Source organism: Marmota monax, unplaced genomic scaffold, assembly GCF_021218885.2.
Source record: "Marmota monax isolate L192 unplaced genomic scaffold, Marmota_monax_Labrador192_F-V1.1 WCK01_AAM20220418_F8-fsc00024, whole genome shotgun sequence".
Taxonomy (NCBI): Eukaryota; Metazoa; Chordata; class Mammalia; order Rodentia; family Sciuridae; genus Marmota; species Marmota monax.
Genome location: NW_026695224.1, coordinates 28,609,314 through 29,762,746, shown reverse-complemented (window position 1 = coordinate 29,762,746; position 1,153,433 = coordinate 28,609,314). Strand labels below are relative to the sequence as shown.

At 46.8% G+C, this 1,153,433-nt stretch overlaps 3 protein-coding genes and 6 long non-coding RNA genes across 24 annotated transcripts in view; 4 read left to right on the top strand and 5 right to left on the bottom strand.

Moving 5' to 3' along the window:
* Positions 1–83,769: 83,769 nt before the first annotated feature.
* Positions 83,770–88,662, bottom strand: LOC131423828 (uncharacterized). The gene is made up of 3 exons (XR_009225900.1): positions 88,605–88,662; positions 88,060–88,268; positions 83,770–85,767 (listed from the first exon to the last, which is right to left on the bottom strand). It is a non-coding gene; the product is annotated as an uncharacterized LOC131423828 (long non-coding RNA).
* Positions 88,663–113,893: 25,231 nt separating this feature from the next.
* Positions 113,894–114,848, top strand: LOC124086252 (uncharacterized). Its single transcript, XR_006849755.2, has 2 exons — positions 113,894–114,594; positions 114,686–114,848. It is a non-coding gene; the product is annotated as an uncharacterized LOC124086252 (long non-coding RNA).
* Positions 114,849–139,968: 25,120 nt separating this feature from the next.
* Positions 139,969–143,684, top strand: LOC124086253 (uncharacterized). Its single transcript, XR_009225894.1, has 3 exons — positions 139,969–140,296; positions 140,737–141,021; positions 143,108–143,684. It is a non-coding gene; the product is annotated as an uncharacterized LOC124086253 (long non-coding RNA).
* A 302,930-nt stretch (positions 143,685–446,614) lies between these two features.
* On the bottom strand, positions 446,615–473,227 carry LOC124086721 (uncharacterized). Of its 4 annotated transcripts, none has more exons than XR_006849890.2 (7): positions 471,615–473,227; positions 458,737–459,252; positions 454,994–457,020; positions 454,653–454,862; positions 451,414–451,498; positions 450,062–450,907; positions 446,615–449,937 (listed from the first exon to the last, which is right to left on the bottom strand). It is a non-coding gene; the product is annotated as an uncharacterized LOC124086721 (long non-coding RNA). The 4 variants fall into 4 exon arrangements; XR_006849893.2 differs by having other exon boundaries at positions 456,713–457,020; XR_006849891.2 differs by having other exon boundaries at positions 472,523–473,227.
* A 638-nt stretch (positions 473,228–473,865) lies between these two features.
* Positions 473,866–783,833, top strand: Maf (MAF bZIP transcription factor). 9 transcript variants are annotated; one of them, XM_046435193.2, is made up of 3 exons: positions 473,866–475,223; positions 487,438–487,498; positions 783,699–783,833. In XM_046435193.2, exons 1-2 carry the CDS (start codon positions 474,112–474,114, stop codon positions 487,469–487,471), a joined length of 1,146 nt encoding a protein of 381 aa, XP_046291149.1. In that variant the 5' UTR covers positions 473,866–474,111; the 3' UTR covers positions 487,472–487,498; positions 783,699–783,833. The 9 variants fall into 9 exon arrangements, with proteins under 9 accessions (XP_046291149.1, XP_046291152.1, XP_046291150.1 ...); XM_046435196.2 differs by lacking the exon at positions 783,699–783,833 and adding an exon at positions 623,271–623,285; XM_046435194.2 differs by lacking the exon at positions 783,699–783,833 and adding an exon at positions 565,407–565,425.
* LOC124086723 (uncharacterized) lies at positions 745,308–755,571 on the bottom strand. Its single transcript, XR_006849897.2, has 3 exons — positions 755,442–755,571; positions 750,013–750,131; positions 745,308–745,742 (listed from the first exon to the last, which is right to left on the bottom strand). It is a non-coding gene; the product is annotated as an uncharacterized LOC124086723 (long non-coding RNA).
* On the bottom strand, positions 760,393–1,005,916 carry LOC131423838 (uncharacterized). 2 transcript variants are annotated; one of them, XR_009225919.1, is made up of 4 exons: positions 1,005,906–1,005,916; positions 778,915–784,980; positions 764,324–764,538; positions 760,393–763,577 (listed from the first exon to the last, which is right to left on the bottom strand). It is a non-coding gene; the product is annotated as an uncharacterized LOC131423838 (long non-coding RNA). The 2 variants fall into 2 exon arrangements; XR_009225920.1 differs by having other exon boundaries at positions 764,324–764,534.
* A 90,361-nt stretch (positions 1,005,917–1,096,277) lies between these two features.
* The window catches only part of Wwox (WW domain containing oxidoreductase), a 563,473-nt gene continuing 506,317 nt past the window's right edge, over positions 1,096,278–1,153,433 (bottom strand). Inside the window, exon 9 of the mRNA XM_046435189.2 lies at positions 1,096,278–1,103,612. Coding sequence (XP_046291145.1) covers positions 1,103,487–1,103,612 — 126 coding nt within the window. The 3' untranslated portion in view covers positions 1,096,278–1,103,486. The remainder of the gene's footprint in view (positions 1,103,613–1,153,433) is intronic.
* LOC124086722 (uncharacterized) overlaps positions 1,104,228–1,153,433 on the top strand; it is a 51,524-nt gene continuing 2,318 nt past the window's right edge. The window contains exons 1-4 of one of the 4 annotated variants that reach the window (XR_009225917.1): positions 1,104,231–1,104,521; positions 1,118,357–1,118,429; positions 1,139,281–1,139,443; positions 1,139,941–1,140,075. Coding sequence is in view for 1 of the 4 variants with exons in the window: in XM_058575971.1 (XP_058431954.1) it covers positions 1,139,101–1,139,443; positions 1,139,941–1,140,075 (478 nt within the window). In the remaining 3 variants the exon portion in view is untranslated. Of the gene's footprint in view, positions 1,105,968–1,118,356; positions 1,118,430–1,119,336; positions 1,126,747–1,138,878; positions 1,139,444–1,139,940; positions 1,140,076–1,153,433 lie in introns of those variants that run through there. The other 3 variants (XR_006849896.2, XR_009225918.1, XM_058575971.1) reach the window with 3 other exon arrangements.

Sequence of the window (1,153,433 nt, the reverse complement as noted above, 5' to 3'; positions counted from 1 at the left end):
CTAGGGATGTCCGTCAGTGCTAGAGCACCCCTGGGTTCAGTCCCCAGGACCATAAATAAACAAATAACACAAATAGGTAAATAAATAAATACTAGCAGCAATAGGTAAAATCTTTGTCACATTATTTATTTTCCCTCTCTCAATTCTAAGACCCTCGTAATTACAGGGAACCTACTTGAATAGTCTAGAACAATCTCCTTTTCGAAAAGTTTCTAAATTGTTCATATCTGTGAAGTCTCTTTTGCTTCACAAAGTAGTGTCTTCAAAAGTTCTGGGGATGAGGGCATGAGCATCTTTTGGGGGCCATTCTGGGCATCTCACAGTTATGAGTATATGGGCCAAGCTTGCCAGGCAGAGGCCCCAGGGGCAGTCAGGGCTCAAAGCCACATGCAAAGAAAGAAGGAAGACCAGGGTTGGAGTAGCCTGTGAGCAGGAGGGGACAGCAGGAGATGACCATTATGCCTGCTATTATTTATTGAGGAATTATCTTATCTGTCCATTAATAAACACTTTCTATAAATTACTTCAGAGATTCTTACGGCAACCCCTTGAGAGAGGTACTATTATTCTCTTCCTTCTATCTGGTAAGAAAGTGGTAGCACAGAGGCTATAGAACTCACCCTGGTGAGGGTCTGATGTGACCCAGGCACTCTGCCCATGAGTCTGTTCTTGACCACCTTGTTTTCTGCCCCCAACACCCCACTGCATGTGCTGCAAAGCAGACCTCACTGTGAGCTCAGAGACATCTATTCCTCAGGTTTGCTTTGACACCTCCGTAGTATTGAGTTCCAGAGACATTTTGCTGAGAAACAGCAGTTACTTAAGAAAGAGAAATGTAGCTACTCATAGCCGGGCGCTGGCCTAATATCAAAGGCTCAACTAACTTACTTACTTTCTTTCTTTCTTTCTTTCTTTCTTTCTTTCTTTCTTGTGCATAATGCTATCAGGAAAACTGTTATTTTATTACTATTAAGTCAGAAAGAATGGAGTGAATAAAATCTAACAGAAATATTTGTAGTCTTAGCATTGGAGGTACTATCCACATTATCTCTTTATTTCTTTTAAAAAATTTTTAAATTTGTTTTAATCAGTTATATGATACTAGAAGCATATATTCACTTTGATATAACATATGTAGATGGGATATAATTTCTCATTTTTCTGAGTGTACGTGTTGCAGAATCGTATTGGTCATGCAGTCACATATATACATACAGTAATAATGTCTGGTTCATTCTACTATCTTTCCTATCCCACATCCCCTCCCCTCCCCTCCCATCACTTCCCTCTACCTAATCTAAGGAAACGCTATTCTTCTCTAGTGCTTCCTGCCTTATTGTGAATTAGCATCCACATATTAGAGAAAACATTTGGCCTTTGGTTTTGTGGGATTGGCTTATTTCGTTTAGCATGATATTCTCCGACTCCAACCATTTCCTGGCAAATTCCATAATAAAATCTCAACTTTCATAATCCTGGGTATGGCAAGGCCATGGTCTTCTTCTGTGGCACATGAACAAGGTTATGGAACCACCATCACATGAGGCCACTCTGTGACCACGATGCAGTATGGCATAAGTAAGACCACTGCGTAACTGCGTCTCAGCGGGCAAGACCTGAGCCGGCCAGGCCAGCTCCCTTTCCCTGCTGGTGTGAGGACTGCACCCTCTTTACCAGCCACAACGGAGGCACCACCCATCTCCTCCCCCATGTCAGAGGTAACAAGACACAGTCAGAGGATTCCCTCACGTCCTCACAGTGTGGATCCAGGGCAAACTCTTCCATCCTTGGATTTGCTTCAAATCACCTCACGTGATTTGGGGTTCCGAATCCCATGTGTCCATTCCAGCACCTTTTTACTGGTTTAGTGCCCAGCGCCCTGTTTTGTGGGATCCCTCTTGCTCCACCAAGCCAATAACCCCAGCCTTATTTTGCAGGCATGTCCCTGGGTGTCCTTGGCTGATGGGCACGAACACAAACATGTGTGACAGCCCCACGACCCAGTACCCTTCTCCGTGCTCTGGGGCTGTTAAAGGTTGGGCAGTCTGTTGTGAAAGAGGCACAGGAAGCTATTTGGTGGTAAACTTCAAGGAACAGAGGAGAGGATTCAGGCTGCTTAGGTTTCAGCGGCTGAGACTACCCGTGTGGTCATTGGGCGAGTTGCTTCACCTCTATATGCCTCTGCTTTATCATCTGTAAAGTGAGCACAGTGATGAATCTCCTACAGAAAAGTGAAAATTAAATGAGGTAATCCAGGGAAAGAATGTAGCATAAAACCTTCCACAGAGTAAGCACAAGACAAGTGCTGGCTCTTGATCACAGAGACGTTCATCAGAGGGAAGAAAGGGCTTTGCTGGAAGTGGTCCAGTCAGGTGAGGCCTGCTGGAGGAAGGGAGGCCCAGGAGGGTCCAAAGGAGGCTGGGAGGCAGGGCGGTGCCAGCGACTCTGCAGCCCCCAGGACGGCTTAGGAGACCTCAGGGACTGACAGAGGCTGAAGCCTTCCTCTGAACCCTCTGCCAGCTGACCTGAGCCTTTTTGCCATTTTATAAGCCTAATTCTGCAGCTTATGTTTCAAGTTTCATAGAATAGCCAAGTAACTTGAGTCTTTGAAGAAGAACAAATCATCAACGTTGAGAGGTTATTGTGAGCTGGTGTTGTTTAGTGAAAACACACTAAAAGTGCAATGTGGTTTGGCAGTAAGATTCCAGTCCTAGCTTTCCTTGATTTATGACATTGGACGATTCGTATTTCTGAATCTTCTTGGGTTCTTTGGCCCAAGAACGCCTATAGTACCTACAGCTCAGCATTGTATTATTGAAGGAAAAAGTGTACATAAAGGTTTGGCATACCTGGACACAAGAAGGTATTAATGTCAATTGTGGTGTTGATGGTGATGGGGATGATGGTGGTTATAGTGGTGGTTGTTGCCGAAGTGATGGTTTTGATTGTAGTGATGGTTGTGTTGGTGTTGGTGGGTTGCAGATGATGGGGATGGGGGTAGTGGTGATGATGGTGTTGGTATTGGTGTAGGTGGTAGGGTGGGGATGATGGTGGTGGTGGTGTGGTGGTGATGATGATGGTGGGTTGAGGATGATGGTGTGATGATGGTGATGGTGATGATGGTGTTGGTGTCAGTGGTGGGGTAGGGATGATGGTGCTGGATTACTGGGTGGTGATGATGGAGATGGTGGTGGTGATATTGATGGAGATAGAAGAAACAAGAAATTTACATAGCAATATGTGGACAAACCCTTTAAGTGTCACAGTATAAAATGAACCATGCTTTTCACTGCTAAAGATCAAGAAGTTCATAGCCTCACTCCTCAGTTTCATCTTCCACTGACCAGGTGTTTGGTGTTGTCATTTATCATACAATAAGGTGGCAAGGAATGAAAAATAGAGGTTCATAATAAAGAGAGAGCGAGTGATCCAGGGCTGGAGACTCAGCCCCCACTTTCCATGAGATAACACTTTGGGTACCAGTGCCAGCTTGCTCAGGTCCCATCTGAGACCATGTGTGGGCATTGCTTCTTGTCTTCTTAAAGGTGCCTTGGTACCTCTGAGCGGAAGCAGTTGTTTGTTTCTGAATCTTTGTGAAGTGTCGTTGGACACCATCGGCTCTACCTTCTCCTTCCTTCCCTTTACTCCTAGGCTTCTCAAGTGTTCCAGGGACGGAGTCCCTTTCCCTGCCATAGATCAGCCCTGGACAGAACCCATGACTGTTCCACCTGAAATTGCAACATCAACTCCAGCAGGAGCTGAAGGAGGAGTTGCAGCAAATCACAGAGCTCGCGAGGTGGACCTGACTTTGCATGCAATGCAAAGCCAGCCACATCCTGAGACGTGTCCTCTAATTTTTTTTCCTCCTCCAGAATATAATAAATTAAACATAGTATGAAATGCAAAAAAGGTTACATTGAGACATATACTATTTGAAGGTTTAATTCATTTTTCTAGTGTATAAGACACAAGGCTATTAAATTTTTAAAGCAGTGATCTCCTAAACTCTCTACTTTATGAGGGCTTTCTTCATAAAGATAAATGGTTTCCTTGCCAAATCAAATGCAGATTTGAAACAAATTAAGTTAATGTTCAATGGTACAAGGTAGAATGGATGGGGGAGCTGTTTTATTTTGCATTGTAATAACCATACACACCTAAATCAATAGCTGTGGAAAAAAGGCAATAATACCACGTAACTGCAGGAAATGAAATATAGTGGTTGGGTGGGGGGAACAGGCTGCAAAAAGAAAGGGTTTGTATTGGAATAATGACATTTCATTAAACGGGGAAGGAGTGGTATTGAAGAGAGGTCCATAGCAGTAAATTCTATTTCTTCTAATAACACTTGAGACGAGTTAAATTTGGCTGGGTATTGTGATAAAGGATCATGCTGCCGTCCTTCTGTGCATTGTGCTATAATTTTATGTTTAAAGAAAACCTGGGGTATTAAAGAGGCCGTGCACGTTTTCCAGCAAGTTCTCATTCTCCTAATCTTTGGCCTAATTTGCTTCAAGATCCTATAATCTGTCTGGAAGTCAGTGCTTGGAAAAGGCAGGTTGTCTGTATTTGTTTGATTTTTTTTTTTTTTAATGGCAGCTGAGTGAAGACCAACAGGTTTTCACGTTCTCTTTATTTTTATTTTTGGTGGAAGGCAGGGCAGGGACAAAGAGGTTGACGATTAATAAAAGGGGCTTTGTTGACACTTTTCAGAGACAGATTCATCTCCAGAAGTGGTGCTTTCCAACCTATTCCAGTCTACCTGTCATCTGTGGTGGATCCACCTCGGAGGTAATCCAGGAGGCCCCACACCTTGGCCTGCACAGGTGGGGGCCTGACTCTGGAATATCCCTGTCTTCTTAAGCTGACTCTAAAAACAATTGCCCAGGGACCACTGTTCCTTTCCTCCAGACTCAATCCCAAATGGGCACACTGAGTTTGCAGTCAGCCTGCTGGCGCCCAGGCAGGGAAGAGCCCCTGTGGGTCTCTTTCTCCCTGCACCTCTTTTCTGTTCTGTTTCCTGGAGGAGACAGAAGCATCTTTTATGTCTGGCACCTGTATCCCCTCTGGAACTAGACCTGCATGGATAGGAAAATCCAGATACTAGAGAGGACACCTCCTGCAGGAAGCCTTTCTTGCTTCATCAGTTAGATGACCTTTCAGTGTCCCTGGCTAGTGCTACTTCAGTGTGGGAACACAGGGCTCCACGTTTTCCTCTGCTCTTCCAAGGCACCTTCCCCGCATAGTGGGAAGCAAATGCCGTGGGCATTAAGCCTACAGGCTCTGACAGACAAACTGCCCAGTACTCAACAGTATCTGTGACCCTCAGTACCTCTGCCATCCCCTTGGCCTCTCTGTTCCTAGGTCTCCTCATCTGTAAAATGGTACCTATGCTGCAGAGATGCTGTGAGGCTTAGATGCAAGGATACATGGAAAGAAGTCAGCACTGTGTTCTGGGGTGTTCAAGATAGTTGTTGCTTGTATCATTATCTTCCTTATTTAGAACCTTAGGAACATTCTTTCCCCCCAATTTATATTTGAGGAACACGTAGCTATGATTAATGTGAATGGAAGAGAAGGTGCTCAATAAACCTTTGCCTTTCCACCCTTCCTTCCTTCCTTCCCATTATCCCTGACTCCTTTCTTGATGTGATCACAATACTTCAAAGTACTTTTATGTGTAAAAGAGTCTCCTCTCCCAGGGTGATGGCTAAAGAATGCTGCACTGTGAACTAGGGAAGGAGTGCCCATTTTGTTTGTTTAATACACAAATCTGTAAATAATGCCTCAGGTATTATCACCCCAGACAAGTCCCTTCAGGCTCCGGGCATCTCAGCCTCCCAGAGCAAGCTCAACTACCAAATGCTGTTTTAATGACCGAGAACTGTTGCACATACTTTGATAAAACAGCTCTGTGTGTGCAACTGAGGGTATAGAATAAGCCAAGTAGCTAATCCTCTGCTGAGAGCAGCTCCTGAGATTAAGTTGCATGGTGATTCTGACCCAGCATACCAAGTCACTGCTCACTTCCTGGCCCAGGAGAACCAGTTAGATTCCCACCCCTGAAAGAACTGGAGGGAGTCATGGGGAACCCATAGGGGACACATAATAGGTCTTTGATACCAGCAAATACAGAAGAGGTTTTTCAGCCCAAGGCCTGAGGTGGATTCAAACATGGTCCCCTGCTCCCAGAGCAGACAGGAGAAAGCCTGTGAGAAGCACATGGTTCCCATGCAACAGTCTTTGAGAACAGATATCTATGGTAACACACCTGCCTTTGCTAGTTCTGCAGAGTCACGTGGCTAGAGAGGGTGTGAACATACAGACAAATACCATTTGCCCTTGCTTGTCTGCTGGCCTGACCAGGATCAGTGGCCTTTTCATTATATCTGACTTGGTGCATCTTGATCTGTGCTGGACAAGGATGATCTCCTAACTCCCTCGGTCATTATGCTGCCCAGCCAGTCTTAACTCTGCAGCCCAGTCGCATCTGATGCCACCTGTGTTAAAGTGTCTCAGCATGTGGACTCCAGTGCTCTGCCTGGTTCCTTTAGAAAATATGCCTCACCTCCTACCTGTGTGACTCTGGAAAACAACATGGCCTCTTAACCCTCTGTCTCCTTATTGGGACACATCTCCTTATTGGGAACCATCATGGCGATGACCTGAGGGTCAAGTTGGGCAGCCTGTGTGAAAGATTTGGTGTCATGCCTAGCAACTAACACAGGTTTAATGAGTGCTTGCTCTTGTTAATAGCTAAGGATCAGTTCCCCAGGCATATGAGCGGCAAAACAGCCTATGTGTCCAGCAGAGGAGAGAACACCTCACATCACATTCCCTAAGGTCTCCTACTGAACAGAAGACTCACAGCTGACTCATGGTGGGCGTGGCCCAGGGATTAGCACCCAGATTCTGCAGGCATACTGAGTTTTAGCCTCTTCTTCCTTCTCTCTCTCTGGCACCTTGCAACTCATTTTCATCATCTTTAAAATGGGGACAATAACAGCATCTTCCTCATAGTGTCCAGGTGAAGATGCAATGAGCTAACTCCAGTGAAGGGTTAGGTTGGAGCAAGGTGCCCAACACACAGCACTGTAAACCACTAGTGGCATTTGACACTATAGCCACTATGTGTGGCAAGAATAAGTGTCTCCGTTTTAGAGATTAAAACAAACAAACAAACAAACAAACCCTGAGGCCCAGAAATGAAGCAAAGTGTTTCCCTAAGATCCCAGGCTGAGGAAGTGGCAGGTTTGGATAAAACAAGTTCACCAGCGATGTTGACCCTCTGGAATTCTCCGTGAGCCACCTCTGCTCTACCGCAGCCCTGCTGTGCCTGGATCCTCCCTCACCTGCTTCATCTTCAACCTGCTCCCTGTCAATCTGCCCAGAAGTCTGCTGATCCCCCACCTGCTCCAGTCTGAAGCAGGGGCCCTTGCTCTAACCCTCAGCACAGCATCTGAGTCTGTGACTGTTCCCACTGCTCTGTAGACCCCTTAACTTCAGAGACCAGCCAGCTTGCTAACCACTATGCCTTGAGGTCTCCACTATCCAGCAGCAAGTAGTAAGTATTAGGTGGAGGAAAGAAGCAAAGAAGCAGTGTAGGAGAAAGTGAGGGCGCTCTCTTTGCTGGAGTTTGAAACGGTGTTGCTTTTATTTTTTTCTGAAAGATTTCCCTGAAATGTCAACAAGGAGAATATCAACATCACATAAAATAGTTGAACAATACCTGCGAGCAGAACGAGAATCTGGGAAGGTAAGGAGCTGTGGATATAGAGGGTTCTGGGTTTGAATCCCAACTTGACACCTGATTAACCTTAGTGTACTCCCTGGAAAGATAGGCAGTGAGGATCCCCAGGAGCTGTTGTGAGAGTCAGAGGTAAGGATAGGCTGGCGTGATCCACAGGAATCGCTCCATAAACAGTAGCGACTTCAACACCCTCACTGTGGGTTGCTGGTGTTACCACTGCTTGTATGAAAAACCAAATCCTTTCAATCTTGGGGTTTTCTATTCTTCAGGGAACACACAGTCCCAACCTATTTGCAGCCTGGCCTGTCTCTCCGATCGGAAACATGTCTTACCCAAGTGCTGGACCCTGCCCTGGACAGGCCCTGATGCTGGTCTCTGTGCTTGTCATGGAGAAGTTCAGAATCCCAAAGGCAACAACTAAAAATCACACCTAGCTAGCACAGTCACCAAAGGATAAGGCTGAGTTCATCAGGCAGAGTGTCCTAATTCCAAAGGGACAGAATTCAAGTGCTCCTGGGGATGGGATCGTCTGGCTTGGGTGCTGGATTAATTTCCTGTTGCTGCCATAATGCATTCATTCCCATTGACTTCTCATCTTATGGTTCTGGAGAGCAGGCATCTGAGGCAAGTCTCAGTGCACTGAAATCCAGGCATCAGATGGACTTCCATCCTTGAGGAGGCTTCAGGGAAAATCCACCCCTGGCCTTTCCAGCTTCTGGAAGCCACCTGCATTCCTTGGCCCACCGCTCCTTCTTCCATCCTCCAAGCCAGCACTAGTGGCTTTCCCAGGCCTCCTCCTGATCAGACTCTCTTGTCTCCTTTGTTCCCTTAGAAAGACCCATGTGATGATGTTGGGCTGAGCCAACTGATCCAGGGTAATGTCTCCGTCTTGAGATCCTTGACTTCATTACATCTGTAAGGTTCTCATTGTCTTACAAGGTGCCATATTCACAGGGGCCAGCGTTGAGGATGTGGGGGCAATGGGACAGACAAGAGCAGCCACAAGGGGCCTCGAGGAATTTTGCAAAAGTGCCATTATATAAAGGGTGACCTGTCAAAGGCTCCAGCAAACGGGGACTTTCTGAGCATATTGGTAGGGAAACATGAGGAAAATTGCCTGTATTTCTTATCACACTTTTCATGGAAGGACATTTATGCTTTAGGTGGGAGGTGATTCTTGCCCTTCACTGAATGTCCTCAATGAGTTGCCATTTTGCAAAGTGCCCAACCACATAAACTGACTGCATCTTAGTAATAATCCACCAAAGCATTATCTCTCCCACTCCAGACCTGGAGTCATTGTGGCTTGCAGCTGAGATGTGGATCTGACTCCATCCAGCTTTGATACCAGACTCTTGCCCATAAGGGCACATGAGTTCCTGGGAAGGAACTCTCCTCCAGGGACTGGGCTACTGGTGGACAGTCTCTGCTTTCTAGCCAGAAGCACAGATGCAAACAAGGAACAGCAATGCCCTATCCTTCTCCTGTCTCCTCCCTTGAACACCAGCTCAGTGGGGGGTCTGGCTGGCAAGAGCTCAGAGTAATCTGCTCTCCTCTCCCTGCTCTTCCAAAAGTGAGCACATGAAAGGGAAAGGATTTCCCCTCCTGCCCAACATCAAAAGGCCCTGGTCAGGGGCTGCCTGGCCAGGATGCTCTTAGCGTGGGATATAAAGCAAACACTTCACCCCTAGGTTTGTCAGGAGTGGTTGTGTCTTTGACACAGCCTCATTCCTTGGACTTAATTAAAACCCAGTTCCCTCTTTTATTCAATTTATGAGGCCTAGCCTGCAGGATTAAGCGATTACAGACAAAAAGCCCCATTTGTGAAACACTCCTAAACTCAAGCTGTTACGCTGCTTACTTGTACTCCATTAAATTAATAAGGAATGAATCGGCTGATCCATTATGAATAAAGCAGTAGGGAGTCTCTGCCCGGTTCCTACTTTCTGCTCCCTCCTTGGAGAACATTTGTGTAAAATGATTATGTTCATATTCATTCAATTGGAATTCTCCAAAAGTGGAATGCATAAATTACTCTAAAGACACAGAGTTTATCTTAAACATTAACTACGAAGGGTGAATTAATAAGACTATTATAAAACCATTAGCATTCAGTGTATTTACCTACAACTGCAGTATACCTCGACCAAATTCAGCTCACAATTGCCATTTGTGTTGGGTGATCAGGCTAGTTTATTTTAGCTCGAAGTTCATTTAAACTCATAACGCACCCTTGAATATCCAATTTTTCTGTTAACTTCTTTTTGTTAGGAGCTCTCTCAGTTGGAAATTTACTTCTGTTATTTCCTAATTTAAGCAAAAACCTCCATCCAGTAATCATTATGTCCCAACATTTCCAAACACGGGTGGTTTAATTCTGCAAGGTAGGGACCGTGAAGATGGGCCTTCACCCGGTGAACTGTAGGGTCACACGCTGGGCTTCAGAGAAGTCAATTATTGAAGGAGACTGGGGGACACTGACAATTGGAGAGAGGAGGAATTCAGGGATTTTTAGTTGCTCAAAAGTCCAGGATATTTTGAGATCTTAGTATGGCTTTGTGTAAATCAAATGTCCTTTTGATCCAGGATTCTGACCCGGCACTCTCAACACTTTGGGAGGAGCTTCCTTTGTGGTGGCTTCCTGGACATTGCAGGGTTTTCAGCAGTATTGCTGGTCCTACTCACCAATGCCACTAGCAGTCTCTCTCTTCTTTCCCAGTTGTGACAACCCAAAACATTTCCAAGTATTGCCAAGTGTCTCTTGGAGGTGGAGGGCACGGCAGCCCAGGTGGAGAATCATACCTGAGTCTACTTTCAGACGGAGGGACAATGCTTGACCTCTTCTACTGTTTGATGATGACAAGTGGCATTTAAAGATTTATGAAATCCTTCCAGATACTGGTGATCATGGAATGTCAACTTGCCTAGTGGCAGTTGCTTCTCTCTCCTTCATTGAGAGGAGATGCCACAGCTTGGGAAGAGTCACCACTCTGTTCTCTCAATTGCCACTCTCTCTTCACCCCCATCTCATCCCCACTCTGGTAACAGATTGATTCCCTGTGGTGGCATTGAGTGGTGAAATAGAAGCCATCAGAAGAGAGTGTCCATGTGCATCCCCACCACATGCATCCCCGCTTCCTTTCCCAGTGCACCTGCACCCGTACACCCTGCTCTCCTCCCGTCAGCATGACTCAGAACCAAACCCACCTGGTTCTAAAGCCCTTAATGTCACCTGACTGAATGCATCATGAAGGAGATGCATCTGAACAAGGGCAAGGCGTCGTCTCTTCCCCATGAGTGTCCAACACATGTGCACAAGTGTGTTCTTCCCAATGGGCACAACTGCTGTGTGATTCCTGCCTGGAGGACCCAGTTGTCAGAGGGAACCCCAATGTTTAAAATCAAGCTCTCTTGGCTATGGAATAGCAAGTTCTTTTTCTTTAGCAAAAGCAAAAATCCACATTTACAGTGAGATTGCTCATTAGAATTCCTGTTCCCATGCCCTGGGGCCTTCAGAATCAGGGAGATCTGGTTGCAGTGGTGCTATCAGGAAGCAGTGGGCCTGCATGGTGCCCAGAGGATGGGCAGCAGACTTACAGGATGTGGGAGTTCTCTCTGAAGGTGTCTATTCTCCGGCTTACTTGGGGAGTGGGAATTTAGTCTCTAACCAGGGGGTGCTGTCCTTGTTTTGGGTGGGAAGCTGAAATGGGAAGAGATAGGGTGGCATGGCCAATGCAGATATACAGAGAGAAGAGAGAGAAGTAACAGGGCCTAAAACCCCAGCCCTGGACTCTGGGCCTCCGCCTACCGCTTTCTTACTACTTGCAAATTACTGTGATCTTGGGAATCTGTCACAAACCACCTCAGGGCTGAGCAACTATTAATCAAATGCATTTGAGACTCCTGTCCATCCCATAGTTCTGAACTCTTTCACGGCTGGTTTTCTTTCTTAGTAATACAGGAAGCACTTGTACCATCGGCTACTTTTTCTTTCTTTATTTTCTTCCTTCTCCTCTTTGTGTCCCCTGCTATCTCACCTTGCATAGTGTGAGAGTTTTAAGGCAAAGGAAGAAGGAAGCCAGGTTGACAGATAATCAGCAACGTGAATCATTGGCCACTGGCTAATTGGCAAGATGCCACACGGAGCCCCGTTTGGAGCGGAATGATATGTTGTCCACATCGGCCACAGGTCCACGGAACAGGAGCTTTGCAGTCAGGCAGGACAGGGTGAAACCCAGCTCAGTGTCTTACTGGTTGCATACACTTAGACAAATGACTTAAACTCTGAGCCTCAGTTTCCTTATCTGTCCCAAATTTTCATAGTCTGTGCCCTTCAGTGCTACAGTGGGGGTGAAGTGAGGCCGTTTGTTAGACGGTACTGTCATTAGACCACTTATTAACAGGCTTGTTATGTGGTCCTTGCACACCCTTTAAACATGGAACTGAAGTCAGGGGGCTCTTTCTTTTGTGAGGCCCCCAAACTCCTTATCCCCAGCCTAGTGGGAGGATTAATGGATTCTTTCTTGAAAGAACTTACATGTACATATGGAATTGGCAAAAGTCTGGCTCTTTGGCCCAATTCCAAGCAAAACTAATCATCAGAAACTTCATGCAGATTTACGATTACTCTTTCAATAACAGGGTTAGGCCCTTACTGCTGAGACAGAATTAAAAGGGGGCTGCTGCAGGCAGCGAGGGCTCAGGTCTCCACAAAGAGGCATTTTACAGTACAGCACCTTGCACAGGCGCTCTTCCTCCAGGTTGGCTGTAAATTAATATCAGATGTTAAAGTAGCCTAACTCTCTAAGATTGTTGTGATGGGTCCTTATCAGGGGGCTAAGAGCTTTCATTTAACGCTAATAAAGAGAGGCACGTAGGATCTTCTCAATAGAGTGTGTTTAATTCAAGGCATAATTTAATTTTATGATGGCTGGTTGATCTCAATTAGGTCAAATGTGTGCACAGAGGTCTTTTCCATCATGGTGGAGTGGAAACAGTGTTGAGTTCTGAGCCTTATTCTCAGATTGTGCCCAGCCACATGCCAAGTATGTCATCGGCAATGAGCCACCTCCTTTCCCTGTAGCCTCTCTTTATTTCATAAATACTTGCTTAGAGTCAGTGGAGGACTTCATCTACAGGTAGCTTGTCCACTGGAAGATGTTCAATCTACTGCCCATATTCAAAACAGCTGCCGTTAACCCTGGGGAAAAAAAATAGGTGCTTTTGCCTCTTACACAGGTGGGATATCAGGTAACAAGACCTCTGCTTTTGAGAATGTCAGTGCTTTCATAGAACTGATCAACAGCTGCTGAATTTTGCTTGGTCACATGCTGACCTTTCAGTTTGTCACTGTCCTCATGCTCCTGCTGTGGCCTCTGGCCTCCATTATCCATTCATACCTCCTGTGGTTACCTCCTCTGGTTTGAAATGACTGTGTTGCAAAAATGCTTCTAGAATCACTTAGGATGTTGGAGAAGCAGTGCAATCAGGAATTATCTGGTAAAAATATTTTTGCTGGGTTAATGTTTTAGGGGAAAATATCTATTATTTTTTTCTACTAATAAATTTAAGAGGCCCTTGATTCCATGTATCTAAGAACTGTACTTTGCAACATCCCGACGTGAAAGGCACTGGCTGGAATGGAAAGAGAATTCCGGGGAGAGCGTCAACTTCGTAGAAGAGGAGACATGGTAAATAAGCACAGGGACAGATCAATGCTAATAAAATTAATGTCTGGGACCACTCCAATATAATAAAAGAACAGAAATTTTATGAAAAGATCCTCTGAGGAGGAAGCTACTTGAGGCTGAGGGCTTTGCATGGAGGCTGAGACTCGGAGATGCAGAGAAGCCAGGCAAGGTGAGCTTGGCTGGATGCAGGGGCAGGGGAGGTGCTGGAGTCGGCCAGGGCAGGCCAGCAGGCTTAGCAGGCAGGACTGGGAGCCCAGCTGGATTTCCCAAAGCTTTTGGCCACAAAGTAGATGGGACGATGCATGGAGGCCACCTCTCTCTTGGTCTGGGAGTTTCTGGTCAGGAAACCTCAGAGTCGTAAACAGATATGAGAGATAGACCCTTGCTGTCCTCACTCTTCCAACCTCTGACCTTCCAGCTGCACCCTAGGTGCCCTTCCCTCAGCCCCAACACCAGGCTGTTGGCGCCCCAGTGGGCTGATGTGACTGAGGACATCATTGGCAGATGGACTTTTCTTTTCCTGGAGAGGTTGTGATTCTAGAATTTGGGTAATGAAAACGGGTGCATACAGAACAGGTTTGAGAGCCAGAAGTTGTGCCTGATGGTTTTTGAAAAGCTGTGGTTGAGGTACAGTGTGGGTGAATCTCAGAGAGCGGAAAGCTTCAGTCTGGGGGATTTCACCAACTGCGTTCTTGTGAACAGCGCCCAGGTCAAGAAAGAGGAGGTCACAGGTGTTCTAGGAAAGGCCTTGCCCCTTCTAGTCACCACTCAGCCCTGTCCAGGGTCACCACTCACCTGAATCCTAACCTCCTAGATCAGTGCTCGCCTGTCTTGAGCTTGGTGTTGATGGAACCACATGGAGCGTTTAGCTTCTTTTGCCCCATGTTACATGGGCGAGCTCGGTTCCTATGGCCCTGCTTTGTTCATTTCCTCACTCTGGAACATGCCATTATGTGCACCTAGTGCAATGTGTCATTTTAGCTGGACGTGGCGGGTTGCATTCCGGAGCTGTCTGAATGGTGTAGCTGTGCTCATTCTGTACACCCCGCTGCAAACACACATGTGCGTTTCTGTTATTTCCTCTTGAGTCATGTTCTGTGTTGGGAAGTCTTACCAAACTTCTGCATCTCTGTACCTTTCCTGTGTGTTTATTATTTTAATTCTCACAACACCTTCTGGATATTGATATTTCATCCCCTTTAGCAGAGACAAAGATGGGCTCAGAGAGATGAGTCAGGATCTCCAGGTCACAGAGCCCTTGAGTGGCAGAGACCAGGCACAGACTTGGATTTGTCTGGCTCTGCTGCCCAGAGTCTCCCTACCACATGGTAAAGTACTGGCGACTCATTAGCCATGGGACAGCCAAGGCCCCACTCCGGGCCACCTCTTCCATCTGTTCTTTCCTGGTCCAGCCAAAGAGTTCAGCAGGTGTGTTCTCTGCTCCCCAGGTGGCTTTGGGCTGTCCCCGTTGCCTCCCAGTGGAGGCAAGAATAATAGAGACCTTATAGGTTTGATGCAATGATTAAATAATGTGGTAGAAGTGTAGTGTTTAAGCAAGATCTGGGATTTATGTCAGGCACTCAACAAAAAGAAGCAGGTGGATAGGGAGACAGATGAAGGGAGGTGACCATAGATATTTCCATGGATGCACATGTGTAGGATGCCTGTGTGTTTGTGCCTGATACACATAGTTATGTCTACCTCTGCCCCTTTTATCACCTTGCACTTGAGGGGGTTCAAACAACCATCTCATTCCAGGGCCTTGCTGTCCTCCTTGTCTTTAAAGTGTTGCAATGGATTCGGAGTAAGCAAACATTTGTTGGGCACCTGTGCTGCTGGGAACATTCAGAACCTGGTGCCCATTAATCTATTTATTTCCACTAAGTAAATTTGAGGGATTTTATACCCAAATTATAGATAAGGAAAGTGAGTTTCAGAGAGGTGAAGGAATTTACCCAAAGTCACCAGCTTATGAGCAGCAGAGAGAAGTCAGACTTGTGTCTCATTCTAAGATCAGTACCATCCTCTTATTTCCAGTACCATAGTGCTTCCCTATAGAATCTCTGGGATTTTGTGGTTCTTCTAGGGTACTTGATGAAGAGACTTGGTCTGAAATTGTGAGAAGTGGTTTGGAGCCTTCCTTTATCAGGAAATAAGAAAAGCTCAGAGAAACTCGGTGGAGAGCTAGAAATCAGAGATGTGATCAAATGTAGCATCATTTAGCCACATGTCCCCCATTTGGGTGGCTTTGCACCAAGAGAGGTCTGGCTGGGCTGCTACCTCTGTTTCTTACTGTTGTGGGTTATGTAGGGTCTTCCCAAGTTCACATCTGCACAGCATCTCCGACTGTGACCTTATTTGGAAAGAAAGTGTTTGCAGACATCATCCTGGATGGGCCCTAAATCTCATGGTTAGTCCTTATAGGAAGAGTAGAGGAGGCCGAGATGCACAGAGGCCAAGGGAGGATGGAGTCAAGAGGTGGGGACATGCATTTCGAAGCCAAGGGATGCCAAGGGTGACTGGGAGCACCGCAAGCTGAGACAGATTCTGCTTTGGGACTCCCAGCACACTGATTCAGGATGCCTGGCCCCCAGAACGGAGAGAACAGACTTCTTTGCTGTAAGCTGCCCAGCTGTGGTAATTTGCTACAGCAGACACTGGAAATTGATTTTCTTACTGACCGTAGCCTGGGGGGACCCCAAGCTTTCTGAGCCTGGGTGTTGGATGCTTGGGAGATAGGTTGATGGTTGGGAGCCACCATGTCGAAATTCTCAAGATACTGGATAAAGCATGGAAGAACCTACCAATATTGGGTGGTTCTGAGTTTTTGATCCCTCTGTCCCTCCTGGGGGCCTCTCTAAACCTGTGGGCACCCAGCCCTCTCAGCTGAGCTCCCAAAGGCACCGCCCATCTCCCCAACTGATGTGTTCTTGGTATTCCGCAGCCGCTTCTGGAATCAGCACACCCCATTGCTTTTAGTTGTGAGCACGTGCGGCCATAGTCCTGTATCCCCCTAGAACCATAAACACTCTAATGGCAGTAACGGGGCCGCCTCCATCATGACCAAACGTGATTACGTTCCACATAAAAATATAAAAGCTCATTTGAGCCGGGGCTCCCTCTGGGCCCATTGCCTGCACTTTTATTGAAAACCCCACATTCCTGACTCTGAGCACTGATGTCAGGGCCCACTGAGCTTCGTCCCGCAGTCTGTTGTAAAGTGCCACAGCAGCCCAGCCGGGTGGACTCCAGGAAAGTCCCGTCTCTGCTGCTCCGAGGTGGGAGCCTCCTGTTCTGTCCTCTGACAACTCCTCTCTGCCCAGTCATGCCAGGAGCTGGTCGGTTCCCCACCCTGTTGTGTGCTTGAGACCAAACACAGTTCAAAGTGTGGAGTGGGCCATGCTCAGAGGACACCCTTCCTTACCTTCTCTGTGCCTGGCCATCTGTAGCCCCGCCTTGTGCTCCCTCCAGATCTCACCTTTCATCTCAAGCACACCACCTGAGACCCAGCCATGGTTGACCTCTCTGGCCCCCCATGTGCCTGTCCTGCACCTCCTGGCTTTCCTGCATGCTGTCCCTCTGCTGGGAACTTTGTCCCATTCTTCTTCACAAATCCCCACAAGTTCCTTAGGTGTTAGCCTGGATGTCACTTTTCCCCAGTGGCTCTGGTGTGGCTTGCCTTTCCGTGGTCCACCTGTGCCTCCGGAATCACCCCACCACCTCCGTTCACCTCTGTGCATTTCTCTAGACTTTAAGTGCCATGATGTGCAGGAAAATGCTTCTTCACCCCCCTCCCCCAGGGCCACATCTTCAGAGAGGTGGACACAAAGGGGAAGGACGAGGAGAGAGACGGTGCTCAATCAGTGCGGTGGTAGATGCAGTGGAAAGAGGTTTTCCAAGCATTACCGTTGAATCCCTGCAACACCCACGTGAAGAAGTGGATGTTCTCCTCCTCTCTCCCTCATACCCTCTTTTGCACACAAAGAAAAAGTGGTCAGAGAAGTTGACTTGGCCCGTGTCAAGAAGTGATCAGGGCCCAGGATTTTAATCTAGATTTATTAGACTCTAAATCCAAATTCACAGCAAGGTTTGAATATGAGAAACCTAAGGAACAGGATTCTAAGAGATGTTTCTTGAAAATGTGATGTTGGAAAGGTGCAAAGCTTGGAATATATCTACCCAACCACCCGCACATTGGCAGGTCTTGGAGAAACCTATTCCAGGTTTCTCTTCTGGTGTGAAGGGGCCAGAAACCTGTGAGTATTGGGTGAGATGATTTTAGTGTCCTCCCGGCTTCAAAAATATTCTGGAATTACATACAATTTATGAGAAAACAAATATTTTGAAATTCGGTGATCAAGGCAGTAGCTGTCAGCATGAGATTTTGCTCTATGCCTTAAAAATAGATTTCAGAAGTGTGTGTGTGTGTGTGTGTGTGTGTGTGTGTGTGTTCATAGGCATATGAGTTCATAATCTGCAAAATGGAAACCACAGTCACCTTTCAAATCTCCACTGCCACTCCCATCCTCACCCTTATTGACAGGAATGCTCTGGAGTGAGACCAAAGCCTGAGGGCTGTCCCAGGTTGAGTGTCCCCGTTTACCTGGATTCCTGTTCAGGCATCATCTCTTTACTTGCTCAGAGTGACACTCAGTCAGCATAAAAAGTTCTGAGTCCTCAGGGACAGAAGGGCAGGCAGAAGGAACCTGTGAAAGGGCAAGAAGGAGCCAGCACCAAGGAGGAAATGGTGGGGACCCCAGTCACAAGAGTGACAGAAGTTTTCAAAGCAGATATAGATGATGTACATGCTTAGTAAGCAGTGCATGGTTCCTTCTACAAGGTAGTTTCTTTCTGATTAAGGAACTGTATCACTTGTTCATTCACTGAGCATAGACACACATACACACACACACACTCTCACACTCACACTCAAGGAAGCTGACAATACTCTGATACTCGGGTACCGTGCTTGGTAATGGGAGTTTGCAATCTAGTTGGAAGCAGGGGTGGCAGAATGATAACCCTCAAAGATGCCACCTTCCTCCTCCTCAACCTGTGAAGATATTTTTCTTTACTTAACCAAAAGGACTTAGAAGCTTTGAAGGACATTAAGATGGGAAATTATCCTGGGCGACCCGGCTGAGCACATTTTAAGGATCCTTAAAATGAAGGGAGGCAGAGAAATCAGGAGACTTCAGAGATGGGGAAAAGGCATGGGAGGGAGTAATACTTCAATCAGGAAACCCAGAGCAAGTACGTAGTTGGAGAATGTGGCTCCAGAGCAGCAGAAGGGAGGATGGGCACTGTGAGCAGGTCCAGCAGAGACTGGATGCCGTTGGCCAGAGAAGGCTTCCCTGGTTTCCCTGAAGGAGCAGGACGGTGACTCCGGTGAAGGTGCTGTGGGAAGAGAATCCCACATGGAGTACTTTTTCTGTACAAGGCCCCAAGTGGAGAAGGGATGTGGCGATTCAGGAAGTGAAGGAGGCCGGAGGCCTGTGCACACGGCACGAGGATGCAGGGATCCAACTCAGCTGGGAAAAGGTGGTGGGACCTCCGTCCTGCTCTGGGCTGGGGATTTGGTTTCTTAACTGAAAGGAGATGGGGATATTTTGAATGGCATGAAGCTGTTGTGACACTGATACTTTAGAACCCTCCAATTCTGTGGCTACTAGCTGTGTGCCACATGAGAACTCAAATGTTTAAAATCCCAAAATATCAAAAATTCAGCTTCCTAGTCACATCAGCCATGATCAAGTGCTCAGTGGCCACACAGGGTGCAGCTGCCACGGGGGCCAGCACAGAGGTGGGACACTCTGGAATCACAAAGATAGCAGGGCTCAGTTCTGCCCCAGAAGAGGCCCCTGGCTGTGGGGGATGGGGATACCAGGGGGTGTGGGTGCATTTGGACAGAGCATCCCAATATTCCAAGGGGACTTGATGGTCCTTCAACCTGAGATGGTGGCGTTGGACGTGGATGGAAGTGGACATATTGGAAAGCAACTTAGGAGGTCACTATGGATTTGGTTCTCAGATATTGGGAGTTTCAGACTCGCTTTTTATTGAGCGCATCATCTAACATGAGTTGCTTACGTTGTCGGATGGAGCCTCTGTTCCCCTGCTGTGCGTGGGAACAACCCCTCCTGCAGACGGGAGGCCATGGTGTCAAGAACCTGGCTCCATGGGCATTCAACCAAGGGTATGTCTCAGATCCTTCTGAACCTCCAACTTCGAGTGGCCTTTAGATCCAGTTGAGAAGAGCTGATCAGGTAGAGTCACTTCAGAATGAGAAACACCTGCTGACCAGGTGGCCCATCTCTGGCTCCACAGTGGGACTTGATCAGGTCCCCCCACTCAGCCTCACGGGCCCTTGCCCTAGAGCTGCCCTGTAGCGTGAAGGTCACTGGGAAGGGAACAGAGAGAAAGAGCCATACACAGAAAATGAGCAATTCTGTCCCCACCATGACGGCGGGGCGCCCAAATGGAGCTATTTTGCAGTCAGGATGTGGCATAGGGCCACACTAGGAGAGCGAGCTTGGGGGAGGCAGGGGGAAGAGTGTGCCATCCGTGTGGAGAAGATAATTGAATCCATGGGAGGTCGACTGGGGCTCATTTCACAGGGAAGCGCACAATAGCACAGGGCTCTCTCCAAGACAATACAGGTCTTCCAAGAGAACCGCTAAGGGGAGCACGTTTCTATATTAAGGGTTCAACGTACTCTGAGACATGCCGTTAGGCCTCTTCGTCCCAGCCACAGCCTGGAAATAGCCATAAAAGAAATGAAGTATATTTGCCTTGTTAACACAGTTTGTATTACATATTCATAAACCATTTTGTGAAACTGCAAGGGAAAGATTCAATTGTCTTGGAAGCTGATAATGGCCAAACAGCCATGCAGAAGGCAGGAAGCATGTGATAGAATTAGTTGCACAATGAATGAAACGCAACGCCTATAATAAACCCATTCAGATATAAATTACGGCAGAGTAGATGCAATGTTTGTTAAGCAATAAAGCTTGCCGCCCTACACGGGAAACCAACTGAGATTTATCATAAAGTATGGTGCAGAATGCACTAAGAATCCAGCTCCCCAAACTGGGCTTAATCAAAACAATCTAGAGAGCAGGCTTCCAGGAACAGGAAACCAAAAGAAAATGATAGTGGCGGGTCCACGGGGCATGTTGACATTAAGATTCGAAATACTCTGGCTCTCAAGAAATTCCACAGAGGACTTTTGTGTTTTTATGAAATTTTGTTTTGGTTTTTCTTTGGAGAATGACCAAAATGTCTTGAGGTCTGGGAATACAAAATTTGACCCATAACTGGTTTCTTGGTTGGATGGGGCAATCAAGCAGTTCAAGGACAGGGGACTTGTCCAAGTGACACTACACTTTGTTTTCCCTTGGGAATGGATGAGGTTGATCCTCCCGAGGTGACTGGCTCTCAGGCTGCACCATGGATGGCCCACGTTTCACTGGGTCCTGGAAGGGTATGTGGCTTCTTTACTCAGTAGACATTCTTGAATCTTCCACGCATGCTGCTAATTGAGTATGAGGGCATGCTATACGTTTCTTCCAGAGCTGGAAGCTTGAGTTTATCTGAGACCCAACTTGGTGGGAAAAAATAAAATGGAACCAAATAAAATAAAAAAGAATTAACCCAGCACGATGCAGCCTTTCTGGTGTTGTTACTTGGAAATAACTACAAATATTTTATGTCTTTACAAGTTGAAGTCAATGTTTTTAGTATACTGAGAACAATGAAAAATACCTTAGGAATGTATTAGAGTCCCAGAGTTGGATTAAGAGTATTCAGAAGCCAAAAGGAATTTTCTGCCTGCTAATAACATTACTGGGCAATCTAATGAAATAATCTCTCTAAAGTCAAGTTTATAGAATAAGCTGATTTCCCATTTGCTGTTAAAAACAAAACACACCAATGTCCTCTGGTCAGTTTGCCACTCAGTCCATACGCTGTTAAACTGCTTCAGGTTGCAAAACTGCAAGACTCAACAGGTGAAGCTCAGAGACTGAGACTGGGGAATGCAACTGCACAGGACCAGCCTTCAGTGAAGTATCTGGAGGGTTTGAACGATTTGGCCACAAGCTCCAACACACTCCTAAAGTGGCTTTCAAGAGCATATATTATGGAGTTGTTACTGATGAATTCAGCTATAGCATGTTCACTGTGTCTTTCTTTCTGGTATGTGTATTATGAGCATCCTTATATGCACATTCCTGTGTGCACACTCGTGCACATACCTTTGTGTGTACATGAAAATTAATATGTATATGCCTCTGTGCGCACATGTGTGTGTGTATATTTGGTTATATAAAAGGTGTATGTGGGTGTGGATATAAACTGTGTGTGTGTGTGTGTGTATAAACTTCTGAGCCCATTAAGAACTAGATTCCAGAACTCACTAGCGCATATATATATATATATATATATATATACACACACACACATACATACATATACACACACACATACATACACACACATATACATATGTGTATATATGTATGTGTGTGTGTATGTGTGTGTGTGTGTATAAGCATATATAATAAAATGATTGGAAAATATCAACACATAAGAGTATAAAACATTAATTCCCAAATCCCCACTTCCCTCTCCTCATTAAAACCCATTTCCTACCCTTCTTTCCTAAGATGGAACAATAGCCAAGTATTTGGAAAGGTGATCATGGTGACAGGTACTGAAATAAAACCAGTGCCCCTGCACATCCTACTGAGGAGTGCACTACCAACCCCCTGCCTCCAGGTGGCTCTTTCTGTCTGCCTTGTGCTTTTCCCATCTGTGCCCCATGGAGCAGGCCTCGCTGCTGCCATTTTACAGATGAGGAAATCAAGGAGGCTCATGTATCATTTAAAGAAAGAACCCTTTCGGGGGCCAGAAGCAGATGCCTGATCTGAAGGTGGTAAAACCTAGGGATTTGTTTGTCCCATGTAACAAAGAGACTGGCCGTGAGCCTGTCAGATTGGATAGGGGATGCGACAAACACCCAGCCCCTTTTCCCTTTCTCTGTCACCATCTGGAGACCTTCCAGGAGGAGAAAGGGGAAGGGCAAGCAGTGGGAGCCAGACCTGCAGAGTGGGGCCCTCATGGCTCTGATGCCAAAGCTTCCCAAAGCCTTTGCACATGTTGCACATTTGCTGATCAGAGCTTGTTGCTTGGCCTCCACTAGCTGAGAAGTGGCCAGAGGGAGGGGGCTATGGCACAGGGTCAGGACCGCTAACCAGCAGGACCTGCCATGCTCAGAAATGATTCAGTGTTACACAAGTGTGATTCTTACACTGGTTAAGTGAAGAACAAGGACCCAGGGACTCAGATTTTAAAGCTGGTGTTCTTTTCACCACACCGAGATACCTGAGTTACAATAGCAATATTCCCTTTCCTTTTGGCTTGAAATTACACCTTTGTTAAAACAAAGTTGTTTCAGGAACCAAGAAATATTATGCATGAATTAAATGTAAATCCGAATTTGCCCAATTGGCACCTTCTGGATAATAGAGATCACAGCGAACTTGATACGCATTGGGTAGACCCTTCACACTGAAGACTTTCAAGTCTTGGTTTATGATTTTGAATTAGTTTAATCAATATGGATAATTTAGCGTAATTTCTGAACCATTTGGCTTTTATGGAAGGACTTAGTGAGGCAGCTGTTAAGACTGATTTTTAGAGCCTTCTAAGCACGAGGGGCTCTACTTCCAGTCGAAAACTCTAATGTGCATTATATTCCTCTCTCAAATGAGCATTATATGGTCCTCACTCTAATGTGAACAGAGGTGGGTCGACCAGTACAATCGTGATTGCAAAACCAGGGTGTCAGCCATTTTCCCTCCTCCAGAGAATTGGCATTTGAGCACCGAGTTTCAGAGTCCAAGAGAATAAAAGGACATGATCTCCCCTGAAAAGCCCCATTCACATCACTAATCTCTATCTTGACTATGGACACAGCCAATTTGGTGTAGATGCCACACGATGTCCACAGTTTAGTATGGCCATATTCCTCAGCACAGACTCTTCCTGCAGCACATATGGAAGAGAAGCTGAAGGGTACAACATGCTACGGGGCTACACTGCCTTCAAGGCAGCCTTTGCTTCTACGACAGTCTTCAGGGAAATATAGGAAGCAAGTATGTTATGGCCCCAAGGCTGCCAACACTCGGTCCACCCACAGGGTCTCTGTCTAACAGGGTTTGTCCAGGGCAGAATGTTTCTCAAGGTTTCAGCTGCCTATTTCTGTACGATCAACCACCCTAAAATTTAGTGACTTAGTACAACCATCACACATTGGCTCAGGGTTCTGCAGTCTCCTTGAAGTTGCATGGAGTGGCTCCTTCCTGTATCAGGTGACATTGCAGTCCAGTGACTCACTCATCTGTGTGCCCTGCGAGAGGCCCAGGGTGGCTGTCTCCTCTCTGTCTCTGTCGAATCTGAGCTTCTTTACATGACAGATGGATCCCAGGAGAATGATAATAGAAACTTGAAGGCCCCAAAGAACTAGATTCTGGAACCCACACTAGCTCTGCCACGTCGTGTTGCTCTAGCAGCACACAGCTGGCCCAGATTTGAGGGACAGGGACACCTCTCCAGCTCCTCCTGTAAATCGTGGTGTGCACCCAGCCTTGAGGGAGTTGGTGGCGGTCCATGTAGACAGCCCCCACACGCTGCGTCTTCTCCCTCTGGAGACTTCATTGATGCTTCCAGGAGCCGCCCTTGGTCTCCCAGGAGCCTGTGTGTCCCACTGATGCAGCATCAGTGCTGGCAAGTTTCAGAGCAGGGAAATAGAATTGGGTTTCTGGACCCCATGCCTTGCTCCTCTTTAAGTCTTAGTCAAGTTACTTAATGTCTTGCTTTACCTTGAATGAAGATAATAGCAGTTCCCTTCTCAGAGGCAAGAAAGAAAAGACCCTTTGTTCTTGCTTGCCTGTCTCTCTGGGACACTTTTCCATGTAAAGGATTAAAGGCAGTTCCTGACACATGGCTGGGGCTCAATGGCTTCGATTCACCCCGTCTCCCTCTATCCTGTGAGCTTCCAAGGGCAGGACTGCTGTCTCTTCTCTGAACTTCTGGGGCTTTGTGGGATTAGAACGTTCCTGCTGCTCAGCAAATAGGTACCATTCTAGTTTTGAATCTTACCTAAGGTCCCACGTGCCTGAGCCGTGGTGAGCCAAGGAGAGGAATGGTCGCAGGACTAAACTGTGTGGGACCTTTAATCGAAATTTTACATTAAGTGCATAACAGACGTCCCCAAAGGAGTCCACACAGAAAAGTTGAAAATGGTTTTCCTTCCTTGGACTTTGTTATTGTATTTTTTTTGGTGGTATTTTTAGGGGAGGGTGAGAAGCATATGTGGTGGTGGTCTAAGGGCTGAGGGGAGGGTCCTCTTTCAGTTTCCTAGAGAAAAACCGGATTCTTTTTGCAGCAGGAATGAAATGATGATGATGATGCGTGACAGTGACAGCCATTTATTTCACTCTGGGTGCCAGGCCCTCTTACGTGCTTCACAAACATTATCGTGTTTGATTCTCACAGAAACCCAAGCCATCTCTGCCTTTGGCATCTTGCTTTTCCGGATGAACACCGAGACCCTGGGAGACGAAGTGTCTGCCCAAGGCTAACCAGCTGGGGACGTGAATCTGGATGCCTGGACCTTCTCTCCCCAGCACATATCAAAATTCTTCTCGTCTGCGCCTCCTCCCAAGAAGCCTCCCCAGACAGCGCAGATAGATGGGGAATGAAACTCGATGATAAGTTACAAGATGTTCTCCAGAACTTGCGGAAATCATAGGGTGGGAGAGCTGCACTGGTTTTCCAACAATGCTCCTAATGAGCAATTTAGCGACGAGCGGTGCACATGTGTGGCGGGTCCGCAGCGCAGGCTGCCTTCGGCACATTTGTATCATTGTTTTGGTGTCTGCGTGCAACTTGAGATTTCCAAAATGCTACCCGAGGAAGTGGATGAATGGCATTTCTACAATTTTATAGATAAGGGGCTGAGGCAAGCTGAACGTTGGCCTCAAGTCACACAGGAAGATGATGGACACTGGGGAGGCCCAAGTGGAGAAGCTGTGTCCTGTGTCCTTCCATCTGATTGTGAAATGACTTGACTTGCAGATGAGATCAGTGTTTCCAGGAAAGGCCAGCTGGGTTGTACTTTGTCAATTAACTTCTTTTGTGCAATCAGCAAACACTAACTGCCTGAGGGGTCCCAGGCGCTGTATTAGGCCATCAGCACTGAATGAACAGACATGGGTCCAGCCCTCCAAAGGCTGCCTGGTGGCTTCACCTGATCACCTGCCATCCTCAGTATGTCCCAATTCATCCCATGGGTGGTCCAGGGTGTGGGCTCAGATGCAAGCCCACTTGGGTTCAAATTCTGGTTGATGTGACGTTGAGCTATTATTGCCCCTCGGTTTCCTCATTGATAAGGTATAAGATCGATAGTACCAAAGCAAAAGAATTATTGTGCAAATAACCGTTCTGTGGTTCTTTGAGGATAAGCATCCCCTGGCGTGCTTGCCAAAGTGCAGCCTCTCAGACCCCTCCCTCGGCAGTTCTGCTCAGCAGCTTTGGGCCCCAATTTTTGTTTCATTTTGCTTCATTTTTGCCAGAGTTTCAGGTGGCAGTTTTCATCATGCTCTCTGAGAAACACAGATGAGATGTAAAGCATGGGAAGCCATGGTCCTCATCCTCAGGTGCATGTTGAGCCTCTGAAGTGCAGGAGTCTGAGTTGCACATGAGAAATTCTATTTAATAATTTGGAGTGTTGACCGTGATGAGTGAGGGGAACCTCTGGGTTTGCAATAGGCAGCCAAGGTGGACAATAGCTGCTATAAAGCATTAGACAGTGCCTGGCACAAACACACCAGCATTGCCTTCCTCTCATCATCCCACAAGGACTAGAAGAGGACGATTAGGTAGGAAATTAAGGGTTTCGACTCATGCAGGAGCACCCTGAGTGGTTCCCTTACTGTTTCATGATGGCATTGACTCTCGTGGCTCCCACCCTTGATCACTGTTGTCTTTTCCCTTCTCGATGCTAAGGCCCGTGAGGAGCAAGATCACATTTCTGTTTTCCTTTCATTATATCCCCCAGCGACTTACCCAACGCCTGGCATATACAGGAGGCGCTGCGTAACTCTCCAATAAATGGCATCGATGCATTTGCAAGGCATAGTAAGAACAGAACATGACAGGAATGGGGACAGGGAGAGTCTCAGATTGTCAACACTTGCAGAATGATTTGAAGGATGTGGAGCATGGTGAGAGAGCAGTTCCCCTTGGGAAAAGGAGCAAATTCAGAAGAGACCCTGTTTAGTATGTGCAGGGAAGCACAGATTCAGACACTGTCGGGTTTAGAAATATCACAGGGGTCTGAGCTAAGAGATCAGGTGGGAGAGGGTGGCAGAGGGTTTCCTGTGCCCTCTCCTATTAATGGAAACCCAGGGACTCACCCCCTGTGGTTGGTCTGGGATTTGAAGCAGGCTCAGGTGACTCCACAACTCCAAGCTGCTCCACCCTGCTGTCACCCTGCTGTCTCCTGGTGTCTTGAACAGCAGGGGATTAATGGAGGCATTCCTGCGCAGATGCAGGAGAACCTCAGCCAGACTTCCTAGAGCAGCATCTTGCTGGTTGTGAAGAGGGAAGAGGGCAGAGGGGAGAAGCTAGGTTCTGGGAGAAGGGTCTCGCCCAAGCCTGTCCTTGAGTAGGTGGGTGGCACACAGGCTTCCTACAGGCTGACAGACCCAGCCCCATCCGCTAGTCCCTGGACAAAGGTGCAGCTTCCCAGGGCCCCTCCCTTGGCAGTCCTGCTTCAGCAGCTTTGGGGACACATTCGCAGCTGAGTGTTCTGGCAGCTGACATGGAAAGGACGCAGGATTTATGGAGGGTGTCCAAGGAAAACAGAGTGGTCGCCCAGGGGCAGCTCAGCCCTTGCTGTGGCCGACACCAGAGGCAAACCCTCCCTGTGGTTGGGAGAGCAAGGCACTCCTCCTCAGTGCTGACCATGCTCCACATTGCACGATGGCCTCTGGATGGTCCTGGACAAGGTGACCTTGCCCAACCCTCAAGTATCTACTTGCAGAGTTTGGGGACTCAATATTTTAAAGCATTTGCTTTTGATATTATGGATGTCATACACTACTGTGCTACTACATGTTGTTGTATACAGACACATACTAATTTTTATACATGTATTATGGAATCATACTTTTGCTTCCCGTAAATAATAGTTGCCGTTATAAAGTAATATAAATCCCTACCATGTTCCATTTTATTTCTAGTGCTAGAAATATGAAGCTAGGCTTTATACATGTATATTACAAGTCTTGCTGTCAAATCTTAAGCATGTCTAATGAGTGTCTGTAGCTACTGTAGAGTATTAATAGGAATCTTGCTAGTTACATATTAAAACAGGATGGTAGCATCTCAGTTTTGTTTCTTTGAAGGGTTTATTCTGCTTTAAAGATTCTTCTCACCCTTGGTGCAGAATCATGGGTTTTTGTGTTTGAAGCTGCCTGTGACTCATCTATCCACAAACTCTCCTCTATCCCTCCACCAATTTCCATGCATAAGGTGCTGCAAACTCAGCTTAAACATACCTTCTCACTCGTCCAGTGTCATGGCCATCATTTCGACAGCAGAACAATATCAGGTGGAAGAAGAGGAAGCAATAAATGAATAGACTTAGCATTCTCTCTGGTTGGCGCTGTGTATGTTACCTGTTGAACAAACAGCAACTTCAGGGACAAGTGCCGGTCTTCCGTCTCAAGCAGAGAAGTGAGGTTTATAGAAGCCACACAGCCTGCCCAAGTTCACACAGCATGAGCAGCAGAAAAATCCAGTCTCTCATTTGACTTCAGTACCCAAGTCCTTTCCAGGCTAATGTTCATTTCCAAGGATAAAGATGAAAATGTAGGTGCAGTGGGTTTTAGTTCCAGGTAAAGTGATGTATGGACACTCCATCTCATCTCTCCCAATGAATGAAGCTATAAAAGCTCCATATAATGCTAGCAGAAGCTATTTGAAGCCTTAGAAAATGGCAAGTGAATTGGGGAAGAAAAGCAGAATTCAAAGTCCATTGACCCTGGGGTGAGTCTGCCACTTTCTCTCTCTCTACCTCTATCATAGGCCCAGACTCAAGGCAGCTCAAAACACCAAGTGAGCATCAATGAAGACAGAGCAGTCACACAAGCCTTGCGGCTCCAGCTTAAGAATCAGGAAGGGGCCCAAGGCTCACGGTGCAGGAAATCCACTGCTTTGGAAGTTGGACTTCATCAAAATCAAAAATGTCTGCTCTTTGAACAAAGCTACTATAGGAATGAAAAGATAAGCTACAGACTTGCAGGAAATACTTGCAGGTGATGTACAACAAAGGACTTATATCTAGAATAAATAATCAACTTAAAAATCAACTGCAAGAAAGCAAGTAACGCTTTAAAAAAATGGGGGAAAATCTTGGACAGATATTACACCAGCGAGGCTCTACAGAAGGCACATTAGCATATGGAAAGATATTCAATCATTAGCATGAGGGAAATGCAAATTAAAACTATGAGGAGATATCACTACCTACTGAATTAGAGTGGTAAATGAGAAAATAAAACACGCTGACAATGCCAGGTGAGGGCGGGGATTGGAGCAACCGGAACTCCCGCACACTGTTGGTGAGGATCTAGAATGGAGCCACTACCCTGGAGAAACAGGAGAAATGTGGTGGTTCTCATCAAGCTAAACACACACTCACGGGATCCAGTGTTCTTGCTTCTGGGTATTTACCTTGGAGAAATGAAAGCTTATGTTTGCATAAAAACTTGCACATGAATGTTTTATGATAGTTCTGGAAATTGTTAAAAACGCCAAAGAGCCCAAATGCCCTTTAGTGGGCGAAGGGTGCTGTACAGGGCTCTGTCTAGTGGGGCTCTCAGCTGCCCCACTAGAATGAATGGCTGAGGTGCACAGCAGTCTGCGTGTGTCCAGGACCTTACGCTGTGTGAAAGAGACTAGTTTGAAAAGGTTAGATTCCATTTATATGACATTTTCAAAACCATAGTGTCAGAGAACAAATGGTGGCCACGTGTTAGGGACGGAGGTGGCCACACAGGGGCAGCACAAGGAGTTTTCAGGGGTGTCCGTGTCTTGATCATGGCAGTAGTTATAGGGGACGACACATGGGTTGAAATTCATGGAACCCTACCCACAAAAGCCAACTTCTGGAGGTGAATCTTTAAAAAGTCTAAACTTAAAGGCAGCATTATTTCTTTCTAAATATTATTATTTTAAAAATAAGTTCATCCTAAATAAATCCCTAAATAAATTCTTACTGCAAAATATAATAATAAAAATGCCCATAAAGTCCCTGTGCCACCTTGACCCAGAACGCCAATCTTGCTCCTCAGCCAGAGCGGCCCCTCTCGTGAGTCCACGTATGCACCTCCACAGTGGCAGCAATCTCGAGAGTTTGCAGTTCGATCTCAAAAGCTCGACTCTTGAATTGTAAAGTAAATGAACGTGAACAAGGGAAACACTCCAGGGCTTAAATACATTGAGAATACTGGTGCACGGCGAGGTGAGGGGGTGATGAGGATGACATAGTCATAACGCAAGTCTGCCCACTTTGATTGGACTAATTTATTGTTATCATTTTCTGTTGCTGCCCACCACATTGGCTCATACCTGACTCCAGAGTTAGGCTACACTATTCATCTGGAGGCCTGATTCATTCCTTTACCCCCATTTGAAACCTCCCCTGTCCATCATGGACTATCAAAACCTCCATCTCAGGGCAGATGTCACCAACACACACACAAAGGAAAATCCCAACAGGGGAAACAATCAATAAAAAAATCCTCCCCCGGTGTCTCCAGCTCAGTTCCCATGGTTCTGATTTTAAGCTTCAGCTTCATCCCTCAGATTTCCGTCATCTCTCCCATTTGGCATGAGGTCATTCCAGACTGACCTGCTGGTGGCACCCGTTTGGTGCACCCTTGGGGATGCCCCCATTGGCCAGCGAACGCCCCACAGACAGAACATCCTCTCACATCAAGCAAAGCCCTGGCCCAGGCCTGGGGCCTCCGGCTTGGTTGGTCCTTTCCTGTCTTGCATATCCGCATGTTGTATCTTTTCCTCTTTGCTCAATCATAGATGGCATCTAGGCCGCCAGCAACTCAACCATATTCTAATCACATCAGTTAGTCCAACTGTCAAGCGGCCAACAATAGACCCGCCACTGAACAGTGGAGCTGAGATGGTTATCGCGTGGCGGGGTCCTCATGGTTCAGTGATGGTAACTGGACCAGAGGGAGAATCCAGGACCCAGTCATGAAGAGAAATGGACCTAACACAGTCCGTTTGGTCTTCTGGGGAGGGCCAGGCTCCGTTCTTACTTTTAAGCATCATCTTTCTCCAACAGGATGGCAGGAGCCCTTTCTCGATGGCCATTGATGACCTGTATTGACTTCTGCGACCCTCCTTTGGTAAACAGTGTCCTTGAACCACCTTCCTCACAACCACAGGATGGTGGTGGGCTGCATGAGGTTCCAGCCCCCAGTTCCTCTGGCACTAATTATGTTGCTTAATAGCAAAACACGGGCCCAAATGAGTGCACCTGTAGAGAAATCAGCTTCCTTCACATTGAATCCCACAGGGCAGTTCCCTCCTCTCTGTCCACGGCTGTGTTTCCTGGCACCAGGATGAGGACCGCAGGTAGCATTCATTCAGCAAGCTCTGTCCAGGGAAGGAATGGGGAGGAATGGGTATTGAGCCAGGCAGAGACTAAGGGAAAGTGGACCTTTGTTTTACTCTTATGAGGCAGGACAGGTTAGCAGCACTAGCCTGTTCACAGCACCAGATGCCTGCCCAGTGGCTTCAAAGGGCTTCACTGAGTGTAAGATGTCGGAGACTCTGCCAGGCCCTTTAGTCCTGTTTAAAATCCCCACAGTAATTCTGTGAAGTTCATGATTCCATCTCTATTTCCCAGGTGGGAAAACAGGCTCAGAGTCAGGATCATTGCAAACCTAAAGTGACTTTGTTCAAACAAGACTCCTGGTAGACACAGTTGGCAAGTGGGCACAAGCAGGATTCTGGCCTTTACTTTGTCTCTCAGCTAGACATTTTTGTAGTGAGCAACTTATACAGCTATACATGGTGACTCAGAAAAGGCAAGAAACTTACCCAAGGTCACAGATTTTGAACCACAGCTTTACTGAATGCAAATTTTCTTCCTGTTTTCACAAACTACCTACTGGCTAATGAATAAAATTCATGCATTCCTTACAATGACAGTATTCAGTGGTGCAGACTTTTCAAAGATTGTATGAGACAAAATACATACAGTGGGTTTGTCCAAATTCGCTTTGATTTTCTCTTTACTCTGAATTTTGTAATGGTTTTTAAGTTCAACCCCATCAAATCCCAACCCCCACCCTTCATCTCCCCATGTCCCAACTTCTGGAGCCGAGTTCCACATCACCCTTGCTTTGTGTCATAGACAGGGCCCTGAAAATTGGCATCAGTGAAAGCCACAACAGCATTAGAAGAATTCAAAGAAACTGATTTTCTTTCAGAAGCTCAAATACCCCGTGCTTTCCAAAAATATCTTCAGTATTGTCTAATGCAGATTTATAACTCGACTCCTAATAAAGCTTTATTCCCCCAAGTTGTGGTGTTTAAAATTCACATGATGCAATGCCGTTAACTAATGTTGCCATTTATTTCTATTTGAGGCATTATGTAGGGGAAGCATAGAAGAATAGCTTAACAGGAGTGATTCAGAACGATATTAAGTGTTAATGAGAGCACAATAAAGTAAAAATGAGCTGGATTTTCTGACCCAGGTTGGAGGGAAGTTTTCCCTGAACCTTGTCCACCTCCTCATTAATTTGGAACAACATGCCTCTCCCAATGGCCCCTCTACTTCTGCCTTATTGAGATGTGGGTCCATGATTCACTCTAGTGCCTTCAGAAGTTTGTGTTTAAGGGGCCTGTATCTAGAAAGAACCCAATGTGTCTATTTCATTAATAAATGGATGAGTATCTGGCGTAGACATGCAAAGTTGCTGATACAAAACACATCTAAAGAATCAACGTCAATGTGGACATCGTTCATTGGAAGTCAAAGTCAGTGCAATGAGCACAGGGCTGATTTTGTCATATCCCAAATCTGAAAATGACAGGAGAGCCCGCCAGCTGCAGAGGGGCTCTGGAGGGTTGGGCATGCTCAGGAAACCTTGCTGCCCCCACCTGTCTTCTCAGGACTCCCTAGTGTTAGCTGATTCCAAACTTATGACCATGTGCTCTCCCAGCCCCTGCATCCCGTCTGGGTTCACCCCACACTTGGCTTGTGCATGTCGGCAGGTGCGCTGCCTTTCTGAGCCCAGGGTCCAGTGGGTGAGCTGCAGAAGTCAACTCTGGTTGTGTAAGAAGAAGTGATGGCTTGATTTTTCCACTCCAAGTCCTTGGGAATACAAGAAGGGGAAACCTTGCCTCTTGCTCTGAGACCTTGTATTCAGTGAGAAGATGCAAATGAAACCCTTGGAACAAAGGAAACACTTGACATAACACTATTTTTTGCTTTTGTTGGCTTTTAAAAGAGAGAGAGAGGTGCATATACTGAAAGCACCCCATGTCCTAGTGTCTCCTCAAAAGTCAAAATGGAAATCCATCTTTCCTCTCTCTCCTCATCCCTTGAGGTTTCTAGAACGCATTCTTCAGTAAGACATTTCAAGCCCAACATGATTGCTTTCTTCTAGATTAGAGATTGGAAAATTATGGCCCATGGGTCAATCGTGGCCCCTCACTGGTTTTGTAAATAAAGTTTTATTGGAATGCAGCAGGAGTGCCCATTAAGTTATGCCATTGATGACTGCTTTTGTACCTGAACCACAGTGGAGCAGTTATGACAACACCCTGTCTGCCCCACAAAGCCTAAAATATCTACCACCTGGACTTTCCATGAAATGTTTCCTGATACCTTTCTTGTCTCATCTTCCATCACATCTGCCCCATAGAGGGCTTGCTCCAGCTCTTCCCTTATCCAGTTCCTGGGCATTTTCTTCAAAGCCTTTTTTCTTTTGTAACAGCTCAGATCAAGCATCTCTGCTGAGCAGAAGCCTGTTTTTCTCAACATCCACATCTGGAGATGGCATCCCTCTTCACCTATAGACTTGATTCCTGCCTTCCTTAAACTGCAAGGCATAGGCTTTGCCGTGTTTCAAGGGTGTCTGTCATTCTTACTGGGTTGAGCTTTCAGGGAAACAAGAGGGACTCTGGTCCACAGAGCTCTGGACAGACTAAGTAGATTCGAGATTCCTGTTGGCTGTGTCATTGTCTCCTGCCATCTCTAGTGTGTGTCTTCATCCATTTTTGGAGTTATCTAGGGACTTCTCTACGAGGCCAGGACCATGTAAGTTTGGACATGTTCTTAAGGGAAAAATGGTAGATTTCTCTTGGGCCTGAACATGGAAGTTTTTTTTTTTTTTTTTTTTTGGTCAGAAACAACAGAGTATGGGAATGAGAAAGTGTCAGCCAAGGATGCTCCATGTGAAAGGCCTTTGCCAAAATATCTCCAATCTCAGATGGAGGCAAGGCCACCCTTGGGGCTGTATGTGTGCCCTCTGCTTAACCCTTCGTGTCACCATATTGAAACAAGAGCCTGCATTTTTATTTCGCCCAGGACCCCACACACTGTGTAGCCAGTCCTGGGTGGAGAGGAAAATCCTTTCCTTTCAGACTCAGTAGTACCAGGGTGAACATGTGGATGGGAGAGATCAGAGGTGACCTCTAGCAGCTCATTCACTCTTTATTCATGGAACAGCTGCTCTGAACCAGGCATTTTGAAGCCCTGAGGAGACGAAACTTCCCCGCTGCGAGACATGTGGCTTTGTCCCCTGTGTGAATTTTGATGTAACTGATCTGAGCCTCTGATTCTACATCTGTGGAATGGGAAGAAGGAGGCGTGTGGCACAGAATCCTTGTTGTAGGGATGGAGTAAGAATCTGCACAGAAGGGTGCGGCTGTGGTCAGCACTTTGCCAGCGTCCGGTGACTGCTCTCCACTATGACCTTCACCTTCATTGTAACTGGGTAGCACATGCAGGGGGACCTTAATCCCACCTGGGGAGAAGGGGCATTGTGAAGGTTTGTCCAGGGGAGGATGTTGCCTTTCAACTGATTTTGAAGAATGATGGTATATGTGTAGACTGGGAGTATGCGTGCCAATATCCAGGGTTTTTTGGGTTTTTTTTAGTGTTTCAGGGAATTTTCCTCACAGTGGTCTAAATCTGCCTCTGGATCACTGGAAATGAGAAACACCATCAGAGGAACAGAAAATTACATGACCAGTAGAATCCATTGGCCAAGTCCTTCTGATCTGTATCACAAACTAGACCATTACAAAGTCTAGAACATTCCATGCAGACTCTGGCCTTCTTATTCACACACTGCATGTGGTGGCCAGGTGGCTGCATGTTTGGCACTGCACATGGGGAGCACAGGGGGAGTCTGTACAAAGATGGCGTCACCAGGGACCCCTCAGTGCTGGGAGGGAGCACGGGCCCCTGTGTCCTGCTGACTCTGGCTTCCCCCTGCATTCTGCCCCTTACATCTAAGCCCCGTGTAAAGGCGAAGGCACTGTGCAGGTGACTCCTGCTGCTCATTGGCACTCTGGCTTGTCATTTGTTTCAAACCACGGATTCATGGGAAAGTCTAAGAGTAGGCTCCCTGAAAGCAGGAAGGACCAGGCCATAGAGGCGTGAAGAAACAAGAGGGATCGGAGAGTTTGGGGGAGTCATGCTGGCTCAAACAGCAGCCCTTACCGGTCTCGATGGGCTTGCTTGTTCTTCCTCTCCTCCCTCCCTCTTTGCTGCTCTACCTCTTCCTTTCTTCTTTCCGTTAATTCAGATGCACTGGGCACCTCTCGGTGCCTGTGTGGTTTTGTGACGTGTCACCTGGGCTTGGGCCGAACTGCGTCTCCCAGAACTCTTTGCATGTCCATGGTTTGGAGAGGCCACAGGAAAGATCCTTGGAATTCACAGAGCGTGACAGGCAAGCCTTGGCCACTTCACAGCTCACGTATTTGTCCCCATCTGCCAGCTGGCCCTGTTGGCATGAGGCAGAGTCTGGTCCTACCGTGGTTCTATATCCCCTGGTCCTCCTCCTGTGGTCCAACTCCTGGGCCAGGGATATGTTGAGCTCAGGGACACAGGTCCCAGCTTCTCTAGCAGGCTTCCTGGCCAAGGTCAGAAGAGGCAGTAATGCCAAGGCCATCCTTGGTGTTCCAGATTGTGTTTGGGAGTCTTTGGTCTCCCCACTTATGTCCATCTTTACTTCCTGCCCACCTGACCAATGGACTTCAAGGTTCATCATTAGACCTGGTGACAACAGTGCTGGAGAGGGCTTACCCAGCTCCCACAACCACGTGAGGCCAATTCCCTCTAGCAAATTCCTTAATGTGCATGTATACATATTTGTCTGTCTGTCTGTCTATCTATCATCTATCTATGTAATATCTATTATCTACCCACCATCTCTCCATCTATTTCTCCAGCTCACCTTCCCTCTACCTGTATATCTCAGTGATCCTGCTTCCCAGCTGAACTCTGACTCCTACAGTGACAGGTGCAATCTAGGCCCATGGAAACCTCAGTGGATGGGGAAGGTTCCGCTGTGAGGACAAAGAACAGGGAAAAACAACAAAAAAGAAAGAAAATGATTAAGGAGGACAGAGTCAGGTCACCCTAAGAGTTACCAAAAAATAAAATGTGGTCAAAGATCCTCAAGAGGCCTGGACAGGGAGGGTGTGTGAGGTGGGTTTCACATGGCCACGAGGGCCTCTAGGATGCGGAGATGTTCAAAGTGACATCTGAATGAGGGGCAGGACTCAGTCACATCATGATCTGGTGAAGCGCTTCCTGGGCACAGGAAACAGCAGGACCAGAGACCCGGAGGAGCGGGTGAACTGGAAAGGGACAGGAGCAGGAGCGATGGAAACTCTCTGCCCTTCTTAGCCTTTCCTCAGGCCAGTGCTAGAGTCAGCGCTCCCCAGGGGCTGTTGCATTTCGTCCTTACTCCAGCTTCTGGTTGCCACCGCCTGTTTTATGCTGCAGGAAAGGAGGCACAGGGATATTAACTATCTTGCCCCAGGTCACAGAGCTTGTGAGTTGGGGAGCATGTGAAGCCAGGCAGAGGGGTGCAGAGCTCTGGTCTCAGCCATCTGCAGCATTCTAAAAGGTGCCCACTCACCATGCATGTGGTTTTCTTCTATCTCTGAAAAGTTCCAGGAGTGACCATTGTCCTACGTGGCGAGACTTAGAATTGTTAGTGCGAATGCTAAGAAGACACAGGCTTAGAATTGATGTGTGGACTCCGTAGAAGGACTCTGCCATTTTCTGCTAAAGGTTGACTGTCTGGGTTGCAGGGAGGTCAGGAGGTCACTGAGTCTGTTGTGCCATCCTAAAACAGTGGTCAGAAGTCCTGGCCCACTCAGAAAGCCCTTCCTGAGCTTTCACGTTACAGACCAAGATGGTGGATTGTGTGTCTGAGGACCTGCCCCACCCAGTCACCTGTTCCTCTCTAGAGGCATGACCTTGAAAATAGCTACCTATGGTGCTTCCTTTGGCCATGGTGTTTGGTGGGTGTCCTCCTGGTCAGGGTCCCAGTAGGTACTCCTTCCCCCTCAGTGCAAAGACATGAATGGACACAGGATCCGACCCTGACATTCAGGTCTCATGCATGGAGAGAACTTCTGCTTTTGAAAAGCCATCTTCAGATCTGTGGCTCCTCTCCTGCAGTGACTTGTGGTCACTGGCCTGGGTATTGGGCAACAGGAGTGATTGGATTGGTAGAGACTGGATTTTCACTGGGGGTTATAAAAGTCACACTTCCTAATGAGAAACAACATGGGGTCTCCATCAGCCACGATCCAGGAAACCAGTCCAGTTGGTAACACCCTTGTAAAAGAGACTGATAAATAAATAAGCAAGTCATCCAGCTTGTCTTCTCTTGGGCAAATGAGATGAAACAGCTGGCCTTGGAAAGAGGCCCTGCGCTTTGTTAACTGGAAACAGATTAGCAAACTCAACTGGCTGACCAGTTTTCCAGTCTGCGGCCTTACAACATTTGAAAAAAGGAATTTTTGTTGAATGTTCTGGGGCAAGGGCCAGGCAGTAAAATGACACTAGCTTGGCCTGAATGTTTCATGCTAGTGGGTAAAAATACCTTTATAAAAAAAAAATTTTTTTTTTTAAACTTGGAGTCACATCTTTAACTTTCCTATGGGTCTTTGACAAAAACCCCGGGGAATTCTATAGAGTGCATGTTGTCAGTATTTTAATCAGCCTCAGCTGTCAAAATTCTTGTAACCCGCCTCTTCTATTTAAAATGTGTCTTCTAGGCATAAAATAATTAAAGGTGTAGGGCCATACAGCAGGCGCAGAGCCATTGCAATGTGACAAAACCCTATGGATGAAAGGTATTATTTCAGGAAGTTTTAAATATAAATTTTGTTTTGTCAGAAGGCTGCAGGGCACACATTTTCTATACTGTCAAGCTTGATAGTAACAATATTTATATTTCAAATAGAAAGATTAAATTGCAGTGTTACGTGTTTCTGGTTTTCGTCAATTTTTTTTTACTAGTTTATCAATAGTGCTGCATCTCCCAATGTTATCAGAGAGACCACCCCCCTTTTTTCTCTGCTGAAAATACTTTTGTTTTATTGAAATATTATGTCTTTTACTGTCAATCTTGGGACTGAAATAATGAAGGCAGACAGTGAGTCACTGGGGTTTGGTTGTTCTACAAACAAACGTCTCGCTTTGCACCTTGTGGAAGGTCCTGGGAAAGAAATGCCAAACAAGGAAACCAAACCTTAAAACAAACACTGCAGACCTGTGTGTTTAGCGCAGGTTGGAAGCAGCCGTGAGCATCTCACCTGGAGTCACCCGCGTGCCTTTTCATCTCAGTGCAGGGAAATGAGGCGTGGCCTGCCGGTCAGGGAGGAAAAATAAAGGCTTGCCATGCCCCAGAGCTTGTCAGTGCTGAGATCCAGTGTCCCCCAGGGGCCCGGGCAGCCAGGAGAGTTCTCAGAGCCTCAGGAGCTGCAGGGCAGTGTCAACCCTTCAGTATCACAGTTGACAGAGCAATTGGGAGGTGGAGAGTGACACCCAGGCCACCTGTTGCAGCGCAGCCTGAGCCTGACTCTGGTCTTGGCCCTGGGCTTGCTCATTTCGAAATGAAGGGAGAGTTTTGGCCTTCAGATGGTGGCCTTTCTCTTTTAGATCCCTGTCCCCTGTTCTGCCCCTGGTACTCTGCTCTGATGAGGAAACTCAACCAGTTATCAGAACTCCCCCCTCACCCTGAAGTCTCCCAGTGTGACCTTTTCAAGGAGGACACCCTCATCTCTGAGAGGGCAGATCATACCTACCTGAGCAGGAAGGGATGTGTCCCTCTGTGTCCTGACAGACATGACCAGTCAACCTCCACACCTGAGAATGCCCTTCAGCAGGGATCCCTTGGCAGCCATAGCCAAGCAACCAGAGTTGACAGACAGCTCTGCCTTGCCAGCGTCCCCTGCAGGGAGAAGGGTCGTTGGCCAGATACATGTGTCCCCAGCAGCTCATGACTCAAAAAACACTTGTTTTAGCAGTGCAGACCCGCCCCCCCCCCCCCCCGACAATCACAGATTAACCAGACTCGGCTCACAGAGTCCCTTCCCATCCTAAACTCAGGATAGTCATCTCCATGTTGAAGAGGGAAAACCAAGACTTAGAGGGACTGACTCCTCCAGAGGCCTCCAGTCACCTGACACAGGCTGGACTTGACCTGGGTCTCCCAATCCAAAATTCCGAACAAGAGAATTTGAGCATCTTAGTATTAAAAAGGAAAAGAAAAACGAAAGGAGCAAGTGCTTGAAGTAGCTGGGAAAGGCCAGTGGGAGGGGGGCCGATCCTCACGTGCCCTGCACGATGCTGGCTCTTTCTGAAGCTGGGAAGCATCCCTGAAGGGGTTCAGCCGTGGTTTCAGCCACATAGTCCTCTTTTCATGAAGGGAAGCTTCGGCTCTTCCTCAGGAGGAATACAGAGGCTGAATACGCACGTGGCCATCTCTTTTCTGACCCTGTGACACTGAAGCAAACTTTTTTTCTGCCAGTTAGTTTGAGCCCCCACACACCCATAATGACATCATTTCCAAAATATGTCTATCATCTAAAAAGATATCAGCCTTCTAGTGCTATGACAGTAGTTAGCACTTACCAATAGTTTCTCGGGCACCAGGCACTTTGCTTGGGGTTTGTCGGGCATTACTGAGTCTGCTGTTCATGGCCGACCCTAAGGTAGGGGCCACACTCACAATTGTTCAGGAGCATAAGAGCCATGGAACTGACTTCCAAGTCACCCCAGGTATATGCATGAAGCAGGCAAAGGTCCCTGCAATGCTGAAGTACACGTGTCCCCCCTTCCACTACTGGCTCCTTACACTGTGGCACCTCACAGTTAAGACAGCTCTTGTGCTTTATAGTTTGCACATAGAAAATCTGAGGTGGAGATAAATTACAAGAAGGTTGCACATCTGGGAACTCCATGGGCAGAGCTGGGCTGGGACAGGGACAGGTCCCTGACTGTGGGTGGGGTACACGATGGAGGAGGGGTGGGGGTGAGTGTGTGAGGAGGCTGGAGGGCGGCACACTCACTGCAAGAGAGGGGAGACCTCTGATCAAGTGGGAGGCACCCAGCCCAGGAGGTCCCTTGGGACAGGACACTATGTGAGGACGGTGGTAGAAACCCTGTGCCCATCCTTTCAGTTTGTGGATGAGCAGCTCCTACTTCAACAAACTGATCCACTCTGAAAATCAATGCTGGGTGCTTCTAAATACTTCAGGGAAGTGGAATATTCCAGAGAATACATCTGTTCTTCCTAACAGTTTAATCTTTGATTTTTGTCTCCAACATTCCCTGGCACATGTAGCCCCCAAAGGGACCAATGGGAATTAGAAGAGAAAAAATGAAAAACAACAGAATGTGTGTGTGTGTGTGTGTGTGTTTTAAGTCTATCCCAGGAGCCCTATAACAATGCAGACACAGTGAAAGTGTGGTGCGGACAGAACCCAGGTGTGGGTGAAGTAGACAACATGGAAAAGGTGGACACGAAGCAAAGGGGCCTATCCTGTCCACAGCCAGGTGGCTTAAAAGGGAACTGCTTACTTCTCAGTCCTCTGGGTCAACTAGGGCTCTGCTGGTTGGTTTCTCTGTTGATCTCACTTGAGATCTTCTGCAGGGGGACTTCACAGATGGCCACTGTGGAAAGATGGTCAAGAAGGCTCTCCTGGCCTTCTGGTAGCTTGGCAGGAGGACTGGGAGGCTGCACCAAGCAGGGATTGTTGGGCTCCTCTCTGCACATGGCCTCCCTGGGCGGTCTCTCATGTGGTTTCTCATCAGGGTAGCTGACTTACGGCATGGCAAGGGCTGGGAGCTCTTGACAGCACAGGAGCCAAGGCTGGCCATGCGATTGCTGCTGCCAAGTCTTGAGCAGCCTGAATTCTGCTCAGAAGGCAGCTACACTGGGCACACATGCCTGGGGGCTGTCTTTAGAGTCCATCTAAGACAAGACCTGTCACCAATCTGGATTCTAGCATGGATTTGAAGGTGACCTTTTTGCTGTGTGCCTTAGCATAACCACAAGGGTCTCTCAAAATCTAGCTTTGATCCACGCAGGGTCAAAATGTGTGCTCTTTCAGTTCCTGATCTTCTGTCTGCAAACCTCCAATTTTCTGTCATTTCCTCATTGTTGTTCACCCCCTTTCATCACCTACTTACTGGAAAAGCCAGTCCCAGTGACCCTTGATGCTCGCTCCTCGAAGAGTCAGGATGAGTCATTTCATCCCTAGTCTCTTGGAGCACCATGGGAAGGAGGAGGTGAAAAAGATGGAGAAAAGGGAGAAGGTTGAATTGTGGGTGAGACAGCAGGCCTGAGGGTTTGAACCTATGATCAGATGAGCCCAGGCTTAAGGATTCTGAAACATTCGTTTTGGTGTGTACATTCGTGCACACGCTCACATACACACACGCATGGAAGTTAGCATGTCAGAAGCTTGGACTCAGACATGATTCTCAAAGGAGTCTTTCTCCCAATGTCTAAATTCCACGGCCTCCCTGGAGGCCGATTGATAATATCACCCATTTGAACACTATATTGCTACGGCAAACCCTGTCCCCGAGTGCCCATCACATATCTGCCTGTGTGTGGTGAGGGAAGCATCGGCTCTTTGTCCTTCTTGGCGTGTGAGAAGCATAACTCCTTTGTCTTAAGGTGCTCAGCAACAAAGAAAGAGAAAAGGAAAAGGGGTTAAGTAGAAAGATACAAAGGGTCTTATGAAAGCCCAGGGAGGAAGAATAATCTGGCCTGGAGCCAGATTGTTGGTAATGCAAACAGCTAAGGGCCCCCTCCCCAGAGGCATGTCAGCTTCTGTGTCCGATTCTGTATAGCCCCCTGCCCAGTTTGTGCATGCGCTCTCTCTCTCTCCTCCTCTCCTCTCCTCTCCTCTTTTTCCTTTCTCTCTTTGTCCCTCTCTTTCTTCTCCTGTTACATGCAGTCCAGACATGGACATACCATGGAAAGCTCGAGATGTCCACAATGTAAGATCCAGTGTTTTATGTCCCAATTCTATACTCTCAAGGGGGAGGATATAATTAGTCCATCCAACTACCAAATATTTCTTTCCAGTTAAGTCGCCCCTTTTCGCCCACCCAGACGTGACCACTGTGGTAGGGAGGGGAACCTCTCCATATGGCTTGGAGGCCCCTTCGTGTATGGGGTGGACGAGGCGTTCTTAGATCAAACCCCGTGGGATGGATGGGCAGAGATCTGAAGATGCTTTTAAGCCTGTAATTCTTATTTGGTAGAAAAGGACGTGGAATTTAGAGACTTTATTTTTGGAGAAATAGGTTCTCGGCCACACCTTGCCTTTCACCCGAAGGCCATCCCAACAGGCTGTTGGCCAGTCTCCACTTTATCCCAGCTTCTGCACAGTCTTGTCAATATTTCCAAATACCAGACTTTCTTTTAGATCGCAGAGGGGACTGTCATTATGACACAGCCTATAGCCCACTGACTTCAGTGTTGACAGATCAAGGGTATGACCAGTCTGAAACAAACAAACAAAAAAGGCACTCCCCAAAACTCCTGGAGGGGACACTGCAACCTCCAGTTTCACAATCACAAATTCACAGAGAATTTAAAAAGCCGTTTTGAATAGGTGATTAATAGACCCGAAATTACTGGCAAAGGAGGGTTAATTATCAAGCGCCAAAAGAATCTTTGTGAAGCTTAAGCAGTGACGTGTCCTTGGGCAGTTTTCAAAGTTTTTCTCCACTTAGAAAAGTATGACAGAGCCCATTATAGTTCACCTGGATCCATCAAATAACACCCAAGGCTTCATCCAGCAAACTATAGAACTCGTGTTGTAAAAAATGGAAAGAGACTGCTACATCGATGTTCATAGCAGCACAATTCACAATAGCAAGACTGTGGAACCAACCTAGATGCCCTTCAATAGACGAATGGATAAAAAAAATGTGGCATTTATACACAATGGAGTATTACTCTGCATTAAAAAATGACAAAATCATAGAATTTGCAGGGAAATGGATGGCATTAGAGCAGATTATGCTAAGTGAAGCTAGCCAATCCCTAAAAAACAAATGCCAAATGTCTTCTTTGATATAAGGAGAGTAACTAAGATCAGAGTAGGGACGAAGAGCAGGAGAAGAAGATTAACATTTAACAGGAGAGGTGGGAGGGAAAGGGAGAGAAAAGGGAAATTGCATGGAAATGGAAGGAGACCCTCAGGGTTATACAGTGGAGGGGGGTAGAGAGAGAGGAGGGGAGGGGAGGGGAGAGGTGGGGAGGGGGGATGGTGGAGGATGGGAAAGGCAGTGGAGCACAACAGACACTAGTATGGCAATATGTAAATCAATGGATGTGTAACTGATGTGATTCTGCAATCTGTGTATGGGGTGAAGATGGGAGTTCATAACCCACTTGAATCAAAGTGAGGAATATGATATGTCAAGAAATTTGTAATGTTTTGAACAACCAACAATAAAAAATTTAAAAAAAAAATGGAAAGAGAGGTAGAATAAAGAAATAAATAAAACACAAACCAATATTCCAACTGTGTGAGATCATAGAATAGGGATTTATTATGTGGATGTGTCCTATTTCTAAAAAAACATACAGGAGGACTTATTGGAGCATAGAGACAATAGGCCCCTTTTAGAAAACACAACCAAGAAGGAACGGTGGCATAGACCTAATAGGCCCCTTGAACAAGCTAAGGGGGCAAGTTCTAGTTAGCTAGAGGAGGACTGATCTGAATAGTCACTTAATTGCAGGTCACCTCTGAATTGGTTTCCCAGGACCTGCCACAAAGGGAGAGATTCTGAGTCAAGTGCTTCTTGAATCAAAAAATTAAAAAATTGAAAAATTAAATGAATAAAGGTTAAGGAAAGAGGTAAAAGTCTGCCTTGTGCCTAAAGTCATGCTTAAAGGAGGAATTTATCTTTCCATTAGGGCACTTAGTTATAGGGAAAATAATGCCTACAAGGTGGAATAGCATAGAAAGAGAAGATTCAGTCCTTTTAGGGGGAAGAGAATCAACAGGGAAGAATAAGGTGGGGAACAGGATGCTCAAATCCAACTCTACCATGAGCTGTTATTGACAATACCCGCAAATTAATCAAGAGGCTGGCTGGTTTGATGATAAGGAAGCTGTCACTTTTCCTGCTGAGATTGGCATGTCTCATGACATCAGTATAATTGATGTCTGTTCAATAAAACTCAGATCTGTCCCAGAATCTGTGCAAGAACATCTGATAGTTGTGTCAAACTTAAAAGTGAAATGCTGGGGAGGAGAGTGGCCAGATGGTCACAGATGTTCTCAGATAAAATAAGATTTTTTTAAATTATTAAAAGCTGCTTAACAGATGCCATATTCAACAAAGGAATGGTTCAGGGTGCATGTGTTGGTTTTGGAGAGAGATATGGGCTGGGCTGGGAGCAGGGACTCCTAGTTTCCTAAGAGGCACTAGCCCTGACCCTAGCACAGCCCATAGGAGATCAATATGGCTTTCTCTAGGGAAAGCATGCCTTCCTCCTGGAACATCTGTGAGCATTTGCTCAGTGAGAGTGGGTGTCCCTTCTTCTAGCCTCAATCATAAGTCAGCTCAAAAGAAACTGGGCACCCAAAGGGTCAGTTACTCATCTATACTGAATTTTGTAAGATGTTGATTTCTGATCTAAATTCAAAGATCAGTATGGGAGGGGTGAACAGGTGAATTTGTACCAAAGAGCAATTCTTTGCAAACTGTCTCTGGTATGTAAATGTGTGGACAGAAATGACTGTGGAATTGCCAAGGACAGAGTCACTGGCTGCTTGGCAGTCACCCATAGGGGTGGTCTGGGATAGAGATCTGCACACTAAGGTCCATGAACCAAATTTGACCTGCTGCCTGTTTTTGTAAATAAAGTTTTATTGAGACTCAGCCATGATCATTCCTTTGTGCAATTTTTTATGACTGTGTTTGTATTGAATGGCAGAAGTTAATCGTTGGCACAGAGACTGTATGGCCCATAAAGTTGAAAATATATATTATTTGGTGTTTTACAAAAAAAAAAAACTGGTATTTTACAACAAACAAAATTGTAAATAAACACGTGGTTTAGCTCCTTATTATTAGGATTAGACCTCTATCAGGAAAACCATTCTCCATGCAGAAGATAACAACTTTCATATATTATTTCATCCCTTCCACAAATATTTAGTAACTTCCTCCATTTTTCCTCTAATACATTTGTTTTTTATTCTTTTTGGTGCTTGCAAAGGTGAATAAAACAATCTATAATCAAAATGCTTGAAGTTTAGCAAGAAAAGTATTTTTTATCTGGTGGGCTGGGCTTCATTATCACTGTGGTGACAGGAGTGAATATCATTATTGGAAGTTACTCATATTTTTTTGCTGGTAACCTCTTGAACTGCAATATCTCATTTACTATAAACCTTGATACGATGAAGTAGCCATTGTTCTCATTTACAGATGAGAACGCAGTCTGCTGGTACTGTGTCATTTGTCCAAGGTCATAATCAGAGAGTGATGGTCACTAAAAGAAACTTAGACTTTTAGTGGCTGCCCTGGCAGCAATGTTAATGTTGTCAGAATGGTCAGGATGGGTGTTTGAGCTTTAATTCCACCTGATTCATATTTTCTTTGTGCTTGATCAGCCCCTGACCTGGCTAGGGACAGGGGGCAGAGACTCTGCTACTGTCCCTGAAAGCTACATGTTTTCACCTAAGTTCATCTTTGCTCTGGCCTTGGGCTCAGAGGTCCTGTCTGATTCCCTTCTTACGAGTAACAAGCCCTCCCCAGAGCAATACTGGGAGAACATCGCATATGTCATGATCTGCTGCCATGATTCCACAAATATTTGACTTTCTCTCAGGGACGAACAGTGAGAAAATGAAATGTGATGACTTACATTTCTGGAATAGAGAACAAAGACCCATTGGCTTCCACAGCACACCCTGGCTTATCGTACTCCTCTAGGGTACTACCGACAAAGCGCTTGGTGTGTGCTAATTACTGGTATCCCTCATGATCATAATCTCACGCTCCAATTCGGGACACCTGTAAGCCTCTCCCAGACCTAAAGGAGAGCACCTCAATTTCCATTCTGCTCCCTTTGGACACAAGGGCACAGAAGCTGCTCAATAGCAAATAAGGTTTATTTGACAAAGCATTCTAAGCCCAAGGCAGCCTGATCAGCCCCATAAGGTAAAAGTTCTGGGATCAATCTCTGTGGAACTCAATGGCCATGTCTACAACATCACGGTCAGCTTTCTTGGATCCACAGAGGAGGAAACTCCCCCCTGTCCCAAACCTCCAAAATCTTTTCTCCCAGAGGAAAGGAACTTCAATCAAAGAGAACAGATCCTTGATTCCAGAGTTGACAAAGTTCCCCATCAGGAATCAGGCTGTCATGAGCTTGTTGCTGGGCAACCCAATATTGGACACACCCACTTCTTCCAACAGAGAACTCAGTAGTTGTTTTTTCCCTTTCTTTCTTTCTTTTTCTTTTCTTTCTTTTTTTTTAATGTATGTTTCACACGGTTCTCCTCCCCAAGTCACCCATGTGCCTCAGGGGGATGGACAGCATCAAAGTGAGTTTGGTTGCCCTAGGAGGTGGCTGCTCTGCCAGTGACTGTTCCATGAAGGACACATGACCCTGTTGGGCCGATGGGGTACAGGAAGTGGTTTGCTGGGGGCTTCCTCACTGTTGTGGGACAACTTCTTAGAGCTGTGTTATCCCTCAAGGCCACCACTAGCCACGTGAGCCTACCAAGCACCTGGAATGTGGTGAGCTCCAATTGGTATCAGATCTCAAATAGTGAGTATGAAGAGTGGATGCAAAATCTCTTCTTAATGTATTCTTTGCTATTGGTCACATGTTGAAATGCTGGCATTCTGTAGCTACAGGTTGGATAACCCTTACCTGAAATGCTTGGGATAGCAGTATTTTGGATTTGGGATTTTTTTCAGGTTTTGAAACATTTGCATATGCAGAATGAGATGTCTTGGGATGGGGCCCATGCCTAGACCTGAAATTCATTTATGTTTCCTATACACCTTATACACATAGCCTTGAATTCTGACTATGACCTGTCCCATGAGGTTAGGTGTAGAATTTTCTCCCTGTGGCTTCATGCCAGTGCTCAAAACGTTTTAGACTTTGGAGCACTTTAGATTTCAGATTTTCAGACTAGGAATGTTCCTGTATTGGGTTAAAGAAAATATATTTAAGTAAATTTAATTTCACCTAGTTCTTTTTACTTTTTTAAGCGTGAGTACTAAGAAATTTAAAATTCTGTCTGTTGCTCGCATTGTATTTCTACTGCGGTCAGATGCATTAGAGCAAATCCCTCTTCTTCTGGATATTGTTGTGCGCAGAGTGGGGCAATGACTGCTCCTGCACCTTGCCATCAAGCTGTGGGCACAGTCAGCACAGGGAGGGCGACAGATATGGACTCTGATGTGTGAAGGACCTTTGAGTTATACAACCCAAAAAGTATCCTTAGTACTCAAATAATTTTGAAAGAGAAGTTTCTTTTACCTGCCATTGAAAGTGTCTATACCTGTCCATGCCATGAGGCTGTTTGCAGAGAGCTTAGGAAACAGGTCTGCTGAGGCAGGAGTGTTTAGTCTGGAATTGGGAGCAGGCAGCCTGGTATCTCCCAAGTCTTGTGTCTAAGCTTCCAAGAAGCCAGGAAAGAAGCATGGATTCAGCCTCTCAGAGACAGGTATGAAGGCCCTCCTCAGAAGCCTGGGCAGTTAGTGATGCCTTAGAGCCAGACGTCTCCATGGGGAGAAGTTTCTGAAAGAGGGCCATGGGACAAACACAGAGCATGGGACTTTTGGCCTTCCATACCTCTCCACCAACACCCTACAAGAAAAGTGAGGCTTAGACAACCTGAATAGATGAACCTTGGTGCTAGTAGATTCCCGTTGTCTCACTTGACATCCTTCTATGCTCTCTCCCACTTGGAAGGCAAGATTTACCAAAAACATCTTTCCATTCTGGGTTTCAGTTGGGTTCAGCCAATGGCAAGCACCTGCAAGAGTTGAGAGAGAGGTGTGTGTGGTTGGGTTCTCATTCTCCTGACTCCATCCCTACAGGTCATCATGCACTGGCTTCAGCCCTCACCTGGAGATCTGTCTCCCTTCAGTTGGTTCTCTCCCCCAGGTGATATACCCCTCTGTTGCTATGTCAGGTCTAGTGATAAGATGATGCTCCTTACTGCTAAACCGTGTGGTTTACTTATATCTTGATTATATTTTCACCAGTGGTCTTTTTGTTAAACTTTCTTTTAAGAACCCAATTGACTATGATTTTCATTAGACATCTGGTGAATACAATAGGGTTTCCTGCTCTCCCTTGACCAGGTTATTATCAAGTTTTCAGACCATCGTATTCCTATATGGTGGGCATTCTTGAATCAGAGAGTGGCAATGTGACAAGATGAAGGGAGTTGACTCAAGGAACAAGCTACATGGGGTTGGAAAGGGGCATTGGATCCTCTGAGCTGATGGTAATGTAACTTTAGGAATGTCAAGATGGAGAGTCAGAATGCTTTGATCAGAATGTTTTGATCTTCAATCTTGGCTTGTGATCTTCAAACTCTGTCTTCAAATCACAGCCATATTTGGAATCTCTAGGTTGCTGAATAGAGCTTCTAGAACCTCTCTTACGTGTATAGTAACTTCATATTGACTGGTGGGTGGCCTGGTATCACGGTCTGGTTCAGCCCTGAGCAAGACAGGAAAGTTAGAAGTTGACATGGGTATTCTTACTTCTCCCACACAACTCTGCTGTGCCTCTTCTTGCACTTTCTTAAGTTTCTGAATCTTTGGAGGCTATTGACTCAGTAATTTTCAAATGTCAGTAATGCCTTTGTTTTAGTCAGCTTTTTTGTCTCTGCGACCAAAAGACCTAAAAGAACAAGTAGAAGAGGAAGCTTATTTGGGGGCTCATCAGAAATCTCAGTTCATAGATGGCCAGCTCCATTGCTTGGGGCATGAGGTGAGGCAGAACATATGGTTGAAGAGTGTGGTGGAGGAAAGCAGCTCACAACAAGGCTACCAGGAAGCAGAGAGAACTCTGTTCAACAAGGACAAAATATAAAACCAAAAGACAAGGTCCCAGGAACCCACCTCCTGCAGCCACACCTACCTGTCCACAGTAATCACCAAATTAATCTCTATCAGGGGATTAATGCACTGATTAGGTTAAGGCTGTAATAACCTGATTATTTCACATATAAGTTTTCTTGCATTGTCTCACACATGAGCTTTTGGGAGATACCTCATATCTAGACCATAACACCTTTGTGTACTATTCAATATTTCTTCCAATAATTGTAATCAATATTGATTTAATATTTTCTTTAAACTGATTTACTTTTTTGTAACTTTATATGACTTTCATGTTTTGTCCTAAGCAATGATATATGTGAAACCACATATTTGATAAATGACTTACACATACATGCAAATACATAACAATGATTAAAAAAAGAAGATTCATGCACCAATTAAGTCAGTCCAGGTGCCACCTGATATCTGGGTTCCCCAGCACAGGAAACTCCCCACTGTCAGACCGATGTGGACCAGCCCTGTCTGGAGAACTCAATATGGTGATGGGAAGTCCTTATCTGCCACAAGCCACTAGCTAGTGACACCTGAAATGTGGCAAATGTAGCTATGAGACTGGATTTTTAAATGTAGTTTCAATTAATGCAAATTTAAATTTAAGTAACTTCATGTGATGAGCGGCAAGCTCATTGTTCAGCAGAGCCCTGGAGTTGTTTCTGATTGAGGAACAAATTCTAGCAGAAGGGATGAACCCTGGGCCAGGTATTGTGTGAGCACTTTACAATTATTTCCTTGCTTGTTCCTAAGAACCTGGTGAGGGAAGTGTTACCTCACTGGGTCGGCACAATCAAGGATGGGCAGAGTTTCCACTGCAGCCTTAAATACACAAACAATGAAGCCATCCTGTTATTTACACACATGGAGACAGGGCTTCGAGTGAGCAAACTGTCATCCGAGCCCAAATACATTCAAGATTTAAAAGGTTGACATTTCCTTTTTTCCTTCTCTCTCTCGTTTTTAAACACCCAGACCTCCTCATTAACCAGATATCTTTATTCTCTAAATATTTACCACCCAAACGAAATTTACAGTTTAATTTGCTGTATAAAATCATTTATTGACTGATAAACCTCATTACTAAGCTCCAGCGCAGCCCGGGTACTCCCGACAGTTTTAATTCTTGTACCAGCAGGCTACTGCGAGAGAAAAACAATCCTGTCAAATTAACGGCGGGGGTCTAAATTATTCAAATACACTAAATCCATGCAGAACGTTCTCCGGCTCATAATTTTTCTTTTGGAGCCAACAATTAACCGGCAATATTCTAACTTAAACAATGACAGTCCTTCTAACAGAATTCTGGGAACAGGGTACTCCACACCTTCTCACGTGTCCTTCTGCTCCTGGGGGCACCCAGGAGTGACCTCTGAGGAGCCCCTGTGGGAGGCTTCCTCTGCCCAAGTCCCTGACATCATCAGAGATCACCATCCTCTGTGTTCCTTCCTGCCCCAGGTCACAGAGTGCCTTTTGGACATGGAGGTGTGCGTCTGTGGGTCCTTGTTGGTACCAGGTGCGCATCAGCCTGCAATTAGTTAATTGCGCGTGCACCTTTCTGCCTGTGGGAGAAAAAAGTGCCTCCAGTTTCCTCCCTGCAAACACAACCAAACTAATTACCGAGCTGCTGATTCAGACGACAGGCCCACCTAATTGAGGCTGCAATAAAAAAAAAAATCCTCTAAAAATGATCTTTAGATTCAGAACAATGCAGTGGAGAAGAAAGTCTTCCTCCCCATGTTACATGTCAGTCACAACCTGCAAACTGAATGGCCCTGGCTGTCAGGGGACCTTGTTTGTTCGCCTAATTCCCCACAGTTTGTGATCCCCGACACTGGCAAATTCCTGAGCATGGCATTCAATGTCAAAGTTCTTAAACAGAAAAAAAAAATGCTGATCTTGACTGCTCATCCACTATCTGCTGAGCGTATGGTACTTAGGATGCTTTTTGGTGCTAAATGGATAAAGCCATGCCAAGGAATGACAGTTAAGACGTGGGGTTTAGCTTTGCCGATCAGGGTGGGTCTTAACTACGAACCTGAATAACCTCAGAGGTTGGTTAAAAATGCTGATGAACTGGCCTTACTGCAGACAGCCTGAGTTGGAATCTCTGAGTGGAACCCAGGACTCTATCCCCAAGCCTGCCCTGGCCATTCTCAGCCCTTCAGAGTTAGAAGCAGCCGCTTCATTCCTGCTGGATGGGAGGCACACCTCAGAGAGCCGTGGGCAGCAACGGCCCTGAGTGAAGTCCCAGTGACAGCGATAAAGACCAGACAGCAAGCATCACTGCGGGAGTACTCCGTGCCCTGCCCAGGGTCTCCACCAGAGACAGCACAGGACAGGAGAGGTGGCACTGGTGTGGCACCAGCAGACCAGTGTGCACAACTCCAGGGAACGCCTTTCTGCTGTCAGAGGTGGTGGCCCCACCCATGGTGTTCAAGGAGACCTTTTTTCCCATTTTTATTTATTTTTTATCATAGTTTTGTTTAGTTTGATAAATGTTGTTTTTAACATTAGTTTTTATTAATGGAAGAGTTGCAAGGACAGTACAGAGGGCCTCCACACACCTTGTACCCCGTGTCCACTCTTTTTAAAATCATACATTAGTGTGGTACATTGGTCACAATTAATGACTTGATATTGGTGCATTACTATTTGCTAATCTCTGTGGTTGGGCTTTAGCTTACTGTTCTTTCCCCAGCCAGGACATCACAGAGCATTTAAGCATCTCCTTAGCTTCATCTCTGCTGTGATAGTTTCTCAGGCTTTCCTGGGTTTTGATGACATTGACAGGGGGAAGGAGTAATGGTCTACAAAATTGTAGAATGTCCCTTGGTTCAGATATGGCTGATGTGTTTCTCATGCTCAAGCTGGGTTATGGCTTTGGGGAGGAAGATCATAGGTGTAAGGTGCCATTTTCATCACATGATGTCACATTGAAGATATACACCATCAACACGACTTATTGATCTTGACCTTGATCAGTGGGCTACAGCATGTGCCTCAGTTTTTCTACACTATAAAGTTACCTTTTCCCCTCTTTTCCTACTTTCATCTTCTGTAGGAAGTCACTATGTGCAGCCCACACATAAGAGGTGGAGAACATGCTTGCCTTCCTTGAGCACAGAGTAGCTACATACATTATTTGGAATTATTCTATATAGTGGCTTTGTATATTCCTCTCCATTTATGTACTTACTTAATCACTTATGTCCTTATGAACTTATGGATATTTGTGTGATCCTCTGGGTTGTCATCCAACACCACAGTGCTTACTGTTCCAGCTTTGGTGAGCTCTTTCCATGTTCCTTTGACACACCCTCACACTTTCATCTTGTGAGCACTTTCCTATCTAGCACTAGAGGATGCTCCAGGTTCATCTTGTATATTCCCTGACCTGTCTTTGGATCAGACACTTCTCCAAGGATCCTGGGACCCCCACCACTACCCCTTGGAGAAAGATATTTAGAAACCAAGATCTGGATGATAGGTGTGTGCTCATTACTACTGGGGTGTCATGGCTTTTAGGCCCTCCTGGAACTAGGACAGGGTTGGGAAAGGCACGTGTGCCTACATGCCTCTGTATATGCACATATTTGCATCTGTATCTATCTGTTTGTATATTAAGCTAAACTTGTGTCTAAACTGATGTCTCCGACTGTGATCCATGATCTCATGGATCATTCTAGATTTCCCTTCTTGCTTATCTTGACCTTCCACCCCAACAGTGAGAAGCCCAGTCCTGTCATCTTCTACCCATTTACTTATTTGTTGAAACTCAGTGAACTCCCCCCCACCCCGCCGCATTTGTAGTGGGTTCAGAGTTAACCTGTACCTTCATGGGGGCTCTGTTTTTACACAGTGTCCATTTACAGCAAGAGCAATATCTGTTGCCCGCAACCCTCTTTGGGATTCTGTGATTTGCAGGAACTTCTTATAAGGCTACAACACTAGAGATGTAGTAAGTGCTCTGGGCCTTCCCTTCCTTTCTCTGATCTGTGCCTTGAGGTCAGGGCTCAGCTAACACTGACCGCCACCACAGAGTTTTCCCAAGATTTATTCCAGCTGCCCCTGCCTTCCTGAGCCATAGTAGTGGCATCGATATCCATTCTAGAATCACTTACTGCATGCCTAGTTTGTGCAAAGTATAGGGATATGGAGATTAATGTAAGTGTCCCTGTTTCCAAGTAGCTCTGTGATGGATTGGGGGAGGCCTTGGCCCTCATTGCCACTTTACCATTGTCACTTTGCTTCTCTCAGTGCCATACATAAGGGAGCATGGGAGGTCACAGGGGCTCAGAGGACAAAGCCTTCATGCAGGCTGGGACAGGTAGACCCGCCTCACAAAGGAGCCGCTCTTCAGCTGAGCCCTGAAGAATTGATGAATGCCTTTAACCTGCACCTATTGAGTGTCCAAGAGAGGGCTGGGCATGGAGAACATATGGAAGGGGTGGGGGAAGACCAGCTTACTGGTCTCGTGGAGATGCCCATTAAGTGAATTCAGGCCTTCAGTAGCGTGAGTGGCAGTGAATCAGGTGAGGACATAGCGTTTCAGTCCTGAGGTTTTGCCTGCAAATATTTCCTTCATTCCTCACATCTCTGCATCCCTGAAACCCCTCTGGGAAGATGCTCGGCACAGATTTCAAAGCCCCCAGCTTACCGGGAGCTGTGAGCTGATTCCTGTGCACCCAGCACAGGGAGAGGGGAGGGGACCAGGGTGCCGGTGGGACAGCATCCATTTGATCCTTTTTATATGTAAATGTGACTTTAAATAATATTTTGTAATGACCTGCATTCCTGTTAGGAAATATCTCTTGATGATTAATCTTTCTCTCTGCAATTACGACAGCCTAGTGATCTTGTTAATTAATGCCAAAGAGGGTTTTTCAGCACCTCATTAAAGGTTTTCCCTTTCAGGACACCCCACGCTCTGGTGTGCAGCCAGGGGCAGAGAAAGCCATTTTCTTGTGGGTGGAAGCTCATCTTTTGATCCACTTCTTCCTTTTCCTCCCCACATCTTCTTAGGGCAATCCTTTTCTCTAGTGCTGAGTCTTCCTGTCCTCCTCCTCCTCCTCAGCTCTCTTCTCTTATTCTCTTCCTTCTTTTATTCCAAAACAGAGCTGCCATATTGTTTTAAATATGTTAAAGTCCTTCCTCATTCTCATGGAAACATTGTTTCATTTTCTCTTTAATTCAATCTATTCAACAAGTTTCATTGAGAATCTTCTACATTCCGAGTTCCCTTAGCACCAGGGAATGAGACTGAACCAGAGAAACGCCTGTGGGTGTCCCTTCAAAATAGCAAGAAATGAACTAACAAATTGACAAATGAATGAAGGATTCTTTATCCAATAAATTTTGTTAATGCTCTATACCTATCCCAGGGGGTTGGCATAGGACATTTTGAAGGCCAAATCCTGCCCCTTGCTTGTCTTGTAAATAAAGTTTTACTGGGACACAGCCACACCCTGTGGCTTACACAGTCACTAAGGCTGCCACAGTGGGAGGACCCTACAGTTTCAACCAGGAGCACCTGTCCCTTACAGAAAAGTCTGCTGACCTCGGCTCTCTCCCATTCTGGGGGATTCTGAAGGCTCAGTCTGTATTTATAGAGTGTGAAAAAATCTGCACCCAGGGAACTTGCTTTAGGTTCTTCCCATCCTTTTTTTTCCCCAACTGTACTTGACCATAGAAGCCTCTCCCCACCCACCTTTTTATGAGTAATTAAGGGATTTTCCCTCTGAACGCAATCGATGTTCAGTCTTAAATGTTCCCCCCCCCGCCTGCTTGATTTCAGTTTGGTCGCCGCTGTGCCTTTGTCTCCCCTCCTGGCCTCTGTAAAGATGCCCCCACTCCCAGGTGCTGGAGGGAGGATCTGCCAGCTCCAGTCTGAGCTCCTCTTCCCAGGAGCAGGGGTGAGCGGGGACACCTCTAACGGCAGAAGGAGTTGGCTTAGTCTTCTTTCTGTCCATGGGTTCTTCCACTCTTGCCTTACCTGACTCACCTCAAAGAAAACTCACTGGGGTTGTGCTCCATTTTTCTGAGCCACTGTTGAAACCGAGATTCAATTGGTTTGATTTCAAAGACCAGCCAAACCTGAAGGAGTCGTGGTGGTGCTGAGAGTGCCAGGAAGCGCAGACCTCCTGTGTGTCCAGGGAATATGGCAGGAAGTCGCCCTCCCTTATCCTGGAAGACTTGAAAGTGACTTGGGGAGGAAAAACCAAACGTGGCTCTTAAAGGTTACAATGAGTAGGCTCCCACATCACTTTCCAGCTCCGCCAGTTCTCCCCTTCTCAAAAGTGGGCCTGAAGAGAACATTGGGAGCCACAGGCGTGGCATGGGGGCAGAAGCCCCTCATCCGGGTTGTGGGCATATAGTCAATAGGTATTGTCAGCCACAGGTCACCGTACGAGCCAGTCAACACCTTGAGGAATAAGGATCAGACTAAAGTCAAGGGTCAAGCTCCAGGGCAGAGCAGCAGGCAGAACTGTAGAAGCCTGTTTCCCAGCCCCAAGAGCAAGGCTCTAAGCCTTAGGAACATGGACACAATGGATGCCACTCCCATGAACTGTCTGACCACGACAAAGGGATTTTGCAAATGTAGTTATGGTTCTGATCCAGTGACCTTAACCTGAGGAGGTTACTGATATTCCCTAGTTGGTGGCAGGATGGCAAGTCACAAAGACTCAACCCCAAGAAGACACACTGCTGCTGGCTTTGAAGTTGGAGGAAACCCCGTGCAAAGACAGGGGTGCAGTCTCTCAAAGCCTGGAGTAGACCCCCTCAGTAGTGTCTGAGCTCTGAAGCCATAAAGACAACATAAACACTTTTTTCCTAGTAGTTGGATAAAAGCTGCCTGGAAATGGAGCAACACAGGGCAAACAAAATTTAGAAATGAGTAATAAGAACAGAGCCCTGATCCAGCATATCTGAAGCTCCACACTTGGCAGAGGTCTGTCTGTATGCTCTGGTGGAGAAACAAAATAGTCACTGTCTATATGGGATTCGAGGTCTGGTGGGAGAGACATGTCTATTTCTGTATTTGCTTGTAATTGTGATAAGAAAAGAACAGGAGGCTATGAGAGTAATTGCAAGACAATATCAGAGCATTTTAGAGGGGTCAGCATGCAAATCATCCAGAGTAGGGGCCAGTAAACTAGGGCCTGGGGACTGGTTTCATCTTGCCACTTAGTTTTATAAATAAAGTTTTATTAACACAGAGTCACACATATTCCTATAGGCATATCCGAGGCAGCTTTTGCACTATACCAGCACAGATGTATAATTGTGACAGACACTATGTGCCCCCCACCCCAAAGTCTAAAATATTTACTATCAGGACTTTCAAGAAAACATTTGCTGATCCTGACTCAGTACATTTTTGAATTTTGTTTTTCAGATGAGATCTAGCCAGAAATTATTTTTCTAGGACTATATAATGAACAAATGCAGAGTGGGCATAGGAATTCAGGCTTCCTGAACTTCATACTTTGAGGGTCTCCTGGGAACCTCTTAAACATGTTGCAGTGGAGGAAGAAAGCAGAGCACAGGAGCACAGGTGGGGGAGGGGCACTAACAGCCAAGAGTGTACATAGAAGTTGGCTGGGGACAGCTGAGGAGATAGTATTCCAAGGCCAAGTTGGACAGGTGAGACCAAATTGGAGGGGCAAATCACCTGGGTGAGTAATGAGCTTACTGCTCCCCAGAGTGCATGAATGTCCACTTGGGCAGGAGGGAGGAGAGAGGCTGACAGGGGCAAAGGAGTCACCACCCATTAGAGGCTTCAGGCAGCAATCTTGCAAAAGGCTCACAAAGAGCCACTCCCTGCAGAACGCACGATTGAAACTAAGGCTGAAATGGGAATCCTGGTTGGGGGAGAAGGCGTGGGGTGGGGGAGTCAGGTTGTGGGGTGGCAAGAGCCACAGATGAGGAGGCAAGAAAGAGCGGGAAAACACAAGGAACCCAGTGCAGGGCGGGGCATCCGGCATGGACAGTTTCTGCCCCTGACCGCTCTCTAGGGACACAGCTTCCTTGGTCATCCCCACAATAACGCCTTAGCTGGGACTTGTCTGTTCCATGGATTTGTTCAAGCAGAAGTCTCCCACCTATGGGAAGGGGCTGCTGGTTCCTGGTCTGGCTCATGCTTTGAAAAAGAATAAGGTAGAAAAGAAAAAGAAAAAAAAATCACAAGATAAAACTTCTTGGTGTTAGCCATGAGAAATGGCCAGGTTTTCCTATGAGCAGTGATATCTTTTCACTGAGATTTTTAGACTTCAGAGATTATACTAGAAATGATGTCGGAGTCTGTTTGATTAAACGGCATTTATCAATGTTATATTGATTGACCTTAGGAGAAATATTTAAAACGGTGATAAACGGGGGAAACTTCACTTGTTTCTTTCTGAAAATTCCAATGCAATAAACTTAAAAGTACAAAGATCCAGCAGCTAGAGAAGGGACAAGCTGAGAAGGAGGCTTTCCATTTGGCTGTGGTTGATCTTGCAGTCTTCATGCAGCATCCTGAGTCTCTCCTTTCAGGTAAGCTATCTCTACTGCTGGGTTGGCGGACTGTTGTGAAACTTGAAGTCACTAATTATTTGGAACTTTTCTGCATAATATTATCATTTGAGCAAAAACCTAAGGTTAGTGTCTCATTTATTACAATGACTCCTCTTTTTATCAGGAATGAACATGGAATTTAAACACAATTCTCTTCTAAAGCTGTGCTACTTATTCTCATGAACATTGCCTGAATTCTCTGAAAGGTCAAAAGCAAGCCTGTGGAGAGGTCCACGGCTAAGTCTGGCATGCCCTGGAAAATTCTCCAATGGTGCACCCAGAGAGCTCCTAGGCCTAAACTTAACTATGTCCCCCAGTTTAATTTCCCTGAGTTGATTTCATAAAAAAGCAATTTTCCTCATGGTTTGTAGGTGGTCTTAATTGAAAGGGAAGATCCTCCCCCTGAGAGAGTGTCCCTGGATAGCTGTCTTTGACACTGATATGTCTCCAGCTTGGCCAGAAGCCACCGAGTTGGGCCCCCTCATGTTAGACTATTAATTGTTCTTCGCCAGGTCTACACACACTGAGCTGAGAACTAGAGGCAATTATGCAAATAAGTCAAGCAAAAAAACGGTACATGTGCTCCAGTGAGCCTTGATTTTAGTTGACAGTGGTTTTGACTTGACTTGTCCAGATAATTGCTTCGAGTTCTCCATGACGCTCCTGCAAAATGTGTGAGCTCCTTCACAGAGAGTGTGATTTTTTTTTTGGGGGGGGGGGCAATGCTACCATCTTCTTAAATGAAAGGGTGGCGGAGGGGTGGATAAACTGATGTCTTTTGTTTAAGTCAAATACAACCTCTGTTAGTTTGGGTTCCCCCAGAAATTAACCCTGAGACAGGAATTCAAGTGAAACTAAAAACAGTCAATCCAGGTGGTGATCCTGGGAAACACAGGCTGGGAAAATGAGGTAGCAAATTACCTCTGTGGGTAACTAGTTTACTCCTACTGGGGAACTCTGAAGATTCACTGCAGACCTCTGCTTAGAGTCCTCACCTGAGGGAGATGAATTCCCAACAGTCATTGTTGAGGGCTAACTGGGGGCATTAACTCCATGGCCCTTGGGTCAGAATGGGCCCCAGCCAGCAGAGAAAGCCCTAGGCAAAAAGATACAAAACCTGACTTGAGGAGTCTAGCTGGCAACCCTTCAAGGAGAAATCTCAGAGAGACATCAGTGAGACACCCACTGTTCTTTCAGACTTCCTCAAGCCCCAAGACATCAAGTTTTGTGACCCCAGAGTCAGATCAACTTTTCTTCTATTGTTTACTTTGAGAACAAGGTAGATGTTTGGATGTGGACCTGATGAGTTCATCGTGTTACTCTGGAGGAGGCTGGTCCCTGACAGATGTATACCTGATTTTTCAGTTTCCTGGTAAAGCTGAAGTGATTTAAGACACTCTAGTTAAAATAACCACCAAAATGGCGGACTGCATTGGTATAATGATTCATCTGTAACACCAACTCTGAAATGCTATGTGTTTTTCCTCTCAGCTACTGGTTGGTTCCCCTGACTCCTCTTTTAAACTTTGAAACTGAAAAATCTCACTGTACCTGCTCTTGATTTGTATGTCTTCAACAACCTTTGGCCCAAGGTAATATAATTCTTCCCAGATATTTTCTCTGAGCAACTACAAAAGTAGCCAGGCCATGCCAACTCAACAAGTATTTATCTAGCACTGCATAAGTATCATGATTACATAAGGTAAACACTGTTAACCCACATTCTGTGTTATTTGCTTTAAGATAACTCTAAGATAAACTTTTTTTTTTGCCTTGCCTGTGATATTATTGGCAAATAAAGTTAGGAAAGAAGTAGAAGGAGAGCTAATAATGGGTTTGCAGGGCAGAAGGCATGATTTCTTAGCATCTTGGTTCATGTAATATTCTTAGAAAACCTGAAATTTGGGAATTATCACTGAAAATATAGGATTCGATTGTAGCTCCTTTTAAGAATACTTGAGAATATCAAATTTATCCAGATGTGATGTGCACAGAAATTTTGAGTATTAATTTGACTCTAAAGGAGATCTACCCTGTACAGATAAATACTCAGAAGCATTTTGAAGGGACCAGTGCTTGTCTATGATTCTTACAAACTGGAGCATCATTTCACCCCTCCATCCCTCCCATGATGCTTTGTGTCCCGAGAGCCTTTACTGCCTCTCCTGATCAGAGCGAACTGTGTTTCTGAGCCTTGGACAATCCGTGTGCCACTCTCTATTATATTTATCTGTTTTATACCATAGATGGATTTTTTGAGATTTGATTTCTTCTGAACATGGATAATGTCGTATGTATTTTAAAAATTTCCTCAAAGTGTTCCTTATTCTGATAAAAGTGGAGTGGAAAGAGAGAAAAAGCAAAGCAAAATGAAACAAGAACATCTACTGTCAGGGTGTAGGCTTAGCCAGCTTAGCACAGGAGGAAAAGAAATTTTAAAAGTATAAGGGTACAAAAGAAAGAAATACAACTATCATTAGGAAATGACATTATTGGAAAGTAGAAATCTGAGGGTACAAATAAACTACAAGAACTAATATGTGAATTTATCAAGGTTGCTAATTATAAAGTCAATATAAAAAATCAGTTGTATATCCATATTCCAGCAAGAAATAATTAGAAAATGAAATTAGGATGAAGATGGCATTAACAATAGCATCACACACATTAAATTCTCAGGAATAGGCCAAATTAAGATGTGCAGGATTTGCCTGCTTTCAACAGCCTTGGTCTGAAGTAATACAATTCTGATCAGACATTTTCTTTAAGGGCTGCAAATGTAGACAGGCCAAGCAAACTCGACAACTATTTATCTACACTTAATATGTATTGCAATTACATAAGGTAAATACTTTTAACACACACCACATTACACAGAAAATTATAACATTAGAGTTGCAAGAAATTAAAGAAGACCTAAACGAAGAGTATAAAGATGTGTTAATTGTTTCAAATTTACCTGTGCATTCAAATCGATCTTGACTGTGTGTGTGCCTAAAGGGGCAAACTTCTTCTAAAATTTATGTAACCATTTCAAGGGTTGCAGTGAGGCAAGATCATCCTGAAGAAGAAAACTGGTTGTGGATTTGTGCTTTCAGATACCAGGACTTAAGACAAAGCTAAAAATACTTAAGACAAAATGTGGGGCTGATGAACACAGACAGAAGTGAGACCATGGGAGAAAGGGGAGTCAAGAGGCACACACATCTGTCACTTGCTTTATGGCATGGGGGACCTGGAGTGAAGTAGGAAAGAAGGGTCTTTTCAATTCATGGTGCCAGACCCATCAATCACCTATACCCACAGACAAGAATGAAGCACAATCCCTGTCTCACATCATATACAAACCTTAATTTCACATGGAGAGCTAAATGTAAGAAATGCAATGATGAAATATCTAGCAGTTTATGCAAGAGAGAATCTTGATGTACTTGGAGAAAAGAAAGAGTTCTTAAACTGGACTTGCATAACACAAACTTTAAAGGAATAGGCTATATTGAAATTAAGGACTTTTTTGTATTTTTAAATAGTCATTAAAAGAGTGAAAAGGCAAACTTGTAAAGTGGATATTTTGTCCAGAAAGGAAGTATGCAATTCATAAAAGAATATTTATTGAAATCCCAACCCTTTTGATAGAATTAAACTCACTTGGGAGGTAGTTTGAATTATTTAGTAGCTATGAGTAGGGAGGAGAATGAAATGGAATAAAATGAAGTCACATTTTCTCTGAATTATAGCAACTGTAGCACTCATTTGATTTTGGAAACAAAATAAAAACCTAAGGAGAAAAAGGATGGATTGAATCTATACAAAGTCAAATAAATAGTGGGTCCCTGGTAAATCAGAACTTGCAGATCTTCTCTGGATCTAATGATATCTAGTCCTGATGATACTGTTTGGGACAGTGATCACCACTGCCACTGTCAAGAAGCACCTGTTACATGTCCCAGTGTGTGTGACATGTGACTGAATGTGAGGTCCATGTTGTGCCACTGCTGGGGTTGCTCTGAGTGGGGACAGTGCCCCTGGAATCTGACCCATGCAGGACACAGTAGTAGTGTGTCAGCACCAGCTCACGAGAGGAGATGACACACATTTCTTTCTACCTCCTTGTTTGGTACCTTCAATCTCCTTAATGGCTAGAAATCAGTAGCCAAGAGCCCTGCTGGCAGTATCTACATCATGAAAACTGGTAGAAGCCGTGAGTGGTCCCCTCTCCCACACCACTGGGCAGACAGATTGTGAAATAAGGCAGCCTATTAGCCTCATTAAAAGGTGTGGGAACTATTTGTATTTTTGCATGTAAAGATTTTGTTTTTAAGTATGCAAATATGAATTAGATACTTGAATGGGGAGAAAAATCTCAACTGAGCCTCTATTTTGAGTTCCAAAGGACAGGAGTTAAAGCCATCTAATTTAATTAAAAAAATAATAATAAGAAGAATTCCATTGGTTTTGGATTCAGTGAAAGGGGGATTTTTTTAAAAAAAATAATTTTTATTTTAAAGTTCAATAAAATTTTATTAATTTAATTAGTTCCTATCAATTTTTAAATAAGCTGTGGCTTAGATTAAATTTGCTCTCCCCTACCCTCTTCCTAAAGCTAACCTCCCCTGAACATATTATTGTTCTTATAATTTTGCCAATGGAACTCCGTGGGTGGTTATAAATCAAGTGAAGATCTGGGCCCAGGATTTTGAGGTGTCATTCCCATTAGGGTAGAGAATGATAAAATGACATCAAACCAGTAGAAAAATAATTTGACTAGGTGCAGAAAGCGGGTTCCGTTTGTGGTGGCTGTTAGACTAACTAACTAACTAACATGGCACTGGGTTTCATGGTCAGAGAGTTGGTTTAAGAGGGGAGTGGAATTAGCAGGCACCACAGGAACAGGACCATCTGGGTCCACAGCTCTTGTACATATGTGGACATGAGACAGCTGGAGGAGGAAGGTGGGTCACACAGCATGATCAGAAGATGACCAAGTGAGATACACAGTTCAAAGATTTTGTCAGGAACATTAATAACTTCAGATCAGGACTGAAGCCATAACGGAGAGCAACAGAGAGAAAAAAAAGTATCAATAAGTAACAAGAATGGAGTCAAGTTCTGAGGAATGAAACTACCAGTATAGAAAGAACTTTCTCCAAATGCTTTCTTGCACACACTAGTGCTACCTGGTGCTTTTCACAAACAGTTTTGCAATCAAATAATTTAGCACATTGGTGGCATACTTGAGTCCTCTTGGAAATGAACAATGAGCACTGCCGTATTTAAAGCTCTGCCAAGTGTTATCGTGAATAAAACTGCATTTTTGCTTAACCAACTCCTTTGAATACAGAATAATTTTTGGCTTCATAATATGCACATTCTGCAGAACCAGGTTCCATGCAAGACTGGTTTGAGACATGGTACGGTGGAAAGTGCTGCACTTGGGGTTCAAATACTCCCAGCCCAACTTCTAGCTGTGCCACATTGTTAGGGGAATAAGTTTGGGCAAGTTACTTCTGTGAGCCTCAGTTTCTTCATCTATCAAATCAAAAAGAAATAACACCTCACCTGCAGGAGGTAGGAGATAAGGTTTGTATAACATTGGATATGTAATGGATCTTCAACGAAGGGTGGCCTTGGATTCTCCCTGCTCAGAGGCAGGTGTGATTCTGGAAGAGGCATTGTCCTCACAGGGAGAACAGGTGGTTTCCTGTCAAAGGGGGAGGGCCTGAGAAGATCTCAACCCAGGATAGGCAGAGAAGTTTTCAGAGGCCAGTGAGCTGTCTGCCATCTTCTCCCAGATCTCTTGCTTTCCTGGGGCAGACTTGAGATCAACCATGTCACCCTTTAAACCTCATCTTCCCCAAGATGAACTATGTTAATCAGTGACAAGAGTTCAGGGGCTCAGAAAATAAATTCTGCAAGGCAGTGCGGGGTAACATCATGCACGGAGGGCCAGCTTCCTGGGTGTATGTCTGCTGTTGAGCACCTGTGTTCTTCCTTGCAAGCATTCTGCAAGGAAGGAGTTCTACATGTCTTCAGGAGGTTTCCCTGCTCTGAAATAAGAGGATTAAGTGAGATGATGTGTATACAAAACTCAGCATGAACTGCAGAGAAGGGAGAGGCTGTCTGCACTGTGATGATCCCCTAGATGTTTTGGGTGGTTTTACTTTGCAGCTTTTCTCAGGGTGGGGACTGCCTGGGGGAGGTGTGCCATGGGATTAGCATCCAGCCAGTCTTTCTTCAGCTCTGTTTTCATTTTTTAACATAACCCTAAATTGGCTGAGTCATGAGAGTTGGTTCAGATATTGTTCCTGAGCAATTGCTGTGCAGCCTACTCTGTGCCAGGCACGGTGCTTGCTCTGGGAGAACGACAAAGGGGAACAAGGCGCAGCCCCTGCTCTGAAGCAGCTTGTGATCTGGGCGGGGAGCAGATGCATGTTTTAACTGATGTTAAACCACCAGGCAGCAAATGCTGGGCTAATCCTCCGAAAGGATTTAGAATACTGTCTGAGCACATGATAAGAGCTCAATGCATCTTGATTACTATTATGATCAATATAATTATTATTATTAAACAAGCGGATTGCAACAGAAACCTCAAGGGGGAGTTTTGGAGGAGGGGTGGCTTGTTTTGCCTGGAAGCTCAGAGAAAACTTCACAGAGGGAAGGTGATATTTGAGTCTTGATAGGAACATGCCCAGTTTGGCAGAGGGAACATGAATCCTAATGGTCAGAGAAACACACATATAAGCCTTGGTATGAATATTCATGCTGAGTATAACTGTAAAGATTTCAGCATGGCTGAGGTCTGAGGGGAGGTGTGTGTGTGGGGGGATGTGTCAGTGCCAGATGAAAGTGGGAAGGCGAGATGGCCACAGTATGACAAGGAATTTTTCTGCTGAGGAATTGGGAGGAAGCCTACTTTCCATAGGAACATGGCTTGCTGAGTTTTAAAGAAATGCAAATTAAAATAATTAAAAACCCTCACCCATTGATCTCAGTTCTGAGAGTCTTTCCTTATATAGCAAAATTGTAATGTCAAATTGTTAGGAAAAAAATTGAACAAAGAGGAATTGTGGAGTAAACTCTGGTTGGTCTCTATTATCCAATTATGTAACTATTAAGATCGTTATTAAAGAACAGTATTATATAGCTTGGCAAAATGCAAACAGTATAGCATCAAGTAAGAAAAGCGTAGAAATAAAACTGACTATAAAAAGAAGCTCAACTTTATTACAAAATATGCTTAGCTGGACAATTAGAAGGCAATCTTCTAAAAGGTTAAAGTTGTTATCTGTGGGTAGGAGGGATCGTGGGGAACTTTATTTTGTGTTTTATATTCCAGTGGGTGATGGAGAGGAGGGTCCTATGCCCTGAGGGAGACACCAGGTACACAGACCTCAGGTTTCCACCTCCCCAAAGCCACAGGGCATGTACCAGTCCTCCCTGAGCAGAAAGATAAGGCTGGGGCAGTTGGCAAGTGGATCAGAACACCCTAATCCTGAATGGAGACCGTAAAGCTGAATGGTCTCCAAAAGACTATAGGTCCGTAGGCTGGAGAGATCAGAGTGGCCAGGGTCTTGTCCAGGTGGTGGGGTAGAAACTGGGTTTCAAGTGTATGAACGCTTAGATGAGGGCAGGGGGATGTGACCCCAAACCTCTTGTGTAGCTCTCCAATGAGAGGTTAACAGTCCTTCTTGGAGATCTGTCACTCACTGGTGCCATATCTATAAGTCCGTGAATGCCTTTAGGGAGAAAAGCGCTCCATCAAGCCAGTGGCTGTTTGGAAACATGTTTATAATCTTAGAAACGATCACAAGAGCTGCCTAGGGCTGAACACTGGCTAAGCACTGTATCTGCCTTGCCTCATTAATGCTGCAGGAGTGTCTTTGCAACTTGCTGTGTGTGCGGATTGGAAAACTGAGGCTGGCTGGGGTGGGTGGACCACCGAGGCAAGGCCTAAGTGCTGGAGGTCGACATGGGGTTCTGGTCTGTCTAGCTGCAAAGCCTGGGAGTGGGATCGTGGACACTTGGCAGCATACAGTGTTCCATTTGTAAACAGTGAAGCTCAACGACTCACCAAGTGTCTCAACTTGCCTGGTCACATCTGATGAGAGAATCCAGCCCTGTGACATGCTGCCCATATTGTGGATACGATGTGCCGAGCGCCACACTAGGTGATGAAGGAGCCGATGAACATGAGGTTTTTTGGGTGTACTGGAGCAGGACTTGAGCTTGGTAGGTAGCACCAGTGTCCTTACTTCTGGTCAGATGCCAAGTCCTGAGTTCTCTAGGGGTGTTACTGTGACAGCCTTGTCACCTACTGGAGACACCTCTGAGCAAGCTGTGTGCCCTCAGGAAGATTCCTTCACCCCTCTGAGCCTGTTGTTCTCACTAAAACATGGTAGGGCTCAATTCAGTGATTTCCAAAGTGTCTCTAATTCTTAGATGTGATTCTGCATCACACCTTGGAAAAAAATATGGCTCCTTAGGACAAAATGTATGGTTCCTTATAACAAGAAGCAGTGTGAAACTGCAGGAGTCTCCCCTGGAGTCTCAGATGTGTGAGCCAGGGGAGACGCTAGACTGGAAAAATTTAACTCCCACAAATGGAACACTGGGTTAGAGACATGAAGCCATGTGGATGGTTCACTTGCTAGTTCAGGAACAGGTAAAACGGACCTGGACCTACGGAGTTAGAAGTCAGGATGTGGGCTGTCCTGGGAGGGAAGCTGACGGGGGTGGGGGGGACGGATGCTTCTGGGGGCTGTTTGTTTCCATCGTGGTCTGAATGCTGATTCCATAGGTGAGCTCACTTGGTGAGGTTTTGTTGACTTTGTCCTCTTTTCTGCATGTTTTTAAAAACTACCTTAAAAAAACAAATTCTAACAGCATCCAAAGAGAGTAGCATCAGTGAGAGGACAGGAGCTCCTGGTCAGCAGGGGACCTGGGCAGGTCACCTTCTCTCCTCTGATCTGTGGGAGGTCACTGGGGCCACAATGGCATTTTACAGATGGTCACCTGAGGGTCTGTGAAGTTGTACCCCAAATCCGGAGCTTGCATGGGTGCAGGATGCGCTGTGCTGAAGCACACTGCCCTGAGCCCCGTGCCCTGGCAGGAGCTGCCAGCTCTCCTCAGCCTTCAACAGGTGGCACTCTTTGCTTAGCATCAGGATCACAGCCCCATAGCATCGGCCAGAATGCTTACCTCTGAGACAAAGATCTGCCCCTTCCCGGGAGTGGGTCTTGTCCCAAAGGTCCTCACTCAGATATTCCTTGACTTAGACCCTCAGGGCCTCCAGAGGCGCCCTGCACTAGTGGCCCCTCAGTCCCTTTCTGTGGGGAGCACTCCCCAGCCCTCTGCTTGCCTCAGCTTGGGTTCTGTCTGCAGTCCTTCTTGGGGACTGTCTTTGAAAACAAGAGAGAGAGAAATTTCTGGACGCTTCGGTGAAAGCTCCAACAGAGAAAAGAGCATGAATATTTCATGAACGCGGCTGCAGCTGTTAAACAGCACTATGAAACCAAGTGTGTTGGCAGGAATCTGAGAAGACATTGGCACGGGTAAAACTAGTGAGAGAAGCAGCCCAGAGCAGAGGCAGCTCGGGGAGAGCCCCTGCAGGCCCCGAGGGAAGGCACCAGCCTTCATCCCCTTCAGGTCTCTGAGAAGTGACTCACTGTCCCCCCTGTCCTCACTCCAGGCACATTCCAGAGTGGAGTGTGGAGACAGGAGCTGAGCCAGGCAGGACAGGGGACAGCACTGGACACCGAGGACTTGCACCCTGGGACCATAGTTCTAGAAGACGGGGTGCTCTGAGGCGTTGCTTCCCTGGACTTGAGGGGCCTATAGGAAGAGGTGTTGAACTTGGGGTGCCCCAGGAGGCTGCCTGGAAGCCTCAGATGTCTCATCCAGGGGAGCTCATGGCTGGGAAAGCACGGTGGGAGCAGTTTCCTGTGGGCCCTGGTGAGGGTGGGGCACACCGAGAGGCTCCCTGACCCCTGGTGCCCACATGGCACCAGGCTGCTCCCAGGTCTTTCTCCTCCATGCTTCCTGCTGGCCATGGACGAGGACACGCAGAGGCCTTTGTTTAGCCTCCCCTTAAAGAACTGAAACATTTTCCTGGTCTCCTCTTGTGTACCTCCCCTCTTCTGAAGCACCTGACTTCTGCAGAGGTAATGAAGAGAGCAACCCAGCCACAGGCTGGGGACGTCACTGGGCCAGACGCTGGGCTCACTTAGCACTTGGCGTACTTAACTTCTTGTACAGTCTGAGGTAAGTACTGTTATTACCCCGTTTCACAGCGGAGAACATTAAGGGTTAGACAAAGTGAACTGTTCAAAGTCACAGCACTAATGGATGTCAGAGAGGATTCGAAATCTAAGTTTGGGGAAGGCAGAGCCCATATCCTTAATCCACCTGGTTGGTTCCCAATTCCCTGATAGTCCCAAAAAGAGGTTTGGGGGAGGAGAACTTAGAGCAAAAACCAAAGAGCAAAGGCCTGGAAACCAGAGAAACCTGGGTCATTTTGAAGCCTGGTAGTTATGCTGAGCATGTGGTGAACTGCGGAGAGCCTCCATTTCCCCAGCTGCTACAAAAACTAATTGAAGAAAAAAACTGTGAGTTGACAGTCCTGGTGCCTGGCATACAATACATACTCAATAAATGCTAGAATTCCTCTTTTCTCCAGGCTTCCCAGGGAAGCCCAGCCGGACAGGATCCTTCTGCTCAGGAAGAGCTTCCTCAGAGAGACGGAGCAGAGGCTCCAAGCCTGAGCTAGGGGCCTACTGGACCTTCTCTCCCTGCACCATGGCCTCTCGTTATCTCTACTTATCAGACAGTGCTAGCCCTCCACAACTGAGAACTCGGTGTGGCAGAAAACATGTCTCCTCGGTTCACTGTGGGATTCCAATGCACCAGCAGAGAGCCCAGAGAGGACTCAAAAAATGTCTGTGGGTAGACAGATGGACTGATGGGTGGTTTGGGGGATGGATGGATGAGGGGGTGGGTGGGTGAGTGGATGGATCACTGGATGCGTCGATGTTCAGATGGAGGATCTTCATTTGCAGGGTTCTGCCTCACGTGTGTATACACGGGTGTTTGCAGGCACAGCGCCCTGTTTACTGCGAACTCCTTGTTTTTACCATCCTGGGTTAGGCAGGAACAATCCCCAGGGCTGCCCTGCCCAAGCAGATAAGGCACTGTCTGGCCCAACGTCCACAAGTAAAATAACTCCTAGACCTTCTCCTTCTTCTCCAACTTCTTAGGGGGGAAAATCCTCTCTGGCAAGAGTGGGTGCCAGACTCTATTCCTTGTTGCCAGGGTGACCCTCTGTGCAGGGAGAGGGGCTACTTCCAACTGCTGGAATCTCATGCTCCTCTTCCATTTGTATTTCTTTTGGTGCTGAGGGGAACTGATAAACAGTGATACCCGGCTGCTCATTGCTTTGCTTATCAGAAGATGGTTCTTCATTGCTGTGTGTACGTGGGGAGCGGATGGTTCAAAAGGCCACGTGATGTGTTTGTGAGAGGAGCCAGTGGCTTGGCAGGGACAGGGTCCCAGAGGAGAGAGCAGAGTTCAGGGAGGAGGGAGGAAAGGCGGGGCCAGAGGAATCTTCTGCAGATAATCTCCTGTTCTTATCAGTGGCACGTTTCCCCAACACATGTGTTCCACGGACTTGACCTTAATCCCTGGAAAGCAAAATGGCAGCTTCAGTCTATTGGGCTCCAGGAGAGTGGACTTTGATGTTCTTGGCCAGAGATAAGCCCTGGGGGTCTCTTTGCTGTGTCTCTCCCCCAGCTCCTCCTGCCACACTCTTCAGCTTCCTTCCTTGCAGAAGCCCGAGGGGACTCTCCTCCCACCCACCCTATTGCCTGTCTACGTGGAATCAGATCAGGGCAGAGCCCCAAGGTGCCCATAGCCGAGAGGCGCTCAGCCACGTGGTCCTGCTGGCGATCTGATGGCCTGTATGTATTTGAAGGAAGCAAACCCACACTGTGGAAGACGGGCATGGCAGACTCCTACAGTCGTTTCCTGGGAAAGAGAAGCAAGACTCAGGAGGAAGGGAGGGAAGGCAGGGGAGGAGAGCCTGGCGGGGCTGAGCTCCTGGGGCTTCTGAAGGCCCTTTTGTGGTCTGTTATTATGATAAAATCCAAACCCCTTAGCTGGCCTGTGGGGTCCCTTCCCATCTGCACCCTGTTATCATTTTAAAAAATATTTTTTATCTCTAATTGAAACATGGTAATTGTGCACCGTTATGGCAGGCAGAGTGTACTTTCGCGAGTATCACAGTGTGTCAACAAGGTGGAATTGTTAGACCCGAGGAATGGCAAATCTATCACCTTAAACGTTCATCATTTAGTGCTGTGAACAGTCGAAGTCTTCTTTACTAACTATTTGAAATATTCTATGAATATCCGCTGACCATGGCTACCTTCTATGCGGCATGGAGCATTGACAGTTACTCCTATCCAGCCACACCAGTAGCAGCGCTGACCGAGAATCCTCGTTCCCTACCCCTTGTTCACGCCCATGTCCCCGTGGATTGGTTGTGCTGCCTCACTGGCAGGGCCCCTGTGCTAAAGTACCAACCCCACTCCCTTGTTCTGCCAGGTGTCCCCTCTTGTCCGCTGACCTGAGCCCTGCTGTCATTTCCTGGGGAAAGCATTTATTGATCCGCCATGTATCTCACAAGTAAAATAACTCCTAGACCTTCTCCTTCTTCTCCAGCTTCTTGGGGTCCCCTTGTGCTCTGTGCCTTCTCTCCCATGAACTCTTGTAATCACAATTGTATCTTGATTTTTGAGTTATCTGTTAAAAAAAAATGATGATAAACTCCATGATGCTTGAAATGGTATTGGGTTATACTATCCGTTTCCTCTCTACTGAGAACATGTGATAGAGTCGGACATTTGTTGAATGAGTGAACGGACAGATGGAGGGAGGAACTGAGAGAGACGGAGGGAAGAGTGAAGAGAGAGAGGAAGAGAGGAATCAGGAACGGAGGGTGGGGCCACCTCCAAGTGCAGCTGATTTCTCTCTGAGAAGACATTTATAGTTGATTACAAATGGGAGGACCAGTCAGATGTGATCCCAGACCAAAGACTTCTGTGAATTCCTTCTAATTCCCCAGGCTAAATTCTCATCAAAGCCCCATTCTGTGGAGCCCAGGAGAGGGGGACGCCATGAACTCTTGGCTTCGGCAACCCAGCTGGGACATTATTTATTGCTGTAGCCCTGCTGGCTGGTAAGGTGCCCATCCTCCATCCTTTTATCACATACTTTCTTCATCAAACTGTAAACCGAGAGAGCAGGCTTAGCAATCATTAATCGCTGTTCTTGGATGAGCACTAGGTCATATAATTGCACATTTTACAGCGTCCACCCGGGCCGCTGTTCCGGGTCTGTAGTCATGCATGTCCTCTGGAAGCATCCAAACAGGACTCCTTGCTAAGATCATGGGGGGAATGAGCGCCAGGGGCGGGTCAGAAAGATCCCGAAAACAATTTACTCACCGTAAAGTTGCTGAGGAGCTTGGGGCCACTGCATTTTGGTTTGCTGCTAAGTGAATATGTAACTACTTTATATATTTCAACAAAATTAAACTTAAACCTACAGAATTAGGTTTATTAATTTCTGTCAGGGCTCAATGGGGGAATTAGGATGGCCATTCATTATGGACACACAATTACTAGAGACAAAAATGAAGCCCCGCACTATTAAGTATAATAAAAATGTTGAACACTGAGGAAATTTTCATTAAATATAATCTATTCTTTATATTACTACACTTAATCCTTGCTGTCTGCTTCTCTGTTTTTCTCCAACCTATTTAATTTTATTACTTAACTTTTTATAAATGTTTCTTAATATAATTATGATTAAATATTTGGGGGGAGAAAAGAACGTTAGTCTCTTAAAAAAAAAGAAGAAGAAGGAGAGGAGAAACCTCCTTTCATCTCCCCTTTTGTTCACTCCTAAAATGGTAAAAAATGATTTTTTTTAAACAAGTAAGTGCTAAGTGGGATTTTATATTGGGGCAAGGCTGACGCATGAGAGAGAGGGAGGCAATAAATAAGAAAGAAGCCCCAATCAGCAATCGTGGTTGAGCTCTTTATATTGCACATTTAAACAAAAATCCATTGCCTTGCTGAATGCGCCCATGGATATGAGCAGGGCTGGACTGTGTAATTACAAGATGGCCAGCTAATGTTATTGCTGGCACAGCGTGGCCATGTTCGCGACCCAAGGATTCATTCTCCAGCCAGGATGAGTTCTGCTTCCTCTTGCAGAGGATGACCACTGGTTCTGCTCACTAGAGGAAGAGGGTGGAGGGCAGGGATTGAGCACTAAGGGGTGACGGCCTCTCAGCAGAACCTTGGTGCTTTGAAAACAAGGTAGGCCGATCCTGTGTCTGTGGGCAGAGGGGTCGGGGAAGCTGGATGGCCATGGTGCACATTTAATTTTCCCTGACAAAATGTGGCGCCGTGATCATCTTTAAGTTTCATGTCATGGCCTCACGTACTTTTAACACAGCCCGGTCAAGGAATAGTGATCATGTAAGCAGAGGACCAGGGATATTGAAACTAAACCGTGATTTTCTCACTCACACCCATTAACGCTGCTTTAGGGACTTGCTCAGAACATGGGGGCCTTGGTTGCACGGCCAGCTCACCTCAGGACTCTAACCTTGGGCATCTCTTGCTCAGTTGTACCTTGGGCATCTCTTGCTCAGTTGTAAGAGTCATCCGGTATCTGCTTTCATCCAGCTGTGTGAGATAAGAATCAAGCTTTCCTCCAGACTCTATCATGAATTTGGGCCCTATCCTTGCAGCTGGCGGACTTTGCCATCTTCCTTGGGTAGGCATCTGGTGTTTGCACTGTAATGACCGTCATTCATGGCTGAGACACATACGTGGAATGGTGACGTTTTTCCATTTTTAAATTTGTTTCTTTGGCAGCTGACGTTGTTGGTGCCATTGCTATTATTTCTGTTTGTAGGATTCCTGACATGGTGATCAATTCTTCCCGCTGTTAGTGTAAACCTTAAAACTAGAATATTCTACCACTTCCATCATCTTCAAGATGCCCTTCTCGGGTTTCCTGAACTGCTCCAATCTGGGTGGGTGGCTGGCAGCTGAAGTCTGGGAATCTCCTTTTATCACCATCCCTGGCCCTTTACCCCCTGGCATACTGGAGGCCTATTTCCTGAGCCCCTTGCTCTTGTCTGGAGTCCCCTGTGTGTTGCAGAGCATGTCTTGCAGGAACTCCCAGAGAGGATGCAGGGGCATGGAAATGCCAAGGACTTGCCCCGTTGGAGAAGCCACCCCACATTGTACCATCAAAGCCTCTCCCAGCGTTTCCTACTAGATCATCTTATTTTAGTCTTCTGCCTAATCTGCACTTGAGCTGACAATTTTCCTATTATTTATTAGCTTCCTTTATTTCTTGGCTTCCCTATCAGGAAATCAGGTCATGAGAGCTGGGATCTTGTCTCCCCTGCTCACTGCTGAGCCCTGTGCAAGAACGATAACAGATCCGCTAGGCACTCCATAAATATTAGTTGGATAAAGAAATTAATGAGTTGATTAGCTAGCTTGCTTAACTGTATGACTCTACCTGGAGCAGGGGGGTATCGGAGAAGTTTGGCCCTCACGGGATGTAGCTCACCTTCACACAGAGGGTGTGAGGTTCTCTAACAGAACCACAACAAGCATCAGCCTTCGAAAATGAAATCAATAGCAGCCTCTTCCATGCCACCGGCTCCCAACACCTCCAGCACCGGCTCTTTCAGCCAGCTGAACAGAAAGCCCAGACTTTGGGCCCTCGCCCCCTTGAGGGAAAGCTCGATTCTCATCTTGCAGAGTTGGGAGAAAGTGGGAAATAGATTACGCTTGAAACTGGACTATGGTGGCCAAAGTTGAGCTGAGATCAATTCAGGAGAGGTACAGGTGTACTTTCCAAGGATTCAGCATTCTGGATCGGTAGTCCCCAAACTACTTTAAATACGTGTATGCGTGGTGTGCATGTTCATGTGTGTACACGGGTAAATAGGAATTGTGTACATGTATGCATATGCTTTTATAAATTATACCTTTATATCAACATACTAATATATTAAGACTATTACAAAGCATGTAAAATTGAATTTATAGCAGAAGAAATAAAAATAACATTAAGTAGAAATGTTGGTATTTTCTTTATATATCTGTGGAATCATTATATATATAACTTTTGGGAAACCCTGATTTAGGATAGTACTCACCATACTTTAGTTTATAAAGGAACCACCTAGAAGGCATCTTAAAATATGTGGATGTCTGGGCTGTGGATGTGGCTCAGTAGCAGAGCACTTGCTTAGTGTTTGCAAGGATCTAGGTTCAATCACCAGCACCAGAAAAACAGAATAAAACACGTAGATTTCTGAACTCCTGTCAGAAGGTGAAGTCACTAGGACTTGTGATTCTGCATTTCCTCCCACTTTAAATACTGACCTGGATCTCTGAGCATCACTATTTGGGCAGATTTAAGCAAAGCAACATGTTGGAATCACGTAGCGTAGCTTCTGGTTGAGATGGCTTCATAAATAAGTAAGAAAATTGTAGGCTCCTGGCTTTGTTGGAAAGGCTAAGTTAACAAAGATAAGGGTCATGGGCCTCGCATTTCTGCAACTTTCCTTAATGGACTATTTTCAGTATCTTCCACAGGGGATGTTGATGTTCTATAAGTCATGAATTCTTCTTTAGATTTTAGATGGTGTTGTTGCTTGAAAGTGGCCCAGTGACATTCACAGCCTCCTATTTTGGATCCCATACTTTAGGTCTCACTCAGTGCTAGTCAATTTTCTTTAGCACCCCCAAGAAAGAGCATTACGAGATTTATTACCAATTCACAGATGTGGAAACCGGGGTCTCGAGAAGTAATTTCATCAAAGTCTCGTCACCCAAACAATACAAAGCAAAACAAAAGGAAACAAACAAAAATCTCCTGGCTCCACACCTGCAGAGTGAGATATTAAAACCCAGGGAAAGTGCAGAGATTGCCGAAGGCCACAGCGAGGGCTGGTCATGGAGCTGGCTGTTCCCAGGGCCCCCTAAGTCCAGTTCCGTGTGTTGTATACAACGCTGAGGTTCGCACCCTAACACCCCTCAGCTGATGGCTGGCTGGACCTGGTGGAGCTCTTCAGCAGTTCTGTGTCCCCTCAGGTGCTGCTTTAGTCTCCTGCTCACTTATCACCTCCCAGGGGCAATAGTGACCTGCTCACAGCAAACTTAAACAGGATGCAATTTACCAGGCCCCACACTCCCACCAATGAAAGGACCCCAGAGCTCCGCCCTGGTGGCTTCGTGGTGCCACATTCTGCCACCCACGCGCTCAGCAGGTGTCCCACATGCTTCCCTCTGCTCTGTCTGTGTGCTTGGTGTCAGTTAAGAGCAGCAGCTTGGTGCCAAGCGCTCTCCACCTTCCTGCCTGATGTTTTGGCATTGTCTACACGTGGCCTCGGGGGGCATTTTGATGGATGCTTTTTGCTTCTGTAGCAGTAATATTAACCTTGTTTAATAATCTATTAACAAAGAGGATAAAGTTCTTATTAACATTCACATGTTTTTTTGCCACTGGAATAACAGTCTTTTTGTCCATTTGAAAGACTGATTTTTTTTTTTAAATGACAGGTTGATAGATGTGGTGGAAAGGTCACTGGCAGAGACAGTGGGTCACCTGTTCAGACCCTGGCCAGCCACTTACGGCAGTGTGACCCGGTGAGGTCCCCTGACCTCTCTGAGCCTCAGTTTCCTCATGTGTGAAGTGGGGCAGTTGAAATCCACATTGCATCTTTAATTTAAAAGTTGAGAAAATGTATACGCAGTGCTAACTTGGAATACAGAAGGCGCTCATATGTGTTGTTCTCCCCACTCTTACACCCCACAAAATGGGTTTCATGTATTTTAATGAATGCTGTCCACAAGTCCCCTGGTTATGAATGAGGCTTGACTTGGTTTTTATTTTATCCAAGCCCAGAGACAAACCCATCCTGTCAACGCAGTGGGCTGCCTTCTCAGGAGCCCAAGAAGAACAGGAAAAGAAAGCAACGTGCTGGGCTATCGTGGACCTTAGGAAATAACCGGGAATAAAGACAAATAGCCTACTATATATATTTTTTTTCTGAAATGGCTCTTTCCATAATTACACATGTATGGCTTCATATCATCCTGAGCTGAGCAAATCAGGCTACCTCTCTGGCCACTAATAACAAGGCAGAAGCAGCCAAGGGGCACACCAGCTGTATATTTGTAGCTGAAGCTCAGGGATACTCTGATGTCCCCTTGTCCATCTCTGTTTTTCCCATCATTCTGTCTTTTTCAGAGCCTGAGTACAAACCCCTGCACACGTGGCTTCTCAAGGTGGTGAGTCCCTTGGAGATGGGGAGACAGCAAAATAGACAAATGAGAGAGCTTCAAGTCACAGAGCCAAGTTCTAAGGGAGGACATGGAGACTTGAAATGCTTGTTAGAGGAGAGAGGTGTCCTTCAGGAAGTGCACATTTCTAAGTCAAAGATGTAAAATTCCTGAAATGCTAGGAAATTTGGGGAGAGGTTCAAAAATGCTACACACATCTATGGAGCTGCTCACACTTGACTGCTACCAAGTGGAACTCTTGAGAAAAAAATATCCACACCCAGCACATCCCACTACCCCTCCTCTAGGTTCAGACAGTCTGAGGTTCTGAGGTGGGATTCAGATGCTGACTTTTTAAAAAGCCTCCACCATTGAGAATAGTGCCCTGGGGCAAAAGGGTGGTGAAGGCTGGGTGGTGGAGGCTGGGTGGTGGAGGCCAGTTGGGAGGGACAGACTCTGCCTCCCCTATTCAGGATTATCTGGCACAGAAGCACAAATGCACTTATTTCTACAGGGATCCAAACTAATATTTGCATTTTTTTTTTAAAAAAAGGAAAAAGTGCTTCCTAGGTGATATTTTTTTCCTTTGGTCAAATATATTCTTCAACAGAGAAATACTCATCCCCTCTGGACTAATCGCAGCCCTGTTGCTGATGGTGTCTGCATTAAGTTCAGCTGGCAGGGATGAGCATCAACACGCAGAGGGGCAGCTGCTGTTGGGGGGAATTATTACCATTTCAGATGTCACTCAGCTTGACGTGTGATTAAGGGGAACAGGCGGCCCCTCCTGTCTAGGCTGTGGGCAGACACAAAAATGGAAATCTGTTTCCCCAGACTGGCATGCTGCTATGTCATAACCAATGCCTGGTACCCCAGCCACTTCCCCGCACATCCAGGATCTTGAAGCATTTAGCTTCAATTATGGATGTCACTTGTCACTTCTGGGATGCTGACTACATTAGTAAACCTGTTTTTTTTTTTTTTTTGAGGATTTTATTCAGGTGTCTTGTGGATAAATAGCATTTATCTATTTTCCTTGCATTTCCATGTTGTGTTCATGGAATGACACAGAAGCAGAATCACCCTCACTTTTAAGTCCCTGGAGTGGATAGTTGTGGCATTGCATGAAGTTTTCCAAAGGTCTGCACCATCCTCTGAGAGTTCTGTTTAACTGCATATGCTGAATGGTTGAACCAATAGCTTCCTTGTGCACCCAGGGACGCTGCGACCTTCAAAGGGGAAGGGACGTGCTTGGCAGGATATGTGGAGCCTAGGGGAGCAGAATGGGGCAGACTGGACTCCCATGGGGAGAGTGTGGCTGAGCCAGGTTGGGGAAGAGAAGGTGACCTGCTGGGGGTGGGGGGGGGTTTATTGCAGAGCTGGAGTGTCCTGTGCTAATGTGGCCCAGCGGGGTTCCAATCAATTTTACTTCTGGGTGCAGAGGCTGTGGCAGTGGTAGGGTAGATAGGGTTAGAAGGAGCTGGGGTTGAGTCCTGACTCTGTCCTCAAGCACCTGGGTCCTGATAAGTCACAGTGGTCCTCAGTGTGTCCTAGAATGAGAATTCAGCAGGTGACACCTAGGTACCAAGACCATAATCATGTTGCCTCTTTGTACCACTTGTGTGACCTGCACAGCACATGGCAACCAAGGACAAGGTCACACTAGCACAACTCTGGAGCAAGACCAGGTTAACTCTTTAGTGGATAGATTGTAGGGATACCTAGGAGAAACCAAATCAGCAGAGATGAGGAAGAGGTGACTATTACCGGCTGCACAGAGGTACTGTAGTATTTTATCTACTGGAACAACTGTGTTGGTCCAAACAGGATGAATATCAACCTTGGTACCATGGGTTGTTAACTGAGTGGCTTACTTTATTCCAACCTTCTGCTTAGACTAGATAATATCTATATGGAGAGGGATAGACTCTATTCCTCATGAATTCACTCAGAAGGCTCCTGGTGAGACCCTCTGTATGACTCACAAGTGCTAAGCACCTGCTGTATACTAAGCATTATGTTACAGATTGACAAAGGTGAACAGGAAATAGCTCCCAGTGAGCTCATGGTCAAGGTCAAGTGAGGAAGACAGGCAGGTAAACAGGCAAGACAGAGCCTTCAAATAAATCAAAAACTCATGGAGGACAGAGGAGAGGATCTGCCAGGGGCACTTAGAGACAATTTTAGAGACATTTAAGCTTTCCTCCTCCTCCTCCTCCTCCTCCTCCTCCTCCTCCTCCTCCTCCTTCTTCTTCTTTGGAGTTTTATTTTGTTACAAGATAACACCAAAAATAAATACCACTTGTTAAAAATTAAAAGTTCAAAGATAAATCTAAAGACCCTTCACTTTAACTCAATCATAGATAACCATAATTATTAGTTTGATGTGAAAGTTTGAGTCTGTTGCTCTAGGAAATGGTAACAGTGTGTCCCCGTGTATGTCAGATGTGTGTGCGCATGTGCACATAAGCTCTCATTTTGTGCATATCACCGTAAGCTTGTGCTTTGTTACTCTCAAGAACCTCCAATCTGCCAGGAGCTATGACACATGGCTACAATCCCAGCAACTCCAGAGGCTGATGCAGGAGGATCACAAGCTCAAGGCCAGCCTCAGCAACTTAGTGAGACCTTGTCTCAAAGTAAAATATAAAAAGGGTTGGGGATGTGGCTCAGTGGCTGAGTGCCTGTGCGTCCAATCCCCGGTTCAAAAAACCACCACCAGTACAAACAAAATAACCCCCTCCAATCTTCTGATCCCTGTGGGGTAGTCACTTGAGTGTGGGTCCCTAATTTGTACACCTATTCTCTTTTTGATGGTCAGTGGCACACATTATATTTTTCATATTATAAGCAGTACTACTGTTAGCATCCTATCCCTGTCTTCTTGTGGACAGTGTGAGTGTTCTATGGGAGAGATGGAGATAAGCATTTGTTGAGGTGTCAAGTGTGCCACAACCTCCCCACCCCAGGTATCATCGATACACACACCTGTGTTTCACCAATTAGGTACAAAATAGGATTTTCCTGACCCCACCTTTGCATGGTGTTATCAAATATCTCCTCACTGTTTCCAGCAGGATGTGTGTTATCTCACATTTTCATTGGTCTTCTGGAGTGTCATTTTCAGTGTATACCAGCTATTTATATTTCCTTGGACTTGGATTTAGAAGATGGTAGACATGTTTACCAGGGAAGAGAAAGCTGTCAGGGCTAAAGTAGCAAGTGCAATCAGAAGTCTGGAAGCGTGGGGTGTGCAGTGGATGAAATACGGGTACAAAGTGGGAGGGATGTGAACGCCAAACCATGGGGCCAGCTTCTAGGTTTCTGGACCACACAGACAATCCCCCTTCCATTCTCTCACCAATAAGGCATATCTGGTACTTTTATGTCCTAAAGTTTTAAGATGAAGTTTGCATTTCAAAAGGGTGCCTTTGGTCACCTTTCGGAGGTTGGACTGAATACAAAGCAGAGTGGACAGAGAGACCAAGGACCTATTTCAGTAGGAATAGGACTAGGACAATGTCCTTAGTCTCCTATGGGACGAGGAGGGGTCGAGGCCAACCCAGCTGGCTCAGCAGGGGTCTCGATTGCTGGTCACATCCTCTCCAAGTCTCATTTCTTCCTTTGGGTGCACCATTCTTCAGATGCAGGAGTGGCCACAGTGACTCCTCCATGGGGTGGAGAAGCCCAGAGAATGCAAAACAGGGGGAAAATATGCCCTCTCGTTCCAGTTCCTGTCCCATCTCCAGTTCTACCCATGTCCCAGCACCTTTAACCTCACTTCTCTCAGAAGCACAGATACCTGTATCCAACTAACACTCAGCCAAGTGTCCTGCGTTCCGTTAGTTAGAAAAGGGAAAGGACAATTGTGTGTGATGGCCACCTGGTTCTGCTTTGTATGCTCCCATCACACCATTGTGTGTGTGTGTGTGTGAGAATGTGTGTGTGTGCGTGCATGTGTGTAACTGAGTTGAGAAAGATCTGAGGCTTGGTGTTAACAGTGGGAGAAAGTGCCAATTAATTGCTTAGAGTTGCCACCTATTGCCACATGTTCTGTTAGTGCCCAGGTTGTCATTTCCAGAAACCTTCTCTTCTGACTCCACACACATTCTGCTACAGTGTGAAACGGCACTCAGGGGTCTTGGGTTCTCTCTTCTGTTCTTTCAAGATTGAATCCAGGCCAAGGGGAAATTCTCTTGGGCTCTGAGTGGATTAGTGACATGGGAAGAAGGCACAGAGGAGAGCAGGCTGATATCTGCTGATATCTTCTCTGTACCGCAGAGAGCAGGTCTGGTTAACAGCATGCTGGACCTTGGTGTTGGAATGGGCACTGTTTCCCAGCCACACAACCAACGTCCTCTCTGCCAGTGGCCAGCCAACTGTAGCCCACAGGCCAGATCAGAGCACGCCTGTTTTTGTACAACTCGCAAATGAAGAATGGTTTGTACATTAAAAGAAATAGAGGAAAAACCTAAAGAAGAGTATTTCATGACACACGCAAAAATATTTGAATGGTTCATAATGAAAAGTTAGATGAAATTCAAATGTCGGGGCCCATCAACAAGTTTGGCTGGAACACAGCTCTGCTGATTGGGTCAAGTATCGTGTATGGCTGTTTTGGGGCTGCGGTGGTAAGGTAGGCTGCTAGATCTGCCAGATCTAGCACATTTATTATCTGACCCTGTGTAGAAAAATAAGTTGTCCACCCCTGATCTACTGAGCTGGGAAGCTGGAGGTTGGTGGTCACTCTCGCCCTCAGTGTCAAATAGATGTCCTGGATTGACACAGCCTCCATGTGGTGATTTATTAAATTATTGGGAGGGATGGGGTAGTTTGGAGAGTTTTTCAATTTGAAAATTGGGCTTTGGGCAAGGCAAGGAGTCAGGAGCCTGAAGCTCCTGCGCTCACACAGGTGTGAAAGAGCTTGCTCCTCTGCTGTGCCTTTCACTCCAGGAAGGAGAGCAGAGGGAGGCTCCATTGAAGAGGCCTTTGCTTTTGCAGGTGCCGTTCGCTCGTTCCTTTTAATTAGGGTGTGGGCTGGAGAGGCCCAACTCCACCCCAGAGGCATCGGGCAAGAGGGTGGAATCCATTTGACATCAAACAAATGGTTTGGGGTGAGCGTGTCTCACAGCCCGCGCATGCATAATCACAGGGCTCATTGCGCCCAACACGAGTTTGGGAAATCAAGATGCAGCTCAGAGTGGCATTTCCAACCTTCCCTGGAAATGGGGGGAAATCAGTTTTATTTATTAATTCCATCTTGCCGGCTCCCAATTTGGTGCAAACAGTTATGTTTTGCAGCACGTTTCCACCTTGCAACTAGCAGAGTTAATTTAATGAAATGAGTAGTCTTGTGGTGACCTGAAGGGGGAAAACACATTAATCTGGAAACTATCAAAGCCTTCTGACATGTATTATTGTAGGACTCAGAAAAAATAAACAGTTTATGTAGAAGATTAAGTGGCAGTGTGGATTTGCTTTTGACGTATCTTGTCTCCAAATCTAAGTTGGGGATTTATTATCGTGCTATCATGTCACAGCTATCTCATTTATATGATAACACATCTGTAATGTTTTACAAGTGCAGCTCTACTTGTTCGGAATGGGGCTTTTTTAAGTCCTAAATTATAGTACCTGGAGAGGCTTGCATAATTATAGTGCGTGTTAGCAAATGAGAGGGTGCATTTCCTACCCGCGCTCTGCATTAATCGTCAGCACAGCGGGTGCAATAAAATCATAATTGCTTCTTCCAAACTTCTCATCTGAGCTGCTCAGGTTGAAAGCGGTGGTTTGGTGGAGAGAAGCTTACTTCGTGGTGGGTGGAGGCCTCACTCTCATCTTCCAGAGGGTGCCTGGAGACGGCTGGAGACAGCCGTACAAGCAAGAGGTGCACAGGGAGGTCTCCTAATCTTGATGATACTCTCAAATTAGTACATGAGAAAACAAGGTTGAATGTTGATTGTGGGTCCTGGTTTGGGGAACTGGGTTTGGATTCTAGCTCTGCCTTTCAATTTTGGACCAATGATCTCACTTTCTGAATCGTTGTCTTCTCATCTACAAATGAAAGATGGTAGTCCCTAATGTAAGGTGTTCTTAAGGCAATTAACATGCTTATAAAGCGCCAAGTAGACCTGCAATAAATGGTGGCTGTTATTACAACTCTCCCTCCAAAACATTGTCTTAGCTTGTGCTGTCTGCTGTGGCCTCTAATGGCCACATGTGGCTACAGAGCACTTGAAATGTGGCCATTCCCAACAGAGAAGAGCTATAAATCCAAAATACATACCAACCTTTGAAGGTTTAGTATGATCAAAAAATGTAAAATATCTTAGTCATTTTTATATCGATTACATTTTGAAGCAATAATGTTTTGGCAATATTGCCTTAAATACATTAAAATAAATGTCACCTGTTCTTTTTGTAGCTACTGGGACATTACAAATTATGTAAAAGGCTCATATTATATTTTTATTGGCCAGCATTGGTCTAGACGAACACTGATCAAAATGTCCTGGATATGTGTTTTGAGTTGTGACTCATATTTCTTGATATTGTTATTATTATTGTCATTGATTTATTATTTGTCTACTTTGGAAAAAGTATTTTAGATGGTTTGCTAGAGAAAATAGAGAAGAGTTAGCAATTTCCACAAACCACCTAATTTAACTCCAAGTACCCCTGTAGCTAAGGCAAATACAAGAAATATATTTGGATCACATGGGGTTTTTAAGAAGTCTAGGGATTCACATAAGTTTGTTTGAAAAGAACAGCTTACTCTCTGGCACCGAATTTCAAAGGACTGTTTCCTGTCGCAATCCTGAAATTGCATAGACACCTGCACCTCTCCATCCTCCTTAAACAAAGCTTTTATGAACTTAGAATCCTATGAGTCATGCAAACGCAGTGATGATAATTACACCCCCCTTCGCTTATGTAAATTATCTGATTTGATCCTCGAAGCAGCCCTGCAGGATGGGCTGTGCAAAGACTATTGTTTCTTTTTTATGGACGACAAACCTGAAGATCAGGGAGGACTTCATGACTTGCCCAAGTTTTCATAGTCAGTAAGTAGCAAGGCCAAGGCTCAAAGCTTTGTTGCCTCAAGTGGAAAACTCCCCATGCTTTTGGCAGTCACATGCATTTTGGTGTGAAAGAGACTTGTAGCAGAAAGCAGAGCACAAGACCCCCTTGTCAGGAAATGGGACACATATGCAACTAGGAGGTGGCTATCTCCAAAGATGAAATTCGGCTTAACCACATAGAAGAAATAGATGTTTTTGCACACACGTTCCATTATTCATTACACCCAACTCAAAATATCCCATGTCTTGGCTTTACAATGACTGACAGGAAGGCACATTAGCTGGAAAGCTCCAAGAGCAGCTCTCCAATCACCTGCACCTGGTACATGTCAGATTTTCACTCGTAGGCCCAGGAAGGGGCCTGGGAACTTGCATTTCTCACCAGCTCCCAGGTAATGCCTTAATTGTTGGTATGAGGTTTGAATGAAGAAATTCGAGATGTTTGTTATCTGCTTTCCCCCAAAACTATCTCAACCATGGAGTCCTGATTCTTGACTTGCAAATAAACCAAAACATCCTTGGGGAATTTTTTTTTTTTTAATTAATGCTGATGCTGGAGACCAGTTTTGGGGAATGAAGTTCTCAGAATGGTAAGTTCCCACCTGTCCCCAGGTGTTCTAGAATGTAGTCTTACTGGAAACATTTCAATTGGGACCAAGGGGTTCACATAGCTTGGGCATTTTCTTCTACCCGGGAATTGACCAAGGGTTCCTCAAACCTGAGTACCAGCTACCCATAGAGTTCTTCCCTTTTTCTGTGTGACACCCAGTTGTTCATTCTTGAATTTGGTTATTGAGGGTCAATGGTGTGCACGGCACTGGGTGCATATGGCAGAAAATATTCTTCCCAGTGTGTGTTTTCTAGGGAGCTAAAGTGTTGATTTGAGTGTAACTGGGGGAGAGCAACAGGTGATTTCAAACAGTGATAAGTGAAAGAATGAAAATAGGAATGGATAGTCACTGAAGTAGGTGAGTGGTGGTGATTCAGAAGGGGCGACCAACTTTGAAGGGGACGTAAAAGTGACAAGTTCCACAGAAGGAAACTGGAGTGGGAGGAGACTCCAAGCTCCTGGAGTCTGGTAGTTGGGGTCCGCTACCAGTGGACCAAAGCTGGGGACTCTATTTCCCACCCAGAATAGCTTTTAGGAACACTGACAGAGAACGATAAAACTCCAGCTCCCTGGGTCCCACCTGCAAGTGAATTCATCAGACTCCACGGAGTGGGCGCTCAGCACCTTTATATGGATGTTGAAAACAACCTGCAAGATTTGGATGGAGCTCCCAGCGTGAGAAGTTCCAGATTAGACATGGAAAAGCACCATCGTTAGCTAGAAGTCAAAGAGAGGGTCGGCTGCCTTCTTCCAGCTCAACAAGTGCTGAAATAGCTGGGCATGGTAGTCCCAGCAGCCTCCAGAATTCCCACATCACTCCCTTTCTTTTCCTTTGGAATAAACAGCTGGTGAATACGACATCAATTTAACTATAATGACTGCTTTTAATTTTCATCGCCAATCTATACTGTTACTATGTATTGGGATCCTGGCCGGTGCCAACTGCTCCGGCCACATGTCTGGTTTTCATTTAGGCTCTGAGTTCTTTTCGGGTAGTTGTCTACAGAGGCCTGGTTTAATGCGTAACCCTAATTGCACTGTGGAATTAAGTTGGTGCTGACTATAGCATTTTCAGTTTCAGATTCAAGGAAAGTATCTCATAGGAGGGGGAGAGAAGGGCCTCCCAAGGGTTCCACCCTCTTACCAGCCCCTTATCTTTCTGTATTTTTTACATTCAACGTTTTTTTAAAAATGAAGTGCATAATATGGCTATAAAACTACAGTTTAGATAATGTGGTCAGCCTGCCAGTTTATGTATATGCATATATCTTCTCAGTTTCACAGTGTCCCCTTCTCCACCTCCTAGGCTGACACAGGCCTCGTTTCCCATTAAAAATGCTGGCAGCTTTGACATGAGGATAAAAATGCAATCTGAGCTCCTTCTCCTGAGCTAGGCTTGCTGCTGAGTCCTCCTTGAGCCCCCACAGTCTTTGAGGGAAGCTAGGTTGCTAGCTGATACTCATTTCCAGCAACGTTTGGAGATAGACATCTGCTACATAAAGGACGAAATGAAATATCCTCACATCACTATGTAAGGATAAAAAGGATTTTCTCCAGGATGGCAAGTACTTCTTGGTAAATTAGGATGGGGCCATGATGGCGAAACTTTGCCCACGTTCTGTCCTCGTTCATGAGACGAGATAGAAGAAGATGCCCAATTAAAGTTGAGCAGCAGATGTAATCGCAGCTGAGTTGGAGCAGGCGGTCGGGATGGATTGAGGAACAAATCTGAACTCGGTGCAGCGCCCAGCCCTCTGCTGAGTGGAAGGCAGCCATTGATATACATATATATCGACTTTCCTCCAATATGATTCCCTTCTCGTGGTTCCCTCTTCCGTTTCTTTCTCCAGGCTCTCATTCTACTTGCTGTTCGATAAGTCATTGCCAGGCTGGGTGCTAGAGACTTGTGAGACCCTGCAGAAAGCACAGGAACAAGAGAACTGGGTTGTGTCCCCTCCCTCCATGGGCCTTCCGGCTAGCCACGGGACATAAAGAAAATGATGTCAGGGGCGATTTTGTAAGAGGTGAGTGACAGCAAGTTACCATCAGTTATCTGCCCCAGACTTCAGGGGACGGGGAGACTGAAACTTGTGCCAAGAGGCACTGGATCTGAGACCTTCAGGGTGAGGGAGACTTGATCTTCATGCAGCACCCGAGCACCCAGAAATATTTGAAAGGACCATTGACAGCTCTTCCTGTCCATCCAGGGCCATTGTCCCTTCTCTGTGGCTGTCATCTTTCTGTTAAGTCCCATCGTGGTTGCCTCACCTATGACCCTTCTTTCTTAGGCTGTGTCATGCCCCTGAGGACACTTGGGGACACCCAGTGGCAGGAGTGCCACATGTTACACTCCATTCTTCCCAGGACACCTGCAGCTTACTTTTTCTCAGGATCCCTTGATCTAATACCCCCCGCCCTACTCCTTCCTCTGCTGCCTGTCCCTTAGTGCACGTGAGTGAAGACCTGCCTCCTAGTCTCCCAGCCCTCCAGGCCCTTCTCCTCTCCCTAGGCCCCCATTTATGACCACATCTTATTTGGACACCCCCTTTCTTCAGCTCCTTCCTGTCATTCTTCCCTGCTTACCCTCAGTACTCCATTCCCTCGAGTCTCTAGGTCACCCCCATATACCAAGCCCCTCACAACTTCTCTCCATCACCCCCAATCCCTTAGCTCCTCTCAATGGTACTTACTTAACTGCTTATTAACAGTGACATTTTATGTTCACACAAAAATTGCTAATCTGTAAAGCAAAGTACTCATTAAGCTTTCTAGTGGTTACCGTTGTTTTACATTTGTAAATTCCCAACTCCATCTTGGACCTTGAAGTGCATTTATTTGAAAGATCAGCCTTATCCTGATATCAAAAGAAGGCCTGAGAAAGTTAGGACTTTACATCTGAGCCAGTGGGAGACTTGTCTAAGGCTTTTAAGCAGGAGAATGGCCTGATCAGAAGAGGCTCTGTGGTGGAGGAGGGGTTAGGAGGTACTGAGGAGAGGGAGGAGCAATTGGGAAGTATGTTCTAATGATGCCCTGGGCAGGACCTGACCAGAGGCATCAGCAGGGTTACCAAGAGAAGGTGGAGGAGAGAGACTGAGGAGGTCTCCGACAGGGGACAGAGGAGAGAAGAGAAGGGGGGGGGGTCAGGGTGGTTCCTAGATTTTGGCTTGGACCTTGAGGCATATGGTGAGCCGTGGGTGGGCAGAGTGGGTTTGTGTAGGAAACTGAGGAGTCTGGAAAGCAAAGAGCCCGGGAGACTTGGGATCACTAGAGGGGAGGATGACCTCCTTGACCGGAGAGTCACGTAGCTAGGCTCTGGTTGTCAGAGAGGCATTGTCCCGACACTGTCAAACTCAGAACACTCTTTTTTCTCATGTGTGGCCAGCAGTCATCGAGGACACCAGAGAGAAAGTGCCCAGGCCTTGTGAAGCCTTCAGAAACGGCTCATTAACCCAGCTTGTATGCTAATGCTGTGCTCTTACTATTTCTTCACTCTTGTTTTCCCTTTTTACTCATTCCTTTATTTCTTTTTCTGTGTGTGTATGTTTTATCCATTTGTTGGAAAACACTTCAAGTTCATCAGGGAACAAAAGCAGCAAGAAAGAGACGAAGGATGCTTGGTTTCTGCTGAGAAATTACAATCTAGCCCAGGAGCAGATTTGGCTTAAGTGAAATAATTGGAGAAAATAAAAAACAACTAAAATCGGACCATGTAGTGAGAGTTGAGAGAAAGGAGAAATGAGGGAAAGGGCAGAGCTTGAACATAGGGTCCTAACTGCGGGGAGGTTCCAAATGGTTAAGTTGAAAAAAAGGCAGCACAAGCAAGCCCTTCCGGTTCCTCCAGACCCGGACACCTGACAGCCAGCCAAAGTCAATGTTAGCTAAAGAGGTTTGGCCCCTGTTCAGTCTGATCAAAAATGAATTAGGAGGATGCATATAAACAGGGCTTAGGGGATGGACTCACACACACACACACACACACACACACACATACATGCCGTGAGTCAGGATAATAATTACAGGCTTTTAATAAATGCTAATGTGGTGATAACAACTTCACATAGTTAAGAGTTGTTTGTGCCAAGATCTGACAGTAGCTGATTTGGGATTTTCCCCATTAACCAAAAAAGCTGAGTGGTGAGCTCCTTCCTACCTCCTGCCACCCCTCTCCACCATGCCCCCACCCCCACCATGACTCCAATCACTGACCTTGCCGTTGGCTGTATCTAGGCTCTGCCCAGGTGAACCCGCTGCTGGGGCCTGACTTGCACCGCTGAACGTCGCCTCCTACTTCCCTCAGTACTTGCTGGACAGTGCTTTGGTTTGTCTGAGAAGGGGATGTCCAGTAGCTAGCATGGACTTCAGAGAGGGTCCCAGTTTCCTTCCTCCGTTGCATTCCTGCACCAGGCTTCTGGATCCTACATATAAAAACAAAACCAAAAAACAATGAAACAGAAAGAAGGGCAGGGAGCAAGCCTGAGATGGGAGGATCAAAAGTTCAAGGTCAGCCTCATCAACTTAGTAAGGCCCTATCTCAAAATAAAAAACAAAAAGGGCTGGGGATGTAGCTGGATGTAGCTCAATGGTAAAGCACCCCAGGATTCAATCCCTAGTACCCTTCCCCCCAAAAAAGAGAGAGAGAAAGAGAGAGAGAGAGAGGAGAGAGAGAGAGAGAGAGATTTTTTTTTTCTTCTGCAATTCTTCAAATCTGCAAAGGATGCATTGGGAGTCAGGATACAAAAAGAGGAATAAACCTGCAGCCCACGATTCTAGCCGAAGGTCCCTCAACAGAAACAGAACTCTGCACATTGGGTCGACTCTTGCTCTGTCAAATCCAAAATTGTCCACCACGCACATTTTTCTCAACTCAGACACATTATTGCAAAGTTGGGCTTTAATTCCGAAGGTCTGTGTCCAAACTCCAGCTCCCTGGTTTGCCCACTGCCATGGGAGACCAGCCCGCTTCAGCCTTCTGCCCCGGGATCTTCATTTGCAAACCCCTTTGCATGGAATGAAGATTCAAGGTGAAGGGGAACACAGTCAAAATTCCATGAGAGTGTCTATTACATAGTAGGTCCTCATGAGAGTGTCTGTTATATAATAAGTCCTCAGTTAATCACAGCCAGCATTAATGGGCCGGGCACTGAGCTCAACAGAGTATGCATGACATTTTTTTATTATTTTTATTATCTCTCCCCAAGTAAATTTATATTATTATTACTTTTATAATCCTCCCCTGAATGAACTCCAAGAGGGCTGTGTAGGTATTCAACAAGAGGAAAATCACCCTGAATACACAATAAGTTCCTTTATCTATTCCCTCCGGGAATGGGACTGGAGATCTTTTTTTCATCAGGAAGATCCAAACCTTCCCAAAATTCCCCAGTAGACTTTGTTACATTCTTCTGGCAAGAATCAGAGCCCATGGCTACCTTGGGCTGCAAGAATAAACCAGCTTCTGAAAAAGGGGAGTAGAGTTATGTTTTTGGCTTGGGTGAGTCCTGATTCATCTCCTGTGATCTGCACATTAGTGTTTAAAAATATCAGGGGTCCTATTAACAATAGGAAGGGAGAAAGGGCTGTGTAGCAGCCTCTGTGTCTGTCACAGCTGAGCCCTGTGTGTATGTGACCAGGTTTTCATATACATAGGAAGGAGGGGAGGGAAGGAGGAAAGTAAAGGAGAGGAAAAGACTCATTTGGATTTTTCGACTTTTATCAGGCACATATATTTTATTCTACAATAAATGTTATGAAAGGGAAATGGAGATTAACTGTGGAAATGTGCTAAAGTGAGGGTGAAGGGGGTGACATTTATTTCTCAGTTTTCATGATTTTCTATTATGAGACTCTGTCACCATTTAACTTTTTGCAGGGACTAAGATCAGGGGTGGTCTCTGGGGTGATAGGAGCTCTTCTAGGGGAGCAGGAGGGCTCAGGCTGGCTCCGCGGGCCGTGGTGATCACACAGGCTGATCGTGCGGTGAGTCTGGAGAACATGGAAAGCAAAGGGGAGGTACAGAGCGGGGTCAGGAAGGCCTGGAGACTTCGTCTTGGATGAAGCATAGAAAGTCAGATAAAAGGCCATTCCCAAGGGGCAGCGTGTGTGTGACCCAGCGGGAGCCACCAGCACAGCACGCAGTCCTGGGAAGAAGGGGCTCAGGGCAGAAGTGGAATGAGCTTTGAGGATCAATTTGTTTCAATTCTTTCTTGGGAGAGTCAGGGTCCGTGTGGAATCAGCATCCATTCCAAACTCATTCATCATCCCAGGTTCAGTTCCAGCGTTTCCCCAGCTTCGGACTAGCTACAGGACCCTGGGAGTTTCCTTCACTCACCTGCCTCAGTGTCCTGCCTATAAACGTGGGTGCTGCTGACTCCAGCTGTCAGGCAGGGGGGTCTCGGTGGGACAGCTCCTGTGGAGCTCACGGAACACACTCTGGACCTCAGCAGCTCTTGAGTAAGCATCGCCGTCGATGATGATGTTAGATCCTGTATTTTTCTTTGAGAAATGGATTTCATTTGGGGGGCTTTATCTGTATATCCAAATGTTTAGCAAAATCTTGGTGACCATGTAACAGTAATTCGGCAAACGCGTCCTGATGAGTGGTCTCGCTGCTCCACCAGGTCTATACCTGTGAATTTTAAGACTCTCCTCTTGCACGCCTTCTGCATCCATTTCAGTGGTTCCAGATCCTCTACAAAATAAAGCGAGGTCTGAAACATCTTTGAGAATCCTTCCCTAATTTCCCCAATGTTGTATAATTTAGCAATGCTGAATTACAAATAAAACAAAAAACAACTCCAAGCCTGACATGCGGTTTGTCCTGTGTCAGTGTGTCGGGTACTAGCCCTTGTCAATTGGTTTTCTCTACCTGGGAAATACTTCCATTCTCTTTGCTCATTTGGCAAGCTCCTATTCATCCTTCAAAACCTTTCTTAGATATCATCTTCTTAGGGATGTCCTCCTCGGGTGTCAATTCTTGTCGAATACTCTACTTAAACTGCTTATGTTATATCTGCACTCTGTATTTATGTCTATGCCGATTTTGTTACTTTATTATAATTTGGGTGTTTTCTTTGTCTCTACTTTAAAAGTGTGCATCAAGATGGGAAGAGGCTCACTTATTCATCTCATGCCTGTAGCAGCGAAGTCTAGTTTTGGGTGCATCAATAAATAAATGCTTGTTACTTTGTCAAGCGAGCAGATCTTTTGTGCAGCAGTGACCCCTTGCATGTGTAAATTGCCACATTACCATAAAACAGCTCTTTGTTAAGCCTCAGAACCTATAAGAGAGTCTTATTTGCTAAGGATAAAATAACTCTTTACAGATGCTCAATGATTCTTCTAGAGTTGGTTCCCACAGCTTGCCAACTGTCTCCTGGCTTCTTCTTGTTCCTTCTGGGTTCAAACACATGAAGGGACCAAATTTCTCACTTAATTATTGCTAACAAATAAAACATCAACTAGGCTGTTCTACAACCCATGGCCAGATGACTGGTGGGTGGAGAGTGAGGGGCCTTCCCGTGTGGATGTGGGTCATTCAGCCATTGCTCTATGGTCACGGTCCCATCAGATATGGAAGGCTAAAGGGACTCAAGCCCCCACTTAAGATCCCTGTTTGTGACACATAGGCACCCCTCATTGGCTGGGGCCACAGTATGCTCTTGGCAAATGGCTAAATCAAGATTTAAGTCACTTGAAGTTGGCCAGAGCAGGCACTGCTAAGGAGAGGACCAAGTCTCAGTGTATGAGCAAAGGACGTTGTCCCATCCACGGACTCACCAAGAGGTGATGCAGGAAGTCAAGAGCTGGGGTTTCAGGAACAGGTCAGGAAATGGCCTTCATGTTGGTTCAAGACCAAATCTATGAAAAACATCGCAATTCCCCTCAGGTTCTTGTTGGTGCCAGATCTGATTGTGGGAAAGGTCAGACGAGGAGGATGAGAGAGAACTGTCCCAGGCTCAGGCACCACTGATGGCCTGACGTGACCAAAAGGGGGACCTTCCACTGCCTCTGCTCCCTGCCCAAAGCTGCCTGGTGGCTCTTCTGCTGAGTGTTCCCTGGAAACATCAGCAGTCCCAAGGGCTCCGGGGGAAGAGGTGATGCGACAGCATTAAAGGCTTTGTCCATCACCCTATTGGAGTGAAATGTGTTACTTGAAAGAATTTTTAAAACCTATGTAAATCAGTCACTATGAGAAGATAAGATTGGGGTGGGGGCAGGCAGAGTTGAGTCGGTGATAAAAATAGAGTTTTATCTCCATTTGGACTGATTTTGAAAAGGTTTTTAACCATTGCAACTGAATCCCTTTCAGAACCCCCTCTCTCTTTTCTCTTTCGCGAGTTGCTATGAGAACATGAATCATCTCTTTAGCACAATGACAGCAAGTGTCGCATTTAGGAGCGGACCCTGATTTTTCACTGTTTGTTCTTTGCTCTCGACAAGATAAGCTGTTGTTATTTCTTTCTTCTTGAACAAGCACACCATGATTGCTGAAGTGGTAAGAATAATTGGACCAAATAGTCATGCGATTAATGCAAACAGAGAGAATTCATCTGTTTCGAGTACTGTAAATGCACTTCTGAGGACGGGAGCGCTGCGTTCTCTGTTTATTCTTGGGCTGGAGAACAAATGCTGCTGAGTTCCCTGCCACGGATCCCGGATCTGCGATGCTTCCACAGGGTGGAGACCTTAAATGAACTGGATGAAGGGAGAAGAGGGCGGGGGGCAGGTTGCATTCAGGGGGCAAGGCTGCTCCGCCCCAGGTGGCATCCTCCTCCCCACCCTCTCCAGCTGGGGGACCCAAGGCCTTCTGCTTTCTCAGTGATACATTGTAATTAAATGGAACAGGGATACACTTCAATTACATTGAAACAGAAGGGCAATTTGAGCATGCAAGGTGCTTCACTGGCATTTACATACCACAGGCCTGAGCCCGAGAAGGTTCCACCAGTGGATGGATAAGGACCCCAAGATTCAGAGGTGAATCTCCCAAACTCTTAAGGCTGGTATGTTCAAGTGCTGGGTTCAAATCCAAGGCTGTGTGTTTCAGTGTTGTGGTGAAATGCACTGGGGATAGACTGCCTGCCTTTGAATCCTGGCCTGTCATGTGATGATGGTGTGACCTTGAGCAAGGGACTTGACCTCTCGCTGCCTTAGTTTTCCCATCTGGGGAAAAAAAACAAAAACAAAACTGAGATAACAGTGTTTATCTAGTGAGGCTATTTTAAGGATTAAATGAGTTACATGAAAAGAACACAGAATCCTGCCAGGCCCAGGGAATGTCCCCAACAGAGGCTGACCATGCTGGGGGTTAGTCAAAGCCTAGCAGAATACCTTCCGCCTCCCAGTGGGGTTCTCTGCTCTGCACGCAAGTGACCTGTCACACCTTGGCCAAGGTAATCTCCCTGAAATCCCATGTGTTCCAGATCCTTGATGACTTTGGCAATTCCGCAGTGCCTATGGGGGAACTTGACTGTCCACCTGTGTCCTGGCCGTGCCCTCCTGGCCCACTGCTTTCCTTTGGCCCCTCTCCTCCTGCCTTGGAGTGGCCCTCTGGACAGACCCCTCAGCCCACCCCACCTCTGGCACTAAACTCACCGCCCTCCCCCACCATGGGTCTAAATCCTGGGTAGTTTCAAGTTCCCCAGCCCAACTCCGTGTTCTCCCAGAAATGTCCCTTGCAACCTGAACCCACAGAGATCAGCACCCTTCCTGGCTCTTGGAGTCCAGTGTTGGTGACCCTGTCAGTGCTTCCTACCCTCGGACCGGGCAGGGGAAGGAGCTCAGGCAGAGTTCCACAGGCGTGTGGACCTGGGCCGATGCCACCGTCTGGATTGACACAGGTGTTGGGAGCCTGGCGAGGTGAAGAGGTGACTGTGAAGGTGGGAAGTGGCTGTTCCTGGCTTCCCGCCACACCCCCGTCACTCCACTTCTCAGGGCCTTTCTTCTTACAGTTGGGTGGACATTTTCACCATTCCCCTCATTTCCCTTCAGCCTTCTCTAAACAGAATGGAGACTAAATCCGATTAAATAGCAAAGCCCCTTGTGCAGGCTGTGGCCGGGAGGGGCTCCTCTCTCTGCTTTTGTGTCTGAGGTCAGGGGTCTGCTGTGTCGTTTGCTGTAAGTGGACATTCCCTCCCAGGTTGGAGAAGGTGTTCGCCCCCCTGCTAGAAGTCCTATTAGATCCAGTTTGGCTTTGAGTTTGCCAAAGTACCAGACACGGGGGAAACAGCTCTCCTGCCCCCACACCCCCGAGGAGCAGGCTCAGCCAACACTGTTCTGCTGAGCCGCAGAACAACCCATACAGGTGCTGACTTCCTCCCTGAGAGAGGAAAATACGAAGCTAGAAAAATAGAGGATGTCCCCAGTTTCGTAAGCTCAGTGAGAGGTGGTGGACAGCAGCTGTCCCCGGGGCCCTGCCCACACCCCTCCAGTGCACTGAACGTCCCCAGGCTGATCTCCCATTGCCTGCTCCTGTGTTTCTCTTCCCAGGAGCTTCTTCTAGACAATCGAGCCCACTCTGCCTGCTTCTGACGATCACCCTGGGCCAGAGCTGGAGGAAAGCCCCTTATCCTTAGTGTTGAGAGTCCTTGCCTGTACTACACAAGGTCCCAGGGTCCCCAGAGGGTCAGCTCCTCGTACCTGCAGTGCCCCTCTCTTGACTTGGAGGTTTTTTTTTGGTTCACTGTATTTTTTTCCTCCCTCCCTCCCTCCCCACTCTCCTACTGTTTCCCAGGATTGACCTCCAGGAACAACTTGCACTGAAGCCCTTGTCCCCTGGTCCGCCTCTGATAGTAGATGGTGGCTGTGGTTGACTCTGAGCCACAGGCTTCACTGGGTGCCATGCTGTGGCCGTAGCACACAAAGGATTTCACTGGGACGGGTCGAGAGGGGGATGGTGAACCCGCTAGGTTAGAAATGACAGGCAGAGTTTGCTCCAGGGCTCTTCTGTGATCGATTGGTGGAGGGGCCCCACCCACAAGCCTCTCGGAGGATGAGTTTGAGCCTGTGTCCAGACAGTTAGCCACGAGCATCCTGAGAGCGTGTTGGGGATGTGCGTGCGCTGGACCTTTACCCCTGTCCTGGGCCTCAGCCCTGCCTGCAGTGAGCTTGCAAAAGGGAACAAGGAAGGCTGTGACGTGGCACCCTGGGAGCGCTCAAACTTAAAAAGTCCGAGTAAGGATCAGAGGGGGGGGGGAGCCCAGCGTTGAACATCTCGGGAGCCCTGGGCTGCTGTGGAAGTGCTCCCTGGACAGGTCACTTTTCCCTTCTTTTTCTTTTCACTGATGAAGACATGAGGAGGGACTGCCAGGGTCTCTGTCACAGAGCTCTTCCTAGCCAGCGTGCCCTGGCCAGTGAGACTGGACCTGAAGGCCCCCCTCTCAGAACTTTCCATTGAAATGGGCCCAAAGAGTCCATCTTTGTTTAAATTGGTTGGGTTTGAGCCTTGTTTCTCTTGCAAACAAAAGCATACCTCCCTGCCTTCCGGGGGTGCGAGGGTTGTGAGGTGCATGCCATTTTATGCCCACACTCGGCCTTATCTCACGTTGGTCTGACCTCAAGAATTTAGTCTCTTGCCTCATAATGATTAATAGGGGTTAAATCCTGACACTTTGAGGGGCATTTCTGTTTTGAGGTGGGGGGAAGGCTCCTGTCCTCCTTCCAGCCCCCTCTTTTTGTTAGCACACTCAGAAATTCTTTCAGAGGATCCCATTTCTCCCCTCTCTGTATTTACCTCCTCCAGAATGTCTCTGCCCTGTGGCTCCAGCTTGTTCCTCTCCTTCATTGCACCCCTCCCCCCAGGCACTGTGATTGGTTTGGTGCTGAAGATAGAACCCAGATTAGAGAGAGTGGGGCCTTTGCTGGGTCTCCTGGAGTGCACCAACTCTCAGCCCTCTTTCCCCACTGTGGGACCCATACTGATGAAGTCCAGGCACCACCAGTGACACCCTTGGTCAGGCCTGAAGCTAGACCTTTCTCAGGATGTTCCACTGAAATGAGCCCAACTGTTCTATTATTGTTTAAATTGGTTTGGGCTAAGCCTCCTATCTCTTGCAAACAAAAAATATGGAGCTAATTCACAGGTATAAGAAGTTTACTGATGGTAGATTACATTTCTGTGTTCACATTGAGTCTTGTAATCTCGTGGACTTCCCTTCGGCTCAGCAAATTGGAAACACAAACTTTTCCCTAGCATCCTCTACCTCATCCCACCTACAGTCCCACCATCTCTGTCTGTGACTGTTCTCTTCCTGTCCCAAACGAAAGAAAATGGACCTAAACAGCTTTTACATCCTAAGCAGCTGCATTTACTGTGGCCATAAGAGGATTTCCCAGGGACTTCAGCCAGACACGAGGCCTTTGTGTTCTGAATTTACCAGTCGCTGGCAATTTGCTAAAATAATCGTCTTCACATTTGCTGTTAATAATCTTGCTTCAGGCGGTTACAACCAAATGGTTGGTCACTTCCAGTAATGACCAATTTTTCAGGGATTATTGCTAAAATGATTAGGCATATCGTGATTTCCCAGGGCATGTGCTTTGGAGTTGATCCATTAGCAAATAAAAGGCCTTCTGGGTTGATTTAGAAAGTGGGGGCGCTCATCTGAAGAGGTAAATATGTGCTATCTCATCTATTTTTTTTTTCTTTAGCTGAGTCTAGGTTTTACTTTTTCCCTGTTCGTTGATGGTTGATTATTTAGTTACTAGACAGACTGATTTTTTTGTTTGCTCTAAACTTTTCACGGTAGCTGGGAAATATCTTATAGCCAATCAGTTCAATCAGCCCCTTTTAGGAAGTATTCATTTATTTCTCTTTTCCAGTACTAGGGATGGAACCCAGGGTCCGGTGCATGCTAGGCAAGTGCTCTACAACTGAGCTATATCTGCAACTCATTTTATTCTATTTTGAGACAGGGTCTCGCTACATTGAGACATTGAGACAGGTCTTTGCTACATTGCCCAGGCTGGCCTCAAACTTGCAATCCTCCATCCTCAACCTCCCGAGTAGCTGGGATTACTGACATGTGCCACTAAGTCTGGCTAGGAAGCATCCATTCCTGAGATCCTCGTACCAGCTTATGGCTTAGAAATTTTGCATAATATCTCACTTAATACAACAAAGTCTTGTCACCATTTTGCATAGGAGTACAACGAACTCCTGAGGATTAATTCAATTATTGCATGTCATGCAACTAATAAACTCATGGTTCCTATTTGCATCCAGAACACAGAGCTCTCACCAAACCAGGGAGTCTACTTTGCTCATTCTACAACACTATCTCTGGTCCCCACTGGCACCAGGGCCCAGCATGGCACCTGGGAGCCTAGCCAAGGGGGAGGCAGGTCAGGACACTGTCAGGTAGAGCCTGGGAAACCACAGCAGCAGCAGCAATCCTGCTTTTCTTGTGGCTGCCTGGTTCACACCCGACGCCAGCCTGTCTGTTGCAAATGTGAGCTCTCAGCTCCAGCTCCTAATGCTGGAGAAACAAGAAAAGAGGAGACAGAGAAAAGGACTCTAAGGAGAGCATTCGAGGTAGAACTTGACCTGAAAAATACTCTTATGTACCAAAACAGAGGGAAGAAGGTGTTTTGACATTGCATGTGTAGAGGCGTTTTATCGAACATATCCGAAGGCCTTTATCTAGAAGTGGGGAAGAGTCACATCATGATTCTTTGGCATTGCATGAATGCATGCAAGAACAGATTGTACACAGGTGCGAGAGTATTAGGAAGCAATAAACAAAGGTGGGGAGGGCGAGGGAGGGAGGGAGGGAGGGAGGGAGGGAGAGACTGAGATTGTCTGGTATTTAAAAATTGAACATCGGTTGGGTCAAAGCTGGGCATTCTCTGCAATTTAGGATTTTCCTCGGTTGCCAGGAAGCAGTAGCCATTCAAGTATGGGTCAACATGAACTCTAGGAGGAAATCCAAACATGACACATTAGTGAAAGGGAAGAAGATCCCAACTGGCTCCAGCAGACAGGTTTCCAGCCACACTGGGCAAATACTTCTTCAGTAAGTTAGCTGCAGGCTTTGGCAGCCAAGAGCAGAACCACACTGCACTTTTCCAGGTGCTATATTGTTGAAAAGTTTTCCTGTCTGTATCTTTCAGTTCTGTTTTTATTTTTTGTGACAAAGCTACTGTATGTTTGCTTCAGAAGTTAAGAAAGCACAGGACCCTTTCCTAACTTGATAAAGATTGTCCAGCAAAAGGCAACCTCAAATGTCAACCTTAATAGTAAAAGGGCAGAGGCATTTCAATTGAAGCCCTTAGGTGATCTTAAAAAGCTGACCTATCAATACTTACATTAAGTATTAGTAAATTGTATTTAGTAAATCGTTTATGGCATGAGCTGGGCCAGGTGCTCAACTCTGGCTGCTTGGGAGGGGTCAGTACTGCTCACAATGTGTTGGCAGAACTAGTTACAGGGGGCTGAAAGGGAACCTTTTGTACCTGGAAAGGAGACGAGAACTGGATACAGGTGAATGGAAATGTGTCACTTCTGGAACAAGATGGGTGGGATCCTTCATTGTGCTCCTCCTCTGCTGGTGGTGACCCCGAAACCTTGTGTTTCATAGGGTTCAGTAAACAAGATGGTGGAGTTTCTATCAGCCTGAGTCCCTGAATGACAGTGTGGGATGGAGTCCTCATTAACCGGGATTGAGAATCTTTGTGAAGTTAAACATTGAAATTTCATGGTTAATTTGACAATTTTTTTAAACAACCTAGCCTTTCCTAAGACAGATGATTCTGCTGTCTCAGAGAATTTCTTTGGGACTTTCAAAGGAGGAATACGTGAAACCAAGACATCCCTGATACATGCAGCCCCTATCCTTCTGGTCATGTCTGATACACCAGGACCCAAATGCCAGAATAGAAAGAGATCCAGAGATGTTCCATTTTGCATAGTAGCTATTTACTACCTCGGATCTAAATCAAAGGAAGAAGGAGAAAGAAAAGAAGTGACAAAATATTTGTTTCTACTCCAGAATGAAAAAAGAAAGTTATTTATAGGTAATCCAGGGGATCACCATAAGGACATAAATGTCAAGATAAGGGCTTTGCCTACATCTGCCTCCTCGCTGGCTGATTGGGTCACTTGTATGATGATGCTCTTGGTCGTCCCCTTGTGTCCTGCTCACCCCAAGTCAGAGACTCCCAAGGTGCTCTGATACAGTAGTAAATAAGTCTATTCCAGTCAGAAAAGACCTCTGTAGGCAGATGGTGACCAGGAGATACTTCCAAGGAGTGATGGCAAGTACCCTGATGCAGAATGACTTACTGAATCAGAAACTCAAGGGCCAGGGCTGAGGAGGCTTCCTGTGAATCAGTTTCATAGTAACATTGTATCCACCAAAGTTTGAAATAACCACTCCAAGTCCTCCATCTGGCTGACATGTCTGTTTTGACTTCTGGATCTATTCTGGTGTCTTGACCAGATTATCAACAGATGTGGTGTGTCGTTCTTTGCTCCTCAGCCACCAGAGCTTCTAAAGGAAACAAAGAAACACAGTTTTCACCACGAGCAAAGGGGTCCGGTAGACCTGCCTAGTCCCAGAGGTGCTGGTTTGCCTGTTATGCAGCCAGATAAACCACATCCCGCTCCTAGACCAGGTTCCCACAGGCGTGGGGGTGGCTGAAGAGGGTGAGTCACGCAGGCAGCGGGCCATCCTGCCTGGGTTCACATGCACCGAGATGACTGCCTCTCTCTCCCCGTGCACCTGCTTCCAAACCTCAGGCTGGGATTTGACTTGGGCTCCAACCACGCAGAAAGCCCAGGTTTCGTCACCTCTTCTGTCCTTTGTGGAAGGTAGGGCCTTCCGTCGTCACCCAAGACATGCCAGAGATTCCGAGACTTGGTCTGAAAGGATGTCTGAAGGTGGGATTTGTGTCCGAGTCAGAGGTTGATCCGAATCCTACAGAGCTTGCCAAGTGAGTCAGTTGGGTCTGTGTCATAACAGACTTTCAGAAGTTAAGTAAAAGTAAAACTATTTCCTAAGGGATGGAAGACCTTTTCAGATCTCGCTCACCTCCCGCCACACTGAAAACAAAACTGACCTGGATGAGAGCACCACGAACTACAAAGCCTGGACAGGTTTCAGGAATCGCCACTGGCTCAAGAAGTGTCCTCATGGGTTCTCCCGCTTGTTCTCCAAACTCATCCCATGAGACAGCAGGGCAGGGACGATCCTGGCGGTGCAGAGGAGGGTCTGGGGTACGAATGGAGCCAGCAGTCGGCCTGAGGGACGCGAGATCCCGCTCTGCTCTCCTGACGCGGAGCACTACCGTTTTCCTCGTGAAGACGCAGAGACTCATACTGAGATCCTGGCTCTGTTGCTTCATGGTTCCCCATCTCTGGGACGTTTCCTCACCTCTCTGGGTCCCCCGTGTTTGCTTGTATAAATGACTATGATATCTTCCTCATGGAATGATTGGGTGGTCAGATGAGATTTTTCATAGTACCCAGCAGAGCAGATGTTCAGAACCTCTGGGTTCTTTGTTCTCGCCACATATGCTCAGGGCGTCTAGTCTGTTCCAGAACTAGATGAGGCCCGAGGGACAGAGGAGTGAACAGAATGCACAGGATCCCTGCTCTCAAGGGGCTCGCTGTTTATCGCCCCTGTCCCTTGAGCAAGGAGACCAAGAGCCTTTGTGACCCGACTCCTGAGCCTCTCTGTAAGCACACCCAGGACCACTCCCATTCTTTCTCTGTTCATCCCCAGGCCTCCTTTCTGCTTCTAGAACACACCAACCTCACCCCACCCCAGGATAGCCACCCTGCTGGTCTCCCTACCCTGCTCTCCACGTGGCTGTCCCTAGTCCTTCAAGTCCCACACTAAATAGCCCTTCTTATCCTCTTAGCATCTGTCGTGGTTCACACAGGGACTGTCCCCCCAAACCTCCTGTGTCGAAGGTGTAGAGCAGCGTTCAGAGGTGGGACTTTGGGGAGGAAGGAGATGGGATCATGAGGGCTTTGGCGTCCTCAGTGGATTACCCCACGGACATCCACTGATGGGTTCCCAGGTTAACGGGGGACTGAGAGACGGTGGAAACTCGAGGACAGGTGCCCTGTTTGGAGGAAGCAGGTCACTGGCAGTGTGCCTTTGAAGGGTATATTTTGTTTCCAGCCCCTGAGGTGAGCAATTCTGTTCCACCATGTGCTCCCACCATGATGTTCAGCCTCAGCACAGAACTAAAAGCAATGGAGCCAGCCAAACATGGCCTGAAACCTCTGAAACCATGTGACTAAAATAAATCTTTCCTCCTATAATTTGATTTTTCTCAGGTATTTTGACACAGTGATGGTAAACTAACCAAAACATGCCTTTCCTTCAGATGACTGGCTGCAATTTATAGTTACCCTTTGATCTCTTTGCATATTCATTTGATTTTTGACTCACACAAAGCCACGAATTCCACATTATATATATTTGCCACCCTAGCACAGGACCTGGCACACATTATAGACTCAGAATAGAAATGCAAAGAAAGTAAATATATTACTAAATAAAGGAATGTGCCCTCAAACAATTCAAAAAATGAATTATTTAAATTTTATTTATGTATGCCATAAATAGTAGAAAACTATACCTTTTAAGTGGTTCTTTAGCAAAATTAAACATAAGAGACACTTATTCATTCATTTAACCAGAGTTGTGATGGCATGCAGTCTAAGAAACTTAAAATTCACTATTTCCCCTTGACAAGTCCAAGGTAGACATCACTAATCAAATCTGGCTTCTTTTCCCCTGTTGAACGGAGACACAGTTTTCTCAGTACATGTCACATAGACACTGTCAATTGATTGCCGTGGGCCTAGAAGATCCTTCACACCAAACCTCAGACCACTGTAGTTGCTAGTAGTCCCTGCTCAGCATTCTTCTTATGCCCAGCCCACCCTGATCCCCAGGCAACCTCCTGACCCACAAACTTCCTTAGTCATAAGGTCATCCTTGTTGTGGGAATGAATCTTGATTCCCAAAATGTGCATCACAGAAAAGTTGCTGGGATAGATAATACAGGCTTGAGTTGGGCATGGTGGTGCACGCCTATAATCCCAGCCATTCTGAAGGCTGAGGCAGGAGGATCTCCAGTTCAAAGCCAGCCTCAGCAACTTAGCTAGGCCCTAAGCAACTTAGTGAGACACTGTCTCCAAGAAATAAGAAATTATGGGGATGTGGCTCAGTGATAAAGCACCCTTGGGTTCAATCTCCAGTGCCACAAAGAAAAAGAACGGGGGAGAGAGAGAGAAAGAGAGAGAGACGGAGAGAGAGAGAGAGAGAATGGATGCTGGCTTCTACAACTGATACCTGTCTCCTTTCCCCATTTGCTTTTATTTCCAAGTGTACCAGTAAGAGATGAAGGTTTTCTCTCAGTCCTTTTGGAAATTGAGAAACTTTGTGCATAAATCCCAGGCCTCCTGTCAGCTCTGCAAACACTCCACTGCCAACTAGAACACAGGGAGCAGCTTTGGAGATTTCTCTCCCCAGGGTTGTGCTAAACCTGCATCTTCCTTTCAACATGATTTCTTTGCTGCAGACCTTCCAAACTGTCTTCTTTGTGCAACTTTCCAGCTGACAGCAAATCAGTGATTTCTTATGTTTCGTGAAACCTGATTTCCCTGCAACCCCAAGCCACTGTTCCTATCCACCGGCTCAGTCTTTGGCCTTCCTTTAGAGCAGTCATTTTTGACTAGGGTGGATTTTTGCCTTCTGGGTGCTGTTTGGTTGTCACAGGGGGCAGGGGATGGGGGCACACTGTCATTTAGCAGGCAGAATTAGGAATGGTATTAAACACCCACAATGCACAGGGCAACCACCCAACCAAGACTTACCTGGCTCCAAAATTCTGCAGAGCTGAGGTTGACAAACCTTGTTCTAGAGTGGTACCAAAGCCCCTCCTGACATTTCAAGGTGTCCCTAGAAATCTTATTGGGATTGGCATAATCCATAAACACAGCCATTTCTTTTCCATTCTCTGGCTCCGGCAAGCATGGGGTCATCAGGGGATGTGGATACAGTCCATCAAGCACGTCTGTCTTTTCATCTGGGTAGGTATGATGATGTCGCCTTAGGGAGCGTAAATTGAGAAGTCAGAAGGTGCAGGTACTGACCCACCTGGTACCTCCCCAGTCAGGCTTCCCCTCGGGAGTGGTTCTGGCTGCTTGTGATTCCCATTCTTCAAGGTTATTCTCCAGCACCGTCTCTGCAACACCAGGGTCTCTGTGCATGAGTGTTTCTTCTTCCCTCACTTTGTCCATGTGGTCATTGCCTTGGGAACCTCTGCTACCCCCAGCTCCAAATTTGTGGGGAGTGAATAGAATTTCTTGTCACCGTTTGTTTATGCTGTGAATACTCTTGGCCCTGCCTCCAGCTTGTACCTGGGGGCTTCCATTTACAAACTGTGAGTCCCTTGGCAAGAGGGCAGGAGAGCTGCGAGACTCCTGGACTTTCAAGGATGATGGTCACATCTAGGCTCAGGGACTCTTGGAGCACATTGCTTCTGACCATAGGAACCAACAAGAGCCTTTGCATGGGCCCCATCAGGACCAGAGAGATCATATCATCTTCTACCTATGGGACAGGAGCAGAATTTCAGGAAGATCCATGGAAAATCACTGGACCTGTGTTGTGGACACATCAGAGCCCATCTCCACACCTTTTTACTTGAGGCAAGTTTACCAGGTACATATTGCTGGCTCCTGAGATCCATTAGACCCATTTTCAGATTTTTCTTTTATCAAATTTTAGATTTTATTCAATGTTTTTGGGCTTGGAATATTTATGAGAAATAATTTTGTTTAAATATATTTACATGTCAGTTACAAAATGGACATCTTGGAACTACAGTGATTTTTTTATAATAATTTATAGTGGACTTCAGAAATGTTTTATTGACGTATAACAAACACTCAGAGAAGAGCACAAATCAGAAGTGCATGTCACATAGACTTTAAACTCAAAGAATCTAATAAGACCCACAACCCAGATCCAAAATAGATAGTCACAAGAAGGACAATATCTCTATATATCATGTTATAAGTCACTTTGTGACTTTTCACTAGCTCAATGCTATCTTTGCATGAACAGACATTCTTTTTTTTTTAATGCTGGCCAATTTGTCAACAATATTTCCTAAGATTCATGATGTTTTTGTCCAGTTTATTATCCTATATTAAAGTCATAAAATGCACTTTCACTATATTTTAGAAACTTGACTATTTTAATTTTTACATATTGTTGTCAATCCACAAGGAACTGATATTTCTGTATAGCAAACATTGGAATTAAGCCAGTTTTTCAATTAATTGATCAAGCTCCATATGTTGAACAAATCAATATGTTGAACAAAACATTTACCCACTGCATTTCAGTATCATTTATATATCATTTAAAACAAGTGATTACATGTATATGAATCAGTTTCTTTACTTTCTATTATGCTTCATTAGGCTAACTGGGTCTTTTGCATTTCATATAAATTATAGAGTTGGTCAATTTCCACAAATACCTATTGATATTTTGATTGGAATTTATTGAATCTACAAATCAGTTTGAAGTGAATTAATATCCTTACATCTTTTTTTATTTTCAATCTCATATTATAGATACATCTCTTGGTAGCCCTATAAAAATTTTCCCAGTTTGATAATCTTTGTATTTTAATTGGGATATTAGGCCATTTATATTTCTTGTAATTACTGACATGTATTTACATCATCTATGAGCTAATATATAATGTATTAGCTAATTCTAATACAATGTTTAATAGAAGTGGAGAAAGCAGATATCCTTGTCTTATTCTTGATCTTAGAGGAAAAAACTTTAGTCTTTATGTATGATGATTTTTTGATACACTTTATTATGAGGTTTTTTTGATACACTTTATTATGTTGAGGACATCTGTTTCTGTTCTTAATTTATTGAACAGTTTCTTACAAATTTTTCCTGGACAGGTATTGAATTTTGCCAGATGCTTTTTGTGTTTCAGTTGAAAAGATTTTGTTTTTTCTTCATTCTATTAATATGGCATGTTGCATTCATTGATATTTGTATATTGAACTACCCTTGTCTTCCTGGGATAGATCACAGTGCGTAATTCTTTTAACATGAGGCTGGATTTGAAATCTGTGAGTATTTCGTTGAGGCTTCTTTATTATTGGCTTTTAGCAGATTTACTATGATATACTGCTTGGGTTTTTGTTTGTTTTGTTTCTTGTAAATGTGGTTTTAAAGTCTTTCATCAACTTTGGCAAATGCTTAGCTTTTGTTCCTTCCAGTATTTCTTCTAAGCCTTTCTCTTTCTCGTCTCCCTGTTTGTCTCAGTTATACACATATTAGACCTACGTCCTGTGCCTTACGTGTTGTTTGCTCTCATCTATGTGTTTTAATCTCTTATTCTCCATCTGCTTCAGAGATTTTCTGGTAACTTCCAGTTCCCCCAGCTGCCCCCAATTCTTTGTGTCTAAACTGCTGTTAAACCCAGCAGCCAAGTTCTTGGTTTCAGCAATTATAATTTTTAGTCCTCGAATTTCCATTTTAATTATATATATTTCAGTTCTTTTGCAAAACTTTCTTTCCTGTCATGATGATGTTAATGTCTGTGTCTGATAACTTTAGGGTTTGCCTCCTGTGTTCTTTTCCTTCTTTCAGTTTTTGTTGTTGTTGTTTAGTCCCGACTCTTATTAGCCCTGGTGACCTTTCACTGAGTGCTAGAAACAGACTTCGTATTCAAACAGTATCTGAAGGTGTGCACGAGCCTTCAGCCCCTGGCAGGCAGTTGGAGCAGGACTGAGCTGCTCTTTCCAGCTGGAACTCAGCTTCCGGAAGATTCCGTGTGTCCCCCTTTACCTTAAATCAAGAGTGTTGTTTGTTCTTTCAGCATCCTGATGAGTTTACCTCTGCTTGGCCTCTTTGTTGGAAGCGAAACTCCACATTTCATCTCCCTAGGACCATGAGACACCTAAAGCTCTATTTGCCTCTTTAGCCTACAGACTGCTCTTTCTTCTTGGTCTGTGCAGTTTTTGGACTGGTGCAGGGACCCAGCTTGACATCACTACGACCATAGTGGTTGTGAGCATCATTCTGCCCACAAGGTGACCCTGCCATGCATCAAAAACCCTACAGGACAAACAAAGTCGGCTAAGCCTGGCACAATCGTGGCAGATGCCTGTAAGCCCAGCTACTCAGGAGACTAAGGCAGAAGGATCACGAGTTTGAGGCAGCCTGGGAAACTTAGCAAAACCCTGACTCAAAATAGAAAAAAGGCTGGGGTGTAGCTCAGTGGTGGAGTGTTTCAAAGCCCTGGGTGCAATCCCCAGTGTCCCCCACCCCACAGATTGTCATCCCCTCTCTCTCTCTCTGTCTCTCTCTGTCTCTCTCTGTCTCTGTCTCTCTCTCTCTCTCTCTCTCTCTCTCTCTCACACACACACACACACACACACTGCGAGGCCACAGTTGTCCAGACTGGTTCTTAATAGATATTGCATATGGGAGTAGTTTTGGGGAAAAGTCAGGTACATTCTAATTGGCCACAGCACACCTGTGTCTATCTTAATATATAAGCCCTTCCTCTCCCTTGGGGTGTGAGGACCCACCTGTTGTGGCTCTGAAACACACTTCTGATCATAAGTCCCAGTGCGTCCACTCTGCAGTCCTGGCTCTCTCTGCCTCTGTCCTTGCATCTCACGGCAGCTTGCTTCTGGTTCCCATACCCAGGACAATTGGCAAAGGCGGGCTGGGGCTCAGGATCTCAGAGTTTCAGGCCTTTCCATCTCTGTTCACAAGACCTGAGCCCCTCCAGCCTGGGCTATCTCAGAAGACGACCCTTGACTTTCTCCCCCTCGTGCCCTAAGCCTGTCCGAGCACCAGCCAGCTTCTTGGCTTCTGCCCGTGGACCACTGCTTGGCTTCCTGCTGTCTGCCCCGGATTCTTGCAAATTGGTAACTGCCCCAAAGGAAAACGCTTGCCTAGGAGGCCACGGCAGGGCAGGGAGTTTCTCTTCTCCCCGGGGCTGGGGGCCCTCGTTGTTTCGGCTGCTTTGAGGCTCTTTGTGGTGTTTGGGTTCTGGTCGTCCTCCGGGAGGGGTCTGCTTGCTGTGGGTTTCTCGGCTATTACTCCAAGCAGAGCCCCACACTGCTCTGGACTGTGAGCCCCCACACAGGAGAGGACTGGCCAGGGCAAAGCGTACGCCAGGGAAGCTTCCTGGGTCCTGCCTCCGAGGGGACCCTCCTTCAGGTCCTTATCACACCTTCCTTCCTGCCACTCTCCCTTCCTCCAGATGCTCTGTTTTCCAATAAGGACCCTCCTGCCTTTCACCCAGAAAAATCAGTGTTTCACTGAAAGTATAAAGTAATAGGGAGTGGTAACGTTCCCGATATAAACTCCTTATCTATTAGGCATCCACCCAAAAGTGTTTAGAGATGGAATCCTGAAAACTTAAAATCTGCTTTAAAATAATCCTGCAAGGGGTTCGTTACTCAAGGTGATTAAGTATGCCCAAAATAAAAAATGAAAAAAATTAGGTATGAAAAATCACAACTATGAAAAAAATTACACCGACTTGCTATAGAATAAAAATCAGAAAGAACTCCGAGGCCTTTGTACAAATCATGCCTACTCCTCCCAGCCCGGGGTCCTGCCAAGCTCTCTGGGGTTCCTTGTAAGTGCCATTGGTCTTACGTGCTGTCATTTCCTGTCTAATATCCTTTGACAAAATCAGCCCTCATTGTCCTCTTTCTTGTTCAATGACAATGCTCAAAAGAGTTTAAATGGGAGTTCATAAGCCATTGGAGGGACAACAGAGCCCCCTGAGGAATTTTCTAAACCACCACTTTCCATAGAGGTACAAATAAGCAATAAGGCTTTCCATCATGTTCTGGAACCACGGCCATCAACACCAGGACCAGCCTTCACCCAGTGGCCCGTGCAGGCTGCTATGTGACTTACCAAGTTACTGGAGTGACTCCGTGCCATGATTATTGATATATATTTGTCGTCCCTTTCAAAGGTGGGGGGATTGAGGCTGAGCAACTCGGCGTAGCTGCAGGCAAGCACAGTGAGTTACCTCTGACTAAACCGGGGCCTGAACCTCAGGTGTCTGACACCAGACTTGCCCTGACCGGGAGAGTGGTTCTCTCCTTGCACGTGCATCCGAGTCCCCCAGAGGGCCGGTTAAAACCCGTGCTGCCGAGCTCCACCCTCAGCATTCCCAATTCAGTCTTTGGCAGGGCCCAAGACTGTTTTTTAATAAGTTCCCAGGTGATGTTGATGCCTCAGTCCAGGGGCCACGCTTTGAGGAACATGAACTAGGGTGGATTGTCTGAGGGCAAATAGCAATCTCAGTAGTGGTCCTCTGGGCCTGGGGAGAGGCTCTGCTGTCTTGGGGGTGGAACAAATGACCCATGGCTTTGGGTGTCTTTGTTTGGCACTGGCCCTCTGGTAATGGCTGTGATCAGGACACTGGACCTGCCCTGGGCCTGGAGTGCACTTGGAGTCTGCTGTGTGGGCTGGCAACAGAAGGCCACCTTCGCCTTCAGCATCAGCTCGGATGGTCTCTGTCTCGGGGGCAACTTGATGATAGGTCCTTTAACATCTCTCGGGGCTGCACTAGTGAATCTATTAGGCCCCTTCTTGGAAGGGCCCCAAATACATCAGAGAAAACTTGTGAATCTCTGCTCCTTTCCCAGCTCCACCTCGTGTCCTGGTTCACTCCCTCTCTTCCGCGGCTGGTCTGCAAGGTGCTTACAACCTGGCTGGGAGTGCTGCACTCAGCCAAGCCCTCTGTGTCCAGGAGGGGGAATTAGTTTCTGGTGATAGATGGGCTTAGTGGCCATGGGACCTTACCGCCCAGCACTTAAGAACCTGCCTGCCTTCTAATCCAGCCATTGTGCTTTGAGCTGGATGGCCTCCCCAGTGCCATGGTTTCCTCATTCAACAATTCAGATGATGATACTCTGTATTCCACAGTTGCCTGGAGTGTTGAATGACTTATCATAGGCACGGCGCTTCCTAAGCCGTCCAGCACAGACTAAGAGCAAAGAAAGTGACAAAGAGTTCCTTCCATATTCATGAAGGACGGCAGGAGCCTGGACACTGCATGAAGGTGGGCCTGAGGGCTGGAGCATGATGGGGTGTGCGTTATGCCCAGGCCTGGGGATTTGGGTGGGAACTGTCTCGGTGGAAGGAATGGGGAAAACAAAGCCATAATGTGGCCCAGGCAGGAAGTGGGGAGGGAGAGCTTCTAGCCAGGAACTTCTTGCCTGTCCCGTGAGCCTCTCTTCTACCCACAGCTCATGCTGGCCTGGGAATCTGAGGATGTCTCACCTTCCTTCCGAGGCAAGAGCTTTCCAACACATGACACCTGTCTTGCCTTCCCTGGGCTTCCTCCTCTAACATTTGGGGTGCTTTTCCTGATCCACTGCAAAACCACCACTTCTTTCATACAACATTCGGTTTGAGAGCTTCTTGTGCCCTTTTATAATGGTGGTGTGTGTGTTGGGGGTGGGGTAGGATATTCTTGTCTCCTTGTTGAGCCAATTTTCTCCATGTTCGTGATGAGATTTATCCATCTCTATTTTCTCAGAGTGGAGTCAGGGTGGACCCAGGGTGGAGATTTGGTAGAGGTCAGCTGAACATATAATGGACAATGAATGGGCAGAGGAATGAAGGGATAAGAGAAGAAAATATTTCCCAACTAGAGGGAAGTCCAGGGCACAGTGAAAACAGTTGCTACAGAGCCTTGATTCTCAACATGTGGTCCGGGGACTGGTAGCATCTGTCTCGTCTGGAAGCATGAGAAATGCATGACCTCAGGTCCCACCTCAGACCCACTGAATCAGAGTCTGCATTTTAACAAGAACCTGGTGGTCCATGCACACTACAGATGGAGAAGACTGGCCTTCTGGTTACAAAAGCCCGGGAGACTGGACTTAAATTCTGGGTCTGTGCTTTCCCCAGCTGCGAGGGCTTCCTGCCGAAGAGCCCTTGTTTCCACATCTGTCAAATGGACGTGATGGTGGAGGCTACTCCTGGGCCTCATTGTGAGGATCAAACATGAACCACAGATGTGAAGTGTCTTGCACAATGTGCTTGGCGAATGGAAAGGGCTTAATACATATCAGCAGCTCTTATTATCTCTGTCCCTCCCACTGCCCAAGAGGCGAAGAAGAAAGAAAGAGCAACCTGCTGAGGCTCTAGGCAGACTCTGTGCCCTGGGGTTTCCACACCGGGAGCTGATGGTGGGTCTGGCTGGCCTCTGGGCTGTTCCTTCCTGCCTGGGGCTCCCTCCGAGGGGCACTGCTGACGTGAGCGGCGTGGCCTTTCCCTCAGCTGTCAGCCACAAGCCCCAAGCTTCCTGGAGCTGAGGACACCAGCCAGACAGAGAGAACCACCCTTTCCCTGGAGCTGAGTCATGTTATCTCTATTCAGACTGGATCAGGGCAGGTGGGAAGCTTACAGGCCAGCAGAGATGCCCCAGGCCAGGGATTGGGTGACACACTGGCGCGTGAGTCACTCTTATTACATAAGGGCAGATCAAGAGTATTCAAATGCCACACAAGCCCAAATCTGTCCCCACGGACTGAGAGGGGGTGTCGGGAAGGAAACCGGTCTACAGACACGTCCTGGGATCTCTGTGCCCATGGACAGTATCTTCTTTATCAGAGGTAGCAGCGGCCGTCTTGATGTGGTTATAATTTGAAACAGACATAAAAATTCCTTTTACAAGACCAAGGAAAAACTGTGGGTAAATTTAACAAAGAGATGGAGACGAATTAGCACCCAAACACAGGAGGTAGAGACATGCAGCAACTCTTTCCTAAATGCTGCATGAAAAAGAAAAATGTGGAGTCAAATAAGAAAGCAATTTAATAGAGGGAATGCATTTATTTAAAGAAAATGGAAATAAAGCTTTTATACTGATTGAGTTAACAAACATCTTCCTCTGATGTAAATTTTTGAGGCTCCTGAACTGGGCAGGGATTGAGACCCATGGTCCCACCAACAGGCAGGGAGCTACAGCAGCATTCTGGAGGCAAGCTGGCCCTGAAAAGACTGGGGACACTGGACCTTCTAGGTTTGTGCCCACTACACTCTGGAATAACCAGTGTATTTATGAAGAGGGCCACCATTGCTGAATTATTACTTACAATAGGGAAATTTTGAGAACACCTGATAAATTCAACTGGGTGCTTTGGTTTGTAAGTGATAACTATTAGCTGTGCCCCTGTGGGAGACTTGGAAATCCTTGGAGCCATAGAAAATGCTACTGAGAAGGTGCTGGGTTAAATTCTAAAGCAGAGGCAAGATTCCTTTTTAAGCTTTAGGGTCAAAGCTGTGTTAACAACAACAAAAGGTGCCTTTACTTTGAAAAAATATCAAACTGTAAAAGACTTGAATGAAACATAAATCTATTACCAGTGGTTATTGGAATTCAGTAAAGATTTCCCCCTTTGAGATAAAGTTTTTAAACTTTCCTTGTTAGCATTATTTTTATAATATAAATGTGTAAATACATATATGTGTAATACATAAATGTATGTGTAAATATATATAATTTAGTCAATATATATGCACCTATAAATATCTATCTGTCTGCCTCTATAAGATCAGTGTGGGTGGCATATGCCTATAATCCTAGCTATTTGGGAGGCTGAGGCAGGAGGCTGAGGCTGATTGCAAATTTAAGTTCTTCCTGAGAAATATAATGAAACTCTCTCAAAATTTTATAAAGGGTAGGGGTAGCTCAGTGGTAGAGCACCCTGCATTCAATTCTTAGTACCACAGGTACACACACTTTCTCTCTGTCTCTCTCTGTGTATGCATACACACACACACACACACACATACATACATAAATATATATGTATACATATATAAACAATATATGATATATAATATGAATACTCTGATAGGTATTAAACTGTAAGATTAAATTTGAAGGCCGAGGACTCTGGCTAGTAGTTTATGTCCATACATCTTATTTTCTTTTATGTGTACGTGCAAATGGTGGTCAGCAAATAAAGATTAATAATATTCAACTTTAGCACTTAAGCCTAGTGAACTTTAGAAGAAAACTTGTATGGGTGTGTATCCTGTGCTGTATCAATCCCCATGCACTGGATATTTCTGTGTAGGGAATACTGACTGATTTCCTCATTGCTGGCCTCACCAGGCAACAGTTCTGTGTGGTGGTTACAGGTACTTTGACCTTAAAGTGGTTGAATCAGGTGGCCACAGAATTGGTACCCATTCCCTTTTATCTTTCCCCCCACACTGTCCATAAATGTCAGTGGCCTGGGTTCTTCTGGGTCATAGAATGTGCACATCAGGTCCAAGGAACAAACTCTTTGGCATTCCCAACCCCAACACAATTGTGGAATTCCAAGTCTCCCTGAATGTCAATAGGTCTGTGTTCCTACAACCAAAAATGTAAAAGGGAGCATCCCTATTACCTCTCACATAATCTCCAGAAATTTATTTTAGGTAAAATCTGACTGTAATTAGAAGAGAATGAGCAAAACCAGACACCAATGTCCTGATACATCAACCTGGCTCGTCTTATGATTCAGCCAAACAGGGGGCTTCTGAACACATGCATAAATCAGGAGGCACAGAGCCCTTTCCAAGCTCCGGCCCACCAGAAGAAGTATAGCCATGCCCATCTTACAAAGGCCCATCTCTTCTCCTCCTGGTGTCCCCTAGGCAGGGATCAGCAAACCATTATCTATCTATATACCTACCTACCTACCTACCTACCATCTCTCTCTTTATTTTTGATAAAATGTTTGGAATTAGTCATATAAATATGTAAGCTGCCTTTTGACTTTAATTTTGCCCAGAATATTTACTCTCTGGCTCTTTAAGGAAGTATTTCCTGAGGGTTTGCATTGTTCCCACCCCAGTCCCTGGCTATTTCCCGTCTGAGGTCCTGTGCAGTTCTTATTGGTACCCCTGGCCCACTCTGGTTCTCCCCACACTTCTTTCTGTACAAGCATGCAAAATACAAACCAGAGTATGAATTTCCCTTGTGGAGAAGCTTCTGATGGTTGCTCACTGCTCAAATGAAAGTCAAGCCCTGCGTTGCTCTTCCAGCCCAGAGCCCTGCCTGCCTCTGCCCTCACCAGCCCTGGCTCTGTTGTCCCTGTGCCCAACCTTTCTCTTCCCTCTGACACAGAGCCTTTAAACATGGCCCTAGAATATAAGCCTTGTGAAGGCAGGGACCTGGTCTTGGTAACATTCCCCAAGATGGTGCCTGGTGCTTGATAGGCATTCAACACATACTTATTGAATAAAAGCAAATGACCTTGAATTTTCACAGCAAACTTTTGAAGTAGGATTTAAAAAAAAAAAGTGCAGATAAATAAAAAGAGGCTCAGCAGAGAGGGGAATACAGGAAGTGGTAGAAACAGATTGGAATGAGAGCTCAGAGCTTTCTGACATCTTGCTCCAGGGAGTGCTTCATTCCAACACCAAAGTGATCCTTTGCTACACCACCCACCACCAGTCACTACATCTTTAAACATGAGATCTTCTTACAGAGGAAACACCTTGGTCCTTGTGCCAGAGTGGCCTCTGCATATCCTGACTGCAGGCTGCCGAGTGGTGCCACATGACTGAAGGTTTGCCTGCAATGTGCTGTAATCCCTGAAAGCTGGGGTCTGCTTTGAGCCTGAGAACCCTGCTTTCCTGCTAGAAACTTCCCATGTAGAGGGAGTCAAATACCCCTTGTCCATCCTTGAAGCACAAGGCCACTCCTCCACTGCAAGTTTGACTTCTGCTCATGTCCAAATGCCTCCTTGGGCTGTACCAGGCTCCTTGGTGATGGGTTGGGGTTGGTGGTTTGGTGGAGGGATTGGATACAGCGTTTTAGTCTTCCTGTTCATGTGGACTGTGTTCTTCAGTCTCCATTGTCACATAGTCTTCCCTGGGCTTGAGTCTTGCTCTTGCTACCCAAGAGGGTTTTACTCTATTGGTTCTTCTCCTAGACCATTATGCACCTAATAGTTTTCTTTAAATTGTTGTGTGGTTTTTGACTTGTTAGTTTATACAACAGTCTGGGACACCAGACCAAATCCCTGGCAGTGCTTAGAAGGTCCATCCCAATGTGCCTGGCCTGCATTCAAGCCCTGCCTCACCACTCTCCACGTCTCACGAGAACTGCAATGTGGTCCATTGTGAGCACGGCCTACCGCGTGTCCTGGCTTGTATGTGCCTCATCGTAATAATTCTTCCCAAGGAGACTGACCAGAGTGAGGAAGCTGCCCCTCAGAGGGGTGAGATAACCAGTCAAATTGCATCTGTTTGCTTCCTTTAGGGACAACTCCTTCATCTGAGATGGCCTTCCCTTCTCCAGGTCACAGTCCTTCAGATAAGAGTCCAGGAGCCCCCAGGATGCAATCCTTTGCTCCTTTTCTAAAACACTCAACAAACAGCTTGCACCTGGAGGACCCTACCGATGCCCGTTACCTGGGTCGCGGAGTCCCAGGCCCAAAGTACTATTGTGTTGGACAGAGGAGAAAAACATTTTATAAAATGGATTTTTGCACGAAGAGACGAAGAGTAGGGATACGTCGGTGTACCTCCAAATCAGCAACAGATAAAGGGGCCTGCTTCTTTGCTTTTTGAACCTGGTGCAAACTCTGCTTTATCAGACAACACGTTTGCTTTGCTCCTTTTATTTCCCCCTGGAGGCCGTCTCCCCAGGCCACAGAATGGAGAGCAGCGGGCAAGCCGTAAGCCATCGGTAAGCCAGCCCGCCATTCACTACCTTTTCTTATACAACAGTTATTTGTAAACTAATCAATAAACTCTTCTTGTTTTGTTTGCTCCTTTAGAACTCTTAGCAGCTGCCTGCTGAACCATGAAGAAACTTAAAATAGCGACGATCCCCTTCCACGCTGCCGCCTCTTTCCCCGTAGAACCCGCGAGCCCATCTGTGGTGTTTATACTCAAGGCCCTGTGAAGCTAATCTGTATGGAAATAAAGGATAGAAATATTCAGATTGAGTTTTACTAAGTGAACCTGAGGTTTTTCTCTTCAGCAAAATAGGCCAGGTAAATGTGTTTCTGATACAGAATAAATCACTGGTTGGAAGACCTACATTTCCCTTTCACCATTTTCTTGGAAGGAAAGAATTCACAGCCTTCTGCATGGACAGTGGGAAGCACCAGTCCCTCCCCCAGGGAGTTCCTGTTAGCATCTGAGAAATCTATTGCCCTGACGGGGGCTGGAGGTGCTGTGGTCTTCGCAGAGGGCCAGGGAGGAAGAGTCAGGGAGGTGTTCGCACCTTACATGTCAGGCCCTGAGTCCTCACTCTGTGATAGGACCCCCATGTCACAGAGTAATGTCACAGAGCACCTAGGGGTGAAGAATTTTCTCCATATTTCTAATTTTTCTTTTGTCTGACCCCAGAGACTGGCCTTATTTGAATGATTAATGATCAACCTCATAGACCTCTATATGAAAGTCAATAGTAAATTTATGGGGGAACTTGCCAAAATTCCATCACCAAATCCCTCTCTGAGTTATGCAACCAGAGATCAACGTTCTTAAATCTTGCTTTGGACAACTGTCCAGCTGTCAGTCACTGGGATGAGTTGTACACTAAATTAGTGGCCCTTAATACTAATTTCAATGGAATTAAAACTATTTACACATAGTTTTTGTGTCTCTGTGTAATAGAAGGCATCAATGAATTCTTCCAAATTCTGATGTGTCTGATATGAGAGCTTATAGGCAATGCTAGGAGACTAGAAAAGCAAGCTACTTATTTTGCATGTATTGTGATATGACATAGTTCTTTCCCTTCATATATTTAAACACCTTCTAAATATGGAAGAGTTAAAGATGGTGGATAAAGAAATTAAATGAAATGGGAATGTCCACACAAGTGGATGCCTTCCCTGTGCTTCTTATTGAGGCTAAATGATAACATCTAATAGGAATGCAAAAAAAAAAAAAAGCCAGAGTGCTAAGAACATTCCCATTAATATTATTTTTACCAATAATGTCAGTCATTACTCAACAAGTACATATTTCATGCGTACAATGTGTGGTGAGCAGTGAATGTGATAGACAAGATCCTTGATTTCATGGGGATTATTTTCTAGTGAGAGACAGAGACAGTGAGTGTGTAGACAAATACACTTAAGATGGAATTTGGGGTAATGAAATGTCCTTTAAAGAAAAACAAAGCCAGGAATGAGGATGGTGAACAACAGATTGGCTTGTCAGTGATGCTTCTCTGCAGAGGTAATGTTTGGATTAAGAAAGGAGCAAAGTGAGTGAGTGGGTGAGTCATTAGAAAGTTTCAGAGTGGAGAGAGTCTCAGGCAGAGAGAGGGGCAAACACAAGGACTCTGATGTAGGGAGGGATTTGGCGTGTAAATGAGCAAAAGGGCAGTGTGCAGTGAGTGAGGCTGTGTGGAAGATGAGTCCAGGGAGGTGGTGGCAAGATCATGAAAACTAAAGGGGAGAATCGGGATTGTACTCTATGTGATACAAAAATACTGAACTTCTAAAAAAAGAAGCATAACATCATCCAATGCTCCAATTTAAACATGTGTGTGCACGCACGCACACACACACACACACACAGGTATGTGTTTTTTGTTTTGTTTTTTGTTTCTAACCAGGCTCACTTGGGCTGTGAAGAATCTACTGCAGAGGCAGGATTGGAAGTAGAAGGATATTGCAGAGGTCTGACTTAGGAATTCATTGGGGCTCCAGAGTTGGTCATGAGAGACAAGCTTTTACATATGTTAAGGATAAATCCAGCAGAACTTGCTAATGGACTGGATATGAAGAGGATGGAGTGAAGTAAAATAAGACTAACTTCTTTTTTTTTTTTTAAAGAGAGAGAGAGAGAGAGAGAGATTTTAATATTTCGGCGGACACAACACCTTTGTTTGTATGTGGTGCTGAGGATCGAACCTGGGCCGCACGCATGCCAGGCGAGCGCGCTACCGCTTGAGCCACATCCCCAGCCCCAGTAAGACTAACTTCTTAGTTTTTGGGTTGGGCCACTGAGTACATTGAAATGATATTGACTGAAAGGACAATAAACCAGTTTAAGGCAGGAAATTATGAATTCTGTTTTGCATCTCCAACACCTGAGAAACTTGTGAGGTCTCCAAGTAAAGATGGAAATAGGAGTCCGGAGTTCCATGGAGAAATCAGATCCAGAAGTGTAAAGTGTGAATTTGGAAGTTCTTGACACAGAGGAGTTACGGCTAAGAGACTAGAGACTGGGTTGTAGATGTGAAAGAAAAGAGGAATACGGTCAAAATCTTTGGGTGAAATAACTTAAAGATTGAGAAAAGACCTAAGAGTTGTATCAGCCTGTGGTAAGCGGGGGAGACCAGGAACATGTCATGACTAAAGGTAGTGAGAGATCTCAAGAAATGACCTTACTGGGCCAAGTGACACTGAGCGTTGAAGGACAATGCAGCCTGCCATGTGGGAGTTGGCCGATGAACAACATCAGGGAGTTTAACCAGAATTGTTTTCGTGGAGTTATAAAAGGAGAGCATTGAATCCTGCTGAGGGCCTGGCACGGAAATGGTCAACGCTGTTGAGAAGTGGTGAGGTCAAGTGGGTTTCCTTATTTATAGATGGGAAGTGTTCTGTCATGTTCTGGTGAAGATGATTCAACAGGTTGTTGATATAAGAAAGAATAGAAATTGTAGGAGTAAAGTCCTTGGGTTGATGAGAGAGGGTGAGTTCATGAAGCAGCAGGGATAGCCGAGCCGTCCTGATGGAGGAGAAGAGGCCAAGTCTCTGTGTAGAGGTACAGGTCAAAAGAGAAAATGCTCTTCTCATTGCTTCTGTTTTCTCAATAAATTTAAGAATCCAGGTCATCTGTTGGAGGAGTGAGGAGAAGATCTCACTTGTCATCTGGGTAAGGAGGGAGGAGGTTCTGCCTGGGGACTCTGATTGCCCTTTCGAGTGGTCCTGGAGGCCCACTTGAGTTATGCAGTCATAGATCTAAAGCGAGGCCAGGAACCGTGGCTGAGAACTTTTCTGCAGTCATCATGCAATGCTCAGGTACAGGTATGAAGCAAGAAGAGAGATGAGTTTAAACAGGGGTGAGATTGACAGCAGCAGTCACTGAGGGAAGGGAGTGGAGGGTAGGAGGGGGTGTTCTTATAAAGATGAACCATGGAACCCAAACTGGAGAAAGTGGGGTAGTGGAGTGTGAGGCTGGGACTGGAATCTCTAATGGGATGTAAGCACTTTTGTTGGGGTTCACAGATCGATGGGATTCAAGTGGGAGTGCTCTGATTCTGTCCTGAAAAATATGATGTTTGAAATCCAAATCAGGGGTGACGCAGCTATTGATAATATACAGGTCTAGGGTAAAGCTTAGGAAAGGGGGAGCTAATATGTGCAGGGGGAAAATCACTAGAAATCATTGTCAGGTAGGAGAGATAACACGAAAATATTGGCCTATTATTTTTGGACAGTGGGTACTGAAAAAAAAAAGGAACATGGGAACTAATTTCTAATTTGAATCACTTACTTCTGTGGAATAGTGAGTCCCACCAAATGCATTAAGTCTCTTCTGAGCAGTTACTTTTTTTTTTTTTCTGAGCAGCTTTGAGGTCTGAACATGCCATTTGTTGCTAATAGTGAAGTATTGACATTTGACATAATGCTTCTTTTTTTTTTTTAAGGAAAACAGACTGGAAGTTAATCATCACAATAAGCTCACACTATCTAGCACACATTGTTCATTTATTCTTGAGAGAAGATGGATTTAGAACAGGGTGAAAAAATGCTACAGATTCCACAGCTTCTCTTGCCCACAGTGCAAAATGTAGTGAGTGACCTTGAACTTATGTGCCATTAATAGCTGTGGTAACTGTGAATTTTTGTGGTATTTTGTACTTCTCATGCAATTCGGTGGGGGTGGGATGGTTCATGAACATCTGGACACCCCATGCATACATGTTAGTCATGTGAATGGCATCCACCATGAGTGTTTATGGAAAAATATGTGAGGGGGATGCTGTGGGCTACTACTCTAGCAGACAAAGCGGGAGCCTCTGATAGAACTGGCCCTGTGAATCACCCCTCCCTGGGCACATGCTACTTTGCAATGTGATTTATCTCTCCTTCCACTGAGATTGAGAAGGCAGCTTCTTTCTCCATCCTGTGAGTCTAGCTGAACTTGCAACTTGCTGGTATCACTAAAATGTGGTTGAAGTGCCCTGGGGTGACTTCTGAGCCTAGACCTCAGGAGGTCTCGCACACTTGCTCCTGCTTTTCTGGAACATGGCTGCCTCCTTGTTGACACTACTTTTGTGGAGGATGGGAGAGGGATGGAGTGAGAGGCTCAGCAGGCAGCCAGCACTTGTGAATGAGGCCTTGTTGGATCAATCAGTTCCTGCTAAGTCCTAGCAGACTGCTGCCATATAAATGACCACGTGCTTGAGACCAGCAGAAGAATCATCCTGCTGAGCTCAGCCCAAATTTCCAATGCTTGGAGTTGTTAGCTAATGAGTGACCATTGTTTTAAGCCACTAATTTTGAGGGTGATTTGTTACACAACAATAAATGATTAATGCAATCATTAAGCATTATTAACAACAAAGACAGGGAGAGAAGTGGTGCTTACCAAGTACCTACTTTGTGTTAAGCAACCCTAAGAATATTATCTTGATTTTGCTTGATTACACCTCTCTGAAGAGGTATCATCTTTCTTCATTGGGTGAACACTAGAGGTCAAAGAAGTTCAGTAACTGGCCCAGAGTCACCTGTCGTGAGTGATAGAGCTAAGTTAAACCCAGGATCTGGCCACATGCCTGAATTCCACTTTTTTAAATTTTTTTTTTCTTGAGTTGACAACATCTTCATGAGTTTCCGCGGATCTTCCTACTACCTAAACTATTATTTATTATAAATTACCTTCTTTAAATTGACTCACTGGGATATGAAGCTAAACAAACACATATATTTAAAGAAAAAACATTATATTACTGTGACTAATAACCCAGTCAGATGTCTATTGAATGCTTTCCCCTAAGGTGAGCTATCTCCTGGTTGCTTTGCGTGAATGAATTACTTTAACTCTTACAACAACTCTTTGAGGTTGGAGCAATAATCATCATCATACCTATTTTTACATATGTGGAAAGTGAGGCCTGGGAGATTAAAGTTGCTCAATATCACCAAGATGTGCCTGGTTGGATATAAAATCGGATCCCAACATTTCACACGTATTCCCTTGGCCAAGGGCCTTAACCAGCAGCATTTTGCCAGGGGACATTTGGTAATATCTGGAGACAGCTGCTCTTTGCCTAACTGCAGGGTGTGATACAGGTCTGATGTTGTAGGTAGAGAGAGACTGGGGATGCTGCCAAATACCTTACAGTGCACAGAACACCCCCACCACAAAGAACAATCCCCAAATGTTGATGTGCCAAGGCTCATAGGCCATGTTCTAGACTATTCTACCCTTCTAAATGGTAAGCAGAAACAAGTCATTTTTGCAGTCAATAGAAAACCATCAAAAAACAATGGTAAATGATCTCTCTAGAAATCATTGCTCATGGAGGCTATGAGGCTTGGGGTTTTTTGTTTGTTTTTTTTTTTTTTTGAGGAAAAATGATCTGCAAACATTGAAGACCAGCACTCTGCAGAGGATTTCTTCTTAGTGTCATCGGAAGATGATAATGCTAACAGTCAGAATTAAAGCTCATTGTGCGATATTACGTTATTTGCACTTTGTGTCCCTACCAAACCATCCCACTACCCACTGGCATTTATCCCATTCTTTTGGAAATGGGATGCTGTATCTAAATGGGAAAAATGTTCTCCCTGGGCCAAATCCTTCCCATTACCTGTTTTGCAAATAGAGTTGGTCATGCCCCTTTATGAATACGCTGCCTATGGCTGCATTTGCCTGACAACCTGAGTCGCAGAATGATAGCAGGGACCCAATGGTCTGAAAAGCCCCAAATATCCACTGTCTGTCCACATACAGAACGCCCTTGCCAACTCCTGCCTAGAACTATGCCTGGCACACAGTGGGAACTCAGCAAATCCTTGCTGAATGAGTAAAGCCTTCAAAGACACCACTTTGGGCTGATGTCCTTGTTCTGTGTGATTTTGCCGAATTCCCCCCACTAGCACCCTTCCTCTTGCCCCATCTCACCCAGCCGGTTGGTTTGTTTGTTTATACTTCTGCCCTCGCCTTAACACAAGTGACAGCTCCATTCTTAAAACAAACACTTGTCTGCTGTGTCGTTGATCACTGTAAGCTGCTCCGTTTTTAGGGCTCAGAGATACAAATGGATCTGCTTGAGAGGGGACGGTGATGGATCACCATCTTCTTGGGGCCCCGAGTCGTTCCCTTCCTCCCGGTGGCTGTTGGCATTCACTGCACTCTCTCAGCTCCAGCGCTAAGGGATATATAATAGACACGGGAGGGCCCATAAAAGTAACATCTGAAACTGCCGCAGAGCTCGGTATTGATTTATTCATTACTATAAATTTTTTGTCATTACTATGCAATTGCTCTATCTCAGGAAGAATTGATAGATGCGGTGGAAGCTGCAACCCACTGTGCAAAACTTTTTCCCCCTTCTATAATTTCCTGCAACTCTTCTAAAGAATCATTATTCCTTATTACATAGCCCTGGCATGCCACCTATTTAGATAAATGCATGAACAAGTGTGCAGTAAATATTCATAGTGGCCCATGTGTCAACGATATATGTCACTAATTAGATAATTTAGTGGTTCAAATAAATAAATAAGAAAATAGAAGCACACCCAGGAAAACAGTGAAATAAAACACAGATTTCCTCGTGGGAGCCTGGGCATATAGGGCAGCTCTTCAGGCTAGCATTATCTAGTGTCTCGGGAGCTTATCTCGGGGTCACAGGAGAGTTTAAGGGGACTGGTTCCACATGGAAAGAAGACAGGACCACAGCACACAAAATCTGTTTGCTGTTTGCTCCTTTCCAGCAAGCCGTACACTGTTGCCTGAGGAAGTCCACAGAGGAGTGGTCTTAGGGGATTTGAGGGCCTTTTTAATTGTTTATTTCGAGACAAGGCCTCTCTAAGTTGCTTAGGGCTTTGCTAAATTGCTGAGGTTGCCCTTGATCTTGGGATCCTCCTTCCTTAGCCTCCCACCTCACTGAGATTACAGGCATGCACCACTGCACCCACTTTAAGGGTCTTTTTAAAAGACTCTTCTATCCTCTTTGTTTTGTAGAATCTTCTATTTACAATTGTGTCAATGCAAAGAGGACTGAGTTCAGAGTCTGATGGTGATGGGTTCAAGTCCCGACTCTGACATGCCATGAAAAAGCCCTTATCCAACTCGGGCCTCAGTGTTGCTATCTGCAGAGGCAGGGATGATTATTATTTTGATGAAAATGGCAACGGCAGAGATGACAAAGCCCTCGTGAGGCAGTTTAGAGTTCCAGACAGTCCATGAGTTGATTTCAAGTCAATGGAAACTGGGAGCTAGGCCTGGAGAGCACCTCTTCAGAGAACTAAGAAATTAGGAGCTGCTGTTTGCTAGATGCCTCCTTCATCTGCTGGGCAGGACTTCCTATGCTGGAACCCGGCTAGGGGAAGTAAAATCTGCTTTTCTCATTTTACAGGTAGAGAAACCGAGGACTAGAGATACCCAGCGTGATTCGCCCAAGATGGCAGCACTAGTAAGGGAGACACTGTCAGGCTTCACACCCCACATCTGCCACGTGCTGTTGCCTCTAGGTTTACACCTAAAGGACTTTATTTTGTCTTTTAAGAAATAAAAAGTTTTCAGTCTGAGTTTTCCAGATAGCTTGATGATATTGACCAGACTCACAGAATGATCCGCCCCATTTGACATGGGTTACACGAACAAATCAGAGTCCTGTCCGCACACATGTAGTCAGACTTAAGTCAGTTTGATTAAGGGTCTCTGTGGTGACCTCATCAAGCAGTGTTCAACAGAAATAATTGAATCTCCTGAATCCTGAGATCCAACTGATTAGCTCCTAATGCAGGGATCTGGCCGCGGGCCTCCCGGTGATATGTTAGAACATGAGGGAACAGGTTCCCTTGCCAGAGAGTTAGAGCTGTATCCCCAGACGTGTCTGGTCTAGTCATGGCCTCATGTGGGCACATTAATTTCTCAAATGTAGATAGCATGGATGCTGCACACTGCCATTAAGCAATCACATAAAAGCGAAATCACTCCTATCAGCTAAATTATCTGATTGAGGCGCTACCTTTCAAGTTCAGGTTTATCTAGTCATAACGAAGAGCATGCATTAATTTATTTGGCAAATATTTAATTTACACTTGCTAGGTGTCAGTAGCAGAGGAAGATACCCAGAATTCAGGGATGAGTCACATTTAAATGATTTTCACTTACCTCTGAAATTCTAGTTAAGAGCCCCTGCTATAACTGTTGAACAAGGAGGTGGAGGGGTGGATAAAATATGAGTCTGTGGGTAGGTGAATTGGTGGGTGGATGGGTGGATGGACAGATGGATGGAGGGACTTAATCATGGAACCCCTTTCCAAGCTTCCTTCTGACCCAAAGGAAGTCCCAGGACTATTAGTTAATATGTTCTTTGAACTAAATTTTGTACCTGAATGAACCTCTTTGTGGTTCATATTGATGTAACCGTATTCCAATTTTTTTCCTTTCTATTGCCAGCTGGAGTTCTGGATTAGTCTTTTGTCTGGGTTCTGTTGTTTTTAGCAAAGTCTTGCAACTGGCATTTTGGTTGCATTCTCTGCCTGGATTTAAATCAGGGTTCATTGCTATGCGTCTCTCCCAGCAAACCTGGGATCCACCTAGTACTCAATCCAGTGCCCAGGGGAGGGGACTTCTGGATAGTGGACGAATGAGTAGAGGCTGATCTATGACAGGTTGGTGGGCGGATGGGGAATGGGTAGCCATATTGTTCATCCTTGTTCCTCTAACAGCAACAGTGCCTGGCCCACAATTGGTGCTTATAAATCAAATGAATAGGTGGTTGGATGATTGAGTAAGAAAGTCTTTAGGTGACAGTGTGGCCATGGTGGGTGACTGAGTAAGTGATGAATTAAAGGAGTTGCTAAGTGGATGAATGATTAAAAGGGAGTTTATCGGGGGATTCCTGCACTGTAAACAGGTGAATGGGTCAATAGATGAATAGATGCACAGGATGAGGGGGGGTGACTACATGGATGGACCGCTGCCTGGGTAAAGCTTGGGAGGGCCTAAAGTGGAGTGAATAAAAGAATGGATGATGGGTCGAGTGTCTGGATTCTAGCCCCAGCCTGTTGGGCATGGAGGAAGATAGGCTGAGACTTCAACTCTGCCCTGAATATGGCCAAAGTAAACAGCTCTTTTGGTTTAGGGAAATGACGCTGCTGCTTCGGGAAGATTAAGGGCATCACACACGGGCATGGAAAGTCTGGCTGGCTGGCCAGAAGAGTGATAATGACCCGTCGTTTCCAAGCACTGTTTATAAAACAACCAAAAAGACAATGAGTGTGTTTCTTGGGTTCCTTGAGGCCACAATGAGGAATATAACCTAGCAAGGGAGGCCAGCCTCGTACAAAAGGCCACAGCACAGGCTCAGGGAACCTGGAGCTCGAAGGCCCACTGTTGATCAGGTGGACTTAGCTAATTTTTGCTTCTATCATCTATCTTTCTCCAACTTTCTCAATCTCTCTCTCTCCCCCCCCCCCGCCCCGTCTTCCTATCTGTCTCTCTCTCCCTTTTCTCTTCCCTCCTTATTTTCTTCTTACTACCAGGCAAAGATGACCCACATCCAGAGAGCAGAGCTTTTGAGAACAGACCCATACTGTGCTGTAAAATTTGGAGGTCAGTTTAGGCCTCCAGCTGAGCTGGCCAGATGCTGGTAGCCTCTGTTTAACTGTGAAGAGCTGTGACTTGGTGCAGTGAGGGAGGCCCTCGGAGTCAAGCAGATATTACTGACGAGTAACCTTGGAAAGTCTCTTAGGCTCTCAAAGTCTACTTTCTCCGCTAAAACTGCTGGAATAATAATAGGAAATTAAAAGCACTTGCTCATATGGTCACCATGAGAATGAATGGAGATAATGTGGAAAAGTCAGTACTGAATTGGCACATACTAGGCACCACATATAACTTAGTTGTTCTTTTTTGTTAATTGCTTAGCTTCTCTTCTGTGCTCAGGAAGAGCTGGGCAGCCATTGAAGACTGGTGCCCAGGAACGGCAAAGGCAAAGGCTCCGATATACCCACATCCATGTGCTCAGACAGCCTGGCTGGGCTGGTTAATGCCACAATGTGTTTGAGCCATTCTATCCCAGGTTGCAAGAGAGGGACGATTGATATCAGATAGCTTTCTCCATGTTACTAGTGTTTTTTCTTATTTTATCATTAGTTCCACTGAGCTCAATGAGATAGCTAGCTGTTTATTCACTGTGCCTTAGACCCTCTAGAACCACTGAGGGCTGGGACTTTCTGGGTCCTGGATGAGATTGTCCTTGTCAGATGTGCCCTGAGCTTTTGCTCTATAATGCTTTCCTGTTGTACAGTGATTTCTTATGCACTGTCTCTCTTTCCACTAGGCCATGAGAGCCCTAAGGAAACAGGCAGCATGAATTTGCTGGATTCCAGCAATACATATGTGGTACAACCTCCAACTAAAATGTTCATTAAAAAATGAATAGCCAAACTTTCGTCTTATTTAAAGTATCAAAAGGGGTTTGTTCACCATTGAATCCCCAGCTGCTAGTACAACATCTGGAAAAGGAGAAGAATTCAGAGTTCTTTGAGTATAAGCAACAGAAGTGAACTCCGGTGAACTCATGCTTCAGATGGGGGTGTGTCCAAGGCCACCGGGAAGCCCCAGGTCACCAGGAAGAGGGCCGGCTGTCAAGAGGTGGGAAGGATAGCCGTGGAGGATTTCCAACCAGTCTCTTAGCACAAAGACATTGGAAATGATTGCGCTGCAATCTCTTTTGGACTCAGTGTTTCCATTCAAGGTTCAAATCATCGAGTGACAGCAGCTGGCCTAAGCTCTTGGTGGGAGGGATGTGGATTTTAGACTGATGACAGCGGTGGCCCCCAGTGATGAGAAAAGAGGTAGTGTTGCAGGAATCTTTACTGTTCCCTGATACTTAGGAGCATTGAAAAGATGCCTGCATCCGACTGGGAACCCTCAGAACAAAGTGAAGACTTTGGCCTGCAGGTAGCATGGTGTACGTGGAGAACCGGCTGTCTGCTGGAATCCTGCTACCGTGAATGAAGCACTAGAGTCGCAATTATTGTACTCTGAGGACAAAATTTCAGACTTTGCTCTGGCTTTTGTCAGCTTAAGACTCTTAAGGTAGTTTACACAAAGATTTGTGTGTCTGAATTTTTTGCTGGCAGGTTCTCATTATGGCCTAGATAACACAAACCCCAAATACTTGTGGTTAGCAACAATAAGGAATTTTGAAGTTGTCTGACATCTTCTATCCACATAGATCACCACCTCGGATCAATATTCAGCCCTGAGACAAAGGAAGAGAGAAGGATCATGGGGCATTTCCACGGTTTCTGCAATGTCTGAGTTCACACTCCTTCTCTCACGCCTTCTGTCTTTCTCTCACACACTTAACCCATGGCTTTTTGTCCTCCAAAAGTCAGGAAAAAGAGCCGTGCAAAGGAAAACGCTAGTATATCACTTTAAGGCCTCATCACCTAAGAGCCAACAAACAGAGCAGAACACCCTGCTGTTTCCAGGCCTGCAAAGGGTGGAGGGGCATGAAAAGTGAGGCTGGGCAGTGTCTTTCCTTCACCGTCTCCCGGTCCCGGGTTGTACCCTTTGCTTCTGGATCTTCCCAAGTTAAGCAGAAGAACTATACCACATCGGGTAAACAGAAGACTGTTTACATAAAAAAAATATAGATTTTCTTTAAGCACTTGGCTTAAGTCTTCCCTAAGTCGTATTTACATTATTATTGTTTATGTTCCCAGAAGTGGGCAGGAGAAAGACCGAGTTGCTGTTCCTGTGGTTCCATGATTCATCCTTGAGGAGGCAGCTCGGGTGCCGGGTGGGGATGTGAAGCTGGGTAGAGTCAGAGAGGCACAGGGAGACTGCAGCCGTTCCTTCGTGGGATCTGCAGCCTTCATGTGAGTGCAGCCAAGGGCCTGAGGATTTCTGAGTCAGTCTTTCAAATTCCCAGACGTGTTTATCAGTTTTGAGTTTCCAAACTGGCCCACCCAGGGTAAAACCCTCTTGCACCTGATGTTTCACTCTGGCTGTGTGCTGGGGATTCTGAGAGAGAGACTCCTTCCCCAGCTGTCAGTGTGACAATATTCAGCTACTGTGCAGGGCTGCAGAGTCCTGCGAGTGCCCCCGTGACCTGTCTCCCCATCCTCCTCTTTCCTTGTGCTCCTGGGCTTGGATGGCTTGCTGGGAAAGGGAGTCCAATCCCCTGCACGAGTCTTTCCTGGATTCTAACTTGGCCTGCTCGGGATCACATTATATAGTCACAAGCCAGGTTTCAAAGACCCAAAGGGGACAAAGAAGAGGATGCACATGTCCTCTTTTAAGAAGACTTGAGATGGGATGGATTAAACCCCACACTTTGGATACATTGTGAATTTTTTTTCCAACTGTGTTATTCCTTCTTTATTTGTTTATTTTCTTTTTAAGACAGGTTCTGCTACTTATTAATTCCATGGCTTTGGGCAAATTTCTTAACCAACTGTACCTTCATTTACTCATCTGTAATTGGGAGATACTTTTGTACCTCATAAGTTTCTGAGAGGATTAAAGGAGATAATAAATCTAAGACATTTGGCATCATACCTGATAAACGATAAGCTCCAAGAACCTGGTAGCAAGACATAAAATATTTTTATCACATAAAGGTAGCAAGCAGGAAATGAGAGGTATCTGAAGTGGACGCAAGTCAGGAGGAATTAACTGGGTCATGTTTAGAGGCCCTCAGGGCATTTGTGTGTGTGCTGCTAGTGACTCTGGTGTGGAACTCTAGGGTATGTAGAGAAGCCCCGTGTTGCAGGCTTCCCAAATCTCAGGCTACTTCCATGAGGGTGCAGGTCTGGTTAGGGGCTCCTGGTCCTCAGAGACTTCACAAAACCATCGTCTCTCAATTTTTCTGGGCAGCACCTGTCCTGGACACTTGATATTTTAACTTATAAGCCTTCTTTGATCAGATAGGGTCACTGGAGCAATTGTGTTTGAGAACAGTGTCTGTTATCAAAGTCTACTAACTGGGACAACCAGTTCTCCACCTGAAGCCAACACTTTAATTCTCATTCCTTTATTTAACAAGTGTTTCTTGGGTACCTACTATGAGCCAGCATCTGTACTCTGTGCTGGGAGCAAATTACATGAGAATGTATTGTCATTGAGCATGGACGAGTGAGAGAGACAATCAAAAATTATCATGCAATACCTAAACAGAACAATTTATAAATTATTAGAAGTGCTATAAAGGAAAAGTACAAGCTCCTGTGAGAATATAGGAGGACATCTGAGAATCTAAGCTGAGGGTTTTCAGGAAGGGAGTCAAAGAATAAGAAGGAATTGATAATGGACTGCAGGTAGATAGATAGAGTCATAGTGTGTTCTGCTGCTATAACAAAACATCCCAAAACCTGGGGCGAAAAACAAATGGATGATAACAGCTCCCAGATCTGAATAACTGGACTCAGCTGGGCCAATTTTCCTGTAGTTTCAGTCTGTTGTTGATTAGACTGGAGACCTGTGATACTGGAAGGCTGGGCTGTACTGACAGCCAAATGACTTTCTCATGTAACTGGGAGTCACTGCTGGCAGTGGGCTGGGAGCCCAGCTGGACCTGTTGGAAGCGGTCTATACATGTGGCGTCTCAGAGAACTTGGACTTCTCCTAGCACGGCAGCTGGCTTCTGACGGGGAGAAGCTCACGAAGGTGCTTCAAGAGCCTCAGGCAGAAGCTACAAGTCTCCTTGTGACCTAGCCTCAGCAATCCCAGAATGTCACTTCCTTCCCATTCTGCTGGTCAAGAGTGGCCAGAGCCAGTCCATATGCAAGACAGGGAGCAGCAGCTTACACTTCTTGGTGGGGAGGAGGATGGACCTACAGTGAGAGAGGAAACCATTGGTGGTCATCTTGGAAATAAGTCACTACGGGTGGCCTCTTGGCATCTGCTGTTGTTCTTCCTACGGCCTGGAGTGGTCTCCCCCAAATATTCACATGTCCTGCACCATCTCAGTTTAGAAAGTCTCACTTCAAGCTATCCTTTCCCCAAATCCTCCTCAAGGGTCGTTGACCTTTGCAAGCAGTTAGTTACTCTCTCTCCCATTCCCCTGTTGAAGATTTACCCATCACTGTGATCTGACCTCTTTATTAGGGTTTTGCTTGTTTTCTACCTTCCCACAACTGCGAGACCCTCACACACGTTAGCCATAAAGTCCTTGAGACCAGGCTCTTTGTCATCAGTGCATCCCCTCGAAAAGCACCTAGCATTTTCTGGGAACTGAATGCATAATTGCTGAGGGAAAGATCAGGATTCCAGGGTATGAGCAAAGACCCTGAGGCAAGAAGCAAGGGTGGTAATTTGCAGAAGTGAACAAAGCTGTGTGTTAAGACCCCAGTGGGAGGAATAGCCACACATGTGAGGACATTGGGAACTGCAGCTTGCTCCACCATGTCCCATCTGAGAGGGGTGACCCTGACTCCGTCACCATGTCTGAAATACAAAAGCCATACCTTATTTCTGGTATGCAGGTGCTTCATTTTGAATGTTTCCGTTGTGTATCCAAAAGGGGCTTATTTCATGGATAAAGGAAGCCTACTGAATTTGGATTCCTTCTCTCTCTCCAAAAAATAAATGAAAGTAGAACAATAAGGAAAACACCAGCAACAAAGTGGCGCACTGTCCACGTTCAGGGCCGAAGTTTTTCTGTGTTCTGCACAGATGCCAGAGCGTCGTTCCATTGATTTCTGACAACTTCTCTACGGGGTTGGCATTCACCCTTGTCAGCACCTGAGGCTCGTATTAACTTATAACTTACATTAATATATATTGTAAAAATAACTTCTTTTATATTATATTAATTTATATTATAAAAAACTCATTGTAGCTCGTGGTTCTGGAAGTGCCAGACCAAGATCAGGGGGCCCATTGCTCTGGGCCTCTGGCAAGGTCAGCACACCAAGGCCAGCGCACAGCAGGGGGCCAACGGTTCCATCCTGAGTCAGGGAGCAAAGAGGGAGACAGGAGGAGGCCAGGGTCCCATAGTCACTTCAAGAGCCCACCTCCAGTCACCTAATGACCCCCCCCCCCAAGAGATCTCACTTCCTAAGTCTACTTCTTCCCAAAAGTACTCCCTGGGGGAACCGAGCCTTTAGCAAGGGGCCTTTGGAGTAGGTTTAGCATCCACATTAGAGCAATATTTTAACTTCATATTTAAATTGGTGGATGATGGCTGGAGCTTGGGAACTTGCTGAGTTTCTCCAGTCTAGAACCCAGAGATACTAGGGTCTGATGCGCTCCATTTCTCCTCAGAGCCCACAGAGTTTGGGCGATAACCCAACAGAAGAGAAAGAACTCAGGGGAGGCGAAATGTCCAAACCTAAACTCAGAATGATGGATTTTCCCCGTGGCATTGGATCAGCTTGCTGGGCCCCACGGGGTAACTGAGTGGGCCCCAAAGGACAAGAGGCCAAGTCTAATTACCAGTCCAGGATCGGATTCCTCCTCAGTTACAACTAAATAACCGCCAGTCAGGAGGCAGGAAAGGGCCAGCGGGAAACCAGGGGCTAAGAAAGGTCTGCTGGTTGCCAGGGCTGGAGATGAGGGCAGTCACAACTGGGGACACTTTGGTCACCCCCCCAACCAAGCCATCAGCCCGTGATGTTGGTGACCAGAGGTGAGGCAGGGGGTGTTGTGGGGGACTTGTCAGTGATCCGTGGGGGTTAGCGTGGAGGGAAAAAGGAGTCTTCTCTCCTGAGACCTTTCAAAGTCAACCTCACGATGGTTGCAGCTGTGATGGAGACAAGGCCCGGCCTTCCCCAGAGCCCCTTACCCTCCTGGTCAACCAAGGGCTGAGCCCTTCATCAGCACGGGTGAGCTTCCTCTCCTGGGGGCCACTCATCTTCCAGCCCCAGGGTTCTCTGCCCTCCCCCAGGCCAACCAGGGAGATTTCAATGCTGTTCTGTGCCTGAAGGGTCTCCTTTGCTATCTCGGTGTGTGTTCTGAACTGTTTTCCCCTTTACTTTTGTTCCATATGCAGAAAACGTAAATACGTTGTTTTAAGGAGATGGCTGTGAAAACATTCCTTAAGTCAGACCATCTGTGTCTTGGAAAATTTAGGTTTTTGTCTGGAAAATAGAATTTTTTTCTTTTTTGTTTTGTTTTGTTTTGGTTTGGTGATTCGTGTTCTTTGGAAAATCCAGGGAACAATGAAGGACAATAACAGAAATTTCAAAAGAAAAAAAAAGTGAGAGCCATCAGGATGCCTAACAGATACTTCAGGAAAATGTGAATAATCTGGCATTTCCCTGGAGGAATGTACAAATAAAGAGAGCATTCATGTTACCAAGGCGATTGCCCTGGTCCCAGGGCACCACGGAGCACGTGACTCATTTCTTCCTTGACACGTTTGCACAATGGCCCGAGTCAGTTCCCCAGAAGAAACAGTAGACAGGTTTGGACGTTCAAGAGAAAGATGGTGGTGGAAGGCCAGAACTCTTGGTCCCAGAGACTGAAGTTCTTAGTCTCTCTTTGATCTTTCTGTCCTCCATTGACCAGGAACCTTCTAGAAGGAGCTCAGAGCCTTCAGCCCAGTGCTTCCCCAGTCCATCTCTTTCCCTGACTCACATCCACCACCATCTCTGACACCTGACTTCCCACTATGAACAGTGAATGGTGAATCAAAAATGGACTGAGGAGGTCACAGGAGCTCCCACCTGCTGGACCAACATGCCCACGACCAAGGACACTTCAATGGATACTCTAGCTTTTTGTGTTTTTTTAAAGTGCTGAAGATCAAACCCAGGGCCTCATGCATGCTAGGCGAGTGCTCTGCCACTGAGCTACAATCCTGGCTGATCTCTTTTTAATGCATATTAATTATTCAGAATAACAGATTTCATGTTGGCAAATTCATACATGTCTGGAACCTACTTGGTCCCCCTTCTCCTCACCCCTTCTACTTGCATGGCATCCTTCATTGTCTTTTTCTAGTCTTCACCTATGAGAGAAGCACACAATATTTGTTCTTCTGAGTCTGGCTCTTTTAGCTTAACCTGACGCTCTTCAGTTCCATCTGTTTTCCTGCAGATGACAAGATTGCATTCTTCATTATGGCCAAATAATACTTCATTATGTATATGTACCACATTTTCCTATCCATTCATCCCTTGACAGGCACCTAGGGTGATTCCATGACTTGGCTATTGTGAATTGTACTCGATACACATTGGCGTACCTCTGTGGTGTGCCGACTTTTATCCCTCTAGGGCAACCCTGTGCTCATGGTAATGTTGCTGTACCCAGGCAATAGACCACAGTGTTTACAGTAATGTTGCATAAAAACTCCTCCAGTAAAGTAAAATGCCACAGTCCGGCTGCAGCAAAATAACCGGGGGGTGACGAACAACTTGTGTACATTGATACAGCAGGAGTGGGAGCCGTTTATTGTAGGACAGGAAGGGTATATATACATTCCACACAGCTTATCTAATTAACATAAACTAGATACAGCAGCCAACCAATAAGGAATCTCCACATTTAATGGCTCGCTGGCGTTACTTCACAAACCACTCCCTCTCGCAAAATGCCAGGCGCCATCCTGACTTGTTTACAGACCCTAACAGTAAAACTTCTTGAAGTGATTTTTAAAGGCCTTTGGAAAGCCTCAGTCTTGAGTCAAAGGGTAGAAATGAATTATAGCAAGACTGGCAAGAAACAGTGTTTAAAATAGGTGGAGTTGGTGAAGACTGTCCCTCCAGTTACCTAACTTAAGTCTGTTCCTATATTTGGTCCAGTAAGTGGCACTTATTCAGGAAGCCAAGTCTCCTGATCCTAGAAAGGCCTTCCTTCCACCAATTTGTTGTGTGATTCAAGGGAGTTGCCTGCCCTCTCTGAGCCTGTTTTCTAAGATATAAATGAAGAGTTTAGTGGTTTTTCCAATCAAGCCCCTAGGATTTCCCAGAGTAACTCAGAGGGGTCCTGGGTTGTAACTGCTCATCTCACTCCAGCCGGATCATCTGTTCTTATGTGCTGGAAGTCTGCCTGAGATTTTGCTTATGAAAGAGTTGTTCTGTTGTTTAGACCTGGTAAGGCTTGATGGTCTCCAGCTTAGTGATTCTGAGGCCCTAAGTGCATAGACATTCACCTGGGATCTCATGGAAATGCGACTCAGTAGGCCTGGGGTGGGGCCAGGAAATGCACATTTCTAGTGCTCTCTGTGGCGAAGTCCTAGACTACTACTCTGGGTCTTGGATGTAAAATGTATTGACCTGGGGTTCTGTTTACACGGCAAAGTGACCAAAGAGAAGCCTCACCCCCCAGGACTGGAGAAGGAAACTGTTACAGAGTCATTTTATTTCGGGGGGGGGCTAACTCTTGGGGCCCATGGGGCACAAGGGCAAAGCTTTCCTTGGCAGGTCAGATTTGAGGGCTGAGCAGGCGGCAGCTTCCTCAGGACTCAGGGTGGGAGGTGAGGTCATCGTGGGCTCTCGTCCTGTCCCCTCCCTGTGATGATGGCCGCAGTGGTGACTTCTCCCTAGTTCTGGGGAACAGGATAGAGATCTGATTCCAGCAACAGGAAGAACAACAACCAGGGTGGAATGTGCAGCGAACAGGCAGCAGCCACAGCCTGTTCCAGCCCGTCTGGGTATCAGAGGCAACAACAAGAGCCATGGAAGGTTCTAGAAAGACGGAGAGTTTAGAGAAGCTCTGATCCTCCAGACTCCACAGACCCCACCCAGTCTGACTCCAGCGGGGAGGCGGAGAGCTTACCAAGGGGCTTCCTCCAGTGGATTTGCTCCTAGGTCTGACAGGTCTGTCAGAAAGTACAGAAGGGGGTGTGGCGTGGGATCGGAGTCACGCCGCTTAATTACTGAACAGAATCCATCGCACTCCATACCCAGCTGGTGGGACGCTCGGCTTCATTATTCGACCTTATCTTGTCACTATTTTAATCCATATCAGCAACTTCAAAACTCAACATGACTCAGAGGCCGACAGTCCACGGGGCACTTTCTAAACTCCCTGCTAATGAGACAAGATGAGACGCCGTCTTTGCTCTGTATCATCAGAAATAAAACCGAGAAGTGACAAATCGTGATCAAAGGGGAATAAGAATAGGATCAGAAGAAAACAGAGACACAGAGGGCAGGTTGGCCCCGAGACCAGAGGCCGAACGAAGAGGGCCCAGTGACCAAGAAGCCTCCCCAAGACAGAGCAGGGCCTCCTGCCTCCCGTTTAGCCTCTGAGATGACCGTCCTAAGAGGCCGAAGCTGCCAAATAGGTTGAGGATCGACTTTTACAAAGTGAATGTTTTAAATGAAAAATGGCAGGGAGAAATAGGCACGGAGGTTTTGTGAGATCTTAGGCCCTGGAGGTAATATGAGGGAGACAAACGCAAGGGGGTTTGAGCTCTCTGTGTATGTGCACGTGTGTGTGTGTGCATGTGTGTGCATGTGTGTTTATAAATGCAGGGAGGGAATTAGGATATAGGAGAAGAAAGGATCTTATTTTCTTAACATAGTTTTCAAGTGTTGATTTCAACCATGGGCAAGATATGATAAACCCACTTCGTGGAAGAGGACACTGAGGCAGCAGAAATGCCAGCCATGATCAGCCGGGTCTCGGGGAGCTCACGGCTCACTGGAGACTTGATACTCAAAATGTGATGCACACATCAGCCTCCAGGGGCCTTGTTAGAATGTAGAGTGCTGGGCCCAACCCCAGACGGCTGGGAGTAGGGTGTTCTTTTTAGGTGGTCCCCAGGCCATTTGTAGGCACACTAAAAAGATGCATGAAGTGTAAGCGGGAGACACAGGGAGAAGGAAGTGGAAAAAGGGAGCTGGCAGCCCGGGCAGCCCAGGCGGTGGACCCGCTGTGTGCAGGAGATGAGCCATCTGGGCAGGTTCAGGAGCCGCAAGCCCCTCCATGAACCAGCAGGGGAGGGGAGGGGGAGGGAAGTGCTTGAAGCCAGAAGCACGGAACACTCAGCGGTTTTTCCTCTGGCCAGCTGTGAGGTCTCACCAGCCTCAGTTGCCCTATCTGTAAAGGGGGCTGATACTACTAGTACGCACTTCCCGAGGTGGTTGGTGAAGAGTCACAGTATGTAAAATACTTAGGAGGGTCTTGACCCCCAGTGTGATTTTTTCCTATGCACAGCTGCCCTGAGGACTTCCTGTGTGGGACACACTGCCCCCTGGAGGGGTGGCAGCTGGAATGAAGCTGGGCCCAGTTGGGACTGAATGAAAATGCCCAGAGAGGCTCTTTTAAAAGTTAATTGTTACTGTTGTAACTGTCCGCGTTTATGGGGCGCAGTGTGGTGATTCAGCACGTGTGTACAATGTGTACTGATAAACGAGTTCCATCTCCTTATCATTTCTCTGTGTTAGGAGCCTTCTAGCTCCTCTCTTCTGGTTATAATTGTCTCAAGAATCACCCCCTTTAAAGCCATTTACTTTTTACACTTTTATTAGTATGAATGATGTTCCCTCGATATATATAATCACATAATTAATCATAGATAATATCAGTAATGATAGGAAGCAACGTTTGTTGAACAGCTATTATATGCCAGGCACCGTGTAAAACCCTTTACAAGCATCATCTCCATTTAATTCTCTCAAAATCCTTATGAGAATTTGAGTCATTTTCCTCCTATTTTTACAAATAGGGAAATAGAGGCCCAGTAGACAAGAATCCAGCTGTTGATGAGTGGCAGGGGGAAGGCCTGGGAGCATCCACTCCCAGCCCAGGTGCCCAGGCCCCAGCCTGCTATCTCTGTGGTAGAGAGAACCCCTGTGGTGGCCCCTCAAGATTCCCATCCCCTGGATATTTGATACAACCTTAATGCAGGTACTGCTGTGAATCAATTTCTCAGATGCCGTCTACAATCACGTTCTGGGGAAATCCACGTTCTCTTCCCAAATTCACGTTCTCTGCCCAAATCCACCTCTACTGGGCTTCTCTCTCCAAAATATACTGTCTGAATCCCGTGAGAACTCAAGGGGAACTCAGGCAGCAGGATACGCCCTATTCCCAGCAGGAATAATCTTAAACCTTAAACCTGGAACCTAAACTGGGAACGCCCTAAACAAGATTATCTTAAAACCGGGAACACCCTAATCTGCCTTGGTCCTTGAGCAAGGTCACTTACATTCAATGTCACTGCAACATGTCAGCAACATGGGGTACGCTGGCAAGGAAATTGTCATACCTACTTGGCTAATGGCTCCCAGCACTCAGAGGTCATTGAAGTCCCAAGTCAGGGTGGAGGTGACCCAGGTGGGTCAGATCCAATCAGGTGAGTCCTGGTGGTGGCAGAGGGCAGTCAGAGAGACAGAGGACAGAGACTCCACGTGCCATTTCTAGCTTTGAAGATGGAGAAGGCCATGGGATGAGGACTGAGTGGCCCCAGCTGACAATCAGGAGGGAGCGACCCTCTGTCCTCAGGCAGCAGGGAGCTATTTCCAGTGAACACCCCCTGGAGTTTAGAACCAGGTTCCTCACCAGGAGGGGCCCAGCTGGCAGCACCTCGACCTTGGTCTTGCAAGGCCCTAAGTAGAGAGCCTGGCCAGCCCACCTGGAAGCTGTGGGACAATATCTGTGTGTCATTTACAGCCACCCAGTTCGTGGAGACTTGTCTCATGGTGACAGAAGATGCATGCAGTCTCCATTCAGGGATACCTTATGGATACCCGCAGTTCAAGTGTCATGCCGTATCTGTTTTGTGAAATCTAAGGACATCATTTTGCTCTTCTCTCCAACAAGTAGATACAAAGGGTGATCGAAATGTTTCCTGAGAGAAAGAACAGACAAGGTGCAGCGGTTTCTGCTTCCCATTCCAGCTTCTGGAACCAGGATCCCCAGATCCAAAGTCCAATTTCCTCCCATAGGACTTGCATGGTTCTAGTTATTATTATTATTTTTTATCAGTCTCCCTGGGCCTCAGTGTCTACATCCATAAAATTGGGATAATAACAGGGTCATTGGGAAGATTAGATGATATAATACTCGTAAAGTATTTGCTTGGTTGCCCAGCACAGAGGGATCCGTCGGTGCTATCTGCACGTGTGATCTTTACTGAAGTGGTTCAGTGAACAGTCAACTCCAGCAAGAAGAGACAAGACCATGGGCACAGAGCTCAGGTTTTGAAACTCAGACCACATTTTGAACTGGGTCAGATCAGCATGTATTCCTAATCTGGAACCCTGATGGATGGTTCCCACGTGGTCGGGACCCTGGGATGCAGGATCAAACCTGAAAGGAGATATTTGGTCAACCAGCTGCAGACCCTGCTCAGAGGCCAGGATGGCTGAGTGGCTCATTCCGAAAATGCCCCTGCAGATGTTGGAACCACTTCCCAATAGTCAGTCTTCCAAACTACTGAGTCTAGAAATGAATCCCCCTCAGAGGGTCCCGGAACAAGAGGACTGTGGGTTCAATCAGAACTGTTTAGCCAGCAGCCCCAGGTAGACACAGCCAGACTCGACCACAGCCTCCTGCACAGCTGTTTATTTCAAACCTTGCCAAGGAGCTGGGGGTGGAATCTATAAACCTCTCTTGTTTTAATTGAGTGTTACTCCTTTTTTAAAAAAAAAAAATCTTTAAAAGACACTTGGACAACATGTTTATGGTTTACTTTTTTAAAAAAATTCTATTGTGCTTCTTCTGAGAAAAAAGTTTTGTCACTTAAAAAAGAAGAAGAAGAAGAAGAAAAGATGTGTAAGGTAAAACAGCAGTTTGGCACACAATGGCCACTGGATTTTTTAATTAGAGTTGAATGCAACCTGATGTCATAAAATTCATCATATGGGGAGGGAAGGAGAGGTTCCATCCACACCCAGATGATGACTGAGTCTCTCTTGCAATTTGACTACCAACTCCGGGGCTCTAGTGCACCCCCTCTCATTTGCAGAGCCAATGTGCAAGTCCTGAGTTCTATACCCCCAACCCCATCCCTCGTCTTAATTTTACCAAGTCGGAAAACATCGTGGCGCACTGCGGAGGAGGAAAATGGAATATTTGAAAATACCTGGTGAATGCAAAAATCTATTTCACTTGCGGGGAAAAGAAAGAATGCAGGGTGGTGCACCGTCCCTGTACAGGGGACACTCACAGTCTGGCGCACAGTGGAAGGAACACAAGCTGCTGTGAGGGCTGGCGGAACAATGGGCTGTCACAAGCACCGTGTTATGTAACTGGGTTATTTGAATTCACAATTGTGAAGGCAACGATTGTAGGAGGAGGCCTGTCCCCCTGCTCCATGATGGAGCAGCCCTCCAGCTGCCCTGGAAGCAGACTGTCCCTCCTGGTGACGCCAACAGCTGGCATTCAGGAGAGAAGAACTGGATTATTGCTGACGCCGAGAAGGTGCTCATGCACTTTCAAGTGTTTTTAATAATAGTGACCATAATAAAAGGCAGTGAGAAAATGAGGCCCCTTCTCCACTGTAGCAATTGGCCGTTTGCAAATGACCTGATTCTTGGCACTCTCCTGGCCGCCCTCTGGGCTCCGTGATGTTCTCCGAGGGGTTCTCTGCAATTCACATGCTCTGTTCACAGCTGGGTCAAGGCATGTGGATGCGAATATGCAGAAGGGCCACGGAAGGGGGACATCCGGGGATGCCTCTTGCATTTGGAGGTAAAGGCACCCTGTGCCATCCTCAAGGTCATTTTCCCTTCCAGCGTCCTACACCTGGTGCTTGATAAACTCAAGCATGAGCAGTGAAAGAAGAGTTTCCCTGGCCGGCCCTCTGGGTTTCAGGTTGAGCTGCAGCCATGCCCAGGGAGGACCCTGCACGTGCTGTTCCCTGGGCCAGGGACACCTCCCAGGCCTCACCCTTGAAGACCAATCTGTGGAATCCTGCTAGAATCTCACTCCCTCTACAGCCCTCCTCAGGCGCATGCCCTCCTCCACCTGCCCTCCAATAACTTCAATAACTCCGTGAGTTTAACTGCAGAAACCCCCTCCCACCATATTGTAGGCTGTTGGCAAATCTGCCCCCCCTTTACTTGAGTGTACCCCATTTGAGGCTAGGTCTTCTCAGTTCTGACTTTTTCATGTTCAGCCATGAAGGTGGCCTCATAGTGCTTGGGCAGTAGGGGGTTGTCCCTAAACCCTAGGTGCTTGTGCAAAGCTGTGGAATTGATAACTAGCAGGGGCAAGGCTCAGACTTTTTTTCCTTTGTAGTGTGGTTGTGCAGTTGTGGTGTGTTGTTGTGTGGGTGTGTGTGGATAGAAGCATGGCTCCTCCTGTCTGGGCCATTTGCAGTTCCCATGGGCCACCATCTGCACAAGGAGGAGCTTTCTGGGTAGGAAGGGGCAGAGGGACAAAGGGCTCAGAGACTTGCTTTCTCCTCGCCTGGCAGGTGGAAGTAGATGGTGAAAGACCACGATGACAATAATAAGGCTCTTGAGTGAGTGCCTTGCAGGACCAAGTACTTTCCCTTTTTTTTCTTGTTTAGCCTGAGAACAGAGGGTAGACAACTTGCCCACTGTCACAGCTTAGGAGAGTCCACCCTGAGCCCACGCAGCAGCCACACTCCAGAGCACGCTTATGTTTACAGGCATGTGTATGCAGAGGGACCTGGTGGGACGGTGTCACGTGCTGGTGTGCACATGGGTCAGGGTGTGCTGGGGCGTATCTGACGTTGCTTGACACATTTCGGATATGTGTGTGTCCCTGTGCCCTCATGCATCAGGAACAGCATCTGGGTCTGAACAGGGCTCAGATTAATATGGTGGATGATTCCTCCAGGTGGCCAGAGACCCTGCCCCAGCTTCCTTGGCCTCTTTGTCCACTTGTACAAGAGCACCTTGCCTTATCTGCATTTGGTTGGGTGGGGACTCTGTCCTTACCCCCAAGCAGTGCTGCAGAGAACTTGCAGACTATGGGAGGTGAGCTTCCACTAGTGAGGACTTGCTTTTCAATGGTAAATTTGCATTTAAATGTACCCTGTCATTTTTAATCTCAGGCGCTTGGCACAATTAGCTCCCAAGGAGCAGGCTCTATTTACAAAGTCTGCTTCAAGCCAGGAGGACCCAGGCTGCAGCAAGCCCACTGCAGACTCTAGGGCCCTGTGGCGTGGATGGGTGTGGATGGAGAAACCTGGTGATGTATGCAAATTATACTGTCAGGGGCAACTCAGATGCATCCTGAGGATAGTGCCAAGAGGCATTTTGTGTTACCAGGCCATGGGCGGTGTCCCCTGAGACAAGATTCCTGCAGGTCGGAGGTGGGACCGCAGAGTGGCTTGTTCAATCCTATTAAAGGTGAGAAAGCTCTGACAGGGTGGAAGAGCAGCTGTTTGTCTTCTAAAGATGAACAGTTGACAGCTCAAAGAGAGAAGCAAGCCCTCCCACCACCTCTATCCTGGTCTCTAGTCCTCTATTTAGGATTTAGGGCACAGAAATCTTGGCTGCTTTCCTTTTTCTTTTTCTTATTATCAGAAAGTAAACTTTTGCTTCTGGGTTTTTGTTGTGCTTTGCTTCATTTCTGTTTGACTTCATTTCATATTATTTTACTTCATTTGGGCTTTGACGTTAAAGATGACCAGCAGTGCTCTCTTGATGAGGCAGGAAGAAAATCTATACTAGGTAGCTTTGGCTTTACCCCTTGTACCTACCTGAGACATCTTGTCTGAATCTGTGTAAAAGCTTTGGGTTTTACAAAAGTCTCTATCTGAATTAAAAGTGCACAACTTCTTTTATAGCATCAAGCACTCCAAAAGAAGTTTTTAAATGTTTGCCGTGGGTCTGGAGCCATGAAAAGCCTTATTGTTCTACCCAAGAAGACACTGAACTGAGGGTCTGGCGATGTGCCTGAGGCCACTCAGGGAGTGAGGAAAGCGGAGCAGAGAACCCAAATGTGATGCAAAAATATCCAATAAAAGTTTCCACTCATAAACTTTGGCAGACCACAGGACGATATGAAACGAACACCATTATGAAGAATCAATTAAGAGAGGAGAGGGCCAGAAACAAGAGATGAACAGCAGGTATGGAAAAGACTATGGCAAAGGGAAAGCTAGCTATTGATCTTTGAAATTCTGAAACAATGCTTCTCCATTCTAGAAACTCTGGAGGTAAAATAGCCAGAAGGTATAACAAAGGGATACTTAAGTGTTTTTTGCTTCTACTGTTGCTTGGATTCCTTCTTGTATTTTTCTCTACTCCTCTGAAAGTGTTGATAGCAGAGTTGGAGGGGGATGGGGTCCTCAGCTGGCTGGGTGGGGGGAGGCAGGGGGATGCAGGCATTGGCCCTGAGTGCAGGGACTGTGCACACCAAATAGGACCCTTTCACAGGGGCACTGATCTCATTCTCCAGGGCCCCACCCTCAAGCAGTAATCACCTCGCAAAGTGATCACCTCCTGATAACATCTCATTAATGATTAGGTTTCAACATTTCGGGGAAGGGGAACACAGGAATTCAGACCATACCAATGCCTGAGCACCAATGGATCTGGACAAACTCAAACCCTTCGTTCATAATTAGACATCTCGTTTACGGTGGATGGAGGGCCTCAGCATTGTCTGTATTTAGAGTTTCCTGGTTTTATTCTTGAGATAGAGCAGGTTGGCTTCACTATACCCTTAGGAACTTGGAGATGTACCTAAATAATGCCTTTGCATATCATACAACAAAAAAAGGAAGATGTTTTAGAAATGCCTTTAAAAGAAATACAATTTAAGAAAAAAAAATGTGGGTTGTTTAAAATGTTTAAATCTGTATTTTAAATGTTCTTCTAAAGCTGTTTTTGTTACCGCTGTTGACCGGTGACGAGTTCTTGCTTCCCCAATGTTGAAGAATAACACCAAAGAAGCATGCTGAGGCAAGGTCAGAGTAGAAATTAGAAGTTTATTAAAGGACAGCAGAAAAGACTTCTCCCGGAGGAAGAAGGGGACCCAAGAGGTGGAATCCGTGGAAGGGATGTTGTCTCCCCTTTTTATAGTTCTTTCAGTGATGGAATGTAGGTGGGAAGGCCCGAGGGGTGGGACACAGGTGGGCCAAAGAAGTAATCTGGTCAGGAAGGACTTCTGAGTCAGCACCTTTTTGCTGGGGGCTGTTCATTAACATTTCTTTGAGGTGGACTTTGGCCTAGGGCCTTTTCGGGACTTCATTAACATTCCATGAGTTGTCCTGCGTTTCCCAGAATCATTGTCAGCATGGCCTCCATTTTAGATTTCACTCGGCATTAGACCCGATTTATCTAACTACACTGACTACCTAACTTTAAATCTGGCTTCATTTTTTCCAATCCTATCTGTGACCTGTTCACTGAACCCAGAACTAAGAAATCACCATTTCTGGGGTGGGGCCCAGGCACATGTAATTTTGATGACCTTGGAGTGATTCCAATGGCAGTGCGGCTGGGGAAACTTTGACACAAGTCACAGATTAGAATTCCTGCCATCTCAGGTGTGCTATCAGTGGACAGGCCTCTAGGATCCCCATGACCTCCCATGGCTTCAGTAAATGATGATGAGGTAAGGAACATTTGCTCACCTTTCACATACAGAAACCTGGTCTCCGAGAGGTGACTTCTCTTGCCCAAATACACCCCATCACTAAAAAGAAGTGAAGTTAGATCGGGAACCTCAGAATCTCCCCAGGAGAGGACTGTCCCTATCGTCCCACTCATCCCTCTCAGTTAGGGTGGCTTAAGTGTCTGGTCAGGAGCACCGAAGCTGCACTGCTGCCTCTGGAGTGAGCCAAGCCACCCCTGTCTTGATGTTTCAGATTTCTCGCTTGACCTGGTATTGGTCATGGAGGAGACCGCAGAGATCTTTCACACAGAAATGCTCTGAACATTCTGATAGAATAGATGCATGGAGCCATGGAAACCAGGTCCTAAAGTCAACCTGGATTAGAGAGGGAACTCCTCTGGGCGGTGGCTGTATGATGAAACAACCCCGTGAACTACAGTCTCCACACACAAGGCGACTCCACCACCCAAAGTGAACTCTCTGGTGATTCCAACCTGCTCTGATCCCCTGCCAACACACCTTTGAACATGCCACCTCCTCACCTGGATTCTCCTCACTGATACTTTTCCCTTGAACAATTCCTACCTTCCCTGTAGGAGCTCAAGGTTCAAGCTCTGCAGACAGATGGCGGCTCCTCCTTCCCGTGTCTTCTGTGGCTGCCCATCTTCACAGGAACGTCTCCTTCACTCTGTGACCCAGCATCATCCCCGTGGGACTTCAGCTCCTGCAGGGCTGGGCTTGGCCACGTTCACCTTGGTATCCCAGGGTCTGGATTCAAGGTCAAGGTCTGGCATGTAGCAGTTTCCATGACTTACAAAAATAAATAAATGATGAATTGGTAGGATGTTTGAGTCTTCTGAACTAGACCAAGGGAGCTCATGTAACCAGGAATCCCTGCTAGTTCTCCAACTGTATTAAAAATAAAAACACCAGCGAGACATATGGGGCCATTTGCTGTCAGCCTGTGGTTCATTTTATCATGGGAAAGTCACATGAGCCTGGAGCCTCAGCCCCCGCTGTTTGGAGCATGTCCTCAGCCCCATCAAGAGGATTCCCCCCAGTAATTGCAGGGTAAATGACTTGTTAAATCCGGAGCCCTGACAATACATCTCTCGACATGCAGTTCATATTCCTTGGGCAGCTCATCGCACTTTCGGGTAGTACATATTTTATAGAGGGAGAGCTCTCCAATTAATAGTAATTGTGATCGAAGCAGTAATGCTGGTCTCCAGCCGCGTTCCGCAGGAGGAGACTGGAAGGCCCATGTTAATTGCCACAAAGAGCTCTGTCTATCTGCAGCAGTATATGAATAATAAATTTGAGGCAGAAAGCACACTGCAACTGCTATGGTCTTGGAGGAGGTACGGATATTTATGTGGTGCTGATTGCTAAAAAATCTTCTCTGAGTAATTATTAGTAAATGTGGAATGTCTACATTTGTAAGGGAATTTTAATTAAAGGGAAGGTGGCTCTCATTATGGGGAAGAAGCAGCGTTTGGAGATTAACATGCAGGTCCAAGACCAAAGCGCTGGGTCTGATTGGCTTTCCCCCATTGCTACTTGGACACCAGCAGGAAGCCCAATTCCTCTGGGTTCAATTTGCCCTGGTTTTGAAGCCAGAGAAGATAAGGCATTTGTAAGTGCCTGAAGTTGTTGGGTAAAAAGTCCTACGGGTGGAGTCTTCTTATCTGGTTCAGCTCAGGGTTGTCCCACAGGGCTGGGTCAGATATCCACCACTTCCATGTTGGATTTATATGGAACAAATGAGATCACACGTGCAGAAGGACATGGAACCATTTCTGGTATATCACGGACTCATAGTGATATTTTGAGAGCGACTTTTGGTCTATTGGCTTAGTTTCCTTTGATGTAACTGATTGGGCTCTTGTGATTCAGGTTAAAGTAGGACATTGCTCTTGACCCTAAGCCACTCACCACATGCAGTTGAACGAGACATGTGAATGAGATACTCTCAATTATTTTCCACAAGATCACTTTCTGTCTCATCATAGTGAATCTTAACATCTGTGTTTATTTGGAGGTGGAGTATGGGTTCCTTTAAAGGGTTGATGTCAGCTATTCAGTCTCTTCCATGAAACGGCACACATTTTATTACGCTTATTTTGTGAATCCCTGTGTTGACATAAGTATACCTTTCCTTAAGGACCCGGGAGCTAGAGGGATAAACTAAGGAGCCTTCCAGAGCTGGGATAAGGAAAGGGAGACAAAAATGGCCCCAAGTGACTTACGGTGCCTGGGCATTGTGGGAAGTTTGCCTCTTCCCCCGCAGGAAGACAAGGTAATCTCAGACCCAACCAGTCCTCTTGCCAACACATCCAAGAGGAAGTGTTCGTGTTCCGGATGTGCATCCATCAGCAGATGGCCAGGGGTTCTCCTGTGGTCTGTGGGAAACACTATAGAGTCTCATCTCCCCACTATCTTAATTACACACGGATGCAGACAATCAGGGGAAACTGGCCCTTGGAAAGGCAGGCAACAATTCAAGCAGAAGAGGTCACATACGTGGAAACGGACTTAATAGAAGAAACAGAGAAGTTTAAGTGAATCTAATGTCTCTCGAATGATTAGGTGGACTATAGCATTAATATTGAGGACAACTCTATTGTTAAAACTTTGAGTTCTGGGGGGGAAAGGCCCTTCAGTTAGTTAAAGGAATAACTGGGGAAAAAAAAAACAACGCAATCAAAGATTAAATGGATAAACAAGAGCAGGATGATGAACTTCTTAAAGGACTGGAAATTAAATATTTTTGGCTCTGTGGGTCAAAGTGCTCTGCCACAATCAATGGGCGGGACTCTCTCTGCTATTTGTCCTGAAGGTGGCCACAGACAACACAGGAACTGTGTTGAATTTTATGTAACTTTTACATGTTACAAAATATTACTGTCCTTTGACATATTTTCTAGTCATTTAAAAAGTGAAAGTTTATTAGCTCATGAATTGGAGAAAAATGGGCTGTAGGCTGGGCTGGACCTGGGGCCATCGTTTGTTAATCCTTGACTTAAATGTGGGGCTGAATTTTTTTTTAATCCACTGAAATAAAGAAAGATATGGAAATTATGAAGAAAAGGTGAGAAAAACTGAAGACAGATTTAGGTGAGTTCTTTTCTCACTGAAATGTAAAAAGTATACCACTCTGTATTTCATTTCATTCATTCTAACAGGAATTCAGTGGGAAGTTAAGAGAGAAAATTAACACTGGACTGCCTACTCTGTGCCAATAGATACATTATTTTTATATCTTGACCCTCCTAAAAGATAAGCCTCATTTCAACTTTGTTTGGTTTGGTTTGGTATTAGAGATTGACCCCAGGGATGCTCTACCACTGGGCTACATGCCCAACCCTTTTAATTTTTTATTTTGAGTCAGGGTCTCACTAAGTTGCCCAGGCTGGCCTTGAACTCACAATCCTTCTGCCTCTGCCTCCTGAGTCATTGGGATCACAGGGGTACACCCCGTGCCCAGCTATTATTTCAGTTTTAAAGATGAGGAACCTGGTGCAGTGTGGGGAAAGCCACCAAGAGCCACATGGACTACAAGGAGGGCTGGGAGCTGGGGCCAGGAGTGTGGACTTGCAAAGGCCGTTGCTCACCTTCGCTATGTGAGCATCCTAATGGCTGGTGACACACTGCTGCACTCTGTGTTTTATAAATGGTATCTCATTTCTCATTCCCATGTAATTGAGAAGAGGAAAGATGAAGGGGAGAGCTCAGTCCTCTACTGCTGGTAAGCGGCAGAGCCAGCATCAGCATCATGAATGTAAACATATAAATGCTCCAACCGACTCACCGAGCCTTGGAAGTTAGTAACTTAATTACTCAGTTTTTCATTCCATAGAAGTTCAATTTGCAAGTCTGTGCAGATGTAAGGGAAGCCTTTATATGACAGTAACAGTGGCTGGCATGTTTGGAAACCCCACCTGGGCCAGAGGCTAGGCTGAGGGGGTCTCACATGTGATTTTCACAACAGCCACATGGTGGAATCCTCATGAGGGTCCTAGTTCTTCAGAGAGGAATGGACGCTTCCCAGCGAAGGGTTTTCATCTAAGTGTTTTCTGTGTACCCCGAGTTGAGAACAGGGCCTCGTACATAAGTAGATTATTAAAACACTTGCAAATTGATGGAATGGGTGAAGGAATGAATCGATAGATAGGCCGGTGGGTGAACTTGGGAACTGCGGGACAGCCAGTCAGTGCCAGGGGATGTCTAGTCAAGTGTCCATGCCTCTTTAACACTCCTAAACACTCTGAAAAACTTACACGAAAGTATGAAAAATCACCTAGAGCCAGAGGGGAGTAAGGAAGAGGGCGGGCTGCCTCTCTGGATGTGCTGGGAGCTTGGTGGAAATGGGCTTTTTGAAACCGGTTCCCCACTCTCATGGACAGGCCCATCTGCAGAACCAAGTACTATGCCTACCGTCAGGATGTGGCAGTGGGGTTTTCTAAAGCACCTCTTATTTTCTTAAGGTGTTATGAGCAAAATAGCTCCTACAGGGAGAGCTTCATACAACATTGGCTGCTGTTAGGGGTGGTGAGAGGAGCCAGTGATAAGTTGCTGTGCCCCAGGAGGAGGAGAGTACAGAAACCCGCCTCACATCTGGGTGCCTCTGCCTTCAGAGGATGATGAAAGGAGAAGGAGACAGGAAGGGGAAGGGAGAGGGATGGAGGAGGAAGGGAAGGGGAGAGGGAGGTAGATTGTTGATGGGAGCCCAAGGACGGGTAGACCAACAGGACGTGTAGACCAACAGGACGTGGACGTGCCTGAGACTGCGCAGTGGTGTCCAGAAGGTGAAAATGGAAGGCCAGCCTGTGGGGGAGCTGATGGGATGCTCCTGGGAGATGGAACCGCGTCACTCGGTACTGGGAATTTATTAGGTGACATCATGGATCAAAGTTCGTTGCAGTCACCAAAGCCACCTTGGTCAGAAGACCCTTCCTCTGGTCCTGCCAGAGTGCTGGGCTGCTCTCTATCAGTCAGGCTGTCACAGTGGAGGCTGATGGGCCTACAGGCTGACGGGCCTCTTAGAGGGTTCAGCCCACATCAACAGAACCAGCACCATTCCCTCAGTGTGTGAGTACGTGTGGTCAGAGGCACACACCACCAACATGTGCTCACAAGTGCAGAGAAACAGGTGTATACCCCTCACCCACACTCCCTTGCTCACTCGGATACACAGACACACACACATGCACTCATACAGAAATGGCTCCCCAGAGTCCCACATGGTCACACTGATGCAACCCTCCACTGTACACTGTCACACACACAGGCACTCACATGTTCCCACGTGGCATGTTGCACACTTACAGTTACACATGCAGGAACACACACACACTCTCACCTGCATAGTCCCAATACACACATACGTACCCATACCCTCAAATGCACTCACAGACATGTGCACTCGCACACACAGACACCCATACTCACACACTTGCACACACTCAGGTATTGTCTGGACAGGTTTCTTCTTCTGGAACCTCTGAACCCATTTTCGTCTCCCGTGAAGAACTCAAAGGAGTGCTGTGTAAATACTGTTGGTCACTCCCAGAACTCCCTCTCGGCTGAGGGACCCTTCTGACAGTGTGAGGCCTCCTGCCCAGCTCAGGTTGTCCCTTCCTGCCAGAAAACTCTTGAAGAGCAGGTCAGGCAAGCGCGTGGAAACGCTGCCCGAGCAGGCTGGGGGAAGGGCCTCGGCTGGTCCCCAGCTCGGCCATTTGTGCAGCCGCTATTATTCCCTGCCTTTGTGTCATTCAGAAATCCATACATTGTGTTTGCCTTTTGTGCCCAGCTTCTAACAAGCCTCCCTTTGTCCCTGTCACAAAGGCCAATAAACTCTGTGTGGCAAATAAGTTTCAGGGCCTGCTGGACATTATGACTAATTGTAATGCAGTCTATATCCTGGAGCCTATGAACTGATATCGGGAGACAATGGCAGAGAGAGAGTCCATTGAGTTGAGAGAGCCCCCTAGTAACCCCACGGGGGCCGAGATGGGCAACAAGGAGGCCATTGACGATGGCAGCCCCAGCACGGAGCTGGGCGAGGGGGAGCGGGCGGCATGAGCACATTGCTGGGCTCCAATGCTGCTTTTGTTTGCCCAGCAGTGAAACCTGGCACGTTAGAATTAGTTCTGTTTATTTTTTCAGCTTTGTGGAGGTAGGGGTACAAGCAAAGACTGTATTGTGCAAAGGTGTACAATGTGCAGACTTGACACTGGTACACAGGGCAGATGACAGTCATCATCACGTTAATTGACACCACCCATCACCACCCACAGGTACCATTTGTGCATATACAGTGTGTGTGAGGGGGGGGGGACACATAAAGTCTGCTCTCTTATAAAATTTCAAGTAAAAACTCCAGTGTTATTAACTGTAATCACCATGCTCTACATACATCAGAACTTAAGACAAAAGTTTGAATTCTCTAATCAACATCTCACCATGTTCCCAACCCCAGGATTATTTCTGTGTAGATTGTTCAGAAACTTGGAGAATATTTAAAAAAAAAAAAAAAAGTCCGGAGAGAGGCCTTCCTAGCACCTTCCCCAGCCTTTGTGTGCTACCTGGAGCTGCACTGCAGGGGCCTGGGGGGCCAGACCCAGTGCCAGTCCTTCAGTGTGTGAGTACATGTGGTCACAGGCATGCACCCACCAACACAGGTGGGTGCCCAGCCAGAGAGTCACGCTAAACGGTAATGGGTGTTAAAGCCACACAGGAGTGAACTGATCGATGCCTGTCCCACTTACTAAAACATACCTCCTTCACCTGGGGACACCTGTCCACCCTAGGTGAGCAGGGTCTGGACCTGCCCAGATCTCCAACACTGAATTCCCAGGAGAGGCCCGAGCATCCTCCAGAGGCAACAGGCCTTGCTTTTTCACTGAGCACGTATTTATCCCACGTTTCCTGGACACCAGGGGAGAGTGAGGTACCAGAAGAGCAAAGAGTGAAGCTGGAAAACGCCTTGCAGTCTTTTTTTTTTTTTAAGTCATAGAATTTATTTGATCTATTATTTCCATTTTGAAAAAAAAAATCAAATTGTCATTAAGACTTTTTTTCCCCCTGCCACAAAGCATCACTGAACAGCTAGCTAGTGCACGGTGTTCCTTTGTACATTATTAGGAAGGACCTGGGTTTCTGAATGCAAACCAAATATTGGATTATGTTCATTTTGATGCTCTTTCCGGTTAAAGTGGGCCTGCAACAACTCCATCCTGGATGCACGGTATTTCTGTAGAAAATGCATTGTTCTATTTTTCTGTTCTGATTGCTCATTAGAGTCTCGCCACTCCTCCCCTCGGAGTCTCATTTCTACTCACCACTTGAGAATAGGATGCACCTCAGCTTCCTGTCCTATTTTTCTGCTGAAGGCTAAGAAAGTGAAGAAGGCAGTGGACTCCTGAATGTCACAAAATGTCAGAGACTGCTACATTTGAGTTACTTTCCTTACAAGAAGCACATTGGCAAAGGAAGCCTTTTCCCAGCAAAACACCCAAACTTCGCCAAAATCCTAAAAGTCTATTTTAAACACATACATAAGCATAAGCTTAATGTGACGTGCATGTGCGGTTGTCAGGTCAGTAGTTCTGTACTGTTAATAGTAAATATGGTGACGATGTGGCCTGGTCTATTTCCTCCCAAACAAGAAAGAATTTAAACAGAGCAGAAATCCATGGGGTTGAGATTGACTTCCTAAGTCCCCGCTGTTTTCCAGACATTAGTACAAAGAGAAATGGAAAAACTAAGGCAGGTCTAGTATTATGGGAAAAGTAGGCAAAAAAGTCAATGATTTAAATAAAACAGGACAGGTGTATTCCAGTTACTGGAGAATACCAGGGAAGCATCAGCCAGGTCAGGATAGGAAGAGGACATCCTTAGATCAGGTGATAGGTGACCAGGGCAGGAAGCTTCCGATGACCATGAATCAGGAAGAGCAGAAAGGGATGTCGCAGCTCCACGTCCAACATCTTCAAAGGCCTGAGGGTGTGTGCCCTTGGTGTTCCCAGGGACATACAGGTCAGCTGGACTGGAAGGAGCGGAGGTGGGGTGCTGACAAAGAATCAGGCAGCAGGGTCACCACTGTGAAGCTTCTCTGCAAAGCCAGACGCAGAGCAAAACCTCGGAAGACAATCTCATTTGCCCTCAGCCATTCCAGGACTTGGTTCTGCAGAATAATAGGTTCCCTTTGTATGGAGCTCCGCTGGAATTTCAGTTTTCATCATTTGCCCCCTCAAGCATCCTTCGACGCGCCAGAGTACATAGAAGATTCTGCAGACCACCACAGCTGCCCAAAACTCAGGTGTGACCCACTCAGGGTCCCAGATCCCTTGGCTGGCACTCTAAGAAGTCATCAACCAGCTAATCCAATTTTCAAAAATTAATTACACTGAATAATCCGTCAAAGAGATAGGCAGGGTGCGCGATTCTTTCTTTCTGGCATTTAAAAATTGTATCACGTATCTCTCTCCCGGATGGCTGTAATTTGTCACCGGTCTCCAGGGCCTCAAGTCTGGCCCACCCGTCACCATGTCCCTGCTTCCACACTTTAGCCAAATGAATTTTCCAATACGCTAATCAGATCATGCATCTCTCTCCTCCCCCAAATGATCTCAGGAGAAAAGTGCAAAGTTCTTAGGGGTCACGGGGCACCCCAGTCTCTGATGTCTTCCGCACTCCCTGGCAGCTTCTCTCCCAGGTCCCCCAGTCACCCTAGAATCTTTCCAGCTTCCAGAACATTCCAGACGTTCTCTTCCAGATCCTCAAATACTGCAGCAACCACGATGAGCCCCCTGTTGGGAAACCTCACCCTTCCATCAGTGCCTCCTTTGCCTGCCAAAAGCTCACTAATCTCTCTTTGATGCCGCTTCCTCTGGGTGGTCTCCAGTAGGAGCCCTTTCCCTGGACACCTGAGAAGTCATCCCTTTTCCTGACTCTGTGGCAAACATGCCAGATGACCACCCAAACCAAGTCCTCTTTTCCTGGGAGCACTGTTGGCTAAAATTTCCCAGCCTCGTTAGCAATTTGGTGGGTCCTGTCATGGAGTTCTGGCCAACGGGAAAGTTATTAGGATCATAGAAGGAAAGAAGCACACACCCCATCATCACCCTCTCCAGTTCTTGTAAGGGAAGATGGTCCGTCGATAAGAAATTAGGCAGATTAATCTCAGAGAGTAACGCAAGCTATGAGGAAATAGAGTAATGGGTCATACGTCAACAAGGAGGCAGAGGGGAGGGGGAAATCCTGAGCAGCAGGAACTCAGAAACCATTTCTGGAAGGATGACAATGTTCTGAGAATGAATGATGGGAAGGGAACACCTACACATGATCCATTCTGGTACGTGGGGAGCCTTCAAATGCATATCTTTGCTTCATTCCCACAGACATTCTGGGTTAATAGAGCCAAGTGGGGTCCCAGGCATTTTACAATTAATTATTCATCAATTCTAAGGTATGGTCAAAATTTGCCCTACACTGACCTAGGGGACCAGCTTTCCCCCACAAACAAACCAGAGGTCAGAGGCCAGCAAGGCAAAGTCACAGTAGGTCAAGTTAAGAATCCGAGTCTTGTTGTGAATGCTATGGGAAGTCACTGGGACCGTGTCTTGGGTAACAGGATCTGACTCCTGTTTATGGAAACAGTAGAGAAGGGGTAAAAGCAGAAGTTATAGCAGATGGGAATCCAGGAGAAAGGATGGGAAGGCATCAAAAAGATTAGATATAGTGTAAGCATGGGATCATGGCTGGGAGGTGAGCATCAAAATGAGAATCAGGGGTGACTTTCAGGATTTGGGGTCTGGGCAACAGGGTGGGTGGAAATATTAACATACCCTTGATTTATGAAGAAGTCTGCAGAGGAATGGCTTGAGGCTGGGGGAGGTGAAGCGTTCTGTTTTGGGATCCCCAGTGGATAACCCAGTGAAGAGGTTAAAGAGTTGTTAGGGAGACAGATATGAATACAGAGGAAAAGAAGTTGGAGATACAAACGAGAAACGTGCTGTTTAATGGGTGGCCTCTGTAAGACGAGGAGCTTTGGCAAGTGGGCAGTCAACGATGTCAAGTGGAGCTGAGCCACTGGCTAAAGGATCCTGGGCTGTGGACCCCTGGGCTTGGCAAGACCTAGGTCTTCCGTGACCTCAGTGAAAGCTATGCATGTGGCAAATGGACGTCGAGGAAGTGAAGGGTATGGCTGAGGATGACTCCAGAGGAGTTTCAATACTCAAGGGGGCAGAGAAAGTGGGCTCTAGCTGAAGGGCATTGTGGGAGGCCTTCTGTCACTGTGAGACAGGCTGTAAATAGATGGATGTGCCTGTGGATGATGGACGGATGGATGAGTGGAGCAGTGAAAGGCAGCTGCTTGATACAAATGGGTCCTCTGGCCTGTGGCCCCGCAGAGTGGGTTGTTTGGCATTGGCTTATCAAAGAGACAGTTGGTTTCTCAAATGTCCTCATGGAAAAACAGCTATAAATCTTCCTTTTGGGATTGGGGATATTTCCAGGTGTTTCCTGGCTGATCCAGGTGGACTTACAAACCCACTTCCCAGGGAGGCTGGGTACTTTCCTTGTCCATTGGGACAAGAAAAAGTCCTGAGAAAGCCTGTTATGCTTATCAGGCCTGAGGTCCCCGTTCTGAGCTTATTGATAACATATGGTGGCTCTCTGAGATAGAATTTAGGAGAAAAATTAAAGTGAGTTTTCCAGTCCGTCTGCCTTCATATTTATTTCCAATGTACCTGTCTTAATTCCCCTCCCATCATCTTCTATTTCTTTTTGCTTAAAAAAGAAACCCAGGAAATAAAAATATGCAAACCCTATGTTATTTCCTGAATTAGCCTAAAGCAAACCCCATCAAATCAGGTGTTGTATCCTACAATCTATTATTTTGGTGAGGGTCTGAGCTTTTCATTTCCCTGTGCCTGAATAATGTTCTTTGGAGGCTGCCTCATCAATAAACCACCCTGATGAAGTTTCTCGGGCCTAGATTAATGAATAACAATTAGGTGCATTTAAAAAGTAATATTTTTTCCTGCAATTTGGAAATTGATTTATGAATTTGGGGATCCTCCAATTTCATCCAATAAGTGGTTTCTTCAATTTACTTCTTTGGACAATGTGAGAAAAGTCCCCTGGAAGCTGGCAGGTTTGTGGAGCTTCCTTGCCAGTGTATCGATTTCAACAGAAAAGAAACGTTTGACATTTAGCAAAATTTGACCATGTGTATGAGTCAAGTCCAGAGTCATTTTCACTGGATAATTGCTACATGGAAATCATTTCTTGAGCAGTTAGGACTTCATATCACCTAAACCCAGTTCTCAAGAGTATTTTCTGAGGAATTTTTGACCTGAATTTTTATCATGAATATTTTGAAAATTTGGAAAAGAAGGTACCAAGTGCATCTTCTCATTACTAGAAAGCAGTAGATGATTGATGATTGATTGATTGATTGATTGATATGATTATGAGTTGACATGATGAGGCCTTGAAATAAAACATCACATTTTTGGATATATGATTCTTGGCTTAAGAAATAAAATTACATGTGTTCCAAAGTTCTTTCCTGCCCTGGTCTTTCCACCATCCATTCCTTCCTCCACTGGTTCATCTTTCTTGATGTGTTACAGTATCTCGTGGCTGCAAGTGAACTCGGAGCCACATACACCCTCCTATAAGGCCAGGTACTTTAGGAACAATTAGAGATGGGGTCAGATTCGACGTCTCATCACCCTTCCCTAATTGAGCCCAAAATGCCACCTCTGGAAGATTTCCTTGATTAATTTTGAGAAATTTGGAGTCATTTCTTCAATGTACAAGTCCTGGATTGACTTGGCTTAGAAAAGAGAACTTATCTAACAGAATTATGTTGAGCATTTACAAAGCTCTCAGATTTGAAATAGGCCCTAAGAATACAGAGATGGACAAGATATTTCCCCACGCCCTAGAATTTTTTCAACTTAGACTCTCAAATAACAACATCATTGAGAGGGAAAAAAAATGAAAATAAATGGAAAGTGGTTGGCTGACTCTTGTATTTTGCATTTGTTAGTCTCATGGTACGGAGGAAGTGAATTTGTTTAGGATCACATATGATAAACAGAGTTTTTTTCTTTACTTTGGCCTAGAGGCTTCTTCCCTGATGTATCCACATAATGCTTCTTAATTGGCTTGACTCTTGAATCAATGATGTTAAACCACAAGGTCCACATGACGTCTCAAGCATTTTATAGAGAATAGGAAGTGCCAAGCAGCAAATTCCAGGGCTGGGCTAATCGCTTGCTCTTCAATGGATGGAGCTCTCACCTAGAGTCACTGGCCTACTTACCGTTTGTATCAGTGAAAGCCAAGGGACTGATCTTCATGCATTGGGCAAGATCCTAGCTACAGTAATGTCCAAATGCTCTCCGAGGACTGTTTTCTCACAGATAAGCAAAATTTCTCACTATCTAAAAGTCACTCATGTTCTTTAGAATTCCCCACCTCTGTTTTCCTTCCCTGGGTTAGCTCTTAAGCATTAATTCTCAGGTTGAATGCTTTTGGTGTTTAACTCTAGTTCCAACCTTGGTCGGATGCATAGATCTGGGTATGAGGACATATACCCTCAACAGTTCCACCTGGATATTATGCCAACATTCAAAATTCACAGGTCCCAAAAAGTAGCTTCTCTGGCGGGTGGAGTCAGGCGGACCTGGGATCCACCTTTCTGGCCTGGGGGTTTAGAGCCACAATGCTTGTGAAAACACCTGGATTCAATTAGTGCTGTTGTTTCTTTACATGTTTCCAAGGTGATTCTAACACACCCGGATCTCAGCCTTGCTTGGCTTAAATATCCAGGGTTTGGCCTATACCCCTCATCGACTGCGTGAGAACTCTTGGGAGTTGGTCCCAAGCACCCACAATTTTAAAAGCTCCCAATGATTCTAATGGGCAATCAAATAAACAGCACCTTAACCCTGATACTGACTAGCTGTGTAACTTTGACAAGTGGTTTATCTTCTCTAAGCCTCAGTTTACTAATCTCTAAACTGGAAATAACCATCACACTCATCTAAGGAAGTGTTATAAGGATGAGATGAGATATTATACAGAGTATTTCATGGTGTTTACAACATAATAAATAATAAAACCATCATTATCTTAGCTTAACTGTCATGTAAAATACATGGACTAAATAGCTTAACAACAAATATTTATTTCCTTACAGTCATAGAGCCTAGCAGTCTGAGATTTGTCAGCACAGTTAGGTTCTGGTGAGGACCCTCTGCTTAGTGTTCAGATGGCTGCCTTTTTGCTGTGTGCTTACATGGTGGAGAGAGATACAGCCTTTTCCTTATAAGGCTACAGTTCCCTCAGGTTGGGACTCAAACATTGCACCTTTATTTAACAGTATGACCCCCTTAATGGCCTATTTCCTGATACAGTCACATTGAGGGTTAGGGTTTCAACATACAAAATTGAGGAGAACATAATTCAGTCCACACCAATTGTCATTATCACCATTTTTATAATTTCCTAAATTCTGTTAGGGAAGGTAACTGTCTGGATTTGCTTAGGATATTCCTGGTTTCAGCAATTGAAGTCCTGCATCCCTGGAAACTCCTGTCATAGTTAAAACCACACCCATCCCCCCACGTTGGACTCCTGAACTAGCCTGAAGTCTTTCCTCGTCTATTTTCTGCATTTGATCAATCATTAAACTCAAGCAATTCTAACTTTTAAAAATATATTAGCTTTGCATCCCCTACCGCCATCCTAACTGCTCCCTCCTTTGATTATTTCCTCATTATCTCCCATCTAGATGATTACGGTGCTCTCTAAATTAGTTTTCCTCCACTGTAAACCAAACTTGGGCATGAATTAGAATCCCCTGAAGACCTGTTCAAACACAGATTGCTTGCTTCTCTGCCCTTCCTGTTTTCTGACAAGGCTTGTCAGGGGAGGGCCTGAGAATCGACATTTCTACTAGGTGAGGCTGATGGTTCTGGGCCCTGAAATTTGGGGTTCAGAGCTAAGGTCCGGGTGGTTTCCACATCCAGACCCAATGGGGAGATGGAGCCCGCTGGAGATTCCAGAAGCATGTGGGTCACGCAGCAATAACACGTTGCCACCCAGGCCCCTTTGTGAGCTGCAGAGCTCTGCATCAGCAGGAAAGCCCTGGCACCAGACTAGCGCATTGTCAAGTGACCTGCTCAGCTGGGAGCTCTTTGTATCCCAACCTAGTTCCCATCCACAACAGTCACTCCTAATGCAACATGCTGAGTCTGTGACTCTGAACAGACGATTTGGGTTGGGGCAGCCCTGACTTGTGATTTGGGCTGTGGCATCATCCATCATGATCAAGATCTCAGCGAGTTCCAGACTCTCCATCAGCTCACGCAGAACGAATGTCTCCAAGCAAATGGAAACTGGCTCCTCCTAAAAACTATCGCCTCATCTAAATCTGTCTATTAGTAGTCGATCAGCGTTGATCAGTCCTGGATTCTCTTCACTCATTTTTTTTTTTGTTATTTTTGTTGTTGTTGTTGGTTTGCTCATTGGTTGGTTGGTTCAAGCAGGGATTATTGATCATGCCATCTGTGTCCCAGGCACCCAGGAAGCAGTGATGAAGAAATCCAGAAACTTTTCCACATCCCGTGGGGTTTAGAGTCTAGAAAAGTTCCTTTATGTCTGAAACTTGAGAAAAGTTCTGGTTCTGGCTTTCTCTGCTATAGAAGAGGCAGAACATTTATTTCTCTGCTCACAGGCATCAACAATCTGACTAACTCCTGAATTTTCCACCAGTTGCCATGTGTTTAAGGTTTGGGTATATCCTCACATATGTATATATCTTTCAGAGCACATATTCATTAATTCAGTGAAGTTTCCACCTACTTATGTATTCGTTATCACTGCTGCATAACAAATTGCCCCAACACCTCTCAACTTAAAACATCACAGACCATAATTTCCGTGTGTTTGGAATAGGAGTCAGAGTGCTGCTTGAACTGGGTCCTTTGTTTCATGGTGTATTATGAGGCTGATGTAAAGGTGTCATCTGAGAGTCTGCATTCTCATCTGAAAGTTTGACCGAGGAAGGATCTGATTGGAAGCCTCCAGATGATTGCTGGTAGCAGTTCCTCATGGGTGGCTGCACCAAGGACTTCAGTTCTCCTCACAGCTGAGCAGGTCACTTAACAATGAGCTAGTCTGGTGCCAGGGGTTTCCTGCTGCTGCTGAGCTCTGCAGTTCACAAAGGGGCCTGGATGGGAACATGTCATAGTTGTGGGACCTAATTGCTTATGGAACTCACTGAATATTTGAAATCCTACTAATTGGCACCACTTTTCAACCATTTAATTCTACTATAAGTAATTCTTTCTATAGTTTAGCTGCATATGTAGGTATAGATAGACTCTTAAAATTCTGGATGAAATAAAGTACATAAGCCTAGTCTATCACTGTCTCCCACGTGGAAGACGGCATACCTGTGAAAAGTCCGGCATTCCATCTGCCTGTCTGCAGGTCACCTGTCTCTTTGTTCTATGGACTTCTCCTATGGCAGTTTTCTTTGTCATGTATGTGAATCAAGAAGGCAATAGAGTCTGTCAGCAAGATGGCAGTCCCAGACATTTGTGGTCACCGTAGGGATGACATCCCACTACCTTTACCTCATTTCGTTGGTTTGAAGTAAGTCATGCAGTCTGATCCATAATGCAGGGGAAGGAGGCATGCTACCACAAGTGGGAGGTTATTGGGCGCCATTTTGGAAGTCCATCTTCCACACCACAGACTAGCTGAGGACATCTCTTGTGTATTCTCTTAGTATCCCAGGCTCGACAGCGATGAGCCTTGTGATGACTGGTTGTATGCTTCTCCTCAGCTAGGCCAGTACCTAGATATCTGGGCAGATACCAATGTCAATTGAAGGTATTTTTTTAGAGGAGATTAATATTTAAATTAGTAGAGTCCGAGTAAAGCAGATTACCTTCTATAAGGTATTGAGCCTCACCCAGTCAGTTGAAGACCTTAAGAGAAAAGGCTCAGGTCTCCCAAAGAGGAGGGACTCTTCCTTCAGGATGAATTCAGACTTGAGGTATAAGTGTTCCCTGTGTTGGAGTCTTCTCTACAGATTTCACAATCACCAGCCTCCAAATTACAAGAACCAATTCTTTAAAATTCCCCCACCCTCTGCTAGGAGTCCTGTCCTTCTAGAGAACCCTGGTTAATACAAGGCCCTACCCTTATTGAGTCATCTAATTTTTGTATCACATTTGTTTTTCCCATGAGCCTCTACTTTATGTGAACTCCGTACTGTTTCCATCTTGTTCGATACTTTATTGTCTTCGGCCAGTAGTGGATCTGACACTGACAATATACCCAGTGAAAGTTAGTGGAATTCACACATGCTTATGAGTATAACCTACAACATTCACTAAATATTTGAAAACTTACTAATTGGCATTTTCTTTCCACCAGTTAATTCTGCTATAAGCTATGATTGGTATACTTTAGCCGCACATATAAGCATAGATAAAATCTTCTAAAATTCTAGAAGAAATAAACTGAATAAGCCTGGCCCTTGGATATCACTGATGAAACCACATGAAAGGTGCCATACCTGTGAAAAGACAGGTATTCTATTTATTATAATAAGACCCTAGCCCATAATCATCACTTTTCTGAAAATCCAAGGTTGAAGAGTAGATTCTCCTTATATTAGATGCACTTAAATTTTCCTTCCTAAGAGTAGAACGTAAAAATCCACTATAATTAACTGGGAGGAGGCAGTTTGGGTGAGAGCTGGCTCCTGGACATGATGGCTCCTGAGCTGTCCTGATGAATCAGCAAACTGCTGGTGACTCAGCACATCGATCATGAGAGTTCCACTCTCCAAGTAAAGCCCTTTCCCAGTTGTATTCTCTCAAAGCTTTCTCTGTGACAAAAGCTCATAATGTATAATGGGATCAGAGAAGGAGAGTCCAAAACAGGAGAGTAAAGACATATTTATCTCCCATTATACTTTAACACCAGCTCGTGTGAAATGTGCAGCACCAGGCCCTGTGTGAGTATGTGGGCTGGGGCTGAATCTCTAGAACACAGTAATGACCCACGAAGCAGGGTTATTAGTGGCTTACTTAGTGTGATAACATCAATTGGTGAACACTTCCCAGGGTCCATTTCCACTGATAAGAACTTATCAGTGCACATATTGATTGGAGATTTATCTGTACCATCTGTGGCTCTGGAAACTAATGATTTGGGGCTGTGTTTCCTCCAAAGGTGAAATACTAAGAAGAACCATGTGGATATGGAGTAAGCTCGCCTGATAACGTCTTGTACTCAGGCCAGTGTTGCAAAATGTTTTGTAGGATAATTTCTGGGCTGTTGGCCTGGACCGAGATGTGCAGGGACTGTATGTCCCAGAAGCAGAAAAGGTGACCTCTCGGCCCAGAGATTCACATGGTCTAGAGAGCTGGCAGAATTCCATGGAAGGTGGGGCCCACAGCTTCAGCCCCAGAAGAGCACAGAATGTGAGCACTTAGCCACGTGTCCTGGTCAGAGGTCTATTTATGGCCTGAGAAAATTTCTGGGACAAACATCTAGATGGGGAGGCTCTACCTAAAACCTCTCACAAGAACTGTTTCCATGTCCCATGCAAATTCGCCATTAGCTGAACAGACAGGGGCTCTTTCAATGACTGAGCAAGGCCCGGCACAGGTGAGGTGAATTGGGATATTTTACGAGGTCTCAGCTTGTCAGAGTACTATGAGAACTAGGGGGATAAATGTAACCCTAATACTATGGGACATATTTCTAGGCATTCCAGGCTATAGCTTCGTATTTCTGATAAAGGGTCAAAGCCATGAGCCATATGGCAGACACAAATGCCAGTTTTAACACTAACACCAGAAATGCAAATGATTTATTGAGAACCAGTTACAAGATGAGACCTTGGGCTCAATACTTACATATCTACCGCTTATCCAAATCAGCATGATGCCAGTTAAATATCACTATCCCCATGTTAAAGATAAGCAAGCCGAATCTCAGGTTAAGAAAACTTATCAGAAGTAAACAGCTAGCAGGTGGTTGGAAGCTGAGATGAATTCAGTCATGCTCGATGCCAAAGTTCAAGCATGAGGACACTGCGGAGTTATAGAAAATTCTAGAAACAATGGTGTTATTCTTCAGTAGACATTTGTAAGTATCATTTCTGTCAAGGAATTACTAGCTTTCTGTTTAATATTCCAGGATCTGAACACCTACTACTTCTCAAGATAGCACAATTTACTGTGGGACACAAGGGCATATTTTAAAATTCTTATTTCAATCTGTGTGTGTGTGCACTCATACATTAGGAGTCCAGATAACTGTTCTGTGAAAATGCTTCAAAGGGACTTTGAGGAGATCCCTGTTTAAGAATTTCCTTATACCAGCAGGTTGGCAAACTATGGCCAGCGGCCAGCTGCCAAATCTGGGCATTTTTTTCTCTCTTTTCTCTCATTTTGAATCTGTTTTTGTAAATAAAGATCTCCTGGCATACAGCCATGCCTACTTATTTATGTATTATCTATGGTTTCTTTCTAGCTCCAATGGTCAGAGTGGAGCAGCCCTGACAGACACTGTCTGGCCCACAAAACCAAAAATACCTACTCTCTGGACCTCTGCAGCACAAATTTGCTGCCCTGTGCTGTAAAACATGGGTTAGAGATAAACTAGAGATTGTGTCAAAAAAAATGTGTATTTGAGATTTGGAGGTCCCACTAAAGCCTATGACAAATGGCCAGAAGGAGATCTCTCCACGCATGTGAAATATCACAAGATGTTCAAGACAAGAAAGAAAAATGGCTCAAGTAGTGGACAGAAAGGTGTCAGAGACGCGACAAGCAGAGAGGACAGAGATAGGATGGGGCAGGGGCTCAGGACCTATGACCCTGCACCCAGCAAGATTCAGAAGATGTTCAGACTCTATTCTGTCTATTGAAAGAGTGGAGGTTTAAAAGAAGGACGTGCTATGGACACCTCCATGACTGAAAGGATCACACCAGCTGCCATAGGACAGCACATCAGGGAGGAGCAGGAGAGGACACGAGATGCCCTGTGGACACTTCTCAGTTACTGAGTTGAAGAGCAGTGGTGATTGGACTAGGCTATCCTACACTGTATGACTTGCAAAGAGGTTTAACTGGAACTGATGGAAGAAATGGAGAAACATGAGCTTCTGCCAGCAAGGAAAATCCTCACAGAAGAGGATGGAATTGAGAAGGGCCTCAACGGATGGCTGGAATACGGACAGCCAAGAAAATCAGATGGCTTCTCGCTCTCTTACTACACTCCATTTGGGGAAGTGGTCTGAAAGGAAAATAGCAAGCAGCCAATAATTCCATATAAAAACTCTTGAATTGACACTTTTTTCTTGGCAAAAGAGCCAACATTTTATCAAAGTTGCACTTACATATATTCAACATTCTTTCTCCAGCCCATTGAATTTTGCTTTAGGTGGGTGCCATTTTGAATGTTTCCTATTAATCTGTTTCCAATAATAATCACAAGTGGAATATTTATCTGACAGCATTTAGAGTTCTTCTGGTTGATTAATATTTGCTCTTTTTACTTAAAACCTAATATTAAGAAGTGCTAGCTTGAAACTTTTGAGTATTTTTATTCTAAAGCTTGTAGTCTTCATCCTGTGGACCACTGGTGTTGGCATGTGAGGGATCTGAATGCACAGAGACATACATGCTGGGAGCAGAGATGTTTTACTGATTAAAATCAAAATACTAGTCTCTATATCAACTCAACCCCAATAAATTATGACAGTAAGTGCTATAGCTGATCCTTGTGACCAAAGCGAATGCAGAGCCATCAGTGACTCTAATTTTAATGCTTTCTGTTTTTCTCCTTTGTCTAGGGTAAACAACACCACCTTTAGTGAGCAGATCACATATTTTAAATGAGTTGCCAAGTAGGATGCATTAATGTCTTATGGGAAGGAAATGTAGTCTGTGATGTCATATGGGTCCCATGAGTGATGTATTTCAAAGTGGCTGAGAGATCTCTTATGGGACACTCTATTAATGTTTCATATTAACAAAATTTGGGAAAAGCTTGATATCCGCCACAGAGAACTCAAAGGGTACCCCATGCAGAAGGGAGAGGAATTGAAAAGTAGGGACAGGGGATGAGGCTGGCTTATGGATGCGATGACTTGGCTTGGCTCTCGGGGTCTCGGTTGGACATGCTCCCTGATTTGGAATGGGTGGAGGCAGATCCGAACCCCATTTGGCATCCATGGTGAGAAAGGAAAAGAAGGTTGAGGAAGGCCACGTGGGAAGGTGCTCATTCCATGTGAGAACATGGTAACTGGAAACAGCTTTCGTCCTGGCCAGAGGATGCACCAAAAGACATTGGGCAAATGTCATAATTATGGCCAGGAAACATCTGGCTGGGTCAGGAAACGGATGGGATTTGGACATAGGCACATCTGCGGTGTCAGGAGGGTGGGATCCAAGAATATGAAGACATTTCAACTTTGAGGGGAGGAGATATGATTTTAAAAATAAGAAAGAAAAAATGTCTAATAACCCGTGTTCTCTCTCTTTTTTCTAAATTCAACAAACTGTCTTATTTTTTTGTTTATTTATTTTCTTTACTTGGGTAGGTTTTTATCAGGTATACTATACATGCCGAGATAAAAGACTCCAGAGAATGAATTTCCTGGAAAAGGCCAAAGAAAAAAGCCAACCAAAGTCTTCTGGAAGAGATATCTCAGATTTACTTTTTCTGCAAAACTATTATCAGGGCCCACTTGGGAAATGGCAGATTAGATGCTTAATTAGCATGCGGCTTAGTAGTTACACTTGATGGCTACTCTCCAGTATGTTAAAAAAAACCATCTTCTTTAAAATATTTTAAAGATTGCTGAGTCAGACAAGAGTTTCAAAACGGATTAAAGAATTCAAAGTCGGAAGAAGCAAAATGGAGATTAGCGATGGGTGATTTGGATGCTTTCAAAACACAGGAAGCAGAGAGACCAGGCAGCCATCACAGGCTTGCGTTCCCACTAATTTGATTCATCCCTGACTGCGCTTTTCTTTCCTTCCCCGCAAGTCTCTCATCTCAACTGTATCGGTCATCATGCATTCATTTAGGGGTAACTTGGGGGTGCAGAAGAAAAATGAAGAAGGAATCCACAGTGGTACTTAAGAGAAAGTTTTAAAGGTACAGAAATAGGAATGTCTTAATAGTTGTATCTTTTGAAAGTTTCAGTTTCAGATTTTGCCCCTGCCTGGGTGCAGAAAGGACCTGAATGTCCACCATTAGGTGGAAACAACCCCCATCACCTGTGGGGTCAAGGAAGTGAAATGGGAGAGGACCAAACAGAGACTTTGGGCTTGGAATAAAGGAGGAGAGAGTGGACACCGGAGGTCCATTGTCAACTCTACACTCTGGGAAAGTGTCAGGCAGGTGGGGTTCAGAGAAGGCCTTGAAGACCAGCAGTTCCTGCAGCAGTGTGGGGAGTTGGGCCTGGATTTGTCGGGTAGGGATGGATGCTGTCCTGGGAAAGCTCAGTCCAGACAGGACTGAAAGTGCCCTTTAAATCACACACTCCTTGAAACAGGGTCTCTGACTCTGACCTAAATCTCTATAGCTCCAAGACGGAATTTACTGCCTGAAAATCTCAAGGTGCTCAATAAAGCTGTTCTTCCTTCAGGATCCACGGGGATTGGTTCCAGGACAACACCCACCCAAATCCAAGGAAGTGCAAATCCCTTCTGTGAAATGATGTGACCTTGGCCTACGAAGTACATAGTTCTCCCCAGTTTTAAATCATCTCTAAATTGTATACAACACCTAATACAATTGCCACGAAAGCAGTTGTATTACTAAGGAAAGAATGCCAGGGAAAAAGAAGTCTGTATGTGCTCAGCATAGATACAGTATTTTTCTAGAATATTTTGCCCCATGGATGGTTCAATCCACAGATGCAATCCTGAAGATTCAGCAGGCCGAGGGTGCTTGTTGGAATGAGCATCTTTGGTGAAGCCTCACACAGAGCCAAGATATTCTTCCCTATGGACCTCAGTGGAGCCAACACAAAGGGGAATGGCCTTGAACTGTGGCCACCTTCTCTTTGCTTTAGTTTCTTTGGTAAAATGGAAGTCCATATGTCCCCGGTAAGACTTGAAGGCAGTGAGACCATGGTGACATCTGACTGGGGTGGATCAACACAGCAGTGGCTCCCAGGGCTTCTTTCTTTCTTTCTTTCTTTCTTTCTTTCTTTCTTTCTTTCTTTCTTTCTTTCTTTCTTTCTTTCTCTCCCTCTATTCAGACAGCGGCTGCTGGAAACGCTGAAGGATTTTCTGATGCAGAATCAGCTTGATTTGGGTGAGAGAAAAGCCAAACGTGAGACATTGGGTGAGGTCCAAAATGTCCACAGTCAAACCCGTGTGTCTCTCTGCACCAAGGCTGCATCCTGTGGGTAAGGTGGCCCACAGAGCTGGGGAGGATGCTCGGGGGACAGGTACCATAGGCACCGATGGTTCTTTCAGGCAGCTGAGGGAACACATGGGGCCCAAGGGTGCGGTGACAGCAGTGGTCTCCCCAGTGACAGTGGCCGCCACAGCTGCTCGTTCCTGCAGTTCTCACCAAGCCCTTGGTTCCTCCCTTTCAATTTGTGTTTTATTTTAGTTTTGTTGCTTCATTGGTAAAATAGGGTATAGGGAAACCTGGTAAAGGCAGGACTCTGAGAGGAGCCTGCTTTTAACTGGGCTTTCTGTTTGGGACATTAAAATAACCAGACGAGCTGGCACCCCCTGGCCCCCAGCCAATGTAACCAGTGCAGCCTCAGAATCAGGCTGATGGGTCAGCGTCTCCACTCTTCCCCTCTTAGGAGGAATGTTCAGGAGAGCCCAGGAGAGCCCAGTCCTGACCAGTTTCAGGGAGCCAAGGATGCGACGTGGTTCTACAACCAAAGACAGCCCAGTTTCCACTTTTCTCTCCTCCCCGCAGGCAGGCTTTGAGACGTCACACTGGCTTTGAAACCCGGCTTCTGCACTGACTTGCTGAGTGACCTGGGGAAAAATCCCTTAATCTCTTTAGGTCTCAGTTTTCTCAAAGGAAACTAATATTACCTGTCGGAGGATTAAGTAAGATAAAGTGTATCAAACACCTAGCAGGATATCTGAGACATGGTGAGCCTTCAGTGTGTGATAGCTGTTACCATTGTTCTCTTAGCCAGGAACATCTTCCCCTCATGGACAAATGGATTGGTCCCTCACTTCTTTGGGGGCTTTGCTCAAAATCTGTTTTGACTTTAGTCTTCCACGGTCATTTATAAAACACTGGATTTCACCTGTCCCACACCACTATCCAGCTCCTTCCTCTCATTTTTATCTATCTCTCTCTCTATTTTTTTTTTTTTTTACAAATTTTAGACTGAAAACCTATCTATCTATCCATTCATCTATCCAGGTACCCACCCACTCACCCAATTGCCCATCCATCTCCGTTCATCTTACTGTCCAGCAATTCTTCCATGCATTATCCAGCCAGCCAGCTGATCTAGTTTGTCTCCACCTTCTCTCTAGAATGGAAGTCAAAAGAGGGGTATTTTCATTTCCTTTTTGATTTTCTGATGTATCAATAGCACTTAGAACAGTGCCTGGCACTTAGTAGACACTCAGTAAATAGCGAGTGGATTATGCATGTTATTATTCTTTAATTTCTGCCTTTGCGATTTAGGACTTGGTTCACAATCATTAAATTCACACACTAACCTAGAGCTGGCTATAATAATTTCCATCCATTAATGTCCATGTTCTTAAATGATAATATACATTTTCTGCACCGGGTTGGTGGGACAGTACCTTTAGATTCAAAGCATTAAGACAGTCACTCCTGCAGCTGCGGGAGCATCAGCTGTTAGGAAATTGCCCTTGGATGGTGAAGAAGTCCAAGGTTATACTTTTCTCCCAAGGGCAGTGCATGCCTAATGACTGGTAAATAAATGCAAGGCATAAATGCCTGGCCCAATTTTTCCAGCTCAGGACAATGCTGACCAGCAATCCTCAATCTCCAAAAAGTTGGCCGAGGCCTCTGCATCTGCTGCTCCACCTACCTGACTTCTCTCTCTGCCTGGTCCTGCTTCTTTAACCCCCATTCAGGTGTGGATCCTGAGAACGTTTCTGAGTAAAGTTTCTGTGAGTAAATCTCTATCTCAGACTCTGCTTCCCACGGAGCTGCTACAGTGACTTTATTTTCACCTTTTATTTGTGGAAACTTATTATTCTTTGCCTTTGCAAAAGTGCAAATTTGCATAGGGGCTCTGTCTACCATCTTTCCAAAGCTGTGCTGTTTTCCAGCATGGTGCATAGGAGTTCCATCATTTGCTTTCCAGGTAAGCTCACCTGGCTCTTCCAATGACCAGATGCTGAATGTCTGCTACATGCTCAGCACTGGGCTAGGCTCCCTGAACTCAGCAGAGAGCTATCCCTTCCTTCTCCATCATATCATCATCATCTGCTGTGACTAGAAGGGTTACGTGCCATCCCCTTCCCTGACTTGGAAGGATTCACTGTTCAACTGTCATACAAGTTCCACAAGGATGTTTCCATGAATCAAAATTGTCTATTTCATATACTTCCTGTGAATTTTTCTCCAGGTCAATTCAGGGGAGTGATTCTGTCTAGATATACACACACATCTCTTAAGAACAAGTCGGTTCACTTGGTGCCTATTTTCCCCCTCTTCGTCCGTCTAATGTGCCTTACAGGTTTGTCCATTGTCCATTCACACGAGTGCCCTGTATTCTCCTATTGGTCTAAATAGTAAGACTTTAGCATTTTCCCTCATCCATGAACTCCTTTAATCCTCCAACAAGTGTTTGTTAAATGCTTTCAAAGTCAGAAAGTCTTTTCAGTGGGGAACAAGACCAATCATATCCGTATGTTCAAAGAGATATTCTGGTGGGCCAATCAGAAATAACCAGAATGCTCATGGAAGAATGAAATCTTTTCAGAGAGAAAGACATATTCTGGACAAATGAACCAGGAGAATGGCTAATGTGGAGAAGAGGCTAAATGAAACTTAAAATATCAATTAAAAACAACCTAGCTGGTCAGAGAGTCTGTTTTAGGAGGTCATTTTACAACAGAGTGGACAGACAGGAACCAGCCAGACACAGGAAACCCCTGGAGGTAGCAGAGCTGGTGCCCATGACCTAATGCTGCAGTTACTGTGACTCTTTCAATGAGCAGAGGAGAGCCGACATGCTGTGGTCACAGGGAGCATGCTCTGTTTGGCTATGGTTCCAGTGTGTGCCCCTGGGGTTCACTGGTTATGTGCAATGCTATGGGCTGGGGTGAACCTGAGGTAGGGCCTAGTGGGAGTTGCTTCGGTCAGGCCATCAAGGGAATCAAAGTGGTTTTCCAAAAGCAAGCTGTTGTAAGAGTGAGCCCAGTTCCTGAATCCCTCTGACTTATTGTTTTGAGATGTGTTCTTTCTTCTCACAATGTATCATTGTCATCTGCCATGAGGTGACTTAGCCAATGGAGGCTTTCACAAAAGCCTGTGCTAGGCTATCTGGACTTTCAGCATTCAAAACTTTGCACTCCATAAACTCCTTTTCTTTACAAAATTTTTCTCAGATACTTCACTATAGTAATGCAAAATTGAGAAAACCAGAAAAATATCGATTTATTGAAGGATCTGGCCTAAAGAGTCTCCTAACCTCTGATAGCAATCTCTCACGAGGTTTCCTATCTTTGACAAATAAATGTTGCTTTTCATTGTTCAAAAACAAATATTTACTAATCATTTACTTTGCTCAAGAGTTAACAAATTAAGCATGGTTGATACTACATCTGCTTTCATTAAGGTACAGCCAGTGAAAGAAACAGAAATGATTCTGCCAGCTAAATGCTGATCTGAGTCTTACATTTGTGAAGCCCGCCTCTCTACAAACTCTCACCAAGGCAGAGGATGGTCATTCTCCAGGATATCTGTCACCTGCAGGAACTTACCGGTCTTTGAATTTACTTTAATCACACACTTGATTGCCATTATTCACACTAATACATCATTTGTTAGATTCTGACACTGGAAGTTCCCATTCATGATGTAAGGACATCCTCGGTATTTTCCTTTCTTACTTCTCTGAATCTATGCTCTAAAGATGCCAGTGACCGCTTGATATTCAGAAATTCTCATTGAGCACAGCCCATTCCTCATCTGCCTGTCTGTTTAGGACCTTCTTTCAATTCCCGTTTGAACCTTTGCTCTTAGCTTTTTTTATAATTTTTGAGCTTTTCCATTGAAAATGTTTTGGGAATGTATCTCTCTTCCACTTCCCCTCAATTCCATTGTCTTTGGGTCATCGCTCCTTGGGATTTCATTGTGTTGTCTGGCACTGTCACCTGCTCAAGTGGAAAGAATAAGCTTATTCAACAGGGTCAGTGGACAGGATGGACAGAGTGGGGCCCGGGAGTCGGGGCATTCTAAGTGTAAAATCTCCTGTGTTAACCAGACCTGTGGCTTTGAGCAAAGTGCAAATGTTATCTGAGCTTTACTTTTTGGATTTGCATTGTTGGCCTCAGGGCCAGGAACAGGGTGAGGTGAATGGAGTGCTCAATTCAGGGACGAAATTTAAAGGGTTGCCAAAAAACTCAATCATCAAGATAAATAAGATCTGAATGCAGTGTTAATTAAAATTTGAAATAAGTGAACAAGATCCTCAATGAACACAATATGAAAATTTTAAGTAAGGGTTCTGACTGGACCAGAATTAGAGTGAAACCAGAGTCCAAGTCGTGCAAAAGTAGGGTGCCCCCTTAACGGCCACGCTGGAGGCTAGGGGCTTGGTCACCCCCTTACCGCAGTCCTGGCCTTCGGGAGCCTAGTAACACTACCTGAATCATCTATCTCAGGAAAATGCACTTGGCTAATCCAGATTGTCTCATGCAGTAACTTGCACCCACGTAGGGTATTTCTCTCCTCCCCTCCCCAGCTCTCCTTCCTCATCTGCCTGCCCCAGATGATGCAAGACGGGGAGAGATCAAAGTGAGCATTGACTCACCCAGTACTTATCCGGACTATGTACAACTCATCATCAGCCCTTCCAAGTCTAGAACATTGGTCTAGCCAGCTGACAGATGCTTCTAAGTGCTTTTTTTTTTTTTCATATGGATCTTTCTCTCTCAATACAATGCTGGCAGCACATTTATTTACTCTCTGCAACAAAACCACTGCAGTCCTGGGTCAGGACACTCTCTGGCTCCATGATACTTAGCCAGACATCGTCTAGATCTATGACTTGAAACTCTTCCCATCAGCCTCCCTCCCTTGCACAACCGAGGCACGGTGCAAAAAACTCATCAGCTCGCATCCCGTGCCAAGTCCTTGCTTTATGTGCGCAATTTCAGATCCATCGGGCGTTGGGCAAGGGGCCTAATATGAAATCCTGAGTATCTTCTTGGCTCCTGTTCTCTATTTGGTGCTGTTGCCAACTTCTTCCTCCTCACAGTGTTCCCCAAACCCACTTGTGCAGAAGACAGGGTTTTCTAAGCTTCCAAGAGTGGCCTCGCACTCCATTACCTTCACACGGCATCTCCAAAACCACAGAATCCTCCTCACAGCCTTCCTTCTACTAAAGTGAGATGACCTCAACCTGGAGGCCCAGAGGGCAGGCCAAACGTTTCAATGGAGATGTGGGAGCACCAGGCCAACATGAAGGTGTTCCAATGTAGAAGAGGGCTGCAAAGCTAAACCTTTGTCACTAGAAAAGCTCAAAAATGTTATAACTAAAAGCTAGTATTGAAATAAGAATCCAATGGCATTCATCAAGAATGCAGACCGCAGTAAATCCTGGAGAGGATGTGGAGAAATAGGAACACTTACACACTGTTGGTGGGATTGAAAATTCATACAACCACATGGAAATCAGTACGGAGGCTCCTCAAAGGACTAGTCAGGGACCCACCCACCGTAGGACCCAGCTATACCACTCCTTGGTATTCATCCTAAAGAATTAAAGTCAGCATAATATGTACATGTATGTTCATAGCAGCATAATTCACAATAGTCAAACTATGGAACCCCTAGGCATCCATAAATGGATCAATAGATAAGGGGAATGTGGTATACATGTATATATGAAGCTCTATTCAGCCACAAAAGATGGAATTATGTCATTTGCAGGAAAATGGATGGGACTTGAAAACATTAGGTTAAGTAAAATAAGCCAAACTCAGAAGGTCAAGGGTTATATGTCTTCTCTCATATGCAGAAATAGAGAGGCAAAAAGCAAAGAAAAGTGGGTGGGATCCCATGAAACTCAAAGGGAACTCAATCGAATAGAGGGAAATTACCAGGGGAAAGAAGAGGGGAGGAAAAGGAGAAGAACTAGGGTCTAATATTGGCCAAGTTATATTGCTGTACTGTGTGTATGTAGGAATACGTATCAATAAATCTCACCATTATATACAACTATAATGTACCAATGAAACATGTGGAGAAAAAATAAAGAATTGAAAGAAGACCTTTGGAGCTGGAAGGACAGGAATTTCTGAGGAATTTCTAAAAACCAAGTGGTCGCTAGCACCTTGAGAAAAATCTATCTTTCCGGAACAAACTCAGGGAAGTAAGAAAGAAGAACGCTTCATTTAGGATGTGATCGGGGTATGAATGGGAACTTCCAGAGACAATATCTAACAAGTGATGTGTAAGGGTGAGTAACAGGAGTTAAGAATGTGGTTCAAACAGGTTCAAAGACCAGTGAGCTCGGGCAGTTGACATTTATTTATTTTCTACCTGGATCCGGGCTATTGACACAACACTTGGTTTCTTTTCTGCGCTCCAAGGAATGTGTCCTGAGTCATGTACTAAATTTAAGTAGTTTAAAATGGAGCCTTCGAGGGTTCCTCAGAGCCCTGGATGAGGAGTGTGCTGCCCGGAACAGGGAGAAAAGGGAGACTTTTTCCTGGAGTGTGTCCTTCCTCATTTCAAGTCTGTCTTGATTGGTTTGGTAACTCTGCACACTCCTTCAATCTGCCAAGCTTCAGTTTGTCAGTATCTCTTCCACTGCTCAGGACCCTGAAGAGTTCTGTTTTAACCTTGAACAAGGCTGGAAACTCACTGGTTCAAACAAGAAACCTAACTTGGGAGCCTGTAATGACACAGACATGGCTCCTGCCTTCCAGGGATTCCCACACCAGTAGGGAAGACACACAAACGAGCCAACATTAAGAGGGGCAGGGGCGAGTGTGAGTGGGGGTACGCATGGGCTCCTGCAGAAGCTGGGGAACGCAGTCTAGGAGATGGGTGGGCTAAGAGAACGCCCTAGGAGAAGGTGCCACCTGAGCTAGGTTAGAGATTCGTGGTTGCCCGAAGAGAACTGACATTTAAGGACAAAGACACAGATTCAAAGTCATTTTCTTCCTGTGGCCAGTGGACCTTAAACCACTGCATTTGCAATTCCTAGACATCCTTCAATCTGCATCCTTCCCTGTTCCTTTGTGTTGTTGAATATTAGTTTGGCTTTATCCAGCATTACTTTTCTGTCTTTCCCAAAGAAGGGCACCTTTGAAAACCAGCACACACCTTTGCAATAGTCGGAGAAATCTGAGCCATGGGAGTCCAAGGAACGCAGTTGGAAGTTGGTCCCATCATATCCAGTTCGGGTGCACAGACCAGCCCTTTGCTGGGGACATTGAAGATAAGAGTGGCTACTTCAAGTTGTACATCTTGGAGACCACAGATCTGGGATGGGAATTAGTCCTCTATGTCCTGCATATCCCTTCTTTAATGACAATGCTGGCTGAACAGGAGCAATGGTGTGCTTTCATTAGTAGTGAATGGCAATCCCAACTGACAAAAGAATCACTTGGGGTGGGGTAGAGGGGAGTACTTTAATTTTTAGATGAATAATCAATAGTCATTTATTTTTTTCATATTTTTATTGGTGCATTATGATTATGGGTAATGGGGGGGGATTCACTGTTATGTGAGCATCCGTGCACACAATGTAACAAAAATAATGTGGCCAAAGCACCCCAGCATTAGAGGAGAATATTTTAAAAATTCTGACTGCTGCAGTGTTGCAATGTAATGGTTTTCCTGTCTGTATTTCCACCAGATAAGGGGCTTCCTGAAGCCAAGTACATGGACTGTGCCATTAGTGACCAGATTGGAGGTCTGTTATATAACAGTCACTTATCCCACAAAAAGTGATCTACTTGCGTCACAGTTGTCTGGGGCTTCATCTTACGAAAGCTATGTGTGGATTTGACCCCATGTATTAGTCAGGGTTCTTCTAAATATAAATGGAGATTTATTATGAAGCATTGGCTCATATATTTATGGGGGCTGAGAAATCACTAAAATTATTCCTGTTCCTATTGAATTTGAACCTCCAGGAATTGGAGGGGCCTGTAGTCTTCATCTTAGTAAGTTGCTCAGTCATTCTTAGGCTTAACCAAGAGGACCCATATGGTAGGGACTTGACAGTGGAGGGTGGATGGGAAGCCAAGGAATCCATGTCCCTCCTGTGTTTTCAGAGTTCTAGATACTGGGAGACCCACCTGAGGCCTGGTGAGCCAAGTGGATGGAGGAGCCTTTGGGCAGATCCCAGAGCACAGGAGCAGGAAAGAGACTATCACCCAGACCTGGTGAACCAGTGAACCACAAGAGTGAGGGAGTTGTGGAGGGTTGTGTCAAAGCAGCTGTCTGAACTGCTTTCCCTTGGTGTCTCCCAGTACCAAGGTCAATGCCCACTGAAACATCAATGGGGTCATCAAACAGCCCTCAGGACTCGGCCATACCATATTTGTTTTTTGTGCTTGGGACTCTAATTCCACACCAGTGTCCACATTAGTCCTTATGAAGGCAAATGCCCACGGAGTGGCAGCTAAATCAAATCCCTTGAGCAACTGCAGAGTAAGTTCTTTGGGGATGTGGAAGGATGGGATAAAACCACCATTTCTGAAAACAAAACAAAATAATAAAATACCCGGAAACATGTGGAAATCAGTCTCAGTTGAGTATGACAAAAAATCAAGGGCTCAAATATATGGAAGTACTAAGAATTTGGTTTCTCACGTGTCACAGACTGGGTTTGTCACAGTCTGTACAGTTATGAGAATAAGAGCAACAGCACCAACCTCCAAGGATTATAAGGACCAAATGAGAAAGTTCCTCCATGTATAGACTGGTCCATTGCAAGTACCAATGAGTGTTAGGTTCACAGTTCTCCAGGATTATCCAGTGGTTCTGCGTCAGTCCAGCAGGATTTCCCCATCAGCCTATATCACCATGTCAGTCTTGCCTTAAGAAGTTCATTTGAGGGTATGGGGTTGTGGCTCAGTGGTAGAGCTCTTGCCTAGCAGGTGTGAGACATTGTGAGACATTTGTTCAATTTTCAGCACCACATATAAATACATACATACATACAAACGATAAAGGTTTGTCAACAACTAAACAAAAATTTTAAAAATAAGAAGTCCGTTCGAGAGTCTCTTTGTGCTAATTGGGAAAGAGTAGGCTAGAGCACGTGAAATTCTGGCTGATTAACCTAATAGAAGTCTGTTTACTGCTCATGCAAAGTCACTGTGGGTCTAGCGACTCGCCAGGACAACTTTCTTCCTTGTGGCTCCTCAGTATTCATGGTTTTGCCTTTTTAACAGGAAGCTCCAGGGTCTTCAGAGCAAAGAGCTAGAGACAGGGATCAGGACAGGGACAGGGTAAGAGTTAGAGGCAGAGATAGATGGCATAGAGAAAGAGAGAGGAGGAGAGAGAGGAAGGGAGGGGGGTTGGAGAGTGAATGTCGGGGGCCAACCTGTTCATTTCAGTGGGGGCTGGTCACAGCCTGTTGGCCAGACCTGGTAACAGGGCTGCCCTTAATGCCAGGGTGCAGAAATGAGGGGCAGTGGATGGAATGAGAAGTAGTCACCCCTCTGTTGGCCACACTCTCCTTCACCACCAGGGTCCATACAGGGTTCCTCCGCATCACGGTGGCTTCCACAGCACCATCTCCCAGCTATCTCACCTCCCACCAGTTCCCATCTTCTACCTTGAAATACCAGCCATTCCCTCGGCGTGCCAAGAGCTACACGCCTCCGTGCCTTTGCCGAGATCTTCCTTCCGCCTGGATGCCATCCCTCTGTTTGTTCCCCTGACAAGCTACTCAGGCTCCGTGGACTCTCAGTCCCTTGCAGGGCTCTCTCTTAGGGAAGCTGAGCTTCTGCAGCAAAGGGCTTAGGAGATCCCATCATTTTCATGCAACTGCTCACCACCATCTGTCATTCCCACAGGTGGTGTTGAAGCCCCAAGTCTTCATCATCATTAGTCCTAAGCCATACTTCATGGTGACCTTAATAAAAATTTAAAGACCATATAACATACATTATCCTGTAGGTGTGTTAATTAGTCTTCCATATGACATCATCTGTGCTCCTGGGATAGTTTATAGCCACCATATATCTTGAGGGAAAGGACTTAGCCATTCTGTACATGACTGCTTTCCATTCTGTTTGGTTTGCTAGACACAAAGAGAAGGACTAAAACATTGAAGATTACACTATATCTGCAATAGCAAAAGAAGGATAGAGCAATATTTAGAGAATACCGTCTCTTTTGAACAAACATGTAAAATTAAAATATTAATTTTTTGCAATCGAAACTATGTGCAATCTATTTCAATCATGTGTCATTGTATAATTTTGAAATATTTTAATATTTTGTAGTCTTTTTTAGGATTTAAGGGTAAATTCAACATTAACATACATATAATATTGTCACTTTTGAATTTTAATTCATTATGCCAGACCTCTGAAAAAGTATGTCAGTCTTCCTGTTGTTCGTTTGGAACATGCATGTGTGTGTGTGTGTGTAAACACAGCCATTTTTTTTTTAGTTGTCTCTGAGAATTTTGGTACTTTCTGACCATTTTACCTTAACTTTTAAAACACATCAAATTGTGAATTGTATCAAAAAGGAGGTTTCAGAATATTTTTTGAAAATCAATGAAGTGCTATTTCAGAGAGTCCACAGTGTCACTAGAAATGTGTGCATTTAATAATTATGGACTTAGTGTGTACTAGAGCCAAGGTGTAGGTCATATTATAGTTGAAGGTATATCATATTTTTCATCTGGTTCATATCAGCTTGACTTGTTTTTCTGTTTTCCTTGTTAAGTTCCTCCAGGCAAAGAAGGAGGTGTCTCCACCATGTTGGTGTGAACTCTCTTGTAGTACCTTGAGCATATTAAACATAATGATTTCCTGAGGGTATGCAGAAATTTTCACCAACAAAGTTAATGGAGGCCTTCTGCCTTCCACAAAGAATTTAAACATATGGTCCTTATTATCTATCCCAAGACGTGATACAAATGGGACCTGTAAGTTTACTCCAAAGGGGTCAGGAGAGTGGACAGAAGCCAGCAGGAGTCAGAGGCCTACCAGCAACAAGGGGGAGAGATCTGTGGCAACTTCATTTCCATCCTCACAAGGAAGAGGTTCTAGATGGCAAAGAAACTGACAACTGGCATCCCCTCGTTCATTCCACAAACATTGATGGAGTGCCCACCATGTGCTCGGCACCGATCTAAGTAAGCAAATGCCTTAATGAGCATTCCCCTTCCTATCAGCCCTTCAGAGGAGTCAAAGTAGCTTCTCTTAGAAGGTCTTCTTTCACCTCATTTGGACTTGATAGCCATCCCCTGCCTGGGATAAGGACAGGACCCACACTCCTGAATCAGAAACCAGGCCAGTGACACAGAAGGAAGAAACCCTGCCTTGGCCTATCACACTCTTTGTCTATCAATATTATTTAGAATGCATTTCTACCAAACTGACATTGATAACCATTGACCCAATTAAAAAGCATGGATGGATGTCAAGGTGACCTCATGTCTCCATGCCAGTGCTGTCCTTCACAAGTGTATAAGATCTGTCAAAGATATAATGTCTTTGTGGTAAGATAAAGACCCAAACAGTGACGTTGTACGAAGTATCTGGCAGCCCCTGAGCACAGAATACCAGGAAGGGGGCATGTTGAACTTGGGTGAATACTAAATACACGTATATAGGATGTGTGGCCATTGCCAGGGAAGGAATTCAGTGCACTTCCTGTTGCTGGGGAGAAATTGCCAAACAGTGGAAACAAGGCGCTAGAACTTGTTAATGAATTAAACCTTATCGATTGGTGGAAAAAAAAGGTTTAGATTTGAAGACTAGTAGAGAAGCCCCAAAAGGTAGAAAGCTTGCAATAATTAGTTTGAACAGTTTTTGTTGTTTGCGTTTTAGGTATCAAATCAATAAAGCAACATTAATAATTAAAGACCAGGATAAATATACCAATTCCAGATTAGAGCTTTAAGCATTAAATTGCTTGTGCCAAAGGCTTTTTTAATAGGCTCTAATCTTCCCAGATGTACTGAAGGGCTATAATGAGGCTCCTTAAGCTACGGATTTGGTGAGAAATATGAGGTCCTTTGATTTGAGGCAGTTGAGGGGTCCCAGGATAGGCACCCAGCAGGGCTGTCATGGGAAGGGACCAGTACGGCTCATTTAAAAGAGCTGTATCTCTTTTGCCCTCCCTCAGATTTAGGGGCTCACAAACCAGGGGTAGGAGCAGAACTGCCCGTCCATCAGCAGCCAGCTGGAATTCTGCGATGAGAGGCCAAAGCTTGAAGAGGAAGAAAGGAGAGGATCTGCTGAAGACACGGCCAGGAAGACACCTCGGGAGCTCAGACTCTGTCGGGTGCTGGGGGAGGCTGAGACTGGAGGAGTAAGCAAAGGGGAAACCCCTCAGAGGACAAGTTGTGGCCAGCAGGACAGTGTCAGTGAGCAGTGCCGGACTGTAAAGTGGCACGCGTTCCCCAGAGCCGGGACAAGGAGCACCGGGGACCTGACTTGCTTGTACTGAGTCCAAGAAGACGAGCTCCAGTTCCAGTTCACCCAGAGCCACGTCCCAGGAGCCAAAAGCATGGTGCTCTCGCCAGGACATCCTCACTCCGAAGAGCCAGCCCTGCCTGAACCCACATTTCCTGTGAAGCCTCCCGGCTGGACTTCCTGAGGGGCTCTTCCCATCCGGAAGGAAGCTGACTAGGTCCACACTGGCCTGGGCTCAGGCCAGGTACACCTCATGCTTAAAAATAAGAGACACATCCACACCCATCACTAATTCATGCTCTTCCCATTCGTTTTTGGCTCTTGCTGTGTGGTTTATTCTCTTACTGCCTCCCCCCACCCCCCGCCCTTTTTTTTTCTATTAGCAAAGTATGGATTGTCTATTACTTTGTTTCTTGTACCCACAAGTATGTGCAGTCCCCATTGCTCAGAGACATCTCTACAAACACGATGCATTTATTCTCCTCCTTCATTTTTATCTCTTTTAAGTTAGTGGTCCCTATTTTTGCTATGATGTCTGTCCTCTTGGTTGTCCTGTGTACTTTATTGAACTTGATCATAACTAGGACCACTGGTTCTCTTGGAATCTCCAAGCTGAAAATGTTTGGGGGAGCATGTGCTCCACAGTCCCCTAGAGATCATGTCATCGCCCATTCCCCCCCACCTGCCACCTTATAGAAAGCTTCCTCAGAAGGTGTGCATACACTGATATCCCCCATGGAGATTCTAGAACCAAAGGTCTTCCGACATGAGTAACTTTGTTTAATTTCATGTTTCCCTTTACTTGACCAGGGAATTGCTCTCTCTTTGTTCTTTCTCTAGTAACTGTTAGCACCCTGTATCAGTATTTTGAGAAGCACCGTGGGAAAAGGTGCCCTAATTCAACATTCTTGTTGACTGACGACATCCATCTTCAACATTCCTGATAAATTATGATTCATATCAAATTCCACTTTGATGCACCCAATGATGCAAAGTTCACTGCTCTCAAGGAAAGCTGGCTCCATTGTTAGAAAAATTATTACAATATTGCAAGTTAGATCTTTTTGCCACTGTTGCTACTAACTATGATTTTTATTCTCTGCTCAGCATATATACACAGTATTTCAAGAATCCTTATGTCTGTCCTCAGCCTTTAGTTCTTTCAATTTTCTCTATTTTCTATTGGGTATCATTCTCCACTAGACCCATTCTTTCCCCTAAGATACATGAATATTTCTCTATAAATGTTTTTGTGTGTCCAAACATTCTGGAAAATTTAAAGGCAGACAGGGCTTCCTTGTTGATGACCCCTCTTTCTAAGATGTCCTGAGTTCAAATACAGGGGTTTTCTCATTTCTATCATATTTTCAGATCTTGAGACATTAATTTTGAACACATTAATTGAATATATTAACAATGGAAGACTCCCTTTCCCTCATATGTCCCGCCTTCTGATTTTACTTGAATATTGGAGCTCATTTTAAAAATTATATTCAAACTGTTTCTGTTTTTATTAAATCACACCTTATTCCAACTCGTGCATTTAGTTCTACATAATTGGCTTAATATTGCACCATCTTTATTTCTCCTTTCAACCTTTGTACAATTTCTACTGGGGGAAAAACTCCTCTTACCACCCCTTTTTATTTCATACAAGGAATCCACCTCACTCTTGCAAAATCCCTCATTTAAGTGTTCATGTCTTGGAGCCTCCACATTCAAAGACTGAATCCTCGTCCCCAACATTTACTTACCCATACATTCCCTTCTCTTTGCTCAGTCTTCTTTCTTAGTAGGGAACTGATCCTGAGACTTTTGGTTCTGAAAGCGTCACAGGCTGCAGCCTGACTGTGACAATCATGTGGGACTGATGTTGGTAGGATGTCACCAGGGGCCAGGCACTGAGCTAGGGTTTCACCTGGGATGCCTGCTTGCCCATCATAGCAACCCCACAAGGATGGGAGTTTAAAGTTAGGGAAAATGAGGATGATGGAGGCTGGACAGGCTTGTCTCTCAGCACATGCGGGCAGTCAGGGTTGGGCCCCTCGGACTCCACAGTGAAAAACGCCCACCTGTTAAATTACGCTCTAGTTGAAGTGACTCTATTTGCAGTTTTCTGTTTGTCTTTCATTTAGAGACTTAATCCTATTTACAGTGGACCCTTTTCTTTCTCTTCTCCCTCCCCCGTCTCTCCCTCCCCTTTTCCTTCTTTATTTTCCCCCTTTCCTCCCTATTTCATCTATAATCTATCATCTATCAGTCAATCATCTGTCTATAACCTATTATCTATCTATATATCCTTTCTCTCCTCTCCCCTCTCTTCCATTCTTCCTCATCTTTTCTTTTGCAATGATATTATTTTTATTCACCGATCCCTCCTCTCATCTTCTTCTCCTTTCTCCACTACATAAGCAAGCTTCCTGCAGCTGGGGAAACCATGGTCTTTAATGAAGAAGACTCAGAACAGAGCCTTGGGACACTTGGGGGGTCTTTTCTCAGTTCCATCCATAGACCCCTGGCTCTGGGTTCTGAACCCCCATACTGTCTCCCTGGCAGGAATTCAACAGATCACAGGCCTTTGTTATGTCCCCAGCACTGGGGAGACAGAAGATTAGAATGTGGCTGCTCTTTCTGGAGATATATATATATTCTTCAAGTTCTGTGCCAACCACTTTACACAACGTGCTCATTTATTATTTTCAGAAACAATCTTATTTGATAAAAGTGCTTCATTCCCACTTAAAAGAAAATGATGGTCACAGAAGTTTCAGATCCACGTTTAGTAAATGATGAGGCTGGGAAAGCAGTTAGGTCCCATGGTCAGATCCCCAAGCTGTGGACCCCTGCACCAGTGAGAATTCCACAAACGTGCTGTATCAAGAGATGTTGCAGAATAAAAAGGTTTCTGTAATCGAACAGTTGTGAGATATTCTGGATTAAATAAAATTTAATTGGGTCACACCAGTGGTTGCAGATTTGTGGTTCTAGACCAAGGAACATGTGACATTACTTTGATTCCCTTCCTACAACACTACACTGGATTGATTCCAAGAGCATATTTGAAAATATTCCTTTGAGCTTAAAAACATACCCCTAGTTAAGAACTGCGCAGGACCCAACAACATGAATAGTAATGCATACTTATGCTAAACGACACTGCAAATGTAAATGTCATGCATCCATAAGGATTTCTTCTAAGGATAATTCATAACCAAAAGACAGAGCCATGCTTCAGTGGTGACGACACAGAACAATCTCTGACAAGCAGTTGCCGCCTTTTTAGTAATTAACATGCTCCATATAGATTGAAAGGTCATTTCTTTCCCCCTTCCTCCAAGAGCCTTAATATTTACCAAATAGTGTCGCATTGTTGGAAATGTCATGGGGTCCACAGCACAAGGGGTGATTCCACATGGTGATTCATGATGACTTGGTTCATTAAGGAAATTACAACTCATTTATTTGGATGCTGGGTCTCTTCTGCTCTCAAAGAATTCTCTTTGATTAGAAAAGTGAATTATGTTGACTTGTTTCTGTGTTGTAGGTGGTCTCTAATTAAAATGAAAAGATACTGTTTCTTAGCCTTCAGGATGTATTTCCTTTCCAATGACCATTGTAAGTTTCAACACAGTAGTTACCACAGCAAATGCAAAGCAATTGTGAGCTGAGTTCTCTTTCCAACCACTCACGTCTCATTATGTCTGGGAGCCCAGTTTCCTTAATCGCTGCACATCTGTGAAGCCCACTTCTCTTCCTTCCCCAGCTCCAACCTGCACCAGTTTCTGCCACTTTAATCTCTACATTTCGAATCTATCCCTTATCTCCTTCCAGAGCCACTAACCTAACGCATGTCAGTGAGTGATAGTGAGCCTACTGGTCTTCCAACTTGTCTTCCAAACCACCCTTCATTTCTCTAGACTCCAAAGTTAGAGTGGTGTTGTAAAAATTATTTTGGTTAGAGACTACATATTTTTTTTTCTAATTTCTTGTGGACCCGAATTCTCGTGGAAGAAAGAATATATATATGTGTGTGTGTGTGTGTGTGTGTGTGTGTTGGGGTGCTTGGACATGGCAGCAGTCAAAATACTAAGGAAGTTCTGAATATGTGTGCTCCATTTCTTTGTTCATTATTGTCTGGCAACAAACTTTGCAAACAAACTGGTCTGAGGTTCACCCAGAGTCTTAACCATCCTTGGCTTGGGTGTCACTGAGCTCAAAGAGATTTTTAAAACTTATCAGTCAGATCACGATGCTTCCTGACCCTGATCTCCATCAGAATGCTCAACACCACCTGCAGGCCCTTTCTCTCTCTAAGGCTCCTTCCCAGACACCTGCCCCCTTCACCACCCACCACGCACAGGAACTTTCTTTCAAGGCCTCAAATGCATAGTGTCTGCACACACGTTCTTCGCCCCGAGTGGAAGGTTTCCTTCAGCTCTCAGCCAGGGTCCCTCCTCCTTTTTTTCAAGTTCATCTTAAATATTGTATTCAGAGAGGTGCCGCCTCATCTTCTTCCCAATAGTTGAGCTTAACAGTTCAGCTTGGGTGGTAAATTTAATATGAATCACATTGACACATCAAAAAGGAGGGTAGGGGTGGTGGTGTCCCTGCCTGGTAGGTTCTGGGACTGCTTTTCAATATGGCAGATGGGATACTGTGCCAGCTCCCAGGCTCAGCCTTTTATATGGAGCACTTTTATTTCCAACTTTTGGAATCAGCACCAGGGGAAGAGAACCACCATGTAAAACGTCTGGCAATGCAGAGAGGAAGCCCAAGTAGCCATATGGAAGCCTCCATGCAGATAGGGATATCCCACAAGTTCACACCAGAGCAAGGAGGAAAGTAGCCTTCAGGGGACTCCAGCATCTGCTGCCATCTGACTGCATCCACAGGAGTGAACCCAAGTGGGAACTGCCCAGCTGAGCCCGTCCACCCCAGGCCCAGAAGACACAGGAAGAGATGCTTTTAGACAATATATTTTGTTTGTTGTGCAGCAACAGACACTGGGAACGTGCGCTTGCTGTGTTGTTGGATGACAGCCTATAATTTCTCCTTCATGGAATACACATGGTAAATGTTAATACCCCTTTTTTTTTGTTTGTTTGTTTGATTTTCTCTCAGATATATACTTGAGACACTTGCAGGTGGCTCCTGGGTCGCATAAAAATCACAGAGCACTCTGGAGTGGCGTTTTCCTTGTTTCTATCATTATCTAAAGAGGATGGGTGGATCAAGGAGCTTGATATCAAATCAGAGACTCTGCATCTGATAGAAGAAAAAGTTGGCTCCGATCTACATATTGTGGGGTCTGGCTCCAAATTCCTTAATAGGACGCCCATAGCCCAAGAGTTAATAACAAGAATCAACAAATGGGACTTACTCAAACTAAAAAGTTTTTTCTCAGCAAGAGAAACAATAAGAGAGGTAAATAGGGAGCCTACATCATGGGAACAAATTTTTACTCCTCACACTTCAGATAGAGCCCTAATATCCAGAGTATACAAAGAACTCAAAAAATTAAACAATAAGAAAACAAATAACCCAATCAACAAATGGGCCAAAGACCTGAACAGACACTTCTCAGAGGAGGACATACAATCAATCAACAAGTACATGAAAAAATGCTCACCATCTCTAGCAGTCAGAGAAATGCAAATCAAAACCACCCTAAGATACCATCTCACTCCAGTAAGATTGGCAGCCATTATGAAGTCAAACAACAACAAGTGCTGGCCAGGATGTGGGGAAAAGGGTACTCTTGTACATTGCTGGTGGGACTGCAAATTGGTGCGGCCAATTTGGAAAGTAGTATGGAGATTCCTGGGAAAGCTGGGAATGGAACCACCATTTGACCCAGCTATTGCCCTTCTCGGACTATTCCCTGAAGACCTTAAAAGAGCGTACTACAGGGATACTGCCACATCGATGTTCATAGCAGCACAATTCACAATAGCTAGACTGTGGAACCAACCCAGATGCTCTTCATTAGATGAATGGATAAAAAAAATGTGCCATTTATACACAATGGAATATTACGCAGCACTAAAAAATGACAAAATCATGGAATTTTCAGGGAAATGGATGGCACTAGAGGAGATTATGCTAAGTGAAGCTAACCAATCCCTAAAAAACAAAATGCCAAATGTCTTCTTTGATATAATGAGAACAACTAAGAACAGAGCAGGGAGGAAGAGCAGGAGGAAAAGATTAACATTAAACAGAGACATGAGGTGGGATGGAAAGGGAGAGAAAAGGGAAATTGCATGGAAATGGAAGGATACCCTCATTGTTATACAAAATTACATATAAGAGGTTATGAGGGGAATGGGAAAAAAAAACAAGGAGAGAAATGAATTACAGTAGATGGGGTAGAGAGAGAAGATGGGAGGGGAGGGAGGGGGGATAGTAGAGGATAGGAAAGGTAGTAGAATACAACTGTTACTAATATGGCATTATGTAAAAATGTGGATGTGTAACCGATGTGATTCTGCAATCTGTATTTGGGGTAAAAATGGGAGTTCATAACCCACTTGAATCTAATGTATGAAATATGATATGTCAAGAGTTTTGTAATGTTTTGAACAACCAATAAAAAAAAAGAGGATGGGTGATCTGGCAACTGTTGGCTTCCATTCCATTCTACCAGTGATCTGCTAGGGACTGTGTAGAATGGGCCTCAGAAATGTCCCTCTACCAGAGGAGGAATGCACGGGAGCCGGGGCGTTAGTCCACCAACTCCTACCCATCCATGGTTCAGAGCCTCTTCTGGAAAGGTAAGTCTCTGGATTTCAGCCAGAGTAGCAGGACTGAGCACATTCCTGAGGCTGGAGATGCCCTCAGGCACAGGATGCATAAAGTAGTAACCAGGACTTCAGAAATCTCTGTGGGTGACCTCTGGGGTAGAAGAAGGTGTTGCCGCTGGTCACTGTGAGTGCCACAAAGCAGGGACAGGAGGATCTCATTTCTCGCTTTATGTGTAGTGCCTGCTGCCTCCTGAACGCAGCACATGTTGCATGAGTAGAAGAATGAGAAGGACATCTATTTCATAAAGACTGTAGCACACTCTCCTCTAAGATGTAGCCACAGATTTTGTTATTGACCTTGGCAAGCTCCCTCCCCTCTCTGAGCCCCAGTTCTCTGAGTTATGTGATAAAGGGGTTGGGGTTCATGATTTCCGTGAGCCATTCAGCTGCAATATTCTATGGATTATGAGTAGAATATAGATAGCCTCATTAGGCCAAGAAATCATGTTCTAAGCTGAAGAAATTGCTTGGTTTTTACCAAGAAACAGAATGAGTATTTTCACAAGAAAGTGTAATTATTGGAATCATGAGAATTACATTCTGATCTTCTGTCCTTTTAATAAGGAAGGTTAATTATTGCATAAATTGGACTACATATACACAATGGAGTTATTTAGCAGTCATTAAGATCAAGTTATGAAGAGTGCTTTATGACACTGAAACATAGACGGGTATTATTATATGTGTAAAATGTGTGTTTGTGCCCACACCCGCACATCTATCCATCTCTGGAAGATAAAAAGGAATATTGGAACCATCATTTTGGTTTGGTAGCATAAGGGGTGATTTTTATTTTCTGATTAAACTTATTTACAATGTCCAAATTGTGGACAATAGGCGTGGATTATTTTTACAATCAGAATTAATACAACAAATGAGAACATAAATGTGCTTAAATGGTGCAAAGAAAAAGGTAAGAAATGTCAGTAGGGAAGCTTTGCCACACCCCTGGGATCTCACTTGCTTCCCCCCCCCCACCATAGACATTGAAAGACCCTCGAGCTGCATGTAAACAGCTGCATATGTTGTAATTTGAGTTGCATATTCAGGAATCGTCATTAGACCTGTATGTCTCCTTGTCTCTTTTATTCTCTGTCATCTATAGAATAGGCATACTCAGGTTTGCCTTCACATACTGGTTATAAATACCACAGGATGTGATAATAAAAATATCAGTGTACTTAAGGAAAATGAAGTTTTTTATATTTTATTGTTATGGGCAAAATGACAAGGAAAAAAAAAAACAACATCCTGCATATTCAGTAGGCATGCAAGTTTTTTGGTGTTATTTCTAATCCATGGCTGGCCAATGGCTGTGGAACCCACAGATACAGAGGGAGGGCTGTATTTGGAGAGGAGAGCTTTAAAGAAGTGACGGATGTGGCTGATGTGCTTGTAGGATGGGGAAGAGACTTGAGGGACACAATGTGCAGGATGGGTGCCTTGGAAAGAGGCAGCAAGACAGCGGCCCTTAGCAACCCGGAAGAGAGGCCTCGGAAGACACCAGCCTCACTGGTACCTTGATCTTGAACTTCCAGCCTTCAGATCTGTGTGGAGATACATTTCTGTTATTTAAACCACCTCATCTAAGACATTTTTATTATAGCAGTCTGAGCTAAGACACATGTGTGGGGCCTTATCTCTGTAAACTTCTATAAATGTTGGCTTCTATAAATGCTGAGTATATAAATCCATGGTCCAATCAATGACTGAATGCCATCTATATTAATTTCCTCCGACTGCTACAATAAAATACCACAGAGTGGTTTAAACAGCACATATCAATTCCTAACGGTTCTGGAGGCTGGAAAGTCCAAAATCAAGGTGCTGATAGATTTGGTTCTTAGTGAAGACCCACTTCCATCTCCTTGTAAGCTCTAGTGGCCTCCTCAGTGTAAGTGTGGAGAGAGGGATAGACCTCTCTCTCTCTCTCTCTCTCTCTCTCTCTCCTTCTTTTCTTATGTCAGGATAGACCATTGGTTCTCATATCATGAGGGTTCTACTCTCATGACTTCATCTAACCTGATCACTTCCCCAAAGCCCTACCTCCAAATACCATCACACCAGATGTTAGGGCTTCCACATTTGAATTTAGGAGGTACAGAGACTCTAGGTCCACAACAAGGACCCAGAACTTTATCACGTAGAAAGAAGCCCGATGAGGGAAGTTTTCAATTCTGCCTGAAGATGCAAGATGGACTCAGAGGAACCTCAAAGTGGCTTCTTCCCTGGACAGCTAACACGGGGACCTGTTTGCTGAGCACCTGCCTTCTCCCAGGTCTTGCATGGACCTGGATATGACCTGGCAGAGACAGGAAGTACACTCTTCACACTGCAGCCGTGAGCTAGTGGCAGGTGGATTTCTGAAGATGACTATAGGAATCCCACATGTCCTTCTCACAAAGCAGGGCTGACACCTCCATCTAGACGTGGGATCTATGCTCCCTCCCCTTGACTTCCAAAGACAGAGCCTCAAAGCTACATCAACAGCCTCCACCTGGCACCATGCTGAGTCCAGGAACCCTGATGTCACCATGCTGAAGAACCTGTGGGGACAGACCCCACAGAGACTGAACGAGAGAGGCACCTGGGGAAGTCCAGCTGCTCCGACTCGCCCCTGGTCAAGTTTCCATAGACACCCGACAGACAGGTCAGTGAGGAAGTCTGCGAGGCCAGCCCAGCCCTAGCTGCCCCTTGGCTACAAGCTCACAAGACCACTCAAAGCTGCTGCCAAACTCCTGGCTCAGGGAACCTGGGAGAAAGGACCCAGGAGGATGGCATCTAAGATTTGGGGTGACTGAGTCCGTGACAACATACCAGATTTAAACAACAGGGAAGTGTGAAGTGATCTGTCACTGAGAAACTCCTGCTAGCAAGTGAGTGCGTCACTGTCACTCGTTCTAACTAATACACTGTGACTAAAGGTTTCTCCACGGGTGAGCAGGGTTCAGGGAGGGAACCAGAGGTCCTGGGTTTAGGACAGCCATCTCTCACCTTTGATGCCTTTTAAATGATGAGTTATGTAGGTAGATTGCACTTTTCATTTCATATTGTCCTGTATAAACACACTTCTCTAACCTCATCATTAACAATGGCCAAGTAGAAATTAATCAGTGGAAAGAGAGCCAGCTCCCTAATTGATGACTGTGAACGTGGACTTGGGACAAGCAGTATTGAACACACAGACGCATCGCTTTTACATTTTTCCTTTGACATTTTTTTCCCACTGCTAGTTCACAATAGAAGGGTAAGTTCTGTTTAAGACAATGCAAAATGTCTTAAAAGGAGATGGACACGGATGATTGCTTGTTACTTACAAAAAAATTGGAATTAACATTTTTTTTTCTGTTCTGTGCATTAACTACTTTTGGGATTGAATCACAAAATTTACTAAATATTTTGGCACACCATAGAAATTAATTTATTGTCTCACTTGAGTTCTCCATTTTCACACATAATAATAGACTTAAGAATATGGGATACTGTACTGCCTCTGCTTAAACAATAATCTAGGACAAACGTTGTAATCTGTGTTTATACTTCTCATCTAGAACACAGACATTTGTTTTTTGTTCAAGCAGTGTGTGTGTGTGTGTGTGTATGCACACATTTTTTCTATCTCTTGGCAAGTGTTGGGCTAGCCATTAGAGATGTGATAGTAGCAAAAGGTTCATAAGATCTCCATCCTCATGAAAAGTTGAATTGAGAAGAGAAACATGAATCGCATCAACTGAACAAACAAAACTCACAGTGGTTGTGTTAGATATATAGAATGACTGGCACATGCCTGTCATCCCAGCAGCTTGGGAGGCTGAGGCAGAAGAATCGTGAGTTAAAAGCCAACCTCAGCAACTTGGTAAGGACTGGGGATATGGCTCAGTGTTTAGGTGCCCCTGGGTTCAATCCCCCGTGCCCCCCCCCCCCAAAAAAAATAAAGTACAACCAAATGCATCTTTTATGACTGGTAAAAGAGTGCATTAGAAGACCAGGCTCAGGAAATCGGTGTGACGTTGTCTGTTAAAGCTGAGCACTCTTGGGTAGACACCACCCAAAATGTGTCTGTCCCTTCACTCAAACACATATATTAGAGTGTCCTGCCAGTACCATTCGTCACAGCTCCAAAATGAGAATGACATAAAAATGTCCATCAGCAATGGAATGGATTCTAAAATTGTGGTCTATTCATATAATTGAACACTACACGCAATGACAAGAAATGACCTATGGCCACACAGAAACATGTTATGACTCTCACCCCCTAATATCGAGCAGAAGTGTGCACTCTCTGATTCATTTACATGAAAGGCAGAATAGAAAGAGTAAACCTCTGTATTAGAATAAAGACCGCGGCTCCCTGACAAGGCAGCAACTGCCAATGGTCATGGGTCTAGGGCCTCTTGGGGCTGGTTCTTTGATCTAAAGTAGGAGCATAGATGTGCTCCCTGGTCTGTGTGGGTTTTTTCTGTTTGTTGGATGGTGGTGGTGGTGGTGGGGGGTCTGTGTGTCCCTGTTACCTGCAGCTTTAATCCTGAAGCCTGTGAGTGGAGACTGGACCTGAGGCAGCCCTGTCCCCCCTCAGCCTCACGCTCTTCCGGTCTCAGCTCACCCGAGCAGACTTCCTTTCTGAAGCACGCCACACTGTTCTCCAACCTCCCGATTCTATTAATGTGGTATTCTTGCCTAAATGCTTTATTATTCTTCCCCAACTTGAGTGTCCTTTCTTATTGGTTGCCCAGACTCAGGTGTAGTGTTGCATTTAGCAGAAAACCATTCCTAATTGCTCTCTGTAACCCATATTCCATTCATATGTTTTCCAATTCTTCTGCTATATTTCTCATTTTGAGTTTTTTTGCAGCTAGCCATTTGTATGTCAGATCACCTCTCTCTCAACTCCTACTGACACCACACAGTGAGCAACCTCAGGGAGGGGTCTTGTCTTAGACCTGTTCATTGTTTAAGTGCCTTGCACAGTCCCTGACATGTCGTATGTATTAATAAATGGTTGAAAAAAGAATTCATGAAGTGGTGCTAGAATAGACATGTCCTGTAATACTTGGGTAACTAGATCATCAAGTAGAGAAAGGCAGTGTAGACCCCCAATTAATAGAAACAGAGAAACTTTCAATCCCTATATGCTTAACCCAAGGATTTCTGGAACATTTCAGGGGAATGGTATCCATCAGGCAGAATGATTATGATGTAGGTGGAAAGCTGTATGAAGAGAACTTCCCCCCCCCCCTACAAAAAGACCTTCTAAGCAAAGGAAGGCTAAAGGCAATCTACACACAACAGAAAAACACAGTTGCCTCCCTCATGGCTGACCAGGGCATCTCCAGCATGCGGTCCCAGGCTCCCTCGTTTCTGTTGGGCAATGTTATATCCCTGGTCTCATCCTAAGTGCTAAGATCACTGGTGACTCAGTCACTGCACACAGAGAACAGGAAGACACATAAACACATCCTTAAGTTGACGCAGCATGGTTATTGAGAACCAGGAAACGTCCGCCATTGCTTCTGCTCTTTATGTTTTTGGAATCACCATTTTGCTTATATGAAGCATTTCTAAATAGTCCTCAGATCACCTGCATTGCTTATTAGCTACCCATGTGCTGCCTTCAGGTATTACATAGGCAACAAATCGTATTTCCTTTGAAAGCTAATAATTACAATAGTAGAGAGAGAGAGAGAGAGAGAGAGAGAGAGAGAGAGAGAGAGAGAGAAGAAGAAGAAGAAGGAGGAGGAGGAGGAGGAGGAGGAGGAGGAGGAGGAGGAGGAGGAGGAGGAGGAGGAAAGGAAAGAATGAATGAATGTAGGAAGGAGAGGGAAGGAGGGAGGAAAGAGAGAGAGGGAGGGAAGGAAGAAGAAAAGCTAGTAAAATGTACTCTTTATCCAAGGAGATAAAATCTGTCTCTTTTCATTCAGAGAGGGTTCTTTCTGGCCACTGGGAGACACTGACAACTTGGGGACTGTTGGTGAAGCATTACCTCTGCTTGCTTGATAAGGAGGTCACCAGGAGGAAAGTGCTATGGTGATAAAATGTGCTCTGCTTTATAAACTTGGTGTCTCCTTCTGTCAAAAGTTACTTACCACTTTGGGGAGCTCTTTTTTTTAAATATTTAAATACTCTGGAAACCAAAGCTCACTGAACACATTTCGGCTTACTTTCCTTTCCACTTTCCTAGGTGCTAATCACAACCATTGCAGTGGGTCAATGGCCCCGGGGAGAATCCACAGCTCTCCCCTATGCCTCGTACCTGCATGAATCACCGGGGGCTCAGGCTTTCCCCCCACATAACTGCATCCGGGTGGACATCTCACTGCTTTTAATAACTTGGCTGTATATTTATCTCTCTTCCTTGACTTTAAATTTCTGTTGTGGAGTTTAAAGATTCCAGATCTGTAACTTTCATCTCCTTGACCCTAAGTTGGCTGCATGACGCATGTTGAAGTGCTTTACATTTGTGGAATAAATGAAATCAAGTAAGCCTTTTCTCACTGGCTGTTTTCCATATTATTTCAACAAATATATGTTTTCAATTGTCTACATCATCGTTGGCCTTGATTCTGTTAATACTGAATACTTTGATTCCAAATTGACCAGCAGAGATTTTTTTTTTTTAAGCACTGGGCTTATAGAATTGCCACAGAGTTTCTACATGTTGGTGCCTTAATGGTGTGAAGAAAGATACACTAACAAATACAGACACATCCTCCCAAACAGAGAATGAGAGGAAGTGTGTGATGTCACCCCTCTGGGAATGCCACTAAATGCCCGCTAAAGAAGGATGTCTGTCTTTGAGAGTTGGCACCACACTTGGAAGCTCAGCTGTCACTTTTTTCTCACATTTATTCTGAATGAGCACAATCCATCCATCAGTGCTTAAAGAGTTTTCCAACAGTACATTGACCTTGAATGCGGCACATTGATTTTCAGTAACGCAGGGCAAATAGGGTCGTTACTGAATCACCCAACAGCGGATGTGATTGGGAGCAGATTTCTGAAATTCCAATGGGGTGCCACCTGCCTCGGGTGATGGATCAGCCTACTGTAAGCCATCAATCCTTCCTAGGGTCCTGAAAATGGTGACACCTCTATGAAATTTATCATTACCGTACACCACCAGCCAGTGCCCGAGGCCATAACTGGGGCTTTTCCACAATGGCGGGGCCTCTTGGGTGGATGGCCTGTTTTGTTTGCAGCAGCATTTATTTACTGAAATGCTTTCCTGAGAAGGGCCCACTGGCGATTGGTGACAAAGATGTAAGCACTCTAGGGAGTTATGTCTACAACAAGGACTGAGCGATAGATAACAGCCCTCGTCCTGAGTTGTTGGAGGTTAACGCCAGATCAATTAAGGTGATTGTTTCCTAGATTGCCCTGGACAAATGTACACACACAAAGGGGACATTAGCACAAGCAGAAGAGGAGAACAAAGAGAAATTAGCTAACTTGCCAGATTCCCAATCAGACTGGAAAGAGACCTTGTGTTATTCTGAAATGCCGAATTATCTTAATGGTGAGTTTCCTTTCAAAGTGAAGCTCCTGTGTCCTAGTTTTTACTTTAGCATGTGAAACCTTAAAACAAATGAAGAGGTTTTGTTAAGAATCGGGTAATTGCAGGGGCCATGCTAATTTTGTTTTGGATTTGGAAAGCTATGTCTCTTTTTTAAAAGAGTGACATTGTGTTTTCTTAAGTGATAGTCACTGTCACTTAGGATTATCTGCTGTGTGCCAGTTGCCACCCAGACACACAGAAGGCATTGTATCAGTGTTCTGCAAAACCCAGTATGTGGGGTTAGCCTCTTTCCCATTTTACAGATTGGAACACTGAGGGGCAGAGGTCTTGAGGAATTGGCCCACTCTTATATATTTATTAACAACAGAACTGAGATTGCAAATCTGTCCCTTTCTCTTAGACTTTTACAAGACCCCTGACCTCATTCTTTCTGTTGTGGCCCTCTGTCATTCAAATAGCACAAGAAATTAAGCCAAGGACATTAAGATATATATCTGGCTCTAATACTGCCCACCTTAAGAGCAGCAAACTGGAGAAGATTGCACTTTAGTCCTTTATCCAAAACGTTAACAGACATTCCCAGGCATGGTAGTTAGCAAAGGTGCTCCTGATTATATTTCCCTTATTATAAGATATTTGGAAGAAGGAAAGTGTTTGGAGGGTGATGTTTGTGAAGGCACGCCCACCCACCTGTCATTTCTCCTTGATTCAGGCAATCCAGTGTTGGATGTCTGTGACCCTCGCCTACCAGATGTAGGGGTCGATATCCACTCAAGCAGGACCTGCAGTGATGACAGGTGAGGTCCACCATGAGTCAAAACCCAGCCCAAGCCACCCATGGGAAGGCTTGCCAAGCTCACCTCTCTCTTTGGATAATTGTCCTGCACTGGTGGGGAGCTGGATGTCCACAGCCAGAGTGAGCTTCGTGACTGTTCTTCCTGGCTTAACTTTCTGGAGCAGGCAGAGCGCGATGGCCTCAAAATGTAGCTTCATTCATTCATTCATTCATTCATTTACCTCAATCCCCACTCCCCTCCCAAATTTAAATTTGGGTCCCTACAGCCTCCTGCCTACCTCCGGGCTGTGGGACATTTGTAAAGGTGATGGCTTCCTTCTCAGTTTGAGCATCTAACATAAGCCTTTCTACATAGAAGACTCTCAGCACTTGTTCCTAAAAAGACAAAAAACAAACAAACAAACAAACAAAAAAACAACTAGCAGAGAGACTCATGATGGTCTATAGTATCCTTCTGCCTCACAAAGGCTTCAAGGAAGATAAGGAGAGAGGCTTTCTCTGAGAGAGAGAGTTCTAGGATCTGCAGGCTCATGGTGGGGAATAATGCAGCTACCATGATGTCCCCTCTCTGTGTCTTAATACTGAAGATAGTTAACAAACACCCATTGAAAAACATTATTATCCATTAACTAAATGGATGAATAAACATCTCTTGAATGAACAAATATCGGTGGAGTGAATGAATGCTGTAAATAACTAAATAGTTGCTGAGTGAATGGATGGATGGTTATTTCCTGAATGACAAGGCAGGACTTGGCTGTGTCAAGTTTCCCATGGCGCTGGGAATTCAGGCTGAACTGATACAGTGGGCAACTTTGAATCTACACTTGTCAATGTGTTGCATTCAAGCTGCCCGAATACCTAAATTCTCCAAGTAGGAAACCGATGGAATTAACTACCTCGAAATCTGTCTTCAAACTTCTAAAAACTTCCCCACAATTCTAGTTGCTGTGAATCAAAGATTAAACCTCCTACTCATTTTTACTATTCATTAGGATGACCAGAAAAAAAAATGTTATCCTGGGTGGTGGGCATACTGTGTGTGTTTAAGGAATGAATGGAGCTTCCTAAACATCTATTCCAGGAGCTATCAGTATTCATAAAGGAAACCCAATACGTGACAAATGTGATTAGAAACGACTGTCAAATAATGACAAATAAGTTCTAATAAAAACAGACACAATCTTAACAATTACTTGAAATGCAGGTATTTATCAAACCGAGCAAGATTAAAAATGACCAGATTGCATTAAAGAAATCGAACTGATGGAATTTTAAGCATGCAGCTTGGCCGCTGGACTCTGCTCACGCCTTCCCCCTCGCCAGGCTCCCGGCCCAGCAATGGGGTGGGAGTGAGTTTAAACAAAGAGTGCTCTAATGTGCCCACGAGTCTTCACATTTTTTACCAATGTTATCTTCAGAGTTCGGCTCTGCAGAAAAATGAGACCACAGTACAGGGACGAGTGGGACAGATGACCGTCTCTCAGACTCCAATTGTGAGAAACAATGGAGAGACAGCAACAGCCGCGTGGGTGAGAGGTGCAAGGGGCCCCGTGGTCACTGTCCTCAAAGGGGCATTTATTATTAATGAAAAAGTCCAGATGGATTGATTTTGGAAAAATAACTGGACAGGGCAATGATGATTGGGGATCCTTTCCCCCCTTCCCAATTCATTAATTCTCATTCTCTCTCTCTCTCTCTTAGAGACTTTAAACAAAGACTGTGACACCAGCCACTCATCTTCCTGGAGAAGCGCTGATCGTATTTTCCAAATACCGACCGTCAAAATAATAATAACAGTGGTAATAATCAAGATATATGTTCTTTTATTTTTCCACCAGGATTTTTAATTTATTAATAAGACCCCCACTATACAGCCCTAAAACTTCAATGGAATTTCTATTGCTTAACATTTAGCAAATTCTACCTGTATGCTGGGCACTGGGGTGAACACTGCAGATTTCATAGAAACTGAAGCTGATATTTTGGGAACTTTCTTTAAGAAAAATGCAAAATTGGATACGAAAGGTAAGATTCAGATTGACAAGATTACAAATTTTGCCTATTATTCAAATACTACAAATATGCGCTACTTCCAGAGCCTTGGAAAGGGCCCCTGCAGAAAAAAGGCCTCAAGACCTAAGTTCACTAGCTTAATGAGGAGCCCTTTCCTGACACTACTGGGATTATAGTACAGCATGTACTATAATCAAACAAAATAGGTGCGACATTTTTGTCCTGCTATAGACTAAGAGACTGTGGCTCAAGGAGGTTCAGTCATTGACCCCAAATGACAGAGGCTGGACTTGAACTCAGCCTTAGGAGCCAGGTTACTGCTCCCTCACTGTCTATGGCCCCTCTAGAGGCCGGGGAGAGAGTCCACACCACATGAAGCATCCAGGAGTTTCAGGACTCCGGTACACGTGGACCAGTATCCAAATGAGTTATCAGCTGCAAGGTAGGAAGGAAGAGAGAGGGCCAGGGAAGGGGGAGGGATTGAGGGGAGGGGGAGCCAGGCTCACCCCGACTCTTCCATGGCCAGCTGGTCCTTAGACACTGTGTCTGAAGCAGGCTTCTGATGGGTGGTCTTTCTCCACTGGGAGGATGAAGCACATGACAGTGTATCCCAGGTAGTCCATGGGGACCGTACATCATGACTTCCTGGAAGTATCTTTGCCCACCCTCGAATGCATTGCCCAGCGCGCTTCCAGCTGCACCCCACAGCTAGAGCCTGCCCCCGCCCCCGTCTCTTAGACATGGACATTGGGTTATTCACACCCAACTAGCTTCCTTTGGAATAAGAAATGGAAGGAGGGACGGGTTGTGTGTCTTTTGACCAGTGGCTCTGAAAATTGTCTTTTCCCCAGCTCCACCACCCCAGACTTCACTGAGTGCATCTGGCTTCAACATCCTTTCCATCTAAACCCAAAATAACCTCATTTACTGCTACTTTTAGGAATTAAAATTTCCAGGCTTGTTAAGGCTTTTATTTTCTTGTCCCTCAACTGGGATATGCTGTGGCTATTGGAAGAAAAAGAATCTCATCACTAAGTACTTTGTAAAGAAACAGGTGGGAGAGCCAGGCATGGTGGCGCACACCTGTAAACCCAGTGGCTCAGGAGGCTGAGATAGGAAGATCCTGAGTGCAAAGCCAGCCTCAGCAAAAGTGAGGTGCTGAGCAACTCAGTGAGATCCTGTCTCTAAATAAAATAGAAAATAGGGCTGGGATGTGGCTCAGTGGCCGAGTGCCCCTGAGTTCAATCCCTAGTACACCAAAAAGAAAAAGAAAAGAAAAAGAAAAAATAGGTGGGAGCCAGGTGTGGTAGTACAAACCTCTAATCGTAGCTTCTTAGGTGGATTGGGCAGGAGGATCACAAGTTTGAGGTCAGTCTCTGCAAATGGACTGGGATGTAGTTTAGAGGTAGAGTTTGCTTGGGTTCAATTCCCAGTATACTCCCCCTACCACACACACACACACACACACACTCACACACACACAAAATAAATAAATGCACAAATAAGAAAAAAAGAGCAAGGGAAGAAAGGTACTGTTAACAAAAACTGGGAAGATGGGTTTTTCAGTGAAGCAGAGGGTCCTGCCACAGTGTGTTCAAGGGCCCATGGAACTAATGCAGGAGGAAGGGGTGGGGAAGGTGGTCAGCTTCCAGAAGCACAGGCAGGTAAGGGAGATCACCTGCCTTGCACAGGCACAGACTTGCTTTGGCCTAGGGCAACAAGTCTGGGCCAAGGAGGGAAGCAACCAGCGCCCTCTGCCTTAAGCCACTCCTGCATCTCTTCCTACATCAGGTCCCATGTGCTCATATTGGGCAGAATTCTCATCACGAAGGAATGGTAAACATTGGACAGAGACACAGATTGCCCTGATTTGATCATCACGTGATACACACATGGATCAAAACACCATGTTCCTCATAAACAGAAATAACTGTTACGTGTCAAAAATAAAAATAAAACTTTAATAAACAAGAAAGTTTAAGATTATGAAATGAACAGCGGCATCTTGGATCTCCTGACGCAATACCCATGGGCTTCCATATGTGGCTTGGTAAATGTGTGAGCCTTCTTGATGTAGCTGACCTCGGGACACAGTCTCAGATCACCCTAGACTACAGAGCCCATCCCAAATTTCTAAAACTCAACATCTTACCAGCTAGAATGAGGATGCCCATCCCAATTCTCCTGTATCAGACTTGATTAGATTAACTCACTGATTAAATTATTATCCAACAGTCATTTACAAATATTGATTGTGTGTCTATTATGTGCCAGGAGAACCATTGGATTTTTCTGCAGCAAGATCTAAGCTTAATCTTAGTCAAAATGAAGACAAGGCTGAGGACCTAGTCTGACAGGTGCTCGTCTAAGGGTCATCTGTAGCACAGGTCCTCTGAGATCTGTTCCACCATCTTTTGCTTCCATGACAGAAAGTTCACGCTCTTTTCAGGTGTCATTGACCAACCCTTGTGGAGCATCAGAAGCAATTTCCACCAGAGAATACCAGAAAGAGGCAGAGGACAGAGAGCCCTGGGCTCATCTGTAAGTAGTGATATTATCTGGTCATTGGCCATTGTTTCTTCTCTATTCTCCCTTTCCAGGGGATGTCATCCACTCCCACAGCTGAGGGCTCTCTAGTGCTAGGTTCTATCTTGAGTCTCAAATTCAACTGCTTTTTGGCATCCTCGCTAGGGTATCTAATATGCATCTCAAACACAACACTCTCAAAAGCAAAGCTCGGGTTTCCATTCATACTCGATCTCCCTGACTCTTGCTCCTCTCAGTAAACGGTATTTCCATTTTTAAATTCTTCAATTCCTTTCTCTTTCACTCAGTCTTATCTATTCCATCTGCAAATTCTGTTAGTTCTTTGTGCCCCTCAGAGTGGAGCACACGCCTCTTGTGGGTAAGGATTTCGCTTTGTTCAGCTTCACCTCCAGGGCTTTGGATAATGCACACCACTGAGGTGTTGGAGAATTCCCAGTGAACAGAAATCGAATAAGGGTGTTTTCTCCTGGACTCAGCATCCCCACCTCTTCCCAGGGCTTGTTCATTTATTTTCTCACAGCACCACATCCTTTGCTTCTGTCATGGGTTAAAGGATTTATAATTAGATATTTATAATGCTTTTATTGTTTAATACATGCCTTGTCTATGTGTCAAAGGACCCTGAAGGATAGATTTATGTCTTTCATGCTCATTTTATCCCTGGAATTTGATAGGGAGCAATATAGTCATTCATTCAACAATAATTTATAGAGATTTGTTTGTTTCCAGATCGTTGAAAAACACTGTAACTCAGAGATTCATAAGACACATTGTCTGCCTAAAAGGATGTCTTACCTACTGCCAGACAAAATGATTGAGACACATAATTGCCTATCCATCCATGAATGTATGCAAAACTCTGCATTTACGTCCAAGTGCTAAGGAGCACGGGAGGTGGACCCAAACTTGTAGGATCACTGGAAAATTCCACACAGGAAATGACAGAGGATGTGGGGCTTCAAACATAAGGCCTGGGTGGGCATGGCGAGGTGAGAGGTGGCCAGGTCACCCAGGGAAACGACCCAGGAACGTGCACAGGTGAGGAGCCACAGTAGGACACAGCCCTCAGTGTCACCGGAGCTGGAGGATTCTCAGTGGTAGTGGGTTAACTTTCAACATGTCCAATGCAGAAATGCATGGAGCTTCCAGAATATTCTCCATATCCTCCACAGTCACTCTCCAAGGCAAGTTGTTCATCCTTACATGATTCCATCTGGGCTTCCACCCTCAAGAGCCTCAACAAGAGCACAGGGGGAAAGAAGCCCTCATCTCCAGGGGTATTCGTGTCAAACATGCTCCGGGCTCTCTAAAACTCCCAGTCTTTTCCAACTATGCTTGGGGTCTGGCGTGAATCACGTCCTTTCTAAATATTCACTGAAGGGATGGTTGCCTGAATGCATAAATGGGCGCACCCCCACGAGTTTGAAGAATGAGGTGCCAGACAGTCAGGGATGGGCAGGAGTGGCTATTGTTTTTCTCACAGACATACAGAAATATGCCTGTTCCGAGCTGGGGGTTGGGCGGGATTGGAGGGTAAAGAGGCCCAGGTGACAAAGATGTGGTGTGAACCCAGGATGTATCATCCCCTGCCATCACTGATCTGCCTGAATCCTGTCTATGGTTGCCCAAGGGGGCAGCAAAATCCTACCTGGTGCCATTGCATAGATCATCTCAGGTGTGGACTTGCTCATTCATAGCAGGGGATGTGGGGAGGACAAATGACCAAGGCCAAGGTCAGCAGACAAGCTGTCCGGCTGGCTGGCTGCTTTGTGTGAGCTTCCTGTTTACCCTGAAGCTCTGTGATCAGTCATTGTCTTCCCCACTGGGTGTACTTCCCATCTCCGCACAAGAGCGTGAACAAAGAGAGAAATCCAAAACATCATCCACACTGACATAAAGAGCCCAGGCCTGAGGATCAGAGAGGACTGCTGCGACTCCATGATGGGGCCTTGGGATTGTCGTTCCAGGTCTCTAAGCCTCCTGTACTCATCTACCCGATGAGGACCACAGAGGACTCCTACATCACAGAGCTTTTGTGTTGGCTGATGAAAAAGAATGCACAGTGCTGAGCACAATGTCTGCTTGGTACTATGTAAGCATAGAAAAATAAAGACCTAACAGGTGCTGATAGTAGTATGCCTAGTGGAAAAGTGGTGGTAGTTATGGGCTGGTGGTGTTGGCAGTTACACTATGAGCAGTAATGGTAGTAAAAGCTCCTCCTAGTATAGAGTGGTGTTGGAGATACAGTGGAAGCAGCAGTAGGAATTACCTAGAAGGGTTGCAGTGTTTGGATTCGAGGGTCCCAAGAGCTCTTGTGGCAATGCAGGAATGTTCAGAGGTGACGTGAGTGGACTGTGAGCGCTGTAACCAACCAGTCCCTCCTAGTATGAATGGCCTGACTGGGAGGTGACTGCAGGCAGGTGGACTGTGGTCGGAGGAGGTGGGTCACTGGTGGCACACGCTGCAAGGGCTCATCTTCCCTGAGGTGATTCCCCTTCCCACCCCCATCTGCTTCTCTGCCAGACCTTTCTGCCATGATCTGCTGCCTTGGGCCCAGAGCAAAGGGTTCAGCTGTCTATGGACGAAGACCTCTGAAACTGTGAGAACCAGATAAGCTTTTTCTCCCTCTAACTTGCTCTTGCCTGGTGCTTTGGTTCAGCTACGCAAAGCTGACTGAAGCACAGGTAGAGTAGGTGACGGAGGGGGAGTTGTGATAACGGCAGTCGCATGCCAATGCTGGTGGTAGTTGTAGTAATGGCAGCAGGAAAAGAGGGTGCACTGGTATGGGGGTGGGGCTTGGAGGAGGAGGGAGGTGGCAGTAGGTGGTGGTGGCGGTTGTAGTATCAACAGTGGTAAGAGAAGCAGGAATGGGAGCAGCGATTGTAGCAGGAGAAGAAGTTGGGGTGTTGAGAGTTCCTGGAGCAAGAGGAAGAAGAGGAGGAAGAGTTGGAGGAAGGTTGGCAGCAGAGTGCTGTGGTAGGCGTCAGAGTAATAGGAGCTTGAGTCAGTCCTGACAATAATTATCATTGCAACAATAATAGCAATAGTGATGGAATATTTTTGATAAATGTGCTTCCCATCTTCATGGGTTTATGTTCTGGAGACTTCTAGAAAGGGGCACAGGGGAATAGGAATCCTTATATCCAGAGGCATCAGGGTCAAACATCCCACTGGTGTAAGCCGTGTATTATGACTATTTGTGAGGATCTTTGACATTTTAAGTTCGCCCCAAATCAGCCAGACATGGCCCATAAAAGTTAAAGGACTTTCGAGGGGCTCTGTGAAATGAGGCTGGGGCCTGGCATATAGGAGCAGTATTTCCTGAAGGTCACGCGGACACACTCCTGAGGGACAGCAAATGCCCTCATGCCCTCGCGCGTTCCTCACTCGGTCCATTCACGACAGGCTTAGTTGAAGGGGGAGGAAGGAGGGCTTGCCGATGGTTCTGTGGCTACCTCGTGCCACACCAGGCTTTGCCCACAGCCTCACCTACTCCTCTGCCAAGCACCAAGACAGAAGAACTCATTTTCATTCAAGAAATGAGAAAACCAAAGGAGCCTACCGAAGAGACAGCACAGCGACACTGTGCATAAGGGTCTCAACTGCAGGCAGCCCGAGCTCCTCGGGAGCTGAAAGGCTGATTGTCACATATCCACAGCGCGCAGTGGAAACCGCAGCTTTGCACAACAAGGCTCAGGTGCGCAGGAGTTTGGCCGCGATTACACAGTGTGCCCAGAGAGTTGGAGTCACAATCCAGGTGGGTCCTCTTCCCAGGGACCTTCCCAGATATCTCCAGCCCTCACGCGGCCCTCTTCTGAGGACAGTGCTGGGTTATTCAGGAATCTTGGGACTCAGTTCTTCCCTTATTCTTGTGTTTTAATTTGTGCTCAGCTAGACTACGGACCCTGCAAGAGGAGTCAGAGGATTTTTTTGTGTGTCATTCTCAGCATCTCTAAAACCACAGAACTCTGGTGATGAGCTATCATGTGCTGGAAGTTGCCTCTGAGACACAGCTATTTGTACAAATGACCAGAGGAAAACAAAAAGAATTCCTGGATGTGTTTTCACAAAAAAAGAATTAAAATGATATGGCGGCAGGTTGAGATTCAGCCCCATTCCTTATTATCTGAGAAATAAGAGAATGGCAAATCGCTCCCTGAGCCTCAGTGTCTGCATCCTCAAACTACAGAAGTTGAGATGCTCAGAAATAACCCAGGTGAGGGAGGTGGCTCGGTGCCTTGCTATGGGTAGGCAGCAGTTCTAGGCAGAGGAGGAGCTGGGCTCTCCAGGAGCTCAACCTTTATTAGCAGTGAAGGTGGGGAGGCTCTGTACCACACAGTGCCTCAGTTTCCTCACCTGGGAGATGGGGCAATAATGGAACCCACGAGGTCAGAGCAGGCTGAGTGAGTACACCTCGGGGTGCACCGTCAGTGCTCAGTAGCTTCATGAATCAGCAGCTGGCCACATCTGTGACCTGTGATTGACTCAGATGCTGTGAGAATGGAATGGTAGGCAAGGTGATGGGCTCCACGGGACAGAGAGTACTGAGGTGGGCACTGAAGTAGGATGGTCTCGAAAGGCCACAGGGCCCTGTAGATTCTGGGCAAAGGAAATGCATGCACATGGCAGTGGGCAAGGGTGTAGTCACCATGGAGAACAGGAGAAAGTTTATGGAGGACGCCTCAGGCCTGCTTCCTGCCTCTGGGAGCCGGGTCGAGGCGGGTGAAGAGGGAGGCAAGGCTGCTCTCCCAGTGCATCTGGAGAGGCCGACCTCGAATCCCAACATGGACGGCGTCCTGGCATTTATATTCTGCCCGGTCTCCATGTAGTTTACTCTGCACACTGTGTACTGATTTGCCACTTTTTTAGGGTAAGATTATGTCTCTGAGTAAGCTGATTAGTGTTAGACTGATTGTTTTAAAATAACTCGAGCGGCATCTGAATTTATTTACATACATGATATTGCCTTCTATAAACACAGCTGTAGGCAGAAAGAAAATTCAACGGTATTTTAGGAAGTTAAGCCAACAGTTTAGCTATAATAAAGGCGGCCTTCTCATTCTGGTTTCTCTTTATTTTATTTTATTTTTTCTTTGTGGACTCAGTTTTTCAACAAGGGCTGGGCTTCAATACCCCTGTCCAACAGGGTCTCTGGTAGCAGGAAAGAGGAAACACAAGGTGAGTCAGAAAGAGGCAGAGGGCATCTCGCAAGGAGGTAGTGGTCCTGGCCCCAGTCCTCATGAGCACACGCTGACTTCCACGCCTGCATGAAAACCACCCTGAGCACCAGGGCTGTTCCACTTCCCCTGTGCAGGGCAGGGCTGTCTGCATTGGTGGCTTCCTTGTGTGTTTGTTGAACTCAGTTCTGTGTTGTCAGGCCCAGTGTTAGGCTCTGGAGATCCAGGAAGACAGAGACCCTGTGCCCAGGAACCTCAGTCCACTGATGGAGACAGGTACATGTGTGGCCCTGCATGTGGGCTGTGCGCGAGTGCATTCTGGCCCAAAGATTGGCCCATTGTACAGATCTTTCAAAAAACATGCTTCTTGTTTCATTGTTTTTCTTTATTGTTTTTCTCTATTCGATGAATTGTTCCATCTTTATTGTTTCCTGGCTTCATTTCTGTCTGTTTCAATTTACTCTTCTAATGCATCGAGGTGGAAGACCAGATCACCAATTCAGATCTTTGTTTTTTAGAATACAAGCAGTTGGTGACACCATTTTTCCTCTAAGTACAGCTTAAGCTGCATCTCACAGGTTTTGACATGTGTTCTGATTTTTATTCATTTAAAAATATTATCTAACTTCTCTTAAGATTTTTTGCCTTTGGAAAACAAATGCAAATATACTAGATTGTAGCTTTACTTTCAAGTATCTGGAGAGTTTCCACATATTTTCTATTATGATTATCAATTTATTTCCATTGTGATTAATGAACATATTTTATATGATTTTACTTTCCTTAAATTTATGAAACTTTGTTTTATGGTGCACAATATAATTTATCTTAGAAAACATTTCATATACACTGAAAGAACAATGTGTATTATGCTGTTAGTGGGTAGAGTGTTCTATAAATGCCAAGGAGGTCATATTGGTTGATAATGTTGCTTAAGTATTCTACAGTCTTACTGATTTTCTGTCAACTTATTCTAACATTTACTAAGAGATACATCTTAAGGTCTTTGAATATAATTGTGGAATCATCAATTTCTCATTTCAGTCCCGTCGTGGTTTGGATCATGTAAATTGAAGGTCTGCATTGGATTCATGTACACTTAGGATGGCCATGTGCTCTTGATGTATGGATCCTCTTATCATATGAAATACCCTTCTTTATCCCTGCTGATATTCCTTGTTTCAACATCTGCATTTTCTGAAATGTGGATAGTCCCTCCAGCACTCTTTGGTGAGTGTTTGCTCGGTGAATCTTTTACCATCCTTTTACTTACTATCTGTATTTTTATATTTATATTTTTATTTTTGGAGCGGGTTCCCAGTCAAAATATACTTGTGTGTGATGGTCAACATGGCAGATGATGGTATTAGTTCTTTGGTTAAATACAAGTTTAGAGGTTGTTGTGAAGACATTTATAGATGTGATTAGTATTTTAATAAATAGACTTTGCAGAAAAGCAAATTACACTCCATAATATGCATGTGTTTCGTCCAATCAGTTGAAACATTAAGGTAAAAGACCAGAGTACCCCGAGAAGGAAGTAATTCTACTTCTGGCTTGCCTTTGGATTCAAGATTGTAATGTCATTTCTTCTAAGTCTCTATTCTGTCAGTCTGCTCTGTAAGTTTTGGATTTGTTATTCCCCATAATTGAATGAGCCAATTCCTTAAAGTAAGTTTCTCTTTCTCTCTTTCTCAATTCCTTAAAGTAAGTCTCTTACTTAAAGTAAGTTTCACTTTCTCTGTCTCTGTCTCTCCCTCTTTCTCTTCCCCTATCTATCTATATCTATATCTATAGATAGACAGATAAAGAGAGATAGTCTATAGAACACTGACTAATACATTGGGTTTGCTTTTTTATGCAATGTGGTAATCTGACTTTTAATTAGAGTATTTAGTTCATTTACATTTAGTGCAATTGCTGATGTGTTGAGTTTTACTCTATATTTTTTTATTTTATTTTTTAATATTTGTTTTTTAGTCGTAATTGGACACAATACCTTTATTTATTTATTTATTTTTATGTGGCACTGAGGATTGAACCCAGGGCCTCGCACATGCTAGGTGAGTGCTCTACCACTGAGCCCCAGCCCCAGCCCTATATTTTTTATATTTATTCTTTCTGTTCTTTATTTTTTCTTCTTTTAGTTCCTTCTTTGGGACTAATTTTTAAAATTCTATCTTACCTCTAATATGGCTTTCTACATCTGTCTCCTTTTTAAAGAATTGTTCTTCTATGATTTTGTATATAAGTTTTAGTAGACTATAATAATGTCTATACTATTATAGTCTACCTTCAAATATTATACCATTTCTACAACTATATAAATATATTTCCATCTTCTATCCTTTATACAATTTTTATCATGTGTTTTACATGTATAGATCTAGTATGTTCCACAATAAATTATTTTACTGTAAAGAGTCAAATATTTTTAAAAGAGTGTTTAAAATGAGAATAAATTTTTTTTTATTTACTCTTCAAATTTAGGGTTTCCAGCACTCTCTATTAAATTGTGTAAATCCAACTTTTTAATCTCTGTCATTTTATCTTGCATAATTCCTGACAAGGAATCGTGTATAATTCTTTGGGTTCTTCTTTTGAATATAATATATTTCTCTGGATGTTTTTAAGACTTCCTTTCCAGCTTGAGATTCTAACAATTTCTATCAATGGGTTTGTTTTCCTTGAGGTTTATTGAACTTCTTGTATCTGTGGATGTATAGTTTTATCAGATTTTTTTCAAATATGAGAATTTTCAAATATTACTTTTTCAAAAGCTTTTTTCTCTTCCACTTTTTTCTTGGGCGTAATTAATTATATATTAAATTGCTTTGTCTTTTGATAGCAGTTGCTCATTCTCTGTCCATTTTTTTTTCAAGTTTTTTCCTTTGTTTATTCTTACTTTGTTTTGTTTACTTTGTATTGCTGCAACTGCAAGATCATTAACTTTTTCCCTTTCTTTGATGTCTAACCTGTTAATTCTATTTAGTGCATTTCTTTAACATGACTAGAAGTCCTATTTGGGTCTTTTCATGTATTCATTTTTCCTATTCATCTCATTCCTCTTTTCCTATGCCACCTTGAACATATGGAATTTATTTACAATAACTGTCGTATGGTAGCTGTTGATCTTAGCAGTTATTTCTGGGTTAGCTTCTGCTGATTGATTCTTCTCCTGGTAGCAGATCATGTTTACCTAGTTGTATGTGTGGTGAGCTTTATTGAATGTACGACTCTGTAACATGTTGTCCGGGACTAGATTTTGCTGCACTGGGAATTGGTTGCAGCCTGTGCAGGCCCACTTCCTATTCAGTCCCACCACTGGGACGGTGTCCTCCTGAGGATTCTGACGCTCTGTGTTTTACCAAGAGCTTTGCTCTCTGCCTCGTGGGAGAAGCGTCTCTCAGTTCTCCGTGAGCTCCAGGGGCTTTTCTGCCTGCTGCAGACTGTGAGTCATGGGTAGTTCCCTCTCACTCACACGAAAGCCAGCACTCAGGAGAGATTCCAGTGCCCGCTTCCTCGTTCCCTGAGCTCTCTCTCCGTGCCCCTGGCCAGCCATCTTACTCTTCCCACCAGGGCTAGTTGCCTTCCTGGGCTCTGACCTCCGGCTCCTCACATCAGCAAGACTGAGCTGGGTCTGGTCGGGTCCTGCTTCACTGTGTCTCTCTGGTAAGCGAATCCAGACAGTTTTCTATTCAAATCACAGGGTTTACACCACTTCTTTCCCTTCTCCCAGGAATCATAGGCCTATGGTGCCTGCATAAATGGTCAAGTGTCTAAAAACTACAGAACACATAAGTGAATATAGAAAAACTCCATAGGGCTTTATAAACATCACAATTTTACTAGAAAATATACATACAGAAGTATAAAATAAATATTCTATATATTATATTCTATATAAACATACATTTATAGAGTTTATATGTACATAATTTTTTCTAATTGATGAAAGTAAGGATAAGTGTGATTGGAGTTACTCTTTGTTCCAATGTTTTTTGACAGCTCATATTTTTAATCATAAATTATGAGCTGAAATATGGGAACGTTGACTTGGCAGTGAGTCCGTGGGCTACCTGTGCATGAGCACTGTGCAGACGTTGCTGTGGCTGTACGAAATATAGTCTGAAAAGATGTGTTTAGCTTCCGAGTGTAATTGCCTCTAGGTGCTAGAATTGTGCTGTAGATGCTTTTCTTCTTCTTCTTCTTCTTCTTCTTCTTCTTCTTCTTCTTCTTCTTCCTCCTCCTCCTCCTCCTCCTCCTCCTCCTCCTTCTTCTTCTTCAGCACTTTCCTAAAATTCTACAATGGAAATTTAGAAATTGCTTTTATATTGGAAAAATCAACTTTATTTGAAAAAATAATTAAGGCTACTGAGTAATCCCACACTGAGGAAGTAATCCCAAGGTTGTTACTCTTATCTACAAAATAACCATGCTCACATGCTCGTAGGAACAGGCACATCATCTTTTTGTGTGCCTCGTCTTCGGCTTGGTAGTTCCCCTTGGACTTCATTTATTTCCAAAATATATTTGGGCCTTGGAAAAAAATAGATACCATAAAATAATAAAACAATTCAGATGGAGGTAAAAGTTCAAGATGCAGGAAATGAAATGGGTGGGGAGTGTATGGGTTGAGGGCATCTTGAGAGGGCCTGGAAGGAAGCAATGGAATTTTAGCAGGAGAACTAGACTCAGGGAAGCTTGGGAAATCGAATGCAGAACTTACCTGCAAACTTACTGGTGGCCAAAACAGAGAGGGAAGCAGTGGGATTTGGAGCTCTCAGAATTAAATCTAGAGTTATTTCACCTGCAGATGATGTCGTCTATTGTATTTTATTTTATTTTTTCATTTCTGACTTCTAAATGAACATTTCATATAAACTAAGTCAAAGAAACACTCAACCTATGGAAGCATTATGGTCAGCTCCTTAAGGACAGAAAATCACACCAAGTATAGCCTGGCTCCTTGAGGGCACTGGTTCCAAGAGAGAAGATAGAGAAGACAGGATGGAGACCTGTCATGGTTTCAGACGGAGACCAGGCAGTGCTCGATTGATCTACCTCCAAGCCTGTGAGGTCCAGCTAAAGGTGGACGGTGAGCATGGGTGAGCCCAGGAGGACAAAAGCCTCCAGGAGAAATACTGCAGGGGGGTGCCAAGGAGGCCGAAGAGGAATCACTACGGATGGGAAAGTTAGTGGCCAGAGAGGCTGCTGGGGAGCAGCAGGAAGGTGGAGCAGGTGCCCCGAGTCACATGGCACCACCTGAACGTCATACAGAGGAGCCCTGACCGTAGACCCACAAGTCCTGTCTCTGCTGAATTAAAGAAGCTGAAAGGAAGCCATGCAGGTACCCCTTGAGCTTTTGCCGCTAATGAAGCTGCGTCTTCTAATGGACACTGTGTGTCTGACCCTGTGTCAGGTGGCAAAGCCCGTGCTCTGTTATAAAGACGACAAAATCCACACAGGGGAAGAAGTGCTTTTTAGCCCAAACCCATTCTTTCTAACATTTAACAATGTTGTTTACGTAGCAAGGCATTTGGGAATCGTGGCGCTGAGACTCAGATGTTCTATGGAAGGTTCCCTGGCCCTGGCCTGCAGTTTAACACAGGAAGTTTGGTGTCCTTTTCTGTAGAGGACTTTGGGTGGTGGAAAGGACTCGGGAGAGGCCTGGAGGGGTGAACCGGTTCCAGCCTGGCTCTCCTCTGGGCATGAGCTTGGGAGCCTCTGGGTGGAGGGTTGAGGGTCTGGACTGGGCATGTCGCTTGTTGTGTGTCAGTGTGCACACACATATATATTGCTGCCATTGAGTTCTCCTGGACACACAAGTTGTTCTGGCACTGAATTTAGAGAAATAATGAAGTTTCTTTAACACTTCGTGGCAGCCTCAGGCCACAACCCTTTGTGTCAGCCAGGGCCATCAGGAAAATGCAAACCACTCCAGGTATTTTAGTTAAATAAGGCAATAGAAGGGGTTTATTGCACAGGTATTAGAAGAGCTAAAAGGCCAAAATGGGAACACAGAGGTCACATCAGTAGTGATTGTAGAAGGCAGTGCCACCCTCGTGTCTTCTGGATGTGGAATCTCAGAGTGCCCACTGAGTAGACTCAGGACTCTGAGGAGGCCTGGGACACAGGGTCTGGACCTGGGACAGCAGCCCCTGCAGGGATGAAGCACCGTCACCTGCAGCAGGGTGCAGCATCCCAGCCTGGCAGAGATGAGCCAGAAGAAGCCTGCTTATGCAGGAGGCAGAGGACGGGTAACTGGGTTCCTGGAGGGTCCATCCATGTTGGTGCAGTGCAGGATGCTCATTTGCAGCATGAATACCGAGGCAGAGACATTCTTGGAGGGATGACTGTAGGCTGATGCTGAGATAGAAAAGGTCTAATTTCTTATCTTCTTTTATCCTTATGATAACCCAAGAGGTATGCAGTATTATTCCCACTTACAAATGGAGTCTTTGAAGCTCAGAGTGTGTGTAGCCTTCCAAGGGCCATGAAGCTAGCAGGCAGGACAGCCAGAACTTGGTGGCTCCTGCACTCTTCCTTTTTCACTAAGTGATGACCTTCTCTCCACCCTTTGGCCTCACCAATCAGCTTCAACATTGATTGAGCAGTTACAACTTCCCTGCCAACATGTATGTGCCGAGAGATCAGGACTGCATAAAATTTTCTGGAAGCTGCATGTGGGGCCTGGCACAATGGACAGAGTCCCATAGGCATTCAGTTAACACTTGTTGCATAAACCAGTGAACGTTTAAGTTCCTCTCCTCCCCTTTAAGTACACTAAAAGCATGTCCAGATGCATAATTTCATACTCAGACACACGCAAACTGTGCAGCCCAGCCTGGATATCTAAAGTACCTTGGCCCTGCATAAAGGAAAACTTTTGAAGCCAGAAGGGGAGCCTGGGCACTAGTGTGCCTGTTTTTGCACCTGCTAAGAGACTGACTGCACATCGTTTATAAATGAGGCAAAAGTGAATACATATCAGATGATCTGTGAATTAACCATCCCATTCACCATGGCTGCTTCTTCCCCTTCTCCTACCCACCCTGCCCCCACCCACTCCCACCCGGCTTAGCCTATCATTAGCTGCTATCTGGAATCGACAGTAGAGTAATTTGAACTCTGGTTCCCAAGGGCCTATTCTTTTACTTCCTGCTGTAGGAATACGGTGTGTATTGATTAGATATCAGACTGTAATGGGCTTCCAATCTCTCTGCCTTAAGATATATGATGGAGATGACAGGAAACAGATACCCTGTTACTACTTGTAAATAGTCTGGTTGAACAAAGTGGTTGGTAACTGCTTCGGCGCCGGGCCCCTCCAGCCCGGAGACGCTGCTTTCTCCCTCTTCCCAACACAACTGTGTGGAAGGGAGGTGGGGAGCTCTCTCTCCACACCACAGCCCTTGCTCAGGGGACCCTCCCCTCTCAAAGCCATGCAGGGGAGGATTTCAGAGTGAAGTTCAAGTTAATGCTTAGTAGGTGCATCATCACAGGTGGCTCAGACACAGAACCCCGGCAGCGCCCCACCCAGCGCCTGGTGTGCAGGAAGAGGTGCCAGATGCTGATTGGGGGCAGGAGCACCCTCCTTCCCTTCTGAGCACGACCCAAGGAACTTACTCAAGGAGCTTCTGTCTTCACACCTGTGAAATGGGGAAACCAATGTCACGGGCAGGGCTCCAGCAAGGACCAGGTTCAACCGGGCGCCTGGCGTAGCTAGGCTGGGGCCCAGCAGTCCGGGTGGTTCTCTGTCTGCTAGAATTCAGGGGGTTCTTTGGGGTGGGGAGAGGCAGACCCACCCAATGCTCTCCTTGTCCTCCATGGGGCAGGCCCTCAAGAGCTCCTAATGGGGGCACCTGGGGGCCAGTGGATGGAAGGAACCAAGCTGGAATGAACTTTCTCTGGCCCTGGAGCACACGCAGCCTCCAGCTCTCTCCTGGTCTGGCCCCCGGCACAGGTGACACCCTGTTTGCACTTGGCCTGGGGTTGCCTTGTGGGTTTTGCCTGCTTCCTGGATTGGGCCTGTGTGGTTTGAATGAGAAGGACCTTGGCTCTCAGCTGGAAAGCTGGGAAGTCACAGTTGACTGGTGACACCTTTCCCCTCTGGAGCCCACCTTCCTGAGCGGGCCTGAGCTTGCCCTGCAGAGGTGTCTTCGGTTGGGCCTTCCATTTCCTTTCCTTTCCTTATCAGCCAAGATGACTGAAAACAAGTTGAATGGTGATTCACGAAGGATTCTGAAGGAAGATTGTAAACTTTTAAGGGGGCATAAAATGTGAGTTTATACATTTTTAATTACACCGGGCTTAAGGCTCATATTCATTTATTACTAGCCATATCAACCACTTATCTGCCACTTCTTTAATCTTTGCCCTGCAAACAGACATGACCCCGGTCAAGTAAGATAAATGGAGAATTAAAAATGGCTACATTCTGGGAATTGATTGGGAAAGAGAGAACAAGAAGCCGGAGGCTCAGGCCGATCCTGGGCCCTTTCCCACCCTGGCTGTGAGGGGAGACAGAGCAAGTGGGCCTCCCTTCCGCCTGGGCTAACGTTTCCTCCGTTCTCCTTCCTCTCCTTCCTCCCCTGCCCCCATTAGGATGAGGGGATCAATAAAGCCAGCTGGAGGGAGGAAGGAACCGGCTCCACGCTGGTATCAGATGCCGTATCCAGGCAGCGCGAGGGGAAGGGCCGGGCGCAGGAGGTGACCTGACCGCACGTTCCAGAACGCCCAGCTCCCATTATTGGCTACATCAGCACTGTCCTCCCAGAGGTTGCTCTCAATTAGCCCAGGAGCGGGTTGAAAGGAACTGTGACCGTCCCCTTCTGTACCGAGGGATCCGGCCAGGAGCAAAACAGGCACACGCACAAGGAAGCCCATCCTTTGCCGAATGCTTTCTTTGGCTCAGCCTCTGTGCCAAGTTCACAGTGCTTGCCATCTTCATTTCCCCCTTGCGAACACACCTGATCATTCCTCTTCTCCAGGTGGGGACAACGGAGTCGCAGAGGAGAAGTTGGGAACTGTGTCCCCGCATGTAGAGCTGGTAATTGCAGAAGAAAATTTCACCCACAGATCTGTCTGATCTCCCACCCTAAAGGGAAGCGATGTCCAGCTACCAGTTGGGCAGCAGCAAATAAAGGAGAAGGTGCAGGTAGTGACAAGGGGGAGACTTCATTTAATCCTGCTCCTTTTTTTTTTTTCCAAATTCAAAAACAAATCCAGAGAGGAAAAATGACTGGCCAAGGTCACACAGCAGAGCCATGACTAATCCCCCCGATTCTGGGTGTTTTCCTGGTGCAGGGCAAAGATACAGCTCACTTGTCATTCACACCAGTCCTCCCCGCAGACACCAGCAGGAAACCCACCCTGCACCGTGACAGGGACCCCCGAGGGCCAGAAAAATGGGGAGACAGAAAGTGGACATCCCAAAAGCGAATCTCAAAGGTTATTTAATTTATTCAACAAGCTTTTATCGAGCACCTAATACATATAAAACTGAATTAAAGTGCTGAGGTTTCATGAATGAAAAACAGGTATATTAAAAGGGTGTGTGTGTGTGTGTGTGTGTGTGTGTGTGTAGCGGGGTCCTTTCTTACGTAAGTAGCTATCCCAAAGACAAGTTTGAGCTTATAAGGAAAATGAGGTCAATATGATTTTTAAAAATGATAAAACCTTCCATAGGCACTGTGAACGGAGGCATCAACATAGTTGCTGCAGAATTTCCCTTGATCACCATTTTTTTTCTGATATTAAGTAATCAAGTTTTTTGGATTCTTTAGTTGTAAAAATAAATGAAAACAAACTAAAATCAAAACACCTCTAAATTGGCTGTTCTTGCTTGGAGGCGAGAGGCTGAGTGTTTACAGGGAGGGGTGACGAGGCTGGAGTCTGCTCAGTGCCTCTCCTGGCCAGGAGCTCCGTTGACGCTGCTCCAGGGAGTCCCCCGAAGCCTTGCTAGGTGTTTTCGCCTGCATTTTGCAGACAGGGAAGCTAGAAGCAGCACGGTGACATCTCAGCAAGGCCACAGCCAGACGCCAGGAACGGGCCGTCAACTGCGGAGCTGATGGTGTTTGGAAGACACCCCTGCTCCTCCTCACAGGGCACAATCTTCACATAACGATAAACCCTTCGTGATAAAGACAGTCATTCCCATAACTTGAGCATCTGCAGGGTACCAGGCACTGTGCTGCATGGACCCTAGACACTGTCCTACGGGAGCCTCACGACAGTCCCACGGTTCAAGTACTGTTTGCACCTTCCCTTCACAGATAAGAACACAAAAACACAGAGAAGGCAGGTCACCTGCCCGGGAAACTGGGGAGCCAGGACTCAAACCCAGTGGGTGTAGCTGCAGCCTCACACTCTTCACCCTGCCTTTCCAGGAAGAGAGGAGAACGGCCCTGCAAACACAAAGGCAGGTCCCCAGGTCGTGGGGAGCCCAACACTGGAGAGGAATGAAGAGATTCCAGGCTGTCCGGCTGCACGCCGTGCTCACGCCCATCAACACACGTGAGGTCTGAGTGGGGAGCTGCTGCCCTGGACTTTATCTTCACTCGGGATTCTGGTGAATGTGACCCTCTAACTCGCATTGTGTGGCGCTCTTGTGATCCAGCTATGACGAGGGACTCCGGCTGGTGCATCTCTTGCTCGCGGGGCTTTCCTCCGTGACAGGCCGGTGCTCCATATTCCCTGCGGTAAACACGCCTGGGCCTTCTCTGCAATTGTGCCTTGGGTTTGAATCAGGCTGTTGAAATGTGGCTCTCTCCACCCAGCTGCCCGTGGCTCCCAGCTGGCCCTCTGCCTGCCCTGCTCCGCTCTGCACTCCTGCTTCAAGGAGCAGGGGCACGTGGCTGCAGGAACTGGGGGCGGGGGCTTTCCCTTTGCTGCTCTTTGACTCCTAAATGGTTCTCCAGGTCACCCCTGGCCAAGGAGAGAGCCCTCTTCTCCTAGATGCCATCAAAGTTCTCAGACACAGCATCCCTGCTGCCTTGGTCATTCAAGAATAGAAGCTGAGACACGGAATAAGAGTACATGCATGTGTGCAAACGTGTTTGTTGTATATGTGTCTTGCAGATATGTGTGTATGATGTATTGTGTACGCTTGTGTATATGTGCATATGCATGTGTCTCCTATACATGTATGTGTATTATGTATGTATGAGTGTGTTGTGTTTATGTGTGCACAAGTGCTTATGTGTATGTGCTGTGTCCATGCAGGTGTATGTGTGTTGTGTGCGATATATGCATATTAGGTGTTTGGGTGTATATTTGTGCATATGTGTCCTATGTGTATGAATGTCATGTGTGTTTGGTGTGAGCTATGTTTTGTGCGTGCGCATATGTGTACATGTTGTGTGTACAGGCACATATGTGTGTGTTGTATTTGATTTATGTGGGTTGTGTGTGGCATAGATGTGCTATGTTGTTGTGTTTGCATTATGTCTATGTGTGTCCTTTGTGTGTGTGTTATGGATGTGTGTTGTATGTATCACGTGTATGTGTTATGTGTGTGTTCATGTGCCTGTTTACATGTGTGTTGCATGCTGTGTGTGTGTGCAGTTCCGCACTCGCCTTGCACGCTGGTGGGCATCCTGGTGCTATAGGCTGGTGGCTCCGTGTCCTTCTCTTCACAGCAGCGGGCCCCTGTTTTGTGCAGGTTACGTTGCTCATTCTTGTTGTGGTTTCTGTTCCGCTATTCACGGCCCTGGAGCTGGTTTCCTGCTCCCTTTAGCTGAGAGGAAAAGCACTTACGTTATACATACATGGACATTCTTCAACAATCACTTTTGCTTTCAAGTCAATAAAATTTGACTTATGAGCAAAATCGTTGAGAGATTTTGATGGGGTACTATTGGTTCCCATGTGGGGGAAGGAGCAGGGGTTTTGCCAGACCCCACAGAGCCCCTCCAGGAGAGGGACCCTGCCCTTCCTGTGTCCCCAGCACAGTCTCCAGACACTGTGTTTTATCTGGACCACCAAGGAAGGACTAGGGCCCTGACTTTGTCTGGGGAGCCTGCTCTTCCCATTGGGTCTATGGTCTTAATCACAGATCATAATCACTTATGTTTTTTTTTTTTTTTTAAAAAAAAAAAAAAAGAAAACGAAGCAGGATTCACTGGCTCCTTTTGCCACGAGTGTCACTGCAAGGAGCCTGCAACAGTGACTCAGTATGGAGGCCACATGCTCATCACGTTCACTTGGTGAGGTCACTCAGATCAGCCTGGGATTTGCAGGACAGAAGCATCCCCTTCGTCACCACCTGCAGAGCCAAAAGGTACTCAGAAAAGAATGGAGCTCTCTTGTAGAAGCAAATACGAACACCAGTTGCCCAAATATGCCAAAGGGCTTTGCTCTCTCCCCTCCTTTTCAGAAGAATGATTAGGACATGGTCTCCACCCTGCAGCATGGATCACCCCACTCCACAGCTGCCCTTGGGAGAGCAGGAAGCGCACATGTGGGTCTTAGATCAATCCCTTCACTTTGCGTGTGACACCTGAACAGGTCAGCTGGCCCGTGGCTCCCTGGGTGTCTTGACATCCATCCAGAGTCCGCTGGCATTCACCCTAAGAATATATTTGGATTCCTTCGCTTATTTATCCTGTCGATTCCTTCCCCACCTCAGCAGCAGGCCTCATGCTAGCTGGGAACTGAGGATTATTTTTGAAAAACTAAGCAAAACCTTCAAAACAGTTTGCAAGTCTTGTATCTGCACGTTTGTGCTCTTACAGCTAAAGACCTGTCAGGCCTCCAGTGAGCACCTCGACTTCGGCTCAGCAAACGGAGCAAAAGAGCCATTTTGTGCATGAAATCGCCTGTGTTCTGCATGGAGATCTTGCCGCTCAGCACCCTGGGCACCTAGCAGCTGTGTTTGGCTTTTCCTGGAGCTGGGAAATGGGGTCCCAAAGCATAGACTCCTTCTTGTTTGATGCTGGAAAAGCCATCCCAGAGGAAACAGAATTCAAAGCAAGAAGCATGAATTCTCACTTAGAATGTTTTTCTCTGAAAAAATAATTTTTTTTCTAGAGATAGATAACTGCAGTGGGTGGGGTATGATCAAATGTTCGCGCTCATCCAATACTCCGGAAAGTCTGAATTGCTCAGAACCCTGATAGTGTGGACTTATTTCATGCAAACAAACAAACTGGCAGCAAGAATGTCGATCAAAGCAACCATTTATATGCCTTTTGGAATAGTGTCGAGGTCCTCAGACCCTTTGAATTTCACTTACTGGGATCTCTCCTAAGGAAATAAACCTCAGTCCTCATCTCCAGTCACATGGGGGCACAGTCATCAAAGCCTCAGGGAAAACAGTGATTAGAAAACCGGGAGCACGTGAAGCCAGGAAAGGGTTAGGGAGGGTGTCCGTTAGCCAGATGGAACGTTTTGCAGCCATTAGCCTGAGTTCATAAAAGAAGTTCACAAAAACTGTTACGGCAGATTTTTTAAGTAGGTTTTATGGAAGTGTAATAAACACAGAAAAGTGCTCAAATCGTAAGCATGCAGCTCGATGAATTTACAGAGTGCACACATCCATGGATGAAAGATCGAAACGCAGCGTCCCTGGCACCCCAAAGCCTTCCCCGTGCCAACCTGGTACCCCAGGGAAGCGGCTTTTAGCAATTTAGATCAATCGGCTCTACTTTTGAGCTTCCCTGAGTGATTCCTGTATGTTCTCTAGGCCCTGGATTCTTTCCCCAGCTGTTTTGTGTGTTGGGGTCATCCGGGTCGCCCCAAGCTGACATTCCCACGTTCCCATTGCGCGGGGTGCCTGTGGCTGTTACCTGTTCTCTCTCAAGGATCTTGGGTTGCACCGGGTTGTGTCCATGTGTACAGTGCTGCCAGGATGGTCCTGTTCACTTCTTTTGGTGATATTGTGTGTACCCGTCTGTAGGGTTTGTGCCTGGAGGGCCAACGACTGGACCATCGGAGGGACATGCACATACTCAGTGTAGCTCAGACCTCAGCTTCCACACCATTCTACCCCGTCTTCCTCCCACCAGCATGTAAGAGCTCCAATTGGCCCAAATTGTCACCAACTTGATGTCTTGCATTAGTTTAAAAAAAACATAAAAAATAAAATAAAATTCAAAAATTAAAAATAAAAACACTGCAAATTTATGAGTAGGATATGATGACAGATTTGAGAAAGATAAATCTAGAAAAAAAAACATAGTAGGAAGCATTCTGACATGCTTACAATTCCTGGTTTTTGTATTGTTGGTGGACTATCTCCCCAGCTGACACTCACTTTCAAATGCTATCGGCTCTGGGAGGAATGGCCATTTCCCTGGACATCTCCACGTGTGACCAAGCACCTATCCATCTAACCACTCATCCGTCCACCTGCCCATCCCTCACCCATCTTCTGTGTGCCCTCTGCAAACACACACTAAATACCCACAGTGTGCCTGGCACCCTGCTGTGTAGATAAATCACGGAGGTTACATCATATCATTTTACAATTAGGCATCAAAAATAAGGCTGCATCAAGGTGCACGGGTGAAGCTGAGCATAGCCAGGTATTTCTCCGGGGCTGCGATGCACTGGTCACTGAGCTAAGCAGGTAAAGTGGACATGATGGTTGAGATCACTGTCCTAAGTGTGTCACTTTTTTCCCTCTGCACAACAGACAAGGAAGCTGAAGTGTGGATAGTCAGGCAGCCTGCCCCGGTGGCCAGCTGGGTGGGATTCACACTCGGAGCCCTGGGCCTCTGCGCTCTGCCCTTCTAATCATTCTTTCTGCCATGCTGCCTCCTACCCAGTTAGGGCGCAGAGGGAGAGGGAAGCACAAAGGAAGTGACGTTGACAACAGTTGAAAGACAGTCTTTAAATGTGGTCTGAAAAGGAATTTATTAGGCAGAAAAAGAAAAAAAAGATACTTCCAAAAGTGTGAACCCAGAACGTCAAGGTTTGCTCCAGCTCTGAGAGAAGGCTGGAAGTGGGCATGAGGCAGAGACAGGGATCACGGTGAGCTTAAGTCTGCCAAAGGGACCCCTGAGTCCTCTCTGTGGAGTCCCCAGTTTGGGCACCAAGGGTCAACAAGGAGCCGTGGAGGTCTGGCCTTGGCCCAGTGCCCCTGAGCCCTCCCCCGTCCCCACTCTCCTGCCTCACTCACGTCTTCTGTAGCTGCACTATTCAATATGGTGGCCATTAGCCATTTGTGGCTATTTAAGTTGAAATTAACTGAAAGGAAATAAAATGAAATTCCTCAGTTGCACGACTCACATTTCGAGGGCTCAGGTGGGGCTGTGGCTTCCATATTGGACTTCGGAGCCACAGGACACTCCTGCCATTGCAGTATGTCCTTTTAAAGAAGGCCACTGTATGGTCTGTCTCTTTTGCATAGGAAAGTACCTAGGGAGAGGGACCCTGTCTTTTATCGAATATGCAAAGAAAATTGCTCAGTGGTTATTAAGTCCCTAACTTTGGGACTGAAAAGGAGCTATGTGCCATACATATCTCTTGCCACAGGGCCACTGAGGCTGACCTTATTACTAGCAGTGTGCCCCTGACCCAGTGACTTTGTACTTGGTACCTTTCCAATTTGAGCATGTACGTGAGTCCCCTGGGGCCCTCTAGAATTTTGCATCAGTCATACTAAGGTGTCAGGTAGATTTTTGAGAAGCTTCGAGGTGATGTGGATGGTACTGGTCTGTTAACCACACCTCCATCAGTGAGGCTCTAAAACCAGGAGACACAGAAGGAAACACCAGCAGCCAGTCTGGCTGTTGGGATGGGGAATTTCTGTGAACTTGTTTCATGTCCAGAAATTCATCTTGTGAACACAGGGACAACTTCAAGCCACTTATTTGTCTGTTCCTTTTGAGACACTAAGACATTCGGTTTACAATGATTTTTAGAAGATGAGAAAATCAGAGTTCATTTGTGGTGAAAAATGCTACCCTCCTGATCCTGCCACCATACTGGTCCCATCGTGGTGACCACAGCGAAAGGGTTAACAAAACGGACCCATAGGTTCAACTCAAGAAGTCCCCCATCAAATTCCACCGGGTGAAAGAAATCTTCAATAGATAATCGCGCTTTGGAAACATGAGTCAGAGATGAAGGGAAAAGGCCAATGTGTTTTTAAGAAACTTCGGGCAAAGAGGAACACAGGCTACACACTTGTCCCAGGAAGAAAAATCTCTTTCCAAGCCTTTGCCTTCCTTAGATATCTCCTTCAAAACCGCGTCTGACACGGCTCTAATTTCCCTGCTCAATAGCGGTGTCATCCAACAGCCACACATCACAAGTAACATGTTTATCATTTAAACATTTCTCCCAGGATTGGGTTTGAATTATGGATTGTGAAAACATAGATTCTGTTGCTTGGGAGGGGGAAAGGGACTCTTGTCAGTGTTCTAGAAAATGAGTCTTTAATATCAGGTGAAAGAGTGATCCCGAAGGCTCAGGGGTTTAACTCCTAAGACCATCTCTTTTTCCTTTCCTTTCCTTTTTTTTAAAGGGCGGGTATTGAACCAGGGGATTTAACCACGGAGCCCTTTGCATTTTTTTTTTTTTTTTTTAATTTTGAGACAAGATCTCGCTAAGTTGCTGAGGCTGGGCTCAAACTTACGATCCTCCTGCCTCAGCCTGAAGACAGTCTCAGTGCCCTAAACTAAAATCTTCAGTTAAGTACCCCATGGCTCTCCTTCGTGCCAGAGACTCTGAGAGAAGCACACAGACACTCTTCAGAGGAGAGGCAGACTTTTAGCTGGTTGAGCAGCTCCAGGGCTCAGGATGCAGCTGCTTCCTCTCTGTCTCCACCCAAGTTCCGTGGGCCACGGCGGAGTCGGCCTGTGTGATCCGAGTCAAGTGGATGTGGAATTAAATCTGGCCACTGCTGCTCTAGAGCCATTTAATTTGGGCCAAGTTACTTAATATTTTCTGAGCCTTGGCCATCTGGGCGATAGTAAGATCTGATTGCTGGGTTATAGGAAATATTAGATTAATGTATAGAAAGTGCCAGATACAGAGTAACAATTGTTTTAATTGAGCTAGTAATATTCATAATGGCGCTTGGCCTTCATCCCAGGAAGGGGAATTTGTGAGTAGTGGGCCAAAGCTTGAGAGTTTCCAAGGGCGATAAGGATTCATTCACACCCTCACCTGTGTGTGTGACCTCTTTCCTCTCTCCAAAGGTCTCTGGGAAAATGCAGGACAGATGTGGTTGGAAAAGGAGTGGTTTTCAGTGTCAGAGTGAGGGCAAGAAGAGCAGAAGTGGATGGTGGGAGTTCATGCAGATAGGACCCTGTGGGTGATCAGTGCTATATCCATTAATACAGCGAATGTCACCTGTGCCTGACATGCTCCAGGTGCTATGGTCAATGTTTTCTGGGGATCGTGTCACTGAGCAGCCCCTGCAGCCAGGCACTACTGTTATTCTATGTGCTACAAGGTCTTTGGCCTTTGGTGCTGTAGACTTTCGGGGCTGGAGCATCCTTTGCCTGGGAGTTATCTTGGGCACTGTAGAATATTCAGCAGCATCCGTGGCCTGGACCCCACAGACGCCAGTAGCATCCCTACTCTATCTCCAATTAATAACATTTCCAGACATTGCCAGATGTCCCCTTATGGTGCAAAAATCTCTCCTGGTTGAGAACCCCTAGGTACATAGGCGAGTAAAATAAAGTTCAGTTACCTCCCGGGGTCATCAGCTAGCAAGCACAGAGCCTGGATTAGAAATCAGACTTCGAGACATCACATTCCTCAGATCCGCCTCCCGATCTCAGAAGGAAACTCAAGATCTGAGTTTCCCTGGATTAAGTCTGAGGGAGGGAACTTTGCAGCAAGGATTGTGCCAGGTCAAGGGAATCTGACCAGGCCCCCGGACAGTCCGGCCCCATCATGTCTCCAAGTACATGGTTTCCTTGAAAGCTTTCTACTGATTCCCAAGGGATCTTGGGAATATCCTCCTTGGCCAGTTCATGGGCATTCAGGAAAATTCTGACATGACATTTGTCCCCTGTCTCCTCCTTATTAACATGAGTTGGCAGCAGGTGTTTTATTTATTTATTTATTTTTAATTAAAAACGAGTACTTTTGAGGGTGGAGACTGGCCCTCAGCGAGGACGGCACCACGGGTTCACGGGGCAAGTTACTTGAGACAGAGCGATCATGCCCGAGACAGAGCTCGTTTGCACTGGTGACTTCTGAGTGCTTTGTTAGAATGTTGTTCCTCTTGTTCCTGAGGTCCACTGTCTGCAGCCCAGCTGGACACATCCAGGGGCGTGAGGAAGCTCCCGCTCCATCGCTGGGTACTGCTCAGGCAACAAGACTTGCTCGTGTGTGGTGCAGTCACAACGAAGGCTCCTGCTCCTCTCCACTAACCTTGGGGCAGCTCCAAGTACGGCGCGTTAACTGCCCCCGTGTTTACACTTGTGAGACTGAGGTTCGGGCAGTTTAACGTCCACAAGTCACCACCTGGTCCCAGTTCAGAGTTTAACCGTGTGAGTCAGCAGTGGGTGCCTGGTCAGGAACCAGGAAGGGCGACACCAAGCCTACCCATGTCCTTGGGCCTGTCACCAGTACTGTCATGGGGCCTGCAGAAGACCCCAGAAAGTGCCTCAGCCTAGAACAGCCAGTGGCTCTGTGCAGCAGCCACGGAGGCCTGGAGCTGACTCTCTTGGGTGGGGGGGTAAGCGTCCATCTCCAAAGCAGGCACAACCGTGCGCACGAGGGCACACTCAAAGCAAGTGAAAGTAACAGTGCCAGCACTCAGGCTTTGCAGAGGTCAACAGTCAAAGTCCACACAAAGGGACTGGGTCCAGGCAGAGTCCCCTGTGAACTTTAATTACTGTCCCAATCTTCAGGGCCCACTCTTCAACACCCCCCACCCGTCTTGCCCACGTCTCTAAACGTTCTCTCCATTTTCCCACAGAAGTATGCTTCCTTCCTGCATGCACTCCAGCTCAGTTTATTTCCATCCTTTGGATCTTGAACTTTTTGTGTCCACAATGTACAATCTTGCTCTAAGAGAGCCAAGGGGTTACAGCTACAGAACCTGAGACAGAGTGCACTCTGATGTGTCCCCAAAGCCCAGCTGAGTTCTGGCACAGGGGGTGGGAGGAGCTGGAGATCAGAGGCTGAGCGAGACCTCAGAGGCTGGAATCTGAGGTTGCCACTCAGTGACGGTGTGGCCTTGAATGAACCACTTAACTATCTGCAGTAGGTAGAACCACGGTCCCCCAAGGATGTCCACATCTTAGTCTCCAGAACCCATGAATACTCTAGAGGGAATCCAGGTTGCAGATTGAATTAAAGGTGTAAATTTGATGACTTTAACCTCTGGGAATCATCCTGGAGTATCCAAGCAGGTCCACCGTCATTATAAGAATCCTTAAACTTGGGAACAGGAGGCAGAAAAGGAGTCTGTGTCGGAGTCCCACCATGGAGGAGGCTGGACCTGCGGCTGCTGGATTGGAAGACGGGGAAGGTCACGTGTCATGAAGTGCAGGTGGCCTCCAGAAGCAGGGAAAAACAGAGTGTCCCCTAGAACTTCCATGGGAAGGCAACCCAGCTGACCCTGACGTCAGCTCAGCAAGATCCAGGTTGGACTTCTGACCCCCAGTTCTGGACGACAGTATGTGCTGTTTAAGACCACGAAGTATGTGCCCATTTGATGTGGCAGCAATAGGAAGCCAATTTTCTGCCCCCTCTGTAGATTGGGGGACAATGATATTGACACCTGCCCATTGCCGTACCGCTGTCAAGAATAAATGAAACAGCACGTGTCTAGTTCACGGGAGAGAACTTGGCTCTGGTGAAACCGATCAGTGCTTATCAGATGTACAACCAGCTCTGTCCAGTGAGGAATGAGTGCATCATGGAACGAGTGGAAAGAGTTGGGGCGAGAAACAAAGAGGAGCGAGGACATTTCTGTGAAGGACCAAACATGTGCAGCCTGGAGATTGGTGCTTACACAATTCGTCCCTTGCCATTTGCCGTTCTTTGTGAAAGGGACAGGAGTGTGGTACCCAGGCCTCTCCTGCATTCCGCCCCTGAGCTTCCCTGTGACAGTTTTTTTGGGCATCTGTACCACCATTCTCTGGCGTCCACTTTGTTCTGCTCCCCAAACCGAGGGTTTGAACTCCCAAGAATCTCTTGGCCCAGAAGCTGATAAAATCACAATACACTAGACCCTTGGATCCCCTGGTGCTGTGGGAACGGAGGGCGGTGGACCCCTCATAGCCTGCCTTTGACCAAGTCGTGGAACCACAGAGGTGCTGCTCTCCGTGCTGTTCCCTAAGTCGTCACCGTCCCTGCGCTCACTTTGCCTGTGGGAAACGGTCCACCCTGAAGGTGCCCTGTCTCCACCACGCTCTTCTGCTCCTTCCTTTTTTCTTTCTTGCCGTCCCCCTGTCCCGGGGCCAGGAGGCACCCGACCTACAACAGAACAGGCTGCTCTGTCTCCACTCCCCAGCATTTTCTAAATATTCACATTCTTCAGATGCCAGCTCCTTCCTTATTTTCTCAATTCTGTATTTGTTTATCCTCAAAAGCTTCTTTGTCGCTGCCCACAGGGATCTGGGAAACTGCGAAGGCTGCCTCCTTCCTCGGCGGGTGGGCCAGGGCCCACCAGGGCTCCATTTTCCATTCTCCACCTCTGGTCATGTTCCTAAGAACAGAAGCAGCACAACGAGGTCCCCCCACCCCACCCCCCGACCCCTGTGGGCCAGGGGGCGGACCCAGCCCTGAAATGTGGAAGTTGTCCTGCACTCTGGACAACTGAGCCCCAGGCAAACGGCTCAGCCCAGAGCTCCCAGTTTCAGCCTGAGTCCACTCAGGGGGGCCTCAGAGCCTGGGTACTTTACCTCCCAAATCACTCCATGGTCAGGGACACCAGCTGTGAACGGTGCCCATGCAGGTCATGGTCCTCAGAGATTGGGAGGTCCTTGGAAAGCTCACCACTGCCCCACCCAGCCCACCTGGGCAGCTACTGCCCTCCCAGGAAGAGGACCAGGAGGAAGACCTCTCTCCAGCATGGGCCACAGCAGGACTTCAGCTGTGGTTCTAGAACCATTTCTTCTTTAGAGTGGCTGCTTTCTGGGCTTCATCTTTCTTAACATCTACGGCTGCCTTCAGAGAAGAGCGGAACCTCCTCTGCATAGTGGCCTCTGCTCCACTCACTTCCCTCCAAAAATATCCTCCGGTTGTCCTGCTGATAGTGCGCCCCTCAAACTCAGTATGCCTCCCGACCTTGGTGCCCCTGTGAACCCTGCCTGTCCTGCCTGCTGGGCTTCTTTCCTTCCCCACCCTGGGGATCCTTATCCACCTGTCCAGCCTCGGCACAGCTACCTGCCTCCAGCTCTGACTCTTGAGAGGGCTTAGGTGCTTCCAGTCTTCACGTACACTAACCATCCTGGCCATGTGTCTATGCCCACCCTGTCCTGAGAGCTTAATCAGCTTGCCCAAGGTTGCAGAGGTAGTAGGAGGCAGAGCGCTAGGCAGCCCAGCTCTGGTGTTGAGACCTAGCAAGGAGTAAGCAAGCAATCATGGTGTCACTATTAACAATTGTGTTCTCTCCCTCCCAGCCCTGACTACCTAGCCCTGAGTGTCTGCTCCCCATGGAGGCCAGGCACCATGTTCTTTGAACCTCCTCATGCAGTACCTAGTACAGAGCTGAGCCTGTGTTGGGGATTTAGTGATTGAGGAATAAGGGAGAGCTTCTAGTCCAATGGAATTAGAATAACAGGTTCTTTTTCAGTGTTTAATTAATGTGAACATCAATTATTATCATTATTATAATTTTCTTGGTGAGCTTAATAAGCTACATGTCTGACAGGGGACTTTCTATTTTTGCCAAATTTAATGAAGGAGAGCCTCCAAGACTTAGAAGAAATTTTGCAGAGTTTGCCACCACAGCCACTGAAGAGCAGCAGCTCGGCTCTAAGTTGTTTGTACCAGACAATTAATTCCTTATTGTTGTTCAAAACCATGGTGCAGACCATGAAATGGTCAAGTGGGGTAAAACCAAATCAGACCAATCATTTACCCTGCGATGGGAATCGCTAACCACAGGCCAGGGTCAATATTAGGGCAAGTTACATATCAATTGGGGTCATTAGTCCCTGTCCTTCCTAGTTCTGGGACAGTAGATTGGCCCTGGCCCAGCCCACGTGAGTGGGGCCATGGCAGCATGGACTCTGACCGTGAAAAACAAGACACTAGAAGGTTTTATGCTCCTAGGGCTTAAAGGTCAAACCACGGTGCAGTCGCAGTGTCTGCAGGCTTTCCAGATGAGGTCCACAGGGATGACAAAGTCCTGCAGGGGAAGAAATGGACAGGCCCTGGGCTCAACCTGTAGGCTGGGCAGGTGCTCCCCCGGGTTCTGCAGCAGGCAGGGCGTTCATGGCCCCAGAGAGGGCCAGAATGGCTTCTCCACAGGGAACACACACTGTGAGCCTGACACGCTGGGGGAACTTCATCTGTGACATCACCAAGCCTCCCGATGCCTCTGGGGGAGTGGGGGTTACTAATGCAATTATACGGAGAAGGAGGCAGGGGAGCCCAAGATCCCCCAAGCCAACAACTAGTGTGTGGCTGGGACGCAGCCACCTCCGAGTACAGCCATTGGGTGCACAAGGGCAGGTGTTGAGCCCAGACCCATCTCTGCCTTTTCTTCACCCAGGCCCTGATTTCATCCAGAACAGCAAGGTGCTCATCACCTGGGGACATGCTTGCTCTCCTGGGTCCCCTTGCAGCTGGGGTAACCATAGAACAGGATTGTTGGTGAGGTTTAACGGAAACCCTTCTCGAAGAAGAGTTGTCCTCTTAGGAACACAAACCTCCCTGGAAGAAAACAGAACAGGCTCAGCCCATCTGACCCTTTTTCTTCTCCTGCCTGGAATGCAGTTCTTTAGCCTGGAGTGGCAGAAGCCTTCTTCTGCCCATGAGGAAGAGGAGAGAGTCTTCAGGACAGGGTCATGGAGAGGAACCAGGTTTTCAGGATTTCTCAGGAGTGCAGGAAAGCCCAACAGGAGCAAAACAAGAGCTCATCTGCTTCACTGGCCTGAGCCCCATTTCTTCAGCAGGCTCAGGGCGTACCACGTAAGGTACACTACAAGATGTTCTGGTCACCGCCTTTGAGGAGGGGGAAGAAATAATATAGAAAGCACACATACAGTATAAAAAGGTGTAAAGCCTGAGCAACAGCTGGAACTTGGCCTTGGAAACAAACCCTTCAAGACTGTTTTGCTCCCCAATTATTCCCTCCTGAGCTGGGGAACTGGTTTTGCTGGGGGGGTGGCCAGCTCTGCGGCTGGGCGGGCGTTAGCCGCCAGGTCCGACCCTCTAATTGTGCTTATCATGTACTAATTAGCATTTAATAAGCGGCCACGGACATCCATTCCTAAACAATAAAGCGACCTCATCCCCACTTCAAAGATGAAGAGACTCAGATTAGGACGTTAACAGCAACCAGAAAAAAGATCCACACACTCTAATCAGAGTTAATGGCACAATTAGAACCCAGAACTTCCCCGTCTGGAACCTGGTTGTGGGTGGGGAGGCTTCCTAATCAGCCCGGCCTTTCCTCTTGGAGCTGCTCCCTGGGGTGGAATAATTAATGCAGCCCGGTTCCTTTCAAGAAGCGCCAAGTCCCAGGTGTCTAGATGTGCCTTACGAGGCCCCGGACTATCTCTTGTGCCAGGTGTGAGCTCTCAGGGCTGTGAAACTCTGGGTGCTGGGCGGGGGCCCCCTGGGCCTTGCCATAGGATGCCTGACTTTGGCAGGCGAAAGTTATTCTGGGGAGGGGCTTGAATACAGGGCGTGCCCAAGGCCAGTGCCAGTTCTGATCAGCAGTGGGGCACATTTCACAATCCCACCCTGGCTCCCACACTCTCCGCTGGGGCATGATGTCTTTACCAGGGGAATAGAAAGTGGGGTTCCCTGGATTGACAGCAACACCCTAAAATTTGTTAGAAATGAAGTTCTCAGTCTCCCCCCACCCTCATGCTGCAGAACCACTGAATCAGAAACTTGTAGGATGATGCCAAGCCACCTGCGTGTCCACAAACCCTGCAGGTGTTCTGCTAGCCACCAAGGATCCAGAGGCACCTGCTGGAGCCTCCTCCCAGGCCAAAGGCAAGTGCAGAGTGAAGCAAGAGGACCTCAGATCAGCCTTCGGCAGCGATTCCTTCTGAACTCTGCATCTCACGGAAATGCCCATGTGGGGACCTCACAGGAAGAGCAGTGTTCTCCTCTGGGTTGCTCAGCTCTCCCCACCTGTGCCCTTACTACTCATTCTGCTGAGTGACTTAGTCTTCCAGGAAGCTGCCCCAGGCTCTGCACTCCTCTTCATCAGCACAGAATGGTCTGCACCACCGTGGACTCCTACTGAGATCTCTTGCTAGGTGTTAACCCTCCCCTGGCCCTCATGGTGCAGAGCCCGGATGTTAGCACACAATGCCTGTCCATACTGTAACTCCTTTGACATTCGGTCAGTCCGTTGGAACACTTTGCCCACTCCTAATATGAACCCAGGGACTGCTTCTTGTGTCTATTTCAAGGAGAACTTACCCAAGGTCACATTTCCTAACACTCCCCTTTATTTTCACCCTCTCTCTAGTGATACATAGATGTAAACTTGAATTTTCTTCTGTATCTCTCAGTTTTAAAAAGCACAATGTAAGTGCTTCTTCTCATAAAATCTGGTTCCCTTTCCACATGAGAAAGTCAATGATTAATAATGCAGTGTGCTGGACTTTTAGATGTGGTGTAGTCTCCTCATCTCCCCCAGGTTGACATTTATTTACCAAGTGCTAATGGAGGAATGTTGAAAAAAATATCATTAAGAAAATCACTGGGCCGTGGATGTAGCTCAGTGGTAGTGGGTTTGCCGAGTATGCCCAAGGCCCTGGGTCTGATCCCCAGCACTTAAAAAAACAGTCACAGGTTGGCTTAGCTCTCTGATGTTGAGAACCTGGGCTGGGGCACAGGCTTCAGAAAGTCTAAGCACCCTGTCCCAATTAGAGATGGTTCTTCACTATGATCCAGAGACTGCCCCTCCCTGGTCATATCCTAAGTGCCACAGGGGTCATGGCAGGGAGAGGTGTGTGTGCCCTGATGTCTATGGAGACTGGGAAGAGGACGGGAGGAAGAGTGTCTGAAGAACCAGAAAGGTGACACTTTGGGGTTGCATGTCAGAAACTAGCACCACACTTATGGCTCAGCTATTCATGCTTGGGGACAAGATTGAAAAGAGCCTTGTCCACAGACACAGCTCGGTCAGCGACATGGATGAGTTGAAATGGCAGCCATATGCCTTAAAAGGGCAAAAGAGAAGCCCCGAGGGCTCGGGAACACTGACATAGGGGGCGAGGTGGGGGCAGAGCTTCCTGGAGGGAGGAACTCCTGAGTAAGGTACAGAATCCCAGTGGGCTGAGACAGGGGGGAGATGGGAGCATGGGGGCCAAGAGGAGGGCAGGTGCAACGCTCAGAGGCCCTCGGGAGAAGTTCCTCCAGGCGGGACTTGGTGGGCAAGGCGGGACTTAGCAAGAGTGGGAGTGGCTCTTGTGTTTGAGCGCCTATCGCCATGAAAACTCAGGGAGCAGAGCCCCATGGTGGCATTTCTGATTCTGTGGATCTGGGATGGGGCCAGAGAATCTGCATTTCTAACAGGTTCCCAGGCTGTGCGGTGAGGCTCATCTGGAAATCACTCTTGGAGAATCAGTGGTGGAAGGATTACCAGGGCTTGTGTCCTTCACATCCTGTGTGAGGCACGCCTGAGCCTTCCAGGAACTCTAGGGTGACCCCAGGTTTATAGATGAGCACTAGACGGCCATCCAGGCGGACTCGGCCCTTATCCCCAAGGGAGCCCGTGTTGAAGCTGGTTCTCTGAAGCGGACCTTGCTACCTCCCAAGCACCTGTTTTGTCAAGTCAGCCACAAGGGAGGGGAGGGTGGAGTGGCCCTGTGTGAAGACACTGGACTGTTCTGCCACTGTGTGATAGTGACATTTCAGAGGGACTTGAGCAAGGGATGCAGACAGGGGAGGCAGTGAGCTGAGTCCCTGAACCCTGCCCCATCCCCTTCGCCCTGGACAGGGCTGAGCCTGGGGAGAGCTTTCCATAGCCACAGAATTGGATCTTATGTTCTGTACATGCTGTTTCAGATGCAGAGGACAGTCAGACAAAAGGCAGAGGGACCACAACATGGCAGACACTGATGATCAGCTCTTTAATCTCTATTAAGTTTCACAACCATTGGAGTTTCTCGAAAAGAAAAATGAAGTCACTACTTTGTTATGAGCATATAACAATTGTGGGTATAAACAGACACACTCATCCACCCCTGCACAAAAACGCAAAGTTAAATGTGTATCCCAGATGACCACTTATTCCTAGATGCCGCATGAAAACAAGACTCGGGTTGCATAAGGCTGAGGTGTACAGAGAGTTCTGTGGTCCTACTAGACTTGATGGGAAGAGGGATGCTAGAGAATTATCAAGAAGTGCTCACATTTCTTGAGCATCTGCCAAAGTTCTAGAACTGTGCTCATCTTATGTAGTGCTTACCACAAGGGAAGTGCCACACGATCTCTGCTTTGCAGATGAGGAAACAGGGCCTCAAGAAGAGATAGAGCTGATGCTTGTCAGGGCTGACAGAGAAACAGATTCGTGGACCAGGGGATGGCGAGGCTCTGCTCTCTGCTTCTGCATCCTCTTGAACCTTTAGAGTTGCATGCCACCTGTGCAAAACTAAAATAAAAAATAACAAAACAAAACTCATACCTTAACTCATGCTCTTTTGTCTTGATCACCAGTTGCTCCCACTCGGGGTGGCATCAACACAGCCAACACTCTTCATGCGTCTCAAGACTTTTAGACTTGAGAACAGCATCCACCCTCGGACAACAGTAGGAACTGGAGGCTCTGGAGGCAGGGTTCGAGAGTTTGGGAAATTCTGTAGGAAGTTTTCTGCAGCCACCCGACACAGAGCTCTGACCACCTCCTGTCAATGTCCTATAGGGCATGTCACAAGAGCAAAATTCACCTGGGCAGAAGGAGCTGAGAGGGGGAACTTGGAGAAGAGTGATCCTTGCTACCTGATTGTCCAACCACCAAGGTCGCTCATGGGCATACTCAAGGGTTGGTTGACAACAGGGGGATGCCTGGTTTCATGGGGTGTCCCAGATGCCGTCTTGGATATGAATTCTAATTCATTCTGCTGGCGTTTTCTGATACCTGTTTAGTTCTTGCTCCTCACAAAGCATCAGAGCATGATTTCTTTCCCCAGTGGCCATCACATCCGAGACAGGATTGCCAAGTAGTCATGAGCCAGGCTCTCGCTCAAGAGAGCCCCAATTTGAAACCTGGCTCCAGTGCTCAGTAGCTCTGAGACTTTCAGCAAGTGACTTGAGCTCTCTGCCTCTGCTTCCCCATCCAAAATCAGGGGATTCAAAGAGAACCCACTTCACGTGGTTGTCAGGAAGGCGGATGAGCCCACAGCTAAGAAGCACAGTACCCAACACACCAACAAGTACCAGCTGATGGTGTAATTATTACTTGTAGGTGTTCTGACTTCCATTGCTCTTCCTACCTCTGGATGCTGTGTCATTGGGGCAGTGCTGATTCTCCAAGCATCCCACACTCCATCTATAGGACGGAAAGAATGGATGCATGAACTTTTTCCAAGGTTTTGAAATATCACTAAGTTTAGCTCAAGAGTCTTGTTCAAACAAAATTATGTGCAGGAATGCATGAATGTGGAGATTTTCTGTTTTACATAGTCTCACACTTTATTTAAAATTTTGGACTCTTCTATTGCCCTTTTGACTTCACATTGAGATTAACTTCCCTGTGCCAGTTTGGATTTTGTCAACTCCTACAAGCTTTGGCTGCTGTTTTCCACATGCTAACAGTTTTACTTAGTGATGCTTGATGATGGGTCTGTGGTGTGTGCAGCTCCATGCATGTGTGTGTGTGTGTGTGTGTCTTTGTCTGCGTCCTTGAGTGAGTCCAAATTAACCAAGGAGGTCTATGGGAAAGGCTATAGTTTGTTGTTTTAAAAATTATTGCTCCCAAGAATGGGCCCTAATTCATGGTCAAAGAATAGCTATGCTTCCTAAATGTGGGCTTGGTGTTTAAATACATTTTTATAGTTAAAAGAAGTACAAATTAACTGCAAATTTTGTGAACCTCTGGAGAAGCATAAAATAAAAATATTATCTGTCACTCCTTTCCCCAAGTCTAAACATTCCCTAGGGAAAATCTCTGCTCACCATTTAGTATGTATCGATCCATTTTCTATAAGCACAAACTTATTTCCTTATGTGTTTTTTTAAAATAAAAGGAATCATATTACTTATACCATTTCTCAATTTGATTTAGTTACTGGATGATATTCGACTTCATTTTCAAAGGAATTCCCATAAGATTTCAAGTTAAGAGGAAAGTTGAAAGCCAGGACCACGGTCAAGGTGTGAATGCCGTGAATGGAAAGCATGATATCAAAACCCAAAGTGTGAAACCAATGGGGTTGCGGCAGCGGGGGGGGGGGGGGGGGGCAGGCCAGAGCAGAGGTGGCACCAGGGGTGAGAGGAGCAGAGTGAACACAAGTTGGCTCTCTTTTTGACCTCGTGCTAAATGAAGGGGTGCAGAGGACAGGACATAATGCGGCCCTGGCTCCAGGCCCAGCCTTTAAGAAGGCTGCAGCTTCTGCTTCTAAACATCTTAACATTTTTCACTCTGGAGCCTTGAGCCACCATTTAAGACGTCCAGCTACTTGGCTGGAGAGTCCAGGTGGATGAGAAATAGCCTGGGACAGCATAGAGAGGGAGAGAGGCCATCTTAGGATCTTATCCAAGATGACCCCAGCCCCAGTTTCCCTTTGCCTGTCACCACTTGAGAGACCTTAGGACCAGCATCAGATTCACCCAACTGAGGCCAGGCAACCCATAGACTGAGAAACAATCAAACACTGCTGTTTCAAGTCACTTTGTGTTGACCCCAACATGCTTGTTACACAAAGAACTAAACACATAGATAATAGCTTGAGTGTGTGTTTGCATCAGGCCTGGTAATTATCAGGAAATAAGGAAACTTAGAAGGGGGTGGTCATTTCGATCCCAGATTCTCGCAAATGGCTCTGGACAAAGCTTGTGACTGCCATTTTGCAATTTAATCTGGAGTTAGTTTGGGAATTCTTTTGAAAAAACAGCAAGAAAACTCTACTGATATTCTTGATGCTCTTATCACAAAACCCTGGCCAGTGTCCCTTCAAACAAGATCAGAAAACAATTTACATCTATCTTCTTAAATAGAGCCTATGGGAGATGGGAGAGCTGGTCCCAATCCAAGAATCTTTATAATTATATATCAAAAAGTGAAGAAAAAAAAGAAGAAGAATATCTGAACCATCTAGAACATGGCCACGTGTTCTGACTGCCAAGATTTGCAAGCAGATTATTTGTTTAGCCTCTTATGACATTGGTTGGTATAATTGGTTAACTCTTGGAAAGGGTGATGTGTCTATTCTTTATTAATTGACATTTTCCTTTAACAGGCAACATAAGGACCAGAAAAAAAAATTGTCATTATCAGAGAGTAATGGGTTTTCTTTTGAGAAGCCCACGTATTTAATGAGGATAGCATCTTTCATCCTGCAGCATTCCAAAGGTATTTAGAAACTTTATGGAGCTTGAAATGGAGCCACCTCTGGCATGAAACCCGGGAACACCTCTCACCATCTGAGGACAGGATGTGCAGAACGCCAACCGAAACCACCCAGAGCACGTAATTACCAGTTGGAATTATCAATTACCAACTGGAATGGGTCCAGGCCCCAGGCTCAACTCCTGCGACAAACATAAAGGGCTATTTAAAGACCACACATGGTTTGACACCTTTGCTTTGGCCTCGCAGCCATCTGGGACCCCAGAGCAGATAGTATTTAAATAGATTAAATCTCCCTTTGTGGCCGATGTTGAGCTCCGATTCATAAAAGGGAGTCAGGCATGGGGACTTCATTCGATCCAGCTGACCACCTGGTCTGGGCACAAGCAGTAAGCATTGAAGAACACAGGACTCTAACACCTCTACGGTGGTCTCTTTTATCTACTCCAGGCTGGGAAGCCACAATGTACACCAGTCAGGAGCTTGGAATGCTCTTGTCAAAATATGCAGAGGTGCAGGGATCCATCGTGATGGATGGATCAGCTTAAGAGACAGTCCAAACCTGAGCACGTGCACTTGTGTGACTCAGGCATGCAGCTTCTTGTGGGTCAGTGTGCTTCTGAGTGTGCCCAGTCATGTCTGTGAGCTGGGGATCCATTTATGAATTCATGCCTTGGCTGTGCATGACGGGTTTTGAATTCATTTGCTTGCTTGTTTTTTTTTTCTTCTTTTTATCGTTTTTATTTATGTGACAAATAGTATTTTCAGATAGCAACAACAACAACAACAAAAACAGAGCAAAATAAACAAGGTTCTGTCCTCTGAAGCTTACAGTCAAGTCGAGGGCCAGGGAGGCGACCAGGAAATTATGGTTCAGTGTAATTAGATGCAAAGTGGCTAGTTGCAAGTGAGTTTTCTAATGAATACCTCTGTCCGCCTGAGTGTTCAGAGCAATGCATAGCTGTTAGAAAATAACAGAAGTTTGTCAGGTGACTGAGCACATTTTGTCCCTGCTCCATTTGATGGTGAAGCTAAGATTGTAAATGGATCCTACCAACTGTGTGTGGTGGGTGGAAGGTGGAGTCCTCCACAGGATCCTTGAAACCCTAAAGTTCTGGTCATAGGGACTCCACACCCATCTCCCTCTGTGACCGAACTGGCATGAACTGTGGCTTTCACCTTCAAGGTCAGGTAAGAGCCTGTGTGTTGCTGGGAGGAGCGCAGGACATAAAGGGATCTGGTGTCAGGGGTGTGTTTCCTAGTCTAGGTCCCACGTGACTTTCTGGGAGACGAGAGAGCTCCAGCTCTCTGAATTGAAGTTTCCTATGGTCAGTTCCCTGCTAAGTTGACATGCCTCATGTGGGAAAAGAAGAAAAAAAGAGAGACTCTCGCATTTGTTTTAGCTCTGGTACATTTTTATTTCCGGTGTCTTTTATTTCTCCACCATAGGTTAGGCCTTCATCGCCTGGGTTCTGGTCATCATCATCTCCGAAGTCCCAGGCATTCCCAACTGGCACTCCTCTTTTGAGCCATGAAGTACAGAAAATGCCTTGAGTGGCTATTTTCCCATCTCCTCCAAAAGTGGTACTTAACTAGGACCAATCTAGATGCAGAAGCGGGTTCTTTCATTTCGTGCAATGGATAAGTCACTTACAAAGCTCCAACTCTTGCAGAGACTTCTAGAATAAGGTGGCTAAAGTTCTGCTTATTACAAACCCACTCTCCATGGAAGTCAGAAACTCACCCTGACTTTTCTTGGCTATTTCCTTGTCACATTTCAGCTCTCCTCTTAATGAGGCCCTAGACATACCTTCCTAACGTAGATCTTGCTGCTAGTCCCATTTTTTCTCAAAATCCTAGTTATTTCCTTCCCAATAATAACATTTAAAGAGTGGCTTGCTTGGCTTGTCAACTACCTGCCTTCTGTCACTGGTATGTCAACTCCATGAGGGGCAGGGTCTTGTCTTTCTTGTCACCACTTTATCACCAGCTTTAAATCATGGGTGGAAAGGACATTCTCGATAAATATTGGTGGGGCTAATCAATTCTCAATCAATACCAGAATTTATCAAGTCTCAGTAAGACCTTTGCATACATGGCATTAGCTATTTATAACCTTCCTGCACACACGTGTGCACACACACTCCAGGAACGTTCATTGCTTAGTCTTTTTCTCTCCTTTTCAACAACTTCCTGAACTTGGCACACCAGGAGCGGCCCTTCCCAACAGGCAGGATCATAAAATATTCAGGCCGGTTTATCTCTGCCTGCTAAGATCGTGTTACCCCAAGGCCCCACGCAGCCTTTCGGGAAGAGCAGCAATCTCCTGGATGAATGGCAGGAAGCCCACCGCTTGGGGCGGAAGCCGTGGAGAAGGAGGGAACGGAAAAGGAAACAGCCCCCATTTGTGCACTGAAAGAATGATGGGCGCATCTCCCAGATACCAGTGACATCTACTTGGCTCGTACATTCCACAGTTTGTCACAGCCAGTCTGCGGCTCCAGCAGTAGGAGCGGATCCCGGTATCTGGGAACGGCACGCACAAGCAGTTAGGGGGAGCAGGCGGCAGCGACAGGGTGGTGCTGCAAGGCAGCTGGGCCTGCCCTGACACGCAGCCCCACACATGCGCCCAGGCATGTGTGAGTGGCAGCCCAGACGTTGGGGAGTGGGAGCCTTAGAGCCCTGTGGACCTCAGAGAGGTCCTCCCGGGGCTGTCCCTGGGTGGTGATTCAACTTCGTTCTTATGTATCAGGTTTCTGTGCTGCTCTGATTTCAGTTCATGTTAAAATAAATGCCCCCCAAATGAGATTGTAGATTGGAAGTATTTATTCAAACCACCAAGATATCTCTACACTGCCTCTTCCCATCAGGTTGTGGGGACATCCACAATGTTTCTTGAAAGCTGTGGTTGATACCATGCAAAGGATTTCTGGGACATGGTTGCCAGATTTTACAAACCAAACTACAAGACGCCAGTTAAATGCACGTGCTCAATACTACATGAGGTATACCTGCTGCTCTTCATTTCTATCTGAAATCCAAATTTACTTTGGCATCCTGGCAACTCTCTTTATGTGTTTTAGTGTCCCAAGCTCACTGTGACAAATTACCACACTCTGAGTGGTCTTACACAGCCTTCCAGAGGACACACATGCTCACAGCCCTGGAGGCTGTGTGAGACCAGCAGGGCCACGCCCCTGAGCCCTGGGAGGAACCTGTCCTCCCCTCTTCCTAGTTTGGGGAGCTAGCCTTTGGTGTCCCTTAGCTGGCATCTGCACCTCTCCCATCTTCTCCCTGGGTGTCTCTGTCTCAGCTTCCCCAACCCTCTTCTAAGGACACTGACCACATTTGACAAAGAGCTCTCCCTGCGCTGTATGATCCCATCTTAACAACATATATCCAAAGCAACTCCACTTTCCAATAAGGCTACATTCTGAGCTACTAGGGATTCAGATTTTAACCGAGTTTTCCAGGGGATGCAAGTTATCCCAGGACATGATGGTCATCTCATGTTATCTGAGTGCTCAGGATAAGTTGGTTCTGCTTCATGATGAAGAACCTATGAGAAAACTGAGTCCTAGACAGAGTGCACTACCCCAGATTGCACTGCTCCAAGAGGGAACCCTGTGAGACAGAAAGCTGGGTCGTGCTGGCCATCTGGAAGTACCCAGCTCAGGGATCAACGCCTCAGGGCTGTGCCCATGGACCAATCCTTGACCTTCTTTATTCCAGGATCCTAAAGTGAAAAGATGTGCAGAATTGGGCTATCCAAAATGGCAGCCACAACCACCGGTGGTACCTGAGCCCTGGTAATAATTGGTGGTTAGAAAGGAGATTGCTTAAGGGTCAAACATACAGTAGATTTCAAAGAATTAGACTCCCCCCCCCCGCAAACAAAAAATAACAACAACAACAAAAGAAGACCAAATAGCTTACTAATAAATCATTAAAAGCATTTACATGTTGAAATGATCATATTTTGGATAGGATGGATTAAATATTAAAATATCCTGCTAAAATTGATTCCACCCACTTTTTTTAACTTTTTAAATTTCATGGGGAATTTTTTTAAATAATTTTTATTTTTTTCTTTCCTACTTTTAAAACACTTCACACTTGGCCAGTGCCAGCTTAGGCCATAGAATCTCAGTCTTTGTTTTAAAAATTGTCTGTCTTTTGCTATAGAGCCCTTCCTTCAAGGACAACACAGGGCATCCTCAATAAAACCTATTTTTATTTATTTAATCATTTATTTATTCAACAAATATCTACTCGGCAAAGGCACTACTCTGCTAGCTGGTAGTGAGTGGGGGACCAGTGAGGACAGCACATGTCCCCCACTCCCAGAGCTCTCCTTTTCATAGAGGCTGAGGAACAGAACAGAAAGTAGATAAATTAAACACCAAGTAAACTTCATTTTAAGAACCCGTTTTCTCTGTGTTAATTCCAGAAAAGAGTCAGCTGGATAATGAACTAAGGAATCATGGAGACCCTCCTTCAATGTAAGGTGCCCAGGGAAGACCTGGGTGAGGATATGGCATTGAAGCTGAGCCCTGAGCTTCCTGGAAAGTGGCACTGTGACCTTCATTATAGACCAACTCTGGTGACTTTCCTAACTCTGGGACCCTCAACCCATCCCGTCTAAAGGGAGGAACGAGAGCTTCCAAATGGAGCTGAGGAGAACCCGGGAACAGCCCTCGCACAGCCTTCAAGCTCCTGGGTCCTCAGTGCTCTGTAAGGGCTTGGAAAGTACCCATCAATGACAGGGTGACCTGGGCCTAAAGTATGTAGTTAGCCTGCCCTGGCTGCCCCAGGGGGCAGGGCTTCCCTTACAGCAGAGTGATCCCGGCCTCGTTGCTGGCCTTCCCATCTGAAGAGCCAGACCATGAAGAGGACTAACAGTGGAGCTGGACGGAGGAGACAGAGTGAGACCAAATCAAGAGTAAAGGCCACGAGGCCATGGATGCAGGAGTCACATCATCACCCTGCGCCTCCAAATGTGTGCAAGAGAACGTGTCAGTTGAAAAGGAGGCTAGATTAAAATTGAAGAACCAAGGAAAAAATGAGAAATTAAGCTTGAATAGAGGAATGTCTCTGAGGGAGGAAGAGGAGGAGGAGGAGGAAGGGGAGGGAAGGAAACTAGCAGGAGGGACATGGCCTTGGACCACCTCAAGGGTTCCCATGAGTCTGAGTTCTTCCCCTCGTTTCCCTGAAGCTTTCTTGATTCTAGGGCTTCAGAGTGCCCTTGAGCTCTGTCTGTTGCACAGGACAAAAGGCCTACCTAGATGGCTCAGCCTTTCCCCTGTCCTGGGGAATGCAAGAGCTCAACTCGTGGTCAGGAGAATTGCTTCTGGTTTTTCCGAGGTCCTGGGTACAGGGTGATCTTTGGATTCCTGTATGTATTGGGGAGTGGTCTGTATTCAGGATTTTGCTTCACAAGAGATTTTCTGGAGCCTTTGCCAGAAATCTGTGTTTGCACAAAGAAGAGTAGCTTGTTGGGATGTGGAATGTATTCATTGACCCAGCACCTTTGGGGGGTGGGGTACCTGCTTGCCCTGTGCTCTCCATGGAAGCAGAGCTGGATATAAGTGAGTCCCCAGAATCTTCCCTGAACAAGGGACAACTAGTCCACGCCCAGCAGGCTCCGCATAGATTTTGCATCTCTTGGTCTCCTCCCAGGGCTCCTCTCATCTGGGAGGGGATGCGGACCATGAAACATTAACTCCAGGCCAGGGGCTGGACATATTGACCTACTGTCATCTGCCAGCCGTGTGGCATCAAAGTCCTCTTAATTTCCTGCTTACAAAATCAACTGATCCTTTTAAATTTAGCAAAATTACTTCTTGATATTGGTGCATTATAATTTTACATAATAGTGGGCTTTGTGGTTGCATATTTGTAGGTGCACACAATAGAACCGAGATGATTTGGCCCATTCACTCCCCAGGACCCCCCTTTCCCTGCCCTCCTCCCTCGGCCTTCCTCAGTCTGCTGTTCTCCTTTGTATGTTCATGAGATCCCCCTCCTTATTCTTTCAACTGACCCTTTTAATGGAGAGAAAATAAAGAGGGTGAAGTTTAACTTTATTAGAGTGTTGATAAATTTTCAATCTTAAATTTTGATATATAAAGCAAATGAGATTGTGAATAGAAGGGAGATTAGAAAGAAACAGAAATTGTATTATGAACACTTAACGGCGGGGGGAATACAGATATTTTAACCCCGAACAATTGTCCTACTAGTGAACATTCATTAAGTTGAGTCTTCAATGAACAATATTTATATTTAAAAACTAATATCACAGAGCATAAAAGGCTTTTTTAAAATGCCATTTTGAGCATTTGTAAATTTGTAACAAATTTTACAAATTTGTCAATTTGTAACTTTGAATATGTTGAAAATATAATCGGGTACAGTGTGATGTGATAAATATTGCATTTAAAATAGTGAACAATAAAATTATATAAGAACATTACAGATCATTTCAAGGGAAAAAAAAGAAAAAAGAAAAAACACCACCCACCATTCCACCATCCTAAAAGTGCTATTTTTACTTCTTTTGCAAATTCCTTTGCATCTCTGTCTACGTATGTATATTTACGTATCATAATAACAGAGCAAGCATTATTTTCTGTTCTTTCGTTTATATATCTTTTACCCATCTATCTTCAGACTCATAATAAACACCTGATCCCAGCTGACTCAGCTGTTCCTTGGGGAGTTATCTGAACATCCTGCCTCTCGTGGCCAGTGCTGCCTTTGTAATTATGGAAAGATCATTTTCTTCTTCTTCTTTGTCAAATACTGATCAGAGTTATATTTTTGCTTCTCTGTTTGTGATTCTTTGATGAATATCTATTTTCCCCTTCAAATGGGAAGTTTCTTCGTGTATCGTTCTTGGTGACGGAATTTGGTTTCACAAGAGATTTTCTAGAGCCTTTGACCCATATCCTTGTTGGAGTTCTAGTAGGTGCTCATTAATCATTTCTTAAACACCTGGTGCCTGAGAGCGGCAATCATCTCTCATCATGTTGCTGCCGCAGCATTCTCGATGTCACACCACCACGATGGTACCCTGCTTTGCTTCGGATGCATCTCACGAATAACATACCACGTAACCAACATCTTTCTGCACCTAACTCAAAAAGAATTATTTCTTTAAAATCGAAAATTACCATGCCGATAATTGTCAACATTTTTATGGCCTTTGATGCGTATGATCATGTTATATTACAAAAATATGAACCCATTTTTAAACAATGAGTTAATGTCAAATGATGGAACTATTTGAACCATTTATGATTATAAAATAAATATACAATAGCATGGTTAACTTAAAAATACTAAAAATTGCAAAGAAGCTTCAAAACACCTCTAGCACAGTACTCAAAGACGACCTTTGACCACTGCCTCTGAGCTGTTTCCTGCATGTGTTGGGGAGAGCACATGTGCCTAGACCCAGGCCCTGGTGATGTCAATTGTGAACCACAAGATCCCGTGGCTTAATTCCCACATCTAGATTACACGGCACCCAAATCTGAAAATCTGAAACCCACAATGCTCCAAAATCTGAAACTCTTCAAGTGATGACATGACACTCACTAAGGTTTAGGTTTCAGGGCATTTCAGATTTGGGACTTTTTAATTAGGGATGCTATGCTCAAAATTTACACAAATATTCCTAAAAACAGACAAACAAACAACAACAGAAAAAACCTCCATGCGACCCATGTCGTCTGTTCGTAGTAGATGCTTGCCAACTTATTGTTGCAGGGTTCACCTGATGTCTAGCACCTCACAGGTACCATGCACCTGTGTGTTACGCGATGGTATGTATTGTCTGTATTATTAAAGGACTGTCTTAATTTGTTTTTTTGCAAATCTGTCACTTGCCTGTCATCAGTTCACATTTTTCATTTTGCTTCCTCTTTTTAAACATTTTCCTCCTGACAAACAAAGAAAATGGGACTACCCACATCATAGGACAGAATCTTTACTTGGAAACCGACCCTGCAGCACGAAGCAAATATGTCGGTATATAAGAAAAGGCATTGACTTGTCTTTCTTGAAATCTATTTCAAAAATCCTGTGGGAAGAGAGGCTGTAACAGAACGAAGACATGGAATTGATATCGATTGACAGCTGTTCCAGTGCCAAACTGGAAATTCATAAAAAGAAAAGAATATTCCCGTCTTCCTTGTCAACAAGGAAGACTTGTTGTCTTCGTTGTCAACAAAATGGTTATCAAATCCCTCCTGCAAACACTTATGACTTAATACTCTATTTCAAATACTCCATGTTCTAATTAAAGATAATTTCCCTTTCTTAGTTAATAAAAAAAATTCCAAATTTGAGTTAAACAAATGAAAATAAGCCTTTCGAGTAATAGACTTACATACATGTGTATCTGTGTACTTGAAGACATATGTGCATAGGTCTGTGTGCACACACTCTACCAGAGGCATGAAGACCTGTCCAAGGGGTAGTTCACAGTCACTCTTGCTCAGGAACCACTTGATAATAACGTGGCTGTTTCCTTAAAAAGAGCAGGAGAATCACTTTGGGTGCTCAGCAGTTGTGCTATTCCAAATTACACAGGAGGCTGCTGTGGGGGGAACCGGATGAAGGGCGTGTGGACCTCTTTGCATTTATTATCACTGCGTGTAGATTTGCAATTTTGTTCAAAATAAAAAAAAATTTAAAAGACAGAATGAGAAAGGAGAAAGAAGGACAGAGAAAGGGGGAAGGAGAGGGAGGGAGGAGAAGGGGAAAGGAGGAGAGGGGAGCATCTGCTCCCTGCCTCTGGCCTCACACACGTCACAGGTCTGCCATGCTCACATCCCACCCTTCCTGGGCTCTGCATCTTCTCAGCCTTCAGATCTGACCTGCAGTGTCATCCTCAAAGCCATTCTCCCGGGTCCTTGGCTCCTGCAGGCCTCGACAGTTGAACGAGCTCACGGGCTCCTTGGGATACCCCTGCAATTGAAATCGGACAGTTGAGTGTAGACTTTTGCTGGCGTGTTGGTGTGGATCTCGGCAGTAGACCCAGAAGACGGTGGGCTCACCTAGAGCTAGTCTGCTGAGATCTATTCCCTAACTCTGGTGTTCTGCCCCCGGGGCCTTGGTAAAGTGCTCCTCCTCCTGTGACTCAGTTTACTCGTTGGTAAAATGGGGATCCTAACACCAGCTGCCTCCCTGGATCATTGTTCTTCCCATGCTCAGTGTGCTGGGGGGCTGGGCACACGACGGGTCCTCAAGCACAGGAACCATGGGCAGCAGTGGGTCATCACTGCTCAGCAACTCTGGGGCAGGACTCCTGCCTTCTCTTATGCCCTGGTCTTTGTGACCAGTTGCTCTTGTTTGTCCAGTATGAGGGTCTTCTCTGGACCCAGAACCATCTGCTTTAAAACCAAGAGAGCACTGGGCAAATCTGGATCAGTTAACCTTTTCTGTCCTCCTTTGTCCCATCCCAGTTCCCAGTTTTAGTGAAGACTGTATACAGCAAACACTTATGCATGTCCTCTGAGCCGAGAAGTTGCCCAACAGCCTGGGATGCAATTTAACTCTTCCTGGGCCAGACACTGCCTCCTGCCTTCCCAGAAATGGGCATGGTTAGGACCCCAGGGGAGACTGGCGGGGAGAAGAGAGATGAGAGTGGCTGGGGACGTGAAGGAGGTGACTCAGCACTGAATGTGGGGGCTCTGTCACGACAGGCTTTCCTCTCCCTTGAGTGCTCATGTGCCAACACTGCCCCACCCGGTGCCATGAATCATACAGGATGCAAGGGTCTGCACTGTCATTCACTGAAGGGGTGGTGGGGCCAGGCCCAGCCTGCTTCCCAAAGACTTCCCCTGGGCTGAGGGGCAGCAGGCAGGAAGGCCAGGCCATGTCCTGGGAGGGGCTTCAGCCTGCACCTGCTTCTGCGGGTCACCATGGGAGAAGCCATAAGCTGAGTCAGTATGGTGAGGAGGCTTTGCACTTTCCAAGGATCAAGAGCTGGGGGGGGAGCGGCCACTGCGCACAGCCTTTGGGGTGAAGCTCCCAGTTTCCATCACTTCAGGCCAAGATTCTCCTAAGCCAAATTGTGATTGGAAAGCTTCTAGGCTCAGCTCCCCTGAGCAATAAAGAAAGGATCTGGATGATGGTTTTTATCGCAGTTACTGCTCCTGGTATATCTCTCTTCCACCTGCACCCACTTCACACCAGGCCTCCACACACTGTAAATCAGCCCCGGAGACGTTTACCATCATCCACACTGAGAACACGATCAAACCGAGACTTTGGGAGGTTCTAGCCCATGGACAGTCATAGGCGTGGCTAAGACTGGCAGCCCCCGAGGTTTAGCCCCTCATGCATCCTGAGTTTTGTTCAGAAAACCAGAGAAAACTGGACAGGAAGTTGGATCCAGAGGCAGTAGGAATAGAAGGGAATCTAAAAGTATAAATATCACTGTTTTAAAAAAAATTGTTCACGAATCACTGTCCCTTCCGCTTGTTCCCCCCCCCCCCCCCCGTTTCCTTGCCAGTCGTTTTAGGGATCATCTTTCATTTAACTACCTGCCTGCTTCCCAGAAGGCTCGGGCTCACACACCTGGCTAGGGAGCCTCATGCGCTCCTCGGGTGCATTTGTCAATCACACTCAGACCTGAATCCGTCTCCCTACTGTCAATTCAACCTTTTAAACACCTGTGAGTTAATCCATGGATTACATGACATTGATCTTCTTATCTAAATACATTTACAAAAACCGCCTGGTAAAATCTGGATCCCTCACCTGGACTCCACCTCTCTCCTGTCGTCTCCTCCCTGTTTCTGGAGCTGTGGGTGCTGCAGGGCATCCGGGCCTCCCTCTTTGCCTGGCACTCTCCTTCTCGTTGTTCAGGCCCTACTTCCAATGTCCACTCTTCAAAGGGTTTGCCTGGCTCTCCTGGACCCCCACGACAGCTGCCACAGCCACCTGCCCCAACCCAGACCTGGCTGTCTGCGTGCCCGTCTATGGGTGTTTCAATAGGAATGGGAAGTAGAGTTGTCTAGGATGCTTGTTAGAAGTGAGGATTCCCAGGGCACGACCCCAGATGCTTGATTCTGTGAACCTGGGCTGGGACCTGACAGATGTGAGTTTTCACACACACTCTGGTGACTATGATCTGGTGCTTCTTGGGCCATACTTTTAAGAAACTGCACGTCACTATAGTTGTTCCTTGTTTGTATCTTGTTCTATGCCCACCCCCCACCTATACCTCCAAGGTCAAGACTTCTCAGGAACAAGAGCAACCCACTTCCACTCCTAAGCTCTAACAGAGACAGGTGACATCAGAAGACAGAACTCCTTTAATTAATTTGTTCATGACCACTTATGGAGCACCGACTATATCCATGGAATTGTTCTAGGCTCTAGGGGGAAGGAGCAGAAAGAAAAAGAGATGGAAGTCTCCGTGCTGTGGATGAAGCAAAGGGTACATTACTATGAAGACTACATTCTGAGTTGCTGAATTTAAATGACCACATGTTGAGGTCTACTACTTGTTGGTCACTACATATTTTCATGGACACTCTATTATTAAACTCTACTACAATAAATTAAAAATAAATCACATGAGAGAATGATTCATTCATTCATTCTGTCTGTCTGTCTGTCTGTCTCTCTCTCTCTTTAGCATGCACAATGATTAAATTGGAAATTAGGGAGGTTTGGCTGGAGGTGTGTTACCTGCGACTTGCCTGCAGAGTATGGATCCAAGGTCCGCCCTGTTCTGTTCTCAGCACTAGGCTGTCTTTCCTGAGCTCCTCTGCTACCACGTGGCACCCACGTGCCACGGCCCTTCACCTGGCATGGGAGACTCACACAGCTAAGCTGGTTGACATGTGCCCAGGGAGTCAGGAGCCGAGCGACGGAGCCCCTGGACTGCCAGCCTCCACTCCAGCAGACTCACCTGTGGAGCCGCTAGCACCATGGTCCACTGAGCCAGCAGGTCAGGCAGGTGCTGCTTCCTGAAAGGGAGCCCGTGTCATTCAAGAAGGTGTAGGGCCGAGAAGGCTGAAATGGCTTCATGTTGGCACAAAGAATCCAAGATTAATAGTAAACCTTGAAAATAGTGAAGCATCCGATTTGTGCTTTTCCATCAACAAGCCCAATAACTCGGAGGAAACTATTAACATACAAATAGACAGGCTTCCCATTAAAACAGCAGCAGCAGAGGGTTCTGGAAAAGACCTCTTCACGCAGAAAGCATTTATGACAGGAAATCAGGTCCGATTCAGGCCTATTTGCAGCAAGCTTGGAAAATCAAAATGTAATCACTCATAATCGTGCAGACAACCCTGTTGGCGGGGGGGGGGGGGGATGGACGGCCAGTCCTTTATTATGATCACTATTATTATTTGACTTTTAAAGAATCCAACCTGACGAGCTCCAGATCTTGCTCAGAGGATGAAAACACAATGCAAACACATATTCACGTAGCAACAGAACAAAGCAAAAAAACAGCTCCTGTGCAAATAAATAGGTTTCGGGTTGGTTTTCCAAAGGTGAACGGTATTTCTAGCTGAGATGCCACTCGAGCCAAGAGAGAATAAGTGAGCCTCTACTTGGAGCGTCCGCAGCCTCTGCAAGTGGACTCTGTCAGCCCCCGCCCTTCCTTATTTTAATAGAGCTGGAATGTGAGTGAGTGGAACCTCAGAGGCTCGGTGGCATCTAGATAGGAGAGGTGGGGGCTACCAAATGGGGAGACAGAAGCACTTCCAGCAGATAAGGCATTTTTTTCTCAAATGGTTATGAGAAGAGTCATGGAGAAGGATAGTGATGCTGATATGTGTCCCCAAAACGTCTTGGAACAGTTCCCAGGGCAGCAGTGTTGGGAGGTGGGGCCTGATGAGAGGTGAGTGGGACTAAAGCCAATCGTAAATGGGCTGGAGGCTCTGAGCCGGATCTTTCCCACCATGTGATGACTTCTGCCACGGTTCAAAGTTAAAGAGATTAGAATTCAAGACCTTTCTTTCTTTGATATTTATTATATAATGAACCATAGGAAATTTACTCCACCTCTCTGAGAGGCCTTACTTGGTAGGATTGCACAATGACAGGGGCCACCTGGGTTTTTAAAGATCCACTTAGATAATGTAAATGAAACATTTATCACAGTGGCTAGTGCCCATTAAGGACTCTAGTAACTATTATTATTATCATTAATGATAATTACCCAAATTCCCTCTTACCATCATATAGGAAGTTCCCTGGATTAAAAGATTGAGTTTAATTCTCACACATGACTTCATCTGCATGTTATGAAGATGTGGTCCTTGGGACTTCCTGTGTCAGAATTACTTGAAATCTTTATTAAAAATACAGATTCCCAACATCAGCCTCAATACCACTGTGTCCGTGCCTTTTACAGGGGAACGGAGTGGGGAAGAAAGGGGTCCACATTTTTAAATAGCCTTTCCAGCTTGATCCTCAGAACTGTTTTAAAGGAGAGAAGATTCATCTCAGAATTGGAGGGCCTGACACTTTCTGGTCAAAGTGAGTTAGACTTTGAAATTCCCAGTTTCTCATGTTTGCAAAGAAAACACTCACCTGCCTTTCCTAGCCCAGGATGTTCCTGGGGAGTCAATGCTCCTCCTGTTGAAAAGAGGGCAGAGGTAGCCAAGACTACATTTCTTTCAAGCTCACTCCATGAGAGTGAGTGCACAAGCCAAGGTCATAGAGTACAAATCCAAGATGCCCCACCCTGAGGTGAAGGAAAGTCAAGACACTGTTCGCTGTTCTGTAGCTGAGCATCATTAGCCAGGACTGCCACCTTGGTGGGGCCACCGGTCCTGGAGGAACCAAGGGAGAAATTATGTTCTAATTGCCCAGGTGCCAATCATGCATGCAAAGAGCAATAATTATTTTGAAATAAAAACTGTGAGGTCATTGAAAATGCATTCCTGTAGCAATGGTATCAGAGAAAGTGTCAATCTTGGTGTGGCAAATCTTTCTAACTCATGCACCATTAAACTCACTCACCTTCAATTAGGAATAATAACTTCATTTACTTTGGGGGGGTCATTGTTTGTTTCTTCTGTAGAGGCTTATGCAAAGGACAAATATTTAGAAAATTGTGTGTTTTCTTGTGTGATCTATGAAGAAAGGAACGGCCTTCAATTAGACAGTTTCTGTTTCCATTAATAAAATCAAATGTCTGCTGCTATACCAAATGCAATGGCTGGATGGGTTTTTACTGAGTTTGGAGGGACTGTCTAGAAAGGTCTGACATAAAATTCCAAATCTGCTGTACATATTAAAGAGCCCTTTGGGTGCCAAGGGTGGGTGCTCCAAGAGATAGTCACACATCCCCTAGAGGAACAGAACTGAGCAACAAGGAGAAGCCTCTGTGACCAGGAAGGATAAGCCAAAGTGTTAGAGGTCTTGAGCAGAGAAAACAAAGCACGTTCAAATATGAGCACAAACCCAAAGTCACAGGGTCAGAAACTCGGAACTGATTTCCAATCCAGTGCTGACATGAGGGCCAGCCTACATTCGGGTGGCAGCTCCAGGTCAAGAGATCCAGGATGGGTCCATACCTAACAGATGTATCTCTGCTGGGCTCTGTAAACAGAGCTGCAGACAAAGGGTTCAAGTGGGCAGCATCCTTGGATGCCTTTGTTAGGGGGAGCAAAAGGGCCCTGTTAGGGATCATGCATGGGTGTGTATGGGCAGCTGGAGCCCAATTCAAGTTGGACTTCTTGAGACTCTATTAAAGCCCGGAACACAGGAGCTGAGGAGTGTTCATCTATCTGTTCCTCTCCACTGTGGCTACTCTAAGCTTCTCTGGCCCATCCTGAAGTGACCAGAGAAGTCCCCTGGACACAGTGATTAAAATCTGACTGGCTACTTACTTTCTGTCATGGGTAAGTTTGTGCGTGAGAACAGTGACAGTGACATTGGCAATGCTGTGTTACGGTTTGGACATTAGGTGTCCCCCAAAAGCTCAGGTGTGAGATAATGCAAGAGGGTTTAGAGGAGAAATGATTGGACTGTGAGAGACTTAACCCAATCAGTGAATTGATCCCCAGATGGGATTAACTGGGTGGTGATGGCGGGAGGGCTGGAGCAGGTGGGTCACTGGGGTGTGCGTTGGGGGTGTATATTTCATATCTGGTGAGTGGAGTCTCTCTCTGCTTCCTGATCCCCCTGTGAGCGGCTTCCCTCCAACAGTCTGCCTCACCTGGAGCCCCAAGGGATGAAGCCGGCTCTCATGGACCAAGGCCTCTGACACCATGAGCCCTCAAATAAACTTTTCCTCCTCTAAAATAGTTCTGGTCAGATTTTTTAGTCACAGAAGCAAAGAATGCTGAGTAAAACGTGCAGTCATGGCTGTTTGCTGAGTGTCTGTCACAAGGCAGTTCCAACAGTAGGTCGACTAAGTCCCACAGGTAACCCCCAGAGTGCCCGCGGGAAGGCACTGAGACTCACACTGTGCAGACGAGGAAGTGGAGACTTGGCTTCGTCACTCACCCAAGGCCACCCAGTTGGAAAGAAGAAGCCAGGATTTGATGCCAGGTCTTTGACTGTGGAACACCCTCTCTGCAGAGCAGTTAGACACGCAGATTTGCTCACTGCATAAACGGAATACACGGAAGGCATTCTTTGATTCTCTTTACACTTCAAGATGGCGTCTTAATGGTTGGCATCTGCCCTGACCATCTACAGAACCACCCCCCTCACCTGCCCGTCTCACCTCTGTGCAAGGCTCAAGTGTGTGTTGTACAGAGTGTACCCTAGAGGCAGGTGTGTGCACTTTGGTGTGTACAGAAAACCTCAGGAACTTGACTCTGGGACTTGGGGCAGGCCACAGACTCTTGACACCACCGCTGCCTTCCGATTCAAGGCCCTGATCCCCTCCCCAGCTCCTCCCTTCCTCCGGTTCAGAGGGTGCACTCAGTTTGGCTTCATGGGATATCTTGTTATTTTCTGGGCTGGTTCACAGCAAATATTATCAAAGTTTAAGAAAATATGTTGGGCTTCCAACAAGGTTTGAACTATGCAGATGTTGCTGGGATAGAAATTATGAGATAAGCTATTTCCTGCCACAGGAAGCTTCTGTAACTCGTAGTGGGTTTATGGTTGAAAGAAAGAAGAGTTTAAAAGAAGAAGAAAGAGGTTTGAAATGCTCTGAACCCCTTCTCCTCATGCAATCAAGCCAAACTCCCAGGCATCCTGTTGAGAGGAAGCTACACTCTCAGGAGGAGGCTGCTCTTCCCCTCCAAGAGTTTCGGCCACCAGCGTGCTGCCTTCCCCCACTGGAAGCCATAGAAACCTAGAGCTTGCAATAGTTGGGATGTGCCAGGCCGTAACTGCACAACAGATCCTTGTTTCTGCTCTCTCTGATTGCCCCCTGTCCACCCCTCCCTTAGCTCCAAGAAGGAAACCAAGGCTTTTCCCCCCAAACGGATCAATGTGTGAAATATCGGTTTTTATTTCTGAAGAGCTCACTTCTGAGCTTGTTTGCCCAACTCTGTAGTTCAAATTAATTTCACCCTTCAGGGATTTGTAGGCATGTTGACGGATTCAATGACAAAAATGGCGTTTTATTGGAAAGGGTGTTAGTCGGGAAAGCAAAGGGCTTAGGGGATAATTTGGTAATAGGCGATGGAGACTTTCTTCCTAGGTCATTGGTTCAAATCTAGAACCTGCTTGGCAGTGATTGAAAATCATTACCGCTTGACAGCTGCCTGACAGGTGGCCAGTGACATCTTGGTTCCCCATTCCTGCAGCCCTACAGTGATATGGATGTAAACACGGGAGCCAAACGACTAGGTTTCTTCCTCAACAGCTTGTTACTTAAGAGGTTAATAATTACTTTTATCAACTTAGCAGATAATGGACCACTGAGAGATTCCCAGGCCTGCCTCTTAACAGATTGAAATCTGATTTAAACCAGGGAATAAACAGAACCTAATGAGAAACCAAGGATGAAAAAGCTACTGCGAATTTTTATGTTTGACAAGCTGCTTATAAGTGAGCTAGAATATCTATATATTTATATAAAAAAAAGATAAAAGAGCATCTTTAAAGGCCAGGACTGGCACCAGAAAGCATGCCGGACAATCCCCAAATAGAGCAAGTACAGGAAGAATTTGGCAGATTTCCATCCAAAGGGCCCTAAAGAGATCCGCAAGGCCAAGAGTCTTGAAGGGCCCATTGGGGGAAGGTTGGCGCCATATTAATTTCAGCATGGCCATTCTCAGCTGGAACCCAATCACCCCATGAGGTCTCTGCAGGAGTCCACCCTTAATGCAAGCTCCACCAAGATAATGAGAACTTGATTCTAAGCAGGGGGATTTCCTTATGTCAGTGGGCTTAAGCCAAAACCTTTAAAATTATTTTAATGTCATTTTTCTTCTTAATGGGACATGTAAGTACTAGGAAAATTATAGGCATTAAAAGGGTTTCTTTGGACTTTCTTATTTTATTTTCCTTTTTGTAATTGCCTTTTGGGAGGTGGAAACTTTAATTCATTCTGAATGTTGCAGCTTGGTATGGGAAACTTGACCCAAGCTTCATATTCTGAGTAAGTTCCTCATATTTCCCTTGAAAAACACTTGAGACATTCATTTACTTGAGCTCAACATGTCTTTCCTCTTGGGCTTTGAAGCCCTAGAGTACCAAAGAGGGGTAAGACTTCCTCATGGAGTTGACCACAAAGAAGCGTGTACTGTGACCACATGAGAGATTCCCTTACTAAGCCATGCAGCTGATTATTTTGCAAATAACACCATAACTTGTCCATCGAAGTAAGGTTGCACTTTTTGCAATCTTGGCTGTGTAACAGCATGTTGGCTTCAATGTGGGTCACTGCCATAGGTTGGTTGAAACAATACCATGAACACCCCTCCCAATCTGAGCGGTCTATGATTTGCCAGGTGTGCTGGGTGGTGGTAGCTTGCTGGCCTGGCCTGGGCTGGGCTTCAGGTCAGCTCCTTAAACCATTCATTCTAGGACGCAGGCTACACAGGCAACACCTGCTGGGAAGTGTTCTTCCCGTCATGGTGGACAGGAGTGCAAGAAAGATGGGCAGAGACACCCAGAGCCTCTTCCAGCCTTGGCTTGGTTGGCACTTGATCCCTTCTAATTATGTTCCATTGTCCAAAGGGGACACAGGGCCAAGCCCAAAGCTGGATGGTGGGTGCATGCAGAGGGAGTAGATATTGAATGTTAGTACGATCTACCGCTGTCACGTGACTTAAAACCCTCTGCTGTGCAGTGACATTCTATTCTGACTTAGCACACGTATTGATAACTCTAACCCTAACATCATGAAGTATGCTGAGCGTGACACACACATTATATCACATCATCCACACAACAGTCCTCCAGGAGAGGTATTTGTCCCTATTCTGCAGTGAGCAGGCGGTGACCTGCACAGTAGTCTTGCACTTCAGCTCTAGCACTTGCATGGAGGACTGGGGCTAGGGTCCGTACACCTCTGAACCCAGGCCTGTGCTCTTCTATACACCTAGCTCTGTGCTGAAGGCCCAGGTAAGAGAGGAGGGCAGCCGTGTCCACCTGCAGTGGGGACAGTCAGCTGGCATCTTCATATAATGCCTGTGTCATTTTCACCCAATGAGGGGGAGAGGAATCCATTTTGAATGTGATGAAAGGCTGTTAGCTCATTCTAGGACTAAGGTGGTGGATCCAAGTTGATTATCCCAGGCAAGGTCTGAAGGGAGATGTGACTCTAGATGGACCAGGAGGATTCCATGTGCTTTCAACCTGGTTCCATGTCTTACAGCCTGTCTTACACCCTCACTGTGAGGCCCATGCTTAATTGTATAGAGAGGAGTGGGAGAGCGCTTTTCCCGCAGAAGAATTGCCAAGAGCCATTCATTCCATATTTACTACCTGCTTGACAACCTTAAAGCACTAAGTCCACTGCACGAAACTTGAGAAGTTTAAAACAAATCTAGAAATGGTTCTGACCTCAGGGTGCTGCAGTCTGGAGGGGGGAACAGACCCGTGCTAGATCATCACATTAATGGATGTGCTTTTGAATCTGAAGAAGAAGAAGGGTTCAGTTCCAAGAGATGATATGCCAGAGGGGAAAAAGACTTCCCCACAGGGGGCAGGAATCTGAAACAGGAGAGCGCTTGCCGTGGCTGAGTGTGTATGTGGTGGTGTCCATGTGTGTTCGTGAATGAGTGTTGTGTGTGCATCTGCACACATGACATGTGTGTGTGTGTGTGTGTGTGTGTGTGTGTGTGTGTGACAGTGGAGTGACAGGTAGGAGCCTTCTGGACTGAAGAACCAGCGTGTGTTTGGGCTCTTGGATGGGCTCATGGAAGCCTGGTGCCTTGCATTTCTCCTTGGGCTGAGACTCTCCTGAGCCCCTGGGGTGCAGGTGCTTCTAAAAGGGGCCCAAATGCCTGGTATTTTCTTGCCCTTCCAGCTAAGGTCAGAGAGTATGGATGTCATCCTGCTGAGATCCTTCCTAAAGTCTGCCAGAGCCCCTGTTGCACAAAGGAACACACCCTTCAGCTCTGAGAAATCCAATTCTCAGCACCTCAGAGACCCCTGGGGTGCAGCTAAGGAACTGGATCCTTTGTAGGTTAGAAACTGCAGTGACGTAACCAGCAGGTTGCCATCAGCGGTGGATTAGTCCTTGTTTGTGGCGTTCAAGGCATAGACTGAGTACTTGCTGTGTTCCAGAAGCACAGGAGAGAGAAACACAGCCCTCCCATTAAGGAGCTCAAGTCTTCAGAGGACACCCCCACACAAGCATGTCGTCATGGCACACGGGGATATTGCTCTAAGGGCAGTGTTCATTGCCAAGGAGGTGCCCCTCATTCAGCAGATGCACTGGGATGCCAGGAGAGCTGCCAGGAAGGCTTGAGAGTTGAAGAGTCTTGGACCATTTATAGTCTACCAAACAAAGAAGGGGCGCTCGTTTCTTTATCAGAAGGAACAGTAAACACAAAATCAGGGGTACATGCAAAACATACAGACGTACGCGCCCACACATACACAGACGAGGATAAGGAGAGCACTGCACCTGCCCCTCAGCACTTCACCTGGGAGACGCTTGTTGATGCAGACCCTTCCCTGCCCCCAATACTCAGAGATATTGCTTCTTATTTTTCTTGCTAAAGTATAGCTGTGGTTTCTGCTCCCAAACTTCTCTCATGTGACCTCAGTAAAGTGCCACTAGAATTTCTGCCCAAACTCTTTCTGGGATAGTGCTTAGTCTTTGGGACTGGGCTGCATGCATGGTTGATATTATTGGCTTGGTTACTGGTTTTTCTGGCTGGTGGTGCTCCCAACCCTGGAGGACTTCTGCCCAGCACATAGCACCAAGAGCTCTAATGGGACAATGGCTGATTCCTGACCCCCAACTCTCAGTTAAAAGACTTCTGCTCCAAGAAGATGCCATCCAGCTAGGAGTCATATTTTCCTCCTTTTATAGTCCATGGGAAGACCTTTTCTATTGTGTTTCATTTTACATACACATATAACTTCTGTTAGATTAGGGGATCATAGGAATTAGCTCTGCCTGATCCACTTGGAACAGAGTATACAGCAGCAATTATGGCCACATTTCTGCCACTTGATTGTAGGCAGGTTATCATGTATGCTGAGCTCCATATTCATCTTTTCAAATATCATTAAATTAAAAAAACTCACTGAGCATCTACCATGTGGCCACTTTTGTGCTAGAGGATGGGGATATGTAAACCTTACTCTTGTGGGATGCATGGTCTATGGGGAATTTTAGATAAACAGGAGATAATAATTATAGGGAAAATTATACTCAGGATTGATTTTGAAAAGAAAATTAAACCCTGAATCATGATTAATTTAAAGCATTCAATAAAGACAAAACAAGGCAAAACACCAACTAACCATTCTTTGGATGTGGAGGTGAAAAATTTCCCTATATTAATAATGAGTGCCATCTAAAATCTAGAGCAAGCTTCTTTTCTTGACTTGCAACTATAGTGAAAAACTATAGTTTTTTCCCATTAAAATCAGGAATGAAACAAGGTTACCCTCTATCACATTTTCTAATTGCCATTTTCCCAGATGTGCTAACCAACACCATAGGATATGAAAAAGAAATAAAAGATATAAAACAGAGAAATGAAGGTAACAACAGCAAAGTTTGGAGAGGAATGGCTGATGATAAGTAAAATACAAGTAATAAGATTTCAAACATGTTGCTACTATAATTTTAAGAATTAATATCATTCTTATACATACATTAATACGTGGCAGTTAGAAAGTGTACATTTAAGTTATCCTCAATTGCAATAAAATAAAATGAAATGAAGTGTAGACTACCTGGGAATGCTAAAAAAATGTAGATAGCCATCAAAAGTGGATACAACTTTATTAAAGGACATGAAACAGGACTTAAATGAATGAAATGATATATTATGCCAATGGTCAGAAAACACTAAGTTGTTAGAATAGAATTCCCCCAAATTATCCTATAAATTTAAATTATTTTCAAGCCTAAATGAAAATATCTAGAGAAGTAGACAAATTTTTTTTTCAAAATTCATTTGAAAAAATTTAAAATGCCGATGAAGCATTTAAAATCAAGTAAAAAGGGTGTATGATTCTACAAATTACTGGGACATAGATTATCCAATAGGGAAAGCTATTAATTTAGAATTGTGCTTGCCTCATACAATGTTTAATAGTGAATTTCAGTTAGAAATTAAAATGCATTCATTTGAGATGCAAAATTTTACATGTATTTTTAAATAGTAGAATAACATTATGACTTTGGAGTGGAAAAGATTTCTTAAGTAAGGTATAAAAGGCAAAATCCTTAAATGCAATTTTGAACATTTAAAATTTTAAGCAAAGTGCTTATTAAAAGTCCATATACTAAAATAAAAGTGTATCCACATATGCAAATAATTATGACATAGTGATAGGCAAAAAATATATAATCACCTGGAGGACTGGGTATGGCCAAATGATAAAATAATTTCAAAGAAAAGGAAACCCAAATATTTGAAAAAATTGCACACATTGCTTCTCTCCTGGCATTGTTGTTCAGACACTAGACATTGGGGTCTGTTTCCAGATTCTTCTGTGTCTTTAGTACATGTGTTGGTCTCTGTTAACTTACAACAGTATTTTCATTTCTAAACCTGTGTTGTTCCATGGGGAAGTCACTACTAAATCAAGCTATTAACATTTAAATGACAGTAAAAATTCAGGCTTCGGTCTCACTTACCACATTTCAAGTGCTCAAGAGACCCAGGGGACCTGTAGCTCCCATGTCGAGGAGCACCCGAATGGAGTATTTTCATGACTGTAAAGGTTCTATCAGACAGCACTGCTTCAACTGGAAGTCTTGGTACCACCATAAAAGGACAAGTCTCTTGGCATTCTTTCTTATCTTTAAAATTGCTTTGGATCTTTACTGTTACAAAACAAATTTTATGATAAGAGATCAGGGAAATGTAAATTAAAATACAATGATTAAACCACTCTGTAGCAACTAAAATGAATAGTCTATATTTCAAAATTGGTGGATTTAAACATAATGTGAATCTGTAAGAAGAGCAAGTTGCAAAAGAAATGTGTGTGGGGGGGTATGTGTGTGTGTGTGCACGTGTGCGTGTAGGTGTAGTTATAATTAAGGCAAATTTTAGAAACACATCAAAAAACTATTCCATGTACAGTTCATGGATCATAATAATAGCTCATAGTTATTAGACATTCATTTTTTTCTAAGCTCTGTTTCTGGCAAGTTAAATGTGTTGTCATTTGATTGTTGTACTTCGGAATGATTTATTATCATCTTCCTTATTTGACTGGGACAGAGAAAAGTTAAGCAACTTGCCCTGGTTCCCTAGCTAATTGGTGCAGAGTTGGAGCTCAGAGCCAGGCTCTCTGGCTTCCTCGTCCAATGGATAACCACTGCACAATTGCAGATTCACACCAAATGACCCTAGCTGGGCCAAGGGATGTTTCCAGAGATGGAGAAAACTGAATTGGGATGTGTAATGTTGGGGGCTGGGGAGAGAGAGAGAATATGAGCATGAGGGAGATTCAAAGGAAAATGTTAACAGTAGTCACCATTTTCTGTTTGAGCACAATATAAAATGCCTTTTTAAAATATATTTATTTTTATTCATTTATTTTTATGCAGTGCTGAGGATCGAACACCTGCAAGGCAAATTCTCTACCACTGAGCTACAGCCCCACCACAAAATGCCTTTTATAAAAAACAAATAGGTAGATTAGCAGACTTGCTGCTGAGCTGTGATTTCTAACTAGTCCATACTTGCGGACAGTTGGCCCTTCTGTCTTGCAGGGCAGATTGTGGAAGCTGAAGGGTATTCAAGGGGGACCTACAGCCAGGTGACAGGAGAGCTGCCTGGCACGGACCAAAGGGAGAAGGCAGCTACCGGAGAAAAAGCGGAGCAGTGGACATTTAAAGGGAAATTTCAGGAATCCTGTGTGCTGGGTGTCACCCTCTTCCATTTCCCCAGGAAAGCTTCCATGAAGGCTGAGCATTCTCTGTCTCTGGAGTGGTCGGGAAGTCGTTTTCGTTTGGCTTGTTGTCAAGAGGGGAGCCTGGATTCAAAAGGGCCGTGGTGTGCGTGGTGCCTGCCCAGTGAGTGGAGGCACGTGTGGTCCACCTGGAAGCCCTTCACCATGGCTTGGTGTGGACGGCTCTTCTCACCTGTTGTTCTCTGCCCTCAGGTCCCTTGCCCAGGTCACCTTGTTCCAGTGGTGGAGCTGCCTGGTGGCCTCCCTACCCTGCATTCCAGGCAGGGAGGCTCTGTGGCTGTCACCTTGACGCCTGCTTGCATGTGTGGCTTCTTGCACAATCACCATCCTGGGAGCCGACCAGGGAGGGGGACGAGGTGGGGCTCCCTGGGCAGGTCTGAGGCTGCTTAACCACTTGGCAGACAGCTGCCAAGTCACCAGGAGGAGGGAGCTGGGTTCCCCCAGGGCTGCCTGAGTGGGCAGGGGAGAGTGGAGGTGAAGTGTGGGCTGAGGAGCCAAGGACTCGCCACCGAAGCCACGTGGGTCTTCAGGCACGTGGCCCACTATGGAGCAGCAGGTTCTTCCAAAGCAGACCTCCTGCAGAGTCTAGCCAGCCTAGCTCTGGCTCCAGCTCTGGCTCTGCCACAGCACCTCCTGTGGGATCAAGAGGGACTTCCTTGATCCCGGATTGTGGTGGGCCTTACCTGCCTCCAAGCCTCCTGCTGTTCTACAAAAGCCAAACGTGGGGCTGCTTGCTCGGCTTCCACACATGTGAACATGCTTCTTTAAAGACAGAGAGCTTCAGAGCGAAGCAACAAGCCAAGCTGAATTAAGTTTTGTGAGCCTAACTCTGGGATTTGCCACAGTGGAAGCTTCTAGACTACACTGGACAGGGATCTTGGGGCAGCTAAGAGGTGAAGGCACCTGTTGTGATTCATTTCTTCTTCTTCAAAGGCCATTGGCTCCCACATACCTCTGAACCCATGCCTGGTGTTTTGGAATCTGTGCAGAATGCAGGCTAGGCTAATGGTGGAGTGCACCAAATCTGGGGGTGGATAGAACTTTAGGTTTTGGTGGCTAAGCTTTCTGAACTTCACCTTGTTGATCAGAATAGAAACCTCACCTGCTTTTGAGAGTTTCTAAAATCAGAATGAAAAGCTGTGTTCATCTGCCTAGTGTTCTTCATTACACCTGTCCAGACCATGCTAAATGGGTTTTCGGTTCCTATGATAGTCTACATTTTGCAAAGTCAGCTGGGGAGCGTTGCTGCCTATTTGCTTTAGCTGTATTTACTACAAATGAAACTGTTATAGATGCACATATGCATTTTTAAAAATTCCTTCCATCTCAAAAATAAATACTAAGGAAGTGATTTATATATATAAGGAAGTGACTAATATATATATATATATATATATATATATATATATATATATATGTAATTAATATACATATATGTGTATATATATACACACTATACACACACACACATTCATATGTATATGAATATATGCCCATAACTCTATAGTACTGAGGAAAGTGAACAGCACTCCAAAAGGCAGAATTGGGTCCTACTATTCTCTCCAAAATGTCTTGGCTCTGTGACACTGGGAAAGTTAGTTTACCTCTCTGAATCTGGTTTTGTTTATTGTGGAAGGCAATTTGCATAGTTAAAGTACTGAAACCAAATTATCTGGGTCTGAATCCATTACTTGCTCATCTCTTTGTGCCTCAATGTTCCCAGGTGTAAATGGAAACAAGACTTGTACCTTACACTTAAGGATGCTCTGGGGATTAATTGAGCCCATAGAAAGTCATATACTGTAAAGGCATCAAAGAACTGCCCAACCCAGAGTTATTAGAGTGACTTCAAAACAAGATGATGCAAGAGTCCACTTTGGAGGATTGTGGTAAGAATGCGTGAGACCGTTTGTGGGGCTCTGAGTCTGACCTCCTAGAGGTCAGCTGGTGCAAGGGTAGCTGCCGTTGCAGGCAGGAGACGGACAGCTGCAGGTGCACTCCTGGTGTGGAAGCCCCAGGCTCTAAGGATCTGGGGCAGAGCAGGTGGTAGGAAAGGAGGTGCTAATGTTGGGGAGAAGGACCAGGGAGGGCTGGCTGGGTGCAGACAGAAGCTGCAGAGGTTGCAGGTGCCACACCTCAGGGGGGCTGTGCTTCGGTGGTGCCCAGGCTGGGACCATGCTGCTGATCTACCCCCAGCTGACAAACCTTGAGCTTTGATCCACTGCCAGTCCTTGGGCAATGGAGGTGAGGTGTGCCCGGCTGCCTGCAGATCCTGACAGCTGAACTGGCATAGGGCCAGGAGGGAAGGGCCCAGAAGGGTGTGGATGGGCTAGCTGCTGAGCCCTCACAGCCCAGAAAGGCAATAGACTGAGATCACAGGGACCAAGGGACAACCTGCTCCAGTGCTCACATGTTCCATGATGGCCACAGGAGCCTTCACCAGCTGTGGGAGGAATGGCATCCCAGATGGTCCTGGATGCCACTCCAACCTCTGGGTGCACCTGGTCCTCGTGACCACCCAGAGCAAGCCTCACACTACAAAGGGGTGAAAGCTAAGGCCAGGAGAGCCTGGGGGATCCCCCAAAGTCCATGCCAAGGAAAGGACATTCTTTTGATCACTGTTTTGTTGGCCTCTCTGCCATAGCACTGCCGATAAACCTTAACTGGGGCTGCCCTGTGCACTGCAGGGTATAGGGCAGCACCCAGTAGGTGATCAAAGCGCCTCCTCCTCTAGGTGAGACAACCAAGGATACCTCCAGCATGGCCCAGTGTCTCCCAGGGAGGACTTGGCCCAACAAGAACCACTGCGCTGCCTGCATCATAGAGAAGGAAAGAGGGGAGTGACCTTGAGCAGAAGAGGATGAGAAGACAAGAGCAGAACTGGGCAAAGGGACAAGGAAGTGCCTGCAGGGTGGCTCAGCCCTGGGCCAGGCTCCGGGCCTTCTCACACCCAGCCTCCCTCTGACTGGACCCCAGGGGTAAACAGTGGGAGGCCAGGAGACCCCCCTAGCAGCTGCCTCTTCTGAGAAGGGCTCAGCACGGCAGCACACTCCTCAGCAAGCTTTCCCCAGGAGCACCTACGCTCCTTTCCCTCATCTGTGCCAACATCTGCAGTCCCCAAAGCCTCCACATCTCCTGACTAAGGGGACAGACCAACACCACGCCCTCCCCAGGGCTGCTGTGTCTCCTTGGCCAGATTCAAGTATCCAAAGTGGGTGGTGCCAGACAGACCTAGGGTTTGGGCCTCTTCATCCACCAGGAGCAGCTGACCACAGGGACCCATCCCCAGAACAGAGGACAGGACAGGCACTGAGATGCACTAAACTATGTAACTAACTAGCTATACAAACTAACTAACTATATAACAAGGTGTATGTGTCAAGTCTCTGCAATTCAGAATGAACGAGTCCGGGCTGTCTGTATTTTAATTGGCCAAGTTGGTCACTCCAGACAGTCACTGAAGGCCTGACTTTGTGGGCTGGCACGGGAAGAGAATTACTAGTACTTCAGAACCAGTTCCCAGTCATACCAATCCTAGGAAGGTCACAGCCTGGCTGGCTGCCGTTGGTCCATCTTACCAAGGGCAAGGTGATTTTCATCTCAACACAGAGGGGACAAGAAAGAAAATCTGTCTTTTTGTTAGCCTGGTTGCTAGAGCAGGCATTTATTGAGATCCCACTACATCCGGAGGGGCCATGCGAACCATATACTAGCATCCCTGATTTTACTGTTGACGCCACGTAAGGTGTAGAGTTCCTGCGGGCATTTGTATCAATGCAGAGTCCCTCTGCACAGAGACAGACGCAGCCTGCCAGAGGAGGGACCCAAGGGCAACTGGCCACCAGCTGCAGAGATGGACTCAAGAAGAGCTGGCAGAGACCTCACTGTTGGTTGGGGAGTTTGGGTTCTTCTTTTGCTCATGCCTGGACCATGTCGCTTCTTCTATACGGAGCACCCGGTTGTGCCCGCTGCTCTGGCCCCGAGTCAGAAGCCCAAGGCCGACTTGGCAGCATGAGGAGGAGAACGCACCAAGGCACTGGACTCTCGTGACTGGTCCTGGAAGGGCAGGCCGGAGAGACTGGCTTGAGACACCCATCCCTGAGTCAGAATGGCAGCTCTGTCACTGCCTGGGAGACTCTGGGCCTGCGATGGGAGATGGTTTGAGCTTCCGTTTCATTTGCTGAATAATTGGCATAATAATCCACATACCACAGAGTTGTTAGGGTTTAATGAGAGAATGCATGAGAAGTAAGTACTCATCAATTGGGCTATTATCTGCCTCAAAGGATTGTTGGAGAAATATAAAAGGGATATAAAGTAAAGAAACTCAATAGATGCTTCATAAAAGGTAATTATTATTATTGTTACCAACACCCTTTGGAATTGGTCATTCATTTTCCAAAAGCCGCTCAAAGATTCTGTTCCTACAGCGGAAGAATTGGATAAATGATGTCTTTGATAAACTAGCTTTTCACCTGGGAGCCCTGGTTGGCTGAAACTACCCAGGTTAGCATGACTGAAAATCAATTTGATCTGACAGTTGTGGAAGAAGAAAACGCACATACCAGGGTCCTGTGGAGCAGCAACGCCCATCAGGGCTGTACAAAGGGAGACCTGGAAGGGCCTGCCACCTGTCATCTTGCTAGGTGTTCCATTCAGGGACAGTTGTCCCTGTGACAGCTAAGGAGGTAGGAACTTCTCCCTGCTTCACTGACCCCCGTGGTCTCCTGGGGTGGGGCCGAAGAGGGCACTCAGGAGCCCAGTGCTGAGGCCCTGGCCTGATTTTCTGCATCGAGGCCTCACCTTGGTAGCCCACCCCAGGCCTGTGAGCTTGAAAGCGCTCTCTGCCACTCTGCAGCAGTCAGTGACCACTAAAAAGGCCCAAGGGCTAAGGTATGGGGTTGCAGCTGAACAGACGAAGGGGGCAAGAAGAAATTCCATGCACCCGTCCCTCCCAATCAGAACAGATGATTCCGCTTCCTCCCTTCCCGTCCCTGTTTCTGGATTCCCATGTCTCTCCAGGACCGAAATGTTCTTTCAGGTCCATTGGTCCAGCTTCTGAAACGATTCATCCCCTGAAGTCATAGACCTAGGTCAGGCCACCGAAGGCCTCATGTAGCCTCTAGAAGGCCCTCAGCCTGTTCCGCACTTGGTTTCCACACTTGTCAAGTGGGGGGATAAATCAGCACTTGCCCTGCCTGCCCTGGGGAGCTGCTGCAAGAGTCAAGGGGCATGTTGAAAGCAAATGGGCTATACAGGCTGGGTGCACCTCCAGACAGGAGCTTGGGAGGGGCCTGCCATGTTCTAGAACACTGAGTGTCCTCCCCATAGGAGTGGGGACATTGCTTCTGGGCCGAATTCCCATTGTCACATCTCTGCGTGTTCTGATCTTCCTTGTCATGGGGGAGGTGGCTTTCTGCTCTGGCCAACCCCACAGAGGACCATTGTCCCTGAGATTGTAGTCTACGTAACCCAGTGCCCAAATCGAGGAACCAGGCTTCTTAGAAGGTCCTCCCTGTGAATTTATTTGAGATAAGTTGCTAAGAATAATTGCTAATCATTACGAAATAAATGAACCCTCTGCAGCCTGCCACGTGGAGTTGCCCCTGCAAGAAGCAAGGCCTTCTCAGAGCCATATTTGTTCCTGAGGAAGGACACCTGCCTTTGGTGTATTTGATCCCCTCCCCCCATGCATTTGTCGTGAACATCTTCTTCAGTCAATGAGACACATGGCACACGGGCCATCCTCGATTATCTCTGAGCTACACTGGAAGATATCTGCCTATTTTTTAAAGTGCAACCCACATGGAATCCCAAATAAAACTTAGCCTATATTTTGAGCTTGATAATTCTAAACATTTCCTCCATGTTCTCCCTCCCCTGTTTTTCCTGAACAAGAGGAGGACAGTTTTAACTGGGATATAAGGTTAAAATGACTGAAAATAAGAATCTAAGTCATGGCTCAGTCTCCAGGTGGGTGAAATTCTGTCAGGACAATGCTGAACAAGTTGCTTGGCTGTATTCTGTGAAAGCACTGGAGACTTGCAGTATTGATAGTAGGTTTTGCTGGTCATTGTGCTACCATCTTATTTGATCAACAGGGTCTCTTCCCAAAGTTAGATTCTATTGTTGTCCCATTTTATAATGAGGAAAAAGAGACTGGGAGAGATTATGTACCTTGCTCAGAACTGGGAGCTCTTAAGGGTCAGGATTCAAGTCAAAGTCTTCCACTAGGCCAGCTGGCCAGCTGACAGTAGCCCTCATAAAAGCCCCGTGAGCTGGGTGCCCAGCTGTAAATGTCCTCATTTATAGCACAGGGTGGGGGTGAGCTCAGAGAGGCTAGGCTTGATGAGTTGAGTGAAAAAAAAAAATGAAAAATGGCCTTGAGTCTTAGTTTTTGGGAGGGGCCCAGGACCTCCCACGACCCAGCTTCTCAGTGACTAAGGGAATGCTGTGCATGATTATGCATAAGATTTTTAAATTAATTGCATTGCTCACCTGTCACAATATTTGCCTTCATGAAGTGTCTTTCATCTTAGATCTCCAAAGCAGGTGCAAAGGCTGTCATTTGTTGTAATGACTGTTGTGATTTTTAATAGTTACCTACTCTAATATCTGCTTGACAGATGAAGGTGCAGAGGTTTAGGGCACAGTGTGATAGCCTAAGTATGGAGATCCAAGGAATCCAGCCGTGGCCCTCCCACCTCAAATGCCCTGTGAACAGGAACATCATGCAGCCATATTGGAAAAGAAAAGCAAATACTCAAAACCCAGGAAACCGGAAATGACCTGTTTGATATCTCTGAGGAGAAGAGTGATACATGGATGGAACTCTATCTTCTAGGGAAGGGACGGCGACAGAATGGGTAAAACTTGGAAAACTCAGGTGACTGTGGATAATAGAGTACAGTGCATTTTGACAAAGCTGTGACACTAGTCAAGCACACAGTCAAGGGCTACCTACCGAGGAAGGACAGCTGAAAAACAGAGCAAGAGAAAGATACGCGTGGCATTCTAACCAGGGACAGAGGAGAGCCTTGGGAAGGAAGTGTCACCCATCTTGGTCCACGGTTCTTAGGCTGAGACACTGTTTACAGGCATTTCATATCCAGTTTCATGACTTCTACATAGTTCACATGTATAATGCTGTAGGTCTCAAAACCCAGAAGTTTACGAAGCTTCCGAGCACAAATGGTGCCAAGAACAATTGCTTCATTCAGTGAAAGTAGATGAACATGAACTTCAAGAAAAGTACAAATATATTTACATGGTTTTTACAAATATATGTGATATATCGTGGGAGTGCTGAAGTCCTTGCCTCCCTTGATAAGACCCCTTGGCTGCCATCGGGTATCCAATGGCAGCTGAGACTGTGTGTCAGATGCCCTGCAGTTCAGGCTCAGGGTAAGGCCACACCTGGGGTTTGGAGTGCCACTGGCATCTGGGCATCTAGTGGGTAGAGGCCAGAGATGCTGCTGCTCCATATCCTGCAATGCATAGGAGAGGCCAACCCCCAACACACACACACACACACACACACACACAAGAGTTATCCTTCCTTAACATCAACAGTGCTAAAGTTGAGAAATCTTGGGTTAATTTTGTGTTAAGGAAACAGAAAAAGGAGAAAGCTAAATCTGCCGTAAGAAGGCGGCGGGGAGAGGGTGTAGTTATAGCGACTCGCCTGCATTATAAGATTGTAAGGATCCAGGCTCTGGGTGATTTGGCCCTTAATAAGTCCTCTGTCCTTCTCTATGCAGGATTGTTCAAAGTGCCCAGAGATGCCAACAACACTGTCTGTAACCAATCTCTTCCACCAGAGGCACAGGGATTGGGGGGACTGTCAAGGACAGGGAGGTAAAGGCGGGGCGTGGGGAAAGGGTGACTTGTTTTCAGATGCCTCCAGTGACTAGGGATGGTAGTGACTCTGCGCCCCCTGTTTTATCTCCAGGGAAAGCTTTCCAAGTGCCACCTCTCTGCCAGAAGGGAGCAGGGGACTTGTGTGTGAAGGGTTAAGCATGTGTCTTGGCCTGCTGGCATGTCTCCCAGGCTAAATGAAGGCTGCTTCTTCTCATATGGATCTGAAAGACAAACTGTGCAGATTGAAAACATCTGTACACCAAGTGAATGGGCCACATGTCCACAGTGCCATGCCGAGGTTTAGCTCCATCGGTGCCCTTTTGTTTGACTTTGAGAAGCAACACAAATAAATACAGTAGTTTCCGTTTAAACAAAAGACTCTGATCAATAGAGGTTTGCATAGCTTACGACCTTCAACCATAAACAGAAATTTGAGGTAAAAATCCACAAATCCCAGATCAATTACCAGATTATTTACCCTTTTGCACTGCTGATGTTCCAATCTGCCTTGCATATTAAGTAGCCAAGGAGGAAGAGGCTTACATCGCCGGGAGAGGGAAGCCATGTGGATTTATTAGCTGTGGCAATCAGAGGGTGCGCCATACGTTTTCTATATAAACACGGCTGTGGTGATTGTGCAAATCGGTTAAGACAAATTTTAAATTCCAGGACTTTCCAGCCAATGTTACCAGTAGCTTTAATACTCTTTTGCTTTTTTTTCTAAGGGGCTTTAACCATCTGCCACATGACTGTTATTGTACTGTGGTTTGCCATAAATGAAAGTACATATGTTTTGTGGGACTCTTGAAGGGGCACTGGGAGATGGGACCTCCAGTCCTGTCTGTGGTCCTTGTTAGCTACAAGTCCTTGAGAAAAGCCCCCGCCCCATGTGGTTCTGGGCTCAGTTTCCCCTGCATAAACTTGGGCTTGCAGGGAAAGGTCGCACATTACCTCTGAAGCTTGGATCCCTTGCTTCATCTTTTGAAATCTCTGTTTTCTACATCTGTAAAATGAGAAAAATGTGTTTACCTCCTGGAACGGGCAGAAGAATTAAGTAAGATGTGTCTTCTAAATGCACAGCCGGTGTCTGGCATCGGGAAAGTGCCCTGCCAAAAGCCCATGTGCAGAACCTACTGCCTGTCTTATCGCTGTTTATCAGAAGGCACAGTGTCCTGAACGCCCGCAGTCCAGCAGAGTGTGGAATGCTCTAAGCCAAGGACTTGGGGACAGGCTGGGAATGAAGGACCCATAACTGTCAGAGAGAGAAGGATGTAGTATCACAAAGAGTGGAGGGGGACATTGTCCCATCAAGTCCCTCTGAGGACCCAGCAAGGAATGGTGACAGGAGACCTCAGACCACCCCATACCTCCTCCCACCTACGAAAGCAGTCTTCTGCTCAGATGCTTGTTCATGGAGCCTGTAGATCTTCTCCCTGCAAGAAAGGGCCTTAGGCCTGCACCCATCAGAACCCTCTGTGGATGCTGGCTTCGCAATCACTGTTCCTGCCCCATCTACTAAAGTCCCTCCTAGGGTCGGGGACCATGCTCTTCACATTCGTCTCTAATCTTAACCCTTAACCCTGGGAAGGACACAGAATACATCTTACTTAACGCTTTTGCAGTGAATGGGTCCTCTGAACTGCCGAGAACTGTCTCCCTTCTCTGTCCAGGATCATCGACTCCAGTCTTTTCCTCTATTCTCAGTCCTCCTCTTTACTCCTTGTGTGAGTCAGCTTTCCATTGTTGTGACAAAATACCTGTGGCAATCAACTGAAAAGAGGAAAGATTTATCCTGATTCACCGAGGTTTTAGTGCATGCTCAGCTGCTGTACTGCTATGGGCCTGTAATGAGGCAGAGAATCGCGGCGGAGAGGACGTGGTAGAGTAGAAATGTTCACCCCGTGGTGGCCATAAAAGCAGAAAGGGGGAGAGAGAGAAGGGGTGCAGGGACAAAAGTTACCTTTCAAAGGCATCCCAAGCCACCTACTTTCTCCAAATGGGCCCCACCTCCTTATGGCCTGTTCAGCTTGTGAACTCATCAATGGATTAGCCCACTGATGACGTTAGCACTCTCATGACCCAATCGCTTACCAAAAGGGCCACCTCTGAGCATTACTCAGAGGTGGGGAGGAAGCCTTCAACACATCAGCCTCATGGGGACTTTCCAGATGCCAACTGTAATACCCCCTCCTCTGGCTTCCCATGCCAATCTCAGAGAAAACAGTAAGATTTCTTCTATTCTAAGTTTCTCTTTGTTCCGCCCAAAACGACGTGAATGACAGATAAAGGAACTTGTGCCTGGCAGTGTGAAGAGGATGACATACACAGACGTGAAATCACACAGCAGCCCTCCTTTGTCCACATTTTACAGACAGGAGTGAGAGTCAGTGATTCGTAGGCTGCAAAGTGGCAGATGAGGTCTAGTAAGGTCTTCTTGATGACTGCCAGTGGTTCTCAAACTTGGGAGAACACAGGTCTCTGGATCCCACTTCAAAATTTCTAATTCAGTTAATCTGGGGCAGGGTCTGTCAAGTGCCTTTTCCACAAGCTGATAGCCCCTGTGGATGCTGCTGTCCAGAGAGAGCCCCTCGGAGAAACACTAAGGGTATGGTCCAATAGATGACAGTAAAGCAGTGACTAAGTATTATCATGCATTTCTTAGGGTGAGAATCAACTTTGGAATCATCTGCATTCTACAGACCCTCCTCAAGTATTATACATAAGTCAAACTCCGTGAAGGTCTCATTAACCAAGTCTTGGAAACTTCTGGATTAAGGAGTAGGGGATGAGAGGGAGGTGGAGGGGCAAAGAAAATTCTTCCAAATTAAACAAGAGGCTTAATTATAGCAGAGGTCGACTGTTTCTTTAAAAGAAATGCAGTTTCTTGAGTTCTAATTATTCTACATATTATAAAATGTGGAAACTTATGGGGTGGGGGAGGAAGATTAGAGACTTGCATTCTTTAGTAATGAACTACATAAACAGTAAAAGCCAAAGTTAGAGTATTTTTTTCCAAACTTTTACTCAATAAATATTCTGTCTCCTAAGTATCACAAATTCCAAACTAGCAGCGTGTGGATTCATGAAATCCATTCATTTCTCCATTCATACATCCCACAAACATTTATTGAAGCTTCTATCTGTGCCAGGCATCTGCTGGGTGCCTGGCCAGGGGAGGGACACAAGGAGCAGGCAGTTATGGGATGTTGATGTTAAGAGAAATGAGATACAGAGTGTACCCTTGAGAAGCTCACAGGATGGTAGGAGATGGTCATGAGGCAGATGTGGGTACCTGTGCTTGGAGGTCAAAGGTCAGGATGGGGTTTCCAGACAAAGGGACTATCACATACCCATAGAAGCTCTCACTAGTCCAGGGTGAAGGGAGGAGGAGGCAAATAACATCTTTCATCCCAATCTCAAGTTTTGCTTATAGGTATCAGATCTTAAAAGGAGGTGCAAGGCTGGGTGTGGGGTTCTCTGGGGACACATGCTTATGTTTACCTTGGCTCTGATATCAAAAGACCTGACAAGAACAATTTTAGAGGAGGAAAATTTTATTTGGGGAGACTATAGTTTCATAGATCTCAGTCCATAGACAACTAACTCCCTTGCTCTGGGCCCAAGGTGTGGCATATCATACCAAGGTGTGGCGGAAGAGTGTGGTGGAGAAGAGTGGATCAAGACATGGCCACCAGGAAACAGAGAGATCTCTGCTCACCAATAACAAAACACATACCCCAATGGCACACCCCACCATGAACCCCCTTCCTGCAGCCACACTTAGCTGCCTAGAGTTCCCACCCAGTTAATCCCTATTAGGGGATGACTGTCCTGGTTAGGTTATAACCAGCTCTCATAACCTAATCATTTCAGCTCGAAAATGTCTTGCATGTCTCACACATGAACTTGGGGACACCTCATAACTAAATCATAACAGTTGTCACAGGATTCTGGGTAAGTTACTCAGTCTTGACTAGAACTACTAATTGAAGCCCACTGGTTCAGGAAGTGGATTCCACCAGTCCCCATCCTTCTTTATCCTATCCCTTTTAAGGAACACTGTTGTGTGTATGAAAACACACACACACACACACACACCAGGCAATAATAGTAAAATCAGAAGAAACAGGAGCAATCAGGGAGTTGGGGACCTGCCTGAAGACATTAGAATTAGCCGTCCCAGAACATGATCTCTTGTTCTGTCATCTCCTAAAGCGTCTATCCTGGTCTTCAGTCAATGCCAGACCCATTAGACCTGTGAGACCTCTTAGACCCATCTGTGGCACAGTTGGAATACTTTTAGAAAAAAAAAAGTAGAAATAAACTAGCTTAAGTAATAAGAAAATGCATCATTTTGCACATTGTTCAGAAGTAGGGCAGATTCCGGAGCTAATTGATTTGGTGGTGGATGACGTCAACGAGGACTCAGATTTTTTTCCCATTTTTCTGTTCTGCTGTCACTGTCGTTGGCCTGAGTGCAACGAGATGTCGAGCACCAGACATTGTTCCCCGTTGCAAGCTACAGTCCTTCCCTTCCATCTGTATGGCCCACACCAGGTCATGGGTCCACACTGGACCAGTAACAGTCAGTGGGGAGACGCGGTACTCCGATTGGCTTCCATGGATCAAGACCCAGTTCTGGAGATGAAGACTGAGTTGAGGTGATAGAGCAGGTCAACTCAGCTTGGCCTGGGGAGTCAAAATGCTGGGATTCAAATCACTCCTGTGCCCCCTCCTACTAAATACCCTCAGACTGATGGATTTCTGTTTCCCAGGTTCCTTTTCTGTATGATGGAGAAAATACCATGACCACTTCGTGCCTTGGCACATGGCAATCCAAGGGATCCCTACTACCATCTTGTGTTGTGTCTGAACAAAAATAAACAGTCAGCACACAGTAGGTAGGCAAAGAGCAGGGTCCGTTACACTGTCTCCTCAGGCCACAGTGCAGCCCTGAACCTCAACTGTCTCCAGCTTAGTGCTCTGAGTCAAATCATCCTGGCCAGGTAAGACTTGAAAACCACTGTGTTTCTGAGCCAGTTCTTGGCACTCAAAGTACCTCCCCAAGCACTTGGAAATTGTAGCTCTGAGTCTTCTTCTCGATAATACCATCTCTCACCTGAGCACTGCCTGAAGCCCATCATTAAATTTCTTCTGAGCTTGGGTGGAGATGTCATCCCTAGGAGACACTACGTCACACAAAAGTCCTGGACCCACCTGTCTGCCCATCTCTCACGATGCACCACCACGGAGCGTTGTCTGGGCAGATCTGGTTTCATTCTGGAATTGATGAGAAGGCAGACCGCGCTAATCCCATCCTACCATCCCAAGCCCTGAAGTTGGGAGCCCTTGAACTGTGGAACTGGAAAGGCAGAAGTGAGTGAGAACCAGGTGGGCCAGGACGAAGGGAGAAGCAAAGCAGTTCTACACTGAATATAGAGCGAAAGTTTCAAGAAATGGTCAGAGTCGCTCCTGGCGGGGCTATTTACCAATGTCCAGTTTAGTCCCTTGTCCATGCCAGCTCTCAGGCTTGTGGGGGAAACTGTATGCTGGAATACTGGGATGAATATGAGATAACACCCCCTTACATATTAGTCAACATCTGTGACTGTGACAAAATTCATAAGATTGTCCACTTAAAATGAAGAAAGGTTTATTTTCGTTCAAAGTTTCAGAGGTTTCAGTCTGTGGTCTCCAGGTCTATTGCTTTGGCCTGTAGTGATACAGTATATAATGTGGCAGAAGAGGACTGATCACCTCATGGTGGCTGGTAAGCAAAGAGAAGACGAGGAAGAGGTCAGGGTCCCAATCTCCCCTTCAAGGAGCACAACTTGGTCCTTCCACTTGGCCCCAATAGTGCCATGGCTAGGATGAAGCCTGCAGCATAGGGGCCCTTGGGGGGACATTGCAGATTTGACTATAGCACCCTTATTACACATATATGTACAGGTACATATGCCTGGGCCTCTGGAATCTTCTAATGGGAAGGGCATTGTATTCCAGTAGATTCTCCGATTTGGGAGGTCCAAAAACTGTGGAACCCCACTGTGCTAGAATGATCTCCCCAAATTGGACCAACCACCTCACTCCTCTGCTCCTTTTCTGGTAACATCTTACCTCCCACAGGGTTATACAGGCAAGCTGAGTCTCTAAGATCCCATAGTCTGTAAAACTAAGCCCAGGACCCCAGGATGCTAAGGACCCCTGTACTTCCTGCTGAGAGTATGTTCCAGGCTTCACCCTGTCTGAACCACCAACTAGGAATCAGACAAGCTCACTGCTGGGCTCCAGTGGGGTCTGATGTTTTGCATGAGGTTGAAATTAATTAACGAGGGGTCTGAACTATGTGGCCACGCAGAGCGCACTTCTCACTTGACAAGGTTCAGAGTTCCACCCGTAAGTCACCTGGGGCAGTGTTCAGACTGCTCTTTACCTGTTCACAGCTGGGTAAGTACAGAGACTGAGAGTCCATCTTTAGGAAATTTTATAACAACTTGACCTAGCAATTTTATGTCTCTTAAAATCTCTGCCTGGAACTGTGGTACACGCTGAGGCAGGAGGATCCTGAATTCAAAGCCAGCCTCAGCAAAGGTGAGGCGCTAAGCAACTCAGTGAGACCCTGTCCCTAAAGAAAATACAAAATAGGGCTGGGGATATGGTTCAGTGGGCTGATTGTACCAGGATTGAACTCCTGAGTTCAATCTCTGGTACCTCCCCCCTTCCCCCCAAAAATCTATTAGATCATAATAAGTGGGGACTATATTTTGGAGTCCTATTTTTATTTTTGTAATAATTTATTTTGTTAAAACAGCAATCAGATAGGTCTAACTAAATTTAAAAAACAAAAACAAAAACCCTGGTATTCAAGAGTTCAAGATACAGTGACAGTCTTCTCTAGTTCCTGCAACGAGGCGAGAACACAGCCAGGCTCTGTCCTGACACCTCTGGCCCCATATATGCTGGGTTGAACTCTGGGCATAAGGGACAGATGAACTTGAAGCAGAAACACAAATATGAAATTTCTTTAAAAGGTTCTGGCAGCCTAAAAATTCATGAAAATTTCACTTTATTCTTCAATGCATCCTCTTTTTTTTAAATATATATATATTAAAAAAACCCACTTCCCTGTTTTTCATTTATTTTCCTTCAGGTTGGCAAATGAAATTTTAACCCCAAAAATATGCATGGAGAGTTTTTGCTTAGTGTTTGGATTGTTTTCCCTGTTTGGGTGCTTTTGGGAAATAGCTTTGCAGCAGATACCGAATAGCATTCAGGTCTCAATTTCAGATTTAAAAGCAATTCATCATCTTAATATATAGCAGTCAATGTCATCTTAGAGTAGATGAGCAGTTTCATACAGTGTTGATTCCGTTTTAGGGGATGTTACGGGTGGTTCCTCTAAATCAGCTCATGCAATCCTCTTCACTATCCTTTGAAGTATCACTAGGAATATGATTGCCATCTCACAGATGCCATACTTATAAACTGAGAGGCCAAGTCACCTGCCCAAGGTCACACAGCTAGCATTAGTATTTCCTGCAGCAAATCTGAGTCCCAAGATCTACTGTGACCTCATGTTCTGTCCTGCACCTCCCCGTAGCTTCCCAAATGGGGCAATGGCACGCTGTGCCAACTCAGTGAACTATGAGCTGCACGAGGAGAATGCATTTACCCCAAGACCAAGGAATTATAGAGAAGCCAGACTCTGCTCAGATTAAAATAATTGGGTTATGAATACAGTAAATAAATGAACTATTAATGCACATCTGCTCTGCATTCTGCTTCCCAAGTGATAGTCTCAAGTCAGGTCCAAGTGGAAAAGAATCGTGTTTGAGGCTGTCCAGTTCAAGGGATCCTGGCTAGAGCAATTTGCTGGAAATTTGGGAACAATTTTATAGCCACAAGGAGACCCCATCTATTCCACTAAATCTTTTGGCCATGCCCGATTTTCTCATGGCTGCGAAGATTCAGCCTTTGTGAATTATCCACACGCCAGCCCACATCAGCATTCGATTTGGTGTTGCAAGCATCCCATTTGGTTTTGAAATTAGTTGAAGAGGATGCTATTTAGGGGCCATGTGAAAAAATATATAATCTGTCCTATGCTTATGAAAAAAAAATTGCTGTGTTCTGATTAACTGCACGTGACGCTGAGATATATCCCTGAGAAAATGACCTCCATTTGCAGCCTGATTTTGATTTGCAGGGTGTGGAATTAAATTCCGCCTCATTGGTTTTATGTTTCTCCTATCGTTTGTCCATTCATTCACTAAACATTTATTGAGCACCAACTATAGCCAGGCCAATGCTAGGTGTTTTATGGAGGAAGAGGAAGGGAATATTCTAGAATGAAGAAGCTGTGGTCTCTGCCCTTGAGCAGGTCATAGTGTTGATGGAGAGACAGACAAGTCAACATGTAATGGTTGTGCACAGAGTATGCAAACCCAGGTCAACCGGATTACAGATCCCAGGTCAATTCATTTTCTAATGGTCTGATTATTTTGGTCATTGCAAATACCTGGTTGTACTGCCTGTCAGTCAGTAACATAACTATTATTTACTATTTATCTAAAACCAAGGTTGAAATAATCCACTGGGGGCCTGCAAAACTAGATTCAGGATGATAAATAAAAGTGATAGCATTTGTCTGCTTAATACACGTGCATTAGAAAGAAATCCTAGAAGCCAGGAAGCATTTCTCTGGAGCAGTAAACTATGAGCTGCAAGATTTGGTGTTGCAAGCATCTGGACATCTGCATTTGTCCAGAAGGGCCTCTCTATTTGCTTCACTTTCACCACAACTGAACTGCTTATGGCAATGCCTCTGAAGATCGGCATTAACTTCTAGGGAGAAGTTAAGTGACTTGTCCAGGTGATTGTAGCAAGGTGATTGTAGACCAATGTCTCTAAATCAGGCCTTCTCATTCCAAAAACCAAATCCTGTCTGGCTCATGATGGTACACTATTTATTTATTTATTGAATACCTTTTGTCCATTCAGCGTTGAATTTGTGGCACAATTCCAGTATCCTAATGCTGTCATTTTATGACTATAGGTGAGTGACCATCCTACACCCAAAGCGGGAAAAAATAGCCTATTACAGTAACGTTTATGAAGAATGCAGTTAGGACAGATAGAACCTTCCAGAACAAACTCTTCATTGTCTACTCCTTTCAAGCTTCCTGGCTGTACAACCTTGATGTGTACCTTCATTCTTTAACCCAAAGAACCATGGAATAATCTTCAGGATAATCGTTAAAACAAACAACAAGCAAATAAACAAACAACAGACTTCTCTTTTTTGCTTTTGACTTAAATGGGAAACTCAGCACAGCTTTTTGAAAGTCGAAGTGGCCTTTGTGTTTGGAAATTAACTTTTTACAGCACCCGGGGGTAGTTATTACTCACTGAATACTTTTAGGAATTTAAATGTGATCGATTAATTGATGGTAAAAATTATATTATGTAAATGCAAATTCAGAATTGAGTTTGGTGTTCACAGTGGCCTGAAAACATTTTCAAAGGCCGGGTTAGGCCTGGGGAAATTGCAAGTTTTAGTCCTTGCTATTAAAAAGGAAGGAAAAAAAAATGAATGAAAGAAAGAAAAAATGAGTTTGCAAGTAACTTGGTAATGAAGGCCAGATTTTTTTTCTTTCCTGTTGGACAGCGTTATCACAATCTGTTATCGTAATGTAACTGTACCACAGAAAAGCCGATGCGAAGGAATCCGGAGGACTTTTGTTCAGCCCTTTTTGTTAGAAATCCTGCTTTACAAGTCTTATCAAGCTCATAAGGCTCATAAGCACTGGAACCCCAAATGAGTTTGGAGGATAGAAAGACAAAAACAGAGAGAGAGAGGGAGAGAGAGAGATGGGGGGAGGGAGAGAGGAAGGAGAGAGAGAAAAAAATGATGATAAAATGAAATTGAAGAGGGGACACAAAAGCATCTGGAGGCATTAATTTTTATAGCTGATACAGCTACTAATACTTTACGAGGTATGGAAATATGAGTATCAAAACACCCTAATATCTGCCCTGATCTGTTTCTGTTGTTGTTTTAATACAAAGATAAGCCCGCTGGGTTGGTAACTTGAACGTGCCCTAACTATAGTTAAACCCTGGTGACAGAAAACGCCCTGTTTGTTGGGATTTTTCCAAGCCAATGTCCTTTTGTGTTTGTCTGGTTTTGGTTTTTCACTTTTGCCAGAAGAAAGTCACAGACTGCTTCATGTACCATTTCTTTTCTTGTTCCTGGTTTCTCTTTCTCCCTTTTTTCTTTTTCTTTTTCTTCTTTTTTTTTTTAACTTATTAGAGCTTATTTCCAGTTAAACTGCAGCAGGGTTTTGTTTTTGTTTACTGGCTTTTCTGAACTGTACTGTACTGCCTGCAATGTCTCCATTTAAATGTAGATTTTGACTTTACCCTGGGGAGGTAGGCAGGACACTTTTCTGCTGCAGAATTAACATAAAGGTGAAACCAGTAGCTGGAGATATAGATGCTATGTCTCCCCACACTCCCCAGTGGAGCCGGGTGAATCCAGTTCAGATGTTTCCAGCCATTTATTTACAGGGCTCCTTGTACCCCACAGGGGAGAAACAGTGCCCACGTCAGATCTATCTATTTACAGAGGCCACAACATGAAACTTTAGGTCAAGGAAATCAAATGCTAAGGGGTATCACAGACTGTCAGAGATCCGGACGTGGAAGCAGTGGGGGCTCCACTCGTGACCCCTGGGAATTAATGGTGACCTGGTCTGAAAGAACACGGTTTGAAAACTGTGCATGTCTCTCTTCCTCATTAGGAGCCATCTCCACTGTGAAAAAAAAAATGGAATAAAAACCATGTACTCTAAATAAGGCTTCATCCTGTGCAGAACTCCACACTTTGCATCTTGGCCCCACCCCCACACAATTTGGTGGTTCTGGTTTTCTGTTTTAGCTGAACTTCGATAAAGATCTATGAAGTTCATTTGAAGGGCAAAAATGTTTTTTAAAAATTCTTATTTCTCTCGCCACCCCCCCCCTTCTCTTCTCTTTTGCCCCCATTTAATTGATAGGCTATTAAAGGGAAGAGGACGAATTAAATATCCATATTTGCATATAGATAAATTATACAAAGCTTTCCCTGCCCACCCCAGAGCTGTTCTATCGCCAACACATCCCCAAACAACATTGACTCAGCGCTATCTGTATCGTCCCCATAATTTGATGGAAAAAAAGGAAGTAACTTTATTTAAAAAAAAAAACTCTTAAAAATCCCGACCTTTAAGCCCATAATCAAACTTAAAGAATTATATATCCTAAATTGGTTTATTAAAAAGCATGGTACTCTAGCTCCTGGGGTGCTCCAAATGGAAACTCTGATGGATCCATGAAAAGCTAGCCTCCTCACATATGCAGGACCTGAGTCTACTACCATGCGTGTGCTGTGAGATTTTGGTCAGGCTACTTCACCTGTGTTCTCCCTCATGCCTGTGGTAGCCAGGAATAGCCACCATGCTTACACCAGGAGCTAGCAGAGGGAGGGCTTCATTTAATGCACAGAAAGAACAAATAAGTACACAGTAAACATTGGAAATTCACACATACAGAGAGAGAGAGAGAGAGAGAGAGAGGGAGATAGGGAGGAAGGGAGAATTCTTCCACGGAGACTTTAGGAACCAGAGAGAAGAGATAAACGAATGGTTCTGAAGTCAAGTAACACTTATTTTTCTGGAGACCTTGATCCAGGAGAAATAAGGAGTTGGCAGTGGAGTGAAGCCAAAAGCCCCGCGGGCCCTGATGGGGAAGGAGAAGGAGGTGAAGAGGAGCATTTCAGTGAGGACTCTCAGGTGGCTGGCGCGGTTCAAAGTCTCCAGGACCCTCACAGAAATTCAGGACTGAAAAAAATTAAGATCCCCGGCCCTTCCTACTTGGACAGACCAAGAAAGCCATTGTTTGCACCTCATCTGGTCTAAATATTCCGTTTACTGATGGGTGCTGCTCGGCGTCACGTGCGGTGGATGCTTTATGTTTATTTAAGAACTCGGTTTGGGGGACTGTCTTCCAGGCGAGCGGTTCACCGCAACAGACAGCTGTTGATATTCGGATCCCATGAGCATTATAATATGTTTTCAAATTGCGACACTTTTAAAACCAGATGTTCCACATAAACTGCACACAAGGGGAAAAGAGAGAGAGAGAGAGAGAGAGAGAGAGAGAGAGAGAGAGAGAGAGAGAGAGAGAGAGAGAGAAAGGGGGAGGAAAAGAGGACAGGCCTATCTGTCGCTGGGCTTGATGCTGGGGCGCTTCAAGCTTACAGAAAATTCCCGACTAATTGAAGGGAGCCTCATAAAGCTCCTTCTGGGTTTTCTCTGCAGAAAAGATTTAAGGGAAATGGCTTTGCCAGAAAGGAAAGCTCCATCTTCAGGAAGGACAAGGGAGCTGAGCCCGTGCTATCTAGGCACGGGTGCAGTGTGGCTCCAAGGTTCTCTGCTATTTTCTGGGGTGCACGGAGTATGCGTGGAACTCACTACTCCCCAGTCCTCCTGAGCTTCCCTGTGGAGTGTTCTGTGCCACAAACAGTCTCCGTGCTGCTCCCAAGAACTCCTTTTCTGTGGAAGCAGAGGCTTGAGAGTGGGTTGAAAGTGGGTTGGGCCCTTGGGGGTTTGACTACCTGGGTTCAAATCCCCAACTCCAGCACTTCGTGAGTACCCTTGGGGGAGTAATCTGATCTAAGGCTCCACGTTGCCCTCCATAACATGGGGACTTCAAGATGCCTGTCCTGTAATAAGGGAGCTAAAGCCTTTGGCATAACGCTCAACGCACATTCACATGCATTTTAGGTTTTCAATATGCAATGCACTTCCCCCACCCAGTTCCAACTACTCCAGAAGAGCTTTCTTTGAAAAGAATCCGTACAGCCTGGCATCTCTCCTGGGGATAATTGGGTAATGTAGGGTGTCCTCCAGTCAGTCTTGGAAATCACTAGTCCACACAGTTGGAAATGACCAGTTTGGGGAGAGACGGAGCAGAAGCCTGGTGTAATGGAAAGGCAGGCGGCGGAGTCAGACAGATGTGGGCCCACGCCCGGCTCTGCACCCACGAGCTGTGTGGCCTCCTCACAGAGCTGCAGCCCCGCAGGCCGGGTTCTCCACCTGCAATCTCTGTCACACCTTCTCTGCTCCTAGGGACATGAGATTCGAAGAGGCCAACTAGGCCAGATATCTTGCACTCAGTAAGCACTTAATCAGTGTTATTTCTTTTGTCCCATCAAGTATATGGCCCCTAAAACCAGGGTTTTTTATGTATTTATCAAATTACCTCTGTTCAAGCACAGAATTCCTCCTTGCTGATATGAGTCCTCTGCTAAAAACCAACCGACCAACCAACCAATCAGTACAATGAACAAATACAAACAAAAATAGGAGCAAACAAACTAAAAGCATCCAAACAAAAGAAAATGAAACTGTCAACAGCCACACACTGGCCTTTGTAGGCACAGCCCCTACTTCTCTCTCCAATTCCACCTCTCAATATTCCAGCCCACCCCGACCTCTGACCCAGCTGCCCTGGAACCAGTCAATGCCCCAAACATCTGCATCTCCTTCACCTTTTGGTCTTTGCACTTCCTGTCCCCTCTTGACCCAATACCCATTTCACTGTCCATGTACTTCTAGAAGTTTCTTTCACAGTTGTGCCCTGTTTCTTTGTACTCTCTTCATACCCAGTACTTGCCTTGATCCAGCAGAGGCTTCCTTGTATCACCCTTTCCTATTTTAATTGTCTCTTATTTGCCTGTCAGCCTCTTGAAGGAAGGGATGGGGTCCCGTTCACCATATCCATTCACCAGTCAGCACAATGATGTCCTTGGAAAACTGAATAAAAACAGATGAAGGGAGGGGAGGAAGGAGGCTGGACAGATGTATGTATGGATGGATAGGAGAGAGGATGGATGGATGGATGGATGGATGGATGGATGAAATGATGGATAGATGGATGGATGGATGAAATGATGGATAGATGATGGATGCATGGATGGATGGATGGATGGATGATGGATAGATGGATGGATGGATGGATGATGGATGGATGGATGGATCATCTGGGACTGGGTGGGAGGATCTCTGAACACAGCTACATTTTTTGGTAGGATAGTTGTGGGGGTCTTTTTCTGTAAGGACTTTTTCTGTAGTCACTGGACTTTATCTGTGGCAAAGTCTGTGTCCTCAATATGGGCTCCGTGGCTGTGATAGGTCTGCTCTGCCCATGTCTCTGGCCTCCTTCCTCATTCTGGCCATTTTCACCTCTGCACTCAAGTCTCACCAGCATCATGTCTGCAGCTCTCCCTCTGCAAGGCCTCCCCGACCATGGCTCTCAGCTGTGTTCTTCTCCCACCTTCCCTGCCTGACTCCGGCTCATCCTTTTGGATGCTCCTGGCAGTGAGTTTTTTCTAGTCTCCCAGCTGAGTCAGCCTCTGCTCTTTGTGCTCTCAGCCCTTCTCATGTTCAACATGACACTTACCACCATTCTAATTACGCAGGAATCGGTGTGATTATTGGTTTAACGCCTGCCTCCTCGACCACAGTGCAAATTTGAGGGACCAGGCAGGTCGTCTTCACTGCCGAAACACCAGGGCATCTCTGGAATCTGACAAAGAGTATGTACTTAAGAAATAATGCTTGTTATTGAAATTAATAGGTTGGGAGTAGGGAGTCATGAATCCCATAATATTGTCTGTAAGATGCAGTCGGCATAAACTAGTATCCGTGTCCCGGTTGTTAATGGCACATGTCTACTCTGATTGATCCCATCTGGTTGGCTAGTTATGGAGATAGCCAGTACCTCAGATTTTTATATCATAATTTCAAAGGGGTCCATCACACATCCTTAACCCCTCCAATAAAGTTAAGATCCACTTCCCTGGAATCTATGAAGGGTTCGGATCATTGACGTTTCTGGCAAACCGTCAGGGGCTCTGCACACAATCCCCAGCAATGTGGAAGCCTGTGCTTTCCATGTGTGCCTGCCTCGCACGCTGTCCCCTGACACATACATCCTTCACAGCTGTACATTACACTTGCAGAATATTCTGGGCTACTTGAACTCATCCATGATTCACGGCTATGGAATGAGCGGGACATCCACGGAACAGAACAACACGCAAAGCAGTTTCCCTCCTCTGAGGAAGAAACTCCAAGAACGTTTCGGGCAGACGCAGACCTCAGTGGCCCACGTGGCAGATGTGAGGGTCCACCTCAGCTGCCATCAGCGTGGCAGAGGGGTGGGAGATGGCGAGCCCAACCTCTTACTAAAACGGGAGTGTGCTACCCCACAAAGCCCCGAGCAGAAGCCCTGTCACACCTGCCACTGGGAAAGGTCAATAACAGAAAGGCACCAAGAACTGCTTGCTGTGGGCCAGGCACTGTGGCCAGAGATTGCTGGCCATTGCCGATTCATTATTGACTTCAAGCTCCATGGCCCCCAGCCAGGGAAGGCTGATACTGTACCTAGTCCCCTCTAGTGTGACCCAACAGAGCCTCCCCACTTTCAATAAAGGAGAAACGGAATGAGAATGATGAAATGAAGAGTCTTCCCCAAGGGCACATGGCTAGGAAGTGGCAAGACAGAGTTCGACTCAATCTGTGTGCAATGCCAAAGCCCATGATCTCTCTGGAGTGGACAGTCCACCGTGCATGATAGGAGAAAAGTGAGCTGGACCAGGGAAGCTGGCTGCCGGGTCATGGAGAACCTGACCCTGCAGTCAGCCCTCCTGGCAAGGTGGAACCCCTGGCCCACTCCAAACTGTGGCATAATTGGTTACGGATCGTCTGATTTGAAGAGTCCCAGGCTACCCTTATTATCCTATCACAGAGACGGTGACTGCCCAAGACACTGGTGCCGACTCCTCACCAACCACCACACTGAAGGTCACACAGGTCTGACGTCACCTCCTTTATTAGCATGCTCTAGTCCCCCTCCTCTTACCACAATTAAAACACTGATCATTGGGTTGCCGGGACTGGCCACTCTCCTGCCCGGCTCCAGAGCTGCCCCATGCAGCCACATTCCTAAAACTACTCAAGTTCTCGGGAGGAACTGCTCCTATCCATCTTAAGCAGCCATCCAACCTCAACATTGGCTCCGTTTCCTCCTGGGAATTGCCCTGACCTTCTCCTTGGGTTGCACCCTTCCCTCTCTTCCCCGTTACCCTTTGACTTTGGATTTCATTTCACTTGCCCTCATTATATTAGTTAATTAAGTAAGAATGCAGGGACTTCATCAACCCAATGCTTTCTCTTTCTCTCGGCTTCGTGATACCAGAGATGGCACCTCTCTTTTCAATGTCATGTCCTCTGTGCTTAGCGCAGTACTTGCTGAATATTCATGAGTGTGCTGAGGACTCGGGATGCTCAACTATGGAGTAGGATGAAGTGGTTTTGATGGGGACAAGTGAAAAGAAGGATAGAGACGCTGGGCTTGGAACCTAGCCTCCTGTTCTGCAGCCAGCTGTGGCCAACTGCCAATCTCCGCAGCAGGAAGCAGAGACTGGGTGATTAGCAATTAATCGACCCACTCGACTAAGCCAACTGCAAGAACTCGAGGCAGCAACACCTCCCTTGTGGCCACACAAGATACCTCGGACCACAGTAGCAGCCATATCTATGTGCTTGGGCCTCTTGTTCTTCTTGACCAAGACGCCAGCCCGGTCAGAAGCTCCATCTGATTGTGGTGGGAACAGATATGCACCTGTCAAAAATTATACAGTGCCGCCAGAATGTCCCTGTTTAAATGTCTGGATAAAGAGATGGTTTCAAATCCAATGGACAGCTACATTTCTTGAGTTCCTGCATGATAGAAAATATCTGTCTGCTGCCTTTATGTTTGAAGGTTGTCGATTTTAGGTGCCACATTTTCTTTCCCTGAGGGTGTTTTATACATTGCCACACTGTCTTTTGGTATTGAATTATCATCTGACATGAAGCCTGAAACCAATCTGACGTTTTTTTTTTTCCTCCTTATAGATAACTGGATTGTCACGAGATTCTCACTTTTCCTTCACAATTTGAGAACCATATAAGCATATGCCTCAACATCAATTGATTTCTATCAGGTTTCCTGCATCATACTATGTGTCTCTTAAATTATATCTTTTAATGTTTTCTTTCCATTTTTATTTATGTTGTTGATTCCTTGTTTTAGACCTGACAATTGTGTTATGTTTAATATCTTTTTTCTTCCAGAATAATCATCTTACCTGTAATTACTTTTAACTTTTTAAAATTACGTATCAACATATTATTTTATTTTAGGAAAACATTCTTGAAGTATATCTTGGAACATGTCTTTTCCTTTTTTCCATTGGGCCTCATTTCTTTAGTGGTTTAGATGTGACAGTTAAACACACTTAACACATACGTAACCTTAGCCTGATAATCTGCCTTTTCATTAATTTGATTCCAGTGCTATCACTTATCATTTTGAATTCTTGCCTTTTATTATTAATTGATTTTAATCGCTCATCTCAAGTGTGCTTCCATGTCCTCTATTATTTTCCTTCAGTTCTCCCCTGGGTTTCTTACCAAGTGTCATCCAAAAATATTGGTTTCTGTGAGGCTTTTGTTTCTCTTTCCCTCAGCTTTTGTGTTGGTCCCACTTTCTGTCACTGTGACAAAATGCCTCAGAATAGTGATTAATGAAAGAAAGGTTCATTTTGACTCACAGTTTCAGAAGTTTTATTTCATGGTCATCTGACTCCATGCTTTTAGGCTGTGGCCAAGGAGACACATCATGGCGGAAGGCCATGGTGGAGTGGCAGAGGGACATTGTTTACCTCGTGGTAGCCAGGAGGCAGAGAGAGAGAGAGAGAGAGAGAGAGAGAGAGAGGATAAGAGCTTCCTTTCCAGGGCACACCCCCGTGACCTGCTTTCTCCAGCGAGGCCCACCTCCTGCAGTCCCCACCACCTCCTATAGCCCATTCAGTTAGGAACCATCAGTGCATTGATCCCGTGATGGGATCAGAGTCCTCATGATCCCACCACTGCTGAGAAGCTCTACCTGGAACACTGCTGTGTTGAGGGCCAACCTTTAACACAGGAGCCTTTGGGCGACATTCCAGAATCTACACCATATCTGGTTTTCTGGGTTTGGCCATATAATTTCTCACCTCCTACAGTTTTATAATTTATTCCTGGTTCTTAGTAGTTCTACTTTGGGGGCTCACTTGGTGACTTTGAGGTCATTTTTTGGTGGATCTTGGGAACTGTTGGCTAAGTGTGTACAGCTTCTGCCTCGCAGGAATGTTCTGATGTGGACGTAGTGGTCCTGATCTGCCACTCAGGGAGCAGAGGTCCAGTATTTGGGTGTGAGTGACACGTCCAATAGCAAAGCTGGGCCTCGAGTTGGTCATCCTCTGTACTGGAGCCTTTCTGATGGGTGCACCATGTCCAGCAGTGTCAATAGAAGCTGGGCATTGCTAGAAATTTAGACTTCCAGGCTCCTCCCCAGACCTACTGGACCCAAATCTGCATTTTTAACAAGACCCCCAGGAGATTTATGTGCACAGGAAAGTTCAGCAAGCGCTGTCCTAGGAGACGCCGTAGCAAAGCTATTTTCTCCCTTACAGATCCTCCACTTGTATCCTGGTGTCTTAAAATGCCGGGTTTTATCTGTGCTCTGTGAAGAATGTCTTTGGAAGACAGCTCTCAGCTTGAGAGAGAAAGCCCATGACTGTATTTGAAGCGCCAGAGTTTGTTGATATTTTTCAAAGTGTACTTCCTTGTCAGCTGAGATTTACCGCCTATTCGAAGAGGAGAATGGCCGTCTGAGTGAACATGCTGATCAATAATTCAAATTAAGAAATCCCATTTTTAACACTCACACCATACCAAAATGACGGCGGGGACCAAGTTGTAATTATTACAAACTTCAGCTCTTAGACACTCCACTCTGGTTCCTGGAGTCCAGGAAAGAAAAAGATGAGAAAAACCACTCTGCTTCTTTTAAAGAGATTGTGCCTCTTACAGACATGACCAATGGTTTGGATCATCCCTGCAGGAGTGTTTTGGGCTGGGCTGTATCATATTTTGAAAGAGTGCACAGTGGGTCTCCCGTAATGAAGATGGAGGCGCAGGGCTGAGACTAGAATACGAAGCTCACCAGCACAGCAAATTGTTTCCTGAAGATCCAAATCTATCTAACATCCTAAATGTGATTTTTGAGACGCTTCACTCTCTTGGGCTGCGATTTGTCTTCTGAGAGAACAGTTCAGGACAACGTGGTCTTCCTGGCACCATGAGAAATGGGAGTTCCATAGAGGGAAGAGTGTTTCCACAGCAAAAGGCAGAAACAAATGAGAGGCCGGTCCCTGAGCATCTCAACACCCAAAGGCCTTCCTCCCACAATGAATGGCCTGTGCTGCGCTGGGATATACTCACTGGAGGTTGAATGATGCAGTTGATGACCTTCAGTGGCATTTAACCATTTTTCTGTATTTCTGTATTTAACCATTTTCTGTGACAAAGTCAAAATATTTTGTAAATGAAAAACAAAATCCAAAGCATAAATCTGTGGCTCACTGTTTGCAGCACAAAGTTTCAAGGGCCAATTCCACTGACTTCAATCCATTTTTGTACTGAAAATAGAGAAATCTTCCATGAAAGCAGAGTGCCCTGTAGGATCTTAAGATCTTCAATCCAATTTCTCTTTCTCAATTTATACTAGATGAGGAGCCCAACTCTACAATTTCCCATTTTTCTATCACTTTACCTTGAAAAGTGTAGGCATCCTTGGATCAAGACATTTAATCCTTTTAATGGACTTGGAAGCAGATCCTGTTATCATCCCATCTTACAGGCTCAGAGAAGGTGAAATGCTTTTCCCAGAGCACTTGCCTCAGCTTCGGAGAGGCAGAATTTTCTCCAAATTCTAACTATATGAAGCTTCCTCTTGGCTGATGGTATTGAGTGCCAGGCACCATCCTGGGAGTTCTCAGAGATGAGAGTGGAATACCAGGATGCATACACGTCTGCAGGAGGTGCAGAGCAGAGCTGGGTAGGCCTGAGGATGGCCCAGAAGGAAGGACAGCATCCTTATCCAACACTCTGTCGTGGTAATAGTGAGATATCACACATATGACAGCCATGTGTATTTTGTATATGCCCTAAGGAATGCTTTCATCTAAAAGGAACAGAAAATCCCATTCCAGAGTTTTAAACAAATGAGGATTTGATATTGTGTGGAGTGGATTCCAGTGGTAGGTGATTTCTGGTGTGAGTCTAATAAAATTATTCTCAGTCGGGGCTGATCCCTCTCACCCCAACCCCCAGGGATCTCGATGTGGATTTGGTTGTTGAAATGGACAGACACATTTGGGGTTGTTGCTAAATGCTTCTGGCACCTGGTGGATCAGAATCAGGGGTGCTAGTCAGGCTTGCCCAATGAGCAGGATAGCTTTCCACAGCAAAGAATCATCTGGCCCCAGATGCTATGGTGCCGGGGTTGGAAGACCCGAGTTTAGCAGTGAATGCTGATGGGCACATCTCTGCTTTATCTTGGCCTTTGCCTCATGGCCTCAAATGGGCTGCTGAATCTCATCCTCATTCAAGTCTGGAAGAGGGAGCATGGGAGAAAAGGCGTGCACCGTGGCTGTGCCTTCTGGGTTTACCAGAACCCTGAGGACACAATTATGACTGGCCAGAATGACAACCTCCATCCAGGATCTGGGAGGACAGTGTCTTGCAGGGAACTGGACACATGGTTGCCCCAAACAAACTCAGGGTCCCTGGACAAGTGGGAAGAGGACCCAGCAGCCCAGGATTAGTGTGTGCTGCATCATCAGCCAGAGTTTTCAACTGAAGCTCTTGACAAATGCAGGTAGCTCTTCCTCCAATCAGTCCTGCAGAAACCATCAAAAGTGCAGCGACCGCACCCTCCTAATGGTGCTAAACCAAGCGGGCTCCTGTGTCTGCCAGCACCTCTATTTAAAGGGCTAGCCCCATCTCCATCTCCCCAAAGCAAATGTTTCTAAAGCTTCTTTTCCCATTGATAAATCGTCTGAGCACAGACAGATTGAATTATTTATCTGGACTCTGAAAATCAGCATAGGCTCTTCTCAATGCGGCTGTGGTCCAGTTTTAGAAAATGTATTTGTGGAGCAATAAATAACAATATTCCTCCCAGCCTCCTCTTATTGCTCTTTGATTCATTCATTCGGCAGATATGTAGTGGTCTCTGATGGGGCTTGCAAAGCTGAAGGCATTATAAAACCTCTAGAGTATAAGCATGTTGAAGGCAGAAATCACATCACCCCTGGTCACCATGATATCCCCAGAGCATAGCACACAAATGGCTTAGGGTCAGCTCACAATACGTTACATGAATGTGTGCATCCATTATCTTCATGGGGATTAGATTCAGGTCGGGAGGGTGGGGGTGTGGATGCAGAAATCAAGCAGGCTATTCATCACGAACTTCATCAGATGAGTGTCACGTCTTCTGAAATGGCCACACGATCCATCCAGCAGTGAGAGACTCAAAGAAGACTTCCAGAGAGAAAGTCCGTTCAAGCTGAAACCCAAAACACGGAGAAGCGTGGACTTGATTGACCGTGAGTGCTGTCTCCTCCCTCGCCTACCCCAAAGAACCTCTTCTCTCATTCCATGTTATGGTCTGGGAACAAAATACTGATACTTAAAATGGTAAGAAATTCAATACAAAATCCCAAACTTTTCTCCAAATTCTAACAGTTTGTGAGCTTGTGTTTCTGGCCTCCGCCCACATGAAGATATCCCTTAAGGTCTCCCCATCTCTCAGGGACAGAGGAGAAAGGAAATGCCTGCCACTCAGATGCCCCTGGAGCTTTACACAGAGGCTGCCTCTGTGGGTAGGTGACAAATGTGTTCCCATTCCTTCCACTGGCTCCCTCCCTCCCACCTCGCTCCTCTTGACCCCCAGGTTCCGGCATGACACTGTCCAGGAAGCTGCGACCTTCTTGCTGACAGCTGGAGGTGGGAGACAGCCGGGACAGGACGGCCCACACTGCGCTCCCGCTGGGAAGGCGTCTACGACATCCTCAGTAGGGCAGCTCCCTTTCTGCTTCTCTGGAGGAGGGAGACATAATCCCCACCAGATGGACGAGGGACATACCCGTGCGTGCGGGGAATCTTCCATGACTTGAAGGGTCCCCCAAGTGGACGGTATGTGGCTCAGGTCCAGCCTGGCCACACTCACAGCCCTGTGCTGGCACTTGGCCTAGACAAGACCTGCCTGTCCGCACTTCCACTGGGGCAGTGGTGACGCTGTGCGGCACTCAGGTCCGTCCTGTCCACCTCTTGCTGTTACTTGGTGAACTCTTGGTTGGTGTGTTCTTTCCAGCTTTATTTTCTGAGCTCCTCGCGTGGATTTTGTGTACCTGACGGTGAATGAGACAAACACCAGTCCCCTTCCCGACGAGTATCACGCATCGGGAGGGTGGTCCTTCAGTGAAATATGCAAGTGCACTGACGGGCACTGAGAAATGCAGGAGACACTTGGATGATGAGGGGCTCCAGGGACACCTCACAGTAGCTCTGGCACCTGCCAAAGTCAGGGTGGGTTCCACAAGAGGCAACATGATCCATGCACAGAAAACTGACAAGGACCGTCTCACTTGTCCAGTGTCTCTAGAGCCTAGTACAATGCCTGGAGCAAACAAGGTGTGTCAATGGGACCAACTGAGTGATGGACAGCGGAGGCATCTCTGGACCCAGCTCCTCCTGGCCATGCTACTGAAGGCTCAGACCCTCACCTTCCCATCCCCCCCAGCAGCAGCCCTCTCTCTCTGCCTCCTCACCACACTTTGGTGCTGCACATGTGCCCACCCCTGCAGTGAACCACCTGAGCACCCTGCATGGATCTCCCCACCACCCCATGGCTCACCAGGTAGAACCCACGCCCTCTGCCCCCCCGTGGAGCCCTGCTTCCGTCACCTAGATCTTCACATGGATTCCCCAATCTGCCACACTCTTCTCTCGTCCCCCAGGGCCTTTCCACCTTTCCTCACCTGGCAGATGGACGCCTCTGCATCCTCGCGAAGTCCATGCATGAATCTCATCCTGGTTACACTTCTCCCACCTCGCCTGGCCTCAGACAGTCCCCCGTGACACTGTGTCCTGCTTGTGGAGAGGCCTTGTATCCCCACTAGACAGGAGGAGCCTTCCTCAGAACAGGGACATTATTTTATCAATCTGTGTTTCCCCAGCACTCTGTCTGAAAGGCGGTAAGAACTCAATAAATATTTAAAAGGAATATGGCATTTTTCACTGCCTTCAAGGAATACTCACCACAGGACGCAAAATTAGTAGCCTCTTTGTTTTCTAAAAGTGACAGCTACCGTCACAGGCAAATCTTTTAGCTTTTATTAAATGCCGAAAACTCTTTCATGAGCAGCAGAATGGCCGCATTTGGCTTTGGTGAAGACTATATATGCTTTACTTCAAAATGAAAATGAGCAGAGCAGGCCTCTGCCAGCAAGTTGCCTAGAGGTCTTCCCAGACCTCCAAGGAGCACCAAGACACCCAGGCACATTTTACGAGCACCATACAGAACTTCTTTCGCCAAAAAAACATATGTAACAGCAAGCTCTGGCCAAAGGTTTTCTTCTCAGGACTCTGCTGAAAAACAGAAGCAGGGGTAACTTTGGTGTTCCTGTTGAGTGACTCTAAGGAGAAGGCTACTAGTCCATGAAATAAGCCTGTCAGTCCAGCTTTGCTGCTGCCCCAGCCCTGGAGGAAAGACCACTGGAGTCTAGGAACAAATTGCTATATTATCTTTCTTTCTTTTTTTTTGGTACCGGAGATTGAACCCAGGAGCACTTAACCACTGAGCCACATTCTCAGACCTTATTGTTTTTTTTTTCTTAATTTTGATACAGGGTCTCACTCAGTTGCTTAGAGACTCACTAAATTGATGAGGCTGGTCTTGAACTTGTGATCTTCCTGCCTCAGCCTCCTGAACTGCTGGGATAACAGGCGTGCACCACCATGCCCAGCTCTGGGATATTTTATTAACTGATTTTCAGGAAGTGGTGATCCTTATTGGGTACAATACTGTTCTTAGCATCTTATGGTCACTTTGTCAGGTCACTGTCTTTGCCACTTGTGCCTTTGATGGAAAAGTGCGCCCTGCTGAGCAGAAAGCTCTAATGAACTTAAACTTGACAACAGCTACAGGAAATTATGCAATGTTCTTTCAGGAGACTCCATCTCATTCCTCCAGCTAATACTAGGGTTCCATGGACAGGATGTTCTGGGATTGCAAATCTTTTGAAGCATGTTGGTGCTTCAAAAATACCTTTGAAGACTTGCATAATAATCATGTGTGACACGTATTTGCCCAAAATTCCCGACGAGATGGCTAAGTAGTTAGTTGTTCCTGATGTCAAGCCCATGTCAGCGTCATCTGAGGGTTACTTGTAGACGGGACTGCTGCCTATTTCAAATGGTGATTCAAAACATTTTCACAATGTTTCCAATCAAATTTGGAAGAAAAAAAATAGGTTTATTTGATGTTGAGGATGTTTTTTCGTACTCTTAAGTAAGACCCTTAGAAGGTTTAAGAGGGCTGGTGAATTGGGATCAAGCCTGCTAGAGACTCATGAGCTGAACTTGGTCAAGACGTTGGCACTCCTCCAATCTCTGTTTCAATATCAAAAAGAGGGGGAGAGAGGGGAAAAGGAAAAATACAAAAATGGGGCCAGGAGGCCTTGGAACCCCATCTCCGCTCCATGGTTGTACGTCAGCCAAGAGCAGTGACAAGACAGAAAGTTCTGTGGCTTCCATCCTGACCACCTTTCTGGACCCCATGGAGAAGGGGAGTAAAGCTGGTTAATCTCTCTCTGGGGGAAGAGGCAGCTGGAGACCCACCGCTCCGGGCTTGGGGTGAGAAGGCTTCACATGTCTTCCCTCCTTACATGCGACCATGGCTTCCCCATCATCTTCATCCAAGATGGGGAGGTGTTGAGAGGTCAAATGGAGCTAACCCAAAGACAATAAGCAGCCATACACACACGTGTTAAGCACTGTAGGTCACCACTCTCGCTGGTGACCTTGTACTCCGGAGTTTAGCACAGTGGGTTTTTCAAAGGTATTCCCTGAGTGACAACAGGAAAGATCCAACAGCTGTGGCTGTTGGGTGACAAAGGCCACCTTTTGAGATGAGTTCTTATGGGGATGGGGAGGACACGGTAGGTGGAAGAACTAATCCACCTGCAGAGATGAGGTCGCTCGGTGGCCTGGGGAACTGAGTTTTCATTCACCCAAAGCCTTAATGTCCCCAAGCTGCTCCCCCAACCATACGTTCTACAGTGGGTGGGTGTGTCTGTGTCATGCTGCTTCCTGGCCCTCTGTGGGCCCCTGCACAGCCACCTACCACTCAGGGGAGCAGCTCTCGGGTTCTGTAGCCGCCAGCCTCCAAACGACAAGGCCTACCTTCCCGATGGCCAGTGGTGGCTCGTATGGCCTGTCCTGAAATCTTCCTGTCCTCTTTCAGGAAAGTATAAACTAGGATCCACACCAGAGGCCCCAGGGGTCTTCACTGGAGGAGTTATGTGATGAGAAGCAAGATGGTGAGGGAACCCCACTTACGTAAATGGGGTTTAAGTTGGAATTCCAAGTGGTCTGTTCCTGTGGCATTCATTTAGTGGCCATGTCCTGCATGGAGGAGAAGAACAGCTGGGAGTCCTGGAACGGGCCAAGCTCCTACTCCATAAAAGGGACCAGGCTTTCCTTGTGGGACCATCCTTGAGCTGTGATCAGGTGTGGACAGAGCACATTTTGGGTAGGGTCTTTGGTTTAATTTTCAATTGCACATATTTTGCTGCAATCCTAATTACATGGTGGCCGGAAGGTGTTTCCAGGCCTTTTTTTTTTTTTTGAGAATCAATCCAAACCAGGATAAGAAATCACATTCACATGAGGACCCCTGCCCCTATGGAGCACTTGGGGCCAGCCCCGCCGTTCTGGTACTTTACCAACATTTGCAATGGTCCTCACAATCATCTGGACAAGTGTACAGTAGCACCTTACAGATTAGAAAACAAAACACATTCTGAAAGAAGGTACAGCTAATATTAATGCAACTAAGATTTTGGGCTTGTTAACTCTTGGTATTGGCGGTGCCGTTCATGGTAGCCCGTTCCACAGAGTCTCTGGCCTCCACCAAAACCCATGTACTCTTGGGATGAGATTTTAGTTTTACCATGATATCAACATTAATCATGTTGTATTAAAATTATTCCTCAATAAAGCTACTAAACAAATAAGCAAAACAAAGAAAAACCCCCTAGCCCAATAGTCCTTTTGATCTTTGAAAGAGAGAATTGAGTTTGAAAACTGTAGCTATCAATATTGTACAATTAACCCAGCAACCATTTTTTTTTTAACTGGAGTCAAATGTTACCTTACTATAAGTCTCTTCGGACAGAGGCTTGAATACTTAAACACTTAAAGAGACTCTCAAACACGAGAATGATCATGTCCATCAAATTCCAAGAATTCGCCCAGTCTAATTCTGCTGGCGATAATGTTAATAATATATCTTTTAAAAGTTCCAAGCATGAATTATTTGCAATAGAAGTTTGATGGTAATAGCATGCACCATACATTAGTTCTTCAAGCTGAATAATGCAGGGCTTGTGCAGCCTGGGTCGATAGAATTTGGATTTCTCCAAATCATTTTCCCTTTTCTCTCTCACAAAGCACACGGCCTGTCTGTAAGGCCAGTCCTGCTGTGACAGCAGGCAAGCTTGGCTCCCTTGCCAGATGCAAAAGACCCTTCATCCCAAGGGACATGCCCTCTGTGTCTAAGATGCCACCTGGAGTCCCTCACAACAGTTAGTAAGGAACAGAGGAGGATCCTTTTCCCGACACATTGCTAAAAGGTGTGCTCTGGTTGCTGTGTGGACGGGAAAAGTTGCAGTGGAAAGGAGGAGACTGGATGATTGTAACTAGACAGCAGCAAACCCAAAGTGCTCCAGGATAATAGGGCTGAGAGGGTATAACCTGAAAGTCAGACCCAAAGTTCCCCTTGATCAGCTCTTTCCTGCCCCTGACTTTTTGAGCCTTCGTTTCTCCCCTACTCAGGGAGGAGGATCACAAGTTCAAGGCCAGCCTTAGCAACTTAGTGAGGCCCTAAGCAACTTAGAGAGATCTTTTCTCAAAATAAAATAAAATAAAAAGGGCTGGGGATGTGGCTCAGTGGTAAAGCACCCCTGGGTTCAATCCCTGGTACAAAAAAATAAAAAAGTTATCAAAACTCTACCCTTTAAAAACATGTCGTTTATTGTGCCAAATTATATCTCAATAAAACCATTTAAAAATTCAGTAAAAAGTTGTCTCCCAACATGGCAAGGTGGTCTGGCCAGTAGTCAGAACTGATAGTTGGGTCGATGTTTCCACAGCTCTACTCTGCTACAGTATCTAATTTTGGGATGAGGAAGGCCTGAATCTGAAGTAATTGTCCCCAGTTGGGAAGGATAGCCAACCCAAGCAGGTGCTATTCAGAGAGGAACAATGTGAAACTTCTGTGACTCAAAATCTGACGGCACTGGTACGGAATAAGGGAGAGAGTTCACAGAAATGTACACAGAGGAGGTGGAGGGTGCTCAGTTGGCAGGCATCTTGGGGGTGCATTCTCATTGTCAGAAAGGAAAAAAGAATCCAAGGTTTTAGGATGTGTTCTCTGGACAAAGGGAGGTTATTCTGTTCTCTTCCGTTCTGGCGCCATCTGGAATGCTGTGCTGTTGTGTGGTGAATCTTGCACTTACAGGGACACGTGGGTAGGACTTTTAGAGGAGGCAAGTTACAATGTTATAAGAGACTTAAGATAATGCAGCACCAGGAACAGCAGAAGGAGTTAAGACCATCTAACCCAGAGAGCACCTTCAGCAATCTGCAACTCCTGCGGGGACTTTTGGCAGGTGCCGTCTCAGCGAAACACATGTCATGTGCCTTAAATCTCTAGCCTGGGAGGCAGTGTGGCCTCTGTGTTCAACAGCTTTCCACCTTCTCCACCTTCTAGGGACATGGAAGTATTGCTTTCAAAATCAGGGATGGTTGAGTAACTCTCTCAGGCCAGTGGAATGTGAGTGCCAATAGTATATGTAATTTCCAGTGGATGCAACTACCAATGCTCCAGCTCCAGCCGCTGGGTAGCTGAGCGAAGGCAAGGTAGGTCAGAGCCTTCCTCTGGCCATACTAACGTGAGCATGAAGCATGAACAAAATTGAAACCTTGGTCATTTGAAGCTCCTGAGATTTGGTAGCTGACTGTTACTGCAGCAAAACAAAACACATCCTGACTGATATGCGCACAGTGATGAACATCTTCATATTTCAAACCAGGAAGTCGCTTGCCTAAAACCTTGGATGCAGTCAAGGGCGAGGTTGAAGAATCTCTCTACAAACCACCAGCACTTAGTCATGATGCTGTTCAGAGGGGTAGAGTGTAAGGTGTAGTCCTGTGGGCAGAGGAAGGGGGCAAAACCAGAAGTTAGAAGCAGCCCAAATTTGGGGTCCAGCGTAAGAGAGTTTTACAAACACAATTATCTGATATAGAAAATGCTGCCTTCCCACAGGCATGGGACGTTTTTATCTCCCCATCTCTGGATGCATTGAAGCTGATCAATGTCTTTCTTAGGAGGCAGCGGTGAGGATTCACGCTCTGGAAGGATGTCTGGACCTGTCTCCTCCCAGGCCTGCAGCCCTGTGGAATTGTACCTCCTTGGTGGTAGATTTGCTCAGAGGGCACTTCATCGACAGAGGATGCCTGCAATAAAACATTCTCAGCCAGAGTGGGGGCAGGACAGCCCCTTTGCAGCATCTAGGTAACTGGTAAATTAAATCAATGATGCTATCCCACACACCCTACATAAGATCACAGAACTCAGCTGAGTCCTCAAATATTAATTGCAGGAAATGATTTGTCTGCTCTCGGTGCTAATGTACAGCCTCAGGTCAATCTTCCCTCTCTGAGGTCTCCCACTAGCAGAGTACATTTCTCTTTCTATTACGTCCATGTTCTCCCGTCCCACCTCGGGTTCAGAAATGCTAATGTTTTGTTGTGACCACTGATTCCCTCTGCACTTTAGATGGCACTTCTTTCGGTGGGATGTTGAGATCCGTGCTCCCCCCAGCCTGAAATCCTCAGCCACATAAATCACAGAGCAAGGGGATTTTTATGCAAAATAAAGCACTTTTCATGCCTTTCCCTTGCAATGATGACATGATTTTCCCCTGAACCTGAACAATATATGTTTCATAAATAGATCCTTCTCTCTGGAAGCGAACCTTGGAAATGGATTATTTGTTTGGTTTGCATTTTGTCTCTCACTGTGGCAGCTACCAGAAGCCGGTTCTCACAAGCACCCACAAAGATGAGGAATGAGAAGAGCTGCGAGCCCGCAAGGACCTGTCCTCCACACAGGGACCTGCTTGCTCTGCTCTGAGAGGCACATCACTTCTTAGAACTTGGGTCAAGAGATATGCAGCCTTGGAAGGAATCAGTGGCTAATCCTAGGGAGCTGATTCTTGAATTATCAGTAACAAATATATATATATATATATATATATATATATATATATGAAAAAAATCTATATGTTTTAACATTTAGAAGTTTATACCATTTCTAAGCAGACACTTACTTTTAGTAATCTCAGATCACTTCTGAAAAAACACTTTGAAAGATATTACTATTCCCTGATGAAGGTACCAACGTGCAAGAATATATTTTCTTGCACTATATTTTCTTTATCTATATCTTTACACCGCGGTCCACATTAGATACACCGTCGGCTGGAAGAAAGAGACAATGATGGTCACTTTGAAAGCAAGGACACATTTAATGCTAGGGTTTCAGGTGCTTGATAGCAAAAAAATTCCAAAAGGTATTTATTCCCCATTTCACAGAGAGTGCCTGCAGCCCAGAATGCCCCCCACCATGGAGAAGGGCGGGGAGAGTCTCAGGACTCTCTGACTTAGCATGTCCAGCGGCCACATGAGAGCCAGGGCTCCTTGCCCAATTTGTCTAAAGAGACTAAGTCATTTGATTCCCAGGACAAAGGAGCCCTACCAGCGTGGACACAACCCAGCAAGGAAATCCTGACATCACACAAAATAGAGACAACCTCACTCTTTTGGAATGTTAGGGATTTAAAGGATAGCAGAGTTGAAATGTATCTTTGTGCTTTACCTAAGTCTGAACTAAGCCCATGAGTTTTCAAAGTATCATTGAGAATATGGTAAATAATCTCACCAGCCTGCAGTACGTGAGGCTTTTGAAGTGAATTATGGACCCGTCCATCTCCAGGGAAGGTAAGGTAGCCTAAGGGCTTCAGGTCCAGAGGCCCCAATGTCAGACCCCCTGACCGCCAACTCCCTTCTCCTATGTGTTACCTATAAAAATGACTTTGCACCAAGTAATTCTTTGAACCTGGTTTACTCACCCTTAAATCGGGAGGACAATGGATGCTTCTCAGGATTTGCACAGCTCCCGGCACACAGTAAGCAACATTATGTTCATTATTGTTACCTCACCACCACCCTCACCCCTGTTAAAATGCCCTTGGCCCTGGGGTGACCCCAGTTTGCAAGTGCGTGCACAGCCACCAGTACAAAGATCCCAGACACTGGAATGAAAAGTGCCCGGTGCCTAAAGCCTGGTTCTTTACAATCAAATGCATCGGGATTTCCACGGCCACTGACTAAGCCTCAGTGTTCGTGTTAATGAAAAGTTAATTATACGCCTGTGATTGGGTGAGAGTGAAAAAATAGGGCATTAATGTAAATGGCGAGTCCAATCCTTGACCACAGCGTGGTTAGCATGGCTTAGCCTTTCCATGAACTTGTGTTCAAGACTTTGTAGCTTGACCAGCCTTTGGGAATGTGGGGAGGGACTTTAGGACCAGTACGTGCTGGCTGGTTGCTACAGATCATGGTCTCCTGGATCAGGGTCACCCCAGAAGTTCTCACCTCAGCCACCGTAACTCCTCAGCCATTGACAGCCACCTCTAGCATGGTGCTCATGACCGACTCCCTTCACTTCCTAGATGACAAGCTTGGAGAAGCAGCTATGTCCGCCTCTTTCTCAGCCTTAGTGTGCAGAACATAAGCAATGTGTACGTTCATTCAGTGCTTAGTGAATGAATGAGCACTTTACCATGTGTCACAGTGAGCCAGAGCGCAGTGTGCATTTAAGTGTGTCCTTCTGGACTGTACTTCTATGCTGCGTTTTGCTGGTGGTGTAAACCTGGGCAGAACCATGCCTGGCCCACCCACCAGAGATGCTTAATAAATGCCTGTGTTGTGAATGAATTAAAGAGTGAATAAGTGCATCAACCAGAGAATGGCTCAATGAATAGTTAATGTCTCAGGCTGAATAAAACATTCACCATCTGATGACTTTGGTAAGTTTGGGCATATGCAGCAGCTCGTTAAGTATATGGCAAAAAAATCAGTCATTGAACCTGTCTCTTTATAAAATATGATACGGGGCCCATGATAAACCTAGAATTATTCATGCATGAAATAAAACTTTGGTTGTAGGCTTTCCATAATGATTCTGCTTACCCTGTTCCCTCCTGACCTGAGTGAGGGTCCTTTTCTTTAAAGTGTTCTTCTCATTCCCCATCTTCCCAACCCATCCCTCTTCACAGATTTGTAAATGATACCATGCATCTTAAAAAGTTCTTTCACACACACACACACACACACACACAGAGAGACTAAACTGGTGTATGATTCATTTCAAAGATACAATTTAGACTTTATTTTATAAAGTAGAGAAAGCACAAGGGTCTCATCAGAAATAGTCATCAGAACATTACCAAGTGGTGGCAAGGATGCAAAAGAAACTCTCAAACATTGCAGATGGGAATAAAAAATAGTAAAAGCATTTTGGAAATCTGTTTGCATTTTCTATGGAAAGGAGTCATATATCTCTACGTATAACCCAGCAATTGTATTTCTAGGAATATGTATCCATGAAAAAAAAATGGATGCCTATGTCCAAAAAATAAATTATATAAATACAAATATATTCATTATAAAATTCATCTTTTTCAAAAAGTAAACCAATGTGGTATATCCATACAGCGGAGTACTATGTGGTAAGTAACAAAGGCAAACTATTGGTATAATGGTGCTATCCATTTCAAATCAGTCCAAAAGAATCTCAGATACGTGACTGAGTGCAAAACACAGATGCAAAATATATGTAAAATTCAAAGGCAGGCAAAAGGAATCAGTGATGATACGAGTTAGAATAGTGGATGGAGGAAGAGAACTGAACAAAGAAGGAGCACAGAGAAACATTCTGGAGAGTGAAAAAGTGTTCCATCTTTTCTTCACAGTTGGTGCATGGGAAACCTGAACCATCAAACCGCACACTTGAAATCGGCACTCTTTACATACTTAATTGTAGGTACATTGTTTCTTATTACAAAATAATAATGATAATAATAACAATAATAATGGCAACAAACATCAGGATTATCTCACTAGACCAAAGTTGCCCCACCTGTTTATCTTTTGGTGCCATTTTCTTGTTATTGCATTTAAAATGCCAGTGAGTTGGCTTTGGGTGGGCTTCCTGGGGTTATACTTACAAAGCCAGTTCATTGACTCTGATGTTTGTAAATGGACCTGTTATCTCAGAGGACAGTCATCAAGAGAGCTGAGACAAGTACTAGCTGTGTGACCTTGGGCACATCACCTCAACCTCTTTGGATCTCAGTTTACTTAGAAAGTGGGAATAATAATCGTCTGACCTCATGGGGTGAAATGAGAAACGTATGTAAAGTGGATTGCCTGGGGTTTGGCAGAGAAAGAAGTGACCAGGCACAGAGTTGGTAGAATTAGATAAACAGAGGTTGAGCCCATATGAAGAGCAATGGCAAAGCCAGTCAGAGAAGAGCCAGTTACAATGGCCTGATGAGGCTTGGAACTGCAGGCTCAGTAGAAGGGGCGCGAGTCCCGCCGTCTCTGGTGATACTGTGCCCAGAATGGGAACCTCTAAGTTCAGCTTGGAAAAAGGAGAATGCAGGCCGCAAGCCATTGGCTGCCGGCTCTGGAACGCCCTGTACGGGAGGCAGGCCATTTATCCATGTTCCCAGTGTCACTCGAGCCCCAAATAAAGCCATATGTGCCATGCCCTGGGCTGCACCCCGGCCTGCGGTTCAGTGGGCAGAGAGATCACATAGCTCCCTGTAATAAGGCCCCTCCTTGGCCGCCCTGGGACAGTGTGTGATTACTGGGTGAAAAAGAGAGCCAGGGGTTAAAACCTCGCGGAACCCGCGTCTGGTTAGATCATTTACGTTGGTAATTACTTTCCATCACCGCACTGGAGTGCGTCTGGTTGTTCATAATGGGAAAAGTGATTTGCTGTGGCGTCCACATGGAGAAGGCCCGTGACTCATAGGCCGGGGCCTGGCTCAGGGAAGGCCGTGTGGCTTGGATTGACTCAGGCTGAGAGGTCTCCACTCCTCCTGGCACTGCCTTGGACACCCAGAGGAGGGAGGGCCATGAACTCAGTCAGGATGGAGAAGACAGGCTAGTCTCACAGGGTCAACAGCAGTGGAAGCCGCATTGTCCTGCCACCCACCACATACCAGGCGCTTACCTGCAGTGCGACCTGAGAACCTCACACCTCCTCTGTCCAGCAGAACTCAGACTCACCGTAAAGATGATGAGATGAACGGCTTTAGGAATGAATCCTCAAAAAGGGAAGCGAGGAAAACAACCCCATTTACAATAGTCAAAAAAAAAAAAAAAAACTTGGGAATCAACTTAACAAAAGAGGTGAAAGGTCTCCATAATGAAAATTACAGAACTCCAGAGAAAGAAATCAAAGAAGACTTAGAAGATGGAAAAACCTACCTTGCTCTTGGATAGGAAGTATTAATATGATCAAAATGACCATACTACCAAAAGCACCATTCAGATTTAATGCAATTCTGACCAAAATCCCAATGACTTTCCTCATAGAAATAGGAAAAGCAGTCACGAAATTCATCTGGAAAAATAGGAGGCCCAGAAGAGCTGAAGCAATCCTTAGCAGGAAGAGTGAAGCAGGTGGCATCGCTATACCAGAACTGAAACAGTATTACAGAGCAATAGTAACAAAAACAGCATGGGATTGGCACCCAAATAGACAGGTAGACCAATGGTACAGAATAGAGGACACAGAGACTGACCCACAAAATTACAATTATCTTATATTAGACAAAGGCTCCAAAAATATGCACTGGAGAAAAGAAAGACTCTTCAACAAATGGTGCTGGGAAAACTGGAAATCCATATGTAACAAAATGAAATTAAACCCCTATTTCTCACCATGCACAAAAGGCTTTTAAGTAACAGATCTAGAAGTCCATTTCGGTCATGCCTGACTTCTAAGAGTGGGCATTCCCAGTGGTGCCTTGTAGATTCTTTAGGAGTTTTAACTTCAATTGTCTATAACTGGGCTCTATACTCAAGATCTCAAATTATGGTCAGAGTGTTCTCTTCAAAGAATTTATTTCTGGGCTGGAACAGTCATTCCAACCTCCACTCACAGTCCAGTTCTCAATTCCTAACCCACATATTACGTCCATCCAGGAAGGGGGGTAAGTTCATGGGGGTTCCTTGTTTTTTTTTTTCCCAGGAAGCTGACCACACAAACAGGATTCTTTAGAAAAACTTGGATTCAGAAGAACTTGGATTTTTCAGGTTAAATCTCATGCAATGTTTTCAGATTTCTAGAAGATTCCAAGATGAAAAGTGGAAATAAAAACCTCATGTTGATTCCTCCATGGTGCACATCCCAATGTACTGCAGTGCCATATTGTTTAGGCACTAAGCACCCTGAAGCTTTGTCAACGATGACAATAAGATAAAGTAACTATTGGCTATTGAGCCTGGTACTTAGGATAAGTTCATTGAAATACAGCAATTGCTTTTATTATCATTTTGTAAAGGATAGTTATTAGTTTTTGTTCCTTGTAGATGAGCCAGGAGACTTCGTATCAGAATACAGCTTCTAGACTGACAATCTCACCCCACGAGAGTCCCACATCCCACTGGTTAGCATGGGGGAGAGATTCTACCATGGGCCTTGGGCTGCTGGTTCTCCTGGGCCACATGGAGGTGTTTTCCAAACACAAGATGGAATCAAGCTCTTGATAATGGAATAGAACACGAGAGGGAAGAGACAAGGCACGTGCCTTTGCACGGGGACCTATGCCCAGGCTGCAGGGGAATTTCTTCTCTCCCACTCTGGGCTGTCCGGGATCCATGGTTCCTGGGTACACAGGGCTGTGCCATCTCCCGGGGAGGCAGCAGATGTGCACTCACACAAACAAGTTGTCCGTGAAAGATGCTCCGGTTGCCTGAGACGGTGGCCACTGTGCATCAAGGGACGCTTGAAGTAGAACAATCGGCAGGCCTGGGTGGCGGCGTCACATCTCCCAGATTTACATCTGATTAGAATATTTTTAGCTCAACACTTTTCTCGTCACTGAAAGGGAGCGGGAGCTGTCACATATAATTCAAGATAGGACTAGGCTTGACTCTGTTTCCTATTTTCCATCAGCTAAAGGCCCACACTTCAGGAATCATTTGGATGATTATGGGAAAGATGAAGTCATTGCAGATTTCATCCCCGGGAAGGCCTGCCACGTCTTATAAGTGATTTGATATTTACACAGATCAGGCTTCGAAAATAATGAACTCCAAGGAAATAGGCTGTGAACATGCCTCCCTAAGTCACAGAGAAGAAAATGCCTATGCAAAAGAAGAAGTCAAGGTTGTGTTTCCTCAAATCTAGATGCTCTCATGAAAAGAGAAACGCACAATCAAATAACGAATACATGGTGCAGCCTGACTTCAGAAGTCCCCCAGTACATCAGTAAGCATGTGTCTAAGTCCATTGGTCAGGACAACTTGGCACCAGGATTGCCTGCAAGTCTCTGTTCAGAAAAACCTCTCCCTCCCCTCAAGGAGCACCTATTACCTGGAATGGCTTCTAAAAACATACTGGTCAAGAAAAGAGTTTGCACAGTTGCAAAGCCCCAGGACAAGATTCCCTTCCCCTCTACAAGTCTTCAGAGATGCCTTCTAAACCAAACTCCTACTGAATGGAATCATCTTGGGGATAAGGCTGATCAGATTTTCAGGGAAGGAGCTGAGAGGCTCCTTCAAAAACCAGAGAACCCATTTGTGGGGACAGAGCTACAGGAAAATAAAAACCTGTAAGCTGAAGAGGCACCTACACTCCAAGGCGCACTGCAGCGTGGTTTACAACAGGTAAGATACGAAACCAACCAACGTGTCCATCATCAGATGAACAGACAAAGAAAATCTGGTACAGACTCAATGGAATACTATTCAGCCTTTAAGAAGAGAAGGAAATCATATTGCTACAGTATGGATAGTTCTGAATGATATTACCTTAAGTGAAATAAACCAGAAACAGAGAAATACTGCATGGTCTCATTTACTTGTGTAATTTAAAAATGCTTAACTTACCTAGGGACCAGAGGAGAGGTAAGCTAGGCCAAATGGGAAAGAAGAGATGTTGCATAACGGGTACAAAGTTTCAATTATATAGCAGAATGAGCTTTAGAGATCTTCTGTACAGAATCATGACTATAATAAACAGCAACACATTGGATATTTCTAAGTTGCCAAAGGAGGAGATTTTAAAATGTTTTGCCCAGAAGGAAATATAAATATTTGAGGAGATAGATTTGTCAATTAGCTTGATTTAACGATTCCACAATGTAGACATATATCAAAACATCACATCACGCCCGATAAATATATATAATTTCTATGTTTGATTGAAAATAAAAGTTTAAAAATAAATAAATGGAAAATAAAAGGGACATTCTGGACTTTGTTGACATTGCCACTCAAGGTAACATCTCAGAAAGTAAGTCAAAACTCCTGGCAGGAGACAGCCGGGACCTCAGTGAAGTCCTAAGCAGGGTACCTTGGATGACCCAGAAGAAAACACCGAGACCACAGACAGAAAGCCCAGCACCTGTCACCAGCATTTAATTAATATCTGCTCCTAGGACGATGGCCACTCCTGCAACTCCTCAGTTTCCCCAGCAATGAGACCCTTTAGACAATGAAAGTGCATTTCTTATTTTTCCAGAGCCGTGAAGAAGGACAGGGGGAGGGAAGGGGCGAGGGACGACAAAATGCAGAGATGCTGGTGGCAGCCTTGGAGGAGAACGGGAAGCAGGCCACGGGGCTGGGACTTGCACTGAGGCAGGAAAGATGAGCAGCCCTGGGGCTGAGCAGCCACTGAAAAGCATAAAGGATGGATCGCGCCAAAACAAACTTGTAAAACATCTCCAGGAAATGCCACCGAGCTACCCACAAAGCGCTGGGCACACCTTTGGGGAGAGGTGCGAGCAGCTGGGCCATTAGGTTGCTTCATTTTTCACTTGTATTTCTAGCTCAGGTTTTTCTCCCCCTCCTTCTTCTTCTTTTAAAACAACATCGCTGCCATCTGGGCCTACCAGTTTTTCAGGGATAGGCGATCTCTCCATTATTTACGCTGCATGGGGCCTTGGCATGGGAGCCGGAGAGCGCTGGGTAGGCGCCACCTGCTCAGATGCACCAGGGGTGCTGGGATGGGGCACTGGGTGATAAGTCAGGAATCCACTTGCGTGCTAGTTTTCCAGGGCTGCCATAACAAATTACCACAAGCTTGATGCCTTAAAACAAGACTCGAAATCAAAGTGTCAGCGGGCCATGGCCCTCTGGAGGCTTGTCCCTGCTGTTCTCAGCCTCAAGTGGCTGTGGCATTCTTTGGCTTGTGACATCACAAGTCCAATCCCTGCCAACATCTTCACGTGGCTGTGTCTCCTGAGTCCTTGTGTGTCCTCGTCTCATAAGGACACGTTCATGGGTGTAGAGCCAACCCTTACCCAGTAGGACCTTATCCCAGGATCCCAAGCAAATTACAACCGCACAGTTCCTATTTCCAAATGAAGTCCCATTGGAGTCTCTGGGTGGGGACATGAATTTGGGAATGGGGATCCTCTTCAATCCCCAACAAGAGGGATAAATGGTAGGAAAGAAATACTGAAATAATTAATGACAGGAGGAGCAGCCGTGACCCATGGGCTAAGTCTCCACATATTATGTCACTGAACTTGATGGCACATACGGGGTCCGTGCAACTGCTGTCCCTGTCTACCAAGGTGGAGGTTTGGTCATGCTGTGAGCCTCACTATGTTCATAGAGCTGGTTATTGGTGGGGTCAGCACTTGAAGGTTGGACAGTCAGGCTCTGAAATCAGACACGTATACACTGTGATTTTTTGGACCTCCTTGCAAGTGAGGCAGAAGAAGAACACCAAGTCTTCAATAAAGTTTTGGTGGACTAAGTAAGACAAGTAAAGTCGACTTTACCTATAAAGTATTTACACTGCTCAGAAGCCCACTTGACCACCCCAACCACCTCCAACAAATATTCTTCCTAAGACTGGAACAAAGATCTAGATTTTTCTAGAATATTCTCTAATTTGAGAAGAGCCCTTCAAAGCCCACACAAGTAACACGGTAACACAAACATAAGCAAATAAAGCCATGCCGAGGGAAGGCCATCTGGGCTTCAGGCCTGACGCTGTCACTGAGACGCAAAATGAGTTCTTCCGCCTCCTGGGGCACCTCGTCCTCAGGTGAAAACCAGGGCTTTAGGGAAGGGTGTTCCTCAGGCCTGTCTCGGCCCTAACCCATGTTTGCTCTCCTCCTTTTCACTGCCACGTGTCTCCACCAGGAAGCAACTTAAACTCCTGAAGATGGAAGCAGGCTCCCAACTCTCCCTGGCCCTGGTGGACATGGGCCTTTCCTCCATGAGCTTTCCCCTCTCTCTTCTTTGCTTTTTTTCCTCCCTAGAAACCCTCGTATTTAAAGAGAGTCACAGTCACTGTGATGGAGAGTCTTGCTTTGCAATGGAATATTGGCCTTCTCTCTCTTTCAGCTGGTTTAGGACAATGCCATCACTGTCCCCTCCCACGGCTCTAGCCCACTTTCTGTGGCTCAGACGGCTCACCATGGACTAGGTCATTTATGGATAATAAAAGCTTATTTAGTTCCTGGTTCTGGAAGCTGGTGCTGACACCTGCCTGGTCTTGCTATAAGCGTAACAAGGGGAGGACATCACAGGGCAGGGCAGAGGAAGTTGATATCAGCCCTTCTTTTAAAACCATCCCTTGATGTCCCTATCCCAATTACCACTCAAGGTCCCACTTCCAAATGCCATTAACATATGAGTTTAGGAATTACATTTCAATTCAAGTTTCAAATCATGGCACCTACCCCGAAGAAGAGGCAGAGTCAGGGGTGGATTGTCTGCTTCTGGCTCACAGTCTGTGGTCAGAGTCAGGTGTCTGAGCTTCTGCAAGCAGACAGCACCACGTTCTTCTCCAGACTGACCTAAATGAATACCAATGGCAGAAGGAGACTCTCCTTGAGAGTACACATACTGTCCAGTCTCCGCAATGGATTTTTAATTTTCTTTTTATTTGGAAAATGACTCCTCTGGCCATACCCTCTCACTATCTCTTGTGGATCTGCTTCTCAGTCATTAGTGGGTGGTCACAGATGGTCCACTCTGCACACACAATTGCCCTGGGGGCTAGATGAAGTAGAACCTTCTCCTGGGAGGAGGAGTGGCCTATGAAGCCTAAGTGAGTGTGCAGTCCGTACAGTGGCTTCTGTAGTGTGTCTCCGCCTTCCTGGGCTGGGCACGTCGGGAAGGTAGGAGCTGGGTGGCCTCAGCTTGGGAAAGCTCTCTTGGATATCCGATATCCACTATTTCTTGTCATTTGCATAGAAAACAAAACGGCCTTCCCAACCACCCTTTGCCTGAGTACTCTGCCATTTTGTGGATCACAGCACAAGGTCCATGTTAGGGTCTGTAAACAAGTCAAGATGGCGCCTGGCATTTTGCCAGGGGGAGTGGTTTGTGAGGTGGCGCCAGCGAGCCATTAAGTGTGGAGATTCCTTATTGGTTGACTGCTGTATCTAGTTTATGTTAATTAAGATAAGTTGTGTGTAATGTATATATACCCCTCCTGTCCTACAGTAAAGGGCTCCCACTCCTGCTGTATCAATGTACACAAGTTGCTCGTCACCCCCCTGCTACTTTGCTGCAGCTGGACTGCGGCAGGTCCACGTTAAGGAGTGCTAGAACTCTCTTTGATCCATAGAGGACTGCATTTAGGGATGACAAACTGTACTACCAGTGATGGTCACTGATACATGGACCCACTGATGTAAAATGTTTACTAATAGTCATTTACTACATAGTCCACCATATGCTAAGTTCCACATTCAGGATGATGATATTAGTTAGAAGTCCACAGATATTTTTTAAAGGTCCAGAGAGTGAGTATTTTAGGCTTTGTGGGTCCTAAGATCTTCATCACAACTTCTCAGCCATGCCACTACAGTGTGTGAGGACAGCCATAAACTATACAGAAACAAATGAGGGTGACTGTATTCCAATAAAACTTTACTTATAAATGCATATATCCATCTTGATTTGACCAGTATCTATGGTTTGCAATTATATTTTTTTATTTTTAATTTTTAGTTGTAGATGGAGAAATAACTTTATTTTGTTTATTTATTTTTATCTGGTGGTGAGGATCGAACCCAGGGCCTCACACATGCTAGGCAACCTCACCATGGTTTGCAAGTCTTGATCCAAATGAGTAAGGTAGATCATGTATTAATTGGAAAATACACTGTATTTTTAATCATTATTTGGAATGCACCCAAGTAGAATAAATGGAGAGAAGAGGTGGCGGAGAGAGCAGAAACTGAGACAGCTTACCAAGAAGAAATACTCTAGCTGGATTTTGAAGTATGAACAGGACTTTATCAGGCTAAGGAGAGAGCATTGTAGATACCAAGGTCAGCATAGATGAGGGAGCGGGTGCAGGGGAGAGATGCCCTTTGCCAGGAGCAGGAAGAAGTGCTTTTGACTTCTGGAAAAATAATATAAATGGAAGAGGAAAAGCAAGCATGTTTCTATAGTCATTTCTAGAATGACAGTTGATGAAATCTTTTTTTTTTTTTGCCTATTGGGTTAAAAAGGGGAGCAATCCCAAATTCAGGAGCAGAAACCTGTGACTCTGGCCCTTGTGGCAATAATCTCAGTCCTGATCATGATAACTTAAAGTACCATAAATTCTATGCCAGACACTGAGCCAAGGTTTTAGTCCTCCTCTTGCCCTCTGCAGAGAGGTCTGTCTACAGACAGGTGGGGGTTATGTGAGGGACCCCAGCACGGGGAGACTAGAATCTGCTCATGCTTCGCCTCTGACCCATTGTTGACTCTTCTTGGAAAGCCAATGCTCTTCTTGAGACCTGATCTACTACAGACGTCAGATTATCATATCCACTTTACAGATAAGGATGAGTCATTAGTGGCAGAAGTAGGATTTGAACCCCGGATGAGTGACTTTCAAGTTCATGGCCTTAAGCACCAACTATTCTCCAACTTAAATATGCATAATAATTACTTAGGGATGATTAAATGCAGGCTCCTAGACCCAGCCCCGGAGAACTTACAATCACTAGTATGGGGAGGAACCTGAGAATCTGCATTTTGGCAGGCATTTGCAGGGGACCTGGATGGAAGTGGCTTTGGGACTTATGCTCTGTACAGCAGGCTGCGTCACATCCTCAGCTAATACCTAAAGTAGCAGGAACAACATCCCTGGAAAGCGGGGACAGCTGGCCACCCAACAACCTCACTGGGGTCCACACCTACCACTCCCAGCACCCACCGTGCCTGGTCTGTGGCTGGATCCCCCAAACTATTTAGTGAATGAATGAATGGATACAACTCCCAGTGGAAGCGCAGGGTTGATTGACAGGGCTTTCCTGAAGCATGAGATTCCAGGGAAACTTCAAGGGCTAACTCAGAGGGACAGCTTCTCTTCCCGCCCTGGGGAGTTGGGCACAGCCCTGGAAAAAGTGATGCCTCATGAGGTTTCAATTGTGCTTACGTTTGCAGGCGACACTTGTCCTTAATGCAAGAAGAAAGGAGAAGACGACAGGAGTAAATCTTTTCTGTCAGGATTACTCTTTGTGCCTTTCCCCTGTCCTTTCCCTAGACCCTCAATGCTCCCCTTCGTCCTCTGCAGAGAGGCTTGTCCACTGAATGGCGGGGTCACGCAAGGGACTCCAGTGTTGGGAGACAGAATCCTGCCCGTGTGCTGCTTTTGATCAGTTGATGATTCTTCTTGGAAAGTTACTGCCCCTCTGGGGGCCTGAGACAGGGTACCGTGAAGCAGAGGGATTAAAGCCCTCTCCTGTGTATCTCACAGGGCTGGCTGGGGGTGCAAACGTGTGGAGAGGACTCCACTCAGCCAGATGTGGTTCTGAAAACCATACCTTAAACACCCATCTGTTCAGCACGCACCTGCTCACCAGACTTTTGGAATATTACTAGTTCAAATCCTTCATTTGCGGGACCCACAAGCATGTGACAGATAGTCACATACATGAAGTTATAATTAGCAGCCATGGTGCATGCTACAAAGAAAAGGAGAGGGTTTCATCTGTCACACGATGGGCAGAGATGGCCCCGTGTTGGGGTTTATGGAAGGCTTCTTTGAGGAAGTCACCATTAAGCAGAGGTCCACAGGTCAAGTTGGAGCTAGTCATATGAAGAAAGAGAGGAATGGCTTCCTAGGACCAGGGTCTTGCATGTGCAAACACATTTTTTCCAAAGGTGTGCAAAGTTCTGTGCACACTGATCATTCTCTTTCTCAAACTCTTGCGTCCCTTGTCTCATCCTCTAGTGTCTTTCTTCTAATGTGACTAATATATATTAGTTTGCTGCTGGTGTTGTTAAACAGGTATCATCGTTGGGATAGAAAATGGGCCCCCAGTCTATGCAAGTGCTATGAGGCACATTTCTGTCTAAATATGCTCCAGTGTCCATGTTGGCATTTGTGGGTATAAAAGGAAATACAAGGTGACGGGAAACTGGTTCGTTACACTGAAAATCACTAAAAAGATGTGATTTCTGGCTCTGACCTTGAGCCACCTTCTGGGCCCATTGGAGTTCCTGGGGGACCCCGAGGTCTCCAGCTGGGCCAGACACCCTCAGTTGAATCGGTTCATCTTGCAGATTTGGTGGAGAACTTGGAAGGCACTCCCCAGGAGAAGAAGTACGTGGCATCCTTCCAGGAGAAGCAACTCTTTTCACGTCGTCTGCTCTGATTTGTGCTGCATTAAGACAAACCTTCAGCATCAGCTTCCGGTGCAAGCCTTAGAATTCTTCCAAATGCATTGTTTTCACAAAGACATTTCCAGCGTTAATCAACAGGGTGCAAGGATTTGATGCTCTGGTAGCAGAGCACAGGTTTTGCAGTTAAGTATTTACTGAGAGGGAAACAGAACAGTGGTTCCATTTGCCACTCCTAAATTTATTGTCAGATCTTCTGTGGGGTGTAAAATTGTTAGTCATCTTCAACAGCTCTCAGAAATAAGCATTCCAAATATATTCGCCTACTGTACAAAGATGTGCTGATGCCACTCCTCGCAATTTTGCCCGAGAGGCTGGGAAATAGTAGATCTAACTGCTAGGAAATGAATCTTGGGAAGAAAACAAAAATCTTGGGGCCTTTTGTGAAGCCTAGGAAATTGCAGTCATTGCAAAGGTGGCACCTGGCATGACCCACTTAAAACTCTGCTGGTCAGTCCCTGCAGGCATGGGGAGCGGCCTTCAGCGATCCTAGTGGGAAAGATTAAGAGGATTTCCTCTGCAGAATGGTTCCAACCAATGTCCACCATGGGCCCTAGTTCTCCCAACCACATTTGCCATGAACAACTCATACCCCTCTCTCTTTTCTCTGCCAAAGCAAAGGGAAACGTCCCCATGTTGGCTAGAGAATGAGAATTGCCAAAGCTCAAACAATTTGAAAGTTTCCAAATCTCTCTGCCCAGTGAAAGAAGCTTCCAGAAACAAACAGGAAGTGGAGCCCTGGTTTCCGATTGTTTTACCAACAAGCCCAAGGTGTGCTGGAGCTTACAGGATCTGATTGCTCTGGTTTCTTCTTTTCTACTCAGCATCCGGTGACTTCTTACCTTCAGTGTGAAACTAGTTAAAGTGAGAGCATTTACACCATGGAAATTGGCCATGACTACAAATTCGGTCTTTTTTTTTTTTTCCCAGAAAGCCAGTTTGCCATCACGCCTTGTCCCAACATCCCACTGTCACCCCTTCTCTAGCCCCACATCATATGCTCATCTATTTATTCCTTCAACTCATATTTATTGATCCAGAACTCTGCTAGGGCTGGGAACAGAGGGGGAAAAGAAAGAAGTTTTTCACCCTCATGGAGTCTGCCTACCTTCTACTTGAAGATCTTCATTTATTATTTTACAAAGCTGATGGTCAGGCCTGGAAATCTGTCCAGCAGAATTCTTGATCTGTTGAATGAAAAAACATGCTTGCAATGGGCTAATGTCCCCTCACCAACAGCAGTGGCATTTGATATAACTCGGGGAGGGAATGACGGGATGTTTTACGGAGTGTCTGTTTTCCATTCATATCACCAGTTATCAAAGAGAATAAGATAAAACCCTGGAGTGGTCCTTCCCGTTCCTACTCTAGGCATGAGAAAGCTGAATAATGAACTGAAAGAGCCATGATTATTAGGCTTTTAAGAAGCAAGATGGGAAAGAAGTTGACATCTAGACCCCTGCCCGCCAGATGAGACTACATGTTCCCAGGTCATTTGGTAAATAAGAAAGTGCTTCATGAATATCACTGCTGATCACCATGCTTGTTACTTGTTGGTATTATTATCACTTCCAGTAAAAGCATAAGACCTGCTAGTACCAAACATGATCCAGGTCTTAGCTTCCTAGGAGAAAAAGCCCATGTCAAATATTTAGGTCCTGTACCCCCCCTGTAGCCCTCCTCCTCGTCTCCAGGGACAGTGGGGGCGGCCTGGAGGAGGAGGGGCTTGGAAAGCCAAGGTTTTTGTGAGTGCTGTTCTCTGCGGTGTCTGAGATGATAAGCAGATGAAGGTTCATTGGCTCCACCAACCCAGCACCGGGCTTTGGCCCATGTCAGCCCCATCACGAGACCTGAACCAGAGATGTGCCTCAGCTGCTAGAGACAGAGCCTCCTCACCCCATCCACACAGTGAACCAGTCTTCCTAGCAAAACAAAATGTTCCCGTTTATAATTATTTATTAAAAAAAAAAGAAAAAGAGCCATGTGAGGCATTAACGTTGTGCTGAAACTGGTTGTGTTCAAAAACTCCAAAAATGATAACAAATGTTTTTATTTTACTTCATTTCATTTTCCAAACCATATGGACTTGCCAGCTCAACGCATCGCTGCTCGTTTTCGCTGAAGCAGCTGTCGGCACCCTGATAATGCTACAGTCTCACTCGAGTGCGGGCTGCCAAGCCACAGTGTATGGAAACCATCTCGCAGATTGAAAAAAATAAAATAAAATAATAAATAAATAAAGCCCCACTTGGAGCCAGATTCCAACTGTGAACTTCTGCAAGGAAGAGGGTCGGGGGTGGGGGTGGGGGTGTAGCATCCTATAAATAGACTTAAAATTCAGTGTTGTTTGAACCAGGATAAAATGTGACTTGTCTGGTTAATCACAACTAGTATTTGACCTTTACAAAGGTACAATTTATATTTCATTGCCAAGTGCAATGGAGTGTTTTCTTCTTTTAATTACCAAACTATGATTCAGAAGTCAGCCACAAGAACACAGTTTGGAAACTTGATTCCATATAGGTTTTAGGCACTTTTTATGTATTTATTTATTTTGACCATGAAAAAATGACCACTCATGACAAGGGTAAGCAGCCCAAAGCACATATCTTGGCTTGGTGTCCTGGGATCACCCCAAACTTTGATTATTGAAGTTAGTTGAACAAGTTGACCTCTGAGCCAATGTAGAGAGCAGAGTTCAGCAGAGGTGCTAATCTGAGAGAAAAGCACCCCATCTGGAGGGAGGAGAATTCTGCAAGAATGGTCGTGATCATGGACTTACGTTTGGCCTCTGTGGCCCCAAATTCTAACTTTTGGAAATGCCTTTGTCCTGCACATTTCATACTGAAAATGGATGGTTGAATCCCAAAGGAAGTGGAAGACCATGGGCAAAGCCTATGCGTGATACATTATCTCACTTAGTCCCCACCCAACCATAGTGAGTAGGCTCTCCAGATGCAGAGGCTGAGGCACAGAATGGAGAAGTCACTTTCTTGGGTAGTGGTGAGTTGACTTGTGACCCCCAAAATGTATGTTCAAGTTCGAACCCCTGGTACCAGTGAATGGGACCTTCTCTGGAAATCGGGTCTTTGCAGATGTAATCAAGAGGCAAGTTGAAATAAGATTATACGAGAATAGAGTGAGCTCTTAATCTGTCTGGTGTCCTTAGAGGAAAAAGAGGTATACATAGAGAGAAGTCATGCGAAGACACCGACATGCACAGAAAGGATATCCAGTCACACGGTGTGTGGATACCTCGGGATGATGGAGACGGAGGGAGCAGTGCTTCTGAAAACCAAGGTCAGCCCAGGAACGTCGGCAGCCACCAGCAAGGAAGACCAAGTGGGGGTGGAATAGTGTGCTGCAGAGCCTCTGGAGGAGGCAAGGCACTATGGACACTTCAATTTCAGATTCCTGTCTTCTGGAACTGTGAGAGAATAAATTCTTGCTGTTTCAATTCACACAGTGTTTGGTGATTTCTTCTGGCAGCCCTAGGAGACCAGAAGAAATCACCAAACACTGTGTTAAGAGGGTTAATATGGTTTGGACACTTACCTTGGTGACCAACTTTTATTCGACCTAAGAAAGAGAAGCCTTCTGAGCACATCTCAAAGAATTCTCAAGGCAACAGGGAAACTTCCGACAAAAAAGGGAAGGATTGGGAGAAATCCTCCACAGCTCCGTGTATCATTCATGCACCAAACGCCTTCTCCATGTCACGCATTCTAGCTGGTGCTGGAGTCAGTGCTGAATAGCCAGGGTCCCTGCCTGGGTGAGTTTAGGGCTCAGTCTAACAGGGGTAGATGGTACAGGAAATGGTAGTGATGAATTTTATGTGCAGAGAGACAGAGGGATGTCATCACCAGAGAGGTGACCTCTGTGTTAGATTTTGAAGGATGAGCAGGTTATGCCTGATGAAGAAGACATGCAAAGATTCCAAGCAGAATGATCTCTTGTAGCAAAGGACAAGAAGCATAGAGTTGCCAGTTTTTAGCAAATAAAAACACAGGATGTTCAATCAAATTTAATGTCAGATGAAAAACGAATATGATTTTTTTTTCATTTTAATTATGTTCCACGCAATAGTTGGAAGAAAACTTACACGAAGACACTGTTCATTATTTCTCTGAACCTCAGATCTCACAGGGCATGCTGTGTTTTCTCTGGCAACCCTACTGAACCATGAACAGGAGAATCAAGTCCACAGAACCATTAATGGTTGTGCACAACAGAAACAAAGAAAAAAATGAAGCAGAGGATTGGTAGGAAAAGACATTGAGAACTGAGGTGGAGACCAGGTCTTGAAAGGATCTATCTACCATTCAATAGTATTAGAAAGACACATAGCAATTCAGAGCCTGAACTCTGGAACCAGACTGTGTGGGTTTGGACAACTACTTACTCACGATATGGCCTTGAGCCTGAGTTTACTCATCTTTAAATTAATGATAAAATATGATCTAATTCAGGCCCTTGCTGTGGCAATTAAATGAGTCTATATAAAGTTCTGGGTCCGTGTCCACTGTCACAGTCGTTACTGGACATCTACCCCCATGAAAGTAGGAAATGAAAGCTGATTTCCAAATCCAGATGCTGTCATAAATTGGTAAACAAATGTTAAGAGCACTACTGTGTGCCCAGGCTATAAACATACACAATGAACTCCTTGTTCTCCAGATGTAGAAATGTTTTGAGATACAAATTCCATGGCATGATCATCACGGCAATCAGATGAATTATTTTTAAAGAGCTTGATGCTGGTCATTATTTATCAAGCCTTTTCTAGGCACCATCTCCACAGTCAGATATAATGTCCTCTATCAATTTGACAAGCCCTCTACAACATTATTTGGTTTAATTCTCATAAAAATCCAATGATGTTGACATCATGATCTCCAATTTATGGAGGAGAGACCCAACAATGGAGATGGAATCAATTGTAAAGAGATAAAGCAGCTTGGATGCCAAACCTCAGTGCAGACTGGGGCTGGAGAGATCTTCTTAGATTAGGGAGTTTAGAACAATACCTGGTGGATACTCGGGGTTGAGCCAGGTGACGGGAACGAGTCTGAGTACAGATCCCTGGCAGGGATGAACACCCTGGGGCACTCAAGGGCACTAAGGGAAAAGGAGGACTGGCAGAAGCCGTGCTTGGCAAGAGGGCTAGCCCAGCACCTCTGCAGGACAGCCTTGAACAGCAGGCTGAGTGGTTTTCTGGGGCTCTGGTGACCTGCTGCAGAGTTTTGCTAAGAGGACAGATGGACAGGATGCCTGAGCTGGTTCTGAAGGACTAATCTGGAAGGAGAGCAAGAGCTAGAAGAGCCAACTGCTGCATCTAGACTCATCCCAGGGCAACGGCTTGCTTAGTCCTCTGGAACCAGTCTAGCTAGCTTGAGTGCCATGAGGCCAAACCTGGGGCTCCCAAGCCTTGACCCAGTTTCTTTCTCTTCTGTTGTGGGAGATATCTTCTAAGCACTAACATGGGCATTTTCATAGGTGCCCCAGGATCTCATTCTAACCAAGGAGAAACCCCACTGATGCCTTAGGGGGCTCCTGGTAGTTTAAGGACTAAAGAGATCTTTATGCACATGAGTAATTCTTTGGCACTCTTCAAAGGCAAAATGGTATTAGAAGGTTAGGGGTTCTTTGGAGTCAATGCATGCATAGAGCATGAGGTTTCTTCCTCATTGTATGTTGCAATTCTTATTTCTTCCTTGTTCTAAGCCTTAAGCTAGTCAGTATGAACACTTAAACCTCCGCATTTTTCAGCATGATTATTGACTGTCATTTTCACCACTTTATTAAAGTATCTATTGCATGCCAGGTATTATGCTAGACTTTGACATTACTTCTGAATATTTTTGCATTGTCTCATTTAATCCTAATGGTGTCATAAGGTGTTACCCATCCCTGTGTCACAGTTGAAAAGACTAAGGCTCCAAGAACTTAGGGGACAACTAGCTGATTGATGATAAAGCATTGATCTTGAATACAGGTCTCTCTCAAATCCCTATTTTTTTTTTTTTGGTATGGGGGACTGAAATCAGGAGCACTCAACCACTGAGCCACATCTCTAGCCCTATTTTGTATTTTATTTGGAGACAGGGTCTCACTGAGTTGCTCAGCACCTCGCTTTTGCTGAGGATGGCTTTAAACTTGTGATTGTCCTGTCTTAGCCTCCCAAGCCACTGGGATCACAGGCATGCACCACTGTGCCCGGCTCTCAAACCCCTATCTTTTTACCCATTGTGTTAGATTTTGAAAAAATTATTAGATTGAGAATGTCCTTTATTTTCTATATGATTAAAGAATAGACCTATGGGCTGATCATTTATTAGCTTAAAAAGAAAGAAAATTTTCTCAAAATATCCCTCTCTTCTGCACCTTATTACATTACAGATTCTTCCTGAAATTCTGCTATTGCCAAACGCAGAACAGACGCATATAAACACACACTCCACTGAGCTGCAGCATCTTAATCTTCAAAAGGGTCCCCCAAACAGCTTGAAATGAGTATTGCTCTTTTCACCTTTGATCCCAGAAACCATGGCAGGTTAAAAATTCTGGAAACATGTTTCCTACGGGAAGTTGCATTAATAGGCATCTCTCACTCCACCTAGAAATTGGTTGGCCAAAACTTGTTGCAAATTGATTGTTGCTGAACCTGATATGATTTTAAATCCACTGGTGGAATTTCTGTTGACAATAATTCTGCAGCACATTTGTTTATAAGCCAAAGTTCTTTTGTAATCCATCATTTATATTGTAATTTTTTTCGGATGACAGACATTGTAGGAAAGTGACAACCTATCTGCTGGAGGGGCTGATCTTTTTCATTCCTTCTCCTTTTCAGGAGCATCTCTACCTTAAGGCTGATCAGCCCCCAAGACGTTAAGAGACATAAATATTATAATTCTCTATTAGGTGCTTAACATAAGTTCTTTAAAAAAAATCACCTCTAGTTAGGTATATACATGCCAAGTTCTTGGGCCTTAGTCTTCTCATCTAAAAAAAATAAAAAAACAGACTAAATATTCTTTTCATTAGCTTCTATTTCTGTCAAATGCTTTCACTTCTCACAGTGTCTCCAAGGCAGAGCTTGTGAATATGAAAGTCTAGCATGAAGCTAGAAATAATGAAGAGGATCCAATCTTCTTTCTACACATAAAAAATGATGAATTCTAAGTAAGGGAGAGAAATGACAATGAACAGATTGCTGAAGCCATCCTGTTTGTAGAATTTCTATTATTGAGGCCAGTATGTCAAGCTGCATATAATTCACTCATTGGAGTCCTCACTGAGGACTTCAACTACACCCAGAGAACAGCAAGGAGACTGCAGAGGTAGGGAGATGGCAGCCATTAAAAGAGCATCTCATTTCATGATTAAACCTCATCATATTAAGTGTAAGAGGAATGTGCCTCAACATAAGAAGGAACATCTATAAGAAACACATAGCCAACATCACAATGGAGAAAGCTAAAGTTTTCTTCTGAGATCAAGAACAAGGCAAAGACATCCATTCTCATCATTTCTATTCAATATAGTACTGAATATTCTAGATAGAATATTTAGACAAGAAAAGGAAACAAAAGGCATCCAAATAAGAAAAGGATAAGTAAAATTGTACTTGTCTGCACACAGCATAATCATATATATATATCACATACAAAAATTGGTAACAATTCTACACTCTAACAATGAACTATCAAAAAAATTTAAGAAAACCCAACTTATAACAGCATCAAAAAATTAGGAATAAATTTAATCAAGAGGAAGAAAGATTGGAACATGGATGAAAGAAGTTGAAAAAGACACAAATAAATGGAAAGATAGACCATGTTCATGGATTGGAAGAATGTATGCTGTTTAAACATATATACACACTCATGTGTGCGCACACACACATGTACAAACATCACTGGAATACCATTTAGTCTTTAAGAAGAAGGAAATCTAGTCACTTGCACCAACATCAATAAATATAGACAGAATTTTGTTAATTGAAACAAGCCAAGCACAGAAAAACAAATACTAAATAATCTCACTTAGCATGGAATCTTAAATAGTCAAGCTGAGAAAAAAGCAGAAAACTAGTGGGATTATTGCCATATCCTGGAAGCTGTGTTGGGAAAAAAAAATGGGGAGATGTTTGTTAAAGGAATAATATAGCAGTGTGGTGAGGATTCAGGATTGCATACTTGAAATTCACTAAGAGAGTTTATCTTAAACATTCTCAGCACATATGCACATACACACACAAAGTAGGTGAGGTGATGTGTATGTTAATTAGCTTGATTGTAGTAATCATCTCAGAATGCATACATATATCAAAGCATCACATTGCACATCATAAATGTATACAATCTTAATTTGTCAATTAAACCTCTATAAAGTTGGAAAAAAAAAAAAAACAGCTCATCTCCTCCCTACTACTCCATTCTCCCTGAATTTAGACATAGGCTATTGTGAGCTAGAGGAGCTGGCTTCCATCTAGGTGGAAGAAGGAGTGATCTTGTTAAAGACAGAACATACCATGCCCAGGGGTGACTTGACCTTTAAGTTCACCGTTCTGATGACTGACATCCTCCATGCTGGTACATTTCCCACCAGGAAGCATATGTTCTGCAAAACACATGAAGAGTCAGATTTGGTGAGGATTCCTAGATGGAAAGCCAAGGGATAAACAGACTCACTAACAACTGATCTGAAATGGTGAAGGCTTGGATTTTATTTAGTTCTTCAGCTCTGACCCCTTATTTTTTTGTCTTTGTCTTATCTGCAATAGTTAAATTAATGGTTAATGCACAACTCAACACTTTGATGTGTTTTCTTCAGAAAATGTATATGTTAAGGAAGGCTTTTTCTTCCTTTTTTTTTTATCTTCAAAGAAAGTGTAAGTTTGCTGTGAGGATTAAAGACATATAATCAGAATACACAGTCCCTAGAAAGCACACGGTATTTTGGATGGCCTCATAGTTTCTTTTATATAGTTGTGATAGTGGTGGTGATGGTGCTGAGTGAGATCGTGGTGAAGATTTTTGTGCTGGTAGTAGTGCTGATGGTGATGGGGGTAGTATGTGGTGGTAATGATGGTGGTATGATGTTGACTGTAGTGGTGGCAGTAAGAGTAGTGATGGCAGTGGTAATGGTGGTGATGGTGATGGTGGTGGTAGTGGTTGAGGTGATGGTGGTGGTGATGGTGGTGGTGATGGTGGGGTAATGGTGATGGTGATGGTGGTGGTGATGGTAGTGTTGATGGTGGTAATAGTGGTTGAGGTGGTGGTGGTGGTGATGGTCATGGTATTGTAGCAGTGATAGTGGCGGTGGTGGTGATTCTGCTATCCTTGGAGCTAAGTCATCCTCCTATTTATTATCCTTGGTTCAGCTCCTATTCTCTCATCACTCCTAGGATTCACTCAACCTCTAACTAGCATCCTTCTCTTGGTATTGCTGAAGAACTACCTACCTGAAGTAAGTATACCTTGCCATTTCCCTTTATCCTAATTTCTCTTCCCAAATCTAATTTTCCATATATAGATTTGTATCATCAGCCCCACTGAATTAAAACAAACTTTTTGGAGCCTTGTATTTCTGTCATGTATCGCTATGTATTTTTTTTCTGATTCCCTTTTTGAATCACTATGTATTTTATCATCTTTTATTTACCTTCAGACCTGTCTATGTTAATATTACCATATTAGAGAAGTCCTCGTCTTTAAACTATCTTCCACAAATTGTTTACTGTATGATGTTTCCCAGGAATAAATCTTCAAGGTGTTAAACGTCCTCTCTTTTTTGAAACTAGTCTAGCTCAAGGATATATCTCCTAGATGCTGTCTTCTCCAGCTCTAAGAGGCCTTGCTTGGTCTGCCTTAGTCCACCTGCTGTAATATCACAGCAAGCAACTATTATTGCATTACATACTTCCCTTCATATTTTCTCCCTCTGGACCAGTAGGTTAACCAATCTGAGGACCTTGACTCCTCTAGTACATGAAAATTGTCCTTCACACTTTTCCTATTAACCAGTTTCTTTTTCTTGGAGTCTCCTGCCATGTCATGAGTTGCCTCCATGGATACAGCAAAGATACCAGAACTTACCTCTTAAGGTCAGATGAAAATCAAATGACATGATACACTTAAAATGCCAAGGGTACCACCTACCATATATCAAATGTTCACTAAGCATCAACCACAGTAATTTCTCCTTGACTTAAATATATAAAGCACAATCCTGTAATGCCCTCATTAAAGGTCATTGCTCTTGTTCAACTTCACAAAGATACGGAAGAATAAAGTAGCTTCAGACAAGGTGGCTTCAGAACAAGGTGACTCCAGCAGAAGCAGGGGACCAAAGTGAAGATCCTGAGACCTCACAGATAAGCGGAGGTGCAGGGAAAGGTATAGCACATGGAGATGAGATTGGGAAAAACAAGAAAATGAGGCCCTGCTTAAATTACCTTTACCCAGCATTAATCACCATGGATGCAGCATGAGGTCTATTTTTATACCAACGTTAGAGGTCAAAGCCAGTGGAGATTTTGTAATTTTTTTCTCCTTCTCAAATTACTCAGGACTCAAAGTGGAAAAGATGACCTGTTGGTTTGCTGACTGGATATTTTAGGTAAAGTCATGAGGCACTGAGTTTTTGCTCCCCAGGACGGAGTAAGGTGATGCTTTGTCAACCACCTGGCCAATTTTGTTGCTACTGACAGTTGATCCTAATACTGTGGTCAGCAAAGTAGGCCTGGGCTCCTACACGATCTACTTTGGCTCCTGGATTTCCATACAGGCTGTCTCCATTGATCAGATATAATCGAATAATGGCTGAAATTCTGCTTCTCGATGGGCCCTATAGGCCATTTCTTTATGACATGATCAAATTGGCCATAGCGCATTCAATTTGTTTTAATGGCCAACACAGATGCAATTAAGTGGATTGACTGTGCAGCGATCCAAATTGTCCATTAAGAAGGTGGCCGAAATAACTGGACCAAACGCATAACCCCCTATCCACTTATTTTGGGATGTCTAGACTTGGTTGCACCTTTAATTTTCTTAAAATCCCTGTTAACTAGTTCTGTTTAATGTTGATGATACAGACCTCTAAAAGGAGACAAAGCAGCTTTGGAAAATAAAGCAGGATTTTTAGGATGATCCTGAACTTCCTGATGTAAGTGAAGTTAATAGGAAGGAAGTACTTTAGTCGAACTCTGACGATTTATAAGGAAACGAGAAATTAAATGCATTGGTGTAGATTGCTACTAATACTCATTTTATGAGGAGGAATTTATCTTTCCACATTAGCAGCCCCCAAGGTTGTGATCTGTCTCTAGAACTTGTACCTGCATTTGAGCAATTGACGATTGACTTCATCCACTCCTACTGTGCAAATTCAATCTCTGAAGGATAACTACTCTTGCAGGAATTTTGAAGAAAAAAAAAACACGCCCATTATATTATTGAATACAATTGATCTTTGAAGACCAGTGTATGGTTAGATATATGCGTTCAATACCTTTGTACAGTTATCAGACCCTCTATACAGGAGGTCTTGATGATGAGGCAATGGTAACATATCTGCTAAGATGTTTTCAATGGGAAGGTCAGCACTAGAGGACTAGTAACTATCAACGGAAATATGCAAAGTTTAATGAAATCAACTGAACTCTCCTCTGACACGTTGAGCCTGTTTCAAGGTCCTTTTTCCATTTCAATGGGTACTTCCCCTTTATATGTTTGTCATCAATAATCATTGGGCAACATCAAAAGAAAGGCATAAAAATAGCATAACTAGCAAATAAAGAAAAGCATCTCAGCTTCTTTCGAAGCAATAAAATCCTGCCACTGCTAGCTAAAATTAAAAGTATCCTAAATGAACACTGAGGATTGTCATTACAATGTCATACTATTCTTTAGAACACCTTCTAAGTGAGGTGTAGCTATCTCCATTTGACTGAAGGGAGAAGCACAGTAAAACTGAGTGATGGACCAAGACCATGTAGTTATTAGTGGTCAACAGAAGGACCAAAGATGCTGGGTCAGAGCCTGGGTCCACCAGCTAGGAAACTGCATCTAGTTGATGGCAATCAAAAACTTGCAGTCTCAATGGATGTGTAACTGATATGATTCTGCAATCTGTATAAGGGGTAAAAATGGGAGTTCATAACCCACTTGAATCAAAGTGTGAAATATGATATATCAAGAACTATGTAATGTCTTGAACAACCAACAATAAAAAATTTAAAAAAAACAACAACAACAAAAAAAAAACTTGCAGTCTCACTGAATGTCCATACACAAGTACTTCATAGCCTTGAAGGAGGACATCTCAGCCATCACATCCCCAAGGTCTCAGTTCCCCTGAAGCCAAGCAATGTTTTTAGAAGCAATGTAGCATTGTAGTTAAAAGTGAAATATCTGAATTTGAATCCGGTCTTCACCATTCACTAGTAACATCTCAGCTCCTTATTTTCTTAGCTATACACTAAGGTAATGACTGGGTCTGCCTCACCAGCTCGTTCTTTATTATGTCCTGATGGGGATTATAAAGCTCTCCCCTGTTTATCTCTATGTACTGGTTGGACCACTATGAGTACCTGACACTCAGTAAATATTTGTTGAATGAATAAATGAGGAAAAAAACAAGAAAAATCTCAAGTGCCTGTCATATGGTCCTAATAAATTATTTATTATTAATGATAATGGTATTAATAATGAATTACACACAAAGGTCTCTTTTTCTTCATCTCTAAAATGGGATGAATAACATTTCTCCCTTTAGGTTGTTGAAATTATTTTAGAAAAATCTGTATGAGGGCTTGATATGGCATTTGCCATTGCTGTTGCTGACCTATCATTATTATTAAAAAAGATGTGGGGCTTCTCCACGCATGGCACACCTGCAGAACGTGGAGAAGGCTGTGAGTATTCACAGGTGCCACCATATGCCATAGTTGTTTTGTATAGTACAATAACTAGCCTATGTAGGAAATATTTACATTCCTATTTTACTGGCTATGGAAACAGAGGCTCAGACCTACTCAAGGCCATTGCTGGTGGGATTTGGGTGCTGTTTGGTGTTCTGCTTCTCTGAAGTCTTGGACCTTTTAGGCCTATGTATTTCTTTGGCCAGTTGGCATTGCCTTTTCCCACACTGGAGCATACCATTCTCTAGGACTCAGAGTGAAGGACCATGCCAAGGCTGTTCTAGTTGCTCCAGGTTGGTTTGAGGACAAGGAAAGGACTAATATCAAACACCTGATAGATAGCAGGGACTCAGTAAGTGTCTATCAAATAATAAGTGAATCCCTCTTCAGAGGCCTCCTTACCTGCCTTGGGTCCCAGGCAAAATTCCAGAGACTCCATGAGAACTTGAACTACAGTGGATCTTGATCAGGACATCCTTGACATAAGCACTGTCCAGGACAAATTTCATAGTTTGTCTCAATTCAGAGAGGAAGATTCGTTTGTGGCCATAAGTTAATATTGCCCTACCACCCAGCTACCGACTCCAATTTATCAGGCTCCAAATTGTCCCCCATTTCTAATCTACAGCAAATTTAAGAATACCTGCAAGCCATGAACCACCTCCGTAGCCCTGCCCTCTTCTTACGGTGGCACAATTAGTCAGACCATGAAGCTCTTTAACATGAAGGAAAACACTAAAAAATATTGATTTTTCTACAGAGCCATAATACTAAATGTATCATTCCCAACTCAATCGGGGACTAATTTAGAAGAGATGCATAAATCTAAAACCATCTGAGTGCAGTGACAATTTTTTAAAAAGCCTAACAAAAAAAAAATTTTTATGTATGTGGAAGCTTGTCTATCATGAAATTACTCAGTTTGGATTCCTACTAATAAAATATAAGGACTCGTTCTATATTAGGCAAGTCACTCCCATTATTAATTTGCTAGATAAATGGCTTCTCTATCTTGAAACTTTAAATGAAATGGAATTCACTAATCCTAATTGCTTTGCCTTCTACCGGAATTTTTCCCCATTAGTTCAGCATGTTTTCTTTTTTTCTCCCTCTTTTCCACTTGAAGAGAGGAGCCTTCTTCCACCTAAAGCCTCAGGGTATACTTCATGGGTTTATTAATTATCAGGTATTCATTCAGAGGGGTTAATTAAGCAATAACTTTCTGTTGACTGCAGTATACAGAGAATAAAAGGCCTGACTTGGCCTGCTGATTAAGCACCCACTGACAGGACCTTCTCTTCCCTCCCTGTGGTTGAGTGGAATAAAAATCTCTGACCAGTTCTGGAGTTTGGTTGTAAGGCCACTCAGAAGGCCAGTGAAAACCAGTGAGTATTTACAACCCACCTGAGATCGTGCAAAATGGCTCCTGATGTGGGGTTTCTGAGTGGACATTACATCCCTAGCGTCTTATTTCTTTATCACTGTTCTTTCTTCTTAGCCCACAGCTAAAACGTGCACTTTTCTCCCCTTCAGCCAACTGCTCCAGAGACCTTCATTTGCTCTGGTCTCCGCGGGAGTCTGCAGCATGCCTTTGAGCAAGCCAAAGGAAGAATGGTTTCCTTCCCTCTCCACAGGGAGTTTGGTAGAATTAAAATAAGTCAGTGCCATCATTCCACAAACCAGGGGCAGTGATACTTACAAGCCAATTTTGGAATTTTTGTTGATTCTTATTATTCTTGTTATCTACTTAGCTATTGCTGTTCTCTAAATGCAGTCCCCAGGAGAAGCCCGTGGCACCTGTAGGGACCATGGGCTCTTTGAGGGTTAACCAAGACTCCCCGAAGAGGAAAAAGAAAAAAAAGATGAGTGTCCTCTATCAAACTTCCCTTCATTCAGCTTTCAGAGGGAATAAAATAAAGCAATCTTAAAATCATGGTCTGGGAATAGTCTAGGATGTTCTCTGGAACAGAGATGAAAAAGGAGAGTTTATGGAAAACCTGTTCAACAGAGGCTTCTGACTCCATGGCTGACCACACCCGGAAATTAGGTGACAAGTGGAGAAAATAGGAGCCTGTATCTCGGGGTCTTCAATCTTTGTCTTCTCCAGCTCCTCCCTCTTCCAGAAACACTCAGATGAGATGGTACCTTGCCCAGAGGACTCATCCTTCTTAAAATGATCAATGTCATCACAAACAAGGACAATCTGAGGACTGAGCACAGCTAACAGGAACCTAAGGGAACATGTTGAGTAAATGTAATGTGGGATCCCAGATGGCACCCTAGAACAGGGAAAAAATATATTAGGTTAAAAATAGAAACTAAGGAAAATCTGAAAAAGCTACGGCCTTTAATTAATAATAATACATTGATGTTAGTTCATTGATTTCAACAAATGCAACATACTAAAGCAAGTGTGTAATGAGAGAAACTGTATGTGGAGGTGGGAGTCATGTGGGATCTCAATTTTTCCATAAATTTAAGCCTATTTCTAAGGTCTTTTTATAAAATCATAAAAATATAAAAATAAAATAATTGTTTGTTTTGGAACTGGGGATTGAACTCAGGGGCACTCGACCACTAAGCCACATCCCCCACCCTATTTTATATTTTTTTTTAGAGACAGGGTTTCACTGAATTGCTTAGCACCTCACAGTTGCTGAGGCTGGCTTTGAACTCAGGATCCTCCTGCCTCAACCTCCCAAAGTGCAGGGATTACAGGAATGTGCCACCATGCCCAGCTTAAAAATAAGTTATCAGTGAATGTTTTAATGCTATCTAGGTATTGTCCTCCCTGAGACCATCCACTTTCTATCCTGGAGTCTAGGGAACAGCCATGATCTCAGGCTGCCTCTGACACTGGAAGTCCCCAGATCAGATCTGAGTCCTTTCCAAAGAATGGGTCCCTTGTAGGGCCTTGTCAGGGACTGAGTAAATCTGTGGCTTCTGCAGTTGATGTTCTATGTTTTTTTTTTCTCCTACATAGGCTGGAGTAGCTGATAGAGGAAGCTACCCTGTTTTATACCTGAAGCATCTTAAAATAGCTAAGAAGCAGTTGCCCTGTGCTAAGTTCTATGTTCAGGGCAGGTGCCGGCCTCCTGGGAGCTTACAGCCCCCTGAAGAACAGGGAGGTGTTCTTGCTGCAAGGAACACGAAAGTTCTTATCAGAAAGAGGCACCAAGAGAATTATCTGTGAATGGCAGAAGAGGACTATGAGAACCAAGGGGAAGGGTCTGGAAGGTTGGTGTCCACACCTGAGGTTGTGGTGGACGCTCCCAGGAGCCTGCAGCCCTCTCTCTAGTTGCCATATTGCAGTTCATTTGTGGAGAAAGCAAGCCTAAATTCAGCCTTTAGGAGAACAAAGGAGAAGCAGTTGTGACCCAAAGACTATAAATGTTTTTCTTAAGCAACCACAAGGGACAGGCTCTTTGGTGAGTGCACTTACCAGATGGCTGGGGCTTGTCAGCTGCTTCCAATCAAATCCTGCACCACTGAGTTGGTGCATCCCACACACTCAGCAAGATTCTGCTGAGTGGGGGGAAAAACACCCTTATTTGCTCCATACCTAGAAAGTGTGCTCTTGGGGTTTGGAGGGCGGAATCCAAAACCAACAAGAAAGTATCAGAAGAAGGAAATGGGAAGCTGAAGACAGCACCCTGTCCTGGGCCATGTGTTTTGCTTTAAGTTTATGGCGTTGGAGAAAGGCAAGGAGAGAAACTGGTTCTTAAGTCAGCGGTGTGGGCAGAGTAAGGCAGGAAAGGGGTGGGAGAGGAGGTGGGGGCGCTGGTTGGGGAGAGAAGAATGAGAAAGAGGGCAAGGAAGAGTTGAGAAGACTCATGATATTCTCAAAGTTCACAAGGTACTAAAAGTCAATTCCTTATGGTGAATATGATTTTGCAAGTGATAATTTCTTTACTTGATTTCAGATATGGAGAAAAACCAAGACTTCATTCATTCATTCCCATATATATTAATATCATAAACACATGGATTCATGTATATATATGAATATATGTGTGTATGTAAATATATATATATATATATATATATATATATAATATATATAATATATATATATATATATATATATAATAAAAACTTTGGAAAACACATTTTAGTGGAAATCTAAAGCTATAGTCTCCATGATTTACCTCCCCATACATAAAATCATTCCCTTTTAAAGAAACAACTGTTGGAACAATCATTTTTTCAGGAAGGGAGAGGAAGGTCATTGAGAATTTTGATGACTCAGTTGATAGGCTGCTGTTTGGTTCTAAAACCTTCCTGTCCACCCATCCACAGCAACCTACACCCCCTCTATTTGAACTACAGCCCTGGATAGCACACTGGGCTTTGGCGAGCAGAACTCCAAATTAGATTCTAGGAGAATTTGGTGGGCACTAGGACAATTCCCCTGACCAACTCGCTCTTGAATGTGAATGATGAGATTTTTTTCAGCTGCTTCCTGGAACCAGTGTATATCATCTCATGAAAACAGAACTGCAAAGCCAAGTGTTCACAACTGCTCAGGATGCCAAGTCACTGAGGGGGAGGCTCTGTTGTGTTAAAAGGACAAAAGTCTACCTTGGAAGAAGTCTTTTGTAGGTGCCCCATCCCAAGCCTTTCTAAGCAGCAGAGGCTTAAGAGGTCTGATTGGAGCTCAGTGGAAGACTGATTTTTTTTTTCTAGTCTTCCTTCCTCCACACCAGATCATACAAACATGAAAACAAAGCCCAGCAATTCTGTTAAAAATGCAAATAAAACTCATCATTTTGATTACATACCTTCTGCCATCCAAAACCTCTTACAAGCCCTGATATTTAAACCTTCTAAGATTTAAAGTCTACATCTTTAAGATATGGGGCAAAATAAGGGCTCCCAGGACAGTGGGGGAAGTTTAGAGATACATGTCTTGCAAGGCACCTGGTGGCAATCGGGTAAGTCCAGAGTGTGAGCTCTCCTCCCCTGTCCTCTTTCTAGGCTGCACAACTCGGATCCAGCCACACTCTTCCCTTGATGAAACATAGTTTGGCAGCCTGTGAAATTGTTAATGTTTGGATTTGGATGATGGTGATGGAGAAAATTAAATCGCATGCATCTGAAATAAAACCAACCGCTCAGGAAGTATCTGGCACAGGGAAGCTTGATTTGGAAAAGTGCTCTTTTTCAAATTTCTCCACTATAAAAGTGCCACCAGAAAGAATTTGAGCCCTGGACACGCTGAGGTTGAAAGTGTCTTACTGGCAGAACTAGCTTATGAATCCTGAGCCTTCCTGGGAAAGAGGGAGACCAGGGATGGAGGAGGAAGCAGAGAGTGGCTCTTTCCTGGATTTGGGATGGAATGCTGCCTTCCAACTTCTCTTTGCCCAGAGGTGACTGGAATTTGTGCATTCTTGCAGCCAATGATTAATGGTTAGAAATCCATCCATAAAATGTGGTCAGCAAGCTATAATTTTCCTTCTCAAAGATTGCCCCATTGTGTAGAGATTTTGCTTGCTTGTTTGTTTGTTTATTTTTTAAAAAATTCTGATGAGATGCTAAAAATATCATGGGGCTCATTGTTGACAAGGGTAGCTAAGTGTTTCTAAATCAGGATTTCAATGGATTTTTGCTGCCATTAAATGTGAGCTTTCTCCAAGAAAGAATAAGTATGATGAAAAGGGACCGGATGCACATATACTATCCTGTTTATTTTAACTCTTTCCTGGTCACTTAAGCAAGCCAAAGGCATTTTAAACATTGTAGATCCCAGTATGTCTGGATTATTATTCTTCACTGGGTACCTAGCCCCTTGGTAAAATGTTCTATAGTGTATAATAGATGGCCAAGAAATCTGGCGAGGGAGGATAAAGGAATGACTACTTAAGGAAATGACAGAATTAAGAGTATTTTCAAATTTCTGGCTGTCTCTCTTCAACCCACCACTCAAAACTCCATGTCTGCAAACTATGCCAGGGGAACTTGGCTCCAGGGACCTCCAAGCTGACTCTGGCTTCTCTCCCACATCCTCTTCTTTAAACACCCCACCAGAGTGCTCACTCCCTTATCTTTACAAAATATTTAAGTTGTAGGAGTGTTTCCAAACTCATCTGATCCGAAAACAATCACCTGGGATGCTTCCTATAAACTCTCAGCCTTCCAAGTCCTTCCTGTGAATCTCAGCTCTGTTAGCACATTAGGTTCAACGGGGGAGCTTTTAGAACTCCTGATGACCATGCTGTCTTGCAGACCAACTCTGTCAAAAATGCAGGGTGTGGATCCAGGCATCAGTAATTCTAAAGCTCCCCGGTTGATTCCCGTGTGAAGCCAAGCTGAGGACCACTACAGAGCAGCGAATCAGCAGGTCTGTGCTTTGGGACCTCAGAGACTGCATGCACCACAAGCACCCAGGTAAATCCTATTGTCATGGAGCCATTTGGGAAATGTAAGTTGAGTATCCCCCATCCAAAATTATTGGGAACCAGAAGTTTTTCAGATTTGTTTCCTTTTTTTCGTATTTTGGAATATCTGCATATATATACTGAATATCTTGGGGATGGGACCCAAGTCTTAAGGAAAAACAAACAAAAAAACTCCTGTATGTCTCATATATACCTTAGACACATATCCTGAAGGTAATTTCAGAAAGTTCTTTTAATAATTTTATGCACGAAATGAAGTTTCACAATGTGAGATTTTCCACTTGTGGCACCATGTTGTTGGATATTGAAGCAGTTTGGATTTTGGACTTTCAGATCAAGAAGCCCAAATCTGTGCTGGTCTACTGCCCAGGGGCCAGACCAACACAGTTTCTGAAAGGCAGGTCAACTTCTCACAAGACTGGTCAGTCAAAACTCACTGTTTTGGGCACAGTTCAGTGGGCCAGCAGACCGCACATCTAGTTTGACCAATCCCACACTATCATTTGGGAGACTGAAAAGGGAGTCCCTTCATTATAGATGGTGTCCCTTGTAAGAACATATGAAATATTTGGAATGGCTGTGTTTATTCCGTTAAAAGGTGTAGTTGGGAAAAGAAGAAAAAGAAATCCTGGGACAGAGCCACTAAGAGAAGGCAATAGGTCCCAAGAAGAGATGAAGCAGGAAGGAGGAGGAGATATATTTGGATCCTGAAAGCTTTCTTTCCTCTCCTGGTTCCAAATTCTCACAAGGAGACCTACTGACCATTCTTCCCAGCGTCTCCTCTACCCTTCCAATCATGAGATCTTTATTTATCTTAACTCTTTATCTTGTCTATATGTTTCTATATATTTCTTCAGATTTTCTAGATCTTTGGGTTTTTATTTATGGCAATCAAAAGATCCCTAAGATACTAATGTCATGACAAATGAGATCTTCCAATGTCAGTCTATGACTTAATAATGCTGGGGCAGGAGGGCTACGTGCTGCTGGAAGCTCCTGTCTTACATTTGCTGAGCCCAAACTGTCAGGTCGTCCCTGTCTTTCTCAAGCCTTAAAGCTTAGATCATGGCGACAGACAAGCTATTAGCTGTGTAGACTGCAATACATTACTCAGTGTCTTCACATTTCAATTTCTTCTTCTAAAATTGGGTGTCTGCCCTTCATAACTCAGTGTAAAAATGATAATAAGTTGAAAGTAGCTAAAACAGGTTTGAGTTACAGCAAATATTCCAGATTATGATTCTATTCCCTCCTATGAGGCAAGAGATAACCACTGTTGCCTAGAGGTCAGTCTGAAATTTCATAAATTTTATGTAACAAGGTCAAATAAGTGAGGGGAATGGGAAATTAAAGGACATCAAAATGGGTTTCCTTCCTGTAGTGCTTTTCAGAGTGATTACATGCCAGTGTGTATCTTGAGTTTCATTACATTAGTTTACAGGAATGTTCAGAATAGAGTTACTCAGGGTTACAGGATCTTGTAACCTATGGAGGATTTCCTGGGTGGTATCCTCTAGAACGTGTCCTGGGGTATTCTTCCCAAGCTGTGCTTCTTGGAGCTTAGTGGTCCTGAAGGATAATTCTCAGGATTCTGTAAAGAAGTAGCTGGTGATGGCAAGTTTAATAAAACTTCAATGACTTCAGCTCCACCAGGTAATCTTCCCATCTCACATTAGAAACTAACAATCTGGTTTTTATTTTTTTGGAAAATGAAAAAAACAAATACTTTAAATGTTTTTCACATTTGTAAATATATATAATATTTTAAATATTATGTATTTAAAAATCATGAACCTTCATCAGAACTTATAAATTCATGAGCAATCGCAATGAGACCTACTGACCATTCTTCCTAGACTCCAATGAACAAGTGGGATCCCTCTTTACTAATCTCAAAGTTATTTTTTTTTTCCTTTTAAGTCAGGGTTGTTGATCTATAATTCATAAGCAATAAAATTAACTATTTTGTATTCAATACTGTGACTCTCGACAAATAGGAAGAGTCACGTAGCTACAACTCTATTTAAGATACAGAATATTTTCATTACCCAGATAAGTTCCCAGCACCCTTTTGTAATCTCTTTCCACTCTCAGCCTCTGGTAACCATTAATGCTTTCTCTTCCTCTAGTTTCTTACTTTTATTTTTCCTTTCTAGAACATTACATAATTGGACTCATACAGTTATATTTATTTCTGAGTCAGGCTTCATGCACTTACGATAATGCATTTGAGATTCACCCATGATGCTTCATGTATCCTAGGTACCTTTCTTTTTATCACGAAGTTGTGTTGCGCTGTATGGATATACCATAATCTGTTTATCCACTCATTAGTGGGTTGCCACTTGGGTGTATTCCATTTTCGGGTAATCATGAAGAAATGCACTGTAAACGTGTATATTTAAGTTTTTGTGTGAAAGCATATTTTCATTCCTCTTGGGTAAATACACAGGGCTGAAATGACTGGGTCATATGTAAGTATATGTTTAACTTTAAGAAAGTGCAAAACTACTTTCCACAGTGGCTGCGCCAGCGTGGGTTCCCACCAGCAGTGGACGAGAGCTCGGCTGCTCCCATTCTGAGCACTTGGACTTGCCAATTTGATTGTTAAAAATTACTTCACATGTTCTAATAGATAGGTAGTGGTGTCTCATTGTGGATTTAACTTGAATTTACCTGATGACTAATGATGTTCACCATCTTTTCATGTCCTTATTTATCATGTCTATGTCTTCCTTGGTGAAGTATCTATTCAAATAGTTTGCCCATTTTTTATCAAGTTGTTTTCTTATTATTGAATTTTAAGGGTTCTTTATAGATTCTCTATAGCAATCCTTCATCAGATATGTATTTTGCAAATATTTTCTCATAGCTTGTGGCTGGCTTATTCATTTTAAGAGTGTCTTCTGAAGGGTAGAAATTTGTAATTTTGATGAGGTCCAATTTATCAATTTTTAAAAAATGGATTGTGCTTGTTGTGTTGTATCTAAGAAATTTTTGCCTGAATCAAGATTTTCCTTTATCTCTTCTTAAAAAGATTAATATGTGGAGATTTTATATTTAGAACTATGATTCATTTTTAATTAATTTTTAGGTGCTGTAAGGTATGGGGCAGTGTTCACCTATTTTGTATTTGTATAATTGTATTTGTTTAATTGGGATTTCCAACTATTCAGCACCATTTGTTAAAGATCACTCTCGGTATTGACTCTTTTGTCTCTCTCTCTCTCTCTCTCTCTCTATATATATATATATATATATATATACACACACACACATACAAAGATATGTTAGAGTGTATGTGTGTGTTTGTGTGTGTGTGTGTGCGGTGGGTACCTTTAAGTATTTTTAGTTGTTGCCCTACGGCTTAAATATATATTAAAAAACTTATTGAGGTCAACCTCAACCTACAAATTATATTTTAATCCTATCTGTATAGGCAAAAGAGAAACTTACAAAGGTACCATTCCAATTCCTCTCTGAGATACGCCCTGTGTTTCTGGGTCCCAAGATCAGACCTTCAGCCAAATTTTGCTTGTACCATGGTAAAGCTCGTGTAGGAGGGGTTCACTGCTCCCACTCAGGTAGTGGGAGACTTCTACTGTAACCATCATAGGATGTGGGTCCTAGAACTCTCCTCAGATAGAGCAAGATTTTATCTTGTACCTACCCCTCTGCTTGTGGGTCCTCATCTGTGCCCTGGATGCCACCTGGTCTGTTGGCCTTGTTCAAGTAACTTTAGGATTTTGTTCAGGGAGAGGTGGAGCTTCCTGCCTTCCCACCCCACAATTCCTCCCGTGCTGACCTGCACCGTGGAGAAGCTCCCTCTGCTCTCCTGCTTGGCCCCAGTCTCACTTGCTAGCATCTGGTGTAGGTCCATGTTGAAAATCCTGCCAGGGGGGGAGAACTTACTTTGTGTCTTTGGCTCCCAGTGGCTCCACTCCTACACTAGCCTGTATTCAGTCTTTAGCAATTTGTTACAGATTTTAAGATGGCTCCTGGCACCACCCAGCCATGGGAGAACCTGGGCTCCCATCCCGTGTCTCCTTGGAGAGGCCTGCCTTCACTTAGAAATTGGGCTATTTGGTTGCCTTGGAACCTCAACTCTATCCTGGATTCAAGAAAAGTTAACTTTGTGGTTCATCTCCTTTTTCTTATTGTGAAGGTAGGATCAATACTCTACACCAGTGTGGAAACAAACCACCTCTTTACATGGAGGTTTGAAGCTTCCAACAAATGCCCCTTCGTCTCTCAGAGGCATACAGATGGCAGACCAGATCGACAGGCTACTTGAATGTCCAGCTAGCCACTGAGACCGCTAATTAAATCAAGCTAATCTTTCTGAATCACACATTTAGACAGTGATTGGAGCATATAAACCTTTGTTAGTACATACATAGGCTCATGAACCTCATTTTTGAAAATGTCTTCTAAAACATTTCTAGGCACACAATTTCAACTTAGAATGCTTTTTTAATGCTTTTTTAATGCTTATGTTTCATTACTTTTTAAAATGCAGCAAAATAATTTGGTACTTGTGCTAGTTTCCCAGGGCTGCCGTAATAGATGACCACAAACAAGGTATCTAATATGATAGAAACATGTTCTCCTAAAGTTTGGGGATGGGCAGTCTAATATTTAGGTGTGGGCCAAGTTCTTATTTTCTGGAGGCTGCTCACTGCCTCCCTCCCAGCTGGCGGTGGTGGGTGCCGGCCACCCCTGGTGTTCTCTGGCTTAGCAATGTACCTCCTCCTCTTCTGTCTTACATTCCCTTTTTCTCTCTGACTCTATATCCTCCCCTTTTCTTACAAAGACATTTATCTGGCATTTGAAACCCACCCTAAACCCAAGGTAGTCTCCTCCTGAGGATCTTAATACATCTGCAAAAAGCCTTTTTCCAAATAAAGTCACTTTTAGAGGGCCTGGGGGTTACGATTTGAACATTAACCTTTCTAGGGGAGAAGGACAGGGGCCCATAGCCCTCCCAATCTTTTGGATTAATTGGGATAGCAGCCTAATATTTGCCACCTACAAACAAGTGGTTTAATCCACAAAGTCTTTTGCTTCTCCTTTGTTTTTTTTCTGAAACACTATGCAAATCCCTTTAGACTTGTATTTGGACTAGATGGATATTTTTAGTCAATATCAGCTGAACTTTGAGTTGGTCCATAATTTCAAAATGAAGTGGCACATCATCACCATAAGGCCCACAAAACAAAAAAAAAAAACAAAAAAAAAAAACAAAAACAACAAGGCAAGACTGAGTCAAGAGTCAGTAATGACCCAAAGTTGGCTTAATGACGGCCACAACAGTCAATTTCAGACTGGCAGGTAGACACTCATTTCTTGAGGTATATTGTCATTAGAAGGAGCCACCGTGGAGCCATAAAGATTTTGACTAGCTTAATTTTGCTGTTCAGGGAATTAAGCCAAACTGAGTTCACCTCTAGGCTAATCCATTTGCAAGTTGAGAGATGTGTTGTTAGCCAAGTCACTCCAGGATGAGCCCGCCTCACTTTCCCCATCTGTTAAAGGAAAGAATACACCTACACTCTCTCCGTGTTGTCCTGAGGATTCAATTAAATGAGACGACCACGTAGACAAAGCAGAGGGAAATACCAAGCTCTAGTAATTGTTGGTAACCTTGCCCTGTGACCCCACCTTGATATTTATTTTAACCAATAACCTTTTCCCACATGAACTGATTGCTTAGTGCTTCTGGAATTTTTCTATTCATGCAGAAATAAAAGTAAGAAAGACCCTGGAGTGGAAGTCAGAAGTGGATTCTGACCCAGCTTCACCACCTCCCAGCAGTGGGACCTGCTGCAACTGTCTACTTCTCTGGGTCTCAGTTTCCTTAAACACCAGATAAAGTACTTCCAAGTCATCAACTATCTCCGAATCCCTTGCAACCCCTGCAAGGCATGAATTGAATCTTGGTTGTCAAAATAAGAGCCAGGGACAAAACTTTGGATTTTCTCCTCATTTATTTTAGTATTTCACACCATTGGTGACTCATGGGTAATCTCTTAACTCTGAGAGTAAAAATCAGCATGATTCAGAGAATAAAAACTAGTCCTACCTATGCCTGAAAAGATGATTTGGGTTTGAAGGTAAAGCAGACACATGAATATGTGGTTTTTCTGGAAGGCCCAGTGGAGAGTGTATTCGCGTAGCCTCTCCTCTCCCAGAGCACCTGGCAGGGCACCAGCCTGGCTCTCACAAGTCTGGTGTTTACAGCCACTCCAAAACCTCCCAAGCATGCATTTCATAAAAGCAGGGCCTATCCAAATCCCCTGTAATGTCTCCAAAGGAAAAGAATAGAGTCAATAATCAGGGCTGTGTCTGTGAGTTTTAAATTCCCCAGTCCCCCATTCCTTCCCTGGGCTCTCACACGCATGTGCGCGCTCACACACACACACACACACACACACACACACATAAACACAGCCATAAATATATACACTCCCATTTAATAGACTGAGGATTCAAATTGCAGTTACAGTGTAATAAAACTATCTGCAGGGTGTGTGCAGAAGTCCAAGTGGTTCATGTGCTTGTGTGTTAGAAAGCCAGCCTTGCAAGCTCTCTCCTTTCCTTGAAGTCCTAAATTCTCAAAATGTGAGATTCCTCAGGGACATTTAAATAAACTGTCATCAGAGCACTAGCTACATAATTTGCAGGCCCAGTGCAATATGAAAACAGAGGGCCCCTTCAAAATGTATTAAGAATTTCAAAACTGCAACAGCAGAGCTTTAAACCAAGGGCGAGACCTTTCAAGCCCAGAGAACCCTGTTCTGGTTGAAGGGCCACAAAACCAGCCTCTGATGAGGATAACACCTGGAGCAAGTCTGTGCACCATTTCTTTGAGCTACATCATCCTGAAATGTGCTTGTGGAGGTGTGTGGCATGGTGGACCCAGGGTGGCTTGGGGGTTAAAGTGGCGTGGTTTGCATCTTGTTGGACCCTGTACTCAAGGATCTCTCTAGAACACTACCAATCACCATTTTCAACTTCAACTTGCTGCCTATTAAACGGGGACCGGGAGACCCATTTCCCTGAGTTACAAAGAGGATCAAAAGCACTGAGACACGGAAGACCCACAGGACAAAGCCTGGCACTTCATGGGCATTCAAAATGCTCTTCCTTTGGACTCAGGTCCTTCAAAACTGTGTTCAAACCAAAGCACCCTAAATGCTAACAGTGAACCTGTTGTACTGGGGAGCGCAGGAGATTTAGATCTGACATCAAGTTTCCAATGTGTCACTTCTTTTACCTCAAGTGAGGTTTCGCCCTTGGGTGGGAAAGGATGGCTGCAGGGGGGGGGGGGGTTGCAGACGGGGTACAAGGGAGAAAGGGGATGGGGCGGGAGAGAGTGAGAGAGAAAGGTTCTCGCTGGAGCTTGAAGAGTCTCCTGTCCTGTTTTCCTGGCTGCGACAGCCAACTTTTTGACAGCCAAGTTCCTGGAGTGGGGCCCACGGCTCCGAGGCTCCCATTGGTTCGCCGACGCTGTTGCTATGCAGGTGGACCAATAGCGCGCGAGGGCGGCGGAGCTCCTCCCCCGGGCCGCGGCAGCTCACGCCCAGCTCCCGGGCTCCCTCCCTCCCTGGCCTCGCCTTTCCCTGGGCGGAGTTGGGGGCGCAACCAGGCCACCTCCCAGCCTCGCCCACAGCTCGGGCCTGTGGGGTGCCTCACCTGCCAGACCCGTCCCTCCTCTCTAGGCTCCCCTCGTCCTCCTGGCTTTGCACTGCCTGGAGGGACAGGGCGGGGCGCGCAGGGATTTCTCTGTGCAATTGTGTGACTTGTGTTTTAATAACTTTATCAACTCAGCGAACTCTCTGCAGACCACCAGGTGCTCTGTTGACACCGTCCTTGTCCTTTTATCTCTTCAACAGGCTTCTTCCAAACTTCCAAAACTTGAACCTTCATAACACCAGCCCTAAACACGCACGCACGCACTCACAGATGCAAGTTCTGGAGCATTTGGCATTGAAGAGCACAGACTCCTTGCTTCAAGGCAGGGCTTCAGTTTAGAAAATGCATGGAAAAATGTTCGGGAAGGAAGGGAAACTGAGATACCTGCAGCACCAGGTACTTTGGCCTAATAATAATATTGGAGTCAATATTAACTGTCATTGCTTAAAGACTTACTCCCTACCAGAATCTGTGCTAAGCAATTGCTGCTTCAGTCTATTTAAAGCTTGTTTTATATATGAACTAAATGAGGCACAGAGCAGTAGTAGTACAGTTGCTCCAGGTGGCAAGGCAGGGCAGGATGGAACCTGAGTCAGCCTGGCTCCAGAACCCTTGCTTTTCTGTCATGGTGCATGATTACAATAGCCCACATGGTACGAGGTTCCTGCATCCCTCATCTAGAGATATACTCCAGTAGAATGCACCTTGCCTTTACTACCCCAGCACCAAAGTCACCACACACAGCCAGAAGTTTCCAGAATGAGCATGTTTGCCGGCCTTCATCTACCCTACCCTGTCACCAGCCACTTTGTTATAATCCATATCAAATGGATCTTCCCCAAGTTCCAAGAAATGTAGAGGAGACACTAGTTCTGTCTCTTTTAGGGAGTGTCTCACTCCATCCTGCAGTACACATCTACCTAAGCAGCTTCCATTTAACTGGTGTAGCTCCAAAATCCAGAGAGGAAGCAACTCACTCAAGGCTACACCACTTGTAACTTGCTACCTGTGTAACACATCTGCAACACTTGGAAGGCAGTTCTCTGCCAGGGAAAGCAAGCCTGTAAAGCAAGCCTTCCTCCAACAAGTGACTGTAGATGTCTTCCTGTAAACTCAACTGTAGTCTGGGAATCCCTTACGTACTAAAATTGTGAAGAACTGTTCAGTTGAGCCTATGTGAAAAATATGGCTTATTTTTCCTATAAATCTTCCTTTATTCTTTTTTTTTTTCCAAGAGACTTCCCTCCAATTCATATTGTTAGGGCTTCACCAACGTGGTAGTCTATGTGGCATTTACAGGTGAGGCCACTATAGCACAGAGACACAATCCCTCTAACTAAGTTCACATAGTAATGCAGCAGCAGGCCCAATACTGGAACATAGATTCCCCCCGCTCCCTGATCCCTAGCTAGCCCCTCTGCTCTCCATGAATGCCTACGCTTCCAAGATATCCATTTAAAATGATAAATGTTGTGTTTTAAAACGTAGACATTGGGAATGCACAGGAGGAGGAAAAAAAATCAGTGAGAAATGAAACCTATTCTACTTTTTGTTTTGAAACTGCATGAGAAACAATCCCAAGGCCAGAGCAGGATTGGCCAGTGGAGAAGTTTGGGCTGGCCTGGCTTGTTCCTACCTGGCAGACGTCTACCTGCCCCCAGCCCTTGTTTTGAGCCTGGCACTAAAGGGAAGCCAAGCATGTCTGTGCCCAGTCTGCTGTTGCTTAACAGGCTCAGCAGAGAGGCCCCAGCCAACCTTCCCTTCCCAGGAGGATGACCTGGGCATGCCCACCTCCTACCAGGGAGAGAGCCAGGGGTGTTTCTCCTTTGGAAGACTGAAAGGAGATGCGCTCGCACTCCATGCACAACAGTATCCTGCAGTTGGTGAGAGGCTTTCCAGCTCCACCCATCCCCAGAGACTCACTGGGTCCCAAAAAGATAGTACTATCTGCTTTCCTTAAACCCCAAGCTTAAAAAGTTCAGCCAAAACCTTCCTTAGGATCTTTATCTTCTAAAACTTTTCTTTAAAACCTATGAAACTTAAAGTTGGGATTGCAGCACAGCAGATTATTGTGTGTGTAGAAGCTGATCTAATTGTTGGCTGCCTTCCCCGGGAGCCCACTGTAACTCTCTGGGCAGCCCTGAATGTTTGAGTGTTTGCAAAGCATCTTTCCTCCTGAATGCTCATCTAAATCCCTCCTGTTGCAGCCTCCTGCTCCCGCCCAAGCTTTGCCCAGTGAGTGAGCCCCCCCCCTCCCTGCACAGCGGGGGGCTTTCTCTACTGCTTTCCATATTCTTTGGAGCCCAGAGCAAGCTAATGTTTTTTCCTCCTTCCTGCAAGGATTCCCTGCTTTGTGCTTCACCTCTAGGCTAGGGTATTTGGGAGCTGATAGACCCTGCTTACAATCAAGTCACAAAACCCCACTTAGCCTGTCCTCCATGCTACCACACAAATGTATGTTCAAGTTTGTGTCACCATGACAGAGTATGATCAAGGGACTTAAACTCTTTTGGAGCAAAAGAGTCCCATTTGGAGCAATCAAAATAGACTTCCTGGAGGAACTTTATCAGGGGCCTCACGGATGAACAGAGTGTAGAGGTTGGTGATGAGGGTGGACAGGAAGAAGAACCAGCAACGTGGACAGATATTCCTCCCTGGATCTGGCCTCCACTTCTGCACTGAGAAGTTAATAGACCCTGCTTGGTCCAATCCACTTTCTGAGGATGGGAAATTACTTTTTATTGAAACTGGTAAAAATTAGCTTCTTGAAGAACATTGGTCTTTGCCCAGAAACAAGAAATTAGGATCACATGTTTAGGCCTGGTTTTGCCAGGTGGGTACAGCTCACCAAAGGGATAAAATCCACATATTTTTCACTGCTTCCGCCATCAGCCGTGGGAACATGAGAGTCCTACCAAGTGGTGCTTTGGCTCAGGGTGACTTCTGCTTGTAAGAAATGTTCAACTTTCAATGCCCTGGATGGAAAGAGTTCACGTTCCAAAAGCCACCAAGGTTTATTAAGTGTTGACTAGGAACCTGGTGTTTCCTGATATCACCCTGGGCAGCTGGGAGGAGATAGGACTTTACAACCTTTCTTCACAGATAAGAAAACCACAGCTCCCCACATCGCCTGCACTTGACTTCAAGTATGTGTCAGGGATGGGTAATAGGACAAAGCACCCCTGGCGGCTCACGGAATGGAAGTTTTATGTCACAGGCTCGTGACATCAGGTTGGAGTAGCATTACAGAGCAACATTTCTGTTGTCACTGTCCCACCAGCCCTTGAGCTGTCACCCCCTGGATGTGACCAGCTTCAGCATGAATCTCTTCACTGAGGGAATCCACTGCCTTTCTCATGAAGCCAATTTTGGCTTTTAAATCTCTTAATTGTTCAATAAAGCTTTTAGTCTCAAGATGTCCAATGGGACTAAAACGAATACAACACTTTTCTAAAAAAATTTTTAAGTTGTTGATGGGCCTTTATTTTATTCATTTATTCATATGCAGTGCTGAGAATTGAATCCAGTGCCTCACACATGCTAGGCAGGTGCTCTAGCACGGAGCCATAACCCCAGCCCCCACATTATGTTTTTTAGGAGGCAGATTAAATGTTTCAACAACGTTGGTAAGCACAGTCAGGTGTGTTAACAGCCAAGCAATGGTATCAATACTGTAAATGAAGAAGAGTCCAGAATACCTTCAGGAACGTAATCCAAGTGTCTAAGAACCCTTGAGGCTGCGTTCATCTAATGCCCCTAAAATCTCTCCTAGGGACCTGAAGTCTGACCTTCTGTGTGGGAGTCAACCGTTCTTCTCAGTGGTCTCCAAAAGAAACTCTTCTAGACCTGGTATGGCAAAGTGCTTCTCTGAGGTTCACCTTCCAGGCCTCTTTGCATGGGTCGGTGGTGATGAACCACGGAGTTGGCGTCTCAGAGGCAATGATGACCTCACCAAGGTCAAATTCCCAACTCCACAGGCAACCTGTCTTCTGTTTCACCTTTCTTGTCCAGTTGGGTGCTTCCTTAAAGGACACCAATTAGCTGTGTCCATCCTAAGTATAAATCACCACAGTTCCCCCACCACCACCACCAAATAGAACCTTCTTAATTCACCCATCTATCCATCCACCCAACAAATGTTGACTGAACTCCCTCTGTGTGCAACCCTGGAGGGATGAAGTAGATAAAGCAGGTCTGTCTCAGCTTTCATATTTGCAGAAAAAGACAATATTTAAAGGACCAGCCATAGAATGCCAAATTCCAATGATTATGCATGATCAATTTTCCCTTCCAAAAATGCCCCCTGGCTCCTGAGAATAGAGTGGGGGCAGGGAGTCAGTAGGTTATTAATATCGTCCTCAGTAGGTTGTTAATACCGCCAACACATAATCATCTTCCTAGGAATCAAACACCTGTCCTGCCCTGAGATTGTTTATTTGCCTAACAGTTGATGATCTGCCTTGAACTTCATGAGAAATGAAATCTCCATGAAAAGAGGGACTTGTGCTGTTCACCTTTGGAACCGCAGCACCCAGCTGAGTACCTGGAACCAAGTGGGAACACCAGGCTTGTCATTGGCTTCAAACCTGGTCAGGGCAGAAGAGTTCGAACAACCTGACATCAAGGTGAGCAGGAGGAACAGAAGTCCTGTACCCACCAGGGGTGTCCTTCTGCTATTGTATGTTATCTTCATTCAGAGAGCCCCCATTTACTCCCCCAGAGATCCCTTGAGGTTGGTAGGAAAATCTTTGTTTTAATAATTTCATTACTGGTTAACAATTACATCCGGGTATGGAGATAACTTCGTGATTTTGCAACCACTTTTTTTCTTTTACTCCACACCACCCACCTTCTATCTCCTGGAAATAGGTGCCCAGTGTAAAATCCATGTGGTTACCAGTTGGTACTGGAAAGCCATGAATAATCTCTTACCTTGATCAAGGAAGGGAGAAATGGGAAACTTAATTCCCAGGGGGGCCTCATGGGAGCTAGAGAAAAAAAAAATGAAGATGCTGACATTGTCCAGTGCTTATGATAGTCTCTCTTTTTTAAAACAATCATTATTTTTGTGCTCACAGTGTGCCTCGTAATCATTTCTAGCCACCATTCTCTACGTCAGCACGTCCTTCTCTCCATTTGGAGGAAGCTGCAGTTGAGGTCAAGAGTGAGTGAAAGCCTCCTGCTTGAGATACAGCACAGATGTCTCAGTCTAGGAGTGGACCAGCATCTAGAAGAGTCTTTGCTGACCTTTGTAACATACCCTAAGTGCAAAGGGGTCATCCGTATTCAGACCTGGTTTTGCCCACCAAGGAGGAAGCATCATTCCCAGAAGTTGTTGTCAGGGCTAGAAGCGAGGGCTGGGCTCTCAGGACGGCCTCCTCCCCACTACTCTGTACCATGGCACTGCCAATTAACGATGTTGTCTCTCATCCCCAAACTGCAGACAAGGAGGGGGCAGTTGGATGTCACTGGAGGAGACAGAAGATGGATAGCCCTGGGAGGTTCCTCTGTCCTATCGACGCAGACACACCCGTCTCTCTGTCTCATCACTTACATCACCTTCAATTTGGCCAGATGGACATCATGGGGGGAATTTCGTCTGGACCAGGATTCTTAAAACACTAGCAAAAAGAGCTGGCTCTTGGGAGAAATGAGGACGGGGCCATTAGAACTTGGGAGCTGGGGCCATTAGGAAGCAGCCGGGGCTGTGTGGATGCACAGGGGGATTTCTGCTCGATAATGGGAAATGTGAACACAGGTTAGTGCTGTGATTACAGCATCCTGGAGGGGTCCTGAGAGGCCAGGGATAGATTAAAACTCACTCAGGCAGAGCTTGGGGGAAGGGACGAAGGTCGTCTCTCCAGACTTGAGGAAAGGGACCCATGCGAGAAGAGACATTCTTCTCCGGGGTGCTGGAGTGTCACACTGGGAAATGGCACACACATCTCCCCAGACCCAAGAGATTGGACCAAATTAGGGTCAAATAAATGAAAACCCAGAACAGGACTTTTTGAAGAGGATTTGCTACACTCTGGTGCCACAAGATGGCCGAGCATCCACTTCTGGGGGGACAATTTGGAAACATCCATCAAACACTTCAGAAAGTAATCAAAAAAAACATGCAAATTTATTCTGAGAAAATATTTATATGTCCACCCGAAGTCTTATCTGTAAGAAAGTGCATCCGTGTGATATTCATGCTGGTGGGGAAAAAAAATAAAAAGGGAAATAGTCTAAATGTCCAACAAGAGAGGAAATGGCTAAATCAATTTTAGTGCATTCCTACCGAGGTACTTAGCAAACCTTTAAATATAAAATCATGTTTTCAAAACAAAGTTAATGACATGGGAGAATGATTATGGCATGCTAAGTAAAAAATTCACGTTGCCTTTTGAAAGTTGATAGGATATGATCCCAATTCAATATAAAGAAGCTCAAAAGGGAGTGGACCAAACTGTTAATCATGGTTATTTCTGTGCAGTAAGATTGTGGGTGATGTTTTATATGCTTTTAAATAGTGTTTAATTTAATATATCCCAGACGTATTATGCGTATTAACATACATAAATCTACATATGTATATGTTGTTCATTCTCTTGTTTTTTCTTAATCCTGCTTTATTCTTCTCCACACCAATGTTCAGTGATTTACTATGCATTTAGTTGTTTATTTGCTATGAATCCCTATGTACTCATAAAAATCAAATATTATTAAGATTTGAAAAAGAAAAATTATAGTTTCAGAGAAGTTTAAGCTTTCCCCATTCTCATGACCACCACAAAGTCAAGACCAGGGTACAGCATGTATCACATTTAGCCTCTGTCATGGTGGCTAATCAAAGGTAGGCCTCAGTAAGTCCCAAATGGAAAAGGGGAGCAAGAGGCTTCCCCAGCAGTAGAAAGGAAGCATTGATCATCCAGGTAAAGGCTCTGAATCTTTCGATTCCACCAGCAAGAGATGAAATCGTCATGGCTGTAATTCCTTAAGGGCAGTTAGTATGCACTAAAGGCTGGCTTTGACCATGTGAATTTAGTCAATTAATTTATGATGTTTTCCCTTGAATAACTGTAATCACAGCAGATCCATAACACATTTCACTGAAGGCAGAAATTTAGAAGTTGCATTGCATATTGAAAAGGGTTGTTAGTCAGGTTTCCATTACTGGGACAAAATACCTGAGATGATCAACTTAAAAGAAAGAAAGGTTTATTTTGGCTCCTGACTTCAGGGGTCAGAGTCCACGGTTGGTTGGCTCTGCTATTGTAAGCCTATAGTGAAGCAGAATGTAGCAGGGAGAATATGGCGGAGTAGAGCTGTTCCCATTTATGGTGCCAGAAAGCAGAGAAACATAAGAGGAAAGGACCAAATCCCCACCACCCCCATTAAGGACACGTCCCCAGTGACCTAACTTTCTTCCACTGAGTCTCACCTCCTGAAGTTTCCACTGCCTCCCCAAAGTGCCCCAGGCTGGTGACAAAGCATTTAACACAGGAGCCTTTGGGAGACATTTCAGATCCAAACTATATCAAGGGTCAAATATATTTTGATTTAGAATCCTAATTTGATACTCAGTCACGTGACCTCATTCGAGGTAATTTATATCTTCCGAATCCTTAATTCTCTCACCCACAAAATAATACTAATCTTCCAAGGTCATTCTCAAGGTGAAATGGAACAATATATAAAACTTCTCATAGAGGGCTGTCCATAGGAACTGCCCACATTCACACTGGCCACCTTTCTGATACTCCAGTTGTTTTTCTGGAAACAATACAATCAGTAACAGCTTCATATAATAAGGATCCGTCTCCACATGGGTTGGATGTTGACTTAACTGGACTATCGCAGCTCTTTTGAAAACCAAGGCAAAAAGGGGATTTGACCTGTGAAATCCTCTAACCCAGGGTGGTCTACAGACCATCAATAACCTAACCACCTGGCAGTATTTATTAGACCAAGGTTAAACGATGAGGATTTCTGAGCTTCACTAGATTCTGAGTCACCATGTCGAGGAGTGAAACCTGAAGGTCTAAAGTTTTAAGAGTGATTTCTCCGGACACCCAGATTGGAGATTTAATGCCATTAATATGTCTAAGAACAGGGGTTCCATGGCCTTTCATGGGTCAAAGCACAAAATCTACATTCTTCCTCCTCTTCCTCTTCTGCAAGATTTTTTTCTTTACTATCATGATGCCTAAGAATGTGGCCTTCTGGAAAGAATGGAGACACTGGCTGTGTAGTGTTGAGCTCTCCCAAATGCCATTCAGTAGATTTAACATGCTGTGCCCGGTCCGGGAGTGCTGTGGTCAGCCAGGCCAAAGCCCTGATAGCCTGGTGCTCAGCATGGATTCCTTTGGTCCCCATTCTGCCTGTTTAAATTCTATACAAATAATCTCACGAAAATCAGAATCAAAGTAAGAAAATATCCATCCCCATTTCATGCCTCCCCACCAATTAATCTTTCCCCCTATTTCACCATATTTATCCCTTCCAGGCCCTGAGTACTTAAGTTTTACAAATTCATAATCATGACACTGATAGGCTTCCAAGATACGGTCCTTTTAATTTCATGATCAATTTCCTTCTCTCTGTCTCTTTTCTGCTGTTCCCTCCCACATTATAGAATTTCTTTGTGATAATTAATTCTTAACCTTTCTGTGAGGCTCTGCAGACTGTGAAGCATTTTCATGCCCATTATCTTATTAACAGAACCAGATTCATTACGAGATGATAATTTTGTTCTTTCTGGTAAAAAGTCTCTCAGCAGAGACTCATGCAACAAAGGACTTAGAAGCATGGTTTCTGGAACCAGAGAGACCCACGTTCAGTTCCTGCAGCCTTAACAACTGAGTGTACTCAGACAGGCCATGAACCCCCCAGAGGTTGTCTCTGCTTTCCGTCCACATGGCTACATAATCACTGAACCCACCTGTGGTGTAGATACGTGGATGACAGCAGATAATCACTTAGGAGATGCTTAGCATGGCCCAATATAGAGTAGGGATTACATTAATGCCAATTATTGTCATTATCACTGTTATTAAATGTATCAGGTAAAGGCTTTTAATGACTATGGAAAGTAAGAGGAAGCCAACTCCATTTGACCTCAACTGACCCCCAAATCTAATTTGAACCAATCCATAATTTTCAGGCCACAGAGAGAAAGAGGGGACATTAAATGCTGTGGTTCTATGGGATGTGACATCTTCACCGGGGACAGAAAGATTAATTTTTGAGTTCTTATCCCAGACTTGAACATATCTGGTTCAAATTAAATGCTAATTTGCTATAAGATACAGGTGTTCAATTCTTGCTTTTTGTAGTTCTCAGTTGGATCTTGCAGGCTTGGGGTAGGGGGTGCCCATTGCCAAGCTTCTCTCTGGGAAGCATGTTCTTGCAGGCCTCAGCAAACTTGCACGGTTCTAAGAGTTCAGGTTCAGGTAAGCTTTGGACAAACACTTGAGGCTCTGAGAGGCTTAATTGAAATGAGCCTGAACTTAAATGTTTTATGAGATACGCCCATTGCTAATTTCCTTGGCCAAGTTTTAGTCTGCCTCATTGTGAAGTTGCTCCTATTAGCACCCGAAACACTCAGATATTCACGATGGAGTTTTGATGGGATTCTACTTGACCTCCTCTCCGAGAGTCCGAAAATCCTGGACTAGCAGGGGTGTGACTAGCACACAACAGGAGCACTCTCAGACCTGCCGTTTCCTGTCATGTCAGCCTGGAAGCTGCTTCTCCCTCCATGCAACTCTTGAAGTTCCAGAAAAGCCAGGCCTTACCTTCTCCTTAGCCAAGTCCTCAAGGCTGGGACTAAATTCTTTCTCAAACATAACAAGTCTGATGAACAAGGGAACAGCTAATCCAAGCATCTTGCCAAGCTCCTGTGTGAATTGGGAGTGAAACAACATGTCTTGTGAAAGAAGACAAAATACCTCTGCTGGATGGAACCCATCAGGCTACGGGAGCCATTATTCTTCCAGGACTTGCCATTGGTGTGAACAGCCTCTCCCTGCCACAGTGGAGAATCGTCTAGGAACCATGTCTTCTGCTACCTCCAGTCTCCAACCTGTAAATGTATTCACATCTTTTTGTCATTCCTATCAGGAATCATTAGACACGTGGGCCAAGAATACTATTAGAAACCCCATACCCCCAAAGTCAGTGGGGCAATCCCTGTGGGTCTGTGTACTTTTCAGAAGGCTGTGGGCCATCAGGAAGAGCTGAAAGGTATAAGCTGGTTAGACACCAGCACACTGAAGTCCCAATCCTATGTCCGTGTTATTGTTTGGAATGTTCTAGGCTAGGCATGGTGTAGACAAAGAAGAGTTGAAGTTGGGGAACTCAATGTCAAAGATGTAATATGGGAAAAAATATTGCAAGGTACAATGATGTTCATTGAAGTTCAGGAAGCAACCCAGAGACTATTAGCAGCTGAGATCTCCTGTACCCCCCAGGGCGGCAGAGACTAAGAATGTGCTTTCCTCAAAACCCAAGACCAGAGATGTGTGACAGCAGCTTGGGTCATAGAGTCTCCTGGGTGGAGCAGAAACAATGGAGGAGAGACAAGCGTGTGCTGGAGAGAGCAGGAGGAATGCTCTGGCTACTCCAGCTTGTGTTTCCATTAACCAAAACCAGCCAGAAGGGAGTCTGGAAAATAGAGTTTTCAGGACCCAGTGTCCCCAGCTTTGGGAATAAGAGAAAGTCAGTGCATGGCTAGTTTGCACGTATGACCAAGGCCACTGTGTAGCATTCTTATAATCGCTACCTAAGAGCAAATTGAAAAATCAGAAAGCTGCAATAAGTTTAACACAAAACCTATATTTTCTAGTGCTTTATTTTGTGTTATGTCTATACCACTGGCTTCAGAGGCCATTGAAGATATTTTTTTCATATTGCCCTATTGTGTGTTATGTCTACACCACTGGCTTCAGAGGCCACTGAAGTTATTTTTTCATATTGCCCATACCTAGTACATATACTGATTGAACATCCCTGGTGTGAAAATCTGAAATCTGAAATGTTCCCAATATCTGAAACTCTGAGAACCAATATGATGCCACAGGTGGATGCCACTTGGCCTCATGTGACGGGCAGCAGTCAAAATGCAGATGCACTAAAAATACCATCCAAAGTTGCTTCAGTGTATGTAAAGCATAAGTGAATTTTCTATTTACACTTGGTCCCCATCCCCAGGGTATCTCATTACATATATACAAGTATTCCAAACCCTGAAAAAGTCTAAAATCCCAAACAGGTCTGGTCCCAATCACTTTGGGTAAGGGACTCTCCCTGTAGTAAAGTCTCCATAAATGTTTCTGGTTCAAGAAAGAAGCCCTGGTCTATTAGGAACACATTTTTTAACTCAAAGGAGGGTGGCAGGCACGTAGGTGGCGAGTGGATACATTGCTGGCTGATGTAAGGATTCCATGAGATGCTGGATTTGAATATGCCTTGTAAATGTAAGTCCCAGACAAACACGTGCATTGTCAATGCCTTCTGTGCTGTGGGTGCCAGTAAAACAATCCAACATCTTTTTTTTTTTCAGGGTGATGTTGACACATGTCAAATATATTAACATTCCTATTGAAATGACTCATTTGCAGGGAACAGTCCGCTCTGAAAGACAGGAGGGGAGGAGTGGGAGAAGCACGGGTCGATTGTTCAAGTTATGATGGCCAGTGCCCTTTGGGGATTTTGTTTCAAAGAGATCAGTGACAGTGATGCTGCTGTCCTATTTCATATCCTCACCACCGTCGTTATGATGTGCATGATGCATTAACTGCACCAACTTAGAAGTCCAAAGGACATCTCTGAGCTATTGCCAGGGCATGAGCTATGCCCTGTGAGATGCCAGACGTTAGCTGTGTGGCTGTGACCTCAGTCACCCTTGCCAGCCTCCCTCTCTCCCGGGTGGGCCAGGAGTGGTGGGACCCCCAGAGTGCTCCTGCCTCCTTCCTGGTCACTGCCTCAGTCCTTTCTCTTATGCTTTCTTGCTCGAGGCTGGTATCTGGGCCAGGCTTGGGATGCTGCTTCCCTTTCCCCTCGGAGTGTCCTCTCCAGGTAGTGAGATGTTTGTTGTTGATATTGCTTGTTTGGATTTGGTTTGGTTTTCAGGGAGATTTGACTGTGTTTGGGGCTGCAAATGAGAAGAAAGAAGAATCTATCGGTTGCATCTGAAATGACCCTGTTGGAGCAACAGGCCTGGACCCTGCCTCTCGAGGTCTTCATATTCTAAGCTCACTTCTCAGGAAGGGCAGGGTCTCCTCCAGGCACAGGCCTCAAGCCTGTCTTAGTCCCAGAGCTCCTGCCTGGTTGCAGAGAGGGAACTCTCTGCATCCATGTTTAAGACTAACCTCCCATCTCTGCCCTACTGTTGACTGTCTGCTGGGATGATGGACAGTGGGGATTTTCCTCTCCATCCTCTCTTCCCACTACCCCTAACACACGACCCCAAATTGGTGATCAGACGGCAGTTGTCTGATTCCCAAATAATTCTCCCAGGCTGAACCATTGGATGGTCAAGACCTCTGTCCCTAGATCATCAGCATAATCATGAATGGGGCTTCACCAGGATGGTCCCTGCTGTTTCTACCAGGCCTCCAAAGACCAGGTGAACTTTCCTCTGGTCCTTTTCTTCTATCCCAGGCCCTGTAATAGAAATGCACAAATATCCACAAGGACAAGGCATGGCCCACAGACATAGTGCAAACTGATCCCATTGGACAAAAAGAAGTATCTCAGTCTCTGTTCTCCACCAAAAAAAAAAAAAAATTATAATTACAACAGAGCTCCAGGTCAGCCAAGCCTTCTACTAAAGTTACTCACCTTCTTCTAAAACTCTGTCATGGGCTTCATGGTTCCTCATAAGTTTTCCCGATGACTCTGAGAAGACTTGTTTTATATATGCACATTAAAGCCACATCCAGGTAATTTTTCTCAGACAGGTGAGTCGTGTCATGGGCTCCAAAGGTGGAGACGTGAAAACGGCTTGCGGATTTAGAAGGACAGACTTTCCATATCTGACAAGACCTACAGGGGATTCCAATGACAGAGGCTTAGTCCTGACATGTATTACACTATTATTGTGTAAGTTTGGTGGCTTCTCCAACACATGGTGACCCTGCTCTGTGATGACGCAGTGTGGCCACATGCCCTGTCTCCACAAGGCCTGGGCTTGCATCCCAAGCTGTCCCCACCGCCAGCTCCCACTGGTAAGCACATGCCTTACAAGGCCTCGGCAGGCAGGACTTAATTCAGACCAGCTGTCTTCCCTGCTCCTCCAGATAAACATAGCCCTGGAACGGGCTCTATCAACTTGCCCGTGGGACCAGGAGGCGATTGCAAATCTACCTCTCAAGCCCAGAGCATTCTCTCTTGGGACACTCGATAGGGCTTTCCAACTTGAATCCACCGGGTTTTCTTTTCTTTTTTTTTCTAAACATTGAAGTGGTTTGTTTCTTCTGTTTACAGCATCACCAAAATGTCATCTCTCTTGTGACAAGAGGTCACGAGGAACCTTCCCTTGAACTTCAGCTTCGGCTACTTTGAGGACAACTGTCTACTCTGGAAACCACTGTCCTCTCCACACTGAAATCCACAGGTGCCGTGAAGCTTACGGTGGAAGTAAACTCACCCCACAGAAATCCTGCACTGTTTGCCACAGTGTCGCACCCTCTCTACAGGACGTGACGATATTTAAGTAGAGGGTGTTCTATTTAAAAATGGATTCCTTGTAGAAAGTGAAGGCAGAGGGTGTTACTGGAAATTGGAACTCCCCCTGAGAAATTCTTCTCCCATGCAGTCAGCTGCTTCCTCCCATCTTGTAGCCCTGGGGTTACAGGGCAGGTCTGTCTGATTTGGGGCCCTCAGCTCTTCCATGTCCCCAAGGTGCCTCCCATTCAGTTGAGCAGATGTGTGACGCCCCCGCCATAGTTCTGCAAGGCACTGCTAGGGCATTGTGGAATTCTACTTTGAATTTGTCAGGAAGAGCCTCAAAGGAGCTTCCTTCTCCCTCCTTCCCTCCCCCTCCCTCCCTTCCTTCCTTCTCTCTCTCCCTTTGACCCTCCCCCCCTCCCTTCTTCCCTAACTTCCTTCATTCCTATTTTTCTTTCTTTTACCAGTGCTCCTCGATTGTAAAGACACCTCTTCACTCCTATCAAAACGGAGTCTGCTATCATCTTTTACCTAAGCGCACAAAAATTAATATTCTCGCAGAATTGAAGACATCTGTGATTCATTTCCTGAGTTCCTTCTCCAGCTGCTGTTGCGTTTCTTGTACTTGGTGTCTGTCCCTAATGGCCTTGAGCCTCATCTAGGGAGAACCTTGAAACACCTCCCCAGTACTTCCTCTTGCCTGAGAACCCCCGAGTCCTTCCAGGGGGAGTGACCATCTTCACCCGGGAAGCCTGCTGTCCTTGAGAAATTATTTCAAATGTGCCCTTACATCTCAAAAGTGCCCTGATTTTCCAATAAATTACATGATCTTTCTCTTCCTAAAAGATCTTCAAACTTGGCTTAGCTCCTGATCTGCAGGCCTCTCCTGGAATGCCCAGAAATCTGTGAGGTTTTTTTAATTTTGTCCTCTTACACCTTTCTATGGCTTCCTGGGTTCTCTATTTTTTTTTTTTTAATCTATTTTCAACCTGGGTACAAAATTCAGCTTTTATTGGTGCACTCAAAACTCCACCAGTGTTCATCTTACAGCATTTTGGTGTGCTTTACTTCAATTTGGAGTGCTTTCTGCAAAGGGCCACAGGCAGCTTTGTAAAGCCTTGCCCTCTGCCTTATTGATGGCACCCCTGCTTCCTGCCTCTCCTCCTTTCTCATCTCCACCCCCCTGCTCAGGAGCAGTAAACACATTCCTCTTTCTGCCCCCTGCAGAGTCCTGCTATTCACATCAGGGCCCTGGAAGCCTCAGTCTGTATCCCTAGCATTTGCCAAGAAGCTTTCTAAATATCTTCTTCCTGAAAGAAAGTCTAGTGAGTAAATTTTTGCATCATGTCATTAAACCTAACTACCTAACTACCTTGGATTTAACTGTACTTGCCTTGGTTCTTACTGGTGTGAACAAACGTGAACTTAGGCAGAAGAGATGGGAGAAATGAAGACATGGAGGCACAAAATAAAGAAAAAGCATGAGACAGAGGAGATAAAAGAGACCCTTGGTTCCAAAATTTAACTCTTTACCCTCTTGAACGCTGGTTTTAAATATTTTGTGTGGTTGAGCATCCCAGGGGGTCTTTGTGGAAAGTTTAGATCTCTGGAATTTTGCATCCTAAGTGTGTTGACCTGATAGGATCAGTAAAGACCATAGTTTGGAAACTCTTTTAGAACATGCCCGAGTTTAAGGGAGGTAATAAGATGATGTAAAAAACTGAACTCAATCAAATTGGGGAGGATTGTAGTTATTTTTCCTTTCACCAATCTATTTCAAACGGTATGGACATTGTCATCTTAATAACTCATTTCGGCCTGAGGATCCGAAGTCATCTTAAGTGACAAAAGTATTGAGCACAATACATCAGCACACCAAGGTCCTTTTAAAATCCAACCTCTGTTTAAATAGGTGTGACATTGGCCAGATTCTTCAAAGCACATGCCAGGGAACTAGGAGTGGAATAATGCACGGAGATTGCCTAGTACTTGGCCTGGAACGAGTGTTGTTGTCATGACCAGGACTTTGACTCACTCCTTGGAGACCCAGAAAGACAAACTCCCCAGCATGCGATGCCCAATATACTTCAAAAGGCCTTCATTATGAGGAAAGTGTCCAATCCACACCATGAGCCCACCCAAGTTAAAGGCCAGGAAACAGGATGAGATTGACAACACCAACTTCAGCTGTGTTTAAAGCCAAGGTCACAAACACTGTAGGAGACCCTGCTCCTCCCATGACAGACCTTCAGACAGTGGCCCTCTTCCCTTCTATGCTTGCTCAGTTTCTAGCCACCTTCCTCTTTCATTTCAGAGCTGTGCCCAAGTGGAGCAAACCATTCAGGCAATCAGCTCACTGATGCCAGGAACAGAAAACTGTATCCACAGAACTCACGGCCGTCACATGGGCATCCGAACAGGACTGAGAGAAGACACTTCATGCGCAGCAGAGCCCGTATGAAATCAGCCCAGTGCATAATGTGAACAACTTGCAGGACCTCATGACTTGATAATTTCCGGCCTGCCATGTGGCCGTCTGGTTCTGTGGTACCCCCATTCCAGGTCTTTCTCAGAAACTGCTTTCTTGGTCTCTCCCTCTTGACCTCCTACTAAGAGCTGACTACGATCTTCTATTCTTCTGCATATCTACCCACAAAGGGTGGCTATCTGTGTCCCTCAGTGAGAAAACTAAATAAATTCTCTTCCAGGAAAATCCAGAAACCCCATAGCACAATTTTTCTCAATGATTGTGATTTTTTCTCCCCGCTTGCCTCAAGGCCCTTAAAAGTCCATGGCCTTCATTCTCCAGGTATTAGAGAGCTTCCTAAGACCTTCATGAGGGTCCCTAAGCATATCCCTCTCTCAGTTCTCAGAAATAAGGAAGAGATCATTAACTTTCACTTTTTGAGTTCATGAAGGCAGGCATTGTTCTCCACGTGGAAGAGAAGTTGAATGTCCTGTTGGAACCCACCAGTGACTTTGCACAAGATCAAATCTGGACAGTTCTATAAAGGACCCGTACAGAAGTCAATGCCCTTTGTATCCCCAATGGGTCTCTTGGTCCTGAAAACAAGTTTGGGCATGATCTATTTCACAGGCTCTAGTTAATTCAGAGGCCATTGGCCCGGTGACTTCATCATAGATAGTCATAATACATAGATAGTAACTCTCACAATTCCTAAGCGGGAGTATGAGGATACTTATTTTTTGAGTCTCATAATTCATTTTTGATCATAAAGAGGAAAAAAAAACAAGCAAACTTTTGGTGTGAACTGTTTTGTGTGTGTTGAGCTCTGATTCACAACTTACTTAAAATAGATGAAAGCAGGATGATGCACCTTGCAGAGAGATTTTCACCCTGCCTTGCTGTGCGGCTTATTGGTAGATGGGACTGAACCTGCTTTCGTTTTCTGGAAGCCGGACTGAGAGGGCTCGCTGTGTGCCAGCCTCTGACATGGGCCTTCCCTTTGGCTAGGGATGTGGAAAATGTACCAGCAGCCTCCTTCATATTGTCTAACTCGCCTTGGGATCCTTCCCTCAATATTGGGGGTAGCCTAACGTGACATATCTGTAATTAAAGGGTGATGTCAGTTGACACAATGCCACAGAGCCCAGTTAAACATTGTTCCTTAGAAAATAAGAACAGGATTGAACCCTGAAAACGTTGGTAGTGGTCCAGGGGCTGAGTCATTTGGCTCTCTCCGAGCGTCTCAGCTAGCTGGAACATGTTCCAAAGCACAAGTTCCCTTCACACTGTGGAAGCAGGAGAGCAAGAAGCAGGAAAATATAATTTTAAAATAATACACTGCTCTAGGGATCTGCTATTTCCCTTACAATTCACGTCGAATCTTATTCATGGGTTTTAGCCCCTGGTACCACACTTCACCAGCTCTGCTGGGTGGGAAAGGCCAGAGTTGCCATTCTGTGTTCTTTTGATATTCAACACACTGTTGGGTGCTTGAGTTTTTTTTCTTTCTTGCTTCTTGTAAAAGAGCTGGGAATTGAAAGATTAAATCTACTTTAATTTATGGGCACCTCCCATTTTGATGGGAATACTTGGAATGTATTATATACTTGTAAAAGAAATGCTTCATGGGAACTTAAAAATGTACCCAAGTGACTCGGTACTCATGTTTGCATGACTGAAATTTCACACAGAAATGAAAATATCTCAGATAGAGGACAGGCAATATGGCTACTCCACTGGGGGAGAAGGTGGTAGCATTTCTCTGTTTGCTTCTTATTGCTGCTCTAACAAGTCCCTTAAACTCGGTGCCTTTAGACAACACAAACGTCTTACTTTGTAGTTCTGGAGGTCAGAAGTTTCACATGGGTCTCACTGGGCTAAAATCAAGGTGTCAGCAGGACTGCTGGGGAAAGTCTTTCCCTGGGCCTTTGCACCTTCTTGAGTCTGCCTCCTTTCCTGCATCCTCATCCTCAAGGCTAGCAAGAGTGGGTCAAGTTCTTCTCAGGTCATCTCACTCACTTTTCAACTTTAAGGAGCTTTGCCATCACACTAGGCCCACTGGGACAATCCAGGTAATCTATTTTATGTTCAGTTGATTAACAACCTTAAGTACACTTGAAGTTTAATTCGTCTTTGCCATGTGAGGCCACACTGTCACGGGTTCTCAGGATTAGAACGTGGACATCTTTGAGAATTATTATTCTACGAACCATGATTTCTAACTTGTCCTATGAAAGAAATCATACAAAGTAAATTCCAAATGCAAATGAGTCCTTCTCCATCTGTGTTTCTACAAGGGGGAGAAAAGAAACAACTGAAATTGGCTTCATACAACAATTACACAAGAGAATCTGGAGTTATAAATTTATAGTGGAAGGAGAAAGGTGGTTTTGTTTAATGCATTCTGGTTAGGAGCCAAAGATTCTTAACTAAAAATTTGCTGAAAGTACTGCTATAAACAGATGACTATTAAAGTTAAATAGTCATCAAGTTATGTTAAATTCAATTTAACTTAAATATTTATTAGGAGTGAAAGCAAACATAAATGTTGAAAACCCAAATCCTTATTTCTCAACTGTCTCCTCGATTTCCAACCATGTAGTTCTGGCGGTTGGAAGGCAATTTGCTAGGTTTCCCTAACCTGTGACAGCAGGGGCTCAAAACCCTAAGTTGCAGCATCTGGAACCAAGAGAGTGAAGGAAGAATAAGTATGAACTCAGAAGACCTGTCTGCCTGGGACCTGAAATAAGCTAGACAAAGATGGTCACCCCAGCAAATGCAGGAGATCTGACCCGTCATCAACATCTCAGCTTTTCTGGCTAACCATGTTCAAACAAATGAGATGGCGCATTCAGAAAAAAATGTAGTTAGTGCCTCTGCTATACTGAGTGTTGTTTTGGGTACAAAAAATACAGACTTGCTATGAGCAGGGCGGGCCATATATCTTCCCTTATGAAGTTTATATTTCTGTAGTTAGACATCGGAAATGGAGATATTTACATAATGAATAATTTTATGGCGTGTGCAATTGTCAGGTTTATCTACACTTTTCAAAAGAGGAGAAAATGAAGGCCCAGCAGATCTATTAATTTGTCCAAATACCAAGTTAAGCTGGGACTTAAACCCTGTAAGTTTGAGCTCCGGCCTGGGCTCGGTGGTGCCTTTGAAATACCAAGGCAGGAGTTTCGAAGAAGCTGCAACAGAGTAAGGCGGAAAACAAAACTTGGCCCATTTTTACAGAAACACATCAAGATTCTAGACCCTTCGACACTTATGTACACACACTCTACTCTCTAGACTACTTCCAATACCCCAAGCAGGCAATGAGGCTATGTCCTGTCATGGAAGCCTGGACCATGGGACATGGGGAGCAGTGAGTAGCAAAGAGCCTCAATTCCAGCAGGGCCTCAGAGCCTCCAGCAGGTGCATTCAGGAGCCTACAAACCAAACTAAGAAGACCTTTCCCTTCTTGAAGTGGGAGCTTGCCCACCCCAAGGGAAACAATTCAGTGACTGCACACAGAGATGGAGATGTTGATCAGGCATTCAACAACCCTGTTTTGAATACTCCATATACCCTGGCTGGACACTTCACTAACATTTCACCCAGTTCTATGGCCGTGGACACAGTAAATGTGTGCCCCTGGGGACATAGTCTCAAACTACCATGATTTTGGCAGTTTCATGGCGGAATGTGACAATGCTTGTTCGAACTCAAATTCTTGCAAAATTTGCATCCATGTTCACAATTTAGCTATAGAGTTATGATTGAAGAGAGAAGTTTAGACAGAAAATGGCCAGGGATTGGGTTCTGGCTCCACCAATTTCAGGTTGAATGGACCTGGGGCAGGTTATTTAATTTCTCCATGCCTCAATCTCTCTCTCTCTCTCTCTCTCTCTCTCTCTCTCTCTCTCTATTCAAGGATATAATACCACCTTCCTTATAAGACTGTGAGCGGTAAGTGATTAAACATGAAGCTCACTACAATCAGTGCCTCATGTACAGTAAGCATGCAATACACGTTGATTTTTACATATCCATCAACAAATAGTCAATAAATGTTCTAGACACAGTCTTGGATGCTGGAGACACAGCAGTTAACAGAAGGGAAACAGGGAAATGTGAGTCCTTGTCCTCATGGAACTTGCTTTCTAGTGGTGACAGATTATAAGCATGATGAATTAAAGAGAAAGGTGGCACTTCATGTCTACAATGATAAAGCAGCCAACCTCCACTTCAATTGATGGTGCAAGAGGATGCCTGTGTCATATTCTTGTGCTCACATACTCGTTTGCTGTCTCTGTCTGAGGAGCCAGGAGTGGAGTGCTAGGGGACCTAATTAACGTAACAGCCTCAAGAGCGGGTTCTTGTGGTCTGGACTCAGGCCGCTGGAATTGAGATCTTCACATGGCACTTATCATCAGCAGGACCTCGGACCAGAACCTTGACCTCTCAATTCCCTCACCTATAAAACGGAAATAATAAAAAGAATAACAACTATGTTATGAGGTTGTTTTGAGCATAAAATGGACCAATATAGGCAAAGTACCTAGAGAAAAGTGGGCATAGAGTCATCTCCCAATCTGTATTAGCTTCTACCACTTTTATTATTGTGGCTTTTATGATAATATCATTATCATTATTTCTGTATAGCTACTGCCAACCATGAAGTGGGTACTTAATACATCTTTATTGAACTAAATAAAAGATGGTGTCTGTCATGGAGAAGCACAGAAGCAAAGCAAGCTGGTGTGTGCTGAGGACGACCCAAGAGCCACCCAAAAGCCACCCAAGGCCAAGTGTGCCATCGGCACCACTTGCCTACCTCCCCCATGGGCACTGCTTTGTGACAGATTGTCAACCAGAGACTTCTATAAATCTTCTCCCCAAACACAAAGACCTTGCACAAAGCCGATAGCTCACCTTTCCAAATCAGGATTTGTTCTCATTTTTTTGTACAAAATTTTACTTCTATAAAATAGTCTATTTTAGACATTTTGGAGTGTATAACTTAATGTTTTAATATATTTTCAATGTCATGCAATCATCACCAATATTCAGAATATCTCTATAACCCCTTCCCAACAAAGAATTCACATACTCCCAATTTCTCTCTCCCCAACACCCTCTGGCAATGACTACACTATTTCTGTTTGCATGGATTTGCCAATTGTAAACATTTAGTATGAATGGATTCAGACATATATGGCTTTTGTGTTTGGCTTTTTTCACTTACCATAATGTTTCCAAGATTCATTGAAATATAGTATACCAGTACTTCATCTCTTTCACAGCTATGTAATATTTCATTGTCTGTATATTCCTGATTTTGTATATTCATTCAGTAATTGATGAACCTTTGAGCTGTTCCTTTTTGCTGAGTGTTATGAATAATGCTGCTGTGAACATTTGTGTATAATTTTCATTCAAATTTTTAAAAAAATTTGGGGGGGTTATATTATTAGGAGTAGAATTGGTGGGTCACAAACTAATTATGTTTGAAATTTTGAGAACTGACAAAATGCCTCCCACATTGTCCTCTTCATCCCCTATTCCCATCAGCAATGAATGGCGGACCAATTTTCCTATTCCTCGCCAACACTTGCCATTTTCCTTTCCCTTTGTTTTAAATGGCCATCATAGTGTATGGAGAATATCACAATTTGAATTTAATTTGTATTTTCCTAATGATTAATGATGCTGAGCTTCTTTTTACGTGTTTATTAGTAGCCATTGGTACATTTTCTTTAGAACAGTGTCTGAGTTCTTTCTGTATATTTTAATTGGGATGTTTGTCATGTTATTGTTGAGTTGTAAGAGTTCTTCATAGATCTGAATTTTGGCTCTTACCAGATGCATGATTTGCAAATATCTTATCCCACCTGTGGGCTGCATTTCTCACATTCTTGATATGCTCAAAGTTTTTAATTTTGATGAAGCACAGTGTATCTTTTTTTCTTTTCTTCTGTGATTTTGTTTTCACATTAAAAAAAAAAAAACCATGATGCAAGGTTATAAAGATCTACATCTGTTTTCTTCTGAGAATGTTATAGCTTTAGCTCTTACATTGAGGTTTTTGATTTATTTTGAGTTGGGGGGGTGGTATATGGTGTGAGGTAGGGGATCCAAATTTATTCTTTTTGTGATGGACATCTGGTTGCCTTAGTACCAATTTTTGAAAAGACTATTCCTTCTCCATTGAATAATCTCAGTAACCTTGTTGAAGATTGCTCCTGGGTGCCTCGGTTTATTTCTGGATTATCAATTTTATTTTATTGATTTATATCTTTATGCCAGTACCACACAATATCAGAAGTCTGAGTCCTCCAATTTTGTAACTCTTTGGCAAGATTTTGGCAATTCATTTCATTTGCAATTCCTTATGAATTTTACATTTGTATAGAAAAAAAAAAGGACACACTGGTAGTTTCAATGGGGGTTGTATTGAATCTGGTTTCTGCAAGTAGAAAAATACTTACTGCTCTAGGAGATGCAGTGCTCTAAAGCCATGGCTCTGTTTGCATTTGATGAATGGAGTTATGCATGTATTGACTTACACAGAAAATCCTCTCTCTCCTTTGGTTAAATGATGTTGGCTACATTCTGACAGACGCGGCCTTGAGCAGGTAATAAGGAGAAATCATTGCTAAGGATACTGAAATGTGTTACGATCATTTTAGAGCTTATCCTCTCTGCCAAAACCAAGTTAAACCACACATAAATCTTCAAACGTAAACATTTTCTTTATGTTGTCACCTTATTCTCAAATGCTTTCTCAACGTTTTAGCCTCTGGGTGCAGCACTCATTTTTCCTTATAAGGCCCATCTCATCTCATCTCATCCCACAGTCCCACAGAAACCTCCCTCCATGAGGAAGAAGCAGAAAAGAAAGCCTGCTGGGCAGCCACACGCCCTGCTCCTTTCTAGATCAGAAACTTTGCCCAGTCCTTTCCTTTTGTGGCTTCACCTACCATCCGGCAAATTCCATCCACCCTCCAACATCTCTCAGAATAGAGAAGTATCAAGAATGCTAGATCGCTGTCCCCAGAACAATTGTTACGAAGGGTTTGAAGTGGGTGGAAACTGATCTGTTCCTTAAAAGAAAGAGAAGACACAGTCTTCTGTACAAGGCAGGTGTGTCATGCACGGGGTGATCTGGGCAAAGGGTTAGAGGCAGGAGACGGTGCTCCAAGAGCAGGTCATCACAGGTCTGAATGCAAAGTCCAAGCTAACCTTCCCCTCCCTGCCAAACCTCTTTCTTCTGCGGCTGGGTGTGGCATGCATGTGCAAGAGCGCGCGCGCGCGCACACACACGCACAAAGTTTTCTTTTTACTTACACAAAGGTAAGTAAGCCAGTACATTTGACCTGAAGTCATTTGTGTTTTCATTCTTCTCTAACGGGTGGACCTGAGGCCTTCATCCTGGGGGATCTGATGGAAGGTCCCCCAACTTCACACCCCCAATGCTAATGCTGAACCTGTGCTTTGCAGAAGTGATTCTCTCTCCCTGAATCGGAGTGTGTATGTGTGCAAGCCTTACGTGGTCTCTATCAGCAGCCACCAACCATTCCGTTTATTCCTGTGCATACCTGCCGCTACTTCTGGCAAGAGAAGGAGTCCCCTTCTTTTGAATCTCAGCTGTTCTCCGTGTCTTGTTTGGACACAGAGTGCCACAGAAGAGGTGCCCCACCTTGGGAAGAATGAAGCTCCCACTTAGACCCTTTTCAAACCCAACCCTCATTGAAGAAATGCTGGGGCTAGACTACTAAAAGCAGAGGGGCCCTGTGGAAAGGAGAAGTTCATTTGTTTATTTTTTAAAAGGTGTTGGGAGGTTGGACTTCTTAAAAACAAAACATGGATTTCATTATAAAATCAGTGGGCAGCAGCTGTGTTTGTAAGTGCTGGACGGGGCCACAGCTGGGTGGTGGCTGGTGGTCCTACCTGCATGTCATACACGTGGCTTCCAGAAGCACCCTCCCAGAGCCGGCTTCCCAAGGCCCTTCAGATGTCTCTTTGTTTTCAGGATGAAGAACATGATGTTTCATAGAAAGTCAAGAAACGGGGACCTGAGTCAGGTGGTCATCTCTGGTCTGAAGTACTTCTTTGCATGGGGAACTCATCTAGTCCCGAGACAGGCATTCCTTGGGGACTACTCATGCTCTGCAGTAAAATTCCAATGGATTTCAGCAGAGCCACAGAATAAGGCCAGGTCCCAGCCACATTCCATTCCCTTCTCACACTAATCAGAGTTAAGGGACTAAGCCAGGCTCATTAGCTGTCTTAGGTCTCCTGGGTAAATGTCAACTGGGTGTGAAATGGAACCCTGGTGAACAAGAATGGGCCTCTCCAGAGCTAGTTCCTCCCAGCTAAGAGGGCTGGGACATTCCAGAAGGATCTAGGCTCCTTGATCCAGGTTTACTCCGCTAGCACCCATTCTATTGCACAAGCACATGACTGGGGAGAGGCATTGGAAGTGCCTTTAAATACATTCATGCTCATCTTCAACAAAACCCACAAAATTAATTCTCTTGCTCGCATTTTACCATCAGATTCAAAGAATAACTTGCCAGTGGTCACATGTACAGTCATTGCCAGAGCCAAACATCTGGCAAGGTCTTCATATTTTAAAGGTCATGTTGATTATACTCTTCTAACGTTTCCCAAACATACACGAGATGGCCTTCCTCAAGTTTCACATGTATTTAATCCACTTAATTTTTTAAAAAATGTATTCACTCTTTATAAGTAAATTTATTTTAAGAAACTTTTCACAGTTAGCAAGAGGAGGGAAAAGAATGTTTCTTACTACAAATGGAAGAAAAGGAATAAAAATAAAGCCCGATAGTTGGGTTGTGGCTGAATGAGACACCTTCTCCAGGGACCTGAGCCAAAGGCTGTTCCCTCTGTTGAAAAGGGAAACCAGCATCTGGTTCCCAGAAGTGTCAGCAACACACTGACACCTGACCCAGAACAACTTCTACACCAATGAGGACAAGGAAAGAGAATTGAAGAGGCAATTAAGTTCTCAGTGGGGCTCAGTGCCCTTCCCTTTGGTGACCCATGCAAAACCACCTCTCACCTCATCTTTAGGGAACAGAACTCTGTATGGCGTTTCTCCTCTTGGAAGTTCCTTTAAAGCAGGTCTTGGAAAAGACGGAGAAGATCCAGATGAGTGTGATGTGGTGTGAAGGGTGGTTATTACGTTATTCTGCTAGCCAAGCTTTTCTGTCCATGGACTCTTATACATTTTTGAGCCCATACCTCCTACCCACATAAATATTTTCTCTTATAAAATCAATAAATATGCAATGGTGTGATGATGTTTTAGGTACTGCGTAAATCATAAAAGTAGGAATTTAAAAGATAAATCCACTATTTTTTCCACCAATCACCCACGAGTTCTGCCCTTAGGAGGGTCCAGGTTTAGGCCAAAATGCAGAGAAGACAAAGGGAGGTAACTCCCCTTACGGGGATGGTCAGAGGCTCTGAGAAGACTCTCTGGAGAGCGTGTCCTAGGAAATGATCTGGAGGTGAGTGAGGTAGAGAAAATGAGAAATGCAACTCAGGACTAAAGGGGCCAGTGCACGTGGACGCGCGCACATACCACACATGGGTCCGTGGAGGGAGCAGGAAATGAAACGAGAGAGGAAGCTCGGGGAGCCGCGGAAGGGTTTCACAGATGCACCCAAGCTTTAAAACACTCTTCCCCCATTCACCCACATACACCCAAGGGTGTGCAAGCCCACCATGGCATGAACAAAGAGGAATGCCAACCTTCCAAACAAAATCACCAGTTTGCGAAGGGGCGAGGGGAGTGGTCCAGGCTGTGGGAGCATCAGAGACGAAGCCCACTGGTGCACAAAATCTTGGTATATTTGGGGGGGCAGGCAGAAGGGGCCTGGAGAGCTGTGAGAGAGAGTGAGGGGTGCAAGGAGAAGAATGATTGTGAGAGGTGGGCGGGACCTAAGGGTGCTAAAGGGTATGAAACAGGTCAAGGAGCAAGGGCAAGCTATGGAGGGGACTTGGCGTTGACAGGGAGGGACCCTCACACCATGTTTCACAAAGCTCACTCTGGCTGTTGGGAGGCCCTGTGATAGCTGTAGTGGGTCTAGGTCAGGTAGTGATGAAGACGCATGTAGGAACTCCAAGAGATGATGTTGACAGAACTTGGTGACTGTGGAGGCAACAGGAGCAGAATTTGGGGAAGAACACAGGTATCAAGCTCCTGATGCCCCAGAGAGAGTCCAACAGCATAGAACAGGGAGAGACTGACTTCCAGATATCAGAGGGAACGTGTGTCTCATGGAGGTGACAACAGTGTTCCTCGCGGCTTTTGGAGGAGAGAGATCTCTCAGAGGACCCATGGTGTGCTCAGGTCAAAACTCAAAGGATGGACTCTTCCATTTCTGTCTCCAAAAATGCAGGCACACCCAGCACTGCCTTCCAGAAGAGCATTGAGCTATTCAAAACGCTAATGAGATCTGGAAGTGGGCTATTGATCAGAGGTGTTTTCTTCCAGTCACCATTGGGCTCCAGAGTGACTCCGAGAGAGCCCAGTGCAGACATGACTCACCTTTGACGTCATCACTGTCTCCCTTAAAGAGGACACTTACTTCCCAAAAAGCTTTGGGGACCATGTGGGGAAGGGGTGGGGTGGACTTCAGTTGATTACTCAGGCCAGACCGCCCTGTGGTGGAAACTGGTCCCACGATGCTCATCCTCAACCAGATCTACCCCAGAGTCTGTTGGTTCCCTGTTTCCTTCTCCTTGTCTCTTATATGGATCCTAAAAGGACAAGAGTGCCCTGGGCTCTCTTCCACTACAGGAAAGGAGGTGTTGTGTATTGACAAGGAAACAGTCAAGTTCCTGAGTCAGCGTCGCCTGGCTATCTCACCAGGGGCTCACAGCAAAGCCTCCACCTGTGGCACATGGTTTCTGCATTACCAACAGGAAAGAGGAAATTGGGAAGTACTAAGAGATTTATCCAAGGGTCTTATAGCTAATGAGGGGTAGGGCCAACATGATCCCAGAGCGAGAAATCAACAGTGGCCAGCTACAGGGTACTCTCCAGGGCAGAGCAAGGTCTACGTGATTTAGACGTAGTGATCCACATCCCTCACCTTGGGTCCCAAGAAGTGAAAGAGGTGACCCCTATGAGGAAGGTGCTCCTGTCATTCTTCTAGCCTGAGGTCACCAGACAAAAAGAGCTGGGATTTGAACTGAGGACCTCTGGCTCTAGGTTCCACCCTAGATGTGCCCGAATGCTGAAAATCCTTTTCCTGGGACAGCTTTGCTCACACGCCCACTTGGAAGACAGCAAGTCTAAAGCCAGCACAAAACTCTTCAGGGAAAATCAGGAATGAGAGATGATCAAACAAACGTTTTCCATAATGCATGTCACTCAAACCCAGCTGACGGTGTTTGCATATGCTCCCATATGTCACACATGTGTGTGTTTCAAGGGACAGAGAGCACAGAGCCCCAGAGACCTGTCACTTAGTTATGTGTGATCTGTAACACATGGCTAAGCTTTCTGCACCTCAGGTTCCTTGTGGCTCCCTGCTTCTGTATGATACATCCGGGGATAATTTCTGAACATCTCATTCATAGAGGCATTCAACAAATGTCATTCTGTGTCCCCATTCCAAGGAATCACACGTATGTCAAGAAGAGAAAGGTAAAGGAGAAAGGAATCAACATGTTCCCAAAGGAAGCTCTTAACTGAAGACACAGTTTCTAAGGAAGAACCCAAAACAGAGAAGAGAGCACAGAGAAACCAGATAAGAACAACCAAGATGGCGGAATTAACAACCCTAAGCCTCACTCTGTCCCTAACCCTCACCCTAACCTTAAATTCCCTGGAAGGATGAAGAATTCTGTGGTAGTAGGAGACAAGGCCAAGCATTTTGTTGTCGTTGTTGCTGTTGTTGTATTTTTGTTTTGACAAACTGAATCTGCCTCACGCAGCCGCACTGCAGGCCACCCACAGGTACATCAGGTCGTCAGCCCAGTGTCAACCCATCCTGGGGAAGAGGTGGGTTTATTTACGCATTTATTCAGAGTAGAGATAAAAAGGAGCTGTAGAAAGAGAATGTCCCCCCTCTCCATGGGGGACAGTGGCCAATGAGCAGCAGAGATGACATGCAGGGAAAGAATCCAAGTGCAAGAGGAAGAAGATGTTGCAGAACAAGAGCCAGAGGGGGACAGTGAGGAGGTAACAGACTGGGAGTGGCAAGGGAAGAGAGAGAGAGGGGAAGGATTAGGGGTTCAGGTTATGGGCTGTGGAAGAAATAACATTAAGTAGTTGTCCAAAAGCCATAGAATGAAATCGCCAATCCTCAAGAGGTTTCTCTAGAAGGCAGAATGCTAGCTATAGCAAGCGAGCCATTGTATGATATCAATGATTACTGAAAATGAAAGCAAGCCCTAAGGGTAAGGATTATGTTTTATTTATTCCACAGTCTCTGCTATCCAGCACTATGCTTGCACAGAATAGGGGCAGTCAACACCCATCATAGGGGGTCATCTGGATCATGGTCCCTACTATCCTAAACCATGAATGGCTCTCAGAATTCTTACCAGCTAAGTAGGAATGGAAAGGCTTGGTGGAGGGATAGGATGCCCCTTGTCCCTCAGTTCTCTGTGTTGGAAGAAGCTCAAAGCTCAAAATGAGAAGCCTTTATCCCTTTGCATTGCCCACAGCCATATGGAAGGTCAAGGGTGGAGCCAGATGCTCTGTACTGGGGCAGGAGAAACAAGGACAGCAATAGTGGGATGTTCTCTCTCACCTGGACACTTTCCAGTTTCATGCAGAGCCAGACGATGTGACTGTCCATCCTCCTTCCCTCCCCAAATTCTTTTTCTTGTCAGCATGGGCTCATCAAGATGTCAGCCTAAGCGTTCTGCTAGGAGACCAGTCATGGACTGGAGTTGGTGGGGTAGGGCAGTAAGGACCTTTGCTGAGTACTCATTATGCACAAACCACTGGGGTGAGGGCCTTACCAGCCTCTCCCAGTCCTTATAGTGACAAGAAGACACATTGCCATCCTAAGTCGATGATGAATCTCATGTAGCTCAGAGATGATTCCTGACTTGCTCAAGACCACCTAGCTAATTAGTTATGACCTTTCCGAGCCTTAAGCTCCCCCTTCCATAAAGCCACATATGCTTTTGGTCATACTGATATTGGTGGTTGGGGTGATGATCACGGGGGTAGTGGTGGTCATAAGAAGGTGACAATGGCCATTGATGTTATTTCACCACAACACTAACATGTTTACAAAGAGGCCCAGAGAAGTTAAATGATTTGCCCAAGATCACATATCTAGTAGATGAAGCTTTCAAACACACTAGAAAACTGTAAGATCCACCATACTATGGACATAGAGGCATACATAGATTGGAGAATGAGGATCATGGGTTGAGTTTAGGAAAACACATTTCCCTACACTGAGATTGTTGCATTAAGCAAATTACCCCTCATCACGGTAACCAATAACCAGCGCAGCTAGAGGTGACCCATGGTTCTGCTGTTGCCCTCTGTCCAGGGCCTATTTGAAGGCCCAGTTCTCTTATGCCAGAGCCTTAGGATCTCATCAAGAGGGAGGAAGGGAATGAAAAAGTCTGACCAGCTTGGAAAGGAGCGCCTGATAGCGGGGAGAGAATCTCAGCCATTTAATATCAGTTTTCGTCTCTTATTGATCCATTTTATTTTCCTTTTACAGAAAGGACCGTCCCCCAGTCTAGCTCATCATGGGCCATTAAAGGTTTCCTATTGATCCGTGGACCTATTGTCTCGGGTTGCATTATCCCTTTTGGAAACTTCCTTTGCTTTTCGGTCCTGTTCTGTATTTAGGCTGCATCCCAAACCTGGCTTCTGTTCTGGGAGCGCGCAGCAGACATCTTGGGCCCCCCGGCTGTGGATGGAGTCGATTTCCTAATGCTTCTGGCACCTGCTCTTGTTCTCCAGAAGTCTTCAACTCCAAAGAGCCATGGAGGATGTTGAAAGAGGGGTGAGGGTGTAGGAAGGCCCAAAATGTCCTTGTTCCAAAGGGGAAAAGGAAATAATAAAAACAAGAGCTGCCATGTATGGAGCACTCTGTTCATGCTTCAACTATGATAGGAGGAAAAACTACACAGGAGAAGAAACTGAGACTGAGGAAATATTTAGTTGCTTGTCCAGAAACACAAAGCTTTGAATTGTGGTTTCAGCCATAACTACCTTCATGTTGAAATATTTTGCCCAAGCTGCCCACAGAGATTCACTTTCCACATCTCCAAGAAGAGGATCAAGACAGAACATTCTAGGTTGCTGTAAGGTTCTCATTGGATAATGGATCTGAGGCCCTCAGTAGGGTATCCAGCACAAAGGAAGTACCCCATGGATATTTAGTGAAGGAGGGGAGACCCCCTTCAACTCACTTGCTTGTAGGAGTTTTCCATCTACTCTGTCCCCATGATTAGTAGAAAACTCACCACTTCTTTCCAAAGCTAACATGTCACATGAACCCAGATTTCAGAGGATGAGAACATGTATTTGAAAATGGCTGGTACAGTGACCAGCACAGAACAGGTGTTAAAATCACAGGGCTTATTGCGTGTGCCCTTCCACCTGAATGTCACTGTGCAACTCTTGTCCCCAGCATCCTCAAATTTCCTTGTCTCCATCTGCAGACAGTCTTCCTCCCAACACTCCTCATAGACCCTTCTCCACGACTGGTTTTCTACATTCTGGTCCCTCCAGGGCTCCACCACCTGATCACCACTTCTTATCCACAGGGAGCCTCTTCCTGACCTTTGATGGTGTCCCTTATCTCCTCTCTTGGCTTCTGGGTCATTTAGTTTGTCCATTCAGTCCCTTACTCAACAGTCTCGTGTTCCTTGGGGAGCTGCTAGAGGCACTGGGGTTAGGCAAGATGTTCCCCCAGGGAGGGCTGAGACACAACAGGAGTCTCTGCTTCTCCCCTCCACCAATGTCCTTATCTACCATCCAGCGCTTATTGGGTTCCTCAGGCGTCTTTCTGGGGTCACCTTCTCTACAAAGCACCTGACCACTCTTAGCCAGGGACAGTCACTTTCTCTGTACAGTTCCAATTTTTTTTCAGTGGCTTCTTCTTCTAGTCCAGATCCATGGACTAGAGTTTCTTTGTTTTCTCAACTTGCAGGGCGAGTGCCTCAGGGGTCTGCATGAGGCCAAGCAGGATGCAGAAGTGTGGGGGTGAAGATTTGCACAACTCCTCACCTTTCCTCTTGCTCCTCGTGTTCACTCTGTCTCCAACCCCAGCATGCCTCGGAAGCTCAGCAGTTGTTTATTCCAAGCTCCCTGAGGTGGCCAGTTCATCAGAAAACAAGCTGGGGACAGAGACCTTGTGTCCTCGGGCAGGAACTTCAGCCATCACCTTGCGCAAAAAGACCGTTGTTCTGTCTCTCCGAGCCCTCGGGCTAGGTCAGGACTCACCCACCACTTAGCCTGGAGGATGTTGGAAGAGGGGTGAGGGTGTAGCAAGGCCCTCCTCCTTGCCTCTGGCCAGTTGTCCCTGGATTTCATTTTCTGGGACTGCTGTAACAAATTGGGTGGCTCAAAACCACACTGCTTGAGGCTGAAATCAAGGTATTGACAGAGCACCGCTCTGGCTAGAGGCCCCAGGGAAAAATCTCCTTGCCCCTCTCCAGCTCCTGGTGTCCAGAAAGACTCAGTGTCCCTTGGCTGGTGTCTTCATCACCTCCGTCTCTGGCTCCATCTCCACGTGCTTTTTACCTGTCTGTGTCTGGCGCTTCCCAAGTCTGACACCAGTCATTGGGTTGAGGGCCCCAAACCAGCATAACCTCATCTTACATCAATCACATCGGCAAAAAGCCCATTTCCAGGTAAGGTCACATTCTGAGGTTCTGAGAGGAGATGAATTTTGAAGGGACGCTATTTAACTCTGTAGATCCTTCAGTCTGTCTTGTCTGCTACCATCTCAGATTCAGATTCCCCAGATGGGGATTGAATATTCCCCCTCCCCAGCCCTCAAAAGCCTAAAATAATCTAAAATCTCCTGTTTTCTTTGACCACCATAAGCTACTACTTTCATCTTGAGCTCTTAAAAATATTGTGACTGTGCTAGACACTAAGCTCCATGGAGCAAGAATCTGATCTGTCTCCTCTTCCGGTTCCTCAGAGCACTGCAGAGTTCATGTGTGGGTTCCGATTGCAACCTGTTGAATGAATGCGTGGCGTGCTGAGTATTGGTTCCCAGTCCTCTATCTGACTTTGAAGAGCCCTCCATTACCTGTCACTGTACCATCCTCTCCAGTCAGCATGTACTGAGTAAAAATTAGGTGCTCTCAATAAAGACTTGTTGGTTGATTGATTAATCCATCAACCAGGTTTCCTGCTCTGAAGAATTTTTAATGTGAGTCTCCAGGGGCCAGGGTAGGGGAGTAAAAGGGTTAAAGGACAAGGGCATGGAGACACTTGATCAGCATTCCCACTTGAGAACTTCTGGGGCCTGCCCAAGGTTTTCATTTGTCTGAGAAGCTACTTTCAAGGGTAGATTGTAACATTGACTTTTGGAACTGTGGATGGACCCCACCATCCAGGGGTCCAGGACAGGAGGTTAAGATTCATATAAGAGTAGGTTACACAGCCCCTTTTCGCCCTAAAAATTCTCTGGAAAGGGGGCTGCCAACCCTAAATTGAAGAGCTGCTAAGTACCTCTGGTGTGCCCTGGGTCACTCATGGTCTCTATCAGTAGAGAGTGTGTGAGCAAATCACTGTATGGCCACACAACCTTGCACACTCCCACATTTATCCAACCTGCACCCAAGTTTCTGGAGAAAGGGAGTTCTAAAACTCTGAATGAGGTCGCCCTTCACACGAAGGTGATCCTGATGGGAGGAGTCATTTTGGGTGGTGTAGGTAGTAACTATTCCATTTCCTTTTTTAAAATTCTTTTATTAGTTATCTTTATCCATTTAGTTATCTTTACCCATCTATCTGTTTATATGTGGTGTTGAGAATCAAACCCAGGGCCTCACACGTGCTAGGCAAGCGCTCTACCACTGAGCCCCAGCCCCAGCCAACAGAAACATGTCAATGGCTGTCTAAGATTCTAACGAAAACAAAACAAAAAAAAAAAAAAAAAAAAAAAAGAAAAAAGAAAAGAAAAAGAAAGACAAAAGAAAGCTTGGAGGGAGAAGAGGGAACCAATCACTTTATCCTGGAATTTTGTCCTAGGTCATCGCAGTTGTTCATCGCACATGAACCGACCCCCACCACCAGCTGATGTGACCCAAAGTAAGGAAGACGAACCGTCTAGTACAAAGCCACATCCACATTTTATTTTTCTTTATTCTTTTTTTTTTCTTTTCTTTTCTTAGTGTCCTAAGTCACCCATCTTAGCACTTATGCCTTCAGGGATTACGGAGCTAAAGCTGACTTTATTTTATTTCAGTTCCCTTATATCCATTTCAGTAGAATCACTAATACCACTCATTTTCAGATTTTGTGTGCTTAATAGATTGAGAATATGAGGTCATGTGTCCAAAAGGATAATTATCATTCTGGGCAATGACTGAATGGTTTCATTGTCCTCAAGCTATATGGAAGGCAGAAAGGACTTTAGTTGTGGCAGTACCTAAAATGTGTGTGGTGCATGGTCTCTCTGTGTGCATGAGTGTTTTTTTTTTTTTTTTGTGTGTGTGTGTGCGTGTTTGTGTATGGGTATGATTCCTGAAATTTCCTGTGATTCAATTTGCCATTCTAAAATAACAAAAAGTTAACTTTGCTGTAGGAAAAGTGAGATTTTACTAGGAGATATTTTTGTATCATAGGGAAATGCAAGCTATGGAAAATTTTCATCAAGCACTATCTTGCTGGACCCGGTGAGTGACAGTTCAACCAACAGGCCTGTTTGTTAACTAAGTCGTTGGTTTTCCTACATTCTCACCACTTTGAGTTGAAGGGAGGGGCAACATGGCACTATGGCAATAGGAAATGGGTTGCCGACACTTCTTCCAGGGCCTCTGTTCATTCCTGAAGACTGAGAGGACTCCAGCTTTATGGATGGAAAGTGGAATGAGCTGGAGTCACCATTCCCACAGAGCTTCCAAGCCCTTGAGGCTGACACAAAGGCTTCTGGGGGGAAATACTCAGCTTTAGGCTCCGAGCAGGAAGCAGCAAATGCCAGCCACTAGGAGCAAGTCAGAACTCTGTCTTTGTGTATTTCAACTCACAAGGGATGATGGTTGACAAGCCTGAGGTGAGGATGCCCAGAATGGCCTCACCTGGAGACAAGCCTCCACTGCATGGCTAGCCAGCTTCCATGAGGCTCTGGACTTCCCACTGCTCTTGATCCCCACGGCACCTAAACCAACAGAGCACCGTAGAATAGAATTATGTGGCCATCTCCAGCGCAGAACATTCTGCTCCCTGTTCCTTCTGTGTCTTCTTAAACTTCCTTTCCATCCTCCCTCACCACCGCTATGTATCAACATAGCATTAACCATGCAGTAAGATGAGTCCCACCAATCAAAAACTGGGTGTAGTGACACACAGCCTAGGGTCAGAGTCTCCCTGTATCACCTGCTAGGTGGCTGTACCTGCATACATGCCTACCCCCCACTTCGAGCATCAGAGTCCTCATACAGAAAACATCACAATGCCCACCTCACCCCATTTGTGGGACTCAAAGTGCCTATACCAGTGCTATTTGCATATTCCAAGGACAGATGGGGAAACAGCCTTCTCTACTAGAACATTTGAATTTTGGGTTCTTATGTTAGTCAGAATTCCATTGCTATGACAAAATACTTGAGATCCACAGCTTATTTTTTTATCACAGTTTGAGAGGTTTCAGTCCATAGTCACTTGTCCCCGTGGCTCTGAGCCCATGGTGAGGTAGAACATCATGGTGGAGAGCTCCTGGCAGAGCAAAGATGCTCATTTCTCAGTGGGCAGGAAGCAGAGAGAGAAGGAGGAGATGGATTCCCAGATTACCTTGGAGGGCACGTACCCAATCATATAGCTGTCTCCCACTAGGCCCACTTCTAAGGCTTCTACCACCTGCCAATAGCACCACAGACCGGCCACCAAGACTTGAGCAAGTGAGTCTGGGGGACACTGCAGATCCAAACCCTAGCAGCTCCCATGTCAGTGGAAATGTCAAGTGAAATTGATAAAGCTTACTGTGGGTTATATAGATGACCCTTTATACTTAAAACTGCCACCATGTGTTAATGCTAGTGATTGCCAGCAAGTAGGCACAATCTAATTTGATTGACTCTGCTAATAAGGAAAGAACAAAGGAGATGTGAATGAAAAATCATGTGCTCCTGTCAATTTAGTGCCAAGTGACTTCACAGCACCAGAATAAGTGGAGAGCACTTGTGGAATATCTGAATCACTGCACAGGTGTGGGCTGGTGTATCGAATTACACCTGTACTGTGACACTTGGTCTGCTTATGTTACTTTGAGCCAGTTTCCTCAAAACCATATCATCAGTCACATTTAATTAAAAGTGTTGGGCTGAATTTTAAATATGGTGGAGCTTTGCTTGCATTCAATTTATTAATTTATTTTATTTTATAGTTTCATAGGAACAATAAGCATTAGGAAGTTAAATTAAATTTTCTTTTTTGGTGGTATTGGGAATTGAACCCATGGCCTCATACGTGCTAGGCAGAATTTTATCTTCTATTTTCTAAATATGTAAAAGACATCATCCTTACAAGAGTAAGCCATTCATAACTTTAAAATGATCCTGAGAATAATGAAGTTGGATAACACCCTTGTTATGTGTATGAACTTCTACAAGTCAATGCCCGTGGAAGGTGCTCACATAGTTCTGCTTCCTTTTGGGGGGTGTAGTGGAGGAGAGTTGTATTTGCGGCATGGTGGGGGATGAGACAGAAGCATAATGAAGAATCATCAACCTATTTATTCATGGCTTTCTCTGAGTGTCCAGGACAAGGCAAAGGATGCTGTCTTAGCTATTTAAAAGCACAGGGTGGTCCCCACTCTTCATATCACCCCCTCGACTCCAGGACCTGACAATCCACTCTGGATGTGACTTGCATAAGAGCAGTCCATATAAGGTCATGAGTGTCAGATGCTTAGGGAAAGAAGGAACCTGGCAGGGTATGTTGTCTGGAAGGCTTCACGACAGATTTGAATTGACAAGATTGCTGGAATGTTCCATCTGTCCCTCCAGGTTCACTATCCTCCAATTGCATCCTCCTCTGGAACTCCAGGAGGTGACCTTGGTAGACAACAGCAACAGCTTCTCTTGCCATCTGACTTCCCTTTGGATTCCACCAAAAGGCTGATATCTTCTGGGTCCATACATCCTGGGAGAAGTCTTCTCCTTCCAAGTCAGATTCTTTTGGATATCTTTCAGTGAGCTCCTTGGTATCTGTTTACAAGTAGAGTCTCTTCCTAAGTCTATTATAAGATTCTTGAGGGCAGGAAGACCAAGTAATAGAATGGCTGAAATCTTGGGGTAAGGTCCTGAAATGGTCCTTTCCAGAGTAGTTTCAAAACTGTTTTCATGGTGTTGCATTTTATGTTTAACATCTGGGCCGTAGACCAGGCAGAGCTGTTTCCATTGGAGTTTCTGTTGGAAATGCAGCCATATTCTATGATCATGTCATGGTGCACATAGACAGCAGCTTGAGAAGATCAGAAAGTATGGAGAAATTAATCAAAGGAAACACCAAGCCAAGGTCTTAGCTAAAGCACGAATTGGGCAGAGGAGGGCAGGAAAAGAGGAGCCAGGCTATTGATTCCCTGGCTCCCACACCCTCCTCTTTGATGATTTAGTCGTTCCCCTACCAAAGTCCAGAGGTCCTGCTGGCTACCCTCTCCCCACAGTTGCCCTCTGGGTGCTTAAAACTGCTTCAAGCTGGGGATTGATGTACCTCCTCAACTCCCATTCATGTCACTGTCCCTCATTAATTTCCTAAACCCTTCTCTTACCTCTGTGAAAAGTCTCTTACTAAACTCTCCTGCCACTACCCAGTTTGAGTACCCATCTATTTCTCTCCAGCCACTGATGCATGGGGGGTGAGGTGACGGAGGCTAGTACCAGGGATCTCAGGCAAATGGGGAATTCTTGTAGACATGTACAAAGTGTGGTTAGGGTGAAGGGAACAGGAGTACTGGATAAAATAGCCGTTATGATTCACATTGGCCTTTGAAGCCTGCTTTGTGCCTGACCAAAGACCAGGATCTTTTAGCTCTCTAATTCTTAATTCTGAAGATACTTTGCATGGCTAGTCTCACTTCCCAAGAAGGGAATGGAGCCATTGCTGAAATCTTTGGCAGCTTCGCTATAAAACTGATAGGTCAGAATTCAGCTCAGGGTCTGTCTAATTCTCTCTGTGCTCATGTAGACTTCTAGCAGCTTCTCAGTGGCAGGAACAGTCTGATGGGGGATGAGACAGAAGCCGTGCTGAAACACACAATTCTTTCTTTATTTTTTCCACAGTTATTTCTTGAGGAGACCCAAAGAAAGGAAAACTCCTGTGCCCACCAACTCTTCTATGCCAGGGGACCTCCCCTCAGCTCAGCCTTAGTGGAAGAGCCAGCCTAGCCATCCTTCTGTATGGTGGTCATTTTCCTGAGGTCTTTCCTACTCCGGAGAGAATCCCTCACACACACACACACACACATGTTAGCTGGAACACCCTCTCCATGCAGCCAGAACTGGACTTCAGGAAACTCTCTGGGCTCCTCCAAGTCAGCGGCTGTCCACCTTGCTCCTGGCCAGTTTGCCCTTCCAGACCCTGAACTCTGGCCTGTGTTTTCTGTTGGGGCTCACCTGTCCCTCAGAGAACTGAAGTCTCTGGAAGGAGCAGCATTAATGTGATTTCCTTGGGGTTAGGGTGCTAAAAGGCCTAGTGTGACACCAAGAAAATCAGGGCTGTGCTGGAAAACTGGCCATGTGACAAGATGTAAGAGAAAGGAAGAACTTTGTGTATAACAAAATTTATTGCATTTTAAAATGTTTCCTTTACATGTTCATTATTAATTTTTTGAGAAAGAACACTTTAGTGGAAGGGGAAATAAACACAGTTCCCATCTTCAATATGTCTAGAACTTTTTTTTCTATATTTGTGCATCAGTGTGCCTACACATACTTTAGCTTTTATTAGAAAAGTGTGAATCCTCTTAAAGTGGGTGTGTAAACCAGAAATCACCTAGGAATTCATTAGAAATGCAGAACCTCAGGCCACATCCCCGACTTACCAAATCAGAATCTGCATTTTAACAAGATCTCCAAGTAATTTGAGGGCACCTGGGTTATAAGATTGTGTGGTATTCAATGGTATGAATATGCCATGAATAATTTCACTAATCCCCTTTTAGTTGAAAATCACACTGTATCTAAATTGCCATGATTATATGCTGCGATACAATGAAATATATTATAAAATAAACTTTTGCATCCATCTTTGTGCAAAGAAGAATGACAATTATCATAATTATTGCTATGACTTATTGAGTGCTAATTATGTGCCGTGGCCTGTAGTGAATGCTTTACAAGAATTATCTCATCCTTAGGATGGTCCTACAAAGACCAGGGTTACTCTCATCTTAAGAAGTGAAGTTCCTGGGGTATTTTTGTTTTTAAAATAAAATACTGTATAAAAAAATAATGATGCTATTTCAAATAATGATCCTACTCTGACTGCTGGTAAGGGTGCTCACACTTATTGGGCACTTTCTCTACTCCAGAGATTGTATTAATCTTTTTACATCCATTTTTAAAAAATTTAATCCTAGGGGCTGGGGATGTGGCTCAAGCGGTAGTGCAGTTGCCTGGCATGCGTGCAGCCAGGGTTTGATCCTCAGTACCACATACAAACAAAGATGTTGTGTCTGCCGAAAATTAAAAAAAAATAAATATTAAAAAAAATTCTCTCTCTTTCTCTCTCTCTGTCTCTCTTTAAAAAAAAAATAATCCTAAACAACACTAATGGGGAAAATATTATTATTAATCCCCTTAAAAAGGGAGGTAAGCATGGCTCAGAGTTTAAACATGACGTTCAAGGTCAATTTCAAGAGCACAGCAGAATCTCAGTGTGGACCCAAGGTTGCCAGGCCCCACTGCTCAAGCGCTGGATGTCATGCGTGAATGGGAATGTGTTAATTTGCTTCCAGCTCTTCAGGGTGTCCTGGGGCCTCACCTCCCTGTCACCACTGGACTCTTAAGCAGGCTGTTCTTCGCCCAAATCCTTTGTGTGTGAACAGACAGGGGATTCACAGCACTGCCTCCTCTGGGGGGGACAGGCTTAGGGGGGCAGGGGATTTTCCTAATCAAGCTCTCCACAGCAGAGTGGCAGGCAGTGGGATCCTCCGAAGCTCAGGCTGGCTGTCCGCGTGGCAGACATCCCAGGACTTTGCAGGGAACAATGGGAGCTGAACTGCAGGTGACCCGACCTGCTAATCGCTGCCTGATTACCAGCTAATCAGCGCCTTGTTTGGGACACTGAATCCCAAATCCCTTTGGACTGGGCTGGGCCCTAGCAGGGCCCGGTCACCTGGTTCATGTGGCAGGGGCGAGGCCAGGGGTAATGTGTTCCAGTGCAGAGTGGCCAAAGGCTGCCTTCAGGGAAATGGTCACGGGCCCTGGGCAGCAGCAGCTCTTGTCGACAGCATGGAAGTGAATACAGGAAGAAGAATTAGAGGCCAGCTTCTCCTTTCTAGAACCTTTTGGAAAAAAGTTAATCAAACCTCCCAGGCACAGAGAAAACAAAGGACTCCTTTTTGCAGAAACTCCAAAAGGAGCCCTTGTCTGAGAGGGTGAATTAACATCCACCACCACTGCACGCAGGGTTGCTGCCTCCATAATCAGCACTATCATCAACACCGTCACTAGTTATTACCACCATCACCATCCCCATCAACTCATTACCACCATCTCCATCACCACCAGTACCACCAGCACCACAAACATCATGACCACCATCCCCATCCCCACGGACATCAGTACTACCATCACCATCACCAATACCACCATCACCACCACTACCACCATCACCACCAATCATGGCCACCATCACCACCAATCACGGCCACCATCACCATTACCATTATTACCACTACTCACTTCACCACCACCATCACCACCATGGCAATCAACTCCCTGAATTGAGAGGGGAGAGTCTCACCAAGATCCACCATACCATCACCATGACCACAACATAACCAACACTACCACTACCAGCAACAACTTTACTACCACACTGACACTATCACTTCATTGCCACCACCTCCTTTCCATTACTATCACCACCACCGATACCACCACCAAGAACAATAAAACACCATCACCTTGCTTCTCTCCCCACAGCTGCCATTGCTACCACCGCTGCGCACTGTCGGGGGCAATGAAAGCAATGTGGGGTGGTACTCAACAAATTTGATTCGAGAGTCAGACAAACTTAGAATATAATTCACAAATATCAGTTGTTTGAATTCGACTAACTAACTTCCCCTTGAAATCTAGTTTTCTCAAATAGACAAATAGAGATAGTAATAGAACCACCCCGTGGGACCGCGTCTCACGAAGAACACTTATCACGGTGCTCTGCTCATAATGAGAACTCAACGAAAAATCCACTATTGTTACTTGTGTTCAACTCCATTTTAACACACAGCTCCCCGTGATCACCCTTGCTTGAAGAGGGAGGGGAGAGGACAATGAACTCCTTTATTCTTTAGCTAGGGGAACCCTCCAAACTGCCCATCATTCCTAAAAGCAGAGGGTCTGGTCATGACACTACAGGTTGAAGAAAGTTCCAGATTGGGGATCAGCTGTCTGGGTTTTGCATCCAGGTCGGCTTTGGAAAAGCCATCTGACCTGGAGAATTTCTCTAATCTCTCAGAAATTCTTTGTATTCTTCTGAAAAATGGACCATGCTAATCTCTTTCTTGGAGAATTGTGAGAGGATTCCTCGAGACAAGACAGAGAACACCTGGCAAATCACTAAGGGCACTCGGTACATTGAGTTGCCTTCATTCTCCTACAGTTTAGCTTTAAATACACTCTTATCACAAGTGGAAAACGTGCATCTTGCGCTAGAGAACCTCCATCTCGGGGAATGAGCCCAAGTCTTCCTCTCTTCCTTCAGATGGAGCTGAGCCGAATACTCTGACCGGTTCTCTGGGTGTACTGCAAAGGCTCTAATAAAAGGTTACCTTTGCCCAGTTGATTCAGTTCTAGGAAGCTGTTCAATGTTTGACTATATTTCTCCAAACATTTAAAAACAGTTCATCAGGTTAGTTCAGTTGAATTATTGCTCCTTGGGAGTTTTCCAAACCTCGGATTTCCTTCAGAGAGCTGGATTTAATTCCATTCTTGGGAATTCAGCTCCTGGCCCCTCTTTGTGACCCCTGATCACAAATGCAGTGTAAATACTCTGCTACCTCCTGTGTGAAGCAGCCCTTCCTGGCTTCCTGCTCCTAGGATGGATTCTCATTGCTTGGGCTTCCCTGAGCAAGAGTAGTCAGGCTCTCCCTTGGCCTTCCTGATGCTCCAGTGGTCAGTCACTGCCATTCTGGTAGTCGGCATTAGGGTAATGGACTTTCCTAAAAATATTTCCATGGTAAGAGGAGTGGCGGGGTGGGGTGTCTCTTCTGGTCAATCAAATTTGGTTCCTCTGTGCCCTGAGTGAAGTATTATTGTGTACACTTTGTGAGGCATGCCACAGTGAGAGCTCTCAGAGCGGATCTTCCACCCAATGACCTTGTAACACAGGCCATGTGTGAGGTCACCAGAGGCCACGATGAATTCTGAACCCTCATAAATAAATTACTAAGAATTAACTTTGTCAGACTCAGCACCTGGCTGGGGAAGTACTGGGCCCTCCTCGCTGACATCAGGACAGGCTGGTTTGCAGCAATGTTTTGCTCTGTGGTCAGGGTTGTGTTTGTGAAAGTTCAGAGTCAGTTACCAAGGAGAAAGACAAGATGTCAGGGGGAGAAACTGCCTCAAAGGTAGCTCTCAAATTCTATTTTGAATAGCTTCAGATCCCAACCCATCCTTACCATCTGGAATCTCAGGATAGACTGGCCCCTTTGATTTCGCTCCTATTGTTGATGGAGTCGAAGATCTTCCTTAGGCCAGGTACCATGTTCAGTGGGTTATTGAGTGTCCTCCATACTACCCTAACTGGTGGTTTTCCTTATTTATTTATTTTATTTTTTAACCTAGCTTGCAGTTTTAAGAACTTAAGTTGCTGCTAATCGTTAACTCCGGATGATTGCTTCGAGCTGCCACAGAGTGTTCCACAACGCACACCCATTCATTTACATCATCCCCTCCACAACAGATGAGCCTCCACATCCCCTCCCTGTCCCAGAGGACTCAAATTCCAGTAAAGGAAGGTTAAAGACGGGCTGGTCCAGGCACTGGATCCCTAACATCCTTTGCTATTCTATCTTGGACCAAAGCAAGGATTCTTTGGGACATTGCAAAAGCTAGAGTAGTGATTCTAATGCACGAGGATGCTCCGTTTTTGTGAGCTTGTTCTTTAGATTTGGATTCACTAATCTGCATCCTAAGAGCAATATGTGGGAATCATGCTGTCTTTGCTGCTATAACAGATTCTTACAAATGGGGGAAAATAATGAACAGTAGAAGCGTGCGTGGCCCATGGTTCTGGAGTCCTGGAAGTCCAAGACACATCTGGTGAGGGTCTTCTTGCTATGTCATCATGTGGTAGAAATCAGGTATCACATGGAAAGAAAGCAGGAAAGACACAGAGAGAGAAGGAGCAGGGGGTAGAGAGAGAAAAAGAGAAACTTCCCCTTGCAACAACCCATTCCCTTGATAATGTTTTCTCTCTCTTCATGCGGACAGTGAATGCATTACCTCTTGACAGTGCCACCTCTCAATATTGTCATGATGTGGATTGCTGACTGCGGATGAGTTCATCACCTCTTTGCGTTACACAGGGCACTTGGCCTCCACTGCTGCAATTCAAGTAGGGACGGTCCCTTGTAGCACATGAGGCAGGAGGTTTATTGTAACAGAGCCTCTGCCCCTGTTTTTTGTTGTTGTTGTTGTTGTTGTTGTTGTTGGGTTTCATGGTCCTTTTCTTGTTCACTTCCAGACTTCCCTGTTTTGAATGTTGCAAATGTTGCTTTCCAAATGTTTGACTTTATGAACTTTGTATTCGATACCTTTCATTAAAAAGGAATCTTCAATTCTGGCAAATTCGAACCTGTCAATTATTTGCCTCGTGGTTTGCAATTTTTAGGTCTTCCTTAGAAAGTTTTTCCCTTCTTCTTTGCAGTCATAAAATTTTTTTCTTAATTTTCTTCTGGGTAAGCTCACGATATTCCCTTTTCTAGTCAATCTCTTATTCATCTGGAGCCCACATTTAGTGTAATAAACAAATATAGTTGTTATTGTTGTCCACGTGGTGGTCAGTTTCTCAATGACGTTGACTAAATCATCTGGCCTCTCCCAATGATTTATGAGCCATATTAATCACATTCCACATCCTCATTTATTCATAGGTCTGCCTCCAAGTCCTCTGTTTCTTCCTTGGGTCTCTATCCGGAGCCAGCACCAGGCTGGCTCTCGGGTCTCTGTATTTTGTAGGGTGATACCCTCCCCAATATCCTTCTAGTTTCTGGGGAACTCGACTCTTCCATGTCGTTTTTAGCATAAATGTCCCTGCATTTCACAAGAATTAATTTAAAATGGTTAAATCCATGCCACTGGAGCTGGTGGGTAGGGGGGCGGCTGTTGGATTTGGTCTTCATCTGATGACTTGTTTCTGCCTGCTGTTTTCCAGGTAGGCTCTGAGTTGGAGAGAGGCTGTCATTGTACTTTTTGTAAGGCATGCTGCTCCCGTCGAGGACAGTGGCTTCCTCCTCCTGTCCAGCTCAGTCCTGGGCAGCCCAGGGCAATCTGGGGTGTGTGTCTGGATTCTGGTGGTGCTGCCGATGCCTGATCCCTTTTCAAGTAATGACTTGCTCAGGAAACCGTGCCTCAGGGCTCAGATTTCCCCCCATTTAAGCTTGTGGCTTCTTGGCCTGGAGCCTGTTCTCTTCCCAAAATGTTTGTTAGTACAGTGGCTTTTTATGGCACTTTATGGAAAAATTAAGGGGTGGAGGGGAGATGACTGTACTCTGCAAACCAGCCCGTCTTTAACCTTCGTTTACTGGAATTTGAGTCCTTTGCATACCTTGTTAGCAGAAAAAAATCTTCAAATATATTTTTTTCCATGCAAACTTGCAGTTGGAATGTTCTTTACCTCTTAATTCAGGCCAGGACAAATGTGGCCCAGGCTCTGAAAAACAGCCTGTTATTTCAAAGAGTCCTCCAGCAGCCTTTGCACAACATTTACAACTGCAGTTATCTGCATGGGGATCACCGGGAGGGGCCCTGTGAGAATCAGAGGGTAGAGGCCACTCGGGCCTTGCAAAGCTGATCCAGGGAGTGGTGACGGTGGACTCACCCTGAGTCCCCAGAGCTGCTCTTCGGCCTTAAAGTCACACCTGGGAAGCTGTTGGATTGGAGCGGAACCCACCAGGACAGAGGGTTTCTGTTTCTGGGACAGGGAGCCAGCAGCAGGATCAGATAAAACCAGGTCCCTGATAAGAGGGGCAGGGGGGATCCGAGACATTGGCCTGGTACTGTCAGAGGAAGAGGGGCCAAAACAAAGTCCTCTAGAAATGTCATGTTTTTCTTAGAACTAGGGCCTATATTGCACACAAATTTGAGATTATCTCTGACAATTATCTAAAATTAACTGTGGTTTTCAAAATGAAAAACATTGAGGGGAGGACAGATAAGAAAGACACCTATTTATAATACTTGCCACAGTGGGGTGGGGAGAAAAAGCAAGAAGCAGGGGACACAAAACGATACCAAATGTCCTTCTAGCACCAGGGACCATGACAGTGACCATCTTTCTTTGCCCCTTATTGACAGCATGAAGAAAGATGTTCACCCTGGTCATCTGTCTTCCCATGATTTCTTAGAGAAAATTCTGCTGCCCAGACAAAGGGAGGACTTCCATCCCATTTAGATGTAGTCAGAACTGGTTCCTGTTGCTCTGTACCTCTGAGTTCACCATTAGTCAAAAGGTTGGTTCACAAGACTGAAATATTGGCCAGGGATTTCTGGTTGTGAAGTGCTTATCCCCAGCCTGGAACTACCTAGAACAGGGAATAGATTTGGAAATGAGAAAGAGGGCAGAGTCCAGCTGAAGAAGGCCTGGCAGGCGCCATGTGAAGTGTGTGGTTAGACAGACTCATAAAGAAAGCGCCACGTGCACACCAGCATGGGTGCTCTTCGCTTTGAAGAGAGCCACTCAGTAAAGAACGTTCTACCGTTGTTCTCTCTTGACAGATGCAGATATTGAGGCTCAAACAGATGACTTAGCTAGAAAGAAAGCAGGGCAGAATCTGAAGGGGGGACCTCCTAACCACTTCACCAGATGACGTTGATGCAAGGATTCTCATTCTTTTTCCACTTGGTGTATGATTCCCATCTGCTCATGGTGCATGTGAATAGCTGTGGTGAGTGGTGGGGAGAGAGATTTGGAGATGAGCATGGAGACGGGGATGTATTCAAAAGGACCACGAAGACATGGAGAGCAGTGACCACAGCTCAAAGAAAGGCCACCGTGGATGGAGCACTGGCTGTGTGTCCAACACTGCCTGCCTCTGCATGGAGTCTTCAGACACTTGTGTCACACACACGTTTGTCACTGCACATCATCTTCATGTTATTGCATATAACATGCTATGTATTTGAATGTATCTGCAGATGCTCTGTGCACACAAGGTCAAGTCAGAGATGCAAAACAGGCTCAGAAGGGGCAGGCACCATACGAGCCCCGAGCCTGAGCCAACCACCCCATCTCTGCTATCCCATGATCCTCCTGGCCACCCAGGCTTGTCAAGTATCAGCTGTTTCCATGGGCTTCGGGCTATGTCTACATTGTTTTTGCCTTTTTTTTCCCTCCTAGACACAGGTTGGCAGAGAACAAATGATCCCAAACAACGAAAACAGCCCAGTGGGAAATATTTAACCCACATACTTCCCGACTCTCTGGCACAGTCCAACCCCGGGCCCCACCTTTGCTCCTGTCCAGAAAGAAATAACATGAAAAAAAGGACAGTTTTTATAACCTCTTTCAGCTCTAAACCATGTTTCCTGTGCACTTAGCAGGTCTTAATGGAAACCAAATAGTTCTCTTAGGCATCTATATTCTTCATGCCCAAAGTCAAGTACCCATGTGGTTAGGAAAAACTGCACCAACAAAAACATTTTTCAAAACAATTCCAACCCAACATGAAGTGAGCATCGCTAATTCAAAGAGGCAGGCATATTTCTTAAAGGTTGAAAAGAGGTGAGTCTTTCACAAGATTGTTGCCCAAGGCCACATTTGCAAAAGTAGACTCCTTCCCCCAGCAAGGCTGTGTTTATCTGGCCACTTAAAAAAAATTAAAACAACTTTTACTTTCAACTCTCTGAATAAGAATTGTTTTTCCAGCTGTGTGATCTAAGGAGGATGCAAGAGGCCTGGTTTGGTTATATTTTTTTCAAAATAAGAGGAAAGTTTCTTCTACGATTTTGCTTGGGCTAAACTGCGTACGGAGCAGTTTATTTATACTGTTTTATCGCACACCTGTTTGGATATGGGCTGTTTTCTGGTATTTAAACATACCATTTCTTGCCAATTGCTTTATCTGCAGAGCCCCATGGTTTTGCTGTGAATGTTTCTCATTAACTCAGAAAGAAACACCATTTGCTCCATGAACATTATCAGGGAGGACTAAAATAACCTAATTGTTACTCACTTCCAACAGGTTATCATGGAAGAATTAGATCCCGGGAATCTGTTCAAAATAAGGCAGGGGCCAGTTCTCTGTGCTTAAGGGAGAAAAAGAAGTAACAAAGCCTTTTTGGATGAAATTCTTTAATAAGAAACATTTTCTTAAAAGCCACCTGTTTCTTTTAAGCTGGTATGTTGGAGGAAAAGGGAAACATTGCCATTTGAAATTGGAGTGGCTACTTTACCCACTTGGAAAGTTCTGGGGTACACAGATGGGAGCTTCAGAATTTGAGCAAGATATTTGACTTCTGTTACATGAAGCTCTCTGGTACATTTAAACACTGGGCTCTTCTCTTACTACATCGGTGAAGTGTGGGTCAAAATAACTCTCCAGTAGCAAAATAATCTAATTCAACATACAGTTTGTGAATGGCCATTATGGGATAAGCTTTGTGCGAGGAGAGAAGAAATGAATGAGACAAGGTCTCACATCCAGGAATTCGCAACCCAGGGCCTGGTGTGTAGTAGGTGTCCAGCAGATATCCAGGGAATCTGAATATAACTGTTCAGATTAGGTAACAAATAGCTAAAGCTAAAGCTGTAGAATTGACATCTGAGTTTATTTGAAAGGTTTTTTTTTTTCCTGCAGCTAAAAAACAAGGTTCAAATGCTAACTTAACTGCATTAATCATTTTTAGCCACATAATAAATTCCTCCCCAAGTCTCATGGTTTAAAACAACAAGAACCTATAATCTCATAGTTTCTGTGGGTTAGGAACCCCAAAAGTGGCTTTACTGGAAGACTAAGCTCTAAGGTCCTTTGTGTTAATCAGCTTTCCTTTGCTGTAAAAAACACAGGTAAACGGATGGAGCCAGAGAACATCATGCTAAGTGAAATAAGGCAATCCCAAAAGACCAAAGGCTGAATGTTTTCTCTGATATGCAGATGCAAATTCATAATAGGGGTAAGGCTAGGGAAAATAGAGGTAGTTTGGATTAGGCAGAGGGGAGTGAAGGGAGGAGAGGGGGTAAGGGGGTAGGAAGAAGAGTAGAATGAATCAGACATTATTACCCTAGGTACATATATGATTACACGACCAGTGTGATTCTACATCATGTACAACCAGAAGAATAAGAAGTTACACTCCATTGATGTATGATGTGTCAAAATGCATTCTACTGTGGTGTATAGCTAGCTAATTACAACAAATTTTAAAAAAATCAAAAGATAAAATATTAACACCCAAAGACCCATATTTAGAGAGGCCTGACCGGTGTAACTCCACATCATGTACAACCACGAGAATGGGAAGTTATAGTCCACGTATGTATGAAGTGTCAAAATACACTCTACTGTCATGTATAACCAAAAAGAACAATCAAAAAAAAATTTTAAAGTACCGCAAGTAAATCAATTTAAAAAGAGAAAAGGTTTATTTTGGCCTGCTGTTTGGGAGGTTTGGGTCTATAACCAATTGATCCTGCTGCTTAGGCACAGTGTTTCATGGCGGGAGTCCATGGAAGAATAGGGCCATTCCCCTCATGGCGGGGATGCAAGAGAGGGAGACACCAGGATCCACAGTCCCTTTCAAGGCACACCCCTGGTAAATAACTTAAAACCTCCCATCTGGTCCCACCCACTAAATACACCGCCATCTCCCAAAGGTCCACAGCCTAGGGACAAAGCCTTCAGCAGACAGGCCTCGGGGAACATTGCAGACCCAATGTCTCTCCCGGGGTCGCAATCTACCTGCTATCCAGGACTGAGGTCTCATCCAAAGCGCAGCTGCAGGGAAGCCAACCACATGGCTGTTGGCACCACTTGGTTCCTGTGGACGCTGCCGTTCTGAGGGCTTTGGTCCCTTGCTGGCTGCAGGGTCGGGGACAGTTCCTTGGTTTCTTGACATACGGGCCTCTTCATAATGAGGTACTTCAAGTGGCACCTGGTTCCTGCAGCATGAGCCAGAGAGCAAGAGAAAAGCCACATTCTCTCTTTAACCTGAACTCGGACGAGGTACAAGATCCCTTTTGTCATTATCTATCTGTTGGAAGTAAATGAGTCAGAAGGTCCAGCCGCACTTTGGGGAATGGAAAACACCAAGTACATCCGGGGCCCTGGAAGCAGCTTCCTACCACACAGACGGAAACCAGCATGGGCAAAAGCCTGACGGGAGGCCTCAACTGTACCTCAGCGTGATGTGGAGGGTCCCCAGTGCCTCAAACCCCTCCTCCCGACAGCTGGGCAGCTCTGTACACATCTGCTTTGGAAATGTCTGTTCCATGGACAGAGCAAGTTCTGAGGCCCAGTCTCCAGGACCTCCTCTTCATGGAAGTGTCTCTGAAGAGGAGCCCTCTTGACACTTGGCAGCTCCCACAGTGTCCTCAGAGGGTGGAGTTTGGATAACAGCCCAGGCCTGAGATCCCTGAGGCTCCCTCTCGCCTCGACATTCAGCACAGACTTCTTTTTATCTCCAAAGCCTCACTCACGAAGAAGAGTTGCAAGGTCTCTGTGGCCCAAGCTTTGAAAGTAAGTATCGCGAATCTCTCAGGTGCCAGGTCCTCTATACGCAGACCTTGTCCTTGCTTTCTAGAGCTTGGATTGTCAAAAAGACAATGAATAATCACCAACTAATATCACAATTATTGGACAATCACAAGGGGGAAATAGGAACACGGGTTACATGGACCCATCACATAGGTGTTGACTGGGACCCTGGCACAGGCTCCGGAAAGTCCACTGTGATGCCAGACAATTAAGGAGATGCATGTCCCAAGGATGGCCAGCGTGGCCAAGGCTCGACTCTGTGGCCTCAAAGCAGTAGCTCATCATTAACAGTTACAAAAGTATGGTGTTTCAACATCTTACCAGGGACGGACCCTGAGGGGTGCGCAGGTCTACTGTCCGCCATGGGCTCTGGGGAGGGACGTTATGGAAACAGGGAGGAATGACCTGGATGTGTTGACAGGAGTTGAGAAAGGCTTCCTGACGAAGACCCTAGTATCCACCTGGGATGTAAGCAGAGGTGGGAAAGGTGGAGCCGAAGAGGAAAAACATTTTAGGCCAACGGAACAGCATGCGCAAAGGTGATGTGTTCAGAGACCCTGGGAGAGTGGGATGACATTGAAATAGAGCATCTGGGGCCCTCTGAGTCACATGAGGGATTTGGACTTTGATTCAATCCTCTCCAAAGGAAAGAAGCAATGGAAGGAATGTGAGCAAGGGTGTGATGTTATCAGACTTGCCATCTAAAACATCCTTCTGGCTGGAGACCCCAGCATACCATCAGTATAAGTATGAGCATATTTCCTGCAGACCCAAGGACACCAGAAGTCAGAGAGCACATGGCTCTGGCTGCCTTTCCTGTGCAAGAACAAAGGCAAAACTCCTGAACCTTTGGATCAACCCACCAGATCTGGGTGCAAGACCCCAGAACCAGTCACACAGCACAAATAATAGCTCTTCCTACCACCACCATCTTAGTTTGAGCAATATTTTAAAGACATTAGCACAATAACTGATGGTTCTAAAGGATTAAAATCTAGATATAACGTCAGTGAGAACTGGAGACACAACCTGGCATTTCTTGAAGACGGATATGCCATTCAGCTAGTTGACAATATTTCTTTACTCCCACGACATCTTCTTGAGGGGTAGAATATTCTTCTCTCTTCTTCAATGACAATAAATGAGGTTCAGAGACATTACATAATCCAGGACGCCCAGATCTCCCATCCGTGTTTACTCCAAAGCTTCTTTTCCTACTGGGAACCCAACTTTCTTAGATGACATTAGTTATGGCGAGATTACTCAACCTCAGTTCTGTTAACATTGGGAGCTGGGCTCTTATTTGTGGAGGTAGCTACCCCGTGCATTATAGGATGTCTAGCAGAATCCCTGGCCGCCACCCTGTTATTTCCCCTAATGTACACCTCAAAATATCTCCAGACATTGCTAAATATCCCCTGTTTGAGAATAGTTAGTATTTAACTATTACCATAAGGTGTTTACATACAGGACCACTAAGCATGGTTCATTTTACTGTTATTCCATTGGCCAAAGAAGGTCATGTGGCTAAAACTAACATAAATGGAGTAAGGAAATACGCAGAAAGTCCATAGAAAGGAATTGCAGGTTATGTGGTAACAGTCAAGGATGCATAATCCTCAGAAAGGAGTAGGCAAATGGAAACCAGTAAAATTGAAATAATTTGAGTCAACCTCCTCATATCAGAGAAAACATTCGGCATTTGTTTTTTTGGGGATTGGCTAACTTCACTTAGCATTATCTTCTCCAACGCCATCCATTTACCTGCAAATGCCATGATTTTGCTCTTTCTTAATGCTGAGTAAAATTCCATAAGGAGGTTGACTCATAGTGGGGTAGGGAGGGAGAGCATGGGAGGATGAGATGAATTCTAGATAGGGAAGAGGGGTGGGAGGAAAAGGGAGGGGGCAGGGGATTAGCAAGGATGGTGGAATGTGATGGACATCATTATACAAAGTACATGTGTGAAGACATGAATTGGGTGTCAACATACTTGATATACAGAGATATGAAAAATTAGTATATATGTGTATTAAGAATTGTGATGCAAAAAAACAAAGTGCATGTATAAAGGCATAAATTGGCGTGAACATACTTTATATACAGAGAGATGAAAAATCGTGCTCTATATGTGTAATAAGAATTGTAATGCGTTCCACTGCTGTCGTGTATTTAAAATAATAAAAAAATCAAATTTTTTAAAAAATTGAAATAATTTCAAGTATAGTTTGTAACACAAAAGAGGAGTGAGCATGGTGTGCAGATGACATCAGAGGGAAATGAGCTAATCTGGACATGGGTGACATCTCTGAAAAGGGAGTCTTCCATGGAGGCTCCCCTGGTAAGCCATGGTTACCCAGGCAGAGGGCCAGTGTGCATGAAGGGAATACTCCAGGTGGAGAAACCAGCAAGCTTGTGGGAAGATGGAAGTCACCATTGATGATCCCCACCCCACCCCCCACCCCCGTTCTGGTTTCCATCAGTAAAATTTAAAAACCACCATGGTGAGGGGTAGAGTCTGTTTTCTATTTTCTATACACCTGCCGTTGTGACGGAAGCAGTATGTGACCTCGGCCAAGGGGTGCTCACAGTCCAGCTGGGCAGAATAGACGCACCACTCATTAGGTTGGCGGCTAATGAGATGTACCAGGGAAGAGTGCCAGAAAGTGGGTACCTGGGGAGTGGAGACTGCATAGGGACCTGGGACCCAGAGAGGCAGAAGAGTGAGAGCTTTGCTTTGATTTGAAGGATGGATGAGGATTAGAACTGGGAGAAGGATATCAGCCCTCTTGGTGTGCAAACCAGCAAAGGCTAAGATGGGAAACCCACGTGGGTAGCAGCTCCCAGGGACCAACATTGTATTCACTCGGCTTGTCCAGGTGACATCCAAGGACCAACAGCCCCAGTGTGAGCTGAGAGCCCATAAAACTGCAGAACCTCAGCTTCCCTCTGACACTACTGATGGGAGTCTCATTTTCACAGGATTTTCAGGTAATTCTGATGCATGTTGCGGCTTGAGAAACATTGCCCTAGAAGGAAGATCAATTTGAATGAATTAAAATAAGGAGAGATTGAAGACAAGATGGCGAATGAAAGAGTTCTCTGCAGACATACGGCATGAACTTCTGAGGATCTTGTTTGCGATAACAAGAGACACGGGAAGAGCTAAGCGTTGTAGGTGGGGAGTCAGAAAGTCCTGGCGTCTGAATGGTTAGAGTAGGTGATGCACAGGCAGGGTAGAAACTGGGCCACTGGCCAGACGATCCTGGTGCCATGATGGAAACAGGACAGTCCAGCCATGGGGCATCAGATACGATGAGAAAGAGCAAGGCATGGTACCTTGGGTATGACGAGTCTGAATTTCCAGAATGACCGACCCATGGAGATCTTTGATAGATGTCACAGAAAGATTGTGTGTCGTCCATGGGGGAAGCACTCTTGGGTCCTCCGCTGCATTTTCAGTTCCTAGAGAAGTCCCTGGCATGAAGGTGGATCCCAGAGAATGCACGAAATAAGTAAATAGCTGGGAGATGTTTGTATTAGAGGTGCCCGATGAAGCTCTTAAAAGAGGCGAACTACCCAGGATGGGAATTGAAGAGCGGCTTTCTGGGGAGTGGCCGGTGAGCCATGTGCATCCAGGCACTCCCAGAAGCTCCTTAGGAGCACTTTCTGGGACCCACCCAACTCCTGCTAATTCCCAGTCTTTCAGGGGGAACCCTGGATTCTGAACTTATACCAAGCTGCCTAACAGATTCTGAGGCATTTTCAAATGTGAGGACCTCAGTTATAAGACAGAGAAATAAAAGAAAAGGAGGGCTCAAGATAAAAGATTTAGATGATGCCCCCCATCTAGAGACTGGCAGTGTGCAACAGAAAGACGGGAAGCGAAAGCAAGAGCCGGTCAGTGACCTCGATCCCTTGGTGTCCTCACACCGTTTAATACCCCAGTTTATCTAAAACGAATTCAGAGTTGTGCTGCCCCCACCTCTTTTTTATTTATTTATTTTTATTTTTTTAAAATGTAGATGGTCATAATACCTCTGTTTTATTTATTTATTTTTATGTGGTGCTGAGGATTGAACCCAGAGCCTCATATGTGCTAGGCGAGCGCTCTACCACTGAGCCCCAGCCCCATCCCTGCAGCCCCGTGCCCCTCCCTTCTCGAGGGTACCAGGGTGGCCATTAGTTTGCCAGAAGGTTGGGAGCATTTCATTTCCTTTTGAGAACAAAATGGACCCTGCCTTTTATGAAATTTGTTCAACATGTATCGATTAAGCTCCTAGTTGGAACAAAGAGGTCATCAGGATGTAAAAAAAAAAAAAAAAAATCACAAATTAGTAGCATGCCCTTCAACACCTCTTGCCTCAGGTGAGATACTCAGCACAAGGGCAGCCCAGAACCTGCTTGCCACAGAGTGGTCAGGAGGAAGACAGTGCAAAGGTGACCAGGGTGGCAAAGAGGAGTGGAGGAAGCCCCCCAGGGATTCAGGGAAGGATCCCAAAGATGGTGGCCCTTGAGGAATAAGCAGGAATTTGCTAAATGGATGAGGTGGGTACAGAGTATTCCAGGCAGAGGGAAAGATGTAGGAGAGAAAATTAAGATTGGATCTCTGTGGTCCACATGGACGTTTGTCCATGGCTCCTGGGCATGACACGTATAGGGACAGGCAGATAAGGATGAAGGAGAGGTCCAAGACTGTGAGTGGGGCCCAGTGGACCTTGTCTATGGAGAGCCATCAGGATGTCTTATGGGTGGGGCTGGGAAGAGAACGGCCCCACCTTCCACACTGCCAGGGCTTCCAGCCCAGAGCCTTGGAGGGCAGCGCCCAGAGAGAGGGAGGAAACAGGGCAAGTCCTGGCACCCCAGGCTGATGACTCATTCTTGGCCCTTGGAGCTCTAGTCTGCCAAGAAACCCAGAGCTACTCAGAGATAGCACCAGGAAGTGAGACCCAGGTTGGACCAGGGCCTCCTCTGCCCTACCCTCCCAACACAAAGGCTGCGACAGAGCAGGTGGGCCCTGTTGGGGCTCCTCAGCTGCAGAGAAGGCAAAGAGGCATGCCAGCTGAGCAAAGGCTGAGAGGCCAAATGTACAAGATGGGGAAACTGAGTCCTAGTGGAGGAAGGGAACTGCCCAGGCCATAGAGTGGGATGTGAGCAGAGACTGCAATCAAACCCAGGCCCCCCAGGTGCAGCCCAGGCTCTCAGGGAACATCTCCTTCTGTCAAGTGAGAATAAAGAGGCCAAGGCCATCCTCCTCAAGAAGTTAGGCTTCAAGTTGTCTTGGTTGCCTAATGGTCTCGCACAGAAACTGGGAAATGAGGGCTCGGGGCCAAATCTCAATGGGTCCAATTACGTATTGCCCACGGCTGCTTTTGTGTTGCAAGCCCAGGATGAAGCTTGCCACAGAGAATATACAGTCCACACGGCCTAAATATGAATCACCCATCCCCTTAAAGAGAAAACTCGTTGACTTCTGTTTTCACTCAATGCTTCTCAGATTCCAATATGATGAAAAGAATCTGTAAGGAGCTGATATAAAATCGTCAGTCCACGTGGGGTGGAACCCAGGAACTTGAAGGTTCGTCAGAGTGCCAGGAACTTTGACACAGGTGACTGAAGACCATGATTAAGAACCTTTGGCCTGAACAGACACTTCTCAGAAGATGACATACAATCAATCAACAAATATATGAAAAAAATGTTCATCATCACTAGCAACTAGGGAAATGAAAATCAAAACCACTCTAAGATTTCATCTCACTCCAGCTAGAATGGCAGCTATTATGAAGACAAACAACAATAAGTGTTGGCGAGGATGTGAGGGAAAAGGTTACACCCATACATTGCTGGTGGGACTGCAAATTGGTGCAGCCAATATGGAAAGCAGTATGGAGATTCCTTAGAAATCTGGGAATGGAACCACCATTTGACCCAGCTATCCCTCTCCTCGATCTATACCCAAAGGACTTAAAAAGAGCATACTACAGGGACATAGCCACATCAATGTTTATAGCAGTACAATTCACAATAGCTAAACTGTGGAACCAACCTAGATGCCCTTTCAATAGATGAATGGATTAAAAAAAATGTGACATATATACACAATGGAATATTACTCAGCAATAAAAGAGAATAAAATCATGGCATTTGCAGGTAAATGGATGGAGTTAGAGAAGATAATGCTAAGGGAAGTTAGTCAATCCCCAAAAAACAAATGCCAAATGTTTTCTTTGATATAAGGAGGCTGGTTCATAGTGGGATAGGGAGAGGGAACATGGGAGGAATAGACAAACTCTACATAGGGCAGAGGGGTTGGAGGGGAAGGGAGGGGGCATGGGGTTAGAAATGATGGTGGAATGTGATGATCATTATTATCCAAAGTACATGTATGAAGACACAAATTGGTGTGAATATACTTTGTATACAACCAGAGATATGGAAAATTGTGCTCTATATGTGTAATGAGAATTGTAATGCTTTCTGCTGTCATACATAAATTTTTTAAAAAAGAAAAAAAAGAATCTTTGGCCTGTCCTTGGCTCAGGGGAGATGGGGCTAATGCTAGGGGAAGTGTAGGCTTTGGGGAATGCGTCTGGCCTGTAGCTCAGCCTCCTGCACAGAAGTCAGTATGAGCATCTTGCCCCAGAGCTCCTGCAGCTGCACATTCCATAATTCCATTCCTAAGGAATATTAGGGCCCTGCAGGGTGACTCCCAAACTCATGGAAGGGACAGCAGAGTGGCCAAGGAGGCCATGGCCTCATCTGGCTAGCTGTGTGCCTCTGATGGAGTCACTTCCTCCCCAGGTCTCAGCATTCTGACCTGTGAAATGAGCCACTCAGACTCCGTGTTTACTGAGCTGTCCTGCTGCTCTGTGGCTGATGGTCAAATACGACCACATACACTCAGGCCAACACCACTGGAGCACAGCATGAGAGCCACAAGGTGACTTAATACCTCTTCTAGCTACCAGCCTTAACAGCCAACTGGTTCATGAAGAGACTAGAAGGAAAGTTGGGGCTGAAAGTTGCATAAGAAAAACAGACTCCTCCACCAGCAAGCTTTGGTTTACACTATGGACCACTGCATCTTTTGGGGAAAAACTGTTATATTCCTTGCGAGTTCAAAGAACTATTACAGGCCCTGCTTATGAGGGGCTCATGCTACAGATGAACAGTGATCCTTTGGCGTTCGTGACATTCGTGGCTTTAAGTTGGCTCAGTGCTGTGTTTGAAACAAAAAAATTTGAGAACTCCTTGGAAATGAGAGGTTGGTTTCAAGGTGATCAGCCTGAATCTCTTTCTGGCTAGGTAGAGCGCTGTGCAGGCACTGCTGTGATCCTACAGCACTCATCACACACCACACACACCACAGGGCAACACGCACAGTAGAGGTCATTCTACTTTATAGGTGAAGAGAAGTAGGTGCAGGCTGTGACTCATACCAGACAAGGTGGTGGATGAGAGAATCTCTGGAAATTGACAGAGCAGATTTTTTTTCCCCCAAATATTGACCTTCTTTCTCATGACCCTTGTGAATTTGTAGAAATTATTCATTCCCTTTTGTATCAAAAGTATTCATTTGTTACAGACAATAATGATACAGTAGTTCCACCTTCTATATGGTTTCACTTTGTACAATTTCAGTTACCCATGGTCAGGCACGGTCAGAAAATATTGAATGGAAAATTCCAGAAATAAACAATTCATTAAGTATCAAATTACAGTCTGTGCTGAGCAGACAATGAAATTTCATGCCATCCACAGCCTCCCTCCAAGGACATGAATCATCCTTTTGTCCAAACTATCCACATGGTATACACTACCCACCCAAGAGTTACTTAGTAGCTATCTCAACTATCAGATCAACTGTCACAATATTGCAGGTTCAGAGTTCAAGTAACTTTTATTTTACCTAATCATGGCCTCAAATCATCAAAGTAGTCATGCTGGCAATTTGGATATGGCAAAAAGAAACCATAAAGTGTGTCCTTGAGGTGAAAATTCTTGACTTAATCAGGAATGAAAAAAATAATGATATGCTGAGTTTGCTGAGATCTACAGTAAGAACAAATCTTCTACCCATGAAATTGTGAAAAAGGAGAAAGAAATTCATATGAGTTTTGCTGTGTAACCTCAAACTGCAAAAGTTAGAGCCACAGTGCATGCTAAGTGCTTATTTAAGATGGAAAAGGCATTAAATTATAGGGTTCAATTGTGTCCTCGGTTTCAGGCATCCAATGGGGTCTCAGAACATGTCCCCAGTGGATGAAAGAGGACAGTTGTAATTACTCGATGAACAGCCCCTACTATTATATGGTCCTGAGAAGGAAGAGTGGGTCAAGGCAAGTGATGCAGAAGGTTTCCCCTGAATTATTTCCTGAAGTCACATCTATTAGTCCTTAAGAGAGCATCTCGAGTCCACTTATCTAGCACTGCCTCCCGGATATGGATGGTGTGGCACACAGAGAGACCTGCTTTACAGAAATGCATGAGCTCTGGTGACTCTGTCCACAGTGTCTTTCTGCCTCCCATCTGTAGCATCTGGCACCCCGGGGCAGACTACGTAAACCTGCCCCACCACCTGCACCACACCACCGTGAGCCTGTGTCCCTTCAATGTGCATCTGGAGAATGGTGTCTGAACAGAAGGCCTGTCCATCCACTCATAGCTGGGGCACTGTCTGAGGCTATACATCACCTATCCATGGCCAAGAGCAGCCACGTTTGACCCTCTCAGGTCCCCTTGAAGCGTCATAATCATGCAGTCCAAAAGATCAGGGCCTCCCGTCACTGTGTGGACAGAGTTTGCAACTGTGAATTCCCCCTTTCCACTCCAGTGCTGTATTGGGCAAGTTATCTTTTAGAAAAGCAAATAAGAAGACCCCTTGACTCCGAAGGGCCATTTCACGCTGATCCAAGAGCAATGGAAACTCCAGCTGGTGCTGGGGGATCAGGAAGGAAAGCATGGTGCCCGCGTGGAGCCCGCTAGCTGCCGCCTATCTCAAGCGAATTCTGCTTCTGTACAAGACAGAGCGGGCATTTGTTCTTTCCTGACTCTGGTGTCCTTACCATGCCAGAAGAGGCCCCGCATCTCCAAATGCTCACAGAAAACTCTGGGCACTCAAGAATTGAGCCCGCATTAGGAAAAATCACCAGAGATGGTTCAAGGATCCTCCTAAGTATCTGCAGCACGTAGGTGGAGTGGAAAGAAAGAAAGGCCTGCACGTAACCAACCGCGCACTGGGCTCCAGAGAACCTTAGCTTCACACTTAGATTTCTTTCTTTTTTTTTTTTTTTTTTTTAAGAAAATGAAGGATTTAAAATATTTTTATCCTAGCACAGAAATGACTGCAAAAAGATAAGAAGAAACAGAAAATTTACCTTTGTGAGTTATGGTGCCCGCGAGGCAGAAAGAGGGGAACAAAAGGGACAGGAAGGAAGACAGGCCAGGAGGGAGGGAGGGAGGGAGGGAGGGAGGGAGGGAGGACGGCATGGCGTCACTTTACCCATTAGGTACAGAAGGCCCAATGTTTAGGTTCCATGATACTCTCAGAAACCCACAAAAACATCACAGTTTCATTCTCTCTTAAAGTCAGAAGAAAAAGGTGAATCTGATCATTAATACCATTAATTAATATTATTAATTAATTAAGAGTATTAAATTCTGCCTGTATTGCGTTTATTTTAAACCGAGGTAATAACATAATTTTTTTTTTAAATGAAAAAGTCTTCTACGAAGGCAGAAATGCCTGGAGCCCTGGAATCCTAATGTAGCCCTAGAGGTGGGGGAGGGAAGGGGGTCAAACTGGAGGGGACAAAGAGAACAAAGAAGGGAGGGAGGGATGATATAATCAGGCGATTTCGAGACTGGTGATAATGGTCATTGAATATTCTTCCAGAAGTAGCTCCTAACGCAGGGCCTAGCTGGAGAACCTGTGGAGGCGGGGACCCAGGTTTGGAAGTTGTATTTCAACATTCCGACGGTCATTAATGAACTGGAGAAAGATTTACACAGGCAATAAGCCACTTTACATCATCCCGTGTTTTCTCATCTCTACTGCAGTGCATTTGTGGGTTTAGATTACTTAAAACCTTTCCAGGCTTATTTATGATTATTAAACTTTAGGGACGCTCAAGACAAAGGCGGGACCTCCCCTCCGAGACAGGCTCTCCTTACTCCATGTTGTAATGGCTGGAGCCAATACAGAAGAGTTATTAGTTGAGGGGACTATGAAAGTTCGGGTCTTTCTAGGCATCATTAATTCCTTAAAACGGACATGGTTTTCATTTTCAAGATCCAAGCAACAGCTGCCACCCTGGTGTCCCATCTTTCACTTACAGATCCGGGGCACTGGAACCCCACAGAGAAGTCTTTGTGAAGCTTACTTCTCTGGAGTCTCTGAGGCTCTGTTCAAAGACAAGGACAAACAGTGACATAGTGACAAACTAGCCCACCTAATCCTCTAGATTGAAGGCTGAAAAGGAGAATTTACTGCAAAAAAATGTGCCTTTCTGAGTTTGGCTAGAGTTATAGTGTAGTAACACAAAACCCAACGGCACTAGTTAGTTCACGGGTGAATATCTAGGTAAGCTGTTCTGTGCCTCAGTCCACCATTGGAAAATGTGACAAGCAGAACCTTCTATGCAAGGTTGTTGTCAAGATTAAAATTCAGTTATACACATGAAGCACAGAGCACATGCTTGACAAGTATTAGGTATCAATCAAATGATGACCACCATGCTTACTATTGCTACTTAATTTTCAGTTCTTCCCCTGATTACTAAAAAAAAAAAAAAAAAGATACAAAGTGCACAAAGCTTGAAAGTACTGGAAAGTATAAAGATGCAAACATGTAATCATGTGTAATCTCCCTACTTAGAAGCATCTACTGTTGCATGTTGTCATAGCCCCACCCATTCCCATTTCAAAAGCATTTCAGATACAAACTACAGAAATAGGAGAGTTGTACACAAAATTCAGTTGTGTTTTTCTTCTGCAATATCATGTAATTACAAATGTATCATGAAATCAGGTGTGAATTATGATGGCAACTGAAATAAATACCTAGTGAAAAATCTAAGTGTACCATCATTGAAAAATAGAAAATATGACCTTATGTCATAAAAGAACATCAGCATTTGCAGATCTAGATTCCAGTCAGGGGTGAGCAGGTTACAAGTTGGGCATTTTCCCCAAATTAATCAATATTTAAATTTAAAATAATTCCAATCAAAATCCCAACAAGGAACTGAGAAAATGATTATTGACGGGTCTTATGAAAGATGGAAGGGGAGGAATAGTCAATAACATTTCAAATACATTGAAACAAAGTAAAGGTCATGCCAGATATCGAGGTTTTTCCAAATCTAAAGCAATTGTGGTATCATTATAAGGAAAGAAAGACCCAGGGGATTGAACAGAAAGCTCCAAGACAGATCCAAGCATTTGTCGAAACAATATAGGATATAATGGGCATGGAAATCAGAGAAGGAAATGGGCTACATAATCAAGAGTCCTGGCACAGCTGTTGTTCCAAAAGAAGACAGATGAATTAGACTGTTTCCTCACTCCATACACATGGAAAATTAATTCTAGATAGAGTAAGACCTAAATGTGAGAAGTGCAACTAAAAAGTTAGCAGAATCCTAGAACAGTTTTTTTTTTTTTTTTTTCCCCTTGTGTTAGGAAAAATCTCTCAACCAGGACTCAAAATGCAAAATCCTTTAAGGAAATTACTGATCCATTTGCTTTATTAAAATTTGAAACTGCTATACTGCAAAAGACTATAAACAAAGCCAAAAGAGAGTTTAGCCACACAATAGCTGTCACATAGTTGGTATCCAGAACCGCTTACAACCAACAAGGGAGAAGTTAGACAATAATGCAATGAGCAAAATAAATGAACAGGCAAATCATAGAAAAGTCCAAAGGCCAGAACGTGATGCCCAATATTACTCATTTAAAGGAATTTCAAATGGAACCAACACAAAGCTAGCATACCACACTCAAGACGGTCTAGAGTTGAGAAGTTTGACAATGACAAGTGTTGGCAAGAATGTAGAACAAAGTAAATGCTTACACTTCCCCAGTGGGAGTGTAAATTTTTACCATCCCAATGGAGAGCAGTTTTGCATAACTGGGACCTAGTAATTCTAGAAGCATACCCTGGAGAAAACTTGGTGCTTGTGCTTACCTTATGCAAGAACTGGAATGTTCATTACTATCCACCAGAAGGTGGATGATAGCCCCAAGAGGGACACCTCCGAGATGTCCATCGGCAGGAGAATAGATAAATGAGTTATGTACTCACACCGTGGAACACTCCTCGGCGAGGAAATGGATCAACTGGAAATAGATGGATCAAAATGAAATAATCTTCCCAAAATAGTATTATGTGAAAAAAACTGCAGAAGATTATTGATTATGTGAAGCTTAAAATATAAAAATAATACTACTGTGCTAGTTCTAGGCATTTATCTGTTCAGAGCAAGTACTGAATCATGGGGTAGCTTGATAATCAGCAAATTCAGGGAAGTTATTTCTGGGAAGAGAGAAGAATGGAGTGGGAGAAGGTCAGTGGGTTTCAACTGTCTTTGTAACAATGAATTATTTATGGGGAAAATTGAATGTAAATATGGTCAAATAAAACGTTTTAACCACGTTTCACTGGCTAAGTTATACTATTCTCTGCTTTTCCACATGCTTGAAATAATTCATAACGTGACAGATAGTTGTATTTTAAAGCATATGAAAAACGCCTGTTACAACTGTCACCCAAGGAATAGAACCCAATTGTTCACAAATATGAGCAATTTGAAATGAAAAGCACATTGGTAGACGAATAAAGGTCTGGGAAAGAAATAACTTCCCAGGGAGGGGATCTTTAAGTGGAAAGGTAGAATGTCTCTTCTTGACTGGCCAATATCATCTGCGATTATCTCCTATTAAATTCAAACCATTTGCACTAGTACCATGATGGGGAAGGGGCACCCAGAGCTTCAAATACAGCCCCTTTCCCACACTCTGTTCCCTTGTTTCCTGTAGGAGGGGCCTGGGAAGAGCCATCTCCAGTCATGTTTTGTATTTCATTTGCCTCCGCCACCAATAAAGAAACAGAAACCTTCAGACCAGGAGCAACACAGACAAGAAGCACCAGGCGTGAGGGGAGCCATTGAATGCAAGGGGTCTGAGCTACACTCTGTCGCGTGACCGCATCTGACCATCCCTGATGCCAAACTGGGAGGGAAGCAAACCAATCCCAAGCTTTGTAGTATCCCAAAGGCAAAATCATGGGTTTGCAGAGGAGAAAATATGACAGTACCATGGCTCATGAGAGATGAAGTGACTTGTCCAGGGTCACACGGGCCACCGGTATCAGAATCAGGACTCGAATTGCATGGGCATGCCTTTGGCATCCAGTTCTATAACCAGCATGCTTTATTAGGAGGAAAAAAAAAATGTGGTCCGTTCTTACCCAACAACTGTTCCTAGAATCCCAGAACCCATCTAGTCCTCCGTGAGGGAAGAAGCCTGGCCATTTCTGTGTTTCCGAAGTGAGTCCACGAGACGGCCATTCTAAACCTGCAGTTTGAAATCCTGTAGTTTCGAGTTGTTTGTGACTAACCAACGTTGTCCTTTGAGCCCAGCCCTCTCCTACTCTGAGAAGAAAGGACGGTCACTGTGCCCCGAGTGCCTGCATGCTTATCCTGGAGGCAGTGTGGGGCCACGGATCCAGCCAGGGACCCCTTGGCAGGCTGGGCCACGTGGTCGCGGGCCAAGGCTCGTACGAGTGCAGCGTGATTTGCAATCAGCCGGGAGTGATTGCACATTGTTCCTCATCCACAGGCACGAGGGAGCCCTGACGGGATAATGAGATGCAGCTGATGGAGGAGCCCAGCTGACTGTCGGCAGTGAGCAGGGCTCTGCAGCCCTCCAGTGCTGCCCCCAAGTCCTCCCACTGCATCAGCCAGCAGCAAATCCACCGCCCCATGGTGCCCAGGGAGAAGGCTGGGAGCTCCTCCCGTTACAGGATAAGGGGCTCCCTCCAGACAAACCACAAGCCCTCCCATGTTGGGGCTCCAAAGAGCACTTCTAGAAGTCCAGCCTCAGGACAGGACTGGGGTTCAGAGTAACCCAGGATAGGGTCCCTTTGTCTTCTCAGGGCACAGACAAATGAGCTTCTTTGTGCTTTACCTGTGCAGAACCCGGAGAGTGTCGCTCTCACTGTGCTCAGAGAGAGGATCGTTTAAACTCTTCCCACGGATCAGCTGGTTAAGGGCCGACTTGAGCCCCGTTTACCCTTCTGTCGCCAAGGAAAAACAGCTGTTTGCTTAAATTGAGGTCTCCTTCTTCCATGACAATCGTTACTGCCTCCCCAGTAAGAGGTAATGGCCTTGAATTTCCCAAGCAGAGTGAGTTGCTCAAGTCTTGACTGTCCTTGTAAAGGCCACCCACAACCCAGAATGGCATTCCTGAGGAAGGTCCTACCTGACTTCATCTCACACTTGATCCTCATTCCCAGTGGACCTGCCAAAAGGTCCTACAGAGGGGAGCTGTCAAGAGCAGAACTCTGGCTCCAGACCTTCTACCCAGTTTCCTCACCTCCCTCTTGCATCTGCTGCATTTTAGCTGTGTGGCCCCTGGACAACTCACTGGGCTCATTTATAATAAAGGAGGTGGTATCTGGCCAATCAATAATTGGCTAGAGAGTGCCCACATAGGAAAAAGATAGTGCAAACAGTTTAAAATGAGTCAAGTTGGTTAAACTGTTCTTCTTATTTGGTTTTGCTGACAGCTTACGATGTTGCTTTTTTATTTAAACTTTTTTATTTTGAGAATAAAACGTCCACAGGCAGTTGCAAGAAATAATGCAGAGAGCGCCCTTGTTGACTCCTCCCCATTTCCACCAATGGTAACATCGCACAAAATTATGGTATTCCAGCCAGGATAATGACCTTGATGCAAGCCGCAGATTCTCGGGTGTCCTGTTTGACTCATTGGTTCTGTGCAATTTTATCACATGGCTTGGCTTCTGTATTCAGCACCACATCAGTGTATGGGAGAATTTCATCACCGAAAGAATGCCTTGCGCTGCCCTTTGTTAATCCCTCTTCCCAACCCGTCTCTAACCTCTGGAAACCACTAATCTGTTTTCCATTTCTCCAATTTTCTCACCTCAAAAATGCTATATAAACAGAACCATTAGTCTGTAACCTTTGGGGATGAACTTTAGCTTCCACTCTGAATTCATTTAAGTTGTTGCAAGCATTGGTAACTCCTTCCTTTTTATTGCTGAGTAGTACTCCAGGTTATGGATGTACCACAGTTGGTTTAACCATTCCCCTGCTGTAGAATATATGGGTTTCTTTCAGTTTGGGGCTATTTTGAATAAAGTTGTTCTGAATATTCATGTAAGTTATTTGTGTGAACATACATTTTTATTTTTCTAGGATAAATATTCAAGGGTGTAATGAATGGCTCATAAGACAATTGCATATTTAGTTGCATATTTAGTCTTCCATTCTCACCAGAAATGCACAGGATCCAGTGGCTTTGTGACCTCACTAGTTTTGGGTATCATCACTATTTTTTACATTAGCCATTCTGATAGGCTTGTAAAGCTATTCCACCAGGGTTTTAATTTTGACTTACCTAATGCAATACTGAACATCTTTTATGTTTGACTCCCACATACCCATCTTGGTGAAATGTCTAGTCATATGTTTTGATCTTTGGTCTAATTTATAATTAGATTGCTTGGGTTTTTATTTTATTTACTATTGAATTTTGTTGTCTATGTGATTTGATTATAAATCTGATCTTCCCATCTGTATCTTGTCTTTTTATCCTTCTCATGAGATCCTTCATAGAGAAAAAGGTTTTACTTTGATGGAGTTCAACTTATCATTTTTTTTAAATAAATGGTTCCTAAGAGTTTTCTTTTTTTGGTACAAGGGATTGAACTCAGGGGCACTTGACCACTGAGCCACATCCCCAGCCCTATTTTGGATTTTATTTAGAGACAGGGTCTCACTGAGTAGTTTAGTACCTTGCTTTTGCTGAGGCTGGATTTGAACTCATGATCCTCCTGTTTCAGCCTCCTGAGCCACTGGGATTATAGGCAGGTACCACTGTGCCTGGCCTCTAAGATCTCTTTGAGCGGACTTAAACCCTAATGAATTTTTTTCCATTAGTTTTCTAAAAGTATTATAGTTTGACATCTGCCCTTAAAACTATCATCCACTTTAATTTTTGTTTAAGGTATGAGACTTAGGTTGATATTAATATTTTTTGTCTATGGATGTCCAATTGCTACAATACCAGTTGTTGAAAAGTTTATCTTTCCTCCATTGAATTGCTTTTGCCCCTTTGTCAATGAGCAGTTGAGCATACTTATGTAGATAAACAAAGTTGCCAAAAATATGTACAGTATTGCCGCAGCCCAGCTGGCTGGGCAAAATAAGGGGGGGGGGGGGACGAACAACTTGTGTAGATTGATACAGCAGGAGTGGGAGCCGTTTATTGTAGGACTGGAGCGATATTTATACATTCCACAGAGCTTATCTTAATTAGCATAAACTAGATACAGCAGTCAACCAATAAGGAATCTCCACACTTAATGGCTCGCTGGTGCCACCTCACAAACCACTCCCTCTGGCAAAATGCCAGGCGCCATCCAGATTTGTTTACAGACTCTAACATTTGCCAGGCGCCATCCTGACTTGTTTACAGACTCTAACACAGTATGATTTCATTTTTACTTTTATATATATCCACATACATACACCTATAGGTTCACAATGATGTTTATTGCTATCACCTTGGGCAGTTGAGGTGAAGGGTTTTCAGCTTGTCCCATGAAAGGTAACAGCCAGCTTGCTGAGTATTTATCATGGGACAGGTGCTATTCTGCACTTTACAATTAATTAAAGTACAATGATAACAATATGAGAGAGATGATGGTGACTGCGAAATTATGACGCTTATTTAGCCAGTACTGTCCTTAAAGACTTTGTCTATGTCCTCTCACTGAATTATAACAAAACCCTCTGAATTAATTTCTCTTATGATTCCCATGTTGCCATGAGAAAACGGGCTGTAGGTCCCAGAACAAGAAAGTACGGAAACGTAAGCATGGATACTCTGACAAGTACGGATGGCCCTCTGCACTCTCTCCCTGCATGGTACTTAAATTATGAAGTTGTGACTTTTTTTTAAAAAATATCTTTATTTTACATTTATGTGGTGCTGAGGATTGAACCCAGTGCCTCATGCATGCTAGGCGAGCACTTTACCACTGAGCCACAACCCAAGCCCAAGAAGTTGTGACTTTTGTAATTGCAAAACAAAAAAGAGCTTAAAATAATACAATCTTATTTGCAAAAGAAGAGACAGGCCTTCATTTGACTACCTTAGCTGCCAAATCAACTCACCAGTTGTAGGAATCTACGGCCCATGTGTAGTCTGGAGAATATTCTTATTAGGACTTCTTACTCCTGAATAAACTTCCCAAAGTGGTAGAATGTTCTAATGATTTACAGTCCCCCGCCCCCCCCCCCCAAAAAAAAAGCATCATTCTTAAGCAAATCTTTCTTAAGATTTGTGTTTGGCTGGCTTCAGATGACTCCTGAGAATTAAGTGGTCTCTACAGTGTCTCTTCTATGTTCCAAGTAAACAAGTCAAACCAGAAAGCTCTGTGGCAGAACCTGATACAAACACTCAAATCTTTACAGCCCGAAGTCACCTCATCAGAATGTACTCAGAGGCCAACAGAGAGCATTCTTTAAATATTTCTGGTAAAGAAAAAAATAAAAAAAGCTTTTATTCTTTTTTTTTCCAAGTAGCAAGCCCCTAGAAAGGAAATAATAAATAAGTTTAAAGGTACATTAATTAAAATGTGTAAGTATTTACTGGACTAGCAGCATTCACAGTAAGTCCAAACCCTGCCAAGGAAGATGGAGGGGGGTGGTATTTGGCATAAACACCCCACAGCACTCCCGTGGCCTCCTTATTTTTCATATTTCTGAACCATTGACACCACCCCACATACTCAGAATTCCACCAAAAACAATTTTAATTTTATTTTTATTTTTTAACATTTTTTATGTAATTTGGAATTCAAAGATATTCACAGAATTCCTCTTGTCTGACTTGCCCTGCCATTTCCCTCTCAACTATCCTGGATGCTCCGTCACTGTCCAACCTGGAAGGAGACTGTCCTCAGGCCTCCCCACCTGTCAGCCTTTCCTCAAGCTAAGCCTCCCGACCTGGCTGTCCTTGTGGGACACGTGGCCATTCACTTTTGTTCTCAGAGCCACCAGAACCCCTTTCTGATAAATCTCTTCTTTTTCTCCAATTGGCGGAGGCCTAGAACATTCTCAAATGGAGTCCTCACTTTGCCACAGCTGCCAACAACAGGGCCCACCCTCGGGGACTCAGTGTCGTCACGGCAGCAGGATGGGCTAGGCAGTGGTGTGCTGGTGAACTTCGGGAGGGGAGGGAGCTGGTATATACGTATATCTCCGTGGATATATTTAGTATAGATGGTGCTGATATAAATAATATAAAGCACACTTACAAGTAATAATGAAATATTCAATAGTTTTTGTAAGTCCCATTCAGCCATTGATTCTCAGAGAATGCTTCCCTTGTGCTTTGGTCAAACAGTCATATCTATAGCCACCCTACCGTTGCAAATGACAGACGAGAGTGGTTCGAACATGAACGTTTGTTGATATTTTTGTTTACATTAGTGAGTAAAATAAAAGTGAAATGAGGCCTGCCGGAACTTGATCCATTCACTCCGGGACGTGTCTCCTCTGCTCACCAGGGTAACAGCTTTCAAACATTGTAAGGATACTTGCTCAACTTTTTGTGCTATTCACAATGTAATAGTTGTAGACACTGAACAACTTTATGTTTGATCTGCATTATTAACATCGTTTCCAATGCTTTCTTTAGCCGAGGGTATCAAAAGAACAAAAAATGAAGTCTGGGTTTGTAAAGTTTGCCTATTTCCATGGTGTAAATGTTCCCACCATGAGTGCTGAGGCAGCCAACATGGTGACACTGAGACGGAGTCGGGAAGAGGTGCCCAGTAGCTCCCCTTTGTGTTCTAGGGTACAGACGGAATAGATATAAGTCAAAAACCTGCATAAATGTCAAACCACTAGGAAGCTTGGAGGATTGATTACCTTTGTTTTGATAAAGTTTATTTAATGATAAATTTATTCAATTAAATCTTTACTAATGAGTGGGTTTAACAATTGGCCTGCAAAAATTCCTCAATATTTAATAATCAGCTCTCACGTAACACGAGCCAGCTTCAGCACCTTGGTGGGCTGGGGAACTATTAACACCTTGTTTACTGATGAGGAAACAAATCTCTAGTCCAAATGCAAATGCATGAATTGAGCAAATAAACCTCTGTGGACCAAATTGTTTTACCAGAGCACCAGCCACCAGGGCCCATGGGTCACACCTGTCTTCTTCAACTCTTTACTCCAAACCCTGCATAGGCACTGGCTCAGGAAGCCCCCCCTTGATGCTCCTCAGCCTTGCCTGCCCTCTATCCAGCTGTTAATATAAGGGAGACTGACCTACAAAGGAGCCTGATGAGAACCTGGAGCTACCTATGCTTAGGTAGGGAAACACCTGAGTTGGCCTCTGCCACTCCACGTCTCCTCTCTGACCTGGCTCTTGACCTGGGCCAGCACCCGACTCAGCTTCAAACTGAAAACCACCTGAGGAAAACAGAAGAATCACAAAGGCCCTCTGTAAATTGTAGAGTGCTCCTTTCTAGAGATGGGTCTTTTAAAAGGGAGGACTGTGATGAAGATGAGCAGAAAGGTGGAGTGGTCTCTCTCTCTCTCTCTCATCCTTATCTGTCACTGAAAATATGTTGGTCCTGGCCAAGATAAGAGAAGCCCTCCTACTATTAAAAAAATTATAAAACTAGACAGACACATATGAAATAACTCCTCCTAAGCATGTTCGAGGGAAGGGCAAGATGCCATTGACTTACCACTTGGGTGCACTTTTCCGTAACAGAGTATCTGAGCAGACAGAGAAGGGATTTTTGTAGCATGATGTTACAATATTACGTATGAGTTACACATCTCTTTCAGATTCAAGATAGGACAATGGATTTTAAGGTGACAAAGTATGAAAAGTTTATTGATATGACTTTAAATTTTATATTCAAACCAACCCCTAAGAAATGACCACTTGTCAAGTTTTGGTACGGTACCAAAGAAGAATATTCAGAATTATTTAAAATGGCTGTTGAAATATTCTTTGTTGAACTATGTATCTTTGTAAAGCAGAATTTTCAATTAAAAACATGGCAACATATTGAATGCCCAAGAAGATATGAGAATCCAACTGCCATTTAATATGGCAGATGTTATAGATATTTGTCCCCGTAAAACAAAACCGTACTTCTCACTGATCTTTTGAAAATAAAGTTGTTTTTCATAAAAGTATGTTTTATGTTCACGTACAAGGCATTCATTTAATTTTAAATAAATTAATATATTTTAAAATCTCAGTTTTAATTTATAATATTTTAAATATAGCTAAATATAATGAAAATAAAGGGGTTGCAAAATCAAAATATTTAAGAATTGCTGCCCTAAAATAGTGATTATTCTAGAACCCAACTTAAAAGAAACACTGAAAATTTGGGGGGTTATATAAAAGTAAATTCGCTTTCTAACAGTACAAAACTGAACATTTTATTCAGGCTTTATTTTAAAAGAATAGAAAATTCAGGCCCTCAAAATTTATGGGCTGGGGTTGTGGCTCAGTGGCTCAGTGGCAGAGTGCTTGCCTGGCACATGTGAGGTACTGGGTTCAATCCTCAGCACCAGATAACAAATAAGATAAAGGCATTCTGTCCATCTACAAGTGCAACAACCTCAACAACCAAAAATAAGAAAAAAGAAAAGAAAGAAAAAGAAGAGGAAGAAGAAGGGGGGAGGTGCCAGGGATAAAATATAGTCCCAAGGCATTAAAAAAAAATCAGCATCCGTAAGATCCAGGGCTGGGGTTATGACTCAGCAGTAGAGCTCTCACCTTGCACATGGAAGGCCCTGGGTTCAATCCTTAGCACCATGTACAAAGATGTTGTGTCCACTGAGAACTAAAAAATAAATATTAAAATTCTCTCTCTCTCTCTCCTCTCTTTCTCTCTTAAAAAAAAAAAGGATCCAACATCCAATCAAAACAATAAGAGACATGAGAAGAAACAGAAAAATGTCATCCATATCTAGGGGAAATGTCCCCCATAGACACAGACTCCAAAATGATAGAGATAATATGATGGGAAAAAAGGAGTTTGAAAGAGTTTATGTAAGGGTGTTAGCATTCATCAGGGTTCTTCAGAGAAACAAAACCTACAGGATATATAGCATATGCACACAGGTGTGTATATGTGTGTGTGTGTACCCACACACAGAGCAAGACAGGGGAAAAACAGAGAGGAACAGGAAAACACACACACACACACACACACACACAGACTGATTACGAGGAGCTGGCTCTCTGATCGCGAAGTCTGAAGAGCCCTATGATCTGCCATCTTGCCATCAGCATGCTGGAGAGCCAGGAGAGCTGGTGTCTAATTCCAGTCTAAAGTGAAAGACCGAGAATCAAGAGAATCAAGGGTGTATGACCTGGTCCAAGTCCAAAGGGCCAAGAACCAAGACTTTGAATGTCTGAGGGCAGGAGAGGAGGGATGTCCCAGCTCAGGCAGGGGCATAAATCTGTCTCCCTCTGACTTACTGCTAGGCCTCAGCATAAGGGAGATGCCCAGAGGTGTTGGGGAGCGCACTTTTCTTCACTCCTGCTACTGATTCGATAGTAATCTCTCAGAAACACATTCACCGATGCACTCAGAACCATGTCTCCCCTGCTATCTGGACACCATCGGCTGAGTCAAGTTAACACACACAACTAAGAACTGAGAAGATGATGCAGGAAACATGTCAGGAATCTCAGTAAAGAAACAGAAGCAATAAGGGGGAAAAAGGGGGGAAATTCTAAAATTTGAAAAAATTCAGTATTTTCAGAAGCTGCTGGATGGTTCAATAACAGACTAAACATTGAAGAAGTGACAGTTAAGAAACCGTTCGACAGAGGGAACTCAGCTCTCAGCACACAAGGCAGCCCTGGAAACAGAGATGAACAAGTGGCAGGTGGGATCTGTCAAGCAGCCCGACACCTGTGTGACAAAGCTGCAGAGGGAGGGAAGGAAGGGACTGGAACAGGGGGGTAGCACAAGAAATGAGTGGGACAGGCCCAAGTTCACTGGCATTCTCTGGACTTACAGCTGGCTGGTGGACACCCCAGCCCAGGCACCTCCAGATCAGTTTGGTAAAATGCACGACAAAGAGAAAATCTTCAAAGCACCTGAGGAGAAGGAGTCAAAGCAATCAAAATACAAGTTACGTAGGAAAATCAAGGAAGGAAATGAGGACAGGAGCATCCGGCACCTCAGAAGCAGGGCACCCCCAGGGACAGTGATGTCACATTCAGAAGTCAGAGTTGCCAGCCTAGAACCCCTTACCCAGTTAAAACCCCACTCCCAACTTTTTAAATATTTAAAAGCAGATAACTTGTCACAAGAAGAGCTGGTGTCGAAATGTTTCAGGCTAAAGATAATGAGATTAGATGGGACCTGTGTTGTATACAGCAGAATGAAAAGTGGCATCATATCTGTAAATAGAAACACTTTCTATGTTTTATCACTTTTAAAAGGATATTTGGTTTCTGAAAGAAAAACTGATGATCAATCTCAGTGCTATCTACATAGGGAGGTAAAAAATATGACAATAAAAATATATCAATACCAAGGCCTACTTGAATTTCAATTTGTAAATATCTTATCACAAAAGAAAATTCAGGTCCAAGTGGCTTCCCTGGTGACTTTTGAGTTAAACACGTTAGGAAGAAATACTATGAATCCTGTGCCAAGTCTTTGATAAAATAGAGGAAGAAGAAACCATTTCCACGTTACTTTTTGGGGGCCAAGGTAACTTTAGAGCAAAACCAATTACATTACAAAAGGAAAAAAAAAGTTTTTGAAAAATCCTAAGAAATAGAATTTGGCAACAGAAAAGACCAAGTGAAATTTGTTCTAGGAATGTAAGTAAGGTGGGCCTAATATTTGAAATACAGAAATATGCCACATTAACTGAATATAGGACAGAATTATATATTACCTCAGGAAATGTAGATGCTTTGACATCACATAAAATCTATTCACATTTTTTAAAAATGCTTGGCATACCAGGAATTGAAGGAAACTTTCTTAACCAGATGAGGATTATCTTTAGAAAACCTGTAACTAGCATCATACATAAAAGATTGAACACTCTTTTCCTAAGGTCAGAAATAAAGTGTCTTTCCTTATAAATTTCATTTAGTATTTTACAGGAAGGTCATCTGCAGTGCAAAGAGACAAGAAAATTAAAAGCCAAACAGGAAGAAGAAAACTGCCCATATCAGATGAAGACATATTTGTGTACGTAGAAAATTGAAATGAATGAAAAAGGCACACTCACACATTGCTGGTAGGTCCGCAAATTGGGTGCAACCAATATGGAAAGCAGTATGGAGATTCCTTGGGAAACTTGTAATGAAACCACCATTTGACCAGCTATCCTACTCCGTGGTTTATACCCAAAGGACTTAAAAACAGCATAATATAGTAACACAGCCACATCAATGTTTATAGCAGCACAATTCACAATAGCTAAATTGTGGGATGAACCTAGATGCCCCTCAGTGGACGAATGGATAAAGAAACTGTGGTATATATGCACAATGGAATATTACTCAGCATTAAAAGAGAATAAAGTCATGGCATTTGCAGGTAAATGGATGGAGTTAGAGAATATCATGCTAAGTGAAGTTAGCCAATCCCAGAAAACCAAAAGGTGAATGTTTTCTCTGATATGTGGATGCTGATCCATATGGGGGTTGGGGGAGCATGGGAGGATTAGATGAACTTTAGATAGGGCAAAGGGGAGGGAAGAAAAGGGAGGGGCATGGAGGTAGGAAAGACGGTGGAATGAGGTGATCATCATTACCCTAAGTACATGTATGAAGACAGGAATGGTGTGACTCTACTTTGTGAACAACCAGAGACATGAAAAAGTGTGCTCTCTATGTGTACTAGGAATTGAAATGTATTCTGCTGTCATGTAAAACAAATTAGAGTAAATAAATAAATTCAAAAAAAAGAGAAAGAATATAATGAAATGCTACCAAAGTTAATAAGTAGATTTATTGAGGTCATAAGATATAATGTTTAAAAATCAACTATATTTCCATATATTTATAAGAAATAATGTGAAATTAACATTTTTTTCAAATTTTAACCATAATATCAAAGAATGTAAATAGCATCACAGAATATAAAATACTTCAGGATAAATCTAGTTAAGCATGTACAAGGCCTCCACACTAAAAATACAAAACACCGAGAGATGTTATCTAAATAAATGGAGAGTACTCCGTTTGGGAATTATAAAAATATGATCAGGACGCCAATTCTTCTTAAATTGTTCTATAGATGCAATTCAAACTCAATCAAAATCCCAGCTGGCATTTTGTAGAAATTAACAAGTGGATTCTAAAATTTATATGAAAAATGCAAAATGCTTAAAATAGCCAAAACAATTTTGAAAAGGAAGAGCAAAGTTGAAGGAATTACACTACTTGATTTTATGACTTGGTATAAAGCTGTGTTAATCATGAAAGTGTGTTCTATTGGTGCAAACACAGGAAAGGCAGACCAATATGACAATAACAAATTCCAAAATAGACCCAGTTAAAAATGGTCAAGTGATTTTCAGCCAAAGAACCAAAACAAGTCACCGGGGAAAGGAATTTGTACAGAAAAGCAGATGAACTTTGACCTCATGCCATATGTAAAAAAAATAACTTGACAAGTCTCATGGGCCCAACACAAAACCTAAAAGTGCAAACCTTCTCTGAGGAAACCCAGAGAATAGCTTCACAACATCAAAATGAACAGGAGTTTCCTAGGGCACAAAAACACTAATATACAAAAAAAAAAAAAAACCCAACAGTGACCAACACACAAAAATGAAATTCATCAAAATTAAGCAATCTGTTCTTCAGAAGACACCTCAAAATGTGACTAGGCACCTCACAAACTTGGAGGAAATGGTTGCACCATGTCTGAAAAAGAATTTGCAATCAAATTGTCTCTCAATCTGCAGGCAACATCTAAATCTCAATATTTAAAAAATAAAGAACCCAGGTTTTTTTTTTTTTTTAATGAACAGAAAACTCAAACAGAACATGACAAAGAAAAAAAATATTCAAAGGGTCAACAAGAAGTGTTCAACCTGAGTCATCAGGAAAATACAAATGAAAACCCTGAGATGATCTTATGTGCCCACTAGGTTGGCTAAAATGATAGATGGACAGAACCAGATATCAGATATGAAGGCAAGAGGAAGCAAAATGGCACCATCAGTTGGAAAACCAGTAATGAAAGTAAACACAATCCAACCCCCACTCCAGAAATAGCATTCTCAGAAGTCCACCCAAAAGGGATGAAAACATATGTAAACAACAACAACAAAAAACTTATAAGTAAATATTTATAGAAGCTTTATTAATTATAATAAACAACTAGAAAGATCCCAGATGTCCATCAAAACAAAATAGTTGGTTACATTTGCATACAATGGAAGACTATGCAGCAATAACAAGTGACAAACTACACATACACCCCACAATGTGGATAAGCCTTGAAAGCAGTGTGGATCCCACCATTAGGTACAACTATAATGCAGCAATAAAAAAAAAAAGGTGGAAAAAAATCAGTGCTGAGCAGAGAAGCCAAATACAAAATAGCATTAGTATATAAACCATTAATATAGCTCTTGAAATGATCAAAACTCATCTCTAATGATAAAAATGTGGCTCGTCTTTTTTTTCTACATCAAGAATGTCAGTCAATGTGAAACACTTAAATATAAACACAAAATGTGCACACACACACACACTCCACGACTTTCCGACAGATGATACCAGACCTGACTTAGCCTTCTCCTTCACTAGATGCAGAAATTTGATTTTGTCCTCTGCCAGTACAGAATCCTACATACTCAAGGATGCAAACTGTAAATCAATACCCGCAACTTAAAGGTGACATTTCAACAACTGTACATCCTGGAGCCTCCCAGGATCTCAGGATCATTTTGTTCCTGTCAAATGTCTAACTTTTTAAATAATTTATGAGCATTCAACTCCACATCTTGCAGTACAGGATGAGCCTTCTTCATTCTATATGTCTTCATTCAAAGGGCCAGTTGTTGATTCACTATGTAATTGAGCACCTACTATGTGCCAGGCACTGTACTGTGCAGTGTGGATTAGCAGCATGAAGAACAGTCATGGCCTGGATCTGGGGCTCATGTAGGAGGGGAGAGGAGGATAGACATCAGCTACAAGTTACACGGCTAATTGTTAAATTTTAATCATAAAAACTGCTTTTCAAAAAAGACTGTGCCGTGTATGCTTCTTGTAAGAACATTTACTAAAGCAGGTCCTGATCTTATCTTGGATGGATGGAGTCAGAGTAAAGGTCAAGAAGGTTGGGGCTGGACATTGTATAGTGAACAAGAATAGACTGGGGGTGGGGTTCATGTTTAAGGCCCCAAGAGAAAACTTACTGTAAGAAAGTGGAGACAGAGAGGGGTTCTGGGGTAGCTGTAAACATCTGCACCAACCAGGACCACATGAAGGACTTTTGCTTTATCAGGAAACAAAATCAGTGGGCAGCTTTCAAACAGGCTGGCACGTTGGAAGGACTGGTCCCCTGGTCATTCTGTGTGGAACAGGAGGGCAGGGGGGTGGTGGTGTCCAAGCCAAGGGCGGGGGCAGCTTGAAGCTAGCCTAGGTATATCCTAAGCAATGCGCCTACTAACTTTCAGATAAAGACTGAATTCTGTGGACTCCAGAGGTAGAGTTCATGTAGAGCTTGGATTGCCCGACAGCAGGTACAGTGGCATCGCTCTTTGGACAAAAGATAGCAATCTGAGAGGTTTAGCAGAAAAAGTTAAAGAGAGCCAGTCAAGAAGTGGGGGTGGGGGTGGGGGTGGAGGGGACAGAAAGACCAAGAATAAAGTGTCAGAGGGCAAATGCCTGAAATGCAAGTTGGGTGCCAGTTTGTACAGCTGTCTTAGGTAGAGTTAGTGATTTAGAAGGTCATGTTCTGCCTCAGAACTACACCATGAAGGCTTTGCAATTATCACAGTTGTACCCTCCACCTCACTCCAACAAGGCAAATAATATCCTTAATTTAAAAAAAAATTAAAAAAGGAAACATCTGGAAACTTGGAAAGTTGCTTGAGGTTCCACAGTCTGTAGGTGGCAGAGGGAAAACTGAACTTGGGGCTGAATGAGGTCAAACATTCACTCCTTCTTGTACTAGTTCTTCATGACCCCAGCCCTGTTATATCTGGAACAAGCCTGAGTTTTTCTGTACTTTTTTCATAAACATATAGAACACTGGCTCTAAAGGACCTGAGAAACTGGGTTGGACGGTCCTCTAACGTTATAAGAGGGCAACGTGAGACTCACATGTTGGGGTCCATGCAGTGGCCCTCAACAGACACTGGGCACATGGGGTGCAGAACCCCTTGCCCTCTGCTCAGCCCACCTGCTGCCCAGCTCCCCCTTTTTCTCTTTGTACAGCAGGGATTTTGGCCCCCCCCCCCCCCCAGCTGCTCATCGTGTCATGGTGAGAGCCCGTGGGCCACCTGGGCAGAGAAGGGCTGCTCTTCAGGGCTGCTCCGTCAACGTGGTGAAGGTCCAGGTGAGGCTGAGAGAAGAGGATCTCAGTCTGGACAACTGTTTAGTGCAGTCCCACCTTCGCCAACATGTTACTTAGCACGTGCTGCGTGTTGAACATTTCAGAACTGGAGCCATATTCGCCACCTGACACTCGCAGATTCCTCAGGGCTCACCCCTGTCCTCTAGGGTGAAACCATTTCACAAGCAGCAAAGGGGCAGCCCCCGTTCAGGAGAACCCCGGACTGGTTAAAATTTCCAAAGGGGCAGTGTGCATTATTTATACTTCAAATTATACATGGGTACCCGAGAGGAAGCACCACCTATCTGCAGTATACTTGATCATCTGGTCCTGCATAATTAAGTGCAACTGAAGTGTAGCTCTTCTAGATTCTAGAACGGTTCAAACCCCTGAGCGATTCTTGGCAGAGGCCATGACACTGATCCCTGCTGGGAACAATTGCCTCTGGGCTGGAGGGAGCCAGATTTGGCAGGAGCAAACTTTAAGACTCAGGAGAGACTCTTCACGCTCCCAGAAAGACGTGGAGGGTGGTCTCTCTGTGGTGAGCGGGAGTATTTTGGAAGCTCAGGGTCTATCAGGATGCCAGGGCGTGATTATTTTAGCAGAATTCTTCTCTTTCAGAGACACAATCAATAATCTCTGGGTGCACCTGGGAAGGAGAAATTTTACTTGCTGTCTTGTAATTGAATTGATTTAATATTTTAAGGTAAAGAACATTAACTTTTACAACCCTGAAAGGAAATCTCTATAGGCTGCTTTTCCCACGTCTCCGTCACGAACCCTTCTTTGATGAGGAATGGGTATTCCTTTATTTCCTGGCCCAATGATCTATCTTCCAGATCTGTGAAGGGACCTTTCTGCTTTTTTTGACGATTTTTTTTTAAATTTCGTTTTCCATCATAGAAAAAACTCCTTCAGAGCTGTAAGGAGGAAAAACAACCCTCAAAGGTATTTTAAGAAAAGAAGAGAAGAAGGGAACCAAATTAAGGTCACCTGTGGAATCTGGATTAAGCTTGGAAAGGTTTTCAGTTCTGTCCCCCACTATTTACCATTTGTGGGCGATCAGTCAAGTTCAGCAGCTCCCCTGAACCTGGGTTTCTTTATGAACACTAAATGATCATGACAGTGCAGGGACACCCTACGCTGTAATCAATAATTAGCAGGATCCCTGGGGAGGAGTTGAATCCCAGGATTATTCCCTCCCCTTCAAACATAAACAAGGGATACCAAGCCTCCTAGGTCACTTTGTACACCCAGAATGGCTCACCTGATTTCAAACAAGATAGTGTGAGCACTTGAAAGGCAGGACAGATAAGGCCGAAGTTTGAGAAGGATCTAAGCAAAAACAAGAGACACCCAACAATAAGAGGGGATTTGCTGTAATCGCCTCTGGAGATCTTGCTGCATAACGTGGGCTCTTGCACAATGGCTGAGCATGAATTTGACAAACGGAATTATTGTTTTGGTCTGTGGTAGGTCAGAGCACAGCACAGGCCAGAAGGCCATGAAAGGGATTTCAACTGGGTAAATCTTTCAGCCTCTCTGACAAGTGTGGTTGGCCTTGAAAGGAACTGCCAATCCCAGCTCCTGGGTTTCCAGGACCCTGGGATGCGTGAGACACCTGGGATGTTAATAAGCATCGCTGTGTTTATTTTTGATGTGTTAATAAGTGCAAATAGAATGAGACCTTCCCTGGGTTCTTCAGCACAATGGCTTCTGAGATTTCACTGGTTGAGGAGTGAGGTTTTCTTTGTGAGTCTGGAAGGGTAGATAATGAGATCACAGCCCTTAATGATAGCTGCTGTAGGCTGGAGACCAACGCTAGAATTTTTAAGTTTAGACCTAGCACATTCTGAAGAAAAAGACATGAACTATATTTTATATATTATTATTATTATTATGAGTCAATGCTCTTTATTTCTATCCTCTGGATTGTATGCCTTTCCTCAAAATGCCTGCACTCAACTGTATCCATTAGTGGTGACAGATAGAGATGGGATCCCAGGGAATAGCTCATGCCCACCACGGGGTGACAGGGCAAGGAGTACTGTGTATGATCCTCTGTCTTTCCTGACTCCTTGATCCCTGAAAAAATGTTATCAAGAAAATCAGGTGCAAAAGCAGGACTGCAGTCTCTGCGTTGAGTCCCCGAGGTGGATCAATGCTAATAGCACTGATGGTGATAACAGCTCTCCTCAGTCACTCCCACAGCAACTTACTTGTTTCTCCATTTCACACAGGGGGAGACTGAGGCTGGGAAGGTGGCCACGTACTGGAAGCAACGGGCAGGGAATTTGAACTCGCGTCTGTTTTGCCCCTTACCCACCCCATGGCTTAGCTCAGGGAACACTTCGAGGGAGCCCTGCACGTGCCCACCCTGCAGTCAAGTTGCAGGGATCCCGTGGCAGGCACAAGGGTGGATGATGAGAACGCAAAGATGAACCAGACCCAGTTGTCCCCTTACAAGGTCAGGGGCAAGTGTGACAAGAGGTGGGGGTCCAAGATGCCCAGAGGACGGGCCTCTTTCCTAGACTGCATGGAAACCCAGTCCAGGGAGAGGGACGGGGAGAGCAAACACAGAGGCAAGAAGAAGTGAAGTACGTGTGAGGACCGGCCAGCAGCCAGCACGTGTGGTAGGTGGAGGGGAGAGTGGGTGGGGAGATGGAGCAGGGCCACTGGGGTCGGGAGGGTCTCTGACCTCAGCTACGGAAGTCAGCCTGTGACCTCTGCTTGTGCTGAGGCAGAGTCCGATTCAAGTTCTAGAGCACTGTCTGAATCCAGAGCTCAGGTTAGTCAGGAGCTGGCCAGGACTGAAGACAGAAACCTGTTGAGGGACATGATGAACCGTTCAGGTGAAACAGGGTGGGGGCCTGAGCTACGGTCATACTGGGTGAATCCAAAAGGTGCTTATGAGGGGGCACCCGCAGGACTTGGGGGTGAGCTGGTATGGATTAGATGCAGAGGGAGAAGGAGGAAGGGAACCCTGTGACTCTGGCAATAGGGCCGTTGGGAGAGAGGATCCTGAGACCGTCCCAGGGAAAAGCAGAGTTTTTGAAAGATGGAGAGGGAGGCTCATGCTCCTCTCCGTTAGCACCTGGACTTCCTGTCCCCTCACCACGCCTGCTTCGTTATCCCGGTGGAGGTTCCAAGTCCCATGGATTGAGCCAGGGGCTTCTCTCCTACCTGTGGTTGGTCCTTCCAGGATGGTCTGAACCACAGAATGGCAGCACGAGGTGCAGCTCATCAGCCCAACCACGACCCTCATCCTCAGAGGACTCAGGGTGGGCAGCCCCGGTCGGTCTCCTGCTCAGCTGCCGGGTTCTTCCAGCTGCCAGGCTCAGGGGACAGTGGAGTTGTGTTTCGGGGTCGGCAAGGTGCACACACCTCCGCTCCAGCCAGCTCCTCTTAACTTGCCCGTGTTGAGACTCTGCCTTGTCACTCATGGCCATATGTTAAAGTTTGGTTGGGGGCTTGTTTTGCCCTGCTGTGCTGCCCACACTTCTGGTGGTTCTCCCCCTCTGTTTGCTGTTCCACATGCCAATCATCCCTAAAAAGACTCTCATCGGTACATCTTGGGCATCTCTTCAATCAAGGTGACAATTCAGATCAACCCTCACGGGCTTTGTTTTAAAACTTTTGGCCCTGTGTTACAACAACTGTCTTACTTGTCTCTACGGCTGAACTTTAAACGTAGAGGCCACAACTTTCGATTCTGCATACCCAGCAATTTTCAGAGAGATTTAACAAGGGTTGAAGATTGTAGTGAGGGAGTAGGAGGCTGGGCTCTCCCACACCATGCTCAAACATAAGAAACGAGGTAGATAATGCAACCTGACCCCCTTTTTGATTTTCCTCCTGGGGTGTCTGCAGGCAAGACAGGAAAAAACCTTCCCAGTGCTTCCCATCCCTGTGCTCCCAGGACCATTTGGTCAGCGTCTAGGAAAAGTGACCTCACTGAGAAGATAGAGCTGAAGTTGGGGATCCGTGAGGTTATTACTCAAAGACCCAGGGGGCTCCCAAGACACTGAACATTCTGTCTAGGTCAAGGCCAAGGAGAGAAAGCCCAGCCAGCACCTGCTCTCTGTGAATGCTTTGTGTTCAACACTGTGATGTGTTTGCCTGTTTTATGAGCCAGCTCCTTCCAGCACACCCCACGGGTCTGGCCACTTGGGCAGTACTGAAACTCCCTGGGCAGGTTTCCCCCACCCCCTCCATTCATGACCCCAAGAGTGCCATATCTCAAGGATGCCCACACCAGGCCAAGCCAGGAAATGAGAGAGGTGTGGGCAGGCTTTAACCTTCCTGCCCACTCTTTCTGCACCAGGATTCACTAACGTTGCTTTGGATGCAGATTTTCAAAAACACATCTCTCTCCTTTCCTGACTGATATGGTGGGAATTATTTTCCCCCTATTCCAAACACTCACCTCTTAGATTGGAGCACACCCCAGGTTGAATTAGAATAACAATATGACATTTTTGGCACTAGAGTCTGCCCGTCCTGTAAAGGCCCTTGAGGATGCCAAACAAGTCTTACTTTTCTTTACAGTCCCGATAGGAATCTAATACCAGAGGCTTATACATATTTAGCAATATTTATGAAAAGAAATGGAACAAAATGATCTGGTATGAAGGGATTCATTAAATGAGGCTTGGTTTGGCATACCAGTTGTCTACAAAAGTATGTCGCTGTTCAACAAGGGTTTCTAATAGTTTCAATTCTTTAAAATGGTCTTGATATCACTATGTATTTAACTTGGTAGGAAATGGAGCAGAAGAAATAAAAATGGGCATAAAAATCACTGTGAACCCTACACACTCTCTAGAAAGATTAAGAAGAGGAAGAACGATCATTCCAAATGACGGGAAGGATGTGGAGCAACCAGAACTCACACCCCTTGCTGGCAAGAGTGTAAGATGCTAAGAGTCTTCTGGGGAAGACTCAAACCTTCCATGTGCATTTCCCTAGTGACCCAGCAACTCTACTTTGTTTATCCACTTAGGTCAAGGCATCAAGCCTTGTGCAAAAATGTGTAGAGCAGCTTTCCTCATAGCAGCCAAACATGGGGAAAAGATCCCATGTCCATCAATAGAAAATGGATAAACAAACTGGTGGATTCATACAATGGAATATTACTCAGCAAAAAAAGGGATAAACTCCAGGCAATGAAACAACATAGAAGAATCCTGACAATATGCTGAGTAAAAGAATCAGACACAAAAGTACATTCTGTACAATTCCATTTACACGAAATTCTCAAATATGCAGAGCTAACCTACCATGATGGAAATCAGATCCGCGGTTGGTTCTGGGTGGGGAACTGAGTGGAGCAGGGCACAGGGACCTTCTGTGGGATGGAAACCTTCTGAGTCCCGGTGGTGGGGGCGGCTGAGGTCACCCAGTGTATGTGTCGTCAAGACTGACTCAACAGCACGCTGTCTGTGGCTGGACTCACAGGGTACCTTGACCCCAGGGTGCCGTTTTGGGCTCTTTGTTTCTCAGTCTCAAATCAAGAGAAAGCTAGATGGTTAGGGCAGAGAGAGAGAAGGCTGGGAATGTCGTAAGGTCTCACCTACTGTGTAGATGGAAAAACTGAGTGACCAAAAGGAGAAGTAATAAGTTCAACATGATAGAGGTTTAATGGCTGAGGCAGGACTAGAATTCAAGGATTTTAATATTTAGGAAGGTTTGAAGTCCCACCAAGTGATTCTTTCTGTGGGAATGCTGAGAACCACTCCAACACCTCAGCTACCTTGGCTCTCATATTGTCAGTGAATTGGCCTCTGGGAGGAGGTCAGAATAGGGTGCCCCTTTACCTACCCACCTGCTCTCTCTTCTAAAGGGGCTCTTAGGCTACTTCCCCAAGGGGGATGATTCCTGAGTTCCATTGTCCTCAGATGTAAGAACTCTGGTCTTGAAGTCATCCTTGGGACACTAGAGAGATCTGATAAGGAGACTCAGCAGCTCTAAAAGAAACTCTAGTGGCCAGAGATCAAGGACCAGATCCAGGAGAAGCCCATGTTGCAGCAGAGAGGAAATCAAGGCAGGCAGGAAATCGTGAGGAGCAAGAGGGGCCGGGCAACCTCTCTGTTCCAGTCTGCCTGACCTGGCGCGTTCTCCTGGTGTCCATCCGACTGCCACTTTGCTCTTGGCTTCAAACAGATGTCACCTGGGTACCCCAAGAGCATCCATCGGGAAAGGACTAGCTGAGAAGGAGGGGTTTCCAGGCCACGATGTCTCAGTAAGTCAGGGAATGGTTACTGGCCACCTATGTGTGACATAACTTTTAAAGAAAACCTACTTTTAAACATAAATTATCAAATGCAAATGCTCCTCCGAGGACCTCAGCTCATTGTGCACCAACTTAGAGGGGCCACAGTTGGCTGCTGGCTGAGTTTATTCCTCAGCTACTCTTCCGTGCTCAGCAGGTAGAGCCCTCAATAGGCCCTGCCCTGGTCTCCACCAAGAACATGTGGCTGCTCACTCTGGAAGCCTCCCTCCTGGAGAGCAAAGCTGCCGTCAGTTATGCAGGACTCTATAGGCTCTGAGGGGCTGTTTTTGAATGCCAGGAACTTACTAGATGCTTTTTTTAAAAAAAAATCATATTGTTTGGGCAAGAATGAGTGGACATTTGTTTGGGGGCATCTGTGTTGTCCCATCTCAGTGTATTCTAGGGAAGGAACCAACTAGAACTTTGGGGACCAGTCAGTGTAAATTTAAGGGCATGACCAGCCGCGCTGCATAGGGACATAGCACACAACCCCTCTGAGCCTGGGTTTGCTCACTGTATGGGGAAATATACTGCGTGACTCAAAGCAAGTGCTCTTAACCTGGAGTTCATGGATCTTTAAGGAGCCTTTAAGGTTGAATGTAGTTTTTGGTACATGTGTACTTTTATGAGGGAAAGTGTTTTAGATTCCATCAGATTATTTAACCAGGTCAGTAACTTCTTTAAAGAAAAAAGAAAAAGAAAGAAAACACGGTGATCTTAGTCTCAGCCTTTCTGTGAAGATGGAGATAAGGTTCACGAAGCTCCGGAGGAGGCGGGAGGCATCGTGTCTGCCGCACGGTCGCCTGTGTGGTGTGCAGCCTTCCAGGTCCTGGAGCAGACTGGCCTGGCTTAGGAGTCCGCAGCCTTCAAGATGTGCCCTTGGGTGGCCACTGGGTCCTGAGGCAGGTCTCTTCCTCCCCTTCCCAAGTTTCTTGTCTGTTACAGGAAGCAGTTGCACTTGGGATTCAGCCAAACCGGGCAGAGGCTGCCATCCCACCCCCGAGTGCTCCCTGGGATGACAAGGACAGAGCACCTTAGTGATGAGCTCAGCTCCCCTGAGCTGTCTTCTCTGTCGCTCCGAAGGCTGAGGCGCGTGGCCTCTGCTCTGCACCTCCTGGGGAGCCTGAGATGGTGGCTGAGTGGGTTTGGGTGCCAAGAGAAGGAGTCTGGGAGCAGCCTGGGTGGCGTCTCAGGACGGCCAGGAGCAGAGCAGACCAGGGCTTGGGTTTATCCCCTGGAGAGAGGAGCTGGGGTCCAATGCCAGCATTGGGGTGGGGGGCAGAGCAGTGCAGGGGACAGTGCAGCTGGGGTCGCCTCTCCTCTGCTTTCTCCCAATAGCTCACCCAGCTGACAAAGGAAGCCGAGATGGATCCTCAGCCATGGGAGGAGAAGCCACCCATCTGCAAGCCTGGGGCAGCAGAGGGCCTCCGGGCCCCCTTTCCTCCTCAACGGGCTCCAAGTTTTCTCTTGAAAAAGTCCATCTCCTGTGGACCCTGGGTGGGGGCACATGTTCAACCCATTCCTTGGTGGCTCTGGGCAGAGGGGAGGGCATTCTGCAGCTCCTGCCATGCTCCCCACGGGCCCTCGGCGGGACCAGCAGGTTCTATGAGCTAACGGGGGAAACAAGCCCGGACCTGCTGGCCCTGGGTGGCTCTGATGGGCACACAGCCCTGCGAGGACTCCCCAAAGACAGGGCCACCCGTGAGGCGGCCCCCGCCCAACACCCACTCTGATCCTCTGATCTTTGATAGCTCCTCCAAGACATTGACCCTAGGACCTGAGCCCGGGCCTAAGTGCATGTAGCCCTAACTCCTGTACCATAGCTCAGTATGTTCCTGTGGTGGACAGAACAGCGTCCACAGACCAGCCCTGGAACCCGTGAATCCGCTGCCAGACACCCCGAAGGGCAAGGTTGCAGGTGCGGTGAGGATTTTCACAGGGAGATCATCCTGGATTATCCAGGTGGGTCTGATGGGATCATGGAGGTGCTCCTCGGAGGGGGGTGGAAGGGTCGGAGTCAGAAGAGGGGAGGCAAGAAGCAGAAGTCAGTGCAAGGAGCCTCAGAACACAGGAGGGCTCCAGCGATGGGGACGGAGAGCGATCGACCAGCCCGCTGAGCCCCCAGAACCAGCCGCCCTGCCCACACTCTGACTCAGCCCAGGGGCCGTGGAGCTCTGGCCACCAGAATTCTTTCAATTTTATAATTTAACCTAATACTTTTTATAGGGGTACAACTCACATACCATAAAATTTACTTTTCTCTAATGTCCAATCCAAAGGCTTTTAGTCTACTCACAAGGTGGTGAAACCACCACTAATTTCAGAACATTTTCCTGACCCCTGATGACACTCCATACCCATCAGCAGCCACTGCCCATGCCTCTCCCAGAACCCTAGTATCGCCAGTCTCCTTCTCCGTGTATGAAGTCGCCTGCCCTGGACATGGGTTCATGCAGGGCTCACGAACTGCTGAGCATCATCAGGTGAGCTCTGGGAGCTATCTGGTGGGGCCTCCGGAGCCCAGCGGCTCCCCACCTCCCGTCTGCAGTGGCCTTCCCCCAGCTGCCCCCCTCCCTTTGCAGGAATGGTTTCATAGCTGCTCCAAGTCCTTTTGGAATCAGGCAATGCAAGAATAAATACGAACTTTGATTCTCCAATAATCAGGCAAGATGTGGCTTTCTGTGGCTGGTTCCTTTCACCTGGTGCCATGTTTTCAAGGTCTATCCATGTCCTTGGGCATCTCAGCACCTCACTTCTGCCTGTAGCTGAGCAGTAATTCATTGTATCAGTGAACACAACGTGTTTCCATGGGTGGGTTGATGGGCGTCAGGGTGGTTTCTACTGTTCGGCTGCTGTGAACACTGCTACTGTGCACACACTGATCACTCCCAATCGGAGGGTCCCCGACAGAGCACAATGGCTTCCAGAGCTCTGTTCCCTAGAGCCCTGCACAGGAGGAAGTGGCTGTTCTCACTGCCAAGTCTAGCCGTGAGGAGCCGACCCCATTTCAGAAGGTACCCTGAGTCCTTGTGGAAAGAGGGAGAAGATTCTCTCAATGAAAAAGCAAAGGCTTTGTGAAGTCGGGTGCTCATCCTTGCAGAGGGACGAGGGACAGAACTTGTTGGTGCCAACTTCTGCACTAACCTGCTATTCCTGGCTGTTTTCAATGCTAGACTCACAAAAATGCATTCTGCTACATTTCTGTATGGCACATGGTTTATACAGATTGCCTGCGCTGAACAATACACAGGTACATTTAAATATAATGCAATACCTAATTATTGATGACTTTTTTTCCGACATCCACTCTGAATAGAATTCTACAATGCCTTCTGGGATACGCAGGGGAGAAGATAAGACAGTCATCAAAGGTCTTAAATCCAGGGCTGGGGCTGGGGCTCAGCGGTAGAGAGCTCACCTAGCATGTGCAAGGCCCTGAGTTCGCTCCTCAGCACCACATAAAAATAAATAAATAAAATAAAGGTATTGTGTCTAACTACAAATGAAAAATAAAGATTTAAAAAAAAAAAGGTCTGGCCTTAGAGGGTCATTCGAGCCCTGCCCAGCTCATGTCTATAGCAACCTAACTTCTGCTCTTAGAAGCACAAGCCCTAGGCCTTGATGCAAAGCCCAGAGTCCCAGGGCTGTGACCTCCCCATCTCGCCCAAGCCCATCCCAGGGACGTGTTGCCCATTAGCTTTACCAGGGAGTAGAACACGATAATGTCCATTTCACCCACTTCAAATAAAAGCTGCTTTCTCTGTGAATACAGTGGCGGGTATCAGAGAGACAATGGCCTTTTCCTGCCTGATGACGCCAGTTAAAAATACTGGCTGCTTCTCGGGCGAACTCCCATCTTAGCCCTGCACATTTAAAAATACCCCGTCAGTGGCTCTGCCTTTGAAAATGTGTTTCGCATCTGATAATTATGATGTATTTAAAGGGCAAAATTAGAAAATACAAAATTAGGCTGGCAGGCCTAATTAGCCCATTCTTTTTTTAATGGGTGGAATTTGGGCAACTGTCTGCTCCAGGGGCACAAAGACCCCTGTTTAGGGAGAGTGGAAATTCACCGGCTCCTCTGACAACCCGGTTGCTTGGCGAGTCAGATCCGGGGATTCGCCGTGCAACAAGAAATGTGAGCCACGCAAAGCCAAAAGATCACACCCTCTTGTCCTCCTGCAGACGACGGGAGCCCGATTACAAAATAATCTATCAACAGATGATAGAGGCTGAGCATGCGGCTTCCCAGAGGCCTGGTGCAATCAAAGCAGCCGCAGAGGTTCACGTGCAAGGAGCCTGATGCATTTGCCAGGATAATTGTCCATCCGGCCTGTCCACATCTGAAGAGCCATTTCCCCCACCAGCTCTGGTCCCAACAAAGGCCTACTGAGATGCACACAGTGGCTGGCCACCGTCCCCCAGAGTCGTAGGCTCTTTGTAAAGGGGTACCCTGAGCTGGCCAGGATGCGATGGGCGACTTCCGATCACCTTCCAGTTGCCACATGGTGGATTCTCTGAAACCTGATTCCGCGTCCCTGATAAAGTTATCTTGATGGCTGGCAGGGCTGAGCTCATCTGCACCCCGACGGGTGGGTCTGTCCCCAGTACAGCATGCAAGAGGGGAGTTTTCTCTTTCCCTGTCACCAGGGCTCTTCGCAAGCCAGGACAGGCTGCGGGAAGCCCAGCGAGGCCCAGTGATCCCAGGTATGAGTCATCCTGATGAATCAGATGTGTCCCTACTTTTTTTTTCCAAGCTGTGGTTTTTCATTATAACAGAGACTGTGTTGTTCTTTCTGCAGCCAGATCTCACAGCCCTCTGCATGCTGAGGAAGGAGGCCCTGTATGCACTGCATCCACCAGACAGAACACAGTGGGCTTCCCCCACTTCAGGCCACACGGAATGTTTGGGAACAATCCATGGGATCGCTGTGGAGATACCTTTTGTCCTAGACCCTCATAAGATCTGGGTGGTCTCTCACAAGACATTCCCCTCCCCAAGGTAAAGCCTCAACTTGTAGACTTGCTATAAAAATTCACTCATTTAAGGGAGGGTCATTCATTTGACCAGGAGCCATTGTGCCCTCAGGGGACATTGGCACGTTGTGGGGGGGGCACATATTTCTGACAATCACAAAGAATGTCATCATTATGAAGTTCACATGGCATTTGGTGTTACCAAAAATCCCTTGAGTCACTAACAATGGGTCAAGCGTCAGGCATCCATTTTCAACATTTTAAAATCTTTATTTTTTACCAAAAAAAAAAAAAAGTCTATGACCTCAAATCCCACAGACCAGAAGGAAGAGCAGGGAGCCCAGTAAGCCACATCCCCTGCAGTCATGGTCAATGTCATATTTTTTAACCAGGTTAACGTCTTTTTGACCACTTTTTGGCCATTTGCCTTCGGAGCTAAAACGAAAAAATAAAAATAAAACGATAGGCCCTAGAAACATCATCACATATTTCAGTTTCTAGAACCTAGTAATTGGAATTTCCCCAGCTCAGAGCAGAATTGCTTTACCCAGAGTGCAACAGGATGACAAAATGGTAGCCTTAGCTGTGGGAGGGAGAGAGAGAAGCAGGAGAGACACAGCCACCCCTCAGCTTCTCGGAAGGACGGGGAAGACCAGGAAGTCCTGAGTAGGAGCCTCCCATGGCCTGTAGGCTCCTTGCGGAGATACCTTCCCTCTCCAGGGAACAGGGCTTCCTTCTTCCTTTTATCTGCCACACAAAACTCTGCAAAGGAGAGCTGACAGCCCTACACTGTGAGGGAGAAAGAAGAATCCAGCAAAATCCCACATGGGGAGGGCCCGGGTAATGCAACACTGATGGTGTGAACAACCAGTTTTTGAGAGTGCTAAATAAACCCTCCAAGTGGACAGAGCTCTTAGGAGGGATGTGGCTGGGAGCAAGAGCTGAGGGAGGGGAGGGTTTGAAGGAGGCAGGGGACTGTCTGCAGACAGTTGACTTAGAGACTGTTCCCTTCTTCCTCCCTGCATAAGACAGCAGTCTATTGCAGACAGATTACCACAAACTCCAGCGAGAGCCCTTAAGTGCTGTTTACACAGTGCACTCATCGCAGTAATGGAGCTCACCCCTAGCTGTCCCTCTGCTTCCGTCCAGTTTCCCTTGTGAGCTTCCTTAGCAGCAGCCTTATTTGCGAATCTCTAACTCAGCCCCCAGCGAGGAGGAGCACAAGTGGGAAATATGTCATTATTCATCTTCTTGCTATGGATGCTGCCGTCGCTCACTGGCCATTGCCACCAGTGATTTTTGGACCCTACAGATGCTGTCCAAGTAGAGTGGAACTGGCCAGGATTAGGATGACCTTTTTTTCAGTTCGTGCCTGAGGCTCTCCATCCCCAGCACCTTGTCTGCAGCAATCCTAAAGGTCAAGGTCATTCTGTGTCACATCTTTCACTCACAGTGACTGTGGCATTGGTGCCTCATGGTCTTGTATTATTTTTTTCCCTTTAAATTAGCAGCAGGAGTAATAGACCATGCAGTCCATGGCTTGATGAAATGCAACCCTCAATGCATTCAGGTCAAGGTCAACCAGAAGCTTAGGGTGTGCATACCCTGAATTGCTCATTGGCAGCTCTCATTCAGCAGCCTTTACCCTTTGTGGTGCCTTTCTCCCCTCCAGCCCCCATCCAGATCTTATTTTAATGCAAGAACCAGTTTTTCCTAATCTGAGGCTTTGGCCCCTGTACCCATTACCTACTGCGACTGTCGCATTTATCTCAAAGTTAATGACGAGACCAAAGTTAACGACACAGCTCCCTTACTTTCTGCAGGTCACAGTTCACATATGGGTCTCGTGGGGCTGAACTTGAGGTCTTGGCAGGGCTGACCTCCTGCTTGAGGCTTTAAAGGAAGCAGCACTTTCTTGACCTTCCCAGCTTCAGGAAGCTGCCCACATGCTTTAGCTCCTGGCCCCGGCCTCCATCTGCCCAGCCACGATAGGTCTGGTCCCCTCTGCAGCTCATCACTCCAGCCTTCCTCTTCTGCCCCTCCCTTGAACTCTTAAGGACCCTCGTGACTATGTTGGTTCCACTGAGATAATCCAGAACAATTCCTCCTCCTTAAAATCCATCTTCCACCTTAATCCCCCTGTGCTGTGTGATCCCCTGGATTCACAGGTCCCAGAGATTAGGCTGTGGACATCTTCTGGGGCCATTACTCTGCCTTCCTGCCCACCATAGTGCCCCCTCTAAGGGAGTTCTTACCTCCTCATGCCAGTGGTTGTACAGTCTTTCAGGTGACACTCCTTGCAGATAATCTTGGAACTTGGGATCTCGCTACTCGTAGTAAGCACACATCTGCTCATGGGTGTGAATATACACACACATGTGCACACCACTGTTCTTCACCTCATGGAGCAAAACAAAATGAGAATACAAGCTCCATGGAGACAGTTTGGAGCTATTTTTTTTTTTTGAGTACTTAGGAGAGCACCTAGCTTATTGCATGCAGTCAACAAATATCTATATTTATTGAATCAATTAATCAATCTCAGGATAACTACCAGTCTACAAACAATGTAATACTATTGAGCACAGGCTCTGGAGCCAGACACAGGGTTGATTTCTTGCCAGGCTACTGAAAAATTCTGTGACACTCTCAGTGAGCTGCAGTGGCCCCATCTCTAAAGCAAGAATAAAGTCATCTATCCAATGGGCTGCTTGAGGTTGTGAGCATGCTTAGTAGAAGCACGATGTCAGATGGTCATACTCAGAGAGTGCAGGTCTGCACTGTCTTCCTCACCCAGGACATGGTCCATCCCAGGAGACATCACAGATGTAGGTACACTCAAGCTGAACCTAAACAATGAGTAGGTGTCAGAAAGATAGGGAACAACATCTTCCAGGAGAGGAAACAATATGTGCCAAGGTCCGAGGGCAGGAAGACTTGGCACATTCAGGGAACTGTGAGCAGTTTTATAGGATTAGAGGAGAGGCTGGGAGGGACACGCAGGTGCTGCGGCTAGGTAAGCCTCAGTGAGTTAGAATGCAGACATGTCCATCATTTCTAATTCTATGCTGCTTCTAACTTTTTAATAAGCTGACACATACACAAGACACACATACAATGGTCTTACAAAAAATACGTACATGTGGGACCTGTACACCCATTGGATATATATACAACACAACTACTAAGATACATTTAGGGTCCACAATTCATATATATATATACCCTCTCATAATCCAAGCACATACATAGGTGTAGGCATAAACATGCACACAGAGGACATGAACCCAAAACAGCCTACCCATGTGACCAAACATGCACACACACACACACACACAGAAGACATTGATGCAAGCAGGTATGACAACGTACACTTTAGCCAGGCACATACAAGCACACCTATGGCCACACAACACACTGAGGGTGATGGAGACAGAGAGCACACAGTTCTTGGGGACACACACATTTCCACACTCATTCAACCCCTCCATGTTCCTACATACACACACACCAGACATGCACTCACACCACTTAAACGCACACAAAGTCCGTGCACACACCCTAGAGCATGCACAGTAGATCATGCCAAGGTGCGCACACTGTGTCTGCACACACAGACAAACACACAGGGGTTCAGCCATGCACACATGCACTCCGCATTTCTCTCTGGCAGGTCTGGGTTCCCAGCAGGCAGTTGTTTGGCCTGAGGGACTGTGATGACTCTCCAGACACAGCAGGCAGAGCAGCTCAGAGACGTGTTTTATATGACACAGTTTGCATTTACCTTCCTGCCCTGGGTAAGGGTGGGTGGACAGGAAAGGGGCACTTTGGCTTTCCTGAGCACCCAACTTCTGCCTCCCCATCAAGCCAACCCTGCAAACTCCACCGTCTGTGACAAGGGGATGTCATCCAAAAGCATTGTTAGGTCTTTTGCAAGAGTTCCCCATGCAAGGCTCACTGCCTACCCCAACCCTCCCTCCCAAACAGAGCTGGAGGGGAGCCAGGCCAGCCTCGGGAAGGGGCAGAGCCGTGCGCTCACTCGGCAGCTCCCCGCACTGTGAGGCCCTCATCAGCCGCCTTCCCAGGGGCCCTGTTTGGGTGGTGAGCCCAGCCGGCACCAGAGTGCCACAGAGAGGAGCCCCGCACAACATCTGCCCGGCCTATCTGGGGCTAGTCATGCGCGGCTTCCTCTTGTGCCTGGGCTCATCTAGGAATTGGGTTCCAATGAGCTGGAACCTTGTGCTTTCTCCTGGAGTTTTGACAAGTCGCTCTTTCTTGGCAGCAGCCAGGATGGAGCGTGACCTCCATGTGGGTTAATGAGTGAGAGATTCACCACACGCCCACCACGTTGTCCCACCTCATTGTCCTGCTCCAGGCAGCCCATAAACAAGGTCACGCCTCATCCTGGGGACAGGGCCTCCTCCTTGGACACCACCACACACTCTCCATCACAGTGAGTCCCGGCAGATGCAGTCCAAGCCCCTGGTCTTTGTTAGAGAAAGAGGAAAATGGCGGCCATCTCAGTGTGGCAGGCAGCAGAGGGCTGCTTAAAACGTAACTCAGATGTGGTCCCCGGCCCCACTCCTAGGAGAGTTTATTGAAATTAGCCAGAATCCTAATTTCATGGACTTTTGGGAACCCAGCATTATCCCAGGACTGCCAGGAATTCCCCGGTCACAACACTTATTTCCTCGCAGGGTCCCTGGCTTCTGAGTTGACAAGGAACCTGTGTGTCGCCTCAGTACCACCCCATCATCGTATCTTAAAGGGATTTCCAAACTAAACCCATTTGTCTGAAACATTTTGAGTTTAGCGGCTTTTCTACAAGGTTCTTGACCACAGCAGGGGGTATACTGAAGGGGCTGGTCTCCAGCCAGCCAGCCAGGATGCCCATCTTCCTCTTCCTTCCCTCTCAGGAGTGACACAAAAGTCCTTCCCCCCAACTCCATCAGCTTCCTCACGTTCAGGTCCCGGGAAGATCAGTTCCCGTCACCTCTCTCCCCAAAGAACTTTTTGAATGTTCTTCTCTCTCATGACAGCTGCCAAGAAAAGAAAATACCAGAGAACATCCTGGGATGAAGGTGAAGAGCCATCACTGCAGTGAGCTCAGTATTAAGGTGACCACCGGCTGCTTCCCAGCCCAAGGGGTGAAGCCAGGGTCTGGTGAGACAGCTGAAGCCAGACTCAGAAGCCCTTGGCCCAGACAGGCCCCGGGAACGTTTCTCTCCACAGGGCCCGACATCTTTGTTCCATGCTGTCAACAGGGGCCTGAGCTCCAGCGTCCACCCCCGCCCCAAGTCATGGTGGTTTCTGCCAACCAAGAGGGGCAAGGAAGGGCAGGCGCAGGTTACAGGCCTCCTCGGGAGGGTTGACTGGGGACCATTCATACGCAGGAGAACTCCCCTTCAACAAAGTCTGTTTGTTCCCCCAAGAGCCCGGGGACTCCGTGCCAGGACAGAATGACTCACTGGCTCCCAGGCCTCGCCTGGCCCTAAGAGACACTCAGCCATGGCCCTTCTCCCCAACGGCAGCTGGAGCCGCCAGGCTCCAGGCTGATGTGGGGTCTGCACAGAGAGCATGGAAAGGCAACTTGGAGAAGGTTCCACGGGTGAGCCTTTGGGCCTCTACTCTAGAGCAGGATTCCCACACCCATGAGTGTGGACTCCCTTCAGGATTTCAGATATCATCCGTCTAAACACCAGCCGGATCCCATCCAGCAGCTCACTCCTCTAGAAATCTCTGAAAACAATAGCCAACTTTGAAGTCAGAAGCCTGGAGCCTCATGTTAGGTGGTTTGGACAACTTCCTTTTATTAGGTAAAACGTTTCCAGAAAAGCTTACTCCATGAGAGAAATGTATTTCTTCAGATCAGTGAAGATCAGTCATTCGCACCAGTGGCACGTGGTCATCCATGGAAAGCAGAATAAAAGGCAACCAGCTGTCCGGACGGAGCTTCAGATTCACGCTCTGTGCTGGTGAGATTAGACTTCTTACTTGCTTCACAGGATAGCTGTGATGATTAAATAACTGGATGATAATTACTGAGTCAGGCCACGCAATGTTTGCAGGACCTCGAAAGTATCACCAGACTTCCTTCTCGCTCTCTCCGTCACTGGGCTTCAGAGGGACAGGCACCTTGTACTCATCTAGAAAAAAACCCAGCCTGGAAAAGCCAAGTGGCCTGGGTTCACACAGCTAATAAAAATCGCATTATGCAGCAAATTAATAGGAAAATAAGATAGCAAAAGGTGAACACATTCGGCCGACTTAGAAAGGCAAAAATGTTTTAGTGGTTTATAAGTACTTCAGAAAGCACATGTATTAATTGGCAACGGGAATGCTAATTATAAAGCTAGTTTTATCTATTCAATAAAAAATAATTTCCATGGATCTTCCACTGTATCAGCTCCCAGGCAAATTATTTCCTGAAATGGAGCATTATAAGCCTGCAGGTAATCTTGATTGATTGCTCTCGTGTTTCCTCCCAGTAGGAAATGTCACTTATTCATTCAACAATATATGTGTTCGGCTCTTCCTTTGGGCCATGCACTCTGCTGGGGCTGGGAATAAGATTGATAAGCAAAAGAGACATGGAATGTGTACGCCAGGGTGGTGTTTAGCAGACTCAGACATGGGTAACGTCTGGGGTTGAATCTGTCTTGCTGGAGGGCCTAATCTGTGCCCACATGGTGTTTAGCAGCATCTCTGGCCTTTGCCTTAGATGCCAGCAGCATCCAGCAAGCTGTGACCATTAAAATGTGTCTGGATGTGCCCCAATGCCCCAGGAGGCAATGTCTCCCCATTTGAGGGCCACTGCTGTAGAGAAGGAGAGAGCCTTTAATCAATTCCTGGCAGTTGTCAGCACAGGGAAGTTGGAGGAACAACCCTAAACCCACCTTTCATAGCAGAGGTGATGCCTAAGGTAGAGCTGCAGGCCCTGGCAGGACTGGTCAGGAAAGTTTGGAGGTCAAGGGTGGTAAGTTTTGGAAAGCTATTGGAGGCAGAGAGATCAGCACAACCCAAGACGTGCAGGCAAGTGTGGTCTTGACCCGGGGTGTGTGTTGCTCCTCATTTGTCTCCATGGTCTGGATAGAGACTATCACCAGCATCAGGTAGCCAGCAGTTGATGCGACGGAGGGAGAAGTGGCAGAAACTGGACAAGCTGGAACCACAGGCCAAAGTTATGTTGCATGAAGGGAGCAAAGGCAGACTCATGAGTTACTGTCCAAAATGGAGCCAGTCATTAAGACGGAGAGTTTAGCCCTGGTTGGCTGAGTGCCAGAAGATTTTGGAAGGCTGTAGGCACAAACTAGTGCTTCTCACACCCATTTGTGCACGACAAAGCCCTGCGAAGCCATTGAAGTGCAGATGCCCGGGTCCCACCCCTGTAGTTTGTGATGCAGAGGTCTTGGGCAGAACCAGAGAACCTGCATTTCTGACAAGTTCTCAGGTGAGGACCATGCTGCCTGTCTGGGTATTAACTTTGAGAACCACTTGTATCAGCTGAGCTTCCAAAGATGTTCATAGCAACCAGGCCACGTTGATAGAGACATGGTATCTGGTACAAGAATGAGAGATGATGGGAAGTTCAGTCTGCAGCTGGCGTGCCAGAAGAGTGTTGAACACCAGATCTTCAGGGGACCCTTGGGAACCGGGAAGGTGTCCAGAGAAGGGTGAGGAAACTAGACTCTACAGAAAGTGGTTGAGGAATGTGGGATGTTTGGCCTAGAAAAGAGAAGTTATGGGAAGAATTTGGGAGCTGCCTTCAAGTAACTGAGAAACTATACTGTGAAAAATGGATTTAATTCAGCTTTTATTCCCCAAGGTCAACCACAATTAGTCCAAGATAGGAACAGTCAGGGGAGGGGTGTTGGGGATGGAGGTTTGGGTCAGACCTAAAGTGGAATCTTGTAACAACTATGGCTGTGGCGGCATACTGCCCACTAGCAACATGATGTGAGCCTGATAAGTAAATTACGATTGTCTAGCAGCCATATTACAAAAGGCAAAAAAAAAAAAAAAAAAGAGGTGTTAATTTGTTAATTTTAGTAATAAATCTTAGTTAACCTAATATTTTTAATATACATCACTTTGATTTGTGGGCAATATGACAAACAAATTTGTATTTTGCATTTTCTCCCCCGTGTGTGATTCATTTGAAACCTAGTGTGGGCTTTGCACTTAGGGTTCCTCTGCATCTGGACCAGCTGAACGCCTGTGAGTGCCCAGTGACCACATGTGACTTGGGGTTCTTGTATTGGACAAACTCAAGTGAATTGGTCACCAGGAAGTGAATAATTCCTCATTGTCATCCCTTGATAGGCTCCGTTACTGACTTCCAGATATAATGGCATGGTATCTTACTCATATATTCCTATTTAAATTGAATTGAAATCATTCAAGTTTTAGTGTGTGTGTGTGTGTGTGTGTTTGAGAATTTTGTATCATGCTCTAAGATATCAAGAGGCATCCTTGGATACCCTAAACAGAAATGTGTCTCAGGATCCTCTCTTGCAAGTGATAGGAGACTCCGTTCTATTAAACCTTGCTTAAGAACCAAATAATTTATTGGTTGGCATTTTGAAAGCACAGAGGTGTCGCAGGCTTCTGGCATGGCTGAGTCCAGTCATATCAGTGGTGTCCCCAGGAACTTCCCCTCCCAGGTTCACTTACCTCCTTGTTCACTTCACTCCTTGTCTGGACCCCCTGATGTAGAGCCATGGCTGCCGAAAGATGCAGCCTGGAGTCTCCTTGGCAGGGAGCCCTCCCTGAAGAGCAAGGCTCTCTTTTCAAATAGTGCCACATGCCCTGGATCTGAGCACCACTTATGGCAAAAGCCACATGTTGTGGAAAGTACACTTCGGGCTCAACCGATTCTGGAACCAGGATGGTAGGAGTTCAGACAGTGCAGACCTCAAGATGGGGCAAGGTAGGCCCTGGAGGAGGGGAGGAATGCCGTCTCCCCAGCAGCGGGTGACCTCGAGAGGCTGGTGGGGAATTTTGTCTTGGGTTATGATCATTGCCTTTGGAGAAGGTTGGGTTTGTCTTCACTGCAAGGGCAGGGCTTGGAGGCTTACAGAGGGCACAAGAGAAGGCACCCATTGTCACTGTTAAGGTCACACTGTGTCTTTCTTTGCTTCTAACCAGTCTTCCTAAAAAAGTCTTGTCCCACATGGCTGAATTTAGGTGACAGGCAGAAGTTCCAATGAGGCCCTGGAATTTGAAGAAGAAATCTTAAGTTTACAAAATTCCAAGGGAATTTGGAAAAAGGACACTGGGGCGAATGGGCTGTGTCTATTCTAGTCCTTCCTTCCCCAAACATTACATTTTCAACCACGATGGTGACCAACCTGGCACCCAAGAACTCCAGGATCAAAAACGACACTCTGAAAAGACGCCCAGGCTGACGTCCTCAGATGCCTAAACATCTGAACCACAAACAGGATCCTGTATTTCCTTCCAACACCTGCAGCCCTCACTCCCAGCACGCTTCCTGCGGGGTGATAGAGCCATTTTACCCACGAATTTCATCCCATGGAGCTCAGTTTCCCCAAAGTTATGCACTTTCTCTGCTCACATATATTAAGTGGTTCTCTAGTTCACCCAACAATGCAGACAGGCCCATGGGCTGATGCCTGAAATCTTTACATGTGCCAAGAATTTTGGGGAAAAAAAAAAGACTTCAAAATCTGACCAAGCCAACCAAACCTTAGGGATAAGGAACCCTTAGTTCCATAAGACATGATGCTTTATCTCCAACTAAGGTTTACTTCGAAGTAACAGTGACCCAGAAATATAAGGTACAACATGGCAGGGTTTCCCCATAAGACAGCAAACACTTTCCTTGCATCATCTGTGGGCTCCTATTCATCCCTCAAGAGCCTCCAAACCTTTATTTTATACCTTTTCCTTAGAGATCTCCACTCACTGCTTAGTTCTCTGGCTGTACCTGAGGCTGGGAGGCCTTATGGCTCAATGGAGTTAGTCATAGTTCAAATCTTGGCCTTGTCAATTCTTACTAAGGTATCTAGAAAACTCTTAAATCTATCTGTGTCTTCATTCCTTCATGTGTAAAAGATTAAACACTCTGCTTTGCTGGGTTGCTTTTAAAAAATATATGAACTCATATAAAGAGAGTACTTGGTGCATCGGCAGTCAATAAATAGTAACTGGAAAACTGTTATCATACCGGACTGTGGTTACTTGTTGGGAAATCTGCATTCCCCATTAAGACTCCGACCACAGGGTAGAGACTGTGTCTTATTAAATTTTATATCTCAATACAAAGTGTAAAGAAATGCATGTTTGTTGAACTAATAACATGAATAAATAAACAAAAGCATACAGATGAGGATCAGAGGGTCCCCAGGGAACTGTGGTTCCAGAACAACTGTATTGTATGGAACCCTTCCACTTTCCATGGCATCCTGAGCACCATAGTAAACAGAGTCCCTTGGAACTTTTCTGCCCATGGTCAATGTGGACAGCTTTCTATGATCCTACTGACGAAGACCTCTTAAGTCTTGAGTTAAATTTCAATGCCTTGGTAATATCGCCGTAGGATTGATTATATTAAATATCTTCCTTATCCACCTCCTACCAACCACAGTGAAACAGCAGAGACTTATAAATCAAAATAGGAGCATTGGAAAGTGCCTGTTTGTGAAGGAAGCTGCCCCTATGCACGTCCCTGGATCTAACAGTTTGCTTTCGGAGTTCCAACCCCTCTCCATACCCTGTTTTTGAACTTGAGATCCTGCCTGTGTGTTTTCAACTTGAGACGAGACCCAGAATGAGTCCACCCCATAACCTCAACCTCGTTCCTGCCACCCTTGAGCCTGAAGATTTGAGTCAGGAAGTGATAAAGGGTAGGGCCACCAAAATCATCTCTCAGCCCCACTGAATCAGAAGCCGCCCAGCTGGGCGAGCTCCCTTATAAAAATTGGCCTCTACTTAGTTTGAACAGGCCCCGTTCAGCGCACGGTGTTCATCTCATCCTGACCATATTTTGTAAATACAAAGTCGGGCTCAACGATTCCACTGGGACCGCATTTCCCAATAATGAGGGGACCAGCATTTACAGGAAGGCCTAAGTGTTCCTTCAGTAGCCTGTATTTTTGTAAGTCCCGTATGAAACCTACATGTGGCCATGACTAATGGATCCACCTAATTAAATTTTTACAGCATTCCAGGGCTGGAGTGTCAAATGTTTGCTTCCAGCTTGTCTCCTTGTAACCCTGTCAAATCAGTCTCCGTCCCACCCCCCCTCCCCCGCACACCTTTCTCAGGGGCTACAGGCTGCATTCCAAAGTCCTGTGAAATCAGAATGTGGTGCATGAGGGTGAAGAAGTGGGTTGCCAAGGGAGTTCTCGTAAGCCAACCTACCTTCGCCTATTTAGAAGCTGAAAGAAATGAACACAAATCCCTGGGGCCAGGGTAGGATCTTAGTGGGACAACAGAGAAGTTGCTTCTTGTGGGTAAGAAGATTGTCCCTCTTGGTTACAAATCCTAACTGTGAAAGGCCAGAGTGGACACTTAGCCAGATGGAATTTTAACTTCGAAAACATATTTGAATTCAGTGGATTCTATAGACTTCAGGAAAAAGAGAGTGGCTGAGGGTAATTCATCGCGCAGACTTTCCTGTTCTTCGCTATTTGATTTGTTTCAGGGAAAAAAAAAGGGCATCCAATTAGACCATTTGCCTGTCTCCTTGCTGAAAGGTGAAGGTTGGTTTTGTGAAAGTCAAAGAATGGGTAGATGATCTGAGAAGGTGGACAGAGCTGCTCAGTAAAAGGAGATCAGAATCAAATATTCAGGGTGGAGTGAATATGGACATGAATATTGAAATGATTCTTCCAGTCCAAGAGCCATAGCCATGAGTTGGAGTGGGGAATCTTCTCCTGATGTCTTCACTACCCCTTCCCCTAGCCAGCCCACCTTCCCTATACACATCCTCCCAAATATGTCTTACAAACACAACAACCCCACCCGCATGTGCTTGTACATACCTGCCCTAGCAAGCACATGTGTTTGCAAACAAGCCTCTGTCCACATCTTCTAACACAAAAATACCATCCCCTGGCTCTGGCTGAGACAAACTGCCAACCCCTCCATGATTTTTTTTCTTTCCAATCATCTTAGGAAATCACTAACCCCAAGCAATTTAAAGAACCATCTCTCTCCTAGGGCTCCATCCTGATGTGGGGATCTATTCAACTCCATGAAGATAGTTGACTGCAGACAGGAAAAGATGAGACTGTCAGAAATAGACAACTGGACCAAGCAGGGTTCCTTGGCAGCCCTTCCTCCTGGATGGATGATTTGGCACCCTATTGAACAAAGAGAAAGTGTCTTGGAAAAAATGGGGTCTTGGAATTAGGTGGCCCTTCTGTGAGCATCATCAGCTGGCACTGTAGGTACAAGCATGGACAAGTTATGTCACCAAACCGAGCCCCAAGCTCCTTTTCTATAAGCTGAAACATTATGGAGATGAAAAGAAACCAGGTAGGAATTTTCCAAGTCCTGAGTGTTGGGCCATCCAGTGACAGGAAGCGATTGACTAATGATTGGTCTGGAGATTGCTGCATTCCATAGACCATCGACTCAGCAAGCTCTCCGTTGAGTCTTGACTTTCCTACCCACTGGTCGGAAAATTTTGTTTCTTAGGCTCTCTGCATGTCAGGATTCTCATCAGAATAAAAATAACCGGATTGCTGAACTCACCGAGCACTGGGAGAATTGTTATGTGAACTTATTCTAAGAATTGATGCTAGGCAAGGTGAGTGTTTAGGAAGTCATGTCTGGCTTCTGCCCCAGGAGAAGGAAAGGGAAAGGGAATCACTTCCTCCTTAGAGAAAAATATAAATGAGGATAAGGAACCAGGGCGAAAACATATGTAGCTGTTAGGGAGAGTTCAGGCCCATAATGCTGGTTATGATATTCAGAAAAAGTCATCTCTGCCTCCTGTGTCACCTGGGTTGGAGAAAATCTTCCCTGGTCTGTGGCCATTTGAATCAGATAAAACTCCCCTCAAAATAGAAGGGGTCTTTCTCCTTAAAAAGGAATTCGTTTTTCTTTGTGAAAGGTTTTGTTCTCTTAGCAGGAAAGCAACAACCTTCTGAAGTGGGTGAAATGACCTCAGTCGCACATGTTCAAAAAGACACATGGATCTTTGGATCTGATAAGGTTCATTACTTCTCAGCTCTGGGTCCTTAAGCAAGTGTCTGAATCTCTCTGAATCTCTACCTCTCCCTTTAAAAACTGAGCGCATGATGCCTGCTCCACAAGGCTTCCGTGGAACCCAATACTTGGTACCATGTCTAGTAGACAGACAGCTGTCACCGTGAAGGTGGAGGTCTCTGCTTCTCTTCTGGCCTTTCCTTCCTGGGTAGAGAGCCAGCATAGCTTCGAGCAGTGACCCCTCGTTTAATCTGTGCTCATTTTGGGTGAAAGACACAGGAGACGATTAAACACTAGAGCTGGTTGTGACATAAGGGCCTTTAAAAATTCCCAATTCCTCAAAAAGGAACAGGCAGGCATGCACACACACGCATAGAATTACCATGTGACCCTGTAGGTCCAGCGCTAGCCAGATGCCCCAGAGGATTGAAAACAGATCTTCAAATACTTGCACAGAAACTTGAATCCCAGCATCATTCACAAGAGACAAAAGGTGGGGACCACCCACATGTCCATCAGCAGATGAATGGACGAACAAAATGTGGTCCATGCACACAGCGGAGCAGTATTCAGTTACAAAAAGAATGAAGAATCGACCCACAGTGCCACACGGACGGAGCTGAGGGAAGGAAGGCACACACAGAAGGTCTCACACATGTGACTCCATTTCTAGGAAATACTCAGAGCAGGGAAATCGTAAAAGTCAGGAAGCAGAGTAGTGGCTGGATGGGGCGGCGGAGAGCGGGGAAGGAGGAGCACTGTTTCAGGGCCGGGGGTTTCTTTTGGGGTGATGCAGGTGTTTTGCAACTGGAAAGAGGTGAGAGTTGCCAGTCGCTGTGAATGGACTAAATGCAGCCGAACTGGACTTTCATATTATGCGAATTTTACCTCCATCCAAAGAAACAAACAAACAAAAAATTCCCAGGTCCACGTGTGGATATTTCTATGCCAGGACAAGGAGAGCAGAAGGAAAAGAGGGCAGTGATTGTCAAGGCGCTGATGGGAAATCTGCACGGGGAGGACAGGGCAGTCCCCTAAATCTCTTTAATTAAGAAAAAAGACGACAGGCCAGGGCCACGGCACTTCAGCAGATGAATAGCCGCTGAGAGGGAAGGAGCCCCTGGCTGCTCGGGAGTGGTCAGCGACACTGATGTTTTTAAGTCAAGTTGACACATTAAGTGTGCAAACAACCCTGTGGGTTCCTTTGTTCCCCCTCCCGACCCCTCCGCCAGCTCTTGGCCTGGCATGCGTCCTATTTTCAAACAGCAGCTGTGCGCAGTTGAATAGTAAATCAAACACCCTAAAAAACTGTTGTTTTAAAACAATGTCTCGGATTTCCCAGATATTTCATCTCTGGCTCCCCACCCGGCAGTCCTTGCCGCAGGACCCGGTGCTGGTGGACTCCTCAGGTGAGCGCCAAGCCATTCACCCGTGAATCCCCATCCGGAAGTGGTTTGGGGGGCAGAAATGACAAGGAGAGTAAATTTGGGCCCGGCCTGTGTGCTGTTAGGAAACTTGTTTTTTGGACAGGAAGGGATTGGGTGGCTAGGGTTTTGTGGGGACACAAGTTACCAAGGTGAACCCCAAGTTTCCAAGGATACTGGCTGGCTGCCCCTGGCTTCTGTAAGTCATCCTGTAGGAAGCTGTTGCCCGCAGCCCCTGGGGTAGGCTGTGTGGGTTCCAAGCCCGCTTTCCGGGGGAGGTGGTTTTCCTATGGAAAGAGACAAATCATTGTGGTGCAGGCTTGTCTCAAAGGGGCCCTGCTTCCTGGCAGATCTCACGCACCCCCGGGTGCACACACACACACACACACACACACCAGCCCTGGTGCCATGGGCATCCCAGCTCAGCTCCAACGAAGCCAGAGTTTCTCTGCCTCAGCACTTTGTTGGGGAAGGGGGATGCTGAGGCTCAGAAAGTTTAGATAACTCCACAAGGTCACCCAGCTAGTAAGTCACAAAGGTGATCACAGTCATTCAGCAAACCTTTTTTTTTTTGTTCCACCTTCTGTGTGCTGCACATGGGTGTAGGCTCTGCTAGCCACAAATACCTAGTGGACAACTCCAAGCTGCCACTCTTGTAGATATAGGAGTAAACCAGGCGATCCTTCTTCCTGTGGGGGAGAAGGAACTCCAAAATGTGAATCAGAGTCCTTCACCTTTGGCACTCTGAAGCCCAAGATCTGATCATTCCTGGAGGTACGGGGCTGTCCTGTGCTTAGTAGGATGATCAGAAACACCCTGGCCTCTGTTGGACTCTGGTAGATCCCCCAGTCATGACAACCAGAAGTATCCCCCAGGGGAAAATCACCCCCACTTGACAACAACTGCCCCCCCAACACACACACACAAAGAAAAATGCTAAAAATAAGATGGATAGATCTAACTTGAAACCTTTCTGTCCAGAGGTTGTATTCCAGAGGGAATGTTCAGGAATAGGAGCTGCCTCTGGAAAATGATCAAGTCAGCCCTTTGGAGAAGAAAATCAGCATCTTAATACATATCTGGCCAATTTGTCTGAAATTGCCTTATTTAATCACTGGTTTATCGACTGTGTCCCTACAAGACAGTAAAGCCCATGCAGTGAGGGACTGCAGTGACCTGGATCCCTGCAGGAGTCCAGAGCCCTGCACAGACCAGACACAGAATCCTGGCCCAAGAATCAAAGAGTAAATAAATCCTTCAGCTTCCTTCTGGTTAGGTCACCATGACCTTTGATCCTTTTTTTTGCTCTCTTTTCTGTCGATGTCTTTCTGGCCTTTTCTCTCTTCCCACCCACACAGAAGCATCCCCACATGTTCTCCTGTAGGAGAGTAAATGAGCTAAGGCTTCTACAACTGGAGGCACCGGTACCCACCAGCACAGCCCCAGTGAAGCCCAAAGGCCCAAACCCCATCCTGCACTCAGCATCTGAGAGGCAGAGCGCTGGGAACAGATGGTCCAGGGATTGTTACCTTGGCCTCTGATTGGTCAACAACTTGAGGGCTTGATGTGCCCCCTCAGCAAGGTCACCAGAAGTTCCATGTCAGGCCAAGAATCTGAGCCGTCCTTTTCTCTCAACGCCATGTGCGTTCGCAGTGAAAAATAACATTGGAAGTCCAGCCCCCACCCTGGCTCCCCACAAAAGAAACAGCACCATGTGGTCATGAAGCCCATGGAACGTGGTTCCCACGTCTTGGCAAAGATCATGGAAGTCTGGCCGAGCGGGCAGGGAGGCAGTTCAGAAAACATAAGCGTTTATTTACTCACATAAATTTGATACTTGCTACATAAATTTGAGGGCATTCTGTTAAACACTCGATACGCCATACTACACCCAGAAGACTGCCACTGGGCCTTTAGATGGAGGAGAATGATTGGGAAATGGCCAACCAGGCCAATAAATAAACTGTACAGATTTGTTGTTTCCACATGTTTTTCTAGACATGCTATGCGGCCTTCCTCGGGTGACAGGCATGGCAGCCCAAGGTGAAAGTGTCCTCTTGACCTGAAGGAATTAGGCTCCTATTCCTTTTCCTTGGGGGCAGCAGCAGACATCTGCCCACAGGTCAGTCTTGGCAAGCAGAAGCCATTCGGACCCAAATATCCACAAAGTGTGCACCTCTTTCCCCAAACTCCAGACTCAGGAACTCCTGAGAATTGGGAAGCAAAGTCCTAAAGAGGCACAGATGAAAACTCCAAGCCATATTTGAGCCCAATCAGGGACCGGAGCCTCCATGCGAACCACATGCCGTCCTCCTCGGGGTGGACGGAGGCAGAGTTTAGAATTCTTCCCCAATGCTGGCCCATCTGCTGGGGTGAGGAGTGTCACTGGGTTGGGCTGTCCAAGTTCAGACATCCCAGGGAAGTCAGAGTGTCATAGCCTCTGAGGAGCCTTTAATCTTTGCTCTCCTCTATACCCTCAAATAACATTTATGGAACACTTAGCAAATAACAGTTTGGTCTAAATATTCTACTTTACCGTCATCCTCTCCAGAACTCTAGGAGATGTTGTTGAGCAAATAAAAAATTAAAACCCAGGGAGTTTAGGTAACTTTCCAAAGGTAACACAGACACTAAGTGGTGACATTGCAATTTGAGCCCAGGTCATCCTCCATCATAGCCAACGCTCTTCAGCTACAGCTGCCTGCCTCTACATGTGGCTCCTCGGTCTACTCCTCACTCTCCACACAAGGCACCTCCAGTCCCTCCATAGCTTCAGTCACAGCCTCTATGAAAGTCATCAAGCAGAATTCAATGTCCATACCAACTCCAATCAGTTCTTAACAGCTGCCTGAATCATGCTTTAGGTATTTGCAATCAATGGGGAAAAAAATTCCACAATTGATTAGTGATGCCTGCTGTGGGTGGAGAAGCAGTAATTATTAGCCTGCATGCAACCTATTTGCTCATGACTACAATTTCTACTGCTCACCAATTCTTTATCTTCAGGACTCCAGAGCCAGGCTTTCAACGACCCAGAAGACATCTCCGAGAGGAGTTTCCCTGGGCATCTCATAGTCCTCAGAGCTGATCTCCTCTCTCATGGTCCCTAACCAGGTTTAAAAAACAACTGTCTGCACAAGTTTCCAGGCTACACACCTGAGAGCTGAGCTGGGCTCTTCCCTCTCCATCAGCTAATTTCCCAATTAATCACATGTCTTTTTCAATCTCTTTTTTCCAAACATTTTGAGAATTTGAAGTCTTTATCATATTACAACTCCTTGAGCCTTGGATAGACCCTCATCTAAACCATTGCAATCACCAACTAACTAGCTGTAATCACTAACTAGTGCTCCTGCCTCCACACCTGCTCATCTGCTGCCAAGCGTTCTTACCCGAGCACTAATCTGAATTTCAATTTCCCCTGGCAAATGCCTCTGTGCCTTCCCTGAAGTCAAACTCCTCAGCTGGCATGTGAGACTCTTCACAGTGAGGGTGCATTCTGGCTGTTGGATCTCCCTATGCCCTCCACTGCCCGGTCATCAAATGTCACCTGTCTGCTGCAGCAATGCAAACTTACCTTGCTCTATCTCTGTGTCATCATTCACACCCATGTATTTCCTCCACCCAGAATGTCTTTCATAATTTCGTGATGCCTTCTAGAGGCCTCCATGTACTTAGTAGGCATGAGCCAACAGTCCCCAGATTGCTTCCTCAGCTCTCAGACACATTGTGCAGCTCCCTACCAAGTCCATCTGCAGAGGAGCTGGCCCCACCCTGGCCTATTCCTCCTTGAGTCTTCTTGTAAAGCAACAGCTGTCAGATGAGGTTTACAGACGATGCATCCATCATCAAAAGGCAAACATTGGACGAAGTCCCCGTGGAAGCTGGATGATGAGGTCCGAGACCCTCAGTCACCCTTCAGTGATGTCAGTTTCACTCCAGGCACCAGCTTTCAGCTGCCATTGAATTTGGGCCACACCTTTTCAGGACAGCCAGCTCTGTCCTGAATTGGCTCTGACTCATGACTGGGAGCTCCTGGAGATTAGGGACAGTCTGAGACGACTTGACCCTCCTGCTGCTGTACCCGGGCTGGGTACCTGGGGAAAGGCAATCATTCAAGAAATGGTTGGTCATGGATTGAATGGAGTGAACTAGAAAATAGGTGAGCCAGTTTTAACACCAGCTCTAATTAGCTGGAGATCTTCCTCTGATTTTTTAACCTGTCTGTGCCTCCATGTCTCCAGACACAGAACTGGGATAATGGTCATGCCATACTCTTGTGCTCCTCAGACATTGCTACCAAAGGATAGAGATGGATGGATGGATGGATGGGTGGATGGATGGATAAAGGAATGGTTGATGAGTGGGTAGATGAATGTGCATATTGGCGAATTCACAGAGTAACAGATAAATTACTTGATGAATTTATTTCATTACAGAATTGATTAAGAGAAATGTTCATCACTGCCCGAAGTCACCATCCATTCATACACTCAATAAAGCCACCCCAAATCAGATAGTCTCTTGAGGAGCAAGCAAATCGCAGTAAATTTTGCAGCCCCGAGAATATCACAAAGGCTCCCTCTAGACTCCCTGTACCAAATCTTCTTCCCCAGGAAGGCAAGGGAGGTGGGGAGAAGGGAAGGGAAGGGGAGGGGAGAGAAGAGAAGCATACACATGCATTTGCAGAGACAAATGACTTACAGCCAAGGCCTCCAGAGGGGCCTTTGACACTATTGTCACTTGACTCTAGCCACGGCCCCTCACCCCCAGCCTCCGTGGGAGCAGGCTAGGGGCCTGAGGTTTTGCCTTGCAGAAGGCAGTGAAGACAAGATCTTGAGCTCCCAGTCACCCAGTTTTTAACTTAATCTGTCAATCTCAGTAGCACTGCACTGGGGAGGTGCAGGGGAAGGGCCCGCCCAGTACTTCTCCTCTAACCTGCTAGAGGTCACCCCCCCAACACCCCCCACACACCCCTGCATTGGCCTCTCCTCTCCACCTGTGGCTGAAAGGCCTGGCCCACCCTGAAAACCCAGACCCTGCTGTTGGGGCGCTCTGTGGACCCCTGAGACTGCGGCCCCTCCCAGCTCCGCCGTATCAGCTGAGTAATCTTCCCGCACATTCTGACACACAGCTGCAAGAGATGAAGACTGTGCTGTTGATAGATGAAACTTTGGATAAGATTACATGGTTTTGAATATCTTGATGACATATTTGTCTGAAAAGTCTTTTAGAGGACGGCCTAATAGAAATGCACGGAAATGTTTCTAATGACTAGCATTTGTCTACAGACTCCGTTGGAGAAATTAGCATTCATGTGTCCCGGGATGTCATTTGCATTTGTATGTGGGGACCAACTTTTGAATAATCATTTCTTCTGCCAGCCCAGAAGAGTTAACTGTTTACTCCGAAGGCAGGCTGGCTTCCTTCTGAAACGATGATCGGGCTGGATCCATACTGTCCAGAAATGGACAGTGATGTCCTAGGCGGGTGTGCCAGTGCCCCAGCGCCACTGGAACCTTCTAGGTAGTCCTCAGATACCATTTGCCCTCACAAATATTTACTTGGCTCTGCTCTGCTCTGGCCTAGCTGGAGTGACAGCCTCCCTGCCCCAGTTGACCTCAGCTTTTTCTACAAACTTTAGCCCCTTAGGTTGAAGTATGAGGCCTGTCTAGTTAAAAGAATACTTGGAATTCTCTCCATAAAACACGGGTTCCATGAAAAACTCAGGGGAAGCACCTAGTATGTGAAGGTAGCCTGGATCCCATTCCCTGTGTGGTGTCTCAAAGGCCTGTGGGCTAAGCCGGGGGCAGTTTTGTAGTCCAGTCTTGCGTTTTGTAGAAGAGACAAGATCTCCAGAAAGCAAAGCCGAGCAAAGTCTGAACAAGGCTCCTTTCTGCCTGTACTACGGTGTCTAGCAAGTACAGTCACCTCTCTTGGTGTCAGTTTTTCCTCTGCAATTTGGAGAGGGAATTTTTCTAGTCATTCAGAGTTTGGAAGAGGACAGTTGATCATGAAATACGTTGCCAGAGTTGGCACCTAACAAGCATGCAGCAAGCCTTACCCCATCGTTCTTGCTCGCCAACGTCTCCCAGGGTGCTTTCAACAAGCTCCAGAATCATAGATTTGCAAACAGTTACGATGCACTGACTTTAAGGTAAGATTCACTTTGGAGAATTCTGTGGAGGCCACTTGTACTATTGGGCAGCTGCACAGCCCTGGGATTCGTTCCCTTGTGAACCCTGGGACTCCAGAGGATTTTTCTGTGCATCCTTGTTCTGTGAGGTCTTACCCCATGACAGGTCACCCTCAGACACTCTGCCTGAGTAGCTCACTCTGGAGGGAGAAGCTCAAGGTCAGGTGAAGCCCCCAGCATGGCTCCTCTCTGGGAGCAGGCATTAGTGAGTGCCCAGTAAACAAACTGGTGCCTGAGTACGTAGTCCATCCATCCATCCATCCTCTTCCATGCCTCCTAAAGTACAGAAGCAGGAACAGCAGGGGTCTGGTTTCCAAGAGGCAATAGCAACAATGGTGCAGCACTTTGGAACCCTGACTCCAGGAGAGAATGCTTACGAGTGCCATACGGTACCACCTAACTTCAGCACAAACGGGCCCAGTGTGGTTGGCTGTCACTTCCCATCCCCACAGGTACTTGGATGTGGAATGGGATGGAAGGTTAGGACCCCAGCACTGTTGGTCCAGGATGCTAGAGTCCAGGCATCTTCCCCTGTTCTTCCTCCTCTCAGTGTGCCTGTCCCCATCATAGTTTGCAGCATGAGTGGCTCATTTCAGATATCACCTTCTCTTAGAAATCTCCCCAAAACCCCAGATGTGGAGGAGGGAGATTCTGGGCTCCCACATGTGGCTGGAGGGTCTAAGAACTGGATGATAAAAGATGGTAGTCACCTGACATGTAATTAAAAGTGGAGATGCAAGGCAGGAAGGGAAGTGAAAGAAGTCCAACAAAGTTTAGCTTTTCCCACAATAATAAATTTGATTTGTGTTTTAAATTGCTGTCAACAGAAGTATATTTTGGAGGTGGAAGAGCAGCTTTGCTGATATCTCCAGCTAGTATTTCTCTGCCTGTAGTGCAACTTGGCACTGTCCTGGGGCATCCTGTGCTGGCCTCGATCATAGGACTGTGACTCCATCCATCCATCCTCTTCCATGCCTCCTGGAGGGCAGGGACTGACATTGAAGCAGGGTCACTCACAGAAGGTGCTCAGTGAATGTGGGATAAACTGACTTCTCTAAACTGACTTCTTCTCAACTTACAGATTGTGCCTGAACTTGAAAGGGCCTGCCCCATGAGCTGAGCGCTCCGTCCCTCTCCTCTCTCTCCTGTTGGCAAGGAGGGAGGCAGGCCTGTGACTTGATTCATCAGAATCGTCCAACTCAATTCCATCTTTCTGCTGCACAGCAGGTGAACCGTGCGTCACATCACGCTCTCTGCCGCCATGTTAATATCTCAGCTGATGCTATCTAGTGCCCACATCTCCTGCCAGAGACAACTCCTGCTCCCAAGAAGTCCCAGGTCACGTCCCGCCCCTCTCACATCTGTGAAGGCAGGTTGAGAGATGCAAAGCTGATCCTCCTTGAAGCCTGGATTTCTTTCTTTCTTTCTTTCTTTTTCATCAGTACACCTTGAGAACGTTTTTATGTGCCTCTTGCCAAACCTGAAACTCAGTGTTGGAATTACAGGTGAGTCTCTGGAAAGCAGAGCCGTGAGTGTCACCAGGAGTACACCCACCACTCCCAACCATACATTCCCAAGTGGCCAAAAAGTACATCTAGTCCTCTGGGTAACAGTCCAGCCTCTTCTGGCTTTGCTTCTGTTATTGTGAAAGAAAAAAATTAACCTATGGATGTGGTTCTATAGTCTGTTTTGATGAAGTAAATTGGTCAATTAGGAGAAAGGAGTCATTAAATAAGCATGCCCAGACACGCACGCATGCACGCACATTCTGGATATTGAAAGCAGATATTCAAAACTCACTTCAACAGAAGGCTGAGGCCTAAAGATAAACTATGCTTCAGAAGGTCCAAATATGCTGTGCACTGAGAGACTAATACCTGCAACCACCCCCCGCTCACCACTCAGACACCACACCCCTGTTGGGCACCGCTCCCATCCCCTTCTTACAGGTGAAAATCCTACAGCTCCGAGTTCTCACAAGTTGGCCAAGACCCGGAGGTTTATGAATGACATGGGGAAAATGTGAACCCCAGCCTCCCAACCCTGCTCTACATGTCTTCCCTGCTAGACAAAGAATTCAGAAGCCACACAGAGGCCTTTGCTTATCTCCTCTTAGCATCTGAAGGTCCCGGCAGACCTGGCAGGTGTGAAATGGACTTCCGCTGCTGACTCTGCGTTACCCCTTCAAAGCATCTGGGATTCAATCCACGCAGGGTTCGGGTTCGGAGGACGGTGGTTTGAGGCTATTGAAACTTGTCCCTTTCCACTCTCTAATTTGCATGTTGGATGTCTATTGAAAGTTGCTATGGTGATCCGTTTGACCAGAAGTTTCCGCTGAATCATCCCGACACTTATATGAAAACATAAATGTGGTTTGGGGACCAGAGCACCGCAGCGAGGAGAGACGGCTCCATCTTTCACTTGTGACTCACTCGTGGTCACGCGTGGGCCCAGCTGTGAGGAAGGTGAAACCTCTGTGTCAGGTGTTGCTCCCTGGAGAGGTTTGACCCCCCCCCCAGGTCATGCTGAAGCCCCGAGAAGGAAGCATGGGAGCTGGGCTGTCCCCAGTGGCTCCAGGGCAAGGGTCTTTAGAAGAACTGGTGAGCAGACATAGTGAGTTGAGCATGGAATGTGGAGCAGGCAGAGCAGGATTCACATTGACCTTGACCTTGACCTTGCCCAGCTTTGACCTTGATCAGCTTTGACCTTGACATTGACTCCTCTATGCACAGAATTAAAGAAAAGAAAATCTTGTGAGCACAAAGGAGGAATGGGTGTGATGGAGCCTGGTACGGGACCTGGCCTGTAGGGTGACCTTATGTGGCTTTGGATTCTCTGCTTTTTCAACAAAGATGGAGACAAATGGTGCATGCTATGCTTTCCTGAGAACCCCGGGGTAAGAGCCTGTGGCTGAGTAATTCATTTGAATAGCTAAAGATTTAAACAGAACTCTCAAAGATGCTTTGCATGGTCTGTTTGGAAGTAAACTATTTGGCCTTGTGTTCTTATTTATGCCTTTATTTAACGTACCCCTGTGTGACTAGGTGAAAACACACATGCTTATCTTTACAGAGTTGCCTCCTTTGTCTTGTTCCTCACCCCTCCTTTGCTCCTTGGAAGCTTTCAGGGGATGCTACTGAGTTTGAAGGTGGGGGTGAGTGTGCAGACAGAACACAGGCTCCTCAAGGAAGAAAATCCAGAGCAGGTGTTTAAAGTGCTGTTAAAAAAAAAATACTGTCTTGCAAATTGACGCAGAATTTTAAAAACATGACACTGGCAAGATAAATGTACACTTTGTTGTATCAAAGCCCCAGAATATGTATGTTTTCTCACTAGTAACCCCAGTTTTTGATAATTATCTTAAGGAAACCATCAGATATTCGGCAATCATATACAAGGATATAGGTCAAAGTAGCAGTTCTATTACCGAAGATTGGAAAGGAAATTAATGTCCCCAAATAAACAAAATAATAAAAATAAATTATTTTATAATCACACAGTTAAATTTTATGTGGCCAATAAAGACATGCTTTCAAAGAGCGTTCAATGACCTGGGAAAATATTGATGATATATTAGGAAGTGACTCTGATCCCGATTCTGTTGCAAATATTTTAATTACACATTTGCAAACGTGCTCGTGTGTGTGTGTGTGTGTGTGTGTGTGTGTGTGTGTGTGTGCGGGTGCATCACAATAAAGAGCTTGAAGGCAAACAGTCCTGGCGACCAGTGCTTCTCAGGCACTATCTTCATTCATGGCTTTATTTTCTGCTTTTCTTGTGTTTTCTTTCATAATCAGTAAAAGGAATAATGAATATGATATATCAAAATGTTCAATAAGCCAATTTTTAAGTCATTTATCTTTCACATAATCTCTTTTTTTCCCCAAATGTGATTGGATCTGCCCCCAAAAGGTGAGGTTAGCGTGGCTTTGTGGATGGTTCTGAAAGAGGGCTTTGATGCTTGGCCTCTGCCCTCTGGAAGGAAGGTGAGGAAGACTGCCAGGTGCATGTGGCAATAGGCCTTTGTGATCGCTTTGAATGACAGCTGTCAGAAGACAGTGAGAGGGGTCTGGAGTCTCCCCAAGGCCTTCTGTGCCTGGTACATTACAGTATCTGCTGTCACTTCCGACCTCTGGGGGTACGTGTTTGTCCGTGAAAAGAAGTTGAAAACTAAAATCTCCCAACATCCTGAAATAAATATCTTCTCTCATTCTCTCCTACGCTGGGGCCTCCATTTCCACACCCACCCCTTCTCCTGTGGCCTCAAGTTGGTATGGGAAGATAAATGCAAACTTCATTGTATGGAAGCCCTAGAATATTTCTGTTTTCTCATTCATTGCTTTCTTTTCAGCTGAGATCCTTCTTGTGATTTCCAGACTGCTGGGCTTTGCTCACGGGTTTTACCTTGCAGGGTGAGAGTACTCTGGTGGGCACTGTCATATCCCAGAACTCTTCTTTATTTCCACAGGTGTATTTCTTCTTCTGAATTCTTTTTACATCAGGGTTTCTAGAGCCATGGATGCCTTTAAGGATTCAGGGAAGTTCATGAGACCTTCACAGCAGAATGGGCACGTGATCCTAGTCCACCTGTGGGCCACCGTAGAACCCGATGAGCACTGTGGCGAGTCAGTTCTGCTCTAGGTCATCCCAATAGAGTCTGCAGCTCAGCAATGAGCCTGCGTTCCAGCATTCCAGCTCCTCCTCACCAGGTATCCATAGCTACGGGCAGCTGGATAGTCCTGATGACCCAGGGAAGTCTTAGCTCAGGTTCTGAGTTACCCAGCTTGGCTTCCATTCAGGACAGAATCCCTTTCTTATGGCTAGTTCTAAGGTTCAGTCTAAGGTGTCCAAATCAATCTTAGCCGTGGCAGAGAGCAAGGGCCTGAGTGGCTTGGAGGAATTCCATCCCTTGGACTATTAAAATTCCTTTGCCTTTTAAATGAGCAAGAATAGCACTGAGCTCTTAGGAGCCTCATGGGCCTAGAATTGAGCCAATACTCTCTATGCAAAAGTCCACCATGATCCTCAGGAGGTAAAATGCCCCCTGCAAACTCCCAGGTTCCAGACTCCAATCGACAGAGAGGTGGTGCAGTAGTATCTAAGCCTTTACAGAGCCCTTACCAGTGGTGATGGATATTTTGCCATTGACTTCAATAGCTCTTAAAGAGTGGCCAAGTTCACGGCACAGCCAGGAAGCTAGGAGTTCACAAGCCAAGCACAAACTCCCTGACAATCTCCTGTCTCTGGCCTGCTCCAACTTCATAAGTAGATGTCATCCAAATCATGCCCAGTGCCTACCTTTCTTCCCCCAGGAAGGGATATACTGGATTCAACATGAAGCAGCCTGTAGCTATCAGGAGGTCATGCCCATGGGCTCTGGGCCAGGACAGAGCAGAGACTACAGTCCAATCTGAAATTGGCTTGCTCTGCGCCCACAGCTGCTTCCAGTCAGATCAAGGTTCTAGACAGGACAGCACAGGTCATCTCCAGCCTCCCATCCACAAGGATGGAGGTTTCCAGAGAGAACAAACTCAGACCCACCGGGGAGGCTACTGAGGCCCCAGGCATAGAGGCATAGAGGTGGTGACAGGTCAAAACACACAGAAATTATCAGAAGACCTGGGTTTGAGCCTCTGTTCCCCACCACCACCACTTAGAAGTTGTGTGGGCTTGAAATTCAACTTCTCTGAATTTCAGTTTCTTCAGCTATAAGCAAACAATAATAACCCCCAGTGCACTGCCTCACCCGGGCTGAAATGAGTCTATTGGTGCAATAATAACGAAAGCTGTAGTGTTTCCTGTTGCTGACGTAGCAGCTTGAAATGAACGCACCTGTTATGTCACAGTTCTAGAGGACACTAGTCCAAGTGCGCTCAGTTGAGTTCTCCGGTTAGGGACTTCCAAATGCACTCAGTTGAGTTCTCCGGTTAGGGACTTACCAGGCTGAGCTCTTCAGTGAATGCCTGGGGGGCACAATCTGCTTTCCAGCTCATTCAGATCATTTGCAGAGTTAGTCTAACTATAGTTACAGGACTGAGGTCCTGGTTTCTCCACTAGCTGTCGAGTGGGGTGGGGGGTTGTTAGCTTCTCACATCCTTATCTAGCAACAACATTGAACTCTTCTCAGGCTTTATATCTCTCTGACTCCCCCTTCCTGCTTCCAGCTACAGAATCCCTCTGTTTTCCAAGAGCTTATGAGTTAGATGAGACCCTCTGGATAACTCATCTTAAGGTCAATAGATTTGTATCCTTATGTCCATCTGCAAAATCCCTTTTGCCATGGAACATGATCTAGTCACAGGTGTCACATTCATGAATGACATTCACTGTATTCACAGTCCTGGGGATGAGGGTGGCCATCTTGGGGGACCTCTGAGAATTCTGCCTGCTGTAGGAGCCAGTGTAAACTGAGCCCTTGCTGCATGCTGGGCTCTGTGCTGAGCCGACTGTACACATCATCTTATTAAATATCTGCAGCAACTGAGTGTTAGAGCAGCCAAGATCTAGGGAGAGAGGAAAAGTCATTCCGAATAGCACCATGGCTTATTAGGTAATTTGAACTTAAGTCTCATTCAGGATCACTGACTTTCAGCCACCCCACTATGACACACAAGTGAAGCACCCATTTCCCCACTGCCTCCACCCTATGGGTGTTCACTGTCTGTATGCTGATACCTCCAACTTCTCAGACACAGGCTTGAAAAAATGTCCTTCCTCTTATTACTGATTTGCAATCCAAGGATCCAAGCAGAGATGCCTCCAACGACCAGATATCTATTTTCTTTATTGGCCAAATAATATTAGGACAATAGTTCCATAAATTAAAATAGAAAAATAAATGAATTACAAACCCATGATGCTCACACCACCCTGAAGAGGATGAATTCCCAGGTATTCCCTACCAGTTCTCTGCCTGCTTGGATTGCACCTCGCTGCAAGTTTTGAACTCAGATCGAGCAGGTGTTCCCCCGCCCCCCAACAGTCTTCCACAGCACTTGGGAGCCAGTCACAGGCAGGCCAAGGAGCCCCGAAAGCCACCTGCATTGGAATTAAGGAATAAAACAACTCTTCTGTAAATCAGCCACGAGTCATAAAGGTACGTGCCAAGCACATCTTGACATTGGTAACACAAAAAGAGTTTTAGATGTGTTTAAAAACCAACCTCTGATTCCTTTCCCGACACACCGGTGAAGGGGAATGGCTTTTGGCCTTCAATCATCCCCCCTGCTCATTCATCCGTCCATCCACTCCACCTGTCCATCCGACACGTCTCTGAGTGCCCGATGTGGGCTGCGGATCATCGCGGGTGCAGGAATGCAAGATGAACAGCAGCAGCATCCCTGTCCCCCGGCACCCCGCACCTGACGGAGAGAGAAACACTCCAAAAAGCAATTACGAGACGGAGGCGTCAGAGTTTGGGTACAAGTAGGCCAAAGAGGTGTGGAGCAGGAAGAAACACCATCCAGGCTTTCTTGAGGCTCAGAGAAAAATTCCCCGGGGAGACGGGAATTGAGCTGAGACCTGGTGACCAACGAGATTTCCCAGGACGAGGAGGAGGAATGTGGGGGAATGCGCACAAGTGGGGCGAGGCCCAGTGCAGACTCCATGAGCAGGGGCGGCACTGGGGGCCCAGGCTGCAGAAGGGTCCTCGGCTATTGGTGGAGCCTGAGCGCTCTGGCGGGCTCCTGCCGCTTAGGGAAGCGCAAAGGAGGGAAGATGAGGACTCTTCAGTCATTCTTCCATCTCACCAAGTTATTGAGCGCCTGCTTTGTGAGAGGCTTTGAACTGGGCATTTGGGGCAAAGGATGAACCAGGCAGAAACATCCCTGCCTGTGGAGTTACCCGCTTGGACCCAGGATCTCTATGAAAGCTGCAGACATCTCCTGTAAGGGCCGGAGAGCAAGCCATCGTAAGTGTCATGGACCATGCAGTATACGAGTGCTGCTACCGCTGAGGCTTCTCCTTCTCCTCTCCTTATTTCCTTCTCTTCTTTCTCCTTCTTTTTCTTCTAAACAAACAAACAAACTCCTTAAAACACAAAAACATTCTTAGCCCACAAGCTACACAAAGATGGTACTGGGTGTATGGCGTTAACTAAGCAAATAAGATTAAAGAGAATTACAGTGGAAGAGAGCAAAAAACGTGTGCAAAGGCCCTGGGGTGGGAAAGAGCATGGAGAAGCAGAAAAGAAAGCTGGTGTGTGTGGCTGGAATATGGGAAGCCCCGAGGGTGTGGCTCAAACTGAGGCTGGAACAGAGTCAGGGACCAGATTTTTAAATTCAAGAAGACACTAGAATGTGCAGTCAAATGACGACATTTACCCTTCCAAGGTGGAGTTGGTTAAGGACAAAGGGAAGGGAAAAGAAAAAGAAGAAGGAGGTAGAAGAAACCAGGGCTACCAGGAAAAGGTAGAAAAGCCAGCAGAGAGACAAACACAGGGTGTGGGAAGTCACCCATCCCACCTCCTGGGGCGCCCGTGGAGGTTGAAGAAGATGTTGCGGGTAAATCACTTACTGTGGTGGCTGACACTGAATAGATGCTCAATAAAGGTAAAGATCGGGGCAAACAGCTGCACCATTCACAGACACTCAGGGAACGCCTGGGCAAAGGTGAATGAAAAACAAAATCAGCCAGGAAGAGCTCCGATCTGGAGGGCGAAGGAACTCAGGAAGGGACATCTCCAGCGGCGAGGAGATGTTCTGATGTGAACTCCACCAAGCCACACAGCGTGAGGGTTCAATTAATACAGCTACTAAATAAGGCTCCATCCCACGGTGCGAGAGCGCCCAGGGTGCATCATCTGAGCCTGGCATCTTGCTCGGGAATGCATCCAGCTCCAAGACCCGGGCACTCTCTCTGGCAAGGAGAGCCAAAGGAGTGCAATTCCGTCTCTCACACTTTCCCCTTGCAGCTTCAAATTGCTCTTGGAATCCTTCTGTTCCCCCAGCATGGGCCTTGTGCAGAGCCTCCAGTTCCCCTTCCTTGTAGAGGGGTCAGTGTCAATGCTGGCAGGAGGGAGATTCTGGCCACCTGTTTTGCTCCTGAAGGCTCCTGTGTTTGTAATCTTGGGGGTCACCCGAACATGGTCATACGTTCATCATCAGCTTTGAGACATGCAACATAACTCACATACAAAACAGCATCGGAAGGAAGTGGCCCCTGGTGACTGATGGATGGAGCCCTGGCAAATCCACAGGCACCCCTAGCTTCCAGGCCTCCTGCAGAGGGCTTTTATAACTTCCCGAAAATGCTTGCACATTGAGCTTTAATTAAACATTTAATGTGCATCGTGCAAATTTATTGATTCTGCCAGCGGGGAAAGATACATCTTGTATTTGGATATATCCAGCTAAGAGGACTCACATTTTAAAAGGAGTTTACTAATGAGGTCTCCAGTCCCACCCACTGCAAAAGCCAGGGAGCATCCCAGACCCTGAAAGTCACACTGGCTCCGAGCAACTGTGTTCATGTCTGCATCTCAGGCTCGGTTCAAGGCTGATGTTGACGGAATGTTCTAGAAATTAACATCAAGCCCTTAAAAATGGACCACGTTTGTCGTGGGGCCTCTGGTTCTAACAGTCTCTCCCCCCACCCTTCCTGTTACCATGACTCACCTGAAGTTCTGATCCTGGGTGAAAGTCTGAGCCAAGCAACCCAAAAAAGACTTTGAGAAAATGTCTCCTTAATGGGCAGGACCCCACAGCCTGCCTAACCCAGGGTACTTGGGAATCCCATAAAGCTGATACTTATTAACCAAAATTCTAAAAAAGTAGGGAATCTGGTCAACTAAATACCCTCATTAACGGCAAATTGCTTGTAAAACCCTTTTGGATTCTAAATTTATTGTTAAAATTCCTTCTAAATTTACATTTGTCTAATTTCCTGCTCTGTTAAAGGGGAATTGGCTAAAACTCTTTCTATGATGGGCAGAGAGTGGGCAATGCCCTTGGCCACTCTCTACATCGAGTTTGTCACACAATGGTGGTTCTCCACTGGGCCATTTTTTCCCCCAGGGGACATTTGGCAAAATCTGGACACATTTTGGGTTGTCATGACCTCGGGGCAAAGGAGGCCACTATCAATACCCAGTGATCAGAGGGCAGGGGTGTTGCCAAATAGCCTGCAGTGCCCAGGGAGGTCCCCACGGTGGACTCTGAGGCCCCAAATGTCAGCCCTACGGAGGAGGAAAATCCCCAACTTAGTGGTGGAAGAGAATCTACAATGCAGCTTCACTCATTTGATCACCAATTAAGAGGAGAGATTAAAAACCAAACAGAAAGATCTTTGATAGGAGAATCTGGTGGGGACTCTGCCATCATCCCGCCCTGTGACTTGAAGCAAGTTAATTTATTGACCATATTGAACTCCGTTCATTCACAAATTCACTTGGCCACCTCTGAGGAAAATGGCCTGCTCTACGCCGATTTTAAAATAAATGGGTTGTGCCACGGCTCAGCTCAGTAAAGAGTGTCCCAGGAAGACCAGAGTGACTCGAGGCGCAGCAGGCCCGAGAGCCCTGTGCCCTTCTAGGTCTCAGCAGGAGCTGTGCCCTCGGGGCTGTGGTGGCCGACTGCAGCCGCTGGGGAACCCCGGCCAGCAGCTGTCCCAATGCCAGCTCCTGAGGCAACCCCTTGTCCTTCCCGTTCACCACCCCGGCTCTCCAGGGTGCCGCTGGACTGTGTTCCCTGACATGGGGTGAGGACACCTGAGCAGAAGGAGAGGACACGGCTGGAGCAAAAGACAAGAGTGAAGGGGCCATTGTGTGGTCCAGGGTGGGAAGACAGAGGAGACGGAAAACAGGCCGTTTCTCAAATGATTAAACTTGGCTTTTTGTGACCCAGCAAGTTCACTCTTAAACATGCCCAAGAGAAATGAAAGCACAACCCCACAAAAGCTTGTATATGAATGTTCACAGCCGATGACGCCAAATAGCCAAAAGCAGGAACATCCAAATGACCATCAAGAGAGGAACAGATAGGCTAAGGGTATAGCTCAGAGACAGAGCAGGTGCTTAGCCCATACAAGGCCCTGGGGTCAGTCTTCAGAGCTGAGAAGGGATGGAGTGGGAGGGAGACGAACAGATGAATAAAGTGAGTTGCACATATAAAGTGGAATAGTATTCAGCCATGTAAAGAAACAGGTGCTAATGCACACTACAACATGGAGATAAATCTCAGAAGCGTCTTGCTGAGTGGAAGAGGCACGAAGGACCACGCATTATACAATCCCACTCATACGAAATGTCCAGAATGGACACATCTATAGACCCTGATGGTTGATGGGTGGTTGCCAGGGGCCAGGGAGGAGAAGATAGTGACCACTGATGGTCAGGAGAGTTGCAGGGGGTGTGACGAGGAGGTTCTGGGTTTAGACAGAAATGATGGCTCATGATCTTGCGGATACAGTAAAATCCATGGCTTGTGCGCTTCCCGGGGGAGAAGTGCCTGTTTTCCGAATTATATCCCAACAAAGCTGTTTTTCAGAAAAGGGGGTAAATGCCCTACAGTGGCAAGGAGCTCAGGTTGACCTCAGCTGGGCCACTTGGGGCTTGGGGACTGATGGAGGGGAGAGTAGTGAAGGCTGCCTGCCTAGCTCTCCACGGAGGAGGCTGCTTCTGTGCCTCGCAGCTCTTTCCTATTATCCCCTTCCCATGGGCTCATTTCCTCAAAATCTGCCTTTTTCTTCTAATTGAAACGTAATGGAAAGAGGAGGCTGTTTCTTCTAGGGAGGCTTGAAAACTTTTGGTTGTTGACCTTTTCACTCTCGATTGCCAAAGACTGGATGCAGGTGAGCAGGCTGGGGTGGGCAGAGCCTGGAGACGGGCGGGCGTTTCATGGAAAGGATGTGGTCCCCTTGAGACAGCGGGCTTCCCCAGGCCACCTTCAACGCACAGGCAGAGAATCGTGGTGCTTCCTTTACTAAGAAACTTATCTTGACTCTTCATCCACACCCAAGTGTGACTTCTGGTAAAATCAAAAACAAAAGAACATTCTTTTGTGCTGATAAGAAATGAAAATAGAAAAGAAAAACAAAGAGAAAAGAAAGAAAGACGTCTAGTCGACTGACCCAGGAACACGTAACTCATGTAACTCACCGACATTAGATGTCAACTTTTCCTTGGGTCCTTTTGGGGAGAGGAGGGCTTTGAGCTGGTTTAAGTGATTGTGATAAATAATGAGCAGGCGGAAGCACGGGTTGGCCTTTCTCATGGAATCTTGAGACAAGGTCTTCGCTCTCTGGTCCCAGGGACCGTCCTGGGGACCACCCTAGGGGCAGGGTCTCTTTCCTGCACAGCAGCTCTGATTTCCAGACTGACTGACTTCCTTCCTCATCTAGTCATTCACGTTATAACCGCTGGCAACTCTGCTCTCTTGGGGGTGTGAAGGTAAGACACCATCCAAGCCCTCAAAGATCTCACAGACAGATGGAGAAAACGAGGAACGAATAGTCAGTGATCGACTCCGTAACGAAAGTGTCCAGGGTGGGCTGGGAAGCTTTAGTGGACGAGGAGGTGGTCAGGGTGTTGAAGTGTCTCTGAAGGGGCCTTGGGAGTAGGAACGCCCTTGGCCCTCTGGAAGCAGGCACATGACACACACAGCTCCCCAAAAGAAGTTCCACCCCCAGTGAACCCCTGCGGTGGGGCGACACCAGGTTGGACGTCCTGTCTGGTCACTGTCTCCAGGGCCAGCTGCTCCCTTTGCTCTTCTCTTTCACATTCCCTGCCCCGTCTTCTCACTCCTGGATTCGTGCAGAAGGGTCACGAGGTGCCTGCCATTGAGTAACGCAGCGCACGCCACCTGTGTGTACTAAGACGTGATGGCCCTGTGAACCACGCCTGGGAGCTACCGGAAAATAAAGCGCGCGACCTGGCTCGTGATTTCCTTTTCTTTACCTTCCCACATTATCCAAGGTCTGCACTGGAATTAAAGGAGCGGGATTGCTCTCTTGGCATTGCGCAAAGCTTAGGTTAGCCCTCAAGTCCGAAGCCAAGTGGCTTTGGTGTCCCTGGGCCCTTGACCAGAGCCTGGTGCTGGCCTGCTTCCCATCAGGGGGTCAGCGAGGAGGCAGGCTTTGTTTCCCAAGCCTGCGCCCTGCCCTGTGCCACATCTTGGCTTCTTGGTGTGGGTGGAGGCTCACCGCACGCTGGTCTGAGCTCCAGGCTCCTCAGCCATGGCACAGCCCCCTCGGTGAGCCCCCACAGCCCAGGTTTCCGCCTCACGTCGGTTCTCCTGCAAGCCTGGGTGTACCCACTGCCTCCACATGTGGCCACTCCCCGTTGTGTGAATTTGTCTTCCCGCTCAGGCAAGGACACGGTGGTTGCATGCAAGAAGAACTCACAGCCACGGTCGCCCCGGCCATCCCGGCCATCCCGGCCCATCCCGACTTCCAGGATGCTGACTAGAAACCGCAGCTAGGCTCAGAGGTTCCAAGGGGCTGGCTGCCAAGCCATCCCATCTGAAAACCCAGCTTGTGGCCAGTAAACTCAACCAATTTAATACACAAGTCACCGAGGGAGAACAGGCCCAAGCGGGGACCCTGCAGACTGTGTCCTCTTCGCGGAGCCACTTTCCCCAGGACTCTCAGACTTCAACCCAATTAGAACCTGGCTAATTAGCTTTGTGTGTTGCGCGACAGTTGGGGAGAAAGGTCACTTTGGCATATGATCTGGTTTCTCTCTCTCTGAGCCACAGAACTTCCTCCAAGGAGCAAGCATTCACCTCCGGTTCTTAGAAGAAAAACAAGCCGAGTCACACGTTTCTGTGAATTCTCTCAGTGAGCGGAGGGTAGTAGCAGGGGCAGTGGCTGCACCTACCTGGATAGCCCAGGTGCCAATCTCTTCCCAGGTCCCCGCTGTCAAGGAGCCTCCCCGAGATGCAAGTGAATCGCAGCTCATGCAGGATGAGGAAGAGAGGCCGTGCAGGTGGTAGGAAGAGCACAAAGTCAGGAGAGTTGGAGACTTCCAGGTCCTGTCTACCTCACCAGGGCTTGAGCAAGACTTCTTCTTTCCTCACGGAAATCCCCAAGCACTGTCCAGAAGAGTGTGCAGCTATAATGGCAACACAGAGGTTGCTGGATGATTCCACTGAAACTGTTGAAATATCAGCAGAGATGTTGGGCCTCCTGAGATGGGAACAAGAAGAAAACCAAACGTCACTCTCAGGGGCTGCCACGTGCCAGTGACTGTGCCAAGACACGGGTACACCTTGCCACGAGAACTAACTTGAAGAATACGCGTGTGTGCACAGAAGCGTAGACTACCAAGGTTCAGGGACCCTTTAGGACAGTGCCGACATTTTACAGATAATGAGGAAACACAAACCCAGAGGGCCACAGTGGGTCTCTCCAACTCCCCCGGACATTGTATCCACCTGGGGACCCACAGAGAGATCCAGAACAGTCAGAGGCTTAGTTAAGAGGAGGCACAGACTCCCTCAGAGCAATGAAAGAAGCCCAGTCCCTGAAACTGTGCTAAGTAGGTATTCTTTGACTCCATAACACTGAAGTCAGGACAGGTGCCTCAGGTCCGGCCTTAACAGCTCCATCCTGTGAAGGTCAAAGCAGGACAGGCCCTGACCCGCTCTGTGGACGTCTCTCATTCCCTCCAGTGTCTCCGCTCTGTTCCTGCAGGAATCTGCATGAGTAGGGCCAGCCCTGGCTTCATGTCCCTGTATCTCCACTCCTGCCCTTTCCCTGGTCTCCTCCTCCTCCTCCTCCTCCTCCTCCTCCTCCTCCCCCTCCTCCTTTTCTCGACTTCTGTTTGCAAAACATAAGAATTTTGTGAAAAATCCATATATCCCAGAATTTGGCAATATGGGCATTTTTTATTAGTATAGGTCACTGTATTGGAAGAAAACAGGTGAACAGTCGAATTTCATTTCTAGAATAATGGAGTATTATTTTATTTCTAGAATAATGAAGCGTTCATTCCAAGTTCATGTGATAACTCTGTTGTTTCAGGCGAGCACCCTAGTCCCTCTGCCAGGTGTCAAATACACCTGTAGACCTTTAAAAGAATGTTTGATTCTGTGCAGATAAGTTGATTCTCATGGAGCAATGGGAAGACCAATGGGAATGAGCCTGCTGACCCGGACTTTCATTCATAAGATGTGCCCGTGCCCGTAAAACCTGTGAAATCTTTAATTCTCCACAGGTGAGACCAAATAATCAGTACATTCCATTTGATATGAGTAGATGCCCCCGAGATCTCAACAGATGCCAGTGAAGATAGATATATAATAATATATAGACCCACATACACATATGCCTCTCTCTGTATATGTGTGTGTATATACGTATATGTCTATATATACAAATAAACACACATATACATACCCATCCCATGAAATTTTTGCTTCTGGACACTAGAAAACAAATTCTATTAAGTGCTATGAAAGCAGAAAGAGCATCCTGTTCACAACAGCTCAACTTTCTATTCATATTTCCCAGTTTATTTCTTAGTTAACACAGGACAAGTGACTTTTCTCTTGTCTCCAATGAGCAGTTCTATATGTATTCTAAAGGACTGGCGTTCTTGTTGTGTCTAAGAAGCAAAAACACATTAGTGTCTGGACGATAATGCAAGGAAGTCCAAAAGCTACTCTTGCTCAATGTCTTTTCACACGTCCCCTGGAGCTACTAAAAACCCAAATGGGAATGAACATAAAAATGGATGAATGAACAGATGAAGGAGCAGGTGGACAGAGGGACAGAAGGATGTTAGATGGATGAGTGCACAGACAGATGGAGGGATGGGAGATGATGGATGGAGGGACAGAGGAAATCATATGTGGATGGGAAACAGGACTCTTTTTTTCTCTTACCCCACAGACTACCCACCACAAAGCCTGATATGTGATGAGATTCCACCAATGAAGATCTGACCCTGTGATGTCAGTTCTGGGCAGCCGGTCACTGCCCTTCCAAGATGTGGGCTGGTGGGGAATTCCACATCATCTGACACAGTTCGCTGTTCCTTAATTCACCAAATCCGAGGGATCCCAAGGTCTCGGGGAGGCATCATGCATCGATGAGGTTCATGACTGTGCACCTGAGGAGCACACTGGTCTAAGATGTTCTCTGAAACCTCTGCCATTAGAGTGGGGCCAGGAGCCAATGAGGGAAGGCATCCCTCCTTCCAGATCTATCCTGAGGTGGTCTAGAGATGAGAAACCCAAGACTCTTACTATACACTCAATGCTCGAGTCACTGTCCCTACGAGGCCTGATGTGGCCCATGGCTGGAATCACCACGAGCCCCAGGGAGGCTGGCTCCTGTTGAGGTGAAGCGTCGCGGAGGAAAAGCTGGTCATGGGTCAAGATGTCCCAGTGGATTAGCTGCAGAGCCCCCATGTTCCTGGAAAAGTGATACAGAAGGGATCAAACTGAGACCACAGAATCAAAGTTTGGTGTTCATATCTGACCTCACAAAGCACTCTGTACCTCTCTGGAAGCAGGTTTCCATTTGGACCACAGGAGCAAGTGCTTTGTTAAGATTGTACGAACCCATTGTTGCTGCCAGGATCTAGGCGATCCTTTGCAGAGGGAAAAGATGCCCCAATACTGCGCCTCCTTTGTACTCCATGCCTGGGGTTATTTTTTCTTGCTCTTTCCACCAACATTTATCTAAAAGAATTCTCATTTCCTACTCTCCTTCTGCGGCAGAATCTGGATCTACTCCGTAAGCATTTATACAGAATCACTTGGGAGCCAGACGCTGGCTAACGTTAACCGGACCAGGACACCAGGACTGAACCTAAGGCCCTGCTTGAAGACACTCAGAGTCCCAGGAGAAGCAGGCAGGCTAAAAGACAACCTCGAAGGGCATCACAAGGAACCCTTGTGCTGGAAATGCTCTGCACCTTGACTTGGTGGCTGTGGTCCCAGAAACCTACACACATGATGAGATTCCCTGGAGGGCAAGGTGCTCACACACACATGCATACACACACACACATATGCACATACATACACACACACTAACAACAAGTGCAGGTAAACCTGGTGAAACTCATATAAGGTAGTGATTGTAACCACGTGGCTTCCCAACTCTGCTCTTTCACTCCTGTCATGTAAGGTGTCAGCTCTGGGAGAGGTTGGCTCAAGGTGCACAGGATCTGCGCGTTATTCTTTATGGTGAGTGTGAATCTACAGCTACCTCCCATTTGTAAACATTGAAATATGTACATAATTACAATGTCCAATCACAAATGCCATGCCAGGGTCCCTGCCAGCCAGGTGGGGATCATCATTTGGTGAGGGAGAACCAGTCAAAGAAGCCTCTGGAGGAAGGGGCTTTACCCAGAGGAATTCTGGGTCAGCCAGGCTGAAAGTGAAGCCCAAGCAAGGAAGCGCCAGCCAGGTGCAGCCGCACACGCCTGTAATCCCAGTGGCTCAGGAGCTGAGGCAGGAGGATCACAAGATCAAAGCCAGCCTCAACAAAATGAGGCACTAAGCAACTCAGTGAGACCCTATCTCTGAATAAAATACAAAATAGGGCTGGGGATGTGTCTCAGTGGTCAAGTGCCCCTGAGTTCAATCCCTGGTACACCCCCAGAAAAAAAAATAAGAAATAAAAGAAGTACCTGCTTGGGTACCTCAGTCAGCATGGTACCTCAGTCACCATGCTGGAATGACAGGTACTTTGGGGGACAGATGAAAAACACAGTGCTGTTACCACCTTTTATCTGAGGGGTATCTGTTCCAAATCCCCCAGTGGACACCTGCAACCAGTCCTGAACCCTATACACAAGTACTCAATATTGAGATACTTGATCTGCTAACCAAGATGGCTATTAGGTGACTAATGGGCAGGTAGCCTATACAGCATGATTACACTAAACAGAGAGTGACTCACATTCTGGGTAGGCTGAAGAAGGTTAGCTCAAGATTTCCTAATGCTACTCAGAATGGTGTGCAACTTAAAACTTATGAATGCTTCATTTCTGCAAGTTTCCATTTAATATTTTTGTACTACATTTGACCACAAATAACAAACTAGGGAAAGCAAAACCACAGATAAGAGAGAACTAATACACGCCCCTCACATCCCCTGCCAGCCAGCTTTCACATGACTGTTGCAACGTCTCTGGGTTCCAGTAACTTCTTTTAGACCTAAAAGAAGATCTCTTTAAACCTCTGGTAGGTCTCTCTTCTCCTCCTTCTTTTTACAGGTCACTTATTTATTGAAGAAACTAGAGCATTTGTCTTGCCAAAATTTTCCCAAATTCTGTATTTGAATCACTGCTGGATCATGCATGTTCTATAGACTCCTCCTCCTCCTCCTCTTCTTCCTCTTCCTCCTTCTCCACGTCTTCAACATCACCACAACCAAATCATCCCAATACTGTTGGCAAGGTGAAAATCTAGGCAGTAATTTGAGAGCTTCTAGAAGCCTAATTCCTCTATCAAATAACTTTATACCAAACGCACCTTCCCTGAGATGTAGGAAAGGGACAGCAACCTCTCGTTGGTGCACAGTTTTGAAAGGGTTTCCAACAATGAAAACGGCCGGTGCAATGGCTAAGAGGGACTGGCACTTGCAGCTGCATTCAGCCCGTGCAGTTTTTAAAAACAGATTTTTTTCTGACGGTATATTCCAATAAAGTTTGTGGGCGTTGCATTAATGACTAGACTCTTAGTCACCTCCATGGAACTGAAATCACACCAGGATTACACCATGGTGGTGGAGGGAGGGAGATGTTAGCCATTCTGATTACAGATGTGAACGTGTGCACATCATTTCAGGGCATTTTTATAATTGCTTTATGATCTGATTAAATTATGTATCGCTGGGCTGCAAGTTGGGAGACAAGAGTGAGGAGAGGAGCTCAAGGTTATTTGCTCACTTAGTATCCGTGCCTTGAGAAGGCAGAAGGGTGACTATGCTTCATTATTAATAAAACCCCAAACCTCCACCTCTCAGCTCACCCTGTGCACTTGAACACTCGCCCAAACCCTGCAAAAGGCCCAATGCCTGCTTGTGTGGTGCAAACACCAATTTAGAGACTGTCATGGAAATTCCCCAAAACTCCAGAGCATGCTTTTAAAAGAGAGGAGGGGGAGATTAAGTTCAAAAGCTCTTTAACATTTGCATTTGCCACCTACCTCCTTTTCTACCTGTCAAACAGATTTCCTCAGATCGTTTCCTCCAAGAGTGTCCAAGAAGAGAGTCTCAGGGACACAGGTCCGTCCGATATCTTTAAACACCCACAGCTATAGTTCTAGAAATTCCAGCTCACCTGCTTTTTCCTTGAACTTTAACCATTTGTTCTTCTTGTGAGATAGAAACAATCACAGAAATATATAATATATAATGATGATGAATATATAATATACAATGATGATGTTTCTATGGAAGAAACAAGGATTTGGGATCAAAGGTTCACACTATGCACATAAAATGAGTTATTCACCAGCCAGCCAACAGGCACACACCTCCTTGAGCCACACTCACAATAAATGCTCTTGGGATGGACACAAAGATGGACTGCTTACCAGTGCCTGCCCCAATATGATGCGATACCATGTTGTGCTACAGAATATTCTATTGTATATCCTGGCATGAAATATTATGTTACATTATATTAGGTGTTTACTTGTATATTTGTTTCTTGGCTGTCTCCCTCTTACAATAGATTATAAAAGAAAGTAAGAGTGCAAACCTGGCAGCCATGTCTGGACTCATAACTTGTACTGCTCACCAGCCAAGGTGACCTTGGAAAAGCCCTGAAAAGTGCACCTTAGCTCCCTCTTTGATCAAGGGAAGCCCCAGCAGTACATGTCTCATGGGGCTCTGGGATTGTCCAATAGGTTCAAATTGAGGACAAGACCTGAATGAGTTTCAGGTACCTGCTGGTTCTTAGGATTTGGTGGCAGGCTCCACAATGTCACCAAGGGAGACAGCTCCTCTATACAGAGGCTCAGAGCATTTCCTAGGCCCCTGTTCCACCCCATGTCTGAGCCAATCACATATTTCATAACTTTGCCATAGGGGTTGGCTCAGGGTGGGCATATAACCCTTCAAATGAGCCATTCCGATGTGACCCAAACGGTGACTCCAGTGTAGCCTACTGGGGACTCAGCTTGGAAGGAGTTAGGGCTCCAGTTGACCCAGCCTTCCTGCTTCCATGGGAAGTCCTGGCTGAAGGTGACATAGAAAGCCAGTTCCAAGGACACCAAATGACCCCTGTCCTGCCAGGCCTGACACCAGCTCTGTCTCTGGAGATTTTGCTCATGTGAGCCAATGTTTCCTTTTTGCTTAAACCAGTTTAGGTCAATGTTTTTTCACCTGCGACCCAGAGAGAGCCGAGTGGCATGGCTTTGTGTAGATGGAGGCACTGAGTGTGGAAGCACATGGAGGACTCCTCAGGTCACCAAGCTGGTCACTCATGGCCCGGCCTCTCTGGCGCACTGTACCACTTCCCAAAGCTATACCAGGGGGCTCCCTAGGGGGAGCTGAGCAGCTACTGAGGGGACCCCAAAGAAAAGGCAGGAGCCAGGGAGGGCTTCTGGAACCAGGGGCATCATTAAATGCCTACTGGGTGCTATGGGCGTGGGAGCTGTGCCTTGAGGAATGGGCAGGATTGGGGCATGTGGAAATGGGGCGGGCCTTGCATTGTTATCTGAGGATTACAAACCAGTGTCCCTGTGCTTTGAAGCCCTGGGGAGGCACCTGTGGCACAAAGCTGGAGCCAGCCCTCTTGACAGCAGCTGGAAGATCTGCAGTAGACACCTTGCTTACTCCCGGGGACTTAATCCCATCCCTCCCTGCATCCCAAAGCTCATTCAGGAACATTTATCGTTTTCCACCCAGTTCTATCTTGGAAAGATAGAGGCGAAGCAATGAACCAGATGAGCATCCTGGTAGCTGAGGGATGGGCCAATCGGATTAGTGAGAAGTGGACGTAGGAGCCGTTGTGTTGCAAGGAGGGGCCGTCCACCCTGCCCCCATCACAGACGTGCTTTCTGGGGCATTTCGCCAGCTCCCCTGTGTGAGTTAGAATTGAAAAACTGACAAGGAATCTGAGCACATGTTCAGTCATCTCCACTGGATAAACACGTGTTGAGCACCTACTGTGGGCCAAGCAGGTAAAGGACCTGGAGAGAGGAGAGGGCGTGTTCAAGCTCCAAGGCACACATGAGAGGTGAGGGGCTAACATGCCTCCACGGAGGGCAGGGAACGTGGGAGATGGTGGAATTCCAGGTGAGCAAAATCCTGCTGAGTCGGGGGAGGGAAAGCGAGAGGCCAGGCTGAGGGGGGAGCAGCTTGAAGGTGGGAGTATAAACAATAGAAGGGGAGAGCAATAACCCACTCCTAGTTTGCCCGGGACCCCACCCTGGGAAACAATGTATACAGAACATCTGCTCAGTTGCTGGCACATCCTTTTGTGAATGTTCCCCATGGGGCAGGCACTGTGCCACTATCTAGTACGCATGCACAACCCATCACCAAAGTCCCCTCCACCTGTGGCCCACCAAGGTCAGCTCACCTGCCCAAGATCTACACCTGGGATGGAGCAGGACTCACACACTTGTTGGCCTGGAGCCAAAGCAAGGCATATCTGGCATGTGAGAGGTACCTGTCAGATGACCTTGAGAAATCCACAACATTCTCCTCACTGTGCTGCCACCAAAGGCCCTAAATAATTTCTACCTAAACCAGTATCATCTCTGAAGATGCAAAGGATTTGACCTTGTCCTTCGGACCCTGCTTTGCTGGCTCTGTCATTTTGACCTTGAAGATGTTCTGACTTTGCCATTGTGACCCATGGTTGGCAGTGAAACCCAGCAGGGCAGTGTGGGTCTGTGTCTGTGCGTGTGGCTCCCTGTTCACCTGCTTCACATTCAGAGTTGAAGGGCTGAATGGCGCTTCCCTGGCCCCTCTATGGGGGCCAGGATTTTTCCCCCCTTCATGCAGTTTGGTACAATTACAGCCTGAAAAATAAGTTGGAGGAAGATGGTAAAGGGCTTCGCTGAGGGCAGAGGGGAAGCAGCAGATCTGGGTGCCAAGCTCCGAGCCTGCCACCTCCGGCTGGCTCCATTTCCCAGCCCCATCTACCAGAGCGAGCCTCCCTGCGACAGCCCTGAGCCTCATCTCCAATCAGCAGCTCTTCGCAGAATCACGAGTCAGGGATGCTTCCCCAAAGGGTTCCCATCCTCCCTCCTGAGCCCTCAGGATCCTGGGCTGCGTGAGCCAGCGAGAGCTGAGCTCGCTCAGGCAGGACACAGACAGCCCATCATACATAACTCATGGGCTGCTTCCCACTGTCATTCCCAGGTCTCTCTGAAAGGGGGCCAGGTGGACCTCGGAGGGGAGATTTTGCAAAAGCTTGCACTTTTATGTCCCTTCAAGAGAGACCAGGGGGACTAGCTAAGCTCAAAGGTGGACACTTGAAACTCTGAACTTTTCTGTTCCAGGAAATGCCTCCGAGCTTCTTGGCCTCAAAATGGGCATCAGGAAATGGCAGGGAAGTTGGTGATCTAAACCAGAGAAAAACCACAGAGGAAAGAATCAGAGCTCAAATTTGCTTTTATACGTACACAGAACCTTTCTGTTGAGTTTTTTTTTTTAGGTTTTATCTATTTTTTATCAGTCTCTGAGGTCCCAACTTTGGGCAACTGTTATGTGCATTTTGACAGGGCAAAGGGTTTACAAAGACAAAGTCAGGTTCAACAGGGACACAGTTATCCAGGAAGCCAGCCTGTTCAACAGAGAGCTCTGCCCACCCTACGGAAAAGTGAAGTTATTTCAGAATTCATTAGAAAGATATGTGCAGGATATCCAGATGGGGAAATTTAGTTTAAAATTATCCCAATTACCAAGTAGGCTGTCTCCATTTAAAATATCCATCGACAGGCTTGAATGTCCTGGTGGGTCACTTTGTGTGATCACTGGGGGTTGAGAGGGGTGGTCACTTCCAGTGTTGTCATCCACAACCCAGAGGGATGGTAGGGATGCAGGAGATGGCCAGCTCCTCTGTGGCCCCGTACTGTGTGAGACACTTCCCAGGCCCAGTCTCTAATCCTGACCATTTCCCAATCTACGGAGGAGGGACCCGGGTAAGACAGGTTCATCTTACAAAAAGCATATCCATTGCTTTTCAGCTGGCGCAAAACTGGGAAGCAAAGTAAAACCAGTGAATAGCACCTTCTGGATCCAAAGAGAGATAGACAAGCAAGGATCAGGCTGAATCAAATGAAATTAAATCTACTGGAGATCATTGTACATTTCTGTGCTTGGGTTCCAAACGGTAAGTTCACAAATCCAGGATGGAGGAAATAGGAGGAGAAAAGGCCCAGAGTTTACATCCACTGCGCAGCACTGAGCTCCGGGTGCTGTGTGTCTGGAGAGGCTCAGGGATTTAGAAGCATCAGGAGCAGACGTACTGCAGCTCAAGGAGGCAGACATGCTCTCTGTGTGATGAGAGGATCACACCTGGGCACCCGGGCTTAGCTATGGGACCTGAATCCTGGGAGGAGCATGGCAGTGGCCAAGCCAGCCTCTCTGGGAACTAGTGGCCAGGAGGCAGGGTGCTGGAAAGAAAGCAGACCTGGCTGGACATGCCAAAGTCACTGACTCTGTTTAGCAGGAGAAACAGAAGGGAGGGAAAGGGCATCCTACTGGCTCTTTTCAACTTCCCAAAGACCCTGTGGCCCATTCGGTTCCCATGAGTGTGTGGCCTCTTGAGCATATAAAATAGGACTAACATCTACACGAAGGGGTAAGACCGCATGCTAAAACAAATAAACAAATGGAGAGTACAGGTAAAACTGGCAGGTAGTGAGCTGTCACTGGAGGTGACCAAGAAAATGCTGTTAGAATCAGGCAAGTACTTCTGTGTGTTCTGGACTTTGGCTTCCATGGGCCCCTTGTACATATATATACATATATACATAGGTATATATATGTATATATAATTATGTTTTATGACTGCATTGGTATGATGAATGTAATCCATGCTACATTATATTTTCTTTTTTTCTGGTTTTAAAAGTAATCAAAATGTCTCTGGGTGCCCACAGCAGTCCCATGGGCCACTGTCTCTGCTGTGCCACTGGTGAAGTCAGCCCTGCATGCTGCCAACTCACCTACCAAGGGCTGGCAAAACAGATTCAAACTTGTACATTGGTTGAAAGGAGAGTGCTACAGTCAGGCCTCTAAATATCCACCCCCTACACACACACACACACATACACCATGAGATTCCATTAGATGAAATCCACCAAAAACCAGATAAGCACTCCAAACGCTTTTTCCTGAGATCCAGGCAGATGCGTTCCGAACCATGCACATGCTTAGACTCCATTCTGTTATAAAACAGCAAACGTGTGCACCCCATCAGTTTCAGATGGTCACTCCTGAGACCAAGGACAGGTGCTGGGTAGAGATGAGGAACAGCTGTTCTTTGGTTTGATGGCCTCCTTTTGCTATCTTGTCCTGATATTTATATTCAACAAAGAACATGTCTCACTATTATAAAATTCCTAAATAACAATACTATCAGAAGGTCTATAAGTGTGACTTGAATTTTTATTTTGGGTAGGCAGAGCTGTTAGTCAAATTTTCATTCTTGGTTAGATCAGGAACACGGTTGGGAAGGCCGATGTTCTGAGGCTGTGGCTGGGCCTGTGCAAGATTTTCATGACAAAGAACAACACGGGAGAAAGCTCAGCCACGCTCATGTGCGACCAAGAACTAAGACATAAGACTGGGCTATAAGGGACCTCTGGTCTCAGGCCCCAGACAAGTTAATTCAGAAACAGACAGATTCAGAAACCACCTGCATCCATAGACCTCCCCTGTCATCACGGGAGAATTTAAGTTTGCCCTGTATTTTCTATAACTTCTTTCCCAAGTGGGACAGCTGCTAAAAGCTTCTAGAACAGGAGGTTCGAATCGCCACATCACCAGGAGCAGGAAGGCAGGCAAGCAAACTCACAGAGCAAGCACCACTTCGGAGCGATCCTCCAGTTATCATGCGTGAAGACACAACACACAGAAAGATTGTTCGGCTATCAGGTCCCCCCCACTTTTTTTAGATCTCTACTTTTTTTTTTTTAATCAACTCTGAGTACACAATAAAATTCTTCGAAGCGCTGAATGCTTTGGTGACAGATTCCCTCACTGGTGTAAGCTGTGAATAGGATCCAAAGGGGTGACAAGGGAAGAGGGAATCATAAGCAGCCCCTAATTGAAGGAACAAAAACCTAAGGGTGCGCCTTCCCCTGAAAAACTGAAAGGGAAAGAGAGCCGAGCATGGAAATGCAGGGTTGGAGTGGCCAGAGTGGGGAAATAGGGCCCATCATTTTTCATCTCTATCCCTTGCTTAAAACCAGAAAAAGTCCTTTGGCTCCAATGTCCCTGTGTCCCCACAGATATTTATTCAGCAGACACTTACTATCTCCCAGTGCCTGCTGGGTGTCTGTGGGTGAAGCAAGGAAAGAGAGCTGACAAAACCGGCACACCTTCCCAGAAAACATCTGGATTGTTCGCGTCTCTTGTGCAAAACAAGTATTTCATGAAATTGTGTGAATCGTGTTTTAAGGAAGAACCCTGAGAATAACCAAAAAAATAAAAATAAAAATAATAAAATATCCCCAAACACCATCAATCCTATTGACTGTCTACCCTGGCCCTCCACAGAGTAGAGATCACCAATTGTCTTTTGTTTGTCTTTTGGACTCCTCATTTAGAGTCAAGATCATCCAATAAATAATCCTGTGTCTGAAGAGCCGAGCTGCCCCTTCTGTCCTTCCTCCCTACCCCTCTCCACGGTCCCCACCTGAGCAACACCCTTGGGAAGGAACTATAAGTCTCGTCTGACTATTTTTCTTTCTCCCCACTATCCCACCCCTTGCTTCTCTGTAACCGAACATGAGTTGTTCTCTAACGGCACTGGAAAAATCAGAATTTATTGTACATATGTTTGTGTTCCACTTAATAAAAAAACCTATATTTTAAGATAAACTTTGTTAGTAATTCATGAGGTAAGTGACTATTTATGCTAATCAGGCAGAAATATATTCTCAAGCATAATGCATTACATAAATTTGAATGCAAAATGTTCAATTATGAAGTAAATACAGGTAATGCAAATAATAAATTACCTCTAATAAAAATTATAAAAGATTTGTCTTCAAAGAGAGAGAGAGGCTTTAACTTACAACTGTGAATTGCTTAAAGAGAAAAGAATTAATAAATGCTGAATTACTCTGATGATTATTTAGCACATAATTCACCTATTCATAACGACTCCTGGTAATCACACTGTTGTTTCACATTCGCCAATAGAGACTTCCCTCGGCAATTTTACCCTTATCAGATTATCTCGTCTGATTCTATTAATTTTCTTCCATGAATCTGCTAACAGTGATTTGTGATTTACTTACCCTGCTAACTGAAGACTGTTAAAAGGATTTATCTAACACTAGACCTAAGCACAATGTACTCCTGCCTTATCCTGCAACTACTCTCAGGAACACTTTCTCAAATCCATTTAGTTGGTTTCATAGTAAAATTTAGTGGACACTGCTTAGTTCTGTACATAAAACCAGCTCCCAGATAAACAAAGAGTTCAGACGCGATTCTGAATGCATCCTGTTTCTTTTCAGATTCTGTACGTCTGAGGCAACATGATATACTTGAGTTGCTATAACTCACAATCAGGAAAAATACCTTCCTGTTAACTTTTAATCTTTGTAATGTAGACATGAAGGGCTTTTCTCCCTCTTTTGCATGAAGTTGTTATGTATGTAGTGACATGAAACTACAAATGAGTTTTTGAGGCTACTGTTTCGAAATCTTCTACGTGATTCGACCCATGCCCTCCTCCCCCTCAGAATTTTCTATAAATACTCATTGCTTTCAGAAACTTTAATGCTACTGGTTTGAATTGGTCAATAATGACAAACTCATGGTTTCTAAATTACTCTATATTGTTCTACAGAGATTGCTATAGCATATAAAGCGAGGGGATATTAAGCAGTAAGAAAACACAGTTCATATTGTATTTGGATTAGATTGGCTTGGATGGAAGTGAAACAAACAATGTTAGAAAAGAAGTCGAAAGAAACGTGGCCTGATGTAATTGTAGAGAATCAGAAACCTGAATAGTACTAATTAAAATGAGAGCGCTCAATTGTTATAAAAGAAATGCTGCTAACAGAGAACTGTAAATGTTTAGACACCCCTGTGAATCACTAAATAATAAAGGAAAAAGGACAAAAATGAGAATTAAGTTACAAGCCTGAGAGCACTCTTGATACACATCTAAAACATAATTCTCATCCTCTTTTTTCAAAAGAAAATGGGAGACTATAAAAGGGAGAAAAATACCACGGCTCAACAGTGGTGAACAGAAATAAACCATAAAAAATGTGCAGATAATAATACATTTAGCTGCCCAAACATGGGCATTTAATTTCTAGAAATGATATATAATTGCAACAATTAGGTATGTGGCCACGAAACTCTATGGCATGGTCTTAGTCATTAGTGAATTCTGTTTATAAAATGTTTATTTATAAATGTGGCAGCTTCAGGGTTCCTGGTCAAAAATACTTTTATTTTGAGAGGCAGGGATCATACTTTATAGCTTTTAACAAAAACATGATGCAGAAGGAGTTTTAAAAATTATCATAAACAAAAAATAATTAATTCTTCCCAAGGACACATAAATCTACATTTAACACACACACACACACACACACACACACACACACACACTTTGGACATCATGAACAATGCTGAACACCATAATGTTTGTGAAATTTAAGCAGTGGATTTTCCTCTGAATACATAAACTGAAATCCTTTAACTTCATTAGTAGGTAAAATACTGTCAGAGGAGGAAAGCAAGGGAATTATCTTAGATGACATAAATATTGATAGAATCTTCACTCTTTCTTCCCATACTGGGACTAAACCCAGTTCATTCCACCCTAACAAAGCATTCCCTCAAACCCAAACTACCCTTATAAACAACTCCTCTGTAGCAGGCTTGTAAGGAAAATACCAACAGTGCTGCCCTTTTAGGATGAGGATGTCCCTACAAATCTTCTGGGAGGTCTCCCAGTAGGGATTCCTGAATTTGCTGGAACCGAAGGCTGCCAAGATCAGAGAAATTAACACAGGGTTAATCTGGTGTATGAAGCAGGGGAGTGACACTAAGTCTCATTATAAATAGTGAAGTATGCGACCTGGTGGGTAAGACTATTCTGAAGTGCAATGTTCAAGACGCTGGCTTAATATATGACCAAGTGTCAGAAGTCAGGTTTTCTGAGAATTACTTTTCAGATAAACAACTTTAAAGCACTGTACTTAATCTTACTTACTAGAGACATCCCATTTATCACTGAATTACAAGTAACTTTAATTCTATTGATATTGCCATAAAGCCCATGGAAAATCCATCCTGCCACTTTTAGAGAGTTTGGGGCCCAGTTACCTGGGATCTGATTTGCAAAGGTCTCTCAGCCAGAATCCCACCCGCAGGGCAGCAGTTGCCCTCGCCTCTTTTTTTTAACAGTGAAGGGGGACAAGACAGTAGGAAAAATATGATTCCGGGATTTGCTAGCACTTTCTTCGTCCTATTTCTTAAAAGGTTGAGCTCTACCACGAAGGTCCATCTAACTTTCTGGGCCTCTTTCCTCCTCCCACTTTGGGAAAACAGCTTCTTTGCACTTCAACAAAACTGGACACGGATCAATTTCAACTGACCTTTGCCGAAAGGTGGCGCTGTTGAGGTAAAAACCAACTCGGTCCAACAATAGTTTTCACTCTTCGATCTTTTGCAGGCTTTTCATAATTTGTGAGTGAGTGTGTGTGTGTGTGTGTGTGTGTGTGTGTGTGTGTGTGTCCCTCCCATAAAGTTAAAAAAAATTCGATTAACACCAAGTGCATTTCATTAATAGCTGGAATCAACAGTCCCAACTACCAAGCAGGTGGGCTGGACTTTCAAATATGGGTCGGCTTCCCACAACCTTGCTTACCCCCAAATAAATCTCGGCTCCTCCAACTTGCCTATCGCTTTAAAATCTTAGAAAAGAATTGTCGGTTTCTTCCCTTTACTCTCTTGCTTCTCTCTCTCTCTCTCTCTCTCTCTCTCTCTCTCTCTCTCTCTCTCTCCAGCTTTAAAGAATCGATCTAAAAAATTGAACTACTTATTAGCATTTGCAATTGTGAGCAATCCCCCTACACCCCGGGTTTCCGGGCTTGTCCGAGAAAAAGCGGTTTAAAATTTAACCCTTGAGGGGAGCTAGTGAGGTTTGGGGGATTGTGTTTTTCTCCCTGTTCCCCACCACCATCAAGCCTGAAATAAGTGAAACGTTAAAGAGCAAAAGGCGCGCGCCAGACCCTGATAAACAGGGTCGAATTTCATAAGGGGATGGTGAGTGTGTGTGTGTGTGTGTGTGTGTGAGAGAGAGAGAGAGAGAGAGAGAGAGAGAGAGAGAGAGAGAGAGAGAGAGAAATTTCAAAGGCAAAACAACTGTGCCCGGAGTCGGGACCCTGGCTGACCCAACTCAGCTTTCCCGGAGTTAACTCTGGCTTCGGAGCCTCCCTCCCCGCACCCGGCACGCGACGTTAGCAGGTCTCTGCAGGGAATGGCCCTAAACAACTTATTTCACCTCCTTAAAAACAGGGTGATAGAATGGACTTTCTTTCTCCGCGGACTCCAAGGCGCTGGGGCTGGCTCACCCTGGTGGGGTCCCGCGCGCAGTAGTGATCCCGGCACCCCGCGCATCCCCCCAGCGCACCGGAGGGAGGGACAAAGAGTTAGTCCAAGTTTGGGCTCCCAGCGCAGCCAGGCTGAGGGAAGAAATGTCCCCCGGAAGACACCTGGAATGCCCAACATGCAGCGAGGAGGAAAAGTCAAAAGGCCAGTCCACAGTCCCGGGGGTGGGGGACAGTCAGGGAAGGGGAGTTAGGCCAATCCTAGCAGAGCGAGTGGCGGGCGATCTGGGGCTCCAGAGGGCAGGCCTCTCTTGTGCTCCGAAGAAAAACAAACTGTCCTCCCGGTCCACCCGAATTCTAGCCTTCCCTCTGAAAAACTCCTTTCCCCTCTCGCACTAAACTTTTCTCCGGGCCTTGTTCTCTCCCTCCCCGGGAGCTGCGGCGCGGGAAGGGTTAAACCAGCCCGTCCCAGCTGACAGTCAGCTGATTGGGTCCTGATTGACAGATCCGAAAAGTTTCCTTGTTTCTATACTATTATGCTAATCGCAGCCGCTCTTGCCGCCTCCCATTGGCCTGGAGTGCTAGTCAATTTCCCATTTGGGCCTGACGTCACGAGTGCTATAAAACTCAGCAATTGCTTTAAACTCTTCTTGCTGGATCAGAGGCTTTAAAATCTTTTTTCATCTTCGAGCTGTAGCTTGGGCTGCTCGCCGGCTCGGTCTGCACCCCCCCCCCTTCCCACTTTGCTTTCTGCCTCGCCTTTCCCCAGGACTTCGCAATTTTGCTTTTAAAAAAGGGGGGGGAAAGAAAGAACTAAACTCCCCCCTCCCTTTCCTCCAGCCGGGCTGCACCTCTGTCTTGCACTTTGCACGGAGGAAGAGAGAGAGAGAGAGAGAGAGAGAGAGAGAGAGAGAGAGAGAGAGAGAGAGAGAGAGAGAGAGAGAGAGGACGGGAGAGAGGAGAAAAGGAAAAAAAAAAACTAAAAAAATAAAAAGAGCCAGGCAGAAGAGGAGGAGAGAAGCATGAAGTGTTAACTCCCCAGTGCCAAGGCCCGCGCCGCCGGACAGCCGCCCGCCGCGCCTTCAGCCCCGAGCGGCCGCCGCGCGCGCCCCGCCTGCAGCCCGGCCGGCTAGGCGAGCCCTCCTTATGCAAAGCGAGCAGCGGAGCGACGAGCGGGGGACGCCGCGCACCGGGCCGGGCTCCTCCGGCTTTGCAGCCGCAGCCACCACCGCAGCCCGCGGAGGACCTTCCCGAGCCTGAAGCCGCCGGCTCGGCGCGCACGGAGGCGAGCAGGCGAGGAGGGGCCGGGGCGAGCGAGCCAGCACATTGGCGTGAGCAGGGGGAGGGAGGGCGGGCGCGGGGGGCGCGGGCAGGGCGGGGGGTGTGTGCGCGCTCGGAGGTTTCGGGCCAGCCACCGCCGCTCGAGCTAGAAGCGCCCCAGCCCGGCAAGCTGGCTCACCCGCTGGCCACCCAGCACAGCCCGCTGGCCCCTCTCCTGCAGCCCATCTGGCGGAGCGGCGGCGGCGGCGGCGGCGGCAGGAGAATGGCATCAGAACTGGCAATGAGCAACTCCGACCTGCCCACCAGTCCCCTGGCCATGGAATATGTTAATGACTTCGATCTGATGAAGTTTGAAGTGAAAAAGGAACCGGTGGAGACCGACCGCATCATCAGCCAGTGCGGCCGTCTCATCGCCGGGGGCTCGCTGTCCTCCACCCCCATGAGCACGCCGTGCAGCTCAGTGCCCCCTTCCCCCAGCTTCTCGGCGCCCAGCCCGGGCTCGGGCAGTGAGCAGAAGGCGCACCTGGAAGACTACTACTGGATGACCGGCTATCCGCAGCAGCTGAACCCCGAGGCGCTGGGCTTCAGCCCCGAGGACGCGGTCGAGGCGCTCATCAGCAACAGCCACCAGCTCCAGGGCGGCTTCGATGGCTACGCGCGCGGGGCGCAGCAGCTGGCCGCGGCGGCCGGGGCCGGAGCCGGTGCCTCCCTGGGCGGCAGCGGCGAGGAGATGGGCCCCGCCGCCGCCGTGGTGTCCGCCGTGATCGCTGCGGCCGCTGCGCAGAGCGGCGCCGGCCCGCACTACCACCACCACCACCACCACGCCGCCGGCCACCACCACCACCCGACGGCCGGCGCGCCCGGCGCCGCGGGCAGCGCATCCGCCTCGGCTGGCGGCACGGGCGGCGCGGGCGGCGGTGGCCCGGCCAGCGCCGGGGGTGGCGGCGGCGGCGGCGGTGGCGGCGGGGGCGCGGCGGGGGCGGGGGGCGCCCTGCACCCGCACCACGCTGCCGGCGGCCTGCACTTCGACGACCGCTTCTCAGACGAGCAGCTGGTGACCATGTCCGTGCGCGAGCTGAACCGGCAGCTGCGCGGGGTCAGCAAGGAGGAGGTGATCCGGCTGAAGCAGAAGAGGCGGACCCTGAAAAACCGCGGCTATGCCCAGTCCTGCCGCTTCAAGAGGGTGCAGCAGAGACACGTCCTGGAGTCCGAGAAGAACCAGCTGCTGCAGCAAGTCGACCACCTCAAGCAGGAGATCTCCAGGCTGGTGCGCGAGAGGGACGCGTACAAGGAGAAATACGAGAAGTTGGTGAGCAGCGGCTTCCGAGAAAACGGCTCCAGCAGCGACAACCCGTCCTCTCCCGAGTTTTTCATGTGAGTCTGACACGCGATCCCAGCTAGCCACCTTGATAAGTGCTCCGTGGGGGTCCGGCTCGGGTGTGGGCTTGCTAGTTGCAGAGCCACGCTTGCCACCACCTCGCCCCCTCCCCTACCGAGATCACCCCCCTTGATCCCTGCACACACACACACACACACACACACACACACAACACTGCTCAGAGTTTGTGGTGGTGGCGACTGTTTTAAATTGGGGAGGGAATAGGTGTTTGGCTCTTGGATTGCCAATCTGAAATTCCCCCATAACTTGCTAGCTTTTTTTTAACACCCCCCCCCAGACTTGCACAATGTTCAAAGATCCCAGCAGAGTTCTCCATGTGAAACATTGCTCACCTTTGAAGCCCGCATCATTCGCATAGTATTTTTTTTTTCTTCAGTTCATGAGCTGGTGTTCATTTTCTGTGTGTGTGTGTGTGTGTTTAATTTTGTTTGGATTTTTTTTCTTAATTTTAATTTTTGGAGCTTGCTGTGTTGCCCAACCTCCACCCTCACCCCTCTCCACCCATCTTCTCCTCTGAGATAAAAGAAAAAAAAAAGCAAAGTTTTTTTTTCCTCCTCCTGAGTTCTTCATGTGAGATTGAGCTTGCAAAGAAAAAAAAATGTGAAATGTTATAGACTTGCAGCGTGCTGAGTTCCATCGGGGGTTTTTAGCATTGTTATGCTAAAATAGAGGAAAAATAACCTCATGAACCTGCCACAATCAAGCCTGCATCAACCTGGGTGTGACTTGTGAGTTTTGGCCTTATGATGCCAAACCTGAGTGTTTAGTCTGCCATTAAAAAAACAAAACAAACAAACAAACAAAAAACTCATTCTCATCTCATGCATTATTATGCTTGCTACTTTGTCTTAGCAACAATGAACTATAACTGTTTCAAAGACTTTATGGAAAAAGAGACAATATATTAATAAAAAAAAAACCTGCATGCTGGACATGTATGGTATAATTATTTTTTTCTTTTTTTTTTTCCTTTGGCTTGGAAATGGACATTCGAAGACTTAGAGCATGGCATTCATACTTTTGTTTTATTGCCTCATGACTTTTTTGAGTTCAGAACAAAAAAGTGCAACCCTAGAGCCTTCTTCCCATGAAAGTTTGCATCTGCTCCAGCTTTGAGTTACTCAGAACTTCAGCCTCCCATTGTAATGCACTGAAGGCATTCCTTGTCAAGATACCAGAATGGGTTCCCAATTGATCATGGCAAACATTAAGAAACACTTATTAATGTTTTCTTTTTCATAAGAATTATGCCTCCCCCCTTTGGGGACTTAAATTGTGCTGTTGCCGAAAGCAGTCTAAAATTTATTTTTTAAAAAAAGAAATCTGCCCCATTATTTTTGGTTTGTTTTATTTTTATTATTATTATTATTTCTTTATTTTTGGCTTTTGGTCATTGTCAAATGTGGAATGCTATGGGTTTCTAGTATATAATTTAATTCTAGTTTTTATAATCTGTTAGCCCAGTTAAAATGTATGCTACAGATAAAGGAATGTTATAGATAAATTTGAAAGAGTTAGGTCTGTGTAGCTGTAGATTTTTTAAAAGATTGATGCACTAAATTGTTTACTGTTGTGATGTTAAGGGGGGTAGAGTTTGCAAGGGGACTGTTTAAAAAAAGTAGCTTATACAGCATGTGCTTGCAACTTAAATATAAGTTGGGTATGTGTAGTTTTTGCTATACCACTGACTGTATTGAAAACCAAAGTATTAAAAGGGGAAATACCCCTGTTTATATCTGTAGGGGAATTTTACATTCAAAATGTATGTTTTTTTTTTTTTCAAAATTAAAGTATTTGGGACTGAATTGCACTAAGATATAACCTGCAAGCATATAATACAAAAAAAATGCAAAACTGTTTAGAACGCTAATAAAATTTATGCAGTTATAAAAATGGCATTACTGCACAGTTTTAAGATGATGCAGATTTTTTTACAGTTGTATTGTGGTGCAGAACTGGATTTTCTGTAACTTAAGAAAAAAATCCACAGTTTTAAAGGCAATAATCAGTAAATGTTATTTTCAGGGACTGACATCCTGTCTTTAAAAAAAAAAATGAAAAGTAAATCTTACCACAATAAATATAAAAAAATCTTGTCAGTTACTTTTCTTTTACATATTTTGCTGTGCAAAATTGTTTTATATCTTGAGTTACTAACTAACCATGCGTGATGTTCCTATGTGCTTTCCTTTCATTTTCAATTCTGGTTATATCAAGAGAAAGAATAATCTACAATAATAAACTGCATTTTTTTTTTGATTCTGTACTCAGTTTCTTAGTGTACAGTTTAACTGGGCCCAACAATCTCATAAGAAATATAAAATGCATCTTTCTCTCCAGAGGAAGGATAAGTAGGAAGAACAGGGAGACAGTCATTCAGGGTGAAGTTATAGGCTGTGCTTGAGGCAAGGGAGCTGGCCCCATAGAATAATTAATCATATTTAATATAGACGTAAATTATGACCTATATTTTGTTTTTGACCTCAAGTTTTCAGTTTTTAAATGAGTTGAACTATCATAGTCCTTTGGTGGGAAAAAAAATTAAAGAAAGAAGGAAAAGAAAAGAAAAGAAAAAAAAAAGGTAGAGTCGGCTTTGGCTTTCTGAATCCAGAAGCAAAGCCCTCTAAGAGAAAGTGAATCTGGCAAGTCGGCCTATCAGAGATGGCTTGGGCACAGATGCGTCTAATGGTAAAGATAAATAATTCTTGTCTTTTGGCTGAAATTGATTATTTTTCCTTCTTTCCTTATACACCATGACTTTCTTGTTAGCGAGGCCTGATGAGATTGGACATCAACACTTGGGACAAATCAAAGTTGTTTGTTTTGTTTTGCTTTTTTTTTTTTTTTTTAACTTTTAAAGATCATTTATCTGAAATAGGAAAAAAAACTACCCCTTACTTATATAACTCCCAGTTCATATCTGATTTAAACTGTGTTATCAAATCGTATTTCACTGTAACTCTTCAGTGGAGAGCCTCCACTTAGACAAGCTGGTAATGATTTCATATCACATTAGCTCCAGAAATATAAATAGAAAATAATGCCTTCGTTGAAAGGAGGCTCTACTTTAATTTATTGGTATTTATCCCAAACAGACTGTGTATGGGGGCTAGCTTGAAGATTATTTGGGAAGATTTTGGCTACCCCTCACTAGTAGAACTCCTAAGCGTTGACCTATTTTAAATTGACACAAATCCATGCAACTAATGTTACAAATTCAGGCGGCCTGCACTCTTGGTCAACTTCCCCTAGAAACTAACAGAATGTTAGACAAAGGGGCACTGTTTAAAAAATATAGCCAAACATGATGACTTTTGTTTTATTTAGTTTTCAATTCTTAAAAAGAAAAAAAAAAGAAAAAGATAATATTGCAACTCCGAATGAAGGCCTTATGTTGAAGAAAACAGGTTGTGCTTGGCGCTGGCTGGCTGGTGAGTGCTGGCCTCTCTCACCATGGGGCTTCCTCTTTTTCATAGAACACGAAGACAGTGCTTACTCTCCACATTTTTACCTTCCTTTCTGTGCCAGTTTGGATTCGGTTCCTGAATCCACACTTAATTGTGCCTAACAAAAGTCTTCATAGCAAAGCTACCCTCGTGTGCTGGGAGTTAGCTCTCCTCGACTTGGGAGATTTTTGTTCCTCACGCTCCCTCTGAAGATGCAGAAACATGTCACTTTTATGAAAAAGCTCAGCATCCGATGGGAGATGTTAGGCAAACACATTCTCAAGACAAGAATGACATTCAGGACACACTTGGTGCAGTTCTTTCATGAAGAGTGAGACCTGGTTTGGGAGAAAAATATACATAGTTCTGCAATACTTAAGGAATTTGATAGAAATCTATAAAGCAGATTCAGTATAAGTCTGTTTGGGCTCCCAGACATTAGAAAATGAAAGGAGTGCTGGCTTTAAGAGCAGGTTAACTCAGAGTGAAAGGCATTTGGGGAGGTAATGATTACTAAAAACTTTGAAAGATAGTGAGAGGAAAACACAAATTTTTTTTTTTTAAATAAAGAGCTCCTAAATCCTGCCTAGGTGCCCGTCATTACAAATAAGTTTCTAAATTTAAAAAAAGAAAAGAAAGAGAAATCATATAAGGAAATCCAAACTTTTCCCTTTACGCTACATTTGAGTTTTTGTCTAAATAGTGTTAAAATTCCTTTCATTCCAATTACAGAACTGAGTCCACTTGCAAGTTGGGGACATCAGTGGGATACACCACATTTTGGAAGCCCCAGCAATATATATTTACCACTATGTTCACAAAATGAAATTTATGTGAGAGCTGTACATTTATATATATATACACACACACACACACACACACACACACACACATATTGTTAATTTGTGGTTTTGGAGAACACCTTACTCCTGACTTTTATCATTTATCTGAAATAGGAAAAAAGAAAATCTCCTTTTTAAAGAAAAATTATATTAGAGGAGAAGGTTGTTAAAAGTATGACCTTCTCACTAATTAAGAATTAACTACGCCTCTTGTCTGAGGGTCTCAGGCACAGACCCTTGGAAAGGGCACGCATGCTTTTCGATTTATGATGCACACAACTGAACAGGTGTGATTGTTTTAAAACCTGGAATATTAGTTTTTAAAATGCACTGAAATTACCAATGTGTATATGTACATGTAGATGAAGAAAAGTTTGCCAAGGGGGCAACAGCTAACATTTTAAAATCATGCAGACCGTGCACATTCTAAACAGCAAATTTTCATGCTACATCGTTTCCCTGGCAGAGAAGTTTCCTAAGAAGAAAAATACACATATTTGACTCCCCTCTCCAAACAAATGCCACCTCGGGCAGATGCATTGGAGGAGCAGGGCACCTGGTTCTCTCATGGGCCCTGGATCGCATCATATGTACTGTGATGACAAATGCATTCATTTACCAGAGCTGTAAATGAAAGCAACGTGTGGCCAAATACAAACTTAGCAGACACCCTCTGTGTGCTTTCTCGTTCCTCCCTTTCTGTTCCCCAATACTCACAAAATTCACCACCTTTTAATTTCCCTGGCTTTTTTGCATGTTTCCTTTTTCAAAAATCATCTCATCATTTTTTACAATGTATCTGACACATTTTGGCATCAAATAGGCAGAGTCCTCCTTCTGCCCAGCAGATAAATCTGCTATGTAGACCTCATTTCCTCCCTGTCTCAACTCCATAACCACCTGGGCCTCCTTTCAATGTATACTCCCTGGATGGGAAATCTCTATTTATTACTGAACACATGGTGATAACGCACCAATCTTTTCTCCCTCGGACCCTTACCTTAGCAGCATCAATTCGAGATTCTTCTGTTCTTAAATAGGTCCTCCCCTCGCCAAACCACTAGCTTTACTGCTGCAAACAGTGAGGGGAAAAGGGTAGATGGTGGCCACCCTCATGAGCGTGGTGCCTACCTGTCTCAGTAGCCACATTCCCAGCATTTCCTCGTCTAAATAACTGAAGTTGCTTAGGATGTATTCAGAAGCTCTTAGTACAGTATACGGGGAAGCTTTTGGTCAAGGCAAACTGTCTTCCATATTCACAATGTCTTGGCTGATATAATGTAGTCCTGAAGTATCCTGGGTCAATCAATATATTTAAAAGTCTGATATGTCCACGGATATATTTTTCGGGGGGTGGGTACTGGTAGTTAAAGACTAACTGAGATAGAATGGAAGACAAAAATACACATGAGTGACAGACAATCTTCAGCCTTTTGACGGCTGAAGAACACACTTTCCAGCTCTGGGGCCTGAGCTCTACTAATAAACCTTCAGTAAGAGGGATAGGAAGTCAACCTGGCCAGCTTTGGATTGTTGATTTGCAAGGCTCCCTACTGTGATTCGCTTTCCTTTGATTTAAAAAAAGAAATGATTTAGCCCTTTTCTTGGAAGAAAGGTTAGTTTTTTTAGTTTTGTTTTGCTTTTTGTTTGGGGGACTTTTTAAAGGAAAATTTTCTTTTGCAGGATTAGGCTGTCACTGCCACCAATTCATATTATTCCTCAGGATGCTGAAGGAATATTCTGTGGTCTGTGCATTCCTTCATGTTGTGAGGAAAATAAGAGAAAGCCTGAGGTTTGTTTTCACTCTCCACCCTTCCTCAATCCCGAAGATTTCTCAAGTGAGGGCAGGGGTATAAGTGGCCAGAAGAGAGGTGGCCCAGGGTCTGGCCATCCCAATCAGGATTTGTTTGTTTTTGCATTTGTTTAAAAACAGAGCCTTAACCCACCTTCCCCATGACATTGCTTTTTCTCACTTTTGATATAAATCTTCAAAATCCACACATCAAACAGCCCCAGAAAAGGAGAATTCTCTGCAGGCATTGCTCCGCCCCAGCTCCTGAACAAACCCAGCACTGTGTGGCAGTTTTTCAGTAACAGGGGTAGGAGACATGGGGAGAGAATTTCAGTCTCCCAGGCTGTCTCATGATTGTTGGGGCATGAAGAAGTACGGTCCTGCCACAAATTGGGAGCATCTTTATCCTTTAGAGAGGAACAAAACAAAACAACCAAACAAATGTGAACAAATCAAATGGCTCCTCACCAAGGCATAGCCAAGTCTTGGTTCCTGTTCCCTGCACCATCTGTAGAAAGTGATAAAGGAGGGAAGCAGGAGAAAGCAGGCCTTTGAAGGCAGGAGTCCTGGAAAAAGAGAGCCCCTGTGAATTCCACTCGTTCAGGAGCCAAAGTCAGAGCCAATATACATGGAAGCCTGATAGAAGCAAGGCTTGACTGTCCATTTCTTAAAAAAATATACACACCTATGTTCCCTTGTAGAAAACAATTTTGGGAACCAAACCCAAATAGAGCGCTTGAAGGAAATCACTACTGTCTTCACTTCTGGGCATTTATAAATGCACCAGTCTGTGACTCGATGGTGGTACTATGTTGGCCTAGTCAGACGTACTATGCCAATATTTGTATAGTCCCTGCACTGGGTTTTATGACATCATGACAGTTTTTTTTTTATTGTTTAAATTTGAAAGCCCTCTGGGTGTTTTGCATAATTCTGCCTTGGCGACCAAGGCTGAGATAGAAAGCACACATCAACAGCACACCGAAATCAGATCTATGAATTTGCATCAGAGTTGGACAGTTTTAAGAAACTCCCAAAACATTTCCACAGAGGCTCTGATCGGAATGCAGCTTCTTACTCAAATCAAAATCATCTACGGAGCACCTCTTCACTTATTCCGCACAAGCCATTTTCTTTGCCTTCTTTTTTTTTTTGTTAAATAACAATTTTTCTCTATAATTAGGATTTTGGATTGCAAAATCGCATTCCTCCCTTCTGCGTAGATTCAGCTTGGATCTTTAGCTACGATTAGAAAAGGGTGTTAATTCAAGAAAGGAGGAAGAGGGAGAGGTGGTGTCAGCCAGAGATTTGGGGAAAAGAGGGGGCGGAGAGGAAATGGTTCTCAGTGTTCACCCCACTCCTCAGGCTGCCCCTACCTCCAGCCCACGCACCCGGGATTTCACTTCTGACTTTCTCTAGTCTAAATATTCTGATTCTCAATATTGCCTGTTTCCAAGTTAAGATTCCAAAAACCAGTTTTTCCTTGTGATTGGTTCTTTTAGTGATGGAACAGAAGAGGCCAGGAAACCTCACAGAACTAGGCAGGGAAGAGGGAAAACCTCTGTCCTCAGATTCTCCCCACAGCGATGGTTGTAAAGGAAGCCCTGGCGCCTGAAAAGACGTGACAAGGGTACAGATTCTTCTCTTGCAACCAATATTTGCCCTGGTTGGGTGTGACCACATCCCCGTTTGGAGGCCTGTAGAAGTGGGTTTCTGACCTCCTTTGGGGGACTCACCAGAAAAGACACAGGCCTGAGGCCTCCAGGACCGTAGGCTGCCTCAAACTAGGCCCAGGGAGAGGAGGAGAGGAAGGGGCCCAGTGTGCAGGGGTCCGGGAGAGTATTGCTGACAGAGGCCAACCTTGGCTTATGACCCCCAATAGCCAGGGCTCAGCTCAGGTCATTCTCAGGGTCCCCTCCTCTGGTCAGGAAGGATCTGTTTACAGGGTGACTGATAAGCTGCTGACAGGCCCTGAGCTTCCCACAGATTGATAAAAACAGTGAGGTCCCTAGCTCTGGGGTTTGGGCCCTGTTCTATCCCGGTATTCTCCTCATGATTTTCAACACCATCCATGCCTGGTCACTCAAGGCCATAAGAGGGCTTAAGGGGCACTGACCTCAGGCCAGGAAGCAGTCACCAAAGTTGAGGCCTTGCGCCACATAAGTCCCTCCTGCCACAATTTAAATGCAGACAAAGGCAGGGGTGGGGAGATGTCTGGGGAGCTGCTGAGAGAATGGCTGGCTGAGGTTGGGTTCCAGAATGTGAAACTCAGGTCTTAAAGGCTGGGGTGAAAGGAAAGTCACAAGGATGCTGAGATTAAGGGCCCTGCCAGTTTCTGCGCACACCCCCACGCCACAGCGTCCTCCCCGCCCCAGGTCCTTTGTACACCTGCTTCACAGGGCCCAGTCGCCCTAAACATTGCTGCCCGGAGCTCCATGGCCTGAGCTGAGCAGGGGCTTGTGCCCTGGCCTCCCTCTGGAGTCTTCTGACGGGTGCGCAGCAGGTGCGCACGGACTGGAGCCAGGATGACAGGCCAGGGCAGGCAACTGCCTGAGGTCACCAGGAAGTCCCTCAGGGCCGGCCCCAGCTCCAGGCCCAAGGCGGAGCCCAGGGTTGCTGGTGCGCACTGGTCGCTGCAGGCAGCTAGGGCCCCGCCAAGACACCCAAGGCGCAGCCAGGCGCGGGAGGCAGGAACGGGGCCCCACCCAGCCCCCTCGGGGCCCGCGCCGCTCCCAGGGGGCTCGGGTCTCCAGTGGAATTTGGCTTACAGTTTCCCGGAGGACTTGCCCTGGCCTCTGCCGGGCAGCCGGGCTTGCAGATCTACCCGCCTTTCCGCACTCCTAGGTGGGCGCATGGAAGGAGGGAGCTGGAGTCTGCGCTGAAGGCTCTGCCCTTCACCTGGAGACCCCCGCCCCACCCGCGAGCTCCCGGGAACCTTCTGTAAATAAGATCATTGGTTCCAGATCATTTGATTTTTTACTCATTAATTTTCTGGCCCATTTTCCAGATCTGTCCCCCTCTTTTTCTCCCCTTTGGTTAGAGACAGAAGCAGGAGGGAAAAGAGAAAGAGGGACATCTAGAGAGCAAGTTTAAAAGTCCTCCTGGAAATGGCGATATGGTCTGGGTTACCCGTGGTGTATATACAAAGCCAGCCACGCAAACTTTATTAGGATTCTTCCACCAGGGCCAGGAATAGGCTCCAGACATTTCCCAGGCATGCAGAAGCTGTGTCCGGAGGACAAACTTTGAAACTCCTAATTTCAAGAAGGATCTTTTTTACATAGGCCCTCTTTCTCATAGGGAGCTTGTGTCAGGGGTTGAACTAAGAAAGTCTCATGGCGTCTTCATACATACATCTCCTTTTCCCTCTCTCTTTCCCTTTTTCTTAGAGAAGGATTTATTAATGAGCAGATAAATATTTTGAAACTAAAACAGTGATGTATGCATCTGAAACACTTTTACAGGGCCAGATTTTAAAAAAAAATCCTTTGTGATAGCACAGGAGAAAAAAAAAATATCTGGGGTAATCATTTTGAGATAGAATTTATTAAAAGGGGATATTTGTTTCCTTCCATTTTCAGGCAATGAAGGAAACGTCTTCTTTCATCTGCCATTTATTTATTTATTTAATCTATGAACCCCTTTAAAGTGCCTTTGCAGCGGGGGAAAGTTATTAACAGACAAACTTGCAGTTTCTACTTTTGAAGCTAACTAAAGTGATCACAGGGCAGAGTTAATGGGTCTACTCTGTTCCTTGGTAGACATAAGAACTTGGTCTGAATTCTGTCTTACTCAGAACAACCTTCCCATGTGGGTCAGCTCCCTCCACCAGACTTTCCATAACTTGGAGGGTGTGGAGACCCAGGAGACGTTTTTCAGGGTACGCTGTCTGTGTTAATTCACTACACTTCTGAAACCTCCCTTGCATTATCAGTACACACTCTTAAGCTATTTAAAAAATATTCTTCCATGGTTAGTGTAGGAGGCTCAGTGCTGTCAGACATCTGGCTTAGATTACACCATCGTGGTCCAGCTTGAAAAATCTCCTCTCACTCCCAGGCGAGACCCCCTTGCCCTCATCACCCTTCCCCAGTGACCGATCTGGGCAAAGGTACTGAGAACAGAGAAACCACATGGCTTTTGGACTCTGTTCAGGTGTGCAAACAGAACTCCCCCCTCCACCCCCCCATTCTGGCTTTTGAAAGTAAATGCCTTGATAACTGGATGGGTTCCCCAGGTAGCAGGAGAGTAGAGGTCATCTTGAGGAAAGTGACACCAATGATCTAAAAAGGACATCTACTTTATGAGATTTCAGGCAAGAAGCCAAATATTGCATTTAATGAGGCTGATTCTTTTTCTCCAAAAATAACGGAGACTATCAATGATATGGTCAGGAAGGAGAAGGGGGCATTTTGCAAGACTCTGTTCAATTATTGCTTTGTAATATTTTTCTAAAATTGAAAAATGCCTCACAAGTATATGATCTCATGTAAATATTCCTTGCCGGAGCTTAACAGATGTTTGCAATGCCCCAGAGGAACGACAGCAATGTTCTCTCCAAAATTTCTTAAGCTTTTAAACTCTATTCACTTGTATTTCTGAAAGAATCTGTTGTTTCTGGAGATCTTTAAGAAAGCATCTTAATTGGAAAGTTTATATAGTCATTGTTTTAGAGGTTAAGTATTTGAACTTCAAATGGAGACCAATTTACTTTACCGATACACTTTTGAATTTTGTAATTTCTGTATATGTCTTGTTTCTTTTTGACCCCCCTTTTCAAAGAAATAATATGTTTGATGAAAGATTAATACATGAAAAAGAATTTGTACCTTAAGGCTCTAAAAGCATTTGTACCATGAAATAGGAATGCAGGCACATAATGTATTGGGGACAGTTCTGGCAGATATCTAGGGTCAGTTTTGTTACCCAAGCATTTTAGGGCATTGTCTTACTGTTTAGGGAAAGAGCATTTGAAAGAATCAAGACAGTTACAGTGAGTGACAAATTTTGGTGAAGAAAGACCATGTGTTCAGTTACAACTGCCTGCAGACAGCATGTGGATGGACATAGTCTATCTGTTCACACCAATTGTAAGGTACTCCAAATAAAATACAGGGGATTAAAGAAAAATAACTGACTATCCTTGTTGGAAAAAAATTAGATTGACTTACTAGTTTATTGTAGCTATTATACACAGATTTGCTGTAACTGTGTTGAATTTTTAAATTAGATTTTAAATATATTTTGACAGTCTGAATTTGTATAGTGGGACTAACTATAGGAAGCAATGACAGGTCTGCTTTGTTATTAAACTGCTGTCTGGAAAATATTGGGCTCTGTACAGTAAATGATCATTATTTTGCCACTTACATTAGTACAGCTAATGGCAATAAGGGTTTTTTGAACCATAGAAAGCTAACTACTTTGAATTACTGTGTTTTGTTATTCATTGTGAAGCAAAATGTCTTTTTTTTTTTTTTAAGCAACCTCATTTTGGTATCACTGTTCTAAGTACTCCCTGCTAGGAATTTAAACAGAGAAGTGGTTAATAAATAAAGGGGTAGTATCTAAATGGTTCTATTTGTTAAGAGAACGTTTGCAGTTAAGGTCGGCAGTGTTAGCAGGACAGAGCAGAGCAACAGAGGAGCGGGTAGAAAATGGAAGAGAATGTGGCCTAGTTCACTGCCTGCCAAAGCTGGACCGGGGGTCCTCTAAGGGATGGGCCATCAGCAATCGCTTGTGAATGAGAAGCCCATCAGAAATGATTGAATCCTTCCCACATGGAACCCAGAATCTCTTGGGTCCCTTTGAACTGCAAACAGCTTCAGGACTGACCCAGACTGCAAGGCCGGTGGGTTCAGGCTCCCAGTGGGGGAGCCAGAGTTCAGAGGCAGCCACCAGCAGTCTAGGCCACCCCCTTCCATGCCAACCCCTCCTCTGATCTGACTGGGCTGAGGCCACCAGGCAGAAGCAAGTGGAACTAAATCAATCTTCTTTTGGTCCAACTCTGCCCTTTTCATAGTTACGCTGCCATTAACATACTGTCCTTGAAACATTCTTCATGGTTATTAATTACCCTTTGTTTATTTTAATATATTTGCTAAATCAGGTACCCAAGGGAGTCCTCTACATCAGTGATGTGAAAAGTCCAGTTGCCTGAAGTCAAAGAGGTACATCTTGATTTTTGATTTGCATGCGCTTGTGTTAGTGAGTTTGCCGTGAGAGGAGAAATTAGCCAGCAAGCAGGGAATGCTGCTCATTCTTTGGGTGTGAAAAGTTCCCGTTTGGAATAGTTTTAGTATTTAGGTTTCACATGCACCCTACAACGTGATACTAGATGCAGCAGAGGAGTCATAGAAGCAATGTGTGTGAGAACCAGCATGCATTCATTGTCTGTATTTATTTCATTACATCGATGTCACTTACAGAGTAATTCAGTCTAAGTAGATCTCAGATCTTTGGCTTGATCCCACATAGTGTGTTGACACTGCAAAAGGTGAATGTCAGGCCATTTGGATGAATCCATGCAACTGGCATTCATTGCCCTTGGGTAGTTCTACCTGGGCCTAACAAATATTCCAAATTTAGAGTTGCTTATAATTTGGTCCAGACTCACATTTGGAAAATTTAATATAATTTCAAAGCACAGTGTGGCCTTCCTTCTGCATCCAAATGTGTCTCTGGAACAACTCCCCACTTCAATTGGAGACAGAAGGGGAGGGGAGGAGACAAGTGGGAAACAGAAATCTGATTTTCATCTACTAAAAAAAAAATGAAATTGAGCTATTTAAATGGGTTTTCAATTACAAGTATCCCAGCATGAATTTAATTATAAACCCTCTTCATTTGGAGAGGTAGACTAACACCGTCACACCAATAATTATTTAGTGTCGTAGTTCTATGTATTCTTGTTACCTCTCATTGGCTAATGGCACAGAGTTTTTTTTTTATTATTGAAATTTTTGCTTGCTGAGAAATTTGCATGAAATACATTTTTTTTTTCTTTTTGGTTCCTAGTGGAAACTGAGGGGGGCAAAAGTCACACTGTCAAATTGCTACTCTTTGCAAAAGAGGCACTTTAAAGATCTGGCAAATGGAGAGCTTTGGAAAAACAGAACTCATTTCTTCTCTCTATTCAAAAATAGTATCTGATTACTTACTACTACATGCTGCTATGATGAGAGTCTCGCTGAATAACTGGATTGTGAATGTGAAATATTGTTTCATTGCTAACCTTATATGAAATTAACATTTTCTTTAATAGTTTCCATACATGGATTTTAATTCCATGTATACCTTTGAGGTTTACTGATGTGTCTGTGTGAGCGCATGCAGTTCCAATACTTTATTCCTCTCTTGTTCTCATCTTTCTAATTGCAATTTGAAAATGGCCGGTTCAATATGATGATCTAGGACTACAAAGCCACTGTGCAGGCTTTGTGACGTTGAAACCATCCGTTTTGAACAAAGAGTTAATGAACTTTAAAAGCAAGGTTCACACTGGTCCTGACCCTCCTGGTAATATTTCATATAAGGTTACTGGTGGGAGAGAAATCAAATTTCAGCTGTGAACATGATTGACAGGAGAGAGCAAGGAAGAGAAAAGAAGAGAAAGGCATTTGGTCATATGGGGAATTTGGGGATGAGGAAGACAATTCCTTGAAGTTCCTCTGTGATATTAGATATTATAAGCTGATATATGAAAAGTTCAATACTTGGTCCTCTTGGGGGAGTTACTTAGTTTATTTTCAGAAAGTCACTTTGGTTAAGGGATTTCAGGAGTGAAAACCAAAAAATGGTGAACCACTAGGTTTTCTTCTCTTTGGCTAATTCCTACCATGTTCAGGTTTGTGACTTATTTCCAGCAGTTTTCTAGGCTAAGGTCTGAAAATTAAATCACAAGCCATTAGGGGAGCCGTTTAATTACCTTTCATTTATTCTCAGAAACACGGTCCAGATTATATAATGGTTCGTGGACATATTACAAAATATTCATCCCAAGTGGTATCGCAAAAAAAGATGAAATTTTCCTTTTTGGTAGCATCCCTTGATCCTGACTAACATTTTTCCATGAACGCCTGGTGCAGCCTAACATATGCAAATCGACCCCGATGATGCATGGTGTATCAAGACTGCGCTTTCTGGAGGAGGTCTTCTAACCCGAGATGCACACTCCACCCTTCTTGTCCACCTTTCACCCAGTATGGCCCACTTGATGGAAAGTGTTTATAGGTAGCATCGCTGCTAACTGAGGTGCGATTGTTGCCATGGAAACATGTAAGGACACTGTGTGACCCTCACATTCAGGGTGGTTCTTGGATGAGCCTCGGACTCTGTCTGCAAGTTTGAATCTTCACAAGGAGATGCCCTACAGCCCATGACTTGCACCGAGCTGGAAAGCAGGTCTTCCAAATGTGCTCTTGTGTGCTAGGTGCTGAAACCCCAGTTGGGAAGGGGGTGATAGATCTTAGCCAGCTCAGGTCTGTGTTCTGCCCATTTCAGATGTTCCTGACCTTGGCTCAGACCCCTCTGGATGCAGCCGAGCCTTGCAGAGCTGCCTTGAGGAAGGCAGGCGTGATACAAACAGGGGAGAGGCCTGCTGTGGCTTTGCATTCACTTATAGGGAATGCTGATGGGACCCGTAGAAACAGCATGTCCTCGGTTCCAACGTACCCATCAATTGTTTCTCTAGTCTTATGGCTTGGACATGTTTTACCCTGACCGTACTTATGTCAATGGTAGGAATTCAAAAGGCTGTCAAATGTGAGGAAGGCATTGCTGTCTTGTGAGTGTGGATAAACTAAACCACAACAGAACAAAACCAGCCCAAGTGCTCAGAAACCTCGTTTCTATTTTGCTTACTCTTCTTTCTGTGTTGCCCATAATCTTTCAGAAATAAAATGCAAAATCCTGATGCCCAGTGTTGATGGGGTGTCTCAGCACACCATGTGTGACTATTTAGTTCAAATGTAAAAGTAAAGAGACCTTAAGCTGGTGTCCCTGGCGGGAAAGGCTGGTCTTGGCCCTGTCCTCACTGAAGCCTTCTCAGGGCTTCTACATACTTAGTTCTCAGAATTAAACTCACTCACCCACAACCAGAGCAGGAGCATGCTATCTTGCTGGGAGATCTGCAATGGGACCCACCTATCACAAACTCCATGATAGAACTCAAGCATGTTGCATCAGGGTGTCTATCTAACAAAATCAAGGGGAGCACTTCTGTTTAAGGTATTTCATTGTTCAGACTTCCCCTGACTGCTTTTGTTGTTGTTGTTAGTTTATTTCTCTCGTGCCTTTCTGTATCAGCCACCGCACTCCCTTTACATAGTCTGGCTAACGTCTTCCATTCTCCAGACACTGGCCCACGACCGAGCTGATTCAATCAATTAATTATAGCAGAAGAACTGGTCTAATGATGCCACACGAACGTGTATTATTTTCAGCCAACTCTGGTATACTGTTAGCGGGGTGGACTTAAAGAAATGTGATGGATTTGGGGGGAAGAAAGGAAGAAGGAATTTCTACACGAGTGCAGGACTCATTACTTAAAACAATGATGCTTCTGTAAAAAGCTTTCCTTCTAAAAGCACGCCGTGCACTCCGTCACCTGCCAAAAGCTCAGATTTACTGCTGCTGTTCGCAGACGCCAGTGTTGAAACTCCCTTCACCTGCAGCTTGCTGAGTCTCTCACTTCCTCACTCCAAAAAATTGCTGTCAAGTTGTTGTTTTGTGTCTGCATTTTTTTTTTTTTTTTGCTTTTCCTGGCACCTCATGAAATTATCAGCAATAAATGAGCTAAGCACCAGGGTTGAGGGTTTTGTTTGTTTGTTTGTTTTTGCTTTCCATTTTGTAATATTTGGAAAATGCCAGGACGAGGGAAACCCAGGGGGAAAATTCAGTGTGCCTCTCTAGCATCTACAGGAAATGTAATAAAGCTATTAGCACTTAGATCCTCGCAGATGGGAACTAGACTGCCCCCAGTGGGGGAGGGCAGGGCCCAGTTTCAGGTGCTCCATGGGAAAAATCAAACCGGCTGTGGGATTTACAGTTCTCCTCAATGGGGACAAGATGGCCACTGAGCAGTCACCTCAGGTGTAAGCTGCTGGAAGACATTCTCACCTGATTAGGAATCCAGGGCACATCTTATGACACAGTCACTGGTAAGGTGAGGCAGACACGTCCAAAAACAGAGGCAGAGGGAGCTGTTGGTAGGAATTGCCAGCATCTTCTATTAATGCGGTCATTCCCATGCAGCCAGTGACGATTTCGAGTCATTTCAGTCTATTGAAAAGCAGGGGAAGTTCATTTGCTCCCAGGTAGGCAGCGAAGGTGAGAATTGAATTGATCTGAAATGCTCTGAGAAATTGACCCTGAGGTCGTCTTCCTTCAAATTGGGCGCTGGGCTGGAAGTTTCTGTTCTTCTTCTACCTGCGTCCAGCAGCAGGGCCGAGTTGGGGTTTGTGATTATTTAAAAGGATCCTAATGCCGGGCTGACTCGGCCTCTGTAAAGTTAATCAACGCAGAGTCCCTGTGTTACCCATGGTGGTTGATTCAAGGGCTGGAGTCTACACTGCACAGTGGTGTGCCTCAGGCTTGCTTATGCTTCAAATGAGGTTCGTTCCTGATGTGCAGGAAATGGGGGAGAAACCTAATGTTAGGGGTCTTGCTGGGCTGAGTGTTTTGCATAGAAAAGAATTTTCTGTTTATTTTCCCTACTTTTTTTCTTCTTTACTCTCTCTCTCTCTCTTTTCATGGAGCAATTGGGATTCTTTCACATCATTTTAAGGTGCTCATTGTACCTTGAGCAGGCTGGACCATGAGCTGCCTCTGGGAAGGCGCTTAAGTTCACTGGCAGGGATGCTTGACACAGCTGGCCTCTCAGCAGCGACGGAGCCAACAGAGGTTAGAAATCTCCTTCCCCGCAGTGGACCTTTGTGACCCAGCCTAAGACTTGCTTTATGAGGCTTTGCGTCTGTGCCCCTCATGCACTTGAAGTTCTGTGCCAACAGTTGAAGGCTGTTTGTTGAATTGTTATTATATTTTTCCCCCCAGACTTTTCGTATCTTCTTTTTCTTTTTCTCCTTTTCAAGCTCTGAGCAGTTTTTTTTTTTTTTTTTTTTTTGCCATGGTCTAGAACAATAAGAAACTAAAGTGCATGGGCTATCACCAGCTTTATCAAGGCGTTTATAGGGTTGAGTCTGGCTTTGCCCTCCTAGAGCAAGAGGGTACAGGATGGGAACAGGATTTCTCTCACTCCTTCTGAGAAGGAGACACACCCTATGTTCAGAGCCCTTTGACATCTCATTCTTTCCCTAGATCCATCACCTCCCCACCTGCTCAATATTCTCTGATCCAAAAGAACCACTGCATCAGAACTTCCATTTCTGCAGCTTTCAAAGTCCAGTACCTGCTCAGGTGAGGGTGGTAAAGTGGTGGCTAAGCATGTGAAGTGCTCAGACATTCCTCCAACTTGCTCCACTGGCAGTTGGGGAGCCTAGTTATTTAGAGTGTTAGATCTGTTTGCTCTGATCTCTACTTGCTTGGTAACCCCTCATCCAAGGGCAAAGAAGGAATGTGGTCATGAAATACCGCAAGGTCTGTGCTATAAATCACCCCTACAGATTTGTGGGCAAATAATGCACCCAGATCCCGAACTGGGCCGTAGGATTAGAGTTGGAGAGTGCAGGCCTTGACCCTGGAAGAAAAGCACAGGGCACAACTTGGCTCCTTCCTGAGAGTGGGAAGTTGTACAGAGGCGTCATGAAATGTCACCCTGTTCTGGAGAAGGAAAAAATAAGGAAGGATTTGTTTTTCGTTTTTTCCTCCTATTTTGTTTGAGTCAGCTGGTGTTAATAATGAAACGCCATCCCCGTTGCTGAGAAGCTTTTTCTAAGGCATGGGTGGGGAGCAGGGTGGGCGTCTGGTTCCTGCAAGGGGTTTCTGGCTGTCTCCACTCAACATTTTACAGTGTCATTCATGTAACTGTGCACCAGCATCGTTTTCTTCCACAATAAAAAGGCACCTTCCTATCATTGCACCATTAACCCAGGGGATTTTCACTTTAGCAAAGATGGGATCCTAGCACGTGATTTCATTGTAAATTCGGCAGAAGTTATTCTCAGAGCCATTGAGGATGCAGTTATTCTGAGAATGTCTTTTTTTTTTTTTTTTACTATTTCTTTAAAATTTAATTGGGATCAGGCCACTAGGTGCTTCTGACTCCAAGGTTTCTTTTTCCTTTTCTTTCTTTCTTGTGTTATTTTTGCTATTTTGTTATGCTTTATTGCAAGCTGCAATAAAGAGACTTGTAATTTATAATCAAAGTTTGGTATAGTTAAGCTAAACTGTAAAATCCCACCTTGGGGTTTTGCTCATAAAATAAATATTAAAAAAATATATAGCAATGAGTCCTGTACACTAGCGGCAATGTCAGTGCACATTGGTGTTTGTAGATATATATGGAAGGAGTTTGTTTCAGGGTCTGTTAAAGCTGATTCTGAAAAAGCATCTTCTGATCCCACGACTCCTAAACATCCAAGTAAGAGGACACACTGCTGAGAACTTCTAATCTGCTACTTAGACTCCATTTGTAATGCACATTACCTTGTGTCTTCAGTTGTATACGTGTGTACCGAAGGGTCAGGACATGCATGCTAGAATTCTCTGGAAGCTGTAGTACTCCTTAGCTTGGAAGACTTTTTTTCTTTCCTTTTCCCCCTAACAAGGAAGCTCATTTAGAAAGAAATGTTTATGTGAAGTGCTTGTCAGTTGGCATTTTTACTGGTTTGCTAACCCAAAGGTAAAATATAAAGCCTTGGCTTTTCCTGGCTGGCTTGTTGTTACTAGAAGGGTCCCTCCCTTGTTAGCTTGATAAATAATTTTACTAGAGGGACTCTGCTGTGTTTTTATGCTGGCTGTCTATTTTCTGCTTGCTGCAAATAAATTTCCGTACTCAGAGGGCACTAAAACTCCAAACACATGGTATTTTCCCACTTTGCTGCTGGTCTCCTGAAATATTTATTCCATCTAGTGTTTTTAATTAATTCTTTAAAGGAAAAAACATAATTCGTAATTAATATCCAACCAAAATTATTTACTTATTTGCTTAGACCTTCGGGTTCAAATGTGGAAGGGCAGTTTAGGGGAGGGCTTCCTGTCAAACTCAGCCTGATTTCTGTCAAGTGAGAGGCAAGTGTGATTTACTGGGCGACCTAAAGTTTTCTCATTCCATTTTTCCTTGTCTGTCTTCCCAAGTTTAAATATTAAGCTGTTAATATGAGAAATGAACAGGGCTATAGAATTCTATCTAGAAACAAGGCGCCGAACAATAAAATCTTTAAGGGTGGAAAAGGATACATGCTGTGAAACTGGAGAGGAAATTGATCATAAGTATCAGTGAAAATATTGACATCCACCTGAGTCCCAGGTATTTAGTCCTGGCATTGACGAGCAGTGAGAGGGTCTTGGTGTGGCTCTCCGGAAAAATGGGTCCCTGGCCTGAGCCTCGACACACACACCCCAAAACATTGCAGTGCAACAAAATGTTGTCTATAAGTTACAAACACAATGGCCATACCACATTAGAGGCACACGGTGTCGTGTGTAATGAAGGACGGAATTTATGAATGTTAGTAAAACGAAATCATTTTACGTTAATGCCAGGTTATCTCATTCATTGAAATTTATTTCTAGAGAAGACGTTCTACTGGTTATTTGCTATCTGTTACTTGTTTATTAGCAGGGTTTTATGTTCTGAAATTGGAATATATATATATATATATATATATATATATATATATATATATATATTTTACAAAGGTACCAGAGACATAAATTTGCAACTGGAGTGTAGGCACGTGTAACCGGCGTCACGGGTATTGGAGAGTCTGAGTGAGTGATTATCTGGAGCTCAGGTTTTTGCAAAGATTACCCAAATGAAGAGGAAAACATAGAAAAGGGGTTTCCTGAGTGAGTCATGGGGATCCAGTCACAATTTAGAACATTTCTTGGGTTTTGGACTCTAATATTCATTCAAAAATTTTTACTACAGGTTTATTTTTTCTCTAACTTTGAAAGTATAGAGACTATTATGAGAATCAAGAACATTTTTTTTTTGTATTTAAAGGAGAGTTGGTATTTAGCTTTCTCTGGTCTCTTGGGGACAGCACCAGTTTGTCAGGAGTTAGAGAAAACTTCCTTGGAGTTGAGGACAAGGGTGTTCTGCCCAGTCTTGCCCTTCAGAGGTCGTCCAAAGCTGCGTAGGCTTGAGATCCAGCTACTCTGGGTATTGGGTCTTTCTTAGGAGCCAACACCTGTGCCATCTTTGATCCTTAAATCAACCATATGGGCAGGTATTTTAATCTCCTCTATTCAGTTGAGGAAACTCAGGCACAAAAGCAATGAAGGTGACACTGGACCCTACACAACAGTTATGCAGGTGTTTCTAAATAGACACCAGCTGCCCCTGTCCTGCCCAGTCTGTCCCTCACTCCACCATTGCACACCCCATTGGTAACCTCCACGTGTGCAGTGGGAGCCCAGGGACCCCTTCCTGCCTGGTCATCTCCATCTGCGTGGGGTCAAGTGAAGCCAGAATAAAACATGAATCCTCTGAGCCGTGTCTGGAGGACAGGAGCCGTGACCGCTCACAGTCTCCATCCCAAGGGCTCTTCCAGCTCTAAAAGCAAATGATCCCATGGTTGGATTTTGGTAGGTAATGGAGCCAACTTTCTCTACTCAAAAAATAAAGATTGTCATTTCAAACACATTTAAAAAATAATAGATGGTACATTTCCTTAATACCTTGTAATGTGTAAAGTGTCAGGTGCACAATTGGCACTCAGGAAATTGCTGGATAGTGAAGATAAATCCACATTAAATCACTCCAGCGAAAGCCCCATCTAATAAAAAGTTGTCAGCAAAATCCGAAGTAGCACTGAAAAGAACACAGAGTTTCCACATCTGTAAGATAGGGGTAGTCCCTCAAAGGCCTGTGCAAAGGATTAAATATGATAATGTATGTAAAGCACCTGAGTTAAATATGATAATGTATGTAAAGCACCTGGCACAGGGTAAACACCCTGCCATGCTTGACCATGGACAGTGTTATATAGGATGAAAATTTGACCTTGACCTTGCAAGCTGTGGTTTGTGTTAGAATAACTTTGCTGTTATGATATTGGACTTCCCCCCTCTGCTTTAAAATAAATGTTTTCAAAATTGAAAAATTGAGAACAATAGTTTATATCTATTATTACTCTTAAAAAAAGAGGTAATAGAGCTATTGTCTGCTTTACTTTTTATCCCTGAAAAAATGAAAAGGCCAGGTGGGGGGATTGCTATGCTTTGAGGACTTTTGTGGCCAGTGATTTGGAGAAATTATGGATTAAAGTTAAACATGTAATTTTGGTATCGTCACCTCAGAGCCTTTATATGCTAATGTGTATATCGTGTGTGTGTGTGTGTGTGTGTGTGTGTGTGTTGTACCAACACAAAGGGTGCCTGATATTTTCCAAATTTATGTGAGTGTAGGAATTGTTCTTTAGTTAACCATCTCGCGGAAAGTAGCTTTGTGTGGGGATAGGTTTTTAAAAAATAGTTGCTTAAAGTATTGAAGTTCTTATTATTGTCTTTAGCACTGAAGAACTCTTTCATTAGTCTTCCCCTGTACCCTATGTTCTGAATGATTCATCTGTCTTTCTAAGTATTCGTTTTGTTTATCGGATCAGCATGATCCCATGACGTGTGTTCCAGAGAAGAGAGCAGTCATGGGGTGATCCTGTGTGTCACAGCAATGGGAACAGCTCATGGCTCCCCATAGGATTTCAGGAGCCCTGTTTGGGATCCTCTGCTCTGATACAAACCCTGGATGAGCCATCCAAGACATCAGAGCTACTGTAAGGAGTGTTTTAATTTCCTAGGGCTTTGCCCGGGGATTCTTTAGAAACTGCGTTGAGGTTTCTGTACCTTTGTTATAGGGATAAAGGTGTCTATTATGAATATGAAATAAAACCTGGTATGGAGGAGAAACAGGGATAGAGTCCATTCTACGTCCCTCTTTCCTCCCGTCTTTCGTTTGGCACATCTGCCGTTCTCCCTACAAACCCAGCTCAGCATACCCTCAATTCCCACCTTCTCCCCTGCCTGGGCCCCACGGGAAACATGGCCTTTCCTCCGAAGTTCCACGCACAGGTTGGTTGGAGGTTTTAAATTCCAGTTGTCTGCAGAGATAGAGGTTCACTCACTCTCATCCATTCAGCAGTGGCTTGGGGTGGGTCCTCACGGCCAGCTGCCTGCCTGCCCAGTCAGATTTTCTGAGAACGGGGTTGAACTAGACTCCTGCTCTGGTTAGTTTCCAACACAGGGGAGGGAAAGGGGTACCTGAGACTCATCTGCATTTCTTTTGGAGACAGCAATGAGAGGGCTTGAGGCATGTCTAATCCTAAGCAGGTCTCTGATCCTAGACCATGGTGGTCAGCCTGGGGTCTTCTGGTGTATGGGTGTGGGGGTTGAAAAACATTTACATCCTGCCCCAGAACAAGTAAATCAGAACCTTTGGGGGTGGATGGTGCTCAGGCATCAGTATTTTTAATTTTTAAGCAATTCTCAGAAATTCAAATGTACAACCAGGCCAGAGAACTCCTGGAGAAGGGTCCAAGGGACATGGTAAATAAAGGAGCTGCCGGTGATATTCCCACATTTTAATCCCATGTCTGCCGACTCAGCGTTTCCCCGGTCAGTTTAAAATGGAGAGGGATGAACAATTGCTTTGTTTCTCCCCTCATTCTCTGGCCTTCCCAGTGCTCTATTAACATCAATCTATACTTTATAAGCAGTTGGATAAGGAACCCCCAGAAAGGAAACAGGAATCGGAAGCCTCAGCTTTAAGCCTGTCTTGGCACTAAGCAGCCCTTGGGACCTGAGTGGGTCACAGTCCCCTGATTTCCTTCCTGAGTCTCCTTCTTCTCTTTCGCAAAATGGGTCAAGTGATTGAAAATCAAAAAACCTTTGCTGTGTCTACACAGTCAGCTCACCCATCATCCTTCCCAGACCCAGTGTGTGAGCCACGGGATCTACAATGGATTTGAGCTGGTAGAACGGCTAATTTTAACAGTGTAATTTTTCAAAAAATTTTCTGCATACAAAGGAGAATAATGTATTTAGCTTTCAAGTTACAAGGATAGATGTATTCCTGAATTATGCGTACAGTCTTCTGTGGATTCAAAAGAGATATTTATATTATTTGTCATCATTATCCTCAGGTGCTTATGTGGCATGCAGCCGGGTTGTAGCAGAAACGGGAGCAAGGGAAAATGACCCCTGCTCCTGTTAACCAAGAGGCTGGATCACACATAGATTCTCAGGCACATCGATTCTCCACTAAAGCACTGTGTTAAGCCACAAAAATAATGGACCTTTGTTGAGGACACTCGTGACCTACCTAGTGAGACAACCGTACCCTGAGTTTCTTCTCTCCTCTTGGACACTGTGCACCGTGGGCACAGAGTTCACACCTCATATATTCTTGTGTCCAGCTCAACCCCATATCAGCGAGTGGCATGTAGTAGTTATCTCAAAAACTTTCCAGAAAGCTCAGGGTGCACGTGGATGAGCAATTAGGAACACAGACCAGCAAACCAGCCGCTGATCAGAGCCCGCAAAATTTGCGAAATGCCAAAGAGAATGGCTTTTCAATCTGTCAAAATTAGAAATCATTCTTTTAATCTTCTCCCAACTTTTCAAAAAGACCCCTCTCCTGTCACTTTCTGGTCACTGTTGTGGCTACATTTCCTTTCCTGGACAGCTTGCTAAGCGCCCTCCGCACTAGGGCTCTTTCTGAACGTCCTCTTTTGGAGATCTATTGAAAATGGATCTTTTGAAAATGCACCTTTTCTCTGATGGGTTTGCCTCTGAGTTGTGACGATTTAAGGGTTTTAAGATCCAATTCCACCAACACTGTGCACCACCTATAGCACCCAAATGAACTTGGCAGTGGGGCTTTAGATGACACCGACGGGTCACTTAGGTGTCGAGGAGGAAGGATTACCCTGAGCATGGACCAAGATGGAGAAACTGTGGCCAGGTGGAGAAGAAATTGGAAGGCCAGGACAAGGAGGGGAGGGAAGGGAAGCCTTTGTGACAGAAGAGAGGAGTGAGCCACTGTGACCGCGCCCTGGGATAGAGCACGATGCCCCTTTCTTAAACCCTTTCTGCCCAGAATTCATTTTCCAAGGGGGAAGCCATCTCGGCAGCCCCTCTGCTCATTCCACCTGTCTCTGCTCCACACTCTCCAGCAGGTAAAAGGGGCCAAGGTGGTTCATTAAGGCCAGTGGGGCTCATTGAGCTGAGCCAGCTCCTCTGGCTCTTTTCCTTTTCCCATATCATCTGCATTGTCACAGCCCACAGTATTGGGGGGAAGAAAGGGAGGGGCATTTTTTCAAAGAACTACAAGGGGATTTGGTCACATGTCTGCCATTAACATCAATCGCAGACGCAGGGCAAAAATGCCTGGCACGTTGCTACACACGCCTCTTTGAAAAAATGTCCCCTCTGGTGTTGCTACCAGACTCCCTTCCACTGATGCAGGATTTGGGGGCTTTGAAGTCGGTTGTGGAAATTTCACTGCTTTCTTTGACTCCAGCAAATTGCTCCAAAATGCTACAAATGTAAAAAAGACTAAGAAAGCTTTAGCAGCAGCTTAGAGGTGGAATCCCCTTAAGCCATTGACAGAAAAATGTGTTTCTTCTTTCGGTTTTTAATTTGTGAGTTATATCTTAAAATACAGCAATGCAGTCATAGCCCTTCTCTCTGGAGGAGAAAAAATGAAGAGAGAGTCCCATGGCAGGTAGGCAGCACAGGCAGAGGGTCTGTAGTTCTACTTCTTTGACCTTTTGTTGCATTTTGGGGGAGATAGTGAGTAGGGCAGGGCCCCCTGCAGAGAAATTATGTAAAACAACAGGAGGCCGAGTGTTTCCAGCCTGAATCTGGATGCAACTGGGGGTTGAGACATTGGTGATACGGAGCCTGGAAATTCCAGAGACCCTTGCTGCAGGGACCCAGCAGAGGACAGCAAGGGGGGTCCACACCCACTGCTTTGGGTCCAGGGGCAGTGGTTCCTGGCAGTTAAAACTTTTGTTTCAGCAGTTTCCATTTTGGCAGGGAGATCATTGAACTGTGATGCGTTGTTGAAAATCTCCCGGAAGTTCTTTCACTCCTGTAGTCTTCTCACACTCCATCAGGTTAGAGAGAAATACAGTGTGGTGGAAATGACCGCTAGCAGCTCCCCCGGCTTCAGTTACCGCCTCCATAAATTTAAGGATGTAGCGCGAATCAGAGGCTTTCAAACTCATTTTATTTTGTTTTGTTTCAGCAGAGGAGCCATTTGTAAAATGAAAGTTTATGTGGGATCACTATATAAAATAGAAACAGAAAGCTGCTGAGGTTAGAGTGGGTCCTCCAAATCCTGGCCCTCCTCCCTCCCCTGGGTCTCCCTGGGCTCCAGGTCAATGAAGCCCAGTTTGAATACCTTTGGGGAATGGTTCTCTCTAAGGGACTATTCTCTGAGTCAGTCTTTGATGCAGGAAAGGACCACTTTGTTTTCTGGAAATTCAGGTGAAGCGGCTTCCACGGTCCTCAATGCCACACCTTCCTAGGCTGGTGGCTTTGGCAAAGTCACTTCCCCTCTCTAGGTCCTTGTGTCCCTAACTTTCAGATGGGGATGCTAAAGCCAGCCTTCTGGAATTCTCTGCAGGTTAACCAACCAGCTGGGTGGCATTTATTAAGTGCCCATTTCTACTGTCTATTCCCATTATCACTCAGGTGACAGCGGAAGTGTCCAGCAACAACTATGACTTCTCGGTTCAAAAACACCAAGGATTTTTGTTCTCCGGACTCAAGGGAACCGTATGGTCTGTTTGAGAAAGGCTGACTGCTCCCTTCTTTTTACCTGTCTGTCCCTTATCTTCTGCCTGTCACCTGCCACTCTGGAAAGGCATTTTTTTTTGTTATTGTTCCATTCTAGATGTGATCCAGTGTTCTACTTTTTCTCCCCTGTGCTTAGGGTTTAACAATAGGGCCTTGCACAGAATGCATTCCCAGTAAATGTTTGCTAGTTTCCTGCCCGTGGTGTGCCAGAGCCTGTGTCTCTGACTTGCAGGAGCCAATGGTGTGTTTATTTTCCCAATTCCACATTCAGGGACTGATATTGGCAGTGTGCAATGAGCCGCGGTGGGTGGGATGCTTGCAGGGGGGGATGCCGGTGCTCTAACATCAGAGGTCCCTTCCACACTCCTGCCCACCTGGAGAGCTCCGTCCAAGCACTTACTGCACACCTGCAGCATCAGAAGCTATGTGATAAACTCGGTAAACAGAAAAGTGCCAAACACACAGCAATATTGCTGCTCTGATGGGAAACGCAAGAATGGAGAAGTGGGAGAATGTGGTAGGCTGGAGGCATCAAAGAAGGATTTCAGGAAAAGGGGAGGTGATAGGCACCTGGGAAGAAGGGACAGAATGTTCCGGGCTGTGGGAACAGGAAAGGAGGGAAACAGAGCCAGGTTAATAAGTGAATGACTCTAGAATTTGAAAGGTGAGGAGATAGGCTTGCCAAGGGCTGAGGAGGGACAGAGCAGAGCAGGTCAGTTATGGAAGGCAAGGGCTGGAGGGAGGGATTGGGTGAGGCAGCGCCCTGACGATGGATGCTCAGGTATTATTAAAGGAAAGGTTGGATTCCGTTGCCACCCACAGTGAGGACGCCTTGCCTTACAGACACATCCAGGATAATGAGAAACAGGAAGCTGCCACATTTAGTGGCTGCCGTGGAGTTGGTGCAGTCCAACTAAGTAGCTTCCCCAAACTTTAGAAATTTAGATAAGTCAATGCAAAAGGATACAAATATAATAATAATAATAATAACAGCAGCTAGGTTTTATGATTTGGGTTTGAGATTGACAGCAAAGGAGACCACTGTGAGGTCCTTGCTGCATCAATGCAAGACCTGAACCGATGTGTCACAGACATCCTTGATGGTTTCTATTTGGCCTATTGGATTTGGACCAGCACCTCCCTGAGAACCTGGGGCAACACTTTCTAGGCTGGTGCTTCTCAACTTTGGCCACTCGTGAGGTCATCAAAAGCTTTCAAAATCGCAGTGCCTGTGCCCAGCCTTGATGAATTAAGTAAGAATCTCAGGGTGATGCCCAGGAACCCCTGTTTTCGGGTTCCCCAAGAGACTCTAATGCACAGCTGAGAACCACTAACTGCAATAAGGAGCTGATTGTCCCTCTTCAGTGAGGACCTGAATCGCTTAGCTATTTGATTCCACCCCCAGTGTGTCTGATTCAGGTGGCCTGGGGCAGGGGCCTGAGAATGTATACTTTCTAACCAGTCCCCAGGGGATTCAGGAACAGGGATCACACTTCAGCACTGGAGATGTGCTGTCCTAAGATAGTTATAGTGACATTTGGAAAGCAATCTAATGGAGGGATCAGGTAGACCAGATACCTTCCCAGCTCCTGCATGACCTCCACCTGTGGTCATGCAGTGGGATTCCCCTGGCTTCCCAGGGGACATTAGGCAACATCTGGAGATGTTTTTGATTGTCATTTCTTGGCAGAAGGGTACTATGGGTTGAAGCTGGGGATGCTGCTCAACACCCTGCCATGCCCAGAGCGGCTCTCACCACAGTCCACAGTCCACAATCCAGCCCTGAATGTCAGCCAGGTTAAGGTGGAGACACTGGGTTTAACCTCTCTGAGACTGTTCTGGGGGAAAGTGAGACTTGCTTTTCTAGTGTGTTGCTAAGAATGAATGGGAGCCTACTGCAGCAGTACCCCAGGCAGGAAGTGCTCAGGGAGGGGTGAGTGGTTGTTCTTCATCTCCCAGCTGTGAACCTGCAGGACAGACCTGTCTCCTTCGTGGGCTTTTGTTCTCATCTGCAAAGTGGGTGCTTCCATAGGCCAACCCTGTGCAGAGATGAAAGGAGAAAATCCTAAAACCCCCTGGAAGAGCTCAGTCAACACTCTCTGGGGCCATCGCTCTCTGTTGTTTCTGTGCACAGACCTTGATAGTGAGGGCTGGCTCAGAGAGGCTACGATGTTGACTTAACTGCTATTCGATTTGTAGGTCTGTTAAAGAGGTGGGAAGACAGCAGTTTCTAGTTTCCAGGTAGCCAGGACTCAGGGACGGCGACAGCAGGAACAAGCAAGCTCTTCGCCTGCCAGGCCAGATCCGAGACGCAGAGCCAGATGCCATCTCTGCCTGTGCACAGCTGCTCGTGGCTGCAGGGGAACCTGGCGTTTGGTGTTTGCCTGTATTTGAAACCTTAGCCAAGGTTTGTTTTCACGAGAATTTGGTGAAGCAAAATGTTGCGGAGACGAAACACCTCGGGGACCCACATCCCGTGAGATAGATGTGTGTCAAGGCCATACCTCAGGATGGCTCCCCCAGGACTGTCCATTTTCCAGATGGAGCAGGAATTTGAACCCTGGACTGTCGGACTCCAAAGCTTGGTCTCTTAGCCAGTCTATGGTTCAAGATACGAGTTACAACAGGAGCCCAGAGGAGGACACCGGGGACTACCAGGGAAAATTCACAGACACCAGGTCCTCAGCCTGCTGTGCTGCGCTCCCAGTGGAACCACAGCCTCAGAGGCAAACTGTCCTTCCTCTAATCTGCCCACAAGATGGATTTTAGCAACTGGCTTTTATTGAGAAACTGGCTTCCTCTTCCCCCACCTTCAACATTCGAAAACAGATTGTCTTCTTTACTGTAGTTCATTTTGCTTTCCGAGGTGATTAATGAATTAAAGATGCAGTGCATTTATTCTTTTGCCTGATTACCATTCTGTAATAAATCTAAGCTCTGGAGTCTTGTCGATAGAAGAAGGCCAACCTGCCTCTTTGGAAAAGAAAGGTTTGTATGTTAAGCTTAATTTCCAGTTTTCCAGCACAGGAGAAGGGGATTCACATTTGGTGCCTTATAAAACTAAGTGGGAAGCTTCAAGATTCTGTTTCTGGGGACAGGAGGGATTTTGAACACACCTCCCTGGACATGGGAAGGCCTGCTGCCTGGTAGATGGGATTTATTTGTCAGGATTGAGCCATTTATGGATGGGAGGAAAGTGACATGGGAGGCTTTGTCCCAGCCCTGCACCATCGTTCTGTCCATTTAGAATGGTGTCCTCTGTAGAGCTTCCCTACTACATTTTTCAAAAGGCCTTTTGCCTCCTGATGAGCAGCGGCTGAGGACCCTTACGAGTCTCTTCAGGTCTAAGAATTCAGGGCAGTTAGATGCAAAGTGAGGGTGGCCACTAACATGGGTAGCTTTGTACTTTGCTCTTGGACAGGGATAATACGGTCCATACTGAAGCAGGTGAGAGCCTGGTGTGATGGGATGCCTGGGCAGGATCCGCCATCTGCAGGTGCCTTGTTCCGATGCCACCATTAGGTAGGCAAGATGCGCCTGTGACTTCTTCCTCTCGTGAAGCAGGGTGCCTCCCTCTCCTGACCCCATGCATCACTTGCTGGTCTTGAAACAGGGAGGGCTTGAGGCCATGAGCCATGGCACCTGACCCTTGCTCCTGACCAGCCCAGGCCCCTCTTTTCCTTCTCTCAACTTTCATGGCCTTTTGTAACTGTGTACTTCCTGTGAGATTCAGGAGCTAAATGTCTCCCCGATGCTGGACTAAAAGCTCCATGAAGTCGGACCTGTGTTCTTTCCTACTGGCCAGGGCTTGTCATGGTATCTCTAAAGGCAGAGTGTTGGCGCTTAATGGATCCCGGTGGGCATGTGTGTTTGAAAAACAATAAGCAGACTACCCACAGAGATTTTCACCTGCCTGAACATCAGAACCGACTGAGTTAGTTTTTAACACGCAAACCTAGGGCCTGAGAGGCAAGAGGAACTGGAGGGCCCCAGGCGGGATCCGTCTCAACTGGGTAGTATATGACCTGGAGTTTGTCAGACTTGCAGTCCAATCCGTTTCTAGCTGTGTGACCTGAGGGCCAGTGTCTCTACTTCTCAGAACATCAGTTTCCTCATCTATAAAATGGGAGGGGAATCCTGCACACTTTGGGGGATTTCAGAATATTTTCAGTCCTTCGGGGAAGTGCTGTGAGCACACGTGGGCTTGCTAAGGCTGGGTCGCCATGTTATAGAGAGGTGCTGGCATCTTTTCTGTAAAAGGTCATCAGGTGGTAAGTAATTTAAGTTTTGTGGGTTTTCATGTGTGAACATACCGGGCTGTGTTCTGATAAGGTTTTCTTCCCCCCCCCCCATAAAAACAGGTAGGGACTAGAATTAGCTCCCATGGGCCACAGCCAATATAGAAGACAGTAATAGGGTATTTGGGGTCTTTAGAGATAGAAAATTTGACTCTGAATGGTGTGAATGATTTATAATCTCCTCTAAGAAGTTCCAGAACAATACGAGGTTTTGATTTCCATGTTCATGATGGAAGAAGTACGCTCTCTCTTCTTTCTATCCACACTGTTCGCGGGCTTGGGATATAGGATGAGGTGGGGCTCCAGGGCCAGGCGTTCCCACAAGCCCAACCCAAGGCAGAAGAGTGCCCAGCAACACTTCATCCCTCCGTCAGTGCAAGGAGAGCGTTTCAGAAGTGGATTCCCACATGCCTCAGCAGCTGCAGGCCATCCCTTCTCCCTCATGGTGGGTGCTCGTCCTGGGACTAACCACCATGGCTTTAGCCTGATCAAGATGCACCTCACAGAGGCCCCAGAGCTGGCGTCTGCTAGGCTTCCTGGGAACCGTGTCGCCTGCGCACACCTGATCAAAATCTTGACTTTCTGAGCAGAGAAGATGGGCATGTGGAAGGGCTGTCGGCTGGCACCGCTGCTTCCTCCTCCCCAGGTTGTCATATGGGTGGAGGGGGCCACTGTAGGTGGCTGCACTTTGTGAACAGTGGGGGCTTCTTCAGAACCCGCCGTCAGGGCAGTTATGAGTCTCACAGAGACTATTTCTACATACCTGATCCATTGCTAATTCCCTTGCCTATGTTGGGTTTGGCTTTGACATTGGTGACCTTAGTCCTGTGCATTGCTCTCTCACTTTTCTTTCCCATAATTCCTCCTCCCTCCTCCCCTGCAACCAGCCGAACGAACCTGCCGGGGAACAGGTGGAAGAAGTCTTCCCACACGCCCGCATGCTTCCCAGGACCAGTGAATTCTCTTCCCAGCTTCTCTGGAACAAAACAACAACGGAAACCCCTGCAGAAGTGAAGGGGACAGTGGCCACCCTACAGGACCTGCATTTGCTTACCCAGTATCCCTGGAGGCCTGAGGGGGGGGGGCGGTGGCCCTGTGGAGGGGATCTTGAAAGCAGGGTTAGTTCCACTTGAAAGGCACCCCACCTTCCAGGAAGGCTCTCTCTCTTTGCCTTTGAAATACATGGAATTGTAAACTAGATTAAGAAGAAACTTCGATTCTGAGATAACCGTTTGGAGGTGGCTTTACTAATATCCCCAGATGGTTCTGCTCCGAGGAGTCTGGATAACACATTCTGGTTGTGAAACTCACAGGGAGCAAAGGCTCTCTCCTTCCCCAGCATTACTCGGGGTGAAAGGAACTAGACAGGACACCTCCTCAGGTCATCTGGGTAGCCAGACCCACGCCTGGCCTGCTTGTTTAATGCCAGTTGTCTATTAAAACATCTAGAGCCATCCGGTAAGAGACAACACGAGCCACATTTTCAATCTTAAACTCACTAACAGCCCCTCTTAGGAAAGTAAAATGAGACAGTGAAATGATTTTCAACATTGCTTTAAACTCATTAAACCAAAAGGATCGTATCAATGCATACTCGATATAAAAGGTAGTCATGAGATACTTCACAAACATCATTTCTGTGCCAAGTCTTTGAACTTTGACATAGATCTCAATTGGATGTGCCCTTCAACAATGTGAAACCCGGTCTGACCAAAACAGTGAGGGGGAAATTACCCTGCTTCCGTCTCTCAGTGTAAGGCAGAGAGGATCAAGTAAAATGAGTGATTCGGTTCTTCAGGCACTGACCACATGTCCAGGATTTGGTAGCCACAGGCAACCACGGACAGTGTGCTAAGCCCTGGCGTTTGGGAGTTAACGAGTCGTCTGGTGGAAACCTTCTACCCACTAGTTGGAACCTGAGCTCTGCCTGGTGTCTAGAGGGTCTAGTGCCTCGTGGACACTGGCTTCAGTGTGTGGACATCCACCCAAGAGTGAGCCCCACTGTTGGCCTGCACAGTACATACACCTCGCACCGACCCTGCACACAGTGGGGACTTCATATTTGCTGAGTGGGTGGATGGACAGGAGAAGAGACAAGTGGGAAAATCTCTATCTGGTAGAAAGGTGTAAACTGAAAACAGGAGCCTGAAGAGTTGGGTCTTTGTTCAAAAGGAGGGAGGGATCTCATTTGCTTTCTGGACCTGGGGAGGGGACTGGACCCAGAGGGGCGAGGACGAAGGCCTCCTAGCCAGACCCTCAGCTTGCCTAGGATGACATTTCCTCCTCATCTTCCACTTATTCCTCCTCAAGGGCGTCCCAGGCAGAGCCCTGGAGAGCAGCTTCATGGTGAGCAAGGGGCCTTCCCCAGAGCATGGAGCCTTCAGAACGAGGTTAGGAAGGGCTCGATGCTTTGGCCTGGAGACCCAGGTCTACAGGTATCAGGAGTCCGCCTCCTTGGGACTGTGGCCAGGATGACTGAGGACATTCTGAGGTGTCCATTCCCATCCAGGCTGCGGACAGTGTGGAAAAGCTGTGAGCTTTGAGGGAGCCAAGGGAACCCATGTGCCCCCCACCTTGCAGCTTGGTTGGTGTAGGCCTTCGACAAATCGTTCTTGACAATGTCACCCGGGCCCTGGAGACCGGGCATGGACTGCTGTGACGGAGCGTGGTCAGGAGGTTAGCAGAGGTGGTGCTTGAGTTCAGCACTTCAGGGCCAGGGTTTGGCGTCCTGGGTTGGGGGGACGAGGTGGGAAAGGAAAGGCTTTCCAGGGACAGCAGGAAACGTGCTGAAGGCAGGAGGAGCTAAGCGCTGGCCAGGGCTGCTGTGAGCCCGGGGCCATGGCGACTCCTGTAGAGACTGGAGACACCGTTGTGTCCATTTCCAGCCCCTCACGGCTAGCGTGGTGTCTGCACACTTCAAACACACAACAACTCTGAGCCAATGAAGGCAAATGGTTACCATGATGAAGTCCTAGCTGGGGAGCCTCCTCTGTGAAGAACCCAATGGACCGCCTTCCCTCTTCTCCAGCCATCGGCTTTCATTGGGTTGTGTGGACCACCGCGCCAACTTTGGCTCTGGAGAACATTTTCTGCTCCTCTCCCTAAGGCAAGGTCCGTAATCGCATGTGTTTGCAGACAAAATGTCAAAACAGTTCAGGTTACTTTTTTGCGTGTGTGTGTGTGTGTGTCAGGACTCCACTGATTCAACCTACTGTGTTTTTCTACCCCCTATCCCATCCCAAATCTTTCTGGTCTCTCTGATTTAACCAGTAGGGTCTCCAAAGCTGTATGTGGCTTCAGAATTTCTTTGAAGAATACTGTTAACAGCGTAGACATGGGTAGAATCAAATAAATAAAAAAACCCCACCAAACCAAAAATAGCAATGCTGTAGGAGAACTTGGAGGCCCCAGGCTTGCTTCACCACATCTGCCCATCAGAGTGCCAGACAATAACGTGATACGATGGAGAGAAAGGAAAAGAGGCAGAGTGAAAATACAGCACCGTCAGCGTTTTCCATTTCCGTTGGCTTCTCCAATTTAAAAGGGGAATCATGTTGAACATCTTAATTAGGGATCGTAATGTACAACTTTTTTTTTTTATGAACATCTTGTAATTTACTCTTGAAGTAAATTATAGTCCATTTATCTGTAGTGACAAGTCAATAAAACAGTGGAGGGCCCAAGCTTTTCAATCACCTGATTATTTGTTTCTTTTTAAATTATTGAATGAGGGATCAGGGAAACAGGTAAAAGTACGTGACTTTTAAAATCCATCCCTTGCAGACTTCCCCTTGGGAAGATCCAGTCCAATTCTTGCCAAGTATCCTGTGTTTGGAATTTGCCACTGTTGAGGACAAAGAGTGGCTGGGGCCTTGCCCGTCTTGCGATGTGGACGGCCCCGGGTGATTGAAGTGGTGAACTGAACCCCCGCCAGCCCTTGGCGGCAGTTCATTGTAACGAGAGTGCCATGTCGGGTACTGGAACCTCAGTCCATCCTCAGTGGCTGGAACCAAGGGTCCCCTCGAGCTGTATTCTTGGTGGGGCAAGGCCAGTTTATAGCTAAGCAAACCACAGCCAATGTCCTTGGGCTCCACATTTGAGTTTCAAGAGTGATTCTGCGGTTTCAGAAATGACAATTAAATCAAAGTCCACAACCTCCAAAACAAACACAGGTTGGGGGATACTGATAGGGCACACCCTGCATGGGGGTTCTGTGGTGTTCCTGTAGGTTCAGAGAAGCACCCGTGTCCAGCCGAGAACTAACTAACTGTGGATGGATTGCTGGGCTTCAGGGAGATGATGCTGGAGGGCTACTTGATAAGCCCTCCAAATTAAGAAGCTTCCAGAAATCAGGAACCCCTGTTACAACCATGTAGGAGCCAGGTTGACAATCTTTGAGAGCCACAGGGAGGACATTCTTTTATTTTGTTGTCTCAAAGAAAGCCCCTGGACTCTTGGCCTTAACCACAGCTAAATGCTTGTGAGGGAGAAGGTGTGTCTGTCACTTAGCAGTGTATCCTTAGGGCCCAGAACTCTGTGCCCACTCTTCATGAAGAACCCCCAGTCCCACTTCTTCCAGGGACATAAGCTATCTCTGTGCCTCACTCTTTAGGTATAATGGAGTATGATTTGGTATAATTCACTCAAAGTGTGACCCAAACCTCCCTTCATCTCTTGAATGAGAAAATAAAGATAAAACTTTGTTCTAATATTGCTCTTTAATTCTAACCCAAATAAGTGCTGCACTATGATCACATGAAATGACAATCAGATCAGTACAGTTAGCCAAAGATGGTTACTGCTGGGCAATACCAAACCATGGCACTTCCTTGGAGGTGAACTGATAAACTAACCTTCTCTCCTTCCTTCCCTCCCTCCTCTGTCCTTCTCTCCCTCCTTCCTTTCTCATTTCCTAGTCTAACTTAAGCATAAATGGGCACGATTCCCTTTCACGCTCTTTCTGATGACCATTGTGCTAGTAAAATGGCCTCCACAGACCAAAACAACTCAGGAACAAGGCACTCCAGCTATAAGGCGTGCTGGTCACTTTCTGGCTTGCTCAGTCTGTTGCTCAAATTGCAGGACAGGGCCCTCATTTTGACCTTTGGGGGTGGGCAAGTGACACCAGATGCTTGCCCTGATCTGCTCCCCTGCAGCATCAGACACTCACTGCCTTTTCTTGAATCACCCTCTAGGCCTTGGCTTATGGATCACTTTGGTCATTTGACACTACTAGAGGGTGACCAGGGTCAACTCTAACATAGATCATCCCAATGGATGCTCACAACACCCAAAGACTTGGCCACCATTATCCTCTCGGCTCTGTAGATGAGGAAACAGCCTTAGAGGTTCTGACATGCCCAAGGCTACACAGTGGTACGTGGAGGGCTGGGGTACAATGGTAGAGAACAGCTAGTACCCACAGCCAAATCAGTCCTTATTTTTGGAGCTCTACCTTTGGGCTGACTCTACCGGTGGGTCTATTTCTTCTTGGTCATGGACAGAGCAGTTCTTCTCCCACTCTGCACCTGGGAGCCTAGAAAATTCTGCAACAAAACCATTGGCAAAGAGAAGCTCATTTTCTCCTCCTTCACCCTCAAACTGCTGATTTTGGCCATTGTCTAATTTTCTCCTCCAAAAATGGAAACTTCGGGAAATGACTTTGGCAGAAAAGTCTTGCTTAGCTCTTCCTCAGTAGCCCAGTGTCGATATAGCTGGCACTAGCAGTGGAATTGAATTTAGAAAAGAAAAGATCCTGGTGGTTGAAGCCTGTCAAAGTGAGGGTTGGCCAAAACGTTCTTGCATGTATATGAGGGTGGCAGAAGCCTGTGACGGAAAATCCCCAACCTAGCAGAGACTTACAGAGTACTTTGTGTTGGGCTCTGCCCTAAGCTCTTCATATATATTAAGCCCTATGGTGTGGTTATCATTAATTATTTCCATTTTCCAGATGAGTAAATTAAGGCATGGATCTAATCTATAGATTTCATAACTATAGTGGGAATGTGCCAATTGTTCTTGATTTGATGAATAAAAAGCAGAGATATTTCAGAAGCCTGCTCAAAGATCTACTTTACCCACTTAATCCTCACCTCACAATCTCTGTTATTATGTGGTTAATTTGGTCACAAAATATCACCAATTAATTTCTGTACTTCTTTAAGACTGAGTTCCACTGTGAGATCATCCAGTTTATAATCTCCTTCTGAAGGATTATTATTGTGGGTTCAGGCAATGATAACCAAGGACTTTGGAAGGCAGAAAATCAACATAACTCACTAAAATCAATATGCTAAACCAGATCATGGCAAACCTGTTGGACACCCAGGACATGCTTTGAAGAGGGAGCTGGAGCTAAGTGGTAAATTTTGCTATATTTATACCCTTGAGGTTATTAATATTTATGTTCTGTTTGATAGAAATACCTTCCATTGATGCAGCATTGTACATTTCTTCCCAACCCTGCAGTTAATAATATCATATTGGTAGATTAAATTCAGCCATTGTGGGTATATTTACACCACAGAAATCAGGAAACACTAAAAATGAGGGCTTTTTTTTTCCCTTGGGGAGGCTGATTGTTAAATGTTTACCAGCACACCACTGTTAGAGGTAAGAAGGGGTCAAAACCCAAAGATACTGAATGCATTCCAGAGATCTCAGACTGTAACCTATAGAGTATTGCTTCTTTTATTGACTCAAGTTTCTGAAAAATCCAGAGCCTGGGACAAACATTGAGCGCTGGTCCTTTATTAAGAAGTGCAGCCCAGAGCAGTGTGGGTTAGTGTCCAGACAGTGGACCAGAGGAAGCTGGAAGTGATGCATTGTTGATATGTTGTCATTGTTTATGGCTCACAAGGACCAGCTGTTTATTTCCAGATGTGTCCTTAGGACAGGCCATCAGAGCAGGACATAGAGGGAGTCCATCAGTCCACTCCCCCTGGCAAAAAATTCTTCCCATAAGACTTGAATTACTCACATTTTGGGTTCTAGCTTCTGGGGAAGCCAGAACCCTGCCCTTTCTTATTACTTTGTTTGAATCAACAATGGCGGGAGCCATCATAAGTAAGGGCAGAAGCATGAAGGGCCACACTGGGCCAGTCCCTGTTCTGTTAGACAGGGAAGCCATGAGACACTAAGGAGGCACGTGAGATGTACTTCACTATTTTCAAACTTGGAGAGTACAAAAGTCTCACTTGGGGGAGCTTGTTCAATGGTCAGTTTTCTGGGCCCATTGTGAGAATTCCATGTCTTTGGAAGAGGGATTGGGTTCAAAAATCATTCTTCCTAATAACTGTCCGGGTGAACTCCACACAGTGGGTCGAGGGGCCACATCTGGAGGAGATGAGGAGACTTTCACTTGTTTGTAAGCATCCTCATTCACCCCAGTTATCTTCCTGTCCTCTGTCTTGTGACATTTCTTCTGAAATGTCCTTCAAACTGCTGGAATTTCAATCGACCCTTGGCAGCTTTTACCACTGGCCCTCAAATTCCCTTGAGATGGTCTTTCTCTTATCTCGGCATCTTTGATGTGGCTCGCATTCTTCCACCTTCCTAATGAGTGAGGACTGAGAGATTACTCTAGAGACCAGCAGACACAGCTCCAGTGACTCAGCCACTTGCTTTTGATTCTGTTTTCCTATCTGCACACTGGAGAGTTTAGTCCCTGCCTCAGTAGGATTGTTGACAAACTGCCCTAGGAAATCCTTCTGTGGCATTGTGGCAGTTCCTGGCACCAGTACATGCATGGCACACTAGCTGTTGTTCTTATTTTGATGTTGCAAAGGTAAGAGCACCGAGAAAAGCAGAGATATCATTGAGTGCAATGACAGGTAGCACTAGAGAGGGACCCTGTGTATCTTGTGCCTTGCTAGACGCCCTCTTAAGAAGGCAGAGCAAAGAACCCCAACAATAACCCGCCTTCCCTTGGGCCTTCTTGGAGGCTGTGGCATGTCTGGGAGCAGGGATGAGACCTGGCTGCTCTCTGACCAGCTAATTTCATCATGCCAGTCTACAGGCTTAGGGTAAGATGGCCAACTGTGTTGCAGGATAATTTGCTGAGGCATCTCTTTGACAAAGGTGCTTTCCGAACATAAACTGCTCCACCCTGTCTGCCTGAGCTGTCCCCAAAAGGAGGGTTCTGTAACAGGAGCTGCTAAACACTCCCGCAGCCTTCCAGATGGCTCCCGCCAGCCCCACCTCTCATTGGTCCTGGTCTGGGCCCAGGGCTCCGAGTGGCCTGGCTCTTTGATGCTGCCCAGCCAAATGCTGAGCAGTGCAGTTTTCCTGTGCAGCACAGAGTCAAGGGGCCCTGGCAGCCCCAGGGATGCCTACTGAGTGCCACAACCTTTGTCGTTTTCCCATCACTTACTACTCCAACTCTTCCAGGTTTGGGATGTTAGTAACCCACTGGGCAGGTGGAGAGATGGAGATCCAAGCTTCACACGGCTGGGAACGGCAGACCCCGATTCACCTACAGGCCAATCTCCACGCTCCTTCAACTGTGCCCTCGTGGAAGTGGGCAGGGGTCACCACATCTTCCTAGTCTTGTTCCCAAACCCAACTGGTGCAGCCAAATGGAGTCTAGTTGATTGGGATCGTGGCAGACCTACAGCCACGGCTCTGCTCATTTATGTCACGGTTTTCCAAGGCCTCACTGCGCCAGCCTGGGACCTGACTCCTGTAGACATGGCCACTCGGGGAAGGCATCCCCTCGGCGGTTCTCAGTCAGCAGCAGATCCTGGTGGGAGAACTCAGGCACACAGCCTGGGAAGGCTTGGAGAAGGAAGGCGAAGGATAAGGGATGAGCTCCTGCCCTGCGCCCTGAGGGGATGGAGGGGGAGGGAGTCCAGAGGTGGAGGAGGTGAGAAGGGGTTACAGAAGAGCAGCACCTGACACGAGTGGGAGGACGAGGGATTCTCCAGTCACTGGAGATGGCTCAGTGGCTTCAGGAGAGAGAATGGTGAGTGCAGAGACTGAAGAACCAGGGAGCAGGAAATTTCCCAATAAATAGCCAACATTTCCCCCTGTCCCAAGAGCAGGTGCCACACAAGGTCTGGATGGACAGGCGGGTAGGTCTCAGGGCAGGTGGGTACCAGGGCAGGTAGGTCTCAGGCCTTTGTACCATGCTAAGGAGTTGGAGATTTATTTGTTTGTTTGTTTTGGTACCAGGGATTGAACCCAGGGATGGTTAACCACTAAGCCACATCCCCAGCCCGATTTTATATTTTTATTTAGAGAAGGGTCTTGCTGAGTTGCTCAGGGCTTCGCTAAATTGCTCACGCTCCTCCTGCCTCAGCCTCCCAAACCGCTGGGATTACAAATGTGCGCCACCACGCCCAGCCTGGAGATTTATCTTACAAACAATTTTGGAAGATATAACTTTCTTAGAATCCCGATTTGTTAAACAAGACAGGAGAAAAGCTGGTTGAATCAGGCTTTGTCCGCCCCCTTTTTCAGATGCTGCAAGATGACCCACATTGGCACCAGGCTTCGGAGAGACAACAGGGAACAACAAGGGATCACTTTCAGAGGAGTGCCAATCTGAAAGAGAGGTGTCCACACTGGGGACATGGCCAGTGTAATCAAAGCTGCACTTCCCTGGCCATGCCAAGGGCCAGGCAGAGAATCAACTAAGTTGAGTCCTTGCTGAAGCCACCCAAGTTCCTCCCTTGAAGTTGACATTAATGACCTGCAGTTGTTGAGTGTCTTAGAGCTCCAACATGCTTTAAAAAAAAAATCTTGAACTTTCTTAAAAATGCAGAAGGCTACCTTGCAGAGTGGGGCAGCCTCAGCCTGAGGTGGGACTGACGACGCTCACTGTTCTGGCCTTGACTGAGTTTACCCAGCCAGAAGGGGGAGAGTCTCTGCAACACCGACCACACAGGAGCAGATGCCCCCTGGAGAGGTGTGCACCAGGCCTGACCCACCGTGACTGGCCAGTAGACGACAGACTTCTTCAGCTGTCCTGGCTACTCAGCGTCAACCTGTGAAACAGCTGGCAGCAGCCACCATCGCCCCAGCTGGGTGTGCTTTGCATGTATTAGTGTTTTTATTCTTTGAAACTTCCTTCCAAAGTGAGTGATACTGTTCTTGTTTTGCAGATGATAAAACTAGGCCAAGACGGTGTGAAGGCAGAGGGGTGTAATTATTTCTTTTCTAAATAATGACACATGCTCGTGGACATCCCACCCTCCTGGAGTGCATACTAGTAACTGGTTTCTGAACATTCTTATCCCAAGAGGCTTCAGGGGTGTAGACACGAAAGTGTGAGATTCGGAGCCCTCAGACTCTCGGATCTAGACCTGCCTGTTCTGTCTTGCCCCAGCCCACCTTTGAGGAGCTGCCCTCCAGGGGAGTACCCAGCACCCCAGGGCCTGATGGGGGGGCTGGGGTATCTGACGGGCATTGCTTCCTGAGGGGGATGTAGGGAAGTCCCAAGACAGAAAGGGACTTTGCACCATGGAGCCGTTAAAATGAAACAACCTTTTCCAGAACGATATAGGACTCTCCATTGACAAGGCCATCCAGGTAGCCGAGGACCAATTAATGGTCGCAGGAGACATCATGCTGGAATCCTGTCCTGCAGAATTGTCTGATGATGCATCTGTAAACCCAGAGATTCAAGATCAACCACCAACGTGTTCCCTCACACACACACACACACACACACACGGGTGGTTTTACCTTGCTATGTCTTAAGTTCCTTTTCTCTCTGAGTCTGAGATATGAGTAATTCATTACACAATTGGATTTTACGGTTTGTTTATGTTGATTCCGATTACAGAATAAATGACTACCTGGAGTATATAGAAAAAAAAAACTAATGAAAAAACAAGCATCAATCAAGAACATTTATGAATAAAGACTTTAAACATCCATACTTAGAAATATATATGATATTTAGAAATAGATCTGAAAAGACTTATGTAATGTGTTTTAATCAAATCTTGAAGAGAAATTGACCAATAAATCAAATCTTGAAAAGAAATTGACCAATAAATCAAATTTGGAAAGAAAGTGACAGATAAATCAAGTCTAAAAAAGAAAACAACCACTACATCAAACCGTGATATGTTTATTAAAGCAACTGATCTCAGTTTTTTTTTTTTTTTTTTTTTTTGTGAACCTGTTTCTTTGGTGAGCCCATGTATTAAGAAAGCATTTAGGAAACAAAATGCTTATAGTATGTATGCTATTTTAGATCTCTGTCCCTCACATGCACACACAGATAAATAGAATTTTTAAACCAAACAGATGGTGAGTTTGGGATAGATGAAGAAAAAAGGTCAGAGGTGTGCATCCCTGGCTTTCCCCTGTGTGGATTCCGGGGTTTCTGCAATGACATGCCCTGTCTGTGAAACCTGCTTTTAATACAGACCTTTGAGCCATCTGCAGCTGAACTTCCTGGAATCCAAGATGGCTCTCAGGAATCTTAATCTTTCCCAGTGGAGGTGGCTCTATCAATTCCAGAACAACCTTTTGCATCTGTATAGCAATGTGCAGGATATAATATTCCAATTGACTTTAAAATTAATTCTTAGGGGTTTCCACAAAGGTATTTCTAAGTGTATTTTCAAGATCAAGGCGAGTGAGTGTGTGTGTGTTGGTGTAAGTGTGTCAACTTGGAGACTAGCATAGACTTAGGATGCATGTTAAATATTTAGATGAGCCTTTAACAAACTGATTGCATGTGTGTAGGTGCAGGCATGTATGTACATAGGGGTGTGTGTGTGTGTGCGTGTGCATGCGTGTTAGTGCATGTGAGGGTGTGTGCTCGTGCATTTGGGATGGAGGCTGCCTCTGCACCTCTCCGTCTTCTCCTCACTGTCTCTTTGCCTTCACCCTCGTGCACCTGACTTCAGAAAGGAACATTTGAAAGAAAAGCCTTCAGGCTGCCATTCACGTCCTATGACCATGTCAGCTACACGTCCTGCCCCTCCCAACACCCATGTGAGTTAAAATTTCCAATGTCATTACTCCCAAGTGTGCCATTGAGATTATCAAATCATATGTCCCAAAATCTGGCTAAGAAAATATGCTTGCCATATTTATATCCCTCATGTAGTTTCCCATTCATAAATATGTCATGCATCTAGGCTCCTTGCTGTCATTTCCATAGTGACGTTAACCACGGGCCAGCTGTTGGGGTAAGCTTTTTATGTGCCTTTTCTCTTCGGTCCACGCACTTGCATCTGGGGCAGGATCTCTTGGTTACCCCATTTCCCAGACAAGGACACTGAGGCAGAAATAGAAAGTTACTTTCCCCAGATCCCACAGCTAGCCATTATCAACAGAGGTGGATTTGAAGCATGTGTGCTTCCAACCGAGATCTGTCCCCTGTCCACATTAAATAATCTTGTGAGCCTACGACCACGCACCTGATATCTTCAGGGACAGTGCTTAGCTCCTCCTCTTGCTCCTGACCAGATGCTGCTGCTGCACTCAAGGACAGCCATGACACAGAGGCTAGTGTTCCTGGCTGCCTGACTCCTTCTAAGAACCAGTTACTGCGCCTGACATAAACAAAGTTGCTTTTTCTTTTTTCTTTTTCTTTTTAAATTTGTTTTAATTACTTAGGGAGGTTGGTTCTCTTAATGCCATCAGGATCTTATGTAAAATGGGATAGTTCTAACTTTTAAAAGTTTCCATAAAGACAGACTTCTCTGCTTCACAATCAAAACTGATCCTATCACTTGTGCGTTCCCAACCATTCCATATCACCCCACTCCTTACAGAAAATGGTATCAAGTAAAGCGTGTGATGGCAAAGCTCATTCTCTCAGTGTGAACTCAGGAGTCAGCCTAAGTAATTCTGCCATTGATTTTGATTTTCGTTTGTGCTACTAAACAACGTAACATCCACGATGAGACGACTTGGGTTACTTTACAAGGTGGACATAGACCAACATGCATAAGGATGGTACTTCTTTGTCTTCAGCTAATGAGGTCAAGTTTTACAGCCATACAGTCCCCTCAGCACTTGAATGACAGTAGTGACAGTCACACCAACTTAATCTTTCCCCAATAGAATGGTATCTATTTCACTATTCATTTTTTATTTCATAAAGAAAAAGTTGTCTGTATTTAGGGTGTTCAGTAGGAGGTTTTGAAGTCTGCTTTGTGAAATGGCTAAATAGACCTAATTAACACATGCATTACCTCACTGGCTCGTCATTTTCCCCTGGTGAGAACTCTTAAAATCTACTCTCCAGCAATTTTTAAGTATACATCGCTACCAGCTGCAGTCACCCACCGTGGTGTGTGACAGAGCTCTTGAATCTGTTGATTGACAGTTTGCACGCTTCGTCATCTTCTAGGCCCCCAGCCTTGTGACCGACTGCCTTTCTACTTTCTGCTTCTACCAGTGTCCTGATCTTAAAGTAGGCTACCTAGAGATGTTTTAGACTCGAATATTGATCAAAGGTAGACCCAATAATAGGATGTTTGGGAGGGATTTGCAGTGATACTTGTTTCCCTGCAAAAAAGTTACTGGTTGATTTTGGAATGCCCACAATTTTTTTTTTCTCAGACTGAAATCACTTTACCTCCCGTGGCTTATAAAAGTCTGAATAAGGGCCGGCTTCAGGGGCAGGCAACATGTGCAGCTGAACAGGGTTCCGAACTTTAATGTTCCTCTGACCCCGACTGACACCTGGATGACCTGGCACTGCCATTTTGCACTCTTAATTAAGCAGACTCCAATTTTGCCTTTCTCACCTTCCTCCCCCAACATTGTGTTCAAACCCAGGGCCTTGTGCATACTAAGCAATGCACCCGCTCCCTTATCCAAGCAGACGCCTAGGCCCAGGTGTCTTCCCCAGGTTGGTTTTGCCTGTGCTCTAGTAAACCTTATGCAGTCTGTTCTTCCTTCCTCCTCCAAGCCTTGCTTCTCTCCCTCATATTGTTTAAGAATAGAATCTAAAACCATGGAGGGAAAGACTCAAAGACGACCTATTTAATATTCCAGAAGTTACAAAAGAAAGCAATCAGGAATGCATGGAGAGCTGGCCTGTACCCAGGGCTCTGAAGGTCCCATCCCAAGATGGTCTGGATTTGCACAGAACAACAGGGGCCTTCAGGGGGCTCATCTCCACCACACCCAGACACAAAAATCCCTAAAAGCATCAACCTCACCTATTACTAGGCGAGCAGCTCTTTTTGTAATTCAGGTTTGCCATTTTGGGTTGAGGTCATATAATAATATTAACCAATTTACAAATATGAATGTAATTAATGCACAGTATAAATACACCAACCAAAATAGTATTTTTAAAATTTTTCCCTGGCCTGTTGATATTGAAAATTTTTAATAGAAAAAATAAGGATGGCACATGATTTAGAAAAATAAAAAATTGAAATTGCTCATCATCCCTGAATCCCATAGGACTTTCTCAGGTGATGGAATTAAGTTCGAGATCTACTACTATCAAAACAGCTGCAGCCTGCCCAGTGAGACTTCAGCATTGAAAATGAGTCTACTGTGAAAGAAACACTACGTGCTTAATTGTACTTCATTTTAATTACTTAAAATTTTAATTTCTATTGTATTACACAACATGAGTCTCAATAGTTATTCCTCTTATTTTGGCATCTGCTCTTCTATTCCGTGTTGTAGCTCATCTCACTGCCGGCTGTGTGGCTTTTTAAAACTAAACTTTATAAACTTTTTTCATCTCTTGGTCCAAGAAGATTCAATGATGGAGAGTCTCTCGGTGTTGGACTCCATATGCCGTATAAGAGAAAGGGCTTGGAAATTTCTCAGCTGTAGACCTAGCATTGACATGTAGACAAGCCTGAGCCACAAAGTGTGTCATCCCAGAAGATGGAGAATTAGACAGGGAGCCATACTGTACTTTCTTCTCCTGCCCAGAGGAAACGGTGAGAAGGAGGAGGGCCGCCATCTTGAGAACACCCTGCCACTGGCTGAGCAGCCAAGCGGGCTCAGCCACAAGCACTTTGCCTAAGCTGCTCTTGTGATCTTGGCATGAAGCCTTCCCTGCAGGATCCATTCCCATTTTAGACACAAGGCAAGTGAGAACACCCAGAAGGCAGCTTCCTCAGGGTTGTGTTGCTAGCAATGGTGCAGGGCTAGAGTTGAACTCCAGTTCTCTCTGGCTCCAAACTCTACTCCTTTCCACTCTTGCATGTCTACATGAGAGACTGCAGAATCATGTTGACAGACACAGGTAACACGGGCAGGGACTGCCTTTGTCTCATCCTTTTAAATGCCTGGGAAGAATCTGCTTTTATCCCAGTTGTCCCTGTTCATGATGTTGCCACCTGAATGACTTTGTTGAGCGAAACATGAAACTCACAGCGACATGGTTCTGCTTTTAAAACACCTGAACATTTTTTTCTGAATTTTATTGCTTGTGTGGTTGAGTGAGAGAGTGATGGAAAGAGAGAACAACACACGGGACACGCACACGCAGGCAGCATCCTGCTGTCACTCAGTGGGATAGTCTCTTTTCTATAGTATGGCAGCTTCCACTGACTTGAGATGCAAAGGCCACCCGGAGTCTTAATTATGTAAAACCAAGCACCTTGAAACTCCTTTCTTAATGTGGCTCATGATCTCTTCGCCAAGGTCCCTGGAGTCTCAGGAAGGCCAGAGACAGTGCCTGGGAAGGCTGAGGTTGAAGGGTGAGTCCCACGGGGAAGGAAGCGAATCCCTCCCAGCCCAGGAAACCCAGTTCACCATCAGAACTCAGATCCCAGATAGTCCAAGTTTGCAAGACCCGCCGAGCAAGAGCTGCCCTGCCCAGGTCATCAGATCTGGCCTCTGCCCACGCGCCCTGCAGAGCTTGGGTTGGAGGGGAAGGAAGAGCTTCTCCCCTTGCTCACCATGCTTCCTTTTGTTATCCAGGGCCCTGGAGAGGTCTGGGGGTGGGTGGAGCTGGAATCTTGCCATAGGCCTCAGTCCCTCTGACCCGAGTTGCTTGGGAGACACCAGTCTGGAAGCTGGCCTTGACTCTATCTAATCCAACAGGCACTTACTCATCACGTGGTCCGGTCCCAAAATAACACGCACCAGAGGGCCTTGGGGACACCAGGCCCAGGGACCGCTTCCTGATGTGTCCCACTCAGGGGCACCAAGGGCTCCCTTGGCCTTCCATTTCCTCCCTGTTGGCATTTGCTCTCCCTCCCTGGGCATTCCTGTTCAGGTTGGCCCCTGGGGGCCCAGTGTCCCACACAGACAGTCACTCACTCACTACATGGGCTCTCACTAGTAGGTGCAGGAAGTTGTCACCAAGGACCGCAGCACTTGGAGTCAGGAGAACAGGGACAAACCAGCTCGGCCTCTTACTCTGAAACCTGTTTCCTGCCACAAGCAAGTTGAGCTGGTGCCAGGACTGAACCTCTCTTGCCATTATTTCAAAACCTAGCCGCTCAGCTGAGGGACAGAGCCCTGGGAGGACACTTCTGAGCCTGCCCGCCGTTCACCAGCTTGCCTACTAGGGCCCATCACCTCCCTGCTCCAAGCCTCAGTATCCTCATCCTTAAAAGGAGAACCATTCCTGGGTGGCAGAGCTTTCTTTGGCAGGGAGGCGGGGACTCATAATGTACATAGAGTCCCCACTGTGCCCGACACAGATGCCTCAGCATTACTACTTCACTCAACAAGGATCTGAGTTCCAGGCACACATATTTTCTGCACCAACAGGTGCATAGTCTGACAGTTATGTGAGAGCTTTTGGAGGCGACAGGACCCAATAATTCAAGATTATTTTCCCCTATTCTGGAACATGTGGTGGCTGTAAATGCACATGAACTAATAGCAGTGCAGCAGCATCGGTTGCAGTAATGGTGGTGTAAAATAGTAGTAATGGCAGTAGCAATGGCAGTGACACTATGGTAACAGTAGCGGGAGCAGTAATAGCTGCAGTGGTAGTAAGTGCCAGCAACGGTATTATCAGCAGTGGTTGTAATACTAATAACAGCAGGAGTCATAACCGTCATCGTGTGTGAATGTAGAAACAGCAGCTGTGGTAAGTAGAACTAAAACTGGATTAGAAATGGCAGCCGTTAATATTCACGGTGGTAGTGCTAGAGCGCCCAGGTGACTGCAGCAGAGCATGCACTTAACCTTGCATCTACCCTGCGCCAGACACTGCTAAGCTCTTTCACGGACCAACACACCTAGACCTCTCCCTTCTCCCAACAGCTTGCAGGTAACTTCTCCTCCCCACTTGCAAAAGAAGAGGTGGAATCCTGATGCTCGAATCTGAATGCAGAATCCTTTACTTTCAGCCTGTGCTGTGAAAAAGTCTATCTGTGTCGTCCACCCAGACCTTCACAAGGTCAGGCCACCTGCTCTGTGGTGCACACCAGGAAGCAGACATCCAGTGTGGGCCACGGCTTCACGTAGGGGCTCACAGGGCATTCCTGATGGGCCACAGGAAGATGGGCCGGGTGGGAGGCTGATGGGAGGAGAAACTCACAGGGGTGCCCAGTCTTCCAGCGGGTATTTCCTGAGCTGGCTGGAGAGGCTTTGGTGTGTGGACGCCCTCAGGGGCTACCTGTGTCATGATGACCAAAATACCTGACAATAACAACTTAAAGGGATGAAGTTGATTTGGCTCATAGTTTGGGGGCTTCAGTCCATGGCTGGCTGGCTCTGTTGCTCTAGGTCTGGGGTGAGGCCAAGAATCTTGGTGGAAGGATGTGGTGGAGGAAAGCCGCTCAGCTCACAAGGACCAGGAAGCAGAGAGAAAGAGAGGAAGGAGCCGGGGACAGGATATAATCCCCAAAGGCACGCCCACAGAGGCTACTTCCTCCCCGAGGCCCCACCCACCTACATTTCTGGTTGACAGAAATTCCATGACTGAGGTCTCAGTCCTCCCTTGAGCAGGAACACATGAAGATGGAAGTTTCTCCCAATGGGGGCTCAGGAGGAACTGCTCTCGTCCTATTGGCTTAGAAATATATTTTTTTTTATTATAGAAATAGTATAGTCCAATACTTAGAGAACAGAACAAAGGAAAAACTGAAACTCATTCATAATACTATCAGAAAAATATCTCTGGAGAAGGTTGCCACTTAATGCATACATACTTCAGAGCGTTTTACATGATTATGATCATGTGGTATTTATACAGTGAAGCAGCCTGTATTTTTCCATGAAGTTTTAGGCTCTGTGTAATTACTTATTATTAATTATCTCTGAAATCATTTTTAAAGGCTGCTGAATCTCATTCTTTATAAATGAAATAATTCAATCATGAAGTTATTATTGCACGTTTACATGTTCTCCATTTTTCTATTACAAATAGCACTACACTGAACATCTTTATACAGAGTCTCTATTTCTTTAGCATGAATTCTAACACATAGGATTATTTGTGAAAGGGTGGGTTTTTACATCTCAATACATAAAATAAAATTGCTTTTCGCAATGATTGAAACAGTTTTTCCTACCGCAAATTCTATGAGAGACTGTTTCACTGTCACGGACGGCCTTGATAGAATTATTCATTGTATACAAATTTCTTTGACACCAGGGCTCAATGGTGTCTGATTGTTTCAATATCCTATATTCATATCTTTGCTCTTGAACACATTTCCATATTTTTGTTTACAGTCATCTTAATCTTCCTTCTGTAAATTGTCCTTTTCTTCCCTTACCTCACACGAATGTTGGTGTTCTTCTTGGTGATTTCTCATAGCTATTTACATATGGTGGTACTAGCCCTTTATCATATTTGTGATGCAATGTTTTCCACATGCATCCTGGCCTGTTTAATTACTTTTACGTTTTTACATTTATAACATTTATAAATGAAATGTACTCTATCTTAAGATAGCCTTTCTCTGCTTCAGTGTTTAGTCAGATTTTTCCCAGATACATCAGTCATCATTTTGCCCTTACTTTCTTCATTTTTATGATTTTTGTATCTGACATTTAAATCTTCAACACATCTAGAATTTATTTTGAAATTGAACCTGGGATGTTGACCTGATTTTTTGTTGTTGTTGTTGTTTATAAACAGGCAATTTTCTAATAGCATTTTTCCTAAGAGCCTTCCTTCCTCCCATGGTGTTGGTGCCTTTTCTCTTGTGTTTTAACTTTACCCAGAGAGAGAAAGTGAGAAGGAGTGAGAGAGAGAGAGGAGCCCCCACGGCTCACCAGGCTGCACCTCCATCTACCCCGGGAAGACCACTTAGCTACTTGCCGGGACAGCACCTCTTATTGAATGGCGAAGCTGGCCACGTGGTGAATATTTTCACAGTTCAAATGAGTCTTGGGACAGGACCGAGTCACAGTCACAGTCACACTCGGATGTGCTGTTTCCACTGCACTGTGTCATGGCTTCCTTCCCTTGTAGGGCTCCCCCATAGGTCCACCAGACACACACGAGGTCCTGAGCCTCCAGGGGTCCCCGAGGGCTTGCTGTGTGGAGCACTGTGATGAGTTCTTCATATTCAAAGTCATGCTTCCTCCGATGAGAATTCCAAAAGGAAGCTGTTACTGCAGCTCCACAGCCCAGAACACAGGTGCTCAGACAGGGGAAGGGGCCCACCCAGGGTCACACAGCACTGAGTCTGCGGAGCTAGTCTTCACGCCCAGAATCACCCATCGTTCTTCTGTTCCCAGTCAAACCTGGCCCTAGAAGGATGCTGCTCTGGCGTGGGGTTCACGCTGCGGCTCTAGGAACTCAACCTATGGAGTGGAAATAGGTTGTTGTTCGCTGCACTCGGGCCTGAGAACAGATGGCTGCTAGAAATTCCTGGGATGCCACGAGATCTGCCAGATCAGCAAAATCCAAACCCAGGGGCCCTGGGTGCCAGTGAGACAGCTGGCATCTCTTTTACCCCCCAGGGAGGTCAGGGGTGGAATGTGAAACCTGGGAACCTCAGAATGCAGGAGCCATTGATTGGGCGCTTTCTGTAGTTCAGGCCTTGAACCCCCCCCCCCTTGAGGAGGTGCCCACGGTGCCCAGTGACCTGGAAACTGCCTCGCCCCATTCCACAGATGAGCACTCTGACCCTCAGGGGCAGCAGGTGACTTAAGGATCTGAAAATTCAGAATTTGAGTCCCTACTGGCCTGGTTTCCAGGTGTGAATTCTACTCTAGAAACTGCACTGAGGAAAGAGAAATAGAAGGCATGACCTCTCCTTTCACTGGGAAAGGGAGAGTGAGAAGGACGATCACTCTGGCAGATATTAAATCTTATTAGAAAATCACCGTGAGCGAGTTCTGTTCTACGACAAGAATCAACAAATAAATGAAACAACAAAAGTCAAACAACCTTGAAGTAGATCTCTCTCTCTCTCTCTCTCTCTCTCTCTCTCTCTCTCTCTCTCACACACACACACACACACACACAAACGCTGGTGCGCACCCAGAAGTTCTTTCTACCAACTCCACCACAGAATTCATGTCTTGTTGCTATTTTCAACTAGCAGAAATCGGCAGTGAATTTTATGCTCTAAAGTTCATGGGCTCTGCCTGGGCCAGAGTTTTATAGAGAGTGTGTCGGGTACTCAAGATGGTGTTGGTGAGAGCTGCCCTGTAACAGGCACGTCTCATAGCTAAGAAGGGCTTCTCTTTATATATCTAGTCTATCGCCATCTATCTAGCTATCTGCATAGTATTTAGTTAGCACCTACTGTCTTCCTAACCTGCAACACTCAAGGTGAATTGGACACAACCCCGGTTTTGGAAATGCAGTGAGAGAAAAGCACATATGCAAATACTGGTCATCGCCTTAGTGGACATTTGCTACAGGACTGTAGCCGGAAGAAGAACAGTGCATGTGACAGAAACATGTGATAAGTGATACTTATGCTTTTTACCATTTCCAGCTCTTCTTCCCTTCCTTAACCTAAGGATATTTCCAAACACCTCTTGACCACAGGGCATAGTCATATAAATTGCTGTGGCCAATAAAATAGTGGTAACAGTGGCTGATGTCATTTCTGGGTGGAGTCGCTTAAGAGTTGGAGCAGAACTGGTTAGACTGTCTACCTCTGCTCTGGCAAACCCGGAAGACACATGTTAGGATGATGGTGTTGGAAAATGGTACTGTCAACTGATGGGGTCTCCGAGGGACTCCTCAGTGTGAGCAGCAACCCTCTACCTGCCCCTGCAGACTTGCATTAGAGCCGTGGTGTGAAAGGGAAGGAGCCTCCGGGGCTCAGACCCTGGGATTGGGGTTATTCAGAGCCTCGCCTTTCCCTGCTGATCTGAAATGCAGAATGAAGGGACCACCCTGACCCCAGGGAGTCCAGGAAGGCTTCCCTAGAGGAGGTCGAGATTCCCGGAAGGACTTTGAGGCAGTTCATCCTGTCTGCACAGCCAGCCTGGGGAGGACTTGGACATTTTTGCCACTGCTCTTGTCATATCACCAACAAACAAGAGAATGAAAACTGGGACCTAGAGATGGTGAAGCTAGCTCCCACTGTCCTGGGGAAAAATCGGGGCTCAGAAGTGGGGGTCTTTCTTTTCCCCCTTATGTCTCTCTAGGTCTGGGCCCCTTATAGGCAATGCCCTGAAAAGGAAGTGGTTAGAGACTGTCACTAGTCTTTAAGGTAGACAATTGGCAGTATTCTGTAAGCCACAGGTCTCGGGGGCCAAGGATATGACATGTAAAGCATCAAGACTTAGAGGTGTGTAGGTGCTCAGTTAGCTACAAGCTATCACAGTCCAAGACAGATTTCTGGCACTTTTTCAGAAAGATCCTTGATCTCTTAGATCCAGGTGTGCAGCTGATCTCACGTCTCTGATCACAGGAACAAAACTGCATTGGCAAGTCAGTGAGGAAGGGAGACACAGGGTCACTAGAAGCACAGAGTGCACGGCACCTACATTTTTATCTATTTACTATTTTAGAAGAGAGAAAAGTTGTAACATATTTTGCTGGAACTCTATTTTCATTGGAAGGGGGGCAAAACGACTTCAAAGCTTAGAAATAAAATCTCATTGCTTGTCCCCATGCCATATTTCTGTACAGCCAACTCTGAGCCAGTCACCTCTCCAAGTGGGTTCTGGTCTTTCTCCTCAAAGGACTACAGTTTAAAGTACGACTTGAGTGAAAGCGTTCTTGTAGGATTAGCTGCTACGTTGGGGGACAGTGAGACCTCCATTTCTCTTGCTCTGTCCCCCTTTAAAAATACATAAATATCTCTTCCGTTGATAAAATATTACAGTCCTTTAAAGAATGGATAAATAATTTCCTGCCTAATGCTCTTGGCCCATAGCTGCTACAGCCTAATTTTTATCCAAAGAAGCCAGTGAAGACATAGATAAATATAGAGAGAAAAAGGAGAAACGAAGACACTAAGTTATCCCAAAGGGCATTCCTGTGTTAGTCATCTTATAAAAATTATATGTACCACAGAATATCTATTTTTAGAAGCCAGGAGGTTGTGTGAAGCAGTTCAGATGTCGGTGGAGACCCACAGGCCAGCTCTCAGCAATGATATCGGATATTTGGATATTTGTTTTCTTTCTTTTTTAACTGTGCAAAGCTGGTACTGACCACATGGATCTGTTGGCCACTTGGGGACTGTAAGACAAGATCCATGTGCTTCTTCAAAGACATCCGAGGCACTGACTGGTTATTTTGTGTTATTTTTGTCCATCTTGGTCTGGCAACACACACATACTCACACACACACAAACACACACACACACACACGCACACACACACACGGACCTTCTCCATTACCGTGCCTGACAGAGGACCCCATGCAACTTTACTAAAAGTCTGAAAGAACATGGGGTGAGATGGTGCCATTTCTCCTAAGGATCTGATCAGGACACTTCGTTCAACGTCTTCTTACTAGTTATGACCTGAGTTTACCGGAGGCAGATGATTTGGAGCTTCTTTTCTGAGTAGAGACCACTCAATGTGGCTCCCGAGAAGCTAGAAATCTCTTGGATTTAGAGATTCGAGCTGAAAGAAACTGCCCCCAAATGCGCAGACTCCTCATCCATAGCACACAGCTTCTTCTTTCTCCCCTGTAGTTAGTGAAACTCTCATCTAAGCTGCTTCTCAAGGATCCCCCATCTTGTTTGCTTTAAAGATCTGTCCCAGGTGACCCAGTGATGCTGGTCTTGGGACAGAGGGGCCTCCCCTACTGACCACCCTCCTCACCTCACTCTTCTCACACCAGAATTGGGGACTGTTTCCAACCCACGGTCCAGATTTAGCAAATCTGATCGCAAGAAGCCCAGTTCAGTTCAGATAAATGACCAACATAAGTTTTAGTAGAAGTCGGTCCAGTGCAACTTTGGCACCCGCTCCTGCGATATTAGGATCTACTCTAGCAGCAATTTATTATTGTTTGTATAAATGCACATGGAAATAGGCAACCTGTGTTTTATGCCTTCCTTGGGGCTTTCTGCTGCCCCCTGCCTGCACAAACCTTTTCCAGAACCCTCGGACAGCAGGATGGGATATCAGAGCTCCCACACTCCTCCGCCTCTGCTTCCTTGGGCTTCCCTCCCTTAGGAAACTCCTCCCAGGATCCCTCTCGGAGGGAAGAGGTACAGAGAATAGAGGCTTCTTGCTCTGATTGCTTGGCCTTTTATTTAATTCTTTGAAGTTGGGGAGAACTGGAAGTTTTTCCTGAGAAACACTCAGGTGAGGTAAGGCTATGAAGTCTCCATAGCAATAGAATCAAGATGTCTCACGTGGGTACTGCTCTTCATCTAGAGTGTTCACTGAGGCTGGACTTCTAGGAAATTAGAGCTTGGGGTATTGTGATTTAGATTTACAATCTACTGGAAGCGCAGGTCCACAGTAAGTCTCTGGCTCCCCATCTCTTGGGACACTGTCCCTATGCCATCTCCCCAATCAGCCACACACATGATTCCAGAGTTCTTCCTGGCCCCGGGAAATAGTTAAAGGGTATTTAAGCCCCATTTCTCCCACCCCAGGGCCCAAAGTCTTACTATCTCCAAGATCAAAATTATGCAAAGAAGCAATCATAATTGATTTTGAAAAAATACAATGAAACAATTATTTATTGATTTATTTTGTTAGAAAAGTCATATATTGAAGAAAGTTTTAAAAAATCCAGAAAATCAAAAATGAAAATAATAGTCACTCGGTCATTCTCCCAATAACTAGAAAAACCCTTATTAACACTAGGGCTTTGTTTCTATCTGTTTTCTGAGGCATTAATACATATGTTCATTTACATTTATAAAAGAAATACACTTTATACAATTTAATAACATCCTTAAATATTTTATCCTGAGTTTTTCCATTTAGTGCACTCTGTACATGTTTTCCAAAGGCATGTACTTTTTAATTTTTTTTAAATAAATAGGGTTCAAAACCTTCTCAGTACAAGTTGATAATATATAATCTGAATATCAGAAATCCAAAAATGCCTCCAAATCGGAAACTTTCTGAATGCCAGTATAATGCCCCAACTGGAAAATTCCACACTTGACCTGGTGGGTCAGGTCAACCTCAAAATGCAGGTGCACTCCAAGTCCTGTCTCAAATAACCTTTAAGGTTATATGTGTCTAAGGCAAATGTGGAACATAAATGAATCTCCTGTCTAGACTTGGGTCCCATCCCTAAGATAGCTGATGATGTGTAAGCAAATATTTCAAAATCTGAAAAAAAAAAAAAAAAGAAATTGGAAATGCTTCTCATTCCAAACATTTGGGATAAGGGATACCTGACCTATATTCCCATTTGTTTCTTTTAATGCCTTCAGGGGCTCTGAATTTTAACTGACCTTCAGGACCCTAATGAGATGGGACAGCCAGCTGGAAAAGGCTTTTGGGTGACTGCAAATGTCCATCAGTCTGCCGGCCCCTTCGAACCTCTTGTGAGACCTCAGACAGACCACTAATCTTTTATGTCTGTTTCCCCATCTGGGAAATGGGCATCTTGTGGGTGTGTTCTGAGGCTAGAAGAGATATAAAAGTAACCAGGGCTTTAAGAGAAGATATTTGGGGATTTCTTCAAGGTCAGGTCCTCCATGAATAGAGATCATTATTAACCCACGTGGTTGGTTGGGCCCCGCTTAGGGATGTTGGCGGGTACTTGTCACGGGCATCCTCCCTTGTCTGAAATTGAGTCAAAATTATATCCACCTAGTGCTTAGTCTCTGTGTTCCATCTGTATTTTCAGCCAGCATTCTTTAAATGTCAATGCTCTGCTATATGTCTAACTTCTCCCCCAAACCCTCTGAGATATTAAATTTATTGTAGTTATTATTATTAACATTTATTTTAAAAATCACTTATTCTGGAAAAATCATAGACTTGGGAATTTGCTAAAATCGTAGACAGACCTCTGAACACCCTTGACCCGACTGTCCCCAGTGGAGAATTTCTCCCTTTTCTTTTTTTTTCATTTTCTGTTTGTTTATTTATTAATGAATAAGGAAACCAAGACTTGGGACAGCCAAGAAGATTTCCAGCTTCCAGCTAGAGAGAGGTGGAGGCTGGAGCAAACTCAGGGGCCCTGAATCCAAAGTAAACCCTCTTCCCGCTTTTGTCCCAGGGGAAGGCAGAGCTTCTGATCCAGAGCCCAGCTAGCGTTTGGAGCCTTCTGCTCCAGTCCACGTCCCCCATCCCTGTCTGCCTCAGGGTGCCCCAGATGTAGCTGTGGAGTCCTGAAGAAGAGGTTTTCTTCTCCACTGGGGGAACTTGGGTTGGCTTACCAACACTATAGGTAAGAACAAAAATAGAAACTCCTGAAAGCTTGATTTCCTCTTGCTGGCACCCAGCTCTGATCAGTAGAGCTGGAGGAGACCCTATAAATATGCAAATGCAGGGAAATCCTGCACCAGGTCACAACCGCCTGGATGGGATTGAAGGGAAGTCGCAGTATTGCAGGCAACCAGCTCCAAGAAATCTCTGCATTTCTGAGAATCCCTGAATAGTTAGTGATTGTAAATTAAAAAAAAAAAGCCAAAGAGAGCCAGTTTCAACTTTAGAGTACTGGATTATTCTATCAGAAATGCATATAAGCATACGCATCCAGTAAGAGCGCTAATATCGTAAGGAGGCTCTCCTCTGGCTTCCCTCTTGATAGTTCTCTCTCTTCAAATTGATATCTCAAAGCCTGAAGTCAAACTGTGTTTTATTAAGAGAATGGGTTATTTGAGATATGGTTGTGACATTAACCAGGGCTCAGCCCAGCTATAGTTCTGCCAAGATTCTTCATGCTGAATCTGGATTTCAGCACAGAGAGCCCCGCACTGCTCGGTTTTGCTTGGCTTGGATAATTTTGCTCAGTTCCTACCCAAGTGGTGAGGATTTGCCAGGACCAGGATGATTTCCCGGCCACTGGGACGGTGTCTGTTGATAGTGTGGGTGGTTCACAGGAGCTCAGTGCGTCCAACCGCAGGAGCCTGGCGCTCTTCTCCACGAGTACCCTTCCAGAAAACCGTACCATTGCTCGTGGAGACTGCCAAGAGAAGGGGTAGGAGGCTGCTGGGACCTTGGAATTGGACACAGCCAAGGAATTAAAGAGGGCAGAGAAAAGTACTGGAATAAGAGGTCCCTGGAAACTTGAGCTGAATCCTCAAATTTAATTTTTGCTGCGAAGCTCCCACCTTCTTTTCTGTTGGTCTGGAGCCAACACCCTGAGGCCTCCACCTTACTGGGAGGCCTTTCTCCGGGGGCTCTTGCCAATGCCTCCAGGCGTTCTCATCTGCAAAGTGCTGGAATTCTTACAGATGCCCCCGATTTTGAAAAAAATACTATGAAATAATTATTATTGAGAAGTGGCCTTGATAAATGTAACCAAATGATGGGACCCCCCCCAGTCAAGGGCAGCACCCCAGACTGCCTGTTCTGTGTGCTCTCCAGCACCGGCATTAGGAAAGTAACCTGGTGGAAATTTAATCTCTTTTATTTTCTGGAATGGAAATTTATCCCTTGGGCCTGTAGGAAGGAGAATATTTTCATGAGGTTCTGTAGAGCCGAATGACTTCTTTTGTTTGGAGAGCTGATTCCTCTCTTCAGAGGTTATTTACATTCCACTTAAACAAGGTAAGAAGGCTGACATGGAGCTGTATTTGGAGACATCAAAGAAGATGAAACTCTACATCAAACAAACAAACAAACACAGACAACACTGGTATTTTGTGGTCAATTTGGGAAACTTTGGGGGATACCAAGACCAAACTATTACAAAGCCAAAAATATGGTTTATCCCTAGAAATAGGCAAGACTGCTGAACCACAAATGACACAAAGCCATTTCCAACTGAATAGGGCTCTCCAGCCAGGTTCCCCTGCAACATGGGTACGCCCCAGGGTGTGCTTGGATGGAGTGTCTCACAAGAGCCCACTGTTAAATTTTCAGAAATTTTGTGAGTTGTTATGCAAAACTATTATTAAAAATTAAATTATTAGGGCTGGGGATGTGGCTCAAGTGGTAGAGCGCTCGCCTGGCCTGCGTGGGGCACTGGGCTCGATCCTCAGCACCACATAAAAATAAAATAAAGATGTTGTGTCCACCGAAAACTAAAAAATAAATATTAAAAAATTCTCTCTCTTTAAAAAAAATTATGTAAGCTTACAATCAAGTTCTTTTTTGTTAATGTGGTTAGGTACTCAAAAATACTTTTTAACACACAACACTGTTATCTATGCACTTGTTACTTGCATCTACTGTATTATAGATGTCACCAAGGGGGAGTCACTACCCAACTCTCAAATTCACATTTGAGGACGCCACAGTAGTTTGAAATTGGCAATGTTGGGGTGCTGACACCACAGAATTCTATGAGAACCAGGATCCTTGCTGTCATTTTATGTGTGTGTCTGTGTGTGTGTGTGTGTGTGTGTCCAGTAAGAAATATTTACCAGCTCACCGTGCAAGTATAGAACATATCTCCTAGTATTTAAAGCCAGGAACTGGACCTCCAGAGTTAGGAAGCGCACCATCCTTGGCCATTTATCAGAAGCTGTGGTTAGTGTGGACTGAGTGGCATTGGAGGAAGAAAAGGCAGGAAGATTCACAATGCTTCTTGGGGGTCAAAGGATGACCACTGCCATGTGGTTCCATTGCACTTTCACTGATGAATTGGGTCTTTCGTGCTGGTCACCAGGGGTCCCACCGAAGACTGGGAGTTGCAGGCAAGGAGGTTGGTTTCCTTGTGTGTCTCTAAGGATTTTCTTTCCAGGTTCCTCGGGCTTCAACCTACGGAGCATGGGTGGTGGTGACCCTGTTATTTCTGCAGTGTTCTTTCCTCTTCCTTGGTCCTTGAAACGTGAACTTCATACTAGAAAACACATCCATCCCTAATACAATGATTCTGTGACCCAAGTATTTTTCTATGTCATTTGTATATAGAATCATTTCATTTAAAAAAAAAAGTGCCAAATCTTTGCTGGTTTTAAACACTAGGCATCTTTTGTTTAAATAAGGAGGATTCAAATATATACCCTTCAAAGCTGTTACCAATAACCAGCAGCAGCCCATATTAAATAGCTAATTTCCCTACTTTAAAGGGATTTGAAAAGTTTACTGTGGTTTATTCTTTTTTTCTTTCATTCTCCTACAATAATGTGTTGTGTTTTATCTTGTTTGCCGTCTATATTGACCAAATTGCTGTCAATATTTGGAAGAGGAAGAAGAAAAAGTCCAACATACTATGACTTTGATCCACCAGGACCACTCTGTCCCCTCTGAGTATGTGGCCATGGACAGAGGTGTCCCAATTTCTGTTGTCTTGCCAAGGCAGAAAGGGATTTACCGTTCTCAAGGTCTCTGGACTATCACTCCCCAAAACATCCATCCCAGGCGTTGGGGGAGGGAGAGAAGCTCTGCATAGCTATTTATTTTAAGTGCCTGATTAAAATTTCATGAAAACAGGAAGTCAGGGGAAAAGAATAGATTGCAAGAGCGATGAAATCCGGGGCTTTGTAATTTTTAGCTCACAGGGAAAAAAAAAAGCGTTAAATCGTAAGGAAGGTATATTTTCAGAATCGTGCTGTGGCCACTAATGGCATATTTTGTCACTGGCTGGGGAGCTCGTGAACTAAGAATGGGCCCAATTTTTTAAATCTTATTACACAGTTTTGCTCTCATTTAGAAATTGTCACCTTAAAGTAACCTAATGCTGCTCTACTTAAGGCAGACCTCGCGTGGCTGTCTGAGTGTGTGTGTTGGGCACATTGTCTTCTGTTAAGCAGATAGAAATGTTGTCCTGACACAGCTGAACAGCACAGAATCTGTCTGCCCCATAAGTTGATGTTGCCTAAGAACTTAATCTTATCTAATTCCCATAGCCAATGGGATAAAGAATTTGGGGGAAAGCAAGTAATGACTTTTTTTTTTTTTTTTTTTTTGCGGGACAGTCACTGAATGATTTCTATATTTGGTCAATGGGAAATTGGGAAATAATGTGTTTCTCCAAAGAAGTGGCTGTGGGCTGCGAGCTGTCGAGGAAACCAGAATATGAAACAAAGCAAAACCAAAGTCCACATCCATCTCCAAATTGCATCATCAACCAAATGCAGTCGCGGGGACACAGGAAGGGTAGAAATTCCCCACTCATGGATGGATGTGGTGTGGTCAAAGTGAAGCTCTGGGATCTCCGTCTGAGCTCTCATTTGGCTGAGCAGACAGGAATAATTGCAACAGGCTAATGGCTAGATAAGTTTCATTTGCCCGTTTCAAATAAATCCCCGTCTAAAAAGCAGGCCTCCAAGTCCAATCCCAGAGGAAGGCCTAATCCTTATGAGAGAAGGATGGGTCAGAGGGGAGCAGGAAATCTGAGCAAGGAGGTATTGCATAGCCCCCAGCTAACGCAGCAAATTAAGTCCCCCAGAGGAAGGGTTAAGTCGGTCAACTCTCTCCCAGGCTTCTTGCTCTCCATTGAGACTGACCCGATGGGGATCAGCGTTTTTATCAGGGAGGAAAAGGAACTGGGGAGGCTGATGGGCACAGTTGGGTGCCAGGAAGTCCCTCCAAAGCTCTCCAAATCCCCCAGGGCCTGAGTCGGCTCCAGTGGCTGGGGAAATCCTGATACCTGCAGGACAGGTGTGTATAGGTGGTCTCTGTGGTTTCAGGTCATTTCACGATGACGAGCACAGGATAGATTCCGTCGTATTACTCAAGACACAGAAAGCAAAGAAAGGACATTGAACTTTTCAAATCCCCTCCAAGTTGAAAAAGTCCTCATTTCTATTTAGGCCAATGACTTCCTTACCTTGAGGCTGTTAGTCCCCAGGCCCTTCTGGAGGACAGTGGACATGACACGTGACCTTGCTGGAGTCGTTGAACCTCTCTGTCCCCCACTTTTTTCTTTCTGTGAAGTGGATCAACTGACAGTGTGAAGCTCCTTACATTCTACCTTTGTCACCGTGGTTTTAAGAACTGGCTTATCTTACTCTGCAATTCTTTGTTTACAATGGGCTGTCCTTACCCACGGATTCTGCATCCTCAGATTCGACCTTCTACACTAACACACACACACACACACATATTCAGAAAAATAAATTATCTATTCTGGGGATGTACAGACTTCTTTCCCCTTATCACTATCCCCTAAACACATTATAACGACCATTTACATTGTATTGGGTGTTATGGGTCATTCAGAGGTGATTTTGAGTATACTAGAGGATGTGTGGAGGCTGTGGGCAAACACTATGCCACTTTACATGAGGGACTTGACCATCCAAGGATTTCAGTATTCACAGGGAGGTCCTGGAGCTGACCACCCCCACCCAGATATGAAGGGACCGTGACACCCTCAGTCTTTAGTGTGAAGATAGCCAGTATCTCTAATTTACCAGCGAAGTCACATCACTCAACAAAATGTGTCCGTGGCCCGAGGGGCTGTTCTGCAGTAAACGTTTGTACGTGGATGAATGAAGGAGCTCATACTTGTAGATTGTGGTGAAGAATCAAAAAATAATAAGGGTAAAAGTTCATTTCAGATTTTTGGAGGGTCCACATCATTTCCTACAATGAGGTCTGGTCTCGTGCAGAGGAAAGTCCTCTAGTCTCTCTGTCCTCAGAGAGAATTCATTCTACCCACCATAAAGGATAAGCTATGAAGTACCACCTCCTCTTAGATGCCATGTGGAATTTCTGAGAACCGGGCTGGAAGGGAAACAGGTCATTGAGACCAATAGCTACCCCTGTGGGTTTACCACATAGAAATCCCTGTGTTCTAGCATCATAATACTATCTGCTATCAAACAATATTGACCAATGGATTAGGAAAAGCTCAAGAAGATTTAAAAAAAAAATTACATGCCAGGAGAGAAATCTGTTGGGGCAGCATTTTTACAATGACTTCAAGGCTATTATCATTCAGTAAATCCTTAAAATTCCTTTTTCGTTATTTGATCTTCCTCTCTGGGTTGGGGAAGACTTTGAGGCAGAAGACATCATATCCCCTCCTTGGAATTTGGTAACCTACTCACGGTACTCCAGGGGATTTATCACTCCTTTGAGTTCTCCAACTGAGTGATGTTTATGAAACAAGCATCTCCATCCGAGGAGTTCCGAGTGCTCAGAGCCTTCGTCAAATTCAGCCTTACGGTGTTCAGCTATATTAAGTGACTTGCCCAAAGTCCCAGAAAGCAAGCCATCACTGGACTGATCTCTATCCAAGAAGCCTCTCTGATTTAATCACAGCTTCTCTCCACCCCCAGAGCACTTCGCAGGGACCTTGCTCACTGTGTACACTTTGCATGGCCTTCAGAGAAGGATGGTACATGCATTAGCCTCCTGGGTTTGACAGTCAGCTCCCGCAGGGCAGGGGCAACATCTAGATGCCTATGATGCCTCCAGGCTGTTCCAGGCACAGGGAAAGTCCCCAGGTATCTGTGAACTGCTGCAGGTAGTGTGGCTGCTGACTTGGTACTTCTTGGCTACTTCTTGCACTTGTGCATGCCATCAGAGGTGGCACTACAGATCTGCTCCCTGAGCACCTCTGTGGGGGGAAAGGGCACCTCCATCACTTTCAGGCATCTAGATGTTGCCCCTGCCCTTCACACAAGCTCTATTTCCTTACTCTTTTCTCCTGTGTATTGAGTCACTGCAGCATGATCTTGCATATGCAGTAAGACTTATGTAAAAAACAAACAAACAAAACCCACAACTATGGCTTCTTCCCCAGGGCAGCCAAGAGTGTGATTGAGAAGTCCAAATGGTGCTGGAATGGTGGAGGTCTGGAGCTGAAACTACCTTGATTTCAATCCAGGATCTATCTCTAGGCAGCTGTGCATCCTTGGGCATGTTGCTCAGTGTCTCTGAATCTGATGCACATCCTCTAGCCCTTATGACATTTCAGATCCCAGCCTGGGTGCTTGCTTCACTGTGAGCGAGTACCGTCTTCACACGAGCTCTATTTCCTTGCAGGGACATTTTCCTTGGCTGTTTCCTCCAACATTGAGCTCTTTGGAGACAGTGACTACATCTTGTTCACCCTTATTTCCCCGAAGCTCAGCCTTGTTTCTGGAAAATGAAGATGTTATTACCAACATGTATCAGAGTGCGTGAGGTGGAGATAGGTCTGAGCACTGAGGATGGTGTGCTTTTCACATAGAAAGCACAGGGAAATCATTGGCTCACGCTGCATTGTATCCAGTACACCTGAAATGAGCTGACTTAATGGAAACCAATGGCACTATCCCATTTTATACATGGGGAAACTGAGTCCCAAGGATACAAACTGGTTGGAGCCTCTTGTCCTGGAAAGACATGACCCAGTGGTGTGTGGAGGGTGTTGTTGATATTTGCAAAGGGCTAGGAATTTTTCTTTTTCTTTTCTTTTTTTTTTTTTTTCTGGGAGACTTCAATTAGAAGGAACAGGGAGTCTCTTGTTCAGGGTGTTTGGGAAACTGCTCTGGCTGGAAGCCACGGGTCCTAGAATTCCAGAGTCCACAGCAGGAAGAACCTCGAGATCCTGCAGGAAACGTGTCCTGAGGATTGATAGCAAGCTGGATGCTGAGTGCGGACTTTTCCCTTCCCTCATCTGCATTAGGAGGGTCTTTCTTTTCCTCTGTGCACATCCGCGTGCTATATATCTTTTTATGAAGGTACATCTATTAAACCAAAGGTGGTTGAGCTCAAGGACAATTCTCCACCATGTAATTAACCCCCGTGGGGTCCCATTAGGATCCAATGATATTTTATGATTTTATTAACTAAAAGTAAACAGGGAAGTGTCGGCTGCAGAGCTGGGGTGTGGGATTTCGGCCACAGGAACAGAGTTCCCTCCAGCCGTCTGTGTTCCTCTCCCGCTGAACACAGTCTAAGCACTTCCTATGTGTTCATGCTTTGGACTCATTATTTCATTGAGTCCTGGAGGAAAGTAAAATACAGCGACTAGGAGAGAACTCAGGCTCTGGCATGCCTAACGGAATGATCTTGGGTGAGTTACTCAGACTTTTCAAGCCTCGGTTTATTCATCTAAAATAGACAGTGAAAACCACAGGTCCTCAGGGCTGTTGTGAGGATGAAATTAGACAAGCCAGTGAGGCGCTTAGGAGGGTCCTGGCACACGGGGAGTTTCAAACACTGACCCTTGCTCCTGAGGAGCAGCGGCTCTCACAGCAGCTGGGCACCCTGGGTGTCCTGCCCTCTCTGCCAACCCAGGAGAAAAGCTTGCGCAGGTAGATGAATGTGGCCCCAAATCACCCAAGGACAGGATTGCAACACACCAGATCTGATTGGCACTGAAACCCAAGTTCTCCTCCACTGTGTCAGTGCCAGAAACTGTCTTATGCTCTCAAAATGGTGACCAATTTGAGACACCAATAAGACAGTAAGTAAGAGAAGCCATTTCCGAGCACATATCCAGATTTCAGAACCCACAGGTCAGGGAAGGAAGAGAAGTGTTGGGGGATGCAGGAGAGGCAGCCAGAGAGGTGGGGAGAGCTCGGCTTGGCCGCAGTGGGGGTGGGAAGTGACTAGGGCCAGAGGCTAAAGGGTCCCTTGGGCCCCAGTGACAACTTCAGTTCTTCTTCTTGGAGGAATTCAAAAGCGTTGAAAGGCTTGAGTCAGGGGCGTGACTTGATCTGAATCCTATTGTAAGATCACCCCAGCTGCTAGGTGGAGTCGGAATTGGAAGGCATGAATACCTGGCCAGAGGGGAAGTCGGGGGAGTTGGCAGGCCTTGCCGGAGGGCCCACCCGCACACGCCCAGCAGCCAGAAGAGGCTGAGCTCTTTGCCATATTTCTTGTGAGCCTTTTGGCTCAAAGTATCAATGGATGCACCAGGGCTATTACTTCAATGCAGCTCCATCTCCCCCTGAGCCTCTGGCTTCCCCTCCTTGCCCAGCCAGGGAACAGGAAAGTCACACTCCCTCGGGGGACAGACACACCACCAGGCCAGGAGAGACAGGTGAAGATGGCTACAGGGTCAGGATACTCCAGAGTTTTCATTGCTTTCCCACCTGGCCACAGGCTGGAGGACCACCCGGGCTCCCTGCGCTGTAACACAGCCGGGGAGGAGCCCAGCAGCACATCAGCCCACGGGTTGGGACCGGAAGGTGAGCCAGTGCAGTAACAGCAAGTGAGAACCACAGGCAGGACGCCTGGGTATGGGAACAGCATCGCCAGGTCACCAGACTACAGTTGCTCCTGGTCCCTGAGGGTCAGGGGATGGTTAGCAATGACAAGAGATAAGGGCCTGGGTTTTTTCACTACAGCGATAGGGAGGGAGAGAGACAGGCAGGGGAGGAGGCCAAGGCTCATGCTTCAGGGATGACAACCCCCCAGAAGTGTCCGAGACAACAGCTGGCATGCTCCTGCGGGAGGGCAGGGACTTCGGGCTCCTGGGAGTAGTTCTTCCACTTCAGACACGTGGTTTGGGGTAGTCACTCTCCAGAGCATCCTGTTTACACAGAGCAGGTGGCAGACCCCAGCTGTCCTCTCTGCCCTGGGCAGAGCTGACCTAGCCTCTGTGGTTGCACTAGCATGCCAGTCTGTAGAGCCTGGAATGCTTACGCCCCACCTCACGGGAGTTCCTCTGTGATCTGTGTCCCCGGGGAGGTCACAAGGTTGTTTCTGAGTCTCATGAGTTCTGACCAACAGATCCAGGTATGCCCGTCTGTGCTGTACAGCCTTGGGAAAGTCACTGAACATCTCTGGTCCCCATGTATATGAAGGGGAGGATTGTGGTGACCTTGCTATGGGGAGTTTAAAAGATCAACTGAGAAAATAGGCATAAAGAGCATTGAAAAGTAAAATATAACCATAAGGCATTTGTAGAGTTATTAGTAATATGTTTCTCACAGCCAGATGCGTGGTAGGTCTGTGGCTCTTCCACTTCCAGGAGCTCATAGTTTTGGGGTGTATAATGAAGTTAATAATGCTAAGACTTAGCAAGCACCTACTATGTGCCGGGCACTATCCTCAATGTGTTTTATATGTTAGTTTGGTCCTTGTGATCACCTATGGAATGTACTACTATAATCATTTCATGAATGAAGAAAACGAAGCACAGAAAAATCAAATAACTCGCCTAAAGTCAGGCAGCTGGTCAGAGTCAGTGCAGGGTCAAATCCAAGCCCACTGCCCACAGAACCCCTGTTCCTAATTGCTGTTCCCCATGATCTATTGAGTAAGAGATCACTGGAGATTTTCAGGTTCTCCCGGAGAGTTCTAGGAGACCCATCCGTCAAGGTCAAAGCTGCGTTGGTAACCACCTGCAGCCTCAGGAGAGCTCCCTGCAGGGCTGTCCAGAGATGAATGAGGAGCCCCATGCGGGCCACCCAGGGACTCCCCAAAGAGCATGTCCTTGGTGGTGTCATGCACACACTGTGCAGGGGGATCCCTGGGTGACATCTCAGTTCTCTCTCTTCCTAGCAAGCTGACATGGGGCAAAAGAATCATCCTCTGAGTCTCTGTTCTCCACCTGTCAAATGGGAGACACAGCAAACTGTTCGTGGCATTGTTGGGAAAATGAAACAAGCAAGTGTCTGTAAAGCATATACTAGGTCCTACAAGAAGCCACTGCTGGTATGTTTCTAGATAAACAATAACTGGTAGACCTTTGAGGGAGACAGGTGGTGGCTTGTGATTCTTTGAGGACAGTTCTGTTGAGATCCTGGGCAATAGAGGCAGAGTCCTAGGTCCAGGCAGAAGACCCTGCCCTGGAGTTACAGATGTGGTGTCTTTAGGACCCCATCTTTCCAGCCCAGTACTGGAAAAGAGACCCCAAGTCTTGCAGATGGGTTGGATGAGAGGCTAGCACCCTCACTATTTGAGCTTAATTTGCTGTTTAAGTTATTTAATGTAGGTCTGCAGCCAGAGTCCTCAGGGTAAGCAGTCCAAATTAAGAAAATATTTAATTAAGTGAAATGACACAGAGGCAAGTGTGGGCAGGGCAGAGGGAGGGAGGGACCCACAGCTCTCTCGGGATTGGGCAGTCCTTTATCTCCAGATGTTTCTCCATCGGTACTATTTGGTGATTTTAGACCGGGGCCTGGCTAAAAATGGTTGGTCTTCATGATTTTTATCTGAAAAAAAAGGACAAAATCTGGTCCCGGTAGTCTCAGAGCCAAGGAGCTTAGATCAGAACTCAGACGGGGTGGTTTTGGAATCCACAGTATAGACCTATAAGGGTCTGGAGATATTAGCAGATGCCGGATGGCTGAAACAGACAGTCAGGAAAAAAAGAGCGGTGTTTCACAGCCCTGCAGACAGAAAAGTGGGGATTCCATTCACAGACTGCTGGAAGGTTCAGTGAGGAAGGTGTTTTAGAGAACCGCCGGCTCCCAGGTCTTCCCCCTTCTCTTTCTTAAGTCAGGCAAAATTGCTTTTAGAGAAAATCTTCTTAAAAAAAAAAAGACCAATAAAGAATACGAGGAGTTAGTTGCTCTAAGAACATGGCATAAGACCTTCAATCTCTCTTCACCTGCCCTGGAGCAGATCAGTGGAACCCTTGTGTTCCAGAGAGCACAGTTTGGGTAACAGTGCATAATGGAGAAGACCTTGGATAATGAATTATCAATCAGTCTTCTCACCTGTGAAACAGTAGCCATGAAACTTCCGTGTGCACAGACAGACTCCATAAGCGCATCCCACACGTGCTGATCCGCAGCAAGTCTTAAGGAAGCCTCCGTCCGACGGGGCTAGCATTTGACAAGTATCTGCCCAAATAAGCACCTATTATATGACACGCCCATTGCTAGCGATGGGACCTTAGCACATTCACTTAACCTCTTTGAGCCTCACTCACCCTATCTGTAGATAATGCCTACTTTACTTGGTTACAAGGACATTTGAAGGAATGCTGATTTCACATCACTTAGGGTACCAGCAGTTTTTCCTCCTTGCCATGGGCTTGCAGAAATTGATAACCCTTTTAAGCATCCCTAAAACAGAGTAAGTGGTGACTCTCAGGGCACTTTGAGGTTTCAGCATTAGGGAAAGTTATTCACTCAGTAACATTGTAAACAGAGCTGGCATCCCAGTGCCGGACCCTCAGGCTCCTCCTCCTCTGTGATGACACGTTAGCCTTCCTTCCTATGTGCTGCTCCCCCCCCCACCCACTTTGAGTCAGGGTCTCACTGTGTCCCCCAGGCTGGCCTGGAACTCCTGGGCTCATGCAGTCTGACTGCCTCCACCTCCTCAGTGGCTGCGGGTTGCCATCAGGCTCCTATGTGCTCCCAAGGTGGGGCAGGTCCAGCTGCTCTGCCTCCCTGGCTCCCAGCCCTGGAGCAGATAGGGGAGGAAGCAGGGGACCCGCTCAGGAGCTGGGTTCATGTCAGTGAGCCACTGCCTTCACCTCTCTGTTCCTCCCTGAGGGGCAGCAATAATGGCTTGATTCTGCTCAAGTGCCATGTTCAGTGGGGGTTGGCTCTTCCCTTTGTTGTCACCCAGAGACTCTGGCTGGGGAGGCTCTTCTGCAACCTGTGCTTCTGCGATCACAGTGGTGGGGTGAAAATCACACACTGGTGCTGCAGCTTCCCCTGGAAGTGACAGGTGTGACTTGCACTCACATCTCATTGGCCAAGGATGGTCCCCTGTCTGTGCCCAAGGGTAAAGTCTCCTCTCTTGCCTGGGAGGAGAAGAGCCAGAAACATTTTGATAAATGGCACTAATCTCCATCACAGACAATGCTCTGAATGACGGGGGAGAAGGGTCAGCAGCCTGGATATTTAAGTGAGTGACAGGGATGATGGTGACAAATTACAGTGACCCTTTATTAAGCAGGATCTCTGAGCTGGACGGTGACATCACCTGCATCACCTCAGTTGGTCCCCACACCTGGACAGAGCAGGCACTCTTTCTATGCCCCATTTCCAAAGGTGGGAGCTGAGACTTGGAGAGGTGACGCCAAGGATGTGATGATGTCCTCCCCACTGTGGGAATTTCTCATGCCACTCAAGCTGGGTCAAGGGGGGCAGGTAATGAAGGAACCATCAAGTCAGACCCCAGAGAGTGTCTTAGGGGAAGGAGAGGGCTTCACAAAGGAAAATAGCTACTGCGAAAACATGGTCTACTGGGAAGGGAGCCAGGAGAATATATATCCAACACTCATCTAGCCGCCCATGCTGTCCGTGCCCTAACCGGCCAAATCAACCAGCCTTCAGACAGCAATGGACTCCGGGGGCTGATGAGCCCCTTCCACAGCCTCCTGGGGCACAGAATGGGGTAGATGGAGTTCGGATCTATAGGAGTAGATAGGAAATATCTAGAGGAGTTATAACTCTAGCTTCCACCCCAAATTTCTCTGTCACTAGAGCCTGAATTTCCAATTATCCTGCTGGAAGAAAATGGCAGCATGAGTACTGTGCAGAAAAACACTCAGGAACATCAGTGTTCTGGGAGCAAGCCGGTACCGTCTTTAATTTTCAACCTGCCAGGAATTCAGGACACCTTGTTTTGAAATGCTGTGTATATACTGTATTTGCCCCCATGCTGCCTGTGCTTTCCTATTATTTTTAGGCAAGATCATCTTTACAAAGCTATGATTCATGAAACCATTCCTGCAAACCACTCCCCGCCCCTGGGGGAAAAAAAAAGTTGAATTGCATCCATTTTTAAAAGAATTCCACTCCACATTTGAATGATAGGTAATGGGAAGTCTGACAAGCTGCGTGTTCAAGGTCCTTTCCCGGCGACATCACCATGAATAGACGAGGAGATGCATTTGCTTTTCTCCAACAAGCCGGAAGACCTTATTTCCCCCGTGCAATGAGAAGTCCCACGAACTGGGCCAGAAAGCACAACTGTGATTTATCGGAGAACAACTGTTAAACACTTCAGAAATTAAAGTTACTAAAATGTGGGAGAAGGAAGGTTAAAACAGACGGTGATGACAAATACCAAACGCCCACTTTTGTGGCGAGGAAGAAGGTATTCCTGTGTGGAATCCGTTCTTCCATTTGATGAGGATTTATGGTTGGGCTTTCTCTTACTGGGGAGACACACAGGGCTGAGAAAGACCCAGGTTTTCAGGTACAGAACAGTCTGCGTGGGGTGCAGCTGTCCCTGTGGAGGGGACAGCCTGCGCTGGGTGAGGATCCGCACTGTGAGCTGGGGTACAGTGAGGACATCCCGCGCATCTCCGCTTCTGAGCCGAGCGCCCTTTCGTTGATGCATTTCACTGAATCTACACAGCAAGCTCCCGGGGCAGATGCTTCTGTCACCCCAGCTCTACAGATGAGGAGACAGAGGCACCTGCAGGTTAGGTAACTCGCCTGGGATCCCATGACTGGTAAAAGGTCAAACTGGGATTGGTCACCAAGCTGTTTGGTCATAATTGCTTTCTAGATTCCTTCCCTTGTATGGACCCTCAACTGCAGGGCGACTTCCAAAAACACTTTGTTCCTTAAGCATCAACAACGCTCCAGGACAGGCTTAGGGTTAGGACACTTGTGATCTCAAGTCTTGATTAGTGCTCTGTGAGGTGACCATCATTCACCATTCTCGAACCCCCCCAACCAGGGAGCTTTGTTGGCACTCAGGGAGACTCTGTGACATGTCCTTGGCCACGTAGCTGGTCGGCTGCAGAACCTCGTTTTGAAATCCTGAACTCCTGTTCTCCCACTCCATAAGCTGTGTTCTGTCTGTTACCCGCTAAGCTTTGGATGCGCAGAACAGAGGCCGCTGCCCCAGCTCCAGGTCCTGGTCCAGTGGGCCAGTGACAGGTGACAGGTGTGAGTTTGCACAGCGCACACACACACGTACACACACACGTGCTGTACCGCTGGGTGAGTCCTTCCAGACACCCCTGCACAGCAGGGAATGTGAACAGCAGCCCTCTGGGCAGACGTAGCCCTGTGGTCCCCCAGCTTGGGGCAGTCTGAACTCTGTACTGGACCTCACCCAGCTTAACATCTGCAGCTGCCCATGCTTGAGCACATAAAGGCGGATGGCCTGTGCAGAGAGACCGATCCCGGGACCACACGGCTGTCATCCTCATGGGTTGGGAGAATTAAATCAAAACTCTTTTTCCTGACACAAAACTGACTTGGGCACACCTGTTTCTTTGTGATGTCTTTGCCACTATTTTTGTCACATTCAGAGATGGATGGTCTAGAAGCTGATAGAAGGCTGTTTTTCTGAGCAGTACACCCTACCCTGGCCAGGACCGTGAAGGGTCACTGACTGCCAGGTGAAGGGAGGCTGCTTCTCAGGAGAGAGGAGTCTCCGGGGGCCAATGGGAGTGGAGGCGGGTCCTCGTTGCTCCCCTCCCAGGCCACCTGGGATGGCCCCAGCTGCCTTCCACCTCAGGAAGCCTTGTGGAGTGCAACCTCCATGACCCGTCTGGCCCCAGGAATGCATCCCCAAGGTTATGGGCAGCAGCGGGAAGCTGGAAGGCTGTGTTTCTCCAGCCTGAGTCCAGAACCCTGGCAAATGGCTCGCAGAAGAAACAATGAGACTTCAGAAGGTGCTCTGCCTGGAGAGGAGGGCAGTCCAGGAGGCCAGAGGAGCCTATTCTGAAGACAAGATCCAAGGATCCAGGGGTGAAGGAGAAAAGCCCTGCCTTTCAAGGACAAATCAGAGGGTCCCAAAGAGCTGTGGGATCATGCAGAAGCTGTCTTGACAGGTAGTAAGTTCCCTGTCACAGGTAATAGTCCAAAAGTATCTATGACAGGAGAAACTGGAGAAGAAATGTGTGCTCTGGATGACAGGTTAGAGAGATCCCATCTCTCTCTGTCCCCTGAGATGTCATGTTCAGACTGGATCAGTGCACCAGTTAAGTGTCATCTGTGTCTGCTTTGCCACAGTGAATCAAGGTGGCTCATGTTTACAGACACAAGCCAAGAAGGATGTTTAGAACCCAGGTACACGAACCCCAAGGCTGTGTGGACCCGGGCTGCAGTCTTGCCTCAGAAGTGAGCCGTGTGACTGTGGGCAAGTCAAGCCTTGCTTTCATCCTCTGCAATTCGGGTCACACAATATCTCAGAGGGAGTCTTGTATTCTCCAGGGTTCGCTGAGGGCCAAGTGCTGAGCACCCAGTCAGTGATGCACGTGCACACACACACAGACACACACACACAAACACACACACACGCATACACACACAGTAGTCAGAGCCAGGGTCAAGCAGTTGGGAACCTAGTGAGTGGGTACTTTAAGACCCTGAATTGCGTCTCTCTTCTGGCTCTGTGCTGTACGTCTCTCTTATTTTTAAAATTAAAATGTGATAAATGCAGCAATATTTTTATTGTCAATAAAGATGATAAAACTTTGCTGGGTAATCTGTTCTTTTCTAAAATAGACCTGAATTTATTATTATTTATATTCAGATTTTGGACTCTCCTATAACTAATCCATGTAAGCTTCTCCCTCTCTCTCTCTCACACACATGCACAAATACTACTATTTTTAAAAAATATGTTCCCTCTGCTCTGAGAATGAGGTGTTGAGGGGATTATTCCCCTCCCCCCACTTTTTTCCTTTTTTGCAAAGAAAACACCTTTTCGGGGGTTGGCATGACATTAATAAAAATAATAAAGGAGAAGGTTTGGAGGGAAAAGGTAAATAAGGCAATTCATACATCATCTGCAAGAGACGCAGGAGTGAAGCAGAGACAAATCACCTCCCGTGTGCGCAGGAGATCTTCATGAGTCAGCACCGCGGCTCCCCAGCCTCCCAGCAGCTACTGCCCTGGGTTGGCTGCATCTGCTTGGAGGGGTGGCCTGTTTGGAGACCGCTCATAATTAGCTGTGCTTCTTCTGCAGTGACAGGTAATAGAGGTGTCTCCTCACGTAGAGAAACTAAAAGTGCAAAAGCATCCCTCCCTGCCCAGGGCCACGCACATAGTCATGTGCACACGCCTGCACCCTTGGACAAGGGGTGGTTCAGGGAGAGAGCACCAGTGCACAGAGATGACCAGCTACCCAGTGTGCAGTGCAGGGCCCAGTGCAAACGATTGCCCCTGGTGTCCAAGAATTATTAAAATCCCAAGGCGGCCACAGCTGAACTTTCTATGCACGGGAAACTCCCAGGTGTGGTGTTCTGTGTGGCTGCCTCGGCCACACACCGTGATGCTGTCCCATGCTATGTGTGTTTCTAGGTCACAAGCCTTGTGGGTGTGACAGTAAATAGGACCCAGAGTGGCTTCACATTGTCCCTTTGATGGGGAGCCCCCTGCAGGGTGACTGCAGATGCGGCAGGACCCTCTGTTCTGGAACCCCCGAGTCGTGCAGCTCTGTCCCATGAGGAAGCAGAGGCTGGTTTGAAGGTGGCTGTGACAGTCAGCAGACTTAGGAGATGCCCCACCTCCAGGAACAGTGGCAACACCTCATTAAAATCCTGCAATTGCGTAACTTCCCACTGGGAGGATTCTCTGAAAGACTCTGACAGCCCAATATCCCAAATGCAGCACTGAGTCTGGAGAGAAGGTAAAGGTATTTCTAGTAAGAACAGTTCATACTCACCGAGGTCTTGGCAGGCCCACAGTACCCCCTAAGCACTTTACCTGTATTTATCTGACCACCACCACCAGAGAGAGATGCAGTTATTATACCATTTCACAGATGAAGAATCTGAGGCACATTGACCCACTCTGTCCCATGGTCCCAGATGTAGAACACCTATAAAAACTTAGAGAATCTATCACTCTGTAACATGATAACATTGTACTTTTATTACAACTATACTAATTAAAATAAATTAATATAATAAAATATAAGCTTTTGATTATGACTTCCTACCTATTTTAATGTACCTGTGTCAATTTCATTGAAATAGACATGGAGTTGAAACCTTGGAACTTAGTGGATCAAGCCCAACAGCATTCCTGAGACTGCACAGCCCGGGAATGGCAGAGCTCCCTGATGCACCCCATTCCAGAACCTTCCCTGGCAACTGCCTGCCATGTCCAAATCAATTCAGGGGCTGGGGCCTCGGTTCCTGCCCCAGGTCAGGGCACCCTGCCGTTCCCTTCAGCCGGGGTGTTCTGATGTCCTCCTTCTACCTTGGCACTCCTGAATGCTGAACGCCAACTCTGCCAAGTATATTCGCAACGCAGAGACAGAGGAGACACCGGCAGGAAGGGACCCCTCAGAACCTAAGAAAAAAGACAGGCTTGGTCCTGATTTGGAAGACCCTAGAACAACACATGTCCCCAGGGTAATGGTGGGCCAGGCATCCGCCTTGCCAGGCCCGGGGCCCCACTGGGAAGGAATTGCCTGCTCGGGCCAAGGTTCTGGAGGCTTGGCCAACACCCCCAGGTCTTTCCTGCCCTGCGCTGGCCCAGACCTGGCCACAGCCAGCCAGGAATGGGAAGACGGGTGGGAAGACAGGAGCGGCCTCTCAGAGCCGGTCCCCGAGCCCAGCAGGGCCTCTCGTCCCATCCAGCAAGGCCCAGGCTGCCAACACGTTTGCCAGCCAAGCTGTGTAAACATTCACGCTCCCTGGCCAAGTGGGTGGAGGGGGCACAAAGGCCTCTCCCCAGGACTGGCCCTGCCCTGGCTTCTCCTGGACCGCCTGCTGCAGCACTGGCCTCAGAACTTGGGGCCTGCCACCCCAGGCTTCCTCAGACACACCAGTGCCATTGGGGACCAAGTTCCCTTCTGCAGAGACACGTCCTATTTTTATTCTGCTTCTGCTTAGAGCAAAAGGGGTTTGCTCTGTCACCACCACACCTAGGAGACCTGTCATTGATGTGGTGAAAGAAGCCTAATGACACAGGCCTCGCAACCCAAATGCAAGGGTGCACACCTTGAAGGGTGCATGTAAGGACCTAAATATGAACGGCAGCGTCTGGCAGATATCACCAGCTTTACCTATTCATTTTTTTTGAGTGAAATTTTTCTGGTGAAATTCATAAGACATAAATTTATCCAGTTTAAAGTGTGCGATTCAGTGGCATCTGCCACACTCACATCATGAAACCTTCGCCTCAACCTAGTTCCAGCTCATTTTCATCAGCCCAGAGGAAACCACAACCCCACTAGCAGCACCTCCCCCTCCCCCTCCCCTGGCAGCCACCAAACTCCTTTCTGTCTCTAGGACTCTACGATTGGCCTACGCTGGACACTGGCGTGAATTGCGTTCTGCGGTTCGTGGCCTTTTGGTTTTTTGGCTCCTTTCGTTTAGCATGTCTTCAAGGCTCACTTGAACTTTGACCTTTTTGTGTAAAGGTGACCTTTTGGACCTTCTCTTCATGCTCTGTGCTGCAGTACACCTACACTCACATCTGCACTATTTAAAGTCGACCTTCCCAATCCACAGCTTCCACATCCATGAGCCCAACCAAGTACAGATCAGTAATGTGTTTTTTTAAATCACCTGTGTACTGAACATGCACAGACGTTTTTCTTGTCACTCCCCCCAAAATGCAATATAGCAACTATTTATGTAGCATTCTCGTGGTATCGGGTATTCTTAGTAATCGAGGGAGGATTTAACCTCTGCGGGAGGATTTAACCTCTGCGGGAGGATGTGCAGAGCTTATGTGCAAACACTACACCATTTCATGTAAGAGACCTGAGTGTCTGCAGGGGGTCCTGGAGACATCATGCCCCACCGACACAGAGGGATTGACTGGATATGATAGGAGAGCGATGCCACTGTTCAGATGAGCCCTGGCTGGAAAGAGCACCCTCGGAGAAGGTGATCAGGAACCTCCATAAAGAATGGATATGAAGAAGGCATGGGTGGGGGAGCAGAGGCTCCTCCCGGCACCCTGAGGCCCGCGGCCAGGCAGAGTTGTTGCAGTCCAGGCCTGAGACCTGCTGTAGGGTCCAGCCGTGGTGGCCTCAGGAGGCAGGCATCTGGAGGGGCCAGCAGGGTCCCCATGCAGTGGCTGAGGGTTTGCACAGGACTGCTTCCCCTCCCTGCCCATGGCACACCCTCCAGGTCTGGTTTCAGCTCCCATCTCTCCCCTTCTGACCTGAGCCCCCACCCTCTCCTGCCTGATGGCTGTGGTGGTCCCCAAACAGATCCTTTACCCACTTAAAGAGAGAGAGGGGGGGATTCATGAAATCTGCTTCTCTTCTTGGCTCCTTCAGCTGGACCCTCACCCAACAGTCAGTCTCCCATAGCTAGCTCAGGCCCACACCTCCAGGACAGCCAGGCACCCGCAGGGCACGGCTCTGACTGGGCTCCCGCCAGCCCCTCCCCCGACATCCATCCTGGCCCTCATCCTGGCCTGGCTCTGGGCCGCTCTCCTTGGACGGACACTTCCCCATGTTCCTTTGCTTCTGAGGGGCCTTGCTGGCTTCAGGCCTTGCCCACGTTCCTTCAGCTGAAACGTGCTTCCGGCGTCCCACGCAGAAGACCCTCACCTGAGGGATGTTGGTCCAGGAACTTCGGCTGCTGTCTTGCTTGCCAAAGGCACAGTGACCAGGAGGTCCTGTGGAGATTCTGAGACTGAGAGCTCAGGTGGCACCCTGATCCTTCCCCCAGGAACCCAAGGAACTTGACCGCTGAGATTCAGCTGCCTGAGAGGAAGGGGCCTACAGAAGGTGCCCACATCCAAGGGACGTCCTAAAGGCAACACGCAAAGAAAGGACCCAGGCCAGGGCCGGTGACCGAGTAGATATTTAGTCTCATCCATTTCGAGTGGCATTAATCTGACTCCAAGAAACCTCGTTCTTGTTGCGTTGTTGACTTTGGGGGGATGAATCGGGCGGCTCAGGAGACGCATCCTCCCCTGGAGCCCAGGGGACACGATGCCATTCCCCCTGGCTCTTGCCCGTCTTCTCCCTTCTCTCCCTGTGCTCCTCCGCTTCTCTCTGTTTCCTTCTCCTTCCTCTCCTCCTGGCAGCCGTCTTGTGCCGTGTTGCAAGAGCTTCCTTCTGTCCACTGACTCTTGGGTTGCTACACGTTTGCTCTGGCTCCCTGTCCCTGTGGCCTCACGTCCTTGGGTCTTCTAGTCCTGCTCCGATAGCCTGGTCACAGAGATGCCAGGTGCAGACCCCGGCTACCCCATTGACGGCTCTTGCTGACCCCCTTGGACACCCTTAACAGGCCCTGGTTGACCTTTGGCCCGAAGCAGGGCCTCTCTCCGTCCTGGCCACGCCCTAGTCTCAGGTTCTGGCACCCTGTCCAGCACTATGGGAGTGGACGCAGTCCTAGCTGTATGGCTTGGACAGGAAGCAAGAGCTTCCGGATAAACTGGTGATCAGAAGGCTCTTCCCTAGGAACAACGGGTCCCTTTCTCTGGGGCCTTTTTATAAATTTTAATCTTCCTCCTTTGACAAACTTCCCCCCTCTCTTATGACCGAGGGACAAGGACAAAGTAAAAATACACGAATCCCTCCACATCTTCATCTCCCAGTAGAAAACGCTGGTAAAGGGCTTGCCGGCTCCCTCATGGCACAGGGGCCTCAGACACAGCAAAACCAACACAGAGTGTGACCTTCCAGATCACACTTAACAGCATGTTTTTAGGTTGTTTTTCAGAAAAGAAAAATGTCAGTGCTATAAGACAGGAATTGGGTCAGCTTCACCATCTTCCACCGGTCCTCCGACTTGGAATCCTGAGTCTAGAAATGGGTCGAATAATAGCTTGTGTTTCAAATCAGATGTGCGTTTGACATGCTGCTTCTTGGACATTCTTTTCGTTTGTTTTTCTGAATTAAAAAAAAAAAAAACCTGTGAACTCTGGCAAGTGCTCATGCTGCAAGAAGGCAAATGTGGGAGCCCCAGAACAAACAGGACACCCTGGGAACAGAAGAGTAACTTCTGTATATATGTGGGTGCACATGCACACGCACACACACACACATAAGCATGCAACATCATAACCTTATAACCAGGGAATGTGTGGAAGGGAACATGGTCCCCTCCAAACTGTGGCAAAAAAAAAAAATGAAGAATAGATCCCTCTGGCATTTCCCTGTCTGGGGCATAGTCTCACGCTATATTCATCCCTCATCCACCCATCTGTCCATCATCCATCCATCCACCCATCCATCCATCACACATCCATTCAACTGTTCATCCATTCACTTATCCATCCTCCATCCGTCCATCCATCCATTCAACCATGCATCCATCTATACATCCCTCATCCTTCCATCCATCCTCCATCTCTTCTCCATCCATCCATTCATCCATCCAGTCATCCATTAATCCACTCACCTGCTTCTCCTCCATCCATCCATCAACCACCCTTCCCTGGAACCATTCAACTGAGAATTATTGGAGACACTGTGCTCTGTGAGTTTCCTGTGATTCTCATAATTCTCAAAGTATACCCACAAGTTAAGAAACTTGTCATTTCCTCCTGATAAGAAAGCAAAGGCTCAACCAAGCTAGTAATGTTCTGAGTCCTACAGCTCTGAGGGCATGCACGGGAATCCAGTCCTTCACTCTCCGAGCCTGAAGCTTTATCTCCTGCTCTGTGCTCACTGGGGGAGTGGGGACTGTGGGGCACCAGGTGCAGGCTGCAGGGTGAAAGTGGGAGGCAGAGGGAAATGGAACAGTGGGCTCATGGGTCCTGTCTTGCTGCTTTGTGAAAAGGCTTATGCTAGACTAGGGCTGTCGTGAGCAAGCCAAGGGAGATGGCCCACACAGAAGGTGGGCGTCATATCTGGATATCCAATTCTAGGAAACACCCTCTGCTGGGTAGTATCTAAAAGATCATAGGGGGAAAAGTGCAACCTCTCATGGAGGGAGACATTTACTGAGGCCCCACAACATACCAGTTGATATCTTAGAGACAGAAATCATCAATTTAATTGTTTCTCTTATTTATTAAAATAAAATGAGCTAATTTCCTAAGTGGTTTCTGGGATATTTAAATAGAACCGTGCTTAAGAACTAACCACAAAAATAAAATAATGGTGGAGTTGCACACTATAAAAAGAGGTCAAGATTAGGGAGTAATCATAAGGAAAAAATGCAGACCAAACAATTCTACACAGCAGCTCCGACTGGGCCACACATTTGGCCCTGAGCTTCCTGGTGACCAACGTGAAAAGGGAAGCAGACTCAGTCATGTGATTTTCCTTGTCCAAGAAGAGAAAACAAAGCAGTTCCTCTTCAGGCAAAGATAAAAAGGAATTCACTCCCTGGGGTGAGAGTCAGAATCCAGCCACAGTGGTACATGGAAAAGTCAAAAGAAGGCCATGTGGCCACTAATTTCAGTGCAGTACAGGGAAGTGTCTTAAAAAGGAAAAATTTTAAATTGGGGACCACAGTGGTTTAGGTTTCCCATCTTTGAGAGTTTTATTTACTTTAATTTTGAAGTAAACATTTTTTTAAAAAATATTTATTTTTTTGGTTGTAGTTGGACACAATACCTTTATTTTATTTATTTTTATATGGTGCTGAGGATCTAACTCAGGGCCTTGCACATACTAGGTGAGTGCTCTATCTCTGAGCCACAACCTCAGCCATGAAGTAAACATTTTTTCTTACTATATATACATTTTTTAAAGAAAAAAAAACCCAAAAAACAACTCCATCCTCCAACAACCAGGCATCCATTCATCCTCCTTTTTTTTTTTAAGCTCTTGGGAAATGTAGGTTCCTTTATTTGTAACTCATCTAAATTCCAGTAGCTTTCTGGTTGTGCTGATTGATAAATCAAGGGATCATACAAGGAACGTTAGCTGTTTAGCATAGTTTCTGAAAAACTGTAGACACTTAATAAAAAAAAAATTGTTAATTGAGTGCATAGAATAGGAGCAAGGAAACCATGTAGCAAAAATGAAAGGCAACGTTAATAGAATACTGGACGCTCTTCCTTCAAGTTCCCTCAGAAGTCAGCTGGTTCCTGAGCTTGTGTCAGCCACCAACCCGAGCTGCCCTCCTCAGCCACTTGGTCCCTTGAACTTGAACACTCAGACAGTCCTACAAGGCTAATACTTGAAAACATTAGCTGGTCCCCTAGTTTCACATCTACGTACATACGTGAACTTACATGCGTGAGTGCGTGCACATGCGCACACTTGACCCAGTTCCTTTGATAAGCAGCTTTTTCCGACGTGATGAAGCTTGGGGCCTACTTTTTCCTCTATTAGGCGCAGGGTCTCAGGTGTAATTCCTAGGTCCTTGATCCACTTTGAGTTGAGTTTTGTGCAGGATGAGAGATAGAGGTTTATTTTCATTCTGCTGCATATGGATTTCCAGTTCTCCCAACACCATTTGTTGAAGAGACTGTCTTTTCTCCACTGTATGTTTTTGACACTTTTGTCTACTACGAGATAACTATATTTATGTGGGTTTGTCTCTGTGTCCTCTATTCTGTACCCTTGGTCTACATGTCTATTTTGGTGCCAATACCATGCAAGTTTTGTTACTATAGCTTTGTAGCATAGTTTCAGGTCTGGTCTTGTGCTGCCTTCTGCTTCCCTCTTCTTGCTAAGGATTGTTTTCACTATTCTGGGTCTCTTATTTTTCCAAATGAATTTCATGACTGCTTTTTCTATTTCTGTAAGGAATGCCAATGGGATTTTAATTGGAATCACATTGAATCTGTATACCACTTTAGGCAGTATGGCCATTTTGACAATATTAATGTTGCCTATCCAAAAGCATGGGAGATCTTTCCATCTTCTAATGTCTTCTTCAATTTCTTTAGTGTTCTATAGTTTTAATTGTAGAGGTGTTTCACCTCTTTTGCTGATTCCCAATTTAATTGTGAATGAGGCAGTTTTCCTAATTTCTCTTTTAGAAGATTCATCACTGATGTATAGAAATGCATATGATTTATGGGTATTGACTTTCATAAAGTGCAAGAAATAAAATCAAGAATTAATAAATGGGATGGACTCAAACTAAAAAGCTTCTTCTTAACAAAAGAAACAATCAATGAAGTGAAGAGAGAGCCTACATTTTGGGAGCAAATTTTTGCCACACTAACATCAAATAGAGCATTAATCTTCAGGATATATAAAGAACTCAAAAAACTTAAACATCAGAAAAACAAAAATCCCAGTCAATTAATGGGTTCAGGAGCTGAACAGACACTTCTCAGAAGAAGACATACAATTGATCAACAAATATATGAAAAAAATATTCAACATCTCTAGTAATCACAAAAATGTAAATCAAAACTACTCTAAGATTTCATCTCACGCCAGTCAGAATGGCAGTTATCAAGAATACAAACAACACTAGGTGTTGGCAAGGATGTGGGGGGAAAGGCACACCCATACCTTGCTAGTGGGACTGCAAATTGGTACAACCACTCTGGAAAGCAGTATGGAGATTCCTTAGAAAACTTGGACTGAAACTATCATTTGACCCAGCTCTCCCACTCCTTGGTCTGTACTAAAGGACTTGAAATCAGCACACTATAGTAACACAGCCACATCAACGTTTACAGTAGCTCAATTCACAATAGCTAAACTGTGGCAGCAACCTAGATACCCTTCAGTAGATGAATGAATAAAGAAACTCTGGCATATACACAATGGAATATTACTCAGCATTAAAAGAGAATAAAATCATGGCATTTGCAGGTAAATGGATGGAGTTGGATAATATCATGCTAAGTGAAGTAAGCCAAACCCCAAACCCAAAGGCCGAATGTTCTCTCTGATAAGTGGATGCCGATCCATAACAGGGGTGGGGAGTGGGGGGCCCATGGGAAAATTGGAGGACCTTTAAGACATGCAATTGTTCAACAAATATATGAGAAGTTTTAATTGGGCAAAGGGGAGGGAGAGGTGGGGAGGGTACATGGGGGCAGGAAAGATGGTGGAATGAGGTGGACATCGTTACTCTAGGAACCTGTGTGACTGCACATATGGTGCGACACTACATAGTGTACAACCAGGGATATGAAAAGTTGTGCTGCGATTGTGTGCAATGAATCAAAATGCATTCTGCTGCCATCTAACCTAATTAGAATAAATAAATTAATTCCAAAAAAAGCAGCTTCTTCATCAACATGTGGAGACATAAGAAGATGTGTGCAGACGACGTGGACAGTTTGATAAATTTTGGTAGAAGGTTAGCCCCCATAACCCCTTCAAAGAGCACATAGACTCTTTCCCTCACCCAGAGCATTCCCTTGGGTCCTTGCAGTGGACCCCCAACCCCACCCCATGCACCCACTGACTGAGCTTGTGAGTTTCAGTGTGTTGTTCACATCTTCTTCTGACAACTGGGAATTAGATGGAGCAGAAAGGCTTAAAAATTCGGAGGCAGGTCACGAGGTCCCAACCCCTTGTTTTATGAATGGGTAAACTGAGGCCGACAGACTTGTCCAGGCCAGTCAGTGGTGAAGCTGGTGGAACTCTCCAGGTCTCCCAGGCCAGTGCTGTTTCCACCACAGTCAGTACCTGAGTAATTCTGGCCCTTACAACTGATGGGCTCGTGGGAGGGGAACCGGCCAGGGGACAGGTGACATATATTCCATTGAAGTTAAAAATTGCAGTGGTGGTGGAAATTATTCTGAATTATCCTCAGAATTATTAAGAAAATGACACCCTTAAATAAATGTTTGAAAGAAATGAGTTTCTTTCAATGGGAATAATACCTCACAGCTACTTCTCAGAACTCCAAAGAGAGAAACAAATTAAGAGACACCCTTCAAGCAGTTGGAGGGAAAAAAAGAAACACAGAGTTCCTAATAAATATCTCACCAATCCAATTATAACATTCAAATCAAGGAGAGAAAAATATGGTATCAAACATAATGAAAGTTCCCCTTCCCATCGGAAACACCGTCTGCTCCTCGTTGTCCTGCGCCGAAGGGGATTCCAAAGTCAGCGTTTGTAGGAGAGAAGGGAGGGGGGTAAAAGCCATGTAAATCAAAGTGAAATAATCAAATTTTTCTGGTGGAAATAAGTTCAGTTGTTTGATGTGATTTTGACACTCAGCATAATTTCAGCACCGACACTGGGGCTGGGGTTTGCGGTGTCTCGGGGAGATGAGATGGGAATGGTGAGAACTGATCAATCAGGACAATCGAGCTTAGGCGTTGAAAGCAATGAGGCCTTCCCATTTAGGGGCAAAACACCGATTTCTTCTAGATTCACTTCTGATAGAAAAGCAGAGAAGACCTGTCACCAACTGAAGGTGGATGAGTGGACCCCAGAATTCTTATCCACCCAGAGCCTTAGCGGTGATCTTGTGGAAATACGGGCCTTGCAGACATATTTAGTTAAGATGAAGTCATGATGGCATAGAGAGGACCCGGGGTCTAGTGACTGGTCTCTAAGGAGAGGAGAGGGTGGAGACAGAGAAGACAGGGACGCAAGTAGGAGTGTTGTAGATACACCAACAACCACGGGCCTGCTGGCCACCACAGGATAGGGGACGGTGGCATGGAGTGGTTCTCAGAGCCTTCAGAGGGAACAGGGACCTGCTGACACTTTTCCTTAAGACTCCTGGCCTCCACATTGAGAGGACACTTCTGTTTTTGTGATCCCCTGTAATGGGCACCTATGATGGCAGCCCCAGGGATCACAACGCTGGCTTCAGGTCAGACAGTTCCTCTTACAGAAAGAAGAACCTGCTCACCATTAGGATGTGGAGACACCAGGAGCCCGGGAGCGAGTGTTCCTGACAGAAACTGACTTGGAGCGTTTTGCATGAGCAGTTGAGCCTCTCCCAGGAACTCTCTGGGGAGGCCCTGCTCCAAGTCCCTCTTGTCAGTGAGGAGCAGGGGCCTCGGGGAGTCTAAAAGCTTCTAGCAAGACCCCTGTCTGCAACCTCTGGTGCTTGTTTGATATTTGTAGTGAGAAACTACAGTGATACCTACAAGCCGCTCTGCAGAGACCAGTCCCAGAGTGCTTTGCAGAGAGCACGCCTTGAGCACCAGAGAGGCGGACAGGCGGGTCTTCACAGCTCCTTTCTGGCTGAAACCACCCTGCTTCTGGAAGACACCGCCAGGTGTGCAAGTCCAGCCTGGTATGAAGAGACCGGTGCTTAGAGTGGCGTGGGGGGGAGCATCCCAGGCAGGGAATCTGGCACGACGAGCAAGGGGCTCTGCCCTTCTGCAGGTGGAGGTCTTGGGTGACTCACCTCTGGGCTCCCGTAGCCTGGGAGTCTACTGTGCAGACAGATGGAGGTGGGTCTGTGTCAGAGGGCACATGCCACCTAGGGGGTGACAGTGTTCCCTGAGGAACGTCTGTGGTGCTAGCGACTGGGATTATTGATCACTAACCCTCTCTCTCTCTCTCTCTCTCTCTCTCTCTCTCGCTCTCGCTCTCTCTCTCTGTCTCTCATTGAGTTAAGCGTCTATGGTAGTTTCCTGAGACTGATGCAACAAATCACCACAAACTGAGTGACTTGGAACTAGAGCAGTTCATTCTCTATAGTTCTAGAGGCCGGAGGCCTGGAGTTGAAGCTCAGGGAGGATAAGGTTTCCTCTGAATGTTCTAAAATGCGTTTCTGGCCTCTTCTGGCTTCTGGCCTCTGTTGGCATTCTTTGGCTTGTGGTGGCATCACTCTGCTCCATGTCACCTTCTCCTCTGTCATCTGGTCATCTCCATGTCACCTTCTCCTCTGTGTGTCTAAGTCCCCCTGCCTCCCTCTGGGGATGCCTTTCATTGAGTCTGAGGCCCACTTGGGTGACCCGAGAGAAGATTCTGCTCAAGATTCTGAACTTAGTCACACATTCTGCCATATAAGGTGTCAATCGCAAATTCTGCACATTAAGGACAGGATGTATCTTTTGGGAGAGTTTCTTGGACAGTTCAGGCCACTCTAACAAAACACCACGAATTTGGAAGATTCACAAACAACAGGAATATTTTTCATAGTCCTACAGGCTGCGAAGCTCACGATCCAGGTGCCAGCCGAGACGGTGTCTGGAGGAGCCCAATTTTGGTTACTAGGTGGCACTTTCTCATCATGTGCTCACATGGTAGAAGGGACAGGGCAGCTCTCTGGGGCCTCCTTCATGAGCCCTCTACTGACGACCTAATCACCTCCCAAAAACCTCTCCTACCAAAAAAAAAAAAAAAAACCCATTACATTGGTGATTAGCTTTGGACATGAGAGGACATGAGCATTCAGACCACAGCTGCCATTCAGCCCCACGGCCACCATGCCATGTGGCTTCGCAGACCTCTCTCTAGAACGGGAGCCGCCTGAGAACTGGCAGGTTTCTGCACACCCCATTTGCACAACTGTGCATGCAACCCTGCGGGGTCTCCTGGGAGACACTAATAGGAATGGGGGCAGGGGAGATGTGGACTGAGGAGAGTCAAGGGCACAGGTGGCCGCCTCTGACCCACCCTGGTTGAGCCAAGAGAGGCCTCTCAGAGGAGGTGTCTTCTAAGGGGTGGCCAATCCTGACAGCAGGGAAAACTGTTTAACAATAAGCCTTTTTTTCCTGTCTTATTGTTTGTTTTAAATATGGGGATTCAGAGGCATGGAGAGGTCAATTAATCCTCTGCCTGTTTCTGAAACTTCCTTTGTAAAGGAGGGAGGGAGGGAGGGAGGGAGAGAGAGAGAGAGAATTTACGTGCCAGCATTTAGACCCGTTCAAACGCAGCCGCGGGCATCCCATTTTGGTGGATGCGCTAAATGACTTAAGAGAGTTGGGAGACGTAGGAAAGATGTTTTTATTATTATTATTATTCAGAAGAGATTTTATTTGATCATATAAATCGTTACACTCACTTAAGTTTCTGCCTCAACCAAGACCAAGAATTACACCCACCAATATTCTCAGGCCAACTACTACTGTATAGAACCTTAAATTGTAACTTGCAAGAAAAAAATAATAATAATCAGAGGGATTTATCATGATTGGAGAATCAGAATCTGGAAAATGAAAACACCCCCGGCTGCAGAGATGAATTTGCATACGAAAACAGCCCTGGGTGTCATGAGCAAGATCTGCTTCTCTTTCCACTGGTTTGTTTATTTTCCTAGCGCCATCATTTATTAAATAGCTCACATTTGAAGCATCTCCAGGCCCCGCCATCTGCGTTTCGAAGAGAAGGACTCCTCTTTGTGAACCTCCTCCTTTGAAAACTTAATCCATATGGAATTCTCCATCCATATAGATGAAGGCAGATATACAAGGTATGTTATATAATCCCACAGCAAGAAACCGCTCTGTTAATAAAACTCAGAGAATTTCTAGTAGCAGCTGTGATAACAGAACCTGGGGAGCATCGTGCAGGGAGAGTAATAAAGCATAGTAAAGGAATTTAGGTTGTGTCTTTGAAACTGACTCAGTGTGTGACGGTTCCAAGCCTGCTGATTGTATTGGTCAGTGCCAGAACCACCCCCCGTCATTCGAAAATCATAGCTGCCTAGAAGCTACTCTTGAGTGTCATACTTGTTATGATATCATATGGAATCTTCCAAATGAAACTTCTTCTCAAGTACAGCCCAGCTGTGTTCTGGAATTCCCTATTCTCCTTTCTTGCTGTATTCTTTTTTTTTTTTTCTGTTAAGACATCACCATCTGACATAACACATGTATCAGTTAGCTATTGCCATGTAACAAATACCACAATGCATTGCAGGTTTAAAACAACAACATTATCTTAGAATTTTTGTGGATCTGGAACTTGGGTGGTGTGGTTTAGCAAGATCCTTTGCCTCAGGATATTTTGCAAGGTGGCGAGAAAGACAGTGGCCAAGACTGTGGTCATCTCATAGCTCAATGAGGAAGAATTCAACAGGAATCTCTGGGAGCCATTATAGAAGCTGCCTAGGTAACTGCTTATTTTAATGATATATTTGTATATCATCTCCATTCTGCTAAAAGATAAATTCCATAAAAGCCAGAGATGTTTCTGTTTTGTTTCTATGTCTACCGTTTCCAGAAGTGAGTTTGACATGTGGTCAGCACTCACATATTTGTTGAACAAATGAACCAATGAAAAGGCTACTTCTGAGTTAGAGTCACAGTGACTTTTGGAGAGCAGAGGATGATTGACAGGGAAATCAACTCCAGGGAGACCAGTGGGACTCTGGATGGAGTTCGGTTGCTAATGGCCAGTGGTTTGCGTAATGGGACCTCCAGAGCAACTCGAAACTGCTGGGTTTGGGGGATTCTGGGCTGAGCACGGGTGGAGGCTGCAGAAGTGGGGCATTCCCAGACGGGGAGTACAACTCCTGCCACCCCCGTTCTCTTGAGTCCGGCTGTCCCTGAGCATGCGCACCCTTCATGACGCACTGGAAGCAGAACCAGTGCTTCTCTGAGTTTTCCCGAGATAGTTACCAAACCTGAGGAAGGAGGAATGGAGGCCCCCAGGCCCCAGCCAGTCACTAGGAAGAACCGGCAGGAGGCCTGCACCTGGGATCAGCAGTCTTGTAGGACGGAGCCCCACACCTGTGAGGTCTTCTCTGACTGCAGGTCCCGAGGGTCAAAAGTAAGCCACCTCCTCAGCCTCCAACTGGGGCCCGCTGAGCCCACCCATTTAGTGTCAGAAGTGGGATGATAGAATAGAAAAGTGGCTTTTCCTTTCTAGGGACTTTGCAGAAGCCATTGGCGTTACAGACCTTGAGGTGGAAGACTAGGCTTGATTATGTGAGTGGGCCCAGTCTGATCACCTGAGAACCTTCTAGGATGTAGTGCCAGGGCTGGAGACCTCAGGGTGGAAGCCTGTGGGTGGTTCTGAGTCACAGGAGGCTACATGCAGGGACATCTGGGGGCCTTCTAGGAGCTGAGAGCCAACTCTGCTGAGAGCCAGCAAAGGAGCAGGATCTCAGAGCCGGACTCTGCCAGGAACATGAGTGAGCAAAACGAATTTCCCCTGGTGCCTCCAGAAAGGAGCACGGCTGGCTGCACTTCAGTTTTAGTTCAGCGAGGCCCACACTGGGCTGCTGACCTCCGGAACTGCGATGCAATAAATCTGTGCTGTTTGCAGCCACGGAATTGGTGGCCATTTGTTATGGCAGCAATAGAAAACTCATACGATCGCATGCAAGAGCTCTGGCCTCCTGGGGAGGCCAAGTGTGATAGAAGGCCTTGAAAATAGCAGTGCAGAGGTTACACCTGCCGCCACCACAGCAAGGACCAAGAATCATAAATCCTGGATCTTTCCAAAAGAACCTTATTTTCAGGGAAATCCTGTTAGAACTAGGGATTGCAGGCCTTGGAGAAAGAACATTCCATTTTTATTAATGCTTGTCCACAAAGGACGGGCCAGGTCTTTGCTCCTGTGAAGGCTCTGGGGGAGGAAGCTCTCTTCTCTTGGAACTTAACATCCTGGGAAGAACTGATTGTCCTTCTTCCAGGTCTACAAAGAGCTGGTTGTTTTGAGCGCCACCTGATTTTGTATCTTTAAGGAATCTTCTTACTGTATCTTTTTTTTTTTTTTTTTTTTTGGATCTTTAAGGAATCTTCTTACTGAAGTAAAGGAAGTAAAGGTTAACAGACCTTCACGATGTGTGAATACCCACAGAACCAGGGCCGACGTGGAAAACCACATCAGAACCGCCCCAGTGACCCCTCTCCCCCCTTTACCCCACCTCCCTCCTAAACCCAAAGATTAATTTTGCCAGCTTTTGTGTGCTGTGTACATGGAATTGCATAGAATGTTCTCTTTGGAGTCAGGCCTCTCATTCCTCCATGTGTTTGTGAGATTTTGCTGCCTTTTTCATGGAGTCCCTTGGTGGTTGGTTTCTTCCTGTGGCTGAGCTGCAATCGTAGGAATAGAACATAGGGTACCCTTGACCATGGATGAGGCCTCAGCTGTCTCTGCTTTGGGACCTTTGTGATTGGTGCTGTCTGAGGTCCCTGGACATGTCTGTCTGGGAACATGCAATCTACACCTCTCTACATGGGTTCACACCTGGGGCAGAGCGTCCCAGGCCAAACACATTGCTTATCTTTCTCGCGATGAAGAGAACACAGGGCTGGAGCCAGGGTAACGTGAGGAAAGCAGGTTGGGCCACAGCAGCCTCAGACTCTTTATTTAACGTTCTCTTCTGCTCACTGCTCTGAGCTCATTTTGATTTGGGGCGGTAATTGCAATTTTGTCTTTTGAATGTCCCTTCCATCTCGCACCCCTTGTGAATGGCTGACTCACCCCCACCCCAATCCCAGGCAGGCCGTTCTAAGAAATGTGGCAAATGCCTCTGTGTCTACATTCTGGTCGTCTGATCCTGAAGACCTGTCCTCAGAGCTCATGTCTGAACCTCCTGCTATAACCCCCCCTCCCACACACACACACACTGCCCAGCTCATGGGGATATTTTGTTTTATTTTTAAATAGGATTTTTTTTAATTCACCAAGAACTTTGCAAGGTAGCCTGAGATTTTTTGGCTTGGGGGGAAGTTCTGAGTCTGACTTTTAATTAGTCAGTTAGTCACTTGGGTTGGGATCCCCCACCCCGGCCTTTTTCTTGGTCCAGGCTTCCTGAGGAAGGGACAGAGGAGACCCGCTGTGTGTGGACAGGCTGCAGACATGGCCAGCTCGGGTCTAACTGGTCCCCACTAAGTCACCCCTTCCTTGCTGCTTTCACAGGAAGGTCCCCGGCACCTTGTCTGTCCCTGTAGCCAGCTCTACCCAGGGCTCACGTGACTTCTCGGGTGTGGTGTATTAGGTTTAGGTAAGCAAATCCTCTTAAGAAAAATTGTTCATCAGTTGGCCTAATTCACACATCCGGAGCAGAACGTTTTTTTGTTACCTGGTGGTTGTCGGCTGGTGCGGCACGTGCAAAGCCAAGCTCATTTTCGGGCTGAGAGGTGGGGGGCGCCGGGGCCGGAGGTTGAGGTTCTCTGTGGGATGTTGGATGCTGGTGATTAATTTCACCAGGGAGAGCCAGGGCAGAGGGATGGCGACTCCAGAGTTGATGGGGACTTGGCACTGGCAAGCTGGATCTCTGCCTGCTTCCCGTGTCCCCCAAACCAGAGGCCACACTGCATATGCTGTCAGACCCCAGGGAAAGACTTCCAAACCTGCTTGTTTGACTGACCAAAGGTCCCATCCTCACATCTGTGCCCTATCTTGTTCATAAGACTATTGCTGCACCCTGGTCACTGGGCCCCCTTACCAGTGTGTTCAGTTTGGAGTTTGTCCCATTTGTGGGAAGACCACCATGGGGGCCCTGGTGTCTGGGTCTTGTGCTGCTCCAGCCACCGAACTCATCCTGAAGGTAGAGAGCTGGTTCCACCATGTGTATCATGCTGGTGGTCTCCGACACCCTGACCCTCCCTGACTGCTTGCCCTCTGTGCCCCACCTCCACTCCTGTTCCTGTCTTCTCTGAACCCGGACTTAGAGGAGCACGCCTCCATGTACAGACGGCATCACCATTGTCTCTGCCTTTAACTGGATTTCTCTAATTTGCACCTGGCCGTTCCCTTCGTTACCACGAATCTGAACTCATATGCTGACCCATCCCCACATCCTCAGTAAACCTCCAACCTGCTCCTTCCCCATCCTTCCCTTATCCCAGAACCACTGCTGGGCACGACAGCTCAAATCGTACAGAGATATCAGAACGGCGTCCCTTCCCTCGTTATCGTCACCATTGGGTCCTCATTATGAAAGGCATCTGCGTCTTTGTGTCTCGGTTCACAGAACCCATCATGGAGGACTGTCCAGCCCCTCCAGTGCACAGGTGTTCTACACTCATGTGTCAGTACATGGAGATTCCTCTCTCTCTCTCTCTCTCCTGCCAGGAGTTGCATGGTCTGAGTGCACCGTGATTTATTCATCCAGTGATAACCAGTGAGTCTTAGAGCTCAACTCTCCTTTCCGTCAGAGGAGGCTCCTCCGTGGATCTCCCCACACAGCCCTTGGTTTCCTGGGGTACAGAGGCTCTGGTGACTCCCACTGCCTGGCGTTTCGTCTTCACTCCTGCCTCATTTGAACGGCTGGCGATTCAATCAAGACTCAGGCACGTTTCCAGCTGTGCCCGTGTCCAGGCTGGTGAGTCGTACAGCAGCTCAGGAGGATGCCCGGCAGCTCCAGGGCCAGGCAGGCGTGAGGGCTCCTCAAGGCTCCTCCTGGGCCCTTTTGGCCTCCAGGCTACGTGACTGCATCTACTCCTCAGCTTCTATCTGTCTGGGAGTTGAAAAACAGCTGTTTCCTGGACACCTTCCCTCTGCCCTGCACAGGTCTGGGCACTTGGAAGCACCATGTTCAAAACTTTCCATCCTAGTCTTCCCTAAAAAAGAGCCAGACACTCGGCTTCTCACTGCTGTTCCTTTGGCCAGGTGAATTCTCTCTGAATCATCCTCCCTCCTTGTTTTCTAAATGAGAGGTCTGCCCTCCAGAAACCCTCCTATCACCCAGACTGAGTTGGGTACCTCTGTTCTCTGATGGGTCTGTCCCTCCCTCTGCTGTTGCTCTTGCTTTGTGTTGTGACATTGCCCGGCTGTCCTTTCTCTGAAATCCCCAAGGGAAATCACTTGCATTACTCAGTTTTATTCCCTGGGCTTTGGTCACAGGAGGGGATGCCTAGAACATTCTGTGCACACAGGACGGATGGGTGGATGGATGGATGGACGGATGAGGAGGTGAGGACCTGTTAGGTCCAAGAGATTCCTGCTCCTCTTGACTCACTGCCAGGAGGCTGGAGAAAGTGGGGGGGCTGCTTCCATCAGTGAGCTGCTCCAGGGTGCCTTAGCTAGAGGGGAATCAGGACGGGTTCACCTACATGTGGCTGAGATGGGTTCTCCCCCTGAGTTCATCTAACTTGAAAACTGGCTTCTCGGTCTTTCTCTAATGATGGTGATGATACAATAGCACAACACTAGCTGCCTATGACATAAGGAGCATGACCCCTGTGCCAGATGCCAAGTTTGATCTGTTCCCTGCAGGTTGGTGGAACCCTCGGGGTACACCTAGGAGATCCATGCAATGTGACACTGCAGCCTCCCATAAACACGGGAGGATTCTGGGGGACCTCAGAACCTGCCCCAATGTCACTCAGATACTAGGTGGCAGGAGCATGCTCCAATCCCAAGCAGCGTCACCCAGAGTGGCCCTCCCAACTGCACGTGAAGGGGAAGAGGGGAGGGAGGAGAGCCTGAGATTCTCGATATCCAGTGCAGAGCATTTCCCTCCACACCAGTCTCCTGAAGTCCCTAGAGTGGTTTTCATTTTCTCATCACCCAAAAGAAGAAGGAGGTGCTGAAGGGGCTTCCCACTGCCCAGAGAGTGACCAGAACCCTGGCGGAGGCCAGCTCTCCTGCCTGCTTTCCAAATGGGGTGGGCAGCAAGAGAGATCCGCGGTGGCAGCACCAAGCAGCTGATATGCCACTCGGGTCCCCAGGGACAGACTTCTTAAGTCCTGAGACTTTGACTTTTCGATTCTCGATGCAAATGCTTCTCCCACTGATTTGTAACCACATCCCTCTCGGATTGAATGGATTGACAGGCTGTCTCATTTCCCAGTATCTTCTGGATCCCCAAGCTGAGAACACAGAGACTTATCCCCTTCTGGAGAGATTCTCATTTAAAATGCAGAAAGTTCATCCATATGCAAATATGAAAGCTGAACTATTTACCTCCAGGAGCACAGGGGCTCCCGGAGGCCCAGGAGATTTCCAGGGAGTCAGGTGCTCTGAAGCCCCCAGAGTCCTGGCCAAAGACCATCTCCTGAATCTGAGAGCCCTTGGGTCTCTGCAGACCCTGAACCACGGCCCTCTCTGCCTGCCTTTCACATCCTGGGTAATAAAATTGAGTTTCTCCCCAAGGGGTGCACTGAGATTGTTCCCTTACTTTGGAATGGGTCTCAATAGCTGAAGGGCTTCTTCCTGTTCTTTCGCTTCATTAAAAAATTTTCAATTTCCCCAAACAGGGAAAATGCCTCCTCATGGTCATTCTAGTTCTTTGTGATTCATTTTTTGATGGAGATTAAGCAATGCCGTGAAGTCTACAGGTGAATTTCCACCTACCCACACGCCCACCACAGGCGGGCCCCGTTCCTGTGCACACTGCCCTAAATAAGCACCCTGCAGACCACTGGCATCTTGGATTGGTTCTGCCTGATGGTGAACTTCACCAAGGGGAGTCACACAGGATGGACTTGAGCTGTTCTTGGCCTTGAAAGCCGGAGGTCCTGTAACTAAACCATCCCTCGTTAAGATGAAAAAAATGTTCTGAGGGAGATTTCAATAGATATTCGTTCAAAACGGGAGAGAAACTTTAAACTCCTCCCCATCAACCTCCCCACCAGGTGAAAATCAGTGGGGTGACCTGGGCCAAACCTGAGTGGCACGTTTAGGATGGACTGCTTAAAATAGGCTAACTATTCTACTCAAAATACACTTTGTGGGAGGTGGGAGGGGGAGGGCGTCCTCAGGGACAGATGACGGAGAGGCGGTGACGGACACTGATCTGCGAGGAAGTGCTGTTCTCACCCAAGAGGGTCCGGCCCACCCAGAGCGAGAAGCAGTGAGGATTTATTTATTTTAGGATAGCTACTGATACTTCTAAATGATGCTGCAGAGGGTAACTGGTGGTCAAATGAATTTGAGAAATATTCCCTGCAGTCTCTCCATCTTGGAGGTTTATAATGTCCATTATGACTTAACTCATCAAAGGCACTGATAAGTCCTGCTGTAAAGGTAGCTATTTAGCTCGTTCGTGTGAGCAAGAACAGATCCCTCTATGCTTGAAAATCTTCTTTCCGTCTTGCAAAGCTCATTGTTTTTTTGTTTTTTTTTTTTGCAACCTGGGTGCCGAAAGCCAGCAGAAACAAAATCAGTCCCTGAGTGAGGTTTTGATGTTCATGTTTTAGTTCTGATAAACACGTGGCCTACACTGACATTGATTCAGATTATCCTAACATTTTCAAAGACATTCAAGTGATCAGTGTAGCTATATGGTCACTTCAATCCCCCCCCCCCCCCCGCCAAAGATGAGTGGAAATGGCTGATTGGAAAATATATTTTACTCCTTTTTTGACAACTTTGTTCTCCTGACTCTCCAACTAATTATTTTGAGTTTCGAGGCCATCATAAATGCTCCCCTTGCCCACCACTGCACCCCTACCTCCAAAACTCAAGAGGTCAGGCCCCACATGGGACAGGGACCCTGAGCTGTCAGGGGAAGTCCTGGGCGAGAGGCAGCGATGGTCCCAGGGCCACGCACCACGCTCCATGGTCAGGCTTCATCTTTGCCTTGGGCCTTTTATTTCCTCTGAGGTGCGTTGGAATGACCCACAAGGCTTCCCAAATCCACCCCCGTGGCCCGCGGGGACCCAGATTCTGTCTGTGAGGAGCGCAGGGTGCCTTGCAAGTGACACATCCATCCCATTATTGGATGGATGCTTTATTAGTCTTTCTGCAGAAGTCATTTCTGCTAATTTGCTAATTCACTCTGTGCCTCTGCCCGACGCTGGCCACCCGTGGACCCTTTTCAACTTAGCTCCTGTTTGGCCAGACACGATGTCTATGTCCCGCGTTTGGATGTGTAAGTCCTTTGGAGAAAAGGTAGGTCCAGGAGGGACCCAGCGGGTCTTCATGCTTAGAGAAGACACATGGGAAGTTCAATGGTGCTTTAAAATCACCTCATCTAAAAAATTTCTAAAGCAATTTAAAAAGATAAAAACAAAAACATCTTTTTCTTGCAAAGTTTTGCTGTCTCCAGCGGTTAGCTTGTACCTATGGACTGAATTCAACGAAATTCAGCATACAAACCAGTGCACACGTATGGCACATGTACTGTGTGCTAGGTTCTCAGGAGAACAACTCAGCCCTGGTCCATGGAGAGCACTCAGCCTCGTTGGAGATTCAGTGCCTCTGTGTGATGAGATCAAATAATAACAAGTGGGTGCATACATGCAAAGGACAGAGCTTAATTGTCCTAGCACCATAAACGTATTCACTTATTCACTCTTCAAACAGCGCTGTCAAGTAGGTATTATTATTATTGTCGCTGTTCTAAAGTGAGAAACCTGTGGCACAGAAAGGTTAAGACACTCTCACTCAGTGAGTAGTAACACGGGATTGAAGAAGAGATTGCTGATCCAGGAGGGAACAGGCCATTATTGAGTGTTTATTGTATACCAGTTCTCATGCTAAATCTTTTCACATAACATCAGGTCTTGCTGCAGTCTGGCTGGGCACAATCAGGAGCCACTTGTCAAAAGAAACTAACTTTATTTTTAGAACCACACACGCCAAACAAAACCGCTCCTCAGGAAAAACCCTCAGAGCCCAACTGCCACCACCGGCTTCCCACCAGCCTCTCCCTCCAACACAAGCCTCACCACCTCCCCCCATCCTCCTGCTCTTGAGGCCGATTGGCTGGGTCGCGTGGGCGGAGCCAAAAAAGTCCCCCAATGAGCAGCTCCATGGTCTGAAAGGGCAGGGAAACAGCCCAATGAGCATCACCGCAGAGGAGCCAATCAGCTAGATGTTGCTGGGGCCGCTGTGAGCCAATCATCAGCCGGCAGCTGGAAGTTTGCTGGGGCCCCTTCAGCTGTGGCTCTCAACAGGTCTCATCTTCCTAAGGCGCATCAAGCAAAAGAGCAAGTTATCTGTTTTTGTAGATATGAAATTGAGGCTTGGGACAGCTGAGCACTTTTTCCAGGGGTCCTGGGACCTATAAGGGTAGGTCCAGGACACAAGCTGGTGTGACCCTCAGTCCTGTTCACCACACCCAGGATGCTGACTCTCTTGGGCCAGACCTCTGGGTTCTTCCTCTTGTTGAGCAGCTTTCTATACAAATGCCTTTGCACACACACAACTGCCGGCTCACTTGCACACACACACGCCCCTCTTCCAAGGCCACAGTTGTTTGCTCCAGCAGGAAGGGACTAGCTGAGCAGCTCCCAGCCTGGTCCTCAACAGAGACCACAGTCCAGGGCTGGAGCTGCCAGGAGGGTCAGGGCTCCACCTTCGCAGCAGGCACCTGGCTCAGCTGCCACCTGGAATATGCCCCAGGCGTCTCCCAGGGCAGGCTGTCCTGGTCCATTCTCCTGTTGAAGGAAACCCTTCACCACTCACACAGGAGGCCCGAGAGCTGCTGCTGGGCCTATGACCGCCCAGTGGACGTGTGTGTGGCCCCAAGGAATGAGACCCCTCTGGGTTATCTGCAGACAGCTGGGCTCTGCTCCCTTCTCAGCCACCATGGGCCGGGGTCACCTGAATGCTCTGCTTCTGGGCGGGGAGAAGCCAGAGCCCATGTTGGGGAGAGGGACTGTGGGGACCCACAGTGGCAGCATCTTGGGCATCTCCAGCACGACCCTGGCTTAGCCGGTGCCTAGTGAGAAGGGAGGTCGCCTGGGTCTTAGGGAACCTGGACTCCAACCTGGGTTGTGGTGCTTTTGGATAAGTGACTGCTGGGAAGGGTTCTTAGCCCCTGTCCCTCCCCACCACTGCCCCAGAAACGGAATAGCCATGCAGTCGGATGTCCCAGACAGTGCGAGTGTAAGATGCAGAGAAGGCGCACGGGGCACCTGCAGCTGCTACGTCTGCTCTGAGCCCTCCCCATCCAGCACACCCCTTCTGCCCCTGGCACTGCTGATACTCATCAGGACGGCCACTGTTCCATGAGAGGTGACTCCCATTCCTGACCTGCCACCGGGAGCCAGTCCAGGGAGCACAGATGGCAAGGATCACGGCAGGTCATGTCACTGCCTGAGCGTTGCCCAGAGAATGGAGACCCAACCCAGGGAGGCTGGAGATCTCAGGTCCCCACGCCCTCCTGGCTGCCTAGCCCGCCAGCTTCACTGAGTCCCTCTGCTCAGCCACCCTGACCTTCTCTGAGTTAAGTGAGCCCGTAGCCTCGGGCGAGCAGGATCCCGTCTGCCTGGCCTCTGCGGCAGCAGAGAGAAGCTTATTTTCATTCTTCTTGTCACTTCCTCAGAGGATCCCCATGATCCGGTCTCGCAGTCCCTGTTCCTCCTGGCACCAGCTCCCCTGATGCGCAGCTGATGGCCGATGGCTCTGTCCCTTCTCCCTCCCTCCTTTCCTCTCCCTTTGCTCCTTTCCTTTCGTTCCCTGCTCCGTTTCCTCCAGCAGCATTTGTTCAGAAGCCCCGATGCACATTTACTGATGGGAAGAAGGAAGGAGGGAAGAGGGATGCGATGCGGAGCGCCCCCCTGTCCTGGCATGCCCTCTCCTCGGACCCCTCCTCAGGTGCCAGTGAGAGGTGGCTCTGTTCTGCAGGGAGCAGGCAGCCTGGTGATTACCTCCTGCAGCTGCCACCCAGTCCTGGGGGGCCAGGCTGCCAAGGTGCCCCGTGCCACCCCGTGTGCAGGGATGAGCACAGGAACTGGAGGGGGCGTGGGAAGGGCAGGTGGTGATGGAGGCGTGAGCTCCTCTGTAAGGGGCTGGAGGCTCCCCTGTAGGACGCGCTCTCTTATCAAGCGGGAGCTGGCAGGCTGCATGTTAATCAATTGATAGCATCTCTGGGCAGCCAGGCAGCCAGCTCGGGTTTTGTAAAAGACCAGGTCGTCGATTTCCCTTCTCTCCATCCTCCTGGTGGAGATTTGGGCTGGAGGCGGGAGGCAGCGCTGAGGCTCCTCCTGGAACTCTGCAGAAGTGCCAACTGCACACTGCACTTCCCCTGCGGAAGGAAACGAACCCCCAGATAGAGGGAAAGGAGAAGAAGGGAAATGCCAAGAAAGTTCTGGGGGAAATGAAACTGTCACATGACTGTGGTCTCCCCCGTTGGGAGGATGGGCTGAGAGCAACCAAGACAGGACCAGCTCAAAACCCAAGCCAGTCGGGGCTCCTTCACAGGAGCTCCCCACAGCTGCAAATGCCTCTCACAGCCTTTGTCCTGTCACCCTCCTCCCCACAACCTGTCCCCTGACCCAGCACTTTCCGCTGCACCAGCCACCCTGGCTGCAGTCTTTCCCAGTTGCAGGCTGACTTCCAGGCTGGGGTCAGGAGAATCTGCCCAAGTTGGAGCAGGCTGCACCCTGCTGTCAAAGTGGCTTTGCTCAGCTCATGCATCATTGAGTAGACTTTCCTGGGACCATCTCCCCCACCCAGGTGGATCCTTCTAGAACCCAGGTGGTTCTGTGCTAGGGCCTGCATTGTGTCCAGGAGGCAGAGGAAGCTCAGACATGCAGGAGTGAATCAGTCCTTGGATGGATGAGGAGGGGGTGGAGGGAGGAAATGTGGGCTGGAGGAAGGGGAGAGATGATGGATGGATGGAAGGAAGGAAGGAAGGAAGGAAGGAAGGAAGGAAGGAAGGAAGGAAAGGTATGAGAGACAAGACTGTGATAGGAGTCGGAGGCTTTCACAGTGGGTGGTCAAGAGTAGGACTATAGAGAAGGGCAGTGTCCATTGGTGACCTCAGGCAAATCACTTGCTCACCTGCACAATGGGACTGTCACAGAGCCTCCTTCAGAGGGTAATTGTGAAGGAAGAAACATGGAGTGAGATAAAACATGGAAGGTGCTCATCACCAGACCTGAATGTAGAAGATCTCAGGATCCAGGAATACTGTTCGTGAGGATGGAGAGGAGGAGGCGGGACAGGCCACCATGGGGGCCGCATGAGTCCACAGGGCGCCCTCCCCATCAAGACAGCTGTGGCTGGGAGCCCCATACCCACCCCCTCTCCACTCTGCATGTCTTGGGGCTTGTCTAGTTACCCCTCCTAGTTACCACTTCTCTTATCCCAGGCCGTCTTATGCTCAGAATGCTTCCTTGGTCTTTATGTTTCCCATCTTGTTTATTAGTCATGGAAGGGTAACAGATGTTTAAAAGCATCAACAGAAAAAAATATCAAATTGTCACACAGACACCACTCCCTGAGGGTGTTCCTGCTGAGAGGATCGCCTCCAAGTGGTAGCTCAAAGGCTCCAGAGCACAATTCTGCCATTTTTTTCTAATTCTCCATTCTCCCCTCTCCTGTGCTAGCAGATGCAGGAGGGGAAGGGAATGAAAACTTTCCTGGCCCAGGTAGGAAATGGCCTCAGCTACTCACTCGCATCCTATTGGCCAGAACAAATCACATGGCCCTATCTGAACTGAAAGGGATGCTGGGAAATGTAGTCTAGCTGTTTTCCCTGAAGAATAGGAAGTGGGGTTTGGTGAGTGCATAGTGGCCTCTGCTCTGTCTGGAGTCATTGTCCACCCTTGGATGAGACACAGGCTTTGGTTCACACCTGGCTCCAGGCTGACTGTCCTTGCCCAGCTCTGTCCCTGGCTCTGAGATCCCTTCCCCAAGAGAGCTATGGCCCATCCCACCCCTCCTGCCTTCTCCTCATAGTGAAAGCTGAGAACATCTGGATGCGGGCACAAAACAGAGCAGAGCCTCAGGACACCAGGAAGCCCCTGCCACGGACACTTCTCCTGCAGGGTGATGGCTGTGCCTTTGACCTCGTCCTAGAGGAGGACCCGGCCCCTTCCTGCCTCCTCCCTCCCTAGTTGATCCCAATCTGGGTCACGCCACATTGTGGTTGGACTAGGCTGTTTTTATCTTAAAATCCAAGCCAATTAAAAATGTATTTTGTAAAACAGTTTTTTAAAGAGTGTCTTTTACCTCAGCTGGGAATTCTGCCTGCCCAATTTCACCTGGAAGAGAATTGAACCCGACAACATGTTACTAATTGGGGAATTGGAGCAGGCCCTTCTGCGTGGTAGGGCTCTCAGCCCACCAGCCGCAGCTTGTGGACCCTGGAGTTTGACTTTCTGAAACGGAGGTTCCGAGAGGTGCTATCTCAGACTGCGTGACACGGTCAAGGATGTTTGGGGACAAGCCAGAGCGTTTATGAATCGTACACCCTGGACCTTGATCTAGGGCAGCGAGTAGGTGGGCTTCCATGAATTCTTCTATTGTGGGGACGCCAGGACTCTTTCTACTGGTCACCTTATCAGTGACCTATCAGTAGAAATCAGGTGACCGCTGAAAATCTGTGGAAAGGAGTATGGGCATTTGGGCCACAGGATCTGGTCCAAATATTAGCCCCATCACAAATTAACCCTGTGATTGGAGCCAAGCGACAATTTCTCAGATCATCAGCTTTTTCATCTTAAAATTAGGTCAGCCATGCCAAGAGGCGAGAGAATGAAATCACTGGTGTACAGTAGCCACGCAGGCCTGGGCACTTGGCGGCCTCTTCCTTCCTTCCCTTCCTGCAAGGAAGCACCAATCCTGCCCAGAGTGTGGCACAGGATGCATTTTCAAGGACTTGGAACCAAGTTCTGGGAGATGGATTTGACCACCAGCTCCCCCAGATTCGGGCGAGTTTGCTAGACCCTGGGGAGAGACCAACAGGGGAAGTTCTGGACTAACAGCCCCTCCTGGACAAATTCCATCCAGGCACAGAACTTCCAAAGTAGAGTGCAGGTCTTCTACCCATAGCTTACTCAGACATTCGAAGTAAACCATTCGGGATTTCACGCAACACAGACCCAGAAGAATAATGGTGGGTTATCGACTTCATGGAGGCTTCACGGGTCGGGACACAGGATGATACACAGCTACACCAGGACAGACGGTCTACAGCTCCTCTGGGGTGACACAGGGTGCTGGATGGTACCTAGGAGCCCAGGGATATAGCGCTTGATGGAATGCAGGTCCCGTTCCTATGACTGATGACGTTGATCCTGTTTTCTGATGGAAGCCACAGCCTTGCATGAGTGCAGCTGTCCCCCTGTCTCAAGTTCTGTCCCACCGCCCTTGGCCCTGTGACCTTGGCAGTTTCCTGAACCTCCCTAGACCGGGCCTGGTTCTCAGATATGTAAACAGGGAACTCAGAAGCTTCTTTGCAGGCTTGGAGACGAGGGGGGCTTTGGTATGTGAAAGCAGCGCCTCCTTCCAGGCCCCTGAGGTCCTCGCTGGCCGCAGGGTGGCAGAGTGGGGGGAGGGCTGGGGGTTTTCACCTAGTCTGAAATGTGCACTTCCCTACTCAGCCGTCCTGAGGCCGTGGGCAGCTCCTCCTGCAGCTTTCGTCTTCTTATCTATCAAAGAGGGGAATCATGCCTGCATCTCAGTGTTTATTCTTCTTTAAATAAGTCGCCTATTCCACAGTGAATTTGGGGCAGCCTGCAAAATCGCTGTAATAAACAAAATGCAGATAAATAGGTAGCTGAAGGTGAAGGAGAAACCAGGGCAGGACAGGGAAACAAATCCAGCTGAGGGGGTGCTGGGAGCCGAGCCCCGCAAGGGGGACCCTCGGCCAGCGTCTGGACCTGGTGGGAGCATGGGCCTTTGAGATGCTTCCCCTTTGCTGGAAGAGAAGATGAGGCCGAGGGCGTTTTCTACCCAAGACAGCCAGGCACCAAGGCCTTCCTCGTGCAAACACTGTCAGGCTGGTCCTCTCCAGCTGAGAGACTGAAGGCCACTGCCGTGTCCATGTCCAGAAAATCCCTGCCCCTCCTGGGGCTGGAGTTCCTAGGTCCTGCAGCCCTTGAAGTGGCATCTTTCAGCCACAGTGAACAACAGAAGCCCTCATGGTCATTAAAATGATCCGGTGGCACCTTTTCCCCAGGGGGAGGAGTGTCATTGACAGCTGTGGCCACTGCCAAGTTCAAATTAAGTTAATTACAGCAGTTCCCTCTCTGGGTCCTTTCAACCGTTGCTAGAGTCCTTGTTCCCATCTTGCCCTGGAGTGTTCTGGGGACTTCTGTCGGCCTTGTCAAGAATGTTTGATGTCCTTGAGGTGGGACTCATTGCCCGTGACAGGTGGGGGGTGGCACCTGACCTTCTGGGACAAGACACCCAGGAAAGATCTTCAAGATGGTCATGGACAATAATGTGAGTGTCCACGGCAGCTCTCAGGCCTGCACACGCGAGCTCTTATAATAGGAAAGCACATCTTTAAAAAACGTCAGTGGTAGAGGCACCAAAGCTCAGAGATGATGGGCTCCATTGCCTAAGGTGACAAAGGAAACGGGTGACAGCAGCTCTCTGTCATGAGACAAACCTGCTCACTCACTGTCATCTTGTCACCCTTCTCACCACACTGACATCTGTCCTCTCCAACACTCTGCACTTTGAATACCCTGATCCTCTTGCTTCTCTGCTAGAATGCTCTCGGAGTGAACCCTCTTGTCCCTCTCATGGTGAAGATGAAGAAACCGAGGGTCAGAGAGAACAAGTAAATTTGCCAAGACCACAATACAAGAAAGGCGTGGAGTTGGGAGGCAAATCTGGGTCTATGTCCATGCTCCCTAACACTGTCCTTCACTCTCTTAAACGTCCATTGCACTTGATTTAACTGTTTGTGTCCCAGAAAATTTCAAATGCAAAGTATTTTACTAGTTACCTGCTGCTGTGTAACAAAGTACCATAAAGGTAATATCTTGGAATAACACCTGTGTGTTTTTTCCTCATACTCTCTGTGGGTAAGGATTCTGGATACAGCTTCGTAAGTCTCCTGCGAGGGTCTTGCCAGCGGGTCTCATCTGAGGCTCACTTCTGCAGGGTCAGAGAGAGAAAGTCTTGGCTGCTCTGAGTCTGGGAGTTCAGGAAACCCCAAATTCTCTCCTCATGGCTCATCTGATCAGGCCAGGCCCTCCAGGGTACTCTCCCTTTGAATCAACCAAGCTGGCTAGGAACCTTAATCATAGATGTGAAATTGCTTCATATTTACCATGAAGGGGACACAGTCACAGGAATAACAGCCCGGCACACTCACAGGTCCTCACCCCAATGGAGGGGAGGAGATCATACAGGGGCATCTCTGGGGTCATCTTAGAACTCTGCCTACAACAGGTGCCTCAAATCCTCACATACCATCACCTGGCTTTGGTAATGATTCCCATTCTGCCCTGTGCACTTGAGCATTATTTTTTTTTTTACAGATATTAAGATCAAACCAATATACCTGGATACACAGACCCTTAGCTGTTCCATTAAGACCAAAGGAGGTACCCACCCTTAAGGCCATTTAGAACATTCCCATCTCTCCAGAGAGTTCCTTCATCATCCTTCCTCGTCAGACACGATCACTGTATTTACTAATCTCAAAAGCTAGTACATGTAACAAGCACTCAGTCTCACGCCCAGCACCAGGACAGCCGTTAGTAAATGTCCGCTTCCCTCCGATCGTGTAAGTTCACGTTCTTCCCAAGGTGTCATAAAGGCAGCAGAAGGGGCACAGCTGAACCACCCATGGCCATTGAAAGGAAACTTCTAGAAATGCTAAGTCAGAAGGCTCAGCAGCCTCCACGCACACTGTGTTCATCCGAGGGGGTAGATGGTGCCGCCATCATCCGCCCTGCTACCAGCGGAGTCTAGAAAGTGCAGCAGGGGCCAGGGTCTCTGGCAGATGAAACCACACATTTCTCATTGCTTGGCTTGTGTCAGTGTTTGAAGTCAGCGATCCCAGGCCATGGTGCTCAGATCCCTCCTAATTCAGCAACATGCTCCGGACACCTCTCAGACTGCGGTGAGCAGATCTTTTAACTTTGATTTCCTGGGAGTGGGCCATCAGGCAGGGCTGTACCCAGGGCTTCTACAATCACCAGAGAAACGAGCAACCCGAGGCCTCATGGGCACCGAAGGAAAAATAAGGGCTGAGGAGCAAGGCACTCTTCCACTTAGGACCCAGTCTCTCCCTGTCTCCCAGCCCAGCCTCATCAGCCTCTCCAGGGGGCTGATGCAAAGGCGCTCTGCTTGACAGACAGCCCCTGAGCTCACTGCACCCCGATCCTGCCATCTCCCTTCCCTTCCGCCTCCCAGCCGTGCGCTCAGTAGTCTCTGGTGGCCCAGGTCCAGGCTGAGCGATCGAAACCTATGGATTAACCAGACGTAACTCCTGCCCGAGGAGACTGGCATTTTTAGAAATAGCAATAGTATAAAACAGGCAGGGGTAACTGCCTCCAAAGAGGTAAATCCAGGATGCACGAAGGCTGCCCATGGGCGACTCTTCTTCACTGCCATCTGGAAAGACCTGGATGAGGGAGGGGGTGGCCCTGAGCTCTAATTTAAAGACTGTAAATAACCAGCCCAGCCCCCACCCCATCCGTTCCTGGGGCTCCCATTTCTTCCCCACCTCCCTCTCCTGCTCCCTGCATCCTGCTCAGTTACCCCTTTCCGTGGACCGGGTCTGCTCATCTCCACCAAGGAAGCCACATCCCCCAGGCCTCCCCACTCCCCTGTTACATATGCAAGCCCCCAACCCCCATGCCTGGAGGCGTGAGGCGAGGCAGCCCACAAAGAGCCACGTGGGTGATTTCTCATTTAATTTTTTTAAAGATTTGATTTTTTTTTTTTTAATTTAAAACTCAAAAATGTCATTAAAACCCTCGCCCAGATCAGCTGTATCTTTAAGTGTAAAATCCATTTTTGACGGCGGAGCTGGCGATATGGTTAAGTACTTATTTTTATTGTCTGTCCGGGCATAGTTTTCAGCTGCAGGTGGAGAATAAATCAATAATGTCATAAAGACAGCTCACCCGGTGCCCTTTCCACCGCCCTCTGTAGGGCCCAAGCTCAGGGGAGCCGCCAAGCTCCGTGCGCCCTGGATCTCGGCTGTGAGAAGCCGAGGCAGCTTCTCTCCTTATTTTCTCTGCTGTTTTAGGAAACAGCTGTGAGCTCTTTCCAGGGGTTTCCCACCTCTGTGTCGGGAATATCCACTGGCCATTTGCATCAGTGCAAGAGGGACCAGGGAGAAGATGTGACCATGTCCTGCCAGTGGGTCCTGGGAGGCCCGGCAGGGGCTCCATCCCTCAGCGCTTGCCCTGGGCTGCTAGGAGAGACGCTCATGGAACATGTCAGTCACACCCCATGTCCCTGCTGCCTGTTGGGTCTCAGCACCCTGGGACTGTCCCTATACTCTTCCACCTGGGGAGCACCCAGAGATCCAGGGCTTACAAAGAGAAACGGGCACTTCCCCCTCCAGAGAGGACAAGACTGTTGTAGGGTTTTTCCCCAGGACACTCACTCTGAGCCCAGGGCATGGATGGGGCACAGAGCAAAGCTGTGCTCTGTCCAGACCTCTGCTCCTCGGTCCTGCAACAAGAGACGCGTCCACAGTTTGGCCCTCAGCACAGCCTCTAGCAGGGATGTCTCTCGCTGGGGCCTGTCCTTCCCATCAGAATGGGTGCTGCAGCAGGGCGGGAGCTGGGTCAGTGCCCCTGGCTGGGCGCCCTGCAGGGCTGGCCTCCGTGGGCACAGGCCCCATTGCTCCTTCAGGACTCTCCCCTCCAAGGCCAGTTTCTCTCCTTTTCTACAACAATGAGATATCATTTACACATGTGTTACATAAAACTCATCCTTTAAAATGTGAACCGTCACGGGCTTCTGTATGTTTACAGAGTGGTGCAACCATTACCCTACTCTAGTTTACGGACACCTTTACCACCCCAGAAGGAAGCCCCGTGCCCCTTACTGTCACGCCTTATTTCTTCCCACCTCCAAGCCCCTGGCAGTCACCTATCTACTTCCTGTTTGTAGATTTGCCTTTTTTGGACGCTTCACATAACGGGATCTTACAACACGTGCCCTCTCGCTCCCTTAGTCTACCGTCCTGAGGTCCATCCTGACGGAGCAGGCGTGCGCCTCTCGTTCTTAGTGTCTTGGTGTGCAGGTACAGCACACTGTTCCACCCGCCACCAGCTGATGGATGTTCCGGTTATTTCCACTTTGGGACCATGAGGAATGATGTTCCTGTGAGTGAAACCACACAGTCTCTGTGTGCCCATTCGCATTCCTCTTGGGTAGATGCCTGGGAGAGGAATTGCTGGCTGTCTCATGGCTGTTTGTCCCTTTCTCCGGGTAAGATCTTCACTCTTCTCTCCACTGCTGGCCTTGGAGCTGCTTGAAGTCCCGCTGGGATCTCCACCCTCTGAGTTTTCCCCTAGGACTTAGCTCAGATGAGGACTCGGGGACCTCCCTGTAGGTGAGCCCAGAGCCCTGGGAAAGGAGTGAAGCTGCGGGAAAGCCTGAGTCAGCGAAGGCAGGGAAGACGGCTGTGGGTCAGTGCTGCAGGGAACTGCGCTCTGTCTTATGGGCCAGGGAGAGTGCATGTCCATAGTCAGCAGCGCTGCTTTCTCCAAAGTTGCAGTGACTTTGCTCTTATCTCTTTTTAGGGCTTTCCTCCTCTGGAAAGAAACATAAATTAGACCCATTATGGAAATTTGGATGACAGAGAAAGATTAAGGAGGAAACAGACCCCCTAGAACACCACAGTCCTAACACAGCCACCCAGCAGCTGTCCTGCGCCAACCCTATGATATCTCCAGGCCTCAGTTTATTTGGGTTTTTGTTTGTTTTATATCTCCAGGTGGGAAATAATAGCAGAGTATTCTGAGGGTCCAGCACCAGAGTCTGCCAAACTCTCTGTGCTGAACTTGGGTCTATGAAGAACTGCAAGATAAGAGGAAGGGAGAAAATGTAGATTGGTGGGCAGAGAGGCTCCGCTGTGAAGCACAAAGCTGCCTCTCCTAGCTCACCACCTGTCCTCGTCACCTTCTTTCCCTAGAGGAAGTTCAGGTTGCAAAGCCCAACGGATGGGTAGCTGTCAGATGGCACACACCTTCCAATTTGTTCAACAAACACCCACAGAATGAGGGTGGTGATTCGTGTGGAGATAATGCAATGTGAACAAAACCTGTGAGGAGTTGAGCTGCCCTTTACTGAGACTCGCCATCTCCCAGGCACCAACCTGTACACTTCATCCACCACCACCCCGCAGCCCCTCTCCTCTTTATTCCAAGCTACAGAGGCGGTATGTTGCCCCGTTGGCAAAAGATTTGGAGGAAACCCTGATTTTTGTAATTCCAACCTGTTGTCCTTTCCAAGTTAACGAAACCATTTGAGTGCCTCTCGTCTGCTCTGGTTCTTGGAATACAGAGACAAACAGGAGACAGTGGTGCGTGGTGTAAAACACACAGGGTCTAGAATCGTACAGGACGGCGCCATCATGACGGCGCCATCATTCACCCACTCACTCATACGTCCAGATACACATTGGGTAACTTCTGTGGGCTGGGCGCCATATTGGAGATGGAATCCTGGCTCTCTTTCCCATAGTATATTAAATAGAAAATGATCTAACCTCTTTAAGTCTTTGTTTTCTTAGTAAGTGGGAAGAAAAATAGTTATCTGTCCCACTGGGTGTTTGTGAAGATTAAATAAAATGTGCTTAGCATAGCACCTGAATTAGTGGATGCTGGTTATTGTGACCAGAAATGGTATTTTTTAGTTGCATCTGAAGACATGGGTCCTACCATCCAAGAATGCACAGTGTCCCTAACCCTTCCTCTAGCCCCAGAGGAGTGGGAGGCCCTTGTTACCAAGCCCCCAGCTGCAGCCCTGGTCCCTTGGTCCCTGTGAACTCCTAGGGGTCCAGTAACCTGGCCAGCCCTGCCAGGAAAGGGCGGATGGGCGTCCCTGCTGGCAAGGATCCAACCAGGGCAAGTGTTGGGGTTCAGAGGACAAAGGAAAGGGACATTCAAGGAAGTTCCCACTTCCTCAGCAGTGTTCCTATCTCCCTCGCTCACATGATCTGTTGGGACATCCTTCACGTTCCAAGTGTTAGCACATCCCCCAAAAAATGCCAGCGTAGGTCTTGTGATGAAATGTGTTTCTTTATAAAATTTACCGAGGTTGCCTCAGAGCCTGGGGGAGGGGGAGAGGAAGAGGCCGACTCCATGCCTCTGACCAGGGTTGAGATGGTCTATTCCTGCCTGGACTCACTTTTGCACACTTGAGACACCTTTTACCTATGAATGGGAGCAATGTGAATCTTTGCTTAGAAGCAGTTTATGTGCTTAAAGGAGAGCCCCGTATGTGAAATTCCTGGTTCTATCACAACCACTTTTTAATGCTGCAACCTATTTCATCTTCCTAATGTTCTGTGATGGAGGTGACTTTATTATTATCCTCACTTCCAGGGGAGGAAATGGAAGCCCACAGAGATATCCCTACTCGCCGGACGGTCACATGGCTCTTAGGCAGCAGGCTCTGAGCCCAGAACAGTCCGCATCCTGAGCCCAGGTCCCCAGCCACTCGCCACTTCTTTAGCCTGAGGATCAGCAAACTTTTTCTATAAAGGGACAGATATTAAATATTTTTGGCCTTGTGGTCCAGACTGTGTCTGTCCCGACGACTCCACTCTGCCTTTGCAGCAGGAAGGCAACCACCGAGAGTATAAACAAATTTGTGTTCCAATAAAACCCTATTTACAAAAGCAGGCCTGGGCCTGGCTGGGTTGCAGTTTTGCAGACCTCGGGCTTGAGAGCAAGGCCTGGGATACGCCCAGAGGGGGTTCAGGAATAAATGCTGCCAGCAGGGGGGCAGCCGGTGGCCTCTCCAGAACATCTGCTTGTCACATGGTGTCCTTTCTTTCTGCGGAACATAGCTATTAAAAAGGAAAGGCAGGCCTGCAATTGATTGAGAGCAAGCAATGAAAGTGGGGGGTTAAGTTCCAGAGATCACCGATCCGAGGGTCTCCTCTGGGAGCCTTCCTGACCCGGGACCAGAATAGCGGGGTGATTTATCATGCGTCACGGAGCATTGCTTCTCTGGTTTCTTTTCTGCTCCCCCTTGGATTATCTTGTCCTCAGGCACCCCTGTCCCCTACCCCAAAGAATTCAGACCTCTCCCGGTATGGTGGCCTCTCCAGGGCATGTCTGCTCCTCCCGACATGCTCTGCCAGCCCCTCAGTGCCAACGCCCCTGGCCTGCCCAGGGTGAGCCAGACTGAGCCAGTTAAGGAGAGGGCTGGAGCCCGCGGGGGCGGGGCAGCAGGTGCATCTTCTCACTGACACCAAAATACATTCTTTGTCCGGCCAAGCAAGAGCAGGTCTCCCGCCCTCCGAGGGTTTGACTTCCTCCAAAGGACACATTTGCCGTGAGGACACCCCAAGTGCTAATCCTCTCACCCAGTAGATGTAAGCGTGGGTCAGCATTTTAGCCGAGGGCTGGACCCAGGCTGGGGCATTCCCCCAACATGGTGTAGCCAGACCAGGACAGCAGTAAATCACACAGGGAGGGCATTTCTTGGACGTCATGGCTGCTGGGGACTCCATGGGTATCATAAATCAGGAGCTCACCCCATTTTACCTGTACCTTCTCTGTGTGTGTGTGTGTGTTTTGTGTGTGTGTGTGTGTGTGTGTGTCTGTGTGGGCACGCACACAGGGCCTCTGCAGCTGGGGAAGAGAAAATGGCGGACCCTCAGTTCAGCCAGGGCTGGCCATCAATGGTTGCTGTCTCTTTGTCAACTTATTACCTGAGATTTATGCATGACGCAGCCAGGTCTGCTCGGTGACACATTCTAATTTAATTAAATTTCTGTTGGATTGATGTCTGATCAATCAATAATGTTAATGTTTTTGCAATTTGAAGATTAAAGTATGGTCCAGCCACGGCAAACCCCCATCCACTTACTTCAGAATGTTCTTTGGGAGGAGGCTTGCTTGCTTGCCTTCTTCCTCCCTCCCTCCTCTCCCTTTCTGCCTTCCACACTTAAGCATTTATTAAGTGCCTAAGATGTGGCGCTATGATCATAGGGAAATATGGCTTCAAACAGCAGTTGGGAAGCCAGAGTGAACGTGAGCATCAGTGGGAGTCTTGGTTGAGATCCAGGTTGCAGGGCCAGGGCCAGGCATCAGAGTTTCTGAATCACTAGTTTTTGGGTAGGGCCTGAGAATTTGCAAGGTCCAGGCAATGCTGATGCACTGGTCCATTGAACCCCACTCTGAGAATCTCTGAGTTCATGTTGAAGGGATGAGCTCCGGAACCACCTGAGTTCAGATCCCACATGGAAATTATAGACACGCTTTGGGCAATTGCTTGATTTCTCTATGCCTTCATTTCTTAATTCACAGGATTGCAACAGGCAATCAGGGAGATTCTGAAGGCCTGCAAACACCCAGCACAAAGCCCGGTATGCAATGAACACTCAATCCATGTTATCTCTTCCTATAATGGGGAACTGGGCTCTTGCCTGCCTACAGCCTCCCTGACACCCTGGAAGGGTGTCAGGCTGTATGTATGTAAGGTTGGCATGATGACCAAGCAATGGAAGTCTATAGTAAGGGTATTAGATCTGATCAGGAGGTCAGAGAGGACGTCTTGATAAATTGGTGCTGAACTCAAAGGAGGGAGTAGGAAGTAACCAGGCAGTGATGTGTCTGAGAGGCCAGGTCTGTAATGGTTGAAGGCCATTGTATTGGGTTTGATCAGTACTCTAGGCCTGATTGGAAGACAGCAGGATTTTTTTAAAGTGTGGAGGCAGGAGAACCATATCTGAAAATGAAAGGATCTTTCCACCTGGAGTTTAGGGAATTAGCCGGAGGGCACGAGGATGGTTGTAGCAATGACTTAGACGGACTCAGTCACACCCGGAGCTCGGAGAGTCTGTTCCCCTCTGGAAACCTGGTGCCCCTACGATCCCTCTCCCACGCTGTAAAAGCCCAGGTCTGTGTCCATGTAGAACACAGCAGCTGACTTTGGAGAAGGTACAGATGGATCTTAAATGCCCTGTCCCTGTGAGGTGAGGTGACTAGTTTTGTTCCACCTTACGTGGTCTTTGAAGACTCTAGAGGATTTGAGCATAGAGTCTGCTCTTGAGGCTTTTGCTGTGGAACACCACACACAGTATTTACCTGGAGAACATTTGTCAATCAGCACCCTGCTGGGCACTTCTCAGTTACCTGCCCCCAAACGGGTGAAAGATGCTGAATCTTTAGGGAGCAAAGTCTAGAGGATTACAACCCTCAGTATCCAAGAATTACAACCGGTGTCTCCTCTGATGGTAGAACCCTCGGGCAGGAGGACTGGACTGACTTCAAAGTTCCTAACAGCAAGAAAGCGCTTCTTCCCTTTTACTTTAACTTCCAAACTTGGAATTTTTATTTTGAATAGCAGATTTATTAGTTCATTCACTCACTCATGCCTTTATTCAACAGTGAAGGAATCACAGAGGGGTATAAGTTTGTTGAGCCCAGGAGAACTACAAAAAGATTCAGCTTTTGCAAATGTATCAATCACGGTAGCGATAGTGATCGGTTGGGCTGCCAGCATGCATTGGGCCTTTCCCCGGGGAGGTACGTATCAAGCTCATTACCTGTATTCTCCCTGTTCATCCTTACAGTACCTATTGAAGATAGAGCCTGCCATAGCTCCCTGTTGCTAAGGAGGGAATAAAAAGTCAGAGATATTCCACAATTTGGCAGAGGCAATGTCACTAGTGATGATGAAGCTGAAAGTTCAACATATATCAGTCTGATTCAAAAATTAATACAAATGCACAGTGCACATTTTCCAATATGCTTTTAAGACCTATTCTGCCATCAGATAGTTCTTTATCTAGTTAATGAAAATATGTAAAACATGTTAGATCCCTGTGGAATGATTGCTCAGAACGTTTTCTCTGGGGCCTATTGACCAGTTAATCAATATCTTTGGGATTTGAGTGATTATCTAGGCACAGATTCACCTAAAATTCCTATAAACTCAACCACATTTCTCCCTGTTGACAATGCCGCCTTCCTTTCATGCCATCTCTGCATAATTTCCTTCAATTCCCACCGAGCAGCTTTTTTAAAACTCCTTGATCTTCCTTGAGCCAAGATTAAGAGCAGGACCCGTGCCTTTTTTTCTTGGAGCATTTATTCTCCCCAGTAACCTTGTCTACAATTTCCTAACGGTCAGGGTCAGGCAGTCATCTACTGTGGGAATCCACACTGACCCTTGGAGAAATCTTAGATAGCAGTTCTCTGTGGCCCCTCTTGTATCTCCTTTCCTACTGGCTGATGAGGGATTGAGTCATTTACCAGGTTCTCTGGAGAACTGAGTTAATTTAGATCAGATTTTCCAAAATGGCAGCCTTGAGCTCAGCCTAGTCTTCAGATGGGTATTCTTTGGATTCCCATAGCATTTTGGAAAATTCTGAATTTTCTGACTCCTTTACCAGCATTTAAAAGTCTGGCAACTCAGATACAAAATCATCCAGGATTCTGGTTTTTCAGGATGAGCAGTGTGGCTCTGCATGCCCCTGTGGCTAGAAGGAGCTACACTGGGCAGCTGTTGGGGTCCCCCCATCTCCCTGCCCCTGGGCCCAACGCTTGGCTCCACACAGCAACATCTGCACACACTCTACTCTTGGTCTTTGCAGGTAAGTGAGCCATCACCCTGGTGTGTGCGGAACCCTGAGCTCTGATTCCAAAATTAATGCTTACTTGGTATGAACAGTGCGCACTGATCCCTTCCAGCCCTCAAATCTTGTTCCTTGGGGGAGAAGGTAGAAGCAAAACAGGAGCGGGGGACTTCTGCTTTCTCTGTGTCATCTGTTCGAGTTGCACCATCCGCTCCCAATCCCTTCCTTTTCTTTCTTGATCCAAACTTAGCTCAAAACCCCATTTTTATCACCCTTTGCATTATTTTGCAAGTCTCAGCTCTTTCTAGGGTTCTGTCTACTAATGTGCTCCTCCTTCAGAAGCAATGTCAGTCTGCATTTGTTGGAGGGTGGGATGGGACACCACAGAACAACACACCTGCAAAAACAGCTCCATTAGAAACAGCTCCGTTTCAAAGTTCACAGCAGGATCTACTACATCGGGGACAAAAGTGTTAGTCCCATTTAGAAAAAAAAAAAATCTTCTTAAAAATTTTCAAAGAGATTTAAAAAAAAAAAAAGAGTATTGAAGATTTTGAGAAAATCACATATTTACACTTCCAATGCCAACCTGGGCATCACATGGGCCACTGATCCTACTTACAGCAGGTCTAGGCAGGGTCAGACTCTACCTAGAGTCCAGACGCCAAGCTTAGTTCTAAACACAACCACACAAAAACAAGCCCAGCTTCCGTGTCATAAGAATTTGGTGCACTTGATGTGGTAACTGGTTAATACTGATATTTTCCGCTGTGCTGATTCTCCATAATTTGCATAAGGCAGAATTTTCAAATCAAATGGTCATTGGATGTTAATGATGTCCACTCCTGCTGCCTTTAAACAGCACTGGGAGGAAGTGTTTCAGGGCATCAAGTTGGCCTTTAACAAGAGCAGTGAGAGTGATCTTATTAAAATGTAAATCCCACCATGTCATTACTTAGTTTAAAACCAAACAGCACCAGGTGACTGACTGTGGAGTCAGGCCCGACCCGACCACTGTCTTTGCGGCCTGTAGATGGGCCACATCTGTGACACCCACTCTGCGTTGCTCTTTTCTTTCCTGTGACTGGGACTCAATCTTTGTTCCTCAATCAGGCCCAGCAGGCTCTCTATCCTGGGCTTTGCACTAACTCTTCCTTCTGCCTGTGATGGTTTTCTTCTAGCTTGGTAGGGCCACCATTGGCCAAAAAAAAATCCCTTCTCCAGAAAGGTCTTCCCTGAGAGCATCCTAACTAAAGTAGCCCCTCTACCACACCCTTAGGCCTTACCTGGATTCTGGTGACTTTGTGACACTAGCAATACCCCCCAACACAGACTTCTGCTTGGCTTGTTTGCTATCTCTCTTCCCTATAGAATAGAACTTAATAGAGGCAAGGTTTAGGTCTCTTTTCTTTGTTTTTTATATCCCTAGCCCCTAGCATAGTGCCTGACCCTTAATTGGGTACTCAATGTATGGGTCCAAAGGCCAGTGGACATGGCCACAGGAGGGAGTGAAAAGCTAGCATGGCCCAAGTGGTGAAATTCACCTTGTTCTGGTGTGAGAGTCTCTGTGTGTGTGTGTGTTGGTACGTTTGTGCATGTCTGAATGTGTGTGTGCCCACGTACATGTGTATGTTTGTCTGCACACTCTTGACAAGAGGTGAGTTTGGAGAGGAAATCGGAGGGCATACCAGCAGACAGCTGTGAACTGAAGCAGGAAGTTTTGACTGTAAGCTCAGAGCAAAGGGGAGCACTTTTGAACTCAGCACGGTGATCCCCACTGAAGGCTCTGCAGGCAGGTAGCTGCTGACGTTTGAGTTCTCTCTACTCTCAATTTGTGAGTGTGAATGTTTCTTACCCCATTCAGTAGCACCTCAGTTTGTCACCAAAAGGGAATGATAAAGGGTCTTCCCTTCCCTGCGGACTTGTTAGGGAGTAAGGAGAGGAGCAGTCAATTGTACAGTGCCTGATGGAGTAAAGTATCCACCAAGCTCAGCCATCATTTCTATTATTATCGTAATCGCTCTTCCAAAACTGAGGTTTGCCAGAGAATGTGTGTGGGGAGGAGCTGGGGAGAGGCCTGAGCCCGCGGGGAAGGTGGAGGAGTGGGCGGGGAGAGCCAGTTGCTCTCCTGTTGTGCAGAAAGTAGAGGCCACATTTGGAGTGAGGTCTCATGGAGGCAGTGACAGGTGCCTTCTCATAAACCAGAACAACAAAGTGGGCTCCTGTCCCTGTGTCCTCTAACCTTCTATCAGACAGGGCTTAAAAACAAGTATGGCTGACTTTGCTGAAAATCATGATCATATAGTTTATGGGGGAAAGAGGGTGGAAAGCTGGGAGACAAGGAGTTTGCTTAGCTAGGAACAATCTCCACTCTCCAGGACTATTTTCAGACTAACCACATAGGCACAAGTGCTCTCTCTCCTTTCCCCAAATAGCAACCACATTGGCACACGGGCCGCTCCCCTTCCTCCAAATAGTACCTGTGGCAGAGATGTTGACATGCTCAACAAACCTAACACTTGCTCCTAGACCGCATTTTCTAGCATCCTTTGCTGTAAGGTGCTTCAGGCTACTAAAAAGAGGATGGGGTGGCAAAGGGGCTTTCTAGCTTGGTGCACAAGAACCTCCTATGTATTCTTTAGTGATTTCTCTTTCCCATCTACTGGTTCAACTGTAATGGTTCCAAGGACCTAAAGAAGTCTTCATCCAAGAGAGACAGCTGGTCAGAAACACCCACACTTGACTGTCATAGGAGCAAGAAATGATTTGTGTGTGTGTTAAGCCACATGTGGGGCCTGTTTGTTATAGCAACTAACCTACCCTAACTCAATATATCACCCTTAAGAAAGTGTTACACGAGTGCCTGTCACAATATACTGTAGCTATCTACATTCAAAGAATGATGGATGACATTTAGAACAAACAAAGCATATATGAGTTTTAATTCTTACGAGGGCTACAGTCATTAACACTAGGCCTATCTTATAGACAAAGCAGCAGATGTTACTAAGGTTCACAAATATACATTGGGGCCCATGTCATCTGCACCAAATGCCACGTTCTTTCCACTCTGCCTGCAAGTGGGGCTGGAATGGGCGTCGAGGGAGACGTGCATTACAGCAGATTGGGAGAGCTGAAGGAAAGTAAAAAGGAAGAAAAATGTTCTATACATTTTAAAATTAGCCCTCTAAATATCAACAATAAAGAGTTGGGAAAATGTTGTGGGAAAGGGAGAAAAGCCATTCACAAGAAAAATGAAGCCTTGGGAATGCCTTGGGATGAAGTCAACAAGGAACATAGGAGAAATTTTATTACAGTGTTTTCAAGTTTCTGAAGAAGCCTTGGGGACACATTTCAAGGTCTTGCATGGTAGATTCAACATGTCCCACATTAAACTGTACATGTAAAAGAATTTCAATCAAGAGCCTAATTGACTCTTTTAAAATGACAAGTTGAATCTAAAAATCATCTGAAAGAATTAATAAGCAGAAGAACCAATAAAAATCTAATTGATAGGGAGAGGGGGTTAGAAAAGAAACCCTAATTGATATGGAGAAGAAAGAGATTATGGATCTAATCTATCTGATATAAGAACATATTCATTAAAAATTTGATAATAGTATAGGAATGGACAGACGTGGCACAGAGGATGAAGTTCTGGGTTGGGTTTTGTATAGCATGCATAGTGTATGCAGAAGGGAGTGTGTCAAATTGGGAGGAGACAGGCAGATGATTGAACACTCCGCCTTGGGACAGTGACTATCTTCTCCATGTCTCCCACATAAATTTTCTGGGACAAAAAAAAAGGTACAAAAAAATCTTTTCAAGCTCAGTGGAAGATCTTTTTAAGCAAAATGTTAGAAAAAATACAGGAATAAATTGATGTGGTTGGTTTTTTACTGTAAAACTTTCACCGAGTTAAGAGCATATAGACCAAGTTTCAAATGAAAATAACAGAAAATATTTGCAATACTTTTAATCATCTAAGTGTTACTGATCACCATAGATGAACATTCACTTTTAGATACTAAAGAAAAGATTAAAATCTATGTTAAAATGGCCCCAAGGCATAATGAGCTTTTTAGAGGCTAACACGGAAAAAAAGTCTAGCATCGGAAATGTGCATATCTGTGAGTCAGTGCCTGGTCGATGCTAAGGATCCAGCCCACTCAAGCACACAGATACAAATGTAACGGGATGTTTGGGTGGAGTGCGATAATCAAGAACTTGTTTCAATGAAGAGTAATGAGAAGTGACTCTCCCTTCAGGTGTTGAACTGTGTTACGAAGCTCAGGGCCAGGAAGCAGTCTGGTAACGATGGGGGACTAGATAATTGAACAAAAGAGACAAGGCAGAAATGGCATGTGGGACACAATATGACCATCCTAGGAAACACAGGCTGTACAAGGGCAGTGCATTTAATATCCGTCTCCTGCAGCAGCCCCAGCCCTGTGGCAAAGCCCCGCACGTGGCAGGTGGGAAAGTTCTGCAAGGACTCGTGCCCAAGTGCTACTGGGATATCTTGCAGGCTGCGTGGCTGCCTTCTAAGCATGTATGAATGTCATCCTGGTTTAGAGAATGGACTCTTGTTCCAGACAGATCTGGGGTTGACCCAGGCCAGCCTCTCCTCAACTGATCTCAGTCTCCTCTTCTAAACATTTGAAGGCACAAGGGTCCCTAACTTCGTGAGTAATGGAGAGAAATGAGATGGTGCACATGAAGCACTTAGCTTAATAAATGTCAACCTTTGTTTCAAATTCCCTACACCTTGGTTCCTTCACAGTAAGTCTGGAAAAGAAAAGAAAAAAAGTAATTTGTATGTTTAAGTTAAAAAAAAAAGGAAACAAAACAAAACCCTTTTACTGCAGCTTCTTTAGTGTTTTGGCAAAATCTCTGGATAGTGAGACCAACCCGGGGGAGCATTTCCCAGTGACTGGGACACAGGATGAGTCCCCAAGAAAGGAGAGGGCTGAATCGTCCCCTTTGATCTCTGGCTGGTGCGCAGGGTCACACATTATCCTTCATTCTATTCTTTTTTTACAACCAGCTCACTAAAAATACCATAATGACAAATAACCTAATAATGACAACAATAGCAAAGAAAAACCTATAACTGTTGTTTCTGCCATCAACATCATTTTTCTTTATTAAAAAGGCAATTTATGCTTATTGTTTTAGTTGGGAAACTAGAGAAGAACAGAGCAGAGTTTCAGTTCCTGAGCACACCACAGTTTGCACCTTGGTCAACGTGTTGAAGTCAAACCAGTTTCTGCTTCGTAGGCACATTTGTCTTATCATCTTAAGTTGTAAATGTTTTCCTAAGTCATTAGAAAACATGGTCACTCGTGACATGTAGATGCACACTGCAGACCCTCTGAGGGCAGAGTGTCTATGATGGTCAACGCAGTCTTGGCAACGGAGTGGGACAAAGAATCCATTTGTACTTTTTCCCAAAGATGTCCAGAGATGGGTGCTCCCCGAACCGAAGAACCGATGAGAAAACTCAGGTGTCCCGTCCCACCTAATCTAACGGCTTTGTGATGAGTTTTAGGGTAAGAAGTGAGGTGCGTTAAGAGCTCTTTGTCCCTGATAGTTAGCTGGAACGTCGCATGCTAAAGAGTCTCAGGCACAGCAATGACACACATGGAGATCCGAGCAATCTTCTCTGGGTGGTAAGCCTATCCCCTTCCTTTTCATCTCCACATTAAAAAAAAAAAATCTTAGCAATCAGAGGAAAGATAAGAATGATTGTGAGTTTCTTTAAAACTATAAAAATAAATGGCAGTAAATATTTTGGGACACTGAGATAAGACACTTCTGTGGCACCCCAGAGTCCCTCTTCCTCATGCAAAGGGAGGCTGCCATGGCAAATGCTGGCCGCGATTTCCAATTGTAGCGCCATTTCAGGCCTGATGAAAGACACCATGACCTTCTGGGAAGGGGGGCCTTGATCATGCTGGGGGGCCTGATCCATCACTCCATATTAAGCTTAATCCTCATTTAAGGAGGACAGATGTCGGGCGTAAACTAAGTGATTCCGTGCTGTGCCACGCCATCCTGGACCCTCGTGGCCTGTATCTCTTAATTCTGGGGGAAGTACATACAAATGTCTATGTACACATATATAATTTATTGGACGGCTGGCTCATCAAGTATATTGGTTTTCATAGCTCCTCTATTGTCAGCATATTTCAGATTGGATTTGCTGCTGACATGGTTGAATGAAAAAATACTGACATTTTTCAGTATTGCACTTGACATTTTTAGTATTATTATTAGTCATTTCATTCCATGTAGTATCATTGTCCGAATGGGATGGCACTTAAAAAAAAAAAAAAAACAACTGCTACTTAATTCTAAAGTCTAAAGAGGAGCCTGGCTTCCTGAAGCTGTCCTTCTACACCGTCCGTCCGTGAAGGCGGGAGGGAAGCCATGTCAACCCATGTGCAAATTGCATGTGACACCTGTTGCACAGAAAATTCCTGCAGAGCTAATTTGGCAATTGTTTCCAGGAGAGATCTTTTCACAGAGAGAATGGCCCTTTTCAACCTCATCCTAATTAACATTGGATATTCAGGATTCCAAGTGGGTTTTCTCTCCAACAGCAAAAACCACCATATCCATCAGTCCTTGCTAAATCCCTGCAAGTTTGCATGTGACTCCAATTTCTTAGAAGCCCTCACAGAATCACCAAAGCAAATGCATAGACTCCAAGGTGTGTGTGTGTGTGTGTGTGTGTGTGTGTGTGAGAGAGAGAGAGAGAGAGAGAGAGAGAGAGAGAGAGAGAGAGAGAGAGAGAGAGAGAGCACCAACTAGGACTTGTAGGAAAGAATCAACAACACTAATGTAAAAGTAGAGGATGAAGTGGGAGGGTAAGAGGTGGGAAATGAGAAGAACTGAGGAATGAAGTAGACCCCAATCACACTAGGTAGGTGTACGGATATGTCACAGTGCATTCCAGTTTTAGGTGTGACTATCATGCATCAGTAAATACATAAAGAGAAGGAAGGGGATCAGGGGGAGGGAAGAGGTAGTGTCAGGGATGAAATGGAGAAAACTATGCTATATGTGTTTATCGATATGTCAAAATGAACCCTGCTATTATATATAACACACTAAAAGATTTTTAAAAATAAAAAATTATAAAAAAATATCCAGCTTTCTCTAGTTGAATCGACTTAGCAATTGATGTTCTTCCCTGATCTCTGAACACAATTTGAAGTTGAAGATTCTGGAATAATCAATGTCTGTTCAGCAAAGCTACAGGGTTCTCCAGGGAGCATTTCTTGAGGTCTTTGGGATTCTTCGGAAATATGTGGACCCCATAGGCCCCCAATTCCTTGGGTTTGTCAAGAAGGAGACATAGTTATCTTCTGCTGAGTTGCTGTCAACATTGCATTTCTATCAATAAGAGACTGTTTTGACCATTTGTCTCATAAATGTTCTTTTCCATAGAGGCTTTAAATAGGGCAGGAATGGGACTAGATGGGATGGAGCTGATAATGAGATGGTTCTCCATGAATCGGCTAGTCTTACACCTTTCCAGATGTTAGCACACAGGCTCTGTGTAGCATGAACCCAGATGTGCCCTGTGCAGGACAATAGGTAAGTAAATTGCAGATGACTGGGGACATGCAGAGCATTTAACTCTGTTTTCCCTGTAAGATTTCTTTTGCTCACCAAAGAAACACCCATACTAATATGTTTTTATTGCTAAACACATGGTGCTTACAAGGCTAACAGGAACTATCCTCACTCATTTGATTTGAAATCAATTTATAAGGTAAACATATCTGATGTCACTTGTTTATAACAGATGGAAATAAAAGTCACCTCAGTAAGCTGAAAGAAAAAAAAAAGCTCTTTTATGGTCTATGCGAAAAGCATCCTCTTGAGGTTTGTTGGGTAAAGTTCTAGAGGAATTCAAGGAACTCTGTGCCTTGCATCTGTGCATTTCTTAGTCTCCTAAACTGACATAATGTGTCATGGCCATATGTGTATGCTAACCTACTGGATTATGTGTACTCTGGTCTATCAGATTATGTGTGTACTGGTCTTCCAGGTTGTATGTCTACTGGTCTATCAAGTTGTGTACATACTACCCTTCTGGTTTATTATTTCAAAGTGGTTATTCCACTTTGAAATAACTATCTAGAGAAAATTCTCTAGGAAACATTGATGGTCTGAGCATAAGGCGAAATAAAAGACATGGGAACAGAGTGGTGGAAATTCTACCCAATCAGCGCTGCAGGGGAAGAACAAGATTGAGATTTTTAGAGCTATGTTTCACAAATGATATTGACACAAAGATGGCCCATTATGCTGAGTTGACCAAACTCAGAGGATCAACTTCTGGAGAGGTGCATGCTGGAAAGAATAACTGCAAAATCCAAGAGCATCTTCCTTAGAAGGGGACTGTTGAATAATTATTTTATTAGTGTGAAAGGATAGCTTTGACATTGACTGCAAGTTCACATATATACTGGGGCTCTTCATTTTCCTCTTCTAGTTTCACTTCTTCTCTAATACTACTAAATTGGGTGGGCTTGGGTGCTATCTGTGACCATCATCAAGGCCAGTATTGACCAACCCTGGTGCAGACACAGCAGGTCTCTGGTGGTCATCTCTTTCCACATCTTTCCTCGACTCTGCAGGGTCCTCCTGTTCCCATCTTTCACCTTGATGGTGTACCCCTTCTGTGTCTTCCCTGGAGGAACTCATCGTATCTTAAAGAACAGTGCCCCTGAAATTTCTGAAGTCATGCCTCAGGATTCAAAGAGACAGGAACTTCAGCATCTCCATGACCAGTGCCTGCCTGTCCTTCCTTGAGCAGTTATTTAACTTCTCAGACTCTCTGTGTCTTTGTATATAGAATGGGAATAAAAGAAACGCTGAGCAAAAGCTCCGAATCTCAGGACTTCTGTGAAAACTCAATCAAAAGGCACACCGGGCTTTTTTTTCAGTCTGGGGTTGGCCCGTGGTGCCATCTTGCTACATTTTGGCTATTCTAATTATGATGAGTTGTTGTGACTTGATGTCATGATTACTATTACTAATGATAATCAGAGGAAGAAGCCTTGAACAGGAAGCCTAGTAACTAAACACCTGCAGCCCAGATTCTATGTTTAACTCATCTATACCTTTTTAAGTCTTGAAGAAGAGAGCATGTTTCATCCTTAGGGCCTGGCAAAGCAGGTCTCCTCTGAATACCAACTAAATGAAGGGGTAAGAATAGAGTAATGTATCATTGACACTGGTCAGTTTGCCCTCAAGGAAGCTCCCAAATTCACCTGCAAGTGCCCTGCCCAGAAATCCTGCCTGCAAGAAGAGTTTGGGGCAAGGAATACAGCAAATCCAATATTCTCTTCTCCCCAGTCTCCTAATAAAACCAGCCTCCACCAGTTTCTCTCCTAGCTATTCTGTTTTTTATTACATAGAATGCTTAGGTGATGTGCCAATAAGTAGTGTATGAATACTTAATGAAGGCGGAATGAATTATATATGGCATGGAATTTATCTACATTGCTTCCTTGCTGATGGCAGGATGGTTGTCTATCGTCAATCAAGATGTATAGGAGTCAGTAGGTGAGAAAGTATCCTGGTTGATAAATTCAAAAATTGTTTCCGGATGCCATCTTAAGTTACATGGAACCCAATACCATGTGGCAGAGAGGGAAGAGTGTGACTGGGAAGCACAGTGAACAGGATGCTGGCATCATGACTGGGGTGGTCCCCAAGGGCACAGTAACTGAGAGTGGAGAATTCAGCAGGGGCAGATAACAGCTTGGTGAGCTGCACTTGCCACGTGCTCCTGAGATGGAGTGCCAGTTAATTACAGGGGTCTGGAAAGTGTATCTAGGCGGAAGCTTTGAGAAGAAACCATTGAATGACATTACCTGGAGAAAGGACTTGTATATCATTCCTTACCCCAAAGCCATCTGTCAGTAGCTAGCTCCATAAATGCTCTTATAAGGAAAGGTAAGGGGCAAACCTCCACCTCAAAAAATTTATTTCATGCTCTCATGACAGGAAGCTCTCCTGGTGGCTCTGCAAATGTTGACTCTGGGGCACAGGTTCTTTCCATCTGTGGCTCTGCATTCTGGGGTTTCCAAGAGATACCAGAGGTCCAACCTCCATCGTAGCCAGCTGGAGGAGACACTGAATGCACCAGGTCTGGAGGGGAAGTGCCTTAAATTCTCCCACATCCTATTGGCGAGGGCTCAGTGGCAGGACCATGCAAAGAAACTGAGAAACGAATTGTAGCTAGCAGATAGAAGCAGCAGCAAATCAGAAGATAAACTAACAGTGTCTGCCATATCTCTCAAATCATATATTCATATATACATACACACATATATAAGTATATAATACATAATGTGTGTGTATATATAATCTCCTGTGAAAATTACAGGGCAAACATTATTGCAGGCATGTCATCTTGTGTAGTGTCAAGAAATCTGCTTTTTTTTTTTTAATTCCTTTTAGAGTATTGTATTTGCATGCAAACAGTGGAAGTTCCAGTTATAAATTGTCTTAATCTCTGGGTGGTTCCTTGGTAATAGTTCATCAGAGTTATTCATGTTAATATGAGATTCCCTTTAAATTGCATATATAATTAAGGCACAAAAGTAATCTGTGCATCGTTATTGAAAATTTAGACAATACAGCTATGGACAAGAGGAAATGTGAAGCTTCTCTTAATTTGGGTGTTTTAATAGCTTGTTAATATCCATCTCATTCTTTCCCTCCACATAAAATTATTTACTATGCCAGGGGTCAGAAACTTTTCTGTGAAGGGACAGACAATAAATGTTTTGGGGCTTTGCAGGCTGTACCACCTGTTTGAGCAGCAGTCAGCCCTCAGAATGCTTGAAGGCCAGGTTCCAGGACCCCTTTCAGTTATCGAAATCCAGGGATGCTCCAGAATGGTATATTTGCAGCTGGCTGTTGCTGCTATGTCCTTCAAGTCACCTCCAGGTTATTTACAATACCCAATACAATGTCAGTGCTATGCACATGCTTGTTACACTGTGTCAGTTAGGGAATAATGACAACATAAAAAGTCTGTATATGTTTAGTACACATACAATTTTTTTTTCAAATATTTTTGATTCATTGTTGGTTAAGCCCAAGGTTGGGAACCTGAGGACTCAGAAGGCTGTGCACATGTACTCAGTCACTGTGGCCCCAAAGCAGCCATCCGCCACACAGACTGAGTGGAGTAGCTGTGTTCCAATAAGACTTCTTTTTGCAAATATAGGCAGAGGCCTGGATTTGGTCTTCAGCTGAAGTTGGCCAACCCCTACCGTCTCTGATGGCCAGGAACTAACACATGCAAAGGATCAAGGGGCTGTGCACACATAGGAATCAGTAAATATTAATTTGGTCTACTTAGCATGGAATGAATGCATCATATGACTTCTAGGCATTTAAAGCTCAATGGATACATGTGTGGGGAGACACTGTGAAGTCCAGAAGCATAGACCTTAAACTCTGGAGGAAGTTTAGAGGTCTTGGGAAAAGGGGATATTTTTTTACCTTTTACTTTATTTCCTCCTATGTTGTTTGGATACACATTTTTTTTTTCAATGAGCATACTTTACTATTGTAATAAAGAGGATATTTTGCATGTATATATTTCAAACCTTTTGCTGACTCAGAAAGAATGTTTCATTTTAATCCTGAACTTGTAACTTATTTGCATCTTTCAATAACCCGCTACAGTTATGTTTCAGGATTGAAGCTTGAACTACAATATATCATCATCCAAAGAGTTGAGGCCAGGCCTGACGTGCCTGGAGGAAGGCAAGGTCATGACTTCCTCTTTCGAAGATTTAGCTGACAGGGACATTGGTAAACGGGAAGGGGAGTGTCCTGGAGGAGCTGCCATGGGTCTGCCTGTGTGGCCCTCTGCTACCCCCATCACATCCCGTGATGTTCTGATTAGCTTCCTGTGGTCAGGCAGACACGTATGTACCTGTAAACGCTTATGGGATGACCACGTGAATTATCTTCTCTTTTGTTCCCAGCGTCCCACACAATGCCAGGCATATATTAAACAAACACATGCTAGAATTCTCTCTAGATCCAACAGACTGAAGTTGCTGGTAGTATTTGATTTATGGGCCAGCTTGTCTTCCTTTCTGGTTTCTGGGGATGTGGCTTGCTCTACCAGAATTATAATAAAGAGACACATTTTACGAGACTTCAGAAGGGCTGCTGTACAGGTGAGATTACCTTGTGTTGTGTGATATGATTAACCTAAATTAACCCCAGACAGCATCCCGTGAACATTATCATGAAGAAAAGAGACATCAGTGTCTATTGTCTTCCATGGTAATAAACAGAATTTTCCATCAGGCTCCCTACTCATTTATTATGTGCTGAGTGGTGCTCTTCCAAAATAGAAAAATGTAAAATTTTTAAACGTGGCTGCCTGTTTTATTTTCCGATTTCAGTTTTTATCAGCTCATAGTTTCTCTCTTAATTTCTCTATGGACCATGATTCTGATTACTCCCCATCTGCCCAGATGTCAGTCAAATATCACAAATATCATACTTGCTTTGTAAAATAAGAATAAAACAGCTGGACAAAATAATAGCCTTATAAAAACACATTTTCACACAACAGCATTGTTGGGATTGCAGGACTATTGTAGAAATCATTAGATAATATCTTCTTTAGGGACTCAGCATGTTCTCCACTAGATTACTATCAGGCCAAGGGAAAAAAACGGGCTCGTTATTATTTGAATCAGTTTACAGCAACTCATGAATTAGAAGCTCATACCCGAAGGAGTATTTTCAGCTTAATGGAAACAATTTATCTAACACTTGGAATTCTTTACAAGAGCCAACATTGATACATGGACATTTCTCCAATGCAGGTACGTTTTATGGTAGCCTGTTTCGTGCAAGTTAGCATCTGCTAAAAAGTAAACCCAATAGAAGCCAATTCGGTCTCATAAGGGAGCCTTGCAAATGATAAAATCACAATTTTATAAATTGTACTAAAATCAAGTCGTGAGGATAAAAGCGGGCATATTTGTTCTTGAACAACACTTTACTTCTCTGCCTTGTGTTAAAGGCAATGTGACTCGTTCCTTTTACGGGGAGAGCTGATGTTAATAAAAAGTTACACTAACCGCACTGATTGCTTAATAATAAGGGAATACTCTGGAAACAGGAACATATGCTTCCCCCACCCCACCCTGGTTGGGTTTTCAAAGTTGCACACAAAAGGAGCAATTGTTTAAGATGTGGTTATGCATCCCAAACCATTCTGAAAAGAGAATGTCTAAATGTCATTAAAAGTCAAAAGCTTGTTATCGCTGCGGAAATTCTATGAAGTGCAAAAAGGGTTAAACTCTAACTCTGAACTTCTTGTAAAGAGTTCACCAAGGGATCTGAGTCTATGCTGGTAACTCATAGCTTGTTAGTGCCCGAAGGGAACTTAGAATATTTCTGGTCTAACCACCTCTATTTGGCACAAGGAGAAACTGAGAGTTGGTAAAAGTGAATACCATCCTGGATGTTGCTCAGTGAGATGCTGGGAGACTCTTTCCCGGAGCCTAGGTCTACTCCTTTGTGCCCTTATCTTGCTCTAGTCTGAGCTGTCAGGCACAGAGTAATTCCTTAATAATTTTTTTTTTTTTTTTGCTGCACTCATGCATAAAGAGATCTTTTCATTTCCTTTCAAATGAAGAGAGGAAGGGAGTAGAATTCAGAGGCCGAGTGGATAAAACAAAATCACTTTCCAGTGCAGGCAGTATTTCTGAAGTCTGGAAGTCTGAATGAGACAATAAGGAGAGATCATGGTGTCTCACCCATGGCTGGGGACAGGTAGCCAGAGGAGTTGTGCCTTGGGTGTGCAGCCAGGAGATCATGGAGATGCTTGAGGCACCAGCATTTGGGGGCTGCCCTAGGCCCAGCCCAGCCAGGGCCTGTCATGGGGAAGGTGTGGAGACAGGAATGGGGGCCACTCCCACCACCTCTGGTGAACCCCACACCTTTGCCTTTGGCTCTCAACAAGCCAGGGGTCTCTTCACAGGAAAACAGGCAGAAAATGGCATCAGCTCAGGGTGATGTTTTGAGGTTACATGACCACAAAGGGACTCAGGGAATGTCCACTTGAGAGACTTTGCTTCTTTTTAGGGAGAGATTACTTGTTTGCTTTGTTGAAAATAAACTTCTCCCAATGTCCTGTATTAACTCTTCCCGGGGAGGTGGGGTGGGTAGTGTTATCATCGTTGTCTGCTTTTTGTAATGAACACAAAAACTGAGGTTTCGAAGGTATGCAGTTGTTCAGATCAACTTGTTGAACTGTCTGAATTTTCCAGTGGAATCTCACAAGGAGCTGCATGGCTCTGAGAACAGGCACTGCACCCACAGTGACCGCGTGCTGCAGATGTCAAGCAGCACGTTAGGGCCTATTTGTGATCCAGGCCCAAGGTGGTTCCATGGGTCTCGGACACTGAAGCGATGACAACCTGCATGTCATTCAGGGACAGAGAAATACCTGCTAGGGAAGCTATTCTTCTCGCTGGCAGCTACTCCTCTCTGCTTCTCAGCATTTACTCGGCCTCCTGCTGTGTCCAGTCTGTCACCAACTGCCCTTATATATTTTCAGGATTGTTTTTGTTTTTGTCTTCTCAAAGGCTAACCTACTCATTTAAAAAAGTCTAGCACAATCTTATTCATGGCCTCATCAGAGACAACCATTGCTATCCCTTTGTGTATTTCCACAAAGCATTTGTGAGTGTGTGTGTGTGTGTGTGGTGTGACCAACCATAGACATCGTTTTGAGTATACCCAGTTTGTAACTTTGAGCACTTCCCCACATTGCTGGAAGATCCCGCCAAACGAATCTGTTTCTTAAAGGCAGCGCTCGCAGCAACAGAGACGCGCCTTCAATCTCTGCCATCTGTAACAGGCTTTCTAACTTTTGCAAAACATGTTCAGAACTTTTTCCCTTTCCCTATCATAACACCATGAGGCCTGGGGTGGCTGTGTAACCTACCGCCCCAACAGGGTCATTTCTAGAGGTGAAAGGGTGCTATTAATAATCACTCCAGGACAACAGGTGTAACCTGGGTTTGTCCTGGGCAAACTGAGACATGGACAACCCAGCTAGGCAAGACGGGAGCCAGCTCAGGTTACGGGTGAAGAAACTCAGAGGGCAAGTGACTGCTCAGAGATGCATGCCAGCAACGGGGCAGGAGCTAACGTCACAACTCAAGATCTGGGGTTCCTGATTCAGTGCTCTAGAAACCCTCTCCCAGGGAATCAGCAGAGCTTCATCTATATCCTAGAGAGATGCACCCCGTATTTATCAAAGGACATTAACAACACCTATCACCCTCTCCTCACCTCCCTCTCTCCCTTCTTTCTCCCTGTCCTCCTTTCAGTTTCTCATTGACCTCTAAGCCAGGTTACTGACATTTTGCTCAAAGGCATTGTCTAAAGAAAGGCGGGGACCAAATACCCCTTTCCTAGGAGGCAGAGTCTGATGTATTGTTTTTATTAAGGGTGGCCTGCTCCAGAGAATGGTCATGTAAGCTTGCATTAGTGTCTTATGAGGCTAAAAGCTGATTTGAAATAGCATCTATAATGTGCCACAATCAAAACATTTAGGGACAATTATAATAATAAAGGGGCCTGGGGGAAAGGGGATATTTCAAACCACCTCCTAGATCAGGCAGGGGTGGGGAGCCTGGAGGAAATCGGTCCTCTGCTGCCAATCAGTCTGCAAAGACCATCCTCCATGCTTTCCTCACTTCTTCCCTGACTCTCTAGAAAGATTTTCAGCTTTGAAATCCAGCAAGGATCTGCAGAAGGCTCTAGACAAGGGAGTGCAGCAGCGAAGGGCCCAGAGGGGCGTCTGAGCCTGGTGGGTTAGCTGGACTCCACCGTCTGAATGCTTGCACCCCAGCTCGTCACTAGAGGCCTGTGTCACTGATGTGCTGCATGCTCACTTCCTCAGCTCTGGTCACTTCTTCTGGAAAAAGCGTTGCTGAAACAAACAAATGGATTTAAACAAATGACCAGTGCTTCTCACAGGGACTGATACACAAGAAGACATCTATATTTGTTCGGGTCATATTTTTTAATCGTCATTATTGGTTTTTGCTAGAAACTGTACTATGTGTCCACATCAACACTCAATGCCTCCTGTTCCTATTTGTTGAAATTCTTTCCAAGATTTCCCCAAATGCTCATCCCCTTGGCCCAGGCAGTGCCATTAGCAGGTGTGACTCACCAATGAGATGAGTCTGGGATTTCCAGTGGACTCTGAAACAAGGGCCTGTGATAAGGGGCCATTACAGGAGGGCGATGACATGCCAAAGTCCTACGGAGCCGCAGTCCATGGTTCTTGGTGGAGCCCTGTAGCTGAGCAATCTCCTTAGCTTTGGGGTCCCGGGGCGGAGGCCTCCTCCAGCTTAGCATTTCTAGTGACCCACTAAGTGTGTCCTCCTCAAAAAATGACCTGAACCTCCCCCCAGGATCTTCTGAGGCTGAGCAAGGGACATAGGGGGCTCCTCCTCCATGTCAAACTCGTTGTCAGCCCTATTTTATTTAAAATGCATTCAGTGATCCCTCCCCTTGACCTTGTTCAGAAATAAGGAAACTGAGGCTCTGTTAAAGAACTTGCCCAAGGTTAGACAATTCCTGGGTGGAGAGCCATGCTTGGAAATGACACCTGTCTGACTGCATAATCCATGTTATTCCTCCTTGCTATTTTTTATTTTCATCATTAAAGTTGTGCCTAGGCTTTGTAAGACATTTGGGAAACAGAGGGAGAGTATCCAGTGGAAGTGAAGGTTCTCCACACTCCTACGCCTAATCAGTATTTTCACTCTTCTCTAATTCTTTCCTGCTGCTTTCCCTCTGGGGCTCTGTTTCTGTGTGCACGTGTGTATATTATATGCGCAGAAATGATAATAGCAGAAATCTTTACTATACTACAAATTTTCATTTTGCCTTATTCATTCAATATTCAATTGTGATTTCTCCCATATAATTAGCCTCATATGCTTTTAAAAATGAGGGTTTATAGGTTCTATAATATTTCTTTGCACAAATACATACACGTATGTCTATATATTTGTGTGTGTGTATATATATATATATATATATATATATATATATACATGATATTTAATTAATCCTTTCTCTGATATTTTGGTTGTTTCAAGCTTTTCTGAATTATAAACAATACTTAGATAAAAATCTTTCTTAAAAACCATGACAGCAACAAGCAGTTCTTCCATTTGCAGGGCATCTTCCCTGTGTTGGAACCATGTTACTGCGCCATTTCATTGAATCACCATGGGGCTGTTATTGTTGCTGTTTCACAGATGAACAAGCTGAGACTCTGAGAGGTGACAAACATTTTCAAGACAGACATGAGACAGGAAGCATGGGATGCAAGTCGTGCAGAGGGGCCACTGGGTCCTCTCCCAAAGACCTTCCATCAACCTCCATGTTTGATAAGTCTCTGCCAAGAGAAGTCCACTGCCTCTGAAGTTTGAGCAAATATCTCCCCTTAAGGATTTTCCCAGCAGGAAGCCAAGGGACTTCTTCCAGGTCATCTTAAACATGGAGGAAAGAGGTGGGGACCAGCCATCTGATGTGCTGCTCTGCCCTGACCGCCTGGCACTGGAAATGTGTTTACTAAGAGAGTGAGCCCAGCAAAATGATCTTGCACTTGTCACCTCCCTTGCATGTGGCCCTAAGCAGTCTCATTAGACTCTGCCCTTAATCCCTGTTCTGCATTCCTTAAAGACAAGGACCTTTACAACACACATGCTCACCTTCCGTCACACGGGCTGCCGGTTGGCATGCAGATGCCTCCTGCAAATTGGTGTGGATTAAGTCTGCAGCTTCCTTGCGCCTTTCCCCTAGAGGCCAGGACAGAGTGCCCTAGCCCTGTCAGGCCCGGTATACCCTTTGGAGAAGCAAGCTGTTCCCTCTTCACTCTGTTTGATTCTCCTACCTGTGCTTCCAAAATCTCTCTTTTTTAAAACTAGTATATTCTCTGGACCCATTCTTTATGGAGCTCTTTGGAAATCTTTGCTTGGATTTTTGTTTTTCTTTTTGGTTACTTCCCAAATTATTTCAAAGATTGCATAATTGTTAAGGCCTCTGTCCTTCTCTTTCTCAACAAAACACCTCCAATTCCTCATATTAATTTCCTAGACCTTCTGTAACAGATCCCCAGAAATTTGATGGCTGCACAATAACAAAATTTGACCCTCTCACCATAATGGAAGCTAAAAGTCTTAAATCAAGGGGTGGGCAGGACCGTGCTCCTTCTGAAGGGTGAGGGCAGAATAATTTCAGAACTCTCTCCTAGTTTCTGGTGGCTGCTAGGAATGCCTTGCCTCCTTCCAATCCCTACCTCCGGTCTTCATTGGATTTAGGACCCATCATAAGTCCACTGTGATGCTAATTACCCATGCAAAGTTTGGTCCCAGTTTAAGTTTCCTAGCAGACATGAATCTGGGGTAGGGGAGCCTACTCCACCCCAAATATTTGGATGATTCCAAATATCATCTCTATTCTGGCTGTGGACCTTTTCTATTCTTCTTTTTCATGGCATATTTTAATGCACAGATGCACCAACTCAAACCCAGAAGGGTCTTAAAGAACATTCTCATCTGGGGCTGTACAGTAGGATGGTCTTCAGTGATGGGAGTGTTCAATGTCCATGTTGTTCAGTAAGGAAATCACTAGCCATCTAAGGCTAAGAGCACTTAAAATGTGGCCATGTCACTGAGGGTCTGCATCATTTATTTTAATTAGCTTAGGTGTACATTTAAATAGCCACATGGGATAGTGACCACCCTGGGCTGCACAGGCCTACAATCCTCTGTTGTAAAGACAATGGCCAGAGACCAGAGAGAGCACGCGACCCACCCCTGAAGACTCCAAGGAAGTGGTAGAACTGAGTTCCTTTACCTTCAGGAATCTGCAGACTGTGGCTCACAGACCGGCTGGGACCCACTGCCTTTTTGAAATGACTGTGAGTTTAGAATATTTCTTACATTTTAAAATGATTGACAATAACCAAGAGGAGAATAATATTTCATGGTCTGTGAAAATGACACGAAATTAAACTTCTGGCCTCAGTAAAGCTTTATTAGACAGAGTCCCTCCCCTTTATCACCCTATCGCCTCTTGCAGCCTCTGCCACCAAGACAGCCAAGTGGATCCGTTGCCTCGGGAAGCATCTGGCCTACAACCAAGGATATTTGCTCTCTGGGCCTTTGCAGAAAAAGTTTGCAGCCTCTGCTCTACATCTTTTCTCCTCACTTTTTTAAGTGAGAAACACTGTAGGTTGGGAGGAAGCAGAGCATAGGCCCCCTGCACCTTCCCGCACATGGGACATGTTTCATGATGTTTAGAAAATTAGATGTCACTGTCAAAAGCACAGATTGACTAATGTGTGAAGGATGTCCCAGTGTTGTGTGGGATGGAGTAAGTAACGGCTCACTCTTGTGCTACACAGAGAACAGTTGTTATATACCAGCAACGGATACTAATAAGGAAGAGATTCCAAATATCATGCAGATGAACAACTCTGGATATGAACCCAGATTATAAATACCCCCCATATGAAATGGGGATAGAGCATGACAATTGGAACTCACTGCAGATTAGCACTATCAGTAGGAGCATCTCCCAGGGCCGTGGAGGACAAAGCATGTGTAGATCTCTCCTTCTGGTTCTTGTTCCTGCTTCTCCCACCCCATTGAGAAGACCAAGTGCAATGGAGTAAACATGGCAGGTTCATGGGAAGAATACGGATCTGCTTTACTTATGTTAAGGGTCAAGAGCAACCATGCTAGTTTCCATATTTTAATTGTTATGATGAATTACTCGAAATTGTGTAGCACTGTGTGTGGACACACCTTGGTGGGATTTCCTGTGCACCCACTGTATGGTGGCCACTGGGGTATGAGACCATTCACCCCTCCTTTGGGTAGGGGCTGTTCTCCTCCTATCTCTGGATAAAGTACGGGCCCCATGACGGCGTGTGATGAGGCCTGAGAGGGCTGCGGACTGGGGCAGGGAGGGCCCCCTCTTCTGTTTTTCTTCCTTATCGTTCTTAGAAACGCGCCATGTATTACTTCCTTCCTTCACCCAGGTGGTACCAGTTCAACTCGAGGGAAAGAAGAACTTGAACGAGGTCCAAAGGGAAGGAATGCTGTAATTAGGGAAGTAGAAAATAGAACTGAGCCGAGGGAATCTGGTTCTGACTGTGCCTGTCTGTTCCTCAGACTATAAACAGGGGCTTCGGTGGCCGCGTGGACCGAGAAGACTCTCGGGGAACAGAACACAGTGAAGCTGATCAAGCAGCACGCCGAGTCCCCAAGGCTCCGGCTTCGGCTGAATTTTATTTTCCATATTTGATATTTCCCCACGGATGGCTCTGGGTTCCCCACTCCTCTGTCGTGGCCGTCATCACCCTTAGACTGCAGGCCATCTCTTGTGCGGCTGGTTCTCTGGACACTTTCTCTGTCACCCACTGTCTTCTACCTCTTTGGGGTCCATGGCACAGGGACGGCTTTCTGGGTGGCTCTCTGTGGCTCTCTATGGTTTTGCATCTTTGGATCAGATCAGCCTGTTTCATTTTGTTTTCCAGGAGGAAAACATCTCTGTTTTCAATTACCCTCCATAGGAAGAGCCGTGGGCTACAGGGATGGTCAGCTAAGAGGATTTGTGTTGTCTCCTTGCACGACGCTCAGGCAGAGTAGGGGTTTAATGCTTGCTGATTCATGAGGTGAATGAAAGCAAGGCAGGGGGCAAAGGCAAGAGCCGCTGATCAGGGTGTGCAAAGCCGGGCTCTGTCCCGGCTCTGCCTCAGAGTTGGGGGCATGCAGTAGCATCTTCAAGACGGGAGGGGCCTTGGAGGCAGCCAGGCCAAAGCCCAACTTAACTGGCTCCCTGGTTTGCTGACCAATCTCAGTTGCTCCTCTGCATAATGGGAACCATAACGGTGCCTGAGATGGACCTTGGTGAAGGCAGCACTCAGGGTGGGCAGCGCATGCATGTCATATGTGCAGGATGGACACCTGCCACAGTGAGGAGGTGGCCAGGGCTCCCTCTGCTTGGAGCTTCTCACTTCTTATGGGCATCTGTGTCTCCCTGGAGGCAGGCAGGTATGATCAAGGGCTTAGCCACGATGCTGACAAGGGCAGGCCCACCTGTCCTTCCTCACTGTGCCGGCCTAGGCCTAGCCAACCGGTTGACCCTCCCTCTGCCCCCCTTCTCCCTCCTCTGTAAACTGGGAGTGGCGATCCCGTCCGTCCGTCCAGGTCTGGGGAAGGTAAACTGAGGACTGTCTCCGAGACCCTCTGACTGTCAACATAAAGGGAGCGCGGCTCCCACTGCCCGTTCCTTACATAATCTCCTGTGGCCTCCTTGGGGCTATCTCCTTGGCATGAGGCCGGGCACTGCCTCTTACCCACATGCCCCAGTTAATATTTCAAACGTCCTGAGTTTCTAATTGTGGCGAAGCCTAAGAGCCACCTAATCCGCCCGTGTATTAACTGCTCTGCCTCCAAACGGGTGCCCCTGGACCAGGGCGACACTTGCTGAGTTAATAATGACTCGATTCATTCCTCACGCCAAGTGCAAGAACCACATAATCTGCGGGGCAGAAATAACTCCTGTAATTAGAAATGCCTGAGGGAACCCCCCACAAAGGGCCTTGGAGCTTGGCATGTGGGAACCCCCTGCCCCTGCTCCCCCGCCCCCGAGGCCACAGGGCCTCTGCTGTTTTCTAAAGCCTGCTCAGACCTGGCGTCTCTAAGAGGCAAGCTCTCCAAGGGATGGCATTCCAGCCCCAGAAATATGCTCAGCAGTAGCCCCGGCTTCCTGGTGCCCGGGGCCGACTCCTGTCTCCACCAACAGGCCTCCTGGAAGCGCAGGCCCGGGGCCCCTGCAGAGGCGGAAACCTCCTGCCTCCTCCAGGGCCCCCTCGAGGTGAAGGGGCGGGCTGCCACCCCCCAGCACACTCACAGGCTTGGCACAACCTCGCCTCCCAGCCAAGGCAGAAGTTCCGTTTTAAGGGGAGGGGAAGTGCCAGGGTTGGACAATGCCCAGCGCCAGCCTCATTCCTCTTGGTGAATGCTGTGGAAAGGGGGCCCCTGCTTTGAAAGCTTGAAGAGAGTAATGCAGGCCTGGCAGGAAGCCAGGGGTCACGGTCCAGCCCCCTCCAGTTGGGCTGGGTGAGAGCAGGAGGGCCCAAAGCTCCTGGAGGTGTCCGTTATTCAGACGCAAATGGGAGAGGCCTCCTCGGGTGGGTGCACGGAGCCTGGCTCTGGACATGTCCTCCGTCATGTGCATCAGGCTTGCCTCCCTCTCTGTGCAGAGTGACACAAGGTCGCATCACCCTGGCTGTACATAAACGGGCCCAGAGGGTCTCCTGCAGTGTTTGGAGTAGAATGCGTGGCGACGCCCTGCCCAGAACAATCTCAAAGAAGCCGCACTATGGCCTTGTGCCCTGGGATCCCTTTATGCCTGTGATGTGGAACTTGACATCCCCCATCTTACAGGTGGATCCTGAGTTCTTGCTAGACACGCAGTTTGCCCTGACTCTTGTACACAAAGCATGCACACGTCAGCACATGGGTGTGCACGTGCGTACACACACTCACGCAGCTTCCTCCCGTCTGTCTTCCATGCTGCCTTGTGGGTGGTCAGGGCAGGGGCTAAGGCGACCGAGGAGTGTAGGGCCGGCAAGACCACTTTGTGTTCGTTCAAACACTCCTGAAAATAGTGCAATGCGTTACTCTCGAGTGTGAGATTTCTGAACAAACAGTCAGATCTCTCGCTTCCAGATGCAGGTCAGCTCTTTGGAAAAGAAGGATTTGAAGGCTTTGCTTGAAGCTGTTAAAAGCTCCTCGTAAACATGACAGCTTTAGCTCTGGCCACAAGCAGGTGTCTTTAAACTGTGAGTGGGCACCTAGCCCTAGGTAATCTGGCAGGGCCCCAGGGTCACCATGGTGAAGACCCTTCCCATTATTTCGAGGGGCTCAAGTCTTCCCGGGCGGACGGTCAGCTCCACTGATGGGTACGATGTGTGACAGGTGGCGAGCTGGAGTTTAGCCCACAGGTTTCCCTTTTGATTACCTTTGCAACTGGCAAAACGCTAGAAGTGAATTACATCTGGGGGAACCCAGGAAAGTGAGTGAGATCAAGTTTAGTGAATAAGAGAGGAAGATACAGGAAACGCATTAATCCTGAGTTCACAGAGAGCAAGAGAACCGCTTTTGTTGGGTGGTTAGCCCCCTAAGATCTCCCCTGGGATCAGTGCTGTTAATGCCGACGCACAGTAGGTGCTTTGCAAGTGCTGGGTAAAGGGCCCTAGGTTGAAAGTACAGTCATCTCATTTCCAACAGAGTTGGGCTCTTTTCTAAAGGGACTCTTGGGTTTCACATGCCTCCGTGAAGTTTTGCCCGACCAGAAGTCTCAAATCACAGGTCTTTTGGCTTTGCCTCCTGCCCCCTGCTTGTCTAATGAGCTTTCCAAAGAGCAGGCCCCTTCCCTTTGAACTGAAGACCACACTTGTCTTGCACGCTATGGGCTCCTCCTTGTGCCATTTGTGGAAGACGAATTTTTTAATCTTAAGGTTTTTTTTAGCTGCCAAGTCCTGAATCTGTTGGTTACTGTAAAAAATACCCATGGGCAGGGGAAAGAGATTGGGCATATCTGTGTGCACGGAGGGGAGACTGGCGTTGGATGGAAATTCTGAAACCAGGACACTCTTAGTATGGGGACCGGAAGGATGAGTTTTTGGAGAAAAGAGAAAGGCCCTCAGAGATAGACTTGTTAGAAAAACTGTCCCTGGCCGTGTGTGTGTGTGTGTGTGTGTGTGCCTGAGCAAACTGTTTTAGCTTCCTGAGCCTCAGTTTCCTCCTAGGAAAATGCAAAGGGACATGGCAGCATCCTCCCACCTCACAGCAGGTGACTGACTCGTGACATCTCAGCGGCATAGCCTGAACTCACATGAATAGCACTTTCCAAAAACCTCCCTGTTGGCTGCATCTATTTGGTCACAGAAGACTCTTGTTTTCCTAGGCATAGCACTGACCTTGACTTTGGGGGAAATCAAGGCTTTCAATTCATTGGAGTAATATATGGGAAGTTTCTTAAAGGGGGGTGCTGTGCCTATGTGTGTGAATACATTTGTGTGTGTATACATATGCATGTTCACCTGCCTGTGTGTGCATATGTACACCTGTTGGTGCATAGCCATGGGTGTACTGTGTAGGTGTGTGAAGTGGAGCCTCAGCAAGACAGTCCTCGGAGGTGAAGCCACACCGGTCTAGGACAGGGTGGAATCTTCTTTGAAAGGTCCATGCTCTGTGGGAACCCAGCAGCAATCGCTCCCAGTTGATAAGCTGCCAGATCCCGGGCCGACACAGCCCGTCAGCAGTTGAAGACCATTAACAAGTCATTGCTCACTGGAATCCACTCCATCACTCCTGAAGCAGCCCGTACCCGGGTCCAGGCTTCTCCCTGGACTCTATCAATTCAGGAAAGCTGCGTTCTCATGGATAGCAGGAAGGGACGAACATTTGCGGGTATTCTTCCCCTTTCTTTATAATTTTTTAAAAGGCAACATTTATGTTATTTTATCACATAATCTTTATTAGAAATAAAATATGTATGAATGATTACGTTCTCTATTAAAACTATATTATTTATTAAAATCGTATCTTATCTATTTAAATTATATATTATTTATTAACTATATACTATGTATTAAAAGTACATGTGTACACTTTTAACAACATAATATATAACATAACATAATACATAATGTAAAACAGTACATAAATTAAGAGTTGACTTTTGTGAGTCTAGAGGAGCTAGTGGCAAATAAGCTGAGGTGTGCTTATGCCTGTGGGTAAAAGCCAATTGCTAAATCTCGGGTATCTGCAGGCCATTGTCTTCACAAGGGTAGCCTGGAGTCAGCCATGGTGGGAGCATTTACTCGGGAGAAGTTGGCAAGCTTAGCAAGTTAGGGTTCCCCCCTCCCTCCAATAAGCTGGCTGTTCAACGTTTGCAAGCGTGTCACTGTGTGTGTGTGTGTTTGTGTGTGTGTGTGTTTGTGTGTGTGTGTTTGTACGTCCTTGACCCTCAGCTGGGTAGCCCACTCTGCCCTCGAGATTCTTTTATTAACTTCACTGTGGTCCTTCCTGGGGCACCGGCATTTCCCACCTAGGTGATCTCAGGCACGTCACCCCACGTTGCAGGGCCCAGTGTGCAGCTCTGGGCTGTCTGTTGCACACAACTTGGGGGGTGTTCCCCCCATTTCTGCCTACTTGGCTCTGGCCCTCGGTTCCCTGACAGAGACCATGGGAAGAGCTGTCACTCCCACGCAGCCTTGCCCTTAGCATGCTAAGATGCCTGGCACACGCTGAACGTGTGGGGGCCTCCTGGGCGGACCCCAGGGAGTGGGAGGGACTGGGACAGAAGGAGGGGGGACGGTCTATGCCCCATCTGGAGGGGCCACTCTCCTCACCATTGTTATGTGGGAGTTTCAATCTGATTTTTCTTGCCCATTAAGAAGGAAGCAATCATCTGGATTTTTTAAGTGTAAATTTTCTCAATGTTTGTCTTCAAGAGCCTGAGACTCAGCTCTGCACTGAGTCTGTACTGTCGCTCGGGGTGCAGCACCCAGGGGCACCAGGTGCATGATGGCAGGCAGGAAGGAGGACAGGGGAGTCTAAGCTTTCCCTCGCTGGGCGGGAGCCTTCTCCATGGGGAGACAGCCGAGCTGCAAATGCCAGCCTGAGCTTCCTGGTGGCCAGATCAGAGAGAAAGCCCCGCAGTCAGACATGGGAGAGCTTCCCTTGCTCAGGCCCCGTGCTCCAAGTGACCCTTTAAGTCAGTTTTTTTTTTTCCTCCTGGTCATGCTATTCTATTGACATTCATTGTACCACCTTACTTTTAGCTACTTGCCCTTAAGTTATGTGGAACCCTTTGTGGAAAAGAGGAGCATAAATAACTGCAGTCACCTTTGGCAATGAAGGACTTAAGACTCACATTTCTGACAGTTCATGAACCATTGCAGGGACCGGGACATGCAGAATGTGTGACTTTGGGGAGGTCCAGACCTGGATCCCCTGATGGCTGAGGGCTGCAGATCCACAGAGAAGGAACTCCCTCACCTGACGGATCAGGTTGCTAGGGCTGGCATAAAACGATAGCGCAAACTGGGTGCTTATATAACAGGAACCCGTTACCTTATGTTGGTGGAGGCCAGGGCTCCAAGATCCCAGAGTGGGCAGAGCGGCTCACTCTGAGGGCTGTGAGGGAGACCGCCCAGGGCTGCAGGTGCTTTGCTGCCATCTTTGATGTACCCGGGCTTGTCTGTGCACCACCCTGATCTCTGCCTTCACAGTCACATGACATTCTCCATGTGTCTGTGTCCAGATTTTCCCTTCTTATAAAGACAGAAGTGATATTGATATAGGGATCAACCTATTGCAGTATGACCTCATCTTACTTAACTACATCTGCCACGATCCTAGATCCTATTTCACTAACGAGGTAACATTCTGAGATGCTGGAAGTCAGTCTTTAATATATGAATGCAAGGTGGGGTGACCCCTTTCAACCCATGGCATGGGGTAAGGGAGCTAAGGCATCCACATCCACCCCACCTATGGTTGTGTGATTCTCTGAGCATGGATTCCATGGGAACCCATGTCTTAGTCCTTTTCTGTTGCTGTAACAGATTACCTGAGACTGAGTAATTTATAAAGGAAAGAAGTTTATTTAGCTCATGGTTCTGGAAGTCAGGAAGTCCAAGAGCAAGTCAGTAACTGCTGGTGGGAGCTTCCGTCCTATGATATGGTGGAAGAGCGGAGGGGAGGTAAATGCTTGGGAGAGATGAAACATTCAGGCTGGCCTCAGTTTGGAGCACCCTGCTTTTGTGATGAGCAATTCAGGGATAAGAGTGGCATCAATTCCCTCCCAATGATCCTGCCCCTTCTCAAACTCCACTGCTTCTCAGCACCATTGCATTGGGAATCAAACTCCAATAGGAGTTTGGAAGGGGGACAACATACTTAAACCATAGCATCTCAAGAAGTCACAAAAAATCTTAGTTTCTTGTGCCAAAAAGCCTTGATCTTTTCGATCTCCACTGGTAGTGAAATGGATAAAACAGCCGTTGAGGTTTATGGAACTGGTGCTTCCAAGCCAGAAAACACAAGTTGGCATTTGTTAGCGAAGAGAGACACACTAAGCCACGGCTTCTGGTGGAGGTGTCTAATTACCCGTTTCAAGTGGTACTTTGAATAAAGTCACTCTTCCAATATACAGAAACTGAGACCCAGAGAGACAAAATGATTTGCTCAGCCACCAATGCGTACAGAATACGGCCATATTTAAACACTTAATGGGATGTGTGCTATGTGTGCCCTATGCTACCAAAGACACTGAGGTTCAGAAAGGTTAAATAAACTGGCTGATGCTACCTGGCTAGTGCATAGCCCAGGTGGGACTTAAATCTATTCTGGTGGCTCCATGGCCTTTCCTCCTTGCTAACTATGACCACCAGCAGCCTGTGTGTTAGAATTGGGGAATTATGATCACACTGCCATGCCACTTCCATTACCAGCTACCCAGACTTCTGTGTACAGACAGCAGGGTTGTTTACTGCACAAAACTTCTTGGGGGAGGGACAGCGAGGGTGGACCTCCAGCCTACATGCTCATCCCCCATCCTGGCCCCTGTTACAGCAATGAAATGGGGGCTCCCTTTACCTGGGAGAAGAGGACCCCTTTTTAAATTCAAACCAGGGTGCCCTGCAGCTTCCCAAGATATAAAACCAACTGGTTAACTATGTATCCTTGCAGATTAAAGACATTTTTCCAAGAATAGCAAAAAAGGAGGATATCTCCCTTCTACCCTGTTCAGGGCAAGAACTTCCCACAGCCCCAAACTCAGCTCCTGTTCAGAATCACTTGAAACCCAATATGTCATTCACCTTCCTAAGATGTTGCACCCAGAAAGGGAGGACAGCTGAGGCCAAGGTCAGAGGGCAAGGCAAAGCTCTGAGCTGGGTGGTGAGACGTGTCTCTGAGCCTTGTCAGCACGGTGGAGAAAGCAGAGGCTCTGTAGGCTGAGCCCGGGGGGGGGGGCTGTCATGCACCCTCTGGCCTGCAGTGCCCCCACCTCACCACCCAGAGGCCTGGCCTCGCCTGCCACACTCCACAGACATTCTCTGGAAATGTTCTCGCCATACAGGCCCAGGGTCCTTCTCCTGGATGGGCGGGTAGCAGGGCGGCAGACCCAGGTGGGCAGCCTTGAGGGAGAGGGGCTGGGCAGGGGCAGACGCGTTGCTGCACAGAGCCATGCAGTAGACTTTGTCAAAGGAGGGGAGGTGTTGTAGGGGGCCCTAGGCTCAGCCCAGGGACAGGAGCAGACAGGGCCCCGCCCAAGGTCTGGCGGGGGAGGGAGCAGGCTGGGTGCGCTCAATATAGCTCCAGCTTATTTCACAGTAAATTATTCAGATGTTAATTGCATTGTAAACAACGCGTTGCTACCTTTCTTTCCTTTCCAATTATCATCATAAAATGTGTGGGTGCGGGGAGGGGAGGAGGGAGCAGAGAGCCAAAGCGGGAAGCTGGTTGGCGCTCCATTTGGGGCTTCTAGAAGGAAGGGGGCCTGCGGTGGCTGCCTGGCCCGGAACCAGAGTGGGGCGGGAAGACTTTGGTCCTCAGCCCAGAACTCCAGAGAGGAGGATGTTGGCGGGTCCCTGCCGCGCAGCCTGCATTCCTCCCTTTCTCCTGCCTCTCATGCCCCCACCTCCAGCAAACGGTTGAAGGCCCTCTAGCAGGAGCTACCAGTTATGGCCACACCCTTCCTGCAGGCCGGTCCGAGGCAATGGTGTTGAATATTGCACAGACGCCAGCATCAGGTGGATGCAAGAGGCACCGGCCCCAGAAACTGTCTGGATTTGATTTTTCCAGAGGAAACTAAGGGCTTCCAGCTTTCCCCGTCTGCAGCTCAAGTCTCTGCTCATGGTGCACGTCCCAGGGGCCTGCCCACCGGGGTGGGGGCCCAGGGAGCCAGAGATGAGAGGTCAACGTTGCTGCTTTAGGTGGGCTCCGAACTCGCCCGCCCTGGACAGGAATCTCTCCCAGCCTGCTCCCCCTGCTCGGCTTCTTTGGAAATGGCTGCAGTTCTAATTAAAGGCAATTTGCTTAATCTTGTAGTTTCAGGCGAGGGGGTGGGGCGCTCCTCAGAGGGGAGACCTCCTGCCAAGGGACAGAAAAAGCTAGGAAAGAGAGGAAGGGAGGGAGTTGACTGCCCTCCCCTCAGCCCCTACCGGGTCTCAGAACCAGCCTGGGCTTTCTCAGCCAGCAGGTACCAGAGCAGCAGGGGGGATATTTGGGTTGACTCTTTATGGAATAATCCCAACGCACCCAGAGATGGACCGGTCCAGCATGAAGCTCAACCTCTTCATTGTAGGAAATTCTAGGTTCCCAAGGAAGGTCCCAAGGCCACCCTGATGTGCAAAGCAAGCTGGTAGAGGACCTTCTCCTACAGGCATTTAAAGACATCGGCCTTGTCCCTGGGACATCTTAGCCTCATTCTTGCCCGGTAATGAACTTGAAATAAACTATTTCCAGAATGATCTGTTCATGGGGGCCATTCCCCAACCCTTACGGAGACTTTCTTATCGCAGCTGTTTCATTTGCCTCTGGGGGCCCCAGAACTGGTCAGCGCCCCCCCTTCCATGACCTTAGGAAGAAGTGTTATAGTTTGGATGTGAAGTATCCCCACCCTACAAAAAAATCCTCTTATGTTAGGTAATTCAGGAATGTTCGGAGCGGGGATTATTTAATGATGAGCTGGAAACTCACCAGTAGATTAATCCATTTGATGGATTAATAATTTGAATGAACTACTGGGTGGTAACTGTAGGCAGGTGGGGCATGGCTGGAGGAATTAGGTCACTGGGGGTGTGCCTTTGGAATATATCTTATCCCTGGATCCTCTCTCTCCCTCTCTGAGAAACATGACTCTGCCATGCCCTTCCACCATGCCCAGAGCAATGGAGTCTACCAACCATAGACCAAACCTCTGAAACCATGAGCCCCAAACGGGGTCTTCCTCATTTAAGTTGTTCTTGTCAGGTATTTTGGTCACAGTGATGAAATGAGAGGCAGAAAGGCAGAGAGAGTGGAGAGAGTGGAGAGAGAGAGGGGTTTGACAGGGTCTTCACGCAGAGCTTGCTGGGTGGAAGGAAGGAGCATTCTTCACTGTGCCCCCAGAAAGACGTGGCCTGCAAAGAGGTCTGTGCCCAACTGCCACTACACACCTCTCCTCCAGACACAGTCCCAGATCACTGGACTGATGTCACCAGCTCCAAACAGATGAATAAGAAGTTGTTGAGCAAGTTGATCAGTAGCAGAACTGTCCATGGGCAGAAGCAGGTAGTTATGGCTAATCAGAAGTACAGTCTGGGCCCAGCTGAGGCTGCTGCCTATGTTTGGGTGGCCCAGGACACAGCAGGTGGCGGTCAAAATGTGTCCTGTGGGAGCTTCAACCTAAGCCACCTGAACAAGGCTCTTTCCCTCTAAATATGGTTCTGAATTGCATCTACAGTCACTGTGCAATTTGTTCAATTTGCCTATTTGTTACTTTCTTTTCTCTTCTAAAACCTCAATAATAGCTTAAATATGCAATGGCATGTAATTTCCAGAGTTTTCTACCCATAGCATGTACAACCTTACCAAAAAAATTTGGAGTGGAAGCATTAAAATGAAATTCATTATAATAACAATAACAGACTTTCTTTGAACCAATATAGCTAAGGTATTAGTTCACTATGTAATTTTAAAAAATGATAAGCCAAATATTTTACATCCTGCTTTTCACACTAACACTTCAAGATCCAGTGTGTATTTTACACTTATAGCAGCATCTCTATTAGGGTGCTAAAACTGTATCAGAGAGCTTTGATAGGTATCATAATATTGACAGTTGAAAACGGAGATTCACTTATCTTGGTTGTTCAAAACATACTGAAAAGTTTGCGGCATGGGTTCTGTTTCAAGTGCTCGCTAACCACATATGACTAGTGGCTACTGTGAGTACTGGACAGCACAAGGATAAGAGGAAGGAAAGCCCTGGAAATATCCAGAAGTATCTAGCAGTATGTAGAAGAATGCAGAAGGCGTAAAGATAACTTAACGCGGCTCTCAGTCACATACCAAGAATTCCCTGGGTACTTCCTGTGGAATAAGGGCCTTGGGTTCTGATTCTGCCTCTGGAATTCATTGGCTGAGTGACATGAAAACAACTAGACTCCCCCACCCTCTGTTTGCTTCTCAGTTAGATGGGTGTAACAGGATTCACTCTGTAGGATCCTTGTAGGAAGTTTACTCTCCAGGAATTCGGTATATAGGCAAAATTGATAGAGATTACTAAATAATCGAGCCTCAATTCTAAGGCAAGCGCCTTTCCAAAGCCTCTCTTTACATTCAGCAGAACATTTCATTCAATTCAGAGACAAATCAAAATTATGAAAAAAAAATGGCAAAAAAAACCCCCCAGAATCAATCCAAGTAATCACCTAGCCTTCTGTACTTCTGTATCTTTCTTGGCTGGAGGGGAGCAGCCCATTTTTATCACATTATCTAATTTGCATTGGGTGGGTGGGAAGCCTTACTCATGATTCTTTGAGTAATAGGAAGGGGGGGTGTAAAACTGCACCCCAACTCTGTACCCAGCAGCATGCCAGCTACGTTGCATCCCTAGCTAACTAGTCCTCATCTTGTGGGCCGTAGCATCTGTTTTTCAGGTTCACAGAGAATTGACTTTGGTACAAGCAGCTCACGCAGCAGACCAACTAACATGTGGTAGAACTAGGACTCAGCCCCACAGATTGCAGAACATAGAAAAATCAGGAGTAGCGTTCCAATTAGCTGTTGATGCTTTCTCTAGAAACTGATGTTTTTCTTACTAGTGGCCAATGACTAATCAGTTATTTAGGTATCAACTGATTTTCATGGCATCTATGTTTAATTTCAAAGAGAAAAGAATGGGAGTCTTGCTGAATTATTCAATGGGCTCTCACGGGTGGCAGAGAGAAGTCCCCAGCCTAGGGACGGAGCTTGCAGAGTGCCTGGACCATTAATTGTGCCCTTTATTTGGTGCTGCTTTTGATCCAAAGAGTGCAGTAAGATCTTTTTTTAATCCACGAAAGCTGTGCTCCAGATAGCACTAATCCCACAGGAATTTCATTTTAAAAATAAAAATGTCATCATGGAGTTATGTGCAAGATGTAGCCACAGCATGTCCATCACAACGTTGTAATAGTAACTTAAAAAAAAAAATAGACGGGAATTGCCCGGTGAGAGGAGATCATATAAATAAGTGTGGCTAAGTTTGCAACATGGGATACTATGATATAATTAAAGATGATGGTATAAAAGAATAATCAATGTGATGGAAAATATCCATTATCTTTGGGTAAATGGGGGGAAAACGGATGACCCAAAATAAATAAAGGATATCGAGTTTGTTTCTATTCTATTACAACAAAAATTCACCTTCCTATGAATGACGCACATGAGGGTAGGTGACACATGTTAAGAGTGATCTTTCTGGGCCAGAGCATATGATGAGTCACTTCTATTTTCTCCTTTGTGTGGTCATCTATATTCTTCTCATTTTCTATTTAAAAAATGTATGGATATTGGGACGAGATATTGGATTTATCTTTACAGGTGTCATTCAACATATTGGATGTAACATGAGTCTTCTGGTTGTAAAAAGCTATTTGTATTAGTATATCATCCATAACACTCATGACATGTTTTTCCTACCACGCTCCCAGAAGCGGGTGGGGACCCAGGCCGACTATTCCAGCAGGCCCAGTGAACACAGAATCTAGGGCTCAGGAGACTTTTAAGGGCCCACGGAAACATTTTAATTTCTTTTAACATCAGAAGGAACAAACAAATACAATCCAGCCTGGAGTAAATCTATCTTTATGCTAATGCACCCTAAATAGAACTTTCCCTTTTTGATTATTTTTTAATTTGTTATAATTCAGGAGGGGCCTGGCAAAGTCAAAAGTAGGTGGGACCCACAGAAGTCACATGCAAACTTGGGTGGGAGCATTGTCATTTTATAAAGAAGAGACCCAGACTGCAGAAACAGCCCTTGCCCAAGCTGCCCAGTGGAAGACTCTGGACTCTCAGTCTAATCTGTTGAGCCTCCATCTCTGGCTCATCTCTTCTTCTAACATTACCTTTTAAAAGCTTTATTTTTCAACATCTCAGTAGAGCTTCATCTTCATGTGATTTTCCCCAACAGAAACAGGGTATTTCCTTTCACAGTTGCCCTTGACATTAGGTAGGTCTGCCTGAGCCCTGCGTTGACCACCACGTGATTGGCGGAAGCTACCAACACTTTCCCGGCCCATGTTGACGTCTGCATCTCTTTGCAGTCATCTTAGTGGGCAAAGTCTATGAAATAAGAAATGAGTCTCCATTGATGAGCACGCTGCCACTGGCGAGTGACATGTCCCCTGAGGTTAGCAGCCACGTGATGGAATCCAATTAGTTTTCTTTCCATTTTAGTACCAGACTGAAGCACCCCAAAACTTGCCCATTTTAAAACATCCCTGAAAAGCTTTAGTTTCCAATTGGATATGAATCACAAGAGAGAAAGATAGGAAAGAACAGTGGGATGAAGTGAGAACTCAACACAGCTGCTCCCCAGGAGCCCCACCTTTTGCTTTTTTATGTCGTGGGTCAGGAGTAGGTAAACTTCAGCTGTGAGGGAACAGAGAGTAGATATTTTAGGTTTTATGAGACATACAGTCTCCATCACAACTGCTGAGCTCTGCTGTGATAGCAGAAAGGCAGCCATGGTTGCTATATAAACAAAAGAGTGACAGGATTCCAATAAAACTTTATTTACAAAAACAAATGGTGGGCCAAACATGGCCCACTGGCTGTAGATCACCAACCTCTGCCGTTTGTGACCCAGATAATTCCATGGGTTGAACACACAAATCATTGTGTCTGATTTGCCCAGACTCATTATGACCACCAACACCCTGCGGTAGGCCCCTAACCTCTTCTCTGACATCACATCTTCCATGCTTTGGACAGAGCAGCCTCCTTTATGCTCTCCAGATAAACCGCGCTCATTTCACTACATCTCCTTTGTCCTGGAAGTGCCCTCCCCTAGAGCAGTGTTTCTAGATTTAGTGAAGAAAAATGCAGAGTGCATTTAACAATTCTTTTATTGCAAGTACATCCTATGCAAGGTTTGGGACATACTTAATCGTTGTTTGTGTGCAATTCATGTTTATCTGGACATCTGTAAGCTACTTGGCAACTGCCTGGGAATACCCTACCTCTTGACTTTGTCTGCCTTCTCCTTACTTTTCTGTGTAGATGTCACCCCTCACAGTACCCCTGCTGGCTACCTTATTTAGTTGGTTTCCCCTTCCAGGCACTCAATGACTCCAACGCTCTCATTTTCTTCATATCTGATGGTATCTTACTATTTATTTGCATAACGCAGATCTGCTTCTCTGTGAAGCATGGACATTTTACTCCCTAATACATCCCTAGTGCCTAGATATGTCTTCATTAAATATTTATCCAATGAGTGAACGAATTAGTGATATTTAAGTCATATTCACCCATAAGCTAAATATGACCAAAAGGGAAAGGGATATGAGAAAAGCTGGCATCTATTAAACCCCAAGTGCATACGAGGTACAGCCCAGGCTACCTGCTTGCTCCTAAACTCCAAAAGTCCTATCCTTAGTTTAAAGAGGTGGAGACAAAGGAGCTCTGTCCTGAAGTCTGTGTGGCCCACTCAGGGTCTTATAGGCAAAGTGGTAGAGGTGTCCTTTTAGCCCAGGACTTAAGAAACCTCAGCACCCCTAAAAAGCTGAGAAAATCAAATGTGTGGATACTTTCTTTTAATTTCATTTCATTGGAGTACTAATAAGCTCAAAAAACAAAAAAACAAAAAAAAAAAAAAAAAAGAAAAAGAAGAAAAAAATGTCTGGCCTTTATGAAAAGCAAAGACACTTCACTTTGATGTCACTCACTAAATGACTTCTTTTTTTTTTAAGCTAACTTTTAGGAAGTAAACAGTATGCCAAACAAGTCTCAAAATGTGGTTATGAGCTGGGTGCAGTGGCACACGCCTGTAATCCCAGTGGTTCGGGAGGCTAAGACAGGAGGATCATGAGTTCAAAGCCAGCCTCAGCTATGGTGAGGTGCTAAGCAGCTCAGTGAGACCCTGTCTCTAAATAAAATACAAAATAGGGTTGGGGAAGTGGCTCAGTGGCCAAGTGCCCCTGAGTTCAATCCCCAGTACCAAAATGTGATCATGAGTATAAAATAAAGCAAAGCAAACTAGCGCATTAGCCCAGCTTTATTTTTCCGGAAGCCTCTGTCCTCCACCCAGGATGAACAGTGATCCTACCTTGCCCTGTTCCCATCGAGACTTCCCTGGCCAAGTGGGCCAGCTTTCTTTCCCTCTTCTCTGGCTTGGTGTGGAATGTGCATCGCTTTCCCTTGGGACATGTCTTCCAATCCGAAGAAGCCAAGAAGTGGGGGAAAGTCAGGTGCATGGGACTAAGTGAAAGAGTCCAGTCTGAAAAGCTCTGTCGACTCTGATGCCAGTTCTCTCCTGTTCCAGAAAAGGCAGAACTGTGGAGACAGTGAAAAGGTCAGCACTTAGCAGGCTTCAGGGGAGAGAGGGAGTGAAGGTGGCGCACAGAAGACTTTACTGTACCATACTAGAGCAGGGGACACATGTCAGTTTTTATCTGTCCAGACCCACACAGTATGCAACACCAAAAGGGACCCTGATGTAAACTTTGCAATTTAGGCAATAATGCTGTGCCAAGATAGGTGACCGATGTGTCATTCTGGTGCAGGGATGTTGAGAATGGGGAAGCCGGGCACGGCGGGGACAGGGCAGGCGGGAAGTCGCCGTGGAGCTGAAACTACTGTTAAAAACAAGAAAAGCCAGCAGCTGCTTTTCCTTTCTCCTTTCTTGGTGTGGGGAGGGTGCGTCGGCGTGTTGCCACTGTGTTCGGAAACCTGGCCGCGCTCAGAGGTTTTTGTTTACCTCTGCTGTTGCCCAAAGTGGGTGCCGTGTCCTTTGGTGGCCTCATGCCCACAGAATCACATATAAAGTGACACACACTTTGTTCACCATCCAAGAACACTGATGCACATCTGAAGGATCAATCTTATTGATTTTGTTTTTTCCAAGTGCCTCTGTCAGAATGAACACAAAGAATTAGCCTGTCTCCCCAATCCATAGGCATGTTATTGGATTACTGCACTTTTGCAGGGGCTGGCCACAATCACTGTCGCATTATTATTATTTTATTTTTTTTTCTTAAAGAAGATGCAGAAGAATTGTCAAATAGGTTTAAACAGAAAATCATGCGTAGCACTCTTTTAAAATTTCACTAGTTCTTCCAGGAGGACTCTCCATGAAAAGTGAGAGTGGAAAACATTTTTTTTAATTTTTATTTTTCTTGTTTTTTGCAGGAGATTTAAAATGCCTTGGGTCACAAAAGAAAACGAAGTTTGCAAAGTAGACTCGCCCAGTCTGTTAATGACTAATGGTGATATCCCCATAGCTGTCCCCCTAAAGCTGCACCCCTGATTTGTGCAAATAAAGTAGATTTCTTTCTCACCCCAAGATAGGATTGGTTTAGATTTTCCTCCGAAATATGGCATCTGGGATGGAAATCTGTCTGTCTCCAGAAATTCTCTTCACTGTGCTGTTCTTATTTGGCCTGTTTGTTTCTTCAAAGAGAAACCCAACAGCCCCAACCCTCCCAGAGCAGGCGTAAAGATAAGAGGTGACAAGGGAGCCCAGAGGGACCTGGCTCAGTGTGGTGAGGCCTGCAAGCCTGAGGTGGCTTTGCCAGTGCTCCCCTGCTGCCCTGGGTCTCAAGCACTCAGAGCCCAGGAACCACTGGGGGCCGATGACAAGGAGTCACTGTGCCTCTCGCCACCAGTGCCATTTCCTCTGCTGCGCTGCTTTCTGGAACACCGCGTGTTTGTGCTGATTCTAATGTAAGGGAAAGCCGGAGTATTGTGACACCGAGGGCTGACGGCTTGTTCCACGGAAGTGTTCAGTTCTGTTATTTCCCTCCTTTCAGCCTCCCCCCCCCCCCCCCGCTCCCTCTGGATGGGCCCAAACTGCTGTGTTTGTCCAGCGCTAATATTAAACCTGGGCGAGCCTCGATGGCCCGCACCCACCCACCGGGGCGCACACCTTCCGGGCAGGCAGGAATGTGCTCTCTCCTGGGGGGGGACATTAATTCCGAGCTCGGCCCACATTTAGCCGGGTGCATTTCCTGTGCAAACAGTGCTGACATTTATGAAATCTAATTTAATAAATGTCTATGATATAGCCCTCATTAACATACCACAAAATAGCTCCAGAGTAGCCCATTTTAATCAAATAAATTGTTGCCGCCGTTGCCTCGGCCTGATCCTTTATTAAGAGGAGGCTGTGGCACCCAGCGGGGCTGGAGTTTGTTGGGGGCCCTGTGTGGGGACCCCACAGCTCCACCCAACCAGGCCGTGGGGGGCTCCTGCCTCTCCGTGTTTGCGGCTGATATGAGAAGGTGAAAAATGCTGATCATATATCATCTCCATAAATCTTGCCGACAGTAAGTCACCGAACCCCGTGCCCTTACATATGGCCGGTGCCCGGGGAGCGTGTTGCCAGGTGTGAGCCGCCATCTCGGGAGAACAAAAATCTGTTGCATATGAAAAACTTCCAGAACTGTTTTCTGTGCTTTGAGGGAGCAAGCCTCTTGCTTCTCCCCTCCTCCCTTGTTTTATTTATTTGTTTTTTTTTTCTTTTCTTCTCCCTCAGCCTCTCACCACAGGGCTGCCTGCTTTTTTATTCCAAATTGCCATCGGAAGAATTCCCAGTGTGCTAATTAGGAAATTTTGTGGTTTGCTAAACTCCCCTCTCTGTCTGTCACACAGAATGAGTGGATAATCACCCCCAGCCAAGGGGGGGGGGGGACAGGTACAGGGCTTTTGTGCACAGATCAGGGGCTCTTTTCTTCCTCCGGAGCTGTTCCCAGTTGACCGTGAGGCCCCTGCCCCATAGCTGCCCCAGCTAATGAGAAAGGCTTGTTTATTTTTAAAACTCAACTCTTTTTCCTATCTATCAGCTAAATTAAAGGTGACGCGGGAAGATGGTCTCTCAAGCCCAGCGGGGCTGAAGCCTCTGTCCTTGAAACAATATGAGATGGAACCATCGGGCTTCAGACTAGTCAAGAAAATTGGCCCCTGTTTTTCTGACTTCAGCCAGTTGCACACATGAGAGGAGGGAAAACAGTCTTTTCTTTTTCCTTTTTTATTTAAAGGATTGTATTCTCTTGCTCAGAGCCAGGCCCACACTGGGGGAACACCCGCCCATAGGCAAGGCCACTGGTGCAGGGGTCTCTCTGGGTGAAAGCAAGCACAGCAACTCTGAGGTTTATCATTTTCTAAGAATTCCCAATTCCAGGCTCAAACACGGATGCTTTATCATGGAAGTAACGTGCGCCCGGCTCTTCAGCAGCCTCTTATCTGGACCCGAGAGGGGACACTCCTTTCCTGAGATACTTTATCCAAAACTCATAAACAAAAGCAACCTCCTGATATTTGGTCAACAAGAGAAAACACTTGGAAAGCCAGGCGGGAAGTTAGAGGGCCATGGCATGGGGGTGGGGGTGGGTGGATGACCCTCCGGCACCCAGAAAGGGAAGTTGGTCAGGCCCAGGGAGGCCGGGAGCCCCAACATGCACTGTTCCCTCCATCTCTTTTCCCTTCTGCCCCTGTACCATCTGGCCCCCAACCCAGAAGAACATAACCCAGCCAAAGAGCATGCGTGGACCTTCACCTCATTCTCTCTGGGAGCCCCGCTGAGAGAGACAGAAAACTTACCCTCTTTACCCTCCAAGTAGGGTGGAGATGGGGGCTGGCAGGAGGCCTCTTGGTATTTGGCACAGACTGTCAGACAGACTGACTTGGTGCTATTCTTGTGCTAATTATTTTACCAAGTGATATTTGATTGTTTCTATAAAAGGTTTATGTCAGTGTAATTCACCGCAGGCTTTTTAAAGACCTCAAGCTGCAAGAACGAAATGCACCCGGAGTCCATTAAAGAATTAGGTTCTATTACTGCCCCCGTCTCCTGAAGAGGCCTCAAAGAGAAGGGGAGCCAGGCTGTGCTCCCTGTGCTTCCAACTCCTGCTCTGGGAGGAGTGAGAAACGTCTCTATTTGCGAGTGTCACTCTTAACAAGGCCACTGGTGCAAGGAGTCACTGTGCATAGGGCAGAGAACTCTCCTGGGAATTCTGGGAATTCTGGCGTTTTGGGGAAAAAAGGTGTTTGCCCGAATTCTGGTTTTCCTGACTTGAAAATAAAGCAGGTGTGCTGATAAGAATATTCTGATCACTGTCACGGTGACCACGATAATCCTTCTCTCCCAGAGAACACGCTGCTACCTTCAGTCGTCCCAAAGCAACAGTGGGGCTTCCCCAATGTCACACGGAAAGTGCCAAAGCCACCCAGGTTGCCCCCTGCTTTCTGTCCAGCAGTGGACTGATTCTAGTCCCATGCCTCATCTCTGGGCAGAGCTGGTGCTCCACGAGGAGTCTGGAGCCCTGGGTTCCCGGGGCCTGAGTCATTTCTTTCTTCCCTCTCTCTCACTCTGTTTCTTCATCGGTACCGTTGGAAGCGGGGGCGGGGAAGGGGGGCACTTCTGCCTGAATGAAATGTACCAACTCACGGCTTTAAAATAAGATTCTATGAAAGTCACAATAAATCGCTGACTTTTTAGCAATTTAATCATCAACCACTTCCTTTTTTAATTCTCTGAATGTATTGAATCACAGTGAAGAAAAACAGAAGCAGTGGCATTTCGAAGAGTTTATACACATAAAACGTGTTTCTCATACTTATTTCTGTAGCACCCCACAGGGTGACACAGCCTGGCACAAGACACTGCCCAATAATTCATGGGCAAATGAACCCTGGTCCCCAAGTCCCCAAGAACCCTCCAGAACACCTCGGAATCAAGCACTGAGGACCTCCGTCTGGGCTCTGCTGCGCTGCTCAGCCATTACCCGACGGTGTCCCTGTCTATAATTATTAGCAGTGAGTAATTGCCACAGCGTCCACCCGGGGCCGTGTGTGGAAGCTCAGGGGCACATGCAGCAGCTGCATCCAGCCCCAAGCCGGTACATCCCCTCTGTCACTGCTGCCGGGAGGGGACAGGTGGTGCGCTCTGGTGCACCCAGACACATGGCGTTCTGTTGACAGCAGACAGGGAAGTCCTCACCCCAGGGGGATGCTGCCTGGGAAGCTCAGATTTTATGGGGAGTGACATTCCAAGGCCTGTAATATAATGTTCCCAAGGATTCAAGGGCGTGGCCCCCACAGGGAAGAGGGAAGCCAGCTTGTGTTGAAAGGTCTGTGACTTGAGAGAAGTCATTGCTCTATAGATGAGGAAACTAAAGCTCAAGTGTATGGAGTGAGGAGCCCCCAGCCCCCAGCGGCATGCAGCTCGAGAGGGGAGGGTCCAGGAACCAAAGCCAGGCCCAACAGACTCATAGCCCTGCTCTTTCTAATGAGGCCACAGGCAGGAATGGGAGAGGAAGAGCTGTCAGTGACCCCAAGGCTGCAGGGGCTTAGGAGAATTCAAAGCTGAAGAAAGATGATCCAGGACCGGAGTGCTGACCATGGTGAGCTGGACCTCCCATGGCCAGCCTCAATCACATACTGCCCATTCCTAATTTAGGGAGAGTTCTCTGCCCTATGCCCAGCTCTGCTCCTGGGAAGCAGAAGAGGCTTTGACAGCTGGACTCATCATGAACTACCCAACTGTGTCCCTCCCTCCCTTCTTTTTTTTCCTTTCTTCTCCAAAGATACATCGACTTTCCATCTCGTGCCAGCCACTGTGCTAACTGCTAATGCAAAAAGAATGCAAAGCTAGCAGCAGCTGTGCCCATGCGGGGCTCGCCTTGAGGTAGAGGCTAGAGCTGCATGCCAGGATTTCTACTTCTCCCCTGCCTCTGGGCGCATGACCCCTTAGGTTGGCATGGACATGTGACTGGTTTTGTCCAATGAAACGTGAAAGGACATAAGCATGTCACCTCCGATGGAAGCACTGGAGAGCCTGGGCAGGATGACCCCCTGGTCTCTGTTTTCCTGCCTCCATGGCTGAAAACACATGATTAAAGTGGAGAAACCATAGATTTGAAGAGTCTGGAAAGCTGAGACATGGACAAGTGTCCCAAAGAGGTCCTCAGCCTCAGAGTGGATACTAGATGCTTGGTATTTTTGTTTTAGGTTCTGAGATTTGAGGCTTGTTTGTTATTGCGGCATAAGGCAGTGTATCCTGATGAATGAAACTACCCTCCGACCCTGTGGCTCTCTGTGACTTTCCTTTGGCCTTATCTTCTCTATGAGAGCTTGGTTTTCATTCTCCCTTTTGAGTTCCTTGAACTCCCAAATGTCTCATTTGCCTCTGTATCCTTGGTTCTTGGTTCAGAGTCTGGCGAAGAACAGGAGCTCGGCAAACGTTGGCTAAGTGGGTAAGAGAATAAGTGAACCAAGCTTCTCTAACCACAGAGCTGCTGGGGCATACGGCACTGACCAGAAAGGTCTGGAAGGGTGGGCTGGTGAACTTGGGTGGCTGAGGTCAGTCCAGCTAGTGCTGGGCCAGGACTGGAACTCAGGAGTGCCGACCACAGAGTTCATCCTGTTGACCTTCTACCACACCCACTGACCTCCCCTGGACTTGGCCTCAGGGTGCTGAACTTCTTCTTCTCCTGCAGGTCATGGGTTGTGCTGATGTGCCTCATCCCCAGCAGCGACCCTTCCCTGGGGGAGTTGGGATTGCCCATGGGAGAATCGTTGACCATAGACTACTATGAAGGAGAGGAACACATATTATTTGAATATTTACTAGGTCCCAAGTGGACATTATCTATGTGAGAAAAGCATACATTATCGAAACAAGTTGTGTCCCCAAATTCTCATAACCCTGTGAAGTAGGTCCCACCCCTATCCCTGGGTCAAAAAGAAAAATACAGCTCAGAGAGGCAAAGGGATCAAAGTCACTCAGTAGCAGATCTGAGAGTTGACCCCAAATAAATCTGACTCCATAACAAGGCTTCTAGCAACTCTTATGGTGCATCTTGTTGGAGGGAGCATGCTTATGCATGAGTGTGTGTGTGTGTGTGTGTGTGCACGCACGAGAGAGACAGGCAAAGACAGAGAACAACTGCTTGGTGTTTGGCAGTGACATAGGAATAACTCTTTAGTACTAGCTGTTTATCCCCAGTTTGTCACTTGTGTTTTTACAGGAAGCTGTAAGGACTTCCTGTTTTAACTCTCACAGATGCTGGTCCTGATAATTCCCCTATTTACATACCTACAGGGCAAGGCGAAGCCCTGAGCTGCTGACTCTTGTGGGATTTCAGGACAAGTCCTGATGGATCACCTCCTCCCTATTATCTCTCCTGGCCTCCCAGGGCTCCGGAGTGCCTGGGGGAGAGCAGCCTTTCCTCTGTACTTGGTGTGCCTGTTGACCCCAGGGCTGGGCTCTTCACTCCGATGATGGCCTTTGCTCCTAAAGGCCTGGCCCTGTCTATAGGAACTGCTAGCCCCATTTTTACATCTAAGGGAACAAGACTCAGCTTGGAGCAGTGGTTCTCAGTTGGGCAACCATCCCAACTTGGGGGAGGCCAAGCAGGCAGAGGCCAGGAAACTGGTTCAATCCCTGCTGGGCACAGGACAGCACCTGCCATGGAAAGCTGCCGAGTCCCAATGTCAATGGTGCAGAAATTTTGCCTTATTTACTTTTTTAATTATTTGCCTTAGATACTTCATGCACATTCAAACGTTAGGGGTGAAATCGAACCCACATCTTCCGAAGCCAGACCCTCCTCAGATGGAGACAAGACAGACACGAGACCCCTGGACTTTGAGATCTTGTGGGAAACTGCAAAGCAAACAAAAGTCAAGGACATAGTGGAAAATCCCCGAACAGGGCCCTGGTGGGAACCGCGAGGGAACAGGGGAGGTCAGAGGAGGCCTGTGGAAAAGGCAGCGCTCTGGCCGCGTCTTGAGGGAGGGGAAGCTGGAGAAGGTACATCAAGGGGGGCATTTTCTTTGGCAGCAGGTGAAGGTCCCTAATTCCAGTATCTCAGGGAAAGTCAAAGGCAGCCAAGTGCAAATCGGTTCCAACGTCCCTAGGAGGCCACATAAGGTCCTTCACTATCTGGTCCCCACCTCCCTCCCAGGGTCACTTCATGCCCTCCCTGCCTCCACCCAGACCCCCCTCATGCCCAAGTGCAGACTCTAGGAGCCATCGCCAATCTGCTGTGTCATCCTGGTCTCTAGCCTCAGTCCATGCTCTTGGCTCTGGGAGAATGCCCTTCCCTGTCTGGGCAAGATGACCTGCTCTCGACCCCAATATGAGCAACTCAAACGCTGCCTCCTCCAGGAAGCCTTCCTGTATCTGCCATGCTCTTCCTTCTCTGCTCTCATCCCACATCTCAGCCCAACATACCACTGGCTGCCGTGGCCGACTCCCTCAATAGAACACAGCAGCTCCATGCGATCGGGGCCCTGGGTGACTTCATACAGCCAGCCCTCCGCACCCGAGAGTTCCACATCCGTGGATTCAACCAAAAGGGAAGGGAAAATAATCAGGAAAAAAAAAAAACTGCATCATTGTGGAAATGTACAGACTTTTTTTCTTGCTATTCTCCGAACAACATGGAATAACAACTATTTATAAAATTACATCCCATTAAAGATGATAGTAATTTACAGACGATTTCAAGTCTGCGGGAGGATGTACATTGTTTATAGGCAAACACCATGCCACTTGTATCTGGGGCTTGAGCATCCACACGCTTTTATACCCTCAGAGCTCCCGGGGCACTGCCTTGTAGGTACCGAGTGACAACTCTTCCCTTCCACCTGTGCCTAGCACTGGGCAAGACCCACGAAAGTGCCCTAGGACAGGGCGATCACTACTCCATTTAAATCAGATCACTACTTGTCAGTGGGCTTGAGGCCTCCAGAGAGAGCCGGGCAGCTGCTGTGTTAAGACACAGGTATCTGTCGTGGGACAAGCCCAAGCCAACCTACCCAGCAAGCTGAACTCAGCTCTAGTGGGCTGAGCACGGTTCAGAAGCACCTGGCAGGCTCCGAAACACAGATGTCTCCGTCCTTTAATTGAAAATGTTCTGAGTGGGCAGAAAAAGGATGGAGCTATTTGAGAGTCTTCTTGTACAAGTTTCCTGAAAAAAAAAAAAAGAAAATGGTTATTTTCTTTTCACATGATCATTTAGTTCGCTGATTCAGTTAAAAGGCATCTATTGAATCCCAAGATCAGTGGATTTCAAATATTATTTTTTTTTCTCTTTGAAGTAGATCCTTCAAATACAAGCCCAATTTATGAAGTACATAAAAAGAACCGCAGCTCAACTCAGGCTGAGCGTGGGGAGGGGAATGTGGGCCCTTCTTGTTTGGTCCCTCTGATGTCACCACAGGCACCATTCTATGGGGCCACTCACACTATAGTCCAGGTGGTGGCCCTGTGGTCCCCACCCTTACAGTGGGGGGTCGGCAAGCACAATTTGAAAACGTGAGCCTATGTGTAATCCTACTTTTTAGAAGACATAATAAAATACGCGTATGTCTACAATTATAATAAAATATGCATATTTCTCCCACTCTCTCTAATGGGCAAAGAGCTTCTCCTATGACACCTCGTACCTGATCTTGGCAAGGGCTGGAATGAGACCTTGGAGTGCAGGGGCTTGTCTTTCCTTACCCCCTGGCTTGGTTTCAAGCACCCAGTAGGTGTTGAATTTGTTGTTTGAGGGAGGCAGATGGAAGGGGAAGAAAAGAAGGGGAAACAGAGAGGTTGAATGTGAAACAGGAAGGAAGGAAAGAAGCTTGTGATAGATTGTTCATTATTAGTTCAGCTCACGATGCAGAAGCAGAGATGCAGTATTATCAGCCTATTTATTTAAATGAGATAGTGAGCAGAGGAGACTCAGTGGGAACCCAGGCCTTCCACCTGCTAAGTGCATGTCCTTAAATTATTCCGCCCATCCTCCCAATTTGCGTTCACAGACCTGTACATCTAGGGACCCATCCTCCTGTGGGATGGGCTTCTTACTGTAAGAAATTGGCAAAAGACCTTTCTCCCTCTGAGGGGGAAGATCAGATCCCAGATCCTTACTTGGTCCCCTGAAACCACCCGTCCGCTCTGCTCATGCCTCAGCTGCAAGCGGGAAGCCTGGGCCACAGCTGAACGTGAAGCACTGGAGTCCAGGAGCAGCCGCCATCCAGGGCAGGCTAAACCTGATCTGCTTTTAAATCCAGCTGTCATGACATCGGAGTTCTTATGCATATTCCATTTTTATACTGAAGCTGCGAGTCTGGAAGTGGGGGAGAATCTTTGACACCGTGTGGGGCGGGGGTGGGATGAGCAACCGGCGCGTTGCTTCTGCGATCACGGGAGGGACTTCCCAACGGGCTGTGCTGTTGTTCCCGGGTCATGCCGTGGCTATGATGTTAGGAATAATTAAACCGTGGTTCAGTGAAGTCCCAATCGCAGGAGCACGATGGCATGATTTCACCCCCCACCCGAGACTCACGCGCGCGGGCGCGCACACACGAACTTTCAAAGGGCTTGTAACAGAACAAAGCACAGTTTTTACTCTCACAAAATCTTTATGGATTGCCATCCTTGAGGTGAAGTTATATCCTTTATGGTCACATTTTGGTAGTTTCCTTAAATTATTGAAGGCATTTCCTAGGGCCTGCACTCTTGGAACAGAGCTGGGAGAGAGGCCCCCGCCCCCGTCTGGAGGTGGGTTAATGATGGTGTTCCTTGTGCTGCGTGTCCAGGACACCGAGGTTAATAAAACCCGTAGCTCTTCTTCATGGGTGCCAGGGGATGGTTAATGTTCAAGACTGTGCAGGACCTCGGCTTAATGTTCCGTATGAAGGATAGCGCTGCCAGACGACACCCTCCCCGGTGCCAGGCTCGCATATTAGCCTGCGCTGGAAAAGGGGCCGAGCAAACCCGGGAAGTTAGGTGCTTCTTGTCCAGCGGAGTGTGATGGCCCGTGGCCTCGTTGCCTGGCTGTCTGAGGTCAGCTTCTGTCTCTGCAGAGAGTTCTGGACAAGGAGCTGGTTGAACTGGAGCTGGGGTGGGGGCAAGTCTCTCCTGTCCTGGTGCCCCTCTTTCCTCCTCTGTCCCTACAAGTGCAGGAACTGGCTCTGCCCTGCTTAGGCACACGTACATATGTGGTCGGGGGGGCCTGTGTGGTGGATCTCAGTTTCATGACTACAAACGTAGGCTTTGGGTCCCTGGAAACTGGAGTCCTATCCCAGGGTCAATGTGCTATGGATAGAAAGTTCGTTTCTTCTCGAAATGCAAACCCCAGTGGGACGGAACTCAGCAAGGAGGCCTTGGGGAGGCTCTGTGAATGGAGTCCTCGTGGTTGGGGTTTGGACCCATGTAAACGAGGCCCCGGGAGGATTCCCCCATCTGCCCTGCAGCAGGAAAGCACCATAAATGAGTCAGGAAGGGGCCCTCGCCAAACCCTGAATCGAATCTGCTGTTGCCTTGATCTTGAACTTCCAACCTCCAGAAATAGGTAGAAGAAAGCCCGTGGTTTATGAACCATACACCAGTCGATGATGTTCTGTCGCAGCAGCCCAAGCAGACTAAGACCAAGGGGAACCCTTGGCTCCTTGGGACAGCTGCCTGACCACTCCATCTTGCTTTGATTCCTGCCAGAAACAGAGTGACTCAGGAGTGACCCTGGGAGGAAAGACAGGCGAGTGGGGACAACAACAGCTAAGGCATTGACCAGTCACTATGGACAACTGGAGGCAACCCCCCTGGGGACCTTTAGGAGGCAGCCTAGAAAATGAGCCTCAGAGTTGACCCACCTGAGGGAAAGGGATCTGGGGCATTTCCACACCAGCTCCTGCCAGTCACCGGCTGAAGGTGGCCCCGTGCTTCAGACCTGCCCTTCCCATGGCAGAGTGGGTTCCTGCAGCCAGACAAAGTCTTGGACAGAGCTTATGTTGACACTGGCATTTGGAGGTAAGCATGGCATGCCCCAACATGGGAAGGCCTAGGTGGGAGTGAGAGGGGTGAGCTTTGCTACCTGAAGTCCAACGTTCTTCCTCCCCACCATGAGACCATGGCTTGCAACCTCCTAGCCTTGTCTTGAGAATTAAGCGAGATAGTGCAAGAGCCCAATAAATATTAGTCATGATTATTGCTAGCCAAAAGAAAGGATTTATTTGGTGCATTAAGGCCTAATTCAGATCTGGTCAGAAGGTCTAGTGAATCACCTGCCTTTGAAATTTGCTTCAAGGCTTAGATATTTTGCTATTTTGGGAAAATAGACATCAGTGTATAGTTAGCATTCAAGGGCAACAGAGGGATAGATGCTGTGTGTCAAAGGAGTGTGCTTTCCTCTCCTGGACCAGACTTCCCTGCACCATGTTGAAATGGGAGTAAAAACAGGCCAGAGGCATTGCACCCCCGCTGGAGAGAGATGACCTCCTCAAACAATAAGTCTGTAGTCCAGCCTGTCATTGCTCCAGGTCTCTGGGCAGAGTCCATCTCTTCTTAGACCATTGGACACTTTGATTCTGTCAGGGGATTTCTTAATCCAGAGTGTGAAGCAATGTCCCTGTGTACATGCTCAGAGCCTCTCACTCAGACTCCACCAGAACAGAGGGCCGTCCACTCCTCAGTCTTTGTCCCTCCCCTGGGGTCCCAGGATAAACTCTGTGGAGTCTTAGATGACATGGGTTTACAATTTTGACATGACACAGTCTCTGCCATACTGCTGTGTTAGGGAATGTTGGGACCTCTGTATCCACATTGTCACCAGGTCTGAAGAAGGGACATTAGAGAGGCCACCTGGACTCAACATCTCCCAGCATCCAGCGACACAGCAGCACTTTTGTGCGTGCTCATGTGATTGGGTGTTGACCACGAGTACCTCCAACCTGGACAAGCGTCATAAGCGCACGTTAAATGAATGAGCTAATGAATGAAAGAGAGAGTGTGGAAAGGCACTGGGCGGTGAGAGACAGTGTGAAGGGAGCCATTTTAAATGGGAAAAAATAGATTTGGGGATTTGCAACTTCATTAACTGCCACCCCTTGAATTGTGCTAAAAGCCAGGAAACCAAGCCAATACTTCCAAGTAAATCTGAGATTTCCCTTTTTAGTTTTGCAAATTCAGTTCTTGCCTGCTGTCATCCACTGGGGAGACATCCCCAGCCTTACTCACAGTTATGAATAAATAGTGTTTGGGCTGTTAAAAAAGAAGAAGAAGAAGAAGACGAAAGATTGCAGCACTTCTCATCTCCATGTGCGTCATGAATGGACTCCACAGCGTCCCGTGCTGTAAGCAGAACTGGGCACAGGGCAGGAATGAGCCCGTCCTCAGGGCGACCTTAAAATTCTTAATGGGGAAAATTATTCTAAGTGTCCAGACACTGAAATGCATGTCAAGAGTTCTTCCAAAGAAGATGTCTTCATCACTGGGTTTTGACAAATAACAGAAGCGAATCCAAGTGCAAAGTGTTTCAAAACAACCCCAAGTGTTTCTGGAAGTGAGTGGGATGCACAGCACCCACTGCACGGATGGAGGTGAGCACATTGTCATTGCGCTCTGACCACCACTTTACCCAGCCCTTACCTTTTCCAAGTGAGAAACACCATGGAACAAAGACTCACAGCTTGCCCTCCCCAGGAATCCAAGCCCTAAAGAAAGGCATGCTGGGAAATCATTTTGACTCTCAGGGTCCTGCACCTCTGGTTTCTATGGTGATGTTCCATCTTTGAATCACCCTCCTGCTTCAGAAGTGTATAGCCAGTGCTTATCCTGTGTGAGGGCCTGTTGTCAACAGTGTCCCTGTCCCCATACAGGAGACTAAACAAGCAATCTCAACCCGGGACAGGTCTTGCTAGAATCCAGAGGTCAGGGGGCACCTGCTCTAGCCTGATGATTCCTTTGGGAGCTAGAATTGAGGCTAATGTCTAGACTGGCATTTAGGGTGGCAAAGATGGAGACAGGCCTTGGCAGTGGGTGTGTATAAGGCAGAGAGGTCTGAAAGCTGTGTTGGAGGAGCCTCCCTAATGCCTGGAAAGTGGAGGGGTCCTGATGCTGAGACCTTCATGTTCAACGCCTTCCTAGGGACAATTGGGCTGCCTTTTTATCAGCCTTCTTTGATTGGTATCTCAGGTGAGCACTCACAATTCTTAGGCACACATTCGCCAGCCAACAGCCAGCCCCTTCCCTGCTCCAGAGCTTCTCTTAGTTACGGACAGTTGGGAACCGAATGAGACAGAATCACTAGTTTTATGGGGTGTAAGGTTTAGCAGGGAACCCAGAGATGCCAGTCAATCCCCAGCCCTGAGTGAACATGTCCGAATGTTCTGACCACCCTGCCTAATCCTGGAGAACAAGGTCATGAGGACTTTGCTACAATCATTCACATTCTATAGACGAGGAAACACCAGGAGAGGTGAGATCACCTGCCACATCAAAGAGGCAGAGTCCACCTGTGAGAGTCAGGATGTTACCCAAGACTGTCTGGCACCAGTGCCCTGGGCCTCTCCACCACAGAACAGGATTCTTGTAAGTAGGGAAAGAAACCCAGGCTCCAGATCTCCACGCAGGCCCACCTGGCCCCGTTCATGGTCGCTGGGCTCTCCTGAGTGTGGGTGAGGGCGTCCCCCAGACCCTAGGAGTTCCTCCACATGGACCCCCCAGGCTTGTGCAGTTTCTTCAGTGAGAGCCCCTGGGAAAGCCGGGTGGGGAGGAGGAGGTGTTGCCATGCTGCCCATCTCCAATAAGTTGCCCCTACCCCCTGGGTCTGGTGCCAGTCACGGAAGGTCTAGGAACCTGCAGCCCGCCCCTTTGGCTTTTATTTGACCCCACCCGGGCACCTCCAACCTTTCTCCTCAGGCCCCGCTGGCCGACCTTGGCCTGTCTCTGGCCTGAGCCGGGCGCCAGCACTGCTCTTGGAGCTGGGCCAGACCCTGCCCAGGCCCGGCCTCTCCCCTAGGCATGCAGGCCTCCTGCCAGGGCCTCCCTGTTACACCCCTGGGGCCGCTGGGAGAAGCCCTCCCAAAGGACTCGCACAGCCCCTGCAGGGACGTGTCCCCCCGTCTGATTCTGACTCTGCCAGGCTTGAGCCCTGCGCAGCCGCCTCTTCTCCACTTGTTTCTGTCCCCTGGTCGCTGTGTGGAGTTGATGCTTATAATCTCACCTAATCGTCACTTTTTCCCCAAAGGCCCCATGGGGAGGGCCACACCCTCGTTTTACAGACAAGTATATTGAGGACCAAAAATAAAAGCAATTCTGCTCAAAATCTCAGGTAGCTGATAAGTGACAAGCTGAATTCAAACCCAGAATTCCTGACCCCACAACCTATGGTCCCAGTCACTTTGTAGCTCTGTGACTTTGGGTGTGTCATCTTCCTCATTGTCCCCAGTGTCCTCATCTGTCCAATGGGGATAGCAAGAACAGCCCATCTTCAAGGCTCTTGTGAAGACGGAATGCAATGACCCTTGACAGGAGCACGTGGGGCACCTAGAACCCGGTGGGTTGCTGGTGAGTGGTAACTAACTCCTATGCCCAAGTCACCATTGGGCTGGTGCAACCCACTTCTGCAGGGAGTGCCCATGGGCCTCCCAGCTGGGCCTCGGCCTCTCTAGTCCTGGACTCTGCTCTGCTTTCTTGCCTGGCAGTCTTAATTGCTTTGTTTTCCTTCTGATCTGCATTCTGTACACCGTAAGGACCAACGACTTCTGCACTTATCTTTACTATTAATGTTTCTGTGAGGGTACAAGCTGGATGCCAGAGTAGTATCCTGTTATTACTTTTTTTATTAAAACTCAAACATCTATTTTCCCCAACTAATTTAATGTCTTCAACTGAACTAGCTTATTTTACAGAAAAAAAATGGACTATTTGAAGTGGGGAGCCATCCCAACACCACCCCCCAAAATATGTGAAGTGCATTGTCCTGAGATCCTGGGTTTAAATGGCTGCTCTTTCACTCAGATGCTGTGTGACTTGCAGCAACTTGTTTAACATCTCCAGGCTTTTCTATTCTATTTGGCAACAGAGGACCGAATGTGCAGAACACGCTTCCCAGTGTTTTGAAGAGAGAATGGCAACCCAGCGCCTGACATACAGTAGGTGCTCAATCTAAGACTAAATCAGAATCTAGTTGGAGCACAGTTAGAAGCCATAGGTAGTTTGGAGAGTGGCAAAGGGAATGAAGAAATGCACTTTCCATGGATAAACCCACTTGGGAAAATGGAATAGTGGAGCCAAGAGGGCCCTGAGCAGGAGCAAGGACCCAGCACCACACTGTGTCCCCAGAGGGACAGGACTTGGGAGATTGCAGTGGGCAAGGTCCAAGGCCACTCCAGAGTCGACCTGTCACTTCCTGGTGAAACCTGCAGCCTTCCTTGAAAGCAGGGCCAGGCCCCCTTATCTGCAGCTCAGAGTCCGCGCCCAGCCAGACGCCAGTGTGAGCCGTGCTGTGGTTATCAGGCCTCTCCCCACGCCGTTCAGCCGCCCAGACTTTGGACAACATAGGGCTTGGATGTGGCAGCTCCTCCTCCCCTGGGGGATACCCCAGGCCATTTCTTAACATTCGTTCCCAATAAAACAGGGTTGAAAGTCAACAGCTAGGGTTTCACAAACAGGATGACAAGGCCAAGATGCTCCTGGGGCGCCAGAACTCCTGGCTCTTGTCTCCGGCTGGAGAATCTGTCTGAGCACATTGCAGGCAGTGATAATATGGGACCTGTTTGCAGGGAGGTGTGGAATAGAAAGATCCAGGTCACCTCTCTACCCATTTCAGAGGTGAGGAAACTGGGAAGCAAAGGACTGGATGCCGCGGAAGCTCTCTGTTACCCCCATCACCTCCTAGGCTCGTGTGCTGGGTTTGTGCTCTGAGCACACCATGCATTATTTCACTAACGTCTCTCAATACACAGTTGGGGTTCTCCTGACCCCACTGGAGGCCAAAGAAACTGTAGCAACGTCAACCAAAAGTCATAGAATTTGCAACTAAACAGCTGGACGTGGAGCCCCCTGGTTCACTCTGTGAACCACAAAGAGATGCTGGCTCACCCAGGGCCTCCCTCCAGAGGCACCACGAACATCCTGTGACACACCATTCCCTGTGGTGAGGTGTCCTGCCCACTGTGCTGTGCAGTGTAGACTGTCTCCCAGCCTCCCTGGCCTCGACCCCCTAGATGACAGTAGCACTCACCCCCTTTCTGTGACAGCCCAAAGTGCTTCCAGACACTGACTATTCTTGGGGGTTTGGCGGGACAGCCCTGGGGAGAGCTACTGCTGTAGACCTACGTCAGGCCCTGGATGCTTATGACTGATTATGGTTATAATTGACATCATGGTCGTGATTATGAAATCTGGGTCAGTATCAAGTTCACATTTGGGCAGGTACTGACTCAGATAAGCTCCAGCTGGAGTGACCATTTAATTCATTGCTCAAATGAAGACCCTTTGGAGATGAACTTCTGTTAGGATATGGGCACCTTTGCCTCCCTCACAAGCAGACTGGGATGAATGCTTGCCCTCTGTGGCAATTCCCTTCTACCTGCTCTCCAGGTAACATGGCCAGGTGTGTGTATGGCATTCTATAGCCTCTTATTTGTTATTAGTTTCTTTATATAGGAAGCTTTTGCTAGCTTATGGGCTCTAGAAAACACAGCACTAACTCCTACTATCTGTCATAGCCTCAAAGAAAGCCCTGGCTCAGCTGCATTCACAGACAAATCCTTGCTTTGCTTAGATTTGACAAAAAGGAAAATAACAAAAAGAACTTGGTGCCAGTTCTCTTTGCCCTCTGACTATGCCAAGGCCATGATGTTAGGATTCTCAACTAAATCATGGAGACCAGGTTCCACATGGGAACTGCTGGGGAGGACCTTTCTAGCCAATGCTGCTGGACCTCCTTTAACTGGGGGTGGTGGCAAGCAGTGCTCCCTTCTTCCAACATGTGATGATGGTGGCGGTGGCGGTGGTGGATGGTGGTGGTGATGGTCATGGTGGTGGTGGTGATGATGATCATAACGGCAATCATGGCGGTGCTGGAGGTGATGACAATGATGGCAATGGTGGTGGTGCTGGTAATGATGATTGTCACGATGATGCAATGGTGGTGATGTAAGAATGACTGGGCACTTTCCAAACCAACTTTTTCTACTGTGTAGACTTTCTTCTCTTTCACCTTACTTCAAGCAATAATGCAGTCTCTATCCTCACTTTATGGAAGTGAAATTTGAGGCTCCAGGAGGATAAGTAGCTTGGGAAAGTTCCGTGGTTGTTCAAGGACAGAGTCAGAACTTAAGGGCAGGTTTGTCATCTCCAAAACCCAAGGAGTATGGATGGCCTCATGATGTGGTATAGTCTCCACCAGCCCAGCGGTCACCTCTCGATGGAGAGCCTATTCCAAGCATGATGCCCAGCACTGAAGAATCAAGAGACGCATGAGAGTCTGTCCCTGCCCTCCAGGATCGCCTGATCTACGTCACCAGACAGACAGCAAAACAGACAATCAGAGCAGAGCCTGGAGCCCGTGCTCCTGGTGACGTTCAGGGAGCTGCAAGGCGCAGTACTTTCCTGAACCACTCCTTGTTGGGAGGCTTTGTCTGGCCAGGCTGTCTGGGGGAGAGCATCAGAAGAGAGGCACGAAGGGGAAGTGGGAGGTGAGCAAGAGATGAGGAAGACAATGTCAGACGGGGGGCCAAGCTGAGCAAGGCAGGCTGAGGTGGAGGAGGTGTACAGTCCACCATGGAAGTAAGAGTCAAGCCCAAAGCAGGGACACCAGAGGGTCTCTCTCTCTCTCTCTCTCTCTCTCTCTCTCTCACACACACACACACACACATCATCATCATCATCATCATCATCATCATCATCACCTGCCATCTTCTCATGCATCTTCCACCAGTGGGTCATGCACCCTTGTCTGTCTTCCACCTCACAAGGCGTGTCTGTCCTGGGGGACACGTGAATCTGAAGGAGGGGGGAGTTAAGGTTGCAGGTAGAATTAAGGTCACCAATCAGCCGCTTCCAGGATGGATCGTCTGGGTGGCCCAACGAAAGGATGGGGGTCCTTGTAAGAAGGAGGCAGGAGGGCCACAGTCAGAAGAGGAGCTGTGACGGTGGCAGCAGAGGTTGGAGCAACATGATCTGAAGACGGAGGGGGAGCCCCTGGACTGAGGGATCGGTGGCCTCTGGGAATTGAAAGGCTGAGGGGGCATGCTCCCCGGAGCCTGCAGAAGGAACTCAGGGTCAGGCTTCTGATCTCCAGAGCTGTGAGGTAACAGATCTCGGGGGGGGGGGTTTCATTGGCTATTTTCATGAAAATTTGTTACAGCAACAACAGGAAAGCACTCACACCTTTTGCTCCAGAATTGGGCCATTCTTTGGGTTTTGACAGGTAAGAGGCTGGATGACAGCTGCCGATGCCTCAGGTTCTGCTAAGCTTCTTGGGTCTTAAAGTCATCCTTCATCCACCAGGAGGGTCCTCAGGCTTGGTGGGCAGTGGGATCCACTCCTGCCCAGCCTGGCCCTAAGCATGGCTGATAAGGGAAAGTCTCTTATCAGTGACCATAATCCCACTGGACAGAGCCTGGGTAGTACTAGGGCAGGGAGGGAGCCAACAGGCGCTGGAGGTCAGGAACTCCACATGTAGGGCCACCACCTGTGGAACAAGAGTCAGTAGGTGACATCCTATCTGCCTTTACCACACAGCTCTCGCTTGCTTTGCTTTTTTTTTTTTTTTTAACAAAAACTTTAATATTATCGTCAGGCAGCTGGGGTTTTATTATTCATACTGATTTCTAAAAAGGAACATTCTGGCTTTAATTAGAATGAAAAATACGAGCAGTAGAAATATTCAAATATCACACGGCTTCATTATTTACACCATTGATTCTGACTGGCAGATAAACACAGGGTAAAGCAGTGCTCTGCACTATTTAAAGAACAAAGCAGTGCTAATCTCCTCTAACTCTCCACACGAATGGGGTCCTGAGCTTTCCTTCCCTTGGAAAAGAGAATCGTGTTAAAAAAAAAAAAGCCTGGGTGCAGGAGGCCATGCCCATGTGAAGACCTGAGTTGTAAAGGGATTTGAACCAAATGACTTTATCACACAGCAGCCTGTATTTAATGCACGCCATGTGCCAGGATGTTAGTAAATGCCTCTCATCCCCTGGCCGCCTGAATCCTGGCAACTTGCATGCATGGCCTAAGAACTGTATCTCCCTTTACAAATGGGTAAGCTGACTTCAGAGAAAATTAAGTGACTAGTGCAGCCACCAGGCCACAGAGTGGACTGCCAGAGTGCCCTCTGTCTTTACCACTCTGGAGTGAATTCAGAGCCTGTGAAGGCTGAGGGTTAGGATGCCCAGGTCTCGCCCCAAGCGTGTTAAACCAGAACCTCTTGAAAGAGGCAGGCAATGGTGGTTTTTAAAGATCCCCAGTGACTCCGATCTGCAGTGAAGTTGGGACTGTCCTGCTCAAGTCCTAGAAGCCTCCTCTGGGGGAGTGCTATTATTGACCCATTCTAAAGGTGAAGAACTTGAGCCTCCGTGAGGTCATGTGATACTCAAGTTGGGATTTGAACAGAACATTCTAGAATTCTCATCTTTAACCCCACAATGTCTTTCCAGTGGGAAATGTTTGTGGGTCAAAAGAGGCATTTTCTGGGAGAGTGCATTGCACCTTGGGGACATATAAAAATTGAATCGAGCTTTTTCCCATCCTGTGATTTCCACTTCTTTGAACAACCATGAAAGTAAAACTCCCTTTGCTGTGAGCATCCCTTCTTTCCTCTCCTGTGTTAAACCCCTAATTAAGTTCACCTGGACTGGTAGGTTTTCTTTAAAAGCTGCAACAACTCACAGGCTTGGTCCATGTGGACTGCGCGGGACCCAGAAGGACTTTTGCATCCAAGCCTCAAGTTGCAAGGCCTCCTGCTGCCCCCAGCCCTGGCCTGTGCTCAGGGAGTTTGTCCTACAGACAGCCTCCTCCATTGCAATGTCCAAACAGGGCTAGAACCCTCCTCACACAAGCGGTCTAAGTCACTTTTAATTTGTCATAACTAAGTAGGGACATGGCTGGTATCTCCAAGACTCTAAGACCTTGAGAAAGAACTTCCCGTTGGAAGTGTGGGTGTAGGAGTTGCTCAGTCTGCAACCTGACCAGGGAGCATTTGCTGCGGGGTCTGATTTTGTTCTGTCTTCTCTCATAGCCTCCTGTTTGTCACTCTCGTTCTCCCACTGTGTCTATGTCTTCATAGGGCCTTCGTCTTTGGCCCTAGTCTTTGGATAAGGGCCCACCCTATTGCAGTATGATCTCACTTTAGCTGTTTACAAATTTTCAAATGCCACACTCTGAGGCATAAAATGGTGTAGTATTTACATAGAACCTACCTACATCCTCCCATATGCTAGACATGAATTTGGGGGAGACACAGTCCACCCAGCACACGTGCATTCCACCTTACCAAATCAAAGCTACTCAGCTCCATGGTCTTCTGAGATACATGTTGAATTATGCCACCTTCCTGTGGATACTTTTTCTTGTTGCTTTCGGAATAAAATCCCACCCCGCAACCCCATTTCCAAGTCCTGACAGGTTTAGGCCTGGATATCCTCTCTGACCTCCGAGGGAAGCACTCCCGTACCCAGGGACCAGCCTCAGCCCTGGGCTGGGCCCACATGGACATGCCTTGGTGCTCCTCTCTGCCTGGAGCAGACCCCTAGCCTAGAACAAAATTCAACAAGCATTGGATAAGGTCCTGTTGTATCTCCATCTCTGTGCTCTGTGCTGGGATTCAGAGAAGAGCATGCACTCTGACCAGCTGGGGAAAACAGACCTGAAACCAGATCATCCAAATGCAGAGAGACACAGGCTACAAGAGGTGGGTGAACTGACCGCCCGGGAGGCCCCGGGAGAGAGGAGCCGCTTTGGCCCCTGGGACAAGGAAGAAGTTAAGGAGAACCTCTCGGCTGACCAGACTTCTCAACAGTCTGGAGGGAAGACTTTCCGTCTGAGTCCTGGCTGCCGGGAACAGAGATCCAACCATTGCTGCAAGAACAAGCGAGTGGGCTGAGGCTCTCCAGGACTGCCTGTGGCCAGGACAGCTGTGCGGTGGCCCTGAGCTGCTCTCCCTGTCCCAACCCAATGTGTCTTCTCTCAGCATTCTGGCCTTGCCTTGCTGTCTTTATGCAGAAATCCATGAGCAACCACACAGAGGGCATGACGGGAGGATGCACACAACCGTTAAGAGTTGATTTCCTTTTCTGGGCACTGGCACATGGCTGAACCTACTTCAGAGTGGTTTTCTTGTCCATTGAGGTTGTTCATAGACAGTCGTCCCTCAGTATCTAGAAACCTCCCACCTACACATACCCAAATCCACACATGCTCAATTCCCTACCTTAAACTGGTGTAGTATTTACATAGAAACTACCTACATCCTCCCATATACTTCAAATCATCTTTAGGCTATTATAATGCCTCATAAAATGCAAATTCTATGTATCTCCTTATTACATTGTATTGTTGAGGGAACAGTAACAAGAAAAAAACCTTGCACATGTTCAGCATAGATGCAATTTTTAAAAATATTTCTGAGCTGCAGCTTGTTGAACCCATGAATGTAGAGCTTGTGGACATGGAGGGTCAACTATCAAGTGCTTTGGACTTTGCCCAGGACATATAAATACTTAAAATTTATATTTTCAGCCTGTCATGTAGCTGAGTGGTGGAGTGCTTGCCTAGCGTGCCCAGGGCCCTGGGATCCACCCCCAGCAAAACACACACACACACACACACACACAGAGTTCCGGTCACCACTATTGCTGTGCTCATCACCATCAATTACCTCCTGCTGTTTGCTTCTCACTTTTCTTCCTCCTAGGTCCACTTGGCCCAGTGTTCCCCACCCCGCAAAATGCCCTTTTATTTAGATCCTGCCAACAGCTAGCAAATACTTTAAAAGTCCAAGTACAGATGGTCAGAAAAGAGAGATCCCTGGCTGGCCATGCATCTTCTTCCTGGGTCACAGGGCAGTCCTGGATGGATTGCCCTGGGGTCTAGAAGAACCCCTTGATCTAGGTCTCTGGGATGGGGCTGAGTGAACTGGCACAAACCTGTCTGCCTTGGCCGCAGGGTTGGGCCTGGATCTGTTTCCCTAAGAAAGTGTCAGGAGGGACAGTCACCTGATACAGGTCTAGAACAGGGGACTACTCAGTGGAAGGTCCATCAGAAGACACAGACCTGTGACCTTATATCACCTTCCTCTTGAAGACCAACTTACCGGCCGGGTCCTAACTCAGCAGAAGGAGGCAGAGGGGACCCAACACCCCAACCTCTGCCGCCCATGGGGCCCATCGGGTCTGGTTCTCTGGCCCAGCTGTATCGTCGTTTAGAGTCAAGTGTGCCGGTCTGACCCAAGGACTGTGGAAGCCTTTGTTCCCATCCGCATCCCCAGGCTGCCAAAACATATCTATCGGGAGGATAACGAGAAATAACGGAATCAAAATAATGTAAAGGAAGTAAGTGCTGGAGATGATCATCAACATCCTCTCGGCATAGATTTCCTGCCAGGGAGTCGGGAGCAAAGGGAATGTTTTACCCCTGGGGCCCGGGCAGACAGTGGTCCTGGAAAGGAGAAAAAAATCACTTCCTGGAAGAGAGTCACTTAATTGTTCTTTTAAGAGAGGCAGGAGCTGCCAAGCCCGGGCTGCAGGCCTTGTTATTGGGGTGTCTCCCTTGCTCGCTGTGGGGGAAGCAGACAAGTCACAGCATAGGCCACCGGCCATGGTTTCCCAGTGCCACTAGGGTTGGGCTCCTGGGAGGCCACTGGAGCCACTTGGCTTCCCTCCTGCACAGGACAGTGAGCTTTGGCCACAGCCACAGGGACCTGGCCTTGTCCCAGCGGTGCCACAGCTCAGCATAGGGGCTTGGGGTGAGTTTCAGAAAGCCCTGCTTTCTTCCTCACAAGTTCAAGTGGCTTAGGCAGCCGCTTGGCGGCTTCAGGAGATGATCTGTGGGGAGGGGTCCCTCGGTGTTCATTTCCACTTCTGCTCTCTCCAACCTCTTTCTCGCCTCCTCTTTTGCCCCTCCCCTCCCCTCCCCTCCCCCCCTCTCCTCTCTGCCCCCCCCCCACTCTTCTATCAAGAATCTAATCAAGAACCCTCCCTTTATTCCCAGGAACAGGGCCCAGTTCCCTGTGAGGCCCCAGGGAAGTAGATGGTGCCCTTTGTGTTGGGGGATGAGGACAGAAAACCTGCCTGGGCTGCTGCTCACACCTCTCCTTTATACCAAACTCCTGCTGGAGGCAGAAGGAAAGGTGCCCTGGTCCCAGCACAGGATTTCCTGGGGGTGGGGCCCCTGTGCTTGAAGAGAGTGAGCTCACTCCCAGGCCCCCACCCCGCTCCCTGCTCTACTTTTCTCCATGGTCTAACCACAGATGTTTCTTTCAATCTCATATTTAAAAACTCTGCCCCTGATTTTCACACCATTTCCTGCCAATTCTTTATTGTAATCTTAACTGCCATGAAATAAAACCTTTCTACCTTTAATAAAAACGTCAAGAAGGCTCTCCTTTGGGAGTCCATGTTCCCCTCATTTCTCGGGTCATGCTGCAGACCCTGGGTCCCTGGCTGTGTGCTAATGCCTAGGGGCGAAAACTAAGGAAACAGACAGAATGAGCTCCCTGACTTCCTGGGCCTTCTTCACAGTTTTTCACGGCTGAATCCATCCTCCAGCCATCCTTGAGAGGCCCCCCGTTATTCACCCATCTTATGGGTGAGGACACTGAGGCATAGAGAGGTTGAGCATTTGCTCCAAGTCTCGCAGAACTGGATTTCAGCCCAAATCGTCTTGCTCTGGAGTCCCGATGCTGGGACAGGAGCTTCATTGATGGAATGTGACACTTTCCCGCAGCCCACAGGTGAGAGCAGGAGGGGGAGGGGGGTAGTGGACGGAGGCAGCATGTTGGAACCTAGAAGAGCTGTCAGGACAATGAGCCCTGTCCTGCAATACATTCAGTCCTTGAGATCTGAGATATGGGAGCCCAGAAACACCCCTGATGAGCACCTTGGGGCAAACAGGTGGCCTTGGACAGATGGCTTGGGATGCCCAGGTGGGGGTAAACCTCAGGAGCAGAAGAGACCCCACTGCAGCCCTCCCCACCTGCGACAGCCCTGTGGCCTGGTTAGCAGATCATCCTGCAGACAAGGGCAATTCATTTCTCCACCCTATCTCATCTCCTCCATCCCGCAAGCCTCCTCCAGGTCTCATTTCTGTTGCCTAGTCCCCGAGTACCAGCAGCTCCATAGCAAGGTTCAGAAGCCCATAATTCCAAATGGCAAGAGCACACTCCGGAGCCACGCGCTCCATGCCGGGTTTTTCATAATTGGTTTTCGGAGCAGCCTGTTCCGTGATGTGTAATTGTTAGCAGTTGTAAAAAGATAACTCACATTTTTAAAAGCTTAAAGCTTGCTCTGTGCAGATAAAAACTGTGACAAATTATGTTCCGAAAAATCATAAAAGTGGAGAGAGACATGTTAATAACCAAAGGTGGCGTTTCGTTTAGAGGTCAGCCGGAGCTATTAAAGTGGTCAGGAATTTCAAGCTTTGGCAGTAGTGATTTGACCAAATCACTTATCTCCTCCAGACCATGCCTAAGCATCTCCCTCGGTAAAAAAATAATCCACAGACAGTAATACGGGAGGTCAGGGGTAACTGGGGAGAAAAGCAATATTGCCAAAATAAACCCAGCCTTCAAGGACGGCTGCTCAAATTCGCCAAGGCCACTTATTGCTTCTGCAGTGTCACCCCTGTACTTGGGGATACACTCACACACTTGACCATCAACACCCATGGTCAGTTGCACAAGCATGCGCACACACTCACACATGCCACAGGAAGTAGTCAGGTGACGATTTTTTTTCTGGAGAAAATGAGAAAAATGATGTAAAGATTCATTGGCAAACAGGGACAGGAAAGGCCATCAGGTTTTCCCAAACATAAAAGCATATATCTCCATCCTTTAGCAGAGGAGGAAGCAAATCCCAAAGATGAGCACCCTTCAGTCAAGGGTGAGATTCTAAGGTGGCCATCCCCATGGTGATCGGGCAGGTGAGTAGAGTCTTCCCTTGCTACTTGAAAATAGGCAGGTGTCTGGAACAGTTGATTGGCATGCCTTCAAATGTCTGCCACCCCGGCTGTCCCCAGGATCCCACAGGTGTTAGAGTCTTAGATGGCACTGATTTTCTCCAGTGAAGTTCTGTTTCTGAATTGGGTTCATATTGTGCCCGGGAGACTTGGGGGGAAGAGCTTCCCAATGGGACAGGGATAATCAGGCAAGGTCATGAACCAGTTTCTAGTATGAACCTTGGGGCAGATGAGCTGCAAGCCAAGGTGGCTGGGTTTCGGTTTTATGTCTAGTTAAATGGGTACGGCTAATGAAGTCAGTTAACCTCCCTGGGCCTTGGTCCGCTCACCCGACCTTGAGAATATGTGCATGAGATGCTGATACAGAAGAGGGTGATGTGGGCAACTCGATTCCTCCCATCCCACCCCTGCAAGATATTCTAAGTGTTCCAGTGTGTTTTGGTCATCTTAAAAAATCATTTCTTTTTATGTTGTTTTATTGGCTATTGTTTCTTGGAAAGAGAGAAGGGGAAACAAACAAAGCCTTATATATAGAGAGAGAGCCCTGCTCTGATAAGCAGATTGCCCACAGTTATTTATTTGGTTTTAACATGTTTAATAGACGTCCAAGAAAAAAGTAGAAGAAAATATCAAAGTGGCCTCTATGTAATGACAGGAAGCATTAGGAGCTTCACATGGTGTCGAACACACTGGCCCCGGGAATCCTCCACTGGGGCACGGGGTTCCACAGTGGGGTTCCACCCAAGAGCAGACATTTGGCTCCTTAAAAATCTGCCTGGCTAGTTTTACTATAAAAGAAATCATAACAGCCAAGAAAAATGAACTTTCTACAAAGGTTATAAAACTCATGTTATTTATTCACAGGCCAGACCAGCACACATAACTCAGGCAAATACATGTAGCTGAGTTTTAATGCATTATAAATGCATAAAATTGTGCATTTATTTATTTCATTTCCTTATAGATCTTCTGTATCACGTAAGCATTGAGAAGAGAGGAAGAAGTAAAAACAGGAGAGGAGACCCTACCTTTCAGTGGTGGGTTGGAAATGGATTACCTAAAAAAAAAAAAAAAAAAAAACGTGGGGGAAGGTTTGAAGCAAGAACTCTCAAACTCACTGTGTTTTCACCCTTTCATGAAGAATTATTACTATTTACTTTTTATTTACAACCTACTATGCACTCAGGTAACTGTTTTGAGAGTCACTGGGAGAAAATTTAATTAGTAAGAAATTCCTCAATTTTTTTCACCAGAATCCTCACATGATAAATGTCATCTTCTCTTGTTCTTTACCTCAAATATTTGCCTTTGTTTACATTACCAGGATTTGCTTATAAGTGGCAAATATTGGTAATAAATCTTGAATAGCTCTGATATAGACACTAGAACTCCAGTTTGTTCTTTTTATTCTGTTTAAACATGCTACCGTCCTCAAAGTCCTAGGCATATACAGGCGATCAATAAATACCCATTGTTACATCCTTGTGAAAAAGATTATGCACATGTGTGTGTGGGCACACGCGTGCACAAACACACACGCACAACCTCAGAGCAGAATGCTTTGCCCTGGCCTCGCGGCCTCTCCCACCATGCATTGCTATTCATGCAGAATGATGGTGCGGAGTCAGAGCAACACCAAGATAACACTAATAACTTCCCACGGGGACTCAGGCTTTGACCTGGTGGTTTTGTCTTTCTCCTTTAATAGTGGGTGTTGGGATCTTAAGGAGGGATTTCCATCTAACTAGTAAGAATATAAATAGATATCAAAAACAGAGCCTCTCTTGGCCCTTGGTGCATTTAAATGACTTTCTATCCCTTAGACAGGCTCCTGGGAAAGGTGACAAGGGCAGAAATGCAGGATGAACAATCAAATGCAAATGCTCAGGAGCATCCAGCCTCCCTTCACAGAGGGCCCCGTTACCCTGTGCTGCAGGCTCCTGGCAAGGCCTGGGGAGACTTAGTTCACTTTAGCAAAAGGTAAAACAAAACATAAAACAACAGGTGTGGCTTTTTAAAGCAGATCATTCATTCTGGGAAAATCTGCATTTGAGGCCTCAGAACAGAGGTAAATTGTGGAACAGCTCAGCGATGGTTCCCCAAAGCCAGGCTAACCCTTACAGAAGTCAGGGGGTACGACTTCAGGAAAGCTCGGGAGGATTTCTGAGCCTCCGTTTCCTCTTTTGTACAATGAGGTTTATAAAATCAGCCAAGTCGGGTTTTCATGGATGACAGTTTGTGACAATCTTCCTAATTGAAGCACTGTATTCTTGCCCTACAGTGTCCTGTGGCTGGTTCTTTGGGTCGCACCCTCTGTGTCACCTCTGGGCACTGGTCACAGCCCCCTCACTGAATACACCCCTTTGTTTTTCTGTTTCTCCTTCCTTTCCGTCATCACATTTCACAAGTTGTAATTATGTATTGTACACAATATAAATTATATATGTGTATGTCATTACATGCTTATTTATCTACTCGATTAGTTTCTTTCCTCTTTCCCCTAAACTAATTTCTGAGGATCGGCTTACGGTTTCTACCCCACAGACTCTAACAAAATGCCAGGTGCCCAGTAGGCCATCGGGAAATAGCTATTCAATCAATTATTGAACATTAAAGAAAACAAATGGAGAAAACAGTGTATAACTACCTTATTATTTAAATACATAAATATGTACATGCTTGCATATATTAAAGGGGCAGTTTGGGACGTTTTCATTTCACTTTCAACCTTTTCCTCATTTTTTTTTCTTACAGAGAAAACATAAAGTTTTAAAAGTTTTTAAAAAGTAGCAGAATTTCATGCCTAAAACTGACTTTCCTCCTTACTTGGAAAGAGACAAAATGTATATTAGAATTGGCAGTCTGTTAATCACTATTCTTGGTGTAATCCAGCGAGCTGCTGGGCTCCCTTTATAAGTAAAATTGACTCATACATGTAGGCAAGTTAGCTATTTCCCTCAAAGGGAGTTGAATTTACTTAGTCTGTATATTAATATCTCATTATCCTTCCTCGGCACTAGTGACATGATCATCATTTCATTTCACTACGTTTATTAGAGTAAATGCTTTTGGATGGGATGTTGGAAAACCCGACCTACGTCTGGCAATCTTTCTGCAGCAGGTACCTGTGAGATCCTCCTTCAGCCTCTGGCTGTCGCTGATATCTGCAGGCCCTTACAGATCACATCCCCAGGTCTGTCCCCTGCAATCCACAATGAGGCCATGTTGTTCAAATATGATTTCCACGTATTCTTCAGATATTCCTTCTGTCCAGGTGCGTAAGATGCAACTGGTCCTACAATTTGGTTGTAGGACCTACAGTCTGCTTAAATGCTATCTTATAAGTGGGCCACATTTATTGCTGAACACTGGGAAGATGAACAATCGGAACAGGCTGATCTTGGACAACTCTAACCCAGACAGGGATTGACCTTGTTAGTATGTGAGAAGGTCCTTGGATCAGCTGGGCAGGTTTGCCATTGCTTTAAGGCTGGTGCCCAACACTAAAGAAACGCACATCCAAACTCAAGGCCTTTGACCAGGAGCGTTATTCTGAAGTCATCTGAAGAGGGAACCCAGGGGTAGTTATCTCACACACAGCACAGCATCTTGATGACTACTTCATCCTTCTCAACCCTGATGACCTTTCTGAATCCCGATCTGTCATCGCGACTTCTCACTTCTCTCCTCCCAGCCACAGGTTTAATGGGAACATCTCTAAGTTTGTCTTTAAAATAACCACACTCTCAACACAGATCCCCTCAAACACAGTGCTCTGTGACATACCTACAGCATCTTCTTTTGAAATAAAATGTAGTAAGAGTCTGCAAACCTCCTCCAGTGAGGTTAAGTAGTTACGAATCTGCTGGTAATGCCCCCTCCAACCTGCATTTCCCCATCTTGCCCAGGACAGCATCCTGTTCCTTCCTGAAGCCAAACAGACTCCCATGGCATTTCCTTGAGATTCGAGATTCTCACTTTGCTGCTACAAATCAACTTGGTGGAAATCCACTCTTAAGGCATCCATTATATTGTTTGCAAAATATGTGCTTTCTTCATTTTGGGGGAATGAAGAAATTTTTACATCTGTTTTTCCTCTTCTCTTCCCTTCTTCTTGATCTCTCAGGTTTCCATCTGTGAATCTTTTCCGTATTCCAGGGTATGATTTGTCTGGATGCATGGATTTGAATGATCTAAAATGACCATCTAAACGAGTCAGATGGCTTCTTTGTTTTTCGTCCCCACCCTATGCTCACCCCAATCTGTTCCAGTTTAAGGTTCCTGTCCCCTTCCAATTGAAGCACTCTTTGACTAGAGAAAATACCAGTGGGTCAGTGTTCTCTGGTTGTTTGAAATTCATCCCACATCATCCATGATCTATTTAGGTCGTGATCTCTTATTTCCCCCCTATTTATAGATGAAGCCATCAATATTGTACATAGTATTTAGTAGGAATTTAGCAACTGTTGGATGAATGAATGAACGAGACTGACCCTGGACTCGGAATAAGAATCGGCATGATTCATAGAGTTCCCATTCCAGGCCTGGTGACATCTCATCACCTAATTCCTGCTCTAGGCCTGTGTCTTGAAAGGCGAGTGACTCACCTGAGATGGAGATTCAACCAAGAGATTTTATTGGGGGGGCTGCCCGAAGGGGAAGAAAAGGAGAGGCAGAGAGGAGAGAAAGAGAGGAGAGAGAGGAGAGAAAGAAGAGGAGGAGGGCAGAGAGCATGAGCTTGCAGGCTGTGGCTTAAGAAGGGTTGCGTAGGCGACGTGGCGGGTGCTGATTGGCAGGGTGACTCAGGAACGGCAAGGAGACACTGTGTCCCGCAGGAATTGGTGGAGAAAACTTTTGAATTTGGTGCCCTTTGGCTTGGTGCCCTTCGGAGCCATGATGTTCTCGGGAGACTGACACTTGACTTCCGTGGGGAGTCTCCCACACACCCCACATGTCTGGCTTGGGTTGTATCACTTTATGAATTCCGCATTTTTTTTTTCAACTTCAGCTTTTACCTGAGGGATCACGCTCAACAAAAGTAAGATATCCGCCACTCAGAAACACCTTACTAATGTCTGGGGCTAGAGAAAACAATTGAAGAAATAGTCGCAATTATTTTGAAAATGTCACCATGTTTTCCTCATTAGTGGTGTTGATTCAAGATTTGATCATGTTTACCAGTCTCTCCTGTAAGAGATTCATATAAAGTACGGTAAATTTGATTTTAAATTTTAATTAATGAAAATTAGCATGGTTTAAAATTCAGTTCCCCCCGTCGCAGTAGCCACATTTCGTTTGCTCGATGGTCATCTGAGGCTGGTGGTTACCATATTGGACAGTCCAGATGTGGAACATTCTCATCCTACAGAAAGTTCTGTTGCTAGATCTGCTATAAATCTATGCATATGCATTCTCCATTAAATCAGTTCAAGGGAGAGAGGAAAGAGAATTCTAGTGTGGTTCCGCGGTTGTTTGGAATTTTCCTTATAGAATTAGACAACTAATTTACCAGATGAAATTCCTAGATGCACTGGAAGAAAAATGATTGAGCTGTGTCTAAAAAAACCTGAAAACCCTCTGACATGTTGATATTCTAGGCTGGCGACTTTGCTTGTGGCATTTTGGAACAAGATTCAGAATCAGGAAAGTGTCACCCAAGTTGAAAGCTCCCCTGTAAGAAATGTCTTTGTTTGACCTAAAGTAAGTGGAAGAGACAGGGCAGGGGAAAGGGAAGCGGGAGAGGATGTCTAAGTGATAAATGGTCCCCTGTCATATCACATTTGACGTCTTAACAGGAAAAGGGGGCCGTGGAGCCAGATGCGGGTTAAGCGAGGAAGTTCAAACCTCTCTCTCGTCTTCATTTTGTTTTGCTCTGCTCAGGTTGAGTTCAAGAGCTCTGAGTTCAATCACAGCAAATCCACTCTGTGGCATAACAAGCCAATCAGGGCAGAGTTCTGGAGGCAGCCGCTGCTTTGTGGAGAGCAATGATAGCCGGGCTTCCGAGCAGCTGAGAAGGCACAGAGCGCAGGAGGAGAAGGCAGTCGCTGGCAGCCACGTCATCCTGGCTGTAACTCATCCCTGGCAGAGTGACAACCACCAAAAACCTGCCTGAGACTCCTGGGCCGGGCCTGGTGGGAGTCTCACCTATGGGATCCAGGGCTGCTCACCGGCCAGCTGCTCTCCCAGGACCCACCAAAGAGACCCACACGCTCCATCTCTGAGGCAGCTCCCCGGTTGCCATTCCTGTTTCTCCTGCTCTGTTTTCCCAGGGTAACGGCACAAACACACTTATCTGGGCTTCACATCAGCCTGAAAGATTGGGAGTATGGATCTGTTTTCCAGACTGACCGTCTGACTGTCTGACCTATGGAGGTTCGCTCTCACAAAATGCATAATGTGACCCTTGTTAAAACCACAATTAGTCTAAGCCCTTTACAGGAAATATCAGTTTGGTAAGAGGAGAGATACCGTTAATAGGAAGTCACGTGCTCCGTAGAGAGAGCGGGCACAAGCAGTCGGATGTACACAGTTTCTACTTATCATTGATCTCTAGCTGCAGTTGCTGGCTAATGAATGTGAACGCTGGTGTGCTGTGCGCTCCCGTCGGCCCAGGGAGGCCTGAGCCCTGGAGCCCCTGCTGGCCCTGGAGGCCAGAGGTGTTCAGAGGTGCAGCTGGGCTCCCAGGCATGGAGGCTGTGGGACACTCCATTCACAGATATTTCCCTTCATATTCCAACCGGAGGGAGAGACCAGAATGATCATCAGTCTTAAGGCCACCCCAGACTTGGCAGGTCATTCCCTTCATGTCCCCTGGGTGGTCACTCCAACAGAGTGTTAAAGAATCAGAGTAATAGGGGAGCTTTGGGCTCCACGGCTGCGAGGTGTGTGACTTTGGGACGGGAATTAATGTGTGGTTCTACTGTACGTTGGCTTTGAGCTTTGGGCTCTGTATTCCCATCTGTACAACGGGGCAATGCTACCTATGGTGAGTGAGTCTGAAGTTCCTGGTCTGTAGAAGTGCAGAGCTAATCACCATCAGAGGCTGTTTGTTATTTAGCTGCAGGTGCACTGCTGAAGAATCGTGGGTCACAAAACACCAGCATGGGAGGATACATCTGAGTTCTTAGAAATTCTAGTAATAATCTAGCCAATTGGGTATCCATGAAGCAAACACGTATCCATCTGAGTTTTTGTTCCTCCTCTGTAACCATACCTGTCTCGCATTAAATTGGAAGAATTGAAATAATATTTAATCATAATTTTTGACTCCTAAGAAGCATTCAGTCCAAGCTACTACCATTGTTGCTATTTTTTTTAAGCAAGTAATTATAATTTGCAGCTTCCCTGAAACCTGTGACTGCTCTGGAGGCGATTAGTATTATTTTATCTTGCAGACAAGGAAACCGAGGATTACCTGTCAATAAGTAGAGTTTCACTGGAGCTTATGGGAAAAACCCAAGTTGAAGTTAGCCAGGGTGGAGCTGGGATTTTTGAAAGGTGTCAGCCAGGCCCAGGCAGATGATTAAGTGGGAAGAAAGTAAAGTGTTTGGGTAGAAGACATGCCCGTCTAGAAAGTGCTCCCACACTGAGGGGCCTAGACTCCTGGATTGCCTAGCAAGGAGTGAGTGTGCATTCTCTAGATCTGAGAACAGAGCAATAGAGCTAGGGGTTGGTTTGTATTTTGCCTTTTTCTACAGCATTGGAGATTGTGTGAACTTCTCTGTTATGGACTCACACTGTGTGCAGAGGGGGATCTGAGCCCAGAAAACCTTGCTCCTGCCACTCACTGGGTCCCCAGGGAGACACCTGCCAACTGACAGGAGAAAGGCCTTCTCAAGCCAAGACACAGCCAGGGCCACCACACACCTTCAAACCCAAGAGGCAGAGCCCCTCCCCCCTCCCAGCCCTCCCCCCAGAATGAAGCAGGAAGACAGGAGCAAGACTCAGTTTGGGATATTTGTTTCACTTTTTCAAAGTTCCTTATATCCAAGATGGATCATGAACTTAGTGAAAAGATCCTAAAATGTGAAAAACCATTAGCTGGAAAGTCAGAGAAAACTTAACTCGATTTCATAGGATTTCCTGACTTGAGGTACTCTCTGCTTATATTTAAAAGCAGTGTGTGTGTGTGTGTGTGTGTGTGTGTTTGCATTTAACTAGACCAAGAGAGAGGCCACTTCTGCTTCTCCATCTTCTGTCCCCATCAGGGTCTCACTACTCTTGCCAGGCAGTTCCACCTTAACTTGTGTATAAATGCAAGAACAGAAATCTTACCAAAGTGACCTGTCATTACACTATAGCAGAAGATGGCACATATCCAAGCACTCACACTGTGGCATCATGGCAGGCATTACTAATGGATCAGGACACTCACGATTCTCAACACAGTTCTTCAGGCAGACATAATCAATCCATCAGGACTGACAAGCTGGATGAGAGCTGCTTACCTTCGCTGGGATAGGAGAAAGATCTTGTGCTAATACCAAAGATCCAGGGAAGATATTACCCAAATTACCTTAAATTTACTACTAATAATTGAACTTGTTCCAAGCAGAATCTGATTTTTAAAAAGCTTATGCCTCCTACCAAAGAGAAAAAAAGTTGTTCTTTTCCCCCATCGGGAAGGACCAGGATAGTTGTCCTGAGTGATGTTCCCATTTTATTCTTTAGTCCAAACAAAAACAGGTATTGACTGCTTAAAATAGAATTGAAAGACCTGTAGATAAGTGATCCAGTAATTCCATTTCTGAGATTCCAAGCCAAAGACATAATGATAATGCAAGAACTTCCTTGTAAGAAAAAGTTGTTTGTTGTGACAATATTTATAACACCAATAACAGCAATCTAAATGCCCAACAATAAGAGGTAAATTCTTAGTAGGCATTTACTTGATTTACTTTTACTTAATTTATGCAGCAACTAAAAGAATGCGATTAAAAGATGCATTAAAATAAATATAAAGGACTTGAAGGAGACCAACATATTTACAAGGGTCATCTGTACATGGCGAGATTATGGATGAATATTTATGTATTCAATTTGCTTACCACTATTTCTGTTTTTAATAAGGTGACTTTTTCATCAAAATTGCTATTGAAGTGTAGCATATATATAGAAAAATGCTCAAATCATACATTTACAGTTAAGTGAGTTTTAATAGTGTAAATACACCTTAATGATCCAGATCAAAAATCTTAATGATCCAGATCAACCAAACAGCTTGGTTTGGCCAAGAGTAGTTTTTAATTTTATAATAATAAAACTGAAATTGAAATACTGTTTTCTGTTGGCTTCTTTTGCCTAATGTTGTGCTTCTGAAATTCCTCTATGTAGCTACATTTTGTTCTACTACATTTGTTGGCATTGCTGCATATAGTTTTAGTATGTCTGTTGTCATTGCTGTATATTATTCCATTTTGGGATGCTAACAATTTCTAATTGATGGGCTTTTCTCTTTGGGGGCTATTCCAATAGCAGCACTGCTACATGGCTTCTGATGAACACGTCAATGTTTCTATGGGGGCTATATCTGGACAGGGGACTCCTGGGCCATAGGGTAACAACATTTGCAATAGAAAAACTATGCAAACTTTAAAAATAATACTTGAAGTTCCATTTATCAAAGGCAAAAACAGAGAACCTTTGATAAACAGATCAAGATAAAAACTTTTCTATCTTGGTTCAATAATAATGAGGAGAAAAATTCGAATAGAAATATTCGAATAAAATTAAAGAGAAGAGTAAACAGAAAAAATAAAACAAAGTGAGTTGAATTAAAACTAAAATCCTAATGCAGACGAAAGAGAAACACTTCTCTCTTTCAGCTTTTTGACCTTCCTTCCTCTCTCCAGCAATTCTTAGAGTAATTGCTGCTTCACTCTTCTCCCGGGCAATACCCATGTTTTAAAAGAAATCTGCTGATAGGTGTCTCAGGATGCAGAAGCTGAACCAGAGGCTTGACTGGTTCTCAGTTCTGTGGATTCATTGTTAACCCGCACGCCTTCTTACCCGCCTCTCCAGCGCGGTATTTGATGTTCTGAGTCTAGCCGTGCTGACAGAGTTGCTTATGACGTCCTTTATCTTGCCACCATTATTTTGTGCTCCTAGTACCGTCTTAGTTCCATGGCTCAAAACCACTGGGGAGTAACTTGGAATGTGACAAAGTGTACCAGGGCAGACAAAGGAAGGCATGCTTAATTCATCGGTTGTAAACTACAGCAAATGTTTTCTTAAGTCTTTGAACTTAAGTGCCCCTCCTTGTGGTATGGTGCCGATGACACATTTTTTGACTCAGTTGCCAGGCTCAGGTGGCTAGGTCAGTGCCTGGCACGCAGGAATTGTGCAGTGAAGTGCAGCTCTGGTGAGCACCACTGTCACCAGTATTATCTTCATCATCACCAACATCTTCTTCATCATCTCCGTTATCACCACTGCCATCATCACCATCTTCTTCTTCTTCATCATCGCCATCATCTTAATCACCGTCTTCATCATCACCACCATCATTGTCTTGATCACAATCACCTTCATCTTCATCATCTCCATCATCACCATCACCATCATCACCACCATCTTCTTCATCATGCCCACTGGGAAAGAACATCAAGTCCATGTGGAGTCCATGAGCCCAGTTTCTCTCTCTTCTGAAGAGCGCAGTGAGGGGGGGGGTCTCCTACAAACTACCCAGTCTCCTGGGAGGTATGTGATGGGAAAGAAGAACAGGGATTTCAGGAAGGGAGAGGAGAGTCTCTCTTCTTAGGTGGACAGAATCAATGCCTTGAACCCTCTTATACAACAGAGCTCTAGAGATCCCAGGAAATTTCTACTACTCTTAAAGCATGAAAACTCTCCTGCTGGCAGAGATTGAGTCTTCTAAAAACACTTACTGGTTTTCCACACTTGATCCTGTTATTCATTCATTCACTCATTCATTCGTTCCATAAATGCTCACCAAGAGCTCAATCTGACTCAGCCCTCTGTTATAAACTGGAAGTTGGAGGACATACACATTTCTCCCCTGGGAGGTCACGCAAAGCTTTCCGTCCCCGGTGCCTTCGCTGTGGCTGTCCTGTAATAGCATCATCAATAAATTCCTGCTGAATGGAAGCTTTGTAACCTAGAAATATGACCAGGTGTCACCGGGAAAGGATACACCGGAAGGGGTTCTTGCAAGAAGCGAGTAAGATGAAGGAATCGGGCCGTGGAGCGGGGGCAGCGATTCAGGAAGGGAGTGTGAGGGGTGGAAGGGAAGCAGAGGTGAAGGGTGGACATGGAGCAAGAGGGGAGGGCGAGAGAAGAATTCAGTAAGAATTGGCCAGTTGGCTACAGAAGGCGAGAGAAGAGGGCAGGGCCACAGACAGTGCTGAAGAGCTGGGCGTGGGCAGTCGTGGGCGGTTGATGTGTCGGACAATCTTCTAGAATTCATTAATTTGTTCACAGTTATTGGCTCCTTATTCTACCAGGTGCTGTTGGTGTGATGGTGAGGGCAAAGACATGGCATGCCTATCCTGACCGAGTTTATGAAAGGGGCTGGAGATATCCCATAACTACCCCATCTGTGCACGAGAATGACAAGGAGGAGCCATGCAGGTCCAGCGTCCACCTCATAGGGACGTCTGGGAATGCTGTAGAGGGAGCGACCCTGCAGCAAAGACTTAGTTAAGTGGGAGATAGCAAAAGGGGGTTAGTAGAGGAGGAAAGAATGTTCTAGAAAGAGGCCAGAGTGAGAGCGGTCAGACCTGCAATAGGAGGGGAGACGATGAATAGGATAGTTGGAAAAGAAAATCAACGGAGCTGGGCCAGACAGCGGAGGAAGCCCTGCCCAGGCTGCAGCTGAGAACTGAGCAGACTGTCTGAGGCTGCCTGAGGGGCCCCAGAACCTGCCAGAGGGAGTGAATCCCAGCCCCTGAGATCAAATGTGCAATGTCTCCATGATTCTGATTCACGCGGTGGAGCCTGTGGGGTCTCCCCCTCCAGACCACAGCCTGCCTGCTGAGGGGGAGTCCGGGGTGCCACAGTGGGTCACCACCACCAAGACATTACAGCGTCTCTCTGACTTCTTCCCAGTCTGATGTAATCTTTCTGAAGACTGGCAGCAGTTGCAAGAAAACTGTTTCAGATATCTATTAATATTTTAACATGCTTTTAAGAAAATTTGGCCTTTTGTGGAGCTGGTCTCAGAGCAGACATATATCACAGCCCATGATAGACATCACACTTATCCCTGTTCAGTGGGTATATTTCCCTTGTTTGGATTCGTTTTTTAACATCTATTATTAAAAAATCTCCTTTGCCTGTTATGTGTTTGCTCCTACGGCTCTTCAGCGTGTTGGCTGGAGCTGTTCCCCCGTCCTCGCCCTCCTTGTGAGGAATAGTATGCGGCTCATTCTGGGTCCTGGTCTGGCTGAGATTATTGCTCTCAAATTAAACAAAAAAAAAAACCCATCTGGAACCCAGAGGCCAAACCATAATGTCTAGTAACAAGGAAATTATAGCCTAAAACTGGCCTTGCACTTAGGTGAGGGGAAAAGTTCTCTTTTAATCTATGTTTATGGAAGCTCTACCCTGCGTAGTGACTCCGTGAAGGCTCACAGTGTGCACCCTCATTTTCTTTTTTATGGCAGCATTTTAAGGTGGGTGCCATTTATCGATGTTTAACAGATGAGAAAGAGGGAGGGCTGGCAGCCTGGAGACTCAGCTTAATCCGAGAAAAGAGTGGGTCCTTCCTCCCAGAGCCGAGCTCTCTAAAGGAGGCCATTGGCCTTCTAGAACATTATAACCTGCATGGTGATGGGACAAGCCTAAAGGCTTCTGGGAAAATATACTTACTTAGTTTAAGGAGGAGACATGAGCTGATGAATGAGGAGAATCTATCCAGGGGAAGGGCTTAGGGAAGGTCATTTCAGACAGAAGATACAGCAGGTGTAAAGATCCTGAGGTTGGTAAGGGAGAGTTTGGTGAGTCCGTGGAACAAGAAGGAGTCCTGTGTATGGCCAGAGGGTGTTGTAGGTGAAAGAAAGAGATACAAACTGTGAAGTGCTGGGTCCTAGGGTCTTGTTGGTCAGTGTGGGAATGTGACAAAGAGAAGAGACATATTGCTGGACACTCTTCCCATTGAAAGTGCCATCTGTGTCCCTCCCCTTAAATCTGGGAAGCTCCATGACTCCTTTGACCAATACAATATGGCGGAGGGGATGCCTGTTGGTCTCCAGCCTGACCTCCAGGGATGCTCCCCTTCCACCTCTTGTTTGGAAACTCTCTTCTGGGAGCCCGAAGCTACAGCATAAGAAGTCTGACTACCCTGAGACCTCCATGCTGGAGACAACACGTAAGCATTCCCGTCGACCATTCTGAGTCCAACCCTGCAGGCACCTCCACAAAGACACCAAGAAACGTGAGCGAAGCCCTCTTGGATTCTCCAAGCCAACCTCTAATCCAAAGTAGGATTCTCAGCTCAGACTCTCCAGCAGCTGAGTAGCCCTTAGTCACCCCGGTCAACACTGTGTGAAGCAGAAAGCCCACTCGGCTGAGCCCTGTCTGTGTTCTTGAGCCACAAACTGAGATCTCCAGTAAAATGGTTGTTGTTTTAAGCCACCAGGTTTGGAGGTAGATAGTTACACCACAACGAGTTCCAGCATGAAGGCACAGCCATCGAAGGGACGTCAGGAATGTGTGACTCGGTGAAACTGCCCAAGAAAGATAGCTATGGCCACTCTGTGGATAGTGAATCGTGGAGAGAGGAGGAGGTGAAAGTGGCAAGACTGACTCTGGAGTTGATTTCAGTCACCCACGCGAGAGGGTGGGAGACACCAGAAATGGAGAAAGCAGTGGATTTGATATTTGCTTTGGAAAAATCAAAACAAAAACCAGAACTTCTGATGGTTTGAATTTGAGATGACCAAGTGGGAGCGATGGAGGAGGACCCCCTGTATCCTGAGGTCCTGAGGAGGTGACCTTGCCTTTCTGTGCCTCTGACCACATCCTGCCCCACCTTAGTTCCTATGGATGTTCTTGTCTCCAGGGAGGGCAGATGTGTGCCCTTGCAAGGGACACAAGAACTGACCAGTTGCCTTGAAGGGAGCTTAGATGTGGGCAGCCTGAGATCCAGTCAGGGCCTCTGTGCCTCCAGAAATCCCATGGCCAAGGACCTCCCCACACACAGAGCGCACCATATGGGAGGAGATCCATGACACTAGCTTATTGCCTGTCCCTCTTTGCCCACTCTGATGGCCAGCAGATAATCTCCAATCACAGGCCAAAGATGAAGGACCCAACACCAACTTTCAGTGACATTTCCCCACCTGTTCCCGGCCATTAGGAAAAGGCTTTCAACACCACTCCTCTGCCCACATAGGAACTTCCCAAAGATGTTCTTGCCGGAAAACCCCTGGGGAAGGGGGATTTCAAAGGCCATGTTCTGTGCCTCCTCAGGTTGACCAGTTACTGCGGCGTGGGTGAGTCCATCTCCTCTTATCAGCATTTTATTTCAGGCTGTTGGTTGAGTCACCCCCATGCCATTTCATGTGAGTGCCAATAAGAACAGCTACAGAAGGTCAGGAGAGGTCACCATGGGGAGGCCATCTCTGGGGATCTGGAGGCCTGACATTGGCTGGATTTCAGTTCTCTTTCAAGCTATTGCTCCTCTTTAGCTGAGGCTCAGGGCACAGGAAGCTGCTCTTGGCTAAGGTTTTCCTGATGTGAGATCAGCCGGGGTACCAGTGTGTGCCAACCCTTAACCCACCATGGAGGGAAGAAGTATTCATAACAGGTGAGATGTGCTGTGCTCTCAGGTAGACTTTGGGCCGTTGACTTTGGGCTGCTTTCTGACACACCACTTTTCTGAACACAAATGAAAATCATGCTTCAATTTCTCCCAAGTTGCTCTACAAACCCTCAAGTTTTAAGTGTCAGGATCACGGGGGCTGTTGCAGGAAACACACACACACACACAGCATAATATTTGCAAACAGGTCAGAGGGATAATATCATGGAAATGCATCTCCTTTCTCTTAGGATTTGTGAAATCAGACTATCCCTCCCACTCCCTGGTCCCATCTTCGAAGAACAGAGCCACACTAGTTTCTAGGAAGGCACTGTCATATAGTAGAAAATACAGACTTTGGGACGAGACAGACTGAATAGGACTCTTGAGCACCATGGGAGTCATCAGAACATGAGTTCCACATACAGGGCTCTCGTCCATGTTGTAACCAGCTCCAGCACAGGGGGAATGCTCGGAAAGCCCTGCTGGGTGAGTTCATGAATGCTCCCCTCCTGCTTATTAACGGTGCGACTTCAGGTACCTCGCTCTCAGGGCCATAGCTGCCTCATTGTAAAGCCCCCCTGTGGGCAGTTCATGAAGATCACTAAGAGAGATCATTCATTCAAAACCTATTTCTTGGGCTATTCTAAGTGCTGACCCCACCAGAGAAAAATATAAAACTTCTGATCCTCATGGACTCTGTTTTCTAGGAGGAGGAGACAAACAAATAGCAAGCATATTAAAAAGTGAATTGTCAGATGGGGAGAAGTTGGCAGGGAAGGGCAGTGGGAAGTCTTGGGTGGGGGATTTCAGTTTTAAATTAGGAGGGGAGGTCAAGAGACTTTCCACTGGGAAGTGGACGTTCAAGCCAAGACAAAAGATGTAAAGAGTCAGTCTTGTGGATATCAGAAGGAAGAAAGCGTGGAGAAGTCCCAAATCAGTAGCTTAAGTGGCTTGTTCCAGAAACTTCTGCTAACCATAGTGGCTGCCATGAATAGACCAAAGGATAGGGGAGTAGAAGATGAGGCCCGAGACCAGCAGCAGCAGCCATACTGGAAGGGACCTTGCGGCCATTTGGAAAAGGACCTTGGCATTTATTCTGAGAAGGGTTATGTTTCCAGTAATGTGTCGGGTACATAGCAGGCCCTTCACAAATAACTCTGTTTCCTTTGTGGAAACTGACCAAGACCACAGTTGTCATAGTCATGGACTGAAACAACCACTCTTGCCAGACAGATTGTAACGCAGGACGCACTGGTAGACTGAGGAACGGGATTCTAGCAAAGGCCTCGGGCCTGGTCTTGATTGCTCAGAATTAGAAAGCGCTTACTTCTGCTTCCATCTCCCCAACATTCCCTTCTCATAGATGCTTCTAAGCAGACAGAACCTGGAATTTCCAGAGCTGGGCTGCAGCCCATCTGAGAGCTTTCAGAAATGGAGCTTCCACAAGACCAAGGGCAGCTCCAGATAAGATGGGGGCCAGCCTGGCCCTCCAACCTCTTCCCAGTCTCGGGGATCCCAGGCTTCTTTCTGCAGCCAAAGATTCTTTCTTCTTGCCTCTTAGGAGAGGAGGAGGTGGGGGGCAGCATGTGTCTGCCAAGCAGGCCTGCAGGGAGCCATTCAGCCGGGTCCTTCTGCAATTGTTAGGGGTTGGACAAATGGAGTGTGTGATGACGCAGAGCCACAGATTGGCCTGACCCAGCGTCTGGTCAAACAGTTCTTTCCTCTGAAAGCATTTAGTCTCTGGCAAGTCCTGTGAGCACTGAAGAACCCTAGGAAGCATCTGGTTTCACGAAGTCCTTGCAGAAGCAGTATAAAAGAATTACCAAATTGGTGGGGGGTTGGGGAACCACAGGGAGCTAGGCTTTTTGCATTTGCCAGGTCTACGCTGGCCAAGATGGCAGCCACGAGGTGTGCGCAGCTATTCAAGTGCATGTTTAAATGAACGAAAACAAATGGAATTAGAAGTTCAGTTTCTTGGTCATACTATCCACGCTTCCAGTGCTCCGTGGTTACCTGTGGCTTCCATCTTGGACTGTAGAGAGAGAAGGTTTCCATTGTCTCCAAGAGGGGTCCTGAATGGCAGGCGCTGCTCCACAGCCCTGAGCCCTCCTGGTGTCCATGAAGATAGCAAAGGGTGAGAAAGACCAGCTGGAGGGGACTGAGCCTCACACCTGGTGGCCAAGAAGAGGTGAAGGGTTCTGAGGCATGTCTTCCAGCAGTGGCCTGCACCTGCGAGGAGGAAAAGCCCTGGTGTCTTCAGAAATTGAAAGAGCAAGTGTAAAGGGATTGTGAGACGGGTGACGGCACAATGCAAGGACACTGGGACTTCTGGGAGATGCATGCCACAGAAAGCTACACTTTTGCATCAAGTCCAGCTGGCTATGAGGGGTCAGGGGAGCGATCCTGCACCAGGTCCTGGGCTCACAGCATGAGAAGTGGCCTATCATGGTCTGGCACACAGACCTTGTCAACGTGGGGTTCAGGGATGTCCTCCTCACTCAGGGACATCTTAGTGGCCTGGGGAAGGGTCTGAGGATCCAACCACCAAAACAGGGAAAGGAAGGACAGCAGGCCTCACTCAAGCCTTCGATCCTTTAGAACGAGCAGGGCATGTGATCTGTCTGCACATCATTCTCTCCAGGAAGGGGCCGTTAGCACCCCATTCTACACTCGAGGGGACTGAGCTACACACCACGTCCCAGGTGGTGTGACTGGTGGTCAGGACAGGAGCTCTGAGGGTCTAGTGCCTTCCTCTCCACAGTACTAAGTGGGGAATCGCCCCAAGCCTGCACCTCATTGATGAAGAGCCATCTGTGACGCTCCCTGGCTCAGACCGAGGAGAGAGGAAAGCTAGAACCACCCCAGAGTCCCACAGGAGCTGGTTTTTAAATATCAGTGATAAGATTTTTGCCCAAATATTTGGTACTTTAGAACCAAAGCTTTTCCTTCCTTCCTTCTTCCTTCTGGTCCTCCTCCTTTCTTCTATCCCCCCTCCCCCTCCCCCTCCCCTTTGGTGCCACTCAGATTTGCACAGGTGAAAATTAATCACTCTGTGCTCTTCTTTTTTCTGGGTTAACTGTGTTTAAAAAACTATTCCATTAGGGGAGAGGAGGAGATAGGGAAAGTGGTAGCAAGCGACTTCCCGCGTCTTTTCTGATCCCACAGGAAGTCCTATGTCCATTGCACAGGCTCTGAGAAGAACAGGCTTCTCCAGGTGACAGAGCTGAGTGGTGGCCTGGGGGTGGGGGGCTGCCATGGTGGCTGGTCACAGAGCCTGTGCTTTCCCCACCAGACCAAGCAGCCTCTGTCTTTAATGCCCCTTCAGTGGGAAATTCGCCCAGGACTCTCTGCCTCTTATCAACCTGGCTGCTCTACCACCTTCAAGGTGAAGAGCTGACTGGGGGGTTACCAAGACCTCTGCTGTCTGCCGTGACACCACCTTTTTCTTTTATTATTCAAGAAAAGGAAGGTGAAAATACCTCCTCTGAGGTTTGTCTGTCTTGGAATGGGCTGCAGCAGCTAGCTGAGGAGGAACCTGCCTGCCCTCTGCTCCTGATCTGATCTGTAGAGGTCACAAACTCCAAAAAGTGCCTCTGACAAATACTTACTGTGGTCCAAACAGATTTATTAAAAAAAAAAAAAAAAGAAAAAGAAAAAGGAGGAGGAGGAGGAGGAGGAGGAGGAGGAGGAGGAGAAATAAAGAAATTGAAGGATAAAGTAATCATCTGGATTTTTTTTTGCCAGCTTGGTAGACTACATAATTTGTAAGACTTGATACAAAATCACAGTACAGGGCCCATATTCCAAAAATCAGAATAAAAGTATTGGTAGTACTTAAACATAAAGGCTTTTCCTATCTTCCAAGGTCTCCTTCTCCAATTATCCCGGTATGTTTAAAATTTGCTATTTCATGCCATTCTACATAAGGAAAAATAATATTTTAATTTATTAGAATGAGTTTGAATGTTCACCTTCATGTCCTTAAATGTCATTTTTAAATACAAGGATGAAGGATGAGAAGATCTAACTCAGTGAAACTGGTGAAAGTACACAATTCATATTCCATAGCTCATACATGATATGTATTTTATTTTTACCAGAATAATGGAAATGCAACACCAAACTAACTCTACTATTAGCTAACTAGCTCTACCACTACTCACTAATGCTACGACTGTATTCCACTTCTTGCTACACATACATTCTATCAATTCTATGCAGCTCCACTTATTGTTAAGGAGGGAAGGACTAAAAGGAAAATGTCCTCTTTCTTCCCTGTCCACACCTGCAGTTTCAGCATGCCCTAATGGGAGACCACACAGGTAAGCGAGGTCCACAGGGCTCCTCCTGGTCATGTGTTTCTTAGAGCACCATCTTCTTCCTTCTGGGCTTGTTACCAGCTCTGGTCTGAAGGAACCGTGGCTCTCGGGGCTCTTGTGCCTCAGCTTACTCATCTTGGACATAACACGCTCACCTTGTACCTGCTTTGAGTCTTACCAGCCTCCCATGTGGTGGGGGCCCACTGGAAACCTGTTCCTGGGGCACTAGAAATGCCATAAGCCAGTTAGGTGGCAAGGACCTGTGACATGCACACTGTGAGCAAGTCCTCTGTTCACATGCGTGCTCCATGGTCTCTTACAAAACACACACTCAGGGACAGAATGACCAAGCATGTCAAGACAGTGGCAGCCCACTATTAAACCACACCACAGTCCCCCCTAGGTTGTCACACATGAAGCCAACCTTGTCAGCCCACATTTCTTAAACCCACCCGGCCATGAGAATCAGCAGGCGAGCTGGCTCAGAACACTGATTCCTGGCCCTGCCGCAGAGCTCCCGAATCAGAATCTCTCAGAGAGGATCTGGATGAATTTTTTTTTTGTTTTGGTTTTTAACTCTACACGTTTCCAAATAATTACTATAGTCAAGAAACCAGGGAAAAGTCAAAACTTGATACAGTACATGGGAAATGTTTCTGAGGTTGGCAAACCTAAGACAGACTCTCGGCCCTATCCATCACTGGGGTTGGGTGGCCCTGGGCAGCTTAGACTCCCAGAATCCTCCAATTTCCTTATTTGCAAAAGGACTGAGGTGGATAATAGTCTTAAGCAGAGTTAGTGTGAGGAGGTTGTGAGCTTGTGAACATAAGCAAGTGTGGGGTGTTTCACCTGAAATACATGGGGGTCAATATTGCTTTGATAAGGGAGTCAGGGTTCCTTCAGATGGGAAAATGTGTTCCAGGTGGTCCCTTCCTCCTCCCTTTCCATTTAACTGTCCGCAAGGATGCCAAATCCTCAGTCTCTGATGTCCTCACATGCAAGGGCCTCAACTTTTGTCCTTTGATATAAATACTTTTAAGATAAAAATAAGACGTCCTAGGACTGGGGCATGGATTCAAAGCTCAACCCCAGTGGACCTGTTCTGGCTGCAGGTGGTCACCCAGAACTGAGCCTGCTCAGGTTTCCTGCTTCCCCAGCCCCACAGGTGGTGACTGCAGTCCTGCAAGCCAGAGAAGACAGGTTCCCTCCCCATGGCTTCAAAGACAGCTGATCAATAACTGGGATATCATTCGAGCAGCCAGGCTGGGAGGGCCAGGTGCTGAAGGAAGTGGGTGTTCAGCAAAGTTAAGCGCTTGGAGAATTGATGGAAAGAGGAGAACTGTCTCAAGTGGAGGAGAAACTTGATTCAAGTGAACCAGATTCCAATCTCTTCATGGCTGATCTTTGCACTCTCAGGAAGCACCAAAGTGCAGTGACAAACCAAATAACTAATTTGGGGGAAATTATTCTTTGGGGGGTGGTGCTCTCAAGATATTTTGTAGAATTTCATAGAAGCAATGACAATGACAACTAACATTTATGGGGCACTTCTTAGGCACTGTAATGTACTACCTTTGCTCTCCATGGTCTCAGTGCACATTTATAAGGGTCTGCATGGGCCATCTGTGCTTCAGTTACCCACAACTCTCAAAGGTCAACCATGTAAACAAACATTGGCCTAAATGGTTTTCTAGAGAAACAGGATACTAAGGAAATCTCAAAGTGAAATGTTTGGTTGAGAAAATGTGCCTGGTTGAAAAAATGACTGACATGATGAAAGGGTCCAAATGGGTCAGAGAAGCTCATGCCAACCAGTTTTTGACCCCATTCCTCATATTGTCTATAAAAGCACTGTTTTTGTGTCTTTTGTTGGAAACAGTGTGTGTTAAATAATTAAAGAACACGTACCTTATCAAAAATCTTCATGGTTCTAAGAAACCTCCTTTGTGAGATCATCAGCCTGATGAGGAAATGAAGTCATTTGGGTCCCAATCAATCCATCCTCTATCTCTCAGTTGCCAACCAATCAATCCACAGATGTGTGAAAGAGCCCAGCTGAGATCAGGCCACACATACCCCAAACAAGCAGACCACAAACTACAGGAGACTTACACAGCCTACAGCAGGTCTGAGAGCAGCCCTGGCCCCTGATCACAAAATGTAATCAGGATGTCACCCTCCGATCACTCCTTCCCTTCACATGCGGTTATCAGACTCCATCCATGTCCCAGGTGTTGCACTGGGCTCCAGAAGTCCAGAGGATTAGCAGCATTATCCCTGCACGTGTGAAAGTCCCTTTCTAGTGAGGAGCCCAGTCGTTGAGTAAACACAGAACAGAAAGGTGAAATTGCAGCTGCTGAAATTACAGTAAGGAAGAATTCTCTAGAGCTGTAGAGTAGAGCACGGGACCTCACCTAGTTAGGGGATGGGAAAGGAGTCCAGCAAGCTGGCCAGAGAAGAGACACTTAGATTGAGATCACCAGATTATTAACATAACTCACAGGGAGGCATCAGACTGAAACCGGGCCAGTGCCTTGGGCTCTCACAGAAGCAACCCAACCCAACTCAGTGTAAACAGTGGAGCAGAATGGAAGCTTAACTAATCAGAAACCATTCACCTCTGGCCATTAACCTCTAACCAGAGTTTACCAATCAGAAAACATCAACTAACTTTGAAGTAGGGACTTTCCACTTTAGCAAATCATATATTTTCTTTGTCTTGTCTCTGCTAACTCTTGAAGTTCTCCCACCACCACCCCCATCACTGGAGCATGGAATCACCTGGTAGACTGATGCTTAAATTGCCAAATACTTAAGTAACTCATTAAAATTTTAATGCACCTAACTTTTTAACACACACACACACACACACACACACACACACACTTGTTCTGAAATGAAATAAGTGTATATATGATTTAAACAGGCCTTCTCTTTCATTCCATATACGCAATAGTTCGGCCTCTTTGAGGCACTAATAAGGGAAGACTCTGCAGTCACAGGACAATTGCTTGAGTATTCTCTTTATACGTAATTAGGTCCATATGAGTTGTGTGTGTGTGTGTGTGTGTGCACGAGCACGCATAGATTCTAAGTTGATACCATGAAAGTATTCAGCTTGGGACATGCCAACTCCTCTGAATGACATGTTGGTGGAAAATGGTGTGCTTCATTAGGGACCCTTCCTGACATGCTTGACCCCTGTCCATAATTTCTTGTCCTCAACAGATTCAAAATCAAGCTCTTCTCCCTCCCCTTGGAAGCCCTTTCACCCACGGTCCACATCCCAGTGGATGGCACACTGGGACATCTTCTGTGTCTCCCTCTGAGCAATTACCAAGCACAAGAAGTGAGTCTGAGCAGTAACTAACCCACAGGAAACCTGCCACCGTCCAGGGACTACCACTTTATTTCAGTCCCGTTTGCCTCTTGTCTGTCTTGTCTGGGTCACTGATGAGTCCCCCTTGAGTCCCATCCCTCCCAACTGCCCTCCACACAACCTGATCAGTGTCCTAAAATTCACACCTTGCATAACACCTGTCTGCTGTACTTAAGAGGCCAGCTGAGATCAGGCCACACGTGCCCCAAACAAGCAGACCACAAGCAGAGCCCTCCTGGGGAGGCGTAGTCCTCCTGAAGCTGGCAGAACCCCACATGGTGCCCTTTAGCCTACCTTCCCATCCTGATCAGCTAGACCTCTCCAGCGTCCCCTGCAAACCAACTGCTCTGCCCCAGGCTGTCCTAAACTACTGATGTCCCCAAGAGATCATGCTCTTTGGCCCCTTGGTATTTGCTCTTTCTGGTCCCTGGCTCAGGGGCCCTTCCATCTAGCACACCCTGAATTGCCCTTTATAACCCATTTCAAATCTCCTACTTTGGAATCTTGCTCGGTGACTCTAGCAGAATTGACCCGTCCTTCCCTTATGCTTCATGTTCCTCTCATCTGACCATCATTTTAGTTCAGCCTCATTTGTATTATCATCATTTTAACGTGTCTCCTCCTCGGGGCTGAGAGATCCCGAAGGGCAGGGACACACTTGCTGCCTCTTGTCCATCTTTGTGTCCCTAACATCTATCACATGATAGGAGCTTTATCACCCATTTTTAAGTTAATAGATGTTCAGGTGACCTCAACTTTGCCCTTCTTCCCTGCATGCTCCCTGCTTTTCAGGGATCCAAATAGGATGGTAATGGAAGATATGGGGCAGCTTCTGAAGAGGGGAAATTTTGCACATTAACTATAAAGCCCTTATGCCAAGCTAGCAGGATGAGTAGTTGAATAGTTAATCATACAAACAATTAAACCAGGAGTCATAGAAACTAACTCACCCATATATGACACACACTTCACTTCACTTAAAACATGTGAGTGTACACTCTTTCCTGATCTCTTGTAAGAACAAGGAGTTTGCCCTGAGCATGAGGATTCCCCAGGTATAAGCTGCACCCACAAGGCCTTATGGGCAACTCGGAGTTCTTTCTTTAGGGAGGATAACTTAGAGACATGCAACCTGGAACTTTATCCATACAGTCTAGTTTTATTTTACCTTTGACAAGTCTTCCAGAACATTCTGTTCCCACCTGCTCTTCATGACCACGGTTTTCAAAACTTTCTAAATCTCAGTGCCCTTGAGAAGATCATGTCTATTGATGACCAATCAACACCTATCATGTGCTAATAAGGACTTTCCGCACACCATGCGCTGGGTCAGACTCTGGATATGAAGACTCTCCGGGTGACCACTGCTCCCTCAACCTCACCAATAACAAAATCCTTTGAGATAAGCAGTTTCCTCCCTCTGAGAAGTGGAGATAACTCATCCATGATACCCACATGCATCCTTTGGGGCGATGGGTTAGACAAGAGCGTGAAAATCTGTGGTCACATCGCCCCGCTCTCCAAAATGAACAAGCAAACAAGCAATACTTAAGGGCTGCTTCCTAGGCCCAAGCACTTGCCTCAATATTTAAATCAAATCAAGTCATTTAAGTCTCACGATGACCTTACCATGCAGTAAGCGTGGTTGATGTCACCATTTTGAAGATGAGGAAACAGAGGCGGAGGGTCACAGCTGGGAAGGGACCTCAGAGTTAAGTCAGGGTACTGAGCCCTGGGAGTCTGACTCCAGAGCCCAGCCTCCTAGTTAGAATTGTCTGCAAACGGGGCGGCCCCCGATCCTGAAGGATTTGGGAGAGGATGAACAAAATACTGAGGATTTGGGTCAGATGCTTCACTGGACTGTGGCAGGAGGGATGTCCCTTCTCTTCCTTCTTTTTCCTTCCTACCCAAGCAGGCCTTTCTGGGGGATCTTGGGCATTTGGCATTTATTTTGTTTTTCTTGATTCCTTCCTACTCTCCCTTAAAAAAAAAAAAAAAAACGGTGGTGTTGGCTTGTGGGGCAGGGAGCACCCAGCTAGCTTCACCTTGGGAGTTGAAAGACCACCAAATCTGTGTACAAAACAACCCCCCCAAATCAATCTTCTGTGCAGGCACAATTTCTCTTGAAAGGTGACACAGTCCTTTAAAAATAGCTATGGGCTCCATTGTGCGAAGATAGTGACAGAGACTGACAGCTTTTAGAGAGGTGTAATGTTCCCAGGCAGCGGGCTAGCATGGCTCACTAAGATAGAGATCAGTAATTCGATCTGGGGGAGAGTGCGAAATGTTAGAGGTTAAGCTGGTGTGTTCTTATTACTAATCAAACTTCAACACCATGCCTGGGCCTGGCTTCTGTGGGTCTCACAAGGAAATGGTGAATTATTGAGAAATTTCAGCCTCTGCTCCTGGCTTCACAAGTGTCCCTCGTTCCAGCCATTGGTGAATCCTGTACCCTTCCTGTACCTTTCTTGTGGGTACATGCATAAGAGGAGCACAGAGGGCACTCAGTGGATAGTGGAGGACTAAGGACAGGTGACAACCCAGGCACCTTCTGCTCTTCTCACGCAGAGAGGACAGATAGGAAAGCAGATGCTTGGGGCAGCGCCTCTAGGCAAGTTCTTTCTGGGAATCAGCTTGAAATATAGGCAGCTCTTATGCACTGCTATTTCTTTTCCTCAGGTGCATAAAGATCTTGAAGATAATCATAGGATGTGGGCCTTTCTCACCCTCCTATGGAAGGCAGCGGTCTGCTGGGATATGACCAGCAATCAGCTTTCTCAGAGTAAAGAGTCTTGATTCGTAGCTTTTGCCAATTTCCCTGGTGTAAATGCTCCCATCACGGCTGATTTTCAGCAAATATAAAGCCATGAACACAGAGTCAGAGAGAGGTGTGCACAAGTAGTTCTCGCAGAAGGTGCAACTCCGGCACCTTACTAGTCCCAGAGTCATCCCTCTGCAGTCAGCTAGGAACTATCTCCAGGGCAGGCCAAGCCCTGGATCCACTCTTCCTGATGCTGGGTTTTGTCTCTCCTCTTAGATTTCATAGTAATGCCCACAGCACTTACAGAGCCAGCCAAAAAGGCCAGACCGGCCCCACTTTGATCTTCCACAGCCTGGGTCTGCTGGGTTCCCAAGATGCTGGCTGATAAATGAAAGAATTCTATCAATTTTGTTGAATTCCTATTCCAGAAAAATGAAAGTAGGTCATTTACCTGGAGCCGTGTGTAAGTACATATGATCTCATGTATTGGGTGGCTTCATTCCATTTTGCAGAGGAGGACACGGGATCAGGGAAGCCATTGGCAGGAAGCCCCGTGACTTGGGATGATGGAGCTGAGATCTGATTCATGTTTGTCTTGTTTCAAAGACCATGCTTTTGTCTACTTCCACAATCCCGCCAATCCCAGAAGAGCATTATCCAAGGACATTTATGGGGAACAGATGGGAGCTAAGGTTAGGTGAGATTCCCCGGGAGAGCTGAAACCAAGGAGCAACAGAACACAAGGCGGGGGAGAGGGGAGGTGCTCAGGAAGACAGGCGAGCAATGGGGATACCAGGGCATCCTTCTCGTTGGAGTGGATTACAAGCATGGGGACAGAGAGGTGACAAGACCTCTTTCATGGGTAGCCTTTGCCCTGAGGCAGCCATTCCAGGAGATAGGAAGCCCCTCACGTGGATGGGAAAGCTACCCTACCCCTCTCCACTTACTGCTCCTTGCTCTTCCCTCTGGTCCACTCCGAATAACACTGGCCATAGTGTCACCCACACCCAGCAATGCTCCCCCATGAACAGCCCTCCTCCGTCACAACATGGCAAGCTGACATCTCACAGTCCCCTCCTCTGAAGATGAAGACACTTCCTCAGAGTAAAGAGTCGCAGAAGGTGCAACTCCGGCACCTTACTAGTCCCAGAGTCCTCTTTCCAGGTGAGAAGCAGTCAATCAGGCCACCATCACTGCCACCAGTTTTGGACTCTCTCCTGAATGTCAAAATCTCTTTTAAGATACAAGATAAGACCTGGGTGCTTGGGAGGCTGGTGCAACCCGGCTCTGCAGCTCTCCTCCTAGGAGAAATCTGGCCTTGATTTGGATGATGATTCCATTATTATCTGAATCCTACTTCTTGGCTGGACATACCCCAAGAACAAGTTGAATGGATGATCTGATTAACTTAGAAGGCAGGGTATTAAGCTTAACTTTCTTCTAGAAGGTTCTTCAGCAAGGTATGGTCTGAAATTACTGGCATTCCATCATAGGAACAACTTGTTGTGCTCAGACTTCCTGTTAAGGCACTATTAGCCAACACCCTGTCAAAAGCTACTAGAACTGATAACCTGTCACTTCCTGGGACCTCACACAAACAATTTAATAGCTTGCCCTTAGGTATATACGACGAGATGACCTGGTCTAGAAGAGCAAGTGGTGACATAGAATAGCCTCCTGGCTCTACATTTTAAGACAGAGGGTGCGGTCAGGGGCAGATGATGTAAAGAGAGAGAAGGGTTGGGGACCCAGGAATTTGTGACACTCCGATATTCATGTTGGCTCTGAATGTTCCTGACTCCTTGTCACACCAGCCTCTGAGGTCACCTGGGATCTGAGCACTGGCTCCTTTCCTGAGCCCACCCGGCCTTAGCCAGACCTCCTGTGGACGTGCACGTGGTCAGGAGCCTTGAGTTCCTTTCTGTACTGTTAATCTGTGGCCTTCTTGGCAGCCAGAAGTGGCCTGGTCTGAAGCCCAACTTGGTACAGACCACTCCGATGGGAACACTCCCCCTCAAATCAGAAGAGCCACAACTGTGGCCTCCTTTTGGCCCACTTAAATCTTGGACTCCCCAGAAATAGGCTCCAGAGCAAGAATTTGCTATTACTTGGTGGCACATGTGGGCTTCTAATTGGAGAGGCATTCTTGTTTGCAGACAAAGACACACTCTTAAAAGTTCTTGCTCATCATCAGGAGGCAGCCAGCCTGAATGCCTCTCTGTGTCCAGCGTGCAGGAAGCCTCCTTCTGCAATGTCCCTTTAATCTGCACCAGAAGGTTAAGTGGCCAGTCCTGAGCAGGGGGACCCAACACTCCTTTCGTCACGGCCCCCATCCCGCTCTCTCTCCCCTGCCTTGAGCGTCAGCGCGCTGGCTGGGATCTCCGCGTTGGGGTGGGATCATATAGCTCTGCTGCGCTGCCTTCTCCCAGATGAACGTCATCAAAATTAAAAATAATCACAGCTGGGAGATCAGTGTTCAGGGGGAGGTCAAGGGTCAGACTGGCTGCTGTGTGTTCATCACTTGAAGGTCAGGCTTTTGGAACATGGGACATGGCATGACATCCCGGCAGTCGTCACGGGCACCCTGTAACCCACTGGGGGTGGGCAGCTCAGCCTCCTTTGGTGGCTCCCACTGCCATCGGGTGAGAAGCAGACACCTTAGTTGTGCCTGGAGAATGCTCCTGACCCTGCTGCCCCTTCCCCTGCAGGTGGGGGCTGCAGTGTGAGGCCGTCATGCCCTGGAACGGCAGCCTCAAGTTCAAGTTCCTTCCACACACTGGCGAGGTGCTGCTGGCGGCAATGTGACACCACCCAGGAATTGGCCTTTGGAGTACTGTACCTGGTGCCCTGCAGCGATGCCGCTGCTGTGTACTTGGACCAAGTGTCCCATGCGGCAGCCTCCGCTGCAGGGGAGCTGCTGAGGTGCTGAGCCCCACACAGGCCGGCAGAGCCTGCACAAGGGGGACACCCACCCTTCCACAGGGGAGCTTGGACCACCTCTGATGTCAGACACCCGGTGGGGAGGAGAACGCCATCTTCCCCTCCTGGGTGCCGTGGAGACCAGCCTGTCAGTCACTCATCCAGCTACCATTCCCTGAGCAGTCGCCTGCGTGGCACCTGCTCTGGTGACTTCTGGGAACTCGATGGTGAGGAGGCAGATGTGGCGCCCACCCTCATGCCGCTCAGAGGCCGAGACTGAAATTAGTTATGAAAATCTCTCAGTAACTGTGAACTTAGCCAGATGCCAAGTGCACACCACCAGAAACAGGAGACGTGCCCAGAGGACCCAAGGGGGCCCACGAAAGGGGTTTGCTTTCATTTATTTTAAATTCAAAGAAAAAAATCAATAATAATATATGAATGATAATGAACCCAGCCTGGACTCAATCTGCCTTCATATCAATGATTAAATATTATTTCTCATGCTTTTTTAGTGAAGGAAGAGACCCATAAACACAAGTGTGTGTAGGACCCAAGATCTCTGCCAGGTGGCCTTGGACCCAGGGGCTGTCAGGAGGCCTAGAGGGTGGACTGTCTAGCACAGAGACTCAGGAAGGCTCCCCTCCAGCAGAGGGAGGGGAGGGCTCCAGGCAGCAGGAGCAGCCCATGGTGAGGGCTCTGGAATGGGAGGAAGAGGGGTTGAGGGAACTTGAAGCTGCCACAGAGAGAGAGGGTACGTAGTGTGAGCAGGACTTCTGCAGCATGCAGTGGTCTTGACATTACAGCTGTGGAAACCAGGAGTGCTTGATACCAGATGGTTTTGATGGTGACAATCATCAAATTTCCTTGGATGTGAAGGGATTGAACTATAGGACATGTGGAGTGGAAACAGGGTGAGTGGCTATCGCAACAGTCCAGACAAAAGGAAGTGGCCACTCAACCTAGGTGATGGGGAGAAGCCAATCCAAGAGATACTTGGGATTGACAGTGATTGGATGCACGGAAAGAGGGAATGGGGGAGTCAAGGATGGCCCCAGGGGTCACCTGGTGCAGCCGGCTGCTAGACCTTTACCAATGAAGCACCGAGGTCGTGAGAGGGAGAGGCTGGCTTGCAGGCATGGAAGTGGCATCCGTCCACCCCCACCCAGCTCAGACCCTGGCACCCCGGAGGTCTCAGCCATGATTGTTGAATGAACAGGAAAGGAAGGAAATGGACAGAGAAGCACACTTCACTTGAGTTTAAGACTGGTCACATTTGAGTCCCTACTGCGTGCTCTTCTCATCTCATTATCTAGACCAGGACTTATTCCACAGGCGAGGAGGCCACGGCTGGGGAGTCAAACAAAGTGCACACAGCAGGGTGCTGCCTCCTTGTGAGAAATCCACGGCCTTGGGCCGACCTTCAGCCGACCTTCAGCCACCTCTCTGGAGCTGGGAGAGGCCCTTCAGGGACCCCACCGGGCTCTACCTGATCTTCCGGGACATTCTGGGGATTCATGGGGTAGGAGGCCAGTGGGAAGTGGACAAACTGGATGTGTCCCCTCCTGCTGTCCTTTTCCTGCCCCAGCTCTGGGGAAACCCAGACCCCAACGTAAGCTGAGCCTTCTCTGGGGACCCCTGCCTCTTCTGCTCCGTGAATTCCACTCCTGTCCACCGGGGCCAGCAGGAGACCTGATTCTATTTTAAGATCATGGCATGCGTTTTCCAGGAGGGAAGTTGTGAAACATCGGGGAGTCGGGTCACCCTCTGCCAAGGCTTGCGGGAGTTTTAGTGAGGATCCTTCAGGAAGATAGACTTCGGATTAACTGTCCTCAGTCAAGATGGCTTTAGCGCTGTTGAAATGGTTGGGGGGCGGGGAGAGTCATCTTATCGAGGAAGGAGACATCTTTTATATTTGAGCCAACTTTGGTTTGAAATGTTATGAAACAACTTCTGACTGTTTCCCAAACAGGTTTTTTTTTTGTTCTTTCCCCAGAGATTTGTCAGCTCGTGGATTCTGTCTCCCACGGTTTTCCCCCTCCCAATCCGACACGGTCTCTCTGGATTTCTTCTACACATGATTTGTTTGTAGGGTTCCTCCCCGCTCCCGAGTGTGTGTGTGTGTGTGTGTGTGTGTGTGTGTTTACTAGAAGAATTAAGCTCTTGCTAGTTTTCGACAACTCTGGGCACCAGGGAGGCTGCGTGGAGAGAAGCGGGGTGAAATACACCCAGACTGTTCCCGGGACAGTGCCCCCTTGGACATGTGGACATACCGGGCTGCACTGCCTTTATCCCTCCCCCACGCCGACCTCTTTTGCCTCTGAAAGGAGGAGTGAGCTGTAGGAAAACCTGTGGCTTCCCGCTCCCTCCCAAACCCCACTGCTGCTCCCGTCAGCCTCAGTGGCTTCTTCCATCTCTAGCTCTCCATCCTCATCCTCTCCACTGGACAGTGCCCCAGACTCCCTCCTGCCCACCCCGACACCTTGGCCCAAAGGTCCCGTGCAGAGCGTGGTTGTCGCCAGGCACACGCACGTTGTCGCCACAACCCGCCATGTTCCAGGACAGAGCCGGGAGTCTCTGGCTCTGCTGCAGACTGACTATATATATCCTGGGCCAAGTCTCTTGCTCCCCTAGAACCTCAGCTGACCCTCTGGAAAGGCTGAAAACTAAGACCCCACCTCACAGGGCTCTCAGCGGGGCCTGACAGGACAGGGTCCAAGCAGATGATGCTCTCCTGCCCCAGTTCTTACCCCAGTTTCATGGGCTTGGGGACTTACGGTACACTCAGCTCTGTGCCATTGGGTGTGACATGGCCAGTCTCATAACCTCAAATGACTCTGAAATTTTTCCCAAAGAGTTTTTTGCATATTTTTCTTAATTTTTTTTATTTATTTATTTGATATCATACTGGAGTCAGGGAAGCCTGATATTTGTTTCTTTCTCTCTTTCTGTACCCTTGACACGAATTATAGGGAAAAGATTCCAAATTTTGAGATGGAATAACAGCACACAATGTGTCCCTACTCCACATTCCAGGGGCTCTGCGTCTGGACACCTCTGTCCCATTGGACTCGCCATCGATTTCAGCAGATCCTGCCAGGGGAGTGACTTAAAGCCCTCCCCCTCCCTGACTTTGGTGTCATCTGAAGACATTTAGTAGAGGATGTCGAGGGGGTGCTACCGGCATCTAGTTAAGCACTCTGTAACGCACGGTACAGTCTCCCACCACAGAGAAGTATCTGGTTCAAAATATCAGTGGTGCTGTGTGGGGAAGCTGGCCCCATTGCTAGGGTTGAAAGTCAGGTGCCAGCTTCTAACTTTTCATTAGCTGAACGACTTTGGGCATTTGGCTTCTTGTTTTTTAATCTATTAAAAAGATAAATAATCCTTAGCGGGTCAGGTGGTTGTTTATTGAGGTGCCAGGTAGCATGACCCTAGCAGAAGTTGTTCCGTGAATACCAGCCATTATGAGCCCATGGGACTCCGGCAACGATTCTCAGGTCTGGGGAAATAGAGAAACTGCCCAAGTCCAGCACCTGTTGAAGGACAGAGCCTGGAGTCAACCCTCCTCTCTCTGGTCTGCCCCTCGCGATCTCACCTCTGTGTTCCGACGCATCCTTACTCCCAGCTGTGGGCCAACATGGGCACCAAAATGTCCTGGGATGCTCTTTGCAATTCTAGAAGAGGTGGAGCACGTGACCCTGGCTGAGAAGTCCTGCAATGACAAAAGCAGGTGACGGCCGTCTCCGGGTGACGTTATTCGGGCCCAGAAGTTGGCCCTAAATCCTCCTGAAGCAGAGAAGATGACCTAATTCCGAGTCAAGGGTGTGGCTGCCTTGGCCCTTTGGCAGGACATTTTGTGACTCGGTCACTTTCCCAGGTCCCTGAAGCAGGTGCCACCTCCCCTAGGAACAAGCCCCGAGTGAGTCCCTGGCTGCCCAGAGCTCTGGATGGACACTTTCTGGGCAGCTCAGATCTGGAGACAGGAACCAGGGCCAAAAGGAGGGACAGAGTCACCCCAATGGTGACTTTTCCACACTGGACACAGCCAGGCCTGTTGCCCCAGGCTGTGCCAACGGGGTGCTTGGCATTTTCAATGTCATCGTATTTTTTCCCAGGGTGACAAAGTGAAGAAGGCAGCACACCACAAAGCCCACCCGTGGCACAGCTGCCCAAGCTCCCAGCATGTTGCTGTATATATAGGCTGTGATTTTACACTTGTCACTGGACACCCCAGTGCCACCTCCTGCTGCACCTCGTGGGTGGGAGTGGACACTCCGTTGCTGAGGTGGAGCCCGCCTCTGAGTCCCACTCCAGAAATGAGAAATCTCAGGGACAGCTTAAGACAAAGATTCTGTGCTTCCCAGATTCCCCAAATCACAATTTCAAGGATCTGAAATTTAGAGGTCCCAGGAGTCTGTGCCTCAGAAATTCAGAGACTCCGTGATCCTTTTGCATGGAGAGGTGGATTTTGAAACCACAATTATGCCACTTCCTAGTAAATAGGGCACTGCCATGGCAAACAGAACAAACCCACCGGCCTGGAGCAGGAGCCCCCCAAAAGCCAGACAGATGGGAGGATGGTGTTCTGACCCACTCTGCCCCTCAGGTGCTCTGTGTCCTTGGGCAAGACAGAGGACCTGTCTGAGCCTTCCCTTCCTATTCTGTAGACTGGATTAATAATCCTTAAGGCTGAAGGTATTATGAGGATTAAGTGCAAATATCTTATACAGAGCGGGTGTTTGAAATCTGGAGGTGGAGCAGAGAGACGGTGAGAATTCCCCAGTATTTTTTTTTTGGTAGTCCTTGGGAAATGAGCCCAGGGCCTCCTGCATTACCAGGCAAGCACTCTGCCACTGAGCCACCTCCTCTGCACCCCAGAATGAGTGCTTAACCAAGGTCTGGCGTCATGTTTCACTGTCACAGCCACTCAGCCTGTCCAGGAGGGATGGCAAGGGTGTGTCGGCCCCGGATGCTGCTGGTCGAGGGGTGGGCAGCATACCGGAGCGTCCCTGAAACCAGCTGCACGAGGCTGGGGCGGCCCGGGCAGCTGGGCCACCAGAGCGCTTAACCAAGTGCCTCTCCAGAGGCAGGGCCTTGCTGTTAAGGCAAATGACACTGGATCAGAATAGCAGGCCTGACTCCTTTGGGGTCAATTTAGGAGCCACCAGAGTGCACCATCAGAATCATCGCATTGCTTTTGGAATGGTGTTTATTTCCTGGTGGAGAGGAAGCCGTGGTTCCAAAACCTGCCCTGATCACGCAGCCACGTCGGTGGATGTCACCCAGTGCCCTCGCCACTTGGGTTTCCCTGTCGTTGAAGTTGGGCCTGAGGTGAGAGGGACACTTTGAATTCTTCAAAGAGTCATTCTCGCTTACCTCTTCCCCTCTTTTCCCCTTCAGGCTCAACCCCTTTTATCACACTAAAGTGCCAATCAATATCGGGAGATAGATGTTACATCTTCGCTTTTTATAACATTACTCCTCCCAGAAGGGACACTGTATCTTTAAGGAAATGGACCCCGTATCCTGTTTCTGAAGGATTAAGACCCTTTAAAGAGACAGAAGAGGCTGTAAACCCCGATCATATTCTTATTCTCTCTTCATTATCCTGTCCACTATCTATCCCTGCTGAGTGAATCTGGTTGTGTGTTTCTCCAAAGTGGTCATAAGAAGAAATTTATTTACTCCGCTTGGCACTGGAGGGGCATTACTGAGCTTCAAGGCTCTCCGAAGTAATAAAGATTTTGCAGTGTGTGCAAAAGGAGCAGAAATTCAGAACTTCTTTCCCCCTCTGAGGTCGTTTGGCCATCCAAAGGGGGAGTCACTTCTCATTTTCTGACAGGGTTTATTTCCGTAAGATTTTCCAATTAGCAGGAAAAGGTCACACTAATGTTGGTGCTGGGTAGGGGAAGAGGATCAAACTATGCAAATAGAGACATCCTTGAAAGGACGATATTAAAAAAGAGAGAGAGAGAGAGAGGGTGGATTTCCTTTTTCCTAATTTAAAAATTATATACATTTTCCCTGTCTTCTCCCAGGAAGGAGAGAAGGAAATTGTGATGGCATTTGACCTGCTGTTCTTGTCTGGGATAAAAGGACCCATGGTTCCTGAGCCCCCACCACCTGCCCCTCGGCAGGCAACTTGAGCACATAGGCAGGAGTCAAGAGGAGACCCCCGCGCTCTTAGCCCGGGATGCGCAGAGCAGGGGATGCGAGGACGAGGAGCTGGGATTGGGCTGTCAATGAAACCTCTGTGGACCTTGATAATGGCCACACTGTCCCCAGCCCGGCCCTGTTGACTGCAGGCATATCATTTGAAACTCTCAGATCTTTCTCTGACACTTCCCCTGCCACTTTTGTTCTTTTGCTCAGTGTGTGCAAAGCACAAGAACTTTGCTCGATAATAGGGAGGGCTGGGAGCCATGTCAGGGAAGATGTACTCCAGCCGTGTGGAGGACAAAAGTCACCGATGCCCATTAAAAATGGGTCCAGGGGACAGCTTCGCTTTGGATCCGGGGCCGGTTCTCCTTGTCAACGCTAACGTGCTCTGCAGATGTTCCCACCGAGAGTCCTGGCTGGCTGCCGCGCATGCCACAACACATCTGCCACCCACAGCCCACGGCTGAGGCCCGGTGGGTGCACTCGCGGGAGACGGAGTCCTGCATGGAGGGGTCCAGGGCTTTGCACACCTCTTACACATACTTCTGCACACCCCATGCTGTGTGCAGCTGCAGTCAAGAGTCATATTCCTCCAGCAAGGACCTCACTGTCGCAGGGAGGCTGCACACTGGGCAGGAGGCTTAGCAAAAGCCACACACAGCATTTGTCCTGGGCCAGATCCCCTGCCTGGTTCTGAGTGCAGGAGCTGGTCAAGTTCAATCAGCCATCACCTGGCCAGGTCTGGGTTCAGATTCAGTGTAACTGTCATCGGTAACTCCAGTGTGTCACCCATGGGGTGAGCTTGCATCTCATTTGTGAACTCAAGAAAGAAAGGTAGGTAGGTAAGTAGGTAGGTGGTGGGATGGTTTTTGACAGTGGGTTAATCTTATCAAATTCTAAGAGTATCATTTGCCAGTTCTCCCTGGGATATAAGCAAAACAAGGCGGAAGGATGGTCGCTGGATATTTAAAAATGAGACTGTGCAAACGGATCTCCAAGGGGTACTCTCATCGAGTGACTGTTCTTGTTCAGGCTCCGTCTGTTACGAACTACAGTCCAGCCAGGAATGCCAGTGACAGGGCCCACGTGTGCCATAGGAGACACGGGCATTCTCTGCCATCATCCAGGTCGGCTGCAACAGTCCTGTTTGCCTCAAAGACGAAGACAGAAGTGGTCCACCCTCGGCTTAAGAATCCTGCTTCCTTCCTTGATGGTGAAGCTCAGCGCTTCCAAAGGCATTATTTGGATTTTAACATGAAAGCGAAAGCCTTTTATTTTTCATTGCCATTAAACAAAGAGTGACCCATTTTTTCACCCCTGTTTTCAGAATATCATTTCTTTTTTTTTTATTATCTACCAAGTATTCATCATTGTAGCCAATTCTTGGCCCTGTTTTTCCTTAGAAAAAGATGAGGTGGGAAAAGAAATTACAAAGAATGACCCTGCATCAAAGAAACAGGGGGATGAGGGTCTTATTCATGTTTCAGATCTCATTCATAGCAAAATCGAATTTACCAAATTCAAAATAAAGCTTGATAGAGCAATATCTTTAATGACGTCATTCTCTGTTTTTAGAATATAAGGTTGCTCCCTCTCTTTTAGCATGTTATTATTATAACCAATTTCTTTCTATTCCTGTTATATTTTGGGACAGGGTTAGGTAGAATGGGAAGAGTTACACAAAATTGATTTTGAGCAGAGGAACATTATGATCAGATGTCGGGTGGCAGTGTGGTGGTCAAGGGTTTGGAAGACACGTTATGTTATAATCAGAAAAAATACTAGATAAACGTAATGAGAAACAAGAAGACAGAAGGTTAAAAAAATCAGGCACAGGTAAAAAAAGAATGATGGCCAGTGTATGGTTTTTTTGTACATGCTAAACATGATTCTAAATAATTTAAATGTGACCCAGTGAAACTGGGAGAGTTCTTTTGTAGATCTAAGCAAGCACACTGGGCACACAGAAGTAAGTGGCCCTGAGGTCCTGCCACAGTGTGCGAGTGGTGGGGACTATTTCCTCTTTTTAACCATCGTCTTTGCAATAGACGATAGCAATTTTGTTTTAAAGTTCAGAGGAGGACCTTCACTTCCAATGTGGCAAAGTGGAAGGCTACGTGTCAAATTTGGTCCTTATATACTTGATAAAGATTCCTAAAGAAAGCAAGCAGCGTGTGTTAAGATGCAAAATTTTGAGTCCGCCGGCCAGACGCACCTCATGTAAATAAACAGGGGGAGGGGGAGCCACAAGTCAGTTTTCTAATAAGCTCCCTGCATGGCTCTGAGGCAGCTAACTAGGACTCAGGGACCACTTTGCAGCAATAAGAGTTGTCTGGGAGGCTCATCAGATGGCAGGTCCCAAGCCCCTTCCCTGGAGGGTTGAGCCAATGGGTCTGTCATGGGACAGGAGAAATTCGCTCCGGGCAGCCCAGGTCCTGGGTTGTCTGCAGCTGTCCTGATGTGTGCTTGTCCAAACGTGGCTCTTCCCAGCATTGCTTTCATGTTCAAAACAGCCCCCGTTTGGACAATGGGGTGTTTGTTTAAACTCTTGTGAGGCTCATATAAAGGGAGCAGTTTGGGAAACACAGCTCTGTGGAGTGTCAGTGACTTGGGTCCAATCTCCCAAATTAAGTCATGTACTCATTTAGCCTCCCTGGGTCCTCAGTTTTCTCACCTACATAATACATGTAAGCATTCCTAATTCCTGGGCTCTTTTCGTCCTGCCTAAGGACCGTAGTAGGAGGTACTCAGCAAACGCCAGCTCTGAGCTAACTAGGAGTCTCAGAATTCCTTGGATCAGCCCTCTGAAGCCTCTTCAAGGTCATGATCAGTGTTGCACTGAAGGGGAAGGTGGCCGCCTCTGCGGTGAGCAAACATGACCATTTGCAAGTTCTCGGAGGACACACAGCTGCAGGCTCCAGGTTGATTTCACCTACAGAGAGCAGTTTGGCTTTTAACTGTCAGAGCCACACCCTGAGGTTGGCTTCTCTGTCACTGCACCAACCTATAAGGCAAAAAAAAAAAAAAAATATAGTGCCAGGACAGGTGTGGGGGCGGGGGTAGGAAGACCAAGTCAATAAACCACTTACAAACTCCTGGACCTCTTGCCAAAGACATGCACATCGGCCAGCCATGCGCAGCGGGAAGAATTCTAATAAATAATCCAAAGAGAGACATAATCCAGATGACATTTTAAAGATTATTGATCAAAAGTCAGGAGTTTGCTAATATAAATGGCCTTTACCACATGATTTGCATTCATGACACTCACATAGGGCATGTCTCTAAGCCAAGGGAAGTATCGACCTCACTGACACAAACAACAACACGGCCCCAGCAATCTGTTTTCACGCAAAATGGAAAGAGTTTCCGCTTATGATGATGGTTGGTGTGGTGACAGGCATACCTTCCTGAGCCCCGCGGGACAGCTTAGGGTGGTCTGCCCTCTGTGGGTTCCAACAATATGATGCAAATGCCTAGTTCTAGAGATGCTTCATGAGATATGATCAAGGCAGGTGCTGACCTAGGAAGTCCTTATGGCTGCCTGCCCTGTGGCTAGGACCACTCGGGGAAAAACAGCAAGGATGAGAACCAGGGCATGCAAATAGGGTATGGGGAGATCTTTTTTTTTTTTTTTTGATTTGTGGGGACTTTGTTTTTTCCTTTTTCTTTCTTTTGTTTTTCTATTTTGGCTAATTAGACTCCAAAGCACAATTTGTCATGGTTTCAGATTTGTGACGATGGACATATTTCTTTGTTGGATGATGGGATGTCACTCAGAGAGATCCGAAAGCCTCTCGTATACCACATCCGTTTGTTCTGACAAGCCTTGACTTTTTTTGACTGAAGTAGAATTTTCACTGTACTAGGAGACTGTTGGGCAGTGTCAGGAGGACTTCATTTTCTGTAAGTGCCATATGTTATCACCATCGATGAAGAAGTACCCAAGGGATATTTGCATACGTGTAGAGAGTGAGAACTCTTAAAACGGGTTTGCACTTTAGCTCTGCCAATCATTAGTCCTGTGACGGGAGGAATTTCAATGATCTTTCCCAAGCCTTGGTTTGTGTTTTGTTGTGTTGTTTTTTTTTTTTTGGTTTGTTTGTTTGTTTGTTTTTTGCATTACAATTCTTATTACACATGTAGAGCAAAAAAAAAAAATCATGTTTTTTTAAGATTTTTTAATTCTAATTAGTTATATATGACAGTACAATGCATTTTGATACATCATACATAAGTATCATTCTTCTGATTGTACACGATATAGAATCACACCAGTCATGTAGTCATATAGGCACACAGGGTAATTATGTCCAATTCATTGTACCTTCCTACCTCCATACCACCCCCTTTCCCTTCACTCCCTTCTCCCTAATTCAAAGTACCTCTATTTTTCCCTACCCCCCCTCCCCATTTGTGAATCAGCATCCACATAACAGGGAAAACATTCAGCCTTTGGTTTTGGGGGATTGTCTTATTTTGCTTAGTATGATATTCTCCAGCTCCATCCATTTACCAGCAAATGCCATAATTTTATTCTTCTTTAAGGCTGAATAATACTTCATTGTGTAGATATACCACATCTCTTCTGTTGAAGGGCATCTAGGTTGGTTCCACAGTTTGCCAAGCCTTGGTTTTTATTCTATATTTTGAGTTAATAGCACGATTCACCTTTCTATAGGCTCCAATAAGGTGAGCCATCTTACTCTGTACCTACGGCATTCTTTGCATTCAATAAGTGTGACTTTTGTTTTGATGATGAAGTTAGTAAGGCTGCTGTTATGCTTGTGATGCTGGTGCTGGTGTTGGTGATAGTGGTGGTGACGCTGGTGCTGGTGTTGGTGATGCTGGTGCTGGTGCTGGTGGTGAGGGTGCTGACGTGCCCAGGATACTTTCAGCTACCCAGCTACCTCTGGGAGTCCTGATAAGGAAAAAAGACTCAGAAAGCTTTGGGGAAGTGTTTGGAAGTGAAGAAACCAAGATCGAAGTCCTTCCTGTCCACCCTGTGCTGCAGCGTCTCCTGGTGCCCTTACTTGGGACACATTCTGACGACCCTACTGGACACCCACCCCAAAGACACCCCAAGAGTAAATGGCCCTTCTTTGTTGGCCAGGGGCATCTGTGGAGCAGGTTCAGAATGGAGAGAAACTGGGACCAGCTGTGTGGTGGGCACGGTCTCTCCAAAGAGAGGCTTATTGTGACCCTCATGGGCCACCACGCCCTGGGTGGCTTTGTGAAAGTCCTTTAGCTTCTCTGAGTCTCACTGTCACATCCACAAAATCTAATTAAAGTCTCCTCACAACGACTTGGAGAGGTTTGGAGCAATGTGAGGAAGTTACCTGTGACCACACGCAAATGTGTAATGAAAGGCCACAGTGAACATGGTAGTCGTCCTTGTTCTCAGTGAGGGGCAGCAACTGCGGTATTTAGTGATCACGTCACCTTCTACCTAGCTGCTAACTCCGGGAACTTCACTCAGATGATGTCCTTTCTGTCACCTCCCCTCTACCGGCAAGTTCATCTCTTTCCTCCCCACGACGTGTCTGAGCTCTAACCCGGATCTCCACACCACCATCAGCACCTGGATGAAGGGACCCTCCCTAGGCTATATAACTGCCAGGGCCACCCAACCGGTCTGCGTCCACCCCAACCCTGTCTCCCAAGCCACCCTGCACAATAGCCAGAGTTATATTTTAAAAATGTAAAAAGTAATCGGATCATTTTTCCCTGCTCAAAGCCCTCCACACCAGCCAATTAACAGCCAATCACCAGGGCCAAGCTGAGCCGTGGGCTCTCCCGGGTCGGGGCACCCAGACTCCCGGCATCTGCCCGCTTCCACCACAGCTCATTTCAAGCTGAGCCCCCACGTGTCCCGAGCTCTGGCTTTCACTGCCCGCCAGCAGCATCAGCAATGCCCTGCGTCCCCGCCAGGCTTCCTCCTTACCCAGCAGCAGCCTCCACAGGCGCTCTCCTGTCCCCATGACAGACAGGGAAACCAAGGCAAGGCAGTCGTGACAGCGGCTGCGCACACTATGCTGCCATTCTCCGTTGTGCTTGAAGCAAAATCCGAACCCCTCACCTCGGTGATAAAACCTGGACTCTGCCCCCGTGCTCTTCCCAGACCTATCATGTGCCCACGCCTGCTCCCACTACGCTCTGCTTGACCCCCCGTTCCTGCTGGTACCTGCCCTTCTCGTCCATGCTGCAGGCCTTTGTCCCTCTGCCTACACGACTGCTCTTACATAGCTGATCCCGCCCCCTCTCACGCGCCACCTTAAATGCCGTCTCCCTGGAACGCTCGGCCTGACGTCCCATCTTCTTCTATCTCGTTACCCTAGCTGCACGCCGTTTCTCCCCTGGCCCAGCACCGTGTCTCACGACCGGTTACTGACTTCTTCATTCACCTAACTCTTGAGCCCTGGTTCTCAATGGAGGATGAAGGGCGAGAGGGCTAATTTGCTCCCGAGGGGCACATCTGGCAATGCCTGGGGACATCTATGTTGTCACAACTGGGTGGGGGAGCTGATGAGTTACTGGCATCCAGGGGTCCGTTCAGGCCAGGGATGCCATTTGACATCCTACAGTGCACAAGCCAGCGCCCGACCCCACCTCAGTCCCCCCTGCAGGGAGGGTCAAGTTTGAAACCTTTTACTGTTGACCATTTTTCCTCCCTGGTAGAATGCTCATTCCAGAGAGGCGCGGCCTTGGGTGCTCTGCTCTTAACTACATGCCCAGCAGCCATCCCAGGGCCCAGCACAGAGTAGGTGCTTCAAAAGTCAGTGTGAAATGACTCAGTGAAAAGTAGGTGGTGGTCACAGTAATATGAAGACCTTGGTTTAAAGAGCCACGTCTGCGTGTGTCCACGGCAGGCAGGAGACGGGTAGAGAAGACCCTGTTTGCCTGCTCTCTCTGCTTGGCCCTCCTCTTGGCCTGAAGACGAGGAAGGAGCAGCAGGCATTTGAGAAGCCAGCTCCTCCTCCTCCCCTGGCCTCCCGGAGCAGTGGTCCACTAAGTGTTGCGCTTGGCCAGAGCTCCCCGCCGTAATTTGGTTAATTGGATGAACAGGCACTTCAGTGACACAGACTGAATTTCCACACTGCAGTCCATCAAAACTAATCAGTTGGCTGCGCTCCATTTCTTAGCAACTGACAGTTTCGCCAGGACGGTGAGTCGATGGTAACTTTTTAAATTGAAGAACCTGCTAAATAACAGCCGTTAGAATTTGGCAGGATGCTTTCCAAGGGGGAAGGGGAGGAAAGAAACCCAGGGTTGTCTTTGTTTTCCTTTAAAGAGATAATCTTGTTGGGGGGCTGGCTGATTAAAGGTCTCTCCCAAAGACAGCGGTGAAGAAGAATCACTTCGAAATTGCACTTTGTCTTTTTTTGTGTGTAAAAAGAAAATGTCAGAGGCTGGTGCACTGCATTCTCCCTTTAGTTGGCACTTACTAAACACTGCTTGTACCTTATGTATGCCTGATTTAGCGCACCATGTGACTTAGGGTAGAGCTAGCTGCTATAACAAACAAACCTTAAACTTTTAGTGGATTAATGCAAGATGCCTCCTTCCCCAAAAGTCCAATCAGGAGATCCTGGTTGGGAGTGGCTCTCTTCCAGGCAGTGACTCAGGAACCCAGGCTCCTTTTGTCTTGGTTTCATTATCCCTTAGGTCCTCAACAGCATCTGCTCACAAGCCATCAGAAGCAGAAGATGGCGTGGAGAAGGCTCATCCCATTTTTAAAAATGTTGGTCCGGACGTGACACGCAATGATGTGTTCACATTCCCTGAGTGAGAATTGGTGCCGTAGCCACACGGAGAGGCAAAGGGGTCTGATATATGTGGCTGTGCCTACTGATGACTCCAAACTGTGGAAGGGAAAGCCTGGGTTTGGGGGGATGGCTAGCCATCTCAGCCAGGGGTGAGCATCTCATCTGCACCAACTCTATGAGAAATTATCAGGGTTTCCCTTTTTTCTAAATAAGGAACCTGAGGTTCATATGAGATAAGGAACTGATCTGGGTTTGTGTCACTGGCAAACAGCAAGGTCAAGATTTGCACATGGACAGTGTAAAACCTCTGTCTTCCTTCTCTCCCTGCCTTCCCTCTCCTTCCCCTTTGCTCCTTCTCTTTATTTCCTTCCCTTCTTTTATTCTAAACCTTGAACATTTCTACTCCACACTTCTGTCACTTTGTATGTTTACAATCTGGTGGTTCATTTTGGCTCAGAAATCATCGTATTGAGCAATCTCTAACCTGGAGGAATTTGTGTGAAGCATACAAGATCATTGCTCAAGCATTCATTTTATTCTCAAAAGTACAGGGAACTTGAAAAGGGAAATGATAGAAAAGAGATGCTTCTAAAAGGCAAATCTGATACTGTCACTCCTTATATAATAATCCTTGACATCTCCCTATCGCGTCTCGCACAGGGTTCATAGTCTGTGGCTTAGTGTAAAAATACAGCTGTGATCTGAGCTCTGAACGCCTCCCTGGCCATCACTCAGACTTCAGGCAGACTCTGGGACGACCTCCCCTGCTCCCGTCACAGATTGCAATGGTTGGTGCTTGTCTGTTCTGAGGGCTGTACACTGTGGACTCCTCAAGGACGTCCTCTCTCCGCCCATCTCCCCAGTGCCTAGCCCAGGACCTGACACAAAGCTGGTGCTCCCTGAATCCTAAGGGCACATGGGAGGAAATGGAGCCCATTGCTGAGCAATGAGATATGCAACAAGAGCAAGTGGTTTCATGTCCACTGGAAGTTTAAATTTAGGAAAAGTCACAGCCCCATTCAGTTTGAACTTGCAGCGTGGATCCGTCACAGTCTAAGTAGGGCAATGCTTTCTGTGCATAGAATGGTTTGCAGTTAACACGATGGCATGCGCAGGATCTCCCTTCTTCCTCTCCACTGCTCTTACAGGTGGCAGGTGCCACACGCGTATTTGTACATGTGTGTGTGTTATGTGCGTGCTTGCTGTTAACCAGACTCCCCCTCTACCAGGAGGTGCATATGGCTTCTCGGGTGGGTTGGCATAATTGCAAATGGCACGCTGCGTGTATTTTATGTTAGCATTTTTTTTAATTGCTGGTTTGAAGATGTTAGTCCGAGGAGGGAGATTGCGAAGGAGGTTGCAATATCCCCAAATTCCAAAACATGGACGGCTCCGGGGACCTCTGACCCGCTGCACTCACTCCTGTTGGCAAATATTCCCAGTGCCGCGTGGAGACCAGCCCCTGTGCACGTTGCACAATCGCGGGGTTTGTATGAAGTTTTGCAGGGAGCGTGCCAGAGCCTATTTCTAAACAGTCTGATGATTTATTTGATGCCTTTGGATATTTAAGTAGTCTGCAGTATACACCAAGTGTCTGAAATGTTTATTTTTTCCTTGCTTTAATGTGTGGGACCTCTCACAACGCCTTGTACACCCCAGGCACTCAATAAATATGATTTATGGAAGATGTAAATAAATCCAAACCAAGATTATGTCTGCGTTCATTAATTTGTAGCTCCAGCCGTCTCGCTCTCCAAACTTGAAAAAGAGAAAAATCCCCACCAAATTACAAAAGAAAAGAAAATGCAAAATGTGTGCCACTTGTGAAGCCCCCTGGAGTGAAATGGAAGGTGCTGGATTCCATGCTCAGTGTTGGTGTGTCCATACCAGGTGACCTTGAGTCAATTATTTCACCCTCCTGGGTGATCTCTGGACTCCGTGTGAAACCAGAATGCGTAAATGATACCATGGCACCCCTGAGCTCCAGAGAAACAAGAGGCAAATAGGACGGAGTTAAATTTGTTGAGAATCCGCCAGAGCCTGGGTAATCTTATGGAGGGTTCACCATTTTCTTCCCAGCATCCCTAAAGAGGAAAGTGGAATGGTCAAGTTACCTGGGTTCAGATCTCTCCTCTGTACTGGCTGTGTGACCTTGGACAAGTTGCTTCAACTTCCTGGGTCTTAGTTCACTCACTTGACATATGAGGATGAACACAGTTTGAACAAAATCTTCATATAATGCCCTGATGTAGCGCGGCTTCATGATTAATGTGGGTGCACGTGTTTTCCATCGCTGTGATTGTCATTTCGGGATGAGATGACTGAGACTCACAGGTCTAAACACCAGGTCTGAGGTCACCCTGCTCAGTACTTTGGGAAGGGGTAATGATGGGGAAGGAGGTAAGAGATTCCAGCTGGTTCTGCAGCTCCGTGGCCCTGACTTCTGCTCCAGTGCTCCATGTGCCTGTCTCGCAGTGAGGAATGCGTGCCCAAGGCTCAACACCTTGGCTCTGGGCCCGGCTAGTCTTTGGGCATGGTCTCTTCCTAGCAGGCTCAGGGCAGGAGTGCTCACTAGCTTTGACCCTTCTGGGCACACCCACTATTGCTGGACTGCCTGTGCTTCTTATCTTCCCTGAGCATGAGAGAAAATGAAACTTCAGAGAAACAACGCCACCAAGCAGAAGTGGGGCCAGCAGCCAAGACCCCTTCTTGTTTGGGGATGTCCTCTTAGCCATCAGCCCCTGCCCTGTCTGTGAAACCCTGGCTGCTAGAAATGTCCTTTATGGAAACTCAGTATTGACCCTCCCTGTCTCCCCAGGACACATCACTCCCTCCTTCCCCAGGGAAGGCCCTGCTAGCTTCCCCTGTGTCCAACAGATCTTCCATGGTCACTCCAGAATCACCACTGGAAGGTCCCCTGGACTAGGGCATCTCCCTTCCTGCCCTCAGGGTTTCCTTAGCTCACATCAGGAGGGGGTCCTCCTGTCCTTCTGAAACCTAATCAAGTTGAAAACAAACACAAATTTAAAATGCACACTTCAGTGGGAGTTAGCCCTTCTTCTTAGAATGAGCTGGTCCCACGTGCCTTCTGAAGCCTGTCTGGCCATGACACCAGGAAGAGACACACTGAGCAGAACAGGAAGTGCTAAGGGAAGGAATTGGGCAGATATTCTTCTAAAAACCATTCCCCTCCCTCCATGACAGTCCCCAAAGTTAAGATTTCTCTGCCTCTAAATCTACATATGTTTTCTCTTGTTAACCTCTTGTTGACATACAAGTAGACCGTGTAAAGTGCACTAACCTTGAGGGCCCACCTGACCAAGCCGAGCTGTACAGTCACGCAGGGCCCCGTGCTTAGAAGGACAGCTCTTTGCTTACTGTTGTGCTGTTGCTGTGTGAAAGCCCTGGGCAGAGTCCGCTGGCATTTAAATTTTATCCTTGCCACCGGTCTTTCTACCCATGTACGTTGACTGGTGGGGGTAGCCATCGCACGTGCTCCAAGGTCTCCTTTTTCAGGCCAAGCAAAAGATTAAGAAACATTTTTCATCTTCCACGTGGGATTAGGTCTGCATTAGCTCTTTATTTGTTAAGGGACTTGATCTCATTACGGATCAATCTGCTGAGTATCAAATACATGGGAAACTGAGGTGCTTCCTTCCTGCGAGACTCCACTTGGTGTCCTGAAACATCTGAAGCCACCTCCCATGTGAACCCAGACAGCAGTTTTGTTCTTGTTTTACAACTTTGTGTGGTTTCTCGCCCTCACCCTTCCCACAGGGGTTGGCTGCTGTATATCCAGGGCTTGCAAAATTTTGCAAGGTAAAAAAGGCGGCTTCGCATAGGGAAGGGAACTGTGAAGGCAAGCCGACCTGGCTGGGATCAAATCGTAACCTGCTTTTCACTTGCTGGGTGACCAAGAGTGAATTCCCTCATCTCCCCACCCCATGGGGTCCTGCTTGGGGGAGCCAGAGCAAATGTCCAAACTCATGCCTCACATCTGTGAGCCCTGCACCTGGTTCCTGGATGTCCAGGGAGTGGGAGCTGTGTGGTCAGTGTCTCCCTTGGCCTGCTGACTGAGCCTCTCATAACAGGTGACCGGGGGCTCTGTCTCCCACCAGTGGTCCTCCCCTCCCTATGGATGGCCCAGGGTCCCTCCCTTGACTTCCTCCAAGCCCTCTGGATTTGACTTCAAGGTGCCCACCCTGCCCATAGTCAGGGCATTTTCTCTGCAACTCTACCCTCTCCTCCACCTCTGCTCAAAGGTGGACCTCGGTGTAAGGGTATAGAGCTTGGAAAACATTTGGATGGCTAACAAAATCATCGCTCCACCCTTTCCTAGCTCTTTAATGTCTTTATGCAAGAGGCTTTAGAACTTTACTCTCCTTAAGATCCACCACTTACATCGTGACAGCATTTCCTTCTTAAAAAATGAAATGCGTGCTAGCAACAAATTATGCTAGGAATGATCTGGGCACAAAGGAAGTTGAACCATAAAATTGGATTGCCCTGTGGTGCGTGCAGATAACCTCTGCCCTCCTGGAGGAGCTCAGCAGACCAGAGCTCTGAAGCTGTGCTTCACCTGCATGGAGCCCATCAGTGAACACATAGTTGGGCCAATTTGATAGGTAAAAAATGGCCCAAGTGTGTTTTAATTGAGATACCTTGGATTACCAATAAAATTGAGCTTCTGTGAACTGATTCGTTGACCTTGTCGTAATCTATAATCTTTTCCTAGTTTCTGTGACAATTTAGTTCTTATTTGTGTGTGTGTTCTTCCTGTAGAATGGAAATTAACCACCTCACCCACGTTGATTTGTAAGAAGGGATTAGGAAAGATAATCAAGTTGGAAGAGAGCAATGTTGAATTTGTTTTGAAGCCATATCAACTAGAGAGCATACTGATTTTACTGAGATCATATGTTAGAATTGTACCATTTTCTACGCTTATTTCCACTGTACAAAAGATGAACAAAAATGTTGTGCTCATATCAGCATAGGATGGGGTTGTTAAGAGAGTTCTTCAGGCAGGAAGAGACAAGACCGCTGATAGGTACCCCATCAAATTTTGGAGTCACATATTCTATTTCATTGTTTACTGTACAATTATTAAATTTTTTAACACTCTAGATGGAGATTTTGGAAAACAAATTTTTTAAAAACACAATAATTATACCTTTTATTTTTCTTTACGAATTTCACTTTGGATCCAGAGGAAGGGCATCCAAAATTATATCAGACATAAGTGGTGTGAAGTTTCATCCCCTTGACACTTTTTCCCTATATAGAGCTTTCTAGAAGCAAAGGTCTGATGCAAAGTCTCACTTCTCTAAAGTCCAGTTCAGTCGGGCCAGAGTCAGATTATCAGGACCCATCTGTCAGCCTGTCACCCGCAGCCCACTTCTGATGAGGAACTGGGTTTCAAAGACCCGGCGACTCTGGTACCTCCAATTTTTCTAGCAGAAAGAGGGAAATAAGGTTTCCTTTAACCTAACGTGCCCTCGTGTCACTTGCCAGGCCCCGTTCTCCAGGAAGAACGAGAACCAGAATGTGGGAAGTGAAACACCAGTTTTTCTTTCTTTCTTTTTTAGATTAAATCGCAGCGGGAAAGGGGCAGGATGCAGGGCAGGTGGTTTGGTGGGGGATGGGCTCGCAAAGCAGCCCCTGGGCGCTTCAGAGCTGCGGTTATTAGAGACAGTGAGAAGGGCACAAGCTGCACCCGGCGCTGTGTCAGATATGTCCTCAGCAGTAAATACATAGGCAACACAGGACCGCAGGAAGCCAGCCAGAGCTTAGGCAGCAGCTTCCTGGAATTCAATCAGATCCCAGGGTGGCAGGGCCAGTGGACAGGAGCGGTTCTTCAAAGGGTTCCGTTTTAATTACCAGCTGGTTGGGGAGCATCACCGTCCGACTCCTCCCTCCCACCTGGGTTCACTTCCAAAACCTAATGGAGTTATGTTGGTCCAACGAAGGCTCCCAGATCACAGCGACAACTCCCCTGCCCAGCCTTCAATAAGCTCTGTCCTCAGGCAAGCGCTGGCTCCGCTAGAGGGACTTTAGACTCTGCGGAGAATTAGCTCTCTCTTGCCCTATTTCATTAAGAAACTGGCAACGGATCAAAAAAAAAAGGAAGGCATTGTTCTTCTATAGGGCCTTGCCCCGTGATTTCCCCAGCACCCCCAAATCTACACAGATTTGGAATTTGCCTGTGTTTTCTTCTCCAGCCTTAACCAAATGGTCCCCCACACTGATATTGTCCTAAATGCTTCCAATTTCATTTCCCTGTTTTCCTGTTCCCAAAACAAAACGAAATCTGGCTTTTTGAACAGATCTAGGCCGTGCATCCCCGTGAGTGTCTGAGCCATAAAAATGACCCTGGCCAGGTGGGGCCCACTAACAATCAGCCGGAGACAAATGAGAGACTCTCGGGGAGGCAACATATATTAGACACCTCCTGCATGCCTGGTGCTAATCACCTTCATAGGTGTTTCCTAGATGTAGGCTACAGAGATGGAAGCAGGTTTTGGTCTTTCACTTAATCTCTACAGCTCAGAGCACCGGGCCTACTCATCCCCACTGCACAGAGAAAGAAATTAAGCTTCAGGGACCTTCAGGAGGGGGCTCAGATTCTCATACCTCAAGGAAACAGCAAAACTAGGGCTTTCTCCTGGCACCTACTAGGAGTTTATGGTAGTCACCAGCAAGAAAGCAAAACACCCCAAAGAGTATTTCCAGCTGAGTTAGCGCCACTGCACACACTCCAGTCTCTATGACCGAGCACCGTTCCCTCCTTTCTAAGACAGAATTCTTAGCAATTGAGCTCGTTGTGAAGATCAAAAGAGCGAAAGCAGGCAAGATCCTGACCCAACGCGAGGCTTCAACAGGGACCTTATTATGATTAACAAATACCTGCTTATCATTCAGATAGAAAGAGGGAATTCTAAACCATGGCTGGGAAAACTTGATATCTGCCTTGGTTGCTTTTGGGCCATGCTGGGCGGAGCAGACGCACCTGCAGCAAGTTTTCCAAACACTTGTTACATGTGACCTTGTCAAATGGACACCGCACAGCTTTCTGTCTTGTCAAATGATAATTTGCGGCTTGATCCATGGACACACAGCCACCTCTAACCCCTCTGAGAAAAGAGATACATCAGAGAGTAAAAGGGGTTTTAAGAATATAAAGTACACAGTCTAATGACAAATATAAGAAAATCAATGTCCCTCTGCAACTGTCTGGAAAATGGGAAGGTTTACAAGAAGCCCCGGCCTGGGAGCTAGTTCTTCACCTTCTAGGCAGCTGTCACCAAATCTCTTCTCCTATTCCCCTACCCCTTCCGGGACCCCTAGCCATTTTCCAGAAAAGTGGACTTTAAAACCCTTTTAAAATTTAAAAATCCAATCAGCTTCCTCTGAAGACCCACAGAGACCTCCCCTGCTCCGCAGGCCAACTCCTGTTCTCTTCCAGGCCTGGGAAGTGGAGCCATTCAGTATGCACCCTCTGAGGCCAGAGAGTCGGGGTTCGAGCTCCTGACTGCCACTTACAGTGCAGATTGCCTTGGGCAAGGTATTCTGAGCCTCAGGACCAAAATCAGGCTTATTCCTTCTGGAATTCTTCATCTACTTTTCTCTCTTTTGAAAATCGACTCATTTCCTGTTCAGAGGCTCCCTCCCAGACATGACCCTGTTTCCCTGGAAGCCTCAAGAACTACTAGTGCTATCTGCAAACTTTCTCAACCCCCTAGTCCAGGGGTCAAAAAACTGCGTCCTGCATGCCAAATCCAGTCAGCCTCTGTCTTTTTAAATAAAGTTTTATTGGAACACAGCTGCACCCCTTCATTTGCATATCCTCTGTGGCTTCTCTCCCACTACAACTGCAGAATGCAACAGTTGCAAAAGAAACCATATGTGATCCGTTAACCCTAAATTATTTATTATCTGCTCCTTTACAGAAAAAGCTCATCAACTCCTGCCCTGATTCAGTATCTCTAAAACTAATTTAATATTTAGAAAATCTAGCATCATGATTCTTTCTCTTGAGACATAAAATGTTTCTGTGTCCAACAGAAAATGATTAAATATAGATATTGTGCTAAATTAGATATAATCTGTAGTGCAGATTTTTAAACACTGCAATTTGGGATGAGAAGTTTTTTAAATTAGGGAGGGAAACCTGTCCATTAACTTTTGGAGGTAGCAAATGGAGCAAAACATCTTAAATCAGACACCACGATAAGTATTCCATGTGCAGTAATGTACTGAGCCCTTTTCTAGCCCTATGAGGTTGAGACCACAACAGGCTACAAATTCTGAAATGAAAAGAAATCTACATAATGTCATCCATGAAATCACCAGTATATAAAAAAAAGCAATAAGTTATCAAAGTCTTCAGGCTGCATGGACAAAGCTGTTTTGCGTGAATCTAAAAATGGGGTTGAGCCAGGTGCCGTGGTGCTCCACTATAATCCCAGCAACTCAGGAGGCTGAGGCAGGAGGATCAAAAGTTAAAAGCCAGCATTAGCAGCTTAGTGAGGCCTTAGGTAACTTAGTGAGGCCCTAGGTAACTTAGTAAGAGCCTATTTAAAAATAAAAAGGGCTGTGGATGTTGCTCTGTGGTTAAGTGCCCCTGGGTTCAGTCCCTGGTATAGAAAAAAAGGGGGGAGGGGGAAGGGGGATTTAAATTAACAGGGTGGTTGCTAAAAGTCACACAGCAGGTTCCTTGTTGGTGAGAGCGATCAGATCAAGGTCTTGCAGGTCTTTTGGCTTTGTTGACTCTCATGTGCCCCGTCAAGGAGTGTCCGTGTTCTGTGGATCAGAGTGCACAGGTCCTGGTAAGATACCGTCCCTGAATTCTTGAATCCATTTGCCCTGAACGAGGGCTCTCCTTATCTCTCATATCTTACTCTTCTGTTCTCTTCCCAACCATGTTTGTTCTCTTAGGTTTAAGCTCATTCCCTTTGATGGACAAGACAAAAGCCGCTGAGGAGTTGAGTCTTCCTCTTTCTCATTGCATCTTTTAACCTCACACTTCAGCCTCCAGAAATGCATTTATATCTTTGCTTTGTTCTTCTGGTGCTTAGCAGAACTCAAACAGGCGTGCGCACACACACACACACACACACGTGTGTGAGCGTGTGTGTGTGTATGAGTGTGTGTACGCACACGCACACCTCAATGATTTAGCAGGGCTCTGAAGACAGCCTGTTTACATACATCCTGGTTCTCATTTGCTGTGGGGCTCTGAGCCAGTTGCTCCCTCTCTCTGAGCCTCATGGGCATCCTCTGTTAAGGCCAGGGCTGTGATGCTACCTGAGTCCTATGGCTGCAGTGTTTGAAGAGAGAACATCTGAAGGCGACCTTTAGCCGAGTGTCTGCCAGGCTCGGAGGTGAAAAAGCCACGTGTGTTGTTGGTGTTATTCAGAGTTGATTCTAGCCTCTGCCCTCCCAAATCAGGTTTCTTTTTCCTTTTCTTTTTTGCTTCTGAAGGCATGTCTCTCTATAGCGGGTGGCATGGGGGCACCCCCAAAATAATATGTTGCCTAGAACCTGTGAGTAAGATCTTATTTGGAAAAAGCCTTTGCAGATATAATTAAGGAGGAGATGAGATCCTCCTGGCTCAGGTGGGCTCCGACCCTGCTGTGGAAAATAAAGGGAGGAATTTAGCAGCTCCAAGTTCATGGTCACTTTCTTCCAAGTCATGTTACTTCTGCTTAAATAATGGTTCCTTCCCCTGTGCTTCCTTAGCCTCTGGATGATCCAGCTATCAGCAAGGGGGCAGCTCTCAAGCTGATGTGACTGCATCTCCAGAAAGTGATGCAGGTGGTTGTCATGTTTCCCAACGGTCCCCACCCCACCTTGGAGCCACCTATGTGATGCAAATTATGACTGCATCACCAGAGGTCCCCAGTACAGTGCCCCTGGAACAAGGGCATCTCCAAACCCAGCCACCCTTTGTTCACATTTTCCCATGGGTATTGCAACCTCAAGTTTATTCCTTTTCCTTATTGACTTTGCTTCTTTTTAGAAAGTTTCAACAGTGATAAACTTTTCCTTTACACTGTGGAAAACCACACATGTATCTTTAAAAACTGCAAAAATAACAAGTCTCTCCTACTCCTCTCCAATCTGACCCCCTGACACAGCAAGGTCCCCTGGCTTCCCAGTCATGTTCTGAAGAAAATTCCTTTTTTAAATCTTCTGCATAGAACTCCTGGGCACTTCCCTGGGCCTTCTCTGCAGCAATCCCGGCTTCCCAGTCATGTTCTGATTGGTGTCCTTGACGCCAGTCGGTGTTGCCATTCCCAGGTGCATCCCTGGGATAGACTGGCTTTCTTGACATTAACTCTTGGTAGGTCACAGACCCCAACTCTCTACCTAAGATAAACTAGACCTCCTCTGTGAGGCTTACAGAGAGAGACCTGTGAGCTGACAGTAGCACCCAAATGCTACTTCTCCCCATTGGCTCTCACCTCGGGGGTATGCATATTCCCAGATGTGACCCTGAACCTGGCTAATCAACACCTTCGCGATGCCCATCAGTTCAGCACCTGGCGCCTTCTCTGGGCTCTGGGCAATTCGAACTTCATTGGTGCTGTCTTTGTCTGTCTGCTCCACAAAACAGAAAGGTCCGTCTCTGCTCCCTGCATTATTCCCAGTCCCCAGCACAGAGCCTGGCTCTTAATGCCGCAGTCTGGCTGGGCACAATTCACAAGCCACTTGTCAAGCACAAACGAACTTTATTTTTAGAACACACGCAGCACCACACGAGCTCTTCAGGAATTCCCTCAGAGCCCAACTGCCACCACCGGCTTCCAGCGAGCCTCTCAACCCCCCACTCCTCCTGCTCTTGAAGCCGATTGGCTGGGTCGCGTGGGCGGAGCCAAAAGAGTCTCCCAATGAGCAGCTCTGTGGTCTGAAAAGGGCGGGGGAAACAGCCCAATGAGCATCGCCACAGAGGAGCCAATCAGCTGGCAGCTGGAAGTTTGCTGGGGCCTCTGTGAGCCAATCAGCTGGAAGTTTGCTGGGGCCCCTTCGGCTGTGGCTCTCAACATCTTAAGAGCTACCTAGTATACTTTTGTTTCCTTTCTTTTTATCTTCTGCATAGAGCTCCTGGGCACTCTCCTTATTGTCATCTCTGGAGCAAACCTGTTGTTCTGCCCAGATGTGAAGCATAATCCACAGAAGTAGCTTCTCTTTTTCAAGCTAATCCACAGAGTCACTCATTCACTGTTCACCTTATCCTTGGGGACCTACAAATTGTCCAGTGGGGAATCCACAGAGTGCTAAGACTCCATAACACCATCCAGCATCAAGGCGAAGAGCTCTTACTCGGCCCTACCTAGCCTGAGCGTGCAGCTCCCTCCTCTCACGCACATCCAGAATTTCCCTTGTGGAGAATTCTGGAAGAACAGGCACAGAGGTGAGTCTGTCATATGCAGATGCTGCCAAACACCATGACTGGCACAGAGCAGCCTCTGCCTAAGTCACCTGGTGAATGACCAGCAGTATCGACCTTAATAACAGCTGCCAAGTGGGGAGGGAGACACCGGGCTCACACCTCACCTCCTCCACCTGCTGGAAGGTGATCTTGGGCCCGATACTTCACCCCCTGTGCTTCTCTTTAAAAGCGGAATAAAAACAAAAGGTGCCTTATGGAGTTTCTGTGACTGCTAAATGAGATCATGCATTCACAGAACACTTAGCACCGGGCCTAGCAAATTCTCTAAAAATGTCACCCTCTGGTCACTATGTGCCAGGCCACAATTGTGCTGTATCATTCAATGCTCACAATACCTCAAGGGATGCACATCCAAATTCCCATTCACCCAGGAGATATTGGAAGCTCGGAGACATTTGTTGGTGTGTCCAAGGCCACCCATTAGTGGAGGAACTGGGACTGGAGTCCAGGGTGACGGGTTTTCTTCAGGACAAGCAAATGGCAGGCCTGCAAGTGGAGGGAGGAGCACCAGGAGCCTCTTCCCGGTATTGCAGGTGCAGCTGCCTCGCAGAGCCCCCCTGAGGGTCTGGGACCGTCCACGGAACTCGAGGGCTGGCCAGCCACCCTGACACCCGGGGAAGCAGTACAGGGCTGCCGTCAGCAGCAGAGCCCGCCACGGAGCTGCCAGCTCTCTCTTCCTTTCAGAAGGCCCTGTGCCACCCTGGCTGATGCCCTAGCAGGAAAGGAGCAGCTTCCTCTCACTCTTGTCCCTTACAATCTGTCTCCAGCAGCCTTTCTAAAACTATAAACCAGACCACAGCCAGCCCTGAACCCTCTCCACGCCTTCAGGGTACCCGGATGCAATCTGTGCTCCTTCAGCCCCAAGCCCTGGCTCCTCCCTCCGACACTTCCCTTTCCCCTAAACCTGGCGTTGGCTCGCCTGACCTCAGCCTGCCTGCAGTCTGCCGCACAACCCATACTGGCTTGGACTCTTGTGCCCTTGGTCTTTGAGTCTCCTCGGTGCTGCACAGTTTAAATATCTGCTCAGTATTCAAGATTCATCCTAAGTTCTACCAGCCCAGAGACCATCCCCTACCAATCTGGAGACGCACAGCTCATCATGAACTCAGCCACCCTTGGTGCCACCCTGCAGCAACAGTGCTGTGCCTGCTGTAGCTCTTTATCTCCCTCTCTGGACTATGCTCTTGCTACTTTTTTACTCTATACTCAGTGTGCTTCAAATGGTCATGGTCACAGCTGCCCTGTAGACAGTTACTAGAGGAATAGACAAGTGCATAAATCTATGCATAAATAAGATGAATGCCAAGAATCTGACCTGCTTGTTTGTAAACACATTACCGTGGCCCCAGACCCCACCCCTTATCTGTAACAGTCGTGATTTCTATTTGTATGTGTGTATGAAAATTTTCACAAGCAGTGGCACCTGCAGAAGGGAACTGAAGGTCAGCGCTAATTTAACGCACTGGCTAACATCCGGTCTTCCCACCTTCTCTTTCTAAAGCCGCACAGTATGCACACTTTTACAAATAGTCTGAGGCATTGATCCATAGAACTTCTAAAGTTTACTTCAATTAGAAAGAGTTTCAGATAAAGATCAAATTAATTAAGCCCTCCCCCCTTTAAAGTTCATCTTAATTAGCCAGTGTTTCTTTCTCGATAGTTTAGTAATTGGCTGGGCTTCGACCTGGACATAGAAGAATTACAGGAGACCCAAGAGGTAGGCATTGACCCCTGGCACAGCTGGAGCTGCTCCGCCTGGTTCTCAGAGTGTGGGGGACAGGTAGGGGGAAATGTCCCTGCTACATAAGGGACTAATCCTCCAGAGTGAAAATCCAGAGTTGGTCACATAAGTGAATCTTCCCACTTTCCATCTGAAACGAATAGTCGCTTGAGAGGTAGATGTTTATTTTTGCCCCTGAATTTTTTTTTCCTTTACGTTTCATGAAGTTTGACAGTTCCGATGGAGTGTGAGATCCAGACAAGCAGATCTGCGGCCGGGATGAATCTCTAGCTTTTCTCTTCCAAATCCCAGCCTTGGACTCCATCAAGTAGGGATTCTTCCAGGGGAGGCTGTGTCTTCTGGTGTCCTGAGATGCCCTTTCCTGTGCCTCTTGCAGCCTTCAGACTATTTTATGGCACAACCTTTGATACTCAGGGAACAGGTGCAAACAGTGTTAAGTGATATAAGGTGCCCTGCAGATGATTTTAAAAGAAGCCATGAAATAGATGTATCCCACAAAAACATAATGTTTAATTTACTGCTTCCGAGAACTAGTGATGTTGTGCCAGGGCTGTCCGCAGTAAATCATCTGCTGACTGAGATGACACACTGCGAAGGAGTGGCAGGAGCCTCCCTTGTGGCAGGTGCAGGTCCGAGCTGATGGATCCATCTTGTCTAGTAGCTTCAGGGAAGGTTTTGGACTGCTATACATTTGCATCTTCACAGTGCTAGGGAAGCAAAACCGTCGTGGTGATGGACACTCTAGATTTCTGGTGTGCTGGGCAAGAGAGATCCCATTCTCTGCCTTTGGGGATTCTCCCTTTTGATTCCTGAGCAGCGTGACTGTCTGTCCATCCAATCAGCTGTGTTGGGCCTTCAACGTGATGATACTCTCAAGCAGAGCTAGTGGTGTATGTGGTGGCCACCTGGGAGCAGGGACACTTGGGTAGGTTTATCCTCCAATCACCTCATCTTTCCTGCTGTCCTGAGAACCCACAGGATCTGTCCTGCAGGTCCCTACAGCCTTGGGTGGACAATACAACAATTTCTGGCGTATCCAAAGAGTTCAAGGCATAGCTGAGGAATGGAGGAAGGAATGGATTCTAGGGCAGCTCTGCTGACCCCACAGCTAGACCCTAACAGGACAGCTAGAGACACATGAGACCCACTCATGTGACGGGGATGTGCCCATTTGCTCTAGGGAAATAAGAGCAAGAGGATGAATAAATGAAAGCCACTCCACAGATGATGACTTCTCTCCAAGTGGATCAAGAAAGGCAGAGAGTACAGATGGGAGGGGACTGTCACACAAAGAGAGGATCAGACAATGTCAGGTATCTGGTGAGCTCTCCAAGCAACACCAGCAAGCAGGCACAAGGACTGTAGGTGGATGGTAGCTGAGAAAGGGGGAGAATGGACGGCCTCCTCCCCGCCGAGCTCTTCTGCCTGCAAGGTCAGGATACTGTTGGGTTTGCTCTCTGTTACGGCCCTGTGCCCAAGAAGAATTTGTGAAAGGAAAAAAAGGAAGGAAGGAAGGAAGGAAGGAAGGAAGGAAGGAAGGGATGGATGGGGGGAGGGAGGATCCATGAGCCTAAACACAGGACATGCCAAGCCCTGGTGCACTATCATATGTGTAACATTTTTATTTCTCTGAGCCTTAGTCTCCCTCGTTTGCTAGATAAAGATAACAAAGCTTGTCTGAAGGGTGAGCGTGAGACTCCCTGGAGTCTCTGTCCTTGTCTCCAAGATCCTCTATAAAGCCCCCCGAGCATCCTACAAGACTCTGGACTCCTCATTTCCTCCCCATTCCTGAGAAGCCTTTCCGTTTCCTCTGGACACAGTTCTCGGCGTGCTGGGAGAGGTGGCTCTCAGGTTGGAGGGACTGGGGCAGCTTCCAGTGGGGCTTGGCTCTGCTGCACGGATAGAAGCTGCTTCACCAGCTCAAAGCAGGTATCACGTGTGACAGGAAAGGAAAAGGAAAGTGAGGCTTGAGAATTAAAAGTCGCCTCCCGAATGGTGCAGCTTTCTGCTCTGCGGCAGGTGCGTGTCAGGGAGGCGGCAGGAAGGTTTGCCAGTGTCCCACAGACCGCGCTGTGTGGGCAGCTGCCTTCTCCATTTATGGGTGAGCGCGGGTCTGAGGAAAGATGCATCTAGAACATTGTGCAAGCTCTTAAGTTCTCTGGAAACGGAGTGTGGTGAGCTTGTCAGTACGATCTTCACTGTTTTGGTCATTTGCTAAGTAAGGTCACCGGCTTAGCAACTTCAAGGGAGTCTCCATTATCAAACTGGGAATGGAAAAAGCATGCTATAGGATGAGTCACGTTCTGACAAGCGCCCACGCCCTGAGGTAGCACTGGGCCCTGTTTCGCCAAAATAAACCCATGCTTTGCATATCAAGGTGATGCCCGTTGGTGACAACTCTCAGTTATGAGCATGAGCTGGTCCCATTGCAAGACCAGCAACTTGTGCAAGATTTCAGAATGGCAGATACAGCCACCAATGTCCCTGAGGAGCAACAGGGACCCCTTGCCCCCCATAAGCAGTGGATGGGGACACTGGGCATGCTCCAGACCCTACAGAAAGGCTCCCACAGCTTGTGTCACGAATGAGAAGGGATGTGGTAGAGAGGAAGGAACACGGGCTGTGGAGTGCGACTGCTCCAGGTCCTAATTCCTGCCCTTACTAACAAACTCTGACCCTCACCTTTGTCATCTGTTAAAGATCCCCTGCGCCTTCACCAGGGTTGATCCAACAGTGTGGTTCAGACACAACTAGATGTGAAACCTACACTTGTCACTCTGTGGCCTGAACCAGGGAAAGCAGCTGGACCCAGCCCATCTGTAAAGTAGGTCGATGCAGGAATCGCAGGCGTTTTTAAGTGTCTAATAAGCGTGTAGCACCTGTTCACAGCTCAGCGACACTCCCAGTGGGTAGAAGTGCTAAGAGTCTAAAATGTATTTGCGGTGAATTTTTGTAATCAGATTTTATAACCAATAGTTTCCATTAGTATAGAAAAATATTTTCATAATTAACATAAGAGTCGTTGCAACTGCTCCCCCGAATCCCACGGCCCCTGACTGGCTCCACTTTTCTCACGGCCTCCTGGCTGGTTGCGTGGTTGTGAATTCATTGTCGGGCTCCTCCCTCTATAGCAGGAGCTGCATGAGGGCTGCCACGTGGTCCTCCCAGGCCTGCGTCCTCGGCTCCTGGAATGGGCCCCACACCCAGGAGGTGACCAATGCACGCTTATGAAATGAACGAGCAAAAATTAAATTACTAATATTGCGGGCGCAGGGCTCCAGCACAGCGTGTAGCTGATGTCAAATGCTTCTCTGTTAATTCCTTGTCTCAGTCCTGCCCAGGACCAGGAGTAGAAATAAGTGATTCCTCGTCCTCCTTCCTGTTCCAAAAGTTAGTTCCTACAAGGAGGAAATGGGGGAAAATTTCCCCGGTTCCCAGGTGAGGCTCATTCCCACTGTCTTCTGGGAAGGGAAAGAGGTGGACAGAGAGGTGCATTGTGGGTAGAATTGGGCCTCCGATTGGACCTCATTTCTTGAGGTCCTAAAGCATGACAGGCCAGACTCCCCCAGGCTTCCTAGTCCTTGCTCTGGTAGCCCTCCATGGGAGCCAGCTACTATGATGCCTGGTTTGGCTCAGGACTTAACTCACCAAATAGATGCTCCTCTGGTAGCAAAAATTTAGGTCTCATAATCACTTCAGGAAGTCCATCCTCTTATCTCCCCTATACTCCTACTAAGGTGAACCGGGCCCATAGGAGAAAAAAGGAGCCAATGGGAAATGTTCCCAAGGTTGGGCGATAAGGGACTGCAGGTGGAAGTCCTCCCTGAGGCATGAGGTAATGTTGAAAGCAAAGGGTCAAGAAAAACTGAAGACCAAGTTGGCCCCGGATGTGAAAGAGTCAGGGTAGTGGGAACCAGAGTAAAGGAGATCGAGAGGGAAATAATGGGGAGGAGGCTGCAGAGCTCCGACAGAGTCCGATTTTAAAGATTCCTTTTATTCTTTTTGCTGTGGGAAGTGACACCGGGAAGCTCACCAGCACGGGGGTGGGGGGGGGTCCAGTTCTTCAGCCTTGACCCCCACCCCCTTCCACTTCGCCTTTCTCTTCAGACTCTGGTTCTAGAGACACTTGCTTCCCCTTTCTGCAGTGTGGGGCCCGTGTCGAGTCACTGAGTGGAAACGTTGCTATTCCCTCCTCTTTCCTTGTTAAGAGTCCCTTTATCTAGCTCTTAACAAGTGTCCATGTCCCAGGTGACACTAACCACTTCCCAACAACTGAATTGTATTCGGTCTTCGTAACAAACATGTGAAATGGGTTCTATCTTGCCCCTCTATAGAATAAAACACTGAGGCTCAAAAATTCTGGTTGTGCCCAGGGTCACTTGTTTCTGTGTGGCCAGTCTCTCTTCTCTCTCTCTCTCACTCTAAGCCTGTGTTTTAGCTGCACCCAACTCCTCCTCTCTCCACCCTCCTTCCTCCTCTGGGCAGATGATGCCGGCACACAGATGTTCTCAGGCCTCTTCAGGATCCTGAACAGCCAAACATAAAACAGACCCTTGCCCCATTGTAGAATAAGTAAACTGCAGAGGTGCCTGTCTTATATGTAACAGAGACAATCTGACTCATCAAATACCCTTATCACAGATGGGAGGTGAGATAAGGGAAGGTAGGCTCTCTTCCTGGGGAGGGGAGACAGGCACGGAGACAGGTCCTGTGATTAGATAGGAAGGTAGTGGCTCATTGGGTTACAGAATAATTGCCTGTTCACCTGACCTTGATAACTGAGATGTTTCCTTTAGAGACTGTCCTGAGTACCCGGTGAAGCCCTTAGACGGGAAGGTCCAGAAGGAAGAAATTTCAGTCTTTCTGCTGGGGTTTGTGGAAACCCAAATGAAATACAAACAAGCATTTCGGAACTGGTGTGCACCGAGAAGCCAACGGGAGGTGGGAGGGGGAGATACTGTGGCTCAACCACCCGAACCAGCCCAGGAGAACTCGCATGTTAAGGTTAGCAAGATAAAATAGAGTCGGACACCAGAAAAGAGAGTTAACAATGTTATTTGGCATGAATTGTCTTATGTTATGCTGGCCGGGGCCCTTCAGTGCGGGTATAATCCACTGCTTTGCAAATCTGTAGAACAGTCTAGAAGGGCAACCATGGGCCACAAGTAGTGTATGTACACAGGGATCACTGGACTCATGATGGAAGGTGAAGTTTTACTTTACATATTTATTTTCCTTTTTAATTTGTATGAACACCAGTATTATTATTTTTTTTCAAGAAGGAGAAGAAGAAGAGGAGGAGGAGGAGGAGGAGGAGGAGGACAGAAGGAGAGATAGGAAAGAAAGTGGGGTGAAAATGATATTCAAACTTTTCTGAGCTGTCAAGGTCACCCAGGCCGTGGGGAGGTAGGCTCTGATGGGTAGCTCTTACTCCTACTTTCTTTCCTGCTCTTCCCTCTTCCCTGGGCCAGTGGTCAGCTGCCAGCTTACCCACAGAGAACTCGGCAAGAGGGCAGTGGACCTGTCTTGGTCCCAGAGATGCCCTGGCTGTCTCCATTACACCCACAGAAACCCCGATCACTTCCTGGATGCGTCTGTAGCCCAGTGGCCCTGGCCCCGCCGGCATGGCACCTGGACAAGAACCCTGGCCTGGAAAACCTGGGGGAGGAAAGCTTCAAGCTGTTAAATTGAGTCTCTGGAGCGAAACCGCAGAAGTTTCTGGGCTGAGAGCTGACTGCAGAGATGGAGGCGCTTCTCGTCCAACCTGGATTGGCAGCCTGCCTCTGTCCTGGCTGAGCGCCCCTCTGCCCAATGCGCCCCATCTCTCTCACCCAGAGCCTGGTGGCTAAGTGCAGAGAGAAAGCCCTGGCCTACAAAGAGAAGAGGGGAGAAAACACCCCGGGGGCAGATTTGGTAAAATCGTGATGCCCATTTGCACACCAGACCCTGGGCATTCCAAACGGTGCTGGAACACTCACATCACCTGCAAAAGGTCACAGAAAGACTGTGGGACACTTGCTTTCAACTTCATAAAAGAAGTAGCAGGAGTCCGGTAGCTGCATTGCCATTCTCGAGACCAAAAGATGCACAATCATGAGAGTTTAGAGGGAAAAAGGCCCAGGCAGGAACAAACGAGGTCGGAGCAGACACTGGACAGAGGCATGTTTTGTTCTTCTTGAGCTGAAAGCTGTTTGGAGCCCAGAGAGAAGACTGAGAAAGGTAAGGAACCAAGGGAGAAATCCAGGAGGAGGAGCCAGGAGACACCCCAGGGGGAACCTGGGCTGAGGGTGTGGGTGTGCATTTTGCAGGGTGGGAGCAGCAGCGCCCGCCAAGACAGTTTGCTGGAGCAGTGAAGCCCTCAAGCTCCACACCTGCTGGCGCACAGACCCTGCCAAGAGCAACTCGGAACCAACTTCAATAATATCGCAATTCAGTGTTTAAATAATGCGACAAGACTCGTTTGGAACACAACCAGGGGCTGCTCAGGGCAGTAATTTTCCTTTTAGCAGCAGAAGCTGAGAATCTACAATTTCCCAAAGATAATACCCACCCCACCCTTCTCTGGGAGAGCCCAGAGCCGCAGCAGAGGCAAAGAGAATTTGCCAAGGGGGGGGGCATGGACAACAGTGGACGGGAGCCCAGTTCCTGACCAGGCACAATGAAGCACTTTGCTGAATGTCACAGGGCGAACACAACGCCTTTGTGTCAGCCCACTGGGTGGGAGCCGGGCCACCTCTCTGGGGCAGCAGTGGGAGGACCCATCCAAACTCCAGAGGTGAGGGCAGCAGTTCCTGAGGGTGGGCAACCAGCTCCTGCAGAGTGGGCATTTTCAATCAGCCTGGTTCTTGACCAGGAGGATTCTCTCTAGATTCCTTTTGCCCAAAAAGGCCTCAGCCAAAGGCATCTCAGGAGCTTGATTTTGCTAATTTATGACTCTTCCCTTAGTTGGTTCTCACTGACTTTTCCCTCCCCTCTGTAAAATGAGAACATGGAAGCATTTTGTGCTCCCCTCATCCGGGGGCAGGGGTTGGCCCCATATGCAAAAAAGGGCGGCTGAACCTATACAAAGTGACTGCTTATCACCCAGTTCCATTCTAGGAGGAGAGGGGGTTAGAAATCCCCAGGTTTTATTAGTTCCCAATTCTGGGGACTCATATTCTTTTTTTGACATTTATCCATAGGTTCTGCTAACTGACCACTGCTTGCCATGTGATGGATAATGCCCTTTACGCCAGAGTGGAAGTTACAGTAATGTCACCAGGCTATTAACCTCTGCATATTTGCATTATTAGTTAATTTTCTAAGTCCTTGGCGTTAAAGCAGCCACTGAGGTTTTTCTTTCCATTCTCCAAGAGCCAGGAGTTGAGTTGTGAGAATCTCCTACGGGAGAGAGACGTGGGCTCACACTTACAGTAGTTGGAGGGGGCCCATCCAGGTCAGAGGCAGGGCTGCGAGAGAGATCTGCTAACGACCACCTGGTATTTCACGACAGAAATTTAACTCAGGGAGCGTTCTTCTAAACAAAGTCGACAGGCATTCCCTCGGTGGACAGGAACTGGGGGCTGAGATACGGCTTGGCTGCTATGCAGTCTGTATGAAAGGGGGCACACTTTTGGATTTTGACAGGTGTTTGGAGGCTCCTTTAAAAATGAATTGTATATACCCAGATAAAATATTTGTACTCCATCATGGGAGGCAATGCGCCAAAATCTAGGGCAAAACAGTTTACAGATAAAAACCAACTTGAATATGGAAACGCAGGTTCTCACTCAGGCCGTTCACTGTGAAGTAGACAGGAAGTGGGGTTATAAGGAAAGCAGAACTTCTGGAGAAATGAAGATGGGGGAGGGGAGGAGAGAGGGAGGAGGAAGAGAGAATTGCAAACCCAACAAAATGGTAGCCTCAAGTGAGTCTTCTACAAATAGCTCATAAAGGCAATTATATAACAAGGCACTTAGGAGCAGCTGGCTCAGACTCAAGGTGTCCCCAGTGAGGCCGTCCCATACCTGAGCCGGGAGACCGCCTGCCACCAAAGCCCGCTGGCCCTGCTCCTTAGGCCTCAGCTTTCCGCTGGCTGTGTTTTATGGAAACCCACCTCAGCGTCCAGAGCTCAGACCCAATGCCAACCATGCGGCCCAGGCCTCTGCCCACACCTCCACCTCCCTGTCTGCACCCAGGGCCACCCTCGGCCCTGCCTTATGTGCACCACCCAGCAGACTTCAGTTCAGGCTCCTGTTCACAGGATGGAACTTTTATAAACGGTTCATCTCCCCAGGGGGGTGGGGATGCCTAAACTCTCCCAAGGTGGGACCCCTGAGTGTTCCAGCTCCCACATTCCCAGCTGGGCTCAGGCAAGCACACGGAGTCAGGCGGCAGAGGGACTGGCTTTCTTTCTAGATCCACTGGTTCTCAGGTCAGTGCCCAGGAGCAAGTCCATGTCAGTTGCCTCTTTTAAAACTCAGCATTATTTTCAGGGTTAACGAATGCGCTTGCCAAAGACAGGCATCTATACAGGTATAATAGGGCTTCAAGGGGCTCAGGTAGGTAGAGTTCAGAGGTGGAGAACAGGCCTAGCATGCACAAGCCCTCGGTTAGATCCCCCTACACACCAAAAAGTCTTCAGTATCTCGAGATGCCAACAGAAAACGCACTTTTGCATGGGAGAAAATTCCTATTCAGAATAAATCATACCAAATAGCAGTCGAATTTTATTAGACCCCCTTATAATTTCCTAGATTTATGCCAGGTATTTCAATACTTCACCTCATTGCCTGGTCCCCAGGACTCCATGAGGCGAGTATCCCCACACCCCACTTTCCTGAGGTGAAAACGGAGGCCCAGGGAGGTTATCTAACCACCTGCAGTCACGGGGTCTAACTGATAGAGGTGGCTCCAGGAGGCCCAAGTCCCACCACCCGAGGCTTCTCTGAAGTCCAAGGGATCTTGTAAGTTAATACCTCATCTTCTTAAAAGGCTGGGTCCTCATTCAGCTAGGACCCTAGTGACCAAAGTCCCTGAACCATGGCCCAGCTGATCTGATCATTCCAGGTGTCTTAAATGATCAATGTGGACCCTTGTCAGGTCAATTCGACTGCAGTGATCCGTATTGATTGCCTAGACAGCCCCATCGATTGGGTCAGCGGGGTTGTGGGTTCTCAGGGACACCACAGATGTGACATGGCCTGACCATCTCCGGTGTTTTGTCTGTTATTATCATCACCATGTTAAAACCAGGGAAACTGAGGCACGGGGTGGGAGGGGTGTCTTCCTGGGAGGTGGATGGATTTGGAAAGTAGATGGTGTCTCTGCTTTTGTGAAGTCCTGTGTCCACCCCCGGCTAAGGACCAGTGAGTCACAGGGCTGGGCACGGAGGAACTGTCCCCTGGGTTGTCCCGGTTCTAGGAATGGCTTTCTATAAAGTTCAGCCGCTTTGTCAGCTTACAATCTGCCGACACATCACAGTGATCGTCGTCCGAGCATAATCCACAGTCTAATTATTTTAGACTCTCTTTGTGTTTGAGGAATTCACCTAGACTTCATTCCAGAAAAACAGGTACAAGCAGGTGGAGAAAGTCTAATTCGGTGCAGCTGGTTATCTTGCTCGCTGGCACATTTGGTGTTTTCTGTTTAATCGTGGATTTTGTTTTGTTTAGTTGTTGTTTTTGTTTTAAGTCAAGAGCAACATGAGGCTTGTCCATTTTCTAACTGCCTAGCCTGTCCTCTGGGGGCATGGGGTGACTCTGGGTGTGTTCCTTCACTTCCGGTTTCCAACAGCGGCACTGTCCAAGGATAACCCAAAAAGGTGCTGATGTGTTATTTCCAGCCAGTCTCCGAAGCAGAAGTCCAGTCTGCAACCTCACAGCCGGGAACCTGGCTGCGTCTTGCTCTCAGGACCATCTGTCCCCATTCCTGAGACTCCTCAGACCCCATCTCCCCATGGCACACCCAGAGGGTGTGCACCCCACCAGAAACTTAGTGTGTGGAAGAGGCTGGGCTGGCCCCGTGGTCAGCTGGTCTGGGTCAGAGTGACCCAAGTCTCAACCACAGGATTATCCACAGTCACCAGAAGTACCGCAGTGCTCCTGTTCATGATACTTGAGACAGTTTCCTCTCGGTGTGGACAGGGGAGAGCCACTTTCTCTTCTTGATTCTCAAGTTGAAAAAGAGAATCAGGGTATCCCAGATTTGCTTCACAAGAGCCTTCAGATGGCAGGAGTAGGGGGGGAGTGATGTTCAGAGTCAGAAATGACAATAACAGCAAAAAACCAGGCCAGCGGGCTGTGCCCACGGAGGCTCTGCGGTGTCCCAGACACGGCCCTCAGTGCTTTGTCATAACGTAACCCGTTCAGTCCTCAAAACAACCCTGTCAGGTGTCTACTTTCACCGTCTCCACTTTACAGAGAGGAAGTTGAGGCACAGAGAGGTTAAGTTGCCTGCCCAGGGAAATACAGCTACCAAATGACAGACAGTCTGAGTCCAGTCCTGAATCCTACCTTATATGGACAGTCAGAGCTAGGAAGATGGGCCAGCCCATCACCCAGAGGAAAATGATGATGTTTACGATGACCCAGTTGACAATCATGTCAGCAATTAATATGTATCAGACACTTACTCTGTGACAAGATCTGAGCCAAGGACTTCACCCGTTGGCTCTCTTTGGATTCCTTCATCTCCTTTACCCCACATATCCAATTCATCAGTAAATCTTATCAGATCTTATATACTTTGGAAACCGCCTCCTTCTCTCCATCTCTAACAGGAGGCCCAAGGCAGTGCCGTGAATCGGGGCTTGCCTGGTGCATGTGCCTTGCCTGGTGCATGTGCCCTCCACTGGGTCATACTCCTTGCTGTGTGTGTAGAAAGGATGGCCAAAGGCCCGCTGCCATCATTCACTAGGCCTGTAAGGGCTGCAGTTCATTCTCTCCTTTCTGCCACGGGAAGCAGATGTAGCCTGGGCAGGTGGCTTGTGTACACACCCAGGGACTACTAGACAGACCCCGCTGGTGGCCCTGCCTTTGACCCCCATGAGTCCTCGGGAGGCAGAGACTCCCTCCCAATATGGAAGCCAGAAAGGCCAACGTTGCCTTTTCCCTCCTTCCTTGGAAACTAGGGGGCTTGTGGCCTGGTCTCAACCAATCAGAAAACTATACAAAAACCCTGGACTTTGAGTGTAGCCAGGGAAGCCAAAAAGTCCCAGGTGACACCCCGAACCTTGGGTGTCTATACTGGATCCAGGGTCTATGGTGGCAGGGAAGCATCCTGTGGTCCCAGGAGCCACAAAGGTGGCCGCTGCAGAACTGGTCTGCCTTCTCTCTTGCCTCCTCCCTGTTTTCCGAGCCTCATTCTTCAGCTTTCCTGGGAGCCCCCATTTCTTCTTCAGTAAATTCCTCCTTCTGCTTAAATCTTCCAGAGTCAGTTTCTATTGCTTGCAACCAGAACCCTGTCTATTACAGCTCAGGTTCAAAGTGCTGCCTTATCCACAGGGACCCAAATCATAACCAATTTCTGTATTATCTCTGGGGCACCAGGAGGGAGTCAACTCCACCAGGCGGTCCCTCCCAGGTACCTTTGGAGTCGTCAAGACCTCCTTCCCCAACAGCCTTGCAGACCCTCGCAGAGACTCACAGATAACACAGGGGCATCTTCCAGGAGGATGCACCCCTGGGCCACACCCTCTCTGAGCCCCAGGAAGGAAAGCGCATCCAGAACTTGGCTCTGCGTCTGTTCCAACAGCAGATCGAGGTTGGAAGTAGGTTGAGGTAGGCCTGCAAGCCTTACCACTGCCTTCTGGCTCCCCTGGGCTGAGCACTCGGGGTGGGGGGGGGGAGTGGATGTGCTCAGCGCCTGGGAGATGCAGCTCTGTGGCCGGGGCCGTGGCTGGGGCCCTGGTGGGAGCTGTCAGGACCTTATTCATAGCTGAGCCCAAGTCATAGAAACAGTTCACCTGCCCCACTGACTCTCCCTCCCCTGGCCGCGCTCCCCAGGCCCCGCTCCCGGCCCATTGCTGTGACCTTGTTTCTCTGGACGTTCTAACACAAGCCGAAATGGATATTAGCTGTAATTACTCATTCCACACGCTTCTGTAGGCCGCTCTTTGTACCGGAGTTGAGAACCTTCATTGTCCACATTGCTTAAATTACTGAACATTGTGCCATCCATTCTGAATTAGTGCTCATTAATGAGCTGGTGGTTCTAGAAACTCCCTATTTATTATTCAGAGGCCAAGTATAATCCAAGCAGCTGCACTGCAACCCAACTCATGTGACTTTTGATCTGTCATGGAAAGAAATGGGCGGGGGGGCGGGGGCACCACAACCCACATGGATCAACTTTTTTTGTTTTCCTGCCCAAAGGTGTTTCGGAGTCAGAAGTCATCACTGGGTCCCCTAGTTTTTAAATGGCATTTTTGCTTTGAAACAAAATATATATGGTTGAGGGGGAGGGTCTTCTCCCCACCTCCCACACTGGCCAGTGATGGGGCTTGGTGTTTCTGAACCTTGTTCCCAGGATAATAATCCTCTTGCAAAAAAAAAAAAAAAAAACACCTCCCTTCCATGCCTGATTCTCACTGGCTCCTTTGTTCCTTTTGTCCCCAAATTAAAGAATCAAAAAGGCTGATATCCTGACAGTAAGACTACAAACCAAAATAGGTAAAAACAAAGCAAAAACTAAGGGTGAAACAAATCATTTTAAAGGGTCTCATCCCAAAAGAGAAGTCAGAATTAGATTTTTTTTTTAAGCCTCCAGAATGAGAAGATTAAAATCAGGAGCCGACACTTCCTTTCTCATGTTGTTGCATGGTAATCCGAGACAGGCTTGCCCAGGGTCCAGGCTGCGTAGCTGCCCATCCTTAGTCTGACTACGGCATCAGCATTTCTCATTGGAGGGCTGCTCGCCTGGGAGGGGAGGGAGCACTGCCTCCGAGTCTGACATTGACGTCCTTGCAAGGACATTCTGCCAGGGTGCGACAGGTCACCACCAAATGGATTGCTCCCCAGTGGGCCGGACTCCAGTCGCACTGTCAGGTAAACACAGACATATTCTGTCTTCGCCTGCCAAGCCTTGTCAAGTGTCTGTATTTGTTATTGCATCTTGGGTCCCACAAGGTTCCCCCCACATTTCTTTATAGAGGAAATATAAACCATATGCTTCTGCCTTATTTCCACTGACTGTATCCAAATACTGTTTGGGGCCAGGCATAGTCTTCTGCCATGAGTCTTCTCAGCCGAGTGTATCAGCCCTGAACACTTCTTTTTTTTTTCCTTATTTTGCCATAACTTAAGTGGATTTGACTTTCTGGTGAAAATACAGGAGTCTTTGATAGTTCCTAAAATGAAGAAGTAGGTTCTGATTGTCCTGATTTGTCTTCAGTATTGGTTTTTAATAAACATTGGCCCGTGGCATCAGAAAAATAACGTTGGTGTCTAATCACCAATCGCAGCACTCTTTTCTATTGTACCTCGGAATCCTTCTGAACACAACACTCCTGATGGCCTAAAAGAATTCGTAGGCATCATCGTTTGCCATGACACATTTAAAGATGTGAGAAATGCATTTTTGAAGATAGGGGTAGATACTGAGTTTGGCCAACATCCTTTTAGGGGAGGGCAGATGTCTCCAAGGCACACAAAGCTCTGAGACACAGGAAACACCATAAAGCTCCCCAGTTAAAATGCATGCTGGAGTCCAGCCCCAGCAGGGAGCAGACTTGAAGAGGTGCAGCCTGGGTAATGTGGAGTGCCCTGAGCTTCCCAATCGCACATTCTTTGAAGAAGTAGGCAGTGCCTTTAACTTCCCACTGTAATCCCATGCCAGGCTCTGAAGCTATCTAAGCCCCGCTATTTATCCGCCTGGTGAGGCACAACACTTACTTATTAAAAACATATCTATCATGGTTAATGACTTGATTTTCCCTTTAATACAGTACAATGACAGGTGTAAAGGGAAGATGAGAGTCAGCTGCTGTTGTAATATGCTCCATGCTCTGAGATGCAGAAGCCGTCAGCCTCGCTCCACGTGCTGGGAGGAGGGGACGCCCCCCTCCCCAGCCTGCCCGGCGTCCCCAACTCACACACATACACACACACACACACACACACACACACAGATTACATGCTTGTGTTGGATGGGAAATCTTGCCATTTGCAGTTTCAGATAAAAGCATGTTTGAGTGCATATGGAAAGTACCATTAGGAACAACTCGGAGTGCGGAGTAAAATGGGTCATTAGGCTTTTGTTTGTTGGAGAGTGTCTCCCATCTGACAGTGCCGAATGGTACCACTTTCTGCAGCTTATGTTCCCAGTTACATTAAACAGACAAACAGATTGACTATTTTGCATTTCTCATCCGACAACAGCTTGTCTTCATTTGCCGCACACTGGTGGCAGCGTTGACAGCGTGGTGGATTACTGTAGCCAAGGTCCTGGTTTTGAATAACAGCAGATGCCAACATTTAACTTCAAAATCAATCAATTCTTTTTCCTGAGTATGGATAAAAGGTCTAGTCGAGCGCCCGAAGGGGGATTTCTGCTGTTTACAGCTGAAAACATAGAGGCCACATTCATTACCAAAGTTTCTGCAAGAAATAACAAATGTGGATAGTTTATGGAGGGAAGCGATCAGGAGAAGCGCATTCTCCTGGAAGGGGAGAGCCCAGCACGGCCTGAGACTAGGCAACTGGATGCGAGCATGCGGCTCTAAGGCTTCTGGCCCAAAGTTATTAATATGCAATGACAGAAAAGAGAGTCATTTTCCCATTGAGCACTTTTCTCAGTAGCCTGTGGCCCATGGGTTACTTGAAAGCTTTCTCCAAGAGGGAGACAGTCCAGGAGGCCATTGCTCACTAGAAACTAGAGAACCAGCAGCCTGGGGTGCAGTCAGACTGAACGCAGCCCAGGGTGGCCACATCCCCAGCTTGCTAGCCCCGGCTTCGGAGGCCCCTCCATGATGAGGTTCCAAGTTATTCTCAATGGTGTGCCCCCACCACTTCCCGCTGGTATCAGAGGCTCGATTCCAGCCCTGGCCTGGACGAACATGGCAGCCAGGTGCAGGAAGGTACACCCAGGGGGCACATGAAGGACACAGGCAGGAGATGGGTCCTCTGGAAGACTTGGGCCATCTAAGTTCGGCTCTCAGGCTGTGCTGATCTGTGAGGCAGAAACACAGTGGTGCAGAGCCAGTGAGTTACTTAAGACAAGCTATCTCTCACTCTCGGCAGCGTCCTTAGAGAGTGTGAGATCTTTAAAGTCACTTGACATCTTTGAGCCGGTTTCCTCACCCATATTATTGGAGTAAGAGTGTAGTTTCCACTTCATAGGGTCGTCATGGGACTTAAATAAGACCAAGTGTACAAAGCCATTTTACCTGGCTCACAGGAGGAGTTCAGTGGTGGTTGTGCATATACATACAAGTGTATATAAGTGCATTATATATGTTACATATGTGCTTATATAGCATATATAATAAAATGCACAAAAATTAAATGAATGGGTAAAATTAAAATACATGCATAAGTATTATGTGTGCACACACATAGCACCACAATGGCACCTCTCCCCAGGGCCCTCCCAGAAGACAGGAATTGGACATCCCTCCTTCCCTCCTAGGCCTTCTCCAGCCTTTTCATACAAAGATGAAGTCCCTTGACTGGGAAAACCTGCACTCCCTTAAATGTCATGACACTGCTGAGCTCCTGACTCACACCACCGAGGATTACCTGTAATCCCCAAAACCATGGTGCTGTCTGGGTGATCTCACTGTCCTGGGTCTTGATGTCCCCGAGTGGGCTGATGAGCATTCACATCCCAGGTTCTTCCCATAGCTCAGTCCTCCCCGGGGGGTCCCCTGGGCAGTCGGAGAAGCAGGTCAAGTCAGTCAGGTTCAGGACAGACCTCTGGAGCACCCTGCTTGCTCCTTACATCAGCGGAGATGCTGTGCTGGGCCTCCTCCTGCAGCTGCAGGCTATTTTCTCAGTGGACCAACGCTGTCCCCTCCTGCCCCTTCCTTACCTGTGTCCTTACCTGTGTCCCCTTTGCTCTTTTCCTTCCTTCTCCATTTCTTGAGTTGACCACAAGCAAACCCAAGTGCAAGCACTTTGAATTTCATCAAAACTTACCATAGACCCTGTAGTTTTATTTTTTAAAGTAAATTTTGTTGGCATGGAAGACAACAGCCTTCCTAATAGTCTCTTACGAACAAATCAGATACAAATCGTTGCTCACATCTGCCCACTCCTTCCAAAAAACAAACAACAAAAAAAAAGGGATCTCATAAAACTCTCGTAAAATTCATAGGATGATTTTAAGGTTTGAGATAGCCTCCTTTAAGATTTAAATCACTAACTTACAAGTAGTCAACGGTCAATATGTGTTATCTGTTTTTTAAATTTTTATTGCATACACGTATGTGGCTTAGGAACAATTAGACATTATGCCTAGTACAAATGATAGCTCGCATGTGTTAATATTTATTAATATTTGAATATTTATTAGTAGTGAAGCCTCCATGACCAGACATGGTACACAGCCTTCATGCCATGAGTTATCCTGGGTGCCGAGAAGGAAGGGCCTGGTAGGCTCATCTACAAGGAGCCATGGGAGATGGACAATCCAAGCCCAGAGGACCATGGATCAGGATGCCCGGGTTCCCAAGAGTGAGAAATCTTAGGATGAGAGAGATGGCACTGAGTCAGAGCAGCTTAGCATGAACCAAAGGAAAACCACCTTTTAAAAATCATATTCAGAGTCCACACGGGAGAGAGAGGTAGGAAAGGAGGCAAGCAACTTGGACCACATGACCTGAATGCGCTGGCCCGTGCAGAACCTGGCTGCAAGAACCCTTGCACAAGAAGAACCAAGGTCAAGGTGCTTATGGGTCATAAAATCCCTGTGTGGGACGCTGGACTCAAAGTGGGTCCTTCTGGGCCTCAGCTTTAGGTCTACAGAGCTCCCATCCACCCTTGGCGAGGGGTGGGGGCAGATCCCCAGAGACAACTCTTTAAAAACCCACCAGTTAATTGAGCTTCCTCCTTGGCCTCTGCCTCTGCCTTCTTTGTCCCCCTTCCTCCGGGCTCTTTGTGCCCCTGGCCTGGCATTTAGGACCTTTTGTTGGCTTAATAGAGACTGAAACCTGCTTAGGGCCTGGAGGTTGCTGTTTTAATTCAACAGTGGAAGTTTTTTCTTTCTGTTTTTTTTCTTTGTCTTTGTTTGTTTTTCTTCTCCTTTTTCTTCTTCTAAGCTGGTGGGACAATACATTTGTAGGGCAGAAGCTGTGTGCGAGGGGCTCCCGGATCCTGAACAAAACCCTCATTAATGGGAGGTGGGATTTCCTGGTCACAGCTTTTAGCCAAAGGGCAAAGGTCACCCATTAACCAGCCTCCAGTCTAAACAGGGCTGTGTAAAATGACAGCCAGGGGGGGGAGAAAGAAGTCAAATATTTGCTCGACATTCTGGAGTCCACAGCAGGAGGGCAGAGCCAGGGCACCCCTCAGTGCCGCATGCTCCTGCCAGGGAGTCCTGGCAGGGGCCACTGCTCCCCCCGCTGCTGTGCCGGGAGTTCGTGTTGGTGAGGCAGGGGACTCAGGCTCCGCATATCACACTGTGTCCCCTCACTTGCCTTTGGGTCTCTGGCCCTGGGTATCTGTCCGACTGTACTGAGGACGAAGCCAGAGCTTGTTGAGTGCTGGTACAGTTTCACTTACTCCCCTGTGTGAAAACTCTGAGGGGTCCCCTGGAAGCTCCCCAAAACCGGCAAGATCCAGCCAGTGGTGTGCCAGCTCCCTTCATGTCCCCTCTGCCCAACTTCCACCCGAGCTCAGCCCCCAAGACCCCCCACCCCCGCTGTCACATGATCTTGACACTGGCTCTTTCCCTCCAAGAAGGAACCTTTCTTGAGGGCTCCTGCACCCCCCACTCCACAGCTTCCTAACCCAGGGAGGAGAGCGAGGAGTCACCCCCAGAGCTGCCCTCCTCACCGCTCCCCCAAGTGAGGCTGACCTTCAGAGGACATATTTGCTTCTTACATTCCTCAGATTAGGCAAAAGGGCTCCTAGAGTCTGTATGCTGGCACTGGACAAATAAAAGCCCCAGGGAAGAAAAGGGCCTCGAACACAGGGCTGCTTCTGCCCCACGGAACAGAGCAAAATGCGTGCTTTATGCACACAGGCCCATCCCCAGAAACCAGGAGGGTGTGGGCTGGGCCAGAGATGGCTGCTCCCTTCCCCAAACTTTCCAGCCCCACAACCTGCTTTTTCCTCAGCCACAAAAGCTTCTACGGGCAAAGAAGGGCTGGAATAGTACGTGATCATGCAAACCCAGGGGTTCTCAGCCTCAGGCAAGGTGTCACTTTGCAGGGCCACCTGGCCCTCGTTTAATCTCCTGTTGTTATTATCTTGAAATTTTTATAATTTTGAACAAGGAGCCCTGCTTTTTCACTTCTGAGCTGAACCTTACAAATGATATCCAGTCGTGACCTCAGCTGCACGTTAGAATTTCACCTGTGAAGGTTTTTAGAAAATAATAACTCCTGGACCTTGTCCAAGAGGCTGGGTTGAACTGGGTGGGGCTCCCAGGTGACTGGTGTGCAGCCCTAGGTAGACGCCCTACTTTGTGTAACAACCCCGTGCACAGAAGGAGACTGGAAGGTGAGGAATGCATCTTGCTGCCTCCCAACATCCCAAAGAGAAGCTGGAGGCCCCAAAGTTTGTATTTCTGCAGAACGCGTTTTTGTTTTTTGTTTTTGTTGTTGTTGTTGCTAAGGATGGAACCCAGGGAACTCCACCACTGAGCCTCAGTCCCAGCCCTAGAGAACTCCACTCTTACCTGTGCCATAGCACTGGAGCCTCTGTGGTATAACAGTAACCTGAAGGGTGGCAATGGTGTCCTTTACTGATTGCTCACTATTGGCCCCACTGAGCCACATGGGCTTCACCTGTTTACCAAGGGGAAGCTGAAATCCCAAGCAGTTCAATAGTCTGTCCAAAGAACCACAGCTTCCAAGGTGGGGTTCCGCCTCCCTGCTCCCAGACAGCTTTCTTACAAAGCTGGGATCCCCTCAGGCATGTGCACTTCTTTCTCCACCTCTGTTTCCCCAGCAGGAAGCCCAGCACACAGTAGGTGTTCAGCAAATGCTGACTGGATTCTTCTGTGAAAGCTTTGGCCATGGTGATTTTGCTATCTTCTTTGGGTGGAAAAATCAGGCTACTTTCAGTGCTGTCAAGAATAATTGCCAGCCAGGAGGCTGGGGATATAGCTCAGCTGGTAGAGCGTTTGCCTCACATGTACAAAGTCCTGGGTTCAATCCCCAGCACCACAAATTAATTAATCAATTAATTAATTAATTAAAAAATATCTGGAATGTAGCTGAGAAGTAAAACACCCCTGGGTTTAGTCCCCAAAAAAGACCAAAAAAAAAAGAGTTAAAAAAAATGCCAGCCAGGCGCATGGGGTGACGCACGCCTATAATCCCAGCAACCCTGGAGGCTGAGGCAGGAGGATCGCAGGTTCAAAACCAGCCTCAACAATAGCAAGGTGCCAAACAACTCAGTGAGACCCCTGTCTTTAAGTAAAATACAAAAATGGGCTGCGGATGTGGCTCAGTGGTTGAGTGCCCCTGGGTTCGATCCATGGTACAAAAAGGAGGCGCAGGAGGAGGAGAAGAAGTGCCAAGCGAAATTCCCTCCCATGTGCTTTTTCCCATCATCTTTCTGGACCCCAGGTATTACCCCACAATATTCTGATGACCCTCAGTTAAACTACGGAGAGGCACCTCATGACAGGAGTAATAACATGATCCAGACCACATTCCCACAAATAGCATCCTGGAAAACTGGGTGGTTGGGAGCGAGAAACGACTGTGAAAAACAGATCCCTCAGGCAGACACAGAGGAGGACGCCACCCAGCAGCACCCACTGCAGGTTCCCCGCCACCGGTCGGCCACTCTCTCCTGCAGAGGGCTTTTGCTTTTCCCATAAGGCAAAACTGCGTGCCCGCACAGAGGAGGGTCTGCTCGCCAGGACGTGGAGGGCAGAGATGCCAACTCAGAAAAACACAGGAGGGAAAACGGAACCTTCTCCATCTCCTGGAAGTACGGGGGGAAATAATAGGTGGCCTGGCAAGAAACCGAGCTGCATGCTCCCCAGTAATCCACGTGTCTGCTGGGCAGGGCCCTCCCTGGGTCCTGAGGATTCGGCTTCCCTTGACCCTGGGGCAGGGAGGAGCCAGAGCAAGGCCATAATTGAGTCCAAAGGCTTCAAGAGCTGGGAAGGAAAAACATAAAATAAAAATCATGAGTCTTTGAGACAATAAGTAAATACAGTGTAATTGAGAAACTGCTGAGATGCCTGCTTATGAGCCGTTTTTTAAATCGATGAATCCTTCCTACCTGTATAGGATTTCTAAGCTTTCTTGATGTCCCTGGATTCTTATCTGCATGGTCAGATTCTTGAAGTTAACTGTGTTAGGTGCTTACTTTGTATGCAAGACTTCGTCTAACTCAGTGGTGATGCTGCGAGGAAGAATTGCTATTATCCCATTTGACAGATGAGGCTAAGGAAAATCAAGTTAGGTGATGCTAGAATCAGCTCTAGACCACCTTTTGATATCCCACGGCCATTTGCCCACTCAGAGAGTGAAGTGGGGGTATTGGGGCAACCAACTCCCACTGTCTTAAGGTCTGGCCCACAGACCCAGGGAGGCGCGGTGTGGATGTCAGGAAGATCAAAGGGCATCAGAACACAGACATGGCTGGTGGATTGTCCCAGAGAGCCTGGGCAAGGAGCGTGGCTTCAGTTTCTCATCTGTGAAATGGGCACGTCAACAGTCCCCAGGTCAGGAGTTGTTGGGAGCAATAAAAGAGGAGAAATGTTTGTGTGAGAATTTAGGACTGTTCATTCCCTGAAAGAAGACCCAGTGAGCTCAGTGACAGAACATTTGCCTAGCATGCATGAGGCCCTGGCTTCTGTCCTGAGAACCACAACCAGTCAATAAAAGGTAAATATACAAGTATATTAAAAAAAAAAATAAGTCTCCAGTAAAGAGTCTACCCCACCCAGTGCCATCCCTGGTTCTACTGTTCTTCCTGCACAGTGGGTGTGGTAGGCCCTGCGGGCATTGGGCTTGGGCCTCTTGTGTGTCCAGAGCTTCAAAGGGTCCTTTTGGAAACACAGCGTGAGGTGTGGAATGAAACTCCTAGGACGTGATGGTTTCAAATCTCCAGCCCAGTGATGGTGTTTTTCTTATTTATAAAGATATCCCTTTATACACCCAACGAAATGCATTAGGAGAGAATCCCTTCTGCTGCATGGGGCTATCACGTTACCAGCAGCAACCTCAGACTCCTGACTTGCTGAAGTGGGAAGTCACCTCTTGTCAAGTGGAGAACCACCAGCATCTTGGCCCAAAGATGGCAACTGGTGGAAAAGAGAAAAAATATACTTTGTATGCAAGACTTTATCTAACTTTATCATTTCACACCTAGAACTCCAGCGGAGGAGCGCAGCTCATCTCCTAGCCTGAACATGATTTAGTCCCTGACAGGTTCAGTGGTGTGCACTGCTGTATAGAGTTGGCCCCGCCTACTACAGTAGACTTTGGATCTAGATAAACTGGGATCCAACTCCTGCTCCATCTGTATCTAGTATGATAGGGGTGAATCCCTTAAGCTCTCTGGGGCTAAGTTCCTCTATAAAATGTTAATAATATTTACTTGAAAGCATCAAGGCAAGGATAGAATGAGGCTCCAGTCCTTGATAACATCACACCTACCTAAATATTTCCAGGGACTGTGGTGCAGTCACGATGGGTCTCCAAACCTCTTCAAATGGGCTCAGCAACCAGGACCAGGGGGCACCTGAGCCAACTTCCGGTTTCTGCAGTTGGAGGAAGTGGCTGCCCAAGGTAGCTTACACTTGCTCTTAAGCAAACGTGGCAAGGACATTCTCCTACAGTGGGGGATGACAAATGAGCCCCAATGATCAGAAACAGGAGTGGTTCACCTCCCTACAGGCAGTGATGGCCAGTTTCCCAGTGCGTTCTTTTCTCAGGGAGAAAGGATGGGGATACAAGTGTCTAGGGGGGATGTCAAGAACAGTTCTCACGAGTGATTGTGTGACTCAGGAGCTCTTGGCGTTCAAAGAATGATTCTGACGTTATCTCCAAAGGAGCTGAAATGTCACTTCGTCCCAGGATTCAAGTCTCTGCAGAATTACCTAAGAATGTTGGAGCCCAGCACAGGCCCTATAGATCCCCAGGTAGATTGTGATGGAATCTCAATTACCCTGGGGGCCACTACCTCTTGCACAATCACCTTATCTCACCTTATTACAGGAAATCTGTGGGGAGAATCTCTCTACTGGGCCCCATCCAGGCAATGACCTGCCAGCCGTGGAGGACACGGGACTGAAATAGTCTGATCACATCTTGCGCACTTGGATTCTCCCTCTCCCTCTTGCTCTTGTTCTCACTCACTCCATGGAGAAGGTGGTGAGTTGTCACAACCTGGCTCAGGAAGAGGTGGCTCTCCTGCCTTGCATCCAACAGGGATCCTCTGACTCAGTGGCTTTCCCTTCCCAGAGACGCTAGGCCGTTTCTCCTTGGTGAACCTCAACAGAGACCAGTACACAGGTCAGGAGGAAAGCGGGCACATCTGAGGCCCAGTGGGCAGTTTCTGCTGGGTGCAGAAGACCAGGGTGCAAAGAACGGCAGCCGTAGCTCTGAGCTGTGGGCAAGTTCTGTGTCACTCATGTGACAAAGGATGACCATCACATGTGCTTCCAAGTTTCCCACGTGGAAAAAATAGGATATTAGATGCAAAAAAATAGTGGATGTACAGAAAGTATTTATCACACAATCAGCATTTTAAAGATATTATAATCTGATTATGTTCCCTTCTCTGCTTATAGAAAATTATGCAATTTGCTGCAAATTTATAGGCCTGGCTTTGTCTGAGAGAGAGAGGCCTCTGAATGCATCTTCTCTCTCCAGAATTAGTGTTTGGGGAGCTCCTAGGGTTTGAGTGTCCCACTGGAGTGGGGTAACTCCAGGCCTGGACATGTCAAGAGGTGGTATCAGCCATACACACTCTGAGACATGTCTCCTAAGGCTGCTAAACAGCCTTCCCATTGCATCGCCAACACCGAGGCCTGTGCCCAGCATCCAGTAGTTCTTAATATCCTCAACTGTGTGATTTAAGATGACAAACGATTCTCCCGCGGTTCTGGAGGCTGAAGTTGAGTCTCGAGGTGTTGGGTGCCCTGAAGGCTCTAGGGAAACTCTCTGGGGACCCTGCCTTGCCTCTTTCAACTTTGGGTAGTTGCCTCAGTCCCCTGGCTATGCCCCCCTCTTCACATGCCCTTCCCTCTCCTCTCAGAATTGATTCAGCACAAGTTCATCTTAACTTATTACCTCATCAAAGACCTTGTTTCCAAATAGGCCACACTCCCAAGTGCCATGGGCAGGGACTTCGGCATGTCTTCTTGGACACGGTTCAACCCACAACATGACCCATAGCTTCTGCCTGAAAAACCTTATCCCAGCACCTTCTTTTTTCAGGGAGAAGCATGTCCTGAGGGTGCCTGTGTCTTTGAGATGTCATGTTCCCCTTCCCCACCTCCATTTCCTCACCTGTTTGGAAGGGGCACGGTGCCACCTGCTGAACAGAGCTGGCCCTACTGACGTGCCTCCCCAGCTCCCCCAGCATCCCTGCAATGCCCGCTCTTCCCACCTGCAGTTCTTTGGGTGAGGTAGGCCTTCCCAGGAGAGGGGAAGCCCCTGATGGCTGGCACTGCCCCTTCTTCTTCCCATTGCATCGCCAACACCTAGGCCTGTGCCCAGCATCCAGGAGTCCTTAATAAATGCTTTTGAGCAGGCAACGACGCCCTATAAAGCTTGCAGCCCTTGCCTAGCACCAGAGGCACACTACAGCTCAGGCTAGCGAGGGAGTCTTTGGTACGATGTGACTTTTTGACTTTCTAGATCTGTCCAGGTACAGTCAGGGAAACCGGGTGCACCACCAGGTAGGCCCAGAGGAGGAGACTCCTATCAGAAACTAGTTACAAAGGTCCCAGGAGATCTGCAAAAGAAAAGGGGTAAAGGTGAGGTGCTTCCGTGGGAGCTGACCATAAAGGACAGGCTGTACCTGGAAAGCTGGACCCACTGAACAGACAGGTCACATGACGGGGAGGGAGAGAAAGCCCCACCCCCACCCAGCTTCTCCCTCTCACCCTATAATCTCCCACCTGCACCTCCCATTGTCCAAACCAGAAAGTGAGATAGCCAGGGACTGGGGAACATGTTATTCACAGTGGTTGATCCCCTGCCACACAGGACAAAGGAGGGTGGGCAGGGACAAGATTCTGGGGCCAATGGACTGCCCAGTTCCCAAATGCAGTATGGGGGTGACCTGGGCTCCAGCAACCTGTGATGGGTCCTAAGGAGGAAGTGAACCAAGCCATCCTGGATGGACTTGGTGGCACCTTGTGTGACTTCCAGCCATCCTCACTTGCCATTGTGTGTCAACATCTGGGAGGAGACATGGGAAATTCAGACTCCCAGGCTCCACCCTCCCACAGAAAGTCTGGCCTAGGCCACCTTCCAGGTTGGGGCTGGGAATCCATATTTTTAATAGAGGCTGCCCACTCATGGAGGCCCAGCCCCAGTGAGTCTACTGCAGGTGACTGAGGGTCAATAATTTGAGAAACAGTGAGTTGTCTGCAGGAATTGATGGTATTGTCGATTCTGAAGGAAGGCAGTGAGCTGCTTCTGAAAGCTGTCGCAGAAGTGCCTCCAAGTCTACCTACCAACAGAAGGATCTGCGCATTCTGTGCCAAGAAACCCGTTGTTTTAACTCTAAATTAAAGGAATGACACTCAGGGCATAGCAGCTAAGCACCCAGGCCCCAGAGTCAGATGGATCTGGATTAAAACTCAGCTCTTCACGTTTGAACTCGCTCTAAAAACCTATTCTGACTCAGAGACCTATGGTACCTTTTTTAACCTGAAGGATATTCAGAAAGAAAAGGTTTCTCATTTGGGGGCACCGATTCAATGACCCATGTAACCAGTCCCGAGGAGAAATAATTGTACAACTGAGCCCTGATGGCTTAAAGGAAATTAATATGTGAAGGTTGCCATATCTCTCATCAGATAAGAGTGTGTCTTGTCTACATGCTCCGCCCTCTATTCTAAGCTGCCAAGAGAGATAACTCCTTTATCTGATTGGAAGTAGCTTCCCTCCCTGTGGGGTCCCAGACTTGGTGTTTTATGAGGACTTAGAAACAGGTGTCCTGTTTCTTATTCATCCATGAGGGGGCACCCTTCCTAAGGGAGCAACTTTGGGAGACTGAGCAGGCAGAGTCCAGTCCTAGTTCTGCTTTGTGTGGGCTGTGATATTAGGAAAGAATGATTTAACTTCTGAGACTCAGTTTCTACTTCCCTGAAATGGGTGCCAGATGCCCCATTCAGGCTTCTGTGCAAAGCTATTTTGAAAATCCTGTGTCCAGAGTGGAGGGTCTTCTCTGATGGTCACAGCCATCATGCATGCCCTCCCTCTTGCCTTAGGCACAATGCTATGGAATGGTTTAGAAATATGGTCCAGTTAAGCCAGCTACTCTCAGCATCTCCTTCCCACTCTACAAACCTGCTTCTTCTGCATACTCCCTTGCAGTAGGTGGTCAGAAGTCCTCCAGGTGAGATGCTGGGATGTCATGCAGAATTTCACCTTTCTCCCTATGTCTCATCCAAGCATCCTCCAGTCTAGCCACATAGAGTCATCCCATCTCCTAGCTCTCCATCCCGCAGCCACTATTAAGCCTCTGCCTCCTCCCACCACCTCCTCTCTGGCCTCCTTATGTCAACCTCTGATGCCATAGCCAGAAGTTTAAAACACCAGTCACACCATCCCACTTTCAGCTCAGAATTCCTCCATGTTCCCAGCAACCTAGAGGCATGAGGGAAACTCCCTCAGCCTGGCATAGGATTCTTGCCATGGCCTCTTCCTGCCTCACACTTTAGTGAGACCAAACCACTTGGAGAGCTGAGTGTATATCTCACTTCTCTCTCTCTTCCTTTTGTTTAAAAATTTTTTTTCTTTGCTTTTTTCCTTCTAGAAGTTTCTTCCATTCCTCACTTTTACCTAATTAATTCACCTATTAGTTGCAATTTCTCAGGCTGATGATCTATTTCTGCATAACAAACCCCTCCTCAAAACTTAAGGATTCAAAACAATTCATTATTACTGTATCTAAAAATCCCCTGGGTGGGCAGTTTGGGCAGGGTAATGCAAGGCTGGCTCAGCTTTGCTCAGCAGTGTTTGAGGCCCACCTGGAGCAACAGCTCCATGACTGAAGAGCTGAGAGGCTGAGCTACTCTTTCTCGCTCCACGTGACGGCTCCACATGGCCAGCTTGGGCTTCCTCACAGCATGGCGGCCGCAGGGTCTGTATGTGGCAGACTCCATATGTCAAAAAATACCCTGACGTGGCAGGATTGGCACTTCTATCTACACTGTTGGCCAGAAGCAGGTCAGCCCAGGCTGAAGGGGAGGGGCTCCAGAGCCCAGACCCTGCCCCAATGGCAGAGGTGCCTAAGAAGCTCGTCCATCTTTAACCCATCCCCTCCATTACCTCTTCTAGGAAGCTTCTCTCTCCTCCCTCTGGACTCAGGTGCCTTTCCTCTGATTTCTGCTGAGAACTGTATCATTACAGTGTCCAATCTCCCCCCGAGAACTGGCAGGAAGTGCTTTGTATACAGGGGCCCAAGCTCACTGGTCTGTTGGTTGGCACATACAAGTTTTTGATAAATCATTGCTGTGATTAGGAGGGTTGGTTAGTATGATTAAGATCAAAATTGTCTTATCTTTTTGTTGGGCACTGCCTATCATAGAGAGGCTACCTCTTAGGAGATTTTCACAAAGTGGTGAATGAATAAATGGATGGATGAATGAGTGAATGAATGGATGGGCAGATGGATGAATGAATGAATGAATGAGTCAATGAGTGGCTCAATGCACAAGTGAATGCTTCTGCACACGGCCCTGTTCCTGGTCTTACAGGATGCAGGAAAGCCAAATGATAACATCGGATTCCAGCCCGTGTAAATGCTCCGGCTTTAATTACATGTGGGTCGTGGCAGGACTCGGGGTTTGGGGGTTTGGGAAAAAACAGTTGGCTTCCTGCCACAACCCTCACAATGGAACAAGGTCTCCACCGCCAGCTGCTGGTCCTCAAGCTTCCAGCATGGACTCACATCAGCTGCATCCCCCACAGCCCTCCTGCCTCCCTGGGAAGGGCTGGTGTGCAGAGTGAGACCCTCTCAAGGCCTGGCCCGGGAGTGCTTCCTCTCTGCCCGCTGCAGAGCGGCAGCTGGGCTGGGAGGGTGGCAGGTGTCTAACAGCCCTCTGCAATCCTGCATAACAGGAAGTGAAAGAGAACACCATATCCAATTGAAACTGCAGTGGAATATGGGCCGCAATGCTTAATTAACCACCCTCAGTCATTTCACAGATTTCTGTTGTTGCCGAAGGAAGGAGAAAAAAAAAACGCAAGGCAGAGTACGTGGAGGACAACAAAGCCAATTCTGGAATGTTCGTTTGTGTTCGTGCCCCCTGCTCCCTCATTCAGCAGCCTGCTGACATAACACAGGGGGAATGCTTACTTCTGGCTCCAGTTTTTAATGGGTTTCCAACGGTGTTTTTTGTTTTCTGTTTTTTTCTCTTTCCAAAGAGTCCAATCCATGCCACAGACCCAGGAACCTGTGGATGTCTAGGTGGGGGAGAGTACTGAGTAATTGGTGCAGTTGTATCTATATGAAGGTGTTTGTGCCAAAGCACAGAAGCCTGTGCCAGAGGGTTGGGGGGGGGGGATATGTGTGGCTGTAGCCACGTAAGACAGAGTGTGCATGTGGGCAAATACTGGGAGGGGCTGTTTCATGTGTTAAAGATGTGTGGGAGTGTGTCTGTGGCTGGCTCTGAGAAAGTTGGAGCTCTGTATGGGGCACAGTGTGTCAGCCTGGTAGACACTTCAGTACTGGTGTATGTAGATGTTTTTAAGCAGGTGCAAGAAGTACCGTTTTTTTGTGCATGCGTGCATTTAAGGATATTGGTTTGGCAAATGTATTTGTGAGTCAAGATGAAGAACATCATGTTGCCAAATGAATCACGGTCTACCAAGTAGTGGACAGCGTATTCACACTATGAAAATATCTGCTACTTGATGGTGGGTTGTCTCCAAAATGGGGTGGCCTTGGCTCCCTTCTCTAGTGGGGAATAGTGAAGAGGACTTTTCCAGGAAGCTTTGAGACCTTCTCAAGGCTTCCCTTGGCATCAACACCTTGCTTCTCAAACCACTCACTTGCTCACCTGGGAGGATTTCCTGGAATGCTGTAAAATCCACGGGGGCATGATTATACTTTAAAAACAAACTACTAATTATCAAGGGCTTCCATTTGGCTGGTATCACCCCAGGGGCTTTGCAATACTGTGATGGCTTGGATCTGGACCATTCCACAGAGTCTCATATGTCAAACGCTTGGTCCCCAGTGCAGCAATGTTCACGGGTAGGGCTTTGGGGGGAGTGATGGAGCATGGGAGCTCTGACCTCATCAGTGGATTAATCCAGTGATAGCTGAATGAACTACTAGCAGGTGGTAGAGACATGGAAGACTCAATCTAATGGAAGGAGGGGGTCCTCAGGAGCATGCCTTGGAGCCTGCATCTTGACCTGGCCACTTTCTCATTTTCTCCCTGGACTGAGCAGCTTTTCTCCACCGTGTCCTTCCACGCTTCGGGGCCAAAGCAATGGAGTCAGTCAGCCACAGACAGAAACCTCTGCTACCATGAGCGAAATAAACCTTTCCTCCTCTAAATTGTTTTTCTCAGGTATTGGTCACAGTGACAAGAAACCAACCAACACAAAGACTCATCATCCTCCCAATAGCCTTGTTGGGCAGGAACTGTTACTGTCACCTCAAAGAGTTGACAAACTGAAGTGGATGGAAGGTGGTGGAGCCAACATTTCAATGCACACTCTTGAGCTTTAGGATCCCAAACTCTTCCAAATCATCCTCCCCAAATACAGTGAGCAGCGGATGTAATTGGCTGTGTTGTGGCTGGGGACAGAGGCTGGTTCTGTGAACATCACATGGCTCTGGAGGCCATGCTGAGGCAGGTGTGAGTGTGCACGGAGGACACTGGGAAGGGCTCTCTACTCCTTCTGCACCTTCTGCAGCCATGTGTGCCCTCGCCGGGCGGTAAGCCACAGGGCGCCTCCTGGCCTTCCTGGGACTTCAGCACACTCCAGCTCCCACACTGCCCGGGTGTGGGGATGGCTTCTCAGTAATGAACCCCCAACATTTAGACGCCATCGAAAGCATCCCAGTGAGTTCTTGAGAAAGCAACACCCTGAGTGTCACCCAGTAGGTGCGGGGAGGAGCCCCAAACCCCACATTTTACAAACCTCTCCACGTTGCCCACACCCAGGGACTGTGATGGTGATGCCCAAGGAATAAACCTTCAGAAAAGCTGCTCTTCACATTGCCCAGGTGCACATCTTAGGAATCTTCCTGGCTGTACCTAAAGGCTCTCTCAAGAAGGAGGCACCAGTCCAGGTCTATGGCCACTCATGGCTAAGCAGTACCCAGTCTGGACCTTAACAAAGCAGGGCCCATGTAGCCCCCCAAAGTCCAACCTGCAATGACTGGCAGGATTTCTTTAAGTGCTTCTGGGAGAGGACAAGCATCCGTGTGAAGTCAGGCACCCCTCAAGAAATTTAAATGGGTCAGGAACGCTTAAGGAATTTAAATGAGCATGCAATAAGTATAGTGGGCTTTCTGGGCCAATATGCAAGCCAAATAGTAAATAACTATTTTCAGCACTGAGTTTGGTGGGCAAATTTGCATATACATGCAATGCCCTGAGTTTCTATTTTTACCATGTAAATCTGCAATCTGTATAGAGAGCTGTGTGTCCCCACAGATAGCCAGGCCCAGGCTGGTGGCTGGGAAGAGCTTCAGTCTAGCTGGACCTGGAGTCCAGTGCTTTAATGAGTCTAGGTGAGCACTGAGAGACGGGCAGGAGAGAGGGGTGCACAAGTGAGCTTGGCTGTCTGTTAAGCCCTTGTAGTGCCAAGATCTCGCCCGAAGCAAAGTGCTCTCCTGCCTGAAAAGTGGAAGTTCAAGTGGAAACTTTGACATTTTTTCTGTGACACCAGCCTTGCAGAGTTTGAAACAACTACCCAGCCCTTCTTAAAAAACCACTCCCACTGTAATTAACTTGTGATGGTGATCCTTGTCAGATGGGGGTAGATCCCTGACAAACATATGCACAATTAGAAATACCTCTGTTGTTTTCCTCTGTGCCCTTTAATTTCAAAAGTCAGATTTAAGGTTAGATTTAGAGCTAGATTTAGGGTTTGGGTGAATTTCTCGATGGTCTCATTTATCCATCATAGATATTATTGTCACTATGCAATTGCCTGGTGGGGTCCTCTGAAGGGTGACTTTGCCAAGGGAATTTGGCATTTTCCTCCTGACCCTTCAGCAACAATCCTCTTCCTTCCCCTTTCTGGTTGCAAGAAAGCACGTGGAGACGAGATGAGAAACACGGCCGGTGCCAAGGTCTTGCGTAAGGAAGGGAGCCTTGAGCTGGTGGCGAGGAGGGTGGTGGCAGTTTGGGGTTGTTTATTTACCTTTGCTCATGGGCTCAGAGATGGCTGAAGGGCCAACAATAGCCTGCTAAATTATGACCTGGCAATGTCTAGCCATAGGTTTGCCACAGATATCACCAGAGGAGATTCATTAAAGTATCTCATAGTGGAGGAACATGGTAAGTGGAAATGGGCACTAAAAGGACCCTTCCTCTATTCCCACTCTGTGTGTGTGCGTGTGTGTGTGTGTGTGTGCTTTTTGTTAGAGGAGTGGATTGTGGTTTCACGTAAATGAGAGTGGGGGAGGTGGGAGAGCTCCCTGCCCACTCGTGGGACACAAGTGCTTCTGTGTGAGCCAGGGGTGAACAGCTGGGTCCAAACTGAGCTGTTTTTGCCCAAGGTCTCCAAAGCCAACCGGAGTCCCAGAGTCCCGTCCGGCATCAGAGAGCCCGGAGGCCCCCTGTGGCCTGTGCTTGTTCGCAGACACTGTCATTTCAGAGCCTTAGCGCCTTCGTCAGAGCTAACCCCCAGTCAGCCAAGATTGCTGAGCAATTGGTTGTGAGGCACAACCATATTTGGACAACTGTCAGAAACTACCTAAGATTTTTGTGACAGCTTTAAAGACTTTGAGAAATGTCTCCCTCACCCCCACCAAAGGGATATTTTAAAACACTTCAAAAAAAAAAAAAGGTCTGTGCTTCCGTTTCTCTTAGTAATTGGAAAGAAACGTGAATTAATTGAGGGAGCTATACATACAACTTTGGGATTATAAATGGAGCTATTGGGGTCTTTTTAAAATACAAAGACTTATGACTTATGCTTACTAATCTCGAGTAAGAATTTTTACAAATTTCAAAGAGCTCTGCAAGAGAATGCACTGCAAACTCTTGCACCAAGTGTAGCATCTTGAACTATATTTACGTGAACTGTGAGGAAGTTTCTTAGGTTTCTTTTTCTAGAAAGGCTGCTTCCTTTGCTCATCGCTGAGTTGTGAAGAATCATTAGTTTTTATCTCACACAAACCCCATCCTTTCATCCCTCCCTCCTTCCATCCCTTAAGTATCTAGAGAACACCCAAAATTCAGCTCATTACTAGGCTGTTCACCGGAGACACAGAGATAAATCAGGAACATTCCCCATGGCCCAGCCTCCAGTACTCAGGATTGGGTTCAACAGACCCTAGCCAGATTGAGCTTTTGTGAGTCACCCCATGTTTTGTGACTCCATAACTTGTCATTTTTATTGCGGCATGAATGTGAAAGATCCCTGGACAAAGCTAATCAGCAAGAAGAAATCTCTGGATACACGAGTGCGCTTAGCAGGGAGCCTCGTGTCCACCCCGAGACCAATACTGTGGTTCTGCACCGAAGATCATTCTCGCCAGGGGATAGAACACTGCTCCATGGGGTGTAACAGACACCCAGAGGAAACCTCTGCCAGTGCCAGAGAGAAAGTAAAAACACCCACTGCCACTTCTATGCAAGAGATTATATGACAAACTGATATTGAGTAAGCTGAGAATTTGTACACCTGCTCCTTACTAATATCAAAGGTCTTCTTTGACTAAAGAGACTAATTTTACCCTGTTACCACAGCCTTTAGGGAAGTAGTGATTTTGGAGACAATTATAAATAGTGGGTGCTCAGGACTTCCAGTTGTGAGAACCCTTTCAGCTCAGATGTCTCCCATTCTTTCATGGTACCATTAATATCTCATTTTTCTGAGAGGGGAGGGAGGGACACTAGTACCCATGAGTTGGGTGCCAGGTCAAGTGTTCAACACAGTTCTGCTGTTTCCCTGGTCTAAAGATAAGAGAAATTAAACTGCCAAGCTGCTATTTTGCCTCTCCAAACGGCTTTTCTGAACTCAGGAGCAGGATTAGTCGCTCTTATCATTGGAGTATCTTTATCCCAATACTCTGGGAGAGAACTGTCCGCCATTTTCTTCTTCCCTAACTGTGTGGCCCCAGACACCAGGTCTCCTGTGGGCTTATTCCATATCGAGCTGTCCAGGGTGAGGCTGCAGATTAGCATGCTCTGTGTGGTCCTGGCTGCTCACAGACAGAGAAGTGAAGTGCTCTAATTAATACATCAGGGGAGAGTGTGTGTATTCACCATAAAGGGTTGTAATGGATTTTCCTTTAAAAAACGTCTTCAAAGAGCGAGGTCTCTCAGTGTGCTTAAGATGGGATTTGATACACAAACAACTGATGCAGGAGACTCTTTTCAAGAATACAACCAACTGCATAAAGCCAGGGTCACTTTAAAGAGTGGGTATTAAGTGCCCCGCGTCTCTTTTCTTTCTTTGTTATACCTCTGACTTTTCTTATTAAATCCTGGATTGTATTTCCTAACTCTCCCCAGGGCTCTCCTCTCATCTTCCATGATATCTCGTCACCCGCTTAACTTTGAGATTAGCGGCTCCAGTTACTCAGTGCCCGTCGCTGTCTCCCCTGCTCTGCACTCCGCTTTCTTTCAAGTATTCACACTATTTAGCAAGTGTGTGTGCCCACATCCTGTCCAGCCCTCTTCCCAGTCTTCCTTCTGGTCCTCTCTGGATGCTCACGCAGCCTCTGTTTCCTTCCTTTCTTCCTCTCCCTCTCTGCTTTTCTCTTTCTCTCTCTCTCTCTCTCTCTCTCTCTCTCTCTCTCTCTCTCTCTCTCTCCTTTCTCACTTCTTGTTCTCTTAGCTTCTTCCCTCAGGCGCTGGTCAGGGAGGGACATGGCGGGGGGTGGTGATAGTTTGGACTGACATGACAGCAGATTATGGAAGAGGGGAATCAAATGTCGCAGAGAAAATTGATACCGGACAAGTCAGCAGAGTGTCCTTGAAATCACTCCCGGGCTGACTCGGGAGAGGTTCCTGGAAGAACACTGAGAGGGTGATTCTTGACGAGGTGGGGCAGAGGAGCAGGTGGAGTGGGAGACATGGGAGGATCTGACTCAAGTCTGGCCTCCACTCTACCCCACTGAGGCTCTGGAGTGTGAATAGCACCTAGGCTTGTCCAGCCCTGAGGCAAAGGGGTGACATTTTGCTCCCCACCACCAACGGGGCACTGACTGCAGGCTGTCCACAAGGAGATGCCATAACCCCTAGGCATTAGATAGGGATGCTTCTGTGGCCAAGGACCCTTCTCAGGAGAAGGGGTGGCCCAGAGCTCCGAGTGGCTGCAGGTTGTGTTCACTAGCAGGTGAATAGGACCTGGGTTCACAGCACCCACAGCTTAGCCACACACACCCTTTCCAACCACCTCCAGATTCCTGGGGGCCCTTACCAGCCGCACACACCAACTTAATTCAGCACCAGCTTCATTCAGAGAATTAAAAACTCCTCTCTCCATTTCAATCCTTTTGTGAATTTTTTTTCCATTAATTACTCCTATTGTATGCACCTACCTATCCCAACTGCGTTGGAAATCATAAAAGTATTTGTAGGTTGCCTCAGGAAACTTAATGCTGTTTCTATCAGCCACGTTCAAAGCTCATTTGTAAGCGAGGGACTTCCTGTTCATTATTTCTGCTTCTGTGTGATGGGAGCACTTATTTGAAAATTCATATTACTGAGATCTGTTATGACCCATAAATCTGCCTTCCTGAATCTCACTCATCCTTCCCCCAGCTCTCTCTGCCTTGGCCCATCTCCAGCATGACCCCATACTGGGTGCTGCATCTTGGGGGACTCTCTCTAGCTTTCTTCTGGCTCTGCCCTTCCCATGGGGTGGGGAGCCCATAGGAGACATGCCTGCACAGACCTGCACTTCTGAAAGATTGGCAGCCGGGAACATGAATTCCCCTTGTCCACATTAGTCCTCCAAAGAGCAGGCCGTGAGCAGTGTATACACCCTGGGGCTGATGGGTGGCCATGAGCTATTCTTTCCAAGGAAGAATGTCACAGACAGAGTTGGACATGCAGGCTGGAGTGTGGACATGTGTCCTGGGTTAAAGACTCTCCCCCTAAATTCAAGTCTACCCAGAAACACATAATGTGACCTTATTTGGAAAGAGTCTTTGGAGATGTAATTAGTTCCGTTAAAATGAGGTCATGCTGGATTTGGGTGGGTCCTAAATCCAGTGTCTGGTGTCCTTCTAATAAGAGAGATGCAGGGACATGGATGCAAGGGGAGAGGACAGCCATGTGAGGTCAGAGGCAGAAGTTGGAATGATGAGCCACAAGCCAAGGTACACCAGCGACCGCCTGGGCCCCTGTAAACTGCAGGGGCAAGGAAGTGTCCCCCGGAGGCTTTGGAAGGAGTGTGGCCTTGGTTTCAACTTGTAGCCTCCAGGACTGAGAGACACGCATTCCTGTGGTTGTAAGTGACTTATGCACATGACCCCTCAAGGTGGAAAAAGGACTCCGGCTGTCCTCTTGGCCCATCTGAAATGAGTCCGCCCTGGCCCTTTTCTTCTCCAGCATTTACACAAAGCAAGGTGGGTCAGGAAAGTCCTATTTGTGGAGTGACTTCGGTGGCAAACTCTGCTCAGTAACTTGTGTGACAAGCTTAACCTTTTCTAGATTTTCCTAAATGTAATTTTTTCCCTTCTCGAAGAGAGCTGAAAATCGCTTGGGGTTAGTAGGACAGCTTATCGCACACATGGTCTTCCTGTTGTCTTACCGACCGGTGGCCTCACAGCAGCGGCAGCCGAGAGCCGCTCCTCTGGGGAGCGGAGACAGGGGTGGCAGAAACCACGCTGCAGGGCCAGGTTCCACGAACCCCCCCACCGCCCCACTGTGTCCTGGGCCAGCCCCGTGTTTCTAACACTTTCCAAGCCAGTGACATAGATCACCTTTGTATCAAGGCCAGGCCGGAGTTCCCCCAGGTCACCCAGGGCTCTGCCAGGGTCCTACCCACGTGAAGGCCTCCTTGCAGGGGCTCTGGGCCGAGGTGTAAGGAGCCTCTGCACTGCACACTGGGCATGAGGAGAGGGACAGGGCCTGCTCCTCGCCCCCCATGGCTCACACTTAGGTCCAGTCTGTGCTGATCCACCTGTGAGGGTTCAATCCTCAAACGTCCCTCTCTCTGGCCCCCTCCTGTACAGCTGCCGTGGGCACCTGCCTTCTACTTCTGCTCAGGCCCTATTTCCCTGAGCCTCTCAGGAGGCAAATCCCAGAGCGTGTCCACGGTAGTTGTGGAGCAGAATGACCTTACAACGCCTCGCCCTCGTGAGTTCCTGTCCAGAGGTGGAACCCTTTGCAATTACAGCCCTGGTCCCTCCCAGGTGGGTGTTGCTCTCATTTCCAACTTCCCTCAAGAGGACACTGGGGCTTAAGGACACAAATGACACAGCCAGAAAAAGAAAAAAAATGGAAAGGTGACCATGATCCTGCATGCACGGGTCAGGCAGGAGGTCAGGAGGGGGGAAGGAGGAATCCAGATGCCACGGTTTTCTGTGTGCGTGACCACGGAGAAGTCATGTGCCTCTGCTAAGCCACTGGTTCCTGTGTAGATGTGAAAGCAGAGCTGCTTCTGGGGGCGTTGGGGGTGAGAACTGAATAATAAAATACATTCAGAATGCTCCACCTATTCCCCTGAACATGAGGAGCATGTCGTATCCTGCAGACAGGGAGCCCAGATCTCATATTCCTCCTGCTCCGGCCCACGGCTTCTTTGTGGCCCTTTCCATAGGTGCAAGACGCGCAGTCTACTTTCATTTTATTTTTGTAGGGGTGGGCGGGTGCTGGGGATTGAACTCAGGGGCACGCGGCCACTGAGCCACCTCCCCAGCCCTATTTTGTATTTGATTTAGAGACAGGGTCTCACTGAGTTGCTTAGCACCTTGCTTTTCCTGAGGCTGCCTTTGAACTCGTGATCCTCCTGCCTCAGCCTCCCGAGTCTCTGGAATTACAGGTGTGTGCCATGGTGCCTGGCTCCTCCTTTCATTTTTACAGACACTTTCAGGAGGTAGAGTCTTCACCCACCACCGGGGCGAGGCAGGTGGCAGACACTCAAAGCAGCAGGCAGGAAAGCAGGGAGCCTCCATCTCCTGCCCTACTGGTAGGGCGGGTCCCTTGTTTGGGTGGCGCCCTGGGCTTCCTGACTACGCAAATCACACGGAGAGCAAGGCTGGCTTTCTGAAACTGTGAGTCCCTTCTACCCACGAAAGCCGCACACAGAGGCCATCAATAGCTCTTGTGATTTCGGACCCCAAAAGAGCACTTGACTGGTGCATCTTATTTCCAAAAGCTCCGTGTGCAAGACAAGGGCCTCTCAGCACTGAACACAAAAGAAAAACAGTGCTTAGGTGAGGGAAGGAGTTGATGGGACAGCAAGCCAGAGGATTTGCAGGAGGAAAAAAGAAATCTTGGAAGGAGATTTCGTTAGTTTCCTTTTCCTCTCTGTACCAGCAAAGCATGAGGATTTCACTTGCACAAAGAAGATGGCGTTGACTTTTGATCCTGCAGTTTTGAAGCATGCTATTTATTTGCATTCAAGTGGCAAAAGGGTCACAAACATGCAAGAAAGATGACTGAAGTTTCACTGTCCCCTTAAAAGGGGCCATGCCCCATCCACCCCCCTCCAACCCCTGGAAAATGATGGCTGTAACTAGTCCCTCTGCCTCTCTCTACTGTCTCTGAGCTTGCAGTGACAGACACCTGGACAGTTCTGTCCTAATTAGCCCACTGTGTCCTGTTGAAAGGAATGGAGACTTTCGTTTGCTCAATGCAGCGATGATCTCGTATTCCCAGGACCAGGCCAGGAGAAGGGGGGAGTCTAAATGCAGATGGCCGGGTTCTTCACTCAGAAAGTCCAATTCAATATTCAGTATGGAACCCATTCTTAGCAAATGCCCCCACTTCCAAGTGGTTCCCATGTGTTTTGTTCCCCTAGACTACACGTTAAGAGGCAGCAGCATAGTATCTCCTACGAGCCAGAAACCTAGGAGAACCTTTGGCTAACCTGCTCCCCAGTCAGCCATCCATGAGTGACTGTCCTGTGTATGTACATAAGCCTTATAACATCAAAGTCATCTCTAGTTTTGCATCTGGAGAAACTGAAGCTTAGAGGTGGCAGGTAACTCCCTCTTGGTGGCATGATAAGGAGGCATGGTCTTTACTAGGGTCTGTACGATTCCTAACATCATCACCTCATCTCTGAAAAATCTAGGTGCCTCCGCTCCCTTATCCATCAGTGGATACACTAGTAATGGCGCTAATCTCAGAGGGCTCAACAGTACCATCTTGGGTTTCACCATGTGAAATTGCTGACGTTCAACACCTACAAAAGTGGCCCTTTCATTTGGGTTGACATCATCATTGTGATGTGCTTGTTACTGTACCCGGAACAAAGGCAGGGCCTGGTAGGTGTCATGCGTTATGAGAAGCTGAGGTGGGTAGAAATGCATCCCTTGAATGAAATCAGGGAGTTCTAGCTCCTGGGAGCTGTGTGTGTGACCATTGAGGGTCTTTGCAGATGTAACCAGGTTTGAGTGAGGTCATTCTGGACCAGGGCAGGTCCTAAACCCAGGACTAAAGTCCTCAGAAGGAGAGTGAGTTCCTCACACAAATACAGGCAAGGCAGGTGCCGCACAAAGACAAATGCAGACTTGGAGTGATACAGCCTCAAATCAAGAATGCCAAGCACTGTTGGCCCCTCCCTGAGATGGAAGAAGTGAGGAAGGACCCTCCCCTGGAGTCCTCTGGAGTCTTCAGGGGAAGCATGGCCCTGTGACACCTCGGCCTCAGACTTTTGTCCTCCAGAACTATGAGGTAATTAATAATTCCTGTTGTTTTATGCCACCCAGTTCATGGTGATTTGTCAAGGACACCCTGGGAAATTCACGTGGAAGTTTTCTGTCTCCAATCTGCAATGCTGCCGTCCTCATTACCAGATGATATTCCCTCGTAGATGGTGTCCAGTTGCAGGTCCCAGGGCAGTGACCTCTGCTGGGTGAGCCTGGATCTCTCTGTTCCAACCAAGTCCTCTGCTGGACACACACAATGCGGACCGGTTTGGTTTCCTTCCAGACTTTTAAAAGACCCTTTTATGGTACACACTTGTGCCTTTTGATGCGTTCCCAAGCTCCCTCTGCCTTGTGTAATGTAGACTTCTCCCCAGGGAAATAGTTCAAGAGACAGAAAGACGGAAAAATGGTGGCCACAGAAGGCTGGGTAAACATCAGCCCCTTTCATAACCTTCCTTTCTTGGATGACAACTCTGTGGTGGGGCCCCCAAATCCCAAGGAGGCCTGCTTCAAACACTGATTTGGATCCGTCGGAAGGGTCAAGGGCCTGCTATATAAAAAGTCCCTCAAAGCCTGCTGTTCAGTTAGGGCTTGAAGGCTGACATTAAAAATTCCAAAGTGGAGTCTGTGGTCCATCTCAAATTTATATTTCAATCAGTACCAGGTCTCCAATGGCCTTTGTGTCCATTTTTGCACAGAGAGACACCGCACCATGGCTCCCCTCCTCCCCTCCCCCTCATGGAAAATGGAAATGAACAGTCAGGAGGCTGCAGTTCCCTCGGGTCACAGATTGTATTTTCCAAATAAAAAGGCAGAGACCGTCACCGTGGTTGACGATGATACTAAATGTTTAGAATCTGGACTCTCCAAGACAACCTGTTTACAGCCATGTGCTCTGGACGTCTTCTCTGAGCTTAAATCCCATTTCCTCATCTGGTCGTGGGTTGGGGTAAGCCACTCCACCCACTCCATGTCAGTTTACCCATCTTCTGAAAACAGTAAAGTCACTGCTGTCTGGGGGCATTCAATGAATAATGAACAAGGGAGGGTTTAGGAGAGTGATTGTCTTGTCAGTTCTCAATCAATAATAACTACTATTTTTTTTTTAATCTGTAGAGAGGACAGTCTTTATTTTGTTCATTCTGTATGTCAGACATGATAAACATATATGTCAGGGTTACTCCCTGTGCAGTAGGCGTTATTTTGTTGTTCAGAGAGTTTAAACAACACACTCAAAGTCACACAGCTACTAATCTCCTGGACTTGAAGTTAAGCCTGAGTGGATCTCCAAGTCCTTATCCTTTCCTCTATACCAAGTGGAGAGTTTCGACCATTTTGACTCAAAATGAAGTTCTTCCCATAAGAAGATGGCCAGTGGCCTTGACCCTTTGCCCTGAGCCTTGACTTGGTGTGGAGGGGGTGCTGATGGCACAAACGTAGTTCCCAGCAGCCTAAGTTCAAACCCCCACACTTCACTTCCCTGTTTTTCAGTGACAATGGGCCTTGTGAATCCCGTGAGCCACTGGCAGAGCCATACCCTTACAGTCTTTCCTCAAAAGGGAGGGGGGAATTAAGGCTGCTCATCACTGATCTTAAAATAATAAGATGGCCCTGGGTTACTTGCTTGGCCAGTGTAATTGCAAGGGTCCTTCACTGTGGAAGAGGAAAGTGCAAGAGTCAGAGCGACAATGTGAGATGACCTCCACCTGATGATGCCGGCTTTGAATATGGAGGAAGGAGCCCCAACCCAAGGAATGTGAGAGGACTCCAGAAGCAGGAAATGGCATTAAAGAGACGCTCCTTGTCTTGGACCATCACAGGCTGCTGAAACAGAATACCTGAGACTAGGTAATTTATACCAATATAGAGATTATTTCACAGCACTGGAAGCTGGAGGTTCAATGTGGATGTGCCCCATCTGGTGAGGGCTTCCTTTTGCATCATCCCATGGTAGAAGACAGAAAGGCAAGAAAGAGAGAACAATAGGAGACTGAAGTCACATTCACAACTAGGTCACCCCTGTGATAATATTAGTCCATTCATGAGATCAGAGTCCCCGTGACCTGGTCCCCTCTTCCTAGGCCCCATCTCTCCACACTGTGGCATTAGGGGTTGAGTTTCCAACACAGGGCCTGTGGGGAACAGGTTCATACTGTAGCACTCCCCCAGAGTCTCTCCTAGAAATATGGCCCTGATGATGTGTTGATTTTAGCCCCAGTGAGTCCCAATATGAGCTTCTGACTTCTAGATAAATCTGTGTCATTCAGAGTCCAGGTTTGTGGTCATTGGTTACAGCAGCAATAGGGTTTTAACACTCCAGTAAAGTGGAGGATGGGTTCCCATAACTGCAATAACTAGGCTGGCCTCTAGTTGAAATACCCGTTCTTCCATCTGAGGTCCAACCAGGCCTGACCCAGCCCAGCTTCCACCATCAGATGGTGTTTAATGCCCCCATGAGCCCTGGCTCTCTCTTCTCCCAGCACTGTCTGAGCCCATGACTTTCTGATGCCGCGACCTCTGTAGAAGACAACGGGTTGCACTGCGCCCCAGCTGGGGTGAGAGCGAGAGGAAGTTCCCAAGGGGTTGGGGGAAGAGAGTGGGGAGCAGACAGCAGCTCTGGATTATCCAAGGGGTCCAACTAAGGGGACCTTAAGGCCCCTGCCAAACACCACCACAAAAGAAAGTTTCCACCTTTGGTGAATCTTCACAACATCATACTATCAGTAACTCCAGAAGGAGATGATATTTTGATTTGGGGCGTACTTCTTTTTTTGTAATTTATAATTCAGAGTGCATGAAATATAGGAGAAGAGGGAGGAACAAAATAATCTCACCCAAGTTTAGGGCCCGATCAGACTTTGGCAGGGGTCAGTCAACAAACAGCTGATGGTCAGGAGCTGGCAGATTTCATGCAGAGGGCAAAGGAACTGGGTCAAAGGTCAGGGCGGCAGCAGAGACACCAGACATGGTGAGAAAGCATTTGGGGCTCCTTCCTTATGGGAGTGTGGGTGTCAGGAGGGGTTATAGCAGGGTTGAAAGGAGCGTGGTTGGGAGGGAGGGTGTAAGGGGTTTAACTCAGCACTGGGTCATGGTGTGTTTTGGGGTCTTCCCTGGAGGCTGAAACGCTTCCCCTGTACCCTAACCCTCAGGAAGTTCCAGATAGGCTGGGCCATGTGGCCACAAATGAAAGTCACCCCACTTTGGGCACCAGCTTGGAGCAGCACCGCGGTCCAGCTCTTAGCTGTCGGTGTGCAGAACTGAGAGCTTCCCCGCCCCCTCCCTGGGTGCACTTGGCAGTGGAGACACTCGCTCCCAAGGGGCCCAGGGAGCCGGTTGCCAGGCCTGGGCCGCTGCCGTCCCATCTGTTACTCTTGGGCCGGGACTCAAGGGGGCTTAGGTTTCTGCACTTTTCATGTGGTGGCTTTCAAACTCAGAATCCACTTGAAGTGGTTTAGGTTTTTCTCCTCCCCGCCCGGTGCTTGCTGTAGAGAAACACCTTCAAACACAGACTGTGCCGCTCCACACCTCTGTCCCTGAGTGCGCTCCGAGGAGCCAGACGGCCACATCAAGCTGACTCTCATCAGAGGTGCCTGCCAGCTGGGCCCCCACCTGCCCCTCACTCGCCCAGGTTTTCTTTACCCCCTACCCGTTCCTCTCCCCACCACAGGTCCCCCGCGCCTGTCTCTGGGAGAACAAGACCCCCTTGTTTGTCTGAAAGGCCCTATTTGGAGAATGGAGAGGCACCGTGGGGGAGAAAAGCCCTCCAGATCCCATTTCCCATAGCACCCCTTCTTTGCTCTTGGAGTCCACGCAGGACAGAGGCAGTGGACCCTTCATCTTCATCCTAAGCTCCAGGTGGCGGCTTCTTGGACACCTCCCTGGTGCTGCTGATGCCTTCCTCTTCCTGCATCTCCCACCAGCAGCTCCTCATCCCCCCATTTAAAGCATATTTGAAAGAAAACTTCTAGTCCCTTTGGCGAAGGAGGGAAGGAAGCTAGAAGGATGTCTGGAGCCACATCTCACACGATGGCGCCATGTGGAGCCACTTGCCCCCTTAGCCACAGAGGTGCATATTGATAGTTCTTCATCAACGACCGATCTTCATCAGTATCAACAGACCTGGGTGTGCGAGAGAAAAGAAGCAACTGAGGGCTCATGGATACTATTTTAATGCTTTAATAACTCTCAGGCCGTGGCCATCTGCTTAGGGGAACAAGACCACGGAGGGGAAGAAACTCTGGGGAGGGGGAGATTCAATCTCTTTACTGTGCAGCTAAGGGAATTCCATCCTGGAAGTTTCCGATGACTTCCCCCCGAGGTTACTGGGCTCTCATTCTGCTGCACTAAACGGTCTTATTTATTTTATGAGATTTAGAGGCATTTACGTATCTTAGGAGACTTGAAAATCTTACTGAACAGGAGCCATGGCGACTACGGACCTTCTGAAGTCTCTCTTCCCCTTTGTGTAAGTGGAGAAGCAGGGATCCAGGCCCTGACTTGGTTCTCACTTCAAAGCCCCGGCCACGTTTTTGAACTCACAAGGTAGACTGTGTGTACGTATGGGGGAAGGTGTCCAGAGCCCCCCCCCACCCCACGCCACACTGCTTGGAGTCACTTGGTGAATGGCAGCCGGAGGTAAATGACAGCTAACAAAATCCTGACCGGTAGGGACTTTCTGCATCCTTCTTCTTACATAATCATCAATGCATTTATTTCTCGAGAGATGGTTGGGCCCGAGAACCGCTGCATCTACACTCAGGATCATTCCTGGAAGTGAGCCACTCCTTCCTAAGACGATGACGGGGCTATGACAGAATGTTTCCTTCTGTGACTACGAAACAGAGGGACAGAAAGATAGGGGGTTCCAGCCCTCTTGCTCCCAGAAGGGAAACTGAGGCCCAAAGACCCAGGCTGAGAGCCTCCAGGTCTCACAGACTCGGACGCAAGCCAGGGCTGGAGCTGTCGGTCTGTCCTCCTTCCTCTGTCCACACCCCCTCCTGTGGCACTTAGGGTTCTCGAGAAATATGTCACGCACACCAGCCCACTAACTCAGTCCAGCAAGAAGCAAGCCCCTGCAGCCCTCAGGTCAGCACACAGTAGAACTTTTTAAGATGCCATCAGAGGCGTGGGAAGGGGTCTGCCTTCTTAGGGCTTATCCAGGCCCTTCTGGCCTAAAGCTCGGTTGTCCCTGATCTTTGTGCTGTCAAGTCCTACGGGCTCCCAGCCTCCTCCGAGCCACACGGCTGAGGAGAGGTGGTGTGGAGTCCTGAGCTCCAGAAAGAGGGGCGACAGGCAGGGCTGGAGGGTGGGAAAGCCACCGACGCCTCAGAGCTGTGGTCTTTCTCTGAATGGAACTGAGCAGGGACTCTTGAGCAGTGGTTGGGCCAGCAGCCTCCCGGCTCTTGCTTCCAGGTTGTGGGGCATCCTGGACATCAGCATGCCCTGGCTCAGGGCAGAGACCGGGATGGGGCCCCTCAAGGGGAGACCCCCCGGGGTGCTCGCCTAGAAAAGAGAAAGTAGGTCCTCAGAGGTCGCAGTTGGCTGCGTCCCTCCGCTTCCTCTTCTAGCGTGGCTGCTCCTCACCCTTCTGGGGGCCATTTGCATGAGAGGAAGTCTGAGAGGCAGGGACGGCCCCGGCCTTGAAGTCACAGGCCACAGAGAAGGAAGATGAGCCAAAACCAGAGTGATCTTCATTCTGCTCTGGCCCCTGAAGTTCACCAGGGTTTCAAAACGGCCCTATTCTTCACCATGACCTTATTTCTGCATGGGGGAACCTCAGGATGCCATTAATCACAACCTGATCTTAGACTTGAAAAAAAAGAAAACAGAAAGAAAGAAAAAAAAGAGCTAAAAGGCCAATACCAAGACAAGGGTGTTGGCCCACTTGAGATGGGAACTGGGTTTCAGGTCCCCACTCCACCCACACCAGCACCCCCATTTACCAGGGACAGGAAAAGAGGTATAAGATCACTCATGCAGAGGAGTGCCCCAGGCCAAGGGGACCATCTGTAAACCCACAAGCACAACCATGTTTGATCCACTGGGGGCAGCGAGAGAGGGAAGGGGCAACTCCCCAGGAGCCTGGCTGGGGGGAGAAGCCCCATGCCGGAGACCATCCCTTTGCTGGACGTCTGGGGTCTGATCCATCTTCCATTCCAGGATGGACCGTGGTGTCGGGTCTGTAAGGCAGCAACAAATGTCTTGGGTGGGAAACGGTGTCAATAAGCCTTGGAGACCAAGTGTCCAATGTAGGGACAGGCCTCAGGATGAGAAGAAGTTACTCTCAAAAAAAAAAAATAAGGTGGGAAAATTAGAAACTAGCCCATGTCAGTCAAAGAGCTCAGGGACTTCCATCTTCTTTCATCCACACCCTCCTCAGGGGTCCTGGTTATGCTTCCATTTATCAGGAAGAGAAAGAAAGGTGCAAAGGGGAAAGGATCATCTAAGGTTATGTGGCCAGGGACGTGCCAGAGGAAGCCCCGGGGACAACAATGTATCGGGATTTATTTCTCAAGACTGGGTTCCTCATCTGAAATCGAGGCCTAGACGTGGGCTCCCTGCTGTAGTTAATGGCTTTTTTCTCGCCTGATTTCATGCAGCCAGGACTTTGGGCTGGTTCATTCTTCCAGTTACTTTCAATTAACCCGCACACCGGCCTTTCCTCCTTAATTCTGGAGCAATCCACGGGTGTCTTCCTAGTTTGGCCGTGAACTGTGGTACCTGGATGGGCGGGCGCTGGCGACTGCTCGCGGGACTTGCCTCCTGGCCCGGTGCTGGATCTGGGTTCATGTCCACAAAGGTCCCGTGAGGCGGGTGCCATGATTCTGGTTTCCATTTGACAGATGAGGATCTCATGAACACAGAAACACAGCATTCCTCCTCAAGCAGGATCTAGCCCCCAGTCCAAGAGGACCCACAGGTCCAGGAGTGAGAGGACCTGCCTTCCACCCCAGGGCTGAGCGGCTTTGCCCACAGTGCATGGTACTGCAGGGCATGAGGGGTGGGAAAAGGCCTGTGAGTGGCCACTCTGTTTTCCTTAGGATGTATTGTTTGGGTCAAAACCGTCAAGATGTTAGGTGACAACTCAGAAATCCTGCTCCCCTCGGGAGAGGATGTGGCTCAGCACTACTCAGACAGTACTACGATAGCGGAGGTGCCATCTAAGAAGTCCCATTAGCCAGAGAGCCACGACAGGGCACCCTCACCCCCCACTCACCAGCTCCTGAGAGTGGACAGGGGAATATCCCCACCCCCCACAGCCTATCCCACCTCCCATTCTGAGTGCAAAGAAACCATCTATTGCTTAGGATATTCCTCCAGAGCCTCGTCCTCCACAGACATGTGTCCTGTGCCTGAACTACATGCTCCTCACCTGTTGTCCCCTCAGGTCTTGACATGACACAATCGAAGCACAGGCCCTTTTGAATCCTACTTGGCAGAAGGGGAGGTAGAGGCTTGAGCATTTGCCCAAGGCCAAGAGCCAGTGAGTGACTATCCTGTCATACCACCTGGCTTCTCACAGAGGCCATGTCTCCCACCTGTCCCTCTGTGTCCTCTGTCCACATGTCCCTCTGTGTGTCTGTTAGAGTCTGTAAACCAGTCTGGATGGTGCCTGGCATTTTGCCAGAGGGAGTGGTTTGTGAAGTAACGCCAGCGAGCCATTAAGTGTGGAGATTCCTTATTGGTTGACTGATGTAACTAGTTTAAGTTAATTAGATAAGCTGTGTGGAATGTATAAATACCTCTGTTGTCCTACAATAAACGGCTCCCACTCCTGCTGTATCAATGTACACAAGTTGCTCGTCACCCCCCGGTTATTTTGCTGCAGCCGGACTGCGGCATGTGTCCTTACCCTTGGTGCTGGATCTGCAAAGGACAAGCCCAGAGCAGCATGCAGAGGAGATTCCTCTCAGTTTCCCTTGGAAGCCCCCTCCCATTCACTGATCCAAGGCTGTGCCTCTCCCCCACTGCACACGAGTGCACATGCACACACATATACACACACATACACACATGCACACTACCTGCAGAGCTCACACGTCTCCTCGCCTCCTTGTCCTGCCAGTGAGTCATGAGCAGCAACGATGTGAACTACTTCCAGGCTGTCATGTCTAACCACCCATGCTAGCTAGAGCTCCAGAGCATGATTTGGCGGGTAGACATAGTGACCTGCCATTTTCAAGATGGCGACTGCCTTGTCTGCATGGATCTTTATGGACAGAATCCCCCAGATGGATCCATGATGACTTCTGGGATATTGGGGTCTCCTAGTTTATCCTGACTCTACAATGTATTGTGTGGATAAGGGATTATTGCTTAACAGAACTCACAGTCTAGTAATAGAGACAGACTGGCAAATAATAATGTCATTCATTCAGCAGCCACTTACCGAGGGCCACCCTGTGGTCCGTACTGTGCTCCAATCCAGGACTGTGTCCGTGCTCAAGGTTTCAAAGGGAAGATGTGTCAATACCATGACACCCTGCAGACATTTCCGTCTCCTCTTTCCTGCCATGAAAGTTTCACTGATTAGACATTTTCTAGGAAGGCAGGGAGCAGGATCTTGTTCAGTGCTAAATCTGACAAGTCTTATATCCATTTTCTCACATAGTAGTTGCTTAATACATTGTTAGTAAATGCACTAGTTTGTAAATGAATTTACCCAGTCAACTCCACCACTCTACCTCACTGTCTTTAATGTCCCTGAATGATACTTGGAAACCTAATTCTTATGTAAGTAATAATGTTCAGCATCACAGATGAGGGAAAGATCTTGACATGATACAGAGTTATTTCCACAGAGACAACCCCAGTTCTGTTACCGCCATATTACTTTCTCCTCTGTTGCCAACTCCTTTCTTTCTCTACCTCTCTGGCATTTATATTGTAGTTAAAAGGGCTCTTCTTGCCTCTTTTGGGAGCTACCCCTCTTCTCTGGTAGTCCTCAGATTCCACCTCTAAGACCTTGTATTTTAGGTGTATCATTAGCTTCTCCTTTGGAGTCCTTGAGCCAACAGGTCAAGATTGGGGAACCAGATGAAGGAGAGAAGTGAGAAGAGGCTAAGAGGTTAGTCCCTGTCCTGACCACATGTGGGGAATGAGACCCAGTGAAAACACCAAGAGAATTCAGAGAGAGAGGACTGGTACTATGCTTAAGGATGAGATCCAGGATTAAAGTTTTATCTTTACACTGTGATTTTTGCCCGCCATCTTATACTCAATGAATTTAGATGAAAGAGGGGAAATGCATTTTTATCCAACTGACCAATAGTGATCATGGGTCTTTTTAAAACAATAACAATGACCCCCATTTATGGAGTAGGCCCTTTGAATACATTATCCTCAATGGCAGATGAGGAAACCCATAGATGTAAAAAAAAATTTACTTGATCTCAAAATCAGTTGATTTTCAAAGAGCTTCTTGAACAGTTGATTTCAATGGAAGATCAAAGATTAGTCATAGGCAAATTCTGGTTCCCACAGCTTCCCTTCCTCAAAGTTTCCCCTTTGACTCTGCAAGTCTTTGAGCCTCTCCTGAGTTTGGTAATGAATTAAAATTTAGGAAGTATGAGATGGAGGGAACTGGTACTTGAAAATATATATATATATATTTTTTAGTAGCAACAGCCTTTGCCTTCGAGATGGGGAACTTCAGATCCATGAGAAACTGAGGAGGGAGGTCAGTTGTTCCGAGGGGAAAACACACCGTTGGTGGCTTGCAGCATTCATTGAGGTCTTCCTGGAGGAGGACTTGGCTTTACTCCCAGAAGACGACAATGTCTTAAGAGAAAGCCACCATGCTTTGGGCTGACACGGGAGAGGCAGCGTCTGAGAGGACACAGCTCGACCCTTGGGTTCAAAGCCTGGCTCTGCCATGTATTGAATTGGGTCCAAAGTTTTGAGCAAGTTACTAGCTTCAGGGAGGAAATAGACATGGATTCAAGTGTTTGGTTCCAATGTGGATTGGATAAAAGAACTTGCCACAGTGTTCCCGTGGTCTCCGAGGCCCTGGGGATTTTCAGGCTCAAGCAGCCATTGTTGGTTTCTCTCTGAACAGAGACAGAAGGCCTACCTCCAGTGCTACTTCCACCCCTCACAGTGGCCACACCACCTTCTGTCAAATGGGTGTGAGGGACCTTTTCCTACAGGGCTCTCTTGGGGTCTTCACCCAGGTATGGCGGTCTCAGGGCTCTTGCCAAGTGCAGACTTGGCTTCTGGACTATCCGACACCTCCAGGCACCAAAACCAATCTTACAGCACTAGAGGGATGAAGAGGTCTGGGGCCACCTAGAATGGCAATTGTAGAGTTGCCTCAAAATGAGGCTGTTCTGCAGCCGAGGGGCGGAGCTCTTCAAGAGTGCGTGTTGCCAGGGAGGAGAGCAGTTCCGAGGGCTCCTGAACTGGCAACAAGCACCAGGAGTCTTGCTGCTGATCATCAGGGAGTGTGGCAGGAGAAAAGAGGCCCTCTGCGCCTGCTCCCCACCCAAACACACAACTGGTTTAAAAATCTGCGTTTTAGAAAGTAGCAGAGACACTTTGACTAAGACTGGCTTGAAGAAGAGAAAAAAAAATAAAATAAAAAACAGAATCGGGAAAGAGGCCCCGGGGCTCTACAGGGGAAAGTGTATTGACAGGAAGAAACCAAGTTAGATGTCAGAACTGTACCATCTGGGCATCGTCCCTTTAGGGAGGACAATTATGGCCCAAACTTCAAATTCTCTTAGGCTTTCAGGGAAGAACATGAAAAGTGATGACGTCTCCCCTCAGGAATAGCCAGAGATGGAAATTCCTCTTTCCTTAGCATCACTTAATATTTCCAACTATCTGAAGCCATTCCTCACTCTGTCTTCACTCACAAAGTTTTCCCAGTTTGCAGATCAAGAAGACAAAGTTGAAGCCCAGTGGAGAGGCACATGCCTGTAATCCCAGTGGCTCGGGAGGCTGAGGCAGGAGGATCGTGAGTTTGAAGTCAGCCTTAGCAAAAGCGAGGCCCTAAGCAACTCAGTGAGACCCTGTCTCTAAATAAAATACAAAATAGGGCTGGGGATGTGGTTCAGTGGTTGAGTGCTCCTGAGCTGCAGGCTGAAGGCAGATCTGACTGGGTTCTCCTTGATTCTGCTTGAAGCATACATGGGTAGAGAGCAAGACACCACTTCCAAGTTCTTCAGCAATTGCTGCGATCGTTTCCCTTCCTTGTTTAACACCTTCCACCCGCCGGCCTGTAGAGCAGGATGGCCCTTTGCTATTTGAGAGAATATCAACCCTTGAAGAGACTAGAGCTTAGACTGTTATCAGAGGAGCTCTACATGGTGCAGAGTATCCAGGAGAGCGGCCTGGGTCTGAGCAGATTGTCCTCCAGGGGGAGAGCAGGGCAGGTAGGTCCCCAGTGCAGCCCACCCCTCTGTGCCCATGGCCTGCTACACCCTCATCCTAATGCTACACCCCGCATGCCTTTGCACGCGGGTTGTTCCCCCTGCCTGAAGCACCCTTCCCGATGGGTTGACCGATCAGATGAGATTTCTGCCCGAGGCCCTTGACCTAATAGATTGTGTCTTCAGGCTTTCTCTCCAGGTCCAGAGCATTTAGCCACAAAAATGTCCCCAAATATTTCTGTCCCAAGTCTCCTGTCCTTAGTCTACATTTTCTATTGCTCTAGGCACATAGCCCAGAGGTCTCTTTTGGATGGAGTGCATGGCCGTGAGTATTAGAGAGAACATGATTTTTAGATGATGAAAGACCCTGATTCCAATTCCAGTTGGGACACTTAAGGGCTGCATGGCCCTAGCTAAGGGCCTCAACCTTCCCAACCCAGGATGCCACACCTGCAGAGGTAGTCATCAAAGGTCACGGTAAAGTCACATGGTGCACACTGGGGACTCTAAATGTTGGCACCCTAGCCCAGCCCTTTGCCCTGAGTGTGACAACCTGGACGGAACTGGCTTCTTTCTTTGGAAGAAACTGCTGAGCTGTCCTTGGTCCTCCTGGGAGGGAGAAGCTCTGTCCCCACATTGGTGTGAGTCCTGCAATGGCTCCTGAGAAGTCTGTGCCAGCAACTCCATGAGACTCGGAGCCCTCTGCTAACCCTCCCCACTCCCTGGTGAGAGAAAGAGAGGAGCTCTCTCAGCGCCCTGGCAAAACCCCGAACCCCGGGCCAAGGCTGATTAGAGGGAGTGCTCACGTCCCCCAGCCAGGCCCTGCCCGCATCACATCCCGCCTGCTACACACCTGTGCTATTAACTTGTCTCCACAAACCCGCAAAGGCTGGCCAGAAGCAGGCTTCTCTTCAGCCAGTCCAGGTGGGCGGGGATCACCCCTCTGCAGGGCTCCAGCCCCTCTAATTTTCTCCTCTCCCGAGAGACTGCTTCCCTCAGGGAGAAGGGCATGGGAAGCCCTGTAGGATCTGGTGGGTGCAGAGACTCAGCTACTCCTGCATCCACCCCTTTATTCCTTCATTAAATATTGGCTGAGCACCTACTGTGTGCAAGGGACTGTGCTAAGTCTTAAAATAAGGCAGACAGGTGGGAGCCACGCACGTACCTCCACCCCTCCCCAGCCTGGCTTCCTCACCTGCTCCAGCTCCCTGTGCCCACGCCCTTAGCACCAGCCCAGCTCCTCGCTCCGATGCTGGCCGAAGCCTCCACACCTTCTGCCTGATCTGAGCACCAGGCTGTTGCAAGTCATCTTCCCAGAAGGTCAGCCTGGTCCATCAGCCCCAGCTGTGCCTTTCCCCACCTGGACTCTGTGCTCCCTTTAACACAGTTCACATTGTTTTTTTTTTTTTCAATTTGGGCTTAACTCCAAGCAATAACATCCATGAAGTCGCAGGTGGGATGACAACTCACTTTTTATACCAATGTGAGTTCTTGAAAATCTTTCTTAAAATGAAGAACCATTATCCACAGGACACCCAAGACCATCAGGCACCCCTGCTGCCACCCATGGAAGGCCCACTGGTCTGTGCCACCTGGGAAGAGGGTCCCTTGCTTCCTCTCGAAGATTTGTTATTGAGCCACTACCAGGTACCAAGCTGTGTTTTCGGGTCAGGCAGAGTCCAAAAAATGGTATAACTCTTGCTCTCGTAAAGCTGCTATTAATGGTAAAACAGACGATGAAAAATGAGATAAATGGGCAAGTGCATGGAGACTGCTAGTAGATGACACATGTTAACTGGAAAAAAGTCGTAAGAGAAAAATAGGCAGAAAAAAAAAAAGAGTTGTAATAGGCTTCTTCCCTCCTCCCTCCCTTCTCCTTCCCCCCTCTGGCACCTGGCAGCAGGCGCTCCCATCCCACCATCGCACCACACCACACCCCTAGCCTGGAAACTCAAAGAAAATTCCTAGGCAGTCCTCTTCCAGCTGGGTACAGCAGGTGGCACAGCCTGCAAACACGGCCATCCTGAAGACACATCTGGGGCGGCCTGCAGAGGCAGCCTTCCGCAAGCCGTTCCCACTGTTCATCCACACTGGCCCTGCCTGGGTCTCGCCTCCTCTTTCCTGGGCTGCAAGATGCCCTGTGATGTGCTGTGGTGCCTGAGACCCTAGGGAGACACATCACAGGGCCAGTCACACCCCAGCCATGCTCCTTCTGTGCAGCCAGCCAGAGGCTGGGGCAGGGGACCAGCACCCAGCCCCCCTCACCCCAAGACAGAGTGTCACCCGCTTCTCTGGGAAGTGAGTTTTCAGGTGCACCAAAGAGCCTGACCTTCCAGAAGTGGGTGAGGGTCCATAATGAAACAAATCGTCTCGGTCTGTTTTCTATTGCTGTAACTGAATGCCACAGACTACTAGTGCATGAAGAAGGGGGGTGCGTTTGACTCACAGTTCTGGAGGCTCCGAGCGAATGTGCTGGCATCTGCCTGGCATCTGGTGAGGACCTGCCTGCTACCATCACTCAGGGAGGCACAGCAAGGGAGCAGAGAGGGCTTGCTTTATAACAAGGCCAGCCCCTCCATAACCCATTTATCCACAAATGGATTAATTCCTTCATAGGGGCAGAGTCCTCATGTCCCAAGGTCCTATTTCCAAATACCCTGAACATGTGACTTTGGGGATGAAGTTTCCAGGATATGCATTCTAGGGGACAAACATTCAAACCATAGCACAAATTCATAATAGAATCATGTGTTGTGATCAGTGCTGTGCAGAAAGTGAGTGGCACGACTTCACGGGGCCTCGGGGAAGCTCTGGGCTGGTGAGATGAGGTGCCAGGAGGAATCTGCCCTGCTGGGCGGTGGGTGCCCTGCTCCCCAGGTTTGGGAAGCAGCATGAGGGGAATGAGGCTGGAGCTTCACAGGAGGAGGAGGAGGCTGCACCCTTCAGCTCTGCACCAGGACAATGAAACACCCATGGGGCCTTGCTTAATCAAAAGATTTGCTAATGGAGCTCACCACCCTGGAGGTTTACATCCAAGACCTGGCAGCCCCACAGGCTTGTGCTTTTGGGGAGGTGCTGAGTGGCAATGGCGGATCAAGGGGTCACATCTGAGCCAGGAAACAGAGATTCTGAAAGAGATGGGGTCCCACACTGTCCTCCAAGGACATGCCCCAATGACCTATAGGACCTCCCACCAGGACCCACCTCTTAAAAGGTCCCGGCACCTTCCAATACAAACACTGCCACCCGGAGGACCCCCTGAGGACTGAGCCTTTACATCTGGAACTCGGGAGCCACGCAATTGCTCCCAAAATGTAGAAGAGGCCAGGAGGGCTTGAGCAGAACTGAGAAGGGAGAGGACCCAGCAGGGGGCCTTGGAGCATGAAGGCCTGACAAGGACGTGGCTTTTATTACAAATGCCATGGAAAGCCACAGGTGAGTTTTAAGAGGAGAAATGCCACAAGGAACACTCACTCTGCGGCTTGATGCTAGTAAGGATGAAGGAGGGGGATCCCATAGGGCATCTGGGGGGATTTTTCTCCTCTCAGCCAGGATATGCTGGGCTCTGAGATTCCCCCAAGGAGGAGGGTAGGCAGCTATGAGACTGTGTCCCTGCCTCTTGTCCATTCTCCCTGCCCAGATGCGGCCAGGCACCAGTGGTCTTACATCCAGGTCTCCCCTGGACGAGAACCAGCAGGACAAAGAGATAGGATAGGTAGGAGGGCTGGTCAGGCCCTTGAGGGACAGCAGGTGTCTATCTAGATGACACCATTCACTGTCTTCCTAACTGACCACTGCAGACCTTCTGGGGTCTGACCTCTAAATTCCTCTGCATGCCCAGGGCCAGCGGCTCCTTGTTCCTTTCCTGGAGGGTCATAGTTGGGGATTAGAGAAGTAGGCAGCACCTGGAGAATGAATAGCAGATGCCCTCCACGTGCCCATCATGGACCTTCATGAAACAAATAGGCTGGAGGGGAGCAGCCCACCTGCTGTGGGTTGGCTCCATCTCGGAGTAGAAGAGCAAGAGGGAAGCAGAGAAAATAGCAGCAGACGCAGCAGGTTGTCCCCAGAGAAGTGCTCAGTGCAGCCCTGATCCCTAGCCCCGTTCCCTACCTGACCTGTGTCTGGGGTTTGATGGAAACATGGTTTCTGGGGTGGGGTCTGCAAGAAACAGGGAGCTGACCTCCTGCTAGGACCACCTCCTGGACACCGTGCTCTCCTGATTGTGGCACCTGCTTTACGGACAGACTGCATGTACCTGCAAAGCCCAGAGCCCCAGCTGCAGGGATTGAAAAGGGGCGCACAGCCGCACACCCTGGCTCCCCGCTGCTCCTGCTTCCTTGGGGAGGCCCCGGGCATCCCAGAGACACTGCAAGCCCCGAGCCGAAACAGGAGAGTGGCTGAGATGCACGGTCATCTGCTCATTCATTTTTATCTCAGGGTAGCATTTTACTCTTATTTTAAAATTTCAGAAGATGGGTGCCCACTGAGCTAGTTTTGGAAATCAGAGGAATATTGAAAAGGAAAAGAAAAATGTACTCACTACTGATAATGCTGTTTTCAGACCTCTGCTTATGACTTGATGCAACTCTCTGCCATTAAAACATAGCATAAATGTGGCTTTGTAGTCTTTTATCTTTACTAAGATAAAAGATATGTATTTTCTCATGGCTCTATTTATTTATTTATTTGTTTGCTTATCTATTTATTTATTTATTATTTATTTATTTATTTATTTTTCTGGTGCTGGGGATTGAACCCAGGGCTTCACCCATGCTAGGCCAGCACTGTGCCACTGAGTTACATCCCCAGCCCCTATTCTTTTTGAACATGATAAGAGCTCTTCTGTATTGAGTACACACGAGGTGCCACATTCTATCCCGCATGTGAACAGTGCACGGAGGTGGACATTATCACACATATTCCCTTTACAGATGAGGAGCCAGATGCAACAGCTTTAAGTAGCTCACCTGAAGCTGGGAAAGTACAGTAGTACAAGATCACCCTGGCAGACTGGCCTTTATCCTTCACCCGGGCATGATTTATGCTAAGTGCCCCCACTGAACAGCTGGGTGCACATTTACTTGAAAACCTCCGATGGGGGATACTATGCTGTTTCAGTGTGCATCTTTATTTCCTTAGAATAATTTTCTGGAAGAATAGAGCAAAGGATATAACTTATATTTTTAATTTTTTTTATTCCAAAATAATTTTAGAGTCTCAAGAAGTACCAAAAATAGTACAGGAAGCTCTCAGCTCTCTGCAATGATAATATATTATGCAACTACAGTACACTGAGAAGACCAGAAAATTGACACTGGTACAATACTATCAGCTGAGCAGCAGACCTAATTTGGATTTCAGCAGTTGGCATACCTTTCTTCATATTTTTGTATAGTTCTATGACACTTTATCTCATGTAGAGACTCACACATGCACCCAGCGAGGAGATGTTTAAAACGTATAAAGTGTCTTGTCAAAATTTCCTCAAGACTGGCTGCCAAGAACAACGTACCCGAAGGTGGTAGCCATTGTGTGGGGATGACCAGACACAGGACACAGTGTCTGGAACTCAGGAAGGTTGGCCAGGCCACTGGGAACACCTGGCTGTCCTGGTCCAGGGGCCCATGTCTGTGGCTAAAACCCTGTGCTGGGGACATATCTTATTAGTCATCTCGAGGTCCACCCAAGTACCTTCCCAGGATGTCCCCATTTGGAGGGCAGGTGATCACATGAATTTTTCCACAGGTAACTAACATTGAGTGGTAGTCAAAGGAGTGAATGTAAGTCACGAGGAGGCCATTAGGTACTCTACAAACCCACCTGAGTTTCCCTCTCCTCACCTGTACAAGGGGATCGTGGACACGATTCAGGAGGGAAGAGTGACCTGCAGGTGCTAATTGCCTCTCACTTGGTCACTGCAATTCAGTAGCCTCTCTCTAACTTAGCAGGTGATAGCTTTCAGCACTGATCATCTTGAACACCACACGTCTCTCTCCTTCCAGGCAGGGTTATAGGAACCCGTTATTAGGGAGGAAGCTAGGCTTAGGAAAACAGAGTGGCCACCATCCCACATCATGGCAGACACTACCTCTGTGAGCTCGGAGTCTGCCAGTCAGGTGCACCTGCCCTGAAGTGCTCTGCGTCTCACTCCCAAATCTGTGCAGATAGTGAGAGAGATGTCTTCCCACGCCAAGGACTGCCCCATAGTCAGGAGTTTAGAAGTGGCTGCCTGTGACCTCCAGCTAAAATCTGGATCAAGCTCTCAGGCTGTGCTCTAAGGCCCCCTCTGGCAGGAAAGCAGGTTTGCTCTTGCTGTGAGGTGCGTGCTCCCTAAATGCAAAGGCAAGGAGATCAGCTCCAAATGGATTTTTCTGGATAGAGTTTTATTCATTCTGAAAAGAAGGCAGGTAGCGAATTTCCCTGGTGTCACTTGACACAGGAGGCAGCTGTCTCCCAAGACGAGGAGAGAGAGGTCTTCCAGTCACTTCTGATATCCACCTTGCAACTGTCCTCACAGAGAGACCACTACGGGTTGAGCAAGCCCTTGGATCTTATTTAACAGGAAAAGCAATAATAATAATAATAATAATAATAATAAAATAAATAAGCTTTCTTGGCCTGAAGTCAACCATTGCTTCTCCAGAAGTCATTCAAATGTGTGTGTCGAGGCATATTTAGAGGCATGTGCGCAGCAGACACCTGACTGGGGAGAGAGGAAGCCAGGAAATGATTTAGCCTCAACGTGTTCCGTAGAAGACACATTGGGGTAGCCTCAAACTGAACCAGGGCCAAGGTGCAGGTGCGCCTGCTCGATGTCTCCATGGCTTTTCACAGTGACAGATTCCAACATTCCTTTTGCGCCACCATCAGGAATGAGTCAACTTGGGGATTCTATTCCTGGAATTATTCTTCAAGCAGTTCGACTTTGTCATATATCAGAGACAAGTTGATGGATTCAGAAAGGTCAGGCCCAATCACAAATGGTGGCATTGGTGTTTATGTCCAGAACCAATGGTTGGTCCTGTAGTTGATCTGGTTCAGTCTGCAACCAGGAGGGAAGGCTCCTGGTTTGGAGCAAAGGTGACAGAGCACTAAGTTCCTTCAGGATAGTCTCTGAGGGAGAGCAGTCCAGGGACGGAGATTCTAGGCCAGTCAGAACAAGCAGAAAGTCAGTCCGAACATGTCATTCACCAGCGACTCCGACGATACCTTTTCCTCTAAAGTAGAGCTATTTCTAAGTTGCTCATAGAGTTGTTCCACCTGTAGCAACCAGCCACATGAGAGTGATTGAAGATACAGTAAACAGCATCTGAGCACAAAGGTGTTGCTCGGAGTATTATTTATTTATTTATTTATTTATTAAATATTTATTTATTTTTTAGTTATTGGCGGACACAACATCTTTTGTTTGTATGTGGTGCTGAGGATCGAACCCGGGACGCACACATGCCAGGCGAGTGCGCTACCGCTTGAGCCACATCCCCAGCCCCTCGGAGTATTATTTATAATGGCAAAAACTGGAAACGCATTTCAATAAAATAGAAATGATGAAATAAAACATAAGAGAATGCCTCATTTGAATATTATGAAATCATAAAGTGAGGTTCACTCAGACAGTAATAACAAAGAAAAATATCAATGCTCTTTTGCTGAGTGACTTTATCAGTATCTACTACTATATAGCGACAGAAAGAATAAAAGGATGATCACAAGAACATGTCTAAATCCTTCAATGGAAAATTATTCCAAAAAAATATTGAATAAGGTTATTGTTATTTTCCTCAGTGTTTGACTTGTCTGCACCCTCAGTCAGACGTATGGATTAATTTATAATGGAAGTGTAAGGAAAGTGAAATGTAGACAGTTCTTTTTAAAGGCTTGATGAGGCATGTTACAGATGTCCCAACGGCTTTGGGAGGGACCTAGGACTGGGGACCCAGCAACTGAGTTGGTGGAGCTGAGAAATCAAAGAGGAATTAAAGAAACGAAAGAACCCGTAGGATTACTTTGGTGATGACAATATAAAGAGACCTTAAATAGCCTCACAAGTCTCAGAGCAGGAGAAACGGGAGCCCAAAGCCCTGGGTGTGCCCATGGGGATGAGCTGGGGATGGCCAGGCTGGAAATAGCCCCTGCTCCAGGAATGACAGCAAGTGTTCCATGTTGCAAAGTCAAGGAGAAAGAGATAAGGGTGAGGAGAAAGCTCAGCGGATCCTTCAGAGGAAGGAAGGAATAGGAAAATGCTATCAGCCTCCCCACACGCCCACCAGGAGGCTGTTGGAGGAGGGAGGCCAGGGGCCTGCAGGAGGGATTGTGTAAGAATCTCAGTGCCAAAACGGGGAAACCAGCGCAGCAGTTGAAGGGAAGAATGATGGAGGCTGTTAAATGAGCACTGCTTGTATCCTTGGAAAAAATTGCAGAAGAAAAGCAAGTAATGCTTTTACCCAGGGAAGAGTCCGGGAGTTCAGCCAGCACCGGGCCTTCGCAGCAGGAGGGGAACAGGAGTGTACCCTGGCGAGTCTGATTGGCTGATTCTGGTCAGCTCTGCCCAAACTGACCCAGGATCCTAGCTCTAAGGCGCATGGCTTCGGAGCTGTGCCTTGCAATGGTCCCAGGTGTTTGAAGGACAATGAGGAGTGGGACTTTGAAGGGGCATTCCACAGCTTCCATGGAGACGGGGTATAAACAGCACAGTGTCCACCCTGGGCTAAGACTTTCTATTCTCTCATTTAGTCCTCAGAAAAACAATTCTCAATTTATTACTTGATTTTACTTATTTTTAAACAGACTTTCTCTTGTAGAGCAACTTTAGGTTCACAGAAAAATCAAGGGAAAGGAAGAGTTCCCATAGAAGCCCTCTGTTCCCGGAGGCTTTTATACTCCCTTTTGCAATGGATGAAAATGAGGCTTAAGAGTTTAAATGACTTTCCCACAAATGTGCAGATAGTAACTCTCAGAGGCAAGACTCAAAACCAGGCTGTGGACACCTCTGTAGAGCAGGGGTCAGCAAACTACAGCCCAGGAGTCAAATCAACCTGTTTTGTATGCTCATTAGCTGAGAAAGACTTTTACAATTTTTAATGGTTTCGGGGGAGGATATTTTGTGACACATGAAAAGTATGTGAAATCCAAGTTTGTGTCCATAAACAGTTTCCCTGGAACCTGGCCACACGCCTTCTTTGGTGTCTGTCTAGGCCTGCTGCTCTGTGTGAAGGTAGAACTAAGGATTTGACACTGACCATGCACCCACGAAGCCTAAAACCTTCACCACTCGGCCCATTACAGAACAAATTTGCCAACTCTGCCTTGTAGAATCATAGCTATCTCATTTACTAAATTTTTCATTCCAATATCGTCAGATGTTGCGGGCCAGCATGGAGGAGACCAGTAAGCTTTCCAAAGATGCTGTCTTGGGAGTGATGCTCGGTTCTCCTTTAGACCAGAGCAACTCACCTTCAAGGTTTTGTGGAGTTAGGCATCTGTGGAATATTTCATTTCGAGAAAGGGCTCTTCTGCTACACACACACACACACACACACACACACACACATACAACTTTAAATATGAAGCCTTTTCTCATGGAAAGAAAGAAGAATAGTCCCGATGAAGGTGATGTTTGGACACTGGCAAACTGGAGAGTAGACCCCTGGGCATGGTCCACCCTGGAGTAAGGAATGATGTGTACAAAACTGTCCTTTCAGATTCCTGTAATACCTGTGTGCAGCCTGAGAATCACATAGCTGAATGGGGGTTGGAAATCGTCACTGTTCTGATGATGATAATGATAATGATCACGACGATGGGCAATGCTGACATAACCAGAGCATTATTGCAGAAAAATAGAGTGAGGGTAATCATCATCCAGTTTGCTTGGGATGTCCCAGGCTCAGCTTTCAAAGTCCCAAGTCCTGGAAACCCCTGGTCATGGGCAAATTAGGATGGCTGAGCACCCTGTAAAGTAAGGCCAAGCTGGGCGCGGTCGGGGGTGAGCTGAAGCCCACGTTAGTGGAATTGACACAGAACGGATTTCTCCAACAAGTTTATTATTTGGTTGATGCAATCCATAGACTTGCTGGATGGCATCCCAGACTCTATAAATAGACAGGAAATGTGCAGGAACCTCAAACCTGGTGTTCAACATCATGGAATCACATGCTTTAGTAGGGCCACCGCTCAGAAGTACAGCCTCCCCCAGGCACCAGAATGAGGACTGATTCACACCTGGGGAAGTGCACCTCGGACATCATGTAAATTGTAGCTCAAGGTCAGAGCAAGAGGAACCGTGGTTTTATTCTCATTTCCTCATCCTGGCAAGTGTCGAAGAGGTGAGATGACGTTCCGAGGCTTCTCAGGGCTCTGGAGACAGCTGAGCTTTCCTCTTCAGATCACCTGAAAGATGCAGGTGTGGCCATCACAGTGGGCAGTTGGATCAGAAGCCCCCGTTTTTCTTTGGATGCCTCCTTTGCAAGGATAACAGCTCCAAACGTCAAACACCAGAATCAGAACATGAGAGGATGAACACCAAGGAGCCTGGGATCAGGGGAGTACTTCCCAAGGGAACGAGGACTTGTGGACACATCTGGCCAGAGAAGAAAGAACAGTATCTTTTAAAATATAGCCACATAGCAATGATAATATATTGTAAACTGAAAGCAGAGGATGGGAGGGTGCTGATAACTGGCTAATGCAGTTCATGTGGAAAGCCAGGCCAGAGAATTGAAGGAAAAAAAAATCATTGCTCTGAGACATGTATTAAAAAAAAAATCACATTCCCATTAAACACCTGCTTTGTGTCAGGTACTGGACTAGGTGCAGGGAGCATTGAAGCCATTAGGTTATGGACAGGCAGAAAATTGAACCGTGTCAAAGACAGACCAAACAAACACCTAGAGCAACTGCAAGTAAATCCTATGATGGAGAAAGGAAGAAAAGGAACCGGAAAAGGAGGGAAGGAGAAAGAAGAGAAAAAATAGAGTCATAGGGAGACCAATTTTAGATAATAAGGACAGAAACTCCAAAGAGGAGGTTTCTAACCTGAGTCCTCAGCAACGAGAGTGGGTCATCTAAAGAAAGGAGTTAAAGAGGAAGAGCCGCAGAATAGAGGAAGGGGCTCCAGGGAAGGGAGGAGGGGTGGGGAAGGAGAAGACAGCAAAATGGAATGGAGCGAATGACATCAGGTACAAGCAGGAAGGCATTGCAATGGATTCCACTTTTATGTATAACCATGATGCACCAATTAAAAAGAAGTCAAAAAAAGAAGAAAATAGAAAGGAGTCAAAAGCGTCTGAGATAGAGTAAATATATATGTTCTTCACATTTTCTTACCAAACTCAGTGCGTTATGTACCCAATGATGGCCCAGTGATGTGACTGGTTTTTTTAGACACAGTTCTATTGACGGGAGTGATTCCTCTCAAGGGAGCCCTTCAGCTCAGCGGGCGGTGGTGCTGTTTTTAAAGTCTCAGACTCCTTGAGTTAGTTTCAGCCAAGCTGAGAGAGGCTGGGCAGATCCATCCCTGTCCCCAGAGCTCCAATCCCTGTCTTCAGAAAACAGCGGGCAAGACACCCGACGGAATAAAATCAGAAATCAGAATAAATATTATATATATATATATATATTTTTTTTTTTAAAGTGAAAACGAGATGAAAAGGATTGAGAAGGCGCCAAGTGATAGTTCCGTTAATCTTCGGGGGAGGGGAAACATGTCAGAGAATGTAAACCAGATCAGCCCAGCCCGGGCTGCAAGTCCGCAAAGGGAATTAAATTCCTATGGAAAAACAAGTCTCTGATTATGAAAGGATTTGACTGTGTAGAAGAATCTGGAACATCACTCTATTAAAAATACTTGTAAAACCAGGGGAATCGTGTAAGAAATTAGAAGCTAAAAGGGGTGGGAGAACTTGTGCTGTCGGAAAGAGAGTTATTATTTCAGACACAGTATCATATTAGTGAGACGCCAGGAAGAAAAAAAAAATTGCTTTCAATTCCAAAAAGCCATATTTATGATCAGGTAGTGTCATATATACTTCTCAGCGATGCACTTAACCCTTTATATGGATGCCGTGTGTCTGAAATATAAGTAGTTAACGTTTTATAAAAGTGATCCCAGTGCATCTGGGCTATATTGATGTCGTGATCCAAATAAAATGAATCAATAACAAAATTAATCTAGATGCAGAGGGGGAGTAAAAAAGATTCTTGGAGGTTTATTAAGGACAGATTTTTAAAAATTGCTAAGCATCAGGAGACACTGATATTAGTAAAAATCTGTCCAAAACTGGGTGGGTAAAGTAAGAACTATTGGGAAAAGATGTCCCTAACTGAAATGAGAAGGAAACAAAACAAAAAAGTTTTAGCTCATTCCAGACTATTACAGGCAGCTGCTGTGTTTCACATTTACTTGTTTTAGCAAATAAATGTTTGGTGTGGGTGTGTTATAACAGTGTCTCCCATCTTCCATTTTTTTTTTAATTACACATTTTTGGTGCAAACATAAATGGGAGTTAGTTTAGGCATGTACAGGAATTTGTTTTTCTTCTATTTTTTTTCCCCCACCAACAAAAGGCTTGCAGGAAGATCCTTTGTTCCAGCAGCAGCTAATGAGGGCTGGTTGTCAGTGGGTTGGGGTGCTAAGCAGCCTGCGAATGGCTGCCCATCACTTCCAGTGGGAAGAGGGGCCTGGGGAGCATTTGCAGAGCGTTTTGGATTGTCAGGACAAAACCCCTCTTCCCTCCTCCCGGATGCCAGTTCGCCAAGTGTCTGATTTCACAGAGCTCAGCAAAGAGGGCTCCGTTACTGAATCAGACTAGAGGCAACCCGGCCAGCCAGAGGGAGAAGCATGGTGCACAGAGAAGCTGGGCCTGGCTTCTCTGGGGACATGGGGTTGGCTCCTAGGATACAAAGACCCAGAGCCCAGGTCACTGCCTTTCCCCGTCGATATGCCAACAATTTCTAGATGCTGATTCCTTCCTAAACTATTCTTCTGACCCACTTTCTGAATCTTGAACCAAGCCAGGCGCATCCCTCCTCCTGGCTCCCTGGGACTTGGCTTTTCTTCTTCTGAAACCTCGGGCCTTCCCTGACCACCTGCTCTGAGGCAGCTCCCTTTCCCCCAAAGCCCATCACATGGGCAAAGTGCCGTTATTTATTTTCTCCATAGCACTTATTACTGGCTGAGGATTTCTTATTCATCAATTGATTTTTGCTTTGCTTTGTTTTGCTGTTTCTCCTGTCCACAAAACGTAAGTTCCCTTAGAACAGGATTGACCTCAGAGCCCCAAACAGCGCCTGGTACAGAGGTAGCCGTCAAAATCATTGGAAGGTGGATGGAAAGTTACTAAAAAGATGTGCAGGTAGATGAATAGATGGGTGGATGGATGGATGGACAGAGGGACGGATGAAGGGGTGGATGGATAAGTGAATGAACTGATGGATGAACCTGCACTCATGGGTGTTTTTTCTTAGGTAAAGTTCAGATATAGAATTTTTAGGCTCAATTCCACACACCACTGAATGTTTTTCCACGTGTCAATGGCACAACTGATGTTCCAAGATACCCACTAAAATCCACCTAAAACAACACATTCGTTGGTTTTCTTCTCCTTTTTTTACCCCTCTAATTAACAGCAAACTGAAGAGCATATTGAAATACTCAGATGTACCCAAAACAAAACACCCTGGCAGACTGAAGCAAATCCAGCAAAGGGGACTCGAGTCTTGTCTTATAGCACCCTGTCACTTATTGACAGATTTTAAAATTCTGGATGTTTGTTCCCTACAAACCACCCCTGAGAGAACTCCCCGGACAACCTCTACAGTAGGGTAACCAAATCCGTCCCCGTTTGCCTGGGATGTCACCAGTTTTACCATGGACCATCCCATATCCCAGGAAATCCCTCAGTCCTGAGAAAACCAGGATGGTTAGAGACACAGAGAGTGACCAGACATCTCTCACCTCTTACATGGAAATAGGAGCTCTAGTTCTCCAGGCCAAAAAAAAAAAAAAAAAAAAAAATCCATCTTGGAAGAATTTGGGAAGCAACAGAGGAAGAATCTGGCAGTTACAGAATCAGGAGCCACAAGCCCAGTGAGCCCGGCTGAACTTTTCACTTTTCAGTGGGACCACAGATGTGGGTGCACCCTTGGCCAGAGTGGCAAACCACAACAGGGTTGTGACCAAGGGAGTGTCTGTGAGAAGCCAGGTCTAGACCAGTGTTCAGATCTCTCAGGTTGGGGCCGGCAGGGTCAGGGCCACAGGGTGTGACAGTTTGAAGCTGTGTCTGCACTGGGTTACCTTTAAGCCCTACTTCCCCTGGTGGCCTGGGGGAGCAGGGGGAGGAATGGAGTGGAGTGGGTCAAGTTCAGGTCCAACATCCTGCCTGCCTAGGTGGCCAGATACAGCAAATAAAAAGAGGGGGCGTCCAGTTAAATTCAAATTTCAAATAAACAACTGTTTTTTTTTTTCTATAAGTATGTATCCTATATTGTTGAAGATATATTTTCACTAAAAAATTGTTCTTGTCTGAGATTCAAATTAAATGGAGCATCCTGTATTTTAAGCTGGCATCACGGTTCCTATGTCTGGAGACTCCTCCTGCCTTCTACCTCCCTGGAGACTGCAGGCCCCTGACATGTGGGCCAAATAGCTGGAGACCAATACCCTGCCCGGGCTACTCCAATCAACCAAAAGGCAGGGGAACTATGGTGCCTGGTTCTGTGAGACACAAAGGAAACTTAGAAGAACAGCAAGTGCCTCTTTCCAAGAGCCTAGGAAGAGCATAAAGCTTTCCTCTCTTCCAACCAGAGAGAGCTTGGACTCTGGGAGAAGCTGGTATACTTCCCAAACTGTCTTCCTTTATGGTTGTGGGGATGCTGGGCTTTGTCCAAGGGGACCAGGGACAAGGGTGGAGCTCGGTAGATCTCCCATTCAGGTGATTCCAAAAAGGAAGAGCTTCCAAAGGGGTCAGTTCGAGATCCTGTGGTGATGACCGTGGTCAAAGCTGAAAATCCCAGGACCACACACACACACAACCAGAGTGGGAAAGGAGTGGAAGGAAAATCCTAAAGGTCCAAAGGCCCCGCAAACCACGTCAGCAGAGAAGCACTTCAGGAGGAATGGGCCTGCGTCTAAAAAGAGTGACTGCATGGTCACCGCTCACCATGATGGGACATTACGCCAGTGGGTGCACCTGGGTAGACCCGTGGCTCTTAACTGGGGTCAATCTCCCCTCCAGGAGACATCTGGCAACCTCTGGAGGCTTTCTCAAGTTGTCCCAACAGGATGGGGTGTTGCTACTGGCAACCGGTAGGTAGAGGTCAAGGGTGAAGTTCAGCACCTGCTACAAGCGGGACAGCCCCCTGCGGCGAGGAGTTATGCAGCCCGGATGCCAGAGGTGCTGGGGCTGAGACTCTTGATCCATCCAACAGTTTGAGAAGACCCACGTCCTTCCCCCCGAGGGGTCTCTGAGTGGGAGCTAAACTACGTGGAGTTTCTAGGTCTCAGGAGCCGAGGGAGAGAAGCCTGCTATACTAGAAGGGGAAGTGAAGAAGAGGAGAGGAAAGGCCCCAAGCCACCGTCCCCAGCGGTGATCTGCCAAAGTGTGTGCTTATTAGCCAATTACAGCCGAGATTTACTACGCAGAATTACATTTCCATTTAAGTAGGACCCAAACCGTTCCTGCCCAAGCCACCAGCAAACTCCACAGGGCTTTAATGTGACCGAAGACAAAGTCAGCTAATAGAGCCGGGTGTTAATGGGTGCCTGGGATTTATACTTTAATTGTTTCCTCGGTCCCTGGTCTCAAGGAGGTATTTGTCTTGGTACATGGACACCAACAGCGAGCCTTAACATCACACGCAGGATTATGAGGGGTGTTTTTAATTATTATTTCATCTGTAATTATAGGCAAGTTCCGTTTATTATTTAGAAAGCCTTGAAAACATTTTAATTGAAATGGTCAGTGGCCTTTCACTGACCCTGTCTAAGACATACCCTGGCAATCAAAGGATGTTCGACTATTGGGTTAATAAGGAGAGTCCCTGTTCTAAACCAACTCATAAGCATTATTTAAAATTTTGGATTTGAGGGTTTTTTTCCCCCAAGATTTATGGCACAGTTGAAATGAGGTCAAGTGGAAGCACTAAAGAATTTAATTAGAAATGTCCTCGCGTGCTCCCTATCACTGTAAACCTCGCATAGGTTGTCCCTGGAGGGTCCGAGTCATCAGCATTAGAGATGGCATGTACTTTTTTTTTTTAACTCCTAATAAGAGAGAGCTACAATCTGCTGAGAGGTCTTCAGTGGGGAATGCCGGGGACCTGGACCAAGGAGCAGGAGGTGGGGGGAGAGCAGGGGAAGTTCTACCCAGAGGGCGAGGAAGGGGTCCAGGGCCTCTTATTTAGCCTCAGAAGCTGGCCTCAGCCAGAACATTCGTCACTTTCTTCACAGCATTTGCTGAGCCCTGTCTGTGGCTCAGTGTTGTGCAAAGGGCTAGGACCCAGGAATCGGTGAGATGCTGTCTCTCTGGGCTTCTCAGACCTCATGGATGAGTGGGACACGGAGAAAGACAACAGAGAGCCACACAGCCACTTAATACTAGAGGATGTGCAGGACTCGGTGGGCCCAAAAGGCAGGAGTGCTTGGTTTGCCTGGAAGTCAGCTGGAGACTTCTCCCAGGATGTGCACCTGGAGGGGGAGAGGGAGGGAAAGGAAACTGCGGAAACAGAGCTGCACAACACAGACATTGACAAGGGTGGTTCATCAGAGCTCAGTGATGTTCAAGCTTTGCTCTGCACTGAGAGGGCCAGGGAGGCCCGAGAGCTAGGCCTGGAGGGGGGGGGGGCATGTCAAAAAGCAATTCATTTGGAACTCAGAAGCTTGCATTGAAGGACTGAAGCCCACTCAGGGGCCCACCAGCCAAGGTCCAGGGAGCCTAGAGCCCGGAAGTGTCAGAGTTCCAGCCCCAGGCTCTAATGCAATGCTGGTGCTGCTGAGGAAGGCCATCTTGGGTGAGGCTGAGAAGGAGCTGGTAGATTCTGGGGGACCCCGCTGGCAGTGGGGGTGGGAGAGGGTGTTTCTGGTCCTCCCTTCTGCTCTCAAATGCCATTGTCAGTGAGTAGGTACCACATCAACAACCATCGCAAGTGTGGGTGCTGCTGACACCAGCTATTGTGAGCCTGTGGTGCTGAGCATTTTTCCTCCATTACTTTTAATACCAATAAGAATCCCGCTTAGTCAGGTATTTCTTGAGTTTAGCTTAAAACTCTCAACATTGAAATGAAGAATTGTCAGCCCTCGTGACTAGATTAATTCCTCTTACCATTTCCTGAGCACAAGAACAGAGTTGCCCGTGTGAGCAGCAGCCTGATGCAAATCAAGACCCCCAAGTTAGAGTAGCTGTTCTTGTAGTTTTTAATATGAAGCTCAAATTTGAGAAGTCCTTGCTTTTTCTAGACACTCTGTGACTTCTCTCCTGGCCTTATAATCCCATGCACCAGACATCCTCCAAAGCAAGCAAAACAGAGGTAAACTTTGATTGCCATTTGCTTTGAGGATTGTCCGGAGGCATCCCAAGGTAAATTTTGCATATGCAAACTGTATCAGTTAGCTTTAGCTGTGTAACAAATCATCTCCAAAATGCAGTTGCTTAAAGTAGCAGTCATTATCATGGTTCATACATCTGTCTCTGGGCTGAGGGTCAGCTGATCCAGGCTGGGTTGGTTTTAGGCTATGGATTGGGCTACTCTATAGGTCTCTCATCTTCCTGGTGCTAGTGGTCTCCTGGAGAGATATAGCATTCCTAAAGAATCACAGGAGGGTAAGAGGAAACATCCAGTAATGCCAGAGCATTCCAAGCCCCTGCTTCTCTGTCTGCTCATACCCCATTGTGAAGGAAGTTGGCCAGGGTTACAAAGAGAATCAGTTAGTTGAATCACGTCCTACCACCTCAGTTCAGACTGTCCTGGGCACTGGGTGGAGTCCAACGCTGGAGGCCATAGCTGCAAAACCCTCTTTCATGAAAGAGGTTTGTATTTGGTTTGTATTTCCAAGCCTGAGAAATGCAACCTAGGGTTCCTTCATTGGGAGGGTCTTATAGCAGACTTTAGCAAAATGGGCTGCTTTTATAGATGAATCTAATCATATTGCATTTGAAAAATAAATGTGCACTAAAAGTAATTAAAGCATGTTGGTTCATGAATAATACACTATTTTACAACTATTTGCTGAGCATAATGAGACAAGCTACTAAATTGACAATGAATACTCTATTATGTGATTGCCAACTGTTTTATAAGATATTGAGCATATTCATTTCTTCTATCATCATGTGTATTATCAGGCTATTGCTTTTTAATAAATTAATTTCCCAGTCGTCTCTGGGGCTTTTGTTTGTAGTCTGGCTGAGGGCAAAAATGAAATTAATTGTGTGGTCTGTGCTGAACTATCAATGCTTAGTGGCTCACAAATAGGTCTCACAATTGGCATTCCCCGTGGAACACTGTGTGGCCCCCAAGTGTGAAGGGACATGAGCCTTCAGCCAAGGTCAGTGTGAAAAGAGTCACTGGGGCTTTGAATACGCAGAGGTTGTTTCCCCAGGAAGGTGTTTAGAGCCTGGCAAGTCTGCAATCAGTAGTCTTGCATCTGCTTGCCTATTTTTGAAATATCAATGTTACTTTTTTTTTTTTTGGTACCAGGGATTGAACTCAGGGGCACTCAACCACTGAGCCACATCTGCAGCCCTATTTTGTTTTTTATTTAGAGACAGGGTCTCACTGAGTTGCTTAGCACCTTGCGATGGCTGAGGCTGGCTTTGAACTTGTGTTCCTCCTGCCTCAGCCTCCCAAGCTGCTGGGATTACAGATGTGCACCACCGCACCCGGTTCATTGTTACCTTGGATGGGGAGTTGTATTGGTATCCCGTCCCACCCATGAGGCCGAGTCTGGCTGGGTCCACACTGGGTCCTCTCTTCTCTGACCCCACAGTCCTTGTGTTCAACCCTAACAGAGCTGTCATCATTGTGCGGCTCCATTTTTTACCGAGGTCTCCATTGCACAGCTCTAGGAGAGGCCCTCCCCATTTCCACTCCCCATAATGGAAACTCTTAGGCCATTAGGTAGGGTGGAGATGTAACCTTGCCCTGTAGTTGCACGAGGCTCCCTGGATGATCATTTTATGGATCTGATTTCTGTCCCTTCTTCTCTGTGTTTCAGGGTGTTAAACAGAGTGCTTAGCCATTGTTTGTTGAGTGAATAAATGGCCCATTGCCTACATTGACTTTCCCATTACTCAGCCAAAGATCCTTTTCAATGTATGAAAAATCTGCATGAGTATTCACTAATAATGGCCTATCTTTATGGTAAGACTTTTCCAACTGTTACTAAACTAGAGTATTATTTCTGGGATTTCTGACATGTCTAATCTTATCAACTAAGTCTTAGCAGACGTTAGGTTTTTTTTCTGTGTTTTGTCTGTGTATATCTCTAGGTAGTTATCTTAACATCTAGATAATACTTTCTTTTCTGCTTTCTTCCTTTTGCAATATTATTCTTCCTTTTATCAGTGGTTTGGGGTGGGCCAATAGATAGTCAGATAGGCAGGTAGATGCCTGAAAACTAGATAGCTGCTAATACACAGATAAGAAGACCCGCATTTGAATCCAGTGAGCTGGGCTTCTTCCTTCTTTGCTTGGTGTGGAGAACACCATTTCTGCTCTATTGCATGGGTCATTTTACTTCCACTATTGCTGACCTCAGGATTAGAACGATGTTCTTGACGGAATTTCCTTCACGTCTGCATCCGATATTAGTTTAAAAAGCAAAATGATGCAAAAGCTCACATTCAGTTTACTTAAGAAACTAGGTCAGAAGACGACCAAAAAAAAAAAAAAAAAAAAAACATGGTGGTCTCTCCTCAACCAGGTCATCAAACGGCCCTGACAGGGTTGGGCTTTGGAGACTTCAACAGTCTGCCCCAGAAGATCCCATTGTCAAAGACTGAGAGGACTGGGAGCCTCCAGATTTGAATGCTGGTTCTCTGGATTTTCATCTGGGGGTGCGGAACAGTACCTTGGCTGTCCCTGATATTCTGCTCAAGAGCTATTTTTTCCCCATTTTTCCAGAGGCAAAACTAATGTGACTAGAGGGAAAAACAAGACATTCCTTATTTTAATTTGCTTTGGGGGTGATTTTTGAAATAGATATTTGAACCAGACCAGCCTGACAAATGGCAGTCAGCGTCAGGCAAGTGATAGTAGTAAGTTGGGAGCCAGAAAATATTACAGTCTGCAACCTGTTATGGTTTGGATGCGAGGTGTCCCCCAAAAGCTCATGTGTGGGACAGTGCAAGAAGGTTCAGAGGAGAAATGATTGGGTTGTGAGGGTCTTAACCCAATCAGTGATTTAATCCCCTGATAGGGATTAACTGAGTGGTAACTGAAGTGGTGGGGTATGGCTGGAGGAGGTGGAACTTGGGGGCGTGGCTTTGTATCTGGATCTGCTTTCTTCTGGTCACCATGATGTGTGCTGCTTCCCTCTGCCACACTCTTCCGCCATGATGTTCAGCCTCACCTCAAGCCCTGAGAAATGGAGCTGGCCTTCTATGGACTCAGACCTCCCAAACTGAGCTCCTGAATAAACTTCTCCTCCTCTGTCGTTGTGTTGGTGGGGTCTTTTAGTCACAGCAGCAAAAATAGCTGACTAATAAATGACCCTATCCCCTATCATCAGAAAAAGGCATCACGAGCTGTTGACTTCACCTCCAAGACAAAAAGACAACCAAGGATCTCAGGGAGCATCTTACCATTAATGGGTGCATTTTGTGCAGGAGGATTGAGATATAATCTCAGAAAGTTGAGAAAGTTAGATTTAAAAAGGACAGTCCATGGAGGGAGACTGGTATTCACAGCAAGCCTGCATGCGAACTATTTTCATACACTTGATTGATTTTTTTTTTCCAATCTTTCTTTAAAAGGAACTCAATGGAGAGGGCATCTGCAGATCAACTCTACAGGCATAGAAAGGGTCATTTCATCCTGAGGGTTGCTCAGCTGTAGAGCCAGGATTTTAACCGAAACTCATTGCATGGTCCCGGTGGTCCACGTGGCTTCCCAGGGGCACAGACTTCTTTCAAGTCAAGAGTCTAGCCCAGTTGGTTCAAGGCTGCTTAGCAATGCAAGGGCAGGGTCTGGGCTGGGCTGTCCACTCCTGACATGTCGTCCACTGCCCTCCAGCTGGACAGCCCACACTCTGAGCCTCATCTGGTGGTCCTACTTCCTGTGGGCTCTTTCCTTCACTTCTGTTGGCCCCCCCAAAAGAAGCCCACCTTATCCAGACCAAGGATGAAATGATAGCCGGGTCGGCATGCTAGAGGGCAAGTCCCCGGGCATAACTGTCTCTTGAATCCAGTCCTCAGAAAGTTTCTCTGCTATTTAATTCCAGAAAGTGAACTGGGTGGGAACCAAAGATAGTTCTCAAAGCAAGGACTCCTCCACAAGTCCCTCATGTATATGTTACAACCTGTTGGCAAGATCGGTGATTAATTGGGGATAGTCTCATTCTTTGATTAATGCTTACCTCTTAGGAATGGAGGATTCAGTGTAATGTTTTACATATATATATATATGTTTTTTTTTTCCTGTAGGCAACTATCCTGCAAATTGATAAGGGCCCCTCTTAATTAGATGGTGGAGCTGTGTGCTTAACACTGCATGCAAAAGACCTATAAAAACAGTCAAATTAATACAGTCTGCTGCTAGCTTACAGCCACAGAAATCAGGTCATTCTCTGAGAAAGTGAATTCAGACCCACCTCACTGATGGCTTAGGATTAAACCTGGCATGTTGTACTTTGGAATGAGAGAAGGGCTCCCTGGGGGCAAGAGGTGATCTCATCGGGGCCTTTGGACACTGCCTCTCCCTGGGATGGCTGGAGCAGCTAGCTGGTTTCTGGTTCTGCTCGCCTGTCCTCATCCCCCCTGCACAGATGGAGGGAGATTCAACACTGCCTGCAGCCCGCACACCATCAGTCCCCCTCACTGCCCAGCACAGAACAACGGGATCCCACCTCCAGGCCGTTCATAAGGCTCTGACACTTTTACGGCTCCCCCTGCCAGACGGCCCCCTCAACTACAGAGTGAATTCCACAGACCACAGAAAGGCAGCTCTAACTGCAGATGCAGGGTCAGGCAGTTCTTTATTAGACTATCAAAGAGATACGCTGCAAAGTGCCTACTTTACAGATGAGCTCTGGGCACCCAGGAAGCTGTCCCATGGTGGTTAGTGACCTCTGTTTCCTGGGGGCAGGTGAGTCCATTTTGCTCTGGAGGTGAGCATCTAGTAGACCCCAGCCACAGCCTTCATCTTCAGGAGGATACAGTCTGAGTGACTTGAGTGTGGTTGGTCTATTTTAAAGAAAATAATTCTGAGAGGACCAGAGATTGCCCTGGATCCCACTCAGATGGGTGAGGAAGGGAATCAAAATGGGTCTGGCTGGGCTTTGGCCACTGCAACACATTCTTTCACCAAGAGCATTTTTGTTCTTATTGATCCCTGTATTGTTAAGCAATGCTGCCCCCCGACATTCCCTATGTCAGGTGCTACTGCTGAAGGGAGGATCTGGGGTCCACCCTGCATAACACCTCCAGGGAGACCAACCTCACTGTACCATGTGTACAGGATTCTCCTCTTCTAACCTCCATAAAAGGGTGTCCCCTTGGTGGAAGTCCCAAGAGGAACCTCTTCCTTTCAACTTCCTGAGCGAATGCCTTGTGACTCCTAAGAGAAATTTCTTTCTGACCAGACCAAATGCGGACAAAGGCCTTTCCTCTGCCTGCCTATTTATGTATCAGTATAAATGCTTTTGAGGTCACAAGTACCCCTCCAGGCCAAGTGGTGAAGCTTTGCTCTCCAGAGTCTTGAGCCTTATCAATGCATTTGCCTGGCTCGAAGGTAAAAGCCAGAGTGAGATGTGGTCAAGCCCTTTCTCTGCAATATTATTGATGAAGCCAGCGCATGGTGCTATAATTGGAGGGTCACAGTATCCTTGCTCTCATTTAGACTGCTGGTCAGTGGATGGATTGTTTTGATATTTTTCTTAGTATTTTTTATTTTCTATAGGTGGCACGCTTTTAATTGTTTCCCCCCAATAGAGCACCACCCAACTTTAGAAATTATTTAAGATAGTATGTTATCATCAGATTCTAAGAGACTGCTGCTAAAACCCAGGATTTCTCTCTACTCAACAGTTTTGTCGATGCTGCTGATATTTTTTGAATCTAACTATTTCATACAAGGTCTTTAATGAGTATAATTGTTTACAGTCATATGGGGTGTATAATTTTACTTTTCTAATTGTACATTGTTTAAACTTTACATTAGCAGGGATCAGATGGATAAATAAAGAGATACTTGCGCTGATCATTGAGTTCAAGTTTTTTGCAAGCAATCATAAAAGAAATGTAGGATGGGGCTTGTCATATATTCAACGCCAGGTTTTGCAAAAGCCAGTGTGAATGCTCAAGGTTAATATGGGTGCATCGGGGTGGAGAGGTGAGGAGTTGAACAATTGGAGTTTGTTATTCAACCTTGGCAGAAAGTCAAACCCCAGCGGAGGGAAGCCTCTTATTGAATGCTCACCTGGTCGAAGCCACAGGGAGATGGTGTTTGTACACACACAGCGCTGAAAGGCAATTCAGACAAGCAAATGGCTATTCAAAAGAAAAATAAATCTACCTCCTTTTGTTTCTCAGATGTATTTTTCTCTGTGCCACACAGCCCCGAAACCTCCAACCTGTTCCTGTAGATAGATCTTCAAAGCTATTTTATTCCTGTCTATATGTCAAACCAAGAGAACTTTCTAGATCCGTCACTGCACCCTAGACTGCTCACAGCAGGACTGTAACACTCAGTGAGATAACCGGGCATGTTCAGGATCACTGGTACATTTTTCTTTCTCTTACCATTTTTTACTTTTTAAAAGTATTAGAGGGGCTGGGATAGTGGCTCAGTGGTAATGTGCTTGCCTAGCAGGTGTGAGGCACTGGGTTTGATTCTCAGCACCACATAAAAATAAATAAAATAAAGGTCCATCAAAAACTAAAAAAAAATATTAAGAAAATAAAAATAAAATATTAGAGTTTACTTTCATTATAGAAAGTGTGGGAATATAGGTAAGCACTAAGGCAAAGAGTCACCCGTACCTCAGTACGTAATTTATATGGACTGATAACACAAATGTTGGTTTAACAGAAATGGAATCACGCCCCTCAAATATTTTATATTGTTTAAGTCAACTACGTTTTTCCTACACTACTATGTCATGGTAGCTAGAGGGCCTTGCCCTCTGACTCCAGATATTGTGGTTCCACTTTATTCTTCCGTGTTGGGGGGACACAAATAGACATCCACACAAATACAAAAGCCAGTGACCAGGGCTGGAAGGATTGAGGTTAAGTATTTTTAAGTTGTTTGCTTTTAAGAGCAGAATTTCTCCATTAGCATGTGAATGCAGTTTGGAGATTCCCAAACTCCTGATGCCTAAACACACGCAGGCGTGCGTGCATGCACACACACACACACACACACACACCATCACAAAGTACTTCTCAACAGTCCACTCTCAAGTATTGCTCTTCTTTAGAATTAATCCCTAAAATTTTAATCTCTGAGTCAAAGGGTTTGTGATCACTGTGATTTATTGAGACTTCTACTTTAAACAACAGTTATTGTCTAGATTCCCATTTAAGAAACAGGACAACATACTAAACTGTTCCTAAATCATTCAAAGGTCTCTCAGTGTCCCCATGAGCAGGTTTGAAGGGATAGAAGCAAAAAAGCCAACCACTACATCACAGAGTCCTTCAAATCCGGGCCACACCAGACAAGATTCCCCAGAACCAGCTCTGAAGGCCCCACCTCAGCAACCCAGGCCGAGAATTCTGAGCTCTCCCCCCAGCACAGCAAGCCAGTCCGGGAGCCTTCTGAGGAGCATCTTCAGCTGCAGAACAATTAACACCAAAAGGCTGGCGCAACCAGCTGACCCAAAGTTTAGCTGGTCTCTCCCTGTTCTTTTTCATTTCGCTGACACGGGCTCCTGTCCCCTTCTGTCTCGGTTCCAGACTGGCAGGGGCCTTCTAGGCCCCGGAACTTTAACCGTGTCCCTGGTAAGATTAGCACTGCTGAGTGCCAGATAGGCATATCACCTGGGAAATATACTGATTCACAGGAAATCCACCTAGGGGACACACACCTGCTTTCCCCAAAGAAAACCCACGGTGTGGATGGAAGTCAGGCATATGGACAGCCAGTAACTACCCAGAGACACAGAACTCTCCAGATTCTTGGAGCTCAGCATTCTCCTTGGAATATTAAGGAAATAACCAAACCATCTCTCAAAATTTAAAACCAACATTACTTACCAAATCATCATTTCTATTAATGAATTGTGGTCAGGGAAAAACCTTAACTCTCTAATAACAATAAAATGCATAAGTCACTACAGTATATCTGTTTATCAAATACATGATTTAAAAAGCATGAGAAGATTTTAAAAGATGTTATGTAGATTGAAATACATAGAATTATGCCCAAAGTATAAGCTCAACTGCATAAAACTAAAACAAAAAGACACAAATAAATTTTAAAATACATTTTAGAAATAGGAAAAAATACTCCAGAATGTTTATGCAACTTGCTTTGATTGGTAGAACTTGGTCATGAATGCTTGTCTGATATTTCCTTTCCCCAAGCTGAAACGCTAAGCATGCATTTGAACTTCGTAATAAAAACAGCAATCCATCTTATTTAAAAGAAAATCGTTTAGCAAACATTTCTAAGATCAACTCTGTCTCAATGCAATGTTGGAACCTTTTTTTTTTTTTTTTTCATGAACCAATCTCACAAATCATGTTTAAAGGACTTACAAGAGAAAGCCACTGTCAGGTAAATTCGGAATCCTTGGAGAAGCCTAAACAAGTCTGGAAATAGAAAGTAAAGCAGGGAAGGCCGGGAGCGCAGGGAGGGAGGGCACACAGGGATGCAGAATGGACTTGCAGAGAGACAATTACGTAACAATCCTGGGCATCCGTGGTCTCAGGCTTGAATGGCCTCCTCTGTGGTGAAAAGGGGACACTTATGTTGACTTCCAAAGTCATGAGACTCTACTACATAAAGACAGCAGCACTGCAGGAAAGCACAAAATATGGGTAAACACTCAGGAAATGGAACTTTACAGAAGTGGACTTTTAGCCTCTGCAATGTCTGGCATCCAACAAGAGACACTGTCACAATTCCAAAGTCGAGAGACAAGCTCCAATCGAGCCTCTGATAAAACCAGGAAGGCCAGAGGAAGACGGGCCCCCGCCTCGTGTGAATGTGTGACGCAGAGAGGCGCTGGGTGCTTCCTCCCATTTTGAAAATTGGAAACAGCTTTTATCCCTCACAGCTAGGGTGCAGCGGGGACGGCCCTGCAAGCAGATCAGTTGGCAGCAAGACAATCTCCTGATTGGCGTGGCACATTTTCATGAAGGCACAGGTACATCAGCGGCCAAGAAGGGGCCTGGTGAGAGCCCCAACCAGGGGTCAGTCCGTGAGCCAGCAGGAACCAGAGACTCCCAGGTGAGAGTCTGCGTCCTGTGCTGCATTCGGCTGAGTTGATGTAGAGATGCAGCTGGTGGCTGGAAAAAGTAGCCCAGCAAAGTTGAAGCACCGTGGACTGCGTTTTCCTACCAAAACCCCCTCTCTGTAAACTCACTCGGAATTTCCAGACTAATTAAAATTGTGAACTCGTCCTGGGGGAATATAAAAGACAAAATGCTTATGGTTTAAATAAGTTGGCTGGCCGCTTGGGAGTATTACATGTAAATAGATAGAGGTTGTGACAGTACAGGGCTAAAATGCTTAAAAATATAAATGTCAACACCCCATGTTGACAAGGTTACAAACAAACGGAACAGAAGTGGTAGGAGGGGCCCTTCCCAACAGTTGGGAGCTCCCAGCCTCTGCAATGTTGCCGAGGAGGTAAATTAACGGGACTAAAATCATCTGCAGAAAGTTGCTAAGCAAACTGTTAGTTCTACCAAGAGAACCTAGAAATAACCCAAATGTCGTGGGCAAGGGCTGGGTTTCCAAATGGTGGCACATCACCAACACGATATACTAGGCATCTGTTCAAATAATTGAAAGTTTTGAGAAACAATGGGAAGGACCCCAAAAAAAAACACCATGAAGGCTTGAAAAGCAGCATTTAAATGCAAAATTGTATGTACAGCAGTACATGAGTCTTTCTTTTTCTTTCTAAAAATTACGTTTATTGTTGCTACCTCATTTCATCAATAGGCACAAGAATTCAGAGTGTTTTTTTTTTTTTCAATGATTCTGTGGATCACATTTCATGATGTCATTTAGCATTCTAAAGTGACTTCAACCAAACCGGCTTGGCTATGTTGAAAGGCACAAGGTTGATACCCAGGGTAGGTATTGCTATTTGAGATATTTTTAATGTAAACTTCTAAAAAAAGGGTAACCGCTGGTGACCAGAATGGGCAGCAATTGTGCAAGCCAAGCTTTCTCGCTTAGCATTGACCTTGATGAAAGGAATCAGGCCTCCTTCATTGAAGTTCAAAACAAAATGAACCATCGCCTCATTTTAAAGAGCAAAAGCCACAAGCCACAGGGTACAGCCTCTGCCAGGGGACGCTTCCATTTCTTGTTTCCTATTGATAAACTGCAGCAAGTCCCTCTTATTTAGATGTGAAAGTGGAGACCGGCTGCCTCTAGGGTTTAATGAAACGTAGGAAGAGAGGGGAACTCAGAAGAGAAGGACCACGGAGGACCCAGCCTCTTCGTGCTGTTTGGTGGATTCCGTGGCATTGGGAGAGCTCAGAACCTGTGTCCACTAGAAGGAAAAGAGGCCAGAGGCAGACATAGGCAATCCATCCAGGTGTGAGGGTCTGCTGGGGAACACTGGGGTCGGGGGGCTGGAGCCAATATCGTCGGATAAATGGCATGTGCAAGGTGGTTTGTCACGTTTATAGCAGGCACGACCCACCAGAAGGAGCACCAGCCAGAGTCCCCTCCTCAGGCAAGAAGTCAACCAGCCTTCCGTTGTGAATAATTCACTCCTGATGTGCATTCTGCTGTCTCCGGGCCACCCGTAGGGTAGCAGAAAGCACACCAGCTTGAGGCAGGCAGAGCTGGCCTCAAATCCTGGCTCCACTATTCACTGCTGTGGGGCAGAGGGGAGGCCGCTCTGACTCCCTGACCCTCAGTTTCATCCTCTGAGCACACAGGGAAAAGGTAAGTGTGATTTGCCTACACTCTCAACTGGCACGGAGTAGATTCTCAATAAACACTACTGGCAATTAGTAGCACTGGTGATGACAGAGTAGGATTGTTATTATAATAAGTAGTAATTTATATGTATTCACATATCTAGGTACATTTGATATGGTGAAAGACAGACTTGGCCTTGGAATGAGCTCAAACAGAAATTGTCGTGCACATTTGCTCATGTGTCCAGAAATCACTGACAGAATTAGCCAAAGAAATGACAGTGATATGTCCAGCAGAGGGAAATGGCCCCACAGCAATGGTCACACTGATCTCAGGAAGAAGTGGACGAGAGGAAGCCTGGCCATTGTCCAGGGCCTCCGTTCATCTTCAAGTACCTAGAGAGCTCTGTAGACATGACCAGGGCCTTGCGTCTTGGGAGGACTCCTGCAGACGGAAGATATAAGGTCTTTACGGCAGGGACTCCGGGGCTTTACCCAGAACTGAATTTCCAGAATGTAGCCCTCGGCACGTTTGTGGAATGGAAATGTGAAGGAATGTGTGAGGGCCTGGCCTACACGAAATTGGGGACTGTTGAGGTGGGGCTCCTCATCTCCCCTGGTCCGTCCCCCCAGCCTCGTCTCATCAGCCTGAAGCAGGTCCGCACAGGAGTCAGTGACAGGAGGAGGAGGCCAGCACTCTCCCTTTGCTTCTCCTTGGCATCCTGGACACCCCCGATGCTGATGCTGCTCCAGCATCGTCTTTGTCCTGACTTCTGCCCCGGTGCCGAAGGTGACAGGTCGAGTTAGAGTCAGACCGGCAAAGTCACCTCTCTGCCCAGCCTGAGACATCTAGGTGGTGCATCCTACCAGAGGGACACTTGAGGCCTGTGTTGGACTGGTGGCTTTGGTGCAGAGAAGCTGCCTGGCCTTGACATCGAACCACCACGGTAGGAATCACGGCTCTACTGACGTGTGCACCATGTGGACAGCGGTAACTCTGAAACCTCTTGGCCTCAGTGTCTTCGGGTGTAAGACAGGAAGTGGGCATCGCCTGGCAGGACGCGGTCACCTTAGAAATTAGACGGGGCACTGAGGCTAGTTTGGCGAGGTGTGCAGCTCGCAGTTGTCACAATGGTGGAAATTACTTTCATGAACAGAAACGTTGGTGGGCAAGAAGGATCCTTCCCCTGGAGGTTACTTATGAAACCTACTATGTGCCAGGAGCAGTTCAAGGCACGTGGCCACACTATGAAGAAGACAAATGCCATGGGGTCTCTGATATAGGGTGGAGAAGGGCAGTGAAGAAACTCGTCATATGACCAAGAGTATTGTCTTCATATGACAATAAGGGCAGGGGAGGCTGACTGTGGTGACAGCGCAAGTGGAGTGGCTGGGAATGTCACCTCTTTGGACACAGGTCACACTTGAACAGAGATCAGGAAGCAGCGATGGAGGAGGCCATCCAGACCTCCGGGAGGAAAGCTTTCAGCCGGGATAACAGGTGTACAGAGACCTGGAGAAGGCCCAGGTGGCCTGCTGGAGGGACACAGGAAGCCAGCGCGGCTCCTAGCAGAGCAGGGGAGGTGCCCATCGGGGAGGAGAGAGGTGCCCGAGGACCAGCTCATGAGAGAACTCAGGCCACCACTGGAAAATGCAGACTTCGCTCAGTGAAACGGGACGTTGGAGTGGTTAGCTTTTGCTGTAGAACACGCAATCCTGAAAATAAGTGGCTTGCAATAACAATTTCATTAATTTTTGCACTTCTTGTGGGTTCATTGTGGCGTTCCTTCTCTGGGCTGGCTCAGCTGGGGCTGGGTCTTCTGTGATGACCCCATGTAAGTGGGGTTACCTGGATGTCAGGAAGGTGACATTATCCGATTCGTACTTTTAACGGTCCTAGAATAATAAGGATTTTCTGAGGGACAGCATAGCTGACGCGAGGCAGTAGCCAGGCCTGGGCTAGGGGAGAGCGACGATGTCCCACTGGGTGGAGGCCCAGAGATTGATGCATGGTGCTGCCTAGACTGACACTACCGTTTTCAGGAAGGGGGACAGGACACACATGCCACCCTCAGGGTCTCAGTACTTCAGTAAAAGCATCTCTCCCTCATGCCAGAGTGGACTTCCTCTTGTCCTCACTCCCTTACCTAAACTCTGAATTCCCAGAATCTAGCTCAAGATGACTGTCGGGTGGATTGAGGATGCAGGAAGACTTGGTCTCTGAGACCTAGGGGACGTCTTAAGGGTGTGGCAGGTCAATGGAAAGGGAAGAGTCCCTGGCTGACCTCCTTGGTTTGACACTCCATCACCACGAGCTGGGTGCCTACCGGGAAGCCGAGCTCCCAGGGCTGCAGTAACCCTGCGTAAGTAATAAAGAGCCTCTTCAGGTGAAATCAAACGGTAGTCACTTTTCTTTTTCTTTCTTTCTCTAACAGAAAATACGACGCTGGCATGCTAACCGCGTGAGACAACTTGGCCCATGGACAGCCACAAAGCACAAAACACAACACGAACTCAGAGAAGAAGCAAGAATGGTGTCTTCCTGGCGTCTACAGAAGCGCTTTATTTTTCCTCTAGATTTCTTTTCTAAAAAAAAAAAAATTCAAAAACAAAAAAAAAAACTGACACAGACTTTTAAAGAGACGATAGGGACTTTTAAAGAAACTTTAAACGAACTTCAGGTGAAATAGCCAAGCATGCTCTTTTATTAAGCATGGGATGGGAGGAACAGGAGGAAGCAGCAGCAGGCGGGAAACCCAGCCACTGGGCTGTTCTGGAACCCTCGAGGGAAGAATGAGGGAAGTATTTTTACTCCCCACCCCAAGAATATTCCATGTACCCCTGAGGACACGCTCCCTCCCATCTTGCCCATCTAGGTAGCTAAGGAATGATTTGCAAAATGGGTTATAATCTCTAAAGAATTTTTTGGATAGCTTTGGCAAGGGAGTGGAGGACCGGCACTCTTCTGCCCGCTAGCCCCGCCCACTGCACTGCGTCTCTGGGTGTCCCCGTTTCAGATGGCTAGACCCAGGTTCTGAGATTCTCTCCAGGAAGTTGTCAAGCTGCCTCAGACTTGGTGGAATGAATAACTGTTTCCTGGGTCTCTGCAGCATGACAGGATGGGCATTTGCTTGTTCTTCCCTAAGCAGGAGAAAGCCAGCCTCTGACTATAATGATGGCCATGGTGGTGGCCCTGTGGGATAAGGGGACACACCAGGCTGTTCCAAAACTGAGAGTGAGTTGCTATGCTTCTACAGTGAGGGAAAGAACTGCACACCCATCAAGCTTTCCCCTCCCATCAGGCCACCACCAGAAAGCAAGGGACCCACACCCACCCTGACCCCAGAAAAGCGACGATTCCCTGCTTCCCCATGGTGCTTAACATTTTTCGCTCTGTTGCAATTGCTTCTTTTGTGGATCTGCGCTGGAGGGGCGTGGAAGCCCCCAGGATGCTAAGTGGGAGGGGCTGGCATTGGCCAGTGGTGCCGCACAGGTGCAGGGGCGTGGGAGCCATCGTCGCCCCAGCTCCTAGCTGGACTGCCCGCCGACGCGTTCCTGGACCAGCCTCTCGCTGAGCGCCCACAGCGCCCGGGCCGTGTCTTCGCTCTGGGCTTCTGGCGAGGGCAGGCAGCGGCAGCAGTTGTTGAAGTACATCCCTCCCAGGCCCTCCAGCTCCGGAGCCGCTGCGCAGTACACCGTGGTGGCAGCTCCCTGTTGCTGGAATCAAAGGTGAAAGAAAAAAAAAAAAAAGAAAGAGAATGTGTAAGTCAAGGGAGATGTCCTTCTGACTAGGGACCAGCCAGTCTCCCTCCGCCCGGGTCACCCGAGTTGGATGTCACATGGTCAAGGGTACTGAGCTCGAAGCCCATGACCATGACCGTCATGGGAAGACAAGTTCACAAACTCCACTTGGAAAGCTTGTGTGACTTTCCACCCCTCCCACAGGAAGAAGCTTCGAAAATAAAGACACTGGTCAATACCTCCTGCCAGGTGCCTCTTCTGCGAAGAGAAAAGACAGAATCCTTCCTAACACATAGGCACACGTCCATCGACCCTCGGCTTCCCAATGTGTAATGTAATTTGACACTTAGATCTTTCTAGAACTTTCTGTCTGGATTATTCACTCTTAATTACAGCCCATCAGGTAGAAAACCCGAGTGGGGCTAGAGGCAGATCGGTCCTTTATTCTTTGCCCATGGTGCTGCTGGGGAAGAGTCTGCTAGGCTGTTAGAATGTTTAGAACACACAGAGACATGCTCCGCACACATGCCCACACAGACACACGTTAATATGTCCAAAAAAAAAAAAAAACTGTTCCTAAATGCCGTATTTGTCCTGGATTTACAATGGGACAGTGACTAAGGGGGTGTATTTCCTTCAGGCGCACTTCAAAAGGCAAGTTGCAACGAATGCCATTGATCACTCTCCATCACCTGGCATGTGACAGTTGGGGCTGTGGCTGGGGATATGTGTGCTGATGGGGCACCCCGTCATCTCGACTGACAGAATACTGCCAGGATGCTGTAAAGAGGGCAAGAAATCACTTTGCTTTGCAGGCCATAATTAAAAATAATAGGCTGCTGCTCATGGGGAGACACGATACGCATGGCTCTAATTTAAAACCAATACAGTTTACCTGGCACCTTATGATTATTTATGCGTATCACGGCCATTGCTGCATCAACTAATTATCAGCTGATGGGGAGGGGGTTGCCAAAGAGGACCGGAACAGGTGACTGCAGATGGGGCGCCTTGAGGAAAACATTAGGGATGTTTGATTGTGGGGGAAATGAATATCCCCAGTCACCCAAAGGTCACCATTTTCCAGCCCCTACACAGTGTAAAAGCAGGTTGCTTCTCAGAGGGGCATCTGCCTAAATGGTGATTTGGTTTGCATTTGCTGTGATTGTACTCAGAATCATCAGGGGCCAGGGCCATGCTAAGAACCAGGACCCCAAGGTGTTATGATTTTAGGAAAGTGGTATAAAGCAGACTTGTTTTGTTGATGTTGTGTTTTATTTTGACTTCAAGGTCAGGGTCAGTGGTCACCTTTGAATTGGACCGACCATGGAACGGTTGAATGCAGCCAAGTGACTAGATTGTGGAACAGGTGTCAAGTGTGAGACACAAGCTTTGGTAACACCTGGCTGCTCAACTCCACGGGACAAGTTCCATTAGTCTGGAATTTGAGCCGACAGGACTTGAACTTAATTAAACAGTCACTGGTTTGTTTCCTCCCCAGCCCCCTCACTGTGCCCACTCCCCAAACAGCCTGTTGAAGCCTTGGCTTCTGCAGTTTTTTTTCCCAACTCACTTGTGTGGCCAGAGTCTAATGGAAGTGAGTTCGGGTCATCCAAATTTCCCTTTGATGAATTATTAGTCTCAATAACCCCCAGCTTAGCACCTGGCACATTTACCTGAAGACCTTCCAGTGGTCTACCCTGCACCCCAAGCTGGAACAGGGACATAAAGGGACAGAAAAGAAGAAGTGGGGACTACAAGGTTCACCCAGATAACTAAGCCAAACATCCCCCTCCCTGGTTTCCAGGAGAGTTCGTGTGGAGATGGTGTTTGCAGCAATTGTGGGTAGTCTGTCTTGGGTTCCCATTTTACTTGGCAGCTGCAAAACCCACCAGGTCACGGTCAGGTGGTTTGCCATTGACTTCCAAGTGGGCGAGAATGCAGTCAGTTCATACCAAGGTCTAGCCCCTTTTCCCCAATCCCTGAGAAGTCATGATATCAGTGTTGGTGCATCACCAGACTGGCCTTCCACAGGCCCTAAGACCCAGGAGGCCAATTGGGAAAGCAAAGCAGAACCCTTTCAAACCCATGTTGTATCCACATATTCAAGGTTGTGTTTTGCCACTCTGCGCATCTAAAATGGTCTTGTGTTGCCCTCTGGCCTTGATGGACTGCTATTTCTGCAAAGAAACTTTGTAGTCACTTTGGAGAGCAGGGAAATGTACCTTCCCAGCATGGAATATGCAAGCATGGCCACTGGCCTCATTTTGGGTGAGCTGACATTTGGCTACTATGCCAAAAACCATGACTTTCAGAAAGCCCAGTTTTTTGTTTTGTTTTGTTTCTTATCAAGAGTTGGCTTTGGTTCCTGCCACCAGGTTTGGAGTGGCATATAATCTAAACTTCATTGCCGGTGGCTCTGGCTTTGAGAAACAGCACAGGAGGGCCCCTGAAAGCAAGATCACCTTCTCCAAAGATCAGCTGAATACATTTGGCAAAGTCTCCCTCTGACTTGGCATGGTCCTGCCATGCTGGACAATATCTGTTGGCCCCATGCCCGCTACTCCTTGGGCTTCTTGGGGAATTCTCTTTCCAGCTATCCTAATGGCAAGCTCTGAGTGACATCTTTCTATGATCAGATGTGACGACAGTTTAATAACAAGTTCTTGTTTTTCGCTCATCAGCTTTTTGGTCTGTGTATCATCAGCATGAGACTGAGCCACGTTAGCGAGATCTCATTAGTAAACAAGTTGGCACTGCTGATACAAGATGAAACATTTTTAAACTGATAAAAAAATTTTTTAAAGAAGCACTTTAATCACCATCAAATGACTTTCACGCCACTTTTGGGGGCATCGCTACATAATTCAGAAAAGATGAAAGAGCCGTATGAAGGAAGTAATGTTAACAACTCTGGTGTAAAATATCTGTCACCATTGCTACTGATCCACTGTGATAAAATAATAACACCTTGACATATAGACACTGGCTGCAGCTGTGGGTTCCCCTAAGTGATTTTTTTTTTTTTTTGAGAACAATTTATCAGTAGGTTGCAAGCAGCTGCTGATCACGGGACCTTCGGGGAAGCAGCACCTCCGTCCCCTGTGATGGCAATGAGGCAGGGTGTTGACACGGGACTGATAATTTCTGGGAAACCCAGCAGAATCTTCAATCATGCCTGAACGCCATTTCTGATCTAGTCAAACATTTGTGAGCTTCCAGAGGAGAACTGTGCCATCCATCTTTCTAGTGTATGTAAAATTACCTAGGATTCTTGTTCAGGATTAAGCTAAGAGCATCCTTGTAATAAGGGTGCATCTTTCTCTTTCAGAAGTCATTTGTCAGGTTTGCGGTGCAATCTTCCACTAGAGAAAGGTGGGATTTAGGAAGCAGTTGCTGTGTGTTTGTAGCGGAGGCCCTGAGATCTAAATTATCCATCCTTCCAGAACCCTTGTTGGGATGAAAATGTTAAGTAGCCTCTTTTCATCAACATTTATTTGATAACTGCTAGTCATCAATTTGTAGCTGTCAGCACAGAATATAAATGAATATTGACTCCTCTAAAGGAAAAGTACAGAGGTTTCTGATAAACAATACGTTGTAAAGGAAAAAAAAAATCCGCATATTGACAAGTGTAATGCATCAGCTAGGACTCTGGTATAATACTTACGTTCTGATAAGGACACATGATACAATTAATGTTTAGTTTTCAGGTTTCTCTGCTTTAATATGCATGCTTATTTAAAAGAAAGGATAGATTCCTGTCTTCAAGTAGATGTAACTATGGAATGTATTTTAAAATAAACACAGATTCATGGCGTATCCACATATTCAATGATGGCAAGAGCAGGGGACATTCTAAGATTGCTTTATCACAACCTATCGATGCCAGGACATTGCACGGCAGATGCTGAATGCATTAATGTACACAAAAAGTAGAGTCATGAAAGGGAACGGGGCACTTAGCTGATCCGGCTTGGAACCCCAAAGGCCAGGAAGGAGGGCAGTGGCCAGAGTTGAACTCCTGGGACAAAGAGGTAATCTGAAGTGAGCCAATGTAGCAAAAAGGAAAGACAGGGGCCTCTTCAAACCTCACAGCTTTCCTGATTACTCCTGGGGGGTCTGTTAGCCAGAGCACACACTCCCCAAAGGCAGAGCCAGCCATCAAGTCCAGGGGCTTGAATACCCCAGGCAGGGTGATGTTTCATCAGGGAGGGGTCAGGGAGGGGGTGGAATAAATGGCTGCCATGACTCCCTCTCCTTCCTTCCCCTGCCACAAGACAGGTGCAAGGTGGGCTGTGGAGTTCACCGGCAGACACCTTGGTGCTTGGGGCAGAGCTGCTTCTGCAAACCACCTGGCATCAGATTGATCTGAAAGGCGACGACAGCAGCCCCCTCCAAGAGATGGTGTGTTCCCCACCCACTGCCCAAGAGCCCTCTCTGCAGTGGACACATCGGCCACACGTTCCACCAGTTCACACAGCAGCGCAGTTTGCACAGGAATGGCGCTCACGGCCTCTCTGATGACAGGGACCGAAACAATCGGTGCCCTCTTCCCCCGCGGCAGCCTTGCGTAATGGAATTGCACAAGGCAGTTTGGAAGAAGCGCTAATCAGCAAACAGGCCAACATCTGCCAAAATCAGGGAAGGGAGAAGAAGAGAACAGACATCTATCCTGGAGAGGACTCCGCCCCCCAAACTCTGTTCTGCTTTCCAGTGAATTCCAGCCAATGGGGACCTTTCATCAGGTCACAATGACTGGCACTTAAAGAGAAGTTACCATTTGCCAGGCCTCCCCAAAGAACCTTGTAAGAATCATATTCTAACCCTCACACCCTCTCAGCGAGCCAGGGACCGTTAGCATCCCCATTGACAGAGAAGCCCCAGAGACCAGAGCCATTGTCCAAAGCCACATAGATACCAACTAACTCCAGAATCCATAGGAGTTGGTACAGGAGTCTTCCTTCCAAAATAAATGACACAGATATTGCCATGTTGCCCATCTGCCCATTTCCTCTTGTCTCCCATTCGACTCTCAGGCAGGTCACATTTGGCCAGAGTGATCCCAGGCGTCGCCTCCATGTGTTGACTTGTCGTGTGTTCCCCTGAGAAGTGTTCAAAGGAGATTTTCCATTGTTGATTTAGCCGGTGAACTAAATTGAAATCATATCCATTTGGATTAACAAAAACAAAGACTCAGCGTCCCCTTGGATGATTCAATAGCAAACGAACCTTAATAAAGAGGTCATCTGATTTTAAATGCTACCTCCAGGCACTTGATTTACCAAGCTAAGAAACCTACTCCTCAGTGCATGAACATCAAAATCCGTGAAGACTAAGTCATCTCTGTGACCTTTCGTAGGACCACGCTCCAACACGCTCCGTCAGATTTGCAGGGGAAAGGTGTAGTCCACCCCACCCCACCCCAACAGGTCTCCAACAAATTAATTTCTACAAATTTCTAACAGTTGAATCCGACAGAGGCCTTGGACAATACAGACTTAGACGCATGCAAATACTCCCTGTGAATATTGAAATTCAACTTTCTTCATAAGCCCTCAGGAGCTTTGCTAACTTACAGGCTGTTCTTAGCGTTTCTTACAGATGGGCGTGCGCTCTGCTTCTCATGTGGAAAAACTGAACATCAGGAGCACAGATATTTGTTTTCGGGCTTTGAAAGTGTGAGAGAGTGTTTTGGAGAAGCTGTTTGGACCACATGGAGCCTCTGCGCCCCACGGAAGGCAACACCCCCACTTTAGCCCGTGGGCCTGACAACGCTTGGCCACAGGTGAGCACTTTCTTTGCTAAAAACAGGCTGACAAGTGTCGACAGGCTCAGGTTCCCTTTCAGTTGACTGTCCCCACCAAGGTGAAGAATGCCATTCCCCAGGTGACATTGAAGACACAGTCTGTGGCCAGGGTTTAATGGCAGTGGCTCTGAGGGACAGCCAAGCAATAGGCTACACCAATCTATCAGTAAATGCAATTGGTCCAAGCACAGACCACGGCCCAAATGTGCAGAGGACACACTGAGCGAGCTGGAGCAGGAGAAAGAAGGTCATCTTTCAAATGACAGCCGTAAGCTCCGAGAGAAGCTCATGCTGACCGGGTGGGTGGGGGTGTGAGGACTTTCCAGTGTGCAGTAAAACAGGCACCCCAAATAAGACACCCCTAAATCTGATCAAGTCCCTGACCAAACACATGCATTTCTAGCTCCATCTCCGAGGCGTGTACAGAGGCTGGCTTAGGGCAGGGTGAGCTGAAAAGTCCCCAAGAGGGTTGTTATCCCTCCTCTAAGAGGCACAAGACCAGGGGTTCCAGAAGGAACCTTGAAAATAATTCTTTAAAGACCAAAGAATATAATTGCCTTCCTTAGCTTTAAATTGGGGGGAGGAATAGGCAGACAATCCCAACTACCCAAGGACTCCAAAGCCGCCTTCGCTCTAGAGTGGGGGTGGGGGGCAGGGGCAGCTCTCAACTTCAGCTGTCCTGTGGACAGAGAGACCTGGGCGGGCTGCCAGGGCTCTGCTTTCAAGTCCATGGATTGTTCTAGATGTTTCCTTGAAATAAGTGAGGCCCTTTTCATACCTTCCCCATGTGCCAGGATTTTCACCATAAACGTTCCAAGGACTCCATAATGGATTCGTGTCTTAAAGAATGGAGGTACAATAATGAGAACTGTTCCCTTTTTCTGAGACCAGAGACAGGCTTGTTGGGAAGGGGTGGGGTTACTTTAGTGCGGGAAGGAAGGAGTGGGCTCAGTGCGACCCTCGGGGGTGAGTTTATGCCTGTCATAGGTGTTCTTGGACTGATTGGACCTGAGGGATTCTCTTCAGAAATAAGATCATGGACTGTTGACGGTGCCTTCCATCCATGAGAGAATTCCCCGGGCATTCCCTGCTGACGTCAGCTGGTACCCACGTCGCTCTAGGTTCAGTCTCTCCTTGAATGGGAAGTTCTCTTGCTGGGATGGGAAACTGCTCTGGGGTATCCGTTTGTCCACAGCTTCGTTGGCATTGGCCAAGCAGAAGACATTGGCCACCATCTTCCTGATAACATCTTCCTTCCACGTGGGACAAATCGGATGGCCTGTCACTGCAATTTCCCATCTGGGCCACCTCTATGCTGAAGGACCGACGAGTGTTTGTCAGAGATAAAAGAAGATATTTAGCTTGTGTTAATTTGAAGCATTTTACATTTTTTAACTCGACTTTAGCCTCTGTTTTTATAGCTCTCTCTGTATTCTGTACATAAATGTATGCCTCTGTATTCGCCATGTATATTGAAATAAGCCTGTGAAATTGCTGCCAGGCAGAATTAATGGGTTTAGTTCTCACATAGTGGTACAAAGAATATGTCCATACTACCAGTAAAGCAAACAGTTTCCCCTTCTTTTCTGCATGGAATGACCCCACTCGGTCTGCCTGCCACAGTAGCTCATTAAGAAAACCAAGAACTGAATGTTTTGTGAGCAGCCAGGATTTCAGAGCAAACCCCAAACACACTGTTTGTTTAGATTTTAAGGTTGATGGTTCCGTTATGCTTAGGTCACATATATATTCTACAATGTAGTTATGAAAAGGCGTTGGGGGAGGGACACACAGGGTCCCTGATGGGGACACCTCATGCTAAGGAATTAACTCTTGACTCTGTCTTCCCAAAATGAATTAAGAGGATACACTCTGCAGTATTCAGACCTCAGAGGCCGCCCCCGATGTCTAGCCCTGCCATGTCAAGTCGGGCCTGTCTTGGTTAGGTATGTGCATTTTCATAGAGAGCTCACCAGAACAGATCATTTCTCAGGCTCAAAGACGCTGGCCTTGTTAATATTTCATTTAGAACATACTGTGGAGAGTGTCTCATTTATATTACTTCCATAATTAATGGTGATAACTTAGGCACTGCCTTACACCGAGAGATCTCTTCACAGTGGTCGGTGGGTAATGAGAAACAATAGATATTTCATTCACCAGCAGCTTGTTGCTAGTTAGTAGGAAATGATCGTGTGTGCTGTTGCTTTAATTGCCAGGGTAAATAATTCTGCCTGGGTATTAGTGAGCATTTTAAAGAACTTGATGCAAATAGACTAGAAACAAAACAAACAAACAACAAAAAAATCACCTTGATTATGCAATACCTTAGCATAGAAAGTTACAAAGGTATGTCTTTTTTTAAAAAAAAAAATTGCATTCTATCATGCAAATATTATCTCCATATGCATGTGCTGACTACTCATGTACTGTATTTTAGGAAATACAATTAGGCTGCCTTTCTCTTCCCCTCTGTAGACTGTAAATAACTGTAGATCTTTCTCTTGTTTCCCTATGTAAATATATGTAAATATTAACAAGCTATGCATGTTGATATTCTAGGCAATTTCAGGTACTTTTATAATCTGAAGGCATGTACTTGAACTGGTTTGTTAAGGGGGGGGGGCTCTCTCAAACTCTTTAAAGCTGAATAGAAATTAAAGATTTCTTCCTAGATGATTGTGGCTTCTTTTGTTTGCCTTCTCCTTGCAGAATGGAGTCCCTTCCAGGTTGTCACCTCACAGGGAAGAGACCCTGAGCATACTCCAGGCCCAGAGACCATAGCTGAGCTACGTGACTTTTTACATGTTTTCCTTGGATTTTTGAAAAAAAAAAAAACTTTCAGAAGCCTAAGATGGGCTTCTTTAGATTTTTCTAGTCCAAGAATCTCTCTTTTTTTTTTTTTTAGTATCAGGGATTGAACCCAGAGGCACTAAACATCCCCAGTCCTTTTTATTTTTTACTTTGAGACAGGGTCTCACTAAGTTGCTCAGGGCCTCGCTAATGCTGGCTTTGAACTTGTGATCCTCTTGCCTCAGCCTCCCAAGCCACCGGGATTACAGGTGTGCCCTACTGCGCCCTGCTAGTCAAAGTATCTCCAGTGAAAATAATCTCTCTTATCCCCTTCCTACATCCAACCACAGTGCAAAAACCCTGTGAAAGGGTCCTTCCCATTTCAAAGGTGCAGAAACTGAGTCACATCAAGACTAAGTACTTGCCTAAAGTCACGGACCCCGACTCCTTCCTACATACAGAGGATCAATACACATTTTCTGGAAGAGATGAAGTCATTTAGGCTCTGCAGGCACTGCACAACCCTGCCACTGTTGGCAATGTGCGTGAAGGCACAGGGATGGGTCCCAATAAAATTTTATTTACAAAAATAGGCAGTGACAGGCTGTAGTTTGCCAATCTCCTCTGCACACTCCGCCAGAATTCAGTTGCTCTTCAACAGACCACGAACAGTCAGACTCCTTTTGAGTCGGAGTCTGTTGGACGGGGGAAACACATTCTGAGCAACTGAAAATTCTCCATCTCCCTCCTCCACATACCAGCACTCTTTGTGGAAGTCATGAGATAATAAGGAGGTGAGCGCAACTGAAATCACCCGAGCCTGCGAATCAAGCTGTCTTCCTCCCACCAATTATAGCGCCAGGTTTCAATTTGGTTATCTTTAGTTTTCATAAATAGGGATGGAGGGGGAAAAGTAAGAAAGACAAAGGTGAAAAAGAAAGAAAGATACCAAACAATCCTCACTCTTCAATGAGAGGAAGGAGGCTATTACCTCTGGTATCTATGGAAACCAAGCAGCGCGCGCACACTTTTTAATGGCTGGGAAAAAGCGCTGGTGTTTGAAGATGTTTTGCCCAAGTATGATACTTCAGTGTAAATGCATTAATTGACAGCTTCCTTCGGGACTTGTTTATTGAAGTTTCCAAACTTAATTTGATGGCACAGGGAACTCTCCGGAGCCCTTGAAGAATGCGGCAAAGCTAGATCTGTAGGGAGCAGAGCCAGCTTGGGCATCATCATGTACAAATCCAGCTCGACTCTCCCGCAGAGCCAGGGAAGAGACAGTCCCCACTCCCTGTAGTTTTCCATTAACAAACCCTCTGTGCTCACCTTGGGAAGGGAGAGAGAGGCCCTTGCTAACCTCCACTGAGCAGGAATCAATACCGCCTCTTTTGTCCTCGAGGGAAATGGAGGAGGAGGAAAGATATGGGTGTTTTTGCAAATTGGGTGGCAGCGAGGCATGGTAGGGAAAGCCCAAGAGCTGAAGCCAGAGACACTTCAGCTGGACCCGTGCCTTGGCCACCTGGCAGCTCCGTGACAGGTGAGAAAATGCAGTCTCGTCATCTGTGAAGTGGGCTTAATAGCACTCACTTCGAGGGGCTCTCCTTGGGATGGGTGAAACATGGGGTCATCCCCGCTCAACAAATACTGGGAAAAGGTAGCTGCAATTCTGTTGATTGCAAGTTTAAAGACAGAAGCACACGGGTGGAAATATTCTGTCTTTCCCCTCACTCAAGGGGCTTCAGTAGCGGGAAATTTCTGGTGTCTAGACTAGAAATCCATGCAGCAAACACCCTATTTCTTCAAGCCAGGGACCAGGCTGGCCATGAATTCCATGGCTCCTCTGGCCACAGGGGGCCAGAACTAAGTTCATGTCCGTGCCCCTGGGACATCAACATTTAAAGAACTACCATGATCCTTTGTTAAATTCCAGAGACCCCTCACCCAGGCCTGTTACCTATCTCCTCTACATTCCCAAATACCCGTGAGCAATGGGGGCTGGGAATGGGATGCGCAGATAGAGCATCTATGCAAGCAGGCAAATCCAGTTACAAAGAAGAAGCCCAGTAGGAGTGTAGGTGGCCTGTGGTGGGTGCTACAATATTCTTTCAAATTTCTATTCAAAAAGCTTTTATAGTAAAAATTTTGGAGAAATATATGTGTCTCTCCCTGTGGGGTGTTAGTGCCATTCAGGTACATGAGTGGCACTGGTTGACTTAGTGTCCTCCAAATACTAAGGGTGATGCCCTTTTTCCATAAAGGACCAGATACAATTTCTAGTAGGCATCCTAGGGCCACTTAGCCCCGTCTCTCTTATTCCTCCAGTTCAATTTTTGCCTCAAAATGTGAAAACCCGTTCTTCTATATTATTCTAGAAGTCAGGCAGCCCTTCAGGTCCCCAACTCAGAGGCCGGAAACCCACGAGCTGAAGGTCAGAAGTGAGCCACTCTATGAAGGAATGTGAATTTGCAGCCGTTCGGTAGGTGGCTGTTTAATTTGGCTTTGATCCTGACGTGCAGATGCCCACAGCGTGCTGGGAGTGGCTGGATTTGGACCTCTGATGGTGGAGGTGAGCAGGCTGCCCAGGTGGGTAAGCAGATGGTTGCCAGGGACAAGGCGATGGCTGGTGGCATCTGCCACACCCCCGGGCATGAGGCGGCCTGTCCTGGTGTCCCCCTCTCACTCCCCATCTACCTATGGCAAACTCCAGATTTCAGAAGTGAAGGACAATCTCAGGCCAGCCCAGCTGGACCTGGGGGTGGGACTCCCCCAAAGCCCCGAGCACCAAAGGGTGCTGTTCCCAGCTCCAGGTTGACCTTTGGCGGGGTCGTAAATTCTCCTTCGGGCTGACCTCTATCTCCTCCTTCCCCTCCAAGCCCTGGGAGAGACAAAGTCCTTCCCCATAGAGACCACCTGTCCCTGGGCCCCAGCTACTCCCCTTGAGTCAGGTCACTCTCCCAGAAGCCACCTCCTCACAGCTGTAAAGGGCTGGGCCAGGCCTCTGACTGGCTTGGGGGAGGGTGGGCGAGGAGGGCCATTGCCACCCCGGTGCCATCTCCAACAGCAACAGCAGGGATTGTGGGGTGCTAATGGCTGCTGGCTCCTTCTGATTCCCACAACCTCACCTCACTGGGTGGTGCGATGGTAAAGGGGTGACGGAGACTAATGGGGGTGCTGGGAAGTACCAGCATTAAGATCCAAACAGAGATCTCCTCAGTTCAGAGCCTGTTTTCAGGCTCCTTGCTCACGGTCGCTCTGACCCCACAGACGCACCCTCTAGAGCTTCCTGGAATCACGAGTCAATGGGAACATTTATCCCAACTGGATCCATGAAGCGGTTCCATATTCCCTTCTGGGGTCACTAATCTCCCTGGAGGCTGCTCCAGAGCTTCACGGGGCTCCATTCCTGTGTCCTCAACTGCCTGGTTTCCAAGCTGGTGTCCTCAAGCCACAGGAGGACCCAGTCTGCCTGCGGGTGGCCTTGGACAATCAATCCCCAGCCAGAAGGTCTTCTGAAGGGGTCTGCGGGCCTGAGGAGGCGGGCTGCTTCAGTAAATTGCAGGAGCGTCCTGCAAGCCGGCGGCGCTGGGGTTAACGGTTCCGCGGGTGTGGGTCACCTGCAGCATCACCAGGGCGGTCTCATGACGCACCGGCTCCAGTTGGCACTCTCCTGCCTTCGCGGTTCAGAGAAATGCTGAACTCAGGAGAACGGGGACACCAGGAGCATCTTACTCTGCTTTTTTCCTCTCTGGTTGCCACATCTGATGGCCTCGTCTCCCAGATGCCTGGCTTGCAAGCCTGGTGACAGGAAGGACAATAGCCACTTGTGCAGCTGGCCCTCCAGTCGTCATGGTGGCTAAGCATCTGTCCTCTGCTGGCCGTGTGGGAGGAGGGAACGCAGACCCATTAGGTGAGGCCCAGGGGGGAGAGAGGCTGGGGCCACGGGGAACACGGGGAATCCTGGGACTGGGAGTTATTTCCCAGGCAATAATGGAACCAGGGTCTAAAGAGGCGCAGGATTTACTCCCTCCCGATATCAGGCTGATGAACAGAGACAACCCTCTGGAGCCTCTGTTGCTTCCAAGGCCTTATTAGAGCACGTGCTTAGAGACAGAAGGTCCCAGGTCATTGGCCGCCCCAGCGGGTGGGGACGGGGAGGAGCGCTGTTTGTCATGTCATTCTTTGGTAACTTCATCCAAGGTGACAAAACTCGAATACACCAAGCTTCCGCGAGGGGCTGCCTCGACTGAAGGGGCAAACGGGTCCCTGCCAAGGAAACTGCCCGAGAACGTCTGTCCACGGCCTTGGTGATGTCACTGTGCCCACTTTCAAAACAGAGCTGTCTTTGGTGTCCAACCTCACCAAGCGGCTCCCCTGTGTGGGGAAGCACATTCTCAAGCGGTAGGAGCCAGCGATACAGGGAAGGAAGAAGAGTCAAGGGTTCTTTCCCTCCTGGACTGAAATCTCTGACACATTTGTACTAGAACGTAGGGGCCAGCTAGGCTGTTTCTGCCACACATAGCACTTCGCTAATGAGACGTCACAGGAGCTGTGCGTGGTTCAGGGGAAGCAGGCTCCTCATCTGGAATAGCTGGCCTCCCTCCCTCCCTCCACCCCTCCACCCCTCCACCCTGCACCCACTTACAGGGTGGGGCTTGGGGCTGTATACAGTGGGCGCTGTGGTGTGCTACCCAGAGCCCCCATTCTGCACCAGGAGGTCCTCATTTCCCCAGCCGCTGTCATTGTTTCTGAAGGCTCCATCTATCCTTGGGACTGCCCTCCACCAGAGGATCTGCCTGACCCAATCCAGCTCTCTCCAGGAGGCACCCCATCTCAATAATTTCTGGGCCTCCTTGGCCCAGTTCAGAACATCTCTGAAGGATCACCTCAGCTTCAGAATCTCCTTGGGACTGGCTGAAGCATCTGCTGCTCCTACATCATGGCTCGGTTCTCCCTCTGCCACACTCTGCTTACCCCACAAGTGTGGATCCTAGGGCATACCCCGGTAATCTTTCTGCATGCCAATCTCAGTTGTAGAGTCTGCTTCCCAGGATACCCAACCTATGACTAACAATAGCTCTGTTTCTATAAGAAATACACGGAACCACTCTGAGCCTCTGTTTCTTCTTCTGTAAATATGAGATACTGATATACATATATTTTAGTCATTCTCATGACTGAATCAGCCCGTGCACATAACGTACTCTCATGGAGCTTGCACACATTCCACATTCAACTGATAGCAGCTACAACAGAAGCAGAGGCAGGGGCATCTATCCATTCACACTGCCTTCTGTCTGCATAATCCTTTCCCATCCATCAGGTCGGGGTACATGGCCTAGGGCAAAAAGCACAGGCTTCCTCCGGGCTTCTGGTGAGACAAGGTAGATTCAAATTAGACATTTTTGTCTGCCCCAGAAACTCTATTAAAAGTGTAACACGGTGGGGGTGGGGGGAATGTTTAAGTCAGTGATCAAGAAACATCAACAAAATTTTTGAAAGATGGGAAGCAGATGGAGAAGTGGCAAGTCCCGACTCAGCAGACTGGGGCCTCCAGGAGGGGAAGCGCCAGAGATGAGCCAGCTCACCCCCCGGAAGCTGGGAGCAGAAAGAAGTGGTGAAGGACGGGGCACCGAGGCACCCTGAGCGGGGTTCTCACGCAGGGTGGCAACTTGCTGAACAGCGTGTGTTATCGCCAGGTTCAGCTTCTGAGAATGTGTCACTGAGGCCTCTCCTTGCCCTGACAGCCCATCATCCCCTACTGCTGAGTGTGCTATTGGTCCTGAACCTGACAGAGGGGTCCCAGCACCCAACCCCAACACGCAGCACCAAGTAGGGACTTGGCAAATATGAATGCATGATCCCGAAGGAAAAATACATCAAATCCACTTGCCGCATAAACCAAATGCAGATTTTTTCCCCTCCAATTTATTGTCAGTGTGGTTTTGACCCAGTTGTTCTCCACAAGTTATGACTCACGTCTGAGCTGTACCCATGTAACACTTCCGATGTGCCAGTCAGTGGGCCGAGTGCGCCCTGGCAGGGGCTCTCCTGCTCGCCCACCCCGGCCCCCAGGTTCCTCGGCAACCTTGTGAACTAGGCTTGCCGTTCTCTTCCCCAGTTCATAGAAAACAGATGCAAAGTCACTTGCACAAGTCTACACAATTCCCAGTTGACACAACTGAGATCCAGACTCATGCCTGTGACTCCAAAGGCCGTGCACAGAAGGCATGGAGCTAAAGGGATGCTTCTAGCCCTTGGGGGCTGCCACTTGTCCCTGCACTTGCTTTCCAGGTGTGATTTCTACAAAGCTCCCGGCCCATGGGGCTGGCTTGCCTGCAGAGTAACTGGAGGGCAAATAGGCCGAGGGTGCCTCCAGAGCCCGATGGCAGGAGAGGGCGCGCATGTCCTAGACGCTCTTGGCATCTTGGTGTCTCCTCTGAGTTGTGAACAGCTGGTGATGCAGAAGTATAGCAGCCTTCCCCAGGCAGAGGGTGCAGCGTGCTGCAAACAACAGCCAACCACGTTTGCACGTGTGTGCTGTCTGGGGAGGAAATTGATGGGAGCCGTCCACAGAGATTGTGCATCGGGCTGATCAGCAGGTGCAAAGGTGAGTGCAGGCGCCTTGATTGATGAGGGAAACCACGATCCCACCCACCCACTGATTCAGCTTCCCCCCAGATGGAGTCCCTTTGACAGAGCTACGCTGTGCAATCCACCTGCTATCCTGAATCACCTTTCCCCAAGGGAGCTCTTTCCTCCCCTTCCTCCAAACCAGTGGGGTCTCACCTGGGTTCCTGCTGGCTAGGGGATCTGCAATATGAAAAGGGTGAGGGCCTTGTATGCAATATTTCAGAAAGTTTAATGAAAAGCATGGTTTATCTGTAAAGAAATCCCAGGGACTATTGCTACCTACATCTAATATGTCACTTGTAGGCTGAGGTCGCACTGGAATAGAGAACAGAGGTGTTTCTGGGAAGACAAGGCCCAGAAGCTCTGCCCAGCAGCCACACTGCTTGCTCAGGAGCCTCTCACTGATTCAAGTTTCAGCAAGACATGAAGAAGCACAGAGGGCACTGGCTCGGTCTGCTGCAATTCAGGATGTGGCCCCGACCTACTGAGGCCTCCCCTGTTCCAGACTCCATGCTGTGAGTGTCCAGATATCCGAATAGAGGTCTCTCCATGACCCTCTAAAGTGCTTGCTACTATCCTTATCTCTCAGGGGCCCCCAGTGGAAAGCAATTTGCACACACAAGTAAGAGAACTTGGATGTGAACTTTGATCTATCTGATTCCAGAGCCGGCACCTCCCACCCTGTATTGCAAGATTCCACCAGAAAACACAAGAGACAGAATTGCCGTTTCATAGGAATAGACAGAATGACCTTGACCCTGGGGACAGTGAAGCCGGGGAGAGCAGAACACGGGCAACTCATGGCTGGTTCACAGCCAAGGAGACGGGCTTCTCTCCACTCTTTGCTAGCCACAGTGAAGCAGTAGGGATGGCCATGGTCAAGGCATGACAGGAGGCTTTTCCTCTGTCCCCTTCTCCCCAGGCTCTGTGATAGCTCAGATAGGTTTGATGACTTTCCTAAGAACACACAGCCAGTAAGGGACAGAGACGGGATTCAATTATAAGAAGAGTGGGCTGGGCTCCAACCTTCTCACTATATCTACTCCTTGTCCTGAGGATAAGCACGGGGGTGGACCTCACACAGGAAATAAAAAGCGAGAGGCAGAAAATAAAAGAATGTGAGAAAAAGGCTGCCTTTGTAAGCCCAGGGCCACGTGGGTCAGCTCAAGGCTGGATAACCTGCCACCTTGAGAAGTACCTCCCTTGACCAGCCAAGACCTTACCAGACATGACCCACGTCTCTTTCACTTGCCAAATCATCAAAATGCCCCCCGATGCTCCCCACACCCCGCCGAGGCTTAGCACTGGACTGGCCCAGGGAGCTCAGTGAGCAGGAGACAAACGAGTGGGTGGCTGTGCGGGCGGAAGGATGAAGAAATAAACGAGGAACTTAACCCAACCGCTATGTGGGGGGCATTTCTTGCCCCACTTCACACCCGAGGAGGCCTCGGGTGGGCACGGGTCAGCCGCAGCTGCCCAGGCAGCAAGCGCGCACCGGCGCCTTCTGAGCTGGCAGGATCGCCTGGGTCCCGGGAGCAGAGCTCCCTGCCCACCTCATACTCCATGAGGCCTTAACTACATTATCTGGAAACACCCCATGACTAATTCCCATCCCTTATCTCGAGGAGGAGAAAATCGTCTCCAGCGCGAATGCCCCAGATTCCTGGTCAGTTTATGTAAGGCGCTTCAAGTGATTGCGGTATTTTAAGCCATTTTTAGCTTAAATCACCTGACGTGTGGTGAGCCCAGAAAACCTGATACCCTGCTCCCTTAAACTCCTTGTTTTTCCACTAATTTTGTTTCAACTCCTCACTGCATCCCAAGTACTTCTCCATTGAAGAGTGGGGCTCGTGAGCACGCAGACCCCCGCCATAGGACCTTTATAACAGATGCCATCTTGGTGGCGTTGGGGCATCGCCTCCCTGGGCGCCAGGCTCTCTTTTGGGTGGTCCCACGTCTGCTAGGTGGAGGGGGGATGGTGTTTACTCTTGGTCGTGGCCTCTTTGGTTCTGTAGATTGGAAACATGTCTGCTTAGCCCGAATAGGATGGGATAGGAACTTTCTCTGAATTATATCTCAAATGGCTCTTCAGTGACAGAACTCTCACAAGGACTTCAACCAGCTAGGAGTGAAAACCGGGCTTTTAATAAGAAGCCGGAGGAGGGCTTCTTCTTACCCAAGGATCCTCAAGCTTCTTTGTGAAAAGGTAGATAAGAAATGTTGCAAATGCCACAGCCTGTACGGTTCCGATCATGGAATCTGTTATGGTAGTGTAAAAGCAACTACAATCACATGCGAACACATACACCAGGCTAGTTACATGGACTGCAGTTTGCAGACCCCTGTTATACCCAAACCACCTGCTTAATCATCTAAGGAACACCAACTAGTTCATCTTCTCGGTGACTTCTTGCCCTTGACAAAAGGGACTTGATGTTTGACTCAACTTTCGTGCCATTTTAATCCTAGTTGGACACGTGGTAAAAGTTTCTGGGGAGCCAAAGCACATGAACCCCCTATCCTTGGGCCTTTCCATATTGGGAAGCCCCCTTGTGTGGGTCTGAGCACCCAGAGACGCAGTGGTCTTTGGACATCCAGACCTGAGGCGGGAACCCGGGTGTCATGGCTCCATGTTATTTCTTGTGAACGTTTGCCATAAGAAACAATTTCCATGAAAACATTTCCAGGGAAAGATAGAATAATGAAGCACTCCGATGCTTCCATATTTACATCTTTATCCCACTTCCCCACTGCACCCCAACTCTGTTTCCTAAAGCTAACTAGGGTATGAAACTACCAGGAATTTTTAAAGAACTAAATTGCCTAGAAAAATCACTCCATTCGTCTCTATTGCAAGATGACAAATCATCCACCCAGCCCCTGTCACAGGGAGCTCGGAAGAATTTTTGGTGCCTAAAACTTCAGTCCTGCCAAGCAAATCAGAAGGGCAGAAGAGAGCTGCCTCTCACATCTTTCATCTCTTCTAGTTAACAGCTGTAATAATAAAAGAATCTCCCTCCCTCCACGGAAACAGGAGTCACTATGAACAATAATTCTTTAAGAAATACATGTAAGGCACTGGGTTCGAGTCTCAGCCCCACATGTAAATAAACAGAATACTAAAGACCCATCAACAACTAAAATAAATAAACAAATAAATATATGTGTGTGTATGTATATATGTAAGTGTGTATGAAGTACGCCTTCCTGATAGGAGCCTGTTCAATACGTTCAGTTTTTCAGAAAGTTAACACTATTTTGGAGGTCAACACACGGTGCCACTGCTCTCTCTCTCTGTCTGTAGGTTTATGCAGACATCTTCCCTCTCTGTATAGTGTATGTAGTTTCATTTCCTTTCTTTTTCACCTGCAAGTCTCTGTCAACTCTTCCCCATAGAACCCGAAAGCTTTCCACTCTGTGTGGCAATATAGATTCAGATGCAATAAAGACTATAATTATTGAGCATTTATGAGAAGTAATATTTTCCCTCTGGTGCATGTTAGCTCGGCTGTTCACACACGAGTGTGAATACTGATGCCTCTGGATTACACGGGTGCCTCTGAGAAAGGGGAAGAGCCAAAGCCAGAGGTGAGCGGGCAGAGCAGGCCTGAGTCAGCCACCCCTGCTCTCCACCTGTGTCTCTGGAGAACAGTGTGGACGTGGAGAAGAATCTGGAAATAAAAGTGGCCATCTGCTTGCAGGCTTCAGACACCAGGCCTCTGTGCGCAGAGATTTGGAAGAGCCAAGCCAGCACACGCAACCAAGAGTCCTACAGACCTTCTTGGCAACAGATGGCTTACGAGGGCTGAATTGCTAGATAAACATTTAACTGAAAGTTTGATTTCATAAGTGTGGAAATTAGGCAAAACAAAAGGGAAATGATTCTCAAAGGCACCTCAATTAGTAATTTGTAATTTCTTCCAAAATGCGTGCTTCACTAGATACCCAACCAACAATTCTCTGAGAAAGGAATTTTGGAAATCTTCGAAAAGAAATCCAAACTGTCTAAAAGAACTTAACACAGCAGCAAAAAGAAGAAGAGGAGGAGGAGGAGGAGGAAGGACGGAAGGAAGGAAGGACGGATGGACAGAAGGAAGGACGGAAGGAAGGACGGAAGGAAGACTTGCTCTGTGCTTCTGGCCCCGCAGTCAGGACTCAAGGCTGTATCTGAAGCCACAGCAGGAGGCCAGCCCCACTGCTGGCCTCCACTGACATGTCCTCCTGGGTACGAGGGCAAAAGAGGATGTTGCCGTCTTTGTCACACACAGCCCCGATGCCCCAAAGCCCCGTCCCTTTTCTCATGTCTGCTTCATCCAGCTCAGGATTCGGTGCGTATTCCTCTCTGGTACCTTCCAGGAAGGAGAAGAGGAGAAGAGACTCCCTCGGGGGCACTGTCCACAATTAGCAGGTTGGGGAGGAAAGGGCAAAATGACACAGGAAGTCTGAGAGGGCCGGTGCCTGGAGAGCACAGCTTGTCTGGCTGTGCGTGGGGGAGACAGTGGCAATTAGAGATAAGAAGGAGCACTATCACCAGTGCCCACCCCGCGCGGCTCTACACGCTGATGCCCGGGGAATACACAGCTTAGATGAATTCAAATTCATAATTTTTTTTCCTGTTTTCAAAAGAAAGAGAAGATTTCCCATATTCTGTTTATTGGAGGCATTTGGCAAGTGCTTGTGCAATCTGTATTCAGGGTACTAAACTACAATTCCTGGGAATTATGACACAGAGGAGCACACGTGACTCTGTGCTAACCCACTTTGTAGAGGAGGATCCTAGAGCACACGGTGTCTTGCCCCGAGTCACATCTGTCTTGTCCTTGCCCCGAGTCACCTCATCTAAGTGGCCGAGCTGAATTTGAGCTGGGAATTTGGGCTCAGAGTCTGAGGTTCCTAACCAGCACTCTCGGTTGTGTACGATGTCCAGGGTTGTTCTAGATCCTCTTCTGAACATTCCGGGGTTTTTATTGTATGATTTGTACTTTCTCTGGTAGTTCTGTTTTTTGAAATCAAGTCACATTGTGATACAGTGACACTTGTCTCTATCAACTCCAAACTCTGAATAGTTCTGAACATGTTCTAGAAGAATCCGTGGGCCCAGAGTCACAACGTGGAGAGCACCTAAGTTCATTTTTGACAATGTATATCAGGTAAAAAAGGATCCAGAAAATACTCTGAATACCTTCTCAAGGCCAGAGGACGTGTTACTCTGTCTCGCTCGCGCGCACACACACACACACACACACACCATCTCTGTGGGCCTTCCTGGGGGTTTCCTAATGTCATGCCTCAGGTATCCAAGCCCTGAATTTGTCTTCCTTTAGAACACAGATGGGCCCCTTCCCATGAGACGCAGTGTCCAGCAAGCTGCCCCCACCCCATGAACCATGGCTCCCATTTCTTCTCGCCCTCATTCCTGTCCTGGTACCATTTACCTGCCACCTTCTCCACTCCAACCCCACAGAGAAGAAAATCTATGACGTTCCGGAGTGGGTCCGCCAAACGTCCATTGGCAGGCATTTGACAAAAGGCCCTCCCTGCATCCTGACCACGTAAACCGTGGAAGATAAATGCACATCTCTGACACAGATCTGTGCGGCAGGCTCTTCATCCATCGTGGGGCCACCTGGTGACAAATGGTTCTTGGGTAGGGAGGGAGGGATCCTGTCTCCTTTAACTAACAAATAACATGTACAAAAGGAATTTTTCAAGGGAAAATGGCCCCTGGTGAAAAAATATGGTCAAATACACCTTAAAATATTACATTTTCCCCCCTTTAAACTGTAAATAAGCAGGGGCAGGCAGAGAGCTCACTGCCAAAGCCAGGTGAAGTTGGAGGAGCATTTCCCATTGAGATTCCTCTGCTCTGATTGCACAGGGGCAGCTGTCTGCCTGGCCCAGTGGCTTGACCACAGTGGGATGCTATTTGGGACACTAATTCTGAGTTCAAGTGTTCCAAATCCAGGAAAAGAACCAACTTTCCCCTAGATTCAGAAGAGAGGGGGCTTCTCCCCCTCAAGCCTTACCAATAGGTCAATAGTTCAGCAAAATACATCTGTGGTTTTTCTTATCTCTAAGTCTCTAGGATCACAAAAGGACCAGAGGTGGACAGTTAATCAAATTCCTTGTGTTCCCTGATTTTTATACAGCATAATGTTTAGTCGTCAGTACTAGGGACCAAGATCTAACCTCATAGATCTTTAAAAACTTGAAGTCCCTACAGCTGACAGCTGTACAAAAAGTAACAATTTCCCCTCCTTTCCTGACTGATAACTTTTCACCATCTTCCTCCACAGCCAACTGTGTCATCACCAGGACTACACTACGAGGAACTCAGAGCTGCATTAGCGGAGGGCTGGACTCCTATCTTTGTCTTCCTGTCCTCCCACTCTTCTGGGAAAGGTAGAACCTTCTCAGGGTCAGAGATGAATCACCGAGGTGCTGGGAGGTTGGCCAAGGTGGGGTGCCATCTTGGTGCCCAGGAGAGGCAGGTACAGGCTGGTACTGCTGGGCTGGGGTTGCAGAGAGACGGGTGTGGAAAGATGCCAGATTGCACGAGGACAAGAGCCTGGCCAGTGTCCACTGGCCAGTGTGTGTCCAAGACAACAGGAACATTCAGCGCCTGAAAATGTGGGGTCTGGGTAATTTTTATAAGTGGTGACTGCTTTTCTCAGGTCTGTGCCCCTGGGGCATGCTTGGACCTGGCGGGCACTGTCAGCACCTCCCAGAGTGGAGATGCTGAAGAGCACGTGTTTACCAGTTTTGACTCTTCTGTCTAGACTCCACACTAATCACATCTGACTCAAGGGGTTTCAATGATTCAAGTCGAAGGTCAATTCTGAACCTTTGGGGGAGGGCTGAGTCCACCAATCTATTTAGAAGATGGTGCTGGCCATCGCTGCCCCTTATCCCATTTCTTGGAATCCCCTGGACACCATCCCTGTTTGCTTCCTGCAGCAAAAGCACTGACAGAAGTGTTACAAAGAAACAGTCACAGAGCCAAGGAGAGCCGAAAAAACGACAAGGACCATTCCCACCAAAGTGTGTGGGCTTCTGGAAGCTCTGAGAACAGAGACAGAGCACCGAGGGAAGGGTTGAGAGATGACGTCAGTGTGATGTGGAGGAAAGAACACAGATTTGGGAAGCAGGAGACCTTGCTGCCCACTCCCCTCTGCTCCTCACCAGCCCTGGGACCAGGGGCCAGCTGGTCAGTGCTGTGTGCCTCTACGTCCTCGTCAATGGCCGGGGTGCCATGGCAACCGCCTCACTGGCTTGTCATGGGTATTAAATGAGCTTTACAAGAGCAGAATTCACAGACCACTGTTTTATCCGTGTCTGCTGTAGTAATTATTATTACTGCTTAAGATGTTACTAAGTGAGATGCCTGTTGCTCTGCTCACGGGACTGGGGAGGAAGGTTGATAGTTCAGTAAATACAGCAATTATAGGATGCACACAACCTCAGAAATGTATACACCATGACAGGTGCGTCTTCCCGTAGAGGAAACGCCATGTTGGTCTTGGATTGTCTGTGGCTGCTCACAGGGCAACTCTGAATGTCACATGTGTGTGTTAGCACAGTGTCCCACAAAGCCCATCCTCCTCTCTCGTCCCTCCTTCCCTCCAGTTCTCCCTTGTGGGGGGACAGAGGTTGGGAGGTTGATGGCATTTCGCTCAACTCTCAGTTGGCTTGATCCCGCCAGGTCTCCATGGACGGGAGCCGGTCAGGCAGCACTGGAATGCCACAGGCAGGGCTGGGGAAGACTAGAGCCACAGGTGCCCCCTCCTTTGTGGGGCCCTCTCCTGCTCTGAACATGCCCCTCTCCGCTCAGGCTGGGTGGGGTCTGCCAGTCCCACTTCCGCCCAGGCCAACAGTGGGCTGCTCTCAATGGCTGTCAGAGGAGACCATCTGGACATGGAAGATGGAGCACCTGACCGCCTCTTAAAGGCTGTGCCCCAGGTTAGGGACACCGCATGCAGACTTGCCTACCACATAAATCTGATATTCTTAGGTTTTTGTCCTAAAAGTTCTCTAGCCTGCTCCCCTGTTACCTCTGGCAGGGATTTTGTTAAGACCCCCTCTGCCAAACTGGGATTATGAAAAACACAAACACAGCCACCCATACATATTTGTGTAATACACACACACACACACACACACACATACAGTGCTTGTTCTGTATCAGGCATGAACTGTCTCAGAAACAGTGACTCATCTACTCATCATAACAAAGCTATGCAGTTGAAACTATAATTATGGCCTATTTATAGTAAAATAAAGACATAAAGAGGTTAATAACCTGCCCAAGGTCAGAAGCTGGCAGGAGGAGGGGTTGGGGTTTGAACCCGGGTCTCCCTCCTCCAGAGACCTGCCTTTAAAACCCCTGTTACTCTACTTGGAAACCACAGATAACCCCGCTGACCCCATTATAATAGGCCCCACTAATTACCTTCCCTCCTCCTGCCCCTCCAGTCCCAGTCGAGAACCATTATCACCCAGGACTCACAGCAAAAGCCCCCACTCAAAGATGCCACCTATTTAGATAAAACAAAGGATTTGGAAAAATATTAATTTGAATCTTGAGATCCAGGGGTGAAGTATGAAAAGGGGAGTTGGGGGACCCGGGCGTTTCTGGTTGTCACAATGGGATGGCATGATGCTGGTATGTGGGGCGGGGGTGGAGATCCCAGACACCCTGCAGAGTGGCACACAGTCTCTCCCACCCTGCAGCCCCCAATATGAACAGCACCCCGTTGGGAAATGGTGGATATGAGCAGAAGGGACAATGGACCTCACGGAACTAAAGAACCTCCCCTCCTTCCCAGTCTCTGGCTCCGGAGTCTCCAGCTGCCTGGGGGGGCCCAGGGGTCATCTTTGGTGGCAGTGGGCCTGGCCGGGCTGGGGAAGGTTTCCTCTGCTCACTGTAACTTGTCTGCTGAGAATCTACAGACTACCCCGGGATAGTTAGAAGGTTCAGGAATGAGCTGAGGTCAGTTAGATGAGGCTTTCAAAAGGATGATGTTGGTAAAGCTGTATTAATCACTGTGCCCTGCCCGGGGGGAACGGAGTTGTCCTGAAGGCCTGCGCTGCGGCTCTTGCAGTGCCCCTGCCTTAGGATGGGCCCGGCAGCCCGGCCTGCGATGGGGCTGTCTGCAGCCTGAGGTTGAAACGGCTTCTCCATTTGTGACCTCTGGCCCCCATCATTCTACCTCTAGGGCCAAGGCAAAAGGGAGGCGAGGATTCATGCAGAAAGAGGTTTGTGTCAGCATCCTTTATAAAAGCAAAGACCTGGACGCCACCCAGGGGCTCAGTGATAAGAAAAGACTAAGTCAACTTGGGTAGAACTGCAGGTGGAGACCCTGGCAGCCACTAAAAAATAAATAAATAGATAGATAGACAGATAGATAGCTAAGCAACTCATTTGCAAAGAGTTTTCAGTAATATGGGGGGAACCTTCTGTATACTGTTATGTAAAAACACAGGACACCAAACTATATTACCTAGTCTTTGGCCCAGAAATCTCACTTTGGGACTATATGCTCCCAAATCAAAACTGGCAGTGTATTAGGACAAACACACACGAGTACTTATTGCTGTGGTATTCAGGGCGGGGTGGGGGTGGGGTTAAAACAGCAGTAATAACAACACAGAGAGGAACTGGAACATCCTCAATGGGAGATGTTTGATTGAATTGGGACTATTCCACAGCACAGTGTAGTGTGCAAGCACTGAAAATAAGAAGTCTCCATCTCTGTGTGTGCCCTAGGCACCGTTAACCACTCTGAGCAAGTTTATCAATACAAGTTGAACAGTTATCTATTACACACATACGCTCTGCCGGCATGTGCACACTCTATATGCTCTGAAGGTTTGCATGGTCCACAAAGGTCCCTAACAGCCACCTGGCAACAAGGACAGGGTGGGGAACAGAGAGTGCCAGCTTCTTCTTCCCACATCTCTATTCTCATCTCCACTGAGCATAACTGATGCAGCAATGCAAAATTCTAATATGTTTTAAAAACATGATCTCAACGTTTTGAAAACACATGCACCTGGGATTGGGAAAAAGACGGGTGAGAGACGCCCTTTTGCACACCACTGGTTATTCTCAGCACTGTGATTAGAGAGCTGTTGCTCTTTTATCAACTTTTTTTTTCACACTTTTCCAAACTTTCCATTTTGGATACCTGTGTTGGTCTTCAAATCAAAATAAAATGGATGGATGGATGGATGGATATACACAGAAAGAGATAAAGGAAGAGAGGGAGGATTGGGGAAAGAAAGAAAGGAAGGATGGGGGGAAGGAAGAAAGGAAAGAAGGAAGAAGGAGATAAAGAGGGAGAGGGGAAAGAAGAGAGAAAAAGGGAAAAAATAAGCCAATTAAGCCAGCCGCCATTTTTTTCTTCCCACTTCCTCAGCAGCCCTAGGTTACCGTCCATTACCGTCCACCCAGTTCCTCCTGCTCTTACTGTCCCCCGGTTCCAGCTGCTGTCCCACACTGAAGGCTCCAAGTTGAGGCCCAGGAAGACGCACAGATGAACCTGATTAGGAGACACCCCCAGCCCTTCCTGGTGTATGGCCATTCTGTAATGGGCGAGACCCTCTGGAATTAATATCTGATGAAAAATAAACCTGTTAACAGGGCAGATTTATAGTATTCAAATTACTATCGATCCATTCAGTACACAACTAATAAAAACCTTCCTTGCGTGACCTTCCACCCCGTGCACGCTTAAGCAAATTATCTCTAATAAACAAGTATTAGGAGGACCCAAGGAAAATGTCAACCTATAAATTACTAATCTTTCTCTCCCTCTCTCTTTTTCTCTTTCTCTCTCTCTCTCTCTCTCTCTCTCTCTCTCTCTCTCTCTCTCTCAACCCCTCTTTCTCTGGATGGAGCTGAAACTTAGCCTCCAACGTCCGTTTTTATGTAGAAGTCTCCCAAAGTCTCTTCTAACGTAGTAGAAATTCTTCCTTGTTGACTTGGGCACAGTGGCAAACAGAACCCTGTTTCTCAATAAGTAACTCAATTAAAACCACACACACACACACATACACACACACACACAACCAAATATATTTTTTTCTAAGGAATAATGGAGGAAAAAAATAAACCAAGACTAGGACCCCAGCAATATAGACTCTTTTTTAGAATCTGAACTTCATCACCTGTGTGACCTGGATAAGTCACTTTGTATCTATCTAGGTTGCAATTCCAACCCAAATGGTGGCAGGTTGATAGGGTACGTAGCCTCATTTGGCTAAATTCCGTGATACTTTCCAAAATGTTTGGAAACAGTTTACACATCACTGTTCCAGATCTTAAGGAATCCACAAACCCAAGGTCAGGGTCTTCCGGTTCTTTCCCATACCAGCATCTACTGGGTTCACTGAGCCTGGCCATGTCCAACATCCCAACATGTCAAAGAAGGACCAGGTGAAAGATTTATAATGCTATTTCAAGTACAATGAAATAGCAGTGCAGCAGCCCGGGGCCATTCAAGGAACCAGACCAGAGGCTTTGAGTCCTCCAACACCTAGATTCTAAGATCACCTTGAGGGTCATCCTTCCAGCCAGGCTGAAAGGAAAAAACTTGGAGAATTGTACATGTGGACACTTCACATTGGTCTAGATTAGAGCTGCTGGGCATCATTCCAAGTCCACTGTAATATCAAGAGGTCCATCCTTGGCCAGGTACTGCCTGGGAATTGAGAAGGCTACCTGAGAATCGTTCCTAGGAATGAGCAGCGACTTGCTGACTGTCACACTTGGCTTCAGTGGAAATATAAAGGATGAACGTGGCCGTGGGTTTATATACACAATATTCACCACCCTGGTCCAAGGCCTCAGGACAAGTTATCTCCTATCTCTGAGATTCATCTGGTGCATTTGGTACATGGTCTTACTATGTTCCTCACAGGTTTCCTCCAAGGTTTAAATCAGATTATGAATTTGGGGTGCTCCCACATCTGTTCTCTGCAGTTATTGGTTCCCTACCCTCAACCACAGAACTCACAAGGCACTGCTAAGTGAGTGGCAGGTTCAAGGCAGCAGACTAATTCTTCTCACCACTTCATTTAGCTCTCAGGGACCTGGTAGATAAACGCACATTTTTCTAGATGGTCCTGCATATTAGATGGGAAATAGAATATCCAAAATTCAAGATAGCGCTGTGTGGCAACATAAAATTATTTTTTGAGTGAAGCACTTTGAGATACGTTAAACGAACAAAGAAAAAGAGTTAAATTTCTATCGTTCAAAAGAAAGTAAAGAGAAAATAATGTGGTTGAGAACTAAAATTCAGTTGGCCAAAATTTTTTTTGGTGATAACATTCTACCATTGAAGCGGAGCATTTGCTATGCATACCCCATATTTTGGGGAGTCTAGAATTACTTAAAAGCAGACTAGGAATTCTTGGAATATAGGGAGAATTTTTAACAACTAAAATGGGTCTGCAAACTATAGCCCGGGGCCAGGATCCTGCCTACTTCTTATTTTAGTGAATACAATCTTATCAGAAAACGGACATACTCATTTGTTCATAATATACTGCCAAGGTTGTTTATCCTCAGTGGTTCTGTGGTCTGATGATAGGGTCCTCCCCAAATTCATCTATTGAAAACTAATCCCCAGTGTGACAATATTTCAATGTGAGGCTGTCGGAAAGCTGTTAGATCATAAGGGTGGGTTTTCATGAGTGAAATTCGTGCCCTCATCCCCTCCACCGTGTAAGGATTCAGTGAGATGGTGCCATCTGTGAACCAGGAAATGGGCCCTCACCAGACACAGAATCTGCCAGTAGCTTGACCTTGGACTTCCCAGTCTTCAGAACTCTGAGAAGTAAATTTCTTGTTTCTAAACTCGGCCCCGTTCATGGTATTTTTGTTATAGTAGCCCAAATGGGTTAAGGCAGATGGCAGAGTAGAGTATTTGTGACACAGGTCCTACAGCCTACAAAGTCCAAAATATTGAGTACTTGTCCCTTTCCAGGATAAAAGCTTGCCAATCCCTCTTCTAAAATAACAATGAAGGCTGAGACCTCTCAAGGTGGCCCAGGGTGATCCACAGCCTCCACAGATCTGAGAGACCTTGGTCCCAGTGAAGCGGGGCTCTGCAGATTCTCTCCCCCTTCCCCACTCCCTCGCCCACTTCCAAACAGCAGCGCTGGCGGATTGATTAGAGGCAGCAGAGTGACTAGGAGCTGGAGGGAGAGGGATTTAAGGGAGCCGTAATGACACCATAAAAGCTTTGTTGGGTTGCTTTTACGAGCCTGAATCAGCTCGGAGGAGCCTGACCCTAAGAGGTCAGCGGAAGTGTGTAAAAAAAAGCTTGCCTTTGGGATTAATGCACAGCAAAACCTGCCCGTGGAGGCAGAGCGGAAAAAAGGGAAATAAATGACAAGCACAGAGCCTTAACAGGGAGAATTTCCTCCGAGAGGAGGCCAGCCACGGGGGCCGGGCGGGCAGTAAATGGGGTAGAAATGACAGTCGCTCTTCAGTAGGGCCAGGACTGCACGGGCGGCTGATAAGATTCACCCTGTGTCAGTCGCCACGGCTCCCTTTCCCACTTCAATGTGAACTTTACAGCAAAAGGGGGACAGGAGGCAGCGAAGGGGAAAACAGTGGCTCCGAAGGACTTGTGCAGCGAGTGTGAAGCCATTTCAATTTTATATTCGAAAGGACTTTGTAGGTGATCCCATGAATGCAATTATGCCCACCTAATAAAAGCAACATATGCTAAGACAATTAAAAGATTTTATTATACATCTATTCATTGTATTCCACGGTAGGCAGGAGGCAGGGAAATGGATGAGAGGGAGAGGATGCTCTTCCCAGAAAGGGGAACCAAAGTCGGCCTGGACTGTGCCGGTAGGGAAATGAAGGGATGATGATATATTTTTAACATAAAGGTGAGTTAGTAGGTTCCTCTTTACCAGGGGTCTTTCACCTTGCTGAATGCCAACGCTCTAGTTTCACGACTCCGCATTAGGAGGAGATACAGCTGAAGCCATTACCCTGCCTTCTTAAAGCCCTTGGTGTTTGGGTTTGCGATCATCAAGTTGAGACCTCCACGCAATGCCAGAAAGAAAAAGGTCTGTCACTTGACTCAAAGTTTAATGACATGGGGGCAAATGGAAATCTAATGTTGTCCCACCCCCATCATCATCATACACACACACACACACACACACACACACACACACACACATATATATATATATACACACACTAAAGACCAGATTGCAGCTCCAAGTTTATACGAGACTGGACATGTTCTGTGCCCTCAAGTAACTCACTGTGACAGACTGTCCAGCTCCTCAACAGAAATGCATTTGCCCTTCTTGAGCAAATTCGAGAGCTCACCCTGCAGCTAGGGATAGCCAGGGAACCAGTTCTTACCAATGAAATGTGGTTAAGGCCGGTAATGGGTGTTGGCAGACTGGATGCAGATGCTAACAGTGAGAAGGGACCATTAGGTGATCAGATCCTGAGTCCCTGAATCACTTTGCAGAGCACAGCTGCCACTGGCCAGGGAGACACATTTATGCTGCTTTATATGTAACAGAGTTTTGCGGGGTTTGAGCTACAATGCAGCTTAAGGGCTACTTGTCATTGCAGCCTGGCCTACCCTAACACAGTCACAACATAGATGTGCAAACAATCCACATGACAGTCTGTAATAGGTGCTCAGGAGCATTTCATAGAGAAGGTAACATTTCTGCCCCAACGCAAAGGCATGAAACATGAGGAATGTGGCAAGACAGGTGCATGCAGGAAAGGAACTCAGGTAGAGGTTACAGCATGACCAAAGGCTCAGAGGTGTGAAAGGATGTGGCCTTGTTAGTGGAATCATGACTAATTGGGGGAGTAGGGAGCAGGATGTGTGGGAGGAAGGGGTGAGTGGAAAGGGCAGCTGGGAGCAGAGAGTGTGGGGTCACATGGCAGCAGGGGACTCACACAAGCACTTCTGTGAAAGAACATTTTTGATTAAATCTAGGTGCTAGAACCACAGGAGCTCTATATTCCTGCCTCAAATGCTAACTGCACTGATCAGAAGCAGAGCACATCCTCGTTGGGTTGGACCACAGCTGGGTCAGACACAGTCCAAGGAAGGTCATGGCCCGAGAACCAGGTCTCCACATTCTGAGCTGTTTTCACCCAGGAAGGAACATCAGGTCAAGGGCAAGTCAGTTGGGCTCATCCACAGAGCTAATAGCAGGCAGGTTGGCGCATGATTAATTCCTAAGAGGGTTGGACTGACCAGACCACAGCTTCCTGGCTGACCTGTCAGCCACAGGGAGACACAGACGAAACCCATCCAAAACAAATTTGAAACCCACACACAGAACTCCTAGCCACCATACAAGAGATGAAACTTCTCTAGGGTGCAGAGAAGCTCGGTTGTGTTACATCCCACAAAGTCGGATTTCAAGCTGATTGGTAACCCCTCGTCACCCTGAAGCATGTGACATTTCAAATGTCGTCTTTCTTTTATTCGAGTGATCAGGAGTGAGGCTTATTAAAAATTGGAGCCATGAAGTCAGAGTTGACCAGTCTTCCTGGGGTTATAGTTGGATTCTGTACAGTTGGGTGCTCCAGATCCCAATGCTAGAGAAGGGGAGAGCGCTTCAGCCGTGTAGGTGTGGTCAGAGATGGGGGATGCTGAGCAGGAGGTTAGAAGTTAATGAGAAACAGTAAACCCAGGGAGAAACACACGCAGGTGGAGATACAGCAGACCCAGGTAAGGCGCCAGACCTTCAGGGTTAGGGCCGTTCCTGCCGATGTCATCAGGACAATTGTGTGAAGAGAAGGGTTTGTGCAACATGGCTCCTAGTCGGGGCTCCATAAATGAGAGCTGCTTCACTCAGCTTCTTTTTATTCTTCTTCTTAATTAATTAGTGCTAATTTTTCAGTTAAAGTTACTAAATGTATTACTAATTAGCTTCCCCAAAATGCACTGAGTGAGGTTTACTAATTTCCTAAGAGAACACCCCCATGCTTCATTCCACCTCAGTGCTTCGTCTGAACGTGGAAACACACCAGACGTCAGCACACTCTGAATCTTTTTATTTTTATTTTTATTTTATTTTATTTTTATTGGTTGTTCAAAACATTACAAAACTCTTGACATATCATATTTCATACATTAGATTCAAGTGGGTTATGAACTCCCATTTTTACCCCAAATACAGATTGCAGAATCACATCGGTTACACATCCACATTTTTACATAATGCCATATTAGTAACTGTTGTATTCTACTACCTTTCCTATCCTCTACTCGGATTTGTCACGGCGTCTGGCCCAGGCGTTGGTTATTGTACTGGGGGGATGGACGACTTTTCAGCAATCACCTGAGAGTTAAGGCCACACATAGAGGTACCCAGCACTGACAGGCGCTTGACTCTGAGTGCTGAGCTGGGGAGTTTCTTTACCTGGGAGCCCCAGGACTCTTTCAGCATGGCCATCAGCCTGCCTCTCACCACCCTCCCACTCCAGATGTGGGGTCTGAGACCTCACGAGACCAAGTTCAAATGAACGTTCTGGCTACATGTGAGTGCAGCTGACCATGCACGTCTTAAAAATACGGTGTCCTTCCTGCCAGCTTACCAGGCCACAGGATTCTTCTGGTGAGGCGTTTTAAATTAGATGCTCTCAAGCCCTAAAGACAATGCATGACATCCAAGGTAGCAGAGAAAGTCCCTGTCTATCTGGCCCAGCATCCTCCAGCCCCCCCAGCCCCGCCCCCGGGGCTGTCTTTCTTTAGCATATTTCTCATCAGAGAGCATATTCCACTCTCAAACCCGATGTTGCCATTAAATCTTTTATCATGAGCGTGATTTTTTCCAAGTGTCATTTTATTTTGGCGGCTGCCTAATATCTCATTAAGTAGATCTTTCATGATTTATGGAATCATTCCCCTGCTGTTAGACCCTCAAGCTGATTTTAAGGTTTCTTTGGATTCTTTCCCCCCACTGATTTTTAAAGAGGAGGGCTTTATTTTGTAGGAAATGATTATGTCAGTGGCTTGACTGTCAGCACCCAGGAGCTGTAGTCCCCTTTTGTGTCTGAAGGACTACATCAGGGAGGCTGCTGACGAGGCCTTCCAGAAGCTCTCTGTCCATTTAACTCCTCCCGTCATGCAGGAAGGCAGGTGACAAACATCTATGTGGGCCCCCCAACAACCAGAGAACTCCACAATGGGTTACTCCACTGTGCCCCAAACATGCCAAGCGTTGTTATGCTCCTAAGATTGGTGAGTGCACATTCCCTGCATCTGGAATGTGCCACTCCCACAGCCCTGAGGAGGTCCAGGAGGGGAGCAGATGGTAGCAACCGACAGGGTTCCTTCTGCAGTGACGTAGGTACATATGGACAGGGGCCCAGGGACATGGACACACATGTGTTTCAAATGTGATTAACAATGGTTTTTATGCCAGAAAAGATTTTTCTGGGGAGAATCCTGGATGTCTTTCCAATGTAATGAGATGGATTTAGCAAAGCATTCAAGTTACAGTTTTATATTTCCATGGCCTTTACACACACACACACACACACACACACATCCCAAAACTGCTGCTCATAGTCTGACTTTACCACTGCGTGTGCACTTCTCCACGAGGGCAAAAATCCACTCTTACACAAGTTCCAAGGATTCCACCCCAGAACAGACCTCTTGGACATGACTGACAGTTACTCAGTGAGAAGCAAATGTTTATAGAGCCAGGCTCAGGGACACAGGGACAAAGATGGGTGGTTTGTGCTCTCAATGAGTTTGAAGCCCCAATCAGAAATACAGAAGTTTGAAGTAACCGGGCCACTGTTTAGGAGGGCTGTGGCATCTAAAAAGGTGTCGTCCAGCCACTCCAAAGGACCTGATTTCTGTACCACAGCAGCTCCCTATGTGCAGGGCACCAGGGGAGGCTCCAGGGTCCACACAGTTCCCACTCCCTAAAGGCTCCGTGCCAAGTGGGGAATCAGCAAAGTAAGGACAATATCAGGGCAATGGAGAAGCCCGGGAGTATACAGTGAGCCTCTGGGAGCAGCTCTGGCCTCCGCCTGCTGCATGGTGACAGAGCGCAGTTCTGCACTGACACCAGGAAGGGTCCAGCTCGCCCTCCCTCTGCAGGCATCTGCAGGAGCCCTGTGCTCCTAAGAGCTGGGCTGACCTGCCTGACTCCTGGCACACAGCCAGCTGCATTTGAAACCCAAGCCTCTGTGTATATCAGAATGCAGGAAGCCATCTTAAAAGGATGCACTAATTAGCTTCCTGGGATTTCAGATTTTAAAAGCTTCTGTGATCAAATTTGTTTCAGTCATCTTTTTTTAAAGGATTCAGAAGATTGGTTCTGCTTTCAGGACATCACAAAACAAAACAAAATTTAAAAAGCAGATAACAAACTTACTGGTTTCCACAAAAGAGTGCTTTCAATGTGAATGGAGAGGGGGAAAATCTGCTGATTGGTAGATAAAAAGCAACATGGCATCAAGAGGCCACCGTGCATAGTGGAGAAGCAGCCCCCTTGGTGACTCGGTCGACACTGAAGAGCGTTTGTAAGCCCACTGCGAATCAGCACCCATCATCAGAGCATCTGGGGGACCATTTTCACTTAGATAAAGGATCAGGGGAAACATGGGCAGAACTCAAACTGAAACTAGACCAAAAAATTTTATTTTAAAGTCCTGGGTAGAAAAAGGATGTGAGAGATCACAGAAGAATTTTTCTTATTAACCATCAATCCCTGTTTTTGTTAGGGAGAGAGAAAAAGCTCACAATGGAAAGGGTGCTGATAATAATTTTAGTAGCTCAGAGGAGGGGAGTGGATAATAACAGGAGTGCCACAGGATGAAGAAGGTACATGATCATATTAGCAGATGGGGTCCATGAGTCAATCTATTGTCAAACTCCTGATAGATGAGTCCCTCCTTCTGAACAGTCCCCAGAGCAGTCCTGTGTTTCCCCGGGGGCACACACCCAGGGTCCCAACTGTCTGCTGGGATACTTGTCTTCCGAGTATGTGTGTGACCTCGAAGACAGCCACCTCTGCTCTCTCAGCCTAGCGCTGGGTCAGGAAATGATCACTATTACACTGAACATGTTCTGTTTCCTCTTGAAGTTGACTCCTCTAGGCTGGTTAATCCTGCAGTCTATTCTTGGAAATATTTCCCAACATCTTGCATTTTTCTTAAATTGGGGAGTACGCGTGGGGGAATATTTTGATAAGTCGATGTATTTAAGATTTGTAGGCAGGGCACTAAAAATCATCAACCCACAGGAATCTGCAGAAACTTGGCCCACATTCATTGAAGAATTATGAGCTATCGCCCCCAAACCTGGAAAGGCCTCATCTCCTGCTTACTTTTCTTAAAAAAAAAAAAAGGATGACCTTGCAAATTACAGCCTTATAAATTTAACTTCTAAATTTGGGAAGATACTGAAAGAAAAAAAAATCATGAAATGAGCTTGCAAAATCTTAAAGAGGACGTTTACTGTAAAAGGAGAAGTAATGCTTGACTGTGAAAAGTGAGTTCTGTTTTTTGTTTTTTTTTTTAAGCAAAAAATTTTATCTTCTACCCAGGATTCATGCAATCACTTGCTCCTAGGGAAGTGATTCATAGACAGATTGAATTTTCTTAATCTGACATTATTTAGAAAATGAATGAAACTCATTGGCTTCTGTCTGAGACTGGTACCATTTTTGTCCAAAGACAAAATGAAATGGTAGTATCAGTTCATTTTAAGATGGTCTTTGCAACAAATACATCAGGAAGCAGAAGGGGATAGTGCTTTTGGAATTAGATCTGGATCAAACTCCATTTTTGCCACTTGTTGCCTGGGTTACTATGGGCAAGTCTCATAACCGCCCTGATCCTAAATGGAGATGATAACGACACTGTCAGGATTGTGTTAAGAATTAATTGAGATGATATCATCAAAGAGAAATGTGTGAAAGAAGGAGAGAGCATTCAACAGGGGATGCTTCCCTCTGGGAATCATGGTTAGACCAAGTCTAACCATGCTGAGTCCTGCTCTGAGAATGTCATCTAGGCCCTTCTCACTTCTCTAATCAGGAAAAGGGTCCCAGGATGAGAAATGGAGTTGACAGTGAAGTTGGGCTAGAGACCAGGTCTCCTTCCCAGGATTTGGGTTCCCCTGCCACGCTGCTCACTCCTTGGCAGCAGGTCCACTGAAATGGCAGTGTGCTTGGACTCCCTACTTTCTAGTTGATGGTCAGGGTTTGTACAGGGAGCTCTGGTATTGGCTACTCATAGGAAGAGGGAAGGACATAGTGGAGTTTCCTCTTCCCCATCTTGTATTCTAGGCTGGGGGGCCCTCCTGGCTTCCGAAACACAGCCAGGAGGTGGAGAAAGACAATGCAAAGGAGCTTGCAGGCCGGGTGCCCAGCACCCCTCTGCAGCCATGGGACGCAGTATCCATCTCCAGTGGAGCCTTACAATGGCAGGGCCTGGAGCAGTTGCTGCATGCACGCAGGGACTATCTCTGGGGCTTGGTCTTGTGACCTAAGTCCTGTGCTTCTGGACACATGGCAAGTCTCAGATGTTCAGCTGGGAGCAAGCCCAAGTCTGTGGACTAGAGAAAATCTGGCCCTGCCTCCACGCAGAGATCACACCTGCCCTGTGATGTCCAAGTCTTGGTTTCCCTGTCACTACTGTGGGACATGGGACTTCTGACTTCAGACTTGCAAGGTACAGGATTACATGAGATCATGTTTAGGAAAGAACCAGCACATGCCTTGCCCATGGTAATTTATATGCAATGTACCATCCATACCTTCTTCTATAGAGACGTTAAAAGACTTTTAAAGAAGTCCTGGGATCAAGATTTTTACAGTAGGTCAATTTTCAAAGTTGGAAAATATATGTGTATGTGTGGGCAGGGGGGGGGGGGGAGTTGGTACCAGGAATTGAACTCAGAGCACTCAACCACCGAGCAATGTCCCCAGCCACTTTTTTTTTTTTTTTAGTTATGGTTAGACACAATATCTTTATTTTATTTATTTATTTTAATGTGGTGCTGAGGATCGAACCCAGAGCCTCGTATGTGATAGGCAAGTGCTCTACTTCTGAGCCACAACCCCAGCCCTCCCCAGTCCTGTTTTTTATTTTATTTATAGACAGGGTCTCATTGAGTTGCTAGTACCTTATTGTTGCTGAGGCTGGCTTTGAAATCAAATCCTCCTGCCTCAGCCTCCCAAGCCGCTGGGATTACAGGTGTGCGCCACCATGGCCGACTTGTGTGTGTGTTTAGCTTTCAAGAATGTGGAGGAGCTGAGGGCCACCGCTGATGGAGGTGTCGGGGCACTGAATCTGTCTCAGCTGGGATGCTGACAAGCTCTGGGACCTGCATGGGTGCTGGGACTCAGTCTCCTCACTACCTTCCCAGCTTCCTCCCGCTCCCTGGGGGGCTCTGCAGCAGGAGCAGAGTCTAGGGGCGAAAGTGCCGGGAACTGCAGGCCCTTGTGAGGTGTAGTTAGTGCTTTTTGCCTCCCTGGCTTTTCTAGGCCACCCATCCTCCATTCTTGGGTAACTCGGGCTTGGATGGCGTGGGCAGGGCCAAGGGAGAGACAGAAATAACAGGGATTAGATGCCTGCCGGCTATTTCAGTTGCACGCGGCCTGTTGAGTAAGTCCCTGGGGGTTGATTATGGTTACCTGAGGAGACTCCTTAACTCTTTCTGCAGAAATGAACTTAATGAAAAGTCTAGCACTTTACAAAACACGGAGAAGTATTAAGAAAGGGATTTTGTGTGGAATGATGTAGCCTCAGTGGAAAAGTTTGGTGGCTGAGCGTCAGGTTAACATATGACCTGGCAAGTCCACTCCTATGTAAATGTATAGAGAGGAAACAAAGACATATGTCCACACAGAAACGTGTGCACAGATGCTTACTGCAGCATTAGTCATGATACAAAAGGTAGAAAGGACCCATATGTCCATCCGTAGATAAATAAACGCACATGGTACATCCATGCAGTGGAATAGTATTTGGCTATAAAGAGGGATGAGAGGAATGAGTGCTGATTTGTGCTACTTAGTAGAAGAACCTTGAAAAAATTACACTCAGCAAATGAGGCTAGACACAAGAAGTCACGCACTGTATGGTTCCTTCCACATGCCCAGAACAGGGGAGTTCATGGAGACCAAAAGCAGGTAAGTTGGCAGAGGGTGCTGGGAATGGCTTCCTAACACATGTGGGGTGTTTTTCTGGAATGATGGAAAAGTTTTGAGACCAGAAAGAGCTGATTAGTGGCCAGCCATCCCTCCCTGCCATTGATTAAGAGAAACTACTAATTGAAGGAAAACACACAGAATAATAGGATGATCATCACACTCCCCACTCACAACTGGAATTACTGGCATTTTATCATATTTTCTTCATTGCTTTCTTTTTTAAAAAATAAAGGAATCAAACATTTCAATGAAATTGAAGTATGCTGTGCCTTCTGTGCTCAGTTCAATATTTCTTTTGAGCAAATAAGTAAGTCCATTAAAGAATATGTGGAGAAATAATTTATCCATTCATCTGGTCTTCATTCAGGGCCTACTATGAACCAGTCCATCCAAAAGATGCAGATAGCCATGGTTTCATGGAGCTTCTTTTTAGTTAATAATGTGAATATGTGTTGGAGGTGGCAGCAGAGACACTGAAGGATGGCTGTCACTGGTGCCTTGGTTCAGTGACTGTATTAGAAGGTAGGTCGTTCTCTCTGGAAACTCGGATTGCAGTTGACCAGTACAACTTGGAAAACAAGTTCATCTGTGACTCCAAGGCGCTCAGCTGCCCAGCGATTATGCAGTTAGGAAAATTTGCAAATGTGGGCTACTGTGCGTACGCTATGATTCTGAACTCTCATTGGAAAAGCAGAGTGGCATTGGAGGGACCCACTGGCTCTGCGACATAGGAGGTGATGATCGAGATGATGGCATGAAGAGGAGGCAAGAGGGAAAAAGATGGGCAAACTGATAAGGATTTAAAACACAAGCTTCCGGGGAGAAATTATGGAATTTTGTATTCCTTGACTCAAAAATTCAGGCCGGCCTGACAGGGCCTGGCTGCAAGGCCCAGCCTGCTGAATTGGGAGTGGGGTAAAGGAGGTAGGGAGGGGACTCAGCACGCTGCGTGCAGAATTGACTAAAGTCATTTTTTGGGTGATTTCATGTTTTCCTAAAAGTAAGACAATTTGTTTGCACCATTTAAAAAAAAGTGAAGTAAGCCAATCCCCCCCCCAAAAAACAAATGCCGAATGTTTTCTCAGATATAAGGAGGCTGATTCATAGTCCGGGGGTGGGGGAGAAGGTGGGAGGAATAGTCAAACTCTAGATAGAGCAGAGGGTGGGAGGGGAAGGGAGGGGAGGGAGGGGGCAGGGGTTTAGAAACAATGGTGGAATGTGACGGACATCATTATCCAAAGTACATGTATGAAGCCACGAATTGGTGTAAATATACTTTATATACAACCAGAGATATGAAAAATTGTGCTCTGTATGTGTAATACGAATAGTAATGTATCCGCTGTCATATATATAAAAAAATCAATAATAATAATAAAAAAAAGTCAAGAACGGACAACAGCAATACCCCAGGACGTCTGGTCACAAGGCTGGGAGGTAAAGCTAGTTCGTGATGCTGGGGACACACAGTCTTTTCAAAGGAGATCACTGTACCTGAAATGTAGATAGTTATAAAAATGGCATTAATTTGCTTAGACCGGGAGATTTTCACAGGAGAGCAACTAGCAGAAAACATTATGAAAATGTCCGAGAGGGCTGGTAATTGAGTTGATTAGTATGACCTTGGCTATGAAGGTAATGGAAGAGGGGCTGGTGCTTAGACTGAGTTATCACCCTGTTCCCGGCTCGGCGACGGAGTGAGGGATGTAATTTGTTCAGCCCGACTCGGAGTAGCCAAGCCTGCCTCCACAAAGTAATACACTGACCAGCCGAGCTTGGCCTGTGCCTTTTACCCTGACGGAGTAAACAGGACAGGGTCAAATAAGAAAGGATGGCCTGGCATCCTGGACTGGCTCTGCGTAGCCATGCTGCAAACAGAACCTCTGCCCGTGAGCCCCGAGAGCCTCCACTCTTTGCCTCCGAACTACCAAAGAGGGAAAATAATGCCGCAGCTCCCAGCTGGTGAAACCAAAGCTGAACACCAGCAGAACAAAGACTCAACATCCCGAGAAGGCCCGGGCGGAATTCACTCTGGCTCTGTGTTTTATGGACATTTATGAAGCAATATCTACTGGCGGCGGTGGGGAGCTTACCTGCATTAATCATAAGCAGGAACCTGGTGCCTCGCCCCAACGCCTGTGCTGTCTACGCCACCCCAGACTGAAATGGGCAGGCTTCCCTCAGCAGCACATGTACACGTTGACGCGAGGGCACGCATGGAGTTGCCCTGGATATAGGGTCAACCGCTGTCCGTCAAGTAGCGCCCTGCACTCCGACAGCCCTCACGCTGAGCAAACCAAGCCCTTGGCATCGTGGCTACTTGTGCCAAAGCTCATCCCCAAGGACCTCTAGCCACTTTCTCATCTGTGATAATCTTTAGTGACCTTCCGCTAGGAAGGGACGGCCATGGAGTCTGGGATATCCCATACTTGGGGAACAGCGATGACACCCAGAGACTCTCAAATGCAATCTGTACCAGAGGCCACTTGCTACTTACTATTCACCATGGACACATACCGGACGGACTTGAACTTGAGAGCCACCCTGGGTGGACAACGGCAGGGCGTCTCCACACACCCTGCTGCCTCCTGGGGCGCGTGCCTCTGCACATGTGTGAGTGCATCTGTGTGCTCTGTGAGGCTCTGGCTTCAGGGCCAGGCTACGTAAATGACAAAGGGCCAGAATCCCTTGTCTCCTTGCCTCTGTCCCCCTGCCTGCTGACCCTCTAGTGAAAGGGATCTGACCACCACATGCGGGTGGAATAAATTATCGCTGACACTCCAATATTTAATTATGCAGCTGTCAGAGCGGCCCTTTCGAAATTCATTTTAATAAAGTGGGAACTTTCCCTTTCAAGGTGAGAGTGAGGGGGTCACCTTTGGTGTCAGCCGGAGGTCTGCACCGAGAGCTCTGCATTCTTGCTCCGGACGCCTGTCACTTGGCCTGATAGAAGGACCTGATAACAGCTCTGATGTCTGGTGGCCTCCCCCATCCCTGCCTGAACGAACATCCTTCATTTAAACCCACAATAATGAGGACCTCAAAGTCAGAGAGGCGGACACAAGGGCAGCCTGTCGGGGGGAAAATGGCTTCTTATTATGAAATTCACTCCATGTGGAAATGGTAATCCAAAAGTGATCATGTCCGTCTCCCCATTCTAACTGGTTAGCCAGAGATATTTAAAGTGGTGGAAGGAAAAACAAAAATCAAAAACTCAAATCAACTCTGGGGCCAGAGGGGAGGTACCCCGACCCTGGATCTCCTCAACACGGTGGCTCCTAAACTCTCGAAAAGGATGTGCAGGTATTGATTTATATTTTATATTTTTTCTATAAAATTAAAAAAAAATGATAGGCTTTGCAGTCTCATTTCTGGGTCATGAAGTGGCAGCAAGGAAAAGCTTTTATGTGGCAAAAGAGTGTGTGAGGCTCCGCTGCCTGATGTGCTGTGCACGTCCCCTGACTCTGGTGAGCTCTGTGGCTTAGGCCTCCAGGGGGCCCAGAGAGGGACTGCTGCACTGGGAGCAGCCACGCCCACTGCACAGACACAAGCAGCTGGTGCCTCCTCCCTCTGGGCTCCTCTTCCTTCCCTGTTCATCACCCTCCTCCCACGTTCCTGTCCTCCCTTTGGGGCCCGGTCCTTCTTCGTCTCTAACATGATGAAAATATGCTGGTTACAGGCCCAGTCCGTGCAGGGCATTAGCTCACATCCTCTGCCTGAGTGTCTCTTGTGTGCTCAGAGCCACTCCACAAATTAGGCACCTTGATGGCTATCGCTGGTTTTACAAACAAGGAAACCAAGGCTCAGAGGGGCTGAAGGTCTTACTCGAGATGCCCACTGTGTAGCACCCATGTCCCTCTGCCAGGGAACCCGTTCTTCCTCTGCGGCTCACTTTCTTCCTCCTCCCACCCCTCCTCTCCTTCCCATGTTTAATGCGCCATGCCTCCCTGGAACTTGCAAGGGCACCAAGAGAGTGCACACGTGACCTGCGTCACCCACACATGCTACAACTGACTCTCATCAACAAACCTTGGTTTGGGAAACAGGCCTCCACCTGACCGACGGGTGTGAGTGTTTGGATCCATGCCTGATGGAATCCTTGCACGTGGCTCTTGAGAGGCGATTTCTACACCACAGTTGACACCTAAATCTGTCCCTAAGTGCTTTTTCTGGGGGAAACATTCTCCTCCCAGAGCTTGGAAAGATGGTGCTGAGATGAATTATAGAGAAAAATGAGGCGGAAAGGACACCTCTGTATCCTCTTCGCAGCTCTCTGGGGACACCTGATGTGCAGAGGGTCAGGGAAGGATCTCCAGACCACTCACTTCCCAACACAGCCTCAGGCCAGCAGGCCTACAGGTGGCCTCTGTCTTAATTCTTGCATTTCTTAATGGGGAATTCTGTTGGCTGAGGACATGCCTTAAGAGTCCAGTAGAGAGTGTGTTCGAGCATGAAAAGAAAGTCCTGGTGCAGAGGCTCTGATCAGGCCTGCTCTTGATAGTGTCCCGCCCCATTCCAGGGTCTCCGCCCCAAGGGGGTGCCAGTTTCTCACAGGTCGGTGACAGCCAGTCTCGCCATGACTGCCATCACTATTGCCTGTTGGTTAGGGGACCAGGGAAACTGGGACAGCTGGGGTTCAGCATGGTATTCACAGGATGCCAGTGAAGCAGACCCCCGGTTTGGGGGATGTTAGTCCGTGACCATTGCTGTGATCTACATGGCATTGCACCCGAACTTGCAAGGCAGGAAACTACTTCAAGGAAGTAAGTTCCTCCTTCCAGCCTCAGTATCTGCCACACAGGAAGGCTTCAAGATGGCTTATTGAATGAATGGAGAACAGTTATTCATGCCAGCATTTCCTCAAGCAAAGGAGAAATACAGAAACCCCTCTCGGCCCACGAAAACAACTGTGTAAGCTGGACACCTTGACTCACAGGTATGAACACTAGGTAGGGGTGTTAGTGGTTGGGGTCAGTTAGTGACCAGCTCAGTGACCACCAGTGACTTAAAGCTGCATAAGAAGTGACAGGCCTAGGAAGCACAGAGACAGGTGACCTGGTTGTGGTCCTAGACACTTCCAGCTTCCCGAGAGGCTCTCTGCAGCTTCCAGGCTTCCGCTGGTCTTTCCAGGGAAAATTCAGACTCAGTGTTTCCCTCCTAAAGGGACCATTGATGATGTTTCTCTCCTAAGGGGACAAGATGGCCCAGAGCCGTGGTGGCATGGGTTAAGGTGAACACTCCAGAAATAACTCATTCAGGAACTTTGACATTTCTACTCCCCTTTCTCCCTCTACCCTCACCCTTTAGCCAGGATTCACTGGGTATTTATTTTGTGCCAAGTGTATACTGTGGGCTTTTTCTTTGGTCCTTATAATGACCTCAGGTGGAAATGAGGCACCGCACCAGCCTCTACTTGGAGATGAAGAAACCGAGGCAGAGGGAGGATTTGAACCCAGCGTTATTTGTCTCGGCAGCGTGGTTTTCCTTCCGCCTTGGAGTCTGCGGCTGACTTTGTCTAAGGCACCAGGCCTGTGGAGCAGCACACAGAAGCTTTCTGGGGGAGAAGAGGTCTCCTTTCTGTGTAGAGATGACATCATAATCACAGCAGTGGGAGCAGGGGCAGCAGGGGCAGCAGCAGCAGCAGATGCCATCAAGGAGCCAGCCCAGGCACCAGGGGCCATGCTAAGTCATAGACAGACACTTGTGTGTGTGTGTGTGTGTGTGGCACATCTGCACATACATATACACATGCACCCATTGTGGGTACGTGTATCTATGTGTCCACACGCATGTTCATAGATGCGTGTTACCCATATGTCTGTATATGTGCATCCATACATACACACCCATGCTTTTCCCTCTAATCTGTAGCATTGCTATTATTCCCATTTCCTCACTAAGTAAACTGAAGTCCAGCTAAATATTTCATTCAGGTTCATATAGGAAGTAATTGCCGTGCCAAGATCGACCTGCAGATCTGCTTAACTCAAAGCTATTTCTCTTGAAAGACCAAAAAGAAAAAAGAAAATACTTCCATAATGCCTCTATCTCACTTTCAAATTCATGTAGCACCTTCAAGTACATCTTCTCACTCCGTCTTCACAGCAATATATCAATACTGAGGGTTGAGATGATCCCTGTTTTGCAGATGATGAAATCAAGGGTCAGGTGGACCTGTAATTGGTGTTAAGGGACAGCAGCCAACAGCAGGTGCAACCAGGATCAGGCACCCGCGCTCAGGCCTGTGGGTGCTCTATTGATTGTGCTTGCTCTACCTTCCTTAAGTCGGGGCAGCCTGCTCTGCTTGGTGGCTCTGTGAGCCAGGGACCTCCACACATCAAAACACTCCTCCTGCTTAAGTTCTCACTACTCATAGCTTCTGCCTGGAACCAATAGTCTAGTGTTCGTTTGGACCCTCCTGGCCTTGAGTAGCACCCATTCCAACACCTTGCTGCTGCCGAGCGAATGCAGACGCTGGGTCTGAAGCCCACTTTCTCATGGCAAACGGGAACAGATTCACAAAGCCCCTGGCAGCAACCGCTTGCCTCTTGTTTTGTAGTCAGAAATAATTACAGGGTCGAAATCAGCCCCCAATCCCAAAGCTCCCTGGGTGTGCATCCTGATACTGTCGTGCAGGGAGGGTTGGGGGGTCAGACCCCACCTCGGCGGGAAGGCAAGCGTGGCATCTCCCCAGGATGACATGGGAAAGCTAGAGGGCCCGAAGAAATAAATCCTGACTCAACGAGAAGGATTAAAAAGTCACCTAGCATGAGGAGAATTCGCACTCCACAAATTTTTCTCGACTGAGTAAATTTAAAGAAATAAAACTAGATTGAGCATGCGTTTAATACTCGCTGCTATCTTTTGCTCTGCTCTGCTCAGTGGCTTGTTAAATATGAAAAGATTTGTCCTGCAAGGAGATACAGGGAGAGGCAATCTCTGGGGGACTCATCAGCTGCCCTGCCCCTCCTCCCCACAGCCCAGCTGAGGGAGGGAGCTTGGTTTTATTCCAGCACCCCTGCGCCCTGGTCTTGGGCACCATCTCAAAATCATCCTGGTATCACGACCGTCTCTCAGTAGAAGGTGCGATATACAAAGCTCATTGGAGATGCCAAGAGCTTCCCTTCCTGACCCTGCTGCCTGAGAGGCAAATTGCATTAGAAAATGACATGCCATTCATCTCGCGAGTACTTGCAGGAACATTTAGCTAATTAAATGATTAATAAATTTAACACTGCTTTATAATTTCATTTAGCTGTGTTGGAAATCACACGGTGAGCTGCGTAGGCACCGAATGAGATTAGGTGGGAGTGAGAGTTTCAGAGGCTGCCCTGGTAATTGAGATTAGTCTATTACTACAGTGACCTTTTTAACTTTTATATTCTCTTGTTAAAGCGAAATAAAATTTTATTCACTTTTAAGGAATATTTACTTAGAGGAATTTACATGAAATTAAAGAAACACCAAGCCTGGGAGCCTACTGGGGCTGGAATCCGGGCACTGTTTCTTTTGCAATTCTCAGAGCCTCTTTAGGAAATCGCTCTTGAGCTGGCTGGAGGCAGTGATGGATGCTGTTTGTTAGACCACTCGTTCCTTCATCTCAGGACTCACATCCTGGTGCGTCCTGAGACTGCTGTAGGACTTGGGACCACAGAAGTGAGCACGGCCCAGGCTCCTGTTTTCCTAAACTTAAATAACAATGAGAAACCTCCAATGAGGAGCCAATACATAAACAATGAAATAACAAGGAGTGGGGAGCCCGGTGCGGAGAACTGCAATGAGAGGCTCCTTTAGACTGGGAGTTAAGGGAAATCTCTTTGAAGGTGACAAACGGAGATTGGCCTTACACAAAGCAGCCAGGCGTGCAATGCTCGGAAGGAAGACCGCCTCAGAGAAGGGGAGCCCCTGAGGAGGGACTAAATCAACCTGGTGCGTCCGGGAGCCGCAAGATTGGGAAGGGCCGGGACCTCCCTGGGTTGGAGGAAGTTTTGAGGCGATGCAGTCAAGGTAGGCAGGGTGGGCATAAGAAAGGGTGTGGTGGCCCTGATAGAGCTTGGGCATGTGTCATAGGTGCCCGGGAGTCGGAGGCACTGGCACCACCTATCAGGTGATCCTGCCACCAAGGTTAAGAACAGGGCCGGCTCTGGGTCCATTTCCCTTACCTCCACTCTCCCTTCTAACCTGTGTATTCTGCAGCTGAAACTACTTCCAAGGCTTGCTTCTGCCTTCTTCTCAACGTGTAGTACTTTCTTGTTCTAAGTATTTTGAAAATATTCCCTTCTTCATAGTTTTCATTCATCAATCCACATGAATGTATTATTTTTAATTTATTATTATTATTATCATTATTATTATTATTATTATTACTTCCAGAGGCCTCTCCAGTGTTGGCCAAGGCGTTTCTTTTCTGCATTTCTACTTTGATATCTGGGGCCTGGCCCTCCCGGGGCCAGTCAGCTGCGGAAGATGATACACAAGGCCTAGGCACACACCTTTGTGCTAAACCTACCCAAAGCCCACCTACCCAGAGCCTACCCTCAATGCCTGCTTTCTGGGTCTCTCACACCCTAGGCCACTGTCCACCTGCCCTAATGCCCTAAGGCCCAAAACCAGACAACTAGGGACAGCCCCAGGGCCTAGAGTCTGCTCACCCTGCTCTGCCCAGTCCTCCTCACAGAAACCACAGCTCCACCTCTCCCTCAGCTTCCTGCAGATCCTGGCTCCTCAGCACCTGTGACCCACTATCTTTTCAGTGGCTTCACCTCTTGATCTGCTGGTCTCACTACCTCTAGACAGAAAGGAAACCTATACTTTAAAATATCCGTCCGTATCCAGTTTCGTTGCCCACCGAATTTACCGAGGTCCTCCCATGTGCCAGATGCTTCAAAGACAAGACGGACTTCAACAGAGCTAGTTCAATCTTCCCTCACACAACTCTGCCAAGAAGGTAGGGTTTGGGGGGTTGGGGTTTTCTACTGGGTTTTTGTTATTGCTTGTCTGTCATTTTACAGATGAGGAAACCGAGATGAAGTTTATGAGATTTGATCAAGTCTCCCTGGTCCTAAACTGGAAGGAAGATAAACCCAGAACACAGATGATGATGAAATCAGAAATCATTTTCTTGCTCCTGAAATGAACTAAAGGCAACTTCTTGCCAAGTTCTTGAATAATCTCATTTTTTAAATCCTCAGCTCATCCAGCCAAACTGGTTTGGAATTCAAGTCAGATTTCTTGCTCAATAGCTGACTGTCTTTTCCTGCTTGGCCTAACAGCTTGCTCAGGCCTATTTATTGAGAATTCCTCTGTTTTCCCTCACACCTTCTCCTAAGTTCACATAAATATAAGGAAGGAAAACATCTAAAGAAAGGTCTGGGGCCATTTCACCAGGTGCCCCATGTCATCCTTCCAGAAAGAGGGCACTCCTCAGGGTGCTGGCAGCAGTCATTAAAGAACTTCACTCCTCTAGTAATAATTCACATTTTGCAAATTTCCATACTCAACATTAAAAGTTTTTCTGTTGTTGTTGGGCTTTTTCCCTTACCAACTCAGAGAGCAGATGAAATCAAAGGTCTTTTCAGCAAGTGTTTAAACTAGAGCAGTTTCAATTTCAGGTAATTATGTACAATCCCTTGGATGTTCTTCAGACTTTGCACACAGTTCTCTCCCGCCCCTTAAATTTGAAATCCTGTGATACCTGCTGTAAACCCTAAAATTTGTGAGCAATTACTTTTGTAAGCAGTGTATCTGGAAAATAACATCTGTGTGTGATTCACACTTTGTTTTTTTTTTTTAACTTGTTAATTGTCTGGTTGTTAACTCTGACTACGAATCTTCTGATGCTGAAGAATTTTTAATTTTCCTTCCAACACCTTGTACTTGGTGTGCAAAATCTGAACCCAGCTGTGTAATTAAAATATTTTCTGCTTTTGAAAGATTGCAATTGTTAGACCTGCAGACAATCACATTAGTACCTGTCAGGAGTAACAGATGAAGCCCAAGCAACAAGAATGTGCAAATTCCGTTGCCAGAGAGGTGTTGACCTGCCTGAATTCCTAGAAATTGTAAACTCAGTGGATCTGAGTGTAAGGGTAACGAATGCTTAGGAGCTTCAGTATTTCTCTTGTCTTCCCAAAGATGTTTAGAAATCATGAGAGACCTGTGGAACTCTACTGCCTTCCTTCTCTCCCTTTCTCTCTCTCTTTTTTTTTTTTTTTTATCAATCCACTATGACCTGACACCAAACTAGGCACCAATGATATAAGACAAGAAAAAGAAATTCTAGCTTTCTACATAATTCTTTCCAATCACAATGTGGTTCCTGGACTATTGACAGAGGCATTCCTTAGGAGCTTACTAGGAATGTTGAACCCCTCATCAGCCCTCCTATATCCAAACCCACATTTTCACAAGATTCCTCAAGTGATTGTTGTGCATATTATAGCTGAGTAAGTGCTGTCCTATAAAGATCAGTCCTCTATGGCAGGAAGGCAAACCTAGCCAACATCTGGCGTTTGTTTATGGGGTGTGATCTAAGAATGATTTTTATATTTTTAAATAATTACACTTTAAATGGCTATATTGATAACTACATAATAGTCTCAACTTTGTCTCCTGGACTGCAAAGTCTAAAATACTTCTCTCTGCCTTTTTGCAAGTGAAAATCGTCCAACTCCTGATCTAGAACCTAGATGAATCTAGAACCCAAAGTCTAGATGAAGGCACGGAACGGATGAAGGGTATCATTTGAAATAATCTTGACATCATCACGTGGGAGCCACTGAAAATATTCACCCAGGAAACAACTGTGGTCTTTTTCTTTTTTTCCTTCACAAAAGCCCTGACATAGACTCAGCAGGAAAATGGGTACTGACAAGCCTAAGCCTTGACATGTGCTTGTAAAAGAAGCGTGACATGCATTTCATAGCTCATGTTCAGAGATCAGGACATTAAAGGCAGCTATCATCAGACCAGAAGAACCCAGAAAACATGAACATGGTTGCAGCAGGTTCTGCCCAAGTACACTATGAAGATGCTTACCAACAAAGGTTAGGATTTGACAGTGGACACCCACCCATCGGCAAAAGGGTTTTTCATGTGTCTCAAACTTTTGTTTCCCAAAATTAAGAAGACACCAAATATTCCTATCATTCAGAAAAAGCGATTATACCCTCTCAACTGAATTAGTCTTTTTTTTTTTTGCAAAAGAGATTTTTAAAATATTTCTATAAGCATATACGTCTTAGAGGCAAGACTTAACTGAGAAAATGTGATGTGAGGCTGGTGTTGAAGATCAGTGAGGGAAGAGAAGAGGAGAGGAGAGGAGGGGACAGGAGGGGAGAGGAGAGGAGGGGAGGATCAAGAAAGAACAGAGAAAAAGAAACTCAGAAGGGAATGGGAGGCAATGTTCCAATTGGGCCAGTGGCCTCACAATGTCCGGGGGCCATTTAAGTAAATACTGTTGCACTAGATTCAATTTAGAGGACTGAGTAGGTGTTGATTTGAGGTGGAAAGACCCAAATTGCCTACTTTCCATTCCATTCAGGGTTTTGGTGTTTAATAAATGAGAACCCGTTGCTGGAAGACTGTGACACACCAACCCAGCTGCTCAGAATGGGGCCCAGGGAGCGTATGTGGCTCTGGGGTGGTACAGGATGCTTCCCTTTCTCTTCTCCCCAACCCTAAACGTCTATGCTGTCATAGCGTCAAGGTCAGCAGGACAAAGTGTGGGCAGTCCAGTCTGCTCATCAACAGGCCTGGGAGGATCTTCCCAAGCTTCAGGGCTGTCACTCTGCCAAGAGTGTCTCTTTGGAGCGTAGGTTACAACCTGTTCTTCATTTGGATGGGTCTCCCCGAAAGAGCAGACATTCCCACATCTTAGAAAAAAAACAAAAGCAGATGACCTTGAGGGTAGCTCTGGCTACTTCTAAGTGGTATTGAGGGGAACAGAAGTGTGTGTGGTGAGAGAAGGCATCCTGTGATCCCCAACTTAGGGTTAAGATGGCAACAGAAACACCTTTATGGAGACTAGGTAGGTGACTGCAAACGGGTAGTAGGCGTATTGTTGCTCAGGCTGACCACAGTCTGAATTTCTGAGAATGCATTGCTGCGGGCTGCTCCCTGGGGGTCTAGATACAATGACAAAGGCTCTTCTGATGCAACCAAATGACTTGGGACTTCCTCTCCCACCACCAGCCACCCAGACATCTCTGAAACCCTATAGAAATACCCACAGAGAAGGGCTCTGTCTGGCTTCTCACTGAAAGGGCTGCCCGGGGTGACTGAGGTGGCTCTAGATGCCCCGTAAAAATGGAGGAAGTCTGTCAAGCTGGAGACAGGGAGGCAGACGGGGCTGGGTTCCAGTCCTGGTGCTGACACTTCTTAGCCAGCCACTTCTTTGTGCCTGGGTTTCTTCCTCCTGGAGCGGAGACGATGACCCTGCCTGACCCTCAGGGTGTTTGGGAGCCTACAGGAAAATCACAGCAAGTGCCTGATGCCAGTGGTACCCAGTGGGTCCTGGGTGTCCTCCCCCTGGGCTGCATGGTGGCCAGGCCTCTGCTCCTGCCACCTAGCAGGCCCCTCTCTGGGCTGTGTCTGGCCTGCTTACACTCCCCTGCACAGGGTCGCCTCCTCCAGCATTTTCGCTAGTCCTCTCTTTCTACATGTCATGACCCCAGGGCCCACTTCTAGGCCTGCTCCCTCCTCAGGGCACCCCCAGGAGAGAGCTGCAAAGACTGTTGGGGTGTCCACCCAGCGCTGGCCTACAGGACACATGGGAGGGGCTAGATGTTAGCTGGACTGCAGAACAGCTCCCTGTGCCCTGCACGTCCTGAGCTGATGGTCCACAGCTCTCCTGGGGCATGTCTGGGCAGCTGTTATTTAAAGCTTGACTCTCTGCCTTTGGCTTCTCCCCAGACCCCTCTTTTGCTCTGGATTCAGGGGGAGCCTGCTCCACCCAGGCCGGTTCCAGTCCTGCCGGCCTATGCCCCACTCCATCCCGTCCATCACCCATCTGTCAGCATGGGTCAGTGAATCCTGCTCCTTGGGACCTCTGGCCTTAACAGCAGAGGGTGCACACTGGGAGCTCCAAGGTAGTACCGAGAAAAACAAAACCATGAATCATCTTTTACTCTACAGGATGGAAAAAAAAATGGAGGAGAAATTTCTTATTGGAGGAAATTAAAGGAGAGGTCGGCTGAGACCAAGGTTTATAACTGATATGGTGACAATAAAACCTGCCCCCCCTCCGTAAGAGAGTCTCTTGTTACCGTTGGATGTGATATTTCATGGCTAACACAGCAAAAAAAAAATAAACAAAGGCAACTCCCCAATCACAAAGAAGAGAACTATAATCACATTAGAGTTGAAATTTCAATGATAAGGCCAGAGGTCAGGGTTGTTCTTGCAGCTATAGAGACTCTAAGATCAAATAGGCCCTCTCAGACCCTGGTGAGATGTTCTAAGACCTGTCACCACCAAATATCACGGCCATCACCTGTCACCTGGCCCCCCTGCCCTGTAAGCATGGCTTCCATGTTTGTATTTCAGTGGGAAAGGCTTGAGGACCAGTGAGCACGTAGCTCCTCTGCCTTCTAACTCGCAGCACCATCACAGTGCATGGGATCATTGAGAGCCTACAGCAGGCCCTATGATGTGCAGAATAGCCACGTGAAGACCAGTCATCTGCAGCCTGGACACTAACGAGGTGGACAACACTGATGTCTTTTGCTTGCCCAGCCTCTTTCAAATGCTGTGGAATGTCTGGCCTGGGGTAACCAAGGGAGGATTCTAGGAAAAGAGGGACGCTAGAGATGTGGGGGCCCATACCACATCTGCCCCACCTGGGTCACTCATAACCCTCAGGTCTCTCTGCCAAGGACAGCCTTCATTTGGGAGAAACCTCGAGGGCCAACCAGCCAGCAACTGGAGGACAGAATGTTTCAGATTTCAAACGCATGGAGGAGTTGGGTGTTTGGGAGGCAGTACCACTTCTAGGCTTCACTCGACAACAAATAGGAAAAGCAAGGGATACGCTTTCTGGGGAAAATACTCTTTCTTCTTTTGCATGAACAGGATAGATTCACAAATTTAAGAGGTGTGCCCACAGCAGAGTTGACTTTTAATTCCCTATGCAGTGTCACGCAAAGCCTCAAATCTGAGAGAAATGAAAAAAACTCTTCCACAGTGATAGCAAAATGGTGGCCTGTGAGCTGAATCTGGCCCGTGGCTATGTTTCATTTGGCTCAGTCCAAACTGGCCTATACAGTGAATCACTGCCACCATTTTAACATGCAATGGTTTCATATTGTTAAAATATGTAAGTATCTAGTTTCTCTAGAAAAATTGGAGGTTCTGGGAAAATTAGATCTAATTTCCATATGGCAAAATTCACCTGGAGGTTAATAATAGATGTCCCTTAGATATGAGGCATGGGCAATGTCTAACATTTTTATTGTCCTCCCTGTATTGGGGATATAGGTCCAGTGCTATGTACCATCTCCCACACAGAAAATTTCATTCATTTATTCTACCTGCTTAGTACCTACAAGCATCCGCAACTATCATATCCTGTACTATATAGTTATTAATTATTAATAGGTTTTAATTCCAAGTTCCTGTTGCATGAGGCAGAGAGAAGCCAACACTCCATACTTAGCATGAATTTTCTCATCTAGGAAAATGAAGGTATTAATGCTAGGCATGGTGATACATGCCTGTAATCCCAGCAACTCAGGAGGCTGGAGCAGGAGGGCGGTGAGTTCAAGACCATCCTCAGAAACTTTATGACACCCTTTCTCAAAATAAAATTTTAGGAGGGCTAGGAACATATCAGAGGTAGAGGGCTTGCTTAACAATGTTTGAGCTTATGGGTTCAATCCCTACTATAGAAAAAAATTTTTAAAAAGAAAGAAAAGTAAAGGTATTAAAAGTCAAAGTTCAAAGATGCTCTTTGAAAGTCCCATGAAAATATGACTTGGGAAAGGATGTCTTCCATCAATAATAAGAGGAGTTTTCATTTTTAATCTTCAACTATAGGTGGACTGACGTAGCTCATCTTGCTAAACCAGGATCATCATTGGTGAGTTACATCTATGAGTCTTCTCAATTGCTTAAAATGAGAGGCATAATCAAATAAGAAAGTCATTTTCCTTCTGAAGTTCCCATGACAAACATAAACAGACCATTTTTTGCCCACAGATGTAATGTTGCTGGTCATTGGCATGAGAAGGCTTCTTTGCCAGGGATATAGATGGCTGGGCAGAAAGGAAGTAGATCTGAACCCTTTATCTGAATCCCTACATGATCCACAACACCCATTCTGTAAGATGGCTGGTGGAGTGTAGACGGGGGGTGGGGGTCCATGCTGACAGAACTGAGTGTGGTGCACACCAAGCAAAGGGGGGCCAGGATCTGGAGTCTGGCCTCGTGCCCTTACCCACTGGCTGCAGGCCTGGATGCAGTCTGCAGCTGAATGCCAGCTGAGAGAGAAGTGCAAACCAAAATACAGGCAGGCAGATTATTTATGAGCCACGAAACTAAATGCTGACTGGTTTTTATGCAACTGAAGCTGAGTTCCACAGTGACGGATGGGGACTTGGTGGAGACCAGTCTACAGGCAGGGAGCTCCGTTCTTGTCTCACATCCTCTTAACCACAAAGATGGAGCCCACCCAATAAATATTTACAAAGCATCTTCTCCTTGTTGGGAACTGGAGTGAGATGAGAGTTTGCTGAATAAAAGTCAGTGGACTATCTATACATTAGTAGAAAAGTAAATTCAATGATGTATAAAACATACAAACCATGAATGAGAGGAATACATTCCAGATTTGAATCAGCCTTGAATGGCTGATTCAATATTTTAAAAAATCAAAAATATAGTTTACTATATTAATCAGCTAAAGAAGAAAAATCATATGATGACATCATTTGGCATTAAAAAAAAACAGTGGACAAAATTGAATTCACATCTATAATTTTTTAAAAAAAAATAAGTTTCCAGCAAATTAGAGATGAAAGAATCATTTGATAAAGAGCATCCACATAAGCCTCACACCTACCATCATATTTAGTGGTGAGATATTGACTTCCTCTCAAAGTTTGGAACCAAGGCAAGGATATTCTTACCACACCTATTCAACATAGTGCAGGAAATTCTACCACCATGGTAAGGAAAGAAAAATAAGTAAAAGTCACGCATACTGAAAAAGAAGAAATAAAACTCTATTTACACACCACATGATTGGCTACACAGAAAATCCTAATAAATCTCAAACAACAAGTAAACAAAGACATGAATTCAGCAAACTTATAGGATCAAGAGAAACACACAAAACTCAATCTCATTTTTATATACATGTGGGAATTGAAATAAAAAAACGCAATACCATTTACAATCACTCCAAAGAGAATGAAATAGTTAGGAATATACTCAACATACACACTAAATCAACAAGATGGCACACCATGTCCATGAACTGGAAGGCCCAACCTAAAAAGGAGGTCACTTCTCTCCATTTTTATCAATAGGTTTAATGGTCAACTCTTAGATTTAAACCTGACAGCAAGGATTTTGGTGCATATATACAATCTTATTACAAAATTTATATGAAAAGGTGAAAGATTTATAAAATCTAAGATCAGAGTTACTTTAGGTAGAGGGGAGTGAAGGGAAGGGAGAAGGTATGGGGGTAGGAAGAGTAGTAGAATGAATCAGACATTATTACCCTATGTACATATAGAGCTACATGATTGGTGGGACTCTATATCATATACAACCAGAAGAATGAGAAATTATATATATATATATATATATATATATATGTGTGTGTGTGTGTGTGTGTGTGTGTGTGTGTGTATCAAAGTGCATTCCACTGTTGTGTATAACTAATTAAAACAAATTTTTTAAAAATTTAAATTTATATTAAAAGTACAGACCTTAGAAAGCCAAACATTTTAATAAAAAAGATGGAGAATAGAGAAGACTTCAAGGATATTCTATAGCTAAAGTAATCAAGACCGTGTATAACTGTCAAAGAAAGACACATAGATTAATGAAACAGAAGAGATAACCCAGAAATAGACCCACATGAATACACTTCACTGGTTTTTGATAAAGATGATAAAGAAATTCAAGACAGGAAGAAAATGATGCTAAAACATTGGACTCCATAGGCAAAAGATATGAACTTTAACAATAACCTCACACCTTATACGAAAATAGCTCAAAGTGTACCATGAACATACATGTAAAAATGCAAAACCAGGAAATTTTAAGTAAAAAACATGAGAAATTTTTTTTGTATCTATAGCTAGGCAAAGAATTACTGACTTGATAACAAAAAAACCAATCTGTGAAAGGAATGCAAGTTAACAGGAATAGATCAGGTAAAAACCACAGGATGTTATTTTAGCTCAACAATTCCAAGCTCAACCAATATTTATTTTGTAAAAGAATTTCGGATTAAAAATTATTCCTATTTCAAAGATTAGCTTTTGCTATCTAACTCTTGTATGAGTGATATTTTATAGTAAAACTATAATGTATCATTGTGAAAAGTGTTTTTTTAAAAAAATGCCCTTCAATAAACTATGTAATAATATCATACAGATATTCAATTACTCTTACAAATTTATTCTTAAGTATTTCATGGCTCTGTTAATATTTTGAATGATTTTCCCCTATTCCCATCTTTAACTAACTATGGCTAGTATAGAGAAATTTCGTAGATCTTTGTATATTTACCTTACGTCTAGCCAACTCTTCAAATTATTGTTAGTGAATATTACTAGAATATTTTAGCTGTAGAATTATAATTCTATAATTTTTAAATAAAGAACATTTTTTCCATTATTTAATTCAATTTTTTCTTAACTATTACTTAAAAGTTCTAAAATTATGTGAATATTAATGGTTATTGTAAAAATTCCTGTCGAATTTCTGATTCAAATGGAAAACTATTTTTAGTTAGCTTTTTCATCACTGTTACCAAAAGACCTGTCATTACCAAAAGACCTGTCAAGAAGAACACAGAGGAGAAAAAGTGTATTTGACTCAGGTTTCAGAGGTCTCAGTCCATAGTAGGCCAACTCCATAGCTCTGGGCTCAAGGTGAGGCAGAACATCATGGCGGAAGGGAATGGTGGGGGAAAGCAGCTTGGGACATGGCAAGAGGAAGCAGAGAGAGCGAGCTGTGTTTACCAGGGGCGAAGTATGTACCCAAAGGTCAGCTCCAGGGACCTACTTCCTCCAATCCTACCCTTCCTGCCTACAGTTACCACCCAGTTAATCCCTAGCAGTGGATTAATCCTCGATTAGGCTTCAACTGTCATAATCTAATCGTTTTACCTCTGGAAATTCTTGCCTTGTCTCACACATAGGCTGTTGGGGGATGCTTCATATCTAAACTATAACAAAAGCATTTCACCATTTTGCTTTTGAGAACAATATCTGCAATAGGTTTTCTTGTTTCGAAATATCCTTGACATGCTGGAAGACTTTTCTTCTTTCTCCATTTAAAAGTATTGTCCTTGTTTTTTCTTGGTTGCTTGCTTTTATGGTATCTGCTGAATTTGAGCAAATGCTTTTTTGGCATCATTGATAGAACCATAAAGTTGTTCTTTAATTTGTTGCTGTAATAAATTACATTGATAGAGAATAAAAACAATAAGTAAATAAAGAAATGACATGAAAATTTAATTAGTTCTAGTAAATAATGCATTAATATCCTTTCAACAAGCTTCAACCCGTAGTAAGTGGCAACTCACAACAAAATATAAAAAAGCTCTCACTTACAGGCAAATATATATGTAGAACTTTATTATATAAATCAATAAAATTTTTATAAGGATCTAGGAGAGATATGATGAATGAGCTTAATGTTATAAAATTAGAGTTCTTTTCCCCCTAAGAAACATCTGCTTTGCACTCAAAAATTCTTTTTAATGCATTTGGAAATTCAGCAGCCTGGTGTGCACATCATGCTGCCAACAAAAAGCATAAGTAGAAAAGGGGCCAGTGTTCGTCCCCCACCAACAGCAAGCATGAGGTGGGGTCCTTCTATGTACATCCTCGCCTCTGGTCCTCTGAATGTTCTGGGTCCCTCTCTACATGGAGATGAGTAGCAGCCGGCACCCAGGAACTGACGGGCTTGTGCAACTCCGGAGTTCCTCCAAACAGCCTTCTCAGGAAGATGCTATTAATGTCCCCCATTAGAAAGGCAAAACAGACTGTCCAAGCCCACACAGCCAGTAAACGGTACAGCTGGGAGGCAAGTCCTGTGTGTGTGCCCTGATCCCAAGGTGATGGAAATATTGGTGGTGCTGGTTAGGGCCACTACAGGTCCCGCGCATTTGGGCCAGTTACTTAACCCCTCTGTGCCCCACTATCTCACAGTTATAATTAAGACAACTGGCATCTGTGCCATGGGGTTGATATGAGGTTCAAATGAGGCACCATGCACAAAGCCTAGGCCGTGGGACATAGGAAGGCATTCAATCCACATTGGGGAGTGTGCTATTTATGATTATTATTATTATAATTTTCATTATCATGGAAGCTCATTTTCCTAATGGCTCTGAGTAAATCACTGTTGGTATCAAGAACAAAACTCCAGAAGAAGCCACTCAGATGACCCTTGCCAGCTCATAAAACCTATTATCCACTGAGGCAAGCCGCAGAGCCACCACTGTTCGGGTAAGTCGTGAAGACTTCCCTGCAGCTGTGGCGATGACTGAGCGCCAGGCACAATTAAAACTCAAGAAATACACTGACATTTTAATAGGACAAATAATTTAAATACATTTAATGTGTTAGGCGGTATCAGTTTTTGTAATATATGCCGACAGATTTGGGACGTTACCAAAAAAAGAAAGTATCTAGAAAAGCTTTGAGGATGAGGGTGAGCAGGGGAAAAGGCCGGGCTGGCATTCTTTGAGAGGAATCATAAAACCTGGGACCCCCTGGAAGGCACCGCTTAATTTTGAAAAACCAGGCCTGATCAAAAATAGTCCCTTAAGTCTGTGAGTGGTCACTCTCTTCTGTCTTCTCACATCTCCAAAATGCTATCGAAAGTAACCAATTGGGGCATTTCTTTGAAAAAAAAAAAAACTTTAAAAAATGTTTTGAGATAGGCTGATTCAAATATGAAAAAATAAAATAAAATAAAATTTGATTTTCATGCCAAAACTCAAAATGTCTATTCTGTCCAATAAAAAGTAAGAACCATGTCACCTCCGCCCAGATGTCTTTTGGGGATGGTGTAATAAATGTTTAGTGGTCAGCTCTGGTGGGGACGAGGAGCTTGATCTGCAGTACTTCTCAATGTCCACGTTGTCAATAATCCTGCTGTGGAGGACTGAATTCAAGTCATCAGCGGGATGTCACTGAAGAGTTCCGGCACACCACCCGAGCCCCCTCCAGCCCAATGTTCTGTCTTACTAGCCTGCTTTATGTGCTTGAAGACACCAGTGCTGCCAGAGATCACCTTACAAATTCAGTTTCCTTGCCTGTCATCTGTGCCCCATCCAGTGGGTGCTCCAGATCATGGCCTGAGAAGGAGCAAGTACTTCTCCAGATCATGGCCTGAGAAGGAGCAAGGGCTCACCAAAGGTCCATGGAATGCAAGAGGATGGGGAGGAGGAGGAAGGGAAAGAAGACAGAGAAGAGGAAGAGAGAAATAAGAAGATGAGATATGGGTGTGCCCAGTGGGTCAAAGCCTGTCCTTGTTCTCTTTAGCAGTTGGGATTACATGTGGCCAACTCGTCCCCACCGGGCAGGCTCATCAGAACTGCCAAGGCACACCCAGGGCCTTGTTTCCTTCTGACCAGATATGGACAAAAACCTTCCATGTGCTATTTCACCCAAGATTTGGAGACTCTGATCTTCTAAAGGGCAAAAAATTGGGCAAAACTTCATTCCAATTAAAAAGAGATTGTGGAAGATGGTTGTTACCACAACTAAAATTTCATGCATGCAGGTCCTTTAGAAGTATATTCCTATTTTTTTTTCCTTTTAATTTTGAATTCCTACTGTTTCAAGTCCTAGGCATCCAAATGGAGATCCCAAGTCCTTCCCTAATGGAGATCCCAAGTCCCTCCCTCATGGAGACATGCAGAATAGCTGTGTAAAACTGGAGACACGTAGAATAGTGGCATGTAAAACTGACACACAGAAACCACTGGAGTGACAAGAAGAATCTCTGGCTAAGTATGAGTTTGCTCATTTTCAGACTGAGGTGGGCAAGGAGACACTCCCCTCGGTCAGAAGAACAGACATCAGCTGAAAGACACAAGCAGACATCCTTGTCTCTGCAGCTCATCTTGAAAGCTTATGCTTAACAGACAGACGATAATGTCCCACTTCACTAGCATAAGGTATTCTCTGAAGCTGACTGGCCTATAAATCCAGATCTGAAGAATTTTTGCTGGTGCTTCTTAAATGACTGCTTGGCAATCTGCTGGCCTCATGCTGCTTCCTCCCTTGATGCAGGTGCAGTGGGGGCAGATTTGTGAGGTCCAAGGGAATCTGGAAGAGTCTGCAGTGTTTTTTGCTGATTTCCCAGAGAGCAATAATCTGCTGAACTCCAAAAGATTGTTCTTCTCAGAGTATACTGTTCTACTGCAGAGTATACAAGACAATGCAGCTAAACACTCACCATCATCAAAGAGCCAAGTGGTTGTCAGGACTGGGAGATGCTAGGCTCAGAGTTCCCCCGATTCCCTCTATGCAGATGAAGGGAGATGCCAAGAGCATCCACATCCCGCATGCCAAAGAACAAAGCTGCTCCAAGAAATCATCTGCTGCCCCACTCCATTTGATAGACTCCTTGCAGGGGGCATTTCAGGGATGTGTCCACAAGTCCCTTTATGATAGAACCACTGAGTTAGGAAATTGTCAGGCAGTATGGACACACTTTATCAGCTTATCAGGTGAAGTCCCTTACAAGGAGGAGGGGGTAAAGAAAAACACGTAAGGAGCTTACTGTTTCCAACAGAGTTGAGACCACAGAGTGCAGTGGGCATGAAAAAAATCTCAGATCCATGCTCAGGCCCCAGGGTGCTCCAGAAGCAGTGCTCAGCTGGAGCTGCAGTCGAGTGTGAGTCAATGTTGGTGCTTAGAAGATCAGAAATGTAAAAGCCCCCATACTGGCAACTGCAACTTCAAGCTATTTCTTTCAAATACTTTACAGGGAGGGTCTTAGGTATGCACCATAACACAGAACAGAATTAAAATCAGTTTTAGACACTGCCTCTAAAGTCATTCATGCAAGTGCCCAGGGACATTTTCAAGGGCCATTTTTACCTCTTTTACTTTACCGCCCCCACCACGAGAGTATAAATCACCTGGTGGAAAGTGGGCTCTCATAAGCAAATGCCATAAACCATAAACTGACTCCATTTTTCAGAAAATTTAAAAATATATCAACAAGAACGTAAGAGATCTTCTCTCTTTTGATGTTTTGTTTTTTTTAAAAAAAAAGCCCATGTGATTTCCACAACTTGATTCCAAAGAAGCGAAAGTGAAAGGGATCAGTGTTAGGGCATCAGTGAAGATGATGGACAGGTCTGTTTGAAAAAAAAAAAAAAAATTCAACCTGGTTTGCCATGAAAAATATAAAGCGGCTCTCTGGCACTAGATGTCACATTAATCGTGGGCAAAGTGTGTGACAGTAATTCAGTTGGCAGTTTAAGCAAAACCAAGAGAACAGCATTAAACCAAAGCCCCATATGCCAAGGGGGCACCACTGCTTTGCTTCCATCCACGGAATTTGACTGTAAATCTTTCTTGCCTTAACTTGATCAGCAGCGGCACCCAGAAGATGGGTCCTTCTCTCTGCATTGTGTAAAATGGTTTATTTGCCCTCTTAGGAGGCACGCGGATATATAAATCCCAGGTATGATTATTATTATTTTGAACTATTATTATGAGTTACTATTATGACTTTCCTGAGACGAAGGGAACGGGGCAGGGGAGGCTGGTGGATGAGACAGAACCGCGTGTGCGTGTGGAAGGGGGACCATCTGTCTTCATTCGGGGCAGTTTCTGTAATATTTCAGGAGAGAAGGTCATCAATACTAAGGGGAGTTCAGTGTGGAGGTGGAGGGAGGCTCTGGGAATGGATTGCCTGGAAGCCTTACCCTGGCTGGGTTATCCTTGGCATCCAGCCTGTTTTGCTCCTGGCTCCTATGAACTGAATACATTGGAGTCCTCCATGGAAAACTCATTTCCAGTCACATTCTTTGAGTACCTACTGTGTGCCAGCTTTCCTACCACGACTGCAGATTCAAAGTGAAATGAGGTGTGAGTCTCACCCTCTGGAGCTCAGAGCTATTGACAGTGGGGTGGAGGCAGCTGAACACACATGTAAGAGCACTTCGTCACAGCAGCAGGCTGTGACAGTGGCTGGACTTGGTGGACCCCTCCAAGTATCAGGTGTAAGAGGGTACCCGCGAGAGAGGTGACTCTCAGGTATACGTTCCTGCCCTGGTTATCCCAGTGAGGGGCATAATCAGGATTCTCAGCCAGGTCCGCCTCCTGGTCCCCTGTTCTGTAGGCATTATATGGCGGAGCAGGCTGTGTGGGGTGTGAGGAGGTGAGGCAGGAGGCAGGAGAGGAAGGACGTGTTGGGAAAGGCTTCCTGGAGGAGGAGATGCTTGAGCTGCCCCAGGAAGATCAAGTCAAATGGGAACGGCATCCAGTGGGGAGAAGGGAAGGCACTGGACAAGATATCCATTGTCCCCCTGTGAATCACAAGACCCCCAGGCTGAGAAGTAGACCAATGAATGTCATCCTCTTGGAGCAAAAAGGAACACGACTAATTGCATTTTCCTGTGAGTACAGCACCTTGCTCTTAGAACATAAAACCTTCCCAAACTTTAATGACTCCCTGAAACAGTTTCTGGCCTCTGGAAAGTGGGGCATCCAAGCAAAACAGTCGAGGTTCACTTGAAGGCACACGTAGTACTCATGGGGAATGATTTCTGGCTGTGGCCCCTGCCGTGGATCACAGGCCTGGGGCTTTCAATCACGAGGTTGAAAGATATTAACGGGAACCCACGCGGTCCAGGGAAACAGTTTGCGTGAAACATTTTCCTTTCTTGGAATGTAAATGCTGTCTTCGTCCAGAATTATTTTTACCAACTTCATCCTCAAAACTTTAAAGTAATTTTTTTCTTCCCCTGATGTTGTACTTCCATTGCGCCCCCACGCCCCCTGACTCCGGTCTTGTGTTTGTGGAGGCACACACCCAGCATCCCCAGGATGGGGCCAGGGGCCTGCTCCAAGCAGGCACACCTGGAAGTCATTAAGGATGCAGGAGGAGGGGTGGCAGGGAGGCGGGCAGGCAGCCCCATCTCTGTCCCTGCACATGGACACTCTTTTTTTCCATTATGACAAGCCTCAGCCAAAGGTGAAAATGTTCAAAACAAACGGCGAACAGACAAACAAACACTTTCTAAAAATTCCGCAGTGTTGCCTCGGGATAGTGTCGGGGCTCCAACGCGTCACTCTGAGTGAGAGAAAGCAAGCAACCTGAAGAGCCAGCCGCCCAAACCCTCTGGTGTTCTGGAACATTCTTACATGATTTCCATCTGTCAGTGCTCAGTTATCTCCATGTCTCCAAGTTATCAGCCAGGAGGAAAACGAGTTTGAATCAAACCCGTGTTGATTTAAGGCAAGAACCTATGAATTTCCTCTCGAGAAGTCCTGCCAAGATCGCTGAGCTCCTCAGCGCCTGCTCAATTCGACATCCTCCTTCCCTTAAAAAGGAAGCCTGGTGATTTTTATTAGGCCTATCAAGGAAATATAGGCCACAGGTATTAATGCGATGCGAAACAGAATAAAAGTGCCACATTACTAGAAGAGAAGCATTAGGGTTGCCTGCGCCTGCCGCGGAGATCCATAAAATTCGAGGAATTTCCTTCCTGAAGCTTGAGGATATTCATATTAATGAAATTGGAATTAGCTGGTAGACGGAGAATTGCAAGCCACTCTTGGCAGTTTATAGCAATAAAATATCACAATAGCCTCCACCTAGTTGACTCTCCGTCCTCAGCCCCGTTTCCTCTCCTATTTCCTCTAAGATGGGGGAAAGGATTCATTTAATTGATTTATTTGATATTTTTTTCCAGTGTGGAACAGTTTACATAGATAATTTCATATTACATAGGATGAATATGATAGCATCTTTTCCAGAAATGCCAACAAGTTTCCGGCATACGCCTTTGGAACTGTTGTTGTGAAGGGCATCGTCGCTATTCCTATGGTGCGACGGGAAGCTTGGTCAAGTGAGTTGGCCGGCTTGGGTCACAGCTCTAGGAAGGACCAGTGAGGACTGGTTCTGGGCCTGTCTCTGGGGTCCATGCCCTGACCCAGTTGAGGGAAAAGAGAGTCAGTTTTTCATACGCTCCTGTTACCCTTCTCCCAACAACAATTTCCCGTTGATGTAAGAAGGGGCATAGGTACACTTTATGATGCTATGGATTGGATCTATGATGTCCCCCAAAAGCCTGCAGGTTGAAAGCATGGTCCCCAATGTGGCAAGGTCCAGGGGTGAGGCTTTTCAGAAAGGATGGGATCACAGTGCTGTGACCTAATTCGTGGGTTAATCCATTTGATGGACTCATGATTTGAATGGACTACTGGGGGGTAACGTGGGCAGGCGGGGCATGACTGAAGGAAGTAGGTCACTGGAGGGTGGCCTTCAGGATCATATCTGTCAGGGCCCCTTTCTGTCTACGTCTCTGCCTCCCGGGTGCCATGAGCTGAGCAACCTTCCTCGGCCAGGCCCTTCCACCATGATGTTCTGCCTCACCCCAGGCCTAGAGCAAGAGAACTGGTTGACCACGAATGGAGGCCTCTGAAACTCACGCCCCAAAGTAAGTTCCTCCTTCTCTAAGTTGTTCTCGTCAGGCACTTTCATCTCAGTGAAGAAAAGGTGACTGACACTTGGCTTTCCTGACTTTTGCCCAGATAATTTCAGGTACAAACACTCCGGTTCAGGCGAAGTTGGTGGTCAGATACTGATTTGCTTTTGAAAAAAGATTTATGTGGTGTTTTTCTCAAACTCACCGGGTCGGGTCGTCAAACTATATTATAATGCATAAAATTGCTGCATGTAAAACAACATTACTAAGTTGAAAATAAGTGACAGAGGGATATTTATAACAAATGACAATGGATGGGTTTCCTTAACTTACACAGAGTTCGCCAATAAATAAAGACAATCTAAGAGAAAGCTAGAACAATAATATGGCAAGGGAGTTCAGAATATAAGAAATGCAAATGGCCAATAAATGTATGAAAACCCACTCATAAATACAGAGTGAAATTAAGAAGTTTAAGAAAAATGATGACTTCTTTATGACTGATTGAAAAAATAGACTATATATAATATACATGTTATATAATATATAAATATAATATATAAGATATAATATATAATATACCATATTATATAAATTATAATATATAATATATATTCTATTATATATAAATATTTTATACACACACACACTCACACACACACACACACACACATGAAATACCCTAAATCAGCACGTGTATTGGATACAGATACTTGAATGTGGTGAGTTTGTGAAAGCCTTTTGGAAAGTCAAATTTGACATATCTAACAAAAATTTAAGGCACATCTCACTGACCCAGAAATTGGACTAGTAGGAATTTACTCTGTCTTATGATGTATATGGCAAAGTAGGCCAAGGTAAATGTTCAAGGATATTTACTGATGCAAAACTTAGAATAGTCAAAGATTAGATGTAATTTAACCTTTAATAGATGAGTAGATACATAAGTGGTAGTAGAGCCAGACAATGGAGTATCTTTAAAGAATTAAATGTATATACGGAAAGAACTTAGTTTATAAAATTAAGGACAAATGAAAGGAATTGAATGAAGTGTATAAACTGAAACCACAAATATAAATTAGAAAGTATACACATACAGAAATGTAAAAGCATAATTTTTTTCTGTCAAAAGTTAAAAATATGCTATCAATAGAGGTTATTTGGGGGTCATTAGGAGGGAAAAGAGGGACTTGGGCCTGTGGCTCAGTGGTAGAGTGCTTGCCTAGCCATGTATGAGGCACTGGTTTGATTCTCAGCACCACATAAAAATTAATAAATAAAATAAAGGTATTGTGTTCAATTACAACTAAAATAATTTTTTTAAAAAAAGGAAAAGAATAAAATTCTTTTTTTTCAGTTGCCTAAATTTTTTAAACATGTGTATTATTAATTGGGTGTGTTTTTAATTTACACAGGAGAAAAATAAATCCAATGGCCAATGTTAGTCAACAGTTCAATTTCAATCCCCCTGGTTTCCGTGTGTGTGTGGCTTCCCTCTATGCACACAGGCTCTGCTCCAGCTCATTCCTGGGGGCCTCCAACCCACCTGTTGCCCCCTAACTTCCTACAGGAATGCGGTTGTTGTCCACTTTCCACGCTGCCCCTGCTGGAGACCAGTTAGGACATCATGAGTCAAATGAAAAGAAACAGATAACTAGGATCACCCATATGCCCTATACGCAGTCCTATATGCCCCTGCTGGGTACCAGGTAAACTTAGCACAGTTAGCTTTTCTCTGAATCCAGTTTCCTTCAATAAGAATATGGTCATGAGGAAATAACCACCCAAATATGTGTATGTTTGTGCGCGTTCCTGCAGAGATAACCCACTCAGTGTGTGTTTAAACAAACTGGAGTCCTTCTTTTTTTTTTCCATTTAAGAAAAGAAAAAATAAATAAATAAAAGCTATGAAATACTCCCTTTGTTGATTATGGCAAAATGTGGTCTCCCCAGGTCCGCCTGTGCTTTTCATGAGCACAGGTCCTTCCTGATGGCCGCAGATCTCTGAGGCCATGGCAGATACAGTCAGGATGGAATGGCCCTTTCCTTGGTCTTGCTTGGACAGTGCAGCACAAGGCCCCAGCTTGTCTATCTGCTCCTAAAACTTTTCTTCCTGAGGACTGAGTTGAAATCATCAAATTCTATATCAATCCCTTCCCTGGCAAGTGAAAAAAAAAAAACACAAAAACCTATTTCTACAATTTGGCAGAATTTTTTGGTGTCAAGACTTTGGAAGGAAATGTCTGTTGAGGACTGAGCAGGGTTGCTGTACCCCAATTCTCTATGCCCTGTTAAATAATATGTGTGACCATCTCCTGTTAGGAAAACATCATGAGCCCCAGAACACCCACAGGTCTTTAAAATTACTGATACAATATACAGCTCCCCAGTGTGGGCCCCGGGCAAGGACAGTAGAAATATATAGTAGTGCTTAGCTTTTACAAGCCCACATTCCACATCATCGAAAAGACTGTACCTCGCACTCCATTAAAATAATAAAAAAAAATAGAATATAGGGGAAAGAAAGGCACATTTGAGGAGCTAAATTTAAATATACTAAAATGAGAACCACCTGTTCTGTCTCCTCTTTATAAGCTGTGCCCTTCTTTAAAAAGATGTCTTCTCCCGCCCACAGTGTGAGTGGGGTTCCTGGTTCAGTATCCGTGGTCATCTCTGTGTCATTCGAGTGAAGCAGATATTGGGGTTCCCTGTGAGTTCTGAGGGGAACCTCGAATCTGGAAAGGTGCAAAGTTGTTGAACGGTCTCCAGCTTGACAGAAGCAAAGGGCAAGTTCAGAAGAAAAAGGGCGGTAGAAACCATGAAGTTCGTTTCATTAGATCAATAAAATGTACGACTTCACTCACTTAATTACATAAATAAAGTTGTTCAAAAGAAAATAAACTCAGGAGCGCACCGTGCTAAATTAACAGGGGCTTTATGTAAGAGTAAGAAACGAGAAACAACCTGGAAAGGTCACTGGCAATGTGCGGTTTCTTTGTACAAACTTCATGCAGAGCCAGGAGGAAAATCTGGCCCTGGCTGCTGCCTGCCCGGACACTGGGATCCAAGCGGCAGAGCAGGGGCGGCCCTTGGAGGATCAGCCCAGCGGGCCACCATGGATCCAGCTCTCCATCCATCTGGTTTAGATCGTGGTGCGAAGCATATTTATGTGATAAAGAATTAAAGCTGTTTCTCTTGGCCACCTGCATAATTGGGAGGCTCTCTTTTGGAAAGCCACTGACTCAGGACAAGGAGCTCATTCAAAGCTGAACTTAGACTTCAAAAGGTCTGAGCGTGCTTAGCTTTCTAGAAGCCTGCTGGAGCTGCCTTCCAAATCGTATTTTTTTTGTTTGTTTGTTTGTTTTGTTTTTCTTATGACAATGTAAGTAATGACGAAGGTCGTGAAAGATGTATTCTTTTTTAAAGAGAAAAGGGATGTCTGAGAGAAATAGAAACAGAGAAGCTACAGAGAGCAAATGGGAAGGGTTCTGCCATTGAGACCCCGACCCAGAACATTCCAGAAAAGACCCCACCCTACCCCAAGTCTTAAGAGATGCAGCAAGTAACTACCCAAACAAGTACTGTTATTTCAATAATAAGATACCATTTATTTAACACTTGCTGTGGCTTTTTTTAGATTGTCTCTTATGAGCAGTTCTGCAAGGAGGGAGATGTATTTTTGAAAGGGGTTCATCAACCAGAAGTTCCGACACTGGGACCCTGCCACAATCTTGCCTGAAACAAAAGCCCATGAATACTCTTTCCACTTCAGCACACTGCCTTTTAATTTTTTTTTTTTAAAGCAATATATAAAGCCAAATGAAGTTCCATTGGCCATGACTTAAAACCTGATTTGCTTCCCAGATACAGGGATGTAGGTGCCTGCGAGTATGCGTGTGTGTGTGTGTGTGTGTGTGTATATGTGCAGAAGTGTTGGGGCAGCAGAACAAAAGGTGATAGTAGCGTGATAACTCAAGTCCAGTTTTTGGACAGTTAAGACTCCCTGAGTCCATTCATAGATCCCAGACCATGGGAGGAACAAAACCTCAGTATCTTCCTTGAATGTGATTTTAAATATGGCAAGGTCACATTTGACTACACCATCACTCAAGAATTGATCTAGGGGCTTCTGGATGTCCACCCAACCCGGTCCTCAGCTCTTGACATCCCTTAAAACTTAAAACTTCATAAATTGCCTGAAAGTACTTTATGAATCTAATTTGCACAAAGCCACACAAAGACATTTTAATTTTCTTCCTGCATTGGGAGACCAAGTTCTTGGACATCCCAAAGCCTTCTGGTTTTGAGGCTCTTAGTTTGCTGACTTGCAAGTGATTTTTTTTCTAAGCATATATCTTACTCAAAGTTCCACCCCTCTGACTTGAACAGCTTTCCTCTGTTGCTACTGAGGTTGTGTCTCCCTCTTAAAAACAGACCTCGGGTAAGGGGGAGACCAACTGTAATGTTGCAGAATCACTGTCCTTGCTGTTTACAGAGGAGACAGCGTCCTGCTAGGAAGGAATGCCAGGTGGGAGCCATCGGGCCACAGAGTCCATCCAACACTTATCCAAGACTGTTTTTCAGGAATGAAAACCAGTCAGGGAGATAAACCTTCTGGCCATTGTGTGCCTGGCTGGGACATACCTTCAACCCCCCCAAAAAGGATCACACAGACATCCTCTCTATGATAGCCTGCCTCGGTGGTTTCCCAGATGGCTAGGAACGTGGAGGTCTCTTTAGTCTGTGGTGCAGCCCTTCCCTTCCAGCTGCAAGGGTAACACACCAGCAGTGGCTCATCACCTTCAGAACCACCCGGGAGCACGTGGACTTGATCTCAGCCCAGCTGGGATTCTGCCTCTCTACTGCAGCCATCACCAGTCCAATTACTAAGAGCCCTGGTCCTGGAGCACTTCATTGGGGTCTAATTGGACATCGTTTCTTGTCACCTTGGGCTAATTTGTTCTTGGTTTTCTAAATGACCAGCCTTTGGAGCATAAGTGCTATGAGGGCAGTGGCAATGTCCTCTAAGTGTCCTGAGCATGGCGGAAGCTCCAGGACTTGACAACGTGGGCCCTGCAGTCCTCAGTGATCTCTGAGGTGTCTCATGAGTCAGTTTGAAGGACTGTTCTTCAGGAAGCCTCCACTGACCCCACCTGCCACACAGGATGGACCCACCTCTTCAGGACTGAGCTGTACTTTACTCAGTCTCCTCTACCTACAGCATGAATGCACTTGCTTGTTAGTAGTATTGACGATAACTTATATATTATTCAGTATTCAATTATCCAATGAAAATATCTTTCGAAGGATGAGTTGCAGGCACTGTACCTAGCACTTCATGTGAGTTAATTCATTTATGTCTGTGGTAGGGACAACAGGAGTGGATGAGGGCAGGGGTCCACCATCAGACACTGTTGGTGGAAAATTCTGAGTCCACCAGCCTGGGACTGTGACTTGGGCACGTTCCCTTTCAATGGCTCTTCTATAAAACAGGGATGGAAATAAAAATGGCAACTTTATATGGTGATTGTGAGAGATGCATCAATTAATTAGTGGGAAGTGCTAATATGGAGTAAGTACTCCATTAGTCAGAGCAGTTTTTGTTATCTCTACTTTGCAGATGAGGAAACTGAGACTAAAAGAGACTAACTGACTTCTGATGATTCAGCCAGCAGGCAGTGAAGCTGACCTTTCACCCAGGCAGCCTGAGCCCAGCTCAGGACTTCTATCAAACTGAGCCATGGTGTGCTTCCTCAGCTGAGCCACCAGCTTGGGACTTTCTCAGAACCAAGCATGGGTCTGGTTTACTGGGTCTGGTTTACTGAAAGAACAAAATAATTTAACTCACTGCTTGATTAATTAATTTATTTCTGAATTACTTTAGATTTTAATAAACAATAAGCATAATGCCAAGCACAGATAGAAGTCCATGCAGGCATGTTGGGTTGTAACAGATGAATTGTATTTAAGAATTCATCTTTAATGAGAAGGTGAAAATATAGAATACTGAAGAAAGAAATTGAAAAATACACACGAAGATGGGAAGACCTCCCATGTTCATGGATAGGCAGAAATAATATTGTTAAAATGGCCACACCTCCAAAAGCAATGTACAGGTTCAATGCAATTCCCATCAAAATACCAATGACATTCTTCAAAAAACTAGGAGGAAAAAAACAGTCCTAAAATTCACTTAGAAGAAGAAAAGACCCAGAATAACAAAAGCAATGCTGGAGGCACCACAATACCTGACTTCAAATTATACTACAGAGCTACGGTAACAAAAACTGCATGGTACTGGCATGGTACACATAGACCAGTGTTACAGAATAGAGGACACAGAGACAAGCCTGCATAAATGCAATCATCTGATCCTCGACAAAGGTGCCAAAAACATACACTGGAGAAAAGACACCTTTTTAAACAAATGGTGCTGAGACAACTGGTTATGCATATGTAGAAAAAAAACTAGATCCTTATCTCTCACCCTGGACAAAAGTCAACTCAAAATAAATCAAAGACCTTGGAATTAGACCAGGAACTATGCAACTTCTAGAAGAAAACGGAGGGTCAACACTCCAGCCTTTAGACACAGGCAATGACTTTCTCAATAGGACCCCTAAGGAAATAATGGGATGGCTTCAAATTTAAAAGCTTCTGGACAGCGAAGGAAACAATTGAAGAAAAAGAAAGAACCTACAGAATGGGAGAAAATCTTTGCTCTTCTGACAGGATTCATATTCAGAATACAAAGATCTTAAAAAATTTAACAGCCAATAAAGAAATAACCCAACTATTACATGGGCAAATAAACGCAACAGACACTTCTCAAAAGAAGAAATACAAATGGCCAATAAATACATTAAAGAATATTCAACATCATTAGCAATTAGGGAAATGCAAATCAAAAGTACACTGAGATTCATTTCACTCCAGTTAGAATGGTAGCCATCAAGAATACAAACAATAAATGATGGCGAGAATGTGGAAGAAATGAACACTTTACACTGTTGGTGGGACTGTAAATTAGTACAAGCACTATGGAAATCAGGACGGAGGTTTCTCAAAAGACTAGGCAAGGAACTACCCTGTAACCCAGCTATACAACTCCTCTGTATTTATCCTAAAGGAATTAAAGTCCTCATACTACAGTCATACACGCACACCCATGTTTACGACAGCACAATTCACAATAGCCAAACTATAGACGCAGCCTAGGTGTCCATCAACAGATGAACGGATAAAGAAAAAGTGGTATTGATACACAATGAAGTTTTATTCAGCCATAAGAAGAATGAAATTATGTGATTTGCAGGAAAATGGATGGAACTGAGACAATTCTGTTAAGCTAAATAAGCCAAACTCAGGAGGTCAAGGGTCATATGTTTTCTCTCATATTTGGAAGCTAGAGAGGGCAAAGGCAGAGAATGGTGGGGGACGGGGATATCATGGAGACTGGAGGGAAACCAGGAGGGTGGAGGAAAGAGACCGGGGAAGGGAGGGAGAAGGAGAAAGGGAAATACTGGGAAATGATATTGGCCAAGTTCAATTGTGAGCATGTGTATTGTATATGTACCCGCAAATCTCACCATCACACACCAATATAAATTGGGAAAAAAATAACTTATCTTTAAAGCTTTGACATGCCCCTGGAATTTCCCAAGGGGAAGTCATCCTAATTTCTTAAGTATCAAGGTAGCAGTCTTTAAAAATAAAGACTGCCATTTTCTACAGTCTAAATTTAATGTATGCAGTTTTTAAAATATAATCACGCATTCATTATATTATTTAAAATCACTTTTTACTCACTTTAAGAACTTTTCTCCTCAGGTTTTTTGTGTATTTTGTTTTTTGGCCCAGGGATGCTTTACCTCTGAACCACATCCCCAGTCCTTTTTATTTATTTATTTTTTAATTTTAAGACAGGGTCTCCCTAAGTTACTAAGGCTGCCTGGAACTGTCCATCCTCCTGCCTTAGGTGTCAAGTCACTGGGATTACAGCTTTGCCCCACCCCCCTACCCGGCTTCTCCTGTTTTTGACACCTGAAGACTGTTCCATACAAGACGGCCACAGGGTCATGGAACTGCACACCATGCACAGACACATGCCTCGGTGACGGCCAACACACCAGGACCGAGCACCCCACATTCCACACCCTTCAACCCTGGGCAGCTCTCTGGATCTAAATCTCAACTTTGCGCTGAAGATGTCACAAGCTCATTTCTCTCCCCAACTCCCCAGTGGACGGGCCATGAGACTTGTGAAGGCTGACACTAACTCTCCCAGCAGAGACACGCTGGGTGACGTTTTCTAACCCCTGTGGTTCTGAAGCATTTCCCATCACACTTGAAACTTACAAACTCCCAGCGTAAAAGAAGAAACCAGGTTCTTTGTCAGGACAATGAACTTGGGCTGCTGTTTACCAGCAGATAGAAAACAACATTCTGACCCACAGAAGGGACACTTGGCCTCTGTTGGTGACGCCTCGGCTCGCCTCACCCAGGGTGACAATGGTGCCTTTGTGGGGATGTGAGACCGTGCCACCAGCCTGGCCTTCCTGCCCGGGCAGCTCAATCGCAACCTTCATACTCGGGCTTTTCCCAGTAACGCTGTGAACTGAAATATGTCGGAGAACCGGCCTCCACCCCGGGCTCAATTATCCCCGACTTCAAATCAAATCCCATTGGCTTACAAATGCACTTTCCAGAATTTGGCAATTTCACTCCAATGCTTTAGAAATAAACGGGATGCTGTTAAAAGATTAGAATCCCCCAATCAAGTAAAATCAGCCTTGGGGGAAGAAAAAGTGCCAGGACCCCTTCTGTCCCACTGTATCTACTGTATTTTCTACTGAACTCAACCAGTTAGAAGCTCAGGACTGAGAGGCAACCTGGATCCAATCTTCCTACCATTGCATAAGAGCTGTGTGACCTTGTCCAAGCTAATTACTCTCCCTGAGCCTTGGTGTTCTTACCCATAATGGAGAAATGATAATGAATTTATAATGTTGTTATAATTTATAATGTTATAATGTTGCTGGGAGTATTTAAAAGATATTAAGTTTAGAGATTTTTTTTAAGTCTCAAAAACATATTTTTTAAAAAGTTCTTTTTGCTACTAGAAGATTTTGGACTAACAAAACGGGGTGCCTGTCCAAATCCACGTGGATTCCGGATGATGGGAAAGATTTCTGGATGGAATCAGGAAGGAGGGGAGTTGCCACAGAGAACAATGAGCTCCTGCGCTAATGATTCCGGAGGGTGGAGACATCTGCATTAAGCCCAAACCAAGGTCTTCTTCCTAACCTCCCCTCTCCCACCCCGTGGCCCCCAGTTCCTACTGGATATCAGCACTGGGGTGCCCAAGTCACAAAGCAACTCCCCTGCCTCATTCCTTACACCCAGCCCCTCATCCGTGCCGTCTCCCCAGAGCCTTTCACCTCTCCCATTCCTGTACCACCCAGCACCCACACGCTCTCCCCGGGACCACTGCACCCACACTAACACTCGGCCCTGAATCTGATCTTTCTCGAATCCGTCTTCCACAATCACCAAAATATCTCTCTGGGAGCACATTTGGGAGGTGTTCCCTTGCAGTTTCCCCTCCCCAGGGTCTCAGAGACCCCTCCCCACCCCCAACTCCAAGGCAGGAAGTCAGGAAGGGTCACCTCAACTGTCCTGCATTGCTCAGTGCAAATGGAAATCGCAATAACCTCCAGGAGGGCGATGTGGCAGTATCTCTGGAAATGACCAGTGCGCACTCTCCGAGCCAATGTGGCGGCTCCAGGACTCCATCCCGCAAACACTCGGGCACCTGGGAGATGAGGTCCATGCAAGGTTACGTGTTCCGGCACAGTTTGCAACAGCGTAAGATGTGGAACAACCCAAATGTCCATCACCAGGGAATTGGTTCGGTGAATCATGAAACAGCCACACACTCGGCAGTTGTTAAAAAATGAAGAAATCATTTATATGCTGATTTGAAACCATCTCTAAGATATATTGTCAAGTGAAGAGAGCACAGTGTGTATAGCACAGTGAGGGGGAGATCAAAGAACACGCAAACATATTGTCTTGTGAATGCATGAGAATGTCCAGGAGGACCCACAAGAAGTGATGTGGATTCAGGAGAGGAATGAGATGCTAAGGGAACGGGATAGAGGGGCATTTTAAAATATAAGGAAAAGTCTGTGTGTGTCCGTGTACAAGGATTTTATACGCTTATACACATACACAGATACACACTCTGGCACTCTCTCTTCTGTCTTCTACTTTTGATTTGGAACCATGTCAAGAGTAAAAATCATAATTAATTAATGTTTCCTAAAATCTTAAGTTAAAAGAAAAACCTAAGCTACAAAAGAAGTGCCCCTAAACCAGACACCTATTTAGTTGTCTTCTCTGGGCACAAACGGCTTCCCCACCCCGAGTCTCCACCTCTCTCTCTTCCACGCTGAGCTTGTACTTGCCTCCTTGGATACAGCTTTGAGTTCAATGTCCTGTTTCAAAACCCCCTGTGGCTTTGCATATCTACAGGACAGAGTCCAAGTTCCTTAGTCTGCAATCAGGGTCCACCATGGAGCCCAGTTCAGAGGTCCACCTGACCTCTGCTTCTGTCCTTCTGTTCTACTCAAATGGTCTTTCCACCTCCTCACAGCCAAGTTCTACTGTCTCCAAAGCCAAACTCAAATTCTTCCTCCCTCATGTCATCTAGAACCACAGCTCCTCCCCCTATAGCTGGAAGAAATCCCCCTTCTCCCTTGAAATCCCTGGGCACATTTGGGTTACCTCTTCACAGTTCTGTGGCTTTCCAAGGGATCACGTTAATTTGATACACATTCATCTACTCATTCAACAGACAGTTACTAAACATCTACTGAATGCCACACACCAATAGAGGTGCAAGAAGCTCAGTGAGAAGCAGCGCCACAGATTTTGGAGAGGACACTCCCATGGGGAACACAGATAGGAAGCACAGAACCAAACCTTCCATGATGATCCTTCACAGTTTCCATGTGGAGAAATAAAAAAGCTCAGTCCTAAAGCTGTTTGCAAACCCACAGCAACATCACAATGTTGCAGTGAAGCAGCCTGAGAGCGCAGAGTCCCAGGCAGCAGTCCCAACACTGCCCCACAGCCACAGGACTTGGGATCAGCAGTGCTCAGCCTCAGCATGGTTGGAATTTGCCACTGGCTAATCCTCTGTGATGGAGCCTGTCCCTGAGCTTTGTAGGATGCTTGGGGGGCAGGGGGGCTGGCCTCTACCCACTTGATGCCAGCAGCACCCTCTGCCCATTACCAAACATCCCTCAGGAGGCAAATTCCTTAATGCTTCTGAGTATCCATTGTTTTGAAAAATGAAAAAGAAATCTACATTGCAAAGAGAATACCACATATCTGAGATAATAACGGTAGGAGTTAAACACACACACACACACACACACACAAATGTGATTAAGATGCTTTTCAGTGCTATTATCAATAAGAATAACATGAAGTTGGCTATGCCCTCCTGTGCCTTAGAAGCATGGACAAGATGGCTTCCCAGTTCCTCTCAGTCTAAATGAGTGTGAAGTCCACTCTGCCTGAATCTTGGAATCATTTTTGCCTGAGTCCAAGAGATGCCCTGGAGTTACTGTCTAGAATCTGCCCCAGGGTCAAGCCATACCTGCTATACAGAAGGACTGAACTCCAGTCAAGGCCCCACCCTCTGCACATACACGCGATGTACATAATCTGAGGTCCTGTGAGATGCCACCTAAAAGATGGCCGGGTTCCCAGCTGTAACAACCCCGAGCACTAGACAATGAGTTCTCTTCAAAAGCTTCATTGCATGTCCCAAATCCTCCTTGTAAACTATGCATCCCCCCACACTAGCAGGTGCCGTGGGCATTTAGGAAATGTTTTCAGGGTGTTTAGGCAATTAGGGAGGTTTGAAAGGAATCAATAATTCAATCAACAGCACTTTAAAAAAAAGTCAAAAGAATTTTTGGTCCGGCAAGCCACAGCTGTAATATCCATTTATAAGGTAAATTTTAAGATGATCTTAAGTATGTATCATTTTGAATTCCAGCATTTACCTTCCAACTGAGAAATGGACAGCATGGTGGGACATCTATTACAAGATCTCCTTATACTTGGGAACATTATTTTCCTGGAAAAAATTATATATATATATATATATATATATATATAATGTATGTTATAAATATACATATAATAAAATTATATTTATGTGTGTGTATATATGGGAAAACAAATTTTTGGAGTCAGACAGACATGGATTATGATTCGGCTATCTCACAAAAACTGAGTCATTTGGGGAAAAACCATTAATCGCCTCGGTTTTGGTTTCCCAAGATTTAAAGGGAGGGCAGTATTAAATGAAAATATGTAAGTGTCCAGCGCAGCGGGTCTGTGGACCTTCCTTCTCATTCCTTGTCCCGTTGAGAGAACAGAGTCGGCCTCCTTGGTTTAGATTTTTATAACACCTACAAAATTGCACACTTTCTAACCAATTTAGTTCTCTCTTGACCAAAACGCTTTAAGACACAAATGTCTCCCATCTGTTTGGCTCCAGTAAATAACACAAACCCGGCTGTCTCCCTTCCTTTCTGGCTATCAACAGGCTCGGGGAACATATTCATCATCCCACAAGAAGCCTCGCTTGCAGATGAAGGCATTTCTTCGGGGGCTGGGGGAGGGCGCGGACCACACTGGGGGTGCTGCCTGGTGAAGGATGAGGAATGTGCGTCCCCGTGAACTCGGTCCTTCACGTGGTGGGTCAGACAGAGACGGCTTTGTGCTGCTCCATGCCCTGGCCCCTAACGTGCCATGATAAGGAAACTCCGTTGTTTTAAAAAGCATAATTACTTATATTTCGCTATGGTTTCCAATAAATCAGTGATTTTTTTTTTCCAAAAGTCCATGAATAAAACAAACCCCATCACCATTGGAGATGCATTTCCATGCCAGCGCGGATGCTTTTAAGACCATTTGCCGAGCGCTCTGCACCGTTTGACCGGTTCTGGGGCAGGGGGCACGCTCTAATTACTGATTGTGGAGTTCGGTATCTATAGCAACAGGCAGAATTGACAACAGGAAGCTTCACCCTCTGGGGCACCATCCGAAGTTTATAAAATCAACTTGAGGCCAAGGCTATAGTTAATCAGGAGGGCTTTCAGAGCACGGGAGCTCCAAGTCCACATTTAAGAGGCAAAGAAATTATTTAATAAGACAATCACAGGGCTTGAGAAGGCAGAGTTTATTTAGCTTAGCTTCGCAGTGGCTCTTGTAGTAATTTATCCTAATGGTACCAATTCGCCCGTGATTTGATACAGCAGGAGACCCAAGGTATTATTTTAATCAAACCTCCATCGATGCTGCCCGTTTCCTGACTGCTCCTGCCATATATCAATCAATTTCACTTGATTCACTAATCCTCTGACACAGGGATATGAATTTTCCTAGGATTCGGGAATCAGGCTCACATAATGCTTTATAATGTGCCTGCTTTAAATGGCATTATTTCACCCCTCGAACAGTATTTCACATTCCTGCTGCTAACAGGTAAGGGGGCTGGATTCCAGGTGACTGTGAACGAGAGGCATAGTGGTAAGAAAGCCTGGAGCCCCAGGGTCAGACTAGCGGGATTGCTGGCTCTCCTAACTACTGGAGGTGACCATGGACAAGGTGTCCAACGCCTGTGGGTCTATATGTCCTTAATTGTGATGTCCGGAAAAGAATTTACTGTCACAGAGCTATTGAAAGGACGGGTACCCTGGTGCATAAGTGAGCCCAGTGCAGTGCCGGACAAACAGGAAACAGCCTGACCCAATGTCACATGCTCCTTCCTCACTTCCATTCCCAGGAGATGAGCCTGGAGCATGCACTCTGGATTCTACTTATAGGGTAAGATGCTAAGCTTTGTAGGGTTATGTGGGCCTGGCCACCCCTGCCTTGATAATCCTAGGAGAGCATCCATAATCACACCTTGGTTCTTAGCTCTTAGGTCCCCACCAAGGCCAGAGGTGGGTGATTCCCACCTTGGTTTATTCCGCTGGTACCGACCTGGATTTCAAGGAAGGGAATGGACCATCGAGCCCCAACTAGTGGGCACAGGTTGCGTGCCCACACCTCCTGCTTCCTGATGCAGCAGGGAATCTGGTTGAAGACACAGACAAGGTACGGACAAGAAATGTTAAGACTGGACCTTCTCCGCTGGAGGGCAGAAACTTCAGGAAGGAGAGAAGGCCCATCTTTACATTTTGTTCACATTGGTCAAGAGAGAGGGCCGCTAGAATCCCACCGTCTGAAGCCATGACCGTGCAGAGAATGAGGCCCTGGGAAGGGCTGAATCTCTGCCTGTGGCCACCAGATAGTCCAGGGGGTCAGTCTGGAGCCTCAACTGCCACTTCTGTGAATGGACCTATGGAAACTTATGGCTTTGGGTTGCCACTGCAATGAAACAAGCAACTCCACATGCCTCCACAGCTGTGAGCAAAGTGGCAGAGTGATGTTGGCGCACTTCCCAAGGCGAAAACGAGGCTCAGTGTTCAGGTCCCTTCTCCTGAAAACGCTAAATCCGCCATTAAACTACAACTAAATTAAACTAAAACGAAATCTAAACTAAAACTAGAGTTTGGCCAGTTGGCTGGACTGTCCTCATTCTGTCTTGGTGATCCTAGCCTCAGGGTTTTCCTGCAGATGGACGGATGACGAATTGAGAAAGGAGAGTGAGAAGCAAGAGGCCGAGATGGAAGGAAGAAGGAAAGAAGGGAGGAGAGAGAAGAAAGATCAAGAAAAAGAACATGGACCAAGGAAGAGAGGGTTGAAGGGGGAAAGAAGAGAGGGAAGGGCGGAGAGGAAGCAGAGAGAAAGGAGGAGGAGGAGGAGGAGAGAGCAAGGGGGCGAGCAGGGCTTCTCACACCTTCCCAGTCCCGTCCTTAGCGCTGGGGGCTCTGCGTGGCGTGGAGAAGTTTATTGCTCCAATAGCCAGGGTAAGGAGGTCAATGCCGCCCTAACCAGGGAGCCGTTTCTTCCTCCCTCTGGCCTTCTCCCTTCTCTTTTTTGGCTCAGCCTAAATTCCTAACACTACCTGACGAGATGTAGTAGACGGCTTTTAATTGCACCCAGAGGCGGTGCAACTTCATAGAGGGTTTTAAGCAAGTGGCGGAGGATTTGAGAAACAGCTGTGTTCCGGGCCGTGCGCTCCGAGGTGGAACAGCCCCGTCAGCACCTGTGCCCGCTGAGCACACCCTCACACCACACATGCGTGTGCGCAGCTGGGACCCATCAGGGTTGTAAGGAATTAATACTCTTAACTTGGTATTTTATTGTACCTGGCGGAGCCTGATGCTATATTAAATCCGTAGCATATAAGTAGGATTTTGTTCAATCTTAGAGTTACCGGGGCTGGGGGCTCTATGGGTGGGTGGGATATTAAACACACACACACACACACACACACACACACAGTTGACCTCTTTTTCTGATGCTGAGAACGAATTGTTTTAATATCCCGATGTTTGGTTTATTTATTATTAGAGATGAGTGGCCGCTTTTTGGAGAGTAATGGACTTCCCAGCGCTAACCTAGTTTTCCCAGTTGAATCTCCCCCAGCAGCTGTGCAGACAGCCGGGGAGGAGGCTCTCCTCTGAATAATGCTCGGGCGCACCCAGGGCTTCCCTGGGTGCTTGCCCCCAAGCACGCCATCTCCCTTTTTGGACTCCTACTGCAACCTTCAAAATCCTAAGGCAGCTCCACCCCTCCCAAACAGGGTCCCATGTTATGCCCTGGATTCCCTCCAATTCCCTGGGGATTCAACAAGGCTAGAGTCTGTGCCCATTCTAGAGTCCTAAAAACAGGTTCAGAGAAGCTCCTTCCCAAGTCCTGCGAAAACCCACAGCAAAACCAGGAATTTAGTCTAATGACCCGAAGCAAAGGGTTTTTCCTCTAAGCCACTTTACATGCTCTGCTGGGAAGACAACATGAGAAGTTATCCTAGGGAAGCTGGTACCATCTGATGCCACCAAGGAGCAAGGATTGTGAGGGAGTTTTCCCAAATCTTAAACTCATGCAATCAGTAACAAATTCAGGGTGTAAGAAAGATGCCCCCCTTCCCCCCCAAAAAAAAAAACTTTTTTACATCAAATCCCTGGAAGCTGTGACCTTATTTGAAAAAAGGGGTCTACACAGATACAATTAAGTTTAGATCTTGAGATAAGGTAGTCCTGGATTTTCTAGGAAGATCCTAAATCCAATAACAAGTGCCCTTATAAGAGATCAAGATTTGAGTTGGGGGAGGAGGTATGGGACCACTGAGGCAGAGACTGGGGTGGGGGGACCACGGGACAAGGAACATCAAACAGCTTCCAGAAGCCAGGAGGGGAGCAGGATGGGTTCTCCTCCAGAGCTTCAACTTCAGACTTCTGGCTCCAAATAATGTGAGCAAATAGATACCTGTTGTTCTGGGCCTCCAGTTTGTGGTAATTTGCTATAGAAACGACAGAAAACTAACACGGGGTCTTTTGCTCTGGCACCACACTAGGTAGGAGTTGCTGCCAAAAGGGCCTTTTGGCATGGGGTGGGGAGCACCTTACACTCTGGGCATTGTAGAAATGCAGAGAGGAGGCTGGGCACTGGGAACAACGGCCACACTGCCCACTGGCGTCCCATCCTGACCCGTCCACTGTGACTGTGAGTCACACCAAGCAGGCATCAGACACTGGGACGTGGGAAGGCGGAGAGCGCACTGTCCTCCCCGCTGGACAGTTCTGTTCTCATCCTGGTTGGACAGTTTTCTACATGTGTGTCTTCAGTAAGCCACTAAAGCGCTCCTCAGTTACCTTGTCAGCAAAAATGACATTCTCCATGTGAAACACACTTTGAAAAACTGCAAAACACCATATGAATGTTGATGATTTGATTCAACACATATTTATAAAGCATCTGCGGAGAATCAGCCTTGTGATTACAGGTGGTGCCTCGGTTCTGAGGAAGGATGCCGTCTCCAGCAGGTATCCTTACAATATCCCCAAAACATTCTTTCTCTTAAGTACCCGCTTATTTTCTGCTAATGCACTAAAATCACTTTAGAAACAACCCGGTCCAAAATGTTAGGTTAACGAAGCTCACAAATTGAATTTCTGCTGTCTTTCTTTGGATTCTCCAAATTTCTCTCTTTCAGCATTGAACAATAAGACCCTCAAACCAATAATAACACACCATTTGTTTGTTTATGATATTAGTAATGATTTTGTTTTAATGTGCACTCAATACTGGTTCGAAGAGATTGGACACTCAAATGTGGCTTTTGATCATTTAGATTGCTACGAACCTTTTGGAGAGCAATTTGGCAATATGTCTCAGGAACCTTGAAAAAAATGCGCTCAACCTTTGACCCAGTAATTCCATTTCTGGGAATGTATCCTAAAGACATAATGGGAACTATGGAAACTGCTCTATGCACAAAGATGTTTATCAGAATGCTCTTTCTGACAGCAAAAGTATTTAAAACCATCTGAATGCTCCATGACACAGAAGTGAATAAATAATTGGCATTGCATCTCTTACCCGGGGCTGTCACAAGACCAGGAAGAATCACAGTTAAGAAGCATTCGTAACGACATGATGAAATTCCTAATGTTAGGGGAAAATGAAGCAATGTGCCAAGCAGGTATACAGTGGCAATCATCTTATGCACAAGCGCACAGCACAACACACAAGACAGAGCTGGGAGGCAGGCCTGTGTTCCCTGTTGTTAACCGGGGCCAGTAGAGGCGTGAGTGGGTCTTTTCTTTCTCTCTCTCTCTCTCTCTCTCTCTCTCTCTCTCTCTCTCTCTCTCTCTCTCTCTTCCCCATTAAAGGCATTTAAGATGTTCTCTGATGAACTGTATTCCTTTCAAATAGAGAAAATTTCCTTTAAAAATGAGAGCACCTTCATTCTAGCACACAGTCCCTGGGAGGAGAAGGCTCCGGTATTTCCTTTGTGACTTTGATGATTTAGGTCCTACGCAGTCTTTTCCTGTGGCTTAAAATCCCCTACCCAGGTCAGAACAGTCCCCAGCCCAGCCCCACCATCCGTATGCTCAATCAATGAAAAATGGGCCTGGAGGCCCACGGGCAGCTCGGGGACAATCTCCGCGCACACATTCTCCCGCCACTGTTCTTTGTGAGAAGAACAGCCTTTTCTTGTTTTGAGCTTACAGATACTGCAAGTTGCATAACTGATGGTTTCTTCCAGTTTGTGGAGGCTGCCAGGGGGCGCGGAGACACACTGAGGCTCGCTGGCCTGGGACAGGAGCACCTGTGCATTCCTGGGCTTCCCGCTCATTTCCGCACCCTTTGTTTCTTTCCTTATTTACTAATTTCCAGGCACCAAAAAAGTTCTGACGGGGTGTTTCAAATTCTTACTGGTAGGGACAGAGAATAAACCTTTTAAGTGTTTGCACCTAAGAACGTCTGGGTGCACCCTGTGAACTGAGCTTCCACTGCTTTTTGAAGAGGCTTCCAGTAGGATAGGCCCCCTCAGAGAGAAGGTCCCTACGTGGATTCATGGTGTAGCCGCAGTCCTGAGTGCCTGAGAGCATGAAGAACAGGAAGGAGGTGAGTCATGTGACAGCAGGGGGTGAGAGACACTGGTCCCTGTGTGGGAGGCACGTGGGGTCATCAGGGCAGGCAGGAACTGGCACCTGGCTTTGCAGGGAAAGCAAATATCATATTGCTGTGATCCTGTGGGTGAGCTGACTGCCTAGCTCCGCCCTCTGTGTCACTGCCAGTGGGGCAGGCAACATGAACAACATCTACCCCCAATAAAGGGAGATATAGGCCACCTCCGTCACCCACAGCCATGGCTCCTCAGGGAGTCATCTGACTGGGGGGCTTCTCCACGGGGTAGCTGGTTAACCTGGCTAAAGGGCAAACCTCAGGTGCCCGCTGGCAATGAGGAGGCATGCTGTGTCAGTTTCCTAGGGTTGGGAATCAGAATACCGCACATTGGGTGGCTGAAAAGAACAGAAATCTATTCCCTCGCAATTCAAGGGCCCCAAAGTCCAAAATCAGGTATCTGCAGGGCTGGGCTCCCTTCAATGGTTCCAGGTGGAGTGATTTCTTGCTTTCCCAGTTATGATGTTGGACCACGATCCTTGGCATTCCTTGGCTTGTGGCAGCATTGCTCCAACCCTGCCTCCATCTTCACATGGCTTCCCTATGGGTGTGTGTGTATGTGTGTGTGCGTGCGCGCATGCATGCAAACACATGCATACACCTACACACACATTTGCACATGTGTCTGTCTTTCCAAATCTCCTTTTCCTTTCTCCTGTAAAGATACCCATCACTGGACCTTGTGTCGTCCTAATCCAGTACGCCCTCATCTGCATTTGATTACTTTTGGAAAGATATTATACATCCACCTTCATAGGTACTGGGGGTTAGGACTTCAATGTATCAATTTGGGCGACACAAGTTGCCCCACAATTGATGCATTTGGCAATTTGATAGCAGTAGGCAGTGTGCATTCTGAAGTAGTCGGGGTTCACATCTGCTTTGCCACTTACTGGCAGGTACCTAATTTTTTGCAGCCCCATTTTTTTTTCTTCTGGAAAGTGGGCCAGACACCAGCACCTACCCTTTAGGGCTATAGGGAAGCGTGTGTCCAGCAAGTTCACTGACAGACACATGGAAACTGCTCATGAATTGCCCAGCCTTAGGAGAATCACCCAGCTTTGCAGCCCTGACTCACACATCACTCCCAACACTGAGAGACCCTGGGTCAACACCACAGAGAGCAAACCAGCTCTTTACATTTGATGTGTGATAGCCTTGCCTGGGAGTCTGTTCTCTGCTTTCCCCATCTCTCTCTTGTCCTCCTGGGTAAAGATGGTTCCATCCCAGCCACCGCCCACCCTGTGTTGCCCTAACTGGCATCTACCCTCAAGATCTTCCCAGTCACCCTGCTGAGAGCAGCTTCAGACGACTCATGCTCAGCCCTGCAGCAGAGAGCACCTGCGGTACCAGGAACCTCTCTGGCTACAGGGTCTGCTCCATCCACCCAAGAAGGGGAGCTCGGGCTGCCCCATAAAACACAGGACACCCAGCTAAATTTGAGTTCCAAATAAATAACAACTTTATTTGTATAAGGATATTGCAAATATGGTAACCAAAGCATGGACTGGGGTGCCCAGGAGCTAAAGTGTTGGGAGCAGTCCTCCAGCAATGACAGAGGGGAGTGTGTGTGTGTGTGTGTGTGTGTACGCGCGGGGAGGGCAGCATATTGCCCCTAGTGGCTGCATGTTCTACAGTGTCCCTGTGAGATTCCCAGGTGGATTCTTTTACCCTGCAGTGAAGATTCACTAATGTACCCTACTATGCTGCCCCTGCCCCTTCCCTTTGCCCACCTCCTAGACAACTCAAGGAAGAATTCACCATTTCCTTCACTATTATCACCATTATCTCCTCATGCTGAGCTTGGTCATGTCGCTCAGAGCCATGTCATTATACATGCCACTACACATGTCATATACATGTTTGTGTATCTGCCCAGCCTCGCCACCTCACTGGACTGGGTACCATTCACCCTTATTCCCCAGCACCTAGCAATGGGTGGGCACCCAGCAGGAGCTGGCTAGCTTATAAGCAGGAAGAGATGATGGGCAGGGACTCTTCCTGTGCCCACAAGGAGCAAGAGAGATTTTCAGCCATGCAGAGCTGCCTCCCGGAGAGGCTGCACTGTCTGGACTTAGATTTGGGTCTTCTTGTGACACTCTTCCAGAATTTGACCTTGGGCAGTCTCCTGAGCTCTCTTCACCGCGGTTTCCTCATCTGTAAAACGAGCAGCTGAAACTAGGTGATTTCTCTCATGTCTTTAGGCTCTAAAATTCTATGACTCTATATTCTAGGTAATAAACTTTATGACTATGAATAAATTAATGGAAATGAATATTTAAATGATGTGCAAACATTCATGCAAGGGCTTTCTTAGTCTTTTATGTGGTGGGAGGGTGAGAAGTAAAGCTGAGATATGAAGAACCAGAAATGTCAGGGGAAACCTCGCGTCTGGCTCCTGTCTGTCTGGGAAGAGTGTACGAGCAAGGGTACTGGAGAAGCCGGACGCCCCCAAATGGATGGATGTTCTAGGTCCAGATAGACTGGAAAAGGTTCTTGGGCCCAGGGAAGAGGCCAGCACAACTGGTCCCACGTGCTGTCCATCTCTCTAGCTCCTGGAATCTATCACAAGTCCATTGATGCTTAGGATTAAGGACTGGTGACATTAGAATGTTTCCTTCATTTATCAGGGTGATCCACCTGTCCATCAAGTAGAGGACCCTTCTGCTGGCTAGTAGATCTGAGTCAAGCATCTTGCCTTTGACAGAGACCAATACTCACTTCAAGGGAAAGGTGGATTAAATATTTAGGGGTGAAACCACCTAACTTCTCACAGTGAAGAGATGAGCACAATCAGAAGTCTGTCAACACCTTCTTGATGGTCAGGAAATGGCAGTTCTGTCCCCTCCTACCTTCGCCTTGTACCTAACAGGGCCTCAGCAGATGTTTGTAGGTTGAATTGACAGAAGAGATTATTGTACTATTAGCACCAACAGAGAGTCATAGCTGGTTTGGCTCAGGGAGAGGATGCCTCGGCCACATGTCAGGGAGAAAATGGGCAAGACGCTGGGAGGCGTGACCCCGGGGGTTCATGCATCCTTGTGATGGGAACACAGACTCATGATGCATGAGCCTCTCAGGTGTTGAGACTTGGGGTAAACGCACCTGAAGCTTGCTTTCTTGGTCATAGTCTCTCTGTTGTGTTCTGCTTTTATTTGTGTTGACAGACTTCTGATTGTGCTCATCTCTTCACTGTGAGAAGTTAGGTGGTTTCACCCCTAAATATTTAATCCACCTTTCCCTTGAAGTGAGTATTGGTCTCTGTCAAAGGCAAGATGCTTGACTCAGATCTACTAGCCAGCAGAAGGGTCCTCTACTTGATGGACAGGTGGATCACCCTGATAAATGAAGGAAACATTCTAATGTCACCAGTCCTTAATCCTAAGCATCAATGGACTTGTGATAGATTCCAGGAGCTAGAGAGATGGACAGCACGTGGGACCAGTTGTGCTGGCCTCTTCCCTGGGCCCAAGAACCTTTTCCAGTCTATCTGGACCTAGAACATCCATCCATTTGGGGGCGTCCGGCTTCTCCAGTACCCTTGCTCGTACACTCTTCCCAGACAGACAGGAGCCAGACGCGAGGTTTCCCCTGACATTTCTGGTTCTTCATATCTCAGCTTTACTTCTCACCCTCCCACCACATAAAAGACTAAGAAAGCCCTTGCATGAATGTTTGCACATCATTTAAATATTCATTTCCATTAATTTATTCATAGTCATAAAGTTTATTACCTAGAATATAGAGTCATAGAATTTTAGAGCCTAAAGACATGAGAGAAATCACCTAGTTTCAGCTGCTCGTTTTACAGATGAGGAAACCGCGGTGAAGAGAGCTCAGGAGACTGCCCAAGGTCAAATTCTGGAAGAGTGTCACAAGAAGACCCAAATCTAAGTCCAGACAGTGCAGCCTCTCCGGGAGGCAGCTCTGCATGGCTGAAAATCTCTCTTGCTCCTTGTGGGCACAGGAAGAGTCCCTGCCCATCATCTCTTCCTGCTTATAAGCTAGCCAGCTCCTGCTGGGTGCCCACCCATTGCTAGGTGCTGGGGAATAAGGGTGAATGGTACCCAGTCCAGTGAGGTGGCGAGGCTGGGCAGATACACAAACATGTATATGACATGTGTAGTGGCATGTATAATGACATGGCTCTGAGCGACATGACCAAGCTCAGCATGAGGAGATAATGGTGATAATAGTGAAGGAAATGGTGAATTCTTCCTTGAGTTGTCTAGGAGGTGGGCAAAGGGAAGGGGCAGGGGCAGCATAGTAGGGTACATTAGTGAATCTTCACTGCAGGGTAAAAGAATCCACCTGGGAATCTCACAGGGACACTGTAGAACATGCAGCCACTAGGGGCAATATGCTGCCCTCCCCGCGCGTACACACACACACACACACACACACTCCCCTCTGTCATTGCTGGAGGACTGCTCCCAACACTTTAGCTCCTGGGCACCCCAGTCCATGCTTTGGTTACCATATTTGCAATATCCTTATACAAATAAAGTTGTTATTTTATTGGAACTCAAATTTAGCTGGGTGTCCTGTGTTTTATGGGGCAGCCCGAGCTCCCCTTCTTGGGTGGATGGAGCAGACCCTGTAGCCAGAGAGGTTCCTGGTACCGCAGGTGCTCTCTGCTGCAGGGCTGAGCATGAGTCTGTTCTCTGCTTTCCCCATCTCTCTCTTGTCCTCCTGGGTAAAGATGGTTCCATCCCAGCCACCGCCCACCCTGTGTTGCCCTAACTGGCATCTACCCTCAAGATCTTCCCAGTCACCCTGCTGAGAGCAGCTTCAGACGACTCATGTGAGGTGCGTCTCCATATCTTATTCTCATGACACCCGCCCCCCAAGACCAGCAGCACTGTTCTCATTTCACTGATGAGAACACTCAGAGAGCGTGGCCAGCTTCCTCACATCCCGCTGACCAAAGGCAGAAGTGGGATTCCAGCTGGGGCAGAGTCCAGGAGCCCAGCCTGTCCTGCTCCGGCTCCCCTCCCAGAGCAAGACTTCTGCTTCTTCTATAGAATCACTAAAAGCGCCCTTCATTGTCCTGCTGCCAAGAGAGCTGAATATGACTCTGACCGCCATGGACAGGCACTGCCGAGAGACCAGTTGGATGGAGGGTTGGGGGCGGGGGTGGGGGAAGCGACTGCCTCTCTCCCTTCACACAGGGACAAGAATGACTTGAGGTACAACCTATTAAGTCTCTTTACCCGTCAGAATTGGGTCAGATATTCTAGCAGGGAGAACAGCTTGTTCTCTGCTCCAGCTGTTATCTGAGCTACACAGCTGGGGGGAGATCTCCAGCTTGCTCTTTGGGCTCAGAGCTCAAGGTTTCCAAAGCTCTCCAAGCCGCATTTGATGGCCTCTCCCCGCTGGAATGAGGAGAGAGGGGAAGAGCTAGGAGAGGAGGAGGGAGGGGAGGGAGGGGCACCCTCATTCCTAGTGTTGCAACCAATTACCTTGTGAGTCAAGGCGACCTGCCTCACAGTTGACAACCGGTGAAAATGTTGTGCCAGATGTTCATGGGTGAGAAGCTGAATTATTTAAAAGAGAACCCCCAAGCAGTGATGGCGAATACTGATGAAATGGAGCGGGGGCACTTGGGTGCAATGAGGTTGCTCTGCTAAAGTCTGAAAGTCCAGCCATGGGGTGGCCTTCGGCTCAGCACCTACCCGGCCAGCTATAAATGGGGACTTCTGAAAACCCTTGAGACCTAACGGGCTGAACCTTTCCTTGGCACTTTCGCTGTGAGAGAGCTGGGATTCTGAGCTCAGGTACACTCGTGGGTTCTCTTTCCAAACAGTCACGCCATATGTGACGCCAAATCTTGGACTCCAGCGACATTCTTGTGTGGAAAAATCTCCACTTCTCTGCATATCATGGAGCCTGTCTGAAATGCAGTAGAGAGAAAATTACTCTGATTGCTTCCTAGTTATCCTAGGCCACAGCCTCCTGATTCTGGGTTCTTGGTGAAAAAGCAAGGAGTTATATGAATTTCATAATTTAGAGATAAATAATGAACACCAAACTTGCAGGGAAATACCCTAGTGTTCATTTTATTTAATATTCTCCATTGGTGGAAATAAATTAAAAATGAACGAGGCTTGTTTATGCCTGCCTCACATTGCCCTCCACTTTTGAATAGCAACCGCATATTAATTTGCCAAGATCCCATAAATTATAATTAGCCCGGAGGATTAACAACATAAATCCTTGAATTTAAAACCAACCTGCCCAGCTCTCTCTTCCCTATGCCCTAAAGTAAAAAAGAGCCATAAAACCTATCACCGCTACTTGATCCATTAAACTCCGGAGACATTCTTATTTCAGCTTAGCTAGTGGAGGTAGTCTTTGTTAAATCTTTTTAAAGTTACAGTAGCTCGATAGGAACTGGAAATCTGGGGAGACAAGGATCTGCGTTGTCAACCCTACCACAGTGCACATTCCCTGACAGCCGGGACGTGGCTTAGGGGGAGAGTCGAGGAGGGGACAAAAGATGACATTTTGGCTTTGTACAATTGATACAGGATCCAGGACTGAGATGAAAAGTGCCCCCTCACTCTGCCTTGCTCCTCATTTATTGTCAAGAGCTCCAGTGTGAAGCTGTCACCTGCCTGAGCTCAGTGACACACACATACACACAACACACATGCACACACAACACACACAGGCCATCATCTGAGTTGGCACCCACCAAGTTTGAACTGGGGCGACCGGGAGATGAAGAAGGATAGCGAAGCTCGGAAGACAAAGTATTTAACACAGGAAGACTGGGCACAGTTTAAAGCCCGGGCCTTCCTAATGGGGAAATGGCAAGTGGCTCTCAAGTCTCAGCCATGAACAACGTGACTGGAGGGTGCTTCGCCTGGGGCTAGGCGCAGGTCCCTCCACAGTCCTTCCATCCAGAAACACGCTGCACCCCGCAGTCATTCACTGCCTCACCTCCCTGTGGAGAAGGCGGCTCCCCTGCTGCTGTGGCCAGGTGTGACTAGACGTGAAAATTCCAGAACAATACAGGGGTGTGTGGCTAGCTACACACTCAACGTGCACCTCCGTCAGGCAGCTGGCACGGGACGCACCTCAATTTGGAAAGAAAGGGGTGAGCAACTAAAGGGCAGCATCCACCTCTTGGGTAGCTTTGGTGTCCATCTGCCCTCTGCGCTCTCAGCCTGGCGTGGGCTCCTAGCCCCGGGGGCCACCTCCAAACCCGATCCTGTTCTCCTGTGGCTTCCACTGCTGATGGCTTGGGGAGACTTTTTCCACACCATGGTTCTCCCTCTGTCCCACTCGCCCTGGCTCCTTACTAGATGGCTCAGAAAGGAGAGGGACCCTGTCTCACTCATCTCTGCACGCTTCCTACCGGAACACCACCTGGTACACCATTGTTGCTCAAATAGTATCTTCAGAATCCATGGAGTCATAAAAAGGAACAAAGACTTCACTAAAAGACTAAAAAGCAAAACTAAGAATGGTTGCCTTGAGCCACCTACACTGCCAAGGCCTCTTACACAGGGGGAAGCTTGGCCCTTCCTGATCGCTCACAGTTTCTGAGCATCTCAGTTTCCCAGCACTTACACTGATGATCTTATTACTTTTCACAACCACCTCCAAGGTCAGAGGTAATGTCCATTTCACAGGCGTGAACATGGATACTCAACGAGATGCCACAACCTGCCTTTATAACAAACAGCGCCAGGACTGACCGGTCTGGGAAGGGACACTCCCTGGCAGTCCAGTATCTCCCGACCCCTTCTATTTTCTGTCTCAACACTACGATGGCTGACATCAGCTCATTTCCAGAGGAGTTCCAGCATTCATAGGATCCCTGGAGTCCTGGCTATAATTGCACTCGACGAGAAGACACGTTGGAAACAAAAGGAAGGGAGAGCCATGTCTCCATGAGGTGACCGCAAACCTTGACTGTGTTTCTACAACTAGAAATAAAACACCTGGGACACCCCACCCTGCTGCGCCCCCAACATGCAGAGACAGCCCCACACATCAGTAATCTTGGTTACTGGTTGAACAACTGTCACATGCCCCACGTGTGGGCTCAAGAGGCAGGATGGGTCCGGCCGGCAGCCCCCATTCCACTTTCTAGAAGCCAGGAACACAGCACACAGGAGGTAGCTGATTCTCATCTGTTGGATGAACATAAAAAGTGACCAGGGTTGGGTGCCAGAGCCACCACAACTATGTTCCCCAAACATGGTGTGACTGCTAATAAATCATGAACAGTGTTGGCCCCATGAATGGAATAGGCAGGGGTGTGACACAAAAGGAGTAGACAGTTCCTCGTGTGGGGCTGTTGGGAACTCTCCAAGTTCCCAGTCACCTCCCTGTGACGTGATAGATGGGAAAGGGTCTTGGGACCTGTTTGGCCATGGCAATGACTTCCATTTGCACACGGGCCAATTCAAAGGGGGCAACGGACCACAAAACCTGGCAGGGCACCTGTCCTTGACCTGTTTCTAGAGAGGACTGTGACCTGCTGCCATGAGTGAGCTCATCTTGCTGCACCGTGGAGCAAGGGCTCCAGGTCCAGCTCTGGTTGGTGTCGAGAGACCACGGTGTGCCCCAGAGGGTGCTTCTCGTGGGAAATGAACTTGCTTACAAGAGGATCTGGTTCAAACCCCAATATGGGGTTAAGATCCATTTCCCACTTGGAAGGTGGGCTGGTGGGCATCATTGCTACAACATAGTATCTATTTTGATCTTTTCCCCTCTGATTATAAGCAATAAATGCTCACTATAAAAAATACTGACAATAGAGAAGAGAATACAGCAAAAGATCATGTCAACGGGCAGTTCTCCTTCCTCCCAGGTACTTTTTAAAACCTAAGCTGAATTAGAATAAATACGTTCTAAACTATACTCTACTTTTCCCATGACTACTTTACCATGTCCCTAACCATTCCCCCCCCAAAAAAAACACCAGTTCTAACATCCCATCCAATAACTTCATAATCTCCGAACTAATGTCTTCTTATTAGACATTTAGGCTATTTCATTTTTTAAAAAAATTATACTTGTAGCTGTACAGAATGCCTTTATTTTATTTACTTTTTTTTTATGTGGTGCTGAGGGTCGAACCCAGTGCCTCACACATGCTAGTCAAGTGCTCTGCCACTGAGCTACAGCCCCAGCCCCTATTTCAGTTTTTGATTACAAATAATTTTATGACAGTCACCTTATGTATCAAATGCCTCGTGTACCTAATTATTTCTCTGGGATAAATTCATAGAGCTAGACTCTCTGCATGAAGGAAATGAATATTTTTCAGGAAAGATTCTGTTTTTGAATGGTGGCCTAAAAACGTGCATGCCACCTACTACCAGGAGTCAGGGTGGGGCTTCGTGGGAGACCTGCACCAGAAAAAAGTGGGACTGGTCTTCCAGGTACCTAGCAGAGGACACATGAAAATGTCCCCCATTCCACAAGGCGCTCAGGCAGTGTGCCCAGAGGGCCTTTGAGGAGGCTCCAAAACTCTTTTGTTGAAATCAACTGGGAGAACAGAAGAGCAAGCAGAAGAGCAAAAGTAACAAATAAAATGTCACTTTAGGGTCATGGACTTTTTAAAAGCCTGATAGTTATATTTTCCCCAAATACACACTCATTTTTTGAATTTTGCATATAATGTTAAAGACTTCATAGATGACCCAAATTCGTTCTGCAATCTCCTCCTCAAGATTAATTCAGTAGAATTCAAAGGAATTCTGAACTCAGAGGAATGAAATGTTGGTGGATTTTTTTTTTTAATACAAGAGTCTGAATTCTAGAAATTCCTTCACCTGAGCTTAGTGAGCACAGGTAAAAGTTTGGGGATTCTAGAACAAAAATTCAAAACATGCATCCCTACAAATTGTGGAGGAGGGATGTGGTGGTGCACACCTGTAATCCCAGCAACTTGGGAGGCTGAGGCAAGAGGACAGCCAGTTCAAGGCTGGCCTTGGCAACTTGGGGAGGCTCTGCTTCAAGATAAAATAAGAAGGGCCTGGGATGCAGCTCAGTGGTAGAGTGCCCTGGGGTTGACCCCAGGTTCTACAAAGAGGAGGAAGAGGAGGAGGAGAAGGAGCTTATTTAAAGCTGTGGTCTTCAAACTTCAGCAGGCACCAGAATCCCTTGGAAGGTTTGTTAAAATACGATCCACTGGGTTTGGAGGAGATTGGGGCAGTGGGCAGGTACAGCCTCCCCTCCCTGCTTTGCTCCAAAGGACCAGCATCCTGAGTACACAGCAGGCTCTGTGACATGCCTCCCTCATTACAGTCTCTGAAGTCTGCACAGAGTTGGTGAAGTGGCGATTTCAAGGTCGCATGCTATTTGGACATCCTAAAATCCCTTCCTGAATTAGCAGCACGTATTCTTGGCTTTTTTTTTTTTTCAGTTGGTCCAAAAATTACTTTCTGGGAACTACTCACACTGGGGCTCGTCATATTTGTTCCTACAGATCAGCAGAGAAAGAGGGATTAAAAACTCTGATGTACAAAGTACATGTCTACATGCACACGCCTCAGTGTCTGAATGCATGGGTACTTTTTGCACATGCATGCATGGACAGTTCATATATGTAAATGGAGGTCAAATTGTCAACTGCCCTTTCTTGAGAATAACTGAGATTATGCTCTTCACATTTTTTGGCATTAAAATATTATTCGTTTTACAATACAATGGATGGGTGGGTAGATGAACGGACAGATAGATGGATGGCTAAATATATGATAAAGTAATTATAGGGAAATATCCATGGTAGTTCATTATAAAATTCTTTGAACTCTGATAAGTGTTTGTAAATTTTCATCCTTTCAGTTTTGGGAAAAATGATTTGTCTTATGATAGTAGGCGATGGTTGAGGTTTTACAAATATTGTTAAAGTCCTCACCAGAAGAAGAGGCAGGCAAGCTCATGCTTCTCATTCTTAAAAATGTCAGGCCATTTCAAAGCCTGAAAACCACTGTGCAGAGTGGCTCCCATTTGTGGGCTTGGGACTTCCTCTGAGTCTAGCTTTAGAGTCTCCAGGAGTGAAACCAAATTGTGGGTTGTCGTGGGCAAGGTCCTTAATGAGTTTTCCCAGAGAAGAAGCTGCCACCACAAAACTGCTGCCTTTTCTCGGGCCAGGTTATTGGCTATGATGCCCAAATCACCCATCCCTGGACTTCTCTCTCGAAACTTCACACATATCATTTTCTTAAGTAAGCAACTCTTTGCCTAAAGGTCAGGGCCACCAATTGCTCAATCTGTCCTACAAAGTGTACCTCTAGGCGGCTGGCAGGCATGTGTGACATCACCCAGATGCCTGCACTTGGACACAGAGACCCGCTCACAGCTCTCTGCGCCATCCTGGATCATGCAGAAGCTGAACGCCTTGGATGGATCAAACGGTTGCGGTGGCATGCCGGGTATCAGTGATGATTGCTAAAACCCTTTGTGAACAGTTCGAGTACAGCTGCATTGTTCCTGAATTTATTGAGATCTTAAAAACTAACTCAGCAAAACCAAACTACATATCAGACTAGATAGTATCAGATAATTTTTTTGGAACTTGGGCATCATCCTGGGACTCAGCTATCACCCTTTCCCCTCTGTACCATAAAAAAGCCAGTGGCCTCCGGCAAAGGGTTCCCAGATGGGGTCCCCAGAAAGATGGGAAGAGGTTTTGTCATCCGAGGGTGGGGGTGCATCCCGAGGGTTCTCCACTGAATCTCTGAACATCCCCCTCTAATGCTTTTGCTTTGTGATACTCTAAGCATTTTCCCTTACAAAGGATTTCAGCCGCTGGATTTCCCTAAAGGTACTTTAATACCTGTGCTGGGAGGAGAACGGTCACTTCATACAGAAATTAAATACATAAATTAATAGACGCCTCTTCAGAAAACCTTTCAAAGAGGAAGTCCAGCTGCTTCGGGGACTCTGCAGTCAATAGGTCAAGGTCTCGGTTAATGTACGGGGAAAGGCAGAGGGGGATTAAAATGGTCCGGGAGATGCACAGAGTTCAGCAGCAGATCCTCAGACCCAACCACTTAGGGCCATGTGCCGTTGTCGGGGTGCCTAAGAGCATTTTCCGAGGATTTGCCAAACCGAGAGGCAAATGAGAGCAAGACCAGTCCTGCCTTCCTTCATGCTCTAGGTCAAGGGCACGGACGATGGGTTCAGAAACAGCTGGAGGAGGAGCCAAAGAAGGAGGAAGAGAGAGAGGAGGAGCCTTCAGTCAGAGCTGAATGTGGATGCCCAATCCAGGGGGGCTTTCTGGCCCTCTCTTTAAAGAGCAGGGTGCCCCTTTGACACGAGAAAGCTGGAAAAACTCCTGAATGTTTCACAAAATACCCTTAAACTTGTGCCCTTTTAGCATCAGGGCTCTGAGGGCTCCGAGTTCCATCACGTGCCCGGGCTCTCCTGGGAAGGCACCCTACACATGGGTATTTTTTAATGAGATCATTTTAAAACTCTTAGCCACCCTCTTACCATTTGTTACAAAGCAAGCTTCAGAGCAGATTTCCTTCAAAGGGCTTCAGCAACTCTTACAAAGCTTGAAAAGCAGGGTGCTTGTAAGTGCGACCTAGAGTAGCATTGTACACTGTCATCTCCTACAGCCCCGACCGGCTCCCTAACACTCCTAGGTTCATAAAAACCCTAAACCAAAGGAGGCCTCAGATGCGTGCAGATACCCATTGGTTTGCCCATTTCACAGATGAGGAAGCTGAGACCTGCAGTAAAATACTTCTTGTCCGCAGCCCAAAGATGCTGCCTTAAATAACTAAACAGCGGATAGGGTGCACTTTTATTTTATTTTTATTGACATTTCTTTCCAGAAGAGATTGAGGTGAGATATTCAGGCTGAATTGTAGCATTTGTAATAGATCCGTCAAAGAACAGAAGCACACTGGGACACTAGTTTTTGCTTAGTCTATTTTTTACTTTTTTATTTTTGTGTCTCCATCCACTGGTAGGAGGGGCGTGTTCCACCCTGAGTTGGATGTCACCCTGGGACAACCCCTTCAGGAAGGCCCAGCTCAGACCTCCCTCCTCCTGAGTGCTGCATGCACACAAGCCTTCCGTTCCCTCCAACATGCTCCAATTCTTGCAAACAAAAAGTTTCTCTTCTGTACTTCCTGCCTCTAGAATCTCTAGAAAGTAGATGCAGAAGCAGTAACTAAATATGGGCCTTTTTTAAAGGGCAAGAAATATGAGTAAAGAGAATGGGTGAGAAACAGTCTCAGGTGATTCCCTTTGGAAAGTTTCTAGCATTTGCTTTTTCTAGAAAACCCAGAGAATGCTGTGGACTTGGGTTTCAGAGCCGTCCTTGGTGTACCAGCCAGCATGCAGAGACTTGCCCGGCCCTTGCTAAGCCTCCCCAGGCTCCCAGGTCCTCTCCTGCACTAACTAAACACACTCACACCTTCCCAGGGCCGGAGAGTGGGCATTTTTAAAATAATTCCCACATCTGTACCCCCCCCCCAAAAAAAAATGACGTTGGTTACAAAGTAATTTGGGGGAAATTTACCAAATTTCCATGTTTGAAAGTACCTCACCTGACATACCAAACCTCTCACAACTTTGGGGGTGATTTTGTTTTAGAAGCGAGACTTGGGGGTTTCTGTGTTAGAGGGAGGGAGAACACTTAGGCTCATTTCACAACACTGTGGTTACAGACTTCATCCAGGACTGTGCTGGATACAACCCTTTCTAAAACATTTCCAGGGGTCTCTCTTCACATGAGACTGTTTGAACTGAGGCCAGATTTGGGTACTCCTATCCATTTATCTTCCCTGTGCAAAATTCAGAATAAAGGACATCTCTGAGTTGCCATTTTTGGAAGGTGGTTGCTAAAACTGGTCTTCGTGAAATTTCCATCCTGGGCGCCCTGGCTCTTCCCTTGTCTGCCTCCCAATGACCTTTCTGCAGGTGTGAAGTCTACTGGAGAAAAATGCCCACCCTGTAGGGGGAAAACCCAATGGGTGCAAGATGCAAAGAAAGCCACTTCTGGACAGTGGCCGGCTTGTTAACGAATTCCAACTGCCCTCCACTCCAAAAGGGAGATCTTCTCTCCTCCACGGGGGACCGGAAAATGCACTGTGTGTTCCAAAGGGAATAAAGACTGTTTCTGCCAGCCCAGCCCCAGTCCCTGAATTACTTTAATTGCAGCCCAGTGGTGCCAAGGTGCTGAAGCACCCCCTTAGGCTGAGTGCTTAGCTAGGAGGTACTGAATTAAACTGTCAGAACATGCAGAAAAATTGCAACGCAGCCTGTCAACAACATTTGTTAAGAGACACGGGTGAGGCTGGTGACTTGTGTAGAAAAAGAGCTGCCTGTGCAGAGCCATCAAAGCACAGCCTGGAACTAATGGGGTATTCAGAGGTCTTGTTCTACTTCATTGGTCAAAGCCAACACAAGCCTGTAAGGTTTGGGCCCGTTTGCTGTTTATTACTATGGTAATAAAGGCCACTTAAAGATACAAGCCCATCTTGTATTGGCTTCAGCCCAGGGCTTCTGTTCTAAATAGGATCACCGAGGTCTCATGGCTCAGGTTCTTCAAAACAATCTCCTTTTTTAAGGAAAAAAAATTGTTTGTGTATGTGTGTATGTGTGTGTATAGATGTGTACATATGATATATATATATTAGTTACATATATGTGCATATATACACATATGTTTGTGCACGTACATATTAAGGGCCTGTCAAAAGATGACACAGTGGTCTTGATCTTATTTATCTTTGGCTGATTGCCCTCTTGAGGAGCTACACTGGGATGGTCAGTTTTCTGTGCCATCTGGGCTAGGTCCCAGTTCAGTCATTCTATCAAATGTGAATCAAGATGCTTCTGGGAAGGTACTTTGTAGCGGTGATCAAAGCCCACAGTGAGTTTCAGTTAAGGGAGATTATCCCAGGTAATCCGGGCGGGCCCTGGCCAATCAGCTGAAAGGTGTTAAAAGGAGAACTGGGCCTCTCCTGGAGAAGAAGAAGGCTGCCCGTGGTCAGCAGCTTGAGCCAAGAGCATGCCGGGAGCTCCAGGCTGCCCTTCTCGACGGCCCGAGGTACCCATTTCAGACTTACCTAGGCAGCCCACAATCCCATAAGCCAATTCCTTGTGGCAAATCTCTTGCTATATATCTCCCCCTGGCTCTGTTTCTCTGACTGAACCCTGGCTGACCCATGTCCCCAAAGAGTCCCTTGTTCCTCATCCTTCAACCAAATATCTTTTCATCAGAAGTCTCAAATTGGAGCCCTGCATGCTGCAAAAGGTTTCTGTTCTTTCTGGCCCGTATCCACGTATTTGGTGCAATATGTTAGAAGTAAAAATACACTGAATTGGTTACCAGCTTTCAAAACTCCTGAAGATTTCATACCCCACACACACACACACCTGCATTTCTATTTCTCTCAATAAAGAAGGAAAAATCAAGAACATTTGGCCACACTACATCCGTGTCCCTATTTGGAGCTGTCAGCTATAATGGAAAGTAACGTCCCCTTTGACCGTATATGCTCTGCAAATGACAAGGTCTCCGCCACTCCCTATCGTCTCCCTGGCAGTGAGACCGTCATGAGCCTGTGTGTTTCTTACCATAGGAAGAAGAGTGAAAGATGCCTCATGTCCTTCACTCCATCAAAAGGAGAAAATAAAAAAAAAATAGATGGGGAGGGCTGTTGTTTCAAGAAAAAGGTGGAAGGTATCTATTTCTTTGCACTTTTCCAAAAAAAAAAATTAATCTGGGTTATTTTCCTCTTTAACAAAAGAGAACCCCGAAGCGATCACAGGGGAAGTCTGCTCAGCGCTAGGAACACTGTGATACTTGCTTTAGAAGAAGCTCATTGAAACTGGCCCAGGTTCCAGGAAGGCTGAGCAAGACACCCTCTTCCTGGCCTTCTTTAGTTTAGGTGCACTGCAGCCCACAATCATCCTTGAGGTGTCACCTAACCAGTGAAGAAGCAAAATTGTGGTTCAGGAGAAAAAAACCACACACCGGGAGCTCAGGGGTCTGTGTTCAGCCCTCACTGTGTCTGGGGGTGACTGAGAGTCGGTGTCCTCCTCCTCTATGAAGTAAGAAGAGGCCCCAGAGGCCACTCTGCCTTTACTTGGGGCTTCCAAGGTCCAGTTCTTGATCAGTGAATGTGTCCTCTCTGGGGGGCGGGGCTCAGGAATCTGTATTCTGAGGGGCTCGCAGGTGATTCTGACGAGCAGCCAGGCTTGGACTTTGCTGGACTCGAGTTTCTCCTGGCTCAGAAACCCCATGTACCTAGGAATCAAACTCTAGACATCAGGCAGGCAGCGCTCCAAACGGATTGATGCTTCAGGGCCACTGGGATAGGGTTTTAAAGACTTGAAGCATTGCCAGGCTGCCTCAGTCACCTGGCAGGACCTGACATATAATTCTGCCTTTAACTTATGTGCCCTGGTGGTTAGGAAATCCACTGGAAGCTCAGGTCCCAGGCCACACTCAAAGGTCAGAATTGATACATCTGAACTGTGATTGCCAGATGGAAGACTTGAACCTCCTCAGTTGCCGCTCTGAAGGCGCCTACCCTCTTACACTCAGTGCCAGTAGCCCGCGCAGGATGCCTTTCCTAAATAAAGGATGGAAAGTACCCCTTTTAACCTCCAGAGATCATTCAGAAACAGAACCAGATTGCACAGTGTCCGCCCCTACCAACAGATCTCACCCACTTCAGAGTACATTTTTTAACCTCCTCTTGAGCACCTGAGGGCTCTTCCTGATTCCTGATGGGAGAGGTTATGTTTTTTCCCCCGAATGAAACCAAAGACATTAAAAAGCACACAGAGCCTATGGTAGCACAGCGGTGTCATGGTGGAAAAAAATATGGATTTTACTTTGTAATATGTGACTATTAGATCACAGTGTTGGTTGCAATAAATTATCACTTTTGGTTCCTGCTAATTGCTAGAATCTTCTGCCATGGGCTGCCGTAATGCAGGCCAAAAAATGAAAAAAAGTTTTGGAGCCAGATAAAATGTGCGTCCTGCTGGATTGTGAATGGCATCTTGGATCTTGAATACATGCCTAAGGAGACAGCTGGGGATGAGGGCCTGGGAGTCAAGGAGACATCATGCAATTGTTGAGGAAAGCAGGCTCTTTGTGGAAGAGAACTCGGACCTACCTGTCAATCCACTGACCCAGGGCAGCCTCCGCCCTCCATGTATGCCCATGGCTAATAAGTACCTCTGGGTTACAACCAGACCAGGTAGTTAATGCATGTTGAAGTTTAAGACCAAATTTCTAAAGAGTCCAGTCTGATCCTTGAAATGAAGAGATATTTCTATACCTTCTATGCACAGAAAGTCCAGTCCCCAGGAAGGGCAGCTGAGAGCTCCAGCCTGTGAGCTCTCTGGCCCCTCCCCACCCTGCCCATACACATTCCCACCGCATCCAGGCCCTTTCTTTCCCTGAGGTCACAGAGACTCCAGTGAGATCTTCTGGGCACCCATCTCTGCCTCAGGCGCCTTCCCATTATTCTGTGAGAGTCGGGGTCTGCTGCGTGCCTGGTCCACTGCAGTGAGGACTGATTGACCGGGCAGGGGCTTGATGGGGGAGGGGGATGGGGGGGAATGCAGGTGGAAGGGCTTCTGTGAAGGAGACAGGAAAGAGTGAGCCAGCCCTGGGGCTCTTGGAGAAAAGGCCTGAAGAGGAAAAGCCTGGAGACATGTTCCTGGACAGCAGGGACAGGGAACAGCAGCTGGAACAGAGGAGGGGAGGGCACGCAGGACCCAGGGAAATCAAGACCAGGGTTTCCATTCCGAGCAACAGGGGAAGCCTTTGGGAGACTCTAACCAGCAGGGGAGAGACGGGACCCAAAACGTTTTCAATGGAGATCCTGGTTTTCAGTTGAGAACAGAGGGCGGTGGTGGGTACCAGGAGACCCTTTAAAATGAGCACAGGGCGGCATCCAGGCGGAAGCCAAGGGTACATGGAGTGTGGGCAAGGGCCATGGCAGGCTTTCTCCGGTTTGCATTTCTGCTGGCTAGGTTTGTCACATGCTCCCCCGACAGACAAATTCCACCCGGAAAAGGCCAGGTCTGTCTTGGCCTCAACTGCTACCTCCCGGGAGCCGAGTCCTGGAGCACAGACCACTGGAAGTAGGTGAGGGTTCTTTTGAAAAGCCTGGCTCCTTACGCAGCACCCCCTCTCCCTCTCACCTCCATGTGTGAATGGGGTGGTCTGGCCACAGCCTAGGAGATGCCTGCAGACGCCTCCTCACTGCCATCTGTCATCTATGCCTCAGTTTCTCCATTGAGATAAGAACAAAGTTGCCAAGGACCACGCGCAGGGTGACAAGAACGTGCCAGCAGAGCAGCCTGTGCTACATGAAGAAGCAGTTATAAAACAGGGCGTGTCCTTCCTCCTCCACCGTCCCCTCCTGCTGAGGAGAGCCGTGGACGGACAGTCCTGTGGGCAGATGCCAAGGCATCTCCAGACCCCTCTTATGGAGGCTCCTTTGCAGTAGAAAGGGCTGGCAGAGGACACCCAAGAAATGGTGTGTCACTTTGCCTCAGTCTGGGGACTGGAAATGGCCTTGGAGGAGTTTAGAATTAAACCAGAGCCACGCTGCCCTCCTGGTGCCTCCAAGAAAGCACAGCAGAAAAGACAACACCCCATGTGGCCAGGAGGGAAGAGGTCACCCATGTCCACCTGCCTGGGTTGATGACACTCTTGGGCATGCACAACGCAGACCTGCTAGATCAACAAGTATCAGGCTTTTTTAATGAAAGCAACACTGGGATTCTCCTCTTATTGCCTAGCTGTCTCTTGAAGGCTTCTTCCCATGGGACTTCTGTGTCTCTCCTTTGAGATACATTTCCCTGTGGGCATATTTTAGACCAAAACTTCTGGAAAACGTTAACTTTTTAAAGGGGGTAAGAAAAGGTCTTAAATGGATTTTTGAAAAGGGATACTCAAAAGAAGTTTTGCTGCTTGCTTATCTTTGTTTTATTTATTTACTTATTTTTGGTACTGGGGATTGAACACAGGGTGCTTAACCACTGAGCCCCATCCTCAGACCTCTTCCATGGCGCACACCCATGTATACAACAGCACCATTCACAAGAGCCAAACTATAAAACCAGCCTAAGTGTCCATCAATGGAAAAATGGACAAAGAAAATGGGGTACATCTACATGATGGAGTTTTACTTGGCCATAAAGAAAAACGAAATCATGTCATTTGCAGGAGAATGGATGGCACTTGAGACATTATGTTAAGCGAAATAAGCCAGACTCAGAGGGTCAAGGGTTGCATATTTTCTCTCATATGTGGAAGCTGGAGAGGAAAAAGGAAAGGAAATATTAGGAAATCAAAGGGAGATCAGTAGAGGAAAGGACACCCCCACCCTCGCTTTGTAAGAGGAATGGCGGGTACAAGGAGTGATATTGGCCAAATTATATTGTTAAATTGTGAGCATGTACGAATGTGAAACAAGCAGACCCCACCATTATGTACAACTGCAATGCACCAATAAAGAAATGTGGGGAATAGAGAAAAGAAGGAAATAACTCCTTTATACAGACAAATTGTATAGACATAGGATTACATTTTCTTATCTATGGGTCTAAGTTGTGATTATTGTTCAATCTTTTTTAATTTTTATTTTGAGACACGGTCTCACTACATTGCTTAGGGCCTTGCTAAATTGTTGAGGCTGGCTTTGAATTTGAGATCCTCTCGCCTCAGCCTCCTGAGCTGCTAGATTACAGGCGTGAGCCACAGTGCCTGGCTTATCTTCATAACTGCAGAAACACAGATCGGCCTGTGGACATGAATGGCAACAGAATATGAACACGTGAGGCCCTGCAGGTGCAAGCCACCATACCTGGTTTCCCAGCCACCATGCACTCCTGTGGTCACAGGAGTGAGGGGTGAAGACCTGGGCTGAGTGACACGCAGACAACCTACCTGCTTATTCACTGCTTCGAGGGACCCCTTGACACTCTTCACCCGTTCATTCATTCACTCACTCACTCACTCATTCACTCACTCATTCATTCACTCACACATTCATTTACTCACTCATTCACTCACTCATTCATTCATTCACTCATACATTCATTCACTTATTCATTCACTCACTCATTCATTCACTCACTCACTCATTCACTCACACATTCATTCACTCACTCATTCACTCACACATTCATTCACTCACACATTCATTCACTCACACATTCATTCACTCACTCATTCACTCATTCATTCATTCACTCATTCATTCATTCACTCACTCATTCACTCATTCACTCACACATTCATTCACTCACTCATTCACTCATTCATTCATTCACTCACACATTCATTCGATTACTCATTTATTCACTCACTCATTCATTCATTCACTCACTCATTCATTCATTCTCTAGCATTTGTTGACATTTTGCAGAAAACAAGACCAGAGCTGTTCTCTCCTTCCTCTCTTGGAAGCAGAGAGGGAGAGGGTGGCCAGGAAGCCGTTGCTCCTGCTGAGTCACTGCCCCCCCTTTCCCTTCCGGCTTCAAGCCTGTCACTCTGCCGCAGAAGGGCAGGATAGCTGGGGGCGGGGGAAGCAGGAGGGAAAACCATCAATGGCCTGAGAAAGAGGAACAGGGTTTACTAATATCTGATTATCCTTTTGATGTTCATTCAAGTTGCCAAATAGGCTGACATACCCCACCCTGGCCTCCAACAGGAAGCCTGTGGTAAAATTAATGTCACCATGTCTGCTGTGGATGTCCCTGGGCTGCCATGGTACTGGGCGCTGGAGAGCTGCCCAGAAGACAGTCGGCCCCTGCTCTGTGTGGGACCGTGGCTGAGCTGCTGTGATTGTAAAACGACTCTTTTTCACTTAAGAAAAAAATTCTATTGTAAGCAACAGATACTGTAAACACAACTTTTATGCAAATAAAAGCTTCTTGTAAATTAAACAGAAAAATATTGGGTCAGAATAAGTCAATAAGCATTTCTTTTTGGTTGCATGATTAAAAGCACTTGTTTTATGAAACGAGAAAATACAAAGAAGAAACACATCCAGAGTCCCATCCTTCAAACACAACTATTTTAAGCAAACTGCTGTTTATGGTCTTCGTACCTCTCTCCCGCCCTGACGTTCACCACCTTCCCTACCCCTCGACCATGCCATGAAATTTATTTTATTTTTGTCATCAAAACAAACAACTTAAATTTTTGCCCAGATTCTTTTTCTTTATAAGTGACTTTCTTTTCATGGGTGTAAAATAGTGTATTAAATGCCTATATCATAGTAATTCAGCCAGTATCTCAGCATCTTTCTTCACGGCTGATGAATTGCTAAGTAAAAAGTAGAAGGTAGCATTATCTTTTGCAGATTAAAAGTCATATGTCCAACTTTGAGAATGGGCGCTCTTCTGGGTTGAAATTGAAGCCCAGACTTTTCCCAAGTTGGGGGGCTGCGGCTCTGAGGAAGGCTGGCCTGGGTTATGGGGAGCCACTGAAGAACACGTCTAAAAGCACATGGACGTCAATTCTAGAGAAATCTCCCGACACCGGCATCTCTGTCTCCAGTCCTGAGGGGCCGAGTCCTGAGGAATCCTGTCCCTGGGAGTTCCATAGGTCCGTCTGGGTTTCCATCACAATCCATCACCTGCCGACCATTCCTTTCACTGGAAAAGGAACATCACCAGATTGGATTCACACAAGCTGAAGGAATTACACAACACGGTACCGGGTTGCTAAGTCTCCCCAAACAGCACCAAGACTCAGAACCAGTTCGAAGGGAAAGAGATTTTGATGAGAGAGGTTCACATCTCAGTCATGGGATGAGCCAGTCTCTTTAGGACGAAAAAGCGATATTGCCTCTGGATTATTCACCTGGAGTAAGGGCTGGGAGCCGTGCCTGCCATGTTGCTGCGGTCAGGTGAGCCGATTGATGCCTAGTTCCCAGAACTCCCCTCTCCCAATCTGTTTAGATTTTAATACCACTAAAGCCACAATAATATGCAGGATGAACACACACGTCATGAATTCTTTTAGTCATAAATAGTTCCCTGCACCCAAGGAAATGAAGGAGGAAACCCCTTTCCTATGCACAGGCCGACTGCCCTAATTCAGACTAACTGGAAGTAAAACTGATTTAAATTATGTGGTTCTTTTTTTAAAAAAAAAAAAAAAGAAATACTGTCAGGTGTACACCGAAGCCCCCTTCAGAAAACACACATTGATCTAACAAAGTCCTTAGGTGAGATGCTTAAACTAACAGGTTAGAATATCCTTGAGTTGGTGCACTTCCAAAATGCCCAGGGTACATTAAAGGTGCTGTTTTGCAAAGGGCAAACTTCTCCAGATTGTTCCACACCTCTTTGCCTCAGTGAACCCTTTCTCCAAAGTGACGGCCCAGGGTTTCAAATCTGAATTCAGGAATTGCACGTTCCCAAAGCCCACGTCAGGGAAGGTGGGCAGAATGGGCAGTCTGCGGGGAAGCGGAGCTGTGCTGCCCGCCTCAGCCTTCTAGTTCCCTTCTGCTCAGGACAGCAACAGAGAACTCCAGGGCAGGAACGGGAGCGTGGACACACGACAGAGGTGGACAGACCAACAGTGCCCTATGACCTGCTGTGTGACTTTTTGTTTCTGCGTTAGTTTTTTGCATGGCTTGTTCTGTTTGGGGGGGAAAGGTAAGTTAAAGTTTGGGGGAAGGGTGTTGTCATAGAGTTGGTGGCATGTCTTTCAGCAGAACCACATGAAACCCTGTCTTAGAGTACAAGCCTTCCAAAGAACTGCAAGGCAGGGGACAGACAGCTGAGACTCCTCGCCTCCCCCTGGTGGCCACTCCTAACCCAGAGTGTGCACACCTGCCTCAGGGCCTTGGTGCCTGCTTTCCCTCCTCCTTCCCTACTCCACCTCTCCACAAAGGTCTCCCAGCTCCTCCTTGGAGGAGGAGGAAAGCCTCTAGATCAGGTCCTCTTAGGAGATGTGACTGCCTTCACAGCACCTCTCCTTCCCAGAAGGCCTCGATCACTTTTGCATCTCTTTCCCCAACAAGAAGGGAAGCTCAGTGAGGGCAGGAGTTGGCTTTTCTGCTACATCACCAGGAACTGCAGGTAGAAGCCGGTCACAGACACATGTCCACGGAACCGACAATGGAGGGATGAGCTCGCGAGTGTGCCACGGAACTACAGACTGCGATGGCTTGCACACCTGTGCCACGTTAGGTCACACACACGCGCAGAGAGGAGTGGCAGGGCGGCAGCCCTGGGCGGGACCTTCCCCGGACCCTGGCCCACTCAGGCCCACCAAGTTCAGAAGTGGCTCTTTATGTGCCTTCCAGTAACATTAATTGTTGGTCATAAAACCTCAAAGAAACAGATATTTATAGCTCGATTAAAGCCCTTTTTCCACCACAGCACTTTCCAGCCCAGTTCCCATGAGCACACTGAAAACAGCCTCCTGCCCACTTCCTGTCGGAGCCGGCTCCCTCACACTGTGGTCCTGAAGCTCTCGGGCCCCGTTTTTTTCTTTCTTCTTCTTCTTCTTCTTTTTTTTTTTTTCCAGCCTTCGGTCTTTCGGTTTCTCTTGGGTTTTCTCAGTTGGGTTTTTCACTCCTTTTCTCAGGCGCCCAAGCCCCAGCGAACCGCCCCCGGAGCCAGCATGACAGTGAGGGCCCGGGAAGAGGCAAGCACCGGACAGCGGGAGGGCCTTCTCCAAACAGCCACAGACAGACAGAAAGCCAGCCTGTGCCAGCCAGTGCCCCGCCTGGCCAGGGGGTGACCGCCTGTTATGCCCCAAGAACCGGGGGACAGGGGAAGAGTCAGTGCCCCATTCCAAGAAGTCGATCCTGTTGTTATTTACAAAGATCAGTGTCTGCCATACTGTGACGGAGAGCCATTGTTATTGGCCATTTCCCTTAAACTTCATAAATATCATCTTTAAGAGCGAGAAAGATCTTCTAGGATGAATAACTGACATCTCTGTGTAAAACACGGGTAGAGAGACTTTGAAAAGGTTAAGAAATCTGCTCCCTGTCTAGAAGATGGCAGAGCCACCCCACCCGGTCCCCACATTCCTGAATGAATCGCATTCACACTCTGGGTACGGGGCACCCTGGCGGCATGAGAATCATGTGAGTTATATCCAAAGGGACACCGAAGCGCCCTGATCCAGGCACAGTGGAGTTGGTACCATTCCTGATGACAGCCACGTTCGAGGTACATTGAGTTTGTCATTTTCTCCCTCGATGCATTAAACATTGGGACGGAAGAGAAATAAATTTTAAAAGCACACTACAGCAGGAAGCGTGGTTTGGGGAAGAAATGATCAATATGTCCATTCAGCTTCACAGGAAGGAGGTCGGGACACACCGCGGCTTCCATGGACGCTGCGTCCAGGTGGTGGCGAATCCTCTGTGCACGCCCGAGGCCGTCGCAGCAGCCCTCTCCTAGCACTGACTGTGGTGCTTGGTAAGTACCGTGCGGTTCTCAGCACAGGCCACCTATTTGAGAGCCATGTGCCCACAGTGAGAGGAGCCCCTCTGTAGATGTTATCATCTGAGAAAGATGGAAACTAAGTGGTCTCTGCAGGCTGAGGTCAGGAAACCCCTTTTGGTTTCAAGAAGAATCCCCCAAAGAAAACACTGTGTTTCCTTCGCTTGTCCTTTTTCTGACCCCGTCCTACCTGCACTGGCTCAGCTAACACTTGCTGGTGGCCACCGGGTCAGCCCGCACACACTTGCCAAGGGAAGGAGGGCGCTCATCTGTGCTCCTCCTGCCAGGGCCAGGCCTGGGGGGCTCTGCAATCCTTGCCTTTGTTGGACTCAGGCCCCAAACTCTGAGGCTCCGGGGGACAACCCCAGCTGCAGAGCCCTGGTGCTGCGTGGACCTTGTGTGCCCGTGCTCAGGAAATGACCAGGGGACAGCAAAGCTCTGCCTGCTGCCACCTCTGATGTCCCATCCACAGGCTTCAGGAGAGGCCTGGGAACTATGGCACAGCCTGAGAAGAGGAGCCTATTCCATCAGTTTTCCCTTCTAGGAACCAGAGGGACTCAATGGACCAGGTAAGGTCACCCTGCAGAGAGGGTCAAAGAGGCCAAGATCAGGAGGCCTAAGTCGTAGTAAGGAGGAGGCAGAAGCAATGGATGAGCAGAAAAGGCTGAGATGGAGGAGAGAACCCAAGGGGAGCTGGGTCCCACTGTGGCGGAGCCTCGGACTAGAGAGCCACCTCAGCCCCCGCTGGAGTCCAGAGCATCCTCCCAAGTCCTGTCCTCTCTGAGGCCTGGTGCTCAGCACTTCCTGGTTTCCCGGAGCTCGCACATTTAAAAAGGGCTACGCATTATGTAAGGATGTTGAGCGACTTCCTTGCAACTCAGAGAGCCTATTTAAAGAGGAGAAAAACTGCCAATCACAAAGTCTCCCTTTCCGGTAGGACCACAAACTCAAGGCTCCAAGGGCCCCACCTGGCCAGTGACCATCTGCAGGTAGTTCTTCTGCCCACCCTGAAAGGGACCAATCCCCGTTCCTCAGGAGCCCGGGCAGCAGAAGGTCTCGTCTGTCACCTGCCTCTTGGCCTGCCTCCTCCAAGCTTGTCCTTCCAGCTCAGGGGTGAGGTGAGGAGTCTTAGGTGGGGGACCCAGGCCTGGCCCCACGGCTGTGAGGGCTGAGAGTGTCCTACAAAGCACTCAGCTCTGTGGCCAAGTGCAGTCCCGTTCCCTACGGAGCTCTGCTGATGCGTGATTGGCTTTCTTCTCCCCTGTCCGTCCTTTCTCCCTGCTCTCTCCTAGAACACGGGAGAACCAAGCTTTTTCTGAGAACATTCTGGATGTCTACGTGTTTCCCACACTTCGGGAGAGGTGGGGAGAGCATATCATTATTGAAGACTCGGTTCAAGGGGCTGGAATCATGGGATTTCCCCCAGGCCCTTCTGGAAAGCTCATGAAGTCACCCCTTGCCAGGCCACCTGCCCTCTCACCTCTAATGTGCAACTGTCACTCCCTCCCCCACATCCGTTCCTCCTGGAGGCTCTCAGAGCCACCCGAGCCGCCTGTCAGAAGGCTGGTGGGCAGCCCAGCCCCAGGTCTCCTTTTCTGGTTGCCTCTCTTGCCAGATCCCTTTTTGACTCAGGCTCTGAAGCACCTGTGCAGGGCATGTGGCTGTCTCTTTTAGAGGACACACGAGCTCCTTCTCTACACCCTGGAGTAGGGTCCTAACCCAGAGGTCAGAGGCGTCCATGGGGTTGGAATTTGCCAGGTACTGACAACACATCCTGCTTCTGCCAAAGTTCTGACCAGTTCATTTTCTCCCAAAAGGTGAACTTAGGTGAATTGCACTGCAGAGCACATGAAGATGCATTCCAGCAGGCGAGAGTCCTCTCCATCTCTAAGCTTTTGTTTCCTTGCACAGATTTGACTTTTGTGGGCCAACTGAGTTAAAATAATAGCAATAATTTGTAATAAGAAACTAAAACTTGCTTATTTTCTTCCTACCTTTGACATTTTGCAAACAAAACTTGGAGGAGTGGAAAGATGCCTTAACTCCTCAAATAGGGACCCTAAAATTTATTGAGCTTCTGCTATGTGCTGGGAATTTTCATATTCACACACATGTACACACACACACACAAGTGACAATGTGATCGTTTTAAAGAATATTGAAAACAGCCAGAACATTGAGTGTTAGTTGATTTTTTTTCTTAATGACCATATTTCTGCTGATCCCTTTTGACTATTGGGTGGGAACTGTTAATAAGTAAGGAATGTAAGGTCCAGTGCATGTCTCTGGGTATGAACAGTTAGTCCTCTTGGAATCACATTTATCTACCAGTCTTCTGAGTGGACTCAATATTTTGAGAAAGCTGCCTTACCAGTGGGATTTTCGTTATAGTGAGTGAGTTTTCCACGTGGTGAGACAGCAAAGGAGGGGTGAGCAAGACCTGAGGCTGCACCACCACTGCTGGGTGAGCTGGGCTTTCTCAAGGTCAGCAAGCAGCCCCCTGCTGGGCCTGGCAATGAGCCCCTTCCTCCTCCAGGGTCCTCAGAGCACTGGGGCTTGGCTCCACCTCACACACGTAACTGTCCCCACCATAATGTCCAGGCAGGAGCCTTGGAGCTGGTGGCTGAGATGTGAGGGACCTGCAGAGGTGTGACTTTGAAAGCAAAGACAAGCAGTGTGACCCCCAGCAGCCAGAGCCAGGCTGCTGTGCTTCGGATCCTAAGCATACACGTGCAGCCGTGGCACGGGCCAGCAAGGGAGCACAGCCCTGGCCGAATGAGACAGTGTGTCCATGTTTGGCTTTATAGCACTTAAAGTAACACCCCTTTCTTCTTCTTTTCCCCCACATTTTACTTGGTGCATTAGAGTTGTGCACAATGGTGGATTCACTGGGCCATAGTGGTACGTGCACACGATATCACGGTATAATTTGATCGGTATCACTCCCCAGCCTTTCCCCTCTCCCTGCTTCCTCCCTCTGACTCCCTTCTTCTTTGTATGAAATATAGCCAACCCTGACTCACTCACGGGTCATTGTGAGGATGAAGAGAGAGCACAGTGTTTACAAACTGCTTGATTCAAGTTAGTATCACTATTAACTCTAAGAGTTATTCGATTTCTATTATTTATTCTTGGTGTTATTCTTATCACTTTGGGGGCGCTATCTATGGATCTTTACCTATTACCTACATTTAGCTTTATGCCTCTATCTGTCCGCATGCAGCAGTGTCCCTTCTGATCCCTTCATCAGGTACAAGAAACCCATGCACAAATGCGCATGACCTTATTCCAGGCAGCCTGCTGCCTAGGCGCCCCAGGGCTGTGGCCCACTCTGCTCAGGGCTCCAGGTTCCACTCCTTCCTGTTTCCCTCTGGCTTCTCAAACACTCTCCACGGCAGTATAAATCTAGAAACTCCGGAGGGTCTGGTTCTGCTTGTGGCCGCTTCATGCTGATGGCGTGCTTAGCAGCTCCTTCTCCCCCAAACTACAAGGGCAGGCTCCTGATAGGGAGGCCCAAAATCCTTCCATGAAAATGCAAAGCACGACTCTTGAAAGAAGCCCCTCCGCAGGAAGACGAGAAACGTCAGTTTACATTAAAACAAGATGAGAGGACGAACGCTTGGACCATCTGGCAAAAGACCCTCCTGTATGGAGACCAAGAGTCACCAGGGAGTGAGCCCAGAGCCAAGGAGAATTAGAGACCTCGTGTGCCTCCCTTTGTGCTCGAGGAAAACCTTTTGAGCAAATTCAGGGCTTGGTGTTAGTGACGGGCTGACTGCAGCAGTGTGCTCCCTCTGTGCCTTGCAGTTGTCTTTGTTTGGCTTTGAACTTAATTGTCTCACCGAGCAGTGGAGCCTGTAATGCACTTGGAAGGAGTCTGGAGTCATATCGGTGCAGAGGCAGATGGAAAAAACAGTACTTTTGGGGGAAAGGAAAACTTCCTGTCAGGCAAGACAGGCTAGATTCACTGCAATAGCAAACACTTCTGAGACCTCTGTCACCCAGGACAACAGAGGTCTGCTCTCCATATTTAATAAGGGTCAGCGAGGAAGCACTGTTGACCTGGTCACTCACGGAATCAGAAAGACAGAGAGGCCTTAGCTGGATGTTGCTCCCCTGATGCAGGAACCTAAAAAGGAGTCAGGGTGAGTCACACACCAGCTCTTACAATTTCCTTCTGGAGGTGACAAACCCCACTGTCACTCAAATTTCATTGGCCAAAGCAAATCATGTGGCAATGCCTATTGTCAAAAGAACTGGGGAGTACCCTCCTCTGTGTCCTTCAGCAGGGGACTCAAGATGTTCAAGACTTGCCATAATGACCCACCCAGGGCTCCAGTTGTGCATTGCCTGAGATGGCCAGGCACATTTTTCACTGTCCTGGGTAAACTCACAACTAAGCTGAAGATGGCCAAACCAATAGACCCTGGATTCAAGTGTCTCCTCTTAGCCAACAGTGCCAAGCCAGAGTTTCAGGAAGCCACTCACACAGCTCTCTGACGCAGACTTCAGATTGTTCGAGGTGTCTTGTAGTATCCCTGGTCTCCCCAGATGAATGCTTCCTAAACTTACGCAGGTCCACCATGGATTACAGTAACAGTGGGGGGCAATTCATGGCCTCCCAAGCCTCCACAGCAAGGGGGGAGCCAAGCTGAAGGCACAAAGCAAACTAGGGCAGCTCCACCCCACCCCTCCCTCCTCAGAAGCTCGCATCCTGTGAACAACTGAATTTATCACAGGCCTTGCCGAGCCATCCCTGTGGGCTGGCAGGTCTCCAAAAGACCAAAGCAGGCATCTTAAATGGCCTATGCCTTTAGCTATGCGGCAAAATCAAGAGTGGGACTCATCCAGGTGGCCATGGATGGTGAGATAGTTATATGCATCATGGTGATGCACCCTCTGGAGATGGGCCAGAGGGACAGGCACGGGCCTCTTTGGGGCTACGTTCAGGCGCTCCACATGACTCTAATAGGCCAGGGCAGTGCCAATCCTCCTTCTCCTGCCCCGTGCAGGGTGACCTCATGGCCCTCTCCTGGTTCAACTGTCATGAATAATCTGTGCACGGGGGATTATTTTACAAATAGAAAGACGCAGGCTCTGGAACTCAGTGGAGGCCACCCCTAGCACGATGCAGAAGGAGGACTGAAGCCAAAGCCCATCTGACTCCTCTTCGCCTCCTTCTCTGGAGGTGACACACCCTAACACTGCTTTTGATTGTGCTTCACATTACTTCAGATGGTTGTCGGGAAACTGGATGTGCCACCATCTCCCCTCTGCCCAACCCGCTGGTTGACCTGCGTTAAGAGGTTCTAGTGCTGGGGGACAGATGACCCTATTGTATTTCCAGCTGCCCAGAGTGGCTTCATCCCAACAGGCTGATGGCGACACAAACCACACTCCTGTGCTTGCGGGACCCTCACAGGTGGACATCTGGTTCTGGGCTTTGAAGGTGATTTCAACCATCCTTTGCAATTAAGTCAAACCTTGAGGTTTCGCTTAGGTTTCGCTCTGAGTGAAGTTGCCAATCAGAGTGAAACCAGGATAGAGAAAGGGGTCCACACCCGCAGAAGTGGGAGGAAGCAATCTGCTTCGTCACTGGAGCCCAGCCAGGCGTGTGCCCTAGCCCAGAGACAGCCAGACAGCACGAGGAGGAGCAACAGCCTGAGAACCCGAGACCCCACTACTTAGTCTGTACTTGGTGTGGCCTGAATTCTGCAGCTTAGACTCCTGGTGATCCCTGGCTCTGGGTTTCTGAGAGCCATTGATACAGGCCCTGTTCAAGTGGAATGTAGTGAGGCCAGGCTGGGCTCAGGGGGAGGCTGAAGCTGAGAGCTTAGCTTTTGCCCAGGGCCTCACCAGTAACAGATGGCAGAATTAGGTATATCTGATTCCAAAACACAAGGCCTGCCTCACTATACCATGTCACCCAGAAAGTGACTGGGAAGCAGGTAAGGTGGCGATGGGCATTGATCTAGAGAAAGCAGGCTGGTCCTCTCAGTGCTCCTCTGGGGTAGCCCCGCTTATTCCCGCACAGGACCCCTGGAAATGATGTCAGAAAACTTCTATGATGTAATAGTTGTTTTCAGATCTGAATGAAAACTAAAGAAAAGTGTGTATGTGTGTGTGTGTGTATAGATGTGCAAAGATCTTTTCCTCACTGCATAACAACTGCCATTTTTGGAGGGGCAGGGTATCTACCCAATTCACACAGCCTCTCCCCCGTTTCTTAAAAATAAAAGCCATGATGGTTATTTAACAAGACCCTGACCCTACACGAAGAGGAGTGATCCTGGTCTGTGTTGAGCCAGAAAGATTCTCTTTTCCAAGAATTTCAAATGGAGATGCAATGATGGACAGTTTGGTTCCAGGCAATTTTATGAATATAATCTGCAAATTCTAGAGGAATTTGCAGATTATATTCATAATCTACAAGCACAGAGGAATAGGAAGAGCTGATTCATGGAGAAAGGAGAATTGAACCAGGCGCACAGGGGAGAGACAGAGAAGGGACATGGCACACGGGTCTCTGGGGCTGCCCTGAGCCTGCTGGCATCCTGGGACCTGGCAGCATCACTGTGGGTTCCTTACTCCTGATGCCCATCACCCCTCACCTCCTCCATAGCCTTTTTCTTAAGTTACCTTGAAAGGCTATTGGTTGCGACCAGTGGAATCCAGGGGGGCAAGGGCTTTTATGTATTGCCTCTGCCACGTCCCCAGTGCCTAGAACAGGGCCTAGTGCAAGAAGGAATAAATGCTCAACAAATACCTGTGGGATAAATAAAATTGGGAGTCTTAACTTAATCAACATCCCAGGGGGTGGAAGGAACAGCTTGAGGATCTCTTCCTGCTTATTTTCAGGCTGCCAAATTCTCTGTATCCGTGCAGTGGGGCAGAGCTGTGCCCAGAGAGGCATATGTTGTGATTACATTTGTGTCCAACCCCCCACTCCCTCGTTCCAAAGACACATGCTTGCAGAATTTGTTGTGTCTGCAAAATAAGGATGGAGTTCCCTGTTGCAGAGCCTGTGTTACCCATAAAGAAATATGTTGTGATCATAATTGCAATCACTAAATTTATGAAATGTCACAAAATAAGGAAGTGAGATGAATGAAGGGTGGTGAAAGAAGAAGTGAACCAGAGGTCAAGGCCAAGCATTTAAGAAAAACGTCAGGGAGTAACAGGCACAAATTAAAGCACCAGGTGACAAGAGGAAGCAGGAACAATGGGGACCATATGGTTTGGGAAGGCAGCTGGGGAAGGGGCAAACCACCTAAGAGGGAGCAAGACTGTCTCCAAGCATCCCAGGGATGAGTCACCTGCTGTGGATGGATGGATGGATAGATGGATGGATGGATGGACGGACGAACAGACAGATGGATGGATGGCGGGTGGGATGAATGGGGCTAAGAGTTACAATAGTTAAAAGTATTCCATAGAAGAAATTTAATGTCTCCAAGATTGATGGCTTTGTGACCATTTGTACTCCTATTGTTAAACATGTTCTTCTAAAAGTTACCTTCGCTCCTTTGACAGAGATGGCTAACAGATGACCAAGAATCCAGCCTCCTCTCCCACAGACTACAGGTATTGATGGGATGTTGCTTCCCAGCCAGGGTGTACACTTCTTAGCCCCCTTGTATCTAAGCTGTGTCATAGAGCTAGTTCTGGTCACTGTATGGTAATCAGAACTGATGTGGTTCATTTCTGGGCTGAAGTAGTTAAATATCCATGGTAATTTCTCCACTCTTTCATTCTCCTGTTGCTAAGACCATGTGTATCAAAAATAAAGTGGGGCTGGGGATGTGGCTCAAGCTGTAACGCGCTCGCCTGGCATGTGCTAGGCACTGGGTTCGATCCTCAGCACCACATAAAAATAAAATAAAGATGTTGTGTCCACCGAAAACTAAAAAAAATAAATATTAAAAAAAATTTTCTCTCTCTCTAAAAATAAATAAATAAGGTTGACAGTGATAAAAGATGGAGTCTGTATCCCTAAATCTCTACTTGGAGAAGACTCTCACAGTGGGATACATCTACATAGGATACTGTATGGGAAATAAATAAGGTTGCATTAAGGGTTTGATTTTATATCATACTACCTTGATCAATACAAGTCAAGCATATCCTATTTGAGCATCTCTACTGATTTCTGTATCAAATGTCTGGAGAAAAAAAAAAAAAACAACTCCAGGGTCAATCCTCTTTGACCTCTGTTTGGGAGAGGCCAAAGGGAGATAATGAGAGAAGGTTTACAGAGCACTAGTTAATGTGCCTACCCTTGGGACCAAGAACTTAGCACCTCACCATTAAGAAGAGTCTCATCATCACTACTTGGGCAAATGGAGACTAGAAAACATTACACAACTTGCTTGAGGAGTCACATCTCAGAGACAGGGGTTTAGAGGGCACAGTTGAAACAAAAAGCAAGGCTACCATATTGGATGAAAATATCAAATTGAAAATTTGATTCCAAGAGGTGGTCCAGGAATCATCAAGGTTGGATCCCACTGGGCTACGGACAGTTAAACCCGCCTTCTTCCACAAAGTCCTTTACTACTTTCAACAAATCCAGCCCCAACCAACCGGTGCTCATGATGGTTTCATGTAAGGCCAGGAACTGTACTAACTGCTGGGAATTTGCTTCTTTGGAAGGCAAATCCTATCTTCCAAGAACTCAGAATCTCCTATGACATGAGATGGTTAAGGGACATATATGATTCTATGTATTCAAAGTTAAAAATGGAGCTTTTGGACAGTGTGCAGAGGGAGCCTCAAGGAAGAAATGTTGGGTGCCATCAGGGACTCCTAACTCCAGTCATCCGGCCATCGCCACCCCCACGACACAGGAGCCATGAGAATCAGAGGAGTGATTGTAAAGCCAAGCGTGGCCAGGAGCAGACACAGGATGGTTGGCTTACAAGGAACAAAAGCTCAACCCAAACTCAGGGGAATTCCTCAATCTATGGGATTCAAAGAGTTGCATAAGCAAGCTGTCAGAAACAAAAGCAAACCAGAGCAGGAGCAGACCCCTAGAGAAGGGCCTGAGACAGGCACCTAAGTCTCTGGATCTCAGATGCGTCCTCATCTTTCACACTGTGGGAAACTCAAAGGCTGGCCACTCCCAAATTTTACATCCTAGAGCTTCCTCCAGTGGAAAGAGAATAAAACTTTTGTTCCAAAGCCCTAGAGGGGCTGTTCTTGGCTGAGCTTATGGGAAGGTGCTCAGCCATGGGCTGATCAGATAAGGAAGGCATCTCCCAAGAGAGCCCAGGACAACAGCCCTGCTGGGGAACTCGGTTGTCAGGAGGATTCAGAACACTGCTGAATGATTCTCATGCAGGGATTCTTTGCAGGAGTTTAAGAGACTACAAATTTACACACTGGGTTTTTTTTTTTTTAAGATTCTTATTAGCAAATGATAATAAAACCAAAGAATTTGGAAAAATCCTTATTTATTACTCTTCGTGTGCAATTTCTGTTGGTGTTTAATTACATGTTGCGAGAGATATGAATCCATGGTTTTAAAAAAAGGAGGGACATTTAAGGACATTGGGTGAGGTCCTTTCATCAACAATGGAACTTTAAGTACTTGACAATTTGTATGCTGTTGGTATATACGCGTTGAGCCTCACAAACCCCACAGCTGCATGTTTACAGTTTAGACCCTCTCTGTGAATTGCATCCTTATGTTCTGTATTTTAAAAGCCCATTTTCGGCTCCTACTTAGCTTCCACTCAGAAATACCATTCACATCAGGTCCCTGTGCGTGTGTTCTGTTCTAGCCACCCATTGTCAGGACTGGCCACGGCAATTTTCCCCATTGTGCTTGCTCTGGGTACCCTGCTCCACATTGAAATTCAGAAGCCTGAAATCCGTCAAAATGCAGGAACCCCGTTTGATCTTAAGACTTGGGTGCTCCATTTTTAACTTTGAATACATAGAATCAGGGCTTCATTTCTGTGGTGGGCAAGGGTAGGCAGAAATACAACCAAAGAATCTAAGATGTTTTAAGTACCTGATTAGTGCTAGGCCTGGCACCTAGTACTTTCAAGTTCAGCTGAACCCTGAAAAATATGGGCTTAAGTGTCGGAGAGTAGTGGGTGAAAACCCTGGTGTGTGCTACAGTTTGGCCATGACACCTAGGCCAGTTATTAGGTTAAATGGTATGAGATTGACTATAGTCTATCATTTTTAACCCACCAAAATGGCAGTTTTGTACGGTTCAAGCTAAGAGTTCGTTTTGTGAAGCCTTATCTGTAAAATGAGAATGCTGAAATCTCTCAGGATAATGAGGAGGAAGAAACAGGGTGATGAACAGGGAGCTTGGCCCAGAGGCTGCTAGTGTGGTTTAGTCATTGTTGTCATATTTACAGACAGTAAATAATTTTGTCTTCACAACCACCCTGTGTGGTGTGTATCATTTATGCTCATTTTGTAGGTCTGGAAATTGGAGCCAGGAGAGATTGCAGACATTCAACCCATCACACAGCACATCGTGGGTACAGCCGAGGATCCAATCTGATCTGTCTGACTCTCAGGTTTGTGCTTCTTTCCACGCTACCTAAGCAATATGACCGAGGGCATGCCAAGGTATGGACAGGCTCAGAAGCCTGCGTACCCAGCTCCAGCCCGAGGGAGGCTGACCTGGGGGGTGAGCCAGAGAATCTGTGAATTGCACAGTAGTACCATGGAATTCTGATTCAGGAAAAGGGTGAGAAAGAGCCCTGAATTAAGATGAAAAGGCTCCATTTTGGGGTTTCCAAGCCAGCCTGCGAGAGGGTGAGAAATCAAGTCATCCTGCTACTAGGAAAAAGTGATTCTTCACTTAGATTTCTGTAAAGGGAGCAAACACGATACTGTGTGTGGTCATGCAGAAGCCGCAAATTTCACTAAAATGTGACAGTTTGTTCCCATATCTGAAGTTGGGATGAGCTTCATGGTATCACTTTGAGAAAATTACACTTAATATTGGTTGGCAGTACTCTTACAAATCTCAGCAATGTATCATTGGCTCAAATATTTTGAGTAAGGATTCAATTTTTAAGACAGATTTTCAAGAAAATACTTCTACATGTAGAAGGAAGAAGAAAAAAGAAGACTCTAAAACGAGTGCTTTTTAGATAATGTTGAAACGTAGATAATGTTCACTCCTTTTCCAACACCAGACGTGAAGTTCACCAAAGTCTGACATTTAGCATCTGAAGCATCGGCAACAAGAAAATGTGATTGTGAAAAATAATTTCATGCATTTTGATACAGTTGTGAGGGAAGGAAGCAGCCTGCCAAGGTGTATGTAAATTCTGCATATAAATCTCTTCTTAATTCACTCTCTGTATTTGCAAGATGAGGTTGATATGCAGGTTGAAGTTAATTTAACATGTGCAAACCACCACCACCAAGGCTCCACTGTACATAAGAACATATTTGTAAGAAAACAAAGACAGAAAAAAAAAGCAAACCTTCAAAGCCCTAAAAGATCCTAGGTTGGGGTCATAATAAGCACAAGTGATATTTTTCCCTTCCTACTATTATTGTTGAATGTTTTGAATATATGTATTATTTTTAAGCTGGAAAATAAGTAGATAAATTTGAAATAGATAACTATTGTCCAATGGCTCTCAAAATTTAAGGTTGAGAAGATCCACCTGGGCTGCCTCCTGCAATTCTGATTTCTGAGAGGCAGCCCCCCAAAAGGCTAATTTAGTTGGTTATAATCCCCTGAGTGACTCAGGAACCGTAATTTGAGGAATCCTGTTATAGTGAATAAAGGAATGACGCTGGAACTTAGCCCAATACATAGTGATTTTTCATATTGAGTTTCTTGGGATATCACCAAGGGGTGGAGAAGAATGAAATGTGCAGAAGTCAGGAGGGTTGAAATGTTTTACTCAAAATAATCCACTCCACTATACTGTCATATCGGCTGTACATATTAGATTTTGGCAACATGGTTAGTTTTTTTTTTTTTTTTAAGGTTCTGTATCTAAAACCAAATCAAAAACCTTAAAATCATTTAACTCTTATTTTCTCAGTTCAGAATAGAAGTGGTTCCATCGGCATTTGATTTTGCATAAAATTTGCTACTTTCTGAAACGGGGACTTTTTCTCAGTGTGGGTTAACTTTGAGGTGGGAAGAGGAGGATAAATAACTTGCTAGGGGCTGGGGTGCCGCTCAGAGGTAGAGCACTTGCCTAGCAGGTGTGAGGCCTGGTTCAATCCCCAGCTCTGCAAAACCAAACAAACGAACAAAAACCAAACCTTGTAGATCCACTTATAATGTGCCAGAGGCTTTAAAACATGACCCGTGGGGCCTCCTGCAGGCTTCATAAATGCTTATCATTTCTGTTTTACAGATGGAGTTGCCTGGGCACACTGCGAGCTCATCAGCAAGTGAGAGAGTGGAGATTTAGCCTTGGTCACTTGTGTCTCCAAAATCCCAGCTCTCTCCATGCCCCCACACTGGCCACAGTCTGGTCAGCCCTCCAAATGGAGAAAATAGGAGAAAAGAACTGTTGACATGACCGGAGGATGTGGCTTGCCCTTGGTGACAGTGGTGTCTTCTGTAGGACAGAAGTTTCTTTCTTCACTTACAGCAGGGAAGTAAGAAGGAGGTGCTGCCCAGCCTTGTCCCGGTCACGAAGAACCAGGTTCCTTCCACCTTTTAGCTCCTTTAGGACGCAGCCCCAACTTGTGGTTGGAGCTACCCACTGAATTCACCTTCTGTAAAGTGAGCATTCCATCCAGTGGGCAGGAGACAGGGCAGGGAGGACCCCTCCCCTCCCCAGACACACTCAACACAAGGGCCACATCAAAGTGCTCCTCAAACTGCCCATAGTGCAGACTGACTTTTTGTGAGATCACTGACCACTGATTTTGTGAAGGACACCTTCCCCCAAAAGAGAAAGAGAAATTTTAAATTAAATTTCAAATTACTAGAATAAAGCAAATGAAAAGGGACATTAAAAAAATATAAGTTCAGTCCTTAAATATTCCATTTAACAGATGTTAGCTTAATTCTAATAGCTGCAAAATTTTCTGCAAACTTCCTCAATTTCTGACCTTCTCAGTGGACTAATAACACACGGTTCAAGTAGCCCTGATGTATAAGTTCTACTTTTGTCCCCTTGGCCAGAACTTCATCAGATGATCACTCTAACATCCAGGGTGACAGGAAACTGTAATCTCTTCCCAGGCTGTTAAAACTTAGGGGGTTTATTAGTTAGCAATGAAGGGGGGCAGCTAGTTGAAGACACACAGAAATGGGTCTTAAAATAAAAAGAATCTAGGGTTGTTACCAGGAGAAATGAACTCAATATCCATGTAAACCTGAAGATCCACATAATTCCATGGTAGAAACAAGCAAGGACTATAGCACAAAGAAGCAATGGGATTTTGTCATTTTTTAATGCAGACAAAATCATAGAATTTGCAGGGAAATGGATGGCACTAGAGCAGATTATGCTAAGTGAAGCTAGCCAATCCCTAAAAAGCAAATGCCAAATGTCTCCTTTGATATAAGGAGAGTAACTAAGAACAGAGTAGGGACGAAGAGCATGAGAAGAAGATTAACATTAAACAGAGATGAGAGGTGGGAGGGAAAGGGAGAGAAAAGGGAAATTGCATGGAAATGGAAGGAGACCCTCAGGGTTATACAAAAGAACATACAAGAGGGAATGAGGGGAAAGGGAAAAATAATACAAGGGGAAGAAATGAAGGTCAATAGGGGGGGTAGAGAGAGAAGAAGGGTGGGGAGGGGAGGGGAGGGAGGAGGGGGGATAGTAGAGGATAGGAAAGGCAGCAGAACACAACAGACACTAGTATGGCAATATGTAAATCAATGGATGTGTAATTGATGTGATTCTGCAATCTGTATATGGGCTAAAAATGGGAGTTCATAACTCACTTGAAGCAAAGTGTGAAAGATGATATATCAAGAACTATGTAATGTTTTGAACAACCAACAATAAAAAAAAAAAAAAAAAAAAAAAAAGAAGCAATGGGAAACTCTTTGGTGCAGCACACCGAGGATTTCCTACAAAGACAATGGATCCACCAAGTCCATCATCCTGACAGAGGATAGCCCACGTCCAGACATGGGCCACCTTGAGGGACACCTGCATTATGTAAGCTACAGTTAAAACCAGTGATGTGGCTTCTCTATCTCCTCAGCCACAAAATAGGAGAGCATATTCCTGATTTCAGGTCCTTCTTTTCAGTGGGCACAGAGAAAAACAATCATTCTACCCCAAGTTTTGTTTTGTTCGTTTTTATATTTTCATTAAGAAGTTCAAGATAGATGAATATCAAAGATGGTGGTGTGCTTTACATATACCGGAGTACAGGCCACCACTGTAAAGTGGTGTGCACTGGCTTAGATCTGCTGGAAGTGACATCTAAGCTTGCCATCATCTTAGCCCAAATTCATGCCAAATAACAGCTACACATGCTGGTTCTAAAGGCAGGCATTGGAAAACAAGAAATCCAACTCTCAGAGTGTACTAAATACTATATCTATGTCATATGATGAATGTACAGACAGGCTCAGGGAGTCGCTGGAAGATTCAGGAGAAAAGGAGAGACTGCCATTGCCCCCAAACCAATAAGGAAGAACAACAGCACTGCTCATTTTCATCATTAAAAGGTGTAGCTTCAAAAATGAAAACCCCTTTAATAAAGAGTGAAAAGGCTAACTGCAGAAAAGCATGTGAAAATGAGTGCAGATTGAAGAGGGCCAGGCAGGTGGGGCAGCCAACGTTCCGCCCAGCCAAGGCTCCTCCCATACTCTGGAGTCTGTGCTGCAGTAGAGTCAGCCAGGTGCACAGCACAGGGGATCTGCTTGTGGAGAGGCCTTGCTTCTCTAAGAGGCAGAACAAATTTTCAGAGAGCAGAATGTACACAATAAAGAGTCTTTAAATGAAGAGAGAATGAATAAATGAGTGAATGTATAACAAGTACACCAGCTCACAAGAGACCTGGCCACCCTACCACCCAATAAGACCACATGGCATGGTGGACATGCATCCAGTTGTAACACTGCTTGACCACTGGCCCCAGAGCAGCAGACCTCCCACCAACACCCTCGTTGGGCAGAACCGGTTGGACTCCTACCTCTGAAATGGAACCACTGGTATTTTGGCCAACAGATCAATTACTTGAAGGAATCAAGGGACCAACTTAAACAGCTACATCTAAGACATGAAAGGGAATGTGGAACTAGAGGCCGAGAAGGACCTGAGAGTGCTGTGGGAAAGCCAGCGGAGAGTTACAGACCACAGCCTGAGCCTGCGTGGGATGCAGGCTGGTAGTGAGCCAGCGAGGACTTTCTTGGGACTTCAGGAACCTGAAACAGGTCACTCAGAAGAGAGGAGAGTCAAAGCATGACAAAATCCAGCTTTCAAACTAGAGAGAAAACAGTATGGAACCTGGTTTGGGTAACTGGCCAACCTCCTCATGTACAGGAAGGTAAGAGGTGAGGACAGAGAAATGTACCTCCTCGTCTGCATTTGGACACCCCCTGGCATTGAAATGGTTTTCAGGTGTCCTTTAGCAAGTGAACCAGCTCCAAGACCTAGAATTATGTTTTTTCCACATTAACAAGAAAATGTCATTGTCTGGCTGTCAAAAATACATGTAGCGAGTTGTATGAAAGCACAAGGTGGGGGGGGGGGTCAATTTGATGCCCACTAGGACAGCAAAGCAGGCAAAGGCTATGGATCAAAGACCATTTACCTGGAAATGTAGATACATATTTGGTGGTTTATGAAATAAATGGAGATTGGAAAAGGAAAGAGCCAGAGGTTCATAACCTTATATGTCCCTGTAGGATGTAGGATGCCCTCTCAAGAGCATCCTTCCTACATTCTGAGTCCCCATGTGGGTGGGGTAGGGTGGCAGTGAGGGGCAGCCTGTCCAAGGTAATGCTAGGCACTGCAAACAAAATTTCTGTTCTGAGTGACAAAGCTCTTTGAAAACGTCCCTGCAGATTGTGATGATTGTGATGACCACATTCCCTTCTCCCTCACTTCCTGACCGATGTAGAGTCTCCAGTTCAACCAGACCTGAGAAACTCGATGAGTTCTGCTTTCAAGAAACAAACCTAGAAGAGGTCCTTAAAATGATAAGTTCAAATATGACACCACCGACTGCAGTCACTAGCCAGCTCCCTCCGTTACAGGCTTCTTGCGTTTTCCTGAGCATTTCTGTGCCTCTTGCTCACCCCACAGCATCGCCTCACGACCCCACTAGTCCAAACCCATTTGCACGGCTGCCTCACCCACGTGCCAAAGAGTTTACTCATCGCTTCCAACTATGGTTGAGGCCAGAAGCTCCATCCTTCCAGACGGTTCGCACCAATACAAGTCCTACCGGTCTCTCAGGACCACCCAGTAACAGCATCTGGGTGGAGATGTCATTTCCCCAGGCATCCAGGGAACTGTTTTGTTGAAGGACACTTGATAAATGCAGTTTGCTTCCCAGAAGTTAACCTAACTTAATGACCCTTCGCACTTAAAGCTCTAAATTAAACAACAACAACAACAACAAAACAAACAACAACAACAACAAACCCAGGCACCATTTCCTAAGAGCAAACTGGTGCTCTCCTGGTGTGGGTTTCACTGCAGCGGATCCCACCCAGTGCTTGGGAAAGAAGGAAAGAGCTTGACTTTTCCCTTTGGAGTCGACTTGCTCCATCTAGAATGGTGTTTCTTTAGAAGGCACAATCAAGAGATGCCAGAAACGGGCTGCATTCACTCTGAGAAAGGAACCGGGCCCTTTCCCATAGCTGTTTCAAGGTAATGCTAGGCACTTCAGTACTAATCCACTGCCTTGAATACGCTTGAATATGTGACGGGAAGGTTTGAGGAACTATTCGGTCACATAGGTGCAAAACTTGAATCAAGAAGACTTTCAAGGAATCAACCTGGTAATTGGGCCGAAGGAGGTTTACATACAGCTGTTACCTAAGGCAGACTAACTAGCACCACCTATCTTGACACAGGTTAACCCTGGACACGTCCTCCTTTGTCTGTTCTTAATAGCAGGGACACTGACCATCTTTGCTGACCACGCACTGCCTGGTTTAATTAACTGCTATTTTTTATTTGCACATTGACATTTAGAAGTTTTCTTTATTTTTTTTTTATTTCAGAATCCCATTTACTTCAATAATGGTTGATAACAGTGTAATTCCCATTAGCACTGTTTAATAGCTTTAAAAAAAAAAAGAAAAGAAAAACTTCAAATAAAGATTCTTTTTTCCATGACCCTTTTCCTGCCGATAGGTTGTGATTAATAAGCCAGCTCTCAGGTCCCAGGTTTACATAAATATGAATGACTACGGTAATGTGTAAAGGAGACAGAGATGTAAAAGGTTTTTAAACCAGAGTTTAACAAAAAGGTCTTGTCTGTCAATGGAATAAAGCTGTTTTGAATTTGTTCCCAATCATTTGGCTCCTTCGCTGGGAGCCCGCATGCGCTCGGTGGTGATTAATGCGAAGTGCGTGGCCTTCGCGGAGCGCAGACGGGCACTGGCAACGGTGGACGCCTTTCATCCTGCTCGTGGTTGGCCCGGGGCTGCGCACGGATGTTGTCTTCATTTTTCCCCTCTGCAGGTCATGGACATGCCTAGCTGTTCTCACCTCTGCCGAGTGCAGCACCCGGCACCTGCCTTCCCTGGAAGGGCACTGCATGTGGGTTGGGGGTCTGGGCACTGACCGTTTCCAGGGAGTTCATCTGCTCTGCACTTCAGCGATCAATGACTGCAGTGAGCTGTGAAATGCCTGCAGGACTGCTGGGCCCATGCACAGCAAGACAGGTGGACCTGGGCCGCGTCTAGGTGGGAACTGGCTACGTGTGGCATCTGACCCAAGGCCACTGCTCAATGGCATGACCCAGTTCCTCTCTCAAGCTTCCTACACACGAAATGCTTTCTGAGGACCCCATGAAGCTAGAGGCCACAAGACTCCACATTCAGAAGGAGGCGATGGGCAGAGGCAGTGCAGAGTCACACTCGGGCACAGGGACCTGCAGGCACCGTGAAAGGCGCCAGCCAATGCAGGCACACAGCACACGCCTCAGTTCCCCCATAGGCATCATGAGGGGACATAATTGCCCTTGACCCCAAGGTGGCTGCAGGCTTCCTGTGTGAGAAGCCACGGGAGGTGTCTGCCCCGCCTGCCCTTCACGGGGGTCTGTAAGTGTCAGGGGTCATCGTTGCTGCTGTTTTCATCAGGACCACAGAGCCGCTCACCCCCGGCCCCTTCCTCAGTCACCCTCATCAGATTCCACCGTCATAAATGGTGTCTCTGCACCAAGCTGGGAATCCTCCGCCACGGCTGCCCCATCCACTGGCTCTGGTGATGCCCCATGTGGCCAATGGCCATGGCGGACGCAAAGACAGGAAGGTCAGTGAGAAAACCCGGGAAGTGTGCTTTTGTGCAGTTTGCTGTCTGGAGGGTAGTTATTTATTGGCTCACTGAAGACCCTTGCCCGGATCACAGGTCTTCCCAGGAGAGGCCTCTGGCGGGGCTGGGAGGGCGAGGGGCAGCCGGGACCTGAGTGGGGCAAGACCTTGCAGAGGGGTTTAGCTTTTAATCTGCATGTGGAAAACCCTGATCTTGTGTTTTAAAACAGGTCTGAACAGTAGACACCAGAATCACTAGAAGCAAAGGGCAAGGCCCAGGCTTCTGGCCTAAGATTGGGGCCTCCCCATCTCTATGGATGACTCTGATGCCTACCAAGATCTGCTCTGGTCAGCGTAGGGAGAGTGGACTCCAGGGGGCCAAGGGCGGAGGCACAGTGTCCATACGCTGGCTCCCACCTTGTCTGGAGAGCCGGGTCTGGGCAGAAGAGGGAAGTGCTGACGCTCACGCAGATGCCAATGGGTTTTGGAAGAAGAGTCAAAAGAAGTGTCCAAGGAACTTGGACGTGGGATGGACAGAAGGAAAAGCCACAGGGGTGGCTCCGAGGCTGTTGCCCTGAACAACGGGAAGACTTGGTGGCTGTCCCCTGAAACGGGGAAGGAGAGGGTGCGAGGCGTCTGGGGTAGGAGCAGGAGATGGAGATCAAGCGTCTGGTTTCGGATGTCCTGGGTTTGGGAAGCTCATTGAGCAACTAAATGAAGAAACTAAACAGGCAGGTGGAAGTACGATCCTGCATTTCAGAGGAGGTCTGGGTGGAGAACGTGTCTGGGATTTATCAACATATGGATGCACTGGAATACAGTTGCAAAAGGTGGTCTACCTCCTCCTCCTAGAAACCAGGCTCCCTGGTGCCTTTGGCCGTGACCATCAGAACCTCAGGATTCCACCCTCCGCTGTGAACCAAGTATCCTCTCAGCACATTCGTGTCTCTCTAGCAGCACATTAGAGTGCGATTCCAGGGTCGAGAATTCATGAACACTTCAACTTATTGTTACCCTTTCTCACGTTCCCTGACTACCTGCTCAAAGAGTGGTCTGCAAGTTAGGCCCTTTCTGATCACCTACTCAAAAAGTGGGCCACGAACTGGACCCCCCTTGCTCAGGGCTGACTTCCAGTGACCTCCCATTTAGTCCTCACAGGAACACAGTGACAAGTGGACGGCCAAATAACTGCACCACTCTGAGTCTTTGCAGGAAAACTACTTCCTGTGCATGACAAGTCTCCAGGAGGACGAGGGTTCCGAGTCATCCAACCTTCCGGGTAACTGGAAGTTGCCAAATCTCTGTTCCGTCTTGTCTCCTCCTCTTTGACAAACCCGACGTCAACAGGGGTTTCGGTCGGCAGAGCCGCAGTCCTCTGTCTCTTGTTCAGGGTTTCCAGCTCCTTGGATCCCACAGAACACTTGCTGTATGGGAGAAGTATTTTTATTGAGTTTTCAGCTGGATCTTGAAGGCCTGCTTTTTCACAGAGGTTTGGGGAGGTGCTGGTGTGTCTGTCAGGAAGAGATGGGAAAGCGGCAGGCCAGTGGGCAAGGTTCGATTTTTCTAGTGATGCTTAAAGGCCAGAGCAGACCAAGCGTGCTTCTCAATCAATTCTGGGAATTCTTCATTTGCTTCTCCAGACATCCCTGAGAGGGGCCCAAGCCCTTCAGGCTTTTTTTGGGTTTTTGTTTTGTTTCTTGCTTTTATTTTGTAGGGATGGTTCGTCCCGTAGACCAAGTTAAATTGCATAACTTTGAGTAACATTCCATAACCAGATTGGCAACCTGTGGACGGAATTCAGCCTGACGGGCTGTGGGGAGGCCAAGATCAGCACACTAGGAACCAGCCAGGCTTGGAGATGAAAATAGGACCGCTCTGAAACAGAGCGGTGGAGGGCAGGGGCCGCTCAGGCTGGGTGACTCTGTCTGAAACACAAATGTTCTTTCTTGTCCAAAATACCTTGAGGTCCCCTCTGCCTCATGTGAGCAATGTGGACATTCCCTATCCTGTTCCCTTTGCCAGAACGAATCCTTCTTCGACACAAGTGCGGAAACAGCCCAGAAGCGCCAGGCAGGTTGGGTGCGGGCTTTGGCACTGCACCCGGTTTAAACAGTGCAATGGTTTATCAGCCTCTCAGCCTCCCCCTCTGTGCTGCATTCGACAAGCAGGGTACCTGCCAAAACACAGCTAAAAATACCCTCGGCATCTGCAGCCCATCATCCATCTCGGGCTGATTTGGGTGGGTGATTGACCTCTGAGCAGGTGGAGAGCCAGAAATTTATTTTTTCCTGGATTGAGTCAAAGTTGACTTAAAACAGATGTTTGCCCTGACGCCAGTTCGACATGTAGAATGCAAATGGATGGAGCTGTGTTCCAGGGACCTCCAACCCAGGCTGCAGGAAGGAGGGCCGGCGGGGTGCCGGGGGGCCGAAAGAGTTAAGTCCAACACCTTTCTCCTGGGCTGAAAACCAGTAGGCAGGGGACAGAGGGAAGGAGCTGTCACTTCTTATTTTCAGGTTTGTAGAAAAGCCTTTTTTTAAAATGTAAACATTCATTAAACTAATTTGAAGTTGTCATTACTCTCCACCCCTGCTGTTTTATATCAGATTATTCCTAAGTGCTTGGTGAAGAATCCCATAAAGCCACACTCGATTCCTCTGCAGGGGATAATCGCATAGTTTGCACTGTGATTTACGCCGTGTGGCACCGGCAAGTGTCCTCAACTTTGAAAGGCCTTGGCTCCCTGGCAAGTCCTTGCCTTCCCCACGGAAATAAAATTCCAATAGTCCCTCCACGACGATTATGAGTTCCCCATTACCTTCTCTCCATCCAACTGAAGATAATTAAAAGCCGTTCAAAGCACACGCCAGAAGGTATTGGGTATTTTATTAATAAATGGAGAACCGAGGAAATGACGTGTTCCACCGAGTAGTCACACCGCGGGATGCGCCGATGCTTCTAGCTCACTTTCTCTCCTCACCCTGCCTACTCTGAGCCAGGTGGCTAGCCATCCCGTGCTCTGAAATCAGAGGGCCAGGAGACGTATCTCACCTGGCACCTTCTGGCCATCCTCGGTTAGAAGGGCATCACGAACCGTACTCCCTTGTGCTGCGTGCGCAAGGACTCAGGCACTAGCAGGGCCTGTGTCTAATTCCCAGCTTTGCAGATATTTGGTGACCCTCAGTGACTGTGCATCCTGGGTATGCTCTGTCAATACAGCTTCTGCCCTGCGAGGCCACGGTGAACTGGACAGAGTGCTGGACACAGCTGAAGAGCCCAGGACAAGGCCCGCTACAGAGGCAAACTAGCCATAATCTATATTGATATTAATCTGCTCAAAACCATCCTAAGAGAAGTAGCCCTGAGAAAAATCCTAACATGAGCAGTTTGTTTTCAGCGCAGCTAAATCTTCCTGTTTCTTTCCACTACTTGGGCTGTCCTTGTTCCTAGGAACCTAGGCTGCCAGGAATCAGTGTCCCACAGGCCCTAAAACGTACCTGTCCACTATCCCAGCATCTCTGGGTCTTGCTTTTTAGACAAACTAGCTCCTGTCTGCACATCCGCAGCTGGAGTTTGCTGGACCTGCACCCCCAGGTCACTGTGCAGCTTGTCAGAGATCCAAATCCTTTGTAGATGGACAGCAAAAGCAGGGTCCCTATTCACCAAGATGGTCTCCTCCCACACTCCCCGCATTCCAGAATGATCACAGGCTCCACCATCTTTCTCAACTCTTTAGGCAGGCAAGGCAGGTTTGGCACCCCAAATGAATGAATCTAGTGATTGTTTCTGCCCTAATTTCAGGTAACAAGAGATTCTTGGTCCCATGGTGACTCAGCAGACCTCCCTGGCATCCAAAGGGCATGTCCCTAGAGGCTGTTTATATATGACTGTGAAAGTCTGAACTCCAGTCTGAATGTTCTCCCATCTATTAGCTGTGTGACCTACAGCACATCTCTTAACCTCCCTGTGCTACAGCATTTGGGGGTGGATGGGAGTTCTTAGAATGGTCACTGGCACCCATGAAGCTTGGATCAACCACTGTTAATTTAATAGTTATGGGCCACTATCCCTCAAATCACAGCACATGCCTAGCTCTCCAAAGGTGCCTGCAGAGAGATGGAGGATTTAATGAACGCAAAGGACAGACTAAAGCCTTTCTCCATACAGTGCCAGCGGCCTCCTCGGTTACATTAAGTTGCGATGAGATTGTAGCTTGGTTTGTAATTAAGGTTAAAAATGAGACTAGGAAATATTTCTCGGGTGCCCAGTGGCTTCTGAAGAGGCTAGACTCTCTTCACGGTGTGGGTCTTGGTTTGCCAAGCCCTGAGAGAGAAGGGACCAGCCTGCTCTTTATTACCAATTGTGCTGCTCATGTGAGCTCCCATTGAAAACCCCAGTGCCACAGGCTGGGGATGTGGCTCAAGCGGTAGCACGCTCGCCTGGCATGTGTGCGGCCCGGGTTCGATCCTCAGCACCACATACAAAAAACAAAGATGTTGTGTCCACCGAGAACTAAAAAATAAATATTAAAAAATTCTCTCTCTCTCTCTCTCTCTCTCTCTCTCTCTCTCTCTCTCCCTCTCTCTTTAAAAAAGAAAGAAAGAAAGAAAGAAAACCCCAGTGCCCAGCCGTGACCTGGCAGTGGTGTCAGGAAGCATGGACGTCCACATCTGGGACCTTCTAGTGGGCCCAAGATTCTCTCCAATCCACAGCCAGCAGCCCAAAGTCTCATCAAGGAGGGAACGTGCCACCACACTCAAACAGTGTGCAGGACTGGCACTGAGCAAGCTGCGTTTTCCAAAACTGGCTTTGGAAATTACCAGACTCAATGTCACCAAGTTCAAGGAAATGAACAAGCAGAAAAATCAGGCGTGGTGCGCTTTTCTTCCAAGTGTAGGTGAGCGTGAGGGCAGTTGACACAGGAACAATGACGAATTAACTGCACATCTGGTTTATATCCAGGGATAGACTCGGTTCGAGCCTGCTTGGTCTTGGTTAGTTATCAGCTTTGTGTAAAAATAAAATAAAATTAAATGGAATCTGTTCAGTAAAGAATTGCCAAGGACGAACTTTAAATGAATGAACTCCCAGTGTACGGAAAGTAACAGTTCTGGGAAGGAAAAAAGAAATTGAACGTGATAAATTACTGAAGTTGTTAATAAAGCTGTATGTGTGTGTGTGTGTGTGTGTGTGAGTCAGACTAAGTATTTTTAAGTAGCACAAAGGGAATGTTGTTTTCGATAAAATGAGGATAATTAAGTGAGCGACTCTTTAAAAGATCTCATGCCTGCTCAGTTCTTGAGGTCTCCGTATCTTTGCTTGAGGAAAGGTTGGGACTCAATGTCAAGTTCTCCACCAAGGCTGAGTTTCTGCTTCACAGCGCTGTCAAGCTCAGACTCATCCTGGTAGTTAAGGTGTTTGAGAGCAGGTAGTTGACAATGTAGTAATGTACTTACTTAAGCAATTACACACTAGATTAAGGACTTCAACACGAGGGTGTCTTTTGCGCCGTGTTTTATGGTTAAACGGTGCATTTCAGGATGACAACAAACTGTAATAGCATATTCATGTAATTTTAGGATGAAATCAATTTCTTGCAAACACAATTATTGTTACCTAATTCTCCCACCTGTTTATGACTCCTTGCGAATTAAATTAAAACATAATTTTGCATTAATTTAAAATGTCATTTTCGAAAGGAGACATTTCCTATAAAGCTTAACGCTGATAACAATCTCCCGAAATCAGAGTGTTATTGACAAGAAACCATAAATCTGTTCAATAGTCATTGTTTTACTTTCCAATCGGCTTTGGGGGCTACTTGCTACCTTCCCTGCTCAAAGTTTCTCAATTTGGACCTGTCTAAAGTATGTGGAGAAGAGCGAGACCTTCTCTGTTCTGTAAATAGGATTGCCAGAGGCAGCGAATACATTCAGTGCAATTTCAATTTCAAACACAAAACAATTTTTTTTTTTTTTTAGTATAGACTGGCCTAAGTTTTCACATAAGTAGATCCCAGATGTTGCAAGTAGGTCCATGGATACTGGCGGGTAAACCCAGAAGAGGAAGTTTGGCTCAGCCAAATTAAGATCAAGCTGATGGATCACATAAATCTTAACCCCAAGGAAGTTCCTGCCTTCCAGGCAGCGGGCCAGCCTAATAAAGGTCAAGTTATTTTCAATCACCAAAAAGAGATGTGAATTTCTTTGCAATTCCACATATCAGGGCTGATTTCCGTCTGTCCTTCCTTCCTTCCTTCCTTCCTTCCTTCCTTCCTTCCTTCCTTCCCTCCTTCATTTCTCCTTCCCTCCCCTCCCCTCCTTTCCTCTCCTCTCTTCTCCTTTCCTCCCTCCTCCTCATACTCATCACCCATTTGCAATGAACAATCAACATAATTATTCACAAGGGTCTGCATTTATCTATCACTTACTGTCTGCCAAACATGATCCCAAGGTAAACTGGTTTTAGCTGCAACGCAACTCTGGAAACTAGGAATTATTTCTTTCTCCTATTTTATGTGGAGGAGAGACATACACAGGGGGATATCATTGGATCTGGCTGATTCTCTACATCCAGATACTGGCTCTGCAACTACACCAAGGGGAGAAAGAGAAACACGATTTTCATTTCTTTAGTTCCTTAGCCAGGTGCATCTCCTACTCTGGCTGAGCTCACGGAGGAGTGTCCAGTTTCCAGAAGCCACTTGCGGGGAGAGTGAGGTCTGCTGTCGGATGTGCATAGTAGCATCAGGAGAACGGATGAGATGCAAACCGTGCTTTGAAAGATCCGGCCAATTCTGAGGATGATGTGTCTGCATTTTTCATGACACTGAGAGGTGTCTATGCTATATTATGCACGTAGAAGGAATTTGGATGGCACAGCCATGAAGAAATGAAGCTTCGTGCGCTCAGAGACCTGGCAGAATGGGGACGGGCAGAGCTGGGACTCAAGGTCAACTTCTGTCTCAACTTCTTGACCACCCCAGTCTCCTATCTGGCTAGTCTGAGCTCCCTGGGAGGGCAGACACTGGACTAGCCTGGAACCCCTCAGCAGGCTGGTTCCTCTTGTTCCCATTTAGCAGGAACTGGAGTGGGGGAGGATCCAAATTATCTTTCAAGAATCAAAAGATTTTTTTTCACTTCTGCTCAGGAAGGGTCACCAACACTACGAAGGCTAAGAAGGAGTTAAGGTGGATCAAATCTCCAAATTCGGTTCAGCTCAGCCACGGGAAACACAGCACAATAATAATGGTGTTTATAGAAAAACTCTGGCGAGCAGAGCCGGGGAACGCAACTTATCACACAAACTAATGCTTAGCAAAAACAGTTGGTTCAATGCTCTGACCAGTGAATCGCAGTGGTCTTCTTTTCTCTGATAATGTGGGGCAATTGCATCCAAATGCTAGTCCATTGATTTCCACTCCAATTCATGCCCCCATGCTGGGGTGAGACGGCTCCATGCACACGAGTGTGTTGTTGGAAGACTGGCGATATACGCTGAGAGAGGTCCAGGCAATTCTTGCCTCCGCCATTAAAAGCAGAACTATAACACGGCTTCACGCTTCCCTCCAAAGGACTCTCAGCGCGTAAGAGAACCTGGGCTAGCACTCCCCGGGCACTCGTAGCAGATTAGTGGGTTAAGCTCTTCAGTTCAGCCCCATGGCTACAAAATCACTTCCGGCGCTTTCTAGATCTCCTTCATAGGGTTCCTTCATATTTGTAATGGTGAACAAGGACATTGACAGTGATGTGTCCAAAAGTGATAGGCAATCAAGCTCCGGCTCCCATACACATAACACTGTGCTCTGTGGAATGTGAGCCCATGTTTTACAGGTCTGAAGTGTCCAACTCCCTGACCACTGTGGTAGCTTTGAATTCGTCTGTAGCAATTCAGAAATAAAACAGAGAGAGAAAGAGAGAGACTCGTTGCTAAAGAAAATCAAGTTTAGTTTCCTCCTATTTTCAAGACAGTATAAACTTAGCAAGAAAGATTTGTGGAGTCAAAGGAGTGGGTAGGGACGCCCCTGGAGAGACGAGGAACTGGCAGTGATGAGACATTTGTGGTCCTCTCCTCTGGGACATGCCACTGGCATTCAGGGCTCTGGCAGAGGCCAGGGCTGCTGCTAAGCCTCCTGCAAAATACAGGAGGTCTCCCAGCACAGGGGACCATTCAGCCCCACATTTTGTTGATGACAAGGCTGAGAACCCTGCACTAAAGCTTAGCTGAAGAAACTTCCGATGTCTTATCTCACGTAAGAGAATTTATCCCCCCTTAAATCAGGACAGGACACAGACCTCATTCGTGACCCTATGCTGCATGTGGGTCCAAGATATCTATAGCTGCATTACAGACACCCTTCTGTGGGTATAACCGTGTTCGGGATAATTCCCTTTCCTTCAGAGAAGATCCTAATCCCTACTCCCAAGTCTGAGAGCTCTGGTGTAACTTCCAGTGGAAAGAGGCCCTGATTCTTTAGGTCTGTGAGAGTCCCATTACTTAGCACAGCAAGAATGGAGCAGGGAGAACTTTGGTAGATGGCCATGGGTGCCGATGAGTGGCTTTTCAAAGGAGTTTCCTGACGAGCCGATCTGGGCCGAGCTATGCTATTAAAATTAGTAATTCTACCAATTAAAGCCGTCTATTTCATGGAAAATACTTGCTAAATAGAAGATTAGGCAACAGATCAGAGAATGGAAGATTTCTGAAACAGAGCTCAAATATTTATGAGAAATTTACATCTGGGAGGCTTCCTTCTTTTTATCCCTGTTTCCAAAGGGAAATCCGTAAAGAGAAGATAAAGAGCAAAGCTTAGTCCTTAACATCCTCGAGTGCAAGGAGTTTCACTCACTTTGAGTTTTAGGAAAGGAGAAATCTTTGGGTCACTACATATGCTTGGTACTACCATAAATTACAGAGACTAAGCCCATAGGCCACATAGGAAAACTAAATTCAAATTTAATTTAAATTAAAAATAAATTCAATATTACTTTTCCTAGAATATGTTCACTATGGTTGTTTATTTTTTCTATAAAGGATGGCTCAAAACATGGTGTCTTAAAACAATAACAATTGATTATTTTATCCCTGACTCTACATTTTGGACAGAGCCTTGGGGGGGAAGATGGAGAGAGATTTATCTTTGCTCACCAGTATCTGGGGCCTCCACTGGGCTGATCTCAATAGGTTGGATTTTGGCCAGACATCTCCTAGTCCACCTGGCTGGCTGGACTTCCTTCAACATGGCAGCCTTAGGATGCTCAGGAGGTTTTAAATGGTGGCTCAGTGCTCCAAGGAAAGCTTTCTAAGATCCCTTATATGCACATGGCTCATTCATATAGGATTCATTCTTATGAGTCCAGAGCATCATGTCTACCTCCACATCCTATTGGTTAAGTAAGCCACTGAGTGTAGCCTAGAACCAAGGAGAGATGAATTCAACTTGACCTCTCAATGGGAGGAGTAACAAAAAATTGGTGTTCATCTGTGAAAAGACAAAGCCTACAGAATGGGAGAAAATCTTTGCCACTTGTATCCCAGAAAAAGCATTAATCTCTAGGATATATAAAGAACTCAAGAAAACTTAACACCAAAATAAATAAAGAAAATAGTATAACCCAGGCAACAAAAGGGTGAAGGAACTGAACGGACACTTCACGGAAGAAGAAATACAATTGATCAACAAATGTTGAAAAAATGTTCAACATCTCTAGCAATTAGAAAAATGCAAATTAAAACTACACTCAGATTCAGTCTCCCTCCAGTGATAATGACAATTATCAAAAATATAAGTAACAATAAATGTTGGCAAGGATGCACGGAAAAGGCACACTCACACATTGCTGATGGGACTGCAAACTAGTGCAACCACCCTGGAAAGCAGTATGGAGATTCCTTAAAAACTTGGAATGGAACCACCATTTGACCCAGTTATCCCACTCCTTGGCATATACCCAAAGGACTTAAAATCAGTATAGTATACAGTGACACAGCCACATAAATGTTTATAGCAATAAATTCACAATAGCTGAGTTATGAAACCAACCTAGGTGCCCATCAACAGATGAATAAAGAAAATGTGGTATATATACACAATGGGTCAGCCATAAAGAATGAAATTATGGCATTTGCTGGTAAATGGATGGAACTGGACACTATTATGCTAAGTGAAATATGCCAATCCCCCAAAAAACAAATGTTCTCTCTGATATGTGGATGCTGACTAATAATGGGACGGGGGCGAGAATAGAAGTTCATTAGATTAGACAAAGGGGAATGAAGGGAAGGGAACAAATTGAGTGGGAATGAGAACAGGAAAGACAATAGAATGAATCAGATACAACTTCCCTATATTCATACATGAACACACGACAGTGTAACTCCACATCATGTACAAGAATGGAATCCTAATTAGAATAAGTTATACTCCATGTATGTATGACAAAACACACTGTCATGTATATCTAAAAAGAACAAATTTAAAAATAAAAAAAAAAAAGAATTTGTTTTCGTCTTTAATCTTTCACAATGTTAACTCCACTAATGTATGGTGTTAACCAGAAAGGTTGGCTAAGACACAGCATAAACCAAAATAACAAAAAAATAGTCAGTGTCCTGGTAACCTCTGTTACTGTTGCTTTATTCAATCAAATGTTACATATTTGAGAAGGAATTTTTTTTTTTTTCTGTTTTGTCTCATACTGATTCTTTAGTGCCATGTTCCCAGGCTAATGTCAGATACATATGCCATTTTACGTCTCTGAAGAAATACACAGACTCCATGGGAAAGCCAGATTCACTAGCTGGTTTCACTAGCTGGAGACCTAAGTGGAAACATCTCATACCTAAACTCTCAAAATATAAAAAAAATCTCACTTCTTATTCGTCGGAATTGTTTCTAATTCTCAAATGTACTAATGCATTTTCTAACATAATTAATTTTTCTGGTTATTTTTCCATCACCTATTTAAAGTCTACAATTAATTCCAGAAAATAATGTACTCGGCTTATTACATCTGAAATTCCAGAAAGCACCATTTGTAAAGGCTTCTTCACACTGTCATCTTGGCATGGAAATCACTGCCAAAGGATTGCTTCCTCTTCTTCAGGATGCAACTGTAGAATCTCCCCAAAAACCTGGGGTTCCAGAAATGCCAGCCAGGGGAGAGGACAAGGAACTCGGATAGCCAGAGGCCCTGTTTTCCCAGCCTAACCAAAACAATAGCAACTTCAGTAGCCATCCTAGAACACTTGGTGAATCCTTTTATTATTTCTGGAAGGTTCCCCCTTGCCGCATGCTTTTGTGGGTAAAAACCTGTATATTGATACATGCAGCTCATAATCATGTCAGCTTAACCACAGCCAACAGTGACAGTCTAAAACACTAAAGATTTTATACAGCTAGCACCGAATACGGCTTCTTTTATTGGCTCAGAGAGCAGGTATCAATTATAATGAGGTAATAAAACCTGCTGTTCATGTCCTGCTCTGATTCTTTCCCCCTCTCCTTGAGATAATAACAGCTGGAAAAGGAGAAAAATCCTCTGAGTTCTAACTTATCACCGATTCTTCGAAAGCTCTCACTTTGTTTGGCTGGGGCGCCATAAAGCTGTTTGCTTACTGGGTTTCCCTGCTGGCAGACTCTTCCTACCTAAATAGAAGCTGCAAATTCCTAAAAGCACACCTTGAAAGTCCTATGCTGAGGTCCCAGGATTGATGGTCTGCATTTGCATAACTATAAACTTGCAGCAGTACTTGCCCAGCCTGCATCCTGTCCTCTAAATTGCACTTGCTGATGAGATGCAAAATCCTCTAAAAGGGTTCCCCAACCTAAACCAATTTGTAAAGTTGTTTTGTTATTTAAAACATTAAAGAAATTAAAGTGATCGGAATATAATTAGATTAATATTCATATCTTCCAAGTTGCTTTAATTCTAATATTAAAAAGATTAAATATCCACTCAGAGGATTAAGCAAAAAGTCAAGCAGGAACAACACATTTACATTACCTTACTGTGCAAATTATAAACCTAATTAATCTAAAGTTTCCTACAAATTGAATTGGATATTCATTCACAGTCTAACACAACTTTAGGTAGTACTTAAAATGCACTCCGGTGTTTCCTTATGTGTGTGTTGAGAGGTAGGGCCAGTCGCTGTGATGATAGAATCACATTACAATGGCTTCCTTTGGGTTCTAATTGGTGGAAATTAAATCTCAACATAAATTTTTTGTAGGGAAAAAAACTAAAGACTTTGTAATTAGGTATGTGTGCAGGAATAAAACACGTCCAGGCCTCCCCATCTAGCTGCTGCAGGTAAACGGGGGTGCTCCAGTTGAGACTCTAAAAGCATTGGGTTCCTGTTTGCCTTTATGCTGCAAAGAACACAACCAAAAGGTTTCTCCCTTCTTTCAAGGGGCATCTAGGTGTTTTGCTCTGCAAATTTGTCCCCTCAGCATCTGATGCTTGGTTCATCCCCTCAAACACACCCACATACTCCCAGGTTGTCTCCTAATTGGTTGAATCCACTGGGAAGATTTTGAGTCAACTCCAGATTTATCAATTCTCTAACTGCTATCCAGTTTTCATGCAATTGAATGGTAGTAACAATATTTCAGTACTTCTGATATTTCTAGCAATATGCTGTTTTTCCTGGGTTAAGGGTATGGATGGGTAGACCTTAGAGTAGGCTGCAATCTTCCACTTCTCTCTTTCCAGGCTCACAGTGTCAGTTCATTTCCTGCCAACTTGATGTCAAGTGTGGCTGTCTTCCCCCCTCTATCCAATACAGTGGGAGGGGAAATGACACTGGTTTCTTCCGGGCAGATGGTTTAGGACCAGAGCGTACCTCATCATGTTCTTCTACCTCTGCTGTGGAATCCAGCAACATTCCAGAAAGCTATTCTGGCATAGATCTAAGTCCTGACATAAAAATGACTCATGATGAACACGGAGCATGAAAAAGAAATAAAACTTGGTGGTTTTATATCAGTAAATCTCTGACTGCAAGAAATAAAACTTAGTGGTTTTCAGGTTCCTTAAATTTGAGGTGTTATTTGTTACCTTGGCAAAGCTAGCCTATCCTGACAGATACACTTTCTGACGTTTAACCTGTGAGACAGGTTCCCTGTTTTGCAGAAGACAAAATAAAATGAACCTCTAAACCTCTATTCCCTCATCTGCAGCACAGAACGAATACAGTACGTTTTTTTATAGCTGCTTGGAGGCTTAATTGAGATAATATATGTCCAGCTTCTAACTCCTAAATATTAACTCGTGCTATGAATACCCCCTGTGCAGTGAAACTCAGTGCAAATCATTCAGTTGTTGGGGTGAGAGGATGGCACTAAAGGAGTTTGTGGGAGAACTGGCTAGTGTTCACTAACTACATTTCCCAGCCTCCTTTGAAGTTAGACAGGGCCATGAGGTAGAGCCAGTGAAATACGAGCAGAAGTGGTAAGTGCCGCTTCTCAGGCCAAGGCCAAGGCAGCTCACCAATATCACTGAACTGAAGAATGGGGCAGACTTCGGACATCTTTGTTGACATAATGAAGCCACAGAGTGGAAGGGGCCTGGGTCCCCAAGTCACCATCTGGAGCACAGGGTATCATTGGTCAGGATACATTTTCAGGATTTTATATTAATGAAGAACAACCTTCAGACATCATACACCCAGGGTTTACTATAGTTGGCCCTGCTTACTGCAGAAATGGTGAGTCAATTTCCAGGAAAACTCTTCCTTGCCCACAGCGAGCCAATACTAATTCTCCCAACAGTATTGAACTTCTGGTCATCGGTACGTTAATGCATCAGGATGGAAACCCAGGGAGCAGGGCTGGCAGTCACATCTATTTATTTCACGGTGATAGTAACTAATAGAAAGGCCATGTCTTCCTTGGGAATAATCCTGCTACGAGTGCTAATGGATAAAGGGCTGTCCACTGAGGTGCGATTTGGGTGAGCATCCTGAGATCGTGAGGGACACTCAGGGCGGCTAATCTGGGCTATAATTTCTCATTTCTCCTCAACTGCTTCACTTTTTATGGGACTTACATGGATGAATGCAGATGATAATCAGCTTGCTTGGGGAAGCTCGTGCGAGAAGATAGCAAGGCCCTGTGTTTCCTAAAGGCAGCCTGGGAACCCCGTCAACAGGTGCAGTCCCCCCAGCCCCCCAACTGTGCTGCTGTGGGCATTCTGGCACACTCAAGAGTTTCAATTATAATGCACATCATGTCCCCCCTGTCCTAAAAATGCTCTGCCTCTTACGCACTTCAAACACCAGCAGGAACCTTGCCAAAGTGTGCCCCATTCTCCTCCCTCCCTGGATCCAAGCTCTTCCCTGGGGCACTTTGCAGCGTCCTCCCCCTGACTCTGAGCTCAGCCACGTGACTTATTCTGGGCCACGGAATGTGGGAGGGGAGTGGGAAAGCCAGTCCTGACTCCAAGAGGCCTGATGGGTTTCGACTTGAGTCTTGTGCTTCTACTGTGGTCGTGAAAATCCACCCCAAGTCGAGCGCTGCTGGTTCCAGAAGGATGACGGCCACGTGGAGAAGAACTGCCCCGGCTAAGGAGTCTTGTCCCTGCAGAGATTCATGGACAGCCGGCTGATGCAAACGCAGAGGCAGTGCCACCAAGCCCAGCAGCCCAGTCCTGCTGGAGCCCCATGGCCAGGAGGTCACAGCCTCTGAGCTGAGGTGTGGCCTGTTACCCGGCAGCAGCAGCCAGTCATTGGCCAGTGACACACCTTCCAGGCTCTACTGGCCTCTTGAACCTGGTCTCCTCTAAAGCTCTAGGGCGCTCTCGCCTGTTCCCGATCACACGGGCGCCCTTCCGTTCCACACGGGGTCCTTCTTGCCCTCGAGTCTGTGCAGACGTGGTCTCCCACAATGGCTCCCTCTCTCTGCTCTGCACTCCCTCCCGTGAATGGCCACTGCTCCCTATTCACGTTTCAACCCAGGTGTCACCTAAGAGAAACCCCCACCACTAAGCTGGGCCTCCCTGGTCATACTCTATGGCCCGTCTGGGTGTGCTGCAGAGGTTACTCGCGAGCCAAGGTGCTCATTCCCATCAGCGTTCTGGATCCTCCGGGCACCAGCCCTGGGCAGCCTCATCCTGGTACCCAGCTGCGCACCTGGAGGGGAGAAGCTGGCAAGTGCTGCCTGGGTCGCCACGCCCCCTTCCTTCCTATCCCTTGCCACAATCTGAAGTTATTCTTTGGTTTAAAAACACAAATTATGTGTATATGTTCTCTGCCTCGACCCACTGGACTGAGGGCTGGTAAAATCTGGCCCACTCCCTGTTCCTGTCAATAAAGCTTTATTGGCACACAGGCACTCCCATCCATTGATGAATTGTCAGTGGCTGCCTTTGAGCCACAGGGGCAGAGTTGAGCAATTGGGAGAGACTCTTCAGTCCACATGGCCCAAAATGTTTAGGGAAGGCTTTGCTGACCTCCTCGAGGCCATAAACCATCAGAGGACAGAAACATTGTCCCTTTTGTTTCTCTTGTTCCTGGTGCACGCCTGGCACCCAAGAGGTGCTGGTGTGTGTGGTCCAGGGAGTGAATGAACGTCGACTCCAGCTGATTCCTAGGTGTTCAACACTCAGCTCCACACCCAGGCTGAGGTGCCCCTGGGTTTGGGGTAAGCAGCGGCAATGTGCCAAACTGCCGCTCAGCCGTGGGACACTGGGGCCGCTCAGATGGTGGTGACCACCACGTGGCATTAGCAGTTCTCAGCAAGAAAACAGCAAGGCCACCTCCACGGGTGGCCAAAGGAGTGCTTGGTGTGCATCTGCTGCAGGCGAGACCATTGGAAAGTTTGAAGAAACGAGGAAAACGCAAAGTTTAATTTACTCGAATAAGCAATTGATGCTTTGGAGTATAATTATCAGAAAAAAAGGAAGGGGAAAAAAAAAACACAACACATTGTTTAGCATACGTTATGTTAATGGCAGGTTAGGATGGCCCACTGTGCATAATTTAGCCAAACAATTGATACCAAATTTTAATATATATATATGATTACTGCTACAGAAATGAAGCACCAAGACAGAACACAGGAGAGCTCATAATAGGCACACGTGAACTCTGAAGCCCTAATTACATCACGGGGGAGGGTAAACAGTTGCTGCTGAGCCAAGCAGAAAATGGGGGTAATTTGTAAACAGGTAGAGTGCGCTCCAGGTGCGCAGCATGTGTGTGGGGCTGCAGGGCTGGGGGCCTGGGCTTCCATCTGGGCCTTGCAGGGATGGACAGGTTCCGCATCCCTTTCCTCAGCGGAAACACAACCTCCAAGTTCCACCCAGGTCACCTCCCTCCTGGCCCGCCCTCCGGTTCAAAAATAGAAAGTTGAAGACAAGCTTTGCCAAGGAGGCTTCTCTGTGCTTCATGAACTACAAAATGATTCTGTCTGCGATCTGAGGCTCATTACCCTGGGCCTTTGCCCGATGCCCTTGAAGACAGCAGTTTCTGGCATGTTAGGGAGCAAGGGAAGGCCGTCTAGAGCTGTCCTGGCCAGGGGAGCACTTCAGAGTTCCGAGCATCTGGGAAGTGCAGTGCCATAGGGTAGGAGATGTGTGTGAGGCGATTGTTCAGGTGTATCCTGGCTCCAAACAGAGTCTGAATCTGAATCAATCAAAGAGATCAGATTTCTCTTTTATTTAGGCAGAAACTACAAATCCGATGACGCGGTCATACTGTGAGCCTGTCACTGGACTAAAACTAAACTCCACAGAGTACCTGGAGTACAGCGCTACTTTCCTTCTGTGTCCTCAGAACAAGCCACCAACCAGACACATGGGCATAGGTTAAGAAGCCATTGCCTTCTGCCTTTCCCCTCTAATTCCATCCATTCCCAATCCTGGAGCAGGGATTTATGCCTGTAGGGAGTCTGGGGTGTCCTGCATTGAGGAGAGTCCCCTCAAAACTCATGTCCATCCCACAACCTCAGAATGTGACCTGAGTAAGAAACAGGGTCTTTGCAGTTGGAAATCTTTGTAGATGTATAATTAGATAAGATGAGATCACCCTGGAGCAGGGTGGGCCCTAAATCCATCAGGACTCCTGTGCTTATAAGATGAGCCGCAGAGACAGACATGCACAGGGGAAGAAGACCCTGAGATGGCAGAGGCAGAGACTGAAACGTGGCCTACAAGCCACAGAATGACAAGGACCACTGGCCCCCAGGAATACAGGCAGAGGCAAGGGAGGACCCTCCGGCAGTGTTCAGAGAGAACACAGCCCTCCCAACACCTGGACTTTGGACTTCTGACCTCCAGATCCGTGAGAGAATATGTTCCTGTTGCATTGAGCCACCACTTCCTATGGCGGACCTAGGAAGCTACAAGGGCACACTTGTATAACCAAATGGTAATATTTTAGGCTCAAAGAGACGTCTCGCACTCATTGTGGGTAAAGAAGCTCAGATGCAAAGAGGTTAAATGGCTTCAAGTGGTAAGATCAGAAGAGTGGCCAGGCCATATCTCCTCTCCAGGTATCCAGTGGGGGACACCATCAACACCATCAAACGCCCTTTTTAAATAAAGATCAATAGTCATGAGCTGAATACTCCTACACGTTACGATGGCGTGGTAGACAGAACAATGGCCTCCGGAAGGACAGCCATCCCCTAACCCAGGGAACCTGTGCTGTGTCACCTGAAACAGCAAGGGGACTCTGCAGCTGTGATTAAGATAAGGTTCTTGCAATGGGAAGTTGTGCTGGGTTCTCTGGGTAGACCTTATCTGAGGGTCTTTATAAGAGAATGGAAGGAGGGTCAGAGTCACTGAAGGCTACATGGTCACAGAGCAGAGAGGACAAAGGAATTGTGACCATGGACACAGAGTCTGGTGGGATGTGCTGTGAAGCAGGAGGAATATCATGTCTGCTAGAAGCAGGGGATGGCAATAAATGGATTTTACTCTTGAATCTCAATTCTCAAGACCCCTTGATGTCAGGACTTCTGACCTCCACAACTGTAAGAAGATAAATATGCATTATTTTACTAAGATTGGGATAATTTGTTACAGCAGCAACAGGGAACTGATACACATGGTAGCTTCGAGAGGATGGGATGCTGGGCTCTAACTGCAACACTCCCACCTGCCAGGCTTTCCTAAAGCTCAGTAGCCCAGGCTGACATTACTCAACCGATTGATCAACTAATCACCAACCAATGGACCAATCTTTATCTGGTCTATTTCTGGACTTGTCAAATTCATGATCAGAACTACCATAAGGCTTTACAAACATCACTTTAGCTAATCTAAGAAAATAATTCAGATTATGAGGACCTTCTTCTCGTGCCACTCTTTCTGAGCTTTGGAGAACAGGTGAAGTCCACGAGGACAGGGGCCTTGCATAACTTGTTCCTTCTTCCATCCCCAGTGCATGGCACGTGTTTAACACTCAATAGCACCAATTAACTGACTGAAAGAGTGATGGGTGGCTGAATGCATAAATACCGTGTTGGAAAGGCAGCATGCTGGCTGAAAAGAGGGCAATATTGACGAATCTCTGAGAACTAAACAATTTTACAAATTTCTGATGGGAGATCAGTTTTGATTTTTTTTTGGGGGGGTACCTCAGATTGAACTCAGGGGCACTCAACCACTGAGCCTCTTCCCCAGCCCTATTTTATATTTTATTTAGAGACAGGGACTCTCTGAGTTGCGTAGTGCCTCGTTTTTGCTGAGGCTGGCTTTGAATTTGTGATCCTCCTGTCTCAGTCTCCCAAACTGATGGGATTATGAGCGCACACCACTGCGCCTGGCTTCAGTTGCTATTTTAAACCCAGGGGTTAAGAAGCTCAGGCTGGGGTTTGCTTATAAACAGAAGGGTGAGTGTCCATTTAAGAATAGTGTTAGAAGGATGGGAAGCGTAGAGAGTAGGGAAAGAGAAAGAACAGCAGTGGAGGAGGAAGAGGGGGGAGAAACTTGCTGTAGTGCAGTCCTGGGACAAACAGAGGGACTGAAGTTGACCACACAAGCAGCACTGTGTTCCTGCTTGAGAGGGAGATGGGAGCGAGAAGACTGCAGAAACGTCTGCTGAGCCAAGCTGTGCCGACCTTGAGTCCCCGCAGGTGACAGGGAGCTCTGCAATCCGAAGTTCTGGGAAGATCAGGAGTAACACTTTCTGTCCCTCACATTGGTGTTTGTCACGATCACACAGGGTGGTCCATCACGGATTGCATGACACAGTCTTCAAGCCCCCTCCCCATTCTTGTGCCAGGGATTGAACCTGGGCTTGGTGCATGCCAGGCATTCGCTCTGAGCTACACCCCCAGCCCGAGACCATTCCTGTATAAAATCATGTGCACATTCAGTGAGATCCAAGTGCAGAAAGTGACCACTCTGCAAAACGTCTTGCCCAGGTGCCAAGTGGAGACAGACTCGAGGCTTCAGATAGTATAGCTGTTCTTAAATTGGTTTCTGAGTCAGAAAAACGTGTCATAATGAAAAATCAATGGGAAATAGAATTTATTTTATCACAGTGTCTTTTATTCTCTTACTGTTTTAGCATGAAAAATTAACTAGAAAAAAAAAGTGGCTTATAAAACCATTTGCCCAAAGGCCTGCTCATTCCTAATAGAGCAACTCCTGCCTCCTAGTATTATGTAACTTATTTTATAAAAGTTGAACTCATGAAATCTGTAAGGTCTTCTACAGGAGGCTTTTGGCCATAGATATTTTATGTGTCTTAGGGACCCCCCTCATACATGGTAGGCTGCCACCAGCTCATAAGATCTGACTGTTTCATTTTCAGAAATTCTGGGAGCCAACTGAGGCTTGAACTTGGCCATGGTGGGGATATTTACAACACAGACCCAGTGGACTTGATTTTCACATTTTGTTGAAGGAGGGATTTCTACGCATTTCCTACTGGCAGTCTGGGTCTGGAACAGGAGACAGACCTAGACAGCGCTAGTCTCCTGATACCCAGGGCCGTGCCACATGGAGCTCTTAGTTCTCCACCACAGCTTCTGCGATTTCACAAGATTTCACAAGAGTTGAGTCTCCTTTTCTGATGTCTAGTCATGAGTCAATTTCTAATGGCCAGAGGAGTTGGGAAGAATCTGCAACGGCCCTTGATCAAAACCCAAAAGGAGAAACTAGCATTTTAGCCACAATCTCTGGAAAGACCTCATTTCTCCACTGGACCTGGCCACGGTGGCCTGGGTCCCAGGATGTGGCTGAGTAGGCAGCTCCACGGGGGCTCTGGTCACAGGTTATTTGACTCTCTGATACTGAAGACAGGGATTAGCAGTACAGTCAGCTTTCCCCCATGGTTCTGGTGACTCTTTGGGACCTCCGTGCATCACGGTTGGAGCAGACACTGTGGGTTGCCCCGTATCCCTCAGTCTCACAGTTCCCTGATGCCAAGGATGGACTGACCCTGGGGAAGCCCTGCACATGGACATCCATGGCTAAAGAGCCCTATGCATCCCCTTTGTTCCTCTAAACTATTCTGAGTTAGGTTCAGTTCACTCAAAAGACTTTCACCCTTTGGTCTTTGTTTTGTTCTCAGGTTCCACGAAGAACAAGTCAGACTCCTTAGAGGAAAGCTTTGCATAACCCCCAAGTCATTTAAAAACCCAATTTCCGCTCCTGGGCCACCACCCTTATTTATCTGGTATCTTTAATTCATGAAGTTCATTGTGAATTTCCTGGCACACTCTCAGGAAACAAGGTGCACCTAGAGTTTTGTTTTCATTTTCTTTTGAACTTGCGTTGCCATTCAAAACGACACGACTCTGATAGTCAGATACCAGCAGCTGAAGTCAACACTTCTCACCTGCCCACGTGTCCAGGAAGCATCTGCCACAGAGGAAATGGCAGTACCCAGGTGTGATGGGAACACCTCATGACAGCCGGCGCTGTGCCATGACATCACTGGGCAGGAAGGCTCCAGACTAAGAGTGACTCTCAGCAGACAGACAAGGTTCATGGGAACTGGGGTCCAGGGTGGTTTGTCCAGCATGGACATTCTGAGGTGTCATTCAAAAATCTGGGGACACATGAATGGAAGCCTTAAGACCAATATTAATTTGAGTTATAATTCTGGGTTTCCTGCTTTTGCTTTATTTGTTTTTCGTCACTTCCATGGTTCAACCGTATGTTAGATAAATGGTGGAGAAAACCAGATTCAAGGAGAGAAAAAAAAAAAGCTGGGTATTCTATTCCCCTCCCGCAAAGTCCCCTGAAACGATGCCTGCAAAACCCTCTGCCCACTGGAACCCTGTGCATATGATTAACTGCACATGAGCCTAACAGCTTGCATGTGTAGTTAATTTGCTCCAAATTTCCATGCTGCATTATAACCCTAATGATCACTAATAATAGACAAACCCACATTTTATTGAGTAAGTAATTTGAGACATTATGATTTTTATCATGCGAATAGGATCAGGCTGACCAATTTACACTGGGCAGAGGAAGATAAATAACCAGGGAATCAATCTGTCCAGCAGGAGACTCTGTCTCTTGGCAAAATGATACACATTGATTAGGAGAGAAGGCGGCCCTGGGCCTGCTTGGCCCTCAAGTCAATGAATTCCTTGTTCCAAGCCAAAAGGTCGGGCAGGGAGCGAGCGTCCTCTCAAGATGCGACGCAAAGACAGGGACGGCGCGTCAGTGTTGGGAGAGTGTAGAGAGGACCGGCTTTATGGCCACAGACACAGGTTCTGGCCCAGCTCTGCCCAGGTCACCGGCTGTGTCCCAGCCTCCATCTGCAGATGCATTTGGCGACAGGTAGAGGAACCCGGGTGCAGCTTAGGCAAGTGAATGCAGGTGAGGGACCTGGCGTGGTAGAGTGAACCGGCTCCTTCCCCTGCATTCTGGAAACTGAAACTGGAATGGGAGATGCACACATTCCGTGTCCATTTTTAAGAAAGAACCAAGATGAGCTTCCCCTCACACATTCACAAAGGAAAACAGCAATTTCTTGGGAGAGGGGAAAACTTACGGGGGCTCCTGCTGATTCTCTGGATTTGCATGAGAAAGGGGAGGGGAGGGGAGCAGAGCCTGGCATTTGTCTAGAAACTAGAGAGAGAGAGAGAGAGAGAGAGAGAGAGAGAGGACACTCATGCCCCAGTTCCCAGCTCAAGCTAAGGTGCGGTCCTGAATGGCTTCAGGCCCTGGCCATCTGCAGGGATGGGTTCTGTCTCTCTGGCTTGGAGTGATTCTTGGTGGCCTCCGTTTCTTGGAATTCCAATCCCCTGCTCTCAGATGTTGTCCAATCTCCTTCACCTCTCACAGCCTCAGGGCCTCCCCCTCTCTGGTCCCTCCAGCCACCATCCAGGTCCCCAAGGAGGCCCTGGAGCCCCTGGGCTTGGGGTGCTGTCAGTGTGGGTGGACCCTTCCCCTGGTAAGTGGGCATTGGAGCAGAAAGTCTTCCATGAGAGGAAGGGTCTAGTGGGAGGTGACAAATGGAGGTTGGGGACCACAAGGGAGGCAGTGGGGAGAGCATGACTCTTACAAAGAAAGAAAGCTCAGAACCAAGAGACATCCGGCAGGAGGGTGAGGAGCTTCCTGACCTTGTACTGATTTTTATTTATATTTAAGCTGGGGAGAGACCACCGGGGGCAATGTCTGCACCAGGTCTGACTCTGCTCGCAGGGACATCGCATCCCGTTGCAGCAGATGTGTTTTGGAGGAACACTAGCCCATTGCATTCCTGACATGGATCTGCTCCGATAAGAGCCTCAAAGGTCAAATGCACATGTCTGACACCCTGCTAGTAACTAGAGGTGTCTGGAGCCACACTGCTGTCCCCCAGACCCGAAAGGCCATTCTTCATCAGGGGTTCAATGCATTGAACCCCCAGGCAAGTCTGCTGGGTGGCCCTGGGGAAGTCACTTTCTGTGATCAGAAACACATCTCCAATGCACCCTCGCCCCTGCCCTGGCTCTCTGACTGGGCCAACACCCAGAGGAGTTCTGTGAGTGTTCAATCCCTCCCTGACAAATCTAGGGGACCTCTGAGGCTCTGGGTTCACCACGACCTGAGACTGCTCTGTGGGGGATTGGGATGATGGGATGGAGAGGGCCGGAAGCCACGAGTGAGAAGAGTGAGAGAGAAATGATGTCAGGCACCAAATCATGCTAATTTAAAGTCCCAGAGCAAGAACTGCAAGGCCCCGCGTGGGGCTGACCTGAGGCTCCTTCCGTGAACTTGCAGGCCGTAAAGCGACAAGCACTAGCATTTTCCAGGTGCCCCAGACGATGCTCACAACTGCTGAGGTGGACACTGTCCTACTGCCCTTTTATACAGGAGGAGTGGGACACATTGAGAGGTGACGGCAGTTGCCTGAGGCCACACCACTGGCAGTGGCTCTGCTGCCTCTTGTGGGGGGTGGAGGGACGGGAAGGGTTGCCGGCAGGTACAGCCTGTCACACCCCCTACTCTGCTTGGTAACCCAGGATGTGTGCAGTCCACTCTATCAGTGCATCAGATGTGACTTCCCGGAACGCGGGCTCTGGCTGGTGGAAGTGAGTCAGATCGTAAATAGAGGAAAGGGTATTTCAGGCAGAGAAAAGAGGGCGGACGGAGGCCAAGAGAAGGGCAGTGTGAGCCGAGGAGACCCAGGCCCCGGGCTGCTAATGGAGCACCCTGCCGCTCCCCGCTGCGTTCTTCTGAGAAAGAAGGTGCCGGGGACCATGTCCTGTCTGTCGCTCAGGGCTGTGCAGTAGCAGTGGAGTCTGGGGCTGTGGCTCAGTGACAGAGCACTTGCCTGGCATGTGTGAGGCCCTGGGTTCGATTCTCGGCACCACGTATAAATAAATAAATTAAATAAAGGTGTCGTGTCCATCTGCAACTAAAAAAATATTAAAAAAAAGAAGAAGCCGCAGCAGCAGCCTATGGCCACAGTGAAACAAACACCTGGCCCCCAGACAAAGGTAGCATCCCTGATGCCCAGCCATATCTAATGGGCCCCTGTTGAAGAGGCCACTGCTCTTGTTCTGGGCTTGCTTGCTCTGTGGCTCCTTCTCGTCTTCCTCTCAGCTGGTCCTCAGGGAAACTCCCTTTCCAGATGAGCTGAACTGGTTTCTGCCATCAAGGGGATAGATGAAGAAAGGCCAGGGCCCAGAAGGTGAATGGCTTCTCCACCAAGACAAAGCAATTCCTACCACATCAGACCAGAACCCTGCGATCCCCGAGACCGGCTGCAGCACGGTGTCTCAGTTCAAACGATCACACTGGGTTCACCTAGAGAAAGAATTCCTAGCGACTCCAAAGCAGCCAGAATTTTCATTTTTTAAACACTTTTTTGTGGACTAAGTCAAGTTCAGTTTGCCCAGGTTAAATTCAAGAATGTCAGGTTGTGGCCAAACACCAAATCATGCTAATTTAAAGCCATTAAAAATCCCCTTTGGGGCAAGCATTAGCTTTGGAAAACACACACACACACACACACACACACACACACACGAAGTAACATGCTGGAAATCTGTCCTCATGAAAATCAGGTTTAAAAGTCAGCCTCCCCATGTGCTTTACCTTCTTAATAAAAACATTTTTTTTCCCCTGATGGAGGAGTCATTTACATGTCAGGAAATAAACATAATTATCCAGAGACTAATAACATCTCAATAAATTTCCTTCCTTTCTTTCTTTCTTTTTCTTTTTCTGTACATGCCTAGGACACGTTAGTACATATTTTAGTAATTTTTTCCATAATTAGAATCATAGATTTTTCTTCCTCTACTTTCCACCCTGATGTTATATCATTAACATTTTTTCTGCTTTTTCATACATTAAGAAATGCCCTTTGATGTATCTTTCTCTTCAGAAGAACATTTTCCTCAATGTGTGAGGGAAAACAATTATTTACAAAGGGCTGACAACAAGGTGCCCCAGACCAAAACCGAACCCAATCGAAAACCCCCAGAAAACAAGCACGTGCAGGTGGCCTCTCTCCCTGGCCTGAGGCTCGCAGTGGGACAGACCCTTTGAACTGGGTGCCTGGTTGTCCCGATGGCTAATCTGGGTTTATTGTTGCGGGGCTGTGGGCAGAATGCTAACGAGGCCCCTCCACCCTCCACCCGGGAGGGGGCTGGCAGCGGCTGCAGCCTGGCCGCCACCGCGGTTAATTATCTGCCTCTCGTTATGTAGGGGAGGATCTGGACCAGAACAGAATCTCCAGACCTGGCGCTTTCCTGGGGTGCAGGGCCTGTCCTAGCTACAGCTGGCATTTCTGTTGGCACAGCCAGCCACCCCGAGGGCAGGCGGGTGCCGGGCAGAATCCCGATTTTGGGCAGGAAGAGCTCTGACACGGGCTGGGAATGTCTGGATGGCGCTGTGGGGCTCAAATAGCTCAGGCCACCAGAACTTCAAGCAGAGCCACCCTCCCTCTCCCCAAACCCTTCACCTCCCTCGAGACTGTGGGACCTGCTTAATGGACTCTCACCTGAAAGGTAAGGCTGCCGGGGTGATGACTGGGTGAGGTGGCTCTCCTGCCTCAGTGCCTGGAGGAGAAGGGTGTGGACCTTGAACACTGTCATGTGACCTTGGGCCCTGTCATGTGGCAGCAGTGTGATGTCCAGCGGGTGACAACTGCAGAGCCCCAGTCTCCTACACCAACGCCCGTTCCATAGGCCTGTCCCTCAGTCTTCCCATAGAGAACCCCGGCACCGTCCCCAGCACAGAGCACCTTCAGGAGGACACTTCCCACCTCGGGTCAGCTGAGCCTGGGAATCTCCACTCTTCCTCTCCTCCACAGACTTGAGAAGCAAAACCATCCTGGTCTCCTGGGGCCCTGGCACTTGCCAGGCAGGGCGGGGAAGGGCCACCACCGGCCCACAGGCAGAGGACACAGCAGGAGGCAGGCTGTGAGTGACTCTGGGACAAAAGATGGGTACTGTGTCCCTGAGGGTCTGCGCCCCTCTCCGTCCCTGAGAGGAGTCATAAACGAGAAAGCACTGACGCCAAGCCCAGGCCTGCCCTGAGTCTGAGGAGGACCCCTGAGTTCTCAACGGGGAGCCCAAGAAGCGGTGACAAGAAACTAAGCCAACATGTGAGCCCTGAGGGTTGGGCGCACCATTTGTGTGGCTGAATGGAGTCAAGAAGAGGAATGAGGGAAGGTGACTTCAAAGCCACTTATTGCCCAAACACAGCAACCCCTTTGGCTTCTCCAGGGAATCTCTTCCACTCTGTTTTGTTCAGTGTCATCACCTGACCTAACACCTTTAGGGCGCAGTTCGAGATTCTCTCTTCTGATACAAGATAAAGTAGGGCCGCGATGGGAGAATGCCATACGCACACATGTTCTTCCCAATCCTCTGCCCAGTGCAGACATTGCTAATGGATTCCCGAATTCTTTCAATCGAGTGCAGATAATGGCTTGACAGTCCTTCCCAAAACACAGCTCCAGAGAGCCACAGCTAATTAAACGGAATTGGTAGGCTTCTCCTGGTGGGAAAGGTCAAAGTGTCATCATCTCTTTCCCCCCATTAAAGCCGGGGTTCCAATGGTCCAGGCTGAGGGGGGCCCTGGCTCTGGCACTTCCATAGGTGCCGCTCAGAGAAAGCTGCACCCAAGGGAGGCTGGAGGGGACCTGAGCCGTTCCCCATGGAGCATACGTCCCGGACGCGATTCTATGGGGCAAGCCTGGCTCACCTGCAAGGTTGGATGTGAAGGGCACTGTCTGGGTAACGCAGGCCCGGGGTCATTCAGAGAGAAGAAGCGCCATCTGGGCACAACCTGCTGGGCCTGGGCCAGAAGTGCGCCCCAAGGTGTGGCCACCAGGACTGAGGTGGAGGTGGCAGGGGCACAGCATGTGGGAGACCACCTGCAGGGAGAAACAGGACCCAGGAGAGCCGCAAATTCTAAACCAAGGGGTCTCAGGGAGAGTGAAATAACCCGAGAAGTGGAAAGACAGCCAGGCCAGGAGAAAGGCCGGGGCAGCCTCTTGGGAGAGCAGGACACCTGGGCATGCTGGCCGGGTGGACAGGAAGGCAGACTCCTAACCCAGGAGACAGCATCGGCGTCATAGGCATGGCCTTCAGGCACCTGGGCCCATCCTATGAGGCTCCTGGAACTATGAGCCCTGCATCCAGATACCCACAGGCCCCAACCACAGGACAGTCAAGAAGAAGCCATGGTTCCCCTCCATGGACCCTTGGCCTGCACCAGCCCCTTCACCTGCCTCTCAGTCACCTTACAGTGACTTTGTTCTTGCTTCAATATTCTAGACAGTCCAGCACTCTCCTGAATTTCCCACCACTGAAAACCCAAGGGATGAGGGAGGGGCTGGGTTCCAAGAGGAGGGACAGGGCCAATAGCTATAGAAGAAAACTCAGCTTTGTTTTGGGGTTACCCTGGCCTCTAGCTGGTACAGCCTGGCAAGGTTCATGTGGTATGAGCCAAAATGAAAGTACGGGTCCCGGCTTATGGGATTACAGGTATCTCTTATTTCTTTTTGTTGTTGTTGTTGTTGTTGAAGTTTGTTTTATTTTCCTAGATATTAGAGTGAAATACTTCATGTAGAAAATGTTGACTAAACGATGTGCAATAAAATTACCCATGGATGAATTATAGGAAAATGCATGATTTCACCCCTGATTATATGTTTGTCTTTACTATCTTTCAATAATCTCAGTAGAAGACCATTCACAAGATACGTGTAATGCTGTTTAATGCTGTACTTTCGTTGCTTTTTATTTTCTGAAATAACAATTTGAAAGACTACACGTAGCCAATAGGGTCCTCAGAGGGTGGCGGATGTGTTTAGTGACACAGCACCTCTTTCCTGTGATTTACAGCATTCCAATAAGCAAGTGCTTTGGTGGCTATGGATAGGCCCCTGATCCAGTATTTTTAAATAATTAATGAGTTTTTAAAAGAAATATTTCAGAAGCATTTGAGATGCTTGATTTTGAAAAAGATAAATACCTCTGACTTCTGGGGCGATTCAGGAGAAAAGATGGTCATTCCACAACGGAGTGACTATCTGGGAGGACGCTGGGCACCAGGGAGGCCAGTCTCAGCATCCTTGGTGAGGCTGCAGGGCAGAACCTTCCAGACGGCGGCCCCTCTGAGCAGAGCCGGGAGAGCTCAGCTGCTCAAGAAAACCTCAGTGTACAGACAGGCGGGGTGCACCTGGGAGGCTGCGTTCTGAGAGTTTGCATACAATTCCATTATTTATGTAATCCTATCAAAACATACAGAATGCACAAATGGATGTCAGGAAAATTATTGTCATTACTAATAATGGTGCTTTTCATTTATAGAGAGTGCCTTTTCCCGAGACAGTGAAATATTTTTACATTGGGCATGAGGCTTTTTAGGAGAATTAATGCTTAAAATATCCCCTTAGTGTAGCGTGTGGGGAATGTTATAGATGGGGGAGAAAAAAGATTAATATAAAAAATGTCAGGAGTGCATAATAAAAGGCATTCCAGTGAGGTCCCTGTGCCGTCGCCGCTGGCCCATGCACAAACACCACAGGCTGGGCGTGGGCGCAAGCTCCCACCTCTGCCTCCGCCATGCTGGCCGTCTCCCAGACTGAGTCAGGGGCTCCCTGCGTGGCCCTTTGGCTGGGCCAGTCACAGCCACCTGGTTCCACCTCCCTGTGAATCTGGCCAGTCTCCAGCCACACCTGTCTCTGGGGGACGGACAGCCCTGATCTGGAGGCTTTGGTGTAGAGTGATAAAGATCTATAGCAGGAACACTGAAGCCCTGATGCTGAGGACAGGCGCTGCATGCTCCACTCCTGTGAGGCCCCTGGAGGAGCCAAGCACGGCTGCCAGGGCTGGAGAGCTGGAACAGGGAGCCAGTGCTGGGGGGGGGGGGTGGCCGTTCCATCTTGCCTTTAGATGGACACTCTGGACATGGCCGTGGTGACATCAGCATAGCAGCATGAGAGCACTCAGTGCCCCAAAAGGTGCACTAGAAGGGGTCGAGGTGCTGACCACAGGGAGGCCCTGTGGGGGAGGCGGGGCGGGGGAGGGATGCCACAAGAAGTCTCCGACACGCCCATCAATTGCTGTGAACCTAAAACCACTGCGAAAAAGCAGTGTCTGAAAAGAAAGCTAGAAGGAACTATGTCAGCAATTTAGTTATCTTTATAAGGACTGAATGATAAGGTAGCCCTTACCGCAAGTTAAGAAAGAAGGAAAACAAAGAAAAGGAAGGACATCACACAGCCCAGATGGAGACACGTGGTCTGGGACTCAGATCCCAAGTGGACGCTTGCTCTGCTCCCTTTGGATTTCAGTGGCCAGTTTATCTCAAACTCCTAAGAATCAAAGTAACACAGACCCGCAGAACTCTAGAGTTCCCTTCTTCAGTCCAATTGAAGGTGTCTAGAGCCCTTGACTCTGTGAATCAACTCAAGATGACCAGAAATGAAAACAGGGCCTTGGGGCAGTAGCCGTGTGGACCAAGAGGACAGCAGCATCACGAGAGGGACAGCCGGAGGGAGCACTGGCTAGTTCCCAGCAGCGTCCTCTGAGAAGACACCCACCTCCCACTCAGTGCCCCTCTGTGGGCCTTGCAGAGACCACAGCCCCACCTGGGAAGCTCAGCCAAGCCCTTGATGTCCTCAGGAAGGTGGTGAAGCCTCTGCGTGGCTGGGCGGCTCCCTTCAGGTTTGAAAGCAACTTGTTGTGTTTAAGCAGTTTCCTGCTGGATTCTTTAAAATATCAGAGCCTGCATTTAAATCTAGTTTTTGGCAGAGTGTTCAATAGTGACCACGAACATCCAGATGGCAGAAAGTGCTGGCGCAAGCATTGGTTAGCCCAGGATTTAAAGACCAAGCATGTGACCTTTCCAAGCCACCAAGGGTGGTCTGTGCCGGGGTAGGGTGTCTGGTCTTTAGATGAGCCACACCTAACACTGGGTGGTTGGCGACGGCCTCTCCTGAGCTGGGGCAGCGCACTGCCCAGGACTACACTCAGCCCAGCGTCAGCTCTTGGTGAGAGTTTGTGCAGAAACCTGAAGCCATCACAGCTAATGGGATTGCCCATAGGCATCAAAGGGCATCCTGGTGACCACTTTGGGACAGAGGGACACAGAAAGTATCTGCAGTGCTGCGGAGGCCCAAGGACAGTTCAGAAAAATGCAGCTGCTACCTCCATCAGACTGCTTTTTGGAAGAGCCACATAAGTACTGGAGGAAAGAAACCCTAATGAAGAAGTAATAAAGTAATTATTAAAAAAAATAAAAAGCGCAGAATCATAAAAGTTTTTCTAAGTAATACAAAATCATTACAATGTCCTGGCAGACATGCATTTTTAAACAATGGCTATAATAACGGAAAATTAGACTTCATTACTTATTCATAAAGTTCTGGTTAACACTAAGCACCATTTGTAACAGTTTACTTTTATAAATAGCATCTTTTGGGCAGAGCTATTTTTTTGGTCATGCAATGTCAGAAACAATTTTCTAGTTGGATCATGGGGTAAAATGGTGCACACCCTTGTCTCTAACACTGGTTACCTACCATGAGGATCATGGAGGGCTTGCAAGGCGCACGGGCTCGGCCCTTTACACCTTTACAATGCCGTGTACATTTCAACTTGCTTTTGGATTTTCTATTGAATTTAAGGCACTGTTGAAATTTGAAGGTAGCAAACAAGGTTTGATGAATCTACAATCCTCTCCTAAAGAGTCAAAAGACCAATAAATCTACAGCAGAATTAATAATTGAGATTCCTGAAAGTTCTAAAAGGAAATATTACATATGCAAAATCCTGTCGAAAAGCAAAATTAAGTACGTCCCTGCCTAAAGTTTAAAGGACAGGCAATTTCTTAGGAAAGTTAGAAATGTCCATTTTATATAAAAATATATGGCCCTATCTTTTGATTGGGGGTAGAAAAACAAAGGTGGAAACAGTTTTTATAGCCTTAGTTTTCTGTGCTCCTGTGGAAGGAGAACCCTACTCCATTGTCAAAGCCCTTCACTTTCCCAAGATTTCCAAATAGCGAGACTTCAGAGGGGTCCTCGCTAAGCCGACTCAGGACCCATCCTAACCCTTTGCTAGCTCCCAGGTGTCTGGGGAACGGAGTGCTGAGCTTTGTGGGCTGATGTAAACCATTTTTCAGTTCCAACTCAAAGATGTGCAACTGAGTTGGCCCAGCTGTGACGGTGGGGCTGGGGTCTCCTCGGCATCTGCACCCAGAGCCCCAGCCCGAGGCCTCCAGAGGCAGGCTCCCTGCCATCAATCAAGTCTGTTTATCTTGTTGCCATCCTGAGATGCCTCAGCTGGCCTGTTTGCCCAAATGCACCATTTAAAATATGTTCCCCAGGTAATCAATCCTTTGGCAGGACATCCTTAAATGTAATTTTTATCGTACTTACTTTCTGAGGACATGGTGAACACAGCCCATATCCCAAGATGCAGATACATCAGTGCGTGCACTTGCAGGGCTCCCTCCCCACTTCACTGTCGGGGGCTATAAATTTACAAGGAGCTCTCCCTGTGCTTCAGGAAACTGGAGTGATCGCTTATCAGTTCTCAGAATACTTTGGTGATACAGCTTGATTTTTAAGATTGGAAAACCATCTGCCTGCATCTAGGGAAGCAAACCAAATGTAATTATCCAGATAATGTAAAGAAAATAAATTCTAAACCCACTCTTGGCGGAAAAAAAAGTTTAGAGTATGAATTGATTCAATTTGCATAGGGCTGCATATGTAGCAGCAAAAGAAATACATAATGAAGCACACCATTTTCAAAAACATTCTGTTAATTCTGTAAAAAAAAAATCAGAAAATTTGGGGGGCACTGAATAGGAAGGGAGGAAAGGAGAGATGAACAAATGATCCGTCTGCAGCCTGCCAATCCACCGTGGGCATGGTGGACCAGTCCACCACCGTGGACGGGGGCTGTGCACTTGGCCTGGAGTGTCTGTATAAACACTGCGGAGCGGTGTAGTCACAGTGGGGATAGTTTCACAGGTCAGGACGTCTCCCAGCAGCACCCAGGGGGCACTTGTCATTTGCTAGACATTCTACCAATCACTGGGGACACAAAGTGAAAGACAGTAAACCTTTCTTCAAACCCAAGACGGCATCTCACTCAGAGACATGCACTCCCTGTGCCCTGTGTTCGGGGGTCTTTAGGAGACACGAAGCAACCACAGAAGCCATTCTGAGACGCGCTTCTGCTTCCCCGTCAGAGGAGCAAGAGTCAGCACTCAGCTGGGTGAAGCAGCCAGGAGATCAGTATCTTTGAGGTTATGTTCCTCAGGAAAGCCTGGCTTGCAAAAATCGCCCAATCCACGTGGTTCCAAAGAAAGGGATGTTCAGATTCCAGTATCTCAGGTCAGAGGTCCAAATGTAATTACCCAGGTAATGTAAAGGTGATGTGGTAATTGAGGCCTCCCCAGAACAGGGATCGGGTATTCCAAGATGCTGACAAGCAGGGGTCATCTGTCGCTGTCCAGTGGGAGAGGCTTCTTACTAGCTCACAGACCATGTGTCCACTGGAGACGGGGAGGCCTGGGGGCCTTCTAGAAAGTGGCCTTGCCCCTCGCCATTCGCTGATGCAAAGGTGAGCGGTTAAACACCGTGGGGAATTTTCAGGTGTGCAGGAGCCACAGTAGACCCCCCACCATCTCCCCTCTTCATTCACTCAGGGTCATCATGATTTTATGAACAGCCTATCCTAACGTGCCCTGGACACCACACGTCTCCTAGAGGCAGGACAGCCCAGAAGAGTGGGTGCACTTCTTTCTAGATAAAGACAACTGCCCAGAGCAGAAGATGAGCACTGAAGAAGGATCACATGAACAGGTGTGGTGTTGCCATCTGATACAGTGGACAGGAAAGAAAGGGCCGTGGTTCTTCACAATCCTGTAGCAAAAGGAGCTACTCTGTCCAGGAGGGCTGGGAAGGCATCTCAGAGGAATGACGTTTCAGCTGAGATCTGAAGGATAACCAGGTGATGGTGAAGAGGAGGGCTGTGCCAAGGCCCTGTGGCAGGTAGGAGCTGACAGAGGACAGGTGACTGTAGCACAGAGAAGGAGAGGGTGAGGGCTGACAAGGGCCTAAGGGTGTGCTGAGAATCTGGGTTGTTAACCTAAAAGGAAGGAGAAACTAAAGAGGCCGGGAGGTGCTTAAGAGGATCAGTTTGGCATATTGAAAAGGGTGTTAGGTTAGGTAAAGCATCAGAGAGTTTCCAGAAAGGATACGGAGAAACTCAGCGGTGTGTTAGTTCCACAATCTATGAAGTGGCTTAAAACAACAGAAATGAGTCCCACAGAGCTCTGGAGGCCGGGAGTCTGGAGTGGCGGTGTCGGGAGAATTGGTTCCTTGGGGGTGTGTGGGAGAGCCACTGCCTGCCTCCCTCCCGGCTTGTGCTGGTCCGGCCGGCCCTCCGTGCTCCCTGGCTGGAAGGAGAATCACTCCATCCTCTGCCTCCGTCTCAATGGGCGGCCTCCGTGTCTCCTCCACTTTCATCTCTTAAGAAGAAACGTGCTGCAGGATTCAGCACCCACCTGGCTGATCCAGGATGATCTTGTTTGCCAATCCTTACTGAGTGATATTTGCAAAGATCCATTTTCTCATATTCCTAGGTTCTGAGTGAAGATATCCTCTGGGGAGGGGGGACACTGTTCAACTCAACGTAAGAGGCCACCATCGTAACTCTGGCTTCACGGACCCCTCGTTCCTGACCTACCTGCCCCAGGACCAGCAACCCAGGGGAACACCGTCCCCACTTCTCTGGCTCCTCACTGCCCTCAGAGCTGGTGGGCAGGACCTTCCTCCTCTAGCAGGAATGCAAGATCCTCCCGCACTGTGCCTGGGTCTGCTGGCCTGCCGGCCGTCCCCCACATCAGCTCCAGATGTTCACTTGGTCCAGCTGTGCAGGACCCACCACTGGGCCTCCCTGCCTCTCCCCACGCCCCTGTGTTCTCCACTACACTATTGTGTCATTGTGGGTGTTGTTATTATTTTTAAAGCAACCTTGGGGTCTTGGTAGCGCCTTTCAGAGCCTCTCTTTTGGGAAACTCTTCATGATTAGGAGGAGGCATATTCAAAGTCCCACTCTCACATATCTTTAAAAAAACAGATATGATTCATACTTGGAATTCACCCTGGTGTACAATCCCACGGTTTTCAGTATATTCGCAAGATTGTGCGCTCATCACCAGTGACCCCAGACTGTGTCCACCACCCCACAGGAGCCCTGTTCCCTTTGGTGGTCACTCCCTTCCCCCTTGCCCTGGCCCCACACAACCACCGGTCCATGTTCTGCACCTTCACATGCATGGGATCGTTTTGCAGGTGACCTTTTGCATCTGGCCTCTTTCATTTAGCACAGTGTCTCGAGGTTCAGGCACACTGTGGCACGGACCAGAACCTCATTCCTTTCTGACTCATGCCTGTGGCAGTGCCAGGTGGCCACTCTCTCTTCAGACCTTCCAGGAGGGCCTGCTCTGAGTGCCTGGTCTCCCAGCCAGCAACCGTCCTGACACACCCTGAGCACTTTGGGACAGGCATTCCTAGTCCCAGCCTGGCCCATCCTTCCATCCTCAGGACTCGCTGAGCAAATTGCTCTATGAAATCATGCACGGCCTGCCTCTCTCCCACGGTTTATACTACGAGGATGCGAGAAGCTGATCGGGGTCTATAAAGCATTTGGAATTCAACAGAGAAATGCAATGCATAAATGCAAAGAGAGAACAGTAATTCTTACATTACGCTGCTCGAGAGACTTCAAGAAGATGGACTGTGTTCCCATCAATTGCTTTCAAGCTTTCCATTAGGTCAAGCGTGCACATATATCTAATGACAGAACCCTTGGGTTACATCCCCCCGCCTGCAACTGAGGACAGAGTAGAGCATGGCTGTTGTTGCAACAGTTATTGTAAGTGTTATTATCATTTTTCAATAGGCCAAGAGCACTGAGTGCCTACTACATGCCTCGTCCTGTGCTGGATGCCCTCTGTTCACACTATAGTATTTAATCCTCCAACCCCCAACCACGGGCTCTGGGCATCAGATGCATCTGTGAGATGAATAAGCTGAGCTCAGAGAAGGGCAGAGGTGGCACAAAGGTCCTGGGGTTTGCAAGTGCAAAGCAGGACTCCGTCTCTAGAAGCTGATCCCTGCAGTGGCCTTTCCCACTGTCCCTGGATGCTTCTGAGAAAAGCGGTGGACACGTGCCACCCCGCATCCAGGCTGGTGCGGAGCCTCTGCCTCGGGGGGCCTCCCCTCCCTCTTGGGCACCAGCCCCTTACATCAGTGCTTATTATTTGGCATAAATCAGCCCCCCAATTACATGAATGCCACCACCACGAACACTTGTAATTAAAACCAGGGCTGAGATCCTGGAAAGTCTGTTCCCTTCCCCGCTCCTCTTTGTCCTGCCACGATATTATTGGAAAGAGGGAGAACAATGGCTGGGAACACATGCTTTTGGAATATAATGGGACTCGGCTCCTCTGAGAGAAGGCTGGGAGAGGGCACAGGGACAACATTTAAAGGAGACAGCTTTATTTACTCTCTGCTGGGGCGTGTCCAGGAAATGACAGAGAAGCCACGAGGCTTGACACCGGTCAGGACTCTCATGCCACAGATGCTGGAAGGTCCTCCTGACCCCCGAGGCCACCCCACACAGACAGAGCGAGTTTCCCTGGCTGCCAGTGTGCCCCAGGCACTGCTGCTAGTATCCCTGGAGCCAGTCCCAGCCTCAAGCGCCATCCCCAGCCCTGGGACTGTCCCTTCTTGCACTCTGCTCTCCAGCAAAGTGGGTTGTCTGTGCTTCCGGTGGTGGAGGCTGACGGGCCTCTGCCCTGGAGATTGTCTGTGCCTGCCAGGAGCACACCTGACGGTCTTTACCTCTCCTGGCCCTGTCCGAGTCATCCCTCAAGCTGGTCAATAACGATGGGGGTGACTGACCAGCTCTGTGCCCAGAGGGAGGGCTTCACAGGGGGAATTAAGCCTCAGAGAACAGGGTGCCACAGGCACTGGGGTTGGACCCAGGGGTCCCGGCTCCAGCACAGCCCCCTCCCCCACTTATAAGTGGCTCCTATTTCTTTCACCCTACTTTATTATTATCCAATGAACACGACCCAGAGTAGAGTCTTAGTCTGAGTATCCGAGGGTGGAATTCTAGAGAGGGGGGTGCACCCAGGAGGCTAAGATCACCTACGTTTAGTTTCCACTGACCTCTAATGAAATTGATCGTTTCCCTTACTTTGGCCACACACTGATGTAAGATTCAGAGCTTGCATTTGTCACAGTAGAAGTTATGGAGATTTTCATATCATATGAGGGTTGTAGCTGATATTTCAAAATACCGTTTTCACCCACTTCCTGATAACTAGTCACAATGGGTCCACCGCTACACTCATGTTGGGCTTGGTGCTGGGGACTGAACCTAGTGCCTTGCACATGCTAAGCACATGCTCTACCACTGCACGGCATCCCCAGCTACATATGTGAATGAATAGACTAATAAGGAAGAACATTTATTACTGGATCACGCTTTGCAGCTGCATTTCAATACAGTTGACAGCTTTGTGACCCTGTGCATTATTTTTTGTGCATTTAAATGCATACTCTGAAGAGGTGGTTGTGGCATACCCAAAGATAGAGCCCCCTGGACACAGGGAGTTTCTCTGGACCCCCTCTCTCTCATCCTTGAATCCTGTCTTTTTCCCACCCAGGAGCCTTGTGGGGCCCAAATATTCCAAGAAAGTCAAACTAAGGTGTCAAAACACCTCAAAACCCAGACCTGGCACCCAGACCTGCAGGAAGGCTGTTCACCGTCTCTTTGGATAAATTGTTCACTCCCTCGTTCCACCAGACACTCATTCAAAAAATACAGAATAAAGGCCTTGCACTTGCTAAACACTGGACCAGTATCCCAGAAGTGACTTTGAGCGGGGAAAGCACACCTGTCCCCCCTGAAGACAGCCTCTGTGGCTCCTGCCCCCACCCCAGGGTCTTCCATTCAGGCCGAGTGACTTGGGTGAGGAGCTTGGTTACCCACCTTAATCCACCTCAAGGACCCCCTTAGCTCCCAGTCAAGTGGAGCTCATTCATGTTGTTCTTCAACTTAACAAAATCTACAAACACCAAGTCTCCTGCTGCTTATGCACAACAAGTCCCATTGTGGCCACTTGTTTCCGGGGAGATCCCATCATGGGAGACAGAAGAAGAACCCCCTTGACCTGTGGAAAGGTGCAGGACACAGACAGGAGCACCCCTCCCTGGCACTGTGTAGACCTGTAGGATAGTTGCATCCACTTTCTCCCCTTTGTGTGCCAATTTATTGTGTTATTACAATCCCTTATTTGCCTGGGACTTCCCTTATCCATCCCTCTCTTTCTACCCAGCAGACTTGAGTAGTAAGAAGGATAATAGCAATTCCAGTTACAGACTGCTTTCTGAATGCTGATCTGAACGCTGTGCTGCCATTGTGGATGCATTTAGTCCTCCTAACCACCAAGGGGCAGACCTTATGGTCATCCCCGTTTCGCAGACAAAGAAACCGGGGCACAAAAAGTCAAGTTATTTTGCCTTTTGAGACACAGCCGGCCGGTGGCAGTGTCTGGATCCACACCTGCTGTGTGGACAATCCTCTGCGCTTCTATCTGCAAAGCCTCTTCCAAAGTCGCCTCCTGGGAGGTCTTCCATGATGGCCCCTGAGGACACTCTCTGTCCTCTCCAGCTGACACTGGGCCTGGCGGTGCTCCTGTGACTCTCTCGGGGTTATGATGCCTTATTTATTTTTAAATAATGTTTTAGCATTTCTTTTTCTCCGACACACCACTGGGCTGCTTCAAAGACAAGCTCTGTCCCCAGAGGGTGGCTCTAGCATGTGTCAGGTGAAAACCTACTGGACAGACGGGCAGGGAAAGGCAAGAGTTCCTTCCACGTCCCGGATGAGACACGCTGGGTGGGGGTTAGTGCAGAACTCGGAGGCTGACTAACGCTGGCTGTGGGCTTGGCATGGACCCGGGGCCCAAAGAATCAAGTGGAGTGAGGAGAACACGGAGGACCAGACCCACTCCCCTGAAATAGCCAGCTGCTTAGGGGTGGGAGTGGGATTTTGAATAAGGTGCAGACGTTCAGGTCAGGCCCTCCACCTGTGCTCTTCCCCTTGCTACTCAACCCCTAGCCTGCAGCTGGGTCAAACGGGTTCCTTGGGACCCAGCTGAATTGGGCATGAGGGAGACCAGGGGGCAGGGCACAGGAATGTCAGTGAGCCCCAAGCCCCAGTTCCCCTCAAGGGCCCTGAGCTCCCAGAGGTGGAGGAGACCAACTGCCCTGATTCTTTGTTTTTATTTTTCCCTCTAAAATGGGTTATTTTGAGTCCTGTATCATTCCAGCTTTTGATTTGGATATTTTTTCCACCCCTTATTTGCATAATGAATCACCACCCTTGGGGCTCTGGGGAACAAAAAAACCCAAAGCACCGCATTTAGCACTTAACTGTTTCCTGGAAATAGGAGAGACCCTGGCGCACGGCACTGCAGAGTCGATCACTTTCTGGTTGATTTCACGTGGAGGAGGCAGCCCACATTGATTGGGTGAGCATTATGTATTTGAAACAATCTCTTTGGCTTTGAAATGGTGGTGTCTTATAGACATGACCTCAATTCTGACAATTATCTATTTAATTGGATCAATACAGACAGCCCACTCCCCCAAACCACTGATTCAATTAATCAGACCATTGTCAAATCCCGTCTCCTCTCAGGTCTGTGTAGACACAGACCAAGCGGCAATTTCTCCCAGGATAGGCACAGAAGTCAATAATCTGCTTTTGGATAAAGTATCTGATCGCTCACAAATTATACAAATCACATTGATTACTGACAAATCATAATGTTTACAGAGCACTATTTGGCTTTGACTCCAGAGCATGACTAGGTATTTAATTAACAACTGTCAGATATAATTTACACAATTACAATGACCAGAAAATGGTTGCTTGTTGATATTTTACACGGTACAACAAATGCTCGGCAGTGAACTTTGGTGAGGCTAAGAGACATGGAGCACAACGGTGGACAATGAAACCAATTCCATCACCACGTTTAGCCTAGAAGATTCCTGACGGCCGTGATGGCTCTACCTCCCACAGAGACTGACAACTGCCCTTATGACAGGTGAACCTGATGACCAGTGTTGTTTCCCCTTTTTGCTTTGACTACCAGGAAACTCAGAGGCAAATCTTTAGTCCAAGTATATAAACTTTTTATATCTGTGAATTGGAGATATAATTCTACTTTACCTGGTTTTTATGTATATATCTATATCCCCCCCCTCACTCTGTATTGTTAAGCCTGCAACAGAGTTTAGCAGGATTGTGCTCTTCCTCTTTGTTTTTTTTTAATGATTTTTATTGGTGCACTATAATCATATGTAATAGTAGAATTCACTGAGATATATTTGCATGACCCCTGCTTTATTGCATATGACCCCTTTGGTTCATTGTCAGCAAACTACATCCCAGGGGCCCAATCTGGCCTGTCAGCTGTTTATATTCAACTCACCTGTTCTGCACAATCCAAAATGGCCTTAATTTACTGTATAAATAACGGGGGTGTGAAAAAATCCAGATCAAAATTTGTAATGACAAAAAGCTCAATGGCTTTTACACCAGGGCTTAAAAAATATCAAAATAAGACCATAATTTCATGACACGTGAAATTCAAATGTTAGTGTCCATAAATACAGTTTTTCTGGAACACAGACAGGACCGTGCGTTGATGTACTGTTGTGGCTGCTTTTGTACTACCAGGGCAGCGTTGAACAGCTGCAGAGACTATCACTTCCCTTCAGGTACAAGAAACCCGAGAGACTTTTTATTTGTCTCTCTATAGGAGTAGCGTCCCAAGCCCTGCTGTGGGCCATCTCTGGGTTTTATGGACCAGGTACGGGAAGGCTGGGGAGCCGACAGGTGGGATAACAGAGGCACATGTCTACCCAGCCTGTGGCTGACGTCAGTGTCCACACCACTCTTCCTAGTAGAGCTGTGGGGGTGATACCATTCAGGGGATCCAAACTCCATGTTTCTGAGGCAAAAAGACTACTTGAGAAGAAATATGCAGCCACTATATCCATTTTATAGGAAGCCAAGTCAGCTGTCTTGGCCACTCCAAATCTCAAAGGGAAGATAATAAGTAGGTCTATTGCTCTCCAGGGAAATGGGTCACACAGGTTCCTTGGGATAGAGGTGAACTGGGCACGAGGGTGGATGGCAAGGAGGGAACAGGTTCGTGGGAACGTCACATCTGCTCTGTGATAACAATGCCATGGTAACCTTGGTAATCACCCCAAGGTCAGAGTTTTGGAAAAGACAGCCTAAGAAGAGATCAGATATAGGGACATTCCCGAAATGTGCGCCCCATGACCTGAATCTTCTTCTAAAAGTGGCAGGTGAGGTCATCGTCCAGGGAGAGTGGGGTGGGCCAGGTGGGCCTGGAGGCTTGCACAGAGGATGGAATCAGAAACAGATGCTCTGGCTTGTGGGTGGGAATGAGGAGGGCTGAGGATGCTAGGAGCAAGGGCAGGGACCCTGCAGCTGTTCTGCTTCTCCTGGCAAGAGCAAAGCTGGACGCAGCTCCCATGGGAAGCCGGGCGAATCCTGTGCCATTTTGGGAGGGGTTACAGAAACCTCCAGTGCCTCCAACCTCTCCAAAGCATGCAGGGCTCTTTAGGATATAATTGATAGCTTAATCAGAAGATGAAAACTACAGCTTGGAACTTGGGAATGCAGAGAGGTGTGTTTCCAAACCTGGCTACAGATGTGAGTTGCAAAAGCATCTGCTTGGGAGGAAAAAACAAGTTCATGGAAAGGCAAAGCTTGCATAGCTGGGGAAATCATGGCACTGGAGTTTGTAGCTAAAGTTCTTCTGAACTCCAAAGTCCTGCTTTCTCCCTGAGCTGGGCCCAAGTCAGGGTGGGGGGGTACCAGGTTTGCTATTCTGTCTCCTGGGCCTCAGAGAATCTAGAACACGGTGGAGAAGACTCAGGGAGAGCAGTGGTAAATCACAGATAAGTGGACACAAGTGCCTGGTGGCTTCCGATATCCAAATTTAGGGCACAGAGGCTCAGAATGACGGGAGATGGAAGAAAACACCCCTTCCCTGTCCCACTCAGCCAGGCCTTCTCTGCTTTTCTGTCGCAATCCCTCACGGGTGGCTCTCTCTGTGGATCAATCTCTGCACATCACAGAGCATGCACATATCTCTCTGGGTGCAGTCACAGATATGTGCTAAATAGCTGCTCATTGAGACAGCTGACACCCACTAAGGGCTTGCAGAAGAATATCACATAAACACATCTTGGACAGCAGTAGGAGAGAGAGGGATGACAGTGAAATCAGCAGCCTCCAGATCAGACCAAACTGGACTGGCGCCCACCCGCCTACCGTGTGCCCTGAGAGAGCAACTGTCTCTGTCCCTCGGTTCTCCATCTACAGAACCGGGGCAGCGGCACCTGCTTTGAAGCAATGCACCATTAATCACGATCCAAAACGTGCCCGGTGCCCTGGGAATTCAGTGGACACTCAAAGAACAGTGGCTAGGAATCTGGCTGTTTTGGCCACGTCTGGGGACCCTCCAGGTGACAGCTTTCTCTACAACTGAAAATCTTAAAAAGGACCTGCAGCAACTGCTGGATTTGCCGGAGCCAAGTGTAGCGACATTTACATATTTCATACCATGGAAAATTGAGGGATGAGGCAGGAAAACACAGACATCTTGAGAAAATTTAAAGGCTCCAAAGTGTTTTTCCATTCAGGGACAATGGAAAACAGGAAGGCATTAATAACGTGTCCGTGCCCGGCGGCTGGCGAACCCTCCCCGGGAAAGCATGTTTGTTATAAATCACAAGCCAGGCCCAGCGTCTGCAGCCCCACCTGTCACGACAACCCCTCCTTGAGTCTCAGGAAGATGGTGGAAACCCTCAAACTTGACACCACCCAGGCCCTTCCTTAAACAGGGTTGCCCCTTCCCGGGACCCAGCTCCCCCCTGCCAGCCCAAGGACCCCACTTGGGCTAAAGCGAGGCAATGGCTCTGGCTCCCCCGTGGCCGCTGGGGAACTGACAGTCTCCAAATTGCTGCCTGAGAAGCAGATCGCAGGCCAGCTGACGGAGGGCGGGGGGACGGTGCTTGCAGATGGAGCGCATCCTCTGTTCCCCTCTGGGGAGGAGGTGTTTCTGACGTCCCTGTCACTGGACCCGGAAACCAAATGAAAAATATGTGATTACAAACACCTGGGAGGGAGGCAGTGCGAATGAAAAGAAGGATCGAGGGGACCTCCTTCCCTCGGAGGAGGAGGCAATTTGGCTAAAAAAAAATAAGAAGAAATGAGATAATAAAACTAACAAATGAACCTGCAATTGCTCTACTTCCGGAGCTCCCATCTGACTTCAGGTGGTTCTCCAAGTCAGCTTGGGTGGATTAATGCAGTGATGCCGACCCAGCTCCAGGGAGACCCAGGCCCCGTGGCGCAGGGCTTAACCCTTGGCGAGGGAGGCTGAGAGTGGCCTGTCCAGGTGGAAACCCAAGTCACGATCTGTGTCCCAGATTGCCAATGTGCTCCTACCAAGTCCTTGTCCCAGAAGCCTGAGCCTTGAGTGAGTGAGTGCAGGGGGGACTTGTGTAAGGAGAGCACACAGGAAAAGAAGAATAAAGAAAACAAAGCAACAACAAAAAATCCTCCAGGGAAGAAGAAAGAGTTATCAGAACTGAGCAGACAAGCCAGGAGGCACGCGAGGCAAATTGTGCCGCTCCCAGCAGAGCCCGAGTACAAGTCAGAGCCCAGGAGGACCGGCAGACGCGCTTCTATTTTAGAGGAGAGGCACTCCACTCTTCCCTGTGGAAGGACGAATACAGTGGCAGCCTCTCTGTTCCCCTCAGGCACAGAAGTCTGTGCTGGATCTGAGACATGGCGGCCAGGTGGTGGCCAGAGCATGAGGCCCCTTAGGGGTGGCCGTGCACGCAGTGTCCACAGGGGCCTCTAAGCTCCTGGAGCTGGTAGGGCTCTGCCTTCAGCCAGCCTCGCCGGGTGCTGGCCAGTCTGCAGGGCTATGCTGGGAGGGCCAGCAGGGGTCATGGGTGCAGCAGGAGTGACCTCCATGAGGGCCTGGAGGAGACCGGGGACCGAGCCAGACATCTGCTGTGTGGGCCTCCGGTGTTTCCAGGCCGCTCTGTGTCCTGCTGGGGGACTTCTAGCCCTTTCCACATACTGTCCCTCCTGTCTGCATCTGCACTGCCAATCACAGCGGCAAGGTAGCCACTGGCCTCGGTGAGGGATAAAGCGAATGCGATGAAGAACAGTTTGAAGCTCCGAGGCTCACGTGCACTCGCCGCAGGCCCAGTGCTGGGCAAACCCAGGTGGCCGGCAGCTGCCCTACCGGACCTTGCAGAGACAGAAGATGCCCCTCCTCAAAGCAGATGGCAGTGCTGGCCAGGGGCCCGCAGGAATGCAGGGACCTGAGAGGGAGAACACGCCAGGAGAAAGTTCTAGACCCAGGGAGACGACGGGGCCATGAAACCGAAGGCCACGTGCTTCCTGGTTGGATTCTAGACCAGATGAGAAGGACACAAGGGGCAGAAGGCAGCAGCCACCGAGGGACACTAATGTCCCTGAGGACTGGACGATACTCCTGTGGTGGCATCAGTTTCCTTGGGTGTGATGCTGGCCTGGGAGTGAAGTTGCCGTGGAGGAGAATGCCCTTGTTCTGAGGAGCTTGGGGTGGACCCTTAGGATACCTGTAGCTTTTTAGGGATTCAAAGGAGGGAAGTGTCTGCGTACAGGTGTGTAGGGACAAATCTCAGACATCAGTGGTATCACGTGGACAGACGAGCACCACATAGGAAGACGTGTTTGTGAAACATGTAGGTGGACAGAAGACCGCGGCAAGAGCCCGCTGGACCTCCGGCTTTCCTCAGAGCAGAAGCCAAAGCCCTTGCCAAGGCCCAGCAGGGCCACACAGTGTGGCCCATGGCTCTCCGCCCACCTCCCCACTCCTGCAGGACCAGCCCTCCTCCTCCCCCTGAGCCCTGCGTGGGGCCGTGGGGTCTGCCACCCACTCGGCTGGGAACAAGCCTCACCCTGGGGCCTGCACCCTCTCTGGATGCTGTGCTAGACCCCTCCTCAGGAGACCCCTGACCACCGGGGAAGCCCTCCACACCACCTCCAGAGCACCCCCTACCCTGCTGGTCTTCTTCCTGACAGCATACTTGCGTTCACTGTCACATGCTGATTTGATTAAGGTCTGCATCTTAGCCCTGCACCCAGGCAGAGTCTTTATCTGGTTTGTTCTCTGGGGGATGCCCAGGGCCTGGGGCAGTCCCTCTGTCACCCTCGGACTGCCCAGGGAACCCCTGCTGGGGGCTGGGTCTTCTCCCTTCACCTGATTAACAAACATGGGTACCCTGGGTCCCCAGGTGGGGAGCAGGCCCTGTCAGATCTCTCCCTCTCTCTCCTCTCTCTCTCTCTCTGCCGCTCTGGGCTAAGTTCAGAGCCCTGCCCCAGGTGTCCCGGGTGCCTGGCCCTCCCCTCAGCTGTGCCAGGTGGGTTCCCTCTGGTCTGTCCTTTCTGGCCCCCAGTTTCTGGCCCCTGGCTGGTCCAGAACGGATGTTCCATAGCCATTTGTTAAAGCCTCCCGGGGAAGCCAGCCTTGAACAGGGACACTGGCTTCATGGACTGATCACTTTAAAAAGGTAAACAAGGCGATAGTTTAAGGTAGACTAGGAATAAGAGGGGGGTTTAAGGAAAAACCACAAATGGTGGCAGAGGGGCTACCAAGGCCTTTCCAGGGATAGCCGTCTTGCTCCAGACCCACATTCTTCCCTTCCTGCTGAAGAGGACACTGAGGTCCAGGACTTGCCCAAGGTCACCTGTTAATGGACCCAGTGTCCCATGCCTTTCTTAATCTGGTTAATTCTAGGTCTCAGCTTGAGCATCACTTCTCCAATTGCCTTCTCCGAAAAGCTCCTACCCTGTGTCCCCCGTGCTCGTGCGGACCATGATTACAACATGCATTATTACATGCATTTCTCTGTATGAAACTTTGCCTGTCCCCCAGAGTGAAGGCTCCCTGAGGGCAGGTCCTCTTCCCTTCCTGGGCTTCGCTCCTTCCCAGCCCAACACAGTCCCTGGCGCCCAGACAGTGCTCCGGACATATTTGTGGACGGAGAGGAGGAGCCAGAGCATCACGGAGCAGCCACACGGGTTCCAGGAGCCTCCCAACCCATCTGCAAAGAGCTGGGCGTCTCAGCGGCTCTGGGGCAAATCGTCTACAAGGCTCAAGTGGGCTGCACGGGCACCGCGTTCTCCTGCGTCCCCTGAGCAGCTCTGAGCTGAAACAAGCCTCCTCAGCGCTGAGGTGAGTGTCCATCAGTCTGGCCCAGCAGGGCACCTGTTCCCACCACCTCCCTCGGCCACTCCGTCAATCCCTCTAAATAATACAAGGCTGTTTGCAATCAAGTTAAGACACGTTTAATGGCGAATAAACCTAATCCTGATGAGGGCAATTGCATTAGCGTCATGGAGCTGACGGGACACCTGGCCACGTCGTCCACGTTTAGAAGACCAGGGACATTTTAGCTTGCCTTTATGTGCCTGCTGCTCGTTACACAAAGGTGGGTCCTTTGAAAGGCCTGATGCTGGTCAGTGCCCGTCTGGTCTCGGCTGCAGGTGGAGGCTTGAGAGGCTGCAGGACAGAGCCTGGGACAGGCGTCTCCACCTGCACTTCCCACCGGAGGCAGCACCTCCAGGTGACAGTCAGTGGCTGGGCGGGAGGAAGGACCCATGAAAGCTTGGACTCCAAGTCTGCTGGGCCCAGAACCCAATCCCAGCCATATCCTTCTGTGGCCTTGGACATGATGCACAAAGCCACCAAGTTTCAGTTTCAATATCTGTGGAATAGGGATTTTCTAGACCACAGTGAGCAGGGTTCAAGGTGACTCCTGGCTTCCAATTATGTGCCCTGTATGACCCCTTCCTCTTGACCATAGGCAGGACACATGAATATAATGGGTTACTTCTATGACTGACTCACACCATCCAACATCACAAGGTGGAGGGAGTTCACAGGTATAACAAGTATCAAGGGCGGTGACCCAGGTGGGCCTGACCTAATTAGGTGAGCCTTTAAAAGGGTCTGGGCCCTCTCTAAAGAGAGAGAACCAGAGTATCAGGGAGGCTTGTTCAGCTTCAAAGGAGTGGATAGCCATGTTGCAAGGGTGTCTGTGGATGGGTCTAAGAGCCCAAGAAGTCCTCTGTGAGCTGAAAGCAGCCCCCAGTCAACAGTCCTTGAGAAAACATGACGTACCTCTGTCCTACAGTTACAAGGATGTGAATTCTTTTTAAATTTTGTTATCAGTGCATTATAAGTACACATAATATCAGGATCGACTGTGACATATTTGTACATGCACATAACATAAAAGGAAATGATTTCTGTCAACAACCACAAGCTTCTGAGAAGACCTCAGCCCTAGCTGACTTTTGATTTGAGGTTCATGATACTCTGAGCAGAAGACTCAGTCTAGGCCAGGACTTCTGACCTACAGAGCCATGAGATCACTCATACATGTTTTTCAAGCAGCTAAATTGGTAAGAATTTGTTACACAGCACTAGCTGGCTGATACAATGGAAACAGACACCTCCTAAGGTTGGTATGGGGAACAGTTAGTATGTGAGAGATGCATGAAAAAGCACTGGGAGCATCCTGGATGACCATCAAAGAGCAAGTCCTGCTGTGATTGCTTCTCTACATTCCTGTACCATCTTTGTGGACAATGAACATTGAGGTGCTTTGGTGAGGTAGAAATAGCTCTCAGTCGCAGTGTGGCTCCACAGCTGCGTGGCTCTGTGAGGCTGACCAGGGTAGGGCCTTGAAGCCCTATAATGAGGTTTAAGGGGCATTTTAGTTCATTTTTGGGTGTTATAACAGAATAACACAGACTGGATGATTTATGAAGGAAAGAAATTCCTTTCTCCCAGTTCTAGAGGCCAGGAAATGCAAGGGACAGATCTAGCAGCTGGCTAGGGCCACTGCAAAGGGGAAGAGCCGGCAGGAGACTCATCCTTCCATCAGGACCTCACTCCCAGGGCAACTGACCCATCCAAGATGCTCCTAACCCTCCTAGTCACCTGGTCACCTCTTAAAGGTCCCCCCCCTGAAGACTATAATGGGAACCTTCACCCTCAGCAAGGAGATAAAAACCCCAAAGTGCTCAGGTAGTTATTATCAAAGTGATTTCTCTCTGCCTTGATACCCATTTGTTGAGGGATGGGGCCTGGACACAAGGTGGGATGAGCCTCATAAAGGCCTAGAGGCAGAAGGAGACCAAGGAAATAATTTCTGTCAACAACCACAAGCTCCTGAGAAGACCTCAGCCCTAGCTGACTTTTGATTTGAGGTTCACAATACCCTGAGCAGAAGACTCAGTCCAGGCCAGGACTTCTGACCTACAGAGCCATGAGATCACTCATACATGTTTTTCAAGCTGCTAAATTGGAAAAATTTGTTACGCAGCACTAGCTGGCTGATACAATGGAAACAGACACCTCCCCAGATCCTCAACAGAAACTTCCTTTAACTTAGAAAAGGTTTGGCAAGATATTTTTTAAGAAAAAACAAAAACAATTTAAAAAAAATCCCCAGAAATATCGGGCCTCTGAGCAAGTGTCTTGAATCCCAAGGTTTCAGCCAAGGGTTCCCACATCAGTATCGACTGCTCCGTCATTCATTCACTCACAAGTGCCTGACTATCCAGGCCACAGGGTGGATGCTGGGTTTTTCAGCCCAAACCACTGAAGCACAGACCCACATTGCTGCTGGGCACTTCTCAGGTAACATCACCACTCTCCACCTGTCCCTGAGGTGGGGACCTCAGACCACTCTGAGGGCATGGCTCTATCGTTGCCTCTCTCCATCCACACCATGTTCCACTGGTGCTGACCCTGGAGAGCTGTTGTACTGGACCTCTGGCTTCCTCCTCATGGGCATGTTCTAAGCAGGGTGCCTTCGTCCCCAGTGCTGCTGGACAAATGACCACAAATATCAACAAACTTATTCTCTTTCCGTTCTGCAGGCAGGAGGCTGAGAAGGATTCCAGTGAGTGACAGGTGAGTGTGGGCAGGGTGGCTTCTTCTAGAGACCTTGGGGACAGTCGATTCTCTTGCCGGGTCCAGTCCACAGGGGCCTCCTGCTTGCCTGGGCTTTCCAGGCACTGTAGCCACCAGCGTTCATGGTCACAGGTTGTGACTCTGTTAACAGAGCTCTCTCTGGCTTGCTATTGTAAGCAGCCCCCTGCTTACATGTGGCATCCTTGTCCCCAGATCCTCAACAGAATCACACCTGCATAGTCCCTTTTGTGGTACAAGGTAACGTTCTGATGTTCTGGGGAGCGAGATGTGGATAGCCTGCCACCTTTCTCCTGGGTCACTGCAGCAGCCCCTGACAGCAGAACTTCCAAGGGAAAGATTATTCTGCATCACTCACTCTCCTTATGCAAGGATGAAGGTCCCTAGAAGTGGATGAGAGAATCTGAAGACGGAGCCAGAAAGATGTCAGGGTGAGGACCCGGCCAGATGCTACTGCTGGCCTTGCAGGTGAAGGAAGGGGCCCCTAGCCCGGGAAAACAGGCCACCTCAAACAGATAGAATTCGAGGGAGCACATTCTCCCCTGGAGCTCCTGGGAGGAGGCCAGCCCTGGTAACACCCCCATCTTAGCCCAGAGAGATCTGTGCCAAACTTCCATCTGTGTCAGGAAATGGGTGTGGGTTGGTTGAGATGCCACACTCAGTGTGTGATCATTTGTTACAGCAGCAATGGCAGAGTGATACAGCCTCTCACAGAGATTAGTCGAATAAAAAACTGGAGGTGGGGCTTAAAAAGAAATGGATTTGGTTGTATCCATCAAACAGGTTCAACAATTCTTTGTGACTTACAACTTAGAAACTGGAACTCCAGCCTGGCACCCAAAGCTCTCCTTCAGCTGTCCCCAAGCCCCTCGCAGCCCCGTCTGGACTTTCTCTAGCACACCGCCACCCGGCTCTCTGCAGGGCTGTGTTCCCTGGACTCGGGATTCTACTGCAATGGATCAAATTCCACTTGCCCTTTGAGACTGGCCCCTGCTCCAGGCCAATTTGCAGCCGCTCATCCCATCCTGTAGGGCTGGGAGTGCAGTTTCCTGCCCTTTACCAGCCCCTGCCACTCCAGCCCACTGGACTAGGGATTTCCCAGTGCAGTGACCGTGTCTTGATGGGGCCTGCACTGAGCACAAGGTCTCGCACGAGGGAGGTGCCTGCAAACGCTTGCTGAGTGAGGACAGGAGCCATCTGCCCTTGTCTCAGGGCCGCCCAGTGGGTGAGCAGTGGACAGAGTTCCTCCTGGGCCCAGGGCTGCCTTCTGAGCTTGAAGCTTGTCCCCGGCTTGGTTTCTCTCTCAGCCTGAGCTGCATTTTCTTGGGTGCTTGGAACCCACGTGTGCCAGGTTGAACACTGTCTCTTCCACAAAATGCATGTCCACCCAGAACCTCAGAATGTGACTCTATCTAGAAATAGGACCTTTGCAGTTGTCATTAGCTTAAGTGGAGACAAGATCATCCTGGATTAGGATGTTCCCTAAATCCAGTGACTGAATCCTGATAAGAAGTCCGCGTGAAGACGCCAAGACGCCCGCACTGTGGAGGTGGTGACATGAAGACAGGCAGGGAGAAGTGACGCTACCTGCCTGGGTCATCGAGGGCTGCAAGGAGGCACCAGAGGGCCAGGGTGAGGCAGGAAGGAGTCTCGGGAGAGGACGGCCCTGCCGACACTTTGGCTTGGCACTGCAGCCTGCACGTCCTTGGGAACCCTGCTCGGCTGCCTGCTCCTACGACTCCGCCCTTAGCTTGGGCAGTAGATGAGACTGGGAGTGGCGTCCTTCTCTCCTGGGGGCAGCAAGGAGACTTGGACTTCACCCCAAGGAAGGCTGTTGGGAAACGGAGCTGGAGGTGGCCTCACAAAGCTTTGGGGCTCCCAGACAGAGATGTTTTGAAAGCAAGGGGGTGAGCGGCAGGCAGGGCAGGACAGGAGGCCCCTCAGCTCTCCTCCATCGGGGGCTCCTGGGGCTCACCGCCTCGGTGCCCGGTGCAGGTCGGGCGTGAAGACAGCAAACCTGTGTTCTTCCTCATCTTTCCCGTTACGTTTATTAAATTTAAGTGAAAGCAAAACACCTACAGTTCTTTCCTGAAACCCAAGAGGGGAACCCTAAAGGTGTAAAGGCCGGGATTAAGCTGTGGAATTAACCCCCCCCCCAAATTACAAATAATAAAAATCTCACTCTGGTGCCTGGCCCGGCCGACTTCGAGCGAAACTGAGTCCCTGCTGGGCTTTTTATTACTTGAGTTATGTGGAGTCTCTAATTTAAGGCTAAATATAAAATGAAAGCACACACAGCTGGACTTGCAAGTATTTTCAAAACACATTTGATACCTTCCCATGAAACTCCCAGAGTCTGAGCAGCCCTTGCTTTGCACAGTATACACAGAAGCTGGGGTGGACCAAATGGATGTGCTTCAAAAGGCTGTTTAAGAGGGGAGGGGGGGGCATGGGCAGAAGCCCCGAGTGATCGGAATGCAGACCGTGCCCGCAGGCAGAGGCTCCGGCGGGAACCTGGCATAGGGTGCCAGCGCTCCCAGGGGCTGCTCTGACCGCAGCCTGTCTGCCCCCTTGTACTTTGAGCTGTGTCCCCTCACTCCAGGGCCAGAGGAAAATGAGAAATGTTCAAGTTCGCCTGGCAGACGTGAATGGATTCTCTGTTATCCCAGGAATCCTCCTTGGAGAAGGCACCCAGGGTTGGCTCTCTGATCCGGGTTGCCAGGCCCTTAAATCGGGTAGGGACACGTGGACAGCCTTCCTAGGGCCAGTGCCGTGGTACGCAGGCTCTGGGATACGGCAGAGGGCAAGGCCAAAAAACCAGGGCCCTTGTCTCCTGCGTTGCTGGCTGTGTGCAGATGGAGGATGGAGACCAGAGGCCCACAGCAGCCAGCAAACGTGGCTCTGGGTTCTCCACTATGGACTCTGTGTGCCCTCCCTTCAATCCCTGTGGGCTTAGAACTGCTTCCCCGAAGACACACAGTGGTAGCTGCTCTCCCCCATAAGTGCAAGCAACTCTCTGTGATGTCAGAGGCTGGACCAGAAGAGACCGTGGTACTTCTGCCTCGTTGCTGGAATACGCAGTGCCCTATGGGAACCCAGCCAGCCTGAGCCCCTCTTCCAGAGCAGCCTGGTGCTGAGCCCAGCTGAGCCCACCTGCCCTGTCTTCCCAGACAAGGTGCCTCACTTGAGGAAAAGCCACCATAGGCCAGACCTCTGGCCAACTGAATGCCTCTTAGTGACCTCCAGTGCCGGCCACCAGAATGGGGGCTTTAACCAGGCAGCGCCACCCAAGTCCTGATCCAGGACATCCTAACATCTGATAGAACAGTGTGGGCGACTCCGCCGCGCGGATCACAGATAGATGGAAGGGGCTGCCCGCAGATTGCGCGAGGACGAGATGAAACCAGATATGCAATGTTCTGGGGACACAGTGGGATCTCACGGAACATCAGATCATGTCCTTCGGTTCCTTGTGACAATAGAGTTCGATCGCTGTTCCGACTCACTGCCTGTGTTTATACTGTGCAGCACTAAATCATAAATCACAAGCAGCTTATCCATGTCTGATTCTTACTAAGCACTTGGTTTTATTGGGCTCTCAAAGTTAGAGGATGACAAACATGTACCTCGGGTGGCTTCTGCTGGCTCTCGGAGGAGGAGGGCTCTGGAACGAGGTTCTTCTGCAGGATAGAGTACGATCTGAATCTTGGCCCGTGATGTGAGCTTCGGGGTCCCTGTGGCAGGCGTGCGTGGTGAGCTGGGCACATTAGCCAGGAAGTTTTTCAGTGACTCTCTGAGCAACATCATTTTTTTTTTCTTTCCTAAACAGCACAGACTTTTGAGTTCTGGTGCCTTTCTGAATTTTCTGGTGCCCAATCCCTGCAAGTCTCATCGTGAAGTTACCTTTCAGATATGCATCTAGAAGAGGTTGCATGGCTCAGGGATCACCGGTGTGCACTCTGGAGCCAGAGGGCTGTTGGCTCTTCCCTTACAGACAGGAGATGGCTGCATATTCATGATTCTCAGTTTATGCCTCTGAGAAATAGGAATGAATATAGCCCCTCCCTCCAGATTGCTCATGGAGAGTAAATTAGATAACTCACACGAAGCCCTTAGTGAAGGACCCCCGAACACACTGGAGCTCAAAATAATTTATCTGCTAAAGCCATCATGTCATTTGAGTTCTGCTATGGTGAGGGTTGCCCGATTTGGCAGATGAAAATACAAGACACCGGGTGAAATTGGAATTCCAGATCAACAATGAGAAATATTCCACAGGAATAATGACCTTATGCTGAAAAGCACTCATTGTTCTTTGAGATTTGAATTTCCCTGGCTCTGTTTGATCCCCGACTATTACTGATGCTTTGCACAGGGATGAGCGATCCCTATCATCCGGGTGGGGGGCTGCCTGAGACCCCCCTCATCATGCCCTCACCTTTCCATTTTCTCATCTTCAAGAAGAGCTTCCGTGCCCCTCCCCCCTCAGCCTCACTCTGAAGCACTGGTAATTAAGATAAGCAGAGAGTCTGTTCTAGAAAAGAAAGTCTGAAGCCCTCGCTGCAGCTATTACATAAGAGCTCCCTACTGCAGTCATGAGGCTCCGGTGGAGGAGCCTGCATTTGAACCCTCTCCAACCTCCTGCTGCAAGGCGGCCCCCTCCCTCCTCCCTCCCTCCATGCCTGAGGTCTGGTTCCATTTGAAGTCTCTCCCCCTGCCACCCGCTCATTTTTTTTTTCCACGTAATATAGTGCAGTTTATTACATAAGTGATTTATTGCATGCACCTTAATGTATAAGGGGCAAAACTTGTTTAAAATAAATCCAACTGCGAGGATAATCTCTATGGGCAAAATGTACTTGGACTTAATTTCTCTACTGGGTATTACACACTATATAATTGCCTTAAACAGAAGCTGCACACACAAATTTAGCTTGGCACCGATATCTGGCTGCACAGAACACTCAAGTTACATGCTGGGTTTTGCTACAAATCCTGCTTTCCACCAGAAGCAACCCAACAGCAGCCCTTAAAGAAATATTCCGCCTGCCTCTCCCGCTGGGCTGGGGGCAGGAGAGCGGCTCATTGTGGGCAGGATTTAGGGGGCAGGAGGCCTTTGTCTTGGGAGAGAGGGTAAAGCTGCCAGCCTGTCTCTAAGCAGGCCTGGTCCCTGGGGTTCCCGCTCCTTGCCCTCAAAGGAGAATTCTGCCGCAAGTGACACTGGGGCGCTCTCGCCGGCAGGGACCTGGGATTCCTGCCGCCCTTGGTTCTCCTGCAGATTAATTAATTAGTGCATTCATTGACTTCTTCACATATTTATTCATTCCACAAATACATGCTGAGCTTGTCTCTCCCTCTCCCCCTCTCTCCCTACCCCTCCCCCACCCCTCTCTCGGGCCCCTGGGCAGTGGTGGGATCTGAGAACACCACAGTAAGCTACAGCGCGCTCTCCCTGCCCATGCCTATGGGGAGATGGGCAATACTTAGGTCACCCCCCCCAAAGGCGTGACATGACAAACTGTGACTGTGCAAGGAAGAGCAGGGGCATAGTGCCCAAGGGCCCTTGGGGGGACACCTGAGGAAGAGGCCCTTAGAGTTCCTAGGTCCACTCTAACAAACTACCCAGACTTAGTGGCTTAAAACAACCCATTTTTGTTCACACTCCTGGAGGTTGCCAAATGGGTACTGAAATCAAGCTGTGCTTCACGTGTTTCGGTCCCGCATGTCACGGAATCTGTGACTTTAGATGTCATTATTTGATTTCCACTAAGGAAAACCAAATTAATATATAGCACCTTGTTTTCTTACCAGTTAAAATTTTTATTTAAACTTATCATAAGAACTCTTTTAGAAGTAGGGCTCTATTTTTGCTATAGATAGCTCTTAGGCATCTATTAAAAATGTAAGTGAAAATATCAGTGAGAAAAAAATGATTTGGGGATTCCTAAAATCTTTTTCACACTAAGGGCCTCTCTCCTCTGAATCACTTCTTCCTGGAACGATCGATATCCATCTTTCTCCATCACTGTTAATCTCTGCACCACCAGGGGCCTAGGTGATGCTGGCTTTCTTAGAAGGATTCAATAAGAAAAGGAAAGACAGCGGCCCTGGGCTCTTGAGGTGGCTCTTCAGATGTGCTGAACAAGTTACTTTTGTTCCCACTTCCAAATCCAAGGTTCCAGCTGATGGACCTTTCCAGAGGCAAAGCGCTAGGTTGTTGACTGGCCTCCCCTTCCCGCCAACCGCCACTTGGTTCCTGGGAGCCTGTTCTCTGGTCTTATCTCTGGACTTCCTTGGAAGGGACTGACACCCATCCTGAAGTTTCCTCACTTGCACTTTGGACATTTATATATGAGCAGGCGATGACAAAGCTTAGCACCGCCCCGGGCTGGCTGAGGAGGACGTCTGGACATGCTCAGATTTCAGAGATGCTGACGTGAGAGGATGTCAGAGACCCACCTGGAGGTCAAGAATCAGATGGGTGCTTTCGAAAGATCATTCGATTGAAGGGAGACTTGTTCCCACATTCCGAGCTGGAAATTGAAAAGCACCCGTGGATAACCACAGCGTAAGAGCCCTTAATTCATGCCGAGCACTGTGCCGGCCACTTCCTGCACCAGTCAGTCACCTGATTCTCTCCACCATTCTGGGGGAAGGTGGGGTCATTGCTACATTATACAAACAAAGGAACAGGCTTGACCAAACCAATTAGCCCACCTGACCCGAGTGATAGGGCCAGGACTTGAACTCGGAATGATTTCAGGTGTGCTCAAGTATCGGTTTCTATCTGTCGTGGTCCCTCATTGGAAAATTCCCTAAAACCTTGGGCATCCCAAGTTCATTCCACAAACATGTGTTGGGCCCCTGCTGGGCAGGCAGCAGGCTCTGCCCTGGGCCTGAGCAGAAAGCATTACAGCCTTCAGCCCGTTCACTTAGAAAGTTCAAACTCGAATGGAGAAGGCAGAGAGCAACCCCCACTTGAGATCAGAGAGGGCAAACTGCTGAGCGTTTCACCTCGTCACAAGGTACATGCAGAAGAGGAACAATGTCCCCCTGTTGCTCATACCATGTGATTCTCTTGAAGAAATGTGGAGGCTAACCACCAGGCTGCAAAACAGTCAGACTCCCAGGAAAGCAAGGTGCATCTGCATGGAACATCTGTTCCGGTCCCCAAGCCATGCTCAGCTGGCCTCACAGAGGCCACCCTCCCTCAAGCCAGCCTCGGTATTTCCTTCTAGGGGGACAAAGAGGGCGAGGGAAAGGGGAGAAAAAAGACTAGTACAAATCCAGCATTCATTAGGCTCCGTGCTATGATGGGTGATGCGACGGTTAATTTAATAGGCACCACTGTGTACACAGACACCAATCTTCATGTGAAAGCCAGAAAGAACAAAGAATGCTGAAAGTGTAAAGAATAAAATAAAATAAAAATCTGGAATAGAGCGCATGGGGAAGTCAGGCCCATAAGGACACACAGAGATAATATTGAACCTAAGTTTTAAAAAAATTCTGTGGAATGCCACCAAGATTAGAATGAAGGAAAATCCAAGCCATGGATCTCTTTGATTATCTGTGCACATAAAAAGTCCATTGTTGCCGAACCTCATACGGGGACGGTTTTAAGGAGGTGACCTTAAGCTATAAAATTTCTATCTAGGGGTCCTCATTTTAGAGTTGTTTAAAATGTTAGTGCAGTTTGGCTTGGGGTCTCCTGGAGAAGAGGGCAGGGGCAGTACTTCCCCCTCCCTCTCCCCTGCCTTCTTCCCCTTCCCCAGGAAAAAAGCAGCCCCCTCCTCACACACACACACCAACCACACCAGCATATGTCCCACCAAGGAGCGAAGACTGGCAAGCCAGATGGTATCGTGCCTTGGAACCTGACGGCCGTGCTGTGGCAGCGCTCTCAGCAGACACGACTTGCCAGGGGCAAGTGACTTAGTGCAAATGACTTGCCACATTTGTGCAGGGGCTGCAAAGGTGAAGGGTCCACGCCTCCCCCCCCCTCTGAGGTGCCAGGATGCGGCCACTGTTTGAGAACAAGCAAAAGGCTTGGTGGGAGCAGCAAGTGTGGGCCCAGCTCTGCAGCATCGGAGGCATGTGCATCCGGCCTCCGTTGGAGGCGGGGAGGGTTTTGCAAGTGAGGGTTCCATCCACAGTGCCACTTGGGGTGTTTTCCGCAGCAGGCAGGTGGGAAGCTGGAAAAACAGGTGGGAGAATCGAGAGCTACCGGTTCTCCAGGGCTGTTTACCGTCTTTCTTCCCCTGGGCCTGTCCATATTTGCCATCCTGTCCCTGCATTCTGGGACCACCCTCTCTCAAGGCAGTCTCCTGCATGTGAGGGAGCTGGAAAGAGAAAGTGTGGAGAGAGGAAAAGGGAGGGACAGAGCTGATTCTTATGGGTCCCCACCCATGGGTCCCTGCAGCTTAGAGCAGTGCATTTTGCAGGTGGAGAAGTTGGGGGTCAAGAAAAAGGAAAAATTTGGCCAAGGGAACAGACCCCTAAGAGGGGAGCCTGGGCTTGGGGTAGCAGTTTCTCACTCTCTGCCAGCTGCTTTTTTGGAGGGGAGAAAAGCATGCACAGGGCCAAAACCACCTTGTAGGTGCACCCAGCAGAGGGGCCTGGCCCACTTCTGCCCTTTTCAAGGTCACCTGGACTTCAGAGTCTCTAAATGGAGATCTGATTTAAGAAAGATGTGGGTTTCATTAAAAAAAAAAAAAAAATCTGTGTCTGAGCTGACTTCCCCTGAGAGGTCACATTTTGCCAAAATGACTTTTAGGATCTGGATTTTGAATCACCCTGTTTCTTTTCCTCTTCCTTCCGTGAAATGAACACGTCATTCTTTCCAGCCACCTCTAAACTCCGTGCTGGTCTCCACCTCCCTGCAGTTCATGGTGATCTCCTTAATAAATTCTCCGAGCGTCACAGACTCACAAATGCAGAATCATTCCGAAACCGTCCCATCTAAGATCACACAGTCTCCAAAATCCATTGCGGCATTAGGTAATTCCTTCAGGCCACCCGGTCTCCTTTACACTTGCAATGGTGCCCCTTTCAATTTGTATTTAAAAGACAGTAAATTGCAGGGTTCATAAACATTTTTATAGTGATTTATTGAAGACTGGAATGTCACTGCTGTTCTTCACACTTTACCAGTTCTGGGAATCAAATGCTGGTATATATGGAATCTTGCTGTCCCCATCAACCACATAGGGACAAGCCAGTGTTGAGTCTTGTCTGTCTTTCTTTCACTGTCTTTCTCTTTTCCTCGCTTTCTCTCTCTCTCTCTCTTTCTCTTTTTCCTTTTCCTTTTTTTTTTTAAGACAGTAGCAACCACATTTATCTTGTAGTCAGAAAAAAACACCCATTTCCAGCCACCAAGTCCCAACTGCAGTTTTGTAATTTACAGAGAACTTGGTTTTACCATTTGGGACAGTTAAAACACTATTCTTTATTACAGCTAAAGACAAAAAAAAAAAAAGTTCCTTTTCATCTCCCGTTCTGTGCTCTGCCAGGAGGAACAGGGTCCCCGCCCCCCCCCCCACCCCGCGCACACACGCCTGCCTGAGTGGAGGATCTCAGGCAGGAAGAACTGGGAAAAGGGGAGCCTGGTCGTGATGCACAGGGAGACCTCTGTCCTGCTTCCCTGCTGAGAACTTAGGGCAAGAATTGGGCATGGGCTTCGGAATCTTTTGATTCGAAAATAATGTGAGCAAAGAGTAGCTGAGGTCGGAACATACTTGTGCTACTCCCCAGCCAACCAAGTCACAAAAGGAGGTGCCGCGCCAAGACAAACTGTTTATCTAAGGGCAAAGCAAACGCCTTGGCATCCTCCAGCCTTTTGACCAGGGGGACTGGGAACCCTTTCTGAGCATGTTGTGCATAGAAGAAAGAAGAGAGGCTGGGAGGGAAAAAAGAAGAAGAAAAGAAAAGAAAAAAAAAACCTTGCACCTCATTTGCCCTTCCAGTGTCCAGAAGGGAGTATTTCTTTCCACCTTTTACACATTATAATAATAGCTCCACGGCCTCTGAAAGGAGGCCTAGCACAACGGCAAATGGTGCATGACACTGCGAAGCCCGGGTCTTTGTCACACCAGCTCCGCTCCAAAGAAAGTCCTTCTCTGCCTGCATCTCCCTGCCATTAACTGAGATGAAATGAGTTTTCCCCCTTTGATTCCACCCCCCACTGTCTATTACAGTGTGACGCGACTGGGCTTCCTGGCCCATTATTTCATAGAGGATCCTTTTATTCTGGCTTGGGAGTCCGAGTCTGCAAGGTTATCAGCGCACAAAGCAACGCTCCGTCTTTGCATGCGTTTTTTTTTTTTTTTTTTTTGAAATCTGATCTCATTGATAAGAACAAGACCATTCGCATTGCATTTGTCAGATAAGTACCTCCGTGCTGGAGTCATAATTTTTGTGACTTCAGTCAGGGCTCCCGGTTAAAATACGTCAACTGATAAAAATGCAAGTATTATAAAATAATAACCTTTGTATCAAAAGTGTCGTCCTGTCTCCTTTTTTTAAAAAAAGCACATTATGTTTTTTTTTTTTTCCCCTCCACACGAGGTACCTCCTCCCATTCAGACGTCTGTCTCCTGATGTGTGCTTTGTAACAATCATGTTTTAAACGGTGTCGCTACTCCAGTGGTAGCTTTCAAGATGCTGGGGAGTGGGGGACAAGAGGGCACAGAGAGAAGGACCAGGGACTGCAGCTTCTCTGAAGGGGATTTGGATGAACTTCCCTCTGATGACCGACCCTGTGTCGATAGACAACATTTCACCATCATCTCATCCAAAGGGGCTCAGTCGATGAGCAGGGCCTGGAGGACAAGTGTCCCGAGTCCCCCGTGGGAGCATCCTGGGTCCTCCAGGACAGGGATGAGATGCCAGCTGGCCCAGGAGCCATGCAGCACTGTTCCCATGGGGGAAGAGTACATGGTCAATGACATCGGTGCCCCACAGACACAAAAGGGACAGGCAAGGCCAGCGGCTCCCTGCAGCTTCTTGTGCCATCCCGACTGCCCCTGGAGAGCCACCTTGGGCCATGGAGGCTGGCCAGCATGTTATATAAACATTAGCAGGAGGCAGATGGCTGGGGCCCCTGTGTGTTTCCTTCCCCCCGTGGCAGCCACACAAAACCGCTGGTGACAAAACCAAGAGACAGCCACGGGTTCGCTGGCGATCAGCACGCCAAGCTGCGCGGCACAAGGTCCTGTCCCCGTCCCTGTTCGGGGCTGTACACCCGGGCCTGCAGCTGATAACACTGTAATAGTCCTCCTTTGAGGATGCGGGCTCCCGCGTGCTGATTAGTCATTTATCACACCTGGCAGCACCGCTGAACTATAATTACTCTTCTCTTATCCCGCCGCACTGTCATGTCCGAGAGGAGAGGCGAGGCAGAGTCCCCAGTTAATGACACATTACCCTCTTGACAAGCACTTAAAGGTTTTATTGTAAATATTCAAGATATAAAACATCTGAGATTCCCCTTTTTAATTATAAAAAGCAATTTCAGGGCCTCTCTTCCCCGGCCACCCCCCCACCCCGAAATAGTAAAGTTTCTGCGCCCTCATCCTCTGCCGCGGCAAACAAGCTGACTTCCCCTTTGTCACCTAGACTCATTGCCACAAGTTAACTCCGTATCTCCCTGCAATTATCAGACATATTGCCTATGAAATTGGTAATTTAAACACACATCACATTTCCACAAAAGTTAAATTTCCGCCCCGAAAGGAGGGGAAAATGTGCATTTATATGAAAAATTATATATGAAAAAAAGCCTAAAATGCAGCATAAATAGTCTGGTTTTCCTCATTGGAAGGAGAGGAAGTCACTGAATCATTTTTTCTTAAAGATGAGTCTCTAACTGAGGTAAAAAATATCTGTATATGTATTTTTTTCATAAACTAAAAAATTGGAAATTTGTGGGTGGTTAAATCCCGATTGCCTACTTATGAGGTCTGGGGAGAAAGCCAACATAGCTGGGGCTATTTATAGACCTCAAGGAGGACCCAGAGGACGCGTGCCCCAGGGAGAGAGGGACTGCAGGTCCTCCACTGTGCAACCTTCCCGCTTATTGCTGTGAGTTGAGCTTCCACTGAGCAGAGCTTTGGTTGGGCTTCTAGCTGCCATGGGCTAACTTTCGAATGGTCACCAGGATGGGATAATGGTAAGAGATGAGGCCATGGGACCTAAACTTTCATTCTGACAGAGGAAAAGAAAACCCAGGCCGACTCGCCAGTGCTCAGGACACTCCCCGCTGCAGGAGGGGATGCTGAGATGAGCCCAGTACAGCCCAGCGCCCCGTCCCCCAACACACACACTCCACAATGGACATATTTGGAGACCACGCATGTGGACAGACGTGGAAGTTCATATGTGTTGGGTTCTACATGTTTAAGATCATTTTGCTCCAACTGATGGATGCCACTGCCAGAGAAATTTGTTGGAGCCTTCAGGTTTAGAATCCAGGATGCAATAATTAAATAGCGGGAACTGGATCTCCAGCTCTGATCTCCTTTGCTCCACAGATTGTCAGGGTTGATAACCTGATCAAGCCACCTGTTGGAGTTCCTTCTTTCCCATACCCTTCCTTCAATGGATTTCCAAATGTTTTAATTTAAGAGCATCGCCTTCCCAGAGAAAAGAGGCTCTTTCTTTGCTCAAAGGACTTAAAATCAGCATACTATAAGTAACATAGCCACACCAATGTTTGTAGCAGCTCAACTCACAATAGCTAAGCTATGGAACCAACCTAGGTGCCCTTCAACAGATGAAGTGACAAATAAAATGTGGTATATAGACACCATGGAATTCAGCCATAAAGGAAAATGAAATGATGGCATTTGCCGGTTAATGGATGGAACTAGAGACTATGATGCTAAGTGAAATAAACCTATCCAAAAACAAAAGATCGAATGATCTCCCTGATATGTGGATTTTAACACTTAATATGGGAGGGCGTGGGTGAAAGAATAGAAGCTCACTGGATTAGACAATAGGGAATGAAGGGAAGGGAGAGAGGATGGGAATAGGAAAGACAGTGGAATGAATTGCTTCCTGTATTCCTATATGAATACATGACCAGAGAAACCCCACATCCTGAGCAACTGCAAGAATAGATCCTAATTAGAATAAGTTGTACCCCTTGTAGGTATGATACACGTAGAGCCAAAATACACTCTATTGTCATGTATACCTAACAACAACAACAAAAAAAGAAAAGAGCCGTGGGAAGTTGAAGCACCATTAAGAGTTGGGAAAAGAGCTGCTGAATTATATTGGCCAAATTATATTGCTGTGTGCACTAATGTGCGTGTAGGAATATGTCACCAGAATCCCACCATGATGCACGATCACAATGCACCAATAAAAAAATGGGTGAATAAAGGGAACGGAGCTGCTGGCAGCATTTGGAAATAGAGACTAGCTGCCTCAAGATGCATATGGCACCCAGACAAAGGACACAAACATAGAGCAACCACTTGAGCCCCAGCTGGGGACGCTCGTCACTCCCTGCTCCACTTCTGAAGAGGGGCCATGCTCTCAGCTTGAGGACGATGGTTACCCCACAGAAGAGCACAGCCAGAGGGGAGAGCCGATCTTGCCAAAGAGGGAGACCAGAGGCACACAGGAAACTGACTCCCTGAAGGCTTGTAGCCTGGTGTTACGCCTGAAAGCATCAAGGATGGGACCACCTGTCATTGGCTGCATAATCTTCAGTATTTAGCACATCCTAGGCACTTAGGCTCCATAATGAATGCAGGTGTGGAAAACAGGAAGGGAAGAGAATCCTGCAAGGGGAGCCTCATTGTTTCCCTGAATCCGTGAAGGAGAAAGCACCACCGATCGTATTGCAGCAGGTGCCCTGTTAAGGCTACTGAAGTGATCTCAAGGCCCTGGGGTCCCGTGTGAACAGGAGCCTGACATGGCGATGACAGCAATGAAGACAGATGGCAATTATAGCTGAGATCCAAGGAATGCCTCCACGGACAAGGCCACATGCTCAGCTCTCCACCTTCTTGTTGGGGCTCCTCGGCAACACTTGGAGGTCAACCTTGTGGGCTTGCATTTCATGGAAAAGGAGACTGAGGTTCTGAGAGGTGAGAGAACATGGTAGAGAGAGGGATCTGGATTTAATATGGGCTCTGTAATATGAGCTTGCTGCCTCTCAACACCAGAAGGAGGAGGAGGGAGACTCACGGAAGAGGTTGTTCAGGGTGACTTCTCAACAGCGGCAAGAATTTCCCCAAAGTTCTTCTTGGGTTCTGACTTTAAGGGCTGAATCTTGTCTATCTCAACTTCTGCTCCTTGGGACGCTGCTGAATGCTGCCATATTTTGACTTGTCCCCAGAGTGCTCCACTCTTTTCAAAGGCACTTTATAAATCTAACGAAATAACCAAGATCCAAACAGGTTGTCCTTGCCAGGCTTTCGGTCTTGAGACGAGCCCCCCAGAGACCTGCTCCTCTGACTCAGCATGGACTCCTCCCTTCATAGGGGAAAATCACACACTTTGTGCATCACCTGTTCTGCCAGGTGGGCAAGGAGACAGAGGCCCAGAAAGACTGCAGACTGCAGCAGAGCTGGGGGGAGACTGCCTGGGGCCCTGGAAGGTCGCAAGGGGACGGTGCCTCCCTCTCCTCCCCACTCCCTGCCTTCTTCCTTCTTCCCTCCTCTTCTTTCTTCCTGTGTTTTTCTTTCACTTTATCTCACTGTACACTGGCCTGTTCACTGACCCATCCCACAGTCCGGGAGGTGACGGGATTACCCTGGGGCTTTGGGGGCTCCCCAGTGTTAACAAAGGGCTCTTGTCACTGCAGTGTGCATTTTGGCACTGATGAAATGCAAACCCCAGACTCTGCACTAACACAGCTGTTGACCTTAGTGGCTCAGGATTCTGAAAATCCATGAAGCTGGACAGTCACTCCCTGCCCCCAAACTGGGTCGTCCAGTCTGCCCAAGGGGGGCCCTTCTCAGAGCAGAGGGAGGTGCTCATAAGGCCGATGGCTGAGAACCAAAGTCTAGTCCGGCTCCACAGAACACAGCCGGGACCTGGGCAGCTGTGGGGTGGAGGCCATGCGCCTGAGAGACCCGCCCTTTCGGCACCCCTGCTTCCCCTGCCTTCAGTACATTATCGCTTTCCTGGGCAGCCTCCCGTTTCCTCTGGCTGCTGCTCCCCACAGCCTTCCCCTGCATAAGGTCCCCACTGGATGCCCAGCCCAGAATCCACAAGATTTCTCAGCTTTGGCATTGATCCCCCTTTCTGTTCTGTGTTTCTTATTTCAAATCCCTGAGAGCTGAACAGCACAGCAGCCCACTCTAGCCCCACGGAACGTGACCAGAGTAGGGGCCTTTGTGCTGTGGACAGGGATCCCCAGCCTAAGGTCAGATGAGGCCCACTGGTCAGATGACATAGTCCCAGTGCCACTGAGACTGTGCAGGGTGGCCTGACTGCATGAGGGTCACTGTGTCCCAAGAAGCTGAGGAAAGCACAAGCCAACATCTTTGGTTCATGATATCAAACTAAAAAGATGGCCTTCAGGTGTACTAAGAATCACTCAAGGTGGAATATTACTCTTCATCCATCAGAAACACTGGAGAGACGTGGGGAGGGACCAGTGTTTACAGAGCATCAAATATATTGTCAACTTTGCTAACGAAGGCGCCCCAAAGGGGGATCGCTGCTAGTTCCACAGCTGCACGGTTAGGTGGCCACTTGGCGAGTCACTGGGCCCAGTACAAGAACTTCCTGTTTGCTTTTATGGAGAAGTTAGGTCTCACAGGGACTTGAGAATCCTCTTGGCTAGTTCCTGACACGACATAAGCCCTTCACACTCAGCTGAATAAGCCCCTAGGGGCTTTTTGTCCAGCCAGGGGCAGTGACAAACGGATACCCATGTACTAACCTATTGGCCCCAGGAGGGACACAAGGAGAGTTGAGAAATGACGGTGGAGGAGTGGGATATAGACTGCAGACAGGGAAGACAGTGCCTTGATGGCTACTCTGGAATCTTCCATTTACCTCCCCAAACTCATCTTCCATCTCTCCGTACCCAGCCCCACGCCTGGGAAGGTTGACCAGTAGGAACCACATCAGTGAGTTGCTTTCACCATCTGGTTTCTAGGCTCAGACAGTGATGGGAGGGGTCATGTTTATTCCCCTGGGACCTTTCCTGGGGACAGGATGTGTCATGGTGGGTGGGCTCAACTCTTCAACCAAGGTGACAAGGCCTCCAGGTGATCCTTTTGGCCAGAGGCCCTCACCTGGCTACAGGACCTGCTCCCTCGCCCTGTTCCTCAGGCCCAGGATGGTAACAGCCACCCCCTCAGGACCCCTGGGGGATTCACATTCTCTTATGGTTGCTTTACATCCCGCCCCACCTCTATAAACAGACTCTTCATCATTAAACATTCTTCTAATTAATTATCCAACACCAGGGAGTCAGCTCTTGCCTGCTGGGACTGTCACCAATGCAGAAGAGACAGGAGGAGGCCTCTGGTTTCATCTGGACCTTGCTCTAGGCAACAGACCCATAGAGCCACCTTACTGCTTAAACAAGGGGAAGTCCTCTGGGAAATTTGTGGAGAGCACATTTTTAAAGAGTGGATGGTTCCATTAGCCCAAGAAGAAAAGGACACAGTGAGTTCGGGCCAACATGTGAACCTCTCTCATTAGCACAGGGTGGATCTGCTTCTCCTTGCTTCTGAGCACGACGGGCCCCGTACAAAAATAAAGACATAGGAACCAAATGCAGGAGGTGTCTTGAAACATTAGGGAGCACGTGAAAAAGTCCTTGAAGAGGTCTTTTCCAATTTTTCTCAACCCACATATTTTATAGGGATGCTCTAGACTCTCACTGAAACAATGGATTAAAAAATGAGGTGCCCTCCCATTTCCCAGCCCATTTGTCTCAGCCTCTCAAGATGCTGGGAGAAGGGGACAAAATAAGCCACAAGCGTTCCTGTGTGAACAAACCTGAAAGATCTTGCCTTTGCTTAGAAAATATTTTTAATTTTCGTGCACATTTCAGCCTACCCCTGCGATGTGGTAGAAAAACATCACTGTCAAAAACAGAATAAAACAAAACCGCTCATGTGTCAAAGACTAGGGTGCCCAACACAATCAGTAAGGCCAGGACTGGGTTAGGAAGCGCTGCCCATTTACTCACTGGCTGATGTTTTGGTTTGTGATGCAAAGAGATATCAAACCTCCAAGACCTTCCTGGTGCTTCAGGAAAACAGAAATTTCAAATACTGAAGTCCTCCGCTGCTGTCAGATTGTGAATTGACTCTCTTCAAAAGCTGTACTTGAATAACCATGGTAGGTGCATCCTTTAACAAGCCTCGGGTCACTTCCCCAATAGGTCTCCCGTGGCCCCTCTGTACCCAGCTTGGGGTAGGTGTCCCTGCACAGAGCGCTTGACTAGTGTTCTGTGGAACCCCTTGTGGCATGACCTTGAGATACTTTATCTCCTGAGTCTCTGGGCTTAGTGTAATGCATGGTATCAAAGAGATGCCAACAGATCTCTATAGGATTAATCTTTGAAAACATGACAAAATCAAAATATATTGCACATTAAAATCTCACGCAAAGATACCAAGGGGCAGCAAGTGAGTTTCAACACATACAGGGGCCCTGGTCAACTAATAAGAACCCCCAAAGCACTGTGTCAATGAAGACTTTGGATCATGTCCATGCTTTGGAGGATTTGACTGCCATGGACCTGGGATTGGAGAATGAGGTCAAGTAGATTGGAGGTTTGACATTCCATTTCTTATCCTCACTGTCTGCAGGTCACACATGTGAAACTGTAACAAGAAAGTCTAGTAAAATCTACAGAATGGTCAAGTGGCTCAGCCCCAGCCTGCTTAGGGTGCTGTGGAGTCTGAAGACGGAGCTGCTCACGTGCGCACCGTTTGTTGTTCGCTCAGCACGGGGAGCAGGTTAGGGACAGGCCTTTGCAGCCTCTGACTCAGGCTTGTATCCTCCAGGTGACTTTCAAAACCACAGCTCTGCAAGTGCCTCTGCTCTTGGTTTCTTGTAAAATTGATTAACTAGTTTCAATAAGTTTTTCTATCATCCCTGATTGAAAACTGCGAGCGTGTTGCATATGTGAAAATATAAATGCTTGACTCACCCTGCCTTGGAAAGGCTGACGGAGCCGGGGGCGGTTGTGCTCCTGTTGGGGCATGTGTCTCCAGAGCCCCAGGGAATCCTGACATTCCCCATGCTCCCAGCCATCTTGAGGGAGCTTGTGTGGGCTCTCCTTCTGACCCCAGATGTCCCTCCATGCATTTCTCAAAGATGACTGGAGGTCAGTGTGGGACACTTGTGGCTCTGAGCCATGCATGACCTTTGGACACAGCATCTGCTCACCTCATCCAGGTCTGTCTCAGAGGACTCTCGCTGACTGAGCCAAAGGCTCAGGTTGGACCACGACATCGGCTCCACTTCTGTACTCTTGCTGGAGTGGTCAGCGGTGCAGAGGGGGATCCACGGAAACTATTTGACTGCTCCGAGTATAGTCCAGGTGACCCCCCACTAGTGACAGGGAGCCATCACACAGGCAGAGATGTGAAGTGATTAGTGGCACGGGGACCCTGACATCCCTCCTAGTCCCATGGTGTTGACAAGCCACCTCAGTGACAACACCACCCAAGGTATGGAGTGCTGGTTACAGGGACTCGCAGGCTGAACTGCTTCCTCTTTCCTGATGTAATATTCTATGACAGAGTGTTGGATAGAGCATTGGTGCCCGTAAAACCCTCACGATCAATGGAGATAGCTAGAAGGAGTGGAGATATGGAGATAGCTAGAAGGAGTCATGGGCAGACGTCACAGCAGCCTCTGTGGACTGGGATGAAGTCACTTCTGAAGTAGTCGTGAAGTTCAAAGAGTGGATGTCGGGGACTCAGTGGCTAGGGACCTAAGCCATGGCCGGGAGCCTTAACTCAAATTATGGTTCCATAGCCTCTTAAAATGGCAAACGTGACCAGACCCTTCCAGAACCTTGATGAATGAAGTGCAGAGGGTGTCTGCTCTTCCCTTCCAGGCTCCCTGCAACCCCTTCTTCCTGTCTCTCTTTTCTGTGATGTCCCCTGCACACATTCTCTACCCAATGTGGCAGGTGTGGATTCCCAGACTCCACAGTGGAAGTCTTGGAGCAAGATGCTCTGTGGAAAATCCAACTGGATGCTGCTACAAAATCTCCAGGCTTATCTTGGGCAGAGGATCCTGAGGGTCAGTGTTGTTAAATAAGCCAGCGGAGACAGAAATGTTCACTTCCCTGAGCAGAAATAAGGCAATATCACTCTGACCCTCTGCCACTGTGGGTCATCACACAGAGCAAACAATGTCAAATGAAGGCTGGAGGGCCCATGTCAACCTGCTGCCTGTTTTTGTAAATAAAGTTTTATTGACACACAGCCATACCCATTCATTTGCATACCTATGGTCTATACTTGCTTTTGCAATACAAAGCAGAATGGAGTCATTGTAACTGAGTCCATATAATAAAATATGCCATAAAATATTAACTACCCAGTTCTTTATTAAAAGAAAAAAAGTTTGCCAATTCCTGACTCAAAGAGTACTTGAGGGTGGGGGACTTCTAATTACCTGTTAAAGTTCCTAAGTCCAAGTTCTGCCGTGTAGCAACCTTGTCAAACATGGTGCCATGTGATTATACCACACTGATAGAAAACAAATAAACAGACAAGGGATGGCTCTCAGAAAAGATGGGATGCATCACCAATCTCACTTTTCTGTATTGGTTAAGATAATTCAATCTGCTGCAACCAATAAGTCTCAAAGTCACTGAGGCTTCACATAATAGAGAGTTATCCCTCACTCCTATAATATCTTGCTGAACACAGGAGGTCTGCTCCATGCAGTCCTGCAGGGATCCAGGCTAGGTCCATCTTGGGGCTAATTCCAATTCCTAGAACTCAGTCACATGGCCAAGTCTGAGAGCAAGTGGGTCTAGGATACATAACCTAGAGGTTTGGCCAGGGAAAAGAGACAGGCTGAATGTTTTGTCATATGACCCAGGTCAAAGCCTAACTTGACCCAACTCCCCTCCCCTTCCTTCTCCTTTCGGGATAATCATGGTCTTTTGCATTCAGAACAGACACAAGCGTAATACTCGGGCAGTCCCCACCGATAAACACTGTTACCCTTCATGGGAGGATATTCATCCTAACAGAGTTGAATGCCATGCTGGACTCGAGGAAGGAGTGTCCCCCTGCCCAGTTCCACATCCTGCTCGCTCCCCAGCTTATTGGTAGGACACTGCCCCTCTTTAATCTAGGTCCCCACTTACTTAAGGGTCAACAGTTTGAGCCTCCCTTTCAGCTGGTTCTCATTCTGCAATTCTGTGAAGGAAGACCTAATGGCAGAGTTTGATATCTCAGTGGGAGAGAGAGGTTTTAGGATGCCCTTCTCAGTGTCAGCTCACAAAAGCAAATGATCAGTCGACTTCAAGATCAGACTCTGGCTACAGAAGACTCACAAGACAATCACAAAGGAAAACAGAGGAATACATTGCACCGCAGCCATGAGAGCTGGCGCCCCAATTAATGCTTCTCCAATTGCCTCCAGTTTTACATGCAATCCGCTCGGGGTCATTTTATTATTTCCAGCATGGTCACGACGTTGCCGCGCAGAAATCAGAATCTGATAAAGTTAATTTAGCCATCACGGGAAGGATAAAAAGATGCTCAGAAGAGTATTCATTTGATAAATGAAATATATATATATATATTTTTAGGGGAGAATATTCTGGCAATCACAGCTTATTAATGCAAACTTCTTTAGGGTTTGAGTTCAAATGTACTTTTTCTCCTAACTAAGTGAGCATACATATTTGAGGAGCCTGGCCTCAAATATTAACAGACCTTCTGCACCAGAAATTATTAGTCCTTCCCTCCCTCTCTGCCCACTTCTGTCAAGAAGGCACTGAGCATACCGCTGCAGCGCCCAGCTAACCATGTAATTGATAACCCCCACTCTATTCACGGTGGGGATCTGTCAGTTAAGGTCTGAAGATACACACACACCACTATGAAGATGAACTTACACGAGTCTGTCTGCGGACCAGGAAGCGCCTGAGTGCAGTCGACATTTTGCTACTTAATTGGTTGGGGCCGGCTTCCCCGCGCACACGTGTACTCCAGCCAGGGCCCACTGTACGATGACTCTTTTTGACAGACCTATTTAGTGAGGAGGAGGTGTTTGTTTCCCCAGATAATTGCTCAAAATCACGCTCTCAAAGTCAAAGTGATTCAAACTCGCCTGTCTGTATTTTGCAAACACACTCGGAAGGAATGTAAATTTCTTAGGCAGATGCACGAAAGAGGCTGGTTTAGGTCCAGGTCTTTTTTGTTGTGATGGTGGTGGTTTTTTCCCCTCCTTGGGGCAGTGAAGGAGAAGATATACGAATCCCACAGAATGTAGTCCGGCCCCGCTGTGGTTCACATGGGGCCAAACATGCAGAAAAAGTGTTTACCCTGGTGCAGGCTCGGGTGTTGAGACAGATCCTGCCAGTCAAACACTGGTTCCCTCAGCATCCTCTGGGGGTCTCTGCAGCAGAACAGGGGGCTGTAATGCCCCAACCCCCAGGATGTTGGAGGAGTCATTTAACTTTGGGGGGCACCTGGCAGAGCAATGGAGAAAGGCCTTTGGAATCAGCCTGTCTCCGGGGTAGCCCAGGCAGGCGACCTTGCCCTCATACTCAGCTCCCCGTCCACAGACACAGAGCCGTTGTGGCTACCTTGTGGGGCTGTGGTAGCACACAGGATGCTCAGAGCAGAAATCATCCTGAACACGGTGGGTGTGCACAGAACCCTGCCTGCTTTGTCCCCGTCCCCTCAACTCTGCTACGAAGACCTCAGTGGGCGAGTCTTTTCTCTTGGTATTTGTGAATATTCACACAGAGCACAGAAGCTGGCTCAGGTACTGGCTGCACAGACACCCTAGTGAGGGAGGGAGCTGGGAGGCCAAGTGAAGCTGGCTCAGGGGGTGACCCAGCCAGCACGGGGTGGAGACCACGTGCAGATCTCAGGAGTCCAGCAGCACGAGACCCTCCCAGTCAGGACCCTGGCTCAACACCAACACATGTGAAGTCACAAGGAGATCTCTATGGAGGCTTCCAGTGGCCTAGAGACACGACTGCATGTCATACAAAAATAGCCCCACGACCACGACCGTGGAGAAAGAGGTCCTTAGCACACATCTGTACATCAATCAAGAGTCAAAATGCAGGGCCAGTCCAAGGACTTTGTATAGTCTATCCTGACATTCCACTTCTAAAGGGAAAAAAAAATCCACAACGGTGTGGCTCTTACACAATCCAACCCCCACCCCCTGGGTCCAACCCTACAGAATTAAACAACTGTAATCTCTTAAAACTGGAAAGGAATTGGAAGGTGATTCCATCTACTCTTCTTTTTCAGATGATGAGACCAAGCCTTGCAAAACACTCATTCAAAAAAATCACAGATTTAGCAGCTAAAGTAAGACAACTATCTCCTCGGGAGAACCAAGGTGATCCGGTTTCTTTCAAGGTCAAGATTCTGCTCCTGATGTGAAATGTGGTCCGTGGATCCCATAACCACACAACAGCCAGTCATGATGCGATTATTGCCACCCTCAGGACACCCTAACAGGAGCCTGAGAGATGGTGGAAAGTACGGCGGGCTTTGTAATGACAAAATAAATAAATAAACTATTAGTATTTTAATTGTGGTTGGATTGCCAGGCAGTCGATTTAATTAACTGCAGCACAATTAATTGTGAAACTTGAGGTTTGACCGTGATGTTGCCAATTCAAGTGGTATTGTGTGGACTTGGCTTCAGTCAAAAGAACAGAGAGCCATCCCAGGGACGTTGCTGGAGTAAAACCACCAAGGGAAAGTGTTTACCCAAAATAAAGAAATGGGCTCCTAAAGGAAATGGGCCATGCTGGCACGCTGCCTCGGTTTCTCCATCTGTAAAATGCAGCTCAGATGACCTGGTCCACAATGAAGGTCTAGAACCTTGATGCTTGTAAATATGAAGCATATGAGTAGGAGTTGGGGGACAGGGGGTGTCATATAGATGTATCCCACACCTCTACCTCCTGAGCACAGACAGCGGTTTTCCTGCTGGGGTGCTGAATACTAATTCTCAAGTGGAGAAAGAAGATCTTAGGCTGCCAGTGGTCTTCTTGCAGCATCTAGTGCCCTGGGCACCACTGAGCATGCTCAAAGAGAGGGATGCTGTCCACAGACATGTCCGTAGACACATCTGAGCACCAAGACCCTTTGGATCTCCATAGCAGGAGCTCCCGGTAGACATTCCTCTGTTCTCCAGGTGGGGTGGAACCTCTGTAAAGTCCTCACAGGACCCTCAGCCAGCTCTGAATGAATCAGGTGGGAAGGGAGCCTCTGACCTGTACTAACCCAGACCTGAGCAGAAGCTGGCAGGCCGGGGCTCCACCCCAACACAGCGGCCACTGCACTAGAGCCACTCAAAGAAGGAGCTCAGGAGCCACCCCCCAGGACAGACATGTGATCGTGTCTCCTTGTTGCCCATGATGTTGATAATAGTTTTTACTTGGAGCCAAAACAGCACCTAACTAACACAAGAAAAAGACAATGACTAGAAGAATGAGCACAGGGCTATCCCTGGGTGGTGGCACAGGGTGGCTTGTCCTACTTTTGTGTGTTTCCTGCTTTGTGCTTTTCAAATGCTCTATAACGATGTGAGTTCCGTTCATAAGGAACAAGACAAGAGGGCCCGGTGGGTATTCCAGAAAGGTTGGCGTTCTGAGCAGGAGGGCCATTGCCGCTTACAGGGCAACAAGAGGCCTGTGAAGGTGCGTGTGGCTCCTGGATCCCCATGTCATCCAGCTGCTCAGAGATGCAGAGAGGGGAAGGAGAGAGAGGCTCAAATGTATCTGGGCAATCACAAGGGCTGAGAGGCCGTGGAGAAATGAGAACCCTTGTCCACTGCTGGTAGGCTTGTTAAGGGCTGCTGCCACCATGGAAAGTAACTTGAGAGTTCCCCCCAAAAGTTAAACATAGAATTACCTTTGACCTAGCCTTTCTGCCCCCAGGTCCAGACCCCAAAGAATTAAAAACAGGTACTTAAGGAAATACATGCACATGAATATTCATAACTCATGATCCACAAGAGCCAGAAGGTGGAACCAACCCAAGCATCTGCCAGCGGATGAATGCACAGGCAGCCTGAGCTAGGAACACCACATGGGATACTATTCAGCCATGAACAGGGATGGAGTGCTGATCTTTGCTACCACATGGATGAACCTGGAAACCATGATGCTGAGTGCAAGAAGCCAGTCACCAACAACCACACCTTGAATCCTCTCATTTATATGAAATGTCCAGAACAGGTGACTCCATTGCAACAAGAAAGCAGATTTGGGGGGAGAGGGATAGAGGGTACCCTGCTGCTTAATGGGTGCAGGGTTTTACCGTGGGGCAATGCCAATATCTCAGACCTAGACAGAAGTGGGTTTTGTACCACGGTGAGAGTGTACTTAGGTGCACTGAACTGTTCTTTTTCAAATGGTTGATTTTATGCTACATGAATTTCACCTCATTTTTTTAAAACCGGAAAAGAAGTATGTTTGATATTTCCCTGCTTTCCAAAAGAACTCATACCGGTGGGGAACTGGCGGTGAGGGTGACGTTTCGGGTGCTGGGCCAGGTGTCCTTGCAGGTACCCTCAGAGCCCTGCCAGGCTGCAGGACCCTCACCCTCGGTGGAGAATTCCCCTTCCTCTGAGCACTTCCTGTGGGCTCAGCTTTCACCCTGCCCTTCCACATCCCACCACATCCCTCTGTTGCTATAAAAATTTTGCATTAAGCCACTTTGAGAAAAACAAAAGAAGCCATCCCCCAGGAGGGGTGTGTTGGCAGAGTAAAGGGGCAGCTCACTGAGCTTGTTTCCTGGTGGCTTCTGGCTTTGCTTTATTTGGGTGGCCAGGACAGAAATAGGACTACCCCAGGAAGTTCTCATAATTAATCAGGCAAACTGATATTATCAGGAAGATTTCAGGGCCTCTAGGGAGGCCATTTAGGGGCAGGACCTGCACCTTTCTGACAAAGGCCAGGGTCCTCCTCCTTTGAGCGCTCTCCCATCCTCGGGACCCTGTGGCTGAATAATCTTGCCAAAAAGAGTGTTTCAGAACAAATGCTTGATTCCAGCATGTGTCGGGCCAGAGACAGCTATGGAGGACACAGCAGCTCTCAGGAAAGCCCCGGGGTTAGACAAAGCAGGCCTGGGTGGATGTGTGCATGAGATGCAGCTGAAGCCTGTCTTTCCTGGGCCTAGGGAGGTTCGCTGATGAGCCAGGTGTGAGATTCAGAAAAAATCAAACGAACAAAACAAGAGGTGTCATATCTCAGGTGGAGACTTCCTTGTTGGTGGGCTGGAGAAAAGGGAAAGGTACCCTGAGGCTGTGCGGGGTGCACACATATTTTGGATGTGCCCGCTGTCTGCACTCGGGTGTACATCAGAACAGAGCATTAAGGACACAGTGAAGACGTCAGCACTAAGATTGGCCTCGTGGGAAAAGGCTTTGAAAATAGATGTTTGCAGTAAAGAGACCTATTGTGTGCAAGATGGAAGCAACGTCTGTGAGCCCCTGGGAAGCCCCATGCGTTTTCTCTTTGTTAGGTTATTTCGGCCTACAACCAATCCAGATGCCCACACTCTCTCCTCGGGTGTGATGTTACGGCTCAGAGATGCTGAGGCCAGGGGACCCTGCAGGAGACCTGGATGGAGCCGTGCAGGCGCCATGCCTCTCCTCCGTCTGGTGGGTCCTTCTTCAGAGATGACTTGCTGGGTAGGCCGCCCAGGCCGTCACCATCGTGCGCCGGGTGTCTCTGGTAGTCACAGGCCCACGCACATCACGTGCTCCGGATTTGAGACTCTGACCACACACAGCCCTGAGTGCTGGGAGCCTGTGAGGAGCCAGGGTACCAGGAGCAAAAGCAGCCACATCGGTTCTCATTTCAAAACTACTTAAAAATGAAGATCAGAAAGAAGTAGGTGTGTTTCACAAGATGCTGGCGAGATTACAGTGTGCACGGAGCTCTGCAAGAACAAAAGCCCCCATTTGTTCGTTCACTTATTAACTCATTTGTTCATTTCTTCATTCCGAAGGTGATCAACGAGGGCCTGCTCGGCACTAAGAACGGAGCTGGACACACAGGGATGGACAAGGGGGACGTGACCTTGAAATCTACACTCAGAAGGACGGCGCATCCCTGAGTGGAGAGCAGGGCTCACAAAGGTTCCCAAGCCCTGGCAGCAGGTCACCAAGAGACTGAGGATGACAGAAGGGTGACATGTGGCACCTGATAAGGCTGGGAGGGAAGCTGGGTCCTTCTGATTCTCAGGAGCCCCCGAGCTTCCCATTCCCTCCACATGGCTGCCAGATTGTTTTAGAACTGGATCGCATCCTGGTATTCATTCCTCTGATCAAAAGCCTCCAGTGGCCTCGTGTTGCCCACGGAGAAGTCCTCCTTCAGGGCATGGGTTTCTCTGGCGTGACAAGGCCTCCAGGGTCATCAAAGTTGGCTCTTGGGGAGGGGGACACTGGGTCCTCTTTTAATGTATAAAGCACAGACATGCACACGGTACACAAATAGCGGGTTTACGTGGTGTTCTAATTTCCTGGGTGGAGGTAATTAGGAAAACCATATCTAAAAAGGCCCCATGGTGGGGGTGTGAAATAAAGGCTGGAGCAGCATTCCAAGCTCGGGACTCAGCAGCGCAGGCGCCTGCGACCAGAGAGCTCTTGGCGGGAGCGGCTGTTCTGTTCATGGCGGGATGCTAGGCAGGGGCCCTGGCCTCCACACCTAGGTGCCAGTGGCACATCAGCCCCCTCTTCCTGAGCTGGGCCAGATATCCCCTGGGGGAGGGACAAAATGGCCTCATTTGAGAACCCCTGCACCAGGTGGGGGGGGTCACACTTAAAAATGCTTACAAACCGACAACTGGATTATCAAGATTAAGTACGCTGGATTTTCTAGTGTGTGGTGTCTCATTGGCAGAGTTCGACTGTGGTCTAGACTGGATAGGAAGAAGAGCAGAGCAAAGGAGGGACCCGGCCAAGGCAGCACTCGGGGCCTTGCTGCTTCTGGTGAAGGTCTTACCAAGCCCATCCCAAAGCCCCCCACAGAGAGAGAGAGAGAGAGAGAGAGAGAGAGAGAGAGAGAGAGAGAGAGAGAGAGAGCGCCTTTCAAGGCCTCCCCGGGCCTCAGGTGGACAGGAAGCTGGGTGGTAAATTACCTCTGCTTTTGGAAGGTGACATTCTAAACACCAAATTCCACAGGGTGGAGGACTGGGGACCCAGCACCAGACACCTAGTGTGGTGGGACAGGCGTCTCCTACTCTCTGCGCAGGGCCCAGACTGTCAGGTCATGTTTCTCTGAGTCGGTAAGATCTAGGCTTATCCTGACCAAGGACAAAACAAAAACAAAGTTGGGAAAGGATTCCTTGCGCATCACGTGATATATTTAAAAATGACAGGTGGCTTATGTTGGCTGATCATCTTCACGGAGATGGACTTGTCCCATTGTGAAATAGGGCTGAGCCACCTCCTCCTTCACCGTGGCTCTGGGAGGCTTGAGCATGTGAGGCACATGGGGGTGGGGGAAGCCACATGCTATTCAATTAAGATGTTTATTGATGTGACACATAAAACTCCTATTTTATTATCTGGTCTGGAAGGCGGTTATTCACGTAACTGCTTTGCTTCTGGACTGTGGATTCATTAGAGACACTTTTTCTTTAACACAAATTCAAAAGACTCTCTTCTCTGATGAGTGTTTTCCTCCTTTTCCTTTCGGAAAGTCTGGACTACATTGAATTTTCCCGATCTTGTTTGATTTGGGAAATCGCACTGCACTTTCAAGGGCAGAAATGAGGCCGGTACTTCACAGTTTTGGAATGCAAGACTTTTTTTTTTTCAGAAGGGTGAAACATTTTGGGAAATGATTTTAGACATTCAACATAAATGCTATGTGGGAAAAGAATGCAAGCCACCAATAAGATCACCTTGAAGTAGCTCCGGACTGGTGATGTTTTATGAAATACTCAAGTTGAAAAAAAAAATTCCAAACGTGCATAGGTTCATAGTGGTCCCTAGTTGGAGACAGAAACTGCCCAATTCTGTTGGCTGAAGGAAGTGGGGGATCAGAGCTCATGAGCCCTGTGATCCCACCCTTCACATCTCCAGATCTGCACAGAAATTCTTCCATGTACCCTTTCTTCTTAAAAGTTTCATTGACTAATGAGGACTTTGAAAAACCAAACAAAGCAAACAAACATAAATTCATGTGTTCTCATACAATTTGGGAGAATTGGACATGAAGGAAAAAAATCTCAAAAAAATATAAAGAAGAAAAGAAAAAAAAGTGGGAGAGGGTCTTCCTATTTGTCAGACACACTGCAGATGTTTGAAGAAAGTGACAGGTTAAGAACACTCACGTGTTCGTTTCTGGTTCATAGATTATTTAGTAGCTCTGTTTTGTATGTTTTTTTTTTTTTTTAAAGTGGAGATCGTTCTAGAAGAGTTCGATTTTTCTTCCTTTTATCACCTTCCCAGTGTACCCAGCTGCTTCTACCAGGGAAAGAAAGTGCCCAAATGCCAACGTGACAGCAGACTTTGGGGAAGCGGCTTAATTACTCATTAGGAGATCCCATCAGCGCGAGCGCCGTCTGTGGTTGTGTAATGAGGGCCCTGGTCTTTCCTAGGATCTTCGCTCCTTCATAAAGGGGGATGTGGCAGAGATTTCCGCAACCCCACTTTGCACGGGAAGGGAATGAGAGGATTTTAATGCGTGAATTTGATGTCATTAACAATGCTGACAGCTGTTTAATCCCAGTGGAAACCACAGCTGAGTCCCCACTGCAGGAAAAAATAATTAACTCTTCAGTGCGTTCCGAGGCAGGGATCCTGCGAATCAATTAGGGGGGCTCCCGCCTCACCTGCAGCTTTTGTCCATTACTCAGCCATTCGGTCAGGAGGCTCCGACGCTAATAAAATGACAGGAGGCCCTTACAGGCTGGGAGACTTGTTAAGTTCCGAGAACAGATTTATTAAATGGGCCTGTTCGAAGTTTGCCATTAATTAAAATTAAGAACCTCTTTTTTTTTTTTAATGTTTCCACTGAATCACGGAGCATAATGAACTAAAGTAAAAGGAAATAATAAAGTAGGAGTCTTAGGTGACCTGGTGTCGGGGAGGAGAAGGCGGCTGGCTGGAAAGAAAAATAGACTCTGTAGCCGAAACAGAAACAGAGGGTGGGCCGGGCAGAGGCAGGCGGCTGTGTGACACGTGTGGCTTGATTTAGACGGAATATTTAGACACCTGCCGATGATGGCAGATTTGCTACCTTTCGTCCCTCCTCCCCCGGAGGAGTTCTGCAAGGCTCTCTCAGAGGCTTCGGGGCCTTTTCTCACTTGACTCCTTGCTTGCTGCTGTTCTTCCGGTGACTATCTGTGCTGCTTTTAATTTGTAAAATGTTATCCATATAAATAATGTCTGATTAAGACCCTGCTTTGAAATACGTGGCGCTCACTTAACAGTTCCCCATCTAACAGAGCTCCTGGACCCTTTCCATTCATTTATGATGCGAGACTCTGAGCAGATGTCTTAAGTATTCAATGTTACAAACAGCAACATCGAATGAATTTAAATCTGGCTCTTTGTCTGAACGCCCCTCTGAGCACGGCAGCTGATGGCCGGCTTCATCTGGAAGCCACTCGGCTCTGCACCTGCCCGGAGCGTCCTCCTTGTGGGGACCAGAGGATGACCCGCTCTTTCCCAGAGGTCTGAGGAGTAAGGGGAGACCTTCCATCAGATGAGAGTTTGCTAAAGTGACAGGCAGAGGGAGGAACAGGGAACAAATGCCAACCTGGCTGGGAAGGCTCTGATGCTCCCGGAGGACGTGCGAGGTCCCTGGTGGACATTCACAAAGGGCTCTCGATGTCCACACTATGATCCCATTCTACTGATGGGACACTGAGGTCCCAGGAGGAGAAATGGGCCAGTTTGCTCCTGTGACAGATTTGTGTGTAAAACCCTGGCTGAGGTTTGGAATCCAACGTCACAAGAACAGGGTGCTGGGATGCTGCTCAAAGTCTGAACTTGACAAAAAAATTCCTAGGGGACAGAGACGATGCTCTAAGGACAGCAGCGCTCGGCTGACAGCCACCTCTCTCTGGTCCTTCCAGGAGGCACACTTTACTGTATTTGACCTTGGGGCTCCATCAGGGAGCTCTCTTCCCTTTCCAGGTTGGTGGATGCAAGCCCTTGGTCCAGCCTTCCTCCTGATGGCCATGACTGGTTGAGGGATACAGCACGTGGATCCAGATGGGCTAGAATCCTGCTGGGATGCATCTGTTCTGGGAGAAAGTGAGGATGTCTCTCCTGTTATCAATATGAGAACAGGAGTCTGGTTCTGCTGGTCGCTATCTTTCCCGCCAGGTAGAGAAAAACTGCTGCAGAAGTAACCAAATAGACCACCAAACAAAACAATGGAAACAAACAATCTAAGCCTCTGGATCCAGTCATGCCTGAAGCCAGCCCTTTAAGACTAGCCAGTGTATGAACCAATATATTCCCTTTTGTTTTAAGTTAGTCTCAGTTGCCACCCAGCACTCTGACTAATATGGAAGCAGAGCATGCTCCAGATGATCTTTGTCCACTGAGGTCTCAAATGAATTCTCAGCAGGCTTCTCCTTTGCCTGGCACTATGTCATGTTCTTTCTTAGGGCCACGTTTTTCTGCAAGGTGTTCTACCTCGAATGTCTTATTCTTCCACATCTGTACTTGGTGGGGTTCCACGCGTCATTCAAGGCATTGCAGGAACATGACCCCTTGGGTCCAGGCTTCCCAGCCTTCATTAGATAGCAGCAGTTTCCCCAAATAAACTCCGATCTCTCAAGAGCCAGAGTCACCTGCTATTCACTGTTTTATTTTTAGCAACAAGTACCCTAGCTGGGCCCAAGGTCACTGTGACCAATATTAAAAATTAGCTCACAGTGGAATGAGGCTGCCTTCAAGGGGACTGCTCTGTCGTGTGGGGACAGAGCTAAGGGAGCACGCCCTGGAGCTGTCCACACAGGAACCAAGCTTCCACAGGGGGGTTGGCAGTAGGTTGCTCAGGGTGGAGACCACAGGCCTGTTCCATTATGTGTCACTTGGGCCACATCTGGGTCTCTGTTCCTGGTTCAGACTTATATGGGACTCGTGGGAAACGCGCAACAGATTGACAGAACCACACTATGGTTTTCAGGAGTTTTTATAGCACTTTTAGTGAAGTATGATCAAATAACATCATGCATCAAAAGTGTACTACTCGATGTGTTTTTTTTTTTTTTTTTTGTAGTTGTAGATGGACAGCACGCCTTTATTTTATTTGGTATATTTTTATGTGGTGCGAAGGATTGAACCCAGTGCCTCGTGCATGCTAGGCAAGCGCTCGGCCACTGAGCTACAGCCCCAGCCCTACTCCACAGTGTTAAGTACCTTCACAGAGTTGTTCAGCGACTACCACAATCAGTGTTAGAACAGCCTTGTCACCCCCATCCAGGAACCTCGCTCTCCTTAGCTGCAAAGCCCCCCACCATATCCTCACCCAGTACAGCACCCCTCCCCTGTTTTCTGTCTCTAGATCTGCCTCCTCTGCACATTTCATACAAGTGGAATCTCACAAGATGGTGGACTTTCATCGCTGCTGCTTTGATTTCGCATGATGTTTTCAATACAGTGTCTTCTGCTTTCTTATGAGCAGCATATCAGGTAGAATAAAAACTGGTCTGATAAGGGAGGACCAGCTCTGGATGAAAGGGCAGGATGGGGTCCCAGCCCTGTCTGGACCTGAGGGGAATCTAGAACTTGCAGATAGAACCAGAGCCCCAACCTGTAAGATGGGACAGCGGAAGAGCCACACAGAGCCCGGGGACTCCTTGCTCCACGGCGCCCCTCCTGTAATTGTGTGCAGGGTCTCCACTGAAGGAAGCATCGAGGCCAAGGCCCCTGGCTCCAGGTTGCGAGCCACTTCTGGGCACTGTGTCTAGACACGTGGAGTCCTGTTCACTGCACATTTGAGAGCAGAAAAAAGATGTGGTATTTCAACTTCTCTCTCTCTCTCTCCCCTTTAATTTTAAGGAACTGGCTTCTCCATGAAGGGGTATTATGTGACAAACATTCAAAGTCCCTTCTCATGGTAATACTGCACTTTGCAAATGGCTCGGGTCCAATCCAATTGAACATAATAAAATGGAACAATCTGCGCATCTCAGTGGCTTCAATCTTCACCAGGCTCACGGCTCCCAAACCAACCGCAGCCTTTATAAAGGAGAAGAGGAGAGGCTGGGGGTCAGCAGGGTCCTATGCTCACTGTCCTATGCTCACCAGAACCTCCCCACAGGGTCCTTGGGAAAAGCCCTCCCTACCGCTTGGTGTTTACTCATGGAAGGAACTTACAACACTCCTCAGGATGTCTTCTACTTGGGGTGGTTCACAGTGAAGCCTAAGATTGCTGTCCTGTTCTGTGACATTGGCTGACTCTCCCAGGGTTGGGGGTTGTGGGGGGAGAGGTGCTGTTGGGTCACTTCCAGAACCTGGTCTCTTTAGTAATTAGCAATCATGATTCTGGCTGTTTGCATAGAATGTCCTGAGGTTGAAGCACATTCCCGACTAGGGCTGGGGGTCACAGTCCCCTGTAGGGCCCCTGCATGGGACTATGGAGCACGGGTTCTGGCAGGCGGGAAGTCATCCTCTCCTTCTGCATTGCACATATGCTGTCTTTCCCACCACCAGGCACTGCGCTAGGAGCTGCAGACAAAGGGACGGTAATGTCCAGACCTTGCTCTAAACTGTCACCCACACGCATCTTCACTATGCCGGGGGGTGTGCTAAGGGGGCAGGGAGAGCACAGAAGGGGGCCCTGGGTCCTCCTGCTTGCCCGCCTTCTGTACCTCTGGGGTGCCCCAGGATGCTGCAGGAGGCCTGACCTAAGGGAACCCACCCATCCCCTCCCATCTGCTCCTGCAGCTTTGACATGTCTCACAGACAAGGGCTTTTGTGCCCTTGGGTGCAGCCACCAGCTCCTGGGTCCTCCTGAGCCAGCGCCTGGCCTGCAGGTGAACCTTCATTAGGTTGGAGCCTAACCCCAGCTGATCCCCCCAGTCCGATCATCCGCGTCTCAGCCACGTCCTGTGTTTGGTTGCCTTTAAAGGACAGTGGGGCAGGGCGGTCACCTCCCACTCCGTGGGCCTGGGTCCGTCCACTTGCAACATGCTTTGGACCCTGATCCTGCTCCTGTTCTTCAGGATCCCCTCAGAGAGGCAGGTACACTTGGGAAAAGAGGGTGACATAGCTATCAGTTACCTCAGGGGCGGGTGAGCCGCTAATAGGGAAAGTTCTAGAAGGTGAGAGAAGACAACTGTGACTCAGAGGAGGCCTTTGGGTGACTTAGGTTTTCTGCAGACCCTCCCTCCAGTGCAAAGAACAATAACAGTTCATAATAAAATATTGGACAATATTTACCAAGCCGTCGCTACACGCCAGACCTGCTCCACCCACATCAAACACAGGGACTCCTTCAGTCCCCAGCATGGCTCCGTGAGGTGGGAATTTTGATGGTTCCCATTGTGCACATTTGGAATCTGAGGTACAGAGCAGTTGAATAACTTCCCCCAAGGAGGACAGGTAGTGTGTGGAATTTGAATCCAGAACACTGTTTTCCATGATGCTAATGGGCTGGGAAGACAACTTTGTGATACGTTTAAGCCCCTTAAAAAGTCTACACCCTTTGACCCAGTGCTTCTGTCTCGAAATCTAGCCTTAGGAGGCAGTAAAATATTACATATTTATGAATCTAAAATACACATTGTTTTTTGGCTTATTTATAACAAGAAAAATCTTTTAAGAAATCTGTATTTTCAATGTTAAAGGAACGGCTAATAAAACTAGAGGAATCGCTAAGAAATAGTAAGTACAGTGATCATTAAAAGTGATGTTCAACAGTGGCACATGCCTGCAATCCCGCAGCTCAGGAGGCTGAAGGAGGAGGACCTCAAATTCAGCAACTTAGTGAGGCCCTAAGCAACTTAGCGAGAACCTGCCTCAAAATTAAAAAAAAAAAAATACAAAGGGCTGGGGATGCTGCTCAGTGGTTAAGTGTCCCTGGGTTCAGTCCCTGGTACCAAAAGAAAAAAGAAGTGATATTTATGATGAGTCGATAATCTTGTAGAACTGTTATAATGTTAAAAACCAGAGTCAAAACTTCTATAGAAGGTATGGTTATGAATCCATTTAGGTGCCAGGGTGGAGGGTGTACATTGACACACAGAAGCGACATGTCCTTTTTCCATGTGATTCTGCCTGGGAGGGTCTATTACCTCCTTCTATCCCAGAGTCTCTTAACCCAGCGCCTGGAAAAGACTCCATCTGATATTTCGTTTCCCAAGATATCTACATGTAGAAGGAGAAGTTGCTCCAGTGAGTTGAATATCTCATTTGGATGGTAAAGCAAGGCCCCTTCGCCAAGGAAAAAGTAAAGAAACCAAGCAACAAGGCTCAAATCCCCAGGCCTGCACCCGTGGTGTGTCCGGACCTGACGAGGCACACAGGTAACACCGGAGTTAACTTCTCCAGACTTGATCGCGGCTCAGACCAAACCCCAGCTCCTCCCTCCTCCAGCTCTATTTGAGAGCAAATTGAGGCCAAATTAGATCACCTGTTTTGTCCAATTGTATAAGCCACGGCGATACTGTTTGGGAAAATCTAATAGTGTTAATCTAAGACCGCTCCTGTGCCCACAATAGAATCAAACAAATAATCAATAAGTCTCCAGATATTATAACATCAGCGAGGGAAGAGAGAAGAGCAAAGCTGTGTTTGCAGAGTCGGCTGCTTAACCGGCATCACGTCACAACGGCAAGGACAAAGCCAAGGCGAAAACCCGCAGTAATGACCACCAAGCCACTACTGCCCCTTGTCCTCTAGATACCAACAGTTCTAGAGCCTTCCAGTGGGAAGCATTAAGTTGGGAATCTGGACGAGGCAGGGATGTTGCTAGGCATTGAAGAAGTTCATTCAATCGTCAACGGTAACCCTTTGGCATGCCTATTATCGTCTCCATTTAATGGATGGACAAATTTGAGGTTCAATTCACCCGCCCAGGGTCACACAGCTAAATGGGTCACACAATGCAAGTGGAGAGAAATAGTTATGAATCAAAGTGGTGCACATATGAGCATCTGTTGTACGAGTCTTTACATTTTATGCGTCTGTGAAATTTTTCATAATACTAAACCACTGGGGTGCATACTACACAGCAAAGAAAAACGAAATGCTGTGGGTGAATTCCACAACAGAATGATGAGCAAAAGCTCAGGATACTAAGTAAGTCCTACTGTAGGGTTTACTTATCCAGCACTCAAGGAGAGAAAGCTGTGGTGACCATAAGAACAGTCGTTGGTTCTTAAGGATGGTGCCCCTTATTGTTTGGAAAGAGCTACAGGTGAGACCCCGGGGGTTCTGGGGGTGTCTTCTGTCTTGACTGGGGGGGTGTCGGCACAGGTGTGTGAGCTGGGCAGCCAGAGCGGGTGCACCTCACCGTAGGCGGGCAGGGCGCCTCTCCAGGCAGATCTGATGCAAGTGGCTCATGCTGTCCTCGCTCCCTGGGCCTGTCATTCCTTCTAGGAGCTTCCTGGTGCGTTCACTTGGAAACCATTTCAGAGGGTTGTCTCACAGAGCACGTTATTTAAGCCTTTCAATGCAATGTGAGGCAATCTTACTTCCTGTAAAAATGACTGTCATCCCTGGGAGTGAACTTGGCCTACGAGGAATTCACGGATTCCCCCTCCTTCACAATCAGGTTTCTTCTGTCTTTCTGACTCCAAATATCTGCCCTCTCATGTGAGATTTGGCCATCAGGATGCAGAAAGGACAAGCCACTTCCAAAGTCCACCACATGAGGGTCACCTGCAGGGCAGACCTCCCGGTCAATGGCATGGCCCGGCCTTCTCTGGGGGACATCCCAGGGCAGAAGGCAAAGCTCTCCACCTTGATCTCCCTAAAATCTTCCCTTTCCAAAGCAGGAAGAAGGCACCTCCGTGCTTGTTTGGCGGCACCCAGGAAGGAGGTCCCGAGGGAGACAGGACAGCTGTTTATGGCCACAGAGACCCTGCCTCCGGATCGAGTTAGCCAGCTTTCCGTCACTGTCACCCAGGGATCCAGCTCTGCTCCCAGTCCCCACCAACACCCGACAAGACCAACTTAGAGGAGGAAAAGTTTATTTGAGGCTCACAGTTCCAAAGGTCTCCGTCTGCGGATGGCTGAGTCCACTGCTCTGGGCCAAGGTAAGACAGAACATCATGGTGGGAAGGAGAGGGGAGGGGGGCTGCTTCGTTCATGGCGGCCAGAAGCAGAGAGAGGGAAGGGGGAGGGCCACAGAGGAACCCGTCCAGGGCAGGCCCCCAGTGACTCACCTCCTCCAGCCACGCTCCTCCTGCCCACATTCACCACCCTGTTAGTCTGTTCAAAATAGGATGGACTGATTAGATCACAGCCCATGATCGAATCCCTTTACCTCTGAACATTCTTGCATTATATACATAGGAGCTTTGGGGAGACACTTCTTCTCCAACCATGATACAGCTCGGCTCCCAATCCCCACCTACTCACCTTCAATATGAATTTGAAAGCAGCACCTTCTGGAGGCAGGCCATCAGTGAAATAGGAATAGGCATGAGAGAGGGTCTGGAACGGCAAGGTGACTAACACTGTGATAACTGGGGTTCCCAAGTTCCTCTCCCGACTTACAAAACCAGAATCTCTGGCAGTCACCCCAGGGATACACTCATTTTAACCATCTGGCCCTGGACATTCTCTGGCACGTGAAAGTTGGAGGATCAAGGACTCGGTTCAACAGTCCCCTCAAGGGGACTCAAGGGAACAGGTTTTTCATTCATTTATGGACCCATCCATGTGCCCAGCCCCTCAGCCAGCAGCTAGCCATCTCTCCAGCCATCCACTTTCCCCCCACCACTTTCATAACTGACTCTATCCATGGACCCATCCATCCCATAACTATACCCCTGCTGAGGGTTATCCCTGTGCCATGCCACAGACTGCACCTTCTTTGGTGGTCAAAGACAAAATTTCTCTACACCGACTAGTTTAACTACATCCAAGTATCTAATCATCTGTCCAAGTACATCATCACCACCATTATTTATTTATTCATTTATTCATTCATTTATTAAGTACCAGTAATTAAACCCAGGGACACCACTGACTCACATCTCCAGTTCTTTACCCTTGAGACAGGGTCTCCCTAAGTTGCTTAGGGCCTCACTAAGTTGCTGAGGCTGGTGTCAAACTCGCAATCCTCCTGCCCCAGCCTCCTGAGTTGCTGGGATTACAGGCATGAGCCCCCATACCTGGTTCACACCATCATTTAAACACACACACACACACACACACACACACTAACAACGGTAATTTCCCCTACCTTTCCCAGTAATCTATGTAAACCTTCTACTTCCTGATCTCACTATCCCTGCATGAAGGACCGCCTGGATTTGGGGGAGAGTATAATCTGGAATATAACCATACAATACTTGACCTGAGTCTCTTTTTCAAGGACACTTGTGCCTTAGAGTCTCCTGGGCCTCCTGGGTCTCCTGGGTCTGCAGACCTTCCTGCACAGATCTATGGAGCTGATGACTTTCTGTGACATCCAATTACAAGTGAGTAATTTCTTCACCTCGAAGATAATCTTTGGAGAACACACTATAGATTCTACTGTTTCTAGGGAGCCAGGAGGACTTGGGTACCAAAGCAAACCCTGGAGGTTGTGAAGTTCTTTACTTTTAATGTAAAATCTTCAAAAGAGCTACTCATGTGTATAATATAACTGAGGCAGGGTCTCAGCAAAAGATGGAGCTGGTTTAACAGAAAGAAATGAAAATATGGAAACCAGATAGAAAAGAACTCACAACGCGAGATACACTCTTTTTGGATTGACGGCTGTATACCTCTCCGTTATAGTCATACCACCCGGTAGCTGATGGCACGGGGGATAAGGATGACTGTAGTACCATGATTGACCTTCCTTGTTCAGCTCTGTCTCCTCCAGATTATAAGAACCCTAAAAGCAGACCATTTCTTTCTTACTCGCCTCCAGGTCTGTTCCACGCCTGATGGTTTCTCACTTCATAAGTATCTGCTAAGAAATGGATAGATTTCCTTCCAAGAATATGACAAAATGAGACAGTTGTTACAATTTCCAATGGCTACAACCTAAAGTGACTGACGATTTCCATGGGGTGACGGTCCCTTTTCATTTTGGGTGTTAAGGTTGCTCGTGAGCAAGTCTAGATGGTAAGGAACGGGTGATATCTGCAGGTCGCTCCACAGCAAGAAGCACTGACTTGGTTTTGAACATAACACAAACTGAGTGTTACACCTGAAGGTGTGAAGCCTGGTTCTATCATTTTCTGTCTTCCCTAACTGGAGGCAGGTGTGTCTTTCACCTGTGACCAAAATTCTGGCCAGTTTTGAGTTGACATTACAAGTCAAGTAATAACAATTCTCTGTTTGGGAACCTGTATCTGGGATGACTGGTGCTGTCTCAGTTGAATCGCTGCTGCATGATTCAGAATATCACTCACCCGGAAGACATCTGGCCTAAACTGTGGCCCTCTAAATGAGTCTGACCCACCATGTACCATATACCCACGGACAGACCTAAGGTATCTCCTTGACCATCCAGAAAGACTTCCGCTCTTATATACATGTGGTGGCACCCTTGGTTGCAAATTAGGGTCACTTAGGAAGCTGTCAACCCCAATGCCTAGGCTGTATGTACCCTCACACAACTAAATCAGACTCTCCACATGTCTTCCCCCTACCTTCTTGGACTCACAACCTGTGTATCTGGCCTTTTGATGTTACATTTGTATGGGATCTCATCAGTGTCTGACCTCGACTTTATCCTCTTTATCTTGCAGATCTCGTTTACCTCTTTGATCTTCAAACAAAACACCTGCCTTTATATCACACTGATAATCAGGACCACTGGTTCTGACATCACAGAAGTAGATAGAAGGATGGATGGATGGATGGATGGATGGATAGATGAATGGATGGAAAGGTGGATGGATATTTGAATGGAGGGATGGCTACCCCATGAAGATTTCTACTATAATGCATGAATTTCTTTATTATTCTTCTCTTTCAAGTGTTGTGTCTACTATTACACTTCAGGTCCCATAAGACAGAAACATTGCCCTTGTATTTTTTTCTTGGCTGATGGCAAGTATAGCAATAGGTTAAAAATATAGCCTTTTGAAAATAAATGAATTTAGTTCAATACTCATATTTCTAAGTCTATCCAACATTCTTCCAGGAACAGAATTTCTCAGTAATGAGAAGAATAAAAATCTTGAAGTAGAGATGCTCCATTGATATTTTACTTTCATATTTTACAAAGAAATAGCTAGTGGCAAGTTCTGATAAAAATTCTAATTGGAAGATGGTTTTACTGATCTTAAGAAAAAGTGGGCAGATAAGCATTTTTAAAATATTGGACTATTTTGATAGCAAATACCTTGCTATCACGGAACTCCCTCTTTTCTCAGATGGGAAAACTAAGACCTAGTAAATAACTTAAGGTCCTGAACCCAGAACTCTTATCTTCTAGTCCAGGGCTCTTCCCACTCTGTTATGCTGAACCTGTGTGGCTGAAAACAACCAATGTATTTTTGCAGTTTGAATCAAAGGGAGAATTTGTAAAATGCCTGTAACCCCTGCCCCAACCATGACTGGGATTCTCTGATCAAACTGTCTACAGTGGCATTGATGAGTTGGTATTTTTCATCAAATTAATTGGATCCTGGTGATACTTGCAAATATCCCATCGTCTACATTTGGGTTGTTTGAAGGTGCCAAAGGCAAAGAGGGCATCCTGGGCTGAGCTGCTCTTGGTGCAGGGAACGGGGCTACAATTCTAACGAGAGAGAGGCATGTCTCTGCTAAAAGACACTGCCGGGCTTGCTCTGGGAACTACAAGGCACCGTAACTTCCCAAATTGGCAAAAACTACCTGCTATGGATTGTAGTAAAGTGTGTTTTTAAATTATTTCAGAACCATAAAAACCTCTCCATAGAGAGTGCTTTGAAACTGCAAATTAAATATAGAACATCTATGAACTGTATCCATTTTTACAGTAAGTATATATTTCCATGGGGGTTTGTACCATCTTTTTTGTCTAGTTACACTAGTTAATAATGCAGTGAATTTGCAGTAATAGAGTAAATGTTATTTTGATGACACTATTTGATTAAATTAAAGATGACATTAAAAGGACCATTTCAATAAAGAACCGAAATCTCTAGAAGGAACCGGGGCTGAGTGTTTAAGTCAGCTAGTCTGGCGGTCTTAAAAGGACCAAATGGAATTTCCTTCACCATGTGAATGATGAGCAAGTTAAGGAACAATAGGACCAAATAATATATGGGAGAATACGAAGGCACAGATTTCAAGACCCAGGCAATTTTAGTTATTTGAGGCAGGCACGCCACTTGCAAGGAAACCGCTCGTGTGGCCTTGGGAAAATGCAGAAATGCATTAAGTAAAACGAAAGCGAGAGGGCACCGAGATTTGCAGCAAAATGTGCTGATGTGGTGACAGTGAATCGAGCTGTTGCACAAACAAAAGAGAGGAGGATTAGTCATGGCCCTCCCGCCCAGCCCACCCACACCACCTTCTCTGCAGAGCACCGGTGCCTGAGCCGCCGCCCACCCCAGTGGAGAGCTTTGAGATTCAAGAGGGAGAAGAGAGGCCCAATTATTTTTTTCAGGCCTCTGTTCGCATGGTGCTTGCCAAATAAAAGTTCTTTTCCTGAGTGAGAGGTTCACGCACATAAATCAAGTGACTGTTTGAAAATCCCTCGACTTAAGTTCTTAGAGATCGGATCTATCTGAAGCAACATCCCTTGGTGACGTGACTGAGTTGGAATCGCGGGCATCGCGCCCGAAAGGAGAGCCGAGATTAAAGGTGCGCAGTGGTGGAGAATCCCCGCTCCCACAGAAACACCTGTTCTGGTGTCTCAGCCCCGCAGACAGGTGACATCTCTATCTCCACAGTGGCCATACGTTCAAGCCCCCAAAGCTTGCGTTTGTGACTGCTTTTACAACTAAATAGAGAGAGAGAGGAAGAGCCAGTTCAACCTCAGGTAACTCTTCCATGTGGTCTCGCAGGAACACCATCGCAGGCCACATTTGCTCCGATGATTCACCTGGCGTCATGCGAGTCCTTATCGCCATCCTCGTGGAAAGCGATGGGGGCGTGGCTTGTTGGAAAGTCACATGTCTTCCATCTCAGAATCCGACATCCGTGGTGCATTTGACTTTCTGAGCATAAACCTGGAGTGTTTATGATCTTCTCAGCAGTAAATCACTTAGAGACAAAGGATGATATAAAATGCCACATCAGGAAAGTCTATTAAATAAAGCACACGGGTGGCAGATCCTGATTGCTGAGACCCTAAGGCTGAACAGAGCCCTCCAGCTGCCAGGAAATCTGTCCTCGCTGAAGACACCCAGGTGCTTGGAGGGACAGCGACTGCTCAGGAGCAACAGCAAGCTTTAAGAACATCTTCTCTCCCACGAGTTGGAGTGGCTCAAACTCTCATGTCCAAGACACCCCCTCCCGCTTTGTCATTTCCAAAGGCTGCCACCACTACCCGCCCAGCCTGCTGTGGCCTCCCCTCTCTCCTGGCAGGACCCAGGCTGTGCCAGAGCCCAGATTCCTTGTGGCTGGCACACTTTCAAAACAAAAGGCTCCTGGAAAGGAAGTTTTGACGCATGCCCAAAGGAACTAAAAACTGCAAACAGAAAGGTTTTAGGTTGAAACCATTTTATATAATGGGATAAGAAAGAGGCTGATCTTGTTCGACATGGAGGATGCACGCCATTACACATTTGGGAAAGCTCACAGGACATATGAAGTCACAAGTAGCCCCCATGTGAACTGTGGAGTTGGGGTGACCATGATGGGCTAGTGCAGGTTCACCCAGCTGTACGTGCACCCCTGAGGTGAGGACACTGCAGGCGGGGAGCCCAGAAGCAGGCCAGCAGGCAGGGGGTGTATGGGAACTGCTGTGTTCTCCACCCAGTCTTGCTCTGAACCTAAAACTACTCTAAAAAAAAATCAATTTTTTAAAAGTGAAAATAAATTTAATAAACAAAATTAGAAAAGTTCCGTGGTACAGAAGTCCAGGCTCCTGCTTTCAGCTTGGCGACCCTATTGGAGGTGAGCATCTTACTGCCTCGACTGCTTTGCACTCACATGTTCCAGTCAAATAGGCCTCTCCCGGCCAGGCTCTCCTGGCCTCCAGGACTGCCACCTCTCACCTGCCCTAGGTTTGACTTGAGTGTCACAGCACACCTGCCTGGCGCTCCCCTCAGAAAATTTCACTGCCACTGCGCATGCAGCTGTGGACAACATGCATTTTAGATTCATGGACCTCGGTGGCCCTGTGGGAAGCTGAACTGAACACCATCCCAGCCCCTTCAGTCCAGATCTATGAGATCACTCAGTCTCCGACACCTTCGGTCTCTCCTCCTCTTGACCCTAACTGCAAAGTCCATGGGGCAAAATCCAGTGCGGCCTTTGACTGTCCATACAGCCTTCAACTACCCATATGACATTCAGCTGCCACCTCCTCTTTGCAGTGTGCCCTGATCAAGAAGAACACACTGATCAAGTATCTGTGCTTCCTGCAGCACTTCACACAATATTTATCATGCCCCCCACCCCGACTCCCACTACAGGAATTTGTTTCTGTGCCTGTGCTCCTATGCCAAGAAGTGACTTCCACTCCCTGGAATGGTGCTGGCCATTTGCTGATGCTTCATAAGTATGTAAGGGAACTAGGACATCTGGGTGGCTATAGTATTTTAAACAAGTTGCTACAATATCACTGCAGATATTCAGTAAAACGTAAAAATTTCACTCTTCATCTACCTAAGCATAATTTACGCATCTATTCAATCATCCATCCATGTATCCATTTATCTGACCATCTATCCATCCATCCATCCATCCATCCACCCACCCATCCACCCATGCATCCATTCAGCCATCTACCTACCGACCCACCCGTGCATCCATCCATCCATCCATCCACCCATGCATCCACCCATCCATCTACCTACCCATCCATACATCCACCCATCCATCTACCCACCCATCCATCCACCCACCCATCCATCCATCCATCCTCCATCCATCTAACAGCATGCAATACTGCCTTTTCTGTTAGGCCTTTTTATGAGTGATTTTTAAAACATATGAAAAAGAAAAGATGACTAGAAAATGTGATATTTGTTCCTTGCCCTGACTTGGGTTGCCGCTGAATAGGAGACGTAATCTATGACAGTGAGGACAACATGTTGTCCATGTTTTTGTTCCGTAGCTTGCACAGGGACTTACATCCAGTAGCAAGTAGTAAACAACTGAAGAATCAATGAATAAAAATAAAAAAATACAGGTCAGTAAGAGAAAAGTGTCAAAGACATGAAGCAGACCAAATGCTTCAGGAGAGTGGAGGGGGTCTTGAGCACGGGCCCCTGGGAACAGGCTTTCCAGGAGGGTGTGTGTCTGGTCACCCACACTGTCACCATGCCATTGCTTACAGAAATGCTTGGCACTGAGGAGTCCCCCAGTAAGTGTCTTTATCTTGAAGTGAGGTACCCACTGGGCCGAGCTGGGCATTGAGGCACAAGCCAAGGGGACACAGTCTCTGCCCTCAATGAGTCTCCTGGGGCAATGTCTTGGGAGCGAGCCAATGGGGAAGTGGGGGTCAGAAAGATGGCAGTGTGCAGCCATAAAAGAGCCATTTACACCACATGGAGCGGAGCAGAGGTCCTAAAGGGACTGTTGATGAATAGGTTTCTAATTTGACTAGGTTTGAATCTTGTGTTTGCAATTAGCAGCCCCCATTTGCATACAATTAGTGTGCAAAGCCCTTAAAAAGAGTTTGTTCTCTAAAGTAGGTTAAATATCCCCCCCACCCTTGCTGCAAATGTGCCTTCGCTATTGATTTGTTTCACATATTTATTGCCCTTTATAGACCAAGGATAGACCTGAGCCCAGTCTAGGTCTGAGGAGCTGGATTCATTTGTCCTGCCTGGTCCTGGTCAGAACCAAGGCTGAACTTTCCAAGAGCTCTAACGTTAGACAAATTCCACCAAAAGACAGAGGCGGGGTGGCCAAGGGCAGAAGCCATGAGCAAGCCACAAGTCTTTCAAGATGGGAAAACAGATGGTTCTCACTCTTTTTTAAATTAAAAAAAAAATAAAAATAAAAGAGAACAGAAAATTGTACACTATTTTGTGGTTGAGAAGATGGATGGCAGTGTCCCTGCCCAAGTGCCCACAAAGGTGATACCTAGGGCTAAGCTGCCCTGAGAGTCCACGTGCCTCAGTCCTCCCACCTGTCAAATGGGAGTGTTACGATTCGTGCGTAAGAGGCCCTTGTGATAAGCATCAAACCAATAAGCCTGTGCTGTTGAGAAGGCAGGACCAGAGTCACCAGGCTACATGGACGTGGAGTGACCAGTCAGGATCCACAGCTAAGGCTTTGCAGGCCAGACGTACCCAGTGCACCCAGGCTCTTACCACAGAAGGGGAGAAACCTTCCACTTGTCCTATTTGCCCTGAAGGGTGAGTCTGGGGCAGCAGTGGCATTAAGCTCCGACCCAGTCACATGTACACCTCGGTGCTTTGTCCAGATGGAGTTAACACGAGACTTGAGTGGGGGATTAAAAGAATAGCAATGTGTTCATCTGTGAAATTAAAAGGAGTGCAGCATGACAGGCGGCATTATGTGGTGGGGTTACTCGGAGGCAGTAATTAGGCTTCATATGACTCGGAGCACACTCGTCATCAAACCAAAGCAATTCTATGGAATGAGGGGAGCAGGCTCTCTTGGGAGGGGACAATGGGAGAAAGGCAGAGATGTCTGGGGAGATGGTCGGGCTGATTGAGGCCCCACCCTCCCCCACAAGGACCACAAACTCAAGACCACACATCCTTATATGACTGCTCAGTTGCTGTGGGTCAGGGGTCCAGGACCAGGCTCAGAAGGGTTTTCTACTTAGGGTCTGTCTCTCAAGGTCAAAGTCAAAGTGACAGCTACCCTGGGCTCTGTTCTGGATGCTCTGGGGAGAAATCAGCACCCAGCTCTTTCAGGTCAGGGGTGGCCCATGTGGTTATAGGACTGAGGAGCCTACTTTTGACAGTTACAGGACAAAGGTCTCTATTTCCTTCCTGCCATCAGCAGAACTAGTTCTCAACTTGTGTAGATGCCCAGATTTTTTGTCCCATGTCCCCTCCATCGTTAAAGCCAGCAGACCTTCTCCTGATTGCTGCCTCTCTGCCTCCCCTCGGCCACAACTCCGCTCCCTCATCTACCTTCCTCTCTCCACTGACATGGCCTGTGCTTGCCCTGAGCCCTCTCTGATAATCCAGGAAAATCAGTGACTGTTTCAAAGTCTGCTGATTAGTTGACCTACTAACATTTGCCAAGTCCCTTTGGTCATGCTACAGAAGGTAAGCAGGGGAGTAACTCCAGAAGACGTGGTCATGGGGCCAATACCCAGGTGCCAGGACCTCTCCAGCGTGGAAGCCCTGAGGTTCATGCCACCCAGACAAGCAGGTGGCTGCATCCCGAGAGATGGGGAGGCAGAGGGCGGGAAGCAGGGCTGCCATGGATAACTGTAGAAGGTAACAGAGTTGTCAAGGGGCTGGGGCCTTTCAGGACTTGGGAGGATTGCAACAGCAAATGCCATTAGAGACCAGACTTCAGCTCAAGCCCGGGAGAGCTCATTTGTTGGTCTGGCCACTCAGAGAAGATGTGGTCTGAGATCTGTTCCCTGTGAGCGCTCCCTGGAAGGCTGCCGAGATGCGCCAGAAACTCTAAAAGGGGGACGGTTCTTTGGTGGGACAGTGACAGTGTCCTGAACAGTAACAATAAATAAATCACAGCTCCGGCTTCAACTGCTTGTGGTCCAGCCTCTTGCCTGGCAGGCCCAGAGTGAAGCCTGCTTTTTAAGTATCACTACAAACCACAGAACTAGGCATTACTGTCCCCATTAGGGACAAATTAAGGCTCAAAGAGCCCGAATAGGACCGATGACACTGTGGCCAGCGTGGACTCAGCCTCTAGGAGAGTGCACAGCCTGGCTCCTTCCTCTGAACCAGCCCTTCCAGCCTCCAGTGCCCATGCCCCCTCCCTCTGCCTTTGACTCCTTCTAGAACGTCCTTGGACCCAACACCTAAGAAATAATGATTTAATTATCGGTGTTTCCTCAATGACATAATTAAATATCCAGTGAGGTAAATTAACCTGAACCTGCTCAGAGGACGCTGATGCGCCACCCTAGAATACTTTATTTTGAGCCTTCTTTTACACATATTTCAGCTGTTATGGATCTAAAATTAGGTTTCCAATTTAGGCCCTCGAGGCAAGAGGTGCGTTATAAATAGCATCGAGGTGGCACGCTCTTTTGGGTACTTCTTAAGGGGCTGAGAAAGCTATTGCTTTAAAGAACAATGCAAGGGATTGTCCTCGGGCTTACTGTGAGCAGGGTCACCTGACTGCCTGCAGCGAGCAGGTGCCTGGGCACGATGGGGTACTGTGCTGACATGCTGGGACGGGCAGCTCATCAGGACACCGCTGTCCAGCCCAGAGGCTGCACCAGCTGCCCACCTAGCAAGATCTGCCGCCACTCTCTGCAAGTAGGAAGAGGGACCTTTCCTCCCTCCTCCCATTCCAGTTAACCTCCAAAGTGAGACTCACCTGCACACAGTACATGCAAGGGCACAGCTGAGGGGGAAGAAAAAATGATAAACGCAGCCAGGGGCTCAAATTTAAAAAAAAAAAAAAGTTTTTTGAAGCTAATGATAGTGTTCCTGCTTTCTTGCTTCAGGCAGAAACAGGAAGTTAAAAACCTAAGTGGCTTGAGAAAATGTAACACTTAGCAAACTCATTTACAGGCCGTTAGTAGTAGTACCCTAATTTATTTCATTGTTGTAGGGGGTTTTTTTTTATTTTTCTTTTAGGGACTTTTTGATCTATTTTTAATGGAAGACTAATGTGTATTCTTTTTCTTTTCTTTCTTTCTTTTTCCCCCCCTCCACAAGGATTTATCCAGCAGGAAGAAATTTTTTTTTTTAAATGGCTTTCTTTTCCTAACTTACTCCTTTATGGAAGCGAAAGCAGAACCAAGGAAAGAAAGCTTCTCTTCACAATCCACATTTAATGCATGTAGCACGGATTGCAAAACCTTTGTTTCACTGGAGTCTTCCAGGAAGGAAAAGCATCCTAGCAATTTCGTGAAGGTCATGGGTGATGACCTCTACGGCAGTTCTTATCTCACAACCTGGCTTTGGGCTGGGGTTCCCCTGGGCCCCTTTCCAGGGCCTGTGGAACACAACTTCCACTAATGCACCCCCAGCTCCCAGGCCGGCCCACTGTGATCCTCCTGTTGCTCCTAAACCCCAGCCTGGGGAGCAGAGGGGGAGGGCTCTCCCACTTCCAGGTTGAACACCTAAATCCTGTTCTTGTGTAAATAAATATAAGAAAGGATTTGGCCATTTTCCATCCACCTCGGAACTTCCAGAGTCTCTTTGAAGGGAATATAGGCTGAGCTGAAACCGCCTTCTTGGAGGGAGAATTGAAAAGCAAAATCAGTTTGAAGGATTCCTTGAATCAGCCACGTGTTTCTAGCACTGTGCAGCTAAGTCACTCTGTTGAGTTGCCCCACAAGCGCGTGAGGGAGGCAGGGCAGGTATTCATTAGCCCCAAGGGCTGGACGAAACTGTTGGTACATGGTGAGACGAAATGACATGTTCAAGGCCTTGAGCCGTGTGAACTGGCCACGTGTCCAGCGAACCTGAGACAACCACCCCCACGACCATGCTCAACCATGGACTTGGGCAGCCTCTGTCCTCCAAGAACATGGGACACATGCAAATCAGTCCCAATGAAAAAGAATTTCCAGCAAAATAGAAAGCACGTTCCTGTTTATGGCTTCCGTTTGTTTTCCTTCCAACTCCTTTTCTTGGTGAACTTCTACAATGACTGGGGACTGGAAACAGACACTTTGACAACAGAAAACCAGGCCCCTGAGGTGACTCTGGACATAAGCAACAGATGCCAGGCTCTCTGTAGCGGGTGCTGCATCTCATGGAGCCCCGGCCACACAGTCAGTACTTGGCGCACAGTAGGGACCTGTGGTGGGAAAGGCTTTCCCATCTCATGGTGGAATACACTGAGGCATTGGGGGGGGGGCTGGGTGGTCTTGACGGGGCTGCTTTGAATGGCCGGTTCCCTCCCCGATGCACACCCTGCTGCTGCTCTTGATCTTCTCAGCTGTGCCTAAGACATGGAAGAGACAATGCAGAGTGGCGCCATCTCCTCCACTATGTCTGCTTCAGGGTATATCCAAGTGGGCACCCAGGAGTCTCAGCACTGGGCCACTCTGAGAAGCTTCGGGGCTCAAGGCCTGGGGGTTCTCGCTACTTGGGTGCACAGTGAGTGCTCGTGCCTGGGTTGGCCTCATTTGTACCTCTTGGAGGCCCCCTAACCTGAGCAGGTGATCTGACCTGAGGGGCTACACTTGCTGTCCCAGGAAGTGAAAAGATAGTGAACAAGAGTACAATGTTTTTTTAAAATTGCTTCGTATGCTTATTCTAGTTAGGTATAGATGACAGCAGAATGCATTCTGATTCATTGTACGCAGCTGCAGCACAGCTTTTCACTTCTCTAGTTGTTCAGGGTGTAGCGTCACACCCTATGTGCAGTCACACATGTACCTAGGGTAATGATGTCCATCTCACTCCACCATTTTTCCTGCCCACATGCTGCTTCCCCACCCCCTTCCTCCCCTTTACCCAGAGTTCCTCTACTTCTCCCATGCCCTCCCCTTATGGACCAGCATCCACTTATCAGAGAGAACATTCAGCCTTTGGTTTTTGGGGATTGGGTTGCTTAGCTTGATATTCTCCAGCTCCATCCATTTACCTGCAAATGCCACAATTTTATAGTCTGTTATAGAGTACAATCTTTGATATCAAAGAGACTGGGGTTTGGATCCTGGATTGCTTCTTACTAATTTAGTGTAACTGAGTCTCCTTAACCAGAAAATAAGTACAGTAAATCCTTCCTCACAGGATCTTTTTGAAGATTAAAAAGAAGAAAGGACAATTTCTCTGAAGAGCGCAAAACTGAATGTAGGTCACATAGAAAGTACTCACTATATGGTGAGTTGCTTGTTTTAAACACCTACTATGTGCTTTCACTTCTGTTCATTATCTACTTAAGTCTTCATAGGTATTTGGAATGGTTATTACTACAACCATTGTCTTTATCTAACAAACTGGAAACACAAACAGGAGAAGGAAAAATCAAGGTAGGCCTCAAATTGAGGTCTGTGGGATACAAACCCAAGATTGTTGCAAGATATCACGTAAACCAACATCTCATTTCCTTGGGTAAGAGGAGGGATGGGCAGGCAGAGAAGAGACAGGGCATCTTCTAGAAGAGACAGGGCATGATCAAGACCAGGAACCTTAGCTGCAGGCTTTGAAATGAGTCCAGGCAACTAGAGAGAAGTGCCTGAATAGATTCTTCAATTTCCAGCTCACGTTTGCCTGTGTGATGATGTCTCAAAATATCTCAACAAACAGGGATTTCCATCTTGGGTCTTGGGATGACAGTCAAGTTCAATTAGTCAAGTTCAAGATCCTGGTAAGTGTTTATTCAATTGAATCTTCTTATGCCACATGTGCAAGGGGAAAAAAAAAAAAAACATGTCTCAAACTTTCTGAGCGGGACACTTGTCTTCATATTGTTCTCACCATATCAAAGGAACCTGGAAGGGCAGAATTTGCCAGAGACTCTTGACTTCAATCAGGATGACAACTTTTAATCTTTCACCACCAAAGGGCAATTCTTTGGCGTGGGCTGGCAGTGCTGGAAACAGCTGGGTAACGTAAAGAGCCTCAGACTCCATGGGAATTGACCACCATCAAGTATTTTAATGATGTCAAGGGCACGGGAAGAAGAATCCACCTTGCTTCTCCAAGCAAATCACATCCAGACTACAGGAAAGCGAGGGAACTTCCCTGTTGGAAACAGAGCCATCTGTAATCTGGACGTAGGCGAACTGAAGAATAATTACCCATCAGCTACTGGACGGGGGAAGGCGGGAGAAGAAAAGCTCAGCCGGTACCCATCCACGCCCTTCCGCAGCAGAGCCTCATCCATCCACTTTATCTCAGGGAACATGGCACAGGGTTCAGGTGAAAATTAACCAAAGAACTTAATTAGTGCCATAATTAAAACAAGGCCTGAATAAGGGGGCAAAAAAATTACCAGGATTTTTTTTTAGAGATAGCAGTAGCGAAAGCACAGTTCTTGAAGTACTCTTTTATTTTATTATAATTCTTCTTTTTCCTTTTTTTATTTTTTTTTGTAATTTCACTGTAAGGGGATTAATTGTCTTTTCAAACCCAGGAAAGGAAACCTGAGAGTTTCCTCTTTCCTGGAGGGTGGGGATGCAAATGCGGCGTATGGCAGGAATAACAAATGCTCTGTTTCTGAGCACTCGCCCATGATTTATGAAAGGTGCACCTCACTATGGGGAGATAATGCCATTTGAAATGGTCCATTTCATAAATCTATCCCCCATACCCAGCTGCACACGGGACGACTGTGAACTCCTGAATCCAGTACTGTTTCCATCCTCTATTGATGAAGGGGGTGGGTAGGGGGAGAGAGAGAGGGAGAGAGGGGGGGGGAAGAGGACTTCTTTGGTGCGAGGTAATGATGCACTGAGGAGGAGCCTGGCTAACGCTCTGTCTCTAGGGCTTTCCTTGGCAATAGCCACAGAGCTTCCAAGGCAGGGAAACTTGGATAAACAAAATGAAGAAATAATCAACATGTGCGACATCCCTAATGTCCTTTTACTGCTAGTAGCATTAATTATAGCATGGACCCAATCCTCCAAGCGACGGCAGAACCAAATGTTTCGCCGGAAGACCCCTCCACCGCGTGGTAGATTGAGCCTCCGGAGCTGGGATGTTTCCTATTCATTCATGCACCGGTGCAGCATATCTGCTTGTTTATCTAACTGCAAGAATGCTTCCAGAGGAGGATTCTCTGCCAAATGTGACGGTGCAGGCGGTCGGGGACCAATCATAAACTTCAGAGAAATTCATGGTTGAGGGTCTTCCTGGTCATAACAAGGGGGAGTGATATATATGCGCCAGCGACTTGTGGGCTCCACAAGACCCTTATGAAATATGAGCAGGGGACAGAAGAAACTTCCTCGGGATCCGATGAAATGGATGGCACAGACACGAGGTGTGACTACAAATATGTGACCAGTGCGACTTCCTAGGCGAAGCTGTGCGCTACCCTGGGATCAGTTCCCGCAAGACAGAGAAACAAGACACGGGGACAGGAAGATGGCACCTAGTGCTGGGTGTCACAGCTATTGAAAAGGAGAGAATTTAACCCCACTAGGCAAGGAATGGCTCATGTTCATTAAAGAGGGGGAAAAAAATGTTAACTTAAGAAAGAAAAAAAATGTACGTGTGCCCGCGTGTTTGGGGTGTCTTAACATCAGAGGGAGAGAATTAGCGCACAGGAGAAAACCCACAATCCCACCACTCAGATGCAAATGGATTGCGAAGCTGGTAAAAGACAAGATATAAGATAGAAATGATGCAAAAATGTGAATTCGAAAAACTCCTACAGCAGGACACTCATCCCAATACTCAGGAATTTGCATATTTTGACTTGTATTTAAAAAGCAATTTCAAGGTCAGCTTCAGTAGAGAAACATTGAGCTAAGATGGGAAGTAACCCCATTAAAAGTCTACCAGTGTTTTGCATATTTATTTTTCTTCTTCTATAGTAAGCAATGACGACTCATAAATCAAAAAATCAGGGTAAACAAATACCATAGAGGTTATTTTATACAAAATGTATACTCCTTATTCTATCTATTTATACACACAAACATTTCTATTACTTGAATTTATAAAGTGTGTAATACATGCATGCATGCTTTGAAATCTGCATACATTTGCATAAGATAGAAAAAAAATATATTATTGTCCCAGGTCTCAGAAGACCATGGCCCAAATGAAATGACGACCACCTCAAATGCATTTTTGTATAATGGGATGGAAGTAATTTTATTTTTAAAAAGCTTCAGGCCTGTGGTGTTTCTTTATAATATATAAATAGATTTAAATTTTCCAGTTATGTAGATTCCATGGTCTAACCATGAATTTCCTATGCGGGTGGAGGCAGCTGAACTGGATAACCTTGGGGCTTTCACACAAGACAAGGGACTTTCAGCAAAGGCATGTACAAATATCAAAATTAGCAGCCGTACCTCTGTGTCAATGGATCCTCAGACCCATGTCACCTTGGCGAGGCAACAGGGGAGACTGAGGGGCTGAAAGGGGCAGTAGGATCTGGAGGACTGAAGGTGACCCTAAAAGCGTTGCCCAGCACTTGAGGTTTTCCCAGGGACATGGATGCCCCAAAGTCCAGACACTTCTGTGTTCCAAGGTCCTCCCTGGGTTACTTATTAGTAATTTGGTATTTGATAGTTGAGTGAGTCAAAGGTGGGATAAAAGAGCACCTAACCCATTTCAGAAGCCACATAGAAAAATCTGCCCTTTTTATTTGGTTATTTCACTAAAAATATATCCCCCACTGTACTCACCAGAGCACAGCTGAACTGACTTAAGTTTTTAAAGAGAAAAAGTCTCCCCTCAAAGGATAGGCGCTGCTACTGGTAAGCTAATGCCAAGAAGCAAGAATCAAGTGACTCACAAAAAAAGCAATTTGAAAAAGTGTTCCCAGCAGATGCCGTCACCGCGCCTCATGTCTGAGGGGCCCATGCGACAGAGGATGGCACATACCCACTCCAGGTACTACACTCTCTTCACCTCTGGAGCCCAGTGCCCCCAGAACAGCGTCCGATAGACAAAAGATGTTTTGTGGTGCACGGTGACAATGATACCCAGCTATGTTGGTTCTAAGTGGCACTTGTGAGGAGCAGCTTGGACAAGACTTCCAGTCCACTCAGGGGCAGCAGACCCGAGAGAGCCATGGGCTCACCCAAACCCTGCAGTGGTTGCCATCTGCACCTGGAAATTCCCACATTCCTCACCAGGGGCTGAAAGGTTACAGGGTCCAACCTCCAAACCCATCAGGCTTCAATCCAAACCCCGTCGTCACACCTGGTCAACTACCTTTCTGTTTTCCAGCTGTGCCAAGCCAGCATTTGGCATTTGCTCGGCCTCTGCCATGAATCTCACTCTCCAGTACCCTCTTGGCTGCCCCTGGCAACTCAGGCTTCAGATTCATTAAGGGCTTTCCTGACTCCCAACTCAAATTAATCTACTCTCCCCCGCCCCCAAGCCCCTCTCTGTCACTTCACTCAGCATAGCTGACCCCATGTCCCTTCTCTCTAGCTTGTATGCTGTGTGACTGCACAGGAACAAAGAGCCTTCTGCTTTCATTATTATACACCTTGCAATGAGTCCATAGTAAATGCACAGTAAACACCCGGGAATGAATGAATGAATGAATGAATCAAATGCCCAGCAACTGCTTTTAATATTAGCTGTACTTCAGAGAATCTGCTGTTGGCAAATGTGAAGGCTGAGGTGATGTGGCAGCTCAGATAGCTGGATGGCCAATAAATCAGGCCAACCAAGACAGATGCAGAGGACAGATAATGAAATGAAGTCAAGCCCTTGTATTTCAGGGTCCTACTCCCGCGTTCTCTGTGTTCAGGACTTAATGCTAGATAAAGATCAGCAGCCCAGTCAACGTTGTCCACGGTGTACACAAATTCTAACTTGTCAGGCTCTGAAGGGTCGTCCAGGCACCAGACAGCAGAGGCAGGGTATGGCCACATTGACCTACCACCTGTCTTTCCCCACTTCTCTCCCATCTTGTCCCAGGTGTGTGGAAATCCCACTTTATGACGTCTCACTCTCTCCTTCAAATAGCTGCCCTCTGTCTTTCCAGTAGTTCAGGAAGGCCCGGACGCAACCTGGGGTCTGAGTGGGAATCTCGGCTCTGCTGCTGGCTGCCCAGCCATGAGAAAGTCCCCTCCTCTCCCACAGGACAAGGAGGATGACAGGACCCAATGACAAGGCTCCGAGCACTAAATCATAGAACAGAAACTGCTGAACACAGAACTTTGCCCATTAAAAAAGCTCAATAAACGCATGCTTAGCACCTCCACTTAATTTGCATAATCAAAGAAAATATGAACACAAGTAAAAAGGATCTTCTTGCTAATGCGTCATCTTCCTGCCTGCTTGAAATTAATTTAATTAAAACACAGGTGTGTTGGTGAATTAGGAGAAAAGTGGCTTTTGCCATTCTGAAAACATTTTGGTAAGACTGAAATGCTATTGAAATAAAAATGCTTTCCTCTTCCACGGCCCCCAAATGCCAGGTGTGCTCCTCAGTGTTTTCCTCTTCTTATCTTTGCAGTGCTGAGAATTGAGCCCAGGCCTTCACACATGCTAGGTGAACACTCTACTACTGAGCTATAGGCCCCCACCACCCACGTGTGCCCCTCTTGATGGAAATTTGATACGATACATTTTCTAAAAAATGGGAGCTCATAACCCACTTGAATCAAAGTGTGAAATGTGATATATCAAGAATTATGTAATGTTTTGAACAGCCAACAATAAAAAATTAAAAAAAAAATAAAAAAATTAAAAAAAAAACAGGTTGGGAAAAAAAAAACCAACCTAGGAATACAGATAACTAATGAGAAATAATTATTGAGAAGCTGCTTTCAAGTTCCTGCAGGTTAGACCTATATTTCCACTTAATTTTCCAGGACTAGGTTTGGTACATATTGTACCAAACATTAAATGACCATATTTCAAAATCCAAATGGATCACTAATGGATTAATATGCTTTTAAAAGCATCTTTACAAGACCCAACCAAGAGCAGAACTCCTTGCTTCCCTCCGTTTCCATTTAGCATGTGACGCCCTGCAATACTTCAAGTTCAAGAGTTACAGAGACCTGGAGTTTCATAGGAGCCAGACAGTGATGGATGGCAACCACACTCCAGGACACACCTCAAACAGCAGCACCTACTTTTTCTTATTTAGCTCATGGTTGGTCTACTGAAGCCATTGGCTGGAAACTAGAATTGCTGAGCTGTGGTCAGAAACCTCTCCTTGCCGAGGGTGAGTTAGTTTCCAAACCAAGACTAAAAAGTACAACTGAGAGTCATTCCAAACCCTCCTCAGCCAATGGACCTTGACCCGAGTGTACCAGCCAGGAATTTGAAAAGTTCTGAAACTCTCAAAGTCTCACCAGACAGCAGGTTCAATTCAAGATGGACATGGGCCTTTAATAGGTGGCTTCAAGGGCCTGCTGGCCGCTACTTAAGTATTCTTCATGGGTTCACTGAGCAGTTAAGCCTACAGGGGAACGGGGCTCTCGGTTGTAGGAAGTCTTCTCCATCTGGGGGAGATGATGTATAGCCCAGGTTGGTTTGGAGGTCTCCAGAGGTCCACACCATTCAGGGTAGGCCTGGTAAACCCGTTGGGGACAGATCACTACATGCAGTCACCTGGAGCACTGTCTAGGAATCAGGACCCAACTTTGAGATTTGGAAGACACTTGTAGCAAGTATTAATGATCAGCGATCAAAACCGTGCTTGCCCCTACCCTGGCTTCTGGTCTTGCCTCCCCTGTGCCTGTGCCTACACCATCACAGACCCCATGGCCTATTTCTGGGGTCAGTTTTCCTCTGCGTTTACCTCTGCTAATCGTGCTGACCCCACTCTTCTCCAAATCTGCAGTGTCCACTGAGCTTAGATACCCCAGCTAAAACCTCCCAGCCTGTCCCCCGGTCTCTCCCTCCTTCTCCCTTGGAATCTGCCCTCTATACACTGCAATTAAATCCCCAAGGCACACACCCATTATCATTTCATTGTCCTATTAGATGTGCTGTGGCCCCACTGCCAACTAAACAGAGCTGGAGCTCTGGATTCCGGCACTGAAGGTCAGCACGGGTGGCACCACCTTTGCAAGGCCTACATGGTAGCTGGCTGGGTGATGGGGAGAAAGTGAGTGCACAGAAACAGAGGCCCCCTGTCACTTTCTCCACGGGCCTTGCAGTGTGGCAAAGGAGCTGTTCCTGCTGCTCCCACAAGCCTATCCTGACCTGGGGTGTCCTGCCGCTTTGGTCTTCAGGACCACGACAGCAACATCTCACCTTTGAAAAAGCTGCTGAGCGTGTGTCTTTGGGAAAAGTGCTCCCAGGGAGATCCTGAGGCCTCCAACCGCAGGCCCTGCTGCCCACCAGCCTGCCTCCTCGGAGAGTCTCAGCTAGTGGCAGTTCAGCGCCCACCGTCCCCCCAGCTTAGTTCAGGGAGCAGGCTGCTGTCTGGGCACTGATGGCCCACCTAGAGGAGAGGACAGGGCAGGGTGCCTCCTGCTCCAGGTTGTCCTTCTGGGTGACTTTATGTAGCTCACAGCTGTCCTCCAGACAAGGGGGCTGGACTGGATGACCTTCAGCCTCTCTTTGCTCTCACCTTGTCTGTCTGGGCTCCAGGAGGGGCCTGGGGCCCTTCGGAGTCACTCCCTCCTGGACACCGGCACTTCCCCAGCTGTGAGTGACAGGCGGCTCTCTGTGGGGTGGATGAGGTCTGTTTTAATTCCACCATGGGGGAATTCACCCGGGAGGCCACAGCTGCTGGCTTCTCTTTCAGGGAGGTCAGCGATCCCTGCTCTCGGTCGGCACCTCTTCAAAACCGTGCCAGGAACATTTCGAGGACAGCATTTCCTTGGCAGGTGCACCTGCTGCCAGAGCCCACTTCAAGGTTTGCGAGAGCAGGAGAACCGCATCTGGGATCTATCTGTGGGAGTCGGTCTGCACATTTTGAGGGGCGAGGTAAGACGGAAGCCTCTCACGTGGCATGTTCTTAGCAGGTTGGGTCTGTGCAGAGAGCTGCCAGGATGAAAGTCAGCCCCGAGCACCTGGCACTGTCTCAAGGCTGCTCAGGTCACTGCATGGTCAGTTTAAGAAACCCCTCTCTGCCTGGTGGACATGTGACCCTCGGAGGCGTTCCATGAGGCACTTTACAAACAGCTTAGAGAAAGGGCTGGGGCGCAAGCACCTGGGTCCCACCTTTAGGTGACTTAAGGGGGATCTGTCGACGTGGAATTGCCTTCGAACTTCTGCCGGTGTGTCTGGTCCTCTGTGAGCCTGACTGTATGTGTTGCCCAGCTGGGCAAAATTGAAGATCTACCCTCTGTACTCCAGCCAGGCTCCTAGATGACCCGTGACAACCATACCTACTTTTCCATCTGCCTCCTCTACTGGACTATAGATTATCAGGATAAAAAATCATGTAATAATCACCTCTGGGACCTCACTTTTGTCCTTAAAGCACTTGTCCAGGGCTGCATGTGGCCATCAGCGGGTCCCACCCAGCAAACGTCGTGTGGCTGGAAGTCCACTTCTGGGGACTTGAGATTGTCCCTCTCTCATTCTTCCCTCCCTTTGATTTCCCCAGCAATATAGATGCCCACTCACCTGCAGCCTCAGAGGAGAAGAGGACCTTCCCTGACCACTGTCCAGGCTGCGAGTCCCCCTATATGTTCCCAGAGCACGCTGACCTGGGCTCTGGGACCCCTCCCTGTAGGGCATCCCCAGGGCATGGCGCGTTCTCCACCGTTCCTGAGCACACAGTCTGACCACACGTGCACCTGCAGCCCTACTGAGACCAGCTGAGACCAGCAGCTCCTTAAGGGTACTGATAGAATATTTCTTTCTTTTTCACTAAAGCCTATTCTATTCTCGCTGCCACCTGCCGGGCTCTGTGTAAAACACTTCAGGTGCTTTTGCACGAGGATTCCCGCCTCAAGCATGTGGAAACTGAGGCCACTAGGGATTCGTCCAGGGCTCCTAGGAATGGACCCAGGGCTCACTGCAGGGCCACTGCGCTTGGCTGCCATTCCTCTTGTTCTCTGTCACCTCAGTGCCTAGCCCAGCACTGTGAGCTGAGAGCATGCAGGGCTCAGGCCGGGGTGGGGGTGCCTCAGTGGGCCCAGGGCAATCTCCCAGGGCTTTTCCGGGGGTCCTCCTCACTGCGCTCATTGTCTCATTCATTCGCTCTTTGTCCTTGAAAAATCTCTTAATAGGGTTGATGGCAATTGACAGGAAACCCAAACGATGGTGCCTTCAACCCAAGAGAAGTTCCTGTTTAAAAAAAAAAAAAATTCTGGGCTGATCTGCCAAGGCCACGGGTACAAGATGTGATTTTAGGGATCCAGGCTCTTCTGCTGGGGTTCCCCGTGGACCTCAGGGCCACAACCCAGACAGCAGGGAGGGAAAGAGGGGTGGGAAGGAGGCAGCGGCATTGCTAAGGCTACCTCCAGGAGGCCACAGGGGCTTTTTTTCAGACACCCGCCAGAATTTGGTCACGTGGCCACGGACTCAAGGGAAGTGAGGACGTGGAATTCTGATTCTGAATGATCACTCCTTGAAAATCCATCACTAAGAAAGACGGATGGCCTGGATTTCGGGAACCAGCCAGGATTCTCACACAGTGGCGCTTCTGGGACCCGCCCTTCCCTCGTTTTGTAGATTGCCTGAGGTCAGACTGGTCATCGCTGAGGCCCCCAGAACCTCATTCTTCCATTCCTCTGACTTCTTTGCTTAGCTGGTCTTTGCCATGGGGTCTCTTCCAGGACCTGGCCAGCCTAGTAAGCAGTCCCTTCTGGCCTTTCAGTGTCCCCCCCGTCCCTGGAAATGGAAATGGCATCTGGCACTCTCATCCTGCCCTTCTCCACCAGGCTCAATAAATATTTCTGGAAGATAACGACTGGAGGCCCAGCTGTCTCGGATCCCAGATCATACTCTGACGTGGTGCCAGGGTTTTCCCTCTCCTTAGCACTGGAGATAGATGTTTTTTAAGCAGTTTCTCTTCAAAATCCTCCTTTCCTTTTCTTTAGTAATGTCTTTATAAATCACTGTTATAAAAATAAGGCAAGCAGAAGGAAAAATATGCAGTACCTAGAAACTGAAAATTCAAGTATTTGCTTTTTATGGGACACTTGAGGCTCTTAAAAAAGAGAACTGCTAGGAAACTTAAATACAAAAAAATCACTACGCGATGACATAAAAGCCCAACAGAACTGAATAGTTTATGAAAATAATTTGAATATTTACACTTCAATTTATGGTTTGAAAATCACCCCTAAACCACGTACTTATTCTTAAATGGATTTTTTGAGAGAGTGTTAAATACATTTTGATTATTTTGACATGATGTCTACTCGGGTATTCGGTGCAGTGATTTGAAAGCAAAAAGGAAATTCCTTAAAAATCTGATGTAAGTTTATGGGAGCGTACATTACATTTACAGAGATGTGCATTTATATGCACGCGTCCACGCGAACTTGAGCAAACATCTCAACTTGAAGGGGTTCTTTGGGCTGTTGTTATTGTTAGGGGAGAATAATTGTAAATTTAACTCGAGTGAAGCCTAGGGCTACAACACATTGCAATTCTCTTGACAGAGGAGCTCGGGTTCAAGTGCATATCTTTTTATTTTCTAAGACTGAGGCTTGCAGGATGGCTTAAATCGTGTTTTATACACAACATTACGGAAATGCAGCACTGCAGGTCTGTAAAAGTGTCGATGGAGCAAGTGCGCTCATTTAGTCTTTCCTATTATTTTTCTTTTCCAGTAAGTCAAAGGGACCTCTTCTCAGAATTTCTTTCATGTCATCTATTTAGGAAGCATATCGATAGCGATCTTAACAGGCCCCCAAAGCATCGAATATCTATGCCAAAAAAAAGAAAAAGTCAGTATTCACTTCAAAAGGGGAAATAATATTCACGAGGAGAAGAGTGGCAAGGAAAGCACAGGGCCACGCTTTCTTGTTAAACTCCTGGGTTTCATGAAACCCGAACGTGGAGACCACCTTGTGTAAATACACCCGGACAAAGGGCTTTTGAAGTCTGGGCGACCAGAGCATCCAGACCTGGAACTGTGATGTTTTGTTTGTGCATTCTAGCACAACCTCGTGGCTACACACACACACACACACACACACACACACACTCACGGGATGTTCCTTCACTTTTGAACACAAACTTAAGCAAAAGGGGTGACTGAGGATATGCAAGCATCCAGGCAGAAGAATGACTCACAGAACTTCAGAGCAGGTGACTAGGTGACGAAGATGAACAGAGGGAGAGAAGCCCCGCCTTCACCTGCCCTCCAAAGACAGGTGGTGATTCAGGCGGACACCGGCAGATGCCCTCTCCCTGGGCACTGAAACGAAAATAAGAATCAGAAGCAAGAAGCCCAAGCCTGGGCCCAGGGACGCTCGGGGCCTGAGGATTACACACTAACAACCCTCCTTCGCGCCACTTTGGATTTAGCAGATAACACACAAGGACATATAGGAGGTCACCCAGTGTTCATGCGACCCCCGAGATCACGCATCTAATGGCCACTTAGGGGATATCCACTGAGGATCTGCTTTAAGTCAGGCCCTGGCCTCCATGTGGGGGCAGAGGGAAGAAAAAGAGTCTCTGCCCCCAGGGAACTTCCAAATAGCCACGTGGACACAATGTCACAATAACCAAAATACCAGCACTTATCGAGGGTCTGCTCTGGGCCAACGCGTTGCCCAGGCCTGGCGTGCTTGTCCCTAACAGTCCTAGAAACCACCCAATAGCTGTGTGTGTCTTCTGATGTTCATTCCTGTCTACATGCAAGGAAAGGGAACTCAGGACATGAAATGACTTGCCCAAGGTCACCCAGACACGACTGGGCCGAGAGGTGTGTCTCCTGGGAGCTGGTGTCCTTCTCTGACCTTGAAGCTCAGGCTCAGGTGACTTCAAAGCCACGATACCAACTGGCCAGGTACTGAAAAGACTGCTTCCACGTGACAAATACTTCACTCCTTCCTCAAAATTCAAGACTTACACAGGATTGAAAACTCGGGCTTGGGGACGGGCTGCTGTAGTGACTTCCTGCTGCTCTGTCACCTGGCTGGGGGCAAGGTCAGAATTGGCACTCAGCTGTCTTGATGGTCAGACCCGGTTCCTTCTGGAAACTCAGGCCGCCTCTGGCGCACCTGCTTCTCCATGTCAGCCCCTGTTGACACTCCAGCTCTCTGCAAAATGAGAACAGGCTCCTCAACTCCTGTAACTTCCTCCTGCCACTGGCCCTCAGAGACAAATAAATGGTCCCAGACCATCGTGTCAACGTGGAGTTGGAGAAGCCAAGGCAGACTACAGATAACTACACTTACATTGCATGGCTGTGCTTTATCTTCTCAGGATCCGACAGTGTCTCGACGCCTGCGGAGATAAACAGTCCCTGCTCACCTGTTCTCGCTCCCCTAACCCATCACACTCCATGACCCCCTGAGCTCCGGCTCCCTGGCCTCTTGGGTCACATTCTTCCTGCCCAGTCATTCATGGTCTGAAACAGCCCCATGACCTCCTTTACTCTCAATCAAGGCAGGAGGAAGAAAATGAAAGGAAGGAGGGCCTCGGGAGATGAGCAGACTCGTTAGGCTGGGGCCAGGGCTTGAGCCAGGCACCTTCCTTCAAGAGAGAAGAACATTCTCATACTCAAAAGAAATGGAATACTAGCTGGTCACTTAAAGACTTCCCTTCTAAAATCTTGGCCATGGACAGGCGTGAGCACCTAGTTCTCGTTGGGAAAAAGCGTTCTCCATGGTTTGACAAAGCAGGAATGTGTTTTAAGGTGTGCCCTGGAATGTTACCCTTCGTGTCTTACAGTCATGGCTCCCAGGTAGAAATAGGCAGGAAGCTGCTTGCAGGAGCGAGCCCCTGCGAAGATGGCAGAACTTCAAGCTGGAGCTGCTGTGTGGGTGGAGGGCGCTTCTCCGCTCTGAGGGACCACTGCCCTGGATGTCATGGATATGTTGTGTCTGAGAGCTGAGAAGCCTCTGTCTCACCTCGAGGCCATTCTAGAACTTTCTTCTCACGTTCTGAGCAGTGGAAAGGTTGTTTATGCAATCCCCAAAGGCTGCCGCCACCCAGTGGCAGCAACAGTTGGCCTTGGTCGTGTGGCCTGCACCAGCTGAGCTGATGAGCATGCTCTCCACAGGATACCGAGGAACCCTGCACTTGCTCTTTTACAGAATGAACTCTGAGAGCCCCCGTGTGCTAGAATGTAGGGCGGGCCCTTTGCATACTCAGACCTGGGTCAACACAGCAACGGCAGCACGCTGTGATACGCTGGTCCCAAAGAGACGTACTCCAAGTGTTAAAGGGACACTTAGACCCAGGGAAGCCACATAGCAAACCCCATAGAATGCATCCTGCATGCTTATTAAAGGCATATATGGTCAGTCTCACACATAGGAATCACATAAATGTTGGGTGCATAACCATCATACACATTTTACCAATATTTGGAAGAAGTTTATAGACTGAAAAAGAAACTGGACCACAGAGAGTTTTACTGATTTGCTCTTCACTCAATGACAACCAGGTTGCATGTAGCAGAGCAAGTTTCAAGACCGAGAATTTTGACTCCAAAGCTTGGATTCTTTCAGTTATGCCATTACTCTGATTTTCCAATACACAGTTATTGACAGTTCAAGGGCTGTGTTTGATGGTGACATGATGGCAGTCAACTCCACATTTTAAACAAACTTTTAAAAGCAACCCCAGCCTCGACCTGCCCGGAGAAAAGCAAAGTGAATCAAAAGCCTGCTAATCTTCAAGTGTTGTAAAATGTGTCTGACCACATAAGAGAGCTCTTTCTTAGGACGCCTGCTAATTCATAGCTTCAAATTTGAGCTTCAAAGACCTTCTGGTATTTTCCCCAGGCCCTGTGGCCTTCCCCTTCTCTAGCAAGAGCCGTGTCTATGGATTAATCATTGCTAGCCATCAGCCCAGGCCACCATTTCTGAAGCCCCAGAATTCACCCTCTGACATTTCCCAGGCAGAGAAAAAGCAATTATTCTGGAAGAATCAAGTTCACATGAGGGATTTTCTCCAATAGGAAAAAGTGATCTACTTGATTTACACACAAGTAAAATGTAACACCCCAACATATACATAAACATACACATAAACATACACATACACATACACACACACACACACACACCCCAAGAGACTTCTTGGGGAAACCACTAACACATAATGAATTGCAAGTTGCTGATATGATGCATGCAGAAGTTCCAAAGCTTTTTTCTTAAAAAAAAAAAAAAAGTTGATATTCTACTTCCCATCCCTGAGGGAAAAATAATAGCAACTATAAACTGCATATTAGAAAAAGTAGGTTCAAAATATACTAGGTTTGGCTACGTGTGGTGATTAATAAATGTCTGTAATCCTAGTGACCTGGGAGGCTGAGGCAGGAGGATTGCAAGTTGGAGGTCAGCCTCAGCAACTTAGCAAGAAGACCCTATCTCAAAAAATAAATAGGCTGGGATGCAGCTCAGTTGTAAAGCTTCCCTGGGTTTAATACCCAATGAAAGAAAGAAAGAGAGAGAGAGAGAGAGAGAGGAAGAAAAAAAAGTAAGTAAGTAAGTAATTAAAGACAGGATTTGCATAGAAGAAAATGGCTGCTGTGTTTCTAGAGGCTGGAGTAGAAATGAGGAGGAAGAGGAGGAGGAAATTCTAGTGGGGTGAGGCCAGGGTGTGCCAGGCAGAAAGAGAGGAGGTTGAGGACAAGACGGATGCCTCCTGGATGGAGTATTGCTCCTAGGAATTTTATGTTTCTAGCCAAATAAAGCCTGAGTTTTACGTTCTTGCTTATGATTGGCGATCCCTCAGGGAACATGCACCACACAGCTGAGTGCCGGCGCCCAACTGGGATGCGCAGCCTCCACTGTCCACGGTTCGGCAGCTCTATGGCCAGAGTCCACCCCGCGGACCTCAGCTTCCTCCTCTGCAAACCAGAGGCTGGTGTCGGCTCTGTGTGGAATGCCTGGCCTCCAGAAATGCAGAACTCCTGTGCCCCGGGGGGGTCTCTGTCTGCCTGGGCCCTGGCTCATAGTGGTGAGTCCTAACGAGATTTAGGAGGAGGACTGACCACACCCATAGAGTCCTAGGGAGGGACGGCCATCCCAGGAACACCCATAATGGGACTCAGGTTGGGGACGTGGTGTCACGGCATCAGTTATCTAGGAGGCTGAGGTCAGCCTGTGGCAGTCTGTCCCTGTTGTGCCTATGTGACGGACCTCTGAACCCTGGGGCTCAGGCGGCTGCTGGCACTGGCCGTACTCCACGTGGGTCATCCCCAGGGATTCCAGGAGAGTGCTCAGTCCTGACTTCAGGCGACAATAGGAGCTCCGTGGTCAGTACTCTTCCTGGACTCTGCCCTGTGTGTCTCTTCGTTTGGCTGATTGTAACCTGTACTGTGGCTGACCACGAGCATCACAGCTTCTGCTGCAGTCTCCCCAGCTAACTATCAAACATGAGGGTGGTCTGGGAACCACCCCAACCTTGCCACTGGGAAGCGAGGACAGTATTGGGGACGTGCCTTCTAACTTGTAGCTATCCCTTTGCCCTTGGCAGGGCCCTACTGAGAGTCCAGACAGCTGTCCTTTGCTCATGGATACACTCAGTATTTTCGAAGAGTGGACAGAGGTCCAATCCTCTTACCCTCCTGAGCCGCAAGACAGCCAGGGTCCTTGTGAGCTCTGAGTGCTGTTCCCTCACCAGCACAGCGAGGACCTCATCGAGCTGCTCCATCTAACGACAATGTTATCATCAGACTTGATTTAGACAAGGACCCTGAGGAGTCTCTGCAAGTGGTCACTTCTTTTTCAATGCTCAGATCCTAAGAGCTGTTGTCGCTGCTACCTCGGGGTTCAGGTGCTTTGGAAGGAGGCTCCTCCTCCCCGTTTTCTCGTCTTTCTCAATACCAGGAGGCTCATCTTGTCTCCATTGGCAGGTGCTGCCATCCTGTCAGCCAGAACTTTCATTAGCAAATGGTTTTGGTGGGTGAGAACTAACCGGGAGACAAGGCGGCATCTTGACGGGGCTGTGTCGATGCGCAGCGCGGCTCCCAGGCTAATGTCTTTTCAAACAGCTCTGTTTTGCCTGTAGACTTGAAGACCCTCATTATAGTGTTTGAAAAAAAAGTTCCCTTATGTTTTTTTAAAGAGCGCCATTCTTCAAAAAGATGTCAAGAAGCGCTCTTCTCCCCCGCGCTACAAGGTGTAATGTAGAGATAAGCACAAAATCTGGTAGGAAATGTGACCTATATGGGACTGGCAGAGTTTCGCATCCAGCGAACAGCTGGTCTGGGGGCACGTTCCGTCCCACCTCGGTGCTGATATTTGTGGAAAAGCACCCGCGTGTTATTCACGCGAAGGGAGAGCCGTCTGAAAGTCAATTATGGTGTTCAAAAAATTGGAATCACTGGCTCACTGGGTTCATCCGAGTTTGGAACAAAGTCCCTGGCGCTCCTCGTGACAGCCAAAGCCAGGTCTTTTGGAAAACATTTTATTTTCATGCTCAGGGTAATAAGAAGAGAAAAGTCGTGTTTTGCAGAAGAAGTGGGGCTGATAATGAAAAGTAGGTCACACCTTCCCTCTCTGTCTCCATCTCTCTTTCCTGTCTCTGAAAGACAAAGAAGAGCCTCCAAGATGTGAGCCAAGCAGGGCGGGCACCTGGCCTGGGTGTTCTTTGCACTTTGAGGAAAACCAGGCACATTCCCACTCAGGCTGAATTAAACAAGGGCAGGGGACCTGGAGACAGGAACTGCTTGGTGGGGGTTCACATGACCCAAAAGGAGGGTTAGGGTGGACGTGCAGACAGCAGACCCTCCAGACTTTGAGGTCAGTGGGTAGCACCAGTTCAAGGACAGCTGGTAGCTGTGACCTTAGGACCAGGGCAGCCACATGAAAGGACGGGCGGGGTGGGGGGGAGAGTCTGCCATCAGCACCCCGGGAGACAACACTACTGTGCACCATCACCTACTTCTCTTTTCCATGGCAGGACTAAACGACCCTGCCCAGGAGAAGCCAGGCCACTTCCTTTGATCCATAAAATAAAGCTGACATGGCAGGTGTTGGTTACAGGAAGAGGCTTAAAGAACCTGCCCGTCTCTTTCCCCTGGTGTGGAGGGAGGCTGTGCCATCAGCCTGGATCCTGGAATGGAGAAGACCAAGAGCAGAGCCTGCTCTTGATGGGCCTAGAGTGAGCACAGGAACTCAGTCTTCGTTTCGGCAAGCCCCGGCAAGCGTGGGCTGTATATTACTGCAGCACGCCGAGTCTAGCCTGACCCATACCGTGCACCTTAGCTCTTCCTTTCCAAAAGGACGGCAAGGACGAAAATAATTAAGTGTGTGTGTTAGGCAGTTTGTATTTCTAGAGAACTTTTCAGCTTGGAAGTGGGCATCAACGCATCCCTAATCAACTGCACAGGTGGACTGCGGACGCCTTGGCACACGATGTGACTCCAAGATCCATATATAAAAATAAAGCTGTTAAGACATGTCATGGGCCATTAGACAACAATAAAGCCTTCAGAGAGGGGCTGCCCTGGCAGGGACCTTGTGTCACATAGGGGAGCCAGATCCCAAGGGCAAAGATCCCAGAGCCCATTGCCTGGGTCACATTCTAGACTTGGCCACTTGCTCTTTGCTTGCTCCTGGCTGAGCCGCCTAACTTCTCGGAGTCTCCGTCTGCTCATCTGTAAATCTGAGCTACCAAGGGTGCCTCTGCCCCGCAGAACTGATTAAACTAATGCACCAAAGGGAGGGGTAGAGGGCCATGCCACTGTCATCACCTGAAAGGTGGCTGCTGTGAGTGCTGTTGGCACCACTGATGACCCTTCCTGCTGCTGAGCTTGGTGTGTGGCACCCAGGGGAGTCATCAACGTGGGTGGGAAATGACGGGGCGGGGGGGGGGGGCAGCGGATCCCTGACAGTTACCGTGACAACTGCCTAAAGGAGCCGCCCCTTGAGTGTCTCCACCACCATGTTCCCACCTCAGCCTCACATCCCATCCCGTTGGCTTCCCTGGGCCCAAAGGGAGGACTGATTCTTCTCACCAAGAGGTCACCATGCTCAATTCTCGTCTGTCTTTTTGGAAAGCAGCAGTGAGGCCTCTGATGGGGACACTGCTTAGGTAGCTCCAGGTGAAGAGAAGAGAAGCCAGTGTACTTTCTGGGTCATGGAGTAAACTGTGGCATGGAGCTGATGCCAGTAACTGGACTCCGCCAAGCACTGACTCCCCCGCCTGTAAAATGGGGACCGCGAGATGACCCTGACTGTCAGCGCAGAATAAGAGAGCATAAGTGACGCTCTGAAGACGAAGCTGCATGATAGCATCGGCATCCTCTGTTACTACCACGAATAATAAAGCTAATCCCAAGGAGCCCACCCCCAGGGCCAGGAGTGCATGAAGCCGCCTGCTTCAGAATGAAAGAAGAAGTCGCAGGACAGCTGGCCTGTCCCTGCAGGTACCTCTGAACACAGCCCTTCAGAGGCAAGGATCCGGGACCCCAAAGAGGGACCCCAGCAGATTCCAGCCCTGCCAGAACATGAAGGTGATGCGGTGCTGCATACCCAAGAAGCCACCTCAGGAGGTTGGCTTGCTGCCCCAAGTGCCCCCAGACCCCTCCAGAAGAGGAGGAGGGTACATGTAAACACACCCGCAGGACATGGGCGTTTCTCCACCTGTATGTTCTCCTTGTTAAATGGAAGGGCGGCGACATCTCGTGATGACGTGGCTGGTGTTGGGGAGCAGCTGTGGATGGGAGGCACAGACCCTGCCTCCGTGTGGCCGCAGTCGAGCAGGGAGGGCAGAGGTGAGGTGGCCAGCTGTGGGAGGGACAGCAACGTGGTTCCAGGGCCTGGACTTGTGCTGTGAGGGAGTCAGAGCTTCCCCGTGGTGGCAGCAGGGCCTGTGGGGTGGACCACCCTGCTGACCTCAAAGTCCTGGCTAAACAAATGGAACCAGCCAGGTGTGGGTGGGTGGGTACCTGCCCTGGATGGGCTGGGCCCAGGCTCAGATGCAAAGAGCGGCTTCTGTAGAGTCAGGCCCAAAGCAGAGGAGGCGGGAGAATAAACAGCAGAGAACCATCCCCTCTTCTTTTGATTTTGGGGGGACCACAGGCTCCCTTAGTTCATGAGATTTGAGATGTCTTCAGCGGCACTCCACCAGCTCCAGGGTGGAGCCTAGACCCAAGCCTTGCCAGATTCCCAAATCCCCCTAGCCACAGAGGTTGGTGCAGGATGGATGCGATCTGAGCTGGGTGAGACAGCATCCCAGGAGAAGAGACGCTGGTCTTCTCCCAATGTATTGCATCTGGAAGTTGTGGCTTAGGAATGCTTGTCAGAAAATGGTGCCTGTTGAGGAAAGGAAACCAAGAGAGGACGAGAGGGAGGCCAGGTCCTGATCATCCAGCCCCTGGAGCAAGCTTTACCTGACCCCCATGTCATATCTATATTTTTCCAGTTAGTAAAGCCTGTTGATATGAAGTTTTCTTCCTCTTGCTATTAAAAGTGCCTAACACTGTCAACTCCATAGAGTTGGGAAATGGAAAACTATTTTCTTACCCAAGGTTGTTAAAATTGTACAAGCTCTCCTAGAATTTATCAAAATCTAGCTTGGAATCTATCCTAGCCATGACTACTTGGGTTCCTTCCAAATCTGAGAATACCATGGCTGGCCGTGCCTTCTTACTCGCAGACAAGGTGACCATGTGCCCCTGCTGGTCTGGGACAACCCAATTTATGCCTGCTGTCTTGACATGATCATTACTGACTCTTCCCACTCTCAAAAGCATCCAGGATGGATGGGATAGCAAGTTATGAGGTCACCCTCCTGTGGGTCTCCTCTGCAGAGCTGATTTTTTTTCTTTTTCTTTTTTTGATTTTTTGTCCCCAGCCCCCAAGAGCAGAATCTACTCCAAATTCTTTTCGGTGATAATCGTGGCTAATTATACCCGGCAACTAATCTCCTCCCGCCAGTCTTCCCATGTTTGGCTTTTGGGGGATTAATCATTGCCTTCAGCTGTCGACCAGGTTCTTGAGAGCGGGACATTATTGTTTTATCTAGAGGAAACCCCTCCGCAGCGGGGGCCCCCATCCATCATACCTCTGTGGTAGAAAGCGCTGATTAAAACTTCCTGGCCTGTGAGCTTGTTTGTTAGCGTGTGGCTTCCTCTGTGCAGTCAGCACGAGCCCTGTTGGGGGGTCGGGGAGAGGCATTGTTCCTTCAAGATGGGACAGCTGAGTGTGGGGGGACTGTTGAGCTGGGTATCCGCCCCCCTCTGTAAACAGGACGATAACATCCCGTCTGCACCCTTGGAGAAGACAATGGTCCCGGGTTCCCTTTTCCTAATTAGAGTTGGAAACAATAGGTGGGAACAGGAGGCCCCTTGCTATCATTATCTATTGGCCTCCATTTCTGGGCATTGACTGACCTGGGGGTGTTTTGTGTGTGTGTGAAGAAATAGCAAATTAAAATTCAGCCTTCTTCCATTTTTCTTCCTTGAGTGCTCATCTTGTCATGAAACTCTGGTGACAGAGATTAATAATCGGAAGTAGAAGATGGGTGGCTTGCGAATGGGATCAAGTTCCCTTCCAAAATTGTTCCTATAAGCAAATGCTTGATCAAGGTGGATGATGAGCGCCGGTGAAGAGATTCTTTTCAAGAATTGCTTTGGTTGGGAAGAGGCATAGATAGGCCCCTTCCCCAGACAGCAGGAGAACTGGTTCTCTTCTGAATCAATGAATGATAATATGCTTTAGTTTTGGGCTAATAGGAACCAGCAATATCACAGTGCAATTTTTCATCGTTTAAAAACTGCAATGCTTACGGCCCTGAGAACATCGGTGGCGCTGGCCTGCCCACCTCTGAGGAGGCTCTCTGGTAGCACCATCACAGGGACGATGGCTCTCTGGCATAACAATGAAGCTATTGAGGTGGGAAATTTTCTCCTTGGAGTGGCACACACGACACTTAATTCTTATAGGGTTCAACCAGGCAAGAGGGTCACCAGGTGACCAAATTCTGTGCTCTGTGCCTGTAGTGGCCCTGTAAAGGGAATCTTCTCCATCTCAACAACCCAAATGAATAAGAATGGGTTTGGGTGTGTGGTAGTGAAGGAAAGAGGGAAGGGTGTGGAAAAAAATGGAAAGCAGTTTATTTGGAACCTAAATCTGAGCAGCCACTGGATCTCTACTGAGCCAGGTGAGAGGTTCTCCATCTCCTCAGGGCCCTTCTTGGAATCTCTAGATGAGGCTCAAAGGGCTCACTCTCCACGTTTGGTGTAAAGCGCCATCTCACCACCAACACATGCCCCTAAATGCCATGGCTGTCCGTCTCCCCGCCGTGGCCAGACCTCACACTGCTGGAGGAGAGGCCCCTCTGGTTTCCTTCTTGCCCTCAGTGCCTCCCACAGCTCCTGGCCCAGGCTCAGTGCAATGCATTTCAGGAAAACAAGGCGTCAACTCTCATTCTGTTACTCAGGCAAGACTTCCCCCTTCCTTGAAAAGAAAGAAAGGTACGTGAAACTGGCGGCATCTCATAGCACTGTGGGCCACCCGGACTCCCACCCTCGTCCACTTGCCAAAGCTCCTTCTATGGACCAGGCACTGAAGACATGAGAGTGAGCCAGACCGGTGAGGTCCCTCCTGTCCTGCAGATGAGAGTCAGGAAGACCAAGCAATAAATAAGTAATCAATAAATCTATAGACGGATGGATGGTATCAGACAGCGTAAGTGCTAGATGGAAAAATAGAATGCCGCGGGAAAGAGAAAATGTGAGTGGTCACTTTGGACAGACGGCCAGTGTGGAGGCCAGTGATAGGATGATGGGGTCATGCTCCCAGTGGAGCTGGCCAGCCTCTCATTATCCTCAGGCCGACCGGCAGTGCCAGTGACTTCTCTGCCACAATTTCTTGTCCAGAACAGCAGTAGGAGCTCACAGGTATCGGGGAACACTGCTGGCTGTGGTGCCGCCAATGGCTTCTCCCACAAAGTCCACACAAGGATTTCTGATCCTCGGGAGGCTTGGCTCTGTGCGATGACTCAGTGGTCCTGGTCCTGCTCGTCTTGTGGAACTGCCACCTTCAATGTGCCCTTTCCAAAGACACCAAGCCTGCAGGGGAGACCACGGAGCACTGTTCAGGGCAGGTTTTTATGGGTCGGGTCTGCAGGGCCGGTGCCACTCCCACCAACATTCCACCAGCCAGGACGTGGCCATGCACACAAGAGAGGCTGGGAAAGGTGGTCCAGCCCTGTGCTGGGAAGAGGCTGAAGTGGGCTTGGCGATGTCTTGGGGCCTCTGCTTTAAGAACCAAGGAGCGAACCTGTAAGGAGAGCAATCAGTCCTCTCCCTGCAGGTTCGGGCTCTCAGACCTTCTGCCTCAGCTACAGCAATGGCATGACCCAAATCGGGGTCTTTCCTGGGAGGGTGTCACGTGGAAGGCTGGACTGAATGACTGAGATGGCAGAGCTGGCGTTGGAGGAAGGCTGCTGTCCTCACAGAGGCTGGGAAGCAGGAGAAGGAAGGGACAGGAGGGGGGTTGGGATGCCAGCCCTGGTGTGTGCAAAAGCAAAAGCTGGGAGTGAGCGTTGGTGGGTTAACTCACTCAGGGAATCCACCCAGACTGTGGTCCCCTCAGACAGCCCAGAGACGGAAGGCTAATTGTCCTCCGGGAGGCTGAGCTCTCGGCGGAGCCCTGGGGATGGGCTGTTCGACCTTTTGAGGTTTCTCGTGGCTCTGATCTCTTGCTAATGGATAGTGTTTTCCAAGCTGATGGTGTTTTAAAGACAGGGCAACTAACCAATGATAATGTGTCTGACCTCTTGAGGGAGGACCCGGCACACCACGCTCCCTAGGCCTCCCTTATTGGCTAATTACATAACTTGACTAGAAGTTGGTTTTAGAGAATCAATTTTACCATTGCCTAATCACAAGTAAAGACCATAAAGTTTTATGAGAGCTGAAGGGAACTGCCTTTTACAGAGGGGAACTTAAATGAAAATTAAGGGGGATATAAAATGATAAGAAATGATATTCCACAAGGTGTTTTCCCTGGAATGCCATCCTCAGTGACAGTGCTGGGGATGTGATCTTGCTGGTAATGCCTTCCACGAGGCATCAAGAGGGGAGGAGCCAGCGTCTCACAGTCACCAGCAGTGCAACTGACCGAGGCCCAGGTAAGAGGCTTCCAGGAAGGTGCAGAAGGTCAGTTGACCTGCCACCTCTTAGTCATCCGATCCTAGGCAAGTTCCCTGAGCCTCAGGTTTGTCACCTTGAAGAATGCAGAGCTGTTATAAGGCTGTATGAAAGTAACACACATAAAGTACCCAGCACAGGGCCTGACACACAGTGTGATCTCAATTCACATCGTCATTTTCACCAGTATTAATTATTTTTAAAAAGCTTTTAAAAAAGCCCTTGGGGATTTGTAGAGTTTCTATAAACAAGGTCTAATATTAACTAGAGGTCGGCAAACTGGAGTGATACCATCTCCACTGTACAGATGAGGAAGCCGAGGCTCCAGAGGCACCGGAGAGCGTGTCCAGAGCAGCAAGGCTCATGGAGGCTGTGACTGGATTCAGAACCTACATTCCTCTTTGACTCTCTGGCCTGCAGGCTTGACCGCGATGCTGGGTGCTTTGTGGTGGCAGGGCCTGCAGCCTGCGGGGCCTGCTCATAACCTGCATCTTCAAACCCTACTTCTGTTTCATGACTTGGAGTCCATGCAGGTGGGGACTGATGATCTGTGCTCCCAACAAGTGCTGTCCATGACCTCTGCACACCCTGAACTCGACACAGACCAATGCAGGGGTGTTTCTTACCCCATTGTAGCTGGGGGGGGAGGTCCTAGGAGTCTTAAGTGTATTCGTTTACCAAAGGAGTTGCCCACTTTCTCTCCTTGTTTCTCCTCCAACTTCTCTGTCTTTCGACCACTGTGATTCCTGGCAGCCTTCTGCCTCCAGAGAAGGCAAGATGAGGTCAACGAAGGCCACCAAGAAAAAGAAAAAGCCATTCTCCATTCCTAATGGAGATATATCTTGGTGATATATCTTGCAAATATGGGATTGTTGTAAAAGTCAACTACACACCAAGATGGGAACATGTTCCCATAGGTAAGTGAGATAACCACAATAGGAAAAATGCTTTATTTGAATGGGAATGTCACCAATGTTGCTCTGGAAATAAAAGACTCTGATATGCTGTTCATGCATGAAGTGCCAGGTGCTGTTCCAGTAAGGATGGTCAGGGTTCTGCCGCAGTGAGAACTACGTCCAGAGCGACTTAACACGGTAGGAGCTAAGCTCTTGCTCCTACCGCAAGCCTAGAGCAGGTGGGGCTCTGCCATCTCAATCACTCAATGATGGAGGAGTTACCTCCTCCTGAGTCCAAGATCACCCCCTTAGGGAAAGCACCAGATTGCCCTGTACTGGCTTTTAAATTTCTTCCTTGAGGTGACACTTCCATTCCTGTCTCTCTGGACAAACCAAGTCACTTGTCTCTGCCTGACTTCAAACAAGGGAAGTGATCTCCCTGGAAAGATGACATTTCCAAATGAGAGGAACAATTGCAAAAGGCCAGGGATGACCACGCCTCTCAGGGAAATGATAATCACAACATACATACGTTGAGGACATCTGGGTTTCTTGGGCAGTTAAATCAAATGCATCCATATCCTGCAAATTTTGACCTTAATACAAAACAGAGATAAAATTATATTCCTGGATGTACCTGGGAAGGAAGATGAAACCCCTAAAATAACCTCATAATTACCACAACATCTTATTTTGTCAAATAATGGCCTTGGAAACACGCAAGCAATTTACATCTCTACAGGCAGCATTTGTCATTTCCTAGACAGTCGCTGGCCTTGGCCGTGTGTGACATCTCCTGTCCCTTGGAGGTGTCCAGTTTCACATCTGCATGAAGCTGAAGCATGGAGCAATCTCTGTGCTCCATTCAAACTAAGACGTGCATGTTGAAGCAAGAACTATTTCCTCCTGGTAAGAGACCCTGGTGGGATGGATGGGGGCTGGCACATGTCACGTGACACCCTGCAGGAAGTGCACCCTATGCTGAGATTTCTGAAAGGGAACTTTCATCTCAGGGAAATGTCATGTACAGAAAGCCTCCGTGCTGATTCACTCAGGAGCAGTGGAGAAGCTGCGGATGGAAACCAGCCGGCAGGAGGTGGGCCTGGGGGAGGCCGCAGGCCAGGCGTGCTTTTCAGGCAGTGAGATATGGCCTCTGTGTTGACACCATGAAATGGCCACGGTTTCTCCCTCTCCTTGTTTCTGTGGGGTTTATGGTCCATAAAGTTTAATAACAATCTTAACAGCTGAACAGAGAGCACACGAGGCTCGAAGGCCACTCTCACCAAAAGGGACCAGCATTTTTAATATCTTTCCCTCTTGCGTCTCCCCACGCACAAGTGCACATCTGTCACTGTTGGCCACATATAATAGCCACATGGCAACGGAGACAGGATCAGGTGCTTGTTGGTTCTGAAACTGTGAAATCTGCACACACTTGGCCTTGGCAGCCAGGTTGGAAGCTAAGGAGCTAAAGATGCCAAAACCTAGTTGCCCTGTGCTTTAGTCTCCACAAATGTTCACAGCTGAGAGGTGAGAAGTGACCGGCATAACTGCATGAAGAAAAGCTCCACCTTCCTTCCCAGGCTAAAAAGCTGTGCAGTGCCCTCCCAGCCTCCTCCCTCTCCCATCTGCACCCTGTGGCAGACCCAGCCCCTCCAGTGAATGGATGCCACAACCTTGTCCCTTGTTCTCAAACTCTGTTTTTAAAATTTCTGGTCCTTGTAAAGTAATCCCCACTCTCTCTACTACCCTGCCCAACTGTCTTCACCAAACAGCAACAGATTCTTTGTGTACTTGTTTTCCTGCTCACATTCATTCACACACACACACACACACACACACACACCCCTTGGAGTCAGGGAGCTTGGCATAAGGTTCTGGCTGCACCCAGGGATGGTTTTGAGTAAATGAACAAACACCTTGTTTTTCCAGGTCAGGAAGCAGTGAACTCAAAGGGTTAATGGAACAAGGCTTCCCACACTCTGGAAAACCGGGATCCTCAAAAACGTTCCCTGAAGCTGACCCAAAGGATTTGGGCCTCCTTATTAAAATCCTGGCTGCAGTGCAATGTGGCCTGACTTGGACTTACAGCCCCGTGGGGTGGGAGGGAAGAAGACACCATCTCTGCAGAGAATTCTAGCTGAGCAGAGGGAAGGGACCAGAACAGAGAGGAAATCCCTATCCGGGTTCATTTACATATCAAAGAGCCCCTCCTGCTGGGCTGGCTTTGCCCAGTAACAAAGTCCTCTCCTTGGGGACTGGAGGCTTCCCTCCCCAGCTCCATTCCGCAGAACTTCCTACTCCTCCCTGCTGAGACAAGATCCACTGTCACAGAAGGCCTGGTGGGGGCCGGGGACTCCCCTCTCTGGGGCTCAGCTGGGACCTGAGGGCTGAAGCTTTGCAAGGAATCCTGGGTTTACAGGACTCAGACTCCAGAGTTTACAAAAAGTCCCTAAAAGTCAGAAATTCTGTCACCTATGCCTTTCATTCACTCACCCATCCCCCCATGCTCCCCACTGCTAAGCGCCCAGTGCAAAGTTCTCTCTCCTCTCTGCCCTTTGGTTCTTGAGTTAATCAATCCCAGGGAGGAGTCAGGGATGGGACCTCCACCACCAAAAATCAGCGCAAGTTTTGACCAGTGGGGGTGGAAATGCATCTGAGGAACCAACGCTTGAAATTCAGAGCCCCTTTGGCCCATCTCTCCGAGAAGTTCTTTTTCAAAATATTTTCATTAGTGCATTATCATTACATCCAATGCTGGGGTTCACTGTGAAGAATTCACACAGTGTACAATGGACTTCCCTTTCCCTCCCTCCTCTCTGTCCCTGAGCCCCTTCCTCTACTATATGGGTCTTCCTGGTCTTTATGTGTTGTGTTTTTAAATGGGTACTTTATAGTTATCCCCAAAAGTGAAAATCGCTGTGATATTTGGTCAATTTGATTCCACAGTTCCTCCCCTTCCGACCCCTTCCCCTGTGTCCTTCCCTCCCTCCACTCGTCTCCTTCCGAAGGAGGTCTTTTTTCAATAAATCTTGTCAGTAGGATTCCATTCTTGGTGCATTCAGATGGCTCCCAGCTTAAAGGGAGATCACAGTCTATCCCTTTATCAAGGGCCACTGTCAGTCATTGACATTTCTTTATTTAGAGCAAATTTCTCCTCTCTTAGATTTGCTTCAGGTCTGAAGATCTGTGTGACCCCCCCCCCCCACACACACACACACACAATCGAAATGAGCATGCAAATGTCTCCTCTCCTGGACTCTGCCACCAACCTGAGGCCCAGGGCAGCAGCTTGGGGTCCAGGGGTGCAACCTGTCACACAGGACCAGGCCTGGGCCAGGGCCTTGAAGCTTGTTGCATGCTATTTTTAAATGGTCCCCCAAAATACACCTGAGAGATTCGAACTTTCATATAAAAGCATGAATTGGGAAGAATGAAAATATATTGTGTGTCATTGTAAGGACACTGTAGGGAAGGGGGCTTCCCTGGTAGGTAGGAGCAGAAGACCACTGGGAGACCAAGCGGGAGGAGGTGTCTTGCTGGTAAAGAAAAGGGACTTTTTTTAAAAGGAGAAAAATGGTCATTTTATTCACTTAATTGAGAGGGACTCAGCGGCTTGGTACCAAAGGTTGACCAGAGGCCAGAGGCAAAGGCCCTGGGACCATGGAGAGGGGTAAACATGGCGGAACTTAGCCAGGTGCCAATATCCTGCTTCACACCCAGCGCCCCAGAGAAAGGGCTTGCCTCCCCTCTCCCTCTCCCTCTCCCAAAAGGCCCCCTCTGGAGGAGGAGTCACAGTCCATCTCATCTCAACACACCCCTGGGGGGCAGCCTGGCTGTATGGGCTGTTCACTTTCTAGTGACAGAGCCAACCAGAAAGGGCACAGACAAGACTGCCCTCCTGATGGCGGCACAGCACCTGCGGCCGGCAGCTCCTGATTTGAGGAAAGCCCTTCCAGGCAGCTTGAGGTCTATTGTTAGCTCAAGGGCAGCTTTTCTGCTGCCTTTCATAGGTGGCACCCCCACCCACCCCCAGGATAGGAATGTCCAGTAATACTCTCTTTTTGGGGCGTGTGTACCAGGGGTACTCAACCGCTGAGCCACATCCCCAGTTCTATTTTTTGTATTTTTTAATTTAGAGTCTGGATCTCACTGAGCTGCTTAGCACCTTGTTATTTGCTGAGGCTGGCTTTGAACTCCCCATCCTCCTGTCTCAGCCTCCCAAGCTGCTGGGATTACAGGTGTGGGCCATCATGCCCATCAGGAATATCTACACTCTCTTATGTTAACATTGTTGATGTGCTGATCATCACTACGGGGCTTTAACTACCTGCCTGGCACAAGGAATCTCCTCTTACTACTCAGTGGACTGGACAAAATGACTTAGGGATGCTGTACCTTCAGCCCCTTCTCTGTGAATCAGGAATAACAGTAGCGCCCACCCCATCGTGTTCTGGGAACGAAACAGAAAGTTCAGCACCATCTGGCACGCCGTGGAAGCCAAGACACGACACGATGGATGCTACCATGGTCACAATTTTTTCCTTTTTTTTTACTATTTCCAAGATCATTATCCCTAGTCTTCAGCATCCTTGTCCCTGTGAAGCTCATTTCACAGCTGAGGACCAGGAACTCGGCAAAGTGACTAATCCAGGGTGGGGCACGAACTGACCTAGGTTTGATTCTGGCTGCAATGGTATTAGTGATGGCATGAGATGTGGCTGATGTGTTGGTTAAACTGACATGTGCATCAATAACAACAGAGATGCTTACTGGTTCAGGGATGGTTTTTAGCAATTATTGGCTAATACCCACGTGCCAGGTGCTGCCTGAGGCCTCTTGCAGGTCTTAGTCTCCCTGAACCCTTATACACACTAGCAAGGTCGGCAATGTTATTACTTCCCACCGTTGGGGTTGTAGAAGCAGAGAAAGAAACACAAAACCAGGAATCACAAAGTCCTCTGCAGGAACAACTGATCTTACACTGAAAGGTCTTTTCTGGGCTTATATTTCTTAATGGTTCTGGAATAAAGTATCTAGTTTAAAAAACAAACATCTCCAATACACTAGATAGTGCTGGCTACTTTTTTTTTATCTTTTCTCTTTTCTCTACCATTTCTCTAAGGCTGAAGCAACGCAGTTTAGAAATCCCCTCATAGACACCTCTTCCCCCACAGCCTCCCCAAAGGTTGGAATTTATCTCTCAGGATTTTTTTTTTTTTTTAGGAGGGGGAGTACTTTTAACTCTTGTAAGTCACACCCCCAAGGTCTACAGGTCTTCTCTTCCTTTCCTTATAAACCTGGCTTTCTATGCCCTGGCTTGTCCGTGTGGCCTCTTGGGCACAGAACAGGTCCTCCATGCGAGTTCCTGGAATGAGCACGCATCATACTCTGTGGATCATCTCATGATGCACTGGACTCAGCATGAATGAGCTGGAAAGGGACTCTTGGTGATCACCCAGGGAATGGAGGGCAGCTTGAAAAAGCCATGTGGCTAACGAGTCCCCTGGTGAGTGGCACAGGGCAGAGGCCAGAATGTGGACCCCTGGTCCAGGCAGACTCTCTTGCAGTTTCAGAAGGTCCTGGCAGAAATGCCGCCCACCCTCTCCCCAGGCTTTTCCCTTATACTTTGGATGAGAACTAATCTTAGATGGACGGGGAGTGACCAGGCTGATCAAGCCTGCGCCAGGGGCAGGGAGGGGAAGACCCAAGGGATCTGCTCAGTTCTTGGAAGTCAGTGGAAGGAAGGTGGATTCACACTCAGACAGTTGGCCTTTTGCACCAGGCAGGATGCCTTGAGCTGCGTTGGTCTTGCAGTCCCCATGCAGCTGGCCCTGATGGCTTCACTGTGGCACAAGGGGTACAGCTCCAGAGAGCAACGATAAAATGTAGAGGCCAGGTGGGCCTTTCTGCTGGCGCAGCTCTGGCCTGGGCCCCTGCAGCAGACAGAGCTGCAGTCTAACCAGCCGCCTGACGCCTCCCCCAGCTCTTCCCCCACCTCTCAGCCTTCTCCTCCCCTCCCCACCCTGCGTGGAGCTGCGGGATACAAGGGGCTTCTGATGTGAAGAGAGAAAGTCACTGTCCCCTTGTCCTTGAGGTAATTAATCAGCGGTGACTCTTTACTGGGGAATAATATTACTCAGACCACTTTACCTCCCTGTAATATCAATTACGGAGCAGAGAGGCAGTTCTGGAAAAGACACAAAGAGGCCTGATGGGGTTTTGCTGCAGTCACAAGGCTGAGTGAGTCGTCGGCAGGGTACAGTGCGGTCCTCAGGCTGCTCCAAACACAACTGGGTCTGTTCCAGACTGCTCCTGCCTCCTGCAGATCCTGGTTGCTGCAAACTGCCCGCAGGCTCTGGGTTCTGTGGAAGTTAGCTCTGCAGCCGGCTCTGGCCCTCTCTCAACTCTGGCCTCCACAATGAAGAGCACTGGTGGCTACCGCATCGCCCCCCACCCCCACCAGCCCCATCACATGCTGCAGCACAGGTATTCCCACACCATGGAGTGGGAACAGAATTTATCATCCCAACGTGAGGCGCGGGGGCCGCTGCTCCCTCGACGTACCCTTGTGGGCGACATGGGTGAGTGCTCATGTCACTCCTTCTCTGCACCAGGCTGCGATAGAAGTGGGCTGCACACAGTGTTGAGATCATGCCCACCAGCTAATGGGAAGAGGAGCAGGAAGAGAAAGAGAAAGAGCAAACAAGGAGGGGGAGAGAGGGGAAGAAGAGGAAGAAGAACTTCAAACCAGAACTCAAACCAGGACACCTCCCTGCAGATCTTCTGTAACACTTTGGACATAATAGACCTTGCTTGAATAGTCTCGTCCTTGTAGATCCAAACCTCTGATCTTTGGCCTCCCATAAGCCTTTGGATTACTGCCAAACCCTTTTCAAAGTCCATCACCTGGTCACTGTGCCTCCTCCCGGTGGTCCTGCTGTCATGGCAAGAGGGGACAGGAGCTCTGCAGGGGGCACTTTGAGATGCACTTTGAATATCTGCGTGAAGGGTTAGGATTAGGGTACCTGCAAGATAAAGCAGGAGCCTCTGGATGTGAGCAAACGCCACAGAAAGGTCAGCTTAGAAAAGTGGGGAGCATTCATTCCACAGAACTCATCTTCTGAATTTCAAAAGAGAATGCTCTAGAAAACTGTGCTGTCCTCCCAGAGACTTTAGGGGCTGGATTTCTTGGGAAGAGAATGCTAAAGAAAACCACAGAATGACTGTATCGTAGCCGTCTCCCATAGTATAAATTGTTCTTAAAGAAATGCTTCTGATTAAAAGCATAATTTTATTTAATATCCTTCAAATACAAGAAGAGAGGCTATTAAGTTAGTATGATCGCCATGGATATTATTGAAAGCAATGCTAATAGAGTTGTTTTTATGGTACCATTTGTTCAAAATGAAAAATGGCATTCTCCAAACATTTGATCTGATGAGCAATGGATTTACAAAGCGACCAAAGAGCAACAATAAACTGGAGAGAAAATCTATTTTGATTAGATGATTTTGCGGTTTGTGGACTGGTTACAAATAACCTGAAGGCCACAAAATATCCTCTGGGTTCTACAAAGAGGAACTTTTGTTTGGAAAACTCCTGTAAGAATAGAGACCACTGGTTTTTGTTTTGTTTTGTTTTGTTTTGTTTTTTTGAGCCAGAGAGGATCTTTGTTTTCAAATATCACTTTCCTAAGTAAATGTCTTATTTTTAAAGGAAAAGTATCTATACAAATATGGCTTTTGGGGGGTGCTCAACAGATTCTGTGCATGGTTTTGAAAAGATATCAACGTGTGCTCTTGAGTGACGATTAATCTGGTTTGAGATACAGATTTGGGCATGCTCAGTATATGGAGAAACCATCCCAGAGGTTCTCCACCACAGCCTCTGGGCCAACCCAGAACAGACAAGGCAAAGATGTGGATTTAATCTCATCATAAACAAAGGCACCCACATGCCTGGAGGTTGACACCTCACACTGGCAAAATGGTGAAGGGTTCACCTCTGGCTCTTCATAAAAAGAAGAAAAGAAGAAGAAGGAGAAGGAGAAGAAGAAGAAGAAGGCAGAGAGGAATCAAATGGAGAAGGAATAGCAAAACCCTCTGCAGAAAAAGACGGGGGAGGGGTTTGTATATAGCACATCTCCGTTTTGGTAATCCAAAGAGGGAATATAAGCTTAAAGTCCTGAATTTAACAAACCTAATTATCAAGGCTTAATTAGTACCAAGGGTACAGCTTCATGGAACACCTGCAGACTTAATTTATGTCCTGACAGGGGGAACAAGTGTTAATGGGCTGTATTTATGTTAATACCTGAACCTTAGGAGCCCGCGGAACAAAACAGACCATGCACCAGTTTTCCAAGCTACAGAACAAATAGAAAAGATCTTCGTCTTAATGCTAGTTTGCACATGATTCTTCAGGGATCACACAGACCAACTTAAACTTTTTAAAGGAGGAAGGTGGAATATGAAAAAAGTAGAGTGGTGTGGGGTATCTCTGAAAGTCTCCCGAGATCGACCCATAAACTAGGGGTTACATCTTGTCTTAAGACTGACAGTGGCAGAGAGGGCTGCTAGTCTCCAAGTTCAGGGTGAGTGTTTTTCATGATGTCAGAAACAGAGATCCCGTTGTTTCCGTAAACTCCGTGGTAGTAAAATAATGGGTAACATCTGCAGAGAGCTCACGGTGGGTCCCTCACCACGTGTTAAGGTCCTTGTAGGCATTTTCTCGTTCACAAATGAGGAAACCGACACACAGAGGACCTGAGAGCTTGCCCCAAGCCAGGTCTCCAGGCAGCTAAGACATCCAGGAGTCAGATCTGCAGCACAGATTCTTTTAACCAATGAGTTCAACTCACTCTAATATGCAGATAATAATAAAAAGAATACAAAATATATACCCAAACACCTATTTAAAATAGAAATCTCTTGGGGGGGGGGCTGAGGCAGGGGATCACGAGTTCAAACCCAGCCTTAGCAACTTAGTGAGGCTCTAAGCAACCCAGTGAGACCCTGTCTCTAATAAAACATAAAATAGGGCTGGGGATGTGGCTCAGTGGTTAAGTGCCTCTGGGTTCAATCCCTGGTACCAAAAAAAAAAAAAAAAAAGTAAAATGCAGATCTCAGCTAACTAGAAGTAAATACAAACTCTTCAATGTGATAAAGAACACATATATATATATAAAAAAAAACCCTGGTATTTGTATTATACATAACAGAAAAACACTGAGTGAAACAAAGAAGTCTGCTCTCAATACCTATAGTCAACATTTTTCCTGGAGGCTCTAGCTAGTGTAATAAAATAAGAAAAAGAAACAAAAGCCATGAAAAATGGAGTGAAAGAAGTAAAGGTATATTCAGAGATAGAGAAAGTCCTCAGGAATCTTAAAGACCATGAAGGAATAAAATAATAAATTTAAAATAATAAATTTTAGGGTTACAGGATATCAGAGCAAGTTGCTAGAATTATCTATTTCCATATGCCAGCAGCAAATAATTGTAAAAAAAGAAATTTAAAAATACCCCTTACAATATCATAAAAATATTATGTTTAAGAAGAAATTTAGCAACCTAAATAAATAAATAAAACCTCCACATTGAAATCCATAAAACATCTAAAAGAAAAAAAAAGAAGACAACAAATGAGACATTACCAATCAACATTTAAAGTTTCTGCTCTCTGAAATGTTTCTAAATTAAAGAATATATAAATAAATTGAAGATCCAGGCTCATGGATTGTCACTGGATATTGTTGAGATTTCCACCCCTCCCCAGGAGTTGATTCACAGACAGATTCAATTTCATATCAAATAAAATCCCCATTGGTCTTTTTAAAAGAAATTGAGAAGCTGACCCTAAAATGAATATGGAGAATAGACAGAGCAATCTCAAAGTAGAGAACAAACTTTGAGTCCCTGCATTATCTAACTTCAAAACTTACTGTAAACCCGAACAATCAATGCAGTAGTTACAGGTATAAGAAAAAAGAAAATTGGATCAATGAAGTACAATAGAGAGTCTAGAAATAGACCCATACATACATAGTCAATCGATTTTTGGTGCCAAGGAAATTCAATGAGGAGAGGATTAATCTTTGAACAAAATGGCACTGGAAAAACTGGAAGTCCATATGGGGAGAAAAATAAACCTCTGTCCTTGCCTCACACCATATACAAAACCTAATCTGATGTGGGGCAAAATAAATAAATAAAAACTACTATGAGCAAACTCTGAAAGAAAACACAGAAAAATATCGTCATGGCTTTGGGATTGGCAAAGAGTTCTTAGAATAATACCACAAAACAGAAAAAGAAAAAAAAGAAGAAGACAAATGAGACATCACCAACCAACATTTAAAGTTTCTGCTCTCCAAAAGACACTGTAAAGGAATGAATATACAAGACCTAGATTGGGAGAAAATCCATAGTACATATGGAAAAAAAAAACAACCTGTCTATAAAACATATAGAACTTCTAATTCAATGTCAAAAAGACAACCCCATTTTTTAAAAAATGGAAAATATGTGAAGAAGCACTTCAGAACAAGAAAATTTATGAATCGCCAATGAGTTCATAAAAAGATGCATTAGTCACCAGGAAAATGCAAAATAAAACTAGCAAAAGACAGCATTTCACGCCTACTGGGATGGTTATAATTAAAAGCCTGAAATTACCAAGTGCTGGTGAGGACGTGGGACCAGGGGAGCTCTCACGCAGCCCTGGTGGGGGACAGAAGGCGGGAGCCATTCCGGATGACTGCTTGGCAGCACCTTAAGTTACAAACAGATGTCATAAGAGCCAACAGCTCCACCCTAGGCATGCACCAGAAAGAAAGGTGCTAATACAGGACGGAGACAAGCACCCAAGAGAAGGCCACGCTGCCATGCTTCCGCACTTTCCACCAAGATGACACGTGCAATCAGCAGAGGCCCCACTAACCACGAAGAGGAAAAGGAAACCCATCCACACAGTGGGATGCTATCCTGTCAAAAGAGGAAGGAACCCCTGTCATTTGTAACAACGTAGATGGAGCTGAAGGACATTGTGGTAAATGAAATAAGCCAGGCTCAGAAAGAGAGGTATTACAGGGGCTCACACGGACGTGGTTGGAAGCTAAAAGAAGCTGATGGACAGAAGTGGAGAGTAGACTCAGTGGGATGGCCTGATGTGGTCATTCCACGTTGTGCTCACGCATGGAATTATCACACAGGCCACCATACATGTGGGCAACTACCATGTGTCAATTAAAAATTTTAGCAGATTTATACAAAAACACTCATGGAGGATTTATTTATAATATCTCAAAAGTAGAAATGACCAAACAGGTGAATGGATAAACAAACCATGTGTGTATGTGTGTGTGTGTGTGTGTATTTTAAGCCTTTATTTGTTTTTATATGGTGTCGGGATCGAACCCAGTGACACATGCTAGGCAAGCGCTCTGCCACTGAGCCACAACTCTGGCCCCAAACCGTATATTTTTATAATGGAATGCCATTCAGCATTGGAAAAGACCCCCTGATGCACACGTCAACAACGGAGAGATCTTAAAGCCATGTGCCTACTGTTACACACAAGGAACCAGACACAGGGGCTGGGGCTGGGGCTCAGGGGCACAGCACTCACCCATAATGGATGAGGCGCTGGATTCCATCCTCAGCACCACACAAAGATAAATAAAGGTATTGTGTCCGTCTATCACTAAAAAATATTTTTAAAAAGGAGCAGCAGCCAGACACAAAACAGTGGTGTGAGTTCCATTCAATGAAGTTCTAGAACAGGCAAAACTGAGTCAGGATGACAGAATAAGAACAGTGCTTGCCTCTGGGAGTAAAGACAAAGATTTATTGGGAAGGAGAATAAGGAACTTCTCAGGGTGATGGAAATGCTCTATGGTTCAGTGCAGCTGCAGGTCAGATGAGTGTTTACAAATACGCACTTGTCAAAATCTGTCTTTAAAATATTCTAAATTTATTACATGTAATTTATATCCTAATAAAATAATTTATATCCTAATAAATGATGTATACGTGTATGTATATAAGTATTCTCTCTTGCACACACACTTGTGAAGAAAGTTACTTCACAGGTCAAATTTTCTTTTCATTTCTATTATTTATCTATCTATTCACTTATTGATTTGTAGCTGTGCTGGGGACTAAACCCAGAACCTCGTGCATACAGGTCAAATCTTATATTAGTGAACTATGTCTTATATTTTTAGAGTTATCACCCAACCTGCCAAAGTGCTTGGAAGTTTTGGGTTGAGATCACTTACGGAAGTGTTTATTAATTACTATCTGAGCGCACCAAGCTTGGCGGGAAGAGCCTGGCTTCTGAGTCAAATGCGTCCGGTCATTACCATGGCCCTGTTTCTCATTAGCTGTGTGAGCTTGGGGTGACTTCATTATCAGCCCAGCACATCTTGACCTGCCGAAGAGGGGGACGCATGCTGGCATTGCAGGCTGGACGTGATGATGGGTGCAGAGTGTTCAATGAAGGACCCCAGGTCTTGTTGACACCAGTGGCCTCAGCCCTCCTTTTTTTAATACTGGGGATTGAACCCAGGCGTGCTCAAACACTGAGCCACATCCCAACCCTTCTTTACTTTTTTATTTTGAGACAGGGTCTCACTAAGTTGCTTTAGGCCTCCTTAAGTTGCTGAGGCTGGCTGTGAAACTGCGATCCTCCTGCCTCGGCCTCCTGAGTTGCTGGGATCGTGGCGTGCACCACTGTGCCTGTCCCCAGTTCCTTTTTGATCACTCTGTAAACACAAGAGTGGCTTCGGGAAGCTTGTCACTCAGTAATCCGTTTTCCAAACTCCTGTTTCTGAAGATGACTAAGTGGATCTATGAAGACGTCTGGGAGCAGCTGACTTTCCTTTTGAATAGGTAAGTGCGTTGTGGAAATAATTATGTTTAAACCATCATTTAGCACACTTTTCTTTTTTCACCAGTAGGATTTCTATTTCCTTTTTAAAAATAAAACTTGCCGTTTCTTTTTCTTAAAGAGCCACTGCCGGCATGTTCTCTGAGCACTTTCAGAAATGCCTTGGGCACTTACTCATCTGTGAAAATGAAATTCATACCGAGTTCAAGAGCTCTTCTTGGAGAAAGAGCAAACGAAGTATCTGTGACCTGGGATGTTAAGTAAGTGTCAGGGCTGAATTTGTGACATTATTGTTTTCCTAAAGAGAATGCGGAGGGAACTCAAAGAAAGACTGAGGTTTCCTGGAAGTGCCTCAGCTTCTAGCAGGAGAACGCGAACCACTGAGATCCTGAGTCCACGGGCATGTCCCTTAGAGAACATTTCTTATTAGACTCTGAATTCACCTGAACCCCACTGCGTGTAAGTGTGTATTCGTCATTCTCTCTAACCAAGCACTTCTTAAAAATCAGTGGGCCACAGGAACGAAGGAGAAGTAGAACCATAATACCAGTAACGTCTTGTTTGGTGTTTGCATTCTCAACCCCGTTCGGGTTTCAATGCAGCAGCTTCCAAACACCCCATTAAATCCTAAAGGTGAGCAGACACTTGCCCGTGAACGGTGCGGCCCAGATGACCAGCACGGGGGTGATGAATGGGGACCTGCAAGAACACAAGAAGCCACAGGCGTGGCCACTGCCCGGGGCAGGGCAGACAGGGCATTCAGGAGACAACAAGATCCTCCTGAGAGCTGCCTTTCCAGGTTACCAGGAATCAGAGAGAAAGAAGCTGGGCTTTTTCTAAATCACACTTGATTGAGAAAAGAAAAGAAACCCACAGAGAAGCTACTCCAACCCACTGATGATCAGGCAGATTTTATTTCTCTTAATTGGGTAAGCCCAGCTTCTTGACGGTGTTCTCAAGCCAGTGATGCTATCAACTTCGAAATGTGGTTTGAAGAAGCGGATATTACACTTTAGCACATGGCTAATAAGCACCCTCACTATGGAAACATCTCAGGCAAACCATTGAGTTGGCTTTCCTAGGCGTCTACCGAGATAAGAAAGGCACCCAGTTCTCGTAAACAGGCACCCGGAGTGATGGGAAGCCCGGGGGCTGCCGGCCGCAGGCCAGGGTGTGCAGCATCTCTGGCTTCAGCACACCTCGCTGGAGGGGCCTGGGTGGATCGGCTGGAAGGAGGGTGGTCAGAACTGGCCCAGTCATCAGATAATTTTTGATTGAAAATGCTGAGAAGCAAATTAGGCACCAGCCCAGTTAGTCACTGTTTCTCAAAAGGGCTGTGAGGTGGAAAAAGCCTGTGCTGGGGGCCTGAGCCCAACTGCCTGGGCTTGTGAACGCCTCCCAGGGGTCCCCCGCTGCGCCCTCCTCCACGAGGAGATGCCCACAAGCAGGCTGGGCAGGGCTGGGGGCTTGGCTGCTTCCTGGACACATTCGTCAGTTTATCTCATGGAAAAGAAAAAGAAAAGACAATCACCTGCAGGTAAAAATTAGAATCCAGACAGACAGGATGCTGCTGCGATGAACTGGGGAGGGCAGGAAAACAATCTCAAAAGTCCTCACTCTTCCAACTGGCTGAAACGTTGACTGCAAATAATAATTTAGACGAAAATTCCTCTAGGACTTTATTATCTCCATGCTTAAGCACTGTCAAAAATCAATGACCTTGGAGTCCAGGAGTACACGTGGGGAAGGGGATCCTTTGCCCAGATGTAGACAGAGGAACAGGGTTGGGTGGGTCCCAAATATTCCTGGTAGCCAATACCACAGTAGTTAGGGGTGTGTGTGTATGTGTGTGTGTGTGTGCATGCGCCCATATGTTGTGTGACCCTCCTTTTTTTTCTGAAATGGGGACTCACTCTGGCCTCCAACTCCTGTAATCCTGGCCTTTAAGCAATTCTCCTGTCTCAGCCTCCTGAGTAGCTGGGACTACGGGTGCATGCCTGTTCTCATGTAACTTTTTAAAATTAAAAATAATTAAATAAAGAACTAATCATGGAAATTAAAGTAAACATTAAAAATTGCCATGACAAAAGGCATTGCTCTGTAGTCTTTGGGAGTGCTCAGCACTCAAGTAGGTTATAAACAAGATCTCTGCTCATCTGGTGACAAATCTGTCAAGGAAAATATTGTGCATCGACTCAAAAGACCTGTCTGGAGAGAACCTTCTGTTCTGCTCGCTGGAAATCAGCAGACCTCTGAGCTTAGTTTCCTCTCACCTGTGTGAACCCAGAGCGTGAAGGGTGAAGGTGAGAACAGAGAGATAGGAGGTGTGTTCTGGGAAGAAGAGGGAAGCCAAGGCGTCTACAAAACCGCTGGGAAAGCCCTCGAGAGAACGGCAGAGAGCCCGCGGCAAAAAAGGAAAGAGAACAATGTCTGAAATACTGGTTGCAAGCCAAAGTTAAGATGGCAGCCACGTGGGAAGAAATGGAAGGGCTGGGCCGAGGGAGGAGCAGGTGGGAAGAAGCTCCCCCTGCCCGGCTGGCTCTGTTTCTGGCCTGTGTTAGCCTGGAGATGGTTTTCCAAGCAGCAGAAAATCAGAGAAGTCGACTGAGATGGCTAACAAATAAAGGAGAGGAGCTGAGCGTGGGACCCCAGGTGACAGCCTCACAAACCCAAACCAGACCCAGGAGGGACAGGCTACACTCTGTGCTCCGGTGGCGCTGGCACCTTGGCAGACACAAAAGAAAAGTGTCATTCTGGCTTTGGGCACAGGGGGAACAAAAGGGCCCTCTTTGCTTTGCTAGTTAGGGTCATGCCACATCGCAGCCGTGTGACCCTTGTAGGGCATTCTCCCAGCCTGGAGAGCGCTCGTTCGACTGGGTAACTGCTGTTTATGCACCAAGCGGACAATGGGGACTTCTGATTCCAGAAGCTCCCTGACCCTGAGGTCAGCTTTGAGGGCCCCTGTTCCTGCCACCAGAGGACCTTGGGCTTCCTGTTGTCACTCAGAGGGAGGAGCTGGGGGCAATGCCTGCTCTCCTGCCTGTGAGTGCTGCAGGACTGGTGTCCCTTGCCACTCTATACCTGAGCACAGGGCTTGGAATGACAAAGCAATGAAGGCCACAGGCTCAAACAGCCAGGGACCTCCGGGCAGTCCAGCTCACGGCGAGGGAAAGTCTAAAACATGGAAGGGAGCATGGAGGTGTGGCCCATAGGACACTGGCCCCACAGTCTCTGAATCACCTGTCCAGTGACGTGGTGGGATCGTCACCTAGCCCTGTGTTGACCAAGCTGTTATGTTTTGTTTTTGGCGAGTTAATCTGTGTCACAAATGGGAAGGATCTCAGTATCTACAACAGACGAACGCGGAGCAGCTGTGGACACAATGGGGCTGCTCTGGGCAGGCAGGATGCTGCCCCAGGAAGCCCAGCCGACCTCACCATTCCAGCTCATGGTAGGACCCAGGCTGGAACCTCAGTCACACCAGGGACGCGCTTCCCCCTTTACACGGCAACCCCCTGGAAGGCGTCCCGTCGGAGGCCCTGCTGCCCACCATGGCGCAGGCCGGGCAGGCATCTTGTGCGGGCCCTTGGCTCATCTCTTAACATCGCCAGGACACCTGAGTGTCCCTGAAGTCAGACGGGAGCCAGAGCTGCCGATGGCCCCTTCCCCCTCCTTCCCAGCGCAAGCCCCCTCCCCACTGCCCAGGTCCACTGATCTCCCTGCTGTAGGAAGGATCAGCATGGAAGGGGAAACAGGGTCACACAAGTGACCGCTTTAGACACAAACAGGAGGCAGTAATTAAGCAAGGAAAATAACCCATTTTACCCAACACACATCCCCCTTTGCTGGGGGCCTGATCCACTTCATTTCCTTCCTTCTTCCCTCCCTCCTGGTTTTGAAAGCTGGTGGCTAAATAGCCTGAACTGCGATTTCTCCAGCTGGTTCCGGCCTCCCCTGACCTAGCAGGGCCGAATCAAAGAACTGCAACCACCTGGAGACCCAAGGCCAGCTTGTCCATTTGGTAGAAGTGATGAGGGTTAACACTGGGTATCACTTACGGCCTTCCCTCCCCACCCCCGTCTTTGGCTCCCTGTGTGATTTCTATGGGGCATTCCATCCCAGAGGTGGATTTGGAACCCTCTGTCATCTTTCAAGATCCAAGAGTCTTTCTTGACCAATTTAGAAAAGAAGGATGTTATGGCAAACAGACAGTCTGGCTGCTAATGACGGGCAACAGTTCAATATTTTATGCCACCTTAAAAAAGTTTCAGTAACTGAAGGTGTTCTCACATTAATTCTTTGCATCAATTATTGACAGAGAATTTAATTTAAAGGCAACTAGTCAGTAACCTAGGGGTAGTGTTTTAAATAATTTATAATTGCTGCATGGGTGTAATCATATTGCTATTGATTACGATCCAGTCACTTCTACGGGTCCAGCAGGTCTTATGCTAATTACTTTTAGTGAGATCACCTTTTTAACTCTGTATTCCCTGGTAACAGGAACTCATTATAAAAATAATTTAATGAAGTGCAATCTTTTAAAGTCCTTGCAGAGATGGGGGAAGGGAGGAGGGAGACGTGAACTTAGGAGAAAGCCCAGAGTTGAAAGCATTATGCTGAGATTTATAGATAACAGCGCCTAAACCCAAATTGCATGTTGTTATTCTAATATCTTGTGGGACCAAGATAACTGGGGCAATAAATAGGGTATATGGGGTGGGGGAGAAAAGAAAAACAGATTTAAATAACTTTATTTTTGTGCAAAATTATCTAAATTTCCCTTGATTCATCCCCTTGAACAATTTTTTTTTAATTCACTATAAAATAGCCTAGCAATCATTTGGAGAGATGTGGGAAAGGTGAATAGGCCATTTGCTGAGAATTTGGAAGAATGGAGCTCACCAGACATTCTCTCTTAGCCTGGAAGAGTGTGGACCAAGCAAGGATTTATTCCCTAGAGGCAGAACTTCACGATCAGGCATCACAGGGATGCTACCTAAGTTCTTTATGATCAGGGCTACGAGTACATTTTATTGAGTAGTGATAAGAAAGGCAAGAAACCCGTGACTTCCTATATACCAGTACCTGGAACAAACCTAGGACTGGGGTCTAGATAAACAACAAGTGGAAAGGTAACTGGTAATTAAATGTATAGGTGGCACTCAGGGAAGGTATGATCAGGGTGCTGGTTTGGGGAGAAAGAAGATGTGGAAAAGACTGGCTGAGTGAGTAGACAAAATCTGGATGCCATTGCTATTTCTGAGGTTCAAAGGGGACAGGAAGTGGAGACATAAGGACCACTTCAGGGAAACTAGGAGGCCTGCCCAGTTCAGATAGCAAGTGTGGACCAGCTGCCTGACTGAGCTGGGGAGAGTCTCAGAAGACCCTGGAGGAGGGGAGGAATGCCCACCCAATAAGAAAATGAGGGTTAAGAATGAGGGAGAGTCAAGAGGTCCAAGAAGATGACCAAATGGGGCTTTTATTTCTGTATTTTCATTTGTTTTAATTTTTAGACATTTCAGTTTTAACATTAGCATTTCCATAGCAAATTTGTCTCTTTTACTAAATATGGCTATTCGCTTTACACTCTGTAAAGGAAATTGACTTGGCTTAAGAAAAACAAAAGTGTGTGTGTGTGTGTGTGTGTGTGAGTGTACATGCGTGTGCACGTGCACGCTCTTCTCTAGGAGTAATTTGCAACGAATACAGAGTTTTTGTTATATGTAGTTTCAGATTTTAGAATATTCTAATATTAGAGAGAGAGAAGAGATAGAAGCAGAGAAAACGATCAATTTTCTGAGAAAAAAGATACAAGATGGTGTACATCTAATTAAATCTGAATAATCTGGATGACTTGTGAACAGTGGAGAGTAATAGAAAATTCATCATGTAGTACAGACTTTCTCACGAGACAGTCTCTGAAACCCTGGTTCTGAAGGTGAGGGCGTGTCTTTAAACCTCGGGTGGTGGCTACTGCCATCAATCAATGTGAAACAAAACATGGACCTACATTTGCACAAGTTAAAAGGGAAGGGAAAAAAAAATACCTGCAGAAATTGTCACCTGCCCACACTGAAAGTGTGCTTGCAAATATGATTCTCACTGAAATTGAATGAAAGGAAACAACAAATTTCTAGCACATTCCATTTCCTCTGGGCTTGCTCACTGCTATCAGACACGGCCGGGTTTTCTCCTGCATGAAGCCATGTTCTCATGGTTACTGTATTGCACTAAAATATATCTGAAGAGGGAGAGTATAGCATACACTGCTAAGAGCAAGAATCGGAGCTCTGAGACAGGGGGTTCCACTTGGGTTCATTTGCAGACCCTTATGGGGGCTCCAATTTGTAGGGTACAAGCTTTTGACCACTCTAGGAATCAGAACTTGGCAAGTGTCTCCGGTAAAGAGCGACTAGACACCATCTTCGGTGCTGCAAACCTCACAGTCTCTGTTGCAAATCCCCAATCCTGCAATAGCCATGTGAGATCAGCTACGCACAGTACATCAAGGAGGGAGGGGGCTGCACCTCAATAAACTTTTCCTGACAACAGAGAATGGCCATAACCTGCCAATCCTGGCACGAATCCTTGTCACCTTGCTGATTACGCTGCATTCCTGAAGGGCAGGAGAGTGTGGCACCCCCAGTGCAAGTGGCAAAACTGATCCCCTGAGATGGATTCAAAGAGGGACGTGACCATGGAGGAGGGAAGACGGAGTGATCGGTTTCTTGGGAGAGATGGGAAGGGTGCAGAGGGCTTTGCATGGAAGGTTCCTTTGCTCTCAGTAAATCAAGAGGTGAAGCCATCAGGGAGGTGCTGAATTAGGAGCCTCAGGGGAAGGGGAACTTGTGATTGCCACCATGACGAGTGGAAGTAAAATCGGAGCAGGTGAACAGAAGGACCGCCAGTTCCTGGGCAGTCCTGGGAATGTGGTTGAGACCATGAATTCCAGAGAGAGGAGAGAGAGAGAGAGAGGAAAATAAAGAGAATAAATCTCTCACAACTGCACCATAGTTTCCAAGGGCACGGAACTGATCCTGGGCTATTTGGGGGAGCGACCGTGTTGTCCAGGTGGTGTCAAGACAAGCAAAGGGGTTCCTGATGTTGCACCCAGGTGCAGGGACATCTCAGAATGCTCTGATGGCAGTCTGAAAGTGAGTTCTGGTGCGTCCCACAGGAGATACTCAAGACACTGTCAGAATGACAGCCCCCTCCATCCACACAACAGTGACACACAGGCTCTGGATCTGGAAGAGAAGGCAGCTGGGTACCAGAGAAAGGCGTGCTGCCTACAGAGGTCACCCAGCACCCGCCAAGAGTACCCCATGAGCCTTAGGATGTGGGAAACCCATGGTGACCGCAGTCCAGAAAAGAGGAGCATGGAGACCTGAGAGTCATGGGGACCCAAGGTCACAGCGGCCGCCTGGGGGTGAACACCAGGGGGGTTCAGTGAGTCCAGAAAAGCTCTCTCCTCCGTGCATCCTGCTAGCTGAGGTGGGTCCTGCAGTCACTTCCCAAGGGAGAAGGGAAGAGGGGCGGGGACTGCCAGCTCCCAGGTAGGGTTAAGCATTTTATACTGCATCAGCATCTTTAAGCAGCTCACCTTTCAAAAGGAGCCAGCTTTTTGTTGTAAATGGCACTGACACTACAACAAGAAAGTTCATTTCACAAAGATGATTCATTAAGAAATAAAATATTCATGGCTGACAGCTTGAAGGATCGCCATACAGTTATATTCTAATGCACCTGTCCTCTCTGTCAATTCCAATGTGGGATGTCATGTCGCCAAAGTTTTATTTAGAAATTGTTTGTCAGAGTGAGCTTTCTAATGTGAATGAAAAATTCATCCCCTCATTAAGAAGATTTTACATGAAATGTCTAGGATTTTCAATGAACACCAGGACATGGGCCAATTACTGTTAAACACTTAAAGAGACAGGGTCCTAAGCTCACTCAGCAAAACCCTTAATTGCACAAATGTGGAGAAAATTCAACACCCCAAAAGGCAAATGGGAATTTTGATTTGGAAATTTTCTTTTCTTTTGTCACATCTAGAAACCCCTCATGTTTAAAAGACTCAGGGGAATTCGGGTACAGCTACTTTGTGGGATCCACGCTGGTATCAGCATGTCTCACCTTTGTGCCTGAACACATGTCACACGGTAGGATTTGGGATTTTCAGGCACTTTTCAACTTTCCAGAGAAAATGATGAAAATGTCCTGGAAAGTTCTCAAGAAGTTGTTGTTGTTGTTTTGTTTTTTTTAACTTTTAAAAAACATACTTTGTCGCCTGCATTTCATTCCTATCTTTCTTTCATATGTGTGAATATCAAACAGGTGGCCCAGCAGCAAATATATTTAATGATTCTAAAATGTTGGGAGTTGGGAAAAAAGGAACCCAAGCCATGAGAGATTAAAATAGGATTGAGCTGCATAGGAAGGCAGGAGAAATCCACCAGGGAATTGCTTGTATAATGAAATAGCATTTTACAGCTATGACAATGGATTAAGTTGACATTGAGACTCTGTTTTGACATTCGGTCTAGTTCAGTTTAATCTATGGTAGAAAATAGTTCACTCCCCAAACCTAGCAACAGACTCATAGGCCCAGTGTGTGTGTGTGTGTGTGTGTGTGTGTGTGTGTGTGATATATTCATATATATATATATATATATATGTTATATATATGTGTGTGTGTGTGTGTGTGTGTGTGTGTGTATATATATATATATATATATATATATAAAAAAAATATGCATGCATATCCTTGGACAGATTGTCACTTCCAATTTTGGAAAAGTTTTTGAGATTGACAATATGGAGACTGAAATATCTCCTTCTTAACCCAGAAGACTCTAGAAACTTTCAGGATTTCACATTCTCTTTCATTACAGATGCTTTAATGAACCAGTTCAAGGTAGAAAATAATCTTGACCCCATAGCTGTGCATTACCACCCTATAAGACCCTAATGGTGTTTTCCAGAAATGGAAGACTGTAGGACACCTCTGGCCCCTGCAGCCCTTCAGGTGGGAACCAGAACTTCATAGCCTGTCTTGGTGTCTATTTACCACTTTCCCTGCAGTTTCTCTTATGTATACACTTTCTCTATGCCTGTTCTCCTTTTTATTTATGTGTATTTCTTCCTTTGTACATATGCTTTTCTTTATAGCTTACATAGTTTTTGAAAAGTAATTGAGTATCAGTGAGTCTTAAAACACTTTACATGTGAGATGAAACTCCAGGCATCTATTTGAAAAATCGCCTGCAGTTTGATAAAGAATTCTGCAAAGATGTTCATTGCTGTGTTGTTTAAAATTGGAAACAACTTAAATGTCCCAAAGAAGAAAAACTGTTCCTTTGCTAAGCAGCCATTCGAAATCATGTTTAGGACAATATTTAGTAAATAAAGTAGGAAACAGGATGCAATGATTGTACTGATTTGTTTCATAAGGCAAAAAGTAAATTCTTCTATTAAAAGAAAAAAATGCATACCAAATGTTCCAAATGGGCATGAGCCTATGAGTAGTAATTTATTTTCTTCTCTTTTCTTTTTTTTTAGAAATTTCCATCTTTACCACTGTACATGCATATAATTAAGGACCAAGTCAAATTCTCCATTCTGTACATTCGTGGAGCAGATGAATGAGTTGTCTTTCATAGATAGACCTTCTGTTAGGTAAATAAAATTATCAGTTAAAGAAAGGATCCCCTTCATCTTCTGCCATTTGTGAGATACTAATGTACTGAGTTATCCCCATGGAAATTGCAAAAACTATTTACATAAATTCTCCCGTCTACCAAATTGCAACTTGCTCAAATAAATCAGACATCGAGTCTCTGGATTCTGTGAATTTTGGTTAGCAGAACTCGTGTTGGAAATTGCATCCAATACATTTTTCACAATCTGCCCATAATTAGTTTCACTGGGAAAACTGTGAAGAACTATTTTGCTGCTTTTAAATTCATAATTTTGGTTCAAGAGCCCAGAATAAGATGTTTAGACAGAGTGAAAACTATTTTCTAACAAATCAATATTAATTTATCTGACTGTTATGGTCTCAGGAGCCAAAAAGTGCTCTTGTACTGAGCTGACAGGAAAGATTTTATCCGGACCAAATGTTATTCAAATATTTATAAGACTGGATAATTTAGTAAAGAAAATACAGATGGAAGGAGGCAAGTACCTTTTTTTTTCAGTACTCCTGTCCCATTTACAAATGACAAGAAATACCAAAAAAGGTAGAGAGTGATTGGCATCTGCCTCCCCAGGAAAGAGCCCCTCGCGAGCTGACCACTTAGCAGCCTCTACAAACGCACAGAGATCTGGAGGTGTGTCTCCAGCTGCCAATGGCACGTGCCCTTGCACCAGGGCTGCCATCTTGGTTGAGAAGGAAAGACTGTGTTGTGGAAGGAGCAACTTCCCATGATGAGAGTCAGAAGGCTTGCAGGACCTCTGAGGGTAAACTGGGAGTCCAGGTGGTACCCGGGAGGAGAGCAGGACAGTCAATAAATGCATTGAGCATGCTTTACATGGTTCTCCTTAACTCTCCTGACAGCTACCTTAGCTAACCGTGTGTACATGGACCCGTGAACTCTTCACTGGAATACAACAGAGCTACCCCAAACCTCCACAGTTCATTCACATGTCACCAAATGAACTTTCACCCTGATCAAGAAGCTCATCAGGAACACGGGAGAGCACACTTGTGGCCTCTTCCATCCTCCACCCAGTCTCTGGTGAGCGGACAGTGTGTCTTTTGCTGAGCTCCTTGTAAGCATCATCATGGGGACACCCTCTTCTGTGTCCTTTCTCTCTCCATCATGTTTGTGATGTTGGGTTCAGGCATCTGTCACTCTTAAGTACACATTATGACCAGACACTTCCCGAGAAGCAGGATGACCAGGTGTTTAAGTAGATTTTATCTCTAGTTATATAGATGGTGTTCTCAAGTATTCCAAAACAGCAAGACTAATGTACAGTATTATCATGAACAACTTTTTTCCCTTCAAATAATCTTTGTATTTTAGAATATTTTTCATTTTGTAGGAAAGTTGCAAAGGTTACAGAGTTCCTGTGTATCCTCCATTCTCTCTCTCCTAACGCCAGTGTCCCCCGTGACCATAGTACCCTTATTTAAATTAAGAAATTGGCCAGGTACAGTGGTGTGTGCCTGTAATCCCAGCAACTGTGGAGGCAGAGGCAGGAGGATGGAGAGTATCAAAGCCAGCCTTCATAACTCAGTGAGGCCCTAAGCAACTTAGCAAGACCCTGTCTCAAAATTAAAAAAAAAAATCAAAAGGGCTGGTGATGTGGCTCAGTGGTTAAGCACCCCTGGCTTCAATCCCCAGAACAACAACAACAAAAAAAATTAAAAATTAGCATTGACGCATTCGTGTGAACTAAACAGACTCTATTTAGTTTTCACCAGTTTTCCGCTACTATCCCTTTTCTGCTTTAGATTCCACTGAGGCTGTCACTTAGTGTCTTATCTCTGCCCATGAGAAAGACTCGCAGAGGTGGGGAGCTTTCCAGGTGCATGGAGCTCAGCCACGAGGCTGAGATGGCTGCAGCAGCAACAGCGTCCGTCCCTGTTTTCTGAGTCCTCCAGGGCCATGCACCTCCTGAAGACCCGCTGCTTCCTGGGCCCTGGGGCCACTAACAGCACAGGCCACCCCTGGGTGCGTGCTGTCCTCCAGCCTCCAGCATAACGCCTTATTCAGAAGCAGAATGGAAATGTGCTTTTCAGCTCTGCTGCTGCCCGTCCTCTCATGTTGCTGGGCCAAGTTCTCGAAGGACAGGCTATGCCTGGTCAGCTCTAGGTCACTCATACCAACCACGCACACAGTAGGCTTTGCTAAATGTCTGCATGCCAAAACATTTTCAAAATAATGTTATGTCCTTGTAAAAGTTGGTATTTATAATGTATGGTGTCAACGCAATTCTTCTCCTCCTCCCTTGGGGCTTGGAATCACTGGTCAGGAGAGAGATGTGTCATGAGATAGAAGACAGAAGATCATCTTGGCTCTGTCAGGTTGCCATGTTATTTGGAGCAGGTCACTTAACTTCTCTGGGCTCAGTACTCAGGAGCTTGAGATACTACTGATATTGTCCAGACACCCTGGGCATGGGTGTCAAAGGCTTTGAAAAGTGTGACATAATATACACGTTAGGAAGTGTTCCTCCCATTTATTTTTCATAGCAAAAAATAAGTCACAGATAAAATGAAGAATGCTATTTACTGCCAGCTCTTGTAATGGAAGAAGTGAATGCCTCCATCTATAGAGTCTATAGAGTCACTGCAGAAACTATCTTTTGGGGTAGAAAAACGAGAAGGAAAATCACTGATCATTCTATTACCTCTTTGGTGATTAATGGAGACCCAGCCTATCAGGTACATGTCACACGTGGAGTTCGAAAAATTACCATGTAGCTTGGCAAAAACACTCTGCATGAGCCACATGGGCTTGCAGCCAGACAGGGCTTGCCTTGGGGCAGAGAAGAGTCTTCACTGTTCCTAGCAAGCAGCCTACCAAATCGTAGGCACACTCAAAGTGCTTGCTGAATGAATATTTGGTTTCCCAGTATGAACTATGGCCTTGTAAAAACTTGGTACATAAACTATATGGTGCTGAACGATATCGGCTAAATTATATTGTTATATTGTGTGCGTGTACAAATATGCAACAATACATCCTGCCCTTATGTACAGCTTTAACGCACCCATTTAAAAACAAATAAAATACATGATGTTGACACAACATTTTTCCCCTCTGTTGGAGCTTAGGATCATTCAATGGGAAATGTGTGATCCTCTGATTTTCATTACAAATACATTTTGGTCGAAACCTATAAATTAGTTTTCTAGAAGTTCAGGTCTTCAAGACAAACCCGATTAAATTAGACTGCAAACTTTTTTGGATAGTGACTGGGATGGATTAAATCTTAACAAGAAGCTCCAGGGAGCCGGAGAGGAGTCTCCGGAAGAGAACGAGTGTTCTGGAAGACAGTAGACAGGGTCCTGTAGATATGCAGGTACTGGTAATACATAGGAGAGAGCAGGGGTTCTCAGTCCCAGTTGGAGTCACCTCGCGTTCTGTGTTGGGAAAGCACATTGTCTTTCCACTCAATGTATCAACTTCTTTGAAATCCTCCTCTCCCAATGGTAGTGTGGTCAAAAACTCGCCGTTCACACTTCTGTGAACTCTCAGGTGGACCCTCGTGCTGAGCACATCAGCAAGTCAGGCAAGTGAATTCCCTCGCTGATAATAAATAAGGAACAGAGGGAACGAGGAAGGGTGTGTTGGCTGGATTCCAAATGCAAAAACCTGTCTATCCACCTTCAAAATGATGCAAGATTGCAGTTTGTTTAATGTTCATCTTATGTGCTTAATTACCGATAGTGCTTGACTAATTATTTCTTGTTTTGTAGACTATTTAAACAGAGAAGGAAAGCAGCTACATACTTGTGTATACTGAATGAGGATTTGTAACTCATTTTTGTAATCGCATAATTCCCAGAGGGCTTCATTACAAACACGAAAGAAAACAGGATGTTAAAAGCAGGTGACAGTCTAATTTCCACAGGTACGGGCTGAAGCATTAGAGTGAGGTAATGGAGAATAAAATAAAAAATAGCCTTTAGATGTTTCCAACCATGTAAGGTGTTTTCATGTTAATAAGAGAGAAAACTGCGGACGCAGCAGAGCTGTCTCTGTTTGGTGCTGGCGTCTCTTTGGATGCCCGATTTGATCCAACATCTCTGCAAGATTATGAAATAAGCCACAAAATAGACCCAGAGCTTTCTTCTTCACAAATAGAAGTGCCTTTGAGTTGCATATGGCACCATCAACCTGGATCGTTTCTCTGTTTCCTCTTTTTCTGTGTCTACTTTTTAATAGAGTTTCCTGGTCAGTTAAAACCCTTGCACTGGACTGCCAAAGGCTTCAAAGAATCTGAAGCCCAACCTAAAGAATAACTCAAGAGACTGTAGAGATCCCAGACCTTAAGAAATTACTCCTAGGCACAAAGATGTGGCCTCTCCGCCAGAAGTCGGGTTCCGTGGTCACGTGATCAATCGCCTCCCTCCCCCACCTTGTGAGTTGAGTCTATGTGCAAGGTAGGTGGTCATCATGGGAGGGCCCCCACTTATCAAGGACTTGCTAGGTCTCGCAGCAAGCTTCACGTACTCCACGTGATCATAGTAACCTGCCAGCCAGGTGACACCAGGGCCTCTTCCAGGTGCTGAACGCCGGGTCCATGATCTTGAGGGCTGAGCTCCCTGCCCTCTTTCTTCTTGATTTTCCTCCCTGAGTTTTTCAACAGATACTGAGTATTATAGAAGCGGTTTCAATAGCACAGCTGGGGTAGAAGCAGACTTCTAGGAGTTGGAGGGAAGCAGGATGTAGAGGAAATTAAGGGCTGATAACATTTATGCAACTCTTAAGTGTACCAGGCTGCGTGCGACATTCTTTACATACGGTATCTCATGCTGTCTTCATGGCAACCGTGTAAAAAGGAGTTAATGATAACAAACTAGTGGATGACATTGGTAAGCACTAGTGTGCTTCACCCTGAACCAGCCTTCATAGGTATTATTTCCTTAGCTGCTCCCAGAACTGATACAGTGGTCATGAACCTTATGTATCATCCCCACTGACCTGAGGGGTAAACTGAGGCTTAGGTTAACTTATCCCATGGTTATAGAGGTTCCTCAATGACAAGAATCCTGTCTGCCAGCCAGTACTTCTAATGTCACGCAAGACCCCTGCGGAGCACGCCAGCCACTTCTGACACAGGCACGTCTGTCGTCTCTCTGAGCTCATGAGTCTAATGAGCTATGGTTCAAACAGCCCTCCTGAACTTCACGCAGCACTGTATCCTCAGAGAGGACGGCTGCTGGAGGATCCAGACACTATTCCCCAAGGGATACTCTTTGTGGCACTACTGGGTAGGCCAAGAGGGACAGGACAGCCTTGTCTGCAGGGACCTCCTCTCTGGTGACAGCTGCAAATAGGAAAGGATGCTCGGGAACCTATGAAAACAGGTTTCATTTGTTTGACACCTGAGAAGCAGGTGGGGCACTGGGGACTGAGTCCTGAATCCCCCTCATGTAGTTACTGCCTGCAGAGCCTTAAGTAGTAAGTCACTGGATTTGGGAGACTGTTTGGCCAAACTGTAAGGTGCATATAAAACTAGGGGGCCGTGTGCTAGAGCGAGTGGACACTGCGTTCAGGGTCTGCTAGATTCACTCACCAACACATCTTTATTGTCTGCCATGTGCTGAAGCCTCTCCCAGGCCCTGGAGATACAGCAATGAGCAAAGCAGATGAGAATCTAGAATCTGCATACCTGTGAATTTAGAGCCTTCCCAATGGCAGAAGAAGAGATTAAAAAAAAAACAACTTGTCTCTCTCTGTGTCTGTGTCATAAAGGACACAGGAATATAAAGCAGGGGCAGGGAGAGGGTGCAGGCCCAGGAGGCAGCCTGCCATCCATTAGTGGAGCAGTGGACACAGGTTTTGTTAAGAATAGGAAGTCTGAGCAAAGACCTGTGTTGGAGGGGGGCAGGAAAGACAAAGTCTCAGGGGTGGACACACAACCTGCGAGTCGGAGGAATGGCTGAAGTAGAATGTGAGGAGCGATTAGGTGGAGAGGGTCCGAGGGAGGAGGCAGGCAGTCAGAGGGAGAAGGCAGGTAGGGCGGGCAGGGTGGGCCTGCTATGCTATTGTGAACACTTGGCCTTTCAATCAACCCTAAATGAGATATAATGAATAATGTTCCAGATAGATAAAGTGGGGCTACCTTTTCTGGCTTCCTCCCTTATCTGGGTACATGAGAGGACCCAGGGAATGTCTAAGTGAAGCCCTCTTCCGTGCTGATCTGAGCCTGCGACTCCGTGCTGCCCAGGAAGGCTGGGGGGGAAAGCATTTGTTTCTGGGGGAGGTGCTTCAGTGTCCTGGGGCTCCGTGAACCAGCAGAAATGGAACCACTTAAGTTAACAGGCGACGTGATGAGACTCTGCAGAGGAAGCCTGAGTTTTCAGACTTTATGCCTTAATTTTAAGGAGAGTTACAAGATTTCCTGCAGGAATGCAGAGTGTTATCTTATTTTATGCCCCAAACTAGGAAGAGCGTTCCACTGGGTTTGCCAAGCTGTTAAGATGAAAATATCTGTTTGAGCGCAGCATAATAGATGAGGTGTTTAAGGCATTTTCCTTTAGATTTCTGGTTAATCTTCTTTTAGTTAATTTTCTGAGATAAAATCCAGTTATAAATAACCTGAGGGTACCCTAACTGGGCCGTTCTGAGAATGTGAATCTTTAACAGCCAGGACTTCTGCCTTTTAGAGATCTCCAGAGGAAGCTGTACTTTGAAAATTATCCAAAGCAAAATAAGTCGAAAGCATTAACAAATTAAAGAGAGAGGGAGAGAGAGAGAAGAAAGGGGCGAATGACAAAACTTCTTTGACATTCACAAGACAGAAGCTCTTACCCTTGAAACTCCTTAAAAAAAAGAGTCAAATGTTCAAAATCTATTTGTTGATTACAACAGAGAATTGGTGAGCTTCTGTCGTAGGAGAGTGTAGGAGAGTACCAGGAAATGCATGTTTTCTGCAAAAGGCAAGTAGAGAAGAACCCCAGGAGGACCCAAAGTGCAGGAGAGGAGCCTGGTGGGGGCCGGCTGTCACTCAGGCTCAGCATGGGGTGCTGCATCGAAACAACTGGCTTCAGAACTGCCTTGAAAGATGGCTGATCGGAGAAAAAGAAACCCACCAGCGTTCTCTATTGTTAGAATGTAAACTTAAATGTATAAAAGGATTATGAGGCAGCACAGGGAAGAAAGTCCTGTAAACCAGTAGAAACATGACCACTTCCTCAGCAGAAAGCCCAGCTGGCTGCCATCATCCACAGCTCCTGCTCCCAACACAAAAGAAGGTGCGAGACTCACAGTGGGCATCAAGCATCGCTCTAAGCAAAACAATCTGCAGGACTAGATAAGGGAGGGAACGCTCCCCCAGTGGCACTAAAAAGCATGGGCTAAAGAGCATGGGGGAGGGGTGGGGTGGGTGGAAATTAGCACCAGTTTCTGCAAAGCCACAAGAGGGTGAGAGAATTCCTTTTTAGAAAAGTGAATAAGATGCTTCTAGAAACCTGTGAGTCAATAACCCTGTCACCAATTGCTGGATTATCCGGGACAGGCAGAGGCCAGGCTGACAAGCAGGGTGAAGGGCTGAGCAGAGTTGTAATCGAGCAGGAAATTGCTACTGTGGCTGAGAGAGAGCAGCTGCTGGGGAGGGGTCTGCCCCCTCCCCTAAGCTCCTGTAAATGGTCCTGGTGAAACTACTTGGGTTCTGAGGATGCCCACCTGGAGATAAGGGATATGAGGAGTCAGGAAGAGGGGCAAAGGGAACTTCATAGAGTCAGGAAGAGAAAATAAAATTAAATAGCAACCAAGGCACCCTCTCCCAGGGATGAAGAGCCCATCAATTGACTTTTTTTTTTTGTCTCCTCATCTCAGCCAGATCAGAAACTTGAAAACTAGAGAATTACTAATTTGCAATAGATACCAGAAAACATAGGCAAAGGGAGAGTAAGAAAAGCAGAGAATGTCTTACAAAGCCAGACGGCCACTCCCCAGGGCAGCACATGGGGGTCTGAACAGAAATTTATGACTTGAAATGCAGGAGCTGTGACCGTCCCCCAGGAGGTGAGAGCTGGACCTCTGAGCTGCTTTGTCCTGTGCAATCTCCCAGCAGACACTGGGGAGTGTCAGCCCCAGGCCCTCTTTAAAATCCACTGACTCTGCTGGGTAGGAAGAGGTCTGTGTGGAAACCCTCTTATCAGAAAGTAACTGAAAACCTTCTCAGCAGCATGGGGCATGGGGGGTTTCTTTAAGAGGTCAAGGATTCAAAAGTGTTTGCAGAATGGGAAATCACTGGGGTAAACATTCATGGTCAAAATGCACATTTTTTGATGATTGGATCCCTGTGCTCCAGGGGTCCTTATGCCTACCAGAGGGATCATTTACCGCCTCCTATAGGAAGGGCCAGTGGAAATCGCTTCTGGTCTAGAGACTCCCCAACTACACTCCCACGCAGAAGGCCGCGCGGGAGGTCTTGCAATGGCTGGGCACGTCCTATGGGGTCTGCCATCCCAAAAAGCTTGATGATTTTGCAAAAACACCCACCACCGCCAAACCTTCACACACCCACAGCCGAAGACGGTCTTTCTCTGTTACCCACTGTCAACATCTTTTGGTTGTTTGCCATCGGAGCCCTGGTGGAGAATGTCCAGAAATCTTTTGCCTTAACAACATCTTTCTGTAAGCCTGGCACAGCAGCAGTCCCTGAGCAGACACTGGCGCAGGCTCAGAGGGCTTCGGGATCTGCTGAAGGTGCCCCAGCTGCCAGGCAGCAGCACTGGGGCTGTACTCCAGGGATGGAGGGACCCAAAGCTTCAGCAAACGCTGTTCCTTCTCTGTTTGCTCTTCCCCCGGGACCTCAGCCAGAACTGTGCCGATTCAGTTTTCGGCTCTCCAGGCAAGGGCACCTCCCCAGGGACCCTTTCTCGCCAGCACTAGCAGAGGCTCTTTGCAGATAGCTACACATTTGCTACACCACTAAATGGAGTCTTCGGAGAGACCGGGACCTTTCCTGAGGTATCTCCCTGTTTCCATTTGATTCACGTTGCTGTAACAGAATACCTGATTCTGAAAATGTATAAAGAGAAGAGGTTTATTTGGTTCCTAATTCTGGGGGCTGGAAAGTGCAGTTAGCATGGCACTGTCATCCTGGTGAGGATCCCCTGGATGTATCACAACACGACAGAGAAACACGAGGGAAACTGGCTGCATGCAGAAGGGGCCAAGTGTCAAGCTGAGTGGCCTTGCTCTGTAACAGCCCACTCTCTAGTGATCTAATCCAGCCACATGGGCCCTAATTCAACCCTAAGAGTCAGCACTGAGCCATTTGTGAGGGTGAAGCCCCCATTACCTAATTACCTTCTAGGTCCCAGCTCTGCAGTGTTTTCCTACCTCAACACCCTCACACTGGGGACAGACCTTCCAGCCTCTGGACCTTTGGGGGAAAACTATACCCAGACCACAGCCCTGCCCTATACACTCCCAGGGCCAAATCACGCAGCCTGGCGAGGAGAAAAAGCCCTTTCTATATTCAAGTAATGTATTTTATGTATTTATTTTGTTTCTTAAGATGGGATCTCACTATGTTGTTGGGGCTGACCTCAAACTCCAGGGCTCAAGTGATCCTCCCGTCTCAGCCTCCTGAATATCTGGGATTCTAGGTGTGTACCACTGTGCCCAAGTACAAGTTTTTTAAATGAATGAAGATCTCCTACACAAAGTTATAAATGGTCGACTAACTTACATCCTCATCATGTTTGCTAGACGGTAAATGTCTGTGCCACTATTAAAAAAAAAAAAGTGTAAGGAGATTGCAGACTTAAAGAGTAACGGCCAGAACTCCAGAAAGAGGAGCAGGTTCCTTCTTGACTCTTAGTGAGGGCCTTAGGTCAGCAGATAGTCACTGATGTTTGAATCTGTTTAAAACAGAATATTACACCTTTTAAAACTGTAGCATGATATATATGCATTATACACATCTATGATAAGTGCATATCTTAATATTTTCACAAACTGAGCAACATGGGGATCCATGCCCCGAAGAGAGAAACGGAGGACCAGTGTTTGAGGGTCACTTGTGTGTGTGGTGGACATCAGTGCTGTGCTAAACACCAAAACAGGGGCTTTGGAGCACAAGAACAGGAGCTCCGAGAGCAGCTGGGGACAGTGACTGGGGACAATATGTCCACCTTGAACGCGGGCTCCAAGTAAATGTGAGATATAGTAAACAAAGGAGAGCAAGAAAATGGGCATTTATTGAATTCCTACCATGTGCCTTCAGTACTTCAGCTAATCCTCCCTCCCTCTCTCTTTCCCGCCCCCCCTAGTGAAGGAATCACGCCTTGGAGGTCCATGCACTTGTTCAAGGCTCCGCTGCCTGGTCTGTGTGCCACAGCATCTCCATTTTGCATTGAACCCATTGTCTTGCCTCTAGACCTGGCCTCTCCTCTAAGTCCCTTCTTCAGAAATCTGAGGGTCTTCATATTGGCGATCTTAGTGCCAGGCCTAGTAACACACTGTTGACTGCTTACTCTGCAGTTCTCTGCATGATTTCATTATCTCCATCTCACAAGAAAACTGAGGCTCAGAGAAATTAAGTCATTTTTCCCAAGGGCTTTATAGAAACCTTGGCAAAGGTACGTTGGGGCGCAAGCTCAGGTGTGCTGGCTCAGGAGGTGCAGTCACTGCCCCACTAGGCTGCCTTGCAGGTGTTTGCAATTATGACCAGAAGGACTGACCCCCTTTCCTTTTTAATTCCTCACGACATGAACAGAGCATCTCACGCACTTCCAGGGTGCTCAGCAGGGTTGACGGAGACTTGTGCCATAGGTCATGGATTTCTCCCAGGCCGGCCTTTGAGGAGGACCATGTGGGGATGGCTGAAAGCCCACAGCCAGGTCTCCACCAGGCATAATGGGAAGAAAACAGGTTGCAGGGCTGGAAGGGCAAGGGGTGCCCTGCAACCTGGCGATAGCCTGTTCTCCGTGGGCCGCCTCCTGGGGCATTTCCTGGTAAGCCTCAATCTGGGGTTAAGCAACGCTGTCCCGTCAGCTCCAGAGTCTCTCAAGGGTGAAGTGGCTCTTGGAGGGTGCAGGTCACTTGTGGATTACAGAACTCACATTGGTCCACCCAGGAGCAGAAGGTGGACACCGCCCTGGGTGCCATGGAAGCCTGCGCCAACCACACAGGTGTCCCCCTGGCATTTCGCAAAGATCATAATGAGGCTTTAACTGGGTGTCCAGGCTCAAGTTCATCCTGCTCCCTCCTCCTGCCACCACGACAAGGTTATTCAGGAAGTTCAGCAGTGCATACAGGTTACGAGGACAAGGACAGAGCCATGGGGAAGAGACCCCTTCTCTTCCTGTCTTGTGACAGCAGCTGAAGTTGTTATCCCTGGCTGCCTCATTTAAAAGAAAAAAAAAAAAAAAGGCCCCAGGATGCTGGAAATTGTCCCTTGGATGCAGAAGGCCTTTCGTTCACATATTCGAATTTCAACAGATATTTACTGACCTGCTTCTCTGTGCAGTTGTGGATAATGTTTTTAACCATATTGCCTTGAAATTGATTTCCTTGAAGAATCGACCTCAACCCACAACCTCTGGTTGCAGGTGGTGGGACACAGGAGTTCTTGGAGGACAGTTTCAGATCTAGGTACCTGATCAGATGGGCAGGGGCAAGGAGGGAAAAGAGAGAAGGGGAGGAAGAACAGAGTTTTAAGAAGCCTGCAGACGCAATCTGATGCAGAAGAGTGAGCACTGCCTCAAGAACCCTGAGCTGCTGCCATGCCTTTCTGACCATCCTCACGATAGCCAGGGACTCAAGTCTGCACCTCTGTCTTCCCATTTGTAAGATGGAAAGGTCAGAGGGGATGTCCCTTCCCGGGCCCCTGTGACTCCGAACTTTGAAAGGCTTACAATTCTTAGAACAGACAGTCATAAGGTGTGTCTGCACATTGAGTCGAAAAGAAATTAGGTCACTGTCGTCAAACAAAACAGAAACTCGGGTTCTGGATGGGAATCGAGAGAACCTGGGGAAGCCAGCCACCTGCCATGAGAGTCTCTGGTGAAGGAGAAAATAAGGGGTTTCCCCTTCCCGTTGGATGCTTAAGCCATGCAGTCAAAGCCCTCGGACCCCGGCTGACATAGGGACAGGTGGCGGATAGATAACTTTGATCAATGATCTGTAGTTGAAGTAAGAAGTCCCCCCCAGGACTGGATGGCCAGCCAGGCGGGGAGACTTTGATCTGGCTTACTCAGCTTTCACAACACAGGCTCCAAGGCAGGGATGTAGATCACAAATGCCACTTCCTCCAAGTGTGCTGGCCCCTCCATGTTTTGGAAAAGAGACCCTGTGAGTCAGATGGAAATAAACACATACCATCAAACTCACTCCAGAGCAAAACGCCGAGTCTCCCCTCTGCTGTCTTTTGGTGCACCTGGGAGACCATCTGTGGACATTCCTATAGTTTCAAAAATCAGAAATCTACAGTTCAGCAGCACTGGAGCATCTTGATCAGGGAAGGAGGGGTGTGTGGCAAGTAGGTCACTAGTCCTCGTGCCCTCTAAAACACGGCCGAGTCAGTGATCCACCCTGACAGCCTTTACCAGGAGCCCAGGGCAGCTTCAGAACCCTGTCAGTTGGCCTTCGACCTGACCAGACCGGGGTCATGATTGAATCCTATTTTGCAACACTGATCTACATTGTTACTGGGTGAGGTGGGAGGGAGGGCTGTGTGTGCGTCTTAGGTGTAGAATATGTGGATGATGGTAGTCCAAGAAATGGTCAAACCCTGATGTTTGGGTAGGTAGATGCAACTGGGAGTCCCTGGAGATCATCAAAACAAGCTTTCCAGGAGCCCTTCCAATCCCTGGGGATCTTCACCCCTAGTAGGGGCAAGGCAGAGCTCTCATTTGAATGGCTTCCTCTAAGACCAAGGAAAGATAGGCCCCATCCACCAGAAGGTCCACTAGATGCTAGCAGGACAGTTGATGGCTACATAAAATTGATACAAAATTACAAACTTCAATTATATATACTAGTGTGTAGAGAGTTTATATATAATTATGTATGTGTATACATACATACATACATACAGATAGATAATTACACCCTGAATTAATGCAATCAAAATTAATGTGAATAAATAAGCATATTTAAATTGGTTAACTCTGAGTGATGGGATTAGGGGTCCTTTTTATTTTCTTCCTTTAAAAAGTTGATTTTATTTTCTGACCTTTTACAAGTTGTATGGGTGTCTAAGTATGTGTACGTGTGTGTTTGCATGCAGGTGTGTCTTAGTGGAAAAGAGAAATGAAGAGCATACACTTCCTAGGGATGCAAAGACTTCTGAGAAAGCCCTGAGACAACCAGCCATGCTCTTTCCTCTCCGGCCAGGAAGACTCCCAGATGTCACTGTCCTAGAGTGTGGGGCACGTGAATTTAGCATCCCCTGCCACCCTCTCTTCTCTACAATCCTGGGGTAATTCCTGCTGAACTGGTGGATGGACAGTGGCAGAACTTGGATTACTAGGCATCATTACTGAAAACCCTCCTATGTGTCTCAGATTGCTGACTTCACGGTCCTGGAATTTATTTCTTAGGACTTCACTGAAGAATAATTCTCGAGTTGCAGGCTGCAGCCATTGTACATGCACCCTGAGAATCTGTGTACCATGCTCATCATCATCAAGATCTGCTCTGGGGACATTTCACTACCCCTGAAAGTTCCGGTCACTCCAGTCCCAGGCAAAGGCTATTCTGTGTTCCATCTGGAGAGTTTGCCTTTCCTTGAAATCTCATATAAATGCTGTCACACCGTACATGATCTTTCACACCTGGCTTTTTTCATGGGGCACAATGTTTCCTAGGCCTCTCCAAGTTGTCCAATGCATCCGTGGTTAGCTCCTTTTCGTGGCTGAATAGTGCTTCATCTTACAGACCCGTTTGTTGACCCATTTACCAGCTAATGGCCTCCTGGGTTGTTTTTGGTGTTTGGAAATCCTGAAGAATGCATCTATGGACATGTTCTTCTCTGTCTCTCAGGTAGATTTCCAGGAGGGGGATTGCTGAATCATCTGATACGTGTGTGTTACTTCTTAAGAAACTGGAGCAGCTTTCCAGAGTGGTTATACCATTTTTCATTCTCATCCCTACTGGGTGAGAGTTCTGGTCTTCATCATCCTTAAATCCTAGCACCCCAGTCTGCAAGATTTAAGCCAGCCCGGCCGGCAGGAGATGGTCTGGGATTTGTTTTAGTTAGTGGCCATGGAGAGGTTAGAAAGGGTTGCAGATTAGCAGACTGGAAAATAGCCCTACAACCTCATGTTCAGAGCCTGCTGAGTCTAAGACTTTAAGCCAATGCATGTAACTTTTCTCTCCCTTTTTAAATTTAATTTAATTTAATTTGTCATCCTGGGGCTTTACCCTGGGGCTCACCCTTGCTAAGCATGGGCTCCGGCTCCACCACTGAGCCTCACACTCAGCCCCTGCATTTCACTTTTCTGAGTCTCAGTTTCCCTGACTATAACTTGGAAAGACATGATAGCCATGGATTATAAAGAAGCATGGCGTGAGACGTGTTATGTCAAGGACTGTGTACAACCTCGATTTCATTTCTAAGGCAAAGAGCACATCAATAAATACATAAAATAGCAAAGGCAGGAAAATGAGTGGGGATGGCACATTTTTTTTAAACCAAGCAAAGATATCCACTTAGTTTTCCCTTCTATCTGAAGTCCTTGCTCACACCCAGGGATCAGGTAGCAAGAAAGCCTATTTGCAGTTTTCTTGGTCTCACGCTCTTTTCTGTCATTGACATATCCTTTCTCACCATTAACCGCTTTTAGTGAGCCAAGTACTAAGGTTTTCTCTTTTTTTTTTTTTTTTTTAATTTTTTTTATTGGTTGTTCAAAACATTATAAAGCTCTTGACATATCATATTTCATACATTAGATTCAAGTTGGTTATGAACTCCCAATTTTACCCCAAATACAGATTGCAGAATCACATCGGTTACACATCCACATTTGTGGACATTCTCTAACCCTCCTCCTTCCATACAGGGCTCAGACTCCAGGAGGACCAGTCCCAGCCTGTAGCAGGAGACTTTATGGTAAAATGCAAATTTAAAACCTTTCAGCTTTAACACTTATCCAGTCTGTGGCCTGGGGACAGATTTGAATCTTTAGGCCAAAAAAAGAGTTCACTCCCAACCCTGAGGGTGCACACCTGGCCTTTGAGTGTGGTCACCTACTGACCCCACTATGGAAGAAAAACCAGGAAGACCAGTGATTTGAATATGGTCCTACCCCAGGACACATGGAAAACCGTCCCGGCTTCCCTGGAGAGCCCAGGGCCGGGAACACCGCATTCCTGGTTTACTGCCAATGTCCTTGATCTGCACAATCTGCCATTTACTTGGGAAAATAATGCTACCTTGCAAGCCAGGACAACAAAACGCCTCCCTGAGCCGACCAGCTCGCGGGGACGCTCTGGTGGTGTGGTGGCCCTGAACACTTAAGTGATTTTGTTCCCCTTCCAATTTCCTGTGGTACATTAACTTTTATTGATAGCTCACAGCTTCAACAACTGGTCTCCATTTTACTAACCTGAAGGTCGGAAGAACAAGAGGCACCCACACAGCTGATGTGCTGAAAAAAATAGCCTGGGACATCTTGGTCGGTCCCCATGTTGGCTCCCTCGCTACAGCTTTTCTTTAATGAGGGAGTCACGATTATTGCAAGTTAATCATGTCTCGAGCCCCCAAAGGGAGGAAGGGAGAAATGGCCATTTCTGAGTCTGACGACAGCTGCCTCCAGGAGACTCTGGCAGGAGTGGCAGGCGCTTGTGAAACTGCAAGCGCTGATTTATGTCCCTGCTGTGGAGACTGGCAGGAGGATTCTTGGGGGTTTTCATAACCCAAGTATTAAAGAAAAATCAGGCCAAGAGATCGATGGGACATCTACGTAATGGAAGACACAGAGATCAATTATTTTTGTCTTTGCTGCAAGAACTTAATAAATACTTCCAGCAAGAATCTGCATTCTGGCGCACGCTGGTGTGTTTTTGACTCATGGACACTGGGAATAGTTTAATTATGTTTCCTTTTCTGCACTGAAATGTTTTCACCTTCAGTTTTTTTTTTAAAATGCTATTATTTAAAAACAAAGCGATCATAGGTAATGGTTTGTTGAACACCTGTTTACAGGCCAGGCACAGTCCTGTGCACTTTGTGTCTTACTCCATTCATGCTCACAGCAATCACTGGAAGCATCCATTTGAATCACCCGTTCATGGTGGAGGAGATGGGGGTTCAGGGAGTGTTTCATAAATTCCAAAAAGGCCTCATCCAGGAGGGGGAGAAGCTAGGAATCAAAGCTGGCTGGAGGGTGAAGATCTAGCCACAGTCTTACCCTCTATGTGACCTTCACTCTGTTCCTCTTTTTCTTCTTTTTTTAATTAGTCATTTACTAGGGGACTTCTGTGCTAATTTTACAACACTTCTTGGATTGGCAAGAAATAAAAATTGGAAGAGGAAGCTAGGAAATTAAGGAAAAATCACCTGATTGTGTCCTAAATCCAACTCTCCAACTCTAAAACCGATAGGTCCATCTGTACATAGCGTTCCCAGCACTTCAAAAGGCAGAGGGTTTACTTTAACTGATTAAGGCATTAGTTTTACAAAGTGCAGTTTGAAAGAAACACCCACACAGCTGTTTTCCTTCATCCAAGGAATGATCCTGTACCTGGTGTCACACTTGTGCTGAGAGGAATCTCAGAGCTGCGCCTGTTGGGACCTCAGTAACCAGAGGCTGGTTCTATACTCTGCAGACTGCACCCAGCCTTATTCTGAAAGGCCAGACCCCCTAATCACAATGCTCCCTCAGACCCTGCGCTGCCCCAAGCTCTGCACAGATGCCACAAAAGGGACCTCGGCACGGCCCCAGGAGCAGGGAAGCCCAGGCTCGCTTTGCAGAAAGACACTGCGGAGTGCTGCTGGCTCTGATCCTTGAAAGTCAAGATCAAATTAGCATTCTTCCTGGTTTCATCCTGAGGTCCCGAGGAATGTGAAAAATTCTAACTTAAAAAACGGGGAAAAAAACTCTGTCAAATAAAAAGAGTGCATTTGGTATTATCTTCAAATATCCAACATCAAAAAATCAACAAGAGGGTTTCTTGATAAGTTAAATATGAATTATCATATGACCCACCAGTGTACTCCTAGGGACGTGGTGTGTGTGCGTGCATGCATGTATATTCCAAAGAACTGAAAATAGATATTCGCACAAACTTGTGCATAAATGTTCAGAGCTGTTCTACTCACAGTAGCCAAAGGATGAAAACCACGTAAATGTTCGTGAGCAGATGAAAATAGAAACAAAATGTGTTCTTTGCTCACAGAGAGTGCGATTTGGCCAGACAAGCAGTGATGTACCGACACACACAGTCACAACTATGCATGCACAACAGCATGCAGTGTGAAAGAAGCCAACCACAAAACACACATATTGTGTGGTGGTGTTTATAGGTCATGGACAGATCTTTTTCAGGGCCTCATCCAACTCACTAAGTCAAATAATTTGTTAATGAGACAAAAACCAGACTCATTGACCATCCATGAATGTATTTGTGTACTGGTTCAACAGATATTTGTTGCTCACTTGCCATATGCAAGGCCCTGGGTAGGCCCCAGGGACACAGAAGGGGCCCCAGGGACACTGAGAAGACAGAACAGACTCAGCCCCTGCCTGAATAGAGCTTTGAGCCAGGAGAGTCACTGTTAGGCCCCCTTTACAAGAGGGAGACGCAGAGGTGAATGGTCAAGGGGCTTGGTCATGGCTTCAAGCAGGGAAGCTAACTGAGAGCATCAGGGTGAGCTATGAAGACCCTCTTCCCAGAGATGTGTAGTGGAACACAAAGGTGCAAGTCATCTCTGAGGATTCGCAGACACCCCGGGGCCTACCTCACAGTCCATAGTCCAGAACCTTCCACTTAGAGGTTCCTGGGAACTGAAGAACTCTTCAGCACGTTGTCATTATCTGAAGCTACATCGGATCTGTTTTGTGAGCATGGCCAATCTTCTCCATGCCGTCAGAAAGGGCAGGGGCTTTTCATTGTTGCTCTTTCCCTCTCAGACCCAGGCCCGGCACCTGACAGACACCCACTTCCTCTTTTTTACTTTTTAATTTTCAATTGCAAGTGAACAAGTCAAGGTGTAGCAATCCACTCTGACCTTCAGGGACTGCATGAACTAGACGGGTCTTGTGTGAACTAGTGGACGGCAGATGCTCAGAACAGGGGTCTTATCTAAAGGGTGGAAAGAGTGAGTAAGCAGACCACCATCACCCAATTCCTTCATCTGTTCATGGATTCACAAATGTCCAAAGCTCCCTTGACAGAGGACTGACGCACCATGTGGTCTAGTACGAAGAAAGAACAGCACAGATAAAAATACTGCAGAACCCCATCCACCAGTGAAATTCACATGACGATGGGAGGAAGGATGGGAATGGAAGCCACTTCAGATCCCGTCCTGCCAGCAAGCAGTCTGGGTGCTTGTTGATGATGCTAACTTGTGGCTGGAAATATATCACAACTTCTCTTTTGAGAACTAGAAAGATTGCGCATGAAAATGCTGTTATCTAAGTCATTAGAGTTGTCAGCTTATAGCTGGTAGGATATGTCACCCAGCCCTTAGGTTCGGCATGGCTTCTCATTCCAGCCAGGCCATAGGATGTTTACCTGGAGAAAACCTGTCTGAGCGAAACAGGTGAGGTAAATACTGCCTTTAGAAGGCAGAAAGCAGCTCTCCCATGTTGTCCCATGAAATTGCCCCTTTGATGTTCTTCCTGTGAAAATAATCATCAGTATTTTTGCTAGCTGTATGTTTGCCAGCTGTGATATCCTTGGACACGGGAGGCTGTGGGCTGAGGTTTGAATATGATGCTTCTCTGTCTTCTGCCAATCCAACGGAATCACAGGAGATCATCAGTTTTAGGGACTGACACATAAAATAGTATGTATTGCCTAAAACCACACCTACAGCAACAGGAAGAATTTGAAGTTTTACCAACAACGCCTGGCCCTCTGGAATGGGCGCTAATGATAAAAACTGAGCTTTAACACATTTCATTTTTAATTAATTTTTAATATTAAAAAAAGCTTTCCCCCTGCACCACAAGACCCACTTCTTCCTGGTGAGATTCCCACAGGTATGCCTGCTCTTTTCTGGAAGGCATGGCTCTTCTAATTAATTAGACATTGCAGAGGGGGTGGGGGAGGGGGACCAGCAGGGGGTGAAAAATCAGATCCACTCCTGCCTTCCCCCCTTCCCTTCCATTCCCTTGCCTTCCCTTGCCTTCCCTTTTCCATAAAGCCTTCTCATCACTGTGACAAAGCACATACTCTCTCCTTTTTTCTGGTCCAGGAGTTAGCACTGTTTGAATTCAGGTGTATCAATCAATCCCAGGTCACTTCCCAAATATGTAAATGCAAATGAAATATGTAGCATAAGTATAGCTTTTTTAAAAAAAAAAAACTATAATAATATATGGAGAGTTCTGCAATTTACTTTTTCTAAATATAATAAACATAATGCCATGGATGATATATATTCATGAATAGATATGTATATATTCAATCATGGGTACCCATAGATCTCTCTCTTTTGTCCTTTGGATATGCAGTATTTAATGCTAAAAAAAGGAACATCACCAAAACTTATTGTTAGGATTAAAATAGCAGAGGTCAAATAAATAAATGAGAATTGCGTAATAAGGTAATGCTAAATCATCATTGATTCTTGTAATTGGGTGACCCTGAGTATTTACTCAAGTATTTCTGTATTTTCTAGTTCAGAATGCAGTAGCTTGATCAAAAGGTATGCTTCATTTGGGCTGAAATTGCCAACTTGCTTTCCATAGTCACCAAAACCAATTTACGGATAGTGTTCTTTTCACTTGTTAAGGATTTTGTTGTTGTTGTTTTTAAAGAAAATCTAGTTAAGAACACGAGTTAAAGTTTTATTATAATTTTACGACCAGTGAAAAGGCCTCTAGCAGATTAATTCAAAGATTCTCTCTTGGTGAAGACATTTTGTAGGGAAATGGAATGATAAGACCCGCAATGTTAGGTTAGATACAAAAAGAAGAGAACTTTTGGCTTTAGGTTGCCAGACTCTTACTGACAGTCAGCTGGGTAGATGGGTGACTGCTTCTCAGAACAAGTCTTAATCCCATTAAAGTTTATCAGAAAATTGCTTAAGGAATTTATCAGGAATGAGGCTGTGAATTACATCATGAAAAAAAACCAATTCAGGACATTTCTTTTTTATGCCCTTTTACAGTCTACGTGCTCCCCAGAGTGGGCGCTCTCTCTCTCAGCTTTTGCCACATCATGGTACAGAAAAGTATCTCATTTCCTAATTTCCATTTCCATGAATTAAAAGTAAGGTTGAGACTTTTAAAAATATGTGTCAATTTTCTTCAATGGATTTCTTGTTCACCATCTTTGCTCATGGGTTCTTTTGGGAGGTTTGTAGTTTTCTTGTTGACTTGCAAAAATTCTTTGAGGTAAACTACTTCAGTATATACAGGTATGCATGCATGTATATGGGTATGTGTGTATGTGTACTTGTGTTTTTGTGTGTGTGTTTCTCCTATTTCCTAAGATACTGAATTTTGAAAAAAAAAATTGAATTACATGCCAGCTTCCCATGGTATCTGAAAAATATTTATTCCATTTCCACTTTGATATAAAATCACCATAATCTCTACTTCAAAGCTCTCAGTGCCTCCCTCTCCTACAAACAGGGTCCACGCATGTTCCCAGGCCCTTCACAAAGTGATCCCTGCCTGTGTTCATCAGTGTGAAAAAGCACATGAGGCAAACAGCACTTCAAAGGAGGAAAGACTTCTCTGGGGTCACAATTTGAGAGGTTTTGGTCCATTGCTGTGGCCCATGGTCAGGCAAGACAACATGGCAGAGAGGGTGTTGGCAGAGCAAAATTGGTGAACCTCAGGGCAGCCAGGAAGTAGGGGGTGGTTAAAGGGCCTATGGACAAGATTCTGTCCTCAAGGTACATCCCCAAGGACCCACTGCCACCACTTCTTTCAGTTTCCACTGTTAAGGTCTGTAAACAAGTCACACCATGGCGCCTGGCAAATGTTAGAGTCTGTAAACAAGTCTGGATGGTGCCTGGCATTTTGCCAGAGGGAATGGTTTGTGAAGTAACGTCAGCGAGCCATTAAGTGTGGAAATTCCTTATTGGTTGACTGCTGTAGAGTTTATGTTAATTAGATAAGCTGTGTGGAATGTATATGTACCGCTCCTGTCCTACAATAAACGGCTCCTACTCCTGCTGTATCAATGCACACAAGTTGTTCGTCAACCCCCAGTTATTTTGCTGCAGCCGGACTGCGGCATTCCACCACCTCTTAAGAGTCCCTCCAGCTATGAATCCCTCTAGGGATTAATCCACTGCCGAGGTCAGAGTCATCACGATCTCATCACTTCTCCAAGCCCCGACCTCTGGACACCTCTGCACTGGGGATGAGCCTTCAACAGTGTGCCTCTGGGGATCCAAACCCAGTGTAGGTCCTGAACATTGTCTTCTATCATCTGTGGAGGCCCATCCTGCGTCAGTATGCTTTCTCCTGGTCTAGAGGGATCCCCTCGGTCTGCACGAGTTTCACGAGCTGATACCTCATGGGGAACAGCAGCCCTGAAGCCTCCTCTGTCTTCAGGCCTGAGCCCTGCTTTCTCCTCTGTCCCTTGGGCTTGGCACAGGGTTCTGGCTGACCAGGGTAGACGCTCAGTAAAGCATTGCCTAAGGAGAAGGGAATGAGAGGTGGAAAGGGGAGAGGCCACGCCCACCTGGCCTCCACCTTCAACCTTGACAATGACTGAATCTAAGCAGGCCTGGAATGGGGGCACTCAGCGTCTTCCGAGTAGCTGAATTCCATCTCTGGAATCTGATGGGCTACAGCTCCAGGTGGGAAGTGTTAACACAAACATCACTGCGGTGCAGGGGAAGATTTTATTCTCTGCTAGATTTACAAATTGGAATCGATCTTCATTCAACCAGTTTTGCCAAAGTTTCTGCCAAGTGAACATAGCAAAAGATAGGTGCCTTTCAGATCACCTGTGATTAAACTCACTGCATTTGTCTTCAAACAAAAGTGTTTTTTTTCCTTGCCCGAAACATATAATTTTAGTCAGCTAACACTAAATTAGACACCCACTCAGATTTATTATGATAAGAACATTCAGTAAGCTAATTTCAAGATGATGACTCCTATAAATTCTTATAATTTATTATTTAGTACTTTGGTTTTTAATCATTAAGTACGTGAAGACTTTGTAGGTCAAACCTGTATTAATGAAGACAGTAATCTATTTTTCAAACTCTGCTCCTCACCCACCTTTCAAATTGTAAATTAACAGAAATAGATTTAAACACACTTGTAAGAACAAAGGCAATAATTGGGGAGTGGGGGGCCATCACCCCCAATTGCTTAATCTTTCTAGGTAGGCTGTCAATCACAGTCCTGATTTATTTATGATGTCCCATATTCATTTTTAAGAAATAATGGAGTCTAAATTTGAGACACAGTTCACTAAGAAAATAAAACCCCATAACCCACATGTAAAGTTTCATTAAACAAAGGCAGTTCAAAATTTAGCAAATATAGATTTCATTAGGTATTGATCTTAACCTGATGTAGCAATTTTCATTTTCTGTAGTGTGTTACAGTTTGAAAGATCCACAGACAGGAAGTAAAATATTAACTAAATAAATGTTTTAGAGAGCTATCAGTGTTATCTAAATGAGAGTCATCTTTAGCTCCTGAATTCATTAGAACCTATTTCATGATTATTTCAAATATTTGGTATGAAAAGACTTAGAGGTTTCATTTTGTGGAACAAAGAGATCCTATTTGATCGACTGCATACAAATAATAAACAAAGTTACCTGCATGGTAACATCTTTCATCTTCCCTAAAATAAATTAAATTTTATTATGACATAATACAAACTCATAATGAGCAATTTGAAAAATAAGAGTACAAAGAATGCTATCACCATTTTAATTGAGGAAAAAAAATCAAGAAACAAAAATGAAATGCATCCAGCAAAATTACTACTACATGAAAACAATCATGAATACACAAGAAAAATCTATAAGAAAATCTAGTGAAATGGCAGTTGTGGTTATCCTTAGGTGTGGTACAACATGCACTTTTACTTTTCATTTCCTTTGTTCATGTTTTAAACTAACATTCTGGAAACCCTTTCAGAAATAAAAAGGCATATATTAGGGCTGGGGTGTAGCTCAGTGGTAGCATGCTTGCCTAGTATGTGTGAGGCAAGGGTTCGATCCACACACAAAATTAATAAATAAAGTAAAGGTATCGTGTCCATCTACAACTAAAAATAAATAAATAAATTTTTAAAAAGTCATATGCTGGCATCCTTGATATGGAAAGCATTAAAAATTAGATTAGGCTGTGACTTTTCATTAGAGAGAGAGCTAGTGTTCACTTATCTGAAGACTCACTGCTGCGAGGTTTGCTATTAGTTAGCCAGGACTACCAAGGTGTCTATGGGTTCAGTGTGAACCTGCTGGGACACAGGTCTACTTACTCTTGCACACTCGGCTGAGCTTTACAAGAGGTGCCAGCAGTGTCCCACATGCTGCAGAGTACATGCTAAGTTACCTTAGAAGAAATTTTCCTCCCCTCCTTATGCACCCCAGGAGAGGGACAGCAGCGAAGGGTTTTAGATAAAACCCTGGATGAAAAGAATATACAGATTCTGCCTCCTGGTAGAGAGGATCCATGAGGAATGGAAACCAGGGAGAGGGTTTTAGTAAAGCTGACTGAGGAAAGATTTGGGGTTTCAACTGTTAATAACTACAATGATGAAAATACTGCCTACTCTGTAAGTGTTTGCCAAAGCTATGTATGGCACTGGATTAAACATCTTACTGATATTACATTTCTATACAATTGTACCAGTTATTTTCATTTTGCAGATGAGAAAACTGAGGAAAACATCATTAATGATCTATGTGACCTTGGGTAAGTTAATACTTAGCAGAGCTAAGATATTGATTGATTGACCTCCAAGATGTCCTATAGTGACGAGGTGAAAGCATCTTGCCACCAAACACCATTCTCAGACAATGAGAGGTCGTGGGGGTTGGAGAAGAAGGATTTATTAACTTGTAAAAGTTTCTATCTACAAATTTTTAAACTGATGAGATGGATGAAAACATTTGGGAATTTATGTTTTTCTCCATTTTAACTGTTGTTAAGCCCTTGAATTTTTAGCCTGTAGAAGAGTGCAAATAGGTTGTATCAATATTGGTGAATAACAAATTACTACAAACTTAGCATCTTAAAATGGCAATAAAAAATTTAAGACCTCACAGAATTTATGAGTCAAAAATGTAGGGACAGCTCAGATGACAGTTTGGCTTGAGTCTCTCCCAAGTTAGGAAGTCGGTTTCAACTGTGGTCATCTGAAAGCATACTTGGGGCTGAAGGACCTGCTTCCAAGATGGCGCACTCACATGGCTGGCAAGTGAATCTGGCTGTTGATTGGAGGACTGAGTCCTTGAGCCTTGGCCCTCTCCATGGTGCTGCTTGAGTGGCATCAGTTTCCCCCATATCAAGTGATCCAAGAGAAAAGAAGGCAGATGTCTCAAAATTTTGTCACCTAGCCTCAAAGGTCATGATCTATCACCACTTCTTTGTTGGTTACAAAGGTCTGCCTGTTCAGAGTAGGAGGGAATTGCACTAGTTCTTGAAAACCAGGAGGTAAGGGTCATCTTGTTGTTCATCTTGGTGATCAACTACTATGGGATCTCTTCTCCCTTTGTCTAGATAGCCCCAGACTCTTAAGTATTTAGGGGTGCACTACTGAATTTCAACAATGAAATGAACCCAAAATGGGGCAAGATGGGAGAAGAAAAGTTAAGTTAAAGAGACAAAGGTTTACAGTGACCCTTCCTTGCCAATGAAGGCAGAAGGGTAACTGAGTTGGGGCTAACAGAAGATGTCTCCCAAGGGGTGCCCAGCAGACACTGGGCAGCTATCCTCAGAGCACTGACCGCCCTCTTGGTGGCCAAGTCCATTGCAATTTGGTGGCCGCCTGTCACACTATTGCTCTAGGCAATAGGCTTCTGTGAGTTATCATGGCAAATGTTTCTTAGCATCTTTGCCACCAAATAGAAATATGATTATGACCAGCAGCAAAAGAAGTGCAGTAAATCATCTGCAAGGATAAAAACTGTGTTAAAAAGTTGCATTGGGTCATTAAGGAAATACTGAATCTCAGAGGAGGGAAGACACGTGGCGGTCTCTCTGCTTCACTCCCGTCTATTTTGGGAATCTCTTCTGTGGGATTGAGAACTGGTGGTTCAACCTCATCGTTACCTCATTGGTAGGAGGGGAGCAGGCTGATCTAGGCTTTGCTTTCTGCTTCGGGGTCAGCCCTAGGCAAATCTGTTAATTAGGCTAAATTTGGCCTGCTCAGATACTCTTAAGCTCTCCTGCCCCGCACCCTCTCTCCTTCCTACACCAGGCCAGGCTCCACACCCCCTTAGGCAGCACCAGATGAAGACCTTTCCATTTCCCAGTGTTCACAGTGCTCATTCTACCTCATACCCCATGTCTCCGGAGCACTATGTCTACCTTGGCACAAGCTGATAAATACATGGAGATTTTCACTTTAACAGTGGTACTTTCCAAAGGGCTGCTAGAGTCCAAATGACTGGTTCCCACAGTTAGCAAAAAGCAGTTCATTTATGTAAATTGGCTGGGACAGTATTTGGGGGCAAACAAGACTTGACGTTTTTTTCTCAAAGGTAACGTCACCAACAACCAAAAGCAGTGATTATTGACAGCTCAGGTTGTAAAAAAGTTACTGTTACTTGTTTTCCACAAGTTGACTTGAATCCTTCTGTTTTTATTAGCATTTGCTGCATATTAAACCAGAGCAAAATTCAGTGGGTGAAACAACAGCCTTTTGTTGTTGCTGACTGGTTGTGATTGCATGGGCTGGGCTGTTTCGGTGGTGTAGGTTGTCTTGGCTGATCTCTGCTGGGCTCTCACATGTCTAGAGTCAGCGGTTAGCGTGACTGATAGCTAGATGGCTTTAGAGTGACTTTCTCATATCCCAGGGATTGGAAAACAACCACTAGGGTAACTAGGTGCCCTTCAAATGGCCCCTCATTCTCCTGCAGGCTAGCTCAGTCTTGTTCATGTGGTGGCCTTAGGGCAAGAGTAAGCAGCAAGAGTAAGCCCTGGTATCCAAATGCTTCCCACACCTCTGCTTGCATGATCTTTGTTAAGGTTCCTGCACCATTCTACAGGGTGGATGCTAATGCAGTGGGTGGAGGAATTAACTAGTTCCTTATTTTCTTTTTAATGAAAGTTACCATTTTTATAATTTACCATACCTCCACCCAAACCCTATACTACAGTGGTTATTATCACCATCTTATAGAAAATAAATAGAGACTTAGAAGGTTAAATTCCCAAGAAATGCTAGAAAAACACAGGACATGGAGCTCAGAGTGAATGTTCAGTTGTGTTGAATTGGAATCAGGTACAAATTTATATCAAAATATGTATGTGTGTGTGGGGGTAAAATGTGTCTAGATATAAACAAAAATATGATACATATATTAAAACATATCACATGCACAGAAACAGAAATAGAGATATGTGTAGCATGTGCCTAGATTAGTATGCATATCACATTTCCATATTCTGCCCATTGAGAGGTTCAGAAGCCATGGCAGGCTAGTAGCAATGAGCACACCTAGCACCCAGCCCTTGATTCCACAAGTGATTCTCCAATGGAAGGAACCAGAACTTCTTCCTTGGGGAAGTACTTAAAGCCAAAATTGGTGCAGAAAATACAAGCCTGTTGCAGTACCATAGCAATCAAAAAGTCCTCCAAAAGAAGGATGGGTCATGAGGGTATAAGAGCCAATCTGAAAGAGCCCAGTTGTCAAAGCTGAAACAATCTGAACAGCAAAATATATGATGACGACATTGTTACTGTGACTTATGGAATGAAATAAATATTTGTGTATCCACACTGATATAGATGGGGAAAAGTGAATGGCAGAGACATAGCGGTAAATGTAGTAGGGTATCCGGAGCCAGTTAAGGACGGCAGTGGAAACCCAACTGAATGCAAATAGAGTCTGTGGGTCAGCTGTAGCCTGAGTTTAGTTAACGGCATTGTTCCGAAGTTAACTTCTCAGTGTGGAAAAACGCATCATGCTGGCATTAGAGGAAGAGGGGCCACGGATTCACGGGAATGCTCTCACTGTTTGTGTGACTTTCCTGCAAGCCAAAGTGTATCTCAGCAAAAACCTTCCTCAAGGTCACAAAGCTGCTGAAGACTAAGTCCAAGTTCAAGTCCAGTTTTGCCTAATTCCTAAGCCGGTGCTTTTCCCCCTCTGCCATGCCTATCCCATGCACCACAGTACGTCCAGACTGCTTGCTTCAGAATTGGTTAAGACTGGACTAGGACAGCCCTTCCGGACAAATTGTCTTAGTGGGTGGTACACTGGTGGCACAAATAGGCACAGAGCCATTTGCCTTGGGTAGGGAAAATGAGGCAGAGGCTCATTCAAACGCAGATGTGGATCATTCACTCTGAGCTCCATGTCCGGACTGTGCAGAGCTGCCTGTCTATAATGTCACCTCTTGATTCCCCACAACTCGATGGAATTCGTACAGGACTGCATCTCAACCTTCAACCATTTTGTCACTTAAAATGAGCATCTGGAAGGCCAACCTTCCGGGAATATTAGTTACCTTGTCCATTACTTACTTAATCATAGCTTGGAGTTATTTTTTGCCTTGTGGAAGCTGACTATAAATTATGGGCTACAACGTAGCCAAGCCACACTTAGCAAATTATATGGAATGGGAAAACCCTTGCTTTGGGGAAAAATTAGATATTTCTTTAAAAGTATATTTTATAAAATATTATATTAAACCTATTTTAAAAAGAAAACCCAGGAGCATAATTTGCGGCCTTTAGGACATATTTGGCAATTGACTCAAATCAAGCTGCTATTCCTAAACAGGGGTTGGAGTGGCAAGGTTCTGTATGAGTTCATGTCAGTAGTCCATAGTCTGTGAATCTGTACATGCAGACAGACATAAGGAAAGGCTGGAAATCTTGTTGGACTTTGCCCTGGATCCACTAAATAAATTAGCCATACGGTGTTAAATTTCCTGTTTAACAGTCATGGCGCAGTAATAATGCAGTATATTCTTAGAGTTATGAGTGGATTCCTTTTTTCCCCCTAAGGAAAGTCCCCAGAAGTACCTGGGTATTTGATAAAAGAAAAAGGGTGGGAGGGGGGATGAGATGAAAATGTGCACAAATAGGGGGCTATTAAATAGGAGGAGACAGTGACCCTCAGGAAATGGCTTCCACGGGTCTCTTGCCAAGTGCTTCACGGGGCTGGCTGCATGGCTGGCCTCAATAGGTCTGTCTCTGCTGTTCTATCCCAGCCAGGAATCCTGAGAGTCAGCCATCACCAGCTCTGGCCTCCTTGGTGTGTGGACTGGTCCCAGTGAGCTGGCATGAGGTCATCCGTCAGTTCATGTGGTGGCATTGCTAGTTGGTGTCTTAGCTGACGCCCACCAGGAATAAATAGACAAATCCAAGAAGAAGGATGGCTCTGGAATTTTCAGAAGAATCTTGTAAGGCAGCCAGTTGCCCAGCCTACCCGTCTCCGGAATCTTTCTTTAAAAACGTATGTTTTAATTTGAGGATATTAATTGCATGGAAATTATTTGACTCTATGATTTATAACCCCGCCAGAATTCTGCGGTCTTTCCCTCCATATGGGCCCTTGCCATTTTCCCTTTTGTATACCTATCATTTCCCATTGTTTATCTTCCCTGATTGATGTTCAGGCTCGGGATGCTTTCTATGATGAGATTCATAATTATCGCTGGTAATAGAGAAGGTTTCCCTATTATCTTCAGCGAGACTGCCCAAATTATTCATTGTAGCCCACTGGTACCACACCGCAGGAAAAATAAGGATTTATTCCCCATCCCAGGCATATGGTAGATAAGAGGATGTATTTATTTCTCCATGTTTCAAAAGGATTAAGCTTTGAAAAAATAAATATCACTTAGGCTGTCAGTAAACGGAACTTTATGGTTCTGAGTTTAGAGGGCCCCTCTTGGGCTAAGAATAGCAAATCTAAACTCTGGTCTTCAATAAGGAGAGGAAGGTAAAGAGGTGGGGAATCAGTTATGGTTTTCCTTGGCTAAATAAATGAGCGCTGTATATCTCAACTGCTGTATTGGTCTACAAGGCACCCAGCACTACCGTGGACCCCGACGTTAAATAACACACCGCTCATTTATAAAAATGTTACCGAATTCCAACAGTCCTTGACCCCTGGCTGTTCTGAGAGCACATTGAATACATCATCTGGGTTTTGCCTAATTACACATAATTAGGAAATGTAATTATGCTTTTCAGTGTTGTTCTGCTGTTAGGAACTGAGTGGACGGCTGAAACGCCAATGAGGATCCAGAGCTTCAGAGAAAACAAATTAAAAAATAGGAGCCATCCTCTAAAAATAGGAATTGCACCAAAGATTAGTAAATCAAACTTATAAAAAAAAAAAACCATGATAAAAAATTGCTCTGAACGCTGTGGCTAAATATTTGACACAACAGTTATGTCGGCTGCCTTTGTATAGGAGACTTAATGACAGATCATTTGCATCCTCGCTGAGCCAGGGAGAGGGGATGGATTATTTTGCTCCTCTATTACTTTGATTTGCTCACTTTCTCACACATTTATGCCTTTTTATGTTTACTTCCTCCTTGACACAGCATCCCCGCTCTAGCTGAGAAGTGATTTCCAATTATTTCATGGCAAGGAGTCACAACATTTCATCGCGGGTGCGTTGCGTGGGAAGGCTGCCCAAAGCTCAGGCAAATCTAAGAGATCTCATCCCCAGAAAGCAGTGAGGAGGGCGTGGGTGGCTTCCCAAGTCAACACAATAGTCACCGGGATAATGAATGCTTCCCAGGCTTGTTTGGAAACTGCTATCAACCCGTCACCAACCTGGGCGGCTTCTTTTCCCGGGGAAGGCAATGGAGAGGTTGCATTGCTTAACATCCGGGAATATCCAGGAAGGATCTGGGATGGGAGGCTCCTAGGTTCTGGTCTTAGCTTTTACGTTTACTGAAATTTGCTCTACCATTATCATAGCTGACAGTAATAAAGTAGCACCCTCCACTAACTGCACTATTTATGGCAATATTTCTATGATGCCAAAAAATAAAATAAAAAGAGGAATGATTACTAAAAGCAAAGACCCAAACAGTAGTATAATCTTGGCAGCATTTACAGTAAAAGAGCCTCTGGATCCACCAATCCTGCCAGGTGTATGTGTGTGTACATGTGCTTTTCTAAATAAGGGTCCCCCCGCCATTTCTTTATTTCTTATAAAGCGAGTACTTCTTTTACGCCTGTTTCATTCCCCTTTGTATTTTATGAACATCTTTTCCAGTCTTCTTAGATCCTGGTCTACCCATTTCCAACTGTGGCTTCTCCATCCTCCTCTCTAATTCTTGCAATGCTGAATCTGTTTGGAATCGAATCCCCTGGATCATTTCATGAGACACACTGCTGATCACCCTAATCCAGGTTTAAAAGGCACTTACACAAAGCCACCTAGAGTCAACTCAGACCCTCCCCAGCACGCAGAGGAGCTGTTGATTGTGATCTGACTTTACAGTATGACTTAAATTCCTTCTCTTCAATGTCTGCCAGCCCTGCCTGGTGGTTCAGTACGTCAGTCTGCACAAGTCCAGCAATCCAAGATGCTCTTTTTAAAAGAAATATTTTATAAACCTTTATTAAGATCCTGAAATAAAATTCATGAATAACATAACCTACCCTCACACATAATTAACAAAAATTACTATAATATCCTAACTATAAAATAAAAAAAAATTAAAAAGTAATTGATAATAAAATATGCATTTTCAAGGGTATCCTGCTTGGATAGGATTGTAGCAGAAGCCCATAATTCAAAGAGTCAAATGTTTGCACCTACTTGTAGGTGTGAACTCAAGAAGCAAGAAAAAATATCACTAGATTTTTGTTGATGGAGTCTTGTTATACTCAACATTTTGAAATAAAGGCTGATTATAATTTTATATGGATAATTTAAAGTAGGTTTCTGGGAATGAAGACCAAAAACAACCACCCTGATTGGCAGCATTTGCCAATTTCCATGGTGTATATACTCCACACGTGGTCAATTTCATGTTACCAATGTGACGTCACTGGATGAGGATCCGAGAAGAAATAGGCAAAGCCAGCTCTCGTGACCTGTTTCATTGCTGTGAATATAAAAGCCACCTCTGTAGACAAATCACATGTCACACTGACTACCTCAACTACTATGAGCAGTAGTCACATTTTTTCCAAGACACCTGGACTAAATCTTTGTAGTTTTGAACAAAACAAAGTATGATTTTTCCTTGATGTGGCTGAATTAGTACACATTGTGTTTCTATGTAAAGGAAAGGGAATTCTAGTTCTGAACACTGCAAACAAGGTTTTCACTGACATGGATGTCCATTGGCCCATGTACATCTTTTTGGGTTGTGACAAATTCTTTGTTGTATTGGACTATCTCCTGTACCAAAGGACCTATAGATTATACCCACTAAGTGCCAGAGGCCACTATAATGCCTCTATAAATTTCTGAAATGCCCCTGCCTCCATTGAAAAGGAATTTAAGTCATACTGTAAAGTCAGATCATAATCAACTATACCCAGATGATTCTACTTAAACTGTGGTCCTCCGTCCACCAAATCTGGCCTCACCTGGGGGCTCACTAATCTGTAAGAAACAGAATTTCAGGCCTCACCTCAACCTCCTGAGCTGAAATCTTCATTTAACAAGATACCAGGGATTAGATGATCATCAGACACATCGTACATGAGAAAACACTAGATTAGGTGGTGAGCTTCAAGACAGATCAACTGAATGCACAGGAACCTGCTTCGTGGTGACATTACAATGAAAAATAAACCACCAGCTCCGTAGGAGTTCTACGTAATAAGCCTCAGTTAGTAGTGGCATTGCGTCATGTCATTACTGCTTTTTAGTACAACCGTCTCTCAGCCATGAGCTCTTCTGCACTGATTATCTGAGGGACACTGCATTGGTCAACCACAGATGTTTTAAGTCCTTACTATGCCTTACACCTTCTCTCCCTAAACCTACACACAATCTGTCTTCAAGGTAAGAACAAGAAACACTTTTACACTACAGGTAGGGATTATGAAATGGTACAACCATTATGGAAATCAGTATGGAGTTCCTCAAATTCCACCATTATGTACAACTATAGGGCACCAATAAAAAATATGTTAAAAAAAGTTTAAAAATGAAAAGGTCTGGGAATATAGCCTGGTGGTTGAGCACCAGTGGATTCAATTCCATGTACTAAAAAACTAAAAAACAAAAAATAAGAACCAGACATGAAAAAAATCAAGGCACAGAGAGCTTCAGGACTTCCTTAAGTGTCACTGAGTTAGGAATATGTAGTTGGGATTAGGGGATGATAATTATTTTAATTTGAAAAAATGGTTCTGTGTGCACACTGTGGATGTCATGGGAGGCACCATATACAATGGTTCCTTCTACACAGTAGTGAAGACACACTGTGGATGTGACATTGTACCTGTAAGGCATGCTCACATGTGTCTGCTCATTTGAACTGGCAAAGACCATGACCTTTTAAGTCTCCAGCAAGATGAAGAAACAGAGGTTCAGAATGGTAAAGGAATAGAGGGTCAGAAGAATGAAGCAACCTGCTCAAGTCACTACACTACAAAGTGGTCACAAAAGAAAAGGAAAGGCTTCTACTCTTAACTGCTTTGAGGCTTAGATAGTTCCTGGGGTTGGGAGGTTACTTTATGGTGTCTGAAAACAAAGGTACTTAAGAGAAATGGTCTCCAGAGCACAGTGGGGTGGTAATAGGAGCCAGGTGTCCAGGGCATTCCCCAACTCACTCCTCAACCCCAATTTATGGACCCTCAGCAAGCATGTCTTTTGGTAGGAACAACAGCTGGGATGCAGATTCCAAATCTGCTTTGTCTGCTGGGAAGAACCATGGTGCCCACTGCTCTCTGCACCAGCCACACAGCTGGGAGCGCCCCTTCCCAGGCACAGCCCAGCAGAGGGGCAGGAGGCTGCCCAGACACCACCATCCCCCAGCCCACACGGGGAGAGGAAAGCGCGAGCCAAGGTGGGGTTCTGCTTCTCAGAACTAGGAGAGAGGGTCGGGAGGGCAGCCACAGGGTGACCTTCTTGCTCAAGATTTCTGTGCCCTGGGGCCATCAGAAATTCATTCATCAGTTTTCTTGTCTCTAACATGAAGACAACAATGTTTGCCTTTATATACTAATATTTACTGAATTTTAGCTATGAAAATCAGCCAAGATGAATACAAGGCTCTGTACACCGGGCCTGAATAGCATCAACCCTGATAGGTGCTGCTTAATATTATTACGACAAAATAATTGAACCTGGGTAACAAATATAAATTCACCTTGGGAATTCACTTTGTTTTTGAGCCTCTATTCTCTCTCTGCCCTTCTTCCTCAGTATCTGATACCAAAATCCTCACTTCGCCAATAAATGGTTTCTGGGCCAGAATCCTGCAGTTGCTTCCCCGAGAGGCCTGCATTAAATCTGCAATCTTGTGTTGCTGAGAAAAAGAGGCGTCTCACTGCTGAGCAGTGTTCAGGCTTTGAGTGATGTCAAAGGCCTCTGAACAAGCCTTATAAATGACATCTATATTTGTCCATTTTTGACTTAAATTGCTTTTGGTTCAGCCGCTGCTGTGAATTGCCTTGATGCCAGATCATACAGAGTGACACAAAACACAGAGGGACGAGCCAGCTGCTGCCGGGGGCTGGGGGAGGAAGGAGTCACCGCCTCGTGCCCGTCTCTAAGTGTTGGAAGCGATGAAATGAACCTCGTGCTGGAAGGTGATCTCTGTGAACCGCAATGAGAGCAGGTGACATTTCACACAGCTCGAGTCCTGCGGTTCAGCCTGGCAGTTATAATAAGAGCCATTTACATACAGCCGACCATTTTTTAAGTTCCCACATGCTCTTTACTCTCCTTCTCCTCCCTCCCCGAGTGGCAGAGTGTGGCGTGTCATTCTGGAAGTTCCTGCTAATATCATGGGCCCCTGGCCTCTGTGTTCTGGAGGCTGACCTCCCCTCTCTTCCGTTGCACGTCACCTTCGGCTGTTCATTTGCAAAGCCAGTGGCCCCACCAGAGATGGGTGACCCCCATCTTTTGAGATGGAAAAAAAAAGTTCTTGGTAAAGGTCCATCTGCTGCCAGGCTCCTTATGCTAAGATATTTAATTTTAACTCAGTTCTGTGATTAGGAACCCATACCACGGGGTCTTTAGATACATAGAATACTTCAGTGGACCCAGTTTTACATCAGAAATCCAGGGCTCCCATCTCCTCTCTGCCATTTATCGGCTGCTGCCTGATCTTAGGCGAGTTGCTATGGGGTCTCTGTATGTCTCTTCCTATATTCGGCAAAAGGCCAAGTGCAGAACACCTTGAGGTTGTCACTAAGATTCAAGGAGGGACTGTGTTTGTGAGCCCTATAAAGGCCAGGGGCCGTGGAATAGACAAAACTCGCAAACAACATGCAAGGCTTATAGAACACAGCAAGGGGAAGAGGTGACTGCAAATTTTAACACAGGTCCCTTGTTACTAGAGCAGAGGATGCTGCCGTGATTGTAGGTCCCAGGTGGCATCCCTGGGAGAATGAGTCCAAAGAGAATTGGGCCCCAAGGAAACCATTGTTTCCACAAAGAGAACCTCCTGTCTCTCATGGGGCCACTGGCATTGCAAATGGAACAAGGGACTTCATCTTCACCTGTATTCCCTCCAGGGTCCTTGACCAGGCCAGTGTTCAACCTCACTGGGAGCCTTCCCTGAGTCCCACTATGGTCTGCTATTTTTCTGTGCAGAGGAAAAGTAAATCCAGGTGTTAAAAATGCATGTTACCCACTCCGGTTCCTCGTACTCTCACAAAGAGGAGGCCAGCCGTTTATATAGATCTCTTCATTTTCATGTGTGCATACAAGGTCACTTTCTCAACAGATCAATAGAACAATCTGAATACACAATTTTCATGTCACTATGTATTTTGGAGTTGAAATACATTGAAGGGAACAAGAATAACAAGGCTTTGAAGAAGTGGCAGCTCAGATAGCAACATAATTTTAGATTTTCTCATTGTTAGTCTCAAATATATCTGTAGATATAATAGAGAGCTCTACTTATGTAAAATGTAAGCAACAATTTAAAAGGATATTGAATCAAGATTTGAATTGTGCCTGTTTTCCTACCAATTATTTTCTAAATGTCTGCGAGATGTATATGTGTGTGTGTGTGTGTGTGTGTGTGTGTTAGTTTCTTCATTTACATAGTTTAGTCCACCTCTTTATGAGGTCAGACTCGTGCAGAGTGAGTTGTGGAACTTCTGTGCATTCTTAGACAAGTCACTTCACCTCTCTGTTTTTTCCTCTCTAAAGTGGAGTTGTGATGTCTGCTCTAGCCCGTAGCACTGCTATCAGATCTTGTGTTGATCTGTGCGTGAGCGGTTGTGTGAGCATTCTGAAGTGCTCTGATGGGTCACTTTCCAGGTGCCCAGTATAACTCTGCCTTGTCTTTCTTCAACACATAGTGGATTCAGGGATGGGGTCATGGGCACCTTGGATTTTAAAGATTTCCCCTTTCGATGTCATTCCTGTGGCTGGCTCCTTGAAGTGGATTTGACCATTACCGACGCTGCAGGCTGAAGACCTCCACTAACTGTTGGGCGACTGTGCACATTATTTTGAATGTTGTAGCTAAATGAATGAAAGCTACAGACTCAATATGAAATAACCTTGGTGAGGCGTAGGATGTCACTGGAAGGCTGGTCCTTATTTTTTCAGCTACTGAGAGGACCAGTTTGATAATGGAAAAAGGAAATACCTCTAGGAGTGAGAAGAACTGGATTTAAATCCATATGCAAACTAAAGGCCCTTGGGCTTCATTTTTAGAGCTTCACTTTTTTTCTTCTGCCTACTGGATACATTCACAGCACCCTCCAAAACCTCTGGAAGGATCCAGGTCTTAGGAAGGTTGGAAGTAAAGTCTGAGTCACACTCACGGGGCCTGGCTCATGGTAAGTGCTCAGTAAACAGGAACCCACTGGTCCGATCGCTCAGACTCAAGTAGTAGGCATGCATGGCTAGAGTGTCGCTGTAATCATAAAGCTACAGCGATGCATCTCGAATCCTTTTTGGTTCTGAGAAATCAGCCTAATGATCTGACTCAGGCAGGATCCCTGGTTCACACCTCTTTGTCTGCACTTCCTCCTCACTTGCATCTATAAATTCTCTCTGCAATGCTCAAGTCCTTAGTCTATTAAGAAGTCAGTGGGATGTTCACGGAAGTAAAGGAATTCCTGGAGCCCGTCTCCACCTGCCAGGAGCCCGACCGTGCTTCTGAATCGTGGGCACTGGGGAGTCCACGGCTAGACCCTTGCTGTCCTTGCTGCCAGCCCTCAATCCTTGTTTACAGACCTCCTGAGGATGCGCTTTTCTCATTTACTATGTTTCTTTGGATGGCAACCTATACACCTCCCAATAAATTTTGGTTTACCTAGGAGCTGACGGGCACAGAAACCCAGATTTAATTTGTTCCGATTTATGAGACACCTGCACAACAGTCTTGGAAACGGGCCTGCAGCTGGCTTTATAAATTAACCCTTCTTTACATATTCTGCAGACTTAGCACAGGCCGGCGTTCGAGGGGGACACCGTCCCAGATCAGCCTCGTGGGCCTCTTGGCGTTTGTTACCAGGACGCCAGGGCCCAGTTCAGCACAAACAATGCAGATTTATGAGACTTATGAGAAGAGGGACACGCTCACAGCCCCTTGTTATTCAGGCTGCAGCGCCAATGGTCTTACCGGGCTCTGTGCTGCTAACTTCCAGACGTTGGAGACCGGGGTTGGGGTGGCTGTGTGTGTGTAGCATGTTGATTGGACAGATGGCTTCATGAGTGTTCACTCATTCACTCATCACCTGAAACGTTCTGAGTGCCTAAAGCACAAGACACCAAGGCCTAAGCCAAAGGGATACAGAACAGACTGAGGCCAGCATTTAGCCTCAAAGAGCTCATGTCCTGCTGGGAGCCAGCACCTGCAGGTTGAGAGACAATAAAGTCCTGAGCCGGCAGACCCTGGCCTGAGGCCCGCCTCTGCTGCTTACAAGCCCTGTATCTTTGAACAACTTACTGAGTCCTCCAAAGCCTCAGTTTCCTCATCTGGAAAAACGGGCACATGGATCCGACCCAGTGTCACAGAGGATGCGCTGAGGGGATGGTGTTCAGTAAATTGCTGTGGAAAGTAGAAGCAGCACACCAAGGTTCGAGAATCGTACACAAGTGGTCAGCAAGACCCAGGAGAAAGGCATGCAGTGAAGGACAGTTGTGTGTTGGGGAAGGGACAGGCGTGCAGTGGAGAAGGGACAGGAGTGCAGTGGAGAAGCCAAGGCAAGGTCAGGAAAGCCAGCGGCGGGGCCGGGAGCCTGATGGAGTTATACTGAGTGTCCCTGGAAGCCCTGGAGGTGTTGAGATCCAATTTTCTTTCCTTACAGAAAAGGACAATGGGGACGAGGAGAAATAGGAGGCTGGTGGGATTGTGGTGGGCGAGTGAGAGAGCTCCCCTGGGGGAGGAGGTGGGACAGAGTGAGAGGAGACCTGGATGAAACAGAGAGGAAAGGCCCACCTTGGCTTTTCCATGTCCCACCTACTGAAGACAAGGATGGGGAGCTCCCACACTGTCCCAACGACAGTGGTTCCATAAAGAGAGTGCCTTGCCTTAGGGGGCAGGAAATAAGCAAAATTGGCAAGTTCAAAGTCACTGCAGTAATGACTAGAGAGGAATGTCACCTGCCTTTGGAACTCACTGAGGGAGTTCAAGGCTCCCTCCCTGAGAGCATCTCCACCCCTCCTGCCGGCTCTATTATTCCACTTTTGCAAAGGAATTGCTGTGCACTGTCTGCCCTCCATCACACCCACTCTGGAGAGGGCAGGGACACAGTGGCAGGGCCTGAGGTCCTGGTGAACTAGTGAACCCGGCAGGTGTTTGAGGGAGCCAGAGCACGTGGAAGAGGCAGACAGTGATCTTCAGGCGCCCTCCCTTCCAGTTGCAGAGCCAGGTTCCAGTGTCTGATGGTGTGTGATGTTCCAGACGGGGTTCAAAAGGCCCTGCAGACTCCTCCTGGCCCTCTGCAGTCACTGCCCGTGGGCCCCAGCTGCCATATCGTAAGGCTGCTTGAGCAGCTGTGCCCACAGGTGAAGACCCAAGGCTTCCTGCCTGCAGCCACGTGTGTTCCACCTTGATGTGGAACCTGCAGCTCAGCAGAGGTTCCAGGGGTCACAGCTTGGTGTCCACTTCAGGGGACATCCTGAGTCAGAACCACCCAGTCAGGCTACTCACCAGTTCCTGACGCACAGAAACTCTGAGATAGTAACGACTTGTTGTTTCAATCCATGGGGTTGAGGGCTGACTCGTTAGGCAGCCACAGATGCTGCAAGGTTACCCAGGAATGAGCGAGCAGATCCAGGTAAAAGAGATGAGAGAAGTACAAGAAAGGAAAGAGGGAGGCTTTTGGAGGATGGAAAGTTACACAGGGGACTGGGGAGGGAGCCCGATGGCAGGCACTCGCTCAGCACGCGCAGGCCCCACACCCCACAGTTCAACAGCGAACACTAACATCAGGACCTGCCTTAGGTGCTTTGCTCCTCCACGCCCTCCAGGAGGTTCCACTCCAGCTAGGGCTCAGCCTGGAGTACTGCAGGCAGGCGTCCACTAAGGGCTTGTGATGTCACAGTATTGATCCTTCTTCTGGCCAACGTTTGTCGAGTACTTATTATATGCCAGGGACCATGCTTTTTGCTTTAAAAACATCTTATTTGGCCTTCTCAATGCACCTAACAATGAAACAGCGTCATGATCACTCTTTGATAGATGAGAAAACACTCTTAAGAAGAGAAAGGTTACCCAACCCCCCACCAAAGAACTTGTCCCCAAGAATCATGTGGCCTGCTGTCTCCTGAAGGGGTCCTGGGCACTGGTCCCATGAAGCTGAGCATGTGCACCTGAGGTGGCCAGGTGGGGTCCCGTGGATAGTCCCCGTCACAGGATGATCTCAGCCTGTCTTCCTAGAGCAGTGTTTCTATTCACTGTCTGGCAAATGAGAATGTCATTTGTACACTTACATGAACACACATACTCTGAGTAAAACGTATACTCCCCGGGTGGTTTTAAGATAAATCCTGGAGGCTTTGGAAGACTACTTCAAGGGGTGCCAGCCCTCTAACAGCATGTGTGTTCCCTGTAGCAGAAGAGGCCAGGAAGTCTAGAGAAGGGAGGTGACCCCCAAGTCTCTGAGCTGGCACTCAGAGAGCCAGTGTCTTTGGCCTCCAAATCCTGGGTGGTCCTTATCCCTGCCAGCCCCCCTACCACCAGTCGGTGGCAACTGCCAAGACTAGGGGGCTTGGAGCAGAGCCCCCCACGCCTCCTTTCACAGACTCTATGCCCAAAATGTCCATCCTGCCCCTCCTGTCCCCGAGGATTGTGATTACGGCTGCATCATTAGCGCTCTCGAAAAGAACACGGTTTCCAGATCCACCTAACCGTGTTTGCAACGACTGCAGGGCCTGTTTGATAAATAATTGAAGAGGAGGCGCCTGACCTGGCGGCTGCGGGGGGCGAGGATGGGGCTGGGGGAGGAGGAGGACGCCCTGCCAGCGACAGGAAGAGTCATTTACAGTGGCAAGGAGGTAAGGAACTCTCTGACTCCCGGGGGGCCTGGGCGGCTCAGATGTTCCCTCCAATCCACGCTGATGCCTTCCTGCTCTGCCAAATCGACCTGAACAGCCCAGAGAGCTGCACGGCCGCACCTGTCAGCCCCAATCGGTGCTGCGGAAATTTTGTTAGGAAAATAGATGTACTGAGATTCAATTTTTCGATTGTCTGAAGGCTTAATTTAGTGACCTTGGAAAATGTCTCCTAGAGGTGAGAGAAGAAGCCAGGAATATATGGGGGGTGGGGGTAGGGGAAGGAGGAAGGGGTTTCCCTGGTAATAGGTAATTTGTTTACTCTCATTTCCAGGCCTCTTTGGAAAGCCATGAGAATAGTCAGATAGCGGCTATCATTTTCTTACAAAAGTCAGGTGGGTGAGAAGAAAGAGAGAGAATGAGAAACCCCTGGCCATAATGTACTACTTTCCTAAGAGCAATAGGCTTTTAAGATACTAAATGTGCATTTGTGTATGTGTTTATATGTATACATCTCTCCATATGTGTATATATTTATATATTATGAAAAATCTGAGACTCTACAAAAGGAATGAAAATACTATAATGACACCATACAGCTGTCATCCAGATATAAATCGGCCTGGGAAGTTGGCAGGGCCCTTTCTTCGCCATCTTGTTCCCCAACTGCCCCACCCCAGGCCTCATGTCCTCTCACCCCTGCTGACCACGCATGCCGGGGGGAACTGGAGGTGTCTGCATTACTTTAATGCTGAGCTTTGCTCCAGATGTAACCCAGGCACCACCAGCATCATTTGACAAAACCACGCAGGGGCGAGGCCAGCAGGAGGGGAGCTCTGTGGTTGGCAGTTCTGATCCTGGCTCCAGACCTCACTTGCCATGGGGCCCAGGGACATTATCAACCTGAGTCTTGGTTTCCTTAGGCTGTGGGGGTGGAGAGTGGGGGGTACAACTCGTAGGCATGAATGAGTCATGATCCCGGAACTCTGGCACAGAATCTGGTAGAGGAAAAGGGAAGGGGGTGATGGCTACGTGTGTTTCAACTTGACTTGCAGAAGTGCCCATGTCTTGATTAGACATGATTTCTTGGTGGTCTCTAGGGGTGTTCTGGGTTGAGATTGAAACAGGCTGCCCCCCTCAGTGCGGGTGGGGCTCCTCCAACCTTTTGAAGGCCTGAATAAAACAAAAGCTGAGAAAGGAAGGATGCCCCCCACCTCAGCTGGGACACTGGTGTCCTCCCGACTTTGGACATGGAGAGTGTCTGTGGGCTCTGCAGACCATCAAATGCAGATCCTGGACTTCTCGGCTTTTGTAGTCATGTGAGCCAATTCCTTAAATCTAAACCTACATGATCTATAACAATATGGACACCTCTATCTCCCCTCTTTGTTCTGTTTCTCTGGATCCCTGACTAATACAGATGGTCGTTTTATACTTTTGCTGTCCGAATGACCTTTAAATCGGACCTTTAAATCGGATCTCTAGAAAATGCTCTGCCCCATGGATTGGTAAGCTATTTCTATAAGGAGCTAAATGGAAAATACTTGGGGGTGGCCGGCTTACTCTCTGTTGAAACTACCTAATTCTGCTATTATACCTTGGAAGTAGCCAAAGACAATAGGCAGGAATTTGGCAGAACCTTCTTCCAATAGCAGTTAATATCGAGAACCAGGCGGTTGGTGGATTTGGCTGTGGGCCATCCTCTGATACGGATCAACATTTCTCAAGATGTAACCCAGGCACCACCAGCATCAGAACCCCCATGATGCTGGTTAAACATGCAGATTCTAGGGTCACATCCTGGATCAAGTGAGTGGGAATCTTTGGGATGGGAGCTGGGTGCTGAGGCAGCCATTTCTTTGAGGACCTCTGCTTGTCTGCATCAGAACCTGTGGTCCTCGGGAGGCCTGAGAGCCTGGGAAGATGAACCAAAGCCTCGAGTCCCATCGGCTTGGAGGTGATTGGATCTCTCCCCACTCCTGACTGGTCTGAATGAGTGCCCAGGGTGCTGTGGACACTGTCGCCTCAGCTCACTGACTCCTGCAGGTCTTTTTGCTCTCTTCCTGGGCTCAGGACTTAGTCCACCGACAAACAGAATCCAGCCTCTGGAGGCTCAGAAGAGGGGACCGGGGAAGGGATCCAGAGAAAGAAGGCAAAAATGGAAAACTTTGGGGACACAGGAGCAGGAGGGTGGTGGTGGGTAGTGAGAGAGCAGGAGCTCTTGCCCCCAGGGGCTTAGATGCGCCCCATCCCGCCATTGCACACACAGAACTGGAGCTAAGCATCGCCTGAGGCACTCGAGGAGCCGTCTCCATCTTACTCTCACAGAAACCAACGAAGTAGGTTCTCTGATGGTCCCTGTTTCTCCCTCATGCTCAACAGGGATTTTAACCCAAGCAGTTAGTCTGCAGAATATATAGGATGTTGATTCTCACACCACACATTTCTCACCACAGCACCATTAAGATGAGTCAGGTGAACCCTAGTTTAGTGAGGATCAGCTGCTTGGAAACCACACGGGATCCCCTCCCCTTGTACTGGAACACCGAGAGAGTCCCACTTCACAGCAACAACTAGCAAACCTAGTCCTGGTGCCGCTGGCTCCAAGCTCATTCTTGTGTGGGCCTGGAGCCTCACAGCAGCTGTTCCTCTAGCCCTGGACATAGAGCAACCCCCCCCCCCAGCTCCTTGAGCCTCCCACCAGCCCTGGGCAGAATGGCAGGAAAGAGAGGCCAGGGGTTAAATCGTGGCTCTGTGACTCCCACCTGTGGCACTTGGGCAAATTCCCTCATCTCTATGATTTTTCACTTCCTCCATTACAAATAAGGAGAACCACTTCTACATTTTAGGACTAACACAGGGTGCACAGTGAATGAGCATTTTGAAATGCTGCTCAAAAGATGGCTATTTGAGTGGCTCCATTATATGGTCTCAAATTCAGTTAAGTCCCAAATTGCTCATTCATAAAATAGAAATAATAATAGTGCCCACTTTATAGGGTTGCAGAATCAGCAACAATGATGGTATCAGCAATGAACACCAGTTCCCTGCACATAACTGGCTTATAATACACCTCCATAACTAATAAAGGTCATATCATAGGGTATGGCACATAATGACAGCATTAATTATGTTAATTGTTAATATGTAAGTAGGTGCTACTGTTTGGCACACAGTAGAACACTCACCAATAAGATTGTTATAAATTAAATTAGCGTATAGTTCTATATTAATGCTGGCTAAAACTGCCCCATGCAGTGCTGGGCACAGGGTGGCTATCCTATGGAAAGTGGGTCACAACCATGGGGACAGCATCAGGACCCAAACCCGCACACGGCGGGCACCTCGGCAACCTCCATCCTCCCTGCTTCCTGCTTCTCTGGCCTCCTCCAGGGAGAAGGACGGTTTCTGTTGTGCATCCCACATTTCCAGGCCCTGGACTGACATCCATCAAAGGCCCTTCTCTCTGGAGGTGGCTCTTTGACTGTCATCCTCTTTGCCAGGGTGACAGGGAACAGCAGCCAGGCCTAGACTCCCCAGGCCCCATGGGTGGGGTGTTCAGATTAGATTAGCTGGCATCCCTCTGCCCTCCTGTCACTTGCTGCCTCCTGTCTGTTGGCACGGGTGTCATTAGGCCTGATGGCCCGAGGAGCTAACGCAGACACCAGGCTCCCAGTAGGCCAGGCCTGCAGCAATCTGCACCCAAGGACACCCAGCAGCCAATTCCCCTCTTGACCCGACACTCCCACTGCACCTCCATCCCTGGCCCTGTGAGCCAGCCCAGCCCCTCAGCCTCATCAATCCAGCACAAGCCCATTCCTAGCAAGGGGGCGCGTCCCGGGGCCTGCGATCACAGCAGTGGCTGGTGCACAGGTGTGGTTTCTCCTGCTTCCAAACCAAGTGCTTTCTGTCCTGGGGCCTCCCTGCTCTGAAATGGAGCCAGAGGTGTATTGGAGGAATGTGGGAGGACAGGACAGCCCTAGGGAGAGAGAACATACCTGGTCTGTCAACCACACAGCACCAGCACCTCAGCATCCTCAGGGAGTGACATAATTGGGCCTTACTTTCCTCATCTGTGAAATGGGCAGGACCAGCATCTTCCCTCCAAAGGCTCCTCTGAGGTCACAGAGCCCAGTGCTTGGCCAGCGAGTCAGCTCTCAGGGCTCCGAGGGGTCAGCAGTTCAGCTCTTCCTCCAGCTCTCCTTTCTGTGGAGGCATGTGTGCTTTGCAGCTGGGGTGCAGCTGAGACGCTGCAGCCCCCAGAGGGTCCGGCTGGGGTCCTGGAAAGGACCATGGCTTTTTGACTAGAGAGAATGGGGATCAGATCCCCCAATAATGCCGTTTACCAGAGCTCTCCGACTTCCCTTCCACCATTAAACCACGGGGATGGGAGGAAGTGGGAAGTGGAGCATTTGAACCCAGCCAGCTAGTCCTGAGGAGGGAAGGAAATAACTTATCCAAACCCGTCACCCCTTGTGTCTGGCCACAGTAACCAGGTGCTCCCTGGTTACTCCTCCAGCTAAAGAGAAAGGAAGAGGACAGTCGGGAAACACTGAGACGTCACACCCCTTCCCAGGGTCTGTGACGCTGGTCTGGGCCTCTGACCTCACACCATCCCTCCACTGTGCTCCGCGTGGTGGACTGAATGGTGGCCCTCCAAGATACATGTCCCACTTCAACTCCCTCCAACTTGTGAAAGTGACCCTAGAGGGAATTATGTCTTTATAGATATGATTAAGTGAAGAATCAAGATCTTGATCTGAAGAATCAACAGGGTAGGCCCTGAATCCAGAGACAAATGACCTTATAGAGAAAGAGAGGAAGGGACAGAAGAGGAGGCCATGTGACCATGCAGACAGATTCTGGAGTAGGATGCGGCCATAAGCCCAGGATTCCCAGAGGCCACCAGAAATCGAAGGAAGCAAGGAATAGATTCTTGGCTGGAGCCTCCAGAGGGAGCGCAGCCCTCTTAACACCTTGATTTTGGACATCTGGACTCTAGAACCTTGAGAGAATTAGTTCTCTTGTTCTAAGTCCCTAAGTCTGCAGTAACTTGTTATGGCAGCTGTAGGCAGTGACTGCTCTAGGATTCAGGATCTGGACCCGCAGGAGACACTCATGTTTGCCGCAAAACTGAAGGCAGCATCACAAACCAAATAATATTTCACTACAATAATATGGTGGATTTTTCTCTTTTTACATGTCAAGATGAATATGTTAAGATCTATGATGAGCAAAACACCAGCTTGGAGTAAGGCCACGATCTCACGTCCTCACCCTGATCCCAGCCCTGCTGTGATTCAAGTCAGCTGCCTGCTCCCCGTTCCCCCAAATGGCCCAGAGATAGATAATCCTGGTTTACTCAGCTGGGGACCCAGAGGGTCATGAGTGAGGTCTGCATGGGGCTCCTCTGAGACTCCTGGCTGGGGGCTGGGCCATCCTGAGCTGCAGGGACCCTGCTTTCCTGGCCCGTCCTATAGAAGCAGCCGGTGCAGTAGGAAGAAACTGCTGGATTTGGGAACCTCAGTCCTGCTCTGTGACCTCCCTGGGTGTCAGCTGTCTCATCTTTTAAGTGGGACTGATGGGCGCCTTATCAGGAGCTCAGGACCACCTCGCTCCTGGTCTGTCCGGTGAGGACAAGCTTAGAGAGAACAAAAAGGGCCCTTAGATTCCAGTTATCACACTGCCCTCCCGCTGCTGTTCACCACTGGAAACAACAACAACAACAAATAAAAACAAAAGCAACTAAAAATTGCTGCCACAGGAAATGCGTGACTGCGTCTCTCTACCTCTTCAGTTCGCATCCAAAGCGCCTGCGACCCCCAATGCTTTGCTAGTCTTTCCCTTGCACCCAGAGCCTGGTCTGATATACAGCAGGTGCATAATAAATACTGACCCAAGGAGTGATTTGGGCTTGGATGAATGAATGAGGAAATGGATTTCTAGATTTGATGAACTAACCTTGTAAAGGACCCTGGGCTGACTCCAGTAAATCAATCAATCACACAATTGGGTCAATAAAAGTTCTGTCCTCATTGGTCATTTTGTTATCATTAGAAAAACTGTCCATAAGTAGAATTAAACATTTGGATGTGTCTGTGGGTAAGAGTGGACTGTCCATCAAAATATTAAATTGAAGTTGAAATCCCAGTGACTCCTGAGGCTGAGGCAGGAAGAGCCCAAGTTCAAGGCCAGTCTCAGCAACTGCACGAGACCCTCCCTAAGCAATTTTGAGAGATCTTGTCTCAAAACAAAAAAATAAAAATGACTGGTGATGTGGTTCAGTGGTTAAGCATCTGTGGGTTCCATCCCCAGTATCCCAAATAAATAGATAAATAAATAGGACTGGGGATGTGGTTCAGTGGTAAAGTTTAATCCTCAGTACCAAAAATAAAAAATAAAAAAAATTTTGAAAATAATGTTTAACCTTTACATAATTCTAAAGATTGTTTAAAAGCAAACAGATTTTTAAAAACTCTTATTTCAAAGTTTCAATGAATAAAAAGTAAAACCAAATGAAATGCTAGAAAATAAATTTAAAAAATTGGATCTGAAGGCCAGAAAGCTACAGTGAAGAAGTGCAGAAGTTCAGGGTGTCCAGTCCTCCCTCAGGGCCACAGGCCAGCTGCACTAGGCCAGCCTTAAACACACCTGGGCACAGACATGTGCGTGCGTTCAGATAAACTCCTTGGCACGGGGCCACATCTGTTTTCCCAAACCATGTCTGTCACACCCCAGGTGAGGCTGTTATTAAACATTTGTTGAATGAATGGAACGGCTCTGGATTGCTGTGATTAGGCAGACAGGTGACCGCTCTCTGTCCATAGCGCCTGGAGATGAGGGTCACCACGGTGACCGTCCAGGCAGCGATGGCTCCCATTTTTCTGCTTTAGGAACACCTGCCTCTTATTCCAACTTGGAATGGTGGGAGGCATGCAGCCCTACACCCCTTCATTCACACAGGCGCTGATACAATCAGTGAGCCCCTCCCCAGCCGCGGCCCCCCCAGGGCCCAGCCGCCCCAGTTGTAGAATGCAAACATCTGGCGGCATCATTAAGGCGTTTCTATACAGCGCCACCCGAGGCCTGACCCTGGGACCATTTCCACCATTAGATTTGAATGACCTCAGCAGCAGGGCTGAAAGGCCCGAGTATTAATTCACAGAACCACAAGCTCAATTTAAGATTTAATTTGAGATAACGAAGAGCGACTGAAAGTGTATTCAAACTTCGCAGCGTGCAGTGAAAGGCCTCTCCCTGTTTCTCAAGTTGAATATGAATCCAGGATTTCGTTAACAGATTTATTCACAAATTTACCAACAACGTGAGGGCCCCTTTGCCTAGTCCCCCACTTGGCTTCTTAACAGAGTCTTTTGGGGATGTCTTAGTTAGTAACCCTTTCTTCCCCTTCCTGATTTACAAAAGGCTGCCCTGTAAGGATTGCCTTCCAATTAGATGACATTCCTGAAGAGGAAACAGGCTTCCCGAGGCGTCTCCCCCAGTGTCCCGTTCCCCTGGACTCCTTCTTCAATATGTCTGTCTGTGGAGTAGTGGCGGTGATGGTGAAGCATGCAACTCGGCCCTGCAGCGGGACTCTGCAGAAGAAAGTGTTGGAAGGAACCAAAAGCACGTGCTGCCTGTTTGGAACACTGTGCCTCTGGGTTCTAGTGAATATCTAGACTCTGAAGATTTTTATTCCTAAAACACTCCAAACTCTGATGGGAGGTGGGGATTTTAGTTGGTTCAAGCAGCCCTCCAGACTTCAGAGAGTTTGTTTTGATATCTAAAATTCCTGCTGAAGCTTGGTTTGGACTGATGGTTTCCTTTGGATTGAGGAGTCTGAATCTGTGCTGCTATCTACTGAGCACCTATTTTGTGCCCGGCACCATGCTGCATAGTGTTTTCTGCAGAGGCCAGAACTCAGGGTTACACATGGGAAAGAACACTCGTGCTATCAACTCAGCAATTCACATCAAAACTCACAGGGGCCCACTGCTGTTCTTGTTTCCTTAGCAGTTAGACATAAGCGGCTAGGGGATTGTGGGTCATCGAGCACCCTGAGAGCCTAAGGCACTGCCAGGCACATTGTAGTTGTCACGGGAATGGAGAGACTACAAGAAGAAAGTAAACAGTAAGAAAAACATCTTACTTACATTAGTTTGTTCCTTCTCTATTGCTGGGTCATCACTGCCATTTTATTAACACTGGTGCCAAATGAAGAAGAAAAAAAAATAAGTGCCCACTCCATCTCAGAATGCACAGGCCCAACGTTGAGTTCTACACTCACTGATGCCAAGGCCTAAACTCAGAATCCTCACCAGCAATGCCACAGAGATAGCTCTGTGGGTGGCCTGACTGCCAAGCTCGGCTCATTTCACCCAGGAACCTGATGCGGGTGAGAGGACAGAGAAAGGAGGGTGAGCCGCCAAGGCTGGCTGGTGGGCTGGGACTCAGGAGGAGACCCAGGGCCTTAGGGAAATGAACAGCGGAGCGCAGTGGGCCAAGTCCAGACCCAGGAGCTTCACCAACACAATTTCACTGAGTTTGCAAAAACAGACTTCCACTCTAGGGCTGAGCCCACCGAGGAGCAGAGAGATTAAGTGACTTCCCCAGGAACAATCCGCTAAGGAACCAGGATGTGAGCCAGCCTTCCCCAGCCTGCTCTTAACCCACACACATAACCTCCACTTCATACCTCCTCTCTCCAGGTTAATGGATTTCTGCCAATATTCTCACCTACACTTAAACAACCTTCGGAGTTAAGTAGCACTGGCTCCATTTCAGGGAAGAGAAGACAGAAGCCCCAGATGGTTACCGACTTGATCAAGGAAGCGAGTTCTGGGGGAGGAGACGGCCAGCGCTAAGCCCCACTTCTCCCTCCGCCCACTCTGCCTTTGCCCTCTTCCTTTCACAGGTGCAAACTCAAGGACACATCCTAAGGCATGCTCTGCACCATGAACTTCCCCTCCGAGTCACCTTGCTGGAAAGCCCAATGAGAACACTGCTCATTTCCAGGGAGAACTTGTAATGAGAACCCCTGGGGTGATCTCAGAGGGGAGCGAGCACCCCAGGGGTACAGGAAGGCTTAGACCCAGCCGAGGTCCTGGGATTTCAAGTGGAAACCTGAGAAGGCAGAGATAGCTCTTCTGAGCATGGCCAGTTCGCCTACACACCAGACTCATCCACAGCGCCCACGAGTGCGGGACTCGACTTAACAGGGGCTCAACTTGAACTACTTGTTGACATAATTAGTCCTGGCTCCAAGCAAGAGGTTCTGTAGCCAACTTGGCGTGGGATCCTGAGTTTTGATTGGCAAATTTGAAGCAAAGTTCAGCCAAGTTCTATATCTATTTTGTAGCGTGCCGTATGCACATCTAGAGGGGCCAAGTCTTCCGATAGATTTCCAGTTTTATGGTGGTTGGTAGCTGAAGATATTAGCTTTTTAAGGAGACAAATGCTTCTGGCAGGCCCATCTGCACTAGGGATAGGAGAAATGCCTTCGGGTTCCTCCAAAAATTAATGTAATAAGATGCATTAATCAGAATTCTATCAAATCTCTACACTTGGCCTGGGCTTACGAAGCAATACTTTGAAATTGCAGTTGGCTAAGCTTTCTTATTCTCTGAGAATGGGGGAAAAAATAGAACAGAGCGCATGTTTAAGAAAAACTGGCAACAGGAAAAAGGTTTAAGCAACTTTTAATTCCTTAGCTCCACTGGGGACTGCTGAGGGTTACGGAAGATGTGACCTTTGTATTTCCACAAACTTACTTCAGACTGTGGGATCAGAAACAGTTGGTGAGATCCTGAGCCAACATGGGGCTGGTGTGGGCAACGGCTCAGGCCTAAGGCATTTACTTGTTCATTTTGTCTAACAATAACTTCCTTCAGGACTTGCAGTGGGGTCTCAGCCATTTCTTGCCTTCAGATGTTGGTAACCAAGGTGAAAAGATGCACTGGAAGCTGAAGACGAGCTCATGGTCCGGAAGGACTTCTGACTTGAAGATGATCTCCTCCAGGAACCAAGAGATAGGGAGTCACACAATCAGCATGAATGCTGCCTCCTTCACAGTGACAGTGCTCTTTGAGATGACACTATGCATTTTAAAGTGACATAGCAATGCCCCAAACATCGCACTGCCATTTGGTCATGCTTTTAACATGACATAGCTACATCTGTATTTACTATTAAAACTCAGTACCCAGGAGATGCATTTTTTTTTTTTTTAAGACAAAGGGCCAAGCTTTGGTGGAAACACTTTTCCCCCTTGTATCAAAAAAAAAAAAAAAAAAGTGGCTCCTTCTTGTCTGGTAGGCTTCAGTAATTGGCAGGATTTTGAGTAAGCTCTTTTAAGAGCTCTCCGTTTCTATTTTCACATTAAACACACTTGCAATATCTATTAAAAGCACAAATACTGAGGAACACACCAAGACTATCAATGAGCTTACATGTGGAGCCTTCGAGAAGTCAGGAGAAGTGGAGAGAATATTTGTGCAGTTTTATTTCTTGGGACTCAAACGTTGAAAGGAAAAAGGTTACCCTCTGGACTCCTATACCTGCCCTGTGTCAGGGGCCTTTGACATCACCTCTGCATCTGAGGGTTTATCAGAAGGGGTCAAGTTCAGGGTTTGACTGAAACAACAAGCCCTGGACTTTGCCTTCGTTTCCAGGAGCGTTTATTGATACGCTCGAGCCTTGGGAGAGCCCAGGGGGGAGACAGATATTTCTGCCATGTTTTGGCTGGGACCTCTCAGCTTTACAGTCCCAGGATGACTGAGCAGCACAGCAGGAAGGACACACAAGGTCACCTGGGAACATCTGAGAGAGAGCAGGGCCACTGAGCAGGTTTGGGAGAGAGCCTCGGGCCCTGAAGATACCTTGGAAATCATTCTCAAGGTCACATTCGGACAGACAGCACCAGGTATGTGAGCGTGGACCCACAGGCAGCCGGGCAGCAAGACAAGGGCCACTGAAGCACTGGCAGAGGGTCTGCGTGCAACTGCCCTTGGCCTCAGACAGACTCACTGCACTTCCAAAGCTCTTTCACTTCTTTCCAAAAATCTTAAAAGGACAGGAAGGAAAAGAAGGATCAAAACCCAGGGGAAGAAAAGAGAGCTATAACTCAGCTGAAGTCTCTCCCAGAGCTTCCCCTGTTCCCATAAATGTGTGTTTTGGATGAAAGTTTGTGCTCTGGGCAAGGAGAGGATCACAATCTGAGATTTCACACTGTATCTGTTGGTCAGCATCCTGGCAAGAGGCCGACAGTACACTCAAAACGGGTAATGCGAGCAGCATTTAATAGAGCCACTGTTTTCAGGGATCCCTGCAGGGTTTAAGGAATCTGGAGGCTTGAGGCAGTGTCCTGGGGTTAACAGCAGGGACCCATCTGCCCTTGCCAGCTGCACGGAGGGGACCTGGTACAGAGGAAGGGGCTTCACCCTACCCTGAAGGGAACATGTCTGGGCACTGAGTAGCCTGACCTTGTTTTGCTCAGAATTCCAGTTGGCATGGACTATTGCTCAATCCAACCTGAGAAAGAGAGGGCAAGAGAGCCCGTTGAAGATGGGCCCCTGGGGCAGGGCTAGAGGCTAGAGATCTTGCGGTGCATAGATCCTACAGGGGGTTTGTGAAGATGCATGAGCTCTAATGTTTTATACTGGCATCTCATGTCAGGAGGTATTTGAAGGCAGAACTTTTCCCAGAAAAGATGTGCTTTGGACACCCCTAGCCCAGACATACCCTCTGGCCCTTCCCAGGTCTAAGGTGGATGACTTCTTAGAAAGAGCAGGTGTAATTCACAAAACTATAAACGTGCGCGAAGGGCACTGGAGCTGTGTCCAGCCCTCGCTGTGCTCCTCTGGGCCTGTGCTGTGTGCAGAGCCAGCCTCGGAAACAGAGGCTTATTTAATTTTTTTTCAAGACAGGCCACCTTGGGGTAGTTTTATCTAACAGCAGGCATAACGGACCTAAGGGCTAAAGGAAACCTCTCCTAGTTTTTGAATATAACTCATTTGAATGAACATGGACAAATGTGATTATTTTTTTCAAGAGTTTTAAGAAAAAGGAGACATTTCATGCACAGGATAAAAAAGAAGAAGAGGAACAGGGCAAATAAAACTCCCGCAGGACGCATGCTCAGGGTCACCACGCGGAAGCCCGTTGTGCCGAGATTCTCTAGGACAAAGGGAGAGAACAGCTTCTTGGAAAGGGAAGCAGAGGCCACGGCTGGGCACGGTCCTGCTGTGAGGCGCTGGAGATCGGAGCCTGGGTGCCCGGTGCCAGGCAGTGTTAATAGTGCAGGTCTTCAAGCAAGAAGGTGAAAAGGAAAACTCACACAAGTCACAGCGGGTGTCGTAAACCCAGAGAGGTAAGATCGCCTGCAGGATTGGGGGTGGGGAGGCTGCCTCTGGAAGGTTCCGATCCTCCCCGTTTTCTAATGTAGATTAATGGCTTGCTCAGTCGAGCAGCCACAAACTTGCTAAATGTGCTGACCGCTTGAAATTAGCAAAGGTGGCGGCCAAGGAAGGACGGAAGACATAAAACGAGCTGAATCCGAGTGGGCCTCACTCACTACGGCCTGAGATATGACAAACAAAATGAGCACCGACAGAGAGCGCGCAACAGGTCTCGGGAGGCTGAAAACAAACCCAGGATGAGTTACAACTCCTCACTCCATCTCGGAGGAGGGCTTGGCTGTGGGGATGAGACCTTGGGATCCCAACAGGTGCCTTCTGAAGACGCACACATGTTCTGGAGCTCGAGCACGCACACACGTGTCCCCATGAGCCTGCCTGCACACACGTGTGTTCCTGAAAGCCCCAGCGTGGGGGAACCACATGGGCATAATTGCATCAGTTTCTGATCAGGACAAAATGTGTTTCCCCGGAATCAAGAGATGACCATGGGCACTGGCACGACTCAGCCGGAGTGTGTTACTCCGTCCTGGCCACCACCCCCTAAGAGCATGAGTAGCCCATGCTTGAAAGGTATTAGGAAAAGCACCGTAGCGCTGTGCACCTACAGCCTAGCAGGGAAGGAAAGGGAAAGGAGCCCGAGGAAAAGGAATCAGAGGGAAGGTCTTGAGGGCCTCAGACATCTCCAGGAGCTGGGAGCCTCCCAGGCAAGTTCTCAGTGAAACCGCTAAGAACCAGGGTCAATGCTGCAGGTCAGTTGGATGTACTGAATGCTCTCTTCTTAAAAACTATCAATATGGAAAAAAAAAAAAAAAAAGATCTGCATGTAAACATAAAAAACCTCACATGTTAGTATTTTCCTAAAACTAGATGGAAATCAGAATTTAGCACAGATTTATCTTAGTGGATTCTTTGGTTGTGTGTGAGACTCACAACAATATATTCTTATGTTTGATTTTAGTTTCCTATTTTTAAGACACATTCAAAATTGAATCAAAATCTTTTTAAAAAATGGGCAATTTTAAGCAAAGTCACGTGAAATCATAAGTATCTTGTATCTTTTTTTTTTTGAAATTTTTAAATTTATAAAACATTCATTCATACAGCCTGTGGCCCACTATTACTGATTCTGGAATAGACAGGGCTTGGATACAATTTTGTTTCACAAATCTTTTCAAGAAGTTGTTTGAAGTTACATGGGGTCATGATACCTGCTATTCCAAATCTACATAAATACCGGGGTGTCCTCACTCAGTGACACGAAGAGATGGCCTGTGGCTGGGCACTGACACCTCTGTGAAGTCCACACTCACCCAGTGGGCACTGCTTTAACATTCCCCAGTCCCTTCAGTGTCACCCTGCCTCCTTTGAAACTTGGCAGGAAGTTGCCATGTTGGGACACTCAAAGGATACCCAGCTCCTTCATCTGTGGCCTGGGCTGGTGCCTGATGTATGTTGGGCCCTTTGCTGGCTGGGGGCCTTGGGGTCCCCAAGATGATGAGACCCAGTCCTTTTAAAAAGCCCGATGGCTTTGATGAAGCGTATTGTGACATTTTATTGAATAAGCACTGCCTGTCAGGCACCACTCCTTTAAAAGCCCATTCACCCCTCAAAACCACCCCACCAGATAACTCTTATTATGGCCTCAAGTCAGAGGAGAAGATGAAGGCTTACCAAGCCTAAGACGCTTCAGCAAGAGTTATGAACAGAATGCTTGTTTCCTCCGGAGTCCAAATGTTCAAGCCCTAGGCCCAGTGTGAGGCGGTTAGGTTCAGATGAAGGGTCCCCGTGAGGGAATTAATGTCCTCATGAGAAGCGAAAGGGACATCAGGGCTTGCTGTGCGCCATGTGAAGACGTAGCAAGAACCTGGCTGTTTCTGAGCCAGGAAGAGGTTCCTCACCAGGAGCCCCATCTGCCCACGGCACCTGTGTCTTGGACTCACAGCCTCCAGAACCCTGAGAGATGCCTGTTGCTAAATTCACCCAGGCTCCAGCAGCCTGCACTGAATGACTACACTCAGTACATATGGAGGCAAGGTTCAAAGCCAGCTGCCCTGAATCAGCCTCCCGGGACAGCTCTAAGATGGTGAGACCTGTGTCAGGAGCGTGTGGAACAAGTGATTATATGAGACGTCACCCATTCTGGTTGGTTGGTATCTACTATTACCAAAAAAATGGCAGTCACCCCACAGAGAGGCCAATGGCAAACAGATGCTTCTAACTCAGCCTTGGACGGCAAGGGGGTGAAGAGAGCTAGATGAGAGGCAGGTGTGCCCACAAGCAGCCCAGAGAAGAGAAGTCCAGGCAGAGGGCATATCTGAGCAATCGTGTGGAGGAGGAAAGAGCAGAATGCAGACGTTAGGTACCTGTAATCAGTTCTGACCCACTGTGAGAACTGGAGGAGGTGGATAGGAGAGCTTCAAGAGGAAGCTGAATTACCTGAGCATTAGTTTGCATCGAATCTAGGAACTATTAGATATTCAGTTGCAAGTGCTGCATCGAGTTTCCTTGAGGTCAGTCAACATTTATTAAGCACTCTAGATGGCCTTTGAGAGATTATAAAGTGAGCATGGGGTTTACGGTCTAACTGGAGGATTGGTAGCTGCAAAACCAAGAAAAATTGGTAGAAACAGATACACGTCAGCCTTAGGCTATTTGAAAACCTTTAAAACTCTCAGACATGTCTGAAGGCCACATTTATCAAACCCATGTAGACCCAGAGTGCCCACCCTTCCCTGTGGTCTCAGGCTCCTGATTCAAGCAAGATGACAACAATCTCTCTTTGGACTCCTGTCCCTGGGGTACCTCCAACACCAATTTTTCTAATATCATCCTTACTTTCTCCAAAGCTCATCTCCTATGTTAGGCTGGGGCCTGGAGAAAAGGAGGATTTGCCACATGGAACTATAGCCAATAGTCAAAATCCCTGGAAAGGATTGGTGCTGAGTGTCTTATCCATACCTTTCTACCATGCTCTGTGTTTTAGGGGATGGGAGTGACCTGGATAGACTTCATCAATGGGCTCTCTTGGTCTTCAGCTTCCAGTTAGATTAAGCCAATGGGAGACAAGAGCAAGAGGCCCAAGGTGGGCAGGTATGTTGCCCTGGTTCTCTCCTGGCAGGCTTGCATGGAGCTGGCGGTGACCCCCAACTAAGGTTCCATTGCCTCTCAAGATGGTCACCTCTATACCACAGTGTCCTTCTTCAAGTCCCATCCTCAGGGGTCCAGGAACTGCTCCTCTCTCTCCCTTCCAGGTCAAGGAGTGGCACATCTTTGCTGTAACTCCCCTAGGGTGTTGTCCCCTGCACCCCGCTCCCACCTGGATAGCTAGCATCTTCCAAACCTCCTAATTAGAGTGTGCCATGTTTCCTGTGGCACCTGGCATGTCTGCACAGCTTGAGAAGCAAGCAGAAGAACCCTGGACTCATGAACGACACTTGGTGTTCCCTAAAGTGATCAGGAGCTTTATGCATTTGAAAAGGGGAAAATTATAGGACGAAAGGAAAAAGAAAGTGAAGGTAGTGGACCTAGCGGTGCTGACTGAGGAACAAACCCTCAAGGTGGAAATTAATTAATAAGTAATACCAGAACTTTTCAAAGTGATTTGAAGTTTTCCTGATTGAAAAGGAGAACTGAAAGAGAGAGAGAGAAGGAAGAAAGAGAGAGAGGCACAGAGGGAAACAGAGACAGGGAGGGAGGGAAGAGAACAGTAGACAGAGTGAATACACACAGTGAGAAGTCCCAAGTGGAATTCTAGAGACACAAATGCACTAGCAGATCTAATTCCCAAAAGTGATTTACCAAACCCAGAGAGCCTGTGGCCCACGGAGAGGACAGAGAATCACGAATTCATCAGCAATCGTGGAATTCTTTAAAATGTGCACTGTGTACGTGCACGTCCACATAGCTACACGTTTGGTCAGTCGCAACTCAGAATGTCAAGCACAGTGATTTTTCCAGACTGAGCTGCTGAAACCCGCCTGCAATTCAGAACCAGAGAGCAGCCGGTGGCCATGGCACTGGGTGCTGCTCTCTTTCCTTGGCAAAACTCCCCAACACAGAGCAAGTGACTGAAAACCAGAGAAGCCCCTGACGTGTCATAAGTTCCCCGAATACCAGAACCCGTGCTCTGCCGGCCACTTTCTAAGTGTCTGAGTGCCTAAATCCACCAGGCGTTGCTGTCTCTGCTGGCACTAGGACAACATGGCCGAGTGCTTGTGTCTGGATCTTGTGCCATCATTTGTCTTTTTCTCCTATGTAGTTTTTTTGTCCCCTGCATAAGATTTGTCTCCAAAAAAAAAAAAAAAAAAAAGGTGCTAGTAGAGTTACTCCTTCAGAGGGGAGGAGGTCGACTGTACAGTCCTACCTCCTTCTACCCCTGACACTGCAGCCCATGCAAGCAGACTCAGTGATCAGAGCTGGACGTCCTGTTCGCATGTCAGAGGGACAATTCTCCAGTGCCACAGAATTGATGGAGCACCATATGGTGTCACTGAGAAATGCCTTGCCAGGTTCTGACTATTGATTTATTTTGCCAACAATAAATAGGCCTTCAAGAGTGCCAGATGATACAGGGGGTTCCCATGACACTTCTTGGGAAGTTTTCTACCCAGATATGCCATATTTGATGGCTTTTTCCAACCTGCCAGCATGTTGTCACTCACAAATGTGAAAAACAACTGTGGCTGTGTGCGTGCCACAAACTTGGGCTCACTGTACAAGGCCAGCCTTGTGACGGCAGAATCTGATGTTCCCAGGGCACACTCCCCTTAACAGATGGGGGGGTTGCTGCCAGTGAGCTGGGAATTAAGCTGGGTTCTGATAGGAGTTTCTGGAGGCTGGCAGCACCAAGGCAGCAGGTGTCCACTGCTCTGGAGAAGAGAACTAGAGGCCTAACGGGACTGTGGAGGTTCCTCTTCCCCTGGACCCGCTGGTTTTGGGCTCTGGAAATCTGCATAAGGGTTGGGAGATTGCCAGAAAGCAAAGGAATGGAGATCACCGTGCTTCCCTCTGCAGGGAAACATGTTCTGAGTATTTTTCTGGAGCTGTGGGATTTGCTAGATGGACAGGACACCAAGAGTCCCTGGAGGAGAACTCACCTGGAGGGGAGCGAGGACTGTGAAAGAAGAGTCCTCTCCAGGGAAGAGGGACCATGAAAGGACAGGTGTGACTGAGCTATCATATGTGGTGGTCACACCTTGGAAAGAGCCACCCAAGAGCTTGCCCGAGCTCAGACAGAGAGCGCTCTGATGCACAGTGCACATGACCGTCCTCTTCTTTCTCTCGTCTTTCCCAACACATCTTCAGCAGCACAGGAAGCCCAGGCAGCCTCATATGCAACCCCTACTTCTTTTTCTAGAAGCAGGAATGGCCCATGGTTCCAAGCCAAAAGTACTTTTAAAAAACCTAATTTTTAAAAAAATTTTTTATTGTGGGAAGAGAGAGCAGCTAGCTTCTGTTCTTAAGCTGCAAGTCAAGAAGTGATTTTATTTTATTTGTACCCATCAGGGAAGCAAATTATACCAAGTACAATTTTTTTTTTATTCAAACAGTGTTTTTGTTTTTTCCTTCCTAGCATACTACAATGGATTTTAAAGTTTCATTTGGCTTGGCTTTGGTCCCTGTTTCCTCTTGAAAAAATTGATATGTAAAAGGATTCTACTCAGAACCCACTGCAAGTGATAAGACACATGCTAAAGAAAGTCACCTAGGAGAAGATATAGGACACTTTCTCATGGGACTTGAGATACCCTCCACGAAGGGTGCTCACCAACATCTCTCGTCTGCAGGGCTTACCATCCACAGCTCCTTAGCTAAAGTTGGTTTGAAGCCTGCCACCTTGGGGGGGGGGGGGAGCGGCATAAAACTCACAACGATAATTCACAGGTCCTGAGAGTTCTCTTAAGTACGTTTAGATCAAGTGAATGACATTTCCCCCTAACAGGAGCCTTGGCTAGTGGCCTAACAGGAATTTGATGGCTTCACCAAGCCATGCAACTATGTTATATATATTCAAATGAAGCACAAGCTTTGCAGTTGATGGACAGACATGAAACAGCTGTGTAGGCTGGTGGTCAAGATCCCACACCAGGACACTGGGAAAATTAGACACTTTAAACCTCAGTTTACTCATCTTCGAGGTGGAATATTAATGTGGACTACTCAGGTCGAGTGTGAGGTTTTACCGGGATAAGTGTTTGGCTTATGTAGGAAGTTAGAGATGAGGGCTGATTTTTTTCTGTTGGGAGTTGCATTTCAACCAAGGAAGTGTTGATGAAGAGACCTTTGCTACCCACACCCACGAGGAACTCCCAGCTGGTTATGGACTGTCCTAGAATATGAACGTCCTTCTGCGACATCAGTAATTCATAGACATCTGCACTTTTAGGAACCATGAACTTAGTAAACACATGTTGATTAAATGCCACTATGAATTCAGTAACACTCTAAAAGGAATTTCCATTTTTGCATGCCATAACATCATTTTCCCACATCTTTATCTACATGCAAGACTTATTATTTATCTAATCTAGGAAATGATACTTGTAGCATGTTGAGGCTGAAGAAGCCTTACAGGAACCACTGGGTTGCAAAGGAATCCACAGTACGGAGGGCTGAAGTTCTGTTATTAGGAAGGACCAGTGGTTTGGGTCCTGGCTCAAAAGAAGGGAGGTATATAGGATTTGGAGGCGATTATGATCCTTAGGCCAACTTCCATGGGTGCTAAAATTGTATGTGTGGGAGTGTTACTGCAGGTCCAAGTTGGTTAGGCCTAGGCCCTAGAAGGTTCTCCAAAGGGGATGTCTTTGGGCTAACAGGACTCTGGGGAAAGATGGGACATTTGAACAAATTGACTTTAATTGTGGAACAAACATGGGAAAAAAAAGAGAGAGAGAGAGAGGGAGAGGGAGAGAGAGAGAGAGAGAAAACCAATCTCTAAAGTAATTAAACTGTCCAATTAAACTTTCTGCAAACTGGGAAGGTTCCATATCTGTGCTACTCGTGTGTAGCAACTGAGCACTTGAAACAGGGCTAGTCCATGCAACTGAAGAGGTGACTCTTATGAAATTTCATGCATATTAATCCATTTACATTTGGACAGCCACGCGTGGCTAGTGGCTGCCATATTGCTCCCAAGTTCGCTCCAGCCTGTTAGGAGAGCTTCTGATGATGTCACAGTAGGTAGTTCCCTCTTTCTGAGAATCAGCTCGTCCCTATTAAAGGCAGGCACTCTTCAATCTAAGGAAATAATTCTTTCCAGAAGCCATAAAATGTTCTTAGATGAAATTAAGTTGCTTTATCTTATGGCACCTTGCTTTTGCCACATTTGAATCAGGTTTTAGCCACTGCCATTAATTAGGAGCAGTGTCGAAGCAAAAACATTTAAAATAAACCTGGGCCCTGGATGTTAAAGCTGTCATTTTTTACATGGCCTCATGATTCAACGATTAATGGACCTTAAAACAATCATAAAACATCAAGGCCCTCTCTCAGGCTTAGAAGAACAAGAATAGTTTCACTTCCATTCTAGTTGTCTTGTTTTAAATTCATTGGGTGTCACTGGGCTCTGTAAACACTTTTAAGTATTTTGACATTGTGCTATGAGATGCTGTTAATCTGTTTCCTTCCTGACCTTCATTGGCCAGCAGCATCTTGAGACTTAGTGGAAAATGTATGAAAAACAGCAAGGATGTACCCAGTGACATCGATTAGGACACAATAAACCTAAATAATAGCTATATTGTGCAGATTCCGATTCAATAAATGAACTCACCAAAAACTAAGCATCTAGTTCATGCCAGGTACTTGGCGGGTACTTGCATATAGATCATGCTTTGTTTGTATAATCTGCAGCATAAACATTTGGGGTCTGTGTCTGTGTCCCCCATTTAATAGATGAGCACACTGAGGCCTGACCATGAGGTTAGTAAGTGGCAGAGGCGGAATTCAAAACCATATTTTCTGATTCCCTCTGAAACAACCTTTCTTTTCCAAGATACCCCTGCAGGATATTAACCTTTTGGTGAAGGCGGGTGGCAGCCTGCATATTTCAAAAGTGGATAGGGCAATGTTTCCAGTCCCATATTCTCTTCCAGAACTCTCTTGTTGCCCCATTAAGAGGTGGAGTCTGTTTCCTCCCCTGTAAACCCAGGCAGGTCTTTGTGACTACCTGGACAAACAGAATGCCAAAACATCAGGACTACATAATTTCTGCAGCTAGGTCACAGGAGGCAATGCAAAGAGGCTGCCATATTGTGAGGAAGCCAAATTACATGGAGACAAAGTGCAGGAGCCCAGGGGGGAACCCCCAACAAAGGCCTCAGCTACAGTCAGCATCAGCCCCCCAACGTGTGAGTAGACAGTCCTCAGATGCTCTCAGCCCCCAGCTTTCAAGCTGCCTCCACTGATGCTGATTGGCACAAACAAACTACTCCTGAACAACCTTTCTGAAGCTCCAGATTCATAAATAAAAGAAAAGTTGCTGTTTTAATGCATGAAATTTGGGGTGGTTTGTTATGCAGCAGTTGTTACTGGAACACAGTCAGACTTTAATGAAACTCTACAGAAATAGGCAAATGCCTTAATTCCCTCATCAAAGATGTCCAGTGGCTAGATGATGGGTTCCTGCAGAAGAAATCCAGGGAGGAAAAAGATAAAGATTTTGGCTGTAGGGAAACACTGAGAATTTGGAAAGCTTATTATGTCAGGGAATTAAATGGAACATTTGAAGGAGAAGAAAACAGAGTGCCTAATGAATATACCACAAAGTTCAGATTTATGGGATTGTACATTTATTGCTTTGACTGTTAAGATCTATCTAGAGTCTCCAGTGGCTTTGTACTAATTCACGAGTTTGGCTCTAAAAGATTTCCTGACTAAGTGGATTCTCCATTTCTGTCTCTTGGGCGTATAGGGTGGCACTGGAGTTATTCCACAATGTTCAGAGGATGAGAAAAAGTTCTTGACGTGCTCGAGAGGGTCCCCAAAGACAGGACATTTTACTCCCCCTTTTCACAGTTCCTGGCACTTTTTCTGGCAGTTTGGGGAAGAACCAGAAGAAAAGCCGGATATCCTAATGGAGACACAGCCACTCTAACAGTTTAAAGGAGGTTGGTGCAGGGTGGCAGTGACTTCTATTTGGCACTCATTCACAGGCTTCACCATAATGAGGAGTGGTTATATCCTAGCAGTGAACAGCCTAACAATCCAATGTGGAGCTCGCCCTTGCCTACCCAGGTGACCCGGGTCCCCGTCATCTTGTGTTCCACTGTCCCAAAGCACTGGGAAATGCATCAGGTCTCCCTCAAATACACTTTCCTTTCTTGGTTCAAGTCCCTTTGCTTACCTTGAGCATTTCATAGTCTAATTCTCCAGTTTTGTCAGTGATATTCTTAACTTTATTTATATGACACATAAATATTTTTATTTTTAAGATGTGTTACAAATATCAGAAGAAAAAGGCATCTTGCATGAGCTTCCTAAACACAGATGAGAGGCATCCATAGGCATGAGGAGTAATATTTAAGTCTTTCAGGAGCTGTTACTTTTAAAGAAATTTAGATTAATTGGGCTGCTTTTAAAACCTGTGATGCTGCCACGGTTACATCCTTAGAATCACAAAATGCCTAAGGTATAAACAGGATTTTTTTTTCCTTTTTATTGATGGCTGTGAATTTTCTCTGCACACCTGTACTATCAAGGTAACTTTTGCCATAAACAGCATTTTAAAATTATCACATAAAAAACTATCAAGCACTAAATTAGAAAAAAACAGAAATTTGAAAGTGATAGTTAAATTTATGAAGCAATTCTGCTACACTCAAAGGCTCATTGCTTGACATGTAAAAAAATTTTGAGCTGCATGTAAGACCTGGGTATGAATTTCTCTCCAGTGGGGGAACCACAATCCTCACCAGGCTCCTAATGAGAGGAACATGCAGAACAGAGGCGCTGCGGATGTGCCCTTGTTTGCATGACTAATGGAGATAATATTAAAAATCTTTCTCATCATTTCAATTCTTTCATTTTTTATTTTTTTTTTTATTTGGCTGAGTGCCTTTTTTGCTACCTCCAAGAGCTGTTAATTTTGTTCGCTGCTGAGCAAAAGTCAAAGTCAGAGTCTAAACAGCTTGTAATGAGTTTTCAATGGCCCATCTCAATGAAATTGAGGGCAAAGACCAGCGGGCTCAGGCAGTGTCAGCCCTCAGAATTTATTAGCGAGGGCACATTGTGTGCAGGGGCAGGCGCAGAGGAGGGACTGAAGTTCCCAGGCTCTTCCAGATGAGCCCAGCCCTTATTAAAAACTGGTGACAGCCACAGGTCACACACTCGCAGGTCTATTTGCTGCCAAGCTCCAGGCGGCAGGTCGTACCTGATCTGGATTGGAGGGAGCAGTCACCTAGAGGAAAGCAGGGCGTCCATGCACAGTGACACAGTTGTTCCCATTCTCCCATCCCATCCTCAATCAGGGAAGAAGGAGGTGCTCCTTGGTTCCTCCAAGATGGCCCCAAGCCATCCCCCTCACTCCCACCACAGCCTTCATCTGGTGCTGGTGATTTGGGCACAGTGGAGCAGTATGCGAGGTTTGAATTCTGAGTTTTATTTGTTCAATTCTGAAATTTCTCCACTGCACCACTTCTAATAGTCACCCTATTATTTGTCTTCAAAAAATAATCTTGAAACCCATACAACGGTTTTCTGCACAAATACAAAAATCTCCACATAAAACGGAATCCTTTATGAGTCTGGCAAATTCTATCCTAGAAATGGAGATCATTTTGACAAGAGATTCTTTGGCCAGAAATGCTCTGCACAACCACCAACATAATCTGCAGGAGCAAGAGGTGGTCTGGGGAGGAAGGAGCCTTACTCCTTCACAGCTGCCCATTGGGTTCAAGGAGGACCCCGTGGACTATGGGTACAGGACTGACTTTTCCTGTGAGCAGAAGAAATTAGGACAGTTGCATCCTCAAAGACCAATTTTTATATCATTGATATAAAATGATGATTGATCCCAATACATTTTCAAGAATAGAGAGTGTCTACTAAATGCCAGCCACTGCTCTGGATGCCAAGGATTCTGTGGCGGGCCTGTGATCTGGGATGAAAGCAAACTCACCTTTCTTTCACTCATGCTTTCCTTCAACCATCTATCTATCCACTGATTCAGTCACAGACCACACTCACACAGATTTCTTCATCAGGTATTAGGAGCAAAGCTGCAGACCTAATTCCTGGGGGAGGCGGGGGGCGGAAATGGTTGTTTTCTGCCATCATTTAATTGAGACTCAAGCAGAACATAAAATTTCAGATTAGTAAAGTGGATTTCCAGAGCCTGCTACGAGCCACTGGCCCTCCAACACTCACCTTCTTCCACTCACTTCCCTTCAGAGACCCACCCTGATCACTTAGTGCCAGTTCAGGTCCCTGCCCATGTCCTGCGACATTGCTGGGAAAATGAAACACACATTAACCATCTTCTACGGAGCCTGGGTAAGAATGTCTTGTATCTACCCAGTAAATATCAGTCAGAATAAACCAAACAAACCACATGCAGAAATTCCTCTTTGTGTTTAATATGTCTGTATATTTTAAAAGCATGCCTGATAGAAGAGCGAGATTCACTCATATGCACACTCTAAGTCATTTTTCACAATGACCAGAATGCAAATAATAACAACAACAGGCAGCCACGGCGGAAGCAATCGCTGCACGCCAAGCTCCGAGATGGTCCTTTACACGCATCATCTCATTTAATCCTTTGCAAGTCAGGTTCCATTTTTATCCCATTTCGCTGATAAAAGGTTGACAGAGGTTAAGCGATTTACCCCAAATCACAGAACCACTGCATTTGAGTACAGGGAATCTGACTCAAAAACCTATAAAACAGCAACACTCAGTTTAAATTGTAAATCCTACGCAGCTTTCATCTTTTAAGCAAAAATTGAAATGTCCCTTTGCCTAAAAGGGAAAAGTCATCCATCTGTGTACACTAATGAGAGAGGACAGAGGGACATGTGTGGCCAGAAGCAACCTGTATCTAAACTCACCATCCACTTTAAAACTCTGGGGACAACTTTGGTTCAGGAATGAGGCAAAGGCGAGGAACTGTTGGTGTGGGTGAAAATCCAAGAGTTGCCATTAAGGACCAGATTCCTCATGGACCTGTGCATTCAAATGCCAGCGGCACAAATGCCCTCAGCGAGAGTTAACAAGACAGCAATTTTAAAAATGAGGGAGAGGATTTCAGACAAAACTGCCTTGAAAAGAGGAGTAAGAAAGCAGGAAACTAGTCGGTGGGCAACATAGATGCTCATTTTTAAATTTTCATTTTGTTTGGCAGAGCTTCTGCTGAGAGCTTGGGACTTCGTGATTCACCCTGGGGACGTCTTCACCACAACTCTCTCACCTGCCAGGTAATGGGTGGGGGAAAAGAGTCCACGGGGGGCAGGGTTGGCGGTACTTGCCCCACACTGATGGACGTTGGACACACTGACCTTGGCCACGAAGGCATTTGGGGTTTTGAAGACCTGCCTCGTGCTAAACAATGGCCTGGCTGGGCGCAGGGGTGCATGCCTGTAATCCCAGCAACTCGGGAGGCTGAGCAGGAGGATCGTGGGTTCAGAGCCAGGCCAAGCGACAGTAAGGTGCTAAGCAACTCAGTGAGACCCTGTCTCTAAATAAAATGGGGCTGGGGATGTGGCTCAGAGGTTGAGTGTCCCTGAGTTCAGTCCTGGTAATCCGCCCCTACCCCAAAAAGCAGCCTGCAGTAGGAAGCCCCTCAGATGTTTGCAGTTGAATCTGTGGACGTTGGCTTGTCCCCTGTGGCCAGCTGCTGTTGCAAGCCATTTAGGAAAGGAAGGGGTCTGCAAAGCTATCAGGGAGGACAGATTTTGCATGGCAACTTACCTCGAAGGCCAACTCTGAGTGCACCCAGGGCCCCGCCCCCTAGGCCTCCAAGTTTCCAGAAGGAGGAGATGCAGGGCCACTATATTACCTGAGAGTTTTCACGCCCAGAGTCTAGTGGCTCACATGGCGATGACCTGCAGACGTCACATGCCTCCAGCTGGCCATTCCTTCCCCAGTGGGAACTCAGAGCGACATATCTGTCATTGTGCTGAAACCCAGGTGCACAGTCACCGAAAACCCTGGACTCCCCCAGCTTTCCTCTGAAATACTGTGGCTGAAAAGCCCGACTTTTTGGCCACGGAAGAGTGAACATTTACACAATCATTAAAATCGCATCTACCACCATATTTTTCTCCTTCTCAGTTTTAATACATTTTTATAATTGCATTGAAGATATTCTAACCCTGTTTTTAGTGCAAAGATAAAATTTATGAACCGTGACAAACGTATCATCTCAGCGCCAACTCGACGGATAACAATGTGCGTGGTGAAGCCCAGTGTGCACCCCTTATGCCCATGTTCATGGGGTGGGAGACAGAAGGAGACCTCCAGAACCCCAGTCTGCAAATTCTGGATGCAGGGGAGGCTCCCAACTCCTCCCCAGGATTCAGGACGCTTTTCAGGGGAAGTATTCGTTTGTGCAAAAATTCTTCTAAAGTCACATAGTTAAACTTGGACTAATACGCATTTTAAATTTTTATGTTGGGTGTTACCATGGTTCTGTCCCCACGGCAAAAGGCACCATATTAGATTTTAATTCCCAGTGACTCAGCCACTTCCCTGTACCTTATCCCACATTCCCTTTAGAGCGTGAAGGGGCAGCGCAAGGCAGCAGGAAGAAAGGCAGAGTCCAGGCCAGCCACACCAGGGCCCGGGATCACTCGACAGGCCACTGCAGTGCCACCTCCTGGGCCTGCTCCCCTTCCTCCCTAGATGCAGAAAAACTGGAGGAGATTCTTGACCTCTGAAATGAGATGTCACATGAATATGATTAAGAACAGAACACCTCCAAGCTTTCCATCTATATGATTGGTGAGAAGATCAATTTCATAAGAAAATCTTGAATGCTCATGAATTCTGAAAAATCCAGCAATCACAGACGTTTGAACTCATGTTCACAAACTCCGGCAGACCCCAGGAAACAGAAAAGGAGATCTGTCGGCCCTGGGGCTTTCCTTCGCCCTTGCAGAGTGTGCCCCGGCTACGCGCTCTCGGCCTAACTCCAGATGAGCTTCTTGGCCTTGCCTCCCTCCTCCTGGAGAACGGCGGAATTTTACTCCTTTCCCAACTTTACAGAACAGCCTTGCATAAGGCACAAATGCGGGGACCATAATGAAGTGGAGGTAATCCACATCGTTTAAAGACACTTATTGTGACAAAATGGATGGGCGAGGTGTCGGCAACACAGGCACACATAAATGAAACGCATCCCACCGGAAAAGCATTTTGCTCACATTGTCATTTACGGCTCCTGAATTAATAGACCACGAAAGGCACCACCGGCCCCAACAAAATGCCATAAAACCACTGGCAGCTAGTGGTGTCTCCAACTTTAATTCCCCTGGGGAGAAAAGGACACTGCCTAATCTGTATTCAGTCCTGACATTGGCCGCATCTGATATGGAACATTAGCTTCTAAGTCTCTCAATAGACTAGTGTCCTTCAGTTTATATTACTTTATGTTAATAGTAGAAAAATTACACACAACATCATTTATCATTGTTATACTCTGCTATACATCCCAGAGCTTACTTTAATATATTTATTTACCCCTGAGACAGGGGGAAATTAAAAATATATATGTTTCAAAAAAAAACCTATAGGGAAAACATCAATGTAAATCTCTAAAACACACACACTCACACACACACACACACAACTCCCTTGGGTTTGGGGGAATCTATTGTACAGCTCAGCTTGTGAATGATAACATGTCTCTGCCTAAGGACAACAGCCCAGTGCACGGTGATTCCTGGGACGAGTACGTAACAAAAAGAAACGTATTAATGATAATAGATCTTTTGTCCCCTCGTCTCCCCTAGTGTTTTTCATGTGTCAGTTTTTATCCTTGGGTCCCTCTAGTTCAGTTATTAGCTTTTTTGACATCTGACCTCTAGCTAGGGAAAGGCAAGAATTTCTGTTCTGTTTTTTTTAATCCTTTGGGAAAGCACTGTCAACCGGAGCCTGACTTCTACTGTTTTGACCCAGATTCCACAAGCATGGAGTGCCAGCTCGTGTGGGTTGAAAAACAACCAGGCCACGGCTGTGCACAGGCCCTCCCTTCCGCTAAGCGGTTCTGCCCACACGAGGCTTTGGTGAGAGCAGCCTTGTCAGGACCCTCAAGTCCCCATGGAGCACGGCAAGTCACCCCTTCTCCCTGAGCCTCAGTTTCCTCAGAAACAAAAGAAGCTGGGACGATGTGAGCTGAGCCTCCTCATGGCTCCCTTGGGTTTCTGGCCCAGAGACGCGTCTATGATACTATTCATTCAAGGAAGCTGGACGGATGTTCCCAGGTTTCAGAAGAGCCCAAAGAAGCTCTGGAACACTGGGGTGGCTAAGGGCCCAGGTTGGACGTGGGGCCCAGCAGCCACATGGGAAGTGGAACAGCATGGCCCAGAGAGACCTGCACAGTGAGGGGATGGGAATGGGCCCCCTCCGCATCTGAGGTCATGCCTGCCGGGTGGCCTGTCGGGTGGCCTGTCGGGTGGCCTGTCGGGTGGCCTGCCGGGGCGCCTGTTTCTATCTGACTTGTATTAACTCAGTTTTAGCATTTCAAGTGCACACCTTCATGATGCAGTGGGGGGTTATAAAATCTGCCCTTCCAGTCTTGTCCTGGGTCAGCCCTCCCCTGAGCATCCCACAGACTGTCCTTTCACCCACACTTAGGGAGAAAGGCCAGGCAGGTACAATGTCCCTAATTTCATTGATAAGGAAATTTGAGATTAGAAATACTTGCTGAGAAGCCTGAGCTCTTGAAGCAACGTCTGGCTGGAGGGCTGAGCCGGGGACTGGAGCCCAGCCCTGGCTCTCCGCCCAGGCAGGCCTCTCTCTAATACACTGCAAAGATATCAATAAACAGCTAGATCTGAGATCTGTGACGCATGTGGACAATAATTTTTTTCCAAAAGGCAAAATAAAACTAGCACCACCTGCACAAGACTGTGCAGTTTAAAAGCAGTGTGGTAAGTGATGGACACCAGACAGCAAGCGAGCAGGCGTGTGCTGCTGAAGACCTGTCTCCTAGCTCTGCAGGCACCAGGGACTCCATTTCCCAGGATGCCCTGCAATGGGCATGGCCACATGACAAGCTGTGACCAATAGAAAGTGGGCAGAAGTGATCTAGGCTTGCCCCATAAAGCCTCCAGGGAGCCTTGTGCTTTGTGTTCCCTGCCTGGTGTCTGGATGTGGGGGACCCAGCAGAGGATCTGGATGTTCTAGGGACAGTCAAAGAACAGATGTCAAAGCCTGGGAGAAGGCGTCTCAATGTCTACATTGATTGTTATTTGAAACAGAAATGCACTCTGGTCCCAGGACTTGCCAGCTGCAGCAGTTGGTCAACCTGATTAAGGGAAGGTGTGAAGGAAAGAAAGACGTGTTTCTAAATACAATGAGAGGGCACATCAAGACCCGTTCTTATTGCCAGACTTTAGTATTTACAACGCAGACAGACCCTCTTAGCCAGCATGGGTAGCACAGAGCCAGGGGCCTTGGGATCTTTAAGGACAAACACTCACAAAAGGTTCTCTGCCTTATCTTAGTCGTCTTCAATTGTCTTTTCCACTGATTTTCTGTTTTCACTTATTGCAATCTCATATTTTTTATTCCATTTGATACTACTAATGAGGATGGCGAGTTGCTACATGCCAGCCACTGTCCTGGATACCCTGTCTGCAATGTCTCATTCCATCCTCATACATGGTGAGTAGATGGCATTGTCACCCCATGTCCCAGGTGAGAAAACTGAGGGTGAGAAATACCAGAGACTTGGCCACCAGAATGAATCCCCAGAATAAAGGAATGGAAATTCAAGGGCAAAGATGAAGAATTAGGACAGAGGTTGGAGAACCTTTCTGTTAAAGCCTGCAGGTGGGCCCTCGAATTCCAGGATGCCCTTCCCAGGGCAGTACCACAGAACAGCAAGGAGTCAGAAGGCCCAGGGGCAAAGAGCCAGCTTCCCTCAGGCTGCCTCTGCTGAAGTTCCTGGGCAAGTTACATGGGGTACTTTGCCTCAGTTTCCTTGGAAACTTGTGTGAAGCATGAATTACACGCTGCCCACAGAGCACGCTCTACACACTGCCTGACACACTGCACTCAATAGACAAGCAGCCCTTGCCGTCATCACCAGCAGCATCACTGTCCCCTCCACCACCAGCGGCACCAGCCTCCCAAACGCTACCTGTGCAATCACCAGGGAGCAAGACGCACTGGCAGCGGGTTCAAGACCAGCCTGGGCACTCCAGCACCCGTGACTGGAGGACTCCTTATAGTGATGATGAAATGAACTCATCAGCCATGATGTCTGCGTGTGCTGGGCACTGAGCTAACATTCAAAGGAAAGTGACGTCTTTGTCATTGCCCCAGCCAAGGGCAAACAGGTACCAGCAGCCATAATTGACAGTTTTGCGCCTTATGCTCACGCCTTCTGCTTTACTGTGGAGTCTACTGGGCTCACTAGCTGGAAGCATGGGTGTCCCATTGTCTCTGGCCCATGTGTCACCCAGAGAGTACCGCTAATGAGACCAGTAGGAGTAGTGGCAGTTACAACGTCAGCAGTGACAGCAGCAGTCATAACTTACAAGGGCTCAGTGGGTGCCAAGAGTGTGCTGGCCACATGAACACCTTACCTTGCTCACTCACCAGGCCGACCCGAGAGGGAGACATTATTTATCCTTTTTCGGGGGGCAAGGGGTGATGGGGAAACCGATGTTCAGAGAGTTTAAGTATTTTGCCTTATGGGACGCACATAGAAGGACCTGTCGTAGTCTTTTTGGGCTGCTATAACACGATGCCATCAACTGTAGCTTATACACAGCAGAATTTCATTTCTCACACTCTGGAGGCTGGGAAGCCCAGGGTCAAGGCTGAAGCAGATGCAGGGTCTGGTGCGGCCCTGCTTCCCTATAGATGCTATAATGATCTGGATCTGGAATGATCCCCAAAGGTTAAGTCCCAAAGGCTTGGCACCAGTCCTTGATGCTATTGGGAGATGGTGCAATCTTCAGAAGGCGGGGCTTAGTGGAAGAAGTGAGGTCACTGGGGCTGTGACCTTGAAGGGAATATTGGCCCCTCCTCTCTCTCTCCTTGCTTTCCAGCACCCTCAGGTAAACAGACCTCTTCCACCATGTGCTCCCACCATGAGGTACGACCATGGATGGAAACCTCTGAAATAAACTTTTAGTCTCTTTAAGTTGATTTTCTCAGGCATTTTGTCACAGTGACAAAATCTGACTGACATTGACTTTCATTTCATCATCTTGATGTGTCCTCATTAGCTAGAGATGGGGTAAAATCGTTCTCTGGGCCTCTTTGATAGAGGCACTAAGTCCATTTTGAGGTCTCCGTCCTTAGGATCTAATCAATTCTCTAAAGGGTCCACCTCTTATTGAATGTGTTTTGGGAGAAAACACAAACATCCAGGCCTCAGCAGGAGTTGAATCCAGACCTTTGTAACCAAAAGCCCATGTCATCAATCAGTTTGCATAGGGCAGGAGTCCTTCTGAGCCCTACCTGCCCAGCGCCCTCTGCCGTGTCAGTAATCGGCCATTGCTTTGACCTGGTTCTTCTTAGGAACTCTTCTAGGCTATGACTACCCCACTGAGGGGATGAACCGCGTTTGTAACATTTCAGAATGAAATCATCAGTCATTTCCTTAATGGCTGAAGAGTCTGACAAAATTTTTTTTCCTGTGTGCTATGTGATCACACTGCATAATATTTAAACAATAAAGGTTACCTCTCATGTACTATTGCTGTGTTTTATGCTAATAACCAGAATCATTTAATCATTATGAGCTAATGAGCTGCAAAATTTCATTTTAAAAATGAAGTCGTATCAGGGCCTCTGGAAGGCAAAATTGGATAAAAAATGAGGAAGGCCGATGTTCAATTTGTATTCGTGAATGGAGAGCGGCTGCAGAGCCCGCGTGGAAGCATTTGAGTTGAGCAGTAGGAGGAATCGTGCCCTGAACTAGAAGCAGGAAGGAAATTCTTCACCTTACAAGGCTTAGGGGCATCCGCCTGGCACCAAGGGAATAGAGATTCCTGTTCTGGCACCCAGTTCCCCACAGAGGCTCAGATGCATGACTTTCCTGCTGTCTGCAAGCCCTCCAGGCATCTAGCTTAGGAGACTGCTACACCTTGGCATCCCAGGGGAGCAGAGACCTGTGGGCCTCACAGCTTCCTGCCGTGACCCTGGTGAATGATCTGGCCTTCCCGGCTTCCCCTTCCCTGAACCCCTCCTTAAAGGCAGGTACTAAGCCATGCTCAGCCAGCCCACACTGTTCTGGAGAAGACTCATCTTAGATTTTTACTGGGGAGATGAACCTGGAGGCCTGTGAGTCACCCAGGCCAAAAGCCAGCCTCCTCCTTCCTTGCTAACTGAACTCGGATTCAGTTTGGGTGGCAAAGCTCCTGAAGCTGAATCACAGTCAGTCTATGCTAATCAGATTAATGTGCATGAATGGCCTTAGCATTCACCACCACTTACCTATGCCCTCTGCTGTGTGAACTTGCAGCGTCACAGTGGAGGCTGGAAAATAATTCCTTACCCCTAAATCTGACCCTATGATTCGCTTTAGTCTACAGGAAGCAGCACTGGTACCCCGTGGCTCACACTGGTTCACAAGAGCCACCTATTAAATCCTCAGGGACTTCACAAGCCAGTTGAAGTCATGATTCCAAGTTAGATTGTGTTGGTCCCAAAATTCATGTAGAAAGGGGCTCAGAATATCCAAAATAACCTTGAAAATGAAGAAGTCAGATGACTCACACATCGCAATTTCAAAACTTACTACAAAGTGATAGGTCTTTGGGAGGAGAGACTTGTGACATGCAGCAAGTATGTGACAAGGGTCCAATATCCCAACCAATACACAACTTATTACTCAAGCACAAATGATGAGCAGCCTAACTAAAAAAGTGGGCAGAGAGATTTCTACAAAGGAAATCCTCAAATAACCAGTAAGCACACAAAAGGGTGTGTTTGTGAGGGAAACACGAATCACAGTCACGAGGTACCACTTCACTCTTACCAGGACGGCTGTGATTTCAAAATCAAAACAAATGGAAATTGCAAGTGATGGCAAGGAGGTGGGGAGACAGGACCCCGCACTGCTAGCAGGAAGGCAGCATGGTGGTGCCACTGGAGGGAACCATTGCTAGCTCCTTTGAAAGTTAAATGCTTAGCTGTCATGTGACCCAGTAGGTTCATGCCTAAGTACAGATCCAAGAAAACAGGTGTCTACAACAAAACACATGAACCACCGTAGGTAGCAGCAAGATTCCGAAGACCTGAAAAGTAGAAACAACACAATGTCTATCAGCTGGCAGCTGGAGAAACAGAACACAGTGTTTGCATATGATGGAGTATTAAACACTTGTGAAAAGGGGTGAAGCTTGGCACGTTCTAGAACACAGACGGGCCTTGGAACCTTTTGTGGAGGGAAGAGGCGGGGCACAGAGGTCCCATCCTGTGCAGTTCCACTTACGTGGACCTTTCAGATGAGGCAAACTCACAGAGTAGAGATTCTCAGGGGCGGTGTAGACAATGGGACATGACTGCTCAGTGGACACAAGGTTCCTTTTGGGGGAAATGAAAATTCTCTGGAAGTAGATGGTGATGACTGTGGCCGCTGGGACATGGAAAGTCGCTGAATTCTCCACTTACGATGGTTAAGAGGTGACTCTCCTGTAGATTTTATCACATTACAAAATCTAAAGCACTTAGATTTTGTAATGTGATAAAAAAATGCCGGGGAGCTGCCATCTATAACCACGATCGCTTCAAAGGCAACGATGAGGGAGTGATGTGGCGGGGGTTGACAGCTGTGGGTACAGCTTCTTTTAGGGGACAGAGCTGCTCTAAAATTAGGCCAGGATGAAGAATGCACAGCCTGTGACCAAACTGCACACTTTAGGTGGGCCTACTGTTTACATCTGCATAAAACCACTGCTTGAAAAAAATGACTCATATGAGCTTACACCTAAATGATACTTGGACATGGAAAGTGAAAAAACAAAACCAAAAATCACAAAAAACTGTATGCATAAATAAAAAAATAAATAACAAATACTCAAAACTCATGACTTAAATTGTTTATTACTATTATCTATGCTGGAGAGCATGTATTTCTACTGCATTGTAAATAAGGACACGTCACTCCCAACTCCTTTGGTGATGTCACATTGATGACTTATAATTGGCCTCAGTACAAGCATTTATACCAGGGAAATGGGCAAACACTACAAATGAGGGTGTCACTTGTAGTTTTACTGATGCTCTAGACTTAAGAAACTGAAGTAAAAGCTATACACATACCTGTAATTCCAGAAACTCCGGAAGCAGGAGGGTGACAAATTGGAGGCCAGCCTCAAGCAATATAGGGAGAACATGTCTCAAAAAAAAAACAAACGGGGGGGAATGTAAAAGATGTTAATGATGCAGATAAAACTAACGTGTGTCATTTATAAAGAGGCTGCATTACGAACAGCATAAAAAACAAAGGAATATTCTTCCTGCATTCAGACACTATCATCCGACCAGCAAAGAAGTCACGGCAGGTGTGAATAAGTGGAGGGCAGACACATACCTTGGCTGTTTTACTTGCACCTGACTTGTTAGAGCAAATGAAAATACTCGCCCATTTTCCCTGTGATGGCAGGCAGGGCCACAACAGTGTTTTGGCAATGGATCCCCCTGCATGGCAAGAACCAGCCAGAACCATGGAGTGAGAATCAGCTCTTGGGCTTACGAGTAAGAGTATCGTGTATGGTGTCGTTGAGAGTCATGGCGACGTGTCCTGTACATCTGCAATCTGTAATAACCTGGCGCTCATGTGCCTGTGTACACACACTCACTTTTCCTTTCAGAAAGCCTGTTGTTACGTTTACCAGCACACCACTGGTGTAGGGCTGTGTGTTTCAGCCTGAGACCCCCTTGTGCCCCTAGAAACAGCCTTAACTGAGGTTTTCTCCTAGCAGCTGCTGCTCAAAGAAATATTCGGAGTAAGGTGCTCAAAGCTGCTGCTGAAGTGGCCATCTCTGCTGCAGAGTGACACTTGCCCCTGGAAGGCAGGAGGCGCAAGAGCCACCGCAGCCCTCCCCTCTGCGGGGAGCGCCTGCTGGCGAGAGACACTTCATCTTCCTTTACTTAATTCTCAGACAGCCAGTCACACTTGGTTATTGTTTTTAGTTTTACATACTAGTATCGAATTATTTTTATGCATGTTATTTCTCAATTAGTGTATTCCCCGGAGACGGTGCAAGCACGTAGGATTCTGCTCTCTCTGGCTATAATCACCACTGCCACTCGTGCCGCCAGGAGCTGGCTTCTGTTCTCTGGGCTGCTGCTGCCGACCTACCCCAGGGCCCCCTGACCAGCTGCAAGAGGGGGCACCTGGGTTTCTCATGTGGTCACAGGCTGTGAGTGTGACCTCAGTCGTGTTGGGAGGTGTGGGCTAGCACTCAAGAGGATACTGCCAACCAGGAGGACCCCTCGGCAGTGCTTGGGACCGACAGAGGTGGGTCCATCCCTAGGACGAGAGTCATGGCGAGCTTAGAGCCACAGGCCTCAGATGGAGATTTTAGGGGAATCACTTCCTAGGGGCAGCCAAAGCCAGCCGTGACAATGGGGACAACCTGGCAAAAACCTGAACCACTCCTGGGCACTTCGTGTATTGTCTCATTTAATTCTCAAAACAACTCTCTGAGGCATTGATTGCTATTTATTCCCACTTTGTAGATGAGGAGACTGAGGCTCAGAGAGGTCACGTGGCTGGCAGCTTGTCTTAGGGCCTCTGTGCCCAGCCGCTATACTGGCAATCTTCAAGTGGGTGAGAATGGCACCCAGCAGATGCCCGTGGGCTCCTGAGTGGGGAAAAGCCAGGCAGAGCCACAGATTTCTCGTTCTTCACTCTTCAGCTCCACTGAGGTCAAAGAGCTCTTGTCTTCTCAGGGTTACCAAAGGAGGCAGGGCTTGACCTGCCCTCCCCGTTCTGCTTCTACACTGGAGCCCACATCCTCTGAGCTTCGGTTATGAGGACCAAGGGGTTGAAGGAGATGCAAGTGAACTGGGAACAGCAATGGTCCTGACCTTGGAGGGTGGCCATGAGGATTCAGTGTGTCACTACATGTGAGGAGCCACGGTCAAAGAAGGTTCTACGGACCTCACCGATATAACCGTCATTGCCACAGCCAACATCAGCATCACCACCACTGACATTGTCATCGTCAACATCAGCATGACCACCATCATCGCCATGGCCAACATCATAATGACCACCATCATTGCCATGGCCATTATCAGCATGACCACCATCATCACCATGGCCATTATGGCTGTCAAAACTGTGATTTGGAAGACATGTACATCTTTGCAAAAGACACAGGGTAGGCTGGCATGTCTGTGGTTCCTGGAAAGCATCAGGTGCCTCCTCTCCCTCCCTGGGTCCAGGCTCTGAGTGTCAGCCTGCCCCGCTCAGGGAACCCTGGCCTTCCCCAGGTCTCCATCAGAGGCCTTGCCTTGGGGAAGAGCAACCACTTCCCAGAAGGAGCTCATGCTGAGTGCAGCTGGGTTGTGCTGAGACTTCTTCCTGTCTTCTCTCTCTTGTCTGTGGCTTCTCACTATCCTCCTCCTCCTTCGGGCCGAGTCCCCTGGGCAAGCTCCCTTAGCCCAGGCCTGCACCCACTTGCTATGCAGGTTTGCTGATCTGCACAGCACTGTGTGCCCTGCGAGCAGAGCTCAGCAGAAGACTGTGAGAATCTGAATGTCTCATGTTAGGAGGACTGGTAAGTCAAGTCTGATGTGCACACTCCCGGCTCTCAGGCAGCCATTACAAATATGGACCAACTCTCATGCACATTGAAACAAGTTTTGTTCCCCTATGAGATCTCAGTCTTAGCTTCTCATTTCAGTGGAAATGAGTGGGTTTTTGGTGTTATCCACATTGAGTTTAATTGACATTTAAAGTGTCTTTAGATCTCTCTATGTACTATGATTCTGTAACCAAAAGCTCGGTGCCCAGAAAGGCATGGAGAGGGTCTGATATACGATAGATCCACGTCTAAATAAGTCAAAAGAGCCTTTCTAATAGGCATAAAAACAGTTCTGGGAGAGAAAAGTGCTTTGGATCATTGTTTAGTTTACAGTGTTTATCTCATTCTTAGTGGGACATGATTTAATAGCCACCTTATAATTGTACCATACGGTCATAAGACACAGTACACAAGGCCTTTGTAATACCACAATAACTTGGTCAAAAACTTCAAATGGCAAATGTAGTATGATCACAAGTTTTAAAAAATGCGACACTAAGTAAAACAGGAAAGACTAAGAAAAGAAAGACTAGAACACAAGGAAGGAAGAAGGAAGGAGGGAAGGAAGGGAGGGAGGGAAGGGAGGGAGGGAAGAGGCACAGTCCAGGTCCAGGGGCCTGGATCTGAGCGGTGGAGTGGTGGGAGCCTTGCTGCCTGCTGGAGAGAAGGGGAAGCACTCCTCACGTGGGCCCATCACCCCACGGGCAAACTCCCCTACCCCTGGGGGTGCATCTAGACCCTAGAGCACTGTGGGGCACCCCCCAGGAGCAGGAGGGAGCGGCCTGCGGCCTCTTCTTGACCACCAGAGGGAAAGCCTGGAGGGGCAGCTGGAGACTGCTGCCGAGAAGTGCTCAAGGAAGGACAGGGAGGACGGCTGGAAGGGCGGGTTCCTAAAGGTGCCCACAGCGGGCGCTGGAGGAGGGAGAGCCGCAGCAGAGGGGATGGGGGCACCTGGGCAAAGGAAGCCCCGGTGACGGTGAAGACGGACAGAGAGGGAAGGGGATGAGTGAGGGGGATGAGGACATCTGTCCTTGAGTGCACCAGCCTCCTCTATCTAGCCCCGTCCCTATGAGAAAAATAAGAGCCATAATAAGACGGTGCTCGCAGATATCCAGTAGTGGTCAGGAGGACAGGTCTGGGAACCATCTTGCTTGCACTCAAGTCCTCGGCCTCAGGTTACATGTAGGACAAGGACATGCAGCACTCCTCTGTGGGTTGTTGGGAGGATCCGAAGCGTTCTCCCAGGTAAACAGCCGGGGTGCTGGGTGGAGCACACATGGCGTGCCAAGGCTTGCTACCTGCTGAAACGTCGCCATCTTCACCGCCGTAGTCATCGTGACTTTATTTATATCTTTGTAAAGGACCAATAGCTCTTGGATAGTCATAGGGGAGACATGTGTGTTTACATAGGAAGTGCACAAAGCATAAGTCATCGCTCCCCAGGGGGCCTGGCCATCTACCCCTGGTAGCACCGGGCCATGACCTGCAGCAGCTCTTGGATGGACATGGCCTCCCTGGGCAGGACAGTGGTTGGTGACAGAGGTGGGGGGAGAAGCAGGACAGAGGCAGTCCCAGTGGCACACGGCAGGGTGACCTGTGGATTTCTGAGCACCGCAGCCAAGCTCCCCTTCCCTGTCCTTCCAGCTTCCAAGCACTGAGATGCAGGGCTTCTGAAACATCTCTCTTGACAGCCAAGTGACCAGTGACCAGCCGACGTGAGGGGTCCTGGGCACAGGGGCTCGGGCACATGCCAGGGTCCCAACACACCCCACCGCACCTCAGTTGGGGCAAACATGTCACTTCCTGTCCTGATGCACCTTTCAAAAAGGACAACACTAGTTTGGGTCTAGAATGTCAGAGCGTCATGTAGGGCACTCTGCGCCTCTGGAGGCTGCAAACGAAAAACCATCTCCAGGTGTGGAGGCTGCGAGCAGCTTGGGCTTCCCTGTGGGAGGTCCATTCTCTGGCCTGGCCCCGAGGCTCTGGGCAATGTCATCCACACACTGCAGGCCACTGCTGTTTTCCGACCCCTCGAGCCCCAAGACAGAGCTTTTGAAAACACCACTGGGCCCTGTCAGTCCCCTGCTTAAACCCTCCGTGGCTTCCTTGATTCCCCAAGAATAAAATCCAGCTGGAATCCACCCCATGGCCCAAGCCACATCGGCCACCCAGGCGCTTTTGTGTTCTGTCCCGTCAAGAGGCCAAGTTCTTTTGTGCCTCTGGGACTCTGCACCTCAGCTCACCTTGCCTGGGACGTACACCCCAGTCAGCCCTTCCGGTTGCGGCTGGTTTTCATCCCTCAGACCCAATGTCACCGCCCTCGGTCCTCCTGGACCCCCTTCCCTGCACTTGCTTGCACGACCTGCCTTCTTGATGGTGCTCGGTCTCGATCTGATCTTGTGTGTTTACTGCTTATTATCTTCTTCCCGTACTCAGGCAAGTCCCCTCAAGACAGGGGCCTTTGACTCATTTAGTAACACATTCCAGCTCTTAGCATGACATCCACAGGTTGAGAGCTCAAGGACGTGATCCACCAATCAATCAGCTCACCAATGAGCGGACACAGCCCTCTTGGGTGGGAGAAGACAAGTGCTCTCTGGGTCCTCCTCCATGACCCCAGCCTCCAGAGGTGACAGGAGGTGACAGGAGGCTGTTGGGAGTGTCTTGTCTGGGGAAGTAAACCCCCAGAGTCTCCTCCCAAAGAGGAGGTGCAGACAAGAAGAGCCTTACCCCAGGCTGCAGGGTCTTGGGGACTTGAAGTACCTGGAACCCTGGTCACACCATTCATTTATTTCAACTAAAACAAAAAACACAAAACAAAGAGACAAAACCTGCACATGGAGTTTCCCCTGAGGTGATCTGTACCAGGTGCCACTCACGGTGTTCCAGAGCCTTTGCCACTGACAGGAAGTTTGGCTGGAAGAGACCTGGTCTGGTGGCTGCCCACCATTGCTTTGTGCCTACAACCCATGGCCTTAGTTTTAAGCTACCACAGGAGGCACGAAGCTGTAAGGGATCATATGTTATGCCACCCAGTTCCAAAGACGCCTTCCCTCTCTCTCCTTCCATGGGGCCACACAGGGCACACAATGAGAACCTCGAGGGAGATCCCCCCTCTGCCACCCACTGGACCTGATACCTCTGGCTAAGGGCACAAGCTTCCTAATCTGACCAGCTCCATGGGGTCCTGGTTCCACTTATGTGCGGTGGGAGCTGGGGCAGCTGCTGACACTCTCTGAGCTTCAGGCTCCTCACTCTTAAAAGTGGAGATTAAAAATGCATCTCATTCACAGAGTTGTGGGGCTGAGGGGATCAGTACCAAGTGCTGACCACAGAGCCTTCGGCAGAGGAATCTGTTGGCCATCCCTGGCAGGAGTAGCAGAGCCCGTTTCTGGGCCTTAATACATCATTCTTAAAAAGTGAGACATGTTGGAGCCGCATCTACCACGTTCCCCAGTGGTGGGGTATGTGGGAGGGAGAGGTTTAGGTGAAGCTGTGATCTCTATGAATCCCTTCCAGGTAAAATGCTCCATGAGAAGATTAAGTTCATTGGTTTAATTCAGGCCTGTCAAACCCCAAAATAGCTGGGGATGTAAAGTGGGATTTGGAGTGAATCCAACAGGTCACTGCCAAGTGGGGTGGGGGGCATCCTATCCCTGTCAAGTGCCACCTGGCGGGAAACAGCACACTGCAGGGTAAATGTGGGTGTTTCCAGGAAGAGCTGACCTGGAGCCGAGAGGGGCACCAGGGGTGCACCTGCCCGTGACAAGGGTTCCCTTCCCATGCACAGGACAGAAATGGCTCAGGGCTGGGGAAAGCAACGCCGCCAGTCACAAGGTTTCTCAAGAGAAGTCTCCCTCCAGGTCCACCTGCAAACCTCCTGGTGAACAGGCCAGCCGGACGGGAGACCGTGACGAGCTCCCCTTTCACCTACTGAGAAAGCACGGCAGAGAAACTGCTGAGCGAAATGACTCTGAGGCCACACCTTGAATTTCATACCTTGAATTGCGTCGGTCTTCTGAGAAGCTAGGAACACTCACCCCCATTGTGAAATGACTTGGCCCTGTCCTCACAGTCATATCGAGACCAGGATTAGAGCATGGGCATGTGACACCCTGGTCAACAACACAGGTGGCAATCACACCAAGATCCGGCATGATGTAAATACTGGCATATTTATTATCCTGTGGTCTTGCTGACAGCCCGTTCCTCACCGAAAGAGAAGCCAGTTACGTGAAACCTGCCTCCATCCCACCTGAAGGCTGGCGGGGACAGGGACGTGTCTGTGGTTACCAGTCACCGAGTATTAAAAGGGACCAGCGAAAGAGACGAGGGTGTGAGGGGGTAAACAGAGGAGCAGGCAGACTGGTGTGGCTGGGAACCAGGCTTTTCTCCATTCAACCTTGGAGGTCGGTCACCCAATTGAATCTCAGACTCCCTTTTAGGATGGGTTGCCATCACCACAGCCCAGGTGAAATGTGACGGTGCCTCAGCAAAGTGCCTGTCCCAGGATTGGGTACATCACAAACAGATCCGCTCTCCAGGGAGGCTCTGTGCGCGGCACTGGAGAGACCTTTTGACTCTTCTGACACCAGGGCTTTCTCGGCCCTGTGCCCATCTGCATGTCCCTGTCCTCTCACACTCTTAGTGCCCGCAGCTCACTCCCCTGACCACCAGGGCTCTGTAGGAGCAGGCACGGTGGATTTTATGTCTGAATTTGCAGTGCCTACACTGTGCAGCCCAACATGACAGCCACTAGGGAAATCTATTTAAATTATTTAAATTGAATTAAATTGAATTAGGCGTTCAGCCCCTTGGTCACACTAGCCACATTTCAAGTGCTCAGTGGCTACGTGTGACTGTGGCCCGGGATGGCCAGACAGACATTTCTAGGAGGTACCTCTCGAATCTTCACGGCCAGTCCTGATGGGCAGCATGGATGCACAGAAGGCAGAGTCAAGGTCAAGGTCAACTGTGCAAGCAGTGGGAGGGGAGTGGAGGGAGAGCAACAGCCTGCCAGAAACAGAGACCAAAAACAAGGTTCCTAAAGCATTAAGTCGGAAACTCACTTGACAAGAACTTCATCTCCAATTGTCCTTATTTTCTTCAAATCGATCTTAGAATTTCAGGTAAAGTTTGAAAAGATACACGCTGTATAAAACAGGGCTAGGGGTGGGGCCTGAACATTGACTTGAAACTGATGCAATCCATGAAGACCACACCTCTTTGCCTGGCACACACTACTGGTGCCACAGGGGCCGCTGGGTCAGGTTTCCTGGGCACCAGTTGCCAAGTACCATTTGTGGATCATGATATTTGATCTTAATATTCAATTCTCATAATAAATACTTGAATTCTCATTGTACAGATGAGAAAATTGAAGAAGAGGGGCCACGGATTGGCCCATGTCAAAAAGTCATACTAGAGGTCAGAGGCCCGGGCCTAGATGCCAGGGTCCCAGCCACTCTGCTTGGGAAGATCTAGAGGAGACCTAGAAGGAAGTACTCTGAAAGTTCTGGATCATTTCTTTGAACCAGGCTGTATATCCCCCTCTCTCCCCTCTGCTCCCCTAGTGCCTTGTGAATTTGGGAGCTGGATTAGGAGGTTCTGAGGTAGTGGCCAGGGTGTCCTTGTGAAAGCCAAAGACTACCTGGGGGATTATCTGGGGCAGCTGAGTCCTGCACAGAAAGCCAGTGCCCTCACATGGTCCTGTGTTTAGAGTGCCGAGGGCCACCCACTGGCCTTGACCCTGAAGGACTCAGCCTCCTGAAGAGGCTCATGGTATTAGATTTGCCAATGTCCAACAAGACAATGCTAAATGGGAGGATCACAGCCACTTGTGGTTCAGCAGAAAGTAGGGACCAAATCCAGCGTTCCATTGGCCAAAGGAAACAAAGGTAGAAATGCAGAGAAACCGAGAATGGCCAGGTTAATGATGCCGGAGACTATTATATTAATACCCTCCGTTCAATGGGCACCTACCCCTGGGGTGAAGCACTGCTGGTACCATATTGCTAAGGCTCGAGTCCAGTCCATACGGAAGAAATTTTCATCTTACATGAGCAGGGGTCGGGGGAGTTAAAGACCATGCTCTCTCCCCAGGTGCAGAAGGGTTGCGTGGTCTACGGGCTACCTGCAGAGTATCGCAGTGGCTTCTCTGTTCCATTAAGAGATGAGGAACGTGGCTGAGTCCTTCACTTCTTGGAGTACACAAGCCACAAAAGAATATCATTTTGAGCAAAAGTCAGGCCCCATTTCACTCATTGAAAAGCTGCCCCAGAACTATAGGGATGGGGTGGGGTGGGTGCGACTCTCAAGGGCTTTGCCATGAATAGTCAAAACACTCACAAGCAGCAAACCCATGAGATATTTTTGTTTCATGTTATTATTAGCGAGAGCTGAATATAGTCCTGATAATCTTTCAGCTCAATGAACAGGCAGAAGAGAGAGGAGCCAGGGAAGCAGAGGAATTGAGGTATTTCAGGAACCAGACCCTTCTAAAAATACGAGAATGCTTGATGGCAGGAGTTGGGAGCCCTGTCTTCTATTCTGTAAGCCTGACATGGCTCCCCTCCCTGTCAGCAGTGAGGCTGGGAGGTCTCCCTCCGTCTGCCCACGTTGCCAAACTTTCCAGTCTCACCTAGAGCCCCCCCTCCACCTGCACAAACTGGATACAGTAGGCTTGTGAGACCCCTGAATGTGTTGATGGTTTTGGTCTTCCTGAGCCTCTTCAGGCTTATGCCTCTGCCTACAAAGCCCTTCCCTACCCACTCTGAGCAAAAGAAGACTCCACTTATCTTCCTGGCATCCTTCAAATGTGGCCACCTGTATTAAATCTTACCTGAATCTTCAGGCTGAGTGCACTGATCTCTTTGGGTTCTGCTCCTTTGACCTCTGCAGCACACGACCCCCGTGCTGTCTTTAGTTGTACATGACTGTGTCCCTCTAAAGACCGTGAATGCTATGGGCAAAGGCGACATTCAGTTTATCTTTGTATTGTAAATGTTTTCCAAATGAGGAAGCAGATCTCTTGGATACCCATGAGATGTGAAGAACAGAGGATCTCCTGGGAGCACCTCACAGTCCAGAACAATGCAAAGTGTCAGGATTGCCTCTCACTATCATGTGCACTGTGTGTCTTCCAAGGAGCCAGCTGGAGAACAGGAGATGGCAACATGGATTCCAACGCCTTTCCTAAGGCAGACCTCAGCTGAGTTCAATGCTCCAGACCTTGCCCAGAGGGACCTGGTGTGGTTCCTCCAAGGAACAGGAAAGCATTAAGAGAAGTGTGCACACTAATACATCCATCCATCCCTGTGCCATTTTTAAATACTTGGAAAGGATCTCACTTCAGCTCTCAGAATCATATTTTCAAGTTCCGTTAAAGGCTTGGGTAAAATGTGTTAAATTCAAATGGTGGATCTTCCATAAAAGTGCGTGAAGTATGCCAACAAAGGTTGAGTACAATAATGATTTTGCAGCCAAGCTTGCTGTTCATAATTCACATGCAAAGCACTGACTGATCCCAATTAGCTCAGACTTGTTTTTGCTTTTCTTTGTGCGCTGCCTCCTGCCCACCTTCCTGGGACTCCTCCTTTTGGGTTATTTGTTCAGACTTCAGCTCCAGACACACCACTGTGATTTCCTTTTTAATAAACACTATCCAGTGAGGAGCGGAAAACAATGAGAGGCACCTGCACTCTATTATAACTTCTCATTCCACCCACCAGCGCGGAGCTATGAATAAGTGAGAACCAGCCTCAGAATAGTAACAGCGTTTTCCCATAAACACAACAGCAACACAAACCTCAGCGGACATGAGCAGCAGAGCACCCTGCTCCAAACACGGCAGGAATGTCCCTGGGAGAGCCCAGCGTCTGCTGTCTGTGGCCAACGACTTAGCCATGGGTGGGACCATGGACAGTACTCGCCATGCTAGCTAGCAAGCAGCTGGACATTCCTGAAATCTTAGGAATGGGGGTGCTAATTAATGACAGTTCAGGAGCTGGATGGAGGCGGGGGGCTTGCCCTCCCCTGTTAGAGGGCTGAGCTGTTTCCAAGCAGTCCAGAGTTGCAGAGGAGAGGACACAGGGCATGGAGTCAGAAAACAGGCATCCGACTCCACTGTATTCCGATGACAAACACCTATTCGGTGCCTACTCTATGTACAAGAGCTGTTGTGGGTGATGAGGGTGCTCTGGGAACAGAACAGTCTAGACCCCTGCCCTCATGGAGTTTATGATCTGGCCACTCACAAACAGTACTAACTTGAGCAAGGCACCCAATGTGGTTGAGCCGCTTCCCACCTGCATATGGGCACACCTGGATCCCAGCCCTCAAAGCCCAGAATGAGCTAGTAGTGGTCAGGGGGGAATAAAGGTCACCATTTCTTTGTGTGTTTTCTTAATTGTCCTTTAAAGTGTTTATTACCCACAAAGGGAAAGATAGCAACCTCACAATGGAGGACAAGGCCCACGTGGCCTTCACCAAGTGACCGAATCAAGCACTTCCTCAGAGAAGACACCTGTACACTGTTAGTTCCTGACGAGATGCCCACAGAAGGGAACACCAAAGCCCTGTGTGATTCTGATTCTTAAATGCTCTGTGCTGTCATAAAACATATAATAATAGACAATTGTCATTTTAATCATTTTTAAGTATATAATGCAGAGACACTGATCACCTTAGGGACTTTGTGCAAGCAGCACTATTTTCAAACTTGTCCACCACCCCAGATACAAGAGTGACTGCTTTGAGCATGGATTTACATGGGACCCAGCAGTTCTTTGGCCTCATTGGCAGTTGGGATTTGGTGGCTGGTGGTTGGGGATTGGGGTTTGGGGGGTGGTTAGAGGTTGGGGACTGGGGGTTAGGGGTTGGAGATTAAATGGCTATAGCGGCTTCCTAAACAGGACACGGCTTCAGACTCGCCATGTTCCACCCCTCCAATACATACAACAGAGCAACCAGGTGGTCCTTTGGAGAGATGAATCAGTTCTGCTAACCTCTATGCTGAAGGCTCTCCAGAAGGATTCCTGTCTCTTTTCACATGCATGCTCTGGCCAAATGCTAATTTCCAGGTTCCCTCTGATCCCTTGTCCACATCCACTGTGTGGGGCTGGCTTCTTTGCTTTTCTTCAAGCATGCCATGCCGGCTCTGACCTCAGTGTCTTTGCACCTGCTCTCCTCTCTGCCAGGAGTGCTCTGCCACCAGCTAGCACCTTCTTTAGGTCTATTCAAACGCAACCTCTCCAGAGAGGCCATCCTTCTATCAAACAGCACCCCAGACACTTCTAGTCCTTCTCTCTTTCTGCTTATTTCCCCACAGCACTTATGGGCGACTGTCCCAGCCCTCAACAGCCTACCTCTCAGAGTGAGACCAGATGCACTGCCCTGCGTGGGACCAAACAGCAAGTCCCCTTTGCCAGCTGGCACCATGTCAAGCTCTGCCAGTAGAGGGCACTGGAGGGACGTGGAGCCCTCAGGTTCTGGTGAGGACCTCTCTCAGAAGGCACCACCCTGTGGGCAGCCTCCTCCTTCTCCCAGAGGGAAACTTTCCAGCACACTGCCCAAGCGGGCAGGTTTCTGGAGGCTTCCAGGGTAGGACACCACCACAGACATCCTCCCTGGCACTACCACAAGTCCTACCCTCTGCCATCAGTGGACCATGGTCTGGACCAAGTCATGGCAGGTGGGGTTCTTGACCTGATCCCTCCTTGGGAACACTGCCCAGCCCTCAGGGCAGTGGCTGCTCCCAAGTCTGCATTCCTGGACTGTTGAGAGTTCCTTGCCTCTTAGTAACTGAGACCCTATTATAGATAAGGATTCTTAATATTGAATTCACCTGTTAGAATTACTGTGTAGTCTATGTCTCCTACTGGATCCTGACTGATGTATTAGATAGAAAGAAAGAAAGAAAGAAGTAGGGGGATTTCAGTGGGGCAACTGTATTTGTTAATTACCCCTATTTTATCCCCGTCCCTCCCAGAACGCAAGCAGGACTCGGTTTTGTTTACCACTTACTCCACCCCATGGCGGAGGCAGGATGGATGGATGATGGATGGATGGATGGACGGACGACTTCCCAACTCCCAGGTGGTAACAGATGGCACCTGGTGGTGTGGTAAGTGCTCAAAACATAGTGGCTCTAATGTCTTTGTAGACCTTATCAAACTTGCATCCGACTTTTGCATTCCTTTACCAGTTGTCCAGAATATCAAAATACTTCACTGTCAAATGCCAGATCCTAAGAAGAGGGACTAGTCCTGTGACTTTCTTCAGTGAGGGAGAGGGAAGAACAACAAATGTAGCAGAAACTGAAAGAGGAAAGTAGTTTTGGCTTTTATTTTTTGGGGGTTTTGCTTGTTTTTATTCTGATGATCAAAAAGAAAACTGGACCGATGTGACCTGCCTCCGCTGTCTATGGAACAGTGTCTCCCGCCACAGACAGCGGTGGTGATGGATCACGTCCCCTTTCTCCGATTGGAAAGACCTGTCAGGGTCAGCCCCTGATTCCTGGTGAGGATTCACTTTCTCACCCTTCCGAAAGGCCTGCCAGCAAGCTGGAAAATGAGCATTTCAAGAAAACAGAAAGCACATCTGATCATTGAAACACTCAGTAATTAGAGTCTCCAACCACACTCGAACCTACTGAGTTAAATTCATAACCTCAGAAAATTATAAAGAGAAACCCTTTGGAGAAGAGGAGGTGCTAAAGGATTTACTTCTTTACTTTTGACTGCTCCATCCTTTTTGGTTTGCGGGGGATTTCATTCTCCTTTGACGTTTTTTCCCCCACAATGGCCCACTTTGTTCAGAATCCTACTGGCCTTATTTGTTGACTGACAAAAGAAACCAGAGAGAAATATGCAAAATCCCAAAGCCAAGAATCACAATTACCTAGTAAAACACATAATAAGGACCTAATGCCACTAATGAAAGAGCACAAGGCGTGTGACACCAGCCTCCCCACGTAAGTAACAACTGTCTACTTCAATTACTGTTTTCTTTTTTACCTCAAATTCTAAACAGGACCAGAAGAAATTAGCACCATCAAAACTCATGGTGCTGGGATGTAGCCGCGAACCAAAAAACGCAAGAAGAAAAGGCTCTGAGTGTCAAAAACGGACACGATTTTCTCCAAAGGAAGATGCAGAGGAGGCCAGTGAGCCCAGAAGGAGAAGCTGGGCCTTGTTAGTTATTAGGGAAACCAAAACAGTTCTACTTCCTACCCACTGAGATAGCTACATTGGAAACAAAAGGAAAATAGTGTCGAGTAGGATGTGGAGAAATTGGAAATCGGTGCCTGCATTTGCCATTGATAGGGAAGGGAAATAGTGCTGTCGCTGTTGAAGACAGTTAGGCAGTTCCTGAAGAGCCACCACCACGCGACCTAGCATCTTCCCTCCCAGCTATGTTTCCAAAGGAACGGAAAGCAGAGATCTGCACAGATATTTGTATAACGATGTTTTTAACAGTATGAGTCACACCAGCGCAAAGTCAGAAGCAGACAGCCACAAGAGAATGAATGGACAAGCAGAATGGGGTCTCTGCACACAATGAAAAATTATTGCACCCTAAAAAGGAATGAAATTTTGATATATGCCATAATATGAGTGGGCTTCGAAGACCTCATGCTAAGTGAAATAAACCAGACCCAGAAGGACAAAGAGTATGTGTCTCCACATATGGGAGGTGACCAGAATAGGCGAAGTCACTGAAATAGAAAGTAGAATAGAGGTTACCAGGGCTCAGGTGGTAGGGAAGGGGGAGCTGGTTAGTGGGTACAGAGTGTATGTCAGGGATGGTGAAAAAGTTTTCAGTATGCAGTACTCCCCCCTTGCCGATTGGTGGACACGTTCTAAAGCCCCCAGTAGATGCCTGAAACCATAGATAATGCCAAACCCTATAGGCAAGCACTGCAGTAACATGACAATTCATTTGATAATCAAGATGGCTACTAAATGGCTGGTGGGTGGGGAGCACATACAACATGGATATGCTGGACAAAGGGAGGATTCAGGTTCTGGGTAAGACAGAGTGGGGATGGCGAGTAAATTCCTCATGCTACTCAAAATGGCAAGCCATTTAAAAAGTATGAGTCGCTTATATTTGGTATCTTTCATTCAGTATTTTTAGATCACAGTTGACCACAGGTAACTGAAACCACGCAACACAAAACTGTGAATAAGGAGGAACTCCTGCAGGAAGTAGTGAAGGTTTTACACTGTGAATGTACCCAATGCCACGACTTGCACACTTTCAAGTAGTTAAAATGATAAATATCATTTATATATTTTAACACAGTAGGCATTTTAACACACACACACACACACACACACTGGATGCCACAGAACCCAAGCAGTACGATCCACAGGACACCCTGACAGGCCCTTATCGTCAGCCTACAAGTCTCCTCGGACCTCTGTCATAAAACTCTTGCTCCCATCCCACTTGCTTTGAAACCGATCATGGCACTTTGTGCCTAAAGTCAGTTAACCTTTTCTGTGGGGACCTGTGGCTGTCCAACTGGACTTCCTGTACACAGTCATACTGGACTCACAGTGATTAGGACCCCAATTACCCCTAACTCCTTGTAATCAACACACACCCCCACCTCAGGGGAACTTCGACCTCCTTGACCCCTCTCAGATCTGGGCTGCTCTCCCCATTCCCTTTGGCTCCACCATTCAGGGTAGGATGCAGTGTTGTGTTTCCTTCTGCAGGGGTGATTTTTGCCCTGTCAACCTCACGACCTCAGGAGGTAGGTGGTAGAATTGCCTTTATTTTGCAGATGGGGAAACTGATGTCTAGAGAGCTTCAAGCAAGTCCAAGGTTACAACAGATCATATGCAAGAGCCAGTAATGGGAATTAGGCAGCAAACTTCCCAACCCACCTTGCTCACTGCACAAGAGTGAGGGACAGAAAGTATGGAGATGCTGGTAGCTTGGGGTAGAAGCCACCCTGATCCTCTGCACCCGCTCCCAGAAGAGGCATCTCCTCCCAGTAATGAAGTTCCTTCCAGTATGAGGGCTTGCAGGCAGGCCTCTTGGGTCAGGGCACAAGGAATCAGGGTTTCCCAGCTTCTGATATACTGACTGAAAGGCACTGCTGGCTGGACTGGATGGCGGCCTCCCTCCTCATGGGACGACTCTTTCTGGCAGGAACACGGAGCTGTTTGACAACACCCGGCCACATTTTGGAACGGGCGTGGGCCGGAAGGTTGAAAACAATATGGCACCCCTTAAACTGCTGAGTGAGGAGAAGCACAGTGACCTCTCAGCAAAGAGAGCGAAATGACTTCTATGCTGGAGCACCAGCTGATCCTACTCAGATCTCCACTTCTGGATCCCTCGGAGCAAATATTTCTCATATCCTGTGCAGCTGGTGCCACTCCAAGCATAATCTGGGCAAAGGTCCAACATGCATCACAGCGTGCAGTGGGTGGAAGGCAGAGAAAGAGCAGGACTTCACCGGCTCATGGCTTCTGGGGTCTGCCTGATTCCATACAGACCCATCAGAGACTTTGTGGGACAATTAGTAAGAAGACAGCTTCACTATGCCAACAGATAGGCTAAGGATAGTTCTTAAGTAAACACTGGGGGAATCAGTCGAGAGCAGATGAGTGAAGAGAATAATCAAAAGGAATTCAGACCAAATGCATGGGTAGCAAAGAACAATTCTGTTCAACAAATATCCATGTGTCCCTATTATGTGCAGAGCTAGGGGCTGAGAATGCAGTGGTGACCAGGGCACGCTTTGCTTCAAAGGCTGCAACTGAGCAGTGAAAAATATCTTGGGATTCAGAGAACCTGTGCTGGAGAGATCTGGTTTTCTTTTGCTTTATGTAAAAAAAAAAAAAAAAAAAATGTGTTCATGTCTCCACTCTCTAAATAGATGCTGGATGCTTCTTTGGACTATAAACTCCCTGAAGTCAGAAGCTAAAGCTGCCTGGTCTTGGTACATAGCAGGTGTCAGTGAGAACTAGCTGAACAGAAATGATCAAATGCTCTACTAAACCAGTGAGGGTAGAAGAAACCACATGGAAACTGAGAACCTATTTTGAATTGATGAGATCACAAATACAAAATATCAAAATTGGTGGGATTCAGGTAATGCAGTACTTAGAGGGAAATGTATAGCTTTGTAATACCTATATAAATCAGGAGATATGACCAGTGGCTTTCTGACCCTTCAGTGATGGCTTCAGGTATAGACACTGTTTTTGGAAATTCAGCTTCACACCTCAGAGTCCAGAATGTGCTTCAGCACAGAGTAGATACTCAGTAAATACCCACTTTAATCCAATCAAAGTGTTTCAGTGTGAGTCCTAGGGGTCATCCTCAGTTGCCTCTCTGCCTTTAATCTGAATGCTATCTACTGTGGGTGTCCTTTACACGTATTAATCTCATTTATTCTACTTAACAATCAGGTGATATTTTGATTAGAGAGGTAAAGCAACGTGTCCCACATCACACAGCTGGAATGTAGAACTGGGCCTTGAAACCAGACAGTGGAAATGCAGAGTTGGTGTTCTCAATCACAGTGGGTTACTGCCTTCCCATTCAGCTCAGGAATAAGCTCCACCGGACAGTCTTCCTGGTCAAGGGCCCTTGTCTGTGCCCTCTGAGCACCCTGGTCTGGTATTCCATGGCACTGCTATGACCCCGGGTGGCATCCTGCTGCCTTGTACATGAGTTTTCTGTCTTGCAGCCTCGCCACAGGCTCAACACCCAGGGCACACTCAGTTATGGCCCCTAACTCAGCAGGAGGTGGCATAGGTGACAGCTCCTCTTCTGCTGTGCGCAGGAGTCATCTGGAGAATTCTGCTGCTGCTGTTACTTGGCAAGTCTCAGGCCAGGTCTCGGAGTCTGCATTCCTGACAAATGCCCAGCAGATGCTGAAGCTGCTGGTCCAGGGACCTGACCTTGAGCAGTGAGGAGTCAGATGAAAGGACAGAACTGAGGGCAGAGCCTCCCTGGGCTCCCTGCAGAAGCAGCTCCCAGGCTGTGATCCGGGACAAGTCAGTTCACTACTTTGGCTTCAGCTTCCTAATCTATGGAAGGGGAACAATTATATACCTACCCTACAGGGCTAATGTGGACGGATGGTAAATAAGGTAACTTCAGTGAAAGGTCAGTACAGATTTAACACCAAAGAGAAATAATACTTTATTTTATTTTATTTAAAAATACTTTTTATTGCTTACCCTTGGACCTTTATTTTATTTATTTTTATGTGGTGCTGAGAATTGAACCCAGTGCCTTACACATGCCAGACAAGCGCTCTACCACTGAGCCACCACCCCAGCCCCGAGAAATTGTTGATTCATCCCCATTGCAGTTCCTCAAACCTGCACAGGCTGACTTGCGCCTTCTCTACAAGCTGACCTGTCGCAGGTGCACACACACAGAAACCCCGCTCTAAGCGTTGGTTTCAGGTCAGCCTGTGCTGGGTCGGCTGTGCCCTGAGGTTTCCCTCCCTGATCTGTTGACAAATTCTCTTTCTCCTCATACCGAGGGGGTTGGTCGATACCCAAATCCAGTCAGGAATGTGGGATATTGAAGATGACTCTTACGGTGTCACAGATGAGATTTCCAAAAGCCCCAGGCGTTTCTTGTCAGACTAACCAGGGTGGCCCGGGTGTCAGGAGGACCCCAAGAGCGTCAGCCGTGCTAAACAAGCCAATCTCTTCCAGACCAGTGAGCATCCTGAGCCTACCACATGCCACAGAGAAGCTGGGGGGGGGGCAGCTGATGGGCGAAAGGAAAGCAGCAGATCAACCGTGGAGGCCGGCAACACGAACTTCTCCCTGGTGACGGGAGACGGGGTGCTGGTCTGGGGACCAAGAAGGTGTTCAACAAGTAAACGCACTCAGAGGGAAGTTCCAGTGCTGGAGGGTTCTCCCAGAAACCACTGTGTCTTTTCAACTTGTGGTCAAGGGGCCGAGAAAACCCAAACAGATTAATAAAGACGAAGGGATGAGACTTCCTGGGTGCTGCTTTTTCTGACCTGTTCGGCCAATGGTCTGCTACAAACTGAGTCCAGAAAACATGAGCCTGTTCACGTTTTCTTGAAAAACAAAATGTGAGAGTTAGCTACATTGAAAGCAGAACAAGAAACGATGACACACTGTCCCTGGCCCACCGTGCTCGCCATGCACTGGAGGTAGTTAGAGAGCCCCATGACCCACGGCAGGCCGAGTCTGTCCTGGGACTGGGAGTTTAAGAAGAGCTGACTCTGAATCTAGAATTTTGTTCCTGGGCAAAGACAAGGACAAATTCCTAAGGGAAGAGGCAGAGAGAGAACCCCCGGCCGCGTGGGCATCTTTCCTGACAAGCGTAGGGCTGAGGATTGTTAGGGTGAAAATGACACCTCTTCCGGAAGGAGTCCACATCCTGATCCAGAGAGTCTGGGATTACGGTGCCTGATGTAGCAGAGGTGACTGCAGGTGTGCTAAAGTTAAGGATCGTGATATGGGAGGGGATCATGCATCATCCAGGCAGCCTAGAGGTGCAAGGGTTCTTCCAAGAGGGATGCAAGAGGGTCAGGGTCAGAGAAAGAGATGAAATGATGGGAGCAGAGACAGGAGTGATCTAGCCGCATGCCAAGAAATGACAGAATCTTCTACAAGCTGGAAGATGCAAAGAAGCATTTCTTTCCTAGGGCCTTGGGGAGCCAGTCCTGCACCATACCTTATTATGGCCCTCCAAGACTGACTTAGGATTGTGACCTCCAGAACTATAAGAGGATAGATGTGTGACGCTCTAAGCCATCAAGTCAGTGCTAATTTGTTAAAGCAACAACAGGAAGCTCATACAGGGCATGCAGTCTCAGGTTTCAATTATGGACCTGCTTCTTCTAAGTGGATGATTCTGGGCATGTGGCTTAACATTCCCGAGTTTCTATTTCCTCCTTCAGGGACTGGGGATTCAGTAGAGGATTTGTTTAGAGATTCAATGAGGTCAGGCGGGGTGGCGCACTCCTGTAATCCCAGCGGCTTAGGAGGCTGAGGCAGGAGAATCATGAGTTCAAGACCAGCTTCAGCAAGAGTGAGGCACTAAAGCAACTCAGTGAGACCCTGTCTCTAATAAAATACAAAATAGGGCTGGGGATGTGGCTCAGTGGTGGAGGGCCAGAGCTCAATCCCTGGCAACCCCCGGCCCCCCCAAAAAAAAATTCAATGAGGACCTAGGTTAGTGCCTGACATTAGCAGGCTCATCGTTGCTCCTGAATGGCTTAAGAGCATCACAATCAAATGCTCTTGGTGGAACTCTCCTTGGGAGGCTCCACCTTCAGGGCAGCAAGCAGGGAGGCAAGAGATGATAGAAAAGAGATCTTGAGTGTTGGAGGAGGGCATGTCCCGTGCCCTGCCTAGCTCTTTACAGACAGTTAGGACATACCCATGGAGCCTGCATACTGCTGTTTCCCTGCCGCACCCACCTTCAAAACATTTCGGCATTCACCTGGTAAGCACCCTGCTCTGACACTTCTCTGTGTGATCCCCCTTAATCCCCACTCGCCCCAGCATGGTGTCAATGAGAAAGTGCTTGGCTAAGCCAGGAACCCTCCGACAGCAACCACACACAACCCGGGCCACCTTACATCAAGCGCGGGAGTGCCTGGGCCCACATAAATAGGATGGTCAGTTCCTACAAAGGGTTTTTTCTTCCTTTAAAAAGAAATAATAAAATGTAGGCCTGAGAAGATGATTGTTTTCAGCAAGTTGAATGCAAAATCTTTGAATATTTTGGGATATAAGATGGCTACTGGATACGTCGTCTTCACAGTGAAGGCCAGTGTCACCATATACAAGTCATCACGCTTGACCCTTCAACAACCCCATCAGGATATATGTCATCTCCATTTACCTGCAGGCTCAGAGCGGTCACTTGTCTTACTGAGAATCACACAGTGAGGAGACACACCACCTGGGCAAGGCCAGAGCTCTTAGCCTCCATGCTGCAGAACAGAGAAGGACAAGATAGGAAGAAAGCATGGTGGTCGACGGGCTGTGTCGCGCAGATCTGCAGGGCTGGCGCTTGGGATGGTGTCAACAAGTCAAGAGATATACTTCCAGGAAGCCAGCTTCTGATCCGAGGCCAGGGACGGGCCATGTACTCCAGAGGGTTTTGGAGGCACTTGTGACCCGCGATACATGATCTGGGGAAGACGGTTATTCCTTTTGGCTTCTTTGGTCCTTCTGGTTGGAAAGAATCCTGTTTTGTTTTCCATTTATCCTCAAAACCCCTGTGAAAGGTGCTGATTTCCCATCTCCATGGAGAGAGGACGAGCCTTGGGCTCAGAGTGAACCCCAGCTGTAACAACTACCTGGGATTAATATCACCGTCCTCTTCCCACAGCATGTAGTTGGATCCTTATCTGCTTTGGCAAAACACATTGATCTTCCCTTTATGATGGAGATAGAAAGCTTCCTTTTAAACCAAAGTTAATAAATCTATGAACTGATTTAAAGAAAATCTGCAATGTAATGAAATCTTCAACATTTGAAATATTAATTAAATACGACGGGTACATAGTGAGGGTGGAAGGGGGCTGACAGAGGTTTGGGAATTTAATGGACGGTCAGCACGTGGACAGAATGTCTGTGGTCACCCCCCCCCCCAATTCCTATGTCAAAATCCTGATCCTCTTGGTGATGGCATTAGGAGCTGGAGCTCTGGGAGGTGACAGGGTGGGGTATGAGAGTCCTCGTGCAGGGGACAGTGCCATTATGAGAAGAGGAGGAAGGGCTCACCTCTCCCTCTGCAGTGAGATGCAGCCATCCAGGACCAGGACGAGGGCCCTTCACAAAAACATGACCATGGTGGCACCCTGATCCTAGGTCTCCAGCTTCCAGAACCTCGTGACAGAAAGGTCTGCTCTTTCAGTCGCCCAGAGCATGGCGCTGCTCTAACAGCAGCCTGAACTGGACGGCGGCTCCAGCACAGGGCTCTGCTGTCACGAGCTTATCTGTGGCTCCTTAGTGGAAGAGGCTTGCACCAGACACGTCACCACCTGAAGGGCTTCCAGGGCAGCCTCAGGGACCTACCCACACTGGTATCTGCAGGACGCGCTGTCCTGAGCCGATGGCCCTCTGTCTTCACAGCACCCTGCAGACCTCACAGTAAGGGACCTCCAGACTCGTCAAGGCTGCGTCGTGAGGGCAAGAAAGCATGCAGCCCATTTTAGAAAGACTTAAACTAAAACAAAGTTAAATATTTACAATAGGACACCTTCACAGGATTAACCCAACTATTTGTTAAACAGTTAAACCCCAACGACTTGAAAATTTTGCTTTCTCAACTGGCTCCTGCAGCCATGGTCCCTGCCACACTAACACGTCGTACCACAAACCGAGGAGAGAACAGGTCCAGGGGTCATGGACGGTGTCTGAGAAAAGGCCACATTTGCAGAGCACACCTCACTCTGGATGGGAGACTGCAGCAACTCACTTCATGTAGTGCTGGCTAAACAGTAGCAGTTTGGACTCTGCAAATGATCAGCTAGAGAATAGTTTCCCCCACTGTATTTATTTTGTATTGGTGCAACAACAACAACAAAAAAATCCTTACATCAAGGGAACTGAAACAATTAAGAAAATTATTATGTCACCCAGATTTCTATGGGTCAAAAATCTGGGTGCACCTTAGCTCAGTGCTTCTGGCTCAGGGTCTCCAAAGTAGTTCCTGTGTCAAGATTGAAACCAACACCGGCGTCGGTCATCTCGGTCTTAATGTGCCCTGGGATCAGCTTCCAAGATGGTGCCCTCCCAGCAGGAGGCCTCAGACGCTCTCTACCCAGCTCTTCTCCTCCTTGAGTGTCCTCCCAGAATACGACACCCAGATTTCCCCAGAACGAGTGATCCAAGAGACAGGAAAGAGAACTCGATGTCTTTGGTGGCCCAGCCTCAGGAGCCACACACTCTAGTTTCTGTGACACATCTTGTTTGTGCAGGCCAGCTGTCTTCAGCGAAGATGACCTTAAGGTCATCAGAGAAGATGACCTTAAGGTCATCAGAGAAGATGACCTTAAGATAAGGCTGCTAAGAACTGAGAATCACAGGGCCACATTCCTCAGCTGGTACTGGACCCCTTGCCCGCCATCTTAGTGCTAGGTACAGTAGTTGGTTAAGTATGATTTTGAGAAAGAATGAGTGAAATGAGGGGTGCTAGAAATAGAGAATTTCACCCAATCAGCACCAAGTGCCAATAACTAATGAAATGTGCATAGGAATACGGCTGAAGCTTTCTCAGAGACTAAAAATAATTTCTTCCCCCTACTTTTCTCTTGAGTTTGGCAGCCTGTTTTGGCTAAAGTCCATCTTCTAATGGTCTAAGGTAAACTATTGCCTAACTAATCTTTTTTTAGAATCCCAGACTAAGTAAACTTCAGAGCTTCCTGAATTATGTTTGAGAGTCCCCTAGAATTCTGTCCTATTCTGTCCTTTCTCAACTGCCTTCGCTCTGGCTCCTGAAGCTGCTCATTCTATTGATTTTTTTTTTTTTATTCTAAATCCACATTAAATAAGCCCAATTTTAAAGTGAACAAAAATGTCGGCAAACACGACATGCACTTTACCGCTTTGAGCAATGGGACCAGTTGGAAAGAGAAAAAATGCACCCGTCCAAGAACCCTATTTGTCCCAGGTGGATGGGACTATAAGGTCAAGTTTTCCAAGAACTGTGCTCCTGTTCTATGTACTTCCTCCTCCCTCTTTCCACCATCCTTTCCTTTTTCCATCAAAAGCTGAAGGAGAGGTGAGTTCTGAGACTTCTCATGCCCAGGAGCTGATGAGTGAGGCCTTTGCTGCACATTGTAAATGCTACTGTTAGAATGGTGGTCACTGGCAGCTAGGAAGGGCAGGGAGGACACAGGGAGGTTGGATAATGGGCACCAGAATGTGGTGACATGGGTGGAACAAGTCCCAGTGCTCTACGGCACAGTAGGGTAACTAGAGGGCACGACAATTTATTATATATTTTATAAGAAATAGGAGAGTTCAAAAATCCCCAACACAAACAAATGATAAATGTTTAAGGAGCTGGAAGTGCTCATTACCCTGACTTGATCATGACACTGTATACTCATATTGAATTATTACGCTGTACTCCATAATTGTACAATCTGTGCCAATAAACAAGTCCCTGATAAATACAAATTTTTAAAAATGCTACCACATTTTCCTTGTCATAATAAGGACTGAAGCCAGGGGTGCTTTAACAGCGAGCTGCACCCCCAGCCCTTTTTATTTTGAGACAGGGTCTCACTAAACTGCCCAGGCTGGCCTCAAACTTGTGATCCTCCTGCATCAGCTACTCGAGTAGCTGAGATTACAGGTGTGTGTCACGGTGCCCTGCTAAAAAAAAAACCTACCATTTTGTCCAGACTGAGAATATGCCAGAAAGCCATCCCTCTAGATATGTGCTTCTCTCATTCCTTAGTCCTAAGAACAACTCCCTCAAACTGTGATAATCCTAATACTACTAGTGCATGTAGGAGGATAAGACTTGGGTGGTAATGAGGACCCCAGGCTGTTCGTCAGTGGGTAGATTCTGTTTTTAGGAGATGTGGCAGGATTTGTATGTGGCTGATGCAGGGGTGTTTTGGCAATTACCCCCATGCCCTGCTTCAGGACAACATTCAATGTATTTAGCAGCCTGCAGGCATCATTCTGAATACACTCTGGTCACATCCTGGGAGGCTCCTCCTCCCCTACCAAAACAGCTCATATTTCTTGGGTGACAAATCACCCAGGAATCCCAGTGGAATGTAGGGCACTTGAGGGTCTCAGAGAAAGGCTATTCAACAAACAAGCTTTTGACATTATGACACCAGTAGGACACCCTTGCAAGCACTGGATGCAAAATGTCCCTGTTCATTACAAGGCCCCTTCATCCCAGTACAGAAGGACATGGCCCAAGGAATGGCAAGGCCTGAGCTGCCCAGGCCTGGGGTTGTAGGCCACCCAATGCATGTGTTATCTTCTTCTGGAAATGTCTGCCACACTCTGCCACACTCCTGGGATCAGGTGCCTCAAGGGGAGGGAGGCCTCCTTCTCACCTATGTATTATAAAGCTCTTGTGGTGAGCTCTTTGTGCATACTGCCCTCCTGCCTGTGCAAAATGGCCCTGTGACCCCAGACCACTGACACTAAAGGACACTGGAGACCTGGTGCTGCTCAGGAAGATCCCCTCCCCCCCCCCGACTTCTTGAAAAAACTAAACAAAAACCCTGCAGTTGTTTGTGTTTGAGGCTATGGTTGCTAATTAAATTGCCCAATTTCCATGCTTTGGGATGTAATTAAACATCCAAAGGATGCAACTCTGGTTGGTAAATGAGAAAATAATTTTTTTCTTTAATAAATACCATTTGTTTGGAGAGAAGGAAAAGTTTAAGAATGGAATTCAGAAAGGAAAGAGAAAGGAATTGTTAAGAGGTAAGAGAACATTGGCGTTGGAAGGCCTTGCCAGTTCCTTTGAAACACTGATCACTCAGTTCTCATTGGGATGGTCACCTGCTCATCAATAACCGTGATGTGGCACTGACTAGCTGGCACACTGGCCTCGGGCTGTCAGACTCGGTGCCCGACTCCTGGAAATTCACTGAACACCCATCAGCTGACTTTTCGGACAAGGGGAATCGGAATGGCAGGGCAGGAAGTGGGGCTGCCAGAGCCATCCCCAATGACCTAGCATAGAAAGGATGGCTTCTCCAGGGCTGCAAGGAAGAGAAATGTCCAGCCAAATCTGTTTTTAATCACAATGTAATAGTATTTAGCAATGCTGAGTGATTATAAGGGTTCATAATAATGACTAATTAATAATCACCATTTTGGACATATTCTCTCTTTCTCTCCCCCCCCCCCTGAAATGGATGACTTGGATTGCATTAGACAGATTTGCTCCATCTCTACTATTTATGAGCCATGTCATCTTGGAAGAGTTCTTCCAATCCTCTAACAAAAAAGGTGAAAGACCTCTACAGTGAAAACTATAGGACACGAACGAAAAAAATTGAGGAAGACCTTAGAAGATGGAAAGATCCCCCATGCTCTTGGATAGGCAGAATTAATATTGTCAAAATGTCCATATTAACCAAAGCAATTCCCATCAAAATTCCAATGTTGTTCTTCATAGAAATAGAAAAAAGCACTCAGGAAATTCATCTGTAAAAATAAGAGGCCCAGAATAGCCAAAGCTATCCTTAGCAAGAAAAGGAAAGCAGGAAGCATCACAATCCTAGACCTTAAATTATACGACAGAGCTACAGTAACAAAAACCACATGGTAAGAAGTGTCAGCAATGAGGAGGAGGAGGAGGAGGAGGCTATAATGTAGAAAAACACTGTAGTACCACCTGCCAAGAGAGACAAGGACCACTCTGACAAAGGACCCAGAATTATCCCCATTGATGTTTAGGCTGGAGGGTGCAGTCACCACCAGGTGGCCCCCAGCCAAGCGGGGACCAGGAAGACTGGGA

Coding starts and splice junctions, on each gene's coding strand:
- Maf (XM_058575970.1), top strand. CDS start 474,112: ATGGCATCAGAACTGGCAATGAGCAACTCCGACCTGCCCACCAGTCCC. Junction 475,224..479,426: donor TCCTCTCCCGAGTTTTTCAT/GTGAGTCTGACA, acceptor TTCCAATTACAG/AACTGAGTCCACTTGCAAGT.